Source organism: Vulpes vulpes, chromosome 2, assembly GCF_048418805.1.
Source record: "Vulpes vulpes isolate BD-2025 chromosome 2, VulVul3, whole genome shotgun sequence".
NCBI classification, from domain to species: Eukaryota; Metazoa; Chordata; class Mammalia; order Carnivora; family Canidae; genus Vulpes; species Vulpes vulpes.
Window position 1 is genome coordinate 88,902,537 of NC_132781.1, and position 1,153,433 is coordinate 90,055,969.

Consider the following 1,153,433-nt stretch of genomic DNA (forward strand, 5'->3'; position numbering starts at 1 on the left):
CCTCTTTCCCCCAATGCAAGCATTGAGAGGGATAGAAATGGAGATCACCAGGGCCTGGAGGATCAAAGAGCTTTTCCAAGATGCATTTGGAACATTAAACAATGATGACATGGATCTAGGACCTCAGAAAAGGTAGGAGGATTGCACCTTATTATCCATAATTTAAGTTCCCAGTGCACTCCAGGGAGCAGGTGTAGCTCTAATTACAGTCCTTCAGGGAATGCTGTCCTGAGACCTTCAACCTCCGTCTCCACCACCTACCACCCACCACTCTCTACCACCAACTCACTGCAGGCCAGCCCAGCCCAGGCCCCTAGCCACCACTCCCTCACCCTGCCAAAGTCAACCTAGCTTAGATGACCATTCTGCACCAGAAGCCTTGTCTTAGACCACAATGGAATTGAGTGACATCTCTAGGCTATATGCTCTCTAGACTACACCAATCTATGCTACTGAGGTGGAGCTACTTGTGTTGAAATGAAAAAAAATGCAAAATTATACCCCTTATATGATAACATTTTGTTAAAAATTATATTTACATATATATTAATACATGGAATTGGGCATCACAGTTGGAGTGTCAACTGAATCATCCAGATAAGGTAGATGTCAGATACTACTAAGAGGAATGTGACACAGGCGGCCCGGAATGAGTTTTCAAAGCCAATGCTGAAAATGGGTGCTGGGATCCTCTTTCTCATTTTGAGAATATAAGAAAGTGGAGATAAAGGGCTTTGTGAGGAAATTTATTTGAGGAGTTCTGCTATTGAATGCCATGAGTGGGGAATTGTTAATTCCTTCATCTGAAGCCCTAAAAGGATCCGCTTTTAAAGACACTAGTAGACCTTGGCTTGTGTTCTGTGATTTGGAGGACCCTTGGGATCGGTGCCTGATTCATACCCAAGAAAGCTAAGGAGGCTCGTGGCACGGCAGAGAGAGTAGAGGCTGCCTTTGAGAAGCACATGTGCTCCCATCGATCCAGGTTCATGGACAGGGAACGCAAAGCTATTTCTCACAAACCCTAGGCCAAGAGGTAGAGGAAGCCAGCCTGAGGCCACGCCATTTTGAGTCCAAAAGGAATGCTGGGGAGGGCACAGGTCTCCATCAGTGACAGTCTGAGTGAGGAGTAGATCTTCAGAGACCTGAAGGGTGAAGCTGGCTCCAGCCAGTTGAGGAAGCATCACTCATGCTGCAGGGCCCAGCAGGGGCTCTCCAAGATGTCTCAGAAACACCCTGGAGAGAAGGTCTTGGCATAAGTCTTTGCTCAGAGAGTCCCAGTCAGCAGCCAAGGAAGGAGGTCTGTCTTTCTCGCCTCTCTTCCCAACTCCTTAACTCTGCCAAGTGAGCAAGTAGAGAAGAGAATAATAAAGAAAACCAGAATCACCTTCAGGAAGGGAAAAGTCTTTCCTTTGAACAGCAGCTGAATGGATGAATAAAATATTGAACTGGATGCCTAATTTTTGATTGGATCCTGTACATTGTGATTGTTTGACAGGCTGGTACCTAAAAAAGTGAGTATGAAAATTGAGGAGCCTGCCAACTTCTCAGCCAGTGTCAGAGGAAAGTTTCCCCCTAAATAAACTTTAAAGGGATAGAGGGAAACAAAAATATCATGGTTTCTCTTACATTCCTTTGTTGTGCTTTGTGGAAAGAGTAGTGTCATAAATAAGCTACATTGTCCCAAAAGAGGATGTACCCACTCTGGTTATCTCTGGGGGTGGGACCTGGGAATTGCTCACTTTTTCTCTTATCTATTTCCATTATGTTTGAATTATGTAAACGGGGCATGGTTACTTTTGTAGTCAGAAAAACCACTGTGATAAATGTGCCCATCTAAAATATCAGGGGAAAAACATCTCCATGACTGGTGAGAAAGAGAGCAAGCTGAAAATGAAATAGCAATCATCATAGCTAACGTGCATTGTAGAATGCATTACATCTTACAAAACATTTTCATTTTAATGATCTCATGTGATTGTTACAGCCACCCTAGAGTTATGCATTTGAATTATTTACATTGTGCAGTTGTAGAAGCAGAGTGTTGTAATTATTGGTTACTTAGCTTGGCCAACTATACTGCTAGTAAAGAGAAGCCTCAAATTCAAGTCTTCTGGCTTTAAGTCCCATATTCTTCCCATTTCACAACACTAAGTGCTGGACTACAAGGATATTTCGCTGTTAGGAAATCCTCTCTTCCCTGGTCTACTCCCACTGGACTGCACATGATGGCCTAGTGAACATGGCATGACAGCCTGCAGTGATCACGGTCTGCTGAACTATAGTCCACTTTCCTCTCTGAACATTGGAAACTCTATGTCTTTAACATCTCAACTTTTACCCCATCTCACTGATATTCCTGCTGAATTCTATACTATCAATGACCCCATCTTTTTCCAGCATCATTGTCTCAGACCTCAGTTTGCTTTGATTTATCCTTCTCATTCTATTCCGCATTGGGTCATTTTTAAGTCTTTTTTACTTGTCTCCTAGAGGAACTCACAGATCCATCCATAATCCATTTCAATGGAATGGGCCCACCGCACTTGGGGGCATGTCATTTTCTAAGTGGCTCTCTGCCAATCATTCATTTTTAGAATTATTCTTTTCTGGAAGCTTTGTCTGATCACATCTGACCACAGAGGTTTCTAGCCTTTGTGTTCTCATGGTGAGCTGCACACTGTGTTGTAATGGCCTATTTATATCACTCTACAGTCCCCTCCTTCCCAAGAAAAGGACATCTTTGAGGGTAGAGATTACGTCTTACCTTTTTACTATATTTAGCATCGTGCTTGGCAAAATACTAATTTCCAACTAAAAGTTGAGTGAGTAAATAAATATTTTTTTTTGCAAAAGACTCAAAGGTCTACAAGGACACTTTGAAGTGTGTGAAATTTGGTTGTGCAGAAGTGGGCAAAGGGATGATAGTTGTCAGGAGAGGGAGGGAGATGTCTCAAGCACCAGGATACAGGACTAAGATCCAGTTATGGTGAGAGAATGCAGAAGAGAGGGAATGTAAGAATCATTCTAGGGCTGGTGAGGTACAGACATTGGGAAAGATGAGCTAGCTGGGGTGCTAACAGCCTACATATGCCTGCTCATTTCCTATTCTGGTCAGCTTTAGGCCCATTGGAAGTTTCCTAAGGGACCTGGGAGAAAGCCTGGCTGTCTCAGCTTCTAGCTGTGGCAAATGAAGTAGGTGAGCAAGGTATAGGCTCGCCCTAGTGCTTGGGAAACATCAGGATGTCCAGTGAGAAGCAGGTGGGGTGAGCTGCTGCAGTGTAGTAGAGAACTGTGGACACACCCGGGAGGCAGTGGTCACACCTGGGAGGGCTGCTGATGGTGGTGCCATCCTGGGAAGGAAGATGCTTTCCATTTGGGAGTGCTCTCCTAAGTCCTAGCTGTGGGGGACAGAGGAACCCTCAGATTACCTCTCCTGTTACCATCTTGGCATGATGGTGTGGCTAGGAGGCAATCTCAGCAGATCCCAGTCCTTGCTCACCAGATTCTTTCACTAGCTCACTCTTGTACTTAAACCCTTCCAAGATTCCTCACTCTGCTGAACAAATGTGAAATTTTAACATGAAAGGTGAACTTTTGAACTTTTAGTGGGTCCCCCAAAATACCTTTTATTCTTTTTTTTTTTTTAAGATTTTATTTATTTCTTCATGAGAGAGACACACACACACACAGAGAGAGGCCGAGACACAGGCAGAAGGAGAAGCAGGCTCCACGCAGGGAGCCCGATGTGGGACTCAATCCCCAGTCTCCAGGATCATACCCCCGGATGAGGGCGGCGCTAAACCGCTAAGCCACTGGGGCTGCCCCCTTTTATTCTTTACCTCCAGCCTCTTGTGTGTCCAAGGCAAAGTTGGTCCACACTCCGCATTTCCCACAGCCACCTTTTAGGTTGCAATTCAGTGTTCATTTTGAAGCTTTTGAGACACTTTAGTCTGCATCAGGTGATCTTTCAACATTGATTTTAACTTGACTTCAATAACATAAAACTGGGGGTGTGTATTATTTATGTTGAATTAGTTTTCTGCTACTTTGGGCCCAACATCACTCTAAGGTGATGTAAGTTCAGTCATCCTTTGCTTAATTGCTTCAACACGTTGAATTAAGAACATTTTCTCTGCCAGTTTCTAGAGGCAAACAGTAAGTGCAATATTAGAATACTCCTGAGGGCCTGGGTATAACTGGGACAGACCTGTTTAGTAGTTCCCAAGCTTTAGCATGCATCAGAATGCAAAGGAGAGCTTTTAAAAATACAGAGGACTGGGTGCTATCCTCAGAATTTCTGACTCAGTGGGTCTGGGGTAGGGCATGAAAGTCTGCATTTCAAGCAAGTTCCTGGGCAGCACTGATGCTACTGTTGCAGGGAACCACACTTTGAGAACCACTGCTGAAAATTAACAATTATTCTAAGAGTACAGTTTGAGATACTAGAACATAAGCCAAGTGAGGGGAGGGATTTGTATTCTGTTTGCTCATGGCTATATTCTTAGGACCTAGAATAGCAGCTGGCACATAGTAGGCACTCAATAAACACTAGGTGAATGAATGATAGAATTGCATGCAAATATGATGGGAGCCCAGAAGTGGGACAAGTGTCCTTCAAAGGGATTTTGATAACAGTTTCCCGGAGAAGGTTTGTTAGAGAACAGGAATTTTAATTAGACATGAGTGTTTCAACCAGAGGACCCAGCATATGGCTGGCATGGAGGTGCAACATGGTATGTTTGCCACACAGATATCTCTCCTTAACCTCCGTTCTTCAAAGCCCTAGGTCACTTCAGTTCTGACTACTTCAGTGCACGGTGACTCTTCCCTTTTCATTTTTCTGACAACAAAGTCAGGGCTTTCTAAACTTAACTGGCCACAAGTATTAACCAGGATGCTAACTGAAAACACAGATTTTAGGGCCCCACCTGACACCTACTGAATCAGAATCTCAAGGGGAAAGCCATGGGAATCTGTATATTCATAAGCATCCTACATGACTCTCAGCATCAGGCTACACAGGTTTAAGAGGAAATTTATAATTTCAAGGTATTTTAAAATACTATTCAAAGGCTTTATTGAATAGATGTATTAGTTTTCTATTGTGTGACAAATCACCGCAACCTTAGTGGGTTTAAAACAAATACATTTATTATTTCACAGTCCCTGGGGTCGGGAATCCAGGCACAGCTTGGCTGGGTCTTCCACTCAGGTCCTCACAGGCTGCCATCAAGGTGTTAGCAGGGCTGTGTTCTCATCTGGAAGTTCAATTAGAGAAGAAACACGGGATCCCTGGGTGGCGCAGCGGTTTGGCGCCTGCCTTTGGCCCAGAGCGCGATCCTGGAGACCCGGGATCGAATCCCACGTCGGGCTCCTGGTGCATGGAGCCTGCTTCTCCCTCTGCCTGTGTCTCTGCCTCTCTCTCTCTCTCTCTCTCTGTGACTATCATAAATAAAAAAATAAAAATAAAAATAAATTAGAGAAGAAACTATCTCTAGACTCATGGAATTGTTGGCAGAATGTACCTCTGGTCTCTATATGATGGAGGACCTTAGTTTCTCATGCACTGTCCTCAGGCTCTGAAGGCACCCAGTTTCCTGCCACGTGGCCTTCTCCATAGGCTGCTACTAACATGGTAATCTGATTTCTCAAGGTCATCAGGAGAGTCTCTCTCTAATGTGCTAGGATGGAATGGAACATAATTATGGGAGCAGCATCCCATTACATTTGCCATATTCTATTAATTAGAAGATTCTGCCCATACACAAAGGAGAGTGATTATGCAAGGGTACACTTCTCTGGGGATTGCTTTAGTGTGTATCTGTCACAAAAGATAAGGAAACAGAAGCTCCAAAACTAGCTTGTCAAGGTCTCAGAAGAATGAGAGGTGAATGTGGAAGAAGTCTCCTTTCTTGCTTCCTGCCAAATGGTATTTCTATTCTATATTGCCTCTTCTCTTCTAATCACTGTAAGTTGCTTCAAACCACAGTCAGCAAACTTTTCCTGTAAATAGCCATATAGTAAATATTTTAAAGATTTATGTATTTATTTGAGAGAGAGAGAAAGAGAGAGAGAGAGAAAACAGTGGGTGGGGGGGCAGAGGGAGAGGGAGAGAGAGTCTTAAGCAGACTCTGCACTGAGCATGGAGCCTGACGGGGGTCTATCTCACAACCCTGAGATCAGGACTGGAGCCAAAGCCAAGATTTGGATACCTAACAGACTGTGCCACCCAGGCACTCCAAAGATAGTAAATGTTTTAGATTTTGTGGGCCCTATGGTCTCTATTGCAACTGTTTATCTGCTGTTGGAGCATAAAAGCAGTCATAGATAATATGCAATGAGTGAGCGTGTCCAAGTTCCATTTTTATTTATGGACACTAAAATTTAAATTCATAGTTTTCACATGTCAGAGGATATTATTCTTGCTTTGATTTTTTTCTCAATCATTTAAAAATGTAAAAACCTTTCTTAAGGCACAGGCCATACAAAAACAGGTGGTAGGTCAGATTTGGCCTAGGAGCTAGATGGATAGTGATGCTTTCCTGAGTACATGTCTTCTTTACCATGGAAAGGGCAGGCCCACCTGTCATAGATGTATCTATCCAGCACAGTACAGGCACACAGTAGCATTTACCATTTTAAAAATAATGATAATTTAGGAATCATAATGGCATTGACCTCATAAGGCTGTGCTCTGAAGTGAAGATGATGCCAAAGATCCACTAGGTAAAAAAAAAAAATTTTCCCCAAATAACAACTGTCTAGCTGGTCATTAGTGATTCAGATTTCTTTAACAAATCTCTACTGAGCACCTGTGCTGGACTAAATACTATTGCAGACACTGGAGACCCAGTGGTAAATAAAATAGAAGAGGTTTCTACTCTCAGGGAGCTTACATTCTTTTCAGAGAGATGGGCAACTAATTAATTAACAAGTAACCATATAATGTGTCTGATGTTGATAAGTGTTATGGAGAAAAATAAAGGGGTACAGAGAGGGACAGGAAAAAGCTACTGTTGTTACACTATGATAGGTGGTCTGGAAATGCAACAGTGACATTGGACAAAGGTCTGAGGGAAGTGAGACAGGAAACCAAGCAGATACAGGATGGAGTGCATTCTAGGCTGAAGGAATAGCAAGTGCAAATGCCCTAAGGAGGGAGGCTATTCAGCCTGTTTAAGTACCATCATTGAGGCCAGGGCCCCTGGGGTGGAGTGAACCTGGAAAGCAGTAGAAAAGGCTTGGGGATGGAGGGTGGATCATGTAGACCTTTATAAACAAACTATTGTAAGTACTTCGATTTTGTTTCTGAAAGAGCACTGCAGGGCTCTGAGCAGAGAGATGACATGGTCTGGCTCAAAAGATCACCCATTTGAGAGAAGGGCTGGGTGAGGACAGGGAGCCTGTTGATCTGTCCGGAAAAGGTGCTCACTTCTGTGAGCTCTGGGGTCCAGGGCAACGGCCCGCTGTGTCATGCTAACCCCAGGAACACACCCAGATGAAAAAAGCTTGTAGCCTTTGCTTAAGACACTGAGCAGATGAAATTCCAAAGCACCAGAAAGAGCTTTTGAAATTGAATTCCTAGCTCAACACAGTAACTTGACAGAGGATGGAAGGATGAGTCAGCCATTTAAAATAAGGTATAGGGACACCTGGGTGGCTCAGCGGTTGAGCATCTGCCTTTGGCCCAGGGCATGATCCTGGAGTCCTGGGATCGAGTCCCACATCAGGCTCCCTGCATGGGGCCTGCTTCTCCCTCTGCCTGTGTCTCTGCCTCTCTCTCTGTGTCTCTCATGAACAAATAAATAAAATCTTTAAAAAAAAATAAAAGGTATAGAGGATCAGCAGGGCTGTACACACACTGATCCAGTACCTGAATTATTGCATAGAATGCCAGGGGCCCTGGGCTTTGTTGGGAAGCAACCTTCCTTCCACTCACCTTCTTGTGCCATGAGCAGGTTTGGCTCTGGTGAAAGAGCAGTTTCCTCCTTCAGCTGGCAGGGCATGGTGGGAAAGTGGGGTGCTGCAGGGGGCTCAGGCTGGTCACCCAGGTACCTCTGGCCTTGGGCACACTCTGAGAAGGCCCCACGTGGTTGATTGACTCCAATTAAAGCTTTTCCTTTACTCATCCTCATTGTTTCAGGATTTGAGTATTTTAGCCATTTTAATCTTGACAGGGTCAAGAAAAGGTATGTTGTTTCAATGATCAATCTCAACGCATTTGCTTTTCTTTTCCTCCATACTGAACGAAACTGCTTAGCCCCATTTGTTAAGTAGTCTTTAAAAGCCGGTTCCTACCCCCTTATCAGAAGTCTTTCAGAGCTGAGATTTAACTAAGCATTGGTGTGAGCTTTTATGTGAATTCATTTCATCCCTTTTCTTTCATTTGTCAAACATTAAGTGTCCTCTGTGTGAGGAGAATTTTACTTCTTAAGGAATGTTTAAAATCATTCCCTCACTCTGCCTCTATTCCTACCTCATTTTCTCTGAGTGTTTTGTTTGTTTGTTTGTTTGTTTGTTTATATATTTTATTTATTTATTCATGAGAGACGGGGGGCGGGGGGGTCCGGGTTGGGCAGAGACACAGGCAGAGGGAGAAGCAGAGTCCATGCAGGGAGCCCGATGCAGGACTCCATCCCAGTACTCTGGAATCACGTCGTGAGCCAAAGGCAGAAGCTCAACCGCTGAGCCACCCAGGCATCCCTCTCTGAGTGTTTTAGAGTAAAAACGAGCACACAAACAAAAAGAGACTTCTGGTACCTTATGTTCCTGGTAGAACCTTGCCCACATTGGAGAGATGGCACAATGGTCTTCTACCCAGCAGAGAATCCTGATTCAGTTTCTGAAATTCCACAGACAGTGGCAATCTCACTACTTATATTTCTGATTTCCCTGGCAACTTAGAAGGTCAGTATTCCAGGCCTTGCTGGAGAATGTGACCCTGAGCTTCAGCCAAAAGGATTGGCATTTATAAAGAAAGCATCATGTGGAAACACCTCTAAAGCCACTGCATGCTCTGAATCCTGCCTTGGGTCACATTGGACCACCAGAAAACAAATGGCTTAGGTCACTTTGCTTGATCTTTCTACAGATCTGTCTTTACTGTAGTTGAGTTTAAAATCACCAAATCACCAATTGCACCCTGCCCTGGTGGGTGTGTCTTCATGGACCTCATCAACACACTCCCTTGTTCTTTGGCGTTGGAGCCTGGGAAGGAGAGAGGGATTTAATTGGGGACTTGGGCTCTGAGTGGTGGGTCATGACAAAGTAAAAAAGCTGGCAAGGAACCCAGGTCCTTCTGGGTCTCTGAGGTTGGGTGACACTGGGGGCATCTAGAAGTGGATATCTCAGCCTGGACTCTAGCCTTTTCAAGATGGGCTGTATCAGCAGGGCAGTGCTGACATACCTTCCAGTTGGGAAGAAAACTGGGAACTGGAAAAGGAGAGCAAGAATTTGGGGACTGGAGCTTATGGGTTGGTTGAGGGCGCCCCTGTGATATTTTGAAGGTGAGGATTTAGATACGTGGGGTCGGGGCATAAAAGTAAATACTATCCTGTAATCACGACGGTGAGTCGGGTGCCACTTGGAGCCATTGGGATTGTACTAGCCTCTAGGGTGAAGACACAGTGTTGGATGTGAGGGGAAAGGAGATGGCCTGAGGAAGTCTGGCAGGCTGGCCCTGTCCTATACGATTTACTTCTGTTGTGAACCAAGTCACTTCCTGTACTTTTCATATCTGATGGCTGCTTTCAGCAGGCTGGAGATCATTACGGTTCCTCTCCTCTCTTATTCTTTTCCTTTCTTGTCTTTTCCCTTTTATTTGGCCATTTCTCTCACCTGCATAATTCATACAGGCTCGTGTTTCTTTAGAAAAACCACTGTTACTAGACTTATGTTTAATGTTGCACAACAGGGAGGCTCTACTGAGCCCAAGCACAGCTCTTATTTCCCTGTCTTTGCAATTTTTTCTAAACACAGCTGTACTATTATATTATTCATATCTATGTCAAAAAGTCCTCTTTTCCACCACCCCAGAGCAATTCTGGGGAAGTGCTGTGTATAATACTGTTTCTGCCCTCAAAGAGCTCAATCCGTCTCTAAGTTCCTTGAGAGTGAGTGCATGTGGCTTCCAGCCACCAGCAATCCTGTCCTCCGGAGCTGCTCTGTCCAATAAGGTAGCCACAAGCCACATGCAGCCACCGAACCCTCATGAGATTGGACACATGCTAGTTACTCAGTGTTTGATGAATGAGTCATGCACGAATGAATGAACATGGAGGGCTGGTTCAAATTAAATATAAATGACACATGGAGGTCATGAAGAACTCATAGGAGGAAGTGAACAAAAATATTACTATTATTTTTAAAAAGTTGCTCTTCAGGTTGAAATGATAATATTGGGGATCTATTGAATTAAATAAGATATATCATTAAAATTAATTTCATCTGCAGCTACTTGAAGATTTTTAAAGTGACAAATGGGGTTGGCTTTATGTTTCTGTTGACTGCTTTCCTCTAGATGGGCTGCTTCTGCCTCTCTTTGTTTCCTCCTGGAAGGAGTGCACATTTTCTCTGGATGCCACCATTGCCCCTCATATGTAACACCCATCATACTCCAGTGGTTCCCTGTCCACATCTGAAACCTTTACCAGGCTGAGCACCGGTCGAGAGAGGAACTTACACACCCAGCCTATAGTGCAGCGCATGCTATAAAGAGGTGGACAACAATTATTTGGTGAATACTGCTCCAATTCTTTGATTAGACTGAAGTTGTGTGAGGCTGGGCATACAGAAATGTTAAAATGATTTTAAGTATAATACTTATGAGAAGGCATTAAATACGTGTGTGAAATATTCCAGAGACAGCTTCAATTTTCAATGTATGACTGAATTTTAGAAACCCTTGTGTCTTAATTCCTAATTATGACCTTTCTAAGGGTAAGATGTGAAGTAACACATACTGTTCGCATACATGTGGTGTGTGTATCTATTTCACGGTGCACGTGAATAGAGCTGCTGGATATGGTTGAGATTATGGTCTAGGTGGTCACACCTCCCCATTTTCATTTGCAGATAGGCACAAAGCCCAGGTGGATCCCAATAAATTCTCAGCATTCTCTGAGGTTCATAAAAACCAATTGAATCAGTCAACTGTAAAGGAGAAGTACAAGTTGCAAAAGGGTTACAGGTTTGTTTTCTTTTTTTTTTCCACCTGAAATATGCTGAATTTAAGAGAGTAAACATGCTAGAAAATATTTATGTAACATTCCACCCTTGACTTTGATGAGCTTGCTTCTCATTAGGACTGGGTTTGCTTTTATGCCTACTCAGGCCAGAAGCAATTTGGCCAAGCTGAATCCTTTAGATGAGAAAGTAGCCTGGCCCTAATGCATCTTCATGGTTAAATGTTAGTAAAGCACATTGGTGAGAGTAGATTCATTGTGAGGAAATTTTATGAATTTGACTCAATATACCCAAGAGTCTGGTACCTAAAATTAACACATCATTAGTTTTTCATCAATTATTAGCATAAAGGGAATCACTCACTATATCTAGAGAAACTAGGTAGACTTAGATAAAACTTTAAGGCTTTATCTGATTAGTTGAATAGATGTTTTAATTATTAATCCTATGGATCATATTTCTTTAAAAAAAGATTTATTTTAGAAAGAGAACATGTGGGTGGGGGTTGGGTGGGTAGAGGGAGACAAAGAATCCTTGAGAAGATTCCCTGCTGAGCATAGTGGGGCTTGATCCCACGACCCCGAGATTATGACCTGGGTGGAAATCAAGAGTCTGTCACCCAACTGAGAGTCACCTAGACACCTATCCTATGGACCATATTTTTGACAAATTGTCTGAATCCATATTAACCTTGAATAATGGAAGGAATTGGCATAAAGAAAGTGAAGAGCAGAGGCTGCCTCTTCTATGAAGGCAGAGCTCTCATCCCAACACTTTGCTGGCACTTAATATTTAACATCTTGAATTACCATTACTGCAATAACTATCTTATTCTAATCTCTTTATTATCTTTTTCTTACTCAATTTAGTAATTCTATCATACTTAGCCAGCACTTTCCACATGGAAGGTCTTCTCTAACTGCATGTGGAATCAAATTAAAATGAATTGAGTATAGACTTGGGAGTCTGGTCCCATCGCTGAGCAGCTCCACTGACAGTACAGTGATTTGTCAGAGCTCTGGGCTCCCCCTGCCCCTGTTCTCCTTTTCCTCCAACATTGTCTTTTGCTCTCCTGCCCTGACTTTGTTACCCTTCACCTACATTATGGTAACTGGACTGTACTACACACTCCTCTGTGGTGGCATGTACTAAATGTCAATACCTTGTTTTATTTAATCCTTGTAATTGATGAGATTATCAGCCCACTTTTAAGCTGATAAAACGGAGGCTAGTGAGAGAGACTTAGGGCCATGTACTACGCACTAGTAAATTGGCGGAGTCAGGATCTGAATCTAGAGACTTGTAGTGTCTGATGTGCTCTGGCTATGCTTCAACTTATTCTTCAATCAGAATTATTTTGAGAAAGCCCCAATTTAAACTAGTATAGTACTCCTTCCCCAGCATTTAAAACAGAAACAACATCTACAATTATGGGTAATTGTCATGGATCCAACTATTAGTACAAGAAGCAAGAAGACCTCAATGTGAGTTGTTATCACAGTTACAAACTATTACAGACTTAATTATTGGGTAGAAACGTGAAGCGTTGCAGCCAAATAGGAGTATAATGAGCCTTTCCCATGAATGTGTGGAAGGAAAGCTGGACTCTATTTCTGGGTTTGCCTTAAGCTTTCTCTGTGGCCTTGGGCAAGTGACTTCAACACTCCAGTCAGTATCCTCGGGTCAGGTGCTGATGATGACACACAGTGCCTACTTACTGTGTTGGTTTGCTAGGACCGAGTATGCTGGTCAAGGGCTGTAGATGAGAGGAAGTATAATTTTTTATTTTTATTTTTTTAACGACAAATTGCACTTTACCTAGGGTGGTGTGGAGCAGAAGAAAATGCAGGGATTCTGGAAAGCAAATGATATGTTTCCTTATTTTAAAATGGGAGGTGGAACGGATGGAGAGATGATCACCGGCTCTTCGTGCTGTAAATGCTGAAGTTCTGCTTGGGCTCAAGGAGCTGAAATCGCTGTCACATCACTTAGGAACAACCGGAAAACATGAAGTTATCACCGTTTAGGACAGACATGGACAAACGACTGTCTGCTGACATTGGCCATTCTTTAAACACAGGGACAAACGGTTATTAAGGAATCGAGGCTCCTAACCGAGACGGAGACCAGCGCTGGTCACTTTTCTTGACTCGGTCCACGTTCTTCTAAAATGTCTCATGTCCCCCAGGCATGTGACTCCGTGTGGAGCTGCTCCCTGCAGACCCCGGGCCCGGGTGTGTGCGTGTGCGCGGCGGCGGGAGGGACGGAGGGAGGGAGGGAGGGACGGAGGGAGGGAGGGACGGAGGGAGGGAGGGAGGCCCCGCGGACCCCCCGGCCAGCCCCCCGCCCTCCGGGGACACCGAGGGGACCGCCCCTGTCCGAGCGTCTCTGTGCCTTCGGTCCGCGGCGCCGCGAGTGAAGTGTCTTCTCCAGGCTCGGCCTCTCGCGAACCCTCCGCGGGAGAAAAGGGATCAAAAGTGACAAAGGAAGGGGGTGGGCTCTGGAGAGACCCCGGGCGCCGGGTGGGAGTGTGGAGCGGCGCCCCGAGGAGGGGCCCCACGGTCCCCGCAAGCCGCGCCGCGCCGGGGCGCTCCAGGGGGGCGGGGGGGCTCCAGGGGCGGGGGCGGGGGCGGGGGAGGGGGCGGCGGGCAGGGGCGGGGCGGCCCGCGGCGGTCGGGGCCCCGCGGCCGCTCGCGCCCGGGGGAGGGGGCGGGGGAGGGGGGCGGGGCGGGGGCGGGAGGCGGCGGGGGCGTGGGGCCGCGGGCGTGCGCTCCGCCCCGCGCCTCCCCTGCCGCATGTGCGCGGTGTTGTGTGCCCGCCCGCCCGCCCCGCCCCTCCCCTCGCGCCGCCCCTCCCCCGCGGCCGAGGAGCGCGAGCGCCACACCGCCCTGGGCCGCCGCCGCCGAGCGCGCCGGGACCCGAACAGGTGGCCGGAGGCTGCGGGCGCCGCGGCGGGGAGGCGAGGCGGGCAGGGGAGAGGCGAGGCGGGGCGAGGCGAGCCCCGGGCCGGGGAGGCCGGGCGGGCGGGCATGCGAGCCGGGGCCCCCCGCCGCCGCTAGCCCGCGCCTGCCCTCCCGCGCGCCTGGTCCCGCCGCGCCCCTGCGCCCCTGCGCCCCTGCGCCCCGCGCGGGCAGCTCCGGCCGCGGTCGGGGGCGAGGCCGCGGCGGCGGCGGCGGCGGCGGCATGAAAGTGACCGTGTGCTTCGGGCGGACCCGGGTGGTCGTGCCGTGCGGGGACGGCCGCATGAAAGTGCTCAGCCTCGTCCAGCAGGCGGTGACCCGCTACCGGAAGGCCATCGCCAAGGTGAGGGCCGGGGCCGGGCCGGGCGGGGCGGGGCGGGGGTCGGGGCCGGGGCCGGGGCGCAGGACGGGCCGGGAAGCGCCGGGATCAATATGGCGCTTCCTGGAGGAGGGAGGAGGGAGGAGGGAGGAGGGAGGCGGGGGAGCGGGGGGAGGCGGGGAGGGAAAGTGCGGCGGCCGCCGGGCCTCGCGGGCGCCCCTGCCCCCGCCCCCGCCCCGGGCTGCGGGAGGCCGAGTCGCGGGCTCGGGCCGGGCGGGCGGGGGCAGCCCCGGCCGGGCGCGCGGGACCCCGCGGCCGCTCTCGGACCGCGCTCCCCTCCCCTCCCCTCCCTCCCCTCCCCTCCCCTCCCCTCCCTCCCCTCTCGTCCCCCCCCCCCCCCCCCCCCCCCCGGGAGCTCCGGCCCCGGGCGCCCCTGCGGAGCCCGACCGCGCGGCCCAGCCGGGACCCAGCGCCGCGGGCGCCCCTCCCCGGCCCGCGCTGCCGCCGCAGGAAACTCAGCCCCAGGCCTCCGCGCCCCGCGCCCCGCCCCGCCCCGCCCCGCGGCCCAGGCAGCGGCCCGGGAACTTTCCTGGTCGGAGGGGAGCTCGCTCCGCGCACGGCCTGCGGGGCGCTGGGGGGGGGCCGCCGGCAGCTCCCTCGGGCCGGCCGGGGGCGGGGCAGCCGCGGGAGGGGCGCGGGGTCGCGGTGCTGCAGGCGCTCGCGGCGGGGCTCCGAGGAAGGCACCACCCTGGGGTCAGCCGCCGAGGCCAGAGTCCCTCCGCGGGCCCTGGGCGCTCACCCGCCCGCTCACCCGCCCGCTCACCCGCCCGCTCACCTGCCCGCAGCCGGTTCCCCGCGGTGCCGGGGCTGCGCAGCGGGCGCCCGAGGTCACGGCGCGGGCTTCCCCTCCTCTCCGCGGGCTGATAACATTGTCTCCACTTAACCACATTCTTATACAATGTGTCACAAGTGAAGAGACGTTTCGCGGGACGGTTGTCGGCCCTCGGTGCCTGACAGCAGCCCGAGCCTCTGCAGTTCCGTCGGGCACCTGAGGATACTCCCTTGGCCGGAGACGGACCCGGCGGCGAGCACGTTCGCCTCCAGCGTTTGCCATTTGCGAGTGGCCCGGCCCGCCTGGGCCTGGAGAGGCAGGTGACGGGACGGTGGCTTTGCAAGCCTGAGTGCACATAGGGTGCGTCCTCCCATTCTGTCTGAAATTAAGGCAGAAATACATTTTACACGGTTTTTAGTATATATCGGGAAGAATAGCGGAAATATGGCCTTTTGAGGATAATCTGGGGGGTCCTTTAGAAACCTGACACGAAGATGAAAGATGTTGACTCTATTCAACAGCTCTGAAATGTTCCTTGCACTTGGTTTAGCTTATCGAAAACCAAATAAAATTAGTGGAAGTTGGACATCCGTTTATCTTGCAGTGCTGGCGAGGAGAAGCATATTCTCTAAACCTACGTTTTGCATTTTAAAAGATTGTTTATGAATGGCAGTTTATGATCTGAATGTTCTAAATCAATGATCAGGTTGCATATATACTTTGGAAACCAAAATAAGTTGTGAAAGGAAAGAAAGATGCAATAATATGTCTGAGCACTGTGCCTGTGTTACTACACAGAGAGGACATTTCCTTTCATTTTACTAATTTTACATGCATAAAGTGAGTTGTTCCATTATGCACACCGTGGAAATTGGTCGAAATACCAATATAGTTTGATGGAGTCGTTCGTTCCTTCCACAGAATTTTTTTTTTTTAAGATTTTATTTATTCATGACAGAGACACAGAGAGAGGCAGAGACACAAGCAGAGGGAGAAACATGCAGGGAGCCCGATGTAGGACTCTATCCTGGGACTTGGTGATCACACCCTGAGCCAAAGGCAGACGCTCAACTGCTGAGCCACCCAGGTGTCCCTTCCACAGAAATTCTTAAGCGTTTACTATATTCAAGGCATTGTTCTGGGTGCTGGACATCTAGGGGGCCCACTGGCTGCTCTGTGGAAGTTGGAGTGTAAGAGTCTAGGTTCTGTGGTCATTCAAGGGAAGGAGGCGGTGGTGTGGACTGTCATGCTGTGCTGCACTGAGAAGAGAATGGATCTGGGATATTGGGTAAATGTAACTGAGGAGCCTCAGTGATAGATCGATCTGGACCTTGTTTTTAAATGTTAGTGATAGTTTTCCTAGGGACCCAGGAACATGGAGAAGGCAGTGCAGTTTTCTTAAGAGAGTCTGGAAAGGCATCCCAGAGCACACGAGCTGAGTTTTTAGAGGGTTTGAGATCGATCACCAGGTGGAGAAGGAAGGAAGAGTGATTCTCAAGAGGGTGATGGTAACATTGGAGTGGGATACAAATGGATGGGAGGAGTTAGAGATGAGTCAGGGTGTTCTAAAATTATTTAAAGCCTCTTTCAGTGAAGTTCACAGTTCAGTGGGTGAATTTTAAGATGGGCTTTGTAGTAGTACACAAGGGTTAATCATTGGATCACAAGACTGTTGACTCTCAGATGTTGCAAGAGCTTGAGTGACTTCCAGGTCCATTTGTGTCTTTTCTTCTTAAGTTGTTAGGTAATGGTTGAGACTAAACTTTCGTCTTTCTTCTCACTTCTCCCACCTTATTTAAGGGGATTATGAAGCAAACACATATTAACACTTGCTTCAACTCTTAATGTCTCTTCTTTACCTCTTACTGTTTAATAGGACAAGATACATTTTGTATGAAGAACCTGGGTAGCCTGCTAGCTGTAGAGTGGTATTTAAGTTGCTAGGTGACATGTGGCATGACAAACTGTCATCTGGCGGGGAAAAATGTAGAAAGATCATGTTTATGGCTTTGTATAAAAATTAACTAAGTTTCCCCCAAAAGGCAAAAAGGAAAAGGGAAACAAATCACTAAGCTTTCTCTGCAACATGTATTTTGTAGTGTGGTTGGCTATTATATTTGGCATTATATTTCAGCTATTTTCAGGTTAAACAAATCAATTTTTCTGGACAGTGGAATGGTGTGACTTAATACCGGAAATGTCTTCAATAAGCAGATATTTAAAAGCTTACACTTAGGCATAGCGTTTTTTTTTTTTTTTTCTTCCCCTCCAGTGAAAAAATGTTTTTCTGCTTATGATCACCGATGGGTGAAAATGTTTTGGCTGTTCCATCTCCATCCACACATCCTCATCTAGACCCTGTCTAAGGCTAGTGTTCTGCTAGATACTGATAATTATGTTGCAGGAACTATTCTCGAGTACTTAGAATTGGAGGGCTGTCTGCTGTGTATGTATGTGTTCGTTCTTCTAGTGCCTGCAGCTGGACTCATCCTTGAATCCTGATGAACACAGAGTGCAGAGCACCAACTGCAGTGACTTTTTAGTGTGGTGCCCTTTGTTTCTGAAGTTTTCTTTGCTGGCCACTCCTTAATTTTGAGTGGATTAAGTCTGGCCCTGAGGCTTCTCATTTTTCCTGCTGGACATCCAGAATCTGGTTAGGAGAAAGATAAGATAATCCTCATGTTTGTTTAAAAAAAAAGTTGGTTTTTTAAAGGGCTGCTGTGTACAAAATGTTATGCTCTGTGGAGAAATATGAGACAGATTTCTTGTACTCAAGAAGAGTATAACCTAGGATACCAGATGAGTACATAAAACAGTAATAGTAGGTAGTAGCATTATTTGGCAACAGGGTGATACAGACAGTTAATTGCTTCTGGATTTCAGGGATGTGAGTGGTTATTATGGCATTGGATTGGGAGGGGGATCCCATTTAGTGACTAGAGTTGATATTGGGCTTAATGAGTGGGAAGGCTGGCCCTGCTATAGGGCATTGCTTCCTAAATGGATAGTGGAGTGATCTGAAAAAGCACCTGCCTGGCTAAGATGTTCTGGTTCTGAAGATCTTGCAGTGGGGTACAGGCATGAGAATCTGGAGAGTATGTGCTGTGAGTCTGACTCCGTGTGGGAGCCGGTTGTGTGAAGGGAAACAGTGTGAACACAGGTGATTTCAGGCTTTCGGGGCTACTTTGGCTGCTGTGGAGCATTCTTCCCAGATGGTAGATCAGGATCAGGAGGAGAATTGTGAATGCCAGGGCACGACACTGGTACTTTATACAGTTTGATGGTAGGGGAAGGAGTAGGGTATTGGTCAGGGCAGCAGTATGGACTGGCGGTCCTCTGGGAGGGTGTCTGGAACGGTTGTTTGGATGGGGATCTTCCTTTTTTTAATATAAATTTATTTTTTATTGGTGTTCAATTTGCCAACATATAGAATAACACCCAGTGCTCATCCCGTCAAGTGCCCCCCTCAGTGCCCATCACCCAGTCACCCCCATTCCCCGCCCACCTCCCCTTCCACCGCCCCTAGTTCCTTTTTCAGAGTTAGGAGTCTTTCATGTTCTGTCTCTCTTTCTGATATTTCCCACTTATTTTTCCTCCTTTCCTCTTTATTCCCTTTCACTATTTTTTATATTTGGATGGGGATCTTCCGTCAGTCTAAAATGCTAATTGCTGTGAAAGGAATAGGGGAATGGTAAAGTGAGGGAGGGGAGTTGCTGGAACCTCTTTAACTCACTGCTTTCCCCCATAGCCCTCTTCTCTTGGGGGCTGGTGGGAGCTTTGGATTGGGTTTGGAGAACTAGGTTTATTTATTATTGGCATTACTCTTAAAATTAACATTTTACTTTGGGAAAACTAGCCCTAAAAAAACTCATTTTCCTCATGTATAAAGTGGGATACTCCCTTGCAGGGTTAATGTGAGTACCGAACAGATGATGAATGTGAAACTCTTTAGTGCTGGAGCTGAATCACCAGAGTTTTACTCACCAGTTTTACTTGCTGGGAAAGTTTCCCAAGTATCCTATTATTCCTTTTTGGTTTTTTCCTCTTTACCTAAGAAGACAATGTGTGATTGAATTAAAGAATAGGTAAAAATTAGTATTTGCCTAAGCAGCTCTGTAATCAGAAGAGCAAAGTGTGTGTATGCGCAACACGTGTGTGTGTGTGTGTGTGTGTGTGTGTGTATGTGTGTGTGTGTGTGTGTGTAGGTGGGGAATATAAATGCTGCCAATATTGGCTTTATTCTAGGTTGGTTATCTGCGCCCCTGACGTTTGGGCTACTGCTTCTGTCCCTGAAGCATGGAAACCTGAGTTGTTGAATAGTGATTCATTGTTATTAAAACAAACTTGAGTTTACACACAGTAACTTTTGAAATTGTGGTCTCTTCTCTTTTTGGAGGGGGAGGACTGTTGATTACTAAAGACACGTAAGTCATGGTTTTTAATGAAAAATCTTAAACAATTGGTGTGAGATTTTCCTGCAAATACACATATAACTGCTTGTTGTTACACATTTGTAAGCTTATTGAAACTTAGGAAAGTAGTTATATTGTTGCAGAGTTTAAATGGCAATAGAGGCAATCATAAAAATAGTGAAATAAAATATTGTTTTATTAACATTTTCTGTCTTCTCTCTCAAAAGTGAAAAAGAAATGCAATGTGTCTGAAAGGCTGATCTATTTTTTTAAAAAAATATTTTATTATTCATGAGAGAGAGAGAGAGAGAGGCAGAGGGAGAAGCAGGCTCCATGCAGGGAGCCCGAGGCGGGACTTGATCCCAAGATCTCCAAGATCACGCGGATCACACCCTAGGCTGAAGGCGGTGCTAAACCGCGATGATCTTTCTAAAATGCAAATCTCATCATACTCTTCTGTGTGAGTGCCTCTGCACCTGTCTCCCCCCCTCCCCCCAAGGTCCTGCCATCTCAGCACAGCCTGTCCCTTGTGGGACTCCTCCTGCCTCCAGCCTCTGCATTCAGCCCCTCCCTCACCAGGCTTCACAGCCCTGTATTCTGCCCACTTGCACTCCCTTGCACGTTCCTGCCTCTGCTTTGGCCTTGTCTCTTTCTCCTATCTTGAGCGCTCACTTTCTCCATGTCCGCTCCTTCCGTGTCTGCTCGTATGTTGAACCTCATCTCAGACTAGCCGTCTTTGGGAGGCTGGGCCTGCATCCCAGGCTGTTTGAGGTTCTCCGCTTTGTGCTTCTGGGGGTTAGCTCACACGTTGACCTGGATGAATGAGCTTTCCTATGGTACTTTGGTGTGTTTATCTACACCGTGGAGCTGAGCTTCTCCCTCCAGGTGAAATGCTTGGGGCGGTGGCCCTGCCTCAGTCTCCTGCCAACATCTGCCGCAAAGGAATCTTACAGGTTGAGTAAGTCTAAAAGTTGAGAATAAACACATCACACACAAAAAGTATACTTTTACTTGGTAGACTATATAACCAGCACTTTAGGGTTTAGTGTGTTTGGCATATTGGTACACACAGTTTACAATTGACACTAAGATTTGGTGTGATTTGGAGTACCTGGAAGTTAATTCTTTTGTGTCAGCTCTTTTGAAGGAGTTCAGTCTGTTTTCAGACCAAGCAGAGGAAAGTCCTAGGATTTGCATTGGGCCTGGTTCAAGGCAGGTGGCCAAGCAGTGTGGGAATCTGGCCCTGAAACATACCTATGTTGGGTCTGGCGCCTCTAATTCTATCAGTTGGGATCCTTGGGTAACTGCCAGCAGTAAATAGAAATGTTTAGGATCCACGATTCACAGAGAGAGTCTGGCTGATGTGAAGTGCTTTTGGCTCTTGATGGACCTGGATGAGTTGGTCACGGAGGTATTATTTAAAGTCTCACTTGTACAATCACTAACCCATAGACAGATCCTCCATCTGTCCTGAGAGGTTTTTACCTCCCTGTAGAGTTGGATGCAGCTTAGTGATGTTGGACATTTAATAGATGGTTGGAGCCTTCTGCATTTTTTTCAAGGATGGAAAGAAATGTATAAAACTGCTCCAGGGAGGTGATTTCTACAGCTCTTTTTCCACAGGGTAAAATGGTTGGTTAGGCCTGCACACTGTGCTTTGTTCCTATGTGGCCTCTCATACAACATTGACCTAGGACCAAGGTCAATGGCAGTAGAGAAAGGTAGGGAATTAGTAAATTCATATAATTTTATCTATTTCTGATGTCTTTCCTGTCTTCCATGAAACATAGAAAAAGGTTTATGAAAAGAAATGCAGAGTTTGTGAATATGGTAGAAAGGTGATTTTTTGTTTGTCTTTTAGTCATTTTATCTTGTTTAAGATTTTTTCACTTGGAAGGAGTATGTACAAATACCTTTTTTTCACAGCTCTGTGTCCTCTTGGGTCTGGCTTGCCATCTTTAGGTGGCTTATGACATTTTGGTTTTTTTTTTCCTGTATTGACTGATACTGGAACTTAAAAATAAAATTGAAAGCTCTTATCCAAATGACTTGAAACATCAGTTACTTAATTTTTTTCTCTTAAGAATAGACTATAAAATATACGTACAATAGAAATAAAAACACTTGTTCACAAAAAATCAGGTACACAAGTCTTCATAGCAGCGTTATCCATAACAGCCCCTAAATGGAAACAACCCAAATGTCTAACCAACAGAACAAAAATGTGGTTTATCCATACATTAGAATATTAGCCATATAAATGAATGAAATACTGATTTGTGCTGCAACATGGATGAACCTTGAAAACATCATGCTAGGTGAAAGGAAGCTGGTCACAGAAGCCCATGTATTCTGTGGTTCCATATATACAAGATGACCAGAATAGGTACATGTATAGGTAGAGAAAGTAGAGCAGTGGTTGTTGAGGGCTGGGAGTTGGGAATAATGGAGAGCAGCTGATAATTGATTTGCTTTGTTGGTAATGAGAATATTCTAAATTTAGGTAGTGGTGGTGATTGTATGACTCTGTGAATATTGTAAAAATCTTTGGCTTGTACAGTTTAAATGAGTGAATTTTATGGTTTGTGATATAGAATCAGTGAAGATGTTAAAAAATAGACTACATAAGTCACTGTGAGCAAAACTCAATTTTTAGGTATTTTATAGTTCTGAGAGTCCCATAAAACATGTATTACTGTGTCAGAGATGCTTAGAAATCTCAAGTGAGAACTAGCTACTTTGAGGAGTTCTCCATACAGTGTGTAAAGCCTGCTTTCTGGGGCCTCTCATGAAGTCCTGTCGCTGTCTGGTGAATGGTTCACTGCTGAGCCTCCAAGTCCCCTGGACTCTCCTGCGAACCTCTCTCCCTCCTAACAGGCTCCCTGACTGTTCACCTGTCCTCCCTCAGCCAGAGGTTCCTTCCCACCTAGCTCACCAACTGCCTTTGCTGAATGAAGGTTCATTAGGAGGTTCCAGAGATGTCCATAGTGGAAGAGATTTTCCAATTTTGGGTTTTGGTCCTCAGTCATTTTGAGTTTTAGTGAATCTCACACACACTCTTCCCATATTCAGAAATTCTGGGCTGTGTTCTTGCTGCCCGTGTCCCCAGAGCTCGAGATGCCTCTCCTAGTCTGTATTGTTCGTTATGGTGCTCCTGGAACCCTGAGGTGGGGGCGAGGTGCGGTGGCTTCTCAGAGGAGCAGACAGGCTGCACAGTCTCTTACTCCAACGACCCACCCTGTGAAAATGTTTTGCTTCCCTTACTTTGAAATGATGGGGCTTGATTCCTAGATCAAACATACGCTGTTGGAAGTTAGGATATATTTTGCCTGGAGTGTCCTTTTAGAATTCCTTAACATCTCAAGATAAATGTCTTTTAGGATAAATTATATGCTCAGAAGTGACTTAATGACACTATACCTTTTGTGAAGTATAACTAAATATATGATAGTGCCTGATAGTGATGTAGGATGTGTGTACACATACGTACACATATGTAGTCATGAAGTTGATTTTATGGTAGTATAAATTCAGGTGGTTTTAGATGACAGGCAGGTCAATATTATTTTCCCACTTTTGATACTCTTTAATATTCAGACTCTATATGACTTAATTTTTTGGAACTCAGTCATTTTTTCTGATAGATGATTTTTCTTGTTCTTGTTATTTGTATTACATCCCTTTAGAGTAAAAAACTAATCTGTATTATAGGGTTTATATTTTTGAAAAAGCCGGTTTGAGATATCCTACAATAAAAAATCAATATTTCCTTCTCTAACACTTCAGAAAATAAATCTGCTGTATATCTCAAAAACCTAAGATTACTAAATGCTAAAAAGATGTTGTATTAATAGATTAAAAACAAAGAAGATAGTTTCATTTTGCATAGATGGCTAATGTGAGACTTTTTTCTGTTTCTTTAAAGTATAAAATAAGTATTGGAAAGTTTTTTTATGTCTGTGTTTTGATTTTGGGTCCAACGTTAAATCTGGAATTAAAAAATGAACTCTTTTCCAGGGAACAAACTTTTCTTCTACCACAAAGGCATTTGAGATGCATAATTTATAATTCTAAAGCCCAGTGTGCAAAGTCATATGTGAATAATAGTCAGCTGGGTTCCTGCCCAGCAGGGTTTTACTCTAAACTGAAATTTCTCTTATTACAGCCAGCAGCACCTGCAGAAGAGGGAGGCAAACTGTACAGGATATTGGTTCCTGATGTACCACCACACAGGATATGACTAATCACTGAATCCATTGAAGTTGAATGTAGGATTTGGTACTTTTACCACTTTGTTAGAGATCTGGAAAAAACCTTTCAGGCAAATCAAGAGGATCTATTAGTGACAGTGCATCATTTGGATTGATAGCTGCTTAAACAGCTACATCTGGCTATTGAACATTTGTACTAAACTATGAAAGGAGTATATTTTTAATTTTGAAGGCAAAATATTACTGTCCGGAATATACTTTTTTTTTTTTTTTTGAAGGAAACTTGGAAAGCAAATAAAACCCTGAACTTTCTATGGTGGGGTCAGTTTTATCGTTTGTGTTTTATGATCCATTTTTAAAACACAGATGTTTGCAAAAACACGATTGGCTGAAGGTGGAAAATTTGGTTATGGATGGTTTTTCTCTAGGAGGCAGGCATATCAGAGTGACACACTCTGGACTAGGATTCAGAAGAGCAGATTACATCATCTGTGTGTCTGACAGCAAGAAGGGTAACGTCTGTAGGTCCAGAATCCTTTGCTTCTAGTGCCACCTACTTTATGGGATTGTTATTAGGATTTGAAGAGAGAATGTTAAAAAAAAAAAAAGTGTTATAGGAGTAAAATAGAGTAGATGTTAGCTGTACTGTTCTTTCATTTCTGCAAAGAGTGGTTGCCAGTGATTAAGTCTCACTTGAATCAACTCTTCTAAATTGTTTCTTCTCATCCTCATTAGAACTGCACTGGATGTGGGAAATTGGATTTGTGGTAAAAGTGTTCTTCCTTAAAAACATCATGGAAACATTTTTTTTTTTTTTTGCAGTTGAAGAAGTAAAATCCCAGCAACACTGATTTAGATTTTTCCAAGATGTCCAGAGTGGAGTATCTTTCCCAGTTTTTGGTTTTGACTTTCAGTTGTTTTGAACTTTGGCAAGTCCCACAAACTTGGTGCGCCTCAGTTTTTCCATCTGTCATTTGGAAATGTTATCTTTTGATTGCAGGAATGAGCATTAAGTGACTTAATGTAGATAATGCTCCTTCATATAACAGACTCTTAGTTTATATTAGATATTTTTCTTTTTCTTCAAGTGTTAAACATAGATCAGATACAATTTTAGTGGCTGATTCATAAAGTGAAGTTGATTTTTATTTGATTTGTGATTCCAAACTCATTTTCAGGATGATGTGTCAAAGGGTCACTTTTTTTCTCCTAAAGTATTGTAGAAATCCCAGTATTAATATCTATCAGTGAATCATTTGGAAATAGGAGAAAACAAATGTTCTGATCACCTAGTAATTAAAGCTGATTCTTTGACAGAGCAAGGAGAAATATCTTTGTCCGACTATCTTAGCCTCTGTCGTTTTTTACTTATTTGTTTTTACTATTAGCCCTTGTTACCTTCTAAAATTGCAGCTGCCATTCTGCAGGATCAAAGGAAATCATGTAAAATTTCTTTCCTGTATTTTAAAAGACTTTGGTTATACATTTTCCTTGTTTTTTTTTTCGTTACACATTTTCCATTTAAAAATATCTTTTGAAACTTGGAAAGAATAAAACTAAGAGACTATAAATAGCATTTATAGTTATAAAACATGGAAATGTTTTTAAAAAAACTCAGCATTTATTAACTAGTTGTAGTTCCGAGAATACCCTGGAGTTCAAAGAGATGATCTATATTGTAAAATAAAATGGGAAAGTCGACATTTTAGTGACCTCTGTAATCCTTTGTTATATAGGCCTCTATAATTCATGTACCCATGCTACGACTTTACTTTTCTGGATCTGAAGAAGGTGATTTGGGGGAGTTAAATCAGCAATAAGTGAACACAGAACATCTTTTGCTTGGGTAGGTAGGTGTAAGGATTGACAGATTGATGCAACTTTTAATACTTTAGTTCAGCCAAGGCACCAATGCCAATCACCAGAAGATTTCACCCAAGAGTTGACCTATTTATCATGCTAAATAGGGAGTGGTGTCTTAAAGACTTGCTCAGGTTCTGGGCATGGCCACATTGTGATGTCAGACTTGCCAAGTTGTCAGCAATGGACTGTCTTCCTGTTCAAGAGGATCACCTCCTCTCATTTATCTTTTCCACACCACAGTATTGGAAGGTTGTTTTTCTCTGAGGATGAGGGCCTTAAACATCTTACTAAAATGTTTCTCCTCTCCATATGTGTTTAGGGCAGTTGTTAGGTAGTGATTAAAATAATAAAACTTTAGGTCTTTGTCAGAGTTCATATTTTGGCTTTGATCCCTTGCGTTGTTTGTAAACATTGTTTCACATGAGTGCATTTGAAATTATAAGCTTTTGTTTCATAAAGACAGGAAAAAGAGAGGTGGCAGCATGGGAAATTGGAATTCTCTCTCTTCCCTTCACAACTTCCTGTGTTTTTGTGCTTTGCTAACGAAAGTGTTGAATGGCACTTTCAAAAACTTTCCAGAATAACTTTCCAATTTTATAACAAAACTGTAGAGAAACAAACTTTGGAGTATTTTTTTTTCCTTTTAGCTTTATTGAGATATGAGTGACAACATAATAACATTTGAAGTGTACAATGTGATGATTTGATATACATTGTGAAGAGCTTCCATTGACTTGATACATTGAGTTAATGCATCCATCACCTCACATATTTACCTTTTTAATTTTTTTGATAGGAACTTTTAACTTCTCTTGTCTTGGGGAGTTTGAAATAGCTCTTTGTCTGTTTTGATAGGTGGTGGTGTGCTTCAGATCTTTAAGCTGAGGCAGAAGAGCTTTTGACCCTGGGCTGTTTTCCCTCCTTATGAGGAGGGAAGCTGCTTTCTTTCTTGATTCAGGGGAGTGGTATTTTCAGCATAGTCTTTGTTCTTGTCTTGGTGTTATTAACTTTTTAGGTCAGCACCGATGATCGACCGCTCTTACACAAGATATGCTGTGTTGGAGGCATTATTTACTTGCCTGTCAGGTTGGATAGTTGTTGAGAAAGTACCTTTAGCTGTGTTACCTATCATGTTTTCTCAGCCCCAAGTCACTAAGGGGTTTCAGAGGGGTAGGAGGGAAATCAGGAAACAGTGCTGGTTATGCCATTACCAACAGTAATGGTTAGCATTTAGGGGGCATTTTGTATAACAGGCCCAGTGCTTTGTGTGTCTGTGTTCATCCACTTGAGTGGAGGTATTGTTTCAATCCCAAGTTTATGGGTAAGGACACTTAGGCTAAAGAGGGTAAGAAAGAAAGTTGCAAAAGGCTGCACATCTGATGTGTGATGGCTTGGCCTTCATAGGCAGATCCCTCTGACTACAAAGGCTGCAGTGTGAATAAGTACACCATGGCAGCCTGCTGTGGCCCTGGTGTTTTAGGATGTTGCAGTTCCATAAGAAAGAGTAAATAGTGCCCACAGGCACACTTCCAAAGCCAGTAGTGGATTCCTTTTACACCCTTTTATACTGTGCTTCTTAGAATATTCTCATTGACTCATTCCCACCCCTACGCCAGAGTGCCACAGGCGGCCTGGCTGATGCTGGCAAATATGTGCTTCTGGTCTGAGGCCTCGTTATCATGAAGAATGTGGGTCAGAGACTTTGTTTGCCCATGGATCAGTTTTATTATCTTCAAGATGGCATTGCTATTTTTGACATCATGGCTTCTTATGTCCTATGTCTTTATATGTTTTCTATATTATTAGAAGTAGAGAAAAGTAGACAGATGACCAGGTGTTTTTTTTTTTTTTTTGTAAGTTTTTATTTTCACGTAGTTAACATACAATATTGTATTAGTTTCATGTGTACAATATAGTGATCCAACAGTTCTATACATTCAGTGCTCATCATGATAACTGCCCTCCTTAATCCCCTTCACCTATTTCACCCATCCCTCCAACTCCTTCTCCTCTGGTAACCATCAGTTCTCTATAGTTAAGAGTCTGTTTTTTGATTTGTCTTTCTCATAATTTTTCCCTTTTGCTTGTTATGTTTCTTAAATTCCACATATGAGTGTAATCATATGGTATCTTTCTCTGACTTATTTTGCTTAGTATTATACTATCCAGCTCTGTCCATGTTGTTACAAATGACAAGATTTCATTCTTTTTTATGGAACAAAATTCCATTATCTATTCTCTATCTATACACACACACACACACACATGCATGGACGTACACAAACACTATCTTCTTTATCCATTCATCATTTGATGGACACTCAGGCTGCTTCTATACCATGGCTATTGTTGTTAATGCTGCTGTAAACATAGGGGTGCATGTATCCCTTTGAATTACCCTTCTTGTATTCTTTGGGTAAATATCCAGTAGTGTGATTGCTAGATCATAAAGTAGTTCTATTTTTAACTTTTTTGGGAACCTCAGTCCTGTTTTCTAGAGTGGCCGCACTAGTTTGCATTCTCACAACACTGCACCAGGGTTCCTATTTCTCCACATTCTCACCAACACCTGTTATTTCTTGTATTATTGATTCTAGCCATTCTGACACATGTGAGGTAGTTTTGATTTGTATGTTGCTGATCAGGGATGTTGAGCATCTTTTCTTGTGTCTGTTGGCCATCTGGATGTCTTCTTGGGAGAAATGTCTGTTCATGTTTTATCCCCATTTTTAATTGGATTATTATTATTATTTTTTGGGGTGCTGAATTGTATACGTTCCTTATTTTTTGGATACTAACCCTTTATCGGATATGTCATTTGTAAATATCTTTACCCATTCTATAGGTTGCCTTTCAGTTTTGTTGATTGTTTCCTTTGCTGTGCAGAAGCTTTTTATTTTGATGTAGTCCCAATAGTTTATGTTTGCTTTTGTTTCCCTTGCCTTAGGAGACATGTCTAGAAAGAAGTTGCTATGGCTGATGTCAAAGAAGTTACTGCGTGTCTTCTCTTCTAGGATTTAATAAAAACCACAAGTTTCAAGTGTCACATTTAGGTCTTTAATCCATTGTGAGTTTGTTTTTGTGTAGGTCCAGTTTCATTCTTTTGCATGTAGCCATCCAGTTTTCCCAACACCATTTATTGAAGATTCTTTTTTCCTTTGGATATTCTTTCCTGCTTTGTTGAAGATTAACTGACCATATAATTGTGAGTTTATGTCTGGGGGTGTTTTTATTCTGTTCCATTGATCCATGTTTCTACTTCTGTGACAGTACCACACTGTTTTGATCACTATAGCTTTGTAATATAATTTGAAGTCCGGAATTGTAATGCCTCCCAAGCTGTCATTCTTCACACAGAATTTGCCAGCCTTCCTACAGACTGCTTGTGCTGTCAGGTTGGGCTCACATAACCACTCCCCTGGAGGCATTTCAGTTCTTCCACAGTGCCCCTGAAGTGCTGTGCACTTAGCAAGCCAAGAACCTAGCACTGTGCTTACAGTGTTTGTGGCATGACTGGTGAGAAATGATTACAACGGGAAGTCAACCCCTCAGGGGTGCTTTCAGAGCTGCAAAATGCAGTTCTTTGTAATATTTTAAACATTACTTTCAAATATACTATAAGAACTTGGTACCCCGATAACAAAGCCTATGTAAGAATTTCTTATCTTGGCTGTGTCAAATAACACCTAACCATAAGTTGATTAGTAAAAATGTCATTTGAAAAAAATTTTTTTTTTTAAATTTATTTATGATAGTCACACAGAGAGAGAGAGAGAGAGAGAGGCAGAGACACAGGCAGAGGGAGAAGCAGGCTCCATGCACCGGGAGCCCGACGTGGGACTCGATCCCGGGTCTCCAGGATCACGCCCTGGCAAAGGCAGGCGCCAAACCGCTGCACCACCCAGGGATCCCTGTCATTTGAAAATTAATGTGTGTTTAGGTATTATTGTATAACCAACTACCTAAAATTTGGACAGGGCTCAGCAGAGTGATTCTTCTCCATGTGGTGTTATGTGGGGGCTATTCAGCTGGCAGATGACATGGTCCCAGATGGTATGTGTGGAAGCTTGGGCTCAGCTGGGACTCAGCACAGTAGCAGAAGCAGGAGACAATGTGAGGGATGCTCCTCCAGCTCCCTCCAGGGACTGCGCACGTGCTTCCAACAACATTGTATTTGAGTGTGACCCTGAGGGATTTGTGTGGCTCCTGGATTTGTAAGTTGTTATAGGCAAATTTTCAATCCCAGTCTAAAAATGTCTGAGCCCTGTCTCTTTCCTCCCATGCTCCTCAGCTCTTCTTTAGATACAAAGGTCATTTTAATGCTCATAAAAGCCAGCATTTCTCCATGTTTATTCCATGCCATGTTAATAAACAGTATGTGGGAAAAAAGAAAAAAAACAAGAGCACCTACATCTAGTGTCTCTAGCTGGATATCTCAGGGTAATTGGACTTTGTATGCTTGGTTCAGGGCTTCTACAGAGACAGGAAGAGGGCACTCTTAAGACCTAGCCCTAGAAGCCAGTGCAGCGTCATTAACCCCTCTCTTCCACGCACCAAACTAGTCATTAAGTGGCCTAGATTCCAGGGAGGACATCTACTCCACTTATTAATGCAAGGAGGTCAACTCTTTGAGTTGTAGCCACCTTGGTTCTGCTATAGGAATGTATGCATGCAGTGTTTGTGTGTGTGTCTCTGTGTGTGTGTTTATTGCATCTGACATTAAACATGTAGTATTTTACTGTTTGGTGTCATGTTTTCAAATTGTCCTATGGCCAGTCCTATGTCCTGGGAACTGGTCATAAAATGTATATCCTGAACTTTTGAAGTTTTTGACAAACCTAAGTAGTAGTTTGTGTTCATAATTCATGAGTTCAAGAATCTGACAGCTTTCCCAGGCTATCCAGTAGAAAGAGATAATGGTAATAACACCTTGAGTTTATGTGGCATCTCCTCTGAGAGGTTCAGAGTGTTTGTGCCATTCACGATTCCTTTATTGAAATATTTTCTGAGATAAATAAACCATAGCACCCCTCAAGTTCATACACAGATGAGGAGATGAAGTAATTTCATCAGCCTCCTAGGCTGTCTTCTGAAGAGCCACATAGTGATTAGAAATTGGGTATGAATTTACCTTTCTTCGGTACAATTCTGGAAAATGATGGAGATTGACTTTTGTACATTGGTAGTATTTTAAATTATATACCATTTGCTAGAGGAGTGCCATGTTTAAAGGAGACTTAATTATTTTTCTAATGTGTTTTGTTTGTTTTGGGAGAAGCTTATGGGTATGGTATCACAGGGATGTTTCATTTTAATGGATTAACTTCTATATGCTCAGCAAGGAGACAGAGTGGAAAAGATAAAGGCAGTTATAGGGTTGCCCCCTTCATGAATGTGTGGCATGATCTGATGGTGACATTGGAGATGAGAAAACCTGTCTCATGCATTATCAGTCCCTTCCCAACCCCTCCCCCACCATGCCCCATGGTGGGAGCACCTCCTAGTGCCCATGCTTGTGGGTGATTAAATGGAGTTTTCAAGGATAATTTATTTTTTATTTTTTGGATAATTTAATTATGTATTAAGTTTACTCTCTCTCTGCCATTTAGAGCCTAAACTTTGAGTAAGGTGGAACTCCCTTGTATTGCTTTAAGTGTGTTATTGCTTTACATTTGTTCAGTTTTGCTTAAAATGAGACACTTTACATATAATTGGTGTGCAGTAGGCTTTGGGAATAAACAGCTCTCAGCCAGAATTTGGGTTGGCTGGCCCCAGGTTCCTGAACAGCTGCCCCATGTGAAATGACCTCCCCTGCATATTTCCACCAGGCGAAACACCTATGACGGCTTTCTTCACAGCCCTCTCTAGGACCGGGAGGTCCATGGGCTCTGCATGACTTTCCAAGTAAAATTCAGAAAACAGACCCCAGCCTGGCTTTTCCCTTTATCTCCCTGTCTGCCCCATTTCCCTGAAGTTGTGCCGAGTTTCCCAGTTCCTGTGACTGTGTACGTGTCCCAGGGCCTGGGATTATCTTTGCTTTCCCTCTCACCTCGGTCCTTCTGTTCTTTTTTTTTTTTTTTAAAGATTTTATTCATAGAGACACACACACACACACAGAGAGGCAGAGACACAGGCAGAGGCAGAAGCAGGCTCCATGCAGAGAGCCTGACGTGGGACTCGATCCCGGGTCTCCAGGATCACGCCCTGGGCAGCAGGTGGCGTTAAACCGCTGCGCCATCGGGGCTGCCGGATCCTTCCCGATCCTTCCATTCTTTACTGCTGCCAGCACTATGCCCTTTTGCTTAGAAAGCTCGAGAGGCTTCCCGTTGCTGCCAGGCCACTGGGGCTGTGTCTTCCCCTTGGCTCCCCGTGCCCCTGAGGTGGCAGTAGAGCTCCCTGACTGACCCTCATATGCTGATGCCTGGGGCCACGCTGGCCCAAATGGTACTGGCCCTGACTCCCCACCCACAGCCCAGGGAGATTCAAAATTTGATAAATAAGTTAAAAGGGATACAAGAAGTCATTATATGTGCTTTGTGAAAGGAAGTTACCCCAATCATTTTGACTGTGTTATTACATGTTTTATTACTTGTAAATAATTAAAAGTGGATGAACTTTTAAGAGAAAATGAGCAGATAACATCAGGAGAGATTTTTAAAAAATTATTTATTTGTGAGAGAGAGAGAGACATAGGCAGAGGGAGAAGCAGGCTCCATGCAGGGAGCCTGACATGGGACTCGATCCCAGCTCTCCACCACCACGCCCTGGGCTGAAGGCAGCGCTAAACCGCTGAGCCACCAGGGCTGCATGAGGAGGGATTTCTTAAATGTTTCTCTTCAGGTGCTCTTTCTAGCTGCCTGTCTCAAGTGAAGAAAAATCCATAGTGTTCTCGACTTTATGCTGCTGACAACTGTGGCTTGATAAGCTGGATTTACTGCACTCAGATGTCACCATAAAGATTATGGGTGGATAGAGACATTCCAGTAGTGGGTGACTTGTCCATAAAGTGGATAAAAGAGGGTGAAATGTATCCTTTGTGGAAAAATGGGATCCTTGAAATTTGCAGGGCAACTATGACTGATGCTGTAGTTAGGAAATCTTCCTTTGGGTTTGGGGCCAAGAGTTTGTTTTTTTAATCTTTTGTAATTAAGTCTGAATGGATATTAAGATATGTTTCTTTGCATTAGCTGTGCTCCAAGAAATGGCGTCTCTGAAACGTGGATGATGGCAGAGCAGGTGCTGCTGTATTACCGAAACGTTTTTGATTGGAGTTAGGAAAGAACTGGTGGTTTGAGCTGGGCATTTGAAACAGCATCATCGCTTATCTTCTGCCTCAGAAGTGGGAAGATTTTTTTTTTTTTTTAAGATTTTATTTGTTTATTAGTTAGAGATACAGAGAGAGGCAGAGACACAGGCAGAGGGAGAAGCAGACTCCTATAGGGAGTCTGATGCAGGACTTGATCCCAGGACCCGGGATCACGACCTGAGCCAAAGTCAGACACTCAACCGCTGAGCAACCCAGGTGTTCTGAGAAAACCCTTTGGACCCCAGGCTGTCATCAAAGATCTTCCCAGCCCCAGTGTCGGGCACAGGAGGAGATCCATGCAGAGTGTGTGGGGGCAAGTGCACTTTCTGCAGGTACTGACCCAGCTGTCCTGGGGACTTCTGGAGAGTTCAGGGAAAGTTAGACGGAACTGTCAAAGCAGGAAGCACTAGCGGCAGTGTGCAGGCAGCCCAAGGACAGAGGTGCCCGGGGGCTCACTGGCTGGCGTGAAGTGGCCTGTCTCTCGCATTTCCACCTCCCTATGGCCCCTCACTCTTGTCACTTCCCAGGAAGGTGGAAGCAGTTCTTTTGAAGAATTCAGAGTTTAGCATTGGCTCAGACCACAGTTCCCTGAGGAAAAGCGCTGGCCCAGGCTGATGTGCTGGTGTGCTCTCCTGCAGAGGGCAGAGCTAAGGCTTCTGTGGCAGTGTCACTACTCTGAGGGTATCAGGCTGGCAAGGGGTTTGGGAGGTTTGCAAGCCCTGGTTTGGCTAGGTCACAGAGACTCAGGCCAGTTGCTCCTGCTTGTGACTGTCAGGGCCACCCAGACTTAGCGTGGGGTGGTCTGAACTGCCTGGTGGCCTCCTGTAGAGCTGTTGCTCTGTGGTGACAGGTGCAGACTTCTGCCCCTTTCAGAATAGCGTAGAACATTAAAACATGGTAATGCCTGCCTGGCCAGAGCATTTCCTATAATGTTCTTATGGAAAAAAGTTGTATTCTATATTGCCTAACTGAATAGAGGGAGAAGCACTTTAAAACAGAGTTAGTCTCTCACTTGCATTTGTTTCTTCCAGTGGAATTCTTTTATATTTTATGATGGTCTGAGATTATCAACCAAAGTGTGTGTGTTCATGTATGTGTCATCTGAGTGTGTGTGTTCATGTTTCTGTATTTCCATGTGTGTCTGTGCACCGTGTCTGCGTGCATGTGTGTCTGTGTATGTGTGTGCAGGTGGGAACCTGGATAGAAGGGATTTTTGTAACTGAGTTTTCCAGTGAAAGATTTGGGATTAAAGTTATAGGCTATTTTTCAAATAATAAATGATTTTCTTATATAATTCTGTGAATTAAAGAAATGCTGTCAGTTTTTATATGGTTTAGTAAATCTTTAAAAAAATCTATCTTGGTTTTCATTGCTGGAATATTTAGGAAAAGATTTTGCAGCTTTTTCATTTTCTTCTCTCTGGTTCACTTTAAAGAGGGTGTTTACTATGTCCCCCTTTCCCCTTTGTTTTCTTACAACCACTGTATTGCATGAAGGCTGGCTCCTCAGCAGGACTGGCTATCAGAGACATCTCCTCCTGTGGGGTGTGGGGTAAATCAGGGCAGCGAAGAGCTTGCTCCCCTTATCATGGGGTAGGGCAAAGGCTCTCAGTTTTCATTCTCTGTCACTCTGAGCTAATCTGTCATGGCTGCTCTGTGCTCTTGCCAGCTAAATAATTTTCCTTCCCCCATAACCCCTGTTATTTATGTATCAGCATCATTACTGTGCATGGGTCCTTGGGGATCTGGCTGACTGGTAACTTAGTGCTGCCAGAGGAAGTGGAAGACAATATGCAAGTGTTTTATTTAAACAAATACATTCTACAATTTATTTTATTGGATTTTGTCCTTTGAATGAGAACACCACAAGTAATCCTATTACAATCTAGAAGCTGCTTGCTCACACCAGATTACAGGCTTCAGTGTGTTGCTGTTGCCTTTGAAAGCACATAAGTCTTTAATAAATGAGGCAACTTCCAGATTCATCAATAATTAACCAGGAATATGACAAGTTTTATCCCAACCCAAAGCTGCACAGTGTTTCAGACAATCTGCTCCTGTAGATGAAATCTCTTTGTATTTCGTGATTCAGCATCCAGAGCACAGGATTCTTCCACAGAGGCACTGCTTTGAATGGACATAATGAATGTTTTCTTGGAAAATGTTAAGGATTGTTTACAATAAAATAAACACATACGTAGAGAAAACTTGGAATGTACAGATGATTGTATAGAAGACAGTGTCATCCATCATTTCACTGTCCAGAATAATCTAAGATTTTAGAATTTATTTCAGTCTTTTTATCCGTGTATGGGTAAACACAGATGCTTTTTTAAACAGTTCAGATCATGATTCATATACAATTGTTCCTTACTTATTTTACTTGATATATTTGCATTTTCCCATTTAACAATTGTCATAATATATTTAAATATTATAGTATTATATTATTATATAGTATATATAGTATATATATATATAGTATATATATATAGTATATATATATAGTATATATATATATAGTATATATATATATATAGTATATATATATAGTATATATTATAGCTGCATAGTATTTTTTGTACAGATATATACATATTTAGTTATTTGCCTTTTATTATAAATCTGTTTCCATATTTTTTACCATATAAAAATAGTATAATAATCTCCGTGTGTAAAATTTGGTTCACGGTTTGGATTATGTATTTAAGTTAGATGTATAGTATTGGATGGGACATCATGAACATTTTTAAGGCTCTCAGTTTATATATTTTGCCAGTGTGCTTTCCAGAAAAGTTGTGCCAGCATACCCCTGGCTGGCATGGGAAGTTCCTTCCTGCCTTTGCTGGCACACCTCCTGGGTCAGTGCTGTGCGTCCCTGGGCCCAGGAATGAGGGCTCCCCCCTCATTTTATTCATCTCTTAGCCAGGCTATAATTCCTGTATCTTCTTCTTGAAGATTAAATGAGAGATACATATGTAAAGGGTCTGATGTAGAGTTTGGCCCAAGGTAGGCAATGATGCATGGTAGTTGTGATGCTCAATGGTTTTATGTCCAGTGTCTGGATTCTTTCCTGTTAATGGACCAGAATGAAGAAGGGGGAAATAAAAGGTAACTACATCAATGTGTGTGTGGTTTTTTTTGTTTTTTTTGTTTTTTGTTTTTTTTTTTTGGAGAGAGTGAGGGAGCAAGCACAGTAAGGGGTGGGGCATGGGAGGAGGGGCAGAAGGAGAGGGAGAAGCAGACTCCCCACTAAGCAGAGAGCCCTCATGTGGGGCTCGATCCCAGGATCATGACCTGAGCCGAAGGCAGATGCCTCACTAACAGAGCTACCCAGGTGCCCCCTCCATCAACATGTTCTATATTTTCAGGAGACACAAAGCACTTCTTTGAATGTGCAAAAACCATTGTTTAATATTAAAAAAAAAAAGCCCAACCCTTTCCTGAAAATTTTATGTAGAGTGCAATTCAAAGGTTTCCTGGTGTCCGGATAATTTCCCATCTGTTGACGTGGCCCATCTGTCTTTCTAGACCCTTGTGTGGGTCTGGCCTGGTTGGGGACTCTGTGCATGTCAAGTACCTCTTCACTTTGTGGTTTGCGTGTGGGATGACATTTTTCATGACTTTTCTGCTAGTCTGACTGGCTTAGGACTATGAAGTCTATCTTTTGTCTAAGGCATATATTTCCTTTGCCTCTTTGGTCTTCAATGATTATTTCCATTGTTACTGAGACACAGAGGTGCAAACTCACTGCCGTGTTGTTGTAGCTGCTTAAATGCTCTCAACCCTTATTCAGACTGGTGGTAAAGTACGACTATTCTTAGCAGTTTCCTTGATAGCTGTTATTTGGCTTCACCTCCTGACTGAGGTAAATAACTTCATCTGCTTATCTGGTCCACACTTGTCTTTTGTTAAGATTCTGACATTTTGAAATCATTATTATTTTGTCCTTTTGCATCTGTGGTGCTAAGATTCTGACATTTTGAAATCATTATTATTTTGTCCTTTTGCATCTGTGGTGCTTTCTGTCATTATATGTGAGGAATTTGTCCTTGTTATCTATTGTGTTTGGGTTAATTTGTACTTTTTAGTACTATTCATATGAACTGGGTTTAACCTTTGTATTTTTAGGGACATACTAGAAATGTTGGGATTTTTATTAAGTCTCCCAAGAATTGAGAAAAGATGTAAAAGACCTAGTAGTTTTTTAGTTATTTGACTCTGAGCTGGATGTGGTGCTACTTTTTAGACTCATTGTTTTGGAGAACTTTTTATTTTTTTTTATTTTTATTTTTATTTTTTTAGACAACTTTTTAAAAGCTTTGCAGCCATGTATACCTGTCTTTGGTCTTTGATGTACGTTAAATAATTATGCAGATTAGTTGCTTTTTCTTCGTTACCTGCATGACATTTTTGGACTTTTTTTTTTATTTTTATTTTTTTAATTTTTATTTATTTATGATAGTCACACAGATAGAGAGAGAGGCAGAGACACAGGCAGAGGGAGAAGCAGGCTCCATGCACTGGGAGCCCGACGTGGGATTCGATCCCGGGTCTCCAGGATCGCGCCCTGGGCCAAAGGCAGGCGCCAAACCGCTGCGCCACCCAGGGATCCCCATTTTTGGACTTCTAAAAACACAGCTATATATACATATTGGAAAAGAAATACACAATCTTCAAACTTATGTTTAAGTTTTAAAAGTGTCCAAAGTAAGCAGTAAGCATCAGAAATGGATACATTTTAAGTGGATCTTTAGAGCATGTTATTTAAATAGAAACATTAATTGGATCAGTGTGTGGATTTCATACACTGTTGCTCATCATACACTGGCAGGCCTCTCCATTCCTTTCTAATCCTCAGATGTAATGAGATGCCTATGACTATAGTTACTTTCTGGCCATTCATAAAGTTGTTGGTCAGTCTTCTCAGGTGGCAGTGGTGTTTACAATGCCTTTAAGAATGTTAGAGGACTTATACCATTAGCAGATGACTTGCCATTTCCCTTACAAGTACCATATGCTGGAAAATTTGTATTTGCACATCCAATGGGGTATTGTTTGTTCATTTGGGCTAGTCCAGTGTTGAATGCTGTGCCTTCACTTAGCCACTTTTAATCGTTGGTTATGGGCCAGGGCTTTGAGCAGAACACAGAATAGTTCACAGAAAGAATCATGTGGGTTATCCTAAGCTTCTACAGGGGTATGGATTTCAAAGTGCAAAATTAAGGAAATAAGGACAAAACTGTTGAAATTATGGATTTAGAATTTTGTTTCAGGCATAAATATGTGATACTTGTGCAAGTTTTTGGTGATTGAGGTCATTTGAGATTTGAAGAACTGTTCATTTTTAAATGGATAAAATCATTTCTCATTTGTGTAAATAAAAATGAAACCTAACATTCCATCCCATAGCTTCACTATGTGGACTGAAATGAATTTCCATTATCCAGTGTTACTATTTCCCAGTGGTTCTGATGAAGGAGAAAATCTAGTTGGTGACTAGATTTCTGGTATCAGCTTTTCCAAGAGGACATTCAGAGGTAAAGATTGAGGTGAATGAATACTAGTGACGTTAGCACTGTGATGCATGTAAGAGTGTCTTCATGCCCATGAAGAGTTGTGTCCCCACTTGATAGTGTGGGAAAGTTTAAGGTACTTACCAAATGTTCCACAAGGTTATACAGAAGAGACAGGAAAAGGGAAGAAAATATTTTTGAAAGTATATTTGAAAATACCAGGAGAAAGCTTATCTCCTCTTAGACCTGCCTTTTTGTTGATACCCAGATAAGGTAGAGTAGAACACCCTAAAACATGTGGGTCCTTTTTCTTCTACCATCTCACAAGGGGCTAGAATTTTCTTTCTTTAATTTTTATATATTGCTGTTTATTTTGTATGACTTAGATGACTATTATTAACTTTTTAGAATACTTACTTTAAATATTAGAATGATGGTTATAAAACCCGCAGCTCCATAAACCACTTATAAGATGTGTGTTCATATGCTTACAAATAGTGAAAGGAATGCATTAAATGATTTGGAAACATACTTTAAGCCAATAATAATATTTGTTTTAGAGTGATGGAATATGGGGGTTACCCCTCTTGTTTTAAAATTTTTATAATGTGGTTATATTTCTGTGTAAAACTGTAATCTCTTGCTTTTATCTTAAGTATGTTATAGGATTTGTTTATAATCTTAAATAATAACACACACACCCTGAGGCAATTATTCCAAATTAAAATCGAAGTCAGGGCGGGGGTGGGGGTGACTGGGTGGCGGGCACTGAGGGGGGCACTTGACGGGATGAGCACTGGGTGTTATTCTGCATGTTGGCAAATTGAACACCAATAAAAAATAAATTTATTATTAATAAAATAAAAGTCAGAAATATTCACACATTTAAATAAATGTACTTTGAAGAGAATATTTAGAAAGCAAAATTTCTATATGGGAGTTATATCATTCAGTGTGTTAAACTCCCGAATTAATACTTTGTACCTGTTGTTCCTTCAGGTTGGCTCAATCAAATCTTAACTTTTAGTGCATTGACAAGCAGGGTATCCTTAAAAATGTTTTAAACTAAGGTTTAAATGCTCACTTTATGTCCTTGTTGGAATAAAGTTGGTATATAGGGGGAAATATATTAAACTTTGTAAATTGTTGGTTGAGAGTAACAACATTTTATGGTAGGGAAAATAATTCTTAGTATTACAAGTCTTCAGATTAGCCAGAAGTGGAGTGCTCAACTCTTAAAATGTTTTGATGTTGAGAATTGTGGCTATTTAAACAGAATTAGGTGTAGAGCTAATTTTAGCATTTTGAGGTTATGAAACATGGAGACATCGTCAGTGAAGGTTTTTCTGCGTGTTCCAGGGTTGGTTGAGCACTCCGGGTTCCCCCTGAGGGTGTTGCGGTCCTCTTTCAAGATTCCACAGGGGCCCTTTCTCCCTCGGTTCATAGCACTGGGTGGAGGCTGAGTGCTGCCTCTGCTCCCCTAGAGCCTCTGCGCTCTGTAATGAGTACAAGGACATGCTCCTCTCACACTGCTTGATCAGATGTGTTTGGGTTACATACTGTCCTTAAGTCAGGCCTCCATAATTGGTTAATGTCTTCTTCTGCTAGATGCAGTTGGATCCAGAAGCTAGCTGGGATGATATTTGAAGGAAGATTATGTGATAATAGTTGAGTCAAGATGTATTCCCTCTCTTTGATCTCTTTACAAGTTAAAAATATCTAAAAATTATAGCAACTGTGTCATAATTTCTCAGTAGGTGCCAGATTTAGGCATCACCTTTTAGAGTGCTTAAGCACTGTGAAGAGAAAATTTCATTAATTATACAGTTTTGTTTTTATAAAAAGTTCAAAAACATCTCTACGGTTACCTTGTGATTGCTCAGTCCATATAGTTTAGTTCTGGATTATCTACTGTAGCTCAGTGTTCTCTCATGAGAGAGAAGTTCGCACGTTGGCTTTTTTACTCTGTACAACTGTGAGTGCTGGTGATATTTTCTATCTTTTACGGTCTGTATATAGTACAGAGCATTGTGCAATTGTTAATTTCTGTTCTTCTCCCCATCCCCAACTTTTCTTCCCAGAAGCCCCTTTTTATTCAGGAACAAACAATTGAAGTTTAGGAAAAGGCATGGTATATTTAGAGAATTGGATCCAACCTGGTTTTAACATTATAAAATCATACTAACCTTTTCTGTGGTCAGACTCCTGGTTTTCCAAGTTTTCTCTTGTTCATTTCCCTCTTGAATCAAGTGTTAGCTCTGAAAGAAACCGAAATCTGGTGGTCCTCTCGATTCTGCTCTTTTTTTCCGAATGTGGAAACTATAAGAAACCAATAAAAAGAATAGGAAGTGACTATAGAACAGACAGGAAATACCAGTTCCCCTGGCCAAGCACCACAGCTCATCCCAGGACTGCGGTCCTGGTCAGAGAGGCGAGTCAAATACCACAACTACCTCCTGTGAAGGGTACTTCTCCTACCCAGCTGGCGGCCTCTGCAGCTGTGAGGGCCAGTCACTGCTTGTGTCATTCAGACTCCCTGATGTGTGCACATGTGGCCTCGGGGTGGCCTGCACAGCTAGGTGAGGAGGGATGCCCTGAGCCCCTCCACGGTGCACAGCTTTATTTGGATGGTGAGTTGGAACTGAGAAGCGTGGGGATGAAAGCGTGATCTGCCCCAAGTTCAAGAAAAATACAAAATAAGCAGAAGCACATCCCTTCAAATAGAGGAAATCTTGAGTTGCTTTTATGTCCTCCTAATAGCTGTGTGAAATAATATCTTGCAGTTTAACCTTAACATTGAATTTCAGCTCCTTTTTATGTGTGGCATTGTGAACGTTAGTTTTCAGTATTTCCTTGTTACAGTGTATTGTATCCCACATCTGCGCTGATTATTGTTCTTCGTTAGGAGTCTTGTTTTACCCAGAGAAACATAACAGAAAAATAATAGCAATTTTGAACTGTAGCTGTCCCCCTTTTTATTTTAAAAAGTAATGGCTTCTGTAAAAACCGCAGCGGGAGAAAAGAAGGGGGCGTACTGTTGTTCCTGGGCATAAAATAGGCATGAGACCAAAGAAGACTGAATTTCCACTTAGCAATGATCTTATTAATGAATCCCAGTAGAGTTTTAACAGCAGAGCAGGATTTCCTGGTTTTGTGATTCTCAATAACCTCCAATAAATAGTTCCTTTAGCATAGTACTCATATGACATCTGATTATAGGCCTGTAATAATTAGATGTTTGTCCCCGGAAAAAATTGCCATAAAAATTTATTAATAGTGTGAGGGAAGTGCTTGTGCACCTTATTATGTAAATTATTATTTTATAGTCTATGTCATTCCAAAAATGTTTTGAGCAAGTATTGAACGAAATCTTCAAGAATTCTATCATAACTAACACTTGGACTTACAGAGAATACTCACATAGCACCTAATAAATTATACCCACACTTCTGTTGTTGAAAAGGTCTCAGGGGAAGAAATAGAAAACCAAGTGAGTATTTGGTGATTGGTTTATCAAGGGCAAAATGGATATTTTATAAATATGTATCAGCAATTTTTTTTTTATTTATTTATGATAAGTCACAGAGAGAGAGAGAGAGAGAGAGAGGCAGAGACATAGGCAGAGGGAGAAGCAGGCTCCATGCACTGGGAGCCCGACGTGGGATTCGATCCCCGGTCTCCAGGATCGCGCCCTGGGCCAAAGGCAGGCGCTAAACCGCTGCGCCACCCAGGGATCCCTGTATCAGCAATTTTAAAACAATTCATATGAAAGATGCAGAATTAAAATGAACTTATGTTTCCATGGGTGGGGGTGGTCACCAACAGGTGTAAGGCATCTTCTGTGGAATGAGGATGATGGAGAGAAGTAGGAGAATGTGATGGGGAATATTGATTTTATGATCTGAATCAGCTAGACAGGGATCCAAGAAAACTATAGAAGAATTTTGCCTGTGTGTAGAAATTTCTCTAAAATGGGAATATCTTCGTCAAAGTGCTGAGAGAGCCAATGTTGGATTTTTGTATGTATGAACCTCATCAGGGTAGTATTTTCAGTTTTATGTTATACTTGAGATTTTATAGCACAGGAGTGTCTTCTGCTTGCACTGTCTGCATCTCATTTCATAAAAGTAGTTGATGCAATGGGTTTCTAGTAGCAAATTCAGAAACTGGTGATTTCTGCGTAGTTACTTTATGTTACTTGAATGGTGACTGTAACTTTATATTAATGTTGATTGATTACATATACTGTGTATCCTGTAGGATGCTAGCTTTTTCTAAGTCAGAATCTGACAACTTTGTCAATTAGTTGTTTGGCTGTCCTGTGAGCAAAAATACTGGTCTGCCTCACTTTGAAGAAACTTGCTGGATGAAAGGGAGATGGATTTGTTTAAAAAAGGTACGCCAAGAAGAAAATCAGATTAGGTCTTTTAAAAAAGACCTTTGTACTCTTTGTTACAAGTACAGTTTGTCATTTATATTGGTGCAGCATCCATATAATTCCCCTTATAATTTATAAAGTAGAATTTAGAGTAGTAAGGAACCTAACAGGTTGCTTCCAAATAGGTAGACCTTCTGAACAGTATAGACATTTTCTCCACCATGCCCTTGCTGGGGGATAATGCCTATGGTGATGTGCTCAGCACCATTTAAAGGAGCCAGTTCTAAAGGTTAACAGTTTTTATTGGAAAATGCTCTGTTGGTCTGATACTTTATACCCTTGCTAATTCATGTTGTTTGCCACTTAGCAACACAGATCTAGTCTCTTCTCCTTCCTTTATAATCACCAGTTCTTGAAGCTAGGGACCCATGATGAGATTGAGGTCGCACAGTGATATTGCTGACTCCTTGCCAGAAGAGTGGATTTGAACCAGCTGTTGTTGTCTTATGTCTGTCCTCAGTCCAAGGGGTTTAGAATAGAGCAGATTAGAAGCAGACCTGGAGGTTACCTGGGCACCTCCCCACTTCCTTGCCCCTTTACAGGTGAACCTCGTGAGACCCCACAAACTTAAATATATTGCCCAAAGCCACACATGCTGGCTTTGAGTTTAATGACTTCTCTTTCAGGTCTGGATTCAATAATGAAAAGCTACTTTGATGACCAAGTTGTAAAGTTGCTAGTTTTTGTGAGTATGATTTTGACTTGTTTGAATGCCCAAGGATATTTACTATTCATTCAGTGTTACCACGTGATGTGGTAATAGTAACTTGGAGAATTGTGAAAAGCACTTTTTGACATTTGACAACCATATTATACAAAAGAGGAGGCTATTTTCATGAACTTGCCTTAATGATCCCAGGTAGGGAACAGTCGTCACTCTTTGCTAATACTTACAGAGTTCACTGGAATCTGCTTCTGGAGTAGTAAGTTTTGGAGGCTTATGGACATGGGGTTTGGAACCATTACTTAACTGTGGGACCTTAGGTTACTCAACCATTGAGTGGCAGTTTTATTTATTTTTTTAAGTCTGGGTACGGCTTATGTCTGGAGAATGTTGGAGAACCAACCTCTGTCTTAGAGCCATGCTTGAAGCATGCGGTGGTTACCCTGTAGGGTTCTCTTCCTTGGGAGAGGGTATACCGCTCCTCTTGAGTTTCTGCCCTTTTACCTGATCTCATGGTTGTGACTCAGGGTATCAGTCATTAGTAAATTAACAAATGCACATCTCCTACTGTGTTCCTGGTGCTAGTGAAGTGAAGATGCTCCCCACCCTCAGTCCAGTGAGAAACAATCACAGCAAAGGTGGAAAGTGGGATAGGAGACACATGGATGCTATTGTCATGGGGACACAGTGAAGGCCTTCTTAAGCTTTTTCCAGGCTGATGATAAGACGTTGACATTGGAGGAGTCCTCCAGGAGAAGGGGGTGGGTGGTGCAGGGAAGCTGCTTGCAAGGGGGTCTTAGTGTCAAGCAGAATTAGTAATTGCTTTACAGCACGAGTCTTTGAAGGTTCTAAAGTGGGGGAATGACACAAAATCACTGAAAATGCCTTGGAAATTTTCTTTCTTTTTTTTTTTTTTAAGGGAGAGGCTACTAATTTTCTGTTCATACTGTTACTCCTTTTCTAGCTTTTCAAGTTCTTCTGTTATAAAAAAACAAGAGAAAATATGATTGGTTAATAATAGCTTACATTTCTCCACTCTGCAGCTTATATCTTTCTTCCTCCAGATACAGCTTTAGAACCTTACTTTTCTCTACTTAATAATAAAAAAAATTGCTGGTGCACTTCAGCTAATTCTGGGATTTATCTTACTGACAAAGTTCTTTGTGGTTCCCACCACATTTTTGTTTCCTCCTTGGCTGTGTGCCTGCCTCTTCAAGTTTTAGATATGTTGTTTTAAAAACTGAGCTACCCAGTTACATTAATTGCCTTGGGTGATGCTGTCTGGTGTTTCTCATATTGTCATATTTTAGTGTCTCCTCAGACACAAAAGCAGCAGTCTCTTTTAGGAATGTAGTAAATACTTTTTAGACTTCTCAAAATTCATTCTGTAGAGTCTAGAGACAGTGTCTGCTGTGTTTATCATTCCATTGTCTTGTTATTAGTTTCAAAATTGTGTTCTCATTTTCTTCCAGGTTTGTAGACTTCCTGACTGCCTACTTCTTTTTTGGTCAGAAATATGGATGAATTTGATTTCATTCACACTTTTCCAAAATTTCTCCAATGAACCTATATTTTGTTGAGGAGTGAAGTATTATTGGGGCACCTGGGTAGCTTCAGTGGATGAGTGTTTGCCTTTGGCTCAGGGCATGATCCGGGGTCCTGGGATCCAGTCCCACATCGGGCTCCCCACAGGGAGCCTGCTTTCCCTCTACTTATGTCTCTGCTTCTTTCTGTGTGTCTCTCATGAATAAATAAATAAAATCTTAAAAAAAGCAAAATATTACTAATTAAAAAGAATGAAGTTGAGGATGATAACTTATTGCTTCTTCTGAGGCAAGTTGAGAATTCTTATGACATGCTTTTAAAATTTTAGAATGATACCTTGAATTTCCCCTTAAATCTTGATTTTGTACAGATTTGTGGTTAAAAAATAAAGTTATATATATTTCTTTGGTTTCTCTGGACAGTAAACGCCTTCCTCTTATTTGTATCCACATTTCATACTCCCACAAGTACATATAGCATTTCCTTTATAATACAATTTTTGAGCATTGGCAGCCTTGTCTTCCACTTCCCTGTCCAGTCTTGGTCTCATGAAGAAATTTGTTCTTTTTTATAGTCAGTCTTGGTCTAATGGCACATGGAGGTGAGAGAACTGCTGTATATGGAGCAGTTTCTTGCCACATTAACCTTGAACTACTGGCTACTATGCTACTTCTTTCTGTGTTGTATAAGTCTCCAGAATAAAAGGATTTTGGAGTTAAAAAAGAAATCCCTTCACTTTTTCCTCAAATTGCATTTCCTTTTCTCTGGTTGGCCTTTGTCTTCAAAGCAGTGATTTTCAAAGCATAATTACTGACAGGCCTTAAATGTCAATGCAGAACCTGTCTTGGATACTTCCATTTCATAGAACTGTACTTTCATTTTTAAAAAACTAAGTAAAATTTTAAGAGTTGCTGGAATTTGTATCTGTAAATGAAAATTTTTTGTCAGATTTGAGTTCAGTCTTCTAAGGTCTGGATGTCATTTAGCAAGGTTGCAAAAACAATGACAGATATGTACGTGCAGAGAGTTTTAATTCAAGTAATTTCTGAGAAGGATATTTTAGCTATATTACAGAGTGTGGTCTTGATTCAGTTGAGGATTTCAATTGCTGCATTTGTTTTGTCTTTAAATTATAAATTCATTTGGTTTCATCCTTATCACTTTACAGTGGCATTGTATCGTGTGCATTTAACTTATGCTAATTTAACTATCAATGTTTGTTTAAAAATAATTAGCTTTTTTTCCCCCCACACAACATTCCTTTAAATATAAGCCAGACCCATTTCTTTGGGTTTCAATCAAAGAAACAGCAATCTGTTCCAACACTACAGGAAAAACTGGCAGCGTAGGGCTTTGTAGAGAGAATGCAGTACTCAGAAAATCACATGTGCTGTACTGGTGTGGTCTTTTAAAATAATTTTCAAGGTTAATTTTGTCTTAGCTTTAGCCTTGATTTTAGAAGCCAGGCCTTTCATGAAAGATGACTCCATGTAGTTTGTTGTGAATTCTTTGGCCAGATCTATAGGATGTAGCAATGTACTTTATTATCAGCTGTATTTGGGGATTATAATTTTCTAATAATGAGAACTTAAGCCAAGTGTGGTTTGCTTTCCAAATATGAATCATCCACGACCTATTTCTAAATAGATGGATATTTTTCACCAATTTGTTTATAGTTACAGTCCTTTTTTGTCATTTGAGTTTGTTTGCTATTCGAAAGTTAACAGCGGTTGAGAAATATGGGCTGTGTTAAATAAAGAGCCTCTGGTTTAAAGTAAAGCACGTTTTGTTTCCCAGAAGTGGGAGTCCCTGGGAATAGTGACATGTTGTTTACTTCTGAACATTTACCCAACTGATCAGTTATAAAATGAAGTCTCTATTCTTCTTCTAATATGAAAGCTTCTAATTGAAAATGCAAGGCTCTTATGGGGCACTTTTACTCCATCAAACTAATGAGAAGAACGTTAAGGGCCCAAAGGATGCTTAGCCAAGGACTCAAATGGGCACTTCACAAAGGAGGGAATTAACCAATAAAAAGCCATGGGAAAACATTGAATAAACCTAGTATTCAAAGACTGACAAATTAAAATATTATTTCTTTTTCTTTTCAATTGGCAAAACAAAAAATGCTTAATACATGTGATGCTGTGAAATTACAGTGACCTGTTGCATTTGGTCACTGCTAGTGTGCAAAAGTGTACATCTCTTTTGGAAAGCAGTTTGGCGGGATTATCAAGATCCACAAGCTTGTTTATACCCTTTCAGTCCTCTGGAATACTGTCCTCTGGGATATTGTTTTATCCCTTGGAAAGTGAAATTATGAGTGAAGCTATTTGCCAGTATTTAAAATTTGAAAACATCGGAATGACTTCAAAGGTCCAGTAGCAGGCAAATGATATGTAAGCCACAGTTTATCTTTTGGAAGAAATAATATGTAGCCATTAAATGGATTTAATAACTATAGAACAAAATGATAAAAGGTTATGCTAGGTTAAGTGAAAAAAGGTACAAAATTAAATGTTATAATTAGAACAATGTTAAACATGCTATAGCTAAGGTAATACCAAATGTTATTTGTTGAGGGGTGGAGGGTTTATTAGATGTTATTTTCTATTATGTGTATTTTCTATTAGATGTTATTAGATGTATTTTCTATTTTTTTGTTTATAGTTTTTTTTGTTGTTGTTTATAGTTAAAATCTTCATCAAGGTAAAGAGAACATTAAAGAATTAGATAAGGCCATGGTAGGATGAAAATGAGATGCTGGGAATGACTTTATTCTTTATCTAAGGGAATGTGTGAGCCTCTTTTGATGTGCCGCTGAGTTCTGCCAGCAGTTCAGTTGCTTTGTAAATGGTTATAGCTTTTCTAGATGCCTTGTATGAATGAGAAGTAATTTTGATGGTTAAATTAACATGTTAAAGTCCTATTTTAAAAGCTCAAATTCCATCTGGTGAGTGTGTCTGTATTTGCAAAGGTATTTATTGCAGCTTGTTTGTTCTACTGAGAATACTGGAACCATGTAGAAATAGACTCCCCCCCCACTAAGTATTTTAGAGTAAATCTTTCAATCATCATATGTTTTTGACTCTTACTCCTTATTTTAAGGCTTCGGATTATTTTTATTTACTTCATATGCAGAGATATTGACTTAACTTTGATAGTTGATATCAACATGTAAAAAAAGATTAAAAAATATTTACTTTATTTATTCATGAGAGAGGCAGAGACACAGGCAGAGGGAGAAGCAGGCTCCTTGCAGAGAGCCAGATGTGGGACTCGATCCTGGAACTCCAGGATCAGACCCTGAGCCAAAGGCAGACACGCTCAACCGCTGAGCCACCCAGGAGTCCCTAAAAAAAGATGTGTAGTATGTAATTAATGGCTCATACTTTTAAGGAAATAAACAGTATTTATGCCCTTTTTCTATACTACACATCTCTCAAAGAGATCCAATCCTCATTAAATACAAAGTTCACACATAATGAAGGTTGAAATTTGTACAAATGCTTATTTATACAGTATAGGTGGATTTTAGCTAAAAAGGTATGTTCACTCCATACATTAGTGACCTCCCACTTATATTTTTACTTGTACTACAAGAAACTTAAAATGTTATAGAGAAAATGTGACTTTGATAAAACCATACAGAAACTTTTAATGGTTGTGGGTTTTTTTTTTTTTTTTTTTTTTTTTTTTGTCTTTAGTGAGGAACTAGTGTATGTATGAGCCATGAGCCATTTGTAGTGCATTTTCTGCATTTTTGTTTGTGGGTGATGTGTGTATTTTAGTGCAAGAGTTACTTTAGCCAGCAGGGATAGTGGTCATTCATTGTTTAGTGACATATTTTTCATTTAAATTTACATTGAAAAAACTTCATCACTGAATGAAATTTACTTTTGGGAGATGAGGAAAAGAAATGGAGGATCTGAGTCCTGCTTAGGGTAGATTCTTTGGTGCATTTCTACTCTTTTTTTATAGGCTTTTTTTTTTTTTTTTTTTTTACTTGAGTATCTCTGCATGATAAATGAAAACAAGAAACTCCCATCTGTTGATTCAGTAGATGTTTGTTGAGCATTTAGTAGATACCAGGCACTTTGAGTGCTTAGAGATAAGTGGTATGCTAGCACTAGGGTATTTTAGAGGATATTTTAGAAAATAAAATGAAATGTTACTTCTAGAGCATAATAATTGGCATTTTATAAGACTTAAGTTTTAAAAATAACATTTGATATTAAAAAAAAATCTGAATGAGGGATCCTTTTTTCTCCCATCTACAAAAGGAAGAATTTACCAGTCTTTACTGAGTTGGGTGAATTTTGGTACCAATTTAGAAGAGATTCCTTGTCTTGCAGGCTCAACCAGTCATTTCTTACTTGTCAGTATATTTATTGATTCCTCATTGGGCTTGTTTAAAAGGGTTCAAAATACAGTCATTATCCTAATGGATCTCTAACAGTAGAAGAGAAGAAGGTAAAATGAAAGGTAAAGGTGAAAAGGAATTCTCTCAGGATTTTTTGGGACACAGATCTGTAGCTTTGGCTTCATGGAGGAAGTGGGACTTGTCCTTGAAGATTACACATTATTTGAGTAACAAATTTCAGGTCAGGAGACAAAGTCTGAGCAACTTGGAATCTGTAAGTTACAGTGAGCTTTATTTAGTTTGCAGACCAGAGGTACAGAGGGTAATTGTTGGTGGTCATGGAAGGTAAGGTAGGGAAGTGTGGCAGATCTTATAAGCCGACTTCAGAATTTCTTCCTTCTTCCCTAAGAAATGGGAAATTAAAAAAAAAATTGAGATCTAGTAGACATACATCATTCATTTTAGGTATACAACATCATGATTCGATATTTGTGTATTTGTGAAATGACTGCCACAATAAGTCTAGTTAACATTCATCACACATAGTTATAATTTTTTTCCTTGTGATGAGAAATTTTAAGATCTATCTTTTTAGCAACTTTCAAATATACAGTATTGTTAACTATATTTACCATGCTATATATTACATCTCCAGAACTTATTTTTTAACTGGGAGTTTTGACCACCTTCCACCCATTTGCCTACTCCTGACCTCTGCCTTCGGCAGTCACCAATTAGTTCTCTATAAGTTCATTAAAAAAAAAAAAAAACAACTTTTCTAGAGCAGTGCTTCTTGAACTTCAGTGTATATACTGGGAATCTTATCAAAATGCAGATTCTGATTCAGCAGGTCTAGGGTGGGATTGAGAGTCTCCATTTCAAACAAGTTCCCAGGTGATGCCTTTGCCACTGGACCTTTAATGGTCAGGAGTAGTAAGGCTCTGCAGGAAGGTACACTTCTACTTAAATTACATACTTTGAAAATTATTCATTTTTTGATGGTTGAAAGGGACATCATTGCTCCAGGTTTTTAGTGTTATTTTAATATTGCTGTGAAGGCAGATTTTGTTTGCTCTGTGCTTTCCTTAGTGCTGAAACATCAAAAAGAATCTCTCTCCCCCTTTCTTGAGCTTACACTACAGAAATACTAATACTTAGGAAAAGTTTTACCCATTAAAATAAACTTGACATTTGCATAGTGATACTTCCTACTGTTGAAGAAACTAACATTGTTGTTTAATAGCTTTTAATAAAAAGACAGTGTGTTTCCAAATGATTCTTGCCAAGTTGTAATTCAGAGTAGACCCAAGAAAAACTTAGGGTTTATTTTAATAGTTTCAAATAAAATGGCTTTCTTTTATTTCAAATAAAGTATTTCACAGGAATGAAATATACTGTAAAAAATTTTGGAATTAGATAAGTGAATTTTTAAAATAGATTTTATTTATTTCTTAGAGAAAGAGTGCAAACACACAAGTGGGGGGAGGGACAGAGGAAGAGGAAGAAGAGGCCGACTTCCCTTCCCACTGAACTGGGAGCCCGGACTCTAATCATGACTGAGATCATGCATGACCTGTGCCAGAGGCAGCCACTTAACCAACTGAGCATCCTAGATGAGTGAATTTTATTTTGTTTTGTTTTATTTATTTTAAAAATATTTTATTTATTCAGGAGAGACAGAGAGAGAGAGAGAGAGGCAGAGACACAGGCAGAGGGAGAAGCAGGCTCCATGCAGGGAGCCTGAAGTGGAACTTGATCCCAGGACTCCAGGATCCCACCCAGGCTACATTAGTATGTATCTGTCATAATTTGGTGCCAAATGATTTGAAGCAAAAATGATTGTAGCTGCCTAAGAAAGTAATCGTGGGTAGAGAATGAAATTTTTCTTTCTTTGAGAAGTTGGTTTCTGATTATATCTCTTTAGGGAAATATCCATAAATAGGCATTTTTAAATAAAGGGATATATAGAAAAATTGATTTTAAAATAAAGTCAAAATCTTGACTTTAAAAAGTCAAGAAAGCATTAAATTAATTCAGCTTTCCACATCCATTTTCATTGAGATCCTCATATGTTTTGGAAAAATTTACTCTGTTTATTGCTTTGTCACTTACATTTAAGGTGCTTTAGATACTTACAAGGTATTGCTAGTGGACACTAAAAAGGCTGACCTAATTAAATTGATGTCTACTTTTTACTGTATTAAGAGTTCTTTAGGAGGTGGAGGTCAAACTTGAACTCTGTCTTTGACTTGTGTAATTGTGGATCCATTTCAGAATATTTATTTATTTATTTATTTATTTATTTTTTTAAAATTTTTTATTTATTTATGATAGTCACAGAGAGAGAGAGAGAGGCAGAGACACAGGCGGAGGGAGAAGCAGGCTCCATGCACCGGGAGCCTGATGTGGGATTCGATCCCGGGTCTCCAGGATCGCGCCCTGGGCCAAAGGCAGGCGCCAAACCGCTGCGCCACCCAGGGATCCCCCCATTTCAGAATATTTAATGCTCTTAAGTTCTGTAAAACAAAGTTGGATTATTTTCCATTTACATTTATCATATACTTGAATCTCTCAGGGAGCAATTCGATTTTTGGCAACTTTATTGTAGTTGTTTGTGTTCAAACATCAAGTGTAGTTATTTTTGTCCTGGTTATTATGAAAAGTTACACACTCAAGTTATTAGTGTCATCCATCCTTTGTGGCAACAACCAAATCATATGTATATATATACGAAATCAGCTGTTTAATGTAGTGAACATCTTCCTTGCACCCTGGTTCATTTAGCACTGAGAGCTGATGGACCAGACTGCTTGCCAACTGTTTTAGCAACTGCTTCAATAGCAAATGTGGGAAATGTCCCCCTAAAAGAGAGTTTCGGGGAGATTGGCTGCCTTGTGAGACTAGGCTTCAAACCTGGTAATATGCATTGTGTAAGATCTGTTTATATCATTTGATCCTATTTATATCCAACCATATTCACTTAGGTTATTCATTTAAATACAAATGGGCTTGAGTGTCTGTCTTGTGCAGGTATTATACTCTGATGTGAGTTGAGCTTGGGTTTTAATATGTTCCTGCTGTAGAACTGACCCCAGCATCATGGAGTCTTTAGAAAAAGCAGAAACCCTTAAAGGTGCATCCTTGAGCTTTGCTAGTCAGTATGAGTATAGGTGGTCCTGCCTCCCATACTCAAGAACTTCCTTGGTCTTCATTCTCCTTTGTGAAAGAAAGGATCCCTGCTTTTTTAACCAACTGCCAAGGGCTGACCTGAGTTGTTTCCAAGTGTGACTGACCTTCGTAGGCTTATCCCGTGAGCTGTTAGGAAATAGTGTCATTTTAATTTGCTGTATTTCTGTGAAGCTCCATTAAACAAAGTATGAGCTCACTCTGTGGAAAAATTCCTTTCTACCTTAAAGGACAGGATGTTCATTTCTATCAGATCAATTCTTTTAAAAACACTGCCTGGACATGCGTGTGTATTTGCCTAAGCATCGATTGCTTCATAAAATACACCACAAAATTGAAAATAGTTAGTGAAAACTGTTCCTTGGCTGGTACCAAAGCAGACACCGAAGAAAAGCCAGCAAGTCTTGGTTAAGACTTACATGGGTAGGACTAGCTTATGTTATTTTTCTTTCTCAGTTCTTATGTATTTTTTGTTTAAAAAAATTGTTTTGTGTTAACAGCATGGACAGAAATACCCTAAGTGTGTGGGTACTCTACAGAGTAGACCCAAGAAAAAAATTAGAGTTTAATAGTTTCAAATAAAATGGCTTTTATTTCAGATAAAATATTTCACAGAATTGAAATATCCTGTAAACTTAAGATACAATTTATGTGCCCTCTCTAATTTACTTTGAGAGCAAAAATTCTGGATAAGGTTCCTGTGGTCAGGGTGGGGTGTGGGGCGTGTGTGAGCCATCTGTCCAAAGTTACATGCTTATTAAATAGCAAGTGAGCTTTGACTCTAGGTCTGTTGCTTTCTATCTGGCAGTCATCTTGATCCTGTGAGAATTGCAGCTCCAGTCACATGGTTCACCTGCTCTAAAATGTTCATGGCTTCCGTTTACCTGCAGACTGTTCCTCCTGACACTCAGGGCTATTATAATGAAAAGTTGGGGTGAAAGTTACTTTATCAAATCCGGATACCGCTACATACAGGGTACTTAGTAGAGGTTGATGGGATGAATCACATTTCAAAGCTGTGTACTCAAGGTGTTTATGAACCAGCTAAGGGCTGGAGCTTATTGTATCAGCTAAGGGCTGATACAATATCAGTTCAGAAATACTTAGAATATAGGCAAAAAATGATACATATAATCAAAGGTAGAAAGTGCTTTTGCAGTTAAAAGGCATTGATTGGTTGTAACCTGGAAAACCTTTGGAGGGAGATGGCATTGAATTGATCCTAATGGAAGTACAGTTATATGGGCATGTTGGCTGGGATAATAGCAAGGGGAACCACAGAAATGAAAGGATGGCTTTTGTTTGAGGTGCAGGGAAGATTTGGTTGGATAAAACAGCAGCAGGTGGAAGATGAGGCTGGACCGTGACTGGGATCATGTAATAGAGGGTCTTGAATATAGGGCCATCAGCTGATACTTCATTTAGGAAGTAATTGGGAACCATTGACGTTATTGAGCATGGGACTTAAGTGATGGGGGGGGGGGTGTTGTATTTTAACAGGATAAACCTGGCTTTGGTGGTAGAAGTGGACTAGAACGGGAGAATGGGGGCTCCTCCCCTCCCCCACATTCTGAATTAATGTCATTTAGGAGAAGTGTCTCAGAAACTCAGCAGTTGGAGTTTAGGTAGAGAGGCACTTAGGGTTCAAAACCAATTTCAGACACAAATGGATGTTGTCAATCTAGAAGTGGATGTACTAGAGCAAAACTGGTGCTCTTTGAACATAAATGATAGCAATTGTGACTGCTCAAGCTAGCATCTCCCAAGTTAATTAGAAAGCACATTAAAGGAAATTATCATTCTCATAAGTATGGAATGGTTATGGGTGTGTATGTGAATTTCATAAAAGTGTGTAACTTAGGAATACTAGATGTTTTATACAAAGAAAATTTACACTGAAGATTTTTGTTCAGTGTAATTCTTTAAAATTCTCAGTAATCAGTCTGTTAAGCTTAATGACAATGCTGGTGTGTGTGTGTATGTGTGTGTGTGTGTTTGTTAAAGACCTTTGAGTTATTTGGAGTGTTTTGGTTGATTTTTTTTCCTGGTATGCAAATGAGAGAACTGAGAAAAATTGAGGCCAGCTCATTTGTAATAGAATTCTTTTAGAGTTGAAATAACTTAATGGAGAAGAGATCAATTCTGTATTCTGTTATTATGATCTTTTCTGTTACTTTCTATAATTGCTTGGTTAAATCTTTTTTTATTTTTGACCTAAGTCCGCCCTTCCCACAGGCCCCTTCCCTCCCCCTCTCTTTTTCTTTCTCCCCACCATTCAGCCTGCCCTGCTCCTCTCTAGTGATCCCACATCATCTCCAGTGTGCTTAAACAATCACATGGTGTTATACGTGTTTTTACCCATGTGTATCCTGTCATACCATAAACTCCTTGAGAGCCAAGTTCTTGTTCATCTTGTACCCCCGTGTGTCCCCTGTGTGTATGTGCTCAACAGATGTCAAATGAATGGATGAATTAATATCTATCTATAGTGAAGTTGGGGTGAGCTTTTGGGAGTAAAATGAAAAATATTGTAATTGTTGTAATACATGCAAAACAACCAACCTTGGAAGGAGGTGGATACTGTTGTATCCCTCCCCCATTTCACAGATTAGAAACATGAGGCTCAGAGCTGTAACGTAGCCCACATCACCCAGAAAATGGCAGAGGACCAAGGAAAGGGGTCTGATGTCCTGTTTGTTTTCATATGTTAACACTTGTAAAAAGTCCTCAGATAGATTATTTCAGAGCAAAAAAAAAAAAAAAAAAAAAAAAAAAAAAATTAAAAAAAGGGATCCCTGGGTGGCGCAGCGGTTTGGCGCCTGCCTTTGGCCCGGGGCGCGATCCTGGAGACCCGGGATCGAATCCCACGTCGGGCTCCCGGTGCATGGAGCCTGCTTCTCCCTCTGCCTGTGTCTCTGCCTCTCTGTCTCTCTCTGTGTGACTATTATAAATTAAAAAAAAAAAAAAAAAGATTATTTCAGAGCACTCATAGAGGACATGTCGTGCTAGATGAAGCACTAACAGAATAAAGGGTAGTTGTGTGTGGGACCCCAAGGAGCTTTCATGGAGAGGCAGCAGAGTATACAAAAGCAGAACTCCTAGTAATTACAAGAGTGTGTCCATGCTTGAGGCAAAGTCTAGTTGAAAAGTTGTTGAAGAAATTTTGGAGGGCAGGAAAGAGGTGGACTTTGTTCTTGTTCAGCATTGTAAAGAAGAGGGGCTCAGTACAGAATGGAGACTGTGAACATGAGTGTGGGGAGGGGGTAGGCAGGACGAATGTAGGGCTGACTTCATTCTTTGCCAATGCTAAATTTGGCATTCAGTTTTCAGAGGCTTTTGGGTAAGGCAGTTGAAGGCAGTATTTTAAGGGAGAGCTTGGTTATAGGGGTGGATAAATAGGTCATGACAGATTTGGTCAAAGTGGTCATCTGGGAGCTGTGCTGTGTCTTTGGGAGTCCTCTAGCATCCTGCATACTCAAGTCCTGGGGTGCCACGTGCTCTCTGCTCCCATGTAGACAGCTGGCAAAGCATGGCCCTGCACAGAATGTGGGCCCCAGGTGTGCTTATGTGGAGAAGAAGGTTTGTGGACAGTGACCTCCTGTGTGAGGTTGAGATATGGTGGGATCATGGAATTCGTTCAGCTTTGGCAGCAGGCAGTCAATGGAATAGATTGATGGGGACCTTGAAAGGGGCAGGGTTGAGGATGAGGAGGAGCAGGAAAGCCTGTGCAGTGAGCCTGGCAGAGGACTAGAATTCAGGGCTGGGAACTAGATATTTACCTGCTTGTACCTAGGGTAGTCGCACCCATCAGAGCTCTGTCACTGTGCCTTGGGTGGAGCCACACCCTGGGGATGCTTAGCAGGTGGTGGCATGTGTGTGGGGCTTCAGCCAGGGACCAAGTCATTTGCCTGGCTCCAGCATTCCGTGTTCAGAGAAGAAAGGTGGGCCAGGGCCAAGTCAGGTCTCATGTGCTTTTTCATTCCGTCGGTGACACAGAGTAACAGTGCTACAGCTGTATATGGAAAACTTAGACGGTAGAAGATCCTTAGAGCACGTAAGTACAGAGAAGTGATGGAGCTGACACTGTAAAGAGGCTACAGTTGATGCAAAATTACAAAGAAGAAAACATTTGCACAGTTGATGAAAAATTATAAAGAAGAAAAAATTTGCACGTGTGTTTTATAAAACAATTCATACTTCTTATGGATTGGAATCTCCTCGCTGACTTTTTTTTTTTTTTTTTAATTGAAGTTCACACCCTGAGCCAAAGGGAGACAGTCAACCTTTGAGCCTCCCAGGTGCCCTGGAAATAAACTTCATATATATTACCATGTTGCTTTTTCAAAAGGCTGTAGTTCTGTGATCCCACAAGCATATTGTCATTGTAGGAAAGTATACATTTCATTTCATCTTTATCTATTTAATAACATAATGTAAAAAGTTTTGCCACATGTTCAAAATTCTAATTTAAAAAAGTCTCCTTCTGCCGTCTGCTTTCTCATTCTTTTTCTAAGGGACAGTGTCCCCTGCTGACCTTGAATGGAGCAGTGTTTTGGATAGCAACAGCAGTGGATTGGAACTGTTTGTCAACCAAAATCCCAAAGAGAGCTTGATGCCGTTTTTCAAAATGCTTCTTGTATTAACAAGAAGCCATTATTGAAATAGCCTCTCATTAGCTCAATTAATGAGTTTGAATCAGAAAGACGTGGAGTCAGCTGAGCCTTCTCAGGCTGCACAGGTGCTCTAGAGCACTCTGCAAGGGCCTGTCCGTATTACTTACCTCTAGAGCAGTGTTTCTTCCTCTCTTCCTTATGCTCTGGAAGCACCTTTCTGGGAAGGGAGCTGTGGCCATTAAGCAGCTGCTGAGCTAGCTCGGCCTGTCCCTCTCAATCTTCTTATCCTGTTTTACTCTCTTCAGTGTACTTCTTACCAACCGAAATGATCTTACATCTTTGATTCTGTCTTGTTTCCCTAGAATCCAAGCTCTGTTATAGCAAGCATTCAGGTTTTCCAGTTCATGCTAAATCCCCAGGATCTGGCCCACCATAAGTTTTGAATCTGTGTTCATTGAATGACCTCCAGAGGCTTTATTATTGCCTTGGAAGCAGTGCAGATTTTCGCCCCTGATGTCGAGTTTGTCCCATGCTACTTTTTCAGACCACCTGCATGAATTACACAGCTCCAGATCCAGGTGCCATCCTCTGCTCGCGGGTGTGCTGCTGCAGTTTCCTGGAAGGCTTCCTTTTGCATTCAGTCTGGGTCTGAGGAAATGTTGCCTTTTGGACCCAACTCAGTTTTTTGCTTGTGTTCTACATGAAACCTTTCCTAACACCGTAACTGGCTCTAGTGCTCACTTTTCTGAGCCTTTTTTTTTTTTTTTTTAGAATTTATTTATTCATTAGAGAGAGAGAGAAAGAGAGAGAGAGAGAGGTAGACACAGGCAGAGGGAGAAGCAGGCTCCCTGCATGGAGCCTGACGTGGGACTCGATTCCGGGTCTCCAGGATCACACCCTGGGCTGAAGGCGGCGCCAAACTGCTGAGCCACCCAGGCTGCCCTGAAAGTCATTTTAATTGTCTTAAAAATGCTTTGTACTGGTGAGTGTAGTCTCTGCCCCTTTTGATCAGGGACTCTCAGCTCAACTCTCCTTATGCCAAGGCCACTGAATCTCATTCAAACATCTTTGTTTCCCATACACCTTTTTTTACTCTGAAAATTTTTTCTACAGCTCTCATCTTGCATCTTAAGTTGTATATTTTGTTGGTCAAATAAATACTTGAAATGTTAGAGCTGGTAGGATTCTTGGCTAGTATCTAGGCTCATTAGAAGGTGTACCTGTGCTGTGGTTTTCCCATTAACTTTTACCCCAGGAGGTTCAAATCAGCTTTGGGGCTAGTAACAAATGCAGATAATTGTTTCCTGATTAGGAGTCAGATTTGACACTTCCTATTGAAATATTTTGCTCTCTGGGATATGGAGCAGATGGTCGCTTATGGCAGAACAGATGTCTCTGTTGAATCAGAGCATTTTAATCTGCTCTTGTACCTCGAAGTGTTTCCCTTGGCAAATACTCACTTCTGACCTTGTTTCAGCTTTGGGCATTTTCCCCTACTAAATGGCTACATAGATTTTTACAAAGAAGTCTGGTAAAATATAACTAATAAAACACGAATAACTCAATATTGGTTAATCCACATGCTTATTCCAGTGCAGGTACAATGTCTTGATTGACTCGGTAAGTAGTGATTCATTAATAAATACACAGTTAACATGACCTATTGATTATAACACTAAAAATGTAACTAGAATTAAATATAGTTAGATTCTTCAGATTGTTGAGTGGTGGTATCAGTGAGTAAAGCATGGACTGCAGGTGAGCTTGCCTGGGTTTGAAACTCGGTTCTGTCACTTAAGATCAGTGTAACTTTAGGCAAATGACTTAACACTGCTGCTGTGCGTCAGCTTCTTCCATGTGTAAAATGGGAGAGGGGGAAGGTGTGTAATAATAGCACTCACTTTTAGGAATGAGTGAAGGTTACATGGGTTTATACATGATAAGTGCTGAGAATGCTTCCTGCTCATAACCACTACAGGGATGTTGGCTCTCCTGTGAGTCTCATTAATGTATCATCATCATCTGTGAAATAAAGGCTCTCACTGCCCGTGGACAAAGAACAAAGGCTGGAAGAAGTGCCGATCTTTAATAGGAGGTGCTCTGCTGAAACCTATGCGTGGTCCACTTGGCCTGGCTTTGTTTCTCCTTCAGTGGTGTTAGTTGAGCTGGCTGTTTCTTGGGATGCCTTCAGCTTGAAACGGTAGGTGTTTCAGCATCTTATTTAGGTCTGAGCTTCACCCTCAAATTTCATATATATTTTTTGAGGATAGACATGTTGAATAAAAGAAAACTGGTGTGTTGAAGTTGAACTGTACTTTCTTTGGGCAGATAATGTGCCTTTTCTCATTACTAAGTACTGCTTTTGGCCTGTATGATACCAAACACGGGGAGGATGTGCATGTCTAATAATCAGCAAATAGGTGTTTTTCATGCTGTGGCTGGTACTAAGAACTGTGAACCTTAATCTTGCCCTCTCAGACTTTTTAGCTTGATTGGAAGGGGAAGAGAATTACTGCCAATGCAGTGTATTTATGACGATAAATTCGTTTTTATCTGATAGTGCTTTGATTGAGTGCTGTGTGTTGGGCTCATAAAAATCTCAAGACAGCAAGGTACTCATCTAGAAGTGTCTTGTCTCAGAAAAATGTGGCAGGGAGCCAGCTTTGAGAACGAAGCCTTGCCCTGCTCAGTGTTACCCTTGCTTCCTTTCTAGCAGCTCCCACCATTTACCTCTTTCGTCCTTATCTAATAGCAGGCCCCAAGCTGTGTGTGTGTGTGTGTGTATTAACTGTTTATTACAGGCATTTTTGATATTAGTAGAAGGAGAATAGAATAATAAGTCTTCAGGTATCCATCACCAAGCTTCAATATCTATCAACACATGCCCATCTTACTTTATTTGCAAGTCCCTTCCCTACCTTTCCCTACCCTGGCTGGATTATTTCAGAGTAAATCCCAGAAAATAGATCATTTTTCCCATAAATTTTTCCGTATATGTCACTTAAAGATAAGGACTATTACAAATAATTATTTTTTAAAGATTTTTTTTTTATCTGAAAGCAAACAAGCACTTGAGACACAGCATGAGTGGAGGAGGGGGAGGGGTAGAAGAAGAGGGAGAAGCAGACTCCTTGCTGAACAGGGAGCCTGACTCAGGGCTCCATCCCAGGACCCAAGGATCATTACCTGAGCTGAAGGCAGATGCTTAACCGATTGAACCACCCTGGCACCCCACAAAGCTTTTATTTTAAACTATGTTTTCCAACCATCTCTTTTTTTCATTCATGGAGATTGCATCCACTGGCTGAAGTAGACAGGCTGGCTGTAACCTGGCAAGTGATTATATAATTAAGAGATCTTGTCTTTACTGAGCAACCCAATATTTAGGTGGTATTCCTTCAGAAGTTTCAGAGGGATCCTAGGTTGCTCATTTTCCTGAAGATCTTGTGGACAGACCCTCTATTGATAAAGGAATTTCTGTTGGGTCTCTTGAGAATTCTAAACCTGTGATGATATATAGCCAATGCTTGGGGTAGCCCAGGGCTTCCCAGAGTATAGTTCTCAGGAAGGCAGATAGGAGTAGCCTCAGGGTGTTGCACAGATTCCATTTTCTTTATAAGCCAATTGATGATGACCACATGAACTGAAAATGAAAATTCAAGATTACTCTGCTTACATTTTTTATTTTGTAAATATGTGCTGGAAGGTGATGAAGTCAGTGGACTTTATTTAAACTTTGAAAAAAAAAAAGCTGTACCTGAAACCTGGAGTTTGGGAGTAATTCTGCACAGTAAATATGGTGGCCGAGAAGCACGTGGTCTATTCTAGCACAGGCATTGAATTGGGTGTCAGGAGATGTGGGTTGAAGTACCCATGTCTCATCTCCTAAATATGGCAGTGGGCTTTGGCTATACATAGCTTTAGGTTTTTATTTCCTCATTTGTAGGAGATGGATTAGGAATGGGCTGTAAATGAGGTGAAGATTGCTTTGGCCTTGGTATAGTGGAGTGGGTTGGAGTGGAGAGGATGGAGTCCCTTAAGGTGGATGGATGGGTTCATAGTGGTGGATCTCAACCCTATATGACTCAACACCTCTTTTTTTCTTCTTACTTTTTGAGATAATGATAGATTCACAGGAAGTTACACTAATAATCCATATTGCACTGGGACTCATGAGAGACACACAGAGAGAGGCAGAGACATAGGCAGAGGGAGAAGCAGTTTCCCTGTGGGGAGCCCAATGCAGGACTCGATTCTGGGACTCCAGATTCAACCCTGAGCCAAAGGCAGACGCTCAACCACTGAGCTACCCAGGTGTCCTAATAAATTAAATCTTAAAAAAAAAACCCCAAACTATAAACTCAAGTTAGGGTTCTTTTGTTTTCAGTAAAGCTAGATACTTGAATGCATTTGTGTAGTTTCTTTTAAGGGTTGGTTGAACCTTATGCCCAAATAATGTTATATATTCTGTGACAGCCTATATGTAAAAATGAGTATATTTATCTAATTTACCTAATCTATCTGTTGCAATATAGAAGTTATTGCAAAACTTAGCAGCTTACGAACCTGAGCCCTTATTTAACCCATAGTTTTAGTGGGTCAGGGCCTCATATGTGGTTTGGTTGGGTGTCTCTGGCTCACTGTCTTATGAGTGCACAGTCATCTGAAGGCTCAAGTGAGGCTGAGGACTCTGCTTTCAAGCTCACTTAGGTGGCAGTTGGCAGGAGGCCTCTGTTCCTCATCGTGATGTGAGAGAGCCATTCAGTCCCCAAGATAGAAGCCACATACATTCTTTAATGAAAAAGTAAGGGAAATGAAGTAGTTTTTTTTTTTTTTAATTCGTAAGTGTTCTGAGCTGATCTTTAGAGAGAAAGCAGAAAGTTTAGCAGTATAGGCAGAGGTTCTCACTATATTAAAACATTACAGAACAGAAATCTGTTCTCCCTTTTACTTCTTATGTGTATAGATGACTTACAAATTGCCACTATACATGAGCCTTCATGACATAATCCTCCCTTTTTTTTTTTTTTAAGTTTATTTATTTTAGAGACAGAGAGTGTGAGCAGGTGGTGGGGAGGGGCAGAGGGAAAGAGAATCTCAAGCAGACTTCTCACTCAGTGTGGAGCGTGATATGGGGGGGATTCCATGACCCTTAGATTATGATCTGAGCTGCAATCAAGAGTCAGTTGTTCAAACTGCTGAGCCACTCAGGCACCCCTATCATAATCCTCTTTAATATTAGTTTTTATCTCAGCTTTGTTATGCTGGCTGACATTGTTATGCTTAACATGTTGCTTGCTCAGAAGAGTTTTGTCTTGGTCTTGGGTGAGGAGTGTTACTTGGCTGCTTATAAATCAACTCTCAATTCTTTTTTTATACTGGTAATTTTTATTTACAAAATTTTCACTAGCTTTATTTTTTATTTTTTTAAAGATTTTATTTATTTATTCGTGAGAGACAGAGAGAGAGAGGCAGAGACATAGGCAGAGGGAGAAGCAGGCTCCTCACAGGGAGCCCAATGTGGGACTCGATCTCAGGACCCTAGGATCATGACCTGAGCCAAAGGCAGATGCTCAATCACTGAGCCACCCAGGCATCCCTTTCACTAGCTTTAAATTGGAATATTTGATTGCTAAGTGTATCATTCATAAATGGAATGGTTGAGGCCAAAAGTTCTAGAAGTTTTCCCTTTTTGCTGAGATGCTGATAGATGAGAATTGCTCGTGGTGATAATCTGGACAATTCTAACCAGGGATGTGATATTCTTAAGCAGGGCTGGTAGTGAAACAGTTCTGGAGTACACTGTATCTAGGAGATTCTTCCTATTTATTAAATTTAGACACAGTTTGTCTTTGAAGGTGATAGGGTCATTTAGGTCCTAAGTTTAGAGATTTAAAAAGTGCAACCAACATCCTTTGCCAAACGTATGCTGCAGTACATTTTTTCTTTTTTGGTTTCCTATGAAAAAAAAGAAGAGTTACATCTTTAATATCCAGTGATTATTGAATTATTTCTATTTTCTGTATTGTGTTTTGAATACTGGAAGTAGTAGTGTTTTCTCTTCATTTATTTCAATTTTCGTTTATCTTCAGTACCTGTGATTCTGTAGCTTTTCTTCCCCTGCCCCTTCTGCTCCTCTTGGGCAGCATTGACTATCAAAAATCATCTTTTTTTTTAATTTTTATTTTTTTTCAAAAATTATCTTTAGTTTGTCCTTTCTTTGCATAACCTATTTTCTCTGATACAACCTTCTGTCATGACTTGATTAAGCTGTTTCAGTCGCACCCATTACAATTTATACAATGGGGGATTTCCAGCATTGTTAAATCCCCCACCTTTGTCACCCAACTTCAATTTATTAAGGTTCAAGGTGTGCCTTTCCAGGGGGTGGGGCTGGACTCTCCAGTTCTTGCTAGAAGAGAAGGTGTTTTTAGGTAGAAGCTGTTCCTAGGGATTCTTTTATTTCTGTGAATGAGTAACAGTGAAATTAATTCCAACTCTGATGCTCCCAGGATTATTGAAGGTCCATAGTGCTTTACTGCCCAACTAGAACATGATTCACCATGAGGTGTAGTTCTGTAGAGAGCATGACATGATAGAGGAAAAAGGAAGTTGCAGGTGAAACAGTGACTCTCTTTATAATTCACTTGGCTCCCGTAACGTCTTTTCTTTTTCCAAGGTTACTCTCCTGTAATTCATTATGAGATGTAGTGCAGTGTGGTGGAGAGGGTTCAGAATGATGCTCTACCACTTTCTAGCTGTATTACTTGGAAAAACTTCATTTCTCTGAACTTGGGTTTTTTGCTCTGTAAAATGCGGAGAACACCACTTTTCTTGAAGAGATTTGCTGAAGGTTAATAAGAATATAGGAATAACATCTAGGGTAGGGTAATTGGTAGGTACTCAAAAATAATTGCTGCAATTTAAAAATTTTATTCAGACATTTCCAAGCTGAGCTTTTCCTATGTCCATGCTAAGACCTGATTGTATGAGGTTTTGTTAAAGTGGCCCGTGTAGGTAATTGTAGCATCTTCTAGCATTTCATAGTTTAGGTAGATATTGGACAATAAAGAAACGACTCCTTATGAAGGGGTCAGGACAGATGCAGTTTAAAAATAAAGATCAAAGATGGGCTCATAACTAAGTTGTCAATAAGGAGGTTTGTTCAGGAAATTAAATTTCATGGCTAAAAACTTCATGTCTAAGTAGCCAGCTTTTTCTTAAAAGGGAGTATTTAGAACAACATCATGAAGCACCAGCAGTGAAGTTCTTCCAGTGGAAAGGCAGAATGAGTCATTGTTTATTTGATACTTTACAATAGTTGTCAGAAAAATATGTCTCTGACAAGGTTAACTGGGGATGTGGATCTTGGGCATGGTACTAGTTTATCTGGAGGGTGGGATTTGCAGTGTTTTTCAGGAGGTACTATTTTCTTAGAGATTATTTTAGAGTCTCAGTGAGTGGATGAGGAGACAGGTAGGTGAAGGGCAGGTTGTACCATGTCTGAGCACATTGCTTTTGTGAATTTCATTAACCAGATACCATATTGGATGAGGTTTGCAAACTTTATTTTTTTTAGTTGTGACTGATGATTAGCTGTAAAGTTCATTCGTGATCACTGTATTTGAATCAGTCATGCAAATATCCTAGAAATATGTATTTTAGAACTGAGGAAGTTTTAATGTAAATGAAAGCTTAAAAGTAAAGGGTTCAGATTTCAGATGACATCACAGACTTCAAAAATGGCTTTGACACACACACACACGCACACAAGAAATTATTCATGCTAAGGAGTGAGATATTTTCTTTACATATATTCAAGAAATTGTGTCATTTGTTTTGTTTAAAAGCCTCCTTTTGGGAGAATTGCAGTACTTTTTTGTGACTTGAATCTAAAACTTGAAGGTTGATGCAGAAGGACAAGTGGAATAAAATTTCAAGAGGAGAAAGAAGTAGATGAGACTATTAGAACTGTTCCCATCTACTTTTTTAGCCTGACAGCTTCCAGAAACTAAGAGCTTTGCAATGTACACATTTTATTGGTTCAAAAGGATAGAAATTGCCTTTTTAAAAGTGGATTTGGTGGTGGTGGGTGAGGACAGGTAGTAGAGTGAGGAATATCGTCTCCCTGTGTGGGGCTGCCAGTCTAGGTTGGGATCCTTGTCCTTCTGCTGGTCTTACTTCACACCTTACTGTGTTAGGTGCTCCACTCTGAGCCCACAGGACTGACCTTCATCATCTCCTTGAAGGTGGGGAAGCTCTCAGTTTCCAGGACTAGAGCAAGAGGGGCCAGGGCATCAAACTCAGTCTGTTCTCTTTGAGGCGAACACAGCCAGTCTGGAGTCTTGAGATTAATGACTATTTGATTCTTTTGCATTGTCATCTTTTTTTTTTTTTTTTTTTCCCCAGTTCTGTGATTAGTTGATCAGGACAGAAAGGGAAAGATGGAAAAAAGAATGTTGTATGTATTTAGGCTGGGAAGTTTGTTTTTTCTCATACTTCATTTCAGTTCTTGTTTTAATGCCAATTCTTACCCACATCCTTGAGGAAAGACTATTCTTGGAAATCATTTTTTTTTAGAAAATCGCTAAGAAATACCCACAGATGCTGACCTTAGAGGTTGTTTTAGGTTATCTGTTATCACCAAAGATGCAGGTCTAGATCACAGTAGCACCAAGTACAGATTTCAGAAACTTCCAGAAACTAAGCCAATTATGGCCTCATGAGTTGCCAGCAGAACCTCATGAAGAGAGGATTTCCTGTGTCAGGTGTACCTGCCCTCTTGCTAGGCCCAGCAGTTATTATTGAAGCTGTCTATCCCTTCCTTGCCTCTGAAAGCTTTTGCTTTTGGCCCAGTGTGCTTGTTTTAAGGACCTGGGGGAAATGACAGTACCACCTTTATTGAAATCCTCAATTTGCCCATGAACTTGAGGGATTTGTTGCGTGTGGTCCTGCATCTCTGCTGTCGGTGGTAGTGGTATTTGTTCATAAGCACAACCTATGTTCTCCTCACTATTGACATCTTTGGTTTATTTGAAGTGTGTCTTCCTGCTATTAGCTACTCATACGTGTCATTTATTAAAAGGAGGAGGGTTATTTCTATGAATATTTGTTGCGAGTTCTTTGTGTGTCTAGTTTAGGTTAGGGGACTGTCTGTAATCTAACAGTCTGAAATAACTTTTGAAAGTTGGTATGGTTTAAGTTTAGCCCATTTAATCTGTTCAGAGAGATCCAGAATTTATAGGTGTTAGTAGAAGACGAAAAAAGAAAGTTTGCCTGATTTTGAAGTCAGTGACTTTTAACAAGGGTATATATGATATCAAAAGGATGGATTCATTGCAATAAAGTGTACTTTATTACAAATAAGATATTTGAGTATGTCATGTGTAGCCATGTAGATGCATAGAAAATAGGTAAATATATGGTCTTTGCCAAGGAACTTGGCTTATTTTGGGAGGTAAGAAACAAGATACAAGATGACATCTAAGGCAGGGGTTGTAGAAATAACCAGTATAAGTTGGAAGAGTTTTTATTGGTACCCCGAATGATCTATTTCTCAATAGATTGATGATCTGGCAACATAAAAAACAAAAAACAAAAAACAAAAAACAAACCACCCTATATGCTGTCTTTCCTACAACTATTTTTTTTTGTTTTTTTACTGCAGTATCATAAAAACCTGTGTATTTAAGAGAAGTCACTTTTGAAGATTTTCATTATAAATGTGACCAATTTTATTTTGTTAACATGCCATAAACCTAACAAGCACTCCTATTTTACAATATTTTCTAATATACTCTAGATTAGAAATACCTGCTCTTTTAATTTTGTTTTTCCTCCCTTGTACTTGCCCCTGCCCCCTGCCTGCCTCTTCCCCCAACACTTTGAGATCCCTCTTGTGGCCCTGCTTTTTCCACAGCATGCTCTCCTGTGATTCTCTGCTTCTCTTGGTGCTGGATTTGCTGGCCTAGAGATAGACAAGGATTTGGAGCGAATGTCCTTTTGGATTTTATTAATCAAACATTTGAATGCTCAGAGTGCACACAGCTAGCTCTCATATCCTGGAAGGATGGGCTGGGAAGGCATTCTCTCTTCTTGGGTCCTGGGAACCAAGACTAAGTAAGACACTAGACATGGAAACAGGTAGGGGTGCTGAGGTGGGGTGGATTAAATCATCTTTATTTGGATGGAAGGGTTCCACCAAGGAATTCAGCCCAACTCACCTTGATTAGCAGAGGATTTTATAGGTTGGAAACTAAAAGTGCCTAGGTAGGGACTCCATATGCTTTAAAGGAATGCTTTCACCATATCCAAGAAAGCATGCATTTTATGGTGTGAAATAGCTGGTGTGTATATTTCATTCAAGTGGGTTAAGTTGAAGGGAGAGGGGAGGAGAAGAAAATTTACTACCAGCTAATGAGAATTAAAAATTTTACTTTTAGCCTTTTAGTCTTGGTCTAAAACTTTGCTTCCAGTCCTCTGCTAAAAATTCATCCTGCTTTAACTGGTATCTTATCACGACTGTTGTAAACAGCAGAATGTTGACTTTGATCACAATCGGTATTTTGACATGCAGCAAATATGAAATTGTATTATTTAACCATAGTATGAGTCTCTGTGTTACCCTCCATTTGGTAAGGTCGTAGAAATAATCGTCTGTGCCTTTGACATTTTAAATGACTACATTCCAAAGCTCTACTTGTGGTGATCTGGTCTTACGTTGGAGGATTTTAAAGGTAAAATTAACTGGTGTATTTGATCAGATGTGGCACCCAGTAGGTTAATGGTTGGCACCAATTCACCTATTCTTCGAGGTTTGCCTGGAGCTTGGCTGCCAGCTTCTCCAAGGGTGTCCTGAGCTCTTGGTTAGTTTTTCCATTTGTTAGTCCCAAGTGCCCTTGGGTCATGGTTAGTGTGCCATCTGGTTCAACTCCGCAATTGGGTGTGTATGAAGAGGAGAGGCTTCATTTGCACGCACGGTTGTGGTAAACTCGACTGGATTTTGTGAGGTCTGGTCATGAGGCTGTAGCCCTGAGTTTGGAGACCTCGATGGGCTGACCCAGTGCATTGAGGAGGGGCTTACGTGCTGCTCTGGCCATTTTCAGAAACATCCCACAATGGAATATTTGCAAAAATAGGTAGTGGTAGAAAAAGAAAGAATTTATCTTCTGACTTTGAGACCAGTCCCTGTTAATAATTTGGTATAGGAAGGATAAGCTTCCTTGAAACTAAAGCTTTTGGCTGAAGCGTTCTCAGACAGCCCCTGGCTCTGCAAATGGAGAGAGTAAACACTGTTCTTTGGCGATTACTGAGTACCAGTCTTTGTAGTTGTAGTTGTGTTACAGGTAATAGCATCCTGCTTCTGACTGAGGATAGCTGTTGTAAATCATTATATGCACGATTTGGCGCTTGCATTTTGTTTATTATTTGGTAAAGAGATTACACTCAATTGAGGTACAGTAAGTATTTGATGTAGGTGATTACACTGGATCACATGAAACACTCTAAATTGCCATGAGTGGCCTATCAGTCAGCTCCAACTTAGCTGCAGATGTGTGTTCTACACATACAACACACACACACACATTATTATTATTATTATTATTATTATTATTTAGCAAGAGTTCATTAGCTTTTGCTGTAGTTTCTGGGGCATTTAAATGACTTTTCCTTAAAGGCTACCACATAAATAATATTTATGTTAACCTGTGCTTACTGCCAAACTGGGAATGCTAACAACATGCTGACTTGAATGAGTTATTTTCAAGTTGTCTTATTTGAACTTGGGATGGAAGGGAGATGGTCTTTATCATACACTTCTGTTAACTGTGATTAGAAGATTGAGTTGTTCTCTACTGGTTAGTTCATCCTCACTGGTATCTTACAGTTTACTGGCACCTTAGAAGCTGAATTTTTCTCATCCCACAGAAAAAATATTCCACAAAAATAGTTATTCTCTAAGAAAATATGACTAAAATGTAGTGTACTGGGAAAAGTATCAGATTGACAAACTAGGAGAACTGCATGTCTCAGATGCATAACCAACTTTACCTTCCTGTCTTACACATGCATGTGAGGTGGCATTGCTATTTGGACTGTAGGTGCCACCAGCATAGCAACCATTTCCATTTACTAGGTAATTATGTGCCAAGTATGAGGCTGAGTATTTTTCTTGCAGTTAATACTTATAATAACTGAGTGAAGGTATCATCCTCTTTTTGCAAATGAAGGGATTGACTTAATGGAAGATAAACAACTTCTCCAAGATCATGTTAACAGTGCACAGAAGTGAGCCTGTTTTTGAGCCTGTTTTTTGTCTGATGGCAAAGCCTGTACTTCTCTATGTATGTGCCTCCCACCCCTAATTTACAGTAGAGTATAAATAAAAAATGATTCTTATGTCACTCTCAAGAATAATCCAAAATGACATAGAAAGTGTATAAACGTTTAGGCAACTAAATCAGTACAGACAACACAGAAAGACTCTTGGCCCCTAACTCCTCTCCTCCAAGTGTAAACATGGTAACTGTCTTCTGCATAGTCTTCCTTCTAGGCTTTTAGATAGAGGTGTGTGTGTGTGTGTGTGTGTGTGTGTGTGTGTGTGTGTGTGTTTGTGGTGAGAGACGGGGAGAGGGTGAGAGATTGAAAAATAATTCCAGTTTTGGTAATACTACAAGTATGACTGTAGCTCTGTAGAATAGAATTGCTGGGCCATTTTTCTTTTAATAATCACTTCTTTCTACTTTTGCTTGAAATGTCCTATATTCCACAGATTAAGGTCTGCTGGACTCTTTCTGTATTCTGTATATATTCCAATTATTGTTTTTATTATTAGTCCCAAACTGTTTGTCTGTTTGTTTGTTTATTTATTTATTTATTTATTTATTTATTTATTTATTTATTCATTCATTCATTCATTCATTCATTTGTTTATTTATTTATTTATTTATTTTTACTCTTAAGGCATTTATTTATTAAAACGTTCTCTGCCAAGATTTCACATTAGCTTAAAATTCAAATCAGTCTTTACATTTCTCTACTGAGGGCTCCACCTCAGTGTATGACATAAAAGCACCTTCTCCAGCAGTGTTACCAGCATCCACACAGTGAGCCCCATGGTCAACCTCTCTGTTCCCCAGGTGACCCAACTAGATGTTAATACTGCTCTGCTACAGGGTAAAAGCTCCTAACTCAAACTCATTGGAAAAGGGGTGAAACTTCTGCAAAGTGCACTTTAAGAAGAGGTACTGTTTGCTCATGAAAAGAAACCAGTGAGTCCTCTAAGAATAATAAAAGGGGATATTTTACAGTTAAGCACATGATTTGGAGTGAAGAATTCGGATGTTGCTTTGCTGGTTCAGGCTGTTAATACTCTTCTTGTTCCTCCTGTGGGCCCCCTTCATCAGGTATCACAAAGCCTTCATCTGTGGCATAGAGAATGTCCATGATCCTCTGCAATACAGTGTTGTTTTCCCCTTCGTTCTCCTGGCAAATCAATTCAATGTTTCTTAGCTTTCCAAAGTAGAAATCTCTCTCTTTCTCCAAGTCTTCGACGGTAAGTTTCAATACATTGACCTGCTGCATCAATTCAGCTGCTTCATCATCCCCATTGCCCACACCAGGATTCTTTCGCACCACACCTGGGCCAGCCTTAGGGGTTGCAGTAGTTCTGTGTGTTGCAATGGGCCTCTGCGGAGCTGCACTGCTAGGGCTTCTTCGGTTTGTTCAGAGCTGGAGCAACAAGGGAGGGAGCCACTGCAGTTTCTTGACCTTGTCTGGTAGCTACAGGGTCATAGTCTTTTCCATCATAGTTTGCATCAGAAAACTTCTTGCACCACTAAACAAATTCAAAATTGTCCTGAAACTTTCCTTTTACTAACTTGTCCACAGGAATTATTTTGTCAACACCCATTCTCTTAAAACCTGCTTGTAGTATTTTGAAGTTCTGGATGTATTCATGCTCTAGTTTAGCCTGGAATTTCACTTTCTTCAAGGCAATGGAGCCAGGGAATAGCATGTCCATAAACTGACAATAGGCAGCCCCTGAGCACAACTGTTCAATCTTTGTCAGATTCAGCTGCAGAGACTCATTGATCCAGGCCAGCATATCATGTCGACTTAGGTTATCACTGGTGACGGACGTTGAGTATACGTTCACTGCCGTCTTCAGCTCTCGGCGGGACCGCGTCCACTGCCTGTGCCCGGCTTCGATTCCGTCTTCGTCCCCAAACTGTTTTTAAATATAAGGCACCTCCACATGGCTTTTTTTTTTCTCTCTCAGAATTTTTCTACATTTTCCATGTTTATTTTTAAAAATTATAACTTCAGGGACCCCTGGGTGGCTCAGCGGTTGAGTGTCTGCCTTTGGCCCATGGCATGATCCTGGGGTCCTGGGATCCAGTCCTGCATTGGGCTCCCTGCATGGAGCCTGCTTCTCCCTCTGCCTGTGTCTCTGCCTCTCTCTCTGTGTCTTTCATGAATAAATAAATAAAATCTTAAAAAAATAAAAATTATAGTTTCAGACTCACTTTGCCTAAGCTGACCCATTCCACTAAAACTAAGCAAATAGAAATCCTGTTGCTACCTTAATTGGGAATGCATTGTCATTATACATTATTTGGGGGAGGGGATTAACATCTATAGAATAGCGAATTCTAACCAAGAAAAAAGTGAATTCAAGAATTTATACAATTTCCCCTTTTCTTAAGTCTTCTTTTTAAAATTTTATCTATTTGTTCTTTTTTTATTTTTAAAGTTTAGACATCATGTAAGTTCAGTACATTAAGTGTTTCCTGGGTACTTAACCTTTTTGATTGCTATTGTCAGCCTTTTCTCATTATTTTTTTTTAGAGATTTTATTTAAAGATTCATATCTTTATTCATATTTATTCAATCTTTTAAAAAGATTTTATTTGTTCACTCAATCCTGGGACCGCGGGATCATGCCCTGAGCCAAAGGCAGATGCTTCAACCTCTGAGCCTCCTAGGCATCCCTCTCATTATGTTTTTAAACTGGCTATAGTTTATATATAGGAAAGCAATTATTTTGCTAAATTAATTTTTATAATCTTCGTTGAATTATCTTGTTTAAAAAAATTCTTTATGTAAATTTAATGTAGTTAACATATACTGTATTATTAGTTTCAGAATTTAGTGATTCTACCAGTGCTCATTACATTAAGTGCCCTCCTTAATGCCCATCATTCATTTAGTCCATACCCGTACCTGCCTCCCCTCCAGCAACCTCCAGTTTGTTTCCTAGAGTTCAGCGTCTCTTATGATTTGCCTTCCTTTTTATTTTATTTTTCCTTCCCTTCCCCTATATTCATCTATTTAGTTTCTTAAATTCCACACGCGTGAAATCATGTGGTATTTGTCTTTCTTTGATGGACTTATTTCACTTAGCCACTAATACCCTCCATTCCATCCATGTTGTTGTAAATGGCAAGATTATGTTTTTTTTTTTGATGGCTGTGTAATATTCATCTATCTATCTATCTATCTATCTCACATCATCTTTATCCATTCACCTGTCCATGGACATGGACATGACTCCTTCCACAGTTTGGCTATTGTGGATATTGCTGTTATGAACATTGGGGTGCAGGTGCCCCTTCAAACCAGGATGTTTGTATCCTTTGGATAAATACCCAGTAGTACAATTGCTGGGTCATGGGGTAGCTCAATTTTTAACTTTTTGAGAAACCTCCATACTGTTTTCCAGAGTGGCTGCACCAGTTCACATTCCCACCAACAGCATAAGAGGGTTCCCCTTTCTTGCATTCTCACCAACATCTGTCATTTCCTGTCTTGTTCATTTTTGCCATTCTCACTGCTGTGAGGTGGTATCTCATTGTGGTTTTGATTTGTATTTCCCTGATGGCAAGTGATGCGGAGCATTTTTTCATGTATTTGTTAGCCATCTGGATGTCTTCTTTGGAGAAATACCTGTTCATGTCTTCTGCCCATTTCTTGATTGGATTTTTTTTTTTTTTTTTAGGTTTTGAGTTTGATAAGTTCTTTGTAGGTTTTGGATATTAACCCTTTATCTGAAATGTCATTTGCAAATATCTTCTCCTATTCTGTAGGTTGACTTTTTTTTTTTTTTAAGTTTTATTGACTGTTTCCTTGTTGTGTAAAAGCTTTTTATCCTGACGAAGTCCTGATAGTTCATTTTTGCTTTTGTTACCCTTGCCTTTGGAGACATGTCTAGCAAGAAGTTGCTATAGCTGAGGTCAAAGACTTTGCTGCTTGTGTCCTCCTTTAGGATTTTGATGGATTCCTGTTTCACCTTGTCTTTAATCCATTTTGGTTTGTGTGTTGTGTAGTAAAGTGGTCCAGTTTTGTTCTTCTGCAAGTGGCACACCATTTGTTGAAGAGACTGTCTTTTCCATTGTAAATTCTTTCCTGCCTTTTCAAAGATGAATTGAGGGTCCATTTCTGGGTTCTCTGTTCTCTTCCATTGATTTGTTTCTGTGCCAGTACCACATTGCCTTGATGATCACAGCTTTGTAATACAGCTGGAAGTCTGGGATTGTGATGCTTCCAGCTTTGGTTTTCTTTTTTCTTCTCTTAAAAAGACTTTATTTATTCATTTGAGAGAGAGAGCAGAGGGGAGGGCAGAGCGAGAGGGAGAAGCAGACTCCCCAATTAGCAGGGAGCCCAAGGAGGGGCTTGATCTTAGGACCCTTGAGATCATGACCTGAGCCAAAGTCAGCCAGTTAACTGACTGAGCCACTCAGGTGCCCGTTTTTTTTTTTTTTTTTTCTTCCCTTCTCTCAACATTCCTTTGCTATTTGGGTCTTTTGTGATTCCTTACAGATTTTAGGATTGTTTTGTCTAGCTCTGAAAAATCTTGATGGTATTTTGATAGAGATTGCATTGAATGTGTAGATTGCTTTGGGTAACTTAGACATTTTAACAGTATTCTTCCAATCCATGAGCATGGAATATTTTTCCTTTTTTTTTTAAATATTTTTCCTTTTTTTGTGTGTGTCTTCCCAGTTTCTTTCATAATTGTTCTATAGTTTTCAGAGTATAGCCCCATCACCTCTTTGGTTAGGTTTTTATTCCTAGATATCTTATGGTTTTTGGTGCAATTGTAACTAGGATTGGCTCCTTGATCTCTCTCTTTCTTCTGTCTCATTGTTAGTGTATGGAAATGCAACTGACTTCTGTGTATTGATTTTATAGCCTGAGAATTTGCTGAATTCTGGTATCAGTTCTAGCAAGTTTTTGGTCGAGTCTTTTGGGTTTTCTTTTTTTCTTTTTAAAAAATATTTTATTTATTTATTCATGAGAGACACACAGAGAGAGAGAGAGAGAGAGACAGAGACAGAGACACAGGCAGAGGGAGAAGCAGGCTCCATGCAGGGAGCCTGATGTGGACTTGATCCTGGGTCTCCAGGATCACGCCCTGGGCTGAAGGCAGCGCTAAACTGCTGAGCCACCTGGGCTGTCCTCTTCTGGGTTTTCTATATAGAGTATCATGTCATCTAAAGAATGTAAGTTTGACTTATTCTTGTCTATTTTGGTGTCTGTCATTTCTTTTTGTTGTCTGATTGCTGAGGTTAGAACTTCCAACACTATGTTGAACAACAGTGGTGAGAGTAAGTATCCTGTCTGGTTCCTAACCTTAGGAGAAATGCTCTCAGTTTTTCCTGTTGAGGTTGATATTCTTCTGAATTTTTCATATGTAGCTTTTATGGTATTGAGGTATATTCCCTCTGCACCTATTGAGAGGATCATATGGTTCTTGTCCTTTCTTTTATTAATGTGGCATATCACGTTGATTGATACATGGATGTTGAACCACCCCTGCAGCCCAGGAATAAATCCTACTTGTTCGTAGTGTTACGATTTTTTTCTTAAAGATTGATTGATGAAGATTTTTTTTTTTTAAAGATTGATTGATTGGAGGGAGGGAGGGAGAGAGGGAGGAGGAGAGGAACAGTGGGAGTAAGTACTAAGTAGACTCCCTGTTGAGCGTGGATCCTGTTGTAGGGCTCTATCCCGTGACCCTGGGATCATGACCTGAGCTGAAACCAAGAGTCAGATGCTTAACTGACTGAGCCACCCAGATGCCCTGTAAGATTTATAGTAATTCAAGTTATTCTGTTGAGTTTGCCTGGTATGCAGTTTTATCTTATGCAAATAATGATACATTTGTCTCCTTTCTGTGTTTATGGCAAATATTTACTTCTCTGTTTAGTTGCACTGGCTGGCACTTCCCGAAAAATGTTAAGTAATAGTGGTGTTAATTAGGACCAGCTAGCTATATGTTAGACTACATAATACTATTTTTGGTGTAAGGATTTCAAGGTCTACTACAAAAAAGATGTAACTGGTATAATTTTGGAAATAGGTAAGAGAAAATAAAAACAAAACTACATGGGAGGAAGAAGAGAACAGGACTAGAGTTTCTGTGGAGTAAGTAATGGGAAAATCTAATGGAAGAAAATTAAAGTGCATCTGGGTTGATGGGCTGCACATGTTATGGCACTCTGTGTTGATTTAGTTATTTAATTAATTTAATTTTAATTTTAGTTGATTTAATAATTATTGTACATCAGGGCCAGTATTATTTATATCTGACAGATGCTTGAAGACAAAGAGGATAATATTCTTTCTTGATTTGCCTGTGACATCAAATGTTCTCTGTAAATGCTGGTGGAAGGGAAAACTCTTAGTGATCAATATACTAGAAGCTTGCATGTTATCAGTGTCATAGAGGCACAAATTGTCATAGGATTAGAAGAAGACTATTTGGTCCAGCTTCGCTGCTGTGTTCCCTCTACCTGGAACAGTGCCTGGCCCAGAGCAGATGCTCATGTATGTGTTAATGGAGGAAAGAAGTCACCACTCATTGTGGTTTTTGGCCAGTGTTGTGGAGGAGCTGAGCTAGGTTTTGTTGGTAGAGGGAGAGGAGAGGCCTCTTTGCTCCTTGAAGGTGGAAGAGTTTGATACTCATGAACTGCTACAAGCAGTGTGCAGGGCAAGTGTGTTCTGTTTGAGGTGCAAAGTCTTTGCAGAGAAGGGAGAGGGAGTAGTTTGGAGGAGAGAGCTTGGCTGTGACAGTAGAGCTTTCTGACTTGTGCAGCCGATGGTGCAGGGGCTCTGGTGGCTGAGATATGGGTCACAGCCCTTGTGTGGCTGGTTGACTTAGGCGTCTTATCCCACATACTCTGTGTTTTCCATGATATGCAAGACAGGAAAGCGGATTAGTAAGTTGGTACCTATGTATCCTCTCCTGCCCTCCACCCCTGCTCTTCTACCAAATTCAGTTAAGGTTAGAGAACTGCATCACATGGCCACACCCATCTCCAAAGGATCCTAGAACAGTGAGAATGAGATAGATGTTAGCTTTTCCAGCCATCTGAGGTAAAGACAGCAAGGACAGAGGGATTTAGGAATAGATGTTGAGGCAGTCACTTGCAGTGTCTGCTGCAGAATCATCCTATAAAAGCTGTTTTTGTAACTCATGTTCTTTCACCCCCTGCATTGTGAACATGTTTCAACATCTTTCCCAAGTGGCCTTTCAGTCACTGTTAGTCATGGAACCTTTGATTGAGTTCTTGTGGGGATGTTTGGTATGATGAACATACAATGAAAATAACTGCTTTGGGTATGGGGCAGAAGGCGTTCTGAGTAGAGCCAAGGCCACCGTTTGAGCCGTAAACACCTTACCAATAATGCCATGTCTCTGGGACTCAGTTTGAGGGAGTTGGCCAGTATCATGGAAGCCCTTCGAAGCTCTGTGAGAATCTTAGAAAGTAGGAATTTCGCTTATACATTTTCACTTGTACTTGAGTGATGTAGGTGGCAGTGGAAGTTACTACTAGAAGATTTGACTTTGCGTTCACAGTTCCCAGTGGTTTAGCTTTTGTGTTTTTAAAGGAGGAAATACCTCCCTTATTAAAATACAAAACGCTGCAAGCTTTAGACTAGTTATAGATCCTGAAGGAAAATGTCCAAATTGGAAAGGAATTGGCACCCTAATCTTCCCCAAAGATAGTGCCTTTTTCTGGAGTCCTCTCTGCTTTCTGTAGCCACAGTCACATCCAGTTACTGGAGCTGCTTTAGAATCTTGGCTCAGGTGATGTTCCTGGTCTCCTTTCCTGTTTTTAAAGGGGGGGGGAAAACCCCCCAGCAAACTAGTCAGAGAACGTAAACAATAGAAACATCGATTTCCAATATTTCTGGCTTATCATATTAATGAAAGCAAAGGATTAGTCTCCTTTTATTGAAAGTAGGATATGGTTTCCATTTAGTAAAAATGTCAGAAACTTATTATTGTCTCATAAGTTAACTTCCAAAGGCAATTACGTGGAAGATGGTTTTATCAGTGCAGGGAAAAAGAAGCCCCAATCCAGTATACCTTTTAAGCAGGAAGAAACTATGAAAGGAATTGTATACTTTACCATGAAGTTTTTTGAATTTGGTACAGCATAGTTTTAGAATCCTTAATCTGTAAGTGCTTGGAAAATGCCCCTGTGTGTGTGCCCATATTGTATTGGTGTGTGAATTGTTAGCTCAGAGCTGCTTAGAGAAGCACCTCTAATGGACAGACTTTTGACTGTCTGTTATGGGATGGACGCTGTTATTTATTGTCCAATATTATTATAGTTTAGGAGTTTTGTGTACCTTATTTGATTATATTTACCCACTGATTCTATGATGTAGGGAGTATTATCATCCCCATTTTGATAGAAGAATAAATTAAGGCCTGTTGAGATTAGGTAATTTGCACAATCTCACAGAGCCTGTAGGTGAGAGAGGCAGGATTCAGCCAGCAGTGTATGACTCTGGAGTTTTTGGCTACGTTGGAGGAATTCAGGTCTTTGGGCTGTGTGGTGATGGAACCAGTTATTGGCGAGCACATTTTGTACAGGAATCTCTGGCACTGAGCGGGAGGAGGAGCCTGGGATTCCTCCTTCATCTGAGGATTCAAGGTTCTATTACTTGTCTCCTCAAATGAGATGCTGTATGCTAAAGGTACTATTTATGGGAGCTTATTAGAGGAATTATAGACCACACATGATCACACCCCATGCCGTAAAAGACAACTTTAGCAAAGGCTTCTGTGTTGGAACTTGCAAATCTTTGTAAAATGTGAATATCACTTGCTAACTCTAAAGTGATTTAAGAAAACCCCTAATAAGGCATTTTATAGTTACTTCTTCTAATGGGAAACAGAAAGGGAGAAACATTGGTACTTGATGAAAAATGTTTTGGTCACTTTATGGTCATATTGGGATAGAGACCATTTGTGGGTTTTTGTGCTAAATACAGATATTTGCAAACTGTTAAGCTTATTTGCTGACATATTGTAAGACTGTAATCTACTTTTTAAAAAGATGTGAAGTTTTAGTTCTCTGGTTTTTGAACTGAAAGTATAATACAGAATGATTGTTAAACATGACTTCTGGGATGTTAAATATTAGATATACTTGAAAAAAGTTAAATTTTTATGAAGTTGCATATGTGAATTTCCAAGGCTATTCTACTAACTCCGGGCAAATTATTCTGTTAGAGATTCTGTTATAGTAGAAAGGACTATTTTGTTACTCCTCTGGTTTTTATTGTTGAAGAGGAATAATCATGAGAGATAAATGAGGAGAGCTTTTTATGTAGAGAAATTTAAAGGTTAATAACTATCACACAATTACATGTTAAATTTTTTTAGACATAGAAATAGAAGGCGGGTCCATGATTGGCTGGCACAGTTCATCCCAGAATCGCTGGGTGTGCTTGCTGCCTTGGGTGGGACTCAGAGGCCTTCACACTATTAACTGCTGGGCACGAGTGCATGTATTCATTCATTTCTGAGGTTTACCTCTTGAGTCCCATTTTTTCCTCATTTGTGTATGACAAGCTTGGTCTCTTGGTGATTGTTAATTTTATGCGATCCGGAGAGAGACTGGGTGCTGGGGAGGACACGAAGGGTCCTTCTCACCACTCCTTCCTCCAGCTGACTGTCGTCCCTCATCATCTGTAAGTGGAGAATGAGGGGGGCAGTAGCCCTTAGCAGAAGGTGCAGTAAAGAGCAAGCTCTGGGAAGTGGCTCCGTCTCCTGGGGGATACACTTAACCTCTTGAAGCCCTCTGGCCTTCTTCTGATCCCTGGGGGGAACAGGGCAGCCTGTGATGATAATGAACATTTGGTGAGAGATTTTCTAAATTTCCTTCTTATCAGTCAGGACCCTCAAATGATCCTCTTTTTATTTAAAATTTTGACATTGTGTTTATCGTGGATTTTTAGCATTAACTTTGATTTTTATAAAAAATTACGTTAAAATATTTTTCATGACTAGTGAGATTTTGGCATTCCTTTAAATTTTGTCTCAGAGGCAGCTACCTCTTGCTACATCCCAAGTCCTAGCCTTATTCTTATCATTGCCTTGAAAGACTGTAATTCTTAAAAGTGGTTATCAAAGCCAAGTAATTTAAAGGTTTGAACAAGAGATTCCACTGATATGTTGGTAAACAACTGCCTATTCATGCCAACTTTGTGGCTTTGTTACAATGGCAGTTGTAACAATGTGACATAAAAACAGAGCTGTAAGGCAGGCGGTGAAGGAGCTACCTGTCTCTTCTCTTGAGGTAAAAGAAGCCTGTTAGCCTTTCAGTCCTGGTAGGTAACTATAAACAGCCAAATATTAGGTGAACTTTAAAAAAGTTTTAAGACTTTTGAGGTGGTTAATGTAGTATCCTTGTTATTGAACTCCTCTTAATGTTTTAAAACTGGGACTTCTCATGGTAAATACTACCAGATTTACATGGAATATGCAGATCTTCCCTTTACATGGGGTATGTTAACTAGAGCTGTCTGATTGCCTTTTAACTGTAATATTACTGGGTTATATTTATTATTATTTATAAGTGACACCGTGGCGAGCCATTAGGTCACAGTGAGATGTAAGAGTGGGGCTAGCATTGACTAGTTAGTCTGAGCAGCTGAGATTTCTGGATTGGTTCAGGCCTGGCTGTTTGTTGCTTCTTCCACAGGCACAGTGTCTGGGGATCTCTTCGACTAGCAGAGACATGCTTTTTTTCCTGAGCAATTTTACAGGCGGCCATGAGCGCTGAGGGTGTCTGTGCCAGATGCCCAGCGCTGCTATATATGGCAGGGAAAGGGCCTCAGTGGGAGGGCCCACCATGCCCCCAGCAGGCTGCAGAGTAATCGCAGGTATTCACGTGTCTTACCAGCACTCTCAGATCAACTCTGTTTTCTTCCTCTTCTCTCCTCCGATCTTGGTATTGAGTTTTGACACCTGATATGTAGGTTGAATCTTCATGTTAAATGGAACAAGTCACTTCAACTTCAGATACTCATTTGTCAGCCTGGTGTACGTAAAATCTGTCAAGACTAGTTGGGATGTCTGTGTGGCTGAGAGAGAGAGAGAGAGAGTAGATTTTAGATAGGGGAGGAATTGGCTATTTGCCTCTGTGGTTCTGTGCTCTACATTAATTGGCAGGAGAGTTCAGGATCTGAAGTTTAGTGTAGATTTCTATCTATTTGGACAGGCAGGCATGAGGTGTGTCCCTGTGTGTGGGAGGTGCTGATTAAATTGGGGTCCCTTTAGGATAGGGTCTTTGTATATTCAGTTGTATGTTCATCAGGTCTATCAGGCTGGTTTTGAGTTGTGCCACCACTGTCTCTTCCAGGATGACAAAGCTATATTGGGTCATTGGTCTGAACAGTGCAGACAAGAGGACTAAAGCTATCAACAACTTGTAGTTCTGGTTCCTTGGAAAACTGCTTGCTTGGTGAGGGGTGAGGGCCACAGCAGACGTGCAGCACGGCCCACCGTGGGTGTCTGTGTGCGTGTGGGCACGGCACCTGGAAGTTCCCAGGGCAGTTCTGGTTGGAGAAGGATAGAGTGGAATAATAACCATGACAAGATGATAATAAAATTGAATTGAAGATCTACTGAGTCCATTGCATTCTCTTAGGGCTTCCACGTGAGCACTTACGAGCCACTGATTTAGGTGTTCTCTTCATTTCACACAAGGGGACATTTCGGTGTGGCGATATTAGTAAACAGCTGAGAGGGGCTCTCAGTGGAGAGCCTGTGGCAGGAGCATCTATGGTTGCAAATTGCCATTTCCTGTTGTCGGTTATGGACTCTTCACTGTGGGCACAGGAGGCCTGCCTGCATTGTTTCCTTTCTTCTTACAAAAAAATCGCTTTTTAAATAATACATGTTTATTTTTAAAAACAAAGCAATACAAAAGTAAGTAGGGAATGCGCTTCGTCCTCCAGCATCATTCTTGGTGGGGAGGGCTAGAAGCTCCCTGCGCTTCACTCTACCACACAGTGAGGGGTGGCTGTGGAGGTGCTGCTCTGCACAGGCCTGGCAGGAGGTGCTTTGGCACATCACCTGGGAGTTTCTCTGTAATTTGTAGGGCCGAGTGAGGACCCTGAATCTTATATCTTTTTAAAGATTTTATTTATTTATTCATGAGAGACACAAAGAAAGAGGCAGACACAGGCAGAGGGAGAAGCAGGCTCCCTGTGGGGAGCCCCATGCAGGACTCAATCCCAGGACCCTGGGATCACCTCAACTGCTGAGCCACCCAGGTGTCCCTATGATAGTTCACTTATAACCTGCCAGGACATTTTAAGGACAAGGAGACTGAAAAGGAGTAAAGAATTTCGGCTGTAGGATCTGTGAGGTGAAGTCTGCCCATGGGGGTGATGTTGTTTAGGGACAGTCAAGCTAAGAACTGGGGAGCAGGAGATCTAGTGTGGCTGAGGAGCCATTAGCCTATTGGTTTGCCCATCTGCAAATAGACCAGTTCCATTAAATAATACTCATTTTTGGGAAAAAAGTTCAGTGTAAATAAATTCTTTTCATTTGTATTTCCACATGTGTTGTTCAAGTTGAACTCAAAGAGCCTATGATTTGAGACATTTGTAGTATCATGTACCCATCAGATTATTGATGTAGTGATGATGTTTCTATAGAAATGTGACTTTAAAAGTCAGGTTCTGTATTTTATCTTATTTTAAGATTTTATTTATTTATTCATGAGAGAGACACACACACAGAGAGGCAGAGACACAGGCAGAGGGAGAAGCAGGCTCCACGCAGGGAGCCTGATGTGGGACTAGTCCTGGGTCTTCAGGATCACACCCTGGGCTGAAGATGGTGTTAAACCACTGAGCCACCAGGGCTGCCCAGGTTCTGTATTTTAAATGCTTTTTATTTTATTTTTTAAGTATGTTTGTTTTATTATTATTTTTACATTTTTTAAAATTTAAATTCAATTTGCCAACATTTAGTATAACACCCATTGCTCATCATATCAAGTGCCTTCCTCAGTGCCCATCACCCTGTATTTCAAATGTTTTAAAGAACTGTTTACCTGTTATACTTGATATAATTGGTTGACTTAATTGATATTCTGTAAGGTCTGAATCTTAAAAAAAAAGAAAAATGTCTATTTTTTTTTTTAGTTCAGAATGAAGATTCAGGCTTTGAGTCATTAGGAGGAGAGAGGAAGAAACCTAATTTGTTGTTCTTAAAATATAAAAGAGACAGGTGAAGGAGACATTTTGAAGCTTGAAAATAGATTGATATGAAAGTGGAGGAGACCTGGAGAGATGACAGGTGGAAGGATCTGGAGGTGTGTGTGTGTGTGGGGGGGGGGTGCGAAAGAACAATTCAGCTCTGAATACCCTTTTCACAGCCCTGTCAGGAGCAATGGGAAGTCTCCATTTTGTCATAATTGATAAAGGAAGTTGCCTAGTGCCCTGATTCAGAAGGTTGGTGACTTTGAGATACTTGGATCATTACAGAAGCTGAATTCTAGTGGTAAATTTGTTTACAGGGAGACCAGATTCATTGGTACATTTTTTTTTTTAAATTGTTATTTTGCATTCAGAGCATCTGTGTCACCTTGAATTAACTGCTATCTCAGAATCTAGAAGAGCTTTTAGCGTCCTATCCTGCCACTCAGAGCTTTTTCCCATATGATGCATCTGCCTCCCAGCCCTGACTTGCATTGGTGGTAATCTTGGAAGAGGCAGCGGAACCCTCCTCTCCTTGCTCTTGCAGTGGTTTCATATTTCCTTCTCCTCTTCTCTGGGGGTGGGGGTGGGGAACTGGCTCTCTCTAGCTGCCTTCTTTGTGTTCTCTCTCTCTTTAGCTCAAGTCGTCTGACCTCTTCCCTCCCTCCCATGTGCTTCTTCATGAGCGTGTTTGCAGTGCCCGTGTGTAAGCCTGTGAACCCTAGTGTGGCCAGTGCCCCCGCTTCTTCCAGTGCTTATCGTTTGCTCATTCTGAGGTCTTGGTCCACTCTCCTTGTGACTTACCATTTCCCACTTTCTCTGAAAGAATATAGAGAATATTTCCCACCTAAGGTCTTGAAAATATTATATGTATATTATATGTATAGAGATCTTGTATGTGTAGAATTTGTTATAGGGTTATAGGGTTTAAGTTAAGAGAACAATACATAGTAGACTTCCTGTTCCCTGCTCTCACTTTAGTAAACATCCTAGTACTAGTAAAATAAATAATTTAGGCTGCATTCCTATGTTCAGGAAAAGCTGTCAGGATCTTCTGATTCACTCTTGAGTCTTCTGGAATACCGCTGCAGTCAGACCTGTTGATTGGTAATAGTGAAATGTGATCCTTGGAGGGTACTTTCTGGGGGTCCTGGCGCAGGAGGAGGGGTCATCATGGTGACTGGAGTTCTATGAGAGCTTCTGAGGCCTTTCAGGGCTCCCCAGCACAGTTCCTGTTATTCTTTCCCCTTTCCCCCTCTTTCACAGTACCTGTGAGATTTCAACATTTAATTAATGTAAGGCCATTGGACACTTACCTTACTAGATCCCTCAGCTGTATTTGAATCATGGTTTATTACTTCCTCTTTTCTTGAACAGCTTTTGGTCTAGTATTCATTAACTGCATTTTAAAAATAAACATTTTATTTTGGATTAATTTTAGATTTACAGGAAGGTTGCAAAGATAACACAGAGTTATACCACTTACCCAGTCCCTCTTGCTAGCATCTTACCTTACCATGGTTTATTTGTTTAACGTAAGAAACCAACAAGGTACGTTACTTACGTAAACTCCAGACTTTATTTGGTTTTCACCAGCTTTCCCACTAATGTTCTCTATTTCAGAATGCAGTCCAGGGAACTATGCTACATTTGATACATTTAGTTGTCAGCTAGCTGTATTTTAATATGTATGTATGTGTGTATATATATATATATATATATATATATATATATAGTGGTTGGTAATTTTGTATAAGGGGATGGAAGGGGGAGAGTGAGTTACCTTCTTCCAGCTGTAGTGATTTCTTCCATTTGTCAATATTTCATTCAGACATATAGTTATAGTCATTTACTGAATATCCCCATTAGTACTTGTTGTGATTTTATGTTTTTTAAGTACTGTGCTCTGTAAATGCTCTATGTATACAAATAAAATTAGTACTTTGAGTGAAGTGGCGATAGGCTCCTTCCATTTTCATGAGGTTTTGAATGCATAGTTTCGATGTGCCATGGAGCTGATTAAAAATGGGATTCTACCTATATGACCAGATGGGTCTAGTACCAGCTTTCCCAGGACCAGTGGTACTTGTAAAAGCCTGATCATTCCTTCTTGCTATCTAATAAAAGCATTTTCCTTAAAATTATAGATGTGTGTGTCATGCAAGATGATTAGTCCTGTGTGTGTGTGAGCATGCCTTGAAAGGGGGGTTTGTTTTTTAGTGTATTAAAACTGGCATTCAAAAGAATAAAATGGAAAATAGTTGAGTGGTCAGAGGTAGTAGTAATCTCATAGCCTTTAGCATAATGTTCATACTCTCAGCTTCTGCAGCAAGACATCCACATCTGGTCTTGCCTTCCTCCTGGCCCTTTGCTGAGATGCATCATCCTGTGCTGCAAGTGCCCTGCCTGCATCACTGTCTGTGAGCCACCCTGCTCTGTCCCAGACCTCCTATTTCCTTAAACATGTATCCAGGCTGCCTTGCTATGGCTTTGCCTCTCCAGATACAAGCTTTTTGAGGAAGGGTGATAGGACTTTTCACTTCCCTGGCCTTGGTGTGAGTGCTGTTTAGTGATGTTTGTGACAGAGATCATTTTAGTCCCTGGTGGGGTCAAAGTTAACTGTATGACTTCACCTGTCCTTGATGGCAACGAAGTGCTTTGAGAAAAGCTTTCTGCTTTTTTGACTGTTGTGAGCACAGAAATAGGAAATCCTCTTTGCCTGTCCACATCATCACAGAACAAACTTGGCTTCTCAGTTAAAAAGTGAGAGGTAGTTTGTATGAGTGAGATACCTTTGACCTCACAACCAACTATCAGCTCAGTCACCTAAATAAAATAAACACACTGTAGAATGAATTCTCGGGACAGGTCAGCATCATACACTCCTGCTTCTCTGTCTTTTTCCATTCACATTTCTGTGACTAGATCACAGCTATTAGTTGGGGTATGGAGGAGAGTCTCAGTGGTTTAAACGAGGAGGGGGATACAAGACTTGTTGTTTTGAAGCTTCTGGAATGTCTAAAGTAACCTATTTACAACATTTCAAAATTTTTTTTTTTTAATTTTTATTTATTTATGATAGGCACACAGTGAGAGAGAGAGAGAGAGAGAGAGAGAGGCAGAGACACAGGCAGAGGGAGAAGCAGGCTCCATACACCGGGAGCCTGACGTGGGATTCGATCCTGGGTCTCCAGGATCGCGCCCTGGGCCAAAGGCAGGCGCTAAACTGCTGCGCCACCCAGGGATCCCTATTTACAACATTTCAAAATAATCCTTAAACTTCCTTGTCTGTTGTCACTTTTTAATGAATATAGAATATAGTGCAGAATTACTTATTTTAAGCAATTTCTTTTCAATCTCACCTCTTTTATCACACTATTAGTGAGAAAGATCAAATCTCAGAACTTACCTTTTAGAGGAAGCCATTTTTCTCTTCATTCATTCATCATGCCCAAGACATTTATAAAACACATACTATGTGCTAAGCCCCATTCTAGGTGTTGGGGCCATGGCAGTGAATAGGAAACACAGGCCCCTGGTCTCCTGCAGTTGGCTTACAGGCTTAGTTATGTGGAGGGTGGGGTAGGTCACTGAGATAAGGAAGTGTAGGGAGGAGCAGGTTTGGAGGGATTTCAGAGAGCTGCATTTGGCTATTTTGAGTTTCACACAATTGGCAGTATATTTTTGCTTTTGTAAAGGCAAAAATTCGGTCTCCATTTACCATTACATCCTCCTAATTTTCTGCTTTATAACTTAAGAAATTTTGATATTTTGTCAAAATTAGAATGGTCATCTGTCCCGTCCCGCCACCGCCCCCCCCTCCCCCAGGGCCATCATGTATGCATTAAGTAAAAATGAATATTATTTCCTCTTCCCTTCCATTGGTGAGGGAGGGATTCCTGCGGGGGTTGTGGAGATGACTAAACAGATGACACCTGGCACTGGACAAATGGGCTTGATGACAGTTTATTTTGTATGACTGTATGTCACATATGTCCCAGCCCGGGGGGTGGGGGGGGACACTACATGCCAGTCAGGGGAGTGTGTTTGGGAACAGAGTGAACAAGCGGGGGCTGTGGGAGGCGGGCTTTCAGTATTGTGAGGGTAGGGTGGCCCCTGGTTCCCTGAAGAAGTGACTAGCTTGTGTGAATAGTTCTGTGGGGTGGCAGGACCCTCAGGATAAGCAGGAACTGTGCTTAGTTTCAGGTGAGGAGGGTTGTTTGGGTAGGGGACCTTGTCTGTGAGATCTGAGTGAGGAGGGGGACTTGCAGTTAGGCCATTTGAGACCTTCCTGGTTTTCCAAATATCAAGGCAGCACATAATATCGGGCCTTAGTTTCAGGTTTTCTACCACATATTTGAATTAAAGTGATGCCTTATGCTTATTCAGTGCTGTAGAGAGAGTTCCTTCCTTTTAGAAGACAATAAAATACTTGAGAAGAAATGCACAGATAAAAGGAGAAATTATATACCTATGATGGGAAGGATTTAAGCTAGCTGTGAGCTGTATGGGGTCCCATCTAACGTCTTCGTATGCCATGCCTCGGCTGGGGGCCTGGGGACTGATTGTGTGCCAGCAGCTCAGTGTGGCTGGCTGGGAACCCCCCCCCCCCCCCCCCCCCCCCGGGGTGCTCTCTGGGGGGCCAGCCCTTCAGTGTTTGGACAGCTCTGGATCTGGAAGCCTGCGGTCTATTCTGGTTTTCCCTACAGAGGGTATGTCCTCCCAGTGGAGGTGACTGTTAGGGGCTTTTCTTTATTTCTCCATAAAATTTTTACTCCTGTTACTGCCTTGCTAAAGAAAGAAAACATGCCTGAGTAGCAGTGTTTCACATGTTGATCTCTAGTTATTGGTATACGTGCTGAAAAGGTTAGGGGAAAGGTGTACTGATGTCTTCAATTTACTTTGAAATGCATCTCAAAATAAGATGGAATAATATGTGGGTAGAGGGACAAATAGATGGATAGGTTTGTGATAAAGCAGACGTGGCAAGCTGTTAATTGGAGAATCTAAGCAGGGTGCTCAGCTGTTGGTAGTGTAATTTTTTCAACTTTTTGTGTTTGGATAGTTTTATAATCAGTAGTGGGAGGAAAATGTTCCAAAGTGAGATGTGTTTCATTAGTGGATAAAACTAGCATTAAAAAAGAGTTGGAAATAATTGTGTGCACAAATAGTAAGACTTTTTAATAGGGTTTTCTTTTCAAGATTTGTGTTTATGTGAAATGCAGGGCTTTGTTGTTAAAAAAATATGTATTTTACAGTTTGAAAACAGTGGCCTCAGGCATTTTCTTTGTAATAAAGAGTGCAGTGGAGTATGAGGCCCTGGAGAGATCACTGCATTCCACAGTGCTCCACTTGCAGGTAGTCAAGGGAAGGCTAGAATAAATAAAGGACACTCAAAGTATCTAACTTAACAATGAATTTTTGTTAAGGATTTAAGCTGTTGAGGAATTTAGCATAATAATTAGATCATCCCATCAGCACACGCTATTTTTTCTCTTGTTCTGTTTGTAATTTTAGGCAAAAGAAAGGGAAAGCTTTCATTGATGGGTCAGAAGATCAATGTGTATATATGCAGTTGCAAATAAGGCATTTTCTTTGTACACTGTATTTTTTTTAAGGGGAAAGAGGGAAAAGAAATGAATGCAACCCTTGGATTATTTATTTTTTAGGACTTCCCTCCTCAGAATTATTCATTTTTGGGTATGATTTTTAGAAGTCTCAATTGCTTATATAAAATATTTGGGAAAGGGGATCCCTGGGTGGCTCAGCAGTTTGGCGCCTGCCTTTAGGCCAGGGCGCGATCCTGGAGTCCCAGGATCGAGTCCCGCGTCGGGCTCCCGGCATGGAGCCTGCTTCTCCCTCTGCCTGTGTCTCTGCCTGTCTCTGTCTCTCTCTCTTTCTCTCTCTATCAAAAAACAATCAATCAATCAATCAATCAATCTTTAAAAATATAAAATATTTGGGAAAAAACACACACGAGGAAAAAAATTTGCGATTTTATCACTCCAAGAACATTTTATTACACAAATGGCACTTAAAACATATGAATACCATATATACTTATATAAATACCATATAAAATATTTTACTTAAAAATTGGAATTATACTATATGTATTGCCTTGCTGAAGTGATTATAGGCAAAGTGTATTGCTATTTGCCACTTTGAATAAAAAAAATCAGATTTTTTTTTCTATTACAAAGGATCTGATGGGAATCTTTTTGAATAAATAATTGCATACATGTACTTTATTTTCTTAGGCAAAATCTTTGAAGCCTGTTTGATAAGGTTAGGTAGCATTTTGATAGACATTGCTGATGAAATAAGGGAGAATGGAATGTTTGAAGTAGAAGCCAAATTTGAGGGCTGGCAAGAGGATCTGTTGAGTTGGAACAGATCATTTGAGGAGGAAGAAGAGTGAAGGAGATAGGGTGGAGAATTTAGATTTCAGTCATCACTGCATATCTCATAACATCTTATATGGAGATATCAAAACTTACATAACCATTTCTTAATATTTTCTCCAATATTCTGTTATAAATAATGACTGCAACAGCATTTTTATAGATCCATTCCCTGGGAATTTTTCCTATAGAATATAAATGAGTTGCACGGAGCAAAGGAGCTACACATCTTATGTTTTATTAGATATTGATAAATGTCACTAAAAAAGACAATTTATACCCTGTATCTTGTGAAGACTAAGTTACCTATTTATTAATTTTTTTGTAAATTTGATATTCAAAATTGGTATATCGTCATTATTTTTATTTTCTTAGTTTATGTATATTCCTCATAATTTTCTATTTATTCATTTTAATTTGAGGTTGTTTTCCTGTTGGGCCCTTTAAATAGTAACTTTTTGGTAATACAGATTGAAAATACACTTTCTAATCTCTTGTCCATTGTTTAACTTTTTTTAATGGTGTATACCACACTCTACAGGAATTTTTAAGTTTCTGGCTTTGGGGTTTTACATCTTGAGTTTTGCTTAAGAAGACCTTACTCTAACTGCAAAAGGATTCTATATTTTAAAATTTAATAATACATAAAAATAATAAAGCAAAAACATGTAGAATCTAATCTTGGATTAATCTGGAGTTGATTTTGTAGTTGGGTGGGAGTAATCTAAATTCTTCCCTGCCTCACCCCTGTTGCCAATTGTTTTGACACAGTGTCTCAAGTTTCTGTTTTTTGTCTGTTTTGTTTTTAAAGTGCCGGTACGTTTCTATGTATAGTCAGGGCAAATCATCTTCAATGAGAATTTGCCCTTTAAGTGCAGAAGCATATTATCTAAATGCTTTTGTGAAGTACTTTGTTGACAATTCATGTGTTTACTTTTTTAGGTTGGATAATACTGATGCATTATAATCAAAGTTTTTATTTTATTTTTATTTTTTGCATTATAATAAAAGTTTTTAAAGGGAATTATTTTTTGAACTTGATAAATACATTTCTTAAATCATAAAATGAGATTAGGATATACTTTGCAGGTCTTTTTAAATGTTTTTTAAAGCACCTGATTGGCATACATACTTTATACTATTTTTTTTTTCTGAATAAGTGTTGGTTTTGCTATTTATGGGATTCATTTAGTTGATAGGAAATAAGTGGAAAATAACTTTGACTTTACCTTTGTAGAAACATAATTTGCTCTTTCTGTGGATTGCAGTTAGCTTGATATTAGGAATTTTGTGAAGGATCATTTCTATTAAGTTTGAATCTGCTTACCGGAACAGATACCTGATAAAAATTGTGATCATGCTTGTCACTAGTTTTTTGGTATTTTTTAAGCTAGATACTTTTTAAAATTAGTGACAACATGGAAGTATGTTTACATTAAAATCTTAGACAATTAGTAGTAATGAAAATTTTTCTTCTAAAATTTTGTCTTAAATAGAAAGGACCATTGAAGAGTAATTATAATGGGATTTTCAATACTAGTAGTTGCTGGTAGTGATACTTCCGTATGCAGTCAGGAAATGACTGATTTAATGACTTTGTTAGTCATGCTTTTGTGCATGATTAATGGTGTTATCTTTGAACTTTGGTATAAAGTCTAAGAGGGAAGCAAATGTTTCATTGTAATGGTGAGCCTTTTATGTTTGTAGTTGATAGGGATGTATTGCCCAGCACCTATGTTTTTCTTGAGAAACGTTGTGTTTCATTGCTTGTTCCCAGCCAACTCCTTTCTTGAAGTGTCAGGTCATTTCTTCCAGAGGGCAGAGGAGAGGAAGAGCCCAAGAATGAGTGGGGATTGGGGAAGAGATCCTAGACTGGGGCTTTGTGGAGGGCTCCTCCTTGGAGTCTCTTGTCTGCCTGATGCTGAAAGGTGGATGGTGCTCCCTCAGGGACCTTTGCTGTTTGTACTTGCCCTAGTGGCATGTGTCACATTGGCTATGAGCACTGCATGGGGAGGTGTGGGTTTGTCAGGGATGCTTGCCCACTTATTGGAAGGCTCAGGTTTGTTTTATTAAGACAAATACAGGTATTATGGAGTAAGTTATGAATTTTTTTTAAAAGATTTTATTTATTTATTCATGAGAGACAGAGAGGCAGAGACACAGGCAGAGGGAGAAGCAGGCTCCATGCAGGGAGCCCGACGCGGGACTTGATCCCGGGACTCGAGGATCAAGCCCTGGGCCAAAGGCAGGGGTTAAACCGCTGAGCCACCCAGGGGTCTCCAAGTTATAAATTTTATATGCATTTTTAAAGATAAAATCAAGGTACCCCAACAAAAGAGACTTCAAAGCCATTTTGTACTGGCAAAAGGGGAGAACACGCTTGTGCAGCTCACATCAGACCTTATCATAAAATGTCCTCTATTTTACAGCTTTTACATTTTATTGAGAAGAAAAATGAGAACAACCTTGTAGGCTTGACTATATACTTAACACTATTGGTGACTATTCTGTGGTTTAACATTTTCCTAAGCTTGCAGATCTCTGTGGTGGCATGGAATGCTGTTTTCCTCTATTAGCTCCCTCCTCTTTAGAGACAGGGGAAATACCCTGCTGTCTAGTTTTCAAGGAAGGATTAATAGCTATGATTAATTTTGCAAAAAGCTGTTTTTGAGATTTAGTCTTGCACGTTTTTTCCCTTCATTTTTAATCAGTTCTGAGAGCTGAGAAGAGTGAGACATGGGATTATTTCCCATTTTACTTGTCTCCTTGAATTTAGTAGGCTTACTTTGCTTCCCCTCTTGTAAATATTTGCAAATTTATTATAGTATTTACTTTCCCTGTGGTTTAGCTTAAAAGTAAAGATTTTGGCAAAACATGTGGCATGCTGAAAAATATTTAAATGAGTAGTTAGAAGATGGAAGGTTTAGATTTTGCCATCCAATTGCTATTTGATTTTGACCCTAAACTCTTCTCAGTTGTTTCTTACTACCTCCAAAATCTTTGTATCCATTTAAAATTTAGTGATTCATTGATTGAGTTTTAAGGATTTTATTTATTTATTCATGAGAGACGCACAGAGAGAGGCAAAGATAGAGGTAGAGGGAGGAGCAGGCTCCATGCAGGGAGCTCGATGCGGGACTCGATCCCAAGACTCCTGGATCACGACTTGAGCCAAAGGCAGACCCTCAATCACTGAGCCACCCAGGCATCCCTAAAGTTTAGTGATTTTTTTTTTTAAGATTTTATTTATTTATTCATGAGAGACACATAGAGGCCGAGACACAGGCGGAGGGAGAAGCAGGCTCCACGCAGGGAGCCTGATGTAGGACTCAATCCCGAGTCTCTGGGATCACGACCTGAGCTGAAAGCAGACACTTAACCACTGAGCCACCTAGGTGTCCCGAGTTCAGTGATTTTTAATGGCAAATAATTGTTTTATAATCCTTTATGACTTAAGTGTTTTATGAGGAACCTTAATTTCATAGAATATGTAACTACAGGTATTTTTGTTGCTTCTGTGTAAACTTGATGCAGTGGTTCAGGTAGTATGATATCTAGCCAGCGCTAGAGCATAAGTGTAACTTTTACAACTGTCAATGTCAGCAGTTAATGTCAAGGATTAGTATAAAAGGCCAATGTGTAAAAGACTAGTGTCAGAGAACAGCTCTCCAGATAAGAGTAGTGAAATTTATCAGGTAACGGGATCTCCTACAGGAATACATTTCCTGGGGGCCTGGGTTGGTTTCTGCTCAGGTCTCCATCTCACAGTCCTGGGATTGAGCCCCACATCCAGCTCCACACTCAGTGCGAGTGTGCTTCAGATTCTTTCTCCCTCCTCCTCTGTCCCCAGCCCCACACCTCTGTGTGCTGTCAAATAAATAAATAAAACTTTTCTGAAAAGAGTATGTTATCTTTGCCTACAACTTAAAATTCACACCAGCTTGAAAGAATTCCTGAAAGAAGATGGTCATAATTTTATGTTTTCACTTTAAAAAAAATGATTTTATTTATTTTTTCATGAGAGAGACACACACACACACACACACACACAGAGAGAGAGAGAGAGAGAGAGAGAGAGAAAAGCAGAGACACAGGCAGAGGGAGAAGCAGGCTCCCTGTGAGGAGCCTTGATGCAGGACTTGATCCAAGGACCCTGGGATCACTACCTAAGCCAAAGGCAAATGCTCAACCACTGAGCTACCCAGGTGCCCCTCACTTTTTTTTTTTTTTTAAAGTCAGAAGACCAGGATAAAAGTGGAGAGGAAAAATTTTTAAAGAAGTAGCTCAAAGCATATTCTGTAGATGTTTATAATGATGACTCAATCATGTGTACATTCTTAGAGCTACAAATATCTTTATAATACAGACACCCTGCTTTTGGACGTTTCTAGCTATAAAATTATTAAGTTTGGGGAACAGAGTTTTGTAATTTACAGATCTGTGTAAGTCTGTGTAACCAGATCAAAGTTTAGCTGTTTTCCCTCCCCCATTGCTTTTGGTGTCAGGCCATTTCCCTTTAATTGGGAGATGTTAGAATAAGCATACCTATGAGAGACTCAGTGCTGGGTTTATTAATGAGTGATTTTGAGGACATGGTTTACTATGCCTCATGCACCTATGGTCTTTGAGAATCCACAAATGAAATTTCTTCCTGGTAATTTTTTTTAAAAATTTTTTTTATTTATTTATGATAGTCACAGAGAGAGGGAGAGAGAGAGAGAGAGAGGCAGAGACATAGGCAGAGGGAGAAGCAGGCTCCATGCACTGGGAGCCCGATGTGGGATTCGATCCCGGGTCTCCAGGATCGCGCCCTGGGCCAAAGGCAGGCGCTAAACCACTGCGCCACCCAGGGATCCCCTCTTCCTGGTAATTGATCCAGTTATGGTTCTTTCCTTAGTGTATATGCACAGTGGTCCCCTTCATCTTGGTTTCGCTTTCCCTGGTTTCAGTTACCCGTGGTCAAAGCAGTCTGGAAACAGGTGATTCTCCTAATGTATTGTCAGGTCACTAGTAGCTTAACAGCTATCACAGTGTCTGCACCTTTCATCTGACTTCATCTTATCATGTAGGTGGTGTATCATCTCACATCATCACAGGAAAAAAGGGTGTATACAATTACAATAAGATATTTTGAGGGAGACCACATTCACATACTTTTTATTACAGAATATTGTTATAATTGTTCAAATTTTATTATTTTTAGTTTCTTACTGTGCCTAATTTATAAATTAAACATTATCATAGGTATGCACATATAGGAAAAAAACATAGCATATATAAAATTCGGTACTATTTGCTGTTTCAAGCATCCACATGCTGCTAGAATCTTCACAGCCCATCTGGAGACCTCGTGAAGTGCACTTTGAATATTGCCTTTGATTTCACCTTATTCTAAATTTCTCTGCTCTTGATTTTGGATTATTATTAAAAAATAATCCTTCATTATGCAAATTTGTAGCTGTAATAGTACAATATAATGTTAGGGGTTTTCAGTCTGCAAACTCATTAATTTCTAGAACCAGTTAATTTATCCTTTAGTAAACAAGATTTAGGTTTTGAGAGAGACTGGGAGAGGCTCTCAGGTATTGTAGCTGTGGACAGAACAACTTTGTGTGTCCCTGACTGCTCCTTTTTATATATAGCTGGATTTAATTAGTTAATGTGTTGTTAATTTTTTTGTGTGTTTGTGTTCATTAGGGAGATAATATCTATATTTTAATATGTTCCTCTGATTTTTAAATCTGATTTTTAAACAAGAGTAGGCTGAACTTTCAAAATGAGTTGAGAAGTTTTCCCTTTCAGTTCTTTTTTTTTTTTTTTTTTAAAGGTTTTATTTATTTATTCATGAGAGACAGAGAGAGAGAGAGAGGCAGAGACACAGGCAGAAGGAAAAGCAGGCTCCATGCAGGGAGCCTGATGTGGTACTCAATCCTGGGTCTCCAGGATCAGGCCCTGGGCTGAAGGCAGGCGCTAAACCGCTAAGCCACCCAGGCTGCCCTCCCTTTTAGTTCTTGAAAGTGTTTACATTAAATTGGCATTAATTCTTCCTTAAATGTTTACAAAAGAGAATTCAGTAATGAAGCCATCTGAGCTTGGAGTTTTCTTTGTGGGAGAGTTTTAAATTATGAATCTATATTTAAAAACAGATACAGGGTTATTGAGTTTTAAATCTTGTATCAGGTTGGTAATTTGTGTCTTTTGAGGAATTGGCCATTTCATCTGAGTTTGTCAAATTAATTAGCATAAAGTTGCTCATCATACTCCATTATTATCCTTTTAATATCTATATGATTTGTGGTGATATCCCTGTTGCATTACAATTAGAGTATTACAATTTATGATTTCTCTTCATCCATCTCAGTATCACTAGGAGTCTATCAGCTTTATTGATTTTCAAGGTTCTAATTTTTGGTTTTGCTCATATTCTATATTCATCCATTTGCAAGTTCCTTGATTTCTCATTTAGCTTTACTATTTCCTGCTTTATTCTTTGGTTTAATTTGCTTATTTTTTTAAGGCTTCTTAAGGTGGAAACTTAGATAATTGTTTTTAAACCTTTTTTCTTATATAAGCATTTAGAGCTATAAATTCCCCATCAAGCTTTAACTACAATTCACAATTTGTGATATGTTGAGTTTTTATGACTCACTTAAGATAGCTTCTAATTTCCCTTGTGAGTTCTTTTTACCCGTGGGTTATTTAGAAACATACTCCTTGTAATTTTCTTTTCTTTTTTTTTTCCTTGTAATTTTCAAATAATCCAAACATTTGGAGATTTTCTACTTTATTATTGATTTATAATTTAATTTTGTGGCTAGTGAACATATGGGCTGTATTATTTCAGTTCTTTGAAATTTACTGAAACTTCCTAATGAGTCAGTGTATGGTTATCTGAGTGAATATTCCATGGGCACTTGAAACCCTTTTTGTTTCTTATCTTAGCCAGAAAAGGAAAGACAAGTTGGATTGAGAAAAAAATGGCACCTTTCTTCTGGCTGAGATGTGGGAGTAATGCAGGCTGATGTGTTCACAGTGACTTTGCTGTTGTATTTTGTATGGGGAGGGGTCAAGGAGATCCCTTCCATGTGGGATTGACTACAAAGCTGTAATGATATAGGAGGTAATTTTAGTTTGTTGAAGGAAGATTGCTTAAGTGGTTCCTCCCTCAAATTGCAAATTCACTTTCGTTTTTTTTGGCAACTCAAAAAATAATAGAAATACAATTTGTCTTAATGAAATTCCATTTTTATTAGTAGGTCTGTTATGTAATATGTATACATATTCTAAGGATGGTAATTTCATAAGTGGGTGAACTCAGACTGTTTTTTGAAACAATGTATCTGCTCTGCATTTCCCTATTAAAATACTAAAATTTGATGCCTTGAGCCTTTACTTAAAATTTTATAGCTAGAGTGAGGCAGATAGAATAAAACACCTTGGGATAGTCAGGAAAAAATTACCACATTCTTTTAAAGAGCTTATACCAGCAAGGGGCTCTGTCAAATAAATACAACCATTTGGCAACATAAATTTTCATTCCTAGGAATATTGACCCAATTGAACTTCACTAATCCCTAGACATTGGGTTTTTCAAAAAGCACTTTCCTTTTACTGGATTGTGATAGATACAAAATCATTATAGATCATAACTGCAACCAAAAATTAAACACTTACTTCAATAACTAGTAATACTGATATATTGTTCATATATGAACACAAAAGAGGTATTCCCATGAAAATTTGATTTCATCCAAACTAGTTGAAAGTTTTATAATTTTTTTTTTTAAAAGATTTTACCCGTTTATTCATGAGACACACAGAGAGAGGCAGAGACACAGGCAGAGGGAGAAGCAAGCTCCATGCAGGGAGCCCGACATGGGACTCGATCCCAGGTCCCCGGGATCTGGCCCTGGGCTGAAGGTGGCACTAAAATGCCGAGCCACCGGGGCTGCCCGAAAGTTTTGTAATATTAAACATATTTTTGTTAACTTTACTAATTTAAATTTTCATTGTCCTTTGACATAGTTTTATGTAATTTGCAGGCTCAGAAATTCTCATTTTCAACAGTCTGCATTCCTGCATCTGTACATTTATTTGTCTAGAAGGGCAAAATTTCTAAAAGATGAGCTAGGAGATTAAAGCTGACAGGTGTCATAAGTACTGCACGTCTCATAAGATAAACCATGTTTTTTCTTTTTAAGATGTTTCATGAGTGATAACACTTAGGAGATAGCTCTGACAAATTGTTTTATTGAGTATTTTAAGAAACATGCTGAAAATTTTTTATGAATTGCTCTTTATTTCTGATTCAGATTAGAAAACATTAAAATTCTTTAAAACACACATGGAAAAGCCCCTGGTTTTGGCTAAAGGGAGGCAAGGGGAATGTTGGATGTGGGTTTTATCAGGAAGTGTATCTTTCCTTCTTTTCCCCATCCTTCTAAATTTAATCTCTCCCTGGGGATGGATCACGGATGAGTACACCGCCAGGAGAAAAGTACAATGATATACTTGGGCTGCTGTCAGATTACTTTCAGGCTCCTGTAGGAGATTGTTCATTGCATAATGAAGTTAATTTTTTGTGTGTAACTTCTTTAGTGTATTTGGAATTAAGTGGGAATTATTTTGTGCATATACTTGTCAGATTGGCTTTTTGTAGCAGACCCTTCTATAGTAAATGAAGATGTTTAGCTTCCATTTTACATGTGGAATACTTCAAATTCTCACAATAATTTTTTATTCATAGCAGTATATCTTTAAAAAAGGAGGTTACCTTGGCATTTTAGGATTTATGTATGAGGATAATTTGATTATTTTACCTAATGTGAAAACCCTGAATATTATACTAAATATGACAAACTATTTTAAATGTTAATGTACTGTTTAAAAATTTGGAATCTGGGCAGCCCGGGTGGCTCAGCGGTTTAGCGCCGCCTGCAGCCCAGGGCGTGATCCTGGAGACCCTGGATGGAGTCCCGCATCAGGCTCCCTGCATGAAGCCTGCTTCTCCCTCTGCCTATGTCTCTGCCTCTCTCTCTCTCTCTCTGCATCTCTATGAATAAATAAATAAAATCTTAAAAAAAAATTTGGAATCTTTGCTATTTCTAGATAATGAGAAAGAAAAGGCAAGTATACAAGTGGTTGTATTCTGGGTGTAAAAAATGTTAGTATTATCTACAGTGACATCGTCTGATTTGGGATTACTTAAAAGTAGGCAACTGTGTGACATACGAACTGAAAACTGGTTAGCTAAGCACTAGCACAAATGAAAGCACATGATTTTAAGTTGGAGAGGCACCAGTTCTCAGTGGTAAGATGATGGTGGAGCAGGAGGACCTTAGGTTTGCCTTGTCTGATAAATACAACTAGGTAACTAGCAAATCATCGTAAATACCCCAGAAATTGACAGTGAAGCTTGGCAGAACAAACTCCATAACTAAAGGTGGAGAAGAGGCTACATCAAATAAGGTAGGAATTGTGGAGATACAATTTTGAGAGAAACTGAGATTTGAGAGAAACTGATCTATAGAGGGGAGGTTGTAGAGAAGGGTGAGAGATCAGCACACAGGAGAGTACATAGGGAAAATGAATCCCCATACCGATTGGCTTGGAAAGTGAGATGGGCCAAATTTTGTGATTTCTGGCAGTCACCGGGGCTTAAGTCTGGATTTTTAAAGGTCACTGGGCTAGGCTGGGTTAGAGCCCCAAGGGTATTGCACTGCTCTTGGAGAGAAGGTAGGCAAACAGCCTGTGGATATACAATGTGAAAACAATGATCTGAAAAATGCTAGGGGCACTTGGTGGGGACATTATTTGCTCATTTTGGAGCATGTTCTAGAGAGGCAGCATTCATAGAGAGACCCGCCTGGGAACAGAGGAATTGGCTGGTGGCCTTTCCTTCCCCTGTCCCTCAGTGTAAGTGCTGGGCCACCTGTGGGAACCAGCACAATGCCAACACTCACTATTTAACTTGTTTACACCAAACTCTCCCTCTCCTGCCCCTTGTGCACTGGTGGAACAGTCTCACTTGACTCAGACTCACTTGCCTCAGTCCTACTGCAGTGGGACCTCTCTCCCAGAAGACTGGCCCAAACCCCAGCTCATGCTGCATCTCCCCATGCAACGGTTTTACAGTCTCAGTTTGGCAACAGTGGCAACAGGTCTCATTTCACAAGTAGACCAGAGCACAACTAGTTAAAATGTGCCACATTCAGGCCAGGGACCAAATACTGCCCACAATAGGTAAAGAGATCTGCAGAGGACTGGCTTGAAGGATAAGGCAGCCAGAACAAAACAGCAGGGCACATGCAGCATACTTTGGAGATACTCTCAGAAGTTCCAGGCACTGAGGAACAGTGGACACTACACAGCAGAACATTATTAGACCTCATCTTCATAAGACCATTACCCTCAAAATGTAGCTGACTTTCCTAGAAAAGGTTTTTCCAGAGAAACAGGCACAGAGATGTAGACAAAATGAGAAGACAGAGAAATTTATACTAAATGAAAGAATAGGAAAAGGCCCTGGCCAGAGATCTAAGCAAAACAGATAAAAGGAATATGTCTGATGTAGTATTTAAAGCACTGATCATGAGAATACTCACTGCATTTGAGATCAAAGTAGAAGACATGAGTGAGATCCTTAACACAGGGATAAGGAATAACAAAGCAGAGCTAAAGGGCTCAATAAATGAAATGAGAAACACACTTGATGGAATGAACAGCATGATGGAAAAAGGAGAGGAACAAATTAATGACCTAAAAGACAGAGTATTGGAAAGTAATCAAGCTGAGCAAGAGAGAAGAAAATATGCAAAACAGGAATAGACTTAGGGAATTCAATGACTCCATCAAACATTAGAACATTTATATTATAGGAGTCCAAGAAGAAGAGAGAAAAAGAGGTAGAGAATTTGAGGAAATAATAGCTGAAAACTTCTCTAAATATGGGAAAGGAAACAGGTATCTAACTCCAGGAGGCACAAAGAACCCCCAACAAAATCAACAAAAGCAGATCCACGCTACAATATTATAATTAAATTGGCAAAATAGAGTGATAAAATTAAAAGCAGCAAGACAAAAAGTAACATACAAAGGAAACCCCATATGGCCAGGAGGGAATTTTTCAGCAGAAATTTTGTAGGCCAAAAAGGAGTGGCATGATAAGTTCAAAGAATTGAAGGGGAAAAATCTACAGCCAAGAATTCTCTAACCAACAAGGAAAGCTGTCATTTGGGATAGAAGGAGAGAAAATGTTTGCTGGGTAAACAAAAACTAAAGGAGTTCATTACCATAAACTAGCCCTGCAAGAAATATTAACGGGGACTCTGAGTGGGAAGGGAGAAATCAAAAGTGACAGTATGAAGGTAGAGAACAGAAAATCAATGAAAATGAATATTTCTGTAAAAAATCAGTCAAGGAACTTAAAAAATAAAATGATGTAAAATGAGACAACATATAGGGGTCCCTGGGTGGCGCAGCGGTTTGGCGCCTGCCTTTGGCCCAGGGCGCGATCCTGGAGACTCGGGATTGAATCCCACATCAGGCTCCTGGTGCATGGAGCCTGCTTCTCCCTCCGCCTGTGTCTCTGCCTCTCTCTCTCTCTCTGTGACTATCATAAATAAATAAATAAAAAATAAAATAAAATAAAAACTTAAAAAAAAAATGAGACAACATATACCTAAGATGTGGGGAGGAGAGGAGTAAAGATTGGGTTCAAACTTAAACAATTACCAACTTAATATGGACTGCTGTATGCAGAGGAGGTTATATATAAACCTAGTGGTAACCATATATTCAACACCAGTAATAGATATGAAAGAATAAAGAGAAAGAAACACAAATACATCACTAGAGAAAATGAAAACACAATGGTCCCGAACCTTTGGGACACAGGAAAAGTGGTTCTAAGAGGAAAGTTTATAGCAATATAAGCATACCTCAAGAAGCAAGAAAAATCTGAAAACAACCTAACATTACACCTAAATAAAACCTAAAACCAGCAGATGGAAGGAAGTAATAAAGATTAGAGCAGAAAGAAATGATATAGAAACTAATAAAAGCAATAGAATGGATCAATGAAACCAAGATCCAATCTTTGAAAAAAATCAGTAAAATTGATGCTAAACCTCTAGCCAGACTTAGCAAGAAAAAAAAAAAAAAAGAAATGACTCAAAATCACAAATCAGAAAGAAATAGCAACCAACACCATAGAAATATGAAGTTATAACGAATATTATGAAAAACTATATACCAATAAATTGGATAACCTGGAAGAAATGTGTAAATTCCTAGAAACATATAAACCATCAAAACCGAAACAGGAAGAAGTAGAAGGTATGAACAGATTGATACCCAGCAAAGACATAAACTCTGAACAAATAAAAGTCTAGGATCAGATTGCTTCATAGGCAAAATCTAACAAACTTTTAAAGGAGAGTTCATACCTATTTTTCTCAAACTATTCCAAGAAATAGAAGAAGAAGGAAAACTTCCAAATTCATCCTATGAGACCAGCATTACCCTAATACCAAAACCAGGTAAAGACACCACTAGAAAAGAGAAGTATAGGCCAATATCTCTAATGAATGTAGACACAAAATTCCTCAAATAAGTGCTAGCAAACTGAATCCAACAGAACATTAAAAAAATCATTCGCCATGATCAAGTGTGCTTTATTCCTAGGTTGCAAGGATGGTCAGTATTCACAAATCAATAAGGAGATACATCAATAAGAGAAAGGATAAGAACCATATGACTATTACAGTAGATGTAGAAAAAGCATTTGACAGTGTACAACATCCATTCACGATAAAATCCTAAAAAAAAAAAAAAACAGGTTTAGAGGGAACATGCCTCAACATAATAAAGGCCATATATGAAAAACTCTCAGCTAACATCATCCTTAATAGGGGAAAAAACAAAGCTTTGCCGTAAGGTCAGGGACAGTAAAGGATGTCCACTCATCACTTTAATTTGGCATTGTACTGGAAGTCCTACTAGGACTCTCAACTCTCAATAAAAGACAACTCTCAACTCTACAACTCTCAATAAAAAGAGTTAAAAGGAATCCAAATTGGTAAAGAAGTAAAACTTACACAATTTGCAGATATCATGGTGCTATATATAGAAAACGTAAAAGAGGGATCCCTGGGTGGCGCAGCGGCTTAGCGCCTGCCTTTGGCCCAGGGCGCGATCCTGGAGACCCGGGATCGAATCCCATGTCAGGCTCCCAGGGCATGGAGCCTGCTTCTCCCTCTGCCAGTGTCTCTGCCTCTCTCTCTCTCTGTGTGTGGCTATCATGAATAAATAAAAATTAAAAAAAAAAAAAGAAAACGTAAAAGACTTCAAAAAACTGCTAGAATTGGTAAATGAATTCAGTAAAGTCATAGGATATGAAATCATTGCACAGAAGTTGGTTGCATTTCTATACACTAATAATGAAGCAGCAGAAAGAGAAATTAAGAAAATGGTCCCATTTACAGTTACACAGAAACCCATAAGATACTTAGGAATAACTTAATTTAAAGTAGTAAAAGACCTGTACTCTGAAAACTATAAAACACTGATAAAAGAAATTGAAGAAGACACAAATAAGTGAAATGACATTCCGTGCTTATGGATTGGAAGAACAAATATTTTGAAAATGTCTCTATTATCTAAAGCAATCTACAGATTTAACAATCTCTATCAAAACAGCGACAGCATTTTTCACAGAGCTAGTCCTAAAATTTGTATGGAATCACAAAAGACCCCAAATAGCCAAAGCAGTCTTGAAAAAGAAAAAAAAGAAGAAAAAGAAAAAGAAAAACAAAGCTGGAAGCATCACAATTCCAACTTCAAGTTATAGTACAGAGCTGTGGTAATCAAAACAGTGTGGTACTGGCATACAAATAGATAGATGAGTGGAAGAGAATAGAAAATCAGAAATAAACCCATAGCTATATGGTAAAATAATCTTTGACAAAGTAGAGAAGAATATCTAATGGGAATAGACAGTCTCCTTAAATGATGTTGGGAAAACTGGACAGCAACATGGAGAGAATGAAATTGAACCATTTTTTAACACCATACACAAAAATGAATTCACAAAATAGAGTGAAGGCCTAGAGGTGAGACCTGAAGCTATAAAAATTCTAGAAGAGAATACAGGCAGTAATTTCTTTGATACGGGCCATAGCAACTTTTTTTCTAGATATGTGTCCTGAGTCAGGGGAAATAAAAGCAAAAATTAACTATTGAGACTAGATCAGAATAAAAAGGTTCTGCACAGTGAATGAAACAGTCAACAAAACTAAAAGGCAACCTGTGGAATGGCAGAAGATATTTGCAAATGACATATCCAATAATGGGTTAGTATCCAAAATATATGGAGAACTACAAGTCAACACCCAAAAAACAATCTGAGTAGAAAATGGTCAAAAGACATCAATAAGAAGCCAGATGGCCAACAGACATATGAAGAGATGTCCATCATCACTGACCTTCAGGGAAGTACAAATCAGTCACCTGATTCGTACAATGAGGTATCATGTCACCTGTCAGAATAGCTAAAATCAGCAATACAAGAAATAACAGTTTTGGGGAGGATCTGGAGAAAAAGGAACCCTTATGCACTGTTGATGGGAATGAAAACTGGTGTGGCCACTTTGGAAAACAGTACGGAGGTCCCTCAAAAACTGCAAAATAGAACTACCCTCCAATTCAGTAATTGAGCTTCTGGATATTTACCCAAAGAATGCAGAAACACTAATTTAAAGAGATAAATGCACTCCTATGTTTATAGCAGCATTACTTACAGTAGTGAAATTATGGAAATAGTCCAAGTGTCCATCAATTGTTGGATAAAGATGTGGTCTGTATACACAATGGAATATTCCTCAACTGTAAAAAAGGAATGAAATCTTAGCATTTGCAAGGACAAAGATGGAACTAGAAAGTATACTGTTCACCAAAATAAGTCAGAGAAAGACAAAGACCATTCATACGTAGAATTTAAGAAATAAATGAGCAAAGGAAAAAGAAGACAAATCAAGAAACAGACTCTTAACCATAGAGAACAGACAGATGGTTACTAGAAGGGAGAGTGTGGGAGATAGGGGAGTACACTTGCCATGACGAGCACCAGGTATCGTGGTGGAATAACTGTATGGAATTGTTCAGTTACTATATTGTACACCTGAAACTAATATAACAATGTATATTAAAAAGTGGAGAGGCACCTTTAGGTGCATATTTTCCATTCTTTTATTCTTTTTTTATTTTATTTTCCATTCTTTTAATACTTATCTTGTTAGGTTATGTTTCAGGATTGAAGATCATTTTGCCACTTTGATTTCTGAAGTGCTCTATGCCACTACCATCTGCGGAAATACTTAAGATTGAGGTTTAGTTGGCTGCTCATGTGAAAACATTCAGAAATGACACTTGTTCATTGTCAGAGTCTTTTAGAAATTTTATTTGTTGTGTCTTAATGCACAGGTTTCCTAAAGTGTATTTGTATTTACTTAAAGTATTACATGATTTTATTATTTGAGGGCTGAAGTTTTTCTAAAAAATTGTTTTATTAATTATGATAAATTCTGGGCAACCCTGGTGGCTCAGCGGTTTAGTGCCGCCTGCAGCCCAGGGTGTGATCCTGGAGACCCTAGATCTAGTCCCAAGTCAGGCTCCCTTGCGTGAAGCCTGCTTCTCCCTCTGCCTGTGTCTCTGCCTCTCTCTCTCCTCTCTGTGTATTCTCATGAATAAATAAATCTTTAAAAAAATTATGATAAATTCTTAACTAGACCAAGGATAATGGAGAATGAAGGGCTTTTGTTCTGCTTTGCTCACTTACAGATCCATCACACACACACTACTAAGCTTCAAAACATTTAGATTCTAATAAAATAGCCTGAATAAACTTGGTCTTTGGTCTGTAATCCATTGCAAGGGTCTTGTGTTGTCTCAGTGTTAGATGTTAGGCGCCCACGGGCTGTGCCCATAAATGGTGGTTAGAGGGTGTGAAGGGAATGGATGCAGTGGCATTTGCGTGGGGGTGGTGGGTTGAATACTTTCGTTATGCACCACAGGGAAACTCACTTTTAATTCTCTAACAAGAGAGTGTTTAATACAGGGCCGGAAGAATTTTATTCTGGCAACAATGTGTAGGATCTGGAATGGAGAAAGGAGAGAGCAGGGACAGACAGAAAACCTAAAATGTTTCAGAGTGCCTATAAATCATCGTGTTTAGAAAGTTGGATAGTTACTGATTGAAAAAACAAATCCAGCAGTCTCATTGCAGTGGTCAGATTTGCTTCAGTTAAAATGAATTTCATCCTCTTTATAAAGTACGGGATGGTAGTTCTTTGTGCTTTCAGGGTTGAGCCATCTGGGAGGGTAGACCTGCTTGGGGTCCTGTATGGCTTACTCTGCCTGCGGAGAGTCTGCTTTGGACAGCAGACAGATGCCGTTCATCGTAAACAGTCTGAGCAAATGGGAAGATGCCACATAAAACATCAGAGCGGGCAACTTTTCCCAAGACCTGGAGTTTCTGGGTAGGAGTGAGCTCACACCCTTGCATGCCCAGAGCAGCTGCTCCTTAGATGTGGTTTTTGCTCTTGACTCTGCAGGAACCCACCCACCCTGCCCCTTTCATTTACTCTCTCATTTCCCGTAGGCATGTGAGCTTGGGACTTGTGCACCCAAGCATTTAAAACTTCTTGGAATGATGGAATAGCCCACCACACTGTGTGAAGTGGGAATGGATGGTCTGGTTTGTGTGGGCTCAAGGGACAGTATAATGTGGAGGGCGGGGGGGGGGGGGGCAAGGTCTTGTACTACCCCTTTATTATTAGATGGGGAAGTGGCCAGAGCTTTTAATTGCCTGAGCTCACACAGCTAGTTACTGGCAAAGCAGGGAATAGAGTTGATTCCACGTCTACAGAAACTAATGGGCAGCTGCCAGCCATGGAAGCCTCGGAGACACTGTGAGGTTGTAGAAGCCTCTCTTAGGTCTGTGCTCAGGGAGGAGGGTGTAAAGACATAATGCTGGCCTTTCCTATACATATAAGAGAGAAGAGCTTTTGTTTTAGGAAACCACTAACTCTTGAGTATGAAACTCCTATAGCTCCTGAGAGCTATAGGAAGTTTTAGGAAGTTAAACTGCATCTAGCTCAGAGGCATTTGGCTGTTGATGGATATAGTTAGGCAGAAATCCATCAGATGCAAATTGATTACCTATATTGACCCTTAAACCTGGGAAGAACTTTGACTAAATTTTTGTCTAGAGAAATTCATACTCACATACTGCATTTAGCTGCTGCATGGCTGAGAACAAAGGTTTTTTTTTTTTTTTTTTTTTTAAACCTCAAGCATACTCAAGATAGTAGGTAGAATCAGCATGTTAAGCAAATTATACTTTAGGTATACTGGAGAATTTACCTATTTACAATGTAACTTGATATTGAGTTATAATCCTGGTGTGAAGTGGTGATGTTCCTAATGCTGGTTGCACATTAGTATCGCTTTGGTTTCTAAATTGGTTGTTCTGGGTTAGAGTGGATGGGTGGTACCTAGTTAATAAAGCTGCTCAGGTGTTTCTGATGAATCAGGATTGAGAATCACTTGTATTTAGTGCCATTCCCTTTTGAGACAGATTGACACTAGATATTTGTGTTCCTAAAAGAGTAGATTTTATAGTGTGTAATACTAGCCTACATGGTTGAGGAAGAGACTTTTTTTTTTTTTTTAAATTCTGGCTAATAATAATAGTAAACTAATACTGAGCAGTAACTAAATAAATGTCTTGAGCTGTTTTAATTTCGTTAAGGGCTATGACTCATTTAATCCTTTTATTTCCACTATGAGTTGGGTGCTCTTGTTACTCAGATCTTGGATGAGGAAACTGAGGCAGAGAGAGGTGTTAAGTAATTTGTTCCAGTGAGGTCCAGGTCCTTCTTAGCTTCTGAGCTCTATTGTGTTGAATGGACTCATGTTTCCTTCATATTTATGATTAACAAGCCATAGAGCTCAAGAAATTGATTATTTATTTATTTACTTATTTAAAGATTTTATTTATTCATGAGAGAGACAGAGAGAGAGGCAGAGACACACACAGGCAGAAGAAGAAGCAGGCTCCATGCAAGGAGCCCGATGCGGGACCTGATCCTGGGACCTCCAGGATCATGACCTAGGCCGAAGGCAGATGCTTAACCGCACTGAGCCACCCAGGTGTCCCGAAAATATGGAGATTCTTGATCCAACATCCAAAATCCAGTATCTCATCAGTGTTATAGATAACCTGGAGTCCTGAAGAAATCATTTCCACAAGGTAAAGGAGATAGAGCGACACTGCATTTATCTGAAGATGACAGTATTCCTCATAGGAGAGGACCTCATCTCCCGTGCGCACATTGAAAACAGTGAAGACTGGTTACTGGGCGTGGATCCTGCTTAAACTGCTGGACCTTATCGGCCTGACGCATAGAGCAGTAGAGAATTCCTCTCATACATTTTATAGCAGAATGCTCCAGTTCTTGGTTCTTCCCATGTCATCATCAGTGGGCCTGTATGCAAGAGCCAAACCCAGGCCCCAGACTGTCACGGATTTTTGCCTTCTGATCATCTCTGCATGTTTTAGTGGGAAAGAGACCTGTGATGTTGACTTGACAATTCTGTAATAATGATCCAATTTATCCCACAGAGTTTCATTATCAGGTCTTGGAAGATTAATACTTTTAAGAGGTTCATAAACTGAGCCTGAGCGCTTGGCGTGGGCTCTTTGCTCCAACACCGGCCAGTTCACTTCAGCCATGAGCTCGAGAAGTAGATTTTATTTTTATTTTATTTTTTAAAGATTTTATTTATTCATGAGAGACAGAGAGAGAGTGGCAGAGACATAGGCAGAGGGAGAAGCAGGCTCCATGCAGGGACCCTGATGTGGGCCTTGATCCTGGATTATGCCCTGAGCCAAATGCAGATGCTCAACCGCTAAACCAACCAGGCATCCCAAGAAGTGAATTTTATTTTTTAAAGATTTTATTTATTTTTTTATTCGAGAGAGAGAGAGAGAGAGAGAGAGAGAGAGAGAGAGGCAGAGACACAGGCAGAGGGAGAAGCAGGCTCCCTGCAGGGAGCCCAACTTGGGACTTGATCCCGGGTCTCCAGGATCAGGCCCTAGGCTGAAGGCAGTGCTAAACCGCTGAGCCACCCCGGCTGCTGCTCAAGAAGTGGATTTTAAAGGTGTTGGCATTTCTACAGCTTGGACATTTGCTTTGCAGCTGGTCTTTGTCCCTTGGACTATGAGTAGACTGTGTGATGTGTAGTTCACGTGTGCTGCCACTGGTCATACAGTGAGGCTGATTTATCCCCAGGGCTCTCCCCAACTCTTAATCACCCACCTTTTGGTATTCTGTTTCCAGGATCAATAGCATAGCATGGCAGTAAAGAGGAAAAAAATGTCTCAGGCCTGGTCAGTTTTCTGATTTATTGCCAATTTAATATTTTTACTAGTATGTCCTGTGGTCCTATGTACTATACTTACTGTGGTGATAATCAAATTATTTTAAATAATTTATTGAGGTCAGGAACAGGACAGTTTACTATTTATAATTTTTTACTAGTAAACTTAGAAATTTGCTAACAAATAGAATTATTTTACTAGCAAATTTAGGTATGTTTGAGGTTTTGGAAAAAACTAGTTGTAAAGGAGAAATGAGGGATGCCTGGGTAGCTCAGCAGTTAAGTGTCCACCTTCAAGCTCAGGGTGTGATCCCAGAGTCCCAGCATCAAGTCCCACATTGGGCTCCCTGAATGGAGCCTGCTTCTCCCTCTGCCTATGTCTCTGCCTCTCTCCCTGTGTCTCTCATGAATAAATAAATAAAATATTTTTAAAAAAATAAAGGAGAAACGAAGAGAAATAAACAATAGTACTGTGCCCACCCTTATAAGAGAGAGGATGCTCATACAGACTTTTAAAAATGGGCATGATTTGGGGGCATGGCTCATGGATGACTGGATGGCTCATGTGGTTAAACCTCCGACTCAGGTCATAATCTCAAGGTCATGGTATCAAGCCCCACTTTGGGTTCCACATTGGGTTTGGAGCCTGCTTAAGATTCTCTCTCCCTCTCCTTCTGCCCCCCCCCCCCCCAAACAAAATAAATAAAAATGGGCATGATTTGGAAGGCCATTTTAATTGCATGGAGAAAGCTATAGATCACCATGCAGCTTTCAGTTGCACCACATTGTGTTTTTCCCATTCCAAAATGTTTTATATAGAGAAATATTTTAAGCAGTGTAGGATTAGTTCTGCAGCATTCTCACTGTTTATTTTCTCATGAACACGAGTTTATTCTAATTTCTCATTAAACTGTCCCCACGCTGTGAAGTTTCAATTAAGATTTTTGCCTTGATGGGATGAACTGTTTCTGTCCATGGAGAATAGGGAAACTTTATGCTCATAGAGTGCTCTCTGCTGGTGGCTTTGGTTTTAATAGTAGTTACACACTCATCACCATGTAAGTACAGAAGTGGGACACACGAACTTGAGAGTCAAAAGAGATTTAAAGATTTAAAGCCTGGCTCCCAGCTGGGTGCCCCTCTGCCGTGGGGCAGAGAATGTAAGACAGCCCCTGTGGAAAAGGCTGGCTCCCGTCCTTGGTCCTGCATTCTTGCTGACTTGCCAAGCCCAGGGGCCTTCAGTGCCTCTGCTGCATCACTGTAATCAATACTTGAGCATATTTTAAAACACAGGGTACTAGGATAATGCAAAATTTATGAAGTGGTTGGGTTTTTTCCTCATAAGCAGGGAACTGGCTGTGGAAAAGAGGGAGTTTAAAAGTTTTCTGACATAATAAAGCTGAGATTTATTACTATGATCTGATAAATACCTGATACATTTTGTTTTTTAAAAGCTTGTTTGAAATATACAGTAATCTAAGCTGAAAGGAGTTTATCATCTTATCTTTGACAAAACACTGGCTTTAAAATGTGGGGAGTCGTTAAGGTACAATGTTCCTTTAAGGAGAAGCCTATCCCTACCCCCAGAATAGGCACAATGACTTTGCTGGAATGTGTGCATGCACGCCTGCATATGTTTCAGATATAATTGATTACTTTTCATCTTAAGGTTTTAATGGATACATGTGAATCAAGGGCATTCCTTCCCTTCCTGGAGTCAATTTGGCAAATGGGAATATTACCACACTGATCCTGAGCTTTGTAAATACAATTCTGTGTTTTGGAAGGGGGTTTTAAAAATGCTTTGCTCTATCTCAAATACAGAGGCAAACAATGTGAAGCTATATGAAGTCAAAAGTTTTTGAGACTGAGGCCTTAAACATTGTTGAGAGCTTAGGCAAGAGACTCATGTAGTAAGTGTGCACAGGAAGTGTGAGGCTCACTGTGTCCCTATGTAAGAAGGGAGGTAGAGTGACCACAGGGGGCACCATGTTATTATTATTTTTTTAAAAAAGATTGTATTTATTTATTCATGAGAGACACGTGTGTGTGTGTGTGTGTGTGTGTGTGTGTGCGCGCGCGCGCGCGCAGAGACACAGGCAGAGGGAGAAGCAGGCTCCATGCAGGGAGCCCGACATAGGACTCGATCCCAGGTCTCCAGGATCAGGCCCTGGGCTGAAGGCGGCACTAAACTTGAGCCACTCGGGCTGCCCCACCATGTTAAATATCAAGTCTAGGGACACCTGGGTGACTCACTGGTTGAGCGTCTGCCTTCTGCTCGAGGCATGATCTTGGGGTCCTGAGATCCAGTGTGCATTGGGCTCCCTGCGGGGAGTCTGCTTCTCCCTCTGCCTGTGTCTCTGCCTCTCTCTGTGTCTCTCATGAATAAATTAATAAAATCTTACAAAAAAAAAAAATCAAGTCTAGGTTATCCTGGTCCTACTTGAGATGAAGAGCCAGGCCTTTTCTTCAGCCCTTACTTGTCATAGCACTTCCATGGATGTTTCCTGTGATTGTAGCTTATGGTGACTCTGTGTGAAAGCACCAAGCCAGTTTACTATTAAGACAGGGAGTTGGAAAAAAAAAAAAAAAAAAAAAAAAAAAGACAGGGAGTAGGTAAACTAATTTGTTTTCTGGGTAGGTGATGTCCAGTGAGAAGTGCAAGGGTGGATGACAGAATGGTGGTGGCTGAGATCTTACTATTACTATTTAGAAAATAATAAAGCTGATGTTTTTCTAGTGTTAGAATATACATATTTGCAATTTAACATGTGCTTAATTGAAAGTATAACCCAAATAGACATTTTTTTCATATAACTCAGATTAGCAGTGATACTTCTTTATTAATATCTTCTATCTGATACCGAATCATCCTACTTAGGAGTTCTCTCACTCTCTTCTTTAGTTTGATCCTACCTAACTGGTGAAAGCTTGGAATCTGACAACTTTGGAAGATTCCAGTCTGCAGTTACTGTGATTTGAAATGTGGAACAGTGATGCCTTGCTCCCCTAGCGTCTGAGGGTTGATGCTATCCCCACCCCCCGTCACTGTGCCATCACTGTGGGCATTGGCACTCACCGGGATTGGGCCCCCTCTTTCATCTCCTAGGTCCAGCTGGAGTGTTCCTGGAGGTGTCTGACCTCTGTGGTGGGGGTGGGGGAAGAGGCTCAGCCTCCTTCACTGTCCTCACACTCCCCCACCTGCAGGTGTGCTGTGCCGCTGAAGCATTTCTGCGCTACTAACCTCTACTATTTTTCTTCTTTTCATGTAGTTTACTTTGTACTCTGTTCTTCCCACATTTGTTTGAGCCTTTTCAGAGCCAACATGGAGATACAGGAAAGAAATAATTTAATTTGAAGATGAGAATTCTGTTGCTTTTACAATACAATCACCTTAACTCTGGAATTGACTTCTTGTGGTTGGCCTTGGCCTTTGTAAAGAGTGATATGTTGCTTAAGATTCATATACAACTATATGTACATCATATACTGTATACAACCAAGTTGATTCTGCTTCAGTATCATAGTCAAGTAAACTTTTTCGAGGATTCGTAGACTATTCAGTATAGATTTAGAATAAACTAATCACCTATCTCAAGATATTTATATTGCGTTTCTGGTATTAGGCTGTGTGCAAAGTTTTATCAAATGTCCTCTAATCAGTCTGAAAGGTGCGTTTCTGGTATTAGGCTGTGTGCAAAGTTTTATCAAATGTCCTCTAATCAGTCTGAAAAGTGTTTTCTTGTACTTCAAAGGCAAGTTATTTAAATTACAATGGATTTTGCTTTACTAAATAATTTGAAATATTTCTGTAACTTCAATAGTGTATACTTGTATATCTGTAAGTTTTATTTCAGGTGAGTTGAGAAGAATTCTTGACACAGTATGAAATGGTATTATCTCCAAGACAATTTTTTTTCAAAGTTAGAAAAAAACTCCACAGTGTCAATAATTCACACTATATTTATTTGTTTGAAGGAGAAATTGTTTTCTTTTTTCTTTTTTTAAAAAAAGATGTTATTTATTTTTTCATGAGAGACAGAGAGACAGAAAGAGAGAGAGAGAGGCATTGACACAGGCAGAGGGAGAAGCAGGCTCCATGCAGGGAGCCTGACGTGGAACTCCATCCTGGGTCTCCAGTATCACACCCTGGGCTGAAGGTGGCGCTAAACCGCTGAGCCATCTGGGCTGCCCGAGAAATTGTTTTCTAACACACCTTGCACTATGAACTGAAATTTTGGTGCTAGCACTTGTTTGCATGTCCATGCAAGATTGAGATAAGCTTTTGCAGCAATGTCAAATGACTACAGGACAGACCCATATAAGAATGAAACCGGAGGCTTTGAATTAAATACTCAGACCATCTGAGTTTTGTTTTTCTCTTGGCGTCATAAACTTTCAGTAAATATGGGCGCTGGTATTATATTTCACATCTGTGGGTGTGCTAAATGTATGCTAATTGAGTCATGTATGTAATATTCATTACTCAGCTGTGATGTGAAAATTGAAAGTCTTGAATTTGACATTAAGTTCTTGGTCCAAATCTTAGATTGGCCTGAAATGTCTTAGTGGTGAGAAGATAAAAAGGGCCTGATTACTATGTGACATTGGGCAGGGCTAACTAAAAAGGTGGGTGGTTTCTCTTGTGCTCATATGAACACATTGATGGCTTCAGCTGTCAAACAAGTTTTATGTTTTTCTTGTCTGGTCTTGTTGACCTGCTATTTATTTTAGTCTTATGATAAACAGGAAGAGCTGTTCTAATACTCAGAGGGAATGTTTTAAGGAACTGTTAAACAAATGTGAGGAATGAGAGTTTCATCCAGAAAGGATTTAAGTTCAAAAAAAAAAAAAAAAAAAAAAGGCCAGAGGGGAAGAATGTAAGATCACAAAATCTTTAAAATTTTAGAATTAAAAAATTCTATTTGGGGTCTTTCGAAATGGTTTTTTTCTATTCAGATCTCAAATTGTAGGTTCACATTTCCTGCTTCTGTTGGTGATATATTACCTTGTTTTAATAGTTGTTTAGTACATGACACTTGAGATGACATCAAGTTTGGGGCTCAAGTGAGCAATTTCTATGCAGGTCTGAAAAGCTTAGCCCTGGTAGGGATCTTGTGTGGCCAGCTTGGCCCAACATTTCACGGTCCTGGGGTAAAGGAAAAAGTAAAAGACATGTGTTGAACATTGATCATGTCCAGGCCTCGTCCCCCATTATTCAAACATGCCATGTATGTTTTGGCCTTCCCACCTTTGTCCTAAGATTTACCCTGATTGAAACGAAATAATTCCTTCATGGAGGGTTCTTTGTCTTCAGTGTTTTCTGAATTTTTGTAATTCCTGTACCACTTGGTTGGCATTTAATTTTGATAATTAGATATTGTTAGTGAGCTTTCCACATACCTATGGCTTGCCTCCCCAAATTAATATTAAAGTCTTGGCGAAGAGGGCCCATTATCACAGACTTGGCTGTACCCTCTTGATTCCAAAACACAACCACTTTCAGACTGAGTGTTAAGTTCTTAATTGACCCATAGTATGTATCATGCCATCCTGTTATCGCCAGTTGTTCAAGTATGTGCTAAGTGTGGAAATGTTTTCAGCCATTAGGAGCCTGCACATGGATACTCTTCCATATCCTCGCCTAGTCCTGGTGGCAGCACTCTTCAGCAGTCTGGATGGGCTCCTGGCTTTGCTTCCTGCAGCCCACTTTCTGTGTCTGGGTGGTGCAGTTGTGGTTCCAATGCCATCAGCAGACTCTCTGCTTTGGGAAGCCGTTCCAGGTGGATGGGATCTGTAGAGCTTATTGCTCTGCTACTGCAGGGGCACATGCTTATAAGCATATGTTTGATGGAGAATGCTAGGTAGGGAAAGTTAGGTAAGTCTTAATTTTATGAGTTGTTTTCAAGATCAGGTTATGGTGGTCATGGGAGTGGTTATCTTATTTCCACTAAGGGAAGGAAAACTGCCCTGAGTGTGTTCAGTTTTCTTAATATAGCATCATAGACCAGTTAAGCCATATGTACTTAACTGGTGACCTCAGGGATAATTTGTCCCTCATTTTTATACACAAGGCCTGAGGTGTCCACAAGGAGGAAATGACTTGTGCAATGAAGGCCACTTAGCCTGTAGAGCCATTTTTGGCTCTACATTTTATTGCCCTTTTTTGTGGCCACTGACAGGCAGAATATGTGCCCACTAGATTTCTTTGTTATCAAACCCTGGTTTTTTGTTGTGGCTACTCTATCTGTGTACCTTTAAAGCTTCACAAACTAGCTTTGTTTCTGTTTTGTTGTCCTCCCCACCTTGGTCTGATAAGCTTATACTTACAGCTCTTATTGTTTGAGGTAGTCCATTTCACACTTTAATTACTACTTGTGTAATTATGTTTTGCCTGTATTTCCATGGAGCTAATTTGTTTCTTTGCTTCCATGAAGGTTTTTTAAATCAGAAACTCTACTGTTAAGTATGCTACAGAGTAGTGATCAAACAGATTAACAGTATGACATTCCGCCTTATCTGTAGGGGACAAGATCCAAGACCTCCAAAAGGTGCCTGAAACCTCAGGGCAGTACTGAACCCTTTGTATACTTAACTAGGTTTTTCATCTACATGCATACCCATGATAAAGTTTCATTTATAAGTTAGGCACAGTAAGAGTTAAAAGCAATAACTAATAATAAAATAGAACAATTATAACCATATACTGTAATAAAAAATTATGTGAATGTGGTCTCTCTCTCTTTCTCAGAATATCTTACTGTACTGTCCTCACCTTTCCTGTGATGACATGAGATGGTAAAATGCCTATGTGATGAGATGAAGTGAGGTGAGTGATATAGGCATTGTGATGTAGCGTTAGGCTAATTCTAACCTGACAGTATGTCAGGAGGAGGATCATCTGCTTTTGGATTGTGGTTGATGGCGGGTATCTGAAACTATGGAAAAGGAAACCATAGGGGACTACTGTATTCGTGCTTGCTGTTTTCTCTTTTAGTGCTTGAATTGTGCTACTTAATTTTTTTTTCTTAGATGGTATGTATCAGATGTACTATAATTTTTTATTTTTTTATTTTTTTTATTTTTTTTTAAGTTTTTATTTATGATAGTCACACACAGAGAGAGAGAGAGAGAGAGAGAGGCAGAGACATAGGCAGAGGGAGAAGCAGGCTCCATGCACCGGGAGCCTGATGTGGGATTCGATCCCGGGTCTCCAGGATCGGGCCCTGGGCCAAAGGCAGGCGCCAAACCGCTGCGCCACCCAGGGATCCCTGTACTATAATTTTTTAAAAGGAATAAACTGAAGGCACAGGTACCTAAATTTCAAATACCTCGTAAGGGAAAATATTATAAACTATAAAAGGACAGAGAACTAACCATGTATTAAAGTAAATTAGGAAGTCATATGGCATTATTAATATAATCTCCTTTATGTATATTCCATGAGGTATCTTGGAGTCCTTATTTAGAAAACTCCATTTCAGATGTGTTTGAAATTGATCAGATGGGCCATCTTGAGTCTTTAGGGATTTCCAGGGAAGACTAAGTGCCAACATATTTTCAAATATATACGTTAGTAAAGGACTGCAGCTGGGTCTTTGACTTGAGATAACTAGTAATGTGTATCAGTGAATGTTCTGGAGTGTGAGGGTTGTGTTCAAGAGAGTCCCTATTGTTTTGTATCTCTAGTCCCTAGAGATTCTAGGAGGGTAGGGGATTTACTTCTGTAACCCTGTACCTAGTTCAGTGCCTGCATATAATAGATGCTCCATAAATATTTGAATGAGTCCACAGGTTCAGTACAGTGATAAATTATAAAACATGCACATCTTCAAGATGTTATTATGCGTGCTGTTGAGAGATAAGGCAAAGGATAAAGTGGAATTGAAGACTGACATTGCAAAGAGATATTAGCCAGGATTTGAAATTTGAGTAAGGTTTTCACAAGTGAGGAGATATAGGTATGGCTTTCCAAGATAGGACAAACAAGCTATATAACAAGTTTGAACCACTAGGAGATCCCCATGGGCTGACTAGCTTATATCTTGGGATTTGAGAGTGAGTGAGTGTGTGTGTGTGTGTGTGTGTGAATGTGTGTGAATACCCTTTGTCTGTCTTGCTCCTTTCCCTGCTGAGAGCTGACACACACCTTCCTTGCCTTCAGAGATGTCCATGGTAATAAGACTCAGAAGCTATTACAACAAGGAAGAAATCCATCTATATGGTTTTCACAGGAACAGTATATATGTGTGCATGGTAATCATTTTTTAAATTATTTTTAAAAGATATTTATTTATTTATTTATTCATAGAGACAGAGAGACAGAGGCAGAGACACAGGCAGAGGGAGAAGCAGGCTCCATGCAGGGACTCCATCCAGGGTCTCCAGGATCACGCCCCGGGCTGTAGGCGGTGCTAAACCGCTGCACCACCGGGGCTGCCCCACGGTAATAATTTTTAAGGTGAAGTAACATCTGTCTGATTTAAGAAGTGTGGGTGAAAGCATTGAACCCATAAATTTATGAGCTAAACATGATATGTAATAATATGTAGTAGAAATTCAAAGTATTTCAGCCCCCACGCTGCCCCAGTTCCAAATCACAAATTTTGAGTTCTCAGACTTTGGTGTGCATTTGGATCACCTGGAAGGCTAGTTAAAATACAGGTTGCTGGGCCCCACCTTGAGAGACTTTGATTCAGTTGGCCCAGGAGGAGTCTGCGCATTAGCATTTCTGACTAGGTACCAGTGATAATGCTGAAATGTTCTACTCTGAGAACCAGAGCTTTAAATGATGGATGAGATTAGAACATGTGCTATAATATTAAGGTGAGTGGTTTTTCGAACTTTAACAGTCAAAACCTTTTTATTAAAAGAAATATGTTATTACGTACCTCTCCATTATACAAAATATAAGGAGATTGGGAAGAGGGACTACAATCAGAAGACAGCTACTCTGATGCCCTTGTTTGAAAAGAATCCATGTGGGTTTGAGAAAGGCTAGGACATGAATCAGGAGACCTGGCTGGAGTCCTGCCCAGCGGCGTTTATTCATTGTGACCTCTTTTCAGCAACTTAGGCCTTTGGTTTCATGCTGTTACTTTCTTTTTTGATCGACATATTAAATGAAGCCAGTCACTCTTCAAGGAAGGCATTGGGTTTGTGGTTTGCCCTGTGTTATGTGTGGAGGTGAGGTGGTGGGATGTGTGTTGGGTGTGGTTTGGGATGGAAAAGTGAGAAGCAGAGGAGTGCATTTGCTATTAAATATTAGATACCCCCTTATTGTGATAGAGGTTCCTCTTTTATTGTTGAACATCAGCTATGTTCTCAGACCATCTGTGTTGTTATTAAGAAGGCAACAGAAAAGTCTGTTTAATGTCAACACTATTACAACAAAATTGAAAATGGGTCCTATGATTTGAATTTATACTAAAAGATACACATTTTTGAAATGGAGCTGAATAAAGTAGGTAAATTCAAAACTATATATATCACTTCTGTTTTGAAATACCAAAGATTCATTTTTAAAAAAGGACTATAGGGTGTGTTTTAAAAAATATCTTATTTTGGGTTTAAGTAAATTAGATACCAAGGGAATCTAGACTGTGATCTAATTTCTGTTCATCATGCTCTTCTGTTGACTTCAAAAATGAAATGTTTTTTGTTTGTTGTATCATTAGCTGACTTCATTTGTCTTGGCCACCTCATTATCCTCTGGCTAATAGGATTGATGGATGCTACACTTCAGGCTGTGTGCTGTGCCTGTTATTTTCAGAAATTTTTCAAACTGTTTCTCTCTAGTCTTTTTGTTTCCTAATATTATGGATGTACATAGTAAGAGAGTAGTGCTAGGATTTTTAGGAAAAGACTGGTGCCTACTCTGTGAGAGGTGGCCTTTTCCAACTCTTGCACTTGATTCTTTCGATATTACCTCCACATTTCTGTATAAACTTCTTATATTGCTTTGTTGTTGTCATCATGTTTTGACTTAGCATGGAAGATTTAACCCAGTTTCACTGGTCCATATGTGCTTTCCCCCATTTTCTTGCAGCCGCTCCTTGGGTTTCTGTTTCTGTCTGGAGAGACAGGTTTCTCTTTCTCTCTGTCTCTCTGTCTTTCTCTCTCACACACACACACATGAATGCACACACATACTTTTTAGAATTCCTTCCCTCAAAAGAAATTATGAATTTGATTAAATATTTGATGTTCACATTATTTTCATTATTAAAAGCTGCTCAAAAAAAAAAAAAAATAAAAGCTGCTCAGATCTGAACTGTGTATGATAGATACATTGGTGACATTTTTTTTTACAAGTGGTGTTTTCCCTGGAATGAATAATACTTTTTCCTTTGTTTGGTCTTCTGTGAATTTACAACCAATTCTACTCCAGGCTGACCAGTAGTTAAAGTAACATCTTGGTGGGGGTGTTTTATTACAGGCGATACTCTTTCAGCTTTATCTTAAAAACATCTCATTTGGAGCTTCTGGCCTGTGCCCATGTGGACTGGACAGCTTCCAACCTGGTGCCCAGCTGACATCCTGGATCAACCCCTCATCATCCTGGGGCTTCTCCTCTGTGTGACATTCCCTATTTTTGTATGCTATGCCATCCTCATTCATGATTTATTTCCTGGGAGCACATCTTCCAGTGTTTTCCGTAAGAAAGGTGTGGAGACAGTAATTTTTGGAGAAATAGCATTTCTAGAAATATTTTTCCTCTACCTTTGCACTTTATTGATGGTGATTGGGTGAGGTATAGTATTCTTGGTTGGGGATCATTTCTCTTAGGAATTTTGAAGACAGTGTTCCATTGTCATCTGGATTACAGTGTTGCTCTTGAGAAGGCCAAACTCATTCTGATTCCTTACCCATTCATTATAGTACCTGTATTTTACTTTCTGGAGTTTTGGTTTGGTTTATCTTCTGCTTGTCTTCTCCGTTCTGTGGTTCTGATGTGCCTTGGCATATGCCCTTGTGTTGGGTTCTCTATCGGCCTTTTTAATATGGAAATTATTGTCATTATGGGGAACTAACTTGAAATGTTTTTTTTGTTTTTATTTTTCCTGTTCTCTTTTTCTAGAACTTCTGTTATTCAGCAGCTTGACTTACTAGTCTTCTATTTTATTACATACTTCATCTTTTTTTCCTTTACTTTCTGGGGAGATTTCTTCAATTCCTTTCTACTCTTCTAATTTTTCACTTGAAGTGTTTTTAACTTTTTTTTTTTTTTTTAAACTTCTAAGAGCATTTTGTTTGGCTTTCCTCTCTGTTTTTTTTTCCTTTCCTCTTTCCCTCTCCCTTTCAACCTCCTTTGCCATCAGGATGTACCATCACCTGAAATTCTCCTGTGTATCAGTGATGGATTTGTATTATTATTATTTTTTTTACAACTGTCTTCTCTCTTATACAGCCATGTTTTTCTTTTTTTCTTTCTTTCTTTTTTTTTTTTTTAAAGATTTTATTTCTTTATGAGAGACGAGAGAGGGAGAGAGAGAGAGAGAGAGAGCCAGAGATACAGGCAGAGGGGGAGAAGCAGGCTCCATGCAGTGAGCCTGATGTGGGTCTTGATGCCGGGTCTTCAGGATCAGGCCCTGGGCTGAGGCAGCACTAAACTGCTGAGCCACCCGGGCTGCTCAAGTGTGTTTTCTATTTGTTTTTGCTTTTTATCCATCCTTGGGGCTTTCCTCAGGATCCAGTCCTTGCTCATTGGCTAAATATAATAGACCATTGAGTCCAGGCAAAGGCCCAGAAACATGAGCTGCACAGGAGGGCCACCTGGCTGTCTAAATTCCTCTGGCCTTTGCTCTTCAGGTGGTCAGATGCCCAGGGAGAGATCTTCCAGCCTCTTGTCCAGGTGGCCTATATACCCAGTGGCCAGTATTCTGGGAACAAGTGGAAGCAGAGAGCTGGATTTCTCAGCATTCAGTGTGTAAATGTTCACTCATCTCTCCCCCATCTTTAAATACCTTTGTGGTTGCTCTGCCTCAATTCCCCACTTCTGATCCTCAGTCATACCCCCCAGGATGCTACTGGGGCGGTCATGGTACTGTTTGGAGTCAGGACAGAAACCTGGGCTTTGCTGCTTAAAGAAACTTTCAGCCGATCCTGCTGTTTTTCCTACCATGTTCATTCCTGTCTTCTGAGGTACTTGGTTTCCCCCGTTCCAGAGCAGCTGAAGAGGTCACATTGTTGCCTGGTTCCCCACACAGTCAGCTTGGGGTTCACTTTCTTGGGTTTGCTCCATGTGATATCATTAGTCTGGCTTCCCAGCCTCTAGCAGTTTCTCTCTGTTGTCTTGGTTTTGGTGGGGATATACCGTGATAAATATGCCTCTACTGCAGTTTCAGTGAGCTCTCAGGAAGGAGGCAGAGTACATGTGGGTCTCCCTGACAGGGTGTTTGTCATATGGTGAGTTTTGTGTTCATAGTTTAATGAATAAACCCTGCCACTCCTCCCTGCCTGCTCATACCTGTCCTTCAGCTCAGAGTGATCTCCGTGTTCTTCCTTCCTCCAGCCTGCTTATTATAAACCCTTCCTGAATCTTTCCAAGCAAAAGTAATCTTACCTTCCTCTGAACTCAAAGCATTTTTATGTCTGCCTTTCTTATGATGCATGGTCAGCCTCTTTTGACTTTTTGTTTAAGTCTTATCTGATAAATTTTAATTTCTCACAGAGGGCAATGAGTGTTGTTTGCTCTCACCCAGTGTTTTCAAATAGTAATTAATTTTCAAATTAATGTGAATTCAGTCATCCTTTTATAGGCTTATATTTACATATATATTTTCATTTGAAAATTTGGCAGGACGTAGACCATTGCTACATGCATGGTCATTGCAAGAGTAGGGTACCACTGTTTCTAATTGCAGATACTTTCCTTGAAACTTGCATGGGTGTGAAATAGACAGGGGGTGTGTATTTCACAGGTCCCAACTCACAGAATTTCATTGCTTTGTTGCATAATGTGATGATGCTGTCTGTAGAGCTGGAGAGCTTTCCTTATGGAGCCATCTTTCATTAGGTTTTTCCCTCTACTGTTTGCTCTTACTGTGTACTGGAATAGACTGGGCTATAGCATTGCAGCTTGCATTTTATCAAATTACACATCTGTGCTTTTATTCTCAGTTGGTCTTAGAAATAAATGTTCCCTCCACCTCTTTCCCCTCCGGCCTTAAGCCAGGTTCCAGCCCCTGTTCTTAGTGAGAGCAGTGTTTCTTCCTGTGATTTTTGTCCCCAGATTTCTTCTTTGTGGCTGGCTCTTGGGGACCCTTGTGTGGCTGGGATGTTTGCTTCTTGGTAGCCCTCTCTTCACTCACTTGATACAAACTTCATTCCTTGTTTCTTGCTCATGTGTAATGGATTTTTGGTTGTCATAATGTAGAATTATTGCTTAGTGTTTAAATCTTTGGTTATTTTAAATGCATTAACCCTAAGTGAGACAGATTCTTGCTTTTTTAAATTGAGTGTTATATTTGTTTTTTAACCTAATGACATGTATGCTTATAGTAGGATTAGTGTTTCTTGGTATTTTTAGAAGTGTCTTATCACAACTTTTTGTTCAATTACATTTTTAAGTTTCTATAGCTGGGACAACAATGACTTCTGCGATTAATATTTCAAACATTTTAGTGTAAACTACCAAAATAGGATCAACAAATACACTCTTTTTAAGAAAATTTTCCCTTATGGATTCTTCATTATTCCGTTGAAAACACAGCAAATCCTCTGTTTATTGATAGAGAATTGTGTTTATGGAAGCTGTCAGTTAAAATCTCCTAAGAGATTACTGTTCTAAGGAGTTGTATTTCTCACTGGCAAAAATATCCTTCCTGGATTTTATACCCTTGTGGGAAGAGGTCATTTTTATGTGCTCTGCTTAGATCTGATTTTTTTTTTTTTTATAGTGTAGTATGCTCTGTTGGATTAGTGCTGGTTTCCTTCTCAGTTTTTCCTCTCCAGATAGTTACTATTCAGCACATATTATGGAGTGGCATTTAATAAGTGCTGGCCAGATAAATGTTTTGACATGGTGTTGTCATGGCTACTTGACATAGCTGACCATTGAATCAGGACCTTTCTGGAGGCAGGAGACAAGAACTGAATCTCAGAATTAGACAAGACTTTGATCAGCTAGTTGAAAGATTATAAGCCAGACTTAAAGAGTTTTTGAATTGGAGGAGAGTGACAAGAGGTATAACATTCCGCTGATAGACCATGGACAATGGGTCTTGGGAATGGACCATTATATTAAGCGACATGGAGACTGTCAGTAACCTTGATGGATGGTTTTGGGATTGTTGTGGGGAGGAAACTTCATTGGAACAGGATTATGAGAGAAGAAGAATCTGAAACAACAAATCTTTAAAGCATTTTGCTTGCCATAAAGAGAATCAGAGAGTTGGTCAAGTGGCTAAAGGGTAAAGTAGGGTCCATAGAAGGTTTTGTACTATTTTAGTATGTGGAAAATACAATATCAACAGCTTTTATAAAGGTTCAACATTTACATCTGAGTACTACTTTCTGGACTACTGTGGTTTTTAGAAACATTAACAGGCTGGAGATGGATTTCTAACCTGTCTTCTAAGCTGAGCTTTCTGGTCAGGAAAAGCTCTTGGAGAAGACGATGACTGAGGTGCGTCGTGATCGATGAGGGGTTAGCCTGAATGGTAAGGTAAGGTTGTTTCTGCGGGTAGTGGAGGAGAGGATGGCTAGTTATGCAGGACTTAATGCAGGCTGTGAAAGGGGAACTAACTGGTGGAGAAAGGTTGGAACACAGCAGGTTCTGAAAGAGAAGTCAAGAGGGTGAGAAAATTGTTAGGAGGGAATTTATTTCAAAGGTTATGATATGATAGATATGATAGAAAGGCTATGAAAGAAATATGATATGATAGAAAGGCTGTAGGTTATGATCTCATATGGAGAGAGTGGGGAGTATTGGGAAGTGAGAGGTCAGTCTGCTTTATTGTGTATTAAAAGTGTTTTAGAAATGAAAGTTGATGTTTTAGGTGATTAGGCCATCCGACAGATTTCTTGAGGGGAAGTGTAGGGCAGGATGGCTCTGTTCTAAGGGGCCAGGGAATGATGATTAGGATTTGCCTCCAGGATATTAATTATTTCTGATTTCTCTTGGTGGGTTAATGCCATTTGGTAATGAAGAGTAGGAGAATGGTTTATTTGGGGACTCTGTTCTTTGATAGCTCAAAAATGTAGAAATGACAAATTCTGGAGCACTGTTGGACTCGTAGCAGCAGGTTTCCTAAGGACTCCCTAGACAACATTGTAATCCAAGAATCATGTAGACTCAGACTGAAGAAAGAAGTGTGTGTGTGTGGTATGTTGTGTGTTTTCCATAGTCTGTGTTCTGGATGAACACGCAATTTGAATACTGACTCATTTTTTTAAGGATTGATTGATTGATTGATTGATTTATGACACACAGAGAGAGGCAGAGACCTAGGCAGAGGGAGAAGCAGGCTCCCAGTGGGAAGCCTGATGTGGGAATCAATCCCAGGATCATGACCTGAGCCAAAGGCAGACGCTCAACCACTGAACCACTCAGGTGCCCGCTGGCTCTCCTTTAAAAGAAGTCTAGATAAATGAGGGTGTGGAGTAACTATAGGCTATTTGCATTAGTAGTTTTTATGGTAATGTTTAATAATCTTGAGAATTAGGATTTGAGCTGCTTTCTATGCTGGTGAAAAAGTGACAAGATTGGTGATTCAGCATTTTTACTAAGTGTTCTGTTTCGGTGATTCTCAGGTGTTAGAGATTCTCTTAGAGGGCTTCTTATGGCTCTGGACTCTGTGGCCTCAAGGTGTGAGTTGGGAGATGTAGGGTAGGGTTCAAGCATCTGTAGTCTAAAATCACTTGTCTTTTCTCTTCTCTGCCAATCTTTGCCTTAAGAAAGAGCCATACCAGATGTTGCTGTTCAGATGAGAAAAGTGGAGTGTTAACTTGAATTGAACTTTTTATTAGTAATTCTGTGTTGTGGATAATTCAGTAGCTAATGGTAAAAGATATAGCTTAGTATATTTTTACTTGAGTGTGCAAATGAGAATGATTATAAAAATTTAAAATGACTATGTTCTCTTCAAATAATTTTAAAGCATGGTTTTATATTATAGTTTGTGTGGATATGTATGTATGAATACATATATGTGTTTGTATATGTGTGTGTATACATATGTGTGTGTGCACACACCCCCTCTGAAGAAATTTACAAAATTTATTTTTTTATTTTTAATTTTTATTATTATTATTTTTTTAATTTTCATTCATTTATGATAGTCACACACAGAGAGAGAGAGAGAGGCAGAGACATAGGCAGAGGGAGAAACAGGCTCCATGCACCGGGAGCCCGACGTGGGATTCGATCCTGGGGCAAAGGCAGGCGCTAAACCACTGCGCCACCCAGGGATCCTGAAATTTACAAAACTTAAAATGGAATCCTTTGTCTTCTTTCTCTCCTCAGTCCCACTCTTCGGATATAACCACTGCATATTTCCGAGTGTATTTTTGGGGACATTTTTATATGTACATGTACAACTGTATGTAAGTTTGTCTTTACAAAAATACTCAAAGCACACACATTATTCTGAGCTTGCTTTTGTTCACTTATGGTTTTGTCAACCTTCCTTTGTGTCGTATACTTAGACCTGTTTGTAGAGCTTACTTTGTGCCATTGGTGTTTTTTTTCCCCCAGATAGGCTGTGACATGAGTTTTTCAGACATGCAACATATGTTGCTTGCTTATTAGAATATCTGTATGGATTGGACTGAGAGGATTAATATTTCATATTGGACAATGAGAAACCCAGAATACTTTAATAAACCAGTGTTTCTTAAGCAATGACTTGTGCTGGTTTCTATAGTTTCTGTCCTAGCAGCATATCAGCAGCTACGCCAAAGGAGAGAGTGTGCATGAGTCCCTCATAAAAGAAAAGGAAAATTGACTTAACAGTAGGGATACAGAACTACCTGGATTTTTAGCAATATTGTCAATTCCTTTTTATGGGCAGGAAATTATTACAGGTTAAGTTGTTGCATTTCCTTTTGGTGATGCTAGCTTGCTGTATTCTGTTCTTCTCTACAGGATCCAAACTACTGGATACAGGTGCACCGACTTGAACATGGAGATGGAGGAATACTAGACCTTGATGACACCCTCTGTGATGTAGCAGATGATAAAGACAGAGTGAGTTTAAGTCCAGGGAAGCCGTTCAGGATGCATTTAGTGAAGACTGGGGGCTGGCGGCGGGGGTGGGGGGAAGGAGGGGAGGAAGGGGGTGGCGCATGTACATGGGAGTCCTTCCTTTTCTGATTAGACATTTGCTTTAAAGAACATTTGGGCCACCCACTTTGGTATGTTTGTTTTATAACTAATATTGTGAGTCTTCACTATCCTGAACTTTGGGGTATAATGCTTTTCTTGACACCTGCGCTTTATTAAGTTTACTATGTTTTAGAATTTTAAAGTTGCAATTTTTTGAATGGAAATCTCTTTTAAAGGTTCGCCTGACATTTTTATCTTAACCAAACCTGCCATCTTTCTTCACAACTGAGGTCTGTTTCCGTGTGTGGGGATGCAAAATCTCTGAGTTCTGATCTAAGTCCTGGCCCATCCCTGCAGCTGGCCTGTGCGGTTTGCCGCCTGCCCACTCTGGAGCAGGTGCTCTCCAGGTGTCCTCTGGTGTGAGCTCTGCTTTCAGAGGGCTGTACTTTCCATAGTGTTGCTCTTAGTGGCTTTTTTACTGCAGTGCCACCTTCAGTGTCGTCTATGGTTTTGGCATCACAAACGTGGCCACCCACAGGCACATTCATCTGTGTCCACCCTTTCGTCTGTGCTCTTAGAGGGAATGAGGGAGGGGGAGGAGAGGATGTGTGATGCTCAATATTTTAAGACTTTGTGACATGATATTTGGCTCTGCATGTAGAAGTCACCAAATTATTACGAGGTGATGGGGCTTGAGCAGGCTTTGGCCATACGCTTGTTTGTGTTCAGGTTGTGATGAAGTTACCAAAGGGCTGCCAGCTGCACACACAGCGTATCGTCATGTGTGTAACGGCACAGGATAGGTTAAACCAGTGAGGTGATATAATGGAGTTGGAAGATGGTAACGTTGTCTCATACTTACTGTGGTTCTTCATGGGGAGTGCTCTCTCTCCCTCCCTATCTCTCCCTTCCTCCCTGTGCCCACCTTCCTTCTCCCCGTCCTCCTCCTCCCCTTCTCTCTGTCTCTCCCACCCCCCCACCCCCCATACTGCCCCTTTGCTTCATTTCCCCTCCGTTCCTGTACTTAGCTGGTTGCTGGCTGAACACAGTTGTCCCATCTTCTCTCCTTCTGCTTTCCTGACAGCATAGCACCTGGTTCAGATTTGGCAGCTGTCCTCTATGTGTTCTTGAACTCTTAAGGAGAATGAAAAATTTCAGGTACCAAATAGTGTGTCAATTCAGGGATATTTGATTCAGTAGCACCTGCCATTGTAGGGTATGTCCCATAGTTGATGTTATTGTTTAGGTCTTTGGGGTAATTTGTTACTCAGCAACTGAAATAATACTCTTCTTTCAACATAACTATTGGGTTACACACAACAATGGAAGAAGCGACGACAGATTATGATCTTCTAAAATAGTTGCTGTTAAAATCAGAGGATACTTAAACTTTTATTTTACATTTTATAGATTTGAGAGAAGAGAAGAGAGAATGAGGTGGGGCAGGGCAGAGAGAGGAGGAGAGAGAAAATCTCAAGCAGACTCCCTGCTGAGTGTGGAGCCCCACTTGGGGCTCGATCCTAGGACCCTGAGATCACAATCTGAGCTGAAATCGAGAGTCAGACACTTAACTAACTGTGCCACTGACACACCCCTGAAGAATAATGTTTTGAATATTAATAAATGAAGTATTTAGAGAGTTTTACATCATGCAGATTAAATTCAATTTCCAAATAGAAAAAAAAATGCTAGAGAATACATGTACCATAGACTGAAAGATCATTGTTTTATTTGCTCAGAGATATTATTTACTTTTTGTATTTATGTTTATAAATATTTAAATATTTAAATATATATGTGATTAAATTTTTGAATGAGCTTCTTAAAGGACCCATTTTAAGTTGTAACTATAAAAAAATATAATTAATAATCTAGAATCTTAGTACTGACATTCATGATATTGTCAGATGCCTTTATTCAGACTGAAGGTTTGCATGTAGTCAGTTGTATGGCTCCTTTCCACAGCTTTGAAATTTGACTCTGATTTAATCACCCTGGAGTGTTTTCAGCTATTTTTGGCAGCTACTCTGAGTAAGGATTTTGACACCTGTTTTGCTTTTAGGTTAAAAAAGGCATTAGAGTTTTCTTAAATAATAAAATTTCTCTCAAGAGTATCCTGTTTAATGAAAATCCCCCGATCATGTTTAAAATGCAGAAACCTAGCCTAGGGAAATAGAGTCTCTGTTAGCTAGGCCTGGGCATCTGTATTTTATAAACCTTCCATGTGGTATTTGGGGCTGTCAAAGCTTTGAAACTGTGGTTTCATGGTCCTGCCATCAGTCTCTCTAATGGGGAAATTTCTTTCAAAGGTGAAAATTATTATTTAAAAAAATATTTTCTTTATTTATTCATGAGAGACTCAGAGAGAAAGAAAGGCAGAAACACAGGCAGAGGGAGAATCAGGCTCCCTGCAGGGAGCCCCCATGTGGGACTTGATCATGAATTCCAGGATCATGCCCTGAGCCACCGAAGGCAAAGGAAGGCAGACGCTCAACCGCTGACCCACTCAGGCGACCCCAAAGGTGTTAACTATATACCTAGTCACTGAATTTGTGGAATTATGATAAGTTATTTTTTATAGAGCGATATTAGGATTAAGAGGCAATCATTTAAAGGATAGCAAAAGAAAATTAAGGTTCCTAATTACTACCTAAGTTTGCTCGTTATCCTTTAATTATTAGAGTTTAATGCACAGTGCGGAGGAAGTTTTCTTTTAGTACTTATACAATTCCAGTGACCAGGACTTATTCATGTTTATTCAAAATGGTATTAGCATGGGTTGTCTTGGGTACTTGGAGTAGGTTTGATTTTCTAAGACACAGAATATTCTAGATCTATTTTGAGCATATAAATTTGCCTTGTTTTATTTGTCTGTTCTCCACATTGCTGCTTTCCAGTCAAAGGAAACAGAGAATCAGAGTGTGCATGCTGTCATGGGGTTTTATTTAGTCTTAGTATCTGATTCTCAGTTTTCTCAGTTGACGTTTTTCCAAATGATGAAAAACTGAAATGGTTTCCATGTTATCTGTAGCACCTATTAGAACAGCTGTAATATGTTTGTCTGTATGAGCTTTCCCAAGTGCCAGGCTATTTCTTGTCTGAATTTTTTTCTAGGTTGGTCTTAGTTATGATTTTTTATTTTAGTGAACCTTCCCTCAGTTCTTTTCAAATAGGTCTAGGTCATTCCGGTCATTCCTCCATGTCCTACAGTGAAATTTGGAATTTCCAAATAGATCACAGAATAAAAATGTTTTGTACTCACTTCCCTCTGCATGCCAGACACCTGAGACTGATTGATTGTAATTCTGTTAATACAGAGTTCAGGCAGACTGACCAGAAACATAAAAGTTGGGGAGAAGCTCACTTTCGTGTGTGTGACCAGCAAAAAGAGAGTCTTTTCCACTGTCCACTGCCACTGTCTTCCTTTTCATACCTTTGGTGCCGAAGGTGACTTACGATGTGGTAGCAAGCATTTCCTTTGTCATACTTGGGTGTAATTTTGTTTTGATCAAGAATGATAGCATGTATGTGCTGTTTTGGTGATGACCTTGGGAGGTATCTTCTGTTCCTTGCTCTTTGTGGAGGAAGTGTTGAATGGACTAGTAATTTAAACTCTTTCTGAGAGTTTGTATGAGCTTGAAGAGTGGATGTTGGATGCCAGGCACCACAGAGGATCGTGGTGCTTGTTGGGAAGAACCCAGGATTTTCTGGGGGACAGTCTGGCCGGTGTACTCAGTATAAAGCATGTTGAGAAAGGAGAAGCTTTAAAAATGTATTGGAATCATGGGCAAGCAGTAATTTCTGTGTGTTGAATAAAGTACTGAGGCATATAACACATTTTCATCATTCTCTGCATTGATAGCTACTAACTTACAAACTGATGTAGTTTTATACAAGCCTTGTATGTTTATAATATTACTGCCCAGCAGATGCCAAAATGTGTTGTAATAAATCATGCTTTTAAAATGCATACATGGCACAACTTTCAGGTAAGGGACATGGTTTAATTTTAAAAGTTCATCATTTTCTACTTTTGTTACCTATGTGTGAATTGTTATTATTTTACTTGTTTTTGGCATCAAGTCATAAAAAAAAAAATCTGTTCAGTGAGGTGATGGTAGGAGCATCCTGCTTCTCTGTGGAAAACACAGAGTACACATCTGCTTTAACAGGGGCGTTCTGTGTTCTGTGCCCTAGCTATTGATCACGTGCAGAGAAGCACTCTGCTTTTATTTATGCTGAAGACAGCCACAGTCTGCAGTTTTTAGATGAGAGTGAAGAACATATTTTTGGGTCTGGATAAGACCCAAATAAGCATTATTAAAATAATAAGTATTGTTAAATTTTTTATTTATTTTTTTTATTTATGATAGTCACAGAGAGAGAGAGAGAGAGAGGCAGAGACACAGGCGGAGGGAGAAGCAGGCTCCATGCACCGGGAGCCTGATGTGGGATTCGATCCCGGGTCTCCAGGATCGCGCCCTGGGCCAAAGGCAGGCGCCAAACCGCTGCGCCACCCAGGGATCCCAATAAGTATTGTTAAAATGAATTTATTTGGTGATATTGGAATGATTTTTAAAAACATTAAAAAGCCCTGCTCCGTGAGGAAATGGCTTGTTTAAACTACAATGAGAGCTCACAGCTCATAATTGAAACAAGTTTAATTTTAATTTCTTTAGAGACTCTATTCTTCTCCTTAACACATTGCCAAGCATGTACCTGATAAGAGGAAGTTTTGAGATTTAAATTCCTTTGTTGTCAAGACTAAAACACTAACTTCCAGCAAGAGGTTATTTTTAGAACCTCCTTGTCTTAGAGGTAGGAGTGGGCTGAGAAGTTCCTAGGAGAATTTCCTTTTCATACTTTTTTTTTTTTTTTTTTACCTCTAGTTAATTTCTTGTTGAAGACTTGGCCCATGAATACATTCCTTTAGTTATCACTAAACGTGAGAGAATTTTTGCAAACTAGGATTTCTTCATAATAATAATGATACAATTTTAAAAGGCAGCAATAAAATAATTTCCTTTGAGGGATAATAAAACTTTTAGTCTTATTTTTAGTTAATTGAACCAATTTACCAAGCACCTATTACATGTCAGGTGTTATGCTCAGTGCTTTTATACAGTGTCAAACAAATGTAGACACAGTTCCTCCTTTCTAGGGCCTCATGGTGTATTGTGAGAGTCAGAATTAAACAGTCACAGAAGTTAAATGTAGAATTACCAACAAATAATGGTCTGAAGAAAAGGAATCATGCCATGAAAGGTGGTACAAAGTGTCCTAAGTCAGGGTGAAGCAACACTTGCCTAAATAATATGATCTAGCTGAATCCGAAGGACAGCGGAGTGAAAATTCAGACTATTAGGTGATTAGATTTACATTTGAGAAGTGTCTCCCTGGCTGTGGTGTGAGGATGAAGGGATAGGAGGCAGAGTGGGTGCAGGGATCCAAGCTAGCAGAGTTTGCCACCAGAGCTGTGAGACTGAAGGAGGTTGGACCAGGTGCAGATGGTAGGGAGTAAGTAGATCTGTGAGTGATTTACTGGGCAGGTCTGCTGATGGGGCTATTTACTAAGGCTGGGAGTGCTGCAGGGTGGCCAGATTTGGGACAGGGTGGAGCTTAGGGATTCACACTTGATTTGGTGACTTTGGGTACCTTGGAGGTGCTAGATGTTTGGAATTGAAGTGCAGATAAATTCATGAATCAGATATAAATTTGTTAATAATCAGGTTAAATCAGGCAGCCCAGGTGGCTCAGCGGTTTAGTGCCACCTTCGACCCAGGGTGTGATCCTGGAGACGGGGATTGAGTTCCACATTGGGCTCCCTGCATGGAGCTTGCTTCTCCCTCTGCCTATGTCTCTGTCTCTCTTTCTCTCTCTCATGAATAAATAAATAAAATCTTAAAAAAAAAAAATCAGGTTAAATCAACATATGAAATCCAGTCTAATTTTAATAGAAATAATTGTGTGCATCAGAAAAGGTTTGAAGGAACACACCAAAAAGTGTCCATAGTTAGCATTGAGAGTGGAATATGTGATTAACTGGGGATTTTTTTATTTTCTATTTTTTAAATTTCTCCATAGTTCTATGTCATCCTAATTCCAGAATAAAGAAAGCATCAGACAGTTCTAAATATAACTGAGAATAGAATCATCTTTTTAAACTTTAATGTGAATTTTTTTTTAAAACTTTAATGTGAATTGGCATAGGGAAGGACTGATTTAAAGAGTCTGATGACTTGGAATTGTAATGATTTGTATAAATAGACTTTATTAACTAGATAATTTGATTAATTTCCTCCTAAATGGATTTATTTTAGTTAGGCTCGAAAGAAGAAAATATTTAAATTAAATGCTGAATAGAGCACCAAATATCTAATTAATTAATTCAGAGAGATTATTTCCCAACATTTAGATATTTCATGGGTACTGGTTTTCCCACAGCTCATCGATTTGTGGGTGGATGGGTTGGGGAGTGCAGGTGTAGCAGATGTGGGGATGGTGAAGAGTGCTTGTGGAAGGTAATAGTGAGGGAAGTGTCTTGGCCTCCTACACATGGCCCGCTGTTTGTAAAGGCTCCTTATAAGCATTTGGAGTTTTGAAATTGGGAACAGCCTGCATAATAGTGTAGTGGCAGGTCACCAGCTTTCCTAGGCTTGGCCTGTCTAGGACCACCTGGAGTCAGGGAAACAGAGGAGGGGACAGGTCTCTCACTCTTTCAGTTATCATATTAGTTGTAGACCATGGCTTGGTTCCTTGGTTTGCTGCACCTTGTTTTTTTATGTTGCTTCATCACAGATGGGCATCTTGTTTAGTGGGATAAGACACCACATGGCCTGTGTTTGAATCCCAGCTCCATGATTATTTTATGAGCTTCAGCAGATTAATCTCTCTAAGCACAGTTTTCCCATCTCTAAATGGAGGATAATACACCTACTTTGTAAGGTAGTGTTAAATTTAAGTTTAAACCTGGGAATTTGTGTTAAGATTTCAGTACTCTTTAGAAAAATAACACCCCATTAGATGGTAATTGCCAGTATCATTGTTGGTCACATCGTTACCACCACCATCATTGAATTACGTTAACACTCAAGTTCTTTTAATACTTGTTTTTAATGATTTAAAAACAAACAAGGTTATCTTGGGTAATTTTTAGTAGAAAAATTTCTATAAGTACTTTCATTTGTGGGTTTTCTTCTTTTACATTTCTATCAACTTGAAAAGAGCTTGGTAATAGGTACTCAGTTATAGTTGTTGGAAAAAAATACATTATTTTCTGAATCCTTTGAATTTGACGGTTTCCAGTGTACTATCATTATGCATATTCTTCTGCACAGAAAAAAATGAAGATTCTAGTTTCAATTTTTACTGTTTGGGAGCTAAGAAGGACTGTGTTATTAAAAAAAAAAAGCACAAATAGACTTGACATCAAAAGCAAAAGGCAACAAAACAAGTGGGAATACATCAAATAGAAAAGCTTTTGCTCATCATGGGAAATCATCAAAAAAATGAAAAGGCAACCTATGGATTGGAGAAATTGTTTGCAAAACATATAGCTGATAAGGGGTTAATATCTAAAAAATATGAAGAACTCCAACCATTCAATAGTAGAAAATCAAAAAATCCAATTAAAAACATGGGCAGAAGAACTGAATAAACATTTTCCCAAAGAAGTCATAAATGGCCATAGTTACATGAAGAAGAGGTCCTCAACATCACTAATCATCAAGGAAATGTCAGTTAAAAGCACAGTAAGATATCACCTCATACCTGGTAGAATGGCTAGAGAGAGAGATAACAAGTGTTGGTGAAGATATGAAGAAAAGGGAACACTTGTGCACTCTGGTGGAACTGGCATTGCCACTATGGAAAACTGTACTGGGGTCCCTCAAAAAATTAAAACTAGAACTACCATATTATCCAGCACCCTACTTCTGGGTATATATCTGAAGAATATCAAATCTTTATTTCAAGGAGATATTTGCACTCCCATGTTCATTGCAGTATTGTTCACAATAGCCAAGGTATGGAAGCAACCTAAGTGTCCATCAACAGATGAATGGATAAAGATCTCACGAGTGTGTGTGTGTGTGTGTGTGTGTGTGTATATGTGTGTGTTATGGAATATTATTCATCCATAAAAGGGGCATCTTTTTTTTTTTTTTTTTTAAAAAAGGGCATCTTGTCATTTATGATAACGTGGATGGGTCTCTTTGAGGGTATTATGTTAAAAAAGTTAGAGAAAAACAAATACTGTGTGATCTCACTTACATAGAAGAATCTAAAAAAGCCGAACTCATAGAAACAGAGCCTAGAATTGTGGTTACCAGGCCTGGGAGCTAGGAGCAAAGGGGTGATGTTGGTCAAAGGATACACATTTATGATGAATAAATTCTGGGGATCTACTATACAGCGTAGTGATTTTAGTTAATAATGCTGTATTAAATTCTCACCACAAAGAAGAAATGATAATTATGTGGTATGATACAGATATTAGCTAATGCTAAGATTTTAATAATTTTGCAATATTTAGGTATAGCAAAACATATTGTACATTAAACTTATAAATGTTATATGTCAGTTACGGGATCCCTGGGTGGCGCAGCAGTTTAGCGCCTGCCTTTGACCCAGGGTGCGATCCTGGAGACTCGGGATCGAATCCCACGTTGGGCTGCCGGTGCATGGAGCCTGCTTCTCCCTCTGCCTGTGTCTCTGCCTCTCTCTCTCTGTGTGTGTGACTATCATAAATAAATAAAAATTAAAAAAAAAATTAAAAAAATGTTATATGTCAGTTACGTCTCACTACAGCTTAGGGGCAGGGGGTGGAGAGGCAGATCTTGTCTTGTTTTCAGTTTTAAAATACTAGCCGGCCAACAATGACAATTCTCTAGAAAAATAGCACATTGCAAAACAAGCACTCCAGAAAAAATGCCATCAAAAGCTGCAAAATAATAATCTACATCTTTAAAAATATTTAGCTTAAGTTTTCCTTTCATATTTTGAGTGAAATATGTAAAATCCAACTTTTCTTGTATGTAATAAACCATTATCACACAATGGGAAACAAAAAGGAAGATTGAGAGCTGTTGGTTTCTTCTTCATTACAATTTTTAAAATGAGTTCAGAGAAAGAATTATATGTGATAAAGGAGATCATTTATTCATTTATACAAGTATTCGTAACGATAGAAATCATGTAGAAAGTACCAGATATTTTTTTCTCCTGGATTGTATGTTGGAAGATGAGAAAACTTGGAGGGCTTGTACCCTTTGATCTTCATACATAGTTCCAGAATAAATCAACAAAAAACTTTTGGAACATCAAGCTAAAAAACTGCATATATGTGATAAGAGTCTAACATCCAAAATAAATGAAGAATTACAACTCAATAGCAAAAGAACAACCTCCCCCAACAACAAGAACAACAAGACAGAACAAAAACAGATTAAAAAATGGGCAGAATATCTAAATATACATTTTCCAAGAAAGACAATAGGTATGTGAAAAGATACTCAGTCTTATTAATCATACAATACAAATCAAAACCACAATAAGATGTCACTTCACACTTGTTAGATTGGCATTTATAAAAAAAGATAAGTAACAGGGTTGGTGCGGGTGTGGAGAAAAGGGAACCCCTGTGTACTCTCCATAGGAATGTAAGTTGTGGACTATGGAAAACATATGGAAGTTCCTAATAGAATTAAAAATAGAACTACTGTATGATCCAACCATTTTACTTCTGAGTATTTATCTGAAGAAAACAAAAACACCAATTCAAAAACATGTATGTGGCATGTTTATTGCAGCATTATTTGCAGTAGCCAAGACAACCTCAGTGTCCACTGATGGATGAATGTTAAAGAAATTGTGGTGTGTTTATACAGTGGAATGTTATCCAGCCCTAAGGGTCATGAAATCTTGCCATTTGTGCCAACACAGATGGACCTCAAATGCATTATGCTAAGTTAGAAAAAGACAAATAGCATATGCTCTCTCTTTATATGTGGAATCTGAAAAAGAAAGCAACCACTCTTTACCCCCAGCTAGATACAGAGAACAGATTGGTGGTTACCAGGAAGGCAGTGAGAAATGGGTCAATTTTTGTTTTTAGTTAAATTGAATAAATAAAATTTAAAAATAGAATTCAACCTCAGTATAATTCACACTGTAGCAGGATATCATTACACCTTAGTATCAATGCTGTAAGATAGATAGGGTAGTGTCCTGATTTTAAAAAAGTAGGTGAGCCAAATATGTTTCCTCAGCTTATGTATTTCTTTCACTTCTTTTTCCCTGGCCCCAAATAACAAACATTTTAGTTGTTGGCTGAGGTTGGAGAAAGAAGTTAGTTTGGCTAGTAAAATATGTGGATTGTAACTATATTTAATTATGTTAGATTGCTATGTCTTCTTCTATGACTATTAAAATGTCAAGAGCTTAGTGTCATGTATAATTGTACCACAATTCATGTTTATTGATGCTCCTTGTTCATGTATCAAACTAACATCATAGCATTTGTTTGAGCGAAAGTTAAAATCTTACAGTTACTTATTCACTCATTTTATCTTTCCAGCATGTATTCAACAAATACCTTTTAGTCCTTAAGATATTTGAGAAACAGCAGGAGGTGCTGAAGATATATGGGGGAGGGGGTCTCTGATCTCACAGAGCTCTTCTTGCCAAGAGGAAAAGTAGACCCTGGAATTAAGTCTGGAGTGTGATACAGAATAGGTGAGGTAGGGTTGATACTTTAACTTGTTTTGGGAAAGACATCTCTCAGGAGGAGACAGGTGGGCTGGATTTCAGTTGAGGAGAGCAGCTGGGGGCAGAGGACTCTAGGCAAAGGGAGCAGCATGGACAACAACCTGAGTTGAAAAAAGGTCGAGGGATTTTATAGATCCAGAGGAAAGTAGTGCTGCTTGGGTGCAGTAAGCAACTGGGAGGGGGAAACAGGTGGGGTTAGGGAGAAAGGCAGGGTCTTAGAGACTATGTGAAGAAATTTGAGACTTGATACTAAATGTAACAAAGAGCCTTTGAACTGTCAAAGTGTTGAGTGATATATTTAGATATCTTTTTATTTTTTAAATTATAATATTATTTTAGAGAATGCAGGTGAAGGGGCAGAGGGAGAGGAAGACATTTATTTTTAGAAGATTGCTTTGGGATGAATGCGTTGTAGTTGGGCTTTAAAGGGGAGAAGGACCATTGAGGAGGCTGCCATCCAGGGAAGAGATGATGGTGGCTGAGCCTCAAGTAGAATTGGGAAAATATGAATGGAGTTGAGATGTGTTGGGGGTTAGATTTCTAGGATCTCAGGCTGGGAGGAATGAGGGCAGTGAAAGTATTAAGGGTGACTTCTAGAGTTTTAACTGGAGGAAATGGCGTAGGGGATATGGAGGTTCCATTTACTGTGGGACATTCATTTAAGTAGAAGATTTATGAATGGAATAAGGATACAGGGTCAAGGGCAGTCAAGTCTCCTTCCTGTTGGGACATTTAACTGATTTTGCAACACCTTTGAGACTTCCAAGCAGAGATGTCAAGTAGGTGATTGGACATAGAAGTCTGGAGCTCAAGGGAAAGATCAGAGTTGGAGATAAGAATTTGGAAATCACCACTGTATAGAATAAATGGTACTAAGGTAGCATTTACATGTGGCAAAAATTTGCGGTAATTCTAACCTCATAATCTTTATTGACTTCTTCTTTGCTCCACACCCTTGACTTAATACTTGCCTTGATTGTGATGGAAAATACTAGTAAATTTTAATTAGGAGATGAATATAAAATGTGGAGAAGGAACTCAAGTTCTCCTTATTCAACACAGTTGAATGAAAACAAGATAAAATTTACATTTTGAGAAAACAGCGTAGTTTAAAAGGCTGTAAAGAGACAGTGCAGGGAGATTGCTCCTCAGGCCAAGATAGTGGTAATATAATTTCCAAAATAAGTACAGAAAATCACACTCTGAAAGCCACTACAAATTTGTGAATTTTATAACCAACTGTTTAATGTTGGAAGGCATTCCCTTGACTGCCACCTCAGAAGAACTTAATATAATAAAAGCACACAGTATAAAAGTAGAAAGTCACCTGGAATGAGGGGAATATAGACTCTGTATCCTGTGTTTCAGAATTTGAACATTCTTGCACTGGAATATCAACAGCACTGCAACATGTAACTCTTTGTTAAATATACTTGCCTTAAAATTTTTGTATTTGCATGATTTATCAGTGAGATATTCTGGTATAGGCTAGTGTTTGGTTTTGTAGTTTCTTTAATAATTAGTATGTATGTGTTTTTAAAAATACATGTTTCTTATTAAAAAATAGAAAACTCTTAGGATTATAGCCAAATTAAAAGTATGACCTTGAAAGTACTGGTTCTCAGCCCTTGGGCTAGGCTTGTGGGTATCCTAAAAGCATTGAGTTTTGTGGGGCTCTAGTATTAATAGTAATGAGTATTTAATTGCAGATATTCATAGTGTTCAGTACTCACTGGAAACCTAGTTCTCTGTTTTCTTGTGTATTTTATTTTCATCATTTCTCCTCACACTCAGCCTTCGTTCAGTTAGACTTGAGATAAAGGGAATGAAAGATGCTCTTGTTGCCTTTCGAAGGGACATAGAAACACATTTCCTCTCCTTTCTGGGACACAGGAGAGGTATTGCAGACAACTAATTCATTTTTCCTGTGAATATTTTGTCCTATATTTTTCAGAGTAAAAGGTGTATGTTTGAAAAAAAAAAAGGTGGATATTTGAGACTTGATCACTCCATTTCTTATTCACTGAAAGAAGAGAATGTTCAAGCAGATTGACAAATAGGCATGCTAAAAGGGCTCCTGTTTGAAGTAGGAGCTGTGATTTGATCCTGTCCTACTGTCGGTTTTAGACTGAGTTAAGAAGACTCCTTTGAACCTGGTGTGTTCACTCACACTCTGCTGACTTCAAGATATGTTGCTACACCCTGTTTTACTCCTGACAAACTAACCCTGGCCTGTTTAGCTGGTGAAGGTTATTTTCCTTTGGTGTGGTGGAGCCTGCCCCTGACCTCCCTGGTGAGCCAGGAATCAGTGCTGCCCTATGCAAAGTTTGTGCTTCCATGGGCGGTCACGTATGTTGAGTGGATTCTGTCCTATACTGCCCACCTAAATTCAACTTATTACCCTTTCTAGAGGACTGAGCAAAACACAGGTTAGATATCTGGGTTTTTGTGGCTGTTTGTTTGGGGGATCATTTTATTGTGTAGTTAGTTTTGGAATCTAAGTCATGTGGATTTTGCCTTTCTAATGGATTGAGATGGCAGACAAATTGAAGAGGAAACTCACAAGGAGGTACTACACTTTCTCTGGTACCTCTCTGAAGGATTCCATTAGAGCGCTGAGGTTTTCAAGGTCTTCGAACCCCAGAAGAGAGACTTCAGAAATCAGCAAGAGGCAGGTTGGTAGAGAAATGTCTGATCCCTTTACATTTTCTTTGGAGTTGAAGGTCACATTCCTTGTGTTTATTTCTTAATATTCTTTTGAATAAGTTCCTTGGTTTCTTTGAACATTGTTTTATAGCTACAAAATGATATTGACGTTTTATGTGTCCTCACTCCATTTGGGGTTATTGTTTGTGTGCATGTTTATTGATTCATGGTTCAAATCACTTATTGTGTGTTAAAATATAACACTGTACTGTTATCAGAAAAATCTGACTAATATGAAATCTACTAAAACATTGTTTTCGGAGGATCCTGTTACCCAACTACTCACTGTAAGGATTTCTTGACTTTTATGCATAAACAAAATATTAGAATAAAAGCAAATTAATGTTTATACAAATTCATAGGGATATTGTTCCAGAAGACTGTTTGGAATGAAGCTTATTTTTCCTAAAAAATACTCTGAGGCCACTGAATGGAAATATAAATGATAGGAACAGATTCTGGCTGTGTGCTTTCTTGATGTTTGTTTCTTGGTGTTTGCTGTTTATGCAAACAACAAGACGGAACGTCTTGTTTAGGCTGAATATAGTTTAGGCTGTCCAAATAATGCATAATATGTCTTTTAAAAGTACTGTGTTAGGGGATCCCTGGGTGGCGCAGCGGTTTAGCGCCTGCCTTTGGCCCAGGGCGCGATCCTGGAGACCTGGGATCGAATCCCACGTCGGGCTCCCGGTGCATGGAGCCTGCTTCTCCCTCTGCCTATGTCTCTGCCCCCCCCCCCCCATAAGTAAAAAAAAAAAAAGTACTGTATTAGAAATGAAAAGATTCCTTTTTTAAAAAAAGTCCTTATTTTATAAGGAGGTATATTTTAATTATCAAAACAATAATTGGTAAAAATTAAATATAATCATACACCACACATAAAATGTAATTTTTTTCCCCTTTATAATTTATTGTTGGACTAGTGCCATGGGTTGTGTGCCCCCCAGTGGTCTTTTGGTAGAATGGTTCTTTTTGAGCTCCATTAGATGATATCCATGTCCCTACTGGTTTGAATAATTGTGTTTTCAAATTGCGGTCACATCCTTCAGAACTAATTCCATCTTATTGCTTAAATTCAGCCCAATATTTATCTGGAAAGCTTATGATTGATTGTGTTTTAGAATATCTCTCAGTGGTCCTTAGAAGTGGACACTGGAAATTATTTTGTATCATCCATTATGTGGTCCTCAAATGTCTGCTAAATCTTGAGTAGTTTTAGTTTATCTTTTCTCTTGCTTTTCCTTTTTATTATGGAGAATATTGATATATCAGAAGCAAATCAAATCCTGAGACATTCTAAATCTCTTATCTTTCCTCCAGTAGAAATCACAACCATAATAGATGTATTTTGGTTAAGAATAAGAATTCTGAACAATCCTGAATCATTTCAGTGTGACTTTGTTTATGTTCAGATCAATATGGTTTGAGTTAAGGTCACAGAGCAAAACTTTTTTTTTTTTTTGAGGGTATTATCTTTATTGTGGTAATCATTTTGCAATACAGACAGTCTCTTATGATTTTTACCATTGACTTTATGAAGGTATGAAAGCAATACACATTCGGTGGAAACCATATTTCAAATTTTGAATTCAGTTTTTCCCCAGGTTAGTGATATGTGTATAATACTCTATAATCATACTGGGTAGTGACAGCATGCCCCAGGTGCCATCAGCCGTGTGATCATGAGGGTAAACAGACAGTACACTTAACAATCATTCTGTACAAATATAGCCATTCTGCTTTTCACTTTTAGTACAGTGTTCAGTAAATTACATGAGATAGTCCACACTCTATTATAAAATATGCTTTATGTTAGATAATTGCGCCAAACTGTAGGCTCATAGGAAGTGTTCTGAGCACATTTTATACAGCCTAGGCTAAGCAACAATATTGAGTAAGTTAGGCATATTAAATACATTTTTGACTTATAATATTTTCAACTTTGGGTGGTTTTTTTTTTTAATTTTTATTTATTTATGATAGTCACACAGAGAGAGAGAGAGAGAGGCAGAGACACAGGCAGAGGGAGAAGCAGGCTCCATGCACCGGGAGCCCGACGTGGGATTCGATCCCGGGTCTCCAGGATCGCGCCCTGGGCCAAAGGCAGGCGCCAAACTGCTGTGCCACCCAGGGATCCCACTTTGGGTGGATTTATTTGGACATAACTCCATCATAAGTTGAGAAAAATCTGTATATATGTGTATCAAACCATCATGTTGTATATCTTAAAACTTAACAGAATGCTATGTAGTAATTATATCTGAATGAAGCTGGAAGAATATATTCTTCAGAAGTAAAAAATGGTATGAGGGACAGATGTAGTCAATAAACTGTTTTAAATTCATGAATATGTATAGAATAACTATTGATTTATATTTTTAATATGCTGATAATCAGTATTAAGCAGTTTGCTTTTGTTTTTCTCTAGTGTGTACAGATTTATTTTTCAAAATAGTTTTTTTTATTTTTTTCATTTATTTTTATTGAAGTTCGATTTGCCAATACACAGTATCACACCCAGTGCTCATCCCATCAAGTGCCCTCGTCAGTGCCCGTCACCCATTCACCCCATCCCTCTGCCCTTCCACTACCCCTTCCACTACCCCTTCCACTACCCTTTGTTCGTTCCCCAGAGTTCCGAGTCTCTCATGGTTTGTCTCCCTGTTTTTAAGAAACGAAACCTTGGTGTAGAGTATACAGAAGTTAATGCCAGAAAGGAATGAGGAAATGAAGGGTACTGATTCAGTTGGCAGAATCCTTTCTCTTCCCTTTTGAAGAAGCATCGAATTTAAAACTCTGCTTGAACTCAGGGGTGGGGTCTGTGTGTTGGCATTTGATACTTGAGAATTTAAATATGAGTGCCTTGTATTGTCATTAAGGATTCCGTGGCATTGTTTATAGAAGTAGGGTGTAGTTCTCTGCCAAAATTCAACTTGTTTAATTAAATTCTGCTGAGCTTTTCTAACTTCCTGCCCTAATCTACTTCTAATTGCTTGTAGTTCCAGTGGTAGTAATATTGGTCATGGTATTCCGCTCTTGTACATGTGCTTTTAAATTATTAAGTTCTAAGCTGTCTGGTAAAATGTATTACTTTTTCATCTTATAGATGAGATGTAGTCTTTTGGAAGGTGCATGGGGACATCGGCAGTGTAGTTGAAGAGCTCAATTAGACCTCCTGCACAGAGTTTCTGGGTCAATTTGTGGATGACAGTATGTAACACTAATGAAAAGAAAAACATGTTTCTCCCTTCTCTAGCAAGATACATCCCCTCTTCAGAGTATCATTTCTTTGCTAGCTGTTAGCGTGTGACATTTAAGCAGCCATATAACTTCAGTTTCATGCATCACTTTGCTTGAGCAAATATTTCTATGGAAAATATAAGCTTCAAAATCATTGTTTTATATATTTGTGGGGTTGGGAGGTTATAGTTAAGAACAAGAGTATAATGATACCTCTGAGTTGTTCAGAGAATTGAGATCATGTATTAAATGGAAAAAGAAAGCTAAGGGGAGCTGAAGTGTCATATAGTGGACAGTTGGCTGGGTTCACAAGGCAAGGGATTGAATTTCAAGCATGTATGATGGAAAAATCTGCCTCACCAAAAACCATCCTGGTTTTTTAAGTAAATGGTTGAAATCCATGCATCAGAATGTATATATGACCCAGTGTATGTATATGGATTAGTCATTTATTTCAGTACCAGTGCCGTGGTTATTTACCTGTGGATCTGTATATGATATGAGATGCTTCTGTGATCTTGATTATATAGGAAATTACAGTCTAGACATAGGGAGTCAATGGAATGATGCATTCTGATAAAGTTGCTTAATGGTTGAAAAATGAACTCAAAGTTAGGTGATTTTTAAGTGATTATAATATAGGTTGTTTTTTTCTTCTGAGAGTGACTTAGATTGACTTAGATTGCTAAATGGAGAGTAGGATGTGTGTGTGTGTGGACAACTTGGAAGAGTGTTTCTTGTTTGTTTGTTTTCCTTCTTACCAGAATAGTTTCGTAATCATAGCAGAAAAGACAGTTTTGGCTACTACTGTCACCTAGATGTAAAGGAGAAATGTATTTGATTGAGGTATAGTTGACGCACAGTGTTACATTAGTTTCAGGTGTACAACATAGTGATTCAACAACTCTGTTCCTTATGCTGTGTTCACCCCAGTGTAGCTACCATCTGTCACTGAACAACACCATTGCCAAGTCATTGACCACATCCCCTGTGCAGCACCTTTCATTCCTGTGACTTACTCTATAAATGGAAGCCTGTATCTGCCACTCCCCTTCACCCATTTTGCCTATCCTCTCACCCCTCTGGAGGGACATGTGTTCTCGATAAGTTTTGGGATATAGCTGTGTAGATATTAAAATATTATCGAATTTGATCTGTTATTACTCTTATGTTACAAAAGTTGTATATTCTTGCTTTTTTTTCACCTTAGTTAATGTGAAGTTCCCAAGCTTAAATACAATTCATATTTCCAAGAGTAGCTTATAATTTTTAAAATATTAACTTTAGCTTTACCAATGTAATTAGATGCGTATCATAGGACTCCAAATAAAAGCTTAAGAAAATATAACCTTAAGTATTTGCTACCCTCAGATTATCCTAGGGCAGATAAATTTCTTTCCAGAACATACTATCCCAGTTTGAGAGATTTCTGACTTGCATGGAAGCAGCAGGCTCTTCTTAGTTATTTTTAGGGATATGTTGTGTTGGCCATTTAGGTGTTAATTGTAGTCCATAATTCTCCATTAACATTTCTTTATTAAGAAGGTTTGTTCTGAACTGGCCAAGTTTAAAGTAGGCTGCAATAATCGTGGATTTAAAAAGAGATCAATTCAGAGCATCTAAGACCTATATCTAATGGGGAAGTAAAGTGAGTGTAGGTTAAGTGCTTATAGGTGGTAAATTCCCTGAGATGGAATTTATTACCCTAAAGGCATTTTTAAAAAAGACTGTTGAATATAGTTTTCTAGAGAGAACAAAGTGAGGCCAAGGTTTGTAGCTTTATGCTTTCTCTACATCCCTTACTTCACATTGCAACCTCACCACATCGTAGTATAACGAAGACAGGCATTGGCTACCACATTTCAGAAGGACCATTGTGAAGCATTTCTCATTTTGAATAAAAAACTTAGATAGTTGGAGGATCAGTGTATATTTTTTTTGAAAGGCAACAGTTCTCCCACAGGGGTCATAGTAAAGCAGAGTGGCTAAGGTGCAGTTGATCAGTGAGGCATATAATGTATATGATGACATAGTACAGTGATTGTGCATGCCACGTGGGAATGTGTAGCTGCTTGGTGAGAGTGGATGCTCAGCTGGTGGTAAATTTTTTGTTTACCATTTTGGGTTGTGAACTAAGTGCACTGTATTTTATGTTGATTTCTGCTTTAAAAATCTTCAGTTTTGTTCTTGATCACAAGGGTGGGTGAGAAAGATAAAAACATTTGTGTAAATAATACTGTAAGTGGTGAAAGGGAGAATTAACATTTGGAATAAAAGCCATAGAAATCTAAACCTAGGATTTTTTTTCAGCGATATGTCAATTTTAGAGTTGTATCTTTAAAACCATAAAATGTGTTTTTGAGATTTATGACCTACTTCTCTTTCCCCTTAGGAATGCTACTTCTGGATTCATATTTGCAGTTATAGCTTGTATAGCTAATACTGATCTTTGTAATGGTTGGAAGAAATGACCTTAATTGACCTTAGCGCTTAAAGAATCCGTTCTCTTTGATTTATAAATACATATAATAATATTTTGGCAAGCATTTTACCCTTTTCAATTTCTAGTAACCCTAGTGTTTAAATGTATGATGTTAATGTTCATTTGGAGTTTGAAATACAATATTGTACGTTAGTTATACTTAAATTTAAAAAAGGTGAAAAAAAGAATCTCTTTGCCCCTCTAACACAAAGCATGACTTTATTAATAACAGTCATTCTCTGGTTATCTGACTTCAGATAGCTTTTCAGTATAATCTTTTGGTAGGATACATAAGTAGCTTTGTCATGTAGTATATATTTTAATTCTTAATGGTAGAATTTTATATTCATCATAGGATTGAAAGCCAAATTTTTAATAAACAACTTTGGAAAATGTTTTGTCCTATATTTTGAAGACCTTCTGAGGAGTTCAGTCACCTTAGATAAAAACCCCACATTTTTATGCTGATGCATCCAATATTCAAATCATCAAAATATGGGAAAACAGGTCTCTTTTGGGCAAAGAAGATTTTTCTCCTTCTCTTGACTTCCATGAAGATTAAATATTTGTTATTACATTTAAGTATGACTTCACACAGAAGGCTTTACAAAGACTGTTCCCTTCTACCTGTATTTGAAGACACTTATATTGTGTTACTCACAATAATGAAATCCTGTAAAGCTAGGTTTAGAGGAAGAGAATTTTCTTCCCTCTCCCCTCAGCTCTTCTAGGACTTTGAAGTTACTCAAATGGATGTGAGCTGTGAAAGATACTTTGCAGTTCACATCTTTCATGGGAATGTAATAGGAGCATGGTGGCAGTGAAGCAGTGCCCTATGCTGAGCAGGTTGTATTAGGTACAGAGCACCAACAAAATCCCACTACAGACGTACTGTAGTGGGATGGGAGGACTTCTGTGTAGGAGGGTATTTTTATGTTGGTAGAAACTGAACTTTCTTGATATGGCCAAGAAGTTAGCCTGAGATGCAGTTATCAAGGCACTGTCTGAAAGCCCTGTTTGCATTTGCAGTTGTAGTCAAGGATGTAAATACTTGTTGCTCAGCTGTTTTATTGCTTTTGATCTATGAACAAGTAGCAATTATTCTTTAGCACATCTTTCCACCTTAATCACCTCAGGCTGCCTGGGGAAAATCTGTATCTATCACCAGAGTGCCCAGGATATTAAAGGATGAAGGAGAAGATGTGGCAGTGTCAGCGTGCTGCATCTCCTTCCTTCCTTGGTTTTCAGAGAATCTGTGCTACTCACTCCCTTTTATGTGACCTTAGAACATTAAAACAGCAAATACTTTTTTCCCTTTAGGCCCCACAAATGAGAACAGAGTTTATTATGATGTATGACTTTTAACAAAATCATCACAGTATAATTAGTATTTCCTTTGGAGTTTGGGTGACTATCACCTGCAGTAGCTGACATTGCCATTCTGCTTCACTTGTCAAGACCAAGCCCACTGGGGCTGAGGATTGGGCTGTCAGTCTTTGGGTTTGTCCAGTTGGCATGGACTGGAAAGATGGGCACTCTAGATTGGTCCCATGCTACCCAAGTATGAGTCCTTTCAGGCTTCAGAATCATTTACTGCAAATGTATCTCAAATAGGACTAGGTATAAAAATCATCTTAAATCATGTGTTTTTCAGTGCCAAAGAGGGTCAAATAAAATTCTCTCTTTTTTGCATGATGTTCTCATGGCTTGTGATGAGTAAGATGACAAGGTAGCTTTAAATTCTTGCACTGCTTTTGAAGTGGTCTTTTCACCCCCAGGCTCTGAGGTGCTTTGGCTGTTGATAAATGTGTTTTCTGAAACTCTCTGGAATGACACTTGGAGCTCAGTCACTCTTAGAAATGGAATTCTTGTTTCTGACCTATTAGCATTACTTTAACAGGAAGATGGCTTCTGCCAGCTTGGTTTGCCCTTGATAGTGTGTTTATTTTAATATTTAAATTTTATTCTTAGATTCCCAAGCTAGTTTCTCAATCTGTGTCAATAATGATGTTAAGGACTAGCTATTTATAATTAAGTGTAGAATGTTTGTCAAAGAGCTGAAATAGATTGGTTGCTGTTGAGGCTGGAGAGTCTCGTATCCAAAATCAAAGTCTGGGTTCAAATTTTGTCCAGACAAGGCCTGGTTGAGAACTTTCATTTTTTTTTGCTTCTAGAACCATCAGTCTCATCCTACAGGTGCGTGGCTGAAGGTTGAGGGAACTGGGAGGAGGTTCAGAAGCAGAAGTATAAGGGAGGCACCCTCCAGTGGACGGTAGGGGAACAGGATAAACCTGTTAGTGGGTTCAGTCTTGTTGACTTGTTCCTATAATGCCCCCTAGAATCTCATAGCAATACTCAATTAATGTTTGCGCTTTGACAAAGAGCACAGAAAACAGGAGATCCTTAGGTACTTTGTATTGTATTGGGAATCCATAGTGATCGAAGTAAGTAGCAGTTTCTTGCTACTTGATTAGCCACATAATTAGTATATATTGCATGAATATTTATACATGAGGGTTTAAAAATCATTAATGCCTCAGTAATGTACCTTTTATACTTTAGTTTTTTTTTCTTGAAGGTTGGCTTTTATTTAGAGATAAAGAAATTGTGTGGTTCATGAGAATTTCTTTTTTAGTGTGATTATGCTCTAGTTTATTTGAATTACTCTGCTTATTTTGATAAATACATTCTAGAAATCATTATTAATAACTTTCACAGATTATATTAGGTACAGGGAACTTTTCTAGGCTTTCTTTCTATGGAAAGTTTTCTTTTTACTAAGAAGAAATCTTTTTTTTCTGGTAACTGTGCTTGCTACTTACTCAGGATGCCTTCTTGAATGGTGCTCATTTTCTCTTTTGGACATTCTTTGTCTATATATGACTACACATCATACACATAAACACTTGTATAATCATGAAGCACTTCCATACTATCTGCAAATTCTGTGTAGACCAGAGTAGACCAGAGTATGCTTAAGAACTCAGAAGTGGATGAGAAAAAGATGTTCAATGTTTTGCACAGAAAGACTTGCTTCGGACATACCTCTTCATGGTCTTGTTGGGACTGACAGACTGTAACAACCACAATTTGGCTAAGAAAAAAGTTTTGATTGCATTTGCTATGGATATAGACATTGACATAACTATATTGAGAGAATTCTTTTTGGAAAAATGGAAAGTGAAAAGTGTTGTGGGTAACTAGAGAAATGACACAAGTTCTTTAAAATGTTTCACACATGTGGAACTTCTCAGGCACGGGTGGCTCAGCAGTAGTAAGCTGACACCCTGTGTCCAGTGTGCCTGTTTGTTGGATTGCTCTTTGCCCGTACTCAGATGTTTGGAAATAGGAGGAGCATTTTGAAAAAGTGGAAAACTGAGTACAGAGAAAAGGAGGGCCAGCAGCTCCTTCCCGCTGCTCTGAGACGTCAACAGAGCTGTCTGAGCACAGACAGAGTAACAGCCTCACCCCTGTCACATGTATCTCTAGGGGAGTGTGGGGAGTGGTGCTCTGACAGCCAGGAGCCTACACATTTTAGGCGCTGCCATGTGCCTGCCTGGGAAAGAGCAGCATCTGACTGGCCCCCAGGGGTCTCCGGACCTTGTAAGCCCAACTTGGAGGATGCAGGTGTGCCTCTTTCTTTGTACTGCTCCACATTCCGGCACCTCAAACAGCACCTCAAACAGCGCTACTCGCCCAAAATGCTCCACCCTACCCCCTGAAAATTTGAGCCCCTTGTGTGCGGTAGCTCCTTTCAGGGTCCAGAAAGCCCCTCCCTTCCCTTGATGGAGGGATTGAGCTATTGGTCCACGCTGTGATAACTCATCTGTGATGCTTTCATTCTCAGTCACCGCATCCCAAAGAATGCCCGGGCATCACGATCTAGGCCCAGTTTTGACTAGATGAAGAAATAGATCATGTCCATTGCTTTTTCTTTCCCCTTTATTCTGTGCAAAGATTGCGCTTTAATAACTTATTTCCTGTTTCTAACCTCCAGGGGAAATAGGTTACCCCTCATTTCACTACCATGTTTTCTACTGCTTCAGACCACTGGAGTGGTGGATAAGCCAACTCATTTTCCTCCCATCTCATGCAGTTTGGGGAAAAAATAGGAATCTCAAATCAAGCCTTTCAATAAAAAAGTTGACATTTGCACTGTCTGTATGTCCCAAGTTGCCTTATTTGTATTTGTTTTAGGATATTTGAAAGTAGATTTCATCATAAACTGTTCCTTTATTAGTTATAGATGATTTAGCTTTGCCAGCTTATTGGGTACATGAAATGCGTCTTTTTGTCTCTTGTTTCTTAGAGTAGTTATAGCTGAAATTAAGAAGTAGGTTTTTTTACTTGAGACTCCCTGTATCTTGAAGGGAGGTGGTACATAAAAAGATGAAAACGTCTTTGTTATACACAATCCTATTATTTCTACCAGTTCAGTTAGTTATAATCACAGCCCTTCCTGCTACATGTTAAAAGGTGACTTTTGGCAGGTAATTTAATGTGTGAAAGAGTATCTATTGTCAATTCCATTTTAGAAGTTACATTTATTTAAATTGCTGGTTCATTAGATTAGCAGATTAGGTTCTTTTATGCCAACATCAAATAAGAGGATGCAGTAACAACAGAAAATGGTTAAAAATAGTATAATAGGACATAATGTGTCTCTGTCATGTTTTAAAATAGTTTTTTTCTAGTCTGGGAATATCCGAGTATAGTTTCTGTTGAGTGACTTAGCTCTCTGCATTCTTGCTGAACAAGAATTGCTGTCATGCTTGGTACTGATTGGATCTGGTGTTGGCAGTTTCAGCCAAGGTATGCTTTATGGTTGCTGAACCTGTACTTTATAATCCTAAGATCTCTGTCCATGTGTTCATTGCTGTGTATTTGGGTCAGTGAGGGAGTGATAAATACACTTTGTTATCACATGCATCTCCATCATGCCCAGTTTAGCTATGTGTTTCAGCGGCTGTGCAGTTAGGGCTGCTGTGTATGGGCTGGCCTGTGCAGCTATGTGGAACCTGCCCATAAATCACTATGCAACGTGGCTCACTTATTTACATCTGTGTAAGCCCCTTGAAAATATTTCATGTTTAAAATGTACTTTAAGTTTTAAAATTGTCCATGTTTAGAGAAAAGTCATGTAGGCATTTATATAAATGTTATGTATGGTTGGACCAAACTTTTGTCCTCTGCTTAAACCTTAATTAAAATCAGGGACTTTTAGAAATTAGTTTTAAATTTGAAATTAAACTGAAAAGTGTTTTTATAATTATAAAAAAATTTAAATACTGGAAGGAACCTTAGAGATAAGTTTTATCTGGCCCCCCCTCTTTTAATGGAAAGAACATAGGCCCAGGTGGCTTATGTTGCTTGTTGGAGGCAGAGCCTTCTATGGGGCACAGGTCTCCTGGCTCCTCACTCTTTAAGATCTATCTGCTTTTTAGGATCAGATTCCATAGGGTGTAGACCAAGCCAGTGCTTATATGTGCTCTTGTATTGCAGTAATATTTACTATTAAATGGATTTTGTGGATAAATTCTAACCGATAATGTTGTAGAAATTAAATACTTTGAAATTAATGTCATATATGATGTTAGTGTTTATTCTGTGCCAGGTACAATTATAAGTACTTCATGCATTTTAACAAACTGGATGATAACCACTCTACAAACAGGTTCTGGAATTTTCTCCATCCTGTGAACCAGGACATCGAGGCACCAGGATAATATGCAGGCATTAAGGTGTTACATCTCCTGAAGCTCTGCTCTGCACTATACCTTCTTTCTTGTCACTTGCGCCCTGTCCGTGGGCACTGGAAGGGAAGGACGGGGAGGTGGCACTTGTTTTTATCTTGTTTGTATGCTGTTCCTGTCAGCATTGCCCAGTGCTGGCCAGTATGTGGCAGTTGATTCAGGTTTTCAGCTTTTTTCCCTGGCAGCCCACACACGAGCTTCATCAGGCCCCTGGGAGGTACTGACAGGAGCCTGGGCATTCCTGGCTCAGAGCACTCCCAGCATGAGCTCTCTTCAACCCCTCCTCCGAGCGTCCAGGGGACCAGCACAGCCTGCCCAAACCCCTCTTCAGAGCACGGTGCCCCCGCTCCGTGGCATCCCTCTGCTCCTCCCAGTCCCCGTATCCCAACCCCTGGATGCGGCAGGCTCACTCCCGAGGTAGCTGCTTGGGACCCCTCGTCCAGGCTTGCAGGTCCTGACCCCAGGCTCCTCCTTTGGATCTCTAGCTTCAAGGGCAGAGGCGCTTCCAGGGGTTCACTCCATGCTTTATGTTACGGTCTCTGTTAGGATTTCTGTTTGCCTCACTGGATACTGACTGTACTTTTGGTGTATACTAAATGATATTTGGGATTAAGAAAATTAGATAATAAAATAATTTTTATAAGTTTATTCTAAGTAATACTCTACTTTTAACTAGTATCTAGTTATTAATTAGTATTAGTACATAGCTTTGGATATTTACTAAAGGGTATAAAACCTAAACAATCTTTTTAAAAAAATGAAATGATGCCACTTTGTTTATTGAGCTCCAGAATTGCTAAATGAAGCTGAAAGTAGGAGCTAGCCATGATATGTTAGTGAAATTGTGTGGTGTTTGAGAAAGGTGTTGATCTCATTAGAATAATGATATCAATTGATTTTAATGAGGTGTAAGTGGCTTATTTGTTACTTCTCTCTGGACAAAAGTTCTGTTACTAAATGAATTTCAAACTACCACAAACCTTTTTGTCTTAGTGACTACATTTATCTCCCTGTCTTCTTCCCTAAAAGTGCACACTGTCTTGCTTTGGGATTTCTTGGTGCTATCGCCAAGGATCTAAAAGTCCTGGTCACTATTTGCAAAAGTAGAGTGTCAAAGTTTGCCTCAAAACATAATTCCTTACAGAGTGAAATGTAGAGATGTGGCAGCTTGGCTATTCTCCCCCTTGGGCACCGTTTTAAATGCTTAATACAAGGCGGTTTCCTCACAACATGTTTACATCTAGCTTGTATGCGTGCCTTAGCTTGGCACTTTTGCAATTTTTATGTAGCATCTGTTCCCAAATCTAAGAGCTCTAACAAGGCCTTAATACAGATAGCAGTCAGGACAACAGAGAGCTACTCCCATTGGAGTCTGACGTCTCCTGGGGTCTTGAGTTATTATTCATAATGTAAATTCTCTCTCAGTTCCCAGCATGTACATAAGTAATGGCAAAGAGTATCCAAGGAAGTTCAGCAGCCACAAGTAGGTCACCATTACCAGATGTTTAATTATTGTCACTAGGAAGCATTTGGAAATACCTGGTGAGCTTTCTAAAAGCATAACAATAAGCAAATCCCTTTGGATTTTGAAGGATTGGTTCTTTTGTATTGAATGATGATTAAAGTGATTACAGGCACAGCGCAGTGCCTTCTCTGGAACATCTTTATCAAAAAGAGGTAATAATTATGCTACACTCAATATGAAATGCACGTCATCTCCCTTTTCATTTGTTTCCTGATTTTCTTCAACTATGCCAAGTTTTAATTAATGTGCTTCAATAGTATGAAAACTTGAGCATCTATAATTACATCTTTAGTAGCAATATTTAAATCTTTACTGACAATATATTTATCATAGAATAGTTCCCAGAATTAAGGTCCGTTATCTGGAACCTCAAGAAAATATTGGAAAGAGATATCTTCCAGATGGTTTTTTAAAAAAAACATTTTGGAGGTTAAAAATAAAATGCAAAAAAACCAAAACCAAAAACAAAAAAACCATCTACCCCAAAATATTTCTTATGGCATATGAGGAAGTGGTGGTAAATAAGTCTGACAAAGGAAGGGAATTTCATTTTTAAAATTTTTATTTATTTATTTATTTATTTAGGAAGGGAATTTTAAAGAAAATACTCGTTTTTTTTCCTTCAAGCTCAAATGTGTATGTCATGAAAATTTTTGACATTTTACTACTGTGTGGGAGAGCTATTTTATTTATTTCTTATTTTTATTTTTTAAATATTTTATTTATTTATTTATTCATTCATTCATTCATTCATTCATTCATTCATTCATTCACGAGAGACACAGAGAGAGAGGGAGAGACACTGGCAGAGGGAGAAGTAGGCTCCCTGCAGGGAGCTCGACATGGAAATCCATTCTGGGGCCTCCAGGACCACACCCTGGATTGAAGGCGGCACTGAGCCACCCAGCCTGCCCGGGAGAGCTATTTTAAAGCCATCGTTTCAAATGTTTGTTTTTGAGCTCACATTGAAGATTACATGAAAAAATTCTTTTGGTATTTGAATTCAGTTCTGAGAACATAGGGAATCTTTGGATCTCTTACTCTTTACTCCTTTCTCTCATTGCTTCTCTTGTTAATCTTTACTCATTCTCATTCTTATGGCTTGTCTTAATAGAATTTAAAAGTTTCTGTTAGTGAACATTTTAGTTTTTATAGCAAATTTCCTAGAGTCCAGTCAGTTTTAAAGATGGACCCTCTGGCTCCCCCTTGTGTCCACTCTCCGTATCATCTTTCCTGGGGCTCTGAACATAATCCAAGTTCATTCTTGTCTTGAAAAAGTGAGAATGGCCATATTCTTCAGAGTTCTCAGGCCCTTGTTTGCTCTGCATTCTGCTCTCCTTTGCAGGTTTTTTGGTGATATCCTGCACATGATCCCCCACTCCACTGAGTCCCACTTGCTTAGGAGAAACACAGGCTATGGCGGTGCCTGTTGTCTTTTACAGATAAAATACACAAAGAAATTGATGTGAACTAATATATTAGAAAGATTTATAGACAGACACTGTGCAGTGTGAAGAAGTTAAACAGGTGACTTTAGAAGAGAAATTTATATAAAGTCTTTATGTTATATACAATTCAAACTCCATTTTTTAGGAATTTGTAATGGTGTGATGAGTTTTCTTTTCTTTTGAACAGTATAACACAGGTAAGAAGAGTTCAGAGTGAGTTATACTAAAGCACCCCAAAGCCCCTTGTTTGTATAAGAGAATTGGCTGTTTTCTTAACAACAGGTTTGAATTGCAAATGTGTTCAACAAATGCTGGGTGGAGTGTGGGGCTCAGAAAAAATTTGTCATGTGCTTTTCTATTTTCCTACTAGGAAAGAATACAAAGTAATTTTTAAGCACTTAATTTTATGATTCTCACTAAAAGGCAGTTGGGGTGTGGAATGGGGGAAATGGATACAGTCACCAGCAATCAGGGACAGATTGTGATTTTACAAAGAAGAGGTGAGGGAGCGTTAGCAAATGTTATGCACATCAGCAGGAAGGAAAGCAGAGATGTGGAAATGTGCCATCAGTGTTCTTACAACAACAGTGTCTGCCTGCCTTAGAGAACAGTGTGGGAAAAGCCATAAAATGGAAGATCTTGAAAGCCAGACATCAGAGTTGAATTTTGGAGTACCATGTGTTGGTAAGGTGAAAGGAATCAGGAAAATGGAAAAAAAAGAAGTAAACAGGTTTTGTGACTGATCTTGGTTTGCAGTTCGATATGATTTAGCAGTATAGGCTTTTCGTGGACCCATGGAGCTCCATTTTTGTTTTTCATCAGTGGAACATTTGCTTTTCCATTGAGAATCATGGATACTTTCCCATAGAAAGGTAGGCAGTGCATCTTGGACTCTAGAGCACAGTCTGGATTCAAATGGCTTGATTTCAAATTCGACTCAGCTCCTTATCAGCTATGTGATCTTGGACAAGTTTGTTAACTTTTCAGGGCCTCTGCAGAATGGTGATAACAGTACCTGCATCAGAAGGGGGTTGTTGGGCAGCCCAGGTGGCTCAGCGGTTTAGTGCCGCCTTTAGCCCAAGGTGTGATCCTGGAGACCCGGGATCGAGTCCCACATCAGGCTCCCTGCATGGAGTCTGCTTCTCCCTCTGCCTGTGTTACTGCCCCCCCCCCCCCCCTCTCTCTCCTCTCTGTGTACTTAAATGAATAATAAAAAATCTTAAAAAAAGGGGGGGGGTTGTTGTGAGGGTGACAATAGCATGTGCTAGATGATATCACCTTATACATGTTAGCTATTATTATTGTCATTTTGTTGGATTTGCATATCCTTTCCCAGAAACCAGTGGTGGAATTATCTTTATGATATTTCTTTGAACTGTTTCTCACAACTTCGTGGGCATCAAATGTGATTATCCTCACAAGTCCCTATTAGGGCCATGTAATCACATTCATATTTTTATAAAGGTTTTCAGTTTAATATTAGAGCAAGGACCAAAGACGAGGTGTGAATTGTTCTGTTAACTCATGCCTCTGTGTTAATATGAAGCAATTTATAAGACTTCTACTATAATTGAGTGTACACTGGCGCAAATCTCTCTCTCCTCATCCTTCTGTCCTGGGATCGTGTCACCAGTGAGTATGTCACAGAGAGCTGACTCTTCCTTCATGGACCAAGTGCCCCTGTGGATGCATGGAGTGCTGCTGTCTCTGGGTCCTCTGTCTGGGGTTGCCAGGCTCCTTATGTATTTTTACATAGAGGATTGCTGTTTACCGGAGTATTTTCCCATGTCCTTCCAAACTTTGGTTCACAGTCTCATGCTACACATGCTGTTTTTTTTTTTTAAATTTTTTTTAAAATTTTATTTATTTATGATAGGCACACAGTGAGAGAGAGAGGCAGAGACACAGGCAGAGGGAGAAGCAGGCTCCATGCACCGGGAGCCTGACGTAGGATTCGATCCCGAGTCTCCAGGATCACGCCCTGGGCCAAAGGCAGGCGCCAAACCCTGCGCCACCCAGGGATCCCATAAAAACATGCTGTTTTTATGTTTCTTTGTGGCAGTGTTTTTTTTTCCCCAGAGGAAGGAAAGTTTGTCAAAATGGGAGAAAATGAAAAGATATGATTTTTTTTTATTTTATTTTTTATTTTTTTTATATTTTATTTTTATTTATTTTATTTTTTTATTTATGATAGTCACAGAGAGAGAGAGAGAGAGAGAGGCAGAGACACAGGCAGAGGGAGAAGCAGGCTCCATGCACCGGGAGCCCGACGTGGGATTCGATCCCGGGTCTCCAGGATCGCGCCCTGGGCCAAAGGCAGGCGCCAAACCGCTGCGCCACCCAGGGATCCCGAAAAGATATGATTTTTAAGGTCTTAAACGTGATGACCTTATCTCTGGGGGGTGCCGAGGAGAAGCTCTTAGGGAATGTGTGAAGGAAAGGGCCAATGGGGTTCCTCTGTGCTGATCAGGAGACCACAGAGTGCAGCAGAAACTAGGTTTTTTTTTTTTTTTTTTGTCTTAGTGGTACTATATCCAAGTATTGTCTCCTTTCTAATGTTTGAACATAATTTGTTCCCTCCTAAGAATGCAGTCCTTGTCACTTAGCCTCAAATAAAGGTTTTTCTGGTTCTTAGTCCTTATATAATAACCTCCACACCTTTCTCTTCCTTAAAAGTGATCTAGGCTAACAAATTTTTTTTCCTCTTAAATGTGTGTGTGTGTTGGCCACACTATGCCCAGCTGCAGATCTGTACAGTTTGTTACTTAAATGATTACTTCTGTTTTAATGCACCCCCAGCTCTTCATCACATTTGCTTTAGTTACCAACATTTTATTTGTAACGCAAGTCTCTGTAAAACAAGCTAAAGTCAACTCACTTACACAGTTTGTTACTTGATGCACAAGCTCCTTGTTACAGCTAAAGAATTTGCATAGCTGAGGGGCAGAGTTGCAAGAAGCCTTGGACATGAACATGTTTCATTCTCTGGAGTTTCTGTCTTTTCCATGTGGAATCTTCTGGTGAAGCCAGAGACTCACTGAGAGTGCTGGGTTTCTGTGTCAGGTGAATGAGACATAATCGGTCCCACGTACAACACATACCCCAGCCATGTACTATTATGATGCCAGGCTGTCCCCTAGCTCCTTCTATATCTGTACTTTTTTATCTATAACCTGAAGGATTTGGGCCATTTCGAAGTGTTAGTTTTTCTATCAGATCTTTACCTCTGGTCTTACCAGCCTTGTGGTTATTCAACAGAATGTTTTAAACTGGGTGCATTCTCTGTTTTCTGGGATCCAGTGCTTCGCTTTGGAAGAAAGTGAAGAGGGTTCCTCATATCCCCTAAAGAAACAGAGTTTAAAAAGAAACAAAAGCATGGAAGCTTTTTGGGCCATCATCTTGTTCTTGTCAGCTGTCAGCCAGGATGCCCGCATGCTCCTTGATGGCCGGCAGTGGACTAGCTTGCATATCGTGGACTCATGCACCTGTCTACACACCAATTCCAGCCAGCTTGCTTCGGAACTCAGAATCAGAAGCTCAAAAAGCTGTTGGGGGGCCTGGCACATAGACTGTGGGGATTGCTTCTCAAGCAAGAATAGATACCATGTCTGCTTCATGGAACTTACTTCTACTGAAGGGCCAGCCATTAATCAAGTGATCATACTTTTTTTTTTCTCTTTAAATTCAATTTGCCAGCATGTAGTAGAATACCCAGTGCTCATCTTGTGATGTACCCTTCTTAACTTGGAAACATAATGTTTGCCAGGGGTTGTGTGTGCTGAAAACCAAATTGTGCTCAGGAGATAAGTGACTAGTCAGTGCACTGTGTTTTGCCCCCCCCCGCCCCCCCCCCCCCCCCCCCGCCCCAGTCTTCGTTTTCCGGAATGGAAAGGGTCGAAAGTAATTAATACAGATTTTTCTAAGATCCACATCCCTTAAAAACATGCAATATTAAAATTGTCCGCAAAAGTCAATCTCCACACCTTCACTGTTAGTGACTTTGCTACAGTGTTTATGGTCTTGGTCAGGCAATATCACTTGGCTCTAGAAGAAGCTGTTGGCTTCGTCCTTTTCCATGTCCTGACAGGAGGGTGATCTCAGTGCTGTGCCTGCCTCAGAACTGGGGAGTTGGAGGTGTTCCAGCTAGTATCTAGGCTTTGAGGAAAGGACACACACTCAAGGAGGGCTTGTTGTGGCAGTTGCCCCAGGCGGGTTCTCCAGGGTACCTTGAAAGCCCTCCCTGAGGAGAGGATGAGGCTCAGGCAAGGAGTCTCGGTTGGGATGTGCCCCATCCTTGGGGGGCACCTCTGCATCCTACAGCCAGTTTCAGAGCGGTGAAGGAGCTTTCCTGACTCCTGGTGTAGGCTTTCTTGTCTTTATGTACAGGCTGCTGCCTTCTGTGTAGCCCCTGGTGTAGACAGTAGAACCATTTTACGAGAGGAATTTCTCTGAGAAGCAAAAGTAGCTGGTACCATTTCCTTTTAGAAAGAGTATCAAGGGATTGTTATGCTCAGTATATAAGGGAAAGATTCTGATCTTGAGAGAAAGTATGTGTCATTCTCTACTCGGACCAACCAAATAATACATGAGAAATCTTTGACTATATTGATTTTTGACATTTGGAGCAAAAATAATCTCATTTTTTTTTTGTGCAGCTTCTGCCAGGAGCATGTTATTTGTGTTCTCTGGTTCCTTGCACACTGATAGACCCAATCCCTCACACACTCAGTGGGTGTGACTGAGGTTACTTAGCCACATAAGGCTGAATTGATCCAAGGTGTGATCACATGGCCTAATTTTTACAAACTTTTACTTTTCATTTTACTGTTGAGTGTTCCTTTGTGCTTTCTGACCTGAGTGCTTGTGACATCTACATTAATGAGTGAATTTACGTTGAAGAGAATTTCTGACAGCACACCCTAAACACTCTCACTGTTTGCTAGGCTTTCTCTGATATTTAAGTAACTTAAAAAAAAAAAAAATTCCACTTCATCTCTAGGGTTCCTTCTTTCCCCAGACACTCTGCTCCCACTGAACTTGAGTTCATCACCCACAAGACACATTGGTCTTCTGGGCTTTACAACAAATGTGCAAACACAAATGCTCATGTAATCCCTTTGAATGCTACTTGTACAGTTTCTGTCAGATGGGACTGCTTGGGGGCTGTAAATCCTGAAGTTCAGGAAGCTGATGAACTTAGTCCATTTAATGCTTAGCATAGCTCCATAGCCATATTTAAAACTGGTGATCCTGGTTTCCTATTCTGGGATTCATTTGTCAGTGAGTATAGTAAGTTTATTTTGCCCACTTCCCCAAGAGCGGCTGGAATCTCAGCCCATCTAGACGTGGTAAACAGCCATCTGAGATAGCTGGGCCTCTTGAAGAGGATCACTTGTACGGACATATATTTCTCGGTTTGCCTAGTATTCTTTAGATCTTGCAGAATCACATGGTATTCTTGGTCTTATCAAAGGCTCCTCACAGCAACACCAACATGAAAAGAGGAGCATTCACAACAGCTCTTGGCATTTGTTTTAAGATGAAATACATCAATATTAAAAATAAACTATAAAACATTCATGAAAGTTTTTGGAGTTCCTCTTATGAATTTCTTTGAAGCTGACTTAACATTGTTGCATTTATTACAGTCATTCTGCAGTTCAACTTGGCTTTATAGGTTTTTAATCTTGCATTCACATGTGTGTTTTAAGATGATATAGTGTTACATGCAGTCTTAGTCTCTTTATACAAATCCAATGCAGCCCTCAGATCCATGTGCATGCCACATGGCAATATTAGTATGAAGAAAGTGTTTCTGTTCATGAACAAATGTATTTGTGAGTATTTTAGATGTGATTTGCATGTGGAGGTTCTGTCTAGAGCTGGCACATCTGTACATGCAGAGAGGAATAATGGAAACATTCAAAGTCTCATTGCACCGCGCTCTAACCTTGTTCATTGATGCTTCATTTTGAGCTCCTGAAACAGTGCATACATGCCTCACCCCCAGCTGCCAGTTTCAAAATATACAAAGTCAGGTGTCCGGTGTATTTGTCATTTCTTGATTGAATATTTTCAAAAGTGGACACATCATAGGATTTCTCTCAGAGGTGCTAGCAAAGCCACTAATCTGGATTAGAAGGTGAAAAGTTAAACTATGTTAGGCTTGCCTGCATTTTAGCTGAAAAATAACAAGGAAATTAAGGCTACCAGTCAGTCTGGCATGTTGACCAGAAAATAGGACTTTGTGATCTTTTGGGTTTCTTGTCAGCCTAGATCTGGTCTTGTGAGCTTGAAGAGAAGTCTGTAAAGTTTTCATGTTTACTGCCCTGGTGCTCTTGAGGTTCAGAGTACATAGAATTTGTGGACGAGGATGAGGAGGAGTGCCGTCTTTGTGAAAGCTTTGCCTAACAGATACTTTGAAGCGGCCTTCTTTACCTAATCCATCCACTCCTCCATTAGTAACTGGTACTCACAAAGTGCTTGTCCAGATGCTGGGGTGCTGCAGTGAGCAAAGATCACGCCTGTGCCCCAATCAGGTTAGGCCTGGGCTTGTTGCTCACAGTTCCTGGTGGACTGTAGGAGGGTATTTACAGGAAGGGATGAGCAGCGGATTGCTCAAAATGGGATTCAGGTTGATGCAGACAACCCAAATTTTCGCATGTAAAAAGCGATCTTTATTTAAAGCAACTTAGCCTCCTCTCCTTTCTCTTAAAGTGTGTAAGAGCAGATGAGGTAAAAGAGTAATTAAATGCAGGTCTTTACTTAAATAAAAGCAAATACTTTCACATTTCCAAAAAGCAAATACCTAAGTGGGAGGTGATATCGGAGAGGGCCATGACAGATGTGTGGAAACTTAGAGACGGGGCCGGTCATTCTGTAAAAGAACATGCAATTATTGAATTAGAGGTGGGATGTGGGAAATGTTCCCATCTAAGTAGTGACCAGAATGCGCTTATGTGAATATTCCACAGTAGACATAAAGCCCTAGCCGGACTTCCTTCTCAGGTTATTAGTGGATGATGATCATATTTTGTTTTATTGCCAAATTTCTATTGTGCTCTCTGAGGCATGAAGTGATATTAATGACCATTTTCAATGGGAAATAACACTTTATAACATTGCTATCATTTAAACATATTAAAATATGTTGTAATGCAGAGTATCCTAGGAGAGAGATGAAAACTTTAATTTGAAATGCAGCTGGGAAATTATTTGGACAGTGGAGAAAACTGTGGGGCAAAATTTCAATAATAAAGTACATTATTTTTAAAAATTTTCTTTTTTTAATTTATTTATGATAGTCACAGAGAGAGAGAGAGAGGCAGAGACACAGGCGGAGGGAGAAGCAGGCTCCATGCACCGGGAGCCTGATGTGGGATTCGATCCCGGGTCTCCAGGATCGCACCCTGGGCCAAAGGCAGGCGCCAAACCGCTGCGCCACCCAGGGATCCCAAGTACGTTATTTTTTAAACTGTTCATGAAGGAGGAGAATCTGTTGTTCATGGACCTGGACTTAATTATGATTACCAAAAAAAGGAAAAGTTTGGCTAATTATAGGCACTTACTGTACTAATCTAAAAACAAAATTGAAAAGCTTTTGATGATAGTTATTTAGGGAAAGCATAATTTATTTTTGACTGTAAACATTTAGATATAATAATCCTGTTCTTTGCTTCTTTCATGAAAATTTGTATTTTTGCACTTTTTACTGTGTTTTTGGGTATTATGACTAAGTGACTATATTGTGTACTTTTATCATGGTTTGATAATCCTAGTGATTCTCCAAGAAGCTAATCAATTAAAGAGATTTTCTTTTCCATTTCAGATTTTAGCCTACAGTTTTATTCTTGGAGACAAATATTTTATAACAATATAGCAGGGAAGAATCAGAAAATGTCAAATGTAAATAATACATGTTTATAGTTTGCTGTAAAAATCTGTTAGTTGGTAACCTCCCTCATTTGCACTTCTACATTTCTTCTTCATTTCTTAGGAAAGTTTTCTTCATTCACTGGTCCTGTATTTACAGGGTGGGAAGTTCACGTCTGCCAGCTGTCCCCACCTGTGACTATAAATGGAGGAGGAGGTGGTGTGGATCACCTTCACAGCCTTTGGCAGAGGCCCCAGGGCCTTGTTCGTAGCCTGAGCTCCAGAGGTAGTGTCGGCCCATTGGCCCTTGGTGTGAGGCCCTCTTGGAACACGAGGACTCCGACTGGTTGTCCTGGTCCTGCCACCCCTACCCTGGGTGTGCTGCTGTGGCTGAGGAAGCTGCTTGGCAGGGAGAGCCGAGGGGTGCCGGGTTCCGGTGAGCAGTCCTGCCTGTGCTCCCTGTGACCAGAAGGTGTTCTGGTCACCTGGAGGCTGGCCAGAGGCTCCTCTGAGCTCCAGGATGGGGCCAGGGACACTAGTTCTACTTTTTAAACTTGCTTTCTTCATGTCTTAGTGAAAATACTGTCTGCCAAGAATTCTTAGGTGCTTTTAGTGACAGCCTTGAGTCTAGAATCCTGTTGTTCTTCTTTCTTCACTTGATGCCATTTTCTTTAAACCATATTCCCTCACTGGTCTGATCCTAACAGATGCCCCTCTTAGAAAATTACGGGCTTATCCCAGTACCACAAGGAAACACATTTTAAATGAGTATTTTTGCCCTCACTTACTCAGCAAACACATTTCCTAAAATTCATAAACTGTGCAAAACTGAATTCCCAGGTCTTTGTCCCTGAGAGTGGCTGGGCCCCACCGGTCAGCAGGAAGGGGACGTGGCCACACGCGGAGGCTGTGTGGTTGTGCCCGTACTCCTGAACTACATTCTCCAGAAACTGGGGTCAGACTGTCTGGGGGTACATCTTTTATCCTGGAAATAATTCTAGGATTGTGTGGGTACCAGTGATGTGAAGCACTCAGCATGGCCAGACCCTTGCAGATGACTCCTCCTCTGGCCGCCCGTGGCCGTGTCAGCCCGTGGCCTTGTCAGCTGGTGGCTGTGTTAACAGGTGGCTGTGTCAGCCCGAAGCCCGGTCAGCCCGAAGCCTGGTCAGCCTGTGGCTGTGTCAGCCCGTGGCCGGGTCAGCCCGAGGTTAGGTCAGCCGGTGGCCGGGTCAGCCCGAGGCCGGGTCAGCCCGAGGCCCTGTCAGCCCAAGGCCATGTCGGCAAGTGGCGGCTGCGCTGTGGCACTGGAGAGGAAACCTACACTTGTGTCATAGCATCAGAAAACTTGGAGTGTGGAACTAGGCCCTTGGGACTCAGCCGCCACTTAGAGGAAGTACTCTTAAAATTAAGCGTGGAAAGCTCCCACTGAGCGGGGTAAAAACTTTGTGTCCCTTGGGTCCCTCTACATGATATTTCAGTTTCTGGCTATGGGGCAGATGTGTCTCTGTGGCTGACATCTCTGGCACGAGGCCATGTAGCTGGCAGCTCTGACTCGGAAAGCCCCCAAAGGCATGGAGAAATGGTTTTGAATTTTGTCTGAGTTCGGTATCCAGTCACCGTGAACAGCTTTGTGGTATTTTGCAGCCTTAAAATTTAGGCAAGCAGCAAATAGAATAAAAATCTGATAAACACACACACACACACATCACATATGTATCTTGTCCTCATGGAGTCTTATACTTTTCTATGTTTTATAATTCTGTTTTAGATTTACATGAGAAATGATGTTCTTTTAAAATATGGAGCCTTGAATTGAGGGACTATATTTATAAATGTCAAAGCACAAACAGAATTAGAGAAGGCCTTTTGGCCCATTTTATTTACTTTGTATTTTAGTTAGTGCTGGGCACCTTCATAGATTTAGACTTTGTATGACCATTAGGCGCATAGACTATCTTATTCACTCACTGTACCAGGTGTCCCTTGAACTCTTTTTTTCAGTTTTATGGAGATATAATTGGCATATAATACTGTTTAAGTTTTAGTTGTACAGCCTGATGATTTGATACACTTAGATATTGTATAATGACCATACTAAGGTTAGTCAACATATCCATCATCTTACAGAGTGACTGTGTGTGTGTGTGTGTGTGTGTGTGTGTGTGTGTGTGTGTGTAATGAGAACATTTAAGATCTATCCACTCAGCAACTTTCAAGTGTGTATAGTGTGGTCTTGTTAACTATAGTCATCATGCTGTGTATTAGATCCCCAGAGCTTATTTATCTTACAGCTGGAACTTTGTACTCTTTGGCCATCTTCACCCATTTCCTTCACCCCGTAGCCTCTGACAACCACCAATCAGCTTTTTCAATGAATATTGCTTTCTAAGATTCCCATATATAGGTGATATCATACAGTATATGTCTTTCACTGACTTGCTTCATTTAGTATAATGCCTCAGGGTTTATCCATGTTTTTTAAAATGGCCAGATTTCCTTTCACATGGTTGAAATATCCCATTGCACTTGTATACCCTGTTTTCTTTATTCATTCGTTAATGAACTCTCAGATTGTTTCCACATCTTGGCAATTATGAATAACGTTGCAATAAACATGGGAGAGCAGGTATCTCTTTGAGATAGTAATTTCATTTCCTTTGGATATATATCCAATAATGGGATTACTGGATTATATGGTAGTTCCATTTTTTTTTTTTTTTGGTAGTTCCATTTTTAATTCTTTGAGGAACCTCCATACTGTTTTTCATAATGACTGTACCAATTTACATTCCCATCAGTAGAGCACAAGTGTTCCCTTTTCTTCACATTCTTGCCAGCATTCGTTATCTTTCTTCCCTTTGATGATAGCTGTTTTCACAAGTGTGAGTGATATCTTATTGTGGTCTTAATTTGCATTTTCTTGATGATTACTGATGTTGAACACCTTTTCATATGCCTGTTGACTGCATCTCATCTTTGGAAAAATGTCTGTTGAGGCATTGTTTTGTGTTGTATGAATTTCTTGTATATGTTTGATATTAACCTCTTATCAAATGAATGGTTTGCAAATCTTCTCCCATTCTGTACATTATGTTTTCATTCTATCAATTCTTTTTTTTTTAAATAAATTTATTTTTTATTGGTGTTCAATTTACCAACATACAGAATAACACCGGGTGCTCATCCTGTCAAGTGCCGCCCCCCTCTCAGTGTTCATCACCCATTCACCCCACCTCCTGCCCTCTTCCCCTTCCACCACCCCTAGTTCGTTTCCCAGAGTTAGGAGTCTTTATGTTCTGTCTCCCTTTCTGATATTTCCCACACATTTCTTCTCCCTTCCCTTATATTCCCTTTCACTATTATTTATATTCCCCAAATGAATGAGAACATATAATGTTTGTCCTTCTCCAATTGACTTACTTCACTCAGCATAATACCCTCCAGTTCCATCCACATTGAAGCAAATGGTGGGTATTTCTCATTTCTAATGGCTGAGTAATATTCCATTGTATACATAAACCACATCTTCTTTATCCATTCATCTTTCGATGGACACCGAGGCTCCTTCCACAGTTTGGCTATTGTGGACATTGCTGCTAGAAACATCGGGGTGCAGGTGTCCCGGCGTTTCATTGCATCTGTATCTTTGGGGTAAATCCCCAACAGTGCAATTGCTGGGTTTTAGGGCAGGTCTATTTTTAACTCTTTGAGGAACCTCCACCCAGTTTTCCAGAGTGGCTGCACCAGTTCACATTCCCACCAACAGTGCAGGAGGGTTCCCTTTTCTCCTCATCCTCGCCAACATTTGTTGTTTCCTGCCTTGTTAATTTTCCCCATTCTCACTGGTGGGAGGTGGTATCTCATTGTGGTTTTGATTTGTATTTCCCTGATGGCAAGTGATGCGGAGCATTTTCTCATGTGCATGTTGGCCATGTCCGTGTCTTCCTCTGTGAGATTTCTCTTCATGTCTTTTGCCCATTTCATGATTGGATTGTTTGTTTCTTTGGTGTTGAGTCTAATAAGTTCTTTATAGATCTTGGAAACTAGCCCTTTATCTGATACGTCATTTGCAAATATCTTCTCCCATTCTGTAGGTTGTCTTTTAGTTTTGTTGACTGTATCCTTTGCTGTGCAAAAGCTTCTTATCTTGATGAAGTCCCAATAGTTCATTTTTGCTTTTGTTTCTTTTGCCTTCGTGGATGTATCTTGCAAGAAGTTACTGTGGCTGAGTTCAAAAAGGGTGTTGCCTGTGTTCTCCTCTAGGATTTTGATGGAATCTTGTCTCACATTTAGATCTTTCATCCATTTTGAGTTTATCTTTGTGTATGGTGAAAGAGAGTGGTCTAGTTTCATTTTTCTGCATGTGGATGTCTGATTTTCCCAGCACCATTTATTGAAGAGACCGTCTTTCTTCCAATGGATAGTCTTTACTCCTTTATCGAATATTAGTTGACCATAAAGTTGAGGGTCCACTTCTGGGTTCTCTATTCTGTTCCATTGATCTATGTGTCTGTTTTTGTGCCAGTACCACACTGTCTTGATGACCACAGCTTTGTAGTACAACCTGAAATCTGGCATTGTGATGCCCCCAGCTATGGTTTTCTTTTTTAAAATTCCCCTGGCTATTCGGGGTGTTTTCTGATTCCACACAAATCTTAAAATAATTTGTTCTAACTCTCTGAAGAAAGTCCATGGTATTTTGATAGGGATTGCATTAAATGTGTAAATTGCCCTGGGTAACATTGACATTTTCACAATATTAATTCTGCCAATCCATGAGCATGGAATATTTTTCCATCTCTTTGTGTTTTCCTCAATTTCTTTCAGAAGTGTTCTATAGTTTTTAGGGTATAGATCCTTTACCTCTTTGGTTAGGTTTATTCCTAGGTATCTTATGCTTTTAGGTGCAATTGGAAATGGGATTGACTCCTTAATTTCTCTTTCTTCAGTCTCATTGTTAGTGTATAGAAATGCCACTGACTTCTGGGCATTGATTTTGTATCCTGCCACGCTACCAAATTGCTGTATGAGTTCTAGCAATCTTGGGGTGGAGGCTTTTGGGTTTTCTATGTAGAGTATCATGTCATCGGTGAAGAGGGAGAGTTTGACTTCTTCTTTGCCAATTTGAATGCCTTTCATGTCTTTTTGTTGTCTGATTGCTGAGGCGAGGACTTCCAGTACTATGTTGAATAGCAGTGGTGAGAGTGGACATCCCTGTCTTGTTCCTGATCTTAGGGGAAAGGCTCCCAGTGCTTCCCCATTGAGAATGATATTTGCTGTGGGCTTTTTGTAGATGGCTTTTAAGATGTTGAGGAATGTTCCCTCTATCCCTACACTCTGAAGAGTTTTGATCAGGAATGGATGCTGTATTTTGTCAAATGCTTTCTCTGCATCTAATGAGAGGATCATATGGTTTTTGGTTTTTCTCTTGCTAATATGATGAATCACACTGATTGTTTTACGAGTGTTGAACCAGCCTTGTGTCCCGGGGATAAATCCTACTTGGTCATGGTGAATAATTTTCTTAATGTACTGTTGGATCCTATTGGCTAGTATCTTGTTGAGAATTTTTGCATCCATGTTCATCAGGGATATTGGTCTGTAATTCTCCTTTTTGGTGGAGTCTTTGTCTGGTTTTGGAATTAAGGTGATGCTGGTATCAATTGTTTCTTTTGCTGTGCAGAAGACTCTTAGTTTGATGTAGTCCCACTTGTTGATATTTTATTTTGTTGCTTGTGCCTTTCGTATTATATCCAAAAAGATCATTGCCAAAATCGGTGTCAAAGAGCTCTTCCTGTATGTTTTCTTCCAGGAGTTTTATAATTTCAGGCCTTACATTTAAGTCTTAAATCCACTGCAAGTTAAGTTTTGTGAGTGCTGTAAGTTAGAGATCCAGTTTCATTCTTTTGCATGTGAATATCCAGGTTTCTGAGCACCGTTTATTGAAGAAACTATCTTCTTTTCCCATTGAGTAGTCTTGGATCACCTTCAAATATTAGTTGATTATGTAGGTGAGGATTTATTTCTGCACTTTCAATTCTGTTTCATTGTTCTATGTATCTGTTTTTATGCTTGTACCATACTGATTGGATTACTTTGGTCTTGTAGTATAGTTTGAAATCAGGATGTGTGATGTCTCCAGCTTTGTTCTTTCTCAAGATTGCTTTGGCTATTCTGGATTTTTTGTGGTCAACATGAATTTTAGGATTGTTTTTTCTGTTTCTGTAAACAGTGCCATGGGAATTATAGTAGGGATTGTGCTAAATCTATGGATGGATTTTGGTTGTATGGATATTTAGCAGTATTAATTCTTCTGATCCATGAACATGGGATATCCTCCAACTTTGCTGTCTTCAGTTTCTTTCATCAGTATCTTAATAGTTTTAAGTGTGCTGGTCTTTCACCTCCTTGGTTAAATTTATTCCTAAGTATTTTATTGTTTCTGATGCTATTGTAAATGAGATTGTTATCTTTTTTTTTCTTTAGTTGGCTGCTAGTGCATAGAAATACAGCTAATTTTTGTATGTTGATTTTACGATCTGCAACTTTACTGGATTTGTTTAATCTGCTTTTTTTGGTGGAGTCTTCAGGATTTTCTGTAGATAAAATTATGTTATCTTCAAAAAGAGACAATTTAATTTTTTCCCCAATTTGAATCCCATTTATTTATTTATTTTTGACTAATTGCTTTGAGCTGCTTCTGTACATGAATTTGGGTGGGTGGGGGTATAACTAGATAAACACCAGTGCAAAGGACATATGCCGTAGTAGAGTTCACAACTGTGGCCATTGCACAGCTGATTCTTGTGGAGCTTAAGTCATGCTATTAGGGCAAGTAAAGGCATGCTTGGCTTCTTCCTGGGGGAGATGATCAGGGAAGCTATCCATGAAAAGACTACTTTTAAAATGGAGAGGAGTCACAATGTGAAGGAATTAAGGAAGGGAGACCTGGGAAGAGGAGGTAACCATGGGAAAGGAAGGGGGTCTGTCCTGCTGAGGGTGGAAAGGCCAGCAGAGTTGGGGACAGTGGAGGGGACTCATTGGAAGGTGAGGGTGGTGGGTCCATCCATCCACTCAGTAGGCATTTGGGTTTGGCAAAAAAGGCAAGGTTCTGTGCTTGTGGTCTTTATTTATGGAGGTGGGCTATGGATGGTTACAGGAATAAAGAGTATCAGGAGGGCGTTAGTGCTGACAGAGTGAGGGAATGGGTAGGGACCTAGTGACCCAGGATGGAGAGTGCTGTTTTACATAGACTAAGCACAATTTTTTTTTCCCCCTCTGATGGAGCAACATTTCAGCAAAGGCCCTTGTAGGTATATGAAGGTTTCTGGATCAATTATGAGAGTAGGGAAGTCCTTGAGGGGGTTTACGAGGGAGCGAGCAGATGAGTGTTCTAAAAAGGCAGTTTGGCTCAATGGTGGATCATGAAGCCAGTTCACAGTTCCTGCAGAATGTAGGAGAGAGAAGGTGGCTCTAAGTGGAATGGAGAGGGGAGGGCATGCAGATTTGAGCGAGATGGTGTTTAGGAGATAGGGCAATGGGTGTATTGAACAGCGGGCTGTATGGGTCTGGGAGAGGAGGGTGTCAGGATTGTTGGCCTTAAGGGTTCTGGCAAGTGCAACAGAGAAGGGGATCAAGTTTGGGCAGGAGGGGGGTGATCATGAGGAAAGTTTCAGATACCTCAAGTGGGTCTGGAGTGTGGCATTGAATTTATGTTATTGCGGGGGTCATCAGATTTGGGGCTCATAGCAGGAGAGGGAAGCCATCTGGGCTGGAGAAATGGATGCAGGTGTGAGTGAGGAGCAGGTGCGTTTTCTGTGGAGAGTGGAAAGTGTGAAGGTAAGAGGGTCTCAGGCTGAGCCTTGGGGCCTCCAGTGTTAAGGCTAGTGTGGAGGAAGGGAGGGGGAGAGGAGATGGGGATTGGAGATGGGCCCTTGCTGTGGAGCGGAGACAGGGAGCCTGGTTGGGTCAGAGGAAGGCTGTCTCTGTGGGGTGGTGATGGAAGCCTGGGGACTGCTGGATGACAGGCTGGGGGACCGACTAGGGCAGGGGAGGATTCAGGGTGAGTGGGAAGGGAGGAACCCGTTATCACCAGAGTGGGATTGGTTGTGAAGGTTAAGCATTTGGAAAGGGCTGCGGCTGAAGAGGAAGGAGGATCCTGGGCGAGTTTCTTATGGAAGGGATCGGAAAGCAAAAGAACATTTTTAGGAAGAATGGTGATAAATGCGTATGTGAATGCGGTAGTTGGAACGATCAGTGGAGAGGGGTAGTGGATCCGTAAACAGCAAAAGTTAACACAGCATGTAAGGTGCAGAGGAGGAAGGAGGGCCTGGGAGCCATGGGGCCTTGGCACAGGGGCCTGGTGCTGCCCGCCCTGGCTGACAGTTTGTATTTGTGTGGGTTATCACTTAATCTTTTCTGTAGTCCTGAGGAAAAGGTATACACTTGACAGCTTGAAACGGTTGCTCTTGGAAGTGTCCACTTGCTTGCTGCTGGTAGGTGGGACCTCAGTGCGTCTTCTCTTTCCCTTGGAGCTCTCCAGACTACATCTCCCAGCTTCTCTCCCTTCTTGACACACCATGTACACACAGTTAATGTTACGTTGCTGAATATTGTAGTCAGTGAGCTGTTCTCACTAGGCACCTACTACCAGCTAGTGAGTTAGTTGCCGCATTTCACAGATGATGGGCGGACTCAGGTGAAGAACCATGTCCAGGTTTGCCCATGACTACTCAAGGCCATGCACCCATGGGCTTGCCAAACCCAGAGCATGGGGGGTGGTGGTGTGTGCCGCGGGGAGTAGTGGGGAGGGAGGGAAGGGCAGGGACCTGTCCTGAATGGCCCTTGGTGCTTTCTTCTTTCTTTCCAGTGTATGTTCTGTGTCTTCAGGATGTATCACTCTAAGGGCAGCTGTGAGACTTTGATGTAGTATGTGATCTACTAGTAAAGGCCATTGTTAAGTGAACGATTGGACTAGAACACAGAACTCAGAACTCAGATTTTCTTAGATACCATCTTTGCAGAAGTTAGCATGGGAAGGACCATGTCATCTTGCTGAAGAAGCAAAGATAATCCCAAACCAACCCGAGACAGGCTTTCCAGGATTTATTCTCATTCTCCAAGTGCCGACAGGTACCTGCGGGAAGACCTAGTTGATTGAATTGCTTTGCAGCTCTGACCTCTGTGGTTTCGTCATTGGCCTCAGATGTGTGTTTAACATAAGTAAAAATTCAATATCAGTGTTCCTTTAATTATAAAATACAGGATGCTCATGGTAAGGAAGTCATACCTCACAGAATAATGAAAGGAAGAAATTAGATGTACCCTACTATCTCTATCCACATTTCACTCCCCAGAATTAATCATGAATAACATTTTTTTTTCTTTTTTTTGGTATCTGGGCAGATACCTCCAGAAATTTTAAATGTGCAGATAAGCCTACAAAGTATTGTCTAATGCAATTTCCATTTTTTAAAAAATGTGTCATTTGAATCTTTTTCTTCATGAGTGCATGTTGGACACATTCTATTCTTTTTAATAATTGAAAAGTATTCCATATATTTATTAACGTATCACAGTTTCTATCTTATCTCCCCCCTTCCCTCTTTCTTTTCCATTAAAAACAACACTGCAGTGGACCTGTTTGAACACATACCACAGAATATATGGCTGGCAATGCTATTGCTAAGGTCAAAGGGGGAGTGTGCATTTAAAATTTAGATAGGTAAAAATGCCTTTTTAAAGGTGATGTTAAGTTCTAGCTTCACAGAACATTAAAATCTTCCAAAGGGCCAGGCCAGGGATGGTGCAAGGTACTGCTTAGCTTCTGTGGGACCATTACTGCTAATTGTGTGCCCCTCCTGTTCTTTCCTAAATTGCGCAAGAGGCAGGAGGGTGCTAACCCAAGGAGTTGGGGTTTACTTCTGTCCTTTAATATAGAACCTTGGACAGTTTTTTGGAGGGAGGTGGAGGGAATGTCTGTCTTCTGTGTGTGTGTTCATATAACATCTAGTGTTCCTTAAGCATATGTGCTAGGCATGGTACTTAACATGGATTCTCATAAGAACCTTGTGAGGATGGCTGCTTGGAAGCTGAGACCCCAGGCCCCTCACGCACTCCACGGTAGAGCTGAGATCTGCTTCTTACCCTGCTTCCTCTCCCTCACACTGATGAGAGAGATGCTGCAGGGGCTTCTTCAGTCCTGTTTTTGTAAAAGCACATGTTCTCTTTTTCTCTTGTATTTTCCTATGTGTATTTGAAGGATCGGTGGTTGTAATATATACTGTATTTGTAACACATACTGTGTTTTCCCCACACACATTTTTCAAGAAGAGGTTTTGTATCATCTTTGTTTGTTTGTTCACTTTCATGCCTAATCATATCTTGCTTCACAGATGAAAATGAATTTGAAATGAGAAAATTTTAAGTATTATGCTAGTGGCATGAGGACTCCAGGCCTAGTAAGAAATACTCTTTGAAATAATGTCATATATCCTTATCTCATATTTTATATTTCTCTTCTAAGAATTGTGAAAGAATTTAATTTGATTTTTCCTAGAGGGAAGACTATAAATCATAAATACTAAACAAAGACAAAGATGTTTGTAGATGATTGAACTCAGTTTATAACTGATTTTCAAATCAAAGGACACTGCTGAAAGTGTAAGTTTTTAATGTGCTTTGTAAAACCAGGTTAGGGGACTAACTATCTTGAGACTAAATAGTTGAGCTCTTTCGTAATATTTTTATTTCAGAATACCCAAGAAATGAAGGTCGAGACTTTTGTTTTTAGGGTGTGATTCCCAGACTTTCCAGCAGAGGTCACTGCCAGTTTGTGATTAAATGGCATTGCTGGCAGCCAAGCCTGCAGTGCTTTCCAGAGGAAATAGGTCTGAGTGTGATGTGAAAATAGTTAGATTTTATTTTAGAATGTTGTCATGAAAATTATTATAGGTGTCATAATAGCATTTTTAAGGTATCTCAGAAGATACAACAGTTTCTTGCTACCTAGGTGTACTGAATATTTTACAGTTAGCTACTTAGTGTAGTTTAACATACTATGGGCACTATTCCTAAGATGTGGCTTGATTCTCTCCTCGCCCCTCCTCGCATTTGCTTTTGTTTTATAAGGAAAATCTTATGAGTTATGATTTTAAGAGACAACTTTAATTTTTGGTATGATTTTAACATGTAGCAAAAAAGGCAGGGAGGTTTTTTTACTGGTGGCTTTCATGACTTCCTGTTGATTAGTAATTGTTCTTAAATTTTAAGTGTTTCTCTGCTTGCTCTGAATCTGGCAAGTGTACTTTAAATGGAGAATCACGTAGCCTAGTTAAGTCCATCTCCATCTCCCCTTCTTCCCAAAGTGTCTGAATTATTTTTCTGTATTCTTTGTGTACCAGGCTAACACAAACATATCCTGTGGACATTGAATTGTCCCTGTTTTGTTCAGTATAAGGTTGGTGGGGTGCAGTGAATGTGTGTATGTGTGTTATATATATGTACATGTGTAGATATGGATACACCTTTGCACAAGTTTTTCAGTATGTAAAAGTTTAAAGTAATGTGTAGATGTGACTGTATGTTTCTGAGTTTGAGCACAGTTCATACCTGCAAACTTGATTATTTGATGCCCATTAAATACCATTGAATTTTTAGGAGAGATCACTATATGTTTTCATAGGTCAACTTTTGGATGCATTGTTTTTCTCCTTATACTCATTTGTGTCAGGCTGTTTTCTTCTGCTTGCTCGGCTCTGTCCTTCTTTAGAACTACTGTGCCAGAAGCCTCCGGCAGAGGGCAGCATGACTGCACACTGTCCAGAGAAAGTCTCCGTGGCTTTCTTTTCAGTTGGCAGGTGCGAGGGGGCACTTGTGAGAACAAAGCACATTATTACTGAACACAGAAACCCTCAGTGACAAAGCATTGTAATGAATTCAAATATCTGATCCGAGAAGTTCTCAGAGTTCTGGCGACTGGTCTCCACAGCAAGGCCTGCTACGCTCGATCACTTGTATAGACTAACACTTGTGGATGGGGGTGAGCTACACTGTGAATGGATGTCTCATTGTAGAACTTTCAAATTCTGTGTCAGGCCTTTGATAGCAAGCTTTGTTTTAAAGATCCCACGAATAGTTTTGAGGCATAAAAATGAGATAGTTGGGAGAAAGCTTGCTCTCTGGCTTCATCTTTGTTTTTGAATACAATGAAAAATACTTGCAGATAAAAGCATATAGATTACTTTATCCATTTTGATTGGGTCCTTGCTAACAGGTTTATTTTACTTATTGATTTCTAGAAATAAAGCAGACACAAAATCAGACCGTATAACTATTACATCCTTGCAAAGAAGTGTATTAGTGTAAATCTAAATAGTATTAGATTTGTTTTTATATCATTTGTGTAACTTGTGTCTTAGACTGCCATCTTGATTTTTGGTTTTCTTTTGGGCTTCGTGCCTTTTTTTCAACTTTCTTATTGCCTAACTTAGAGTTTTAAATGTGATAAGGCTTGGCAAACATTTGTCTAATGGGTTTTTATACTGTGAGCAACTGCAAAATCCGTCCCCTCTCCTTCGTTCTCACATCTCACATACTTTTCCCAAGCCACACACTGATGCTACTGCACCAACCTGCCTGCCCCTTCGTGTCTGTCACAGCAGGCAGGACCTTTTGTATTAGTCATGTCACCTGCCCTTCCTTTTTTTAGGTGATAATCCTCCACTCCAGCATGCAGGCAAATTAATGCAGAGACATAGCCCATTGTGAAAGAAATTAACTTATTCTACTAACTGGTTGACAATACCAGGCTTGATGGGAACTAGCACGTTATCTTTAGCATCACTATTACTTTGACTCTTAGCGAGATTGTTTGAGGTAACATTTGATTTTTTAAATTTTTTCCTTCTGTCTGGCAGAACCCCTTATGCAGGAAACATCTCAGTTATTTGTCTTATGCTTTTGAAGCTTCTCACCAGCTGGATGGGTGAGGTGCCCATGGTGTGTGTCGGAGTGACCACCATGGAAGTGTTGGCCACAGGCCCTGGTGGAGAAGGTGGAGCTCGTGAGAGTGGTATGCAGGCCCATGTGGACTTGGACAACTAAGGTGATATGGAGATGAGGGCAGAGTAGGCCAGAAGATGTGGAGATGCCAAATCTTGCTAGAGAGGATGGGAAAGGTTGTATGTTGATGTCCTGGGAGTTAGGCCCTTTTCTTTGGCTTGACCTGATGAAGACAAGCCCTTCAACACATGGAAGGCATAAGTTTATCCTTCAGGCAGAATACGAACAACTATTGGAGAGGGAATTAGAGTGAGTGAGAGAGGCACTGTGTGTGTGTGTGTGTGTGTGTGTGGGTGCGCGCGCTCGCACGTGCATGCATGTGTTTTAAGAACAGTAGATTGAGTATAGCAATACTTATCTTTAGAACCAAACATCCTTGGTTGGAATATGACACGGGGGTGTGTACAGGCTCTGGGCCCATCAGGCCTGGGTTTGAGAGTCTAGTCTGTTACATGCCATCACCACTGTTACCTTGGGTAGTTTTAGAACCTTCCCAGATTTTGTGTCCTTGTCTGTATGATTGCTACTCATAGGGCTCATGGAAGGTAGTATTGTGTTTATAAAAGTTCTACACAATATCTGGTACATACCACTTGGTGCTCACTTGTTTGTTTCCCTTTCTGCATTATCTCTTCAGATTGGATTAATAGCAAAGGGTAAGACTTAGAGTGTTTTCTCCATGCTTGTTAACCCCAAGGTGACCTGAGGGATGTGTTCAGAAGATAGGTAGCATAGTTTTGAGTCTTGGCTGTGTATCAGGTTATGTTCTAAGTGCTTTTATTATCTCACTTAGACCTTGAACAGCCCTCTCAGGCTGGGACTTCTTGCAGCTGTTATCCTCAGTTCACCCTGAAGTCACTGAGGACAGACAGAGGGGTTAAGCAACATTCCCATGTTGGGAACAGGAAGAGGCAGGACTCACACACGTCCCCTGTGTGGTCCCATGTCCTCCAAGTCCTGCCAGCACCTCTAGCTCAGAAAGGTAGCCTGGAGCTGACCTCAGCAAAGATAGACTCACCACTACCAATACTTTCTGGCTGTCACACCTTGAAAGTCTATGCTTGTCCCATTTTTCAACAAATTCAATCCAAGTATAGGCAGTATGGTGGAGAGCAGGCCCCTGGGGGAGCCACCTTTATCTAGTCTGGGATTCCCTTTCCTTCTGTGGGCTCAGTCCTCTCTCTTCTGTTTGGAGCAGTGTTTTAAATAGGGACATTGTGAGCATGCTCGGGAGCTGCAGTTAGAATTTAGGATTTGGGCACCCAGTGGAGGAACCCATTCTTCAAGCTGGGTGTTAGGACATTAAAGTACCTTTGTGTTCCAGGGCACATACTCTTGCCTTGAGTGATGCTATCTTAACTTTGCCCTCACCTCATTCATATTCAGGATGTCACCCCTTGCTTTTTGATGGCTTTTGTTCCTAGCTCAACAGCTTCAATCTTAACTAGAAATCACCCAACAAATTGAAAAGGCTTCCAATTCTGGAATGGTGTTTGGTGACTTGCATTCAATCCGTCATGTATTTGAAAGCACCAACTTTAGGGTCTCCGCAAACAACAAAGCTTCATGTCTCCATGTTTCATTTGGGGATGTTTTTGTTTTCAGTTATTTATTGTGCATGTGAAGAGACTTTTAGCCACGTTTTTGTTTCCTTCTAACTAAACAGAATCATTCTTGAAAATCTTGCACCTGCCTTACTCTCAAATCTCTCTGTTCCTTTAAAGCCTAAGGGCCTTTTTTTTTTTTAAATTAGTAAAGTAGTACATACTCATGGAAAAAGAAAGTAGAGAAGTGTGTAAAGTGGAAAAATAAATAAAAATGCCCTGAATACCACACCCTGTCTCTCCCTTGGAGGGAAAACACAATTATCTTTTTTTTTTTTTTGGCTGCATCCTTCCAGAAATTTTCTGCACATATATGAGAATTTTAAACACACCCCCCCCCCCCACAAATGGTTTCCTGCTATACATATTTTTCTGCCAATATATCTTGGATATGTTTCTGTATCAGCAAATATAGATTGATATAGATTGACTTCATCTGTTAACAGCTCCTTAGTAATTAGGGGATAATGTCTTACAGTCCCATTTTCTTGGTTACACAAAAAAAGATGCTTTGGATATATTCACGTAGCTCTCCCCATGCTACTTCCTCTTTTCGGTCTCTTTCAGTTCTGTGTCGTTAGGGATAGAGTTTCATTTGCTAACATCATCCAATCTTAACATTTCATAGCTGTCAGTTGCCTCTGTGTGTTTACTATAGTTACCTTTTTACTAAGAAAAGGATGGGCTTCGGTACTCAAGCTGGAACGAGACAGGCCAATGCAGTTGAATTTGGAATTGAAGGGAAGATATACAGTAATAACTTTATTTTTAAAAGTTTTTAACGTAAATTTTTTTTAAAGTAACCTCAGTGCCCGATGTAGGGCTCGATGTCACAACCCCAAGACGAGAGTCGCATGTTACACTGACTGAGACAGACAGGCAGCTCAGGTATATAGTAATAATCTTTTATTCACTATCTTGAAGCCAGAACCTCCAACCTGGGACTTCTGAGGATTAAAGTATTGCCCAGTTACTTGGCCAATAACCCAGGCTACCTTTAGACCTTACCTTGCCGCCTTGAGCTGTCTTCCCTGGAGCTACCTCTGGATTTAATAGGAAGTAAAATGGTATTCTAATAATGCATTAGAAAATCATAAAATTATAATTGGCTCCTTATATTTGAATCAGTGTAAATATCCTAAGTGTTTTTATGACGTTATAGCTTGCTAGGTTTATTTTCTAGAACTGTATGCTATCAACAATTTGTATTTGTGTGTAATCAGTGTAATTAGCTTTTGACAGCATGATATTCTCATTTTCAAAATATACTCTTTTAGCTAACCCATATCTAATTTCTCTAAAGGCAGTATTTCTGAGTTTTATCTACCTAGTGGAAATGCTGGAGAAGTTAGTGCTGGCAGCATTTATCTACAGTTGTCTGTGTGAAACTGTTCATAGCCTCCCCCCTTTAAATTTTGCTTCCTGGTGTATCTCCTATTAGCCCCTTGAAACTAAAGTTAGTTTGTTCATTCTAAGTCAGGCGCAAGCATGTGGGGGAAAGTGCCTCCTGAGTCTGCTAGCTGATGAGGGCTGTACCAGTCTCTGTGGCATGGATTGTGGGGTTGGAGTCTGGGCATGGGTGAGCAGGGACAGGAGGAGACCTGGGATAATGGAATAGGTAAAGTTAGCGAAGGGCCAGTTGCTGAGGTTTTAGTAAAGTTAGTTTTTTGTTTTGTTTTAATAGAGCACCGTGTTTAATTGTCTCATACTGATGTTTAAATATAAGTGCCCAATGTTCCCAGATACATACCAGCCCTGCGTTATGTGAAGCCAGAGCAGCAGGATATGTTCTCTGCCTTTTGGCCATTCCTGTGATGCTGCAGGTGTCAGTTACCTGGGCAGGCAGTGGGTGGGTGAGTGGGGTAAGGTCCTTCACTGGCTCTGCAAGGTAGGGAACGGAGCTCTCAGACCCCCTCTTCCCACTGTCCTCTCCTAAGGGGGGGGGGGGGGCAGGCTGATTGTTTGGTCCCAGAATGTTTTCTCTACTCTTGATCTTGCCTCTCACTGTAGCCTGATCCATATATTTGCCTTGCCATTATTTATTTGTCTTTTTAGGCCATATAGGATTGCGTTTTTGTGCCAAAGTTAGAAGAAAAAGTGCTGGATTGGTGGTTGAAGGGCAGCAGGGGAGAGGCCCAGTGGGTACATTTGGAAAGTTGATCACAAGGGCATTTTCACTCAGAGATCATTTCTGCTAGTTATTGGAATATTAGAATATTCGAACGTCAGTATTTTCATTTGCTCATTGTAGTGTGGCCTTACATAGAAAGGCTGAGCGCAGACTGAGATGCCCCGGCCTGGGCTCGTGGCTGGGGTTGGGCCATGTGTTTGGAGGTTGGGACTGGACCTGAGAGAGGTACCTTCCTGCAGCAAGGCCCAGGTGTTGGACAGGGTGCTGGGGACTGTGGCTTAAACCTCCATGGAGCAAAACAAGGCCAGTAGCATATGCAGAAGGAGATCTGTTTTTCTAGTTTTGGGAAATCAGGGAACCATTTCCATTCCAATTAGACTTAGGAACTACGAGCAGTTGAAATGATTTTAATTTCTAAAATCCTGGATTATCATTATGTCTGCCATTGTAGATCTTCTGTCTCGTTCCCTCTCTCCCCACCCGCTTCCAGTTTGATAGGCTGTATGGTTAGGGAACTTTGGTAGGAGCTGCATATTTACCTGGGGAATACCAGCCACGTGCAGCTGACTGCAGTGCTTGCGTGGATTGGTTTTTAATTATCTCCTGCATTAGGTATTTACCTAAATATTACATACTAAATATGTTCAACACCTAAATATCCTCTCTCTGTAGTATTTGGTGAATACATGCTCTGAACTGTGGATCTCAGGAAATCAAATTATTCAAAAAATAGACTTAAAACTCCTAATGAAAGCTGAAGGTCTTGAATATTTTGGCACTTGTAGTTTTAAACAAGTCACTAAACAGAGGGTTATGACAACCATATGAGGCATTTTATCTCAAACATTTGGGCTACTGGGTGGTCTCTTTTTAATGGGTCTTAAATAATGCAATGCAGTATTAAGTTTGATCAATCTGTGTATGAAATGTGTGCAGCTGGGGGTCTCTGTGACATTTTCCTGTAGCAGATTAGAGTTGATGTACTTTCTGAGCAAAGGAGCATATTCCCAAATACGGGGTTCATGGACCTTAATGTGTGTGTGTGCGTGCGTGCGTGTGTGTGTGTGTGTGTGTGTGTGTGTGTGTAAATGAAAGGGGGAAATACCCCTTTGTGCTTTTGTATTACTACTTTGGTATATGTAGACTAAGGGAGTTCCTCTTTTTCTTTCTTTCTTTTTTTTTTTGGCAAAGGCTATAAAGAGAGATCACATTAGTATAACCTTTGCTTCCTAAGGTGTGGATGAGTGCATTGTGGTTGGAATTTAATTTTAACAGGTTTTATCAAACTGCTAGAAGATATTGAAAACGTTTAATATGAGAATCAGGGGCAGTAAATCAACGCAGCCTTGTTAAAATACATGTCCGTGGTGCATGGGTACCATGGGGAAGTGTGTTTCTGCCTGGGGACTTTTCATTACAGCACCAATCAGGTACATTACTCTCACCTCATAACTCCGCCATGTTAGATGGCTGCTCGGGGTTGTGGTGAAAGAGGGATTTAACACTTCACTCTGACCCTTCTGGGGGAGGGTTTAAAGACCTATTCTTTTACCTATTTGTAGGTCATTTGGCTCTTCATGGGGATTTAAAAAAAAAAGCGTATTTAAAATATGTAGACAAGTAATATTAGTGTTACCTATGACATTGAATGGTATCTCCTGAACCCCTTTCATCAGTGATGCTTTTTTTTCCTGGCTCTTCATTTTTCCTCTCCTTTCTGTTTTATTTTTCCTTTTTTTGGCATCCAATTTTTCCACTGTCCCCCTTACCAAAATTTTATGTTTAGGACACAGGTGTGGCCTCTCTTGCATTGGTGAGATGGCTGTCAGTGTCGGGGAGCAGGACTATTTAAGCCCTTTGCTAGCCAGTCCCTGTCTGTCAGGCTAGGTGAAGCCTTCTGAGGGTAGGGCTGCCTTGTGCTTCCATTACACCCCCTAAATTGACTTGGCAAACTGTAGCCCTTGTGCGAAATCTGGCCGTTATTGAAACACAGCCATTCCCATGCCTGTGTACCATCTGCGCCTGCTTTTCACTGCCACAGGAGTGGGTATTATTGAGTAGTTGTGATGGAGACTGCATGGTTCACAAAGCCTAAAAATATCTACTTTCTGGCCCTTTACAAGAAAAGCTTGTCGGCCCATGCCCCAAATCATAGCAGGTATTTAATAAATGTTGAACTCATTAACATATTAAAGGTGTCCCACCCGAGTTTTACTTAATATGGAAACAAAACCACTGGTCCCTGCTGCTTGGGCTTCTTGTACATCCTGGAGTGAAGATGCATCAGAAGATGAACTTGCATTTCATCCATAGGATATAGCTTTCTGTCACATCATTAGTACATGTAAATATTGTGTGAACTTCTCTGCAGCACCTCTCCAGAGGAAAAGGGAAGGATTGGGGAAACAGTGGCTGAACTTTGAAATATTCTCAGTATTCTCAAATAGCATGGATGACCATCCCATGTTTTTTTGAGAATTAGCCCCTGCATCTTGGCTGTGTGGGTCCCAGGAGAGTCAAGCGGATGAGGGCAGAGCATGAGAACTGCACCCCTTTCTGCCTGGGCTGCAGATTGAAAGGCAGCCCACCCCTGCAGAGAACCAGCTAATGTGTGTACAAACAGCTTCAGATGCTCCAAAGGGTTGTTGATCTAGCAGCTTGTGTGCCCCCCCGCCCCCCCATTTCCTCCTGAAATCAATTCTCTTATTTCCCTAAGACTTCAACATGTCTTTTTGGGAGGATACAACTCAATACATTATAAACGGGCATCTCAGATCAATATAATTCAATAGGATACTTGGCTTAAGAAGTGGAATTTTGTAAAATATGGCCTAGGTCCAGCAGATAGCTTCCATATCTGAACCTACACACGATTGCTTGGCTTCATAAATGGGTATAAGTGTTGATTATATTAGTTGTGACATCATTTTTTGGATGTGTACTTTTAGTCATTTGTGTTTTTGGATGTGGTTAGAAAGAAGGGACTGTTGGAAAAAGCATGCTCTGAAATTACAGTATATACAAGTATGTTAGATGTGAGGGTCATTTGTTTGTCATTTCTTTGGCTAATTTTTAGATGTTTGTATCCAAATATGAGTTAAGGCCCTCAGACCAGTCAGGATTTTTTTCTGAATTTTGCGTTTTAGTCATAACATACATAATGCATGCTCTGTGAGTGGTTGGTGAGACTGTGCACTGCCAAAATTGTAGAGTTATGAGTTAATTACAGAATAATGTCCATTAATATTGTGTTTTCTTTCTCTTTCCTTCCTTTGTCCTCCCTTTGTAAAGAAGGAAAGATTAAAAAGGAAAGCTTTTGTGCCCATGAGATTCAGAGACAGATGAACAAACAGGCAGGCAGAGAGAACACTTCCCCACACTGAGAGAGGAGAAAGAGGAAAGAGAAAGGAAGCAGTGCAGAATGAGTGATTTCAAAAGGTTTGCCAAGTACACCTGCCATTCCACTCAATGAACACATCTGAAAATGAGGGACATGGGAGTCTGCTCTTGCCTTGGTCCTACCTCCTTTTGGCTGCCCAGTGTGCATCTGGCTACACTGAATGTAATTTTGACATTTACATATTCCTTTCCCTTTTCCCTTTTTTTTTTTGGAGGGGAGAAGGAGTGACCCATTATGACCCTTCAACACATGCCAGCTACTTTGTGTTTCAGGCAACCAAACCAAAAACAATCTGTCCCACTGCTGGGCAGTTTGAAGAGATTTTAAGAAATAGAATCGAATAGACAAAATCTTAGCCATTTATTCTCTTAGGCTTCAGAACTTAACCCAATTAAGATAGGATTCTGGCAAAGTTGACTTTTTACTTCGAATCTCTTCAATTTCATTGTTTTCAAAATTTGAAGTTAACTAACCCTCCCATTCAGGTCTCATCAATGTGATATAACTAAATAAGGATTTCTCTAGGTACATCATGTAGGCTTAGGTATTAGACCAAAAAAGCCACGGACATGGGAGTTGGTGAGACGGTGTACCCAGACACCTGTTATAGGTCTTGCCTGGAAAAGGCCTCTCCTTGATTTGAGATTCCCTGGTAAGCAAGGCTTATGCCTAGAAGTGTCAGGTATGTAGTTGGTATTCAGTAAATATGTTATATAAGCTCTTTTCTGATCTTCAGTTTCTTAATCTTGTTATGTAAGAAAAGTAATTCCTGCCTGCTACTCATAAGAGATACTAGGAGCTTTCCTGAGAACAGTAAAATATCAGATATAATGAATCACTCCCCAAATTCAGAAATACATAGTAGGGTCTCAGTAGAATCCTATTGGCTAAGCATGGCCCAGGACTGTGGACTGCATGAGAGGTCACCTTTCATGGCTCTTGTATGACTTTGCAGCCCAGAGCTTAGAGCTGTTGATACATGCTTGTTGAGGGCTGGTGACTCACACCTTTGGCCTGAGCCCTGAGAAGCTGACATCCCTGTCAGTGTGCCCTGGGCCTCTGCCTGGGTTGCATTTGAGGTAATACCATGTGGGAGGCTTTATCCCAGCTGGGCTGGAGTGTTGCCTCCCTACAGTGGGTTGTAGTGTCCTGGAAGATGTCCCTTGGTGGCCCTCCCTTGTGCAAGGGGTAAGATGCTGCTGCTCCTGGGGTCTCTCTGGGTGCCTGTTTCGTAGAAGGATCTGAACAGGGGTAAGGGGCCAGCTTTTCAGCCTTGTGACTATCATCCTCTTATCTGTAGAGAGGCCGAGAGGAACAGGTGTAATGAAAACCTTTCCTCCTCTCTTGGCTACTCTGGGCCACACTCTTGGCGTGAAGGGGGAGGCTCCCTTCTGGGCACAACACCCGTCAACATAATGTGGTCTTACTGACTGTGTTGGCCTCTGGGTGCACCTGTGGCATCGTAGAAATCTCACCTGACCCTGGAGTGACATGGCTTACTCTGTTTCTGGTTTGGATATACAAACGGGGACTGTTTATTTCATTTTGTGGCTTTGAGCAGAAATAAATCCATCTGAGAAGACTCTGCCCCTAGTCACCACAGACCCTCTTCTTTGTGGTTTCTAACCAGTTTCTTTTCAAAAAGTTTCTCTTTCCTCACAGCTGTGGGGCAGGGGTCAAAATACGCTTATTACATAAAAGCTGTGTCTTAGGGGCATCTGGGTGGCTCAGTGGATTAAGCATCCAACTCTTGATCTTAGTTCCAGTCTTGATCTCAGGGTCATGAATTCAAGCCCCACACTGGGCTCCGTTCAGGTCATGGAGCTAACTTAAAAAAAAAAAAAAAAAAGCTGTGGCTTAAATTCCAACTGCTACTTTTCCAACAGAAAGGCCTTTTTTGCTTATTGTTTTTTAACCTTTTTTTCATACATTTTCCTGCTTTAACCAAGAAGGGCTCAAACATTACAGTGGATGATACAGGTAGCCAGGAGATGCCGTTTGCTGCTGAAGCGTAGTGGGTCCTAGGATGATGGTGTAAGACACTGGCAGTAAACAGTGTGTGAAAGGTGGCGGTGGGTGCACGGTCGTGTGCGGGTCCTGTGGGCCAGACTGTGAGGGCGGGTGCAAGGTCCAAGCAAGGAGCATGGGTATGTGCGGGCCGAGGTTGCCCCACGGTCCTAATGGAGGAGGCAGAGCTTGGGCGTCAGGGTTGAGGAATGTATTGCGGGATGTTCCCAGTTAAAATGTTTTCTTGCTCCGTTTGGTTGATCCGGGGAAGCACAGTCTCTTAGTTCCCCTTTGGTAAAACACTTTTGTCCCAGAGTCATTACATTCAAATGCCTGGTTTTCAGTTAAAGTTGAAGATTTAAGTTATTTTAAACAGGACATAATGATATAGGGGAAGAGGTTTGATAGCCTATTAAAAGATGCGTGGAAGACTCCTATTTTGGTTTTGCAGAACTGTTAAATAATGCATATATAATGTGCATAAATAATCATGTGTCTGGAGAAAAAAGGGTCTGCTATAAATAGATGTTGTCAGACGGGGGTGAAATGCAGTTCCTTCACCTGTGGGAACAGCCTCGGGTGGTGTTCAATGGCTTCTGCTGCCGTGTTAACAACACAGCTGCTTGGAAGTATCAGTTTTCCCTCTCGGGCTGTTGAAGCCCATCTTATATTCCCATATGCTTATGTGTATCTTCATAGAGCATTCCTGGGGTAGAGTTTTCCTACTTCGTACCCTTTCTTACTCTGCCTTCGGGGCCAGACATGCTGAAGGTTCACGCATGACCTGCAAACGCTGAAGCCTCTTATACATGGCTGGAGGGCTGGAAGACGGAGAACACTGCGGTCCATTTGTCAGGGGGAGAAAATCAATAAAATAAATGAAAAAGCTCCTTAAAGAGCAGAATTCACACTCCTCACCAGGAATTATTTCAGGAGGATTATAAGACTTGATATTAGTATGAAAGGGTTCTGTGCACTAAAAACACACAAAAAAAACACAACCCATACCATACAAGTCCTGTCCTGCATTTCGTCCTAGCAAAATAATCTTGTTTTCCAAAAGCTTCTTGTTTTTGTAAAATAAGCTAAAAACAACTGACTAAATTTTATCCAATAAGTTCATTTAACCATCGTTTATTCAGTGTTTATATTATGAGCCTGACGAGGCTAATTATAGTAAATAGCTTGCTTACAGATACAAACTCATTTTTATCTCTGATGTGAATTTTTCTTCTCCACCATAAAAAGGGGAAAAAACTCTTTTCTTGTAGTTGATAGTATCTAATTCATCCTTTTTTAACAACAACAACAACAAAACCCCAATTGAAATAGCCTTTTAGGTGAAAGTTATAATGTAGAATTATTTTCAGAAATTTCAGACAAGGAAACACGTCATTTCCTTTCAAACATATAATTTTCTTATTTCATATCCTTTTTTATGTTTAATTCATGGTGTCTGGAGGCTCTGGAATTTAATTGATTAATTTAATTTAATTTTTAAAAAAATTTTATTTATTCATGAGAGAAACAGAGAGACAGAGAGAGAGTGAGTCAGAGACACAGGCAGAGGGAGAAGCAGGCTCCATGCAGGGAGCCCGACGTGGGACTCCTGGGTCTCCAGGATCACACTCTGGGCTGAAGGCGGTGCTAAGCTGCTGGGCCACTGGGGCTGCCCTGGGTTTTAATTTAAAACAGCATTGGTCTGCAAATCCAAATGTAGATATTTATATACAATTTATATAAAATGTATAAATTGAAAAAATGAAGTTCTTCAGAATAAATGATGATCTTGGATTTCTGTTCTTGGAGTGTTTTTCACATGAAGTTCCATAGGATATCTTTATCTGTTTCTAATAGATGTGTAATGCTGCCTTGTTTAGAGGATTCCTTCCTTCCTTCCTTCCTTCCTTCCTTCCTTCCTTCCTTCCTTCCTTCCTTCCTTCTTCCCTCCCTCCCTCCCTCCCTCCCTCTTTCTTATAGTCACAGAGAGAGAGAGAGAGAGAGAGAGAGGCAGAGACACAGGCAGAGGAAGAAGCAGGCTCCATGCACTGGGAGCCCGACGTGGGATTCGATCCCGGGTCTCCAGGATTGCGCCCTGGGCCAAAGGCAGGCGCCAAACTGCTGCGCCACCCACGGATCCCCCTAGAGGATTTCTAATTTTTCTTTTTTTTTTTTTTTTTTTAAGATTTTATTTATTCATTCATGAGAGACACAGAGAGAGAGGCAGAGACACAGGCAGAGGGAGAAGCAGGCTCCATGCAGGGAGCCGGACGTGGGACTCAATCCCCTGTCTCCAGGATCACGACCTGGGCCGAAGGGCAGGCGCTAAACTGCTAAGCCACCCAGGGATCCCCTCTAATCTTTGTTTTTAGCAAGGAATGTGGTCAGGTGTGATATGAGCTTGATTTAGGTTAAAATTCTCTAACTGAAAATAAGAGAAATGGCTACCTTTAGAAGTACTTGATTCTTCTAGTGAATTTTAAGAAATGTGTAAAAAAAAAAAAGAAATGTGTGAAAAATAATGATTAAATATATGATGGAGATTCACATGTTGATTGAGAACTGTTTAGCATGCACAGAATGTGATGTAGACCTGAGCATTATGGGCTGGCTACTTATTTTATCACCATGCATTTTATTTCAAAAATTTTAAAATTTTATTTAAATTCAATTAACTAACATATAATGTAACATCAGTTTCAGAGGTAGAGTTCAGTGACTCTTCAGTCATGTGTAATGAGTACTGGCTATTGTATAACATGCCCTCCTTAGTGTCCATCACTCAGTTATTAATATGCGTTTTAAATGAGTATATGTAGGTACACAATCTTTATTCAGCTTTGGTACTGGGAAGGAGGTTTAATAAGAGAAAAATCTGACATTAATTTTTTTATTTTCCTGCATAATAATGATTGCATTTGTCCTTATCAGAATAGTCTTAACACAAAGATTTCTAGAGAAACATACTGCACGTGCCTCTTTAGAAAGCACAGTATTTAAGTTAAAAAAAAAAAATCAGTGTAATGAGAGTTGTGAAAGGGCGTGAAGGTAGAGCTGCTGTATATTGCCAGTCATGTTGTGAACTCAGGTGCTTGGGTTCCATAGTAGGAGTTTCCAAGGGTGTTCTTGAACTGTTAGGCATATACCAATATGTCATGTTCCAAAGTTCCATGTTGGAAATGACTAGTTCTTCAGTGTGTCCCACTAGGTTTGAGCTTTCTGTGCAAACCTTAGAAGAGAGGGGCTTTCTTGCAATCTCTGTTCAAAGGTTTTTCTTGTTGTATCATTGCTGAGGGAAGGCTGAGATCATGCCCTGGCCTCCTTGGGTAAATGCGTACCAATCCCTACGCTGTGGTCAGGCTTGTACCCCGGCTCAGGTAAGTGCCAGGATTGTTTCAGGGGATTCTATTGTGTGATAACAAGGGAGTACACGTGCCACTATAGTACTGTGGGTTGTGGGTTTTTTTTTTTTTTTTTTTTAAACTAAGTAATGAGAGCTGTTGTTTTGTTAATTGAATCAACTTTGAATCAGAAATTTCTCACTTCTCTTTCAGGATTTTGAATTGCTTTAATTAAAGAGTGTCCTGAAATTGTAAAGCAAACTTTCATCTGTGTATCTATGAAAGTTTTAAGCTGATAATGTGTAAACAGAATAGAAATGTAGAAACAAATTGGATTCCAAGGTTGATACCATGCACCATCCCGATTTTTGACTTACCTGTTTTAGTCCTCAAACAGCCTCGGTGTTTTCTCCAATTGTCTTCTTAATAAGGAATGACCTATATTGCAGAATGAAAAGATAAATTTATGCTAATATTGATTTTAGTTTATATATGGAGTGTCTGAAAGGTGTTGCTCATAAAAGGGGTTCTTGTCCTAGTTCAGACTGAGTGGAGGAAGAGTGAGAACTGCTTCACCAAAACCTCTTTCTAGTGACAGTGAATTTGGAATGAAGTAAATCTGAAAAAGAAGCATGAAGATATGAACGGAATCTGAGGTTACAAATGGACATAACTTTAGCTGTTTGGGTTGTTGATGGAGTACGAATCATATGTTGGTGTTAGGGATACAGGCAATGTTTTCTTGAAAAATATATATTTTTGGTAATAAATTGGTAGCATTTGAGAGCAAGAAGCCAAGATGATCAAAGGGAGGCAAGATCATATTGTGTGCCAGTGGTTGATGAACTGGGGATGTATTTGATGGATGGATTTCGAACAATGTCCATATTTTCTACTTGTTTTTAACTCCAGGTGAGCAAGTACCATGGTAGTGGTTGCAGAGGTGGTGGTGGTTTGTGTGTATGTTATATTCCTGGTACCTGGCATAGGGGTAGTAGTTCATAGTAGGTACTCAGTAAGTTTTTCTTGAATGAATAAATGAAGTGATAAACCCAGAAGTTGATTCTATAATGCAGAAGCAGAGATAGGCTTCTTCAGTATGGTGGCAAGGAGGAAGCCAGCATCCTGTGTCCTAAAAAGCTTCCTAAAGTGAGAGTGCCCAAAGATTGCTGCAGAAAGCAAGGGAGGGAGGGAGTTCAAGCAGAGGGTGTGTTGGAAATACTGTAGAGGACACTCTAAGATTTTTAATGGGTAGTTAAACCAGATGATTCTAAAACGCTATTTATATTCTGAGATTCCATTAAATATTTGAGCATCGACTGTGTAACAGGGTGTGAGTCATGGGAGGATGGATGGTGGGTGGAGATTCAGCAATGTGAAACATGACTAAAAAACAAAAACAAAATTCAACTGAATAAATTTTAAAGATCTTATTGGCTTTATTCAGTGATTCATGAATTGGGCAGCTTCCCATCTAGCTGTTGGAAACTATGATAAACTAAGATATTAAGTCTTGGTTTGGTGATATGGGCTTAGCACAAGTGACTCCATTTGGAGATTTCTCTCTCTCTCTCTCTCTCTCTCTCTCTGTCTCTAAATAATTTAGATACTTATATATGCTTGTGGTAAAATAAAAATTTTTAGAAAATAAGACTATAAATATATAGTGAATTTCAGAATTTTTTAAAAAGGATTATTTATACGAGAGAGGGAGAGCAGAGCAAGTGAAAACAGGAGTAGGGGGAGAGAAGTAGATGGAGAGGGAGAAGCAGGCTTCCTGCTCAGAGCTGGAGACAGTGGCTGGGCTTGATCCTAGGACCTTGGGATCATGACCTTAGCTGAAGGCAGACACTTAACCTATTAAGCCACCAGGCGCCCCAAAATTCAGAGTATTTAAACCATTTGTTTATTCAGTAAATATTTGAGTGCCAATAAACATTGTAGGAGTCAGCATCTTCTTTGTGGCTGGAAAGAACAGCAAAACCTAGGAGGGTTTGGAGTTGGGTCAGACCCTAAAGTGTTATAGGAACACAGGGAGGGGCGTGGAGTGGGAGGAGCTAGGTTACAGTACTGGTGGGGTGTGCTGGACAATAGCAGACCTTGGGGAAGTGGTAGTTGGTGAAAACAGGAAAGAGACTGGAGTCATATTGTGGTTGACCCGCAGTATTAGCCTAGCACTGAGGTGTGAACCATGTAATTGAGTATAGAGGGAGAGGTGTGTGTGGCTCTGGTGGGTTTGAAAATGAATGCCTCTTAGAAATGTTGAGTAGGTGAAAAATGATCTAATCTTAGATATGTGGAGTTTGATATTTTGGAGATCCAATTGGAAATAACCATTCATGGAGCTATTGTATCGAAAAAGACATACGAAATTTTGAAGTGTTATCTGTTTGGAAATGGCTCATCTGTTTGTGGGTTTAAACATACATTTGGTTCATTTTGGATCTGTTCTTTTCTAGGTTCATTTTAAAATGGATTCATAGGCATTTACCAGAGTGCCATTCTTCCTTTTCTCAGATGTCACTTTCTCATTTCTACATGAATTGTGACTGCTTTGTCACTGTTAAAAAAGTGTTCTCATATGCTAGCTTCACTGGTGCAGGATGTCAGTTGATGTCACCAAGAGTTGTGAAAAGCTATTTTAAGTGGAGTGGAAATTTCCAGGTTTTTTTTTTTTTTTCTTTTTTTGAAATTTTCAGTTTTTAAAGGAGTCACTGTATTTTTGGAAAAGCTGAAGATTTCTAAAGAGCTTGTACATTTGTGTATTTCTGTAATGTTGGGAGGTCATATAACCTATGACCAAATCCTAATGGCTTTGGATTTTATTCTGTTCTTTGTTTATAGGTAACTATTAGTAGAACGTCACTGAACACTTAGTAAGCAAAATTATATGTTAAATTCTTCACCATTTTAAGATAAAGATTATGAAGCCTAAATATCAAAGGAAGTAATACAGGAGCTGTGCTTGTTACTGATTGATGAATGATTACTCCAGGGTTGTGGTTTAGAAAGGTCACCGTTCGGAGGATCCTCTGTTGTAATATAATTTTTGTGCAAGAATATGTAATTGAGTACCAGTATTTATAGAGAGGGCATAGCTAATGCTTAAAATGTTTTCCCTTTAATTATTAAAAATTAAAAAATTACATTAACGCTATACAATGTGTGGGACTTGAACTCAGGACCCTGTGATCAAAAATCTCATGCTTTATCGATGGAGCCAGCCAGGCGCCCCTAAAATGTTTTCCCTTTTAAAAATTTTAAACCAAATCATGTTTCTTTCTTTTTTTTTTCCCAAATCAAGTTTCTCTTTAGCATTTTACATCTTGTATATTTTACCCATAATTTCATCTAAACTAAGAAATTAAGGTGTTTAAAAATAATAATTTTTAAAAAAGATCTTATTTATTTATTCATGACAGACACACACACACACACACAGAGGCAGAGACACAGGCAGAGGGAGAAGCAGGCTCCATCCATGCAGGGAGCCTGATGTGGGATTCGATCCCAGGTCTCCAGGATCACACCCCGGGCTGAAGGCAGCGCTAAACCACTGGGCCACCAGGGCTGCCCTAAAAATAATAATTTTAAAGATATAATTTGATCTCTCCAGGCTCTCAGAGTACCTGGAGTATAGCCCTGTGGTCTTTGAGGTGGCTTTCCCTTTTGTGAATTTAAATTTACAAAATTCATCCCCTGAAAACTCCTCCTGCAACCCCACTTTTGTGGTCTTTTAGTTTTTCAAACAATTAATTTGTCTTATGGGCCAAATTACTAATTTATTTATAGACATATTGAAGTAGTTTCTATTTTATTTATTTATTTTAAAAAGGATTTTATTTATTTATTCATGAGAGAGAGAGAGGTAGAGACACAGGCAGAGGGAGAAGCAGGCTTCATGCAGGGAGCCTGATACGGGACTCAAGCCAGGGTCTCCAGGATCACACCCTGGACTGACGGCGGCACTAAACCACTGAGCCACGTGGGCTGCCCAATAGTTTCTATTTTAAAAAGTCCCATTAAAATATCAACTAGTATTAAACATGTTTTGAATATCTGTTAGATATTTAGATAATCTTTTAATAAACTGTCATTCTTAGTTTATTAGCCTTAAACACCAAACTTTTTTGGGGGGTGGGGGCTCACCCTGATTTTCTTTGAACTTTATAATTTTTATTTCTTTTTTCTCTCATAGAGAACTTCTTGATATTCTCAAATTTGCAATCTCCAGAGCTTCAGCTCTTATTAACTATTCTTCAGAGCTGGTTCTGAAATAATTTCCCAGAGGTTCCTGCCCCTTCCTGAGAGAATTTGTCCTGTCCCAGGCAGTGGAGCAAAAGGAGAGAGGTCATAGATACAAATGACTTATGTTGGTTGACTTAAAATATCAGAAGCACTATTTCCAAGAGGAAACAGTTTTTAAAGGGGGAAGAATGCTTTTTGTGTTTTTCCTTTTTTCCTTTCTCCCAATTTAGCTATTTGCTTTCGAAACCTAGATCTGACTTGCAGATAAACACATACAAGTATGTGTGTGTGAGTGTGCATGTTCTCATATTTCTGTGTTTATAAACTTTTCCTGTAAGGATGGCCTAGCAGTATACTTTTAGTGATTGCCATAGTTTTAGTAACTTGTATAAGTTAGTTAATAAAAGGGTCTGCTTGACATTATAAACCTGCAGCTTAAGATGCCACGTAATTTTAAAAAGCAAATTTAAAATAAAAATTAACAAAGCTTTAAAAGAAGATGCAAAATGGTTTTTGCACGCTTACCTGAAATGATTTCCTTCATAAACTCAGAAGCTTGGAAGCTGAGCCTATAGAATATTGGACAGAAAACTATTTTTTTGTTTATTCTACAGGAAATCAATCTATTTGCCCTTTCCTGTGGTGCCATATTGTCTGAAATTTCCTTCTGTCTTACAACAGGCAGAAGGAATAAGAAGGCCATACATTTATTAATCCTCTTGATGCTACGAGGTGCTATGCTGTGGGGTTGAATAATTATGATTAATTGTAAGCTGAACCATGTGCATTTCAGAGAGTGGATTGTAATGAAATAAAACTTAATGATTTTAACATTTTGCTACTGGCATGTATTTGTGATACATACCTCTATTCCTACAAGATATACTTTGTAATTGCACAGATGTTAAGCTCAAATTTCAAGCCATAAAAGTTTTGGGACTGCTTTTTAATGAAAATAAGGTTTTATATATCTTTGTACCTCACAAATTAGACCTAAGAAAGGTGAAAACTAAGAGCTGAATCAAAAAGAAAGCAAGTGGTCAGTAGTACACACACACATTAATCAGGATCCACTTTTGTTTTCCTGTATATATTGTTCACTTTACTATCGTTTTATACTTTTTTACAAAACTATAGAAATAATTATGTATTAATAATTTAAAATGCTTGAAGTGATTGAATAATTATGGGTTGGTTCTGAATAAGCCTTTAAATTTAGGAGACAAAAGTTACTTTGTATGTTGGACATGAGGTATACACGTTTATTAATATTTGGACTGTGAGTAGCTTTGGTTAATTTATTGTCACCTGTGTGGGCTAGGTTCTCTATAGGTGCTTGGAGAATTACGTACATTACCTTAAAAGCTTAATTTGATTTTTATTTAACATGAATTAGGATAGTTTATTTGATTGGCTGGTCCAGTACTTTGTCATTTCCCCTTCAGCTATTCTGCAGCTCTATTGTTCAGTCATTTAACAGGCAGATATCTCAGTGTCTCACATTCTTCTTCTTATTATTTTTTTACATTCTTATTATTCCCTGGATTAGAATGATACCCACCTTGCTGTGATGCTACGGATTAGCAATAATTGTTTCCATTCCTCTTGTCCAGTATAGGACACCAGAATTAAAAAGCTTTCTGTATCCATTATCTCATTCATGCCCTTTGGGGTAGGATGCCTGCCCCAGTTTTCCAGATAAAGAAGTTAATCATCAGAGTTTCCTCTGCCTTGCCCCAGGTTGTACACAGCTTCTAAAATAAAAAATTGAGTTAGGACAATGCGAACAGAGCACCCAGCATACTTCTCACACAATGTTGTCATTGTTCTAGATCCATAATGATCATTTGGTAGAAGTGCATAAGGAGCTGAAACCCATTTTTTTTTTTTAAACATTACATTGTCTCAGGCTGGTTTTGTTTTAAAATCATGGTTGTCCTTTTCCTAAGGAAATTTCTCTCTGACTGATAAGGAAAATGTGTATATACTTAATTAAGTATTTAGCAGTATATTAGAAAAAGGATTTTATATGTTAAATTGTTTTGAAATTTTTTACTTTTTAATGTATTTTAAATGTAGCTTTGGAATACTTGGGCATAAACATTCGCTTATATACACTCACATTTCTAGCTTATACCTGTGTTTAGGTATTGCTTACATGCTGTTTATAGATGCATACTGTATTTGAACCTCTTTATTCTAAATGTCAGGCATTAAATTTATTTTTTATCTTTATGGTCATGAATTTAAATATATCAGTTATTAACACTCCCTTCCTCCACAATTTCCTTATGAAAAATTGCATGTTGGACCTCAGGAGTGGTGGAATTCTTGTGGTTGGCCCAAGATCCAGTTTTTTCCTCTGAATTTCCAATAATTTTATTCTGACTTGCCCTATTAGAAGTTTCTGAGGAAGGAATTCTGAAAATGGTATTAATTTTGTAGTTTGCTAACTTAATTTTTCTGGCCATATTTGAAATTAAATTGAAAGGGTGTTAGGAAAACCTATAATTACACCCTTCTGCTTCCTTGCCTAGCTTTCCTCTGTGTGCAAGTTCTCTTTGCTCCTTTTGGTGGCGTGGTATTTAATCTGCTCTGCCTTTCAGTTTTGTTCAGATAATGCTTGGTTAGATAATGTCTCTAAAAGGTTATTCTTTCTTGTAAAATATTTTGTATTTCCAGAAAATTTTCACATTTTGAAGATTATGGTATTTAATTGTGAAGTAACTCAGTTGTTAGGCAAAGTAATGTTACTAACATGACTGCTGTAAGGTACAGAGTTGGGATGTATTCATATTTATATTACCTTATGTTTTATGAGTAACTAGTGAACATTGAATATTTCTGAAAGCTATAACTAATATTCCTAACTACCTCAGAATTTTACTTTATGCAGGCATTTAAGCATTAATGAATGTAAGAATAAACTAATCCTCATTTTGCCTAATTCCAGATTCATGATCTTCCATTTTTAGGACAGCTTGGCAAGCATCATGAAAATAAACTGTTTTCAGCTCTCTTAAGTTGTTCAGGGGCTCAAATGTTTTTAGCATTGAGGCCTTGAAAAGAAAAGTAAACCACTCACTTTTTTTCTATCATTGCATGAATATATTTCTGTGGGTGCTGCTTACTTTCTAAAAATCATGGAAAAGTTGAAAATTTGAAGTTTGCTATCCACACATACACACACAGTTTAGCCAGCTGAACTTGGAAATATAAATAAGCTTTGTATGTATCTTCAGTAATCAAAAGCTATGAGTGATTTTTATTTTTTTATTTTTATTTTATTTTTTTTTTATGAGTGATTTTTAAAAAAAGGTTTATTTATTTACTTGAGAGAGAGAGAGAGAGAGAGAGAGAGAGAGAGGAGTTGGGAGGGGCAGGGGGAGGGAGAGAATCCCCAGCAGACTTCCCATTGAGTAGGGAGCCCAAAGCAGGGCTGGATCTCATTACCTGAGACCTTGACCTGAGCTGAAATCAAGAGTCAGACACTTAACCTACTGAGTCACTCGGGCACTCAAAAAGCTATGAGTTATTTCTAATTGTTCTGTTGGGTACCACACTTCATGAAACCTAGAGTTAATCATGTAAGTGTTTGGCAATTGCATTTATTCAGAATCAATAAAGATTATGGACTGAAACAAAACAAAATGCCATCACCACCAACATTGTCAAAAAAAAAAAAAAAAACCCATGCAAACAAAGCAAATTCCAATATGTCTGGTGTATTCTAGGAACTCCCATAAATCTTCTTCAGTGAATGAATGTAGTTCAACCACGATCATTATAATTCTTGTTATCTTCCTCATGTTTATTCTTCACACAGACATGCTTTTTTCCCTGATGATTAATACAAGTCTGTATATGACACTGGCTTATTTGGGAATATTCCAGCTGTCCTCTCGGGGTAGATTTGTGTTAATACTATCTGCATAAGAATTTAGTTGTTTAAAGAGTGTCCTGTTCCAGCAATGCTCAGCCAGTTTTTGATGAGAACTGCCTTTTTCCGTTGTTTTTTGACAGAGACACAATCTGACCTACATAGCATGTTAGTGGTTGAAAGAGTCTGAATAGCAGCCAGGTAGATAAGTGAGCACCTAAGGACAAACCAGACTTACTCAGGACTTGGTTGCATAATTTGCCAGGCACAGTACAAAAAGAATGTGCAGGGCATTTTGTTAAAAAAAAAAAAAAATTATCAGAATTTCAAGACGTTGACAACAGATGTAATCAAGTATGAGGCTCTGTGCTAATGCACAAGTGTATTTCTCCCATGAAGCCTGCCATCGTCCTATTCTCATAACGCTTTCTTGATTCTAATACTGGAGAGCAGAACAGGGTAGGATTGACCTAGCTTCCTCCATCCTGAGTCTTTGAATTGGATGCTTCCTTTCTGCTTAACCCCCCTCCCCCCACCCCCCCCAGGGCCTCCCAGAGACTGCAGAATGAGCTCAGAGGGGTGCCAGATGACACAGACAGAAATGTCTGATAGGTGTGGAAAGATGAACTTACCTCTCCTCACTGTTCCCAACATGTTTGGAACAGAAAAAGGATTGTAAAAACAGGTATCACCTAGGGTAAATGCCATTCAGAATTTGTATAATTATTACAATTTGTATACCACACAGAGCATCCCTTTCTTTTAATCTGTTTATTTTCCATTTAAACATTTTTCTCTCCCAATATCCCAGGAAGTTACTTAATTATTCAACTGTTCTTCTAGCTGTTACACATTAAGAATTCCTATTGTTTGCACAAAACCCATCACTTAAGCCTCATCTTGGGAATGCTCTCATCTATAATTTCTGATATGACTATGAAGCGTTGTGGTTTTTAGCACATTTGTGTGTGTACCCTAGAGGGTTGTTTGCAAATTGGGATTCCATGTGTTGTGAATTTATCTGAAAAATGATGGAATATTTTTATGGTTTTAATGTATCTGGAGTAATGACTTTGTAGGTGGGACAGAGTGAAGCTGTCAGTTTTGAAATCTGTGAAATGCAGAAAATTTGGTACTGCCTCTTGTGGAACTTAGATTGGCCCCTAAAGATTAAGATTTGTGCCGAAGTACATGTTTCAAGATTGCTATTTACCGCAAAAAAAAATAAGGCATCTATCTGCAAATCTGGACAACTTCTTACATGTCCCAGCTGTGCTAGGGCTGACCGACTGATAATGTTAACATTTATAGACATGTAGCTTCTTTACCCCCTTAGGCCCATAAAAACCAGTAAGAAATCCTGGGAAACCCTGCTCTTCATGCTACCTCGATGAAGGAAATTGCATCAGGAGTGCTTTTTGTACTCCAACCTCATCTTTTCCCTGCTCCTCCTTCATTACTCTGCATAGGTTTGGGGTACCCATGCTCCCCATCATTTCCCCTTCCCACCCCGAGCATGTACCTTTAGACACCCATCTACATGCGTATCCAGGTATAATCTCCTTCAAAAACTGGCAAGACTAATGAGAAATTACTTGCGTTTATTGACTGGTAACAGCTTCATAACCCCCAGAGGTAGATTTCATTCGGGCATTTGTCTTTTGCTTTGGGAGCCCTTTTGGTGAAATGAGGGAATCACCCTTTTGGTAAGATTTCAAGCTAATAGTTTTGTGGGGAAAATAAGATAGTTTTTGAATTTCTTGTTCTTGAGAGTGTCTTGGATGAAATATCCCTGTGGCTGTTACCACCCTCCTGTGGGATCTGGGTCTTGAAGGGGGTGGGGACACTTGGACAGTCTCCTCTGTTTTCATACTTTTGGTTGGTTGTCTTTCACTGAACTCAGAACAATGGTCTAAACCAGCTTAGCATCTATCCACCTTTCTCTTTCCCTACAACTGCTGCATGGATGGATATTTTATGTTTTCTTCTTTGCATCTTGTCCTCACTTCCCCCTTCTTCTCCCTTTCCTTTCTGTCTTTTGTCCTGCAATATATATTATGGCCTTGCATGGCTTCTGGTCATGAAGTCTTTGGCAAAGCAGCAAGTGTTTGGAGTTCTTCCTCTTGCTCTGAGTTCTGAACTCATAGACTGAGAGTCCCTTTCCCTAAACACAGGGGGAAGTGCTGCATCTTGAACTGAGGATCTACTTTACTGTGTGTTCCTTTACTGTTTGTATTCCTTTGTGCATTATTTTGGAGGGAACGAGGCAGAAGGGACTATCTGCAGATTTGTCATTGGACAAAGAATATTAATCCCTGGGGCTCAGAATGTGCCTGGTCTTCTCTGCCAAGGGCATTGTGCCATCATGGACAAAGATGAGCTCTCAAGGGAGACAAGGATGCAACTTTATTAACACCAGAGCTGCAAAGTACTAGGTAGGTGGTCCTTTCTAATTTGAACTTGCAGCCCACCAAGGCACCACTGCTTCACTCCGGGACACTTTGACAAGCTGCCAGCAAAGAATAATTTTCAAAGCACAATGTTTATTTTTCTGATACACTCTTCCAAGTCCTATATACTCTGCTTAATTTTCATAGCCATTTGCTGCTCTGGTATTTGACTACTTTCTTTTTTTCATTAACCTCTTTCTACTGAGTTGTCCTTCACATAAAAGGACATGTTTTGTGCCTTCGATGTGTTTCAATGTTTTGAAATTAAAAAACCACAGCAGTACTATTTGTCAACTACTTTTAACTATATCTCACAATTTTTAAAATACTAATGATCTTGATACATATTTAAATTTTTTGAACCTCAGTGTCTCTGTTAATTGTAGCCATATATGGGCAGTAGAGAAGATCTTTAAAAAATTGAGCATACATATAGTGAAGGATTGAACAATTTTTGTGTGTCATATAAACCTATGTACTTGTCACACAGATTAAGTTATGGAACATTTCCAGTGCTTGGAAGTCTCCTAATGCCCATTTTGCCAATGGGCAGTTAATACCCCTGCCTACTGTCTAATTCATCACTTGGATTAGTTTTTTCTTCTTGAACTTCACAGAAATGGAATAATATACATGCTCCTGTTTCTGACTACATTTGCTCATTATTATGCCTCTAAGATTTATCTAGATTGTTTGATATAGCAGTAGTTACTTTTGTGTAACATTCTATATGATGATGCCACCTTTTAAAATCCATTCTAGTGCTGGTGGATATTTGAATTTTTTCCACTTTGAAGTTACTTCACATCAGTGGTATACCTGATGTATCTGACTCTAGCATAGGCCAGTTCTACACCACCCTACTGTACAACTGAATTATTTTCACTTGTATTTATGACATGAAGCACATGATAATATGAAGTGAAAGTTTTCTTTTAGTGAATTCCCAATATTTAATCATTTCAGTTAAAAAATGTCTACAATAAAAAAAAGAAATAGATGAGTAAGTTTTAGTTACATTTATTTATTTTTTTCCTGTAAAGTGCACATCATATTATATTTACCTATATTTTGGTCTGGCACAGCACAGTGTTGCCCTTGGCTGTTTTTGTCTTCTCCCCTTTGATCAATTGCTTTGTCAGAATTTTATGTCTTATATTCATGTTCATTAGATAGCAAAGCAGATTTGTTGATTTATCTTTGTAGGTGGTTTAATAAAGAACACTTATTTTTTTAATAATTTTTAATTTTGAAAATTTTCTTTCACATAAAGCTCCAACCTCTATATAAGTAAATATTTAGTAGGAAAAATCTTAAACATAGATATATGTTTGGCATTGAGTCATAAAAATCCCATTTCATGATAAATTCCTAGAATTGCAATGTCTTTGTTTCTTGGGGAATCGTTTTAGTGAGTTTCAAATGGTGTTCCTGCAGTTGAAAAATGTTAAGCACCAAGTAAAAGTCCAAGGACCCACGTAGAATGACAGAACTGAAATAACTCTAGCCATATTTCTTTATTATCGTAACCACTCTGCCATCATTTAAAAAATCCAAATCCGTGTAATACAGGGATTGGAGCAACACAGTGTGCCTGGTGCAAGGCTAAATGATTTCACACTGTTAGGAACCTAGTCAAAATGCATCCATGCAGCGGAGTGTTGTGTGGTGGAGAGTGGTGGTGTTGGTTGTGTGGTGGTGAGCCATGGGAGGAGGTGGGGCAGCTCCATAACTAGAGTTCCTTGAGTTAACCTCCAGTTGAAAAACAGTTTTTACTAAGGTATAAGCAACAAAAATATACTAATTTGAATATAGAAAAAACCTACCTGTAACAATTATTAAGAACTTTGGTCAATAAAAGGATTATTTGAGGGTGGGAGAAGTTTTATCTTTGATACTGTTTGAAATTGCTGGTAATTGGTGATATTAAAAAGAGCCTGGGACACCTGGGTGGCTCAGTGTTTGAGCGTCTGCCTCTGGCCCTGGGTGTGATCCTGGAGTCCTGGGTGTGATCCTGGAGTCCAGGGCTCCCTGCATGGAGTCTTCTTCTCTCACTGCCTGTGTCTCTGCCTCTCTCTCTCATGAATAAATAAATAAAGTCTTAAAAAAACAAAAACAAAAAGAGCCTAACAGTTTTTTTCTTTTCTTTTTTCTTTTTAAATCGTTTTGGGACACTTGGCTGGCTGAGTCAGTAGAGGATATGACTCAATCTCAGGGTTGTGAGCTCAAGCCCCATTTTGGGTGTGGAGCCTACTTTTTAAAAAAGTCAAAATTCTCTTGCATCTACCCCTTATTTCCTGTACCTGGGGGTATACCATCCTCCTGGTCCTCATTGGAACCTGGTTCTCACCACTCTTCTAAATACATCTCCTGTGGGGAATCCCTGGGTGGCTCAGCGGTTTAGTACCTGCCTTCGGCCCAGGACATGGTCCTGGAGTCCCAGGATCGAGTTCCACCTCGGGCTCCTTGCAGGAAGCCTTCTCCCTCTCCCTCTTCCTCTCCCTCTCCCTCTCCTTCCCCCTCTGCCCCCCCTCTCTCTGTGTCTCTCATGAATAAAATTTATTATTTATTATATCATAATATGTGTCTCATGAATAAAATATTATTTATTATATATATGTCTCATGAATAGAATTTATTATATCATATATAAAATTTATTCATGAGGGACATAGAGAGAGAGAGAGAGAGAGAGAGGGGCAGAGACACAGGCAGAGGGAGAAGTAGGCTTCCTGCAAGGAGCCCGAGGTGGAACTCGATCCTGGGACTCCAGGACCACGTCCTGGGCCAAAGGCAGGAACTAAACCGCTGAGCCACCCAGGGATCCCCTCCTGTGAACATTCTTATGTGTGCCTACTGGTGAATATATATGGTGTTCCTTTTTTGATATCTCTTCAACACTTAATACTTCTTTTTCTTTCATTTTAGAAATTACACATGTTTTCTGTAAAGGGTTTTACTCTTTCCAGTTCTCACACCTTTATTTCTTCTTCATGCTTTGTTCTATTTATTAGGACCTCAGCACAGTGTTGAACACAGTGATGGTATTAACTTTGTCTTGTCCATGAATCCTGGGGAAAGTGTCCAGATTCTCATCATTAAAAATTAAGTTTTTTTTTGTAGATACCATTTATTAGATTAAAGATGTCCCATGAAGACCTGTAAAAAAAAATTAATTACACTGTATGGGATACCTGGGTGGCACAGTCAGTTAAGTGTCCGACTCTTGGTTTTGGCTCAGGTCCTGATCTCAGGGTCATGAGGTTGAGCCCTGTGTCAGACTTCATGCTCAGTGCAGAGTCTGCTTGAGATTCTCTTTTTCCTTCTCCCTCTCTCTCAAGTAAATAAATAGATAAGTATATAAATCTTTAAAAAATCAAATCCACTGTAATAAAGTTAAAACATGGTTTTAATGTGTTTACATGAATATGCTATAGTGGAAAGGGAATGGACTTTGAAATCTTGTAGACCTCAGCTTGAATTCTGGCCTTACTGTTTATGATATTTAATTTTAGGACCAGAAAATTAGAAAAGTAATATTGCTTAAGACTGTTAAAATTACTGATAAAACTAGATGATCTATGCAAAGTACCTAGTATTGTGCTTCAATTGTGCATTTAATAAATATTCTATACCCTTCAATTGTTGGCTTTTGTTCCTGACATGAATTTGAATAAGGTCATAAAGTTATATCCAAAGTTTTATTTTAAGCAGACTTCATTTGTACAAATACTCGAGGACAACAATATTCGTAGTATGAGGCATCTCTGGAGATTTAGTGGGAGTTAGGGTTTTCAGTTCCATGCTGGCAGAGCATGGAACTGTTTTTTAGATTTTTATCTAAAATACTGTTGACTGTTTTTTAGATTTTTATTAAATATTTTATTTATTTGAGAGAAAGGGAGAGAGAGCAGGAGGAGGGGCAGAGGCAGAGGGAGAAGCAGACTCCGTGCTGAGTGGGGAACCCAGTGTGGGGCTGGACCCTTGGGACCATGACTGGAGTTGAAGGCAGATGCTTAACTGACTGAGCCACCCAGGTGCCTCTGCAGTTTAGGCTTTAGTTATAAATGCCTCTTCTGGTATAATCTGCCAAGGAGTGGAAGTGAACTATCAATATATGTATGCCACAGTGACCTGTATTCATGATTAGGAGAAGCCAAGTGATAACTGGCAGTTTGGATCATAATATGAACCCTGGAATCAGGTCTGGTCTAAATGAAAATTAGCTATCATTCATTTACCCCTACTGTGTCAGATACTGTACTCAGACCTAGATGTATAGTATAGACTAAGACAGAGTTTTAGCAGTTAGTGGGGGGTTAGTTAAAGCTGTGATCATTCCAAGCCATACTTATGGTAAGTCATACTCAGAGTATAGTGATGGTGACGGTAAAGGAGTATTTAATCCAGTTGTATGTGGGATTTGTTTTGTTTGGGGGCATGTGGAAGCAAGGGAGAGGTGATGATAATGAGCGAGGAAGACTTTTAACTTGACTGCTCAATGTTCAGTGAGTCCATTTTGCTGTAGGAAGGAGGTGCAAAAGTCTTCCTGGTGAAGGGAGTGGTATTTATACCAGCCGGAGCTGTGACATGGTTTGAAACTCTTGAGTCAGTGTGTGGTTCTGAATGTAGAGGGGCGAGGGAGGGGCTGGCTGGGGCAGTAGCCTGGGCTGGATCCTGAAAGCTTGCCTTCTAACCTATACTGAGGAGCTGAGGCTTTCATGTTGTGTGCACTGGGTAGTGTTCACATTTGCAGTTTTACATAATCATGGCAACAATATTGTGCCCTATATTAGGAGCTGTTCATAATTCTCTTGGCAACCCTGGGGCTTACTGATGGCTCACGATCTCTTCCCTAGGTTTTTTTGTTTGTTTTGTGTTTTTTGCAGGTTTTTTTTTTTTTTTTTTTGCAGTTTTCAAATGGATTTGGTGCTGAAGTACAACCCGATTTACTCCTGAAGTTCTGTTGTACTCTGAAGCATTCTTTTTTTTTTTTTTTTTAAGATTTTATTTATTCATGATAGAGAGAGAGGCAGAGAGACACAGGCAGAGGGAGAAGCAGGCTCCATGCCGGCAGCCTGATGTGGGACTCAGTCCCGGGACTCCAGGATCATACCCAGGCCAAAGGCAGGCACCAAACTGCTGAGCCACCCAGGGATCCCTGGACTGAAGCATTCTTGATAATGGTTCAGTATAATACATATTTTGGTAAAAGAGCCTCATGTATGAACAGTCCTTCTTCCCTCACTTCACTTATTTTTTTTTTTTTAACTCGTATTATCAAACTGGAAGTTTAATTTCAATCTGAAATCCGGTGCCAATTTCATGTTCCGGGATTTTATTTGTATTTAAAATTCCAATTTCTCTATATTTGTCGTGTGTGTTTTTCGTAATTGTAATCTTTGTGTTCTTCCTTTCCCATAGGCATTGCTTATTAAGCCTCACCTTCATTTTGCAGGATTTGTTCTGACTCTTCAGAACATAGAATTACCCTCTTTTTTACTGTCTTGAGATGATAGGAATATGTGAATAATTAAATATATACTTCAGTTCTTAGGTAAAGATTTATTTTCAGCCTTTATAGACAGACATTTGTGGGTAATAGTTACTTGTAAGTTCATTTTTGAAGTAGATAAAGGTCTTCGAAGTTAAAGATTTTGGAGTTCATGGGTTATGGTTTGCTAGGTTTAGGAGATGGGTGCAGGGGCTGCAAGGAAGTCACTGCTTTAGAATCATAACCAAACAAAATAGTAATTGATCCTCAGATGGCAAAAATTGGAATCGTGTTTTTTCAAGAGCAATTAAGATTAATTGCTTATGAAGGTACAGTCTGCTTTCATGCTTCCGGAGACAGTGATTCCCAGCTTGGCTCACCAGACAATCAACTAGGGGACAGGGTAACTGGTAAAAGTACCTTTCCTGTCCCCATGCCCAGAGACTCTGTTTGCTCCTTTCCTGCTGTACACATGTGTACTCCAACTTGCTCCAACTATATCTTCCCCACACGTAAAAAATTAGATTATTTCTTAGATTTCTTTCCCTCAGAAGCAATGTTTTAAATCCGTTAGAAAACAATTAGAAATGTGTTTTTTTAAACAAGTTGTTTGTCCTGGTAAAACTATTTTTTAAGCAAAAAAAAAAATAGTGTCTAAATATATATGTTGCATTATATAATATGTAGCAATATTATATATAAGCAAAACAAAAAATTATTAGGAAATTATAAACATAGTAGAGGAGGTACAGTTTTGCCTCTGAGGATCTTGGGTTCTCATGGCAGCTTTTGCTGCTCTGTTCTATCACACACATCCAGTGCTACTGAGGAGACCAAGTCCTTCCTTGATGTTCTTATGCTAGTATAATCTTTTGGTTTTTTTGAAAGATTTTATTTATTTTTTTGATAGAGTGGGGAGAGAGCACAAGCAGGGGGCAGTGGCAGGCAGAGGGAGAAGGAGAAGCAGAATCCCCACTGAGCAGGGAGCCTGATGCGCCCCATCCCAGGACTCTGGGATTATGACCTGAGCTGAAGGCAGATGCTTAACTGAGCCACCCAGGTATCCTGCTAGTATAATCTTGAATAATTGTCACCTGTTAACTTGTTCCTTCCTCTAGCTTAATATTCCAGGACCTTTTCCTTGACCATCCCATTAAGAACTTAGAGACTTTTGGGGTTTCCAGTGTTTCTCTGATAAAGCACATTCTTGGACTTTCTTCTGCTCTGGGGGTTTTAAATTTACCTTCTTTATATTTAGACTCTACAGCTGGGAGCAATTTCTTATTTATGTGCCTAAAGCTAGTTAAATCTCTACTCTCTTTAGATTGAAGATTGAGATAGTATCTTAAAAATTGATACTGCAGGCCTCTGCAGCTCTTTGAGAATGCTACATGAACGGATACACGTGCCCTTACCTTCCCCTCTCATCTGTCATCTTCCCAAATCTGTAATTGGGCTAGGTACCTGTGGTGTGAGTTTGTATTTTCTTCAGGGCTTTGTAAATTTGTGTATGTGCAAGAGAAGGAAAGTCTGTATGTAGTTATGTTCACATGAGCACATTTTCCAAAGGAGATGGGTTATAAACTAGGGTTAGATGAATTTGCCTGTAAACTTGAGTGCCCTGAGATTGTCTGCACTGTTGTGCCAAATCTCACTTGATCCATAGTGGCTCCATGGTATTGAGCTTGTATTAGACATCAGGAACAGAAGCAGTAATTGTAACAAAATTTTGTTCTTAAAAATTGATGTGATATCTACTTCTACTTATAAATTGGTTTTTATGGAGAGAATTGATATGCATCATAAGGGTAAAATAAAGATTTTATCCTCATCATTTACTTGACATTTGAACAAGAATAGGAAAAAGAAAACCAAGGTAATTCTAATGCATAAAACGGAGACAGAAAATTTACTCTAAATAATGAGCTCTTTTTATTTGAAATAACTTAAGTGAGGGGTACCTGGGTGGCTCAGTCAGTTAAGCATCCGCCTTTGGCTGAGGTCATGATCCATGATTGCAGGGTCCTGGGATCAGGCCCCACATCAGGCTCCCTGCTGAGGAGGAAGCCTGTTTCTCCCTTTCCCTTTGCCTCTCCTCCTGCTCATACTTTCTTTCTCTCTCTCTCTCTCATAAATAAATTAAATCTTTAAAAAATGAAATAAGTGAAAAATTTTATTTTATTTTGTGTCTGCATCATTGGAAAAGATCAATTTATTACACCGTAGCATACATAAACTGATTTTTAGTTTTATCCTAAAAGGTGACTAAGTTATAGTATCAACCACCCTGCTTTCTTGAAATAGTTTAGATGGATAAGACTGAAAAATCATTACTGTAATTGGCATTTGGAATGCCCTGCATACACATGAACATAAGTAGGAAAATGTAGTGGAATCACCTTGACATTAACCAAACTGGAGACCTCATGTTTTGTAGGGTGCTTTATGGAGTGTAATTATTAGTTTGTGGTACTTTGTAGATTTTAAGAGTTCTAGTTGTAAACAAAAAAAATCTCTTATTTTTTGGTTTCCAAAGGATTTCTTTAAAACTCTGAACCAGCATTCAGTAAATACTTATGCCAGTATTTTGCAATGGAGATTTCTCTTGTATACTACTTAGTATTTTCACTTTATTATCTTTGCCTTGCTGAGAGGAAAATAAGTATTTTACCCTCTCCCCCATCCCAGAGGGGTGATTTTTTAAAATTTAATCAAAGACTGTTTTGAAGGTTTTAAAACTAGAACAGGAGAACAGAATTTCACAAACTGTGGTCTGAGTCTGACATCCTGATATTTTTAAAGAATATTTTGATTTTAAGCCTTAAGAAATTCTTCTGTATTCCTGAACTGTTGAACTCCAATGTCAAGTTTAGTGTTTTTGATAAGCAAATTAATAATAATAATAATATCCTTTACTGTGTGTCTGCTATTTGCATGGCTCTGTCTTAAGTATTTTAGACACTACTGTCATTTTCAACAAAGAATCCATTGGTGCTATTGTAAAGAAACTAAAGCCCAAAGAGTCACCTTGCCAAGATGCCCCACATCTTAAGGGACAGTATTAGGATAAAAGCGCAGATCTGAATTGTTTTGAAACCAATTGTCCTTTTACTGTCTTCATCTGCCTTCAGAAGGATGCTTGGATAGGCTAATCCTATCTTTATCATGCCTGAGGTTACTTAGTCCACATTTTTGAGTTTTTCTGGGTTCTAGGAAAGTCAGAGAGTGAAGAGCTTTTTTTGTTTGTTTTTGTTTTTGGAAGAGCTTTTTGTACAAGCTACAGTGATACGTATATTTGTGTAAATGGGTCACAGAATTAAGAAAAATCTTGGAGAAGCCCATCTAAATTCATTTTTGTGTAACAGAAATGGCTGCGTACAGTATTATTAAGGCAATCTAGAAGTTGACAATATGACTTTAAATGCATTGAATTAAGTGGAAATTGTGGGTTATTTCAGAGACACTTTTTTTTTAAAAAAAAAACAATTGATTACACACATATTAGATCCTTCAAATAACATGCTTTTATTGCAGAAAGTCTTTACTAACAGAACATGTCCCTATGCTCTGTGTTGTCCTTAGGGCATACGATTGACTGTTAAAGCAATAAACTCTTTGCTCTCCATGAGGTGGAAAAGGAAGCTATATAGTCTGAATGCTTGGGAAGAGGCATAAGTCATAATTGTAGGCTATAAAAAATGTAGATCCATGAAGAATGGTTTAGCTTCAAACAGCTGAGTAGCAGAAGCTTGTAAAACCATGCCCCAGTATGCCTTTCTGGAGATCAGATTATAGAATTATCCATCTTTTTTAGCCTTGAGATGTTTTAAGGCTTCTCAAAAATCTCCATCTCGTGGGTTTTAGGGAAAAAAAACAATATCAAGTCTTAAATGACAAATGAATTCCTAAATAAGTTAAACTTTTCCAAGTTTTTACTAAATTTAAATAATCATGCACATACAATTGATAGCTCAGGTCTTTACTTCATCAGTGGTACTGAACTAACATCCTAAATTCGAAATGGCAGGCTCTCTGTTCCCCTGTCTGGGTAATTGCTGATAAAACATTAATCATTTCAAGGTTCTATTCAAGTCCATTGATGGAAATTGTGAAATGTAATTTAGCTTGAGGAATTGAATTAATGTTTTCTAATAGCTCTGAGGTATTCAGTGATTTATAGGTTCCAGTGCTGGAAGAGGTGTGTATGTGTGTATTTATGTACACTCTAGTTATTCTAAAGAATTGATTACAAATGATACACATTCTATATCATAACAAAATATATTAACTCCATGGTGACTATCAGGATTGTGTGTTTGTGTCTGTTTTTGTAATATTTATTTTACACACAACAAAAAGTAGTGATTAAGAACTATTTGTTGAATTTTTAAAAACCTTTAAATATATATGCACGTATATATATATGTGTGTATATGTACATGTATGTGTATGTATATATGTACATAATGTTTTATTTTGAATCAGGTTCAGAATTTATTCTAATTTGATTACTTAGGCTATGAACTTCTACCATGCAAACATTAGTTTCTCTATCCACCATTTCCCTCGTTTACTGTCTTGCTCTTTTATTATATTCTAACCCCTATTCTCTACCCTATAGCATTTTTTTTTTTTGCATCAAGCTCACATTAATAACACAATTACCTTTCTCCCTGCCCATTTACTTAAAAAAAGTTCCAGTAGGATACAACTTCCATTTGTTTTTCATTTTATTCCCTTTTGCATCTCTAGCATCAGAGCAGTTTCTGACCTGGAGTAGGCATTCAGTAATCATTTATTGAATGAGAATAATGAGAATGGGAAGAAGCAGGGTCCCAAGTTCCTAGAGAAGTCTGACACTTTTTTCTGTTACTTCATACCAATTTTATCTCTTGATATAGTTCATTATTTGCAGAATATGCATTTTTTATACTTAGGTCATTGAATTGAGAGAGTTAAATGTGATTACATAAATGACATTCCTTATGTGTTGCTTAGAAAATGGTAGGCTTTCCTAGTAGGCTCTGCATAGGAAGCCCTATTTGGGTATTATGTGGAATATTCTAATGGAATGCTAATGGATAGAATGCATCCTAGTGTTACCTTCTAGCTGAAGGGATATGTCACTCAGTCTGTGTGTAACTTTATCCTTGCCTCATTTGCCACCCAGAGAGAGAAAATTGATGCTCCAGGTGATTCAAAACAGGGAGGTTTCACCTCCTGTTGTCATGGAATTTGTTGTGTCGAGTCTATTCCAGGTAGTAGAATACAGGCAAGTTCCAGCTAGTATGAACAAAGAGAGGGTGTGTAATGCTTCACTGGGAACAGTGCAGTATGAATCTGGAAAAAGAAGTTAAATCTATGTTGTAGAGAGCCTTGAATTGAGGATAAGGATTTTTCTTCTTAACTTGGTGGATAGTCTGAGGTTCCTAAAGTTTGGCTCAGTGGTAGGACTAAAGGTTACGAAGAGAAAAGTTTGGAATCTGGGAGTGAAGAACTTAATCACGACATTGCTAACTGGATATTGGAAATTCTAGTCCCTGTGTGTCCCAGGTCATTGTTAATCTTGCCCTTGGCACAGTTACCCTAATGGCTTCTCTACTTCATTTTATGCTCTCTGTAGCATAGAGCATAGTTTCTTATAATTGTGACTGTATTTTCTTGTCCCTGAAGCAGGGATATTCACATTTTAAGCTTGGCCACACAGAGTTCAGAGTGTCCCAACCCTGGCCAAAAACTCCTTCAGCTCACCTTATTCATCCACAGATTAGCCACAGGGGATATCTGTTTTGCTCTTTGAGCCTCCCATGTTCATTTCTAGAGTAGCAGTTTGTACTAGTTTGCCTGCTGGGAATTCTGTTCCCTCTACTTGAGAACCATGGGTTCCTCCTTGTCTTGGAGTTTGTTTTCAGTCTTGACACTCACAGACATCTCTCCTGATCAAAAAGTCATTCTCCATTACATCCTCCTTTTTAAATTCTTACTTTACTGATACTGACTTCTTAGTGTCATGTGAACTCATGAGAATAGCTTATTTGGCTCGCTGTTGTATTCTCTGTGTAGAATGGTGTTTGACCTATGGCAGATGCTCAGATCTTGGGTGAGAGATTGAATGAAGACATTTACACTTCACTTTCTATGTGTCTTTCCCTATTCATCCCACTTATATTTAATTAAAAAACCCAGAATGATCACATTTATGAGTTACAAACATTTGGTGATAGAGAACCATTGGGCACACACAGAGACAGAGTAAGATTTGTTTCTGAAAGAAAGGTCCAGGCACAGAAATAGTTATTTCATTACTGGGGGGTTGATGAAAGAAGAGTGTGGTGGGGGCTTGGAGACAAGCTTGTCCTCCTTACTGGACTGGGGGCCTAGGGAATGGTGTCTGGGGCTTACTTTGTCCTCCTTCCCTCTTTTGCAACAAGTCCTATCAGTGCACAGAGTCTCTGGGCCAGGAACCGAGGGAGGAAGGATGGGGGAGATTGAATAAATGACCACAGTCATGACAGAAAGAGATTATTTTTTTAGGTATCTGGGTACTTAGCCTGAAGTATCTTTTAGAATAAGATCCAGCTATTTCTAGACACAAGATTTAAAGATTAGCTCATGTACCTTTTAAAGGCTGGATTTCTGTAGGAGACACCACAAGGAACACATCCAGGCTCTGTGGGCATTCCCACCTATAGTTTCTGCTTTTAGGAACCATTTTGGGAATGATTCTCTTTGCAAACTAGGGCGACTGTCTGAACTTGATCTTTATTGGACAGGGACGTTTTTTGGGGGGCTCTTGATGACAACCTCTTCTTTGGCTAGTAGGAAAAATCAAAGTTAGTGTTTTCCTTTTCCTTGCTCTTCCTTTGTTGAGTTTCTGACTACAACACCCTCTCCTCTCCAGTTTTAAAATTATAAGTAATAGAATTATACTCTGGGCCAATGAAAATATAGTCAACTCTGGGTTATTTATGATCACAATTTTTTTTGTAGAATTTGGGTTTTAATTTTTAAAAAATTTTTAAAATTTATTTATGATAGTCACACAGAGAGAGAGAGAGAGAGGCAGAGACATAGGCAGAGGGAGAAGCAGGCTCCATGCACTGGGAGCCCGACGTGGGATTTGATCCTGGGTCTCCAGGATCGCGCCCCGGGCCAAAGGCAGGCCCCAAACCACTGCGCCACCCAGGGATCCCCACAATTTTTTTTAAAGGATTTTATTTATTTATTCATGAGAGACATAGAGAGAGAGAGGCAGAGACACAGGCAGAGGGAGAAGCAGGCTCCATGCAGGGAGCCTGACGTGGGACTCAATCCTGGGTCTCCAGAATCACACCCTGGGCCACCCGGGCTGCCCATCGATCACAGTTTAAAAGTAAAGAATTTTGTCTTTTCTTTCTAATGCTCTGCAAGGGGAAAATTAGAAACCTGGGCAAAATAGAGAAGCCACCTAGGCAGCACCTCATGTATTCTAGAAAGAAATAGATACAAAGTCACATGTGATTTCTCACAATTTCTCATTTGACCCTTTGAGTCAGTGTTTTGAGCCTCATTCCCCCTTTGGCACTGATTTTAAATTAGATTTGGAGAATGATTGGTCAACAGTCCCAGTTGCCATAAGCATGTGAACCCCCCCTGGCTAATGTTACCCACTGTCTATCTGCAGTTTTGGAGAAAAGATTAACAGAAGATTGAAAAGGGTGTTCTGCTGAGATCGTTTTTCATATAAGCCATAATTATCTCTATGTTAGTAAAACCCAAAGTGGGAATGGCAGTTGGCTTTTCATGGAAAAGTAAGTATATGAAATTTCATAAGTTTGTGCATGCATTTTGTAAGTGAAATGATTCTGGTTGGGTGATATTTACAATCTCTGTCTAAATGGCAGAAATAGAGGTTAGTGTTGGGCCTTCTTAGGATAACATCTTGTCATTTTCCTGCTTCCTTCCACTTACAAGTTTTGGGTGTTTAGCCATTAGGAATTATGAAGAAATAATCTATATTGCTGTATTGCCATATGACTCCTGTGCATGAAATCACTTGGGGATTCTGATGTCAGGCCAGTTTTGAAATTTTGAAAAACAACACTTGATATGATTTCTTCCTTAATGGAATTGTGAATTGAAAGTTGATAGTTTATGGACGTTGTCAGAAAAAGAAAGAAACTATGTGTTGATATGCTTTGGTTCTTTTAAATGTATTCGTTTGCTAGGGCAGCCACAACAGAGTACCTCCACAAGCTGGGTGACTTAAACAGCAAAAGTCTACTTCCTCATAGTTCTGGAGGGTAGAAGTCTGAGATCAGGGTGTTTGTAGGGTTGTTGCTTCTGAGGCCTCTCCTAGGCCATCTTCTTTCTGTGTCTTCATGTAATCTTCCCTCTGTGGGTGTCTGTGTCCCAGTCTCCTCCTCTTATAAGGACAGTGGCCATGTTGGATTAAGGCTCATCCTAACAACCTATGTTAACTCAACTTCCTCTTTAAAAACCCTCTTTCCAAATACTTAATATTCATAGTCTGGAAGAAGACTTCAATATATGAACTTTGGGGGAAAACAAATAGCCTCTAACAGTATTACACTTTTTTTTCTTAAGTATTTCTAACTTGTTAAATGAATTTAAGGGAAAGATACTGCAAACGTTTGATACTGATTTTTTTTTAAGATTTTATTTTTGAGGGATCCCTGGGTGGCGCAGTGGTTTGGCGCTTGCCTTTGGCCCAGGGCGCGATCCCGGAGACCCGGGATCGAATCCCACATCAGGCTCCCGGTGCATGGAGCCTGCTTCTCCCTCTGCCTATGTCTCTGCCTCTTTCTCTCTCTCTGTGTGACTGTCATAAATAAATAAAAATTATTAAAAAAAAAAAAAGATTTTATTTTTGATTAATCTCTATACCCAGCGTGGGGGTCAAACTCATGACTTTGAGATCAGGAGTTGCATCCCTGACTGAGCCAGCCCTGTTTTCTGTAAAGCAAAATACTTCACTTTATTAGTTACTGTTAAATCTCACAGGTTGCTTGATTTTTGAACCATTTGTCAGGTACCCTGGTAGCATGGTATTTTTGAAAGTTCTTTGTATCTTAACGTAGAATTACTTCTAATAGAGCAGTACTCCTCTGACTCTAACATGCGTGTTAATATTGTAGAGATGTTAAGATACTCAGTTCAGTAGGCTGTGGATGGAGTCTGAGAACCAGTGTCTAACAAGTTCTCCAGGTGATACTGATACTTTTGACCCTCACATCATACCTTGGGAAGCAGGACCAGGATGGCTACCTGATTGAGAGGTCACAGCACAGAATGAAAATATGGGTCCTTTGCTCAAAAATGGTTAAGAATTTTGAGACTACACAGGAGAGCACTGAACCAAGTGTGTGGATCCCTGTTGGAATATACCAGTGGCAAGCTCATGGAATGCCAGCCCTGAGCTGGTGTCATAGTGCTAAAGGAAATAATCTCAGGGCACTTATTCACACTGGCTTGTAAAATGATTACTTTTATGTCCCAGTGATAACATCCTTATACTTCTAACTAATCATGGTTTTACATAGTGTTTCACAAAGCTTCCTCTCAGAACATGGGGAAGTATTAGTATGCAGGAGCTATAAATAAAGCGAGTTGCTCCTGTCACTCTAATTATCTTTGTGTATAAAACAATATTACCAGCACCGCCACAGTGGTTATTATATATAACTTGTCCGTCTTTTGGAAAGTTTCAAAGGATCTAGGCCATGACACATGAGTTCCTCTGCCAAATGATGATGATTCTTCTTTGTCCTTGAGTTAACACTGTACTTGCGTTTTAATGGTAGTATTTAACTCTGGGAACACAGTTCATTCTATTTTTCTGAAGTGAAGATCGTTATAATAATAATATAAATATGGATTTTGGAATGCTTGGGTTATACATGCACATAGATTTGTCAGTTTTTCTCTATAGAAACCCAGTGCGCTGGAGTACTGAGTTGTACATCACTGGACTTGTTTCCCCAGTTTCCCTTGCTTCCTTCCTCCCTCCTTTCCCTACCTTAGGGAAATTGTCCTGGCATATAATTCTGGAAGCCAAGGAAATGTTTTTCATTTAGGATTAGCTCAAGGAGAAATTGGAGGTATGATGAAAATGGTCTGAGGTCTGTTCCTACTCATCCGACGAGATTGCCTCTTGGTGCTTTTCCAAATCCTTGATATCTAGTTCCTTTAATCAAGTAATTATTTCAAAGTAAATGATCAAGTTTCCGTAGGACCATTATTTCTTTTCTATTCTTGGTTCCATCTACCTTATTTCTCATATCTTCATTTCCAGGTATCCTATTTCTGTATCCTTCAGTTGGGGCTGAAAATGAATCTGTGTTAAAGTAGTAATTGTTACTTAATGATCCACAATCTATTTTCCTCTCATGAATATTTGAATATCATGGGATTTTAGGGATTTTTTTTTTTAATTCTGATAAACATCTTGTGGAGGATTCTGATTCTCTAGGTCTGGAATTTTTTATAAGTGACGTATTAACACAGCTCAAAATTTAAAAGTTATAAGTAATACTACCATTTCCAAGCCATTCACTTCTTTACTTTAGAGGGACTGTGTGTGTGTCCCTAGAGTTAGCTTAGGCTTAAATGAACAAAGGCAAGCACCTCTCTCTCATTTCATACAAACAACAAACTATTTTCACTTTTAAATACCTTGTAAAAAATTATATGCTATAGGATTTTTCAAAAGGCAAAAACCTTCAAGACTGTGAGCAATAAAGGCAGAACAGTTTGAATGGTAGGAAGTACATGTGCTCAGTGATCTGAAATCCACCCATAGACCATAGTCATTTTCTCCTTCTTCCAATAGAGTTGGTGATATCTGTAGTCTTTCAGAGTCTACCCCCAGTCCAAAAAAAAAAAAAAAAAAAAAAAAACAAACCTAGGAAAAAGTGGTGGGTTTTAGTACTAGAAATAATGAAGAATTAGAAGGGGAAATTTAATAGATTGTCTTTTTAAAGAGAAAAATTAGCATCCAGTTAATTTAATTTCAATTCCTAATAGACTGATGAAATAACATTATCAAGAATGTGTAAACATCTATAAGATAATGGAAGTAGGACCAAAGATTTAAAGTAGTAATCATCATACAAAAACCTGATTGCTTTCCTTGATAGCTTTATAGAATTACTTGATTAAAAAAAAGGCCATAGATGTTAAATATCATGATTTTGAGAAACAAGTTTTTTGAATTCTCACATACCAAATTAACGGAATTGGATAAAGAATTGTAAATGTTTAATAAATTGCCCAAAGAGGTAATGATTATTGAAAACATATTAAATTGAAGAGAACCACAAGATAATGTGCATATATTTTTTAATGATCTGGAAGAATTAGCCAAGCAGCATATTAATGACATCTACAGATAATGGTGAATAGGGCCCCCCCCCCCTTTTAAATGAGTGCTCATGCAAATGAAGCTCTAGGGTCAGACTTGCAAGTTTAGTATAACAGCAAAAAGTGTAATAGACTTTGTTGCGAAAAGCCAACTATTGTATCTGGAGAGAACTCATCAAATCCTTGGGATGAAGGGAGGAGGAAACCTGACTAGATGACTGTTTTAGGAGATTGACAATAAAATGACCTTTGATTATTATGTGAATTAGATATGACCTTAAAGTACAATTAACCTAAATTTTTTAGACTCTCTAATAACAATCAAGTAGTAGTCTGAGAATTCTGTTTTATATTTTTTCAGCTTAGTTATCCATCTGTCATTAGATGGCATCATGATTGAGCAAACTAAGAACTTATGCAATGAAAAGGAGAACAGAAAAAGTACACATATATTGTAGAGACACACATGAAAATTTATTGAGCTAGGTGACATTTGTTTTCAGATGAATTATTAGGATATTCAACTTTTAGATTACTTGGTCACCATGTAGCTCTCTTCCTTAAGTACTGAACACAACTGCTGAGAAAAGATGAAGTGAGGCCAAAGAACTAACCATATAGTGTCCTTGTTTTACACACGGTTAGGCTTAAGCTTAGAGAAGTTGCAATGTCTTACCAAAAGTGTTACAGATAGTAAGTGACTGAAATGAGATTGAAACCCATGGGTCTTTGTTCTAAGCACAAAGCACTTTCTTCTTTACTACACTGGAAAACACTTTGCATTGGAGTATTCTGAGACATCAGTTCATTCTTCATTTCCAGAAGCAGTAAGGAGTAGTATGTCTATATACTGTCTATGACAACGAGGAGGATAAGATTTCAGTCTCTAAAGCAAAAATGGGTTTCCTTATTTGTCTTAAAGAGTCTCACATCAACAAAAGCATGTCCATTTTGGACCAAGAAGAAGCAATCATTTGAAAAATAATAGAAAAGTGAGTAGGCATGACATCTTTGTATCTCTAGATTTGTTTATCAAGCATAGGTTTTATAACCTGATACTAAGAATTTGTCATATTGTATGATTTATATATATTAAAGGCTGTAGTAAGTAAAATACCTAGAAATGGTAGTGTTATTGATATGAATTAAAGGTGGAGATGAAAGAATTAAAATTAGCCCCCAATTACATGGATTGTGTGTGTGTGTGTGTGTGTGTGTGTGGTTTTTTTTTTTTTTTAACCCATCAATCAATCTTATAGGAACTTCTGGAGAATGAAAGTGATAGAAAATTGTAAAGTATGTCCTCCTGGTAGGGAAAATGTTCTGTTTTCCCTTCTTGATTATTTTAACAGAGTATTAATGCTAATATCCTTCGTATTGTACTTTAGTGTTTACAAAGTGGATTCACATATATTCTCATATTTCAATCCTGAACGACCTCTGGAAGATAAGGTTTCCTAATTATGCTTTTTAAAGTCTATTTCTTAACTCTGTCTAAGAGTGGATTGATTGAACTCTATTTCCTTAATTTAGTAGGTTTGGCTCATTAACTGTTTGGTGGAACACTCAAGAATGCAGAGAGAAAGAAGCGACAAGGATTCTAAATAATAAAAACTACTCCTGAAATGATTTGAGTAGCAACCTCATTCATTTTTCAAAAGGCTGAAAACAGAACAAAACCCACAGGTAACAATGAAAGCAGGGAGCATGTGATAGAAAGTTCTATCACACTTCTATTCTAAGTGTGTGTCTCTATCACTTAGAGTAGCAGCTTTCTTGACTGTCTTTGAGAACAGAATACTCTGGATTTCTGTTTCGCAAGGACAACTTTGTATTTTCTTCTTAGTTTTGTTGTTTTACTGGCATATCTCTAAACTTGATTTAAATTTAATAGCATTAAAAAAATTCAGATCTCTTTCTTGTTGTAAATTTTTTTTTGGTAAAATAATTTACCTTATTAGGATGAAGTATGGCAGTATGTAACCCCAAATCCCCCAAATAGTAACAACAGTGGCTGAAACAGGCTAAAAAAGTTCATTTCTTTCTTATGCAAAAAAAATCAAGCAGTCAGCAATCTAGTGTTAGTGTGTATCCACTATCCCAGTGTCAGAGAATGAAATACCTGCCTCATTCCAGTGTCTTCCTTAGCACATTGCTTGATGGGCCAAGGTGGCTGCCTGAGCATCAACCACATTCCAAGCAGCAGAAAGAAGGGAAGAAAAAGGGCACCTGGTTTCCTTTTTAGGATGGTTTTGTGAAGTGCCACATAGCATTCTTGCCTTTATCATGTTCTAGTTGTAGGACTAATGTGAAAACAGCTTGTTGTGAGACAAATGAATTACTGACTACTCAGCCCAAACTATGCGGGGTTTCTGTAGTGTGAAGGAGATTGGGAAGCAATGGAAGCATATCCAGTCTCTGTCACATGTACAGTCTAACACAACAGGTTAGTCAGTAGTGAAGATGCATCAATGCTGTCATTTCATTTCCTTTGGGCTGTACCAGTTGGTTTATAATGGTTATGATTTTGTGACTGCTTTTCATGTACAGATGCAGATATATTAGAACAATCACTTTATTTAAACAAGTGGATGTAAGAGGATAATGGAGACTGTGTTTGTTTCCATAAGTCATTTTATAACCAGTTACCCTAACACTAGATTTCTGGACTGCTTCTGACTTCCATATTATTTTTAAAGTCTTCAGGAGGAAATGTAAGCAACTTACGCTAGCATAGTTTTCCATGTAATCCCCCCCCAACCCCCCACTTCTTATTCCTTAATGGAACTAAAAATTGCCTGGAGAACAATGGGCAAAATGCCAATTTACCATTTCTTTAACGGTTTAAGATTTGGCTTTAGAGCATAGAAGAAAATTCCAGAAACACTCTTAAGAAAGTTATTATTTCTTTCAAATGTGATCTGGAACAGAAAAGGATAATATATTTTATAGAACAACTTTTAAGTCAATTGAATTGGCAATAAATTCACGTAATGAAACTTCCAGCAAATCTTTATATTTCTGCTGGGGAATTCCTTGGTTCTTGATGTAAATTTTTAAATAGTTAATATTAGCTTTTTATTCTTTATATCCCTTTAGTTTTAGAGCTGATGTGAAAACAGCTTGCTGTGTTATGAAGAATGCTTTCTAGTTAGCCAATGAATCAACTTGTGCTTGTTTTGCTTGTCATGCATGCTAAATAGTAGTTTTTAGGCACTTGAGGGATTGCCCATAATGTTATTGTGAGATTTTATTTCTTATCCATGACCAGCGAAATCTCTCCTTTCTACCTCTTCCTCTTACAGACCCCCAGCATATCTGATTCTTTCCCACAGTCTCTTTTTATCTAGGTCAGCTATACATCAGGGAAAGCAAGTCCTGTTTTCTGAAAGACCTAGATCTTTGTTCTAGATTTCCCTATTAAAATCAGACAAATTGATGTGTCTTTTGAGTCCTCAGTATCTTTATATTTAAAATAAGAGGTTGAATTAAAACACTGTTTTCTTCTACTTCTAAAATTCTAAACCTATGTGCAATGCTTTTTTAAAAAATAAGCTAAAGGGGATCCCTGGGTGGCTCAGCGGTTTAGCGTCTGCCTTTGGTCCAGGGTGCGATCCTAGAGTCCCGGGATCAAGTCCCACGTCAGGCTCCCGGCATGGGCCTGCTTCTCCCTCCTCCTGTGTCTCTGCCTCTCTCACTCTCTCTATGTCTATCATAAATAAATAAATCTTAAAAAAAAAAAAAGCTAAAAACAGTCCAAGAATGTGTTTTCCCAAGAATCCCACATAAATGTTAATTTATATTTAAGGATGCTATATTTAATTTACGAAATGTAATGATTATTAGTTTTTAAAAAGGAATCTAAATCAAGAAATGTTTGATATTGAGTATATATTACAAGTTCAATATGTATAACCTAATTTTTAACATGATATGTAGGATTTTTTAGGGGGGAAAGCTGAAACAAAAATACTACTTTTATATTCTAATCATGTTCTATGTTTACTTTTAGGAATTAAATGATAAGTATGTTAGATAACTTAATCAGACAAAGAGGGTTTGAAGGAGTCACCTTATGAGTCAGCACATAATCATGTCAACCTCCTTGCAAACATTAAATTTTATTCACATTTGGATAGTATGTGTATCATTTTATTGGCAGCGGTCATTGTACTGAAGTTATGTAAAGTGTCCTGAACACATTGTACCTTTAAGTGGCTCCATTACAGTAATCTTTGTTTACTTTTTGAATTATGGTGTAAAAATGTGCCCACACTTGATCAGGATTTTAAACTTCAAGAATGTAACCATAGCAGATTTCAGGTTTTTAGAATAGGTTTTTTAAAATTTCATTTTATTATTTTTAAAGATTATATTCATTTCTTCATGAGAGGCACAGAGAGAGAGAGGCAGAGACACAGGCAGAGAGAGGGAGAAGCAGGCTCCATGCAGGGAGCCCGATGTGGGACTCGATCCCAGGACTCCAGGATCACACCCTGGGCTGAAAGCAGGCACCAAACCACTGAGCCACCCAGGGATCCCCTAGAATAGGTTTTAAAGATAATAGCCAGGATTAGGAAAAGGAAGGGGAGTAGAAATTTCCTTTTACAATTTTTAGGAAATGGATTTTAAGGCATTTTTTGAAATTTTATTAAGAATGATTAATTGGGAGATTTAAAATTATTTTTTTTAAGTGAAAACGGTAACTACTATTTAGTACCTACCGTCTCGTCTGGCAATGAACTAGCCTTTTCACATTTTTTTTTTTCATTAATCTTTACAAAAACTTCAAAGTAGAAGACCTGTGTCACAGATAAGGGGAGGTAATCCAGGGTGAGTTGTGAGAAGGCAAAGTTGCTGGTAAGTTCTAAGGACCCCAGAACTGGTTTGACTCATACCCTTTCAAGAAAATACTCTGATACAAGGGATCATTGAAAGGGATGTTGCTAAAGTGGTCTCATAATTTGCACTCTTGATTAATCAGATCTCTTGAAATTGTATGTGCTTAGCACATTTCCCCCTTTCTGTCTACCTCAGTACCTCTCCCCACAAACAGTATAAATTCATCCTATACTGGTTAGGAAAATCAGAAAAAAAACTGTGCATTCATGAAAGCCTATTAGTGTATGTCATTCAGTACTTACCGATGCTCTTAGAAATATAAGGCATGTGTGTTACCTCAAGGATTGAGTGCATTTGAAGAGTTGGAAACATTGCCTGTGAGTGGGTAAAGGGCACAGACTTTGTAGACAGAGAATCTGGATTTGAATCCTGGCTCCAGCGAGTACTTGATATGTGAGCCCTAAAGTCTTGGTTACTTCACATGTTACGTGGGCTGATAGAACTCACCTTCCTTGTCAGGTTAAAATAGGGTCATGTATCTGAATGACAAGCATAGTGCTTGGCAAAGTGTTAGTTGCTCTTGTTTTTTAAAATTCTTTGCCATGGGAATACCTTCTCATTTGATTTAAGAAAAATGACGTTTCAAAAAATTTTAAATAAGAAATAAAGATTTACTCAATACTGGGAGAATTTTTATAGTTTGTTTATAAAAATATATGTTGAATTCCTCTCAATAAATTTTTTTTTTGGTGTGCCCAGGATATGATCAGTTAAAAGATTTTTCTTTAAAAATTTTCTTTTCAGGAATTTCTGTGATATTTTTATTGCACAATAGTTGAAGTATTCTGAGGAGGTGTTACATTTTTTAAAAAGTTTATTCTGGTGTCAATTGACACATTAAATAGAAATGATTTATATCTCAGAACAGCATAATATTCTGATTTTAAAAACTTAAAAAATATAAATATAAATACATATATTTCTGGTAGTACAGTGGAGTTTTTTATTGGGGAAAAATATGTCTCATTCCTGTTTTACAGACAGGGAAGAGGAGTCATGATACTCCTCTTATAAAAGAGTAATAGATTTGGGCAGAGAAGGAAAAGGATGTGAGAAGAAAAACATCCTTGATTCTTACTCAAATTGGATTCATTCTGCTGTGCTCTGTGATGTTCAGCAGCATGACCATGGAAATGTTTTTAATTTTGATTCTGGGTTGTCATATAGTTCAGTGCATGTGACTAGGAAGGTCTCTTGGGCAAAGATGTTAATTTAAGAATGTTGTCAGTCTAAATGCTCCTAAGAGGATTAAACAAATTCCATGGCAAATAAATGGACATGTTTGGAAGGTTTTTCCTCCAAGTAATTTCCAGAAAACACACACGAATCATTTGCTAAACTAAAAATACAGGTGTATTAATGAGCCCAGCTCACATGAATGGCCAGTCACTGAAGGAACTTCCTCTGCAGGCTTGGGTTCAGCTATATGAACTGTACACTGAGTTTAATTAGAATTTATTTACACCTAGAAACTGTTCTTGTTTTTTTCTCCAAAGTCAGTAATGAAGCGTTCCTCCTTGCCTCATCATTAGTATTCAGAGCTCCATCAGCCTGCAGTTCAAACTCTTTGCCTTGTTTTTGTCAGAGAGGATGATGGAGCAAGGTTGCCTAGGAACACTTAGCCACACTCGCACCGGGAATTATCAATCTGTTCTGTACGTTCACCTCCACATGCAGGGGAGAAAATTGAGTTTTGCTGCTGACAACATTAATTGATTGCAAGTTGTTTTAGTGGGAGTGCGATGTTGGAAACTAGATTTCCTTTCATTTTTATGCAGAGAAACTATACAGTAATACATTCCACTAACTAAAATTATAGAGGTGTCTAAATTTGGATTTGTATGTTTTAGTATTCAGATCTTGACACTGGTCAGCTTAGAGGATTATCTTTGGGTTTTGGAGACTTACTGTAGTGATTTCTTTGGTTTCCAATAAAGGTACACAGCCATCTCTTTCAATAGAGTTCTGATTAGTGCAGTCAGGGGGCGACACGAAATGGGGGGGTGGGTGGAGGGCTGAAATGGAAACCACCATCTGGTTTACCTCCAATTTTATATGCCCAAACGATGCTTTTGTCTGTTTCATCTCTCCCTACGAGCTTCTTGTCAGATCGTCTTCAAAAATGTCTTGCCCTAAAATATAAAGTAATGAATGCAATGTATGTCTATGGATGATTTCATTTGACTTGAATTTTTTTTTAGAGATGCTCTGATGTGGCTCTTACAGACTCTTAAAAGCTTAAACAAACAAGAACACTGCTGATGAGGAAAAGCTCGACAACCAAACAAACAAAATACCTCTCTGAGAGTAAGGATGGGTAGAGTTGGGGTTAAAGAAGAGAGGCCAGAGGCAAGTAAGCAGGACTGTTCTGGATCTGTGGCTCTGGCCCTCTATAGCACCTCAGCCAGCTTGTGTATTTATAGTGTGTTTTGCCATAATATAGTTTATCAAGGACTTCATTGAAATTAATGGATTGAGATTTGGCAGGGAGGCCTTACCTTTTACCCTTGCAAACATCTTTAATACTGGTTTTTATTTATTCAAGACGACAAGTGAAAATCACCTGGAGAGCTTGAAAAAAAGCAATATTCATTCCTTCTCTTGTTCTTTGCAGATTCTGATTTAGTGGAAAGGAAGTTGCCTAAGCTTATCCTAGGCCTGTACTCATTCAGAATCTACAGGGAATGATCCAAATACCTGATTTTGGTCTTTTCTTTTCTTTTCTTTTCTTTTCTTTTCTTTTCTTTTCTTTTCTTTTCTTTTCTTTTCTTTTCTTCTCTTCTCTTCTCTTCTCTTCTCTTCTCTTCTCTTCTCTTCTCTTCTCTCTTCTCTCTTCTCTCTTTTCTCTTTTCTCTTTTCTCTTTTCTTTCTTTTTCCTTTCCTTTCCTTTCCTTTCCTTTCCTTTCCTTTCCTTTCCTTTCCTTTCCTTTCCTTCTTTCTTTCTTTCCTCTTTTTTTTTCTTTTCTTGCCATGATACTCAGGCATGGTTGAAAAAAGCATTGCTCCTTTAAGTTAGGAGGTCTTAAGTTATGAGTTCTTGAGTCAGGCCTTGAATTTCAGATTGCACACAATTACACAGAGTGTGTCTTTTGTGTTTTGTGTATAAGAGTGGGAGATGGAATCCAAAATCGTGTCTGTGTCTATCAGTTTTTCATTAAAGCCTATTTTAAGAAGAAAAGGCAAAAGAAAAGGCCTAACACTGACTATGTCTTAAGGGTTTAAAATCTATTGGAAAGTATATATGAGATCTCATAAAATAAGTATTCTGGGATGTTAAATTTGGTTTGTTAAAAATTTGTGCATTCTCAGAATTTTATTTCTTTAAAACTATATTTAATCTTTTTCATTTTATGAACATGTTCATGTATAAAGAGTCTTGTAAAAATGGTTCTAGATAAAATTATTAGCATCAGTGGTACCAGAATGGCTGATGGCTCTGAATGGGTTATCTAGAAACTTGGCTCTTGGTTGTTGATAGTCTTTGAAAATGTTTTATTCTGAAGTTCACAGTAATCTTCTAGGCTCATCACTTTTCTGGTTTAAGAGGATATTGGTCCTGACAGGAGGGGAGAAGAAACATCCAGGTTCAGGAAGAGACCATTTCTGTTACTCCTCGTCTAGAAATAGCACTGGCATAAATACTTCATTCATAGAGTTGTAGTTTGTTTATCTATCTATCTATCTATCTATCTATCTATCTATTTTAAAAAGATTTATTTATTTATTTATTCAGAGAGAACGAGAGAGAGGCAGAGACACAGGCAGAGGGAGAAGCAGGCTCCGTGCAGGAGGCCTGACGTGGGACTCGATCCCGGGTCCCCAGGATCACACCCCGGGCTGCAGGCGGCGCTAAACCGCTGCGCCACCGGGGCTGCCCTAGAGTTGTAGTTTAATAAAGCTCAAAAAAGGTTTGTAGCTAATTGGGCTTAACTCCCTCACTTTTCATTTGAGGAAACAAAGTCTTAGTGCCTATTTTAATGAGCTTATAGCCACATTACACTATCTTTTTACCCAACCCAAAATAGGGTAGGTCCCTATTTTAGAGTTACATAATGTTGAATTTTGCATGAGTGTTTGATTCTTAGAAAATGCTGAGAACTTCCAGTCCCCTCCATGTAGGGGGGGACTGTGATTAGTAGACAATACTGTATTGTATTCTCAAGGACCTGGAGGACACATAGGAATTATGGACAAACATCTTAATCTGATGATGGGCTGGTCAGAATCTTGAAAGAACAGATGTGTCTATTAATGTAACAGTGAATTTGAGGGATGAATCTAGGAAGATTTGACATAATTGAGATCTTTAGGAACATATGATTTTTTATTATTTAGAGTAGTAGTTTCTAACCCTTAAACCCAGTATCCCCTTTTTATAATACATACTTTGTAACTTTTCTTTTTGGTATCCTGAGATGAAATTCAAAGAGGGATGCCAGGGTGGCTCAGCAGTTGAGCATCTGCCTTTGGCTCAGGGCGTGATCCTGGGGTCCTGGGATCGAGCCCCACCTCGGGGTCCCCACAGGGAGCCTGCTTCTCCCTCTGCCTTCTCCCTCTGCCCTTCTCTCTCTGCCTTCTCTCTGTGCCTCTCATGAATAAATAAATAAAATCTTAAAAAAATTAAAAAAGAAATTCATAGAAAATAGAATCTAACTATAAGTATAATGAATAGGAAAATGAAGTACCTAAATTGTTATTTTTAATCTACAATGTTAACATTTATAGGATGTTTTATAGGCTAATTGGTGACCTATCAAAAGAAAAGTTAAGTACAAAGGAAATGATTTATAATAGAATGATCATTCTAAAATGTAAATTTCAGGTATGACCTAACTGGAAAACAAAGCCCTTCACATGTCAGAACACTCCCCAGGAGGTGGCACAGCTCCTTCTGAAGCACTGTTTGTTTAAAGTTATACTTCCTGATGGCAGTTTATGAAAAGTTTATGCATGAAACAAATACAATTCAGAAACTACATAGAGGCTGACTCTGTGAATTCCTTCTAAGCTACAACTATAACGGAGCCTTGAAATTCCTGATTTTAACTTTTGGGGGCTATTTAAACTTCTGAAATGTTAATACCCGTATACAATATGATGTGCCCTCACAAAATATGTTCAATAAGGTAAAAGACTTTAAGTGACTCCTTTGGGATATAAATAGAATATCAAATAAATTTATTTAAAAAATTCTGCCAAGGATGCCTGGGCGGCTCAGTGGTTGAGCCTCTGCCTTTGGCTCAGGTTGTGATCCTGGGTTTGGGTCCGCATCCGGCCCCCTGCAGAGAGTCTCCTTCTCCCTCTGCCTGTATCTCTGCGTGTCTCATGAATAAATAAATAAAAATCTTTAAAAAAAGTTCAAATAAAAAATTCTGCCACCCAAGTAAATGTTATATTACATTGCATCATTAGCTTAAACAACTTTGTTACCACTATTAATACAACAACTAGTAGATTTTGTCTATTTTTTAAAGAAAGAAAAAATTCTTAAGGTCTGGTATAAGAGGTGACAATTCGGAGGGTAACAAAATCACAGTGAGATGTGATGCTAGTTAGGTGAACTCAGTTTCTACTCAATAATTCATCTAATTGTATTCTTTTCAAATCACAATCTTTCCTTGAAAAATCCCTGTATCAGTTTTCTTAGTAAAACATTTCTTTTACTTAGAGCATCAGTAATATTTTCAAGATACCAAAAAATGTATAGAAGGTAATGCAGATTTAATTGGGGTACCTGGGTGGCTCAGTTTGGTAAGCATTGGACTCTTGATATCAGCTCAGGTCATGATCTCAGGGTCCTGGGATCTAGCCTCATGTCAGGCTCAGAACTCAGTGGGGAGTTTGCTTGAGATTTTCTCTCCCTCTGCCCCTCCCCCCTTGCTTGCAGGCACTTTCTGTCTCTCCAAAAAGAAAAGGCATTTAGAATTAATAGTTGTTTGCTCTAGTAATTCATAGTTCCACATACTCAGATTTATCACAATTTGAAAACAGGTTTTTCTTTATAGAAATTCTTATTAGGGTTAATAAGGGTTAATTCAGGGACAGACAATTTCTTAGGAATAGAGCATAATGAGATTTGTCTGCATTGTCTCACTTAATCTGGAGTCTTGTATTATATTTTTCCTATTAGGTAACTTTAAAAAACCCAAAACAAAATGTTGTTTACCTAAATAGCTAAAGTTGTATAAATGGTGCATATCAAGTTGGTCCAAATTTGAATTCCTCTGTCAAACAGGAGAGTAATTTCATAAGCCACTGTTCCAAAAAGTTGACCTGATGGTTCAATTATACCAGGGACATTAGCATTCTTAATTGAATCAATCGTTGCTTTCTTCAACAAAAGTTTCAATTCCATGTGTTCTTTTGGTTTATCATTCTTTGGAGCATTATTTGCTTTATTTCCCAAATATATAAGAGTTTTGATTTTGTCATTTAAAATTATTGCTTAGTGTTGCTGCCTCATGCTGAAGAGGAAGGCTTGTGACTGTTTTATGGTAGCTGATTCACAGTGCTTAATGCTATCTCACAGGGCTGTAAAGACCAAATGAATTATATGCATAAAAGACTTGGAACAATGTTTGACCTGTAGTAAGTGCAATATAAATGTTAGCTGGTCATGTCATCACCATCATCAATCTGTTAATATCATCATCTGTACTAATCATTATTATATTTCTATCCATTCAAGAAGAAGAAATTTAATATTCTCAATAAATCTTTGCCAAATTTTTAATCAATTAAAATACTTTAAAAAAAAACTTTGCTATTAATAGGACTATAGGTGCTTCATCTGTCTACTGCTGTTCTACTTGTTCACGCAGGAGGGTACTCTTATGTGACTTATGAACAAAAAGGCACTATGGTTCTTAGTGTGGTCTGGGCACATCTGGGATCCTCAGAATTCTTTTAGGGGTTCTTTGGGTCACAGCTGTTTTCAGATAATGCTAAAATGTTATTTGTGTTTTCACTTTCATTCTCTCTAGGATGTACAGTGCATTTTTTCTAGAAGCTACATGCATATGGTGACATCATTGCCCTGAGTGTGCTTGTTATAATATGTGGTTGTCGTATTTTAAAATTTTCTAGGTTTTAATTTCTAAAATGGGCAGTATTGATAGAGTTCACCAATATAAACAAAAGCTCCATGGAGTTATCAGTAATTTTTAAGGTCATAAATGTTACTAGAGTATTTAAACTTGAGTCTAACCTCATGAGAAGCAAACCACAACTCCCATGCCCCATGTGGCAGTCGGAGCTTTAAAACTCAGTTTGCTCACTGAGGCATGAGGATAAAAAAATTAAAACCTGTTTTTATATTGTTACCCATCATTCGGTTCCCAGATTTCATATCTGAAGAGGAGTGCCAATTTTAATTCACGTTTATTTAGTTGTGAAAATAAATTTCCATGCTCCCTCACAGCTTGGCGCTTAGTAAGCTATTGGAGTTTTGAATGGAAACAGAAAAAGTTGATATCTTAAATTTTCCTGAATGTTTCTTTGTACCCCATCTTCACCAGTGAGATGAAGAAAAACGTTGCTAGGCAGTGTTGTGACCCAACATAGTTCATGGTACTGTGTTTATGAAATGACTCAGGTAGAAATTTGAAGAGTTTTGAGTATTTTGGCTATAACTAGGAGAGTGAGCAACTTGGGGCATTCAAAACTAAACATTCTTTAATTATAACAGGATTAGATTCATGTATTTTATTTTCCTATTTTGAGAATATTTTATCTGCGCCTATTTTTGTCCCTTTTTGAGAGAAGTGAAAAAGCCTATTTATGGCTTGATATAATCTATTCCTATTTTAATTTTAATGAGATCTTTAGTAAAGATGTGGAAAATACTTATGGATCTCATCTTTGTTACCAGTTTTTGAGTATGAAGGGAAGGCTTGCTTAACTAATGGCCAGTTTATCCTCATTTAAACAGCTATGGATGACCAAAGTTTCACCATTTTTTCTGATAATACCATTTTTTTTAAAGGTTGTGGTAACATTTAATGATGTTGACTTGTTTTCACCCTCTTATAACACAGTATTATATTTAAGCATTGTGAATTTATTTTGAGTCATTTTTTGCCCTCATAATTTAAAAGTATTTAAAAATCAAAACCAAATGTCTTCTGTAAATTTTATTGTGGTAATGAGATCAGCTCCTCCCCAAACCCCCATCTTTATATAGAATAATTTTGCATTTTTATATAGTTTTCTATATTCTGGTGTTTAAACCTTAATGCAATAAAGTTTTTCTTATTTTGCTTTTGGCTCATATTGTGTTACTGTCTTTGCTTACTCAGGCAAACTCTACAAATGATTTTTTTTTTTTGGAAGGAAAATGTAGTTATTCCTTAGATAATATTTATATAAAGTTTTTTATATACATCTTAATAAGAAGAGAACTTTGGAATAGTATGATAAGTTTAGGTTTGAATATTAATAGCAATCACACTAAGTGATTCTTTGTTTTTTTGGATGACTTTATTAACATTTTTACTTACAGATAATAATACACACTGTAAATGTAATTAAGTCTGAGTTGAAGCATTTCATTTTCAATACTATTAGACAAAAAAGTTTAGAAAGGGAATTGGGCAATTGACGTTTGAGTGCATCCTTTTAACAGTTGAGGGAATTGGAGTTCAGAGAGGTTAATTTGCCTGAAGTCAGTCAGGGAGCAAGTTATGGAGCTGGAGCTCACTCCACCCGGTGTAGCTCCAGTGTCTCTGTTCTTTAACTTGCAAATTGCTGCCTCTGAGAACAGAGTGGGTCATCCCTTGGTTCTGCCACCTCTTAGCTGTGTGACTGATATTAAATTATTAGTATTATCATGGTCTTATTCTTAGACCTCAGAGTTTTGTTATTAGGAAAATAATCTCTAAGGTTTAAAAAATAAAATCCCTTTTGTTTTTATCACCCCTTTCTTTAAAATATTTTCTTCCTTTAAAATCTTTTAAATATGGTTTGTGGTTTTTCGGCATAATTATCAGACCAGTTTTCTTCTTTATTGTATAGACCCTCTTGAAATGAACAAGGTTTTGATTCCTAACAAAAGTATTTAAAATCATAATGAATTAAAGCTTCTTCAAAAGCTGTCTCATTTGCCAATAATGGAAACATTATTACTCTAAGACTGGTTGAATATAAAACTGTGATCATCAGAATGGAGAACAGTATTCACATTTGTAATGTTAACTTCCATTGAGTGAATTTTGATTCAACTGTCATGTCCAGTGAATTTCTTAAAGACATTTACTAACTGCCTATGAAAACTCTTCTGTTCTCCAGGAACCGTAGAAAACTCACCTGAGTTTTGCTCAGGGTGGTTTCAGATGGGGTGTGGGAGGGAAAGGTGAGAGAGCAGCGTGTTTGATTACCCCACAGAAAGAAAAATGCGGAGTGGATGGAAAACAGTTGGCTCTCTCCTTAACTAGCTATCAGTAATTCTCCAGTGGACAGAACTCCATTATATTTTGTTGGATGTAGAACTCTGTAATATGTGCCTTCAGTAAACTAATCATGCTCATTAGCTAGATCCTTCAACAATCACACCCTCACACAATTCTGAGGACAGATGACTAGAGCATAAATCTGGAAGTGGTAATAATGTCAAGTCTATTGTACAAGGCTTCTTGGTAAAATATTGATAGCTTAGGTCCAGCTGTAACTGCTGGTTCCTGGTCTTCCTATTTTAATCTTACTGTTTAAATGAATAATGCTAGTACTACTTTAAAGGCCACTGAAAAATTTTAAATTAGATTAAGTTGTTAAAGCACATAACTAATGTTTGCATCTCTCTGTACTTGTGTTGATTAATGATTTGTGAGAAGTGCTCTGTGGATGAATTTAACCTCAGAATGTTTGAAATTCTGACTAGACCAGTTGTTTAATGTTAAGTCAAATCATTGTAAAAAGAAAATGCTAACAAAGGACAATTTTCTCAACATTTTAGAGTATTTCAGAAATGACTCAGTGATTTAAAATTTTGTAGTAGCAGCAATATACATTATATCCAAGCATATGTGTGTGTATGTATAACATATATATACATATGTAATATATACACATCTTTAATATTTTAAGAGTCTTAATTCTTTATCACTAGTTTTTACATTATTTTTATATTTCAAGTCTTTTTTTTTTTTTAAGATTTTATTTATTTTATTAGAGACACACACAGAGAGAGAGAGAAAGAGAGAGAGAGAGAGAGAGAGAGGCAGAGACACAGGCAGAGGGAGAAGCAGGCTACATGCAGGAAGCCTGACATGGGACTCGATCCCAGGTCTCCAGGATCACACACTGGGCTGAAGGCGGTGCTAAACCGCTGAGCCACTGGGGCTACCCATATTTCAGGTTTTTATTTAAGTTCCAGTTAGCTAATATATAGTGTAATATTAGTTTCAGGAGTAGAATTTAGTGACTTAGCATTTACATATAACACCCAGTGCTCATCACAGCAAGGACCCTCCTTAATCCCCATCTCTCATTTTCTGTGTCATTATTTTAAAATGAGTGCCTGTATGTATTGACAGATGTTCTCACTACATTTCCTGAGTAATATGTTTATTATACATTTTATTCATTATACCTCTGAGTCTTCACTCACCATCCCCTACCCATAGAATATCTGCACTTGCCTGTCAGAAAGGGCCAAGTTATGAGCATGACTTAGTTTTTTAAGGATTTTAATCTGTTTTTGGATTTAATCAAAATCTGTGTTTTGCTGTAAGATTAAGTCTCTGAAGGGATGTGTGTTTACTTTTTTGCAGAGGTTTTTTTATGACCTGTATAGAAATGGTGTACAGAGGTGCCTTGTGTTGTTTTCATATCACTTTCAGGAATGCACATGCTCTATCTGTCAATCCCTTGGAAGAAGGGGTTCAAAGCTTCTGGCAAAATATCAAGTTTTTTCATGTGCTATTGTGGTGATAGGGCTGGGCATTATTCCCCAACCCTAACCCCTGCAGGGGGTTGTTGACTGAGCCTTGGACCCCATGTAGTAAGAACCCCCTCTCTGCTTTCTCCTTGGGGTGACCCCTGAATTGTTGGAATGTGTTGAGTTGGATTGTCAGTGGTCAGTTAATTGGACTATGTTTAATCTTTGAAAATCAAGGCTGAACTTTTCCTTTTGGTAAGGTGGAAAAACAGTTGAATCATGGCTTTTTGTTTTTGTGATTTGAAAAATGGACAATTTATGAAAATCTAATTACCAGGATAATTTGAATCCTACATTTTTTTGAGGATTCCAAATCCTCCTTTCTCCCTCAGCTCTAAACCTGGTGATGTGATTAGTGTTTGTTGTAAGCTTCCACATGGTCTTAAAGGAAAGGGTCACTATCCTGTGTTTGAAAAGTGAATTCCAAATACATAATTATCTAAAGCAAGGTTTTCAGGCATACGGTGCATCAAAATCACTTTTTAAAAACTCTGATTTTAATAATTGGGAATAAATGATCTAAAACAGGAAGTTGTTAAAGAGCAAGTTGTTTATTAAGTTAAGAAAAATATGGTTAAATCTTTTAATATTATGTCTTTTATCTGGCCATATGGTCTTCAGTAGTGACCAGATGAAAAACTGTCTTGATATAATTAAACTAGATCTCATGATTGGGTCTCATTGGACAATAAATTATCTTAGGTTTCTGGCCAGCAACTAATATTACTGATGGTCTAAATTTATTTTAATGCTACTTATTTGATAGAGAGTATTGCTTAACATTATGAGAGTGGGCTTGAGACCTGCTCTGCCAGAACTCCATCTTGGCTCCCTATGTTAATAGCTCTGTGTGTGGGGAAAAGTTACTTGGCTTTTCTGGGCCTCAGTTGACATGTCTCTAAAATGGGGATAAGAGATATATCTACTTCATAAGTTTGTTGTAAGAAATGAATTATAGTATTTGAGAAGTGCTATTTTTATTTCATAAGTGTGAAAATTATATTGATAGCTTGCAATTGTAGACTGAGATAATAAATGTGTTTATATATTCTCATAAAATAAAAGCATCTCAAGTATCTACTCCATCAAAATATGCGTGTAATAGAAAATTCACTTAAGAGATTCAAACAATAGAGAATCTGTATTTTGCATAATTATATATCCCCAAATGGATGAGAGGTTTTATTAGTTATGCAATTTGATAATGTTGTCAAGGACCCAATTCCTTTTTGTTGTTGTTGTTGTTGTCATCCTCAGCATGTAGTCTCGTTCTCAGAATCACAAGGGAATTATAGCAGTTGCATCTTACACATTCCAGCTATGTGAGTTGGAAACCTACCCCCAAAGCTCTCAGAAGACTTCATCTGATGACTTGTGGGCTATAATTGGGTCTCTTGCCCTTTTCTAAGCAAATCCTGAACATGAAATGAAATTGCAGTGTCACATAGCCATGCAGAGAAAAATAGTTCCCTGAAAGAAATGGAGTCTATTAGTGAGGAAGGAGGGTGGAATAGATATTGAGTTAAGTAACATTTTCTGTTGTCATATCTATATTTTTAAATAGATAAATAGCATTCATTTATATATCAATAAAAAGCCTATATTTGGGTATATATAACTAACCTCCTAGAGAACTAATATATATATTATATATAATAATATATATATATAATAAAAACTCCTCATAATTCTCCTCATAAAAACTCTTTGAGGTAGAAATTATTAATTTCATTTCATGGATGGAGAGGGTCAATAGTCCAAGGTGATAGAACCAGTAATTGCTGACAGATTTGTGATCCTCCAAAGTTTAAGATCTTTCCATTATAATATGCAACTTCTTATTTCCATTGGACTGTTCTTAATCTTACTTTATTGTAACACTGATTTACCTTAGTTATTCTTGAAGACAGGTAGGAATTTTATGTATGAACAGATTCTATACCCAAGACACAGTGTTCTATATTCTTATATTAGCAAAATTTTTCCTAATGAATTAACTGTTTTGTTACATGTACATTTGATAGAAAATTTGTGAAATGCTTCATAATATCTTATTCAGTAATATGTAAATATTTCTGTTTAGCCCTGTGACTCTCTATTAGCTCCTTCTAAAACACCTTTTTTGAGCTCTAATTTTCAAGATGTTAAGATAATCCTAAAAGTTCATTTTTTGTTTAAATTTAATATCTTATTAGATATGTAAAGTGGGTAACTGCAAGAATGATGGTACACAGTATGGTTGTATTTAGAAGGATGATTGTAGTGTCATGGTTAGTATAGAAGAGAATTAACTGGTGTTCATGAAAAGGTGGACTTTCCTTTTTTTAAATTAAATAAAAATTATTACGTTTCGTAGCTTAAAAAGACCACATTCCTTTTTGTGCCCCTCCTCCCTCCATAAGATGGTGATTCATTTGGTTGAAATTATTTGTGTCCTGCTTGGCTTAACCAAAGAGGTATTCACACTTATAGAAATCATTGACTTGTAAAAAATTAAAATGGTAATCCTTCCATAGGATTTCTGACAGGAGACCTGGAAGACAGAAAACAGAATAGACATGTAGAGTAAACACTTGTGTGATCGTGGTGCTGCTGAGGCCACGGGGCAGGTGTCCGAGGCCCTTGATGCCTGGACTAAGACCACTGATCGATGGTCTTAAAGGCCCTTCACTGATTACTAGAACGTCTGGTGGGGGAAATGACATGTTAACGTGAATTCGGCACTGTACCTGTTTTTAATGAATACAGTTTTGGATAAGGATAAATGGGAATTAAAACTGATAAATCAAGTCTGGTCAACCTTTAGCAGGTTAAGATTCCCCTCATTTCACCTTTGTGGTTGCCATGGTGAAGTAGTTTATTCCTATAGCACAGTTTTTGGGGTGGTGGTAAAGGGGATTTTTTGTTATCATTCTTCCTTCTCCCTCACCACCCCAAGGCTGCAGGCAGGGTATAACTTGCACCAGACATTTGGAGTAATCGGAATAGTATTTCCTGGCCCCCTTGCCCTTCTTAGGACTGCATATCAGCTGTTATATGCTTGATGCTGAATAGCAGCAACACCTGTTTTTACCACGGGGACCTTTTTTTGTTTTAAAATCTTACCCAGATAGTGGCTTGAGGGAACCCTCACCTGAGTACATGTCCAGAGGGAAAGAACAGAGACTAATTTGATCTAGAATTCTGTTATATTGGTATGAAAATGCTGTATTAGTTCCAAATACCTCAACAGTCCAAATGAGGTGCTGACACTTTGTTCTCTCAGCAATCCTTTGCAACTCACGAAAATGTGGTCATCATTTCACACCACTGTCTCAAAAGAAAAAGACTTTAAAATAATGTAGTGGACATGTCATTGTGTTTTCCTTTGTTCTCAGATACTCCCTCTCCCACACCAGATTATAGTATGTAGGTGCCTGTCTCCCTGGAATTTTTAAAATAAAGACCTACATCTGTGGACACTAACTTTCAAACACAGGAATTACTATTAATGCTAGAGGCATTATCAAAGTAAAATTGTGAAGATGCATAAAATGGAGGAAACCAAAAACTGGACATATTTTCATGTAGTAGATGGTTTTGGGTTCTGTGACATTGTCTGTATTAGGCTTATGTCCTTTTTTCATTACCAAGTCCTAAGCATATAACAACCCCTTAAACTCTTTAAGCCTTAGAATGGGAACATGTATAAACGTATCTACTTTTGAAAAGTATCTGTGGCATCTAACTTTTTCTGAGTGGCCTAGTTTTGAACAGTAGCTGTTCTGAGTTTGAGAAATAGCAATATGTATTCATAGCCCAGTATAGAGCCTACTGAAAAAAATATTCAGAGCGTAGCAAAATCTGCATTATACAGTTAAGAAAAGTCTCCCCAGATGTTGATTTAGGGCTCTGATCCTTCTTCAGGAATCATGATTAGCTATGGTTTCTCATATGTAAGTCTTAAAATTCAATTAATTTATTTTTCTTGAGAAGCCAAACATTTACCAGCATTTTAAATTACTCTGATGTTGTATGCTTGGTAGAATGTCCTGGTTTTTATGAAGCTGATAATTAAGGCACAGGATCAAAGTCCGCTTCTAATTCAAACTTTCAAAATGCTTTACTTTATGAAAGATATTTTGTTAGGAAAGAAAACTCTCTTCACAGACTTGTTTTAAATGCCTGGTTCCATATAACATAAACAATCTGAGTTCATTTCCCAGGATCATTCTAAATGACAGCCATTGTGCTCTTCTTCACTTTGATAAGTGGGAGCTGAAGAAGCCTCTGAAGTACATTTTTGTTGTTATAGTCACTTATATTCTCGTCGACTAAGTAAGGTCAAATTTTATTGCTGTCCTGGGAGTCATCCTTTTCATCAGTTATTGTGTGTCTTTCTGTTGGGTGAGTAACTCTATTTGTTAAACTGTGGAATAATGATTTACAGAGGAAATTGTGGTGCTGATGAGTGGCATTCACTTAAGAAATCTTCATTCGCTGGGATGTTAAAAGGTAGCAATCTTGTCTTCTCTTTTGTTGATACGTGTCTATTCTTCTGACTGGTAACTAATGCAACTCTAGTAGAATTCACATTGCACTGTTTTCACTTTTCTTTTAGAAAGTATTGTGAAAGCTCTAGAGGCTTACCATTTAAGATAAAATTGGACTCGTTTAACATCTCTGGCTAATTTTCTAGAGTTTATAGCCCTTGCGTAAAAATGCATGGGTGGGTAATTTCAGGTACTTAGCAGTCATCGGCCGAGGCATTCCACATAAGGTTATCAAAAGAGTAACAATTTTGTATTAGTTAGCCTACAAGTCTTTTTTTATCTTGGATCAGTGAATGATACTGATTTGCCGATTAGATCAATTCATTCAAGCCGAGCTGTTGTTAAGATGTTTATGAGAAATTGAAATAGAAAGCAGAGTACGGTACCAATATGAAAAAGACATGGAACAGAACAGAGGAATTAGAAAGAGGGAGTGCTTTGGCATAGGAGTTTCAGAAAACTTAAGACTTTGAAAAAGAAGAACAAAAAAGATGCTTTTAAAGGGAGGAGTTTATCCCAGGGAAAGGGAATAGCAGCTGTGTGGGTTAAGCAGCATGCCTTTATTACGTAATCATTAATAGGAACGTTTGCACATTTTGCAGGTAGGGGACATTATGTGATAGAAGCTGAGACAGAGACCCTTTCTTTGCAGTAAAAGCTAACCTTCTTGCAGAAAGGAGATAGAACCTTTTCCCAAATTATGTATGACTTAATACTGAGGAAATAAGTTAGTAGGAGTACTAAGTCTTTTTATCAGTTCTAAAGATCAGTGCAATTTTGACAGTTTACTATGTGATTCTTGCTTATAATTCATATGGCTAAATTTCTAGTAAGACATATAGCTACCAAAAACTTTGTGACAACATCCACTCGAATTGATTTTGGAAGGAGCAAGTATTAATGTGCCTCTGAAATGGCAGTGCTAGATTATTTGGCGTTTGGCACTGAGAGAAATAATGGCTTACTTAATACTTTTGAGCAAAGAGATGTGTAGTCCACATGCAAGATTAAGTAGGAATATTTGCATCTTGTACGGGGCTGCATGTTTGAAAGGTCCTACTTTATCCCTACCTATGATACAAAGCCAGTGACTCCACAGTTGTCTTCACCTTTGATTTTGGAACAGCCCTTGTTGGAAAGAGTAGAGAAAAGGAGACTGTACACTTAATGTTGTTTGGTGATGGATATTCCTCTGTGTTGAACCACTGGATCCATTGGTTGTTGCTGTATTAGTGGCTGGGGAGAGAAAATTAAACCAATACTATACCTTGCTTTGCCATCTCTGCTTAGTGGTGGGTTGTGATCAGGCATAGCTATGTGCTCAGAGAGATTTTGTGTGGAATAGAGACAATTGTGTGCCAGAAACAGCCTCCTATAGATACTTAAGGAGTCGAACTTGACACAGTGAAGGACAGCGGAGTCTTGGAAGGGAGGGAGTGAACTAGGAGGGTTAGTTACAACCCTTGAAGTTCATGATTAAAATAGACATGGACAGAAACAAACAAACCCTCTATACCTTATTCATCTAAATTATCGCAAGCCAAAGGATTGAAGAGTCGTAGCACAGTTGTGTATGTTAAATCTTTGTTGCACATAAGATATTAGAGTTATTCATTTGAGTTTCTTGAGTTCCATATAACCGCAGCCAAATCAAGTTAGCCTAAGTAGAAAAGAATGAAATTGTAGTTGGTACTGCAGGGGCTCTTTGTAAATTCAACTAGCATAGGAAATCAATAGGAATCAGAACTAAGAAGGTGTTATGTTGGAGGAACTACAGAAGTTCTTCTGCTCAGTCCCTGATTTTTCTTGCCTTTTTTTCTGGAATTCTGCTTTATTCTTTCTCCCACAGAGCAGCTTTCTTTGCCTCTATTTCCGTATTATTTATAATTCATCTAGCTTACATCATTAATTTTTCCTTATGCTAGTTCTAAGCCTCCTGTGGTCTCTCAGTCCCACTTGCAAGTTCTCTGGAGAGACAATGCTGCTGGCCCTTTTTAGATAAAAATTCCAGCCCTGATCTCATCAGTTGTGGCTGGAAGGGGATGGTGGAGGGGTGGTGGCAATGATGATGGTGATGATTAGGGCATCATGAAATAGTTACTCCGAACACCTGTGTTTACCAAGGTTCTGCCCCTTTAGACGGGTGGTATGTAGGGAGCAGTGGTATTTCTCAGAGAATGGGGATGGCACCAGAATGGGGATGAATTGGCTTTATATGTTGCACCTGATGACAAAAGACTAGCTAGCACATGTTAAGAGCATAAGGGAAAATAAGGATAGTGTAAGAATGTATGATACACATTCAAGCATGGAAGTTAACATGATTTGCTTCCTTGGTTTAAGGCTTTCTAATAGTTAAAGCAAAAAATGGAAGTATTTATTATTCTATGCTCCTTAAAATTTTGTTTCTCGGTTGTTTTTAAGTTTTTCCTGGGAGATCATTTTGCCATACATGCAAAGGACAAGGTTTTGTCTTCTAATCAGATTTAAAAGAACTAAAACTTCCCAGTATTTTCTTTAAGTAGAATAGTGGCACTGTCATTCTATTTGAATGGATTGGGACCACATCATCCATGTCTTGAAAGCTAAGGTTTGAGTTACTGTTCTTAAAAGACTGTATCCATTTTCAACCAATTAATAAATTCTCAAATACTTTACTCAATGCTATCTAAATATCTAACTAATATCTAAATGTTAGTTTCCTAGACTTTCCCCATGAATGAGTGCTTTTGGTTACTTTTCTTATTCTGAACAGTTGGTGTGGTTTTAATAAGAATATATCAATTCCTGCAATTAACAGCCTTTGTTCCAGTTTTAAAGCTCAATAATTTAAAAAATGGCCTTAATAGTGTGAAGTTCTGATTCCTAATGAAAAGCTGTGTTGTCATTGGCATAATTATAACTTGGCAATTTGGTCTATTAAGTTTCTTTTGGTTTATATTAAAATTCTTTTTTAACTGTTAGGATTTTTCTGCTGGAAATGGAAGTCTTTAAATTATGAGAAATTTATGTTCTTATTTTTAGATTCCTGAGGAATAAAGCTTGACTTTAAATCCAGCTAGACACTCTAACTTTAACTATTATTTAATAAGAAAGGTAAACATTAAAAAGTTAGAACAAAGAATGATCCTGAGCTGCGTTTATTCAGAATTTTTCACATTCTTAGTTCACTGAAAGCATTTGTCAACACTTTATTACTAACATGGAGTATAAGTTAATGATGCACAAAGTTTAAAGCCTCTTATATTCAATTAGAGGACCTATTAGTTTTGAAAGCAGTAAATAATAATTGGCATTTACTGAGTTTTAAATAGGATCTACATGTTGTATTTTTGGTTTAGAGTGCCTATTGCATTTTGTATTGTGCTGTGAAACTTGGTTTTCTGAGAATGCAGTTACCTTTTAGTATTTAACCTAAAGTCTCTTCCTGATTTTAATGTGGAATATTTCCTCCCTTTAATTGCTAACATGTTTTTCAAATATTTACACATGATTTTTAAGGTGCTAATTGGCACTAGAATAGCTGATGGATGGTAAACTGTTGGAATCAACATTAACGTAAAGCACATCCACAATAAATTTTTGTATTCTGGCCTGGAATGGCTGGCATTTGTATGTTAAATGCATCAATAGTCTTGCAATAAAATACATAAAACAGCAGTAGACAGTTTTAGTATTTACCTTACCAGAGCCTAAGGATGCCAGCCGCTGGGTCTGCCTTCACAGAATTTGATAGAGTTTTTGTAGTATTGTAAATGTTATGGTGAGGGGCTTATTCTTCTTTTGAACAAAACATTGCCTATTTGTGTGCTATAGCTCATTTGGTCCAGTGGGGTTAAAAAAACAAAAACAAAACAACCTAACAACAAGACTTTTCTTCTGAAACCCAAATTTTGATCAATATAAGCTTTTGTGTCTCTTGCTTTTTGTTCCATGCTTTTTTTTTCCCTTTCCAAATTCCTTTTGTAGTAATTTGCTATCATTAGCATGTTCCATAAAAATGTGCATTCTGGCACATTGAACATATTCCACTGAGCCAGGCATCCTTCACATCCATCAGTTTATCCTTTTTTACCTCTTTGTAGTTAATCTGAGATTTCCCATTTATCTGGTACACCATTTTTGCAATGATTCTGTTGTCGTTCAAAGACATTCAAAGGCCTTATTTTCCCTGAATCTAAAATGTGGCTGGGAATTGCCGTCCCCAGGCCATGTTTTTATCTGGCTCCATTGGAATCCCACTCTGGGGACTCAGATTCAGGAATCTGGAGAGGATGCCTGGGAGTGCCCTGTCCACATGTCCCTTCCTCTTTGGTGGCTCTGATCCAGGAGCCCTGGCTGGCAACCCTTGCATTGCTACACCTGGTTTGTCATCCCCAGCTCTGGACCTGGCTGCAGAGAAGGACTGAAAGGTTGATTAATGATGATTTGCTGCCATCCTCAGCTCTCACCAGGATATCAGCCAGCGTGGGCTTCAGTCTAAAGTATGTGAGATACTTGTTCAGTTGTAGGATGTGCCATTGTTTTATAGTGGTTTCGAGTATTTGAAGTGCTGCTTTGTCTAAGGGCAAGGAGTCCCTTCAAGACACCACTGACATAAACTTGCAGTAGGTTTTACTGTTCTATTCTAATGATAGTTATTTTCACATTTTAAATGCTTCCTCAGACCATTTAGTCTCCTTTAAAGCTTAAAATCAGTCATATGCAGTACTTAAAATATTTGAGTCCTGAGTCCTTGCTTGAGTGTTATTTCTGTTTTTTTTTTTTCCTTTGAAATGTATTTTGCGAAACTACTGAGTTCGAAATGTGATTATAGATGTTTTTAGAGACATTGTTGCCCAAGATGCAATTTTGAACATACGTGGTTGTACAGTGTCTTTCTCTTACTTTGGGTCTAGAGTGGTTCTTTCTTGTAGCAAGGCCAAAGAAAAGGAGAAAAAAACCCAAACTTCTGGGGTGACGATAAAATTTTATTGCTGTTCTGCTGTTCAAAGAGATTTTTGTCTCTCCCAAATGCATCAAATAATCCTGGTGAGGTCACAGGTCCTTCGCCTGTGGTGGTGGTGCGTTGCCTTGGGAAGGCCTTTGGGAGCAGACTGGCTTGACCTCTCTCCTCATTAATGGCTTACGTTGCTGATGTCCACCATCCCTATGACCAAAGCCGTAGCTATAACATTTGCTGATTTGTGGGGAAGCTTCTGCCCCTACCTCACCTGTTGTGATCCTCCTGCCTCAACTAATTCTTGCTCAGAGTGAGGGTGTCTTGGTCCAGAGCTGGGGTGCTTGGGGCCTCGCACTTTATCAGGTCTTACTTCCATCACTCCTCCTTGGTGTTTTGCCTTAAAATATGTGTGTAGATTTAACTGAGGGAAATTTCTCAGCTCTCTTGATACACCTCAAGTCTAGGGCTTAGAGGTAGGGACAGAAAAAGTCCCAGGCTCTTCTTTCATACTAAAGTAACCTGTTGGATTCTGTTACCTACAAATATTTAAATAAGTGAATAAACCCAGTGGGTTAGAAAATGATTATTTATGTACGATATGTGTCCCATTTAAGATATTTTGATTGTTTGGTTGTTAAGTTAGTTAAAAACAGTTGAACTCCCAGGGTGGGCCTGTCGATGTTGGTGGCCATGCCCCTGTCATCCTGCCTTGCTTCCAGGAGAACCCAACTAGTCAGCTATGTGCATCAGAACATGAACATTTCTTACCCGCCTTTGAGGTGTGTTATGCAAACTTCCGTGACTTAGCTTGGCTATAAATACTTGGCTATGAAATTTCAATGTGTGTTACATAATTTATATGAGACTTTTAAAAATATCTTAAGTTGATTTAGAATCACTCTTTTTTGCATGCATTTTGAAGAAGGCATTCAATTCTAACATATTTTTATAGCTAGGGCTCTGGAGAGCTAGATAATCATGAGAAAATTTCTTTAGTACTCATGGCATTAAATTGACAGACCTGAATAGAGCTCTTGTTCTGAAGTGAAGGGCATGTGTAATATAATACATTGTCCTTCTGATGTTTTAGATTGCAGTTGTTCAGACGTGTTGTCTTTAAGAGTAACGAATAGGTAAAAGATCAATAGATTATTTAATGAAAAACATTGTTTTTGAAGTGAAAACTTTTAATATTGTACTCCTGCTGTTTTATTTTTAGACTTCTAGCTAAAGAAACACAATAAAAAGTTCCTTTTTTCTGAGTTGAAAAAAAATCCTAATTATCTCCAAATATAGAGTGATTGTAAAATATATAAGCCCTGAGGAGAGACATTTGTTTTTCTTAAGTCTCTGTGGACATGATTTCCTTGTAATTTTTTATGTTTTTCCGTAATGTATTATTTTTTAAAGGAAAGATTCAGTTTCTGTATGTGGTATAAGTTCTGATAAAGACGGAGAATGTTTAGCAACGATCTGCATGTTATGTGGTGATAGGCAAGGCCTTTGTCTCCTAGCCTTGGCACAGGTAGGTATGCCAACTGTTTAAGGGATCAACAGATGAACCATGGCTTATTTCACAGAGCTTGTGAGATTTTCTTTTTACTAAGTTGGTCTAAATGTGAGAAAGTCCAGCAAAGTTCCTTTTTTTGGATTATTGGCAGCACTGATTGAAGAAAGTGTTGATAGAATGCACTTTTGTGTGTCAGATGGTATTTACTTGTTGAACTGCCTGGGGGCATGGTCACCCAGAAGCAACAGAAGTGTTGACTGGCTCAAATATTTCGCTGTCCAGTCTCTGTCATTAGAACCTTCTTATAGAGAGGTCAGAGTACGTAGGCTACTTGACTTATCAGAGGAGTGAGTGGAAGAACATTACCCAATGAAAGAAATACATGGTGATTTTACTTTTTGAAATAAAATTTCTGTCTATAGTATTTCAGTGAAATGTATTCCTGTTTGAGGATAGTAGGAGGATAATTAAAAAAAAAAAAAACCTTCTAAGTACAACTCCAACCAGTGCTTAAGTTCAGTGTATTTTAGGAGATATTATAAATATTTTTTGCTAAAATAGCAACCAGTGTGACAGAATGACAAAATTGTATCAGTGGATTTCAAGGATTGGCTAGCTTTTGACATAACACAGAAAACCAACTTCAACAACAACAAAGCTCATCCCATTGAGAATTGTTCTTTGTACTGTGGATTCTGGACTGTTTTAAGGATTTAAAACAGAAGAGATCTCACTTGTGTAAAGTGAAGGAAGGGGCTATATGGATAAGAGAATTTTTTATTTATTTTGAACATTAGACAGTGGGGTGCATCATAAAATCTAAGACCTTCAGAGGAGAAAATTACTTAGTGTGGACTTTATATTTAAATAAAGCTTTGTTGTCAAGTCCTCTAAGTCAGAGACAACAATGAGGGTTCTGTTGAGACAGAAATCCATAGCATATCCCAACAGGGCTCTTAGTTCAGAGGGTTTCTCATGTGGGAATCCATATTATTGCAAGCAATTTCGAAGATACTGGTTTTTAAAATATATCATAATTATTGTGTGGAAAAACATATTGGATTGAGGTTTCTATTGTTGGAAGATAAATCAACTAAAACATATTAAAAAGTGTAACTGTTGAAATCTGAGTTATCTGATGCTTGCAGTTCAGTTTTCCTGCTCCTGCCCATCCTCTGTAGAGATACTTTGATAATTTAGGTTAATTGGACCTAACAGAAACAAGGTCCAAGAATGGATATACCTAGATTAGTCCTCTTGAAGTAGCTGAATGTTGATTGCATCAGGTGACTTGACTTTTGTGAGTGATGAACAGGACATTGGATTTCGGATGCCATAGAAGCCAAAGAAGGAACTGTGGGAAGTGACAGACATTTTGTTCAAAGTATTTACAAAATAAAACCAATCAAAGGCTACCCCTTTTTTAGTTCTTGCCATTGGTTTAGGAATCTGAGAGAAGAATGGCACTTCCTAATTTAGAAGACTGGAATGCTGAGGAAGATTGTTCATAAATCACATTCATTGAGTGACTACTATGCGTAGGGCAAAATTTTAATTCTATTTGAATAATGACTTTTACGATATTTTAAATATTTCTGCAGGAAACAAATTATAAAAATGAAGAGTTAAAGACTTTTGATTTATAGAACACTGAGTTTTCCAAGGTTAATAAATGTTCTTGCTTTCATACAAGTTTTTGAAGTATAGGCTGGCTAACTGGCATAACCTAAAACATCAAATGGAAAGACTGTTCTTGCTGGACAGAAATTGAGTTACATGAGGACGCCACCCCTTTTGTGTAAATTGTCTGTCACTGCCTCATTAGCTTTAGAACCTATAGAAGTACAACATTTATGAAATCGTGAGAAATTTTTTATTTAATGTAGGCAAATTTTTCAGTAGTTGCTAGAACTGATGGTCAAAATTTATTGGTTAATTAGCTATTTTATTTTATTTTTTAAAAAATTTTATTTACTTATCCATGAGAGACACAGAAAGATGCAGAGAGAGAGGCAGAGACACAAGCAGAGGGAGAAGCAGGCTCCATGAAGGGAGCCTGACATGGGACTAGATCCCCGGTCTCCAGGATCACGCCCTGGGCTGAAGGTGGCGCTAAACCGCTGAGCCACCCGGACTGCCCTAATTAGCTATTTTAAAGCATGGTCATTGCCTGCAATACGTTTTTCCTGTCTGCAGTCCCCCCTTCCCCACTTCATTAATTTCAGGCTCCATTTGAGCAATAGATGTCAGGTTATACTATGAGAAAAAGTTCTGAGTCATAACCCATGTGCTTGCATTCTCACTCAAGTGCTTACTGTCCCCTCCCCCAATCTTTGTTATCATTTCTATGTAATTTTTTTAAAAAGATTTTATTTATTTATTAATGAGAGACACACAGGAGAGAGAGAGAGGCGGAGACACAGGCAGAGGGAGAAGCAGGCTCCATACAGGGAGCCCGATGTGGGACTCGATCCCCGGTCCCCAGGATCACACCCTGGGCTGAAGGTGGCCTAAACCACTGAGCCACCGGGGCTGCCCCATTTCTATGTAATGTTAAGAGCTAAACATGTGATTTCCATACAGAGCTTAAAAGCTGTATCTTTCAATGTAATAAATCTCTAGACAAATTCTTGGCAGTGATGCTTACATTTTATGTGTGCTGTGATTATCTCCAGTCATAATTATTTAATACATATAAGTTTGTGTAACATTTATAATCTTCCCAAGGGGGGAAATGATGTGGCCTAATTCTGGCAGATTATTTATGTTGCTTATGCTTAAAATGTATGGTAAAAAATGCTGTGTATCTTTGACTTTTTTTTTTTTTTTAAGATTTTATTTATTTATTCATGAGAAACAGAAAGAGAGAGACACAGGCAGAGGGAGAAGCAGGCTCCATGCTGGGAGCCTGACGTGGGACTCCATCCCGGGTCTCCAGGATCACGCCCTGGGCTGAAGGCAGTGCTAAACCGCTGAGCCCTGGGGGCTGCCCTATCTTTGACTTTTGAAATCCCCACTGTTCAATTTTTTAAATGGTTGCATGAACCTAAGAAACTAAGCAGAGTAAATAGTCTTATTTCTATATATTTCGTCTTGTAAATTACTATAAATTGCTAAGGTTCCTTGAAACTGACCTGCTAATGGACACTGGCAGGCAATTGGAATGTCCCTCTAACTTTTTGATGAGCTGTTCAATAATGTCCCACCCATTCATAAATTTGCATGACTAGCCATTCTAGTAGGAAATTTACATGTTATTATCAAATACTGAATAACATAATTTCATAAAAATAACTTTTTAGACTAAGTATAAAATAAAAAAAAACCTGTTTCTTGCTTTTGTGTGTTTGAAAACTAGACAGCAGGCTAATAATTTTCAGATTATTTCATTTGTGTTCTGACAGTAATAACTATGTTTTATCTGGGTGTCAGGGGTCCTTCTAGGATGGTCTTAAATTCTAATGTATTCATTCATTGTGTTGGGCCACAAGAATAAATTAAATCTCTAAAACAATATGAAAGAAGAAGAAAGCAGCTCAGTTAATTCCAGGTAACATAAGAGCTATGTATTTATTTCTAGCAGAACCCTGAAACTTGTTGATGAGATGGGTATTGGTAATTGCTATGATCTGCAAAGTATCTATTTTTCTTCTCTGTACAAAAATATATTTATCTAATATATTCAGTGTTTTGCAATAGTGAGTTTCATTAAAGTGTGCCACGTTTGACTGTTAATATAAATTATTACCTTTAAACCTTAAGACAGCTTTTCATTACTTTAATATTAATGTATGTGCTGATAATTTGCTAGCTTCTAAAGTATAAGACATATTTATTGTATTCATTTAAAACTTTAAATGTATTATAAATACACTTTTGCATTACAAACATGCTTATATTGTAAGGAGGTGAAAAACAAAAGAGCACAAAGTAGAAAATATATCCCGTGTAATTCTAGAGTATTAAATATTTAATACAATATGTTAATATTTGGGTGTGTATTGCTTAGTTTTCTTTCCATGCTTGTGGATATATATTTTAATAGTTCTACAGGTTTTAAATACTATGTGTTAGGTTTTTTCCAAATGAACGGTGGAGAAATAAAAAAACCCGGCAGATCCAGGCAGTAGGTTCGAGAGTACTTTAACAGGGAGCGCTCCTGGGCGAGGTTCCGTGACTCGGAGAGGTGGCCCAAGTCAGGGAAGTCGTGGGGGGTTGGGGAGTGTGGGGGTTTTTAAGCCTCATTGGTTCTGGTCCGGATCCGGATGGGTCCCTTGCCAAATTAGGCAAGGGGACACCGTGTCCCTAGGTGGGGGTGGGGATAGTACAGACGATGGGGTGTGGTCCCTGGCTGGAAAGTCCTGGATGGAAAGTTTTGGTTTCCGTCTAGGCTTAGATTTACTGGAGATGATGTGGTGGTTATGGCTGCTTTGGCGGGAAGATAGGCCATTTTGACCCAATTTGAGATGTCCGCCATTTTGGGTGCCCCTGTCTCTCAGCCAGCCCAACATTATGGTTGTGCAGTGATTTAATATATATCCTATTGTATGTAGCTAAGAGTATTTCCCCAAATTTCTAATAGAACCATTATAAATATTTTCCCTTTCAACATCTATGTGGGTAGATTCTTGCTGACCCCGTGTGCATGTGTTTTTCCCTGTTGACAAGTGCAGATGGTGGTGTTTGGGCCTTAACATCTCTCTTTCCCATGAGTCTGAGAGGATGCCCCTGTAAAAGCTGTATTCCTGGGGTGCCTCCCACCTAGTCCCTTTTGATAGGGTAAAATGGGATTTTGTTTAGGAATGGACCAAGCGTGGACACTTTGCCTGGGTTCAGGAAGAGATGGTCAAATTGCAAAGCTGGTAAGATGGGCTGTGTGCAAAGTTGTTCCTTAGAGAAGCAATTACAAAAAAATTGAACTGAGGAAAGAGAAACCGAATGGCCATCTAAAGCGAACATCTTACCTATTTTTTGAGGAGTGGAATGGTATCAACTCAGGTGGGGTCTGGACACCCATGTGGTCAAGACTAAAATACTGACGGAATCTGTTCATTTCCTAAAATCGTATGTAATTTATTGAGCAGGCGAATTCAGTACTCTGACTGCAGGAAAGAAGGGACATGCTACTTGTGTGGGGCCGTGTCTTAGTGGTTAGCAGTGAACTTGGGCTCAGTTATTTTAATCTCACCAAGCTGGTATTGCTCCAGTGTAAATGGGAATAATAGTTCCTCTATCATACAATTGTTACTAGGGTTAAATGAGATCAATCATGGATGTTGTTTAGTCCAGTACATCTTATTAAACACTTCAGTTCATCTTCCTTCTTGTCCTTTAGTCTTATCTCACCATCTCTGGAGGTTAACCTGAGTTTGTGTTAGGAATGCCTGACAAGTTTGTGAAAACACAGATTTCTGGGCTCCAGCCCCAGAGTTTCTGACTTAACAGGTTTGGGGCAGGGCCTGAGAATTTGTATTTCTAACAAGTTCTCAGGAGATGATACTACTGGTAGGGACTATACTTTGAGAACCTCTGCATTAGGGCGCTGTGAGGGGTGTTATTTGGAGCTGGTACTATAACCCTTTCTTTTTAACTACCTGCATGGATAACATTTAAATCATTGCTTGGAAAAATTTATAGTCTAGTCACATTTTCTCAAAGTAGTCAAATCTTAATTGTTTTGGATTATTACAGAAACTTAAAGCTTCAATTAACTTGTTATTCTAGTGCTAGAGGGATCTAGATTTTTGAGGAGTTTGATAGCATTGCAGTATATATGTATAATATTGGCTTAATTTTAATGAAAATTGCTTAATAAAAGTTGTTTTCCTTCGATATGGACTCTGCACAAGTATCTAATGGATCTAGTTCATTTGAGCATGGATTTGTCTTCAGGATTTTAATATATAAGATTTTATTTTTTATTTTTATTGAAGATTTTATTTATTTATTCATGAGAGACAAATAGAGAGAGAGGCAGAGACACAGGCAGAGGGAGAAGCAGGCTCCATGCAGGGAGCCCGACGTGGGACTCAATCCTGGGTCTCCAGGATCACGCCCTGGGCTTCCGGTTGGCGCTAAACTGCTGAGCCACCCGGGCTGCCCAATATGTAAGATTTTAAATAACATTAAGAGTCTCAGTCAAATTTCTTTTTTAGCATACTTACAAAAAGGAACTAAGTTCCTTTCTACCAGATGTTTGAAACAACTGAAATTGTCAACCAAGTATTGTGAGTTGCCAGCGATCTGCCCTCATCTCTGGGAATGGAGTGTCACTCATGTAATTTTCTTGATTAGTGCAAGACAGAGACAGGCACCGAATATATGGTGTTGACACACTTAATTTAGTACTTCTTCCACAGAGCTATTAAATTGACTATTAATTCGCCTCTGATAAAATTTCTGCTTAATGCAAATGATGAAAATAATGGCATCCTAGGACACTAGCTGCTGCTTCTGAATTCACATGCTCTGAGATCTCATTAGTGACAGCAAGCATATCTTCTTTTCTTTTGAATGTAATTAGGATTCTCTTAAATACAATGACTAAAATTTATCAGACTGTGATTTAAAAAAATATTTTTGACAAAAGTCCTTAACTTAGAACTTTATAGTTTGTTTTTCCATTGTGTGGTCTCTCTTCCTCAGCAGTTTGAAAAGTGAATAGCAGTTTGTCTGTGTCCAGCCGTTTCCCAGCTGAGGTTCTCTGTTGTGATGCCTCTGTCTGCAAATAGGTTGCAGATGGGATGCTTAGCGATTTCGAACAAAAAGTCCCAAGTTGCTTTGTGGCTTGAAAAGAATGCATGATGAATAGAAGTGGATTTATGCTTATGTTTTCCTGATTTGGTCTTTTTCCATCTTTATTTTTCTCTTCCAGGCACTCCCCTTCTCACTTATCATCTTACATTTTAAGATTTTTTTTCTTAAAACCAACTCTCACACCTATCTCTGGCGTTTTCTGATGATGTGAGCAAGAGTTGTTTTATCGTTAAACTTCCTCTGTGAAAACTTGTGAAATTTAAACAGAAAACCTGAAAATCAACATTTTATTCACATTCCCTTTATCTTAGGAGTTTTTACTTTCTAGTAAAAAGATTTTCAAATTGTGAGCTGTCTTATCTTGCTCTTTCCATAAATTTGTCACAAAATACTTTATTCTCTTCTAGTGAAACTTTATTCTCTTCTAGTTTCACTATTTTCTGCAGTGAGCATCCATCATTTTTATATTTTGAAAAACAATATTTGTCACCAAGTTCTAACGGTATTTATGGAGGTGATTGTTAAGTTACTTTTTAAATATTATCAGACTCCACTTAAGGCAATGCATGTATAAATTCATGCATGTTTTATCGGAGAGACTGTTCAATAGGGTAAAGCATGGATCAGTTAGTGACCTTTAAACTTTGTCTTCTAAAACAGGGTTTCTTAATGTTGGCATAATGACACTTCTTTTTTGTCTTATTTAAATTCAGTTAATTAACATACAGTGTATCATTAGTTTCAGATGTAGAGTTCAGTGATTCATCAGTTGCATATAAAACCCAGTGCTCATTACATCACAAGCCCTATTTAATGCCCATCACCCATTTGCCCCATCTTCCCACCCATCTCCCCTCTCTAGCAACCCTCAGTTTGTTTCCTGTAGTTAAGAGCCTCTTATGGTTTGTCTTCCTCTCTGATTTCATCTTATTTTATTTTTCCCTCCCTTCTCCTGTGATCCTCTGTTTTGTTTTGAAATATGAGTGAAGCCATATGATAATTGTCTTTCTCTGATGGATTTATTTCACTTAGCATAATACCCTCCAGTTCCATCCACATAATTGCAAATGGTAAGATGGAATTAATCTTTCTGATGGCTAAATAATATTCCATTGTGTATATATGCCATATCTTCTTTATTTGTTCATTTGTCGAAGGACATCTGGGCTTTCCATAGTTTGGCTATTGTGGACATTACTGCTATGAACATTGGGGTGCAAGTGCCCTTCAGATCACAACATTTGTATCCTTTAGATAAATACCTAGTAGTGCAATTGCTGGGTCATAGAGTAGTTCTGTTTTTAATCTCTTGAGGAACCTCCACACTGTTTTCCAGAGTGGCTGCACCAGCTTGCATTCCCACCAACAGTGTAAGAGGGTTCCCCTATTTCCTTATCCTGGCCAACATTGTTGTTGACTTGTCAATTTTAGCCATTCTGACTGCTGTGAGGTAGTATCTCATGATGGTTTTGATCTGCATTTCCCTGATGCCAAGTGATATGGAACACTTTTTCATGTGTCTTTGGCCATGTGTATGTCTTCTCTGGAGAAATGTCTGTTCATGTCTTCTGCCCATTTCTTGACTGGGTTATTTTTTGTATCAAAAGAATTTGATAAGTTCTTTATAGATCTTGGATGTTAGCCCTTTATCTGATTAGACATTTGCAAATATCTTCTCCCATTCTGTTGATTGTCTTTTGATTTTGTCGACTTTTTCCTTTGCTGTGCAAAAATATTATCTTGATGAAGTCCCAATACTTCATTTTTTTTAAAGATTTCATTTATTCATGAGACAGAGATAGAGATAGATAGATAGAGAGAGAGAGAGAGAGAGAGAGGCAGAGACAAAGGCAAAGGGAGAAGCAGGCACCACACAGGGGGCCCGACGCGGGACTCGATCCTGTGACCCTAGTATCCCACCCCGGGCCAAAGGCAGGTGCTAAACTGCTGAGCCACCGAGGGATCCTCCAGTAGTTCATTTTTGCTTTTGTTTCCCTTGCCTTCCTAAATGTGTCTAGCAACAAGTTGCTGTGGCCGAGGTCAAAGAGGTTGCTGCCAATGTTCTCCTCTAGGATTTTGATGGATTCCTGTCTCACATTTAGATCTTTCATCCATTTTGAGTTTATCTTTGTGTATGATGTAAGAGAATGGTCAAGTTTCATTCTTCTGCATGTGGATGTCCAATTTTCCCAACACCATTTATTAAAGAGACTGCCTTTTTTCCATTGGATATTCTTTCCTGCTTTTCTGAAGATGAGTTGACCACAGAGTTGAGAATCCATTTCAGGGTTTTCTGTTCTGTTCCTTTGATGTATGTGTCTGTTTTTGTGCCACTACCATACTGTCTTGACGATTATGACTTTGTAATATAGCTTGAAATCCAGAATTGTGATACATTCAGCTTTGGTTTTCTTTTCAGCATTCCTCTGGCTATTCGGGGTCTTTTCTGGTTCCATACAAATTTGAGAATTGTTTGTTCCAGCTCTATGAAAAATATTGATGGTATTTTGATAGGGATTGCATTGAATATAAAGATTGCTCTGGGTAATATAGACATTTTAACTATTTGTCCTTCCAATCCATGAGCATGGAATGTTTATCCATTTCTTTGTGTCTCCCTCAATTTCTTTCATAAGTGTGCTATAGTTTTCCAAGTACAGATCCTTTACCTCTTTGGCTAGGTATCTTATGGTTTTTGGTGCAATTGTAAATGGGATGGATTCCTTGATTTGTCTTTTGTCTTTTCTGGGTAGAGTTGGTCCCTGTGGCCCTTGGTAGTCATCCAAAACTCTGTGTGGGATAGAGGTTGACTGTTTTCTTTTATGTGGGTTTTCTTACAGTGAGTCACGCTAAGATTGAGGAACATTATTTATCCCAGGCTTCCTGTAGATGTCCTACATAGCAATGATTCTGGAGAACAGCTGCAATCAAGGTACTGGAACTGCCTGGTGGACCTTCTCCCCGTTATCTGACACCTAACACACAACACATTGTCAGTGGTGTGGTCTAAACTTTTAGTTGCATTTGTTTAGGAGACAGAGGTTACAGTGTCTACATGAGAGGATTGTGTGCCATCTTGGGCTCTAGTGGTTCGTGTAAGATTCAGTTGTAAAGTTGCCTATAAATTTAGAATTCATCTGTAGAGATTCAGAGAATGAGAGAATTTTGTTACTCCTTTAGGAATATCGATTGGATCTTGGGATGGAAGCCTTTTTGAGTCTCCTATTACAGATTAGAGAGGTTTATTTTATTTTATTTTTTAAGATTTTATTCATGAGAGAGAGAGGGAGAGAGAGGGAGAGAGAGAGAGAGGCAGGCAGAGACACAGGCAGTGGGAGAAGCAGGCTCCATGCAGGGAGCCTGATGTGGGACTGGATCCCAGGTCTCCAGGATCACGCCCTGGGCCAGCGGCAGACACTAAACCGCTGAGCCACCCAAGGATCCCAGATTAGAGAGATTTAAATGTTCATTTCTCTAAAAGAAGCATTTATAATATTAGATGCGTAAGCATTGGAAGTCCTTCTTTTCTCTTTGCATTTGTATTTCTTATGCAAATACCATGGGTGAAATATCAATTAAGCTGCAGTCACGTGTAAGATGAACGTTTCTCCTAGCACTAAATAAGAAATCTTACAAGTGTCTTATAAATAATGTGTTAAGGTTACAAAAGAAACATTATCTTCTAAAAAGTCAGCTTCTGAATTTTCCATATTATTTTCAACGTGTGTTTTTTTTATTATTTGTTTTGAATGGTTGTGCTTTTGTTTTTTTTGGGTGGGATTTTTGGTTTTGTTTTTTTGCTTTAAATTTTTACCTCTATTTAAGATTAAGGCTATGAGAGCTTGAGGAAAAAGTTGCTATGGTGACTGTAAATATAGGGTTGATGTCTCCAACTTAGGAATGGGTTTGTGCTCTAACACTTCATTTTAAAATAAATTATTTGGAAAGTTATTTTTTTTTCATAGAAACAATATTGCAAGTAATAGATTTCAGAATCAATAAAAACTTTAAACCAGAAAGTAAATATTATATACTTCTTTCTTTATGAATATAATGGAATACTCATCCTCTTTACCTACTCCCACTCCCTACTCTCTACTCCCACCCTCAGTGAGTTCTCATACTAGAAAAGATTTAGCAGATGGTCTCTTTAATTGGCAATTTTTCTTACCTCATGGGACTTGAAATATAGTGTGTATTGAACCACATGGTGCTTTGGAGAATTAATTCATTCCTTCAGTAAATATTTGCTCTCTATCCACTACAAGGCCTAGGCCCTTGGGATGTAGCACTGAATAAAATGAACAACAGGGGTGGCTCAGTTGGTTAAGCAACTGTCTTAGGGCTCAGGTCATGATCTCGGGATCCTAGGTTCAAGCCCCATGTTAGGCTCCCTGCTTGGCAGGAGGTCTGCTTCTCCCTCTCTCTGTCTCAAGTAAATAAAATCTAAAATAAATAAATAAATAAATAAGTAAGTAAATAAATAAATCTAAATAAATAAATGAATAAATAAATAAATAAATAAGATAATTGTCACTCTTCTAGTGCATGCCAATAGTGATTGGAAGGTTAACCTCTAATTTAATGCACTAGGACTAGAGTAGAAGACCAGCAAGCAGAAGCCTGCCTATGTAGCTTGTTGCCTAATGGCAAACCAAACCTCAGGAAAGGGACACTGTGGTTCTTGAAGTTTATATTCTGTGGACTCTGGCTCCCAAATTTTGACCTCTATCTGTTTTGCACTGGAACAGCCCTTCTAAACATAAAATACTGGAAGTAGTCGTGAGTTCATCTTTGTCTTCATAGTTTCAAGAGAGCCTTTTGAAGCATTGATGGATTTGTAAAAGTTTAACAACCCACTGATAATATAGTGTTTGCCAATTTCTGTGGTGTAAATATGCTACCATTGCCTATTTCAAGAAGCCAATGTGGCATCACGGAGTATGGAGTTGGGAAACATAGTCATTATACCATTCTATAGTATTTCTACTGTACAGATGCAATGGGCATAAGCTTTAAGACCAAACATATTAGGTTGCAATAATGTAACTAAGAAATGAGTTTTAAGTATTTACTACATTTGATTTAAATCTAGTTCATTTAATTATAAATTTATACACTTCAATTTTTACTTCTTTAAATTTTTAATTAAAATTTTTTAATTTTAATACTCTGTTAACAGCGGACTTGCAAAATTTCTGAGAATTTAACGATCAGTTCTTGAGAGCCAGAGTACTCGTCAGCTCCATGGGAGCCCCATAATACTATGCCTCAAATTTCTATGGCCAGGTATTAGCATCTAGATTTTTTTCTGATTTTAGAAAGGTAATATGGAAGATGTACTGTAATATGTAATACCTCCTCTGATGTCCGAGGCAGAACTCTGTAATCAAATCATTGATATTTCTGTAGCAAAACATGTGAGTATTCAACAATAGGTGAGTCAATACATATTATAAATAATTTCAGTTCAGGTTAGGTTTTGCCAGCAAATATGCTTTCTTACAAACTTATGAGGAAAGGCTGTGTGTCTGGAGCCATTTGATTTTGGAATTGTGGGTAAGGCATCATGAGGCTGTATTACTTGTTTGCAAGCCAAGATTTCCCTTTTCAGATCTGGAAGAACCTTTGTGTTTGTTTTCTTAATATGAAAGAGAATAAACTCAGTGTGCTGTCCTACTGGGGTCATGGCTGCCCTGCTGGAGATGCTGCATTTGTGCAGCCTCTTGCCTTGTGACTCCCTCCACCATTCCAGACTTCTACTGTGCTTCATTCTTTTTGCCCAGGTTCTTGGCCCCACCTCTCTCGGTGTTTACTCCAGTAGATCCTGATTCTTCCTTTGCTACACAACGTTTTGTTGGTGCTCTTTTTACCCTGTGTTTGCTCTGTCCTGCCATACACTGATGATACAGAGGCCACAATTTTTCAGGTCCAGCCCCATGAGCTCATACTCCAGGAAGTGGAATGAAATTTAGAGCTGCCGCTGAATAGTGATTTCCAGCATTAGAAATACATTTCCACCATGTGCTTGGGATGTTGATGCTGTGTCTTTGCAAAGCTTCTTTTCTTTCCAGTACTTCAGGTAGATTGTAATCAGTCATTGCCCATTGCTTTGCACACATCTTATGTCTTGTTTATCAGCGAGCATATATCTGAGGGTCTTCACCTAGTGCTAGCAGCCAGAAGTAAAACCACATTAGGGAACAGGAGGCAATGAGCTAGCCTTCCTAGAGTGTCCATAGAAGCTGGACACACAGATTTCCTGACTCTCTTATAGTTTTTAAGGTTCCACTGGGAATATTTGACATCAGGAACTCTGAATCACTAATTTCAGGAGTTTTCCATTAATATTACCATTTTATGAGAGGAAACTAGTGAGTGAATTTATTTCATATTTTGACATTATAAAAGTTTAATTCAGCCTTTCTGAGTGAATAGTATTAAAGATTTCACAATCTTGTACAACATTCTATTTTCATTTATTACACTTGGAAACATGTTATAGTTTGTGAAGTGACTTTTTTCCCCTCATAAATTACCACTTGCATAAGTGTGTTTCACTGTCTGACAGTACCAAATCAGGTTAGTTTTTAGGTGGCAGCAATTTATACATAATGTTTTTTTCCTAAGAAAAAGCAAAAGCCTATTAATGATTTGTTTACATGAAGTTTGTTTTTATTTCTGGCAATTTTGATACTAATTGTCTAATCAGGTTTGTGCTTTAAAAAACACTAATTTGACCATTATTGAAATTTCTGCTTCCCTCTCTTATAGGCTAGCATAAAAAGATGTAAGAACTGTTTTTTTTTAAGATTTATTTATTTATTTATTTATTTATTTATTTATTTGAGAGAGAGAGAGAGAGAGAGGGAGAGAGGGAGAGAGAGAGAGAGAGAGAAGCAGAGACACAGGAGGAGGGAGAAACAGGCTCCATGCCGGGAGCCCGATGCGGGACTCAACCCCGGGACTCCAGGATCACACTCTGGGCCAAAGGCAGGCGCTAAACCGCTGAGCCACCCAGGGATCCCTAAGAACTGTTTTTAAGTGTCCCAGCAATAGCCTTTCCTACAGTTGCTACTATGCCTCTAGTATGATCTGTGGGGTCTCTTTGTGTGAGAATGATTTTTATTGTCTTAGCAGTTTCCCGCTTCTGGGTCATTAAGACATTGCCAGCATTTTTTATGGTTTCAGATATAGAACTGTAGATGAGGAGTGTGGACCCCACAACAATCACATTTTGGGTTGGTCTGCCATCAAGGATATGAATACTCAGGGTCTCCTTGGCTTGGCTTGTAGTTTCCTGTGGCAACTCTCCTGGTACTATTCTTACTTTTTACATCTGATCTCTTATCTTTTCTTTCAGTCTTTTGGTCATCCATATTGTTCTGTTTTAAATTTCTTGCGTCCTGTCCATGATACTGACTACGTTGACTTCCTTAGAGGAGAGCAGGGTGATGTTCTGAGACCACTCTGTCCTCCCAGAGGGACCAGAAGTGTCACTGCAAAGGTTGAAACACAAACTGTGGGATCCAGAATTCAGGATTCCACATTGGTTGGTTTTCTGGTGCAGACACTATCTTCTAAAAGATTGTGGGGAAGTTTTCAGGACCTTATCCAAGGAAATGTGATAATCAATGGGAAATAATGGTTCTGTCCTATATTTCCTTACCATGTCTCTAGGTAGTTTTTCTAATAACATCTTTAGAAAATGCTTGACCACCTAATGAGCTATAAATCCTTATTCTTCATGGCTCCTTGATAGGCTTATGGTGTTTGAGACATATTGGCATTGAGAAAAAGTAGGTACCACTCCATTACTCCTTCATACACGGTGTAGGTGATTGTTAATGTAGCCTTATTTCCCTCCAGATTTTCTTATGTTTAGTAAATTTACGAGTCTCTATAGAGTTGAAGACATGATAATAATCAATAATTTAAATACTTTTTAATATGTACCTATATACTTGAGAAGGGGAGTGAAAACTCTCTGAATATTTTAAATATTTTTATGCTAAACTGAAGATCCAGTCACTGGCTCTTTTAAGTAGAGATTGAACTGAATGGTATAATAGACGCCAAAGTGAATTAGTGTCGAAGAACCTGGAATGGGTTATTTTTGGAACATTTCATTGTCCTTTTGTGTACAGAATGCCCTACACTTTCAATGTCACATTGTTTTCAAACACTTACCAACACATTAACTTGATTCATGTACCAAATACTGATTAAGGTAATTGTCCAGCAGGTTTATTTTCTGTGAATGAAAAATATTTTTGTACCAATACCAAGGAAATATTGAGCATTTTGAATTAATTGTGCTCAGATTTTGCGTTTTTAAAACCTGAATATATTTTTAAGATATTGCATTGCAAGTTGAATATTAGCTTTGAAAAATTTCTTTTTCTTTTAAGTAGGCTCCATGCCCAGTGTGGAGCCCAATGTGGTCTTGAACTTATGACCCTGAGATCAAGACCTGAGATCAACAGTCAGATGCTTAAAATTGTTTTTCTTTATTTTTTTTTCTAGATTTTATTTATTTATTCATGAGAGACACAGAGACAGAGAGAGGCAGAGACACAGGCAGAGGGAGAAGCAGGCTCCATGCAGGGAGCCCGATGTGGGACTCGATCCTGGGTCTCCAGGATCACACCCTGGGCTGCAGGCAGCACTAAACCGCTGAGCGACCCAGGCTGCTCGAAATTGTTTTTCTTTAACACTGCTCCTCTTTGGATCCCTGGGTGGCTCAGCGGTTTAGCGCTTGTCTTTGGCCCAGGGTGTGATCCTGGAGTCCTGGGATGGAGTCCCACATCAGGCTCCCTGAACATGGAGCCTGCCTCTTTCTCTCTCTCTTTCTGTGTGTCTCTCGTGAATAAATAAATAACATTAAAACAAAACAAAACAAAACAAAACTGCTCCTCTTTATATCTGTTGCTGTCCTTGGTCATGTAAGGAACTGGAAGAACCTCCTTTCATTACATGAACTGTCTCCGGGCTCTTATTGTAGCCCTGTTACAGGAAATAGCCAGTCCTCTTTGTCCTGCAGTCTCTGGATTTGCATTCTCTGATAAATCCCCTACGCCTCTTTCCCAACCCTTAGCATTTTTGTTTCCCAGTTAGAAGCTGTTCTTTTTCTTCTTTTTTTCATTCTCCCCATCTTTACCTTTTGCTACTCATGCCATTAAACTTCCTCAAGACTTTTCTGCTGAACTTAGTATTATTTTAAGCACTGAGTATCTTGCCTAGCAGTAATACATGTAGTCTTCAAAATAAACAGAAAATGGGAATCCTAATGAAGACAGCCACATCAACTACTACCACTGCTACTACTCTGCTGCCACCGGTTCTTGTGCTCACTGGGTTTGGGCCTGTTGTTTTGCTTAGCATTTACACATATAGGCTCAAGTTTACTCGTAACAACTTCAAGAGGTTTATAACAACTTCACAAGGTTGGCATTACTATCATCTCCATTTACTAGATGAAGAGAAACTGAGGCTTAGAGAGGTAATTTGCTAAGGGCCACCCAGCTAGTTAGTGTTAGAGTTTGAATTGGAACCAGTGGCTCCCAGACCTCAAAGGCTGTCCTCTTACCTCTCTTCTGCCACTGCAGCAGAAAAAGTCCACCCATCCTTGAGGGCTGCTCTTCATTCTGGTTTATCCACATTGACTCCTTTCTGGATTCTCACACTTTGATATTTTGATACCTCCATACACTGGTGGTTGGTGCTATCTAAAGAAATCATCCTCTTAAAGCTAACGTCTGGGCTTGGTTGAAATTGAAATGTAACTTTTCATGGAATTTGGGGTGTTTATCATCTCTTAACATCCTGCTGAGTGCCTTCTGAAGCTGAGCATTTGTACTGAGAGGTAACATCACAAATGACTATTTTGTAACTGTTGGATGTAAATGTTTATGGAAGGCTGAATTTATCTGAGAGGTGACACACTTTGGGTAGATGATGTCTCTTTGCACTTCCCTTTTAGGATACCCATTACGGTAAGACATGTGGCTCTCCTTTTCCTTGACCTGGCCATCCTATAATGTTAATCCTTATCTGTTAAACTTTCTGCTTCTTGGCCACGATGGAGATTGTATGTGGGTGATGTCATGCAGTGATTCTGGGCAAAGCCAATGGCTTCAAGTACACCTGGGCAGTTCTGCCACTTAGAAGTAGTGGTAGACCATGCCCAATTAACTTGGCCCTCTGTGTTTCTAGTTTCCCTGTGTATTAAATGGATATGAAAATAAAAATTCTCTTTGTATTTTGAGGATTAAATGAGATAATATGTTAAAAGTCTAAACACAGGAGTGGTAAGAAATGTTAGCTATTCCCATTAGTATCACTCAGCTGCTATTGCTGCTGCTATTTTCATAATAACATTTTTAATTTTAATTTAATTTTATTTTTTTAATAATAAATTTATTTTTTATTGGTGTTCAATTTGCCAACATACAAAATAACACTCAGTGCTCATCCTGTCAAGTGCCCCCCTCAGTGCCCCGTCACCCATTCACGCCCACCCCCGCCCTCCTCCCCTTCCACCACCCCTAGTTCATTTCCCAGAGTTAGGAGTCTTTATGTTCTGTCTCCCTTTCTGACATTTCCACCCATTTCTTCTCCCTTCCCTTCTATTCCCTTTCGCTATTATTTATATTCCCCAAAGGAATGAGACCATATAATGTTTGTCCTTCTCCAATTGACTCATTTCACTCAGCATAATCCCCTCCAGTTCCATCCACCTCGAAGCAAATGGTGGGTATTTGTCGTTTCTAATGGCTGAGGAATATTCCATTGTATACATAAACCACATCTTCTTTATCCACTCATCTTTCGATGGACACCGAGGCTCCTTCCACAGTTTGGCTATTGTGGACATTGCTGCTAGAAACATCGGGGTGCAGGTGTCCCGGCGTTTCATTGCATCTGAATGTTTGGGGTAAATCCCCAACAGTGCAATTGCTGGGTTGTAGGGCAGGTCTATTTTTAACTCTTTGAGGAACCTCCACCCAGTTTTCCAGAGTGGCTGCACCAGTTCACATTCCCACCAACAGTGCAGGAGGGTTCCCTTTTCTCCGCATCCTCTCCAACATTTGTGGTTTCCTGCCTTGTTAATTTTCCCCATTCTCACGGGTGTGAGGTGGTATCTCATTGTGGTTTTGATTTGTATTTCCCTGATGGCAAGTGATGCGGAGCATTTTCTCATGTGCTTGTTGGCCATGTCTATATCTTCTTCTGTGAAGTTTCTGTTCATGTCTTTTGCCCATTTCATGATTGGATTGTTTGTTTCTTTGCTGTTGAGTTTAATAAGTTCTTTATAGATCTTGGAAACTAGCCCTTTATCTGATACTCCATTTGCAAATATCTTCTCCCATTCTGTAGGTTGTCTTTTAGTTTTGTTGACTGTATCCTTTGCTGTGCAAAAACTTCTTATCTTGATGAAGTCCCAATACTTCATTTTTGCTTTTGTTTCCTTTGCCTTCGTGGATGTATCTTGCAAGAAGTTACTGTGGCTGAGTTCAAAAAGGGTGTTGCCTGTGTTCTCTAGGATTTTGATGGAATCTTGTCTCACATTTTGATCTTTCGTCCATTTTGAGTTTATCTTTGTGTCTGGTGCAAGAGAGTGGTCTAGTTTCATTCTTCTGCATGTGGATGTCCAATTTTCCCAGCACCGTTTATTGAAGAGACTGTCTTTCTTCCAATGGATAGTCTTTCCTCCTTTGTCAAATATTAGTTGACCATAAAGTTCAGGGTCCACTTCTGGGTTCTCTATTCTGTTCCATTGATCTATGTGTCTATTTTTGTGCCAGTACCACACTGTCTTGATGACCCCAGCTTCGTAGTACAATCTGAAATCTGGCATTGTGATTCTCCCCAGGTATGGTTTTCTTTTTTAAAATTCCCCTGGCTATTCGGGGTCTTTTCTGATTCCACACAAATCTTAAAATAATTTGTTCTAACTCTCTGAAGAAAGTCCATGGTATTTTGATAGGGATTGCATTAAACGTGCAAATTGCCCTGGGTAACATTGACATTTTCACAATATTAATTCTGCCAATCCATGAGCATGGAATATTTTTCCATCTCTTTGTGTTTTCCTCAATTTCTTTCAGAAGTGTTCTAGAGTTTTTAGGGTATAGATCCTTTACGTCTTTAGTTAGGTTTATTCCTAGGTATCTTATGCTTTTGGGTGCAATTGTAAATGGGATTGACTCCTTAATTTCTCTTTCTTCAGTCTCATTGTTAGTGTATAGAAATGCCACTGACTTCTGGGCATTGATTTTGTAACCTGCCACACTGCCAAATTGCTGTATGAGTTCTAGCAATCTTGGGGTGAGGCTTTTGGGTTTTCTATGTAGAGTATCATGTCATCAGTGAAGAGGGAGAGTTTGACTTTTCCTTCCCAGTTTGAATGCTTTTAATGTGTTTTTGTTGTCTGATTGCTGAGGCGAGGACTTCCAGTACTATGTTGAATAGCAGTGGTGAGAGTGGACATCCCTGTCTTGTTCCTGATCTTAGGGGAAAGGCTCCCAGTGCTTCCCCATTGAGAATGATATTTGCTGTGGGCTTTTTGTAGATGGCTTTTAAGATGTTGAGGAATGTTCCCTCTATCCCTACACTCTGAAGAGTTTTGATCAGGAATGGATGCTGTATTTTGTCAAATGCTTTCTCTGCATCTAATGAGAGGATCATATGGTTCTTGGTTTTTCTCTTGCTGATATGATCTGTCACGTTGATTGTTTTATGAGTATTGAACCAGCCTTGTGTCCCGGGGATAAATCCTAATGGTCATGGTGAAGAATTTTCTTAATGTACTGTTGGGTCCTATTGGCTAGTATCTTGTTGAGAATTTTTGCATCCATGTTCATCAGGGATATTGGTCTGTAATTCTCCTTTTTGGTGGGGTCTTTGTCTGGTTTTGGAATTAAGGTGATGCTGGCCTCATAGAACGAATTTGGAAGTACTCCATCTCTTTCTATCTTTCCAAACAGCTTTAGTAGAATAGGTATGATTTCTTCTTTAAACATTTGATAGAATTTCCCTGGGAAGCCATCTGGCCCTGGACTCTTGTGTCTTGGGAGGTTTTTGATGACTGCTTCAATTTCCTCCCTGGTTATTGGCCTGTTCAGGTTTTCTATTTCTTCCTGTTCTAGTTTTGGTAGTTTGTGGCTTTCCAGGAATGCGTCCATTTTTCTAGATTGCCTAATTTATTGGCGTATAGCTGTTCATCATATGTTTTTAAAATCGTTTGTATTTCCTTGGTGTTGGTGGTGATCTCTCCTTTCTCATTCATGATTTTATTAATTTGAGTCTTCTCTCTCTTCTTTTTAATAAGGCTGGCTAATGGTTTATCTATGTTATTAATTCTTTCAAAGAATCAACTCCTGGTTTTGTTGATCTGTTCCACAGTTCTTCTGGTCTTGATTTCGTTGAGCTCTGCTCGAATCTTTATTAACTCTGTTCTTCTGCTGGGTGTAGGATCTATTTGCTGTTTTTTCTCTAGCTCCTGTAGGTGTAAGGTTCGCTTTTGTATTTGAGTTCTTTCCAGGTTTTGAATGGATGCTTGTATTGCGATGTATTTCCCCCTCAGGACTGCTTTTGCTGCATCCCAAAGATTTTGAACAGTTGTATCTTCATTCTCATTAGTTTCCATGACTCTTTTTAATTCTTCCTTAATTTCCTGGTTGACCCTTTCATGTTTTAGCAGAATGGTCCTTAACCTCCATGTGTTTGAGGTCCTTCCAAACTTCTTGTTGTGATTTAGTTCTAATTTCAAGGCATTATGGTCTGAGAATATGCAGGGGACGATACCAATCTCTTGGTATCGATTCAGACCCGATTTGTGACCCAGTATGTGGTCTATTCTGGAGAAAGTTCCATGTGCACTTGAGAAGAATGTGTATTCAGTTGAGTTTGGATGTAAAGTTCTGTAGATATCTGTGAAATCCATCTGGCCCAGTGTATCATTTAATGCTCTCGTTTCTTTGGAGATGTTGTGCTTAGAAGACCTATCGAGTATAGAAAGAGCTAGATTGAAGTCACCAAGTATAAGTGTATTATTATCTAAGTATGTCTTAACTTTGGTTATTAATTGATTTAAATATTTTGGAGCTCCCACATTCGGGGCATATATATTGAGGATTGTTAAGTCCTCTTGTTGGATAGATCCTTTGGGTATGATATAGTGTCCCTCTTCATCTCTCACTACAGTCTTCGGGGTAAATTTTAGTTTATCTGATATAAGGATGGCTACCCCTGCTTTCTTTTGAGGACCATTTGAATGGTAAATGGTTCTCCAACCTTTTATTTTCAGGTTGTAGGTGTCCTTCTGTCTAAAATGAGTACTTGTAGACAGCAAATAGATGGGTCCTGCTTTTTTATCCAGTCTGACACCCTGCACCTTTTGATGGGGTCATTAAGCCCGTTCACGTTCAGAGTTACTATTGAAAGATATGAGTTTAGTGTCATCATGATATCTATTCAGTCCTTGTTTTTGTGGATTGTTCCACTGGACTTCTTCTTAAAGGGGAATTTTAAGAGTCCCCCTTAAAATTTCTTGCAGAGCTGGTTTGGAGGTCACATATTCTTTCAGTTCCTGCCTGTCATGGAAGCTCTTTATCTCTCCTTCTATTCTGAATGAGAGCCGTGCTGGATAAAGTGTTCTTGGTTGCATGTTTTTCTCATTTAGGACCCTGAATATATCCTGCCAGCCCTTTCTGGCCTGCCAGGTCTCTGTGGAGAGGTCTGCTGTTACCCTAATACTCTTCCCCATAAAAGTCAGGGTTTTCTTGTCTCTTGCTCCTTTAAGGATCTTCTCTTTATCTTTGGAATTTGCAAGCTTCACTATTAAATGTCGAGGTGTTGAACGGTTTTTATTGATTTTAGGGGGTTATCTCTCTATCTCCAGGATCTGAACGCCTGTTTGCCTTCCCAGATTAGGAATGTTTTCAGCTATGATTTGTTCAAATACATATTCTGGCCCTCTGGCCCTTTCGACGCCCTCAGGAACCCCAATTAAACATAGGTTTTTCTTTCCCAGGCTGTCATTTATTTCCCTTAATCTATCCTCATGGTCTTTTAATAATTTGTCTTTTTTCTTCAGTTTCCCTCTTTGCCGTCAACTTGTCTTCTATGTCACTCACTTGTTCTTCCACCTGGTTAACCCTCCTCGTTAGGACTTCTAGTTTGGATTGCATCTCATTCAATTGATTTTTAATTTCTGCCTGATTAGATCTAAATTCTGCAGTCATGAAGTCTCTTGAGTCCTTTATGCTTTTTTCTAGAGCCACCAGTAGCTGTGTAATAGTGCTTCTGAATTGGCTTTCTGACATTGAATTGTAATCCAGATTTTGTAACTCTGTGGGAGAGAGGACTGTTTCTGATTCTTTCTTTTGAGGTGAGGTTTTCCTTCTTGTCATTTTGCTCGTGCAGAGTGGCCAAAAACAAGTTGTATTGGGAAAAGGAGAAAAAGAGAGGAGAGTAAGAAGGAAATAAAAGAGAAAAAGAAAAAAAAAGGAAGAAAAGAAGAAAAAGAGAAAGAATGGGAAAAGAAGGGTGGGGGAATCAAGGAGAAATCAAAAAGAAAAAAGAAAAAAAAAACACGGGGGAGTATCTTCTGATTCTGTATACTTTAAGTCCCTTGACTTCCCCTGGAACTTGTCCCTCTAGCTGGTCTTCTGGGGGAGGGGCCTGCTGTGCTGATTTCCAGGTGTTAGCCCTTGGGGGAGCTGCTCTGCCCCTGCCTGGTGCAGGCCTCAGTGGGGGTTGTTCACCCCGTGAGGCCCCAGGAGGAACAACCGCAGTGGCGGGGCCAGCTCTGTAGCCCTGGAGTCAGCTCCCGCAGTAGCTCCGGGGTCTCCGTCTGCAGGGCCTGGAGGCTCCGGGGCGGGGCCGCTGATCTGCTCAGCTCGGGGCAGGAGCGTCCTCGCTGTCCTGGGCCCTCCCGGCCTCTGCCTGTCCCGGGGGAGGCCGGATCCTGGGCTGTGTCCCGGCGCCCTGTGCTCCGGGGCCTGCGCTGTTGGATTCGCTCCCGCCCCACAGCCCCCTCCGCGGAGCTGCCGCCCGAGCCCCTCCAAGCTGCTCCGGGTCCCACCGAACGCTGCAGCCCTTAGGGAGCTCGGTGCACTCTCCTGGGCGCAGGTGCCTGTTAGTGTCCCCGGGAGCCCGAGGGCATCCCCGCCCTCCTGGGTCCTGCTCTAACTCCCTGTGGGCCCCTTTCCCCCGGGAAGGTTGGTGCAGCTCCTGCTCCTCCGTGACGGGGCTCTCCTGTCCTGGGGACACTCGCCCCGGCCTCAGCCCGGCTCCTGGCTGGGCCCCTCCCCCGTGGAGGCCTTTTGTGTCTTTATTTCTTTTTCCCCATCTTCCTACCTTGATAGAAGCACGAACTCTTCTCACTGTAGCGTTCCAGCTGGTCTCTCTTTAAATCTCAGGCCGAATTCATAGATTTTCAGGATGATTTGAAGGTTATCTAGGTAAGTTGGTGGGGACAGGTGACTTGGGGACCCTACTCTTCCGTCCTCTTGCCCCTCCTTCTATCACATTTTTTAAATACGAGTTTTGTGTTATGACTCTTCTAATTGATGTAAACGGATTCCCTTTCTTGGTTTTAACATCGAATATTTATATAGTAAAATGGGAAGACAGAGCAGAAAAACTAACAAATACTTTAAGGTAAAAATAAAGAGAATTTGAGGATATTTAGAAGAGATTTATACTCAGCTCATGGATAGCTTTGTGGTATCAGTGATGTAATAGAATTTAAGAAATGTATATTGACATTTAATTAAATATCAGAAGATGTATTTTTGATTCTCTTTTTATTCTTTTGGAGCAAGGCTGTGTGAATCTGCTGAAATATCCAGAATTCAGTGCTTGTGTGAGTTTTTTTTCTGTGGAGAATGTTCATGGCTTTATTATCGTAACAGAGTGGTCTAAAACCAGTATGTCACACAATTCTTGGCACATACTCAGCCCGGGATATGAAAGAATGTAAATGAAACAAGTGATGAACCATAGCCTTCTGAGCAGGTGCAAAATTGTTTAATCAGAAGTGAAGGTTGTGGTACTATGAGGAAACCAGAGGCCAGAGGGGTCAGGGATTGCAAGAACATGAACTGGCTCTTATTTGGCATTAATCTACTATTTCCTAAGCTCAGCCTCTTTCTAACATACTTTTGGCCTGAGAGAATAATGAGATCTGGATCATAGAGTGTTGAAAAGTGGAAAGACCATGACATGAGTAATTGGTATCATTCTTTGAACTAACGTATAAGCCATAATCTCTTTCTCTCTTTTTGTAGGCTGTGGAAAAAGCTTGATTTTCTGGGTTTAAGCACAGGGATTAGTTTAGGGAATGATGCCCAGAGAACTTGTTGTACTTTAGCTACTTGTATTAACTTCTCTACACTTTTCAAAGGGATTGCAAAATAGATATAGTAAGGGATATTAATTCACCATATATTTATCGGGGCACCTTTTATGCAGGAGCAAAAGATTAATTAAATAGACCCTTTCACAAGAAAATCAAGAACTATTTATGGAATCCTTATCTGTTAAGCCTATTATTGTAAAGATGAATTTATCTGGTTAGTGCCACTTGAACAAATATATGCATGTCTATTCAAGTCATCAGTGGACTAAAAATTAATTTTATTCACATTTTAAAATATTTATCCCTTGTTATTAAAATTATTTTAGTATTGGTGTGAAATAACTAGATCCTACTTGTTCAAATATGTATTGATGTAACCTTTCTGAGAATGTTTTAATATGCCTCCTTTATAACATTTAAATATTACTTCATGATACTTTCCCAGTTTCTGTGAAACCGTGTTGCCTTGAGTTTACTTAACATTCTTTTGTCAGTTCTTCTCAAATATCTTTAAAAGTGGAATTGAAGGGCAGGAAGAGAAACCTGCAATCTCAGCTTTATTCAGGTTAAGGTCCTGATTTTTGTACATGCTCCACATTTAGACTCGGGTTCTTAACTAGACTCATGGCTACAACTACCACCTACATGCTGTCATTGTTCACTTATATTTCTTTATTTTTTTTATTTTTTTTTTCACTTATATTTCTTTAGCCGTGAACTCCCCTTTGCATGACAACCTCCCATATCCAGTTGTCCACTGGGAATTGGGTACTGAATATACAATAGTTTCATCTGAAAATGAAGGCATCATTCTTTCTCCAAAATTCTTTTCCTTGTGCTTGCTCTCTGCCCAGCCACCCAAGCCACAAACCTAGAGATTTTGGGTTGATCCCCTCCTTCATAGGAGGGGAAGAGCTGTGTTTATCCTTCTAGTCCTTCATAGTCCTTGAAAGCTGCAGAGTAAATGCAAATTAAACTGGTATGCATTCAAGGATGTCCTACAGTTTTCAGGATGAAAGTTCATACAATTTAACTTAATCCAGGTGCCCTTCATCTTCCTCTGTTGGCAACCTCAGTCTCTTGAAGCTCTCTCAAATAATAATAATAGCTGACATTTATTGACTACTTGCTATTTGTGGGAGCTGTTGTGTGTGCAATTTGTCAGGATTAAGTAAGAAAGGCAACAACCCTATTGGGACTGAGACCCGACCCGGAGTGTTGGACCTGCCCTGGATCATACACCTGCTGAATCACCTCTCTGAGCCTCACTCATTTTGGGGAACCAGTTCAAGACTGGCAGCCTCATGGTAACGGAATGAGTGGAGTGCTCATCAAACACCAGCATAAACGGGACTCTGCTTCCACTGTTCTGGGTCACATACGGGGTCCATTCTTGTGTGTGGGAAGTAAGTGAAAGGAAAGCAAGAGGCTTTGGCTATCCTCAGAATATACTTTCATAAAAATTGAGGTTTCCAAACTCTTTGAACTCGGCTACCTACATCCATTAGATGGTACTAGATTTTAAAAGATTGCATTACATTTCAGTATTAAAGCTATTTGTGGATTGGAGAAAATGTTTAACTTGCTATTTCTTTTATCTGTCAAATATGAGATAGAAAGGATTGACATACAATTAGTATTTATTCTGTGTTCACTTAAAAAAAAACATTGCTAAAACAGGTTATACTAATGAAGAGTTGTTATAAAGAATTTTATTATTTAGTTACTTTTTGAATAAACCTGCCAGTTGATTAAAATGAGCCTAATTTAATCAGCATTGTGTTGCATACTGAAGATAATTTAGGCTAATGTCAAGGACACCTTTATCTCTCCTTTGTAGAAGGTATTGAAATAATGAGTGTAGCAAAAAGGAGTCAGAAAATGTTTGAAGTTTTTCATCTCTGCCTCTGGGTGGGTATTTAAAAATCACACTTATCCTTTTTGCATGCAAATTAATCTGAAAGGCATTTTGTAATGTAACATTATCATTATATTTTACAAAACAAATTCATTGAACTTTGATCTTTTGCTAATATTGGCTTGTGGTTGTCAGAATGAGTAGTGACTTTTTATTATGTATCAGTGTAAACTGAACTTTCATTCAGAACTTTGAGTGAATAGAATAGTGGGATTTTTATGCACCTTCATTGGAAAAGAAATCAGTGTTAAACAGCAACTCCCATTTTTTCTTGCTTGCTTTTCTTCATGCCCTTTTTTTCCCTATATCCCTTTCACTCCCCAGTCTTAATAGAGTCCTCTGAATTCCTTTCTTCTTTTACAGCAGTTAAACTCTCCTTTTTCTGATGATGCTCTTAGATCGCAGCTAAGGTATCAGTCGGGGTCTGGTTCAAATCCTGAAGTAGCAGTTAAGGGATTTCTAACTCCCTAGTGAGTTTCCTATACAAATGCCAAGTTGCCTTGGAAACAAGGCTAGTTATTTGAGTTGGAAATATTATCTTGTCTTTAAATACCAGAGGGGATCATTTGCTTACCTCTCTTGCCTTCTCTCTAGGTCTAACATTGTGTTAAGATGTTTTCTGCCTAAGTACTTCCTAGTACTGATTGATTGACTGGAGCCACAGCCAAGTTTTCTTTTCTCCTACTTTTAATTTTAAACATGATTTGAAAAATTTAGAACTAAGGAAGTGATCCTTCAAATTTCTATTTTAGGGTGGGAAATTTTCCATTACTGATTGCCAAAAAATAAAGTATTATATATAGTTCACCAGATTTGACTGGCAAGAAATTTTTGTGATGAGTCATTTGTCATATGTTTAACAATGGAATCAGTGACGGCTTGATTAGGCAAAGTATGTGATTGTCTAAGTTCTGTGAGTTGGTGTTACTTGATGAAAAGACTGACTTTGGCTGATTGCCCCTCTGTGCCTGCAAACACCTGGTATAGACTCCCAACACTCCAGTGCTCTATGGTACAAGTTGGTAGGGGAAGGGTACAGTTGCAGCCAGAGGCTTACATTGGAGTATATCTTTTCTCTGATGTAGTAAACATCTGTTTCTTGCTAGTTGTATGGTGGGAGGAGGAGCTGGGGGTGGTGTGGGCTTTTTGAGGCAAGGTTTTCATGTCAGTGGAATAGGCCCTAGCTTAATTTACCTGGTGTGTGGAGGAGCTAAACTAAAAGACACCTTCCTAATCAAAGGGCTCAGCCTTGCTTTGGTGGACTCACCAAATGGAGGCAAAATCCGGGTGCACAGAAGAGCAGGGCATGAGCTTTTTAAGACTTCATGATCCTGCACAGTGTAATTATGATGCTGTGTTTCTGGGCTGAGGGATCACATTGGCAGCTTCTCATCCTTTAGCTCCCTGGGTCAGGAGTTGGGGGGATCTGAGCATGGTGACAGACTTGGGAACCAAGGGGGCAATGGCACGCCTTTGTGGGACAAAGGTCATTGTGCTCAGTAAATAAAGCTCAAGTAACATCATGATTGATGCTGTGGGTGTTACAGTTCAGAGCAAGACATTGAAACGCTATGTGTGTATGGCTTTGGCTTGTCTCATTATGCCCTATTTCCTCCATGATGTTAGACTTTGATCAATAAAACTTTTTTTTTTTTAATTTAGATCCCCAATTTCTGGAATATGGCATTCATAGAAGTTTACTCTTGAGGGAGTCTGTCATTTCCCATTCATTAATGCAGCTATTCCTGAATATTTTTCCTGAATAGCTATTTGTGAATCAATATGTTGTACATACTAATAGTGAAGCATTACATTTTCTACAGATTAAAGCACCTTGTTGTTGATTCTTATTTCCACATCTTACTCACTTTTAGGAGATATGTGTTGGAAGGTTGGCAGAGCGGCAAGGTAGGGAAGGCATCATAGACGAGGGGCCACTGCTTCTAAAATCTTAAGCTGTGGAGATCGAAGTTGGGGTGGATTTGTAGTTGCTTCTCATGGTACAGTGCAGGGCAAGGACTTCCTAGCTTCCAGGCCATTCCTGGCATAGCCAGTAGGAAAAGTGGCTAGCTTTTAGTGTGCTCATGTCATTTTAGAGTTAATTTCTAAGCTTTGGGTCTTTTTTTCCCCTCCTGTCAGACAAAATATACTTAATTCTTGAAATGCTGATGAAGTACAGAATTAATCTAGTGAATGTAGCATTTAAAGTTTTTTAATGGCAAGCTTGAGATTCTCCTGTAGTGAGTTAGTTTGCATTGATATAACTTGTATTACTACTATTATAGAACATCCTTGGCTCAAATATATTCTTTTACTATTGTTCTGCTTATTCATCCAGTAAAACAGTAGCTCTTTTTAAATGAGTTTTTTAATGAACCATGATGGCAAGTAAGGCTCAGAGAATGACTAAGGATCTAGTAGTGTCTCTATGTCATTAAAATAAGTTCAGTCATCAGAAAGCTACAGATTAATTCAGTAGTTTTCCCCATGTCTATATAATAGTTATTATATCATTACATTTGATTCTGAGGATCACATTGCTTCTTTCCCAATTTTAACTACTGTCATCTCTTTGAGAGAAAGCTGCGTGTGTTCATGATAAACATCATAAGAAATGCCACTTCCTCCAATTTGGAGTTAACCTATCTATGTGTGATTAGCCAATATCAGAGTTATTTTGCTCTGTCTTACTGTGCAGTCATACTTTTTGTTAACACTTAAACGGTAGTGTAATGTAATTGTAACTTTATGGAAGGGTACAAATGGAACAGTGACACTTGGTGATGCGGATGGGAGGGAGAGGGTTTACATTATATATGACAAGTGGGTCAGCTAGCTTATGGCTATGGTATTTGGATATTTTCATTGTGGTTTGTAGTTGATATACTGAAGGCTGTTAGTTGAACATTATTCTTAAATTGGGAATCTAAATAGTTTGAAGGCTCAGTGGGTGATCGAGTGTATCGTCCTGAGGGACAGAAGAATTAAATCCCAGCTTGGAAATGTAAGCTGGGGAGTGTCCTAGCTGAATATGTTTCACTGTGATTTCCAGATGAAGCATAATACCTTTTTAGGTATGTGTCATTTTCTTAAAGGATGCTATTAGCTCTTGTGAGACAGGTGACCTTTGACTATTGATAGGTAGGGGTGTGTGATGGTGTTGGTCTCATTGGTTGTTCAGGTAGCACTGGGCCATGTCTTGCCCTCCTCTACAAGATATGTTGTTTGAAATGGCACTATTAAATATTTATCTCGGGATGCCTGGGTGGCTCAGCGGTTGGGCATCTGCCTTTGGCTCAGGGCATGATCTCAGAGTTCTGGGGTTGAGTTCCATATTGGGCTTCCTGCGTGGAGCCTGCTTCTCCCTCTGCCTAGGTCTCTGCCTCTCTCTCTCTCTCTCTCTCTCTCTCTGTCTTTCATGAATAAATAAATAAAATCTTTAAATAATCTTATTAGATTCCCTTCTTACGTGTAGATTACACACTATGCTAACCCATATAATCATGGTACTACGTGTTAATTTTCCTTTTATAGATATGCTATAGTTTGTTAAGTATGCTTTATGGGAGACAACTGTAATTGAAAGGTTTTTGTTCCTTGTTTTTTTTAAGAAATGGATGAATTCAGGAACCCATGTGCTTGATGTACTTTAACATGTTTTAAAAAGTACATCCCTGAGTGAAAGGGAGGAAAAAGTGAAGTTACTGGTATGTGTGATCCTAACTGTAGAAATTCACAGATTGACCTGTGAGGGAAAATAGGCAGTTATGGAACATGAGAGTTTAGAGTCATATGTTTTGGAACAGTATCCCTTCAGTCATAAAATACATGTGCCTTTAACCACTTGATTTTTCTTACTAGTTTTTAGAAACTTATTGTACTGTGCTGTAGCCCTCACATTTACACTGCATTTTCTTTTTGTCTCATTTATTCTTTGAGGCACATTTGCCCATGAAATCTTCCTGCCATTGCTCAGAGGTATGTGTTGCATGATGCCCTCATTATTTCAGGGCATCATTATCATCATCATCATCATCATCATCATCATCATCATCATCCTATTGTGTCAGGAAGCACGTTAAGAAATGTGGCAAACACAAATAACTCCCCACTGAAGGCACAATCAAGTGCATTGTCTCTTTTGTGTTTCTTGCTGATGTTGTTTTGATTTTATAAACCAATTGATTCAGTGGAGTCTAGCTTACTCACTGAGGCCACTTATGTTCCATAGGTGAAGAGAGTCTCCCAAGCATCTTCAAGTTCCTTGTGGCTTTTAGTATTTTTCCACATGCTTTGGACCTTCTCCAGGGCTACCAAGAGGGCTGCCTTTCTAAAGAATTACAAGTCTTTATTTCAGACGGTTTGGTATATTAATGTTGAGCATGCAGAGGACATTCTTGAGACCCATTATAATCAGCTTCCTCTGGATGTGTCCAGCCTGTGTAGGAAAGAAATCAACAGAGAAGATGATTCAAGGGCTGTGGCCATGCCATGGCTTCTGAAGCTGTGTGGGGTCTGAGCTAGAGGGTCTTCAGGTCTCACTCAGACAACTACTTAAGTCACCTGCCATTTTCCTTTATGAAAACAGAATCTCCAAGATCTTTTGATTATTTTAAAAAACTCTTCTGATTAAGACTGAGTGATGCTATCACCAGAATAGAATTATTTAAAATTATCTTGGTTTCCCTCAGATATATTCAGAAAATTTTAGGTCTTGGTGTTAAAGTTATGTTAATTTGGTAAGGTGGATTATTACCTTTAGTTAATCAAGAATGAACAGAATCCTATTCAAAGACTCATAGATGATTATAGTGTGCAGCTTCCCAGGGCTTGCGCTGTCAATATGTTAGATGTTCCAGAGGTAGGAGGTTTGGGAGAAAAAGGGTCTTTGAAGTTGGATAGATTTGATTTCTAGTACTCAGATTCATTCTGTACTTACTTATAGTTAAATTCTGGTCATATTAATCTTGGAGTCTTAGTTTTCTTTTTTCTGAGATGAAATATAAAGTCTGCTCCATTTTTGTGTGAGGAGTTAAGGAGAAGATGTAAAACCCCTGCAAGAGAAGTTCATTTTGTGGTTATTGTGATGTTCAATTTTCTAGCAGGGCTTTTCCTTTTCCTTTTCGTTTCATTTTTTCGTTTCATTTTTTCGTTTCCTTACTTTTCCTTTCCTTTCCTTTTTTTTGGGTAAAGATTTATTTATTGGGTTGCCTGGGTGGCTCAGTCAGTTAAGTGTCTGACTTCGGCTCAGGTCATGATCTTGGGAGTCCTGGGATGAACCCAGAGTCAGGCTTGGCCACTCAGCGGGCAGTCTGCTTCTCAGTTCCCTCTCCCTCTGCCAAGTAAATAAATAAGATATTAGATGAAGGATTTATTTATTTGAGAGAGAGAGAGAGCACACACGTGAGCAGGGGAGGGGCAGAGAGAGATAGGGAATCCTGAAGCAGACACTCCACTGAGTTTGAAGCCTGATCTGGATTTGATCCCAGGACCTTTAGATTATGACTTGAGCTGAAATCAAGAGTTGGTTGCTAAACCGACTGAGCCACTCAGATGCCCCTGTCAAGACTTCTCCTTTCCTCTTCTTGTTCCCCACCCTGCACCTCTCCCCCCTGCCCCACCCCTTATCCTTGGTGTATGGAAGAGTTTTGGCCTCAGTCTTCAGTTACTCTTGAAACTGGTCCTCTAATTTACAAAAGTGTGTATCACCCAGCACAATGTAACTTAATAATAGCTAATGGTAAATGTGTACTTGTGTTCTGAAAGGATATATCTTATCTCTTTGTCACAGCAGCTCTAGGAGGGTAGGCAGTGCTGCTCTATTATTGCCTACTAGTGCCATAACAAGTTACTACAAATTCTTGGCTTAAAGTCTCACAGATTTGTTAATTTACAGTTCTGTAGATACAAGTCTGACAGGAGCCTCACTGGGCTCAAATCAAGGTGGAAGCAGAGCTCTGATCCTTTCTGGAGGTTCTAGGTCAGAATCCATTTCTTTGCTTTCCAGAGGCCCCTTACATTCCTTGGCTCATGACTTCCTTTCTTCATTTTCAAAGCCAGCAATGTAGCATCTCTAACCATTGTCAAATTCTCCCTGACCACAGTTGGGAAAGGTTCTCCACTTTTCCAGATTTGTGTAATTAGATGTCCCCTCCCCAGGACAATTCAGGATAATCTCTCTAGTGTAAGGTCTTTAATCTGAGTCATAGTTTTAAATTCCTTTTGCCATGGAAGGTTAACATCCACGGGTCTTGGGGTTTAGGCATAGACCCCTTGTGGGTCTATGATTCTGCCTACCACAGCCACCATTCACTGTTTCACGATGAGGACTGTAAGGCTGAGACATGGTAGAGAGGCCAGTGGATTTACCAACACCCATTGACAGAGTTAGATCAGAGCTATTTTTGGATGGAGAGCTGTTTGATTCTGAATCCTATGCTCTTAGACGCTTTGCTACATACAGCTCTGTGCTCTCAGCACATAATTTTACCCATAAAGGGGGCTACCTACTATCCCAGTGGTTTATAAGTGTTTGCATGTGCTGTTTTAAAAACAGCTTGAAGAAAAGAATATGTTTCAAAGAGTTAAGATGATTTGTCCTGAGGTAGGTGAGGAATGTATGGCCAAGTTTGGAGTTTATTTGAATGTGGGTTTATCCTAAATTGTGGGTGTTATCCTAAGTTCAGCATGCCTGTTCTCATGGAGATTTGTTGTATGAATGGATCAGAAGAGAGATTAAGTCATAACTATTGAAAGTAAAAATGAACTTTCAAAGATGATCTACTTCATGGACAGCGGAGAAGATTCCATCTGTTAAAATATGAATATGAGTCATGTTTCACAAATTTAAAAGCAGACATTTCCTTTATTTTTGAAGGGCATGATAGAGATTTTTAATATGTGATTTTTTTTTTTTTTTGTGAAGGTCTGGTTTTCTTTTGCTGTGCTACTATGTGCATTCTTGTAGAGTAGATTTTCTAAAATTATATACCCTTCCCAATTTAACACAAAATTACTTCATATCTGCACCTGACACTTAAATTTTGGTTTAAAAGAAAGCTGTGGAAATTGTATGTTATTGGCATATTGCAAATCACCAACTGTGATTCTGCCACTGAAATTCAAACAGCATTTGTTCGTGACACAGTCCAGATTTCATAATACTTGTGTTTTCTAAAAAATGCTGGAGATAATTATTGAAACTAATATACATGTGTAAGTTCTTCCATGTGTGGCATTTATATACTTGTTCTTTGTAATTTGCAATCTCCATTCCCATTTTGCAGAAAGGACTAGATTCTTGAGAGAACACCCCATTGTAAAAAGCTAATAACAAAACTTGACTTTCATTTGCTTCCAATTAAACACTGAATGTCAGAATTTAGTATCTTCAAAATGCATATTAAACCATGCACCTTGTGAGAAGTCTGATGATACTAAAATCAAGTATGGAAATTCAAAATCTCAGTGAAGAGCTTGAGATGGATATTGATAGTTTATCAGGGTTACCAGGGCACCTTGACCTTTAGTTTCATTTCCCAATTTGAAAATTGCCAATTGGATGTTCCTGGATGGATGAGCATTCAGGGGGCAGGATTATTAGATGTTGGCCTATGGGCCAAATTTGGTCCATTGCCTGCTTGTAAATAAAGTTTTATTTAAACCTAGTATGCTCATTTATTTGTATATTGCCACTGGCTATTTTTGTGCTACAGTGGCAGAGTAGAATAGTCGTGACAGAAGCTGCAAGGATTGCACAGCTCCAAAGACATTTACTATTTGGATCCATCAGAAGTTTACTGACCCCTGATCTAGCAGAATGTCTGTGTTAATAATTCTAGGAGATTCTTGCCAGTCAATGTCAGATAAACAGACTGATTTTTATTTCTGTATATGGAAGCTTCTGTGTGTACATGCAAACACCTTTCTGTTTTTTATAACTGCTAAGGATTTCTTTTCCTACTTATGTTGCTTATTATAAGGTTGAGTGATCCTACTTTAATTTCTTCTTACTACTTAACTTCCCTCCATGTTGTTTAATCAGCTAATTATATATGATGCCACAACACGGTTCTGAGCTTCTTGTTTGTCTTCATGTCTCTATGACTTTATGATGGTTTTCTCTCTTGTCTTAGGAGTTGATTGGCAATATATAGATGTTCATGGAAATAACATTTGTTCAAAATGACAAAACTGTCTACAAAATGAGGATTGTAATTATAAATACTTCTCATGTTCTGTAAATTTATCATACCGTCCTTTAACTGATAGGACTATTAGTATTGGAGAAGCTTGAATGGGAGGTAGGTAGGAGTGGGTGTTTTTGGGTTAGATATGTTTCTGCTTCCTTGGAATGCCAAGCTTAGTTTACTAGGCAGAGGGTTGTAGTGTGAATGATTAAGGTGGGCTGTCCCTTAGAACTTTATTACTCGGAGATTTTAAAGTGCTGCCATGGTTTAGGTATAAGAAAAAATAGATTGGATTTTAATTCTCATGATATTTTGTAATGCTAATATGAAGTTCTAATTTTGAGATAATTTTATACTTGAGAAAGGTTGCAAAACTAGCAGAGACTATTTCCACATTCCCTTCATCACCTCTAATGTAGAATCTGACATAACTCTAGGACAATTATCAAAGATAGGAAACTAGTAACATTGAGTCAATACCGTTAACTAATCTACATCATTTGAAGTCTGCCTCTTTTCCACCAATGTCCTTTTTTTAGTCCAGGATCCAGGCAAGAATTTCACATTGCATACAGTTGTTTCTCCTCTGTCTCTTCTAATTTACACATTTCATCAGCCTTTCTTTTGCTTTCATGACTTTAATATTTTTAAAGAATGTGAGTTATTTTATAGGATGTCCCTTGATTTGGGTTTGTCTCATGTTTTCTCGTGGTTAGATTAAAGGTACACATTTTTAGCAGGAATACCACAGAAGTAATTTTTTGTTCTCCATGCATTTTTTTCAGAGGGTGATATGACTCATTACTGGTAATGTTAACCTTGGTAAAGTGGTTTCTGCCAAGTTTTTCCCCTGCAAAGACACCATTTTTCTCTTTTTAATTAAAAAATATTTTGTGGGGAGATACTTTGAGATATGCAAATACCCTGTTTCTCGTCATATTCTCACCAGTAATTTTTAGCTTCCATTGGTGGTCTTGCCTACAGCAGTTAGTACTGTGGAGATTGCTTGGTAATGACTTCTGTTTCCATCATTCCTTCTCTCTCTCTTTTTTTAAAAAAGATTTATTTATTTATTAGAGAGAGAGAGAGAGAGAGAGAGAGAGATAGAGGGGGGCAGTGACACAGGAGGAGGGAGAAGTAGGCTCCATGCCAGGAGCCTGATGTGGGACTCGATCCCAGAACTCCAGGATAGTGCCCTGGGCCAAAGGCAGGCGCCAAACCGCTGAGCCACCCAAGGATCCCCTCTTCTCTTTTTATTAATGGGAATGCTACAGTATGAAAGAGCTATCCATTTCCACTTTTAATTATTTCTTCAATTACTGATTTGTATCATTATGGACTCAAGATATTTGTTTGTTTTTAGACTAAAATCCAGTTGTATAGTTATTTACTTGTTAATGAGTTGTCGCAGCTTTGGCCATTGGGAGTTCCTTCTGGTTGGCATCTGATTCCCTTTGATGTGCCTCTTTCAGTTTTGAATACTCTTTGGGTTTTGTTTGGCATTACAGGTGTTCCAAGCCCATCATATATTTTCTCTGCCCCACCTCTGGAATTAATCATTCTTCTAAGGAGTGCTACTTCATTTATTGGAAAATGGTATCAGAAACCCAAGATCTGAGCACTTGCATTCCTTCATACTGTGTGTGGTTGCTTCTAGGACCTCTCAGTGGGGAGAGCTAAGAACCATATATTCATTAACATTCATACATCCCTATTTATCTGTCTACCTACCTACCCACTTATAAAAAAACACATGTTCATATTGATGCCTCTAATTTTAATCTAGTATCACAGTTTTTTTTCTTATTTGTAACTTATGTTTCTGATAATAAGAATTTAAACTCTCAGTATCCAAAATATTTTTCTTTTTAATTGATTCCTGGGGTGTGTCTCTGTGTATGTGTATATGTATAGTAGTGTGAGGATTTCTAAACTATACATTTGTGAGAAACAAATTTATGTGAAAGTTCTTTTTGTCTATAGCCTTACATTAAACAGTGAACATAGTTTTCCAAAATTATTTAATTCTTTTCTTCCCCGCCAACCTCCCTTTTTTTTTTTTTTCCCAATCCTGTTCTTAATCCTGGGAGACAACCATATCTTTTATCCTTCTTATATTTCTTATGCATAAATGGGTAGACATGTGTATAATTTTTAATACTCCTTCCTCCTATGTGAAAGGTACCTTAAGTCTTTTGTTGTATATGTGATACTATAGATCATATATATGCAATATATACAGAAATGCGTTTTCTTTTCCACTTAATATATGTCACTTACAAAAAGATTTATTTTTATTTATTTATTTTTAAAACATTTTATTTATTTATTCATGAGAGACACAAAGAAAGAAGCAGAGACGTAGGCAGAAGAAGCAGGCTCCCCATAAGGATCCCAATGTGGGACTCTATCCCATATCCCAGAATCATGCCCTGAGCCAAAGGCAGATATTCAACCACTGAGCCACCCAGGCGTCCCTACAAAAAGATTTAAATCTATCCTGACTCCCTTAGTGTTCTGTTATAGAAAACCATTTTATTATTTTTCACCATTAGAATTTTGGATATGAAATGTACAACTTGGAAATATAAAAGTAAAGCATCAAAACTCAGGGGAAGACTATTTCTTGGAATTTTTGCTTCCTTAGACATAATATTCCTGATTGCTTAAATGTCAGTATTTTTCCTCTGTAGATTTATGTCAAATACAGTGTAACTTTTTGGTAGCAATTTTATTTTTTCACTTTATTTTTAATTTAATTTTATTTAAATTCAATTCGTTAATGTCTAGTGTATTCTTAGCTTCAGATGTAAAGTTCAGTAATTCATCTGTTTGATAGCAATTTTATTTATTTTATTTTTTTATTTTTTATTTTTTTTGATAGCAATTTTAAATGGCTTTGTTTATAAATGCAAATTTACCTTTCCTTTCTAGCTGGTAGCAGTGTTTGATGAGCAAGATCCACATCATGGAGGTGACGGCACCAGTGCCAGCTCCACAGGTACCCAGAGTCCAGAGATATTTGGCAGTGAGCTTGGCACCAACAATGTTTCAGCCTTTCAGCCTTATCAAGCTACAAGTGAAATTGAGGTCACACCTTCAGTCCTTCGTGCAAGTAAGTGAAAGCTCTTTCTTCTCTGCATGTTTCATCTTAATTTACAGGGATGCCAACTCTTGTTATCCAGCCATGCTCCCGTGAATGGAATTCATTATCTGTTTTTATCAAAAATTGATTAAGTTTAGAACCTGTGCAAATGTCTTTTGCTGGAGAGGTAGGCAAGATTCTTCACATTTTAATATATTGGGCTTACTTTATTTTAGACTAGTAGACTTTTAATTGCTCACTAAAGGTAACTAAGGATAATAGTTAAAGTTACATTCCCTGATTTTTCTTGCCGTGTTTTTCATCTGAATGCTAGATCAAATAGTAAGTAGTCAAAGGCCTTCACACTGAACCAAAACATAGCGTATCTGATTGATAATCAACTTGGATACAACCATTACTTGAACTTTATCTGAAGAGAAGGTGATGAAGAGACCTCAGCCAGAATTACCATCAGAGATCTGGAAAGCTGCTATTAGGATACCATCAAAAGGAGAGAAAATACAGAAGCCTAGAAATCTGGGTTCATCAAGTACTCAAGTTCTAGGACACTTGCCTGAAGAATTCTGTCAGCTGTTACTGGCAGGTTTACGGAAGAGTGAAGAGCTTTTGCTAAAAATATAGTGTTTACGATTGTGTTTGTAATTGTCTAATCTTATAATTGATCAGTGTTTAAGAATAAGAAGATCCATTTCAAGAAAACTGTGAGTCAAAAATCATTTATCTTTTAGTCAAACCTGTTTAGAAACATTGCAGTTGTTCAAGTTGAATGTGATTTTACTGATAGTCAGCAGTAGATCTTCATATACAATAGGTAATAATTTAAATAATAGTCTATAATAATATACAAAGTCCCATATAGAATAGTTAGATAGTATTTAGAATATGGTTTATTTATTTATTTTTAATATTTTGTTAGAGAGAGAGAGAGAGAACATGAACAGGGAGGAGGGGCAGAGACTTCCCACTGAGCTGGGAGCCCAACTCAGGGTTAGATCCCAGTACCAGCTGAAGGCAGGCACTTAAGTGACTGAACCACCTAGTGCCCTGAATATAGTTTATTCTTATAAAATTAGGTTTGTTTATACACATATACAAACATTTTAAACCAATTTTGTAGAAATAGTATTTGATTATATATGCATATGCTCTTTTAAAAATCTTATCTTGGAGTTACTTTGGGTAATGTTTTTCAAAATGTGAGGTGCGTACCATCTGGTATGCAAGGTAGTATGTAAGTGGTACACTAATTACTTTATTGTATACAGCTCAGTTAGCCCATGCTTTAATAATTATCTTCTTTGAATAAACTCCTTTATAAAATGTGGATTGCCTAAATGTGATTTAAAGTAAGTTTTAATTAAATAATAGTACAGGTGTTCAGGTACCTGATATTTGGCAAGTAGTGTTCTTATGTGAAAAGTTAAACTCTTATTGTATATAAATAAATACAGAGCTTTTTTTCGCGTGTTATTATATTAGTTTTTAATTTGTGTTTTATAAAGGATGCACCTTTAATTTAGCTGCACCTTAAAAAAGTGTTAGAGGAAAGGTAAATGCTATCTTTATGTTAAGAATTTGAATTTCATCACATTGTGTCTTTTGCTCTAGATGCATCAACATTTAACTGACTGAACCACTGCCCACATTTGGCTGGTCCTGTGTGTTAAAATTTAAATGCTGTTGTCAACACAAAATATCTCTTTTACCTTGTTTTTATTGAGCAAAGGAACTTATATTTGAAGCACTGTGTTGTAGCCATCAGTGAGAGAATATGTAAATACTACTTTCTAGTTCTGATTTTTATATGCTAAATTTATTTAGATTTTATGACTTTGGCAGCCATTGGGTAAGTGTATGGTAAGCATTTACCAAATACAGGGTTTGGTGACTATGTAAAAGTTACCCATTATATACGAGTCCCCTATCTATTAAGATGGTTTTTCATACTATTTTAATACCACTGATTCAGACATAATACAGGGTTGGAGTATGCTGGGCCAAGCATTGTGATACACGATGAGTAAATGCGTAAAGATAGGGGATACTATGAGCATCTGATTAAGGCATCAAGATGGTGGGAAACGATACAAGACAAATGACTCAGGTTCGACCCAGAGGTTGAACACAAGGTAGGGGAAACAGGAGGAGAGGAAACACAGATTAATAGAGACTTAAGAGATATAACATCCACTTGTAATTTGTGAATCTTGTTTGAATCCTGATTTAAATGAAACAGCAACAAAAGAATAGTAGTCATATGCTAATTGGTGAGTTGACCACTGATTATTTGATATTAAGAAATTATTTATTTCTTTTTAGGTGTGCTTGTTATTGAAATTATTTTCTAAAAAGTCTTTATCTTTTTGCAATACATAATGAAATAGTTATGGTTGGATATGATATATCTCGAATTTGCTTCAAAGTCAACAGGCTGGGATTGGGGAATGGGTAGCTGAGTGGCTATGTGGGGATTCAGTATACTATTCTATTTTTATATGTGTTTAAAATGACTCTTAAGAAAGGTTTGTGTGTATGTCTTAAGAAAGGTTTGTGTGTATGTATGTGTGTGTGTGTGTGTGTGTGTTTAAAGGAAGTACATACATGAGGCACTTGTTTAACACTTTTCAAAGTTTACTTAATTCCTGTGTCTCTTGAGCTTTGTTTCATTTAATAGAACTCAGAGTTTCAACCTAATGTATTTTTAGGCCTGAATATCTTTTATTGGCCATCTTTTCATGTTTCTCTGAAACAAAGAAAATACATCCACATGAAATGCAAATATACTGGTGGGTCATTATTAGTACCTAATTGATCAAAGTAGCATAAATATGCAATGTAAAAAATTTTGCCTGCTAATGTGGAAATAAATGAGAACATCCAAATGAGAACAAACTATTTATTTAGAGCTTGACGTAGCAAGGGTGTGTATTCAGAGCTTGCCATAGCAGGGGACTCCGCTAACATCACTTGTATTTGGCAGGAAGAGAAGTAGGAAGGCTTTGTAGTAAAACAAAGGGGAGGCCTTAGATGTGCCCTGATTGGTAGCTGTTGGCATAGTGTAACTGTAGGTCGGCTACCAAGAAGCAGACTATCCTTTGTGATCGGTTAAGGGTGCATGTTTGGCTTTTTCTGCTTGTTCCTAAGTTGAAAGCAGACTCAAAGATTAGAGAAGCTGTCAATTATTAATCAGGTACTAGCTATTTTGTGCCATAGCAGGGGTTATTGCTTGGGTTCCTGAACTGGTTGCTACAGATAGTCTGATTTCCTGGACTGATTCCTCTAGGTAGCAGATTGGCTCAGTAGGTTGGTTTCTGCAGACTGTAGGTCAGATTTTCATTTTTATGTATAAAATGGCTGTTGTTCATTTTTATTTATTTATTTTTTGAGAGAGAGTGTGTGTGACTGGGATGGGGGAGGGGCCGATGGGGGGTGAGGGTAGAGAGAGAGAATCTCTTAATCAGACTCCATGCTGGGCACTCCATTTCACGACCCTGAAATTGGGACCAGAACTAAAATCGACTGAGCTACCCAGGCACCCCAAAAATTATTTTAATTATAAATGTATCTCTTTAAATGGGGTTTTCTCCTCAATTAGTATACCAACTGTATAAAAAAATAAATTTTTATAGAATAGGAAATTGTTATCTGACAAATTTTGTTCATGGAAGCGAGTAGGAGGGTGTAGCCAGAGTTTGTTACAGTGCTATACCATCAGTTCTTCAACCTTTCTCCAAATTAAGCACCAAAAATCAGTTAGTGGTCCTTCATCAGATTATTTTTATTGATGTATCAGTGGAAAGACAACTGACTAATGTCTTCCTTTCATTTTGTTGAAAGGAATGAACTAGAAACTAGTTGAGTGGCAAAAGGATTGGTTAGCCTGAGTCATTTACTTTCTCAACATCAAGGTCATTATTTTTGAAATGTCCCTTCGTTTGGTACCCTGGGGGTTTGTTTGTTTGTTTGTTTGCTTATTAAAAAAAGATTATTTATTTATTTTTTTTGAGAGAGAATATGAGTGTCTGGCAGACTCCATGCTGAGCATAGAGCCCTACATGGGGCTCTATCTTGTGACACTGAGATCATGACCTAAGCCAAACCAAGAGTTGGGTACTTAACCAGCTGAGCCACCCAGGCACTCCATGCTGGAAGCTTTTATGTGCAGTGGTGTATCTCATTAATTGTTGAGATTTAGGATAGGTGATGCTTATTTTTTTATTTTGTAATTTTAAAAATGTGTGTATGTGGGGGGTTGTTTTGTTTTGTTCCTCCCCCCATCTTGTGAGGTAGAAAAGCTGCTCAAAGTTCATATAACTTTAAAATTTCATAGTTTTCATATGTCCTAAAAGTATCATTTTTATATGAGGAAAAAATTAAAACATTTTCTTTAACTCTCAAAGTTCATTTTGTGTTTCTTTTGATTTTAAAAGAAATTAAGGGGCACCTGGGTGGCATAGTTGGTAAAGCATCCAACTCTTGGTTTTTGGCTCAAGTCATGATCTCAGGGTCATGAGATCCAACCCTGCATGGGGCTCTGAGCTTAGCAGGGAGTCTGCTCAAAATTCTCTCTCTCTCTCCCTCTGCCCCTTCCCCTGCTTACATGCTCTCTTTGTAAATAAATAAATAAAATGTTAAAATAAGAAAAAAATTCAAACATTTGGCCTCTGAAAGCACTGTGAGCCTCAGGTATTGGGCCTCCTCTGCCTCCTGGATAAATATCAGCCCTTAGCTACTGTTTATTAGGGAGAAATGGGTAAGAAGAGCCAGCATTTCACTTTGACTCCTTTAAAGATAGTAGAGCCATTTTAGGGAAAGATGTAAATTGAATGTGAAGATCTTGACATCAAATCCCCCCAGTTTTTGGTGTACTGACATCCCTTGGATGGTCTTTCCATCCTCTCAAGCAAAAGCAAGCTTCGATTTAGAGATAATCACATATCAGGTAACCTGGACAAATTGTCTTTCCTGTTTTTTTTTTTAAATCCAGACTTTTGATAAGTTTGAGTGGTAGTATATTCTACTTTATGCTTTTAACATGAGCTTGCTATGCAAAGACTCCTTTCCTAGCAGTACAGAGTAGTATATTCATGATTTAGAAAGACTATAGGCAGTGTCACGTCATTTTGGACATTTGGGTAAGACCAGTAATCTCTCTCAGCCTCAATTCCTTAATGTCTAAGTACCTACCTCAGGATTGTTGTGAGTAGTAATGAGGTCTTTAAAGTCCTAATACAGGGTGCATGGGTGGCTCAGTCAGTTAGGCATCTGCCTTCAGGTCATGTTATGATCCTGGGGTCCCAAGATGGAGCCCCACATCAGGCACCTTGCTCAGTGGAGAGTCTGCTTCTCCCTCTGCTGCTCACGGTGCTTGTGCTTGCTCTCTCTCTCTCAAATAAATAAGTAAAATCTTATAAAAGAAATAAAATCTGAATACAGTGATGGGCATATGATAAGCACAGATAACAGAAGACTGTAGGATGGTAATGGTAATGATGATAAAGGATGTCTTAAAGGATTGAGTGGTTATGGAACCCAAGCAAATAGAACATATATTCTTTTTTTTTTTTTCTTAAATTTTAAGAGATTTTATTTTTAGGTAATCTCTATACCCAACATGGGGCTTGAACTCACAACCCTGAGATTAGGAGTCCTGTGCTCCATTGACTAAGCCAGCCAGGTGTCCTGATGGGACATACATTCTTGATTAGGACACACTGTGTCTCTTCAATACAGAGTCAGATTGAACTGTTTTCTCTTAACCTCACAATTCTGGGATACATTTTTTACTCTCTCTTTTTTCAGTGTCCACAAATCCAGGCTTAGAGACCAAATGTGCTCTGTGGCACAGATTTCAATTTGTGGGCACAGATTTCCTATGCAAATTAATCATTGAGTTCAAGTCTAGTGATTTTTTTCACTTGGTGATTTTTTTTCTTTTTTTTTTAATTTTCAAGGACTTTTTTGTAGAGGTCAGACATTCCAATGTAGCCTGATTTTACACTGATGGCCGGATTCCTTTTCACTTCAGAAATCTATAATTTTTAAAATATCCAGACTGAAGATTCCTTTGAAACTGGCATCATGCCCTAGTAATTGTAAAATTTCTGGAAATAGTATTGCTATAGGAATGTTGAGAAAGTATTTGATTTATTAGATTGTATGTATGTTTACTATGTTTTAAGTCTTTTAACATTTTTAACATTTCTAAACTGTGTTAATTTTACGGTTAGTTTTTATCTAATCCTGGCAAAATTCTGTTGAAATAGTGCTGTTTGATTGGTAAGGTTTACTGCCCTCCTAACTTTTAGAACTAAAAGAGATAGTAATAATTGTTACAGGAGGATTGTTTCCTAAAATTAGCACCCACTCCCCTTTCTTGTTAATTTGTTAATCTCTTAATTTGTTTTCATACCTAAGCATATACAGCTTGATTTTGCCTTGCTAAGAGATCCAAGATCTTTGATTTAGAGCTCTATTCTCTTAACATTAACTGGTACTAGAATACTATTTTCTAGATTTGATTTAAATATATATTGAAAAATAGAAATAATATTCCTATTATATTTCCTTTTAACTTGTGAAGTGGAGCATGGCATACAAATGGTATTCTCAGTATTTCAAATAATTACCTTCTTACTGTGCAAGTTCTATTCAGCATATAAAAACTCATCCAGTTTTGTTGTAGATGCAATCTGATTATTGCATGTTGACAAGGTCATATATCTATTAATTGGATTGGAGATGGGATACAAAATTGCTGTAATTATTGTAATTTTCTAGCTAATTGCAGGGTTGGTGGTGAATATTTTACTTCTGCAAAATGAAAAACAGTATTCCATCAGAAGTTGTTTTATGGGGTTTCAGACATTTTGTTTTATATCTTTGTTGCTTTTTGCCCACAAAGTATCTCTTTTGTATTTTTTTGTGTGTATTGATCTGCCTCTGAATGTCAGAGTGCTCATAGGAAGGGATCAGTGGAAGCAGGCACTGGCTGAGAGCTGAGTACTACTCTCAGCTACCTCTTTGTTCTGGTTGCCACATTACCTCTATTGTTTATTTATAAATTGGAGTATTCTCCTTTCAGGCCTATAATAAAGGTTGGATGGGTCAGAACCAATTGGGAGAGGAATCATCTTCACTGCTCTCTTGTCACCTGTGCCACACTCAGAACTATTCCCTAAAATAAGCATTTTTAAAATTAAATTCAGATTGTTTGTGTGTCCTTTTTCTTGTATTAAAAAATAAGTGAATTGTTAGCCCACTTAGTTTTGTAATATGGGGCTTATTTTGCATATTCTCTCTCATATTTTTGCTTTATTTAAGCTAAGCTAGCTTCCAAAGCTGGAAGCCAAATTGACATTTTAAAAATAATGGTATGTAGACAAGGTGAGTGTATTTGGAGGATTGCAGGTGGGTGGGGACTGTGCTACTGAGGTGTTTGGAGCTCACTTGCAGGGGATGGCAAAAGCAGACTGATGTTTATTCCCTGCTGAAATATAAACTGGAGGCGCAGGTGAAAATTGCCAAACCTAATGAGCAATTTGGCAGATAAGATGGGCTGTCAGGCGACAGTGGTTCAGCAGCAGGCACACAGTCTGTGAACCACCTTGTTTGTTCCAGAGGACTACATTTAAATACCATAAATAAAATCTTTTTTTCCATTGATATTTGGGATCACAGAGAGGCCTATTTTATCCTTCGATTTTCCAATTAAATAACTGGTAATCAACGTATGGTAGTTTTGGTTGTAACATTATCTTAAACTTGTGAAATGTTGCATCTGTAAAAAAATGAACAAAATATATTTTCCACACATCAGAACACATTAGGTTTTAAAATACGCTAATAAAATAGAAGTGATCCTTTGCTTCACTGGGCTAAAACATTTCATCTGTGTCTTTATGTTGGAGCACTCCAAAGTAACTTTGTTGTCTTCTCAGTGTTCTTTGTCCTTTCTGTCTGCTTACTTTACCATCGAGCACAGGAACGTGGAGGCAGGTGTGGGGCTTCTCCCCTTACAGGCTGTCAGTATATGACATTGTGTAAAGAACATTTGAAAAAGATTTTTATGTCTCTGTACAATTGTAGTCATCCCTTGGAGAACGTCCAGGTTCACTTCCCCTATTTTGACCACTGGGAATCTTGGTCTCGAGTAAACTAATACAGTCAGTGCTTATGGCCTAGCAGTGGCTCAGGGCTTCAGGTTCAAGACAAGCTGAGCTACTTCTGAAAATGTACGAAATCCTGCCGGATCTCAGGTTCCCTTTGTTGGTTTCTTTGTGGCATTTCCAACACTGACTTGGAGTCAAAGCATCTTGGCACTTTCTACCTAGCATCAGTATTTCTGAGATATCTTTAAGCAGAATAAACATTTTCTCCTTACATTGTTTAATGGTACATCTATGTGAAACACTGAATTTTTAACAAATCCCTACACATGTGGAAGAAAATATTTTACACCTAATGATAGTGACTGTCAGACCATTAGTCTGAGGAGTATTATTTTTTTAAGAAATTCTCTGCCCCATGTGATCAGGTGGACTTTTACCCTGTGGTTAGCCGGCGATCCTCAGACTGTTTTCATCTGAAGAAGCTTGCCCGCAGGGTGTTTCAGTGCTGGCTTGGCTGGGCAGGATCTCCACACCTTCGACATGTGGACGTGTGGCACTTGACCAGAAGTTGCCTTTGAAATTGGACCCAAACCATGTGGAATTGGACCCCTCTTGCATGAAGCTCTCTGTATCCATCAAAACCTACTTAAATTGTAAGAGAACACTTCTTACAGATTTGTTTTTCCCTCAAAGGTTTCCCCACTGCCTGAACACTTCTTCCTTCCTTCCTTACACTTCTTACAGATTTGTTTTTCCCTCAAAGGTTTCCCCACTGCCTGAACACTTCTTCCTTCCTTCCTTCTTTTTGTCCTTGGCTCTTATATTTTACATGGCCCTGAGATCTTGCCTTGTACTCTTGCTTTTGTATGGAAATATACCTTATTTTCCTAATTATCTATTTATCAAATGCAGAAATAGTTACTGACACTTAAAATTTGTAAATGTAAAAATAGCTATGAATATGTTAAGAAAGTATAGTTTATTTTATTTTTTAAAAATTTTTAAAAAGATTTTATTTATTTATTCATGAGAGAGAGAGAGAGAGAGGCAGGGACACAGGCAGAGGGAGAAGCAGGCTCCATGCAGGAAGCCTGATGTGGGACTGAATCCCAGGACTCCAGGTTCATGCCCTGGGGCAAAGGCAGTGCTAAACCACTGAGCCACCCAGGCTGCCCTGGAAAGTATAGTTTAAATCAAAGCAAAGGAGCTCATTTTCCAAATGGCAATAAGAAGTATACTACATAGAGAAAATAATTGTATGAAAATGTTTTAGTAGACAAGATTAGATTGTAAACATGACTTCTTTTTCATTTTCTCATTCTAACCAGGTATGTAGGTTCTTTTTCTGTTAGCACGTGTCACAGAGGGACCCATATTGTGGATTATTTTGTCAGCAGGAAAGCCTGCAGATAAAATCTTCTCTTCTTGCCGCACTTGATATAAATCTCTTATTTACTTCTTGAGACCATGTTTACTGATTTATTTTCTCATTGCTTTTATTTTTTTTATTTTTATTTTTTAAAAGATTTTATTTATTTATTCATGAGACACATACACACACACACACACACACACAGAGAGAGAGAGAGAGAGAGAGAGAGGCAGAGACACAGGCAGAGGGAGAAGCAGGCTCCATGCACCGGGAGCCTGACGTGGGACTTGATCCCTGGTCTCTAGGATTACGCCCGGGGCTGAAGGTGGCGGTAAACCGCTGAGCCACCCGGGCTGCCCTCTCATTGCTTTTAATGTCAGAAATGGCTTTGTATTCCCAGTTGTGTTTGCTCCTATACCCAGATGGAGATGGGCTTCATTTCTCAGAATCATTGAGTCAGTCCCAAATAGTGAAGGACTGAGAAGAAGCTTCACAAAAGGCACAAGGTTCTTGATAAATGCACCTGGGATTTTTTAACCCCTTCTGATTTTTCTTGGAATGCACCGGTAGTAGTCTCTGTGAGGGCCACACTTCAATGAAAAAAACCTACATGTAAATCAGTGTGTGAATTCGTTATGTTATCTTGTATTTACTACATTCATTCATATTTGATTTAGAGATTAATAATATATTAGTTTTCAGTGATCAATTCATTCCCTACATTTTAGCAAATAGTTTTTCTCCTTTGTAACAAATCTGGTTGCTACAGTGTGTGCAGCTAGTGTGGCTCACTGCGTGTTGAGAAAGGGTTGATCGTGCCTTCTTACAAAGAGATGTTTTTTCCTCCAGATCTTTCCAGATCTTATGTTTGAATCTTCCTTTAAATATTTTCCTCGTACTGGCAATCAATGGTACTTTAGTTTAGAATGTTCATGACTCCAAAACGGTGATTATGCTGTCATTACCTCATCTACTTTTTCTCCTTTTTGGTCTCAGAAATCCAAAAAACTGATGGTGCTTCTCCTTAAATACTTTCATACCGTGTGTTCCCAGCATGGGTCACCTTTTAATTTGTATTCTTTCTAATAGTTGTAGAATGCTTTCTTCACCCTATATTTTCTGCAGCCACCATTTTCAGAGTGAAGGAGAAATGCAGCATTTGTGACAGCTTGTTGCCTGTGCTGTCGTCATTTCCACCTAATCAAAGAATAGCGTTTTTTGTTCAGAGAATGGTACCCTGGTAATAATTAGAAACTGACATGTATACATATGTTAGTGTGAGTACACATATTCATGTACACGGCTGATATTTAGTGATGGAAGGAAAATAAATCATTTTATGAAGACAATCACCATGTTTACAGATGGAAAATTACAATGGGATCAGTCTAGGAGGCCTCAGACCAACCACAATATGGAAAAAGCTGTAATCAAAGGGCAAGTTTACTCAATCTATCATCGATTTAAGAAGAATGTAGTTTGTTCCATGGCTGATCTATTAGTTAATTTGTTATTTAAAGCATCGTGAGAAGTATTTATTTTAAATATAGAATTTGTGTTAATGAGTTGGAAAACAGTATTCCATTGCTTGGCAGAGTTGTTACAGCATAAAGATTTATGACTTAATACAACAAAAACCAGCTGGCAATCAGCTTGCATAAAAATGTATGAGTACACACTAATATTTGATAATAGCCATTCTTTTGTAACCAGAGTAAGGGGTTTGGGAATGGGACGCGTAAACAAGGTCACTGATGAATCAAAATTCCTAGAAAGACATAGCCCCGAATGCTGAGTACGGGTCTGTGATGCATGGTTAAAGCTTCAGAGGTCATGCATCCACTCCAAGGCAGTAAGGGGGAGCCAGGTGGGCAGTGATATGGATGAGCCTGTATCTGTGTCTCTGCTTCAGTCAGGAAAGTTACAGTCCACCATTTTCTTTTTTTTTTCTTTTTTATTTTTATTTTTATTTTTTTTATGATAGTCACAGAATGAGAGAGAGAGAGAGAGAGACAGAGGCAGAGACACAGGCAGAGAGAGAAGCAGGCTCCATGCACCGGGAGCCCAACGTGGGATTCGACCCGGGTCGCCAGGATCGCGCCCTGGGCCAAAGGCGGGCACTAAACCGCTGCGCCACCCAGGGATCCCCCCCCAGTCCACCATTTTCATTTCTCTTCCTCATCTAAAATTTGCCACCTCTTGTCTTCAAAAGTGGGGCATGAAGTTTACATGGAGTTACTATATAATTTTCTGCCCCCATGTATTAAGAGCAGGCTGTATGTAATTCTGTGTGTGTATATGTGACTGTTTATATATATGGGCTAGTTTTCTAATCCTGCTATAACAAATCCCCACAAACTTAGTGGCTTAAAACAAATTTATTAGAGTGCTGTAAGTTAGAGTGCCATGGGGATCATACTAAAATAAAACCCAAAGGTTGTTAGGGTTGGGTGTCCCCTGGAGGCTCTGGGAGAGAATCCATTTTCTTGCTTTGGCCAGTGACTGAAGGCTACCTGCTTCCCTTGGCTGGTGGTCCCTAATGCCATCTTCAGCATCAGCAACCTTGTATCTCTTTGATTCTTGCTTTTTTTTTTCAGTCAGATCTTCCTGTTTTCTTCTGCTCTTCTCTTCCATTGTTAAGGACTCATGCAATTATGTTAGGCCCACTTGGTGATACAGGATAATCTCCTCAAGTCAAAGCCTTTACCTTCATCACACTGACAAAGGCTCTTTTGCCATGTAAGCTACTGTGGCAGGTTCCAGAGATTAGGATGTGGACATCTTTCAGGGCCATTATACTGCCTGTTGCAGTATGCATATGTTTTAATATTGTAGAGTGAAAAAATACACTACTATCAGTTTCTGTATGAAGGTATTGTCTTTCCTGATCAGGTTACTATGGGTATGATAATGGTCATCTGTACTAAAAGCATTCATAGGATGGTCGTTTTGATTTCAGTACACAGGGAAGAAAAGTATTGAACAGTGGGGCAAACCACCTCATTAGAAGTATGTCTTTGAGACCTTAGTTAAGCCGAATGGTGCAATGTTTATAAAAATAGAACTCTAGTCATTGTTATGTAATTCAGTTTGCTTAATAAAAATAATCTGTAAGAACAAATTAGCCTAATATTTACCTCTTTTGCATAGTTGAAAGAACTTTTCATAATTATTGATATGCTAGAAGTGTGAATTTTGGATTAGAAAAATTATATACAATTTATGAATACTGAAAACAGTAGGCAACATCACTGTCTTACATGTACTCTCCCTTCCTCAAGCTTCCCTCTTCCCTTCCTTATATTTTGTTTAAGACTTAAAAGTTATGTAGATGTTTATCTTTTATTTATTTTTAAAGATTTTATTCATTAGAGAAGGAGACAGAGTGAAGTGGGGAGGGGCAGAGCGGGATGGAGAAGAATCTGAAGCAGATTGCACACTGAGCGTGGAGCCCAACCTTGGGCTTGACCCCAGAACCCTGAGATCAAGAGCTGAGCCGAAACCAAGAGTCAGTGCTTAACCAACTGAACCCCCTAAGCACCCCATGTAGATGTTTTAGTCATGTTCTAGACCTTTATCTAAAGGACCTGAAGAATGACTTCGAGGATTATTGCAGACATTGATGGTACTTATAAATATTAGATTAATTTTCATTGTTTAATCTCCGTATTAGGTTCCATTCTTGAGCTATTTTAGAAATGGCTAATAATTCTGTTTTGAACAGAACCTCTAAAGTGACTGAAAACTAGTTCTAATGATTTTTCATCAGTACATTTGCCTAAAGGCCTTTTATTTGGTATTGTTCTCTTCTATTGTTGTAAACAAGTGGATTCTTGGGCATTTACCAGCCTTTTAAAGAATTAAAAGTTTTCTTAAAGCCTAGGACACTTTTCTGTTTTTGTGTTTCCTTATATCCTACTTATTTTGTGGCCACTATGTACCTCTCTAGCTTGTAAGTTGTTAGAAAGCAAAGAGCCGTATCTTCATCATCACTATGCAGAAGCTGGCTCAATGCTCTCCATTCAAGAAGTTACTCCCCTTTCCTCTCCACCCCAGGAGAGGGGCATTGGTATCAAAAGGAAGGGCAGAAAGCATGGACCTGGTCATGGTTGGCTTAGAGGGGTAGATAGTCTATTCAATTCAATTTCTTTCTTTCTTTCTTGTTTTTTTTTATTTAAGATTTTATTTGTTTATTCATGAGAGACAGAGAGAGAGGTAGAGACACAGGCAGAGGGAGAAGCAGGCTCCATGCAGGGAGCCCGATGTGGGACTCGATCCCTGGACCCCAGGATTACACCCTGAGCCAAAGGCAGATGCTCAACTACTGAGCCACCCAGGCATCCCTCAATTCAATTTCTAAATAATCCACAGTGTTATGCAAGACCCTTCGTATCTTCAAATATAAAATTTCTACAGATCCAAGTTCTAATGTGTACTTGATCTTTTACAGTTGTGTTAGCATTCCTTTAATAGAAATGTTTTTTACACTGAAGAAGTGTTTTATAATATTATCCATTGAATGTAATTTTATATATATTTTAATTTTTGCATATTCTCCAAGATTGTAAATATTTATGGAGACATCACAAATAACCTTCTACATCTATATCCTTAATTGGAGATCTGTAATTAGTGGCCAGTGCAATACTCTATTAGCATAGAAAATTGAGATCCTTAATTAGAACAAATATCTACTGAAAGCACAGCTAAAATGATTGCTGTCTGCTTTATAGTTATGTCATCCATCTTTATTCTCTTCCTTTATCATGAAAACATACTAAATTGCTGCATTTTTGTTAAGTTCTTAGTACAAGGCATGATTGCTTTGGGAGAGAAGTTTGGTTTAGCTATTGATGATTTTATAGTTGTGGTTATTTTCCCTTACCAACATTAAAGGTGGGGTATATACATTCCTAGAAAAAATAAAAATCAAACAACATTTTTGAACTTAACATATTATGTAACTACTAAGGCACAACTTTATTCTCTGAAACTTAGCTATTGTGGACTTGATTCTGGTTTCCACATCTATAGTAAATGATGCTTCACCATCATTGGTGATGTGTAATCTATGTTCTTATGCAAGAGTCAGAACTGCCATGTGCACCAAAGTTTCTGGAAGAGGCGTGTGTGTGTGTGTGTGTGTGTGTGTGTCAGTGATTTTTTGCCTTTATTTATTTTTGTATATTCACAGGTGTTGGCCCCCTTTATTGACTGAGTCATGAATTTCGATATAGGCTTTTTTTTCTTCAAATAAGTATTTATATTATTAAAGAATATAATAGCAATATTAAGAAATATAAGCAATATCTTCATCTCATAGTAAAGCTAATGGGACAGTTTTTTTCTATATGATTAATATACTATGTTTTTAAATGAATGAAATATTTCCTAGATATTTTCTTTTTTTAACCTCGTTTTTCCTGCTTAATTTACTTTCATAAATACTGTCCTTGAAATAAATATACCCCACAAACGTGAGACACACATAGAAAAACTTTTAAGGGAGTTATTAATCAAGTGAAGCTACTAAATGGGGAAGTCTTTATGAACATCTGACTGCTTTTTATAATTTCCTTTTAATTCCTATGGGTTTCAAGCTTCTAATTTTTATGCTGTTCACTTTTGAGAATTTAGTCTATTCATCTACTAATCTTATTGGTAAAACTGTCTTTTTGAGTATCTTCTAGTAATATAGTTAAAAGAATCAAAATAATGTAAGAGTATTTTTCACATTTCTTCACCATTACTTACTATGTATCACTGTTACTTGAAAAGATCTACAAAGTATATGTGGGTAAAATATAGTTGCTTTGTCTCTGTAACTTGATTATGATCAAATATGTTTCATCTTTCAGAAAAATATAAGAAATCAGATTATAGTAGTATTTGTTACTTACCTTTTCAGAGTTAAGATACATCTAGTTTCAATGAGGTTTAGACCACATGTAGACCCACTGATCATGTTATTAAAGTATTTGAAGTAATTTCTTGTTGCTCAAAATGCATTAAAGTCATTTAATTTTTGAAAAAGGGCATTTAGGAGGTTTGAATTAGGAAATCTTTTCAGTGAAACTGAACTTCTTCTGAATGAACGTTCTGTAAAGTCAGCACAGTCTGTACTAAAGAGATTCATTCAACTGTAACACAGTAAACATTTTAGAAATCATGATGAACATGCAACTTTAGACAGCTTTCCTGTTTTTTTTTAAAATTTAACCTTAATTGGGAGAAAAAAGACTATTTAGTATTGTTGTATTGCATATTTCTCACTTGTCTTTATAATTTTCTATATTGCAAGACCATTTATCTTTTAAGTTTTTTATTATAGAAAATTTGAAATGTATACAAGACTAAAGAGAGCAGTATAGTGAAATGCCATACCCACCCTCAGGTCTAATAGTTCTCCGTTTATGACCAATCTCACTTTATGTTTACTACACACCAAGTGGGACTGTTTTGAAGTAAATTCTATACCTTATATAATTTCTTCTGAAAATGCTTTAGTATATATTTCTGAAAGATAAAAACTTTTTAGTATAATCCCATACTGTTTTAGAAAAGACAGTATTTTCTTAATGCTGTGTAATATTATCAGAATCACTGTTTTGTAAATGAGGTTTTATGTTAGGCTTGTTTAAATGAGGATCCAAGGAAAATTTACACAGTGCATTTGACACACACACATGCACCTATACATTATGATTTATTTATTGAAATTGGATTCTTTTTCCTGTGTTTTTTTCTGTCTGGACTTTGCTGAATCCATCCCTGTGGCATCAGCTATGTTTCTCTATCCACTGTATTAGGTACAGGGTCTTGATTTGATTCTGGTTTTCTTTTTTCAATAGTAGTATCTCTAGGTGGTGGTGTATGGTTCAATCAGGAGATGCATAAAGTCTGGTTGTTTCTTCTTTTGCAATATTAGCAACATTGGTGATTGTTGCCTGGATGCATTATTTTTTTTATGTTGGCAACATGCTGATATTCTCTTTCACTTATTAGCTAGAATATTTCTATAAATAGAAATTTTTCCTTGTCATCTTCTTTGTGACCCTGTGGTACCGTTTGCATAGGAAAGACAGATCAAATGCTTAATTCCATTTCCTTCTTTGCCAGTTTTCAGAATAATGAGTTGGTTTTCTAGGCTAGTGTCCTCCTACTTTCTCTTTCCTTTCCCCCCTCAAAAAATGTGCCATTAAGAACTTAAAAACATTGACATAATTATTATTTCAATTTATTGCATTATTATTCTTATTGGTGCTCAGATTGCTATATTTGTAGTAGTGACACCAGTCTACATTCGCTCCTGAATGCTTCTGGTAAGAGAGAGCATCCTTGCTTTTTGCAGTGATAATGTATTCCATGTTCATCTTATGTATTTTCTGCCTCAAACCTGGAATCAGACATTTAAGCACTCTTATCCTGTTATTAGGAAAGTGTATTCATAAATCACTATTTAGATACATTGTTTTTATTTTGCTAAGCTTAATAGTAAGTTAAAATCAGGAGCATCATGGTCTAATTTCAATTTTCAAAGTCATGCCTCAGAGTGTAGTGAATCTGTTCTTGATTATTTGAGAATTCGGGGTTTTAAACAAATTTTTGTCCCCTAGATTTGTTGAGAAATAAGTGACATACTTCACTGTTTAAGGCATACAGTGTGATAATCTAATTTGCATATGTTACAAAATGATTACAGCAGGTTCAGCTAACATCCATTTTCTCATATAGGTATAATAAAAGTAAATAAGGAAAGGGAAAAAGGAAAATCTTCTTGCTATGAGAAGTATTAAAATTTACTCTCTTACAAACCTGCCTGTATATTATACAGCAGTTAGCAACAGTCATTGTGCTGTACATCACAGCCCTAGTACTTCTGTATCTTCTAACTGAAAGTTTGTGCCTTTTGACCATCTTCCTCCAATTCCCCCTCCCTGAGGTTTTTAATTTTTGTATACCTTGCTTCTCTTTTTCAAATTGAAGTCTAGTTGACATACAGTGTTACATTTTGTTTCAGGTGTCCAGCACAGTGATTCCAGAGAAGTCTGTACATTATGATGTGCTCCCATTAGAATAGCTGCTGTTTGTCAGCATACAGCACTGTTACAATACCATTGCCTACATTCCCTGTGCTGTGCCTTTTATGCCCTGACTTATTCATTCCATACCTGAAGAGAGATGCATCTTTTTAAGGGCACAGATCAATCAGCATCTGCTCTCCATGCCAATTCCAGTGTCCCTTTATTTGGATTCTGATGAACTTTCTTGTAACTGTAAGACTAATGTTCCTAAGGGCACTTATGACCATGCACTTGCTGAGATCTTACTTGGCAAGTGTCAGGAGCACTGATGGGTGGATCTGCCTGGCCTTGAGTAGGAGCCAGAATATATGTCTACCACTGTGCTGCTGTTGGGAAGAGCACTTCAGAGGAATCCAGGGCATTTTTCCGATGACAGGTAGCCAGTGTTTGTTTGCTTGTTTTCTTTTTTTGTTCAAGTAGTGAAGAAGAAATGGCATCTCCATGAATGAGATATTTGTCCCTAGTGAAATTGAGTGGCCAGAAAATGGTGCCAAACTATTGTGATATCTTTAGTAGGCAAAGTGTGAGGGAATTTGGTCACAGCCTGGATTGCTGAGTTTTGGGGAGGTTTTTCCTAGTCTGGTATGTCTTAGCGCAAGCTTGATCATCCTTGTGAGTGGCATGTGGCTCCAACGCTCATAGTCCACCACATCCTGGTGGTCTCACATTTTACATTTCTACCTGCCACGGTCAGCATCACAGGTGCTATCTGAAGTGGGATGCATCATCATGGCAGTGTGGAAACGGAATATTAGAACTTTGCATACACTTTTAATTTATTTTCTCACATTTTAAAATTGATCATTTCTTGTATGTGTTGAATAATGTCTATATTAGTGGAATTGAGCATGCATTTAAGTGATAATAAAACCACTCTAGTGCTGCATGCTCAAGAAGTCTTTTCCGATTGTGCTGTTGTATTATCAAGAAAGAGTCAAGATACCAGACCTGTCTCCTGGCCGACTTCTCAGCAGCAGTCCTTCTTCTATTCTGCTTGCTGATACATGTCTTCCTTTTGTCCCAATGCTTTAAAAACTCTCAAAAGCTTCTCAATACTTTTTAGCATAAGTAAGAATAGTAGTGTGTTTTCTTTTTTTTTTTTTTTTTTTTAAATTTTATTTATTTATGATAGTCACACACAGAGAGAGAGAGAGGCAGAGACACAGGCAGAGGGAGGAGCAGGCTCCATGCACCGGGAGCCCGACGTGGGATTCGATCCCGGGTCTCCAGGATCGCGCCCTGGGCCAAAGGCAGGCGCCAAACCGCTGCGCCACCCAGGGATCCCAGTAGTGTGTTTTCTTAAGGTTTGTGAGAACTGGTTTGCGTCTGTCTTTTCAACCACATCCCTTTTGACCCTGTAACTAGCTTCCTTGGACAAGTTCTTGTTTGGGTCCAGGCCTGCTTAGCTCTCAGCACCTTGTGTTCTCCATGTGTGGTAAAGCTGCTTCTCTCTCCTCATTGCACACCTGGCTAACCTCATGTTAGCCTTCAGGACTCTGCTGAGTAACGGTTTCTCCATAGTTCTGCCCGGATTCCATAGATTTGCTGTGTGGTCCTGTAGTGCCTGGTACTTCTCATAAGTTCAGGAGCATAGGGAATGTGTCTGGTGTGCTGGTAAATGTTTTACAGTGGAATCGCTGAAACCAAAAAAAGATGTGGCTTTATAGCATTTGTCCATTTCCACTGTGTAAATACTCTCATAGTGGCCAATTTCAAGTTAATCCTATTACTGAATATAGAGTCTATAAGAAATGCATGGTAGTACCCCGTTATAGGACATTTCTGCCAGACAGTTGGAATAGATGCATCATGAGCATAATGATAAAATGTAAAATAATTGCCAAGTGGAGTGTTTTGAGTATTTGTTAACCTTTTTTTTTCTTTAAGATTTTATTTATTTATTCATGAGACACACACACACACACACACAGAGGCAGAGACACAGGCAGAGGGAGAAGCAGTCTCCTTTTAGGGGAGCCCAATGCAGGACTCGATCCCAGGACCCCAGGGTCATGACCTGAGCCAAAGGCAGATGCTCAACCACTAAGCCAGTCAGATGTTCCTGTTATCTTTGTTTTTAATATAATTTATTTAATTTTAAGTTTCTATAATTTAATTTTGCATAGTGACTCTAACAAGTAACTCTCAAAAATTTAAAACAATCTTTTCTCATGAAATGGTATGAACCATCTCTAGAAATCCTTTGGTGAGGCACAGACAAGTCACATTTTTTGAATTGATTAGAAACAGTGGCATGGGTAGGTATGCTAAGTAGTTATTGTATATAATTCTAATCTTGATGAGGTGCTTGGAGCAATTTTGAGATAGGGCAGGGAGGAGGGAGAACTTTAAAGGTGGATAAATCTCTTGATTACCTGTATTGGGTAAGGCACTAACTAGATTGGGTAAAGGGGGTAAGAGAGAATGTTTAGATTCTGACCAAGATTGTATTAAAAATGTGTATAACCACCCTCTCCCCCTTAGCTTATTTTCACATTATTCTTGGCATTTATTTTTGTATCACATCTATGCCTGTATATGTGTGAATACGTAAAGAAAACATGTGCTGTGACTTTCTATCTTCCTAAATCCTTTCTGATGGTCATCCTTTACAGGACATACAGAAGCAGAGCTGGTGATGCACTCAGTGTCATGTGTTCCCAGGGGCATGCCTCAGCCTCTCAAATTTTAACCCAATGAGAAGTAAAGGAAGCATTCTTTTTCTCTTTGGTCTTTTCTAGTGACTTAGCTGTCATCTAAAAATATTTAATGTGTATTTTTGGTATTTTAACTGAGTAAATGTATTTTGAGATAGAGCCAGCCCTCTGATAGGCAGTATGTTCTTAATAAGTCCATGATTAACTCGTTAAGATACTGAATACTATTTCTTTTCAAAAGGAGTTTCTGTTTTCTCCTTTTAGAAGTGCAAGTACAAAAAGACTGTGGCTTGTCAAATCATCATTTAATCCTTGTAAAGATCCTCCACTTAGGTCGTGATAATTTTTATCCATAATTTGCTTTACAGTATGTGAGATTTTTTGACATTGGAGATTTCAAAGACTTGAAAGATTTTTTTTTTTTCTTTAACCAAATTTTACTCTGAAAGTTATGCTCCTGGCACCAGTTAGTTGATTTCAAAAAGGCATTTCCTTGAAGGCTAACAAGCATTGTCCCACTCTCAACAGAAGGAAGCATGATGAGCAGTGTCTCTGCTCACCTGTATCACCTCCTCTCCCCTCCCAGGGCAGCAGCATGGATGATCCACTCCTGGCAGGACACTCAACTGTTTGGTGCCTCAAGGGTTTCCCTAGCTTGGTGAGAAGAAGACTTGAAAGATTTGATCTCTCTCTCACTCTCTCTCTTTTTACCCCTTGATAAAAGGAAGACCATGTTCAGTCCCAAGCCTGTTTTGGAATGCATGATACATAATTAGAAGACTTGCTTAGAATAAATAAATTCCCATTAATTAATTTCTTCAACATACACTGAGCAGTCTTAAGTTCTAGACATGTTACAATGAATCATTTTTGTATATCCTGTTAATTTTGGTACTTTAAAGGTTACTCACTTTTGTATAAATGTGTAGTTAATACTCTATAGACCCAATAACATATACGCTCCATTATCTAGTAGATACAGGTCTATGTAGATCTCTAAGATAGCAGTAACAACAGTAATTAATAAAAATAGAGAATTATGCAAAAGGAAAATGTAAGTTGAAGTTGAAAATGAAGACAGAGGTAAAGGAAATTTTATGTATTTGTACTGTGTATCTATTCCATCTATCACATTGTATTCCCGGCCACAAAACTTTGTGTTTGCTTCCTGGCAGCTAAGGTGTAAAGAGAAATAAGAAAAATCTTTGTAATATTTCCTTCCTTACCACCTCTCCCAACCAACACAAGCTCTGTCAGATTCCTGGCAGATGTACACAATTTTAGTCCTGGATATACCTATGAGATTCTTTTAGGATTCACTATTCTTATTTTTCTTGGAATGTCCGTACTATCTAAATTTTCTTTGAGCTGATTACAAGTCATGCAGGATAGCTTATTTCTGTGGAAGCATGATGATGTCCACTGTTGTGAATAGAGAGTAAGAGAATCTAGAGAGTAAGATAAAAAGCAAAAAAGAAAACAAATATAAGTGAATTGAAGTTAATTTCAGAAGAATGAACTCACCGTCATATGTGCTATTTCTTGAAATTTGTTTTTAAAATATCAGTTTATTCTGTTGTAACTTACATGCTTGCATTGTAACAGCTTTTATATGAGAACAAGTACATATAAAAAAGAGGAAATATGCAAGTGCAAGTAGATATCTAAGACCACTCCAGTGGGGCACCTGATTCATGAAAGCATTGGCATGGATCTGCTGGAGTTCAACGGCAGATGATTGTCTCTGAGGAATGAATTATAATATATTAATCTTGCTTGGATAGACAAGGTAGAGAAAAAAATGAACATATTCTTTCTTGGAAGCCCCATTTTTCTATTCTTTTCATTCACCAATCATTGAGAGGTAAATTATTAGAAAAACACTTCAGTGATGTTTGTTACTGAAGCTACTAAATTGGTAGTTTTGCCTGAATTACTTGATCAATTCAACCTAAGTTCCTAAATTGACTAAGCATTTGACAAGACAGTTTTGGAGAAAATACAGACTATTTATTTCACAAGATTGTAGTGACACGTTGTATGAAAGTATAGATTAAGGGCATCCAGCACATTTCTGTGAATCCAAGTAAATGTTCCTGACAGACACAAGAGCAAATGTCATGATGGTTACAAAAGCTGATGTAAAACTTAGACATTTTAATACCCACGGAGTAGGACATTTCCAATATTATTTTCTAAAGGCTAACTGTCAGAGTTTAGGTCCTCTAAAGAAAAAGTTTTAAAATGGCCTAGGATAGAGTATTTATTTTTATAAGCAATGTTTCTAGACAGTATAGCTGTTTTATATTTTATTTCTGAAAATCAAAAACTGTTAGGGTTGAAGAGGTTTTTAATGCATAGTCTTCTTGTTATAGGTGAGGAAACCAAAGCCAAGTGAAAATATGGAGAGCCCAGTGTTGTTTTAATGTGTGTTTTGAAATAATGTGGTTTACGGTTTGAATTAAAACCTAAGCATATATGAACTTTATCATATTGGTGGCCCATGGACACACTTTCTCCTGCCCCCCCCCCCCCCTTTTCTGGGATAACTCTTCTTTTATATGTAGAATTCATATATGGTCACATTTGTAGAGAAAACTAAGGAGACATATTAGAAATCTGTACTAATGCAGATAAATTTTATAAAATCAAACAAGATTGATTACCATCCCTTCTTAATTCAGAGCAAAGGAAAGGGAATCTAATTTTTCTAGTTTTCCACACCTCGTTTGCTGTAATGAAAATGGCATTCTGCTTTGAATCACTCTCAATGAAATGATTTTCAATATTGTTGTCTTTGTGACATTTTGACAATTAAAATGTATTTCTCAAGCCTACTGGAAATGCTGCAGTGCTTTTTCTTGTTTTCATTTTTTCCCACTGGCATGTATCTGTGCTTGTTGCCTAGGAAACTACTATTGGGTTGAATTTTGTTTGCTTGGTTGTCAGGCTGTCAGAGTTATGGATAAAGTTTTTGGCTTTATATTTGTAAAAGTGGAATAAGTATTAGAAACATTTTATCTATATTAAAGTGCTTTATCGCCTCAACTAAAAAAAGTACAGTTTCATTTTCTTAAAATAATAGAGGATTTTCCCTCTTGATTATTATTAGTAGGATCTGAATGGTCACAGTGGGTTAGTTCCAAATATAGCACTTTAATAAAAAATTCTTATGTAAATATTTATTTACTTCTTTTGGGAGTCATGGACATATATTATGATTCCTAAAATGTGCAAATATAAACATTAAAATATTGCCTTAAAAACCTAATGAGATCTTATAAAATGCAGATTATTTGCCTTAAGTCTGATAAATTGAAAAGTTATTCTCTGTATATAACCTTGAAGTTAAAAAGAAATTAACATTAAAAAGAAGCAGTAGAGTTGCCTCATCTTATTCTTTTTTAGTGATTAAAAATTAATAAAATTGAGAATGTAAAAATAATGATAAATTATATTTTTATTCAGCTGAATTCAGTGTCCTACAAAATTGTTGAATACTTAAAAATCTTTAGGGGCATCTGGGTGGTGTAGTCAGATAAGTATCTGACTCTTGGTTTAGGCTCAGGTCATGATCTCTGGGTTGTGAGAGCAAGCCCCATGTTGGGCTCCCCACTCAGTGCAGAGTCTGCTTGAGATTCTCTGCCCCTCCCTCTCTGCTCATGCTTATGTTGTCTCTCTGTCTCTAAAAATAAATACATAAATCTTTAAAAAAATACTTTAAAAAATACAGAGATATTTGTGTTTGTACTCAGTGATAGCCACAAACTCTGTGTAGCTGTTGAATCCTTGAAATGAGGCAGCAGTGACCAAGGAACTGAATTTAACCAAACAAGATAGCTTGTGGCTGCTGTATTTGATATCACAGATAGAGGCTTTGCTACACACCAGAGCATCATCTGGAAGCTTGGCCCACAATCTTAGGCCCACCCTGCATCTACTGAATCAGAATCTATATTTTTAACAAGATCACTTAGCCTTGATATGCAGTACTTTCCAGTCTAGCCAGAGCAATGATTCCCAGTTTTGGCTGCATATTCGAATTGCCTAGAGAGCTTGTAAAAGTCCCTGGGCCTTATTCTAGACCTCATTTTCAGTATTTTTTCGTGGGGGCCTGAGAACCAGCATTATTTGCAGATTATTTTAATGAACAGTGTAGATCTAACACCACTGGTGTAACTCAAAGGGTGTATGCATAAGTATGCGGTGAGGATGGGGGAGATCTTTTGGTACTACCTGGATTTCGGACCTTCTGTTAAGGTCAAATATAGGAGAGGAATAGGTAGCAGAGAGAGTTAATTCTTTTTTTTTTTTTTTTTTTTTTGAGAGTTAATTCTTAATGAGTGCTTAGTATATGCTACATATTGTTATCCTAAATTGACTAAGTATTAGAAAAGACTCTTTTTGATGGATATAGAGCCTATTTGAGTGTGCCTAAGTGTTTGAGAAGCCTAAAGTCATTAAGATAAAACCTAACATCAAAAAATCGGAAGCCAAGTAACTTGTGCAGAAGGAATACACAGAAAACTTGGGGTGGTTTGGTTAGAGTATAATTAGGGGAGGGTGTGTATAAGGTAGATTTTTCTGGTTTTCAGAAATTGTAATTTTTTTGATGTGCTATTTCAATTTTTAGTAGCAAATGTGTATGTAGAGGATCTTATTAAAATTGAGACTTATTTGGGAAAAAAATGGCATGTTAGTGGCATATTGTGTGAAAATGTAGTTTGAACCCTTAATCCAGTGCATTTCTGTTTAATCCAAATAGTTGTTCCCTACATAGAAATGGAATATGAAACATTAAATTTTACTCTCTCCTCCCCCCACTGATGTACCCTTTTTCAATGTGCCACTATTGACTCAAATTCCCTAAAAATAAATTGTGATGAAGTTAAAAGCTTCAGTTGTTTGCCAGGCTTTGTGAATGGAAACGAGTCATTCTTAAATTTTTTCATGACCTTTCTTTTTACCAGTGGTGAGTGATTGCAAAGGCCCCAGCATCTGATGAGCATTGACTTCTTAGCAGTGACTCTCCTCTCAGCTCTGAGGTTCAGTGTGGGTGAATTCAGGTAATACGCATTTACTGCTGGCTCATGGTGAGATGACCATGAGGTAGATGCTGGAGAGAAAATTGCAAATACATCAGAGCCTCTATTTTCAAGTTCTTGGTCTTTGAGGATTTCATCCTTTCTGGAGAGGAGCGTGTTCTCTGTGGCCTGAGTATTGAGGCTTGGATTTTGTCTCTACTACTCACTACTGGGTAACTTTAGCTAGGATATCTTACCCCTGCAATACCAACTTCCCCACCAAAAAAAATGGAAATAATAATAAAAACTATTTTGTAGCCTTGTTCTGACATACAGTTAGTATATTAAAGTCCTTTTTTTAAAAAAAAAAGTTATTTATTTATTTATTCATGAGAGACACAGAGAGGCAGAGACACAGGCAGAGGGAGAAGCAGGCTCCACTCAGGGAGCCCGATGTGGGACTCAATCCCGGGTCTCCAGGATCAAGCCCTGGGCGGAAGGCGGCGCTAAACCGCTGAGTCATCCAGGCTGCCCGTATATTTAAGTTCTTAGCACATACATGACCCCTAGTAAATGCTCAATATATGTTAGTTGTTATAAACTTAATTGGTTTATTATAAATGTTCAGGATGTGTTTATTTTTACATTTACTCTTTCCTTGAATGGATTAGATTATCTATGAAAGATCTCTGCACTTTGAAGGTAATATATACAGACATATAGCCATATGTTCCAGAACCATGAAGTCTTATCACTGCCTTGGAGCAACCAGTTGGTGCCAAATGGCTTTATTAATAACCAGTATATACAAGGCTCTGTGGTAAGGAATTAATTTGAAACTGGAACCCTCAAGACAGAAAAGTGGATAATGAGCTAATTGAATACTTTTAAAGTGCTCCTGTCATACTCCCCAGTATCAAATAGCATTTCTTCAACTTCCAGTGGCCCCTGATCCTTTGCTCTATTTCTTTTGTCTTCGTAGTGCTGTCTTGTGACATCATCTATACCTGTTTATCCACTGCTCTTCTCTTATCACTAAAAGTAAAATCATTGAGGGGTTATCTGCTGCCAGCAACTAAAAGAATGCCTGGGAAATAGTAGGAGGAACTCAAGAGATACTTGTCTTCAATGAGTGACCTTTGGTACATGCTTATGAATCTTTAGTAAGTACCATGAAGATTTAAGTTCAAGATGAAATTTAATGTAGAGACTCTAATGGAGGTTTAATGCCTGAGAATTAAGAGAAAGATTGCCCTTGTGAGGAAGTTGATGATGGTTAATGTGTTAGTGAAATAAGTATAAAAATGTGGTAAAATAGGGGGGCTTCAAGTGTGCATCCTTATGTAACAGAAAACAGGCTAATGAAATGAGTGAATCTCCAATCTCCAGTGAGGGGGAAAATATGACACTTTTGTATAGTATTTGGATAAAGGTTATAATAATAAAGGAATGGGAGAATAATGCTTATCCAAAGTTAACTTGACAGTTCTTGAGGTACTTGAATCCTTAATAAAATAACAGAAGACGAATATCCAAGGAGAAGGGCATTTAGAGACCATCTTAAATGCAATCAATAATCAACATCCGTTTTTGAAAGATTACTTGTCAGATGAAGTTGATAATTTCAAAATTTAATTACATGATTGTTGACCTAGATTGGTAAAATGATAGGAGGGACTTGATACAGATACACATATGAAATTATATGTGAAGAATTAATTTAGATTTGCTTGTACTCACATATTCTCTTAGGGGAATAAACATTGCACGAAGGATAATCAAAGTTAATAATAATAAAAAAAAAAACAAAACCAACAAAAAACCCCCCTAATATGTTGTTGGAATTTCTAGCTGCAGAATTTTTTTACCAATATGTGAAGCAGCAATTCTTTGAACTGTTTGAGCAAAAATCCTTTTTTTTAAAATCTCTGGCCATCCAAAATTTGTTTCTTCTTTGCTAAAAAGATTGCCCTTACAAATTTTAAGACAGTCAAAGTGAAAAGGATAGAGATATACAATAACAGTTTAACAAATTTTTCCTAAGTGCTTTCTGCTGGGCTGGGAAATAAGGGTATAATTTCTAAACATAATGAGGTCTCTTTGTTGGTTCATCTAGGTCTATCTCCCTTGCTTTATCTTTTCCATGACGCATCTTTAATTCTATAGCCATACTGAATGTTTTGTAGTCCTTTTAATTCTCTAGAATTTAGGTGTCTGACCTTTGCCTCTGCAGTTTTCTCTGGCTCCGTGTCTTCTTTCTTTCTCTTTATCCCACTGGCCAAACATCAGCACCACCATTCCAACAAAACAGACAAACCAAAAACTTTAGCCTTGATGTCCTGTGTGTTCACTTCTTTGTTGTTGTTGTTTTTAAGATTTTATGTATCAATGAGAGACAGAGAGAAAGACACAGGCAGAGGGAGAAGCAGGCCCCCTTCAGGGAGTCTGATGCAGGACTCAATCCCAGGACCCAGGGATCACGCCCTGAGCCAAAGGCAGACACTCAGCCACTTAGCCACTCAGGCATCCCCACTTCTTTGTTGATTCAGCAAATGTTTGTGAAAGGATGTGACACTGTGCTAACGGGGAGGCAGATCCTAAAAGTTCTGATGATTGTGTGGCAAGTACAATAATAGGAACAGGCAGGCCATAAGAGGAACACCTCACTCATGAGGAATTGGTCAGAGGCTTTCTAAGAGAGGAGGTCCAAAGAGAATCTAAAAGGACAATAGGGAGAATGTAGCTGTTCCTTCTCTCCTGAAGTCTTTGCTGATGTTCTTAAAATTAAGTGCCCCTCTTGGGTGTGTTAATAGTGCTCTGTTCCTCTCCTGAAGTGCCACGATCACACTATGAAACGCTGGATAATCTGCCTTCTCCATGGCACTGCGGACTCCAAAGGGCAGAGGCCAGGTATGTGCCGCACACCTGGAGACCCACTCTGGGGGTGTTGCTCAAAAATAGGCATCGGTAAAGAGAAGGAGATTTATGGTGCTCTTTGCCAAAAGCTGTATTAGTGGGCCAGTTGGTGGGGGGAGCTAAATAATAGTGGGTTGAAGACGAAGGGAAAGATGGAGCAGCCACCTCTTTTTTTCTAGAAGATCCCTCATGGACCTTAACCTCTAGTTGGGGCTGTTGGACATATGGAAATAGATGGCACATATCCTACTCCACACAGTCCTGAGAGGGAGAACATTATGTGTGATGATAACATGGAAGTCCCCCTCCCCCCACCTTTTTCTTCTTTTATCATCTCTAAATATTTTGTTCATGTTTGAAGGAAAGTAGCTCGCTCTTGCCTGCTTGTGTGCTCCAAGCTGCACTTCTTGCAGTCTTTTTCTTTCTCTCATTGTTTCATTTTCTAGCTCATTCTCTTGCTGTCAACTCCAGTCCCCTCATTGCTCATTGAGGTATTTTTCTGAACATACAAAAATAATCCAGAAAAATGTTCCATGATATTCTCCCAAACAAGGTCTTTGGTGCCAGCTGCTCTCCCTATGGTTATTGTCATCTGGGCACCTTGTGTATCACTCCTCCTCTTCTTCTTTCTTCTTTCTTTTCTTCTTCTTCTTCTTCTTCTTCTTTCTTCTTTCTTCTTTCTTCTTCTTTCTTCTTTCTTCTTCTTCTTCTTCTTCCTTTTTTTTTTTTTTAAAGATTTTATTTATTTATTCATAAGAGAGAGAGAGAGAGGCAGACAGAGACATAGGCAGAGGGAGAAGCAGGCTTCATGCAGGGAGCCGGACATGGGACTTGATCCCGGGTCTCCAGGGTCACACCCCGGGCCGAAGGTGGCACTAAACCTCTGAGCCACCTGGGCTGCCCTGTGTATCACTCTTCTTACCTTTACTTTATTCCTCTTCTAACATCTTTTTATCACTGGGCAGGTGCTGGTCTCTTAGAGTATTTGTTGCCTTTTGAATGTTCAAAGCGGGATTCACTTGGAGTGTTTTTTTTTTCCCCCCCACAATAAATGACTCTTTAAAACCTTTGGCTCTGTAGTCATTAATTTTTAGAATCTCTACAATAGTAGTGTCTCATCGATGCTCACACGGGTTTGTTGAAGTTGCCAGACATTATACATGCCATCGCAAAACAAAAAAGGTACACCAAAGTTAGATAAAAGGAAAAAGATCACCCTTATGAAGCTTTGCTTTCTCTACCCTTTGGGCTGGCCCTATACTCCCTGATGGGCTTCTGGCAGGTGCTCAGGGTTCTGGCATAACTAGCCATCTTCTCTGAGCTGTAATGCTTTAGCAGAGAATGTGGGGACACTCGGCGTTTATATACAGGATTCAGTAGCCAGTGCTTATTTTTATAAGCAGCTGTTTATTTATGACTGGCTTGGCCCTACCCTCTCCTCCAGGAAGCAGAGAGGCAAAAGTGAAAGGCTTTTTATCTCCACCCCCTGTTTCTTCCATGCCATTACCGTTATTCTCTCCCCCTGCACATGATCTAGGGAACCCCTGGATGACATCTTTAAGCATTCGCAAGTTTTTTGTTCCTGACTGATGCATTTTAACCAACTTAAAACAATTGTACATCCTGCTTTGGGTGCACTTGTGTGTGTGTGTGTGTGTTGGGGAAGGGCACGTGGGCAGCTCCAGTGACGGGGTGCATGCTTGCCCTCTGGTGATGTAGCTGGCTGGAGCATTAGAAATGCAAGGTGCAGGGAAAAGGGGCAGAGGAGTCCCCCATGTGTCTCCGGCTGCGCAGCCTGGCCACGCGGTAAGGGCCACCTAACAGATGGCAGGACTCGGAGTCCCTGCCCCTAGTTTGAGCCTGGGTCTGGCAGGGGGTGCTGAGGCCACACAGGGGGACAGTGGACAGGTCTTGCTCTCAGGCTCCTTTCCTGCCCAGCGTGGTTTGCTGGGAGCTGTGTCCCTGCACCGAGAGCCACTCTTCCCTTACCCCGCCCTGGTAGAAGCCTCACTGATACTCGAGCCCCTGGTGCTTTTCCTTCATTTTGCATATATTTCTCAACAGTCCTTCCCTTAGATTTTCCTCAGTTAGCCCTTGCTGAATCAGCCAACTATTTGTATCTGGGACACCAACACAGGATCTGATGGAGGTGAGGAGTTAGGCCACTGGAACACAGGGCATGCAGATAGCGTGGAGGCAGATGCGGGCGTTGGACGGGCCACTGTGTGCACAGTGGGCACTGCAAGGAGAGGAGTCTAGAAAATGGTGCTAGAAGAATTCCTGATGTCCTGATTGCTGATTGCTGCAGCCCTTGACATTGAGATGTCTGTCCTGGGATTTTCTGTTTAACTCTTGGAAGGGGTTTTTTGTTTTGTTTTGTTAAATTGGGATAATGGTGGAATCACATGCAGTTGTAAGAAGTAATACAGAGAGATTTGGTTTTTTTTTTTTTTAAGATTTTATTTATTTATTCAGGAGAGACACACAGAGAGAGGCAGAGACATAGGCAGAGGGAGAGGCAGGCTCCTCGCAGGGAGCCCCATGTGGCATTCAGTCCCGAGACCCCGGGATCACACCCTGAGCCAAAGGCAGGCACTCACCCACTGAGCCACCCAGGCATCCCAGAGAGATTCTTTTATATTTCCCTCAATGGTAAGGTTTTGAAGAACTGTAGTATTATATCACACCAATATGAACGTTGATACAATCCACCTATCTTATTCAGATTTTCCCTCTTTTACTCATGGGAGTTTTTGGAGGGTTTTAGATCAGAGTGGTTATATTATCAGCCTGAATAAGAATTCTGATGTTACAAGTGTAATGTGCCTCAGAAAAATTCATTGGTTTTTCTTTCACGACGTTCATATGACATTGATGTTCTTTTCCCTCCTTGTAAGTGTCTAAGAGGCAGTGGGACCATTGAAAATGTCCTGTTGTCTATAGAAATGTGTTTTAAACTCAGCCTTTCCCCCAAATCATCTGTTCTCTCCAGTGAAGTAAGTGTAAGCATGTTGTGGATTTGATATGCCTCAGTTCTCTGGGGGAGCAGTGTGCTAATTTCCAAATTGTACAGAACAGGGAGTCAATTAACAGGTACTCTGAGTACAGCTGGGTCACCCAGGAGCAGGATGACCTGTGACCCAGCCTTCTCCTACTTCTCTGGGCCTCCGTGCACTCAGCTATGAATGTGATATTTCATTTTATTTCTAGGGCACCTTCCAGCTATGGTGTTCTTTACTTATTGCTTATACTTATAAAAAGAGAGTTAATAGCAGGATGATAAAACTCATTTTATATCCTTGTGAGTTATTCACTGTGTTTTAGAACTTATCTTGTGCTTTGCCTTCCACATGTTTCTTCCAAGGATTTCACCTCAGTCAGTGGAACACCAAGAAGTACCTTTATAAAAAGGGAAACATATATTGGAAGGTCAACTTTGCAGTATTGATGACAGGTTTTTATCCTCATGGCATGTGTTAATAACTAGGTTCTTCTCACTGTGAGGTATGTCTTTAGAAAATGTGTAATTGCCCTGAAGATCGGGGAGATGGTCTTCATTTTGCATGAAGAGTAATTATGCTGTTTGCATCGTAAGTTCTAATAGGACATGTGTAACTGCATATTATTTTTAGATTTGATTAAATACCTCACCGGCTTATGCCTATCTTCTTGGAAAAGGTTTATTCATTGCCTTGAGTGGTTAAATGATTTAGAAATTACTAGAAGAATGAAAGAAGAGAAGCGAATGGGAAAGCTGATTAGGAGTAGGGGTGTGATATTTAACAGTTAAAATTGTATGTATCTGCCATTTTAGTGTTTGCTCTAATTCATTATTAGATTTGCCATTTTCCACTTATTTAAAAGGGACCTTACCTAGAGAGGGAAATCAATATTTACAGTGCATTAGTGACACAGAGAATTTGAAATCTTGTGATGAGGGTTTATTACACTCTTCAAAGGAATGCACACATCAAACAGTCTTCACTATCGTCCTGGACCCAGTGACATCGCATCAGTCCCTCTGTGCTCCAGCCAGCAGCTTAATTATTGAAGATCCTCGTCTTTGAATTTTCTTTTTAATATTTCAGAGGATATACTTAGAAATCTATATACTAAATAAATCAGAAGATTACAAGGAAAGTTTTATTATCATGTTTGTAAATGCATTGATTTTCCTAAAATTGAGCATGAGGAATTATAATAATGACCAAATTACCTTAAACAAGAAGCTTCTATTATTTCTAATTACTGTAAAGAACACAGATTACATCAGATTATTAGAATGGTGAAATAGGCCATGGGCAAACCATAGAGGAAAAAGCTGTATTTGGGGCAGCCCCGGTGGTGCAGCGGTTTAGTGCCGCCTGCAGCCTGGAGTGTGATCCTGAAGACCCTGGTTCGAGTCCCACGTCAGGCTCTCTGCATGGAGCCTGCTTCTCCCTCTGCCTGTGTCTCTGCCTCTCATTCTCACTCTGTGTCTCTATGAATAAATAAATAAAATCTTTTAATAAAAAAGCTATATTTGTATTATATTCTTCTGAGGCCAAGACAAAATTGCATTCTTTGTACAATGTATGCTTTATCAGGACTGTGAAAGATGGGAAACCTGTCAGATGGACCAGGCAGTTGTGTTTCATAATTCATTCTGTTGAGAAGGTCAGATGTTTATAGTGATCTCCTTTAGAATCAGGTTCAACTTGTCTAAAGACCACATGCCATTTGTGGCTACTTCTACACCATTACCTACAACTCGTGTATTTTTGTTCTCCTATGTTGCTTGTAATACTTTAACCCGTTTAGAGGCACCTGATAGTGGCTTTTGATACTACTTTGAAATACTTTTATATTTTTTCTGTTTCATTTTTTATAAATTGTTATGTGTTCTGTTAGGATGAGGTTTGGTAGGTAGTCACTAATACGGTGTATAAACACATGCAGAGTCACAAATTTTTTTTTAGCATGAAAAATTTCTGACCCCAATAGTGCAGTCTTTGTTTTTATAGGTTAGGAGATTTAGGCCTGAAGAGGGGACTGACATGCCAGACTGCCCACCAGTCTAGACCAGAGGTTTGTTGTTGTTTTTTTTTTAAAGAATTTATTTATTTATTCAGAGAGAGAGAGAGAGAGGCAGGCAGAGACACAGGTAGAGGGAGAAGCAGGCTCAATGCAGGAAGCCCGATGTGGGACTTGATCCCGGGTCTCCAGGATCACACCCTGGGTTGAAGGTGGTGCTAAACCGCTGAGCCACCTGGGCTACCCCAGACCAGAGGTTTTTAATGTGTGGTCTGTGGGTCCTTGGGAACCATCATTTCAAGGAGGTTGTTAGGGCAAGAGTATTTTTCATAGTATTACCAGAATATATGTTGTGTTTTTCACTGGGTTGATAATCTGCACCAAGAGTGCTCAGGTACTGGGGGTAAAATGCAGGCCTCTTGACACAAATCAGGACATTGACACCAATGTATTCTTTACCCAACACATTCACACTTAAAAACACAAGCCATTTCCATCTGCTGTCCTTGATAAAGCAGCAAAAATGATTGTTTTTATTAAGTACTGACCTTTGAGTATGCAGTTTAATATTTTGTGTGATTAAAATGGTAGGTAGGCATAAAGTACTTGTGCATATTGAGGATCAGCGGTTGTCTTGAGAAAAATGTCTACGCACTAGTTTGCGTTGTAAGTGGAGCCAGCCCTTTTTTAGTGGAACAATATATTTTTGACTTTCTTTTTTTCTTTTAATTTTTTTTGGAAAAGGGACAGAAAACTGTGATTCTTCAGACTTTGGTGTCTGGCAGAGTTTCTAGAAAATGAGTGAAGTGAATTGTTCTACATGGCAAATAACAGTTTTTATTGCCAAAGAAAACATGCAAGCCTTCTAGTGAATATTCGATTTTGGAAAACATAAATCCTCCTACCATCTAATGACTCTTTCTCAGGAAATGGGTAGTTATATTCACATATTTGATTTTCTTCTATGAAGAAATATATCAACTTTTTTAAGAGCGGTATAAGCCAATGATATATTCCAAATAGCTAATGGTACAGAATTTTTTCATGAGTAAAAGATTCAAAGTGCAAGACAGACAAGTAGATTTTAATGTACAAAGAATGAGAAGCTTACATTCCATATTGCAGCAAACCTTTGAGAAGCTCTCATTTGTCAAATTTGGTGTGGTATCAATGAAGAGTATCTACAGTTCTGGAAAGATTATTAAAATACTATTCTAGCTAAATATTTATGGAGTTCTTTTTTTCTTTGTATACTTGTCATGTTGCAGCACATTGAAATTAGAAGCAGGGATGAGATCCAAATGTCATCTATCAAGCAAAATGTAAAACAATGCTACTCTCCCACTAAATATGCTTTGTTTTGTAAAATAGAATTTTCTAAAATTCTGTTGTTTACATTAACATGTAATGGGTTTATTATTGTTAAGTTAAAAATGAATTAAGGAATAAATATTTAAATTGTTTTCATTTCCATTTCTAATTCGGTAAATATCCTTAGCTCTAACCCACACAAACAAAAGCTCTTTGGGATCCTCAGTAAATTTTAGAGTTAAGTAATCCTGAGATCAAAATTTGAGAAGCACTGGTCTAGGCTGGACTCCTTTGGGGCATACTTTATTATCTTATACGTTGTTATATGTTGTACTTCTGCTTAACCAGTAGGTTTTTCTTTCTTTAACATTTCTGAAATTGGGATGGCTTTTTAAATCTATATGTATAACGTAATATTTCTTTATCTCTCCAATATCAGATCTTGCTAAATTAGATAAAATCAGTGTATGACTTCTCAGTGTATATAATTCTACTTAGAAAACAAAAAAATTTTTCCTTTACAAAGTTGAGAATACCATTTATATCTCCAAGTAGCTAGAAATGGAATTTGCTTTCTGGTGAATTGCTAATTAATAGCACTAATTTCATGATTAGGGTAGTGAGTCAGCGCTGACCCAGGCGCCAGCATATTATTCCTGAGCTCCTCATGTCATCTTGCCGAGCCCCAGCTTACTCATCTACGAAGTGACTCACATGTGTCTCTGTTGTGACTAATGTAGAGGAAAAAAAGAGACTCTGATCATTCCAAGTTAAATCAGTGGTTCTAATACAAGCTTACTTAGGTGTGTGTGTGGAAACTGGATAAAGATGCCTTATAATTTTGAGGCAACCATAAAACCACGAAGAAATAAACAATACAAATGCAAATTTCACCCTCAAGCGCGAGGTATTGCTGAGTCTGAATCACAGGCACCGTGAATGTAGACCAGTGCTGTGTGGCACGGGGTCTTTGTATTTGGACCTAGTGATGCTGCTGGTGTGCACTGGGATGATTCAGTTCTCTTTGATTCAGTGCATTGAATTGCAAGAAAACCTTGATTTCAAGATCATTATGGTATCATTTGGCATTCTTTTAAAAAGAGCACATTGTTTACTTTTTTAAATTGAGTTCTGTTCTTTCCTCAACAGCCTGGTACTCAGATCACCTTCCTGAATGTGACAGTGGAGAGAAATGTAATGAGGCACTTTCAAATTGCATAAGGGTACTTGGTTACTAGGTAGTATGAGTGAAAGATCCAGGATATCACTAAAATGAAAATGGAATGAGATGAAAACAAAGTTTAATGTGTGAAGAACTGACAGAAAGGGCTGCCTAGTATCACATCTCCTGGGACGCCCTTCACGCTGCAGTGCCCCACATCTACCCAGAAGGGACAGCCCACAGGGTCTTGCAGTCCTGGCTGTGATTTATCTCCCTTTTAATCTCCCCTTTCCCCCCACAATCTGCAATTTCAAGAGTTACAGATACAAAAGGTAAAAGGCTAGTTATTTTTGTCTGTTTCAGACTAACAGATGAACACAGTGATCATCTCCCATCAGAAGATGCATCCTGTATGCAATTATTTCTTCTGGGAAAAATTTTCAAAAGCAGGCATAGGAAGATAATTTGTCTATGCAAATCCAATGAAATTAAATCGTTCCTGAATTTATTTTGGGGTTAAAACGTACTTTTATGTGATTGTTTTATTGTGGTCATGATGAGCATCTCTTGTGAGTAGTGCTTCTCTCAGACTTCCACACAGATGCACACATACACACTCTCATGTGTATGCATGCGCACGTGAGCGCGTGCGCACACACACACACACACACACAAACTGAAATGTGCAGAGTTCCTTAACAACTAAATAATTAACTGCCCAGTAATTGGAAAGCAACAGAACTCATATCCAAGAGGTGGTATTATTATTGGCCAGAACTATTTTATTCTTTCCTCTCCTTTTTTTGCTTTTCTGCTAACGTTTTTTTTATTCTAAAGATTTTATTTATTTATTCATAAGAGACACACACAGAGAGAGAGAGAGAGAGGCAGAGACACAGGCAGAGGGAGAAGCAGGCTCCACGCAGAGAGCCCGACGTGGGACTCGATCCTGGGTCTCCAGGATCACACCCTGGGCTGCAGGCAGCACTAAACCGCTGCGCCACTGGGGCTGCCCTCTGCTAACATTTTTGATTTGATGAATCTGGAAGCAGTTTTATTATTGGAGAGGGAAGTCTTTTTTATAGTAAGAGCATTGTAGTATTAACACACATCTTTTGGATTTTGGATTTCACTACCTTTATCCTAACATGTCGTTTTCAGACATTACTTTTGAAAAAATATAATGCTTTTTTGTATTTATAGATATGCCTCTTCATGTCCGACGAAGCAGTGACCCGGCTTTAATTGGCCTTTCAACTTCCATCAGTGACACTAATTTTTCTTCTGAAGAGCCTTCACGGAAGAACCCCACACGTTGGTCAACAACAGCTGGCTTTCTGAAGCAAAACACTGCTGGCAGCCCTAAAACCTGTGACAGAAAGGTAACCATTTCTGTTCTGTGTCTTCGTATCAATGATGAATGTCAACTGCTTGCTGACTGGACCCCTTGCTTCTACCATATCTTTACGACAGCCCTTTGTCTGTGTGCTTGGCAACTTCTACATCAGAGCTTATTCCTATTTTATATTGCTTTGCATTTTATGACAAATTTTTTGCCATATATTTATTTACGTATCCATTTTTTGAAAAGGTAATATACTTAGGATTAAAAATAAAAGCTTTCAACATGAAATATATACATGTAAAGTCCTCTCCCACTTTGTCTCCAAGTCACCCTGTTTCTCTTCAGGGGCAATGCCCTTATTACCTTTTGTATGTTCTCACAAAGGTATTTGACACATGTGTAAGCAAATATTCATATTGGCTTGTGAGGTACATTAAAGAAATTATAGCATTACAGGTCTTTCAGTATGAAAGTAGAATCCATAGTCTAATTACTCTTCTGAGGGATGCCTGAGTGGCTCAGTGGTTGAGCATCTGCCTTCAGCTCAGGTCCTGATCCTGGGGTCCTGGGATCGAGTCCCTCAAGGGGCTCCTTGTGGGGAGCCTGCTTCTCCTTCTGTCTATGTCTATGTCTCTGCCTCCCTCTCTGTCTCTCTCATGAATAAATAAATAAAATCTTGAAAAAGATAATTACTCTTGATAATTTTTCCTTCCTATAGAAGGAAGTATCCTTCCTAGTCTTAATAAAATTTTCTTTGAGCTAATTTGTTTCAGTCCATGACATAATTTATTTAGTCTGAAAAAATAAACTTGAGTCTACTCTTTCAATTTGTTTCTCAGTGCACTTTGTCGTATATTCCTGTAGAACCCTTATCATCCCATTTTGTCATACCTCTAACCTTTTACTCAATGAGCTTTAAGTTCTGTTTATCATTTTCACTGCTGAATCTATAGAGTCTCAGTAAACATCTATTGAATGAATTAATAAATATTTTTTTCAATGCAGACCATAATTGAGTACCATGTGTATTAAAGAATGTTGAACTATACTAATTACATATTAATATTAAAGTGAATATAGGTTGATATCTGCTTGCTTTATCCTTTGCCTCTATGTAGAAGTACCTATTTTAAAATTTTTTAACTTGTTGCATTTCTATAAACTCTCCTTTGTAGTAGTTCATTTAAGGGGAAAAAAACCATAGAGCACCTAGAAAAGAATCTACTGGAGAAAACAGTGTATTGTCATCTCTGATTTTTTTCATTAGGAATTTAACTAAAGGCTCACTTTTCTGAAAGATTTCATTATGTATTTGATGAGGAATCACACTGGAGTATCTTCTCATTGAGATTGGCTTGTAATTTTAGAATATTTGATCATTAAGTAGATTATCCAAAGAAGGAGAATCCAATTTATGAATAAGCCTCATGATAGTTAATTGGTGTTCAGAATAGATTTAATTTACATGGATATTTAGAAGTGGATAGACAAGTCAAGTTGGTAGTTTAAAAAAATGCATTATTTAAAAAGGTTTTCAGTAGTTTCAGGATAGTGGGTCAGAAGTCCTTGAGGTAATCAGGGTTTTCTTTTCATTTCCTTCAACATCTTGGATATGTGAATCAGTTTCAGTTGCACAAAGCAACCACAGTGCCTATTTTAAATATAAGGGGACTTAATACTTAGAATTGGAGTCTCAGAAAATGATTGGAAGAGTTTGAAGAGCAAGCTGTAGGCTGGACCTCCTCCAGGACTTTCTGAACAATGCAGTGCTACACATCTGCCCAGGAAAGAAGTAACCTGGTATCCTTCCCCCTGCACCTGCCCACTTGATGCTAGCACCCGGTCTCCAGGTGTGCTCACCCTGCCTCATGGCACTTGTAAAGCTGGGAACTGAACCCAGAAACACCTTAGAAGACTCCCATCATCTTCATGGCCAAGCTTGCCGCTAACCACAGCCCAACAGAATTCCCTGTTCCATAACCATCATTAAAATTTCAGGCTGTTGTATCCAAATGTGCAGAATGCTGTTTACCTTTAGATCCTTATCTTGGGAGAAGTCTAGGAAATGGGCTTCAGCCTGCCAGCTTCAGCTGAGTAAGAGCTCTAATAGAGGACTGTGATGCACACTGTCAGTCATTTCACTGACTTTTTAAATAACACATATCTATCATTGTAAAAATTTGGGAAACTAGTACAATAGGACAAAATTAAATTTTTTATAATAAAATTCAGCAAAAAGTATTAATATATTAATGAATATGTGCATACATATACTGCCACACATGTATATATATACCCACACAGAATTGGAGTCGTACTATGTCAACATACTTGCATCCTTATTATTTCTACTTTTTTTCATATCATAGGGATTTCCCCTGGTGTGAATTTTACTTGGAAAAAAGTATATATACATTTTTTTAGTGTAGGTAGGGGATGTTGTAGAGGGAGAGGGAGAATCTTGAACAGGTTGCTCTATGCCTAGTGTGGGGCCTGACTCGGGGCTCAGTCTCACAGCCCTGAGATCATGATCTGAATCAAAATCAAGAGTCAGGTGCTTAACTGACTGAGCCACCCAGGTGCCCCTGAAAAATATTTTTAATGAATGCAGAATAACTCATGGTGGAGTATATTTGATCATTCTCTTATTTATTGTTGGACATTTATAACTGTTTTCATTTTTTTAACATTATAAGTACTGTGAGACAAATTTGAATGTAGTTTTGCTTTAAAAATGGTTATCCATTCAATAAGCTTTTTCCTATGTCGAACAGTATTTAATGTAGCCAAATGCTCACACTTTTCTCATAGGAAAGACCTTGATTTATATACATATCTTCAGATGAAATCATATTCACATACAATGCACATAAAGAGTAATGTGTAATGAATGAATTTGTCCTTTGAATTATCTTTGGCTTTACTTTTCAGGTTCCCATTTCCTAAGCTTGCTATCAAAATTTTAAGCTGTTTGTTTGAAAATCTGAGAGATTCTCTTTTTTTATGTGTGTATATCAGACTAAATGCTATCTTATTTTCATTTATAAAACAGCATCCTGTATTTTAAATATTCAGAAAGGGTGCACGGAGGAAAGTATACTTGCTAATCAGTATTAACTTGATTTACTTCTCTTGAGGCCATGAGAACTTGCCTATACTGGGCAATTCCAAGATGTTATAAATTTTTATGAGTATGTAATGGTTTAGGTTTTCTGTATAAATGCATGGAAATAAAAGACTTAAGGATTCATAGTCTTGTGATGCATTGATCTCGATAGTTAAAATAAATTTACATTCTTGTATAACTCATCAACATAGTTAAGGACCTCTGTCCTTCTAAGTTGATAAAGCAAAATGGTTTTAGATAATGTCACCAATCAGTTGAAATCTCTTATTTTTGAACTAGCAGTTTAATTCTGGTATGTTAGAGCACTACCATGTTTTACTTGTTCCTGTGGCTCAAAACCAAGATGAGAGGTGGAGTCTTCCCAGTTAATATAGTCATCCCACTATTAAATTTAGAGGGCAATGTAGACAGATTTTGGTGCAGCTAAACCAGGTGAGAGCTTACAGAGACCAAGGGTTCTGTGGGTTTCTGGGTTTTTTACAATTCTTCATACTTTAATTTGGAAGTGAGATGTAGAATAGAAGGGAGTCTTAGCTTTTTAAAAAGATCTTTGGAACATTGACTCACTCCTGGTTCCCAGCATTTTGTGGCTGACTGCCTTTTTCAACTCTTTTAGAGAACATTTTGTTCACACTTAGTATGAAAAGTATATTGCTAGAAAAGCATTTTCATTTGAGATTTTACACGTGCTTAATATTTCATCTTGGGAGCGAGTATTTCAATCATTGTGAATACTTAAATCATTTTACCACCTCTTTGGTCATCCTTATTAAGTCATTGTCCCGGCAAATAAAGTCTAACTAGTATGTGGAGAGCATTTGATTCATTCCATCAAGAATAATGTAATGAGGCACTTATCAGAATCAGCCAACCATGAAGTTTCAAGGATAAAGTCTATGCATTATTTCATTGTGCATTGGTTGTAAGCCATTATTCCTTCCCACCAAAGACTGAGAGCTGTTGCTTTTCTAAGTTATCTGCTCCTTTCTCTAACCCTGGCCCCGCCCAACCAAATAAAACTTAGATGGGTAGATAAAAACAAAAGTAGCATTAAGTACCTATTTTGACTTGTTAGGGAAAAGGGAAGAAAATGACAAGAGAGCATATTATATTAGCATGAGTATCTTTTAAATTTTTGTTATTTTTAAAAGTTCTTAAAAAGAGACCTTAGAATGTTTCCAAAACCCTGGATTTATTATATCTCTTTGATTTAGTTGCTTGACATGTTTAGTATCTTTCCAATACTCCTTATTATATACAAGCTCTTGGAAGAGTTGCTATCTTAATTATGTCTTTCTGTTCCATTAGAAGAGTTACAAGATCTTTCTTCTAACTTAAAAAAATTTACATAAACATTTTTATAGTGTCTTTTAAGATTCCCCAGTCTTTTTCTTATAATACTGCTACCTGCTCTTTGCATTTATAAATTAATGAAAAGTATAAAGAAGCAAGTAATTTGGAATTGTCTAGATGAGTAATATTGACAGTTTGGTGTATTAACTTGGGACTCTAGAGCAAAGCTCTGTATAGCTGGTGGCTGTCCTTATTACTAATCGGGATTCATCCAATGGCTATAGTTTACTTTCCTGACTTTCCCCTAATTTTGTCTTCTATTGAGAGCATTTTCCCCTCTCATAGATAGCTTGCATAATGTTCTTTTATGAACTGATTTTTTTTTTGTAGTTGGTGTTTATTCATTTTATTTGGTGATTTTCCTGTTGCTTGACATTTATACTTTGCCAGTTTTTTTCTGCTCTAATAAGTAACCTTTAGAAGTACCCTTCAGAAAAGATTCTTATATATTAATTTATGATGACATCTCTGATTATTTTCTTAGAACAGATTCTTGAAGTAGACTTATTTGACCAATAAAGTATTTTTGAAGCTACTGATAATGATTTCTCTTAAATTTGCAACTAATAAAATGTAAAGTACTTATGTTATATAAAACACTGTGAGAAGTCCCAGATGGAGTGAGCTATGGGATGAGGGGGAGGATAAAGAAAACAAAGAAACAAGTGGTACTGTTCCTGAGCTGTGGAACTTCCTGTCTTACTGTATAGTTTAATGGTTCCCATTTTGCTGGATTTTGGAATCACCTGTGAACTTTTATTCATTTTTTTTAAAGATTTATTTATTCATTCATTCATTCATTCATTCATTCATGACACACACACACACATACACACACACACAGAGGCAAAGACATAGGCAGAAAGAGAAGCAGGCTCCCTGTGGAGAGCCCAATGAGGGACTCAATCCCAGACCCCGGAATCATGCCCTAAGCCAAAGGCAGATGCTCAACTGCTGAGCCACCCAGGCGTCCCACCTGTGAACTTTTAAAAGACAAAATACACTTGTAACAATGCATTCATTTACCCATTTCAGGAGATTTGTGTGTTTACTTAAAGTACTTTGCTGATTTCAGAGCACAGTCTTTTTTTGAGAACTGAAGTCCAGCTGAAAAGGAAAAATGTGTTTATTTGGCTGTTAAGAGAGAGTAATAAGAGTATTATGGTTATATTGAGATGTCTTCTTTTTTAGGCTGACTTTTCTATCATAGCAGAATAGAATCTGAAACATTTACCATATTTGGTTTAGTGATATTTCACTTCTCACACTTAGATTACTCAAATTTATCATTTTCAATTGTAAGTCAATTAAAATGAGGGTTTTTTTTTTTGAAATAAAAGTTTTACAACAACTGGTTGAGATATTGGATCCTATGTATCATGTCAATGCCAAACTAGAATAGGACATACCTTTTCAAAACAGAAGCCATGATACAAAGAATGTACCTGTCTGTTGTTCCTTGGTATATTGCCCTCCCCCAATATTAGTTTAAAGTGCATTGGAATACATCAGGTCAAGACACCATAGTCTCATGATCATGTGTGAGGTTACCTGTGCTAATTGAGACACAAGGAGCCTCCAGAAAATGCCTCCTCCTTGTTTTATTCAGAGTCAGAGAACTTTGGCAGTTGCTGTGCTGACAGTATATTAGCAGTTAACATCGGCTCCTACTTCATGGTACTCTCAAATAGCTGCTGGCTTGCTCATTCATTCATTCATTCATTCTTTTTATAGAGTTGTAGTCTATGTTTACTTGTTTGTTTGCTTCCTCAATCCCTTTCTCAACCATTTGGCTTCTGAGTCTCTGCTTCTGCTTCACAATGGAGTTGGATAAGGCTAGTTATACTGGTAGATTCGAGTATGCTATTTTATTTTTAAGCTAGTATGTTTGACCAGTTGGCTATTGAAAAACATTGTCTATCTTTTGTTATTTACGACCCAATCATAGATGCTAGCTAGTTACAGTAATCATCTAAAAACCTCAGAAGATGAGCTAAGATCATTCCCTAAAACCACATGTTTCCTCTGTGAGAGATCTATAGCTGTGTTTAATTTTCTGGGGCATTAGCTTCAAGGGAGATCCAGCTGAGACTTAGATGTTAGACTATTCTGCTGCAGCATTTGTATTTCTTGCTAAAGGCCTCTGAAACTATAAATTTCACCCTTCTATTTTGCATATTAAAAGATCTTCATTTGAATGCAGTATAGTTGTATGCTTTTAGTAAGTGATGGTTATAATCGTTTCTACAATAGGCCGGCTTCAACTGCCAAGCTCACCTAGTCGGAGTTGTTAATAACCTAAGTCTCATCTATTTCTGTGCCACATGTAGGGATATAATCTGTCTTCACTTTGCTTTGAGTATTATAATTTGTGTTCAAAGACATAAAATCCTAAGGTGCTATTGAGAACACTTTTTCTGCCTGGATGTGGTATTTTTAGAGTTCACAAACCACTCTAGAAATATAAACCAAAATAATGTTAGAAACTTTATTGAGCATCCTCAAAGTTCCAGAGAGTTGTGAAGGAAATGAGTATGTTACACCTGTTTTTCTTGACTTGGGGGAGAGAACTGGGAAATGACATCGATTATATTGAACAAATGTTGGCATAACTTTTTTACACTTAAAATATTTTGGCCTTACCTTTTTAAGCTTGGTTTTTCTTTTTAATTTTTGATGTTTTAGCTTATAAACCTATTCCGGTCAAGTTACAAAGTTGTTTTTTTTTTTTTTTTTTTTTTTTTAAAGTTACAAAGTTAGATGTAATCACTTCATGCCCTGTTGTTAACAAGGAAAGTAGAAGATGGGAGTGCTCAGGACTAGAGCAACCTGCTGCTTGTGTTCTAGCTGCGCTAGCAACCTTGGTTTTGATTGGCATATATTCTGGGTGCCATTGTGGGGTCTGGTCTGCTTCTGCCAGAAATGCACGTCAGTCCAGGTTTTTTTTACACTGTATGGGTGGAGGTGGTTTCCATCTGTCCCATCTCTAAACTATATCTGTTTTTGAGGTTTTGGGTATTTTCATGTGATCATAGCCAGGTTGTTTTGAGTACTTCTTGCCAGATTCTGTGCTTGGTGTGTTACATGTTATATCTCTTCTAACACCCCCTCTAACATATAAGTATTATTGGTACTCCCATTTTATTGATGGACAGGTAAAAACTCCAAGAGGTTAAATAGGTCACCTAATAGTTAAAGCAACTATGAAGTGATAAAGTTGTGATGTGAATCTAGATTTTCTAGCTTCAAATTCTGTGCTTTGGAGAAGTATGCCACCCACACCCCATATTTATAGACTTTGTACATCGCCCAATATTCATTTATTTAAAACTTTTTTTAAATTTTATGAAGGATTTATTTATTTATTTATTTATTTATTTATTTATTTATTTATTTATTTATTTCATACATGCCTGTGCCAGCAGGGGTAGGGGCAGAGGGAGAGGAAGAAAGAGGATCCTGAGCTGACTCTGCAGAGCGTGGAGCCTATTGCACGGCTGATTCCCCAACCCTGAGGTCATGACTTTAGCCTATATCAAGAGTCAGACACTTAACTGACTGAGCCATGCAGGTGCCCCTGCCCGATGTTCATTTATTTGAATATTTTAAACTGTAAAATGTTTCACAATAACTTTTTCATTTTTATCTCCTCTAATTATTCCTAATATATAATTAAGACATGAATATAAGAATAATGAGCACGTGTTTATTATTAGAACTGGCGTCTTATTTTAAAACCTCACCAAGACTATATTATATCTTAACATCTTCATCTTAAGTAAAAATATGCTGGCTTCATTAATACCTGTACTAATAATCTGATTATGTTAACTAATCTCCATTTCTGTCTCTTTTTTGAGAGTTTTTTTTGTGTGTGTGTCTATTTTCTCTAATCCTTGTCATTGATATTCTTATTGAGGGTTTATATATTTGACCTTCTTCTTGATAGTTTATGTGCATTAATGACAGCAAAGTAAATAATGATATAGTTGGATTATAATCCAAGGACCAAAATAAATATCCAGAAGACTGGAGTGTTACTAATAAATGATTAAATAAAAAGGAAATGGGAGAAAAGGGACAAATTTTCTTACAGAAGAATTCTAAATAGTATATATGTAGTATGTCCCCCTCCAGAAGGGGAAGTTTACCTCCTTCCTCTTGAGTTTTGGCTGTGCTTAATATTTGTTTCCAAAGAAGAGAGAGGGAATGTGAAAAATACTAAGTTTTATATTGGAGAAGTGATGGACTTACCCTCACCAAGTAATCAAGGTTGATCTCACCCATGATAGGTCATATCGATGTCATGAACCCTTGAGATGGTATGATGGGTTGGGCATTTCACCTCAGTGCAGTTTTCCCCAAAACTCATAACCCTGGTGTAATCATAAGGAATCTTTTTTTTTTTTTGGTACCTTATGAATATTCTTCAAGAATATTACGGTCATAAAAAACTAGGGAAGACTAAAAACTGTCTCAGGTCGGAGATTTAAGGAGATGTGAGAATTTAATATTGAGATTTTGGCCCAAAACCATGACAAAACAAAACAAAACAAAAATGGATGAATTGCAATACGTCTATTAGTGTAGTTAATTCATATTGCATCTGTGTTGACTTCTTAGTTTGGGCAACTATACCAAGGTTATGTAGGATGTTAACATTGGAGGAAGTTGGTGAAGAGTATGTGGGAACTCTTTCTACTAATCTTGCAACTGTTCAGTAAGTCTAAACTTTTTCCATAACAAGAAATTTATTAAAACCCAGCTTTACAAGGTTCATTGTGTCACTGACATTTTGTGCGGAGAATCAAAGATGACAGTTAACACACAGGTGACTAGAACAACAATAATAATAATAATATTCAGCCATAGATCTCTGTGAGCCCTTGGGCAGACTGGGTCATTCTATGAGATATATTTTTCTCTTTGGTAATGAATTATAATGAAAGCTTTTCAACTGATTTTATTAAATACCAATTGATGGTCAGCACCCTTCTCCATGATAGGTCCAAATTTGAGAAATGCTTACCAGTTTTAAACAGTCTGCATTCTCATGGCTGGGTACTCCTACTTGTGTCTTTAATTTTTATTGAGACATCCTGGTGCAATAGCGGTTTGGTTGTCACTTTATTCGGATCATTAACGGTTTTTAGAGTTTTAACAGGAATTACTCCCAAATTTTCTGGAATCATGCTTTCTAAAGTTAGGATTTTGAGTTACAATTTGTGGACAAAAATTAGATTCCTGAAAAATTAATACCCAGCTTAGAGAACATGCTTTTTCTGCTGATGGGGCTGGGGAGAAGGAGATAATTCTTTAGAAGTTTGAGCTATCAATTTCTTTATGGTAAATGTTTTTCATGTAGAGATAGAACTCTCCAGTAAAGTCATTATTATTGTATGAGAAGCATAAATAGGATGGGATTATGGTAAGTGAAAATAATTTTTCTACATTTTCAAAAATCTGTGGGGATGATTTACCTGAGGAGGCAATTTCACAATTAAGGGGAAAACTTTAAAAAGTCAATTTGTTGACTGTACCTAAGGACTTGCACAGAAATTATTTGGTTGTTTTGCTAATCTACCCAGTTCATTGAAGTTATGATTGTGCACTGAAAAATATAAGGAAGTGCTGATATTTACATTGACAAGCCAGTTATATATGGTGCAAGTATCTTGACTTTCAAGTTTTAGTGATTTCTTTGTATGTGTGTGTATTACTTTTAAGTTAAGGTGAAAACATTTAGATAAATATAAAAGATTTATGTTACACATTTAGATAATGTGTAAGACTGTAGATATATTGAAATCAGGCAACTACTGTAAGTATTTTACTGTCTCTCTTTCATTCCCTGGCATCTGTTCCCTTCTTCTCTTGGTGTTGTGCAAAATGCTATTGTTATTTATAATTTTAGTTTGGAGATATAAGTGTTTAGAGTTATATGTTTTTGAAAGAGAATGAAACGTGGATAGGTATTTATTGCTGTCAAAATAAGAAATATGTAGCACTTTCTGAAATGTTTTAAAATTGTTTCAGATTTAAATTTGTTTTTCAGAGTCAAGCAGCATTAGTCAAATGTTGCTCTTCATTTTTATTGTAGTTTTGGAAAATGAGCCAGGCTCTTGAAAATGTATCCTGATCTGAAATATTTATATTTTATTTTTTTTCTCATATACCTGGATTTGTTGAAAGAGTAGGGTAAGAAATGGTGGTTTGTTTTCTGTATTCCTTATACTTGCTGATTGTGGAATGTTTATGGTCATATGGCAATTGGGTGCCCCCCCTCCCCCCGCCATTTTTTAAAGAAAGAGAAAATACAAATCCTAAACGGGCTTCAAACTCCGCATGGAGCTGGATGGGGATCGATTCCACAACCCTGATATTATGAGTGAAAATCAAGAGTCTGATGCTTCACTGGCTGAGCCACCCAGGTGCCCTGGTCATGTTGGTGTTTATGAAGTAGTGTGCAAGAAATAAAACAGGAATTCCTGTTACTATGCTTTCCTTTTAGTTCTGTTCCTTAGTTCCTCAGAATCCAGATGGAGATAACATTTTTGTAATTTGAAAAAAATATTAAATTATCCTTCCAGGCTACTTTCTCCCTATGCTCTGATGAATGTTTTCATAGGATAAAGGAGATAATCCAGCTATACCTGGAGAGAGATTGTTTTAATTATAGTCATTAAAAAGTTCAAAAAAGTTTTTTTATTGGGGCACCTGTGTGGCTCAGTTGGTTAAGCATCTGCCTTCTGCTCAGGTCATGATCCCAGGTTCCTGGGATTGAGTCCCACATCGGGCTCTCTCCTCAGCAGGCTCCTTCTCCCTCTCCCTCTCCCTCTGCTGCTCCCTCTGCTTGTGCTCTCTCTCTCTCTGTCAAATAAATAAAATCTTGAAAAAATATATTTATTTGAGAGAGAGTGAGGGAGAGAGAGAAAGCACACTGGAGCATGTATGATTTGGGGCAAAGGGAGTGAGTCTTCAAGCAGACTCCCTGCTGAGAGTGGACCTGACCTGGGGCTCTGTGTCACAACTTGTGAGATCACAACCTGAGCTGAAACCAAGAGTTGGTCGCTTAAGGGACTGAGCCACCCAGATGCTGCAATTTAAAACCATTTTAGAGCAAACATTTCATTCCTGATTATTCCTAAGACTATGCAGTATTTACCAACAAGCCAACCATCTCTCATGTAAGTATAATTTGTGATTTAAGGTTATATAATGGATTTGCCCTAGTTTATATGTAAGAACTCAGGAGATACTTTTCTGTTGGGAGGGGGCCATTGTGTAAGAATGGCTGAATATCAGAAATTATCATGATTATCTAGGTAAATTATGGGTCCTGGTTAGATAGATAATGGATTCTGATGACTCAGACATTGGGCATTGAAGTGGGTAGGTTCTGACCATGGGAACTGGTTAGTCTTTTTTTCCATAGAGCGTTTGTAACTTCTCTCAATCTGTTTCTTTTTTTTTTTTTTTTTTTAGATAGTAAGAGGTTAGGCTGGATGTTCTCTCGTTTTCTCCTTCCAGATATTAAAACTCTGTATCTAAAGTTTTTCATGTCATTCTAAATTGTTGAGATGCATTAAAAACAATGGAAGAAATTTGTTCAAATAAATAGCCTGAATGAGGTTGAGTTTTACTGATCTTTTTCCTCTTAGATTTCCTTGTCTGCTTCATGAACAGATCTGGTGGCTTCAGAGAAATCTGTGCTCTCATGGTCACTTCTGGAAAGATGGTCACCTCTGGAAACATGGCCTTTATAAGTTGACCAGCATTTCTGTGAGATATTTGGCCAACCCATTTTCATATCGGATCCCTTTATGTTCATAGCCCAATGCAGATCCATGCCCTGGGGGTTATTTTTCTTACCTGATATTACAACCAAGGTACTGGTTAGTTGCAGATTGTAAGGAAAAGCTAAAATGTTATACTTCTGGTTTTGCCAACATATCAACCTGAAGGATTTGCTATGTGACAGGAAACTTACTTCCAAATTAATTGTAATTTGCAAATATGTACTCTCTGTAGAGAGTTTCAAACAAGAATTTTTTTCCCCTGGCATTTTCAGCCTTCTTGAGTGTGCCGCTGATTTAAATGTAATTCTGTGATCTAGAAGCTATTGAACATATGTTGTAAAGACTGGAAAAGACATGAGTTATTCTTCAGATTTTTCAGGTCAGAATGAATTTTAAGAACAATACCTTTAACATTTTGAAGGAAAAAACTAATAAAATTTGATGTACATTATAGGAGATTTGATTTCATTCATTAATAAAAATAAAATCTGCATAAATTATTTTCAATTTTTGTTAGGAATTCCTGTTCAAAATTTAAACTCAGTTTAGAATAAAAATTAAAATAGAAATTTAAGAAGAAAATATGTGTTAATGAAATTTGAGCTGCAGAGGTGCTCTGATAAATATTTTGGCATTCAAAATCTCTGTATTTTTATTTTTTTATTTTTAAATTTTTTAAAAGTTACAGTGTCAGTGTAATCAATGTCTGTCACAAACAGATGAGTCTACTCATACTACACTTTAGTAGACTATATAGCTATCACTAATGATACGTAGTCTACTAATAGAATTTTGTTTTGACAGACTTATATGGATATTTGACTTTCTTCTTTGTTTTTATCATAGTTCTATTCAGCAGTAGGAGCAAATATATAAATATGTATTTTTTCTTTTGTCTCTTCTACTCATTTCAGTAATGATTAAGAATGTGGAAGAAAGCAGTTATCCAGAAGGAATATAGGGTGTGTGTGTGTGTGTGTGTGTATGCAGGAATTATAGATATAATAGGCATAGCTAACATGGGGATGAATTTCCTGACCTCATATCAACAACATTGGGGCATTCCATGTAGGATATTCGTCACCATGGATTTCAAATAAAGCCTTTTCAGTTCATTACACTTCAAAATAGCCATGTGTCTAGGATAAGTGATGATAATGCTGTGTTTAGAATAAAATCCTGTGTTTCTTTATTTAAAAAAATATATTACTAGGCATATAGTTGGTTTAAATTGATAGGGACTACCAAACCTTCTGCCTTCATTTACAGATTGGTTATTGAATCTCTAATTTTTTTTGTCTGAGTCAGTTTATTCCCAACTCCACATCTCTCTTTCTCTTTCCCTCTTTCTCATTTATTACCTAGAGGACAATTGGAAAAGTACTTTGACAAAAATCCTATTTACAGGCTATTTTATGGTTGTTATCTTGTGCTATGGTTTAGCCTTGGCATTGCTTCCAAGGTCATGCTCTGGTGCAGCCATTAGGAGGCACAAAAGGTAAACTCTGGCCACAGAGACCAGAACGGGTCTGTTACATTGAATCAACAATATGATTACTGATGATTTTAGCAAGCTTCATATAATTAAAAAAGAAATCTAAGCCATAATTACTAATTTCACTTCAGTCTTAAATTTCAGGTTAGGCATCTGAAAATAGTTTCTTTTGTGTCTGTGTATGATTTCGTGGGGAAATGATAAGCAGAAAATTGAGTTCTCTTTGCCTAGAATTACAGAGTTGAAAAATAATTGTAAATTTAAAATCTGAAAACTGCATAGGAATACTTGAAACCATAGGATGCAAAAAGGGTACAAAAGTTAAATTTATGTGCATTGAGTGTTCAAAATATGACACAATTTCTAAGTGGTCTTTAAAAAGATGTTTGGGGTTTTCGCATTGAAAAAATAGAACTGTAGTTGGGTTTCTTATGCTAACATAGAAATAATCTGGTACTTTTGTAATGTTCATGAAATATTCCTGTATTTCTGCAACATAGGGATGTAGGCTTGCAAAGGAATCTGACCATCAGCTAATTAGCTGTTTCTGAGAGATAAAGCCTTGGAGTTGCAGTTTACTATGCCAGGAATAAGCTTTTATCCCAAGGCATTGGGTGGGTTCTGTGTGGTTTCTTTTATTGAATTGTAATTGGCTTAGGGAGGGGTGTTGGGGGAGAGAGGGCAGTTACTTTCCCTACCATGGAAGAAATTTACTGCCTAACCAGGGTACTGCTACCAGGGAGCAGCAAATTAATATGCATTTCTCAGCCTGAGTGGCTTTTTGACACCTGATGATATGGCAGTACATTTAGATGATAAGGAAAATCCCTGATCACAGCAGGAACATCTGTTTTTTTCTGGCAAAAGGGAAAGCGAAGCTGTGTGGCTGTTTGGGACAGCTTCATGAGTGAAGGATTAAAATTGTAATTAAAAAGGAGAGCAATTCCTTATGGTATTTTTCTTATAAAAATTTTTAGATAAAGTAGTAGTGGCTTTACTATAATAGATTATTGCTTGTCATTAGCAAATTTAATAATCATTAGGATGTTGCATATTGGTACTACTGGCAGATTTTTTAAGTGTAAAGAAAAAGATTTCTGTTTTTGCTTTGAAGTTTACTGGTACACGGAATGGAGGCATTAATTTGATCATAAAATGAAATAGATTTAAAGTCACATTCTCCAATATTTTATATAAATATAGCTCTAACCTGTTGCAAAATTATTAATGGCAAAGATTTTTATTGGTTTGGGTTTTTTTCTCTAGGTTAGAAAATACAGGTTTTGCAAATACATTCAGCTTAAAAATGTTGACTTGTTTTGTAGCTGACAATAGTCCATGAAAAATGTAATCTTGCACATTAAGAGTACCATGTTTTTAAAATCATTTACAATGAAATAAATATTTTTAAGCTGGAAATAGTTTGTACTGTATACATTTCTATTGGAAATAGTGACTATCCAAGTGTATATTGTGAAGGAGAAATGATATTGCATGTTATGATGTTTATTGACATACGTTATAAACACAGAATCACAACTTTATAAGACTACAGTCTTTGAATTAACTTTAGATCTAGCTCAGGATTATGAGGAAGTACATGGACGAAATGCTGGAAGTGCCTATATGATTCTGTCAACAAAGTGAAGTATATATTGCATAGTTTGATTAATAATATATTTTAGAAATTATTCACTCTTGTTAATGACTACGGTTACTTAAGCTGGACTTTTCCTACATTATAAATTAATTATGAATTCATTATTGATGTTACTGGAACAATAGTCAATTAGGAGAACTTTTTTGTTAGGGGTTTGTAGCAATTTTATTTTTCTTATCCTTTACTCAAATTTGATTCTACAAATATAAAATTGAAGAATTTTTCAGATGGAGTTCAAAAGAACAGATTTTTAAAAATCTTTAGCCCGTATATCCTTTAATATGATTACTTTGTATGGCCAGCTACAGGAATTACCTGTCATAATTGATGTAAATGGAGAAATGTCACACTGCTTTTTAGATGCAATTGGAAGTAATCACATTATCCACAGACATTGTAGATTGTAGGTGTGACATTAAATTGAAATAGTCATATAACAGAGGTATACATCTTATAGTATAAATCTAAAAGTACAATCATTGTATTATAGTGAAAATGCATTTCACTGATGTTTATAATGATGCCTTTGAAAGCATTAATTTTTAAAACAACTTATAGGAATGTTCATTGAAAATTCTGGGATTCTGAACCATGGGAAAATAGGAAATAAAACACATATTGAAGAAAAAGCCCTCCATGTTGGTATAGGCCACTGAGTTAAGTGCTTGAGTTTAAAGGTGAATGGTGATCTTCTGCCTCAGTCTCCCTGTAATAGTGGAAATACAGTCTCCCTGTAATAGTGGAAACAGCAATTTTAAAAATTAACTAAATTATAAGTTAGAACTATAATTATAAGTAAAATTAGAATATAGAGGTAACAAAAAGCATAACATTCTGATTTCTATTGAAAGTCAGGAATATTTCTTAGAGAAGCATTGAAAAATGAAGAGTAATTTTACGAAAGAAATGTTCTTGGAGTCTAGGCTCAGAAAGATCTTAAGTGAAGGTGAAGAGGCACATGGCACAGGTAGTGTGCATGTGTGCACGTTTCTCTGTTCTACCTGCACTGTTTGTCTCACCTGTGATGTGTTCCAACATACATTTTAGAAAAGTCCTCTGTAAGAAGTGGTGGAGAACATTGTTGGAGAGGTTAAGGCTGGAGCCAGCCTCCGGTGAGAAGGCTGCTGTGCTAGTTTCATATGAAACTCAAGTTGAAAGAGATGAAGAGCATTATGAGTATTTTTCAGAAGGGTGCCAGGATTGATAGAGGAAGAGAGTTTCATTTTGGGTTTATCTGTTGACTTGGAGGTATCTTTGGGATGGTCTGTTGGAGGTTTAGATTGTGAATTCAGGAAAAAGTTTAGTGTTGGTGACCTATGCCTACAAGTCATCAGGAGGGAGCTTTTGACATTATACACTTTTTGAGCTTGCCTCAGGAGACAGGACTGAGAGGCCGTATATAGACCTAATAAGGGCCATTTCAGGAAAGAAGAATAATGGTGGAGATTCAGATGGAATCAAAAGAAAGTTCCAGTCACATTCTGGATTCTAGATGCTACGGAAAGTGACAATTTTGTGTCAGCTGGTCTCTTCATTTTAAAGATATATTTTTCCCTTTCAAGTGGTATTTTGTCACTATGTGAACATCCAGCTCACTATCAACTCTTCACCTAACAGTTTTAGCATCCATTGATTATCTTTGCCTGAATGAGTTATTTCATTAGGAGCTGAATGTGGTGATTTTTCTAAATCTTTTCATTATTCTGTTTCCATTACTTCGCATTCTTCTGAAAAGACTAGGTTCCCCTCATCGACTGGCACTGCTGGTTTCCCTGAAATATAGTTCCTACTGAAAAGGCAGAAAAGATTTTTAATACCTTCTATTTAATTATTCACTTTCAAAGTAAAGAGTTGGTATAATAATCACCTCTAATAGTGGAAAGTGAATAAAGAAGCCAGGTCCTGAACCATCGTAGCAGCCCCAAGATCCTTGATATATATATTGTGCTTGTGTTTCTCCACACTCCCAGTCCTTCTTCGTTTTGTAGACAATTAAGATTCTGTCATTAATACATTATTTACCCTTTATTACTTATTTGAATTTCTTGACAGTAAGTCAGATAATTTTGCTTTGTTCTCAAGTTATGCCCAAGTTTTAAGGCAGAGCTCTCAGTATTTTGAGATCCAGTGAGCTTTGGTTTCTTATTGCTTTATTCTTTTCCTTAGACTTTGTGTCCTTTGCTTATTTTTCCACTTCCATGTTCTTGCAGCAAAGTCAGGCCCTAATTCTGGCTGTGGAGCAGCATCCTGACCTTACAGCGTTTTTCTTTTGCTTAGTGTTAGATGCTGTGTTATGGCTTTCTTGAGTTGCAATAACCAGACATTTACACAGTTTATCTAGTAAAATGTAAAAACTACTTGCTGCTAATGTTTAGTTTTGTAGAGGTTTTAATTTATTATCATATTATTATTATATATTATATAATTATATATATAATTATTATATATTAAAAGAGAACTTATAAAGTTTCATACTGAAGTATATACTGGTAAATATTTATAGATTTAAAAAGATTTTTCATTCATCACATTATTGGCATAGTGTCAGGGCCATCAATACATTTTATCTTTTTTCTCTGATGGAGTTCATGAAGGAGCAGAAAACAGTATCTTGGTCTGTTGCTAAGGTCTATACAATGCAAACCTATCATATTACACTTTTTTGTTTTCTATGTATTTGTTGTTCATGTGGTTTAAGTAATGAAGAATAGGAAGCAATCATGTGTACAATGTATAGAGCCAGATTATCCTTAACAAAGTTATTAAGGAGAATATTTCAGTAGTTCACTTGAAGTAGGGCACTGATGTAAGTGGGTCCAAGTGAGGTTAACATTTTAAATTTGTTCTAGTAAGAGATATTTAGATTTATGTGTTGAACTAAAATGTTTGACTCTGCTCCTTATCTTAGCTCTCTCATTTCTTTTCAGGACACTGAAATTCAGTTTTGCAGCCCAAAAGCTTGTTATAAGTTACTATTTCAAAGAAACAATTCAGTAGCATTGGTTGCTTTGAGACATATCAAATAAATAAATAAATAAATAAATAAATAAATAAATATCAACTAGGTTTTAATGTAAAGACTTCACTTGCCATAAACATGTTGAAGTGAACAATTATGTATATATGTTATGTACCAAGTTAATTTTTTTCTTTACCTGATATTTGAATTAATGCTTACAGCTAGCTCATGAAGTAGTTAACAGAACAGTCCAAGCTCTTGCCCAAAATCTTTTGCCCAAAATCACACAACTACAAAGATCTAAATAGCAAATTCATCGGTCTTTCTTATTTTAAATGTTTTTGGTGAATTACCCAAAATATCTCACAATGCTATTGTAAGACTGGAAAGCTGAAAAGAGGAAATTCCATGATTGAGAGATAATACTAGTCTTATAGAGAAGTACTTTTCATTTTCTGTGCATGTAACTAGCCTGGGGAGATTGATTTGGGAGGGAGTGCAGGGAATATTGTCTCATCTCTTATGTACATATGTGCGTGGCTACCTTCCCTGCTCAAGTCATTAGACTCTCTTATCCTAGGCAGATGACTGCATTCATGAGGTCTAATCTGGGTGAAATGTCCTCAATCAACTATTTTGTATAGGCTTGGGAAAAATATTTTAAATATGCAGAATCACTTTTCTGCTACTTTTGGAAGACCGAGTGCATTGTTAATTTGCAAGGTCTAGTTTTTTACAAGACACCTTTTTGTTTCTTTTTGAATAGAAAGATGAAAACTATAGAAGCCTTCCACGGGATGCTAGTAACTGGTCTCACCAATTTCAGAGAGACAATGCTCGTTCATCTCTGAGTGCCAGTCACCCAATGGTGGACAGGTGGCTGGAGAAGCAAGAACAGGTAAAATAAATTAATACTTCTACGTGTGTCATTGGTGTAACTTTCTAGTCCATACCCTGAAAGATGTTTCCCTCCATCACAGATGATGATTAAAGGTAAATTATTCTAACAAATTTCAGGTAAGTACCAGGCTCTATGTCAGTGTTCATCTAATGTAAGTATAGACTGTTTCTGTGGCTGTTCTGCATCAAAGACTTCTCATACATGGTTATGAATATTTGCTGTAGATTCTGAAGTTTCATGACTTCAGAGCTTGTTACGTTGCTGAGGCACAGACATTTGGCCGTGAACAGTACAGTTTATGAGTAGACTTTCAAGACCCCTTATAGATAGGTTCTTCTCTTTTTTGATAGGCAATAAGTCAAAGGACCTGAAGAGGCAAATTAAAATGTTCTGTCTTAACCTGACTTGACTCTATAGGAAAAATACATGCTATAGTGTTATTTTAGAATCAGATGATTTTGTCAGGTTTGAGGACTTTCCTTTCCATAAATGTCAAGGAACCATTTTAGGTTTATAAGTTTTTAGAGTTGCTCAGTTTCCTCTGCAGGATGGCCATCTACAATTCATGAAATCAGAATTGTTTACTACTCGTTTTAAGTAACTGATTCACATCCCAGGAAAAACAACTGTTTGAAAAGTTGTTATGTCACTGGTAGAGAAGCCTTCATTGCATGAAGATTAAAAATTTATCTGATAAAAAAAAATTTATCTGATAAGTTTTGATGTATAAAAAACAAATTCTTCCAGTGTTGTTGTTGTTTAAAGTCTTGTTACTGTTAGTCATGGTGTTTTCCTTGCAGTTGAAATTCTAGTGTTTTCTTTGTAGTTTTAAATAGTTTTTGTATTAAAAATATTAAAAACACACTTATCTCCTCACTTTGTCACTTATTTTCTTTAAAAAGTTTATATAAATGGAAGGCTATGTGAGTACTCAGAAAATGTTTTCTTTTTAGTGATTTCAAAAATTATTAATAATTTTATTGCCTAGATTTTGGAAGTTATTTTTCAATGTAGATTAATAATGTCAGTAGAAAGAAATCCTAAATGTTTTTACTTAATTCATCTTAGTCTATGTTTAATAGCATAAACCTTCTAAAATAATTTTGTGTATTTGGAGTGTTGGAATATGAAACAATAAAGGACAGTTTGTCTTTGATACCACAGATGGTATTACAAAGATACTGATTTTTATCATACAGTACATGTTTGAATACATTCGAAGCATTGTGTGATAGGAATAATTTGAAGTAATTAAAAACCATGGAAATTCTACTTAGGAAAAACATTGTTTTCTCAAAGTAATATAGAGTTTAAACTCATTGGTGTTATTATTATCATTTTGAAGTAAATATTATGAAGAATTAGTTTAGCATGGGTGTGGGGTAAGACCTGCCAGTTACCAGCTATCCACCATAAATGAGATGTGGGCATGTGGCTAACTTGTCCGTACTTCAATTTACTCATTTATCAAATAGGTATAATCATAGAACCTGCTCCTGCAGTTCTTGCATCCACTGATGGAATGCCTGCCAAGGGCTTAGAATCATGTCTGGTACCCAGAAAAACTGTGTCTTAATATGTTAGGAAAAAAATTGGCTGCCAAGAACAGAAAATTCAGATTGTGTAAGAAGATACTCATTCATTTAATGAGAAATCTAGAGGAAGGGATGGAGCGGGTGGACTCCACAGCCTAGTGGACCTCACTGAGGATCCAGATTCTCCATTTTCTGGGAATCTGATATAGGCCTCCATGGTTGTATGTTCCAGCTTGTCCGTTTCTATCAGAGCCTTGGCATCACATGTTTGCCTTTCTCTTCTGTGTGGCTCTTTTTGAAAGCAGACAGACCTTTCCCAGGAGCTGCTCCCCCCACCGCCTAACAGCTGTCCTTCAGGTTGTGTTGTCTAGCATTGAATGACTTGTCTGCCAATTTCTAAATCAAAGGGAATTGTTGGTTTAGACTAGTTGAGCAAGATCTCCTGGAGTTGAGGGTGTGGTAGTGGTGGTTTGTCTTTCCTGAAACCCAGCCACTCATCACTGCACACAATCAGGGTTCCGTTAAAGCAAGAAGGGAAGGACGGTTAGCTAAATATGCTAAATATGATTATTTTAAATATTTTTATTACAAGATTAGGAGAAAAAAATTGGCTGCCCAGGGTTTCTAGGGTATAGTATATTTAATTGTATTCTAAAAATACGACTTTTTTCTTACTATTGTGGTTCTAGATCTGTTTTTAAAGAAGTAGTATAACTTTTCTTTGTAATTTTGGTATAAGATAGGTTCTTTTTCCACAAAAGGAATTGCATTGAGGAGCCACCCCCCCTCCCCCCCAAAGACAGTCTTGATTTGCTTCTGTTGAAGTTGTTTGAAGCATTTGCTCCACGCTAAGCAGGTTTTTAAAAAATAAGCACTTTCTGAGTCTGTGTAGTCTAATGTAAATGACATTAGCTAATTGATTCCTGAGCCTGAAAACATCTTCCTTGGCTTAAGTTTAAATGATCCATTCACTAAATTTGATGATTTCACATCAGCAGTATAATTAACCAAACTGAAATCTATTTAACTAGACAAGAATAGCAAAAATAACATAAAATCCGTATTAAAAAGTAGGCACAGTTGTTTGGGCAGAAGAGGACTCGGAAGTTATGCTGGACACACTGTAAATCTAGTCCAGATAGTATCATTTAATTGTGCATTTATTCTTTTGTCTGTTCCCCATAAGTCATCTGGCTTTAATGGCCTGATGTCTCTTCTGTGGCTTTTTTTTCTCCTTGGTTTTTGCTATTAAAAATATAGTAACAGACGAGTGATACATAGATTAAAAACATGTTTTATATGGTTAAAAACCAAAAATCATCCACCCACCTTTACAATTTGGGATCACCAGGGTAGAACTGTCTTCATTGAGTTATGCCATCTGGACTAAAGAAGTCAACAGAGTTCTAGATTTTATATGCCTTCAGTGGTTTCGTTTTTGCTCTGTTTCCTACTAGATTGCTCATCTCATTATCTTTGTTTTTTTGAAGGCAATTTTGAGTGAGTACATCAGTTTTGCCAGTGGAAATAACAGTAGGAATGAAAAGCACAAGAAAGTGTGTAAAAGTGCTGAGCTAGGAGGCATCTCTGGAAACTGAATGTGGCTTTCTCTTTTTGTGGGGTTGATCCTTTATAAGGGCATATTGATTCTTTCCCTCTCTTAGAATATTTTGTAAGGTGCACTCATATAATCAAAGGTAGAGGATGTGTCTTATTAGAACTTTGTACCAGGAAGTACTTGGAGTCAAGCTCAACATGATTCCCAGAAATAGAAGTCCTGCTTTTCAGTGACTAATTCTTGCCTGTAGCCGAATCCTATATTAGGTTCCTCTCAGAAGGTAAGAGGACTGTGTATCTTTTAAAGAGCATCTTTTTCTTGTGACTTCCTTTTTCTCAGATTTCAGAGGAAGCACAAAGGACTTCAGGAATAAATGGGTTGTTGTTGTGTTGCCTTGAAAAAGTTTTAATGCTTCTGAAATTTTGATTCTGAGACCCAAGAAACAATAACAACAAAACAACAAAAGGTTTAGATTTGATGTGCAGCCTTGCTTTAAAAAATCTGAATTCCTTTTGACCATTACCATTTCCCTGACTCTGTGGAGACTGTAATTTAATATTGGTTGATAATAGATCATAAGCTGACTTTATTCTTATATACCTACAGTTTATTGCAACTAATAAATTCCACAAAAGAGGAGGCAGAAACTTTATAATACGTTATTGGTAGAATTTAAGGCCTGAAAGTAGAGGGACCTAAAGGGAAATTTAAGCTAATTGGGAGCCTGCCATTTTCACTACCTTGACTTGGTGAACAGGCCTGAAGCCAATTAACAGAAATAGCAAAGAGGTGCAAGGCACATTCTATCTGCCACTTAAGCTCTGTCATAGGGGAATGATTGCTCTGACCTTTAGAGAAAAATCCATGTTCTAGGATTTTTTCCATCAAGCAGAAACTTTATCTAATTGGCAGATTATACCGGGAGGAGGCAAACCGTGAGGAAAACTAACTTAAATGTTTGGTGATGACAGAACTCAAGTGTGACAATGATTGTGCACCGTCCTCACCTTTGTCCCCTGGCCTTCTGGTCCCCAGCATTCAGTGTTGTCTCAAAGCGATGAGTTTAAGGAACAGTGACAGTGCCTTTTTTTCTTATTTTAGGAACTTTTGTCACTATCTGCAGTCATGATGCTTCTACTTCAAATTTTTTCATGTGGAACGGAACATTCTTGACTTTTGATACTTAATCCTTCTGAAATGAAGATGACTAATAGAGGGATAGTGTCTGTTTTTACATTTGCCTGAGTCATGTCCTAGATATTAGAAGTAGAAAATAGCTGAATGTTAAATAGAAAACATATTTTTCCTATTTTAAATGTTAAGTAAGTAAATAAGCTCTACTTGAACTCATAACCCCAAGATCAAGAGTCTCATGCTCTACTGAGCCTGTCAGTTGCCTCTAAATAGAAATCATATTTAAATAAAATAATGCTTAAGAATAAATTCATTTGTTTTATTCTGAAAAAGGAATACTGCACATTGCCTGTTTATCTGATACTCTTTAGACTTTTGAAAATATTTATGCTTTATAACTTCACATGATACCCAATGCATACATTCACTTATCAAGACAGGATTCTGTGACAGGGTTCCATATTTACTTTTCATTAGAATTTGATTAAGGCCAAATCTTTGAAGATCTAGGACATCAATAAATTTTAAAATTTAGAGCCTACTTTGGATGTGTTAAACATACTGTAGTGAAGAAACATTTTTAAGCTTTTCCAGATTTTATATGGAATGGTTTAAAAAAAAATGAATAAGCCAGTCAATAAGTAATTGTAGTACTGAGTGTTCCCTATTTTACCCTGGAGTGATAAAATAATGGGTGTCTGGGATGATCAGTTGTAGGTCCTGCTTCCATGCCTCTAATTGAAATTGGTTTTTCCTTTGACTTGCCTGCATATGGGGAGATCTTTTCCTTTCCCAAGTGTTTAATAGCCTTTTCTAAATGGAAACAAAACAAAACAAAAACCCACAAAAAAATGCCACCTCATTTCACTGACACTTAGAACCACCCAGATAGCATAAGTCGTCAGTTTCCCCATAGGAAATGATCATACTTTTTAAATTACAGAGTTAGACGATGACTTCCTTAGCAATCTGATTACAACAGCTGTAGATCAGTCAGTGAACTGACCATGAGGTTATCTTGTTAAAACATGGAAAGACTATAGAAATTCTGATGTGGGCAGATGCAGGGCCTCATGGCATCTGCCTCATTAAGGAACATAAGGTTAGGTTCTGGTGCTGCCAAATGGTACCTGGAATGTGTTTGTTTACGCTTTAATTTTTTAGCTCATAAGCCCTGAGAAACCAAATGACTGATAGGGTTATCTGGATAAAAAGTAAAGCCCTCTGTCTCCAAATTCTAAAATTCTACAGTTTATCTATTAAAAGAAGAGGATTTATTCGTATTATTTCCTAATTGGCAAACTTCTACAGAACTTGGGCAGAAGCAAACATAATTGTGTTTACCTCAGCAACAGCAAATGTAGAAACTAAAAACATCAAAATTGTTTTAAAATTAAATTTAGTTTTCTTTTTTTTTTTTTAATTTAGTTTTCATTATAAAATGCCAGAGATGTTCTTTAAGCAGAAACCTTTTATATTCACAATAACATTAAAAATAAAACCAAAACAACCTTTGAAAAGAGTTTTTTTCTCATCTGGATATATTAATGACAATAGATTTTTGTGCTTTAGTAACAAGATGAGTATTGTAATACATATCCTAAAATTATTTATGTTTTAAAACATGATTCAAGCACCCCGTATGGATGTGACATATCCTTTTCCATCGGCCCTACATATTTTCTCTTTTTATTATCAGAGGGCTGTGGACAGGAAGCATCAGGTGGAAGAAGGGGACTAGAGCATAGTTCCCCGGTAGACATTTTATTGAGAAGGACACATTCATTTCCAGAGGAGCCTTCCCAGCCTCAAGGAGGGCCACTTTGGATGCTTTTTTTCTCGTTAGTGGCAAAAAGACAGCCTGTAGAGTGTGTACAGACCCTGGAAACCTGCCCCTCCCATGAGTGGGTCCTTCTGTGTGACCTTCTCTGGGTTAATAAACTCTACACAGTTTATTTTCACTGTGTCCAGAATGGGGAAAATAATACCCATTTGTTCAGATATTGACTTTGCATGTGAGGATTAAATGGCACAGAACATGTAAAATGCAGATCTAGTTTTCAGTGTGTTGTAGAGTTCTGTTGGATACGACTTTCTCCCCTATCTTTATTTTAGGGAAGAACAAATACTGGTTACACCTCAACAACTCTCTCTCTAGAACTATTTTTATTCTCTTACTACTATTTTCTCCCTGCATATTGGAAGTGCCATTTGGTATGATGGGCTGGTTCGTTTCTATCCCTGGTGGACTTTTAATGCCCTCATTATCCTTTCAGAATTGGATTCTTGCTTCTGTGGCATCTTATCAGAATTAGAATAAACTTTAATCTTTTTAAATCATCTCTGTTTCTTTTCTGAAGAACATAATCTGACACAAAAATAGCATTAGCATTAATCTCTTTGTCTGTATCCATTTTTTATATTCCCTTTTGTTTTTGGCAACCTCGTGTGGTTTAAACACAATTAAATCTAAAAATACTATTTAAGAATGCCAAGTGTCTTACAAGGGCTTCTGCTTGGCCACTTGCTGAGCATCTAGGTCCCTTTGTGATGTGACGGGAATCGGGGAGACACCATTTGATTCACCGGCTTTGAGAAGGTTATGCAGTTCAGGGGGTTCCTCATCAATTCTGTCCCTTTACTACTGACCCTATTTATTGCTTGTTTGGCCTATGGAGCTAAAAGCATGCAAGCAGCAGGGAAGTGAGACAGAAATTCTACCCAGTGAAAAATCTTTGCTGGAATGTGGATTAACCTTCATGGGGAATCTGTTAGTAGCTGATGATTTTCTTGCCTGTGAATACAGCTGCTAGAACCAGGCATTTAGAGCATGCACTGTGGATAAAGATACATTTTCATTTCTAGCTATGACCCTCCGGTGCCTTTTCATATTTTCATCATAGTCAGTCTTAAAGATTTTTGTTGTGAGCTGTGCGATTAAATATGATGATGAAAAGAATGCATGCTTTATACTTTAACTCTGTTTATTCCCACTAATTTGTATGTCATTTGCTTTTGAAAATTTGTTCTTTATTTCTGTGTTCAGTGAACAGTGGAGCTGCTATTCTTTTAAAAATACTGGTTAAGAAATTACATTAACATTTTCAGCTTACAGTATGTTGTTTTTCACTACCCATTTCCTGAAGTCTGCCTCTACAAATGGTATCACTCAGAAGCCGTTTTAAATTTTGGAATCTTATGATCTAGGTAGGTATGTTTCTCTCTCTCTCTCTCTCTCTCTCTCTCTCTTTTAAAAAATATTTATTCATGAGAGACACAGAAAAGCAGAGACATAGGTTGAGGGAGAAGCAGGCTCCCTGTGGGGAGCCCCATGCAGGATTTGATCCCAGGACCCTGGGATCATGACCTGAGCCGAAGGCAGATGCTCAACCCTAAACCACCCAGGTGTCCCATCTCTCTGTCTCTCTCTTTTTTAAAAATCAGTCCTACACAGGCTTTTTCCAGTCACCTTCAGCATGGTTCTGAAATGGTCCTGAAAATTTGCTGTTTCAAGTGCCAAACCATTTTGCCCAATGGTTTTATGTTCCTTTTCCCACCACTGAGGTCTGTGCCCCTCAGTATTTTCACTGGGTCTGTTGTATATCTATGATCCATTCTTGTCTCTGCTCATGTGGCTGAAAGAAGACTGTTGTGAACTTTCTTTCATAGCCAACAAATTCTAAAGACATTAAAGTCCTGAAAAGAACATGTAGTTTCCATTATGTACCCCTGATGGTATGGAACGGGCAATAGAGTGGGCTTTTGGCTTTCAATTTATGTTTTCTGTTATTTATCCTCTTTCATAGTGAAAACACACTTTTGAAATATCTTTTATTTTTGGTAAATTGAACTTCATAAGATTGGAAAACTGGGCAATTTTTTTCTTTTTCTGCAAATACTGTAGTTCCCAAATTACAAGATAAAATTGCGATGTCGATATCAATTGAAATCAAGTTAAACCCTTTGAGAAACATAATCTCTCTCCTTACCTCTGGTAGTCCCTTTAATTCTCCGAAGTAATCCCTTAGCTGGCCCTCCTGTGGGTTTAACATCATACTCCCTAGAAAAGGGAAGCAGTATTACAGTAGGATCCTCATGTCAACGCCAACCTGCACAAACCTCTTGCTTGTACCTGCGAGAAGGTGCCCGGGCCTCTCAAAAGCCAAACATCATGCCCTTTCCCCTGCCTGCCATCCCATCTCAGTCTTAGGATTTTGCTTTTTTCCTCTGCTCCTCTCCACAATCATGACCGTATCAGTGTCTTTCTATGCTAGATCTTTCCTGTCATTTCATACTTTCTCCTCCCCGTAGGCCTCTGGCTTGCTGTTGCCCCTGCCTGGCTTGCTATCCCTCCCAATGCACAGATTTGGTTCCTTCTTACCTTTCTTATATCAGGTCACATCCTCCTCCTCAGAGGACCTTCCCTAGTCTCCACTTTTGAAAAAGCTTGATGTCCTTGCTGTCTTCATTATTGCTTCCTCTCTCACCAGGCTCTGAAATGGCGCAGGCGTTGTTTCATTTACTTTTGTTTGGAGCTCTTAGGAAGTGTCAATGAATTTTTGGGTGAATAAGTGTTTCAGTATATCGAAAGGAAAATGTTTGTAATATCCCCCCTTTTTCTGATCCCCCAAATTATGAATAGACTCTTTGTTAGGTGGACTAGATTTTTATAATGCCATTTGATATGATGATGTGATTTTCATTAATCATGAGCTAAAAGTTGCAGATTATAAGTAAATCAGAGAAACCTGTTAAATATTAAGACACATACATATGGAAACCTTAGAAACAGTCATACTTTTGAGTCTCTGATGATTGATTCATCATTGCTCGTCACTTGGCATTCTGCACATAGCAAAAAGACTGGAAAATTATTTCATACTGAAGGACCAAAGAATGGAGGAAAAATCAAGGTAAAGCAATGTTCCTACTTCAGAGAACTCGATGATATGATGGAGAGCACACCCTTCCTTATGCCCAAGTTGATCTTTCTCTGAGAATGTCTTGTAATAGAACATGGATTTAAGTGTTGAAAGGTGAATGCTATCAGTCTGTTACCAACAGGCTGTCTGTGTCCCGATAATGTCTGCTGAATTACAGTTGACCACAGCAGCCCAGGGAAGCTACTACCTGAGTGTCTGAAAGCTCTGTGGAAGAGGTAATGGTAGCAGAGGGTACGAGCTGCTGTGACTTAAGTGAGCCTTAGTGAGACATGGGAAAGAAGAGAATGTTGTGATGGGCCCAGCATAGCCATAAATTCTGTTATATTTCCAAATATATTTAATTATCAGAAAATATTAAATTTGTTCATAACTGAAGTGACAGATAAATTTTCCACTTAATTGGAAAAGCAATATTTGAACAAACCATTTGATTATATTTAATAGTTTATGAGCAATTGAAGTGAAAGTAATAGAGTTAATATCCTTTTCTGAATGTGTTTATTTCATTTGTTTGAGAATCCTTTTTTTTTTCTGTTTTAAAATTTTTCTTTCAGAGAATTCTAAGGGTTTTCATTTTCATTAGATTGAATATGAATTATACCATTACTCTGGGACATCAAGCCCACAAAATTTTTGTTTTCTTTTAAAGATGAATTTTCTAATTCTAGGAGAAATGGAGCTTTGGTATATAAAATATGGATATGATGAATTCTCCTGTACCTTTAGCATCCGGTTTAGATTATTCTTGTTTCCAAACTTCTCTCTCTCTGGTGTTCAGAAAGTTAAGAGCTAGACTAGACTGTAGCTTTTTGATATTATTTTCTTCATTCAATTCTCTGAGTAAAGCTTCTCTTTTTATAAAATGAATATTTGATAGAATTAGATACTTGATATGAAATTGAGTTTTAGAAATTATTTTCAAAGAGAAGAATATCCTTTGTTTCTGATGGAATTACACAAAAAGTTTTTTAGTTAAAGGGATTGATTCTGATAAGACGATGACCCCACACAGGCTCATAGAGAATTTACATTTTTTTAAGTTAATGGTGATAGGTATCCCTGTTCATTCCTTCCTATCCTCAGGGCTCATTAGACCTCTAAATGAGATGAGTGTTTAGAATTAGAGGGTCTTCTCTATTATATCAGAAGACAGTATAACTCATGGACTATATGGGATGAATTTGAATACATGATTTTTTTTTTACTTTTCCTTTTTAGAAAATATTATTTATTTGATTTTTGCAACGATCATATATTTATAGTTCCAAAGTCAGACATTTCACATGGATCTACAAAATGCTGCCTTCTAGTCCCTACCTCTCCTCCCCGTATATAACCACTGGTACTAATTTCTTGTGGATCCTTTTAAATACTACCATCCTTTTTTGAGAAAATATGAAAATTTATTCTCTTTTCATGTGTTTATGTAAATACCAACTACTATGTTCAGTACTTTGATTTTTTTCCCCCTTTATTTTTTTTTTTTCCCCCTTTAATATGGCTTGGCAGTCTTTTCATAATAGAACATAAAAAGTGTTTATTTTCAAAATAATTTAATAATTGTCCTTTGTTTAAATGGGCCATTGTCATTGATGAGCATCTAGATTGTTTACTGTCTTTGCTATTACAAACAATAGTACAATGAAAAACCTTTGTACATAAACCATTTTGCATTGAGTATCACTTGGATAGATACCTAAAGATGAAATAGTACATTTGTGGTTTTATACAAGAGTGTATATATATTTGTAACTTGATGGATGTTTCCAAGTTGACCTCAGTAAGATGTTGGGCCAAGTTATTCTCCCACCAGTAGTGAAGGATTGTTGAAAATGTGAATCCTTATTCTTTTATCACTTATTAGGACCAGGCTTTGTTTTGTTTTGTTTTGTTTTGCTTTGTTTTCTTTTCCTTTTCCTTCTTTTCCTTTTCCTTTTCCTTTTCCTTTTCCTTTTCCTTTTCCTTTTCCTCTCTTTCTCTTTCTCTTTCTCTTTCTCTTTCTCTTTCTCTTTCTCTTTCTTTCTCTTTCTTTCTCTTTCTCTTTCTCTTTCTCTTTCTCTTTCTCTTTTACCATTTAATGGCTTAGATGAGTGTTTGAGGGGTCCTGGTTGATTAGAACTGTCTCTCTTTCTGGGTTAACTGATTAGTTTACTCTGCAAAACAACTGGTTTAGATTATTCTTGTTTCCAAACTTCTCTCTCTCTGGTGTTCAGAAAGTTAAGACGGTAAGATGTTGACATATGCAGTTATAAGTGGAAGTATCAGTTGGCTAAAATGCAATGATTTCTTTCTTAAATTTTTTCATCTGTAGCATCAATTTATAGACTAGAAATGGTTACACACACAGTATAAATAAATATTTTAATCATAGATACCAAACTCTTTGGTAAACACTAAACACTTATATTGGTAAAGGGGGAATGTGTGTCCCTATTCAGAAGGCCTTTTGCCATTCATGATGCTTGGTTTTGGACACTTTATGTCAGTTTTTCTATCTTTTACACACAGATAAAATTCTGATTTATTAAATGCCATAGTTGACAAAAATTAATACAGAATCTAACTTTCTCCAAGAAAAGCCTTGTTTAAATATGAATACATGTTGCTATATGAATGTGGTGGTTATTATGTTATGTTGAGGGTATTTTCACTCAAGAATAAACATAGCCTGGGGTATTATCCTGTTGCTTGCATCATTGACCAACCTGGGATATTTTGATTATTATTCTTAACTTTTGCTATCTCTTTTCAACATACCTTCTGTCCTGGAGATTGTCTTTCTAAATATCTCTCAGAAACCCCCTCCTTCCTTTCCACTTGCATGTTCCTTCCCAAGTTCAGATTGCCATCCACTCTCTTGGGTCCCTACAACTGCATCTCAGCCATCCCCCCTGTCACTCCCATCTCCAGTGAGGTCAGGGTGATGTGACATGAAGAACCATGTGTCACAGCCTTCTGGGATTTGGCCACCAGCATCAGTTGAGAGATGAAGTGGTTAACAGCTAGCTGCTTGAAGTCAGAGTGACCTGGTTGGAATTTCATAGCGTGTGCTAGGCTGAGCAAGGTCTTGGAGTTTCTCAATCTCACATCAGGTTTCATAACTTTCAAAGACATATTTCAGAAGATCATGAGGATTAGATGAGACAATTCGTGTAAAACTTCTAAAACAGTACCTAACACAACATAAACACTCCATAAACACTAGTTTTGATGCTGGCGTTTTCCTAGTGTTTGGGTGTCCCTAATGCTCCTCCACTGACTGACCTGTCGAGCTGTTGCTCTCATGTGCTCCCAGGTTTGCTGGTCCCCTGAATTCACTCTGCCTTCCAGACTCCTATTGTGTTGCACATCACAGGCCCTGTGAACAGCCTGGCCAAATCGTCCATTATTTTTTTCCAAGTCCTGTTCTTCTGCCCTCATCTTGGATGTCTCCTGGCTTGGGAGACTTTTCCTGACACCTGCTGCCTGCAGCCATTACCTTATCCGCATGCCTGGCCTCTGCCAAAACCAAAGTAAGGTATGGGTAGTAGTTTTTTACTCCTTTTCCATCGTAGCACTTCCATGGTTCATTTTAATCACATGGTCTTCTTTCTCTCTTAATGAGAGCATGGCCCATATCTGTGTCTCAGGGTTTCCTTCATGTCTTTCTCAGGGAGGCGTGACTAAATTTGGGGTGGCATTAGACCTCTCTCATGACATCTGCATCCAACCGTACCATACTTTTATTCAATACATTTGTAATGGTAGGGGGCTGTCTGCCAATAATTTGTGTATCCTAAAAAGTACTTATCCTAAAACATTTTTATAGCAAGCATTTTGGATAAAGAATATCGTATTCCATAGATAGTATATCTTTCCTCACATACTGAATGTTTTACTTTTCAAGAGGCTCTTCCAGATTAAATTGGAGAAAGTTTGAGGGGAGGGCAAAGAATGTTAGATTATATCAGCAGAAATCTAGGCTTTTGGACTTACTCATATTTTAAGTCCCTAGAGGGACCAATTTTCCTGAGAACTTTGTATTTTAATCATAAACAGACCTGATTCACTAATACTTTTATAAACCTTTGGCTGAGACTTTGCCATTAATGTCTTGAACTCTTAGAAAGAGAAACATATTTTTGTAGGTTGGCCAAGAAAAATAGGTCTCAATTCAAATAAAAATAACGTGTTTGTTATTTTAAAGAGATTTTTCCATTGAGCTGTTTTAAACTTCTCGCTAACTTAGTTGTCTAATGTTGGACAAAGCTTAGGCAGGGATTTGAGGTATTTTCTGTTCCTCAGTGTAATGACCATTTGAATTTAAAAACTTTCACTTTTGATGAGAGAGTAAGTTGTATTAGTGTCTACATTGTTACTTAATTAACTTAATTTTGTTGTGGATAATAAAAAGATGAATCCTGTGTCTCATTTTCTTAAATATAGTGGAAGTGGTAAAATATGCAAGGAATTTTTACTGATGGGGAAAATGTTTTCTTAAGATACATGTGCAGTTTTTCTCCTGCTGTTAGTGGCTGAACTAGCACTTTGAATCTCTTCTATCACTAGAAGACTTACTCTGACTTCTCTGACGTTCTGTTTCTAAGCTCCCTGGTATTACTTACCGAAAAATGTCTGTCTTTTGCTCTATGTGCATGCAGGTCATTTCTCTAGATGGGATTTTATATGCTCTTCCTTAATGTGATCATTTAGTTTCTTTTCCTGTCCCCCTAGCCTGTGCTTACCTACAAATGCTAGCCGATTCCTTCTATCCTGCATGCCTTTGATCTACACTTTTTCCCAAGCAGAGGGGAAGTAGTCCCTAGTCCAAAGGACGATGTGAGTTGAAACTCTTTGTTCTGGAACTGACATCTAGTTGTGTAGTACTTCCTGTCTCGGTGTGCCAGAATGACCTTCGACCCCTGTGAAATTGCAAGTCATTAATTTCCAAATATTTCCTGAACCTAGAACATTCTATAATTGTCTATGACTTTTTCATGTCTTGCAATTTTGCCATGAGTCTCCCATGTTTCAAACATTATTTTTTTTAAAGATTTTATTTATTTATTCATGAGAATACACAGAGAGGAGAGAGAGGCAGAGACACAGGCAGAGGGAGAAGCAGGCTCCATGTAGGGAGCCTGACATGGGACCCGATCCCGGGTCTCCAGGATCACGCCCTGGGCCGAAAGCAGTGCTAAACCACTGAGCCACCTGGGCTGCCCCAAACTTATTTTGTTTCTCTTCTTCATGTTTTATCTGTTGCCAGGTGTGACATATTATACCTTTACTCTTCTGTATGTACATATTTTTCTATTTTCTTAGCACATATTGTCATCCCAGCCATATTCCTTTGACCAGACTGATGTAATATTTATTTCCCTGTACTGTTTCTTCTTTAGTCAATTCTGCATATTCCTATTTGCATTATCTTTCAAACCACCACATATATTGCATCACCCCCAAGTTTAAAAGCATGAAGAAACTTTCTGCTGCCTTCTGATTTAAAATTAAACTCATCAGCTTGGTATTCTATGTACTCTGCAATCCAAAATCCAATTTAACTTTTTTAGGCCTCATCTCCTACCATGACCTCATGCATATCCTATACTCTATTGGACTGCTGTTTCTTTCTCTTAAATAAATGTTCTGTTCCTTTTGCTCAGATGTCCCCCCCCAACTTTTGAATCAATATCATGTCATTAATTACCTAATTTAATCTCTGGTCATGTGTGCATTGGATGATTGCTCTAAGACATCACTGTGCTTGAAAATGGAATGGTTGGTCCAGGAATATTATTAGTCAAGTAGACCAAAAGTGGATCCCATACTTCTTAAATGGAAAATTGAATAAACTTCTTAATCTTCTGTTTCTTGGAGCAGCAGAACATGGATTAAAATGGTCCCTTATTGAAAAATAGTATTCTAAAAGTATCTCTTGGAAGAAGGGAGTGTGATAAAATTTTAAGGAAATCCAAATCATTTATTCCAGTTGATGATTTTTCCACAAAATACCTATCAGGTTTTAATCCCATGACTTAGAGATTATTTTCATTACTTTTAAGTACAAGATGTTCTGGTGCACCCTCTGTTTGGAGAACCCTATGAGCAAGTGAGAATTGATTCCCTCTTTGAGGGATTTATTAGCCTGACCTCTTCGAGCTGCCATTACCTTATGTAGGCATCTGGGGAAATGACCTTTTTGATGCTAGTACAGTTGATGAGAAGCCTTACTGACCATGACATAGTGGTTAACAGCTTATGCTCTTGACCCAGAAAAAGTTAGATTTCTGTTGCCCTTAGCTGTGTGACTTTGGTCATGCCAATTTGATTCTTTCCTGTTTTAATTTTCTTACTTGTAAAAAAGTAGACAATAGAGCCTAGTCTTATGCCACTCACCCTGTCCTAGTGATTGCTATATATTTTCAATAGTCACGTTCTATGATTAGGATCGCAACTTGCTTCTTATCTTTAAATATAAGGAAGGCCTTGTTAGATAGAATAATAAGTAAATTACATACAGCAGTCTATTCTACTGTAAAAAAAAATTGAGATTCTGCTTTTTATATTTGAAACATTTTTGAAGTATATAATTAGTATTCTTTGTATTTTCCACATGTATTAGGTGGTTATGGTTTTCATGTAATTATATATATGGTTAAAATCCTTTGACAATAAAAAAAATGTAGCTGAGATATATATCAGCATATTTTTCTGATTGTAGTAGAACTGTAAACACTTTAAGTAAGGTGTTTCTCAGTATTTTCCAAGAAGTAACTAGCATTATGGCTAAGCTTTTCTTCTGTAGGTAAAACAAATTTTTATTTGCTTGTAAATATTGTTATTTACTTTTGACTATAATGCTTCTCATGTAGGTTGATCTTTTATTTAAATTGAAAGAGGTTGAAGTAAACATAACTAGAACTTCAATTCATGAATATATTCCAGTTACCTCAATCTATGGATATTTTATCTAGTACTCATGCTATATAAAAGTCTCCAAGCTTCTGGGATTTTGCTGTGTAATTTTTTCCCCCTCTTCATTGAAACTAATAGTATTTTTTAGGTTCTACACTGTAAGTACTTTTGGTTCTAAAATAATAAAGGCATTATTTTTTATGATACTTTCTTATTCAAGTTTGTTTAGAACTTTTACAAGTTAAGCTGACATTTTTACAATTTTACTCTGATTCTAGAAACTAAGAATTTATCTTCTAAAATAAAATTTCCACATATATCCTTTGATTTCTAAAGAAATAATTTACTGTGTGTTCTTTTTCTTACCCACTTTTACCCTGGGCTACCATCTTTTCTTTCTTTGATACAACATTTTGCATTGCTAACAAATTTTCATTGATTTTTCCATAGTTACCATATTGTATATGTGGTCATGTGTTTATAGTGTAGAATAAACTAGTTATTTTTTTTTTTAATTTTTATTTATTTATGATAGTCACAGAGAGAGAGAGGCAGAGACACAGGCAGAGGGAGAAGCAGGCTCCACGCACCGGGAGCCCGACGTGGGATTCGATCCCGGGTCTCCAGGATCGCGCCCTGAGCCAAAGGCAGGCGCCAAACCGCTGCGCCACCCAGGGATCCCGATCCAATAAACTAGTTATTATTCTTTCTACCCCCACCCTCCCCGTCTACCTTTGTGGTTTGAAAGCAGAGCCTCTGGCTCTGTATCCTTGCTTGGTCCCTTTGTCCTATTGACTGGGTTCTGACCTTTCTACTCATCAGGATCATTTTTCCATCCCAGACAGTGCAGGGCCACAGCAGTTTCAACTTTATTTTTTATTTTTATTTATTTATTTTTTTAAAGATTTTATTTATTCATGAGAGACACACAGAGGCAGAGACACAGGCAGAGGGAGAAGCAGGCTCCCTGCAGAGAGCCTGATGTTTGATTCAATCCCAGGACTGAGAATCACACCCTGAGCCGAAGGCAGATGCTCAACTACTGAGCCACCCAGGTGCCCTTCATCTTTATTTTGAATAATCCATTTGTGCATTTATGTCTTTCACTTCCAAAGTATAGTGTTAGAAATAAAAGCAACTTGTAGAATTGTATGTATTTTTAACAATAAAATAATCACAGGTATTTGTGAGTAGAGGAGAGTTGGTGACTTTGGGCTCTTTGCATTGTCTCTAATCTTACTAGGCCCATTCGTAACAACAACCCTGTAAGTCACACTGACTTAAAAATTTCATAATAACTGGGGTCAAGGGGAACTGGGAAAAGTTCTTCTTCAATTAGGCTTCCTATCTTGAAGGTTGGAACAGCCATGGAGGTGCATTGGGGAATGGGTTTATTGCCTAAAGGCATGTTTTTAATAGTTGCCCACCTTGCAGGACCCTGGTCTACCTGTCCTCTCTTGTAGCTAGTTCTGATTGCCACAGTATAGTCTGACTCTTTATCCAGTTCTCCCTCACTTCCACATGCCAGTATGAAGAGTTTCCGGGGGATCCCTGGGTGGCTCAGCGGTTTGGCACCTGCCTTCGGCCCAGGACATGATCCTGGAGTCCCAGGATCAAGTCCCACATCAGGCTTCCTGCATGGAGCCTGCTTCTCCCTCTGCCTGTATCTCTGCCTCTCTGTCTGTCTGTTTGTCTGTGTCTCTCATGAATAAATAAATTAAGTCTTAAAAAAAAAAAGTGTTCCTTCCTGTACCATACAGCTGCCAAATCTACCCTCCCACTCCCCAACCACAGCCCCTTCCTAGCTACTGTATGGCTTGGATCACTCTCATTCTCTTCCCCTTCATGGTGTGACTAGTCTTTTAGCTAGAAATTAAACTGTACATTTACAAAAAAGAGCATTCATTTGAAAAACATGAGTATTTACCACTAAATTTTGGTTTCCTGCCAGGCTATTTTATATTTGGAAGTATAATACTAAATTTTAAATTGTTTTTGTTTAGTTAAATATTTCTGTAGTTTTGATTATAGGCATTGGTGCTTAGTATGGACTAAAATAATCCATTCCAGCTCTCAGATACTTTGTAATGTCTGAGGTCAAAAGAGGATTAGAATCATCATACCTGTGATGAAGTAACAGGTAGGTGAAAGGCGTTACATGAACATTTCAGTGGATGTGTCATTTGGCCAAGTGTTCAGGTACTCTTCCCCAAAACACGGGACTGCTTTGGATAAATGGTACTCACTTTGAGTCTTGAAAGAGTATAGCAGAAACCTGGTAGAACAAGGTTATGGAAACATGAAAATCGAGGTAAGTTTTGTTGGTCAGTAACTGTGTTGAGGATTTAGTGTTCCTTTCTAGACACTAATTGGATATTAGAATTTGTATAGATTGTGAAAGTATGCAAATATATAATCAGAGAAGACAATATTTGTCATGAAGAAAAGGGATTGAGTCTGTTACACTGATTTAGAAACAAGTTTATTTAACCATTGAAGTTATTGATTTGGGAAGAGAGGAGGGTAAGAAATAATGTCCTAAACCCAGGCTGTTGCAGTAGAGGTAGAATAAATCTGATAGATACTAGGAGATAGAATAATTTTGTCTTGGTAATAATCAAGATGTGATTTCCTATGACTGAGACATTTAAAGTGGCTTGTCACAATTTTTGGAGAAAAAAGGGACATGCACTAGATTTCTAGGAGTTTGATGAATAAATGGGAAGTGTAAAACATGGATTGCTAAGAGAAACAGGAGGGATGTGTTTTGTTTTGTTTCGAAATGAGAGGAGGGGGATTGTTGCCTAGTTGCCTGGTGATAAGAAGAAGCCATTGCTCTTTTGATAAGGCTGTTTGCTCAAAATGTAGAGTTAAAGAGAATCTTGATTACCTTACGTTAATAAGCCAGATTTCATCATGTTTCATATTTGATTAGTTCCTTCTGGATTCTTTCAAAGACCCTTCTGGTTTCTACTGACTTAAATGGTTTTGTGTTACTGGAATATATCTTGTTGTCTATTTCTTCCAACAGATATGCTAGAAGGATATTAAATAACATTGGGCTTGATTCTTAAGGTATCTTGTCTATTATTTTAACAGGGATTTCCCTGTTCATGCTAAGAACTTTATAGTGTGTGTTTGTTAGAAAATATGATATGACTTAACGATTTTTTTTACCTTGTGCATGCATTGTTCTATATGTAATGAGATGATAGAACTATTTATCATCAAATTTTCACTTTTTCATCTATTGTTTTTCTACTATTAAGTAACACTAATGTGTAAAGCATTATATTTTATGTATATGACACTTGAAAATATAGAAATATACAAGCTTCAAAATAGAATTTATGGTGAGCTGTGGTGAGTTCTTTTTGCTAGACTAACATTGCTTCAGGACCTCCTAAAAAAAGAAGATAAAAATTGAACCAGTTTCATGGTTACTTTTCAATTTCCCACGTGATTATAAATTTACCAGGTTGTTAATATTTGAACTATAGTAATAATTCTGTGAATTTAAAAAAATCCTTGTGATATTAAGGTAGTATGGAAAAATCTCAGTAGTTGTTACATAAGTTAACATCTTGATACTCCAGTTTCCAGTTCTCATAGAAACAATTTCAATAATAAAAGCATAGGCTGGCTTTCTTTTTTTTTAAAACCTGAAAGAGGGCAGCTCCGGTGGCGCACCGGTTTAGCTCTGCCTGCAGCCTGGGGTGAGATCCTGGAGACCCGGGATCGAGTCCCACTCGGGCTCCCTGCATGGAGCCTGCTTCTCCCTCTGCCTGTGTCTGCCTCTCTCTCTCTCTGTCTCTCATGAATAAATAATAAATAAAATCTTAAAAAAAAAGTTTTACGGAGTATATATTTTATTTTTCATGGACCTACTATGTAAATAAAAAGGAAGTAAAAGAGATTTTTTTCTTCCAAATTGCAACCATGATTAATTCTAAAGAAGCAACTTGGAATAGAATTATAGGGGTGAAATGGGATTTCCGTATTTTATTCTCTGTGTACTTTAGCACTAGTTTAATCTTTTATTAGATGACTTAATGATGGGGAAACACTCTTTATAACCTTAAAAAATTTTGCTAAAGTGATACATATACTCCAGAGCTGAGGTGGGTTGATATCCTTTGCTTTTAATAATGTTTCTTTGCATTACTTTTCTCCCATTCTTCCCTCAGCATCCAGTATATTCTTTAAAATTGACTTGATTAACTTAAAATTAATAATTTAATATTTAAGAATTTTTTATATTTATTTTTATAAATGTGTTGTCTTTTATTAAAAGGTTTAATGCACTCTTGGATAGGTGCATTTTTCAGAAAATCGAGCATAAACATCCTTGTGTCAAGTGCTGTGATTTGAAGTAGTAACTCAATAAAGACTAGTAAATTAAAGATTTCTAAAACAGATTAGTTTTCTGAGGAACGGTAGTGATAGATTTTAAACGAACCTTTAAGTTATTTGATCCCATTTATGAACAGAAGATTAAGTCTGGTAGAATAACAGTTATTTCAAATTCCCATTTAGAATCTGGGTAGCATCCAAAATAAAGCACATATAATAAGCACCATCCATGGTACTTAACTGTCTTGAAGAGTTTTATGATAAACCTCTAAAAACTTATTAAATCTCAAAGTTTATTATCTAGATGTCTAGCATGTAGAATAGTTTTTTTTTCAGATTCAATACATCCAAATATTTGAAAATATACAATTAATAAATAGATTATTTTTATGGACATAAAACTTTATGCTTTTAGTAAACAAAAGTTATATATTGTCTTGCTACTTTTCACATATTCTGAAATCCACATCTTATCCTTTCTAGGTTGGTCACTGGTCATTTCTCCATGTGGAAAGTTTTATAAAATCACATTGTAATCTGTTGAACCAAGGGTATTTTATTTGTACCATCCTGAAAAGTATCTGTGGAATCTCTAGTTCTAAATTTCTCATCTTTTACAATTTAAACTTAATTTCTCTCTGTTTTCCTTTTGTAAGATATCAGAAAAGCTAAAGAAAATAAATAGAGTTGGTAATTGAAAGCCATTAACACATATGCTCTTCTCCGTTCCTTATAAAAATTTCTCCAGTTGCCAAATAAATTGACAATTGGATTTTGTTTTCTATTTTTGAAAATAATTTATTACCTTCAAGTCACCTTTAAGGATATCTTGGCAGCATACTCTCAATAGTTTTAAAATGAAACCTATATGAGAGGGAAGATAAATGTTAGTAATTACTGAATTTAGATGTAAGGTGTATTGTGTTGAACATACTTATTCAGTTTTCTGTAGGTTTGAAATTTTCCAAAATAACATTTCTTAGTAAAAAGAAGATTGTATATAATCCAGGTTCTTAACATTTTCTTTAAAACAGCAAAGTGAATTTATTCTTACCTGCATATGGTCATTTCAGCTCATGAAGTAAAAAACACTTCACAGTCCCCAATTATGATCTCTATTTAAGAAATAGAAGGTCACAGAACTCAGGGCAGTTTCATCTGCAGCTGCTTCTCTGTGTTTATGTCTCACCTTCCACATTCTGTCTCCAACACTCTGTAATACCTACAGAGTTCTGTTTTGTCTTTTTAAAATCATGCTGCTCTGGGTTGTTATTATTAGTGATCCAGTGCCTTCCAGGAGAGCCAAGCTTCAAGTGTAGAACACTGGAGTGTGGAACAGATTTAGATGTTGAGAGCATAAAGATGCCCAAGGAAAACCTGACTGTGGTTTCCTGCCTTAATGAGTTACTGCGTATGCTCACTGGAAGAACTTCTCTTTGGTACAGGCTGCTTTCTTCTGACCTGGCCTCATTTTGTTCCAGAAGCTCTTACCGTTCATTATTTTTGCTGTTCTCTGCAGCTTCTTTCCCAGGCCTCTTTATGAATGTGTAAAGAGGCAGGGGAATGGCACTGATCTCCTGGCCTCCTTCGGTGGTGCATCTCCTCCACCCATGTTTGCTCAGAGCAGAGCTCATGGTGAAATGACAAGAGCTGGGTGATTGTGAATGCTCTGCTCCTTCCCTGGTGGTGAGAGCCTCGCAGGCAGGTGAGAGCTTCACCAAGCAAACTCCATTTTGCATTTCCACCTTGTGGTGCTGGCAATGTGTGTGTTTGTGGTGCTGGTAATATGTGTGCATGTTTATTCTTTACAGGTACCTGCCCTGCTCTCAAGATGCTCTCCTTCAATTACGATAGATTTATATATGCACACTTGATTTACTGGATTGGTAGCTGTTGACAGCCCATGGGTTACATAACCAGTCTGAGCTGCAGTTTTCTAGTTGTAGAACAGGAGCAGCATCAATGTGTAGTTCCTGGCATGTTCATGAAGGTGTTTGATGTTACTGCCATTCTCAGTAAATATTTTCTCTCTTTCGACCCGTCTTTATCCTGTGAGGTAATTGCTCTGTATTAAGTATTTTCAGTGTTTAATTAAAATATCTGCAAGATAAAATGCTTTGTTCAGAATATATGCACTTAACAGGTGCAGTTATTAAACACTAAAAAGAAATGTTATGCTCAAGGCCCTCACATTTAGGTAGGTGCCTTGCTGAAGGGGGGATTGTTGGGGTAAAATGCAGCCTGTGCTCTGCACCTCAGCTTCATGAACCTTCCAAGGGGACTCCTTTCTCTAGTCTCATCAAGGTGCCACAGTGGTGACCAGAGGCAGTACAGTGTCTAATCCCTTTCTCACTGGACTTTTATGCAAATCATATTTGAGTTTAGAAAAGAATGGTCCTTTACTGTTAGAGTGGTTTGCTGCTGTTGTAAATTCATTGGTTGATAGTGATTCATTTGTTGGTTCAGGTAAGATTTAAACATCTGATATATGAATATCCCTGTTAGGATGTAAAACAAAATGAAGCAATAATCTGGCCGAGTATGATTAAGTGTCAAAAGGAGTGTTGATACTTTATATTATTGATTTTTAAAAAGAGATTTTATTTATTTATTTGAGAGAGGGAGAGAGAGCGAGCGAGATTTGAGAGAGGGAACATGAGCAGAGGGAGAAGCAGGCTCCTCACTGAGCAGGGAGCCCAATGTGGGCACCATCCCAGGACGCAGGGACCATGACCTGAAGGCAAATGTTTAACTGACTGAGCCATCTGGGTGCCCCTATTAATGATTTTTTTTATTAATCTTCTGAGAATTCTCCTTTCTCTCTAGTAGTAATCAAGACTACTTTGGTAATCACTTCCATCACCTCCTACCTGTTGTCTTCCCAGCTGTGTTCAATGACACTGTCAGTAGCTTCCAGTGTGTGGGTGGGGTGGCGTATTTGTATCACAGGTGTTGGCAAATGCTTCAAATTAGATCTTTTTTTTTTTTCTTTGAGAGCCAGTTGGTAGACATTTATCACTGTATTCCTGGTTCTATCACATCTTCACTTGCAGGAAACTTTTGGTCATCTCTCCAAGTCAGTGCTTAGGCAGTCTCTTATTGCTTTGATTTTTGTCTTTAACCTGAGTGGTCAAATTTCTATTATCCCAAATGGATTTCCACTGTATTTGTATGACTGGTTTTGCCAGCCTACCTGCTCCTTCCTCCTTGAGCTCCAGGAAGAATAACTAGAAGGGTTATTAGGTTTTGTCAGGTTACAATTTCCCAGTGCTTTCCATGGTGGCATTGCTTTGATAGAAACCTCAGGATTGGGCACCTGGGTGGCTCAGTAGGTTAAGCATCTGCCTTCAGGGCTCAGGTCATGATCCTAGGGTCCTGGGATCTAGCCCAGCAGGCTTCCTGTGAAGTGGAGAGCCTGCTTCTCCCTCTCCTTCTGCCCCTCCTCCTGCTTGTGCTCTGGCTCTCACTCACTCTCTCCCTCAAATAAATAAAATCTTTAAAAAGAAAAAAAAAAAACCCCTTAAATTTGTCTGAGATTGTGATTTAAAACTGACCCTTTTAAACTTTCCTATTGGAGAAGCAAGGCAGGGCTGGGTGTTCTTTGGGGTGTTTTATTAATGGTGCCATAGAATTTTAAGTGCATTCAGAACACGCATGCACCATAACAAGACTCTCCTTAGGTCTCTGGAGTACAGTATATATGCTCTTATTTTAAAAATATGATTTATATCTTGATGGTATTTCTTTAAAGTGTCAGAAGAAATGAGATTTGTAAGTGCACGTCTCTTTGAGTCAAAGATGGTTGATTCAACTACTTTGACCTTGGCAGCATTATTTCTTGTGTTAAAATTTTTCTCATAGGTTAATGATTCTTTTAAGAAGTTAGAATTGTATTAATATCTGACTTCCTATCCTAAAGAATATTTATAGGCCCCCCATAAGTCTCTTGCAATTAGATTTTTAAAAGAAGTTTCATATGTAAAGGTGATTTTCACATTGATAGAGAACAGAGACAAAGGAGTGTGGCCAGGTGAGTGTGTTGGCATTTTATGTCCAAGAGATGGCCAGAGCCTGAGAAATGTAACCTGCTGGTACAGATCCCTGAATCAGGGATGAAGAGAGAAGGAAGAATCAGGATGAAAGAGCTATGAGACTTATTTTAGAAATTGCCTAATGACAGATTCAGGGTTTTGAATAGGAAATAGTATTTGGTATTCAAAAGATTTCTCAAATAAGGGAAAAAAGGTAGCTCTGGCCCTTGAAAATCTAATCTGAATAACAAAGGCTGAGCTGACTTTACAGGAAAAGTCTGAAAGGCTTTTGAATGTACTTCCCTCTTTGTCTTTATTTGAAGATCCTGCTGCATTGTTCAGGCACATAAACATGTCTACCCTCCAGAGTCATTAAGTGGAGAGATGTGGCTTTTGAAAAATATACTTACCGTTGAATGTTTTAAAATTTATTTTAGTCTGTTATTACTTACAAAATCTATTTTCTACTAATGGAAACTGATAAACTTTTTTCAAGAGGGACAATTCTTATTGCTAGCTGTCCAAGTCACCCTAGTCTATTATTTGCAGAACAGATAAGCAGACAACTTGATCCTCTTTTACTGGAATATTTCCGGAGTAAAACAGTTTCTGTCCTTGATTATGCCCTAAATAAATATTTCAAACCTTTTATTTTTGTAACTGAAAGTAACTAGTATCTGTTGTGTTTTATATTTTTAATTGTCCTATATATCTATCATTTATTCAATCATTTTATGCTAAAAATTGTAATGAGTTTTTTTTTTTTTTTCTGAGTAGGCATCTCTTTCTGGTAAATATTGATAAGACAGTCTTTCATATAAAATGAGCTGAAGTTTTTTAGGCCATTTGCAAATCATGAATTCCGGATTTAATTATATCCCAAGGGAACGACCTGAGGAAACCAAAAGTACTGACATAATTGGATCAAATTGTGTAATCAAAAGCAAATGATATGGTTATTAAATCTAATGAAATAATCTCCCAGCATTTAATTCTTTTCTCTGATTCAAGAAATTTTAATAATAAGTAAATGTGTTGAAATGGACATTCTAGGCACACACTCCTATATAGATCTTTCCTCTAGACTGTTTTTGGTTGAAAGTATTTCTAAAAGTTACATCTTAAAGCAGAGAAATTGATATCTTTTGGGACATGGGTGAAAGGAAAGGTGACAGGAAATGAAGTATGGGCCCTTATTAGAGGCAGAAGGAGATCAGTGAAAGGAGAAAATTGTTTTTATAAAATACTGTTCTTTCATATTGATGGGGGAACACAGGGCTAGCTGAGGACAAGGTACGAGCCCAGGGCAGCACATTGACAAATCCTTGAAACAGGGAGAGGGACCGTCCTGTATGACTCAACAGCCTCAATGTTCATACTTTGCTAAGGAAGAAAGGCAATTTAAGCCCTGACTTCCAGGATCCTATAAGTCTACTTTAACATATAAGAATTCTTTAGAAGTTTCCTTTATCTCTAAACCCCCAAGATACATGTTGGCAATCATCCTACAAGCACATGGCCCACTGATACACATCTGAAGGGTCTCATGATTCAGGTTTTATTGGATGGTAATAAGTAAACTTTTCCCAACAATAGCTAGCTGCTCAAGGTCCTGGAAACCTTGCTTCCAAAATTCTTTAGAGAGTAGTTATCCTCAGAACCCTCCCAACTCCTAGTTATATAATCAGCTATACCTCAGGCCTGGGGCAGCAGCTCTTCCTGCCTATGGATCCTGTCCCCATGTTTTTTTTTTTTTTTTTTCTGTCCCCATGTTTTAATAAAACAACCATTTTGCACCAAAGACATCTCAAGAATTTTTTTTTTTTTTTTGGTTGTTGGCTCCGAACTTCATCCCACCAAACCTCACCTATATTCTAATATTTCATCAATATCACCACTCTCATTTCACATAAAATGAACATGAACCACAAATTGGTAATCTATATGACATCTAAAGGAGTACTATTACTAGTCTATAAAGATTTTATTAAAATTCTTGGAAAAGATAGGCTCCTGATAAGTTAATGATTGGAATGAATAGAAAATGTACTGAGAATATATGTGACCATTTCACAAACGTGATATATTCAGTCTCACTAGTAACATTGAATTCAAACTGGAATGACAAGGCTTCTTTTTGATGATTAAGGGGCATGTGTGTGTGTGTGTGTGTGTGTGTGTGTGTGTGTGTGTGTGTATCTGTCTCATGGCAGCCAGTCAACTGAGAAGGGTCTAAAATTTTATCCTGTTTACAAGCTAACTAATTAGCCTACTGTAAATGCATCAATGGTGATGGAGGACATGAGACCCCTGTGTCAGAAATGAAAGATTTTATTACTGTCAGGACAACTAGCAGCACGTGCATCAGCATATTTGGTTCAGGTCCTCTTATCTCCAGACCCAATGGAAGTGTCACCAGTGGCCCAGGTATAAGGCCTGCACTTTCATTGGGTTATGTTGTAGAAGAATTTGTGGTACCTCCCTTGGGAGGGAGATATTACCTGTGTTCTCAAGACTTGCAAATATTCAGGAGTCAAATGGAGAATTGTTTTCCAGTACAGACAATAAAAGTTGTGAGATGGACAGTTTAATATCAGTTGGTTAGAAATATCAATTCCTCAGAATTGTCCTCTCAGAAAATAAGTGAACACTAAGCTTTTTAAAATGATGATGTCAAAAAAAATAAAAATAAAATAAAATGATGGTGTCATTTGAAACATTCTATTTTAGACTCCTTTCAAAGAACATAGTCTTAAGTGTTGAAGTGTTTTTATTTAGAAATTGTAATTATTGGAGTTGAAAAGTATCCTATGATAAGTGAATTGATGGAATATTAAATCATTTAAAAATGTTTTCTGTACAATTTAAAATAAAATACTTCAATTTAAACATGTATATTTTATTACTATTCCTGTGTAAGGAAAGAAAATCTGTATGACTTGAAAACTCTAGAAGGAAATACCAAATATAAGGTGGAAAAGATAAGACTCATTTTGTATTAGTGCATTGTTTTCTTGGAGAGAATGACATACTTTAATCATTATAGCCAAACTTTTGTGTAAGATAGAAGACAGACTTATTTTTAAAACTAAATGATATTTTATAAATCAAAATTTAGTTTTACTTAAGTACGAGGAGGTCTCAAACATCCACTTAGTACTTAATCATTATAAGGCAGTGTTCCAAGTATTTGACATTAGTTATCTCCTATGGCTCTTAGAGAAGCTGAGTAGACAGTAGTCTTCTAGTCTATAAATGCATAAACTGAGGCACAGAAGTTACATAATTTGTTAGAGTCCTGCCAAATCCATGTTTTTAGCCACCAGGCTAAAGTGCTATACCAAATATAACACATGTTCAGTACTTCAGTGTCTTCTTTAATATCTTAATTTTTGTTTGGCATTTGTATCACATTCTGGATATTAGAGACAATGAGGCAATGCATAGCTAATTAGTTTTATTGATGTCAGTCTCTGATGTTATTATAAACTGTTGAACCATGATCTAAAATTGAGCATTCAAACTAATCATCATTGTTATGTACCTTTTGTCAAACATGTACTCAGTTCCATTTTGTTTGAAAATACATTCTCTCGATCCCCAGGAAATCTACAAACTAGTTTCTGCTTCATTGAATTCAACTAGAAAATTGAGCGAAGGCATTTTTTTTAAGCTACTTACTTTATCCAAGCCATTTACTGGTTTTAAGTAAGTTAATGACTACATTTCACTTGTGAAATTATAATATTGCACTGGGAAGTAATAAACCAGTACACATTCTAATATATGTTTACATGAGTCGATTTTGTTATAGGACTCGTGTCACTCTTCACTTGCTTATTAGCAATTTCAAATAATGAGGTGTAGAGCTTTGGTGACTACAATATGTTTTCTTAATCCCTTCAAAATCAATAACGGTGAGGTATGTATTTATCATCTAGGAAAACAGGGTAAAAAAGATGTATCTTGGTCGCTTTTGAAAGCCGTCTTAGGTGTGTGGACCATAGAGCCCAATGATGAATTTGCCGTGGTGTGACTTCTTCACTCATCTCCCATTTTTCCTTTGCTTCCTTTTAATTGAAATTACTTCTGGTTATCTGATTTATTATATGTGATCTCTTAAGAAGTCTTTTTCTCATCCTAATCTTTTCTCCCATTTGGAATACTGCATCAAAAACTTGATTTTTAAAAGATCTCTGCTTGATTTCTAAGACTGCTTAAGTATGGTAACATTCCCAATACCAAAGAATATAATCATCTTTGTACTCTATAGTGTTGTTTTGTTTTTAAGCCTTTGATTCTTTGCAAAGTCACTTTTCAGAGACAAAGTTTAAGATGTAGTGATATTAATGTAATAAAAAGGAATTTATGGAAATATTGTAAGGTTTAAAAAATCAATAAAAATAGCCTTTATTGTAGGAAAATCTTATGCTCATGGTAAAAATGGCTTAATGTTATAAAGACACAATAAAAATCACTTGTAATCTTGCCACCCAAATATAACCACTGGTAAAATCTTCTAATGTTCATTCTTTTTGTGTTTCTCCTAAAATGACACCCCTTACTCCATTTCAATAGTAATTCTCACTCTGTATGAAAGTTAATTTATTATATGTTTAGAATTTAATTTTTTTACAACAAATATTTTACTATATTTTCTCTTCTCACAGATTCTGACCCTGACAGTAACTAGTTGGCTAGGATCACATGCATTACTTAGCTTTGGTCACTCTTCCTTGAGTAAAGAGGAGTGAAAAAACATGGCAAAACTCAAGAACCATAGGCCTTTTGATGCTATTTTCAAAATCCCAGCTCAGCCGCTGCAGGGAAAGGTGAAATCTTTTCTAGGTAATTTCCTTGTAATAAGACTTCCTACTTTATTGTGAGGATTAAATGAAAGAGTATATGCAGTTTGTGTTGTGTTTTAGATGTTTGGTAAAATTGGTCCTTTCTCTTTTCTCTAAAAATTTTGTTTTTATATGTAAGGTGCTTTGCATGTAGTGATATCTGCGAGTCCATCACAGCTTTCAAGACAGATGAAGTTTTTTCTTTACTCTGATTAGGAATACAGGGCAATGGTGATATGAATAAGGACATGGCTGAGGCAGGTCTCATGCCCAGCTCAGTTACTCATTGTGCCTCTGCACATGTTGGGTGTGCCCAGTACATTTCTAGAAATAATCTCATGTACAGTGTTTAGTAAACCTTATTAACAAATATTTTGCATGTCTACAACACAGCTCTATTATCCAAACTGTGCTGTGCACAGATAACTGGGAACTTGTCATGTGGCTATGTTGCTCATTTATGTTTGGAAAAAAGTTTAAACATAATTCATTAAACATCTCATGTATTTTGAGGCACTTGGGTGGCTTAGTTGGTTAAGTGGCTGACTCTTGATTTTGACTGAGGTCATGATCTCAGGCCCCCTTGGGGGCTCTGTGCTCACACCAAGTCTGCTTGAGATTCTCTCCCTCCTCCTGCTTCCCCTTTCTCTGCTCACATGGTTATGCACTGTCTCGTTCTCTAAAATAAAGTAAATAAATCTTTAAAATAAAATCCTGGGATGACTGGGTGGCTCAGTGATTGAGCATCGGCCTTTGGCTCAGGGACTGATCCCTGATTCCTGGGATCGAGTTCTGCATTGGGCTCCTTTCATGGACCCTGCTTCTCCTCCCTCTGCCTGTGTCTCTGCCTCTCTTTCAGTGTCTCTCATGAATAAATAAATCTTAAAAAAAATAAAATCCCATATGTTTTGCTTATTAAAATATGCTTAACTATTGTGTTGAGGATTAAATTGAGGTTCTAGCAGAGACTAAACAGACTAAAGAAGTAGATTCTTTACTAAATGGCACATTTAGTCCCTCAATATATATTACCAATTATTATTTTAATTTTTTGTTATACATTATAACATTTTAAGTTTCTTGCCTCTTTAAGAAATGACTTGCATGGTGTCTGGGTGGCTCAGTCAGTTAAGCATCTGCCTTTGGCTCAGGTCATGATCCTGGGTCCTGGAATCAAGCCACACATCCGGCTCCTTGCTCAGCTGAGAGCCTGCTTCTCCCTCTCCCTCTGCTGCTGCTCCTCCAGCTGTGCTTTTTCTGAAATAAATCTTAAAAAGAGTGAGTGAAAAACTAAGTGAGTGAAAAACTAAGTGATTTGCAGTAATCACTAGCAAGAAATATTTTTCGATTTTTTGTTTATTAATTTAAATAAAAGTTTATTTTAAAACTATTAACTATTTATTTTTAAAAATTTTTTTAAAACTATTAACTATTTAAAAGTTTATTTTAAAATTATTTTAGTTCCTATCAAATATTAATTTTGAAATCATTTTTAAGCCAAGGAGAAGTTGGGTTTTTTTGAACAAAAATAGTTCTGTATTATTTTTAAAACTATATTTTAGTATACCACTGAGTAAAATATGTCTTTCTTTACTTACCCAGTTATTACTTCCTTCACCCCCAAAATAAAACATTTTAAAGTGTCACCTCAATAAGGATTAGAATATTATTAGAAAGGTGAGATGGTCAGATTACAAAATCCATAAATTTCAACAATCCATAAATTAGAGTAGTTTTTCAGAACTGTTTGAGAGAAAACAAATGGGTGTTATTCTGGTAAGTAAGCCCCATATGAAACCAGATTGATTAGGCTGATTAAAATCCTATCACCTAATTGGTGGCTGCCTGGCCATTAGTGTGTGATGGGGGGACTATAAGTAGTACAGAGGCACTTCCTGCAAAGCAAGTGGCTTCAGTATTACTGAAGTGATACATACTTTGAGTGGTCATCTGGTTGGCATAAATAATGCTAGGAGTGAGGCACATGATGCCAGGTCAGATGCTGGGATTAGTTATTGAATTCAGTGATTCTTAGTAAGGATTAATATGTAAGGTTTCTTCCATGTGTCATGGGAGCACAGTAAAAAGTGGAAAAATGACATGAGGGGAGAGAGCCCAGTATATGATTGGATATTGGACCAGATGTCCTCTCATACGATTCCTCTATGCCCTGAAATTGTAATAATCTATGAGAAACAGACTTAATATTTTGGAACTTTATTTTGAGATTCTACTCTGCATGTAACAGGTGCAAAGATACATACTTTTTGTTGTTCTCTGTAGTGAGATCACTTTCATAAATCAGCACCATCTGTTCTTCTTTTAAAGACTCTTCTCTTGCCTTGGGCTGTGTGGAGTCATGTTGTGTACGTTCCAAAACAGGAAATGTTTCATATCTGTGGTAAATGAAAATTTCATGGACTGTGTTAAATACTAGGCTTGCCATTCCATTTGATCAGTATTAGGTTGAGATGAGAATGGAATCCTGTTAAGGAGATAAAGCTCACAATTGATATTCAATATCACAAGTACTGAATAATTCCTAATATAAGCCACAATTATTTGGTTTTGAGCTCTGGGTTGTGTGGTATACAGTTTATATTACAAAGAACTGCACTGCATTTAAAGGTATAACGGTTATTAATTTTCCTCTACATGACAAGAAAATATTTTTATTTTAATAGGTCTTATTATCTAGTATTGTCTATCCTTACAGGATTTGAATTAGGTTTTTTTCATAAATGTTTTTGCTCAAGTGGAATATAATGATCATGAAATAAAATTATATTATACATTTCCTGATATTATTTGTTTAGAAGGTTGTTGTAGATTTATCATCTTAGTTGAGAAGTCCCCCTCCCATAGATGTTTAAAATTGTTTTCTGCATGTGATGGGAAATTACTTTTCCCTGGTGATTTGACCAATTAATCAAGTTGTGGCAATCTTAACACAAGAGCCTTCTGGAATCGTATTTGTGATGCTTAGGGAATGTGGAAAGAGCTTCCCCTTGGAATTATTGTTCTCCAAATGTGATCCCCCCAAAAGTGATTTAATTCATGCTGTGAACATCCAAATAAATATTTTTGGGGGGCATGCTGTAGCTCATTAGTAGTTAACATGCCTCTCATTAAGTTTGGAAAGTCTTGGTGACAATCTAAAAAGTGTGAAAAAGACTGTTTACTTAAGCATTTTTTGTAGCAATATAATTGAGCCCATTAAATTATTTTATTGTTAAGATTAATAAAAACACTTGAAAAATATTGTAAATTTGTTTAACAAGATACCATCAGAACTTTCATTTCCTTTTATGTTTCCTAAACATAAAGATCAAAGATAGGTATGCAGGAAATGTAAGGAGGCAAAGTAATTTTAGTTTTTTATAAAATGTTTAAAAATGATAAATTATATCTTAAAATTGTAGGCATTTCTTTTCAAGTAATATCTACTCACAGCATTTAATTCCTTGGAACTTAGAGTTTAAATATAGACATACAGGTGGTTGGTTTCTAGATAAAGTTTTATTGTGTTCCTGTAAAGCAGAAAGTGTGCTTTTCATTTCCTTGCTTTCTAAGCAAACCAGTTACAAATTTGTCCTCATATTTTATATGCTGATTGATGAAGGCAGCATTCAGTTTTTAAGTGTTTTAATTACAGATCCTTTCCTTCTTTGCAGTAACATCTACATATGTTTTGGGGTGTTTACATTTTTTAAAATCTGTGACTATGGAGAAGATACTTAGTACTCAAAAAGGAAAAAATACAACTGGATAATTTTTGAAGTTAAAAGGAGAATTAGGTGGTCTAGCCAAATTTAGTTTTCTTAAATACATGTGAATGCCTTTGATTTCAGAATGTATCATCCCTTAGTTCTGTAAGAGCTTTTTAAGTTGAGGGTTAACCTTGATATTACTCATATTATGGAGGAGAATAAGATAATTATTTTTTTCCTAGAAGCAGAGAACAAATAAATTCATGTATCTTTATCCTCACTTGTCTAATACACATTTCTAATCCGATCTAAAACTCATCCTCGACACCCAAGCTTATCAAATATTAATTTTCTCCTATTCTTTTCTCTCCTTTGACTAGAACTCTTCTCTCTTTTTAAAAATTTGCTTAAATCAATATAGTATGGTAGGCACAGGGTTCACAATCATTCCCTTCTTTTGCACGAGAACTTTGGCTATTTTTTTGGCTTTTTCTGAAAACCTGATAAAGACTTCCATCCATTATCTTTGGTGAAAGTGATCTCTAGTAAATTGCATGTGGATGGACTCAAAAAACTGTAAATATATGACAAGCAGCTCTGCCTACAATGTTGTTTTGGGGTGCCTACTTCTGTGAGGCTTTGTAGCCAGGGATGCCCTTGCAACCTGCTGATGTGAGTCCTTTTCTGCACCTGAGCTGCTAGCTGGGGGATGCACACAATGTGGACTGCTTTTCTCAAAGATGAAAGCAGGATGCTACTTTGCTGGCAAGTTGGACTTCCTGCCAGAGGGTCATTCGGGCATCTCAAATATGTCATCAGAATAAAAATATATAAATAACACTAGAAGGTTTTTAATGAAAAAACAAGCACTCTGTGTTCTCCTCATGCTTCTCCCAGTCCCTCTCTCCAGAGGACTATTTATATAGACATTGTGGTATTTACTTCCATGTTCCTAAATAAAATTTTATGTTGCTCTTTCTTGGTTACCAGTTATTGACATCTGTTGACTTGCCACAATGGAAGATGAAGGTTTTTCCCTTTTATGCCACTTTTACTTTTCATGTTCTCATTTCCTCGCTATTACATCATGAGTCTACATGAAATCAGTAGCCTGTGTCACATTATATAGCAGTTTATGGCTCACTGCATAACCAAGTAGGAACTCTGATTAAATTTTCTTTCCTACACATTTTCCTTTGTTGTTCCTTGAATCAACTGCTTTGACCTTTTAAAAATCTATTTTGTTTTATCTGTGTACTTCTGAAACCTTCCCCCCATCCCGCCCCACATTCTCTAACAGGTCTGTCAAAATATTTCCCAAGTGTTCAAAAATATCAGACCAATTATTAATCTCTTTTTTCTCAGGGAGATTGACTTTCCAGACTTCTCTTCTTGCTCTTATCTGACTTGGCTTCTGCTTCTCTGGGCAATCTTTTCACCTTGTTCTGGGACTTTCCTTGGGTTCCATCCATTGCATAATTGAATTTCTTGGGTTTTGCTGGATTCCATCCAAAAATTCTTTATATGAAAGGGTCCATGGGAAGTAAAGAGTTTGCTCATCTGAAAAATGTTTTCAACTTTCGTACTTGATTTTTGTTTGGTTGGTTTGTTGAACATAGAGTTCTCCACTGAGGGGCACATGGGTGGCTCAGTGGTTGAGTATCTGCCTTTGGCTCAGGGCATGGTCCTGTGGTCCTGGGATTGAGTCCCACCCACATCGGGCTCCCCACAGGGGGCCTGCTTCTTCCTCTGCCTGTGTCTCTCTTATGAATGAATAAATAAAACTTAAAAAAAAAGAATTCTCCACTGAAAAATTTGTTTTAATATAGAAGGTATGCCTCTTTTACCTAGTAGAATTTAATATTACTTGAAGAAGGCATTGTCATGATAGAGCATTTTGTGGCTAATAGTTTTAGTTTGCTGGGAGTCATACAAATGCTACCATTTGGTAATGCTTACATTAAACTCTGCTTTGGGGAGACAGTTCTCCTTTCCTTTCTCCCATTTGTGTATGTCTTGAGAGCAGAGGCCTTTATCCTGGACAATCCTGCAAGGATGTATGTGCAGCAAAGAGCCTTGGAAGGCAGATCCAGGGTCTCCCTCATAGCACCGGACAGACAAGCTGCTGCCTGTGTAAGATATTTGGGTTCCCACGCTCAGGTTTATTATTCTGTGTGCACCACTGTTCCCTGGTTTTCTCCACATCACTTTGTGAGAATTTTCACTGGAGAGAAGTGTCTAAAAAGATGATACTTTGGCGATTACTATAATAAGCTATCCTTTGTCTCTGACCCAGGGGGTCTTATTTTTTCCACTAGCATTCATGCCACTATGCAGGCTAAGTTAGGAACTTTCAAGTGGGATCAAATCATAGATTTTTCACAGTTCTTGTCATCTGTTTTTCTTCTGAAAATTTTCTCAACCAGTAACCCATAGTGTTGTGTTTTGTCCTCGTGCCATTTATTTGGTTATACCCAGTATTGTTGTTTACATTTTTTAATGTGTTTTCTCATTTCAACGACATTTTATGATGAAGATACTTTGTATATAGCAAAATGCAACATGAATCAAGGTTTGTGAATGTTTTTAAAATGTTGATTTTGTAATTTAATTGAGGATGTAATATGTTTACTATTAAGTTGTCTTGTAAGGCCCAAAGTATGAATGGATGAATATATACTCTTAAAATATAATTGTGTAACATTCCCTTAAATTGTTTATTTGAGGTGTGTTTTATATGTCATCTATCATTTATTTGTCTTTTCAGTACCAGCTGACATTTGGTGGGCAGTTACTGTGTATTAGGCACCATATTATGCTTGTTATATTTATTACATTATCCCTTTTAGTAGTTCTAGAAATATGTTTTTATTGCTTGTATTTTACAGAAGGGATAGAAATATAGAAGGGGTATATAACTTGCTAAGGATATAAAATTGGCAAATAGTAGACTTAGCACTCATACTCAGGTCTGTTTAATTCTTGAACCCGGGTTGCCCTATAAAATGCTATAAAATGGAGAGAAGGGCAAAGATAAAAAAGTATATTTTCTCACCTGGAAGTTTTTAACCTTGTGTAGTTTAATATTTTAGGCCTTTAATATTGCTTTGACATAAATAAAAGCCAAGTTTCATTTTCTATGTCTGTAATGGAATTCAGTATATAACTCATGCTAAAAGTTCAGTCACAGCTTTTTAAAAGTACAAAACAACAAAATAAAGCAACATAGGAGCTGATTTTTACACATCCAGAATTTGGGAAATTTCAAGTTGTGGTTCGCAGAGCAATTGCAGGTCAGCCTCAGGCAGTCAATGTTGTGATCTAAACTGAACACCATATAGAGCTGCATGAAATAATATTCTGCATGCTCTTGGGGGCCAGGTAATGGCCACTGTGGGGACAATGAATGTGTAAATTATCAGTTACTGTTTTATCACTGTAGTTTGGGGCCTTTCATTTATGTGGCTGTGTCATAGTAGAACTTAGGTGTTTCTACATCATGGTAGAATTTCACTGATGCTTAAATTATTAATGAATCCTGAAATGAAATGTTTTTAATTGGAAAGATTATTTTGATTTTTTCCATCTGATTTATAAATGATCACTTTGCTCTTCTGTCTACCCCTATTGCCAATGGAAAAGCATAATTTTAGGAGTTCTTGTTTACATCTAAAGCTTGGTTTTTAGGTTTAAGATGCTGGTTAACCTTTGAAATGTATTGTGTGCTTGTGCTTAAAAGAGATGACTGAGAAGTGCATAGTAGAGCCTCTTAAAACATAGGATCATCAATCTTCAAGTACCTTGGCTTAATGCAGTGCACCACCATTGAGAACACATGGAACCTATCTACAACTCATAGAAAAACTTGGTGCATTCACCTTCTTATTTTGGTAGATACTCAGAGGAAATGTCAAGTGGGTATTATTGACTGCTCTATGTTACCTTAATATTGCTTGAAGAATTTAAAATATTGTTTAACACTGTGTTGAACCTACGACGTTTATCATTTTGTTGATTGATGTCTTTGCTGATGGCATATAAATTCCTACTATGACTCTTTCAAATACATAATTAAAAATATAAAATTTTTCTTTCATAATAGATTCCTATATGTGGTTTAATAAATTCACAGAAAATCCCTGTTACCAAATTTATATAGTAGAAAGGATGGACCTAACAAATTATAAGTTCTACATATAAACTTCTAAGAAATAGATTAAATACATTTTATTTATGTGTATTTGAAAACTTATTACCCCACAGATTTCTAGGGATGATTATGTTATTATTAGCAAAATATATAGAGTATCTATTGGATACCAGACACTGGATCCAAGATGAAGCACACTAAGCCTCTTAGCAACTATGATTGGAGATTTCAAGGCTTTTCTAAATATTCTAATTTGGTTCCTAAGACTTTTGATATCAGTCAGTTATGTTTATCATTTTTCCAATTATCCTGAAAAGCCAACTTAACTGTGAACTCTTTAATGAAAAGACAGTGGCCAAGGTCATAAAATAAGGCATATTCTTAAGTGGCATTTCATTCATTCATTCATTTATTTATTTTATTTTTTCATTTCATTTATTTTTGAGCTATCACATTTATTCCGCATGTACCTTTTGTAGTGGCAGCATACTTACCAGTTTCTACAACATGTTGGAATATAATTTTTACAAAATAATACCTTCTTAAAAGGAGGAGTACAAAAGTGGGGGTTGATTATTTTGCTGTTTGTGCCTCTCCCTATGCTTGGTACTTCATAATGGAAGTAAACAGAAGTGGTTCTTTATGGCGAAGATCTTAATGTCTTCATAGATACCTCTAAATAACCACTTAACTGACTTAGGGTGACTTGATGTGAAATTGCAGAGGATGAAGGATTTGAGTCTAGGACGATACTTACTGCATGCTCATTTTGAGCAGCTGATGTAGTAGGAACTGAAGATTTTGAAGATTTTGGTAGTTGTTAAGGTTTTTAATGCTCTCAACTATTTGGATTAGTAAAAATTTTAAACATATTACCCATTACCTGTACATTTACTTAGCGTAACATTGTAGTAATGTGTGATTATTCCTGAAAACATACACCAAAAAGTGAAATAAAAAAGGTAAGAAAGTTCACCTAAGTAGAAGCACTTTCCTTTTTGCAGTGGTGTCTTGTCCACCTCCTGGGATATGCTAACTCAGGGGGCTGTTGCTTTAAAATACAGCTTGTCATAGAGATATACCTGTCTGGGGCAGCCCTGGTGGCTCAGCGGTTTAGTGCCGCCTTCGGCCCAGGGTGGGATCCTGGAGACCCTGGATCGAGTCCCACATCAAGCTCCCTGCCTGGAGCCTGCTTCTCCCTCTGCCTGTGTCTCTGCCTCTCTCTCTTTCTCTCTATGTCTCTCATGAATAAAATAAATTAAAAAAAAAAAAAAAAGAGATATACCTGTCTGATCATTAAAGGTGATTGTCCCTAGAGAAAGGACCTAGGTAACACCTACGATGTAAAACCATCAAAATACCTATTACATTCCCATTTTATCTAATATCCTTTCACATTATGGAAGTAAACCTAACAGAGTATACTTTTCTTTGTGATGTGTGTCTCTTAGGATGAGGATGGGACAGAAGACAACAGTCGTGTTGAACCTGTTGGACATGCTGACACTGGTTTGGAGAACATATCCAGCTTTTCTCTAGAGTAAGTTACTGATGGTTTTGTTGTTGTTGTTGTTGTTGTTGTTGTTACTGGTGGTTTTAACTAAATTTGCAATATACGTGTAGCATCACTGATATCAGCAAGTATTCCAAAAGCATATGGCATGCGGAATGTTTGTGCTTAAAAACATGCCTTGCATTGATTTGTTTTCCAAAGAGCATCTTTCATCTATTGAGTTAATTACCTAATGTAAGAAATATAGCATGGAAATCACATGTCCTGAGTTTCATGCCTTGGCAAATACTATTTAATTATAATACAAAATAGTATTTGATTGAAAATGTTTGTTGTGTTAAGAGCAGTGTAACTGTTTTGAAATTGCTTTGTATGTCAGTGTTTTGGTCATTTGTTTGTTCTTCAACTTCACTAAATTTAAAAAATGTGTAGATAGGTGTTACTTGAAAAACCAGTTAGAATTATCTAAGCATTAGTCATTTGAATATATATTTTTTCGATTTGAAGAAATTGAATCTCTCAAGATATTTGTTGAAAAATTAGAGTCATAGGTTAGGTATAACCTTAACTTTAGATATAACTTAACCATAACTTTAGATATAAAAGGACAAAGAAAACATTACTATCTTATCACAACATTACAATTATCTTAAGTATTGCCACGTTTAAGTGGATGGTGTTCTCAGGACTTCTTCCCATGGTAGTTTAGACCATGGTAGTTCTGAAATTTTGTATGACTTTGGGTGAAAGTTGAGGAGGCCTAGATAATTAGCAGATAATTAATTCTGTCTTTTCTTGGTCTTCCAAAGGAAGGCTCTTAGAACTTTCTCAGTGAGATTAAACAGGGTCTAGAATCAGTTATGTTTAGATGGACAGCAACCAGCAGTCTCTATATTACATTTAAGAAGTACTTGCTATGTCCTAGGTCTTTTTAGAAAGAGTGTAGAATAAATAAAATAATTTATTAAAGTTACCATATTATTTTCAGTTGACAAACTAATCATTAGATATTCAAATGATATGTAATAGTGTCTAAAATAAGATGTGAAATCCTATGAAATTATAAAAAGTCAATTCATTTAATTATTACTACTTCAGTTAATATTTTGGCAGTATTGCAGAATTTTAAACTTTTTCCTAGTTTCTGTGATTAAATCTATGCACATATTCTTAATTTTGTTTTGATTTGTTTAATATCACTATCTTTAATTTTCTATTAGTCTTTGTATTATATAACCAGGACATTAATAGTATATAGAATAACTTTAGGTTTTTATTGAAGAAATACATTTGAAGAAAAAAAAAAGAAATACATTTGAAAAATTGACATTTCCATTATATAAACTATACTGCAATTTTTGTCAAATCCATTGGTAATCTTTACAGTTGTCCAGGTTGCTTCAACTAAAAATTTAATTGAAGTACTCTTTTTAAAAAATTGATTGTCAGATAAGACCTGTTTAGGAAATTTATAAAGAAAATGAAATCTCATTTAAAAAATTTAGAAAATTTACATTCTCCAAATTATACCAGTTTTCATTAAACTCAGGTTTATTATATTAATAGTACTTTAGTTATGTAATAGAAGTAACTTCCTGTTACTTATATCTCTCTTCATGACTTTAAAGTTCAGTTCCAAACATTTATAGAAAGTGTTTGATTTTTAACAGATATCTATTGGTTTTGAGAAACGAGTTTCATTCCCTGCATTGTGGTACATTTACAGAAGTTTAGGACCTTGAATTGCTGTGGAACAATGTGGGAAGTAAAGATACCTTGATCACACGTTTGCACAGTCTCCTTCAGAGGCAGAAGCTTTGACCTCATTGGAATAGTGGAAGGATCAATAATGTGACTTATGTGGGAGCACTTTGTAAACTTTAAAGTGCTGTGCAGCCAAAACACCTTTATTCGTTTAATCTTCATTATCCTTGAAATAAATACCGGGATGGAAAATTTTCAGTGGAAATCTAGAAATTTGACTTACAAAGTGTGTACTTGTACTATACATAAAAGAGTGTGGTCCGAGAGAAATGGTTCTGTATCATTTTAATGTAGTCAATTCTGATGATTGCTCTCTCTCCATGCCATCAGACTAGCGTTCAGGTATGTAGTGTTTAATGTCGCTCTCATCACCATTGCCTATATTCCAGAATGTGTATGTGTATGTGTGTGTGCTTGATGAAGTTTTTGTTTCGTTCTCTTTTGTTGTTTATTGTACATCTGTGTTGTAGCAGTTTTTTTGTTTGGTTTGGTTTCGGTTTTGGTGTGTTTACAGTACCTGTTCATGCTCCCTCATTCATCATTGTCTCACAGTGATATGGTAAAGCTCGTACAAGTCCCCAACGATGGAGGGCCTCTGGGAATCCATGTAGTGCCTTTCAGTGCTCGAGGCGGCAGGTAACGTATCTTGGAGGTTTTTAATTGAATCATAATGTTGAGTGTTTTATCTTCATTTATGCTCAGATAGAGAGTGGCGTTGATTTAGCATATGCTTAATAGAAACAGTTTCATTTGAGGCCAACTGCTGCTTCATTCATACGGATACATCCTAATCACAGAAAGCACTTAAGCTGATGAGGAAATCAAGCATTTAAATTATTCTGATACTGTTATTGGTCATCACACATTCCTGCAAACATTTAACATTGATGTGTATTGATGAAACACTTTAGAGTCAGAGATCCAGATGAATTTACAAAATTAAGGGAGAGCTTAAGGCAGTTTTCTGGAGAAATTAATCCAATAAAAATTATCTGGATAACTTAGGTAATGATTCATTTTAAATTCGTTTTTAGGTTTATTTAATTCTTAAATTTCGTAAGATTTTTATGATTACATTTGGAATTTTTAAAAGTTAAATAAGCTATAGATTTATTTCGTACTATGTGGTCTGTGGCTCCTTCAATCTCTACACATTCATTTTTTTTTTAATAAATTAATTTTTTATTGGTCAATTTACCAACATACAGAATAACACCCAGTGCCCATCCTGTCAAGTGCCCCCCTCAGTGCCCGTCACCCATTCACCCCCACCTCCCGCCCTCCTCCCCTTCCACCACCCCTAGTTCATTTCCCAGAGTTAGGAGTCTTTATGTTCTGTCTCCCTTTCTGATATTTCCCACACATTTCTTCTCCCTTCCCTTATATTCCCTTTTACTATTATTTATATTCCCCAAATGAATGAGAACATATAATGTTTGTCCTTCTCCGATTGACTTACTTCACTCAGCATAATACCCTCCAGTTCCATCCACGTTGACGCAAATGGTGGGTATTTGTCATTTCTAATGCCTGAGTAATATTCCATTGTATACATAAACCACATCTTCTTTATCCACTCATCTTTCGATGGACACCGAGGCTCCTTCCACAGTTTGGCTATTGTGGACATTGCTGCTAGAAACCTCGGGATGCAGGTGTCCCGGCGTTTCATTGCATCTGAATCATTGGGGTAAATCCCCAACAGTGCAATTGCTGGGTTTTAGGGCAGGTCTATTTTTAACTCTTTGAGGAACCTCCACACAGTTTTCCAGAGTGGCTGCACCAGTTCACATTCCTACCAACAGTGTAAGAGGGTTCCCTTTTCTCTGCATCCTCTCCAACATTTGTTGTTTCCTGCCTTGTTAATTTTCCCCATTCTCACTGGTGGGAGGTGGTATCTCATTGTGGTTTTGATTTGTATTTCCCTGATGGCAAGTGATGCGGAGCATTTTCTCATGTGCATGTTAGCCATGTCCATGTCTTCCTCTGTGAGATTTCTCTTCATGTCTTTTGCCCATTTCATGATTGGATTGTTTGTTTCTGTGCTGTTGAGTTTAATAGGTTCTTTATAGCTCTTAGAAACTAGCCCTGTATCTGATATGTCATTTGCAAATATCTTCTCCCATTCTGTAGGTTGTCTTTTAGTTTTGTTGACTGTATCCTTTGCTGTGCAGAAGCTTCTTATCTTGATGAAGTCCCAATAGTTCATTTTTGCTTTTGTTTCTTTTGCCTTCGTGGATGTATCTTGCAAGAAGTTACTGTGGCTGAGTTCAAAAAGGGTGTTGCCTGTGTTCTCCTCTAGGATTTTGATGGAATCTTGTCTCACATTTAGATCTTTCATCCATTTTGAGTTTATCTTTGTGTATGGTGAAAGAGAGTGGTCTAGTTTCATTCTTCTGCATGTGGATGTCCAATTTTCCCAGCACCATTTATTGAAGAGACTGTCTTTCTTCCAATGGATAGTCTTTCCTCCTTTATCGAATATTAGTTGACCATAAAGTTCAGGGTCCGCTTCTGGGTTCTCTATTCTGTTCCATTGAACTATGTGTCTGTTTTTGTGCCAGTACCACACTGTCTTGATGACCACAGCTTTGTAGTACAACCTGAAATCTGGCATTGTGATGCCCCCAGCTATGGTTTTCTTTTTTAAAATTCCCCTGGCTATTCGGGGTCTTTTCTGATTCCACACAAATCTTAAAATAATTTGTTCTAACTCTCTGAAGAAAGTCCATGGTATTTTGATAGGGATTGCATTAAACGTGTAAATTGCCCTGGGTAACATTGACATTTTCACAATATTAATTCTTCCAATCCATGAGCATGGAATATTTTTCCATCTCTTTGTGTTTTCCTCAATTTCTTTCAGAAGTGTTCTACAGTTTTTAGGGTATAGATCCTTTACGTCTTTAGTTAGGTTTATTCCTAGGTATCTTATGCTTTTGGGTGCAATTGTAAATGGGATTGACTCCTTAATTTCTCTTTCTTCAGTCTCATTGTTAGTGTATAGAAATGCCATTGATTTCTGGGCATTGATTTTGTATCCTGCCACGCTACCAAATTGCTGTATGAGTTCTAGCAATCTTGGGGTGGAGGCTTTGGGTTTTCTATGTATAGTATCATGTCATCGGCAAAGAGGGAGAGTTTGACTTTTCCTTCCCAGTTTGAATGCTTTTAATGTCTTTTTGTTGTCTGATTGCTGAGGCGAGGACTTCCAGTACTATGTTGAATAGCAGTGGTGAGAGTGGACATCCCTGTCTTGTTCCTGATCTTAGGGGAAAGGCTCCCAGTGCTTCCCCATTGAGAATGATATTTGCTGTGGGCTTTTCAGAGATGGCTTTTAAGATGTCGAGGAATGTTCCCTCTATCCCTACACTCTGAAGAGTTTTGATCAGGAATGGATGCTGTATTTTGTCAAATGCTTTCTCTGCAACTAATGGGAGGATCATATGGTTTTTGGTTTTTCTCTTGCTGATATGATGAATCACATTGATTGTTTTACGAGTGTTGAACCAGCCTTGTGTCCCGGGGATAAATCCTACTTGGTCATGGTGAATAATTTTCTTAATGTACTGTTGGATCCTATTGGCTAGTATCTTGTTGAGAATTTTTGCATCCATGTTCATCAGGGATATTGGTCTGTAATTCTCCTTTTTGGTGGGGTCTTTGTCTGGTTTCGGAATTAAGGTGATGCTGGCCTCATAGAACGAATTTGGAAGTACTCCATCTCTTTCTATCTTTCCAAACAGCTTTAGTAGATTAGGTATGATTTCTTCTTTAAACATTTGATAGAATTCCCCTGGGAAGCCATCTGGCCCTGGACTCTTGTGTCTTGGGAGGTTTTTGATGACTGCTTCAATTTCCTCCCTGGTTATTGGCCTGTTCAGGTTTTCTATTTCTTCCTGTTCCAGTTTTGGTAGTTTGTGACTTTCCAGGAATGCGTCCATTTCTTCTAGATTGTCTAATTTATTGGCGTATAGCTGTTCATTATATGTTTTTAAAATCGTTTGTATTTCCTTGGTGTTGGTAGTGATCTCTCCTTTCTCATTCATGATTTTATTTATTTGGGTCTTCTCTCTCTTCTTTTCAATAAGGTTGGCTAGTGGTTTATCTATCTTATTAAGTCTTTCAAAGAACCAACTCCTGGTTCTGTTGATCTGTTCCACAGTTCTTCTGGTCTCGATTTCATTGAGTTCTGCTCGAATTTTAATTAACTCTCTTCTGCTGGGTGTAGGATCTATCTGCTGTTTTTTCTCTAGCTCCTTTATGTGTAAGGTGAGCTTTTGTATTTGAGTTCTTTCCAGTTTTTGGATGGATGCTTGTATTATGATGTATTTCCCCCTCAGGACTGCTTTTGCTGCATCCCAAAGATTTTGAACGATTGTATCTCCATTCTCATTAGTTTCCATGAATCTTTTTAATTCTTCCTTAATTTCCTGGTTGACCCTTTCATCTTTTAGCAGGATGGTCCTTTACCTCCACGTGTTTGAGGTCCTTCCAAACTTCTTGTTGTGATTTAGTTCTAATTTCAAGGCATTATGGTCTGAGAATATGCTGGGGACGATCCCAATCTTTTGGTATTGGTTCAGACCCGATTTGTGACCCAGTCTGTGGTCTATTCTGGAGAAAGTTCCATGTGCACTTGAGAAGAATGTGTATTCAGCTGCATTTGGATGTAAAATTCTGTAGATACCTGTGAAATCCATCTGGTCCAGTGTATCATTTAAAGGACACGTTTCTTTGGAAATGTTGTGCTTAGAAGATCTATCGAGTATAGTAAGAGCTAGACTGAAGTCACCAAGTATAAGTGTATTATTATCTAAGTATTTCTTTACTTTGGTTATTAATTGATTTCAATATTTTGGAGCTCCCACATTCGGTGTAGGACTTCTAATTTGGATTGCATCTCATTCAATTGATTTTTAATTTCCCCCTGATTGGATCTAAATTCTGCAGTCATGAAGTCTCTTGAGTCCTTTATGCTTTTTTCTAGAGTCACCAGTAGCTGTATAATAGTGCTTCTGAGTTGGTTTTCTGACACTGAATTGTAATCCAGATTTTGTAACTCTGTGGGAGAGAGGACTGTTTCTGATTCTTTCTTTTGAGGTGAGGTTTTCCTTCTTGTCATTTTGCTCGTGCAGAGTGGCCAAAAACAAGTTGTATTGGGAAAAGGAGAAAAAGAGAGGAGAGAAAGAAGGAAAGGAAAGAGAAAAAGAAAAAAGAAAAAAGGAAGAAAAAAAGGAGAAAAGACAAGAAAAAGAGAAAGAAAAAGAAAGAATGGGAAAAAAGGGTGGGGGGAAGCAAACAGAAATCAAAAAGCAACAAACAAACAAAACACGGGGGGGTATCTTCTGATTCTGTATACGTTAAGTACCTTGACTTCCTCTGGAACTTGTCCCTCTAGCTGGTCTTCTCGGGGAGGGGCCTGCTGTGCTGATTTTCAGGTGTCAGCACTTGGGGGAGCTGCTCTGCCCCTGCCTGGTGCAGGGCTCAGTGGGGATTGTTTACCCCGTGAGGCCCCAGGAGGAACAACCGCAGTGGCGGGGCCAGCTCTGCAGCCCTGGAGTCAGCTCCTGCAGTAGCTCCAGGGCAGGGCCGCTGATCTGCTCAGCTCGGGGCAGGAGCGTCCTCGCTGTCCTGGGCCCTCCCGGCCTCTGCCTGTCCCGGGGGAGGCCGGATCCTGGGCTGTCCCAGTGCCCTGTGCTCCGGGGCCTGCGCTGTTGGGGCCTGCGCTGTTGGATCCGCGCTCCCGCCCCGCAGCCCCCTCCGCGGAGCCGCCCCGGAGCCCCTCCGAGCTGCTCCGGGTCCTGCCGTGCGCGCTGCAGCCCTTAGGGAGCTCGGCGCACTATCCCGGGGCGCAGGTGCCTGTTAGTGTCCCCGGGAGCCCGAGGGCATCCCGGCCCTCCTGGGTCCTGCTCCAACTCCCTGCGGGCCCCTTTCCGCCCGGGAAGGTTGGTGCAGCTCCTGCTCCTCCGGGGCGGGGCTCTCCTGTCCTGGGGACCCTCGCCCCGGCCTCAGCCTGGCTCCTCGCGGGCCCCTCCCCCTTGGAGGCCTTTTGTGTCTTTATTTCTTTTTCCCCATCTTCCTTCCTTGATAGAAGCGTGAACTCTCCTCACTGTAGCATTCCAGCTGGTCTCTCTTTAAATCTCAGGCCGAATTCGTAGATTTTCAGGGTGATTTGAAGGTTATCTAGGTAATTTGGTGGGGACAGGTGACTTGGGGACCCCACTCTTCCGCCCTCTTGCCCCTCCTTTCTCTACACAAATGTCATATTTTGTACTGTTAATGACTTCATTACTTTATAGAATGTACATCTTTAAGAACTTCAACTGTTTTATGAGTTTCTTTTATTCTGCTTTTTTTGTGGAAAAATCTATTGGGTTTATTAAAAATTTTGTTTTACTGTCTTTGAATACTGTGCATTAAGGAGGGCACATCATGTGATGTGCACTGGGTATTATACACAACTGAAGAATCATTGCACAATATGTCTGAAATCGAGTACTTTATATTGGCTGACTGAATTTAAACAAAAAATATTTTTAAAAAAATACTGTAAATTGATTTTGCAACTAAATCGTTGATGGGCCTCTGTCAACAACAAGTGAAGTGCCCACATCCTTGCCCTGGAGGACTGAACTGTCAAGTGGTTGAAGATTCCTTGTATCTTCTCTTAAATCCCCATCCAAGAACTACCCCGTGAAGTATATTTATGAACTGTTTGGCTTCTTATTTTAAACTTCCTCTTTCTCTATTGTTGTCATTATTTATTTTTTTAACTTCTTTTTTACTGGAAGAAAGGGGAAAGCTGGAAAGTGGCCTTACACCAGTGACTGAGAACTCGAAACATGGTTTACACCGTTGCTAGTGAATTACAAGCAGCTAGTATTGTTGTAAAAAATCAGATGGACTGTCAGCAATAAGTGTGTGATTAAATGATTTAATTTTGTTTATTGAATATTTGAGCAATTGTCCTACCTTCCTGGTAATTGCTCTTAATTGTGGTGACTCCAGGTTTCATCTCTTTGGTAAAACACATACTTTATGGAATGTCTGGAAGCTGAGACTTGGATTTGCGGAGAACTCTGCAGGAGTAAGAGGCTTGACAGTGTTTTATAACAAGCTGTGAAATTCACCTTGGATTTTGAGGTGGTGTTATTTATATTCATGGGGCTGTGACTGCTTTCACTTTTTTCCTTCCTTCTCGTCTTTATTTATTTTTAACTCTGGAGAAGCATTGAAATTTCTTCAAGGCATTTTCATTTAAACACACTTAGTTCTTTTTCAAAATGGCCTTTGCCTTTATTTCCTGTAAAAATGCAATTCAAAAGGATCTCAAAAATTAAATCTTTTTTTATTTATTTCATGAGTAGAACAAAAGGTAAGGTAAAGTGTATGAATTATAGCTTCCAAATATTAGTGTACCTATCCCCTGTGGGATAGAACTTTTCACAAATGAAATTTAATTGTGTGTATACGAGCTCTGAGCCAGTATTTCATTTTTTATTATTGAAGTATATAATTGGTGTGTACAACATAATATTAGTATCAGGTGTTCAACATTGTGGTTTGATATTTGTATATATTACGAATGGTTATCATAGCATTTCTAGTTACCATATGTCACCAAAGTTAATAATATTATTTGCTATATTCCCTTTGCTGCACATTATGTCCACACAACTTATTTATTTTAATAACTAGAAGTTTATTCCTCTTGATCCCCTTCACTCATTTTACCCATCCTCAAACTTCCTCTCCTGTGGCAACTACCAGTCTGTTTTTATGAGTCTGGTTTTGCTTTGTTTTGTTTGTTCATTTCTTTGTGTTTTAGATCCCATATACAAGTAAAATAGGGCGGTATTTGTCTTTCTCTGACTCATTTCACTTAATAACTTCAAGGTCCATCCATGTTGTCACAAATGGCAAGATTTCATTCCTTTTTTTTTTTTTTTTTTTTTTTTTGGCTGAGTAGTATTCTAGTGAGTGTCTACACCACATATTTATCCATCCATCTGTGGATAGACACTTAGGTTGCTTCCATACCTTGGCTATTGTAAATAATGCTGTAATGAACCTAAGGGTGCTTATGCCATCTTTTTCTTTGGATAAATACCTTAGAAGTGGAATTGTTGGATTATATGATAGTTCTATTTTTAATTTCTTGAGTATCCTCTGTACCATTTCTATAGTGGTGGCACTAATTTACATTCCTACAAACAGTTTCCTTTTCTCCAACAACCTACTTGTTTTTTGTGTGTGTGTGTGTGTTTGTGCGCGTGTGTGTGTGTGTGTGTTGGGGAGAGGGGGGAAGGTTGATAATAGTCATTCAGGCAGGTGTGAGGTGATCTTATTGTGGTTTTGATGTGCATTTCCCTGATGATGATATCAAGCATCTTTTCTCATGCCTGTTGGCCCAACTATATGTCTTCTTTGGAAAAATGTCTACTCAGCTCTTCTGTCCATTTTGAAATTGGGTTTTTTTTGCTTTTGAGTGATGTGAGTTCTTTATAAATTTTAGATATTAGTCACTTTTATAATATATGATTCTCAATTGTTATCTCCTATGTAGTACATTTGCCTTTTCTTTTTTTTTTTTTTTTTAATTTTTTTTTTTTTAATTTTTTATTTATTTATGATAGTCACAGAGAGAAAGAGAGGCAGAGACATAGGCAGAGGGCGAAGCAGGCTCCATGCACCGGGAGCCTGACGTGGGATTCGATCCCGGGTCTCCAGGATCGCGCCCTGGGCCAAAGGCAGGCGCCAAACCGCTGCGCCACCCAGGGATCCCTACATTTGCCTTTTCATTTTGTTGATGGTTTCCTTCACTTACAAAACTTGTTCATTGGATACTCTCCCATTTGTTTGTTTATTTATTTATTTAAAGATTTTATTTATTTATTTATGAGAGACACAGAGAGAGAGGCAGAGACATAGGCAGAGGGAGAAGCAGGCTCCCTGTGGGGAACCTGATGTGTGGGACTTGATCCCAGGACTCCAGGATCATGACCTGAGCCAAAGGCTGACTCTCAAACACTGAACCACCCAGCTGCCCCTGTTAATTTATTTTTTTAAATTTATTTGTTTGTTATATATAGAGAGAGGGAGAGAATCTTCAAGCAGACTCCCTGCTGAGCTGGGAGTCCAGTGGCAGGGCTCCATCCCAGGACCCTGAGATCATGACCTGAGCTGAAATTAAGAGTTCAGCACTCAACCAACTGAACCACCCGGGCACCTCTCCCATTTATTTATTTATTTTTGCTTTTGTTGTTCTTGTCTGTATAGGAGGTTCCCCTACCTCCGCCCCCCCCCCCCCCCAAATCACTAGGCTGATATCGAGGAGCTTACCACCTATGTTATCTTCTTGGAATTTTATGTCTTCAGGTCTTACATTCAAATCTTTAATCCATTAGTAGTAAAATTTTGCATATGCTTTAAGTTCGTGGTCTAGTTTCATTCTTTTGCATGTAACTGTCTAGTTTTCCCAACCTCATTTGTTGACAGGACTGTCTTTTCTGCATTGTATATTGTTGCCTCCTTTTTTTGTAAATTAATCGAACCTCTGAACATGTGTTTATTTCTGGGCTGTCTGTTCTGTTTCCTTGATCTATGTTTTGTGCTAGTCCCATAATGTTTTGATTATAATAGCATTATAGTGTAGTTTGAAATCAGGTAGTTTAATATATCCCGCTTTATTTTTTCTTAAAATTCCTTGGGCTATTCTGAGTCTTTTTTGCTTCTGAACAAATTTCAGGATTATTCATTCTAATTCTGTGAAAATTGTCATTGAAATTTTGATAGGGATTGCATTGAATCTGTAGATTGCTTTGGGTAGTATGGACTAGATGGTTTTTTGTTTCTGTCTCCAGGTGGATTTTGGTTTCTTGCTTTGCTGTTTTCTTGATCCATTGATTGTTAGAAGTCTGTTGTTTAGCCTCTATATGTTTGTGTTTTTTCCATTCTTTTATCAAGGGTGCTTTCTAGTTTCATTCTGTTGTGGTTGGACTAGATGCTTGACAGGATTTCTTTTTTTTTTTAATAATAAATTTATTTTTTATTGGTGTTCAGTTTGCCAGCATACAGAATAACACCCAGTGCCCATCCCGTCACGTGCCCCCCTCAATGCCCGTCACCCATTCACCCCCACCTCCCGCCCTCCTCCCCTTCCACCACCTGTAGTTCATTTCCCAGAGTTAGGAGTCTTTATGTTCTGTCTCCCTTTCTGATATTTCCCACACATTTCTTCTCCCTTCCCTTATATTCCCTTTCACTATTATTTATATTCCCCAAATGAATGAGAACATACACTGTTTGTCCTTCTCCGATTGACTTACTTCACTCAGCATAATACCCTCCAGTTCCATCCACGTTGATGCAAATGGTGGGTATTTGTCATTTCTAATAGCTGAGTAATATTCCATTGTATACATAGACCACATCTTCTTTATCCATTCATCTTTCGATGGACACCGAGGCTCCTTCCACAGTTTGGCTATTGTGGACATTGCTGCTAGAAACCTCGGGATGCAGGTGTCCCGGCGTTTCATTGCATCTGAATCTTTGGGGTAAATCCCCAACAGTGCAATTGCTGGGTTTTAGGGCAGGTCTATTTTTAACTCTTTGAGGAACCTCCACACAGTTTTCCAGAGTGGCTGCACCAGTTCACATTCCCACCAACAGTGTAAGAGGGTTCCCCTTTCTCCGCATCCTCTCCAACATTTGTGGTTTCCTGCCTTGTTAATGTTCCCCATTCTCACTGGTGGGAGGTGGTATCTCATTGTGGTTTTGATTTGTATTTCCCTGATGGCAAGTGATGCAGAGCATTTTCTCATGTGCATGTTGGCCATGTCTATGTCTTCCTCTGTGAGATTTCTCTTCATTGACAGGATTTCTTAAATTTGTTGACATTTGTTTTATGGTATCACATGCAATTTTCTTAGAGAATGCTCATTGTACATTTGGGAAAGTATGTGTATTATGTTGCTTTTGTATGGAGTGTTCTGTACATATTAAGTCTGGTCTAGTATGTTCTTTAAGGCTGGTATTTCCTTATTTGTGTTCTGTGTGGATAGTCCTTTGATGGAAGTGTGTTGGTAATGTCTTCTTATTATTGCTGTTAATTTCTCCCTTTATGTCTGTTAATATTTGTTTCATATATTTAAGTGCTTCTCTGTTGTGTACAATTTTAAATTTGTTGTATCTTCTTTTTGGAGTGACCTCTTTATGTAATGTCCTTCTTTGTGTTTTTTTACAGTTGTTTTAAGGTCTATTTTGTGTGATATAAGAATTGCTACCCCATCTTTCTTTTTGTTTTCATTTGCATGGCATATCCCTTCATTTTCCGTCTTTGTGTGTCTTTAGGTCTGAAATAAATCACTTACAGTCCGCGAATGGATGGGTCTTGTTTTATTACTCATTCAGCCACCCTGTATCTTTTCATTTCAAAGATAGGGATGTGAGCTCATCCCTATCTTTAAATTTTGACATTTAGTATTTACGTGTCAAGTAATTGTTGATAGGTTTGTACTTACTGCCATTTTGTTAAATTTTTCTGGTTGCTTTTATAGTTCTCTTTTCTTCTTGTTGACTTTCCTTGTGATTTGATGACTTTCTTTAGTGTTATGTTTAGGTACCTTTTTCATTTTGAGTATCAAGATTTTGGAAAAAAAAAGAAAAAAAAAGATTTTGGTTTGTGATTACCATTATGTTCATATATAAGAATGTGTTTGAGTAACATTTCACTTAAGTTAGATGGCCTTCTTTGTTTTTTTTTTTTTTTTAAGGATTTTTTATTTATTCATTCATGAGAGACAGAGAGAGAGAGAGAGAGGCAGAGACAAAGGCAGAGGGAGAAGGAGGCCCAATGCAGGGAGTCTGATGTGGCACTCAATACCTGGTCTCCAGGATTACACCCCAGGCTGAAGGCAGCACTAAACTGCTGGGCCACTGGGTCTGCCCATTAGATGGCATTCTAAATACACTACATTTTTACTACCCCAAATAGAAGTTTTTGAAGTCTTATCTTACCTCTTTTATTTTGTGTGTCTCTTACCCAATTATTGTAGTTTTAGCTGACTTTACTTCTTTGTCTTCATACTGGCTTTATAACTAGTTGATCTACACCCTTACTGTGTATTTCCCTTTACCAGTGTGATTTTTTTTTTCTCATTTATTTTCTTACTTCTCATTATGGCCTTTTGTTTAGAGTTTAAGGAAATCCCTTTAGCAGTTGTTTTGAAAGGCCAATTTAGTGGTGTTGAATTACCTTAACTTTTGCTTTTCTGGAAAACTATGTCTGCTTCAATTCTGAGTGATAACCTTGTCGGGTAGACTATTCTTGGTTTGAAGTTGTTTTTGATTTTGTTTTTTCCCAGAACTTTGATTATATAATGCCAACTTTCTTCTAGCTTACAGAGTTTCTGCTGAAAAATCATCTGGTAGTCTTATGTAATTTCCCTTTTATATTACTAGGTTACTTTTCTCTTGCTGCTTTTAAAATTCTCTCTTTATCTTTAACATTTTTTTTTTTTAAAGATTTATTTATTTGAGAGAGACAGACAGACTGGAGAGAGGTAGAGGGAGAAGGAGAGAGGATCTCAAGCAGACTTCATGTTGAGCATGGAGTCTGACTTGGGGGTGACCTGAGCTGAAACCAAGACTTGGATGATTAACCAACTGCACCACTGAGGCATCCCTATCTTTAAATTTTGACATTTATTTTCAGCGTGTCTTGGTGTTAATCTTTCTGGGTCATATCATTTGGGCATTTGGGACTTTCTGTACTTTCTGGACCTGGATACCTTTTTTCCATCTCCAGGATAGGGAAGTTTCCAGCCATTATTTCTTAACATAAGCTTTCTTCCCCCTTTTTTCTTTCTTCTCCTTCAAGGACTTGTATAATGTGAATGTAGTGTGTTTGATATTTTCCCACAGAAACTTAAATCTATTCCCATTGAAATTATTTGCTTATCTTTTTGCTGTTCTGTCTGGGTTATCTCCACTACCCTGACTTTCAGATTATGGATCCATTTTTCTGTATCATCTAGTGTATTTATGTATTTACATTTAGTGTATTTTTCACAGCAGTTATTGTATTCTTTTGCTCTGTCATATTTTTTTGTGGTACTTTCTTATATTTTTCTGTCTTCTTGTTGAAGTTCTCAGTGTATTCATCCATTTTTCTTCTGACTTTAGTTAGCATCTTTATGACCATTACTTCTCAGATAAATCTCTGTTCATTAAGGTTTTTTTCTGGGATTTTATTTTGTTCTTTCATTTGGAACATGTTCCTCTTTCCTCATTTTACTTGATTCTTTGTTTTTTTTGTGTTATGTAGAACAGCTGTATCTCCCTGTCTCGATGAGCGGCTCTGTGTAGGAGATGAACCTTAACATTTAAACTTACCCATGTTCTTGGTTGTCTCTTGAGCTGTCTCTCTGTTTCAGTTCTATGGAGCCTGGAAACCTAATCCTCCCTACCCCACCTGAGCCTGGTGCTCACGGAACACCCCTGTGGGCACTACACATGGCCTGTTCAACTACGGTAGGGTCCCATGAGCAGCTAAAGGGAGAAGGCATGGGTCTGCTCACCTATTGCACCTGAAAGTGCTGGCAGTGGGGAGAGGGGGTTGCTTTCCCATAGCTGTTAGTTGGTTAGAGTGATGTACAAAAAATAGCACAGACCAGTATTATCACTAGCAGTATAGAAATAGCCTGTAAAAATGGCATCTGCCAACATTCTGTCCCTGGAGAGACTACCAACAGACTCCTACGCCTTTGGTAGATGCTTTAAGTTTAGCAAGTAAAATTCTTTCACCTTTGCTCTAGGCTTTTTTTCAAACTTCTGCTTTTTGCACTGGGTCCTTCATGTGAGCCTCTGAAGAGGGAAGTCTTTGTTCTTCATAGCCTTGGGGTTGTCCTTACTGCATTTCCCATTGGCTTTCAAAGCCGGACGTTTTGGGGCGCTCCTCACTCTTCTCAGGCTGAGAGGGTTGTGGTATCTAGCATGGAGTACAAACTCCCTTGCTTCTCAGGGAGAAGCTGTATATATGTTTTTATTTATGTATGTATATATATATATTTTTTTTTTGTATGTATATATTTATATTTGTGTTGTGTTTTAAGTTTTTTTCCCCAATTGTGGGTCACTATCCTGGGGGTTTTTGGTAAGAGCTCATCTCTGTGTGGCATTTTTATCCTTTCTTGTGGAATAGCTATTTAGCTGGTTCTTAGGTTCTTTTCTGATGGAATGGCTCCATATGTAGCTGTATGTGTGTTGTGTCTGTGGGAAGATATGAGTTCAGGATCTTTCTACACTGCCCTCTTGAAACACTTCCTGGTCTCCCATTTAAATGAGAATTAACGTATTTCAATTACAAACGTGTCATTTTCTGTCATTTATTACACATTTCTTCCCTCAATGTGAAAGGATATTACGATAAAATAAATAGATGAAAAGCCTAGAGGAAAAGGAGAGTGAGATAGAAAAGTAAATTTGGTATAGATTAAGTCAATGGAAGCAATTTCACAGAATCCATGAGGCACTGGTTACCATGGTGTTTAGAGATACAGAACACATTCAAGTAGACAAGTATCCCTTTGCAGAACTACAGGTTGTTTTATAACTGAGTCATTTTTAATCTCTGGTGGTTTGACATTTAAAGAAGAAAATCTTGTGCAGCATTCTTATATAAGGGACAAAGAGATTAAGATCCTTTATAAACTCTTTTTAGGCATTACTACTTTTTATCTTGGGAAACGATAGAAATATATTTTTTTCCCAATACTTGTATTGCATTTTTAAGCTCCCACATGGACTTGATAGTTATTGTTATCATTGGGAGGGCAAAAACAGGCAGGCTGCCCAGAATCCTAGAAATCAATCTTAAGGAGGCATACACACCCAGTATCCTTGTTGTCAGAAATGCTTAGAGGTGGATTCTTTTCATTCAGTCAGAAGCTTCCAAAGCATTTACTGTGTGAGGATTCCTGTGTTAGGTACTAGGAAACAAAGATGAACAGGAATAATCTTTCTCTAGAGATTTAAAGTCCAGATGGAGTGATGGCCAGGAAATCACACAATTATAATTATGGGATAAATGTTGACATATAATAGGTACTTTCTGAGTTGATATAGGAAGAATTGTCTGAATTATGTAACTGAAGCTGGCTTGTTGATGCTTTTAAATGTGATGACAGCTTATAAAGGGAGCTACATCAGCTCCATGGTGGCCGCAAGGACAAATTAAGCAATGGAGTATAGCAGAAAGGAAGAAATTAAGTGGAATTCATGAAGAAATTTTATTCTTATGGGAATAAAAGAATACATATTCATGGGATGTAAGTTGAAATTTCCAAGAGTAACTTACCTTGTACAAAATTCCAATTATATTTGGGCCTTCTCAATTTTCGAGATATGACTAATTGAATAACACTTACTGAATACTTATTTTCATAAAAGTGACCCATATATGTCAGTATTGCTTTTGGATTTGGATTTCAAAGTCAAAAAGTCTAAGGAACAATGTGGGATGTGAATTATATATCATAAAGAGAAGATGTACAATGCAAGATATCTTGAATCCAAATACAATTCAAGAAAATAGTAAGAAATATAAAGTCAAGTTAGAGAAATTTTTAAAGCCACTTAAATATTATTATGGTCTGAGGGATAATGAATTTTTTTGAAAAGGATCTTGCTGGGCCTATTTACAAAGACTATATTTAAGAGTAGAGTCAGATGGTCTTTTTTGACTGGAGGCGTTAGTGACAGTTGGCATATGGCTACCCATCCCCCAACCACTGCCTCAGTACCTAGACAGAGAGAGAAACAGATGTATAGAAGAGATAGTATTATCTTCCCCTTGATGATATTTTTTTAAAGATTTTTTAAAATTCCAGTTAGTTAACATACAGTATAATGTTAGTGTTAGGTGTAAAATATAGTGATTCAATATTTCCATATATCACTTGGTGCTCATCACAAGTGCAAATCCCCATTACCTATTTAACCCATTCCCATTCCATCCACTCTCTGATAACCATCAATTTGTTCTCTGTAGTTAAGAGTCTGTTTCTTGGTTTGCCCCTCTCCCTTCTGCTGTTTTTCCTTTTCTCTTTGTTCATTTATTTTCTTTCTTAAATTCCACATATAAGGGAAATCATATACGGTATTTCTTCCTCTAACTTATTTTACTTAGGATAATACTCTCTAACTCTATCCGTGTCATTTGTGAATCGCAAGATTTCATTATTTTTTATGCCTGAGTAATATTCCATTGTATATATACTATATGTCTTTATCCATTCATCAACTGTTGGACACTTGAACTATTTCCACAATTTGGCTGTTGTAGATAATACTGCTACAAATATTGGGGTGTGTGTATCCCATTGAATTAGTATTTTTTATTTTTTGGGTAAATACCTAGTAGTGCAATTGTTGGGTTTTAAGGTAGGTCTCTTGTTAACCTTTTAAGGAAGCTTTAAACTGTTTTCCAGAGTGGCTATACCAGTTTGCATTCTCACCAATGAGTGCAGGAAGGTTCCCTTTCTCCACATCCATGCCACAATCCGTTGTTTTTTGTGTTGTTGATTTTAGCCATTCTGAGAGGTGTGAGGTGGTATCTCGTTGTAGTGTTGATTTTTATTTCCCTGAGGATGAGTGACATTGAACATCTTTTCATGTATCTGTTAGTCATCTGGATGTCTTCTTCAGTAAAATGTCTATTAATGTCTTCTGTCCATTTTTAATTGAATTATTTATTTTTTGAGTGAATTTTATAGATTCTTTATATATTTTGGGTGCTAACCCTTTATCAGATATGTCATTTGCAAATGTCTTTTCCCATTCTATAGGTTGCCTTTTAGTTGTGTTGATTGTTTCCTTCATTGTGATGCTGGTTTGCTTTAGTCATCATCTTGTATGTATTTCAAAGATAAAGTTAAGTGATCTCCATCCAGAACTCTTTATTCACAGTTTCATTACCTTGAAATCAGTTTTCACTTCACTCATGTAATTTGATTTCCTCCTAATGTAAATGCAAACATACCCTTCAAATGTAAAATCACAAACGCTTCTACTTTCAGGAGAGTTATGCCAAATAATTGTCATTTCCTTTGGTAGAGAAACTGTGTTTTATTTTATATTTTTAAATTTCTAGAATTTAACCCATAGGTTTTGCTCAGTAAAGTGTACTAGTAAAATTGTGAATGAACCCATGGCTATCCATATTAGCTATTGCATTGTTATATTAGATTTAGACAAATAAAGACATATCCTGGCTTGATAGATGTTAATGAGTTTTTCCTGAGGCTTTTTAGTAATGTAATGTAATGTTAGGTATTTAATAAGCAAGATAAAAAATGTGTACTGTACAGGTTGGGTTTATGAAATTATAAGATTTAAATTTTAAATTTGGTTTTAAGGGACTTAAAGTCCGATTTAAAAATGTGTATATAAAAAAATCCATGCTATGTGTCAAAAGAACTCTGTGCACAAATGCCATAGGGAGTTAGCAGAAGTATGAAATATTGAGTGCTATGGTGTACCCCCAGTGGAGCAATGGAAATTTATCTGTTCTTCTGTTCTTTGAAGGAAATACAGCAGTTTTCTAGTGACATTCTGGAATAATACGCTTTCCCAGGAAGAGAATATATGAAAGGAAGAGGCCATAGTCACATGTACATGAAATAGAAATAATGAATCAGGGATTTGAAACAATTTATTATAAGATAGCACTGGAGAGATTGTTACAAAGCACTTTATTAGTGACCTCTGGGACTTTATTCGGTAAATAATGGAGAAATTGTTAAAGGTTTTCAAGAAATATGATTGCATTTTTTTAAAATAATAGTTATTCTTTTACCTGAACTCCAAAATATAACTTACAGTGGATATTCTACATCTTTTCTCCTGTGGAAACCAGTATCACTAAAGCATATTATCCTTGGTAAAGTGCAGTCTGTTTCTCTGGGTGTTTTCTGTAATGGACAGTTCCCATTTGTATACATTCTTCTTTTTCTTAGACCTGTGGTCCTTGCAGTGTTCATTCACAGTACTTTTTCAAATGCAAATAATAGTCCTATGCTTGTGTTTATTTTATCTAGCAAGTTTTTTGTTTGCTTTTTAAAAGATCTGGTATTTACCAGGCGGTATTCTGGTTTCTAGACATTTGGTAGATCAGAGATTGGCAAACCCTTCACAGGGTCAGATAGTCAATATTTTTGTATTATGGGTCACCGAGTTTCTGTTGCAAATATGCAATCCTGTCAGTGTAGCACGAAAGTAACCATAAGCAGTATATAAGCAAATGAGTGTGGCTGTGTTCCAATAAAGCTGCATTTATAAAAAGCAGGTGGCCAGCTGAATGTTGGCTTGTGGGCTGTAATTTGCCAGCCCTGTTCTAGAGAACCAAACAAATAAAAATGCCTGTCATCATGGAGTTTCTGTTCTAGTATTTTTCATATCTAAAATTCCTTCTTCTCTGTTTTCTAATCATAATATTTGGGGAGAGGCACAAGAGTCCATCTGGCCCTGGACAACATGGGTTTGAATATGTGAATCCACTTATAAATGGGTTTTCCCCCTATAAATATAATACAGTACTGCAAATGTTTTTTGTCTTCCTTATGATTTTCTTATTAACATTCTCTTTCCTTCATCTTACTTTAAGAATACAGCATACATATAACATGCAAAATATGTGTGTTAATTGACTTATATTATCGAGAGCAGTTAGGCTATTAGTTTTTAGAAAATCAAAAAGTTATATGCAGATTTTTTACTGCATTGGGGTCTGCACCCCTAACTCCACATTGTGCAGGGGCCAACCGTATATACTAGTTTAGTTAGTTCAATGTATATGTTACTGAAGAATTATAGCCAATTTGAATTTCATGGAACTAGTTCATATAAGGAAAGCTTTATTCAGGGCTTGTGTATTTCTGATCATTGTAGAATTTTGAAATTGATTATCACTTTACAAAAAATAAATATGCTCTTTGAGTATTCAATTTTAATTTACTTCTGAGAAAACATTTAACTTTATTAACTGAATCTGTATTTTGTCTGAAAGTTTTTAGTTCATTCTTAGCTGTAGACTTGTTTAATAAAGGACTATACTAAATACATTTGTTTTAGAATAGTGTAGCTTACATTTATTTTTATTTATTTATTTTTTAAAGATTTATTTGTTTATTCATGAGACACACACACACACACACACACACACACACACACACAGACATAGGCAGAGGGAGAAGCAGGCTCTTCGCAGGAGCCTGATGTGGGGCTAGATCCTGGCTCCTGGGATCATGACCTTTGCCAAAAGCAGCTGCCCCACTGCTGACCACCCAGGCGTCCCTGTGGCTTACATTTAGATAAATCTTCTTTAAGTGTAGAAGTATGATGCCTGTAATCTCTGCCCTAAGCTGAAGGATTTCTCTGCTTTCTTTTTAATTTAAGATTTTATTTTTATTTATTTGATAGAACAGGAGCAGGGGGACTGGCAAGTAGAGGAAGAAGCTCTCTCAGCAGAGAGCCTGACATGGGGCTCGATCCTAGGACCCCAGGATCATGACCTTAGCTGAAGGCAGATGCTTAACTGACTGAGCCACTCATGCACCTCAGGATATCTCTACTTGTTTACTTTTTGTTGTTGTTGTTCTATTTTATCTCCTCTATTAAAGATTTAAAAAACTAAGTTGTTTTTTCTTTTTAATTTGGGACTTAGTTGAGCTTTTTTTGTTTGTGCCTGTTGTGATGGTGGCTATAGTTCTCAAGGATCAAATGTAGGTAATGGCTGGCCCCCCATGAATAGTGTTCAACGAGGTGATATGGTCTTGTTGATGGTATCCCACCCTGCCCACGCTGACTCTGACTTCACCACAGTTGTGGTGTTTATACTGTGTCAGCTTTTATTAAGATGAATTATGATCATTTCCATACAGCTGGGTGGCTGTTGTGGGAGCTTATTTTATCAAAGCAAAACTCAGACTAGCTTAGCCAATTTAGATGTCAATAAAACATTTGTTACTTATTTTTGGTTTTATCATTGGTTGTAATTTATACTTAGAATTGAAAATGTTAACATGTATGACTGAGTTTGTTTTAATTAAATGTATAATTAGGCTAATAAACCTTGTAAAAATGTAGTGGTGCAATCCTTAATATAATCTAAGCAGTTAAATTTCTAATTATACATCCAAACTCATGTACAAAGATGCAGCATTTCAATGGCTTGCTTTCTGTGACTGTAGTCTTTGCTCCACCCCCTTTTGTAAGAAACATTGCTCAGAAGCCAGGAGAAAGGGCTTAAAGAAATATGTGTATGTTTGCAGATATTTATTATAGGAAAATCATTCAGAAGTGAGATTTTTACATAGTGGACATAGTACTTTTCCCCAAAATTTTGAAAAAAAAAAATAGGAAATAGTAGAAATTGGGCAGGCATGGGGATGTTTCAGATTTAGCAGAAAAAAAATCTGTGTGCTCTAAAAGTATATGTGCCAAGTTGGGTTTACATTAGATTCACACAGGTAAGGGAGGTTGTTTTTATATCCCCAAACCCTACAAACACACCTTCATAAATCTGCCTCTCCATATTAATAAACGCACTGCCTCTTTCCTCCTGTGTCTGTTTGTGCATTTCATCTGGGGAGTTCTTCTGGACTGTAACCCACCCAGAGCTCACCCCACTGTCTCTTTTCTCTCCTCCTCTTCCTATTTTTTGCAGAGTGACTTCTTCTTATGGAAAATGGTTGTCCCTGATAAGGAATTTCAGTACTAACTGCCTAGAGGAAAAACTATTCTCTATCCCAGCATATGGACATGCCAAAATGTCTGGGACTTCGTTAACTTCATTTATGTCTCTAATAAGTGTTACAGGGACCACAATACTATAGGCAGTCAGTTCTTTATTACTCTAGAACAAATACTAGGTGCTGGTTGAATTTGCAAAAAACATACCTAAAATTTATTTTTAATTATACTGTTGGAGATGGCTTTAAATTGAATGTGGGAGGCATGGAGATCTATGTGCTTGCATTCACGTTTTTCAGGAAGATGAAAGTGTTACAACTTCCTGTTGATTTCCCTTCAGAGGGTACTTTTCATTCTCAGGCTCGCTGTTATGTTGTCAGTTCAATTCTCTTGTGAAGTTTTTTTGATAGTTCCTTCCCATTCTTTTTGTAATCATTTTCACCTAGTGAAGCAAATGAGATAATTTTGCAGATTGTACCACTTTACTTTTAAATTAATCCATTCTTTTTTGAGAGAATGATTCTAATAGTGTGGTCAAGTATTTAGAAATCAGCAGGCTACTAACTTCTCCTTAATTCAGTCTGTTCTGTTGATTCCCTGATCACTTGCTGTGTTACTTAGGATAAAATTCTTCCTCCCTGCCCTCCCTTCCCCAGTGGGTTTTCTAGTCTTCAGCACTGAGAAAGAAGAGTCTAAGATTTTGCTGCTATTTTAACAACTTTGGATTCTAAAAGCCTCATTTAATAAACTTCTGTTTATGTTCCATATGAATGTGATGGTGTATTTATTTTTGATTTGTATTTTTCACTGCATATTAGGATTACTGATGAATTAGGCCATATATGAGGACTTATTTGGAAAGACAGGCCATTGAATAAATGAAGCATGCCATGCTTTTTTTTTTTTTTTTTACTGTGAATTATTATTCTAGAATGATTCCTGGGGGAGGGAGGGAGTAGATTGTAAAAGAAAAATGATTATCTAGATGAATATAAATCCATAGACCTACTCATCTGAGAAATATTGGTGCTACTTGTAGAATTAAATTATGTATTTCCAAGTTGTTTTATTTTAAACTGTGGTAAATACTGAAAGGAGCTATCTGGGGTAAATTTGTAAATTTAAACAAATGATCAGTACTAGTTAACTGCTGAGTAATTTTCATTAAACACAGTCTGTCTCTTGTCTCTCCCTCTCTGTGTATAGGTGTGTATATGTATGTGTGTGTATGTGTATATATGAATATATATGTATCAAAATATTCTATAGGCTATTTGGAATACATAAAATATTTCAGAATACATAAAAGCGTAACCATTATTCATCACTTTAGATTGCAGAAATTTTGTAACCATACTGAGAAATAGCTCATGATTTCACCAATTTAGAACTAATTACTTAACTGGAGTGACTCTTGGAAAGGCATACTTTTACTGCACACCAAATGCATGCACCCTGCAAAGTGCTCTTGGTCTGTAGAGATAGCCTTTAGCAACAAGTGTGGTGCCTCATGTATGATTGTGTTGTGATTGTGGGTGGCTGAATCATTTTTTCCTTTAAGCTGTTCTTTTATATGGTTGCTTTGAGGGTGAAATGGCCAAATGTCTTCTAGTTCTCATACTGTCAAGAACTGTGATTTAATTTGATGTCTCAAATTATTTTGTCTCATTCAACAGAATCATGGATATATCTTAATTAATTGATTCCTTTCTTAGAGCACTTAGTCAATTGCACATAGAAACACACACAACAGGGAAGTGTTAGGAGACAGATCATGGGCACAGATGACATTTTAACAGTAACTTAATAATTATTGGTGTGTGTTGTGGGATCTCTTTCTTCCAAATAGGACTCAGACCATTAGGTTGCTCATACTTTGTTCTTCCCTTTGAGCTGAGGGGATTTTTATATTTGTTTAATTCCAATATATGGTAGTGAGTAACCAAACATTACCTATGTAATAATGTTTTTATCAGTCACTAAGACTTTTAGACTCTTAGACTAGTAGGTACTAATCCTCAAATGGTGAAATTAAAAAAGGCGATTTAAATGTTACCTCCTCTGATGACCTTTGCCAGTTGGTGGACTTGACCTTAGAATAAAACATGCTGTACTATACTTAACAATAAACATTAAAATGAAGTAAAAGAATGACTCTGTAAATATTCATGAGGGAAACAAGTTGAAGTTACAAAATAACCAGTGAAAAAGGACCTTTTGCTTTCAAGTTTATTTCAGTTCAATCATAATTTGGTGTAAATGACATCTTCATGAAGAAAAGGATCTGAATCTAAATTTCTTTTGGCTCATTTTCTTTTTTGCAGAAAGTTTCTTAGAAATGTGAGACTTGTTTGCCTGAGCTAAACTCTTGTGGTTTTCATTTGTCAAGACCTTGCTACTATTTAGGTGCTTGAGCCTGCGTTGCTGAATCCCATCTTCTCCATCTTGCAGGAGCTTACAATGCACTAGTAGAGATAAGATGTGTATATAAGTAACAATTACAGAGAATTACAGAGATAAATGGCCATAGGACAGATAAGAATTACTGTAAACGTTTAAAAGAGGAGCTGTCTATATGGGTATCTTTTTCCTCGAAAGCCTATATAGGGCATGGCAAATTGTATTCTGTTGGAAGATATATTATCTATATCTGAGCTATTGGAAATATCAACTTTAATTTTGGCAGGTTTCTAAATTTGAGTATCTATATGGATATTATCTCTAAATATGGGGATTATGAAAGAAAATCTAAGCTTTGGACAGGCCCAAGATAGGTTCATAAAAATTTTTAATATGATCATCATACAGAATTTATGCTAGCCATCAAGTCAGTCACAGCACCAGAACTAGGTAAAGATTCCTGTTCTTTGTACTGTGGTCAGATAATGTTGGCCACTTGTCAGGGTATCTAGAATATTCTTTCTGTCAGTCAAGATATTAGTACTCTAGACCAAGTACCCTACTAATTTTTGCTTTTTTATCTCCTTATTGGTCTCTAACAGTTCATTCAGGCTTTTCTTTCAACCTGCAGTTTTAGCACACATTGATGAGGTTTGAACCATTGACATTTGAACCTGTCACTGGCTTTCTCTTATTTGTCTCTAAATGGGAATAATGGCAACGAATTTTTCACTTTTGGGAGACCTAACAAGTTTTGAAATTTGAGACGCTTAGGCACCATCAAATTCAGATGCCAAGAATCAAAACTTTCCTCTTTTTCTTTGCAAATGTACAATGCGCTGAGGTTAACCTTTCTTTGATCACCTGCGCGTGCACGGTGAACCAGCCGGCTTAAAACAGAAAACTGCCAGAGCTATCCACAAGTGCACGCTCTTCTATGCTCCACACTGCGATATCTAGTGAACCATCAGGCAAGCTCTGTTTGAAGCATTTCTAAGCATAGAGAGGAGTACATAGTTTGTTTCAGAAACATAATCCTGACAACCAGAAACAATTTATTACATTTATTGAAAGGATCCATTTCTGCACTTCATTTATATGGTTGTGCTTTTTGTGTTGGTGTTATTTTCAAGTGTATTAATAACGATTTAATGTACTCCTTTATCAGGAAGTCTTTGTAAATATAATACCAGCATTAAAGCAGTAGGGCATTGTGCATGGTAGTAGAAATATTACATGTGTAATGATTTGCATTCTTAATGTTCCAGAACCCTGGGGTTATTAGTAAAACGATTGGAGAAAGGTGGTAAAGCTGAACAAGAAAACCTTTTTCACGAAAATGATTGCATTGTCAGGATTAATGATGGCGACCTTCGAAATAGAAGATTTGAACAGTAAGTGTGTGCTGGCTGCACTGCTGTTCTTTCATGCTCGAGGCATGAGAGAGTGTAGTCCATTGAAATGCTTCAAACAACATGTCTCTGTCTTTATACTAGAGAGGAGTATTTTCTGTCATTATCTAGCTTTTAAAAATTTAATCAAACTACAGGTAATTACTACCATTAGGCTATATTTCAAAATGCCCTCTGACTGACAGAGCGCTTCTTAAAATATTATGGGCCCAATTTATACTTCACAATTTTGCTATTTCCTCACCTTTCAGAAAATTTGCCAGCGTGCTGGGCTTTATTATATTTTAACTCACGTTCCCGACTTTGTTGCATGTAATGATTCATCTTATAAATAAGCAGAAAAAGCTCCTTTGAACTACAGTGTGGTCTGCCCAATTTTCTTTATCCTGATTTAAGTCATTACTCAATTAAAAAGATAAAAGTTGTCCAGTTCCTCTAAAATAGGACAAGAGTGAGCAGAAATCATAAGGATTTCGTGTGTGAGATCTGAGTCATGAATGAGCGTGAGCTGGAGCAGTTGCTCAGGCTGGTCGTGGACTAGCACCAAGACCAAAACTCTTCACATTTTAAGTCACTGAGGCCACACTGGTTTTCTTAAGAATTTTGCATACACTTGTGTTAATTTTGCTGATAATGGATAGTTGACTTCTATAGTTTTCTAAATATATTTATTTCTTCAAAAACTCAAGTGGCTCCATGTAACAAAATGTAATTTTTAAATGTATTGGATAATGTTGTAGAGACAAGATTGTATTTAATTTCTTTTCCTATTGCAATTATAATACCTCTATTGTGCTTAAAACTATGTAATAATCTGTGATTGAGTACCTGGTATTTTATCTGTAGTTATAGATAATTTTCTCATTTTTATTAAGAGAATAAAAAATTTATATTTGGAGAAAACAGCTATGCTTCTATCTGAGCTTGCAAACTTGATTGATAAATGGGATATCAGGATTTTGTTTTTCCGTTTCAACAAAGTCTGGCAGTTCTTGTTGCTTAATTAGTATACTTAATTAAGCTCATAATATCTTCTAGTCTGCCAGTCTTAATTTGCTAATTTTCCATTCTTTCTCAAACCCAGAGCACAACATATGTTTCGCCAAGCCATGCGTACACCCATCATTTGGTTCCATGTGGTTCCTGCAGCAAATAAAGAGCAGTATGAACAACTCTCCCAAAGTGAGAAGAACAATTACTATTCAAGCCACTTCAGTCCGGACAGCCAGTATATGGATAACAGGGGTGTGACTAGTGCCGGACTTCAGGCGCTGCCCAGAGCACCCAGATTGAACCACCCACCCGAGCACATAGACTCGCACCCCCGCCTACTACCTCAGAGCACACACCCCTCCGGAAAACCGCCGTCAGCTCTTGCTCAGGCCCCACAAAATATATTTAGTTCAAATGTAAGCAGTGGTTATAATACGAAAAAAATAGGCAAGAGGCTTAATATCCAGCTGAAGAAAGGTATGACCCACCTTGTTTTGTTTTATGGAGTTTATTTTAAAAATCAAATCAACTAATCCATTATTATAAGAAAGAACGGTTATAATGACTTAAAGTATTGAAAATTGTAGTTTTTATGCTTTTCAGATTCATTTTGCTGTGTCAGAAAGAAAGTGAGGAGTTCAGAAAAAATAAGGCTTTAAAAACAAGTTTCTGTGAAGAAAGTAGCAGCCACTACTGTGATTAAGATTTTTGGTAACAGAAGGAATTGGTTTCAGGATATAATTAAACCCAAAACAATAGTGAGGACTAGACTGTTTGGATCACCCCACTTGAAGTGCAGACATAGCTCTCAGAGAGGATGTGAGAGCTCCTCCATATGAACCCCATCATTTTGGTAAGGGCAAGTGACTGATTAATTTGAAGCTGTCAGTGGTTCGTGATAGAAAGTAGATTCACCGAGCAGGTGGCTCCTTGTCTGCTACTTAACCAGAATGTTACACTGCTTTCCTTTTTTAAGATGACAAGGGCAATTTAATGGACCTTGCTAATAACTCTTTATTACGTGATGCCTTATGTCAATTTTTTTATGTAAGTATCCCTTCCATAGACTATGCATCCTTGTGTACAGGAAGTGTACTTTTCCATTTTGTTCTTGACTTAGTGTAGGCTGCTAGGCTTGATCTTCTGATTTCCAAACACTGTCCCCTCCAGGCACTGAGTTACACTTTTGCTGTTAATTATCCATTTTAGCTGAGCATTCTGATGTATTTTAATGTCATATCTTTCAAAATGATATCATAAAGAGTATTTCTCTTTTTATGAGTTCAGCCAACTCCTACAGTTAGGTGGAAATGAATCCAAGAGAGGTAGAGTGATTTCCTCAAGTCACTTGGCTGTTAGCAGAGTCCTCCTAGACCATTTTCCATATCCTGACATTTAAACCATTCTTTCCACTTGGAGTAGGGTTTACAAGGTTGTAAAGTCTGAGATTCCTATTTCCTTTCTAATTATATTCTTTCATTGAACTTTATGTGAACCACAAACTCCTTATTTCTGGTTACTGACTTTTAAGCTCCAAATACTTGGTTGACATGATCAGGAATTGACAGCTTTGCTCCATTTTTGAAACATCTTACAAATGCAGAGTAATATCAGCATAAAACCCCTTTTAGCTTTATTCATTCCTAGATGAGAAAAATATCAGAACCTGTCGTCTTCTTTCTCTACTCAAATGACAGGACCTTGTTTTTAAGCAAAAACATAATCACAAATGGATTATATAAAAACTAAAATTCTGCTTGGGATCTCTCAACAGAGGGAGGAAAAATAGTTTCCTTGGTCATTGTCATAAAGATATTAGTTCATAAATATCTCTGCCCTTTTACACTAACAGACATATTTTTATTTAGATAATTACGTTTTTCACACAATTATATTTAACAACTGATACAATATGAACTTTTAAATTAAGTGAAATTTTATTTGCCTTTAATAGAAGCATTCTTTTGAATACAGAAATTAACAGTTTTATTTTAATAGCATTTTAAAAGATATGATTATGTTGACACAGCTAGTTGAGAAAGACTGTTCTCAGTCATCGAGATCAGAAAAATGGGAACAGTGGCTTTCTTTTAATGTTTTTCTGACTTTGAGTATTCTAAATGATAAAGAGTCTCTCATAGCTGTATCTTGATGTTAATTTACTGTGAGAATGTGTGGCAATAAGGCAGAAACCAACTGTGTGTTCTGTCAATACTTTGCAAATATTTTATATGAAAATTAAACTAAGTTTATAATAAATAAGAGTGAAGAATGCTGATCCTTTTTTATTAGTATGAAATACAGATATTTTGATAATAATGAGTATCTGAGAATTGAACAAGCCTTCATTGTAGCTCACAGATAAGATTTTTTACCAATTATGATTGTTGCATTTAGCATTTTTAATGAAGAAGCGCATCAAAAACATAGGGTGTGTCAATGTTAAACTTTAAACTCAGTTCACAGTGAACTGATATGCTTTAAATGACAGTTCTTTCATAAACTGAGATCAGTTCTATGTGCTAAAAGGAGGAGCCTTCACTATAATGATTCTTAGGTATAATTTAAGAACCATGTCATATAAACATGACAAAATAGAATGACCCTTATGTACTTGCTTCCATAATTATGATTTCTTAATATTTATTGCCATTTTGCCATTCTCAAATACCCTGCTGTTTTGTAGAAATTAGCTTTTTAATAAAGTCAAAGGAGAAGGTCTGTAATCTGTTTCAGTCAGTGCAAAATGTTTTGTTGGCTTTGCTAAATGAAAATTGATATCTATTTATCTTTATTTTAAAGGTCACTGCCTAAACTTTTAGCTTACAGATTTAGGGGTTATTGCTGATATTTTAATAGTATTGAGGTTCATATAACAGTCTTTGTAGTTCATACAAATTAATATTGCAAAAAGAATAATTTAGAATTCTTTCTTAATAAATGTTATTGCAAGTCATTAGAGCTTCATGAAAGCACAGAGACATAAGGAAAGGTCCCAGCAGAATAATTAGGAAAATTTCATATAGACAAGATGCCATTCAAGTCTTCAGCACAGAAGACTCAAGAAATTAACAATCCAGGCACATTAAAGTGACTTCAGACTTGAAGTAAATGAAGGTTTTGTTTGAATTTGAGAATATATATATGATAAGTTTCGTTACAGGTATAACTACGGAGTGTTTTCTTCATGTCAGCTTTGTTTCTTCTTTCATCCACGTTTTCATTCATAGTTACTTGCCCATATTTATTTACCCACAGATTTGTACTCTTGCTTCTAGTTTTGTACTGAGTGCTGCATTAAATTAATGTATTCTTTCATAGAATTTTCACCTTTACATAGCTCATTTTCCCACATGAGCAAGTATTTGTCCTAGTATCATTTCAACTGAAATGGAACCTAATATTCTAAAAAATAATTTTTAAAAAAGCTCCAGTAGAAATTAATCATTATTAGAAGTGTTATAAAAATTGTGTGATTCCCTAGAAATTTGTTGTAGCCTTTACATTTTTTCTTGGCTCATTTTGACTTGTTGCATGTTGGTTCTGGTAACATATAGCCTCTTTTCTGTACTGTATTGCACTTAGGAATGCTTGTCAAGAAAGCTGCCGAAGAACCTAGAATTGAAATTATACAGACCACCACAGTTATCTGTAAATGCCTTATTAATTTCAATACCTTTAAGCATAGTGTGATGGTGGTGCTTAGACTTGATAACAGTGATCTGAGATGGGGTGTTCCCTGGGTAATTTGCCTTTGTTTTTTTGAATTTTATTTATTGATTAAGATTTAGGTGAATAGAAGAGAACTAGACAAATATGGTTCATCCTGTCAGTAAATAGTTTTAATTATAGTTTTGGGAAGTTCTGTTATTTAGAATAATTTCTCTTTTCACTATTTCTTTTTGGTCTTCCTGATCATTTTCTCTTTCCTTCTCCTCCTCCTACACTTTAAATCTGGATACCATTATTACACAATATTAATTGATATTTGAGATACTGTGGGTTTTAACAGAATTTTTTTCTCACATGGTGAAATTACATTTATTTCACATCAAAATTTCAACCAATTTAAAAACTTTTAGCAGTCATACTTGTATATTACCTTTCATCTGTCTTGTACTAGAGTCCCGTTTCTTTTTAGATTAAAGAATTTTTATATGTAAGCCACTTAAACCTTCCATAATTTAGTCTATTTTGAAAAAGCTATTCAAACTTTTAAATATTAAAAGCACTATAGGCCCCTGTGAAAGTTACAAAATGTCAAGCTGAGGTAGAGAAGAACAAATCCTTTACACCTGTGAAATTCAAGGTATCTCATTTTATTTACTTTTTTTTGTTGTCGTCAAATTTTTAGGTACAGAAGGCTTGGGATTCAGCATCACTTCCCGAGATGTAACAATAGGTGGCTCAGCTCCAATTTATGTGAAAAACATCCTCCCAAGAGGGGCTGCCATTCAGGATGGCCGACTTAAGGCAGGAGATAGACTTATAGAGGTGAGTGACTTCTCTATGTCAGAAGTTCCATAATTCTTAAAAAGTTCTGTTTTCAGGGCTCAATGCTTTTTCACATCTTCATTAATATTAAATTATTTATTTTAGCAGAAATATGCATCATAAAAGTATATTTATGCTTTACTTCTACTTGTTTCCATGTTCTTTGATGAGAAATATCTTTTCATTGATGTACTCATAAATTTTTAGTTATTCAGACATTCGGTTTATGAGATAACATAACATTTGTCATTATGTAAGTACAATATCTGTTAGGTTATATTTCTAGATGGCTCTAAATTTATGTCTGGCAATATAGAAATGATATCTACTTTGTACTCAGAAGAGACAAATGAAGTAAATGAAAATAGTGTATCTTGATGAGAGGAAGTTTTGAAATGGCAGCATGGAGAATGAACTGAGACATAAAAATCAAATGTCAGAAAAAAAATAGTTCTTCAAAATTTCCTTTCTGCACCACATGAGTTTTGGTTCATTGGTCTTTCAGGCCATCTTAGGCATACATAAACATACAAAGAAATTTCTGTGTGTGTGATTGCTGATATATATACATATATATATGAAAGATTGAGAAAAATATTAATTTTCCTTAGTGTTTTTTTCAGAAACCGTAGTCTGTATTCTTAGCAGCAGATGCCCCTTTCCTAATTATTAACTAGAATTAAACACTAATGTTAAAGTACTTTTTTATGGCATTACCCTTTCTTCATTACTTTTAGCTTCATTATGTAGTTATGAAGCCTCCAGATCAAGGTCTCTTAAAGATTTCTTGAAAAGTAATGGAGCAGAGGATTGATTGCCTTCCAGATTTTCCCATGGCTGTGTATTGGGCCTCGATTTCTTAGATCTTACACCTTTTCTTTGTGTTTTGTTCTTGTGACACCATTTTTAAAAGGGGAATTGATAGAGGCTAAATAAAAGGAAAGGTTTGAGTATAAATTATATTTAGAGTTTTGTTTCCAGAAAGGGCCACTTGTCCTTGGGGTCTAAGTTAAGTAGTATTTGTTCAAGTTTGTGGTTGTAGCTTGTTTTATGTAGTAGGAGGCTCAGCTGAGTCTTGATTTTAGTCATCTTTGCCTCAGAGTCCAAAAAATGTCTGTCCTCTCTCTCAGGCACCAGCCTCATCTTTTTTCAAGAATCTCTTTGCTCCCATAATTGCTTTACTTTCCACACATCACAAAGGCTTTTGTTTCTCTTAGCAGTGGGAAAGACCTGCAATCTGTGTTTCTTCAGAGTTAGGCTTTATGTTCTGTAGCTATCAGCTTTCTTTGAAACTACATTTTCACATTTTTTGGAAAGATTTTATTTATTTGAGAGAGAGAGAAAGAGAATGAGGAGGGGGGAGGGGCGGAGGGGGAGGGAGCAAATTCTCCACTGAGCAGGGACCCCAATATGGACAGTTTTGTGGGCAGTTTTTCTTAGCATCTGGATATTTAAAAAACAAATATGTATCAAGTTACTAATTTTTTTTGTTATCTAGAAAGTTTTTCTTTTTTTGGATCTGTTGCATAGATAATTGCAATAGATAATTGCATTATCTATTTCATGCAATCACTTATAGTGGTGCATTGAATTGTACAAGATACTTTTTAGTAGGGAGTGAAAGGTTCCCAGATGTATTTTAACTATAGGGTAATATTGATATTATAACTTAAATAATATACTTTATTGCCACGGACAAAATGTTATTTTTCTCTAAAGTGAATGCTATAGAATAGTTTTTAACTTTTCATTCATTTCTTTTAAATATATGATGCTTTCTGATAATATTTTTATACCTTAAAGGTAAAAATGATGAGATTCTCCAGGAATTGGTTATTTCAAATCTCTCTCTTTTTCATCATCATCATCTTCTTTTTTTTTTGTAAGATTCTCTTAAAATGTTGAAAAGTACTGAGATATTGTTACCTCAGAATATTGCTGCCCTTCCATAAATATTATGATTATCTTGTGTTCTTCTTTAATATTTACCTTTTAAGGATAAAAAGTTATCTTTATGATTTTCAATAAAATTTCATTGAAAGTTTTACCAAAATATTTTTAGTGTGCCTTTATTACCCCCTTTAACAGCAACACCTTTTTATTTTGATATAAAATAATCTATGATACACAAAGCCATCAAGATATCTTAGTCCAAAGCCAGTAAGTTTTGTGTTACAATGATAATTTGGATATGTTTATTACTTGTTACTTTTTAGTGCTCTGGTGGCTCTGGCTTTGGCTTATTAATTAGAGAGCTAAAAGATTTACTACTTCCTGTTTCACTTCTAGATACTTGGTCTATGTTTCCTTATTAGCTACAGCAGCCTGGTGATTACCAGATTATGACAGAATTTACCATGAAATGAATTGTGCTCCATAGTAGACTTGATAGATTCTAGGGTGTATGTCTTTTCTTCTGTTATATGTTTGCACAGCATTGCAACTGAAAACGTTTCATTTGTTTTAGGTAAATGGAGTAGATTTAGCAGGCAAATCCCAAGAGGAAGTTGTTTCCCTGTTGAGAAGCACCAAGATGGAAGGGACCGTGAGCCTTCTGGTCTTTCGCCAAGAAGATGCCTTCCACCCAAGGGAACTGGTGTGTAAATTTAGAGCAGATGAAAGATTTGTGATGCACATGAGCCAGGGATCTGGGCTAGCCACCTGATGGCCAGTGTGTATCAAGACATTTTCCAAGTAGTAGTTTTTGTATCTTTCAGCCTTAACTTAATATAAGCATTCTTTTCTTATATTCCATCCATTTTGAAAATAGATATCCACAATGTGGAGTGTAGGGGTATTTAAAAATCAAATTGCAAGAGTATTTTCTAGGACAGCAAATGTTTATTAGTGAACACTTTCAGATGGAGTGATTGAATACAGAGACGTTGATTATTTCATAACTGTCACTTCAAAGGCTGTTATTGAAAGCTTGCCATCGTCTCCACTACATATGACAAATGTTCATATTTCAGATTTTCATAGTGCATCTAGCTAAGCCAAGTAAAGCTTCTTGCTTCCTGTTCCTGTTGTATGAAAGAGAGTACCTTAATTAAAGTATTAGTATTGAAAGTAAGGAGACCTGAGTGGTAATAAGCCCCATCGCCATTAATTACTAATATTGGCATTATTTGGAATGACATAAATGAAATGAAAAGGCATTTGTTGGCAATTTATTTCATGTTTTATATGTGTATCAATATGTCTAAATATAAGAAGTATTTACATAGTATTGGTGTGAATGAAATATGTATAGTAAGTTGACATAGCTTGAATGTTTTTCAGCAAAAAGTGCCAGGTTTCATTTGTTATGTAACAACATAATTGGAGGAATCACTTTTATCTTTTTATGTGGTAAGAAAATTGTTTTATTTCCAGTACAAGTGGTATTTTAAATATTTCAAAACAGATTTTGGCTTGGCCATTTTTGAGCATTTGACATCTCTTTCCATCCGTTTTTAGCTTTAAACAGCAATTAATTTGTATATATTGAAGTGGCAAGGTTTTAGGGGCACAGTTCCAGAATTTGTCAAATAGCCCTGAATCTCTCAGGCTGATATTTCAAGTGTGAATGTGTCCTGGTTAATAAAATTTGACTTTTGTTATAAGCCAGATATATTTCAGTGCGGGAATACCCCATGCCTTGGTGACACAAATTTACTGTGATTTCATGGAATTTCTGATTGTGATAGGGCTGAAAGCTGAACACTTGTGTTTTAAGTAGATTTTGAAAATTATAAAATTGTCTTTATTTCTGTTTTAAAATGTTGAATGCATTATTTCCCAATTTAAATTCAGTTTTCCATTTTCCCCCCACTGTTATCCAATTTTATGCTTAAAAGGCCACCTGATCCTAAATCTGGAGATGTCTCTATTAAATTGTAAATGAGCCCTTAAAAAAAATAATACTAAGCTTTAGATGTGATTTGATGAAGCTTTAATTCTTCGTCAGTATATCTTAGCCTGGGTAATAGTTAGCATTATCAGATTGCCAAAACTGAAACACTGCTCTTCAGCCTTCTTAGACTTAGTGCCAACATAGAGCCAGCTTAAGGTTATTCAGGTTCTTCTTGTCCAATTTTGATCTTCCAGGCTTCTGTTTTTCCCTTCTGCTGCCTTTTTTTTTTCTTGGTTATTTAATTTATTGCTTGTGAGCTTTTCATTAAGGAGTGAGCCAGTAGGCCGTCAGTCTATTATTCATGTTGCAGCTGCTTTTTAGGATTTCAAAGAACAAAATTCTGAAAACTTAAAGGGGGGGTGCATTTAAAATGATCTCTGAATCTAATTAACAGAACTCTTCTCCTCTCTTTGGGTGTCTGTGTTTAAATTCTGTGTCTAAAACAAAATACTGTTATCAATATGTGCCTTTTTTTTATGTCAGCCCTCTAAATATCTATATAATTAAAGCAACTCTATAATATGTGAAAAAATCACATATGTAACTTGTGTAGTATTTTAAAGTATAGTACTTGTGGCTTAGATTGTGGCTCAAATTGTTATTATCTGGCATAGCTATTGAATTATAATATACCTTATAACTTAGATGTAGTTGGGAAAATTAAAAAAAAAAAAAAGATTTAGAAATAGTGCCACATATAGAGAGCCAGTCTAGTGAGATTTACTTTCCTCCAAATAATAAATTCATGATATACTGTGAGTGAGCAAGTAAAAATTTACATCTAGAAAAATTTCTTAAAACACACACCCACACACACAGAAGATAATATAACCACATCAGTGAAAGTTTGGAAGATTGAGTAATACATCAGCCATAACATAACTACCGTCTATATATTTTGTGGATTTTAAAGACCAACAAAATTTCCTTTAAAGTCAAGCTTTGTGTCCCTGTGTGTTGAAGATGGCTTTGGTCAGTCTGTATTTATATTTTTCTTCAATTCTTCTAGAATGCAGAGCCAAGCCAGATGCAGATTCCAAAAGAAACGGTAAGAGCTTTGTCTTTTGCAGGGTACAGAGATGTTGGAAAGATAAATGGAACTAACTTCTGACTAATTAAATATGAAGTTACTTGTCCTCTCCTTTTCTGGCTCATAATAGATACTATGTAGGTTCACTATGTAGGTTCATCTACTATGTAGATCAAAGTGATCTCATTGTAAGCTGACATATTGCTACTACCACAGATGGAGAGTATTTCAGGATTACCTTTAGATAGACAAGGATAGAACAGAGAGAAATGTTAAAGTAGTTTCCTGTTCACCTTCACAGCAAGAGGTACCAAAAGTTGGTAAGTGTAGTAGTTTGGTATAAATATAAAAGACTTTGAGTTGTGAAATGTATTTTAAGTGGCTACAAAGTAAACAATAAAAAAGAAGACTCAATTCAGGCACAGAAAAATAGGGAGGGTAAAAGCACAATAAAAGTGTATTGTAAGGAGGAAAATAAAGTGATATGTCAGTAATTAGGCACAATGTATTAGTTGTCATAATAACTTATAAGTATTTTATAAAAAAAGTATTTTATCATATAGCATATTATAATGGGGTAATTTCTCTTAATAAAAGTAACTGCTCACAGCTTAGATTAAAATGCAAACATAGTTGTGTCCTGTTAAAGAGACAAATCCTAATACAGACTAGAAATAAAGCAGTAAGTTGAGTCTCGCAGGCAATGCTAATGGAATGAAAATAAGAATTGCCAAATAAGCGTTTCAGTCTCTGAAAGTATGGTTTTAGTGTGACTGCACAGCATGGGGTGAAAAGAGAGGGTGTTTTATATTGACATGTAATATCCAGTAGAAATTTTAACATTCATGATCCTTTATACATCCAATAACACAGCATAAAAACATATCATCCCAAACTCTCATAAGTCATGAGAAAATTTAACAAAACCATATCTACCATGGGTGATGCTAGTCTGTATTTTTCTGAAAATTGTTATATTATGTAGACAAAAAATTAGAAAATGAAGAATTTTAATGACATAGTTAACACGTTTGTTCTTTTTTTTTACACATTCATGTGCAGACAACTTAGAACCTAATAAACAAAATGTCATTTAAAATTATTCCATAATTATAAACATGGATAACAAATCAAACCTCAGAAAAATCAGTAAACAACATTGAGAATATTATTATACATTTCATAAGTATGGGTTGTAGAAAATTTATGGTCTTAATTTTTATTCGTAAAATCAACTGGTCAGTGATAATTAATCAAAATCACCATGGTATTTGCTTATGTGTATGGTGGGGAAGTTGAAAGGGAAGGGGAAATCAGATTGATTTTAAAGAATTTAAACTAGGCACAAGTGTGATTTATACTATTTTATATACAATAATGAGGGATCCCTGGGTGGCGCAGCGGTTTGGCGCCTGCCTTTGGCCCAGGGCGCGATCCTGGAGACCCGGGATCGAATCCCACGTCAGGCTCCCGGTGCATGGAGCCTGCTTCTCCCTCTGCCTATGTCTCTGCCTCTCTCTCTCTCTCTGTATGACTACATAAAAAAAAAAAATAAAATAAAATAAAAAAAAAAAAAATAAAAAAAAAAAATATATATATACAATAATGATGGCAAAATGTACTGTAAAGCTAAAATACTTAAAATGGCATGATATTGCTCTAGGAATAGATGAAGAGAGCACTTGAACACATTAACAGTGATAGACCTGATGTATGTTAAAGGCATTTCAAAATAGTTGTAAAGGATAGTTTACTTCATGTTAATAATAGCCTTTCACTTTAGAGAGTTAGATTTATTTTTCTCATCATACACCAAAATAAATCCCAAATTGGTTATGAAATTAAATGTTAAAAAGTATTAAAAATATGTGAAAAATAAAATAAACATATAAATAAAAAAATAAAAAATATATGGGAAAATATCTGTTAACTTTGGGTAGTGAATGCCTGTCTAAGCATGGCAAAACCAAAATGTCAAAAGATAAATAGATTTAGATTTGTCTGTATAAAACTTTTGTATAGCAATAAACATACCGTGAAATAGTGAGAAGATAAATGCTAAATGGCAGAAGTGTTTTGCAGTATGACCTTTGGTGAATAACTACCCCTTTATTGTTGGAATCTTATCCTAGAGCTTTTGTGAAAACAAAGTTGTCATGCAATAAAATATAGTTGACCCCAAACGAGGGTTTGAACTGTGTGGACCCCCTTATATGTGGATTTTTTTTTTATATAATTACACTATTATAAATGTATTTTCTCTTATGATTTTCTTAATAACCTTTTCTCTAGCAAACTTTATTGTAAGAATACAGCACATAATACATATAACATAGAAAATATATATTAATTGACTGTTTATGATATTGATAAGGCTATTTAGTAAAGTTTATGGGGAAGTCAAAAGTTATATGAGGATTTCTACTGTGTGAGGGGTCAGTGCCCATAATCACCACCTGTTAAAGTCTAGGACAGTGTGAGATGGAAAATCATGCTATAAGCTGTAAAGATAGGCATGTTCTTTCAAAACATTTAGGCAGTCTTGGTGAGGAAATTGATGAATAGCCCTGACCTTTTCAATCACTGAGGGGAAAAAGTGGCATTGGCTTTAAATGTGGTATTCCACTGAGAATTCCAAGGTCCTTTTCAGTCCACTACTCAGTCGCCTGTGTGTTCATGAGAAAATTGGCCTAGTAAATGACAATTCAGTCACCTTAACAAAAGAAGAAATATACATATGTATGTGTGTCTGATTTCTGATTATAAATGGAAATTTTTTCTGATGAGAGTTTTCCAAGCTGAGTCAGAAATCAGTTTGTTTTTTTTCTAAATATTTTCTTTTTTATTTCTTTTTTGTTGTTGCTGTTTACTTGTTTTTAATATGTCTTCTCATATTGGTGTCTCTGTATCTCCTCTTGCTATGTATTTAATTTAATACCATTTTGGTTTGTTAATGGTTTCATGTTACATTTTTAAATGACTTATTGTGCCTCTGCCTTTTGAGGGCAAGTCATTAAATTCATTCAGGTCTTGAAAATCTCTGATATTATTTAAGCTTTTAGGTAATTGTAAGCACCTTGAGAATAGGTATGTCATAAAAGTCAATTAATTTGCTAGTTGGTTGATTATTACAATGGCCCATAACTGATTTAGTCTGAGAAATTGAAAACACGTCGGTAAGGTGTAAGTTCAGTGACTAGTAGACCTCTTGAATTTATGAGATATAAGTTTCCTATACCTCTTCTAAATATCATCTTAATTAATGAGAGTGGGAGATTATAGCTGGGGCACAAGGGGGGCCAGAGCACCTAGCTCTTGGGGTCCCAAACAAACCAGTTTTGCTGACAAGATCCAGAGGCAGAGAGATGAGTGGTAGTGAAAACAAGAAAATGATTTATTTTAGTGAGGCCAACACTGGGAAGATAGTGGACTAATATCTCAAAGACTGTCTCCCATGTGCTAAAAATACTTCCAGGTTTATACAAGGAGAGCAAAGGTTGGTACGTACATGTGTTGCCACATGAACTGGGGAGACGGTGAGCCCTGAGTCCTCAACCCATCCTGTCCCAATGATGTCACCCAAATCTTTTGGTCTTGGTGGCCTTATGAGAAAGAATAACAGGACAGATACAACATAGCACACAACTGACAGTTGTGTTATATTCACTACTTAGGGTGGGGATTTCTTAGAAGCTGGATTTGAGCCTTTTCTTCCTTATTTGGGCAGGGGTTTCCAGCCTACTTTGTCAGCCATCTTGGGCCTGTCTGGTTTGATCTAGGTTCTTGTTAGTTTGTTCAAGTCTTACCAGGACAGACCTCTGACTTTCTCAGTAGCTGGCCATGACTTCATTTTTCTTGGCCTCCAGGCCTCCTGTTAGAACTTCACCAAATGCCTCTAACACACACAGGGGGACAGTGAATGTCAGGTTGATCCTTGTCTTTGGGTCTGTCACACTGGGGTCTCCTGACTCGGGGTAGTCCTTATTTCCTGAGGGGTAGTTTTGGTTCTCACCAGGTCATGCCTTTCCTGCAGGGTCTTTGCCTGAGTTGAGAGATAAACTGAAAAGAACTTAATCTATTAGAGAGTACAAGGTCACAATGGAAATAGTTGAAGTCCTCATTTAAGATTAGAAAATCTGGTTTCAAATTACTTATTCTAAAGATTTTTTTTTAAATTCATTCATGAGAGAGAGAGAGAGAGAGAGAGAGGGGCAGAGACACAGGCAGAGGGAGAAGCAGGCTCCATGCCGGGAGCCTGATGAGGGACTCGATCCCGGGACTCCAGGATCAGGTCCTGGGCCAAAGGCAGGCGCCAAACCGCTTAGCCACCGTAGGATCCAAACCAAACCGCTTAGCCACCGTAGGATCCCCTCGAATTACTTATTCTAAATTGAACAAAATGCAGAGTCATTTAGCAGAGGTTCAGCACCACTTGCTCTATGACCTGAACAGACTCCCTTTGCCTTTGAGTTTATTTACTTAAAATAAGGCACTCTCCTTTGGATGTCCTGTAGGATGAGACAATACATGGGGTACTAGTCAGGGTTCTCCAGAGAAACAGAACTAATAGGATATGTGTATATATAGGAAGAGATTTAGTATAGTAAATGGCTGTCATGATTGTTGAGGCCACCAAGTCCAGATCTGTAGTGTGGGGTCAGCAGGCTGCAGACCCACGAGAGCCAATGGTACAGATGCAGTCTGTAGTCAGTGGCTGGAGAATCTTTTCTTCAGGGAAGCTGTCTTTTAACTGATTGAATGAGGCCTACCCACATTGTAGAGGGCAATCTGTTTTATTCAGAGTTCATCAATTTAAATATGAGCCTCATTCAAAAACACTCTGTAAGTTGACATAATAAAATTAACATCACAGTGAGGTGTAGTGAATTTACCTGTTGGCTGTAAGGCTTTTTACTAAACCAAAGTGCCAGTTTCTTCTTTGGCTCCAAACAGGACTAATGTAGGCCTGCTTGGTATACCTCCCCAAGAACTTTTTTTTTTTTTAAAGATTTTTATTTCTTTATTCATGAGAGACACACACACACAGAGAGAGCAGAGGGAGAAGCAGGCTCCATCAGGGGCCTGGCATGGGACTCGATCTGGGGTCTCCAGGATCACACGCTGGGCTGAAGGCGGTGCTAAACCGCTGAGCCCACCTGGGCTGCCTTCCCCAAGAACTCTTTTTTTTTTTTTTAATTTTTTATTTATTTATGATAGTCACAGAGAGAGAGAGAGAGGCAGAGACACAGGCAGAGGGAGAAGCAGGCTCCATGCACCGGGAGCCTGATGTGGGATTCGATCCCGGGTCTCCAGGATCGCGCCCTGGGCCAAAGGCAGGCGCCAAACCGCTGCGCCACCAGGGATCCCCCCAAGAACTCTTAAGTAAGATCCATGTCAAATAAAATTTTATGTTAAACAGATTCAGGGTCATTAGATAAAAGTAGGTCTTTAGAAAATAATATCGTTTAGAGATGATACTAGACCACGGAGATAAGACATGCTTGAATGTCATGAATTCAAAAATGCATTCCAAAAAGAGTTAGTGGGTTCTCCCTATGGAAAATGTAGGAATAGACTGGGGAGTCTTCAAGAACCTCCCTGAAGATCAAGAGGCATCTTGATAGGCTAACTTCAGAAGATTTAGTCTTGATTTAGAGATTTAATGAGCTAGGTAATAAGAATTGTCATTAACAGATTCGTTTAATCATTATAGGAGATCAAGTAAATGCTACCATAGGGACCCCACCATAAAATGAGAAAACTGTAGAAGAAATTAAGAGAACTATCCCATTTGCAGTAAGATCAAAAAGATAAAATACCTAGGTATAAATTTGACTAGGACAGTAAAAGATCTGAACACTGGAAACCATAAGACATTGGTGAAAGAAGTTGAAGGTGACACAAATAAATGGAAAGATACCCTGTGCCCATGGATTTAAAGAATTAAAAATGTTAACATGTCCATATACTACCCAAAGTGATCTACAGATTTAATGCAATCCCTATCAAAATTCCAGTGACATTTTTTACAGACAAGTGAGACTAAAATTCACATTGAACCACACCAAAGACCCCTAGCAGCCAAAGCAATCTTAACAAAGAGCAACTAAGCTAGAGTCATTACACTTCCTGATTTCAAACTACATTATGAAGCTTTAGTTATCAAGACAGTATGGTATTGGCATAAAAACAGACACATAGGTGAATGGAACAGCATAAAGAACCCAGAAATGAACCCATCTATATATGGCCAATTAATTTATAACAAAGGACCCAAGACTATACAATGGGAAAAGGATAGTTGTCTTGAGAAAACTTGATATCCACCTGCAAAAGAATGAAACTAAACTCATATTTTACACCATACACAAAAATCAACATAAAATGGATTAAGGATTTAAATGGATTTATGAAACCATAAAACTCCAAGAAAAAAAAAAAAACATGCTCTTTGACATTGGACTTGATGAGTTTTGAATTTGACACCAAAAGCAAAGGGAATGAAAGCAAAAATGAACAATGATAGCTACTCAAATTAAAAAGCTTCTGCACAGGAAAGGAAATCCATAAAATGAAAAGACAACCTATAGAACGGGAAAACATGTTGGCAAATCATACTTCTGATAGGGCATCAGTACAAGAATACATGAAGAACTCACCTGACCTAATAGCAAAAAAATAAACAATGTGATTAAAAAATAGGCAGAGGAACTAAATAGAAGTTTTTATAGAGAAGGCATACAAATGGCCAGAGAATACATGAGAAAGTGCTGAACATCAGTTAATCAACAATGCAAATCAAAACCACAAAAGTCACCTCACAACTCTTAAAGTAACTATCATCAAAATGACTAGAGATAAATGTTAGGAAAAAGTGAGGAAAGGGAACCCTTGTATACTGTAGGAGAGGATGTAAGTTGGTGCAGCGATGATAGAAGATAGTATGAAGGTTCTTCATAAAATTAAAAATAGAGCTACATGTGATCTAGCAATCCCACTTTTGAGTATATATATCCAAAGCAATTGAAATCAGGATCTTACGGAGATATCTACACTCCCTTTTTCATTACAACATTATTCACAGTAGCCAAGAGATGGAAACAACCTAAGTATTCATCAGTAGATTCATAGTTAAAGAAGATGTGGTGTGTATATATGTGTATATATACAATGGAATGTTACTCAACCACAAGAAAGAAGAACACCCTGCCATTTGCAACAACATGGGTGAACCTTGAGGCCATTATGCTCCTTGAAAGAAGTCACAGAAAGACAAATATTGTGTGATATCACTTATATGTGGAATCTAAAGAAGCCAAACTCCTAGAAACAGACTAGAGTGATGTTTACCAGGACCTCGGGGATGGGAGGAAAGACGAGGTGTTGGTTAAGGAGTATAAGCTTCCAGTTATAAGATGAATAAGGTCTGGGGATTTAATATACAGAATAGTGTTTGTAATTAATACTGTATTATATACTTAAAAGTTGCTTAGAGAGTAGACCTTAACTGTTCTTACCACAGAAAGAATATATAATTATGTGATGTGATGCTGGTGTTAACTAATACTATGGTGGTAATCATTTTTCAATTTGTCAGTGTATCAAATGAACCCATTACACTCTTTAAACGTCTATAATGTTGTATATTAATTATATCTCAAAAAAGCTGGGAAGAAAAAAGCAGTCAAGTCAAACAAAGCAAATAGGGAGCTTAATGAGAATGAATTTTGAGTCATTACATCTTTATATCATTGTGTAAATTGGGTTAAACTCGTAATGAAACACTTTGTAGGCCCTATTTTGTGGAATAATGTGGATACTGTAGAGAACACATATTAAAGTGGTTTTTTTTAGTTTTTGATGAAGAGTTATACTGTCAGACACTGATCATATGTTGGCTTTAATACTTTGGTTTTGAATAGCAAATATTGCTATTGTCAGCATTTTATATAATCTCGTGCTATTTTTAGTGTTTTTAAATGCTCAAAATTATTTTAAACTTATAATTCAATGAAATAAGTTTGAATTCAGATGATTCAAACTTATTTTTTTTAAGTTTTTTTTTTTTTTTTTTTTTTTTTTTAGTAATCTCTATAACCAACATGGGGCTTGAACTGAGAGTCACATGCTCTTCTGACTGAGCCAGCCAAGATGCCCTGATTCAAACTTACGTTAAAACAATTTTTCAGGGGATCCCTGGGTGGCTCAGTGGTTTTGCGCCTGCCTTTGGCGCAGGGCGCTATCCTGGAGACGCTATCCTAGGCGCTATCCTAAAACAATTTTCATTTTATAAAAGGTATTTCTGGGATGCCTGTGGTTGAGTATCTGCCTTTGGCTCAATCGTGGTCCTGGGATCAAGTTCCCACATCAGGATCCCTACATGCTTCTCCCTCTGCCTGTGTCTCTGCCTTTCTCTCTCTGTCTATCATAAATAAATAAATAAGTAAATAAATAAATAAATAAATCTTTCACCTTCCACTCCCTCCTCCACTTTTTCCTCCTTTCCTTCCCACTATATATATTTTTTCTGAATTGAGAATAAATTTGATGTAATTTCCCTTATCTGTAAATATTTCAGTGTGTCTGTCCTAAAAACAAGGGCATATCCTCCTGTAACCAAAGTCATGAAATTGACATTGATTTGACAGTGTTATACTATTGCTTACCCCAATTAATGTGCTTTATAGTATGCAGAGATAGATGAATGAATGAATGAATGAATGTGAATGATCAAATCCTGGTCTGGTTTCTAACTAAGGCCATGTATGGAATTTAAGTGTCTAGTGTCTTCAGTCTAATGTAATCTGGAACATTTCTTCAGCTTTATCTTTATTTTTCATTTTTGAAGAGCAAGTTTCTTTGAGAATGTACCTCGATTTGGGTTGGTGTGATTTTTTTTTTTAAGATTTTATTTTTATTATTTATTTATTTATTCATGAGAGAACACAGAGACAGAGACATGGCAGAGGGAGAAGCAGGCTCCCCAAGAGGAGCCCAATGTGGGACTCGATCCCAGGTCCTGGGGATCATGCCCTGAGCCAAAGGCAGACAGATGCTCAACCACTGAGCCACCCAGGTATCCCTGGTATGATATTTTTTAATATGATAAGGATTTTCCTCCTAACTTTACATTACAGATTAATACCTGTTATCAGTACTTGTATTACTAAGCAAATACATTCTTTAAATTTTACTTATTTTACATCTACCATTTGATTTAGAATGGAGTCTAGTAAGGCCAGATGTGACATTTTGACTTTGCTAATAATAATAAGTAACCTTAACATATCAGCAACAGATAATGTGTGTAAATATTCATCTCACATATAGGATAAATTAAAATATATAACTTAAACTTTGGGCCAATCTTTTAGGCAAAAAATAAAATAAAACCAAAATAACTTCTCCATTTAAAAAATCCTCCTCTTAATTAAAAACATGAATCGTTGTTCCTATTTGTGATAACTGCGTACTATTTAATCTCTTTGTGCTGAATGAATGTAATCTCCCTTTAACTTCTGCCAGCCTTTTGTTAGCCTGAGAATGTGATGTGCTGCTACCAGGGCATATTGGTTTTGTAAGGACTGTGGTATCCCTTCTGAGCACCAGCCCTTGCCCAACATTTATAACCATGCTCCTATCCCTTCTTTCCCATGCTGGGTTTTGGAAGAGGAAGAAGAATTAAAGAAATGACACGCAATGGGGTTTTTATATTACAAAACGTAGTGTATAATGGATGGTACAAAAATCATCAGTCAAGTATAAGAAGAAAAAATCACCCGCAATTACGTGACTTCAGTGCCACCATTTTGATGTGTGTGTGTGTGTGTGTGTGTGTGTGTGTGTGTGTGTTTAAATGATTTCCTTCTTGTGTAGCTAATAGATATCTTGTCCCAGGCACATATCATGTACCTAATAAATGTCATGGTCCAAGCAGGAGGACTGATATGTCCCTTCCTCCTAAAGCTTTTCCTGATATGAAAAGGCAGACATTAAACAATTTATTAAAATAGAGTATCAGGCTGATGGGTGAAGCATTAGAAATTAAGAAAGCTCACCGGATAAAACCCAGTTTCTTAGTCATAAATGTTTCTCTGTCCCACCAAATGGGACACTTTTTGAAGATACTTTAACAGCTAAATAGTATTACATGATATAAGTATATTTTAATTTACTTAATATCATACATGTACGTTTTTCTTATTTTTTAGCTATCATATTAAAGTGGTGAACATCTTAACAGTTAAATCTTTGTTCTTGATCACAGTTTTTTAGAACATATTACTAAAGTACTGTTTTTGGGATTAAACAATAAGCAAACTGCAGAGGCTGTGGATAAGCATTATCAAATTGACTTCTATAAATGTAGTGCCTTTTTACATTTTACCAGTAGTGCAGGAAAGTGCTCATTTCACCATGTCTTCTGCTTTCTTGTATATATCATTACTTAAAGCGATTTTCTTCAGTAGATTGATGACTTTTGTTGATTCCATGTCTTTTGTTACCAGTAAATTATTTTACCTTTTTTTTTATTCACTCATCTTTCTTTAATGAATTGCTTATTTGTATCTCCTTATTTTTGTGGTAGTGTTCATCTTTTTGTTCTTAATTTATCACGTTTGTGGAATAATGAAGTTAACTCAATGGAAAAGGGAGTGGGAGAGAAGTCAATAAATTACAGGGGGGCAATGAGCAACATATAACTCTGCTGTTATTTCTGTGCTGCCACTCACAACACTTCCGACATCAGAAGTGTGAGTTCTTCCACCATATACTTCTCATACTGTCTGGAGTTAGTGTAGACCTCACAAGATAGTGGCTCAGTCCCACAGATTACTTCCCACTCAGATGCCATAAGGAAGTAGTTGGTCACCAGGGTACCCACAACCTCTGTCTGACTTGGCTACAAATCAGAGGCTCCTATGACCATCCCCTTGGGTTTGATAATCTGTTGAAGCAACTCACAGAACCAGAACACAGTTTACTTTTGCGAATTTCTTACAAAGTATATTTCAAAGGGCACAAGTAGCAAACCGGATGAAGAAATATTTAGGGCAAAATTTGCAAGTTCCAAGCTCAGAAGCTACTGTCCCTTTGGATTTGGGATGTGCCTCTATTCTGGTATGTAGATATGTTTGTCAACCTGGAAGCTCTCTGAACCTCAAACTTTTGGGATTTTTCTGTAGGCCTCATCAGTAGGCATGATCAGTTATTAACTCTATTTTCAGCCCCTCTCCTTTTTTTGGAGAATGAGTAAGTTCTAAACTTCTAATCATGGCTTGCTCTTTCTGATGACCAGACCCCTTCAGGAGCCACTGAGGAATCCACCAAATATCACCTCATTAGAAAAAAGATGCCCCTAGCTTCCAGAAAAATCCCAAGGGATTTAGGAGCTCTGTGTCAGACACTCTTAATAGGAAATTACAAGGGTTTTAGGGGCTCTGTGTCAGAAACTGGGGCCCAAACCAGTATATTAGCAGGCACTGAAGGCAGATTTTATATATTTATTTCCTTCTGTTTCACAAATGGCAGGATGTTAAATCATGTATTTCTTTGCTGAGCCTGAAATCTATTATTTTAGGGACTCCAATGACATGTATACACACCATGTTTCTTTTGCCTCTTTTCATAATTTGTGTGATCTTATAAAAATCTTAATATATTGAGGCTGAGAGATCACTCTACTCATGATTATTTCTCAGCTACTTAAGATAATCAACTTTTCCCCCCTCACTCTCCTGTAGATCTACCCATTTTTCAGATTAACCAGGCTCAGAGGGACCTGTGGACCAGCTGTTTCCCACAGCTATTGGGACCACTGGTTGGGCCTTGGTGCTGCACATCTGTGGCTATTGTTCTGTCTCACTGTAGATAGAAGTGTGCATCTTTGCTGCTGCTCTGAGGATAGTAGGAAAGCAAATAGCTTTCATACTGCCCATTCTGCAGGTTTCCTGCTTCTAGTATGCTTAACAAAAATGCCAAAGGTCAAAGGAAAAAAAAAAAAGACAGGTTGCATCAATGCAAAAAGTCACTTGGAGTGTTCATACATGTGTGTGCATGAGGGACATGATATGAGCTTGAGCGACATGGTCCTACAAATGGCTCCAGAGGCAAATGAAAGAAAATACACTTATTGTGTTTTCGTAGAAAGAATTTGACTCAGTTGTAAAATATAGAATCTGGATGGAAACAGTCAAGGTGATAGAAAAGTAGCTGCTTCTTTGTATAGAATGAAGAGATCTCTATACTAGAAGACTCCATAAAAAGTTCTCTATAATATGGCATTTAAAATGGTTTTTGAAGAGCAAATTTTTTAAAACATTCGGCTGCCTGAAAATTAAGTTCTAAAAGCTGGCATTAATTTCAGTCTTATGTCAAGAGCCAAATGGATTAATAATGAAATATCAAAGGAAAGTACAATCTCTCACTTAAATGTTTTTAATGATAATAATGACTTTTAAGACTTGATAAGAAAGCTGAAAAAGAATATTATTCCCATCCTGCAGTTTTCATAATAAATGAAACTTTCCTGTGGAGAAAATAGTCTCCTTTAAGACAGGTTCAGAGTAGGGCATGTCAGGAAATGATTCCAACTTGATTAAAATTTTTCTTCATATATTCAGTCAGCTCCTTATCTTGATTTTTCAAGTAGAAAAATAAATGAGAATTTTAAGCCTTAATAAAACATCATGGAAATGTGAAAATCAGTAAACATTAAAAAGCCAAACTGAAGATCTAAATCAGTAAGTCACAATTAAGAACCTTCCAGACTTGAGGCAAACAAATGTATTCAATGATCACACCTAAATGTGCCCAGCTAAGGACTATCTGTGGTTTTATACCATTTTAAAGGCAACTTTTCCAGGAGTATAAATCCCGATTCTGATTCACAAAATATATTTTACCTTTAATTACTTCTGAATTTGAAATAATTCTGAAGGGCACTATGGCATGTTTTGAAATTTTTTATTTCAGGCATCAAAATTCACTTATACAGTGTTTTTATAAGAGATTTTATATTGAGATAGCTGTATAGTAAATATGCATTATATTAATATTTGTTATAAGTATTTGATATCTCTAATGCATAGGTTTTGAGTTATAATTATTCTTTGGGAATATTTTAAATATAAACATTATTATAATGAGCAGGGTTAGGCTTGATTTTTACTTTGACACCAAAATGTATTTGCTTGGTATAGTTAACATAGCTATTGTCTGTATCTTTTCAAGTCGTTCTTATTTTGCATTCTTTATTGTATAGTTTTCCTGATTTTAACATATTAATTATTTTATTTATTTGCTTTTGGTTACATACCCTGACCTGATAAGTGTGAGGTTGGCTTTAGCAAAGATGGCACAAAGAATGTCCTACCATAAAATGTTAACATAGGACATTAGTAAATTAGAAATATCACTTTATAAATCACATTATTATGGATTTTGAGATTTAAAAAAATACCTTATGTATTATGATAATCTTAAAAATAATCTTTTATTGATAAATGCTATACTTCCAAAAATTATTTCATCTAGTTACGATGTTAAATCCTCAAATAAAAAAAAAATCATTATTATGTCAATTTCAATTGTTATTAGAAAAATTTAAAAATTTATTGGGCCAAAGAGAAGAAAATTGAAGTCTACCCACATGGCTGTATGCTATAGAACCTACTTTCATGTGTGCAATTGAACATTCTTTTAAAAGCACATTTTACAGGATTGCATTAGAGTCTAGTTTAATTATGTACCATAAGTTGTTTAGCTATTTCTCAATGATAATTTGATAATTCTAGCCTGAGTGATTAGGTGGATGCTGGAGAAATATTACAAAATTGGAAAAAGAGCAGAAGCATGTGGTAGGATTAGATGAGGCGTTTAACTGTGATTTGAAGAGTTTGTGTCTCATAGTTCTTATGTGGTTGGAAGTACTAACTTTGTTATTGATTGATTGATTGATTGATTGAAGTACTAACTTTGAAAGAGAAATCTGCCCTTACCAATTTGAGATGACCAGGGTAGGGGCGGGTGGGTCAGGTGCCCACTGGCGGGCCCTGGGGGAGTGACAGAACAGGTCCTCTCCCTGCAGTTTCTCAGGCTCTACTTTCAGCTTCCAGTTCTCCCTCACTGGTTTAAGGGAGATGGGCAGGAGTTTGTGTGTCTTAAACATGTTGTATCCTGAAACAGTCTTCTTGTGCAGTGATGTCTATACAATTATGAAATCAAAGTTTGCAGACAAAACTAATTAGTGACACCATATTGCTTGGAGAATAGCCCCCAGCTGTCAGAGGCATGCCAGTGTTGAAAAAAGGTGTCCTCTGATTTTGTTTCTCACACATGTTGGAGAGTAAAGCTCTCTAGTGGCTCTCTGAAAATGAATACACGTTTCTGCTGGCTTTGTATCATCAGAACCTACTATTAATTGTGAATAAAATTATAGACTATTAGTGAACATTAAACTCTTAACATCAAAAATTCCTAGTCAATAAAAGGACAAATGAATTATATTTATTTTGATTCCTGCTGTTACTGTTTTCCTCCTGTGGTTTAGGTTATATAAACAGACCAAAAACAAAAACGGAAACAAAACACAAAATCACAAACTCTTGGAGACCACATGTCTTCAGTCTTCAGCTGTATTTTTCCATACATTTCTCAGAATCTGGTTTGAGTTTGTTTCAATATTGAAACAAGTGCCACATAAAAATATTAACAGCTGGTTCCAGGAATCATCTGGAGGGGGTGCAGATGCACTGTTATATGGATCTTGTTATGGAACTTTGGTGGAAATACTGTGCCTGTGAGAGCTGTGAGAAAGGAACATTGGAATATAACATGCCATGCAATTTTGTTTCCTATTAGAAAGCAGAAGATGAGGATATTGTTCTCACACCTGATGGCACCAGGGAATTTCTGACATTTGAAGTTCCACTGAATGATTCGGGATCAGCTGGTCTTGGGGTCAGTGTCAAAGGTAACCGGTCAAAAGAGAATCATGCAGATTTGGGGATCTTCGTCAAGTCCATCATTAATGGAGGAGCAGCATCTAAAGTAAGCAAATGTTGACTTTACTCAGCTCATGTCCATTAACAAAACAATTTTTTATTACAACCCTGTTCCTATCTTGGAAACATCTACACTGTGTGTGTGGGGAGTGGAGAGTACTTACCCTCTTATGTTCTGTTTCTATGGCCTGTGAATTAAACTGGCAAAAGACAGGTGGACAGAACATGTTTACAAATTTTATCAATGTTAATATAAAAATGTTTCGTGTACAGGGGCTCTACAGAAATGACAGAATCTAAAGGGCAATGAATTGTGGAACAGTGATTAGACCAAAGAAGGATGTTTGGGCTTCTAGGGGAGGTCAGTTGTGGGATAGTCAGTGTATGGCAGAAACTAGTGGTAGATAAGGTTTCTTTTGTACAGTCTGTTTTGTAGCCTGACTCCTCTCAGGGTGCCAGCGCTGTCTCTAGTGATGAGGATCGTTCTCTTCCTGGTTTGAGATAGGAGAGGGGACATCTTCCTAAGAGGAATGCTGTGCCCTGCACTTAGCCAGAGATGGGGAGAGTAGAGAGCTCCTCCTGATCTGCCCCTCCTCAGGTGCCTGAAGCTCCCAAAAGTCCTTGTGCTAATAAAATGGCATGTTTTGGAGTGGCAGGTTCTGATACGCTGTAAAGCTTACCAGATGCCTTGTGTGTTCTTCATAATCCTCCATTCGTGATCAGACTAATAGAAATCATGATCTCTCATTTTAGGATGGAATCCATAGCTTCAAGTACCCATTTTTTTTTGTCTCACAGAATTTACAGGCCGTAATCATTGCAGTTGAAAGAAGATAATCCATGCAAAGATTTAGCATCATTCTGGGCACAGAGCTTCCCCACAGGAAGGCTCATCTTTCCCCTCTCCCCTTCCCTGTGGGTCACTTAGTATGTTTGCCAGTGGAGAGCAAGTTTCCTGCCTGTTTGCTAAGGGGACCCTTCTCTGCAATTATCTAACAGCCTTGAGCTTTTTCTTGTCTTGGGTTGTAAATAACCTCTATGGGTGTCTCTGGAAGCAAGAAAATAATCACTTTGTGTCCCTTGAATTAGTATGCTATTTTGGTAAACAGATTATGATAATGACTTGATTTACAAATGTATAAATGATTGAAATAGACACAGGCTGCAGTGGCTGCTTAGACGTTATTGTGCTCGTGTTCAATTGCGCATAATCCATTAGGATTAAAGCCCCCTTTCTTTCCTCATGTTTTTATTACCTTTTCTTTTTCTTTCTTTCTTTTTTTTTTTTTTACTAAAGAGAAAGCAACTTCTTTTATAATAGACTATTTAATAGCACTTATTTCTACCTGTTTTCTTCCCAGGATGGAAGGCTTCGGGTGAATGATCAACTGATAGCAGTGAATGGAGAATCCCTGTTGGGCAAGACAAACCAAGACGCCATGGAAACCCTCAGAAGATCTATGTCCACTGAAGGGAACAAGCGAGGAATGATCCAGCTCATTGTTGCGAGGCGAATAAGCAAGTGCAATGAGGTAAAGCATAGCAAATAAAAAGAAGACGCTAGTATTTGAAATTGTAATAAGACTAAGTTTTGTCCTAATATTGGACAAAGGATGACAGGACCTGGTACTTTACTTCAAAATACTGTAAAATTATCATTGCTCTTTTTATTGTATTGACTGGACTGTGATTTGCTCTCTTAATTCTATGATCAAAATATTCCTAAGTGTGCATTAGTATTTCTGTCGCCAGCTCACCAAATAACACTGGTATCTTAAGAGCATCTTTAGCTGGATTCCCTTCTTGAAAACAGGGCCATACGTTCCTGCTGGGAGCCAACAGTTCCTCTTCTGTTCAGGGGTGTCGTATCTAGGAGAGAGAAGCAGTGAAAGAACAATGGCTTGTTCATTTGTTTATCTAAAATGGGATGCCTCTTTCAAAGTCCCTGACAGGAGAGTCTGTTTCTCTTGTGACATTGTTGAAAGTGTAAGTCTCCCCTTCTGTTCCCTGTGTCCCCCAGGTCTTTCAATATGGAGTTGAGTATTTTCCCCTTGAGTGCATGCTTTTTGAGTGATATCTATTGTATAATGTCACGGTTGGTTCTAAATATCTGCAGTAGTGCATAATTAGGAGTAGGAATTGGGCAGCCCGGGTAGCTCAGCAGTTTAGTGCCGCCCTCGGCCTATGGGGTGATCCTAGAGACCCGGGATCGAGTCCCATGTCAGGCTACCTGTGTGGAGCCTGCTTCTCCTGTGTCTCTGCCTCCCTCATGAATAAATAAATAAAATCTTTAAAACAAAACAAAAAAAAAAGGAGCAGGAACCATATCCTCTCCTGAAGGTTGTGATCCTCTGTTTTCGCAAATAGAAAAAAAAGAGTAAATAGAGACATAACTTTCTGGCACAGTGGGGCATTCGAAAGGAATAATATGTTGATTTGAAAATATTAGACCTTGGGAAAAAAACAGGTTCATAGATCTATTATAAATCATATGCTAACTATAGGAAATAGGTGGGAGCTGAGAATTTACAGAGCAAATCTTATTAAAAATGTAGAGTTTGTTTTTGTTTTTAATCAATGCTCAACTCCCCACATTTTTAAATCAACTAAAGGGAAATGACTAGGAAATCATACAAACTGAAAATTATATCTAAATTATTTAAGTGTTTTTCTTAATTTAAAAATCTATGTTATATATATAAATGAGCTATTTAGGTTGTGTTGTTCACTCATGCCATCCTGTAATACATTCATAAATATGCAATGAAAGGTAGTCAGTGTAGAGGTGACCAATTTTGGAAAGTTTATTGACTATTGACTTATTTCTTTATTGTATTTATTTTTCAAGTGGAGAATTTGTTAATAATAATTAACAAATAAATTTCCATAGCAACTAAAGAACAATGTAAGCTTCACTAAAAATCTCAGAATGGGGAACGGGGGGACATAAAAAATTCACTTTCATAAAGTAAATATAAATGCTAATCCCTCAGAGTAAGTTACTGGAATGGCTTTCTTGAATAATGTAGTTTTTATTCATTGCCAGAAATTATGAACTGATTCTAATATAAGTCCTGTAAAGTGCTAGTTGAAAAATCCTTCACAGTAAGTTCACAAGCACAGTGTTCTTTATTAGGTCTTTTTCTAAAACTGAAAAATTTCATGTTCACAGGACAGCATTCATTTGACAGATGTTTATTGAGCATCTACTGTATTCAGGAAATGTGTTAGATCTTTGGGATATGGCAGTGAATAAAAACAGATGAGGCTCCTTCTCTCATAGAACTTATAATCTCCTGGAGAATATATCATATTCTCAGTCTCTTTAAAAATAAATTAAAATTTGTAAACATCTTCTCAAAGTTTTCCTTCACAGAAAAGCATTGGATGTTCTGGGAACACTTACAACATTAAGAAATGTACCAAAGGCCCACATCCTCTGATTCAGATGATTCCCTGTTATTCCCCAAACAGTAGCAAAGTAAACCTGTGCCAGCCTGAAAATGTTTTGATAAAAGCACTGATTTTATTCCCCACTGTCCTGTAAAACACATGAAATTGGAATCCCACTGAAATATCTCTGTGTCTCATTTACTTCTGCATATGAATTTATGTGAATGAAATGATTTAAGTAAAGTTAACAGCTGCAATAGGCACTAATAGACTTTAATATTCAATATTGCTTATGGTATCATTTTCATACACTGCCAGTTATTACTATTTCTTAGGAGAGTATAAGCTTATAAAACAATTATATAAAAAAAATCTTATCATGAGTGCTGTGCTTTTTTGTAATACTACTGAGAAGCCTTTTGTACTGACAGGGTTTAACTAAAGAATTTTATGAAGACAGAAGAGCTCAGTTCAGCTTCCCATAAGGCCTAAGACATAATTTTGCTGCTGTTGTACTTATATATTACCTTTGGAAAAACATCTCCCTGAATTATAAGAGAGTATGTGTAAATTACATTACAGTAAATATTTATATAAGCATACAGTATCTTGTCATGAATGAACCTCAAGCCAAAATAATGTGCTTGAGTTCCCTCCTTCTGGGTCAATTAGTCAGCCATGGAGTCCAGTCTTTGACAGTATCACAAAAGTATATTTTACTAACTCGTCTTTAAATCAAGGGTTTGCATACCTAATTTCAAGTCAGAGGAGATGAGAATTTGAAGAGAATGGTTTGTATTTTGTCACGTCTTTCCTTGCCCTTTTCTTATATGTGGGAAGTGCCATATATCCTCTTAGTGTTTTCTTTTCAAAAATTGCTCACTCTTCACAGTAGGTATCGTCATCTTACCCTCATTTAACTATGCAGCATGTGTGAGACATCCTCTGGAAGGTTCTCAGTCTCCTTTGCTTGGCCTCTTGGGAATCTTGGAATGCTGCTGATCTTGAATCATCTTATCTGTATTCCTTATTTTTCTCCTATTTCACTCCGACTCTTTTCTCTTCTTGGGGTTCCTTGATTTCCACTGCTCTGTGTGGTTGGTGTGTGTCATAGGTCTTCCCGGGCTCGTTCCTCTGAGGCCACAGGAGGTGCTCCCGGGAGATCTTCAGGTGCCACTCATGTTACCACGATTCGCACAGCCCTGTTTCTGGCTCAGAATCCTGTTCTAGTTCCTGATACTTGCCAGTGTGTCGCTCAAGCTCCTAATTCACCAGGTACCCCAAATTTTATTTATGCCTTTTCTTCAAAACCAGTTCCTCCCTGAGAACCTCCCACAGTGGGCTTGCCCGCCACCCGCCTGAGCCCCGTAACCCTCCCTGCCCCTCTATGGTTGTGGAAGAAGCTGGAGATGGACCTCTCAGATGCCTTCCCTATCTTGGTATCCCCTGCCTCCAGAATCTCTCTCTGTCCTCGAGTCTCTCCTCCAGCCCCTCTGCTGTCGCCCCAAGTCCCGCCCCTTTGTCCCATTGCAAGAAGGCAGATTTTCCCACAAAACATGCTTCTTGTGTCACTCCCAGCCAGAGTCCCTCCTGGAGGTGTGCCGCCTCTCCAGGACAGGCGCCAGCCTCCATCACTTGGCCCCCAGGGCCATGCAGGGCTGATGTCCAGGCCCCTCCGGCCTGTCCCTGCAGGGTCTGCAGGAGCTCCTCCACACCACTTGCACTTTCTCAGACACATGATACTGTCCCGCCTTCGGGACATTCTGCTCCTTGTCCTCCCAAAGACAGCTTTTGGATTTTCGTTTCTCTCACCAGTGTATTCCCTCGTCCAACTACTTACCTTCATCTAACAGCAATTACCCTGTCATGGTTTCCTTTTTGGTTTTCTTTTAGAGGAACTGTAAGTTCTGAGCTGGCTGTCTACCTGCCACGTCCCTCTCTCTGTCACTCAGTGTCCAACCCAGAGCTGACACCTTAGCACAGACTGAATGACAAGGGAAATAATCCTGGGGAGCTGGGGGTTGGTGGTGTTAGAAGAAAAGATAACTTAGTTACCACTAGAAACTGAAGTTCTTAAAAAAATAAACCATTCGGCATGGGAACCAGATTAACATTTTGGCAGTGATTCTAGATTTCCTTTGCTTCCCTTAGATCTAATGTTCTTACTTAAGCACATTTAAAATCATCTCATAAGCGATAGTTATTTCTTTAAGAAAAAAAGAAAAAGAGAGAAATGGCTTCCCTTTGTTTTGTGTTCCTAATTGATAGATTAGCTTTCTTGGAGAAAAACTTCTTAAGTTCCTTCTGAAGTCTTTTCTATTGGACAGAATACATAAAGCAAGAGGCAGAAATGGTGGTTGTCATCAGAAAGGATGCGTTTGTTGAGGACTTTGAAGGAGAGTAGAGGGACCGGGGAATAAATACTTGACATCATTCCTTGAGGATTGAAAATAACCTGGGTATGACAATTACGCTGATTATAGACGTTCCAAGGAAATGAATATTTGTAGAAATGACTGCAGTTTAACATTGCTTGCGGTCATTTCATTCCATCTCTTTTAGATATGATTTCATATAAAGACGTCTTAGTACCAGTAGACAATGTGACCAGGTGAGCCTTGTCTTAGACTGAAGGATTTCAACATCAAGGACTACTTTAAAATGAGTTCTCTCCGTGGGTTTAATCCTCTTAGAATTAGAAAGCTATATTAAAATAGGAAGGGGCCTAAGGTATCATTTATGATTCTCTTCACTTTATGTATTAAGAAATAAATGCAGAGAGGTCAAGTGATTTGCTTAATGGCTGAAAGGCCAAGGTCGTGGCAAAATAATTTAGAAGCAAGGTGCCCATTCCTCTTACACATGTGAGTGGACCTGATTGACTGTGATTGTGTGCTTCAGGCAATTTATATTCTGACTGTGTTAGGAAATAGCATACAATAAAAGCATGGGCTTTAGCATCAAATAGTTACATTCTGGGTCTGTCATTTATAGGCAGGATGACTTGGGGAGCTTCTGCTATGTCCCTGATCCTTGCTGCCCACTGCAGAGGCCAAGGAGATGAAATGTCCTGCATGACAACAGAACCTGAAACAGGACCCTAAAGCCATGGCCACTCTTCCAAAACTCAAGCCTATCTTTTTATTCATTGTTTTGTGTTTACCTGTCCTTTGGATATTAGTACCTTCCACAATATATCATTGTAATCTAGTCTAACTTTCTTCTAATTTCATTATTATGCTGTGCCCTCACCTCTAGGCCTACTTCTACATGGCCTAGTATGTATAAACCATTTCCTCCAAACCATTTTGAGGAAAATCTGAGTCATTCTTTTGGAAATTAAATTATTCATCTGGTACTGGCTCTGTGCCAGACACTGGAGATATTATAGAGGAAGCCCATAAATACTGAAATATTAAGTAAATAAGATTGTGCCAGTTACTACCTAGAACCCAGTCTTTGGTTTGCTGTAAGATCAGATCTGTGCCAGATTTTCAGTGCTCATAAGATGGTGGGATACATTTTCTTTACGTGAAACACATCATTTGACCCATTCATGCTTACCTACAACAACATGAGAATTTGCTAAACCCTGCAGAAAATATATTAGTTTTTAAAAGAAGCCAAGATTTTAAATTTTCCTAAGAAAAGTAATCCAAGTATCTAATGGGAAGCGTATTTATTGGACAAAATCCAGTTTCTTTGTTATGGTATACTATTTGTTATTTTCTGATTATACAAGCAATATATGATCATATGAATATCTTTCCTAAGTGTGGACTGCATTTACATTGCTTTTCAGTTTTGGAGTCATTTCCAATTTTATACCTTTGTAAATAATGTTATGATAAATACTGACTCATATCAATCTTTGATATATACTTAGCTTATTATTTTGTGAGGGCAGTGACCACAAAGTGAATAAAAGGCCGGGTCAAGGAGTATAAGATGTTTTTTGACCTGTGATGTACATTTGTTTCAGTATTACTTAGAAAAAGACTGTATCCCTCTTCACTGCTACCCAATATGAGTGCTTATGCTGCAGCTGAGAAATAATTTTTCTCTAATAGGCAGAAAGGCTTTCCTGTTTTTCTAGAGGTAGAGCTACCAGCACAACTACCCCAACCTAGGACTGAATTAAGTTAGATCAGAGAACATTTTTGTAGCTTAAACAACAAGCCACAAAGTGAAAACTGTAGTTCTCTTATTTTAGTTTCTTCTAATTAACTTTAATTCGGAGAAGGTTTTTATGTAAGGAGGCTTACAGGGCCTGGGCACACCCCAGCTTGCAGACCACCCTGGGCCACTCCTCCACAACCCCCTTGCTCTGCTTCTCTTCTGTGCTGCCATCGTGTCCCTGTGGCATGTTTCTTGCTCTTAAACTCTTTTTCTTGCAACAACAACAAAAAAATCATCAAAAGACTTAAAACTGTGCATCCCAATGTGTTTTTTTTTTTTTTAAGAAATTAAAAGGCATTGAATCTTCTGTTAAATATTTATGTAGTAGGCTGCTGATGTCTTCATTTAAATCTGTCTTTTGAGATGTAAATTAGACATGGTTAGGGAGGTAGGGGAGGTGTAGAATCTTTCCCATGAAAACGTTCAAGTGTGAAGTTCTTTCTGAACAGACACCTTACTGTTTTTTTTCTCTAGAAAGCCTGCATGTGCTTTTTTTAAATGGAATTTTTATTTGATTTTCTGAAATTCTAAAATAGCATCTTAGATTAGTTGGGAATTTCTCATGAATAGCTTTTTAAGGATTTTATCATCTAGAAAATTGCAGTTATCTAGTTCTATTAAATGTATCTGTTAAACAAATGTGAAGATATATTGTTTGTCTTATGATAAAGTAAATTGTACAGCAAGCAGGTCTTGTATAGAGGCTTGGATCGCAAGTCACTTTACTGTATATGTGCTCATTTAGAATGTTCGGACATAACTTGTTCTTATAGGCACAGGGTATTGCTTTTGTTTGTTTTTGTTTTTACCTCCCCAACGTCCCTTGGAATTGAGGCATAGTATTCTTTCAGAAAATGTTCTTTTATTTTTCTACATCAGAGACCTTGAATATTTAATTTACTTTTCTGTGAAGCTGTCAGTTGTAATCTACAATAAAAAAAAAAACAAAACTAATAAAGCAAGTCCTCATTTCACAATTTAAACCTTACTGAGTCTAATTCACTAGTGCTGTGAATTTATTATTCTCCTACAAGCTGACGTGCCTCCAATTGTAATTGTGTTGACCCTTCAATGCATTAAATCTCCCCAGTGCTTATCAAACTGGGAGAGATAAGTCTACAATTCAGAACTTCATTAAATATCTCATTTATATTAAACAGATGATAGCTTCTAACAGAAATAATAATTTGTTCCGATGAAGGAACCTCCACCGTTGTGGTTTCCTCTGTTTGGGATGTGTGGTCCTCTCTCCCACTTGGCCATGTTGTGCTGCGGTGCACACCCCCCTCTCCACTGCCACCACCAGCCCCTCCCAGCCAAGCCCCCTTTGTCTCTGGCTTCTAGCGAGCACCACAGCCTATAAGATATTAGTTGATGATGTTAACCTCAGAGCCCACGTTTGGAGGATTGCTGTTAAGTGTGCTTTGTTACTCCTTGAGGCAGATTTGTTCCAAGCCCTTAGGAACATAGGTTCCTTATTCATATATTTTTGTGAAGAATCTGACTTACAAGGCACAGCTGTTCTAAAGAATGCCACATCCTGCTTTAAATCTTAGTGATGGAAATTGACCTATATTCTTTGCATATGCAGTAGATTGTTTATGTTTGTGACATATACATCTTTGCTTCATTGGAATATTTGGTCCTTCTATATTGTTTGTGTATTATTAAAGTGGCTTTTTCAGGTACTCACCATCTTATATTTAAGCTTATAACAAGAGAGTAGAATGATTTTTTCCCAATTCTTAGCAGAAGAAATTTAGGCTCAGTGAACTGTTCAGGACACCTTGAGCTCACAAAGTGGTCTTTAGGTCTTACGGAGAAGGTCATAATTCCACCAGCACAGGTGGAGATGGGTGTCAATTGTTAGGTGTATTTACGTACTATAGACATAAAACGTACAGCTTAGCTCCAGCTTCCATTCTGGTAAAGCATGCTTTGTACAGAGCAGCATCTCATAAAGAATTCTGAATTAAACCGTAACTTCAATTGACTTCAATAGATACTGGCAGTCAAATTGAAAAAATAAGCAGCAAAATAAGTTTTAAAAAAAGCTTTTAATATACATATTTTTCCTCCAGTGGTTGCAATCTGACAGAACTTCATGGGAGGCACAGTGTAAAATGGCACAGAAATTTGGTCATTAGACAGAGCTGTCATCACAAATTATTTTGGTACAGGGTGAAAAGTTCTAGTTCATTTGGTACCCAGTTGGATGCAGGCCTTGGGCAAGTTGTTATAATTCCCCCATGCTGCTAATGGGCCTCCAGCACTGACTTCCCCTTGCCCCCTTTTCTCTCTAGCTGAAATCACCTGGGAGCCCCTCGGGCCCTGAGCTGCCCATTGAGACGGTATTGGATGATCGTGAACGGAGAATCTCCCATTCCCTCTACAGTGGCATTGAGGGGCTTGATGAATCACCCACAAGAAATGCTGCCCTCAGTAGGATAATGGGTGAGTCAGGTAAACTCTGTTTATCACATCTTATTTTTATGTTTTCCTGGTTCACTTGGAGGTTATCAATGTAATATTAATGTAAAGGAGGCCTGTGTTTTGAAGAGGAAAAAGAGAAGGTTCATTATAATCATCCAGGAAGTGTTAATGTGAAGAGAGTAAATTATTAATACATTGATTTTGTTAAGTGTACCATGGGGGTTGAGGGGCGAAAAGAAAGGGGTCACATGGAAATATTTTCAGTGATCAAGATATTTTTAGCTTGTTTGAGAGAAGTGAAGCTGGGTTTTAGGAAAGTCAAAATCTGCTGGTTTATGACAAGAAGGATTTCCAAGTTGTGTCTTTCACAGTAGCGCTGTTGAGAGGGAGAGGAGCAAATGCATATACACATGTTTGCGTGCAGGTGAAATATTCACATTTATTTGGTTTATACTTAATAGGATGTTACCGTCTTTTAGTTGCATCTCTACTTTTTCAAAGTCCTCATTTTAAAATTTGGAAGCCAGTGTTTTGCGTCCTTTGTTTGGCTCCCACACCATACTGTGTGCATGACCCCCAGTGGGTAGCAAGGTTATTAGCACGAGCTGTGCAGCAGTTCAGCCTTCTCCTCACAGACCCGGTTAATAAAGACCCGCTTTGCCACAGGAGTGCCTGGATTGACTGAGTTGCTCATCTTGGGATTAACTCGTGAGAGTTTTCAAATTTAAAACATCAGAAGCTGTTTTGATTAAAATAGCACCTGACATAAAACACTTTTATTGCCACTGTGTTTCTCAAGGCTCGAAAGTAAAACCCTAAATTTAACTCCATTTTGAAACATTTAATGAAGATTTAATACAATTCAAGTTTCCATTATGAAGTTTCATTGGAACAAAAGTGTATCTCATTCATCAGTGGACGTTTATGGAAAGCCTGCTATTAAGGAGACATTTGTGCGGATACTTTTGCCATAAATAGAAAAATGAGTGAGACCCAGTTCCTCAAAACTCTCTGCTGGGCATGACAGGAAAAACACATACTTGTGACTAGGAGAATTTTCTGGTTTTCTTTTAGTCCTTCTAGCTTTCAGGTTTGGAAAAAATGCTAAATTCTCCATTTCTTATTTTGTTGCACATAGTACTTAGACCTTCCAGCCCTCTGGTTTTACTTGGTCAGTAGTTTGCTCTTTGCCTGCTTGGCATAAATGAAGGAGGGGAAGGATGCTAAAACCACTGTACACCTGCTAGGTTATGCACATTGCACATAGTTCACCACAATAATCTTTGTTTCTGAATGATCACTCTCTTCACTGCTGTTGCATTTTCCATACTTTTGTGGTATTGGTGTGAGACTTTATCTTTGTTAAATACTTTTTTTCATAAATGAAAATGCAGACCCCTTGAGAGAGAAAGAGAGTACATGTGTCCCTGGATCTGTGTTCATACAAAGTGATACGCTGTAATTTCCCCTTTATTATAGGAACATAGGACTTGCCATACTGAATCAGACCATTGGTCCACCAGTTCCTGTAACCTGCGTCCTGCCTCCAATCCCTGATGCTTCAGAGGAAGGCGAAAAACTAAAACTAGAAAACCAAAAAACCCCAAAATTCACCTAGTGACCTTTTCAAGTGCTGTATATATGGGTTGAGGATTCCTTCATTCTCTTCGTAGTCTGTTGCCCTGGTTTTGTTAGCTGTGGCTTCGTCAGTCCACCTCAGTTTACATTACTGTTGCGTTCCCTTCCCTCTGCTGGAGATGTAATGGACTTTAAAGACATCACATGCTTTCCCCTGGGCAGCAACTTCTCTCCCAGCTATGTGCTTTGTGATGTACTGTGCATATGCCCTTTTGGGGCGGGGGTGAAAGACTCTACCCTTTGTCAGTAGGCCAAGTTAAGGTCGGATGACTTGGATATCTTCTTAACATAGTTTTTACATATTTTACTGGAAACTAGGGATCCTGTATAGTTTTACCTTGGGAAATGCATATGCTTAACCTAATCTGTATTGCGTTTTACAAATTTGAGAATTCCTCAAGTCTTTATCAGTTCCTCTTCTGTTATCAGTGGCCCTAAGAAACAAATACTTTGCCTCATCAATTCCCACTTAGTTAGAAATCCTGCCAAAAATGTTAGCTTACAACAAAATACCAAGACAGAGTACCAAATATAGGATATTAGAGCCCTGAATTTCTGTTATCGTAAATCAATAGCACTAGTATTTATTGATTTGCACGGTATCTAGGTATATCAAAGTCTCTCAGATCTCATTTGGTTACTGAATGTCTTCTGTAGGTTTAGAATAATTCCTGTATAGGTACTAGTAGAGGTGGTGGTATTTACTTTATTACAGGCTCTGATTCAAATAGAGCTTTGTATTGAAATTCCAGCTAAGTCGTCAAGAAATCACTAATTTTATGCAAACAGGGTGAATCTCCACCTAGAAAAATCCTCATGTGAGACTCTAGACCAAAAGGAGCTTTGAGGCTTTCTGACTCATTTCTATGGGAACAATCTCAGGAGAGAAGCTTCTAAAAAATAAATTAAAAAAGGAAGAGATGTTAGAATTGGCAGGATGTCAGGGGTCATTGGCTACACTCCTCCAGTTAACAGATAAAGGAACATTGTCACAAGATCCCATGGTGATTTTTTGTTTTATGTTATTTTTGGTTATTTCCTGTTTCTAAAAGTAACTCTCTCTAAGGAATACTGAGACCACACAATAAGTATTATTGACACTCATTCTTCATTAACCTCAATTTACCCACATCTTTAAGCGAAAAGCATTAGATAGTCTCCAGAATCTTCCATTCTGGCAACCACTGTGTTCTAAAAATCAAGGAAGCTCATCTTTGAAAACAACCTTTGAAATCATCCACTCCAAAGGAATTATCTTCTGTTCAGAGGAATTAGGGACCAGAGAAATTAAGTGACAAGTCTGAAGCCACAAGGTTTCTGTATTTCTGAACCAGTTAGAATGTGTGTTTTCCCGAGTCATGAGTCCCACATTATTTCAGCCTGGGTCAGTCTCCCTAGCTTTTGATCAGGTCAACCAGAGTTGTGACCAAGGCAATATTTCTCCAGATGTCTTCTGGGCCGAAGTGCCATTAATCATCGATTTTAATCCTGGATATTCATCAAAAAGAAATCTCTAGAGAGCCTACCTAGGATTTCTTCATGTTAAAAGACTTAAGATATATATTTATAAATTGCTGGACAGTCTTAACTAATAATCATAAAACAGTAACAGGCATGGCTAACTTAACCAACACGTTCCCTAAAATACATCCCGAATCGACATTTGGGAACATGGAACCTTAATTTTTTTTTTTCCAAATTTTAATCTGAAGAAATTTTCTGTTTAAAGGAAAACCCAAATCTGATGTATTCATTTTAGAGTTTAACCACAGTAGTTTTGTATTCAGACATTTGTGGTGAGTTTAAAAAATAATTATGTTCAGTGTATTTTTATCTTGTTAGAAATTCAGCATTGAAAAATGGAACATTAATGTTGTTTTTATTGTGAGTCGAATCACTGGAAAACTTTTCATCTGTTTCTGGTGTCATGAATGGTATTGCCTTCTATGTAAATGTACCAATGAATAAATATTTAGTAAACAATCATTTTGTATCTCCTTGTTTTACTCCTCTATAAGATTGGTTTAATTTTTAGTTTGTAGTTTGTGGGTTAACTAGTTGAGGAAGGAAGAATTTTTATTCATCAAAACACAGATCAAAGGCTTTTCAGGTCACCCTTGGAAGGTTTCACATTTACGATGTGCCAGGTACTGGCTCACATCATTAAGAGGTATTGTCTAGATGGAGTTTGGTAGATCATGGAGTGAGGTAATTTAGTTGTCCATTAACTCCCAGTATATTCCTGCATCTAGATTCAAAAACTGTAATTCTTGGCAAGCATGTTAAGAAGTGGGAGGCTGATGAAAAATGTGAATTTAGCCCTAAGAATCATGGGTGAGAGGAAAAAGCAAAATTGTTTTCTTACTATTAGAATTTCTTCCCATTTATATATAAAATTTTGGATCACTTCAGGTACAATATTTTTACTCAACACAGCATATTATAAAGAAGGGATTGTCATATGAAGAACCATTCAATGTTCCATATTGCTTATTAGAGTGTCTCAGAATATATTATGTAAAGAGTTTTAGTTCTTGTGTTTAAAAGCAAATACACTATAATTATATTGTAATTTTTCCTTCCAGTAAATTTTGCCTTTGTGAGGACTTGGCATTTAATGCTGTGACATGTGCCTTGTCAGTGGTGACCTGTCAGGGGTAACTCTGGTTTTGTCATTCTGTACACTTTTTGGTCAAAAAGTATGTCTTAAGGAGGAAATAATTCTTTTGGTAATAGGCCGAGAACATCCAGGCTTCTTTATGAATGATATTTTTTTGGACAGGTTTCTGTCTTGCACAAAAGCCCTAAAACTAAAGTAGCAGTAAATGAATGATTTGGATTCAGGAGAGAGAAACTATTAAGTTTAGATTTGATTTGCTTTATACTCATGAGCATTCATAAAAAGTTGCTAGTATTCAGTTTGTCAAAATGAATGCATTTCAAATCAAAATAGAGTGTTTTTCTTGCTAAAATGCTATGTTGATGTTTCAGTGGACATATAATATTTCTGTAATAATTTTGGCACTAAATAACAAATGCCTTTGAAATGTCTAGCATGTCTTCTTTTATGGCTTGTCTTGAAAAGATACATATCAACTTAATTTTTGTTCCTTTGTTGAATGTCTAGCATAATATGGATTTTACAAACCCTTCAAGTCTATATATGCCATCCCATAATTGCTAAAATAGTCTTAAAACAAAAAGTCATCATTTACACATTTTTATGAATGTTTATTTTAAAAATTAGATCTTAAGACTGATGTTAAAATGTTAAAAAAAACTCCCCACATGTTTCTGTGGTGCTATTTTAAAAAGTGGTGTATAACAAAGGGAAAGAGCACCCTCTGTAAAGTGTAAAATGGTGCTAGTATGGGGAAAGGATAGCAATCCATTTTATTTGGGTAGGGGCCAGGAGAGCTGGCTTACCAGATTTGAATATTGGACCTAAAATGAGACTGTTCCCATCCTGCTATAAGGTGACGGAAAATTGTCACTTCTTGCTTTGTCAAGAGAGCCAGGCCAGTGGGCCTTCATCATACTCTGGTGTATATTTCTGTGAGTGTAGACTCTCTTGATGTATCCACTTGGACCAAAGCCTTGTCCAGCGAGTTCTTACTCAGAAGTATGGTGTGAGATTTGAGGAGGGAGCCAGAAGAAGTATGGGTGTTTTCTTTCAGGAGGAAAATGACATTATTTGGACTCCAGCTTTATCTTTAAGGATTCAGGGATTGAACCATAATTTTGTCCCAAGAACCATAAATGTATCATACTCATCCATGCACCTGAGCCAATTATCTTGAAAGAAACTCATCAGTATAGACAGTTGTGAGTCCTTCCTTACCAAGAACACTAAATCCAGATTGAATAAGTAAAAGTGTATAGACTCCACTGTTTTAGCCTGAAAGCCTTTGGACAGTGAGATACTATCTTTCAAGATCACTCTCACCATTTCCCACGTACAAGGGCTCGATTCTGCATGTGCTCTTCTTGGGTGTCCCCTGAGTGCACAGAGAGCTTTTCTCCATCATGAATTTAATGATGTTGCTGCCAATGTGTAAAATCAGTGTCATCATTTCTCCTAGCAGAGAAGATCATATTCATCATTCAAAGCCCACTGTAATGTTTACTTTTGTTAGGGTCCCCAGCATCTGCAGCTTCCACCTACGCAGGCCGTTACCAGTCCTAGTGAGGGCCACAGTACTTCTAGCACATCCTTCATGGCACCAGTTAATTATCACTGTGTATGTCTGTCTCTTTCTCTAGGGTGTGAGCAGAGGTTTAAATCTTTCTTAGATCCTTCCTACGTGGTATGTGCCCAGCGATTGAGTGGGTGAATGATTGATGTAAGTCTGCAGGGCTTCCCTATAAATTTCCTGGTAAAATTTTTCAAAGGACTTTCTTTCACAACTTAGAATCTGTGTAGCATTTTCACATTAGAAGATGTTTGGGAGATCATCTGTAGCTTTAGACAACTTGAACCCAGTGAATTTAAACACTGTGCTGAGCAAGAGCTACATAGCTGCCATATTAGAGACGGGGACAGACTCGAGGCCGCCACTTGCCATTTACTTGTGAAAAATAAGTTACTGTCATTCTGTTTTATTCCACCAGGTTGAGCAGATGTTTGGAAATTTAGACTTTTTCCTAATGTTGTAAAGTACTACCATTAATACATGTAGCACTTAGATCGATATCTAGAATTTCTCTTACTTTTTTTCCCACTGGGCAGGTAAATACCAGCTGTCTCCCACAGTGAACATGCCCCAAGATGACACTGTCATTATAGAAGATGACAGGTTGCCAGTGCTTCCTCCACATCTCTCTGACCAGTCGTCTTCCAGCTCCCATGATGACGTGGGATTCGTGACAACTGACACTGGCACATGGTCTAAGGCTGCAATCAGTGATTCTGCAGACTGGTAAGATCACACACCAGGCTTGGAAAACATTAGTTAATTGCAGTCCCCTTCATTTTATGTTTAAATGGTCTATCCTTAAGCACAGTTAATTTTTTTTTTATAGCAATGTTCTGTTTTCATGGTTTTAATACTCTTAACTATCACTATTTAATACTCTTAACAAAAGTTTTCCCCCACCCCCATAAACTTGCCCCATTGTTTTAGCATTTCCAGGGCTGTACTTATTAACTCAGCCAAATCTACAACAAAACTATCACTAACTAAAAAGACCTGCTCACTTGTGAAGTTCTGCTGTTACTTTAGATCTGTTTTATTTTGAAGAATTTTTTTTTTATTAAATCAGGTCTAAGCAAATTTCCGAGATGACTAAAAGTTTATAATGATTAGATAACTTTGGCCAAATTAATACCTGCTATGCTCTGGGATGGGAGAAGGCTTTGGAAAGGTTTTCGTTTTTTGTTTTTTTTGGTTAGAGTGCTGTAACCCTGCCATTTAAGATGCTTCCCGCTTTTTTCTAACATTGTGACTTTTGGGGCAGCCTAATACTGTTTCTTTCACCTGAATCTTCCAAAATAGAAGAAAGTATTTGATATCATTGAGCCAGTTCATGGCCTGTGAGTGTGGATCTGTGAATTAATTTGCATGCCTCATAATTACACACATCCATAATCCAAAAGGCAAATCCCTCCTAGGGATGACCTTGTGAGGCTGTAGTGATAATTAACATAAGCCACGTGAAGCACTATACCAGAATTTTCTTATTGCCCTTCCTCTGGGTTGTTCTGTGAATACATCAGCAAAATGATCTTTAAATGTTACAGCATTGTTTCTTTCATCACTTACCTGTTCTCTTTTCTACTCTTACCCAGAGTTGTGTCAGCATTCTGTATTATCTAGGAGAAGTCTGGGGGCCTGTTGTTGATTTGTGTTAACGTTTAAGTTAGTGATCTTAGAAAAGTCACCCTCTCTCCAGCCATCTTCCCCTGCTCCTTCTAAAACCATACAAACATCTAGCATGTGTGCCTGTGGATTCCTTAGATGTTCTCTTGGGATAGTCTCACCTGTTATTGGGATCCTTGAAAAGTCCATCTCTGTCTTCTTTTTCCTTTTTTTAAAAAAAAAAAACTCTTTTATTGAAAACACAGGTTTTAGAAACAGAGCTACACTCCAGCCTGTGTGAGAATAGCATATCCATGAATAAGGTTTTTGGTTCAACATAGAGGGGGAGACTGCAATAAAGAGTAAAATCTCATTTGAAAACTGCAGATGCTGTTGCATTTACAGCTACAGTTTGTATCTCTCTCCAAGAGTGACAGCAACAACAGGGAGAGTAAGGATTAGATATTGGCAGTATTCAGCTTAGGGGCTGAAGTCTTTGAATCTCTACCGTGATGAGGACTGTGAAGATGCCATAGTAGTAGACCTGTTTGGGGTGTTCTAAAGCACTGTATCAGTAAAAATAAATAAGTAGCTATCAGGAATAGATTGTGGCATTAATTTACCTAAGGGCATTCATAAACTGGGGAAGAGTTCCATGATTTTGCTGTGGGGAATGTGGAGCAAGGAAAAGAATATGAATGAAGGGTTATCCAAACAAGAATGGCAGCTGTTCCGAATCACAGCAGAAAATGTAAGCTTTTCCAGCCTGACAATATCTCCCTAATCCTTGATGAAAATGTTATGAAAACAAAAGGGCAATAAGACAGGATTAATAACTGGAATTTTAATAACATTGGGGGGTCAGGATATGGTTACATTCTTTAAAGAATCCGCTGTCAGTTTTGCAATCGAACTTGTTAAGTATTCTAATGTACTGTTTATTGTGTCTGAAATTAGTTTAATGGGCTTATTGATAGGGAAGAATTAATTATGTCATAGTTTAAGAATATTTAGTTATTTTAAGACTCTTATTAACTCACAAACTCATTTGACTTTTTAAATTGTTTACAGTTCACAGCACAGTTGTGGAAGGTAAATACATCAAATGGCTAAACTTTTGTTAACGAATAGAATATACTTTTTTCAACCCATTAATTGACTTAGGAAACATTAGCAATATTTTTAAGAAGAAACAAGATAAAACATCAGATTCTCTGATCTTAGTGACAACGTAATTCCAAGGATATGACACTAGTTTAAAAAAACATGTCAATATGTGGTTTTCAGGTAACATTGGCACCAACAATTTGTATTTCTTTGAAAAGGCTCTTACCACTAATTTCTCTTAAAAATGTATTTCATGAGAAGAATGATTGAAGAGATCAGTATCCAATATATGAAAGAATTATCCTTATTGAAAATATATAATTTACAGTTTGCTGTTGCAAAGTTGGGTCATAGTTCTTATCATATGGGTTTTTAGCTTTCATTTCTAGGATGCATTTTTCAATTGGAGTGTATGTGGAAATTATAAGCATAATGTAGTAAGCACTGTAGTATCTGAATACTACTATATAAGCATAATACGCAAGCAGGCGGTAGGGCGAGGCAAACTGGGTACCCAGCATACAAAATATAAAGAACAAGTCCCTCTCAGGCATGGCCTATGAACTTGCATGACCGTGAGAGTGAGTGCTTCCTCAAATTCGGAGTTACTGGCACCCACCTTGTCTCATCGTTGGGGCCCTGCTCTGTACCCAGTGGGAAAGATTGGGAAGGGCTCTTTAGTTCCCCTGTGTGGTTGTTAAGGACCTGATTTCTGTTACCATAACTTTGTATTACGTTGATTATTTGAGATAGACAGTCTTTGTGGGGTCATAATAACTTACTATGTCTCGTGGTTTGTAGTTTACAAAGAGCTTTCATATTATGTCCTTGAATTCTCTGTCAGATGGGTGAGGCAGCTGTTCTGTTTAATGAGCATGCTAATCCACGTGTTCCGTCACATTTCAGTCACTTATCCTGAGGGCAAAGCAGTTCCGTAGATGTTTTTTTTTTTTACAATTTTTGGTTTAGCTCTTCTCTACGAGCCAAATATCATTTCATGCACAGTAAACTGCAGCTACAGTTTTGATGTATAGCTGAACCAGATCACTCTCCTTTATCAGATGGTGATTCTCTACAGCCATAAAGGTTAGAGAAGTTTGCTTCCATCAGAAGCATAAGGAGGGCGATCGTAAACTCAGTTGACCTGGTTGAAGTGGTTCCTCACCGTCTGGGATGTTTAGTTAGCTGTGGAGGGATTTTCTCCTCCCTGGCCGGATAGAGGAGGTGGCTGGGTGCTGATACAGGAGAGCAATGTATTTACTCAGTGAGCCCAGCACTGAGAAAAACCATTTTTATTGTATGGACTATACTCAGAACACTTAGTACTTTTTAAAGTATTCACAGATTTTTACAAATAGGAATGATTCTGTGTCATCGTTTGCCACTGCCCCTGTGAAAACTCTTCCAATGGTATCCTCTTACCAGTGATTTGCCATGTGCTTCATCATCTCTGCTTGCACTACTGTGTTGGTGTCACCGAAATCAAATGTCATCTAGTCTTAGTCTCCCCCAGTACCCATCACTCTCCCGTCTCTGCATCCACTGCATTGGCTTGGTGATTCTGGGGTAGTATTTTTTTTTTTTTTTTTTTTTTAGGAACTTATAGGGAACAGAGAATCTTTTCGTTTTTATGTTTTTAACTTTGGTATCTAGGACAACAGCTTAATCAGAATAGGTTCTAATAAAGATTTGTTGAGTTGGTTTCTTGTCAGTTGAATAAATATTGCTGAGAAACTACATCCTCATGAAACTACATGCCACAAAGGTGTTTTTTCTTCTTTTCTAAAACATGGGACAAAGGATATAGAAGACCAGACAAATTCTTTTTTAGAACTTCTATTTGATTGTAATCTATATGGTCACTTGTTTGCTACCAGTATTTGTATTCACATATATGAACGTTTTTCTCTAATATTCAATCCTCCCAATTTCTAAGAGACATCAGCCTTATTATTATTTTTTTAAAGTGTTTATTTTAGAGAGAGATTGGACCTCTGTGAGCAGGCGGGGGGGGGGGGGGGAGAAGGAGACAGAGGGAGAGGGACAAGCAGACTCCCCACTGAGTGCAGAGCCCAAGGTGGGGTTCGACTTCATGACCCTGAGATCATGACGTGAGCCAAAACCAAGAGTCAGATGCCTAACCGAATGAGCCACCCAGCTCCCTCATCAGCTTTATTTTTGATAATTGCTTAGAAATAGTGATGTATTGGAGAACAGAATGAGGAGGAGAGAACTCACATGGAGGAAGAATTATTCTAAATGTAAATTCAGTTTGTATTTTCTCATCACCTCGTATTCAGCCATTTTTTTTAATGGCCTGTATTTGTGTTAGTTTCAACGCTTCTAAGGAATACACACATACATACCTTCACACACACACAGGCATGTATGATCTTTCCTAAGGTTGGACGTCCTCGATTTTTAGTAAATATTTTTATGTTTATCTTTCTCTTCACACCAGCTCTTTGAGTCCAGATGTCGATCCAGTTCTTGCTTTTCAACGAGAAGGATTTGGACGCCAGAGTATGTCAGAAAAACGCACAAAGCAATTTTCAGATGCCAGTCAATTGGATTTCGTTAAAACGCGAAAATCAAAAAGCATGGATTTAGGTAGTGAGTACAATCTCCATGAATCTTTATCTAAATAAGGTTTAGATGCTTTCAGATTAAAATTGATAGTCCCAAACACATATCTGTTTACCTTAAGCAGTAGAGAAAATAAATGTGAAATGTGGCAATTTGGCAAAAATTAGTTTTTCTCCGAGTTTGAGATAACCATATTTCTCATAAGTGGCATGTTTACCTAATGTGCAATATGTTAATATATATGTTTCCTGATGGTAAAAGAAACAAACACATGCATATCATGCTATATTCCTGCATCTTTATTTAAAAGATGAAATGTTTTCACATTTTGGCTGTTTGAAACCAACTTTTTGAAATAGTATTTGGTTGGCTGTAGGATTCTTGAACTAGAAGGAAAAGTTTGGAGAGAAACCATTATCTCAATCCATGTGTAGAATTTGGTTACTTCATGATATCTTCGTTTCATTGCTATTCTTTAAAGTTTACTTAATAGAAACTCTTATGTGTTAATAATTAAGGCATGTAATTGAAGTAATAATTTGATAGAATATTTATTGTAGAAAGTATTTGGAAGCAAATGGAAGGAGGAAAATAACATAGTTGTTCAATCAAACACCAATCAGGTAGTGTCTCTTTTTAAATCAAAATCCACCAAAAAAGCAAACAAAAAAGTAAAATAATTAATTATATCTATAAATTGATCAAATGATTTTAAAAACCCTTGTTAATCAACTGTAACTTATTTATGCTGTTCTCTGGTGGCTGTTTGTACTTTAAGACTAAAAGCATTAATTTATCACATGCATAAAAGAAAAATTTGGCGATGCATTGCCTTGGCTAATTATGATACGCTAACTTATAAATAACACACGTGTCTGTGAAATGAAATGACTGGCATTTTGCATGGAGACACTGCTTTCCCCCCCCTTTTTGATTATGAATGTTTGCTTGATGTTTCATATTTTTGCATGAAATGTTATCTAAGAATGATCACCTAACTGAAAAGATCCGGGAATGGTTGAAGCATGTTGGGCTATGGGGACTAACTGCACTAACCAGTATACATTTACCTTTTAACAGTAGCTGACGAGACTAAACTCAATACAGTGGATGACCAGAAAGCAGGTAAGAATGGACCTTTAGACCGTTGCCGTAGAAACTGTGGTCCAAGGAGATGATCATAATTATAGAGCTGCCAATCATATTGCATGTAAACATAAATATTCCAATCTTGTGTAGATTCATTGTAGGAAATCAAATTGTGTAAGAAAAGAAAAATTTTGTTAGGAATTTATTGGTGTAGTACATACTAAGCGCAAATACAATTTAGTGTTTCAAAAATGCTAAAACAACCTAGATTTTAATTGTATTTGCATAGGGGTGTCTTGTTGCAATTAAATAAAAATCAAAATCCTGAGAACATGATCTCTTCTAGGAGATTCTTAAGTGTTTGAGTCATTTACTAGATTCCTTGCTTGATGTCCAATGATCCTCAAAGTGGTGATTTTGATCTGAAGGATAATAGCATAAATATAAATATTTTTCACTGAAGGATAGCATCCAATGTTGCTTTCTTTAGCTGCTCAGAAAACCTGAGTTCTTCAGATATAAGAATTAGCTCATAGTTGTCTGATATTGAGTTAGACTATATAATACAGCTTCTCGACCTTGTGAACCTATTTTAAAGTTTTTTGTTTTTTAACTCATTAGGGCTTGCTTCTAAAATGCTGCCTAGATCATTCTATAGCATCAATAGGTTATGTTGAACTGGCTTTTTCATTATATTAGAATTTACTTTTTATGTTATTTTATGAAAATTATCACAGGAAAGTGTTCATGTGTAATTAAAGTAATGTGCTTTGTAAATGGCGTATTTATGATTTATTATTGTAAGTTTGGAATAGTGTTTTAATTATTCTAGATCCAGTATGATGTAGTCATATCACTTAGCACTAATTAGCTTCAATTCACCTTTTTAACCTGCAGTAGTAATTAGTTTTAGCCTGCTTGAAAAATGTGTATCTATATACATATGTAAAGATTATTGTGGACATGGTTGGAGTCTTCACATTCTGTAGAGTAAAAGATAGATTGTAAAAATTACATCCAATAAATCATAGGATTAACTGTAGTGCAAGGCAATTAACTATAGTTTCAGCCCTTTTTATGTAGTTATTTCTCTGATCAAACATGAAATTCACTGAAATTCTGAAACAGGGCTAAAGAAAATTATTTGATAGTTCGTATATGTAAATTAGTAATTAGCTTTGGAGTTAATAGCCTTCAGTACTTTTAAAGAAGTAAGCCCTGTCCATGTTAATGTTTATAAAAAAGAACATGACTTTATATGCTATTGCCAGTCAGGTAAAGTCGGGAAAATATTTAATTTGACAAACTCACTTTTACTAAAAGGAAAAGAGCACTATTGCAATTAAAAAAACAATACTGTTGATATCTAGAGTTTAATTGAACACATAGAATAACTTTCATAGAGAGAAGGCAGATTTGATAATCTAATTGAATCTTGTGCTTTTATTGTGTTTTAAATGTTAGATCATAGATAAAAAAGAGCTTTTTCCTTTTTTTCTTTTATTTCCCCCACTATGTGACATCGATCCTACCAAAGTAAACTAGAAAACCTTGCAACGCTAAATTATTAGCTAGACATCAAAGTACCTTCTGGTCTGTTGGTCTTAAATCTAAAGGAATAAAGTGTATTCTAGATCCTTTCCACGCTGCAATATTGGACAATGAACAGATTTTCAGTTATTTTTCTCTCTTCACTTCACTTGAATTGCTAAGTTGATCATGATTTTACAGTGCAGTCCAAATGTTTTTGGTAGAGCCACAGTGGCATTTCAGCAAAGATCATCTGTCTAGCCATAAGCCTTTCATAATGAAAATTGAATTCCATTTCCTTTTGCCCTTGCAAAAGACATCCTCTATTTTTTTTTTTTTTTTTTTTGGCAAGAGAGGTATCAGTAGGCAGGAGTAGGAAAATAGGGATAAGGAAAATAGTATGATTATGATTTTTCCCTTTATTTATGGATCTAAGGATCTGTGATGATATTTGGGAGGTAAATTTTCTTTGTGAAAGAAAAGAGAGTGTAAGAAGAGAATTGGGTTTCTAACAGTTTAATCCTTGAATATAAAAAATGAGCTAAGTATCCTAATGACTTGAAAGATTTACAAAGAGCTTTAGAATATTATTTTAAAATCAAAAGATGTTGATTTTGTGTGTGTGTAAATAAGACTAATTTTTTTTGCCCATACTTTATAAAGAGAAAGGCGTTTTTAATTTTCATCCCTAGTAAATGCTGTGTATCATGTCAGAGTTCTCAGTAACCCTCATTCAGGAATCTTAACGTTTTACTTAAGAAAACCTTTGTTTAAAGCTTGACAAACAATGTACTAGAATGTATCATATCCATGTTACAAATTCAAAATCTCTTTCTGTAAAGGACCAGCTAGTAAATAATGTAGGCCTTGCAGACCAAACAGTCCCTGTAACAATGACTTAGTTCTGATGTAGCATGAAAGCAGCCATAGAATATATATAAACAAAGGGACATTCCAGATTTGGCTAATGGTTGGCTGATCCCTCTTATAGATTCACAAATTACAAATTTTGACCTTTTTGTATAACTTTTTACTATGAAGATTATTCAACCATACATAAATACAGAGGCAATAATTCATTGATTTCCTGTATACACACAATACACACCATGGCCAAAATGTCATACTGCAGTGTTACAATTTCAGAGAGAAAAGTAGATAGGTAAGTCTTAAAGTATGCTTACAAAATATCTGTTGCTTTTTTATATTTTCCTCATTTTTTTTCACCAGATTTGCCTTTGTTTATGTAGACATAGACGTTTACTTTAATGAATACTCCTCCTATTTCTGGATTTCATTATTAAAATGTTTAGCGCTCTGAGTACATTAAGTCAAATCTAGCTAACTTTTCATAAAGAAAAACTTAATATACCTAAGTGATGTTTTTATGAAAATCTTTACCGGAAGCATGAAATCTTTATTAGAGAAATATAGATAGATATGACTATACACACACACATATATATATATACATACACATGTCTTTTGTGCTCCCCCAAAAGTGCCAATATCTGCCTTAAAGTGTTTATAGAACTCAAAATGCAGCTGGTAGGTTATGGAAATTGATACACATGAGTTACTCCAAAAAAGATTTTCCCAGTGCTAATTTTAGGAAATATTAAGTCACTGTTCCTGCCTGCAAGTGATCTGTTCCTGTTTTCTTTGACTCCTTGATTTCTTACTTTTTGTTTAGTTCTGGAACAAAATTCATTTTCCTTCCTGTGACATGACTTTTATGGGTATTTAGAACATGAACTTATCAAAAATTATAGTGCTATCTAGAGGAAAAGATTGATCATCTTGGAAGGAAACTTTTTCATGTGAATTTTTGTCATAAAATAATCAAATATATATAATTCTGCCCTGAGAAAGTTCAATAAATCATCTTTTTCTCCCAAGCATGATAATTGATGGGATATTATTTCATTAGAATCATCTGTCTGCCTTTCTGCCTATATTACATTTTTGACATATTTATTCTAACTTAAAAACTGCTACCCCACTGTGAAAATTAGCTGAAAGATGTAATGTAAATGAATCTTAAAGAAGTAATTCTTGTTTTGACTCTCAGTTTACCTTTTATTCTGTTTTCTACCGTGAGCCATGCTAAGCCCACGTCATAATTATTTGCCTTCTAGGTGATAGCGTATCAAGGCTGCTGCTTAATTATTGATTAACATAGGGGCTGATGACCCCATGCATAGATAAATAACCTGTTCTCTTCGATCTTCCCGTTTTTTCATACCTGCCTTTTTAACAGTGTAAGTGACAAGCTAGTTCAGAAACCTGGGTTTCCCAGGTGGTGGTGCAGAGCTGGTGTTTGGGTCATCAAGAGGCCAACTTCACGTACTGCTGAGTGCTGAGTCAGGCAGTGATGGTTGAGGCTGTCTTAAGAAATCTATTTTGATTGCCTTCTAAAACTCAAGACCCCTGCCCTACATCTTCCAGAAACAGAGCCAAATTGTTCATTCCCTGAGTTCTCCCCTGCCATCCTGCTGAAAATTTCTTCGTGAATTCTTAAGTTTTCTTCCTCTGCTCATTCCTTATTCCTCAAGCAGGTATTATTTCTGAGCCTGGAGATCCACATACTCACATTCAGCTCTGTAGTCTTTCCTTTCTTGCTACCTAATGAGAACCCTTGCATAATTTCTTTCTGTGCAACTCTTGCATTGCTCTTGCCATCATAGAATATAGGTATGTCCCAGAACCAGGTTTCTGCCTAGTGCCAAGGTGCCCTTAAGTGTATTGGTGACAAGTAGTCTTTTGTACTCTATGTATCTACCAAGCTATGTGAACCCACCATGTAATGAGGAAAAGAATTCATGGAACTCCTTGAGATGAAAGTTGAATTTTTTCTGTAAATAACTTTAGACTGCCCATAAATGATTTTAATTAAGTTACAAAGCTTACTCTTGGTTGCTTATTTTAGCTTTCTCATTATTCCTACTTTTCAAGTGAACTTCTGGGTTATTCTGGTTCTTTAGGTTCTTTACATACCTGGAGCACGTGATGTAACCTAAATTATTTCTTGAGCTAAAAATGGAAAGAAAGAAAAAAAATGGAAAGAAAAAAATCAACTAAATCTGATATATATTTGGGAAGTGTTAAAATTAGTTACTATTACTTTCTTTTTATGACATTTCCATCTACACTTTAGAACTCAGTGAGTGAGTGATTTCCACAATCTGTAGATATCAGATGAATATATAATATTCATTATATTATTATATATGCATTTATAATATTCACCACTGTCTAACTAACATGTAATTTTTGTATATCTCCAAGGTTCCCCCAGCAGAGATGTAGGACCTTCCCTGGGTCTGAAGAAGTCAAGCTCATTAGAGAGTCTGCAGACGGCAGTTGCTGAGGTGACTTTGAACGGGGATATTCCTTTCCACCGCCCACGGCCACGGATAATCAGAGGAAGGGGATGCAATGAGAGCTTCAGAGCTGCCATCGACAAGTCTTATGATAAACCCACAGTAGATGATGATGATGAAGGCATGGAGACATGTAAGTTTATAATATCTGCAAGAATAGCAATTATAAATGACTCTATGGAGCAGCAGTTCTTAAAGTATGCTCCAGGGAACCCTAGGGGTTCCCATTATCCTTCAGAGGAATCAATGGAGTCTAAACTATTTTCATAATAATAAAATGTCATTTATCTTTTTACCCTTGTTCTCTTACAAGTACACGGTTGGGTTTTCTAGCAACAACCAGTCATTTGATATTGCAATAGATTGAATGCAGAACAGATAGAAGAATCTGTATTTTCAGCCACATAGTAAGGGATTTGCTAAAATGTAAAACAGTGCCATTGTTTGTACTCACTGTTTTTGGAAAATACAGTTATCGTTTTATAAAAATGTAATTTCTGTTAAGATAAATTTTGATTTTTATAAAATAATAGTTTTAGATCCTTTCAATTTTAATTCAGTAAATATTGATAGAGATAATCCACATACAAATTATTTTGAATCCTTACTAATTTTTAGGAATTTAAGGTTATCCTGAGACTAAAATTAAAACCACTGGTATAATGTGATAACTCCAGCAAATATATACAATGATCTGTGATTTTGAAAATGTATTTTTGTTTTATTTTTATCAATTACTCTTGCTTTCCTTTATCTGAACTAGCATATTTGTGTATGTATATATTTCAAAATCACAAAATATTTTAAGCCAAGATTATTGAAAGTCAAATGTTAATATTGAGCAATAGGTTTTCCATAGAATATTGAGAAAAAAAGTAACATTTAAAAATATGTGCAGTGTTATGGGGAAGCTGTCTTTATAGTTAAACATTCATAAAAATAACCATTCCATTTGCTTTAAAAATCAGGAAACAACTTCAGTAGTATATTTACTTATAAGAGAAAAGCCTCAAGAGTCCTAACAGTAAAACCTGTTGATTAGCTTATATTGTTCATAATACCACTTTATATTTTAGTTTTTAACTTCAAATGTGACTCTATGCATCTAACCTTTGTTAGAAAAGTTAAAGACACTGCTGCTCAAAGTTCAAGCAAAGACCAGAGATAATTTAAGTGGATTCTAATTTACTTGCAATTTAACTTTCAGGTAAACTGCTTCTATCACAAATACCTAAAGAAGGTTGTGGTGAGAAAGAAAAGTTTAGATAAAAATCACATTCTGAGGAGACTTAAAGTGAAATTATGTCATTTTGCCTGTTACATGTAATAATGTGTTCCAGGAAGATGAATCCCACTACCATAACAGCATGCAAAGCAAAACTTGGAGAACTGCTATACCCCACCCCACCTTCCTGGCCCTTTACCTAATTCTCCGGCTCAAGCTGAATGGAGCTTTTTACCTCTATCCAGCCAGTGATTTCAAATGTATACAACCTATTCTTGCCAGATGAAGAACATATTGTATATTTTTGCTGCCAAGTCTGGGCTCCAAGATCCTGAGTCATACGTAATTTCCACCCTCTTGAGTTTACCTCACTGTATCAGTGGTTCCTTTCCAGCTGACCACTGTGGCTTGTGTAGCCCTACTGTAGAAGCATCTTGCTTCTGTCTGTCCTGGGTATATATTTAATACGAATATAGTACTCTGGCCCTCCAGTAGTAGTTCTTTTTTAAAGCTTCTACAATTTATGATGCTTTTGAATTTTTTTTTTGTTCTGGTTAAAATGTTATTTAAATTCACTCATAAAATGTAATTTTCTCACTTATAACATTCATTTCAAAGGCATCAGGAGATGGAATCATATCAATACAAGGCATGTTTTTAATCCCTATAGGGACAGCCTTCAGAGTTTCTCACCAGGGTGGTTAGACAACTAAGTTTGTCCCTATATGAACATAGTTTCCCTTTATAATTTGAAATAACTGGCTTAAGTACTTGATATTAAACCTTTTTTTAAAAAGATTTTATTTATTTATTCATGAGAGACACAGAGAGAGATGCAGAGACATAGGCAGAGGAGGGAGAAGCAGGCTCCCTGCAGGGAGCCCGATGTGGGACTCATCCCAGGACCCCAGGATCATGACCTGAGCCGAAGGCAGATGCTCAACTGAGCCACCTAGGGGTCCCTATTAAACCTTTTTCATTCAGCTGCCATTGAGATAAAAATAAGCAGGTAGATAAATTACGTTTTAAACCATAGGTTAAGTTCTAGACGAGAAATGGGAAAGACCTTTGTGATGTGTGCATCTACAACCACAAAGTCCTGTGTTTTCCCAGAGTCCTGATTTTTATCATTTTTCTCCCTAGACCAGTCTGTTGAACTCAGGATACAAAAAAAGAAAGAGAAAGAGAGAAGGAAGGAGGGAAGGAAGAGAGGGAGGAAAGAGAAAGAAAAAAAGAGAAAGAAAGGGAGGAAGGAAAGAAAGCAAAGCAGCTATTACACATTTCAAGCTTTTGCAGCCTGCATTGTTGAGATTGCATCAGTGGAGTGGAGTGGCCACTGAACTGACATTCAGGCAACTTGCATCCTAGTCCACATAATTCTGATAATTTTGGGCTTATGGTCAAACTACCTAAAACCCATGAGCTTTAAGTTCCTCATTGTGAAACAAGATTTGGACAACCAGGTCATTGATTTTCAAAAATGCATGTCATGACCTCTGGCTGGGAGGGGAGCTCAGCTGGGAGCCCAGGAGTTGGGGGAGGCTGAGTAGCTGGGACTCTGCAAAGCCACCAGCCTCACCCTTCACCCTGCTGTCACCCCTCTGTTGTCTTAGCACTTGTGGGTTTTTAAAGTAACTTCTAATACATTGCGGTTCTCTGTAAAGTTTAATGGTAATAAGGCATAGTTTGCTGCAGTTTTTTAGAAAATTCTTAAAAAGCTCTGGTTTAGATGATTTGCATGGTTTCTGAGTTCCTTTCTGGTTTTAACATTGCAAGATTCTGGATACCCGTTCACTTACCGGCCTAAATCCTGTCTGCTAATCTCTCAGCTTCTGTAGGGCCCACAAGGGAAGATAGCACCATGTCTGATCTAGTCCTACAGAACCTGCCTCTCTCTCTGTCTCATGAATAAACAAATAAAATAGTTTTAAAATAAGTAAATAAAAATAAAAATCAGAGTCCCTCAGGCTTGTGCTACTGCTGGTGTTCCTTAGGCCATCACCGTGGCATGTGGCTGGAGGCAGAGAGGGCATCTGTGGCCCGAGCTGTGAGAAAGGCCGGCTCCCTCAGCTCCTCCCTTGGTTTCCTGGACCCTATGCTTTTCCGAGCCCGGCTACAGGATTCTCGTGGCCTGGTCCACGCACTTTCTGCGGTTGGGGCCGCCCGGCATCCACCTTGTCCTGTGTGGCTGAGCTCCGCATCGCGGTCGAGGCGGGCCCCGTAGTGCGGGGCAGACAGGGCTGGGGCCTGTGGCAGGGCCGCTTTCCCGGCCGGTGCACCTGGCCCCTCCCTGCTGAACAGGCCCCGAGAGAGGAGCCCTGGCTGCGGACAGCCCTGTGGGTGCTGGGCGGCGCCCTGGGCGGGTCGGGCAGTGGTCCGAGGGCCGGAGCCCAGGCCGCCGGGCGGCCCCGTGCCACACTCCCCTGTCAGATGCTGAGGCACGGGCGGGCTTGGTTGCTCTTGTCAGTGTGATTGGCGTCTCCCTGGCGACTGGATTTCAGGCTCGAACAGGCTTTCCTGTCCTCAGCGGTGTGGGCATCATGGCACGGGCGCCGCAGAGGGGGCCAGGGACTGGGGGGGCTCCGTGTGGAATCTGGTATCTGTCATCTTCTGTAACACTTCCTTTCTTCCTGCGGAGATGGCAGGAGCCAGCGTTTTTGTCTCTCATTTAATCCATCTGGCCTCTCCATGTTGTGTGTCTGTCTGGATCAAGATGGAGCTTTGTATTCTGGGACCCATTATCTCCGGGGCCCTACCTGTGCTTGACAGGTCAGGGCATCTACAATCTGCTCCCTCTTCTATGCAAATTACCTACCCTGCCTGGCTCTCAGCAAGTGGCTTCTACATCTCCCATAATAAATCAGTTTCTGTTACTACTGAGAAAACACATGCAATAACATTGCTTTGTTTTCTTCTTGAAAAATATATGGTCCCTTTTTTTTTTCTGTTAAAATTTGCCAATTTTAAGTCTTACTGTCAGTGCAGAAACAGCTTTTTGTTTGGGTCGGGAGGTGAAACACCATATGAAACCAAATACTGTCTTATTAATTGTACCTACTGATTTTTAAGATAGATCTAATTTATAATTTTAAATGTGAAAACAGGGAGGCAGATTGCTTTTGAGTAGCTTGCCCACTTTCTTATAGTCTCTCTCATCAGGAGATGAGAAAAGACATTGCTCCAGAACATACAAAACTTAGGGTAACCATGTGAGATTTGAAGAAAGTAAATTTATGTTAGTAAATCAGCTAATATGAGAGAGTTTGGGGTAATTTTTTTGTTTATTAGTTATAAAACAGCTTATTGCGGTTGATATCTCAGATTTTCTGTAGTCAGCATTCTACACCCTCATAGCCACTCCTCAGTACTACCTATTTGAGCAAAATATGCAAACTAGGTCTAATTTTATCTTAAGCAAAGTCCATTAGATTATAGAAAATCTGCTGTGCCAGAATTCAGGATGTGGGTTTCAAAGTCAAAGTACTTTATACAAGAGTACCTATTTGATTAATATAGATAATCAGATGTCAATCTATAAAAAAATTTGTTCTTAAAATGCTAGGAATAGGAATAGCCTGCCCTCTTTTTTTTTTTTTTTAAGATTTTATTTATTTATTTATTAGAGAGTGAGAGACAGAGCATGACTGTGGGGGCGATGCTGGGGCAGAGGGAGAAGCAGACTCTCTACTGAGCAGGGAGCTCGATGTGGGGCTGGATTCCAGGGATCACAACCTGAGCTGAAGGCAGCTGCTTAATCAATCCATTGATCCATCCAGGTGCCCTGCCTGTCCTCTCCTTTTAAGCCATTTTGTATACTTAAATATCACCTGCAGTTTAAGAAAAAAAAAAAAAAACTTTGATTAATTTTAGGAAGTTTCTCAACGCAATATGAGTGTAAGCATGTGAAGTCGCCAAAGCTATTCCTCCTATTTCTTTTTGTAGGTGAATATTAACTTAAGCTAAAAGTACAACAAAAAGTCACATCTGAAGTATTTGAATTATAGAATCCTCATTTTAACCACTTTTTGATAAGGAAAAAGTATTTACATAGTTGACCAAGGGCATACTTGTGAAACTGAATCATACTGAATGCATACTTTCTGATTCATAGTCCTGTGACTTTTTCTAGAATACTAAACTTCCGAATGGGAAAGCCCCTACACTAAAGCTACTTTGAAGTATTTAAGCGTATATTCATGAGTTGTGGCACCTAAAATCTGATTTTTAGGCTGTAAGTTCCTGAGGGCCATGGGGTAATTCAACCCAGTGGATAAACTGATACTTAAGAAGTAACGTGGTTAAGGGCTATCATAGTGCACAGGTTACCATGGCACCAAAGTTTGGGGTACCCACTTAGCTTATGTGGATTAGAGCAGAAAGGGAGGTAGGGGGGAGAAAGCTTCCCAGAAGAGGTGTTAGTGGAGTTGAGTGCCATTGCTTGAGTGGTCTTTATCTCCGTGTGTAGGGACAGAACATACAGAGTGGGGACCTTCTCTGGATTGCCATAGTTGGATTAAGGTTGATGTGTATAGTGCAGGTGACAGCATAATGAGGAATAAGATTTAAGTGAAATCAGGAGAAAAATCGCAGACAACTTTGTTGAAATTATTTGCATTTTATATGAAGGACCTTAAAGTATCTTTGAAGAATTTCAAGTAAGTATGATTGCTGGGGTTGTAGGATCGGGGATTGCTATTGGGGATGGGGTGGTAAGTGAGCCGTACTGGTGCCCAAGAAAATCAGTTATATACTAGTAATGCAATAATCCAGGTGAGTAATGCTACTTGGCAATGCCAGAGAAAAGGAAGAACTGCATTTACACGCTTAGCATCTCATAAAGATAGATGATGATGATGTGATTTTTCTCATTAGCGCTTCCAGGCTCTGAAACTTAGAATCATCATCGTACTGTGCAATCACTCCATTACCAAGCTTTCTTAATTTTTCCTCATGAAATCTACTAATTTCATACCTTCTGTTCAACCTAGTCCAGATCCTCATTATTTAATATCTGAAGTTATTGTTAGGATCTCCTAATTGGTCCTGCATCTCTAGATTTGCTGAGTAAGCTCTGTAATCACATTCTTATTCTCATTGTCCTTCAAACCCCCTGGCTTGTTCTTGTTCAGACTTGTGTAATCTCCATAAGGTGTATCTTCTTACTACCCCCTAACTTTGCCTCTACCCTCTTATGTGTACATTAGATTGTCTTCCTTCTTCAAGAAACTTATTCCCAAGCAATCTGGTCATCCTTTGACTTTCTAAAGTGCTATAGAATGTGTCTGAGACTTACAGTATAAAACATTTTTTAACATGAAGAAGTTTTTGTGGATTCCTTGTATGGACTGGCTTGATAGTTACAACACTGGCTTTTGGGAGGTAGACACTTTGATTTCTCAATAAGTAACAAAATAGAGCCTGGCTAGCCATCCACTTCTTTATCACATTTGCACTTTGTTGAGTTGCTATTTATTTTTGTTTTTGTATTTTTTTTTACTTAAAAGAGTAAGAGCAGTAACCTGGAATTTCTTTGACACTATAAATAATATTCTGTGTATTGTTGAAACCTAGTTTCGACACCAAGCTCAAAAATAAATTTTTAGTGGAAGTTCCAACAGTAGAGTTATCGGTGCTACCGTTTGGTTGTGTAACCAATCCATTCGGTCTGTTGAAAGGAATGCCTTCAGCTTCACTATACATTGTCCCTATGGACAGGAAGCAATATCTATTGTGCACCATCATTTGAATGTAAAAATCAATTAGATGCTCAAAGTAAATGTGCAGGGTTTCAGAAAATTGAGGGTATGACCCTCATTGTTCTGTAGCATTCTCTTGGGAAGGGAAGAATAATGGAGTTGATATTTTACCAGTATGTTGAGCATTTTACCTGTTTTGTTGGAGGGAGTTTGGAAGATAAAAGTAGAAGCCCAAAATGGTTTTTGGTAGTTAAGTCTTCAGTTCTTTGGAAGAGTGATCTTAATTGTTTTCACCCTTCTAGCTACTCTTCATTTGAACATAAACAGTTATTGTTGTTTTTTATAATGAATTAAATATTTTTACATTAGAGTATTTTTGGAATCATCTATTTGACCTGTCCTCCAGTTGCTGAAACCACTCCTGTGATAGCACTGGTAAATGTCACATGTTCCTTCATATCTTTCTCTCCTTTCATAGTCAGATTCTTGGTTCTTTATTACATCAGTTATTATTCCCACCCCACATTTTAGAGTAAAAGCTTTTTAATTCTTCATGTTTCAGGTTTCATGGCAGCTGTTTTTTTTTTTTTTTTCAACATTTTGAAAAAGTTTTCCATTGCCAAGAGCTCATCATTCCAATGTTAAAAGTCAGAGTCCAGAAAAGCAGATCCTGTTATTCGACACCATCTGTATCACTAGCTGTTCATTTTCCACATCTCTCTTCTTTTCCAAAGTCAAAATATTCAACTAAAATAAGAAACAAAAATAATTTTTATATCCCCAAAGTTCTTGAATCCTGCATAGGATTTTGCAGTGCTTGGGAGTCCAGGCTTCATGTATTTTTATTACCTTTTTTTTTTTTTTTTTTTAACCTAAGATGAATCAGTAGAAATTGGTAGGGATAAGTGGATTTGCTAAGTCTAGTGAAATTTTCCAATTACTAATGTCTTGCTTGAACATACTCATTTTTAGTTTTAAGAAGATAAATTCCTGAGACTTAGTCATCCTGTGTATAATTATTCCATTTAATTCTTTGTCTTCTAAAATAAATTATAAGTTACTCAATATGTGGTTCAATCATTAGGTATTTCTAATACCTAAGATGTTCCTTTATAAATAGGGAACAATAAAAGATAGTTTTCCATATGATTGATTCTGTTCAATCATTCTTATTCAGTCAACAAATATTTAACGATGCTTCTTTGAGCTATGCCCTCAGAGGAAAGGACTTATTTACTGGTGATTAAGAAGTAATATTATCATTTTTGTTTTGTTTTCTCTGTTTATACCTATTGAACAATTCATTTAACTCTAGTAGCAAGTCTGAACAAATCATTTAATTCTAGCAAAGTTGTCACAGCTATCAGAATTATATTAACTTTTAACTCTCATACTTGTGATAGACTTTAGATATTCCACAGCTGCTCTAAAGTTTGATTTATGCAATGTACCTATTAGGATGCTTTCAGCTGCATTTAATAGAAAATCCAACTGAGACCAACTGAAACCATGAGGAAATGCACTGTCTTACATAGCTGAGGTCTGGAGTTGGGCGTCTTCAGGGACCATTGATTTCATAGCCCAGTGGTGTTACCAAGAGCCATCATCTTCTTGCCCTTTTGGCTGCACTAGCTACAGTTCAGCTTATCCAGAAGGTAATTGCAGAGCTTAGATGCCTTTTACTTTCTTCCAGAAGGGAGTGAGCTATCTCCCCAAGGATGGAAATATGCCTATCCAGGCAGAGGGGGCCATGCTCAGACTACTAACACTGGACTATTAAATCAAGTGGCAGGCATCCATAAGTTGGTCTAATACTGAATTAACCTATTAGAGCTAGATTGCTTCCTGAACATGATCAACGATCCATTAGAAAGAAAGGAAGAAAATGATTGTGGATAAGCAACCAACGGAGACCATTACAGTATCTACAGTAGCAATGGGGGGAGAAAAGACAGAAAGACTCTCAGGAACATGTGGTTTAGAGTCATTTTTTTATAAGATTTTATTTATTTATTTGAGAGAGAGAGAAAGAGGGAGACGGATTGAGAAAGAAGGAGCAAGGGAAGGGGCAGAGGGAGAGGGAGAGGGAGAAGCAGACTTCCCATTGAGCTGGGAGCCTGACATGGGGTTTGATCCTGGAACTTAGGGATCATGACCTGACCTATGCAGATGCATAACCAACTGAGCCATCCAGACACCCCTCAAATGAATTTTTGTTAGGAAAATGTTTGTGAGGACTAGATAGAAGTATTTATTTATAGTGGAAGCTGCAGAACTTTTGAATTTCTTTTGAAACCTAACGTCATTTCCTCCATAATCATTAACATATAAGTGCCCAATCTTTTCCAAACTTCTTGGTGACCCAGTCCTACCATGATACCTTGCAGAATTAAGTAGCTTAATTTGTAACATGGACTAGAATTTTAATTGAGCTGCATTTGCATCTGTTAAAAACATGGTAATTAGGTATGTTTTAATTGCCGAATGATGGTGCTGCATTAAAGAGAAATGAGCAGCTTCACATTAAACCTTCTTCAGAAAGAAACTTTTAAAAGTATCTGCCTTCACAGGTAATCATGTGGGAAAGTTTAGTGCATAGAGCAGGTTAAAGTAGGCAGGAGTGTTAGTCAAAAATAGAAATTTCTATTTGTTTGGAAGGAGATAATCATGTTTCTTTGTGTAGGCTATCTGCAAAAGGAAATCAAATCATCTGTAAGGACCAAAATTAAAGAGAAGAAATATATAACATAGCATTTAAAATAGATCATCTAAATGTAAGTTTGTAATTAGTTCTTGTATTATAATTTACAGCAGGAACACAATTGATCAAGCTATTTACTGCCAGTACTTTTCTTACTTGAAAAATTGTTTATATGATTTTTTTTCTATTTTCTTTAAGTTTAAGGGAATAACAGTATTTTATGTATCTTATTATAAGGGTGGTATTACATGCACAAAGATTGTAGAACTTTAAAAAAATAATCTGACCAGTATTATCAGTGACCTCGAATATACATGTTTAAAACAATTATACATGTGTAGCCAATTTATTTAAGCTTTTGATAACCACCATAATTCTGCATGGGGACAAGGTAAAATGAAAGGTTCTTACTTTTTTATATCAAATAATGTTAGAGTTCGAAGTATATATACTATGATACTCTAAAAGAACATCTTATGTTTGTACATTGGAAGCCACATATTGCTAAATATTTTTAATTAGTTGGCATTCAGAGGGATTAGTTAAATCAGTACACTCCCAGAAGAGTTTCTGTGATAATGTATTATCTAAATTAGAATGTTCAGATTAAGCATAAAGAATTCTCAAATGTGCAAGTATCATTTTAAAACAGTCCACTTGCTCGGAGCAGGAAACTGAGCTAGGATGTTTGATTTTATAAAATGAGGTTACAAAACTCGGAGTTAATAAATAATTTAATACCAATTTTCTCTGTTTCACTCAATTTAGAAAATAAGTTGTATTACATACACCAGAAAATTATTGGGAATATGAAAAGAATTGGCAATAAATATGAATTCAGCATATAGTCAGTTGTGAAGACACTGCCTTTATTCTGTTACCAAGCCAAGAGCAGACATATGCCCCTTGTACTTCTGCCAAAACTATTAGGCAGAAAACTAGCAGAACTGCTACTGATACTTCCATCCATGATTTATGATAATGGTTGCTGTGGAAGACTAAGTCATTTACATTTATTGAGCTCATTTTTTTGTTTATAGTTTCAGTATTGTAGAGGGTTATAAAATCCATTAGACAACACGTATAGCACTAACAGTAATCGCATAAAAAGATACCAGAACCTGCTTAGAGCTAAACCAAGTACAGTGAGCCTTCCTGATGTTGCTGTTGTTGAGGTGTGGCTAGTTTTGGCGGGCTTGATTAGAGGGAAGTAGGTATTGTTCTGAAACTAGAGGAATGGCAATACCTAGAGATTGGAGAAAAGTTTGGTTGGGATAAAGTTATGAGTCAGGTTTGCTGGTAGTCTTTCATCTGCTATCTGCGTGTGTCTGCCTAGCAGTCCTCATTTTAGAAATTTAGAGACTAGAAGGCAGACATGTAATCATATCATTTAAGAAGTGCAATGATAAAAGTTTGTTACAGAGAGTTTTGGAAGTGTAGGTAAAAGAGGTTTCGCTTGTTGGGAATTTTAGAAAATTCATTAGCATCCATTTATCTATCTTGAGTGTATCAACAGACCTAGGTTTTATAGTTCCCAAGAATTTCTGAGAATTGTTTTATAATGATTTGGATGATTATCTCACAGTTGAGACCATACCGGTTTCCCAAAGCGTTGAAACAGCAGTTGGCAATCAGGTAGGGCACAACCATGTTTAAAGGTGTCAGACTAGGTGCTTCAATCCTGCTAAAGCTATATTTATATTTTCTTAGGAGATTCATATATGAAAAGGCTACCTATAATAGCACATCTTTGGGTAGTTGACCAGAATATTCTTTCACTGCTCTGTGTAGACTACAAAAAATTATAGCCTTAAAACTCAGCATTTATTTGTAAGGCTAGGGATTTTCAATAGCAATGCCCATCTGAAAGTTTTAACAGGCTTTCTGTATCAAGTCTGCACCATTCCTATTTGTATTAACCAAGAGGAAAAAAAAAAACAAACAAATTTTTAAAAGTCTGCCGCATCCTTTGAAGCAGGAAAGTGGTTCACAATTAGATAACCAGTGCAGAAGGAGACCTTTCAAAAGTCATTTCTGTGGTTCCTGGCCAGTCCTACAGTTTTGTGTACATTTGATCTAGCTTCTTGAGTGATTTTATCAACATGAGCCACAAGTCATGGCATTGAATGAATATGTAGGATTGACAATAGGTTTCTGAAATATGGTGCCGACACCGGGAATTATCTTCTAGGCAGACTGTGTAGTGACTGGGTGATAGATTACCTCGATGTGTGTTGTATGGAGCATGGAATTGAACAATCACAAACAGCAGAGTTGATGAAAGAAATGCATGAAGGTCTTGCTGAAGTATAACTGTATGGAACATAATACTAGAAAGATCCCTGGACTGGCAGTATGCTACCCCACACCTTTCTCAGCAAGAAATGGAAAATGTTGGACTAAATGACCTCTGAAGTATGTTTCTGGATTTAGATGTGGTGATGGTTTTATTCTTTAGCTATTCTAAGGCATGACCTGCTGGCATGAGAAATATATTGACTCATGTTTTTAACCAAATGTGTCAACAAAGGAAATTGTACACTTTTTTTTGTATTTTGCTAATTAGCTGGCATTGTTTTAAAAACTGTATTAATTTGAAGTGGTCATACCATATTGATAATATTTTTTCTCAGATTCTCGAGGGCTTAACAGCAGAACACTAAGATACCAAGTTTGTTTTAACTGGTCTTATTATACTTTGGTATTGTGTATTACTAACTCAAGTGTCCCTTGGTGGTGGAGAGGCAAGACTGAATTTCACTTGAAGATATATTAACTTGACTTAGAGGTCAGTTCTTTGTGAAATATTGGGAAAAGGCTTAACTGTTCTATTTGGTTCTGTGTTAAAAGAAGCTCAAAAACATTAATTCACACTTTATTTGTTGATGCAGGAGAATAAGATGACCTCAGAAGTTAAGGGGTAATCCGAAGCCCTAATAATTCTTAATATATTTGGAAGAAAATCCTAGGCAACTGATCTTAGAAAATATTTATCAGAGTGGCTGTTAATATATACATTTATTGTTTTTTTACCTAATAAATTCTTAAAATTCTTTTGGTAGGAGGAAACCTACCCTAGTTACTTGTCATTCTTTCAAATCAAAAACTTTGGGGTATTGAAGTGCCTTTGGACCATATGCTTACAGAGCATTGGTTCAAAGAATAGAATATTCTTATTACTAAGCAGATGTTTTATCTGCAAACTTCAAGAGAGTGTGAAGTTATTGATCTACACATTTTCATGCAGAGTTATTTAGGATTAGAAGATAGAGTAGCTTTTGCTTATGATGTTGGCCTTAGAAGATAGAGTAGCTTTTGCTTATGATGTTGGCCTTATATAATGACAATATAAGAAGAAGTTACAGAGACTGTAACAATCCAGTCTTTTGTGTGCAGAAATCACAAATGCACATATTTGGGAGCCTGAAGAGAGAAGTCCCTGTGCTGGTATTGGTGTGCTTACTAGTGAATGGTGTAATTTCACAAATTAATGAGGGGCCAGAGTAAGATCTACATTATCCTTATCCATGAGGAAAGGGAGCACTTGAGGAGGGGCTGCTTGTTTTCTTTGCATTTTGCAAATACAATACACAGGAGCCTTAGGAGTCAGTGCTGTGTTTTAAGCACCTACTAATCCCTCTAGCAGTGCATGCTCTGTATCAAGGAGGATGTTACCCCTAGTGAATCAACATCTCACCAGGAAACTGCTTCTCTCTTATGTTGGCATGTGATCTTCACATAGGAATACCCATGTGCATAGTAACCATCCACATCATATGTTCAATTTTAATCCTCCTCGAAAGTAAATAGCATTGGGGCACCTGCCTGGCTCAGTCGGAAAGGCATGTGACTCTTGATCCCAGGGTCGTGAGTTTGGATGTAGAGATTACTTAAATAAATAAAAACTTAAAAAAAAAGTAGCATTGTAGTCCATGTTGATAGCAGGGTCAAACCACAGTAGAAAATGTGGGAAAGCAAAATTCACACATATATTTTAGCCTCCTTCTCTTTGTTCTTTTGGTTCACTATATTCCTTATCCATTTTTGTTTGTTTGTTTGTTTCCTTTCCAAGTGGAAGAAGACACAGAAGAAAGTTCAAGATCAGGGAGAGAGTCTGTATCGACAGCCAGTGATCAGCCTTCACATTCTCTGGAGAGACACATGAATGGGAACCAAGAGAAAGGCGATAAGATGGATAGGAGAAAGGATAAAGCTGGCAAAGAGAAGAAGAAGGACAGAGACAAGGAGAAAGACAAAATGAAAGCCAAAAAGGGGATGCTGAAGGGCTTGGGAGACATGTTCAGGTAAGTCTTTACCAACTCAGAGCAGATCATCCCTAGACAGATGTGAGCATGAGGTTAATACAGATTCTAAAAACACAGACTTGAAAATCTTGTCTTTGAGGTCCACCAAAAATGTTTTCTCATGTTCAGTCTTTGCTCTGGCACATGTAATTTCTCAAGGATTTCACTTTAGTTATTTCAAACCATGGTAGCATCCTTAAAGATGATATCTTGCCAACTATGGAAATAACCATGGAGAGGAAGGAAGGACAAGTCTCCCTTTTAGCTATGCATAAGAGTAAAAGCCCCAAGGAGACAAAGAGCTATTAAAGCAGGGTTTGTTCTTTTGTGTGTGTGAACAATGATTCATTATTTAAATGTAACACAGAGCTCAACTTAGTGGTAGCATTTAAAGGTTCATTAATAACAAGTCTAATAAAAAATGTTACAAATAGAGCTTCAATTAAGCTGTGTTGATTAATTTAATACTTATTACTTTAGTCTGTAAAGATTTCATTAAACGTAGTCTCTGGCTGTTTCCTGACAGTTGTTTTTGTGTATCTAAATTATACTCTGGGATTACTTAGCATATCGTTTTTTACAAATCTGTACTACACAGTAAAAGTGACAAGTTGTTCAGAAGTTGCACTGAAACTCTCCCATAAACGTTCATCTAAGGTGATTTATAATATTCAGGCATTTAATGTTAAATATAAAGATTGCTCGATTGTTCCATAAATTACACCCCTAAACATATCAAGATGAGGGTTTCAAATTGAAAACATGCAGTATAACCACTTGACTCTTCAGAAAATAGTTACTCTGTATTAGGAATACCTTCCTTTTAACTTCTTTTTAATTGCAAAATGTGAACAAGAGGTTTTTTTTTTTCTTTTTCACATGGAATTTTCTTGATTTATGAGCATGAGGTTGACCTCAATAACTCAGGGAGTTAAAGATATGTCAGGCCTGCAAAGTTGAGGACTCGAGGCACAGCCTACAGGCCATACAACAAAACAGATGTGCTCTGTACATGTCTGATTAAGTCAAGTGCATAGAAGAAGTAAACTATCGACCTAGATAAAACAAAGCCTGGTCTATTAGTGCCATTAGATTTAGTGTAACTATGATGGGATTTCCATCTCTGATGCTTCACAGCATTGGGACTTTCAGTTTTACATTAGAGTTTTTCGTGTTGATATAATATTTTTGAATGCTTTTTTAGTCAGATCATCGTTCTCCATTATATTCCACATCTAAGAAAGCCTATCAGATGAAATTGCTCTAACTGCCACTTTATTTCAGTTTCTATGTGAGCCAGGGGGCTTTTCTTTCTGTATATGCAGACAATCTCGTAGGCTGGCACCTACATAATGCACGGACATAAGACCATTGCCCGTCAGTGGAAATTTAAGGAATATGTACTACTGTCTTCTTTAAATTAGAGGATATGAGTACCTGAGACTTACACATTCCTTTTTTTTTTTTTTTTTTTTTAAACATTCAGTAAGATAGTGCAGCCATGGGTCCTGGTTCCCTCCTAAAGTCTCACTGAATGCCTCTTAGTTTTCCTTCATAAGCCAACATTAATCTGATAGATACAGTGCTTTGTTCTTCTCATGGCATAAAAAAGCAGCAAATTTTGAATGTGTTTTTATAAAATATGTTATTTTCATTTTCATTATAAATTGCTTTGTCTATAATTTACAACTCCAGAATAAGAGAGGCCTTAGGGTAGAGTTTTTCCTTTCCAAGATCAGAGAAGTAGATATTGTGGGGGGCCATGGGGACATGCATGTTTCAAAGGGATCCTGAAACCCAACAACCACCTTTTTGCTGTAAAGCACTATATGATGTTTTCTCTAGACCAGATTCTATAGATTATACCGCAGTCTGTAATGAAAGCTAGCTTTGTGATAAATTTGTAATTCAAAGGTCTGTGTGTTTTCGAAAACTAACTTCTGTGTTTAGGTATAGTGGTTAAAGAGGGTTTGTTTGTTTTCCTAAAAAATTAGCTTGTATTCTCCCAGTGTTTAAGAATAGCTATTAAAGAAAATCACTGATGTTCGTACTTTTTGGGAACATAGCATCAGTGGTTTGCTAGAATCAGCCCACATTGGCTTGTGAGAGCCAATTGCTCAATGTTTAGAAATTTTGCCAAACGTTGTTGAACACAGCCATTATAAAAATTAGTTAAGTTTTATAAAAATCAAAAGCAGTATTCAGAATTTATGAGTTCCTAATTATTTTATCACCTTTTACCACTATCTCTGCTTTTGAGGTCATTTACCCCTCCTGCACTGGCATGATGCTGACACTTTATGTGCGCGTGCAAACACAGCTCTCACCTGCTCAACCTTTAAGACATAATGCTGCTGGTTGAAAATGAGCCATGTAGGGAGAACTTATACCAGGGAACTGTATGAGTTCCACAAAACAGAGCTGCTTCTCTAAAGAGAACAACATGCCACCAAGTGAAGGATGTGTGTATATACATTATACATATATATCTTAAGTAGATTCTCAGTATCTTGTCTAGTTTTCTTGAATGTGGCTGTTTTCCAACTGGTGCAAACCACTGCTTCGGTCCTTTGGGAAAGGGTTGAAGTTTGCCAAACACTTCTCCTTGAAAATGATCTGAGAATAATTTATTAAACATAAAATAAGTTTTTTGTCTGATTCTTGGCTCTTTTTTTTTTTTTTTTTAAGATTTTATTTATTCATTAGAGACACAGAGAGAGGCAGAGACATAGAGGGAGAAGCAGGCTCCTCGCAGGAAGCCTGATGTGGGACTCATCACATGATGATGAAGCCTGATGTGGGATCTCGGGAGTATGGGATCACTCCTTGAGCTGGAGGCTGATGCTCAACCACTGAGCCACCCAGGTGTCCCTGATTCTTGGCTCTTAATCCTTTCTTCACACCATTATTTTATGTTCTTAGTATTGGAGAAGACTCCTAAAGCATTGTTAGATATTTCAAAATATTTTGTAACTACCTCTTATACTTTGAATCTTACTGTTTGAGACTAATACACTCTCAGATTGTTTTTTCTTTTTTTAACAACATAGGGGGATATAGTCCGATTTTAAAATTAGTCTCTTCCTTTCATTTTGCTCTCTTAAGGAGAAGAAGATGTGATTTCCTTAGCAATGTTGCTTTTAAATAGCTTTATCAAAATGCATATGCGCATTTCTTAGGACAGTTTGTAAGGAGGTTCAAGTGCAGCTGCCCAACACCGGCCTGAAGGGATATGTATGTCAGTGTGTGAGCCTGTGCTTTTGTGTGTGTGTTGTTACGATTTTGTTTCCTCTTTTTGGTTCAGATAACAGAAAGAAAAGGCTAAGGGTCAGGGACGTTAAATATTGAGAATCTAGCTTTCGGGGCATATTGAGCTTTGTGTCTTTAGTCCTTCGAGGAGGTAATAATACATTTTCCTTTAAAAACAGGCTCATGGGCTCTCCTCCTCAAGCCTCCCCCAAACACATGGACTCTGCTCCTACCCCTATAGATTGCCTATGATTTTTGGTTAAATTTGAAGAGAGCCAAATATATGGAGTCTGTTTTTAAAAGGATACCAAAGGAAACTGTGGCATGTTGCGTAGATGTTTTTATTTACTGGTATATACAGATGACATGGTTTTCTATTTCAAACATTGAATAGTAGTCACAAAGATGATTTAATTATTGATAAACAGCTCTAGGAAAGAATATTTTGAGTCCTATGAATCACTCTTCTGTTTATAAATTATGGAGTACATGAAGTGCAAAAGCTGTCTTAATACAAGTTTTAAATCACAAATTCAAATCTATAAGAAATCAAATAACAAATGTAAGGTGTTTTGTGGTTGTATGAATTTCTCATTGTATATGTACTACATGTTTTGCACATAAGGAACTCCTGTTGCCTTAATTAAAATGGCTTTGTATCTAAGAAACCTGAGTTGTGCTTACTGAATAGGTAAACATGACGTGTAAATGTCATCATTCTTTGTGCAAAGTGTGGAGCAGAGGGGGAGGGTCTGGAATTTTGAGTCTTTGTTTATGTTGATTCTCAGATGCTTGGCCATTCAAATTTAATACTATAAAATATTTTTTAGAATTCTGCAATTGTATGAAATTGTGTCTAATGAGGGAAGGAACTAAATCTGTCCTCTAGAAGGAGAGAGATCTATAATTTGTTTCCAAGGCGTTCATTTTTGAAGGAAAGGGACAGCATTTGTCAGCAACGTGTTTTTGCCTTAGTTTCCATCTTCAAATGACGATAATCCACAGAATGATAAAACCCTAAAATACTATTAGGACAGTGTTCTCTGACAGTAAGCGTTAAAGATGATGTGTTGCCCTTTTTGCAGCCCTGGAATATATATAATTTGATATTGCTTTGCCTAAAAGATTAGGATGGTTCTCTTTTGAATATGGTAGAATTGTCCCCACTCTCAAACTGGAGGTTTCTTAGAAGGGACCTTCCCATGCATGCCGCAGGTTCACTTTGTGCTTTTGTCCCTATGTGATGGCTGAGAACCTATTGCTGTAGGAAGCTAAAGCAAAAGTAATGTTGCAATGTTACCATTAAAATCAAATCCTCCAATTACAGTTAAAATGATTACCTGGTTCCTTGCAGCACTGTTTTATTCACTTCTGTAAGAGGAAATAGGTAATTTAGTTTGAAACCTTGTTTGGTTGAAATCAGATACACTGCTATCTTTTCCCTTTGAGATAATGATAGTTTTCAGAATACAATGAACATGATCAGATTTTAAGACTTAATGTTGTAGCCTGGATTACACTCTAAACTTTGAGAGAATAACAAACAGGAATGACTGTTGCTTCCCTTACCTGTACTTACTAACTGTGTGTCTATACCGTGTTTCTCATTTAGCCTTGCCAAACTGAAGCCTGAGAAGAGATGAACAACAAACCAGATTCAAAAAGGTCTTGAGAAGCACATATTGCACAGTTGATTTTTAAAACAAACAATAAATTTACTTTTAATGAATTCTTAGTGGCTGTTGACGAATTTTGTTTACGACATCAGCAGTTTTGATGGTCTGGTAATTTCCATATTAATCAATTTGGAACTTTTTCATCTTGATTTCAAGCTTGGGGGTTTAAATTACTGCTTGAAAAGGCAGAGAAGTGTTTTTTCCTATCATTTTTATTAGCCCCTTTTCATAGTGGAAAACCATAGTCTAGCTGCTGGCGTATTCAGAAGTCATCAGCACACACCAATCCCATGTTAGAATCTGCTTTCAAGACGAAGTAATGTACCAGTTTGGTTCTTGTATAACATGGTGGCTGAGGACACAAGCAGGTGGCAGGTGAACAGTTCAAGGGCAGGGAGGCCTATGGGTTGGGACTATCACCCATAGTTGATAACCAAATTGGCCAGGTTGCCAGGTACTTTTGAGCAAAGTTTAGTCCCGTTTGTAGGTTAGAGGGTTTAGACAAAAGATAGGAGGTTAGGAAAAGAGGTATCTGTGCCGGGGGGTGGCTGACCCAGCAAGTCCTTCCTGGGAAAAAGTAGAGATACTTTAGCAAATAGTAATTCTGAGGTTTGCTAACACCCCGGGGAGCTAAGAGCACACACTCTTTTATAACAGTGTTTCTGGAAAGAGTCTACCTGACTGAGGATTGTAATCACACCTATCTGAACAAGCAGGTGGGTCTCAGCCTGTCCTTCCTTTAGGAGGAAGCCTTCTGCTACAAGAAGCCTTAACTGAACACTTCTCCATTCTTCATGTCTTCAGAATTATAGACAGGGCTCCATCTAGTTAGCTTTATTCTCTGAGAATGTTGGAATTGTATTGTACTTGAAAACAAATGTGGTGATGAAGCAGAGAACCATTTGCTAAAGGTTGTTGTGGAGCTGGGTTGTGTGCCAGTGAGGACAGGACTTTGCTCAGACTTGGCAGCAGCTGCAGCCCAGCCTCACCCCCTAGCCCCGCCAGGCAAAAGCCCTCACCTGTATCACCGGAAGGAGGCACCTATAACCGTGTTTATTTGTTGATGTCAGAAATAGCGGGGCTCGTAGATTTTTATGGCTCAGGCCTAATTGCCCTTTGGGTGAATGTGACCAGTTTCACATTGGCCCTCAGTCTAAACTGGGGCTGGTTTAGGGAATGCAGTTAAAATACATCTGTGGAAATGTCTACCCAGCTATATGAGAGACAGGCACAATACTTTCCAATAGAAAAGAAGAACTTAACGAGGGGTTTTTGCATAATTTTACTTGTTTTCTCCTGGGTGAGCTGGACAGAGACCGGCTTTCTTGTGTGAAGACACATACTGGGAGGATCTCTCTGGATAAGTTTCAAATTTGTAAATCCGAAGGATTTAATATATGCTTCTTCTAATTCGAGTGGAAACAGAGGTTCCCGTTTTTAACACAGGAAAATAAGTGTCAGACTGACCTGATAGCAAAGCCAAGTTCTAGGGTAGCTGATATCATATTCTTCTAGAATTATGCTTTTTTTTTTTTTTTTTTTGTTAGCAGTTTTAAATAGAGAACCTCTGACATCTACAGCACGGAAACTGACTGCGAGGGAGCCAGAGGAGTCACAAAGCATGACGGCTAGGCCTTTCTAAGACCTTTCCTGATGCTCCTTAATGCTGCTTTTCCACAGACCTGCAGCATGAATATAGAACGCGAGTGTCAAGGATGACACCTACTTTATAGTCTCTGTAAAGCAAACCTTTTCGTAAAAGAAATTTTTGACAGTTCTGAGATGCTAAGTCAATTTCAATTCCAGACGGTGTGGAAAATGGAATCTTTTTTTCTGCAATTGATGTGAAAATTGAAGGCTAGTGACTATTCACTCTCTAATAACACAGGGTAAATAAATACTATCACACCACTGAAAAATGTACTGGAAGACAGGCCAAGCTAATGACATTTATCAAAACATGTATTGGAAATATTCTTTCTGAATGTTTTTATTTGTTACCATTAGAGGTTCTGCATCTTTCACATTAAACATAATGAACCTGGTACCTGGTATTCCTAAATATATTTTTGTCAAGCCACAAATTATTGTATAAAGGTGATTGTTTGATTCTTTCAAATAGTATTTTAAAGAATTCGCTGGGGAAGTGACCTCTTACATAATTGAATGTTGGATGGTTTTCTTCTGACCTATTTAATAATAACCAATTTAGAAACAAAAGACTAAAATTGGATTAAATTCCCTATCATAGTGAATTGGCTGTGTCTCCTGGTAACCTTTCTGCTTGCATGTTTTGTGGGCTGGATGCACCGCTGAGGGCTCCCCCGGCACCCAGAGCAGAGCCCAGAGCAGCTCTGCACTCTCTTGCCCCATGGGCATGGCTCCAGCGAGCCTTTTGGGGTCCCTGCAGAGTAGGGCAGCACTGCCCTTCTCTCCTGGGTCACTCCCGGCGCCCCCACGTGGCGCTGTCCCTCCCCCAGCATAGAGCAGAGTCAACTCCTACCTCATGTTCCCGCCTATGCATTATCACAAACCCTTTGAGAAATGTGCATTTGTCATCTCCATCTTCCTGTTCTCTCTTAAACTCCCTTCTTTGAAGCCCCAGCCCCCTCGCCCTCCCCCACCATCCCCCGTGGCCTCCTCACAGCTGAGTCTCCCCTAGGCCCTGCCTTGGTCCCCCAGACCTTGGCGTGGGGGCTCCTGGGCTCCTCTGAGGTCCCCCAGACCGGGCGCTCGGCCTGTCTTCTGGCTACTCTGGGTCGTCCTCACTGTGGGGTCTGAGCTCCACTCTGCCCCTCCGGTACCGGGGTGCCTCCCAGACTCAGTCCTTGGTGCTTTTCTCTCTTTCCCTTTGCAGTAACACAGGATGTTTAGATTCGTAGGAAACGGAGCCTCCAAGCTCTAAGTACAATCTATGGGCAGGTGACCCACAAATGCACGTCTCCTGCCCACACATCTTCCATGACCTGTACGTGTGTGGGTCCTCCGGCTTCTTCACTTGCTCGCTTGAACAAGCAAGTTCAAGCAAGTTCGACACCTAGCGTGCTGCCAACTCACTTCCCAGTATTTCTTCCCTCCTCAGATAATTGCAGCTCCAGTTTAGGTCACTTGGTTAGCTCCGAAGCCTTCAGGTAATCCTTGGCTCTTGTGTTTTCTGCACATTCCACGTCCAGTTTATTGATGAACAACAACAAAGGCCCATTTACTTCATCATTTCTACGGAGCTCAGGAGCTCTGGTCCTTCAGTCCCCGCATCCTGTCTCCTGCATGTCAGCAGCGATCCTCCAGCCACCCTCCCTGCCTCCCCCTGTTCCCCTGCAGTATGCTCTCAACGCAGCAGCTAGGAGTCACATCATCTCGTTCTCCTCTTTCTGCTCAGCCCCTGGCAGGTGTCCAAGTACATTCAGAGGAGAGGTCGAAATCTGTAGAGTCAACTGTTGGCTCCCCCATGACTTGTCTCCCACCTCCCACCCCTCAGGCCTCGCTCCTTCTCTTGCCTTCGTGAACCTCACTGCAGTTGCGCTGCCCACCCCTCCCCCCTGCCCAACTGTGGATCTCAGCGCCTTCGTCCTTGCTCATTGTTCTACCTGGAATAATCTATTCTCAGCTTCTCATAGGTTCATGGGTGTCACTTTTGGGGGTAACTCTCCAGCCTCGCTCAGCAGCACTCCCTCCCACCCTGTCACTTCCTGTCCCGCTGTTTGGCATCACTTCTCTGTGCACTCACTACTACCTCACATGCCATGTTATCACGCGTGGTGTAATGATTGGTTGCCAACAGCAGGCTGGGTTAACCTTGCCTCTGCTGTACCACTTGCAGGCTGCGTGGTGCGTAGTCAGGGCCCAGGAAGCCCAACGGATGTCAGGGTGCCCGTCCTCTGGCTTCCGGTGGCCAGTCTCTACCTCTAGGCCTGAGACTTCCAGGCTGTGGCAGGAAGCTCTGCTGCTCTGTGCAGGACTGCTGGAGGGCCTTGGTCATGACCTCCGCAGTGCACTCGTCAGCCAGTGTGAGTCAAGAGAGCCACTGCCCTCGCTATTTTATGTGTACCCCAGGCAGAGAGGCCAAGCAGCACCCCTTCCCAGCACCCAGAGTTTGCCTGTGGCATTGAGCTCCCCTTGGCCACAGTGGTAACAGGCTTGAGACACTGCTTTTGGGCTGCCTTTCCCTGCACATCCCGTCTTCACTCCTCTACCGCTCCATTAAACTAAGCCCTGAATCCTTATCTCAGGATCTGCTTCAGGTGAAATCCAGACTGTTGAATGAATGAATAAATAAAGTTCCCTGAGTAAGTGGTGACAGTGTATGTGATGAATTTCTACCTGGAGTAATTTTACAGCTTATGACAAGCTACCACACCAGGGCAGTGCTGCTGTTTGCTCCCATCGTTGGAAGATGATGTCACTTCCAAAGCTTGCCTGTGACTGATCAAGACAGTCCCCGGAGAGCAGGCCTTTTCACGCTCCATAGGTCTGCATCATGTCCTTTGGTTTATTGTTCAAGTTACCGTTTTCCCTGCTCTTAGTAGCCATAAATGATTTAAGTATTCTCCATTACATCAGACTTTTTTTAAAAAAGGTACAGTTCCAAATTGAAGCTTTCATGCCAAGCAGTATCTTTGAGGGGGTCACAGATTCAAGCAAGGAGCAAATGTTAAAATTACCCTATTCGTGCCTTCCTAAGCCTTAAAATGCCAGGCTCTGGAGATGGTGTAAGATTCTGTCTGTAAAAGAAGTCAAACCCTCGTTTTACTCCTCAAGAGCTTCCTGAGCAGCAGAGTGAGCTGGTGAAAGGTCCCTCCCTTCTGAAGGCCATGCCCATATAGCCCTTTACAGGCTGGGTCACCTGTGGGCACCACCACAGACAGATGGTGCTCTGGAGCTCTCCCCTTTCCCTACTAGCCGGGTTGGGCGGGGGGTTGGGGGTGGGCACGGAGCTAAGCACGTGGGGGCCAGCCTCCTGAGGCCTAGGATAGTCTGATTCTTAAATGAGGTTTATCTCCTTAGTTGCTCCTGCAATACCATCTCTAATTTTCCATATTAAATAAATATTAAATATTATATATTAGGATATATATCATATGTAATATTATACTATATAATATTATAACTTTCTTCTATGTTAAAAATATTGCCTCTTTCTGGTTCATGTATGAATTTCAGTCCTAAAAAAAAAAAAATAGTGGAAGATCAACTTTACACTCACTGTCCAAACACAGGAACGGGGGCTTTGAAATGAAATGAACTGATGTAAACTAACAGCATAATGTCCCTGCTTTCTATATTAAGGCTTCTCTATATCTACTCTTCCAGTTAATTTAGAGTGTTATCCACTATCACCTTGTGGCACCTGTTTCTGATTTTGTTGGGGAACATGATGGTCGTGAGGACTTCCCTAAAGAGAAGAGGTGTTCCTCATGCATTGTATTTCCACCAGTACCATGGCAAGCAGTTAGTATTCATTGAGTGTTGATACTGGTGGACAGTCTGCTGAGAACATTATTTCAATGACCTATTTAATCTTCACAATAACCCTTTAGGGTAGGTGCTCTTTTTAATCCCATATTATGGATAAAGAAGGTAAACACAAAGGTTCAGGGGGGTACTGATGACCAAGGTTACCCAGGGGTCGGGTCCAGTGGCAGAGCCAGACTGAGTGTGAATACCGGCCCACCCCTAAAGCCATGTTCCAAACCACTCAGCTGGGCTTCTTCCATCAGGTTGTACTGCCCTGGACCCTGTTTGAGAGCCAAGGTTGCTAGAGGTTCATCATGTGAAGTGGCATTGCTAGTGTAGGCTATGAAAAAATAGAGATCCCTGCTGCTAGCTGGGAATGTGGAAGTTGGTATCTTCTGAGCCCAGCTTTTAAGTTTTGTTTCTATTTGATTTCTTAGCGTCCTCTATCTGTGATCCTTTCTCTCCCAGAATAGTTCATAAGTTACTCAGGAATTTTGTTGTGAATTTAAAATTTACTAATTGCCATATCCCTTCTCCCACACCTGACCCTCAAACCTGTCCATACTATATCTTGAATGCTAGTGATGATTAAAAAAAAAAAAAAAAAGCGGCTTTATGCTTGCTCTCTTCTTTCGAGATGGCCATATAGTCCTACCTGTTTTTATACCTCATTTCCCCCTCGCTGTATATTAACCCTTCTTATGCCTCAGATCTTACTGTACTCCTGTTGTTTCTTTCATTTCCCCCCGTTGAAACAATCATGAGGGCATGTGTGTTCAAAGTCTTTATCTCCTCTCAAATCTTCTGATTTTTCCCTATGTTCCTGTCCTTTTCACCCACACCCTGTCAGTGCCACCTGGATCAGCAACCTTGCCGATCCTTGGGTGTGCCACAGAGACCACAGCTCGGTGTTTAGTGCTCTGCCCCTTGGAAGACCAGTGGGGCTCGGCGCTTCCTGCCTCTCCAGCGCCTCTGCTCCTTATGTCTGTCTGGATACTTGTACCTGGCCTTGGCAAATTTCCACTGCTGCTTGAAGAAAGGGAAATAATCTTTTATCTAATTCCTGCTTGTATCGTGCTTTAGTCTTGGGAAAGCATCCCAAGTTTACTTTTAAATTCCTAGGATTTCAGGTTTCTTTTTTATTTTATCTCTTCTAGCGTATAGTGTTAAAACATTTTTAAAATTGAGGAAATGATAGCACCAATTTAATCTTAATGAGGTTGATTGTGCAAGTTTTAAAAAAGTAAATTTTGAACCCATGGTAAGATACGTATTCTGACAGGAGGACATGTTCCTTTGATGAACTTTCTGGAACATAGCAGCAGCCAGATGATTAGAGCACATTGGCAAAGCATTGATAATCATTTCTGCAGGATGTTGTCTGCTACCCACCTGAGTTGTCCCAGCCACACTGAGGGAAAGGAGATTGCCCTCAGATTTGGTTTGCTGTATCTCAGCATCCAGGTAAGTGTATTTGCAAATGGGCAGTAAATCTCCTGATGGGCAATCATATTCCAGCACTTAATGACAAGTGTCCTACTAAAGATTAATTTTCACTGCTCCTTTGCAAGTTGCTGGTGAGAGCCACAGATCTGAAGCCAAGGAAATGTGCACCCTGGTGCCTCGATGGGTGCTCCTGGCAGGAAGAGCCAGCTTCCTGACGTGGGGCCAGGGGTGGGCTCCTGGCCCTGATCACTGCTGTGGGGAATGGCTTCACTCTCCTACTGTGTTCCCTCCTGTCTCCCCCAGCCAGCTAGAGTCGCATGTACTCTGAGGCAAGGCCAGAAAATGTGCATCCACATGCCTTGTGCAAAGAACTGGGTCAGTGCGATGACTTCTGAGCCTTATACTTCTCACCTGGTTTCTGCTGGTGAGCACGTGGGACTTTTCCAAGGCTTCTTATGGAGTATATGTGATTTCTTAGTGCCTTTGAGGTAAAACCATTAATTTGTACATTCAACAAATGTTTACTGGAGGCTTTCTGTCTGCCAGGCACCATTTCAGGGGCAGGGATTTGGGGGTAACTGAGAGAAGACAGGCTCTGCCTCAGTGGCCCTTGTGGAGGCTCTGTGGGAGCTCAGAGCAAATGTGCATGGCCCAGACAAGGAGTCAGTCACCTCCCTCCAGAAGATGGCATTAAAACTCAGATCCAAAAGATGTTCTCTCTTTTTCAAGGGGTTTTTTGGGGGAAAAGGAGAATTTTGCATCAGTGGGATTCAGAGTCTTGATATGATCCTCAGCAAGAAATATATTTTGTCTTGCAAGCCAGTGGACGTACACAAGTAACTGAACGTTTCACAGAGTCATCCTTGCCTCTGTGCCCTGTGCTCTGATTCCCCTGCTGAGAGGCAGCTGAGTAAGTGGTTAAGGGCCTGGACTCTGCAGTTCGATCACTTGGGTCCCATTCCCAGGTGTACACTCAGCAGCCTCAGGTTCAGAGCAAGTTAATTAACCTCTTTGTGCTTTACTTTTCTCACTTGTAAGGTATGGACAATAATGGTACCTGTCTCCCCCGTTGTCTGAAGCTAATATATACCAGGCACCTCAGAACCCCTCCTGGTACAAAAAAAGAAAGTACTATGTGAAGGTTAGCTGCTTTTGACATTACTATTATTATTCTGTAATTTACTTCTTTGAAAATGCTAAGTGAGTCCTACCATGTCAATTTTACATAGCTAATGGGTTACAACAATTGAAAGATACTACTTAGGTGGTGGAAATCCTGTAGGTTTGCAGAGGATGGGGGTGAGGGATGAGCTGCTAGGGAGGCGGGTGGCCTGTCATAAAGGACTCATGGTATAGTTTGTATCTGATGCTAGAACAATGAGAGGCCATTCAGGAGAATGGATTGGTTAAATTTACATTTTTTAGAAAATTAATAGAGGACTGTAGCAACAATTTGTGGAGTGAACTTAGGAGCTGGCCCAAAGTGTATGCCAGGAACTCAGGTAGACAACTGTTGTAAAAATCATGGCCAGCCATGGCGGTGGCCGTGGGGTCAGGGATAGGATATGTATTTCTCTGGAGGAATCCGGGAGTTTGGTGATTTGATAGATGTAAAAAATGAGAGAAAAAAAAAAATAGTAAGAAATAATTCCTATGGTTTTGGCCTGAGAAACTAGATTGATGGTGGTTACACTGACTAGAAAACCCTGGAGGAACATCATATTTGGACGAAGTGTGACCTGTTGAATCTGACTTGTACTTGTCTGCGGCGATACACCCCAGTGGAGATCCCTAGTGAGCAGGTGAGCAGGAGGGGCTGTGGATGTGTGGAAGTCAAAGACAGAAAAGGTGACATTTGAAACCATGACAGAGTATTCGTGGAAGGGCTGTCTGGACCTGTGCGTGCAGGGAAGGAGGAGCAGGTGAAGGCCAGGGACCTGGGGACCCTTCGCATATTAGCTGGACCCCACCAGCTTCAGGTGGGGAGGGGAGTGTGATGACCAAGGAGAGGCTGCTGCAGATAAAAACCAGAAGATTATGATCATTAAAGTCGAGACAAGAGCATGTCTTGTATTAATTAGAAGGATATTGTGAACAGTGTTTCTGCTGAGAAGTCAGAAGTACTCATGGCCCTGGCTGCATGGGAGTTACTAGCGTCAGTGGGGGGTCTCTGACCGGTTGTGAATGGTTACCCGTTTTATGTCACGTACTTTAGAGTTTCTGTGGGATGCCAGTAGAGACAGAATCTCTTGACCTTCATGCTTGTTCCAAGTTAAGGCTATAATATATTAATTCCTGTTGTAAGAAGCAAACTCTTTTTTTCCAACACTCTACACAAACACAGAAAACTGTGCCAGATTTCTATATTTTTGAAGAAGAGAAATAACATGCTAAGTGACGTGTTAATCCCAATTGAAGATTTTCACAAAGAATTACAGAAATTAGGATACGCAGGATTAATTTCTTTAAGTAACTTGTTACTGAAATATAACTTGGAAGAGAAACAAATTTAATGACTGTTTTTGTTGACTATGGGATCACTTCTTCAGTGGTGAGAGAATTTCTCATCTGTCTCTGTCTTATCTTTCCTCCTTTGTGTTGGTAGGTATGTCACTGCTGAGCATGTGACCAGAGTGAGTGTGGATCATGATGACGTCAGCTGCTCTAAATTATAATAAGACCTTAGTTCCAATTTTCTCTCATGCTTACAAAACAATAAAAGTACTGAGGTCAGAAAAACAGCTTGCTTCCTCAAAGTGCCAGCTTTAAAATGACCGTTTTTGAAAGTCTTTTTTTTTTTTTTTTAATTATGGCATTTAACCATTATAATACATAAGCAGGAATCCTCACTCTGTGCTTACAGACATTCTCAGACTCTGTCTCCCAGGACCTGTTTTCTCAAAATTCACGAGGGCTTCCATTCCTGTGGCTTAAAAACAAAAACAAAAACAAAAACAAAAACAAAAAGCTGATTTACAGATATCTTTGTGTTTCAAGGCAACACTGTTCATATCTTAGGTTCTATCCAAGGGGATGTAAAGTTTTGGATATATTCAAGCTATTAATGCTTTATGTAAACTATTGAAATTGATATATTGAGTGTGTGCCCATTATTTCTGGTTTGCTGCCTTTTCTGAAGGGTTCCTGGATGGGCTTTGCCTATCTGCATCATTTAAAAAAACTTTTTATTTTTTACAGGCATTTTTAATATTATTCATTCTATATGTTATGCACATTATAGTCATAGTTACATTCAAAAATGTTTCAACTAGATTGCTTTCTGGAAATATATTTCCCATGAAAATATAGAATTATGTGTATTTCCTGCTGTGACATTATTTTGATTTCTTTTATATTTTCAGTAATAAAATATTATAAACTAAGTACTATTTTTTAAAAAGTAGAAAACGTACATAACTAGTTAGCTGGTTTTTGGTCATAGATACCATTGCAGTCTTTATTTATTTATTTATTATTATTATTATTTTTTTTTTTTACCATTGCAGTCTTTAAATAGTTTACTACTAAGATTTTAGATCTGCCTTCTCAGCTTTCATGAACAAAATAGAAAAAAATGTACATAACATTTTCCCGGTGGAACTCTTTTTTGCAAAGGTCTCATGTTCAAATATAGTTTTATCCATACGGGTCTTATTATCTTTACTGTCAAATCTTTATGCTTTTCTTCTTAGAGTAGACCCCTATCTGTTGAGTCTGGCGACATCCCTTTGAATGTTATTTTTCTTGTGAGATGGAAGTTATGTCATTTACTAAAGCAGAATTTTCATACTATTTCCAGGTCAGCGGTGGGAAAACACCTTTTCGTTTCGAAGTGTCCTCTACTCTTCTGTATAGGCATGCAGCTGACAGGCAGCCATCTAAGTTAGAGACGAACTCTTATTAGCAGCAAGGTAATAGAAAGTGTGCGAAGGTGCCTCCAGTCACCAACCATAGAATACCCAAATAGCATCAGAAACAATAAGGAGAAAATGAAAATCATTTCTGACTCATGGAATGTTGTTTTCTTCTCAATTTCATACTCAAGAATCTTTCAGCTGGGTAGCTGGCCTGAAGAAATGAGGCTTCGTGTGGGTGGTTATTTTCACTTGTCTCCATTAATTCTGCTCTTGTACTCTTGGAAGGCATTGGCTCCCTCCTGCCACCCATCATCTACCCTGCATTGACTTTGAGGGTGACATGTTGAGAAGCAGATTAGTTTCTGGGAACTGTGGGGTTGAATAGTGAGGTATTGATGTGAGGATGGGGTCATTTACAAAGATGTTGCAAAGAATGTTTTTTCCTTTTCTGTTTGGAACACCAAATATATGAAAGAAAACTCTCCTTCTTGCCTTCTTATCTCCATGACTTTATCTGTGACAAATTGTTCTGGTTGCAGCACAGATCCAAGTAACTGTCATTTAAACAAGACAAGGCTTGTCTCTGATTTAAAAGAAGCCTGGAGATTGGCAGTCCGAGGCTTGTGTGATAGACCCAGAATGTCAGCAATGCCACTACCTTCCATTTATTCAGCCAATCTTACTATATTTTTCTTTATTTTTTTAATCGTGGTAAGATAGCCATAATATTTACCATCTTTAAGTGTACCGTTCAGGGGCATTAACATTCCCATTGCCACACAGCTATCACTACCATAAACATCCAGAACTCTCTTCATCTCACACAACTGAAACTCTGTGTCCTTTAAACACCAACCCATGTCCCCTCCCCCTACCCATCATAACCACCATTCTGCTTTCTGTCTCTTTGAATTGGACTATTCTAGATACTTCATATAAGTGGAATCATATGACATTTATGGTATTTATCTTTTTGTCACTGGCTTATTTCACTTAGCATGGTATCCTCTAGATCCATCCATGTTGTAGCATGTGACAGAATTTCCTTTCTTTTTAAGGCTGAATAATATTCCACTGTGCATATACCTCACATTCTGCTTATCCAGTCATCTGTTGACATTCAGTTCGCATCCATCTTTTAACTTTTGTGAATAATGTCATTATGAACATGAGCGTCTTAAACATGTATTTCTACCCCGGTTGTCACTTCATAGTTACAGCTCTAGCCAGCTTGTCAGAATTCTAAGCAAGAAAAAACAGGAAGGGGAAAAGGGAATTTTCGGGGGAATTGACCTCCTTTGTACAGATCATTCCCAGAAGTCCCATATCAAGTTCTCTGAGCCAGAATTTAACAATAATGATAATAAAATAGTTAATGTTTATTGAGAGCCTATTTGTATAAAAGAAGACTGCGTGTATAATTCATATAATTTATTTCATTCTCAATATAAACCTATGAGGGTGGTCACATTTTACTAAAGAGGAAGTTGAGACTCAGAGAATTTAAGTGAGTTGTCCAAGCAGAGTGAGTCATATGGCTGTGCATCTCATAGCTAATAAGAGGCAAAGCTGGGATTTTGACCCAGAAATCTGGCTCCACTGTTTACGCTCTTAACTACTGTCTTCTACTGTCTTCTGTTCCTATTCTCAAAGGAGGCCGGGGCAAATAGTTTCATCTCAAGTAGGCATGTTTCCTCTCCCTACCAAATCAGGGTTTCACTCCTAAGCAGGAGAAGGAGAATGTGTGTAGGCCGCAGCTAGCAGCACCTGCTATGCAGAGTCGGCCACTGTGAATTACCTTTCTAACTCACTGTTTCTGGAGGTAGGTGGCCTCAGGCTTCTGAAATTGCAGCTGCTTTATAGCACTGGGCTACTGTTCACCGTCATTCCACTGTGCTGGCTAAGACTAGCCATGACTGGCTTAACCAGAAAGACAGAGAGTGGACCACAAATACTGGAAAATCTTCTTATATCTACCACTTGAAATGGTCATGGTCTTCCCAACTTATCTTAGAGGAGCTTCCTAGACATGGAGGAAGGAATGAATATATAGATATTTCTGTACAAAATCACATCTATTGAGTGGTGATTTCTCCCAACCGTGTGTTACATGCTTTAAAACATGATTGCATTTTATCTTTGCTACTATTTTTATTAGCATTTTTTTCATTTAATAGTGCCAGTTGTCATGCATCAAATAACCTATGTCTTTCTGATTCTGGAATACAAGCACTTAATCAGTTGATATATATTGACTTTGGTGCCTTTTTAACCCAACTGGTTTGTTTGTTTTGAAGATTTTATTTATTTATTTGATGGGGGTTGGGGGAGAGAGAGAGAGAGAGAGAGAGAGAGAGAGAGAGAGAGTGCATAAGCAGCGAGGAGGAGCAGAGGGAGAGGAAGAGGGAGAAGCAGATCCCCTGCTGAAAAAGGAGACCAATGTGGGGCTTGGTCCCAGGACCCTGAGATCATGACCTGAGCCAAAGGCAGACGTATAACCAACTGAGCCATCCAGGTGCACCGACCTAACTAGTTTTTATGGATACATTCCCCAAATATATTTGGATTATAGCATGCTAGATCTTGTTTTCTGGGACTTAGTTACCTGCATTCAACCTTAACCATCTCAGTAGAAGATGATTTCTTTCTTTAGTGTTTAGGAAGTAGTCCTGAAATAAACGGGGCATTCAGGAATGACGATATACCTTTTATTATCCTTTGAGTCCTCTTTTTAGTCTTTGTAAATAATGAGGATATTGCATTGAACTTAGTTGTTTATCTTAAACCCTAGCCGAGTGGTTCTCAGCCCCCAGGGTTTTGCCCCATAGACTTGTGGCAGTGTCTGATGACTTACTTGGTTGTCACCAGAGGGGAGGAGTGCTGGTGGCATGTAGTGGTTAGAGGCCACAGATGCTGCTGAACACCTTATGATTCATGAGAGACCCTCACCCCCACCGCACTGTCCCGGATGGTCTGGACCAAAATTTCAGTAATGTCCAGATTGGAAAAACATTGCCTCTGACCAAGTACAACTGGTATGTGACATGTACTTGAGTTGTTGATCTTCAGACGAGCTACCCAAAGGCTTCCATGTCTTATGTCTGGTTGTCCTTGGATTCCCCATGAGCAGCTCATTTCAGTTGTCATTCCATGGGGAAGTACACTGCCCTGGGCATTTTGGTGGATGCTTATGAGTTAAAATTACACTGAAAACATTCAAGTATTTTACACTCTTTTTGGTGTTTCACCATAAAAAATGCTTAGATAGTGATCTTTCTTAGATTTCAGTGTAGTACATAAAGGTCTTACTTCATGGACTGGCAGCATATAGAATAACATGAAGAACCTAAGAGACATTCAAAGAGGTTGAGGTCAGTCTAAGGAGGAGAAGAGTGTTCTGTGATAGAAAGAATTGTGTGTGTGGGCGGGGGGGGGGGGGCAGGGGGGAATCCCTCAGCAGTTTGGTGCCTGCCTTCGGCCCAGGGTTTGATCCTGGAGGCCTAGGATCGAGTCCCACATTGGGCTCCCTGCATGGAGCCTGCTCCTCCCTCTGCCTGTGTCTCTGCCTCTCTCTGTCTCTGTCTCTGTCTCTGTCTCTGTCTCTCCGTGCCTCTCACGAATGAATAAATCAAATGAATGAATGAATGAGGGCTGTGGATTTGAAGCTCTGTCTGCCCAGCCCAGCCCAGCCCTGCCACCCCCAGACCTCACCTGTCAGCCTCCAGTTTCCATCCACACATTTCCTTCTCATGTTCTTCTAAGAACTAAATGATAGAATATGTATGGAAAGCTTTTTGGAATTGTAGGATACTTACATCTGTCAGCTCGTGTTGTTAAGTTCTTTTCTCACCGTCTCTTTTCCCCTTAGATGAATTATTCCTGGGTTAGTTTATCAGTTTCTAGATAGGTATTCTGAGTGCCTTTGCTAAAAGGGATGTATGGGTTATTTCTGCCCTTTGGGGTAGAAGTATGTCTGTTTCTATTATATAATCTCCTCAATGAAGTGAAGTTTGCTAATACCCTGTGATTATACACACTGATTTAGGCCAGACGGTTTCAAACGTCAGCCAAGGAAATGCAGCAGGATGATGTCCCATAAAAGCCACTGTGACTGGGGAGACTTGAGAATTTAAACTGATACCTGTGGTCCTGGCTCTGGTGCTGGGACAGTTTGTGGGACAAACAGGGTGCACTCTTGCAGAGCTGCACATCTTGCCTCGTGCTTCAGTGAGGAGGAGCCTTAGGCCACAGGGCAGGTAGTGCAGTGAGACCGCGCTGAGGAGACAGGGAGAAGCTGGGGTCAGAGAAGTTCCAGGCCAGTGCCCAGATCCACAGGGTCCATATTTAAACATGGTGGGTTGAGCTCTTTAGTCAAATAAGGAGGAACGTGGTGGTTGGCCCTTTGTCACCATCCATGTTCCCTTACCGTGGGGGCCGTGCTGACTGGAGACCGGATGGGAAACATGTCTCCTTGTTCTGAGGCCTTGTCAGTCTAGCCCCGCGGCCGCCCAGGATTTCAGATCCTGCTTAGCAGCTGTGCTCCAGGCTGCTGTGGAGTCACCAGAACTAGACCGTGCTGGGCAACCCGGAGCAGTCAGTCATGGCACGGACAGGGAAGGCATCCTTTCTGGAGCAGGGCCATTTTGCCACATTCTGGTGTCACACGGTCCTCTTCGGCATGTGCAAGACTCCTCAGGCCCCAGGTGTGCTGCAGGAACACGGACTTGCCCCAGATGTGTGGCCTGGAGGCCTGAATTCCTTGAAAGGATGTGACTCAGGGAACCTGAGGGGATGGCTGGGGAGGCCAGGGAGGCTGGGGCAGCCAGCGGCCCCCACAAGACTCTGCTCGCCCCTTCCTGCTCCAAGAATTCAGTGCAGCCTGCAGCTCATGCCCCGCAGAGCGTTCGGGTGGCCCTTATCAAATGTGTCAGCTCCCTAATATTAAATCTGCATATGCAAAAGCTGAAAATTGAAAGTCTGTGCCTCTAATTTACTCTGTAGAGAGCGTTCTCTAAGAAATGTGAATCAACAGAAATTGTTTCTTCTCATCAACAGAAAAAAGTGCTGACTGACACCTTAACTTTACAGATAATGAGATCTTTGGGGAAGTTTTAATCTTTCAAAGTTTCCAGGAGCTATACAAAAGCTCTGTTCCCCTCCCATCCCCCTGTCTTCAGTGACCATATTTTCCGCCTCTGTCACTTCCCTTTGCTCTGTAAACATAGAAGCATAGAACATATTTGAGAGTGTTTCAACCATACCTGGAACTAAATATCTCCTCTGAGTAGTTAAAACTTGGAATTTGAATTGCAGTGCGTATTTAATTGAGGGTGAATATTTCCAACTCAAAAAAGATATTCTTAAATTGTCCAAGTTTGCATTGCCGCATAAGCATTTACAACTTGATTGTCAATTTGAGTATCAGGCCATGGCAATAAAAATTATTAGGATTATCTTTGGTACTAAGTGCTCCTGATTCTTTGTCCTAATAGAAAATAAAGGTGTAGAGTAAAACATTTTTCTACCTTTTACTTTTTCTTTTTTCAAGTGCCCTTTTGAATAGATGTGTTTTTTGACTTAGGTCTCATTAGCATTTCTTATGGGGATGGCCTTTGGGGTAATACCACTTATTAAATTGTTCTGATGCTTTCGGAAAAGGAAAACCATGGTAACCAGATGTAGAGTATGATTATTTGCTTCTAACCTGGCAAAGTATTGGATTTAACAAAAGAAGCTTAATAGAAATGTTCAGATTGACCCTTCTCATCACTTGGGCTGCTTAGAGCTCAATCAATCTCTCATTATTATCAGAGTTATTCGAGCAAAGGCAGCAGTGATAGTATTTTTCATAATCACTTCTTGAGTCAAATGTAATTTGCAATTTGGAGTATTGTATTATGAAACAATAATGCATTAAAACGAACAGTGCAAGAATTAGGAGTATAGTAGTAAAGAAAGGATCTGGCGAAGTAGTTGTGTGAAAGGCACTTTCAAAATCATTGTAAGTGGACATGACTGATTTCAATGCCAAATTAAGCATTTAGAAAAATCAGAATTATGTGTTGTTTTTGCTATGTTTAGGTATGTATGTTTATTTTATATATATAATTTATTATAAAGTCAAAGTAGTTAAAGGGGAAACAAAAAATATATTTTGCATATTATTTGCATCTGCGTGTTTGAGGTTTTGGGATTCATGTGGTTTGATTACCTGTGTGGCTATATGTTGAAAAAAAGTAAGGTGTATCAAGCCTTATAAAAATCTTGTGTGGAACAGTAATTACTAACTGACCCCATTTTACAAAGGGAATTTATTTGCTACAGAAAATAAGTCATGTAGCCTATGAACTAGCTGATGCCTGAAAAGCTTTAATATCATAATTAAGATATATTTCCACTCATCATCTGTCCTTTTACTTGAATGGCTCTAAGTACAGATTATAAATATTATTTCAGTTATTTATGTTTTTATCTTATGTTTTGAAGGATTACTGTGATTGCTTGTTTCTTTTTTTCTTATCTATCTAGATTCCATGCTCGTGTGTGTGTGTGTGTGTGTGTGTGTGTGTGTGTGTGTTGGAGTTGTTTTTAAGATATTTGGGACTTACAATGATTCTCGTAAAATTAAAATTGATAATGTGCTGGGTTCAATTTCTTCATTGTTGTTTTAATATTTCCTTGTTCATATCCTTCCAGGACTCCTGAAGTGTCATGTTACATCCTTGATTAGATAACAGGCTATGGCAGGGGAAGAGTGCACTTATAAGGACACTTAATAGAGTCCTGAAAAGGATGTGTTGTCCATTAAGGGCACACTGCATGTCTAACGTCTGTTCTAGCTTGGTTAAGTAGAGCTAGGCTATTCTAGCTTGGTTAAGTAAAAGCTGTGGTTTTTTTGTTTGTGTTTTTTTTTAATATTTTTATATATTTAAAAAAATTTTTTTTTTATTTTTAAAGATATTATTTATTTAATCATGAGAGACCCAGAGAGAGAGAGAGAGAGAGAGAGGCAGAGACACAGGCAGAGGGTGAAGCCTGCTCCCCGCAGAGAGCCCAATGTGGGACTCGATCCTGGGTCTCCAGGATCATACCCAGGCTGAAGGTGGCGCTAAACCGCTGGGCCACCAGGGCTGCCCTGTTTGTGTTTTTTTTAAAGAGTTCTTTTTTTCTGGCTATCAAGCAACCCAAATTTAGTTTATTAAATCTAATCAGACTAGCGCTGATGAAAACTGTACACAATCAGAACTGTACAAAATTCTCGAGTTTGTGAATCTCCTTTTAAAGAGAACCCCTGCTAAACTCTGCCAAGTTAAAACTGCATCCCATTTTATAAAAGCACTATCAACTTGTCATGTACCCTTTCTAAGCCTCCGTTCTCATCATTGTTGATTACTAAGATTTTTTTTTTTTTTTGCCTAAATAGGAGCTTTCTGTTTTTCATAATCAGCTTCTCTTCCCTGATTCATCCAGCATTGCCACAATCTACTGCTGAGCAAATCAATGTGCTATCATGGTAGTGATTTCTTAAAATGTCACTAAAATATGTAAGATCCTGAATGGGAAGGACATTTGAGAAGTGACTTGTTTTTTTTTTTTTCTTTTTTATAAAATAAAATGTTTTTTTCTTTTCTTTTTTTTTCTTATTTATAAAATGGAGGCTGAAGCACAAAAAAAAGGGCCAGAAACTATGAATGTGTTATTACAAATGATAAATTCACGTGGTGAATTCTTGCTGTTTACCCTTTGATTGGGTTTGGACAGTTTCACATGCTTCTCTGTTGCCTGGCAGTATTTGCATATGTCAGTACAGACAATTTGGACTTATGGGGCAACATTGCATTTAGAAATATTGGCAGGGACCTAGGAATGGGCATGGGGGTAGTTTTTCCAATCCTTTCCAATGGCTGGGGATCAGTTCTTGATGTTGCCTCCAGATTCCTGGCCTTCATAGACAAGTTCCACTTGGGAACAATGTCCTTTGGATCTCATTGCTGCAGGAAATGCAAGATTTGTCTCATTTATTTCAACAAAGATGGTTTGCTTGGCTGCTCTAATTATAATAGCATAAAATGACTGCCTGGTTCCTCAAGTTTTTGATGTGGCTGGTGTGGTTAAAAAAGAAGTCTTGGGTCTAAAGTCTGGCTCTGCTACTTACTTGCTATCTGGCCTGTGAAATCATTAAATTCTCCTGAAGCTTCCCCTAAAGAGAAGGATGATAACACCTGCCTCACATGCTGGTTGTGGAAATCAATGAGATAAAATACATAATAAAAATTCAGTAAATTCTAGTTCAATGTAATGAAGTAATCAAAAGAGCATTCAACAGGTGTTCAATTATATGTATCACTTAGGATTTACATAAAGTGAACTTCATAGGTCTGGGAATTTCAATTTTTCTAGGAGTATCTGAGTTCAGACCCACTGAGATCTCTTGAGCTAGCTATGAGGTGACCTGAACTCTGTCCCTAGTTTGCAGTGTGACTTGGGGCAGCTCTGCATTCCTCTTGGTCCTCAGTTTTTGTTTGTCAAATACAAACATTGACTGATCATTAGGCTTTAGTTTTCAGAAACGTGCACATATACCTTCAGTGTATATGGGTAAGAGTGTGGTAGAGCAATCTACAAAGATACATGGTTAGATTTTTTTTTTCAAGCAGAATTTAGAACAGTTTAAGACTTTAAGACAAAAATAAATTCATAATTGTATTAGAGAGTGATGAGTTGAGAGAACTCAATGCTGACAACTAAGATTGAACCAGAATGAATTGAAAAGATTTTCTAGAGAAACTTGGATCAAAACCATTTAGGAAAAATATGACACAAAATATGATGATAGAGGAATGGTGTTAAAAGCTCATGATTTTGCTTTGATTTGAGTGAACATTGTGTTTCTGAGGCATTGCAGAGAGTTTGATTGGAACACAGAAATAAGACAGGACAAGGTATTCTATTTTGCTGTACTGCAGAATCTTGAATCCAGCTCATTTAACAGCTAATATCTCTCAAAGGTCTTTAGGGTAAATGGCAGCATTGACACAACAGTCAATGGTCAAAGACAGATTAGCACACTGGCTATACTAACTGTGTCTACAAAGAATACCTGGAGGTTTCAAAAAGAGATAATGAGTTTCCAGAGAAAGGAAAAGATTGAATCATGTGATGGTGCAAAAATATAGAAATAAAGGGCAAAATACAGGGCAGGGTATTGAGTTAGATGACCATGTTGACCACTCCAGTGTCGAAGTTCGGTTTTGGGAGAGAACGGATGGTTTCTGGTCACTGATAACTGAATTTGTATTTGAGCAATTTCAGTTCTCTCCCCCAGGCAAGCAGTATCATTTAACCTACCCACTAGGGTAAATAGTAAGGCAAGAATTGTAACAAAGCCTCCTTAGGAATGAAGATCTTGGTAATGAGCAGTGAGAAATACCAACTTTCTAGGTGACATTTCAGTGATTTTTGTTTTTGAAGAAAGTCTTATTTTAAAAATTATTCCTCAAAGCTTATAAGATAATTGGTGTTGGGTATTCCGTTCATCTATTTTTAAGTATGGCAGAAGATTTTTAAGACTTCTACTATATCAAGTTTTCAAATATGATACTAGGAAAATCCACTTCATTACACATCCAATTATATTTTTATTTTATTTATAGTAGGATACTGTGTGTTATATCACTCAGCATAATTTTTTCTGAAGGTCTCTAATTTTAGTAGCAATATAATAGTAAGATATTTCAATGTTATTTATATTGCAGAGAGAATTAGGTTAATTTGCTAAAAACTGAAATGATGATGGTTCAATAGCACGAAATTCTTATCAATAAATTTTTAATGACAGTTATTTCTATATGAAAACAAGAGAATTTTGTTACGATCCTTTGTTATTGTTTTTTTTTTTCCTTTTTCCTCATTCATCAACAAGTGCATGTTTTGCCCATTTTTCTTTACTATAGTAATAAATACGGCCGATCTGGCAGTTGGCAATGATCTCATTTGTAATGCGTCATAGTGAAACCCATTTAGCAGATTACTTGGAGCTTATTTTAGCTGAATGAAAACATTGCTGTATTCTTTATGAGGAAAGCCATATGTTTAAGAAGTGTTAAGAATTGTATTCTGATAAGACAGGTCTCATCCGGCTGTATCTTTCTGTGAAGGAGTCTTCAGGGGCTTGGTGGCATTTTTTCATTGCGTTTTCTTCGTGTAGCCACACTTCTGAAATTGTTCTCTATCAACGTCTTCTTAAGCTATTTTTCTTTTTGTCTCCATGTTAGTTTGTTTTATTTTGCTTTTGAGAGAGAGAGAACACATGAGCAGGGGGAAAAGGAGAGAGAGAATCTCAAGCAGACTCCCTGCTGAGTGTGGAGCCTGTCACAGGGCTTGATTTCATGACCCTGAGATCCTGACCTGAGTGGAAATTGGAAATCGGGAGTTTGCTGCTTAACTGACCAAGTTACCCTGGCACCCGTGTCTCCATGTTTTTAAAAAGTCATTCCCTTATGTTAATACATCCTAAGATATGACTAGAAAATTCTTCCTGAGGAGGTGCAGTCTGACCACTTTCTATTCTAGCATCACATTCATTGGATAGTGGAGCTTTCTGTTTAAATCTGTTGCAGGTGGGCGGTTAGTCAGAAGGCAGTTCCTAAAACTGATCCTTTGCTGAAAATGGGTTTTCTTCCTGGACATACCATTATTACCTGATTTTTTTCAGCTTTGCTGTTCTTTGGAAAGTGACCCATTTGAAATTCACCTGTGGCTTTTAAAAGATAATAAATTTAATGTAATTGGTATCTTCCAAGTTTTAAGCTGCTTGCTATTAAATGATTGTTTTCATAAGTTGACCCCTGACTTCAGCTGTGACACTGACTTTGCTAGTACATGTGTAGCTAAAATTTTTCAGTAATGTCCCCCCTCTTTGTAGGAAGAATTAAACAACTATAAATTTTTTAAAAATATTTTATTTATTTATTGACACAGAGGGAGAGAGGCAGAGACACAGACAGAGGGAGAAGCAGGCTCCATGCAGAGAGCCCGATGTGGGACTCGATCCTGGGTCTCCAGGATCACACCCCAGGCTGCAGGCGGCACCAAACCGCTGTGCCACCAGGGCTACCCTAAACAACTATAAATTAAGGAAACACTGGAATATGTTGGCAATGAGAGTGAATGAGGGCATAGCTCTGTTCTTTATCTTTTTATGCTCTAGAATGATCGGTATATTTTTTTTCGTCTCTTTATTCTGTCAAAAAATTACAGCTAAGGGACTCATTTTTATCCCAATTATAAAGTAATCTGCTGTGCTTTTTAGGACCGCTTAAAGAAATCACATGATTTATTAACTCAAGTAGGCATTAAAGGAAATGTCCAAATGGTAACCTATAAACATTTTATCTGTCCTTCCTTTGCATTTTAATATCAGTCTTGAATTTATAATTTCAAACGAAAGGTATACTATAACAGTTTGATAATAAATTTTCAAATAATAAAATAGTATATTTTGGTGATTCAGGGACAGCCTAGGACACTAATATTTTCATATCAAATAAATGAGAAAAAAATTCAGTTCTTAAATCTGAGTCAAGATTCACTTTTATTCTTTTTAATCCTGCATACTTAAAAGTTGAAAGCTCATAGACTGAGATCTAAAACTGAAAGTTTTTCCACAAAGTAGGCTCAAGATCATTTAAAAAAAAATAAAAGATCTAATATAGCTAATTAAGCTCAGTGTTAAGTTTGGGACCAAAAATATTTAAATGGTATTAAAACATGGAAAAGCCAACCACTCTCAGTTTTTTCTCATATTATTAGCTCAAAGGGATGATGTACATGATCTTCCTATAAGATTAAACTATAACTTTTGGTGCAGAGAGACATACAGTTGATCCCTGAACAGCACAGGGGCTGGGGTGCTAAACTCCTGCATAGTTGAAAATCCATGTGTGACTTTTGACTCCCCATAAACTTAACTAGGAATAGCCAACTATTGACCTGAAGCCTGACTGATAATGTAAATAGTCATCTAACACATATTTTATATGTGTTACATATTATATTCCTACACTAAAGTAAGCTCTTAGAGAAAAGAGAATGTTCTTAAGATAATCATAAGGAAGAGAAAATACATATACAGTGCTGTAGCGTATTTATCAAAAAAGAAAAAAATCCAGGTATAAGTGGATCTATGTTGTTCAGGGGTCACCTGTGTATCTTGTGTCATGGCATCGTGTTTCTTAACTAGGATATAGGTTTGAATGTAAGTAATCTAGAATATGAACCAGCACAGTCTTTAAAAGCAACACAAAATAGGTCAATGTGGCAACATTGTATCATTGGAGGGATATTGATGAACTGAAAAACTTAATGGTTAAAATGATTTACCTTTAGGAATCCATCTTGCCAGTAAATATCATGTGTTAAGACTTGAACTTAAACTTTTCTTAATGTCAGAAATACACTTTATATTTCCAGATGTCTTAGTGTTGCAAAATTTTCAAGATGGAAATACATGGATGCTTTAATACCATCTACATTGCTGATGATGCTCAGATTAATTTGTCCAGCTTCATGCTCTCCCCTGAACCCCCTATAGATGCTTAATAAATTTTTGTCAAATGAAGGAACATTATGTTTTAAATGTTGGCTCCTGCTAAGATGTATCAGTTTTTTATGTTCGCTCTTTCATTTATTAATTCATTCTATAAAGTTAGTCGTTATGCCTCTTAGGCATTATTGATATATTAACAAAAATAAAGGCAAAGTGTTTATTTTTAATGCTTTGTATTTATTAATTTTAAAAGCATTGTACGTATTTTATCCCTTGTGAGAAGTGGTCAGTTCTTAGGGATTTCTTTCCTCTTTTTCTTGTTTGCAATTGCAATGATCTTCCAGTTTCTAGATACCATTACAATTTAAGGATAGATTTGCTTTATAGAAATTTATTTTGTAGGCAGTTTTGAATGCTTTCTAATTATGTAATTTTTAAAGGAAGAGTGATGGTGATATTTTGATTTTTTTTCTATTTTAAGATTTTAAAAACATTATCTTTTATTTATAAACCCCTCTGCAAACAGTGTTACTTTAGTAAATATTTCCATGTACACTTAATGTATAAACCAGTATTTGAAATCAGATTCATGTTAATAGAAGAAAGACCTATGCTACCAACCAGGTTATTAATTAAAATACTTCTTTTTTCTTTTACATCAGTTTTGGAATAGCTTTTTTTTTTTTTTTTTTTTTTTTTTTTACTCCTCCTTTTCAGTATGATTAATTGTACAGCATAAGCCAGATTCCTACTTTGTCCTCTGAAAGAAATATGCAATATATTTTATATATTTATGAATGCTTAGTTGAGTAACTGCCTATAAAAGATTTTTTTTAAACATCTAGTGACTACATGACTAAGATGAGTATTATTTGAGGGTATATAGTACATACATTCCAGGCAACATGCTCTTTTTTAGAGAAAAGCAACAGAGCAAGACAAAGAATTTATAGCAAATCTAGGCTCCTGAGATATTTTGGATGCCAGAATGGAGTATTAGTGTTTTTGTAGAGAGCCTCCAGCTCCGTGGCCATCTGTGAAAGTTTGTGTGGACTGGTTTTTGAATCATGTATCTGTTCCTCATGTTTGTTTTTGATCAGATATAGGGTTTGAAGGCAAAGATGCCACATTCAGCAATTACTTTTCATTGGTTTCCAGAATCGAATTTGATGAGGATGCCTTAAAGCTTTCAACTTCATAAGCTCAAAGTGTTATAGCAATGTAAATTATCCTTTGTACCTTAAACCTTGCAAACATGGCCTTGTTTGTCAGTTTTTAAACTATGATAAATGTTTCCAATAAACCTGACTGTGAAAATAAAGAAGACTAGTTGTTTATGGAGAGATTATTAAGTAGATGATTGTGAATTATCATTCTTTAGTCACAAGAGCAACCCATTCTAATGCAGATTTTTGGCCTCTAGCGTTTGAGGTTTTCAGCATTCAGTTCTATACATTTAGTAATTGTGCAGTAAGGATTAACTGCAAAGTTGCTTATTTTTGTTTTGCCAAAAGAAAAGCGAGGATTGAGGCCATTTTCAAAAGGGTTGTCTCTGGAGAGTTGCAATTAAAAATGAATCTAATAATGCTGATTGAAAATATTCATAATGGGCAAAAACTAGAGAATTGCAGGAGGCCTTTTGGCCCTCATTTTGAGCAAGCTCGCGTTTCATTGAGTACATATGTCTTTGTCACAAAAGAATGAAAACTCATTTTGTATATATTGACAAGTTAGAATTTTTTGTTATCAACAGGTTTGGCAAACATCGAAAAGATGACAAGATTGAGAAAACGGGTAAAATAAAAATACAGGACTCCCTTACGTCAGAAGAGGAGAGGATACGAATGAAGCAGGAACAGGAGAGGTAGACTTCAACCATTTGACTAAACTCACCAGATAGAGCTTTTTGTCCTTTCTACTCTTCTTTCTTTTTCTCTTTTTTTTTTTTCCTAATATGAAGAATTTATTCTCAAAAGGGGTTTTTCGTTTTTTGGTGTCAGTCCAAATATTGATGGTTGTGGGATTAATGTAAAGAAAGATTAAAAAAAAAACACTGTATATTTATTTGAGGCATTAAAGTGAATTTAATGGTTAAGATCTTTGCCTAAAAGATAGTAGGGCATATTAAATGAATTAAATAAACGTTAAGACTAAATTTATGATCACATTTAAAATCACAAAGAAATATTTACAAAGTTCCATTTCATTTATCTATGAGTATATAGTATTTTATTATAATTTTTAAGACTATTTCTCTGGAAATAAAACTTTGAATTTTTATAGTTCACTTAAAATATTTTTATCTATAATAAGAATTGAGAAGGCTTTTGTGCTATGTTGTCTTCCTCTCAAACGTCATGTTTCTTTTTTTTTCTACTTCCCTATCATATTTTATGACATTTTCCACTTAAACTTGATTGCATCTTTTCCAGAAAATTTGTTATCTGTTCTTGAGCCATTCCATTGTAAGAACCCCAAGACCGCGAAATGAATGAAAAATTACTTTAAGCAGATAATCGAAAACCATTTTTATAAGTGATTAGAATTTCTCTTGTAATTCCCAGGGGATGAGAAAGCTGCCTCGCACTTCTGTTACTAGAGTTCACAGGCTCGCAGGGCGCTCCTCCGTATCTTCATTTGGCAGTTTCAGAGCTGCCACAGCAAGAGACACTCTACCTGTTGTATTTTTAATAACCTGGGGAATGAGGATGTTTCTGGTGCCTTGATGAAGGCTAAAAGACTCAATATTGTCCATAACTAACATGAGAATCCAGCAGCTTCACTTCCAGATTCTCGCTAACAATTCTAGAGTTGAGGCCCTTTTGAGTCTTACGCTTAATGAATGAAAGAACTAGAAAGAATATTCTACCGTGGTTTTCTTTCGAAGAGATTAATGTTTGGATATTTTTCCATTCATCCTCTCCCTCGTTTGAGGCTTTAGGCTAGGATAGTTACTCTGATTCTCTTGGCTTTTCAGAGTATTAAATATGTAAATGGGAAAAACAGGGACTTAATTTGCGATGCAAGTCTGGGTTTATTCTTCTGGTTCTTCCCCAAGTTTTTGTTTTTTTGAATCCTTCCATTTTCTTGCTTTCTAGGACTCTTTCTAATCCTCGCCAATTTTGGGATCCCTAAACTCATGAATAAGCTCACTGTTGTCAGGACAGGACACACAGTGTTCCTTAGTGTGTGCAATATGGCATTTAATTGCTCAGTGCTGTAAACTTCCATCCTAAGAGACTGTAGAAGAGAAGTGTACACCAGCTAAATGAATGTTCTCAGATTTATCCACAGGCAAATACGTGGTTTAGTTGGAGAACAATCTAAGCGATACAGGCATTTTACTTCTTCCCTATCTTGATGCGAACCACAGGGGATAGCTTCATTAGTCCTGTACGGTTGTCCATATTTGCAATATTCTTTTCTTGCAGTTTAAGATGATTACTGTGTTTCAATGCAGAATTCTCTCAACACTTTCCAAGATACTTGTTATAATGCATAGTCAAGTTTTGCAGCCAAACAATGATTTTTACATAATGGTTTCACTTGTATTATTAATTTGCCTAAGGCACAGTTCACTTTCAGTTTTGCTTTTAATCTCCATCTCTGTACCTCTAATGATGCAATACTTCTGGGAACTAGGTTGGTCATAATGAATTTACAATGTACAGGAGGCCTAGAATAAAAATCTTTTAGGGTCAAGGAACAGTGAATGGTCCATTAAAAAAATCAATTAGCTTCATAATTTAAGAAAACTATTATTCTCTGACTTTCTATTTCAGTAACAGTTTTTACAAGTATGTTTTATTTAAATTTGTGGATCTTGTAATAAAGCGAGTGAATGCATGAGACATACTGAATTACATAAGTGAAGTTTGTTTAGTATTTGTTATTTGGCTAGAGCAAATCCTTCCCTTCTTTGTGTGTCCTCCTTTCTGTTCTGTCTGTTGGCATTGGTGGTGCTTTGTTTGAGAATGGAATTGCAGCTTCTTTGGGAAGAATTTGGGTGGAGGACTAGATAAAAATGAAAAAACACTGCTTATATTCTCAACATAGCTTTTGCTTCACTGTGGATTAGTAGAGAAGCACCTCCTTTAACATTCTTTACCACTGTTGCTATTTGAGTTCCCAAAATTATTTTGGCTCACTTCATATAAAAATAGAAAACTTGACATCCCCTGGTTATTAATTATGACATGTCCATATATAAAAATATTTTTGTCTATATGTATCCATGAAGCCTGACTATGACTGAAAATATAAATATGGAACAAGTGGAAGGACAATGAATATAATTTAAAATGTGTTTTCCTACCAGGTTAAGATCTTTTTGGATAGTGAACGTAAATTAGATTCTTCTGAGCATGGGTCTGAGACTTCATCCTTGCTAACATCCTCCTCTTTCCTTCCACTTACTGCCATCCCTTGGAAGTAGGGTCTTGTATAAATACTGTCCACATAGGAGAAGTGAATGAGGAAGACCCCAGCATGGATGTGTCCTCTGACTCTGCGAGTCCTGCCCTGCCAGCACCCTGAGCCTGCATGCCTGGGCTCTCTTCCTGAGAGACAAGGAGTATGGGTAAAATTAGCTGGTCCTGTGATGTGCTATTTTGACTTCTAGCTCCAGACTCCAAACCTAGGTATCAGCCTTTCAGAGATGCTATTGGCCACTTTTGGGCTAGGTGGGGAAATGAAGGCGAATGATGGATATTTGGAGCTGAGGTATGAATTCAGTGCTTTACTGCCCTTACTAGTTTGTCTCTGAGGCGTGCCCAGAGACAAAGCCTCTGTTGTTTCTTTTCCACCACACAAAAGGATTGGACTCCAAAATAGAACATATTTAATTCAATGACCTGTGTCACTTCAGGCCCACTTAGCTACCATTATCTTGACCAAGAATCCAAAGTAATGTTTGGCTTTCTATTGAATTTTTGCTCCACTGGTATCTCTACTTGGGTGCTAAAGTTTGATATATAGGCAGTGTGGTGTGGGAGTTTCCCAAACAGTGGCTAGCAGGAGAAAAAGGGTTCCATGTACAAATGTGTTTGAGAAACACTTGGTTAAGCCAATTTATGCATATTTCTTTACTCCATTATTTCTCAAACCCTACTTTTGTTAATAGACTTTGTGAGTCACGAAGATATGAATAGAGATTCATCATGTCCTAAGTTATTTGTTCACAGAACATCCCCCCTTCACTTGTTTTCCATGATATGCCAGCATCTCTCAGGATTCGGTCCCTGGAAAATCTTGGTGGCAAGTGAAGGCCATTGGCTCCTGAGTTAGCCATTTCAAGCTCACTCATCTGACTGGCTGTGGAACATCAGGTTGATTGTTTCATAGAATCAGGAGCAAATGTTGAGCAGTGTTTGCAACGTGCCTCCACATTATGGCTTCTGTTTTGTGTGCTTATAAATCTTATTCCTGAACTTTCATTTTCTGCCTTCTCTTTCCTACATGTTTCTCGCCTATTGAAAGCATATACTTTTTTAAGGTTTGATTATAATGTATTCTAGTTCTAAATCCATAGAAAATTTGAAAGAAAAACCATAAATTTAAAAATTCTCAATCAACTTTTACCTCAATATCACAAAAAGGTTAAAATCCTGCTTAAAATTATGACTGTTTTCAAAGTAAGAAATGTGGTTAAATATTGTCCCTCTTGGGAATTCAGCATAGATGCCAAATTGGAAGCTTGAATATTGAGAGGTGGCAGTTGTTAGATTTACATGGCAGGGTAAGCTGAAGGACTGATGAGTTGAGCCACGCAGCTTCCAAAGGCCACCACTTGCAGCATTTTGCGGGGCAGATGCAGCATTCATTCAGTTGACCACAGACTGCTATTACATTGAACCATTGCTTCCAGTTATCTTGCAGTTTAAATTTCATTCTGCCCTACCTTTAGGTTTTATTTGATAAATGTCTGTAATACTGATTTTTAGAGATCCAGGAACTTTATTCCCAGAATGAAGCTTCTGGATGACAGTGCAATAGGTTGGGGGTTGAATGTTTCCCAAAAGAGTTAATTGCAAGGCCCTAAACATTGTTTTGAAGATATTTAACAACTATCTAATGTGTAGCAATCCAAAATTCATTTTAATTTTTTCTGGTAAACTAATATTAGTATATTTCATCTTCCATAGACATTTACAGCATTTTTTTTTTTTATTAACATCACTAAAGGTCAATTTTGGTTTCTTGGAGTATTCTAAAAAATGCATCATGGTTATTCCATGTATTGACGTTTAGTAACTTTGGAGGTAAAATATTTGGGATATAACTAATTTAAGTACACCATAGATTTCCATCCTGAGGAATGGATCACTCAATAGCGATCCTCATGCCTGTACCTTTTCTGGATATACAAAGACCATACTTCATATCCATAAAACAGTTATTTTCATCTTACTCTACTGCAATTAGTGCTAAAAGCCATTTATTGTAAAAGCGAAAATCCTAATGAACAGAAATGTTACAAGAAGTCTTATGTGTTTTATCTTCATCATGCATCATCCATTTTAATTACAGGAAAGGGTGGTGAATACTGTGACAAGAGTCTAGAATTAAAATCATTAATTGATGTCAAGCTGAAGAGAGACTGTTAGCATGAATTTAGTGACAGCAGGAAAGAAATTAACCTTATTACTTTATTTAGTATATTACATTATTTTGTGTATTGTTGTCTATGTAGGTTCAAGGCAATTTCATTATCATAATGGAAAGTACTTTTTTTAACAAAAAGAAGAGGTACAGATATTATGTTTGAACATAACAGATTGACATAAATTCTTCACTTGTTAAAAGTCTCACAAAGTTTTTAAAGTTTTAATTTTTTTTTTAATGTATCAAGAATAGGGAAGCAGTGCGTGATGATGTTGCTCATCTACATCAGTCACTACAGCTGTCTGCTATCATTTAGACCTCAGAATAGTTCTCTTGTTTATAACTACGAAGGACTGTCTGAAATGCTTAAAGCAATAGACATTTATTTCTTTGGCTAAATTTTGGGCTAATCAGTTACTTCTGTCATTGCTGAAGTTTGGCCCAAGATAAATTGGTTGGATAATGCTAAACAACAATCTGACTGTTCAAAAAACGAATGGCTCTTACATCTTAGAGATAATTTGTGACCTCAGGGTCATGATAAAAGAATAGAGGGGGTGTCCTTTTAATAGCATTGACCATCTGGAACTATTAAAGGCTGAACTGCAGTGTACTCAACTGTCTTTTTTTAAAGTTTCCTTAAGAAACTATATTATTTTTCTTGAGACACCCAAAATATTTTCTCATCTGAGTCAAGTATTTCTTTTCTAATTAAATCTCTCTAGAAAGAATGAAAACATATTAATATGTGTTCCAGAGTCCCTTTTCTCACTTTAGAGTAAACAAGACATTCAAATATAAAAGAAATAAAATATTAAAGAAAGTCATTGATATCTTTTGTTAATCTATGAATTGTCACTAAAATTCACAAAAAACATAGTGCATTCTTGGTTTTAAAAATCTACCTTTCAGTGCCATTCATATAGCAGCAAGCTTTATTAGCAATAATTCCTAGACTGAACTTTTTAAAAAGTTTTAAATGCACATTGGTCCAACCTGGTTACCAAATTCATTCTCCTGTTGCAGCTCAAGCCCCACTTCCTGGGCCGCAGGTAGGCTGTAGTGGCATTCTGAAGATTTTAGCACAACCGTGAGCCAGTGAGCCACCAGAGAGAGAAGGGGGACTCAAACAGCTTTCATGGCTTTGAGCATAAACTCATTGGTGGTGATAAGATAAATGATAAAAATATACATTTTTATGTTATTGGAGCTTAGAAAAAAATTAATGCTTTTAGTAGATAACACTGTAATGTGTATTGGATTCAATGATTAATGGCAATTAGTAATAGTGTACAAATTTGGGTAAAAGGAAGCAGATGAGAGCTGGGCTTTATGAATAGTACCTCATGCTGCCGAGCACTTCTTCTGAGCAATTGACTTGTTAGAAATTGACTCCCAAAATGAAGATTAGTTTCTGTGTATTTGGAACAAAAAAGAACATTCAGTTCCAGGCTCCATCAATAATATATTGAAACTATTGTGCAAGAAATTTGGGAAGATTATTTAGGTTTCATGCTTCCCTTGAGAAGAGAATGTTCATATTCTTTTGTCCTGATGGCTTCTTTTCTTAACAGAGCTGCATTTTCCAACATAAGTAAGTTAAATTTTCTTCACTTTTAGTGAGCTAAGGTTCAATTACCATAGAGTTCACTCACTTATAAACCAATCTGTTACTCCTCTTGATTTGGGGGTGGGGGGGTCCTCCAAATTCAGAGATTTTGGCTTTATTTCTGTTGTAGCCTTTCAAATTTCTGCAGGTTCCCAAACTTCAAGACTTATGTGAATGCCCAGTCACTCCATAGTGAGGTGATTCTCTGAAGGTGAGCAAATATAGTAGTAAAGTGGATTATCAGATGAGTGATCATAATTGAGCTTCAAATTAATATCCCATTGAATCGAAGAAAGAAGTCATTTTTCTCTTCAATAGTTTTTCTGGTTGAATACAGTAAAAAAGACAGTATGATGGAAAGAATACAATGATCTCTGAACTTATATGAACTTTTCATCATGAATATCCTGTATTTAGTGTTATATAAATACTTTTATAATAACATCCTTGACTGTCATAATCACTCCTAGGTGAATAAGTAGATTATAATAAGAAATCTAGTATAAATTTAGCTAACTTTGACATTAGAATTTGCCTCGTTATTTTTCTGATGGATATTCTTTCTGCAGGACTTACATTTATTAGAGTCTAGTACTTTTTTTTTTTTTTTTTTTTTTAGAATCTAGAACTCTTCCTGATAAAAATTTTCTAACTTTTCAGTAGGCCCTTATGAATTAAGAAAATTATGGGTTCTCAACTCAGGAAATAATGTCCTTCTCAGGAGGTTTTGGGAAGATGTGAAACATTTTTTCTTGCCAACATGGCTGAGGACACTGCTTGATGACGTGGCTGGAACCAGTTGTGCAAGAAGTCTTGCACAATAACAAATTAGCCTTTCTCAAATGTCATTGGACCCCTGTAGAGGAATATTGAGCTAGGTGATTAACTACTTCCATTTTATAGCTGGGAAACAAAAGAAATTAGAAACAATTTACCTGGCAGGCCCAAAATGTGGATAAACAAGACTAGCTTCATGATGATAAGAGGCTTGATGTAAGAGTTCTTGATGTAAGAAGAAAGCAAGGGAGAAAAATGCACACTTTGCTTGCAGTGGTATCTGACAATTTTCCAGCTTTTTAAAAATCTTTTTATTTTGAAATGATTTTAGATTTATAGGAAGTTACAAAGATGGTACCATTCATCCAGTTTCCACCAACTGTTAAAACGTACATGGTGATAGTACAATATCAAAACCAGGAAATTGGCATTGCTACCACGTGTGTGTTTAGTTGTGTCATCTAATCATGTGTGTCATTTTGAGAATGCTATATCAATGAAATCTTACAGTACCTGACCTTTTGAGGTTGACTTTTTTTCCACCTAGCATAATGCCCCTGAAATCGATTCCAGTTGCTGTGTGTATCAATAGTCTATTTGTATTGCTGAGTAGTACTCTGTGATAAGGATGTACTTTGGTTTATTTGACCACCTGTTGTCACATATTTTGGTTATTTCCAGTTTTTGAATATTAGAAACGAAGTGTCTATGGACATTTATGTATGGGTCTTTGTCTAGACTTAAGTTTCTATTTCTTTGGGATAAATGTCCAGAAGTGTAATTGCTAAGTGGTACCATAAGTGTATGTCTAGTTTTATGAGAAACTGCTAGACTGTTTTCCACAGTGGTTGTGCCATTTTACATTTCCAACAGTAATGTACGGCAGGTGCAGTTTCTTTGCATCCTTGTGAGCATTTGATATTATCACTTTTTTATTTTAGCTGTGCAGTAGTAGTAGCCCATTCTGGTCTTAATTTGCATTTCCCTAATGGCTGGTGATGTAGAAAATCTTTCATGTGCTTGCTATCAATACAACTTTTCAAAGAAATATTGCTTCATGTCTTTTGCTCTTCTAATTGGATTTTCTCATTGCTGCATTTTAAGTGTTCTTTACCTATTCTGGACTTGAATTCTTTGTCAAATATGTGGTTTGCAAATATTTTCTCTCTGTACTTACCCTTTTTTTTTTAAGGATTATTTATTTATTCATGAGAGGCAGAGAATGGCAGAGACATAGGCAAAGGGAGAATCAGGACCCTAGGATCACAGCCTGAGCCAAAGGCAGATGCTCAACCACTGAGCCACCCAGGCTTCTCTCATCCTCTTAATAGAGTCTTTTGGAAAGGAAATGCTTTTAGTTTTGATGACATTCAGTTTTCTGTCTTTTCTTTATGAATGATGCTTTGATACCATTTTTAGATATTATTCCCCTCGTGTTAGGTCCTAAAGATTTTCTTCTAAAGTATTACAGGATTACATTTTCACATTTAAATCTGTAATTCATTTTGGATTGATTTTGTATAAGGTATGATGTGTAAATTCAGGGTGTTTTGTTTTGTTTCTCTTTTTGGCCTGGGGCATTTATTTGTTCCAGCACTGTTTGTTGAAAAGAATGCTTTATTTCATTGAATTGCTTTTGCATAATTAAGAAAAATCAGTTGACCTTACTTGGCTATTTTTGGGTTCTTTCTTCTGTTCTATTGATCTGTGTGTCCATCCGTAGATTCCATACAGTGTTGATGACCATGGCTATGTTCCAAGTCTCGGAATCAGGAAGTGTGGTTTTCCAGTTTATTATTCTTTTTTATAATTGTTTAGCTACTCTATCCTTTGCCTTTCCATATAAATTTAAAAATAATCTCCTTTCGGGGATGGAGTGGCCAATGGCCTGCAGAGCAACATGCCTAAGTTTTATTGTGACTACTGTGACACATACCTCACCCATGACTCTCCATCTGTGAGAAAGACACACTGCAGTGGTAGGAAACACAAAGAGAATGTGAAAGACTACTATCAGAAATGGATAGAAGAGCAGGCTCAGAGCCTGATCAACAAAACAACCACTGCATTTCAACAAGGAAAGATACCTCCGACTCCATTCTCTGTTCCTCCTCCTGCAGGGGCAATTATCCCACCTCCCCCCAGTCTCCCGTGTCCTCCTCGCCCTGGTATGGTGCCAGCCCCCCATATGGGGGGCCCTCCCATGATGCCAATGATGGGCCCTCCTCCTCCTGGAATGATGCCAGTGGGACCTGCTCCTGGAATGAGGCCACCTATGGGAGGCCACATGCCAGTGATGCCTGGGCCCCCAATGATGAGACCTCTTGCCCACTCGGCCTGGAGTGACTCGACCAGACAGATAAGAAGAGACAGGAACCTCTTTATATTAATTTTATATTACTTGTTCTACTTCACCAGGAGATCATGGTGCTGTGACTCTGGGTGTTTTCTAACAGCATGACAAGGAAGACTTGCTTCCCTTTCCTATCAAAGAGAGAATAGTTTTTGCAGGGGAGTAGTGGGACAAAAAAAAAAAAAAAAAAGCAATTTTCATTTGTATTGTGAAATGTGAAAATAAAATTGTCAACTGTTTTAGTTAAAAGAAAATCTCCTTTCTATCTACAGGAATCTTTCTGGGGTTTTTATACAATTATGTTAAACCTGGATATCAACTTGGGGAGAATTGACTTCTTTACTCTGTTGAGTCTTTGATTCATAATCCCCATAAATCTCTCCATTTTTTAGATCTGTGATCTCATTCATCAGCATTGTATAGTTTTTAGCATACGAGTCTTGTCCATATTTTGTTTGATTGATATCTATATGTTTATACCTATCTATAAAAAAACCCTTCAGTTTATATCTGTTTATTCCATTTTTTTATGCTTATAAATGGTATTCTTAATTTCAGCATCCATGTTCATTGACAACATATAGAAATACAATGGATTTTGTTTCTTGATTCTGTATGTTGTTACTTTGCTGAACTTGATCATTAGTTCTAGAAGACTTTTATAGATTCCTTGGGGTTTTCTATGGATGTAGACCTGCAATGACATCATTATATCATCCACAAATAAGAATGGTTTTATCTCTTTTAATTTTTCCAGTCTGTATACCACCCATGTCTTTTTCTAGGCTGATGGCATCTTTTAGAATTTCCAGCCCTCTGGGAGAGGAGACATTTCTGCCCTTTCCTAATCTTAAGATTCAGCCTTTCTCCATGATGTATGATGTTACTAACAGATTTTTTTTGTAGATGCTTTTTATCAAGTTTAGCAAGTTACTTATAACTATTAGTTTTTTGGAGAGCTTCTGCCATGATGGGGGTTGAATTTTGTCAGATATTTTTTCTGCATCAGTTAATATGATCATGTGATTTTCTTCTTTAACCTGTTAATATGTTGGATTACATTGACTTTTTGAATATTGAATCAGCCTTGAATTCCTGCAGTAAGCATCACTTGTTCATGACTTTTATATAGTGCTCAGTTCTATTTGGTGATATTTTTGTTAAGGATTTTTGTTTCTACATTCATGAAAGATATTGGCTCTTAGTTTTGTTTTGCTTTTTAATTTTTTATCCTGTCTTCATCAGACTTTTGTATCTTTTCCATATTCTTTTGAATATATACTTATACGTCATTTATGCTAGCAAATATGAAAAAAGCAAATAACTTTGCAATAAAATGTTAAACTCAGTCTAACATTTTGCTTTATATACATAAGACTTCACTTTTAAGTACACGGTTAAATTTATAAGTATGTAATGGAAATACTTTGCCAACAAAAATCACTAAAATTCTATTGAGGGTTGTTTAATTATTTTTAGATAGCTAAGATCAAGGTAAGATATGAATTATATCAATATATTATAGGTTGAAAAGGCCTTTCTACCAAGTAGCTCTCAACAAAATCTTAGGAAATATTTAAACAATCTTCAGTAAAAGTGGTTATTTAAGATCTGTTTCTTAGTTATAAAACAGACAAGTTTTATTTCATGATTTGATTGGATGCATGCCTTCTAGTCCATCTCAGGATATGCCAGTTCTGTATACATCAACTAAAATCAAAACTGCTGTCATTAAACAAAGATCTTCTTTTGCCATTAATAGAGAATTATGGTGTGGATTCATGTTTAGGCTTCCTAATATGTTGAATGTGAATGTTATATTTATAAGGAGTAAGATATATACAGTATGTACCCGCATATAAATATATACATATATAGTAGGTATGTGTGTGTAACTTTAAAAAAAAATCACTTTAAAAAAAAAAATCATGAGTAAGACCCACATGGATATCTAAAGCTATCTGTTCCTGGTGAATTTCTAAAACTAACTAATGAGTGGCAATTAAGATGTAAATCATGACTATTATCTTATTTTCAAGAACAAAAGCTATTTGAAGTTATTACTTTGGAGCATCCATGACATTACCTTGACAATCTAAAATGACTTTAGCATTGTTTATACCATCAATCTTCTTATAGCTGCATGAAATAAAATGTATTTTACAACATATTTTGATGAATGTTTCTATATGCAGCTCTTAGAAAAAGCATAGTTTCTCTTGTTTCAACTTTGTTCTAATTTTACAGGATACAAGCCAAAACTCGTGAATTTAGAGAGCGACAAGCTCGAGAGCGTGACTATGCTGAAATCCAAGATTTTCATCGGACATTGGGTTGTAACGATGAGTTGATGTATGGGGGAATGTCTTCCTATGAAGGTTCTATGGCGCTCAACACCAGACCCCAGAGCCCAAGAGAAGGGCATATGATGGATGCTTTGTATGCCCAAGTGAAGAAACCACGGAATTCCAAACCTTCATCTGTAGACAGGTAGGCTCCAGGAGCAATCAAGGTATTGCTTCCAAATCAACTTTTATATAGTTTTTGACAAGGGAGTGGATTGTTCATCAATTCTCAAACCAGGACTGCCTTTTATTAATGGCCTTTAGAAAGCCGTTGTGTCTAAAAGTATTGAGTTTACACAAATCGAAGCTTAATGGAAAGAGGAGCAGAGGTTTTGATAGCTTTTCTAATGATTCCAACATATTTTGTCTTGTTCTTAAAATCACTTTAGACTGGAGAACTAAACTATAGTTTGTAGCTCAAATAAAAAGCAAACTTGAAATTATAGCTTTTTTACTTAAGCTGCATTTCCTTTTGTTGCTAACAGAGCCTCTAGTTATGGTAATTAAATAGATGGAGAGTGGCATGATTTGTTTGAATTATGATTTACTTAAAGGGCTGTTTTTTTTGGTGACATGATTTTCTATCATAAAAAAATTAGTGAATGAGATGTATAATATAACCAGTCTCCAAATTGGTTGTTAATAGCCACAGATCATAGGTGTGATTATGGATATTAATAGAGCACAAAGGAGTGAAATGTTGACTCTCTACTAAGGACTACATATTTATTTCAAAATTTACCTGAGTATATGGCAATGTATTTATTAGTGGCTATATATTTATTTCAAATTCTGAAACATTTTAAAAACATAGTTTTCCAACTTGCCATTTGTATGTTCAAACACCTTATAAAGTTTAGTTCATGAAGAAAATAATTCTCATTTATTTTTATCTGAAACATAAGCATGTTGTCATAAACAATATACTAATCTCATCATATATTATAATGGTCTTATAATCATTGCTCTCTAGAGGAGCTAGGCTTTGAATGTTCAAACTAGGTTTCACCTAAAAGGTATGGTTCTCAAACTTTGGCTTGCATCAGAATCACCTGGAGGGCTTCTTTGACCACAGATTGCTGAACCTTTCCCTAGAATTTTGATTCAGCAGGCCTACAAAGGAGTGGAGCCTAGAGTTTGCAGTTCTAACAAGTTTTGTTTTTTGAGGCTAATGCTGCTGGTCTCTGGTGCTGCACTTTATGAACCCCTACAGGACTAGAGAGGCGTTGGAATTAGTTTGTCTCTAGCACCAATGTGTTAACTTGGCTGCTATGTTTTCCAAACAGTCTATGTTTTAGTTATTTATCTCCAGCTATTTTTTAATAGAAGTTTGCAAATGTTAACAGATAACCTTCAGGCAAACCCAGAGGAAGCATTTTAAAAGGTAGCAAAGGAGGTAGGCCTTAAGGTAAAACTCTAGTCAGTTTTCTTTTCTCTTCTTTCCTTTTTTCTCTTTTCCATTTTCTTTTCTTTTCTTTTCTTTTCTTTTCTTTTCTTTTCTTTTCTTTTCTTTTCTTTTCTTTTCTTTTCTTTCTTTCTTTCTTTCTTTCTTTCTTTCTCTTCTTTTGCTGAGTTTTAGGTTATCTTTATTAGGAAAATCTGTTTGATGTTGACTATAATGAGTAAGTAATATAAGTTAATATTTAAATTCCTTTGGCGTGATCACCTAGAAAGTACAAAGTGCTTGTTAACTAACATTGATGTGTCAGGACTCAAAGAATAAGGTCATTATCAGTAACAGTGTTTTCATAAGAAACTTCTTACTTGGTTTTTGTTCTATTTGTGAAAGCTTCTTGTAGAAGGTCAAATAGCACTTGAAGGCCTTGACTTGTCCCATTGAGAGTGGTTTTCTTGGGAGAAAGGACAGCACAAACATTGGCATTGCCCGTTAGTAACTTTTGGAAGAACTAAAAGAAAATTAATATTGTATTGGTCACTGATAAAAAATTTTAAACATTCCCAGTTCCTCCCACATCTGGTTTGAAAATCTGGTAAGTAATGGATGTGCTTGTAGTGGTTGTTCACCTGGCTTCGAAATCCTACCTGTCATGAGGGACAGGAGTCCACAGGGATCTCTCCAGCCCCTGAGGGCCAGAATCAGTTGTTTAAATCCCAGTTTAAAACCCCAGAGCCCTGCAAGAGTCTAAATCTCCCCTGACAATTTCTGCAGATTTTCAAAAGGACTTATGTGCTCAGAGCACCATCTGCTACTGAACTCAGGCATCCTGCCTATGCTCTTGGCTCTGCACTGTGCTGAGCCCACACTGAAACTCAGCCTCCTAAACTAATTTCTTTCGAAAACCCACTTGCCAGAACATTTCTGAGGAGACTTTTGTCTTGGGGATGAGTTGTACCAGGCAGTGAACAGCTCAAAAATCACATCATAGACATTGCTATATTCAAAATTCCCCTCAGCCTCACTCAGGCATGTCCTAGACAGCTATGTACCACTGGGGACCTTCAGTTCTATGCATCTGGGCACCCCAAAGGGTGATTGGACTAGAGGATTTCTAAGGCACTGCCCACTCAAGAGAAAGAGACACTTTATTTTTTCTTTAAAAGGGATCACAGGAACTTTATAGATTTCTGTAATTCTTACTTTTACAGAGAACAAGATGTCCGTCAAACAATGATATTAGTAATACAAAAAGTTGGGAGTTATCACACCTGTAAAGTGCTCACTTACCAACCTGTCACCAAATATGAATTTGGCTTGGAAAGAACAGTATCACCTCTGCTGTCCTTTTCTGTCAGGGAGAAAGTGGTGGAAAAGTGGCTCTCAGACTTAGTAGTAATAGAGACCCTTTAAAGGACAATGTCTTGATACTGTGTACAGAATTAAATAGTTTTGATTATAATGTTACTTAAATATGTATAAAAATAAAATAGGGCTAAACTCCTTCTGTTTACCGCCATTATACAACTATAAAACCAAACATCTTTACAAATTAAATACAAACAAAACGACAAAACCATTACATTCAAATGAATAGCATTAATTTAATGTGGCCAATAATGTGTTTTAAAATCTAAACTCTTAGACAGACCATTAATATGGTGATGGCTGCTCTTTGGCAAGTTCATTTGAGTTTGCACACCTACCCACACAGGCCAAGGGCTGACTCCATTCCCACATCCTTTTCTCAGTAAGATTTCTGCAGTTCTTTTGCATGTTTGCACCCAGCTACCTTGGCCTATATGTCACATCGATGCATCATTTACATATGAAGTCCAACTTGCTCTAGTATCAGTAACTTGAGACAGAAAAAATGTCATTTCTTGGTGACTTCATGTTTGTGAACTTAAATTCAGACAGTGAAATAACACACTAATAAGATAATCTAGAAATGTTTATATTAAAAAGTAATCTTTCAAATGAAAACAAAACACTTAACACTCCTCAGAGTGTATCTCCTGTATGAAGAATATAACCAATAAAGAAACTTCCATCAGTTAGTTAAATTTCACCAAAATTTGCAACTGGTGAACTGGTACAACTTTAGCATTCAAATTTTGGACTTCATGGGAGCATAGGTATTCAATTGACCATCTGTTTCTGGGATTTTCATTGTTTGGTAAGAAAGCAGTATTCTGAATTTCATTGCTTAATCATTTTGATGGATCTTATAGTCAGAAACGTGCATCCATTAGGTCCACATGGAAATAGCCAGGGCTAATTCATTAAGTGCTGTGAATTTGATTTCAAAATAGGATACTTTCTCAATTTCCACATATTATTTATAAAATGCTTTTTTTTATAGGGTCCCTTCATACTATGTCTAGAAATATTTACATGCTGGTTTAATTGGATGGACATATGAACTCTTGCCTGACTGTATATGTTGGTCCCAGCGTCATTGTTTACTACTTTTTATTAATGATCTGGAGAACATTTTGACTTCTCATATTGGGTTGATGCTAAAGAGAAGCCAACCCTCCCTTCTGTTTTATGTGAATAACAAGGTTTGAACTGATAAAAACATTGGTGTGCTTATATTTTATCCTGATTATAACCAGAGATCTCAAAGATTTAGCTATGTAAATAATTCATAACTCTATATTTCTTTGGCAAGACTGTATTTCCTACTTGATTATTATATCTTCAGCTGGCTGGAATACTTACTTGAAAGTCTGATATGGTGCTCTCTGATAGATTTCTTCCCCACCATGGAAGACATCCCAGCTACCTGCCACCCAACACCTACTCTCTCCTTCCTCCTTGCTTAATAGAATCCCAATTTTGTTCAGGCTGGCAATGTGCCCAGATAAAAATTCAATTTCCCAGGCTCCTTTGCAATGAAAGGTGATTATGTGACATCATTATGACTAATGAGTTAGAAGTGGATCTGGGTGGAACTTTCTGCAAAGCTTGTTCATTTATCATTGGAAAAAATGGAGCCAATTCAGCTTTTTCCCTTTGCCATTTCCCCTTCTTCCTGCCTAGAACTTGAGTGGGTGCTCCAAGGTTGGGTTTATCTAACAATCTTGAGGTTGAAGGCCATTGTAGAGGAAGATGAAGCAGCCTGTTCCCTTAAGCAAGGGTTCTAGTCCCGGCATGCCCACCCTCTTTGTTACCTGTGCAACTGAGCCCCTTACTTGTCTAAGTCATTCTTCATCATGTTTGTTTTATGGAGCCAAATAGCATTTTGAGTCTAGCAAATTATGCACATAAGAGCCCAAACGGAATGATCATGCCCAGATCAAGACGTCTAAAGAACTATCCCCTGGTCAAATCATCTCCATGATGTTTTGTGAAGTTAAATAGTGGGCAAAATGTTCCAGTGTTGCTTGATTAGTTCTTCTACTTTTCACTTTATTTAGCGTGTACTTAAATAAATGTTACCAATCAAATGTCTGCTAACATCCATCCTTCTTCACTCTGATATAGCACGATCTCCTGGCAACTCCTACCTCTATCAGCAATCCTGCTATGGAGCAGGAAGCAGTGGTGTGTAATGTCCAGGAGCCTGAACTATGGAGCACACTCCCTGAGTTTGGTTCTGGGTTCTTCCACTATAAGCTGTGCAAACTCTCTGCTTCATTTTCGTCATCTGTAAAATAAGGATAATAATGACACTTACTTTATCAGGCTCTGGAAGAACTAAATTTGTCCATACATGTAAAGCACCTGGGTACCTGGGTAGCTCAATCGATTAAGCGTCTGGCTTTTAATTTCTGCTCAGGTCATGATCTCAGGGTCATGGGATCAAGCCCCAAGTTGGGGTGGGGGTGGGGTCCATGCTCAGTGGAGAGTCTGCTTCTCTCCCTCTTACCCTCCCCCTGCTCCCACACACATTCTCTCTCTTTCTCTTTATACACACACACACACACACACACACACACACTAAATAATAAAAAATACATATAAAGCACTTATATAGTCCACAATAAACCCTATTTAAGTGTTTGATGTTGCTATTGTTTGTTAGGAAATGAGTGTTTTCCCTCAGGAAAGCATAGCATCCCCACCTGGATGCAGAAACAAGCAAAGAATAAAATTGAAATGAATTAAAGTAGGTTTTATTCCTTACACATAATATACATGTAAAAGTGGGCATGCAACTCCTCTGATACCACTTTAGTCGTTCAATCACTTGGTCTCTAAGTATTCTCCGTAAGTCACGTCAGATCATGAACATTTCTTTTTAAATTAGGACTTACTGGGTTCAGTATGAGGCCAAGTGCAAGTACTTGTAAGTGCTGAGTACTGTAAAGTGGCTTATTTGAGAGAGTAAGTAGGGTGATAGTTGTGGAAGAATGTTATCTCTCAGTTGATTTCAGGCCTTTGACAATTTGAGTCTTCATTTTGTACTTTCATGGAATTCTTTGAAGTTCTTCATGCTCTGTTTTCATGAGATTCTTGCTGATTCCAAGCTTGCAAAGCTCCAGGGAAATATGGAGACCTGAACTTCTTCTTTTTTTTTTTTTTTTTTTTTTTTTTTTGAGACTTGAACTTCTTAAACCTTGTCTAAAATTTTGACATTTCTATTTACATCAGATTATCTCCAGGCAGGGCAGACAGGCAGGAATCATGATCTTAAGAACTGTCACAGACTGCATTCTAGAATAGTGATTTTTCAAATTTTAGCTTGTATACAAGGAACCTGGAATACTTCTCACAAATGCAGCTTTGTTGACCTCTTCTCATATTCTGATTCAGTAGGTCTGGTTGGGGACTAAGAACCCACATTTTCAACAAGCACCTCAGTTGATTGTAATGCAACTGGTCCATTCATACTTTGGAAAGCACTACTCTTGGGCCAGTGAAAACAAACAAAATAAAATTGGAACTCTAATGTAAGTTAGTTTATTAAGGTCTATTAACAATGAAGCTACAAAATAATTTATAGTTTGTATATTAGGCACAGCTCTATCTTGGCATTCATATATGTCCATTGTTCACTTATCATTAAATAATCATTTTGTTTAAAAGGTCAACTACAAGGGCACCTGAGTGGCTCAGTTGGTTAAGTGTCTGCTTTCAGCTCAGGTCATAATCCCAGGGTCCTGTGATTGAGCCCTGCATCGGGCTCCCTGCTCAGCTAAGAGTCTCCTTCTCCCCTTCCCATTCCCCCTGCTTGTGTACCTGCTCTCTCTCTCTGTCAAATAAATAAAGAAAATCTTTAAAAAAAAATAAAAGATCAACTACAGGCATAATATTCATACTTGATTCAGTGTTTCTTGACACTTACCAAAAGTTTCTTTTCACATAAGTTATACAACTCCAATTTAAAAGCTTAGTAACCTTTGAATTCTAACAAAGAATTGATGAAGTACTGGTCAGTAATATTTTTATTTACTTGAGGCCATCAAGCAATTCATGTTTTTACATCTAGATACAGAATCTATAGTTAAAGACTCTACAGAAAAACCGCTCTAATGGACATTTACTGACTGTCACCATGCAATCATTTGCCACCAAGAGTGCATTGTCCTCAAATATAATTGAAATAAAATAGGTACTGTGCTGCTATAAATCTAAATAGCAGGAAAATAGTAGGCTAGACTCCGCCAGCTTGTTCAGGACACCTTAATGGAAATATAAATACCATAATCATATGCTTTTCGCCTGCATTTCACTACTGAAAAGAAATGTGGATTTTAAAAGAAAAGACCCTGTGAACTTGTTTTTTCCCCCCATTAAAACTGAAATCCAATTGTGTCAAAAGGAAGTGTGACAAACATAGAACAAAACAAATTTTCTTAGGTATAGATAGTTATTAAACAAGTGCTCTTTTTAAAATGTTGAGTCACATAACAAAGTTGTATTTGCTATTCAAAAAGTCAAATACCACTTTATTTACTTACATTTACTTGGTATTTATTATTCATCTCTGCATTTCTTGAAATGTGAGAAAATAATTCTCAAACGTATACATCTCATTGTCATAATGAGTTTTTCAAGTTGGTGCCATTTGCTAATTAATGCGCTCTGTCCGGGTCCCTTCTCAGTGACCTTGGCTATCTTTTTTCTGACCTTGGCCAGTTCCATTCACCTCAGCAAATGTCCCAAACTTGGTGGTTCCCTTCAACATGCCTCTCTTGTCCAAACCTACCACCCCCCTCCATCTGTGCCCAGTCTCCTTTCCTTTCCCCACTCACTGCAGGTCAGGTCTCCTTCCAGGCCAATTCTGTGCATGGTCTTCCCACACTCTGCCAACCCTCCCCACGTCCACCCTCCCACTCCCTGCAAGAAGCCTGCTCCATCAGTCCTTCTTTTGGGCTCCTTCTTCAGCCTGTACCTCTCTGCTCACTCTTCCACAGAGTGGTAAACATGCCGATGTCTTTATGATGCTGTTTTAAAAAAAACAACAACACTTTTTTACCCTCCAGCTATTTTGTGCCCTATTTTTCCTCTGTACTTCTAATTCAAACTTCTTGAAAGAGTAATCTAGATTTGACATAAACTGATGTATCTTCTTTCCCACATCTCATTCATTCCATGCAGTAGGCACAAAAATGCCTTCCACCTCCACCCAAGATGCCCATCTCCTAATCCCTGAAACCTTTGAACACGTTGCTCTAGTTATACAGCAAAAAGGACATTGCAGATCTGATTGAGTTAAGGGTCTTAAAATGGGGAGATTTTCCTAGATTACCTATTCCAATGGGCTCGGTGGAATCACAGGAGTCGTCATAAGTGAAAGAGGGGGATAGGAGAGTTAGAGCCAGAGAGAAATTTGAAGATGCTGGAGTGTTGGCTTTAAAGACAGGAAGGGACGGTGATACAAGGAATACCAGTGGCTTCTAGGAGTTGGAAAAGGCAAGGATACAGTCTCCCCTAGAGCCTCTGGAAGGAACATGACACTACTGGCACCTTGATTTTAGCCCAGTGAAACCCATTTTGGACTTCTGGCCTCCAAAACTACAATATAGTTATAGTTTCCTAATGGCTCCCTAAATTTCTGATCCACTAAACACCTCAGTTCTTTCCATTTTGAATCGTCTGTGGCATTCCTGGAACTCTCTTCTCTGAGTTTCTGGGTATGATACTACTGCCTCTTGCTTCCTACTTCCTTTATGACTCTTTCTTTACTGTCCCTTTAAAGATTCTCTTCTTGCCTGCTGAGGTTGAATTCTTTAGGGAAATAGCTCTGCACCACTGCTCTTTCCTATGTGGTCTTTCCGGTTAATGTAATTCCTGCATGGCTCTGGCGGTGGGCAATCTGCACTAGTCCATTCCTCTCCTGGAAGCCCCAGGCCCTTGGAGCAGACTGCCGGCTAGGTGTGCTTGCTTCCTATGCTGTCAGGTACCTAAACCCAACCTATCTCAAACTGAATTCATTGCTTCATTCCAAATCTCTTCTAATTTCATGATACTGGCAGAAGTCTGCTAACTCATCTCCCTGCCTGCACTCCAGTCTTGTTCTCCTCAAATCCCTGCTTTTCCCAATACCTGGAGTTTTCTATGCAAAATAAAGATAGATCTGACATCTCATTCCCCTGGTTAAAATTATTCTGTGGCTGTTCATTGTCTCCACAATGCACCCCAAGCTGTCAGTATGGTGTCTGTGGGCCTTGAAGACCTCCCAATTTAGCCTCATTCTTGATTACATCAGGCGGTGTCATATTGTTTCATATCCTCCTTTCCTAAAAGGGGATCTTCTAAAAGTATAAACCCAACTTCATGAAATACATGGGTGAATTATGTGGTTCTTTGGTCGTTATATGTTGTGCAAATGCTAAATTTTGGTGGGTAAAAACAAGCAATCACCGTTCATTAAGCTATTCTAATATAGTTAGAGATGTAGCAATTAAATTAGAGGCCGAGGTGACATAAACAACCCAACAAATGAAATCTTGAAAGTAATGAAGCCATAAATAAGGTCATGGCTAATTTTAAAGACTTCTTGTTTAATTCTTTTTGTTGATTAACATTGCCTGAAACCACAATTTGTTTGTGGAAGTAATGTGTAATGGGTGTTGTTTATTTATATATTTATTTTAGCTTTAGAGAAGGTTTAAGTATTCTGCAGAAATATGAGGATAAATGAAAACTATTGTAGACCCTGGTAGTTACCAGGCAAATAATCTTCCAGCACAGTGTGTTTGCTTTTGTTTTAATGCCTTTCCTTTTGAGGGCACTGAACTTTTGGGTCTTTGATAATGAGCTAGCCACACTGAGGTCAAAATCTGCTTGAGCGGTTTAGTATTTCATTTGATTTTAGCCTTCTAACAGAAGCTCCAAGATCCTGCTTTAAATGCAACTTGGCACGATAACTCATCTTTTTATTCTATCCCAACCACCTGGCCCTCCTGTCCTGTAGACCATCCAAACTCATGGATTCAAATACCAATCTTATTGGTATATAGTGGTCTTAGATTGGTATTATTTTCTTTCTTGCTCCTGAACAAAGATGGAATATCAGTCAACTATTAATATAAATTCATGAGGATTTATGTGGAGCCCTGTTGTGAGAAGCATTTTCAACTTTGGAGGAAACTTTATCAAGACCTGAATCCAAAATCCATTTTTAAATTAACTTCCCAGATGTTCTAGAGCTTTTCCTCCGGCAGCCCAACCTTCAGTGTGGATAACTGTTTGATTAGGCTTTGTGTGCTGCTTCATTCCTTCTCCTTTCATCAGTTCCTCGTTGGTTGATTTTGTGTAACCTCAGGGAAAAGTGATAGTTGATTGAAAAATATTTGTTGTATTTTCCAATCAGGGAAGTGTTTGGGAAATCCTTTAGTGTCTCCCACTAACATAGATGAGTAAATAGAAGTGTGGAAATTCTAAGCTTTCTGTATTGTTACAGAACAGAATATGACTAGATAATTCATATAGTCTATGAATATGTAGTAATTACTTGAATATATATTTGAAAGTGCATAAAAGAGTCAGTAAATCTTCATAGAATGAATGAATGCATGAATGTATATTAGGGTATATAAACACAAATGTTTTTAAAACTGAATTTTCTGTATCAGTTTTTGTCCTTATTATTGGTTCTACCTCAAATGATACAGGGGTCATATGATTGAGTCCATGGGAATACAGAGTTTTGAATATGTTTTTCTGCAAAATAAAATATCTTGAAGCCAGGGAAGTGTCTCGTCGGTGATTCCTTTTGGTGATGTGTCAGGATGGGTGTGTGGCTCTTTTAGCTTAGCTGCTTTACAAACGTACTATAATTTTAGGAGTTGAATAGATATCACTGGGCAAGAAAGTAACTCTAGCCTGAATTTGTGGGTTTTTTAGTACCTTTGTTTTAACTGAAATTCTTGTTTACCTCCAAGAGAGGCCTACCTGGCCCAGCTCCAGGTGAGGTTAATCTTCCCAGGGGCAGTGCCCAACTCCACCTGGAGCAAACAAAAGACCAACAAGCCAGAACCCAGCCCAGGACAGAACTCAGACTATCCAAGTGAGATGAAGAACACTACCATCAGGAGTCTGGAGGATTTCCTGGGTGTGCATGAAACTTTTGTGACTTAAAATTGATGAGTAATGTCAATGTGAGTGGAGGAAATAGTATAGAGTCGAATTAAAGTATATGTTTAGAGATCCCATAGTTTGAACTTAAAGCACATCCAGCAACTCAGATGAACAGCTAACAGTTTCAGTTAGAGAATCGTTCTTAGGTAAACTTTACCGTAGATTTTGTTTATTCTAAGTTAGATATAAATCAGATTTGCCTAAATTTTGTTTCGATGGGACTCATTTGATTTGAACACAATCAGAATAGAAAATAATTCTTCAAGATTCCCTTCAAATAAATCTGCCTAAAATCTCATTTCTACTATAAATTTGTAAGGAAAAAAAATTTACAGTGAAAAGATAAATTCCTTTATAGATTTTTCAAAGGTTTTAAGTAGCGGTATCTAAAATAATTGTAAATCACCCACCCACAAAAAATACTGCTGTAGATTCATGTTGACCTCAGATAATTCTGGAATTGTGAAAATATATTTAAAAAATAAAAATATATTATTGTCTTCATGAAGAAAAACGTGATTTGAAAGAAAATGTTTGCTATATCAGAACTTATTGATTATCATGATTGGAACACAGTTACCTCCAAATAAATATGCATACCAACCAAATAGCAGATATCTTTTGCCTCTCTTTTCTGGTCTATGCTTTGTTACTTAATAGGTCATCTAATGCCAAATACAAAGTTTGAAAAGCAGTAGTTGCTTAGTCTTTTGAAGGTTATATAATAAATGGGACCTGTGTTAGGCACTTAGGCAGAGAAATAGTAAAGTAAAACTTTAACTCCAAATCTATTTTAAATTCTAATGTCAATTAGAATTCTTGGGGTGCCTGGGGGGCTCAGTTGATTAAGCGACCAACTCTGGATCTCAGCTTAGGTCTTAGGTCAAGCTCCATGTTTTGTTTTGTTTTCAAGAATTCTTAAAAAGGATTGGGGGAAATGGGAGGAATGCAAATGGAATTGGAGAGTGCTGGGAACATAAGATATCATCTGAAGGAATTAGGGTCTGTGCAATCCCTAGGCATACCCTAAAACTAGTCACTGTGGGTGGACAATTGTGATTTTCTGGCATTTGGCAGTCAGTGATGTGAGGCATGGGGGTTTCCTCTAAATTTCACAAAGTCACCTTGTGGCTTGTGGGTGAAAGGAGGAAGACCTAGAAAAATGACTGAAATTCTGTATAATAATTCTGATACAGAAGAATTTTGTTTTGGGTTTTGCAAGCTGCATTAGCATAACTTTAAAAAATCACCCCTTTGTAATGGAAACTAAAGCTGAAGATAGTTATTTCTAATTATTCTCTTTTTCTTCTGTTTCCTTTTTTTCTTGAGTCTGTATGTTTAGGCTTTATGAAATATTCAAGGGCTCAAAGTCTCTGAACAAGCCCAAAGTTTTGTACATTGTCATCTTACAGCCTCTGTAGCTGTCTGTCTCCCTCCCCAGCACTTATGCCAAAGGCTCTTGGGTGCTGAAAACTGTGGAAACTCCGGGGATACAGAAATGAGCAAGACCTCATTTACCTCCATGATTCCTCCCACTTGGTGTCACCTGACAGACCATACACAATACATTGCATACATAGTGATATGACTTTAATAGGATGCTAAGGAGATTGATTCAGCCTGAGGATGAGGGGCTTCTAAGACAAGATGTGCTTGAGCTCCATCCTAAGAGGGTCGGAGCTTTTACATATGTATGTGTGTGTATAAATATATAGAATATATTATATGCATATTATATGTATAATATATGCAAACATGTAATATGCATTTTACATATAATCTACATAAATAGAAAAATAAAAATTTATAAGCTTTTGATAAAGAAAAATCTTTGCATATATATTTATCTAGTTTTGACTTCTAGTACAATCTGGTTAAGGTGCTGGATTTACATACATGCACCTGGTAAATATTACATATGGTCAATACATTACTGTGTAAATTCTTTTTTTTTTTTTTAATTTTTATTTATTTATGATAGAGAGAGAGAGAGAGAGAGGCAGAGACACAGACAGAGGGAGAAGCAGGCTCCATGCACCAGGAGCCTGATGTGGGATTCGATCCCGGGTCTCCAGGATCGCGCCCTGGGCCAAAGGCAGGCGCCAAACCGCTGCGCCACCCAGGGATCCCATTACTGTGTAAATTCTTTACAAACTCCTGCTCCTAAATGCCACTGGCAGTGCTGCTGGGGCTTGTCTCTCTGAGTGGTCTTGTTCTTTGAAAGGGTTTATGGTTTTTGGCAAGTAAGGCTTGCCTATAGCCTTTAGGGCCCTGGGCATCTTCAGCTCTCAATGAGGTGGAGCTCGAGGCCTACAGGATAGAGAAGTAGAGCCTGGACGGGCGGAGAGGCTCTATCCCTATTTCATAGTGACCGCATGGTTTCTACGAGCACATATCCAGGATCAGGTGCCCTGAGTGGGAGCTGTGGTTGGTGACATTGACCTTATGGATTCAAAATATGTCTGTGAGAATATTGTGTTTTTCATGAAGTATTGCTTAAAGCATTTGAAAAACCTAAAATTCTTGTTTTGGTTGTTCTTTACTGTGAATGGCATGTGGTTTGCAATATCTCCAGGCCTGTAGGCTTTGCTGGATCACCAAGGGAGATGGGACCCTGTTAGTTCATTGCAGTATCTGTTGAACACCTGTGAAGCACAAATTACCTTGCTAGGCCAGTTCAGAAACATTGGCAGATCTTTCCCTCTGATATTATTTTCAAGGAATTTTATTTGCGTCTGGGAGGGGCCAAGTAATCTATCTTTGTGATAGATGAATCCAAAATGTGCTACCCTCGTTTCTTTTAAAGATCAGCACATCATATATATATATATTTTTTTTTTTAATTTATTTATTTATGTGAGAAAGTAAGAGAGTGAGGGGGTAGAGAGTAGCAGAGGGAGAGGGACAAACACACTCTGCCCTGAGCACAGAGACCACTGCAGGGTTCCATCTCATGATCCTGAGATCATGACCTGAGCCAAAATGAAGAATCAGACGCTTAACCAGCTGAGCCACCCGGCTGCTCCACAATCAGCACATCTTTGAATTATTGTGGTTTTTCTATAAGATTTCTAGTTTTTATACAAGATTAGGGCAAACTGGATATAGGTATAGTGTTATCTCTGCTGACATAGGGGTTTATGATGTTCAACAATCCTATCTCACTTATTACTGAAAGAGTGGGTTGGTTGGGTTTTTGAAGGACAGGTGCTCTGCTTTTTACTGGGACATCCTTGACAGCTATTGTGTGAGAGCATTACTTTCCCACTTTCACATCTAGCACATTATTTAAAATATTTACAAGTCAAATGACTATGCCAATGCACCACACATACATGTATGCAGGGTTGGATGAGATTGTTTTCCTAGAGGGCTAAAAAAATCTGGTGACAAACTCCACTGTCTTGGGGGAACCTGGGCCTAAGGCTGGTATAAGCAAGGGCCTCTGCTGTCTCCCCATCAGTGTGGGGCAGGCATGTAGAGCCGGACATCCTCCATTTCCTTGGGCTGATGTCCTTGAGTGCTCTCTGGGCTCTCCCCCTGCTTACACATGGCCACCAGGGCAAGTTTTCCCACATGGCCTTGCTTGAACCTTCACTGCCAACAGTGGGAAGGAGGGTACCTGGGAAGACGCGTAATCAGGGCAAGGAAGACAGGCCAGTTGACAACAAGTTGGTTTATTGTTCCACGCAAATTCCAGGGCATCATGGGTACCATAGCCCTGCAGCCCTGCGGAGGGAGTGAGTCACTGGTGCTTCTCTGCAGAATGCCATACTCTCTGGAGCATACACCTCTGATCTGAAGGGCTCTGCTGCCTCTGAAGGATCCTGGCAGCAGCTGGGCCCGGGCTGGGAGCAGGCCGAGCCACCAGCAATGACTAAAGGTGGTTAATGTGAGGAAATGCAAATAATTTAAAATTGCCAAGCCTCCCCTTCCTTCCCTACACTCGTTAATTACCTCCCCTGCTTTATTTTCCTTACTTGTGCTTGTGATGTTATGATAGGGCCTAGTCATACTTTAAAAATGCTGTTTATCATCCATCTCCAAAAACTAGAATGAAGTTCCACTTTCAGGTGCGAGTCTTTGTCTCTTTTGTTTGTGGCTGTATTCCAAGGCCTGGCACATGGGCATTCAAATACATTAAATGAATGAATAAATCAAACTTCATCAGCACAGCAGAGGCAGTTTGTGGGGCGTGGTGTCAGATCTGGAAAACTGTAAGCTCTATGCAAGTAGAGAGGCCTGCTTTTCTATTGACAAAATGAAGTTAAGCATTTTAATTCTTAAAATCACTTTTGCTCCTGCCAGGTCCATTCTTCCAGGCTTCCCAGGCTTCCTAGAGCTTGTGTGATTTTGAGAGAGAGAGAGATGATGTGATACAGGTATGGTCAAGGATGCAGTCTGAGCCCCCAGGCCAGCTCTGCCGGTAACCTTCCGTGCCTCACTTTCTGCACCTATAAAATGGGGATGATTACATTACTCGCCGGACTGGAACTTTGTATGTATGTATGTGAGGATCAAATGAATGACTGTGTGTGGGGGTGGGGCATTTTGAATACTACCTGGCACATAGAAGGGTCCAGTAAATGTTAGTTGCTGTTATCATTACCATCATCAACATCAGTGTTTTTATGCTTCCACCACTATTATCACCACTGTCATCATCTGCTTGCTTGCATCCTTAAGTTTGTTTGTTTGTTTGAGAGAGAGCATGTGCTTGAGTAGGGTGGAGGGAGGGGCAGGGGGAGAGAGAAAATCTCAAGTGGGCTTAGTCTTGGGACCCTGAGACCATGACCTGAGCTGAAATCGAGTCAGACGCTTAACAAATTGAGCCACCCAGGCATTCCTGTGGTCACATTCTTTTTTTTTTTTTTTTAATTTTTTAAAAATTTTTATTTATTTATGATAGTCACAGAGAGAGAGAGAGAGAGAGGCAGAGACACAGGTAGAGGGAGAAGCAGGCTCCATGCAGGGAGCCCGACGTGGGATTCGATCCCAGGTCTCCAGGATCACTCCCTAGGCCAAAGGCAGGCGCCAAACCTGCTGCGCCACCCAGGGATCCCCCTGTGGTCACATTCTAAGGACACTTAGAAGCTAAAAAGTTTGCTTCAGAAATTGTTTTGTGTGAGCATGACATATAATGATTCTGTATTTTTTTAGCACCTTTTGTGCACAAAAATTTATTGTAGGTTTCTCAACTTTCTATTTTGATGCCACAGTTGTTGTCTGCAGCTTTTTACATTATATGCTGCTTCTAAAATGTGCATTTCTGTGGACATTTGATTAATTTCTGTAATTAGGAAGGCACTTAATCTGCAGTACTTTGGTGTAGTATTGAACTTGAATAGCCACAGATTCACTTCCAAAAGAGGAGACTAAAGTAAATGAAGGTTACGATGTTTGAGGACATGAATGAAGACGGCGCAGGCCTGGGGCTGGAGTCCGATTCTCCAACAGCTTGCGATGTACTCCACAGGTGATTCCCCGCTTTGGGGAGGCTACTTACCGGTTTCCTCCTGGAATGTGGAGTGGCATAATAAGGCCATTCTAAATAGCTCTGTGATACATTTAAATAAGAACCACCATGTAATTGCATAATATTAGTATTGTAAATGCCTTATATTCATTATATGATAATTAATTAAAATAAGGTTCAGTGTTAATAAATATGTAGTAGAGAATATTATTGATGTTTTATTTATGGTAAACAGGAAGTGCCCCTTGTGATTTTTTTTTTAATTCCCAGCTTGGAAATGATAAATCAGATATGAGAAGGGGCTAGATTGTTTTCTTTTATGATATACCTTTTTCTGGCACATTTTGTCCACTTACCTGGGATTAGCTACATATATACCTCACAAAGTGAGGTCTCATTATACCCAAGGATAGATAAATGCCCATCAAGGAATAAATGAATGCGTTTGAGTTGTTTTAATTAACTAGGTGTGATTTAAAGGTTGCTGAAATCAAAAAGGCTTATTCATTTTTCATCAATAATCACTTACCTTAATATTTCATTAGAACCTGCTGATTTGCAGACCTCCTTCTGGGCTTTGATTCATTATGACTGCAGACATAATTTAACTTTCCCTCTTTTTCTCATTCTGTATTATACTCTTTCATCCCTGAGACACTGTTAAGATGTTTCCAACATTCTTCACAGGGCTGCTAATTGATCCAACTTTTTTTTTAAACTGTACTTAATGCTAAGAGTTGTAGGCTGTGGAAAGCAGTATGTGCATGTGCATGTGTCCACAAGCGTGAGCACTCATTTTTTTTTTTTTTGAGCACTCATGTTTTAAGCAGTTTTCTTTCATCATTTAAACAGCTGATAATAATGTGTAAATTTTCTGTTTCATATGTTCCAAGACTAAGGACTGATTTATCAGATGCAAAAGTCAGGAAATTATAATTTGGACACATTATTAGACCATGCCATCAATTTGAAAGAACAAAGCATCTTGTGTGTGGCATACTTGGCAGGGGAGGTCACTGCATACTTGGCAGGGGAGGTCACTATGTGTGCATATATCTTATTTTCAAAACATTTCTCTGGTTGCTTTGGATGCATACTTGCACTTGTCCTCAGCCACTCAGTGTGCCTACGTGTCCCAGGCTTCTGTGCTGCCACCTAGGGAGCAGTGATCTGACACAGTGAAGCCAAGAGTTGGGCTCTAATGTTAATATGATGCATGTGCAGGAAACAGCCATCCTTTCTTCTTAAATCGTTCCTGACTGCATGTGACTGATCACAGCTAGACACAGCTCACAGAGGACATGGGAATCGGGTTGGAACCCTTTAAAATCTCCAATTCCAATTACCTCTCTCTCCTTAAATGCATAGATAGATCCTAGTTTTTTTTTTTTTTTTTGAAGTAACTAGCCTAAAACATTGACATATGCCTAGCACAAACAGATTCTGACAAGCTGATGCTATTAATTAAAAAAATAATCAGATGGATAGGTATTTTCATTTTTTTTTCAAAATGGATATGAAATAGTAGTACATATCTGTTTTCCACATCCATGTTAAGCAACTTTTGTGTAAAGTACATATTACTTTCTCTAGCTCTAACAGTTTTCATGCTGAGCAAAAATTGCTAAATGTTAAAAACTTGTGCACTTAAAAATTTGGTAAATGTGTATGTGTATAGAATTATAAATATTCTTATTGGACTGAAACCATTTTCCCCTTTTTAATATTTCCCAGAAAACTCAATGCTGACTTTCCTCATGTCCCAGATTTATTTTTCCCAGAAATATGTCAAAAAAATTAATGAGCCACCAATAGGTAAATATCTACTTGTGAAGAATTAAAAGAATGCTTATATGTTAGGAGATATTAGCCACCATCAAAAGTTATTAATCTCTGTTTATCCAGAGCTATTCTTCACATTTTGCCTTCCTTTGGAATGTTTGTTGATAACTCTTTCCATTAAATACTTTATTCTCATATATTAGCCTTAACATGACTTGCTTGGTATGACTATGCATATTTCAGTAATTCTGGTCTTTGCATATGATACTCTTCAGGATTCTGGGAGGTAGCTTAAGGTAGACTTACTGGACTTTATCTTTATGATCCTCTCACCCTGCCTATCCTGCTTCTCAGCCTTCATGTGACGTGCAAATGCAGGCATGACCAAGTGCAACAGGGTGATATCGTAGACCAGTGTGGCTTTAGATTTAGATCTTGGCTCTGCCACTTACTTGGATGTTTGGCAAGTTATTTAACCTCTGTGAGTCTCGTTAAATTCATCTGTATTTTAATTTTTTTGTCTCATTGTTAGACCATATGTCAGCTGTGTCCCGGTTTTTATATTTAGAAAATATGTTCTTCATAACCATGCATCATGATCTGTGTTAGAAGCTATTGGGGGCTAAAAGAGAAATACAGATCCAATCTCTAATGGTAATGCTCTTCTAGTCTTCGGGGGAGAATAACAGACGGATTTAAATAACACAACCAGTTTTATTGATTGTGCTGTTTTTTTAAATAGCTAGACCAGAATGGTTTGATTGACTTTTTAAAAATCTGGTATGTTTTTTACCATATGGACAAGGCCATATCTAGAGTGCCAAGCTAATAAGCCTTCGTTTCTCTGCCAGTGAACCATGAAAGTTGTTAGCAAAATGTTTTATTTTGAATTGACCCATTTACCAAGCTCTTGGTGATATAAACACCCTTCTTAAAAGATTGAGTACAGATTATCGTTCATAAGTCACTGGAAATTTGTTGCATCAAAGAACTGTAGGCAATGAGTTTGTGAAATGGTCTAGAGAAGACTTATACTGTGTGGTTGGGGTGCCTAAAAATGTTATAAAACTACCCTAAATCAGTTGATTGTGGGTACACGGTTACAGGTTTCTTTTTTTTTTTAATTTTTTTTAAATTTATTTATGATAGTCACACACACACAGAGAGAGAGAGAGAGAGAGAGAGAGGCAGAGACACAGGCAGAGGGAGAAGCAGGCTCCATGCACCGGGAGCCCGACGTGGGATTCGATCCCGGGTCTCCAGGATCGCGCCCTGGGCCAAAGGCAGGCGCTAAACCGCTGCGCCACCCAGGGATCCCCAGTTACAGGTTTCGAATTGTATTGTAACACAAAGAATGTAAAACATAGGAGTTGGGTAATACTTAGCAATAACATATTATTTTAAATAGTCAAGGTTTAACATAGGATGACTTTGTGTTTTTTTCATTCAAATAAAGGGCTCAATGTACAAATCATTCTGAATCCTGATACCACTAATTGCTGTGAACAGCAGTGAAATGACGTTATTAGATTGTCTTCTCCCCTCATCAATTCTTAAGTATTCATTGCATCCCTAGCTTCCTCTGTACCATCAATATATTCTTATCTTTCATTTCTCTCCTCATTGTGTCTGTCTTTCCCTTTATGTCATACTTTAGCATACACATGATATTTAAATGAGCTTCCAAAAAAGCCCTGTTCCTCTAATTCCACCATCACTGTATTTTCTGGATTTGTTTCTATTGACCGATTTTTCTCCTGGTTGTGAGTCACATTGTCCTCCTTTATTTCCCCTAATTTTTATCAGATGTCAGATATTTTGAGTTTTATCATAATTGAGGGCTGGGTTTTATTCTTTTTGAGTGTTGGAGCTTTCCTGGCAGACTGTTAAATAACTTGCTGACTGTTTCTTATAGTTAGGCTGCTCTCAAATCTCTGTGAGGCCAGGACTAGAGTAGCCTTCATGCTGAGGCCCCACTTAGCCCCATTTCCAAGATGTGGCCTTTCTCCAATGACTGCTCTGTGTGTTCAGCCAAACATTCTCCATGAGGTCTCTTCCTCCGGCTGGAGACAACTTGCTCAGTTCCTGGTACTTTAAGAGTACCCCAAGTTGTTCATCCTACTACTACTGTCTGGGAATGGGTTTTTGTTCTGTTTTGTTTTGTTTTGTTTTGTTTTGTTTTGTTTTTGTGTGTGTGTCACAGAAGTTGTTCATGTCTGGACTTACCGGGTTTGACCTGACCCATGCACAGTTTGGTGTTCACATGCAGATTTCTGGAGCTCTTTCTTCAGTGTAGATCTCTCCTCTTGGAAAATCTGTCCCATAAATTCTGACCACTTCAGCCTCCCCAAGCCCAGAATTCTGTCTGTGTGACTCTGCTGCCATCTGTGTGTGGGAATTGCCACTGGACAGGAAGCCTGGGGAGTGGTAGCCTCACCTCATTTGTTTCCTTTTCTTGGGGATTATAGTCCTAGTCTTCTTCATCACCAATTTCTGAGAGTAGTTTTTTTCCTATATTTTTCCAGTCTTCTAGTTTAACATAAGAAGGGAACTTTATCTATACCACTTATATATTCTTGTTCTCAGAAATGGAAGTTCTTAAAATATACTTAAAGAATTATTCTTCCTAGGGTATCTTGGTCCTACTCACATTTATCTTACTCTTAAACCACTCACAACTGGCTTCAGAAAGACTATTGTGGAGGCACCTGGGCGGCTCTGCTAGTTAAGCATCTGACTCTCGATCTCGGCTCAGTCATGAGTTCAGGCCCCACATTGGGCTCCCCTCTCTCGACTTAAAAAGAAAGGAGGAAAAGAGGGAAAAAGAGGAAAGAAAGGAAAGAAGGCTCTTTGCAAGTGACCAAATTGCCAAATTCTGAGACCATAGCATCGTCTTTCTCCTACTTGTTCTTTTTGAAATATTTAGTGCTGATGACCACTCCTCCACACCATCTTGGAGGATTTATAGGACACTTTTTACTTTGTCTCTTATGCTCTAATTTATGTCTTTGTTGTTGACCACCACTTTTTGTGGGGTGGGGTGGTGTCCCCTACATGTTGGTATTCTCAAGTACCTACTCTCTGATCTACTTTTCTTCCTATGGTGCCTTCAACTGTTACTTGTATGTGGCCGATTCCAGAGGTCATTGTAAGCAGAGCTCATCTATTTCTGAGTACCATCCCTGTTTCCCCCCTATCTCCCTGAGTAGTCTGACAGCAGCACAAACTCAACAGTAACAAATCTAGTTTTTCTGTGTTATCAAGACTGTAGGTACCACAGTGTCCCCTCTGTCTACTGTTTTTACCACCATCCTCCCTATGTGTGTGCTCTTCCCCCACCCCCTTCCTTCATCCTTGTATCTCGTGACGAGGTGTTACTGATTGTTTCTATGCTGTTTGTCTCACCAGTTCTTCTCCACTCATTTCATTACACTGACTCAAGGATATGTTATCCCTTGGCGGGTATAGTGAAGTAGCAGCACTTCTATTTCTACGCCCCTCCCAATGATCTGTGATTCATCTTACACAGTCCTTTGTCAGCATCACCTTTCTAAAGTCTACTTTGGATGGCATTGCTCCTGCTCAGAAAAACTCACTGCGGAATCAAGTCCAGACTTTGTAGTGTTGTGTTCTCCTGGTGAGCCACCACAGTCCTCATTCTCTGTATGCCCTCATCAAAACTCTCATCATACTAGGCTATTTCCTATCCCTTTGCAGTAACATATCAGTGACATGGAACAGAATAAATCATTTTACAAGTCCATTATTACAGTGTAATTTCTCTCTCTCCTGTTGGCTAGGACAGTAACTCAAATTCAGTATTGATAAAGGGCTGTGGGTGTGTGTGTTTGTGTGTACATACAAATTTTTTTTCCTTGATACATTTCTGGAGCCAGTGACCATGATATATCCTTCTGCTGAGAGTGCTGGATTCAAGACTAGACATCCCAAGGAAACCGAGAATACAGGTTATTCTGGGACCCTTCAGTATCTCTCCTCTTATCTATATTTCTTCCATGCAGATTTCAGGACTGTGGGGCTCTGCATTTCACTAGGCACAACATTTTGCTGATTTCCTCTAAATGTTTCCTGAATAAGAAACATATTATCTCTTAATCAGCTTCTTTTGAGATGTCTGTTTACACTAAACAAAGTCCTATTCCAATTAGTTTCAAATTCCAAGCAAAAGGCTGGTAATTAAACATTGTCTGAAGGAGTGTCCTGCTACAGTACTGCAATATTGAAGTCCAGGTGCAAGAGAAACAGTGTTAAGCTTATTAGCATGTCTATCAGTTTAATTGGTCAACCACAAAGAACCATATACTGACATAAGTTTCAAACTCAAACACTGTGAATTTGGGAAACTACCTCTATTCCCTCATCTGTACAGTGAAATAACTATATATAAAAATGAATAATGATAACTATCTGGTAGGGTTGTGTAGGCTAAATAAGATAGATAAAACATTTGGCATAAAGCCTGGTTGCTGTATTACAGATATATTTACTTGTGGTGCAGGTCAAAAATAGATTATGATAAAGCAACCCTTTTTAATAAGACCTTGAAAATTCAGTGAGAAGTACAATTACTTGAAGAAGTATTTAGTTTTAGTATATTATAAAATTTTAGACTTAATTTTAAATGGAATTTAATCTTTATAAGCTACTGGCCAAACTATTTATTGAGTGAATAAAATGAGATAATAGCTGAACATATTGGACAAAGTACTTAATATATGTTGCAAATGCATAATAGCAATTTTGTATCTAGTGTTTTCTGAGTAGTGTGTTGTAAATGTGGGCATCAGCTGGGATGAGACCATTTCAAACTTGGGCTGTCAGTAGATGAACCACTGTAACATTAATTGGCGATAGGATTTATTTCATGATCTGTTGCAGTGGTAAAACAGATTATTTTTAGATTCCCATATAAATTTGTTTTCTCACTAGATAATTATAATTGGCTCTGTGTATAACACAAATTTTAAATATTTTATGTTATTAGTAACACCAGCATAACACAGGAATTAACAAGATAGAAATGCAAATACATTTTCCTGTTTCTTAAACTGTGGCTGCAAACAGAGAATTGGTTCTGTAAATTATTTTTAATGTGCACACTTTTTAACAAGGTCCTTAAAATGGTAATCATTTCTCCGTTTCCAATGTCTAGGGGTAGTAATGGTTTGACAGCTGTAATGTTGCTTTTCTTGGTGATGAAATACTGGTTTTCATTAAATTTTATGTTAAAAAATACTTATTTAGAATCATAGGTCTCTACCATTATAGAACTGGGAAGACCTGATTTTTAAAAATATTTTATTCATTTATTTATTTGAGAGAGAAAAAGAGAATGAGCAAGGGCAGGGAGGAGCAGAGGGAGAGGGACACGCAGACTCTGCACTGAGCACAGAGCCCTGTGCGGAGCTGGACATAGGGCTGAACACAGGGTTGGACATGGAGCTCAATTCCACAACCCTGAGATCATGACCTGAGCCAAAAATCAAGAGTCGGATGCTCAACCAACTGAGCCTCCCACCCTGGGAGGACCTGATTTAACAGCCCCTTACTTTATGGAAGTGGGAACTGAGGGGTGGGAGTATAGACAATGGTGGTTGCTGTGTATTATTATCTTTCCTTTCAAGTTGGGGGTACTGTGGCTGTGTTGGGGGTACAGGATGTGGAGTCAGGAATCTGTGGGCTAGCGGGGCCACTGCCCTCAAATAGGCATGCTGTCTTGTGTGCATCACCTGGTCATGAGTCGTCTTTTACAAAGTTATAAAGCAGAATCATACATGGTCTGCCAGTTACAAAAAGGAAGCTATGCTGATAAAATGAAACATATATGTAAAAGCATACTTAAGAATATAAAGGTCGCGGGATGCCTGGGTCGCTCAGCAGTTGAGCGTCTGCCTTCAGCTCAGGGCGTGATCCCAGAGTCCCGGGATCAAGTCCCACATCAGGCTCCCTGCATGGAGCCTGTTTCTCCCTCTGCCTGTGTCTCTGCCTCTCTCTCTCTCTGTGTCTCTCATGAATAAATAAATAAAATCTTAATAAGAAGAATATAAAGTTCTGTGTGTGTCACACTATTATAATTACCCCTGCCTGGTGGGTGACCTCTTCCATGACCTCTAGAATGATGTTGAGTAATGCATTAACTCAAAGATGTAGATGCAACAACAGCCTTGGAAAGTGGAGTACACCTTACCATACCAGTGGCAGGTTGGAATATTCCTAGACTTAGTTATTTCTGTTATAAGCAATACAGGTAAGGGTCTAATTGGACTTCAGATGAGAAAAAAAAATTTTTTTAAGAGCTCAATGTGTTCGTTGTACTTATAACCCATTGACTTCACAGTTAAATTAGCAGATAGAGCTGTGAGTGGACAATGCCAGCGTAACTCCAATGTGGACCATCCTGTCTTATTTAGAACTTGGTAAGGATGCTCTCCCCTGGACATATGGGTCCATTTCCTCTGAATTCCGAGCTGTCCTTTCACACACACACGCACCCCGCCCCTGGGTCCCTGTGGTTCTGGCTTCCTGAGCTCTGAGTCTGTGGTCATTTTTCAGTTCATTGCAGAATCCTGCTAAACATTGTGATGTGCCCTCATTGCAGTTAGACACATGGACCCTGCTCTGCATTAAGCACTCACACTGTTTTCCTGCTTCCTTCATCCTTCCTCTACCTCAGTGCTCTTTTCCACCTTTCTTTTTTGTTTTTTTCTTTTCTTTTCTTTATTTCTCCTGCTGTTGATCCAGCCTGGCCTTTTCACTCTTGTGCACTCCGAATGCTCTGCTCTGCTTCTCTGGAGGCCTGCCTGGTGGAGCACGCTGTGGCTGGGCTCCCCACTGCCCCAGTATGCTGCTCACCTGCACACCCTTCATCCCCCCACTGGCTGAGGAGAGCATCCCCATGCTCATGCCCCTGCAGCTGGCATCTCATCTGCCCGAGGCCCTACCCCAGGCCTTGACATGACTGGCTTCTGCTGGTCATCTGGGCTCCCTCTCCAGAGTGGTCCTTTCACTGCCCAGAGTTCCACAGGCCGCCCACCTGCAGCCTCTCTCCAGCCTGTTAGCTTCCTCGATGTTTGCGTACACACATCGTGAGCACGGACTGCTCTATTCATTCACGTGTTTTATTATTTCTCATTCTGCCCTCTTAAATATAGCTCTGTAAGAGCAGAGAGCCGGTGTGTCCTGTATCCCTATGTATCTGCAAGCTCCTGTTTGGTGGCTGGCAAGCAGGAGGTGCTCCCTGATACTTGCTTCGTGCACATATATGGGTGTGTATGTTTGCATGTATGTTTTATGTATGTATATGAATGTATGGATATATGTATGTTTGTATGTTGGTAGGTATGTATGTTTATAGGGGGGTATAGGCTTCCTTCCCCTTGCTTGGTAAGCACTCTTACCTACCCTCAGAAAATCCTGCTGGGTGGCAAGTAGCTGACTACTGGATATTTTACCAAGAAGATGGTCCCCACCAGGAGCAAAAATGAATCCTCTCTAATGGTACTTTCTGTCTCAGGTTTTTAATGCATCTCCTTTCCCTCAAATTCAAAAATCCTACCTTGCCTCAGCTATATTTAAAGACCTATTTATCAGAGATTTTGCTTTTAACCCTTCTTGCATGCCTTCTAAAAAAAGTTATTCTTTGATAATATAGAATGAAGAGATTCTGGTAACTTATCATTGAAGGAACATATTAATAGTATGATTCCTTTCACTAAATCTTAAAATTATTTTAATATTAAAGTAATACTTTTTTGTGTAAAACTTAGACAATACAGAAAAGGAAAAGATTATCTCACCCCAAAACAATAATTATTAATATTTTAGAGTCTTAGATACACACACGCACATATGGATATTTACAAATGTGTACTTATTCAAAACTCAAAATAGTTATACATTACTCTTCAGTAACCTGCCTTCTTATTTAGTATGTCACAAACATCTTTCCATGCCAGTCAGCATTCTCTTACAAAAGTATTTTTTAAGTGGTGACAGTATTTCATTTTATGGGTTATCTTGGTCAAACCAATTTGAGCTTAACAGCCTAAGCCTGTTTTCTCATTTTTAAAAGAGAACAATAGTATTGTCTTAAACAGCATAAGGGAATTAAAGGAAATAATGCAGGTAAAGCACCCAGACGAGTGTCTGTCACAGAGTAATGACTCAGTGATTATTACCTGCTGTTTATACTTAATCCGTTTCCTACTATCTTTTAACAAACTTAAAATGCACTGTGATCTATCCTGCTACTATTTCTTACAAATTTGAATGCGTCATTGTATTCTATCAACAAAACATGTTTAAAGTCTAAAATTCCACATTTTCTCTATTTTCAAATAATATTATCAGGAGATATTAGGGCGTTTCCAGTTAAGGCAACTCCCAAATGAATAACACTTTGGTTTTCCAGAAGAGGTTGCTTCAGGAGTTTCCACCTGAAAGTAAAAGTTGGTTCTGTTTGCCTTCGTGTGTCTCATCCTTGGCCTCTGCCACCTCTTCGATCTGACCTTCTGGTAAAAGTTGACGGACGTTCCACTTGGCTGTTTCAGAAAGAAACCCGGGAGCGGAGCGCCCCTCCGTTGTGGCTAGCCTTGCTCTTCTAGATTCTCATTTTTTATCCCCTTTCAGGGCTCATTGGGCTGCTAGCCGCAGGGTGGTATGAGACTAAAGAAATTGTTCTTGGAGTTGAGTTGTTAGTTCACCAATATACTTTAAGAGGGCATGTAACCGACAATAAAAGTTGTTCAATTTAATTTAAAATAAACTTCTCTTATTTTGAGTCTTTTTTTTTTTTTCATTCAGTTAAGCATGTAAGTAAACACATTTAGAAATGTGGAACTGTTTTTGTTTTTTGGATTAAAAAAAATACCCATCTCTATTTCTAATGAAAGTCTACTTCCCTTTTAAAATATGTCGAAGTTTCTGTTCTGAATCAAATATATGAAAAACCTGCACTTATTCGCGATTGTATCATGCAGTTCTTAAGAGGTGGAAAGAAAATGCTGTTTAGGCTTTATGTTGACACAGTGTGTCTGTTACTTTTTTCTCCATTTTCTGAATTCATCTTTCTTATCGGGGAGGAGGTAGGTTAGAAGGGAATATATACCTTCAAGGTAGAGTCCATTTCAGAGTGGAAGTCTCCTCCCTTGACCACAGTTTCTCAGACAGAGATTTAAAGTTTTCTGCCCCGCATGGTTTAAGCATTTTCTCTGATTTTGCAAATATTCTCTTCTGTTTTTATTTAAAATGCAATATCCTCCCCCCCCCCCCGATATTTCTCTTTCTTGGTAGAACGCTATTTTTGGCTGCCAGCTTCTTCGTCCTGGGCGCATATGTGGGAGATATTGGAGACTGAGCGAGCTTGTTCACCCAGCTGACACTTGTATTGTCTAAGTGGAACTGGCTATTGAAAAATGCTAACAGAAAACCTCAGCCCTTCCTTTATTAATGCACTAAAGATCCTGACCAGATTTAAAAACCAGGAGAGTCTTCTAGAGCCTGACTCTCTTAGGCTATGAAATCCACCCTGTGTTTTGAGGAAGAAGTGAGCACATTTATAGCTTTAATTACTCATTTGGGATACTACAGTCTGTTGCCAAAGCCAGTTATCATCAGCTTTGATTAGAAATCAGGAAAGACAGCTGCTGAAATGCAGAGTGAAAAGAATTGTATTGGATTAGAGAGGCGTTCTTTTGAATCTGAAAGAGAAAGAAAGCATCTTTGGGAAACATCTGAATATGCATTTATTTTAATAATTGAATGGCTAGAGGTATAGTAAGTACATTGTACGTTGGAGTGGTTTTCATTATTAAATTAAGTGCCTTTGTTCAGTTCATCTAGATTTTCCCACTGGCTGCTGCATTCTTTTTCCCCTTTTAGGCCATCTTGATGCAGTGTTACATCCCTATTTGTGGGTTGAAATGTGTCAGTATTCATAAACTAAATTCATGAACCATCTTCCCAATCATTTGGGCTGATGAAACACCATTTACCAGTGTGAAGCCAAGCCAGGAGAGGCATATAAAATAATGCATTCAAATGCTAAGCTTAGAAAGACAGCGTTCTTTATTCCTAATCCTACGTTCATGTCGAGAAGTACTACTTTGAGCCTTATTATTTTTAGCAATGTAATTTCAGATTATAATGTATATCTGAATAGTTCATATACAAATGCTCATAAGTACCAAAATTTCAGAGTTAAATTCACATGCATGTGTTCATAGTTTGTAAAATCAAAAGATGTATCAGGAAGATTTACTTTTTACCTTTCGAAAGCTGTTTGAAATCTTGTATGGAAACTTCAATAAGGCGATGGCCTCCTATCTTTAAATTTTGCAAAAGCAGCTTTCCTTCTTTTTACAAAAGATGATTACAGTTGCTTAAAAAATATATATAAATAAACTGTGTATAGAAGTACACCCATCCCTTAAATAACTATGTAAGGACTAAGGATGTTGTATTTACATTCATATTTGCAGGAGAGTAAACATTTATGCAAATATGCTAAGGAAAATTATCACTTTTGTTCCCATGTGCTCTAGCTTCAAAGTAAAGCCAAGAATTGTCACCCAATTATTTAACTCTAGGTAGTGTAATGCTTAAACAAAACAAAGATAACATTCTGTACCTACACAATGGATCAAAACAGCTTCCTTCATCCTCACTTTGGACCATCTGTTTAAAAGAAACTAAAAACCCTCAGGAAGCAAGCCTCTAATCTGTGGTTAAGAGTTTAAAGACACATGCTCGTTCTGACAACCAACACTGTGTACTGAGTGCTGTAATAGGTTTTGTATTAGCTGTAAAAGGCTGCGTGGCTTGACCTCAGCATCTGTCAGCTACAGTTTCTCTGTTCTTAGTAGGAATTTAAAGATTCTTTCCATAGAGCATCTAATTCTATGTTATTTTAACATCAATTATATAAATATTAGGAATACTGGTTTTCAGGAGCTAAATTATTGTTAAAGTTTCCAAATGCTTTAAGAATCATAATCCTCAGCCCACCCCTATAACCCCGTTGCTGAAAGGAGCTGCAGACATGTGCCAATAACATGTTTGCATAATGGAAATCATTCAGACTTGTTGGAGAGTAGACTTGATTGGTGCTAAGAAAATTGTGAAGATCTATCCCACATTATTCCTTCTTGAATCCCACAAAAACTTTTGAATATTTTATCTTGGTTCAGAAATTTTGGCATTTGTTGATAGCTTTAGGCTTTGAGCATCACCATGAGTCTAGAGCCATTTTTTCCATTTTTCTTGTGAGTTAGTGTTACAAGACAGTCAGGGCTCAAGACAATTTTTGCACAATACTAAACAAACAAACAAACAAAAAACAACACTAACACAACAGAAAGTCTTCTACTTTACTAGAGATGAGAGAATATTTTTTTTATAGTTAAGCTTTTAATTATCATATACTTGTTATAGGAAACGTCATTATTTTGTCTTTATTTGACACAGTTAAATAAATTACCAGTTCTTTATTATAATTGAGAGAAAACTCTAGTAAAAGTGATATTAAAACTATACTGAGCAGGCAGTCCTGGAAACTAAAGACAGGTTAGGGGGTTGGGAGTCAAAGTGAGTGCTAAAATAAATATAGTATCTATTACTTGATATAGTTTTCTTTGATTGATATCATGTCACTCGACCATAGGCTGTTAGATTGTGGAACTTGGTCATTAACTTTCCAGTCCCTGTTGTCTCACCCTGTTTCCCAGATCATAAACCATAGATTATTCCTACGATGGCCATCACACACCCCTTGTACTTCAGTAGATGGTTGGAGTGGGCATAATCTCCGAGATTATCTCCTAATGCTGATTCTAGCATTAACTATTTCACCAACTATGGAACAGACATTGCCCTACTAGCAACCTTCAGTTGTGCAGGATTTTCTTGGTATCTTCTGTCTCCATTAATATAAACACCTGTAAAAGTGTATGAATGTGCTTACATGGTTGAATACTTTGAGGGGAAATATTGTGTTTGGAAGCATTTCAGCTGGAAAACGCATTCAAGTGGATATTGTCAGACATTTTCTTAGAACAAATCAAAATCATTTAATACTATGTAAAATATCCAAGACATGCAAATGCAAAAGCAGTGATTGTAACCTTCACTCTTGTAAATATGCATCACTGATTTCAGATTTAGACCAATAAGATCACAAGTGAATATCATTAGTCAGAATTCAGCAAGATCTGATTTCATGCCAGTCACATTCACACACACGTATTTGTTTGTTTATGTCAATCATTAGAACTCAGTAACTAAACAGCAGTGGTAGTTAATGTGGCATTACAAACACATAGATGAACTGGAAAAAAGCAAATTATCTATGAATAGTGACCAGTTATAAATAATATTATGTAAACATACAATATGTAAATATCCATCACAAAAATATCCACGTGTAGCAGAGAACATGACAAAGGCAAATAGTTTGAATGAGGTTATACCAGAAGTCAAAGTGGGAGACTCTGGAAGAATGCCTGGAATCTTCCTAGCCCTTGAGATGATTCTCAGCCCGAGAACATATGTGAACAAAGTAAGCTGACCCAAGTCATCTTCATGCTTAGCACAGCATTGGGCTGATTTTGTGGCTCTCTTCTCTGCTTCGTCCCTGTCATACTAAACAATAGACTTGATATTATTAGGAAAACTTATGATATTCCAATCAAGGGAATTAAAAGAATTTTTATATTTCTGTAACATAATAATCTTTTTTTAAAAAATGCAGAAAATGCAGGAAAACTCACTAAATTCACATTAAGTGGGAAGAACACTAAACTAAATCACTGGTTTAAATTATAGAATCTTAAAAAAATTAATAGTAATTTGATTGCTTTCAGATTCATAGAGTTTCCTTTGAGAAATTGCTTTGGTAAATAGATAAGAAAAATTTACAAATAGTCCATCAGTGAGTAAATAAAGCAATGTTTCTAAAGAATTCACCATGGACCAGTATGTTTTAAATGGTTTTCTCCCTGAAGTGTATATATGTTATTAATTTGCCTTACAAATCATCCCTTGTAAGAAATAGAGATATTTCTGATTGTTGATTATTTGTGGTATTTGGAAGTCATTCATTTACAGAAATATAGTAGGAATGGTAGTCTTTCATTTACTTTTTCATTCATGCATCATTCATTGAACAATTATATATTGAGGTTATGGTTCTGGGTACACACTGGTGAATTCAACGTAGTGCCTGCCTTTTATGCCATGGTGATTGGAGTTAACTGAAAAAAAAAAGAATACATATTTAATTATAGATTATGATAGGGACTTAATTGGGGTGCCAAAATACTTCAGGAGGAAGGGTAGTTCTTTGACAATATGCCATTTGGGCTGAATCCTGAAAGGCACAAGGAAATCAGACATGAAGAAAGAACAGCTCAAGCAGGAGCTACATGAACCAAGTGGAAGGCAGGGAAAAGTTCAGCCTATTCCAGAAACTGGAAGGAAGCTAGTGTGGTATGGGATGAAATCAGCAGTATGTGGAAGTGCTATCAGGGAGCCATTATAGTATTTTTGAGCTTGTGAGTATAGTCTGACTTATAATTTTAAAATTATGCTCTGTGGAAAATGGATAATAAGGTGGGTATGTCATCCAGGAAAACAGAAACTATATTAGGTATTTCAGGAAAGTGGGATTTTGTTAAGGGGTTTGGTTACACAGAGGTTGGAAGAGGAAAAAGGATGATGGAAGTATTTGGAAATAATAGATGCAGAAAGCAGTTCTTAAAACACAGAGTAGAGGATAAAAAAGGTGGCTTTGGAGCAGAGACAGTGGATTAATACCTGGCACCATGGGCAGCAACAGGCACAGGAAAGCTTATTACGCTGGTCTGGAGATGAAACAAATAGCTTGGAATAGATGGTAGGATGGCAAATGAATGGATCTGAGAGAGATTTTGGAGCTGGAACCAATAGGATCTACTGTTGTAGATTGGTTTCACTGAGTAGAAAGTCAAGATTACTCCCAAGCTTCTGACTGAACAACTGAGTGTATGATGGCACCTCTTCTTTAAGATAGGGAGATGAAGAGGGGCAGGGTGGGGAGAAATACAAGTGTTGAATTTAGGACATGTTAAGTGTGGGATGTCAAGTAAACCATCGGATATGTGAGCATGGTAGTCAGAGGAGACACAATGTGGGAACCATCAACTTTCAGATGATATTTAAAACTATGGAAATGGGTGGTACTAGGGAGAGGATAAAGAGAAAGAAGGGGTGGTTCTGAGCCCTGGGGAATCTCCAGGGTTGAGAGATCAGTGCAGGAGTGGGAGAGAGCAACAGGAACTGACAAGGGATAGAAAGGATACCAGACGAGAAGTTGAGAGAGTATGGTGGTGGAGAAACCAAGACAGGAAGGAGGCAATGTCAGTTGTTTGCAATGGTGCTTCGAAAGTAGAGTAAGATGTGGACAGAGTAATGACTGTGGATTAAGCCACAGAAAGACATTTGGCTACATGCCTGATGGGGTAGAAGATGGAAGAGTCTACAAAAGGCAGATGTGTTCTTGTCTCCTGAGGGGATGGAAGGCCAAATCATTTCCTCAGCTCAGGGCCCAAAGCAGACCTGGGCAAAAAATGCTTATTCGTACCTGACGCTAATATATTTGAGTTCAAAGAGTGCTCTTTTATACTTGCCATAAGACAGAGATCCAACAACTCTTCCACGTTGCTTTCCCTACATTATAATTTGAGGACAAAGTAGCTGTTTATATGGCCCAGCATCCATTACTCAATAATTTTCTGACCAGTTTCCTCCAGGCATACTGCTCAGTAAATGAGGATACTCCACTCACATGTCTCAAAGTAATCTTGTTTGAAAAAAAAAAAAGTCTCAGGAAATGTTTGCTCTTTTAGGATCTAATGAAAGGCTTGCCTTTCCTAAGTGCCAGAAAGTGAGGCCCATAGTGCTGCATTTCAGGTGCTTTCCTAAGCCTCATGGGACTCCTCTTCGATGCCAAAACTCAGCAGTATTACTGTAACCTTTTCCAGCTGCCCTCCCTGGCTGTCATGTCCAGGTCAAGCCATTTTCACTGAATAGATAGGGTGATAAAACTACAGTTGATTGAAGTAGCTGGAAGACAACATTAATCAGTCTGCAAATATGCTATCTAGATTAAAATCATAATTTAGATTTTGCTTTGTATATGTATGTTTTCTCAAGTAATATTGTCTCAGCAACAGTAACATCTGCCTCTGCTCTTGGGCCAGGATTGGAAAAGGGATCCTTTGCTAAATGATTGATTAATATTGGGACCTTCATTAGATTCTGTAAAATGTCTAACATCACACTGAGAATTTCAAATTATTGTCTCTCCATACGTAAGTTATCTTTCAGTTTGCTTTGCTACCATAATTAGAGAGACAAGAGCAGAAATCCTATTTCTTGGTCAAAGTGCTATTTTTATAGCAAGACAAAACAGGCATTGTTTTGCTTGACTTATCAACAGACCACACTGCTGTTCGCTAAGGTTGTGTTTAATAAGTATGTTCTCTTGGGCCAAAATGTCAAATATATCCCTAATGAGTTCAATGACATCACTGAGCATGCTTCTCTTCCTTGCCAATAGTCAGCATTGTTGGAGCAGATCACATTAGCTGTCGTTTGAGCACAGATGCCAAGGTCAGGGCATTAACAAGCAAGAGAGCCTCAACAAAAAGATGAAGATTTAAGGCAAAGTCTGTCCATGTCAGAGAACAATGGGAGTCTGTTTAGGGAGAGTGGTGGAGACTTTCCAGAAGAGGCGTTTGATACAGACAAGTTTTCTGTGCATCTCTGCCCTGTGAAAATTGTGTAAGTCAGTGATGGACCTGAAAGATGATCGTCTTTAAGCCACAACTGCCACTTTGAATGTTGAGTTCTGTAATATGCCACAGACAGCACTGACATTCTAAAATTGATTGAAATTTTATGACCTTCAGAGGTAACTAATACATTTCCAGGTAGTATGACTTCTGGAAATAATAAAGTTCAGCAACCAAAAGTTGATTCTTCATAACAAACGGTTTCTGAATAAGTTTTTTTCCCCATCTTTTAGCATCATAACACTAAAGCATATGTCATCAAATAAAAGGAAAAAAAAATCTCATGCAGTATATATATTTTTTCCTATAAGAGGAAATATAATTTCACTTCAAAAATGTTGTTACGTGTGTGTGTTTGTGTATATATGTGAATTTCTACATCTAGTCTGGCAAACTTTGGCAGATTTTTCACGGCTAGGATGAGTGTCTCCTTTTGGATATGGCTAGAGTAACCTAAGAATGAAGAGCAATCTTAGAAAAATGGGTGGGCATGTTTGTTGGTTTGTTTTTAAATTATTGCTTGTGCATTTTCCCTTCTGCTTTCTAAACTTGTCAGTTTAAGGAGAATAGAAGAAAAGGGTTCTTCTTTCCAGATGGCTGGTTTGCATTGAAAAGTAAAAGGCCAAAATAGGTCAAGACATCTCTGATATAAAATTGACTGAAAGAAGCATAATTTAAAGGAGAATCAGATGTTCCAGGTCTATATTCAAGTGTCCAGAGGGAGCTTCTAGACAGGGGAAAGCTTCCAATCTTTTCTTTCCTAAGTAAACACCTTGATACTGGCTATGTTCTGTTTCTTTGACAAACAGAAACAGTAGGCTCAGCTTTACCACCATGTATAATAAAGAAATCAGTCTTAATACATAGAGCAAATCTGGGGTGGAGACAGAGGGCAAGATGGAACAGGTATGTAGCATTTCTGGCACCAGCCAGCATTATGGTCTGGCCTGGATTGTGCCTCCTACCCTTCTCTCTGTTCGGGAGACAGACAGGTTTCCTGGTTTCTGTGGCTGTGTTGGTTTATGTTCGATTGTGTGTGTTTCCTTATTGGTAGCAGTCTTTGATTTGTGGTTGCTCAATATATTAAATAGAGCCCAAAGGCCAAGTTGTTTCCTCAGCTCAGGCCTACCCAGAGCCAGGCAAAGAAAGGTGATTCATATTTCACATTAATGCATTTGAGTTTTCTGTCTCACCTGAGAGCTGGCCAAATGCATAAATATGAACTGAAGCTATGGTCTTTTCAAACCGCCCAGATGCGAGTAGGAATTAATATGAGAGCCACATGATACGTAAAGACAGTGGATGAGGAGTTCCTGTGTCAACTTTTTGTAGGTAACCAAAGATGTTCAAACGGGCAAATTGGATACAACATTTAAAATGAGAGAAGTGTTTCTTTGTTCTATCAGCATCTCATTCCTTCCTACCTGTGGGTTGCTTGTTTATTGCCCAAAGACAAAAACGGTACAAAGATGGGTTAGGTGGGTTAAAAGTCTAAGAAATGTGGGACAGGACATGGTGCATGATCTAGAGGTTTTAATCTGTCTGCAGACACACATGCACATGCACAGGTACACACATACCCCCCCAACTAAAGATCAACAAAGGGACCTGAATAAGAGCAAAACAGTACCATAAAGAGGTTTAGTTGTGGGATGTGTTTAAGAAGAGTGTGAAGCTACATTTGGAGGAACAGACATAAGTGCTCCAGCCGGAAGGGGAGGCATCCCACATAGAAAGAGGCCTAAGGCTGTGTATGGGGTGCCCACTCATCAGGAATGAAGTAGCTGTTTTGGGGCGGTGAGGCATTAGACCAGAAGGCACAGGGGTCTGGAGGTTTTGAGGCTGAAGAAGATGGTTAGGACACGGCTGGTAGACCCCTTCATCTTATCTGGTTCAAGAGAAACAGAGACCAGGGGACTTGGGTATTCAGATATAAAAGGAAGAATAAGCAGTCATAGGTAGGGTTAGGTGAATATAGAAATGAAAAGCAGAAAGAAGAGAGAATTAAAAAACATCCCAGATTTACCTTCTAGCCACAAAAGTCCATGTGGATAACAAAGAAAAAAGTGAAAAGAGTTTCACATGATGGAGAGTATTTATCAGCATGAATCGGGTATGATAGTCATTCAGTCTTTCTTTTTTGTTTGCTTAAAAATGTTTGTCACATACCTGACTATTCAGCTGTTACGCTCCCTAAAAAATCTTTGTCTTTTCCTCCGATTTTCATCCTAACCAGTATTTTTAACAGTTTTACTGAGGGATAACTTACACCCCATAAAATTCACTTGTTTTAAGTGTATAATTTAGTTATATTTAGTAAATTTATAGAGTTGTGCAGCCATCACTCTAATCCAGTTTTAGAACATTCCTATCATCCCCAGAAATCCCCTGTGTCTGTCGGAAGTTAATCCTTATCCTCACCCCAACCCCAGAAATCACTTAACTGCTTTCTATCTTTTTAAATTTGTTTTTCCTAGACATTTCAAATATCATGTAAGTAGAACCATAAAATAAACATATATTTAAAGAAACATTTGGTTTCTTTAAATTAGCACGTTTTTAGGTTCATCTATAGTTTACCATATATCAATAGTTCCTCTTTTATTTCTCTGTAATAGTTCACTGTATGGACAGATCATATTTTGTTTATTCATTCACCAGCAGATAGGTATTTGGATCTTTCCAGTATGAGGCTGTTATGAATAATGTTGTTATGAACTTTTCTATAAATGTTTTTCATACTCAGGAGCGGGACTGTTGGGTTGGGTAGTGAGTTTATGTTTAACTTGTTAAGAAACTACCACACCAGTTTTCAGGGGCTCCTGGGCAGCTCAGTTGGTTAAGTGTGTCTGTCTTTGCGACAGGTCATGATCCTGGGGTCCTGGGATTGAGCCCTACATCAGGCTCCATGCTAAATGGGGAGCCTACTTCTCCCTCCCTCCCCTGCTCGTGCTTGCTCTCGCCATCTCTCTTTCTCTCAAATAAATAAATAAAATCTTAAGAAAAAAAGGAACTACCATACTGGTTTTCAAAGTGATGGTACCATTTCACGTTCCCAGGACCAGTAGAGGAGAGGCGCAATTTATTCATATCCTTGTCAACACTTATTACTGTCTGTTTTTTTTTTATTCTAGCCATCCTAATGGGTATGAAGTAGTATCTTATGATTTTAATTATTTGCATTTTCCTAATGACTAATGATGTTGAACATCTTTGCTTATTAACCATTTGTATGCTTTTTCTTTTGTAAACTATTCATATTTTTTACTTTGATTTAATAAGTTTGGTTGATTTGGCTTCTTATTATCAAGTAATTAAGAGTCTTTTATGTATTCTTGATATAAATCATTTAATAGGGATGTGACTTATCAATGGTTTTCCCATTCGGTGGCTTTTCAATTTTTTTTCTTTTATGGTGAAAAAATTTATATTTAGATTTATAGCCGGTTGGACTCAGTTTAGATGATCCAGTTTTGTTGGCAACATCCAAAGCATCATAGTCAGGAGCCAGTCGAACATATGCTTTCTTCTCTCCCATCAGGCCTGATCAAGGTGTTGACCTTGGCCACATCAATGTCATAGAGCTTCTTCACAGCCTGTTTGATCTGGTGCTTATTGGCCTTGACATCCACAATGAACACAAGTGTGTTGTTGTCTTCTATTTCCTTCATAGCTGACTCAGTAGTTAGGGGAAACTTGATGATGGCATAGTGATCAAGCTTGTTTCTCCTGGGGGTGCTCTTTGGAGGATATTTGGGCTGCCTTCAGAGATGCAGGGTCTTGGGTCATCGGAATGTAGGTGACATAGGGATCTTCTTTTTTTTTTGTGACTGTGCACGCCTTTCAGCACCACTTTCTTAGTTTTTTTTTTTTTTTTTTTGAAGCCACGAAGTTTAATTTGGTTTTTCTGTCTTAAATGCCACACTAATGAGATGTAAGGTAGTCCTGGATAATAAAACTGTATTTACACACTGAGTACAAAATAAATATAAAATTACTGAAAAGTTAGTTATCCACTCATTCATTTTGCATTGCCACTGTTCATCTTCTGTTTCATTTTTCTTTGCCTTTTGTAAATCCTTTTCTTTCTTGCCTTCAAATCCACTTTTGGCTCTGGTTTTACCCACTGTATTTCTATCGGCTTTTCATCAGCTGGTATAACAAAAACATCAGCAGTGGGATCGTGTGGAAGAATAGTCTTTGGTTCTTTCTTTTTCATTTTCTGTGCATCTTTCACTTGTTGTTTCTCTTTGTATTTTGCAGCTGTGATGGATCTTATGATACGCCGATGCATGTTTGGTGACTGGTAGTGAGGATTTTCATATAAAGTTGGTCCTCCAAAACTTCCCTGGAAAATCCCCTTTGCTTTGGCTTCGGCTTTGGAAGGAACAGGGGCTTCCTTCTTCGCCTTCGAAGCCATCTTCATGAAAAGGCTCAATTTTTTTTTAAATCCCCAAATATCTACCATATGGTCTACAATTAACATCTTTTAAAAATTTGGGATATAACTGACATAACATTATATTAGTTTCAGGTGTACAATGTAACAATTTTATGTGTGTATATATTGCAAAATGATCCCCACATGTCTACTAACATCGATCACCTCACACAGTTATAATTTTTTTTCTTGTGTTAAGAATTTCAAAGATCAACTCTTTTAGCAAATTTCAGTGGGCTGTACATTATATCTCCATGACTTACTCATATTTGGAAGTTTGTACTCTTTGACCACCTTCACTCATGTTGCCTGCCACCCCCAATGCCTGGCAACCACCAATTTGTTCTCTATATCTGTGAGTTCAGGTTTTTGTTTGCTTGTTTTTATTTTTATTTTTATTTTTTTTAAAGATTTATTTATTTATTTATTCAGAGAGAACGAGAGAGAGACAGAGACACAGGCAGAGGGAGAAGCAGGCTCCATGCAGAGGGAGACAGGCTCCGTGCAGGAGGCCTGATGTGGGACTCGATCCCGGGTCCCCAGGATCACACCCCGGGCTGCAGGCGGCGCTAAACCGCTGCGCCACCGGGGCTGTTCAGTTTGCTTGTTTTTAGATTCCACATAAATGGCAGATCATATGACACTTATCTTTCTTTGTCTGACTTATTTTACTTAGCATAATGCCTTCAGGGGCCATCCATGCAGTCATAAATGTCAGGATTTCCTTTTTTTTTAATTTTTTAATATTTATTTATTTATGATTTATTTATTTATTTATTCATAGACACACACACACACACAGAGGCAGAGACACAGGCAGGGGGAGAAGCAGGCTCCATGCAGAGCGCCTGACGTGGTACTCGATCCAGGGTCTCCAGGATCACGCCCTAGGCTGCAGGCAGCGCTAAACCGCTGAGCCACCTGGGCTGCCCAAATGACTGAATTTTTAAAATTTAATTGTGTGTGTGTGTATGTGTATATGTATATGTAAATTTTCTTTACCATTCATCCTTGATGGACACTTGCCAGTTTCCTTAATGATGTTTTCTGAATGCAAAAGTCCTTAATTTTGATGAATCCAATTTATCAGTTTTTCTTTATGGGATTATGTATATGGTGTTATATCTAAGACTTCCTACCCCCACCCAAAGCCATAAAAATTTCTTCTTATGTTTCCTTCTAGAAGTTTCAGTTTTAGCTCTTACATTCAAGTCTGGTCTATTTTGAGATGACTTTTGCGTATGGTCTGAGGAGTAAGGAGCTGAAGTCATCTCGTGTACCTGTGGATATCCTAGCTAATAATTAAGTCAAAATAGACAAGAGTCTTCATGACATAATTCCATTAATCATGTGGAGCCCGTCTCGGATATTTAAGTCTTTTTGTGATGTTTTCCGTGTCCTCTCTTCTCTACTCTGCTAGAACTTGTTCCTTCCCTATCTCTTTGTACATTTGTCTAGTGTTGAATGTAGACCCCTATATTGTCAGGATTTGTTTCTGTCTCCTTCACCAGAATATGAGGCTCTTTATCTCCCTTTCCTCTGTGCTTGAAACATAGAACTTGAAATATTTTTAATTGAATTTAATTAAATATCTACCTCTGTGAACCTTGAAAATCTCCCTCTCCTTCCTCCCTCCTTGTGTGTGTGTGTGTGTGCGTGTGTGTGTGTGTGTGTGTGTATGTGTCTTTCAAAACTTAAAGCCCGCTAGCATTTGAAACAACAACAACCATGAAAATAGTCCAGGGAACCAGCTTGTTCAGGAAAAGGAATAAATCATTTTAGCTGACAGTACCCAGATTTCGGCAGAGTTGCTTTGTAGCTTTTGGAGATAGACATATGAAAAGGGACAGTGATTTGATGGGACTTGAACAGGGTGATGGATAACTGCTACAGCCCTAATGAAATAGCATATCTAAGAAAACCTGGAAACCCTCAGCTGACAGCAGACAAGCAACTGGTCCCATCTCTATTATTTACTTGCAGTCGCTCTGGGCTCTGCTCTGCTGAGGGCTTTGTTGTCCTATGGATTGCAGAGATGCACCCTTTTCCATCCCCGTGCCCTGTGTACTTCCTGCTGGGGCACCTGCAGCATGGGTTTCCTACGCATAAGGTGAAATAATATAACTGGTACCTCAGGATTTAGTCTAAATTTTCTGCAATAAAAGGTTGTTTGTATTTCTTTATAATCAGATGAGAGAGATTCTAGTTTACTTTCTCCACAGATATTTATTGAGGATTTAGTATGTATTAAGCTCTGTGCCCTGTGTCCTGTGGAAGATACACACACACACACACACACACACACACACACACACACGAATGGCCCTTCCCCCAAGGGAGGGTTACAATATGTTTAAAACATTGATGAAAGAAGAAATACTGATAATATTGCTCCAATTCCCCTGTGCCTCTGCAAAATCTTGTGAGATTTTCCCAAATCCAGCCAAGAAATAATCTTACCATATTTCAACTTAAGCAGGATTCAGTGAGCAATGTATTTGGATATTGATCTTCTTAACTATGTCTTATGGAAAGCTTTTAAGTCAATCTCTTAAGGTTTGTTTTCTCGAGACAGGAATATAAGGGCAGTAATGATCCCAGGATTTGGCAAAGGCTCTCAGAATGAGACTTCTCCCTCATGAGGCTGACCCACTCACAGATTTGATCGTATGAAACTGTGGGGATCAAGTATATTCTCAAGGTTTCAGAACAGGTTTTTTAATATCCACCGCTGTTTCCTCACCTTTCATCTACTTTAAAATACGCAGTTTAGACTAATGATTAGGCTGGGATTTGAAGCCAGGGAGACCTGGGCTGGAATCTTGGGCTGTGTGTCATTGAGCATGTTACATGATATCTCTGAGTCTGTTTTCTCTTTTGTGAAAATGGGGTTCACATCTGTCCCAGGGAAGTTATAGAGGCTAACTAAAGAACATAAGGTGTGTAGATCTAATAGTGTGTAATAGGGTAATGAATGGCTGTCATCATTAATGTTTTTAACTACTTCTGTGCTGACTTGTACCTAATCATGCTAAGCCTGTTTGATCCCTCCATAGCATTCTGTGCTTTATATTTCTTGTTAGAGAAATCACATCACAGATATGGTCAGATGTGTCTCCCATTCCATTCACGTTTCTCCCTTAAGACATCTCCTAAAATTGCTCTTTGTCCTCTAGTACGTTTTTCAAAACTAACCCTCAATAAATTAGTATCAATTCAATAGTATCGAATACATAATCCATATTCAAGTTCCCCCAATTGGTATAGTTTGTTTTGATCCAAGATCCAATTAAGTTTTCTGCATATCATTGCAATCTCTTTTTCAGTTTCTTCTCATCTAGAAAGTTCTTTCTCTCCCCATGTCCTTGTTATGTCTTTTGACAGTGCCACTTGTGCAGAGTCCAGGCCAGTTGTCTCATAATGTTCTGTACTGTGAATGAGCCTGGTTTCCTCATGACCCAGGAGCACCATGATGTAATGGGAGCATGGTCTGCAAATGGGGCATTTGCTTCTCTTGCTCCTTGCTTCTCTTTGACATCACATGCACTACTCAATCTCTGGGAACCTGCTTCTCATCTAAAATAGGGGACCTAGGGACACCTGGGTGGCTCAGTGGTTGAGTGTCTGCCTTTGGCTTAGGGTGTGATATCGCAGTCCTGGGATCGAGTCCTGCATCGGGCTCCCCACAGGAAGCTTGCTTCTCCCTCTGCCTATGACTGCCTCTCTCTCTGTGTCTCTCATGAATAAACAAACAAACAAATAAATAAATAAAATATCTTTAAAAATAAATAAATAACGGGAACCCTGGGTGGCGCAGCGGTTTGGCGCCTGCCTTTGGCCCAGGGCGCGATCCTGGAGACCCGGGATCGAATCCCACATCAGGCTCCCGGTGCATGGAGCCTGCTTCTCCCTCCGCCTGTGTCTCTGCCTCTCTCTCTCTCTCTCTCTGTGACTATCATAAATAAATTAATAAAAAAAAAAAATTAAAAAAAAAATAAATAAATAAAACAAAATAGGGGACCTATAATATACACCACAGGGGATGGTTGGGAGTTCCCAGTGAGATGATTTAGATAAAGGTCAGTAATTCCAGGCACGTGGTAGACCTCCAGAAAGGCTTTCAGCAGCCAAACAGCAGAGGGCTGTCAGTCAGATGGGGGAGAGGAGAGCCTGAGGGGCCTGCGGGGAAAGGGAGTGGGGCGCAGGCTGAGTGAGCGCTGTCCAGGGTAGCACACACTTGGCTTGGCTGCCTTGTTTCCCTTTCTTGGATTCCTCCTGTATGACTGGGAGTCCAGAAGGAGCGGTGCAGCTGAGACACCAGAGCAGTAGACTGAGGCAGCGGACTCTGAACAGCTACCCAAGCAGAGAAGCTCTCTCTAAGGGGATAAATTAGGAAAGGGTACTGCTGGTGGCTTCTGTTCCCAGAGCTCAAATGCTGGTCCATCCTGGGCCTCTGGCAAGGCCCTCTGGACCCAGCAGATACTTGTAGACCAGGGAGTGCCTTCAGGAAGGTAAGAAGCAACTCTCTCCCTTCACAACCACCAGATGGATCTCTCCCTCTCTCAATGTGTTATATCCTAGTGATGCCAGAAAGCTGCTGCTGTGACTGTTGCTTCTGTTCTCACATTTATTGCCAGAGCAGTAGAGCAGATAGAGGGTTCCAAATCTTTATGGTGACTCCCCTGTTGGAGCCTAATGCTGTCAGTCCCGAGGAGGAGGGGCCGGTGCTTTGATTTCTGCAGCTTTCGTGTAGAAGTGCAGCTCCCAGCCCTTCCTGGGCAAGCCTCAGTCTTCCTAGGTCATGCCAAGGACAAAGACCTTCACTCAGATCACTGGCTCATGGTCAGTGTGAGCTACACACTCCGGGATGCCCAGTGCAAAATGAAAACTCGGGTCCTTTGTTTAAAATGCCAGAAAAATGTGCCACTACAGATACAAAAATAGAAAGCTTGGTTCCTGTCTTTTATAGTTTCTTTTCCGGCTTGTCATGATGTTTTTAATTTGCTATTGAATGTTGTTCTAAGTAAAGAAACATTGACGTTTTAAATTATTAGCGTGGACTTTACCATTCTTCTTGATAGCATTGTCATGCCATTCTTTTTGTCGTGATGAAAAACCGTGTAACCTAAAATTTGCCATCTTAACCATTTTTTAAATATTTTATTTATTTATTCACAAGAGACACACAGAATGAGAGCGAGAGACTGAGAGAGAGGCAGTCAGAGAGGCAGAGACACAGGCAGAGGGAGAAGCAGGCTCCATGCAGGGAGCCTGACGTGGGACTCGATCCCGGGTCTCCAGGATCATGCCCTGGGCTGGAGGCGGTGCTAAATCGCTGAGCCACCCAGGCTGCCCCATCTTAACCATTTTTAAGCTCAGTAGTGCTAAGCACATTCTCACTGTTGGGATCAATGCCAGTTTTAAATACAAATACAAGAGCATTTCCCTTGCATGTGGAGTCACTGAAATGACATAATTCATGTTTCACAGCCCATACACACATACATATTGCGCTGTCAACCAAGTGGGGAAATGCTGCACAAAAGCAACTCAACTGTTGCTTCCTCTCCTCTTGATAAGCCTACAGTCAACTCACACTCTCTACTGTTGACTTTCTGATGAGGAAGGAAGGCGTGCAAGGATCTGTGGGGCCCTCCATCTCTCCCTTCCCTTCTATGCCATTCTTTATAGTGTGTTTGGCTAATTACGTTAATTAACACAAGTAGGAAAGGAGAATATAGGGCTCTTGTTCTTACGTGTTTCTCGAAACACCACCGCCCGCCTTCTGCATCCAAAGCAAGTTCTGGTTTGAATGGGAAGAGCAGCCTCTCGGGGGGTGGCACCCCTGTTCAACTCCCCACACTGAGAGTCTGCTGGGACCCTGTGCCCTGGAGCCACCAAGGACAGCGCGTGCTCACGGGGGGAGTGGCAACTACGCAGCACATGCACAGGGCAGGACCTCCACCCCTCACATACTGTACGGTCCCATCAGACCCCACTTACATGGTACAAATTCCGATAAATTAGGAAGGACTACAGGACCGCAACAGCATACCTCTCTGCCCAGGATGCACAGCCTGGGGCCTGGCCCTGCTCATGGTGGATATTTCACAGAGCATTTCTGGGAGGGGAGATATTAGGAACTGTACTGCTCCTGAAACCCCCTCCAGTCAGACCATGGGGCCATGCCATCTGCACCTCCCTCCCTGAGGTCTGGCCCAGCTTCCACTCTTCTCCATCCCTCCGTTTGCAGAGCTTCCTTGGGGACTCCCAGATGTAATGTGCTGGTGCCCCGGGTAGAACTGGACTTGCTTCATTAATCAGAAAACACTCAACAAGTTCAAGCACTTTTGTGAACCTTAGAACCGTCCTTTTATAAGATGTGAAAAGCATGAGTTACCCGATGAATATTTTATTGAGTGTGTTGCTCAGAGGTACAAATAATATTCGCAACTGTGACCTAAGAAGAGAGCCACCATCAACCCATTGTATAGCTGAGAGATGGAGGCCTCATGTAGGTAGGATGGAGCATGGCATTCCTCAGTTACATTACAGCCCAGTGTATCTGGCTTAGAGCTTTGTCAGTCATCCGTAATCAGGGGGTGAAGAAACCACACCCTCTGCCACCAGTCACCACCCCCCTTTGAAGCAGTTCATGTTTGAGCATCAAACCGTACAGGTGAAAAGCACTCTGGTGTGAGGGACCAGGTGCAATGTGAGTGGAAGAAAGCACTCATTATTTTGAAGGTTGCAAATGGATTTCAAAAGTGGGACTGTCCCTTTTGCTCTCTTCTGGAGATGAAAGTGCACAGTTTTCACAACATATTTCTTCAAAAGCTATCAGAAGCTTCATATTTTTTTTTTAATGCAGTGTGTCCCTCCCCATCATCTCCATAGTTCGCCTGTGGTTGAACATTTTAATCAGCTGTTTTTGTGCTTTAAAGATTTTTCATTTGATTTACAACTTGTAGGAGTGGAGTTGCGGTGAGTAATCTGGGAGAAAGCCATAAAGAGGACAAAAGGAAGGTGAAACACCACGGCGTTAATAATTTAGTTTCAATAACCTTAAAAGGTTTATTGTTCACTTTTAACCTTGTATCCCAAAAAGCAACCTACTGCAGTGAATCATAAAAATGTTTCTTTTAATTTGCAAGTCATTTATTTAAGTGTGCTTACAGGGGCTCATGTGTTCCTCAAGCAAAAAGGTCAAGAAGCGACAGCAGCTGCTCGACTTGTTTCTGGCTGTTTGAGGTTGCGGTGCCCCTGATGGGACAGATCATAGGGCTTAAACTCTGTAGAAGCTTGCTTTCAAAAAGTATGGATTATTATAGCATCGAATCATTCATTGAATAACATTTTAGATAGTACTGGGCAAAGCAAAAGAAGCTCACATTGCCGAGGCGGCAAGAAGAGAATAGAAGTGCTTTTTGAGGAGGACAAATCGAAGAGATTTACAGGTGATCCTTAAAACCTACTGTCAAAACTAGGTGGCAGGCTGGGGTCATGCTTGGCGAGGAACTTTAAAACACCTGCAAACTAGAATTTTAACATCTCAGGAGGGCTGCTAAATTAACAGAGAGATTTTCCACCCAGATCTCATTACCAGCCCTATTAAAACAATCCCCGTTGTACATTACACTACACCGAGGCACAGAAAATCACCTGGCGCATAAAGGTGTGCTTTGTTTCATAATTAGGGGGGACGCAGATCCCGGCTAACGTGAGGAGCTAATGGCATATTTCTTCAGGGTTCTTCCTCCTCTTTAATTAAGATCATGTACCATAAATAAATGGAACCAGTTTTTTTCTAGAATTCTTATGTTATTTCCGGTAATAGGATTTGTCATTATTTTGTTTCTCAGTTTCTCAGGAAGTGTTGTACGACGCTTGCTGCTGCCTTGCCCTCCCCACGGTTGGCAGATAAGCCTCCTAGGATTGCCTTGTGTGATTAACCTTGGAGAACAAGAGAGGCAGAGGTTATCTAGAAATCCAGAAGAAAGGTTACTAGATCCTTTCATTTTGACCTGTTTTAAATGAGCAAACCCAGCTGAGAAGGGGAACTAATAATTCCTAAACCTTCAGTGGATTCTGATTTTAGGTGAACATTGAAAATAGGTTCCTCCTCCTTCTCCAGGTCTCCAGCTACTCCTCTTGCCCACCCCCCTGGCATTTCCTAGGGCAGGGCCTCGAACTGCTTATGCAGTGCTGGTTGGCGGAGGTGGGAGCACCTGCTCGGGAGAGCCAAAGCGGGGTGAGAGCTTGGGCAGACAGCCAGAGCATCCCGGCTGTCCGCTGGTCCAGTGCTGTGCTTTCCCCTCCCGAACCGGGCACACCGTGCAGCAGGCCCACCAGGGGCCACTTTTGTACCTGCTAGGAAAGGCGCCCTTTCTTCGGGATTCAGTCACCTCTCTCTGTGGCGTTTTATCAAAACAGGATTCTTTTCATTACCTGCCATACAGTTGTCAGCGCAGTCACACATTGACATTGTCTGTGATGCAAACGGCGCCTACTTAATATGGCACATTGGTGCACGTGCAGCGTGGGAGCTGGATGAGGAAAGGCTAGAGGAACCCTGAGAAAGGCTTCAGGATAAAAATCCTGGCTCTGCTGAGCACAGCACTTCCCTTCCAGGTGCCCCCCGCACGCCCCTCCCCTGCCCCACCCCACGCACAGCGTGACATTAGTTTCTGTCTTCTCTGTTGTCAGAGTTTTCAGGAATCACTGCATGAAAAGAAAATTTTGATACTTGAATTATGAATTTTCCTTCTCGAGTACCCTTGAGTGGAGAATCACCTCAGGGTCTCACCTCCACTGACAATGACAGTTGCTTTTTAATACTTTTGCTGTTGATATTTCCAATGTCTGTTTTTGGGGTGTTACTCTGAGGGCTTTCCAAAGCAGGAACATGCCAGCTGGCCACCATTCTTTCGTAGATTAATAAAAGTTAGGTAACACATGATAAATGTCTGTCTTAAAATACTGGAATTCAGGCCCCCAACAGAGAAGCAAACTCTTATTTTGTCACCCGTGGACTAGCACACATTACCCCGAGCAGGGGCTCTGTGTGTTAGCTTCGGGTCTGGCATAAGGCCCCTGGAGACTAGAAGCTGGCAAGTAGCTTGTCTACCCCGTCCTCCCCTGCGGAAGGCCTTCCACACCGTGGGCCCTCAGTACATCATTACTGACTCTCACCACCTTGCTACTCATTACTTTTTAGGGCTCTTACTACTTGACACCAGCATTGACTTGACTTCTTCCAATCAGACTTTCCTCCCTTTCAATTGGAAATTTCTTTAGTTTACTTTACTTCAATTTGCCAACATATAATAAAACACCCCGTGCTCATCACATTGCGTGCCCTCCTTATTGCCTGTCACCCAGTTACCCCCTCCCCCAATTGCAAATTTCTTGAATGTTTTATGTTCTTTGAGTTCCCATTCAGCCCATATTTGGCATGGCTTCCTCACTATCTGGCCTTAGAAACGTTGGGCTAGTTTAAGTTAAGTACAGGAGCCCTCAATTAATTTCCAAAAACAAAGACCTGATCTTAAAATATCTCTATGATCTGTCATTCCCAGATGCCACTGAGAACAAATTTGTTTTTTCCCATCTTGCCCTTTTTCTCCTTCTGCATCCCTGATCCTCCATGCCCTCCTCCCCCTCCTCCACCTCCCCCATCCCCTCTTCCCTCATCTCCATCCCCCATGCCCTCCCCCTCATCTCCATCCTCCCTGCCCTCCTCCCCCTCCTCCACTTCCCCCATGCCCTCTGTGCCCCTCATCTCCATCCCCCATGCCCTCCTTCCCCTCCTCCACTTCCCCCATGCCCTCTGCCCCCCTCATCTCCATCCTCCATGCTCTCCTCCTCACCCTCATCTTCATTCTCCGTGCCCTCCCCCCTCATCTCCATCCTCCCTGCCCTCCTCCCCCTCCTCCACTTCTCCCATGCCCTCTGCACCCCTCATCTCCATCCCTCATGCCCTCCTCCATCTCTTCCACTTCCCCCATGCCCTCCTCCCCCTCCTCCACTTCCCCCATGGCCTCTGCCCCCCTCATCTCCATCCCCCATACCCTCCCCCATCTTCATCCTCTATGCCCTCTGCCCCTCTTGTCTCCATCCTCCATGCCCTCTTCCCTCATCCTCCATGCCCCCCCCATCCACATCCTCCATGCTCTCTTCCCTCCTCTCTAGCCTCCATTCCCTTCTTCCCTCGTCCCATCCTCCATAAGGTGGGATCACATCACCTGTTTAACAGAATGACAGTGATAATAAATTGTTATTTCCAAAGGTTTACAGAGAAGTATTGAGACCAATACAAGTGGAATGTGGAAAATGATTGGTCCCCTTCCTATTTTGATAATTCAAGGACAATATGAGCCAGTGCTGCAGGCAGTCCAAGTACTTAGCACTCACTATCTTCCATGTGATGATGGTAGTATCTAACCCTGCCTGAGGGGGTGATATCTCGAGGAGAGCCAGAAGTTATGGGTTTCAGACTCTGATTTTCTTGCAGGAAATAGTTCCTAATCACCTATTCTGAGAAGTAAGAATGATGCTTTGGCGGATATTCATTTGAGGTTTCATAATTAAGGAAGCCATTTGTCCAAAATGTAGCTAAAGAAGAAACAAATATTTATTTAAAACAAATAGTTTATTTTTCTCAGAAGAATGCCAGTGCTGGAGGTGGGGATAGTTTAAAGAAGACATTAGCCCAGAACATATGAACCAAAGCAATTTCCTCTAAAGTGTAATTGGCTGTAGTGTTAATCTCTTTGTCCATAGTCAAGGAAATCACCATTATCATTTTCACATGTGAGGGAAGTCAGACGTGCCTTGTTTACATTACTGCCATTTATAAAACATTTAAAATGGCTATTCTGCTGAATAAACATTCAAGAGTCTGAAGGATAAGCGTATCACTTAAACTTCTTAAGACTAAACTTTCCAAACCATTTCCTGCCAGAGGGACCCAACAGTAAAATTGCAAACTCTGTGCCCTGAGATGAGATAGGCAGAATTAGATTAAGCAGCTTACTGTTGACATGTCTATTGATCTGGGTTCAGTGCAGTTTCCTGTCTCTGCCAGCAGTCAGATTGCTGTATACAATAACACAGTGGCCTGGTTTATGTGAAATTGGGGACTCCAAGCATCAATTACTCCAGGAAGGCAGTGGCACTGGGAGATAAGGTTAAGCTGCTTGCAGTGTTTAAGACTGCTAAAATCCAAGCAACGTATTTGCTGTCTAAAATGTTGCTTATAAATTTGACAGTGTTCCATTTATAAAATTTCCAAAGAGATCATCCAGTGTTATTCTCTGCAGGTAGTAGTACAAATAGCATTATGAATGCTTATTGTTAAAGCAGTGTAACCCACTTCTCAGTTTCATGCATATTTCTTAAATATCTGCATAAAGATATTGGATCGGGTGGCAGGACATCAAGAATGGTGGAGCCATCTTAGACCACGGGAGAGAATGTTGTTGATTTAAGAAATAAATGTCAGCCGTTTGACTTGGATATTTTGTTTTCTCTTTTTCTGGGACCAACTGAATAGATTTAGTCAACTACATCCCTATATTTCTAATCCCCTACTATCACGTTTTTAGAGAGCACTTCCCTTCCCTATACTAAATACTACGTCTTTATTGCAAAAAGCATCAAGACTACAGAAAAGTATAATGAAAATCACAGGTGTCATTACCCAATGATAATTATTTTGTTTTTGGATACATGTATCAAAGGTATTATTTTAAAATATGTGTCTCAGGGCACCTGGGTGGAGTGCAGAGTCTGCTTGAGATTCTCTCTCCCTTTCCTTCTGCCCCTCCTGCTCATGAGCTCTCTCACTTTCTTAAATAAATAAATAAATCTTTTAAAAATAAAATAAAAGGTGTCTCCCCTTCCCCCCGCCATACACACACATGCACACATTTCTTTACTGAGCACTCATCTAGTTGTGAATATAATCTATTTTTATTTTCTTTGTTTATTCTTCTTTGTTAAAGGAGGTATCACTTTCCTTAGAAGATTCTTACCTCTTACCTTGCTTCAAACATTATAGACATTATAGAAAGGACAGAAACTGAGCCTTTATTTACATACTTCTGTAGAGAGTAACAGAAAAGCAATTTTTCACCCATAGAGGTGAGAATCTTGAAAGATTCTGGATGGGTCAGCCCTTTAGGTCTGTTCATACAGGTTTTTAAGTTTCATACTTACAATGTAACTCCCTATTCCTATAAGAGATGTTCAGAGAGCAAATTCCAGGCTTTCTGGTGAGACATATGTGCTATGAATTGGATAAAAGGATAAATTTTTGAAAGTGACATTTCAGCTTGCCTATCATGACATCGTATGTATTTTTCAGTACACATTTATCTCAGAAATATCTCCCTTACTTTATTACAGGTAGAAACAGAGTTTCATATAAAATGTAGGAAATCCCTTAAATACAGTGCTGATGAAAACCAGACTTGGAAATTTGACAAGTCAGGGCACATTTGACTAATTTAATTGTATTTTCCAGGTTGACCTCCTGAGATTGGCACTGTCCTCAATAAGGCTTTGCAACATTTACACCGTTCTTTTCCGTTTTATATCTTCTAAGAGTGATACAAAATGAATGTATTTAAAATGTATTTAGCATTTATTGACATAGTTTTAGGTTTTATCTTTTAATGAGATTTTAATTGGCTTTATTGCAGGATTTATGCAAGGTGCCTGGAATGCCAATAGGCAAGAGGGACCTAATAAGTAAAATGGGCCATTACAATTAATGCTAATATGACATCTGTTAGCAAAGCTAGTGGGCTAACTTCCTGACTGGGTCTGATATTTAAAGGAAACCAGGCCTCATCATTTTAGGTTTTTCAAGTTGCCTAGACTCTGAAATGCTGGAAACTCATAGCATCGTCTTCCTTTATTGAAAAGTCCTGGTTTTGTAAAGGTTTTAATTAACTTTGAAATACCACTTTCTGATATTAGACTTCTCCTGAGAAAGAGTTGTGAAAGGCCTCTCCATAGAGGATACTTTTAGGCATTCATTTAGATGACAGACAGTGTAAACAGCTACACTCTCTTCCCCATTCATATAGTGGTGGTAGCAGTTGGAAGGGTAAACGGGAAGCTCATAAGCTGTTTTCTCCGTGTGAACAGGATAGGTGCCATCAACCCACACTGTGTGAAACTGCAGAGGTCTTTGTGGTCAATTTCCCCTGTCACTGATGACGTGGAAGGAAGAATTACCAAAATTTTTTTGTAAGAATTGCATGTATCACCACATTAATAATGGCAGTAACTTTATTACAGTTCTTGGAAATCACAAACATCTACCCACCTACTTCCAATTAAGGCATTCCACTTAGTCAAAAGAGCCTGTACATAAAAATCAGCGTGAAAAGCTGCCCTATGAAAAAATTAAAATAAGCTGAAAAATACTTAACAAAAAAAGTCAGTGATTGTTATCATCAAATGAAACAGTTCTAAAATGTGAGGTTGTGTTGACTGCTTCACCTTCTCCCCCTCTGAGCTAGTGGGAGCTCATTCACCTTGCCCTCATCCCTGTTGTCTACATAACCATCTTATCTCTACTCCAGGATGATGAATCCTTGGAGGACCTTTTTACATCCCTCACAGAACCAAACCAAACAGGAGGCCATACACTTAGAATCCTCAGTAAACATTTATGTGATCATTGACTTGAGTCAAGTTAGGCCAGGAGGTTTTCTCAGCCTGGGTGGAATGTGGGGAATTGGGTTCATCTCACAGAAGATCTAGGGGAAGAGAATTGTAAAAGCCTAAGGTAGTATGATGAGCACAAGAGAAGCCATTGAAGTTTAAGGTTGATTTGATTAAAGGTGGAATAGAAGAGGAAAGACATTGGAAACCAAAGGACTTTTAGGATTTTTGTGAACTTGAGAGTTGGTAGAAGCATTGTTGACAATAAGACATCTTTTCTGGACTCTTCTAAGAGCTTCCTAATGGTTTTAGTCATGAGTTTCTCTTCTCTGCCATCCTCAGTATGGTCATACTCTTGAGTCATGCACAGCCTTTCTTAGCCTGTTAGCCTAAGGAATTGTATCCAGACATCACAAATTCTAACAGTGAAAGTGGGGCTCTCACCCCACTGTTGCAGCCTCGCCCCCAGAGTCCCTGTGAACTTTCCCACCGAGTCTCTATTCCACAAGGGGCTAAAGGACATACAAGGCATGTTCTTGGTCTTGTCTGCCTTCTGTTTTTAACATTTTATGGTTTTACATTGGAAATTATTTCCCTAAATGAGGATTGTTTCTGAATATCCTTAAAGTCCTCAGAACCCAGCAGGGTCTTCTCGCTTCTACTGACGGAAGCAAAGCTGGGAGAAAGAAAGCAGAAAACAAAACTATGATGCTAATTTGGGCTAAGAGAGATTGCCACTAGGGATCAGGCTAGAACAATGTAAAGGTTGGAAGGCCACTTGGGGAGGTGTTGACAGCCACTAGATCCAGAAGAATGGGCTGAGATACCAGGACTTAAAATTCTGGTGTGAGTTTATTAGATATTTTTTAAATGTATATTGGAGTTGTGGGAATGTAGGGAAATAAAAGTATGGGGGAAGAATGATAATTATGAGTGTCAGATTTCCCAGTATGGCTCAACAGATAGTATCTCAAATTCAGCTAGGATGATAGTGATTTGAGCACACTTAAGTGTAGTCCTAAGAATGGAAGGAATGGACAGAAACCTATATGAGAGCAAAGTACAGAGCAAAAATACATGGGAGCAAAAAAGAAAGATAGTCTAAGGCATTGTCGGATTCTAAATAAATAACATGCTACATGATATACCACAAAGGGCCTTTCCTGTGGATGGAAAGGAGGAAATTTGGTATTCTCTGCTCTTTTTTTCTTATATCTGCCTCTCTCTCTCTCTCTCTCTCTCTCTCTCTCTCTCTCTTTTTTTTTTTTTTTGCTTTGCCATTGTCTTCGCTCCTGTCTGGCTTACATTCCGTCTCCAGATTCTGAGCATTTCTGAGTGTACAGTCATTTCCCAGTATCATGACTCTGAACTTCAAGAGGAAAAGTGCACTTTGTAGGAGATGTCTGAGAAAAGAGGAAAGGGCCTGCCCATGCTTTGGGGTCCGATGGGCCAGACTGAGCCTAAATCTTTACTTAGCCATTTCCTGTCGTTAGGGCCTTAGACATGTTTTCATATCTGTTGGTTGGGGGCAGTTACAGTGACCTCAAAGGAATATAAGAATTAAGGGTCAAGGGAAGAGAATGAACATTTATTGGTACTTATAATATGCCAGTCAGAGCCAGAGGCTGAGGGCTGTGTATGCATTCTCTGTTCTCATGACAACCCAGTGAGGTAGGCCTGATTAAATGAGATAACACACGTAAAGATGTTCATAGGGAATAGCAAACAGGCCGTTGTCATCTCCTCCTAGAATGAGGGGTTGCTGAATCACAGCAGGGCAAGGCACCACACTCCTTACCACCACACTATGCTGAAAAATTAAGGCAAAAAGAAGTTGTTTTCGAGTGGCATTATGGGATGAAGTGTAGTTTTCTTAGGGATCAGATGGTTGAGATCATCCCAGATCAGCGCGTGTCCTGGGAAATGAGTACAGGCTGTGGCCGTAATGGTGATGAGGTAGGGCACAGAGGTGAGGTCACTTCTGTTTCACAGTAAAGGCATCTTTTCAGGTAATAAGTTTCTGGTCATTCATATCTATTATGTCAGTCAAGAGAGAGCAGTAAATTATTTCCATTTCATGACACTGAGTGCCTTTCCTCCTTGTCTATAGGAACTAAAGCTTGTATATCTGGAACTAGAGCTGTTCCAGACGCTATGGAAGAAGAGGCTTCAATGCAGAGGTGGCATCCTATAAGAAATCTTTCCATCTCCACTGGTCTTATTTACATGCAAAATATGTGGGGCATTCCACCAATGAAAGAACAGTCCTGATTTATGTTAACATGTTACTGAGGAATTAAGCCACAAACCTTGATGAACAGAGGAGAGAAATAAAACCCAAATATAGATGACCCTTGAACAACACAGTTTGAACTTGTAGGTCCATTCATACATGGGATGTTTTTGATACACTACTATAAATGTATTTTCCTTATGATGATATTACTGTATTCTTAGGTTTATAGTAAGAATACAGTATATCATCCATACAACATACAAAATGTGTGTTAATTGACTGTTTATGTTATCAGTAAGGCTTCTGGTCAGCAGTGGGCTATTAGTAGTTAAGATTTGGAGGACTCAAATCTTTTTAGCCACACAGAGCTCAGCGCCCCTAATTCCACATTGTTTAAGGGTCAGCTCTACTGGTATTTGTCCAATTTCTCTTCTCTCTCTCACCCACAACAGACACACACACATACACACACACATATGCACAACATGCACACACATGCATACCACATATGGGGACACGCAAACACAGCCTATATTTACACTTATTGTGGTAACAGATGAAATATGCGAGATATTGTCTTAATGCTGGGAAATCCTTAGTCCTGGCCTTGCATTGAACACATATCACACAAAGGTGATACCGTTCAGATGCTCACAATTTGACAAATTCTAAAAAATCTTCCTATCCTTGCAATAGGTGGATAACTTTAGCAAGATACATGTTAAAAAATTCAATGAATCTAATCTCCACCAAGTAGGATTTTTGGTAACTCAGGGTGTAGTCTATGCACTAATGATAGATGAAGTGCCTGTTTTGGATTTCTGGCCATGAATATCTTACACACAACTTTGTGATAAAAATTATTATGTTAGTGATAATAATAGCTAATGTTTTATGAAGTGCTTTCTCTTGCAAGAATTTGCATACGTTTCCTCCTTTCATTTTCACAGCATCTCTGTGAAGTGGGCACTTTTTTGGAAAACCACTTTACATACAGAGTTTACAGAGACAGAGAAGTGACTCTGCCAAGCTCACAGAGCTCCTAAGTGGTGTGGTAGCATTTGAACCCGTGTCTTTCTGACTCCAGTGTCTTTGCTCTTGTTTGGAAAACTGAATTGAGAAATACTTTCCCTGTTTATAAAAGATGTTAAATTTTGAGTCCCTGGGTAGTTCCTCCCCATTAATATTTAATATTATTTCACTAAAAACAGAATCAGCAATGCTTTTCTTCTCAGAATGCTTCCTTGCCCAGGCTTTGACACTGGCACTAACAATGTTTCTGTGATTTCTACCCTTCTTTCTTTCATTTCTAGAATATTTAATAGCATGATATTAAGAGAAGTAATATTGAGTCCTCTGGGATCCTGACAACCAAATAGTCGTCCATCTAAATATTATGCAAGACATTTGATGAGAAGATGTTTCCTGTGAAATGAAGTTTGTTTCTCATTAAAACAACCATTGCATTCATATGTTGTTCATCTCTTATGACCCAAGAAATGGAGTTTAAAGGAATCAGGGATTTTTAGGTGACTGAAGGGAAAAGAATAGTCTTCCCCCTCCCTGTTAATTTTAAGTGACAGGATTAAAGTTTGTTTTGTTTTACTTTTTTTTTTTTTTCAAAATATGTGAAATTTCAAAATATGTGAAAATTCAGTGTGCGTTAAACTCAACACACTAATTTGAGTGGTTATCCTCAAATATATTACTTTTCTTCTTTGGCCAAGATATTCATACCTATTAGGCAAGTACATTTCTGAAAATTTAAGAAACTTGGGTTTTTTAAGTTCTTAAAGAAGTTCTAACAGGTCTGTTTTTTATAGAGGTTTCAAACATTCCGTATTCGCTGAAAAATCGATGACTGTCAATATCTGGAAGGTCCTCAGGGAGTGTGTCCTGAGCCCTGTGGTAGCTACAGAGCAGCCAGGGGTTCCTGGAGGTCTGTGTGAGGCTCTAGCGTGGCTGATGAGGAAGTATCATGTGGGTAAAGGCCTGATTGCTAGGGCCACAGCTCCTGCTTGCTGCTCTGTTCCCCCTCAGAAGAAGAATACAAGGGAAGCAGCATGCCATGCATCACACATTCCTGTCACCACCTTTAGTGCAACTCCTCCCTGCCTCACCCATCATCTTTGATCCTGTGTATGGTGAGATTCACAAGAAATCAGCTATAGATGCACCTGTGCCATGAGGTGCGCTAGCTTAGTGAACAGCCTTGTTAAAAATGTATTTAGGGGCCCTGGCATCCCCCAGTGGTGGTGTTGGCAAGGTTTTTGAAGATAGAAAACAGGGGGATGTCATTAGTAATATTAGATGAGAGCTCACTAGTATTGCTGTTCTCATCTTGAACAACTGAATGAATAGTCACGCAAAACCTCTGTGGTTCAGTTCGGCGTCCCGCATTGGGGCCATCTACAGGCAATCTCCACTTATGGGTCATCCTTATTGTTAGTTACTTTTCTTTACTAAAATACTTTTTTAATGAATGCTTTTATTTGCACTTTAGAGCATGGCTCATTATTCCTGATTTGACTTGTGTCCATGACAGAGAGTGAATTTAAAAAAAAAAAAATGTTACATAGTAAGAAGAAAAGTAAATCTTCTGTTCATGGCTATGTCTCTAAAAAATGCAATTCTGCTGACTTATAGCTAAAAGCAGCTCATTAATTAGCAGAAGTACTTACAATTGTTTTACACCATAGAGAATATTTATGTATTGAAAAATTGGAGAAGTAAGTGCTATGCATGAGAATCCCAGGCATATTTTGTCCAGAGAGAGCTCATTACCTTTTTGTCTCTTATTTAAAAAGTTAGGTCATTGCCTCTTTTGACATAAAATTTCTACTTTCTTAAAAAGGACAAGGGGCACACTTTTTTTTTTTAATCAGTCATTCAGACTTTTCTAATACAGCTTCAGTGTTCACTCTAAAGGGAATTTAAATCACCTTAAGAACTAGAATTATACTGGTTCTTTTTATTTCAGGTTGGAATTGAGAAATTTAAAATGAAACCCTTTTGATAAATATCAATTGAGGATTCCCATAAGGTTTACTGTGTGTCTTTATTAGTGTGTATTTGGGGGGATTTATACAAAAAAGGGGGATCATCTCTTTTGGTAAAAGAAAGGTGGTATGTACATTTAAACCCTTCAGTGACCACATAGGCCTTATCTGGTAACTAGCTTTGCCCCCAGTAACTGAAACTCAATCCGTGCTGTCCCAGCAGCCATGACCTCTGACTCTGACACTGCCTCTGAGGACCAGGGGCCAGTTGTTCTCCACCCACTTTGGAAATGCCTTTACCAGGGACCCCATGGCTGGGGTTTCCCTTTTGCTACCCACTGATTTGTGTACATTAAATCAGCTTGCAGGGCATCTGCTACATCCTCCAGCAGTTAGTGTAAGATTGCTTATTGAAAAACACTTGTTTTGTGCTTATTTTTATTTAATGCGGTTTTTTTTTAACCCAAGAGTTGCAAAACAACCATTTGAATGGGAGATAATCAGAAGACTGAATCTTAATGAATCATGAGTCTTGCTATAAGATAAAGAGGGAATGTATTTTATTAGTAAACTGCAGGTATAGGATTAATAAGTCTTGTTTATCCAATTAAATTATAAACAGGGTGATATCATCCACCCCACACTCACCAAATACACCGAGTAGGATACCTGCTGTCAGGCACACACCATGACACATAGTGGCTTAATGCTGGGCACAAAGGGAGTGACATCTACATGCCCGTTGGTTGATGAACCTCCTACAGTCCAATATTGAGCCTTTTGAATTATAGGGTGGTGCCACTATTTTTTTCTGATTGTATTCAAGAGAACTCACTCCAGAAACATACAAATAGGACAAGACCGGGGTCGAATAGGAGCTTGACAAATCTCAATAGCACAGGAAGGGCATAACGGGGGCCGTAGGAGGTCACTCAAGGCAAAAGTCACCTACTTCCTATCTACTGACAGTGCTGAGTTTGCTGGAACATTGTCAGGGTGCCCTGATAGTGACATCTTTAATTCTCGTTTCATACCCCAGCATACCACAGATCTGTGATGTGGAGCCAGGGGGGATGGGGCTCCTGTCCAGCCAGCTCACTGTTCCTTTTACTTGCTGTCTCTGTGCCATGATACCTGGCATAGGGCTTGCTCCCTGTCACCCAGCAGCCTGCTCTCACATTTGCTTTTGGACCCTTCACCCCTCTCTCTCTCTTTTTTGCACAAGAATGAAGTAAGAGTCCAGTGAAATATGTATGTGATTGACTGTCAGTGTGTCCCTGAGCAGGGGTTTCCACCTCCCTGCCCCCACGCTCGTCCTCCAGCCATGACGCAGCCCTCACATGCCAGCCCAGGGGTGCGGGGCTCTCTCCAAAGCGTGCACCACCATGTGCTCTCTCCTCCCACTCGAGAGAGCTCCAGCAAGAACAAGCCAGAGAATGCTTGGGGCCTGTTACATTTCCTGGGCCCTAGGTGAGGTTGAAAAAGTGGGAGCCAGGGAAACTGCGTCAGGACAGGAGTCCTTGCATTTCTTGGTCTCTTTCCTTCCTTGCCCCCACATTAACCTTCTCTCTCTCTCTCTCTCTCTCTCTCTCTCACCCTCTTTCTCTGCCCTCTCACCTCACTTCCTTAGGGCTTGGCATCCTTCTCCAAAGTCCAAGCCCATCTGCCTGCCTTTGTGTCTGCCGTCTCACCAGAATCGTATGTAATTACAGTTCATGGATTTACTTTTGAAAATTGATCATGAGAATAGAGTTGGAAGAGTATATTTACAAAATTTTTTAAAATGCTACAAAAGATTTGAATACTTTGTTCATTTCTTTTCTAATACATTGAAAAGTTTTTCCTCATTATACCTGGCTAGTTTAGCATTTTAAGAGAGTTTGGGTCAGCAGAGGAGTATTTTAAAATTGAGTTCAGATATCAGTATAAACAGATTAGGCAAGGTCAGCAAGCCAGTGTCAAAGATCTCAGCTCCTGCTGATTCTCACCTGAAAGTTCCAATGACTCCAGCGTCATCAGACATCTCCTTGTTGAGAAATACAAAATCAAATATTTTTTCCATCATTAAATATATAACACATCTAATAGATTTCACTGGAGCCCTGAGGTTGCTGTTGACAAAATGTATTTATGATGCAAATGTTGAGGTGTGTTATTTTTCTTTTTTTTTCTTTGAGATTATTGTCCCCAGATTCATTATGCCTTACATTTGTCGTAATGATGCTGGTACAATTGCAAAGCTTAATTATGGTTGACTGTCTAAAGCTACCTTTCCCTTGAGTCATTGAAAGTGTTATTGGAGTTCTTTAATATGATTATAAAAATTAATATGCTTGTAATTAGATGCAAGAGAAGCGAATCCAAAGTTTGCTAAACAAACAATTGTTCTGTTTATGAAGAAAAACCTTAGGCTGGCTAATGTCCACATCAAAAAAGGTAATTGGAAAATTCAGATTCTCTTCTAACATTCATTGAAGAAATAACATGTTACTATCATTGAAATCAATACTATCGATAAATGATGTATTTTGCTTTCCACTTACCTTCCATTTTCTAAGTGAGATCTAGGCTTAGTCAATACATTTGCTGTCCAGAATCCTCTAACCAAGGGATGGAATTAGAACTCCAATTCATGAGTGTTATAACTCTAATCGAGCTGCCACTGACTTTAATCAGAACATGAGAACCTCTTTAACTCTTCTTCAGAGTAGACCAGACATCTCCCAAACTTCTCTTGCATATGAACACAACATATTCACATCATCCCTTTTTAATAACTTGATGACATTTTCTACTGTAGCAAACCTTGTCATTGAATATAGCAGAACTCAAGTGCATAGACCGTGGGCAGTGATTTCTCTGGCTCTGCGAACACTCGCTTCACGTTGACGTGTTTTGCTGTTATATCTCTTGGTAGGGGCAGAATGAAACCGAGCTGTCTTTTACATTGTACCCACCCCGAAAATGACGTTGAGAATTAAACTGTCATGGTGTCTTGGCACAAGCAGAGAGAGAAACTGGACGTGTGCGCTGGTGCTAAAGCTGGCAGCAGGGCTTGGGTGCTGGGGAAGGTGACACCAGCAAAAGGTAGCCATGCCCACTGGGTTGCGTTCAAATACAAACCTCAGTGGATTCAAGCTCTGGATCCTCGGAATGCCAGACAGTCTCAACTACTGCCAGCTCAGATGGCCATTGTCACTGAGCAGATTTGCTAATTTTATTTTTTTCTAGGTCTAAGCTACTTGTCTTTCATGTGTGAATAACAATAAGAGAAATAGATCCATGTGTTGTGCCTTAAATATTACCAGGAAAGTAACATATTAAACACATACTTAGACCTACTTTCCTTTTTCTTCTGCTATTCAACTAAGGATAAACTCATAAAAAGAATGGGTTCTACAATGTGATTTGATTGTATCAATGCATATAAGGAATGCCACAGCACGCCAAAACGTCACTTGAAATGAAAGGAACAACAAGAGGTTTGTTTTACTGAGTTTTCAGATATATTGGGAAGTAGTTTGGTCACTGGCCCTGACCCTGGTTCTGGATCTGCTGTGTGAAGGCACTTAGCTTCTCTGTGCCTCTGTCTTATTCTTCGTTTTTATATCATGCAATGTTTGGACAAGAAGTGATGCTTTCTTCTTCCAAATAATGGATCTCAATCTTAGTAAGCTCTTCACACCTCTCACCCATAAGATGGAGAAAGGATGTGTAATGAATATGCTTGAAAGGTCTTTAAACTGTGTTAGAAGATCTCTGATCCTTCTCTCCAAACACTGTGATGTTCTGGGCTGGGGATCCTGCCCTTCAGCTTTGTCTCCCTAGTACTCAGCACACGTATCAGCATAAGTAAGCACTCAGCACTCAGTTGCTAAGGGAAACCCCACTTCTTCCGCTTTGGTTTTTAGAGTGATGAAAGCTCCGTTTCCTGATTGTGGGATACTTACATGAGTCTCTTAATAGAGTAAATTTCATTCTTTAAAAATTGATTATTTTTATTTATGTTTTTTTTTCAAGTAGGCTCTACACCCAGCATTGAGCCCAGCACAGGGCTTGAACTCACGACTCCAAGATCAAGACCTGAGTTGAGATCATGAGTCAGATGCTCAACCAACTGAGCTCCTCAGGCACCACTAATTCATTATTCTTATTCATTTTATCTTTAAATCCATTTTTGATGTATTAAAAAGCATTTTGCTTTTAAAATTGGTTTTTAAGTGAATTCATTTGGTTTTTAAATTATTTTTTAGATTTATTTTTATTTTTAATTCATTTTACCTCTGGATTTTTTTTTTTTTAGGATTTTATTTATTTATTCACGAGAGACAGAGAGAGAGAGGCAAAGACATAGGCAGAGAGAGAAGCAGACTTCCTGTGGGGAGCCCAATGCGGCACTGGATCCTGGAATCCCGGGATCACAACCTGAAGCAAAGACAGATATTCAACCACTGAGCCACCCAGGTGCCTCTTTATCGCTGGATTTTATTTTTGTTTAATCTCTTGGCACATTAAAATTCATTTCATTTTTGCATGATAGAATTGACATTTTTTTGGTGTACAGCTCAATGCGTATTAATATAGAGCCTACAGAAACTCAGTTTTACTCTACATTGATTTAAAGTTAAAATTAAAAAAAAAAAGCAACCCAAACTCTCCTTTTGAAAGAGTCACGGTCAACACTCTGAAGAGATGAACCAGCAGGTGGAATTTTTTTCTCCAAAATATCTTTGCCCTTGTAATAGAAGTGACTTTCCATTTCTTTTCATCTTTAATTATATTTCCCTTTGGTCTTCCAATAATTTCTTTAAATGAACTTTTATATGTGCTGAGATAAGCATCTTCCTCTGTTATAAAATACTGCTTTTAAATAAGGAGAGAATACCTATTTTCTTCCAAGAAGGTTCTCCCAGTGGAAATAGGACTTATCAGTGTTTCCTGAGAAGCAGTTGCTAACAAGAATGTCAGGGAGTTGTGTTCATGCGGGGTCATGTGTGCCACACACTGCTGGCTGCATGACACGAGGTCCTCTACTTCATCTTGCAGCTCCTTTGGTGTGGACAAGTGTCTGTCCTTCTTTGACCAATGAGCACTGAGAGGCTTGGGGCAGTTGCCTGGTACATTGAGGACAGAGCTGGCCTCTCTCTCCAGGTCCTATGCTGGGTCCGTTCCAGGCTGCCCTCACCTCCTGCACCCCAGGAGCAGACACAGTCTATGAAGATGACATGGCAGGTGTGTGTGCGTGTCCACAAGCACACACGGGCACTTACATGTGTACCGAGGGTGGCAGAGGGGAAATTTGCCAAGAAGCTGCTAAAGAGTTTGTGCCACACCTACCCTGTTTATGAAACAGCAGAGGCTGGTGAAGGGACAGCCACCCTCATCTAGATGCCTGTGTTGACCCTGGCAGCCAGCTGAAAAACCATCTGCTGTGGGAGGCCTGGTGTCTGCATGTGAGTCTTTGTTTTGTAACACAGCAAGGGCCCCAGTGTGGAAAGAGCAGCCTGGTGACCAGGGCTTTGTCCCCTCCTTCCTGTTGTCACTACTTGATGCCTCTTGATGGGCAGTTCCCAGCTAGCTCTGGGTCTTTCCGAGCATCTGGACCAGCACTGATGAGCTACTGATACCTTCTCAGAATCCAGTTAATAGGAAGCCATGGGACGGCTGGGCCAGAAGGCCGTGAACAGTTTCCTTTTTCTGTTACCGGCCAAGACACCTCCACCAGAGATGAACAAATACACAGATGGATCCCATGTGCTGTGATGCATTTGTAGGTGCATTTCCATTTCCTGACACCTTCCATCTCTCTGGTGAGGCTTTGACTCTGTCGGTGTCTGGCAAAAGTCCTACAGGGCTGCAGCCACGCTCCTCCAAGGTCTTCTCTCCCAGTTGCCAAACAGCACACATCCCTAAAGAAACTGTCTGCAGGAAATGTGTCATTTCCTTTTTGTTATTGTTAGGAGGATTTGGAAGTCAGTGCTCAAGGGGTCTTGCTCTTCCTAAGTGCCTAGGCGACACTGGGCCAATTCCTTAACCTCTCTGAGCTGTGCTTCTGTGAAGGAAGAGTCATAGTGCTCCCTATCTTGTGGGCTTGGGTGGCTAAGGAACATAAGCTGATTAACCAAGCTGGAGGTCAGTAAGCTCCCATTGTCGTCACTATTTATAACAAAGATCCATACAACCAGAGCCTCAAGGGTTGCTCATGTATAAATTTCTGCTTTTTTTTTTTTAAGATTTTAATTTATTCATGAAAGACAGAAAGAGAGAGGCAGAGACACAGGCAGAGGGAGAAGCAGGCTTCCTTCAGGGAGCCCGATGTAGGACTCATCCTAAGACTCCAGGATCACACCCTGAGCCAAAGGCAGATGCTCAACTACTGAGCCCCCCAGGTGTCCCAAATTCTGCTTTTTTTTTTTTTTTTTTTTTTTTGAGCAAGTCTTTACTTACCCATCCCATTCCAAGGCTGTCTCAATTATATCATTGCCCTAGCAAAATTCAGGATATACATGTAGTCCCCAGGAACCACTGGACCATTTATCATGGACCAATTATGTAATATTTTACTTTTTGCTGGGCTGTGCAGTTGCTACTAACATTCAAAGAACAATCTTCAGTAAGGAACCTAGGGGGATGTCAGGCAGAAGTAGGTTGTATCTAAGAGCTCACACCTTTCTTTGGCCCAACCAAAGAACCAAACTGTTCTGTTTAGTTGCTCAGAAGGGAAAGATTTCATCTTCTATTCTCCATAGTACGAGTGAGGTACACCTGGTAGGAAGGTGAATGTTTCATCCTCTGATTGATTTGTTCTACTCATGTTGTTTGTTATTCGGGTTTCCCCAACACAAAAACAGGCCAGCATTTGCTGATAGGTAACTGTAGTTAGGGATGCCCTCAATGACTGTGAAGCAGAGCAAAGCTCCCTGGTCACCCACTTGAAACCATGACTTTGGCCTCATTAACTCAGCTCCGCCTGCGCTAACCAGCCCCAGGGGATCATCAGCTAAGTGCACTTGTTATTACCTCTTGGTCCTCACAGCAGCACTATTCTCTCCAGTTTTATGTGTGGCTTCTTGGTGGCTTCTGCAGGCTGAGGCCAGTTTTTATTAAAACAACCCCCCAGCACACAGAGCAGGGTGACAGGCATATTAGGATGAGTCTGCAGCTATCAAGTCACTGCCCAGTTAAATTCAAGGCCTGAGATTTAATCTGGCAATTTTACTTCCCCTTTGTATTTGCCTATTTCATGACACATTCTAAGGGAATTAATGGCTTTTGACAAATTTGTAATCTATAAAGGAATGTCAGGGTGCATTTGTCATTCAGTTGACTATCATAAAGCAAAATAACAGCTAGAGAAAGTGTTCTACCAAAATAGAATATTTTTTTAAAATAGTAAAAGGAATCATGTGCACTATAAAAATTTGAAATGCAGGGATGCGTGGGTGGCTCAGCGGTTGGGCAGCTGCCTTCAGGTCAGGTCGTGATCCCGGGGTCCAGGATCGAGTCCCACATCATTGCTCCTGCGAAGAGCCTGCTTCTCCCTCTGCCTATGTCTCTGCCTCTCTCTCTCTCTGTGTGTCTCTCATGAATAATCTCTTTTTTAAAATTTTTTTAAAGATTTATTTATTTATTTATTTATTCAGAGAGAGTGAGAGAGAGTCAGAGACACAGGCAGAGGGAGAAGCAGGCTCCATGCAGGAAGCCCGACATGGGACTTGATCCTGGGTCTCCAGGATCACATCTCGGGCTGCAGGCGGCGCTAAACCGCTGCGCCACCGGGGCTGCCCATGAATAAATAATCTTTTAAAAAAATTGAAATGCAGAAAAACATAAAGAAAAAAATAAATATGGTGCCATAGTCTATCATGATCCTTCTAGGGGAATCCTTCCAGCTATTTCTTTATGTGTATATGCATATGCTAACCAGTGACTTCAAATGGGCATTCTTCTAGATTTTAAATTAATTTTAGTTAAAAATCAGTAACTAGGTGGAACTTACTGAAATATGATAAATCTTCAACTGATTGAATGTTGACTATGAGAAAAAAAGAGCAAAACATTAAAATCATAATTGTCAGGATTACTAGTGATTTTTATCTTCTTTTGTTTATTATCTGAATTTATTAGGGTTCTTTGATAATCAAAAAATTAAGTGATCTTAAAGTTTAATTTGGCCACAAATTATGCTTATAGAAAATTTTCACAGTTTTAATTACTGCATCATCTCCTAAAAACTTGTTACTATCATTATTAATGTGAAGAACTGAATGTTGACATAAGATCCAAGAGCATATCTCATCCATCTCATTACATAATAACAGATTTATATTCTTTTTTTTTTTTTTAAGAGAGAGAGAGTGAGCACATCAGTGTGCAGGGAAGGTGGGGGAGGACAGACAGAGCGACAGGAAGAGAGGGAATCTTAAGCAGGCTGTACCCCCAGTGCAGAGCCAGACTCGGAACTTGATCTCACAAGCACGAGATCATGACCAAAACTGAAATCAAGAGTTGGACTTTGAACTAGCTGAGCTGCCTGCGTGCCCCCAGGTTCACATTCTTCTGTAGTAGGAGCCAAGGTTACACAATAAACTATGGGGGAGAATTCAAGCAAATAACTAGATAATTTAGGTTAAAAAAAAAAAAAGCACTTTGATCTGTTAACCTGGAGTCCTGAGTTTACTCTTCCCTCAGTAAGTACCTGGTCTGAGTAAGAGAGAAGGGCTAGGGTAACTTGGATGTCCTAAAGTAATTAGACACACACAAACGATATTTGCATTGTTGAAGATTTAACAAAGGGGTATGTATACACAAGAACTTGGGGGTTGGTTGTGTTATTGTTGTGCAGTTTTTATTTGTTTGGTTGAGGTGGACAGGTGGTCTGTGTCTTTTGTTAGAGGAAAACAATGTATTGTCCTAAGAGTTCAGCCTGGACTGAGTGCCAGTGGGACAAAACCCAGGAGATTGAAGTGTCATTCCAGTCCTGGGCCAATCAGTTCCTCAGACAGAGTAATTAAAACATTTAGACCATCTGTGAGTACTCAGAAGCCAACTGAATCTTAAAAACAAGCAAGTGTTTTTCCTAAGAATACATACATAGTATTTGGTCACTGCAATAAATTGTTCAAGATTATGAGCTAGATATCTATTCCACTAAATTTGGAATAGAAGACATTGTTTCAAGATCTTGTGCTATTCAAATTAATTTAACTTAGCTTGGAGCTGAATATTTTCTCATCTAGTGAGTACAGATGGGAAAGCACAAGGTCATAACGTGTAATATCTACCTGCTTCCAGACGCAACCAGCCATTTCTTAAGATGGACATACAAAGCTCTCATTGCACGGTAACACCAAAACAAAAGAATTAGCTGAGGGAGGCACCTCATAGGATGTTACAGAGATTCTGGGCTCTGGTCTTCCTCTTAACTTGATTGTAATCGGAATAGAAGAGTATATAGTATTTAACTGAAGTATTACAAAGTATTAACTTAAAAGGTAGTACAGGTCAAAACAAAGTAAGGAGAAATGCCACTCTCCTGAAATTCTATGTGACAGGATGAGTTCAAAGCTTCCCTGGAGAGCCTGTTTATTTCACACATTGGTCAACGTAGGATGGGAGATAGGACCATCCCTGTATGGTATCAAAAATTGATACCTTGTCTTAAAGGCCAGAACTAGGACACAACCTCAGGAGCTTCAGGGATATTAAGAATAAAGGTGATTTTAGAGAGTGACTCTCAAATTATAATGCTCCCTAATTAGGTCTGATAGGGTAGAGATGAGGGCAGTTCAGTGTACTCTGTAAAAGCATTATGTCACAGAGCCGAGATGCAGTCATCATGCAGTGTAACCCTTAGAGCACTGCAACACCGAACTCCGTCTGGGTCACTTATTTCTAGAAAGTGTAGACAAGGGGGCTCCCAGGCCAGCCACAAGACTGATTAAAGGGATGGGAAAAGTCATTATGGGAACAAATTAAATGACATAGATGAATAATTGGGCTAAGAGGGGGTGAGGTAAGTTTAATGTAAATCAGTTCAATTATAGCTCATATTTCTTGAAAGCATTGTCTGCGCACTAGGCACTGTGTAAGCACTGTGCATGCATTCAGTTGGGTTTCACTACATTTCTCTTTCAAAGTGAGTCACTATTGTCATCCACGTTTAATAGATCAGGAAACTAAGGTTTCAAGAGATGATTAATGAGCTTGCCCAAGATTTTGTATCTGAGGAGCGGCAGGCTTTCTGCTCGTGAGTGATGCGGGTATGTATTTGTGTACACACATAACACGCCCGTTACATTTGCTGACATCACACACCTACAATTCCGCTCCGGGTGTTTGTGCCCATCCGCATGACTCTAAATACATCTTTAAATGCTGCTTCTCACAGTACCTTCTGCTTCTCATTTTTTATGTAACATATGATGCCTTATATTCTTAGTTATATAAATATATCCTGTCTCCTAACTGGAGCTAATTTCTTGAGGATGGTAAATTTGTTTCCTGTCCCAACACATAAACACACTATAAATGTTTGCTTTTGATGTCTCTACTTATCATTTGTCTGTTTTAAAGAATTTTTCTCTGACAGGCACCTCGTGTGTCAGTTAATCTTCACTTTGTGTCTGAATGCGTATGTGTGTGTATTCATAGCAGGCATTTTCCAAACATGCTGATTATACATTATATTCACAGAGGGCCTGTTCCAAGTGCCGACACTGCTTGCACAGGAGAGAGCAGACAGCTTGCACAGCCTGTTGAAGAAAGTCCATTGTCAAAAAAAAAAAAAAGTCCATTGTCAGTGCTGAGGGTCTTGTTTGTCTAAGACTACAAATGGGCACATTAAAAAAAAAAACAAGTTTATTTTTCAGATTGGGATTAAACACGAAGAAAATTTCAGGTAGAATCCACAAACTTTGGATCAATTGTGTTCAGCTTTTTTGCAACTCTTTTCCTGGATTAATTATTTTTTCTAAAGATTTTATTTATTTATTCATGAGGGACACACAGAGAGAGGCAGAGACTCAGGCAGAGGGAGAAGAAGCAGGCTCCCTGTGGGGAACCCGACATGGGACTCGATCCCAAGACCCTGGGATCATGACCTGAGCCAAAGGCAGACACTCAACCACTAAACCACCCAGGTGCCCCTGTTGGATTAATTATTGATATGCTTTTCCTTAAGAGATGCTGTTGGGAATATTATTTGTAAAATAAAGCAATTTGGAGTCTCCTGTTAACTCAGCATAGAGAAATTGAGCATATCTTGGGATATTTGAAGACGATATAGGGTATTACAAAATCAGGGTTGAGGACTACTTCATTATCCCATTATTCTGCTAGAGCAAAAATAGCAAATCTGTTTTATAAACCAGCATATGTTGAATTTTGGCTTCATAGATAAGTTCACCAAATTTTACATTTTCTAGTATATGTAATCACACCTCTGGTATATGTAAAATCTAAATTTACCAAAACAAAATTCTCTAAGCACTTAGATCAAAATGGTGTTGCTTTTTTCTTCCACTGCAGTCCCACTGGCACTCTTCAGGGACTATGGGCAATAATTTAGATACATTTCATTCTTGTTCCATGGTGCATCTTCCTTCATCCATCTAACAGTTTCTTGAGAATGGAAGGAGAAAGGCATTTGTTTAAAAAAAAAAAAAAAAAAACAGCTTTGGCATGTTATAGGATATTCATAGTGATTTCTTGAATTATTTTAGGAAACTCGACTCTCACTGATTTCCAGAGACCACAGTTGATGTATAAATTCCCTAATTTGTTTACTTTAGAGAGATCATCTCAAGTGCAGCATCTGTTTTTGCTTTTTCTGCAAGATGTTGGTTTTGCATCAGGAGGACTGAGGCATGGGGAAGTCATGTGACCAGCGTGAGCCCACACAGGAAGCTCCCAGAGCCTGCTGTGTCAGGAACTTCCACGAAACACTGTCACCCTTGCCTCCCTTCCTGCTCTGAGGAAGCAACTTCCATGGCCAGCCTTTCCACTATTTCTCAAGGATAAACTCCATCTGCCAGATAACATTTTACAACTACAAGAATGTCAAAACTCTAATTTTGCCTAGGCATGTCTTATTTTGGACAGGCAGCTTTCTTTTATGAAGCTCAGATCTGTAACCTAAAATTACTTTCAATATGTAGAGCGGAGAGCCTTCTGTAAGTTGTAGTACTTTATGAAACTTGGGTGGGGGAGCTCCCTGACATGTTCCAAAGAAATTAGGGAGATAAAATTTAATGTCGAAGCACTTCTATTTTAAGTGTTTTCTACCATTTTGCTCCCCCTGTAGTTCTTGTAGAAACGGCTGCTCTAGGAGGTCTATTCCAAGAGCCCTGTCTGAGCCAGTGCTCAAGGTCACTAGGAGAGGAGCACCCCGTATTTTGTGATGTTAGTAGAAATACAAGGCATTGCAAACCAGGAGAGTATCAACAACTTCCATCTCTGAAAAATAACCAGCTGAATTTTCTGACATAAAGAGTGGCCCAAATTGGTCCTCTAGCTTCCATTAGCACTTCTGTAGGAAGGTGGAATTATTGTAAGTATAAATTCAAGCTCAAGAGAGGAGAGGGATGTGAAGAAAATCCAATTAACTAGAGTGAAAATCATACAGAATAAACTACCCATTGCTAAAAGAAATAGTTTTAAATTGGATGAGTAGAATTGATAAAATATGTCCTTATTGTATGAGAAGATGCACTTTGCAAGTAATATTTTTCAGGAGGCATCATCTGCTTGAGACTGTTTCATGTTCTTATTAAGAAGGCGATTAGAAGTTTGGTGACTTTTTCATCATTGTTAATAACTTGCAGGGGAAAATCTTCCTATTCTGGCATTCATTAAATGGATCTCTTTGTGTGTATAAATATTAAAAGTAGTCTTGAAAGTACTATAGGTAAGCAAGGGAAAAATGCACTGTTTGTTTCTTCATAGAATTGACATTTTTATTTAGGGAAAAAACCCATGAATTTACAATCTCTGCCTTTCTAGGTTTTTCAACATTTCTTGCAAATTGTATGTAAATGAATGCAAATAACAATCCTCACTAGCAAGCTGCTTAGAAGTGTAAAATGCATAAAATTAAGATGCTGAGAGAAACGTGCATCTAATTAAGGTAGCATGTAAAGAAATGTTTAAATTCAAATTAGATACTTCAGTGGAAAGAATTACTTGTTTAATTCAAAAGGTGTTTTGTATAATTCAGGGAAGACTTGTCTTTACTGGTATTCCCATTGCCTTCAAAAATCAGTTTTAGGGGCTCACACTGGCTCAGGTATATCTTGAAACTGAGTTTCACCTAAGAGAATGCTATAAAAAAATGTGTTCTAGTTTTAGTGCCTTTACCTCTAACACAGATGGAAGGGTGGGAGTGATCCTTTTACAGTGAGGATGGTGGGTGTGAGAATCACTCTTTCTGTCTCATTCAATGGGGCCCCCAAGGTACTTTCATGTAATGGCTTCATAGAAAGCCTTGAGACATACAGAGAAGAGCTCGCTACTTATTCCTGGATCCTAGGGTTTTCCATGCAAGATGCAAAGGATGCAGGTGCATGCCATCAACAACCCCCACTGGGCTGTTCCCCCTGGTGGACACAGTCTTTGTTCTCCTGGGGCAACCTGGCCCCACTGGGACAGAAGAGGCAAGGAATTGCCTCTGCAGTGAGGAGCCTTTAGTTTAAAAAAAAAAATGGAAGAACTTTTTGCAAAGCAGAAAGCAACAAGGAAATTATTGAATAGTTGAAGATCCAGGTTGAGAAGATAGAAACAGGGATCCCTGGGTGGCTCAGCGGTTTAGTGCCTGCCTTCGGCCCAGGTCATGATCCTGGAGTCTCGGGATCGAGTCCCACATCAGGCTCCCTGCATGGAGCCTGCTTCTCCCTCTATCTATGCCTCTGCCTCTCTTTTTGTGTCTCTCATGAATAAATAAGTAAAATCTTTTTAAAAAGAGAGAGAGAAGATAGAAACGGTCTTGCGAGAATAGCCCAGTTCCTGCCCCAGACGCAGCAACCTAAAGGGCAGACAGGACAGTAGTTCAGGCTGGGTTTTGAATGCTTGACTTTGAAGCACTCTGCTGAGTCCACTTCACAGGTGAGAGCTCGCTCTTTCCGCCAGATTGCCTGTTCAGACCAAGCCCTTGGATTTCAAACATCAGCCCAGAGTATGGGCTTCCTGGCTTCAGAGATAAAATTAGTTCATTGTTATGAACCACATATAGTTCATGGTCGCAGGCAACGTACATACACACACAGGGTCTCAGTCTTCGGTTCGGTCCTCGACAACTGCCCCGCCCGCGCCTGACATGGAAGCAGGAGATGCCGGTCCTGTCGTCGTTCATCTGGAAGGTTGGCTCGCCCTTCGAAACGGGCAGAAACCCTTCCGGATCAACGCCAGTGTGCCTTCGCCCTTCCCTGCCTGGGCCTCGCCCGGCCGCATCCTCGCCGCCGCCGCCCAGGCTGCAGCCCACGGGAGGCGTCCCCCGGCTGGGCGCGGCTGTTTTCGAATCTCTGACGCTTTGCTTCAAGTTCAGTGACCTGAAGAGTCACAGCTGTGCCCTCCTTGGGCCAGGCCGTGTTTTCTGTATGGACCTCAACTGTATCTCCCACCTACTGGACCCTCTCCTCCTCTTCTCCCTCCTGGAGTCCTTGGTAGTTGGAGCGAGGGAGTCTCAGCGGCGATCGGTCGCCGATTGCCACCGTAAGCCACCCGGTGCCTCTAGCCGCCCCCTCGATGTCCCCCGGGGTCTCACATTCAGCCCAGCATCGCTCCTCAGTTCAGCTCAAAAACTGTCCTCCAGACAGGCTTGCTTGCACTGCCAGGTCTCCCCTGGGTAACGGTGCCCTCCCCGGCCCCCGTCTGCTCCCAAAACACCGGCGCTTAAGTTTGGGCTTTATTTTTCACCTGCATGTTTCACAGTAGCCTCCTATCCCTGTCCCGCCTCCCTCCATCACGGGCCTCGTCACTCTTCTTCACACTGTTAACACCACCTTCCTGCTACAGACCCAAGTCTTCCATCTGTCCCATGTCCGATGAAAGGCTTCCTGAGGGCCCGTCGTCACCTTTTCTGGTCTGGGCTGGTCGCGGCTATCCCCACCCCGCCAGCCATCCCCCGTCTTTCCCAGCTTCTCTGCTCCGTCCACTCACTCCGTGAGCAGGACCCACAATGCACAAGCCTCTAACGTCTGTGGCTCTGCTTCTGCTGCTCCTCGGCCTCCCGCTCCCCTGCACTCCGGGCCTCTGGCCACAGTACTCATCACACAGCGTTCTGAATTGTTTGCTGGCCAGTCTCCCTGTTAGGCTGCAAGCTCCTGAGGGCAGGAATGGCCTGGGGGGAGGTGCCCAGGTTAAGACCAGAGCAGCGGTCTCAAGTTCTTTGGTCTCAGGAGCCCTCTACACTCTGAAAAATTATTGAGGGCCTCCAAGAGGTTTTTTTTCTTTATTTAGTGGGTAAATATCTACTGATATTTACTGTAATTGAAATTTAAACTGAGAGACTTAAAAAATTATTCATTCCTTTAAAATCAACAAAAATAAACCCATTACAAGCTACCATAAATGATACAATTTAATGTAGAATAACTAACTATTCTTCAAAATTAAAACACTGTAGAGAGAAGACCACCATTGTTTTACATTTCTAGAAAATTCTTTAGGTTCTGGCTCATCAAGAGAAGACAGCTGGATTCTCATAACTGCTTCTACATTTGATCCCATTCAGGGGGTTGTTTTGTTTGCAGTCTATGCAGACAGACCACCTTGCTTGTGGGTAGTTGTCTACACCGAAACTTGACAAGCCGCTGTAGTGTGAAAACTAAAACTTACAGGAATAGAATTTTTGTTCTGTTATAAAAATGCCTTTTAAGGCCGGAAGTCTGAATAACAAGGATGTTGAGACAACACCCTTCAGTGTGCAACATGAGAGCTTTATGTGCATTTGGTTTCTCACTGATAGAATATTAAAAAGTTATATACTTAGGGTCATGATTTACTAAGATTAATATTTACTGCTTCATCAAGAGTATGCCTAAGTGGACATGGCATTTATCTTCCTTCTAGTACTTGGAGGGTAAGAATACAATGACCAGCAGGATCATGGGTGCTGCTACCTTGATGGGTGCCAGGCACCAGCTATTTCAACTTACCCCCTCACCCCCTGTCTGTGTACTCTCTGTGCAAATGTTAATCCAGTGAAGAAGACAAATAATGTCTTATCATCATTATAAAATAATTCTGACCTTATAGACTGTTTGAAAGGCCTGGAAGACCCCCAGAAGTCCACAGGCTACACTCCGAGCACTGTGGGACTAGAAGGTTGGGCAGAGGCCTCTTGATGGAGGCTGCAGAGTTAGTCAGTGAGGGGCAACCTGGGAAAGGTGTGCAGGGACCAGTGGCATGGTCACATTGGGACTTTGGAGTCCCTGTGGTGGCAGCAGAATGGCGCACCTTCTGGGGAGTCAGGAAGTTGGAACTGGACATTAATACCAAAAACTGGTTATGTATTTTTGACTTGCCAGTTAATGTGTAAGATTGAGCAAGCCCCCAATTTTTAAACACTTTTGCAGAGGTGTCATTATTCACATCACATTCAGTTGCATGAATGTACTAGGTCGAAGGTACTTCCGGATGCTCTTATTTCTACTCTGTAGACGTTATTCAGTATATGAACCCGTTATTCAGTATAAGTATGCACATGGATCAGGTAGGTGAAGTGTGGATGTGTGCCAATTGCTGGCTCGTTGGCCTCCCAGATCATTACTTTCTGGGCCAGTTTGTGTTTTATCATCAGCAACACATTTCTTGGACTCTACATATCCATCCTGTATCATGAAATGTGGAAAACATTTGTTTACCATGGAGACCTCCCACTCAGTGGAAGCGTGGGAGACTCATTACTCAGTTAAGAGGTTTAGGTCAATATGATATTCAGAATAATCACGAATCATTCTAACCAGTGTTTGCCTAGGACTCCATCCAGGAGCCCTGCCTCTCTGTTGATCTCTTTAAAAATACTAAGCAGAAGACAATGAATCTTCAAACTCAACTGATTCCATTGTGATTGATCTGAGCCAATTTTAAGGTAATTGATGATATTGCCTTAGTTGAGTCTGTTAGTGCAAATAATTATTAATCAATATGCTCTCAGCTCTTACTTCAGAAGATAATTCTAACACATGGTTTATTCTGAACATTTCAATTGAGCTACCTTTACAAGAGGAAAATCAATTGGCAAGTGGTCTAAAGCACTTTCATTATCTGCCAGCTTCGTATTCCTTGCTTAGCCATACTCAGCCAGGTAACTGGCTGGCCCATTCTGGCAAAACTGATGGGAAGTTTTCACTGCCATGGTACGAAGATCACACATGGTTCTTTTCTGATTAGCTAAGTTGATTTAAAGTGATTTAGTTAAATGCCTTAAAAACAAAGCATGTGGTTTTACTTTGGAGAGTGCAGTTAACATTGCCCTAGAAAAGGAAGGAGCACGCTGTTAATGTCTATTCGGTTGGAAAGCACTTCACTATTACAGACCATGAACGTCCTATAAGTCAGTTGCCCCTGCAAACATGAGGAGACCAGAATCACTGAAAGGACCTCAAGGTGTGAAGCATTTCAGAGGCTCGGTTTAGATTACTCCCCAAATTGTGGCAGTTGTTGGAGAGGCTTTGTGACTTCCTTATGCTCAGGCTTTCCAACCTGGGATTTGTTGTTTTGCCTTTTTGGGCAATGTCCTGATGAATATAGTGGTTTGATATTTTTTTCTGTGAGAAGAGATGCAGAAGAAAATAATCAGCACCAGGAATGAGCTTGCCTTTGTTCCCCAGTGGAGCTTCCAAGCATCTGTTTTCGTTGTACTTGTGGAGGGTACAGGAATGTGTGGGCCTTGGCCTGGGACTTTAAGACATGATTATAACAGATGGGAATTTTAAACGACAGTTCCCTGAATTGTCATTGTAGAAGCCCTTCAACTAACATTGAGATGTTGTGCTACACTTCTTGCCCAACACTGTGCCTCTTGCTGTAGTTGTAGCATATCCAAATGGCTAAATGTGAAGGTGTTTAGAAGCTTTCAAGGCCAGCTTCTTAACTGCCTCCACTCACAGGACACCCAAAGCCTGGGCCTGAGACTTCACATACCAGTAAACTGATACCCAACTCATTGCTCATGGCCAGCCTGCTGTCCTGTCTCCAAAACGTAATGTTCTCAAGCACTGAATAGAGTTCATACAATCAGTTAAACAGTGGGAGAGAGAAAGGGTGACTTTGAAAAGGACTTAGGGTATTTTCAGAGGAGAGTTCGGCAGACATTCTTGGAATGTCTGGCTTGGAATTAGCACTACAGGGAGGACCTAGAAAAATGAAGCCCTGCCTCTGTCCACAGGCAGTTCCAGCCCCAATGGGAAAGGCTGGAGTGGAGCTGTGAGACATGAGACAGTAGGAATGCGGGAAGGAAGGGGCTGGCCCAGGAGGGCTGAGATGGGGAGGACAGGGGCAGGGTCTTTCATGTCCAGCAAAGAGGAAGGAGAAACTGAGGGGTCACTCCAGATCAGCACAGAGGGCTGGCCAATCTACCAGGACTCTCGAGGCATTCTCTGTTTATACCCTCCTCGACCTGCTTCACTCAGTGCTTTCTGAGAGTACTGGCTCATTCTGGGCTGATGAGAGGGAAACTGAGGCACTGGGGTCAGCCATGGTCTCTGTGATGCCTTCATTCAGAATGACTCTCAGAATAGCTGATGGAGTCCAGGGGCCCTTATGACACCCTGAGTTGTGATTGAGCATCAGGACAGCTATGGGACAACCCATGGTCAACTGGTACATGTAAGGCACGGTGTTGGGAGACCTTGTGAGTGGGGGCACTTTGGCAGCTGGCCAGTTTCTAAGAAAGCTGCATCACCCATGCTTTAAACCTTTCTCCTGCATACTTCACCCACTTGTCTCACACCTTTTCCTCCACCTTGCCCATCCTCTGCTTAGTGTGTGCGGGCTAACTCTTCTCCAGTTCTCCACAGCTCCCTGCGCTCCAGGCCAGGCCCTGTGCCTTGACTGGCTGTGCGATCCATCTGAGGCAGTTGCTCAGCTCCTTGGGGCATAGTTTTCCTGTCTGTAAAAGGGGTAGCAGACTTCACTCATGGGGTTGTTGCGGGCATGAAATGAGACAGCTGTTAAAGCATTGTCTGAACTGCAAAACTCCATAGCAGTAGACGTACTATGTAGGCACGTAAATAATGTAACATGTGAAGTGTCCGTTTACTTTTCGGTTTTCATATTTCTCTTCATCCACTGCCTGCTCGGGGCTTGTCAGCATTCTCTGAGACTAACAGTTCTAGTTCCAAGATGAAGCCCTAAACAGAGGTTGGAGTCATTGCTCACCTGTCCTCTTCCTACCAAAATTATTTACGTGTCCTAGAGCAGAAATGTAAGACGTAAAAAATATCCTAAAAATCAATACCATGTCTGTTTTGCACAGACTAGCTCAGTAAGTACCCAGAAAATGAAGGCATTACTCGAAGTGAATCGTTCTTGCTCCTTTTTTCCTTTTGTGTTTTGTTTTCATTTCTGTTTTTAATAAACAGGAAGACTCATTTAAAGCCATTTCTCCTTCCTCTAAGTGTGTTTAGAGGTCTTTTTGACAGCTTTGCTCCTAATATTGTGTAATACTAATGATGTGATATGAAAGGCCATGTTCTTTAGTACAAAGGAATGGAATTCTCAAGGACCAATCAAAGTTGCCAAAGATATTTGTGGATCAGGACCCAGGGTAATGCTTACATAACCTCCAACTGTTTTCCCAGGTTTAAAGTGAAAATAACAGAGATAAAGGCAGAAAGTACATGTGTAACCATGATATATTAATAGCTCATCCCATCTACCTAACAAAATAAACCAGTTTCTAGGTCCTAAAAGTGATAGCCATGGTGTCGAGTGTCCTGATGCCCTTTATTCCTGAGGATGGGGCAGTGACAGGTGAAACACAGAATTTGTTTAAACAGAACAGGGGGAGACTAGAAAACATTCAAGGGCAGGAAGTGGCAATAAATACTACCCACAGTTGGAGCAGCAGGAGACCTTGAGGTGAGCAGAATGTAATCACTCAACCTGGTATTCCCACCGAGGGACACAGTGAACTTTCTAAAAAGTCAAGACCTCGGTCTTATCTCCTTCCAAAGATGAGAAAGTGAGATGTGAAACCTCTTTCTGGAGGTGAGATTTGTTTTAATGATAGGTTCTGATGTCTTTTGCAGGCTTGGAGCAGAAGAACCAATGGTCCCAAGATAGCTCCTTATGAGGAGGGGAAAAAAAAAACCCTCAAGGCCTGGAACACAGGCTGATGTGCAGGCATGGTGATCTGGTGTTGTAAATTGACAGTCCCTTTAATGCAGGAAGACCTAGTTAAGGAGACTTTGGTTTTCTTATAAGGCATGAATAAGTGCTCTGGGCAGTCTGCCCCATTGGAGAACAGAATAATGCTAATAATTTGCATTTATATAATACCCCTTGGCTTGTGGATGTACAAGCACTTTGCAAACATTAATTAATTCTCTAAGCCCCCTGTGAGCCAGGGGGTGGCATCAGTAACTAATCACGAAGGAGGGACAGTGATTCTTGCCAGAGTGGATATGAAGTTAGAGAACAGTGCAGGCTTGGGAGCCAAGGAGGTTGAGTGGAATTTTTATGAGAAGGAACAACAAAGGTAGAATATTGATCAGCCTGTGTGGGAAATAAACCTGTATATTATTATCATGGATGAAGGTCTATCAACAATAATTTGATTTCTCTCCTGTGATTCCAGGCAGGCTCTATGACCACCTTGCCTCTTGCTGAGCCCTCTTTGTTTTCAGATCTCAGCTTGAACTTGGTTTGAAAGCCCAGAGGAAAGATCACGGCTCAGTTCCCCTGTTCCCAGTAGATGAGGACATGCAACAGCTGGACCATACTGGAAATCAGTAGCTCTGTAGCTGTCCTAATAGTTGATTGAAAGATTCATTCATTGAGGGACGCCTAGGTGGCTCACTGGTTGAGCATCTACCTTTGGCTCAGGTCATGATCCCGGGGTCCTAGGATTGAGTCCCACATCAGGCTCCCCACAGGGAATGTGCTTCTCCCTCTGCCTGTGTCTCTGCCTCTCTGTGTGTCTCTCCTGAATAAATAAGTAAAATTCATTAATTGATCGATTTACTCAATCACTACTTTATTTGAAAATATGGTTTTTGAATTTTTGTTCCCTGTTAGACATTGGGATTATCCCCAAGGACTCGTATAGGAGAACAACTCCCTGCTCGTGGTCTAGTGGCTCAGCAGTATTTTCTTTATTCTCTCCATGTCATGTAAATATTTTCATTTCCCCAGTTTGCTTATCTGACATAGATGTTAGGATCATTGGAATGTTTCTGCAATTTGGATGTAATTTACCAATAAACATTATGTACTTGAATTTCTTATGAGAAAGACACACTATGCATAGAAGATACTAATGATGTGGCATAAAAGAACCATTTATGTGTATAGTTAAAACTCAGTCATTGTGACCTCTGAGAAGGCCTGTTGGAAATTGTGAAAAGTTCACATTTTAACTTTTTTAAAAAAAGGAATAAAGAAGTATCGTGGTTTACTTTTCCTTTTTTTTTTTTTTTTTAAGAACTATAGTTCAAGCTAACCAACAAAGTGCTGCCTGTTGGTGATACTTCAGGAGTTCGCTTGTCCTTTGTAGATAAAATTTGTTTGTGATCTTCTGACCTGTATCATCTGGAACAGATGGGTACTTTTGAAGTGCTAGAGAATTGGTGATAGCACTTGTTTCCTATAATAGATTCCCATTGTGTGAGATTTTCAGAAAATTCAAGTAATTTGTAGAACAGCCCTTTATATATAGGTGCAAATGCTGCCTTCAGTCTAGCTCTTTCCAACTTATAGGAATTAATGGTGTATGGATTGTTGGAAAGTATCCTATGTTCACACACATGTGTCTCTGCTAAGGTGTAAGTCAGATGAAATGGTGAAAGCATTTTGGGGGGAGGTTAGATCATTTTAAGGAGTATATTATTTGGGGTAAAAATGTGTATTATTTTTTCCAAGTAGTTTTGAACTCTAAGAAAAAGAATGAGATCATGCTGCTGCTCCCAAAGTCCTTGGTAGAGGCAGCTGTCAGGACAGCGGCAAAAAGAGTGGACTCAGGAAAGGGAGAGCTCTGTTTGGTGTGTGTGAAAGATCAAACACTCCAGCGCTGGTATTTCTCCCAGCAAGACACACACTTTGTTTCAGGCTGTTGCCAGCTGGTTTTGCTGTGTGGTAGTGTTAAGCTTTCCAGATTGAAAACATCTGGCTTTTCATCAGCCGTGTGTACTCAAGAAGGAGAGCAGTGTTAGGCCGAAGCAAATTCACCAAATTCTTATCTGACACATTTAATTGACCCTAATGTGATAAATTGGGGCGATTTCTGAAGATGAATCTTGTTTCCGACGGGCAACTCTTCTCTCCTTACCCTGCCTTTGGGAGAACCTGGTTTTGAAATGTGGAGCCGACACTTTTATTTGGGGCTTTCAAACGCAATGTCAGTAGTGACTCTGAAAGCACCCAGAGTCATTTGCATAGAGATCAAACACGATGTTTCCTGTAGGAACTTCCTGAATTATGGAGTCTCAGAACAAGCCCATTTAACCAAATGTCAGCAGGTTCCAAAAAGATGACTTGTTACCTGTTGCTATTAAGAGCTGTAGACTTCTCCTGTTAACTGATTGCTGAGACAATAAAGGAAAGAAAATCTGTTACTAGTGGAAGAGTTTGTATTTATCTGCTATCTCTGTAGTGACAAACAAGTACAGATGAAGGTGATGGGACTCTGAGAGCACCTCTGATGGTTTTGTAACTCATTTCTTCTGCCGCACATTACAGAAGGGGAGGGGGGTGATGTTGTGAGACTGATGCTCAATCTGAATCTGTCTCCGAATTTTAGCAGATGAGTGTTTTTGAACTTATTAAATGGACATTGTACAGATTCATATTTGTGAACAATTGTACACAAACCCAACGTTTGTTAATTGGATCATGGTTTCCCGCTGAGTTAAGACTTCAGAGCTGACTGATCAGTGTTTATAATTGGTCTGTTCAGGTCATTGGTCTTACTGCCTTAACTTGAAGTGTCTCAAGAAGCTAATGACCTGTTAAGACAAAATCCACTAGAGAAAGTTCTTAAAATATACTGGTAAAAGCCAGAAATATTTATATTGTGTCAGGAGTAATTTTGTATACCAGTTGTGTGCTGGGGTGTGTGTATGTGGGTGTGTATCAGCACAATAATGCTATCAAGATGGTAGTAATTATCCCACTTGACATGGAGGCTCAGAGAGGTAAAGTAGCTGGCCCAGGTCACACAGCTAGTAAGTTCCTGTGTTACTTGCCTCCCTGGTGACCAGAAATATCTTAGAGCCTCGGTAAAAATCTTGGATAACTTAGCCTAGGCCCTCCTCCGATTTTAAAGAGCTCAGAAGATGAAAGGAAGCTAATAATCTTGAGTTTATATAGTGGAATACCAAGCACTGAGCTGGACAGTCTTCCCTTTGCTAATGATGCTCCTGCCAAGAGGCATTTCTTCTGTTCCACATGCACATTAGTCGTTGCCACAGGGCCTTTGCATTTGCTGTTTCTTCTGTCTGCAATTATGTTTCCTCAAATCACCATGTAATATAGATGTAATTTCTGTCATTTTGAACTGAACTTCCTCCTCTTGTGTGAGAGCCCATGCTGACCACACTGCCTTGACAAAATTGCATGTCAAAGCACTCGAGAGACTACTAGACTATTCCCCATAGATGCTGAGAACTAGACTTTCTCATTTCTCTACTGCCTAAGTTACTGGCATTCTGTATTCGGAAGGAGTTTTAAGCACCGTCTGGCTTAAAGATGCTTGCTCCCCTATGCACATGCCGGATCCCCTCTTTTACACATTCCTAAAGGAAACAATCGAGAAACAGCCCTTATTAAAAATATAAAGTGGTTCTGTTTGAAGGCTATTATGATTACTTTTATTTATTTATTTATTTTTTGCCTTGGACTTAGTCCTGCTCTTTCATAAACTTTTTTTGTAAGTTTGCTGGGTTACAATTAAATAGCAACTACAAGATAATATGCATTTAGGCCTGATGTAGCCAAGCATGTGGTATTTGGTAGGAGCTAATGAAGAAAGTCAAGTGATGTTATGAACAAATGAGTTCTGAGTTTTGTTTCAGTCTGGGGACATTTATTTACCTTGGATTGTTACAGAGATTTTCTGGATTGTTTTTTATAATTACCTTGATTAATATTTAAGTGGTATGTTTACATTTTGAGTTGATTTATAAGAAGCTTTGTATTTCTTCCACTAAAACACTCCGGTTTCTCATTTTACCACAGTGATAGAAACCATTCTCTCTGCTCCTTGCTTTCCGCAGTCAGAGGCTTTCTCAAGTTGAAAAATGGCAGTGTGTCCACACATATTTTGTGAAACGGCAGTAGTCACACGGCCAAAATGTTCCACCAGCGGGCTATCCTTCCAGATCTCAGGGCTATTTATAGATACCACTACTTAGGGCCTTTCTGACCTGCAGTAAATTTAAAAATACAGTCCCTAAACTGTGTGTGTGTGTGTGTGTGTGTGTGTGTGTGTGTGTGCTTGCTATAAATGAATTTCCTATGTGTTATTTCTGTTAGAAGGCAGGGAGCTGTATCAACATCTTTTCTCCTCGTCTTGGTGTTTTTCCTTGCCTTTCTCTCTCCTTCAGTTCCTGGGGGAGGTGAGGCCCTGCGGGCAGGGTCAGTGTGTTTGCCTGGCTGTCTGGGTAAACTTAGCAGGGGCCACGGGCCATTGCCCAGCTCCACGAACCTGGCAGCGTGTCCTGACTCAGTGAGTCTTTCCTGTCACATCCTAACCAAATTAGTTGTCCTCTTTGAACCTCATTCCCATCATTCGTAAAATAGTTGTAATAATATGGTCAGTTCTTGTTAAAATTTCAAAAGCACTGTATTAACTGACAACTGTGCAAATCACAAGAAGTTAAAATTATATCCAATATTACCAAACTGTTTTTCCCCTTCATCCCACCAGAGTGTTCTTTTTTTGGAGTTGGCAAATGTTCCCCTCTTTGTAAACCCTATGCCTCAAGCTTCAGCATTTCAAGTATGGTTGGAGGGACCATACTTGAGGCAGGGCCAGTCCATTCTACACTGCTAATAATTTCAGGAGAAGCCACTTGGTAAGGAGGATCTATGAGGTGTTTTTTTCTTGTTGTTTTTTGTTTTTGTTTGTTTTAAATTCCTGTTTTTCCTTAGGAGAAATTCTCACAGTTAAGGTCTGTCTGTGAAGCATGCTATCTCTCGTGGATTTTTTTTTTCCACAGAGAGATTAAAATGCTTTATCCTGTTAAAAGGAAAAAAAGGTGTTTGCACTGTTGTCTTTGTGGTCTGGTGGAAAGTGGGCTGTGGTCCGTTGACTGAGCTGACTTCACTTAGATTAATCTGCCCTTTTGCTACTGAATTCTTAGGATTTCCATTTGCTGAACTTGATTTATAAATAAAAGAAACCAACTTTCCTGTAGGTGATTATGTTAGAGGAAAGTGTATCAGTGTCACTGGCATTTTATAAGAGAAGGTTCCACTTATTCTTCATGCTGCCACTTTTATCTCCTTGTCTCTGTAAGTGCACAGTTTACAAAGATTTGCAGCCAAAAATGTATTGTTCTCATTAGATTGCTTTTGTCAAACCTAAACATTTTATTTATGTTATTTTTTATAGCGAAGTCAGTAGAAAATACTCTTGCAGTCACGGATATGTACATTTTTGGTTATAAATGTGTAAATACGTTGATAAGGTAAGAAGCATTTGAAGAAAGTAGGATGGCTGAAGGCTAGACATTCCCACCAGGGAAAAGAAGTGCTGCAGGCAGCAGATTGAGGGGTGAGGGCTGAGGAAGGAGGACTCCCTCTTTCTGGTGTCGCTCTGTTAACTGCAAGGACGGCTGTGACAGGATCTTTAAAGTGGCTGTGATGTTGCTGGGTCTGCTGCGGGCTTCCCGCCCTTTCAGGGGAGCTCCTTGATCATGCATTCTGCTCAATCGAGGGGGCTGGAAAGCAGTTCTTGTGTTCTAATTGCCCAGTGAGCTGAGGTCTGGGGACAATAAGTGGATATCACGGAAAGGGCAGGCTTGAAAGCTGGCAACCCAGTGAGCAGACCGAACCCGAGAGAATAAAGGATGGCTGCTGCTTTTTTCTTTTTAAATTATATTGTCTAAGATGAGGTTTTCTTTCTTAAACATTTTGAAATCCGGTTGATGAATTCTCACCAAATTCATTTGTGATATTTGTCTTACCTTTTTTTCTGATTCCATCAGATCAGGAGTAAAAACCCCAGCTCTAAGAGAGGTTGTGACCAAGTCTGCTCCCACATAAAGAATAAGAGCGCAGTGCTGCGTGGGCAGGTGTGAGGAGCAGACAAGGCGCAGTGTGTTGCAGGCAGTGTCACCTTCAACCTCTGTCTGCTGGAGGGCAATTTTAAATATTTGCTTTGTTTTTTAAATACTACAAGTCTGGGGCAGCCCTGGTGGCGCAGCGGTTTAGCACCGCCTGCAGCCCAGGGTGTGATCCTGGAGGCCCGGGATCGAGTCCCACGTCGGGCTCCTTGCATGGAGCCTGCTTCTCCCTATGCCTGTGTCTCTGCCTATCTCTGTGTGTGTGTGTGTGTGTTTCTCATGAATAAATAAATAAATAAATCTTTAAAAAAATAAAAATAAACACTACAAGTCTTTCTTCTACTTTCTTGCCTTCAGCATGCCTATGTATGCTAACCTTAATTTTAAGATCAAGACCTTTATAATAAAAGCAAATAGTGGCGCAGGTTTCTACAGTGTCACTCCTCTTAGGATGGATTTTGAAAGAGAAAAACAACCTTGATTGCGCACAATTGCAAATCCCTTCTCACTGACAATCTTGTAACCAGGGAAAGCCCTGAGAATTCAGTTCCTTTGTCATTTAGGGTTTGATGATTGGCTGACTTTTCTCCTATCAGGGCTTCCCCCTTTGCAGGCTCTTTTTTTTTTTTTTTTTTTTTTTAATTGCAGTCATTTTCGAATCTGATTGTAGCAGCCTAAGTCCCTTACCCTAGAAGTCTATGCCCCTTGCAAGGCTTCTGATGCTGTTAGAGAGAATGATTGGCAAACCTGAGATGAAGGTGGGGGTGGGGGTTGCAGTGACTGGTACAGGTGGCAGGAGCTGCCCCAGAGACAAAACACAACACCACTGGGCCCATTATTTTGGTTGGAAATACGTAAGAAAACCTTTCCTCAAAGTGGAAACAATAAACAAATTATCCACTTCCACAATCAGCTAATTGAGGCTGTCTCTCAATAAACAAGTGGATTTCCTGCTAACAAGCACTTTTACGAATTTAATCTCCAGTGCTCTTCTGCCCTTCCCCCATGTTATTTATGCTCACTAAATTTTTCTTAATAATGTTACATATTAGTAATACTTAATGTCCCTATTTTTGCATCCTCTTGGCATAAAAATCTGTGGCTGTCATTTGATTGCCTGGCACATTTTTTTTTAAATTAGAATTAAAATTAAATTGATTCAACTCTTTTTATTTTCCTGGCTCTAATAAATCAAGGAAGGGAAGTGGCAGCCACAGAAGTCCATATGCATACAAGACCTCGTCATTTTTCGGGCCTGGAAATAGCCTCCTTTTTTATAAAAAACATCTTATTTTTATTATTTATTTATTCATTCATTCATTCATTCATTCATTCATTTATTTATAAAGATTTTATTTATTTATTTATTAATGATAGACACACAGAGAGAGAGAGAGTCAGAGACGTAGGCAGAGGGAGAAGCAGGCTCCATGCACTGGGAGCCCGACGTGGGACTCGATCCCGGGCCTCCAGGATCACACCCTGGGCTGCAGGCGGCGCTAAACCACTGAGCCCCCCAGAGCTGCCCTAACATCTTATTTTTAAATCATGTCAAATAGATGACTGTTGTCCAAAAATACAAAATAAGGTTTTAGAGAAACATATTTGTTAGATATTTGAATTACATACTATTTATTTGTAGGTTGTTTTCAATCAGTGTATGAAGGCTGCTCAGTAACTGAAGTCAGTATTTGAAAATTATCTTAATGGAGTGAGAGGAAGAGAAAAGTATAAGTATGAAGAATAGAGGATAAGAACTTAAACACCTATTTTCTGTTTAACAATATAAAGGGTTTTAAATGAATTGACACGTGGGGATTTAACACTTAAATTGTTAGTATAATTTTACTTTAAAATTCTCAATCATCCCATAATATCGATTGTTTTAAATTCCTTTTCTAATATCTCCTGTATTATTCACTCTCTATTACCTCCTAATACAAGGGAAAGTAGTAGCTTTATTAGGCTTTTTAAAATCCAGAATGTTCATTTACTATAAATTGATACTTGAATGTCTAAATAAAATATCCCATTTCTTGCCTAAGGAATATTTTTCCCCAAGTGAAAATATATTTTATTTTATGTGATTGTGCTGATAAAATTGCTTAGTATACTTTTTGAATCAAAAATTCATGTAGACAATTTAAATGTGCAAGTTTATGATCAAGTCTCTGGGGCCCCTGCACTGGCATATGGAAGCATATTTAAGTTTGTTTTTAATTTCCTTTACAGCTGGCATGGTTTCTTTCGGTTCAGACATATGCATGCGTGTGCGTGCACACCCCCATCCCCCCCACCAGCAGAAAGCGTCAGCAGGGCTTTTCTAAGTTATTAGGGCAATTTTCTGAATGAGCAGCAAAAGTGAAATTAATATCTTTCTTTAGAGTCATCAAGGACCAAACCCCATCATCTGCCAGCCCTCTTTGATGCTTAGCTCACCATGAAGTTAATGTGGATTTTGTATATACAGAGATGCATGACTGGGGGAAGCAAGCAATTCTTTTTGACCATGTGCAGCTAAATCCCGTAAGGGTACATGGTCTGATCTATTAGTCCTCATTCGCTAATGTGATGCAGGCAGATTGGTATTTTTAATCATGATGTCGGTAATAACTTTGCCATTATGGATACTTGGAACTCCAAGTGTCAAATCAAGCATTTGTATATTTTTTAAATACAATGAATCTTAACTTAATTTTGAAGTGAATTTGCATTATAAATAAGACAAAACACTTCAGTGCCATTCTTTTCTGTGATAACTGAAAAGGTAGCTCTTAATGATAAAGGTCGTTCTTTTTTTTTTTCAATAAAACTGCACACAGAATTGTAATGTATAAAACTAATCAAAACAATTTTATTTTATTAGCATAAATTTAGTTTTAAGCTCAAAAGTGTTACATTTATTTATTCTTAAAATCAATCATTAAGAATATTGAGTCACATCTATAGCATCTTAGGATTCTGAGGAACATTGTTTGAAAAACATCCATCTACTAAATGGTATCCAAACTCTGATTTGATAATTTTTTTACTTTAACCATAACCAAATTTCTACCTGATGTTGACCATTTTGTACCAGCCAGATGGGTTTTCTCACTGTGTCCTGAGCAGTAGGGTTACATAACTGCACATCCTCAATCTGGACTCCTATTCCTCTCCTCTTTCTTTACACATTGTTCTTGACCTTCAGGACACAGCTCAAGCACTTCTTTCTTATAATTAATACCATTTCATGCCATGCTTTGCATTAATATTCTTGGCTCTGTAAAGCTGCTTAACTGCTTATATGCGTATGTCTTGTCTTTTCATCATGATTGCAAATTTTCTTTGGGTGAAAAATAAGAAAAAAATCCAACACTCTCCTGAAACTTAACCTGGCATACTGCTGTGTCTGTAGTTGCTGTTCAACTATTACTTGAAGGAGGAATTTATGACAGTCAGATCTCTCAAAAAATCCATTTTGAGCTGTTCTACTTGAATAGAGAGGACTTAAGTTTATTTCAATTTAAGCATATGTAAGCTGGCATTCATTTTCCTAGAGACCTTAATTATGTTTGGCAGCATACCTGATACAGAGATCTAATGGTCCACCCACCCAGCCATTGCCATTTATGACATTGCTTCCAGAACCAGCCATATGTAATGCACTGAGGGGAGGAAGTGCTTCCTATCCTGGCCCGAGAGGGTCAGCAGAACCTGTGCTGCACCCTTCTCAATGGGGGCTTACAGCCTTTGGCCTTGGGCTGTGGAAGAACTCGGTGCATGGATGGGATCTGAGAGCTAGGATCCTCTGGGCTACACCAGCTTGTTGTCCTTCTTTCTCTGCTGTGAGAAAAGACCTTCCAATATTCAGAGCCCAGGCGCTCTAATGTGGAAAATGAAGGGCAGTGACCGAGTGGCTCCTTCAGAGGCTGGGCGTGTGAATGGGTTTTCCAGAACCTGGGAATGACCTTGCCCTTAGAGGGGCAGTTAAATATATGTCTTCCTGCCAGGAGAGTGAGATTAGTGGTTTGGAAGTTAGAGGGTTTGATAAACACTTTCCTGAGCTTTACCATTGTCGTGATGTGTGTGGGGTATACATAAAAGTAAGCTGCTTCTCTGCTAAGTTTGCCCAAGAGGAAAATGATAACATTCTTCATCTTAACAAGTTTCCTGTAATGCTGCATATATGAAAAACGGGCCCATTCAACCCCTGGGGGAGGAAAGAAGTTACAAATTTTTCATCGAGCTTAATGGATAAGTATTGAATGTTTTCTCAAACATCAAATATTTCCTTACCTCCAACATTTATCCCCTGCCTTCAACCCCTACCTCCAGTTGACAAATAGAACTGGATTTATTACAACCTGAACAGTGTGAATTCTAACATTGTGGAGAGGGGTATGGCTATTGGCCTTGAAAAATCGTAAGCTGAGGTTTGCCAGGACTCTAGATGGTCATAAAGGATGTGGGGGTTATTTCATGGTCAACTAAGGAAACATGCTGAGGGACTCTGGGGTATTCAGAAGGGAAAAAGAGAGGCCACACCCTCAGAGAGATTAAAATCTCTTTGTGAAAATAAAGCATCCATATATGCAAGATTAATGCATACAAAAGGGCTAGATGATTTCTTCCTAATTAGTCATGTGGCAAACAAAAAAGTGCTCGAATTCACAACAGGCCATATCTCTGATATCTGAAGAGACTTGGAAGGTTTTATGAAAGGATTCCCAGTTGGAATAGGATATAAAGCAGTAGCAGAACTGGTAATGATGAATATTTACTGTTTCTTATTTGTTTTCTCATTGTTCATGTGTAATAATGAATACATTACTCATTACTTCTAATCAGTGGATATTGTTATGTAAATTTCGCAGCAATTATCTATACCTTTTTAGCAGGATATTTTAATTCCCATTTATGTAATTTTGCTTGAATATTTATTTATTTATCACCAAACAAATAGGAATCTCCAGAAGCTCAGAGATATGTAATGTAGTATCAAGTGGCTTGTGTGGTGAGTGGTGACATGCCGCATGGGTGACCCAAGTCCTTGCTACTTAGATGTGGGCTATGCACCTGCAGCATTGGCATCACCCGAGAGCATGTAAGAAGTGCAGGGCTTCAGGCCCCACATAAGACCTGCTGAACGAGAATCTGCATTTTCACAAGATCCCCAAATAATACACACGCACATCCAACGGTTGGAATCACGTTTTCAGTTGTCACTAAGCACTTCGTGTTCCATTCTGATCTGATCCTTTTGAAACTCGTTACAGAATTGTGGAGGGGGTGTTTAGTCACTATCTGTGTAATCTTCCCTGATGTGACATGTTATTTAAGAGAACAAAGTTTTGTAGTATTACGGATGAATGATCCTGGCCATAGCTAAAAGTTAAGTGAACACCGAAACTATTTTCCCAGCACTTGGAGTCCTTCAAAACTCAAACCATGTTTTGGAAAATACTATTTTCCCTTTTATATCTAAGTCCATGTGAATTCAATTTTGTGGGAAATTTAAGCCATATGTTTCTGATTCATTTACACTTAACCCTTGAGAAGGTTGTGTTACAACAGCAATTGCCTGTCCAAAAACATCTCAGTCTTTTAGTAAATCCTTCAGAAGCGTACAGAGATGGGGAAAAGAGAAGTGGGGAGAAGTCATGGGGAAGACTCCAGAGAAGTTGGGGTTTGGGTTCAGCACTCTGACTGTGGCGGCAGACCTGTACAAGATCCTGTGCGTGCATAGCTTCTGTGGGACACATCTTTGGCAGGGGCAGGGAGGGATGACTGTACAGCCTCATGTGCTGGAAACAACCAGACACATGTGTACCTCATGCAGCCTGGACAAAATCCATAGTTGGTTGTTTTTTTGTTTTTTGTTTGTTTTTTGTTTTTAACTAACCATACATGAACCTCTTTCCCTTTCTTCCACAAAATGTATTCACATCACTTTGCAAGATTTCTGCATAGCAAGCCCAGCAGGCTTTGTCCATATTTGGTGTTAACCCACCTCTTAGTGACACTGACGGAGGAGGAGAGGACAGAGTGCCGCCACTGTTGCTGGGAAAGCCTTCGTGGGGGATAGGATGAAAAAAGCAACTGCAATTCTCTCTACTTTGAGTATTAATTATAGTTTGAGCTGATGTATAACCAGAGAATCTTAAAAATTCATTAAGGTTGTTTGTTGCCTCTTGGTGAAGCCTGTGTTCTCGTTTGTTGAATCATATATTCCTTGTGACAGCTTTCTTTTGATTGATGGATAGTCTGTATAAATGCATGTGTACACATGAGAATATATGTTGTGAATAAAGAGTGAGTGTTTATGGTGGAAGAAAACAGTGATCAAATGAATCCTGTTTTCTATTGAGACCTCTGTCCCTATGTTTAGTGAGTTTGTTTAGAAAAGAGGGCCTGGCTTGATTACAGTTCTTAGTAGCCATTGATAAATGAAAGGGCATTTGAATTCCATGTCTAACACTTTATTCCAGGGAACCTGTAAATACATATTCATATGACAGATGCTCTAATCAAGGCTGAAGGTCTTACTTAAATATTTTAAAAAGCAACCTTGGTGCTAGAAGGCAAAGCACATGTGAGCCAAGATTGTGATTTTGCCAGTTTTCCCCTGGCTGTAGGCATTCACATGATCATCTTCTGTTGTGGCATGTAATGCCTTCAAACATGCCATCCCTTTTGCTAGAAAGAAAGCTTTTCTCCTTTGCCATCAGCTGCCTGGCTCTTTCCTTCCAGGATTCCCCGATGTCAGTCTAGGAGCCTTCCCTTGCCCTCTGTCACGGGGCACCATCCACCATCTGTGCTTCCCACATATCCTGGGCTTACCTCTGCTCTAACATTTGCGATTCTGGTGTACAATTAACTGTTTCTGTGGCAGGGGCTCTGCCTTCTGTAGCTCCCACCACCTAATGCAAAGTAAGTACTCACTAAAGCTGTTGAATAAACGAATCTGTGACTGAAACAGTGTCCCAAACTAGCTCTTCAAAGCTGAACACCTTCTCCTGATGCCCAACTTAAGATCTGAGCTAGTGGATGGAATTTGTTGAGCATTCTCCAAACGACTCTAGTGTTGTCAGTTCATGTCAAATGGAAGCCAAACCTTGCTTCTTTGAGTATAGTCTGGGCTCCTCAGCGCTGGCCACCTTGCAGACAGACACCCACAGGGGTTGAGGAGGCTGTGTCAAGGAATATGGTGGCTCACTACGGCCATCATGACTAGACAAAGAATCCCAAGCAGATGAATTCAGAGGGTCTCTGTTCAGTCATTGGAAGGTAATGCTGTTTGGTTTCCATTAGGCCAGTATACCCCATATCTCAACTGCTCCATTTTTTATGTTGTTGAAAACATACCCCAGTTTTAAAGACTTTCACAGATGACATTTTCACAGTTTCCTTCTCTAACTTGTTCCATTATTTGTTTAATAAGTCTCGCTGTCAGAAATGTATTCTTTTGCTCTAATCTAAATCCCAAAATGCCCATTTTCCTCCATTTGGTCTGCAGTCAAGCAGGGGAACAGCTGGCCACCTCAAAGTGTTCTCTATCCATCCCTTGGATCATGTGTCATCTCCTTAGGGTTTCCAAAAGTTTCTCATTATATTTGCGAGTAAAAATAAAACTCGAACTTTCAACTCCTGCATTTATCACCAGAATATCCAGCTTCCTTTGTCACCTCCTGCCCTCCTGTGGGTCTTTTCCCCACGTTGTTTTCTGTGTCCTTTTGTTACTGTAGCGGGAAACTGAGCATACCCTGCACTCTATCCTGCATTTGGTCTTCCTCTGCAAGCATAAGCTTCTTGAAAGCAGAGATTGTATGACTCTTCTTTGCATTGTCTGCAATGCCTCGTACCTCGAAATTGAATTTCCAGGAGCCACTCTTTAACGTACCTTACCCCAGTTTGTCTGAAATTGATCAAAAAACGTAGCTGGTAAACTTCATTCTGACTCCTAGGGAAAAGTCTATATATTACAGAGGCATTTTAGAAAGAGAAGCTTAACACCGACATTGAATGTGAAAAGCACAATGCAGAACACAGAAGATTCTGCAGTGTACATACGTTTCAGAGTTCTTTATGCGTCAGCAAGGCAATGGGCATTTCTAGGTAGCTTGAAACATGTTCCATTACGTGCATTTCCACGGTGCAATCCAATATAGAAAGTGGATTTGTCTGTATTACAGATAATTAGGATAACAGTAACACCAGTAATTACTGTGAAGGGATTTTGTGTAGCATAATGAGTGCCCACAAACGATTTAGGAATTCATGGATGAAAGAAGATACAGAAGCAAGAGTTTTGGTGTTGAAAAGACACAAGCAAACTGTTTTTGAAATATGTTACCAAACATCATGCTTTATGAGCACAGAGTGGCAAAACATCAGGACACAGCTGTTGCTTTTAGATGCTCTTTTCAGAGCCAAGGACCCCTGTTCAGGGAAGAGGCTGTCAGGATAATCAGAGTGAAGCGCATCACCCTTGCGATGATTTACCCAATTGTATGCCTGTCCTGGAGATTTCCCCTGATGTCCTAGGAAGTGTTTGGCTAAGTGGAACCGCATAGCTATGTGTGGGCTTGAATATTTAACATCAAAACCAAGCTTTGGCAAGATATGCTGGCATAGCCCAAAAACATACTCTCACTTCTCTGGATTAAAGAAAAAAGAAATCAGAAACTAATTTTAAAATTAGGGTTTACTATGACATTTTTCATACTAAGAGAATTTGCAGAAAAAACACACTCCATTTTAAGTCATAGTACACAACAAGACAATGACCTACTAAACTCCCATGGCAAACACAAAGATATTACTAAATAGCTATTTCTGAAACTTGGTGTATTGTGTTATTATTAACATTTCTGTTGAGGGAAACATCTTTTATTAAACATTTAAGCTGTACATCTCAGAACTCTACTTTGGCAACTGATATCAAAGCTATAAAATGAAGATAGCTTACGCGGTACAGTTCTGTCAAATACTCAGCCTTTTCATTAAGGAAAAAAGAAGAAAGGAGAAACCCCACTTCAAGCCATTACTAGTGGCATGACCTTTGCTCAAAAGATCCGTGTTTCAACATAATACTCTTGCACCCCTGGGAACACTAAAGGCCAAAGGGCAGCCCTTTCTGTTAATGGTGGTACATGATTCTAGGACACAGGGTCAGTGGATATTTCAATTAGTACCAAGAGTCTATTATTGTGCCAAAGAACACAAATAAGTAGCTATAAAAATAATCAAATTAGAAAACAAGTTAGAAATTAATATGTCTTATGAAACTGCCTCCCCTGACTAGAGGCATGTTTAAGAGACAAGTTATTCTATTTGTAGTTGGTAGAATAAGTTCAGAATATATCACAGAAAGATTACCCGGAAGACATTTTTCTAGTTTACTCAGTTCTGCTTGCTTTGTGCTTTCTAATTTTTTTCATTTCAGAAGATGGCTGCTTTCCATTTACCTGAATGTGACTGTTTTCCATTTTCTGCAAACCATGGGAGTCATTTCGAGTTGTGTGTGTGTGTGTGTGTGTGTGTGTGTGTGTGTGTTTTAACATTTCTTTAGAGGAAAAAAAAGAACATTTCTTTAGAGAATGAAAACATCTTATCACTCTTATGGAGCACCTTTTCATGAAACCCATACAGTAGTGTTGCTAGTGTAGACAGTTATAATGAAAAGGCATTCTGGGGAGCCTGATTGCGTATGGCACAGCGTGCATTGTAACCCATCACACACATTGGAATGCACATGTTGGCAGAGCCAAGCAGTAATGGTTGATGTTCACAATGGCCCCGAGGTATTCGGCATCGGGTGTTTGGTATAATTTTGGGCAAAGGATACTTTATTATAGTCAGACATTTTGGAAGTAAGATATATGAATAAGTATTAGTGAACAATATTTAATTGGCCATAATGGATAAGTGGGAGATGTCTGCAGCCAAGCTCAGCTACCCCCAACAGGTTATCATCTCAGACAGACACACAGACAACAGATTTAAAGACAACAGATTTAACATCCCAAGGCAACAGATTTAAAGACATTGGAAAAACTGAACCAACACCATAGTGGGTATAAATATTTAGTAGTACATCAGGTTTACATCACTACTGCCCAAACAAATTGGTCATGCTTTTTTATTCTCACAAATCACTCTCTTATTTTGATAGTTCTGTTTTTGCAAATAGTGACCAGGACAGAGTGTATCATTTCAGGTGGAACATGCAGGATGTTGATATTGAATGATACCAGCCACCCTTCCTTAACCAGAGATGCAGAGAAACACAGGTTACCTAGATCTTTAGGTTTACTTTTACTTTGTGTTTTTAAAAGAGAAGTATTTAAGAAGAATTAGAGATTGTGTATTGGGGTGGGGAGGTGTTTGCAGAATGTTTTATGAGTGGCTTCTCTTCTGTCCCAGACATGGGCTTAGAGTCCTTGAGGCTTTCTGAGCTGTTTTTAATGCAAGTGAAATTTCTGGTGTTTCCATCTGCCAGGTTCAAAATGGAATTTAATCTTGAGACTCAGGGAAAGAATTAACATTCATCAGTACTTCTTAAGAAAGAGCACAGTCCATGCTTTGGCACACACCAAGCTTTATTACTAAATTTAATTTTGTTTTCCAATTAATTTTATCCGATAGAACAACTGTTTTCAAAGCTAATATTTTATCAGCAATAAAGTTAAATCTTTTATTCCTTCTTCATATCTTTGAGTCCAGCTCATTGAATTTAAGGGAGGGATTATGGAAATAAAGAGAAAACTGGCTGATTTTTAAAGACAAAGTAAGAGCACTAACCAATATAAGGATAATAGAGGTAGGGAAGGCTTGTGGAGAAAGATTTCATTTTTATGTATAACAGGTTCAAATTGTTGTCAGCATAGCCAGGTGAGATACCCAAGCAGGCAATTAGGTTAATGGACGTGATTTTTAAAAGAGAGGTCAGAGCTAGAGAGATAGTTTCCCCTGCATGAAAATGATTATTGATGTCATAGGATGGACCAGCCTATGAGGGCTACAAACAGCGATAAAAAAAAATGAGTCATAACTTGGGGCTTTCCCTGCCAAAATATAGAATTCACATTTTAGCCAAGAGGAAAAGAATTGGCAGGTTCGATTTTTGCAAGAAACATGAAGACCAAAAAGAAGCCACTTGCAGCATTAAGCTTCTAGGAAATCATTTGAGACTGCAGTGGGAGCCACTGAAGCCAAATTGCTGGATGTTGCAAATACGATGTAAAGTGGGAGTGGAATGTCAGTGACCCTCGTGCGATGTTGGGTATAGAGGGGAGAAGTGGAACTTGGTATTTATGACTCAATTGAATAGGAAGGTCAAGGAAAGGTCATGAAACTGAGCTAAATCAACCAGCAACGAAGGAGGCATTGATGATACAAGAGGAAAGTAGCTCAAGCAGTGAAGTCCCAATTACTCATCCAGAATGAGCAGAGGTAGAGAGGGAGGTGTGCTGGCAGGTAGGGAGAGGGGACTGTGAAGTTACAGACACAGAGACAGAATTACCAACCAGAACAGTCTTGCCTCTTGGGCCAGGATGAAGTTTGTCCCCATATAGGAGACGTTAATGTTAAAAAATAAAATAAAATAAAATAATAAAATAAAATAAAATAAAATAAAATAAAATAAAATAAAATAAAATAAAATAAAATAAATAAAATAAAATATAAATAAATAAATAAAATAATAAAATAATAAATAAAATAAAGTAAATAAAATAGGAGATGTTAAGTGAGATTTCAGTGAACACATGAGTCTGGCTTTTAAATTTTCTACTTTGCTGATTTTAATATAAGAAAGTTCTAGCATGCTGGAGGTATGAAGAAAGGCCAATGTAAAATTTGAAGTCTGTATAGCAAAAGGGAATTGGAAGAGCTGAAGAACTTAACCAGGCATCACCAAAGGGATGGGAGAGAGGCTCCCCATAAGTGACAGAACTGAGATTCACTCAGCTTTTCAAAGAGAAATCTGGATGGAGACCTCATTCTTATTCTCAGAAACCCGAGTTTTATGAGGATAAGTCTGACCAATTTTCCCCTGCTCTCATGGAGGCCAAAATAAGGGGAAAGGAATTTAAATCAAAGATGATTCTTTTATCTGTGTCTTAGAAAGAACTTGAAGAAATGTTAGGATGGGATTCTAACATGCTATGGAGAATCTTTAAGGGAAAAAAAGAGACTGTTAATCTGTTTTTAAATAACATATATTCAAGTGGCTAAAGTCAAGGGTCAGAGCAGGGTGATTTCTTGAAAACTTTCCAGTTAGTGATTTGATCACTTCTGTGGTCAAATTCAGTCAGGTTGTTTGAGAAATGCTACCACTTGCTTTTTTTTATGCCATTCAAAAACTATGGAAATAAAGTACTCTGTGTGTGTGTGTGTGTGTGTGTGTGTGTGTGTGTGTGTGTGTGAGTGATGTCTCTGTCAACTAGGAAGGACATTAAAGTAGTACTTTATGAATTTTGTAAAAAGAACAACTACTTTTGTATGTTAGTTTTAGGTTGTTTGCATACAGTGAAAGTACAAGTCATCTTTAGCAGTGGCTGTAAAACATGTCTGCAAAAGTCATCATTGGGATTTGCTTAAATATTTCTCAAAGTAAAAAAAGAGAGAGAAAGAGAGAGATAAAATGGTCTCTCGTTCATTCAGACCTTGATTCATTTGTCTTGCATTGTCTTACTATCTGATGGGAATAATTCAACAAGTGCTGTTCTTCATTAAAAGCTTTAGAATATTTAGGTATTTTACAGACTATGTTTGTTATAAGTGTATTCTAATGATATTGAATGACCTGAAGTTATCCATTTTGTGTTACTTTCTGGTAAGAAAATTATGGTACAAGAATTATGGCAGTCTCAGGCAAAAGCTGTATGCCCATGGCAAAAGTAAACTGTGATCGTACTTCGACGTTCTTAATAACATTAATTATTCAGTGAAAAGAGTCTGCATTGGAGATAAATAAAATTTTCCACTAATCTCTCACAAGTTAGTCAGAAATAGAAGGCATGTTTTTTTGTTTTTTTAGAAGGCATGTTTTTTATGGCCATCCTTACTTTTCTTCATTATTTGGTTGCTCTTTGAGTGCAAAACTGTTTATGTCTCTGCTCTTCATTGCCTTCCACAAGTTGACCAAGGTCTTTGGTGCTTTAATTAATCAATTCACAGCCCATGTTCATTTTTTATGTATTAAAAAAATAAAAAATCACAGCTTTCTGAAGTCCCCTGACAACAGAGGTCTGCAAGCTGTGGCCCACATACCGGATGACTTCCCCCCACCCCAATCTGTTAAGGTTCTGTCCATGGCTGCTCTTGCATTACAGAAGTAGGGCTGAATACTCGAAACAGATTAGTTGGCCCATATGGCTGAAAATATTTGCTATTTGGCCATTCATAGAAAAGGTTTGTTACTGGTTCTCCATCCCACTGTAAATTATTTGGGCCCTGTGTACCAGCATTCCTTTATTTAGAAATGCATCCACAGCATCTTGTCTGTGTTATATTTTCATCTCATGACCTTTCCCGACCTTTGCAAATTCTTCTTCCCTTTTAAGATCCAACACACGTGCTTTCTCACCCAAGAAGTCTTACCTGAATCCACCAGCATGAATTACTCATAATCTAAGTGTCTATCCTGCGTTTTGTGGGTACTTCCAGCCCCAGACCATAGCATGTCCGTAGCCCAGGCCTCTCCCCAGGCTTACTTTCCAGGATAACTCCAGGTACGGCTGCTCTGAGTCCCAGCACAGGCCATTGGGCTTCAACCCACATCATCTTGAACCTAGTGGGTGATAGATCCCTTGTTCTTGAAGTCAAAAATACCATATGAAATCACCTGATAATCACAAAAACATTTAAATTCATGTACATTAATGGAGTTCTAGATGGTTCTAGCTTTCTCTGCCCCACATTTCCTTAGAACTCTACCTGCTGATTTGGGCAAGTGTTTCCAGCTCTAAAATGATGGAGTTTCAGATTCCCCTGTGGTCATGGAGCAGCTCACCCCAGAGTTGAAGGGATGAATCTGAATTCTCACAGTCCTGCCAGTAGTCTGTGTCCGGCCCATGGCTTTCAACGCCCACCAAGAGCACCTTCATTGCTTGCGGGGACCCTTCCAGCCCATCAGGTCAACATTTAGTGGAGCTTCCTTACTAATCACTTCAACTTATCTCATGAAATCAAAATTCAGGTGAGTGTTGCAAGCTTAACTCAACCCAGATACATCTCATTCTTCTCCTTCTTAGCACATAACACAATTGAAGTTAGAGTTTATTATCAGCACATATTTCCATATATACATATATAAAATCTCCTATCTTTCCTATTCCAGTGACTATGTCTTATTCGTCTTTTCATCCCTGACAGGGGATATACTGCCTTTCGCTCACTGTACACTGCAGAAACGTTGGAATGAACCCATTCCTTACCCTCTTAGCATTGAACTTCAGTTGAAGACATCCCCTCAATTCATGCTAACGCTCTTCTTTCTTCTATGATACTTCTCCCTGGTTTGCACTGGCCCCAAAATGAACTTCACCTGGGATGATGAAGTCTTCTTCCACACGCTTCCTCCGTTGGGCCTGTGTACAGGTCCCAAAGGCACTTTACTCCCTTTCTGATGAGTTTTGCAGTAAGTTAATGGCTACATTGTCCTTTCATCCAGCTGGTCAATAACAGCACACTGTGAGCGGTCAGAGTTTACATGTCGGCAAGATGTCTGGGGGTATGCACCATTGTTCTCTCATGTTCTTTTACCATTGGAAAGCAATTGCTTTGAACACCAAAAAACGATTACAGAAGATTATACCTTTTAAAGGCAATCTCTGTATCTTGTTCAGTGTGAGAACACAGTCTGCAAAATGTAGTGTGACTTGCACAGCAATTACTTACCTTGTTAGATCTAATTTCAGAATGCCTCAATTGCCCATTATCTTAGCACATTTTTTTAAAATGTACCCAACAGCAATGTTGAAGCTGCAGATCTCTTGAAGACTGTTGTGTTGGTACCTACTGATTGCATCAAGCTGTACACTTTTTTCATTTTAAGCGCTTGGAGGACACTGAGCTCAATTTTTTTGATTATTGAAGTCTTGTTAATTTCACATAACTGTCTCATGTGTTGAATATGGTGAGTCTCGCAGATAACCAAAGCTTGCTATGTTTAGTAACCAAATTTTTTTTCCATAGTATCCTTAGTACTTAGCAGGAATTCTTTTAAAGTGTATTTAATGATTCTTCAACAGTATATTCAAATGATAATTAAACTTTACTTGATGGTTCTAGGTCATCTATTTGCATTATTTCATTGGGCTATTAAGATAGAAAGAACTGATTGCTCTTATCTTAGATAACAGATTTAACAGATTGCTAAAATATTTTAGTCTGTTTTTATAAGACTTCATCTGTAGTCATCTGTGGTTTTTCACTTGTTCTCTTGTGTCCTTGGTGCTATTAATACGCTGTCTTATGTTACATCCACGTTCCAGGGTGAGTATGTGAAGATGACTGACTACCATCCATATAGAACCCACTCCTCATTTGAGGACCATATTGTGGGCAGCCCTGATGGCCCAGTGGTTTAGCACCGCCTTTGGCCCAGGGGTGTGATCCCGGAGACCTAGGATAGAATCCCCATGTCAGGCTCCCTGCAGGGAGCCTGCTTCCTCCTCTGCCTGTGCCTCTGCCTCTCTCTCTCTCTCTTTCTCTCTCTCTCTCTCTCTCTCTGTGTGTGTGTCTATCATGAATAAATAAATAAAATCTTTTTAAAAAAAATGAAGACCATATTGTATAGTGATTACAAGTATGCACTCTGTTTTAATCCCAGTTCTGCTACCTACTAACTGTTGATCTTTGGCAAGTTACTTAATCTTTGCATTTCTCTCCTCACTTACTGCATCTAATGAATGGGCATAATAGTACTCACTTTCTAGAACTGTGAGGATTAGGTGGTAGGACAGTGTCTGGTGTATGGAAAGAGCTAAACAGCTGTATTATCTGTTTTTATTGCAGATAACTAATGGATACAGTACCTCAGAGACCTTCAGATTTTGGCCAGTCCTATTCTAGGTCTGAGGATACTCATAGTATAGATTGATTATCCTATCTCCCCCAGTTTTTAGATTACCCTACCCTTTTCTAGAAGTTACACAGATGTGGATAAGTAGAGTCAGCCTTGTATCTACCTATGTAATTTAATTGGTAGTTATCCTAGAGTAAAAGTTATTTGCATATCTGCCTATGTCCACATACTGTTGAGTACTATGAATAACCACCCATCCTGAACCACAGCACTGCGTGCTTCCCTTACACCAAATCATAACAAGAATGATTGTTAGAACACTCAGAATGGCCCATCACTAGCTATGGAGACTAAAAAGAGCATTTATACCTTGTTCTAGGCCCTATATCCAGTATATCACAGCAGGATCTAAACTTGGGTCTTTCTAAAACCATACAATGAACTAGATTCTTGCCTTGCCGGCTCCTCAAAAAAACATACAACTGTTTGTACAACACTTAACCATCATGGGTCTAGTTGGAAGGGATAGTTTATCACTTATGACAAAATCCTACACTCGAAACTCTATGGTGGTTTGGTTCCATATTCTCTGTTTCTTTTTCAAGTTTTGAGAATGCCAAATGCCACAGTTCCATTCTTACTTTTGGAAATATCAGATGGAATGATACAATCAGCATCAGTATCTCTAAAATCTTGCCTGCCCTTAAGCCTTCCAATCTCAACACTCTACCCGTCTTTAGAAGGTTCAAGGGCTACATCATCCAATAATAAAAGCCACAGTGGTGAACATATTGCACCAATGTACAACACTTCTATCGTGGCAGAAAGTTCGGTTGGACAATGTTGTAGGGGGATATTCCCAGGGACATGTGGTGCATACATGGTATGATAAGCTGAGGTTTGGGACCTGGTTTCCTTGTTAGTCCATTGTGGTTCACAGGACAGGATCCCTGGGGAGCTTCAAGGCTTTCTCTTACCTTTCGGAAGCAAATGTGGCCTGACCAATCAGGCCCAAGTAGAGGCTACTTTTCTGTTTCTCCTGGGCTCCATGTGCTTCTTACCTGTTCTTAACCATATGGGCAGTATGAGATGGAAGAGAAAGGAAGCTGTCCAAAAGAATCACAGAAATGGAGATGCTGAAGAGAAAAGAAACCCAAGAGAGATTTCTCCAGAAGATTCTAACGTCTTTAGCTTCTTCCATGAAAGTTATTATTTACCTTTGGGGTCTTAATGATTTTATTTTGCCTTTGAATCATACCAAAACTTCTTTACTTGAAAGGAAATGAGAGATGGACAGCTTTTGAGGTTTAAACCATGAGTCCCTTCCCTTTGCTGGGTTATCAAATTGTTTTAGTAAGTTGGCATCAGCAATTTTTAAAGAGAATGAGGTAGAATAGAAAAGATAATATCAGAGTATACTGGATATAGAAAATTTTTCATAATCTTTACTTCATATATATACATATATATAAATACACACACATACATTTGTACTGGTTGCTATGTAAAATATTATGGGCTGTGGTCAAAATATGAATAATACTGGGCTAAAATTATAGTTAACACAATGAATAGAATACTTTTTCTACTTTTCTAATGCCTATTTCCATAATAGTGCTATACTTGCTTTGTCATTTGTTTTATGTCATCCTTTTATGGGTATCAGAACCATGAAAAAATTCTATATGGAAAGCAGATAATGGTCTCAAATCCTTAAATATGAGCCACAAGTTTGGAAATCTTAGAAATCTATGATGGAAATACCTTTATTGTGAAATCCGCAGACTTGAGTGGAAGGAATCCTTTCTGGTTGGTTTCACGGTGGGGAATATTGTATATGTGCTCATAATGTCCTGTGTTAGGAGGTGCACATACAGAATATAACTATTTGTGAAAGATAAGTAAAATGGTGATAAATAGGAGCACATCCCTCGAAGACATAGATCAGAGGCTCTTATTCATTCAGCAAATTCATGGAGCAATTTATTTAACTGGCATTGGGATCAGGGCACAAAGGGATCGGGGCTAAGGAGACAAAGATGAATATGACAGGGTCCCTCTATTCAAAAAACTTGTTATCTAATTCCAGAGAGACAAGTCCAGTAAACAAACACCTGCAACATAGATGAATATAAGCACAGATTGCTGGTGGGCATAGATGTGTCTTAGCCAGAAAAGGGGTGTTTTCATCCTTGAGACCTTGCCTTGTCCAAACCATTATTTTCTTCCCCAGATCATCCTCATCTTCCCCAAGTTGAAAATCTCTGCCCTTAATAATGTATGCTCTTGTGTAAAGTTCACTGAGATCAATGCACAGCCATTCACAGGATCTATAAGTAGCTATAAAATGAGATTTTAAAATGCAGTTTGAATTCTCTTTCATAGAATAATCATGTGCATGATTCAGCACAGGTTTTTTTTTTCATGTTACATTCATACTCAAGGGTTGCTTTTTTTTTTTCCTCCTTTTTTCCTACGGAAAGAATGCTAACAGGAATAAATTGAGTGGGATGAGACTTCATTGTCACCTTTTTTCCTTGCCTAAGTATTTATAGTAAGAAGATTAAATGTGCAGAAGCTGTTCTTCCCATTCATGTATACCAAAGATACAAGGAATTTAGTAAGTGCCTGGGCGGTGTCTTGGTCTGATGAGAAGAGCACCCAAAGGGCAGCCAGGGAGGTGGAGCCCGGCAGAGCTTCCCGGAGGCCGTGCCTCTCCCACCTGGAAGCCTGGCTGGAGACTCGGGGGAGGGGACTCTCCCACCTCCTCGCAGCCTTCCGAGGGAGCCCTCTCCTGTTAACCCCTTACCTCCTGAGCTCGCCCGGGCCAGTCTGTTCACCGACACAGAGTGGCTGGGATTGGGAGTGTTCGGCACAACCCAAGACCTGTGGCTGCTCCGCCGCGGTGGGAAGTGCAGTCCTTCAGTTACCGCTGTCTCTTGCGGTCGCGCGTGTCCCTTGCGCAGTGGCCGGAGTGGGAAGCCGGGCAGAGGTGGGAGCCGCAGCCCGTCTGGACGCTGAGCGGCTGCCCCGCGAGCTGGACGCGCAGAGTCCCCGCGGCCACCCGCGCGCCACCGGGCTCTCCACTGGCTCTCTGCGGCCGCCGTGGAAGCCAAAACCGTAGCTATAAATATCCACATGCATATGCATACCCACACCCACACATATTTTTGAAAGGCTTTGTGGTTTCTGAGAATGTGAAAGGGAAGACTGTGAAGCCGAAATGCCCAAGGACAGCGCGTCCTGGCCGCCGCGCATCCTCGCAGGCTCCCGACCCTCCTGCCCGGGTCTCTGGGAAACCGCAGGGCCAGCGCTTTGACTCCGAGCATCCTGCCCTGACCCGGACGTAGGTTTCCGTCCTCTCCAGCAGGCTGGCTCACTAGCCTTCGAGCTTCTACAGTCTCATCTCATTTATTTTTTTTTTAAAGATTTATTTGAGCATGTATGAGTGGGGGAGGGGCAGGGGGGAGCGAGACTTGGGGCTCGATCTCACGACCCCGAGCTGCAGGCAAGAGTCGGAAGCTTACCCCACTGAGACACCCAGGAGTCCCCTCATCTCATTTATTGTGGTCTCCTCTGTCCTCACTCTCTTTATCCCTGTGGTTGTAAGACTTTTGGTTTCTTTGTTGTCATTTCAGTGGGGTTTTGGAAGAAATCTGGCCTCATGTGTGAGTTCAGTCTTTGTGTCTGGGTGTCTCAGAAGCCTCCTTTTAGAAAAAATTCCATCCAGGCAGGGATCCCACACCACTTGCTGCCTCTTAACCTGCCTCCCCTGCACGTGGTCTGATCCCTCAGCCTGGCCCATACCATTCCTCACTCAGACCATCCTAAGTGTGGGGAGTCTGACCGTGCATCTAGCCCAGGCCTCACTTTTCCCTTAAGAACTGGCCCCTCTTCCCTCTTATTTTCACACAAAAAAAGTATACATTTACTTTCACTTATGATCTTACCTATTTTTTAGATTATTTATTTATTTATTTATTTGAGAAAGAGAGAGAGAGAGAGAACACAAAGATAGGGAGGGGCAGAGGGAGAAGCAGACCCTCTCACTGAGCAGCCAGCCAGATGCAGGGCTCCATCCCAGAACCCCAGGATCATGACCTGAGCCAAGGGCAGATGCTTAACTGACTGAGCCACCCAGGGGCCCCACGACCATATCTATTATTACATCATATGACTGTTGAGTTTAGGAACCATTTTGCACATCTATGTATTCTCAACAATTTGCATCTTACCCAGCATTTAATAGGTGCTTAATAAATAACCATGGTAATTGTTACTACAATTTACAGACTATGTTATAGCAGTTTTAAGTCAACTAATCTTCCATATGAACTGGGATTACACATTCTCAACCCAAACCAATGAGGACTGACCCCAGTGGATGGGGGGGTGGCTACTACCCCAGCAGGCCTGGTGTCGTATGTGGTGGGGGCACAGGGAGGGTGTCCTCACTATCTCAGCCACTCTATCTCTCACACATTAAAAATGAAAAGTGGTATGTGAAAGATGGAGACGCTGCCTGGAGCGCAGCAGACTCTTTAGCAGATGTGCTTTAGTTTCTTACAAGTGAGGCCCAGACATTCAGCCCTTGGAAAGAACCTTAACTGCTCACCTGTCCACTGGGGTGCTTTCCCAATGAGACGATGCCATCGGGGGTCATCTCTTCTCAGAGTCTGTCCGTTGCTCAGAGTCCAGGCAACTTTATGTGAGTCCACTGTGAGGAAAGCTACCATGTGTGGGTGCTGCAGGGATTCACCAATGACTATAAAGTTTGTAGCATCTCTTTTCATTCCAACTCACTGAGAATAGAGTTTCACTTGACTTTGCCCAACACATATTATTATGATTTCACATTTCCACGGAGAGTTTGTCCTCACCGTCCCCCATCACCGTTTCCATCTCGCAGACCATCTCCACCACAGTGCACACTGTCATTTCTGTGGCAAGTATGTTTGTCAGAAGACTCTAATTGCTTTATGTGTGAGAACATTAAACTGCAATAAATTTATGTACGCAGCTGCTCCATTACTAGAGAACAAGTTTTATCTCCTAATAAATTGATGTTTCTTTTTAGTGTCAACTAAAACCAAAATTTACATCCGAGGAAGTGAACCTTAACATTAAATAATTGCTTCAGTGGCACTAGTGGTAAGAAGGGGTACTCACCACCCAACTCTAAAAAGGCTGGAGCAAGGGAAATGGTTTTTCCCTCTGTTAATTGTTTCTTGAAAGCATAATTGCACAATGGCTTTAATTGAAATAGGAATAGAAGCTTTGCCCTTTTAAAGCAGATACTGTAAATAGTGTCATCATTTGGTATGAGTTATACCATCAGGGAAACGGCTAAAAAGCTTATTTATGTTGAAGGATAAGGGAGGAAAGAGATTTGCTTTGGTAGTTTGTCTGGTGTTGCATTTAAGATAATGGAATCGACACTTAAAATTCTCTGGACTGTGATTAATATTTAATTGATCTTTTCTGTAAGACTTTGAGCTGAACTGATTGCTAATAAAAGACACAAGTTGGACAAAGGATTTTTATGAATTTGACTTACTTTTAGAAGGTCTGAATTAAATTGGCCAGCGGCTGTTTTTCTTATTTCTGTGTTTATTATACTGCAAATGTGGTACACTTTTAAAAATGGTATACATTAAACACTTCAAGTGACTGATTCCATGTGGAATAAATATGAAAAAGTATCCTGTTACTTTATATCCATATTATGAACTGAAAGTTTATTGTATATACGTTTGTGGGGGAGAGAGAATGAGGGAAGGAAAGGGAGTGAGAGTTCTTAATTCAAGTGTGGCATAGATCAAAAGGCTTTTCCCCCAATTTCTTTGCATCAGGCAGACTTGAGCAATAGAATGGCAACAGAGGAGCCAACCTAGGGTCGCCCTGGGCTAAGAATCCATATATCTGTGTTGTCCTAGGCCTGTCATCTCTTGGCTCCTTACTCTTGGCCTGTCATTTTCTCTCTCTGGGTCTGTTCTCTCATCATAAAGTAGAAGGGTTGGTCTCAATGATTTCAAAGCTACTTTATAATTTGAATGTTCTTTAGTTCTAAAAGCAATGACTTTATGATCACAGAGTATGGTTTATAGTGTGAGATTTTGAGTGGTCAGTCATTCCTTCCATACAGTGTAATTAACCCTTAAATTTTCCTTTTCTTTGCCTTTAACCTTCCATTCAATGTTTTTCACAGCCATGTCTGAGCTAGAAGACAGGAAGGCAAATAGTCCAAGTACAGATTGCATATTGTTCTATGCCAGTTCTTTCAGTTATCTGGGAAATGATGAAATATTCCTTTTTTTCCAAAAGCTGGATTTTTTTAAATGGCATTTGAATAGGATATTAAATGCCATGATAGAGATCAACACACCCACAAACACAAAATTAAACAATCTGTGATGCCCTGGCTTTAGCATTTTGGAATAGTTCTGAAGTTGATGGGGTGATTTTTTGGGGAAAGTCTCTGCTAGCTACAGGGAAATTTTATCAAAATAAAAGGAAAATCCTGTGAAAAATCTAGTAAAAAGCATGTTGAGTCTCCAGGGTAAAATTAAAGAGTTTAACTAGAAGATGGCTCCCTTCCTCTTCAAAAAATCTGGTCTTAGTCCTCCACAAAGTGATTTTAAGTTAAAAAGGGGGGGAAAAAAAGCTAAAGTATTATAATGCTTAGTTGGCATGTTCATTTCATGGCAATTTCTAAAAGCTTCTTAGTACTTTATATATAGTCTAAAGAATCTTGTATAAGTTACACGTAGACTATATTTAAAACTCTTTATGGTACTCACAGTCTACTTTTACTATCACCATTAGTATAAAGATTTAGTGTTGTTATGTCCTTGTTTATAGGATCCATTGTTGCTGTATCATGGAGTTATCTGGAGCTAATTCCTTGGTCAGAAACATAACCTCCAATTATAACATTGCTCCTATGGGAAAATGTGATCCACTTTATCATGTGGTTTCACATTGTGGTGAAAAGTAGAGAATGCCTGCATTTTTTAAAATTTAAGCTTTTCAACTCTTTGTATCATCAGTTATGACTTGGCAAGATGTGAACAGTGTGTCTCAGTTTGAGGTTTGCTCATGGATTGGATTTGAGTGGGATTTCAGCCCCTCTCCCAAGTGCCTACGGAAAGGATAGTAATGTATATGTCAAACTTAAGCCTTAATTGGAAAATTTGCTACACATTTATACACTCATGTTTTTGGAATGAGAATTTTATTTAGAATGTTATAAAATAAAAGATCTTTCTTCTGTGCAATGCCAAACATCTTGATATTCCAAATGCAGACTACAGTTATGGTTACTGATAAATCCGGGGTCTTCTCTTAAAATTTCAAAAGCTTACTGTCCATTTGTGCTCCTTCTTGTCCTTAATCAGGCTTATTTTATTGGCAACATCTTTAACTGAATATTTTAATTACTGCTAAGATCCTGCAGAGAATCATGGTTCTAAGTTACAAGGACAAAAAATAAAGCTTCTTGAATTTTTTTGGTGGTTGTTAAAAAATGGAGGATGTCCAGTCAGCTTTTTTAAAAGATAATATCTCTTTCATAATACTATCCATCGGGACCTAGAAACAACATAAACCAAATAGCTCGTCTACCAGAAAATGCTGAGACTACCGTGAACACTCTTCTTGGTCAAGAGAGGGACACACTCTGTACTGTCACTTCTTTCCTTCTCATGAGAAAAGTTATCCAAACTATATAGGTGGGACGAGGAACATGTTTGTTGACACTATTAATCAAACATCAGGAAAATGGGAAGAGTAATCTTCGAGGGTTGGACTCAGAAAGGGCAATCATGACATCAATACATCACAGCTGTTGTATTTAGGTAATTTAAAATTCTAATTTTCTGTTAAGTTTATTCAATTCCTGAAACCTTAGTGCTTATGAAAGGAGTTAGACCAACAGCCCCTGAGGAGACTCTATCATCGGCAAAGTAGATGCCACTTGGCAGCGGCCCAGGTTTCACAAGCCTGAGGGCCCAACCTGGAGAGAGCAGAGGAGTTCTTGTTGGGACCTGGTAGGGATTCCCTGAGGTGAACCTCTGGGCAGAGCCCAGCAAGTCACTGGAGGAGCAGCTCCCCCTCAAACAGCCCCTTGTTATATCACATGGGATCCCCACTTCATAAGCAAACTGGTCTTCCTTTTTGCTTCTCTATTGCTATTATATAACCACTGTGAAAAGTAAGAAGAGTTCTTTTGTAAGGGTATTGGTTGGATTTATCACATATGCTCATTCCTCTTCTACATGCGTGTTTCACGTGGTCTGATCCACCCCTACAACGTAAATTAAACCTGTATATCTGTTGCTGACCACTGAAGCTGTTATCTTCGATTTTATTTCTCTCCTGAGCTGCAGGCCTGGATTTATAACAACTTATTCTGTGTCTCTATTGAGATGTCATTTTAATTCATTGTATTCAGAGTTGATGAAGTGCCTGTTCTGTGCTCAGCACTGGGTTAGAGGTGGTCTTATGCCTCATCTCCTACTACTTACATATACATGGGACAGATACTATTATTTCTGTTAGAAGAATCAGAGGAAATAAGGGCTCAAAATAGAAAGAGAAATCCTAGGCTTTATATTCCATACTCAGTAGAGTGATTATTGTGACCCTCTAAGACATAAAGCTTATTCATGTAGGAGTTATGCCCATCTAATTTCCAAAAATTACTTGAAGCAGTTTGTAGAAGTAGCTGTCAAAATGAAGTTTAAAAGGACACAAAACGATAAAAGATATACTAAGAAATTGGTGTAATTATGTTCAATTATGCTTGAACATTATCTCAGAGATTCCTGGTAGCCAAGGCAAAAAAGACAACATAAAATTCTTACTCTATAACTAAAGGAGATACATGTTCAGCCAGAGAAATGCTTCCACTAGCATTAACTTCCAGGTCACTTTTAACACACATACTTGTAAAAGGGAAACTGTATAACAAAATGATGATTTTCAAATAAAGGACTGTATAAGATCCGTGAATGTTCTTATTATGATCAGTTGTGTGATAAATGGAACTATATGAGAGCATTTCTAAATACCTTCTCTGGCATTATCTGTTAGGACTAATTTTTTACATATATACTTTCCAAAATAGAAATTAACAAATCAAATAGTGTTTGCAAATATAGGGTTGCCAAAAAGCACAGAAATGTTCATATTATTTGTCATATAGACTTCTGACCAAAGTTGAAGATTTATTATGTTGTAAAAATATTTCTCTAGAAATTTAAGTTAATGTCTCCTAGAAGTATTTAGCTTTCTGATCAATATTCTTGGCCTTAAAAAAAAAATATTCTTGGCCTTACTATGAATAGTAAAATGTTCATAAAGATTTTTATCAATGCCCAAATATAAAGGAAGACCAGCAGGAAAGGAAAAATTCTGTTTCAGATTTCTCTCAGGATAATCACTAACAATTTCTATCTAAAACTGCAAAACCAGTTCAATGTTCATGTTTTTATTCCATAGTTTTTAAGAGTATTCAAACTGTCTTCAATTATTTTTATTGCCATTTTGGTAAATTGGTTTTATCAAATGCCATACTATGACCATTTTTCATCAATTATGTGTCACAGTTTTTCCCTATTGAAAATCTCTAATATCAAGATATGTTTTCCAATCAATGACAGTTTGATTGTCAGCATTTTCTTCCTTTCTGAGGGATTTGTCAAATGTGTTATGATCCATGATTTCTTAAATTCAGCAAAATGCAGTTATAATTGTTCATGTCATACATATTTCTTACATTTTAGTTCAGTGTGCAACACATACAGACACACAAAACCCCAGACCATATTAATTTAAAAAATAAAAGCAAAAACTTGATTCTGGCAGCAAAAGGGTAGAGGATAACTTCTCTGAAGGTTTTGATATAAAAAAGGAATTTACGGCTTCGTATTACTGAAAAGATAGAAAATCCACACCTTAACTGAATCCATGTTATAAGAAACCTTAGTGACTCTATGGAAACAATTTAGCAAGTTTATATTGTTTATGTAAATTTGTTTATCAAAAACATTTTCAAGGTTATTAGATATTGTGCATTTTATCCATCTATTTCATGGACTCCATACCTCTTCATAAAGTTCTCTAGATAATGTCATGCCAAGACCGTGGAGATGACATTTTGATGTCAAAACAAAATAATGTTGTGGGAACCTATAGAAACAATGTTGCAGTGACAAAATGAAATGTCAGTGGTGGTCTATTGTAGCATAATGTCAAAACAAAATGTCAGCCAAAATCCATGGAGACATTATTATGATATCAAAATGAAACAATATCAGAGGCAGTCTGTAGAGACATTATAATATGAGGAAAGACAAAATGGTATCTACAGAGGCCTGTGACTTCTGAGTCTCAATGAAGCTTCATGTCAGATGATGGGCTTGTGACAAACACAGGTACTATTTCAGTACAGATCTTCATTTACTTACAATGGGGTTATGTCCCAATAAACCCACTATAAGGTTCAAAATACTGTAAGTCAAAAATGTATTTAGTATGCTTAACCTAGTGAACCTCATAGCTTCGCCTAGCCTGCCTTCAAGGTGCTCCGACATTTACATTGGCCTACAATTGGGCAAAATCATCCAACACCAAGGCTATTTGATAATAAAGTGTTGAACATCTCATGCAATTTTTTGAATACTGTACTGAAGGTGAAAGACAGAATGGTTGTGTGGGTGCATGGTGGTTGTGTCAGCTGTTTGTCCTTGCGATCCCCAGGCTGACCGGGAGCCGTGTTCCCTGCCACTGCCTGGCACCACAAGGGAGTACTGCACTGCATGCTGTTAGCCTGGGAAAAGGTTTACATTCAAAACTCAAAGTACAGTTTCTACCTAATGCTAATCACTTTCACACCGTCAAGAAGTTAAAAAAAAAATCATTAGTCAAACCATCATAAGTTGGGGACTGTCTATATATTTTCCTAAATCTCTTTTTTTTTTTTTTTTTTTTGCAACTCAGGAAAATATCCCAAACTGATTCTTTAGTATACATGTCTGTGTTAGTGCTGATATTTATATCTACATCTCTTCCTGTGTCTAGATCTAAATCAATGTCTATGTCTATCTCTGAATATATTCCTTTTGGGCTTCTGTTGCTACTGCACACATAATTAGTTCTATTTGGTCTTGGCTTAGCTTCTCTGCACACTAGTATTTGGACATCAGTTGAACATAAAAATACAGAAAAGACAGTGTTGCAATCTGCTTGTAAAGGGTCATACTGAGTTTTAACAGATGATTTGCTCCATCCTTTTCTCCTCTGTCCTCAGGTGTAAGCTGGCACTTACACCTGCCTTGTAAGCCTTCAGGCATCAGGGCTGGTTTGGAAATGTACACCCAAATTCCTGTGAACTTTGCCCCTTCTGCTCATGATTCAATAGCTCCCTGGCTAGGTAGTTAGTTACTCTACCTATTTCCCAGCACTTTGATAATAATTGAAAGATCAAAAAGCCTACATTTATTGCAGAAAAAACAAATCTTTATTATAATCTGTAATCATGTTGGGTTATTTTTCCCAAAACAAAGTTATATAAGTTAGTAAAATGTGGAATGTCTTTCCATTTCTTGGTGTTATCCTCAGTTTCTTTCATCAGTGTTTGATAGTTTTCAGAGTACAGGTTTTTCACCTCTTTGGTTAGGTTTTTTCCTATGTAGGTATCTTATTATTTTTGGAGCAATTGTAAATGGGATTGATTCCTTAATTTCTCTTTCTGCTGCTTCATTACTGGTGTATAAGAAATGCAACAGATTTCTGTATATTGATTTTGTATCCAGGAACTTTACTGAATTCATTTATCAGTTCTAGCAGTTTTTTGGTGGAGTCTTTTGGGTTGTCTATATATAGTATCATCTCATCTGCAAAATGTGAGTTTTACTTCTTCCTTGCTGTTCAGATGCCTTTTATTTCTTTCTGTTGCCTGACGCTGAGGCTAGGATTCCCAGTACTATGCTGAGTAACGGTGGTGAGAGTGGACATCCCTGTTTTGTATTTGACCATAGAGGAAAAGCTCTAAGTTTTTCACTATTGAGAATGATATTAGATGTGGATTTTTCCTGTATGGCCTTTATAATGTTGAGGTATGTTCCCCTAAACCCACTTTGTTGAGGATTTTTATCATGAATGGATGGTATAATTTACCAAAGGCTTTTTCTGCATGTATTGAAATGATCACATGGTTCTTATTCTTTCTCTTGTTAATGTGATGCATTATGTTCATTGATTTGCGAATATTGAACCACCCTTGCAACCCAGGAATAAATTCCAGTTGATTGTGGTTTATGATTTTTTTTAATGTATTTTTGGATTTGGTTTGCTGGTATTTCATTGAAGAGTTTTGCATCTATATTCTTCAGAGATAATTGGCCTGTAGTTCTCTAGTTTTGTGGTGTCTTTATCTTGTTCTGGTGTCAGGGTAATGCTGGCCTCATGGAATGAATTTGAAAGTTTTCCTTCTCTTTTATTTCTTGGAATGTTTTGAGGAGAATAGGTATTAACTCTTCTTTAAATGTTTGGTAGAATTTGCCCGTGAAGCCGTCTGGCCCTGGACTTTTTTTTTGGGGGGGGGAGATTTTTGTTTACTGATTCAATTTCTTTGCTGGTTACCAGCCTACTCAAGTTTTCTATTTCTTCCTGTTTCAGTTTTGGTAGTTTATATATTTCTAGGATTTTATCTCTTTCTTCAAGGTTGTCCAATTTGTTGGCAAATAGATTTTCACAGTGATCTCTTACAATTATTTGTATTTCTGTGGTGTTTGTTATTATTTCTCCTGTTTCATTTGTGCTTTCATCTAATTGGGTCCTTTCTTTTTTCTTTTTGATCAAGTCTCACTAGATGTTTATCAGTTTTATTAATTTTTTCGAAGAAACAGTTTCTGGTTTCATTGATTTGCTCTATTTGTTGTTTTTGGTTTTAGTTTCTATATAATTCATTTCTGCTCTAATCTTCATTATTTCCTTCCTCTGTTGGCTTTTGGCTTTGCTTGTTGTTCTAGCAAATATTGTTAAAATGTCTATACTACCCAAAACAATCTACACATTTAGTGCAATGACTATCAAAAAACCAACAGCATTTTTCACAGAACTAGAACAAATAATCCTAAAACTTGTAAAGACCCACAAAAGAGCCCAAATAGCAAAAGCAATCCTGAAAAAGAAAAGCAATGCTGGAGGCATCACAATTCCAGACTTCAAGTTATATTACAAAGCTGTGGTGATAAAGACAGTATGTTATTGGTACAGAAATAGACACACAAATCGATGGAAATGAATAGAAAATCTAGAAGTAAACCCACAACTATATGGTCAATTAATCTTCGACAAACCAGGAAAGAGTATCCAATGGGGAAAAGATAGCCTCTTCAACACATGCTGTTGGGTAAACCCGACAGCCACAAGCATACAAAAAAAAAATAAAATAGAAATGGATTAAAGATGTAAATGCCAGACCTGAAACCATAAAAGTCCTTGAAGAAAGCACAGGCAGTAGTTTCTCTGACATCAGCCATAGCATCTTTATTCTTGATAGGTTTCCTGAGGCAACGAAACAAAAGCAAAAATAAACTATTGGGATTACATCAAAATGGGAAGTTTCACAGTGAAGGAGACAATCAACAAAACTACAAGGCAACCTACAGAATGGGAGAGGATATTTGCAAATGACTTCTTCTGATAAAGGATTAGTATCCAAAATATATAAAGAACTTATAAAATTCAGCACCCCAAAAAAATGAATAATCCAGTTAAAAAATGAGCAGAAGAAATGAACAGATATTTCTTCAAAGAAGACATCCATATGGCCAACAGACACATGAAAAGATGTTCATCATCACTTATCATCAGGAAAATACAGATCAAAACTACAATGAGATATCACCTCACACCTGTCAGAATAACTAAAATCAACAACACAAGAAACAACAGGTGCTGTTGAGGATGTGGTGAAAGGAGAACCCTTTCTTGCACTGTTGGTGGGAATGGAAACTAGTGTAGCCACTGTAGAAAGTAGTATGGAAGTTCCTCAAAAAGTTAAAAATAGAGCTACCTTATGATCCAGCAATCATGGTACTAGGTATTTACCCAAGGAATACAAAACGCCAATTCAAAGGGCTACATGTACCCTGCCATTAATAGCAGTATTATTCGTAATAGCCAAATTATGGAAACAGCCCAAGTGTCCATTGAGAGATGAATGGAAAAAGGAGATGTGGTCTATACATACAAAATATTATTTGGCCATAAAGAGGAATAGAAATCTTGCCCTTTGCAACAATATGGACAGAGCTAGAGACTATAATGCTAAGCAAAATCAGTCAGAGAAAGATATGCCATATGAATTTATTCGTATGTGGAATTGAAGAAACAAAACACATGAATGAAGGGGGAAAAAAAAGAGAAGGCAAACCAAGAAGCACTCTTCACTATAGAGAACAAACTGATGATTACTAAAGGGGAGGTGAGTGGGGAGCTGAGTGAAACAGGTGATAGGGATTAAGGAATGCACTTGTTGATATCACCAGGTATCACCAGGTGATATATGGAGATGTTGAGTCACTATACTGTACACCTGAAATCAATATTACCTGTACGCTAGAATTAATATACAACCTTAAACAATTAAAAGAGAGAAAGCGTTAAATTTGATGCTTATTATATTGTACACCTGAAACTAATATAATGATATGTTAATTATATTTGAAAAAAGCAAAACCAATTTTTTTTTAAAGTTAGTAAAGTGTCAAAGTCTTTGAACAATATTTTAGACAGAAATAACAATTTGACTACATGAATCAAGTTATAAAGGTCAAAGAGTTTTTTTATCCACATTTTAAACAGTTTGTGTCTGGAAGTCAGTACTATTGATTTTTGTTCTTAAGAAATTTAAAAATGCCTGAAATAGAGAAAAAGTCAAACTAGAGAAGTGAATCTCTTCTGTGAATCCTATACCACAAAATAAAGATTTTCTCATTTGTTTCAGTTATAATTTTAAAATTACGTGTAAGTAAAAGGATACAATAAAGTCTCGACTAGAAATCAACCAAGCAAATCCACAATTAGCCAATGTGTTTGAAAAAGTTTACTTTTAGGGGAAAGAGATAGATGACTACAAAAGTGCTGTCATTGGGAGTTTGTAAAAAAAAAAAAAAATAGTGAGAAAGCAAAAGAGCTTCTGGGTAATATCCTATAGTTGATGGAATAAGATTCAGCTCAATTGCTTTTCTTTTCTACTCAAAAATTCAGTAATGAGAACTGCAGGTCATGAGAATCTTAAAACTTTTTTAAAAACTTATATCCATTATTCCTTCTTTCTAAGATGGAAAAGATGTTATAGGGCTTTCTAGAAAGATTTTCAAACTCAAGGGTTGTAACAAACATACAAAAAAGGCTTTGGTTAATCAGAGTTATCAACTGGTTCTTCAAAGACTATGAGCATTCAGGATCATATACCGGGTTCAATTTGCTTATATTAATTCACATGCACTAGCTACAGACTATATTTCATAGAAAATGGCATCAGCTTTATGTGGTGGGAATGTGCTGGAGCCTCGGACTTGGCTTCGGTAGCTCTGGTTAGGACTGCACTGTGGGAAAAGTCATGAAGCATTCCACCATGAGCACCAATGGGGTAATTTTAAGAGAGCCAAGTAGGAGCTGGTCACTATTTGGCAGGAGAATTAAAAGTGGAGGCCAGCAAATATTGAAACAGAGGATTAAAAATTATAGATCATAATCACCACTTCAAGCAGTGGGAGTAAATTTAAGTAATAAACATCTAAAGCCAAACTGTGAATTTCATTGTATGTCAAAGAAAAAGCTATTTGGAGTATAATGCCAGAATGTGTGTTTGTGGAAGAAAAGTTTGGAAGACTTGGCTAAATCATAAAAATAAGATTTGCTTGTATTTGGAGCTTTGTAGATTATAAATTGAATGCTAAATTTTTTAATTTAGTTTCCAAATCAATAAATATGGAAAAACTTTTAAGTATCTGTATACACACATACATATGCATATATAAGTATATTAACATCTATATAAATGCATAAACACATAGCATATGTAAATATAGAATATTCTAAAAATAATTTATATGCATATAACACATACATATAATATAAAAGAATAATATAGAAATAATTCTTTTTTTAATTAATTTTTATTGGTGTTCAATTTACCAACATACAGAAAAACACCCAGTGCTCATCCCGTCAAGTGTCCGCCTCAGTGCCCGTCACCCATTCCCCTCCAACACCCGCCCTCCTCCCCCCTTCCACCACCCCTAGTTCGTTTCCCCGAGTTAGGAGTCTTTATGTTCTGTCTCCCTTCCTGACATTTCCCAACATTTCTTATAGAAATAATTCTAAAGCTTGTTGGGAACATGAGCTATAAAACAAAGATCAACATAATGGGAAAGAGAGAGAGGAAAAAAGTCAGAAGTTCATTCTGGGAAGTCCAGCGTATAACTAATCTGTTTTCTAGAAAGAGAGAACAGAGAAAAATGATAGATTATTGGAGAAATAATATAAGAAAATTTTCCAGAAATGGAGAACTTAAGATTCTAAATTGAAGAATTAACTAGTGCCCTGAAAAATCAATTTTAAAAGGAAACAGGATTGTGAAGTTTCAAAGTAACAAATAAAGAGATGATCCTTTGAAAAAATACACAAAGAGTTGATTCCCAAGAGTTGGGAAACAGAATGTCATATTTCTCAATAATAACACCGGAAGCTAGAAGACCGTGGAGCCACACCTTCAACTATTGAAGAGTGGTGTTTCCTAACCTGTAGTTGTATCCCTAACCAAACTGTCAGAAAATGGTGGTGGTTTAAGCATGTTTTTTGTTTTATTTTGTTTTGTTTTACTTCTAAGCCATTCCCTTTTAGGAAGCTGCACAATGTATACTCTAACAAATCCCAGGATAATGATGAAAGGAGGTGCCAGGACTTCCATTGTGCAGAGCCCTGGAGAGCCAGTGCAGATTGGAACATATGGAAAGAACGCATGAGTTGGAGGGCGACAAGAGAAAAACTAGAATTGATAGGCTCTGATAGGTTGGATCATGTGGAAATATCTATTTGAAGGTTATAAAGAGGGAGAAGATATTTGCAAAAGATTTATCTAATAAAAGATTGTTATCCCAAGTATACAGAGAACTCTTAAAACTCAACAATAAGAAAACCAACAGCCCAATTTTATCTTTTTAAAGATTCTATTTATGTCTTCATTTTAGAGAGAGAGCATGAGTAGAGGGAGCAGCAGAAGGGGGCTCAGTTTTAGAACCCTGAGATCATACCCTGAGCCAAAACCAAGAGGTGGACACCTAACCAACTGAGCCACCCAGCCGCCCCTCAACAACCCATTTTTAAAAAGGATTAAAGACTTTAATAGTCATTTCCCAGAAGAGGTACAAGGTGGCAGATAAGCATGTGAAAAGATGCTTCACATTACATCATCAGGGAAATGCAAATTAAAGCACCAAATAGGTACCAGTACATAATTATTAAAATGGCCAAAATCTGACACCACCAAATGCTGGTGAGAAGTGGAGCAATGGTGGGAATGCAAAAATGGTACAGGTACTTGGGAAGACAAAAATTTGGAAATTTCTTACAAAACTAAACATACCTTATAAACCCCACAATTGAGCTCCTTGGTATTTACCCAAAAGAGCTGAAAATTTATGTCCACACAAAAACCTGCACATGAAAGTTTAGAGCAGTTTTATTCGTAACTGCCAAAATTTGGAAGCAACCAAAATCTTCAGGAGGTGAATGGATATAAACTGTGGTATATCCAGACAATGGAATGTTATTTAGAGCTAAAAAGAAATGAGTTATCAAGCCATGAAAAGATGCAGAGGAAACTTAAATCTTATCATGTGACATTCTGGAAAAGGCAAAATATGGAGACATAAAAAATTCAGTAGTTGCCAGGCAAGGTGGGAGGGGAAGGTATGAATAGGTAGAACACAGAGGATTTTAGGACAGAGAAAATTCTCTATATGATATTAAAATGACAAACACAAATGTCATCATACATTTGCCCAAACCCATAGAATATACAACCCCAAGAAGAGACCCTGATGTGAACTCTGGACTTTGACCAGTAACATTGTGACAATGTAGGTTCCAGGAGTGTAACCAGTACACTGCTCTGCTGGGGGATGTTCATAACTGGGGAGGCTGCATATGTGTGGGGCAGGAGGTCTATGGGAAATTTCTGTACCTTCCTCTCAATTTTGCTGTGAATTTAAGAATGCTCTAAAACATAAAGTCTTAAAAAAAGACTCTAGAGGATGGAAAAATTTAGAGAGACTCTAAGAAAACTAAGCAAAAGAAAAACCAAGAATGTTGTAGGAGAAAGGAAATGTAATCGCAGTGCTCCATTTGAATTAGTAATGAACAATATATAAATAATGTAAATAGTAAAAAAAAAAAAAATCAGTTAAAAGTTTTCAATAACTGGATTGGGAGGACGTGGGATGTGAAAATAGGGAGTGAAATTTGGGATTACAGTGTGTAAAAAAGCCAGTGCTTCCTCTACCTACACAGGAAATCAACAGATAATGTTTAAAATTGTTCAGAAAACTGTAGTGAAATACCAGAGGTATTTGCTTAGATATGGATTATTGTTAAATCCCTAGCTTTTGTTTTGTGTAATAAATCATATTGATAATTTACTTCTAGTAATATTGAGTATAGTATTAAAAATCGTTAACTATATGGAAGAAGTGAGCCATGGAAGAAGTGAGCCATGGAAGAATCATCGACAAGAGCATATCACAAACCAGGAATTATGATTGATCTGGTCTGTGTATCTCAGGCTGAATTAAAAAGAAATACTGTAGAAAACGGAGAAAAGCCTTAGAAGTTTTTATGTTGGGATTGGGTAGTAAGAGGGACATGAGGCAATAGAGCAGAAGATTTTTAAGACTTTAAGCTAGCATTTAAAAATATCAACTATACATATGAAAGTTCTATTTTGAAAAATTAATTTACAAAAGAATGATGCAAGCCATTTTCAAAAGCTATCAATAATTCCAAACCAATATGGTCACATTTTTTGTGTTTCTCATAATAATTTAACTGAACATGAAATGAGAAGTTAAAGTGATTAATGTTTCTATCTCATTTAATCCTCTATCCAGATAAATTATTTGTAAGTTGGGGCGTGGCCAAATTGTGAATTGAAGAAAGGCCTAGAAAATAATTAGCTAATAATTATGAAGTTAATTAAGAACATAAATAGACATAAAAAAACTGTCAATAGAAGTATTCCAGTGATTTTTTTTTTAATTTATTTATGATAGTCACAGAGAGAGAGAGAGGCAGAGACACAGGCAGAGGGAGAAGCAGGCTCCATGTACCAGGAGCCCGACATGGGACTCGATCCTGGGTCTCTAGGATCACGCCCTGGGCCAAAGGCAGGTGCCAAACCACTGCGCCACCCAGGGATCCCCTCCAGTGATCTTTAAAATGTTTTAAAATCAATAATACATACGAAGTCTTCATTTGGGTACATCCAAGGTTCTGTTTTTTTAGAAGACTAATAAATGTATGTTTCTGCTTTTATTTGAGTTCCCACAAAACTTTCAGAGTTAGCCAGTCATGAAATCACAGGCACTGTATCTCCTATTACATTATTTTCCATTTTAAATCATTTTAAGAAAGCCACATGAATTTATCCATAATTTAGAATTGACATGAACATTAAGTACCATATTGCATTGGAATTTTTGAGGAAAAAAAAGCATAGCTTAGTTTTGTATAGTATTTTGCAATTATTCTGTCATTAAAGACAGAGTGTAAAAACAAAAAGAATGTTAGCCTTGAATTGTATGTAATCATTTCATAATTAAAGAATTAAAATAATGGTTCTATAATTAGTTCCTATGCTTGTATGATAAAACCTTTCTAATATGAAAAGGAACATGATAATCATTTTATTTTGTCATCAAAACCTATCAGGTTTTGTAATTTAATTTCCATTGCTTTCTTATTTCAGATTTTCATAATGTACTTCTGATTTTTGCTTTTCTTTCCTTTCTCTAGGATTTTCATGTATACAACTGAATTCCTTTGCTTCTTTATCCAGACACTCAAATGTGTATGTTAGTTTGAAGCACAGGCTTTAACAGTGTGGGTCACAACGGGCTAACCCTCATATCCTCAGCGGTTTTATTGAATGAATAGCATAATCCATATACTTTTTTTTTCAACTCTCTAATCTAATAGAATACCCTATATGTCCTTGCCACTTATTAGGTTATGAAAGTCATATAATCTATGAAAAGGAAGTGCATTTGGGGCGTTATCCCCAAATTATAACTGCATCTTGCATTGTGCAAAGAGAAATGACATGTGATTTTTTATAGGCAGTAACATTGTATTTTCAAGAACGCGTTTAAATTCATAGGTATACCAGGAAAACATTTCCTCCGCCATCACTTACTCATTTAAAGCCACGCAGAGCAGCCTACTAGGAAGTAAGGAAACCTCGAGACAACTGCTTCTCTCCCTGTCCCTTGCCCGATTTCATCTGGGGGATGAGGAGGTTCACTCTGGCTTCTCTTCTCCCACCTTCTTCGAGGTCTTAGGCTCCAACACTCAGTCTCACAATATTCAAAGCTCACTTGTTGGAAAGTTTTATGAGAACGTGATTTCTGAAGTGAAAACTTTGATAATACGTTTTTCATTCACAGTCTTTTAAAGCTTGCTAAATAACATTACTTTGTGCTAAGTTTTAAGCAAATGCCCCATCTGTCCGAGGTGTGACTGCAAGAGATGTAGCAATCTAGGTAGAAGACAACTTGGGTTATTTCTGTGAGATTTACTAGTCAGGAGAAGCGACCTCAGGCTCACGAGAATTTTTTTCTCGTGTATTTATTGTTGGGTCCTGAAATTATGTGTGTCTGTGCACGTGTGTGTTCTTTGTAGCTGGAGGAATTCCCCTCAAAAAAGCAAAGCTAAATTTTTCTCACTCCTGCCTGAGACCAGTGACAGGCTAATAAGGAAGAGTGATGATAGTAATAAAATGGGGCAAGGGGTACATTCCTGAATTTTGCTGCTTATAAAATAATAGCCCTGTTACCAAATGACCATGCGGGGCCCCAGAATGTGATCCAGTCCTGAGTCTTTCTGATGGAGAGAGGTGACCCTCCCTAGGACTCATCACTTCAGAAGCAAATGCGGTATTAACAGCTTTGGTGACTACCTTTTTAACCCAGAGAACATAGCTGTATGTTTTTAATTTGTTATGATTTATTATACTGAAATTGGTGTGAAATGGACAACAAATCATGAGTGTCAAAAATCTGAAAATGAATTTTATCAGCTGAGGAAAGTGAGTGCCTTTGGGATTTGCATAAGTTTCTCATAATTCTTTTCATATTACAAGTGATGAGCCAAACTGTGAAAATAAACTGAAAATGACATATTTCCTAAGTAGCTAATTTCACATATACATATAGACACATATAAATATAGCCATTTAGCCTCACTTTAGACTTTCTCTATAATTCAAAGTGATTTGTACACACCCACAGCAATATTTGTCTAAAAACCTTAGATATAAAGACTGTCGTCACATCACACAAATGTCTGAGATTATCTATAGAAAAATTATACAAAGTAAAAATTATACAAAGTATTTACCAACTTTACTTTTTCACTGTTCAAACTGGGAAAAGAGAATTTATACCTACACACCAATATAAAATTGTGAACATTGAAGAAACATCTATCCCCAAATTTCAGATGCTATAAATAGCCTTCAGCATTGAAAAAAAAAAAAAAAAAAGCTCCCGTGTTAAGAAACTAACTTTGCATGCATAATTAATTGGAGCGCCATATTCCTGTTTCACAACCAGAAGAGAAATTGAATTCAGGTGTTTGGTGAACATATGGGGGATTTACTGTGAATTTATGACCTGTGGGTTGAGTGTAAAACCCCAAGATACTTGCTGATAAAACTTAATGAAGCTTGTGCAGAGGAGCTATTTTTATTTGTAGTTTGGTAATTGATACATTTCTTGGTTTAACCCTCCCAGCCTTTCCCCCATTTCTCATAAATCTTCCAGCCGGAGAGCAAAAGCCAGGGTAGAAAGCCCTGGTCTTCTTAGCCAGAAGACTAGTGCTTATCTAATGTGAAAATTCAGGTATGCTTTTCCACAGCATGTCAGCCTGTTCCTTCCTCATTTCCTTTTTAATTTAGCAACTGATGTTTTTTTTTCACCTGCCCAGGTAACAGGAGGCAAACGCAAGTGCCGTGGGAGGAAGCACTCTAGGTTCCTCTGAGAGCAGCGAAAGCCTTCGCAGAGGGGTGACCCAACATTTTCTGTCTTCAGAAAGCAAAGATGGGTGCACAATGTAGCTCATCATTAAAATTTAGATACATGGCCACTGAAAGGTTTTTAGGCCAGGAATAAATCCTAGCTTCAGGGACAGGAACCTGCCACACAGGCACCCTAGCCGTATCGCCCTGCTTCTTTGTACCTAGGGCCTTACCAAGAATGCTCCTGATTTGAGTGCCAAGAAAGAAAACACATGACAAGTGCTCCATTTTAACATACGGGGTGTAATAGGTTTAATGAGAAACCTGTGTTTGTGCACTAATTTACAGCAATTAAGAACTCAGTTCTGACATCTGTAGATTATAACTATTTGTCTGGCGATTACAAGATCAGGACTAGTTTATGGAATTGCTAATCAGCCCAGAGAAATAGCTCAGTGAGAAGCATGTCGTGTACCTGGAGTCTCTAAATGGTGCCATCCCCTAGGAGTCGTGCTAGCAACCCTATTAGTTCAGTGACATTTCTTCCCCCTACACTGCAGTCATCACTGTTCAAGAACTTGTTTGTATCCACTTTATCATGCTGACAATCTGTCTGTTTTGAAATGATTACAACTCTGTACATCCGTGCATGACATCACAGTAAGACATTGCTTAATGATCTGAGACGCTTGTGGTCATTGCCGGCTGCCTGTTTCTAAAGCTATGTGACAGGTCTGCCCTACATATGTTTTCTCCAGTGTCACTTTTTGCCTTCGCCAGGCCTGGTGTCTGTTTTAAGTGACATCCATGAAATAGCTGAATTTTAGACTTGCCATTGGTACAGATAAAGGGACTAAAGGTTTTTCCTTTTCCAGGATGCGAGAAGTAGTAATTAGACAAGGAAGGGAGAGGTGCTTTGATTTTTCTCCAGTGAAAATATTTTGAAAAGTAATAGTACCCTTGAAGGATAGGTTGTTTATCTCCCGTCCCATATCTTTAGTCTTTTCATTTGTGTGAAACGACCAAGGAAGTCAAAAAAGAGATACATTTCCCTGAAATAAGTGGGCCAAAATGCAAGGACCTACTGTGAGGGCCGAGTTACCTACAGACGCATCAAGGCTGGGAAAAGCTGGAGTTCAGGAAAACTGGGTCTTTGAGCATCATGAATGGTGTCCTGGAAGCTTTAACTCAGTGTCCTTGCTTTGTCAGTGTGCTGGGATGCAGACCATAATGATGTTTCGGAAGTCTTGACTGTACAATCAAGGAGACAGTAGGACTTTGAAGTGTTGGCGGGTGAAGAAAGTTCCTTAAGCAGAGAAGTTGGCAGTCAGCAGAGATCTAGGGCTTTCCCTCTGGTGCACGCACGGGGTGGGGTCCCTGAGGGAATGCTAGAAATACGTCAACTGGAATAAGCTTCGAGTGCGGACTTGCATGATATCCAAGATCTCAGATAGAATTGGGAAATTGACTTTTGTGGGTCTTTTTTTTTAATTGGGAAAAGAATAATGTCCTTTTGCATTTCCAGTCATTGGATGCCAAGTACAGGTGTGAAATTCAGTAGAAATTGGAATAGAATTTTGTGCTTAGGCCAACAAGTAAATTGCTAGGGCTGATGGGTATATAGCAACAGCAGAAAGGGAGAGGATATAGGTGGATGTGGTTAACAAAATTTTTACTGTGTATACCTGTTCTTCTGTAAATTGGGGATTTGAAGGACATATGTTAACATATGTCCCAAACTCTGGACAAACTAAGTAAAATCAGTTTTAACCAGGAATCTCTCTTTGTGAGTTATGTCAGATCCTGTCAAGTCATCAGGAAGAGAAACTAGGAATGAGCCCTTGAGTTCAACTTTACCAAATGACCTGGTTGGCAGGTCTGTTTTCACCATACGCTGAGGAAACACCCACATATGGTTGGTTTGGCCTTGTGGGGACTGATTTCCAGAGATCCAAAGCCAGAGCAAGTATTGGGTCATCAGAATGACCAAAGGTCACCCTACACAACTGGGTTGATTTCCATGGAGTGTTCCTGGGGATAAACTGGTGCTCAGTTGAAAGCACATTTGATTGGTTTCTTGTGTTAAGATCTGGCAATAACCATCTTTCAGGGACATCTTCGCAATAGTATTTACTTTGTGCAATTTTTCTCAGAGACTAGAACTTTGAAGTGACTAACCATATAAGTGATAGTGGTAAGAATCATTCATAAAATATGATTCCTCTCTTGTATTCTGCTCTTCTGACCAATATGTTTTTGCAACAGGCAATATTTGTTTGGTTGCATCTGCGGGCAGGGCCTAGGTCTTTGTACTTCTAGGCCACTTTATTTCATTTAATAAGTATACAATCCCTCCACTCTCCACCCCCACCAACACTGTCTAAGGTGATGTGGTGGTGGTGAGTGTGTGTGTGTGTGTGTGTGTGTGTGTGTGTGTGTCTTTGTGTGGGTGTGTGTGTTTAAGGGAAGGAGGTTTAGAGTGTCTACTTGTTATCTTTGGTTGCAGTGGAGCACAAGAAAGCAAACCCACTGCGCAATCACATTTCAAACCCCTGTTTATATCACATCCACTAATATCCTGAGGGCCAAATTAAGACATGTCGCCAAAGGCCAGCATCAGTGGGTATTAGTTCTATTGCTGCATCACAAATTCACACAGTCTTAACAGCTCCTTTTGTCAGTTTCTATGGATCTGGGGACCAGCAATGGCTCAGCTGAATCCTCTGTTCAGGGTCTCATCCAAGTACAATCAAAGGGTCAGCCAGACAGCGTTCTCACTGGGAGGCTCCCCTAGAGAAACGTTTGATTCCCTGCTCCTGGAGTTGTTGACAGCATTCTATTCTTTGCAGCTGTAGGATTCAGGGTAGCTTTCTTCTTCAAAGCCAGAGGAGAGAGATATGTACTTGCAAGATGGACACTGCATTCTTATATGATCCATTCCCTGACCTTTTCCCCATTTCCTTGGTAGAAGCAAGTCACATGCCTGCCCACACTCAGTGCCAGGGAGTTGCACAAAGGTGTGACTACCTGGAAGCCAGGACCATGGTGCCACTGGCAGGTCTGTCCATTACAAGTATTTGGGTAACGGTTTTCCCCACCGCAGGGATGTGACTTGCAGAACATATACGTGTTAAGTGATTGTGATGAAGTCGTGAGTATAAGAAAAAGAAACACATGCACATGTAAATTATAATCTCTATAAAACAGTGCTGTGTAATCTGAAGATGGAAAGGAAAGGAGAGGATATTATAGAGAGAAAGATATGAGTGAATTTACCTTCTTCTCTATAATTGTGCTTCTGAATTGGCTTTCTGACGTTGAATTGTAATCCAGATTTTGTAACTCTGTGGGAGAGAGGACTGTTTCTGATTCTTTCTTTTGTGGTGAATTTTTCCTTCTAGTCATTTTGCTCAGTGCAGAGTGGCCAAAAACAAGTTGTTCTTGATAGAAGCGCAATCTCTTCTCACTGTAGCATTCCAGCTGGTCTCTCTTTAAATCTCAGACTGAATTCGTAGGTTTTCAGGATGATGTGAAAGTCATCTAGGTAAGTTGGTGGGGACAGGTGACTTGGGGACCCTACTCTTCCTCCATCTTGCCCCGCCTCCTATTATCTTCTCTTGTACGAGATTATTCTCCATTCTAGGCACCATGGAAAGCCTGCCACAGTTCATTTTTCCCTTTCTGCCTACCTACTCCTTTCATGGTTTTCTTCCTTCTATGGGAAAGAAAATGTAGACCAAAATGGTGCCTTCTTGTTCAAAGAAATGAGTGTTTGTCATCCCTTCCATTGGATTCTGGATCTTAAACTTATTCCCTCTATTCCAGTGTTCCAGATTTGTTTTGCATAATTAAGAATGCAAATGTTTAGATATTTTTAGTCCATAAAGAATCAGTTACCTCACAAACTCCTCTCTCTCAGCATATGCTGGTCTGAAGAGAGAGTTCAGAGCTCTCGCCTGTAGGGCAGTATACCCAGCATTAGATCAGAAGGAGCAGACAGTGTAGGAGAGGCAAGACTATATGGACACTGCCTTGTTGTCTTTTTTAAAAAATATGTTTTGTTTCTTGGGCGTGTTACTAGGGGATCACTGGCCTTATCTTGGTGCAGTGGAAGTAAATAGCCTAGAAAAGCAACATATAAAACAGGCAGCATCTGCAGAATACAAAATAGAGGTTGCAAGTTGGCTGCCCACAGACATATTTGGTTTTGGTTTTGTTTTTCTTTTATTTGTCCCACCTAGGATTGAAAAAATAGTCAGCCAACATTTAAAATTCAGGGAATAGAGGAGAAAACTCTAGCTCTGACTTCTTTTATCTAAAAAAATTAGAAGGCGACACCAGGCTCACATCCCTTCAGGACAATAATGTGCTGAAACCAAGCAAGGCCCTCCCTTTCCAGACCAAGCATATTACTCCTGTTTGTCACAGGATATACATGATGCTTCCAGGGCCATTGAGTATCCTTCAGTCTTTAGTTAATTGGCCCACAGGCTTTGGAATTTGTCCCAACTATGAAGTTTGCAGGCTGAATTATTTTCTAAGTATTGTCCATATAGCACCTGCATTGCTTTCAGGTACGTACAGATTTCTGGAAACTGTACACAACTGACTGAATTAGAATCTCTCTAGGTGAGGCTCAGTCAATCCATGTGTTTAAAAAAGCACTCTGAAAAAAAAAAAAAAAAGCACTCTGGATGATTCTCCTGCACACATGAGAACGACTTTGGATGTTTCTTTTCTTACTCACTATATCTTAGGAGATGATTGGATAGCATGCCCGTGCGGTATAGGTGTAGGACAGGTTCCAGTGCTTGCTTGCATATAGAGCCAATGCTACAGTTAGCATGAATTGGTATGCTCAGCTACCAATGTAGAGCATATTGCAGCAGTCCATCCTGAAGGTTATAAAGTCTATCACTCTGTGTGATCTACCTCTGACAGGAAAGGGTACAAACCCCATGGTAATTATGGATGGGAGTTCCATATAATTCAGGGTTATACTCTACATGCCAGACTAGGAATCTTCATAGTGTGTGATCCAATGTATCTTATTTTTAATGCTGTCAGAAAGACTTCCAGATCATCACTGAACCAAAATTGATCCTCTTCATTTAGTTTAAAATTTATATATATATAATACATATATATAATGTATAAATACATATACAACACACAGACGTATAAAAGTATAAAAGACAGTTCCAAAGACTAAAACTTAAAAAAAAAAAAAAAGCGTAAAGGAAGTCTGCATTAGTGTTAGAGTGAAATTGTCTTATGTCTGTCTGTGTAGATTCTTTATTTTAAAAAAATCTCTATAATTGCCCTCTGTGTCCTTGCTTTCTATAGAAATTATGATTTCCTGGCTTGTCATTAAGAGTTGTACTGTCACTCTCACCCATCTGATTGACTCATGGTATCTTTATCACATTCCTTGCACACACAGACAAAATAATGAGCAACTTTAAGTTGGCAACAAACCTAAATATAAGTTGATTGGGATGTTTAGGGATTAGCCACTAATGCTAATGAATATTTAAAATTTCCTTTGGCTTTCTTGGCAGAAGAGCTAACCAAGAACTTTAGAAGTCCAAATGTGAATTATTGGCCTGTTATAGACTGGCCTGAGAAACAGAACAAGCAGTTGCAAGGGTTTCATTCTTGAAGCCAGGATTTCACCTTCAGACTGCCAAGTGTTGTCCCCCGAGGATGCTTGATGGTCTTCCAGTCTTTGGAAGTCATCATCAATCATGAAAAACTGCAGCCTGTTTTTCAATTTCAATTCTGTGTGGCTTTGCTAGTCTTAGGCAAGTGGGTTGCCATTCTCTAGAGCAGAGGAAGAAAGGAAGCAAAGGAAAAGAGAGTGAAACAATGTCTCAACCAGCTGCTGAGATTTGAAATAAGGGCAGAAGTGACCTCCAGAACTTGGCTTATACTGTGAAAAACATTGAGGTCACCAGAATTTAAAATTAAGGACACTGGGTCAACTTCCCATGTTGGGAGATTTGTACTCTCAATTCACCACAAATAGTAAGAGATCAGTTTTCATCAGTGGTTTAGACTTCATGAACCTAATAATTATAGAGTTAAAACTGTCTATGGTTTGTGAAAATAATAGGGAAATATTTCTAGTTAGACCTGTAAAATACTTTGTCAGTCAAGCCTCCTACAGTCCTCCTATTAAAAGCTATGAAGAAATATTCCAGGAACAAAAAAGTTACAGTTGGAGAAACAGCAGTGAGATTAATGAATGTTCACTTCCATATCTCAGGAACTATCTTCATACCTACATTATCACAGTTTCACATGGAGAGCAAGGGGTTCCAGAGCTTAGGTGTTACATTGGGCCACCATTATTGAAAATAATTTATGTGTTCAAGAATATAAGATGCTTTGTATGTTCCTTAAAAGCCAGTGGCAGGGGATCCCTGGGTGGCTCAGCGGTTTAAAACCTGCCTTCAAAAATAAATAAATAAATAAATAAATAAATAAATAAATAAATAAATAAATAAATAAATGTAAATAAAATAAAATAAAATAAAATAAAATAAAATAAAATAAAATAAAATAAAATAAAACCTGCCTTCGGCCCAGGGCATGATCCTGGAGTCCTGGGATCGAGTCCCACATTGGGCTCCCTTTATAGAGCCTGCTTCTCCCTCTGCCTATATCTCTACCTCTCTCTCTCTTTCTCTCTCTCTCTGTATCTCTCAAGAATAAATAAATAAAATCTTAAAAAAAAAAAAAGCCAATGGGAATAGCAACCTGCTCAGCTCAAGAGTATGGGAGGGAAGTTTTAAGATGTATCCAAATGTGGACTGAAGTCTTGTCAAGTAGAACATTTTACAGTCCCATTAACCTTTAATGTTCTCAGGGCAATCAGTTCAAAATATCTGTCAGAAGCAAAAAGGAAAAACAGGCTTTTATTGACTAGGAAAATAATCAAATTGAGAATATTCATAGAATGTTCCAGAAGCTCTAATGAAATTAATAGAAACATAAAGGTGATAGGGATCTACTCAGTAGATTAAATGATGAAAGACTATCTTTTATTCTTGGAAGATGTTAATATTGTCCTATATACAAATATTTTTAATTTGAGATTTTTAAACTTTGGAATTCCTCAAAACACATGGAATTGTATGAAGGTATATTAATTTGAGAATTTTATATGCTCTACTATGACAGAATTTCTCTTTCCAAGCTATCCCTCACAAGTTACAGTGCCCAGTGGCATGTGTAGCCAGAAGAACTCAGATTCAAATTGATAACCAGGGCAACATGTTTTCAATGAAGAGACCCAGTCTGCTAATAGCTTACTGCTCTCCTTTCTACTAGCAGCTTGGAGGGTATATGTGATAAGTATAAAGCTCAATCCTTGTCCTCAAGGAGTTTGATGTTTTGTTGGGGAGACAGCAAGTACCTAAGGTGCTTGAATAGCTCTCCTGATAGGACATGCCTTCATCTTCGGGGGATGGCATAGACCAGAAATGCCGTGAGATTTAAGATTGTTTTAACCTTGGTCGTCACTACAACTCTTGCAAGATGCTATTCTTTTTTCTTTTTTTTTTTTTAAAGATTTTATATTCATGAAAGACACGAGAGAGAGAGAGAGGCAGAGACATAGGCAGAGGAAGAAGCAGGCTCCTCAAGGGGGAGCTCGATGTGGGACTCAATTCCAGGACCACGCCCTGAGCCAAAGGCCGATGCTCAACCACTAAGCCACCCAGGAGCCTCTTGCAAAATACTGTTTTTAAAATCTGTATGATTTTATAAAGCAGGGGCTTTGGAGTCTAATATTTGTTTTACTAAGTGATACAACATGGCACGGTGAAACCAGGGCTGGACTAGACACCAGAAAAATCTGGATTCCAGTCTCACCTCCCCATTGACCAGCTGGCAGACTTCAAACAAGTCACGTTTATCTTCTTTGAATGTCGGTTTCTACATTTGTGTGTGTGTGTGTGTGTGTGTGTGTGAGAGAGAGAGAGAGAGAGAGAGAGAATGAGAGAGAGAGAGAGATACTACCATCTGTACCTACCTTATAAGCTTTTTGTGATAATTAAATAAAATTTAATGCTATAAAAAAGAAGGCAACATTATCAACTAACTTGTGAAACCAGACTACCACCCAAAGTTTGTTTTATGTATGTATGTATGTATGTATGTATTTAGGATTTTATTTATTTATTCATGAGAGACACAGAGAGAGGGAAAGACACAGACAGAGGGAGAAGAAGCAGGCTCCTGCAGGAGCCCAGTGTGGGACTTGATCCCTGGGACTGGGATCACGCCCTGAACCAAAGGCAGATGCTCAACCACTGAGCCACCCAGGTGTCCCCCAAAGTTATTTTTAAAATGCTCTTCATTTATGCTGTGAGAACTGCATTTTGTGTATAGATCTCTGATAACTCCTAAAGAAGAACTTCATATGGTGGCATTCTGAAAAGAATACTGCACGTTTGTAAAGCTGTATTGAATGTTATTATCTTGATTGTTGCAACTATGATACTTAGAGCAGAAACGATTGTCATGTCTACTTCATATATAAAGAACCCCATAACTCAGAGGTATTAAGTACCTTGGTCTAAGAAGGTGGAAGAGCTAGGACAGGACCCTGGTATTTCTGACTTTTAATACAATGTCCTTTCCAAAAAATTTTTGCTGCCAGCACCTTGCCAGATTACAGAAAGGAAATGAGGCTTTTAAAATACTGCAGAAAAGAGGAATGTCTAAAAATACTGCTTGCCCTCTTGAATGTCTGTCTATAATAACTTTAATAAGTCTTAATCATAAGAACAAAATGAAAACATTTTAAATGCCCAGATATTGTTTTATAAGTTCACTGCCTCTTAAACAGTGTCATTCCACAGCAAGCTGCCATTTCTTTCCCTAGCAACTGCAATTCACAGATTGTATCTCTGAAGGGTGTTCATTGTTGCCCCTTCTCTCTTTTAGCAACAGATCAACTCCTAGCAACCATGATCGGATACAGCGTCTACGGCAAGAATTTCAGCAAGCAAAGCAGGATGAAGATGTAGAAGATCGGCGCCGTACCTATAGCTTTGAACAACCCTGGGTGAGTATTTGGTTCTGCAGCACAGCAGAGTCTGACAACTCGCCTGCAGAAAGAGCCACTAAGTTCTGACCTTCGTCCTTTATGAAACAAGACAAGATGGAGCCAAATTCCTTTGACCTTTAACATATTGACCTTTCCTTCATTTCCATCTGGGTTTCATCATTGCTAATTTCATTTTATATCTTGTTGCACCATCTGTCCATTGCATAATCAGTCTCATTTGCCTTATGACAAGACATAGAAAAGGATTCTGCTCTCAACTATGCACTTTTTATTTTTAAGTGTAGTAAATATTTTTCTATATACATTTTTCTCAGAATTGGAGCCAGAATAAATTAGTTCAACACATGTCTATTGTATATCTATCACACACAAAGTACAGTATTTAGCAATTCTTGATTATTCTCCCTCATTCCCTTTGTGTGTTTGTTGAGTCCTGCTGGTTCCTCAGCCCATACCCCTGTTCTGCAGCCATCACAGTGATTTTTCTAAAGCAGAACTTTGAATGTCTTCTCGATGCCCACAAGGGAGTCCAGATTCTACAGTGTGGCACTCTAATCCTCTTCTGCCTCAGACTTGTGCTCTCCTTTTTGTGTTTTGCCTTGGAGGTGATGGCACTTCTGGGAATTGGAGGCATTGGTGTAGATTTGAGGGCATCCAAGATGACGGGAATTTTGAAGAATCTCTTTGGAAACTTGAGAGTCAATTAGAGATGAATATACAAGCTGTTTGAGGTAGGAAGTTCTAGCTGAGAGTATTGGTAAGTCTGGTCAACATGGGACTGTGACCATAGCCAACAATGCTTAGAGGACTGGAAATAGAAGTAAAGTATTTTGATTAATTCAAAAAACTGATGATGGGGATTGGCAAGACAGACACAACAGAAAGTCAGGGAAGGCACTCTGGAGGCCTGGGGAAGATGCTAGTGGAGCATCACCCAGGCTGGATAGTGTGCTGAGTACAGCTCAAGGAAGCATTACCCCGTTGCCTGGGAGGATGCAAGAAGGCTTGGTGATTTGGGGTTAGAAAGCCTAGGAGGCTGTGGTCAAAACAATATATGTTTTAGAGTCTAGGATCTTGGGTGTAGGACAGTTCTGGATGATTTGAGGTCAAAGTATGCCATCCATGTGAGTTCCTGAAGTAGATGAGAGATTAGGGCTCAAATGGTTAAGGAGTTCAGTTCAAAGTGTTGGGATTATAATTACACTAGGTATTTAGCAAAGTGGGGCTAAAAGGAAGAGTAGTGTTAGAGAAAGCTTAAGGTGAAAAAAAACATCCTGATTTATCTGGGAAAGGGTATGTACACAACTGACCCAGAATTGAGAAGTTGGTTATTTTGTAGGGAGGGAGAGATAAAGGTAGAAATGTAGGTGGAGGCTTCAAAGGTAAATTGGAAGTTTGAAGAGAGGTGGTATTAGGACAGAGCACAGGCCCTCTGGCCAGGTGACCTGGCACTTCAGGCCTGCTTTCTCATGTTGTAAACCAAGAGAATTAGAGTAGATGGTTGAGTGTCAGTTATTAAATCCTCTGTTAAGATGAAAATTTAAGAGGGGATGCCTGGGTGGCTCAGCGGTTGAGCGTTTGCCTTTGACCCAGGGCGTGATCCCGGGGTCCAGGATCGAGTCCCACATCGGCTCTCCTGCGGGGAGCCTGCTTCCCACCACCCGTGTCTCTTCCCCTTTCTCTCTCTCATATGAATGAATGAATGAATGAATGAATGAATGAATGAGTAAATAAATAAATAAATAAATAAATAAATAAATAAATAAATGCTTTAAAACGAAAATTTAAGAAGAAGCTGAGTGCATAAAGTAAAGCAGATACAAGCAAAGCTTCTCCAAGTATGGTGCACGGACCAGCGCCTTGAGTATCACTTGGGAGCTTGTACTAATTGCACATTCTTGGTCCTTGGTCTGACTGGATCTGACCCTCTGTAGGCCCAGGGACCTGTATTTTGACAAGCCCTGGAGAAGTCATTCTGAAGCCTGTTAACTTGGAGGAGCACCAAACTAGAGCTTAAGTCGTCCCTGAGGTCCTTTATGGTCCTAAAATCCAGCAGCCTCAATACTCTAAACAAGGCTGGAAACCTATAAACATTTTGACTGTGGGGTTTGTTGATCAAACTGGAGTCTGGGGGAGATAATTTTGAGAAAGGAGAAGAAGGAAAAATGGGAGAAGAGGTGCTAATTTGAAGGGCTTTACCTCTGCTCAAGCGAGAAAGGTGGAGCCTTAGAGCAGGCACTCGGCAACATGAGACCAACATCCAAGAATCAAAACTCCTCATGAAATCAATCCTAGCCTAACTTTGGGAGGTTATAAAACAAGTTCGGCAGATATAGCATCTAAGAAAATCTCTAATTGTGTTTCTCCAACACTATTAATGGATTGTTTTTCTAAGACATTTATTTTTTAGATGATCAAGTAAATTGAGTCATTCCGAGGTAGCAATGTGACAGAATTATGTTAATCTATTTATATTGTTTGACAGAATTGACTCAGTCTCTTTCTACCAGGTTTCCTAAAGCAGGATTCTTTTCTTTTAATTCCAGTCTAGTTCACATAGTGTTACATTAGTTTCAGGTGTACAATATAGTAATTCAACACTTCCATAAAGCACCAGTTGCTCATCACAACAGGTGCCCTCCTTAGTCCCCATCACCTATTTCACCCATCCGCCACCCACCTCCTCTTTGGTAACCATCAGTTTGTTCTCTATAGTTAAGAGTGTTTCTTGGTTTTTCTCTCTCTCTTTTCCTTTGCTCGTTTGTTTAGTTTATTAAATTTCACGTATGAGTGAAAATATGGTATTTATCTTTCTCTGATTTCCCTTAGCATTATACACCTATGTCATTGCAAATGGCAAGATTTCATTCCTTCTGATGGCTGAATAATACTCCATTGTGTGTATCCTACATCTTCTTAATCCATTCATCTATCAGCAAACACTTGGGCTGCTTCCATAATTAGGTATTGTAAATAATGCCACAGTAAACATAGGGGTGCATGTATCCCTTTGAATTAGTGTCCTCGTATTCTTTGGGTAAATACTCAGTAATGCAATTAGTGGGTCATAAGGTAGTTCTGTTTTTAACTTTTTGAGGAACCTCCATGCTATTTTTCAGAGTGGCTGCACTAGTTTACATTTTCTTCTACAGTGCATGAGTGTTCCCTTTTCTCTGCATCCTTGACATCACCTGTTACTTCCTGTGTTGTTAATTTTAGCCATTCTGACAGGTGTGAGGTGATACCTCATTGTAGTTTTGATTTGCATTTCCCTGATGATGAGTAATGTTGAGCATCTTTTCATGTGTCTGGATATCTTCTTTGGACAAATGTCTGTTCATGTCTTACACCCATTGTTTAATTGGACCATTTGTTTTTTCAGTATTGAGTTGTGTCAGTTCTTTATATATCTTTTGATACTAACCCTTTTTTGGGGGATGTATCATTTGCAAATATCTTCACCCATTCAGTAGGCTACCTTTTAGTTTTGTTCATTATTTCCTTTGCTGTGCAGGAGCTTTTTATTTTGATAAATAGTTTTTATAGCTCTAATTGTTTATTTTTGCTTTTATTTCACTTGTCTCAGGAGACATATCTAGAAATATGTTGCTATGGCCAATGTCAGAGAATTACTGCCTGTATTATGCCTGTAGGATTTTTATGGTTTCAGGTCTCACTTTAGGGTCTATTAATCCATTTTGAGTTTATTTTTGTGTATGGTGTACGAAAGGGGTCCAGTTTCATTCTTCTGCATGTGGCTGTTCAGTTTAACAATACCATTTGTTGAAGAGACTGTGTTTTTCCCACTGGGTACTCTTTCCTGTTTCAATGAGGATTAATTGACCACATAATAGTGAATTCATTTCTGGGTTTTCTATTCTGATCCATCTTCTGTCTACTTTTGTGCCAGTACCATACTGTCTTGATCTTTACAGCTTTGTAATATATGTTGATGTCTGGCATTGTGATACCTTTAGTTCTGCTTTTCTTTTTCAAAGTTTCTTTGGCTACTTGGGGTCTTTTGTGATTCCATACAGATTTTAGGATTGTTTGCTCTAGTTCTATGAAAAATGCTGTTGGTATTTTATAGGGATTACACTAAACGTGTAGATTGCTTTGGGTAGTATATACATTTTAACAATGTTTGTTCTGCATCGAATGTCTTTACATTTCTTTGTGTCTTCTTTAGTTTCTTTCATCAACATTTTATAGTATTAGAATACAGCTCTTTCACCTCTTTGGTTAATTAAGCCTATTCCTGAATATTTTATTGTTTCAGTGCAATTGTAAATGAGATTGTTCTCTTATTTTCTCTTTCTACTGCTTTATTATTAGTGTATAGAAATGCAACAGATTTCTCTATACATTGGTTTTGTATCTTGTGACTTTAATGAACACATTTATCAGTTCTCATAGTTTTTTGGTGGAGTCTTTTAGGTTTTCTATATATAGTATGTCACCTGGAAATAGTGAAAGTTTTATTTCTTTCTTACCATTTGGGGTGCCTTTTTTTTCTTTTTGTTGTCTGATTGCTGAGGCTAGGACTTCTGCACTATGCAAAATAAAAGTGGTGGGAGTGGACATTCCCATCTTGTTCCTGACCTTCGGTGAAAATCTCTCAGTTATCCCATTGAGTATGACATTCACTGGGGGTTTTTCCATAGATGGCCTCTATTATGTTGAGGTATGTTCCCTCTAGGCCCATTTTGTTGAGGGTTTTTATCATGAGTGGATGTTGTACTTTGTCAGATGTTTTTTTTTCTGCAACTACTGAAATGATCATATGATTTTTATTCTTTCTCTTATTGATGTAATGTATCATGTTGATTGATTTGAAGCAGGATTCTTTTTGATGTGTGGTAAACATCCTTAGCTATCTATATTTGTGCAGAAAGGCTGAAAAGAGGAAAGAGTACAGTGAAAGAGAAAACTAACCGTATATGAAAATGGTTCTCAAACACAGAGTTCTAATCTACAAGACCCTGCATGGGTTTCTCAGTCCCCATACCATACCACGAGGAGTAGCAGAATCGTACTTTCCTTTACTTGGGAATATAGATTTCAAACCAGCGTATTGGTAACATTACTGTTTAATTAATTATTTAATTGATCAAATTTATTGAGTGTTTATTACTATGTTGTAGTCATTGTGTTTGGTTCTGGAGAACAATGACAGGAAAGAAAGACTACCCCCCCCTACAGTTGAGCTCATCCAAAGGAAAAGAATATGTTGTACAGTTTATGATACAGGTGTGCATGGAGTATTAAGCACAGAAGAGCCATGGCCAAATCAGTGTGGGTAGTTAGGAAAGGCTTGAAAGAAGACTTAGTGCTTACTGGGCTGCACATGTACTGAAATTGGAACTATACAGAGAAGATCAGCATGGCCCCTGTGCAAGGATGATGTGCAAATGCATGAAGCATTCCATACTCAAAAAAAGAAAAAGAAAAGAAAGAACACCTCATTGAAGTTGGAATATATTTTAAATATATAACTTTAGGAAAGAGAGAAACAGATTTAGGAACTAAGATTGATTGGACTTTTTCTGGTTGGTGACATTGTATCCACTTGCAAAATGTCCAAGTTTGTATGAAGCTAAATGAGCATTTCCTACTTAGCTGTAGATGTTTTTCATGGGGAGATGTGGAAATGATTTGATATTTATTTTGGTTCCTTTATAAGATTTTTTTTTTTATTAATGGAAGTGGGGAATATGTTGGCATACATTTCGATATTATCTACTTAATACAATCATGTTAGGAAAAAACGTTTGAGAAAATCTTATATATCCAGAAACTCACCTGCTGAAGGTCATAGACCAAGTTATTGTATATCAAAATGCTGAAGCAACTTTATACCAACCACTTGGCATGTATTACCGTTTCCTATAATGAATGAGGAGGGAATTATTTGGATGACAAGCTGATTACTTTAGGAATGGAATAATTTTCTAAATTGTGGGTCAGATGTTGACCTTTTCTTTTTCTTTTCAAACAGTTGAGATCTTGCTGTGTACTCTACTGATCATATGAATGAGCTTAAAGTGACTGCAACTCTACTTAGTGTATTAATTTTCATACCAATTCTCAATGTTGCCTTAAGAGCTTCTCACTTGTTCAAAATGTTGCTGGGTCTATGGTTTTTATTATGTGTTTTACAAAATGAGCTTTGAGTGTCTTAGATTCTTTTTTCTTTTTCTGTATGTACTCTGACCTTGAAAAGTCACTGTGTTTGGAAAGGATGAGACCATGATCTCACCCATTGGAATGGTTTGTAATCAGTTTTAAGGAACTACAAATTCATCTTCAAACTGTGTGTCCATCTTAGTCCATAGCAGTTGAAATTGTCATGCTGGTTGGAAATGCCACACACAAAGTACAACCAGATGTATCATATAGAAAAAGATCCAAGCCAATTACATACAGAGAGCGATGCTGCAGAAATTCATCCAAGTAGCCCTTTTCAATTCATCCATTTTCAAAATGTTCTCCCTAAACTCTAGCAGTGTGGAATGCACCTGTTCCTGGGCTTTTGTTCAAAATAATGTTTGGGCCTGGGGGGAGCTGATTTGAGGCACAAAAGGTCTTTAGATGAGCAGAGTCCCAGAAAATTTCCTTAGCTCTATAATTGAAGTGAATTCTCTCCCAAGTTGGGTAAGAGAAGAAGAGGAAGAAGAAGGAGAAAAAGCAACTTCTTACCTGTGTAGTGCCAGGTGCAACATAAATAAAGCAGCAAGTTGTTCTAATTCTTTCTTAAGATAATGGAACAGTAGCTGAGGTTAGGGTTATTATCACAGAGCTCAGATATGGACAGGACTTAGTGTTGCTTTTAAAAGAATTAAATTGCAGGCTTCAGACATAAGTATAGTACACTGTTAAAACTTTGCAGATACCTGAGTGTTGCCCACAAGGAGGCTTGCTGGCTGAGGCGGTTGATAGATGGGATAATGGAGCCTATAATAGCTACATTGCTAAATCCTTTCCATCCTGGGTTGGTAGTGACTGGAAAGTAGTTTAGTCCTTCAGATGGAAAATTGATCCTCTACGATGTGAATACCCTCTTTTCCCCCAAGCTTTCTTCCTGTCTGTCTTTAAACAACAACAACAAAAAAATCCGTCCTTTTCTCCATTTTTCTATCCTGGACTTTTAATGGCCCGTCTTCCCATTTTAGGGCTTTGTCTGCTTTAATTGGAGAGCCAGTCTGTAGTACACATCCACCCTGCATGCCTAGATTGCCTTCCCTGTACCTGGGGAATTTGAGAAAGTGATGTTTTTGTTTTTGTTTTCATCTTTTTTAAGACTTCAAGGGTCTGCTGTGATTTCCTTATATGGGGCTCCATGCCTTGACTCAAGAAATACTGTCTTGGTTAATAGCCTTGCAGTTCAGAAAGGATGGAAATCAGCTCCCTGGGAAATCAACCTGGAGAAAGCCATTCCTGCAGCACAGGGGACCCCTTTACTCATGGCCAAAGCCTCGGTGCTGCAGCAAAGTAGATCCCTTTTTTGTGGCCCCTTGCCCATGACCCATGACCCCAGCCAAAGGCTCCATGACGCCTGGCCCATGCTACCCACGGAGGCCTCAGGTGGTAGAAACAAGTGAAGCTGCTTTTGGTCATTGTTAGCACGTGACACTAGAGAGCTGGCTTGTTCTGTAGGGCTACCCTTTATTTTCAACATGCTTGCTGTTTTAGCAGGGGGAAATAGCTCCAAACACTGGTTAGGAAAGAGGAGATGGAGATAAACCATGTGTAAAAATCAAACATGAATTTATAAAATCTTTATGAGGAAAACTGGCATGCTCTGCAGATTTTTCGAGCATTACTCACATCATTAGTAGCAATTAAGCTTTTTAACATTCAGAACCCACCAGAGGTCGATCAATAGTTGTAAAAATATCTTGTGTGATGGGGAAGGGGTGGAGGGCTGTGAAGGCAGGATCAATAGATAAAAGTTAACTTTGTCTTGATTAAAAGTTTTAAATGAGTCTGCTACCAGGAAATAAGTACCAATATTAGCATTTGCCACTTTTAAACAGAGTAAATGTTTTACACTTTTTATGTGATTCAATGGTATAACAGTTCTTCCTACCCTTTACCAAATCTGTAAATTACCATTTTTATCAGCATGTGGGATTTATTTTAGGGTTACAGCACATTTGTATTGCTGAAATGGAGACTCCAGATCTCAGGTGGGCGGTATGTTCTTTTAGTCATCGTGGTCATCATGTTCACCATAGCTCTTCCCCTGAAGCAGACAGACTTCTTGTATCTTATTTTTGTTTTCAACATGTGCCCTTTGAACGTAAGGGAAAATTGGAAAATTTTTATCATTCATGATTTAAATAGAAAACTCACTCAAAACTATCATCTATAAGGGCACCCGGATGGCTCAGTCAGTTAAGCACCCAACTCTTATTTCAGCTCCTGTCATGAATCTCAGGGTTGTGAGATTGAGGCTCTGTGCTAGGTATGCAGCCTGCTTAAGATTCTCTCTCCCCCTCTACCTATGTCCTCCCAACGCCCCTCTTTCCCTCTCCCTCTCTCTCCTTAAAAAGCATATTATTTATAAGAATAGCACATACGTGTGTATATGTGAACATATACAGGTGCATACACACATATGCTTATATGCTACTTTCTTTATGTGAAAAAAATCAGAGTATTTAAAAATTATTTTCTATAAGTGTTATAAAACAGTAATGAATTTTATTTCATATGTGACACATGCAGTTGTATATTAAGCTCTAAAAGTCTTACAGTTTTGCCTATTCTAACTGGTACTGTAACTTTGTATGGTACATATTTATTTTGTTCTTTATTAATTGTTAACAGTTTTGGTTATGTGTTTTTATTTTTTTTTGTTTATTTTTAATTTGGAAAAAGAAGAATGAGTTTGTTTAACTGGAGAAGAATGCTTAATGACTTAATTTAATGAAAACACTATGTAGAAGATATTTTTAATATTTTGTTTTACACTAGTAAGTGACAGTGAATTGTGTAGCTCTTCCAAACTTTATGTAGTTGTTTGTATAGTATACATAGTGTCTCTCTGTGGTCATGATAAAGACCAGCACTTTATAGCTCACTTATAAAAGTCACATGCATGGTTTTCACTTGTGGTATTAAACATAAGCCATGAAGAGATTCATGTATCAGGGCCCTCCAGTGTACTATGTAACAGATAACTATGTATTTATTTCTATTTACAACCTCTACATTAATATGGCCTTGGCAACCTTGGCAATTTTTTTACTTGAAAGGTCATTGCTTGTCACAAGTTTCATCACAGACAAGGCCAGGTTATTTGTAATTTGCACTCTCCAAGAACAGAGCTACTGCCTTATTGGCTGGGGAATCTCCAGAATTATTACAACTGTAATTTACCTGTGTGTCTCCCTGTACACGTTACTTTGTTGTGGTTGTTCATGCTGTTTTATTTGAAACCTGCACTTCTCTCTGGGGTTACAAATTGCCTTTCTTCATTTCTTTATTTTTGTGATTTTGATCTCCAGACACATTATTCTACTTTGGCCACAGAGATGGGAACCCCAGTCAGGATTGTCTATTATACTACTGTTCCCCCAATTTACATGTTTATGTGATTGTTGTTGAAATCATGAATTAGGTTATTTTTGATTTGGGCTAAGTATGAAACCTGCCATGATGAATTTAGCTAGTTGTTGCTTAACAAGTTGTTAGTTGTTGTTAGTTAGTTGCTTGCTGTAGCTAATTGTTGCTCCGGACTGCTCACATATACAATCTTCCTCGAATTCTGTGGCTCAGAAACGTTTCGTCTTAAGGATAAGAGTGATTCTAACCTACCCATTTGCATGCTTTGAAAAGAGAAATGGCATGAAATATTCATGGTAAGGCTAAGGTTTATATTTCATCATAGTGGGCAAACCAGTATGACATGTCAGTTTGCTGATACTAAACTCATTCATTCATATTAAGTTTTCAGATCCTGTGTAATGATAATTTTATTATTGGAGTTCATCAAGATCCAACTTGATGCTTGCCACTTGATAAGGTTTGAGGTGAACAGTGTCGGAAACCACACACTTGAGGAAACAAAAGCCTTTCAACATCTTTTTTTTTTTCTTTTCTGTCAGAATCAAAATTTCAGGCCTCTGGGAGAAACAACTTAAAAATACACCTGAAATTTCTACAAGACCTTGCATTTTCTTTTCACATCTCCACAAGCAGTGTGTCACAGAACAGCATGAGCTTAAAAAGCTGGTTACTAAATCCTACTGCAGAATGCCAGATCTTTCAAAACTGCTTGACACATGTATATAGCTTACACTGAGTGAAAACGCAAGGGAAACATGGTTCTTTCGAGGGCATAAAGGCAATTGTGTAGTATTTTCTTGCTTTGCTTTCCCTTTGTCCAGTAGCTTCTCTCAAGCTTCCCATGCCTCACCATGAACAATAGAACCACCCAGTTCTCTTTCTGGCCAGCCTCACCAAGCGTAATGAAAGAAAATGTCCATCTTCTTTAATATAGTTGATGAACAATTGGTTGATGCTTTGTTTGCATAAGCAGAACTCACTCTGCAAAGTGTTTTCCTTGCTGAAGGCATCGCTGATGTGTTATTTGAACGGTGTTGTGGAGCGGGTCTCAGAACACACATTTGTTCCAGTGAGTGTGGTTATAAACATCCACTAGTAGAGACTAGGGTATTGTAAAGCCTAATCTCTTCGCACATTATTTTTGTATCGGGATATTTTTAATATGCTCGCGGACTTTGCCCATATGCTTGGAAATCTCTGTCCTGTACATTGCCTTCTGATTGCTTACCAACAAACAAGATAATGCTGGCCAGGCAGAAAGAGGACAATAGACGATGCTTTCTTTCTGTTCACACAAAAGCCAACCAGAGGAGCCACTCCTTAAGTAACAAGCCCGCATGTTATCTTCCAGCCCTCCAAATGAATGCGAAGACTCTGTTATTTTAGGAAATTAGTGTCGAGTCAAAGTCTGCCATTGGTTTTCAGCTCTCAGAGAAAATTGATAGCTTGTTTTTAAGAGACATTCTTCACTCAGAATATGCCTATTACACAGTATTGTATAACACAAAGGGGAGCAGAGGTCTGCAAGTGCCAAAGTAGGTTACTTAGTGAATGCCACCAATGCTAAGATAAACCATTTTCGGGTGCTTTGTAAAGTTAGAGGCATCTCGTTGTCTATTTTGAGCAGAGCTACTTTCATTTTTAAAGGGCAGATCTAGAAGGTAAGCCAAAAACTGTCAGTGAGAAGCTGAAACATCCACATGGGCTTGGTCCGCACAGCACAATATATACAACCAGTATCTGATTTTGCTGAGAGGCAGCAATCAGTAGATGACCCGCCAGCCAATGTGTTTAGCCAGAAGGAGTGAAGTTGCCCTATAGAATATAATTAACCCGGGTAAAAATGCCTTTTTCTAATAACTGAGGTAAAATGTGTTATCTCATAGCCCATTCAAGTAGTTCTTAGCTTTGGGGTTTATTCTTTCGATGAGGTTTGCCGTTCCCACCATCTGTGGGCAGAGGAGAGCTGTCTGTGGCTAGCTGGGCCTAGTGTCAACCAGTCCCGGTTCAAAATTTAACTGTCATCCTTTAACAAAAGGGGAATCAGCTATATTGTAAGTCTGTTGCTAGACTAAAATATGTAACTGCTGAAAAATTCACCAGCACAGCCAATTCTCAAGAACTTGCCCGCTTCTGTGAATTATTGTAATAAATTTTTATTGGCTTGTCTACATTACTCCTGGTCTCCTGAGCAGCCTGGCTTCCCGATGTTTGCCGGATACACAAGGGATGCAAACTGGTCTCTCATGTTGGTATTTGCCAGACCTCATCAGGAAGACTGGCAAAAGTTGTCTCTCAGTTTTGGACCATTTTAAAGCCATAATCACAATTTAAGGTGCTTGACTATTTGGGGCTGATAAGAGCAAATAGATGCCTCTTTTCTCACACTTGAGAAAATTGCCATTGACTTTTAAAAAATTACATAACACGTTTCTAAGTCCATCCTTAAGAATAAAAATTAGGGGGTCGCCTGGGTGGCTCAGTGGTTGAGCATCTGCCTTCGGTTCATGTCATGATCCCGGGGTCCTAGGATCGAGTTCCTCCTGAGATGGAGCCTGCTTCTCCCTCTGCCTATGTTTCTGCCTCTCTGTGTGTGTCACAGATGAATGAATGAATGTATGAATGAATAAATAAATCTTAAAAAAAAAAAAAAGACTGGAAATGTGGTGAGCGGGCCCCGCGATAGCCATAACTCATCTCTTGCTAACCAGTTTGCATTCCCTCCTGCAGCCGAGCTCCCGGGCAGCAGCGCAGAGCGGCAGGCACTCGGTGTCGGTGGAGGTGCAGATGCAGCGCCAGCGACAGGAGGAGCGCGACGGCTTCCAGCAGGCCCAGCGCCAGTACAGCTCGCTGCCCCGGTACGACGCCCCTGCCCCAGGTCCCAGCCTCCGGCCCTTTGCAGAATTGCACAGGCTTCTCCGGCCCACGCACGGTAGTCCTACAAGGAAGCGGGGCTTGCAGGCTGGCAGCCTGGCTCTGCCTGCGTGGCCGCCACACTGTGTGGCAAGATGACCGCAAAGAAAAGGTGTTGGAGGAGCAAACCTAGAGCTCCCCAGGTGTGAGCAAGATGCTCTGAGTACTACGCTGAAGGCTCATGTCTGGGATCGGGAAGACATGGGAAGCTAGCTCTTATTTTGCCTGGCTGTAGGGTAATGAGGTATCTGGTAGCGTGTAAATCTAGGGCTCTGTGAAAGGGCGGGTGACTGCTCCGGGGCCTCTACTCATGTTGGGGTCTCTCCTGCTGTCCTGCTTTCCTGCCATCCTTGCTTTTGCTCCGTGCTGATCCTTAGAGTCCCAGGAATGCCACCTCATTAGCTGACAAGTCAGAAGGTCTCTCCACCAGGCTCCCCACATGGAGGTAGCTCTGCCCTGGGGATTTTCTGCCCAGGGCCTGGACAGTGCTCAGGTGACACTGAAATGATAGCCATTGTTCCACCGTAAGTATTTCCTCCATGCACAAGAAAGAATAAAAGTATTTAAAAACATTCATCTTCCCAAACTTCCCACAAGGCCCTCCTCTAATCACGATTCTTATACACATTTGTTCTATTTCAAAACCAGGTGACAAAAACCTTTTGGGTGGGGGAAAAAAATATCCCTACCGTGTTTGTATTGGGTGGATCGCTTGGAATGTGAGCAAAGCAATGTGTGGCGGCAAATGCCTCCCTGTGTAAATTTGGCCGCTGTACACATGGTCTTGATTTGCTTCTAATTTTTCATAATGATGAGTCCCTTTAAATATTAAATAATCACTATAATAACCATAAGGGACTTCGCTCTGCTGATGTAGCTCAGACAAGGGAATGAGGAGAGGAATGAAAATTGGTACACCAGGCTGAGTACCATTACTATAGTAATTGTGATCGCAGTATTACTAGTGGTGTGGTATTGTTCATTCAGTTTTTTTTTTAATCCATAAAGCTGTATCTCCTTAGAAAACTGTATTTTTTTTCTTTTAAATAGGAGAAATGCTTTTTCTTTTAAATAGAATATTTTTGCAGCCCACTCTAGGTAAGAGTCAATGAAGTTTGGGTCTGGACAGAGCCTTGGACATCATGTTGTCCTACAAGGAAGCAGCTCAGTGAGATTAAGTAACTTCTCCCAAGGTCACACAGCTTGTATGTAATTCTGCCAGAATTCAAGCCCAAAGCTGCCCATGTCCCGAACCCTAATTTTATAAGACTCGTTGCTACCATGGATTTGGGTTCCCAAGCCTGGAATTTTAACTGATATAGGTGTAAAGTTCTCTTTGTGCTCTCCTGCCCTTAGCATTTGGAAGAAGGCCACTGTATGAATCAGCTCAATGCATCAAATGCAAAACACTTCAAGGATTCTGCATAAAGAATGTAGAAAAGCCCCCCACCCCCCCACCCCCATGTGCCTTGCTTTCCAGCAGAAAGATGAATGTAATCACGTGGGTGAATTGACGTAGTGGGCAGTAGCATACCCTGGCCCATGTGGATGGCATTGCCTGTGTAGGCACTGTCATCAGGTTTTACTGGCAAATTGTTAGGCGTCATAAATTCTTGTGTTTGAGAGTGTAAGAAGTGATGGGGAAATATCAGAAAGTGTATGTAGGTGGCAGAGTTGGGAAATGCTCAGGGCTGAGGGAGGTGAGGGGGTGTGAGAGATGGGGGCCGAGGGCCCGGAAGGCCACACACCTGGTGCAAGAGGAGCCGCTAGGGTCCCAGTCCTGAGAAGAGGACAAGGATGGAGTGGTGCTTCTGCAGACTTTCTTCTGGCCGTGTTCCCAGGTAGCCCACTATTCCAGATGGACCCCCTGGGTTCCCCACCTCCTCCTCTAAGCTGCCTGTCTCGCCCTCTCCCTTCTGGAGCACCCAGCAGAAGGGTCTGATTCACTGAGAAGGTGGCTGCCGTCAGGAACAGAATCTCCCTGTGGGTTCACCAGAGCCCCCGATCACTAGGCATTGTATCCAGTGTCAATGTGAGAAAAACAGAAATTCCAAAGAGTGGTAGTTTCAGGCAAGAGGGCTGGTAAGCCTCTCACAGCCTGTCCTCTTGTGTCAGAGAACAGTTTCTCGATGGGGGTAGATATTGTGAGGAAAGTGGAACTTTGCACCCAGCTTGGTTCCCTGTAGAGCAGCACCATCGACCCAGGCTGGGCGCAGAGATCTGGGGGGAAGTAAAGGCACCAAGCAGGAGCTCGGAAGGAGACTGAAACAGCTTCCATGGGCTTGAGTCAAACCCACATTTCTGACATGACATATTCTTCAAAGGTACTTGACCTCTGCCTTTCAGATGTTGACAATTAGCAGAGTTACGTCTAAACAAGCTGGTGTGACATTTGATACCAAAAAGATTTCCCGCACAACAGAAGTTCTCTTGCAAAGTAAAGCATAAAATCAAATGGCCATTCCTTGTTATCAGTAGCACTAGATAAGGTGGTTTGAATTAGAGGGATGTGTACACGCCAGAGTGGTTTGTAAATCCTCACTGTAACCAGCAAACCTATAGACAGAATTCAAGTTACATTCTGATGCGTCCGTAAGAAACGCTAGTCAGGTAGTAACACTCCTTTGGAAGGAGAGACTCGAGTGGGCCCCCTCTTAATTCTCAATCATGCTAGATTTCTTTTTTAAATTTTTGATTCCTAAATTAGTCATCCTTTTTTTTTCTTTCTAACTTTCTTTTTTTAATCCTTTTAACATTTCTAGATTAGGTCTTAGTGTTCAAAAGGCTTCTCTAAAACCGAGTTAGAAGTATGTTCAGTCATAGTCATGGACAGGAAGACTTATTTAAGATTTTTTATTAAATATATATTTTTTCTTTTCCTGCTGTCTTTCCATTTCCTCTTCATCTTTCCTTCTTTTTTTTTTTATTAAGATTTTTATTTATTTATTCATGATAGACATAGAGAGAGAGAGAGAGAGAGAGAGAGAGAGAGAGGCAGAGACACAGGCAGAGGGAGAAGCAGGCTCCATGCAGGGAGCCCGATGTGGGACTTGATCTTGGGATTCTAGGACTGCGCCCTGGGCCAAAGGCAGGCGCTAAACCGTTGAGCCACCCAGGAGTCCCCATCTTTTCTTCTCCCATGGCTTCATGTCTCTTGGTGGCTGACTGCCCTGCTCCACTCACTTCACTTCCCCTCTGTCTTCCACACCTGGACTTGCTCTCCCAACCAGGCCCATTTATTATGTCTCTAAGCTGCTTGTCAGTGTGTCAGCTTTGGTCTTCATGTCTTTCTTCATCCTTCTATGTCTTCCTCACCTCAGTGACTAAATGGCTTTCCCAAGGCATTGGGTCTTTGGTGTAAGCCCTCTATGTCATGATGGCCTTCAGGCCCTGTTGGAAGTGGTTATAATTATCAAGTGAGAGTTGTGACCAAACCTGGGTATTTCTTTGAGTGGATTCAGAAAACTTTGGTGGGCTCATTCCAGGACCAAACAAGCCTGTGTGTTGGTTATAAAGGAATTCAGGGAAAGGAAACTGACATTTTGTTACCACTATTATTATTTGTGTGTTTCGACTCAGCAGTCCTGGGACAGTCAAAAGATTATTTCTGATCTCTGAGGAAGTGGGCCTGCCTTCACTTAGTGATTCACTTCACTTATTCTTTCATGCCCTTCCCTGCATCTTGATCTCGGCCCAATCCTTTTGACAAAGGACAGAAAGCAAATATTTTTGCTTATTTTTCCCCCTGGGTCACAAAGATGCCCCCAAAACCCAGAGGCTCAGCTTTGAGGGCAAAGTGGCTCTGTCTCCAGACTGCTCTCCCAACACCCCTTAGTCAACCATGCACTGTGTGCCGTGCTTTTCTAAGCAGTTAGCATGTCCTGTTTCATTCATTTCTTCCCATCCCCTGTGAGGTTAGGTGTCTTGCCTGTTTCACAGATGAGACAGTTTGGGCCCAAACAGCATAACTAACCATCCCAGGGCTCCTCAGCTGGTGAGTGGCAGACAGGACTGGAATCTCTGTCCACCTCCTCCTAAGCCTAGTGTACAACACTCGTTGTCTGCTGTTTTCTCAAGTTTATCTATGATCTGCTCATTTCTCAGCCTCTCTTTCATCAAGAGCTTATTGATATCACTGGTTTCCTTACCAAAGAAGCATGTGTGCGTGCGTGTACATGTGTATGTGTGCACATGTATATGTGTGTATGTGTGCACATACCGATGTGGGTATACTTTCCCCACATGTCTTCATGTGTCAGGCAAGTCCACTTTCTTCCGTCTGGCCTGCTTAATTCGAAGAAAATTTTAACGATAAGAAATTCCTTCTCTCACATCGTCCTAATCTCTATCCATAATAGAACTTTAGTCACTTCTCAATGTGTTTAAATAAAAAAGACTCTGCCTTCCTGAGATGATTCAGAATTCAGCTTATGGTGCATGAGTGCCATGGAGTGGAGCCTCGGGCTTTATAGACTCGGGGCTTGGGAGATGGAGGGGGTTAGTGGATCTCAGTAGGCTAAAGATGAAAAAGAGGTGACATTTCTGTGGCCTATTTCTGGTTATCTTTAAATTGATAACTAACCCATGAAGGAATTCCACTTTTGTTGCTGGAACATCACTAACAAGTTCGTTGTTTTAATTAAAGTTTCATGATTAATGTCAAATCCCTGGTTTCATGCTGGCATGCTCCATCATTCATGTCCCTGGGCAGATTAATTTATGACTTTTTAAGTGAGATAATCAGTGCTTTAGGCAAATAAACTATTCCATCAAATCCAAGGATTCTTGCCTGGGCTCAGTGTACAAATGGTCTGATTCCCATGAAAAGAGAACTGGATAGAGATACTGGGGACCACTCAATTAATCACAGTCATATCCAGAGATGATGCTGGACGTTAATTCATTTTCCTTATTGAAAATATCCCTGGCTGCATTTTAGGCCATGTGGAAAATAGGCAGATTTCATCCAAACCATATTGACGACACTTCTGAATGTTCAAATATGCAAATTGCTCCATCCCCATCCCCGTGGAAGCTCTGTGGCTGCATAGACCTTCTTTTCCCTTCACAGGAGTCTTCCTGAACATTCCGTCATGTCGTGTGTGTGTGTGTGTGCGTGTGTGTGGACGTAAAAGGCTGAGCAGTACATAGTGCCGCCAAATGATTTTATTATTGATAAATGGAGCAATATATTTTGTTTTATTACTCAATTCTCTCTTCCTCTCTTTCATTTTTAAGGCAAAATATTAGGACGTGTCTTCCTTTCTGGCACAAAATTGTTTTACTTTATCATAGCCAATCTTATTGTAAATTCATAAAAGCATCTAGGGACTGGATAGTAAATTAAAGATGTTTCAGAACAATAATGTTTCCTGAAAATGATGTGCAACTTTATTGCAGAAGTGATAAGACTTTGAAATTTCTATATGGCTCTGATTTATCTCCCTATCCTGGGGTGACAGAAAGTAGGTTAAGTAGGTCACCCCAGCCCTCCGCAAGACTGTGGTGTGTAGGAAGATAGTGCCGGCTCTGCTGCCTTTCAGGCTCTACGGTCCTGATGGGCATGTATTCTGAAGAGTGTCGGTTCCTGACATATACGTCTCGGCAGCCAGGGCTTAAAGGGGTTGCCTGTTGCATTTTTTATCATATGGGAGTCCAGACTTAGATCCTTCATAGCTGAACTCACCCTGTAATCCATTATGTACACTTCAGATTAGCTAGTGTCTTAGGCATTGTGGTGGCAGCTGTGTAAAATATTTGTTGTGCTTGTTTAGGATTGCATTGTAAGGTTCCAAAACGAGCAGTTAGGGCTGGGGTTGGAGCTGCAGCTTGCTAATACCCTGGACAGCATCTTGCCAATGCATCGAAATCGCAGGAGGTACTGTCACCCGAAGGTTCTGGTAGGCTGTGTCTACCCACACACAGCCTGAGGACTCCCTTTTTGGGCAGCCTGGAATCCCTCAGTTCTCTCTCCTCCTTCTGCCATTGTTTGCTGCTCACAGTCCTGTCTCCTTCTTCCAGCCCCATTTCTGTGGCCAACGCAGGATGCATAACACCGGGACTAGAGAAATCCAAATGCACTTCCCCGTGGCCACCCCCCACCCTGCTCCCTCATTTCTTCCTTTCTCCCTCTCTCCTTCTCCCAGTCCTCATATACTAACCTTTGGGATTTGCCTTCTAGGCAAAGCAGGAAAAATGCCAGCTCTGTGTCCCAGGATTCCTGGGAGCAGAACTACCCCCCCGGGGAAGGCTTCCAGAGTGCCAAGGAGAACCCCAGGTACTCCAGCTACCAAGGATCCCGGAACGGCTACCTAGGCGGGCACGGCTTCAATGCCAGGGTGATGCTGGAGACGCAGGAGCTCCTGCGCCAGGAGCAGAGGCGGAAGGAACAGCAGATGAAGAAACAGCCCCCTCTTCTTCCAGAGGGACTGCACAACTATGACTCATACAAGAAAGGCCAGGACCCCACTTACACCCCGCCCAAGGGGCCATTCCGGCAGGACGTGCCCCCCTCCCCTTCTCAGGTCGCTAGGCTAAACAGGATCCAGACTCCTGAGAAAGGGAAACCCTTCTATTCCTGAGCAGGAGAAGAGCGGAGGCTTCATGTCATGCAATAAAGGACATTTTCGTATGAAGACTTGTATTTTGGGAGTTTTTTTAAAACCTTGATGGTACTATGGAATATTTCTGTTGTCGGTATCAGTGCCTTTAAGCAGTACGGGCAAAGAAATGGAAGGCCTTAATGTCTTTGCCACTCTGTCTCAAGTGTCTATTTCATGGAAGGATTTCCCGCCATCCGACAATCATCTGTTCAAGGCGTTGGTGTGCTCTGCGTCCTCTGGAGTGCCGGGAAGGTGGCCCTCCTGCCCTGCGGTGCCCCTGGCTTTGCGTTACGGCCCCCGCCAACTTGTGGCCAAGTGGAGGATGGTATCTATCCCTCTTTCTCCCCTTTCAGTTTGAGGTGAGGTTACATCCCAGTGTCTGGTGGACCCCAGGGGGTGACACACACCAGAAATTGGGGCTCTCTGGTGCTTCACAGCACAGTCATTTATAGTACTTTGTCATCAGTAAGGTTCTCTCCCTTCTCTCTCAGCTCCTTGCCACAGGAAGGTTCCTTTATTCTGTTGAAGAAGCCAAGCCATATCCGACACTGTCTGGTTATCATGGAGGTCCTTTTGCAACTGCCTTATAACTTGACATTACCAATAAAGTGATCAGTCTGGTCTGCGTTTATAAATACACTTGTTCAGTCGTGTTCCTGACATGTGTGTTGAGTCAGCGCAGCTGTGTGTGGGGCATGTGGGCGAGGGAGTGCCTCCTGGTTGGGGAAGGAGGGAGCCTGCCCACTGGCCCCGTGTCTATCGTGATGTGGGAGGTGGTAGCTAAGGAAGAATTCTCCCAGGATGAGCTGGCCCACAACATCCCAGTAATTATTTTAATTAGCTTTTCATTTGACAGGTTGGCAGGAAGGGCATAGAGTGGGACAAAGATAAATCAGACAGTCGTTTTGGGATTCTCAAAACTCCTCTGCTCTCTGCGGTTTTTAAAGTCAGTTGGAAATGACATTAGTCTAGTGCATCCACATGCTGTCTCTGTGCCTGGTGATGCCATCATGCTACTAAATAATTCTGCCGTGAGACAAAGAAGACAAATAAGGGAAAAGCTGTGAGATCGCACAGGGAACATTCTGGTGCCCCCAGACAGTGGTCCCAAAAGATTGCTCTCATGTCAATAATGTGAGGTATGTGTGGGTCACGAGGACCTCAATCCCTCCCATGTTTTCAGCTGTCAGTCTGAACGCCGTGTATTGTAAACCATGGCTGGGTTGCTAAAGTGCCTGCAAATCCTGATGTGAAAAAAAGCTTGAGATGAAAGCTCAGCATACCATGTATTAACAAAAAAAAAAAAAAAAAAAAGAAAAAAAAAAAGAAAAAAAAAAAGAAAAGAAAACAAACAAAAAAAAGACATGTACTGATATGCCTATTTTTTTTTTTTACTGGCACATTGTATTTTTGTGTCCCACTTGTTTTTAGAAAATACATGAAGTGTCCACACGTACCTATGTCTCTTTTGCATCTCTGTGTAAAGGTTCTATGTGTTCATAATGTGTGGTGATATTAAATGGTGTTACCAATGTCAGCACGATGACCTTGGACGACAGTGGCTCTTTCTCACGGCCTTCCGTGAGCTGTGAGAAAGAGCCTTCCCTGTACATATGAGACTTCTAATAAAAGGCATATTTCTTCCTGTTCTTTCTTGTGTCTGTAGTGTGTTCCTGTGGAAACTCCTAGCTGGGTGTCTTTTTTTAAGTATGTTAGCAGATGTGATTTTTTTTTTTTCATATTTAGAAGAAGTTGAAAGACATTTTCCTTCTATCTGTCTGTGTGCAGACATGGAAGTGGGTGATTGAGTGCTTACCTGAACACCTGAGGAGAGACAGGATAGGAAAGAAAGACCCTGAAGACCCAGGCTGCTGAAAGAAGCCCAGGGAATTCAGAATTGAAGGAGCCAATACTCGAGAGCTAAATAAAAGAAAAATGATACAGAAAGCCACATCATATTCCTATTATTGTCCTTTGCTCCCTCTGGGTCACTTCAGTGAGCCAATGTTTTGAGGGAGTTCCAGCCTTGCATACTGCAAGCCCAAAGTAAGGTCCAGATTCTTTTCCACTTCTAATACCAATCAGTCCTTATTTCCCAAATTACAAAATGAAACCCTGCTGTTCTTTTAGATTCATTAATACGTGTTTGGTGCTTTGAAGGCATAAAGGGCATCAAATCCCCAGGTATGTCTCATGCACGAATATCCCCACCCAAAGGATAAGCTTTGCACAGTCCTGTTGAAAATGCCTTCGATGTGGAGTGCTGCATAGGCTGGTTGTCATAGCAGCCTTTAGCCCGTCACTAAATCCAATTCTGTCACCTTGGTTTTAGTAGCGAGAGATGTATATATAGTAAACCAAGAAAATAACATGTCCTGGGTTCTTATATGCATGCATGGCATGAGAAAGTAGAAAAGAGAAGATGGACAGATTTGTTAATTTTCTCACTGACCAGGAGGCCCATTGCAAATGCTCGCAGGTTGTTTGTCTCAGCTGATGGTGAGAAGTAGAGCAGGAGAGGTAATATAGAATGTTTGGGGACCCAAATCACAAAGGGGTTTGAAGATTAAAACTGACAGTTTGAGCCACTGAAAGGAGTAGGAGCACTAGATATGAGTCAGCACAGAAGTGGGAATGTGCCAGACTGGCAGTCTTGTCTAAATGTCTGCCCTCTGGCTCCAGATTACTTACCAAGGACTCACTGGGATCACAGGAAGATCATGTCCATAGCAGGAGCCAGGCTGAATGTGGTCAGCATGTGTACCCACTGGGAGGAGTCCCATTTGGTGCAAGGGGGTAGGTGGCACCAAGGCCCACATTCACATGAGAATGGAAGTGGAGTGAGTCTACTGTCCCTCGGAAAAGATGGCCCCACAGTGACATTATCACCACCCTTAGTCCATTAAGACTATAGAAAAGACTTATAAATATTTATAAATATAGATTATAAAGTAATGTTGTATAAGGTATCATATGTTAAACATCACCACCCAGGTCTTCTTCCTGGTAGACCAAACACAGCTCAGAAGTCAAAGCACCCATGGTTGATGGGGCTGTCCCCCTAATAGGAAGGAAAAGTGGGACCCCGGCTTCTCACTTCTCCTGCCAAAGAAGTCAACTATATCAAATCAGGCACTGGTGAATTTTCTGTTTCTTTGATTAGAGGCAGTTGATTTAGCTGCAAACCCATATTGAGGAAGGGCAGCAAATAAGCAAACAGAGCCGGCCACTTTGCCAGCAGCGTGCTTTTGTGATCATGTGCCCACGTGAGTCTCAAAACAAGGCCAGAGGTAAGAGAACAAGCTCCTCTGTCCACATCATTGCTCGAGATTTGCCCAAACATAGCCTCCATCTTCCAGACTGCTCCCCTTCCTCCAATAGTTTTTACTAGAAAATACACGTGTTTGCATGTACGTGGAACAAGCATACAGAGCATGTGCAAAATGCACATGTAATTCTATATTTGTCTATACTAGTCTGGTTAGTTTAATGTGTTTCTTATTTCATCTAATGAGTCCTTGACACCCAGTTCTTACCACAGTTGAAATCAATCCAGGGTGAAGCAGAGAGTACTTTGTTTCTGGTTTTGTTTGCTAGTCATGGAAGAATAAGTCACTAAGGTTCAACTAAGTACCTCTCAGTATATGCCATCATGGAGCTCTTCCTTGGATAGCACAGTGTGCCAGGAATTTCAACGTCTCTGTAACTCAGTTCTTTCTCCTCTTCGTCCTTCTTTTAACAAAGATGATTCCATTGATGACATGTCAGGTAAGGAGATAATCTCCTTTTCTTACTTCAGAGACAGTATATCATCTTAATAAGGCAGCTAATAAGAATGTTCACAGGTCACAAGTGAGAGTGACAGAGGTGCTTTAATGGGAAACCCCCTTCAGCTCTGAGTAATGACGAGATCACAGAGCTGGTTGAATTAAATTGACTTTTTTTTTTAATGTGTGGAGGCTGAGGGTGTAACTTTGAGCATAAGCTTGCTTGCTTTCTTTTCTTTCAACAAGAAACTGGTATTTTACATTAAATCTCCTGGGGAGGAGGGGACCGTGCCATTGCACTCCACATTGAAGGGACTTAGTTCCCATTAGATGAGGTCTTTTCTTCACTTCACCAGGAGCCAGCACACATCTTCCCTGCCCTTCCTCATCCTCCACCTTTCACATCTCTTGCAGCAAAATTCAAAATATATGGCTGTCCCTTGTACATACATTTTGTTTCTTTAGGTTAAACTCCAAGTACAGAATTTCATTCTTAAAGGATTCTATTATAAGTCCTATAAGATCAAGCATCCTTTGGTAAAGACAAGTTTTTTTTTCCTTTCTGAATTCAGATTGAAATGATCAGTTTTTATTTTCTTGATTTTTAATTTTCTAAAGCAAATGCTATGTGCATTGGCCTGTCACTGACCAGACAGGTCTGTTTTGTGCTGGATGCAGGAGGTAAGTACAAGAAATGGTGGCGAAGCTCCCACAGTGAGTCTGAACAATTACTCATCTTTCATCTTCAGTGCTTATTTGCTCACAGGATCAATTAAATGTGTGAAAAACACGTTTTTCTGAATTGCTCAACTAACTGCTGAGTCACCTCACACTGTTGTTGGCTTAGAAAAGCCATTTGGAGTTTGTTCCCAGAGAGAACGGATGTCTCACAACAATCTCTCTTCCCGGGGTGTCATCAGCCTTGGTGGATCAGCGGCAGGAAGGTGGTGCTGGTGGCAGGAGCCCTTCTCCTGTCTCTGAAGACAAGTTTGCCACTTGCTAGAAGGCTCCTCCTGAAGCCGAAGTTTGGCTTCCATGAGGGATTTTATGATGCAAATATTTTAAGTACAACTTTGAAGATTTTGCCATTAAAAACAGTCTCCATGGCTCAGGGCCCAGCCGACTGCAAACTACAAGGGGAAAAGTGCCATATATTGCTGGCAAGTGACAGGAAGGAAAACAACACAAATTTCTAAACCAATCATGACCTTGGCTCATGATCTGGTTTCAGGGTTCAGTTCATATCTGACTTGCTTTTGTTCGGCTCTAGTTGTCACCGGCAACAAACTTATCACAGTTTATGTTGGGACAAGATGGGTGAAAACATGAACCTAAAGAACCTGCCAGAGACAGGTCAGATTAGGGCTCGCCAATGAATGTGGGGTATTTTGGAATAATGCGAACCTTTGAACTTGCCTTGTGAAACGTCAAACTGAATTTGTCCTACACATGTCCCAACCTTCAATTCCATTTCCAAACTCTCCTTCCTTTTATCTGCTTGGCTTAACTCCCATCTGAGCCCAAGGAGCTTCTGCTCTGGTCCAGGCATCCAAAGCATTTCTACAAAATCTGAACGTGCAATCAGAGTACACAAGCTGCCCCTGGCTCCCACTTTGTTTGCTTGATTTATTCATGTAACACTTTACAATTTGCATGACATTCTCATCTTTTCTCTTTGAGTCTCCAAACCCCATGAAGCAGGTTAGAGAAATGATAGTTCAATTTTACACACAAGGAAATTGACACTCCCAGAGTTTGTGGCCTGCCAGTTGGTGAGCAGCTCCATCAGAACACAAAACCCATTGTCCTGACTGCAGCCCACCTTTGCAGTGTAAAGTTTTTATTAAAAGGAAAGCTTTTTGTTTTTAATAATGTTAAGTTCCTTACTTGATGATAACTCACTGGGAAAAGAAACACAATATAATATGTGAAGAGTTATGAAGCCTTAAAAATAATTTTTTAAATTATAATACTATTTACATACACTTGAAAATTGCATATGCATACATTATATATTGTAAATATATACATTATATGACTTAAAAAGAATGGTTTATTCACACTTTAGGCCCAGTGCATTATAAATTTCAAATATGTATTGAAATAGACAATGCCAGGCTTCCATGGGATTTGCAGACCCCACCGGATCCCTCGTTGGTAACCACTGGATCCTTTGCTTCACCATTTAAATCTCTTAGACCAGAAGGTATTCATTTCTAAGCCAGGTTTTTAATGTTCAGGAAAGGGTCACATGAGATTGAAGACAGTGAAATTTAAAAAAATAATAAAATGAGTAAGATCTGAAACATGAAAACAAGATGTGCAGTAGAACGAGGAGTGGCCACAACAAAAAGCCAATCCTAGCAGCCAAATTTCTGAAGCGGATGCAGAAGAGACCCCAAATCCTGCAACAAAATAGAAAAGATGGCTGGAAGATTGTGAAACAATAACAATTTGCATTAAATCATCAGCTGTTTTCAGCACAGATGGGAAAAGCCTGTTACAAAACGTTGTAAGACATTTGCAGGGAGTTTCAAGCTGGACATGCATTAAAAACATTCTTAAGCTTTTCACATTGGGGATAAAAATGTAAATCATTTCTAGTGATGATTTTTTTCTTTACATATCATTATTCTTTGCATTTTATTTTATTTTTGGTAAGGAGATGACATAGTAATAGCTAAGGGGAAATGATCCATTTATAGAGTTGGATAGATAAAATTTATCTTCAAAGAGGTAGAATATTAATTATGCATAGAAAGAAACTTTTAGCTGTGAAACATTCCCAGTGAAAGGAACGGCTTATTTCACTCAAGATCCTAATCAAACACAGTTCAGTGTCTCAGAGAGAAACACTGGCAGTTACTGAGATGTTTCAGAGCAGTGGGCAGAGTTTGGGCGGCTCCCTAGGACCAGCCCCACCTGGGCCACTCCCTGGGTTCTGTACACCCTCCGTTCCTTACCCATTTAAATGAACTGCGGGGTTCTGAGATCAGAGCCAGTAGCTTATGCTCCAGGCCCCTCTCCTCTGATCCTGTGTCCCTAGAGAAGAGACATAGACAGCCACAGACTCAGTGTCTGGAAGAACTGGCTGGCCTAAGGAAACGAGTTTCCAATAACTAATCCAGCTGAACGAAGCACTTCCCTTGGCTCTGGCTCTCCTTCCCGTAAGCCAGGAAATGTTCTCTCCATTCAGTAGGGGATAGCTCATCAGGGACTTCTAATCTCTGACTGGTTATTTCGGATAGTATGCTAGTATCTCCTGCTGCCTATCTTCAGTCCTTTTAGCTGTTCCCACTGGATTCATTGAAAATCATGGATATCCTGTTTGTGTGATTTGTTCAAGGTAATTGTAAGGCCATGATGAGGCCAAGATTGATTTTTAAGGAAGATGCCACTTGATATGACCTGAAATGTACAGTGCAGACTGTGGAGTCAGTTTAAGAAAGATAATCATCTTATATTCATTCATGCATGCATTCATTCATTTATAGCTCCCACTCTATGCCAAGCACTGTGCTAGATGCGTTACAGTCATATTCTAGTGGGGACAAGCTCTATACTTGACAGGAAGAAAATAAGGGTTTACAGGATAGAAAATGGAAAGGAGCAAGTAGACAGAGACCTCAGCTGAGCCGGAATCTGAGAAGGTGAGGCAGCCATGTGGCTATTTGAAGGAAGAGCGTGTGCAGGAGGAACTGTGAGTGCAAATGCCTGAGGCAGCAGGGTGCCTGGTGCACTCACCGCACAGTACAGGGGCCAGGCTTAGTGTTCTCCCAGGGGAAGGTGGCTGAGGAAAAGAGGAGCAGGAGAGTTTTCACAATAGTGATCAGAGCTGGACAAGGTGAAAGTGAGGACAAAAGTCAGGTAAGGATACGAAACAATGTTGGTCAATGGATTCCGATCAAGGAATGGTTAGAGTTGGGGAGTTAGAGTCATCAATGAGTGGGGACTTCAAGGAGAGATTAGGGAGGAAATATTGATAGGCATGACCATGAGCATAAGGCGGAGGTGTGGTCGTCAGGGAACAGGGACCAGCATGTGAGTAGGATCTTCTCCGTGAGTGTTAAAATCAACAACAACAAATATGGTTGTGAGACAGCGATTCAGGTACTGAAATCTTCAAGAATGAAGATCGAGAGAAGACTGCCACCAAGAATGAAGTAAAATGTGTTGCGCCTAATTAACACCTTCAAAGGAATGGGGGTGGGAGGTGGACAGTTAGGGAGAAGGGAGGAATCATGACCTGGAAGTGTAAATAAGGAGTGACAGAGACACATGAACTTCAGTCACTTGATCAAGACTAAAATAGTGATCAGCAATATTGCTGTATGAGCCCAAAATACATGCTGTGTGAGGAAAAACCCTGGAAAGGCCAGGGGTGTTGATTAGGGCAAGAAGCAGGGGGGTGGGGAGGAGTGGGCAAAGCCCTTTAGGGATATCAGACCACATAACAAGGGTCCCCTAGAGGTCTTGGGCTGCTTTTGAGGTCTGAGGTGAAAGGGATGCAGAACAAGATAAAGTTCTGTGGTCTCTGACAGGTGGTAGAAATCCAGTTCTCATGATTGTCTACTTCTCAGGTGCCGAAAGGAAGGCGTCTTGCATGGACCATAGGGACCCCTTGCACAGGGGCAGAGTGCTGTAACTCCCCGCATTGAGGGCAACCAAATCCCCAAACCCGCTTCATGCTATGTGTGCCTGTGTCTTGCTGAGAGACACATTCACGCATTCATTCACTCATTCAGGGGCTAATGGATACCAGACAATGCATGTCGCTGCGTAGTCACTGGTCAACTAAAGAGATGTTGATGTTCTCATAAAAAGTGCGATTCAAAGGCAGAAGCCAACATTAATTAAATAAACACACTAATAAATGTAATGTGTTCAACTGTGACAAGGACTCTCAGGACAAAGTTGCCATGAGTGAGGAGCAGGAGGAGGGGACATAAGCTGATGATGGTGAGAAAGGTTGAGAGAAGGGACGTGTAAGAAGACCTGAGAGATTCTGAAAACTAAGAATTTGACAAAATATCAATAACCTGGAAGCCTCATCCCCTGTGGCACTGAGGGTTCATTTTCTGGAATTTAGCTAATAAAACAACCTAAAAGGTAAACAGGGATGTATACCCAAAACTGCTAAAACAAAACAAAACAAAACAAAACAAAACAAAAAAACCTTAAAGCAAAATGTTGCTTATAAAAGAAAAATTGGAACCTAAACATGCAAAAATAGGAAATAGCTAAGTATTTTGCTGACACAGAAATAAAATGACAATATGATGTTCAATTTAAAAATTCTGACAGCAAAAAAAAAAAAAACAAAAGCAAAACAAAACCTAGCAGCAGTGTCCACAATTGCCAAAATAGGAACAGGCCCAGATGTCCATTGACAAGTGAATGAATATATATACCATATATATGTATATGTACACAGCATTATATATATTTTATATATATAATGAAATATTACTCAGCCATCAAAAATAATGAAATCCTACCATTTGCAATGACATAGATGGAACCAGAGGGTATTATGCTAAGTGACATAAATCTGTCAGAGAAAGACAAATAAATACCATATGATGTCACTCATATGTGGAATTTAAGAAACAAAACAAACGAACACAGGGGAAGGGAAGGAAAGACAAAATAAGATAAAAACAGAGTGGGAGGCAGACACTAAAAAACAAACTCTTTAGGAAACAAATTGAGGGTTGCTGGAGGGGAGGTGGAAGGTAATGGGATAATTAATTGGGTGTGGACATTAAGGAGGGCACTTGATGGAATGAACACCAGGTGTTACAAGCAACTGTTGAACTTCTAAATTCTACCCTGAAACTAATCATACACTATATGTTAACTAAGTTGAATTTAAATAAACAATTTTTAGAAAAACAGGACATCATGTTGTGCCCCAGCATCCTGACTGCACACATGTGCACATATGTCTACGTGTGAAGGAAGGGAACAAATACCTCTAATATTAACAAGAGTTTTCACTGAGTGTTGGGACTAGGATTTGTATTTACTTCTTTCTCTGTGTCTCCATTGAAACAAAGACAGTCATTTTATTTAACAATTTTTCTTAAATAAAAAAATTTAAATTTTGTAGTTACCTTTGGTCTTTTCTCTCTCTCCTTGGCAGTGGTACTGGTAGGTTCACACATGAGGGCAGTGTTCAGTCAGTGAGGGCTGACTGAGCACACAGGTGTCCCTGGCCTGCTGGCTGCTGTGGGACAACAGCTATGGTCAGATCAGGGAAGCTCATCTGGCTTGAGGTGATCCACGGTGACTCAGGGAGGAGGTGGGTCATGGGCTTGTGCTTTCATGAAAGGGTGGCACTGGGCAGGGAAAGTAGGGAGGAGCCCTCCTGTGAGGAAACCAGCGTGTGCAACTCACACCGTGTGAACAGGTGTGTGGAGACAGGTGTAGGCACTTGGGCTGGACCAGGCAGGGTGGAGCCAGCTGCAGAGGCCTTTAGACACCACGGGCCCATGGTGGGCTGCTCTCAGACATTCACTTACTTGTTCATTCACCACATTCTTGTCAAGTGTGTCTGGCACTGTTTGAAGACCTTGGGATATATTAGGCAACAAATCAGATACAAATCCCTGCCCTCATCTGGCTTGTGTTTAGTGTGTGTTGGGGCAGTAGGGTGGGCTCTGGGAGGAGAAAGATCATAAGCAACCAACTGAATAAATAAATGTTACAATGTATGAAAAGAGATGCGTAGTCGGGAAGAAGAGAGCAGGGTAGGATGAGCAGGTACATTTGTGGAGGGTGGGGGCTGGTTGCAGTACTGAACGGGGATCACAGCAAGTCTCATGAGGTCTCACTCAGGCGTAGGCTAGGAAACAGGGGTTCTGGGCCATATAGAGACAGACAGATGGAGGCTGGGCTGAAGTTGTTGGTAGTGATGAGTCCTAGAGTGAGGGGTTAAAGCACGTGAATGGTAACTGGAAGACCACTGTGTAAGGGACAGATGTCCCCATGAATACCAACATCACCACAAAGGATGGCAGGAGCCACACCAGTGAAAGTGGCAGTGAGGTAGTATGTGATGGAACCCATGTAGGATGATTGGGGTGGTGTGGAGTCCAACGGTATGAGATTCAAAGATGAAGAGAGTTTTGAAGAAAGAAGACAGGTTTGGAACTATGATGGGGCAAAAGAAGAAGCCTACTTATGCTCCAGGTCCAGGACTGCGAGGTCCAAGAGCCAAACTGCTACCCTAAACTGCTATAGGGATGCCAGGACTCAGACAGCTGGGATTCAGGGAGGAGGTTGAGAATGCAGACTTTGCATTCAGTGAATTCCTGAAGCACTGGGGATGCTCTCTGAAACAAAAATGCAGGAATTGAGAACAAAATAGCAGAGGTACAGAGCTTTCTAGGGAGTAGAATGTGAGGGATGAGGGGTACCCTGGTTATCTGGGGCTTCTTGCAATTGCTGCAATAAATGGAAAAAATGGGCATCCTGGTGGCAAGGGGATCAGTGAACAACTAGGGGAATCAGTGAAGAGATCTGGGGAAGCTATGATATGCTCTGAGCCTAGGCCTCCTCTTGACTCCCATTCAAGGAAAGAAGGTCTAGTCTTCATACCAGGACACCAGGCTCACTTTGGACTCATGGGGATGCTCAGGGCTTCCTCATGGCCCAATGGGTTGATTTGAGGATGTCTAGGGAAGCCATCCTGAGGAGCAAGCAGGGGACAGATAGGACAAGAACGCATTTCAGGAAAATTAATTGCATGACACATGCAGGTAGATGGATAGAAAGATAAGCTAAAAGATGGAAGGCCAAACATTATCAGTAATTGCAGAAACTCAAAAAAATGCAGCTGAATTTCTTGGAGGGCAACTTGGTTTATCTCAAGATTTAATGAGTGACCCACTGAATGATATTTGATGGTGGTGATGACATTTATGTACTTTGTCTTGGGCATATTGACACAATCCTCTTTCAGTGGAGTAGTGTGTGCCTTAGTCTGGGTCTCTGAGGAGCAGACACCAAGATGAGCTTGGATATATGATAGATGAATCGGGGAGGGCGTGACGGTGGGGAGCTGGAGAAACCTGGGAAAGCCATCTGACCACGACAAAATTCCAAGTGCTGTGAGGAAGAGACAGGGAGGAAGAAAGGCCATATACTGTGGTGAAGTTCTAGGAAAGTTTGAAAAGGCCTAGCCAGCGGAGTCTTTGTGCCTAAGTCACCTGTCAGAGGACACCCAGATCAAGTCTGCCTTGATATCTGTGCTACACTGTTGGCCGGGAGAAGCTCACCGAAAGCATGGCCTTTCTACAGACATGGGTGGATTTCAAGCCGAGTGGGGCAAGGAGCCTCAGTCATCTCCACTGGGGGCTTACTAGGGAATCCAGGAAGCTCATCTCGATAGTTGCCAGGTTCATGGGTTAGCTCTCCATTCATGATAATTTCCTGAATCATTTGCATTCCATCTATCACCCAACAGCCTCTGTGTTGATCTAAGCCCCTTTTGCCTGTGAGGCTTCCCGCTCACCACATGTCTTAGAACATAGTTCGAGATGGACTGGCAGGGCAGGGCGTTCTATCTTACCAGGGGGCACTTCAGTTTTACCTTCTTTTCCTCAACATAGTTATTTTTATTATAAAAATTACAGTTATGGTGTAGCAATACCTCAACAATACAGTAAATAGGAGGTTGATCTTTGCTCAATAAAATATATGATGCAGATCATGAAAGTTCTAAGAAGTAAGGATCTCTTCTCTGATATACGGAAATATATTGCTTACTATTAAGAGTAATAACTGAAGTAGGAAATGTTGATGTAGAAAGATAAAAAGTGCCACATTTCACCTATTCTTTCTTCATAAGAGTCTATCATGTCTTGCTATGTTACCAGAAGCCCCAGAGAAAGAAGACGTGCTCTACCATTTCCAGCTGACAAGACTTGGAATGCCCTAACCCATAGACAGGGAGTAGCAAACAGTCTACTCTGTATCTGAAATGGCTGCTCCTCCCCACCCCCAGGGTATTGCCAACTTAAAGCTCTCATGTTTGGATTGGCTCCAGTCTAGGAAGAACTCTTTCTTCCTAACTGGTAACCATTCCGTGTCCTATGGGTAAGCATAGATGATCGAAATGAGTTTGACTGCTCTCCAAACCCACTTGCTCAGTGGGGATTTGTTGGTATTGACCAGTGATCTAGACTGTGGAAGGTAATAAAGAAACTACCTGTCATTCAGCATGTGGGGTAGAGATTTGGGAGAAGTTCCCTTTCCCCTTTTTTGAAAAAAGCTAAGTGCGGCAAATGAGGAGCCCAAGAGGTCTTTAAACCCTTGGGTTGCTTCAGAAACAAAAGTTGTACATCCTGTTTGATTCAGTAGCTAGAGCAAGTGAACGTTCTCTTGCAATGAACTCTGGCTTGATCTTTTCTGAGTGGCGTTTATTGAAAGATTTTAAAGTTTAATCAGAAAAAAGAATTGTTTAAAGGCTCTATTTTTGCAAATACCAGAAATAAGAGCTCTTGCCTAGCTGCCGACTGATTTCCAGGACAGGGAGTAACACTCTAGTGGAGGAGGAACTGTGGAATACAGGTGTTCTCTACAGGGCAAAGATCACCCCGGGATCTCTCTCTCTTCCCATTTATGGCCCAAATCACAACCTTTCCAGAATGTGTCCACAGGATGACTATTTTTCACTAGATCTCGAATGGAAAGTGAGCCAGAGATACAGAGAACTCATGTAACACAATAGGCATTTGGGATAGATGTTTTCCAGCTCATTCTTGGGAGATTAAGGGAGATGGGACAAGGAACGGGCACGTGGCACTTATGCAGCCATTTGAATCCTGAGATAACAAGAAGCTGAGGAGTCTCGAGCCATATGATTACTATTTAATAATGTTGGCCATTAGGAGACGGTCAAAGATTCATGTTCTAGGGGGGAGTGTCAACTTTCCTCTTGAGTCTCGGAGAGACTGGCAAAAATGCTGGCTTTGGCAGTTGGCCTTTTGGCACATGGGAGTATTGATCACACTTGAATGGTAGGAAATGCTACTCCCTCTCTGATTAAAAGTTTCTTACAAAGGAGAATAAAGGCCTAAGGTGGTTGGCATGCTTAATAGCCTAAAAATTTCTTTTTAAAGAAATCTCTACATTAAAGAGTATCTGTTGCCAGGATCCACATTCTGATGGTTGCCACAGTGTAATTTTAATTGATTCCTTAAATCCAGCATTTCAGATGCTGTATCCTTTTTTTTTTCTTTTTGAGGGAGAGATAGAAAAAGAGAGAGAGGGAGCAAGGGGTAGGGACAGAAGGAGGAGAGAAAGAATCTTAAGCAGGCCCTATGCCCAGTGCAGAGCCCGGCATAGAGCTGGATCTCATGACCCTGCGATCATGACCTGAACCGAGATGTCAGATGCTTAACTGACTGAACCACCCAAGTGCCCTCAGATGCTCTATCCTTCTTTAGTCTGACTTAATTGCCATGTATCTTCTCTTTGCCCATTTTTTAAAAAAGTAAACTTTACTAATCTGTGATTTTTCCTATGAATATGGGGCCATCAGCTAGGAAAAAAAAAAGTATGAAAACTAGGATTTTTAGGGACCCATCTGTTAAATCCCATTTGGTGAAATTCCCAAGGACATGTAGCAACACCTTACAAAGTGATTCATCCACATGCCACAGGACCAGGTCCAACTGCCAATATTTTGGGCCATTATTTAAAAAATAATTGGAGACCTTTGATACCGCGTTAGTGCATGCTGTGTTCTTGATCTCAGGCTGGCTCTAAGGCATGGTTCCTAGGCCTTGATCTCCATACTGTCTTTTCACCCAATTAAGTGGATTTGTGTAATCCTGGTTTGTGTTGTAGGTGTAGTTTTGGTTTTGGCTTCACTTCTATTCTAAGCAGGTCCTTCTTTGGTGACCCATGCTCCGCTATCCTTTGCTTTGACCAAACGGTTCAGACTGCCTCTCTCCAAATGTAGCCCAGGCTTGGATGACACTCTGCTGTCCCCAGATGGCACCCAAGGGCAGTACATCCATCACTTCAGATAGGTTGACTTTGGGAAATTAATTGACTGTGAAATTAACCTGGCGCTCTTGGCTTTTTTCTCATAGTAGGCACTCAAAAAGTGTTTGTTGAATGAATGCTGTGCAAGAAACTTAAAGGAATTAAGAGAAATGTTTTTCCTGTAGTGTCTTTCTAATTTCCCATTTTGCAATTAAAACAATCGTGCAGTGTTCCTGTAAACAATAATAGAGAGGGAGACGAAGTTACAACAAAAGAGAGATTGGTGTGATTCTAAAGAGAAACTTACAGAGACAAATGTTCCTACACTGGAGTGACTGTGCTTGGGAGTCATCCCTAATGAAGTTCAACCTGTTTTCATAAAATTGAGTTGATGGAATTTTGACCTCCTCCTCCTCAATTTTGATTTTGAGATCCCTTTTTTTCGTTGCTGATGCACTGTCCTGCTCTGGGATCTGCCCTGGGCCCTCTTTTCTCTCCCTCACTCTGTCCCCTCTTCCTGTGCCATCTTGTGTTGAGAGCTCCCAGCCCCCGTGTCTCTGAGACCCTCAGCTCCCTCGGGCTCTGCACTTGGCCTGCCTGGCTCCTGCCTGCAGTCCATGGGGACACTGCCTCTGTTGCTGGGGCCTTTTTGAACTCACCAATGCCTATTCCTGCTTTCCTGGAGCCCTCATTGCCCCACTGGGGTTCACTGTTCCTCTCCGACTGGCCTGTCTTTCCTGTTCCCTCCTCTTCTCCAGCAGACTTTTACACAAACTGACTGTTGGAAGCTTTGGTCTCCCAATTTGTCACATGCTCACAGTGCCTGCAACCAGGCTGGACCCAGTTCCCAATAGTCTTTCTGGGATTAAGGATTGGGCTTTTACTCAATGAGCAGAAACCACCACTCTCATTGCCAGAAGAGCCTGCTCATCTTGCCAGGCCTGCTGATGACTGAGAGCACTGTTTCTTCCTGAGGATTAGGTGAATGAGTTTGGGATATTTACTCTGACTCCTTTTTGGGTTTGTTATGCTTCTGAGGGAGTTTCCCCACATGTTTCTATGATAGTTGCATAAATAACTATAAAATTGTAATTTGTTTTTTGAAGCTTATTATTCTCCTTAAGTTTCTTAAATTATTAAGATTATCTGGTTTCTTGGGAAGTAGTTGTGTTTCATAGTAATTTAATTCTATACTGTGGGGAACAATTGGGTACTATCTGGGGGGACATACTAAAAAAACCTATTAACTCTACTCATTCTTTAATATTCCTGATTCTGCAGCTCAGTGAGGATATGGTCCCAGGTAAGAGAATATTTGTCCATTACCCAGCTTGCACAGATGTTGCAAGAATTCTCAAATGACTCCTTGTTGCTTTTATTTTTGTTTTGTTTCTGTTGCAACACGAAGGGCTCCCTGCATGAAAACAGACTAGCATATAGAAGTGATGCCCACATCTTAGTGGTCTCATTGGTCTGTTGGCTTCCTGGAGGCAAAGACTATATTTGTGTGTTTTTGTATTCCCCATGGTGTTTTCCTTGTGGTGGCTTCCCTGAAGTGTTCTTGATTCATTGATTAATTTAAAGCAAGTCAAGACTCTTTGCGCACCTGTAAGCTTGTCAATCCCATAATTCTTTGCCTAATACCAGTGCAGAAAGTCAACATGATAGGATCAATTTCATTCTGATTGAGGGATAAGAACTAGCTCAAGTCAGTTCAGCAATTGGGCACGTACCATGGGCTGAACACTGTGCCAAATATTAACCAAAAAAAATCTTGGGCACAGCCCCTTCCTTCAAACAGCCAACTGTTTAGGAGGAGACATCATTTCCAACATTAAAGAATTGAAACATTATTAACCAAAAATAAAATACTATATTCCATGAAAGTGCTAATTGATTGAACTCTAAAGCTGAGATGTGTGGAATAGGTGGAAAGTACGGTGAGTTCCAAGATGAGGGGAGGTCAGGTTGGGAAGCACAGGGAAAAGCCTCAGGGGCTGTAGGGACCCAGAAAAGCTTTAGGGAAGAGGGTAGGATGGACAGTAACTAGTATTCAATCATCTAATTTCCTTCAGAGCTGTTTTGAGGTATTTCTTGTCCCTCTGACAGAAAACATTATCCATCCTATTCTCTTCCCTAAAGCTTTTCTGTCACCAGACTGGCTGGCACACCGAGGCAGAGGCCTTCACTGGAGCAGTCCCTAGGCAGCTGGGGCCACTTTCCACTCTCCTAAGATGCAGTTTAGGAGGGAAGAATTGAGGGTACCTGGGTGCCTCAGTCAGCCAAGTGTCCAACTCTTAGCTTCAGCTCAGGTCATGATCTTGTGGTTGTGGGATCAAGCTCCACACCTGGTTTTTATCTCAGCATGGAGCCTTCTTCAGATTCTCTCTCCCTCTCCCTCCCACTCATTCTGTCTCTCTCACTCTTTCAAATAAATAAAGTAAAATCTTAAAAAACAAAAAAAGAAGGAAGGAAAGAAGCATTCATCTCAGAAAAGATGCTATTGTAGGTGGCTTCTCTAATGGCTTCCCATGATCCTCACCTGCCTATTTCTAGTGAATAAATTACAGCAAAAGTGAGGGGTTGTCTACTCATGACTGAGTTATCACAGACTGTGACTTCCATCATGTTGGTATTCTTTCTTTCTGGTTGCCCTTGCATGCTCCCTCTGAGAAGACAAACTACCAAAAGGAGAGGCCCATCTGGCAAGGAAGCAAGGGCCTCTGCTGTCCAGCACATGAGGAACTGAACGCTGCCAGCAAATATGTGAGGAAGAGTTCTTCCCCAGGTGAGCTTTCAGATGATAGCTCAGCTCATCTGACAGCACGACTGTAGCCTTGAGAAGGCCCAAGACAGAAGCCAGCTAAGTCTTACCTAGATTCCTGACTCACAGAAGCTCTGAGACAACAGATACTGTTTGGGGAGTAATTTGTTATGGAGCAGCATTTAAGTAATGTGCGATTCCTTTCAAATGTGGTCTCTCCTATGGCTGAAATGTGACCTGTCATTAGATGCCTCAAGCATTATTCACTTCAGGTGAATTAGAAAATTTAAAAAGCATCACCCGACTGATAGACCAATATATATGTTTGTAGTGTCTCCTCATCATGCCTGGTCCCCAGTAGGTGCTCATCATGTTAGGGAGGCTGGGAATTCTAATGCTATTCTCCACTCTTAGAAATTCTGGAAAATAGCTTGAAAATCTGCATTTATAAAAGCACATCATGTGCAGCTATATTCTATTTTGGCCTGGATTAGTGGTTAATTCATGAAAATGTGTGAAACTGTATAGTTATCATTTTTGTGCTTTTCTATAAGCACATTCTGTTTCAATAAAAAGTTTGCTTGAAAAAGTGTTGCCAGTTAATGCTAAGGCATGCCACAGTTGAGATACTGCATAATTGTCAGTCTGCATAATTGTTATTCAAAAGAACAGGTAATAATAATACCTTATATTTATTATTACACCATCCTAAGTGCTTCAAGTACATTAATACATGACAACGCCAAGATGTAGATGCTATTATAGTACCCATTTTAAAATGTGAAAGGTTTATTACCTGTCCAGGGTCACACAGCTAGTGAGTGGTAGAGCCAAGATTCAGAGCTAGGCAGTGTAGCTATGTAGAAAGCCAATGCTCTCAGCTATGGAAAATTAGCGAGCAAGGATAGTCTAAAAGATAGCTAAGTGAGGTGGCTGGTGTGGTCTGATCACTGGCTCTGGGTGCTAAAATTCCCTCTCATGTTAGCTGTTCCACCAGGCCCTTCTCCCTCCCTTTCAGTCATTTCAGCTTTGGACACAGGACAGAACCATCCTTAAAAAAGTTGCACAGTAGGGCAGCCCGGGTGGCTTAGCGGTTTAGTGCCATCTTCAGCCCAGGGCCTGGTCCTGGAGACCCGGGATTGAGTCCCACGTCAGGTTCCCTGCATGGAGCCTGCTTCTCCCTCTGCCTGTGTCTCTGCCTCTTTCTCTCTCTCCACTCCCCCTCTTGTGTCTCTAATAAATAAATAAAATCTTTTTTTTAAAAAAAGTTGCCCAGTTAAAGCAGGAGGGGACCAACAGACTCTTTCTCAAGCTCCTCTGGCCCTCTGATTCCACCCAGTCCTCTACTGTCCTGCTGCCTCAGGTCAGCTCCCTGAATGGCCATTTTGAAGGGAGGGTCACAGCTTCTTTCAGGCCTGTGCCTGTTGGCAGCACACACACCATCTGTTCCCTGCTTCTAGTGGAGGAGGGTGGGACAGGCCACCTCCAGCCAGTTTAATGTTCCTTGCCTGGGACCAGACCCAGGCACCAGTGCTCTGCCTACTTACTCCACATCACCCAACTGTAGTGAAGAAAAACAATCCCTTTCTTGCTGTGGTTTTCTCCCCAGCCATGGGTCGCAGACTCATGAACAGTTTCTCCCTCTTTTGCAGGTCTGTTTTGTGAGCAGAGGCAGGTTCATAGGAGAGCTCAAGAAGCTTCATTTCCAGGGCCACTTCCTAGCAAAGCCCCTTCCAACATCTTATGCCCAGTGGGATATTTATAATTTTCTATTCTTTTTTATAATGGGAGCTCCCTTGACTGTATGAGTTTCATACTCCATGAAACGTAGATTTGCACTTGCTCAAGTCTTCAAAAATGAAACCTCTAATCTACCTCCTTAGCATGGCACTTATGGCTGCTGTGACTGGCCCTTATATTCTATTCTCTCTGTCTTGGTTCTGTTCTCCTCGTTGGGACTGCAGGCTTTGCACTAAATTCTCAAGTCCATTTTCCCTGTGGTGAGAGAAGACCCAGGTATAAAATTTCCTTTACTTCTGGCCTAGAACAAGAGGTAAGAGCTGCCATTTACTGGAGCAAGGAAGCTAGACAGCCAGATTCCACCCTCCTGCCCCATCACCCATCTCACTCTGTGTCCCCCACCCTTAGCTTTCCAGGAGCCACAAGCTAATGTTTCTAGGATGCATATCTTTCAACATCCCATACTTTAGGATACAAAGGCATACCCTATTTACCCTGCAGGTTTAAGTTCCCAGGTTGTAGGTAAACTATAGGGAGCTGTGGAGGAAGGCACCATACTGTCATTATCTAGAACACTAATTGTCCTGGAATCTTGTGATGAAGGTATGAAAAAAAAATTTTTTTTCTGCCCTGGACTTTGGCCAGAAGAAATGTAGAGAAATTATTTTGTGAATAGCCATTCACAAATTTCAACAATTGTTCACTCTTGATTCTAAAAGTCTTTTTGCATGAATGATTTTCTCATCTTTATGCAGAATTTTTCCACATTTTTGTTGACTAAAATATTACTAATCTAATTTCCTATTAAAAAACTCATTTCCAGCATTGCAGAGCTGAAAGGTGCTACCAACCATTTAGTCTTCAATTTACATACAACAAATCCTGTAATCTGATGGGGGCTTTTACACAAGGGTGGCTGCAAGCAATTACAGGGGCAAAGAAATATTTTAGTCCAGAGCTGTGTGCTGTGTTAATTTCATGTGTTGAACTCCCATTGAGATTTCTCCTATTGTTAAATTGCCTATTGATGTGGATTTAAAGAGGAAACTCTACCAAATACAGCAATTCAGTGCTATAATTCTGTTTGTGCTCTAATATTTTCCTTTTAATTATAATTTGTGAAATTGGGGTTTATTAGAAAGAAAAGAAGGCATCAGACTGGAATAATTTATTCCATTTCCCCCTACTCAGCACCATCACAAAGTAGAACGTTCTCCAGGTGAGGTATTGATTTGGAAAAGCCTGGAAAAAGTCTTGATGTCACAAGAGAGATTAACTAAGGCTCCGGGGTATACTGAATCTACTGATGCCTCTACTGATGGAGGAAGCAAGGAATCTGGGCTGATGGCCTGGGCACGGTGTCTTCTGAGAAAATTTCAAGGGGAAATTTCAGAAGCTAACTCCAGGTCATGGGGAAGTACGGCCTCAGATGCTGAAGGCATAAGGGTCATTAGGCCAGTGCATTGCCTGCCATCCATCCATCCATCCATCCATCCATCCTTCCATCTGTTCTTTGTTGAATAGTAAATATGTATTATGTCCCCACTGATATTTAGGTTACTAGAAGATGCATAGTAAATATTTCAAATTATTTTATTTATTCATAATTCAACATTCACTGAATATCTATATGCCTAATATCATGGTAGGTGACAAGGACCCAAATATGAAAGATGGAACACTGACATTTAGTATCACACAAGCCAATCAATCCTTATTAAAAGTACTGTAATGAGTGTTACTTTAGAGGGACAGGGAGCACACAGTAGGCCTCTACAGAATGTTGTGAGCAAGAGAAGGGGGTGGCCAAGAAATCTTGGAGAAGCCGATGGCTGCTTAAGGTGAATCTTAAAAGATAAACATGAAGTGGTTTCAGATAAGTGTAAAAGACATACATGTTTTTAGAACAGCTTTACTAAGGTTAAACTAACTTATAATAAATTGCACCTATTAAAAGGATACAATTGATACGTTTTGTCATGTGTACACATCTGTGAAATCACCATCACAAGAAAGATGAATACCCCCATCACCTCAAAAGTTTCCTCACAGCCTTTGGTAACCCCTTCCTATCACCCACTCCATCCCCAGGCAACAACTGACATGTACCTTCTGTCAATATATACTAGTTTGCATTTTCTAAAATTTATATAAGTGAAATTATATAGCATGCCTTCTTTTTTTGGTCCGGCTTCTTTCACTCAGCATCCTTATTTTGAGATTCATCCCTATTGTTGTATGTATGAATGATTCATTCCTCTTTTTTTTGGTTAAGTACTATTCCATTGTATGGATTTACCATTTGTATATTCCCCTGTTGATGGAAATTTGGGATGTTTCTAGATTTTGGCTATCATAAATAGAGCTGCTATGAACATTCATATACAAGTCTTGGCATAAAGTGGCTTTCTTTTCTCTTGGGTAAATATCTGGGAGTGGAATGGGTGGATGCTATGGTAAGTGTGTGTTTAGCTTTTTAAGAAACTGCCCATTATTTTCCAAGTGATCGCACCATTTTACATCCGTACCAGCAGTGTAGGGGAGCTCCGGGTCATCCACAACCTCATAAAAGGTATGTATTTTTTGTCTGCTATTGAGTGTGAGGGGCCCAAGGTCTTGAGAGCTGAGTGACTGGAGCAGTCAGTCACAGAAGCCCCTGACTGCTGCCTCTGCCCAGCCACCAGTCCACCAGCTCGGCATGGACATGTTTATAGTGATAGCAGCATTGGTCGCTCGGGCTGGGAAGCTTCGCTGGCCCACTGGTCACATCATGTGGCGGCCAGGCTAGTGCTTTTGTTAAACAGCTCTTCCTGGGAAAGCTGCTGAGCTTTAGACACTGCTCCTTTATCATTTTTACTCATGAGAGGTTTCAATTCTATCTACCTTGCAAGACCAAATCCTTCCCAAATGTATGTATCTGTCAGCGAGGAGGAATATAGAAAACAGCTCACATGGTGCCCCAAAGCCTGCCTTGCATACATTTTCCCCTTCAAGCTGGCCAGCCACTCACCTTGCTTTGTCTTGAATCTGACTGCAGAATCACTCTCTAGTGGCCCTTCGGAGCAGTCAGGCAAATAAAGAACTCCTGCTCTTTCCCCTTGACCAGCCTTTCCTTTTGAGACCTTTTTCACCTCATTTCCCTGACATTTTCTAGAGGCATTTGAAAATGTGGTGATTGAGAGAGCAAATGTGTGCCCCACAGTTTGTCCCCAAAACAGGGGAGATTGTCACATCTAATCCCCACCCTCAGCCTTGGATCCAAATGACAGGAGCAGCCAATACCAAAGAAGATTATGAAAAAACACTAGAATGCTGAATGTGTCTGTGCAGAAAATGCTCAGGTCTGATTTGCCAAGGACTTGGGCATGAGTTTTCCAAGCACTGAACCAGGAGCAGTTCCCTGCTTTCTTTTTTCACAACCGCCCAGAGCAACCCGAATTAGTTTCTTTGTTTTTCTCTCCACAGTTCCCTGGCTTTCCTCTTCTGGAGAATTTTGGTTCAATTTGTGTTTTAGTGTTTGTACTCATGGGATTAGGTTTATGGGAAATATGCTCACAGAGGAAATCAGAATTGAAAGCTGCTGTTTGCAATCACACATTACCGCGGTGAGATATCCTTTTTGAAATTTGGTATGTTGGCAGCCCACGTTGGCAATGTTAAGGAAAGTACCTTGACCATCCACTGCCCGGAAGAAAGCCAGAGACACAAGAGAGGTGGCCTGTGATGCTGGATCAAGATCAGAAGTTCAAGGAAGCTGAGGAAGAAAACAGTCTGGCTGATATTGGTAGGAGTAGCTATGATTATAAATTTTGTGGTTTTTATCATGTTTCCCAATATCTGCCTTTTAAAAGGTCACATCCTCTTGGAAGATTCTCCTGCACTTCCTTCATATTTAGACACAGGGAGGAAGAAAAAGCATTGGTGAAAATCCTGATGACAGAATGTTAGCACTTGAATAGACCTCGGTGATCCATGTCCAAACTCTTGATCTACAGATCTGAAAACTGATACCCAGGGACAGGCTCAATCATTTTCTCTAGCTGGTTGATTCACAAATGATGTGCATAAGACTTGGCCATATATAACTCTGGGGTAAAGGCAAACCTATCATCAAGAGAAAAACAGGACACTTTGGGGGCTACCCAAAAGAACATACTGCCCTAAAGAAAGACCCTGAGGTTTCCAGCAATAGTCTAAGCTGCAGCAACATTTTTGTCACACAATATGGCATTTTGAGTTACCATTGGAATGAGGCCACCATGTTGTCCACCTGCTCTGAACCTTTTAGTTCCTGTTTCTTCAGGACTAGGCTTGCTATGAGTCCAACTCTGCTCCTGGATCGTTTCACCTCTTCAGTGAATATGTAGAGCTTCTCCTGTTTGGGGAGCATTCTCTTTGTGTCTTCTCAGATACTGTTTTTGCAGCTAACTTGATTCTACTTCACAGTTTAGATTTCTGACTCAAAAAATCTCGTTAGCACAGCTCATATTTTTGGAGGTGGACATCATTGACCAGCAGAGACATCAGTTTGCCTGTGGATTGGTTGTCTACTGATAATCCCACATAAGGGGCTGCGGAGAAGGGATGTGTTACTTAAAAGGTGGTTGCTTATGGACTTCCTTGCAGTAGGTGCTAAAGATGAGGCAGCCTCTGGGGTAGATGACTCCAGCTCTGATGTATGTGGTGATAGCAGGGCAACATATATGATGTCTTCTTCCAAATTTAAAAAAATGCATAGCCCTCTCTGGGCAGAGGGACCAACCAAGTTCTGGATATAGTCATTGCTGGGGAATAAAATGGAACATTCAACTACTGAGTACCAACTATGTTCAAGACACTGTGAACTACCCAGATGACCCTTAACAGATGACCAAGAACATTTTGTTATGTGATCTCAAAGGACAAATGTTGAGTGATTCTTTTTCTTTTTTTCTTTTTTGGTAGAGGCTGCAAATTTCTTTACAATAAGACTTGATTGCAAAAGGTAAATAATTATTGGTTGCTATATGAATCAAAGAGATCTGCATACTTTAAGAACTTAAAAGGAAAACACAGTCAGCCATAATAAGTAATACTATGGTCCGTTTCCCACATTTGGGGTCTTTCTATTCTGCTCTGTCATAGGTGTAAGTGGTAAAGGACAAAGAAGCAGAGAGAGAATTGTTCTTCCTGGGGCTGGGCAGTGACCCTGGGGGTTGATTGTCCCTGTATCCATTTCATCGCAGATGAGCAGTTTCATCAGATGATGGAAATCCCATTCACCATGTTAGATTGTCCGGGAAGGAGTCCAAGACTTGATCCTGGCCAATGAGACGTGAAGTAAAGTCTGTTGGGGGGTAGAATCCCAAGGAAGAGAGAGTGTGTCCTTCGTGTTTCTGGGTTAGCCATGTGTATTGGTTTGCTAGGGCTGCCATAACAAAGTACCGGACTAAGCGGCCTAAACAATGGAAATTTCTTTTCTTACAATTCTGGAGGCCAGAAGGCCAAGATCAAGGTGTCAGCTGATTTGGGGGTTTTTGTTCTGTTTTGTTTTGTTTTGTTCTGTTTTTTTGTTTGTTTTTTTTTCCTGAAACCTTTTACTCCTTGACTGGTCACTGTATCTGTGTCCCAGGCTCATCTTACATGGACACTAGTCTGGTTAAGGCCACCCCTAATGACCTTGTTTTACCTTAAGTATTGCTTTAAAGACCTATCTCCAAATATGATCACATTCTGAGGTACTGAGAGTTAGGGCCTCAACAAATGAATCTGGGGGACACTATTCAGCCCACAACACTGACATGAAGCTGGAAACTGCACCAGCCATCTTGTCTCAGCCCGAGGATGAGCCCAAGTTTGAGCAGGAAAACAGCAAAGCCATAGAGCTAGAGGCCTTGAGGTGCTTGCACTGTTCTACCCACTGTCAAGTGGAATGGCAAATTTTCTCATTTGTTAATTCAGTTTGAGTTGGGGTTTTCAAAGGCATCCTGGGGAGAAAGACAGAAAATGTCAGAAGTGAAAATTTAACCATTCAGTGTTTATAGGGTGTCTCTGGAGGGAAGAAAATAACACACTCTGTTTTTCCCTCTTTTGGGGGCTTTGTCTCTTTTCTCCAAGTTGTGAGTACCTACAAACAACTGCTCAGTGTCTCTGCCAACCCCTTTCCTCCTTGGCCTTGGCATCTCTGACTCCCCATGGGGTGTACCTGAGTTCTCACCTTTGTACTCAGGTACATGCTGCTTTCTCCTAGATTGTAAGCTCTTAGAAGGCAAGAACACCATTGTGCCTGCCTCCACACAGCTTTATCGTGCTGTGTGTGAAGTGAATTCTATTTCTTTTCTTTTTTTCTTCCTGCCAGGTATTGATTGTATCACGCAGAAGGGATAGGCAGTGACTAAGACAAGTTCTCATTTTCATAAAGCAGAGAATCTGGGTATTTTCAATACCCAGAGATGTGGCTGGTGCTACCAGAGCAATAAATGACAAAAATAAGTACAGGTTTTCTGAAAACACATGTTGGGGACCATCTTACTAAATCTGGGATTCAGGGAAGGATCTGGAAGTACCACTGTGCTGTTTTGTCTCCCTCCCATGGGTCTAGAATGGCAGATGGAGGGAGGAGCATCTTTCCACCCTTTCCCTACACCCAGAGCCCACTCAGAGCCTCCACACGGTCTCATGCAGAAGAATTCCAGTGGGCCAAGTCCCTCCTCCCAGACAGAGTCATTCCCAATTCAATCCTAACAAATTTCCCTCAGGATAAGGGCAGCTGCCAGCTCCCTGGGGGAAGGATTCAAGCTGTGGAAAGAGCAGAGCTCTGAGGACATCATGTTACACTCACTAAAATGGTGTCAAGAAACAAAAGAGGGAGGTGGCTTCAGAAATAGAACATACAAGGAGGCTAGGATTGTGCTGGGACAACCTGGACCTTGCAGATTGCTCGGTGACAGTGAGTGTTCTCCAGGTCCTTCTGAAACAGTGACTTCTGGGCCACCTACACCACCACCTCTGCCATCTGATCACTTATGGGCCTTGGGCTCTTTTCCAGCATTGATAACTGGCACTCTGCTGGCACTTACCCACTGTAGAATGCTAGCCATGTTGTGGCCAGGGAGGAAAACCCCATGTGGAATGTTGGAGAACTCTTTGCAACAAGGGCAGATTTTTTGTTTGGTAGGAAGGGAAGTCCTGATTCAGAACTTGAAATCTGGATTTTCTGCTAATCTAATGCTTTTCCTCTGGTTGCAAAATAATATTATTTAGGTTGCTAAGAAACTCCTTTAATTGAACATTGGGTTGAGTGTCTCTACTATGATAATAGACCATGCAGATGTTGGGAGGAGAGCACAGTGCCCAAGTTGATAATCAGACCATTTCTCACAACGAGCATGTCATAATACAGAAGTGGCTTTCCAGATTTTCCTCACAAGGTGCTGAGGCATTGATTTTTGATTGCAAATGCCAAATTCCCTCCTCGTAGTTGGGATATGGCCCTGCACTGTGCTATCTGTGCCTATAACCAACCTCGGCTTTGTTTTATAGACTGATATTTTGTGGGCTATTAGTATGAATGAGCCACTATCTTAATGATCAAATCATTATAATGGTGCATTAGTTTGATGCAGGGTAATGAAAAATTATTACCTCAATAGGACTGGTGGTCTATTGTGGATCTTATAATCCCTGCTTAACAGAGGCATACTTGGTTCTTTTTGTAGTAGAATGAGTACCTGATTGAAGAACTCTTTGGAGAAAGGATTTTAGTGTCATTTAAAAAGCGAAGATTAAAGTTTAATATTCTTAACAGTAATTGTTCATTGTTTTGTTTTTCACAACCGAGAGATAATGTTTGGCCAAATCTCTAAGGGGACGAAGAGAAGTGGGCAAATAATCCTGGCTCTGAATGTCCTGATAAAATTAATGTGTTCTTTTACTTTAGAGACAGAAGGAAGTTCATGCATTGTTTGCCAGGCAATTTTCCAGCACATGGGTATAGTGGGCTGCAAGATTAGGCACATATCTTTGCTAAGAAATCAGATATAAGCTTAGTCAACTTGAGGATGTTGATTGTACAAGACCTTAAGTAGATGTTTTTTTTTTCTCACTTTGATGGACTGATATTAGTGCTAAAAGTGTGACCTGAATAACATGAAAGTAGTTCAAAAGTTGGCTTTTAAAAATATTTTAGCAGATAGAACCAGACTTATTTTTTTTTTAAAAATGAGGGGTGCCTGGATTACTCAGCAGTTGAGCGACCACTTTCGGCTTGGGGTGGGGTCTGGGGTCTGGGGATGGAGTCCCAAGTTGGGCTCCCCGTAGGGAGCCTGCTTCTCCCTCTGCCTATGTCTCTGCCTCTCTCTCTCTCTCTCCGTGTCTCTCACGAATAAATACATTTTTTAAAAAGTGAGAGTTATAGCCCCTCTCTATTGCCCTGCTAGCAGGTGGTATTCCGTCTCTAACAGTCAAGGTTCTTTTTTTTTTTTTTTTTTTTAAGATTTTATTTATTTATTCATGAGAGACAGAGAGAGGCAGAGTCAAGGTTCTTTATTGCAAGCAACAGCAACTCTGTTGACCTTAATCTGAAAAGGAGTTTACTAAAATGATATTGAGTGACTCATATATCTTTAAAAAAAAAATGTCTGAACAACCAAGGATCCAGAAGAACATGTGCTAGGGTACCTAAAATACACCTTAATCTGAATATAGTAGCTTTAACCATTTGATGTATTTTTAATATTTGTTTGAGATTCAAACATTAGGAAAAAGTAGTTTCTTCAATTGTTATAAGGGGTAGCTCCAGAATTTTGTTGCAGGAAAGATTTATGGGGGTGACATGGTTAGAATGTACCATGGTAAGCACATTTTAAGGGTGATTTTGTGGAGGGGGGATGTGAGGGGAACTGATGGAAGATTTTTTTGAGTGACCTGTAACACCTGAAGTCACTTCTAAGTGCCAAAACTACATTCCCATCCCTTGGCTAATGATAGTGGAATGCACTTTGACGATTCCTTCAAGACTAGGAAAAGGAAAACATCAGATTCTTTCTATCCTGACCTTTTTAAAACATATTGGTAAATTCTCATGACTTAGGTCTCTGAACAGTTTCTCAGTCCCCAGATTACAGCTGTTCATTTTTTCTACAGCAGTGCCTACTCTCCTCATGGGACTACCATTGTTTATATACTCAACATTCATTTCCAACCTTGCCTTTGCTGGCAGAAGCCACTTCTCACAAAAGGCTCTAAAAATGTCAGATATTTATTTTGACATTCTCTCCTGCAGCCAGGTCATATGACATAATTCTGGCCAATTAGATACAAGGGGTAGTCAGGGAAAGGCTCTAATACAAATATGAAGCTACAAACTGTGGCAGCCATTTTGGGACCATGGGGACAAGGCTGAGGTGGAGAGTCACTGAGCTGGGCCTGAAGTACTTCAGTCCTTGGTGACTTACTGCCCTGCTGAAATAGCCAGACCTGAAAGGAACAATCTCTAGGCCTTACTATGAGGGAAGCCACCTGCCATCTGTCCTCCCACTGACCCTCACTCTGATCTCTGGACCAGTCCTGACTCCAGACAGGAGGAGTTTAAGAACTTGGCATCAAATCCCTTTTGCTACTCATGCAGCTTTGGCCATAGGCCACATCTGGTCCTGATAACTGTGCTTGTATTTATTCTGGGAACTCAGTTTTGGTTGTGTATACAAATTATGAAAACTGGATGTTGTTAAGTCCCTTAGATTAAGTTGCATCTGGGTTACATGACCAGCAGCCCAGTTCCCTGAGAGCCTGAGGGAAGAGCCCCTTATTGCACACAGGGTGGTGGCTAAAGCCCTCTTTCTTTCTGACCTTCTTCTCTGCCATTTGCATCTTCTGCCCTGCTTGGGCTTCTGAATTTTTCTTAGCCCTCTTCTTCTTTTTGTCCACAGTATGATTCACTTTTCATAATTTCTGGGCTAACAAAGACCTAAATATATGACATAAGAAAATTGAGGGTTCACTCACTATCATAAAACAAACAAACAAACAAACAAACAAACAAGCAAACACCAACAAACCAGTTTGGAGTTAAGCAGTCCAGGTGAGTTCCACGTTATCGAAGCTCCCTGAATCTTTCTGTGTGGATTACTTTAGGATGACTTTAAGATCTTTAGCTTTAAAAGATGGCTGCAGGAACTCCAGCCATTATGTCCATATTTTAAGCAAGAAAGAAAAGGACAGGCAGCTATCGAGGGGCTCTCCCAGAAATCCAGTGGTCTCCGTTTATATCTCCTTTGCCAGGTCCTAACTGCAAGAGTGATGAGGCCATATAGACACCTGCCTGGGCACATGGCTGCTCTGATAAGGGCAGGCCTGCCGGTACCAGGGAAATAGGAAGCTTGGTGCCAAACACCCAGCACTCTCTGCAGCATCGTATCTTCTCACCTGTTGAGCTTGAGGCTGACCACTGTCTGGAGAACTCTCTGTGCTCCTTGCTATAACCTTGTGTGCCCTGTGCCAGTCTGCTTTCCTCTCTTCTTCCACACTTCCAGCTGAAAATGTGGCCCTTGGAGCCTGCCACAGTGCAGTGGGAAGAACTAGTTCCAGGGTCCAGTTCCTCCTAAACAACTCTCTAATAATAGCTCATTGGGCTACCCCCAGCCATTTGACCAAGACAGAGCCCTGAGCATCCTAGGCCTTAATAGCACCTGACTGTGTGAACAGTGGCAGTAGGCATTTCTAGGTGTACTCCCAAGAGTGACATTTGGCTCTATTCAAAGAGGGCCTTGAGACTTGACCTCATTAGAAGCGGCAAGTGGGTCATAATTACTTAGGTTCCCTGAGAGGATTGTGCAAAAGGTCTTAAATGACAATAAGCATTCATGTGGGTTAACCTGGAAAAATAAGAAACCATCTTTGCAATGGAAGCTTCCATATAATTGACACCCTCCATGTGTTCCACTCTGATCTGGCATCAATAAACACAAAAGAGGCACTAGCTACAGTCCCTATTCTCATATAGATGCTAATGCTCCTTTTTTATAATTATCAGATGCTAATAATATTTTAGGTTCCTTTTTGAGAGAAGTAAGATATTTTCAAGAAGGTGCAGATCTTTGACTTTCCCTCTATGATCAAGAATCCTGCGATTGGTTTTACAAGTTTCCAAAAATGTGTATTACACATCAGGCTGGGAAAAGTGGACCTACCTCAAAAAGATTCAGTTAATCTTCTACCTCCTATTGTGAACATTTAGTAACTGGCTATCTAGAGTTCCAAATGTGCAAAATTTGGTGGGAAGTAGAACCTTACTTCTAACCAGGAGAGTTTCAGGGCACATTTATTCCTTCTCCTTATTTCCTAGCAAATGGGATGTAGGTAGAAGACCTGGGCCTGGGAATCATACCCTTGCTTGGAACCTGTGCTTTAAGGAAGTGATTCAGGAACAGGGCTGACAGTTGAGAAAATATATATGGCAGCAAGAGTACAATGACATGAGTCTCATTTGAGAGCCAGCAGTGGTGCTGAGTATCCACAAGTGACAGTGGGGTGGTAGTGATGGTGGCATCCAATGAGATGACTTTGTGCTCAACCTTAGCTCTGTTTCCCACTCTAGCTTCCAGTTCATTTGCCAAACCATGTTTAGCTTTGAACATAGATTCCAAGACCTACTTGATAGCCTTATATTAGTTTCTTTTCTAGCTTAAGTTAACTTAAGTTGGAGTCTGTTACTTGTAACAAAGAGCAATCATGAGCACATACTACATTAAGCTTCTTATAGTTGGGCTATTTTTTTCAGCTGCTTTTCTCCATGGATTTTTTTTTCCTCCCTCAGTGTGTGTCTGTAACACTTCACAGGGGAAATGTAAGTTGCCCTGAGTCTTGGAGGCGAGAGAGAAAAAAAAGTGTCAGGAGAAACAAGCAGTGTGAACAAAGCTGTGATGGCAGGAACAAGCAGAGTACACATGTGACATTGGGAAGAGAGCACCCGAGTCAGCAGCAGGCTGTGATGGCAGGAACAAGCAGAGTGCACATATGACATAGGGAAGAGAGCACCTGAGTCAGCAGCAGGTATGCACACAGGAGGGATGGTGTGTAAGGGGCCAGGATAGAAATGACACTATGGCACAGCAGAAACAGAGGAACCAAGGAATATTTCTGAATGGTGAAATGTGTGAGGGAAGTAAAGTTAATAAAAATAGGTCAGGCAGTAGGTCTTTAAAAACCCAATTCCTAAGTCTCAACCTGGGAAACTAGATGGCAGAATGATGACCTGGTTAGATAGCCACCATCACTGCACTGTAGTGGGTCCTGGTGCAGTCAGTGAGATGGGTGGCTTTAAGGTTGACATGTTAGCCCAGGAGAAGGAGGAGACCTCTCATGAATTTGACAGTCACCATGAAATTGGCCTCCTTACAAGTTGGAAATTCCCACTACTCAGTGTTTGATCCAGGCTGGGCATCTTACCTTGTCTATCATATGATGATATAAGGGCAAGGACATCCTGGGAGGAAGGATGGATTTGATTTAAAAGGTCAACTTAGGGATCCCTGGGTGACGCAGTGGTTTGGCGCCTGCCTTTGGCCCAGGGCGCGATCCTGGAGACCCGGGATCGAATCCCACATCAGGCTCCCGGTGCATGGAGCCTGCTTCTCCCTCTGCCTGTGTCTCTGCCTCTCTCTCTTTCTTTCTGTATGACTATCATAAATAAATAAAATTAAAAAAAAAAAAAAGGTCAACTTAACTTTTTGGATCTCTGAGCTAATGAAATAAGAAGCCATCCAGATTTTTAAAATATATAGCACAACACTATTTGCATGTAATAAAAATACCAGTGCACAAAAATATGCATTTTGTAAGACTATATCTTTTATAAGATTATACACACATTAAACAATTGAATGACTTTCAATCGGGAGTAGGAAGGAAGTAGGAGTGGTGTATAAGGATATAAGGGAATTCATTAATTAATTGAGACAGGAGAAAGAAAAAGATGAGATCCGAATATATATTCTTTCAGTGCTCTTATATAAAAGTCATGGAATAGTGTAATGCCAGACTCTGATTTAGTTGGTAGAATAAACTCCTCAGTAGTCAACAGTAGGAAACTTATTTTTAAACTCAAAGCATACTAGACTTAGGTTGTAAATGTTTCTTTTACATGTTGACATTATTACTTATTAAAGCAATAAAAAATAGAAGCTTTTCTCCCAATCTAGCCATGTCCCAACTGGATCTCTACCTGAAGACTCCATAGTTTACACCATGATAGCCACAGTTTATTTGAGCTTGCTATTCATGACAATATGAGAGAAAATACAGTTGATTTTAAAATGTGTTTTAGTAGGTTTTCTTAAGTAATTTTCTCAAGTGATTTTTTACAATTACCTAAATCATTAGGGAAATATAATAATCCTTAAAAGACTGTGCATCATTATGTAATGTGTTTGATTTTTAAAAGAAGAAGAGAATCTCCCCACCCTCTTCTCTTTGCAATGAGATTCATTCTTTCCTGCCATAGAGGAAAAGCAGCACTGAAAACTGCTTTAATGAGCTACCTCAGATAGCTCAGCTTCATTTAACTTAAAAGGAGATGTAAAATTGTTCCCATGTAAAACTTGACATTCAGATTTCTTACTAATGTGTCCTCAACAAGATCAGTCACTTTCTTGGCTCTTTATTCTTTCTTGTATCTCAGACAACCCATATGGGAACATTTTCTTTCTGCCTACAGCTCATTCTTTAAAACCGTACTACTGAGAGTGTGGTCCACAGAATGGTTGCTAGTCTGCAAACTGTTAGTTACCAGTCCACCACAAGATAAGTACAGAAAATGAGAATCTAAAATTTGTATAGCAATTTAACATTGCTGCAATATCCAAGTGCATGATAGTGTACTGGACTTATTGAACAGGTATAAACCAAAGGTCCAAGTCCTTGAGAGATTACAAATGTGGAAAGTTACAAAATCAAAAGCCTGGTCCTTCACGACAGAAAACTTGATAAGTACTGCCTTAGGATGTCCTTTAATGAAGTATGCTGGTGATAAGATCTTTATTTTTATTTTACCTGCATATTTGGAAGATTGTTACACTGGCTTTAGAATTCTACATTGACAGTAATTTCCTTTGTATATGAACATGTTTCCATTGGCTTTCAGGTTTTAATGTTGCTTTTGAGAAGTCAGCTGTCAGTCTGTCTCCTTTTCTTTTTTAAATTGTTTTCTGATATCTTCTTGCCTTTAATTTTCTGAAGTTTTGCTGTAATGTATGCAAGTGTGAGTATTTTTATTTGCTCTACTTGGGATTTATTGTTCTTCTTAAATCTGTAATTTGGCATCTTTTATTATTCTGGAAACTTTTCAGTTATTATTTCTTCTAATATTGGTTCTTCCCCCTTCTCTTGCTTTTACCCTTCTGAAATGTTAAATAAAATATATATTAAAGATTGTCAGTCTGTTTTCTATGCCTCTTAACTTTACTTCTGTTTTTCCCCCATCTTTTTGTTTCACTGTGCTGCAATATAGATAATGTTTTCTGATTTTTAATATAATTAATGCTATTTTCATAATTATGATCTGTTGATTCCTATTTCTGAAGTCTCTTGCTTCTCTTGGTTTTTGCTCATGGTGTCTTGCTTCCCTGATTCCTGGTTATCTTTGACTAAGTGCCTAGTCATTGCCTATGAAAATTATTTTTGAATCATCTGTGGCTCAGCATGAACCTCCACAAAGAGTTCATGTTTGCTTCTGCAAAGTGTCCTGGGGTGATACCAGTTTCACGTTTAAACCAAGGATAAAACTTGCGGTAGTATGAACTCAAATGCAACTCTTTAGGTTTTGTTTACCTCTGGTACACTTTCATGCTAAGATCATAACTCTTTTGGCCACCACCATTTGGGGGCCACCATATCTTTTTTAAACTTGGAACTATGATTTGTGTTCTCCTCTATCACAAACTTCTCCTTTATCACAAAATAAAAATTATCTGCCCAGATTGACAAATGCACTCCAGGAAAAAGTGCTTCTGTGTTTATTTACATCTTTGGGCATATTTCTTTCTATCTTAATTGTTAAGAAGACAGTTTCTTCATTTTAGTAAATATTATCAAATTTTTGTTGTTTTCATCAGAATGATTGGCCCAAATAACCTGCCTTACCATTCCTTGAAATAGGAATGCTCATCTATTTTCATAGTTTGGAGCAGGGAAATGACAAGTATAAGAAGTGCTTCAGGAATGATTAGCAGGAGATACAGAACACTGCAGTATGACTAAGGGAAATCATGTGAAAGAGGAATTATTCTTACACTTTTTGTTGCTCCATGACACAAAGCCCATGGTTGTTTTTTTCTGTTTGTTTGTTTAATTTTTTTATTGGATTTCAATTTGCCAACATTTAGCATAACATCTAGTGCTCATCCCAAGTGCCCCCCCTCAGTGCCCATCACCCAGTCACCCCAAGCCCCCGCCCACCTCCCTTTCTACTACCCCTTGTTCATTTCCCAGAGTTAGGTGTCTCTCATGTTTTGTCACCCTCACTGATATTTTCATTCATTTTCTCTCCTTTTCCTTTATTCCTTTTATCTAATTTTTATATTCCCCAAATGAATGAGACCATATAATGTTTGTCCTTTTCCAATTGACTTATTTCACTCAGCATAATACCCTCCAGTTCCATCCACGTCAAAGCAAATGATGGGTATTTGTCATTTCCAATGGCTGAGGAATATTCCATTGTATACATATACTACGTCTTCTTTATCAAAGCCCATGTTTTGAATCTTTTAGTCACTTGGGCATAATGCCACAAATGTAATAAGAAGTTGGGTAAAATTCAGTCCATTAGCTTTGGTCTATCCCATAGAATTTGTGGACATTTTTCAGTCTGTCCTAGAAAGTATTCTAAAAGATAATTTAGAATTTCTATGCCAAAATGAACAAAACCTTCATTTTCTTTAGAAGAATCTATCTGAAAGGGGGCAACTGGGTCTTATTTCCCATACTGGAGATTGTGGGCTGGAATTGCAAGCTACATGGCTAGTTTATTTGCAGTTTCAGAATTGCTGCCTTAAGCAAACAAATTTGCTTCAAAAGAGAGTTGCCCGACTGTTGGTTTTTTAAAAAAAATATTTATGTGTTTATTTATTTTAGAGGGAGTGGGGGCAGAGGGAGAGGGAGAGAGAGAATCTCTAGCAGACTCCCTGCTGAGCAAGGAGCCTGATGCAGGGTTCAATCCCATGACCCTGAGATCATGACCTGAGTCAAAATCAAAAGTAGGACACTTAACTGAACCACTCAGGTGCCCTAGGAAATGTTATATTACATATGCTTGGGAACTGTACAGCACTATTTCTCAAAGATTAATGCATTTACTGATCACATGGAGAACTTGTTAAGATGAAGGTTCTGATTCAGTAGATGTGGGGCAAGGCCAGAGATTTTGATTGTTTATCAAGCTCTCTGATTATCTCAGTTCTGCTGGTCCCCAAAGTACACTTTGAGTAGCAAGGTCTATAGCTCAGAACATTTCACAGTGAACAGGAATAAGCATTTTTTTCCACCTCAGGCTTTCTCACACATAAAATTTCGTGAGCGTGATAACTGAAATATCCAGAGAGGAACCATCTCAATTGGCAATGTAATTAAGTGTTTATAACTGCACAGCAGGCCCATGTCCTCACAACTGGAATTATCTCCTTGAACCTGGGAATATCAGTAAAGCAAAATGCATCATGATCTCCTATGGAAGCAGAATCAGGCAGCAGTTTCACGTTTCACTTTCATTGAACATAACTAATGAATGGTTGTTTTTATTTAATTTTCTTTTCTTTTTTTAAGATAAATCATTTTATTTTTGTTTTAATCAAACTTCTTCATTTTAATCCTTGCACACTTTGTCTTCCATGTAGGTTAATTGATAGATGGGGAGAGGAATCAGGGGCACTAGTGAAGAGCAATTCTTTCCTGTATAAAGTCAGCTCTGCCATTTGCAGGCTTACCCAAGCAACAACCTGCAAGTTAGTGGTGTGTGGGGGACAGAAAAGATACTGGAAATATTCAAACCACAGATACCAATAGCCTCAAGTCTTAGGTGAGGACTCTTCATACGGGCCCTTCTAAATAGAACAGGTGGAGTCTCTTCCTCAAAGCACATCAGTTCAATAAAGAGTAAGGCAAGTCAGTCAGTTTGTATTCATGGAGAAAAACCTCCAAGTAAGACTCTAGATAGTAAAGCTAAGCCACACATGGGATCCCCTATCATCTAGCAGCATAGATTTGAGCAGCTCTGCATGAGTGTGGGAAAAGGTGTTGGAAGCAGCACTGCTTAGAGTAGGTAGCATGTTGTTAGTGGACATGTCTCTGAGAGGTTGGGAGAAGCCATACATAGGCTACATATTCCAGGAACCAGAGTACATTCTTCCTTCCATCTGCTCAGTCTAATCACTACTCTCCAGCATTGCATCCTCCCTCTCACTTGTCTAGGGACCTCTTCTAGGTGAAGTGGTACCAGGTTTTTACACTCATAGTCATTACCTAGAACCCTCCTACTCAAATTGTGGTCCATGGACCAGCAGCATCAGCATAATTTGGGGCTTCTTATGAATGTAGGTTTTCAGGCCTCATCCCAGGCCTCCTAAATCAAAATGTGAACTTTAACAGGACCCTCTAATAGTTCAGATACCCATTAATGTTTGAGAAATGCTGGCCTAGAAAGCAGATAAGTTGTTTTAACTGGAGATGCCGTTCCTCAGGCAAATTTGAAGAAATGATCCTGTGGTCTGGCCAGGAAGCAGACAGGGGTTTTTGGTAAATTCTTTCCTAAGTCAGAAGGACCTCTCAAGAAAATGCAAGCTCTGGACCAACAGAGATTACATGAATTCATTCTCATGCTCCAACTTGTAAATTTGGAGTTGCCTGAATTTTTTACTTTGATATAATGAGATAAATATATGATGTTGGATTCTCTTACTCTCTCTTCACTACACTGTTCCAGAAATAGTCATCCATAAGCCTAAGGGGAGTTGAGATGAAAACTTTTGGAACATGAAATTTTGGTCCAAATGGGATTTTTGCTGGTGTTACTAATTAAGATTCTCTTCGAAACTAGGCCAGCCCTGTGCTATCCAGTTGGCAGTATGTTTAGAATCCCTCTGTAAACACTCAGTAGCTTGTACAAATAGGGAGGCTTTACTTTCCCATCATAAAGAAGGTCTGAAATAAATCTCAGACAACTCTAGAAGTTTGTCTTTGCCATAAAAATAGTGGAATTCATTGAGAGCTGCCTCACTGCACCCAGACAGGATGCAGGCTGGCCAGTTAATTGGCCATGGGAACCAGCTGGTGGTGGGTTTCACTCTATTCAAACTGCAGAAGGAGTCCAATCTTAGCTTTGCTTACCAGAGTGTAAAGAGCTTTACATTTAGGGTGATGCTTGTATCCATATAGAGTAAACGAGACTGCCTGATTTTTGTTAGTGACCCTATACAACTCCTCTGTAGTTGCTCTTCATGAAAGAAATCCTCGAAAGCTTTGAATAACTGGCATCTGGTATCACCGTGCTTTTCTTTAAGTTAGAAATCAAGATTGTCAGCTCCTGACTTCTGAATTATTGTTTCTGTATTGTCACCGTATCACACAGGAGGAGGTGATCATGGGTGGCCAACACAGCCTAGAAAGCTAAGTAGTTGGATGGAACTGCAGCTGGGGAGCTAGAGGTAAGCAAACTACATTAGTCCAGGGCTTAGAATATTGTGTGAGCAAATAACCATTTGTTGAGTGAATGACTGAACAATTGATTCTCCACAAGACAGAGATTTGGTTTGCCATGTTCATCTCTGGATATGCAGAGGCAAGACCAGTGCCTGATGTATAGCAGATTCTTGATTCATATTTGTCAAATGTATGAATTGGACCATTCACCCCCTGGAGGTAACTGCTGAAATTGAATCCATTTTGCATCACTTAACCTTCTGCACTTCTTCCCATTCCATGTTGCCAACAAAGTCCCCATACTTCTTTCCCCTGTTTACTTGATGGGATCATCTAAAACCTGAGCAGATCCAAGAACTGCTTTGTTAAGGGAAATTGGTTGTCTACCAAATCAGGATGAGGATAGGGGCTGAAATTCAGCTGTAGCCAGTTTACAGACTTGTTTTGAATTACAGTTACTGGGATTTTCCTTTGGAAGTTTGCTGAGAGCTAATTTAAGTATATCTTATAAAATTGCAAACAGTTTAACTTAGCTAGTCAGCACAGTTCAGGTGCTATAGAAAGACCCGATGTGTTGAGGCTTTAGAATTGCTTGGATAAAGAAGCCATATGAGAGCAAGGTCCTCAAAATCTGTCCAGTCTTTTTACTTTGAAGCCAAGCAGTAACTGCCACTGATGGCAGGAGTTAGAGGGAAGGTAGAGTAAATCCAGAATGGGGAGTAGGGACAAGTGTGCCTCTTCATATTACACATAGACTGGGAAGCAGACAGACCTCAGGTTCCCACCCAGTGCTGTGGTGTGATTCCATTCGCAGGGAAGGGAAGAGCTATACTCTCAGTTCCTTTTGCAGGTTGGGTAGCAACAATGTGTCTTGACACTGAAGTGACTTAATTCAACTCAAAGGTGCTCTGATTAGAGAAAGGATTTCTTTTTGACCCTGGGAACACTGAGAATCCCTCTATGTTTTTTCTGTAGGTCTTTCCTACAAAAGGAGTGGGACTTGTCCAACTGGGTGAAGGGTATCTGAGAGTGAGGGTGACCGGGCCTCCATCCAGGGTAAGGAAGAGAAGGTACTAAAGACATTCCTAGCTGTGTGACATTGAACAAGAACCTCAGCTTCCCTGGCCTCAGATGGACAGGTATTTTCATGTAGGAGGTAATTATATTTCCCCTTAATATATGCCTTGCTGTGTTATGCAGAGTTGGGATAACAGCCTCTGGCATACAGTGATGGTTATTGCTGCTGCTGATTAAGCACCTGCTATTTGATGACCTAAACTTTGAGAATTAACCATGGAAATTACAAAAGAAGTTACCATTCTTATGTGCTGATCTGGGTACCATATCTAGGAAGATATAGCTTTACTTTTCTTTACTAATCCAGAAGGTCTTTTGAACCTTTTATTTATGTTATAATAATAGGCACACATAACCACAGGCCAGTTCTTTGGTTCAGCATCAATGTCTCCTTACTAGTGCTCACGCTGTTAGGACCAGTGGCTACACTTGAATGTGTGTGTGTGTGTGTGCGTGCATGTGTGTATTTGTGTGTATATGTTTTAAAAATTCCTTAGATAATTCTGTTATGCTTCTTGGCTTAGATGTACTATTCAGAAAGCCCCACTGCTGTATTAATTTATGCAAAATTTTTGTAGAATTTATTTTCCCTACAAGATTCTTTAGAACATTTTTTGAAAGAATCTCAAACAGTGGAAAGTTGCAAATGCAGTATTTTCTTTTCCTGGAACTATTTGAGATGAAGTTGCCAACTTAATACTCAATCTTTTCTAAATATTTTAATGTGTGTTTCCTATTAACAAGGACATTCTCCTGTATAACCACAATACAATAATCAAAATTAGCATATTAACAATAATGCATTTCTGCAATATAATCCTCTAACTTCATCCCAGTTTCATCAATTATCCCAATAATGGCTTGTGTAGCAAAGGAATCCAACCAAATCATGTACTGCATTTAGTTGTTATGCCACATTAACCTCTCCACCTCAAATAGTTTCTCAGTCTTTGTTTGACATTCAGGATCTTGACATTTTTGAAGATGATGGCCTCAATTTGAGTTTGTCTGATGTGTCCTCATAATTAGATTTTGGTCATGCATTTTCGGTGGAAATATCAGAGGTGATGCTGTGTTCTTATCAATGCATCCTATTGGGAGGTACACAACTTCCATTTGTCCCATTAATGATACAATTCACTTAGATACTAAATTATGGTGTCTGCCAGTATTCTCCACGCCAAACTTATTCTTTTACTTTTTGTAATTAATAAGTATTTTGAAGGGAACAATTTGAAACTATGTAAATATCTTCTTATATTATAAACTTCCAGTTTATGCCTATTTATGTCAATATGGACTCGTGTTTTTCTTTGTTATTTATTGGACTATGATTCATTACTCATTACTAACATTATTTACTTTGATTCTCTATTCTGGATTTGGCCGGGAGATGTTCCTTCAAACTAATTTCTGTTACACTTTGATATGTGTCCAATCGGTATTTGAACGCTTTCTTCTTTTCCGGCATAATTAGGTGTTCCTGACTCACTATTACTTTTCCTTCCCTGGCCATGGAATCATAGAAACCTCTGACTCCTTTTAGTCGAGAAGGGCATTTTGAAGCCAACATCTGGATTCTAGGTATACTCATTGCTCTTGGAATATTGTTTTCTTAGTAGGCAGAGATAGAGTATAGATGTGTGTAGGAAAATGCATGTATGTACATACACATACATATATAAAATACATAAATATGTATATACACACACTTATGTATATAACTACATCTTTGTCTTTACATGTATTTATCTATACATGTTTTGAAAACTCCAAGGAATAATATCAATACCACCAACTTCAAACTAATACTGTGGGGTTCATTCTAGTTTCCTCTCTTTCCTTATTTGTAACTCTCTTCTCAAGCAGTGAAAACCTGAATCTGATTGTCCTTAGCACACTTGCTTATTTGATCAATCTCCTTGTATGTATCCAGTCCCCACTAATACCATCCCCACATTGATACCCCTTGCCCCACTAGGGCCCTAATCCCCTAAACTAAACCATTATTGCTTCTTTCTCCCTCACCCCTATAAGAATGACCTCCTTGCCCTGTTTGAACTCTGACATCTCTTGCAGGTGAATCTTAGATGCAGGTATGCCCTTTGTCCTTTTTGGCTTCCTCACCCCATGCTGGGCCACTGTGGTTCCTTCTTTTCTTTTGATCTGTCTCATCTATTAGCGGTAAGACTGAATAGCTCAGGAGAAAGAAGGAATAGGAGGGATGATACTAGCCTTTTATGATTTGGAATACAAATATTTCTTTAGTTTGAAAGATTGTCTCAATTAGTTTGAAAAAGCCTCAACAGTTCGCTGGCTTCAGCCTTATCCTTAGGATGAGAAAGAAACCCCTGAGTTACACTAGGATGTTCTTGCTTTGGTACAAGTGGATGAATACCCTCTGCATTTTTCTCTGAGTTGACCATCAGGAGCAAAGATTTCCTTCCCCAGCTTCACATCCTTCATCAGTTGCATTGTTACTCTTTGTTACTGTTCTCTGGTCTTTGCTTATACTTCCTAGATCCAACAAACATAAAACTTCCACAACCTTCAATGCCATCTGCTGATGCAGTGGAGAAGAATTATAATACTATAGTTTTTCATGAGAAAAAGAAAAGGCAGGAACAAAAGTCTAAGTGTTACCCAAAAGATTACCATTTCACTCAGCCTCATTTTCACCTCTGGTGTTGTCTGTATCTTACTACAACCATCCCATTCTTAAGGGAACTGTCAGCCCCTGTTACTTAAAGCTTTACATCCTTTTCAGGAGGGTTATATAATCACCCAGGTTGTACAACATTATGTTATGTTAGAGGGAGGATGGCCTCTTATAGAAGTCACTTTCCCAGGTCCCATTTGTGCTTCCCTGCTTACCCGCTTCTTGTTTCATGGCAATATTACTCATCCATGTCAGAACAGGGCTTCCATTTAAAAGTATGGTCATGACTACTTGTGTTTGGAAGTATAAAATCGAAGTAGATGCTTGATAAAAGCTTCCTGAAATAATAGGAACTTTTGACTGTTGTTTTTGCATAATTCCTTTCAAAAGCATTACTGATGGATGGTAAGTGTTGATGTAGGCACTGCCACTTGCAGTGGGAGGAAGGGTATTTACAAAATCCTCTTAGTTATGGACATCAGCTTCCTGGATTTTTTTTTTCTTTGAAGCAAATCTTAATGGAACAAATGATATGACAAAATACTCTGAAAGCATCTGAAACACGAGATCCACCTACACACGCCTTCACATATCATCTCAACAAGGCTGAATGCTTGTTTTCAGTGGGTGGCTCCAGGGCTGACTCACTGCTCCACACTCTGAGCTTGGGATCTCAGTGTTCACTCCCCACACACTCTCTTCTCTTTCCTTGTTGCAGTCGGACAAGGCAAAGCAAGTGCCTCCTTGACTGTCCTGAACCCCTGGAACTTCTTTTAGATGAGCCTGCCTTTTGAATGGTGCCTGGAGGGAAGAATTTCCCAGCACTAGATTTACATTATTTTCTTGCTGTGCTTCAGATATCATTTTTAAAATTCCATTCACACAGTGAGAGGAAAGAGTTTCAAGAAAATAAAGGGGTTGAAAATCTATCTCCTTTACATACCCGTAATTCCCAGTATGCCTCACTGTCAATGAATCAAAGAATCAGGCCAGTAGATGTTAGCTACAATGACCTTCTCCAGAGGTGTCAAAGATGATTTTTAAAAAAACAGTAGGAAGGGGATATGGCTTCTTCAAATTACTTCATTCCCTTCTTTCTGTAGACAGGGAAGTGGCTTCTCAGATTTGAACAGAATGTGTTAGTGTTGAGTATGTGGTCTTAGGCCACTATTTATCAAGAAGAGAAATCTGGGTGGCAAGACAGCATGGCTGATAGTGTGATGAAGGTGACAGTAATGCAGGGCTCACCTCTAAAGCAGGAGCAGACTTACCCAAATCCTTCCTTGAGCTGAGGAAATTCAAGGCATCAGGAACATCAGCACTCAGAGCTCCTTAGGGAAACTGGGTCCTTAATGTCATAATTTTCACAAAGCTAAGCTGATAGAATCTATAGATAGCAAAATGCTTAAATTTTTTTTTAAATGCTTAAATTAAATCCAGCTCAGTCAAGTGTGTTTAGAGAATCACTTGAAGAGATGCTTTGAGAAGTGATCAATAGTGGTCTGATCATGATTCTTAACAGGGCTGATTTTTGGATGGGTGCGGAGAGCAAATTCCTAGTTTTGAAATTGGACGGCTCATGACAAAGTGCTCCTTCTTTGTGTATAAACCTGCTCCCTGTTGGTGGACAGGGTCAGTGGGCCAAGCTGCCCTAGTGAGTTGGTCCAAAGGGAAAGACTGGTCCTTGGCCATGTGACATACCCCCATTTTAGATGGATAGACGGAAAGATCTAGGGATATTTTCTTATTGCTATTGCCTACCTATTTGATGCACTTCTTAAAACCTTATCATTCCCAATGGTGATGGAAAAATAATGGAATAGGAGGACATATGAAAAATCAATTTAATATTCCCTCTATTGCTTAAGAATAAGCACAAGAACTTACCAGGCAGTTGATGGTCATCTACCATCATTATTTGGGGTTTTTAAATATTTCTCTCACTGGCCAGCTCTCAATGGCCTACATTTCTATTATTAGGCAATTTTTTTTTTGTTAAGATATTAAAGGTGTTAAAATGCACCCTGAATCTTTTCTCACGCTGTAAAGCCAGCCAAGGCAGACCCCAGAAGAATGGTACAAGAGGTTCTTCGGTGTGGGGGAAAAGAAGGTAAGGCCTATAATTGGGGCATGGGATGGGAGGGCGACCCTCCAAAGCAGGTGTTCTGAAGTATCATTGTCTTCTAAACAGTTGCCTTCCTGCTTGCTTGCATGCATCTGAGAACTTCCCATAGAGCATAGGGTATATCATAAGAGTGCTCAGAACTGTACATGAACTTGAGGTTTTTAATCCTGAGCAGAAAATGAGAGCCAAATAGAGGTATGAAAGCTCCTTCCGAAGGGGAAGGATTACCATGGCCATGTTATATCTGCCAAGCTTGATGCCTTTCTCCAATATATATGCCAGGACTCATGAATCACATATGACTTTGTACTCAGGTCCAACTCCCACAGGCAAGTCTGTTATGGTCTAAGAGTGGGAATTTGGTAGCATTTTGCCCTTGGGGGTTTGTGTAAAGGGAAAAATCATGTAAAGTCTTCTTTTGCTTTGACTTCTGTAATTCTATGGAAATAAGGCAGCAGTGCTGAGAATCCAGTGAAAGAGAGAACAGCTAAGATGGTGAAGCTTTGAGGTGGGGGAGGGAGGGAGAGCAGGGGGAGGCATAATAGGATTTCTTTGGGACTGTACTTGGCTCTTCCCTTTTGTCTCTGAGATCTGAATTAGGAATTTTTTTCAATGGGCTGTTGATTTGGATCTAAGAAGGATGGTTAGTCGTGGTTTTTAGAGAACAGCTTTGGTCAAGATAGGAAAAGGTGTCTGGGTGTCCTATTGTCTGGGCATTTTCAACCTTGTCTTGTTAATAACACTTGGGCACTTTCCTGCCCTGTTTGGAACAATGGAACAGTAAGACAACATTTCATTAGAATTGTGCTCTCTGCTTATTGTAATGGTGCAATGGGAAAACCTCAAAGGATCAGAAATTCAGCTCTGAGATTGTCTGCGTGCTTGAGACTGGGGTAGAGAGGCCCAGTGCTTACCCCACCTCCATCTGGTACCCTGATTGTAGAGTTGAGACACCGAATTTGTGGCAGATGGCCAGACTGCTCTCAGAGTTCAGAGTGAGTGTGTGGAATATTTACATATACACAGACATGCCCAGAGCAGCTGGTTGTCCTTGTGTCTTCCTAGCAAAATGGGAAGACAGGGCCCCCTAGGTCAGCAGCCTCGGGCGATGGTCACTGTTTCCCCTGCGATTCTTTGTGACAGCAACATTCAAGGTAGAAGTCCCACAAGGACCTTACTAGAAGGGGCGGGAAGCCATCCTTCACTCTGTGATCACACTAAGTGGTGCAGTTGGGGAGACAGATTGAAGATAAAGAGGGCTAGTAAGAAACTATAGTTATTGATCTCAGTGAATTTGAGACTCTGAGGAATGTGACCAGATGCTCCATCCAACACCCTGCTTTGAACCTCAGAAGTCCAGCTGAAATTAGCCCCAGGTCCCTTACACTCATCTGCTTTCTTCCCACACCAGTGTAGTTTGATGTTAAATTATCTGATTAAAAAATAATATGTGACAGGAAGCTGTGGAGAAAAGGACTCTTATCTGGATTGAATATAAATGAGACAAATTGACAAGGATTTTACTTATGAATTTAATATAATCTACATAGAATCTGTTCTAGGAAATACTTTTAAGATGTTTAACAAGCACTGTCTCATCAATGTCCTCATCACAAAGCATCCCAGGACCTGGGTGACTGCTATCGTCCATTGCTGAACATGCCTGCTTAACAGCCAGAGTCGCTGCTAGGAATTTAGTGCAGGAGAGCCACGACATTGATATGGGTCTGCACGTAAACAGCGACGCGCTGAAGTCTGCACACAGAATTGAACACCGAACACCTGTGGAAATGGCAGGACCCTTCTGACCAGCCAGGATGAGTATAATAAACACTCTTGTCTTTTTGTAACTAACCCAAGACAGCTTCTTTGCTGCTCAGGAGGAAGTAATTGCCACCAGAAGATTGGTTCTGCACTGTCTAGTGGATGCTTCTCTTCTGTTAGCAGAAGAGTGTTAGGGGGTGACCTCCCAGCCTGGATCCCTGATTGGGCCTCAGTGGCATATTGATTGGGCTCCAGGGTTACTGCCCTTCTTGTTCATACTTTCCTAACATCTGTTCCAAAATGCTGCACTGTAATAGCCTCCTGGGTTGGAAGGCCCTTGAGCATTAGACTCCTGCCTTGATGGGACTAGTCATGTTCCATGACCTTAGGCCCTTGACTGAGCTTTGGTCACCGGCATAGACACCCTCCCCTCTTGTAAGCTCTCTGTTGGCATCCTTGGCTTCTGTAATGGCCTCAGACAACAGCCAGAGGCCCCTACTCTGTGTCAGCTGGCTTCTCTGATTCCCAGAATAGGAAACAAAGGCCTAGGATCTCCCAGGAACTGGCACAGCCCGTCTGCAGAACTCTCCATCAAGGAGTTCCCAGGATGCCTTCTTCCAGCCACTCATGTCTCTTGCAGATTTTCCTCATGCTAGTGGGTACTTGCTGGCTGTACAGTTGTTTAAGAGAAGCAAAGTTGTTCTTCCCCAGAGAGTGAAAATCGGCCCCAAACCTACCTGTTGGCTATACCTAGAGAAGGAGAAGCAGCTGAGTATTGAGTTAAGCACTCTGCCCTTCTCAGTGCCCTGCGGGACCATAACAAATAAAGCAGAACTCTCCTGACTGAGGAATGGTGTTTGCATTTGGAGTACAGTGTGTATAAGCATGTCTCTTGTCCCTAAATACCACCCATGGCAGATTGTTTGCCATTGTCTAAGAAAGCCCCAGATGTTTCTGCTCCTTCCTTGTCCCTCTACCATCTGTCATAGTCCTACCCGACTCCAGGGCCTACATAAATCACAGCCCTCCTGAAGCCTTTCATCTGTCCGTGAACTGGTCATGGTACCTTGTGCTGTGCCTCTTCTGGCTTTCTGCTCACTCTGTTCTAGTCCAGACACTCTAAAATATAATTTTCTTGAGGAAAGAGCATCATTTGGCTCATCCAAGTACCCCTGGCCGAGCCTGAACCACCCTCCTGTGTCACACAGCTGGTGCTGTGCAAATGTTACCTCAGTGAACTGAGGGCTGTCTGGGCAGCAGCTGCAGGTGGCCAGCAAAACTGATGGAAGGCGGCGTGCATGGTTGCTCCAAAGTAGTCCAAGGCAACCTGAGACTCCTGAAATGTTGTCGTGTTTGGTGAGCCGGAGTGGCGCTGTTGAGAGACACGAGAGGCAGTCCTCCTGGCTTACTGCTTGGGGTGAAGTCATTTCCTGTGATTAATAACAAGACTGAACAACTACTGTGCTAGGGCCTTTACTTCCATAATCTGATTTCATCTGCACGAGAAAGCTTGTCAGTAAGAAGTGCTACTGTCTCTGATTTTCAGATAAAAAAGAAGCTTAGAGTTTATAGCTGGTTACTGTGGAGCTAGGATTCAAATGTAGGTGTGACTGTTCCTTTCCTAGGACATGGACTGTCTCTTACTGGTCTGTTTGGGGTCCTGTTGTTAAAAAACCCCTGGGTTCCTCAGTTCCAGGATCCCATGACATCCTGAGTGCTGTGGTCAGATGGGAGCTGGAAAAAGAAGTGGGCTCAGTTGTCAGATTGGGGACCCCTACAGGAGACAGCTCTGAGATATTCTTGATAGAATTTCTTAATGCAAAATTTTATGAAAATACAGAAAGCATAAGTAAATGAGATATACTCAACCTACACTGTGAAATGAGAGCTGCGGTTTGCTGTTTAGCTGCCTTAACCATAACCATATACAAGAACTCTGTACAACTAATGCAGTAGCTTCCTCACGCCACTGTAACAGATTAACCACAAATTTAGTGACAATGCAAATTTATTCTCTTATAGTTTTGGAGGTCAGAAATCGAAAAATCAAGGTGTGAGTAGGGCTTGTTTCTTCTCGAGGCTCCAGGGGAGAATCTGTTTCTTGTCACTTCCAGCTTCTAAAGGCTGCTGGCATTCTTTTGCCTTGGCTTGGGGCTGCAACACTCCAACGTCTGCCACCTTCATCACAGGGGCCTTCTCTCTCTTTTGATCTTCTTGCCTTTCTTTAGAAGGGCTCTTGTGATCACATTTAGGACCCACCAAGATAATCCAGGATAATCCTCCCATCTCAAGATCCTTGATGTGTCACACCTTCAAAGTCTTCTTAGCCATGAAAAGTAATATTTACAGATTCTGGGATATCTTTGGGGGCCAATTTTTCACACCACCACAGCTGGTTTCTGGTACTTATTTCTAAACTCCTCCTCACTATGGAAACAGGAAATGCCACTGGTGGGATGGCTCAAGGCAGTATCTGTTCTTCCAAGGGCAGTATCTCTTTTAGGTTCTGTGTCTCATCTTGATTCTTGCTCTGTGGCCTCTACTGAGGGCTCCCAGCCCCCGTTTCCCTAACCCAGCTCCTCCAGTGAGGTTCTCCTTTGAGGTGTTGCTTTCTGGAATCACACACATAATCAGAGTGCATTTAACCACAGTGATATTTATCATGGTATTGCTAATGAGGCTCGGCTTCACTCCAATGAATTCCACAGAATTCTATCTGCCTGCTTAATGTCACACCCTAGAATGGTTTCTGGATGCAGCGTCTCATTTCTCCCTTGATTTGGAGGGTTCTGGGCTTGTCGTCCGTGAGATTTCTCAAGTGCTGCAATTGGCAGATGTGAATGACAAGTCACTGCCCAAAGAGTGTGAAGCCACCTCTCTGGCCATTCGAGGGTGGTCATACTTAGTTATACCATGCTAAGGATTTTGTGAACTAATTCAGGACTAAGAATGTACTAGAGAATGGTGGTTGGAGGAGAAAGGATTTCAGTGATGAGTAGGTTTAGTGGTAAATGGAAAATATTTGTTCTTGAGAGTTCTCCTGGCCAGTCTAGACCAGAGATACCAATGTGCCCTCTACACATCAGACCCAATAGTATCCTGGACTAGGCACAGGATTTTATTTCTCCAGGTTTCTAAAGGTTCTTAGGACCTTTATACACTTAAGAGATTTTTAGTTAGCTGTTAGTTGGAAACTAAGCGATAAGCATACCGTGCGTTAGTAGGTGGAGAATTTTATATGCTGGGATTTCTTGAAAGAAAATTAGAGTGAAAGCAGACAAATATCCTTCAAGTTGCTTCCATAGATTGGAAGGGAAGCCTGGAAGGTATGGGGTTTGTGATTTGGTGTGGCCAAGGACATGGTAGTCACATCCAGGTGGAAGGTGGGCTGAGTGTGGTGCAGCATGGGAGATGGGACAGAACAGCAAGAAAAAAAAAACAGAAGAAAAGTTGTTGTTCTCTGACTTTCTATTTTGAAAAATTTTAAATCAGCAAAATAGAAGATAATATAATGACTACTCTGGATTAACTCAGTCATTATCAGTAGCCATATTTGCTTTCACTGACACTCACATACACATGTATATGTAGGCATATATGTGTGTATATGTGTGCATAAACTTTTCTGAACCATTTGAAAGTAAGTTGAAGATGTAATGATACTTCACTCCTAAGACTATGGACATTACTTACACAATAGCACTATTTTCACACCTAACTAAACTAACAATTCTATAATAACATAATATGAGCTCAATATAGCTTATATTCATATTTCTTCAACTATCCAAAGATTTCTATTGTAGCTTTTGCTTTTCAGTGCATAAGAGGGAAAGATTTTTAATGGATATATGTATTTTTGAGAGTAGAAAAATTGGAGGAAAGGGAGAGATGCCTGAAGGGGGTAGTTGGGAATATTTCTGGTGTAAATTATTCTGTGAGACTCACACCCTGCCATTATCATGATATCTGTTGTAAAACATTTTTGTGGGTTCTGATAGCAGACTGTTTCTTTGAATGCAAGTCTTCATGAAAGCTAAGTCTTGGGAGGTTTAGGAGACCCTTGGGAGACCCTAAGATTTTTTTTTTTAATTGTGGAGAGATTACACAAGCTAGGATAAGAATAGTTATTCTTTTTTTAAAATTTAAAATAAATTAATTAACCTATAGTGTATTATTGGTTTCAGAGGTAGAGTTTAGTGATTCATCAGTTGCATATAACACCCCAGTGGTCATTACATCATGTGCCCTCATTAATGCCCATCACCCAGTTACCCCATCCCCCCACCCACCTCCCTTCTAACAACCCTCAATTTGTTTCCTACAGTTAAGACTCTCTTACGGTTTGTGTCCCTCTGTTTTTATCTTATTTTATTTTTCCTTCCCTTTCCCTATAATCATCTGTTTTGTTTCTTAAATTCCACGTAGGAATGAATTCATATGGTATTTGTTTTTATCTGGCTGATTTATTTTGCTTAGCATAATACCCTCTGGTTCCATCTGTGTTGTTGCAAATGGCAAGATTTCATTCTTTTTGATGACTGGGTAATATTCCATTGTGTATATATATATATATATATATATATATATATATATATATATATATCTTTCCCCCCCCTTTATCCATTTATCTGCCAATGGACATCTGTGCTCTTTCCATTTTTTGGCTATTGTGGACATTGCTGTTGTAAACATTGGAGTACATATGCCCCTTTGAATCACTTTGTTTGTATCCTTTGGATAAATATCTAGTAGTGCAATTGTTGGGTCATAGGGAAGCTCTATTTTCAACTTTTTGAGGAATCTCCATACTGTTTTACAGAGCAGCTGCACAAGTTTGCATTCCCACCCACAGTATAAGAGTGTTCTCCTTTCTCCAAATCTTTGCCAGGATCTGTTGTTTCCTGAGTTGTTAATTTTAGCCATACTATTCTTAATATTTAATCTACTATTTCTCAGACTTTAGGGTTGTTAAAATTACTTAGAGTGCTTGTTAAAAGCTCTTTGGTTTCTCTCACCAGAGATTCTGCTTTTACGGGCCTGGATAAGGCCCCAGCGCTGTAGTGTTCCCCCCCTCCCCCAAAGGTGTAGCTTTAAAGAACATTCCAGGATATTCTGATACTTGAAGAAAGAATGACTTAATCAGTTAGGCCTATTAGAAAAAAAATTTCCTTCACAGTCAAGAATGTACATTTTTAATTCCAAGTGAGTGATTCATTAATGATGGGCTTTTAGGCAAAAAATTGCTCATATATATATATATATATATATATATATATATATATATACACACACACACTCACACATACACACACATAGGCACTTACTCACTTGTGCATAAATAATGTTTTGAAGTGATTATGGGCTTTCTTATCTGTCACCATACCATGTGAATAACTACTCCACTTACATATCATTTTGGAAAGACCACTATAAAATGAAAATCAAACATACTAAAAAAATAGCAAGAGATACAGCATTCTTTAATTTCAATTAATGAAAAGAGACCAAGTCAAGGGAGTCTTTCTCAGAGTATTCTCTTCTGATCACCGAAACAAAAGCCTGGATCAGATGACCATTCAGAAGGATAAGTTTTCAAAAATATATTTATTAGTTCTAGAAAAATAAAGCCAGGGCAAGACTCTTCAATAGATTACTTCACTGGCTCCCATTTACTCCTGAAAAAGTTTCTTCTGAGCCTGGAGAGGATCCAAAGTCTATCTAAAAATGATCTTTCCGAAGATGATAAAAAAAAAAAAACAACCCTCGTCATGCTGTGAATGCATTTGTGTTACTGTAGGGGGTGAGTTCCTAGGTGGACCACACTTAGGGTGATCCTGTTCAAACATTTTGGACCATGTCACTTAGCAGAACAGAAATAAAACCTTCTGGCACTTTTTCAGGGGGTGAAATATGGTGTGAGAACAGTATTATGGCATCCCAGAGACTTTACCAACAGATTTGGCTCCTCAGGGATGTGGTTTCGAGTGGTGGGGCCTCCAGAATTGGTAGGAGTCCAGGGGAGGAATCACGGGACCAGGTATTATGCCAGGAGAAACATTTTTCAGAACTGAGCAATTTTTTGAAAGAAGAGATTAGAAAGCTTAAGGGGCCTATAGAGACTATTTAAAAGAGATGTGAATATACTTACACTGGATTAGGATTTACAGATGAGGGATGAAAAGAATTATCTCTCTATCTTGAGATTTTTTTTAATGATTTGCTAAAATATTTTCTATGCACAATTACTCAGAATAGTGATGATGTTGAGGAGGAACCAGCCAGCTAATTGAATGATTATAATAAGCACTCTGAAGTTTTGTCTGTGTGAAAATATAACTGTATTAATTAAGATTCATATGGATTTACTAGTATCTACTGGTCTATAAATACCTATGCTCCAGTAACTTGGGTAAGTTTATAAGTCTATAAGAAAGTATTTGATGCATTTCAAGAGTTTTGCATTGCGTGCATATAATAAATATATTAATAAAACCCAATGACATTAAAAGAATCCCTTTGCTGTAGGATATTTTTAAGATATGAAACAATGGAACAATTTTTCACCAATCTTTCCCTTTCCTATTTTGTCCTGTCCCCGTCCAGGCTGTTGGACTATTCTGTGACCATTGGCTCTTGAAGGGAAAATAAAAGTAGAAAACGAAAAAGCAACCTCTCTGGATTGTTTTTTCTTTTAATGGGCAGATCAAGTTTGGGATGCTCTCCAGGGAAGTGACCAAGGCAAGATTTTGTGTGAGACCTCATGAGTAAGATCAAGGTCCCAGCTTCCTCCTCCCTCTCCCTCAGCCTCCCGCACCAGGACAGATGTCTACACCCAGAGAGGAGATGGTGGATGAAGGGCTGGAGGGCCCAGGAGGGCAGGAGGGAGCAGGCAGATGGCAGTGGAAGCAGCACACTCACCGGGGACAAGCCCCAGCCAGCTGCACCCCCAGCTGTTTGGAGGGTGGTGGGCTAACTTGCACCCTCACCAGTGCCTTCCAGATTGATTAACCCCAGGTGAAGTGCTTCCCTAAAATGTCCCTAAATATGTTGGGGAGAAGCTGTGGGGCTCTGGCACCTAGCTGGGCAATGAAAGGGAAAGGAACACCTTACATCCATACTTGCTGGGTTCTGACAGCCCTAGGCCAAGACAGTGTAAAACACACCCTATTAACCCTATTACTTAGGTGCGTTGATGGCACCTTAATTTTCCTTGTCATAGCACCATTTGTGTGCCAATATGTTGGTATGGGAGGTGAGAGTAGATAATCTCTTGTAGTTCATTAATAGAATAAATAAACCCCTCTGCTAGAGTTAGCTTTTTTGTAACACAGTTGTAATTAGGTCTTTTCCAATGCAAAATCATTTAGGGGCCTCTAGGATGTCTCCCAAGTGCAGAGTGCAGTGCCTTTTACTGTCCAACCCACTGCATCATTTCTGCTCGTTTGGCCTCTCCTCACATCCACATTCTTCGCTGAAGGCAGGTTAGAGTAGCCTCTGCTCCCCAGGAGTCCATGTGTCTCTGCTTTCCATGTCTTTTCTCATGGTGTTCCTACACCAGGAGAGCTGGTTCTTTCTTATTCTCACTTACCCTACTCAGCCCCAAGCAACCTCTATCCCAACACCCTTAGCCATGCCGTGTACACATCTGAGAGTTAGGGGAGATCTTAGCCCTCACTCCAAGCCCTGGGAAACCACACTTTTTAAGTCAACTTTGCCCTGCCTCCATCCACCAATCCCACCTCAAAGGAGAATCATGGCAGTGGGCATTACAGTACTTGGGTCTCAACACATCTTTTTAAAAGAATTGTGCTCTATGAGGTCAAATATTGTGTCCTTTTCATTCTAGTGTTACAATTGGTACAGAGGTTTGTACCTGGTGGTCCACCTCTAGATGTTTGCTGAATCTAACTGAAGTAATAGGACAATAACTCTTGGAGGATTACTGACTTATATAAATATATGACTCCTATAAGATACTTCTTTTTTTAAAGATTTTATTTATTTATTCATAAAAGACACACAGAGAGAGGCAGAGACACTGACAGAGGGAGAAGCAGGTTCCCTGCAAGGAGCCCGATGTGGGACTTGATCCTGGATCCTGGGATCATGCCCTGAGCCTAAGGCAGACACTCAACTGTTGAGCCACCCAGGCATCCCTCATCCCTATAAGATACTTCTTATAGTCTTTCACATGGTTCAAGAGTAATCTAATTAACAGGATTCCAGGAGGTATTTTGTAGGGAAGGTATTTCCCTAACAGTCTTTCAGTGATGCTTGAAAATCCATCAGAGTTTGTTTTTTTTTTTTAATTTTTTTTTTATTTATTTATGATAGTCATACAGAGAGAGAGAGAGAGAGAGGCAGAGACACAGGTAGAGGGAGAAGCAGGCTCCATGCACCGGGAGCCCAATGTGGGATTTGATCCCGGGTCTCCAGGATCGCACCCTGGGCCAAAGGCAGGCGCCAAACCGCTGCACCACCCAGGGATCCCCGAGTTTGTGTTTTTGCACCAAATATATCAGTAGCCACTTATAGAACATCTTATATGTGCTAGATATTGCCCATGATTACCCTTGGTTCTACTTCAGTGTGCCAAAGAAAAGTCAAGTGGCAGCAAGGAAGAAGGGAATGTAGGAAGTTCAGCTACCCTGAGTCCTTCTTTTTGTTATCCCTATCCAGTTTCCAATGTTCAAAATATTCCAAGGTGAGAGGAAGTTTGGGATGTTCTCCAGGGAAAGAGAAGAGACACCATGGTGCAGAAATCTGTGACTATTGGCAAAGCTGAGCCCAGAGTGAGCTAGTGCCTTTGTGCTTCTGAAAGGAAGGTCATCTGAGAATGGAAAGGAGATTTATGTTGTATACAATCAGAAGTGGGCAGCAAGAGTAAGAAGTGAGCTTTTACATCCTGTGCTTGGCATGAGGCTCCTTAGAAGTGACAGACGTTCCAGGTCTTTTGCTTAAGACCTGATTGAGTCATTTTTGGCCAGAGAGAAGCTCTGCAGCTGGGAAAAATTTGGCTAGCTTTCCTGCTCCTTTGCCACAGATGGAAGTCATATTTCCATACATAGAGGACAGTTAGAATGGTGAACTAGGCCTGAAAAGAGAATCAAAGTCCAGGTGTCCATTTTCAAACTCATAATCAACACATAGCTGCCACTCTGCTCAACACTGTACAGAGAGTCAGCATGACTAGGACATGGTCCTTATCCTTAAAGGGTCTATCTAACTGGGGCACCTGGGTGGCTCAGTGCTTGAGCATCTGCCTTTCTTTCAGGTCGTGGTCTCCGGGTCCTGGGGTCGAGTCCTCCATCAGGCTCTCCGCAGGGAGCCTGCTTCTCCCTCTGCCTGTGTCTCTGCTTCTCTCTCTGTATCTTTCATGAATATATAAAATCTTAAAAAAAAAAAGTCTATCTAACTGATGCAGAGAAAAGGTTACTATGCAACAGCCATTAATCAATTATTGCAATGAATAAAGTGAAGTGCCAGGATAAATGGCTGTCCCTTCTGTTTTCTCACTCAGCTGGCTTGAAGAATATACTGAAATGTAGGTCTGGGCCTAAGGTGGACAAAGCCTAAGGGAGGCCTCACTGGATTCCTTAGCCACACTAATCTCCTTTCTGCTCACCACACATTCTTGCCCTCTAGGCCAAATTGGAGGGCCACGTTGCTGGCCATGGTCTGTGGAACATGGCTCTGCCCAGAGTAAACCCAGGGGTTGCAGGCTGTGTGAGCAGAAAGAGGGGAGAGAGCATCCACAGGGAAAGTCTGAACTAGCAGCCACAGGCCTAATTGGTTGGAATCTCTCCCTGGACACTGCTCTGCTTGTAGCCATGGAGGAGGAAAATCATTGTGAAATATCGTGATGGCATTTCTGACTTCCATGATGTACTCAGCCTCCAAGTTCAGTTGTCTGTAGGTCTACAGGTAGATGGGTTCTTACAACCATAAGTCCAACAGAATGTCCTTGGTCTGGTTTCCTGATTATGTAAAAGCACCAATTTCAGGAGTAATTCTTCCATTTCTTCCATTTATCCCAATCTTTTCTCTCATCAAATTGCTTTCTTTTCCTTCATTACTCCAGCCCTTCCTAACATTATTTTTGTTCCCACCCTTTCTAAAATGATGTAAATATTTTCCAGAACTTGATACATATACTTGAGAATGGAGAACAAAGAGAAAGAGATGGTTTTCATCTTTGCATACAGATCCTCAAGGCAGGGTTGAGATCATCATTGGACCAAAGCCAAATAAACATTTTTCTTTGTTCTAAGTGCTAGGGCTGTGCTGAGGGGTGAGGCTCTGAGGTGATGAAGTGGGTACCTGTCCCAATTCATGGAGCAGGTGGCATACTTGTAAGTCCCAAAGCAGGGAAGTTTTCCCCTTCTGATGTTTTCTCAGTTTTATCACTACCAGAGGCCAGCACTGTTCCCAGGGCAGGAGCAGCTGCTCTTGGCTTTTGTGCCAGAGCCTGGAAATTCCTTCCTTGCAGGGAACTCACAGTGGCACTCACATCCTTCTTCCCTGCTGATTAGCCCCTCATGGGGCTCCATGAGTGTGTGCAGTGAGGCAGTCCCTCTCTAGGAGAGGGAGCACAGATTGCACTGACTGACTCATGTCTACCACAGAGGCCACCAGAGCATAAGAGTTAGGTTAATCCCAGGAACTCAGAAGCAGATATGAATGCATTTTGTGGTTGTTCTCTTCCTATGAATTCTAGGATATTGATGGGAGTGTGGAGAATGGAGAGATACTATGTCAACTGACTCATTCTGTCCTTCCTGACAATGACACTGAGGGACAAAGGATGAACACCTTGGGTAAAGCCAGCATGATTATCAAATTCATGTGCTCCCCACAACAATTGGAACAGGTCTTTTATTACAGTAGACCTTTCATTTGTATTTAGAAAACAGTGAATATTGGCATCATATTTAATTCATGTGCTCACTCATTCATTGATTCCATAAACATGTGCTGAGGGCCTACCACGAACAAGGTCACAAGCTTTCAGCGGGATTGAGCACATTAACCTGGGGTTGGCAATGCTGTCAAGTAGGATAGGGATGGAATCCAGGACTTGATGGATCAAGGAGATATCTCACCTGTGGACTCTGACTGCTGAGAGGCAGCTTGATGGCTGAAGAGTAACAGCCAGGTGGATGGTGAGCTCAGCTATGATGGCTCACCGTTCAGTTACCATTTCTTGACCACTTACAATGTATCATTCAATTCTTGTATGTATGTATGTGTGTATGTATGTATTTGAGAGAGAGAGCATGTGAGTAGGAGGAAGGGCAAGGGTAGGGAGAGAGTATCTCAAGCAGACTCCCCACTGAGTGCAGAGCTCACTGAGGGGCTTGATCTCAGGACCCTGAAATCATGACCTGAGTCAAAATCAAGAACCAGACAATTGACTGAGCCACCAAAGCCCTCCTATACTTTTCACTTTGAAGATAGAACTACTGAAGCTTAGAACGATTAATTTTTCCAAGGCCACATTCATTATTTTAAGTGTTGGAACTAGGATTTGAACTCACATGTCCTGATTTCAAGGCTTTCAACTACAATCTATATAAGATCCCCAAGTGTGGTTAGGTAGGTGTCTGTGAAGGGGCTCTCATTTGGTGAACTACACATGGCCATAGGAGTCAAGGTGGCAGGCAGGGAAGTGGCATTAGCGTCTCTTCCATTCATAGCAGGACCCAACTAGACTAAAAAGGAAAGGAATTTATAACAATGTGGCAGAGTATTACACCATGGGTTTGAAAACAAAGCTCTAGTTACAATGGAAATCAGGAATACCAGGCAGGTGAACTAAGCAGACACTCCGTTATGGAAACTTATTTGAATGGCTGGATCATGCATGTGGATAGACAAATAGAGCAGGTCCTGGTAAACTTTGCTAATCAGATGACTCAGATACTAATCCTTTAGTTGCTATATAATAGGGTTGTGGGGTAAGATGAGGGTATAGGTGCACACGGGTCAGTCCTGGTCCTAGGACTGCCCCAGGTTCACTCCTGCCACAGTGGCACAGAGGCCGTACCATCTTACTATGTCCCAGCCTTACCTGTGCCCTTAGTAATCTGATTTCATGGGAGAAAGCTCACTTCAAATTTTGCCTGGCCTTAGTGAGACCAAGGCAGCCAGTGCCTTTCATGCCCTTGTAAGAGTGAGGGTGATTCTGGGAAGGGGCTGCTTCCAAGAAGAAAGCAAGCACATGGCTTCCCCCAAGGACCTAGGGAAGGAAGGCCAGACAAAAGCATTGCTACCCATTTTAATTGCCTCAAATTCTTGTCTCCAGCATGTATCACAGTTTCACATTTACTTCACATTCACATTGGAAACTGAGTGGCCCTAGTCCTTGACTTCTAGGAACTTCAATTTGAAATGAGTACCTACTTGGATATGCATTTACATAGTACTTGTGATATTAGGAAATAACATCTAGCTGCCCTCGCAGAGACCAACATATAGTGGCTTAAACCAGACAGAAGTATTTCTGTCTCTTATAGAATAGTCCAGTGCTGATATGTGTTGGGGGCCCAGGAACCTCCTGTCTACTTGCTTATCATCCTGAGGGGACTGGTCACATATGCACTGTCCAAGATGGTTACCACTAAGTAGGCATATCAGCTATCAGGAGGGAGGGTAAGAGGGAGAGGGGGCCATGTTTCTCCCTTTTGGGGCCTGATCCATATGTGAGCATGTCACTTCTGCTGTATTCCATTAACCAGAATTTAGTCACTTGGCCATCCCAGCTGCATGGAGCCAGGGATATACACTCTTTGTTCTGCAATGGTCCACCCAGCTAAAAGCTGGGTATTCTATTAAGAATGAGATATTTGGGAATAATTTGCAGTCTGTGTCAATATACCCATTTTGGCCACTCAAATATCCATATGCATTCTTTGTCTCTCATAGACTAGGAGCTATTACCCAGGAGAGACCATCCTAACATCCCATTGTGTCACTGAACCCAGCTCAAATACTAGGATATCTGGGGGATGTGTGATCATCTCTGTCACATCTAGATGAGGTTCCTCTTCATAGTAAAAACAAATCATCTGTTTCTTCCTTACAGTCAGCATACAGTGATAATGCAGGATTAGATTAATGGCAGTAAAACCTCCTATTGGTAAGAGGGAAAAACAGGAAACATGCATGGTCATCAGTCCCTGACTATGATCAAATCCTGTCAGGTAGAAATAGCAACAAATCCTTGCACTAGCTGGGCAGTAATTTCCTTGGTCAGCACCTCTGGAGAGAAAGAGCCTGGACCCTTGATGAATTCACAGAGCAGACTGGCAAGCCAGCTTTGAAGTTTTACCTGTGAGTAAGAAACTGTTATTTCAGGTCTTTTTGACAGAAGAGAGACCTACATCCCCAGTAATATAGTGCTTTTAAAGTTTTTTTCAAAGACACCGAGGCCCAAAGAGATTAATTCATAGCATTCTTGTCCATCAGGCATTTTTTATATCAAGTGAGAGAAGCCCACATCAAGTGGGCTCAGATTTGAGGGGAATGTAGTGGCTCATGGACTCAACCTATGGGAAGTGCAACAGTGAATTGAGGCCTCTGAGTGATGGAATTGGAGCTGGGCAGTTGCTGGATGCTCTGATTCTTGTTTTGGGGCTCTTGGTGCATCACTACCTTATTTCCCTTCTGCAGAACTGCTGCTTCCATGTGGAGGAAACTGGACCATGGGTGGCTCCCAGATCCTGCTGCAGAGAACAGACAGCCAATTTCTCAGTGAGAAATCTGAGGGCAGAGCTCTGGTGGTTTGTGTCATGTTTCTTGAGCATCTGATTCCCAGCCCCACATGGAAGCACTTGGTAGAGTGGAGAGAAAAGCATTTCCTGAAAGAAACTGGGTGGAGCTTGGCAAACACCATGTAGGAGCCTCCTGCAAACCTGGGGGTGGCCACTGAGACTGAATTCATGGTTTCTGATTCCTGATCTAGCACATTTCCCAAGTTCCATCTTGTCTCCTATGGTTTGGCTTAGTCAATTTTTATTTCCATGTCCGCGACATCCGACATAATTCATTTTTAGTTGGATTTGAGCTGTCGCATTCCAAATTCAGTAAGGATACCCAAGTGTCGGGTAGTAGTCTTTCTCAGTCTTGTGAACCAGTTAGCATGGCTAACAGGCAGAACCATTAACATGCTGACTTACTTTACTAACATAATAATCCTCTGGCAGCCTGAGCTTTACTGATTGATATTCTACCTTATAAAGCTGATCTGGATAAGCTTCCCTGGTCTCCAAGGACATTATTATAACTGTGGGGATTTAAAAAAATTTTTTTTGTTGTTAAAGTAAGTTTAATATCTTTACAGAAATATATTTTCTAACCACCTTGCTGGGCCTAACCAGTATGAGTATCTTCTGTTCCAGATTGTGGAAATACAATCCGAAGCCTGAGGACCCTCTCAGTTGGCTGGAGGGCAAAGGGTTGTTGGCCTTGTCCACTGGTGTGGAAAGATTCAGTGGGTTCAATCAAGCATCCAGGGGGCAAACAAGGAAAGCAAGCAATAAAACTCCGGACAGAAGAAAGGAAGCAAGCAAACAATAAAAATGGCAGAAAGGTTCCCAACCCATCTGTAAGCCATTAGAATGTTGTGAACCATTTTCCAAGATATTTTTCTTATGTTGTTTTCAGCTTCTGTGCTTGTTAGGGGGAGCATTTGGGAACAAAGACAGTGCAATTGAGTAAATGAAGCTCTTTTAGGTACAACAGTCCCTGGGAATTTCTTTGAAGGGTCTTGCTGGTGCTGGTAGTAAAATGAGAGATAAGGGCAACCAATTAATGTGTATGTGCCCTCAAAGCAGCTTCCATAAAACAGATTTTCTAAAGATGTAGTGCGCTTAAAATTAAAAATGGAGCTTTCAGATCAACTAGCGAAATATATTTATTTTTATGTGAAGCTTTCTAGTTCTTGTCCTGTTGACATGCCAAAAGTGCTGAATAGTATACATTTTAGTTAGTGGTGTGGGGAAAATGTCTTTAAATTTTTTTTTCTTGTGCAGAAGTAACTTCTTTTTTGACTGGTAGATCCCACAATTCCTAGCTCCAAATGAGGGGCTCAAATCTGCTTAGCTGGGAATATCTCTGCAAAATACTCCCAAGTACTATTACAGAATTCAGTTAGAATAATTAAGAAACATTGGTTCAAAAATTTGGATCTAGTAACCGTAAATAATATTGTCTAAAATCTTACAAAATGTGTGTATTACTCTTTTGAAGTTAAAAAAAATTTCCATTTTGAAAAATGTTAAATTTTGAGAAAGGGTTATTAAGCAAGCTGTCCTTAAGGGGGATGGGAAGGAACTACTTTATATTCCTGTTCAAAAACTGTGTTTCCAATTAAATTTGTTTTAAGATATATCTTTTGGGAGGAAAAGGGTTGTGTATGGTCATTTTAAAAATAAGAAGAGGATTTGGGAAAGCCTTTGAAACTTGTAAAGTTTGATATAAAAAGTGTGTGTGTGTGTGTGTGTGTGTGTGTGTGTGTGTGTGTGGTACCCTTCCCAGTGAGCAGACAGCACTAATGGGGGGTCTGTTCCCCTCTCACCCTGGCTCCCAGGTTCTACTGTTTGGTTGAGGAAGAATACTTTCATAGGTGGCAGTAGTAGAAAGGGCATAGGCTTTAGAATCTGACACTCTAGTCACACTTTGGGACATTCTTCTATAGGAGTATATGCTCCTGCTTACAGTAGGTGCGTCACTTAACCATTGAATGCTACTGGAGCCTCACCTGGAAAATAGGGAAAACACAGCATTGTTGGGGTGACAAAACAAAGACACATGTGCTGTGTTTGGCCATAAGGAGATTTCAATATGTGCTGCTGCTATTATTATCGTGACTATTCTATGAGTCAGGATTTCATCTGGATCTAGGACTCTCCAGCCTGCAGGGAGCTGGCCACGGTGTTTATGTGTCAGTTCTCAGCTGGGAAGATCTCCTTCTCTCCCACCAAGGTCCAGCTCAGAAGCCACTCTCCACTGCATGTGGAGATTTTGAAGGGATGGCATCGAATTTGTTTTTCATCTTAGCTATTTCCATCCAACTCTGATTGGGAACAGGTTCTTCTCTTGCCACCTGTCTGGGGAATGGCTTTGCCAGAGTAGGTCTGCTCTCTGCTCCCTCACGCAACTAGCCCGTCAGCTGTTTCCCATTTTTCTCACCTCTAGGGCTTTAGGCCAGACTTACTGAGGCTGGTGTGACTGAGGTGGGAGGAGAACAAAGCATCTGGTCTCAGGGGCAGTCTGTTGTCTGGGCATCAAGGTTATGTCTCTCCCTTGTGCTCTCCCAGTTTCTGGCTAACCTTGTTCTTGCTCACCCTTGAAAGGACATGGGCTGCCAACACTTTGTCTGCCATGTTTCTTCATGACCGACCCTGCTTAGCAATCCCTAACAGTCTTTGTTTGGCTTCTGGATTTCTTGTCTTGACTTGAATTTCCCAACTACCATCTTGAACATTGTCTGATTGTTCACTCTTAGACACCTTGCTGCCTGATCTTATTTATTTTTCATTATCTTTTTTCATTCTCTTTTCCTAGCCTTTTCCCCATTCAGAGAGATCAAGTTAGAGTGAACCAGTTGAAGGCAATGAGCATTGCATGAACTCTGCAATCATGCAGATATGGATTTGAATCCTTGTTTAGCCGCTTCCTTGCCCTGGATAAGTCACTTATCCCCATCTGGGCCCCAGTTCTTTCATAAGTAAAGTCACAAAAATCTTAGCTCAGTCATAGTGCTCATAGATGCATTTTGCGTATAGTGAGCAAAACATAACCATGCCTTTTCATTGGGGGATTGGGTCAGTAATTGGTAAAATGTCATGACAGGCCTGAATCTATGAACCAACAGTGAAAATATAGCTAAAGATAACTGTGATTTGTTCACATTAAATCAAGATTTGTATAATAGCCACTTATTGTTTGGATGGAAAATGTTGCCATTTCCTAAATGTCCCCTCTAGGGAAATGATGAATCTCTGTTTCTACAAAGCCAGCCTCTGATGATGACCCAGGAATTTGGTCTGAGCAGCATGGTGACTGTAGGTGTGGTGATGGATGTGTGTGGTAGGCCTACTGGATGTTCATCCATCAACCAAAGAGTGCAATGGAAGCAGATACTGATGTCAAGCATCAGGAAGAGTTTGGACATGTTTGGCCTTTCCTTTCCTTTTTAGTTCTTTCTTTAAAATTGTATCTTATTTACTCTAACTTCCTTATAGACGGTAGTGGGCCAACGAAACTCAGTTAAACATTTTGGTCCATAAGATTACTTCTACAAGAGAAGTTGAATTGCAGTATACCAAAATCTGCATTACTTTAGAAGACACTCAGAAAGAAAATCAAGATTTCCAGCTGCTGAACCTGAGTTCTCTGTCACTTCATAGCAGTTCCCCAAATTATAACAGAGCTTCATAGAGTTATAGGGCTCTAGGGTCACGCCGAGGTAATCCAACCAAATTATTAACAGCTGACCTTATGTTCCTTTCTTATACAGTGTATGGATTGCTTGGGACCCTGTTCTTTTTTTCTGTATTCCTTGAAAGAAGATTTAGATTATATACTACAGCTGATTAGAAAGAACTCCATTCAGTCAAGCATTTAATATCGAGTTATTACCCAAGCCTGACTCTTAGAAATGGACATTGATCCTGCCTCTGAGTGTAGCAACTGGAAGAAACAGTGGCATTTTCTGCTCAAAGAGCAGATAATGTTTTTCAACCCTCTGTGCTGCAGTGGCACAGAGACGGCGTCCTCATTAAGCTTCAGGCTACACTCTTAGAGAGCTTACCACCTAGTCCTAAGAAATGAAAGGTGATGTCTCAAAACATATTTCTTATTATAATCTCTTTCAGAATTAACACAGATAAAGGTCTCCAAAAGCTATCAAGGCAACTTATGACAGAGATGAATGTAGGCAATACTCTGTTAAGTATATCCATTAATCACTATTTTTAAAATTTTCTACAAGCAAAATTTTTTCTTTTATGTTTTATAGTTTGCCTTTGAACAAAGCCATTTGGTTAACTATTCAAGTGAAAGTAGGTGCCATTAATCCATTCTCTCTCATGGGTTAAGCCTAAAGTGCTAAAGGGACTCTGCATCTTGGAACACAAACCAGAAAACCTCCTTTCTGCACTGTTGTGTGATCCTTGCTATGTCACCAGCATCATTAATAGGCATTAACAGACAATCACCTGCATATGGTCCTCCGTAGGACATGTATTTGCTTTTTGGGAATGTTTTGTTTGTTTGTTTGTTTTTGTTTTTTTGTTTTTGGCCACTATTGAAAATCTAGCCAGAAGGTTGGGCTTACATTCCACTGAAAAGGTAGACCGGAGTATGATTAGTATTGCCAGATCATGATATGTGGGAATATTCTGTTTCTAATGTTCCCAATTTGTGTCTTTGTCAAACTATGCAGTTGAGCCATATTTTGGTTTAGAGTACCAGGAAGCAAAATGTATTGATGTGTGTGCATGTGTGTATGTGTCTTTCTGTCTCTGCGTTAACATGTGTGGATCCCCACATGATCATGTGCATATACACTGCCCATGATGCATTTACTATATCTCTATTTTCCAAACTAAATTCTACAGACCTTTAGGGCACCTGGGTAGCTCAGTCGTTGAGCATCTGCCTTTGGTTCAGGTGATGATCCCAGGGTCCTAGGATCGAGGGTCCTCTCTCTCCCGCAAGGAGCTGCTTCTCACTCTGTCTGTGTCTCTGCCTCCTTCTGTGTGTCTCTCATGAATAAGTAAATAGATTTTTTAAAAGACTTATGCAAATAAATAAATAAATAAATAAATAAATAAATAAATAAATAGATTCTAGAGACCTTAGACAACACATTGTATGACTAGGAGTCTGAAAAGAAGGTCCCTGAATCTGAGGGATGATTTCCATTATGATGGGTCAGAATTGTTCTAGAGCTGTCACTTTCTTTCTCTTTTTTGGTGGATATATTCTCTTACTGCTCTTTTTAAACTCTGAGCTACAATTGTTATGAGTTTGACTCCTGACCTCACAGGAAGCACACCCAAAGCTCTCGGTTGACTCAAAACTTTGCCTACATATGCAGATCAGTGTTGGTTCCCCAGGATGACTGTCAGGTCTACCTACCATATCTTATTTCAGAAAACTCTATACTCTTGAGCATCCCCATCATGCCATCCCTAATGTTAACAGAAAAGCAATAATATATGTTAATGTTTCCTTCTTCTCTAACTGCCTTGCTCCACTGATGATTCTTTTCTATAATTCCTTGATTATGCTCCTTTTGGACTGCAGTTGGTTATCTTGTTTTTGTGAAGTGTCTTTTCTGTGAGGTCTTTCTGAGTGGCATGTCCCATTATTTAATGTCTGATTTCTTGGAGCCTCCTCTTAGTCTGAAGGTGCAAGCTGAGTGATAGTCTCTCTCTAAAGACCTTCTGAGTCTTCCTAGGCTCCAGCTTCATCATTTATATACCATCATGTACCTTGGTTGTGACATAGGAACAAGCAATACAAGGATAGTGCAGGACTGCCACAGGCTACTGAAACAACATATTTTAAATGGAATAATTGTATTCCTCTAAGATATTAAAGTGACTCAGGACCATGGTTTCTAAAACATTCCTGTGGGCTCTGGTCCAAGATGGAAACAGGTAGCTTCTGAGCTCCCCTCTTCTCATGAACACTCCTCTCCTACAACCATACATAGGATTTTCTCTGAAAGAAGTCCAGAAACTAGCTAAGTGACTCCTATACATCATCAACTGAGTGAGAAAAGAAATCCCACGTTGAAATAAATAGAAAAAGCTGAAACACAACTCTCATTGTAAACTCCACCCCTAACATAGTGACATATAGTCTGAAGCAAACTCACAACTCCCAGTTTCTCCCTAAAGAATTAAGAGTTTGGATCCAACATTTAGGACTTGCTTGGGCATTAGTTATAAGACTTCTACCTGAAGGATAGGCCTCCAGTGTACCTAGATGTGAAAGCCTTGCATCTGAGAAATCTGCCAGACTATAGAAAACAAAGAAATAGTTCTTAATAGGCTTGCAAATCCTTGCCATGGCTGTCTTTTCAGGATGCAGTGCAGAGGGATCAGAAAGAAATGCCCATTTTTCAGACTTTCTTTGAATGAACCCTATATGTATATTCAAAAAGTTGTGACCTGAAGGTCAGGCTCCTACTTTCACTATACATCTAGGGGCCAACTGTGAAGATGAAGGAAGCCAGTGATAGCCATCTCCATGTTCTCTCATTTCCCTGCTCTTGGTAGCTGGCATTGTTCTGCAAGAAGCTTATGCAGCACACTTGGTGCCCCAGCTTTTGTGGCTGTCATCCAAGGGGCACAGCCCTTGATTACCTGGCTCTGGTGACCAGCAGGGCTTGTATTTATAAGTCCCACAGGACTGTAGCAAGCAAAGAAAGAGTTCTTAACTGGCTAATGCTACCCCTAATCAGGGCTTAATGAAGAGGAAGCAGGTGGAACACCAACCTCCTAGTCTTCCCTGAAAGAGGTATAACTGCATATTTTAAATGCAGCTGCCTGAGGTCTGTTTCCTAATAAGCCTACATCCAAGTGCCAACTAAGGGTCTCCCCTTTGGGACACTGTCATGTTCTGGCATACCCACAACTACTGGGAACCACAAAGAATACACCTTGGACCATCATAAATGTAAAAGACACCCTAGAGCTAGGGCTGGGCTGAACAATAAGGTTCATGAGTCAAGACTAGGAGAGGTGAATATTTTATTTAATGCTCAAAAACCAACATAGAGAGTAAAAGGAAAGGAAGAAAAAAAGGATTATGTTCCAAACAAAAGAACAAGATAAAACTCCAGAAACAGATCTTAATGAAATGGAGATAGGTGATTTACCTGACAAAGAGTTCAAAATAATGGTCATAAAGATGCTCATTGAGGTCAGGAAAAGAATGCATGAACAAAGTGAGAATTTCAGTAAAGAGAAGATATAAGAAAATATCAAACAGAAATCACAGAGCTGAGGAATATAATTGAAATGAAAAATTCAATGGAGCAGATCTACAACAGACTAGATCAAGTGGAAGAAAGAGCCGGTGAACTTGAAGATAGGAGTTTCTTACCATGGAGTTTCTTCAATCAGAGGAAAAAAACAGAAAAAGGAATGAAAAGAGTGAAGACAGCCTGAGGAACTTACAGGGCACTAGCAAGTCAACCAATATTTGCATTATAGGAGTCCAGAAGGAGAAAAGAGAGAAAAGTACAGAAAGCTTATTCAAAGAGATAATGGCTAACTTGGGGGGAAAGAAACAGACAACCAGAACCAGGAAGCCCAGAGAGTTCCAAATAAGATGAATCCACACAAGGGAAGAGACCAAGTGAAGAAGAAAGGAAGAGAGGAATAAGTACAAATATTTAAAGAAGAACTTATTCCAGGATCATAGTGAAGGGAGGGAAAAATAAAACAAGATGAAATCAGAGAGGGAGATGAATCATAAGAGACTCTTAATTATGGAAAGCAAACTGAAGGTTGCTGAAGGGGAGGCAGGTGGAGAATGGCATAACTGGGCATTAAGGAGGGCACATGATGTAATGAGTACTGGGTGTTAAATAAGACTGATGAATCACTGATCTCTACCTCTGAAACTAATAATATACTATATGTTAATTAATTGAATTTAGATTGAAAAATTTTTTAAAAAGAATTATACTTATTTTTCTCAAACTATTACAGAAAATAGAAGAGGGAGCAAAGTTTCAGGGATGCAGGTTCAGCATTTGCAATCAATGTGATACATCCTATTAACAAGAGAAAGGATAAAAAGCCATAGGACCATCCCGTTAGATGCAGAAAAAACATTTGAAAAATATAACATCCATTCATGATAAAAACTCTCAACAAAATAGGTTTAGAGTAAATATAACCCAACATAATAAAGGTAATATATGAAAAACCCACAGCTAACATCATACTCCATGGTAAAAAACTGATAATTTTTCATCTCAAATCAGGAAGAAGACAAAGATGTCCAGTGTCACCACTTTAATTCAACATAGTACTGGAAGTCCTAGCCACAGCAATTAGATTAAAAATTAAATAAAATATATCTAAATTGATAAAGAAGAAGTAAAACTTTCACTATTTGCAGATGACATGATACTATATATAGAAAACTCTAATGACCCCACTAAAAACCTACCAGAGCTGAAAAATGAATCCAGTAAAGTTGTAGGGTATAAAATTAATAGACAGAAATCTGTGATATTTCTATACACTAATAATGAAGAGTCAGAAGGAGAAATTAAGAAAACAGTCCTATTTACAATTACACCAAAAATAATATAATACCTAGGAATAAATTAACACAAGGAGGTGAAAGACTTGTACTCCAAAACTATTAAACATTGATAAAAGAAGTTGAAGATAACACAAATAAATGGAAAATTATTCCATGTTTATAGACTGGAAGACCCAATATTTTTAAAATGTTCATACAACCTAATGCAATCTATAGATTTAATGCAATCTCTATCAAAATGCCACCATTTTTCACAGAATTAAAACAAATAATCCTAAAATTTGTATGGAAGCATAAAACATCCTAAAAAGCCAAAGCAATCTTTGGAAGAAAAACAAGGGTGGAGATAATCACTAATTCTATATTTCAAATATATTACCAAGTTGTAGTAATCAACACAGTATGGGAATGGCACAAAAATAGACCTATAGATTAATAGGATATAGGCTCCAGTATTAAACCCATGTGTGCATTGTCAGTTCATCTATGACAAAGGAGGCAAGAACATACAATGGAGAAAAGATAATTTCTGTAAGAAATGGTGTTGGCAAACTGGACAGCTACATACAAAAGAATGAAACTGGACTACTTTCTTACATCATACATGAAAATAAACTAAAAATGGATTAAAGACCCAAGTGTGAGACATGGAACCATAAAACTCCTAAAAGAAAACATAGACAGCAATTTCTTTGATATTGGCTGTGGAAACATTTTTCTAGATGTCTCCTCAGGCAAGGAAAATAAAGCAAAATTAAACTACTACACCAAAATAAAAATTTTTGCACAGCAAAAGGAGCTATCAACATAACAAAAGGACAGTCTGTTGACTGGGAAGAGATATTTGCAAATGATATATCCAATAAAGAGATAATATCCAAAATATATAAAGAACTTCTACAACTCAATGCCAACCCCCCCCCCAAAAAAAAACCCAAAAACCCAACAAAAAGCAAGTAACTCAAAAAATGGTCAGAGGGCCTCAATATACTTTTTTTTTTAAAGAAGACATAGATGGCAAACAGACATATGAAAATCATCAGGGAAATAATTAAGCATCAGGGAAATGCAAATCACACCTGTCAGAAGAGCTAAAATCAAAATGAAAAGTAACAAGTGATGGCAAGGATGTGGTGGAAGAAGGGAATATAAATTGGGCTGTTGGGAGGGAAAGTTGGTGCAGCCACTGTGGAAAAAAGTATGGAGATTCCTCAAAAAATTAAAAATAGAATTACAATATGATCCAGTAATTCTACTATTGGGAATTTACCCAAAGGAAATGAAAGCATTAATTCGAAAGGATAGTTGCCTCCCTATATTCATTTATTACACCATTTACCATAGCCAGATATGGAAGCAACCCAAGTGTCCATTGATAGATGAATGGATAAAGAAGGAGTGATATATATGTATTCTATTTTATATAATGGAGTATTATATATTCATAATATTATGTATATGGAAAAAGTCAATCGGATAAAGAAAAGTACCATATGAATTTGCTTACATGTGGAATTTAAGAAACAAAGCAAACAAACAAACAAACAGGTGCTTAAACACAGAGAACAAACTGGTGGTTGTCAGAGAGGAGGTGAGTGGGGAGGTGGTGGGTGAAATAGATAAAGGGGATTAAGAGTACACTTATATGGATGAATAGTGAACAATATATAGAATTGTTGAATCATTATATGGTATACCTAAAACTCACATAACACTGTTAATTTTACTTCAAAAAATATATAATTAAAAAAAGTTGAATCCAGAGACCCCAATTGAGACACAATATAATTAAATTGTCAAAAGCATAAGACAAGGGGAGAATCTTAAAAGCAGCAAAAGAAAAACAACTTGTTATGCACAAAGGAACTGTATATAACAGACTCTTTTCAGATACGTGGGTATACACAGAAAGTGTAGGTATGGAGAAGGATAGTCCATGCAAACAGAAACCAGAAGAAAACAGGGGTAGCTAAGCTTATTTCAGATAAAATAGACTTTAAGACAAAGACTGCCATAAAAGAGAAGACCAGGTTGTTATTATGATAAAGGGGTCACAACATTTGTAAGTATTTAAGCCCCCAACATAGGACCACCTAAACTTATAATATAAGCAGACCCAAAGGGAGAAATAGTCAGCAATTTAATAATGGTAGGGGACCTCTACACACTACTTTCAACAATAGATCATCCAGACAGAAAATAAATAAGGAAATTTTGCGCTCAAAATGGATTTAACAGACATTTACAAAACATTCTATCCAATGGCAGCAGAATATACATTCTTTGAAGTACACATGAACATTCTCCAGAATAGATCCTCTATTAGGCCACAAAACAACTTCTAATAAATTTTAGAAGATTGAAATCCTGTCAGGCATCTTTCTGACTATGAAGGTATAAAATTAGAAATAAATTACAAGAAAAATTGGAAAAATTAACAATTACATAGAGAATAAACATCATGCTTCTGGACAACCACTGGGCCAAATGAGAATCAAAAAAGAAATGAAAAAAAACAACACAACAAATGAAGATGAAAATCCAACATACTGAAACTTATGGGATGCAGCAAGAGGAGTTCTGAGAGGGAAGTTCATAGTAATAAATACTTACATTAAGAAAAAGAGCTCAAATAAACAACTTTACACCTCAAAGAACTAGAAAAAAAGAGAAACAAAGTAAGCCCAAAGTTAGTAGAAGGAAGGAAATGACAAAGATCACAGTAGAAATAACTCAAATAAAGACTAAAAAAAAAAAAAAAAAAAAGATCAGTGAAACTAAGAGCTAATTTTTTGAGGAAGCTAAACAAAATATACAAACCTTTAGGTAGACTTGCCAAGCAAAAAGAGGGAGGATTCAAATAATTAAATTTGAAATGAAAGAGAAGACATTACAACTAATACCACACATATGTAAAAGATCATCCAAAATTTTGGAGTGATTATGCCAAAATTGGAACCTAGAAGAAATGGATAATATCCAGAAACATACAACCTACCAAGATCAAATCATAAAGAAAAAGAAAACTGCACAGACCAATTGCTGATAAGGAAATTGAATCAGTTATCAAAAATCTCCCCCCCAGCATACCTGGATGGCTCAGCAGGTTAGTCATCTGCCTTTGGTTCACATCATGATCCCAGGGTCCTGGGACCAAGCCCTGTGCTGGGCTCCCTGCTGGGCAGGGAGCCTGCTTCTCCCTCCCCCTCTGCCTCTCCCCTACTTGTACTCTCTCTCATTCTCTCCTTCTCTCTCTTAAATAAATAAATAAATAAATAAATAAATAAATAAATAAATAAAATCTTCAAAAAAAGAAAAAAAAAAACCTCCAAAAAAACAAAAAAATGCCTTAAAAATCTCCCAACAAAGAAAAGTTCAGGACCAGCTACTAAACATTTAAAGAATTAATACCAATTTTTCTTAAACTCTTCCAAAAATAGAAAAGGAAGGAACACTTCCAAACCCATTTGACAAGGCCAGCATTACCCTGCTTCCAGAACCAGACAAGAAAACTACAAGGAAAGAAAATTGCAGGCCAATATCTCCATGAACACAGATGAAAAAATTCTCAATAAAATATTAGAAACTGAATTCAGTGATACATTAAAAGAATTGTATGCAATCAAGTGGGATTTATTTGAAGGATAAAAGGATGGTGCAACATCCACAAATCAGTTTGATACACAACATTAACAAAATGAAGAATAAAATCCTATGATCATTTCAACATGTTCAGGAAAAGCATCTGACAAATTCAACATCCTTTTTATGATAAAAACTCTCAACAAACTGGCTATATAGGGAAGATATCTCAACATAATAAGGGCCGTATATGAGAAGCCCACAACTAATATACTCATTACTGAAAAACTGAAAGCTTTTTTTCTCAAATCAGAAACAGTCTCAACACTTATATTCAACATAGAACTGGAAGTCCTAGCCAGAACAATTACACAAGAAAAAGAAATAAAAGGCATCCAAGTTGAATTAGAAGAAATAAACAGTCTCTATTTGCAGGTGACAAAGTATTACATATAGAAAACCCTAACATTTCTACCAAAAAAAACTTAGAACTCATAAATAAATTCAATTAAGCTGCAGAAGACAAAATCAACATACAAAAATCAGTTGATTTTTATACACTAAAAATGAACTATCAGAAAGAGAAATTAAGAAAACAATCCAATTTACAATCCATCAAAAATAAAATAACTATGGGGCGTCTGAATGGCTCAGTCATTTAAGCATCTGACTCTGGTTTTAGCTCAGGTCATGATCTCAGGGTCATGAGATTGAGTCCTGTTTTGGGCTCCAGGCTGGGCACAGGGCCTGCTTGGGATTCTCTCTCTCCCTCTCCCTCTACCCCTCTCCCCTTGCTTGCACTCTCTCACTCTTAAAAAAAATACAATAACTGGAAATAAATGTAATCAAGGTGGTGAAAGATCTGTATACTGGGAACCATAAGCTATTGGCAGAAGAAACACAAATAAATGGAAAGGTATTTTTGTACTCATGGGTTGGAAGAATTAATATTGTTAAAATGTTCATACTAAAAAAAATGTTCATATTGCCCAAAGTGATATGCAGTTTCAAAGCAACCCTATAAGCATTCCTTTTTTTAAAAAAAAGATTTTATTTATTTATTCATGAGAGACACAGAGAGAGAGAGAGAGAGAGAGAGAGAGAGAGTGACCCAGAGACACAGGCAGAGAGAGAAGCAGGCTCCATGTAGGGAGCCCGATGCAGGACTCGATCCTGGGACTCCAGGATCAAGCCCCAGGCCAAAGGCAGGTGCCAAATCGCTGAACCACCCAGGCATCCCCCTTATCAGCATGCCAATGGCATTTAACACAGATATAGAAAAGAACAATTCCAAGTGTTTTCTGGTACATCAGTTAAAGCATCCTTGAAGAAGAAAGACATCAGTTAAAGCATTCTTGAAGAAGAAAGCTGGAGGCATCATACATTCTTGATTTCAAACTATATTACAAAGCTATAGTAATCAAAACAGTATTGTATTGGCACAACAACAGACATATAGATCAATGGAACAGAATAGAGATACTGAAAGTAAACCCATGTATATATATGGTTGAATAACTTATTACAAAGGAGCCAAGAATATGCAATGGGGAAATGATAGTCTGTTCAATAAATGGTACTGGGAAAACCAGCAAGAAAGATGAATCTGGACCCCAATCTTACAGCATGTAAGTTATAAGTTAGAGAGGCCTGGTTTTGCTCCTCTGTCTGCAGGCCCCATTCTCTACAATAACCATCTGTTAGCAGATTCACCCCCACCTTGCACAGCTCATCTAGTCAGTTTGTGGGTTCGCTCCTCTGAACCCAGGTACCACAAGGGTAGAGCAGGGCTTCTCAAGTGGGTTATTTATTGACACAAAACTCAGGACCAGGCCCCCAAAGTTGCGATTAGTGGCCTGATACTTTGTGAGTCCTTTGCAAGGCAAATACCCCTGAGCATTTTATAGTCCTGTTGGCAGGATGGAGCTTATGTATCTGTCAAGACAGAATGCTATGAGGTATGATACGGTGACTGAGGATAACTTACCCTGTACAATAAAGGGGCAGAAATGGTACTGTTTTGGCATGTCATGTTGTTCAAATTTACCACATTATACATTCCTTTGCTCTGAGGCACTGATGTTCTTCATTAAAATGCAAATATATGGTCTGACAAGGCTTATAGTATGGATGAAGGCATGCCAGACCAAGAATCAGCAAATTTGGCTTCAGCCCTTCCTAGCTAAGTGACCTTTCCATGGAAACCCAGAATACTAGCTTTTATAGGCATCTTACAGGCATGGAACCACTGTATGAAATTTTCCTAAAATCTTGAGTATTTCCAGTAACTAGGATCACAAAGTGAGCAACATTATTCATTGAAGTGTTCTTCTTTCTTGATTCCAGGTCAGCTTTCCTGTATCTTTCACATGATTACTGTGCCTTCTCTTTTCTGAGACACCCTCAATCCCTTCAACATTTCTTCTTGTGCCCTGCTGTCTGTCCCCCATATATTTATTTCTATTAAATGGAAGCAACCAGGATGTTTATGGTGCTCATCATAGGTGCCCTAAGAAGCAGGGAGAGGGTGGGAACATCACTACTCTTGATATAGGGGTGGCCAAGTCTGCATGAAATTTTGGGAAGCCACATTATAATTTTATTCCTTTTTGAGTTAAAATCAGCTAAAGGCTCTAAGTCTTTTCCTGGTAAGAAGACATCAGTCTTCTCTGTTCCTGCAGGGGAGCTGATTGCAAAAAATCTTCCTAGGGCAGAATTTTAAATTTATTTCAAATACCTTTATCTTGTTGAACAAGCAACAGATTTCTTGGAATCAGTTTTTTTTTTCACTCTCCAAAATGAAAATGATGATACCTTTTCTTTCCACCACTCATTCTTGCTGTGCAAGTAAAGATGTGATATATGTGAAGGATGCATTATGCCTACTTTAGAGCAAGCTCCAAGCCATTGGTGGCAGCTTCCTGAAGTGCTGTACTGAAATAATTTCTGAGGACCTGTCTGGAATAGCTGGAAAAGAACTGTGATTTGTGATGTCTGCCACGGTGTGTGTGTGTGTGTGTGTGTGTGTGTGTGTGCGCACTACATCTTTCTTGACACAGATTTGTCATACTTATACTCATGCAGGAAATATCATTATTAATTCATTAACATTGGAACACATATTAATCATCCAGCTTGCATTAGAAAGCAGGTACATTTGATGAGAAAGGAGCATAACACATTACACAAAGGGTTTTCCAGCTGGACACCCGACGGCATTGTAGGGTATAGATGAGGGTGAGAGCTGTCACAGAATACAAAATGAATGCCATGATTCTATTCATTTACCCCTCAAATCTGATTCCAGAAACAGTCCTAAACTAGAGACTATCATGAGTCAACATAGGTTTTACAAATTGCCTTGCAAGGACTTTAGACCAGGAGTTGCAATCTCTAATGCCTACATGGGACACATTGATAATATCGATGAGGAGGTTGGATCAGGGAAGGCTGGGGAGTGAAATGAAGTGAGCGGTATACACTCTGTCTAAAGGGAGAAGATAGGCCCCAGTTTCAGTTGCTTCTGTCAGAAGTGAATATGGGCTCACTGTTGCCAGAATAGTCTACTTTCAGAGAAACTGAAAATCTGGCATTTTATGTAAAATACTCCATTTAAAAATGTTGACTCAATTAAAAAAATAACTGTAGATTCAACAAAACACATCTGTGGGCCAGACTCAGCCTCCAGCTGCCAATTTGGGACCTCTGTTCTAGATGCCACTAGGAAAGGAAAAATTAACTCTTATTAATAAATGCTTACATATGGTATGGAATCTCATTAATTACTGCCAACAGACAGTCACTGCCCACCCAAAGCCACAGGTTAGCAGACATGGATTTGACCTACAGGCATTTGGGATTGAGTAGAGGGTGATGATTTCAAGACACAAATGATTATAATTCAAATAAAAATAGTGAGTACCACAGGAAATGTACAATAAAAATGCTATGAGAAAATTCTTTTGATGGGGAAGTTTTTTTGGGTGTTGTTGGAAGGGGGTTTGTGGTGGGTGGGGATAGTATTGAAGATGAGCCTCATGGAATGGAAGGATTTCTGGGGAGGAACACAATGGACAGAGGCCAGGTGAGAAATGTGGGTTTGATGTGTTGAAGCATATGTAGCCTCATGGCTTGGGACTTATGGAGCAGGTAGCAGAACAGTAAATGGAAAGGTAGGATATAAAATGTCGAGTTATGGAGGGCTCTGAAGGCACAGCAGAGATGTTTATTCAGCAGGCAATGGAGAGTCATTAAGTTTCTAAGCAGGATAAACATGACTGGAGCTGGACCTCAGGCCAAAATGTATGGCATACTCAGGAGGCAGAATGTAAAAAGACTGAATCGAAATCTGTTTTAGTATTGGAAAGGGTTAAGAATGGCCTGAACCAGATGGTAGATGTGTGGCAGAAGGAGGGAAAGATGTGAGTATAATTGGGAAGATAAGATAGATGTGATTTCTCAACAGATTGGATGCAGGGACCAAAGGTAAATTAAGAAAGTATCCCCCTGTTTTGAAATGGGGACATTGGAGAAGAGAGGAACTGGGAGGTGGGAAGAAGGCAGCCAGTGAAGAGTTTGGTTGAGTTATCTTGAGTTTAAGATGCTTTCAGTTGATGAAGGTATGGAAGCAAAGTGCACAGGTAGCTGTGGTTGTGGTGTGAGGCACAGGTTGCTGTCAGAGACAGAGAGGGAGAGAGAGGAAGGGAAGGGAGGGAGGAAGGGAGAGCCAGGGGCTTGGGAGGCAACGATGAGACATAAGGTTTGGCTGTGGAAACCACAGGGGTGTGAAGATGCCTTTCCTGTCTGGGGTTGAAGAAAGGAGAGGAAGGGTAGGGGAGAGAAGAAAGGCTAGATAGACTTTGGAGGGTACTGGTTATCAGTGGACGTGAGGAGAAGCAAAAAGGTAGAAGAAATGATCCATGTGGGATGGAAGAAGGAAGCCAGCAGAATGCCAGAACCCAGATACCGATGGAAATCAGTGGGGGTGACGGTGGTTGGCTGCTCCAAGCACTCGCAGAGAGGTCTGGAAGGTGGACACTACAACTTAGTCTTTAATTATCATTCTACTAAATTGTTCTCACTCGGGCTGCCCGTGATCTCTTTGTCCTTAAACCCAATGGTTGTATTTTAATCTTCATCTATCAGTAACACTCAGCATTATCAACAGTTTTCTCCTTCTTGAAACATTCTTTTCGTTTGCTTTTATGAGACTATACTCACTCGGTTTTCCTTCTACTTCTCAAGCTCTTCCCACTCAGTCCTCTTTCTGACGTCCTCCTCTTCCCACCATTACTAAATATTATCGCTAATTATGTTTTTGTTTCTTTTCTCTTCTCTTCTTAGTTTCCTGTTTCTGTCCTCCCATGACTTCTGCTGCCATTTATAAGTTAATGAATCCCAGATTCTTTGTCCAAGTGGGAGCTCTTGTCTGATCTGTACACAAACATATGGCCATTTGCTGGACATCTTCAAATGGTTGATCCACCAGTATATCAAACTCAACGACATGAGAACTCAGTTTATTATCACTTTGCCTTCCCTACTCATCCTCTTCATGCCCTCACAAAACTTCCTTTCCTCTCATTAGTGACTGCTGCTATTTACCCAGTTACCCAAGGCAGAGCCCTGGGCATCATCTTCAATGTCTTCACCTGCACACTCCCTATTCAACCAACTACTGATGCCTGCAGATGTTTCTTCAATGTCTGGGAAGTCTGACCACTTCTCTCTATTTCCCCAACTGTTCTGGCTCAGATCACCATCTTCTCCTGGTCTAACCTCTTTCCTGATGCCAAATCTTGACCATCTCCCATTTATTCTCCATACTACAACTTTATACCATTTGATCATTTTACTTTAGTGGGATTTCCCATTACCCAGAAGATAAAGTCTAAGCTTCTTAATATAGCTTACAAGATCTTGGCATGATCTTGCAATTGTTCATCTCTCTGGTTCGTTTCCTTCTTTTTTCCCCTTCAGTTCCCTCTCTAGACCCTCATACTCCAAGTAGGTTTAAAATTTGAAACTGTTCCTCTAACAATTTACTTTTTATTACCTTCTCATTTCTTTATGACCAGTTCTGCCTCGAAAGTATACCTTCACAAAACTATTACTTCTTGCTAGATGCTGCTACTACTTCTGATTTCAGCTAGATAGCTTCTCTTTTGGGAAATTTTCCTGAAGCCAGGAGAGCATTCTGCAGACTCTTCTCTATCATGTGGCCACTGAGCCATAGTTGCTTGTATAATTCTGCCTAACTCTCCTGAATTGTTATCTAGATATTTATTTTTCTTGGATCTATTGTGTAGTACATTGCCTAAAAATAATAGCCTCTTAGTTATTACTTATGAAGTTGGCTATGAATGAACTATTAGATTTTACAGATACACAATGGTGACTTGAATAGCCAGTTTAATGGGGTGGCTTGGATATTTCCCCCTGAAATATTTTTAAAGGATTGTGGGTCTTGGGGAAATGAATCAGTGACTGAAGCTTGACTTTGCCACTAATTAGGTGGGGTGAAATCCATTTCATGAATCAAGACACAGAACCACAGATTATATTTTTAATAAATATTGTTTTAAAGCATCATAGGAAATAATTCTCAAAGCGAATAAGAAGCATTTGTAATTAACTTTTCAATTTGAACCGAATAGAAGTATAAAAACAAAAACCAGGGCAGCCTGAGTGGCTCAGAGGTTTAGTGCCACCTTCGACCCAGGGTGTGATCCTGGAGACCCGGGGTTGAGTCCCACATAGGGCTCCCTGCATGGAGCCTGCTTCTCCCTCTGCCTGTGTCTCTGCCTCTCTCTCTCTCTCTCTCTGTCTCTCATGAATAAATAAATAAAATCTTTAAAAAAAACCCCAAAACTTTCACTTAATTATTTTCTCTGAGGGTTGTTTATTGTCTATTACTTTGTTAACAAACACTGTTTTCTTTATAGCTGTGCAAAGATAAACCTTAGCATGTTTGATTGCAAATTAATGAAAGGAATTTAAAGATCACCTAATTTAAATATCCAACTTTGTAGTTGAGTAATGAAGTTCTGCCTACCTAACAAAAGGCTTTACATCTATTTTATCAGTAGATATTTACGGATTCCTTACTATATGAGGTATTGTGCTAGGTGGAGTTGGGGAATGACATCAATCACTTACATTATCTCATTTTAATGGTTCCTGTGTCAACTAGTTTATTGTCCACATTGAAAGAATCATACATTTACATAAGCAGACAACTAAGTCTATCAGTTAGATACAAGTGAATGTTAGAGATAAGAGCTGGTGGGAAGGAAAGAAGAGAGAAGAGACTTTAGCTGATCAGGAAAAGGCTTGAAGATTTATTAATAGACTTCATTGTATAGGATGCCAGACTAAGAATCAACTCCTCTGCTCCTTATCAGTCTTCCCTGAGCACGAAGTCAACAACCACACATTTCTAGGAGGGACTAGAGTTAAGGCTGAGGCAGAAATCAGATGGTGGGGACACAATGAGTTAGAAGAAACGCTTGATGGACAAGGTGCTTCAATGTGCATGGGATAAGGTTTCCCAGGTCAAATCATACGTAGAAAGCCTCACTCCATCCAGGTATGTAACAGACAGTCAGTAAGATTCAGAGAGTAAATTGTTCTGTTTACAATAAAACAGAAAAAGCTTAATTACATTTCTCATTTTCCTCATTAAACCCAGGATTTTTTTTTTTTTTAAGTGGATTATTTAGAACCTCTGACATGTCAGCACTGTCTTTTTGGCTGTTGACTTTTCTCTCCTCATCAGTTAGACTTAGAAATATGTTCTCCAGGAAGGCAATTGGAAGAATATTCATCAAATCATAGTTTCAATTTATAAGGGTATGTGTCTGGATTTCTCTGTTGGTTTTGCTTTCTGGGAGTATGTCCTAAAGGTCTGCTTAATTTGAAAGTAGTGTTCCCCTACTTGTTTCTGAAGGGGATGCCATGAAATGGCCCAGGGTTGAGAGAAGGACTTGCGCTGTTTCCTACAGTTATACATCTTGATCATAAAGGCTATGAAAATATCAGAGTTTATTTGGAGGACTGAAGACAACGGTAATCCTTCAGAGAAATTGAGATTTAAATTATTGACTTTTCACAGACATACCTAACAGATTTTTTATGCTTAGCTATCAAATCTCAGTCCTGTTTATATCCACTGCTTAATTTCTGACATCCTCACCAGTTGTATCTAAAATTTTAAGAATGGCCTTCTGCTGGCAAAGGTTGTATTGGAATGAATGCTAGGGCCCAGAATCTAACCTAGCTTTTTTTAATGACTCGCCAACTAACCTGTCCCTTTCCATCATCTCATTTTTTTAATGGAAATGAGAATTGTTTTTGGCACAGACAGCAGCCTGGCAGGAGAACAAGGTCTAAACATATTTATAGAAAAGGGTTGAATTCTGAACTGGTGGTGATTCTTATCTGTCAGCTCTTTGATGTTGCCACTATTGAAATAATTTGTTTTCTAGGAGCTGACTCACCAAATGTCTGTTTAGAAGTGGTAGTTAATCTTTAATTAGCAATGATGCAAAAACAAAACTGAGAAAGAAGATAAGTAGGATACTTTAGAATTTAGTGTTTATTCATAAATGTTCAGTCATATGTTGAATGGCAGTTGTGCTTTATACTCAGAATGCATCACAACCAAAAGGAAGAGCTGTGTCTCTTAAAATTGTTTTATCCTGCAAAGTGGTGGGGCAATTCAGTGGTGGCGTGGGGAGATGGTGTTGAGGTTTTGGGGTTGGGGGCTGGACCCTTACAGTGACTGTTTCACTGAGTCTTCAGAGCTTCTGTGAGACTCTCCTCCTTTCTTTGGAGCAATTTGTTCAGCCACACTGTCCATTTAAAATTGTCCATCTTGGGAACCCTGGGTGGCACAGCGGTTTGGCAGCTGCCTTTGGCCCAGGGCGCGATCCTGGAGACGCGGGATCGAATCCCACGTCGGGCTCCTGGTGCGTGGAGCCTGCTTCTCCCTCTGCCTGTGTCTCTGCCTCTCTCTCTCTCTCTGTGACTATCATAAATTAAAAAAAAAAAAAAATTAAAATTGTCCATCTTGTTCTCCCCTTTGGGACCATTTGTGATCATTCTATCAGATTTTTGTTTTTTGAGAGACCCTTTCCCTAAAGTAGTCAGTCTTCTGGCCCTGATTCTTCAATTTTCTTTTCTCTGATTTCTTTGATAATGTAAGATAAAATCATATCATTGCCCTGTCTTTTTGCATTCTTGTTGACAAGATTCTATCATGACCTGTGTCTTCTTTTTTTTTCAGAGATCACACTTACTTGGCATAATTAGGAAGAGAGACACTGTACTTTGAACTACTTGCTTTTCTGTAGTACTGATGAGTTTCGGTGAAGCCTTGGTGTTGGGTCCCCAATGACCAGAGACATCTGCTCCTGAAGCCACCCTGGCCATAGAACATCATTTCTCCTTCTCCAAAGACAATGAGCCCATCTGGGGTTTGACCCTGCAACCCTGACATCATTAGCATTGTTTGTGAAACATCTAAGTTAACCCAGTCGCAGCCTTCATGATTTTGTTATGCTAGTTCAACTGCCCCGGAGAGGAAATAATTTCCGCTCAATTGCTTGTGAATTGCTATTCCTCTGTCTAGCAAAAGGGATCCTGGTGTCTTTTGGGGTCACTGACCTGCCTTCTAGGTTATCTGTGACATTACAACTTTTTGGCTTGTTTTGCACCTGGTCTACAAGCACTTGACTGATAAGATCTGGAAGTTTTTGGAGCCGTATTACTTCATCTGTATTTGGATCAATTGGTATTTTCATTATTACTATAGAATTCTTTTTACAGATTGAGTTTCTGCCTTGTTATTAATCAGAGTAAGCCTTTTAGGTCCTAAGAATAGAAATGAGAATGTGCATCTTGTTATATTTGATGGCATTTAAGTCCTTTGTGTAACTGTTTCTTAACCAGACAATTCACACGATTTCATTGAAAAATTATATTTGATAAAACTGTTGGAAATTACTAAAGTAGTTGAACGTCTGAATGCTGGTTTGAAAAAGCAAGCTGCTTATCTACCCCTCTTATCCCAGGGATAACTTTCTAAACATGGCACAAATGCGACAGGGAAGAGAGAGGGACTGAGACATCAAGGATACCGAAGGGGCCTCCATCCTTACAGGATTTTTCTATGTGATTTACATACTGTTCAGGAGCAGAAAGAGTTTCTGTTTCAAAGTCATGGTGAGAAGAACCCGCATGATCCTTGAGAGGCTCACACTCTGTAGTTCAGCTCAATTAAAATGCTCTGTACCCATAAAATATGGCATTAGGAGAGAAATAGTTTAATGCGGAGGCTCACTCACCTCTCAAGGACAATGGTAGCATTCACTTGGCTGCAGTTAGAAGCCACTTCTACGGGGAACTTTGATCACTCTGACCTTGTACTGCTTGGTCCTCTTCAGTTTTAGGAGGGTCTCTGGGCTCAGTGATGCATCATCCTCTGCTGCTTTACAGATGATCCTGACACTTCAGCCAAGCCCAGCTTATCTTTCTGGCTGGCCACATCCTCTTTATCTTGCCTGCTGATCAGAGTGGCAGCAATGTTCCTGTTTTATCATATACTGTTCTGTGCTGTCATTTAGAAATACTCACAGGCTCACCCAGTGAATATTGATAAGATACCTTTGGAATGAGATAAAATGTGGTAAAGGAAGTGTATCTTTCCAATGTGATAAGGAACTTTAGAATATGTGATGAAATGTGATAAAAGCGTGCTGCAAGGCCATTACTGAAAAGAGCAGTCTTCCATGTGCTCTGCGTTGGGAGGGGGGTGGGGGACAAGGGAGGATGCTTATTGTTTGGATCTTCCCTTTCAAAGGTTTGAGGCCTTTCATTTGTGTTTCTAAGGGAAAAGCTCTTTGAAGGTCATGTTTGAATTAAAAGCTGTACTTATTATCTGTTTCTCCGTGTTATCTATATTACAATTGCATATCGAATTTGGAAGCCTGGTATCTCCTGAAGGTAGTTGTTTTCTAATTCCGCTTTTATCCTACCCTCTGGTGTAGTATTTGTCAGTGCAGGTTTGCATCTGCTGGGGCTGATAAGGTAGAAACCGCTACCTGACTGCATTATTATGGTTCTCTTGCTCTCCCTCTCCTGGCTAGTTTGAAATGATTATCACCTCCGGACTCTAGTCATCTGCTAAAAGATAATGCAGCTTCCAGCTGCAGTGCTTTCCTCCTCACTTTGAAGTGAAGTCATGAGGGTTCCAGGTATTACCAGCCGGTGAGTCATCCTTGTTGCAGTACCAGCAAGGAAGGGAAGGATCTGTGGAGGGGTCTGTGGAGGGGGTATGAGAATGAACAGGGTGAGTAGCATTTGTCTTTTTTTTTTAATGATTTATTTATTTATTAGAGAGAGAGAGAGAGACAGAGAGAATGAGTGGGAGGGGCAAAGGGAGAGGGAGAGAGAATTCCAATCAGACTCTGCACTCAGCCAGAGCTCATGTGAGGCTCGACCTCACAACTGTGAGATCAGGACCCTAGCCAAAACCAGAAGTCAGTGGCTTAACCAACTGAGCCACACAGGCACCCCTGTTTTTACAAACAAAACCCAGGAGCTCATTCATTTTTCAGATTTCATAGAAGGCAACTGATCTCCTACTTGAAAGTACTGAGAACCTGACCACTCTACCACAGGGCTTGTGCTGTGCTAGGTCCAGGGGAGGGGAGGCTTGGGGCCAAGAGCAGCACCTTGAAGTGACCCCATTAGGGGAAAAAATATGTATATATAGATATATATTTTATATATAAATATTCATATATATATGAAGATTTTGTTTATTTATTTATTTATTTGACAGAGAATAAGAGAGAGAGAGCACAAGCAAGCAGAGCGGCAGGCAGAGGGAGAGGCAGAAGCAGATTCCCCACTGAGCAGAGAGTGACCTGATGTGGGACTCCATCCCAGGACCCTGGGACTATGACCTGAGCCAAGGGTAGATGTTTAACCGACTGAGCCACCCAGGAGCCCCAGGAAAATAATTTTTAAGTCTACCTAACTTTTTTTATTTTAGGAGAGAAGGAATAATATTAATAAAGAGTTTATTTATTGAAAGCCCACTATTTGCCAAACATTGGAATTTAGATTGCTCTTTGAAATAACTGATAAAGTAGATCCTGCTAAAATCACCATTTTATAGATCATGAAGCAGAGACTTGATTAAAAAAATTATGTGACGTGCCCAAGGCTGCAGAGATGTATGAAAGAAATGAGCAGAATGCCTGCAATCCTCATGCTTTTCTCAGTGGGTTTCTCGTAGGGTACTTCCCTGTCCAGAAAAGATAATGTCACTCCTCGCTAGAGCCTTCCACAGGCATTAGAAGCATCTGGGGGATGGACTCACAGGGTTTCTCTCCCTCCCAGCTTTACTGAGATATAATTGACATATAACATTGCGTAAGTTCAAGGTGTGCATGTTGATTTGATACACTTATATATCATAAAATGATCACCACCATAGCATTAGCTAACACCCTCACATCTCATAATTATCATTTCTTTTGTGGGGTGAGAACACCGAAGATCTACTCCATTTTCAAGTGTACCATACCATATTTTTGTTGTTGGTGGTGTACCATCAACACACAATGTTACATTAGTTTCAAATGTATGACATAGTGATTGGATGATTCAGGCTGTGCTCACGAGGGTTGCCACCATGTGTCATCATACAAGGCTATCACAATGTCATATTCCTTATGCCATGCCTTTCATCCCCATGACTTCTTCATTCCAAAACTGGAAGTCTGTACTCCCCACTTCCCTTCACTCATTTTGCCCAACCTCCCACCCCCTTCCATCAGTTTATTCTCTGTATTCATGGGTCTGTTTCTGCTTTACTTGTTTGTTGATTTTTGTTTTCTGGTTCCACATAAAAGTGATATCATATGGTATTTAACTTTCTCTGTCTGACTTACAGTATTATTATTAACTATAGTCACCATGCTGTACGTCAGATCCCAGGACTTTATCTTATAACTAGAAGTTTGTACTCTTGAGCTGGTATCTTCCCACCCCTCCTGGACTCCCCCAACCAGTTGGCTTTCTGTTTCTGTGAGATTGGCTTTTTTAGATTCTACTTATAAGTTATATGATACAGTATTTATCTTTCTTTGTCTGACTTAATTCACTGGGCATAATGCCCTCAAGATCCATCCATGTTGTTGCAAATGGCAGGATTTCCTTTTTTAATCACTGAATAATATTCCATTATATAGTGTGTGTATATAGATAGATACATACAGACATACCATATCTTCTTTATTTATTCATCTGTTGGTAGACACTTAGGCTCTTCCCATATCTTGGCTATTATAAATAATATAAAAAGGAGTGCAATGGACATGGGGGTACAGATATCTCTTTGAGATCCTGTTTTCATTTTCTTTGGATATATACCCAGAAGTGGGACTGCTGGAGTATATGTTAGTTCTATTTTTAATTTTTTGAAGAACATCCATACCACTTTCCATATGGCTGCACCAATTTACATTCTCACCAACAGAGCATGAGGTTCCCTTTTCTCCACATCCTCACTGACACTTGTTACCTCTTGTCTTTTTTTGGCAGCCATTCTAGCATGTGTGAGGTGATCTCTCATTGTGGTTTTGATTTGCCTTTTCCTGATGGTTAGGGCTGTTAAGCACCTTTTCATGTACCTGCTGATCATGTGTGTGTCTTCTTTTGAAAAATGTTTATTCAGTTCCTCTGCCATTTTTAAATTGGATTTTCTTTTTCTTTTCTTTTTCCTTTTTTTTTTTCTATTTTGAAAACTGAGTCCTATAAGTTCTTTATACATCTTGGATATTAACTCTTATCACATATAAGATTTGCAAATATTTTCTCCCATTCTGTACATAGCCCTTTTCTTTTGTTTATTGTTTCTTTTGCTATGCAGAAGACTCATGGGTTTTTCAGAATCTGGGAGAATTCAAAATGAGGTCAAGAAAGCCTTCAAACCTATGCCTGTTATCATGCCCCCTTTTACCTGATACTGCAGTAGAATTATTACATCTGGCTCCCTCTTGAGCTGAGGGATATCAACTGTTCATTATAAAATTTAAATTTGTTGTGAGCTTAAAACTGTTTCTAAGACAGACTTGCATCTGTCTTTATTACTAATATGTCCCCCTAGTCCTCCATTTTTCCTTTTTTCTTTTGTTTTTAGATTAAATTTTAAATTTTAATTTCAGTATAGTTAACAGATAATGTTCCTCCATTTTTCTTAATGATTGCTGGCTAGGATTGATAATTGGTATAAGAAGAGTTTCTGAACATTGACAATGTGCCAGGTCACATTATCTAATTTAATTTCCATGAGGAACTTGAAGCCTAGAGAAGGGAGTGACTTTCCCAAACTTGCATGTGAGAAATCTGACCCTCAAGTCTGAATTAGTGCCTGACAGAGCCTTTCAGGCGCAGCTCCAGCCTGCCAGGATGAGGGAGTGCTTTGTGATGGTGACTGAGCATGTGCCATATATGGTGGAAATGCTCAAAGGCAGCATTCATTTTTGTTTTGAGAACTGTTTCCTTTAACTTTCTTTCCCCCTTAAAAGTGTATTTACCCAGAAGAACAGGTAAAATTTCTATAATCTTGAATGAGGATTTTGAGATTAAAAGAAAAGATTCCTATTTAATTTTGTTTTTTAAAATTAATCTGGGATTAAGATTTTTCCAGAATTTCTAGCATGTGGGAAAAAGTATAGCCACAGTTTATTCTGGGAATAAAGGTGTGTCTTGGCATATGGAGAGAAAATGCCACATGAAGACTGAGTTATTATAGAGCTACCACCTGGCACAACCAATCAATGTTATAGTTTCCAGATCTGCTGTCCATTTTCAGATGAGCTTGGCATGGGTTTAAGTCACTCATGGGAGGTTTCCAAAGGACTCATAGCTAGACTGAGAGATTTTAGTTCCTGCTTTCCCATATTGTCTTTGCCCTCCATTCAGAAACACCATAGCAGGAGGAAAATGGAACAGAGCAAGAAAGGAATGTGTTCCTTCCAAAATACACACGCATTACCATCTTGGCTTCATCACACCAAACCTATCTTACTCTGCGATCCAAGGGAGTTCGTGGAGTATAGAAAACCCACTGAGAGAAAAATATCTTTGAAGAAAATTTATGTCTCAGAAGAACATTAAAGTCTCAGAAGAGTGCAGCAGAAAAACAAACAAACAAAAAACTCCTTGAATTTTTGTTTTCCTTTTGATTCTATTTCCCTTTGCTAAAGGTTGGAGGGAATGCTATTTTATTTTGCCTTCCTTCTTATTTATTGTAATATTTGTTCATTTGCCTTTGATTCTTAGGGTTTCTAAATATGAAGTATTTTAGAAATGCAGTGTTTATTGTTAATGTTTATCATTGCTTACTTTTTTATTTTTCAGAAGTATTCATATTGTTTATATATATCCTTATTAGTTCATTTCTGCTTTAAAGGCAATTTTATTTTATAATTCAAATTATTTCCTCTGATCCTTATTACTGAATGGGTTGGTTTAATGAAAAATGGAAATAATTACTGCTTCTACTCAAGGAAATGTCTTTATTTCACTCAGAGCTGTCACTTTTACTTGTAAGATAAGATTATTTTAAATGAAATAAAATTCTGTAAAGCTGACTGTACTAAGAAATACTGACATGCAGTGATGAGAGGAACTTGTATTTCTGATTAAAATCAAAACATTGAGCATATATTTTACTAGCCTTATAACTAATTAAAAAAAAACAACACCACAAAACTGTCCATAAAAGTCTTATTCTCTTCTCTCCTCGCTGGAACTGATTTAGTCATTTAAACTGATAACATTTATAACACCAAAATAGTAATAGAGAAGATTAACAGAATGCTATCTTATACTCCCAGTAATTCAAAGAATAACGATATCCTCAAAAATCTGGAGGATCTGTTGTGATAACCTAGGTGGACAGAGGTTGTTAACTGAAACAGTCACTGTTTAAAGATTTTGATTAGTCTGTTCTTGCTCACATTATTTGGAAGTAGCTCCTATAGGAGTAGATATAAGGGAAGGATCTTGTAAAATACAATACATGGAGTTTTCAGTTGTGGAGAAAGCTTATTCAAAATGTGTGTAATGAAAATTAGAAAATGTGTTAGAGGGGATCCCTGGGTGGCACAGTGGTTTAGCGCTTGCCTTTGGCCCAGGGCATGATCCTGGAGACCCGGGATTGAATCCCACGTCAGGCTCCCGGTGCATGGAGCCTGCTTCTCCCTCTGCCTATGTCTCTGCCTCTCTCTCTCTCTCTCTTTCTCTCTCTCTCTCTCTCATAAATAAATAAAATAAATAAAAAAAAGAAAATGTGTTAGAGTGTGTTAATGGTTGAATGAGTAATTCAAACACACTCTTAAGTGATGTTCCTCTGATCAACTTATTATAAGGCAAGATGGAATGGGAAATACACCTTTGTGATTAAATATTTACCTAGAGAACTAAAACCAGCCACTTAAAAGATCCTATTAATGAATATAGTAATCATGTTTATCTTACAGAAAAAAAATAAAGGTTTATTGGCTATTTTAGCATTGGTTGGGGAGATACACCAATGATTTCCTGGATAGTTTATAGTTTAATTTGGTTTGTTTTATACATTTAATTGTAACTATAATTAAAGAAGATAACTTTAGTTACATGCACTTGTTTCCTTTGGTCATCTCTCTTCCTTATACCTTGCATTCCCTCCCACTTTAGTTCTTGCTGGCCCAACCATGTGGGACATGTCCGCTCCCAGGGGAAAGAGGAATGGCAGCAAATTGGAGGACATCACTTCCAGTCTCAGTTCCTTGGTGCTCTCCCGGGCTTCTCCTGAAGCCATCTTTCTCTACTTCCCTCCCTGGTCTGCCTATACTCAGTAGACTTTGGAGTGTAGGAGAGATTTTGTTCCCAGGTAGAAAGTATGCCTACTAGAAGTATCATATAGCTAATTGCTTATTAACATTTTCCTGCTTTCCACTTCCACTAAGCTCAGAGAGTGACCAAGGAAGTTTTCAAGAGTATATTTTTAGTTAGTGTTATTTGTAAATCTATAGCAGTATTCCTTCACTTATGAACATGTCCATTAAGATGAGTTCATTGGGATCCCTGGGTGGCGCAGCGGTTTGGCGCCTGCCTTTGGCCCAGGGCGCAATCCTGGAGACCCGGGATCGAATCCCACATCGGGCTCCCGGTGCATGGAGCCTGCTTCTCCCTCCGCCTGTGTCTCTGCCTCTCTCTCTCTCTCTGTGACTATCATAAATAAATAAAAAATTAAAAAAAAAAAAAAAAAAAGATGAGTTCATTGTCCTTCAGTGAATACAATGAGAAAAAGAAAAAGAAAACAACTTCATTTGATATATACCCTTAGGTAAGAATATAAACTCATCTGCACTTTAGTCATTCAAGCTTGTGCAAGTGATTATTTATTCTTTTCTCAGAGGAGATGACTGACGGAAAAGTTGAATAACTAGTAAAAATTATAAGATGAAAATGGAATAATCATTATTATGATGAAAATTATTGATTTTAATACTTTCATTAGGGAGCTTTATTTATTTGGGAGCTTTATTTTTTGATAAACATAAGACACTATTTATAATGGGGCACTAAGTGGCAAATACTAAGAATAGTGTAATGTGGTCTCTGCCCTTGGAGTTTGCAGAAATGACACTCTAAAAAGCACAGTGTTATCAAATATTATCAGAAATGTAGGTGTAAGTATGATGAGAGTTTAGAAGAGACAGAAATTATTTTCAATGTGGATAAATTGACTTATACATTGAGGAAGTGAAATCTGAGCTGTAAAAAAAAAATCTTTTTTTTATTGATGTATAATTGGCATATACCATTCTATTGGTTTAAGGTGTACAACATAATCATTTGATATGTGCATATGTTGCAACATTATCACCACAATAAGTCTAGTTAAATTCCACCCCCACACATAATTGGAATTTTTCTTTTCCTTGTGTTAGCTGGGTCTGGACAGATAATCTAGTGGATATTTATTGTTTTCCTTCCAAGCATCCATTTCCCTTTCTTCTTGTAACAGCTCTGGATTCTTGGAATAATCCAGCCTTTTTCCACTGTTGGTCCTTGTGGTCTGGGTTGCCTTCTGCCTCCTGCTCCACAGGTGGAATATGTAACTCCAGCTAGAGCCATTTAGTACTTTGCATCCTCTTAGGTATTATTGGCTCCAGGGTAACATGTCACCTATGGTGATCCAATGAGAATGAATTCAAGAGTTTTTCAGGAACTTTGGGAAAAGACCTGCTATTTTCTCACTGATCTGAGTATTATGAAATCATAAGGCTGGAATTGTCACAGAACTTAGAGTTGGAGGGGCAAAACTGGGTCTGAAGGATGTTATATGAACCTCTACATCAAGCCTCACCCAAAGTCTGAAATACTCCTGGATTTAAAAATTATTTGAGCCAATAAATGATGTTATCATTTTGCCAGTCTGGGATGGATTTTATGTCTCTTGAAACCAAAAAATATCTTAGCTAATCTATTCAGCTAGGATTTGGAGGAAGCAAAGGGATGAGGACAATGTAATCTAAGGCAACAAAATGAAAACAAAATGCCAACTGCAGAAAATGCAAGGATTGTTGAGGAAAGAGAGATGGCATAATAGAGTGGAGTTTTAGGATACCTGGAAGAAAATAGAAATATAGATGTTTTGGTTAGGATTTGGTTGTAGAAGGTTTTGAATTCTTGATCAAAACTTTTGGGGAGGCAATAGACAAGAGTGAAATATTATAAGTGAGGAAAAATGTATTTGAGTTTCATGGAGAATGTTGGGTGGATTTCATGAGGCAATACGTGGGGGTGAGCAGAGTAATCACACATTTGTAATAAGATGTAGAAAGTTAATAAAGTAAATGGGACTGCTCTGCAGAACCAGGATGGACCTTCATGCAAAATTTGGTTTTGATGTCAAGACTGATGCTGGCATACACACACACACACACATACACACACACACACACCATGGGGTATAAGAAATTTCATTACTCACATAATGAGGCTTTATGAGGGGGAGCAGGGCAGCTTTAAAGGACATGTGCACCTGACCTGAAGTTTTTAAGGTGATTAAGGGGTAGGATAATGGAAAGGATTTTTCTGTGTGGGTTTGAACTTCTCACTGGCACCAAGGAGAAATATCTGGACTTTCTTATCAGCTTTTTCAAATAAATAGATAAATGAATACAGCTGTTGGAATTTTTTTGTGTGAATAAGGAGATTTGGGGACACCTCTGTGGATATGCCTTATGGTCAGAAGCTTTTGTTTGAGCTTACTCTCAAAGATGTTGCAGAAGTATATTAAATGGCCAAAGGAGAGAAATAAGAGAGATAAGAAGGCCAAGAATAAAATTTTGGGAGACTGCCAAAAAATAGAAATCACCTAAGTGTGGACAGAGAAGAATGTGGAGAAAAAAGAAGTACTGTGGGAGCAAGTGGCAGAGAATGTTTTATGGAGGAAGGATATGTATTTTCAATGCTGCAGAGAAGTCAGGGGGTTGAGAATTGGAATTGGAGAACTCATGGCTCATTGATTATCTCTCAGACAGAAGGTGATTTGGGAATGGTAGATGTAGGCAGTTTTAGGAAGAATAAAAGAATGAATGATTGGTAGATATTGATGATGGTAGATAAATAAAGTAGGCAGATGAAGAGATAATTTTTTTAACTTTTGAAAAGTTATATAATAGATTTGGGCATATTTTGCAAAAAGTAAGGAAATTGATCCTGGCAGGAGAAAAAATATAGATAAGGGAAAGAAAATAATGAATTTAGATAGAACCAACAAGCAGAAAGGATTGGTTAGGATCATGAGAAATGGGATTGGTTTTGCAAAGAAATACTTCTTTTAAAATAAGAAGCATTAAAAAAAAATGTGTGTGTGTATAGTGTGTTAAGAAGAGGCCTAAGTGTTTTTACAAATGTCACTACCAGAGTAAGGTTTGAGGACAACAGAAGGGATGTCAATGGGAACTTTGGGAAAGGTGATATGAAATAAAGATAAATAAACATTACCAAACAAAGCAGATACCAAATAAAGGGAAATCATATGCATTTTAAATACTTTTCTCAGTAGATTCCTCTGATCTGAAAAACCAAACAAAAAACAAACAAAAAAAGCAGGGGATCTCTCTAAACTTAGGAATTTACAACATGAGAAGACAGAAGGACAAGTGAACAAGTGAGTTGAAGATTCTGCAAAAATGAATTCATTGAAATAATGGGAGAAGGAAGAGGAGAAGGAGATGAAGGAGAACAGAAAGAGCAGCTGACCAGGAAGAAAAAGGAAAAATCTAGATACTAGTGTTCATGAGTAAAAGTCAAGTTACTGTAAAAGGAAAGAGGTATATGGGAAACAGGAAGACAGGAATTTCATAAATGGAGACTTCTAGGGAGGGTTCAGAGTATTGATGTGGTCCTAGTCTGCATAGTAGATGTGAACAAATATTGTTAACATTAAGAATGTTGAAGAACTGAGGAATTGTCACGGGCTATTTTGGAGGAACAGAAAGGAGGATTTTGAGCCAGAAGGTCAAACAAGTGGTTGCCAGGGCTTAGCCAATATGGATGGAGTTAACCTTCAGGGGATTAAAATGAGCATGATTAGGATTTAAGCACAGAAGTTCACATCAAAGCAGAGTTTAAATCTAGCTCATGGATGGTCATATACCAGAGAGATGAGGTCAGCTGAGAAGTGTTAGTTTTAGGGGATGAGTATGAAGAAGGGCTCAGGAGAAGGAACATACACAGTTGGAGGAACATATACAGTTAACTAGTTGGAGGAACATATACAGTTAACTAGTTGGAGGAGCATATACAGTTAACTAACATCAAAGGTCCAAATGGAAGAGACAAGGGTTTTGGCTTAGACTACCAAGCTCTAAATACTTGAAGATGAAGTAGTGGGGGAGAGGATGGGATGCTGGAGAGACACCAGGAACAGGCCAGGGAGCAGTAGACCTCTGAAAACTTGTTTCCAAAGTTCACTTCATCAACATTTATTGAGTATCTACTTACCGTGTACTACTAGTAGTAGTACTAGAGATAGTAGCAGCAGTAATTCAGCATTTATGATGTCGCTTTTTGTAAGCCAGACATCATGTTGTACACTACCTCATTTAATCCTCTTTACTTCCTAGGAAGAAGAACTACTATTATTCCATCTGATAGAACAAGGAACTAAGATTAGATAAACTAAGCCACCTGCCCAAGACCACACAGCCAGGACCAAACTGATTCTAGGTGGCTCCAAGCCCATGCTTTTACTTGTTGGATATTTTTGCTTTGCAAATGTTAAGTAGCAAGGGGAAAAGGATGAATATGACAATTTCCGTTTTTAAGAAAGTTATATCTAAGTGGTTGAGGGTTGGCTCTCTTTACATTAATCACCCATTTCAGGATATTTAGGAATATTTTGAACAACAATTAGCCTTTTTAAAACTTTTATTCCTTAACTAATGGCATTCTAAAATATCCTTTGGTTTGAAAATCCAATTCACTCTGTAGACTGACTATAAACGCAAATAAGAGCATTGATTTCCTCATTTCATCACCTCTAGAGAACAATTCATAAAGCATGGAAGTTCTAAATAGTCAATCAATAGTCACTACTTAAATCAGAGACTCAAAGTGTAGTCTATTATTAAAAAGTGTTCATCTGAAGATGATGTTAAATGAAAATAAAGGAACCAATCTGGCCTATGATCTGTATTCAGCTTCAGGAAATAATCTGGAGGAAAGGTCCAGTTAACTGTATTCAGAGCCTTTCCTGTTTCTGGTTCCTGCCCAAGGAGAGTGGGGAAAACTCAATTTCTCAAAAGCCACTTAAGTGTTATTAAGCAATTCATGGAAACAAGGCTAAGCAGTGCTATTGGCAGGGCTTTCCCCCTACTCTGATGTACAAACCAAAATTGGTATTCAGCTATCTGTTTCTTTTTGGCCTGTATTGGACTACAGAATAAATACAGATCTGTATGAAATGTTCACTGCATAGTACAAGACAACCAGATCATTAATTATTGGAAATGCTATTATCTAAGCCATTCTTTAATCCTATTTCTGAGTTAGTTACGTAATTTTACCCGACACAGAAAAGGAAACTTTGACCTGAATTACATTTAAAATGAGCCTTTCACAAAATCAGGAAGAAATATTTTTTTCCTTCTTAATGAATCATAATTGGAGGGCTGTATTAGGTGCAAGTGTGAATATGTGGAAGAGGAAATAAGAATGTCATTCATTATTTCAAGTAATTCAAATATTTAAAGTCATACTTTGTAGCTCCAGGTTGGGGTTTCAGGTCGATTCTTATTCATGTTTGTCTATTACTGGGTTCTTAAATTCCAGATGCTTTTCAGTGCTGGCAGTTCCATGATTTGAACTTAGAACTCTCATTCTCAGTCCACATTTATTCCATTCTACCGGCTTCTTTCTCCAGGGATGATTCTGAAAGTGGAAGGTTGACTTGGCAACCTTGTCAGGCCTGTGGAAATTGTATTGCTCTTTTTCATCTGTGAGATATCTGTAGATCAGGTAAGAGATCAGTGATATTGTTTGCAGTCTACAATTTTTTTCTCTTCCTTAGTTCATGGAAATTTCCTTTAAGATAAAGAGCAAAATGTGTTAAGCATTTTGTTTTTTGTATTTTGGAAAAGCATAGAGAACAAGAATGTACATTCATAACCAAATAGCACCACATTTTTAAAAGGATTTATTTATTTATTTTAGAGAGAGAGTGTGTGAACTGGGAAGGGAGAAGAGAGAGAGAATCCTCAAGCAAACTCCCCACTGAGCATGGAGCCTGACATGGAGCTTCATCCCATGCCCCTGAGATCATGACCCAAGCCAAAATCAAGAGACAGACGCTTAACCAATGAAGCCACCCAGATGCCCCTAGATTGCATAACACATTGCAAAGTTCTGTTCTACAATGTTAAATTAAAATAATAAATATGTACCTATAAGTAATAGCTAGATTTATGCTTAAAATGGAGTGCTTTGCTGTTTTCGTAAGAGTCAGTCTCCACATTGACAGGAAAGCATAGTGGACAATGAAAGGTGCTATACGGGGTTCGTTTGGACCAAATACTTCTCCTTTGGCCCCCATTAGGACCTTACATCTCAAACTTAAAGGCACTTTTTTTTTTCTCCCCTTGGATTGTTAAAAAATCCCTTATTAGTGTGCAAATATTCCTGGAAGAAGCAATCCTGAATATTTTGCTGCATTAGCTATAAATGCCTTAGTAAGTATGGGTCCAGCTTTCTTCACCAGGGGAAATGTCTACTGAAGAGGAAGGCACCAAAGATAAGTTGTGCCTGCTTAACAATTTTACCTGGAGCTGAACTTGAGTATTACTATGAATAATAAGTGAAAATAGCTTAAATTCCATTAGTAACATGATTCTAGCCAATAGATTCTACACCAGGAGGGGATGCTATTATAAATCATTATTATTTTATGTTCAGAAAATGAATACACCGATGTTTACAGCAAGGGAAAATGCAAGCCAGCTTTCACCTTTCCTCCTGAGGAAAGTGATGAACTGGTACGGTATGCATTTAGAAAATGCTGAATGTCTTCTGAGTCTAACCAACTCCATCCCCTCCTAAAATGTCCATATGTGAATTAGGTACTTTGCAGATTTTTTTTAACTCTGCATTTACTGATCTTAAAAAGAATTTCTGTGTAAAAATATACTTTACCTTTGAAAGAAACCTGTTATAAGAAAAGATATGAACAAAATGCATTATGTTTGTCTGACATATTGGACGTGGCTTATTTCATTCAAAGGTGTTTATTTCAGTTGCGGGGAGTTTTACCGTAAACATCTGGGCCACAAGCATTTTTGCTGCATAACTAATTGGCCGTATGGCAATTTTGCTGTAAAAGGTAAAATCACAGAAAATAAAAGAGGCACATTCATGAAAAAGGACGTTAATGAAATATGAAAAATGAATAACAATACTTTGTTGTGAAATTTTGAAGACATTAAAAATGTACAGTGTAGATTCATGGCAATATTGGGCAAATAGATTTCATTTTGTAGATTGTACCTAAGATCTTGTTTTCAGGCTTTCATCATAGCTTTGTGTTTTTTGTTTTGTTTTGTTTTGCTTGTTGATTTGTCCCTTCATTCAGCATCACACTTTTTCTTTTTCCGCTAAAATTTTCTTCATAGTGGAAGGTATCAGTTCCCAAATACTAAGATGCATAATTGTCGGTGTGCTTTGTATTGTGTTGCGAAACCCTCCTATGTGAAACCCTCCTATACTGTCTGTTCTTGGCGTATCGTGGCACGTTTGTTGATTGGTGTTCCAAAGTTCTCTGGGAAGTGTGGGCTCAAACCTCTGAGCCACTGTATAGACCATTATGAAGACTGGGATTTATATGATATAAAATGGGTGTACTGCATCAATGGACAAATGGAACCAAACTGTTAACCAGTTTGATGAAACCAAACTATCAAACCAAACAGATAACCAGCTACTTTTTCACCTTTCATCGATTAGCAAAATGGCCAATTGGCTATGAAGTAAAAAAAAAAAAAAAAAAAAGTCTGCAGCAAAGATGTCTGTGGCAAAGATACTTATGGCAAAAATATTGGGCATATTTTCCTTCTCTTTTTTTCCTTCCTTCCTTCTTTCTTTCCTTCCTTCCATCCTTTTTTTTTTTAAAGTTCATGTGCAATGTAGTTTAATAAGCTGATAGCCAAATATCCTCCCCAGCAGTGCTCATTTTCTATGACTTCTTTCTCAACATTTCTCAGCATTTCCTGAAAGGACCCAGCACTAGCAACTAGATAATGGAAATGGTTTTCTGTGATTCATTTGCCAAAATTTACAAAACTTGAGAACCACAAAGTAATGGTCTTGGCTTGTGTGTCCATCATGGTAGAGGAAGGTGGCAAGCTGCTTTGTTCTTTTACTCAGTAAATCAATCTTACTGGGTAAAATAGGATAGAAATCAAGATACAAAGGACACGAGATATTTTTATGTCCTAGACATTTAAGTACATATCACTTCTCTCCTAAATAACATTCACAATTTTTCTTTGTGTCATTGAGACCCTTCCTGGGTTGCACACGATTGATGAATAATGTATGGTGTCATGCCTCAGTGATTCACATAGTGAAACTCAGATAAATATTTGATGCAAAGATTTGATTTTTTGTTTTTTAACATATTAGGGCCTAAATGGGAAGAAGATTCTTCAGATGGGTGTTCGGAAGACAGTTTTAGCTAAGACACAAGTGCATGGATTGTCTTAGAACAAAAAGAATTTAAAAAGACCACCTTGTTTCATCTTATATGTTGAAGGCAGAATATTAGAGATAATAATGTCGACAGTGTCTGTAAATTTACAGTCTAGGTAATTGGACTGGGAGGGAGGGCCAACGGGAGAGTTGTTGATTCCAGATGCAAATAGTTGATAAAGTCAACTAATTTTGTAAATGCTACTTGTATCCAGGGGCTAGATCTAGTTCTTCTTATAAATAATCATTGTATGTATCAGATATCAGAACACTTCATATTTAAGAAACCCAAAAATATGATTATAGAAGGATAGCATACTTATACTGATATTTTTCTGTTATTTTCTGTGTTGGGGTAAATGGAGCCAAGAACAGAGAATGTATTCTTTAAAAGGGATCCGAGTCTAAAGTGAACACAATTCATGGTTTGGAATGGAAAGCAAAAGTTTCTTATCAGAGAAATATTTATTCAACTGATGTCAGCTGAGATGGTTTGAAAGTACCTATCATTTTAAGCCAGTTTGTAGGAAATGGCCACACTTTTTATTCCACCAAAGCCCACACAGTAGTAAAGATGAGTGTAACTATTGTAGCCTGAGGGCAGATTTGAAAACAAAGACCAAATATTGATCCAATTGAAATGTGGCTGCTCCTTTTCCCTGGAGTAGCTTCTCTGGGTCATAGATTAGGTGCTGTGGCTTCCTTTACCTCTGCGTGTTCTTGGCTGTCTGTTGGAGGCAGCATTGGGCTGTAGCCTCTAGGGCTGGTAATCTGTCACTTTCTAGGATAACTCTATTTCAGAGGGATTGTAGAGTGGCCAGGGAGGCAGCAGGGCCACCCGCTGCGGCCTGATGTCTGTGCCTGACAAGACTCCTCCCTGCTGGCCAGGCACTGACCCTAAAGTCCCGTGCTTGAGGCAATCTTTAAAGAGAGCCAGGATGATCTGCATGTTGATTTGCTTTATTTCATATTGAAGTTGTACTCTTCTAAGTATGAGGTGATCCTGTGAAAACTGAAGAAAGAAGAGAACTGGGTAGTATGTGGGTAGAGTGGCATTTTGTTTAAAAAGTAAAAGATAAAATTTTTGCACATTGTCTAGTCCAGTAATTTCCAAATTCTAAAAAAAAAATTTCTGGCATTCTTTGGCTTCATGATGCTTTTCATGCCACTCTTTTTTTTTGGCAGGTGCTTTGTGGGACCTATAGTTGTACATGCACACACACACACACACACATTAAAATTAATTTGTCCTGAGAGATTTGAGATAATTACAAAATTTGAGTAGAGCCAATGATGTTTTCATTTAGTTCAAGCATCATCAAGTAGTTACTGCTGTTGTTTGATTGATTTTAAGGAATATTTCCTAACCACAAAGTTAATGTCGATAGGTAGGGTTTTCTCCTTTATGGGAATTTTAATGCCAAATCCACTTTGATTGATTCCCTTCAACTCACACATCCGCATTCTACAGTGAATTTTAATCTGTGAGATCTTCCTGGTATCCATGAATTTTGCTGACAATGAGATGTTTGGAGGAGCTGACAACTGGTCATGTAGTAGATGGGAAAGAGAATAGCCCTGTAACCATTGGAACTGTACTGCATTGCTTGCTGGGATATAGGATATAAGAACTTGAGTTGAGATATCAAAGTGCCTACATTAGCTTCTTCTTTTTTTTTTTTTTTTTAAAGATTTTATTTATTTATTCATGATAGACACAGAGAGAGAGAGAGAGAGAGAGAGGCAGAGACACAGGCAGAGGGAGAAGCAGGCTCCACGCTGGGAGCCTGACGTGGAACTCGATCCCGGGACTCCAGGATCAAGCCCTGGGCCAGAGGCAGGCGTCAAACCGCTGAGCTACCCAGGGATCCCCCTACATTAGCTTCTAAATAAAAATACCATCTTTCAGTGAGAACAAGGAAATGGGATAATTTTTCAGAGTTGAATCAAATTAAAAGGTTTTTGGGAAAGAGTCTTTTTGGCTGAAAAAAAAAGGCATTTATTTTACCATAAAAACACAAATTTCATTCCTTTTTTGAGTTCATTACAGGCTCTATCCTTTATCAAAATGGACTAGACTACAATGTTAACAGCAGAGCAAGCTGCATTTTTGTCAGGGGTGTGGTAAAGAGGGCTCAGATAATAAATGGCACACCAGCATAGTGCTAAACAGTACTTATCACAACTTAAGATTGGTTGATTCCATTGCTTTTAATCAGATGTCAGGAACCAGGAATAAACATAAAAATAAGATTTCCAGGAAAGAAATATTTTCCAATTAAACTCAGTAAGGTGAAAATTATCATTTAAAGCCATCTTCATTCACGTGTGTATCTCATTTCCCAAATGGTACTTAAATTATCATTCCTGTTTACCACAGGACTCCAAATAGTACTTTGAACCAGATTTTAATCATCGGTTCTTACCTCCAGTCTTCTTCCTTTGCTTAGACTTGCCTTCTGAAACTGGTTGCACTAATACATGTCTACTTGTTCTGATCTTCACTGCATTCCTAGGTACAGCCTCCCCAAACTGCTTCCTTGATATATTTCATACACATCTTTCCCAACTGTTCTCACATATATTCAGCTAGCCAATGCTTTTTAACTAAAGTGTCTTTAGAACATTTCTTGTGCTCAGCAGATGGAATACAACTGTTGCCTTTAGCTGTCCAACAACCTCCATGGTTGGTGAGGCGGGGGATGCATTGCTGAAGGAGCAGGGGTAGAGTGAGGGGGAGAAGTTTCTAGAATTATCAGCAACAGTGTTGTGATTTTCAGATGTAGGGGAAAGAAAGAAGCGGAAAGGTGTGAAACAAAATGGATAGGTTAGTGCATATTTAATTAGGAATTTTCTATCTTAAAAACAGACTTACTCTGGATGGATGTTGGCTGGTATCAATGCTATGGAATTAGAGATAGACAGGTGCTCTCTTGAGGTATGCACAGTATTCTTGTCATGATGTATCTCCTTCCTTTTGTTCCATTATACTCTCTGTACTCATTGAACATTTCCTTTATGTCCAGCCCAAATCCCTCAAACCAGTCTGGTTACCTATTTACCACAGACCCTGTTGGTCAGGGGTCTTCATGACACAAAGCTGAACTCTGGATGGGCCATAAGTGTGTGCCTTCATTTGTCCTATGACTGGATATCTCTGGATAAAAAGCAGTCCAAGTGCTGTGCTGCTGAGGATGGGGCAGTTAGTTTCAGGTGGAACACTGCTTCTACTGGCTTTCTCAACACCTCAACCTTGTTTAATTCGGGGTGGATGTTCAATGTTCAAACACAAAGCAAAGAATGGAGAGAAAGCAGGCATTGAGATATTTGTGTCAAAGGAGTCAATGTTGGAGGTTTTGGCAATGAAAGAGATGAAGAATTAGATTGAGGCATATTCTGGAAGAGGTAAAGATGGTTGCATGGAACGGTTGAATTACATTCTAGATTAGGGAAAGGGGAGTTTCGGCCATGCTGGGGAAGGGGATTTGAGGTATATTTTAGAGGCCAAGAAAAGAGAGGCATGTAGACCAAGAGAGAGGCTTAGAGATCAGGAGCAAAGAAGTATGCTACGTCCTCTCTGGAGTACACATGGAGAATTTAGTCTCTACTGCATTCCCTGCCATGAGTGCCTACAAGGGCAGGTGATTTATTGCCCTATAACAATCTTCCACAGAAATAGTGGAGAGTGAATATTTTCACTTCTAAATATCTCAAGGGTTTGCAGCTATATTCTATAAAGGAAATTGGAAAAGAGCAGGAAAGATTCTTTGGGTGGACCATTTTTACCATTTTCTTTGGTGTGGTGGATTGAGTCATTCCCACAACCTTTCACATATTGGGCCCTTCTCTAGGTTGGGGCTGTGATTCAATGAACTATCCTGACTTCCTCTCAAATGAAGACAGATCTTTCATAATTAAGGAGTACAAGCAAGAGCTTTAACCAACCCATCATAGGTAACTAAGACATAAGTTCTCACATAGTCATTCTATTAGTATAAAGCCCTAAGATCTTGATAAAAGAGTGCAATTTAAGCTTAAAAAATGGATAAGTCTGAATAGTATATGCCTTTTTGCCTCTTCAGGATATTCTGGGGATAATATTTTGGTAGAGAAAATCCCTACCCAAAGATTTTAATGAAAAAATATTTCATTAAAAATTTAGTCTGCACATGAAAACTGAATTCCATGTGAACAAAATACGATCTTTGCCTGGTATATTGTTTTCAGGCACTGACATTTCAGTTTCCTCTGACACAAGTGAACTCTGCTCAGCACTCCAGACAGCCATATGTGCAGGTGGATTCTTAATAGATGTTCTTAGGTGAGGAACTCTATTGCTAAATGTGTAACTGTATACACTGCCTGGCCTTCTTCATATTAAAATGCAGAGTTGTAATGTAGATAACCTTACTTCCTATAAAGCAAATGATAAGTTGCTTAATATGGCCACATGTGTAATAATTTACTGGGCACCTTAAAATGATAGGTATGCAGTCTAGATCAGACTGCATAGGATAGAATGTGGGAAAGAACTGGCACCCTTGAATAAATGTGCTTATATTATTTTATTTTCCTAATTTTGCATTTTAAAAATTCAGCACAACTGTTATAAGACCTATTTTTGTCTTATATGAAGCCAATTAAATTTTAAGCTGGACCAATTCAATAAAAATGAATTTTGAAAATATAATCAACTCAGAAAAAGGAAGCTAAATGTGCATTCAGTCAAAAAAATTACACATTTTCTTGCTCTGCTGAGAGAGGCTATTGGGGTGGGATATTCTTGGCATTTGTTCATTTAAAGATAAGGATAACTCCCTTCACACAGCCCTGCAAGCAGGATGCAATGAGAATTTCATCAAAGGCTGTGTAATTCTGTAAACATGTTCTTGGGAGTTATAGAAATTCTTACCCATCTTCTTGTAATTTTGCATGCAACCTTCATGGACGAGTCTCCTAATTTGTGTTGGATGAATGATGCCTTTTTCCAATTAGGCAGATGCTTTAGTTTTAGCTGAGGACCAGAAGACAATGTCTAATTGAGCTTTTTGTTGTTGTTGTTTTTGTTTTGGACAGTGCTAGAATTAGCCTTAGAATTTAGTCTCCTGATTGACTCGTGTCCTAATTAAAGCCCAATTTGATTGATTCTGCTTGTGCCTTTCCATAGGAAACACAGAACAACTTCCCACATTTGCAACATGTTGGATTTGCTGACTGCTCCGGATCCCTCTGGTATGTTCTGACATTCACAACCCTCCACACAGAAGCCCAGTCTGCAGTCAGGTGTGTGTTTTCTTTAGCTCCAATACTGACAGATCATCTCACTGTACCTTTTATAATTCCTCTGTTATAATATATATTCAAATACAATTACAAGACAGGATCTTATGGAATAAATACGGCGATATTGATAGTTTCCATTACCTTAATAGTTCACATAAGAGAGAAAAATCACTTCCAGAATCTGAGCAAGCCTAAGATGGTCTTTTTTTCCTTTTCTTGTCTTTAGCTTTGAAGGCTTGGAAAATCCTATTATCTTAAAAATTAAATTGGCTTAGTTTAATGCATACAGATGGCAATGCCTTGTGCTAGGTACAGCTGTCGTTTTTATTCTCAAAAGAGAAATGGGGAAGGTATTGTCAGCTCACCTGCAGCATAAGACTTATGTGACAAAGGTGAGCACAATGCAGATAGGAAGGAAGTCTGTCTCACGCAATGCATCTGCATAAAATAAGATCTTTTCTTTTTTGGAAAAATGACTTTTCATTTTTCATTGAGTGTAACCCATCACTTGAGTTATTCCAACCTACTTTCAATTTTAGGGGGAAAAAACCCCTTATATTTGTATCTCTGCTATGATACCATCATTTGAAAGCTTTCATTTTTGAATAAGGAAGGCATGACATCTGTAGAGTCACCTGGTTAGGTGACCTTTCCAATTTTTTACATTAAACATACTGAGAGTTCATCTAGCTTCTGACCCAAGATAGAATCAACCTCTCTCCTGAGAGCTTAGAGCATGTCTGGCCCTCCATTCTACTCCAAGTTTACATCTTTCTACTAAAATGTAAGTACATGGGATCCCTGGGTGGCGCAGCGGTTTGGCGCCTGCCTTTGGCCCAGGGCGCGGTCCTGGAGACCCTGGAGACCCGGGATCGAATCCCACGTCGGGCTCCCGGTGCATGGAGCCTGCTTCTCCCTCTGCCTGTGTCTCTGCCTCTCTCTCTCTCTCTCTCTCTCTCTGTGTGACTATCATAAATAAATTTAAAAAAAAATGTAAGGCCTTACCTAGTCTTGTGTTTATTAAGTGTTTATTGAATAAATGGATGGACTATTTAAGGTAGATAAAGCATTTCATCAACACCTGCACATAATGTATATGCTATACTATTTCATTTAATGTATATACGGTTGAAGATATCCAGACTGGGTCTGGCTTTTTGTTGCAGAGGTCTAATAAATTCATAGGTTCCGATATATCCCAGTGTTGTGCATCTTTCATTAGATAATGCAAATGAGGTGAACAGAGAAATGATCACACTTCAGCTTACGGAGGGGAGAGATGCTCACTTCACAAGCACCTCCACCAGCAGATTGCTGAACATTCTCTGAGTTTATTTTATAGTATGCGTAGGCCCACTTTGCTGGAGGAAGGCAACTGACAAGCTTTGCCAGAAATCTGGATAAGGCTTATATCAGTGCCATAGAGGAAAGCTTTCTTTTAGGGCATCATGTAGATCTGTTTTGGCTGTTTTTCAAGCCTGCCTTTATACCTGGGTCAATAGCAAGAAAAAAAAAACTGTTATTAATTACTATAATCTGAAAGGAAGTTAAAACTGATCTCCAGCAATCTGACTTGGCAGTATCAAGACTTTTACCACTCAAATTTTTAGAACTTACCTTAGCACAAATATCTGCCGACCATAGTGGGAAGTTTTTCTGCAGAGATACATCCCTCTCCATGTAATTACTATGATCCAGGAAAGGTGATGTAAAATAATTTTTTTCCTTTGTAAATAGAATCCTATTTCAGAATGGTTAAGAAATGTTCCTCTGCAAAGGAATCAGCCCTATGGTATAGTAATAATTCACCTGAGTGTAAACTTAGATTTCCAAATATCAATGTTACCTGAAATGACATGCTTCTGTGCTTGAAGATAAATAACTGTTTTGTTACAGACAGCAAAATTAAGTAATTTCAGGAAATGAATTACCATATTGACCTTATGTAGACCTGGGATGACAGCTTGCCAAGATGGAGCCATTGCCAAGTTCCTGTCTCGTTTATGTAATTTGGACTGCACCTATTCTTCTGATTTATGATCAACTTGCTTTGATAAAACAGATTGTTTGAGTTATTTAATTGAATGCTCATTTCTTCTACTTCTCCTTTAAGTATGGGTAACTTAAAAAATCCAAGGATCTACTGGAAGATGCAGTAGAAAGGACACTTGTCCTTGAGCACTGGCATAGGCTCAGAGATTGAAAAACCAAACAAATAATGATGCACTGAGTGGAAGTTTAGATGGTCCCCAGCTTCTTTTCCTGCCCTATAGTGCTGATCTCATATATTCTAGAAGTTTAAAACCCACCCATCACTGGAAATGGGAAGGCCATCCATACCCAGGCCTTATGCATTCATAGAAGCCCAGCATTCAAATCATTCCTAAAGCTGCCATCTTCCCAGCAGTGTGGGCAGGGAGGTGAAAACACTTTGTGGGCGCACAAATATTCAAATTGGTTAGCAAAACTGTCCTAGCCTAAGTTGCCAGACAGGCAAGCAAGGGCAGAAACCTCCCTAACATAACATGATGTTCTCCATATAATCCTGCCCTTCACTAAATTACCCCAGTATTTTGTTTGACCCTCTGTGACAGCATTTCTCATAGACTGCCCTGAATTAAAGCTATCTGCCTGTCTACCTCTCTCTCAGCTGCACTTTCAAAGAGCAGGAGCCAGGTTTCACTCACATTTTTCACTCACAGACTCTAGGAGGTCTTCTTAGAGTAGATACTATATAAATGTCTAATAGGTTTTAGTTCTCTGATATTTCCTTGTTTTTTCTTCAACTTTCTTAAAAATTGTTTAAAATATGTTGTCATTATAATTAAAAATTTTAAGACAACATGTGAAGAACACAAGCAGATTTAATTTTGCTTAGTATAAATCTATTCCCTATTTTTTTTTTAAATTATAAGCTTTGTTTTTTTTTTTTTTTTTAATTTTTATTTATTTTATGATAGTCACAGAGAGAGAGAGAGAGGCAGAGACACAGGCAGAGGGAGAAGCAGGCTCCATGCACCGGGAGCCTGACGTGGGATTCGATCCCGGGTCTCCAGGATCGCGCCCTGGGCCAAAGGCAGGCGCCAAACCGCTGCGCCACCCAGGGATCCCTATTCCCTATTTTAACTGCATGATAGGGTATGCCAGCAGAGACCATGCTTCTCTTGCTTTTATTTTCTCCAGCACAATGCACAGTTTGTGGCACATGGTAGCTACTCAAGATATATTAGTTAAATAAACAAAGGGACTTAGAGGTGCTATATGCCAGACATTGCACTAGGCTGCAGATATACTTGAAATGAATCCTGCCCTAAAGGAATTCAGACTTTGCCAGATAGCTACCAGGGCATCAATAGATGGGCATTTTGCAAAGCTTTACTATGTATTTGTATAGTGCTTTTCATAAAAGTTGTTTTCAATAACATGGTTTCATTCGATCTCATAATCTAGTGAGGTTGTCAGTATAGTATCTTAATTTTTTGTTTGTTTGTCCAAAGTTTTAGCTCCTTTCTTTCTATTCCTTACATGGAAATGTTTTCCTATTATTTCCCATGTATCTTTATTATAGAAAACCAGGAATAGAAACTAAGGCAAAATACACACACTCACACACATATACATACACATATATATATGTACAAACACATACATATATACAAACACACATTCTATTCTATTCTATTCTATTCTATTCTATTCTATTCTATTCTATTCTATTCTATTCTATATTTTACTTTCAGGCCTTTGTCCTGATGCCATCTTTGTTTTTTTACAGAAACCCAGAGAGTTTCAGGTGTTGCCAGAGATTTTGGTGTATATAGTCAATAAGGAAGTTTCTGTTTCCAAACTTAGAGCAATTAAGGGAGTCCAAATTGAATTGATAATTATAATGCAGACTTTTGGAGAAGAAATTAAACTTTTTTTTATAGAAACAAGATGAATGTGATGTGGGATAGGGCAGAAACTAGAGGAAAGTTAATGTTGAAAGCCAAGAGAAAAGAAAGTTCAAGACTGAGAGTGTCAAGATCAACCCCTACCTCACACTATATATAAAAATTAACTCAAAATAAATCAAAGCCTCAAATGTGAGAGCTCAAAGTATAAACTCTAAGAAGAAAATATGGAGGAAAATCTTTATGACACTAGATGAGGTAGTAGTTTCTTAGGAGCAAGAGCACAAGAGCACAAACAACAAAACAAGAAAAGATACATTGGACTTTGTCAAAATTAGACACTTTTGTTCTTAAAATGATACCATGAAAACAGTGACAACAGAATCCAGAGAACAGGACAGAAAAATTGCAAATGATATATTTGATGGGAGATTTGGTTCTAGAATGTGTAAAGAATTTTACAACTCAATAATAAAAAAATCCACCAAAAAAAGGTACTCAGCATCATTAGTTATTAGGGGAATGCGAACTGAAACCATGATGAGATGCCACTTCAACCTAGTAGGATGGCTGTAATAAAAAAGATGATACTGAATGCTGGTGAGAATGTGGAGAAACTGGAATCCTATATGCTCCTAGTTAGAATGTAAAGTGGTGCAGCCACTTTTGAAAAGAGTCTGTCAGTTCCTCCAAAGGTTGAGCACAGACTTACCATATGACCCATCAATTACACTCCTAGGTATGCAACTGAAATAAAAGAAAACATAAGTCCACACAAAAACTTGTACACAAACGTTCATAGCAGCATTATGCATAATAGCTGAAAAGTGAAAACAATCCAAATGTACATTAACTGATGAATGAATAAATAGAAGTCCACATTCCATCCAAGAATGTGGTATATTCATACAATGAAATATTACTTGGCCATTAACAAGGAAAGAAATACTGATTCATACCATAACTTGGATGACTATTGGAAGCCTTGAGTTAATTAGTGAAAGTAGCTAGTTACAAAAAGATGCACATTGTATGATTTATTGTTTCATGTGATGTGCAGTATCCAGAAAAGATGAATCTTATAGAGATGGAAAATGGATTAATGGTTGCCTTGGGCTGAGTAGGAAGGATGAAGGGGAAAGGGGTGACAGCTACAGGGTCTGGGCCTTCTTTTGGGGGTGACAAAATGTCTCAAAATTGATTGTGGTGATGAATTACACAACTCAGAGTAAACCAAAAATCATCAAAGTGTACTCTTTAAGTGGGCAAATTATATGGCATGTGAATAATATCTCAATAAAGCTGTTATCAAAAGAAACAAGAACAAAATAAGAAAACAACCAACCAAAAAATAATAAATGTCTACATGGTAGTCAATAAAATGAGAATTTTTCCATTGAGTTTAGCAAGAAGGTGGTCACTTAGTCATCTTAGAAAGTACAGATTTGAGATGTTGATAAGAATAAAAGGGTAAAAACTGGGGCCAAGTGTTGATTATTCTTTTAAAAAGCTTGGCTCTGAAAGGAAGCAAAAGATGGCAGCCAGAATGAACATGAAATATAAAGCATCTTTGTTGAGATGAAAGAGATTGAATACAAAAAAAGACTAAAGCTCCAAAGATGGGTAGTAATTGATAGAGAAGCATCCCAAGGAGTACAGCGAGATGGCTTGAGAGAGGGAGGGATGAGCTTGAGAAAGAGGAAGGACTCTGCTTCCAATGAAGCCAGCAAAGGAGGAGTAAAAGAGAGCACCAATAATGTAGGAACTTTTTTTTTTTTTTTCTGAGAGAATTAGGAGGAGAAGCATTTGGAATCAATGAGGAGCACTGGATTCAGGGGAGGCTGGAAACCATGAGTCAGTAAAAGTCTGTATGACTAGGCAGATTGTTCTAGTAGTGCTTCACAGCCCAGGGGTAGAATCAAAGGACTCTGATGTTTGGATTAGTTCATGGCTGGAGTTTCACAGGAGAGGAGGGATGGTGGACAAGGATCAGAAACCTGAAGGATTGCTGGAGAATAATGGGTATAGGAACTGGAGAGGGAGAAAAGGATAGTAAAGAATTGATGGGGGGTAAAATGGAGTGGTTAGGGGACCAGAGGAGAAATTGGTTTAAAGAATAGATGTGTCAGTAGTAAGAATATATAGAAAATCATAATAATAGGAGATTGTAGTCAATAAAAGGAATATCATATTTGGAAGACAAAAAAAAATTCTTGTAAGTAAGATCCAGATGATTCTGTAAGTAGGTTGCTAAGTAGGATGGAGGGTCACTGGAATTCCAGAAATCAAAGTACCATATACCAGATTAGTGGATGAATGTTAATCTAAGACAGTCATGCCATCCAGGAAGACTAAGAGGTGCCAACATGCTCCATAAATGTGTGAGACTAACTGAAAAAGCAGCAGATAAAGTGATAAGGATGGACAGAATGATCACGTTGCTTATGCCATCTGTGTTTTTAATTTTTCTCCTAATATTACAAACATTATTCTTGTTATTATCGACTGTATAAACATAACTTTTATGTTATGTTAACATAAAGGTGATCAGGTGGTGATCTCTATAACTGGAACATAATTTATTTATCCCTTGCTGCATTTAAATTGTTTCCAATTTTTCACTATTAAAATTAATGCTATGGCAAATACAATTTAGTACTTTTTCTAATTGTACACAAATTTGCAAACAAATTTGAAGTCTATCTTTGAATCCAAACAGTCGTTTTGGTTTTTGTTTAACAACTGATCAAATTTGGTCAAATCACTTTATTGACTGGTTCAATTGTCTTAATTTCAACCATTCAAGAACTAAGCCCTACCCAGGTTATAGTTACAGATCCCCAGTCTACTAAGAGAAAGTTGTATAGATAGGTAGATGGATCCGTAGGACCTCAAAATACACAATTTCTGATTTCCAAACTAAGGAGAAAATTTTCTGACTTTCTTCTGACCAGGCAATCTGTCAGATCTGATCTGTGAAGTAATTCAACTATAAATTAGAACTTCAGGCACAAATATATCTCAGTATGTGATAGCTTTTTGGAGCAGTGTATGATTAATGATTATGTCTTGATGAGAAATATTAAGTAAATTTTTGGGGTTACTTGCTGGAAAATCAGAATTGGGTTCTGTATTTCTAAAAGAGGCAAGTGAGTCCAGAAATCCCAGTAAGTCAATGGAAAGCTAGGCTTTAAAGAAGGAAGCAAAAAGTGGTGAGAGACATAGAAATTTATGTCAGAAACTAGACTGCTGAGATTGCCAGGGAGGAATTCTCAACTGGAAGTCAGAGAAAGAGGTCCTTTGGTGGTTTCATATGGGGGGGGGGAAGAGGGAAAAGGAGAGAGGGTCAGCAGAAGGTTAGCATGTTCCAGGAACAGAAACTGGATGTTACTATATAAAAAGGGCCTAACCTTTACTGAGAGCCTGCTATATTGTCAGGCATGTTAATAAATTACTTTGTTTTAACCTTACAATGACTATATCACAGAGGTACTCTCATCAATTAACATTAGGCTTGGCTGCCTATAAGAGAAAGCTCAGAAGGATGCTGACAACCAAACAAGGCTTATTCTCTTAGTTAAAACAGTGTGAATGAGGCAGTCCAGGGCAGGTGCAGCAACTCCTTGGTATCACAGGTGAGTAAGGTACCAATTTTTTTTCCCCTAATATTGTTAGAGTGTTGCTTCATTTTTAAGATTCTAAGATGACTGTTGGAGCTCCAGTCATCACATCTGAGTTCTAAGCATCAGAAATAAGGGATGCAAAAGGGGTTTTCTTCAACTATTCCTGTTTTTAAAAAGCCTTCCCAGAAGGTAATTTGGTATAGCCACTATGGAAAACAGTATGGAGTTTCCTTTAAAAGTGGAACTACCATGCAATCCAGCAATTCCAGTTCTGGATGTTTAGCTGAAGGAACTGAGGTCACTATCTGAAAGAGCTATCTGTAAGGTGGGGTGGTGGGGGGGGTGGTGGTGGTGGTGGTGGTGAAATGGGTGAAGGGAGTCAAAAGATACAAACTTATGGCCATAAATAAATCAGTCATGGGGATATGATGTACAGCATGGTAACTACAGTTAATAATAAGATTGAATTGCAAATTTGAAAGTTGCTAAGAGAGTAGATCTTAAAAGTTCTCATCATAAGAAAAAATTTTACATGGTGACAGATGTTTGCTAGACTTGTTGTGGTGATCATTTTATAATATACACAAATACTGAATCATTTGATTGTACACCTGAAACTAATATGTTGTATGTTGATTATACCTCAACCAAAAAAATGAAGAGAGGAGAGAGAGAGAGAGAGAGAGAGAGAGAGAGGCATTCTTGTATTAATTGCAGCATTATTCATGAGAGCCAGGACACAGAAACCGTCTAAGTGCACACAGAAACCGTCTAAGTGCACGTCTAAGAAAATTATATATAGACATATATATGTCTATATATGATTTATTCAATGCCACATTTTTGTGTACACACACACACACAGAAAAATATTATTCAGCCATTTAAAAAAGTATTGCAGCATTATTCACAATAGCCAAGCAAGACACAGAAACAATCCATGTACATCCATGGATGAATGAATAAAAAAGGAAATCCTACCACGTACAACATCATGGATGAAACTTGAAGGCATTATACTAAAACAAGTTAGATATAGAATGACAAATATGTATGATATCACTTACATGTGGATTCTAAAAATTCCAAAATCATTGAAATAGAGAACAGATTGGTGGTTACCAGAGGTGGGGAGTAGAGGAAAGGGGGGGGTGCTGGGAGGATGTTAGTTAAAAGGCACAAACTCCTGGTTATTAGATGAATAAGTTCTAAGTTCTGGGGATCGGACGGATAACATGGTGACTATAGTTAACAATACTGTAGAGTTGAAAGTTGCTAACAAAGTAGATCTCAGTTGTTCTTATGACAAATTCAGAGAAAGGTAAGTGATGAATGTGTTAACTAATCTTATTGTGGTAATTATTTTATGACTGATAGCTGTACCAAAACATCAGGCTATACACCTTAAACTTGCACAATGTTATGTGACAATTATATATCAGTAAAGCTGGAATAAAGAAGTCTTCCCAGGTGTCCCCAATTTTCCCTTACATCTTATGATTAAGTACCATTATATAAAGTCACACCCAGCTGCAAGGAGAATTCGTCAGAAATTCACTAGAGTACACTGCCTCTTCAAATAAGAACCAGGGCTCTGCCAGAAGAATGAAGGCAAAAACAAATATTGAGTAGTTAACTAGCATTCTTCAAGACTCCATTCTCAGTGCATTGGCTAAAGTTGTGTGGAGAACAAATGGAGATATGGGGATTAGGACAATGGCCTGTCTGGCTTCAGGGCCAAGCCTCTTTTCATGATGTGATAATGACTTTCAGTAGAAGACAGTTTTCTCATAAAGTGGAAGATGGTAGGTAGATCCACAAACCAAAAAAGTCAGGGTTCAAAGGGGTCATGCCATGGGGCCAAGAGGTTGTTTGTTACCTGGTCCTCATGGGCCTGCATATCATTTTTCATCTTCAAAATTGTCTTGCTTTTTGTCTTTGACTGAACAATTCCACCTGCAGAAATTTTACGTATGGAAATAATTAAAATGGATGCAAAGATTTATGTACTAGGATGTTCACTGAAGCTTTATTTATAATAGTGGAAAATTAAAAACAACCAAAATACCTAACAAAGGAAATTGGTTAAATTACAGAATACTGGAATATCCATATGGTAGAACACATTGCAAACATTAGAAATCACGTTCTTCAAGAATATTTAAGGACATGCATGATAAAGCTCATAAGTTATGTTAAAAAGATTAAAAATAGTAATCTCTGTGATCTCAATTTTGTAACATATGTGTAAAGAGGCATATTATTAAGAAACCTGGGAGAATAAGCATCAAAATTTTAACAGCGGTTCTTTTGTAGATGATGGAATTATTAATTATTGTATTTTTTATTTATGCTTTTCTGAATTTTCCAAATTTCTATAATGAATATGTATTACTTTTATCATCAGGAAAAAAAAAAACCCTCACAAGTGTCATTTGGAAATATGCATCCTCCTTAGGAAAGCAGTTTGGTTATTCTCAAGATGACTGGCTTAGATGTTTAGCACTGTCGAAGTGCTAGCATGAAGAAGGTTATGGCAGATTGACTTCAATAAATATTTATTGAGCACCAGTCTTGTATGAGCCACTGTTGTGGGAACTGGGGAGCAGCTCAGGGGAGGGTCTGAGCTACAAAGATGAACAAGCCATGGTGTCTACCCCCAGAGAGGTCTCTCTCTGAGAACTGTGCTTATCATGTAGTGGTCATAGTTAAGGGCGTCAGGCCATTTTGGGGTGACAGCTGAGGCAGAAAGGCCATGATCTAAGACTGTGTTTAAAAATGCAATAAACATGTAATGTAGTTATTAAAAATGCACATTTCCCATTTGTCTACACATCAGCTGTAGTGCATGCACATTAGTCAGCCTGGGCTCCTTGTCAGCAGAACTACCCACCTGGTTTCCCCACTGGGGCCATAAAATCTCTGTCGTGAGAGCCAGCCTTCTCAGGTGAGATGGCCATCTCGATCGACTCCAGACCATAGCAGCAGCACCAGTTGATGACTGAACCCACTAATGGAATGAGGATGCTACGCAATTCTATACAGCTAGTCATGTCATTATGCAACGAATGGGTTGTTGATCTGTGTTCCAATCCTGATACTGCCATTCCCCGGGATTTTGCCCCCACATCCTTCCCATCCGATTTCTTTTCAGCTTGGATTGGTGGGAATACTGAGCCTAGTTTGGGTATGAGAACAAGCTCTGTTAGAATGTAACCTATATATCTCCTGTTTGAGCCCCCACCCCCACCCCAGATTTGTTTTTCTGTGAGTCTTTCATAGTTCTGCTTTTGGTCCTAGGATGCACGCTTCAGGAAACAGGGTCCCTAGAACCAGCTGGAAGAAATCTTATCCTTTGCTTCTGCTCTTATTCCAGGTTCCCCTTAAGGACCAGATCTTTAACAAATACCCTCTCAAGGAGGCTTTGCTTTCCCCACCCACTCTCAGTATCCCTGCCATCAGTGATTATGGCCTGGAAACTTCTTTCTCTATGTGCTCCATCTGGCTGCTTGCTCTTTCTCTCTGAGTATTCTCTAAGTTTTTGTCCACAGCGTTTGTGTTTTTATCTTAAGCTTTGGTAATGGGAAGAGTTTGAAAGCTCATCCCTTTGGGTGAATGGAGAGAAGTGTTGTTCATCTTGTAGACCTCTGTCCTACCTTCTGCCTGGTTGTAGCAGTGGGGGATGGAGGTGGGTAAGGAAAAGGAGGTGGTGAGGCACCACCTTATCGCTTCCAATGTCAAGGGAATGGCACATTGACATGCATTTCCTTTTTAAGATTTTTTTTTAATGCGATCTGCTTTCCGGAAACATTGCACCTGGTCCAGCACACCTGTCTTTTAAAATTATTCTTTAAAACAATTTGGCCAACTCACTACCCTGTTCAATACATTTTTCCTCTAAAAATAAATCGAGAACCCTTTGAACCCTTTCCTTCCATTCTTTCTTCCAGGAAATTAGACCATATGTTTTCTTGGCTTGGACTAGCTATCCTTGAGTTCTCTTTCGCAACAGATGAGCAGCTTCTAACTTCGCTTGAAGTGCAGGAAAGGTCCAGGCATTTGCAGGAGGCCAAGGGGCAGGGAGGCAATATGGTGAGAATTGACGTGCAAATGTCATGCATGCTCCTGCAAGCGCTCAGTATATGGCCCGAGCTTACTGTATCTCAGGGCTTTGTGATCTACACTCACGAGCTTCAGGAGCAGGGCACCATCTTTACAGGATGCTCATTTGCAGTGAATGTTGCCAAGCTACAGGGCATTCAAGTGGGTGTCTTGGTTATCCTCAGACAGTTTTTTCATCTATTACATGGCGAAAATACCTTACAAGGTTGTCACGATGATCCACGTAGTGACCTTAGCAGGTACTTGTGTGGTGAAACAAACAGAGGCTTTGTCCAAGTCAGGTCGAAGGCAAAGAGTTTTTTTTTTATAAAGTAAAACTCTGCTTTTAAACTACTAAATATTGCAAATTTGACATCTAATGAAATAAATGTTTTGTTGTTGTGTGATTGAAATATGCTATTTTCTTATGCTAAAGTGAAACCTCATTGTGAGCAGCCCTCAGGATTCCCAGTGGTGGACCAGACATAATTGGGGCTTCCAGGTTGGTTAGGTCTCAATCTTACACTTTCTTCCACCTCTTAGGAGCTGTGAGATCTCAGACAAGCTAAACCAACTTCACATCTCAGTTTCTTTCTCTGTAAAATGTGTTTTCATCATTCCATCTTTTTTCTCTGTGGGCTGGGGCTGTGCTATCCCAAACTGTGTTTCCAGTAAGAAGTGTCCCGAGGCTTCCTGTTTCGGCAGCCCCAGGCAGCCCCAAGCAGCCGGAGCATTCATACTGAGGACTACAACCCACATCCAGGGCTCCAGCAGCCACCAGGGCTATTTGCCCTCAGATGGGCACATAATCCTCCTGAAAATTAACTTTATACTGATTGTGGCTGGTAGCCGGGTGGGTCTTTATTTGAGCAGGTAAAATGTCATCTTGATAGCTCAGGGATTAAAAATAAACCAGTTTTTTTATATTTGATTGTAATCATTTTGCATTGTCCTTTATGCTTGCGTAAAGGATAAAGAGCATTCAAGTTTCTTGGAATGTGTTCTAAATCAGAGGGGGAAGGAAATGGGAGAGGGGGCCCTCAGGAGGAAATGTTCCAAGTTAATTTGGGTGGAAAAGGCAGCACATGGCATCCCAGAGTACCATGTGGCTCCAATCAGAGCATGGTGGCTGTTAGCACTTTGTTTTTTTAAGCCGAGTTGCCTTTCTGTTTGTGTGGGTAACGTTTGGCATGACACTGTTCCAAAGCATTTGTTTGAGACATTTCAAACATAGCAATTTAATGAGTGGCAATAAAAATATCTTTATTCAAGCAAAGTCCTTGGTTATTCATACAGTATATATATATATATATATACATACATATATATATGTATTCATATTTTGCGGCTTTCTGGATGTGAAACAATTTGAGTTCTGAGTGTAATTGCAGGAACATGCACCATAGGAAGTCACTAGGAGCTAGGAAAAAAAGACCAGGGCTGCTGTTATAACACTGCTACAGATGGTTAATGTCTTAAAAAGCACTCCCCTTTGTATATGAAGGTTGCACTTTTGAAGCACTGCAGCGCCAGTCCTGACCACTTACCTGTAAGTTTCCTCATCAGGCAGTGGTGGGGTGTATATTTTCCTCCTAACACATCTATTCAACTTGTGTTACCATTGGTACTGTGAATAAATTGCTTTGATATGAGATTTTTTTAAATGCCATGTTACCTGAAGGATGATAATATGTTTTTGTTTAATTCTGAAAGAGTAGGTTAAATTTTTGGAAAACTGTCATATGTAGACAAGGACTACACTAGAATTGTGCCATCACTAAAAAGACTAGTGTTTATTATTCTTACTTATGCAAGTGTCACTCAGCCCTAGGCATATATCAAGTGGTTAGATAATGCTAGAGGCATAGATCACTGGATAAAATGGAAGGCAAGTTACTTAATCCTTAGTTTTTAAGTTCATTGAATGGTTTGGAGGTATCCAGGGGCATATCCAGGCAATCCACTGCAGATTTTTCTAGACATCTCTTGAGTAACCCTCATATGTCCTGGATGGGAAGACAGACATTGATGATTTGCGTGCTGGCCTGACTTCACAGAATTTGGAGGACTGAGAACTGACCCTTCTCAATCTCAGGATGTGCCCTAGGAGACATGAATATAGGACCTGTCCCAGGCCTGGGGGTGAAGTGAATCCCTGGCTTTAGTTGGGCCAATAGATGGCTCCATCCCAGGAATTCGGGACCAAGACTGGGGAAACGAACTACTTTGAGCAGCCTAGAAAAAAGCAGTAGTGAAATATTTGGGCAACATTTTTCAAATCTGTGTCCCACAAACCATGAGGCCTGAAGGATACTAAAAAGGAGATAAAAGGAGTAGGGTATCAGTATCCAAATAGATTTTCGAACTGCTGTATATTAGGTTTTTTTTTTTTTTTTTGGTATTCAAAAAGAACACTAACATAAGAAAGCTTCTGAGAAATCAAATGTAATGAAGGAATCCATTTTATTTTGCTTAAGCTGTTATTTTCTAAGATTATTTGACCCTGGAATCTTTAATTTGTGTAACCATATATTAGAATCCTATGGAATGTTTTTTGGAAAGGTCTGTACTTCGTATTTCACTTAAAGCTAGGAACAAGACAAAAATATTTGCTATCATCTCTAAAACTTCTTCCTTGTGCAGTAAGTTGGAGTTTGGCAGAGGGAGATATAGCTACTGGAAAGGAGAAAACAAGTAATCATTATCTGCAGAAACCCCCAGATAATCAACTGGAAAAAAATTAAATGTAATAATGAAAACTATTGTAAAGTACTGAGTGACAAAGTAATCACCAAAGTCAAAATCTTCCTTGTATACCAAAGTGACAATCAGAAAAAAAAATTTTGAGAAAGATTCTGATTCATAATAGCAACAAAAGAACCCCAACTTCTGTAAAGAAGTTTCTTTACTGCAAGAAGTATGTGTGATTTACATGAAGAAGACAAGCAAATACTGCTGAGGGAACAGAAAGGCAGGTGTGAATCAATAGAAAATTACTATTTTGATGACATGTTCTCCATATTCTGGCTAGAGAGAGTTAAATATTATATAAAATATCACCTGTGCACAAATCTGCTTAGAGATTGCACTCAATCCTAATCAAATCCCAGTGAATTTTGGATGCTGAATTGATCTGGGAAAATCCCATAAGTTATCAAATCCAATTGATTTTCTCTCCTAAATATCTTCTGGGTCTTTCCACATCATATCATCTCTTCAGAGCCCTGAGCAACTACAACTTCTTAGATTTCCTCCTAAATGGTCCACCTTTTGACTACTGCCTACCATAGACTCCATCCTTTATTTTTTCTTAAACAATAATAAGAGAAATATCTGGTCTTGTAACTCTACTGCTTACAATTCTTTCATAGCTTCCTATTACTATTAAAACAGAAGCTGGGTGGGTCCCAGGGTGCTGGAACAAGGCCCCCTCTCTCTGACCTCAGCAGTTGCATCTCGACTCCTTTCTTTGGAGTATTCTGTGCTCTGGGGATAGTGATTTTAGTTTACTGAATGCTAATGTATTTGCACTTCAAGGTCTTTGCTATTCCTTCTGCTTGAATCTCTCTCTTCCTCTGGTTATGTCTTCCTTCTCCTCTAAGAACCAGTTCAATATCACGTATTTCAAGGATTTCAGCCCATTTTTTTGTTTAATTTTACGGCTGCATACTTCTTCTTGGAATGTATCAAAATTCTAATTTGGTGTAATTAACCATTTAGGGACTGTATGTCTTGCTAGAATATAAGCCTCAAGTGTGCAGACAATCTTGACGTCTTCAGCTGTATGTTATTTTGCTTATCATAATTCTGTACATTAGCAGATACTCTAGTTTTTTGGAATATTGAATGACAATAATGGAAAAAATTATTAGAACAGCAGAGGACCTACAGTAACATGTAAACATGGAAAAACTGTAAAGATTACAACTACAATGCTTGTATCAGAACTGAAAGAAAGATCATTGAAACAGAATATGAACCACAGAAACAAACTATTATTGGGTAAATTTGATGTCTGATAAAGTTAACATACTACTAGGTAAAGTGAAATTTATTTAGTACATGCTGCTAGAACAGTTGCTTAACTCTGGATTAAAAATGTAAGATTCGGGATCCCTGGGTGGCGCAGCGGTTTGGCGCCTGCCTTTGGCCCAGGGCGCGATCCTGGAGACCCGGGATCGAATCCCACGTCGGGCTCCCAGTGCGTGGAGCCTGCTTCTCCCTCTGCCTGTGTCTCTGCCTCTCTCTCTCTGTGTGACTATCATAAATAAATAAAAATTAAAAAAAAAAAAGTAAGATTCTATGACCAGTATAACAAAATAAATCCCAAACAAGAGAAGATAGCATTTTCTAAATGTGTTCAAAGAAATACTAAGCTGTGGACTGTTAATAAGGTTAACATGAAAAAATAGCTCTCTGGCTACGGAAGTTTGAGTAGTGTCAAATTAAATGAAATTAAATTGGTTTCTTTACTGCAAAAATTCTAAAAATGCTGTTAATGTGCATTGTGAATTCATAAGCTATCTTATAATGCAACATTTGGCATAATTATGTAGAACTATTTTTATTTTCAAATAAAGCACTGATTTGGGAAATTTGGATTAAAAATTCTCAAAAACTTAGAATACAACTTCAAGAAACATTTTTATAATTTTGTGGTAGGAAGATCTTTCTGAACATTATATCAAAGGTAGAAGAAGTATGGATAAATATTTAAGTTCTGTCAGTTGGGGTCCTCTGAGGAGCTGAACTTTGTTACCAGGACAGAACTTGAGTAAGAAATGAACTGGGTGAGGTTGTCAGGTTCTTTTTTGTTACTTTGGCATAGGCTGACTGGTTCATCAAGGAAAAAGATAGTCATTGAATTAATATCAGGAGTTTATAAGAGTGAATGCTCAGAAATAGGTGGGGTTGGTAGATAGTAGTTACTGTAAGAACTTTGGAGACTAGGAAATCAATGTTACAGGAATGATTTTGTAGAAGGAAGCACTATGGTCAGAGCACTGAAGTTGGGTGAACTCTAACCTTTTTCAGTTTCTTTGTTCCTCAGCTAAATATTTAAGTTTTAAGTCACACACTTAATTTTAAATTTAAATCACATATTCACTGTCTGGCTAAGAGAGGTGAAGCTTCTAATGACAGTCCCACAGATTATGTCCTTTGGGAGAGAAGAAAGGCAATTGGAGTGCTGCCAAGGAAGGAAATGGATGCTGGGAGGTCAGGATATAAATATTTGCTCACTTTGGCCATTAAAAATGAGTATATCAGAGAACACCTTTCATGCAATTAAAGAGAAAATAAAAATCATTTAGGATGTATGTGATATCCTAAAAATATAAATATACAATGAAAAGTAAAAGAAGGCTATCAGTAGAAAGAGAACCATGCCAAAGCAAAAGATAGAAATAAGAATTTCCAAAATATGGGTGCACATGGGTAGCTTAGTCTGTTGAGTATCTCACTCTTGATTTTGGCTCAGGTCATGATCTCAGGGTTGTCAGATGGAGCCCTGCCTGAGCCCCACTGGGCTACACTTTGGGTGTGGAGTCTGCTTAGGATTCTTTCTCTTACCCACCCTCCATTTCTCCCCCTTATCCCTGCTCACTTATGTGTGCTCTCTTGCTCTCTCTCTCAAAGAAGAATCCAAAGTATGAATGATAAACAATCAGAAAATGAAAAAAAAAGTTTAATTCACCAGCATTCAAAGAAATCTGAATTCAAACTAAGAGATATTTTTTTACCTATCAAATTTTTCAAAATTAATACTGTTCTGGTTTTTAAAGGAGGAAACCTTTTCTGGCTATAATCAGATTACAGAGAAAATACTGTTTTTCTCATACTCTGTGATAAGTGTAAATTACTCAATCTCTCTATAAAACCATTTGGCAGTGTATATATTCAGTGTATATAGATATGTAATTATGCTTAGACTCTATTCCACTCTGATCATTTAACTTGAGGAAATAGCCTTAGATTTAGGCAATTTGTTCATAGAAATGTTTATTTCAGCATCATTTATAATAATGAAAAATTAGGAATAACATTAATGACCAATGATAATTTGTAGAATAAATTATGGTTTATCTGTATACTGATGCAGCCATTAGAAATGGTGTTTTAGGAAACTATTTAATGAGATGGAAGACTATTTAAGTTGTATTATTAACTATGTCAAAAACTATGTTACAAAATAGGTATTATAAAATCGCAGTTAGAAAATTACTATTTTGATGACATAAAAAATGATAACAAATTTATTTTGGGATATGGACTTTGGATGATGGTATAAAATTTCTTCTTTGTGTTTTTCCATATTTCTCAAGTGTTCTATAATGAATTGTAATTTTTGCCCACAAAGCAAAGCCTAATAAATGTTAATAAAATATATCATTTTTAGTACATTTTAAGAAGCTATTGATTAACATAGTAATTTTTACTGTATAGTTTATTAATACAAATAACACTGGCCACAATTTTGCCTTAACATGCACTCTCCAATAATTAGGAATTGCAATCCATAAAAATATTTGTTATTGCTAGATTTCTATGTGAAAATTGAATTTAACAAGGATATTTAAAGTGCTTTTATGTGCCTGATACATAATATAAGATGGTATATGACTCCCTAGAGAAACCTACAGCAGAGAGATAGATCTACTATGCAGGGGAAGATCAACCTCATGGAAGGGAAGAGTTGATACAAGTTTTACCTGAAGTGGTATACCAATGAAAACCTGTAGAGTGCCAGCTCACAGTGTGGGTTAATATTTAACTTTTCATTGTTGGCATACATGGCAGCCAACTTTTTTATGTGAGGTTTATAATGAAAGATCTATAGTTCTAGCAGTTTTATTTTCAGGTTTTCCTTTCCTCGGGAAACATTTTTTTTGCCCAAGTTTTAAAAGAAAGATACTCTTTAAAAAAAATAACCTGATACTAGTTTTGGGAAATTTCCTTCTCCTTTGAAGAATGTCTATAGACTTGACATTTGTTTCTAGGAGTCCAGGACACCTATTTCTGCATGGACTCAGGTTTATATTCATTTTCTACATCTGATTTTATAACAATATGAGAATGAATGTTTCTCCAGAAATTTCCTGTTTTTTTCTTGTTTTAGGTCAATGCTTCAGTCATTGTCAGTACAGCAGATATATAGACAAATGTGGACCATATTCTACATTTAGTTATAATAATATGGTCATTGATATGTGTACACACTCATATACATTACACGAAAATGAAATAGACAATACAGCGTTCCAGTTGATAAAGTGTGAAATAAATGACATATATGGTAGGGACTATTAGCATTCTGAGAAGATGGAGAGTAATCAAAAGGGACTTTAAAGACTACTGTTTCATAATATAGAAAGATAATTCAGGTTTCTGTTATAAGCAGAGCATAAGCTATATAATAAATTCTTAAAAATCACTGTTCCATGGCTGGTTCCAGAAGTGAGCTATATTGTCTAGGAGTAATTCACTTCAGGCGATAGATACATTCCTAAAAAGTCAGGTAAAAGTGTTATTTGCTGAACTAAAATTATTTCCATAACTACAGCATTTTAGAATAATAACTCCAGGCTATTCTGGTAGTCATATATGAACTTAAGAAGCCAATCTATTGTCATAATTAAAGAATAATGAAAATATAGAACCATATGATTAAACTTGCCCATTTCTCTTTCATCTTTAAGGCTAAAGATTATGGAGGGACTGTTCCTGATCTTTATCTAAAGCCAACTTCTCCACTTGTCCACTAGATCTTATTCTCTCTCAAACTAGGCAATTAAGACTTTTTTCTTTCTCTCCTGTCAAGTGGATTATTCTTATCTGCACACAAATATGTGATTATTTATTTCACCATAGAAAAAACATCCAAAGTAAACAAACAAAAAACATATCTCTAGAAAACACTTCCTCTATTTGGACCACTCTGTTGCTCTGCTTTTCTCTAAACAAGTAATCAAGAGTTTTGCATACACACTGCAATTTCCTTCCATTCATTTTCTCTTCATCAGGCTTTTTTGTTCATACCGTTTCACCAAAGCTTCCATTATCAAGGTCACCAATGACCTGACCTCCATGTTGCTAACCCCAATGGTTACATTTTTGTCACCATTTTACCAGATGAACAAGCAGCATTTGACACAGCTGACTATATTGTTCCTTGATGTTTTTTTGTAACTGAATTTTCATGTTCCACTACTGATTTTCCTCCTTCTTTAGTAGACAATTCTTCTCTAACTCTTTTGCTGCTTTCTTTTTGGGTACAAACATTTCTGGGTGTAAACATTCAAGTATTTCCAGGCTCAGTTCCCAGATCATTCTTTCTACCTGTGAACATTGCCTTTATAATCTCATTCAGTTCCATAGCTTTAAGGATCATCTATTCACTGATAATTCCCAATTTATATCTTCGGCTGTAACCTCTATCCTGAACTCTAGATTCTCTATCTGGTTCTCTATGTAGCATTCTACTTAGATGTTTGCTGTGTACATAAAACCAAACAAGTGAAAAACATAGTTCTCCCTATTTCCCTTCAAACCTATTCTCCTTACAGTCTTAACATCCCATCCAATAGACAACTGGGTGCTTCCTCCCAGTTGCTCCTCTTTAATTCTTCTCTTCCTCTCCTGTTGCAGATCTTATCTGTAAGAAAACCTTTTAAAAAATTTTTATTTAAATTTTAGTTAGTTAACATATAGTGCAATATTGGTTTTCAGGAGTAGAATTCAGTGATTCATCACTTACATACATACACATCACTTACATACAACACCCAATGCTCCAAGGTCTCCAGGATTATGCCCTGGGCTGAGGGCAATAAGTGCCCTCCTTAATAGTCATCACCCATCTAGCCCATCCCCCAACCACCTCCCTCTCGATCAGTTTTTTCTCTATTTTAAGAGTCTCTTGTGGTTTGTTTCCCTCTCTCCTCCCCCCACTCTTCTCCATATATTTTTCTGTTTTGTTTTTTAAATTCCACATGTGAGTGTGATCATATAGTATTTGTCTTTCTCTGACTGACTTATTTTCCTTAGCAAAATACATTCAATCTTCATACATGTCATTGCAAATGGCAAGATTTCATTCCTTTTGATGGCTGAGTAATATTCCATTATATATGTATAATGGAACATGATAGATGATAGATAGATACCACATCATCTTTATCTGTTCATCAGTCAATGGACATTTCCTTCTCTCTGGAGTTTGACTATTGTTGATAATGCTGTTACAAATATTGGGATACATGTACCCCTTTGAATCTATATTTGTGTATCCTTTGGGAAAATACTTTGTGGTACAACTGCTGGATTGTGGGATAGTTCTATTTTTAGATTTTTGAGGAAACTCCATACTGTTCTCCAGAGTGACTGTACCAGTTCCACAAGAGAATCTTACAGCTCTACTTTCACCATTGATCCTGGATGTGACTAGTTCTCATTCATTCTACTATGCTGATCCATTCTACTATGCTGATCCAAGCCATTATCTCTTCTAAGAAGCTTCTTAGATATGCTTTATATTCCTCTTCTACTTCTGCATCCCAACTACACTCAACATAGCAGCCAAAGTAATCAACAAATCCACTCATGCCATCTCTTTGCTCAAGCTCCTCAATCTTTTCTGTTCATGGAGACTAAGAGTCAAAGTGTATGAAAGGCCCTGGAAGATCATATGCCCTGTCCTTCCTCCTTGTTATCTCTTTGGCTTTATCTCCTGCTTGTCTCCCTGTTGCTTTTTTTTTTTTTTTTTCCCCTGTTGCTTTCTTCATTTCAACCACATCAATTCCTTCTCACTCCTTTAACACACTGATCAGACTCCTGGATCAGAGCCCTTGTACCTGCTTTCCCTCCATCTGTAAAGTTCTTCCCTCAGACATCAAAGTGGGTCACTCCCTCACATTCTTTTCTTTATTCATATATCACATTCTTAGTGAGGCTTTCTTGGGTCATTCTAACTAAAATTACACATTTCAGCCCAAGGTTTCTTTTACCTCTTCCATATCTTTTTAAAAGCATCTATAATTGACTATATTCTCCACAAAGATAGAGATGTTAAGCTGCTTGTTCTTTTCATGAAATCATTCATTCATTTACATATTGGTTTTAAATCACCCAATGAGCTAAACATGGGGTTCCTTTTTTTAAAAAAAGATTTTATTTATTTATTCATGAGAGACAGACAGAGAGAGAGAGAGAGAGAGAGAGAGAGAGAGGCAGAGATACAGGCAGAAGTCTCCCTGCATGGAGCCTGATGTGGGACTCGATCCCAGGTCTCCAGGATTATGCCCTGGGCTGAAGGTGGCGCTAAACCGCTGAGCCACCTGGACTGCACTAACCATGGGGTTCCAAAGGTAAATAAGACACAATCGCTGCCTCTGAAAACTTTACAGTCTGTTGGAAAAGAGTACCAAATAAATACAGAGTAGCATGATCTCAATTCCCACATGCTATCCCTACTATCAGATCTTTCCCTCATATAAGATTTCTAAAATAGAGGTTAATATTATTGTGAATAAATTGATATTATTTTTATCTTTTGAACTTTTTTTGTGAGAATTTCTCTTGTAAAGTATTGTCATTCTCTGGTTTAATCATAGAGTCTTATACTGGATGGACCCTCAGATAGAGTCTCATACAATTATCTTATCTTCAAATCTGAGGAAACTGCTGCCCAGAAAAAAATGTCATAATAATACAGTTGGGGCACCTGGGTGGCTCAGCCTATTAAGTGACTGACTCTTGGTTCTGAATCAGGTCACCATCTCAGGGTCCTGGGATTGAGCTCCGTGTCAGGCTCTGTGCTCAGTGGGGAGTCTGCTTGAGGATTCTCTTTTCCTCTCTGTGCCTCCCTCTACTCACACTTTCTCTAAAATAAATAAATCTTTAAAGTAATGATAATAATAATGATACTGAGTTTTAGTGGATATCACTAGGTATTATGCTAAGCATGTTGCATGCATTATTGCATGTAATATTTACAGCAGCCTCATGAGTGCCTATGAGAGACTATTATTGTCTCTCTTTTATAGATGAAAGTACACAGAGGGAAATTTACTCAGGGTCACACAGGTGTAGTTGTGGAATCTCTGGTCAAACTAAGGCCTTGAAAACTATTTATTAATTAAATAAATTAATAACTATTTATTTATTAAGCCCAGGCTCTTGAAAACTGAACATACTATCCTTGCCCATGGAGTTTTGTAGGTAAGTGACAGATTGGGATCTGAAATCCTTTTTCTGGTTTTCAGTCCAGTGTTTTCCCACAGAAAATTAGTATTTTTGTTTCCAAAATTTGTTCCATGGTGATGTTATTTTTTTTGTATACTGACATTTACAGATTTAATAAGTCCTACATGAAAACAACTATGCTAGTAGGTATATCATGGCCACCCTTTATCATCCATTTTTTAATGATTTAAGAATAAGAGAGCAAATTGAGATGGAGTCACATCTTTATAACAATGTCAATAGCCTCTTTTGTTTATGTGCCATTAAGCCAACATTCTGCAGGACAGGAAGGCATCTTAAATAGTTCAATACTAAAAGAGCAATGAAGAAGCTCTAGCACATCAATGTATATTGCACATGACTGTTTACATGCAAACACATACTGTAAGCATGGAACAGTTTGCTATAGCCAGAGAAAATCATCATAAAAGTTTTCCTTTCCTCGCATCACTCAAAAGTCATTTACTCTTCTTAATGACAGAACAATCTGTGTATTTTTGCAATCGCAGTAAGTAGCTCTAGAAAGCATTGTGATAACATCACTTAGAAGCACAGTATGGTAATGTAAAATTAATGAGTGAGATGGCAATCTCCTTTTTAGGCAAATCGTACTTTCTAACATAGCACACTCTCTCAATGAGTCTGTTTTCAGGAACTAGAGAGTGTGGGCATTGTGGTGAAGGGAGCATCTGAAGGGGTGGAAGTTGCTAGGGAAGATGGTTGTTATTGATAGTGTACAACGGCCGCTCATGAGATACAAAGTCCTGTACCCTAGAGGCATATGTGGTGTCTTCTTTTTGAATGTATTTGTTGATTATCTCATAATGATGAGCAACATGATTGAAGCTTAACTGACTTGTATATAGTAACATAAATAACTAAAGTAAGTAAACAAATATGTAAACACCCCCCAAATGTTTCAGCTTTCCAAAACTGGTGTGTATTCAATGAGTAGTAAAATGAGCAAAATGCATAAAGATCTAGCCTTGCTTACCATAGTAATTATCATTTTCATCATTGAGGCTGAGATTCAGATTTCTCTGCCTAGTGTCGAGATCCAGATCTCTTAATAAATACTTAACTGGAATTTCAAGGAGAAGGGCTCTAGCATGCTTTCAGATTCACTGTTCCAGAGGAGTCGATTTGCAGGAAATGAAAAGACATTGGGAGGAATCTTTAGAAAACGACATTTGATAAACTGTATACAAATTGTGTGTTGCCTCAAAATAATCCAGGAGGTATGATCTGATTGAAGCACACAGAGCAGTGTGATGTGATAGTCCATCCAGGTTTGGTGTGGTTTTAAACAAAACACTATTCTGTAGAGCTTAATTGCCACTTAATTTTCTTGTTTCAATTATGGCCTGTGGACTGATAAAGATGTTGAGAACTGTTAATGAATGTAGTCAAGTAGCTTTAAAATATTTGTTTTTTAAAATTTTATATGCCAACTGTAGGACATGGCGGGGGGGGGGGGGGGAGTGCGTGTGTAAATACAGTAGAGAATTATTTGTAATGTTACTGCCCAGAGAGAAGCATTCTTGATATTTTGGTTTAGAAATCTAGTCATTTCACAAGATACTTGCATTCCAGATGGTGAAGGGTTTTCTTCCTTCTTCACATATACATGGACACTGGCCCATATAGGTTACAAGTTACACACAAAAAGAGATCTTTCATAAGACTGAGAAAAATAAGACAGTGACTCTTAGCACATTGGAGTTATGCTAAAAGATGGTCCATTTCATAAGATTTTATGTTGTTTGTTTTTTAGCTTATAAATATTTTACTCTAAGGCTTGATTAAAATGGGAAAACCCAATTTGGAGGAAGAGCCTGGGGGTCAGTGCCATGTTTAAGTGACTCCCCAAGGGAGACAGGGGTTTGTGGTGGGGGAAGAGAGGGAAGCCTGGCTTATGTTCACACTCCCTGCCCCTAGGAGTTCTTTGTAGGGAGTTGTAGGTGGTGAGGGAAAGAAAGAAATCCTGTGCGCATCACTGTCTAAAATCTACTGTGTGCTTGAGAAACTAAAAATCAGAGCCACCTCTTAATGGGTTGTACCTTTAATCCATCCACATGTTAAATGCGTAGTAAGGAAATACATATGTGCTGCTTACAGATTTAATTTGCTCATCAAAAATACTCATGCAGTGCTTACTTCACATGAATCACTTGTCACTGACACATAGACAAGACCGTATGGCATAAAGCTACTGTCAAGAGCTGGGTGTGGAGTGAGAGAAGGGAGACAGAGCAACGCCAGCAGGAGCCATCACTGGCCAACTGAGATCATGCTCTGCACACACGACCATGGACTTATTTTTTCTTAATTCAGCATGACATCATTAACATTTTCTCTTGTCTTAAGCTCTCCACAGGCACCACTTTAAAATAAGGCTGATTTTATAGATGTTGCAGAATTTATACAGTCGTATAACCTAACTGCTGAACCATAGAGTTTCTCTTAATTGTTTCTATATTGTTTGGTTATAATAAATAATTCCTCATTTTTTTAAAGATTTATTTTTATTTATTTATGATAGACATAGAGAGAGAGAGAGAGAGAGGCAGAGAGAGGGAGAAGCAGGCTCCATGTCGGGAGCCCGACGCGGGACTCGATCTCCGGACTCCAGGATCGCGCCCTGGGCCAAAGGCAGGCGCGAAACCGCTGAGCCCCCCAGGGATCCCCTAAATAATTCCTCATTAATAATCTTTTTGTTGATATCTTAGTTCACAAGAGTAATTTTGAACATAGAAATTGCATTGTTGGGTCAAAGGATATACACCACTCTTTTTGGGTTTTTGGGTTTCTGATACACCTTGCCAGATTTCTTTCCTGAGAGGTTGTGCCAAGGTATATTCTTTGCAGCAGTATTCAGAATGACTAATGCTGCAGCAAGTGCTCTCCCCAGGGTCAGGCACACCCAGAGTTCTCCATGTAAAGTAAGCACAGCCTCCTGGCATTTCTACTGACAAGGTAAACTTTTAGTTTACTCACACACAATGGCTATTCTCTGGGATATATGGACCTTGACTCATGTCTTCCCCCAGCAACATTATGATTGCTCTAGATATGAATAAGTAAAGGTTACACTAGTGACTTGCCAGGTCATAGTCAATCTATGTCTTCATAGAAAACTGCTAGAGCTTTCTGGTCAAAACAACAACAAAATAAATTAAACAGACAACAGAACAACAAAATTTTAAAAATCTCTTTATCTGCGAATACTATTTTTTAAAAATTCTAAATAATTAAAATACAAGTCATTCAGCATTACCAGCATACTAAACATGATTTAATTTTGGATGATTTAGAAAGTACATATTAAAGCATTCTCTTATTCTCCATGCCTTAGTCACTTGACCTGTAATAGTCTTCCTTTCATTTGACAAAATCCTACTCATTTTTCATAACCCAACTCTGTGCTCCCCCTTGGGTGAAAATATGTGCAACTTCCCCCATCTTCATCTCTTTCCTTCCCTCCCTACTTCCCTGGCAGAGTTTGGGGCTAATTCCTTTGTGTCTTGCCATCACACCTGAAGCATGCCTCCATTAAGCAGCTCCCCTCATGCTAAGAACTAGTTTAGATGTCTATTTCTCAGCCTAGGATGAGAATTGCCTTAGGGCCATGTCTTGTCCATGTTTTTATTATTTAAACTTACTGCAATATCTGGCAGTTGTCAACTGCTTGGACAAATAACTGGTATCATACCACAGACACTAGAATTTACAGGCTTGGTTAAATAGCTACTGGGATGGCATTACCACAGTGTTGTTCTAAAAACTCAAGCAATATCATTGGTCTATATGTCATTGAGGTCTTAAATGTAGAGAAACTTTTTGGCATTTTGAACATGCCAGTTTGGATAGACGGTTCTTTACTTATCAAGCACAAGTAACATCTAATAAAAATCTCTTTTCAAGTTGATATTATCATAGTGGATAAACTTCCATGTCTTTGAGACAGAAGACAAGGAGTTGCTCAGCCAGCAACTATGTCTTTTATCAGGATGCCAGAGCAAAAAAAAAAAAAAAAACCCCAAAATGGTAAATCTTTTGAGAGTGGTGTAAAACGTACATGAGCATTTGTTAGCATGTCAAGTGATTGTGGAGATCTTGTTTCATTTATGTGTTGTGTGTCTTCATGTGTCTTGTTTTGCCTAGACTTAAGCTGACATTTTAAACTTAGTGTAGTATAATAATTTTTTGCAGAGAAGCTTACTAATTGCATCTAGAAATGATAAGATAGAAGTATACACATGTAGCTGCCTTGGTAACTCTAGATAATTGTGAATTAATTTATTGAAGGAAAACCTTGCTTTCACCCACTCTTTGTAAGTACCGCACTTAAAAAAACCAAAGAACTGTGCATTCACCATTGATAGTAATTAATATTAATATAATTAATTGATAGTAATTAATATTAATTATAATTAATTACCACATCTCAACTCTATTTGTCTATGTAGAGAAGTCTTTTGAAACCAAAATACTTACTTCCCTCCAGGAATACTGAGAGAACAAAATTTGTAGCTATTTAGGAAAGAAGTCTATTATTAGCAAGAGTCGTTGGCAGGGAAGATTTATTCATTCATTAATTTAGTTCCCCAATGAAACTTTCAAATGCCTACTGCGTGTGAGATACTATTTAATACTGTGATGTACACAAAGAAGTATTAGTCAGAGCTCCAGGAAATAAACTATAGGAAAAGCAAAGATACATGCAAAAATCACACAAATCTGGTAATTATCATACTGTGCGAAGGTACTGTGGGCATGAAACACCATCATATCTTTAACATAACAATCTTAGGAGATAAACAAAGAGGAAGGGACCATTTCTGATTGAAACTGGGGAAGAAGCTTAGAAAACAAGGATATATTTTGTTGGGTCTTTAAGAATGCACAGCATCTTGATACCTGGAGGTGGTAGCATGCCTGAAATTCAGTTCCATGGATGGTGGCGCCAAGTTAGAATGATTCAACAATTATGATAGTCAGGGATCATAAAAGAAACTTCACTAGGCAGAGAATTTGCTGGAAAAAAGCAGTGGAAGATATTTTGGAGGGCTTTAGTGAGGAGGCTTAAGATTTTAGACTCTATGGCATGAGAAATGGGAAGTCATTCACTGAGAATTTCTGAGTTGAAAATAAACACAAACAAATACATATTTTATTAAGATTAATCTGGTATCAGTGCACACAATGGCTAAGAATTACAAGAGACTGGAAGGCAGTTGCAGTATCCTAAGAATGAGATAAACAGTCTGGTGGGATAATGAGTGAAAATGGAGTCTGATTTAGTCTCATGTGAGGCTCCCAAGTACAGTGAAAAGATATTCCCTTCCCTTCTGGGTGAGAAGGGAAACAGATCTGGTTAAATATGTGAGAAATTTTGGGACAGCGAGAGAAAGTTGGAGAGTTTAGTTTTCTTAGGCGGTGCGGAGTGGGAGTAAACTTACCAAAGCAGACTCTCTGCATAGGGGTTCTGTAGACTCAGAAGCAGCAGAGAGTCTAGTCCCTTATTCTGAAGACAGAGCAGCTGGCTGGGGACTGAGGAGAGGCTGTGAGCCCACTGGCCCCCTTGCTTCCCTTCTCCATCTTTTCTCCTTCTTTTTAATGTTAATTTTATCCAAACTCACGCTAAGAGTCTTTACCTGCTGGTAAAAAAAAAAAATATATATATATATATATATATATTTTATTTTATTTTTTTTCCCAGAGGTTCTGGCTCCAGTGTCATCCCAGATTCAGCTCAAAGGCATCAACTGCATCAGCCTAATTTTGCTGCTAAGATGAGCCTGGGGTGAGGGGAATGGAGAATAGGGGAGATTCAACAAAGTGGTATAGGAAAATCATAGAACTTGGCAACTAATTCAATATGGAAAGAAAAGGAAAATAAGGCATAATGGTGATCCCATAATTTTGAATACAGGAGACCAGAAAAAAATTCAAGAGGAGATGCTGGTTTGCATAAAAAAGTAATGAATTATAGAATCTCATTGTTAATGGGACCTTAACTAAAGCTTATTTAGGCCAATCTTACTTCTAGTGTTCAGATCCCCTCTACCTCATCTTGCCAAAAGAACATTCACATTAGGATAGACATCTCCAATAACAGGGAACATTCTATCTCTTAAACAGTGTATTCTACCTTTGGAGTTTTGTTTCAGATTTCCTGAGTTCATGGTGAGGAGAGGCTGTTCAGATTACTGGAAATGTAGAATTTTAAATCAGTAGAAATTAGAGTTGGAGACAAAGATTTGAATCCAAGGAGATGAGGTGACATTGCGTCAAGTAGCTGGTCCATGGTGGGGGGAGAGAAGAGGTGGGGAGAGACCTATGGTTGACCTTTGGAAGAGAGAAGGATGGAAGAGGAACTGTAAAGGAGAAAGAGACAAAGGGAAGAAAAAATTAATTACTGTATATAAAGTACAGTGTCATGGAAGTCAGGAAAAAAGAGTTTCAAAAGAGGTCAAATAATGGCAAATCCTGCAAAAGATGGGCAAAAAGAACATGACCAAAAACTCCTCCTGGATTCCTCTGGATCAGATATCTGGCATATGACTCGGTCATCTCATTAGAAGTCATTTCCTAGAATACATCACACAACCATGTTTAAATGGAATGATTAGATTATATTCCCAATCCAAGTATAAACATAAATTCCCAATCCAAATGATAAATACATGACTTATTCTTTTAAATGGTTGGAAATTTGGGCATGTACAAGACTTAATACACAGTATACCTTCTGCCTTGTCCAAGATGAACATTTGAATGTTAAAATCAGGAAACCCTAGGATAAAAGTACATCATATCCAATTTGGACAATAGTGAGGGTTTGAGGATACTATGTATGTTTTTATGTGACTGTTTTCTCAAGTACTTTTACACTGTTTTAGTGGACTCCATAGTCAAGTGGTTTCAGTTATGAATGTACTTTTTGGGAGAGGCGGTTCAAGTCTGTCATAGGTCATCAGTGTAAGGCCTTTGATGATTTCATTTTAATCTATACTGAACATTTCTCTATATCACAGAATCACTGACCATGAAATTTGGCAGAAGTGGCAATTTTGTTCACTGCAGGGCTAGCATTAACAGGATACAGGATATTACAGATCAGATGTAAAGTGTTTTATCGCCGCTGCCTGGGACAGCTATGTGGTATCTGAGTTACGTTCTACAACCTGTTACCTAACCTATAGACCTGATAATCATGGCTAGATCATTTATCTTATATTATATGGAAAAAAATGCTGTTGGCTATAGGACCACTATGACGAGAGGATATAATTTGAGGGATTCAGAAAATGATCCTTTAGGGAAAGAAAAAAGTTCACCTCATCAACCTAGCTGTAAAGCCTTGAAACTCACACATTATTCTCATTTTTGGGGGGTTGAGTTAAGGAATTGACTCATGAGCGTGTTGATATGATTAGTTAATTTGGCAGATGATATTTCCTCCCAGGAGTGGGATGTGAGATAGTGATATTTTGATGGAAAGAAAGTTTGGGAAAGGCCCAGGGTTTGGGATGTCTTCTAGAAGGACATGCTGGGCTCCTGGGGAGTGGGTGAATGCCCAAAGACAGGAGAGTGCAGGCAAGGGATTAGGGCAGCACGGACATACTATTTCAATCAACATTAGTGTTCCTCCTTCACTCTATTGAATAGGTTTATCTGTAGTGCCAAGAAGGGCCACTAAAAATGGGCTTTCCTGAGCCTACAGAAGACAACGGGCGGTGGGGGGGGGGGCGGGGGGCAGGCTGTGGGAGAAGCCAGACCAGGCTTCAAATACAATCACTATCACCTTCAAGTTGCCAAATTAAGGAATGTTACATTAGCAACATTCTTTGGTCTCCTCTATCTGTTAAACTGATAGATCTTCCTCAGAATGTTGTTACAGAGTTAAATACAATAGTAGGTGTTAAATATAAGCACCCATATAATGCCTGATGCTGATCAATATTCTGTTCCTTTTTTTGTGTGTCCAAAAAGCCTTCCCTACAAACAAAGAGGAGCATGTGAGGAGGCTGAGGGAGAGTAGCTGCTCACTTTTCTCACTTCTGTTCCCACCAAAAAGCCTCTCCTTTGCTGGCTTGTCAGTGGAACCTTGAGGTTCCAGCCCCATATGACAGGGGCTTCCTCTGCCAGAGGCAAGGGGGACTTCCAGGGTGTGTGATCTGAGCAGTCATGTAGGGCCTTGTGCTGATGCAAACCCTGGGCTGGGTTTCATGCTCCACTGTTGTCACCTGGAAACTCTTAATAATTTTTGAAGTAGAGGCCTAGTGTTTTACTTTAGTTTGTCCCACCCCCCACCACATCATGTTCTGGCCAGAGGACATTTCCTTGTTCCCCTTGTTGGCACAGTCCTGTCCTCTATACAAGTGGGAGTGTTTTCTGCCTTTGATTTTTTTTTAAAGATTTTATTTATTTATTTATGAGAGACACAGAGAGAGGCAGAGACACAGGCAGAGGGAGAAGCAGGCTCCATGCAGAGAGCCCGACGTGGGACTCAATCCCAGGTCTCCAGGATCATGCCCCTGGCGGAAGATGGCACTAGACCGCTGAGCCACCGGGCTGACCTTTGATTTGTAAAGCCAGGCAGAGGTGAGACTAGACTAGCTGTCTGTTGGGATGAAAGTGAGGGAAGAGGATGAGAAAGGCTCTTGGAAAATCCTTTTTCTGGTGTGAAAGAATTTTTTTAAAAGCAAATGAAAGAAATATACTTTCTATTGAGATTTACTTGGTCATTGGAAGCATAGTGGAAAGTCAGATGCATATTTAGGTATATTCCTTCTCTACTTTTTTATATTCCATATTTGTAGCCTCAAAATTACATAGTCACATATCCTTAAACACAAACCAAATAATACAGCTGCCAAAGGATGTAGATATTTTGGGACACATTTGTTTCTCTTACATTTTGTTGATGTCTAAACACAGTCCTTCGAAGTGAAAATTCCCTCATCTAATTTAATTTATTCACATTTTTGCATTGACTATTTGAGTGGTTTTTATGATGGGTGATGCTGAAGTTGTTTCCAATTTCTAAAAGCAAAGACTAAGGCCCTGTGGAGCATTTTTACTGAAGAGACAAGACATGGGTGAATTTACCACATTTGGCCATTTCTTTCGCCTTACCTGGGCCGGCCTCGCAGAAAAGTGTTTCTTGACTTATCCAATACTGGAAATCACCGTGCTTTTGAAGTTCTCACACCAGCTCCTGATTTGGGAGCAGACGTGCAAGCCGATGTGAAGTGAGTGTTGTTGTGGAGGAAGACCAGAGTCAAAAGGAAGAATCCTGAACCAATAAACACAGCTGACATGATTCGTAGCAGCACTGAAGCAATTGCGCTATAAGATATAAAGAGATGCTTTGTCAAGGTCTTTTTACTTTCTGTCTGGAGAAAATTTCAAAGACTTTGAATAGCCAGAAAAAGGCATCAAGATAAGTGTGAGTGCAGGAGCCTCCTGAGCTGGGCAGCTCTCCCTGCAGCTCCGGACACTGCTTCCCTGCCAAGATCCACAGGGGATGGGGCTGGAAGAAGAGAGAACCAGAGGTCTTCTGAGCAAGGCTTATCTCCTGTGAAGTGGAGCTCCGTGTTGGAGGAGAAAAAAGGAACAGGTGAAAGAGGTGATTTTAATTTTCCTCTAGATTTTTGACCAGATTGCGGATTGAGAAGCCAGAATTGCGGTGCGAAAGCTTAGTCACCAGATACTGTCTCTTCTTTTGAGGTAAAACAACAAAAGACAGAACCACACACCTCTTTACCATAGTTCCGGAGACTTGGAGCATGCTGTCATAAGCCAAAGAAGTTTGGATGAGCATCTAACATTTTAATTAAATGAATTGGTGGGACATGAGAGGACCTTGCAGAGCATAAAGTGCCATCTAATTGCCTGGTGTTATTATTATTAATTAAAGTCAATTAAACTTCTATTTGAGCCTTGTGTCCTTTCAAGGGAAATATGCAAATTGTTCTTAGATATAGTACTTAATTGGAGATTAAGTAGTTTCCGGCGGGGACCTACCGAGACCCAGGAAATCAGAATCACTGTGAAATTCAGAAACGAGTGGTGGCGGTGAAAGTCAGTCCCCTGAAAACGAAACAGCCAAGCGTTCCTTCCTAATCTTAAAAATGGGGGGCAAGTTTTACACGGAAGGACGACAAACCCACAGGAGGCTACAACCGGTTTGGAAGCCGGGGAGCAAAGTCAGTTCCGTGTTGCTAGGCCACAGACTTCTGAGCTGAGTTCCTCAAAGGGCCGGTGCACTGTTTGGGTCTGACAAATCCGAGCTGTTTATTTGCTCGTTCATTGTGAATTGGAAGGCCAATTCCAAGGTGCACTGTAGGACTGGCTGGGCCGGGAGGAGCCCGAGGGCCCAACTGGCTTGCTGAGGCTGCGAGGGCTGGGCCGGCCCCAGGGCAGGGCGATGGCCCCTGGGTTAGGCGCAGCACTGGCTGCGTCGTGCTGGAGACACAGAGGCTTTCTGTGACCCAGAGGATTCCTAATTAGAGCTTCAAGTCAGAGAGAATTCCACGTGACCAATAAAAACTTATCACAAAAGATAAAATGACTCACTGAAGACAAATGGCAGGGAGGCTGACAGCCAAGAGAGTGAAAAGTTGCCATTTGGTAAAAGATCTGGGATGTGTGTTCCTGGGTCACGTGTCACAGGGGTCTGTCCCCTTGGAGGGCGTCACTTCACAGGCACACAGGCTGGTGGCTGCCAGTTCCAGGGGCTGGTGCCCACCCCACAGCGGAGGGGCTGGAGGGAGGCAGGTGAGGCGAAGGCTGACCTTTAGCGCAGTGAGCGGGCCTGGCTGAGGACACGGAATCTGTGGTCTTGGAGATGAAAGCCCCTCTGGGTCTCCCTCCCAACAGAGCCGCTTCATCAACTTTCCTAATGTGGAATCAGACTTAAAGCTGGAGGGAGGGAAGAAAAACACTTGTGGCGCTTGAGAAAAGGGGAGGATTTGATTAATGTACAGCGAGGGAGTAAACCAGCTCTCAGGGAAAAGAATCTTTGATCAATGGTATGAAGAAGAATCTTTCAGACCCTCCAGATTCCAGTCGCTTTAAAAGGAACAGAAAGAAGCTGATTCAGAGCGCAGCTGTTGTTATTAAAAACAAAACCAGAACAACAAGGCAAGGAAAAACTCTTCGAAATATCGTCTCAAATGGCTTATCTGCAGCAGGGCAAATGAACAGTGTTTCTCCTCAGAATTCTCCTCAAAACTGGGGGGCAATCCTTGGGCCCCTGTGTTGGAATAAATACGTTCGGGTCTTCTGGGAGAGCTGAGGGAGATTTTGTTACTGGTCATCTTGTTTTCCCTGGAACATAGTGCCTGGGTGTGCTGAGTGGATGTGCCCTGAAGTAAGCCAGCTGACCTATCCAGTGTCAGGAAGGAAACGAACTTTGATTGATTGCCTACTGTGTGCAGGCCACTCTCACATGGATTATGTAATTTAAACAGTTTTTTTTTTTTCCCCTGAGAGTTTATCTTTTATGGAATTGCTAAGAGAATTAGGGCTTCTGTGTGCTTTCATCAACAACTGATGGGCAGCTGCTCTCGAGAGTTGCCATCATTTCATGTGCTTGACGTCTAAGTCTGTCCAAATGTATTCTTTTGAATTCAAATGTCAGCTTTTCACGTCTGCTTTTCCTGAAGATATGTTTTGCCCCTTAATTATTTTCTTTCTGTTTAACAGCCCAGCATTAATTTACAGCTTTTGGATGTTCAACTTATCTGTTCCAATCCTCTCTGTGAAGTTTTGTGCATACTTGAAGATTTTTAAAAGCCACTTGTGATTTCTCTTCAGAAGATATCAAAGTGTAAGTCCAGGAACTGAGATTCCTTCACCCTCTGGGCCTGAGAGGGTCATCCATGTCTAGCTGCTAAAATGTTACCGACTGCTACTCTCTCACTCTTTTCTTTCTTTCCTATTGTTTGCTAGACGTTTGGTTGATTGGCTGTTGTGCCCCTCAAAACTCTTAAAGGGCTTTCAACTCTCCAGCAATACTGCACAGTATCTGTAAAGCCTGTTCTCCTTGCTGCTCAGAAGGAGGAAGTATGTCTGCATTATTCCATACCTGTCTGGTGAAACAAAGCTGAGTCTTAACCAGCAGAATTGTCACATTTGAGGGCTACCTGTGATAAGGACCCTGCCACTGATAATTCTCTGTTATCACGTACCCTGCTAGGTGCTTGATCTGCAGGGTGTCTTAGACTGTGCCCAAATACTTGAAAGGATGGGGCTGCAGTGACTCCTCTGATCACAGCTGCCAGTCCAAGCAAGCTGGAGGGTGTGGGTAAAAGCACAAGGACAGCAGCCTATTTGATGAGCACCTCTGGGATCCCGCCTTGGTAGCAGCCTCAGCCTGAGTCCAAGAGAAGCTCTGGTTCACAGATGTGCATTGACTAGTCGTGGCAGGCCTCCTTCACATGGAGCACCAGGCCCTGCACCAGGGCGCCATCCTGTTGGCTTTGAGGTGTGCTCTGTGCTGGTCAGCATTTCCCCAAGGACCTGTCATTGCCTTCATATGGTTTTCTACTCTGTTTCCTAGGGCATCGCTTGTCAGTGCCCTGCTGAGACAGCATAAATCAGTGACAGGTTTTACCTCCATCCTTTATCTCCAGCGAGGATCTCTGGTTATGCAAGGGCCTCTGGTTCATAACCAAATGCATTGATTAGGGCCTGCTGGAGTCTGGACTTAATGCGTGCGTTGAAATGGAGTTTGCCATTAAGTGTGGAGCTAAAGAGTTCATTTTCTTCTGTGAAATGGAATAAAATCACTCAAAGAAGCAGTTGGGATTGAAGATCATAGTAGCTGAAAAGTTATGCATGAAAAAAAAATGAAGTTTTTCAGAATTGATTGCGGTATTTCTGAAGAAATTCTTTATCTTTTCACAAAATCAAACTTTCCCGTAGCTTTTAGGGAAACCCATGTTTAAGTTTCTTTTTGATTAACGGAAAGACATCGTTTTATTTTTCTTCACCATAATAAAAATCAAGCTGTCTTATGGGATCCTTCAAAATAGAAATCAAGAAATGATTTGAACAGATTATTAAAACTGTTCCTTTAACTCCTTTTTTTAAACCTTGTTTTAATAAGCTAAATTTTAAGCTGATCTCTTCATAACACAATGGTCATTTTGTGAAAATATGAAACAAGCAAAAATTCACGACAGAACTCGATCACCTTTCCTATGTTCTGTCCTATTTACGGACAGCAGAGAGAAGTAAGGCTTCCGCTCTCTCTTTTGTGTGGTGTATGTGCTTGAATAGACCCGACAGAATGTATGATTAGGTGAATTTGGCACCTCAATCATTTTATTGTAGCTATTGTTATAGTTTAGAATTCATGGTGCATCATTTTTAATTCCGGAATACAGAATGGATTTCTCTCTTTTTAAAAATGATCTCTCCATTTCCAGCGATAAGGCTTTTTAAGGCCTTGATCTAACGGAAAACACAGCGGAGTACACTTACCTATGCCTTGATTTAATTTAACCCCATCCTGCAGCTAATCCTGAAACTCTTGCCGATTATGATGTCTTCCAGAAGCTCTGAGGCCCTCCAGAATCTTTAGTGGGCATCAGTATTATTCTAATGGCTCTGCCTTAAAATCTCATTTATCTGGGCATTCTTTGCTTTTTCTGCCACCAAGTTAGCATCAGCTTAGTCCACTGAAATAGTGTTTCTCAACCTTTTTTATTTTTCATTAAAAAAGCCTCTTTTCCCTTCTGTGAGCTTTTTAAGATATTTTTTTCTTAATTGTGCCTTCTCCTCATGAAATTGTAAAACCTCAGATATATCATATATCTGTTTTTCTACTGTGGCCCTCTGTCTGACTGAAAAACATTATAATAGCTAAGATTGTTTTGCCTCCCAAGAACCAATTTTTATCACCTTGGGGCAATATCACCTCCCCCCACCATCACGACATACACTACCAAGTAAATATTACATTATATTTCCTTAAGGCACTATATGTGAGTAAAGCCTTACGAAATGATTAGCTACTAATTGAAATGTGCTTTTACACTTAATGTGTATTTGCATTAAAAGATGATGCATGTTGAGCATGTGTCTCCTCCTGGTAATGTTGGTACCGTAGCTGCTGGGCCATTAGGGGCAGTGAGGATATAACTGGACTTAGGCGGAACACCAGAAAATTGTTTTTGCCCTAAGGTGTATCATCAGAATTTAGCTCAACTCACCATTGAGCTAAAGTGAAAGTACCTTCAGCTAATCCTACTCTGCACATTGCACTCCATTTTGTGGGGTTTCCATCATGACCTCAAGGTAACAATGATTTCCTCCGCCACAATCCTCTTCCTACTGTTTCCAAATCAATCCTGACACCTTCAACCATAAAGATGCAATTTCCCTCTCCCCTGCTCCAATGTTGAGTTCTGATGTCAAAGAGGACAAAGCTGGAGATTAGGAATACGAGAGAGAGGAGCAGGAGAAATAGGTGATGTTAGGAAAACAATAGTAAAGTGTCTGGTAAGAGGTAAATGGAAAAGTTTGGTATTGTTCCAAAAACCTTATAGACACAAAATCTTCCCCATAAGCCTTACTTATCATCGAAACTGACATTTTACAAGGCGGGGACATACATAGGAAGAGGGTTCTGATAAGGAGGCAAAGTCACACGCCCAAGGTCACACAGCTAGTAACCTACAGTGCTAGGGTTTAAACCCACCCTGGTCCTGGAGGCCATGTTCATCATGGATGCTCTGTCTTTATAGCAAGCACCTGCCCAAGTTCCAGATAGCTCTCTTTCCCTAACAGCCCCTACTCTGAATTCTCCAGGAGTCATTATTACTGAAACAGTGTTTTTCAGATTGCTCTTAGCAGAGCTTTGGGTGATATCACTCAACTTTTCAAGTTTCAAAGAATTCCCCAAGGATCTCATTTAAAATGTGAAATCTCCTGTTCTTTGTCTGAAGACGAAGATCCCAAGGTGCCTAGAGGAACCCAGAAATCTATCATTCGGATAAACATTCCTTCTGTACCTCCTTACCCTGGGTCCTTGGTCCTACTTTACTCAAAACAGCTCCATGTTTTGTCTTTTTCATTATTGAGTTTGTAAGGTTTTTTTTTTAAGGAGAGGATTCTTCATGATAAGTCAGAATACCACTGGTCTCACTGGTTACACACCTGCCATAGTGTTCTTTTGGGGAACATTATGACAAATTGTTCTTGATGAATAAATCACCAACAATTTTAAGTACAGCAATATGAGTATAATGTGTATATTTTATTTGTATCCTGCCATCCTAGGCTAATGATCAAAATCCATTTAATATAATAATATTTTAAATGTGAGGAATACAACATAAAGGGAAAAATTGATCAGAAAAATAAAATAAAGGTGGAATGTATTTATACAAAATATATGCTGTGTGACCTGAGCACACAATATCGAGTAATATGCTTGCTCAACCTGAGCAAATTGGTCTGTGAAATTTCTAACAGCTTAAGAGGAAAATTTATTAGCATTAGGATTCTTTTTATTGAACCACTTGCTTCATGAAAGACTAGTTGTTTCCATGATCAGAACCCCAGGATAATTGTACCCACTGTAATAGGACACTGTATGATGCTTTGGATGACATCTTCTCAGTAAATCCAACCACAAAGTTCATCTACTGTTTCTTACACTTTCCTTTGTGCAGTTTCATGGAGCTACAGCAAAGCCAATTTAGTAAATAGAATTCATGGAAGGGCCAAAGTGAGGAAGTCAGGTACCCCTTCTCTATAGGTGAAGAATGCATTTCAAACCAGCTAGACTTTAGGATGGGGTTGGCAAACTATAAGCAATGGGTCAAACGTGAATTTTGGGGGCATTTATAAGTGGTTGAAAAAGAAGAAGAGTATTTCATGACATGTGAAGATCATCTAAAATTTGAATTCCAATGTCCATTAAGGATGATTTTATTGGAATATATCCTACTCATTTCTTCGCAAACAATATTTTATCTGCCTGCTTGTGTGCTCCAACAGCAGAGTTACATTGTTGTGACGGAGACAATATGGCTCACAAAACTTAAAATATTTACTAGCCAGTCCTTTACAGATAGTCTGCCCCTGCTTTACATTATGGAGAAAGGGATGGACTGCATATCCTTCAGTCTTGTTTTTATTGAGTGAGTTTTGCTCACCTCAGAGAGGCAATGAGTTAAAAGTTTAAGTCCCTGATGAAAATGCAGAGTTTGCATATGCTATTTTTCTTCCTATTAAGGTAGACACATATTTTTTAAACAGTTGAGCCGTGGGCAGAGACATCTTGTGATATCATCCCTCTTGTGAAATTTGGAGGGCTTCATGGGAGCATGTTATACATTTGTGATATGAAATCACAACCAGGAACATGCAAGTACAAGGAAAATGAAACTCTGGAACCAGCAGGATCAGCCATTACTGAGTTTCCCCTCTGACTATTTGCTCTTTGTTCATCCATTTTGTCAGCTGCCAATGTTTTCTCATGGACATGTGTGTCGCAAGCACCAAAGGTTTCCAAAAATATATGTGAGAAAACCTTGACTGTCCTTCACTTGACAATCTTCCCTACAACTTTTTCCTAGGGGTCATTTGGGTTGGACGTTAGTGGATATTACTTGGGGATATATATCCCCGCTTATGGAGCGCTATAATTTTATGGAAACAGCTTGAGAATGACTAGTATAAAACGGAAGTGGATGCTAACTCCTTTCTTGCAAGACTGGTGTCTGAAATTTTACAGGGCGGGAAGCGTCACTAAGTGACTGTCATCAACAAACAGCTCCATGATTTTATTATGAAGGAGGCATTTAGTACAGTCCAGGTGCCTGGATATGTATGTTCCTGCAAAATGTAAACATCGCTAACAAGCCTGTTTTGGGTTCATTAAAGTAGCATATACCTGTCTTCTGAGCATATGAGTCAGCATGACAACGAAATTTATAAGAAGGTCTTTTTTTATATAGTAGATTAGAGAAGCTGGGTAGGGTATTTGCTCCTTAATCATTGTTCCAAAGATGTAGAGAAGACCGGCCTGGCTTCAGCTGCCAATCTGTGTTTAGAAATGTCACCAATAATTTGTAGCCTGGAAGTGCTTGACTTGTGGACCCCTGGTGCTAATTGGATCCACTGATTTCTGTAAAATCCCCACCTGTCATCAGCTCAGCGGTAGGTATGATACTGAAGCTCTAATGAACCCACAGAAAACATTAAATAGCCAGCCTGATTCCTTTTGATTTTATTACTGGGCAAAAAATTTAGATTTCTAGGGAGGTAACTTTATTTTTATAGTCTCTTATAAGCTTTCATTAGGGTCCACGCTGTTTAAGAAGGAGGTCAGGTTTTATCCTGGAGGACACTCTATTCCTGTAGAAAAGTTATTAGAATTTAAGAACTCCATCCGGTGGCACTTGCTTAGAACTTACAAGGAAAGTGAATTGGAATTCTTGTTAACTAGAAACTGACTTGTTTCATAACAAAACAGCAGAAAAATCCATTCTGGGGAAGTGGGGAGCAGGTGACCTAAGGCTCAGTATTGCTGCCTGTGTGGTTTTGGCTTTGGTACCTATTTTCTTTAGTGCTTCAGTTTCAAAGCAGATTTCACTTGTAGGCCTGTTTTACAGTGCTATGGGAGTTCCCTGTCTCTAGAAGCAGAGACTGACTGTCCTGTCACAGAATACTGTCCTCCGGGGGAAACAGGAATACATTTGGAGGAGCTCCAGCATGCATTGCTGTTCTTTGATACCATGAATAAAGCTACCAGTGTCCTTTCACAGCAGGGCACTCAGGAGCTGTTTACAATGGAGGGGACTAGGGCCGCTCTGTCCACAGACTGTCACCACCTCCAGTTGCACTGAGCTGTGGTCTTCATCAGAACATTCTCCTTATATTACCCAGCTCAAGAAAATTCTGTTTCTGTTTAGCTAGATAGATAGGATGTGACATGCTTTCCTTCTCCAACCTGAATATCCTCACCCACCTGAATATCCCACGAGGACCCAACGTTTTTATGAACTTTGTGTCAATTGTGAAGAAGCAGTTTGCTGTTCCAGCAAAGGACTCTAATGCCAGCAGGCAAAACACACTCACATCTGACCATACTGTTTGCCCAGATTAGCTATTTTGTTACCCCAGCTCCATAAACCAAAGCCCAATCTCTATCAACCAAAATAATTTTGTCAAAGTTGTTCTTATTCTCTGAGCTCTAGGGCCCTCATAGCGGCATTTAACCATGCACCAAAAGAGACAAACAAGGAAAGGGTTGTTGAATCCTGCCGCCTGGTCATCTGCCCCCCTGCCGTGGATATTCCCACTAGTATGTCTTTCTGAGGTCTTGACTCCTCTCTCTTTGAATAATGCCACCTCCAGGACTTCAGCATCTTCCCTTGGGAGCTGCTGATCTATTCTTGTTTTGATTTCGGCATTCACTCCTCCTCCATTTCTTGATTTGTTCAATCATTCTCGGGAATGCTTGAGCTGGCGCCGTGCTCAGGGCACCTTCACTCATTCTCCTTTTGGTATTTTCTGAGATTTTCAGAACAGGTAGTTGTGGGGCATCTTATATTTCTGCTTCATAGCCAGGCTTTTGCTGAATGCAATCTGCTTTGAATTCCTTTGTGACATGAGCTCTCCTTCCCCCTCATTATTTCATTGCTGCAGATCTGTAAAGTATCTTTATTTTTTTCTGGGCTCCTTCCCTCATCATGCTATTGATATGTCGACATGAGTGAAAAGCAACAGGGGAAGAAAGATGTAGTGTGGGCAAGGAGAGCCTCCCACTATGGGCACAGGAGTGAATGGTTGGTCTCAGGGCTGATTTGGAATCAGAGATGCGAACATGGAGAAAAGACTAGAGCTGCTGGCTTTCCAAGATCTGGGATGGGAACTGCGAAGCTGAAAAAACAGGATCCTGCAATCCTACCACCTGCCATTTGTTTGGATCAAATTGCTGGCCTGGGTTTTTAGCTTGAACTAGTTTCCTTTCTGGCCACTGTCTCTTATCTTTGTTCTGTATTCTCCCCGTGGCTTTTTCTCTCCTCTTACCCCAGAACAGACCATTAGGATGCGGGTGGGGGTTTAGATCATCCTATGCAACCCCCTTCAATGAGATGTGAAGAATCAGGCCCCAGAGAAGGGATGACTTCTTCAAGGTCACACAGCAAGCTGCTAGGGGAGCCGAGACTTGAAGCCTATCCCCCTGAATCGCAGGGCCAAAGCTGTCTTCTATAATGGATAGCTGCTTAAATCTGTGGAATTCAGCAAAAGGTAGCTGGGGCTGTAACAGCTGCCTCCAAGTGTGCTCAGAAAGTGATGGTGTGCATCAGTTTGCCAGAGAGAAATGGCAAGGGAAAGAACGCACAGCACTGAGAGAAGACGCGTCAGATAAACCTTCAATTAGCCTTATTCTTCCGCAAGAAAACTGAAATTAGCTTAGTACGTAACACCAAATTAAGTGATTTGACTTGGAAGCTAGTCATTAACATCTTCTGGGGTCTCTCCCCTTCATAGCTGAAGATATTTTTTTCTCTTAAATTGTGAAAAGTAAAATTTTAAGACAGGCAGTCTAGGTATTAGTTCATCATCCAAAGTTTCTTTGCTGATAATCTCCTAGCTAGGTGATAAATATTGGCTAATTATACTGTGGGGTTTGGAATTAAGTCTTTCAAGTGGATACTATGGTAGGCAGCAGTATGTATGACTAATGACGAGGTTATAGCCCCTAGTTATAAATTCTGGTGCTTCTGTTACTGTTGATGATTTGCCCTTGAGCTGTTCCCCAGTCACTGTTCTGCTTCATTGACATGTGCATGTGAGAAGAGACCACAGATATGTGGGGTTCCGTACATTGAGACTCCTCTCAACCATAACTAGGGTGCTGATTATACAATTTAGTGATTCTTAACTCTAAAGCACTATCCAATAATGGCAGTGAGTCAAAATAAAGGTAAGAAAAGGTGTCTGTCTTCTATTTTGGTCCTGAATACTGGAAACCAAGAACCTAATCTAATTCTCATGTTATAAAATATAAAAAGGAAGAGGAAAAAGCAACTAGAAATTCTCCTGGAGATCTACATGGCTTCATACTCTAGCTGTGTTCCCTGTTTATTGTACTACTACTTCTACAGTAGCTGGACACTGACATGGCCCTCTGCCTAAGAAACCAGAGAGCTGTAAAGCAGACTGAGTCAAACATCCAGACATGAATGGCTTTGCTATTATGGCAGGGTGGTGAAGAGGTGTTAGGATAGCATGATGGCTTCACCTGAGACGAGGATGTTCTTTCCAGAGATTTCACATAACTGATTATCAACAGATACGTGTGCATGTCGTTTCTGATCTGCATGTGTCTCCGTGCCTAAACAACTGTCTGTGTACTCATGGTTTTGGTTACAACCTTCCTGGAGAAGCCATCTGTAGTTAGAGTCAGATCCTTGTCACTGAGCATGACCTCTCTAAGTATTTGTATTGGACAGTGCCTGTTAACCCCCTCCAGGGCACACACTCTGTGCATCCTCCTAGACGCAGTGGGATAGTTTTATTAAACAAAGATATGAATAATGATAAATCTGTGGACTGAGTGTGGAAACTGAGAATTTTGGCGAGCAGTCTCAGTCTTTTAAAAGTCTGTCTCCCTCAGGCTCCTTCTTTGATCATTGAGTGTTTTCCTGCTTTGGGGCATTCTATTTTGCCAAGTGTGGTATTTCTGGGTTAGTACCCATATTGGGAGGATAGCAGCTTGGCCCTTGTAAGACTGGCCTTGCATACATACCCAGACATACAGATGCTAAAACCTCCAATGGACATTTTATACCATCTTACTCTGTGGCTGACTGGAGATCCTTTTATAACACCCCTACTTCACCCCTGCAGAGCGAAGCACCAAGCGGCTACTTTCCTGTCTTTCCTGCTTATCCCATTTTTTGATGACTCATCTGATTCCCATCCTAGGTATTCGATGCACAGCAGCTTGAGGAATGCCTCTTGCGTCATAGTGATCAACCCATCCTCATCTGTGAACTGCTCTCATGAGAAGCCCAGACACTTGGGCCAGGCCCTGCTCACAGGTAGGCCTAGATAGCTGAACCACGTCCCAGGTTTAGGCACATCCTTATTGTGAGATATGTTCAGTTGATTCTTTGAAAGTAGCCTCTAATTATGTTCATTCTTAGACTTTCTCATCTTCTCATGGCTCTCACCTCTCCATTATGAGAATCTCTATCCAGTTTACTGGCCTGAGTTCTCCAACATGAGAGCTTGCAGTTCCTCTGTAGCAAACCAACAGATATCCTCAAGACCACCTTGACTACCTAAAAGAAGGGTTTTTGGGTTTTTTGTTTTGTTTTGTTTTGTTTTTAGAGCATTAGGTGTGTTAAAATTAACAGAACCATAAGCATGTGCTTATGGCCCAAAATAATGATTTGGTGCTTTAGAACATTTTCCCAACAATGAATGGGCTCTGAAGTCAGTCAGATCAGCATTAAGCACCTAGCTTTGCCATGGGAGTGGCCTTAGACACACTCAGTGTTTCTGCACCTCACTTACCTCATCTGTAAGATGAGAATTTACCACACAGGGCTGTGAAGAGTAAATGAGGCAATTCTTGTGAGTACTAGCACAGTGCTCTGTAAATAGAATGTTATTATATCTTTTTCGTTACTAAATCCCGATGCACAAAATACAGCAGCAGGCTGTGCTGCTCCCTCACTGAGCCTGTCGTTGAAGAGAGGAGCATGCTGGAATGGCAGATGCAGAAAGGCATAAGAAAACCCCCAATAGTAATATTAATTAAATTGTTTTCATATTCTGCCCAAGGTATGAAATGTATGCCTCCTGTCAAGAGAGACCATCACAAGGTTTCTTGTGACCTCACACATCCTGCTGGGCATAAGACTCTAGAGGCTCCTTACCTGGGCCAGTCTCATGGCTACGTGGGAGGCTGACAACCTTTAGTCATAAGGGCCCATCTGCCACCACACAGTGAGGAGGTTGGCTTACGGTGTAAAAGCAGTGGATTCTCCAAACTCAGTGTCCCTCACCTGTGATAAACCTGCTGTGTGCACAGTAGCCATCAGTGGCCACGAGACTGAGTGGAGCAAAGGAACCAATGAAAATGGGTGGTACTAATGCTGTGTGTGAGTAGTGAGATATGTCATTTTGGGCTTAGGGAAGGGCTTTCTGTGAATATCCATGACATAGGAATAAGCTAATTGATTCTCTTGCAAATAAGGTAAAATCCCAGACCCAAGGCCTTTGCTTTGGCAAGGTGTTAGGATTATAGCAAGAGCATGTCAGCACGCAGTACCAGCCCATAAAATCTGATCCTCATTTTTTTGAGCTTCCTTCTGGAAAGGTTCCATCAAGGAAGGATGTGCCAGCACAGTAGTGCTCAAGGGCTATATATCCAGGGGCTGTCACATGAGTGTTGCTATGACTGTTTCTGCAGATAATTCTTTATAGCTTAGTGCTGCCTATAGAATAAACACAAATTCCTTCCAAGAGATACTTAAGTCTCTTTCTGACCCTCCCATTACAAAACCTCATCCATTAACCCTTCTTGCTCCCTGACTCTATGGTACAGATGTATAGAACAATTACGTGATTCATCACACTTGTATTCAGTAAGTGTCCACTGATGGCACTGGATATGGCCGACCTTGTGTTAAGACTGGGGCAAAGAGGTGGGCAAACTAGGCACATTGTTCTGTTCCCTCCAGAACAGGCACACTCCTTCTGATTTCTTTGTCATCTGCTCTGCCTTCTCCGATGAAGACTTGCGTATGTCTTACGTGATTTCTTTTGAGGTCCACCTGCTCCCAGAAATCTTCCCTGACCCTGGGTCTCAGGTCTCCTTCTGTTGTGCTACTCCAGCACTGAAGGCATATCTCTGCCATAGCAACTGTCCTCCTGACTTTTACTGAATTGCTGACTTTCCAGACCCTTTAAGGCCATTCCACAATCCACTCATGTTCAAAGTCCTTTGCAATTTTAATGCAGGATCCATTTTTTATTCATATTTTTATCTATAGGGCCTTTACAGCATCTGACATACAGTAAACATTCAATAAATATGTTGCAGAATCAATGACTAATTAATTTTTGGTTCCCCAATAGACAGAGTCATAGACATATGCAGCTGGAGGGCCAAGAGAGTTTTGCAAGACTACTTCTAACTCCCCATGTCATTGATAAGTCATTTCCTAGTTGAACCGCAGAAAGGAACAGAAATACCAGATACCCACCTTTTGGAGCTGCAGAAAATCTGTGAACAGAAGTAATATCTAAAGTAAGGAGAGATATTTCAGTTCAGCAGTATGTCTACATGCTGGTTAGTAGAACAGGTAGGACTTTTGGGTAAAGATGATTGTGTTGAAGCTGGTTCTACCTCATTGAGCTCAAGCTTCAGAGTTAAAAGCTGCAAAACATTTACTCAATTGTGAGCTTGATGATGAATTATGTATTACTCATCTTCCATCTTACAAACCACGTGTACGGAGATGTTCCATAAATGGCTACCAGGTGGGGTGAAAAGAATTTCTCAAGATCCGGGTAAAGTGCCTGGGACATATTCAAATGGGGAGTGAAGTGGTAAAGAGTGGTTTTTATTAGGCAACTGGAGGTGAGACTTGAGTCAGTGGTCTGTGGCAGGGCTATCCTGGTTGGGGCACAGAGCCAGGCAGGAAGGAAAGGACTTTGTTCCCCCAGAGGACATTAACATTTTTTAATACTCTGACGTATGCTCTCTTTTCATTATTTTTTTTTTTGCTTTTCTTTTTCTTTCCTCCTTGTGTTTCTTCCATGGAAATTCCTGTTTGTCTTTGGCATTAGTTTCATTCTTTAAGATGTAGCCACCTGTGAGTGTTAGGTGGCATATGCTTTTAAACTTCTCACAAGTTGCATTTAGAGTGAGTTAAGTTCTACCAGAGTGGAATCTGCCCAAGAAAACATCCAACAACTTGTGGAATATGATCAAACTTTGAAGACAACTGTTGAATTGGGAAGTGACTTTTCTCCCTGATAATTCCTGGCCAGGCTGATTTGATGTTTGAAGCATGCCCTCGACCTGGTAATTTACTTCTTTAGCTGATGGCTACTCTCCTCAGGCCTGTTAGACCATAAGCCAACAATTGTTAAAAATGACCAAAAAGTGAAAACAAAACACCATTTTGTGGGTCTAATTAAAAAAAAAAAATTGCTTCATGTGTTAGGACCTTGAGCCAGGACCATTAGAAAACACTTTATAAGATAGAAATAAAATAATCTTTATTTTATTATGGGTAGCAATAAGCAAGCATTTGTGTATAGCCTATATTCATCTATAAACTTACAAATAATGGAAAGGAAGGTCATTTTTGATACATAGATATTTATAGTTCACTCCACTCCATAGAAATTTGACAAAATATTTTTATTCTGGTATTTTTATTCCAGTAAAACATTTTATGCCAGTAAACGTACTCCTTTGTTCATGTACAATTTCATTTCAAATTGTTTCTCTTCTCATTTTTCTAATTCTCCTTCCCTTCTTGGTTAGGACAATGTGTTTATTGATTAAAAGTCTACTGAATGCTGGGTTGCCCAAGGTCTGAGCTACCCAAGAGAAGAAAAGTGACTTTCAGGTTTTCTTCCGTTGTCAGGAAGCCGTCAAGATTTTCCTCTCAGAATCAGAAGCTAATGTGCCTGGCAAGGAAAATATTCTAACTCCTTTGGTTCTATATTTTCAACTTCTTTTTAATTATCATTAGTTTTATCAGAAATTTCTAATTTCCTTTAAATATGCAATTTTAACAGGATTTGGCATATTCTTAAGAATTTCTACTCCATCTTCTACCAAGTATTTTTTCCTGAAGCTATGTCAAAATTTATAATGGAGTTTGATATAGTTTTAAATATTTGATGGATTATTAATTTTTCAATAGTTTATATATTATGTAGTAAAATATTCAAAGCATACAAAGGATATGCAGATATACATGAAAAATATACCTTTCCCTTCCTTGGCCCTCAGTTTCCAGATTTCCTTTCCATGGACAAACAGAATTACTCATTCTTGTGTATCCTTGCAGACAAACACAGATGTATATATGCTTGATATTGACGCTTGCTCCTCCCCCTTTACACAAAGAGTTGTATATTGCACACTCTCTATTTGATTTTCCTCAGATATCTATATATCTCAAAGGTGTTCCAAATCATTAAAGAAGTATGGCCTCGTTTTTATAGCTGAGCTTTATTCCATAGAAATACCATAATTTATCCAAACAATTCCTGGCTGATGAACATTGAGGTTGTTCCTAATATTTTGCTATTGTCCTCCATTCTGCAATGACTACATCTGTTCATATGTCTTTGTGCCCATATGTGAAATTGTCTCCAGGATAAAGTCTCAGATTCAAATTGCTTGGTCAAAAGGAATAAAAGCACACTTCAGTTTTGATAGGTGTTGCCAAATTGTCCTCCAAAGATGTTTCCCCAAGTTACATCCATAGAAACGTGATTTGAGAATGTGGGTTTCTTTTTCAAATGTGTACCATCTAGAAAGAGAGGTAACCTGCTCAATATTTGCCATCATGTCTTGCAATCAGCAACTAAATGAATCTACTAGACACTAAATATAATTACGAGCCCATTACAGTTTCTATTGAAATTAGTCAGTATAATGCTTCTTTCCACCTTCTCCAGCTAATTAAATGTATACTTAATATCCATGCCTCAACTTGCAATCTTGAAAGTATTTAGTGGCTGCACACAGAGCATTTGACAGCTATGCTCATCAATAGGAGCGAGAGTGTTCCATGTGTTTTAGACAAATAAAGGTCAATGTCTTAAGCCCGATGTTGTTCTGTTAGACGAGTATTTAAACTGTGATCTTATATCTCAAGATTCAGTACAATATTAAACATGATGGTGAGTTCAGCAGGTGTTTGCTATTCCTGCCTAGAACTGTCTACACTTTTGATCAATTTTGCTCAAGGAAAATTCTCCTTGAGCATAATGTTCCTATGGTTTTGATAATCAGATCACTTAGACGCAGCCTGAAACAATTCTGTCTGCTTTTAACATGTCAATAAAAAATAAAAATGGTTTCAACTTCTGATTTTAGAATTAGGAGTGTTTGTTTTGTTTCTATTATTAATGGAGTAAATATTTTATAATGAATTCTGTATATGTAATTATTTTTACCTATTTGGGAATTCACACTTCCTGCCATAAGGTTTCTTTTTTTCTCCCTGATGTGTTACAACCAAGCCCACCATTTTCTCTGAGAGCTGAGGTGAATTCCTGTACCTTGCTTTGTCAGTCTGGCTCAGTGTTTTCCCCTCTCTGCATCTACATTTGAAGTCAGTGTTTTCTTGATAGACTGTAGCAGCTTATAATACAAAAACCTGACGATGTGAATCAAGGATTTTCAACTATGCAAAAGGAACAACATGAGAAGAATTCGTTATGAAATATCTCCATCAATAAAAATCCTTAACATTCCTAATTCTAAAACCAGAAGTTGAAGCCAAAAAATGTATTTTTTGATATATTAGAAGTAGTCAGTATTGTCTGTGAAAGTTTTATGTTTCTAAGTGTCAAATAAGTGGCCCTTACATATGAGAGTAGAAATGATGGTACATAAAATCCCATAGAAAGGCATGATAATGATTCTTTTCTCCTGTTTCTATTCCTTATAACCTGGTTTCTTTTTTACTATTTCTTCTCCTAGCTTTATATTTTAATTAATCCCTCCTCACTTTCTAAATACTCTGGCTATCACAGTGAGGTTGGACATCTCCCAAATTGATCTTATCTCACCTCCAGCCAGCTTCCCCTCCAGAGTTCCCTCCATCAGTGGGTAGTGTCACCATGCATCCCGTGACACCTGGGAACACTTTCTTCTCCCTCCTCTGCCCTTCCTGCACAGTCCTTCAGTCACCAAATGTTGATGTTCTACTTCCTAAATATCTCTCAGATCTCTCCACTTCTTTCCATCTTAACTGCACCTAGTCTTACTGGACTTGGCTTCTTAAATGTTATCCCCACATTCACTCTTGTTAATCTCTAGTTACTTTTCTACATAAAGAATATATGAAACAAAAGTCTGCGGGGAATTGGACATCAAGCCCCAGACAATAAAAGAGAGACAATTGAGACACAGGAAACAATAAGATAAATCTCAGAATGACCTTGCTTATTAGCATGATGCAGGGAAGGGAAGCCACATGGAGCCTAGTAATCTTTCTGAGTTAAATAAAGGTGAGCTGGGAGCATAAGAAAATGGAGGGCATTGAATTTCACATGACAGTGTCAGAGAAGAGAGACCGGTAGATATAGAAAGCTCTGGAGAGTTCCTGGGTGTTCTCTTCAAGTACTCAGGTGAATAGTGATTGGTGCAAATCTGCAAGGAAACTACTCGTGCTGGGGGAGGATCTAATCAAAAAGATGAGAATGAAAAATACTCAGAGTTCATTAGGACCTATAGTAATGCCCAATCCCTGCAATCAGAGTGGAAAACCTCATAATTTATGATTCATTGAATAGATTACTCAGGAAGGTATTGTCTAAGTAGCGAGGAAAATTCTCCTTGAGCATAATGTTCCTTTGGTTCTGATTTTATAAAAACTGGTTCTGCCTAACAGTGTTTAAAAGCATGATCCAAGAGAATCCAACTATTTTGAGTTAGTTGACCACATCCCAAGAAACAACAACAACAACAACGAGAACATGTATAAGATTATAGAAAAATTCAGCAGCCAATTAAGGAAAGAATCACAATATCTGGTATCCAATCACAAATTAGCAGGCATTAGGGGAAGAAAACGAAACAAAACAAAATAAAACCACACAACACAAAACAGGGAAGTGTAAAATACAATGAGAATAAAAATTAAAACTAACTCAGAATTGGCACAGATGACAGAATTAGTAGACAAGGATATTAAAATAGTTATCATGACCATTTAATGTGATCAAAATCTAGGAAATGAGTGTGTTAAGTAGAGATACAGAAAATATTTTTAAAAAGAACCAAATCAAGCTTCTAGAATGATATCTACAATGTCTGAGATTTAAAAAAATACACAGGATATGGCTAGCAGCAGATTAGACATTGCATAATAAAAGATTAGTGAACTTGGAAACATAGCAGTAGAAACTATTTGAAATGAAACAAAGAGAAAACAGTGAAAGGAAAAAAAAATGAGAGCATCAGTGAGCTCTGGAACAATTTTAGTAGGCCTAATATTGTGTAATTGGTGTAGCACAGAAAAGTTATTTGTAGAAATAATGGCCAAAATATTTCCAAATTTGATGAAAAATAGAAACGAATGGATCCAAGCAACTTTAAAAACAAGAAACATGAAGAGAACTACATCAAGCCCCATCATAATCAAATTGTTTAAAACTAGTGATAAAGACAATATATTAAAAAGAACCAGAGTAAAAGGCCACATTAAATGCAAAGAAAAAAGGAAAGTAGTTTTCTCCCCAGAAACAAAGCAAGTGAGAAGACAGAGGGGCACCACCCTTAAAGTTCTCAAAGAAAAAAACAACACGGAGTCTTTACCAGTGAAAATACCATCTTTGAAAGATAAAAGCACATAAAAACTTATTCAGACAGTTAAAGCTAAAAAACATTTATTAGCAACACACTTACACTGCAAGAAATGATAAAGGAAGTTCTTTAAGCAAAGTGACTCCACATGGAGATCGTATTCACAGAAAGAAATGAGGAGCCCCGGAAATGGCAATGTTGTTGATACTATAAAATAGAGTTTTTTCTTCTAATTTAAATCTCTTGAAAAGATAGTCAATGGCTTAAAGTAGTAACAGTGTATTGTGGAGTGTACATAATATATAGGAATAGAATGTGTGATGGCAAGAGCGTGAAAGCTGGGAGAGAGAAATGGTGGTGTACTGTTGTAAGGTTCTTATACTATATGGGAAGGGTAGATTAGATTCTGATAAGGTAATGATGTATGGTGTATACTATACTATGGATCCTAAAACAATTACAAAAATAATGCCACAGAGAGTTATAGCTAATAAGAAAGCACAGGGGTAAATAGAATCATTAAACAAAATATTCTATCCAGGGACTCTGGTTTAGGCAAATTTGTATAGACTCACTTGTCTCTGTTGGGTACAACTATAAACCTTGGGGATAATGCAAGAAGCAACCAAAGGAGAATTCTGAATGGTAGAAAAAGGAAAACAACTGATTAGGGGCCTTAGAACTACAGGAAAAGCAACATAATCCCCCTGCCTAGCAGAAGAAGACTCAGGCTTGTCATTTTCTGACCCCAAGCATCAGGTAGGTGGCTTTAGATGGCTCATTTGTCTCCTGAATCGAATGAGAGTCCTACCAGCAACAACAGGCAAGCTCCAGCATAGGGGATTGATTGAGAGCCTTGCTAACAAATATTTAGGGGAAGCACTCTCTCAGTGGGGACCTGAGACTCCTCTCTCTAACCAAAGAGGCTGGGAGACACTAACATGGGAGATTCCACTGCAAAAAGTGGCTGGACCTGGAGGCACTCTCATTCCCTAGGCCTGAGACTCCCTCCCACCCTTCACCCAAGACACTGAATGGCTGGGTGGCACTAAGAAAGGGGACACACCACAATAAGGACCTAGTTCAGGAAGTCTCCTTGTCCTCTTGCCAGATAATCTCTTTCCCCACCCAGAGACACTGGATACCTTGGCTTGGGTAAACTATAGCCCATCACCTGAAGTAGTACTAGCAGAAAGAAAACAGCAGTCAAAATAGTGCCCAATAGCTCTGAAAATTACATTGTCACATAGTTTACAAAATCAGGTCAGAACCTGTGGCTAAACCTAAATATGGTGACTGCCTGCTATCATAAAAGATCTAAATAAGGCCCAGAGTCTGCTTACATAGAAGCTTAAATATCCAAGATGTAATAAAAAGTTACCTGCATACCAAAAGCCAGGAACTTTAAAACAGTCACCATGAAAATGTTTCACCAAGGTATTATAAATTCTCTTGAAATAATTGAAAAAATAGAAAGTCTAAGCAAAAAAGTTAATTAAAAAAAAAAAAAAGAACCAGGTGAAAAATGTAGAGCTTCATAATGCAAAAGGAGAAATCAAAATGAGCTGGGTGAGCTCAGTTGTAGGGGGGATATGACCAAGAATCAGTGAAGTTGGGACAGGTCAATAGAATTTATCGAATTTGAACAACAGAGGGAAAATAGACTGAAGAAAAATGGGATTTATGGGACAGTAACAGGAGATCTAACATTTGTATCAGTGGAGTCCCATAATGAGTCCCAGAACAAGAAGAAAGCAAGTGTGACCGAAAGAGTGCTCCAGGAAATAATGGCTAAAAGTTTTGGCAAAAGAAGTAAACCTATGGGTTCAAGAAGCTAAACTGCAAATAGGATAAAATAAACTAAACTAAAATAAAAAAAAAATATCCACATTAAGACATAGCATAATTAAATTTCTGAAAACTAAAGACAAAGAAAAATCTTGGAAACAGAGAGAAACAACAGGTTACCTACAGGGAAATGTCAATTTGAATGACGTGGATTTGTAGTCTGACACCATTGGAGGCCAGAAAGAAGCAGCCCAACATTTTTCAAGCGCTGAAAGAAGAGAACTGTCAACCATGAATACTCTGGGTGAAACTATCCTTCAGGAATGAAAGGACAATAAAGACATCCTCAGATGAAGAAAAACTAAAAGGATTTGTCACTAGCAGACCTATCCTTAAGGACTGACTAAAGGAAGTTTTACAGACAGAAAGGAAACGATGAAAGAAGAAATTTTGAATTATCAGCAGAACAATGGGAAGAGTAGAAATAGATGTACATGCAATAGACTATCTTTCTGTTCATGAGTTTTATAAATCAAATTTGATGATTTAAATAAAAATTGTAATATCACCTGATGCTTAAGATAATGGCACTGAAAAGAAGGAAGGTCAAGGGCTAAAGTTTCTAAACTTCACTGGAAGTGGATAAAAATGTTGACAAGAATAGATGAGCATAAGGTAGATAGATATACTTAGAGCAACCAACAGGAAAACTATACAGAAGCACTCAAAAACACCATAAACCAGGGGTGCCTGGGTGGCTCAGTCAGTTAAGCATCTGCCTTCTGCCCAGGTCATGATCCCAGGGTCCTGGGATTGAGTTTTGTTTCAAGCTCAATTGGGAGAGTCTGCTTCTCCCTCTGCTGCTTCCCCCACCCTCCTACTCATGCTCTCTTGCTCTCTCTAATAAATAGATAAAATCTTAAAAACAAAAACAAAAACAAAACCCCACACAGTAAAAACAAATCAACAAGGTATGCTAAAGTTTGTTTGGGTAAGAATCCAGAAACTTCAATGATATAGCTGTTATATGAAAACAGCTATATGCCCAATTCAGACGGTCAGAGAATTTTATGGTTGGAAGACCATTTAGTTCCGTGTTTCCCAATCATTAACATGTGTTTTAATCACTCAGTAATCTTGTTGCAATGCAAATTCTGATTGATTAGGTCTTAGGTGGGACCTAAGATTCTGTGTTCCAAAAAGCTGCTGATCCAAGGACCGTGCTTTAAATAGCAAGAATTTGTTCCAATCCCTTTTTCTAACAGACGAGAAATAGATGGCCCTCTGGCTTTCTAGAACAGTGCAATGACTCTAGAGGGCCAAAAGCCATGGGACATGAGTTCTGTTGATAGCAATTCCTCAAGCACTTATCACAAAGCTCTCTAGCCGCGCTTTGGTTGCTGCCTTTCCCATGTCGTAGCTTTTATTATTCTTTTAGTTCTGAGGTTGTATTGAAAAATCCCTTTCAATTAATTTCTTTTTGCTGTAGCTATCCAGAGTTAGTTTCTGTTGCATGCGATCAAAAGAACCTTCACTAAGGGAGGGTGTGTGTTAGGCCTGAGTGCAATGAAACATACCGTATTTGCAACACAAGAATATGAATTGCCCCTCCTAAAATATAGCAATTGAGATATTCTTTTAAAAGTTTACACAAGCTCGCTGGTGACTCCAAAAAAATTCCTCTCCAGCATGACCTCTCCTCTCCTCTTCCAGGCTGCTATCCAACTTCTTACTTGATCTCTCCATCTGAATATCTAATAAATATCTCTAACCTAATATGTCCAAAACAAAACCTAATCTTCAGCAGCAAATGGCACCAGCTTTCATGTAGTTGCTCAGATCACACTCTAGAAATCATCCCTTGTTTCTTTTTCTTCCTTTCCTTACTCCAGTTGCTCAGCAAGTTCAGTCGGTTCTACCTTAAAAGTGCAGCCAGGATCCAACCACTCACATCTGAACCACTTTATCCTCCCTGAAACCACCCTTCTCTGTCCCTTAGGAAACTGCAGCAGCTCGTAGGTACACTTTCTGCTTCTACTCTTGCTTTGCCACATGGCAGCCAGAGGGATTATTTTAAAATGTAAACCAGACCATGGTACTTTCATGCTCAAAACCTGTCAGTAGCTTCTCATCACACTGAAAATAAAATCCAAACACCCTAGGATCTCCAAGGCCTCATGTGAGCTGACCCTTGGCTGAACCTCTCACTTCAGTTTTGTCCAACTGTCCTCCTTGGACATCTTGTCCAACCATGCTGGTCACCTTGTTATCTCTCCACCTGGAGAAGGGGCCTTAGAGGGCAAGGATTTCTTGTTTTACTCACTGTGGTATTTTCAGAGCCTAGCATAATGCCTGACACAGAGTAGGTGTCAATTAATTGTTCTTAATAAGTGAGAAAAGTTTAAAAAATACTGACTCAAAAAGAAAGAAAATAGGACAATGGGACAAGAAATAAATGGGGCAAATAAAAATAATGTAATGGTAGATATAATTTAATCAAATCTATAATTACATTAGATCACAATGGGCTAACACTGCGATTAAAGGGTAGAAATTTTTGAATGGAAAAACAAACAAACAAACAAACAATCACTACATCCTGCATGCAAAAAGTGCAGTTTAACTATAAAGATATAATTTAGGGTAAAAATAAAGTATGGAAAAATATATCATGCTAACACTAATCATAACAAAGTTTCAATGGTTATATTAATATAAAGCTAAGCGGTTTTAAAGCAAAGGATATTAGAAGTGATAGAGAAGTCTATTTCATAATGATAACAGGGTCAACTTACTATAGAACACAGCCATTGTAAGTGTTAATTCATTTAATAACAGAACTTCAAAACATCAGAAGCAGAAACTAGTAGAACTGCAAAGATAAACAGATAAATCTTGAAGAGTGTCCATAAACAGACCCAAACATATATGGTCAATGAAGTTTTGATAAGGTTGCAAAGGCAATTCAGTGAGAAAAAGGATAATCTTTCCAACTAATTTTACTGGAACTATTGGATAACCATATATGCAAAAATGAACATCAGTTCACATTCTGCATCATGTACAAAAATCAACTTTAAGTGCATCATATAACCTAAATATAAATCATAAAACTATAAAACTTCTAGAAGAAAATTATTTTCTTCATGGAAGAGAATCTTGGTGATGTTTGATTAGGCAAAGATTTCTTGGAGCATCTGGGTAGCCTAGTCAGTTAAGAATCCAACTCTTGGCTTCAGCTCAGCTCATGATCTCAGAACTGTGAGATCAAGCTCCATGGTGGGCTCTGTGCTGGGTGTGGAGCCTGCTTAAGATTCTTTCTCTGTTCTGCCTCCTTGCCTCTCCCTCTCAAAGAAAAAAATAATTTCATACATATAACATCAAAGATACAACATATACAAATTAAATTTCATCAATTTAAGAACTCAGCTCTTTAAAAGAACTGCAAAGAGAATAAAAAGGTTGCCATTGATGAAGAAAAAATATTTGTTTTTTTTTAAATTTATTATTTATGATAGTCAGAGAGAGAGAGAGAGAGAGAGAGAGAGAGGCAGAGACACAGGCAGAGGGAGAAGCAGGCTCCATGCACCGGGAGCCCGATGTGGGATTCGATCCCGGGTCTCCAGGATCGCGCCCTGGGCCAAAGGCAGGTGCCAAACCGCTGAGCCACCCAGGGATCCCAAGAAAAAATATTTGTAAATCACGTATCAGCTAAGAGGCTTATATTTGGAAAATATAAAGAAGTTGTAAAACTCAATGATAAGAAGATAAAGAGCCAAAAACAAAATGAAGAAAAGATATGAATAGACATTTCACCCAAGGAATTACAAGGGTGGTAATAAGCTCATGGTAATACACTGAAACAGGGAAATGCAAATTAAAGCCACAGTAACATGTCATACACACTGGTTAGAATGTCCAACATTTTAAAAAACACTGATGATACCAATGTTGGTACTGATGTGGAGCAACTGGAACTCTCACATTCTGCAGGTGAGAATGTAGGTGCATACAATGCCTTTGGAAAAAATCTATCAGCTACATGCAAAAGAAAGTTATGCCATATACAAAAATAAATTCAAGTGGATTAAAGACCTAAATGTGATCTGAAACCATAAAAATCCTAGAAGAGAGCACAAGAGGTAACTTCTTTGACATCAGCAGTGCAATATTTTTCTAGATGTTTCCCGAGGCAAGGGAAATTAAAACAAAAATAAATTATTTGGATTATATCAAAATAAAAAGCTTCTACACAGTGAAGGAAACAATCAACAAAACTTAAAGACAATCTACTGAATGAAAGAAGATACTTGCAAATGACATATCCAATAAAGGATTAGTATCCAAAATATGCAAAGAACTGATAAAACTCAACACTCCTGAAGACATATACTCCAATTAAAAATAGGCAGAAAACATGCATCAGCATTTCTCCAAAGAAGACATCCAAATGATCAACAGACACATGAAAAGATGTTCAACATCACTCATAATCACAGCAATGGAAATCAAAACCACAAAGAAATACTATCTCACACTTGTCAGATGGGTAAAATAAAAAAAAAACACACACACAAGAAATGACAAGTGTTGGCAAAGATGTGGAGAAAAAGGAACCCTCGTGCACTGTTGGGAATGCAAACTGGTGCAGCCACTGTTGAAAAGGGTAAGGATCTTCCTTAAAAAGTTAAAAATAGGGATCCCTATGTAGCTCAGTGGTTGAGCATCTGCCTTTGGCCCAGGGCATGATCCTGGAGTCCTGGGATTGAGTCCCACATCGGGCTCCCTGCATGGAGCCTGCTTCTCCTTCTGCCTGTGTCTCTGCCTCTGTCTTTGTGTCTTTCATGAATAAATAAATAAAATATTAAAAAAAGTTAAAAACAGAATATCCTATGATCCAGTAATTGCACTACCAGGTGTTTGCCAAAAAAATATAAAAACACTAATTCAAAGAGATATATGCACTTCTGTGTTTATTACAGCAATTTTTACAAAAGCCAGATTACATAAACAGCCCAATTGTCCCTCGATAAATGAATGGATAAAGAAGTGGTGTGTGTGTGTATATATGTATATACATATATATATACACATATATACAATATTCATTAATATTCATATATATGAATATAATATCTATACACCATTCATATACATATGAATATTAAATATTCAGCCAGAAAAAAAGAATGAAATCTTGCCATTTGGAGAGTATAATGCTACATAAAATGTGAGAGACAAATACCATACAATTTTACTCATTTGTAGAATTTAAGCAACAGAAAGAAAAAAAAAAAAAGAGCAAGAGAGATAAACCAAGAAACAGACTCTTAACTTATAGAGTACAATCTGATGGTTCTCAGAGGGGAGGTAGGTGGGGGATGGGTGAAATAGGTGATGGGGATTAAGGAGGACACGCTGTGATGACCACTGGGTGATGTATGGAAGTGCTGAATCACAGTATTGTACATCTGAAACTAATATAACACGGTATGCTAACTATACTGGGATTAAACTAAAAAGTGTTATTAAAAAAACAAACAGCTACTGCTACTTGCTTAGTAAAATGAACACTAAGGCATTAGAGACAGAACTAGAAATCCAAGATTTCCTACCCTCCACTAGTTGAGCTCTTCTCGCTTCATAATATAGTTCTTTGTTAAAATTCAGACAATTTTGATTTTGTGTTTCTCAAAATCAACAAGAAAATAAATTGTTAATTATCAATAAAAGTATGTTTCAGATGTCTTAAGACACCTCCATGTTGGTCTTTATGGATTCAAATACAACATTTCTAGTTAAAGGAGTTTCTCTCAAAAATAGAAAAATTATGTTGAGTGAAAAAAACTTGACAAAAATAATTCATACTATATAATTGTATTTATATAAAATTCTAGAAAATACAAACTAATCTACAGTGAAATAAAGCAGATCAGTGTTTGGGACTTGCAATGAGATTTGGGGCGGAAACAGGAAGAAGGGATTACAAAGGAACATGAGGAATTTATCCAGGGTCATGGATATATTCATTACCTTGATTGTGGTGATGATGGGTATTACATAAGTCAAAACTTATCAGATTGTGCACTTTAATCATATGCAATTTATTATATGTTATATGTCAGTTATACCTCAATATGTATTTTCAATAAAAAAGAAAATAGAATTTGACTTATTTGAATGTTTCATGTGTTGCCATTTGACCTATGAAATAAAAAACTTTTTATTGTTTTAAGGCTGTGTGTTTTTGACTACAACACAATTATATACTCCTGAAAATATCAGTGGATCAAGTTTATAATCTTTTAAACTATACAATCAAAGAGACTTTAGGAATTCTGTAGTAATTTTTTTTTAGTTGAAGAAACAAGACTACATGGGTAAATTGATGTGCTCCAACTTATGTAAGCAGGGTGTCTAGCTTACAAAATGAAAGTTTGGGTTTCCTGCCACCCATGAAGCTAAGTCACAGTAACATTTTAATAAAGGGTCAAAATGTTGCATTCATGTGGTCTCAAACTTGACTGGCTAATAGTAAATCCACTGGTTGAAAAATTTAAACAATTTCTAATCATTGTTGAGTATAGCACAAAATAACCAAAAGTTTCAACTGACCATAAATCTCAATCAAAATATTGTGGTACATTTTGTAGCCCATACTGATGGTTTTAAATGGAATGTGTTTAATATATTCAGTATTTGCTTCTGTGTAAATTAGAAAAAGGCATAAATTCCTCAGGATTCTTTACTTTCCACTCACAGAAAATTGTCATAATATGCTGGTTTTGGTTTGTTTAAGATCAAAAGACTTTTATTCCATCTGCTGGAGAATGGTTGTAAAAAAATACTATGACTTTTTCAACATGAATGGCACCCTGCAGAGGTTAGCAACTATCGAGGCCCAGATGTACATTTATCAGAAAAGAGAACTTACAACTAAGTTATTAGACATATAAATACTATAATTTCAAACACGATGTTTAAGTATTATTAACTTTGAGATTTTAATCTTGCTCAACTGGTAAATAGAAGTGTATTCTCCATGCGGATGTGTGTAAGTAACTTTTAAACTCATTTTATTTACATTGGATTCTTTTGGACTTTTGGGAGTTAGAAACAGGACTTAAGTTCATCTTTAGGAAAAAGATAAATAAAAAGTCTCAATTATATATTAGAAAAAAATTTTTTTGCAGTAATACTCTTTCTAGTTTAGGATGACTAAGGATGAGGTAATCTTGTGGCTCAGCAACATGTTTTAGTTAAGATGGGACTCAAGAGAATTTCATTTGCTTTCCAGCCCCACAGTTGGGCCAAGAAAAGTAATTACAATGATTAATAATAATATTTGATTTTCAAGTCCCTGAGCCCACTCCTCAGAGCTGGTATTATCTGGGGGCAGAGAAACAAATTGCAGGAAGGAAATGAAAAGTATGTCCTACCATTTGAATTCTTAAGCATTATACAGTCCCAGAGCTGTCTCTGCAAACCCTGCTTGTGTCACCCCACAGGATTCTCAGCATCTTGTTTTTCCTGGTCACCCTAGAACAGGGCAGAGCAGAGGTGATGTTTTCACTCTTTAGGGAAACATTTTAATTAATACTTCTTTAAGGAGCCCCTCCTCGTGTTTGGAAGTGCTGTTAAGAAATTTGAAAGTGGTGATGGAGAGCAGATTTAAAAGAATCAGGGCCCCTGTTTTGAAAACCAAAAAATGAAACAAAACAAAAATAACACATCTTTTGTCCTTAAAAAGATCTCATGTTCTTATTTCTGGCAGGATTCTGATGGCCAACACAGGAGAGTTCTAAGAGACCAGGTTTAATATAAACAAATAAATGTAAAGAGAGATAGAAAAGAAGAAAAAAAATCCTGCCCAGGGCAGAGCTGGGTTTTAAGACTCTAGTAGCCTTCAGCTCAGCCACTACCAGGAGGAGTTGCTATGGGAACCATTGCAAAAGATTAAATATATCAAGAGTACATGATTGTGAGAAATGGGTGGGAAATGGAATTATATTAATGTTGAAATGATGGTTCTTCTATTTGTGGGGTTTTCACATTTTTTTCCCTAAATCACATACAAAAACTCCTTCACAAACAGAACTCATTAGCAAATAAGTCTTTGCTACATGCTAAACGTGGAGAAAATGGAATGTTCATATTTCACAGTGAAAATTAAAGGGTTACGATTTTTTGCAGTGCTTGTTTGTTTTTTAAGCCCAGCATTGCTTTTGGAGTAAACTCTACCGTTTTACCTGGTCTGGTAAAATAATCTTATGGGGGTGCATTTGAAGAGGGGTCTGGAGCAGATCAATGCGAGGATTCCTTGTTTTCTTCCTCTCATCCTGTTGTACATCATGCATACCATGTTTATTTTGTCTCTAGGATCTGAAAAAAAAAATTAACCCTCTTGCTTATTGGAATTCTCCTTAGAAAAAAATTATCAGGAAGTTCAAAGCTAGGAAGGTAAATCCCTTAAGAAAGTTCCTTAAAACAGTACAAATGCTGTTATTTGAATCAAGTATTCACAAAATTCAGAAGCTTTCATCTTCTTCTTCTTAGTGTGAAATTTTCTCAACCCATGAGAGAAGGCAGTTTTTGAATCTCACCTTGTCAAGTGATGAGAAAGTCTCAGCAACATCCTGGAGTCCTGGTCACCCAGAGACAGAACTGAAACTCTGCATAGATGTGGCCAGTTCATGGTTTTGTCTTTAACCACATTTGTCCCTGACCCCTGTTGGAAGAATTTATTTATTTTAAGAAGTAGGATTAAAATTAGAAAAGAATCCATTATTTCTTAATTTTAAATCGAGTGTTCAGATAAAGTAGGTTTCTAAAGAATTATGGGAAAGTATTTCCCTCTTTTGCAATTATTATAGGTCATGTTTCAAAGCAGATCTCTGCCAGGAACATACTGCACTTTTTGGTTTACTCTGCTTTTTCCCACAGCACTGAACTTCACCCTTTATTATTATTGTCACAGTTGGCTGAAGAAGAGCTGTATGTCCAATAAGATGATGCTCTCCAAAGATTTATTCTACACAAAAACTTTCTGTTTTAGAGAAATAGTCTAGCAATAAGAAATTCATTTTTATTTTTATTTAAAAAAACATTTATCTTTTTAAAACTATAATACCTATCACATAGATGTATCTAACTTGAGGTTTTTAAAATTAAGGAGTAGGCTATGTGTTCATGCTTTTTAAAAGGTGGCCTCACTTTATTTCAAGTCCATATATTTCTTACTTTAAAAAAAAATAACAACCAGAAGAAGGAAGAAAAACATAGTAGCCAGGAGGGAGCAGTGGGCTCTTCTCTTCCTTGCCACTCAAGTTTGGTTCTCTGGAATAAATTGGACCTCTGCTGCAACCCAAGGAGCCCAAAGCCTCCTTTCCTTAGCCCACTGCTGCTGTCTGGCTACTTTAGAAATATGGTAATGGTGGCAGCAGGCATCGAAGACTGGAATTCAGGGGTACCTGGCTGGCTCACTCAGCTAATCCTCCCTCTTGGTCTCAGCTTAGGTCTTGAACTCAGGGTCATGTATGTGTTCAAGTCCTGTATTCAGCTCCAGGCTAGGTGTGGAGCCTACTTAAAAAAAAAAAAAAAACCAAAAAGACTGAAATTTAAAAGGCTGGGGATGGAATATTTGCATGGAAAATATGAATAGAGATCTTTTTGTTGGGAAAAAAATTTTCACCAAGTCTTCTGTTATTCAGTAAATAACACTAACCAACAACAAGCAATACCCAACCTCACATGGGGGAGAGGCCACTAGTTGCTATTTGCTTCTCAGACAAAAGCCTGTTGACCATCATCTTTTGAAGCCATGGGAGAATGTAAACTTTCATCTGAATCAAGGCTTTTGTATTTATGGATCGTAGAGCTCGCTTGCTAAGGGGAGCTGCAAACAAATGCCTCCAACTTACCTACAAATGTTTGAGAGGTGGCAGAAAGTGAAGTAACGTTAGTAATCTTTCATCTAATAACTGAGGATCTTTGAGGGTTGTGGGCAGTGGCAGCAGTGTTCTCCAAGTCAGGAGTTACCAGCTCTTTTCCCCTGTCCCCCTTTCATGAAGCGCTTTTGTCTTTCCAGCACCAGAAACATGCCCATACTTATTTTAAGAGGATGAGAGTTTGGTAATTAAATTAATCCTACCACTACCCTTTGCTGTAGGGCTTTGACAAGAGCATATTAAATGTGCACACCTTGTTCCTTTTATAGATTGGTTCTGAATGATCTCACTGTGGAAAGAAATCAAATGCAAAGTCATATTTTAATGCATTTAAGACTAGAGGTTTACATCCAACAAGCTTCTGTCTCATTTGTGGGTATTTTCCTCCTGAAGTGCTGTCAATTGCCACTTTGTTTGATTCTCTTCAAATGCAGCTTGGCAGTAATGCTGACCACATCAATTTCATATTCTCTTTTGTCTGACTCAAGGATATCAGACACTGCTTCATCTTAATGAGGTCTAGTTCAACTCCTATTAACAAGCTATTTTCCTCTGATAAATCACAGTGTCCTGTGGTGTCATTGCACCTGTAATAGCAGGCAGGTGAAGAGTGAATGATGTTCCCGAACCCCATGCCTCTTTCCTCACTGAGCTGTTGCTCTTGTGCTGAAGCTGTCTGGTCTCGAGATCTTGAGCAAATTCCTGTCCTGTGGATTTCCCTGTGTCATGAGTAGGCTTGCCCTCACAGATACTCTGATTCGTGGTGTGAAACAAGGTCTCCTTAAGAGAATACAATGTGAAGGGTTTTCTGCTTCCTGTGAAGGGTCACACATGAAAGCTTTCTTTCCTCTTTGGTTTTTAAGGAGTGACAAAGGCCAAAACGTCTGTTTTCCCCTGAAAGGATTGACTTAAATAAGTGGAAAATAATGAAAAACAAAAAATCTCAACTTTACTGCATACTGAAGCCAAGAGAGGATTCTGAGATGAACATTTATCCATTCATTTGTTCACTCATTCATTCACTATTAATTGATCTCCAACTTCGGGAAGGACATTGTTCTAATTGACATGAGGAGTACACAGTTGACTGGCTTTGAACATGAGGTGGAATTAGGGTTGCATCGAGGGTGGGATCCGAGAGAGGTTTCACCAGAGGAAACAGTGGGAGCAATGACAAAGCTATGGGAAAGTGCAGAATTTGCAAGGCACAAGGATATTTGAAAGAGCAGACTGACCTTCAAAGATGTCATAGTTTATTCCTGTAGATAAAAGAAAGCAAGACTTTTAAAGTCAGGGGTGTGCTTTAAGAATCTAAATCTTAATTCTAACTAAACTATTCCAATGTGTCCTGAGATGTCTGCCCAAGGTGTTTCCAGACTGAGGGAGAGAGAGAAGCAATGATGACCAGAATGAAGGCAGTGGCAGGGAGAAGTTTTGTGGAGGCTGAGATACAGGATTAAGATTTCAGAAATATCATTAAGCATTTTTGAAAAGCTCCCCAAGTGGTATGCAGGAGGAGGATTATGCGACATTGTTCAACATTTTTCAAAGGCTTGTTTTGGAGATAATAGCATCTAGGGAGGACTGCCTGAAGGACAGGCAGTCCATTCATTTTGTTAGATACACAAAATTTTCTTCTTAGTTAAAGCCAGATGAGGGTTCTGGAATTTTCTGGAAGCCACCATTCTACTATTTCATGCCATTCCCTGAGCTCTTCTCTAGGGTTTAGCCATTGATCCACACTGAGGATTGTATAAAATGCAAGTTTTTAAAAAAGTCAACAATATAGCATGTAGGAAAGCTATTAAGAAAATAAGAGTATTTTCCCTATACCGACCCATGTAAAAATGTTTCACTCAGGTCTTACTAGTACCAATACCAGGGCCAAGAATACTTTTCCTGAGCAATTGCTTAAAAAAAAAAAAAAAAAAAAACTTTCAAAAAGAATGTTTCTTTCTCTGGATTGGCTGCTAGAAAATGCAGATCCCAAAATGAAGCAGACTTCCAGTGAAGTGTACTTAATGGCAATTCTTTTTTCTTTTTTTTCATTTTCTTGGCTTCATTTTAAAAGCATTGTATATACTTATGTGAGTCACATCAAATCATTTGAGGGATAAGAAGTGACATAAATAATACCTAAAATATGAATTACAGAAAACACTTAGTCTTTCAAAATATTCCAGGCTAAGAGTAGAATTGTCTCCCCCTTTTTTCCCTCAAGTGTTGAAGCTCTGAGTCATAGTATCATTGATTTACTGGAATCTCCAGCAGAAAAACAATATTTAAGAAAACTTCTAGACTTGTGGAGAAGCCGTGTATGTTCCTAGTTCATATTGTCTCTTGGCATTGTCTTATGTGACCGATTTCCAGATAGTTATTTAAAGAAAGTTCTCAAACATAAATATCAGCCAGGGAAGAAAGGATTTGGCAACTTTGGAACTTAGGAATTCCAAACAAAATTGAGGATAGAACATTGCGTCCTTAAGTTTTCTGATGCAGAATTTCTTATATCAAGAGCTATAAAATAATACAAATCTAAAAATAAAAAAAAGATGTGTCTCTTTTCTCACATACCGACAGAGAGACATGCTACATGTAGGAGAAGAGGTTCACATTATCTATATTTAAACCAATTTTCCTCTTGCAGGCAAATTTGGTCAAAACTTTGCATACACAATTTCTCCTACAAAATATAGGCATTAATCCCAGAGTCAGATACATCTGTAAATAGTTGAAAATCAAACAGTTCATGCCACTTACACTGCCAAAGTGACACCCCATTTAAATTTTTCATAAATGTTTTCCAGATTTGCAAATCCTCTTTGATGTTTTAAATTTAATGAACAAGTGCTGAAATGGTTTTACAGTGGAAGTGAGGCTTTTCAACCAATAGCTAAAGTGACTGTTCTGCTCAGATCACCTGGGGACACAATCTTTAGATGGCCAAACAGAATGTACCTGTCTGAGAGTCATTGACTTTTTTAGTTGAAAGTATTTGGTATATCCCTGCAATTTCCCTTTGAGAGCACCTGATCCCATCACCACCAAATCAAGTTCAACACGAACAAAGCCAATGTGTTGCACAATCTCAGCTCTCTTTCCGGAGTTAATGTAATTCGTGGTTCTCTTGACAGGTGTGCAAAGATCTCCAAGGACTTTTAATAGGCCTAGATATAAACCGTGGCTTACAAACACGGGAAGAAAAAAAATTTCTGGTATTATATACAGGGATATCTTGATTTGTCTTAAAGACTGAGGACATGAAGAAGTGGAATAACAGAGTAACACAGGTTTCCATTAATGTAACGAAGTGTTAAAAAGCTGTGTATGTATTTGAACCAAACCTTCCCCAAAATGACCCTTATCATTGGTTCTATCACAGAGGGCCAACACCTGCTGGTTAGCCCTCTCCACTGGTTCCTGGGAACATGGGCTCCACTGGACAGGCTGATGCTTCTCACCTGTGAGCTAAGTCAACATTATTTTCTACAAAGAAGCTTAACACAATATAGCAGTGCATGGCCTTATAAAGGAACATGGAGTTTCCTATAATATTTTAGTTTTGAACGTCGACTACACTTTCCTGCAAAAACATGTCTATCTACAGTACTGGCAGCACTGGCACCGTCCCAGGTGGTGACTTGCACACTTATTGGCCCCAGCCCAGACCTACCTAAATCAGTCTCTGAGGCTTGAGGCCCTCCTCCACCTCCAGGACCACCCCCAGCGTGATGACAGGTGATTCCGAAGGACACTCAACAGTGATGAGAAGCCACCTTTTGCTCCCTGGGGTCTTTAAACCTTGGGTTTGGTCTCTGGCAATGCCTTGCTTCTAGCTGTTCTTGACTCGGAACCCTCCTTCACAGACTGCCCCTGGTGATGCCACAAGGAGCTCTTTCCTCCCCCTGGCCGATTTCTCCCATGCTACCAAAAATGTGTTGTGTCCTCCACTGTCTCTTCTTAACATGAGGGCCACTTTATGCTTCCCTTTTTCCTACTGAAGGCAGAGAAGAACCCTTGAATTTTTTCTTTTTATTTCTCGCCTGTCAGTGCCATGTACTTCAATGGCCTTTTGTCACTTACTTTGTTCTTAGCCACACATTTGGATAACTCGCCTCCCTGAAGGTGAAGGCGGGGTCATTACCCAGATTAAACACAGCATGAAAATCATCTTCTACACTGAGCACAGTTGTGCTAGTAACTCTTGACAGAGACTATGGTCATTCTTCCTCTGGCAGCCCAGGATTCTGCCCAGGTAAGAGTGGGGAAGAGGAACTGGCGGGAGGTGCATCTGGTTTCCATTCTGAGAGCCAAACCACTGGCCTGTTTTTCACTACTGCTCACTGTAGTGGAACTAGTTCTCTTGCTCCTGCCAAAGCTCCTGGTCGCATTCGTACGTATATGTGTGCCTGCAAGGATGAGTGCAGGGTCACCAAGTGGAGAAAGAAATAGAAAAGCCAACAGTATTGTCAGTAAGCCTTCCTGATGTACATGCTGAGGCTAACAAGTTGAATCTTCAAAAGTGAATTCTGGGGGTTGTGTAGGCTGTGGCTGGACATTTTGAAGCAAAGGCTGTTTCCTGGATCTTTGGTTAGGACCTCAAATTGGTCATGGTTAAATAGAGTGCTTCCAAACAGTTTCTGGAAGATCTTAAAGAATTTACCCCCTAAAAGAAAATATGGAGTAAGGTCAAAGGGCTAACTGTATTCCCTTTTTTGAATATACAAATTCAAGAATTTATTTCCTAAGAGCTGGCTTTAATTATTAGTCATATGGAGGATTTGGGATCCTAACTCCGGAATTAGGATATTACGTCGTCTTTCTATCAGGCTGTTTTGAACCTAAACAGACTGATCCAATTAATTGCTCCTTCCCACTTATTGCTGCCTTTTGTGAACCATTATTCTACCTCTTTTGAACTCCACATCCTGCTCACCACTCAACCTTCACAGTCACACACAGATACTCTTTTTTTTTTCTTTCCCCTTTATCTTGAACTCTTTTGGTTTAAATATCTTTCCAAACTCTTGAAGAAACACTCAAATTGCATAAGGATGTCACCTGTGTGCTGTGTTTCCCAGAAAAAAATGTGTCGTTCATTGCAACCCCAGTGCTAACTTTCTCTGACCATAATTAGCTCATCCACCAAGTGCAATTAAAACTGTCATCTTACTGGAGTCATAGAGCAGCTCTGTAGCTGATCCTACCTACCTCTGCCTGCAAGCTTTGAAACATGCTTAGCCCTGTTTATCTTTCTCAATACAATGTTCCTATCCAGCCCAGAAGACAAGAAAGTGCTTAGGGTATCTCCCAACCAATTGGTTCTGTCCTGACTCCTCTCCTCATGAGCATGAAAGCCATCTCAAAGCTGATACCACAGATGATGTGCTACTTATTGTCATGAGTAGAGTATGGTAAAGAGGGAGGTTTATTGGTTTAGGGCTGTTTTCTTAGTCCATTCAGACTGTTATAGTGAAATACCATAGACTGGGTGGCTTATAAACAACAGAAGTCTATTTCTCACAGTTCTGGAGGCTGGAAAGTCCAAGATCAGGGTGTTGACAGATTTGGTGTCTGGTGAAAGCCTGCTTCCTGTTCATAGATGGCTACTTTCTTGGTGCCTCACATGGAAGGAGGGGCAAGGGAGCTCCCTGAGGCCCTTTTTGTAAGGCAACTAATCCCATGCCATATGACTCTACCCTCAGGACCTACTCCATCTCTCAGAGACCCCCACTTCCTAATACCATCACACTGGGGGCTGGATTTTAACATGAATTTTGGAGAGGTACAAATATTGTGTCTATAGCAATTGTATATTAACATGTGAATTACAGAGAATTGATGGATGCTCTGAGTGTAACCCTTTTGGTAGAAACATGTTTAAGTATTTGAGGAAACCATGAATAAAACCAAAGGGGGAAACAAAGGAAGGAAGAGACCCTTGCTTGTAACTAACCCCCAGAAGCTTCTCGATAGTGAAATGGAGGGGAACCCAAGCCACACATATAACCACAGTTACACCAAGTATGACCTTCATGGTCTTTCTCTTTCTCCTTTCCATGTCTTACCATGGCCATTCCACTCAAGTATGGCCTCCTTGGGCCCCTCAAACCCCTACTTCATGCTGTCCACTTTAGATCCTCAGCCAACAATGGCTAAGTCCTAGGTGACTATATGCCAATTCTCCTTTCTCATATTTTTGCATTTTGACAAGAGAGTTCTTCTTTCTTGAGGCTTCCTGAAAGCAAGGAGCTTGGATCCATGAGGAGCACATAAATATGTATTGACTGCTGCAGTTGTGAATGCTCACTCTCCAGGTCTCATGAGGGGCCACCAGGATAGTTAGTGTGATATGGGGGTACATGTAGGGCAACTGAGGATATTTGGGTTGTATTTTAGCTCATACTCAAAGTGGAGAAACTGCTTCTGTGTGTCAATGAGTAGTAAAATGCCCTCAGTGTGAGTCATCCTGGGGAAGGGGAGTTGGCTTCCCAAAGGAAGCAAGGAGGGAAGCAAGGAGGAAGGGACAGGAAAGTCCTATAGAATTCATGCTTGGCTTCCTCCCTTGTGGACTTCTGCATTTTGTCATTCTATTAAGCAATGGATTGGAAATAGAGAAGGGACCCAGACTGGGATTGGGGTTTCAGAAATGGAAATATGTTTCTTTCTGAAGTTTAGCCCGCAAGCTGGTTATTCTCAAAATCTTATCAGCTTGCAATTCACATATCTACCTTCTACCACCTTCACAGCCTATTTAGCCCACACTGGTCAGGCTGTTGGCAAGCTGCAGAGAAGGCCCACAGAAATCAAAGGGCCAAGAGAGTCCCGGGTCTGGGAAAGCTACTACTCTGCTGCCAACAAGAGAGCACCAACCAGGGATTTAAGAGGAGAAACAAGGTTCCCCTGCTGCTAGAATACCAGGAGGGTTTTTATGAATGGTTGTCATATGACATTTCTTTGTACTGAAGGCTACTCATTCTGCTCCTGGGGTTTGTACCTCACAGCCCCGTTAACTGATTGGCTGGGATTGTCTCATGCTTTGTGTGTGATGTATCAAATTTTAACCCTGCAGGCTTTCTATATGTGTTTTTATTAGACACTGAAGCAACAATATACGGATTAAAATATTTATGTGCATTTTAGAGTACTGTGTGAGGATTATTATAATTATGAAGCACCTCGTTACATAGATCTCCAAAGACTAAGCCTGTTGAAAAGATAAGCTGTTTTCTTCTCTTACTCATTTCATTTCAATCCTTACTGTCTCTAGGAAGATTTTATGTTCTTTCTTTGGTTGATGATGAAAAATGTTGTCTTTGGTCCTCTTGTGTGTGGGAGAATAAATTGTCTTGCATAATTATGGTTTAAATTTTTTATTGTGGCCGATTTTTTAATATAAATAGTTAAATTGCCGCTCTGTGAACTTCACATCTGAAAGTGAACCTCAGCCATGGTTTGAACATTGGTTCAGAGCTGGGCTGTCCCACAGAAATTTCTGCAAAGATGGAAATGTTCTTTGTTGTTCAAGGTGATGAGCTCTTGAAATATGGCTGTAGTGATTGAAACTCTAAATTTTAAATTTCATTTAATTTTAATTAATTTAAATACAAACGGCCATGGTGGCTACTGGGTACCATAATAATAGTGCAGGATAGCACAGGCTCAGAGGTTGAACAATAGATGTGCTCATGTGAATAAACTGATTTTCCAGGGATCAGGAAGGGCCTTCTCTCCAAAATTGCTGCCCCACCAACCAGCTCACAATTTGCGAAATAGCTTCAGTAGCAACAGAGCTGCTTGTAGACTGATTGTATCCTCTCCAAATTCATATGGAGAAAACCTAAACCCCATGTGATGATACTGGAAGGTGAAGCCTTTGGGAGGTCAGCCGGTCTTGAGGGTGGAGCCCTCATGTGATGGATTAAAGACCTCAAAAGAAGGGACATGAAAGAGCTTCCTTCTCTCTGCTGTCCACCATGGGAGGACACAGCAAGAAGATGGCTGATGTGCAAACCATGGAGATGGCCCACACCAGAACCTGACCATGCTGGCATCTTGATCTCGGACTTCTCAACCTTCAGAAGTGTGAGAAATAAATGCTTGTTGTTTAAACAACTCAGCACGGTGATTTGTTACAGCAGCCCAAGTTGACTAAGACAGAAGTGATGCAGGCATCACTGGGACTTAAGTTCTCGCCAGGGTTGGAGGCGGTGGTGGCTCTAAAGTAATGGAGCACCTGGCTCTCTGTAAGTCATGCCAGAAAATCAGCGTCCTTAAGTTAGAGTGACTACCCCTTGTGAAAGATGCACTGCTGGGCTCTAATCACAAGAGAAATGTATGGCAGCTCTCATTGAATGATTGACTTCAGACCCTTTACCTAGAGAGAGAGAGAGAGGGAGGGAGGTGTGAGCTAGATGCTAGTGTTTCTGACGTGGCTAGGGCAGGGACAGCAAGCAGCACTGGAAAGAGAGGAAGATGTAGGGCCAAGATGAACGAGGTAATTCACACTCTTGCCCTGTCACAGGCTGAGAAGAGGCTGTAGTAGGAGGACTGCAATAGCCCAGATGGCCCTGAGCAGAGTCCCCCTGGCCTGCTATTTCCAATGGTGGCAACCAATGGGCAGTTTCCCTAATTCCTCCCTTGACCTAGTCTTCTGAAGGGAAGAGTTGCATTTTATTCATTTTTGAATCCCTCACAAAACTAGCTTTCCATGAACATCTGAGGGCTAAATGGAAGGGTGTCTGAGCTGTGTTTTTTCAACTCCTTTTTCAAAACAGCAACTGATCCTGTCTCTGCTACCATCTGCCTGTGGGGAAATCCCTCAGTGGACCAGGAAGGCAGAAAGGTTCATCCCCTGTCTCCTCCTTCCTTTCAGGGTTTGTGGCAAGGAGGAAAGAGTGGCTGAGAGGTATTTTAAATGCCTTCGCTGCCAACTTGTTTGAGAACCACACAAAAGAATGTCGAAATTGAAAGATACTCCTGCTTTAACAAATAATTGATGAATTTCATTAGTTGGAACTCATTTTACCTTATCCTTGGCGGCTGGCTTGAGAAAAGGTGAGGAGTAACTCAGAAATTTCTGGACTCCACTGACAGAATTGGAATGCCCTTTTTCTCTTTTATTTGTTTGTTTGTTTGTTTGTTTATAAGTAAGAGCTGTTTTGCATATGGCAAAGCAGCTCCCATCTCTGCTTACCCAGCTTACTCCCTCCTTTGTACCTCCATCCCCCACTATTACTTCTATAGTGAAATTATTTATTTCAAAAATGAAAGACCATGATTCTTCAAATTATTAATCCTGTTTAGTTCTGCAGCCAAGAGAACTTTAGTGCAAATTATTTCAGATGATGTATTCATTATGGAGGTTTAGAAAGGAACTGACCAAAGAGGACTCAGGTTTAAAAGTTGACATCCTAGTAATACTCTTTATTGGTAGCATACAGAAAGTTTTATTGACCAAGCTAAAAAATGTATAACATGAATACCATAGGGATGCCTTGGTGGCTCAGTGGTTGAGCATCTGCCTTCGGCTCAGGTTATGATCCCGGGGTCCTGGGACCGAGTCCTGCATTGGGCTCCCTGCAGGGAGCCTGCTTCTTCTCCCTCTGCCCGTGTCTCTGCCTCCCTCTGTGTGTCTCTCATGAATAAATGAATAAAATCTTTAAAAAACCATGATTACCATAATATTTTCCACATATTCTGGTGTAATGAAATAGTTCAAAGATCATACTCAGCTCTTTCAAGTAAGGATGCTATATAAACACAAATGGATAATCTTCACACCATTCCCATTTCTTTTCTGCTAGTGACAATTTTTTGGACAAGTACACACACTTATGTTCCATGAGCACCCAACCTCTCAAGAAATGAGAGAGGAGAAAACAAATCAAGTGCTTGGAGAAATAACCATTGTCTCCAACTTAGCTGCTTTAACATGCTGCTAGTTTAGGAGGGAAAAACAAAACAAAACAAAACAATTTATAATGGTTGATGAACAGAAGCATCATTCTCATTGAGAGATTCAAACTATTGGACTTCCTACGTAATGAGCCACTTCTGGCAGCAGGGTGCTGGGATTCTCAAATTCAGAAATTCCACTACTTTAGAAGAATGCCATAGGTTCATTTGGATTACATAATTTATTGAGCAAAGGAGTATTCTTGGCACTTTAAAAAATATTCTTGCATTTTGTGAGTGGTTGCCATAGTTCATTAGTGCAAGTTCTGCTCTGTGATACAATTACATCATGGTATGTTTATTTTATTAAGCAAATTCTAGATGGCAGAAATACTCTCAATTTCAGCGTTTTAGAGCACCTGCTTCCTCAGGTCTTTCATACTTTTCAGGTTTTATCTGTATCTGAATATCATTGAGTTCAATCTTTGCTACAAGCAGGGCTTTTAAATACATATTGACATATTTCTCCCCTTTTCTACTCTCATTCATTTAATTAACTGATACTTATTGATACTGATTAAGCGAGCCACACTATGTCAGTTGTCTTGGGGTCCCACGTGATCACAGACCCCTGCCTCATTGCCATTTCTGGCTCTCAACTCTTTTTCCTCCCGCAGTCCCCCATCTTCAAGGCTGGACTTGGATGCCTGGATGTTCCTTTAAGTGAAATATATCTCCGACAAGTTCCGGTGACAGTCCTCAGTGACAGAGCCATCCTGGTCACATGGCCTCATAACCTCAGCATGGCCTCATGGTTGCCTCCTCTTTCTCCCTCAGGGCCAGCTCATATCCAGGTCTTTGTAACCCATTCTGTGTTCTGTTTCTCCCAGCTGCCCCCCATTCCCAGCACCCCACTGTCACCCACGACTGAGCCCTTCGCTTCACTTGAGGATTACTGCTCCGATCACCTAGCTGCCATCTGCTTTATGTCCTTCCTCTCTCCAACCCAATCCACTCCCATGGCCACATTCATTTTCCTGAGAAGGATGCTCTGATTATGGCAATCCCGTGCTCAGAAGCCTTTAAGGACTCTCTTTTGTCTACAGAATAGTCTACCTGCCTGGGTGTGGAAGTCAGACCAACATAGGCGGGGCCTTCAAGCTGCTTTTCTGGCTTCTCTGCTCCTTGCTCACCACACCAGTTCCCTCCTCTGCCCCAGCCTTGGCTGCTACTGCTCCTTCCCACACCCTTTGGTGAGGAGCCCACATTCAGCCTCATCTTCAAAATCTTGCCTATGTGCTACCTTCTTCAGACAGTCTTTCAACTTTCTAGCCAGAAGTCATCTTATTTTTTTCTCTCTGGGTTTCTATAATATCTAGTTTTGAATACGTTAAATTTATCTGAATTGAAGCATTATTATTTGAGGGGACTTCAGACTTCGTGACGCTGCATTGTTTCTCCAACCAGCACTCCCTGGCTTTGTCTAAAACCCAAACTCACTTTATATTTATCTCCAAGGTCTGTTGGCAGGCAGATTGTGGGAAGAATATGTGTCATTCCTCAGTTTTCCCCCTGGTGCCACAGAGATGACTTCCACTCTGACCTGATTAACCACTACATTATGACAACACACTTGCACCGTCATTATGAAGCAGTTAGGAGGAGACCATTCTTTGGCATGCTGCTGGGCATGTGCAGAGCAGACGGGGAGTCTTGGACTGTGGGGGATCAGAGGCCAGCAGAGGAAACCGGCTCGGGAGGAAGTCATGCTTGCAAGCCTGCAGCAAAAATTGAAAGGAGTAGCTGGCCAAGGACAATGCAAGTCCGGTGCCACAGAAAGTGTTTCTTCTGGGCAGATGGCTCTGTTGTCAGGTTTACTGAAACAAGTTCCACTTTTAATAGGCTGACTCAGATCATCCTTTTTTGATCCATCTGGAGCCTTAGAGACCATATCTAGAAAAAGGAGACTTTCACGAGGAATGTATTTTTTTTTAAAGATTTTATTTATTTATTCATGACAGATACACACAAAAAGGGAGGGGGGGGGGCAAGGACACAGGCAGAGGGAGAAGCAGGCTCCATGCAGGAAACCTGACATGGGACTCGATCCTGGGGTCTCCAGGATCACACTGCGGTCCCAAGGCAGTGTTAAACCACTGAGCCACCGGGGCTGCCCACAAGGAATGTATTTAACTTAAGCCTGTTATCATCTATCCATTAATGATGAGTGATGGCATAAAACACATCTCGAAAGGACGATGAGTCCAGTGCACTGAATGATACCCTAGTAATCAGGAAAAGTGATGGTCTCCTACAAGCCATCTGTGTGAGGAATCATGCAGAGTTCCTGGGACCACCTAGTATACAGAAGGATAGAACAACAACAACAAAAAAACCTTAGAAATATGAATTTAATTTTATTAACTATGGGTAAAAATAAAATGTTTAAGGCATTCTTTTATTTATGAAGGTAACTCAAACTAAGTTAATTTACCAAAGAAAGTCATGGGTGCAGTGTTTCTGAAAGGGCCACCTTGCGTTGTTAATGGATTGTTTATTTCTATGAAACTATTCTTTTCTTTCTATCAGCCTTCCTCAAATTAAAGACTTTAGTAATTTCTACAGATATAGTGTACCTTGGCTGTTTGCCAGGTTAAAATATTCTCTTCCTAGCCTCTTTGCATCCCATGAGTGACTAATTTTATTGCAGAAATTTCTGCCACTTTTGTATTTTTGTTCAAAAGAAAACTTTTTAAAAAAACAGAAGTTTTTGGTGAGGAAACCATGTACTTATTAGTCTACTTTCTTGAGTGAAATAGGGCTAAGTTCTCTTTAAAAGAAAAAAAAGAAGTAAGCATTTGGGCACTTCAAACCTCATCAACTACATTTGATCCCAGATATTATCTAGGCTTATCTTGAATAAGAAAATGCCAAAGGCTCAAGTGCTGGAGGACTCCGAGAGCATTTTCACTCATCAGGAGGCTGATTAAGCTTATTATTTGCTGTCCAAAAAGCTTCAGGTGCTTATTGACCTGGACTAAACCTGAAAACAGTAAAGGGAGAAAAGGAATGTGCTTCTAATTGAAGGCCCCAAGGAAACGGGTCAACAAAGTAGAGATGGTCACTTCTTAGTGCATGCTGGGGAGCTGAGCTTGTCTGCCAAGAGTGGCCTGGGAAGGCTCATTCCCATCGTCCCGGGAGATGAGGGATACCCAACACTACATTACAGAAGCTCAGCCATGTTTTCACACCTGGTTAAGTGTCCATATTTCCTTGCATCCAAACAAGAAGTGAGTTTTACACATATTTTTTTACTCAAATATTTGAACTCTCAGGAGAACCATCCAGCAGTCTGGTTCTAGAGTTGCTCAGCTTCGAAGCTCAGGTTTATTCAGTACCCACAAAGGATTGCAACATTTGCCAAGAAAAACAGCACAGCAGCTGCATCTTTGCGAGGGTGGTGCAAGCTTTAAAATACCCTACAGTCACCACTTATGAAAAGATATAGGATCTTCAGCCATGTTGGCATTTTTAACAAGAGGTAGTTAAATATCTTCCCTACAGATTGTCACTTTTTTGTTTCAGTGGTTATGATTTCCCCCAACTGATTAAACAGCTCACATTTTCTTCTACATAAATCACTTCAATTTTCCTACAGAGATTACCAAGGTCCTATATTTACCAGAAAAAAAATGTAGATGAAAGAATTATTTGAAAGTCAGTTTTGTGATAAACTACTCTGTTGTTTTTATTACTTTATTCACAATTGGGTATTGATGGTGGAAATTATAATTAACTCAGTATTATGATTGGGCAAAAGAGGCTGTTCTCTGAAAAAAAAAAAGTGTCATATTCTGAATGGTCCGAGACTGGTATAAATCCCCATCAATGAGTCTTATTAACACCTGTTTTGGAGGTGGCTAAAGTTGGGGGAAGCAACAGATGTAAGCAGACATTTAAGGAACATGCAAGTCTCTACTCGTTCTATGAAGTATCTGGTAAATCAAAGCATATTTTCTTTATTTCATTCCAAAGGGCAACTTCTCTTATCTCGTCTGTGAGTTGAGTATTTTTCAACCTAAGAGAAGGTAAGAGATGACATGTGGAATTTTAGCAGCCAAGATAAACAATCTTCCATGAAACCAAAATATTCTGTGGCCCTGGCAAGCCTCCTCAGCTTACTGGGAGGTTTGCTAAGGGATGGTGGGAATGGAGAGTTCAATCAACCAGGGATTTCTAACTTGAGACTTTGCCAGTGTTTCTTTTGTATTAAACAATTGCCATTCAGAGCTTTTCAGCCAACTATAGCATCTTTACCTAAGTTATTCCATTATTTAACCTGAGTCACATGCTGCATGATTAACTCTGTATTTTCCCTAGCTTGATCTTACAGTATATTGTTTCTTGGCAGAAAGGAAGTTGCCAAATAATTACACTTTTGCATATGTCACCTCAAGGCTCTGCACTTGTGCTTTGTGGTTGTATCTTTGTCATTTCCTTACATTTTTTTTCTCTGCCCTTTCACTCCAGGGCTGAGAGCTTCTGCTTAAAACCAGTGGTTTTAGAGCATAGAATTCTTTTTTTAGAGCACTTCCATCTCTGTAGCATATACGTAAATAAATAAGCTGTAGAATTCTAAGTCAAGGGAAACATTCTGCAGAGCAGAGATCTCACTTGCAGCAGAATTCCAGTTCTCTCTGCAAGATGATTATGCAGTACTTAGAGAGAAAGATGGAAACAGAATTGAATAGTGAAGATTTCTTCAGAAATTTGAGTCCCTGTATCTAAAGGTCTGTGGGGGGATTGCCAGTAATTCATATTCCAGGCAAAGAAGGATTTTGGCTTGTCCCACCAAACAACTCCAAGTTAGGAAGGGGAGAAGCCATCCTTACCCCTCCCCATTCGAACAATCCAGGGCAGATGGGAGGTCTCCTGCTGAGCTCTATGAGACCTCAGTGCGGGACTTTATCTACAACCTCAGGTCACAGAACATTCTGGGTTCTCACCCCTCCATGGATAATATGCCAATTTTTCCTTCACTGCTTGCTTGCAGAATTATTGGAAATGTTTTGAAAAGCAATAGTTTGTTAATTTCACTCCTATGTGGAGGCTTTTCTCTAGGGAGCTCAGGAACACATGCCACAATTAAAGGACTTAATTTGAAGTTCAATTCTGCCTTGCTGGGTCAGTGATCTGTGAGCCAAATGATCGAGATCTGCAGTAAGCAGGTGAAGGAGATGTGGAAATGCTAAGAGGAGTCTGTAAAAGATGGACTTTCAAGGAACCAGAAGGATACTGGGAGGTCAAAATGTAGTCAGGGGGCCTACTGAAAATTACTGTAGGAAAAGAAGCCAGAAAGCTTGGGGAAAGCCATGAAAAAGGTACAATTTAGTCAAAAGGGAGGAGGAAGAATTTTCTGTTGCTGAGCTATTCAGAGCCAGGCTGAGATACGCAAAACATGTCCATGTTTTTACTTTTCACCAACCGTACTTCCTTATTTTAACTTCTTCATATTCATGGTAACCAGAGGACATGAGCAATGGTTATTATAATAGTAACATTAGCGAATAACATTGTTATGTATTAAGAACAATGACAGTAAAATATGTAACATTTTTAAATGCCATGGTAGACTGAATACACATGGCTGCCTGTTTTCCCTGCCAAGTGTTTCAAAGCTGACCATAAATAACTTTAAAAGGCTTAAGACCAAAGGACAAACAGCATAAGAGAGAACAAAGAGTAGACTAGAAGAATAAATGAAGTTCCAGAAGATGGGAAGCGGAGAGGGAGACTCAGAAGAGACTTGTTAGAGAGGAATGACAATGAGGAGTCCCTTTATTATTTTACAGAATCTGGGACAGGCTCAAGAGTTGGCAGGAAAGGTATTTCAGCAGGCTGGAAATTCTGTTTATGGAGCAGTTAGAACCCTGTCTCCCCTTTCTCATACCCAGCTGGGTGACTATTCCAGGCAACCAGAGCAGGAAGCAGGCATAATCTCTGTAGAAACCAGACCAGAGAACCTAGATTCTTGCTCACCAAGGGCAGCTAAATATGTGGCATGTTGCAGTAATGCCAGGAGGGCATCCGGTGAGTATGTCTTACTTTCCTGAAAAGGTCCCAGCATCCTGGCAGTAACTGGACATTGGACGATTTCTTTCTGGAGAAACTAGTCCAAGAAAAGATCAGTATCAATATTCGGGACCATACAGGGAAAAGACTGGTCCCCATTTGGCACTGGAATGCAAAGTTCATAAACCCTACTGAGACATATGGAGGTTAAAATTAGTGCCCCAGTTCCTCTCCCTTGAATATTAGTGACAGCTAAGCATCACCAATTCCTTAGGAGAGACTCCAACAGGAAAGGTGGAAAGTTAAAACAAACCAAAAGAGAGAAAACAGTTTCAAAAACAAAAGAGAAAAGGAAAGGAAAACTCAAACTAAAGCAAAACAAATGCCTCAATAAGTATTATCCTCAGCGAGAGAAGAAAGATACTGGATTTATAAAATTAGAGCAGTCAGCAACAGGAAAGAGCTTTGGAAATTAAATACAGAAAAATTAAAATAAGATATTTAATAGAAAAGCAAAGAGAAGTTGAAAATTGTTCAAAATGTGCAAGAAAGAAACAAAGTTAACTTTTATAACTTTTCATAAAAGGAGAAGATAAGAAATGAGGCTTAATCCAGTTAATAAAATATTGAATGAATAAGAATTCCAGAGAGACGGAGAAAATTATCAAAGATATAATTCAAGAAAAAGTTTTAAAGCTGAAGGACGTGAGTTTTTACACTCAGGTTTCAAAGTAATAAATTACAAATACAAACAATAAAACACCCAAGACTCATTATTATAAAATTTCAGAGCAAAAGGAATAAACAGAAAACCCCAAGAAGCTTCTACAGATTAAAAAACAAATCAAACACCCCCCCCCCACACACACACACACAACTGAGTTTGTGTGAACCAGACTTCTCAGAACAGTGGAAGCTAGGAAAAAAACACAACAATGTCTTTAAAATTCTGAAGGAATGTTTTCAACCTGGAATTCTTTATCAAGTCAAATTAGCAAATAAAAGTGAGGAAATTTTTTAGAGAGAGAGAGCAAGACTGCATGCATGTGCTGGGAGTGAGGGAGCAAACGGAGAAGGGAAGAGAATCTCAAGCAGACTCCCTTCTGAGTGTGGGGACTTACTTGGAGTTTGATCTCATGACCCCCGAGACCATGAGGCAAGCCAAAATCAAGAGTTGGATGCTTAATCGACTGAAACACCCAAGCACCCCAAAAGTGAGGATATTTAAGGACATATCAGAGTCTCAAAACATGCATCTTTTCTACAGAAGTTACCAAAGGATTGGTCTAGTAAGACAAAGGGATAAATAAAGGAAAAGGAGGTCAGGAAAAGTGTGTATCTGGTACAGAAAAAGAGAAAAATATGTTCCCAGGTTGATGAAGAAAAGGCACAAAACAGAAGTTGTGTATAGAGTAAAATGGGTACCAATCAGTGTGGAAGAGAGAGGGCTTCTAGAGAGATAACTCAAAATATATCACTATTCTTGATGTACATGGCTGTATTAGGAAGCTCCCCTCCATTCCTGTCAATTTAGTGACAAGACATAGAAACAAATCCAACCAACCAACCAATCCAGCTGAGGCAATTTTTTCATATATATAAGATACATATTGATATAGGGCAAAATGTCATAGTTCACATTGTGGTTCAGCTGGGAACATATACATGACAACAAGTCACTACATAACACTGAAGCCTGTCGAGGAACAGAGAGGTAGAGATCGTGTGTGTGGGTATTGGAACAACTGAGTTAAATCCTCACTTATTTTAATAAGGAATTGACATAACGGGTCTGAGTTTAGTCACAGTATTTGGAAAGATGGAAGCAAAGATGGATAGGATCAGCCAAGAAGCTGAAAGTTGTCACTGCTCAGAGTGGGGCTCAGAGGGTGGAGAGAAGTGGGGAGGAGTCCTTATTGCTCACAACCAATGTTGTGGTGCCACCTCACTTATGGATTGCACAAACAGGGCTTCATAAAGACAGACCATCTAGCGCTATGCCATGCATTAGGAAAAGCTTTACATGAATCATTGCTTTTAATGCTCACATGATTATTGTATTAGGTAGATTATCTTATTTTCTTCATTTCTAAGACAGATCTTAGAAAACTCTGGTCATCGAGAGGTTTAGACACTTGCTCAAGGTCACATCACTGGAGGTGTTGTAGATGGGCTATGATCTCAGTGACTGACTCCAAGGCTAGGCTTTTCCACTCTATAGCATTCCACTTCTCAGGCTCTGTCTATGGGATGATCAGGGCACCTGAAATGATGTCCTTTAGCACATCAATGTTTCACAAAAGCACAATTCTGGTAAACACAATATATATGTTTTTGGTTGTAGCCACATTTACCGAATCTGCCTTTGGAGCTAAAAGAGGGAAGATTATTGCATTGATGGTGTAGAATGTCTGCTTGAAGGAGAGCTGGGAGGGCCAAGCCACGTATACCTGTCCCTTCTCTGATTTGTAAGAGTTCGCCCACCCCCGCTGCCCCACCAACCAGGTGTGGGAGTCCGGAGAGCGGCCACCTGCTATCTTCTCTCTCCAGACTTCCTCCTGCCCTGGCTTCTCTCTTTAGGACCAGCCCTGATTCTGATATTGAATGATTCAGGCTTGAAGCCTAAGTAATTATTCGTATAAACTTTTTAACCCCTGGGCTCTGAGCAGGTCTAGACTTGCCCGCCTCCTTCAGTGACTTCCATTCTGCATTCTCAGCATGATGGAAATTTAAACAGCAAGGATCGTGTAGTACACATCAGATTATAAAACTTTATATACTGGCAGTGCCTTTGACTGTATAAAAATTGGTTTTCATGCCTTGCTTGGATTTGGCACCAGACTAGAAAGGGCTGAACTCTCGCTCCTCAGGAGCCCTCTTGACTTCTCAACCACAAACTCATGTCAACTGAAATCTTAGAAGTGGCCACAAGCAGTCTGGTTTTGATACCTGCCAACATTTTCCTCAAGCTAGCCCTTAACCACTTTCATAATTCACTTTTAAAACTACCCAGTCCTCGTAAGTCAATGAGACTAAACAGTGTCAGCTGCTGGCTTAGAGTCGGTTCTCTGATGGCTGTATTAATATTTCTGTGTTCTCACCTCCTACCCCTGGAGGCATCAGCTTACATGACTGGAACTATTAGTTCCACCCAAGATTTTAGTCTAAGGCGAGCCATAGACAGATGATGTGGAAGACAGATGTTTCTGAATCCATATTCACAAGCTTTAGACTATATCAAACACCCAAGCAAAGAGTTATTATTCTATCTCACTTATACATTCAGAATTCGGATTCAGTTGAAGTGTGAGACATTGACAAGCTAGTTGCCCATGGATAACAGAATATTCTGGCTTCCTACTCTCTCCTATATTTCTCTGTTTCTGTTTATTGCTCCATTTTTCTTTCCATCTCCTGGGAAGAATAGCTTGTAATTGTGATGCTTCTGTTGCGTGTTAGGTTTTCTCTTTTATAGAGAGTTCGGTCAGGAGCTCATCTCTTAGATTTGTATTTTGAATTGCTTTAGTTTTACTCTGGATCTGGCTTCCTTCAACAAATTAAACTCTGGCCTTAGAACGGTAACTCAATTCACATTGAAGGTGTTTTGGTTTTTTTTTTCCCCTCAAAATAAGATTCTAGTGCGAAGACACTTCTACATACCCCTTGGGATCGTTTGTTTTTCAAAAGCTTTCTTTCAACAAAATACATTTCCAGATCTTAATAATGACCTTTATGAGACGTTTTCAACCTATGAACCCTCTTTCTAATATACTTATGTGGCTTTAGGAGAAAATACTTCTGGGTAGAGAAGACTGATACTCCGGGACTATCTTTTGATTTGGGGTTCAAATCCTTTGTTTGGGTTCGGCTTAGAGTAGAAAACAAAGTTTTGGGTCACTCTTTGATGACTGTTTTCTTTATCTTGGGTCCCCAACTCTCTTTGGAGAAATGTATGGAGGCTTACTAAATCTGGGAACACCAGAAAGAGCTACAAGAATCTTTGTGGATTGCGAAGTGACCTGCTGGCCAGTGTCCATAGGTATGTTTAACTTGAGATTCTCTACACTGAATAATTCGTTCCATAACGGTCCTGTTTAAAAACCTGCTGAATGGAGGGGAATGTCCTTACATCGTCCCCCCAGAGCAGTTTAGTTTACACACGGTGACCGGTGAAGACAATAACCTTTGTCATCCAGACAGTCGGTTTTCTCTCACTTACTTACTTCCTCTGCTTAGGAAAACCTCACTTCTGATTAGTGCAAGCGTATTCACTTAAATGTAGGCTTGGGGAGAAACTTGTCGTTTTCAAAGATCTATCTCTTGACCTATTACCACTACAGATTTTCCCATGGGCTCCTGGCTGCCAGGGCAGCTAGCTGGGTCAACAGCGGGAGCCCTAGCAGGGAGGGGAGGCGGCTAGAACGGGAAGGCCGGAGCCCACCTTTCCTCTCTCATATGACCCCCCTTTACTGGGGTGTGCAAGATCCTCACATTTCCACCCGCTAATGAACCGAGGAGATGTGTGGACTGAGGACGTGGTGACTGGACAAGGGAGGACAGACAGTACCGGTATCTCCATGCGGCCTGTTTTAGGGACACGGAGGCCACCACTGACCGAAGGGGAGGGCTCAAGCAAACCATAATATTGGCTTGCAAGCGAGGGCGTGATGGCAGCCTTAGGTAGAACCCGAGTCCGACAGCAGCCCGAGAGGGTCGTGGGAGGGCCGAGGGCTGCTTGAGCTCCTCTGCTGAGGCTGTGGCCCTTTCTGTCTGTGAAGGGGAAACAGCAGGGGATGGGGGGTGGGGGGAGGGGAAGGCGGGAGTGGGGTGGGATGGGCAGGGGGGTGTTTCAGCTGATTCTCAACCATATGCATGTCAACACCTCATGTCCCCCGGTGGTGAGTGGGGGAGGGGCGGGGGGCACAGCGCTGCTCCTGCTTCCGATGCTTGCTTGCCTCCCTTCCTGGGTGCCATCTGGGGTCCTTCAGCACTGCGCGCCCCCTCACCTCCCCGCACCCCCCGCCTGCCCCCCACCCCCTTCACCCCCTGCCCCTGCCTGCCCCCTCACCCCTCTCCTGCCCCCCCAATCCCCCCTGCACCTCCCGCCCCCTCCTGCCCCCCCCCCCCCCCCGCCTGCCCCCTCACCCCCGCCTGCCCCGCATCCCCTGCCTGTGCCCCGGGCTGACTCCCTCGGCCCCTGTCCGAGCCGGTGGGCCCCCCACTGGCTGCGCTCTCACCCGGGAAACTTGGCAAACACACGGTCCCCTCTTAGGGATTCGGCCTCAGTGGCAGTTCCCAGCCCCTGGGAAGTTGGCGGAGCGGCGGAGCTGGGGAGCCCCACGCAGGCGCCCCTTCCCGGGCACACCCCGCTGCCCCGCCACCCCGAGTCCTCCAGGGGCCTGACGTGTCCGTGGCCCCACGGAGTGTCCACCTGGGGGGCCGAGCTCTGTCTCCCCTCGAGGTGGTTCACCCGATACCATCAACACACCAACAACCAGTTGGATCACCAACTCCTTGGGAGCTTTTGTGCTCTCCTGCTCTTGCTAAAACAAAAGCAAACTCTGTTTGGCTCATTTCGGTTTGTTTTTAAAGAAGGAAGCCTGAAAACAAGTAAGACACTAGGAAAATTATAAAACTTCAAAAAAAAATGTCTACAAAAGCTGGTAATACCGTTCCTTGGTTATTAAGTGTGAGTGATGCCAAACCCACACTCGCTTGACTTTTTTTTTGGTAAAGATTTATTCCAGTGAAATCTCTGCTTCTCATTTTGTACCATGATGTGGAAGGCATTAAGTTTTTTGAGCAAGATTCACATTCTTAGTTTCTTTCCCTGTCTCCCTCAGTATTATGTCTCCTCTCTCTGTCTCCACTCCCACCCCCAACACTTTTCTGATAGATTCTGCTAGGATTGAGAAACAAAAGCTGATCATTGTGGAAAAGATTCTACAAGTTTTCATAATCATGTCTGCAAGATTGCATAATCTTCCTTTCTCCCTCCACTGTCCCATTTTCAGCATCCCTGGCTTCTAAATCCTGCTAAGGTAAAGTCACTGCTCGGATATTGAGAAAAAAACCAATGCCTGATGCTCACTCCTGCTTCTCCGCAAGTATAGAAGACACTTTTATGCTATTAGCTGCTATTTGTGTTAATACAGATGCTATTATCTGATTTAAACATCAAAGGTCTGATTTTATTTTGCTTTTGCCCTGGAGACAAAAAAAAAAAATGAAAGAAGAAAGAAAGGAAGGAAGAAAGGAAGGAAGGAAGGGAGGAAGGAAGAAAGAAAGCCAGCACCATTTTGAAAAGAAAAGCATCTAATAATTAAATATACTTTCCCAGAGAGCTGAGGAGCAGATGTTCTGTCTCTCTCATGGAGTGGGAGGGTGTGGATACTTACGGGACTTGTACCCAGAGCACATTTCATAATCTTAAAAAGTCAAGGGGTTTGAGGAAAGTCCCTAAACATGGGAGGTCTGATTGGGGGTAAATTCATACTTCTGCAGCAACACAAAAGGGAATTTACCATGTTTTTTGGCAATCATATATTTTTGAATTTCTTCTCCAAACTCTCAAGATGTGAAAGATTGTTATCACCACAAATTAGTAGAGTTTTTGAAATTGAGGGGGAGAAAAAAATCCTTTCTGCTTGGCTAACACAGCTTTACTGAGTAAATTGTTACTGTGATTTCCATAACAGCCTACCACGCAGAAGAAAACCCAGGCCATAGGAAAAGTGAAGCCAAATTTGGAGGCAGAATCATTAACAATAGTAAATGGAAAAGAATGAGAATTATTTTTACTCTAGTTCGTATGCAGGATTCTGAAATGGGTAGGATAATTAGAATCATCTGAGGAACCTTTTCAAACACGCTCCTGCCCCATCACCCCTCCCTGCATCTGCCTCCCATCCTCCTCTTCCACAGAATGAGCACATGTCATTCAGACTCCTGAGTTAAATCCAGTTTGCCTTCTCCATCCCATTCAGACACCCTCTTCCTCAGTTTTAGAACCAGGGCTGTGATATATAAACTCTTGAAGAAAGGACAGCCTCCTATTGCTCTTTTAGAGGGACAGTATACCTTGGTTCCTCTGACACACCGTCCTATGGCAACCCTCTGAAATTGATGTGTTTGGACAGATCAGCCTCTGAAGGTGAAGACAACCTCTCCTTCTTCCCTCAGACCCTCATTTCAGAGAATCGGCTGCACATTTTTCTGTGCTGGATCCATGATTAAATTCCCTCTGTACCACGATCCTGGAGACCCGGGATCGAGTCCCACGTCGGGCTCCCGGTGCATGGAGCCTGCTTCTCCCTCTGCCTATGTCTCTGCCTCTCTCTCTGCCTCTCTCTCTCTCTCTCTGTGTGTGACTATCATAAATAAATTAAAAAAATTTAAAAAAAAAATTAAAAAAAGGGAACCCTGGGTGGCGCAGCGGTTTAGCACCTGCCTTTGGCCCAGGGCGCGATCCTGGAGACCCCGGGATCGAGTCCCACATCGGGCTCCCGGTGCATGGAGCCTGCTTCTCCCTCTGCCTATGTCTCTACTTCTCTCTCTCTGTGTGTGTGACTATCATAAATAAATAAAAAAATTTAAAAAAAATTTAAATTCCCTCTGTACCATTTATAATGTTATTCTTTTCTGATCTCTCTTTCAATGAATGTGAAGTATCTGTGTATTTGAAATCTTCTGGGACTGAAATAAATCTTCAACGTTGCACAGTTTTTAGAGTTGGATGGAGCATGAGAGATTGTCTCCCACAATTTTACAGGATTTCATTTTATAGTATCCTAGACAGTTGCTGCTTGTATATTTAAAAAAATTAGGCACCCATTACCTTATGTGGAAATACACTTTATTTCTGGAGAATGCACATTTGAGCCAAATGAAATGCATTTCTTTTCCTAAGGTCTTCTAGTTACAGGAATCTTAGAGATTGATGGCATGTCCTCTCTCAGTAACTTCTCATGAGTCTCAAATTAAGCTGCCAGTTTGCTTAGGAGTGGAACACGTTCACATTTAATAATCACGGACTTTACACCCTCTGCTGAATTTGATTTTTCCAGCAGATTCTCAACTCCCCTGATAATTGAGTAGTCTTCCTGGTGCTTTTCACACAACCCTTCCATGGCAGTCAGGGCAGAGAAGGGAAAGAGTGAGCCTTCTGCAGTCTGCAGTGGGGTCAAGGTAGAACCTCAAAGACTGGTTGCACTGAAGATGATCCTGGTTGTCCTATGGGACAGCCAGGAGGCATGGCTACAACCCTAATTTATCATACACTCTGCATGACACCAGGTCAAACTAGGAGTCAGATCCACGGAAAAAGATCAACAACAAACACATTACAATTGGATATTTGGTATCAGATAGAGCAAATACTGTTCACTGAATTTTTACACTATTATCTGGTGGTTTTGGCATTACTGGGATGCAGTTTTAGTTAGTTTGTTTGTTTGTTGGTATAGAGAATAGCCACTTGCTGCTTGAGCTTCTGAGGTCATTTCTCACATTTCTGCTCCAGAAATGTGTGCACTTGATAAATATATTTTTACTGTTAAGATTAAACTTGCGGGGATCCCTGGGTGGCTCAGTGGTTTAGCACCTGCCTTCGGCCCAGGGTGTGATCCTGGAGACCCTGGATCAAGTCCCACATCGGGCTCCCTGCATGGAGCCTGCTTCTCCCTCTGCCTGTGTCTCTGCCTCTCTCTCTGTGTGTGTCTTTCATGAATAAATAAATACAATCTTAAAAAAGAAAAGATTAAACTTGCTTGTTCTGTTAAAAATTTGGACTCATCACATTAGCCTTCTTAAAAATACTAGTTTCCTTACTAATGTTTACAGTTTTCTATCACTGAATATTTCTTTGTATTCTGTTTATCCCCATCCCTGACTCTTAATACAGATTTCACAGACTCTCCACTGCAGTTCCTTCCAAAACTCCATGTGTTTGAGATTGATGAGGCTCTTGATAAAAAGATCTGATTCAAAGGCCCCTTTGCCTGTGGCCCCAGGGGATACTTTGTGGCCTGAATTCAATACCAAAGCCAGAAGGACTAGTTAATTATTATTTTTTAAAGATTTTTATTTATTTATTTTATGAGAGAGAGAGAGAGAGAGAAAGGGGAGAGAGGCAGAGGGAGAAGGAGAGAATTGTCAGCAGACTGTGCGGAGTACTGAGCTCAGAGCCCAAAGCAGAGCTCAATGACCTTGAGATCCTAATCTGAGTGGAAACCAACAGTAGACAACTTGTAGACAAGTTGGGTCACTTAACTGACAGAGCCACCCAGGCATCCCAGGACTAGTTAATTCCTAAAGTGGCACCACATGCTCTATGCGAATAATCTAATCAACTCATTTGGGTTTGACTTGTCTTCCTCAAATAGAGATCTGAAGACTTAATAACCTCAGTATCTGTGAATGTCACTTATTGGAAAAAGATACATTTACAAATGTAAATGTAAAAGACCCTCATCTTTACAGGTTAGGATGAGGTCAAACTGGCCATATTATTTTATGACATGGCCTTAATGTAATGACTGGTGTCCTTACAAGAAGAGAAGAGACACATAGACATGCACAGGGGAGAAGTCCACATGAAGCTGGAGGCAGAGACTGGGGTGATGCAGATACAAGCTTAAGAACATCAAGGATGCTGGCACCAAAAGCTGAGTATGCCAGAGTCCTGAATGAGCTTTCATTCTAGTAGGGGAAGACAAATAACAGGGAAATGGATTTTTAAAAAGTGATGTCATTGCATTCAGTGTCAGAGAGAAAATAGTGTCCCTGTTTCCTGATGTAGCTTCTAAAATCCTTGGGCTCTTCAGAGTAAGAGTTTCTCTTGTATGCTCATGAGATGACTAGTGGCTAAGAAGCCCTAGAGAGCTTTAGGATGTAGGCTGATCCCCAAAGACCAAGGAGTGATTAGGTTGGAACTTTCAGCTCCAATCCCTAACTGGGGAGGGGAGAGGGTTGGTGATTGAGTTAATGACCAATGGCTAATGATTTGATCAAGCATGCCTACATAATAACTCTCTCTCTCACCTCCATGGAACCCTCTACAGGCTGGTGGACACACTGAAGTTGTAGGAGGATAATGCACCTGGAAAGGGCATAAAAACTGTACCTCATGCCCAATGACTTGCCCTATGAGTCTCTTCCATCTGCCTGTTCCTAAGTTGTGTCCTTGATAATCAACTGTTGATAGTAAGGAGTAAGTAAACTGCCTTTCTGAGTCCCGCGAGCCATTCCAGCAAATTATCAAACTTGAAAGGAGGGGCATTGTGGGAACCTGCAGATTTGTAGACAAGTTGGGCAGACCTGTGGGTAACCTGAGAACCCAGGACTTGCACTTGGCACCCAGAGTGAGGGCAGTCCTGTGGGACGGAGTCTGTCACCCTATGGGGTCCACTGCTAACTCTGGGTTGTTAGTGTCAGAACTGAATTGTGTTGGTCGTAGGACACTCCGTTGGTGGACAGAGAATTGACTGGTATGATGGAACACTTGCACACACACTTGGAGTCATGAGTATTGTGCCTAACAGCAGACCAGACCAGGGATCAAGTGTGAAAGAGTGAGAGAGAGCAAGGAGTGAGTTGGAAAGTCCTCTCTGAGGAAACAAGAATGTGGGGAAGGAGTAAGCATGGAAAGTTCTAGTGGCAGTGTGTGCTCGGCAGAGGAAACTCTTGTTTTCAAGGCCTTGGGCTGGGAATGTGCTTAGCGTGAGCCAAGAGCAGAAAAAAGGCTGGGAAGCTGGAATGGAAGGAACTGGAATAGAATGAGCAAATGGGGGTGGGATGGGGGTGGGATGGGGGGTGAGATGGGACCCCATCAGAGAGCTGGGCCCTAAGGCTCAGATCACAAGGGCTTTATCACTTGCAATAAGGAGTTGATGGGAAGCCTTTGATAAGAGGTGTGTATGTGTGCTTGTGATTCTGGTCTGTCAAATATAGTCAAATGTTTGTATTTCTCTCTCTCTCTCTCTAACTATATATCTATCTATATCTATATCTATATCTATATCTATATATCTATATCTATATCTATATATAAATATTAATTAATTAATTTATTTATCCCTAGAGGTCAAGCTTTAAGAAAAAGGAATTGAACTCCTTGCTTTGATTACTATAGGCCTTTAAGGTGATTAGTAGATAGGCTGTTCTCCTGACTTTCTCCTAAATGGTGAGAAGCCTGAGCCAAGGGGCAGGTTTCTTCCTTATTCCTGACATATTCCTTTCGGGGTACAGAGCTCAGTGAAGGGACTCTGTGCCTCCCTCAGACTCCTGTCCTGGTAGCAGGAGAGCCTGGGATGCTCAAAAGGAGTATCATTAAGAAGCCCTAAACCTTCAATATTCATTGAGTATCCATTCTGTGTCAGGCATGATGCTCGCTGCCAAGAGCACAACAGTAAAATCCTACGTGGTCCCTCCTATAAGGGAGACTGATAAGGGTGTCAGATGGGCCCCATGCCTCCTGAGCAGCATATAAGAGGCAGATGCATCTAGTGAGTTTACTCACTAGAGCACAGAGAAGCATAAAGAAGGGCTGCCAAACCAGAAGGGAGGTGTGACTTTTCCTGAATAGAAATGTCTTCAGAACAAGGTGGCATAATCTAATCCATTTTACAGATTGTCTCAGCAGCGAGGGCCCAGACAGAAGATGAAAAGCTCAGGTATTTCCGTCAGAAATGCACCCCAGTTATTAAGGACATGTTCTGGTATCTCTCATTGCCTTTGTTTTGGAAATGAGTGAAAGATTTCCATCAATCTTTCAAACTCCAGATTTAATCTAAATATGATTCGCTTTTGCTGTGCAAATGATTATCCAGCTCTGTAATCATTTGCAGGTAGAATGGTGAAAAATGTAATATATTCCCCCATTATCATGCAAATCCCATATTTAAATATTTCCACATCACTATATATTTTTTGGCCTTACGTTTCTTTTCTTTTAGGCTGTGGGAGAGGGAAGGTTCTGGTATCATCAGTTGGATTTTTTTTTTTTTTAACTTTAGGTTAATCTAAAGTTTGTAGGAAGCTGCATTTGGAGATGCTATCCTTATTATTTGTGAGCTGATGGAAGGTGAGAATCCTAAGCCAGCAGCTGATGCTGCTGACAGAGCAATCCCAGCAGAGGGGCACGTGGGACAAACCAAGCAGCAATGCCCGTGTTCTGAGCCCATTCACTTCCTGAGTGGGGTTGCGCGTCAAGTCGCCCTATTATGAGCTGAGCAATGGCTCAGCTAAGGAAGATTGGGGGATGGAAAATGAATAACTGCTGTTCTCAACAGAAATAATTCCTGGAAGTGGGGGCAGATGAATGGTTAGGTAGAGAAATGGATGACTAAGTGTGTATTTTCCTAAAATGGATAGGCTACCTAATGTCTTTATTAATGTCCGATGGGCTAGTTATCTTGTTTGAATTGATGAGGGAGTACGTTCAGGTAGGAAAGGGGGTAAAGACCAAGAGCTGGTTTCAAAAAACAAAAGGCATGGACTTTTAAAGTGACTTTTTTCCTTTGCAGAGGTGCACAGCCCAGACCTCATGTCAAAAGCTTTGGGCAGCTTTTGCAAAGCAATTTGCAGGTTATGGGAACCAGCGGGAGTTTGTGCTGGCTCTAGCATGACAGGATGCTTGCATCAATGCCGTTCAAAGACAGAACACAGATAAAGTGTTGGTCTCTGGGAGTCTGTTCCAAGATAGGCCTGTGTAAACAGGAGAATTTCTTAGAAGTCAGTGAGATTTTTGAGGTTTTGCTATCAGCCCTAGAGGCAAGGTTAAGCCATGGTGACAAGTGACCCCTAAATCTCAGTAGTTTAGAAAAACAAGGTGTATTTCCTGTCTGTGCTCTAGTCCCTTTTCCCTTCTGCATTGTGCTGTCTCCCAGAACCCTGTCTGATAGAACAACCACCAGCTAAAAAAAATGCTGGTCATTGTTGGCAGGAAAGAAGAGAGAATGCTGGCTGGTTCACATGCTGGCTTTCAAAGCTCCTCTCTGGAAGGGATGGGGGGCCCTCCTATTCTCTCAGCTGGCCGCAGCAGATCACAGGGCCACACCTGGCGAGGAGGGGAAGGAATTGCACCCCTACCTTATGCTCTGAGGAAATCCAGAAAACTGAGTTAGGTAACACCGATAACCTTCACAGACGTAAACAACGCAAATAGGCAACCGACTGAGGTGACGGCAAAACTCCAGATCATCCTTTCCGAATTTGTTGTGTGTTGTGTGTGTGTACGTGTGCATATGAAAGTAAGGAGCTAAGGCTGAAGACAGACAATGCTAAGGAAAGATAAAAACCTATACCCTCCCTACCCTGGCACCCCAATAAACCACTTATTCATCTAGGGGCTTACTTACAAGAAAACTGTTTATTTTTTTTTTATTTTTTTATTTTTATTTATGATAGTCACAGAGAGAGAGAGAGAGAGAGAGGCAGAGACACAGGCTGAGGAAGAAGCAGGCTCCATGCACCGGGAGCCAGATGTGGGATTCGATCCCGGGTCTCCAGGATCGCGCCCTGGGCCAAAGGCAGGCGCCAAACCGTTGCGCCACCCAGGGATCCCCAAGAAAACTGTTTACCTCATGTTCTCAGAAACCCTGTCTGCTGGACTGAAAACAAGCTGGGGTGGCTACTGGATCTGACCGAAGAGCTTTTCTGACCCAGAAAAAAGGAGAAAGGAATCGAACTGTGCTATTCGGGAGGCAGGAAGGCTGCTGGCTGCTCAGGACACCAGCGGGAAGCATGGTGGCTTGGAGAGAAATGGAAAGACTTTTCTTGCAGGGAAGCAATTTCCACCCTCTGGGTTTTTAATCTTGTCTAATGATTTTATCTGGCACAGAAAGGAATTGGGGGAAATGAGCGTGTTTTCTTCACTCTTCACCCAGAGGGTAATCCTTAAGAAAAGAGTGATCATTTGTGATACCTCTTCTCATATCTACCCATCTTTGCATGATTATTGCTTTATTGAGATTGCAAACTGTTCTTGAATCAGGGCTGACACATCAGCCGCTGCCTCCCGTGCAGCCGGGAAGAAATTGACAGTTTGCACATCCTCCCGTTAGCTTCACATTAATTAAAGCTTCACACAGCTCTGTCTGCTTCCTTTTGTTATTCACATGGGTTTTTGTGGATCATGCTGTTTACAAATAAGGCTAAATCCAAATGCCACACTTGCATCTGAATGTCCAGATCCAGGCCCATTCTAATTGCTGGGTGCACGAAAGAACAGGGCAGACACAGTGAGTATAACAAGATGGAAGAGCTACACGATTCAGTTTCTTGTCAAATAACTTCAAGAGCTACATAGACACTTCCCTTGACTAGCTGTATTTTCTGGAAACCAAATGTCTGAAATATATTAAGTAGACATTTGCCTATGTTCCTAGCCATTTCCCCAGGTTTAAGATTTCACTTCCACAATGTCAACATAAGCAGCTTATCGGATGTAAAATCTGAGATTCATTACTTGGGTGTATGAACATGGGGGGAAATAAAAAAACAACCTGAACTAAAAATAAAGAAATAAATAAAATTCTAAACATTAGGCTGATAGAATCTTTTAAATATGTCAATCACATGTCGTCAGGTCCAAAGAGTAAAGCTAGTGTATTGTGTTACATCTTATCCACACAAGCCCTTTGTAGAAAATGAAACAGATTTGTGAAGTCTACCTATATCAAATTTTAATGATTGTTCATTAGACATGTTTGAATGAGATTAATGCCAATTTCAAATATGCATGAATCAACCTGATACGATCCCCTACTAATTAGACAAATGTTTCAGAGTTGCTGGCTACAACCTCCGCTGTTCAGACTGATGAGAACTTCAAGACAATTTTATATGGTTACATTCAGAAAGTTGTCAGCAGATTTGTAATGTGGTGCTTGATGGACTGATGTAGTAAATAAAAGGAAGTGCTCTAAGTGGGCGAGTCCGGTGGTGGTGGTGAGGCTGGGGAGGGAAGCAGTCCTAGAGGCTGAGAGTAGCTCTCAGTATTGAAGGCACCTGAGCCTCTGCACTGTGCACTTCACAGGTGCTTCTCACTCTCCTCTTCCCGCTCCTTAGATGGATGGGCCGGGGGTGGGAGTTGCTTAGGCTCTGGTGAAGCCGCAGCAGATAGGCTCTGGCAAACTTGCTGCTAGAACAGAGTGCTCTGGCATATTTCATGACAGCTCTTTCTTTCTCTCCCTGCCGTGGAAGCACAAGGGAACTTGACTCTGCCGTTCACTGTGAGAACCCGGTAGAGCTCCAGGAGGTAACGCTCGTGAAAGTGTGGAGGCCCCTCTCTGACTGGGCCTCCCTGGACTTTGTAACTCAGACTTGTCCACATGGAGCCTGCAGCAATTCAGTTTTTTAAGATTTCATTTATTTATTCATGAGAGACACAGAAAGAGGCAGAGACACAGGCAGAGGGAGAAGCAGGCTCCACGCAGGGAGCCCGATGTGGGACTCGATCTCACCACCTGAGCCAAAGGCAGACACACTCAACCACTGAGCCACCCAGGGGCCACGAGCCTCCAGAAATTCAATTCAGTTATAGCTCAGGTTCTCCTAACCAGGCCCTGGTTCCCCAAGGGGTTGCTGATCCAGGGTTTCGGCCCCTGCCCTGTGATTCTCTGTTTGCCTATCAGGACCTCCAGTCTGGGGCCGGCAGGGCTTTTTCCTGTGACCTCACTCCTCTACTGGATCTAAGAAGAGTTGTTGACTTTTCACCTTGTTCGGCTTCTTACTTGTTGCTGGGATTTAGTGGTGACTTTCAAACTTCTTACCTGCCAGGAAGAACTGAAAGTCTGTCAGTCCACTTGAAATTGCATTTATGGGATCCTTGGGTGGCGCAGCGGTTTGGCGCCTGCCTTTGGCCCAGGGAGCAATCCTGGAGACCTGGGATCGAATCCCACGTCGGGCTCCCGGTGCATGGAGCCTGCTTCTCCCTCTGCCTGTGTCTCTGCCTCTCTCTCTGTGACTATCATAAATAAACAAAAATTAAAAAAAAAATTGAAATTGCATTTATGTGGTATCCGTCCTGCATGGTGACCCAAGTAATAACCCCGGGCTGTAAATGGTCACAGCTGACCTTATTACCATTATATCCCTAGTACTTGGCAGTCTGTTGCGCGCAAAACAGTTATTTGGTAAAAATGCGCTGACTGCCGAGCCAGCAGATCTGAAAAGATGCTTTCCAAAATCCAGGAAGGGATTGTGGATGCTCCCGAGTCTCAGGGCAGCAGAGCAGATGTCTTAAGGAATAGCCATCCCGGCCGATGACTCTAGGATAGAAGGAAAAAACAATGGGGCAGTAAGAGATTGTAACAGATAAAACAAAAGGAGAAAGAGAGAGCGAGAGAGAGAAAGGGGAAGAAAGAAAAGAAAAGAAGAAAGAACGGCAAGAACTGGGGGTGATGGAGCCCAGCAGAGCGCCCGTCTGCGCAGCGTCCCCCGGGTTGGGTGTCCCGCTCCCGCTGCCAAGCGCCGCCTGCCCAGAGCCCAGCCTCACGGGCGCCCAGAGCCCAGGCCGCGCCTGGAACCGCAGGTGGGCACCTCGGCTCCCTCCACATCCCCTTTTCCGTTCTCATTCATTGACTTGCCGATTGTGACCAAGACGGATTCTGACATCAGCATTGCTTAGAGCGTGGTCACGGAGTCCTCAGCTACACGGGTCACTTCGGAGAGCGTCAGGGGGTACCCTCGGGAGTCACCGGGGACCTCAGGCGCCGCTAGACCGGCTCAGGGACTCTAGGGGGTGGGGCTACCTTACTAATGGCCCGTTCTGCCAGCAGGTGATTTCCTGCTTCTGCCTTGAAATAAAGGTAATACTGATAGGGCTAATAAATGGATAGTATCACACACTTACAGAAAATTTGGGTGGTCATATTTTTAATTTTTAGCTTCCGTTATTTGAGAATGTGTATCCATAATACAATTTTTCTTAATACCCTGGAGTTTAAAACACTCTGTCCTTTCTCTATACCATATGTATACCCATCTTTTCTCCTGACTATATAATTCCCTCCTTACTATATAGTAGTATTTCCTCCTGAATATATTATGTTGTTTGAGGCAGAAACCACATTTCTTTAAAAAAATGTTTTTAAATCAGGTGCATGTACTAATGAGAGCATGCTTTTTATAACTATGAAGAACAAAACCACAAATCTAAGGAAGTGATGATTTGGGAATAAGAAATCTTATTCACAATGTCTTAAGGAGGGGAAAGGGCATTTTGAAATGCTTTCTTTCCTGATACGTCTTTGAAAGACACTTTTTGTTAAATGAGTTTACATCTAAATTTTAACTCTGTTGGCAGTTAACTCAAGGGTCTTTTATCTATGCTTAATGTCACTCGCTATATCCTGCCATCGATCTCAGGGAAAAGCTCCCTATTGAAGTCAATGGGGAGTTGTATGTAAAAATCAATGACAGGATATGGCCTGTAGGAATCGTGGTTACTATAAGCCTTTGGCTCCGAGGCCACTACACGTGGTACCTCAGGATAACCCTTTCAACCACGTTCAACAACAACAATGGGAAAATCCACTATTCTTTAAAAGGAGGTAAAATGGCAGGAAGGAAATAGCACATGTTCATAAGGGATAACCTATATGTTCCCACACTTCAGCAGCGACTTTTCATTGTCTTTTCAAGATTCTCAAAAAAAAAAAAAAAAAAAACAACCCCCAAAAAACAAAAAACTCCACGAAAAAACACTCCTGCTTTAAAAAACTCTGTATTCTTTGAATGGGAAAGAAAAGCCAATGGTCATACATGAGAGCACAGATCAGCCCACTGGCATGGTAGCCCCTGGCTCTCAGCTCACCTTCATCCCCTTCTTGCTAAGGCATGGCCAACACACCAAGGAGGAGAGGAATAAAAGCTGTAAGGATGCTTAGGCTCAATATGAAAGACCCATAATTTCCAGGCAGTGAAAATACCTGAAAAATAAATTCTAGAACAGTTTGAGAGAACACATGGGCCCTGTACAGTGAGATATTACAGACTTGCTGTTCCTGGCTGGTGCTTTCAGTAAAAAATGCCTCCCTGAAAGCATGTGGAATAGCTCTTGTGCAAACAGAGTATAATAATTGATGCCTATTTACACTTAGACATGTCAGCTTCACCAGCGGAAGATCGCCCCCGTATCATGAGGTCGCAGCACTTTTGGAGATAAGGAAGATGTGAGGGTGAGGGGCTGTGGCTGCCCTGTCCACTCTCGGGGGTACAGTTGACACACCCACTGCCAGCTCTGCAGATGCTGGATCCTGGTAGTACCAGGCTTTAAGAGACTTTAGGCGATTAGCTCCTGTCTTCACACACTTGGATTCAGTCGTCCAGGCCACACAGGTACTCTCTACCCCCCACTCATTATAAACAATGCTCTCAATTAGCTTCTCATACTTAATATGTAATGATATCCTACTGGGTATAGGAGAAAAGGGAATCTCCTCTTTTCTTTAGGTAGCCTGTCCATTCCTGTGTGTAAACCCTAAAACGAAGGCCCAATATTATGTATACCTGGTCATCTGGGGGAAACCCAGAGGGCATCAAATTGCCTAACAGCAAATTCCTTTCCTCACTCTGCTCCTGGGGATAAGGTCCCCTAGCCAAACAAACCTCCTCGTCATGGGGTCATGCAAGGTCTGCTTATCCCTGAATGTTGAGTTTCAGTTCCCTGGCGGCATGAGGAAATATTCCAGCAAGTCAATCACATCCTCACATAGGAACCAGGGATCACCTCACCCTCTTGATACTTCAAGGCCTATCTCCCGTAGCCCCCTGGCTGTTCACCGGGTTCCCAAGTGAAACCCCTATGTGTTCTTGTGTACCCAACAGTGTTCTCTTCCTCTGGGCTGTGAGGATCTATGACTGAGAAGTTGCTATTGATCTCATCTATCCAGTGTCAGGTTTGGCCATCCCCACAACCCTGGGGTGGGAACTCCACCTTCACCCATGGAGTGAAGAGATGATTAAAACAATCTCCTTAAGAGTAGGTTGAATTGGGACACCTGGGTGGCTCAGCGGTTGAGGGTCTGCCTTTGGCTGAGGGCATGATCCTGGGGTCCTGGGATTGAGTCCCACATCAGGCTCCCCACAGGGAGCCTGCTTCTCCCTCTGCCTATGTCTCTGTCTTTCCATGTCTCTCATGAATAAATAAATAAAATCTTAAAAAAAATAGGTTGAATTTAGATGTGATCTCCTCCACCCTTAGATATAATTATCTTAAATAAAAAATAAATAATAGAGAGGGAATATTTTAAAAGAAATAGCCAATATCACTGTGAGTCATGTTTTAAAAGGAGGCCTGTATTTTGAAGCCTTAAAAGAGATGATGTACATGGATACAGTTTGGTCTACAAGTCCTGTGAGGGAAAATGATAGGAAGGCATTGGGATTAAAAGAATTACAAAATGCAAGCAAGGTACAGATGTGATATGAGGTGAAGTTCCAGAAGGAGAGCAGGGTGAGAGAAGAGAAACTGAGGAATCATGCTTGCAGGATGGACGAGACTGTGGAGGGATTTTGTCAGTAGCCCAAACACTTCCAGAACCTAGGGGAAGTAGAGGCAACCGGCATCAGGAGGTGAGTGGTTTAGTTACCTCAAACCTGAGATGATCACCCTGAATACATGAGACTGTGTTAGTTTCTCCCAACTATATATGGTTCGTCTACCTCCCCTACTTAGTATTCTTAAGTAGTGTTTCAGTGGTCAGTGTGGGACACACACAAAACTTCTATAGAAGCCAAGGAGAGATTGGATGAGACGCTGGGTGAATGTGGGCCTTTTATGTTTCTTCCCCGAGAACAGAGGCTAACAACCCAAAAGTTAGCTGGCAGTGGTCAGAAAGTCAGCAGAACCAAGTCTCCCTCTTTTTATTCCATTCTTTCCCTTAATCCTACCTTGGGCATCCACTCTGCAACAATCTGAAGGTTTACCCGGTCCCAGACACCACAGTAAACACTAAGATTGCAGACCAGAAAGGTCACCAACTTCCTCAAAGGGCCACCGCCTGACTTAACCTGGTGAGGTCATCCTTTGTGAAAGAAGGACCAAGAAAAGCCACCTAAGGCTGTCTTTGTAAAAAGGTTTCCAGGGGAGAGCTCCAAGACCAGTAGGTACTTCAAAGGAAATTTTGCAGGGAAACAGGACTTGGTTGGATATAGAAGTGCCATACTAAGGAACCTTTTAAGAGATGAAATTAGCAGGACGTGGTGACCAAGGGGTCTTAAAAAGTGAAGGAGAGCATCAAAAGATGCTTCAAGGATGTGGAAAAGCATGATGTGTCTAAGGAATTTTAAGTACAGTGGTCCCCCTTTATCCACGGGGTATATGTTCCAAGACCCCCAATAGGTCCTTGAAACTTCAGACAATATCAATCCCTGGATATACTAGGCTTTTTCTATACCTGAAAACCTATGATAAAGCTTAATTTATAAATTAGGCACAGTAAGAGATTAACAGCAACCGATAATAAAATGGAACAATTTTATCAATATAGTATAATAAAAGTTATGTGAATATGGTCTCTTTCTCTCTCAAAATATCTTACTGTCCTTATCCTTCTTCCTGCAATAATGTGAGGTGATCATATGTGCCTGCAAGGAGGGGAAGCGAGTGACATAGCATTAGGCTATTGACCTTCTGACAATACATCAGAAGGAAGATCATCTGCTTCCTGTCTGGGTTGGCCTCAATAACTGAGATTGTGGAATGTGAAGCCATGGATAAGAGGGGATCACTGTAGTTTTGGGGTTCCTGGAACATGGTGAAGCAGTGAGAAAAAAGTCCAGGTCTAGTGAAAGACCTTGAATGAAAGTAGGCAGCCTTGAAGCCTTGGATATAGGCAGGACTCAAGGGATATAAAACCAAGAATGCTGGTGCAGAAACAATGAGGATCACTGAAATAGGTGAAGAGTCACATGATCTGACTTCATATTTTTATTCCTTTGGAGATGAAGGGGCAGTTTCAAGAGGTAGTCTAGAAAAATCTCTGGAAAGAGATGAATTTAACCAAACATCATGGTTGATTCAATGGGAGGTTGTGAAAGCGAGGACCTTGAAGGACTGGCTTCTGGCTTGGGGAACTGGGATGGGGTGTCGTGGTTGCCGCGAGTGCCCCGAGGATGTCGGGGAGCAGGCCAGCCCGGAGCTCCATGGAGGTACCCAAGGGAGGAAGAGCACCCACTGTGGCGAATGTATTCACAGGGTGTAAGAAATTTAAGGATTTGTGTCTTGTGGCCTCTCTCTTCCAGTGTTGAGGGGGCTGAGCCAAGTGCCAAGGGGGCAGATGCAGATGCGGGTGCTCTAAGTGTGGGGGCACCTGTCCCCTCGGTTTTGCTGCTGGCATAGGATAGGGAGGGGAGGAGACAGATGGCAGGGCTGCCTCGGGCTGCCAGCGGGCCAGGGAGGAGCCACACCGACTTCCTCGACAAAGCACCCATGACGGTGGCCCCACGGCTCCCAGGTCACCCCTCCTCAGATCATGCCTGGTATTTTTCTCATCTTCTTCCCTGCTGGATGGTGTGGCCTAAGAAGGTGAGCACAGCCTGTGTCATGCCTGCATCCTCTGTCCTTCCCACGTGGGCGGCATCAGCAGATGGTTCAAGGTCTGCGGAGGACCGACTGTGTTAATCCAGAGGAATTTGGAGGGAATGGGAGGTCGGGAGGTGGTTGAACCAGGCAGCGCTTCCGTGTGAGGATTGAAGAGACTTGGTGCGGTGATGAGCCTGGGCTTCTGAGGTAGAATGGAGGTTAAATCCAAGTGAGTCTGGAGCTTATGTTTGTTGTCCTTTGCTCACCATTTCACAAGCACCGAGCTGGCTTGCACTGAAGAGGGAGGCTGTGAAGGAGGTCTGCACAGTCTTGATGTGATCGGCCTGGAGCCAGGTCAGCTCATATTTATTAGACACACCGCACAAGCACCTACACCTACTACATCAAAGCACAGTGATCTGCTGCATGAGTTAGCATCCGGTGGAAGAATTAGTGTAAGCTACTGTCTTTACTCTTCATCAGCTGACAGTCACTCAGAAGCGTAATGGGGCATACTGAGGAATGAAAGGGGGGCTTCACATTCCAGTCACCAAGACCCGCACAGTGGTTGTCAGGGGATGTCCCTGAGTCGTGCAGGTAGTGACTGGATTGGCCAACTTGAGTGTGGTCAGACACCCAGGCATGCATACCCCAGAGTTGAACACCAGGCCCAAGATTTTAGTGTCTTTATTTTATGTACAAGACAAATGATGAAAATTGTAAAATCTGAAAATGAGTTTTACATACTCTTGGTATTGGGAATAAGAAGCCCCGGGAAGGAATAATAAGAATTACAGGATAATGGTGTTACCGCAGGGTGGGATGGTGGATGGTTATGAGCATGGCCTCTGGGGCCCAGCAGATAGGACTTGGCTCTCCTGGTGTGGTCTGGGCTCTTGGAGCCTCAGCTTCTTCTCCTTCAAGGAAAGCACACCAACTAATGTCTCCCTCACAGGCTTGTGGTGAGGATCAAGGAGCTCCTCTGTGCCTGCTGTGTCGTCAGAAGCGTCTCCAGGAAGGCACCCGGAGATAGGTGAGGCGGGAGAGTGCTGGAATGGTCAGGTGGCCAATGGCCCTGTGCACACACACTCTCAGAGGGTCATGCACATCAACCTGACACAATGCGTTCTTGACAAGGAGCTGCTTACACTGCAGACGGGATTTAATGCTCCTGTAATTTGCAACCTCACCCATCCCCTTGTTTTTAATTGATTATTAAATAAGATAATAATGACAATGAAGATCTGTTGATACCAAGTCTCTGACCTAAACTGGAAGGCAGGCCTTCGTTCTGTGCCACTATAGTGAGTGTATTTATTTATTTTAAGATTATTCATTTATTTATTCATGAGAGACACAGAGAGAGGGGCAGAGACACAGGCAGAGGGAGAAGCAGGCTCCATGCAGGAAGCCCAATGCGAGACTAGATCCCAGGACCCCAGGATCATGCCCTGGGCCAAAGGCAGATGCTAAACCTAAACCACTGAGCCACCCAGACATCCCTAGTTCGTGTATTTAAAGCGCCTGGTGTGCAGGGACACATAGGAACGGGTTGCTGTCACTGCCGTGGCTGCTGTTTCTTATTTGGTGATTTCCTTCGATGGCCATCCGTATGAATGATGGGAAAAAAGGAAGCATTAGTCCTAATGTGGCATAAAATGTGTTCTCTCTTTTCCACTAAAGACCCACTGAGTTTCCGTTCTGGCCAAATTTGACCAGAGTAGTGTAGTGCACCCTCAGCTTTAGGAAGCCTGCTTTGGAAATTGTGTTGGCGTCAAACATAAAGAATCATGCAAACAGGCTTGCAGATTAATTTTATTATAATGAAGAGTGTTCTCATCTGGTTAAGATTATTGTTTTTATGCTGGTACTTTAAGATACAATTGCAGATTCAATTTTATGCCTAATATATTGTTTATTATTTTAGTTTACTACTTAAATTAATGCCGTCATGTTTACATAAGCCCATAACTACTCCTCTCCAAACCCTGTTTTTTTTGTAAGGCTTGCGCTGGTGGTTTTTTAGAGCAAATTATAACCTAAGACTGTCTTTATGATGTTGCCATCTTGAACCCTTTGGGGAAGTAGGTAGGGCATACATAAATAAATAAGTACATGCTGTCACACATCCAAGTAAAATGTGAAATATTCAATTTAAAAATAATGAGTATTTTATCTCTATGGTGCCAAAACACCCAGATTTTTGGCTGTCTTTGAATATGGGTGGGCGTTGGGAGTCAAATAGAGAGAGCCTGAGCTGGCTTAGGCTCTCTTTCCCTTTTATCTGGATTTGGAAAAGGATCCAGAGCTGTGTCCTGCAAGCAGCACCCTTGAATCTGGGCATAACTGCTCCCTGTTGGTTCTTCTGCCCAGTGATTTTTCTGTACTCTAGGGCTTCTGGTACTTTCTCTTTCCAGAAATATGCTCTCTGGTCTACAAAGACCCTAAGGGCATTCTGGAGGCACAGATTCTTATTTGTCTCTTTTGGCTGGTTTGGGGGGAGGCTCAGCCCCTGGTTATTTTTCTCTCACAATGGATATAGGCTAATGTCACTGGATCTCAAATTGAAATATTTAAATACACAAGACAGATTCAAGATCTCTGCTTTCTTTAAGAATGGGAATAGTAAAATAAATAAATAAAAATAAAAAGAATGGGAATAGTTTGGGTAACAGTTATGAAATCAAAAGATGGTTTCAAAGGTTCAGGGTGGTTGCCACAATAATAACTATGATCTAGTGACTGCTTTCTGGGATTTGGTTTTTACATGCATCATTTTTTTCAGAGTGTTTTCCCTATGAGGTAATGAAGAATAATTCACCCCAGTATAAAATGATAAAACTGAATCTCAGAGAGGTTAAATTATTTGTCCAAGATCACACGGCTGAAGGATGGTAGAGTCAAAGGTCTTTCTGATTGCAAGTCTGCTTTCTTTCTGATTTTTTATTACTATGTTCTCATAGAATTTTGACATGTTTGCAAATGTGAGCTCTAGTCTGACTGGAGGTTAATGTACACATGGTAGTTTACAGTGTTTCTTCGGTAACCCAGGCTCCATTTTGCTTTTTTTTTTTTTTTTTTTTTTTAGGTGCTGTCTTCTTTTCCTGTGAGGGTTTCTAATATGTTCCTTGAAGGAGTACATCCCACCTGCCTGAGAATCACCTCTATCCACCACCCTTGGGGAAGATTTTGTCAACCTTAGCTCTCTTCAGATTATGTTACCAAAAATAACTTTTCCCAGATATAAAAAGCTATGTATTATATAGCTTTCTGAAATCACACATAATTCCCCATTCTACATAGAATTTTGATAAACCTCTCCTGCCTATTCACAATTCGTATTAATTGAGACATGTAAAGCATATTATTGATAATGGAAGATAACAGATAACATAAGATGAAAGTTCCTTCTCCCTCATAAGAGTACTGTGTACAGAAGATTTTTGGTTTGGAGCCCTAAAAGCCAGCCAGTTGTCTTTCAAAGCAACAAAAGAAGTGGAAATCAGTAGGTTTGCATCCAGCACCCCTAGTAGAAGAGCAAATCATGTGTTCTTTTTATGGTGAATTCAAGGCTACATGGTGGCATCTAGATCGTATCGTTTGAGGGACCATCAAAAGGTTGCTTTGGACAGAGTGTCTGTGCAACTCTGTGGGGATAACAATTTATGTTGTGCAGTGCATAATGTCTACACCTGTGTACAGCAGTCCTGCTTGCACTTACCTTAGCTCCAGCTCAGGGCTCTAAGAGTATCTGAATTTCTGTTCCTATGATGAAGATATGAAGGGTGTCTATGTCCATGTGTGAAATAATAGAAAATATATATACTGGCTGCTGCCCCTGGTCCCTGGCAAAAAGCCTTTAAATCCCTTGGCATTTCCTGGGTGATAGGATTGTATTTTGTTCTCATGAAACCACTCTGGGTGGACTCCCGGATGGCTTCTGGATGGCGGCTGGTTACCAGAGAGGCTAAGCTATAATTAGAAGCTTGGAATTTTCAGCCCTACCCCATTTTCCAGAGAGGGAAGAAAGGAATAATCATTGATCATACCTACTCGATGACGCCTCCATAAAATCCTAATGGTGTGGGGTTTTAGGAGTTTCCAGGTGGGTGAATACATCCACATAACAAGAGGGTGCTACACCCCAACCTTTCAGGGAAAGAAGCTCCTACATTTCACCTTGCCCACAGACCCTGCCCTCTCTATTCTCTTCATCTGGCTGTGCATCTCTAACCTTTAGCATACCTTTTAATAACCTGGGAAACTTAAGTGAGAATTTCCCTGAGTCCTGTAAGGTGCTCTAGTAAATTACTGGAACACAAGGAGGGGGTTGGCACCTGCAGTAGGCCTGAGCCGGGAACATGTGGGATCAGATACTATCTCCAGGCATTTAGTGTCAGAACTGACTGAGTTACACTGTAGGACACCCAGCTGGTGTTCACAGAGTAGCTTGATGTGGGAAATCTCCAGACATAGTGTCAAGACGCTGGAAGTATATGGTAGTTATATGAGAGTGAAGTAGAAACACAGGAGGGAAAATCGGCTTATTTTTTCCCCAAAAAACTATGATTATATTCTTTTGGAGGGACAGCCCATTAACTTATTAGTAACTGTTATCCTAGAGCAAAATTCTGAGTCATGAATTTTGGAAACAAGTTAATTTTGCTTCAAAGGAAGTAAAATCAAGCTGAGAAGTGCAGATCTAAATCTGGCCCCAGGTTGAAAGATCTTGAGGAGATGCAGAATAACATGGATCAAGCTAGCAGCTGGGAGGAGTCAGAGGAGAGAGAAGAACATACTTTAGATTGCTAGAATCAGACTGCCTTCTTTTAGAATTTGGCCTGGGTCCTGTGAGCCAGCCATGTCCAAAGGAACTCTTTTGTCTTTCCAGAGGACTGTACCTCATTAGTGTTCTTCTGATGGAATGTTGATATGGTTAGAAGTTTTATAAACTGGAAAGGGAAAAGCTCTTGGGCTTTAGAAATACAAAAAGGGAAATTATTAAAATATGTCTGAGGTATCTACCATGTGACAGGCCCAGAAGACATAACCTATGAACACATGCTGTGCTCTTCTACTAAGGGTGCTGGATGCAAACCTACTGATTTCCACTCCCTTTGTTGCTTTGAAAGACAACTGGCTGGCTTTTAGGGCTCCAAACCAAAAATCTTCTGTACACAGTGCTCTTATGAGGGAGAAGAAACTTTCATCTTATGTTATCTGTTATCTTCCATTATCAATAATATGCTTTACATGTCTCAATTAATACGAATTGTGAATAGGCAGGAGAGGTTTATCAAAATTCTATGTAGAATGGGGAATTATGTGTGATTTCAGAAAGCTATACAATACATAGCTTTTTATATCTGGGAAAAGTTATTTTTGGTAACATAATCTGAAGAGAGCTAAGGTTGACAAAATCTTCCCCAAGGGTGGTGGATAGAGGTGATTCTCAGGCAGGTGGGATGTACTCCTTCAAGGAACATATTAGAAACCCTCACAGGAAAAGAAGACAGCACCTAAAAAAAAAAAAAAAAAAAAAAGCAAAATGGAGCTGGGTTACCGAAGGAACACTGTAAACTACCATGTGTACATTAACCTCCAGTCAGACTAGAGCTCACATTTGCAAACATGTCAAAATTCTATGAGAACATAGTAATAAAAAATCAGAAAGAAAGCAGACTTGCAATCAGAAAGACCTTTGACCCTACCATCCTTCAGCCGTGTGATCTTGGACAAATAATTTAACCTCTCTGAGACTCAGTTTTATCATTTTAAACTGGGGTGAATTATTCTTCATTACCTCATAGGGAAAACACTCTGAAAAAAATGATCAATGAGGCTATACACGTTGAGGGGTTTTTATATTTTATGTGCTGGACCTTGATAAGATCATTAAGGTTTGGTGTAAAAAGCAGCTTCAGTAGTATGGATGTCAGAAGATTTCCAAATCAGAATAAAGGGACAAGAGGTCAACATTTTCAAAGTATAAATGGAATTATCATCAAAAGCAATTAATACTGATTGAAAGGTTCTTGCCAAAGGCAGGCAGACACAAAGGCTATATCTGGTATAGCTGGTATAGCTGGTATGTAAGCCAAAGAAATAGTAGGAGTCCAGTATGCCAACTGGTGAGAACAGAAACCCCTACTCCCAAACAGCCTACTGTCCACATTAGCCTGAGTTTAATATTTCATTGTATTCATTAGCATAACTTCACTATTTTGGGAGACTTTTTCCCAGGCACAGAATATATTTGCTATAGGAACAATTTATAGGGCTTATCAGCTCTTCTACAGAAAGCGTAGTTTTCATACCAGATTTGAACCCTTTACCTAAAACTCCTCTCCTTGTCTTTCCTATCATGAGCTTTAGGCAATCGTCATCACACATCCCCTTTTGCTGTTCCCTCCCACTGATCACTAAACCTGATGGGATCCAGGATATACCATTGTAGAGAGTTTTGTTTTGTTTTCCTGAACTCTCCTTATCTGTCTAAAAGCAGAGCATCCCCAAATAATTAAACTGCCATAAATTCCTTCTCTGGGAGTTTTGCAACTAAGAGATTGACTCTTATCACTGGACACAAGGAATCAGAAATCGGTACTAGTATAAGAAATCACCTAGATAGACAGACACAAAGCTATCATATCTCACATCTATTCTCCTAAGGGCTCATTTGTCTTTTCTAATAGATATTTGTTTTCCTATAAGTGCCTCTTCTCCCCTTCCTTGTTCTCTGTTAAGATGGTGTATAAGCCCCAAATTCTAACCACCTTTTGAAGTCAAAAATTTTTTGAGCTCCTACATACTTATGTGAATAAAAATCTGTCGTTTTACTTGCTCATCTGTCTTTTATCAGTTTAAATTTGCATACCTCCACTTCCAAACTGAAGAGCACAGATGAGAACTTTTTCCTCCCTGACAAAACCAAACTCAAAAATCTCAGTAAAATTCAACTTTATCTCTCCACTCCAGGATGCTATCAAAGCTCTGCGGAGGTGGGGTTCTTGCTCCCCAGCAATAAACTCAGCTTTGTCTTTCTATCGCGATGTTGGTGATATGTGGAAAATTAGCGCTTGACTGCATTTTAGCAAGTGGTGAGAAACCTCTTCTTATATAATAGAAAGACTTCTACTTAGTTGGAATATTACTTTTCCACTGAAAATCACAGAAAAATTTCTTTTTGTCAGAAGACAAGTCTTAAAAATATTTGAAACAGATTTGTTCCAGAAATAAAAAAAGGTTAATTTGTGATATATGAAAACTGTTGGAAGTTGAGTGCATTGGCAGAAAAGGGATAGACTTTTTCATTAAATCCCAAATAGAGATGGAGTGCCATGATTTGATTTGCAAGGCACTGAATGTCCCACAAGTTATTAATTCTGCACTTAAACAATTAGTTTGAAGACTGAGTGTAGCTCATCCTTCACAGGCTCAGATCACAGCATATTGCCTGAATTGAATTCATAAAACACTTGTGACTATAGCAGAGTTCATTCAATAATTTTCCATAGCTCAACCGGTCACTTAATTGGCTCCCCTGAATGCTAATCCAGTGGCAGATTAAAGAGGCAGCTTGTGCATAATGTGAGGGACCGGCCTCTGTTCCTTCCATGGGGCTCTTGAGCACTCAACAGAAGTTAAAGAGCAAGTCTTCAGGAACAGATGTACATCTTGGTTTCCTGGAAACTAGTCACAAGGCACTACAATCTTCTTCCATTCTGTGACAATAATTTGTAGAATATTTTTCTGCATTTTAGATTGAGTTAAAATGATAGCCCAGATTCTGTTCTTCTCTGTAATAATAAGACTATTATTTCAACAGGCAGCCCAATAGGTTAGACTACTTCCAGAGCCACTGATGGGTGATTCCATCAGAGGAACAGGAGAGTTAAGATAATTAGTATTTTTCCATTATAATGAAAATTGGTTATCTCGAGAAAAACAGAGACCAATTTTTCAACTCTGAAGACTCTTTCAAAGGGTTAGTAGAGAAAATATGTTAAGAACATGGTTGTTGGTAGTCTTGGATTTACAGACATACATGGAGCAACTAACACATTCGATCACAAGACAAACTAATTAATAAGAAACATGTAAAGAATTAATATTATGCTTTGGAACAGCATGATCACAGTACCATTTGGAAGAACCAAGTCAACTCCACTAAGAGTGATAAAATTATTTTACAAAAATGGTTTTGAAATCTTCTAAGAATATTAAATGGAGTAAGTTTTATTAACTTCCCTCACAGATATAATAGAGACAATACAAACAATGTTAAGAGCAGTTATGTGGCAAGAAATGATATAATACAGATAAGGAAAATGAAATTATGGCCTTGTAAGATTTGATCTCAGGTACCTTAGAGAATTGGCACTAGGACTGTTTATCAGGCCTCAGAAACGATGAAATTGTTCTTAAGGGGTTGTACTTGCATAGAAACCAAAATGACATCAAGCTTCAATAATTCAATTATAAGGAAGGCTGAATATGATGAGTTTGTTTCCAATAGAGCACAAGAGAGTACTGGTTGGTGTCTTAATTGCTGTTTTAAAATAGTTAAAAGAATGAAAAAAATTTCAAACAGCCTCTTTATATTTGTCCAAAAAGCAAAGTCAAATGTAAGTATTTGACAGTTGACACAAGGATGTTTTGTTTGGGAAAACATCAAAAGATAGCCTATTAAGAGCTGGAATAATACCAAGGAGCTTCAAAAAAAAAAAAAAAAAAAAAAAGGAAGAAAGCATGAGAAATAAATAGGCAGAAATGAACAGAGACCAGATAGCACCAAGGTGTACAATGGCTCCTTTCTTCCCTCAGAACATTTGAGATTCTAATGAGGGGAATAACTCCTTCCTGCTCACAGGGCAGCCCAGTCAAGGATGTGACTTTCAAGGAGAATGTGCAATGACAGGAAATCTTTTGCAAATAAGTCTAATGGGCAGTCACTTTGACTCTTGCTGAAATTTCCAAGATCCAGAATAAGGCCTGTTTCTGGGCAGGACAACCTGAGTCTTATGTCCTTGGTGTTAACTTTTATGTCCCTCCTCCAACTCTGAGCTATTTCAGTCCACTGGAAGAAGGAAAACAAGTCTTGAAGGCATGTTTCCCAAAGCCATATTGTTAGAAGGCTTAGTTAGGCATTGTCTCCCCAATTAAAGACATCTGGACTGATTCAATTTTAGATTGAATTTGACTAAATTGTTTAAATGTCAAGCAGATACAGCTCCACCGTGTCCTTGGAAACACGGTATTTTCTAAGCTGTGGCTTTCCCCTCTGTCTGGGAATAACAGGACTTGGGGAGGGTGAGGGGAGCCCCTTCTGTTCAACAGCTCCTCCTTGAGTTCATGCCATGTGCTTGGTTCTGTGGTGCAGACCATTATAGAAGCATGATGCCTATTTTCAAGAGGTTTACTAACAGGATAGAATGAACATGACTTTCCTCTTCTAAGGCATCTCCTTCTCAGGCAAGGGGTTGGATGGTTCATTTCAGGAATGAAATGAATAATAGCTGCATAATAGATATGATCTATCCCTCCTATCTATCTATCTATCTATCTATCTATCTATCTATCTATCTCCTCAATGGAGAGTATCAACCGTGTGTGCCCTAAAATTCTTTGATTCCTTGATCTTGAAACGTGCATTTCATAGTTCTCACTAATTCTAGACTGTTAGGTGGTGATCCCTCCTGCTTCTTATCAAGGATCTGCTTTGAAAAACTCACCTAGAAGCCAAACTTTAAATTCTCAGTCTCGTCCAACCTGCCCTTTTCCTCCCAAAGCCTTATGAGAGCTCTTCGAAAGTGGTGTTCTTCCTCACCACAGTAAGCAGGGAACTCCGGCTTGTCTCATCAAGAAGCGTGTTAGCAGCAGGAGATACACCCACAAATAAGTGGCTGATAAGTGGGAGACCTGGAATGCTGCACCAGCTTTGTGTGATGGCAATGCCTGCTCTCCTAACAGCTACATGGACTTCTGCTCCTGAGCGGGGCTGGGACCAAGACTTCTGGTTGAGATTTAAACCAAAGTAAAACTGTGACTGAAAAGCCAACTTGAAACCCCTCGATTCGACCGACACCTGAAAGTTATTCCATGCAGGCAATTTTCTGTTGCATTAGACGCAAGTCTGTGTGATTATGTAACAGAAAATTGACTCTGCGAAATAACTGTAATTGTGCCATCTGACAAGTAAAGTACACGAGAGAATAGCAAATTCCTTTTAAATGAATACCTTCTACAGGAGTAGAGGGAAGGACTAGATACATATAGGTCCCACTTCTACTTTTGCTGACAAATACCCTTTGTCAATATTCTTTTACCAGATATTCATTTTAAAAGGCGTCACTGTTCTTTTTGTTTGTATCTTGTTTGCTGTCTGGTACAATTACAGCGTGAATTAAGTTGGGTACCACAGTATGCATTATGTTCTTCACTTTAGTGTAAGCTGTAGTTAGTTTTGTATGAAATTTCTATCGTAACCCCAAGTCTCACTCCATTGAAACTTTCCAAAACATTATCCTTTGGGGTTAAAATTTCCCTTGCTTCTCTTGGAGGCCAATTTTTTTTTTTCTTTTTGGAACTTAAGAAGAAGATTGCCTGCAGCTGCTTCTGAGTTATTGGTGAATTAAACCAAAAAGGCTATTTCCATTGTAAAATGGAATTTATCATCTCTGCAAAGCTCAACAAGTAAAAGTTATCCCGAGAAACCCTCATAACATTTAAAATCATGTAAAAGGCAAATTTCTTACTTATTCCTGATTATTTTGGTTTCCAGATAGAACAAAACAGAACAACTCTAGCACATTAAGATGACAAAGCAAATCGACTAATTTAGTAAACTCAAACACTTAGCCTATGTGAAAGGTGACTTTCTTCACTTATTGACAAATATTGACTAGATGCCTACTTTGTGTCAAATGCTATTCATCCCTCACATTTAATCTCTCCATTAAACTCATGGACTAGAGGCAGCTCGTGGCTTAGCGGTTGAGCATCTACCTTTGGCTCAGGTGGTGATCCCAGAGTCCTGGGATGGAGTCCCTCATTGGGCTCCCTGCATGGAGCCTGCTTCTCCCTCTGCCTATGTGTCTGCCTCTCTCTGTAGGTCTCTCATGAATAAATAAATAAAATCTTAAAGAAAAAAAAAAAACCTCATGGACTAGACACCATTTTGCAGATGAAAAATATCAAAGCGTAAAGTGACACACTTTAGAAAAACAGCTAGGTAAGATTAACATTTTGTCACATTAACACAAACTAATTTTATTCTTTTAGTGAACATTTATTGAGCACCTACTATGCCATTAGGACTACAAAACTGAGGGAAACAGGCATGGTTTTTGCTCTCATAGACTTTACAAGTGTTTCAACTGAAGGGGTCCAAGAGTCTATAAGCTGACAAAATATATGATGTATCTAATTCTGTGCTTGGTCCTATGAAAGATAGGACCAAGCACAGAATTAAATCTTATTGGAGCAGGTCAGGGGACAGAACACCTAACAAGATGCCAAGAGACAGCAGCTAACACTGTATAGGGAATGGTAATTATAATCTGCACATTCCAAATAACTTGAAATAGCAGAATTGGAAAGACATGATTGTAAAAAGGCTATCGCTGCCCAAAGAACCATGCATTAATTTTAAAGCTAGAAGCAATTGTAGAGGTAGATAGTCCAGTGCTATTATTTTCAAACTCTACTTGTCCATACATGCCCTTTTCAGTGGCTCACATGATGAGGAAAGAATATAGATGAGAGAAAGAAAGCTGGGATCAATGAAAGAAAGATCTGTTCTCCATTTCTTTTCTTTTTTTAAAAAAGATTTTATTTATTTATTTGAGAGAGAGTAAGAGAGAGAGCATGAGCAGTGAGGAGGGGCAGAGGGAGAGGTAGAAGCAGGCTTCCCTCTGAGCCAAGGCCTCGACTTGGGATTCCAAGCCAGGACCCCAGGATCATGACCTGAGCTGAAAGCAGATACTTAACCGACTGAGCCACCCAGGTGCCCCTCTGTTCTCCATTGGAATAATAACAATCCTATTATGTGTTTTATATATTTATTTTTAATATTATTGGAGGAAAGCATTGTACTGCTATAAGAAAAAGGAACATCATTTCAAAAATCATTTATCTGGTCTAAATACCTTCTATAGCAATCTTTGTATCTACTATATCATTTCCTTCTGTTTTAGATTGAATACAAAAATAGGAATAATTAGACTTAGTGAATGGTCAAGACAAGAATTTCAGATGTGATCATAATTAATGCAAATTGTCATCCTAGAGATCTTACTAAAGAATTAATTTCAATATTGAAGATCATACATTTCAAGAGCTATGGGTTTATTCACTTCATTCACAAGGAATTTCAAATTAGAGACGGAACTACAAGATAAAACTTCATTCAGGGAAGACTTTGGAAGAAACTCCTCACTACAAAGGAAAGTCTTCCACACATGTGAATTGCTGGACCCGGGATAATCATCGATCTTGTGCAAAAGCATCAAAGGAAACCAAACAGATCACCTTTCTTCATTTTCCAGAGAAAATCATCCACCATGTGAATCGAAGCCATTCTGGATCAGAAGCCCTTCTACTGTCAGATAAAAAGATGCTATCAAACCCATGTACAGAATATCCAGGACCAAGGAGCAATTTATCAAGATTAGGGAAGTTCTTTAATCATCCAAGCCCAGATGTGTAGAAGAAATCACCCTCTTCAAGAGAGACTGCTCTTTCTTATAATAGGAAGACTGTTCCTTCCTATATTGCACGTTACAGCTTTAGAAATGACCGCTAACCCTTCATCCATTTACACATCTAAAGCCACATCCAAGCCTCTGACTAGTGGGGACCTATACTGCTAGTTATGTGTAATGGACTCTATGTCAGATTTCCACCATTCAAGATGGTCAGAAAAAAACAATAAGAACTCAGAGCAGAACCGAGTTTTCATCATTACCTGTGTCCCTGGTGCATTTACTTGGCAGAAAATAAATATCCATCAGATGAATTAACAGACACACAAGAGTATTACAGGCCCAGCAAGTACACAGGAAGATTGTGGGAGACAGTGGGGCAGACTAGACAAGGAAACAGAAGCTCATACAATGTAAATGGGACAAAGCTCATCTCCCATGGGAAGTCTCTCATATGTTATACCGTGAGGGGAAAAGCCATAAATGGCTTCCTGACCAGAGCCTATCCAGATGAGAGGAGTTAAACAGCGATTGTAGTGCAGCAAGTCCCTGCATTACCAAATTGACCCCAAAATGAAATAAATTCTCTGTTTGGGGGCAACTTGAGTAACATAAACTCTCACCCTGTTCTAGTAGTGCTTTATAAAGTTTTTATCCAAGGATGTGATCTGAGTCATGTATAATTTAGTAGCCTATACATGGCTTTGGTAAAGAAATACGAAAACACGCTGAGTAACACACGTAAGAAATCTGGCCCCACAGTCAGTTGTGTAGGTAGGCTCTCATTTATGTGATGGGAACACAGGTGTACTAAGCGGATGCCTTTATAAAAAATCTCTTCCCCATAGGGATGCCTGCATTGCTTAGCAGTTGAGCAGCTGCCTTTGGTTCAGGGTCCTGGAGTTGAGTCCCGCATCAGGCTCCCCTCAAGGAGCCTGCTTCTCCCTCTGCCTCTGTCTCTCTGTCTCTCTGTCTCTCATGAATAAATAAATAAATAAATAAATAAATAAATAAATAAATAAAATCTTTAAAAAAGAATATGGGGGAGAGATTTTTTAAAAAGATCTATTAAAATCTCAGATTTGCTACTTATGAGCTGTGTGAGCTTGGACAAATTCCTTACCTCTCTAAACTTTAACCAGAGACATTTGGGAATAATTCCTATTTAGTAGGTAGTGGCCCTGGGCAGGCTGCCCCAAGATGGGGCACTTTGGCATAAAGATTATTTTGAACTAAAAGTACCCCCAATCCAGTGGATGCAGGAAAAGCTCTCTGCTTCCCTACCAACTGCCTAAATTTACTGTGTAAAGGAGAGCCTATACCAGAAGAGGGCTATTAACAGAGACTCCCCTTTCCCTAAGAAATTTATCTGCTTGATAGGGCAAGCTCTGTTCTTCAAACATCTCCTTTCACCTTCCTGCTAATGGCCTTCTTCCCCTGTGTATCCTCAGATCTGATCCCTTTCCTAGCTCCTGTGCTCATTGTCTTTGGAATCCCTCTATGTAGACTCCTGGATGAACATCTGCCTATTAAATTTGATTTTCTCCTATTACTCTCCTATTACTCTGTCTCACGTCAATTTGATTCTAAGTCCAGCTAGAAGGACAATTGGACAGAGGAAGATCTTCCTCCCTGACAGTAGGGTTATTGTGAAGTTTAAGGGAGACAGTATGTGAAATTTCTGACCTATGGTGGCTACTCAACACCTATTGTTATTGTTATTAATTTATTGCCTTGAGCTGTGATGACCATTTAGTTCGCAAAGGTCATATTAAAAGATTTGAGAGAGGTCAGTGTTCGAGCCTTGATTGGCACCTTAGCTGGGATTAGTTATTAGTAACTAATCGGCCGTGGGAACGAGGAAGAGACACACACACACACACACACACACCACCACCACCACCACCACCACCAGCCCCCGCCAAAACACTTCTGCTTTCTGATTATGGATTTCCCCTTTCATTCTTTTCAACTTTCAAGAACCAGTCCCTTCTCTGCGCAAATTTGCCTCTTTCCCGACAGCAAGGAATTGCATGGATTACAGGAGAAGCCACTGCCTATGGTTCTCAAGCTGCCCTTCCTCCTGCTTTAGTGTGTTCCTGTGAAAACGTGGCCAGTAGGTTAACACACGTCTCCAGGGCTGTTCTAGTTTATGAGGAAAGTTCACTTTAAATGTGAGTAGCCTTCCCTAGGCCAGACATTCCACTTCCACTTTAGTATTTATACAACCTAATGGAAATTCTTATCAATCTCACAGTATTTCTAGGGCAATTAGAGTACACAAAGCATTTTACATTTTTGTTAATAAAATGGAATAAATAAAAATAGTCATATGTTTCCATTGGGCTAATCACAGGAAAAGCCTGTTTTGCTCCTTATTCCTCTAATATCAAAATCTTATCAAGACTTCCTCTTCTGTAAGATTGGGCCTTAAACTCTTGAAGCCACCTTAGGCATCATGCCAGCTCTTTAAAACTATAAGCATGTTCCAAGAGCACATTTCCTAATAACATCATCCTACAGAAATCAGTTGGCCAGAATGCTTCTACAGTTTGCATGTGATGTATATGCCAACTTGGATGCCAACTCAGGAATCTTCTACTAAGAGTTAAAAACAAAATAGAGTCAAGTGCCACACAACAGTGATTTTGCTTAAATGTTCTATATCAGATAAACAATTTCTGTAATGAAATAAATACCAATTTTCATGCATGGACTCTGTCCAAAACATTTTGGTTTTATCTTGAGAAATGTTTGAAGTATGGTCCAATCATCATACTTAATGAGAAGGTAAAATCTTATCTTAGTGTCTTAAATATAATTTGTTGCCTTATGTATGTTATGCAAAAATAATGTAAAATAATCTTAAAATGAAAATGTTTTGAATAGCTATTAGAAAATGGGATTAGAGGAAATGTATCTAAATAACATCCCAGGCAAGCCATAGTTTTTCTGAATTTTTGAATTGATAGAAGCAAATGACATTTACAAAATTCCTTAGAAATGATATATAAAAAATAAACAGCCTACCCTTTAACTGAACTTTGAAAATGTGGTAAATGAAGAGTATTCTAATAAGGCAATTCTCTAGAAAACTTTCAGGTGCTGGTTTGATTTTTGCATGTGCACTTTTATTATGCATTGTGCACCATATAAGAATATGAATAAATTTATGAATATCTTCATTTTAATGGTTTTTATATCTGTTTATATTTTCACCTGAAAATTGCTTTACTAGGAATGATTGTGATTAATTGAGACTGGAAGTAAAAATGACCACGTGATTATCTGTGTTCTGTTTCATCATTGTACTGTATAAATATTCATTATTTCATTATAGGCATATCAAGAGTAATGATGTATCATTTTATCATGTGGTTTTTTTTAAAACTTATATTTGATTTCAGATATGTTCTTTTCTATAAGGCTAATCTTTGAGCAGGTGCTTATTTAAGTGGGCCTCATTTTTGTTTTTTGTCTTTTTTTTGCATAAAATTAAACTGCCAAAGCAATAGACTCTAAAGATGTTTGGCCTTAACATCATAACTATTTTAATTATGCCCTTTAAGTAGGTTTTTTTTAAGATTTTTAAATTTATGTATTCATGAGAGACACACACACACACACAGAGGCAGAGACATAGGCAGAGAGAGAAGCAGGCTCCATGCGGGGAATCTGATATGGGACTCAATTTCAGGACTTCAGGATCACACCCTGAGCTGACCCCAAATGCTCAACCACTGAGCCACCCAGTCCCTTTAAGTAGGTTTAAATACAGTTAACTCACATTTAACCAAAACAAATCTTTGGAGAATAAGCATTAACCCAAACTACAAATGTCCCCTGCCAATTGCTCCTGGAAATTGAAATGCTCTCAAAGCACAAATAAGGTATATGCATGTGAATAAACACCACTTCCCATTATTTGTGTGTGTGTGTTGGGGTGGGGGGGCGGCTATTTCTTTTAACAGTGATGTTTAACCATAATTTCCCCTCTGGATAGTTCACCAACATTGATATTTTCCTAAATTCATTTTAAAAGGATTTTAGAAAAGGTTCTCTGTTTTGGTCTCTGTATCAAAATTATATATTCACATAGCCTAACTACAGTGTATCTTGAACCATGTCACAGTGATGTCTTCACAACACTCAGAGAAAAATAAGAAGTTCAGAATATTTGATTAATCCTTGTGGATTTTCATAATCCATTTTCTCTCCTGTGTGTGCTCCCAGAGTCCGCAAATCCTTTGACTAATCCATTCATTGGACTTGCTTATAAATATGAAACTTGGGTCTCAGAGAGGCCTGATTATTCTGGCAGGTAATTGGTATGTGACTCTTGACCTGAGAAATAAACTTAATTTTTGCAGTGAGTGACCCATACCTCCTTAATCTCAGGTTAGATGCCACCTAAGAATTTGCTTGGCCTGTTTTTGAGAAGTGATCCCACTTAAAAGTTGATCTGTATCTCAAACTCAAGAGAACCAAAGGGTCAATCACAATATTATTTGTCACGTCATGAAAATACTCCTGTATCTCTACGATGAACTTGAAGAGCCAACAGGCAGCCTCTAGTCATTTGGAGTCTGATGCCAGGCATTTTGAGGCTGCTCTGAAGGAAGGCTTTGCCATTGGTATAGAAATGACAGAATTAGAACCATGCCCCTTATAAATCACAATGTCATAAAAGTTGCACAAACAAGTACATCTCCTCTGTGCTGAAAAAGAAATTACAAGTACACACTTTATGCATTCGATCTAGGAATTTGTAGTTCATGTGGAAAAACAATATGGAAGTGGCTATTGTTAGCTTTTAGGAAGGAAGTTTCAGGAATATCTTTCTTGTTGCGGCTTATTTTGCTTCTCATTGTTTTCGGGCAGGTGTCTGGCCCCTTCTTGCCAGGCAGCCTGGCATTTTGTCTTATTTTTTTACTGGGAACACATTTTAACATCTGCAAGTCATTTGTAACTCAGGGATCAGCATCAGGTTTTCATGTATCTTCTGCCATTATTTAACCCATGACAAATACATTGATTTACCATGACAAACTTCCACAAAGTTTCTCCCTTTGGCAGTGAGTTACAAGTCCTACAAACAAAATGCATTCTTCCTGCACTCAGCTTGAGTGAGTGGAAAAGCTGTTCTCCATTTTGCTGGCTCATGTAATACCATTAAAGTCGGGACCCAAACAGTATTTAACAGGAATAGGTGCTATTAGTTTGCCTAATTAGAGAAATCATTTTTTAACAATCTTTGACAATCTTTAAGGTTTATTATTTTTCACTATCCTGTAAAAAAAAAAACAACATAAAACTTTGGGTTTTTAAAATTGCATTAATTTATAAAATTTCTCTCTGGAGTGTGTCTAATCAACTTTGTGGTTTTGGACTCAGAATAAACTAATCAAGTGAAGGAAATGGTGGGAAGGAGATGCCTCTTGCAAGCCAGCCCATTGGGAAGAGCAAACATGGAGGCCAAACATCTTACCAAAGCAATTGCTTTTATGCATCTCTCTCCATACAACCTGCATCCAAACGTATCATGATTTTCAATATGGTTATAGAATTAAGAGTCACAATAGATGAGAAAAAGAGAAGTAGGAGATAGTATCAGAAGAGGGCAACATGGACAGGTAGGTAATGTTAGTTGAAGCAAAGCCAAAAAGGCAAGAAAAGCACTGTGAGGCTTTCAAGGGAGCAAACTAAGAAGGTTCAAGTACGGATGACCCTAAAAACAATGTGGGTTTGAACTGTGCAGGCCCACTTAGACCCAGAGCGTTTTTTGATTTTTGTTTTTGTTTTTTGATAAATACAGTACAGTGCTATAAATATGTTTTCTCTTCCTTAAGATTTTCTTTTTTTTTTTTAAAGATTTATTTATTTATTTATTTATTCATGAGAGACACACACAGAGAGAGAGGCAGAGACATAGGCAGAGAGAGAAGCAGGATCCATGCAGGGAGCCCGATGCGGGACTTGATCCCGGGACTCCAGGATTATGCCCTGGGCCGAAGGCAGGCACTAAACCACTGAGCCACCCAGGGATCCCCTTCTTAAGATTTTCTTAATAACATTTCCTTTTTTCTAACTTACTTTATTGTAAAAATACAGTATATAATACATATAACATGCAACACGTGCGTTCATCAATTGCTCATGTTATCAGTAAGGCATCTGGTCAACAGTAGGCTATTGGTAGTTAAGTTTTTGGAGAGTTGAAAGTTATTTTTTTTTTTAAGATTTTATTTATTTATTCATGAGAGAGAGAGAGAGAGAGAGAGAGGCAGAGACACAGGCAGAGGGAGAAGCAGGCTCCATGCAGGGAGCCTGATGTGGGACTTGATCCCAGATCCTTTGATCATGCCCTGAACCAAAGGGCTCAACCGCTGAGCCACCCAGGTGTCCCGAGAGTTGAAAGTTATAAGGCAGGTTTTTGACTGTGGGGAGATGGGTTGTCGGCACCCTGAACCCCTGCATTGCTCAAGAATCAACTGTATTAGAGGTGATACATCTTTTCATACAAGGTTTTAGAAAGGTCAAGCATTAAGAGGTAAGAAAAACAAAAAGAAGGGATAGAGAAACACTTAGATAGGAAAGATGGTCAAAATAAATCAACAGTTAATGTCTAGAATAAGGAGAAAGACTCATCAGACTATTGACCTGAGGAGGGAGGGCTGTGCTGGGTGTGATGGCAAGGCATCTGAAATGAGACAAGGGACCCATGCACTTCATGGCTAGAGGTAACCGGATTTTGATGATCTACATGGGTATTTCCTAGGTGAAGATGAAAGCCCAGAAGCATAAGTTCTTAGTTCAATTTATGTATCTAAGTAGCACCTCCAGTATGCCCCCAATGACTATTTTTTTGCTTGATGATTTCCTTCATTGATTTCTGGGCCTCTAACCTAGATTCATGTGCTTAACTTCCTTCATCTCCCTTTTCAATTTGGCTTTAGATGGAGAAAGGGAAAAAAGGGACTGTAAAAAGGGGATTCCAAGCCAGCTGAATGCAGATAATTAATATCCTTTGAAGACTACCATGAAAAAGAGTATATTTAGGCCTACAGCTAGCCGACTTAACCTCTTGAATGCTTGACGACACTATAACTGAATTTATTGTGTGTCGAAAGAGTATGATTAATATCTCACCTCAATTTTCCTGGTCATCTTAACTACAAATAAATGCAGTTACGCTGCTGATACTAACTTTAGAGGTCTTTCTTAGATAGTTGTAAGTACGCAATTTCCAAGTACTCTGAATTAAATTGGAACTTTGCAATATTTCTGATAAGAAACTATCTTTTTTAATTACTCAAAGCATACAATAACAAAATGCACAGTAATGCACTTATAAAGTGCCTTTGGGGTTAAATTATTAAAAAAAAATCTCCCTTCTTACTCTCTCTCTCTCTTTCTTCCTCTCTCTCTCAGTTTCTGGGTCTATCTATCTATCTATCATCATCTATCTACCTATCACTAAATCATAGTGCTTTCTTTTCACCTAGTCAATTGAACCAGACCAATAGTATTACAAAAAATTCTGCCCAAGAAATAGTCACAGCATGATTGTTAATAATGCCAACTGTTCTTCCCCAAGGGAGGGAAGAACACTTTCCAGACATAAATCTTTCTGCAGTATAGTGAAGCTGAAATTGTTCCTTTTGTGTCATGATAGTACCAAATGTAAGGAGTCTGATTTCATCCATCTTGACAAAATAAAAGTACTATTTCTACTCCTTTTATATTTTTTGAAGTAATCTATTTCAGTTGGTCAGAGCTATCTCAATGGGTGTGGAAAAAATCATATAGAGGTGCCATGATTTCTAAAGATCACACCAGCTATTGAAAAGTATGTGTACCCTCAAGTTCTTAGGACAGGATGAACAAGGGCTCTTGTGATATGTCTTGGTCATTTATTGCTTCTCTGTAGTTTCTCAAAGACAGAAAAGGTGAGGACTAGGGCAGATTTGTAAACTATATATTATGGGAATCCATTTGGTATCTCCTATTTAAACTTGATATAACAGAACATTTTTCTATGGGTCAGATTTTTCTGGCATTAAAACTTATATGTTAAGAACTATTCTGACCATCTCTGACTTCTCAGTTCATTTCCGGTATCTCTGTCTTGATATAAAGAAAGACAGTAGATGGTCCTCACTATTAGTGTGTGAAAATTTCTGCAACCAAACCAGTCAAGAATCTCCTTCTGTCAATTCCATCAAAAGGTCATTAACCAAATTTCATCCTTACTTGAGCCAGGATTTGCTTATCTTTGCTTATGATTCTAGCCAAACTGAAACCTGGATTGTACCACCCAGGAAGTAGAAGCTAAATTCCAATTCTTGCCCACTGATCGCTGAATGAATAATTAGGCATGAATTTACTCTGCCAAGGCACTGGAGGCAGAGAGGAAAGAAGAGCAGAGGAGGAAATGACTTGAAACTTTGAAGTAATCAATGACTCATTCTGAAAGAAATATTGAGGGAATGACGTGAATATTCCTTTGTAGTAAAAGGTAGTGATAGAAGTTAGTAGGACTCCCCAGAGCTGGGGGAGACCAGATGCTTTCCACCTCTTCTTCCCTTATCAATTCCTTTCATCTCAAAACTCAGCAGGACCTCACACTCATGTGCTCTTACAGCATTTCTGTATTACTTTTAGTGTTCCAATTCTTACCACATGTAAACAGCTGCATACGAGAGGGCCTACCTGCTCTATAAAATTATAAACTCATTGAGTAAGAAACATATTTTGTTCAATTCTGTGTTTCTTGCAGTGCAAAGTACAGTATTCTAAATGCAAACCCATAAAAAAGAAAAAAAATAAAGAAGGGAAAAAAATTTCCCCATTCAATGAGAATGGGGAAAATAGAAATTCAAGTTGAGAAGAGTTTCAAAAAACTCTTAAGATTGAAGATAGATAATATGTGAGAACATCTTTTTCTTAAGATCTCCAAAGTTAGAATAAAGAGCAATTACCAAAATCATAGCATTTCTGTCTGTATTTCTTTTAGGCCAGTTACGTATTTTCTCTGCAAACTTACTTATTTCTTTCTTTTTCATACATGCCTTTTTTTTTTAAAGCTTGTTTACTTTGTTACAAGTTGAAGCTTAATAAAATGCTATAAGTATGGCCCAGGGGGATCCCTGGGTGGCGCAGTGGTTTGGCACCTGCCTTTGGCCCAGGGTGTGATCCTGGAGACCCGGAATCGAGTCCCACGTCGGGGTCCCAGTGCATGGAGCCTGCTTCTCCCTCTGCCTGTGTCTCTGCCTCTCTCTCTCTCTGTGTGTGACTATCGTAGATTTAAAAAAAAAAAAAAAAGTATGGCCCAAAGAACTACTATGTACACTACACCAAGAATATCACTTTTGCTTACCTCTTACCCCTTATGCCCTATCATTTACCAAACTGCCACTTCTATTTGTCAAGGAGAATCATTTGACAGTGAGGTATGGACACATCATGATGACTCTTAAATATGTCAGTGTATGTTTCATAAGGACAGGGAAATTCTCTTACATGTGTATATCACATTGTACAATACAGTTATCAAAACCAGGAAATATAAAATTGCCATAATAATATTTTTTGATTCACAGTCCATATACAAATTCAATCAATCAACCTGATAGTATCAGAACACTACTTTTTCTTTAGCTGTCTTGTCTCACTAGTCTCTTTTTTCTGAAAGCATTCCTCAGTCTGTCTTTGTTTTTCATGACCTTGACATTACTGAAGAGTAGAGGCCAATTATTTTGTAAAACATCTCCCAGTATATTTATCTGATGTCTTCTCATCAATAGATTTACGCAATGAATTTTGGGTAGTAATGCTACAGAAGTGATGTCATATCCTTCTTAGTGCATCATATTAAGTGGGCACATGATGTCTGTTATCTCAGTAGTAGTGATAGTAACTTGGATGACTTGGTTCTGCTGATAGCTATCAGGTTTCTTCTCATATGTAGCTTTTTAGGGATCTTAATTAGATAATATAAATTTTAAAGATATAGTTGGGGGAGTCAATAATTAGAAGGACAGCTTGGAAGATAAGTAAGTCATTTTGCCCTTGTAGATGCTCTAAAATTGATACTTCTTAAGCCAGACCATGAGAAAACCATGTACCTGGACCAAGCATAGGCTGGATATGTATAGAACTGCTTTACTTAAGGGGTACCTGGATGATACAGTCAGTTATGTGTCTGACTCTTGGTTTGAGCTCAGGTCATGGTTTCAGGGTCATGGGATTGAGCCTCACATTGTGGCCCACACTCAGGGCAGAGTCTGCTTGGGACTCTGTCTCCCTATCCCTCTGTCCCTGCACCCCTCTATGCTCTCTCTCTCTCAAATAGATAAGTAATAAATCTTTAAACAATAAAAAGAATTAGTTTACTTGACTGTGTTTGGTTTTGTACCATTGGGCTCTGTTGTATAATAAGGAATTTGTTTGGTCTTTGTCCAGGGATCTTGACACAGAGCATCTAAAACCCTTGGAATTTCCCAGTGGATAGGAGTATCTTTGTTATTCATGACTCCCTCCCTTGGATCACATCTAAATTTATGTTAATAGGATGGCTCAGGATGAGGGCTGGTCACCAAAAAGACCAACCATGTGGTTGGGGCTTTGAGGCAGCCTGACCTCCAGAGAGGGAGGAGAGGCAGGAGATAGAGTTATCAATTATGCCTGTGTAATAAAACCTCAGTTACAAACTTTGGACGCTTTGATGCTTAGTAGAGCTTCCCAGTTTGTCAATACATCAATGTGCTGGAATGGTATCACTCCCAAATTCTATAGGGACAGTAACATGGAAGCTCTGCATTCAAGACCCTGTCTGACCTTTCCCTATGTGATTCTTCATCTGTCTGGTCCTGATTTGTGTCCTTTATAACAAAACTGTTCATTATAAATGCCATGCTTTTCTGAGTTCTATGAATTGTTCTAGTAACTTATCATACCTTAGGGGGGTTATGGGAACCTCCTGGATTTATAGTCAGTCAGATGAAAGTACAAGTGGCCCAAGGATACCACTTGTGGCTGGCATCTGAAGTGAGGGAAATCTTGTGTACTGTGCCCTTTAATTCCAGGTGGTTAGTGCCAGAATTGAATTGAAATATAGCAATTGGTGTCAGAATAGACTCACAGAAAGATGTGACATATGGTTTATAATAATACTTGAAACTCATAACAAAATTTTGATTATGAATGTTCACTTTTGTACATATAAGATGAATTGTATGTATTATATAGACAGGCATGAACTATATATGTGTGTGTCTCACAAATAGAATCTGTTAATAAAACTTTAAATGGAAAAAAATAAAGTTGTTGCCTAATAGTTTCATTTCTTTTTTGTTCCTGAGTACAAATACTGAATCAACATTAGAGTAAAAATATTGAATCTTCCATGTTTACTTTTTAATGAATTGCTATTTACTTAAGTAAAGCTTACAATTGGTCTTGGCATTTTATTTGAGGAAAAAGATGAGTGATTGGTAGGAATTGTTTTAGGAGTTCAATGGAAAAGTTTGTTTAGCCGTGGTTTCCTTTGGCCAAACTGTATTAATGCATGCTAGATAATAATCTGGGTCCTACCAAATGAGAAAGTTTTCCAGTGGAGGAATGAAGTAGGCTTTTCAACACATATTGTTCCCCCTTTTAGGTCATTATGTGAGCATTTAAAAGTTGTTCAAAGGTTTCTAGGGATGGAAAGAACTCAAAAGGTTCAAAGTTTGTTGCCACATCTTTGAGGATTATACTCAAATCATCTCGGGAAGATGTCGGTTTATAGTTCACATAAAAAGCACAGCAAAATCTGGAATTCTCCAATATCCTTGTCCTGCCCAGATTTTGTTGCCGGCCAAGTAAATCAGAACTGCATTCTTTCTTTAGAGTTTTCTCTGGAACATGAGGCAGTGAAGGCAGTCGCAGCTAGTAGCAGGGACCCTCAGTGGAGCTGAGCTATCACCGCTAACTCTTCAAGGAGGCAGACTTCTCTTGAACCCATCCTTCTTACAGGGAAGTATTTGCTAAGACCATTTAGGGTGGTTCCAGAGCTAAGGATGTAGCACCATCTGATTCTGTAATCTGAGTTCAGACTCTCCCCAGGCACGTTTTGGGTCTTGCTTGCTGATCTGGATATTTTTGGTGGACAGTAGAGTAAGGAATTGAACATTTTGACCTGCTATCTATCAAAATTTCTTGGTGGTATGGAAGAGAGAGAATTGACTCTAGCTGTTTTGTGAAGAAAAAAGGAGAAAATATTGAATACTTACTCTGTGCTGAGAACAGTCATCCCATTTAATTCTTACCCCAAGCTTATGAAGTAGATTTCTTCCATTCCTTTGTTTATTCATTTATTATGCAAATATTTAATGACTACATACTGAGTACTGTGCAAAGTGCTGAAACCTGGTGGTCCTTGCCTTCTCAGATCTGATAGTCTTGTTTATTTCATCATTCATATGACTTTAATCCAATTTTAATTAATTTGGAGCTTTAAAGTATTTCTGCAATAAAGTTAATATATAAGAAGATAATACATAAAATATGTAGGAGATAGAGGGGAAGGAAGAAAAGCAAAGGATCTGCCTTTATCACATTTCCACATGAAGGAAGGGAATGTGGAAAAAAGAACAGAAAGCAACTTCTCTGATTTTTTTCACTGCTCATATTGGGCCTTGAGGTCATCTCTGTTACCTGATAATACTTGGCCTCTAAGACTTTCCCTTAATTATACTCCAGTGAACTTTATTTCAAGATCAGCTTGTCTATTTCACAGGAGTGATCTCCTTCCAGACTTCAGATGGGAAATGTCAGCCCTCTTGTCAACATCCCTAACATTTAAATTCTTGGGATACCAGAGATATTCTAAGAGAAGAGCCAGGAATGGACTGTGTGTACACGTTACTCTCTCAAATGCTATTGCACAGAGGCAAGAACCCTTCTCAACCTTTTTTAATAGCAAAACAGGCCAATACCAACGTGATAGAAAGAAATCATTTCCTTGCTAAAGAGTTTGGTGGGCATAAATGAAACAGAAAGAAGATTATAATATTTACAGAAAAATTCAATTGATTGTTTTTCAATCCAAAAGCTTAAAAAGGATTTCCTGTAGTAACAGGTGACAGGCACTGACCAGGCATTCTGGGCTTCGGAGATGCTGGACATCTTTATCAAAAGGACATGAAATTTATTAACAAGATAAAGGCCACATTTGCCCCATCAAAAGTGTTTAGGGATGTGCTAAACATGATACTCTCTGAAAAGGCAGAAGTCTGTCCTTCAACCCTGGCCAAGGTGGCAACCAAAGTATGAGCATGACTTTCATGTTAAATGATCCTCCCGAGTCATTATGCTTGGATGTGTGAACTTGTCCTGTGATTTAGCATGCCTGAGTGCTCCATAGCTGACTCATAAGAAATGTTCGAGGTTGTTTGCTATGTCAAGAAGAATCATCCCAAGTCTGGCCAGCATGCAGGGATGAATGTTTTGATCTGATTAGCAGGACTTACTGTAATTTGTGAAACATGAAAATTAAGCTTGGTGACAGCCTTTGGGGCAGAAGGATTTGTCCTCCTGACAGAGGGAGGGGCTGCCCAGAGATACACAGGCAGAGGACAGGTGAAACAGGTGAAGATGAGCTTGTGGGGGGATGGCAAGGGGGTGTTGGTGATCTTAGCCTGCAATCTGCAGAGAGGGGGGCAGTTTGCTCAGGGGACAGACCTGGAGGGACCGTTGAAGAGACACTGTCTTCGTCACTGTGAGAAGACTCTGCTGTTGGATTTGCACTCCAGTGGCAGGGATGAAAATGAGGCTCTGTGAAAGACATATCAGAATCAATAGGCAGGAGCCTGGCTGTGGCAGGAAACATGAAGCAACCAAATTGAGACAATTTGCTGAGGAAAGTGAAATTGCCAATAATTGCCTCAGACTGAGCGTGCGCCTGTGTGGGGAAAGTGAGGTGTTTAGCAGAAAGAAGCATGAGCTCAGGCCTCCCTGAGTTAGCTTTGGGCAGCTGGTGAGGCCTCCTGGTGACAAAACCCAGGAGGCAGTTGGATAGATTACTGCCCAGAAAGACACAATGACATTCGGATTTGTACATGGGCTCAAGTTTTCTTTTGTAACTTAACATGGCTTAGTGTGACCTTTTTAGTCTGTACCGCTACTGCATGCGACCAAGGCTGAGCCATGAGTGAGAAAGCCTGTAAGAGGTTTGCGCTTGATGACACATTTCAGCAAAGTTCTTCTATTTGCTGAAAGTAGAGTTCAAACCATGGCTTACTGAGGCTAGCCTGTAGGCGACTCCTGGATTTTTAATCTATCAACAGGCTGTGACTCAATGTGCATGGAACACATTGGATCCATTACTATTTACAAGTCGGCCAGAGAATGCCCATCTCACACAGGGCCACTGGCGCGTGTTGGATCATGAACACCAGAAATGCTTACGTTTCCAAGGCACGTGTACAGAAAAACTCCAAAAGCCTACACAATGCTCTGATGAGGTAGGAATGGGGCGGGGACTATTTCCCTGTATTATCTTAAGGGGAAAAGACATAGGGTAAGTGAATTGCCCAAGATCAAACCAGAGTGTCAACTTGACTCCTTCTTACCTCTCTGAAAAACTGGATTTTCTCAGCCCTGATCTTATTTTTGGTATGAATAATGTGCATCAAAACCTGTATTCTGAGACCACCTGCCCAATCCAATCTTAGGAAGCTTCTAACAAGCATTAATGGGAATAAAACCGCTTTTGGGGTCCAGAAAGATCACTTCTTAAAAGAAAATAAATCCTTAATAGGAAACATACCCCGAGGTTGCTGGAAGCCTGGAGAATACAAGGTCTCTGGGTGATGCTTGAATTAATTTACACACACACACACACACACACACACACACGTGCATGTGTGTACATACACACATCTTTTCCAAAGCTGTTTAAAAATTCATACACAGCTGTGAGAGATGGAGGTCACAGATAGAGCCCGAGGATCTCATGGATCTTATGAAAATAAGCTACCTTAAAGATCATTTGAGAGTCAATTAAAAAAAGCTTGCCATAGGACAGGTGCATGAGTGTGGAGCAAGGAGAAGAAAATGGGAAAGCCCATCACCAGACAGACATGTGAATGTGGAATTCGAGAGAGAAAATATGGCAAAGTGCCAGTGCTTAAAAGAACAAAAGATGCCTTTTTAATCCATGGAAGCCTGGGGTAGTGTAAATGGTTATGGAAAGCCCACTATGCCAGTAAGGGTTATTGTCAAAATTGGATTCATTTGAGCAGTAACTCAGTAACTAAATGTTATGGTCATTTTTGAGCACAAACTTTACATAGAGTCAAAGACAAGATCATTATTCCAAAACCTCTTTAGAAAATAGTACTGATTATAAAAGAAGACAGTATTATTTATTTATTTATTAAAGGTTTTATTTATTTATTGTATTTATGAGAGAGAGAGAGAGAGAGAGAGAGAGAGAGAGAGAGAGGCAGGGACCCCGACGTGGGACTCGATCCTGGGTCTCCAGGATCCCTGGCCAAGGCGGCGCTAAACCGCCGAGCCACCGGGCTGCCCGAAGACAACATTTTTAGTGTTTTAAATTAGTTTCCAGTTACAGTTTAGGCTTCTCATCTTTCCCAACTCATACCCTATCTACAATTCTATATGAATAATATATATTGAGATCTATATGAAGTGACTACCTGCTTGATTCATCCCAGAAAGCTTGTCATGGACAGTCAGGGTCAATATTACTTCTTAAAGGTGACAGTAGTTCACTTTTATAGGAACATAGATCCTTAGAACAACGAACCTCTCCCAAGATAACTGGTACTCATCTGCTCTCTGGGGAGAAGATCTCTTGCTGTTGTAAAAATATGCCAGAGATAACAGAAATCTTGCATATATTAAAATTCCATTCCTGGAGATAAATCTTAAATTCATTATTTTCTGTCTTTCTATTTTGGCCCCTTTTGTTGCATTGTAGGCTATTTATGACAAAAGAGCTCCCCTAATCTGTAAGCCCACTATTTTAGAGCCCTTTGCTACAAAATGCCAAACAAGTATAAGAAAACTGGAAAATTAGATCTTCCAGAAGTTTTCAGCATCATTATTTGACATGTTATAACACAGATTTGGGCCATTTGCATTATCTTCTAATTTATACCTTGGTCCCCACTTCCGCTAAAAGAGAAGGTTTCCTATGGAACATTAGAGCTGCAAGACTCCAAAAAGATGACTTAGCCCAGATTTATCATATGTCCCTTGAGGTCTAACCTCAAGAAAGACTGGTTGCCCGGGTTTGAATTTCACTTCCACCTCTGACCCTTTGTGTGAGTGTGGACGTCTGACTTACTCTTGTTGTACCAGAGTATATTCATCCATAGAACAGGGATAATATTGGTACCTATCCCCTCTTTGATTGTTGGGAGAATTGAAAGAGTTAGCAAGTGCATGGCCCTAGTGTGGCCAAGTTCACTGCAATCTCTGTCATAATTTTAAATACCATTAGCGTCTCACTTAGCTGCCGATTTATATTTACAACATGGCATCTCTTCCAGTAATTTTCTGGAGCTCTGGAGTAGCTTTTTGGCCTACGGCTTGCTTTATTTTCCTTGAGAGTGTGTGTTGTGTAGAATATAAGTGTGGCTATTGAAATTAAATATACCTCAAGGCCCACATACAGCCACTCATTTGTAGCATTGACTATTCCAATAAATAGTTGGTCAAAAGTCCCCTGCCAGGGCCAAGTTTTGCTCTTCAATATCGGTAATCAGGATTTCACTGATAAAACATGGCTAAGTCACAAGTTGGATATCTGTGAGTGGGACTGAGTAAACACACTCAGTCCCACTCACCTGTGGGAGATGGCTTTTAAGAGCTGGAAGAGGATCTAAGTAAGCTCTCTCAAGCAATCAGATCACAAGCCACCCAGAGTGCATCTGCATGCTCCTGCCACAGTCCTCAGATAGGTGTTACAATGACCACATTTCTTTCTTTCTTGGCTAAGAATCAGCTGTGTAGAGGGTGGATTATAAGAGCCCAAGTCCTAAAAGGTCAATCTGTCAAGTTCATAGTGTAGGTAGGTGACCAGAGCTTTCCCTGGTCAGCTCTGAGGAAGGCTGGGAATTGGGAGGATTTGCTCTCTCTGTCAGGACTCCTGGCTCCAGCTCCCCCCATTCTCATTCTTGGCTGCTCATTGGCCCTCACCCTGATGGTACTTCAGAAAGTGCTCAGGGTGCTGCTTCTCTTCCAATTCCATTGAAATTTCATTGGTTTCATGATTTCATTGAAACCTACCTGCTTTCTTGCCTTCCCCCTTAGGACTCTGCACTCATTAAAAATAATCCGATCAACTAAATCTAGTTGCTGTGAACTGCTTGTGTGTGCATATGTTTGTGTGTGTGTGTGTGTGTGTGTGTGTGTGTGTGTAGAAGCACAAGCATAGAGGTTGCAGAGGGTGTTAATGGTTGAACTTGTTAAACTCCCAGATTGAATTTACTTTTTAGCAAATGTCAGGGATGCCTTAATCCAAAAAAAAAAAAAAAAAAGAAAAAAAAAGAAAATCATGTGGAGCAGCGCAATGTCCAGACAAGTAAGGGAATCTTATTCAAGGAGTTGTTTCTACTCTCTTAGTCCAGTGACACTGCTGTGAGTGTTGGTTTTGGAAAAAAACATGAAAGAGCCAATGGTGCATATCCCAAGTCCAAAGGTCCTAAATGACATAAGCTTCAGGACTATTGATTAAAACACTCTAAATGTTTTATTGTTGCAACAGACCTCAAAGATGGCGGAAGACACATAGTGTCAGAGGTTGGAAGGGCTTCTCATCTTCTTTGTACAGTGACATCACTGAGGAATGTTCTTCGCAGCAATGGCGGCTGTGCTGTCCTGCCCTCCACCTCCCCATCTCCAAGCATCCAGTCCAGGGCAGCAGTCTGAGGGCATCATAGGCCTCCTTCTAGCTCTCCATCTCTGGTAAGGGTCATTTACCTAGACCAATTGGCTTTTGAGTCCCAGTTAAGCCACTCATCAGCTGCGGGAGTTTGGATAGGTTATTTAAACTCTCCTAGGGTCCTGAGTCTGTGAAACAGGGATAATGATATCTAGCCTGCATGTCATTAGGACCAGATGACACACCTGGGGAAATCGCCAGTGTATTGAAGACACTCTGGAGATGTCACTTTCATCGCCCACATAGTCAATTTCTTCACGGTAGAGTGGAGTTTCTGGAGGTTAAGTGATTGACTCCAGATCAACACAAAGGTATTTCTATATATCAGTTGACAGCATTGTACAAATTATGGCTCATTGACAAAGTTGATTCTCAACAAAGTCCATTTGCTATCCATGCTCCTTCCAGAGAGATAGAAAGCTTGATTTGCTCTATGGCGCCTTCTTCTCGGGTCTCAGGATAGATGGGCGCTTTCAGGCCATCAACTTCTAACAAATTAAGTCCAACACAAGTATGGTAATTTTGTGACAATTGTTACCCTGCTGGAAGTTGAGATGAAACAACCAAATATATAATTTTCCTGTTTCAACTTTTCTGCACCACATTATTATCTTTAAATAGAAAATAACGTACAAACAAAGTGGTTAGGTACTCTTTTTCTTTCCCCTACTCTTTTCCTGTGAGGTCCCTTCAAACCTCTCAGTCTTCAAGCTGTCTACAAAGTACTACTTTCAAATATTAAGGGCCAAAGATTCAATTGGCCTTCTTTTTCCATCCTTCTGTTATTTACAGGTGCTGATTCTAAATGCAAAAATTCCAATTTACTAGTGTAATTACCCAATTTATATGCACAAAGGTGGGCTGCCACTCACAAAAATTAATGCCGCCCCAAATACCACAGGTGAGGCCAGTTCAAATGTGATTCTCACTTAACACATTCAGGCCTGAATTCTGCTGGCTAAGTTATTTTAGTTAGGCCACATCGCTTAAGTTTACATCAGTGCTACAACACGATTCTATTCTGAGTGTTCACGGGTGAATCTGGATTTGATCTTGTAGGCAATGGAGAACTTTGGTGAGGTCTTCAGGAAGGTGATAGGATAGAATTGAGATTTTTGCAAAATGAATCTGTTAGGGCTAGATAGGATGGATGGTGTGTCCTGAGGTCTGGAGACATTGTGGTTAAAGCAGTGAGTGTGTGAGCTGGGAATGATGGCCTGGATATCTGGAAGCAAAACCCATCTAGAGGCTGCTGGGTGGATAAAGAAGGTTGGTAATGGCTTAATATGCCAAGATGACTAAAAGAGTCTCAGATGGCCTAAGAAAATAATGCAGGAGGTCTTTGACTGGAGAGAGAGGGGATTTCAGGATTCCTACTGGAAGATAAGTAGTAAGCCTGGTGAGGACATGGTCTGTGATGGCAGGGACGATACGTCATCCATCCTTGTGTGCTCTGTAGTATTTTTTTTTTTTAAGATTTATTTATTTATTCATGAGAGACACACACACACACAGAGAGAAGCAGAGACACAAGCAGAGGGAGAAACAGGCTCCATGCAGGGAGCCTGATGCAGGACTCGATCCCAGGACTCCAGGATCATGCCCTGAGCCGAAGGCAGGCGTTAAACCGCTGAGCCACCCAGGGATTCCCGCCCTGTAGCATTTTATACAATGTTTTGACCTGAGTGCTTGGGTGGTCAATAAAAAATTTGGTGGGTAATTGACTGAGTGGCAGGGGAACCTTTGAACAATATAGTCATGAGGCAAATCAGGTCCAGGATGGCTGGTTCAGGACTTTGCTATTAAAGATAGACACAACTGACAGTTTTAACAATGTAAGATGGCCAGGTAATAGGAGATATGCAAAAAGCATGTTCCAAGGAACGCTTTTCTCAGATAGACTTGTCTTTCTCTGGCTTACTGAATCTACTTATCTGTTGCTGGCTTTCCCTCGCTCCACGATTTAGGCTAACATCAGGAGAAAGCAGAACCCGGTGTCTCCAAACCTGGATTAGCATGGCCGTGTGAGGAGGCAGGAGAGAAACCATTTCACCTAGGAACCACATGGATTGAAAATTGTAAAGTCACACTCATGAAACCCCATGAAAGCAGAACCACCATTCTCCCTGTATACCGTTCCGCATCTGGACTGTGCTCGGTGCTGCCCAGTGATGACAGGGAAGCCTGGCAACTCATCAAATGACAAGCAAGTGGACACCGTAAACTCTGACGTTATGCAATGCTCATAATCTCCCCTGAGATGACATCTATTAAAAGCTGCTTGATACCAGAGTAAGTTCTATCTTTGGACCCGGCAAGCTTTTTTAAGTTCTTAAAACTACTTGCCATTTAGGTAGACAGGAGTCCAAGGACCGAGGCTTGAAATAGCCAGGACTACTGGATTTGCTTTTTGAGTGGCCTGCGAACAGAATGTTTTGCCTTCTCTGCTCTTTCCTTCGCCTTATCTCTCTCTTTTTCCCTTCTGATTCACCACCGTGTGGGCCTGGTGTCTCTCATTTACTCAACAATCTGTATAAATTTAACATCAAATGATTAATGATTTCTCTGCCAAGTTTGAGACAATTGCGTTAAAACCCCTCTGATATCAATAGCATATTAAAAAGTCTAATTTAACAGTAACATGCTTGGCTTTTTTATTCCTTTTGATTTGCCTTATCTTTGTTCATCAGCTTAGGAGATTTTTCAGCTAGCCTTTTCTGATTCTTTACTGACTCTCAGTACATGTGGGTACCCCGGGCTCCTTCAAAAGGGAAGCATGGTGATGAGAGATGGTAACGCACAGAGGGAAGAATGTGCCCTTTCCACTCTGGTAAGACAGAGATGTGAGCATGACCGGTGGTGCTAAAAGCCAGCTCCCAAACTGGCCTGTTTATCTTCAGGGTGGAGTCTGAGGAATTTTCTCTATCCTACTTTCCTGATAGGGAAAGTGAATTCCAAACCCGAGGCCAACATTTTGAAGGTTATGGGAAAAATAAATACTTTAGTGTCTGCAAATAATCCTTTCTTGCTACAAGCAAAATCTATTTATAAAATAAAAATTGTTGTGCAAATATTTTTTTAAAGAGAGGCAATAAAAATGACAAGGTGCTTTATAGGAAGCCTCCAGCCTATTGTAAATGTTCGGAGTCGCTACAAATGCTGTTAACCCCAGAGTAAACTGCTTGTTGGACACGAGCTGAGCTCATCAGTCGCGGGCTCAGGCTCGGGAAGTGTCTGAGCTGAGGAGTTCCCAGCTTGCATAAAAGACAATTGTAGAGTGTCCTCTGGGGGGTTTGCTTCATGCCTCACTCCTTTGCTTCCAAATGGTCTGAGAAAGAAGGGAATGGAATGAAATGAGTAGAGTCCTGTTGTCACCCTCAGGGTAGTCCATAACTACGTTTATTCCTCTTTATTAAAAAAATTTTAAGATATTATTTATTTATGAGAAACACGGAGAAAGAGTCAGATACACAGGCAGAGGGAGAAGCAGGCTCCCCGTGGGAAACCTGATGTAGGACTCGATCCCTGGACCTCGGGATCCCCACCTGAGCCAAAGGCAGATGCTCAACCACTAAGCCACCCAGGTGCCCCAACTGTGTCCTCTCTTTAGGCTCTAACCAGCCATAAAGCTTATTTTTATATCCACAAATGACAAGTTAGATGTCAAATATCTACTCTTTCTTTCTTTTCATCACTTATTCTTTTCCCCCTCCCCCATCTCATCTCATCTACTTACCTTGAGGACTAAAGCCCCTTCTAGGTATGGAAGATTTTCAGGGGACCAAAGTCTGGTTCTGGACCATGAGGAGGGGCAGAAAGGTGGCCAGGCCAGGGGCTGGTAGCAGAGCCACAAGACCTCAACCCCAGGTCAAGGAGGAATGTATTAATTGTCATAAATTATGCACAAGGACAAAGCTGTGGGTGTTCTGAAGAGAACAAGGCCACATTCTGTGGAATCTAAAAAAACTACAGTGACAGAAAATTAGGTAGTGACTCCAAAGTACATGACAACCTAAGATTAGTTAGCAGTGGCAGATATTGGGCAAAAGAGAAAGAAGGAATTACAATACTTTTCTTGGGAATGATCCTGATTTTATTCTCATTCTTTTGTGCAGGCCTCTCCCTTAGAAGGTAATAGATATGCATGCTTTTTATTTTATTAATAGATAACATTTTCTTGTAGCAAGAGAGGTTTATTTGCAAACATAAAAATATTTATTTTTCTCATAACTTTCAAAGCACTGGCCTGGGGTTTAGAATCCACTTTCTCTGTAGGAATAGAGAAAATTCTTTTTTTCCCCTTATAATTGCAAGTATAAAAGAACCATAATTAGCATCATCATGACACTAGCCATTTTGAGCACTTATTTATGTGCCAGGCCCTGGTCGAGGGCCTTTCGTACAGAATTCTGCTTAATCCCCATTTTACAGATGAGGAAACAGCGACTCAAATCGTTTAATTTATTCAAGGTCCCCAAAGAGTCACAGCAGGGCTCTGGGCCTGAGCCCCGGCACCCTCACCTCACTGTGCCACTGCTGGCGCCACCTCGGGGCTGCCCCCGTGAGAGAGTGCCCCGTTGGGACAGCCATCGCCTCCCCTTTGTTCCTCTCCCCCCTTAAACCTGCCCCCTACTCATTGGTTGATTCTTGAATTTAACTGTCTCTCCCTTGCACTTACGGTGAATTTGGTTCAAGTTTTGCTTGTTTGCCTTTGTTTTTCTGAAAGGGTTTTGATATGATTTTGAGGAAAGAAATGTAAAAACTAGAAGCTTGAATTTAGCAGGGCCAGAAGCACCAATGGTAGGGCTGGAACTCTGAAGGGGAGTGTTCAGCCTTTCCCTGTTCCTTCCAGGGCAGCTTTGCTCCTAGCCAAGGGGAGACTTTCTCCTGGATCTGCTATTGAACTTAGCACTGATATTTGAGCGGTAAAAACAGGAAGAAGGGGAAAACAAAACAAAACAGAGAACTTTGGGTAATAAATTTGGTAACTTTGTCTTTTCCTTCAGAAATGACAAGTTTTTTTTTGTGTGTGTGTTTTTTTTTTAACCATTCTCTGTGTTGGCCTGCAATTTACATATTATTTGTTAACTACTTAATTACATTTTCCACCACAGATGAAGTTTTAAAATATGCATTAATTTATTAAATTGAACAGCAACTAATTATTGCAAATATAGTCAATGGCCCATGGGTATGTTTGAGAAAGTCCGAAGATGAATTTACCCAATTTTGTGTGACATTAAAGTGACTCCTCCTGTTTTAAGATGTTCCTCTTGTTTGCATTACAGGTATTTTTATGAAGAATACAAAAAAGTGGACATAAGTAAAACATTTGAGGACTGTAACCTGTTGAGACTGCTACTCTTACCATGTGAACTTGAGAGAATCAGATTGTTTCCATTTCCTGACTTCTAGGTAGAGGGGTATTTGAAACTGCCAAATGTTTCAAAGGTCATTATCAAGGGATTAATAAAGTAAAATTTAAAATTCCTTAGATCTTGAAGTATCTATATGATAGACTCATGAAAGGCTTAGGCTAGTTTGAAACCATTGAGGTTTGCACTTTTTAAAATAATACAGTTAGGAGTTGAGTGAATGTCTTCATCTGTAAAAGCAAATCTTCATCTGTAAAACTGAACTCTTTTAAAAGACAGATTTATTTTCTACCTGTAATATATATTCATTATAAATATGCCCACATCCTTCCACTTGGTTTCTATCTTGAGCATTTATCATATATTAACTATATATAAGAAACATGATTTTTGAGGACTGAGGAAGTTATCATTCTTATGGTTATCCCAAAATATTATTAATACTCCATTATATGACAGGGTTTTACAATTTTCAGTTTATATAAAATAACCCTTAATGGACAATCTTTTTATATTTATTTATCTTTATGCTTGTACAGGTTTTTGTGTATAGGCAAATAGGCCATTTTCTTGGAATATTGTGTAGTAGCAGACTCACTAGGTCAAAGATCACGAGCAGCTTTGCAAATCCAAGTCCGGATCCTGGGTTAGTTTTTCAAAGTTATCCCTGCCAGAGCTGCTGATTATCCCTGCCAGTTTCCTTTGGCGAAGGTGGACTATCATAATGGGCAATTCCAATTTATGATGGGTATTGTCCCAACTGGCACATACAAGCCTCTGTGAGTTTGGCAGCAACGGGTTCCATCCAGGGCTTATTTTACCTCCACCTGCCCAGAGTTCATTATGGACATTGGAGAAAGGCCCATCCATCTACAATGAGCAACAGAAACAATGACAGCAGTTGAGATGCTGGCTGGAAATGTCAACTTCATGCAGACGGCTGTGCCTCTCATTCAGTTACCCAGCTGCCCCTGGAGATCCGAAACACTTGCTCTCCCCTCAAATGTCCTTCTCATCTGGATGGAGGGAGAAGGATAATGAATGCCTACTAGATGAAGCAATTACTTTAGAAAAATAAGAACTAACATGGAAGAGCATCTATAGAAGATGCTGTATTCTATTTTTGGCAAAATGTGAACATCTACAGATAAATTGCTCTGTCTACAGTGCATCCAGATTTTATCCCCTGTGAATTTAATTGACTCGGTACCTAAGTACCAATTTAAGTAATATGCTCATTTATAAAGTTGGTGCCCATGATTTATCCTTACCACAAAAAAATAGTGATTTTCTTTTGATTTTCAAAATGTAAACAGTGGATTTCTAAGTCTAGGCTAGTTTAAAGCTTAAAGGAGGGCAGTGACCTAGGGTCATTGGTCACTTTGTGCATACATCTATTTTCCTGTGGGTCACAAATGTAGCATCTCTCTTTTCAATTACTACACCATTGTCAGGGCTGGAGGGAGCCCCTTCTCTAACAGCTGCTGGTTCCTCAGACTGTCCTCAAACAGCAGATCTGAAAAGGTGACTGATGTGGAACCCAGGTACACCTGACAACACAGACTGGGAAAATGATATGTTCGGGAGTGAAGCAGTTGGCAATGTCAGTGATAAGAAACTATCAGGCATTTAATAATACAGTTGTACTCAGAACCTGCATGGACACGTCCATGTGAACAGCACTATTTCTCCTCAGCAGGATGGACTCCACCGTTTCTCTCTCTCTGTGGCTTATGTTGGGAGGTAGTGGATTCTGACTGCGATGGGACAGCCAATGTCTCCTTTATTTCTCTCTATCCCTGGAACTCAGCACTTGGCCAAGCCACAGTGGCACCAGGGATCCATGGGAAAGAGCCTTAAAATAGCAAGCATTTCCCATGGCACTCAGATTGGTGCTAGAAAAAAAAATCTGGGGAGAGGTGACGTCCTCCAACGAATTTGGAAGCGGGACGCTAATCCCTCAAGCCAATTTTGTTTCCTTAGTGAGTGTGTGCATTAAAATTAAAGTGAGAATATATTTTCTAAAAATATACCTGCCCCATGTGATCTTTCTGTAAAACATCGCATAGAATGTCCCTACTCTTTGTCATTGAGTCAAAGAGTTGTGTGAACCTAGAGGGATCTTTTCTGTTCTTCTGTCTTTCAGTAAGTGAATGAGAAAATCACCCAGCACGGATGAGCTTGTCTAGTTTGTTCTTTAAGGGCCCTTTGACAGTAGCAAGGATTGGCAAATGTGGAGGAAATGGGCTTTTAATACACAGCAGCTGTAAGTTGGCACTTTCAGCATTGCCTGTGATAGCAAAAGTTAAAAGTAGCCTAAAATCTACAATAAGGGAATAGCTAAATAAACTATTGAAATCAACATTAAGAATACTTTGCAAAAAAGGTAGATCGATATATACTGACATGGAAAGATAGACGAGTTGGGGATTTTTGGAATGAAATATTTAAGTATAGAATAATATATATAGTAGGATAGCATCTATCATGTATAAACAGATATATGTATTGGCAGGGTGTGCATGTGTATGTAAGGAAAAATTCTGGAAAAATACAGAGAAATTGACTAGTGTGTTACACACTATTTTTGGAAGCAAATTAGGTGTAGTGGGGGAGGGTGGAGTCTAGTGGAACTTTCACTTTATGTTTACTAGTATTTATTATATATATTTTATTTATGTATGTATTATTTTAATTTTATTACTCTTTTGATATTACTTCATTACTACGTTATATTATTTATTTATTATTTTTATATTTTTAAAGTTAAAGAGAAGCTCTCCAGAGCAAGGTAGTCTGCAAGTGATCAATATATGTTGTTAAAGATATTGTTAAATCAGAGTGCCTGGGTGGCTCAGTCGATTGAGCTTCCGGCTCTTATTTTCAGCTCAGGCCATGATCTCGGGGTCCTGGGATACAGTCTGGGTCGGCTCTGCTCAGAGGGGAGTGTGCTGGAAACTCTCTCTCCCTTTGCCCCTCCCCCTGCTCCTATGCTCTCTCTCCTCTAAAATAAATAAATAAAATATTTACAGGAAAAGGAGATATTGTTAAATAGGTGAGTGGCTCTTCTGTAGTGCATCATTTAATTTGTTCTATTCTTATATTGAAGAACTCCGTCCTTTTGTTAAGCTGAAGTTTTTTCCATTTTAGTTTAGCATATATCCTTATTATTATTATTATTATTATTATTATTTTCCCTCCCATTGAGCATTTTGAAAATTCAAAGAATATGGTGACTTTCCTGCCTACTGCCAGCCCACTGACAGGTCTGCTTTCCATTCTGCCAGCTTCCACTTCTCCCGTGGTGGGGAGTTCGTTCTGTTTCTGGATCACACTGCTATTGGATCATGGTTGTGCTCTCTGGTGAACATGAGCATTGACTCCTGCTCAGTCCTAACATGAGCCCTCATGGACAGGGTCTGTCCACATGCTATCAACAGACCACACGAGTGGTCCCTGTTGGCTGAAAGGAAAAAAAAAAAAAGATTTATTTTTCTTTTTGAAGGTGATTGACCCAGGGGAAGAGTGTCCTACTGAACGTCAGCTGCCAAACTATTCTGAGGACAATTAGTTCTCTGCAGCTCATTGCTATCAATACATATGTGCAAATTTAGAGATTTAACAACTCAAGCCAAACATATTTATCTACTCAAAGTGGGGAGAAATGTTCACAGTACATTATGTTAACTGTTGATCCAAGTTCTTTTTAACACATAAAAACAGCTGTCTTACTTTTCTCATAAGTCAGCAGCCTGCAGAATTCTATTACCTGAGTCAAATTTAACACAATTAAAAGAAAAACAATGTGCTTTAATGTTGAAGGGCAAATAGAAGGTTCCATCTCTACTGGTGGCAAGAGGGCAGAGGAGCAAGATGAATCTATGGGAAAGTACTTGTAGTGCAGGTAAGGTGCCCTGGTTTTTAATTCCACTTTTTGGACCTGTTGGGTTCCTCACATCAAATAATCTTAGGCTCACCCCAGGCCCTGCCAGTTGAACTGCAGCATGACGTTCAAATGATAGCCAGCACCGACAAGTTCCAGCTTTCCCTTCTTGGGCAATTTCCTAAAACTTTTAAAAAATATCTTTTGTAGGTGGTTTCCCCCCACACAAACTGATGAAAAGCATATGCTGAACAGGATGCAGTACCAGAGAATACCGGAGGAGACAGGAGTTCTTGTGATTAAAGCATTCCATCTTCTGGCCCTTGTGCTCAGACCTGCAGCCCATGGTCCCCTCTACCAGCTGCAGCTTCCAGAGTCTCCTGTGGAAGCTCCGCCCCCAGAGGGCCCCAGCTGGATACTGTCTCCCTGTTCCTGCTGAGAGCAGAGACCACCTCCAGCCTGGGACCCACCAGATGGGATCCCCTTCCTCACTCCCTGTGCCTTCCTCCATCCCAGGGTAGCCTTGAGAAGACACAAGCACACCTTTTCCCAAGTCAGGGTCATCTGATCTCTGAAGGACCCCTTCTGCCTTGAATTTTTTAAGCCCCAGAGTTACTAACAAGTCAGATTTCTCCTTCTATTAGTTGGAAAAATCACTGTTACCTTGTCTGTCTTTTAAGATGCTGCATTATAAACATGTAGCCAGTAGATTCAATGCGTCCAGTGATCTTGTGAAACTATACATCTGGAAGGAGAGTCAAGGATGCCCCTATATTTTGGAAGTGAGATGAGCAGACCATTAGGTCCAAACTATCAACAGTGGCTCTGTGCAGAATGTCTGCCTACAGAATGGGCAAACAGGAGTGGCACTGTGGCCTTTCCAACCCACCATGGTGGGCCCCTGCTTCTACCACACCTCCTCCCTTGAGCTGCCTCAGTGGCCTCCTCCCAGGTTTCTGGGCTTCTCTTCTCTTGTTATGTGTCCCATGTCTTTCCCCAGTTCTCCTGTGTTGCCTACTGAATAGTACTAAAATTATACCTGATACTAGTAAACAGATCCTTTACTACAATCTGCCTTGCCACCTGCCGTAGAACGTATTATGTCCGCCCAAAAGATTCAAGTCCTATTTCTGATACCTGTGAGTATGATCTTATTTGGACACAGGGTCCTTTGCAGATGTGATTAGTTGAGATCAGGTCATACTGGACAGTAGGGTCAGCCCCTAACCCTAATCCAACATGACCACAACTCTTCTTGTGACAAGAGTCACAGAGACACTCAGAGGGAGGAAGGCCACGTGACTACAGAGACAGAGACTGGTATGATGCAGCTACAAATCAAGGGACACTAGAGATTGCCAGGACCCACCACGAGCCACCAGAAGCCAAGAGACAACATGGAGCAGGTTCTTCCTCAGAGCCAGAAGGAATTAATCCTGCTGCCACTTTGATTTTAGACTTCTGACTTCCAGAACTGTGAGAAAATATATTTCTGTTGTTTTAAATTCCCTAGTTTGTGGTAATTTATTATTGGAAACTAATGTTGCACCCAAGCCCCTGCTCCACCTCCTTCCCCATCCTGAACCCATCAGGGTGCTCCACTGTCCTCAGAACACATCAGCCTCTCTTCGGTGACCTGTGTCTCAATGCGGGAGTTTTTGTGTGTTCGTGATCTAACACTGCAAAGCTCAGACAAAAAGGCAGTCAGATTCTCTTAGATCATAATGACCTCTGACTAATGAGGCATTTACTTCCTGGGTGGAGAAATGTAGCTGCTCAGGTAAAAGATTTACAATAGAAAATAGGTAAGTGCAGATTATCTAACATGACATTTATATTGTCTTTCCCCATAGGATTTAAATATTCGTCGTCAATACCGAATGCAGGGAAGATCAGAGGGTGTGAGTGTAAATAAAGCTGGGTGCCCAAGAGGAGAGATGTCCCCAGAGGAAGACTGTCTCTGGTCAGGTTATCTGAGAGTGAAATCACCGACATCCAGGCCATAGGAAACACTCATGTTAGGTGACTGCTTGCTGCCCTACCGTGCACTCTGACCAAGTCCACGGTTAAATGTTAGGGCTTCAACCTGCAAGGTCATATTTTGCTAGCTGTAATGAAACTGCAGGCAATTAGTTTCTTTCTTTTTTCTCTCTTCAACTATCCATAGGCAGCCACTTTCCTGACTACAGTGTAAGAAAATGATTAAGTTTCTTAAATCTCACCCTCTCCTTTTTTGTAGTGCTGGTGGCACTTAGGAGGCATCTGTAGATACATACATATACACAGAGAAGGAAAGAACAGGGGGCTGAGTGAGCCAGAGAATGAAGTCTTGAAAACCTAAATTAATATGCTCAACTTTCTCAACCTGATCTATTTCCTGGGGCCCCCGTGATGGTGCTCCTGAGGGGGTAGGCAGCCTCCCTGGGATCTGAGGACAGTAACTTTTCTTCACTCAGTAAGAACAGCTGGTTCTTCTTTCACTGTTTGGTTAGGAAGAAATTCTTTTCAGAAATCATGAAGGATTTTGTCTTCATTAAGTTATAGATCTTTTTTACATTTGCATATTTCTAGAGGTTTTTTTTTTCTTTTTTTAAACCTCTAGGCTATATCCATGGGATTTGTGGAACTAATTGGAAACAAAATTCTGATATTCAATCCAGTCAAGCCTTTTCCCACATGCTTGCTTTTTCAGAGGGATTAGAACTTTCTCCAGCTTGTGGGCAGTACAAACTACAACCTCACTTCAAAATCAGAACGAAACACTGGGTTTCAATTAAACCTGGCAGCCCTGGACAAACCCAGCCCCGTTCATCCAGGTGCACCGGCCCCGTGACCGTATCCAGTTCTGAGCTGTATGGAAGCACTGGCCTGTGTGTACAAACATACACGCGCACACACACAGGCATGTGCAGACGTGGATGCTTATATTCTGCAGGGAAAATGATAAGTAACTGGAAGGCAGGTGGATTTCGTCATCTTTTTCCCTTCATTGGACTCGAATTCTACATGCACCGTTGGCCCCACCTGGGAGCCGCCTGATGGCGGGGAGTGAACCCCGTTTCGGCACAAGGCAGCAGGCAAAGCCGCACAATTGAGCAGCCAGAAGTATTTAGTGCTGCATTTGTTGTTGATTTTGAAAACAAACAAATGTGTATTGACGTAAAGCAATCTAAAAATTCAATTCAGGCATACTGACTTTTTCACACTTAGGCATCAGAGAGTAGCTGAGAAATGAAAGATTCAACCAATGATGGATATGTGCCAGCCCCTGGTTGTAATGCACATTTGAAGGCTTCTCATCTCAAGTGTCTCTTGCAGCGTTTATCACGAAGGGAGCTTTGTTTTAAGCGGGGTGGATAAAGGCAAATGCTTATGTTTCAGTACGGTTACCCCCCCGCCCCCATCCACTCTATCAGGATGCACAAGAGGGATCTCTATATGAAATCCATCCCCACCACCCCTGGGCTTTGCAGACACCCGGCAGAGACGACTGAACCACGTTCTCTAATCCCGGCTAGCCCAGATCTCTGGATAAGTCAGAAATGATGGAGACTTCGAGAGGCCACTGTTCTCATGCAGGCCTTCCAAATAAAGTTGCTACTTTCTGGTAGATGTCTCATCCCAGGGATTCCCAATCTTCTGGGAATCATCACACTTTATCATCCGGATTCTGCTAGCGTCAACTCTCCGTTTTCTAAAAGCTCATATTTGAACCCACGAGCCAGAATGCTAAGTGAGTTTAAAGCATTGTTATTTCTCGAGGGAGTTTATAAAATTGTGGGACTTTTCTGTGTTCCGGTCACTGGAATCCTCGCATCCTGGGACAACACCAAGGTGGCCATGTGCCGGTCTGTCATCTGTTTGCAGTGCAGGAAGAGCTGCCATTCCCTGAAACTGGGTATTGTTTAGCACAGGTGCTTCTTTGTACATACACCAAACAGCACGGTCCCCAAATAACAGGCGGCTGTTATTTAATGCACTGAGCTAAGCAGAGTAATTATAGGTTCTGAGGAGACAGGCCGCTGTGGATGGAAGCCGCCTCAGTTTGGGCTTTCTTTTGGTGGAAGTGTTTTAATTATATCCTTAATGGCCTGGAATTCACAAGAAACTGAAAAAGCAATACATAGATATTCTTTCTGGGGCTGTATTGGTTATTGTATTTGTTTTTGCAAAGTGAGGCAAGGAAGTGTTGAAAAGGCGATAAAATACTTCAGAAACGTTGCTTATCTCCAGGTTTCTAACGTTATAATGAACCCGGAAGTGTAAGACTCTAGGCTGTCTGGGTGGGGGCCGGGGGGTGGGAGTGGTCCGTAGCTCCTTTGTGCAGTTTTCAAGGTCTGAAGGAGGGCTGGCTTTCCTATGTTGGCATTCTAGCAAATTATTGATTGCACTCATTTCGGGTAGCTTCAGTAACCCTAAGTTATAAAGTAAAACAAGAAGGTTTATACTGTTGGCATTTTCATAATGGGATAGAGTTTAAAAGCTTCATCTTTCATCTAGATTTGAACTTGTTTTTATAGGTTTAGAGAAACTTTTTTTATAAGTTGAGAAGAATATCATATTTATTATAAGATTATAAACATGCTTCCTCTTTCCTGAGCCATATGGAATGTATGATTAAATGAACTAAGAAAATATATAACAGTGCCTACAAAATTATTTATATTGTATTTGATGCATTAAAAAAAGAAAGAGGATATTTTTAAATTGAGCCTGCTGATGACTTCCTTCTGGAATCTACTGCCAGTGTGTGTTTATCACATGCCAACCAACCAAGCAAATCTCTGAATCAGTCATTTAGTGAGGGGGAAAAGTGGGTCAAACCCATTGCTTAGCTTTTTAGAGCTAAAATGATTAGTTAAATAACCTAATTTTTTGCTGGTCAATACATTGTCATGATGTAGCTATCACCTAAATTAGTTATGGGTGGAGAGTAGACAAAGGATTGAAAGACTAAGTGACTAGCTCCTTGGTTTTTCTATGTTTAGTATCATGTTACTGGCTTTTCTCTCTGTCGAGGACAATTGTGATCCTCCCAGGCTCAGGAGGAATGTTACCTCCCAATACTCTTCCGTAATCTCATATACAACAAGCTGAGAATAGAGAAAAAGTGAAATAGTGACACTTTATAGATTCATGAATTCTGCTTGTGCTTGCAGGATGATCATCTCTAAACACCTACTAAATTATCTCATTGGATCCTTAGTAGTGGCTTAGATAACACTGGAATTCAAAAGCCTGTAGAATTATTACTCTGTTCAACTACTAAGCTGTGACATGGGGCCCAAGCTTGGCAAAAAGGCCTTTGCTGTGTCTTTGCTATGTATGGCCCTGTAGTGCCTTGTGGGTACCTTTGGTTAGATGCATTTCTGTGGACCACTGCAGTCATGGTGTCAGTGATGGCTTCAGATGCTGGTGGAGAGATCAGTCCCCCTGCACTGGCAACTTTTTCATCTGGAATAAGTTGGTGGCATATCAGCTAATAGCCGGAATAAAAGAAAATGGCAGGCATTACATAGTACCTGAGAGGGCTTGGCCTCTGGGAAATGACCACCAGAGTCCCCTAGTAGGGAGCTCTGAGTATTAGTGGGGGCAGGCCAGTCTGTAGTTGTGGGCAGTCAGAGGAGAATAGAGACAGAACAGTACCATTTTGTTACAGAGTGACCCTATTGGTTCCTAGGCTGGTGTGGTGTCGCTGAACATGGACTGTGCTTTAAAGGCTTAGACCAAGTTGCTCTGAAAGGCTGTGAACTTCTTGAATCCCAACCTGTTGGCAAGAATTGCTTTTTGAAAATTGGAAGAGAAACTCTTTCAGCTCAGAGATGCTGTCGAAACTGTGTTATCTCGTCAACCGGGGTGTCAATTACACTGGGCTTGAAGAAGCATGTTTGTAGCTCCCCGTCATGTATGGTTTCTGGAATTTCAGACAGCAATCCTCTCCATAGAGTGCACACAGCATTTCTGTCATAATGTGAGAATGGGAATCATATGCTCTCCCTTCCTGAGGGGGAGAAAACTATTCTCTAATGTTTTCCAGAAATGACACTGTTTTTCATTATCTGGTACATTTCATGTCTTGTTGTTCAGCTCAATGCGTTGGATTCGCATCACCGTGGTTGTCTCTGCAGGCTGCAGTGGGATGCTGCTGTTTTCCTTTGCTGTGAGTTTGGAAAGTACGTATCCATTTCTCTTGAGAAAAGAAACCACGACTAAATTCTTCTTCCCTGTCTTTCCACCTTACCCTCTGTCACCTCATTTACCATATAACAAGTGTGTTAGTCCGGTCTTGAAAACATATCCCCAGAAATACAAAATTGACGTTGAAACAACGGACAGGGCTAAGGTGTCATAGCATTTTCATGGCCATAATTTACTGTTTAGAAAGCAACTTGGTTCTTGAAGGGATTTTGCAAAATATAATCTCACAGTACATTTCAAGACAGAAGGAGGCCATATGGTCTCTCCAAACCCATCCACCTGTCTGTCTAATGTTCGTATCATGGAATTTTTTTCCTCCTCGTCTGGCTCTTCTTTGAATATACTCACAGTTGCATGTTTCATTGTTGCCTTCGGTGGACCATTTCACACATTAATTATTCTCTGCATAAAGAAGTTGGGTACTTTTCTTGCTTTTTTCCTAAAGGCTGAAGGGGAAAGGCTGACTATGACTAACTTGAATCTTCTAATAGCAGGTGGGCAGTTAATTGGGAAATGAAAGCAACCTAACACTAATTTGCAGAAGCGTTCAGATTTCATGAGTAATTGCCATGTAAAAGGTAACTTGGCGGCGGGCTCAGCGAAGCTGAACAACAGACAACGTCTAAATATGGCTATGGCATTTGTGACATATGTTCTTTGCCTAGAGGTGTAGCAAAAGAAAAGGGTTGTTCTTGGATGTAAACTTGGAATCAGAAGACACAGGGCATTTTTCACAGGAGAGTAAAAGCAAGCAGGGCTGCCTGTTTTGCACAGAGTCAGATATTCTCTCTGATCTGAGGCGCCTTCTCTCCCTGTGGAGGCTGGGGTGCTGTGGCGGTGTTGGGGTGAGGGCAGATCCACGCCCCCGTGCCTGGAGCAGGCGTGGGCGCCCGCGGTCTCCAGAAACCAGAGTGTCTTTGAGGCTCTCCACAGCACAGGCCAGACCCATGGGAGTCCCTGGGGCCTACCAGCTTCTCAAGAAACACAGAGTTGTCTGACGGAGACTCGGCAAGTGTGGGAGTCAAGTTCGGGTGTCAGGGCCATCCTGGAGGCCGTGCCCAGACTGAAACTCAGAGGGGCTTACTGTCTAACCCAGGACCAGCTCCAGTGATGAAAAGTGAAGAACAGGTTCACTTTCGAATTCCTTTTTTCTGTATGTCTCTTGCCTCCTTTACTGTCTACCCTTCTACTCAAACTTTCATCCTGGATATTTAAGTGGCCTCCCCCCAAAATGAAACTGGGTAATTAACTAGCATCCAGGAGTCAAACTAGGAAACAGAAAGAGCTTGACTAGGTTCTGAGCTTGCAAAATTAGCTTCAGGCTCTGGGATTATGGACCAGAGATGGGAATCCTTTAGATGGCACGTCTACTTGAAAGCAATTTTGGATGAGAAGTCCCACAGCTTTGGGGACATATTGTTAGATGGCCCAGAGACCTATTTTATATCCATAGACATCTCCCTGAGGGTGAAGAGATAGAAACCATTGCTGACTGTGCCCTATAAACAACTGTCGTGTTTGGCTGGCAATACAGCCTCGGTTTCTGCCATATGGTGCCAGAGGCTTCTGACCAAGTCATAGCTAAGAGCGGACGCGGTGGCCACAAGGAGAGCTGCTTTTTAGTGAGGCAGGGAGGTGGTCACTAAGACCCAGAGAGGGCGTGTGTGCGCTGAGGAAATTGACTTTAATGAGAGTATTTAAGGCATATGGGAAAGCATTTGGAAGAATCGCAATTTTAATGCTGGCTCCCAAGTCCCTAAGAAACAATTCAAAAAAGGTCCCCTTACCATTTGTGAATTGGGAAATAAACCCATCTTCAGGGGAATGCGTGGGTGTGTGTATATATTAATATTCCAGGGGTGTGGGCAATATTGACACTGACAATTTTTTAAGTATTTGCAATGCCTCCGTGCCTCTGACTCATCCGAAATTGGCGTGCTGCAAATCCTTCAAGGCTGCCAGATTCCTTTCTAAAGGAAATGTTTCTTCCCATTACCTTTCAAAGTCAGCTCTCCCCGGGTTTAGCCAAGTGCTGTGTTTCAGCATGTTGCTATCACTGAAGGAGGGGAAGAGGAAGTTTTCCTCTCTGAGTGGGGGGATCAAGGAGGCCAGGAGAGCAACTGCAGCCACATTAGAGAGGAAATGCTCCTAATGACTTAGCTGGGGCTTTTGCCCTCACCATCTCCCAACAATTTACTAAGTGCCTTTGCTAAACTGCATCTTCTTCTGCTCCCATTGTTCTATGTAACTGAAACAAACCAGCACAGCATTGTCATCTATGTCAATAACGGTCACAAAATTGCTTTCTCTCCTCCTGCTTAGACTGCCTGTGAAACATAAAGGAGTGTAGTGATGCACCCAAGCAAATTACCCTCCCAAACTCATTTAAATAACATTTCCCTCTCATGTATGCAAAATTCAGATGAATATTTACGACATCCAGGAATAGGTAGCACAGGAAGAAAAAAAGATGACACACGACCAACCCACCCCAACCCTGCAAGTGTAATCATTCTCAAAATGCTCCCCAAACAAATTGTTCTGGCGGCTGTTGCCCGGCAACAGCTCCACTGTAGTGTTGTGCCTGGGCACACGGAAAGGGGAACCGTCTTTTCTGCTCCACGTCTGCACGCTCATAATAACAGCAGAGATGGAGAGCACGATTTAAGGAGGTTAAGGGTCAGGGTCAGAAGTGCAGGTTGCTGCCACCCTAAAACCGATTTCAAGCACTAAGTGTGACATTTTTTCTGCGTCCCATCACTTGATGTTAGTCTTGCAATGAACCACCTAATCAGACTTTGGGGACCAAGGGACCTGGGGGTTTCTGTCTACCGGTGTGCTGTCACCATTATCTAAGCTCTTGAGAATCTCAAAACTGTGACTCTGAGCCAAGAGAGGAGACGGAGCTGCCGGGGTCCCTGTGTCATCCCCCAGGCTCTGATGTCACTTACCCTGTGACCTCGGCTGGACAGAGTGCAGCCCACCCACACAGTGGCAACCCCCTTGCAAAAAACCTGGACTGAGTGGTGGGCATTTCTCCTACAGCATTCTTCCTAAGACACAGGAATCGTTCCTTTTTCATCTCTTTGACACATACATATGTAAAGAAGAAAAAGAGGAAAAGGAAGGAATCACAGAAAAGAATTCATCTCCGTATGGCACTAATCCTTGGTCTCAATGGAATTCTGGAAGTATGGGTGGATGGGCTGGAGTGTACTCAGGCCGCTCCAGGGCTGGACCTAAGGCCTGAGTGGTGCCAAATATCATTGGGTCTATCGTTATATTTCCAGATATTTTTAAGATGGTATGATGCACCTAAACGAGAGCTGACTTCATTCATAGTCCTGGTTCTACTTATTTATTGGTTATTAATTTCTGATATACTTAAGTTTAACTCAACGAAACACAGTTTTTAGGAAAACAATTACATCATAATCACCTAATCTATGGCTGCTAAGGGCAAAATGTCGACAGTAGACCCAAACCTTACCACATAAAATTTCCCCCAATACCTCCTTCATTATGAAGCCTCTCCTGCTCAGAATTCTTTAGTGAGCCCTATTCCTCAGAATAATATTTAACCTCCCTCTTCAACATCTTTCCCGCATAGCCTGGAGTTCTCTTTCTAAGCCTTACCTCCACTCAGTCAAATCAGAGATACAGCCTAAAAGCAGAAACAGCACAGTCAAGGTCAGGACTCCTGAGTTCTGGGCTCAGCTCTCTCCTAATTAGCTGTGTAATTTTGGGCAAGTGCCTTATCTTCTGTGGGTCTTGGTTTCCTCCTAAGTGCACTGGAGGAGTGAGGCCATGTGATTTCTGAGACGCCGTACACCGAGACTCCAGCTTCTCCGCAGTGTTCCATGCTGTCAACTACACTCTCACCTTGGACACTTTCTTCTCTTGCCTTTCATGTTATGACTCCTGCATAGGAGTTACTCTAATGCTTCCTTTTTGTCTCTTTCTCATGTAACACTTCCTCTAGCCCACCCTTCAGAGTTGATGAAAGTGTCCCCAGCGTCCCCCTCCCTCAGTTTCCTGAATGAGCTCAGTCCTGCCCACTACCCTGTGGTCTCTTCACTAGCCCCAGCACAAACACCCTGGTACAAGCCACTGTCACATTTCCCAGCCAGGCTCTCTGCCTTGAGGGTGGTGTCCTTCCCTCCTGCTGCCAGGGCGGTCTCCGCAAGCCCCCTTCTATCCACAATTGTCCTGCTTCATCATAGCCTACTAGATAAAGTCTCATGTCCTAGCTTGACCTACAAGACCCTTTGTGACTGTCTCATTTCTCCCAGTCTGCCCTTTGCTCTGGGAAGACGGAACTACCTTTGCAGTGTGGTTCCCTCTGCCTGAAATAGCCTTCCCCTTGCCTACTCTGTGCTCCCCTAAAGCCCCAGCTGTGCCTCTGTTCTTTCAGCATCTTCTACATTATTTTGTAAAGTTCTGTGCATGTGTGTTTCCCACCATTAAACTGGGAGCTGCTTGAGGCTTAGGACTGTTTCATTATTGTATGCTTAGCTCAATACTGGCAGGAGACTGGCATTTATGTAAATATTCATTGAATGGACAATTGAATCCATATGGTTTATTCACTCTCTACTAAATGGGCCTTGCAATTTTCTTGACTGTCCCCTCCATTTCTCCCTGGTTTTGCACATAGTATTCAAATGTGAAGACCTATTTCTTTCCTTCCCTAATCCTTTCCCAATTATCTTAACCTAAAGAATAAAGTCCATTTTCAGACAGTACTGTATGCTTTTTTATTTCATAATTAACTCTCCTACGTTCTTAGCTCTTATTCCCCAGGTAAGTTAGCAGAATGACTATTTTGTATTATTCACATGATGATTTGCCAAACATTGGTGCTCAGAAATAATTTCTTTTCTATTGATTACTAATAACCATCCTCTTTTATTAATGCCAGATTTGTCTTTTTTATTAAGTGCTATTTTTATTCCATCAGAGAGAGGTGAGAGATTTTCAGCCTATCACTCCTTTATCTCAGTGCTAAGAAATGTGGCTGGTACGATTTCCTTTTTTCACTAAAAGCCTACTTCCTTTATTTATTTTTTAATATTTAAAAAAGGAAAGCAAGATGTCATAATGACATGATAGAAAATGTTATCACAACAAGCATTTATATTAAAGAAATTCTAGGCTTGTCTGTGCTTCCACAGCATGTCCATTTTAATTAATCTTAACAGGAGGAACTCAGACGAATTTTGTTTCTCGGAGCAACAATTATAAAAGATAGGCTCCAAATGCTTTGGAATGGTTTAGGAAAGCTGATGGGGAGGAAGATGTGTTGTGAAGATGAACTTGTTGCTTAGGAGCAATTATTATTCATGGCCCTGCTTCAGATGTTTAGGAAATATTTTCTTCAGAGGCTTAGGCAAAGACTATTGCTACGTTTCTGTGGTCAAAGCCCACCATGAAATTTGAGACTAGGAATAAATGAATCAAACGTGTAAATTGCCCTGGGTAACATTGACATTTTTACAATATTAATTCTGCCAATCCATGAGCATGGAATATTTTTCCATCTCTTTGTGTCTTCCTCAATTTCTTTCAGAAGTGTTCTATAGTTTTTAGGGTATAGATCTTTTACCTCTTTGGTTAGGTTTATTCCTAGGTATCTTATGCTTTTGGGTGCAATTGTAAATGGGATTGAGTCCTTAATTTCTCTTTCTTCAGTCTCATTGTTAGTGTATAGAAATGCCATTGATTTCTGGGCATTGATTTTGTATCCTGCCACGCTACCAAATTGCTGTATGAGTTCTAGCAATCTTGGGGTGGAGGCTTTTGGGTTTTCTATGTAGAGTATCATGTCATCGGCGAAGAGGGAGAGTTTGACTTCTTCTTTGCCAATTTGAATGCCTTTAATGTCTTTTTGTTGTCTGATTGCTGAGGCGAGGACTTCCAGAACTATGTTGAACAGCAGTTGTGAGAGTGGACATCCCTGTCTTGTTCCTGATCTTAGGGGAAAGGCTCCCAGTGCTTCCCCATTGAGAATGATATTTGCTGTGGGCTTTTCGTAAATGGCCTTTCTTCAGAGAGTTAGAACAAATTATTTTAAGATTTGTGTGGAATCAGAAAAGACCCCGAATAGCCAGGGGAATTTTAAAAAAGAAAACCATAGCTGGGGGCATCACAATGCCAGATTTCAGGTTGTACTACAAAGCTGTGGTCATCAAGACAGTGTGGTACTGGCACAAAAACAGACACATAGATCAATGGAACAGAATAGAGAACCCAGAAGTGGACCCTGAAATGTACGGTCATCTAATATTTGATAAAGGAGGAAAGACTATCCACTGGAAGAAAGACAGTCTCTTCAATAAATGGTGCTGGGAAAATTGGACATCCACATGCAGAAGAATGAAACTGGACCACTCTCTTTCACCATACACAAAGATAAACTCAAAATGGATGAGAGATCTAAATGTGAGACAAGATTCCATCAAAATCCTAGAGGAGAACACAGGCAACACCCTTTTTGAACTTGGCCACAGTAACTTCTTCCAAGATACATCCACAAAGGCAAAAGAAACAAAAGCAAAAATGAACTATTGGGACTTCATCAAGATAAGAAGCTTTTGCACAGCAAAGGATACAGTCAACAAAACTAAAAGACAACCTACAGAATGGGAGAAGATATTTGCAAATGACATATCAGATAAAGGGCTAGTTTCCAAAATCTATAAAGAACTTATTAAACTCAACACCAAAGAAACAAACAATCCAATCATGAAATGGGCAAAAGACATGAAGAGAAATCTCACAGAGGAAGACATGGACATGGCCAACAAGCACGTGAGAAAATGCTCTGCATCACTTGCCATCAGGGAAATACAAATCAAAACCACAATGAGATACCACCTCACACCAGTGAGAATGGGGAAAATTAACAAGGCAGGAAACAACAAATGTTGGAGAGGATGCGGAGAAAAGGGAACCCTCTTACACTGTTGGTGGGAATGTGAACTGGTGCAGCCACTCTGGAAATCTGTGTGGAGGTTCCTCAAAGAGTTAAAAATAGACCTGCCCTACGACCCAGCAATTGCACTGTTGGGGATTTACCCCAAAGATTCAGATGCAATGAAACATCGGGACACCTGCACCCCGATGTTTCTATCAGCAATGGCCACAATAGCCAAACTGTGGAAGGAGCCTCGGTGTCCATCGAAAGATGAATGGATAAAGAAGATGTGGTTTATGTATACAATGGAATATTACTCAGCAATTAGAAACGACAAATACCCACCATTTGCTTCAACGTGGATGAAACTGGAGGGTATTATGCTGAGTGAAATAAGTCAATCGGAGAAGGAAAAACAGTTTATGTTCTCATTCATTTGGGGAATATGAATAATAGTGAAAGGGAATATAAAGGAAGGGAAAAGAAATGTTGGGAAATATCAGGAAGGGAGACAGAACATAAAGACTCCTAACTCGGGGAAACGAACTAGGGGTGGTGGAAGGGGAGGAGTGCGGGTGTTGGAGGGGAATGGGTGATGGGCACTGAGGTGGACACTTGACGGGATGAGCACTGGGTGTTTTTCTGTATGTTGGTAAATTGAACACCAATAAAAATTAATTAAAAAAAAAAAAAGGAATAAATGAATCTTTTTCTAAAAAAATAAGACTTAGGTTGGGATAAGTAAGTATAGTACACTGGAAATCTCGAAGAATGCATTGGGCTTTCTCTCAGGAGAATTTCAGAGCTTCCTGGCAGCTTGTAAATGCCAAGACTAGAGGATATTTCTGTCTCCCACCTTTGATTCTGACAAAAAACAAAAGCAAAAGAGTCCCCACTCCCCACAATGTAAAGATTTGCATAAATTAAAACTTGTTAATCAAATTCCTTTGGGCTAGAATAGAGCCTGAACTGGAGTTTAGGGTATTTGGTTTATTCAGCACTTAAATTTATAGAAAAAACCTCGAGTCCTTGGCAAAAATTATGCTCACAAAAAAAAAAAAAAAAAAAAAAACAATGAGAGGAAAACAATTGCTCATCATTTGAAGAACAGTTACCCACCATTTCTCTTAGTGCTCTTAACATGGTGAGCAATATTCTATATCAAGTTCAACTGTTAATTGCATAAAATACAACTGGTCAAATGTACTCAGCTGTCAATCTGAAAATTCCCTTCTGTCCTCTTTAGATTAAGAAAGTTTACTAGCAGAGTTCAAAAGGCGTATTGGAAGACTTTATCAAATAGAAGATATACTAGGAGTAGATATGATAGAAGAGCCATGCTTGATTCTGATTTCCTGGGCTTGTGATATATACTAACTTGGTCCATGAAAAATGGGCCTTGGAACTAAGTTTGTCTTACGTGAAATAGATCTAACTTTGCTTCCGTGAGGTTTAATAGGTAAAAGTAATAAAATCATCATACTCCTCTCAGCTGATGACACTAGAGAGCTGAAACCAAAAGCTGCAGCAACGGATGAAGTTCTCAAGAAGCTAGACTCCTGGTAGGCTGCAGTCACAACCGCTGCCACCATGGGTGCCACTCCATCACCTTGACACTGAAATGGGCTGGAATGACTCAAGGCACACAAATGCTCAGTCTGTACTTTTCAAAAGAAAACTAAACATCAAACCATTGTCCCATGTTGTTGGTGTGTGGCTAAAGGTGACCTCTCTTGCCTGGGGAGGTGTCAGGCCTGAGCATGACAGCCTCATCCAGTCCTTGACTGGTTCCAGACCCCTGGAAGGTCTGGAGGTCCAGAGCCATGGCATGGAAGACCTTGTCAGAGCACCAAGCAGCCCCAGGTTGCAGGTGGGGTTTATCTGCCCAGTGACAGCCACCAGGGCCACCCGTCCCTCAAGGTCTAGAGAATTTGAAAGTTGTATTCAAGACTTTCCTCATTAAATATCCTTCCATAGAGCAAAACTAGCAATATTCTGAGATATCAAGCTATAGGATAAAATTGCTGTGGTTTATACCTGTAGAAATAGAGCATTACTTCAGAAAGCCCCAGACCAAAAACAAAAACAAACAACAACAAAACCTAATGCAATATAAATTTAACCTAAGTAGCTGGCCAGCCTCATCCATCACTGTTACCTTCTCTTGAATATTGGCATGGATCCTATGGTTTCTCCTGGCAAGGGAGCTCTTCTTATTATTCCCAGTTGACTCTGTACTCCATCATCCATGCCACTAGGTCCACTTTGGTTTGTTTTCCTTAATTGCTTGTATTTTAGAAAAGTCCCTTCATATGCCCAACTTGGCATATTGTTTTCTTTTCAGTTTCAATTAACTCAGTTCTGGCCACACCAATCCCTCCAGCTGTCTATCTGTACGTCTGAAACATTATGCTTCTTTTGCAAGTAATAGAAACCACCTCTGAGTAGCTCAAGCTAAAGAAGAAAAGTATCAAAAAGATAGTGGGATTTATCATAGAATTCCAGGAAGAACTGAACAAGTAAAACTTCAGAAGGAAAGAAAGAAAGGCAGCTCTGGTGATTTCAGTGACAAGACAACATACGTGTCTTCACTAGAGTGCCATTAATATTATTGAGCTGCAAGGACTCTCACCCCATCAGAGACTTGATTGAAAATTCTCATTTCCCACAGAGGAGAATCTGACTGGCCCCGTTTGACTTTGGTCACCCAAATGCTGAATCCTGCAGAAGTACTTTATAGCCAGGAGGAGAGGGCATATTGTAGAGACTTCTCTGCTTTCTCTCAAAGCTCTGGGCATCAGATTTATTTCTCTGATAAAGAGGAGTCATTGTGAACTGAGAAGATACTCCCAGTGTAAATTCTTTATACAGCTACAACTCAGTCACACTATTTTGTTTTCTGGTTTGTTTTCTTTTTCTTTTTTTTGTAGTATATAGTAAAACAACAACAACAAAAGCATGTCCCTCCTGGGCTAGAATGTGAAGTTCTTCCGTGGCAAAATAGGTCTGTGTGTCCTTGCTTCACATCCTACTTAACTGGTGAGCTTCCGGTAGAGGCCTGAGGAGGCAAGCCAACTAAGAGCATGCCAACTCTCAGATGGTAAGTTTTACTTGGCTAATATTCCTTCCTTAAATCTAATACTTAATAAACACCCAATGCAAAATCCAGGTGCATGAGAGGCATTGAGTAAAGATAAATTAGACATGACTACTGTTCTTAAAACATATAATCTAGTAGATTTTCTATATGACTTTTTTTTTAAAGTTTTTTTTAACTTATTTACTCATGAGAGACACACACACACACACAGAGGCAGAGACACAGGCAGAGGGAGAAGCAGGCTCCCTGGAGGCAGCCCAACGTGGGACTCAATTTTAGGACTCCGATGAGGGACCCTGGGATCAACAACCTCAACCAAAGGCAAACGCTCAACCACTGAGCCACTCAGGTGCCCCTCCATATGATTTTAATAAATAAATACTTTAAACAAATCATTCTCAGACCCATTTTGAGGGTTCTCAGGAGCTGGGAAGTTCCTACCTGGTTTATCGTGAGGACTTCACTTTAGGCAAGTATTCAGAGAATCACCATAAAGTTCAGGTTTCTGATAGACCATTTTTCCTACCTTCCTTTCTTAAAATAGTGTGTTTGGCTATCACCCACCAAACCTGCCATTTGAAGCTAAAAGAAATATACAAAAAAAAATTATTTTTTTCCTTCCAACCATTCAAGATAACATTAGAAAATCATATATTCCTCCACTTTGTTAACCACATTTTTGCATGGTGCTCAAAGGTGTTTTCTAGAGTTGTTTTGCTGCTCTGGTACTATGTCTATAAGTGGTTTTCTATGACTCAGCGATCTTACTGAGTTTACAGGAAAACTGTTAGAGTAGAAAGAGACTTAGAGTAAGCCAGACTTAGGTTTAAATCCAGGTTTTATATCTTACTAGATTTATGACTTTGGGCAAGTTGTTTTCTGATCCTTGGTCTCTTCATCTGCAAAATGGGGTAGTAATGCCTACTTGACATAGTTGTTGTGGGAAATAAATGAGATCTTATATGTGAAAGGGCTTGACAAGTAGACCCATGAGTGTACATTTCCTTGCCTCCCACAAGGTAAAACCATGAGGCCTCTTCCCTGGGCCAGCTTCTTACTATAGCTGGTCTCTTTTGTCTCCTAGCCTGCAATAACATGCAGCCCAAGAGGGGTGGGTGAGTGGGCTGCTATGATCATCTTCTTGATATTTTCCAGTGACTTCTGAGGGTATATGGCCAGGGGCAGTCACACTCTTGGTATCCTAAACAGCTAAAACTATGGAGCCATGATCCGGCTGCCTCTGGCACAGCTTTGTATATTCTACAGAGGCTTACTCTGTATTTTGTTTCAATATGCAGGTAAAGATGCTTAATATAAGAAACTGCTACCAGTTTATCAATCGGTGGCTCCTCTAGTGGTTTTTATTTCTTTAAACAAGTGGATGAATGAACAAATTTGGCCTTGGGATGCCATTCAGCTCAAAGTTAGTGGCAATCGCAAATGACTTTAATAAACAAAAGAGATATTTTGGCATAGTCCATTGAGGCAAATGAAAACTAATGCCCTTGCCAGCATCATAGAGTATATTAGGTACTTTACTTTAATTGTTCCTTATGAAAGGAGGGAGTACAGGAACTGGAATTTTAATTTGTATATCTAAGCTATGCTATTGAAGGTGAAGGTCTTTCTGACCTTATTGATTAAAAAAAAACAAAACAGGCATAGCTGAAATTGGCATAAAAGTTATGTCCCATGGCTGACATTGCTGCTGTTTGATGCTTACTGTCAAATTGTAGAAAAGCAAGATATGAATCTCTGAGTGACTTCCTGTGCATGCATTTGCTAACAAATCAGGCTCAGTGTAGCTGGAATGGTGTTGTGTTCAGAAGCAATAGAAATAGAATCTGTTTGTTCTGTCCCCCATTGTGAGTTCTAGAGTTGAAGGTAGCTTTAACTGTTTATACATCTCCTGCTTGATAATCAGAAATAGACTATGTGTTCTGTAGACATACTGACATATTTTGTCAAGCCTTGGGGGCTTCCAGCATGAACTAAGAAGAAAGCTCCAGACTGCTATTGTAATTTCATTTTCAGAAGAGCACGGAGAAGGCACAAAAAGCATAATTGGGATGCAGGCTGGAGTAACTTTTTTTTTTTTTTTTGAAGATTTTATTTTTAAGTAATCTCTCTATCCAATGTGGAGCTTGAACTTACAACCCCAAGATCAAAAGTCACATGCTCTACCAACTGAGCCAGCCAGCACCCCTACAGTAGCTTCTTTACTTTAGCTCTATTATCATCTTCCACAGCACTATGCTGGCATACCCTCAGATGCAGCCTTTGGTGGTAGAGCTCCGTCCTCAACTGTGGGTCCCCATTACTTATTGTAGGGACAACCTCCATCCCCTGTGCCTGCTGAACCGTACCTGGGGTGCAGTTATATCTCTGCCTCTGTTTATACAATTCACAGACCATCTTGGTTACCCAGAGATAAGCAGCTTGATATGTGTATCAAGCAATCTAATCTCTGTTTTCAACCCTAATTCCCCAAAATGAGTTCATTCCTCACAGATATAGATATTTGATATACATCTGACATATCATATGCCTGAGAAATCTGATACATACACACAACATATGAGGAGCCACATGGTATAGTGAAAAAAAAAAAAACCCATTAGACAAAAAGAAGAAAAAAAGCAAAAAGACAAAGGACTTTGCTTCTAATTGTGTGATCTTGCATAAATAACATAGCCAATGTGTGTGTTCTCTTTGAATTTCTCATATCCCACCATTAAAATCCATAAACAAAATGTTATAAAAATCAAATGAGATGATTATAAAAAGTATATGAAAGCTATCAAGACCCGTATAAACGGGAGGCAAAATTTTAGGATGTGCTTTGACCTAAACACACTGATGACCGTTATGAAAAATGAAGAAATTAAAGACACAGTACCTGCCTTTGCAGGATTTATGACCTGCACAGGAAGCTCACACACATATGAATGTAAGATGATTAGTCATTCATGTCATTATAAACTGATGCATATAATGTAAGCAGATGGCATTCATCATGATAATAGTTCAAAACAATTGAAATCTTGTAAACATTAGATTTACTAATAAGATGTCATTATTAGTGATAAGCAGTATTATCATTTACCACTTCCCCATTATATAGATTATTTTAGGCATTATCTCTCTCCTTTACGGCCTACCTTAGGTTCCAGATAAGTTTACAACTACACCAGGATGAAATAGCCTTCATTTATTTAGTTCCTATATATGTCTTGTTTACCGGTACACCCCAACACCTAAAACATTGCCCAAATACATACTATTGAGTGAATGGATAAATCAGTTAATCAATCCATGAGAAAAGAAGCAGCTTCTCATCTGGTTCCACACATGTATTCTGTAATTCTGGAGAAAAAAAAAAAAAGTGGATGGAGAACTGGCATACACACACACACAGACATGTTAGCTTGATTATACAGAGACCTATCAGAATTGAAGAGGGCAAGTAAGAAGACTGAAGGGCAGACTCTGAAAAGGTTATCCAAGTAACTCTGTGAATCTCTCAGATCCAGTGAGATCCACTGGTCTAACATTTAAGGACTCTACTTCTCTAACACCACGTGCTAACCGAATGGACACCTTTCATGGATACTCTCCTGCCTTCTGATTTTCCTGATTCCTTTTAGCTCCCTAGAACCTTATGCTATTAACACAGTCACTTAATGTTAGCATGTAAATTTGGGTCTGATTGGCTAATCAATTGTCTTAACCTGGATATTGTGGTGAAAGTAGCTGGAGGTATGCAAAGCAAACTCTTAACTCACTGATGTTCACCTATTATTGCTAGTAATGATCAGTTCAGATGGAGTTGTTTTCTGTGAAGATAAACTAATCAGCTTCAATGTAATAGTTAACCCATCAGGCCAGAGCATACGGTTGCCACTGGTAGAATAGTTTGGGCCATCTGAATGGTTGTCCCATTTTCATGTGCTTGCTGACCACTCATTATCTGTAAAGAACAATCAGTCTTTTTCTTTCCTTCTCAATTTCTAAGGAACAAAAGTTGCCCTCCATTCCTTTTTTGCAAACAGTCTGAGGAAAAGCAAAAGGTGAAGAATGAATGCCTTGCATTATCTCGCATCTACCCTGGTGCTGGAACAGCAGCTGTTCCCCTCCCTTGACTGTTTTATTTATTTATTTATTTATTTATTTATTTATTTATTCATTCATTCATTCATTCATGAGAGACACACAGAGAGAGGCAGAGACACAGGCAGAGGGAGAAGCAGGCTCCATGCAGGGAGCCCAATGTGGGACTCGATCCCAGGTCTCCAGGATCACACCCTGGGCTGAAGGCAGGCGGTAAACCGCTGAGCCACCCAGGGATCCCCATCCCCTGACTGTTTTTAAATAGTTCTGCAAAAAGGCATTCTTTAAAAAACCAAGATGTTGCATGTGGAACGTAAACAAATCACAATCTCAAGGATAAGGTATTGCGAAATGGCTCACATCCCAAAATAATGAAGAGATATGGTTGGGAATTAAAACAACCTATTTTCTTTTCTGATGGGTATGCTTAGAAGATGTCACAAGAAATATACGGAGCTAGCCACAGACAAATAGGGAGCACTTTTTGTGTCCAGAATGAGAGCAGGGGTATGTCCACCATGGTGGCTGGGAGAACCATGAATCAGCACAAACCAGGATTTGGGTGAGGAGTCTGTGCAGTCCGGAATTTTGCCCCAGAGAAACAGTATTCACATCATGACTCAGTAATTTAGATAGTTCTTGTCAGGCAGCTTTAGGACACAATCCATAATTATATTTATTTCACAATAGATGGATCCCAGACATCTTTTTAAATGTGCTTGCTGCTGAATGTATGCATTGTTATATGTTCCCTCTCTCAGAGTGAAACAAAATCGACAGGCAGAAAAAATGTGATATGGACATGTTGTCCACAAGGCATTTCCTGCTCCAGAGGTCTCCCAACCCTGTGCTTGCTTGTTAATTTATTGTTATAGCTTGGCTGTCAAACCAGGAAGACATTATTCGACAGCCTAGATGTTTTTCTAACATTATATTTCTATACATTTTCCTGATTTCCAAAAATATGACCAATGTTACTCTGATAGACATATTTTTCCCCTGAAAATAGCAGTACTATAGTAAATGTTCTGTTGCCCATGTGCCACATGGAATAATGCTATTATAAGATATCCAAGAAGGCAAATCACAAGCTATCTTTCCTTAAGTGATATTTACCCTTCCCAAATAGTTCAGTGGGGGCCATGACAGGAATGAAAACGATTCTATATACAAAAGTATTGTTTCTAAGGATGAAACTGCCCTAAACCCTGACTGACACTCAAGTTCGAGTTACTGTGAATATGTGAAAAAATGAGATTTTACACAATGACAACACCAGTAAGAGTCCTGAAAGGTTCTCTTGCAATGAAAGTGTTCCATTTGGAACAGCCCAGATTGTGGCTAAAACGGTCTCCATGTGGCAGAGCATATTTGTGAATGAAGTGCCTTTCAATGAGGAGAAATCAATTTTAACAGCTCATTTATTGATGAAACCAAGTCTAGTCTCGGCAGTTGGAGTGCTTTCTTGGAACAGGGACTAGAGGATTCATCTGTCTCACCTTGACGGATGAAAGAAAAGCTTCTCATAAAAAACGTTTATGGCTCCTCTGCTACTGGAGCTTGGGTGAGCTAATATTTGATAATTAGTTAACAGAGGATTTGGGAAACTTAGAATGCCTACTAACACTTCCCACTCTTGTTGTGTTCAGTGGCATTACGATTATTCAAATATGCCTAAAAATGAATCCTATAGTGGCTGAATCGTGAATTCATTTAACTTCTTAACTCCACTAAGCTTCCTTAGCTCTATCTCTTGCTTCAGCTAATGGTTTATTTACCACGCCAACCTTGTGCCTGGCTTTTTCCCACCTAAAGGCTGAACTTACACACAACCCATGTGACTGGTACCCCCTGGGGATGTGCTGTGCACAACTAGATGCAGTGACCTCTATGAGTTATCCCTCCTCTCTGGTGCCAGGTACCTACTCTTCATCCTCCTCAGTTGAGGTCTTGCTCATCCTCTGGTTATAGCACTTTTGTGAAACCCCTCCTACCAAAGCTAGCCGTAGCTTCTCTCTTGATTCTACGGTTACCTCAGTCACTACTTTGGCACAGATTATGTTCCTCTAGTTATTTATATGTGTCTTTTGATAGTCACAGATTGAGCAGAAACCTTGGTAGGCTGAGTCAGAATACCCTTCCCACTTCTCAGGAATGCACAAGGTTTCTCCATCTTAGTTACACTGGCACCACATCAATAATCTAGACGGCATTCTAGATTGTTGTTTCTTTATTATCGATGTATATGCAACAAGAAATCCAGGCAGCTCTGTGACAAAAATACATTTCTATTTTACCTTTTTCCACCATCCCATTGTCTTTAATGTCCCTAGACCAAGCCACTATTCTCTCTCTCCATATTCCTCTAACTGGCTTCCTGTTTTCATTCATAACCCTCAATGATTCACCCTCCACATAGCATATATACTCTCCCTCCACTCCTATTAAAAACACCCCAATAGCTCTTCTTTGCAATTAGAATAAAATACAAAAATTGCATGGTCTATACTTGACATTTTTTTTTTTTAGCTGCCTAGAATCTGAATCCCCTTTCAACTTGGGTGACAAGCCAACACTGTAGGAAACTTAGTGAGAGATGGGACTATGCCATTTCCAGTGAGTTAACTTGAGTCCCAGTAGTGGCTTCATTGCTTTCCCAGTTAGATTACTGAACCTACATTCAACTATGTTAAATGAGATTAGGATGGGTTATCCTTGGGTAAAATAAAAAATAAGGAATTCAAATTCCTCAGAATTATAAATGATGGAGTAAATTTATTATTGTAACTTGTCCTACTTTTTTCCCCTTGAGAAGGCGTAGAAGGCATAATTCATGAAGCCTTTGAAAAATACATTGGTGAAAAACTACCACCATCTTTGAAAAACATGCTAGTGCCTGTTTTCTGTGAGCCCTACAGAGAATACTTCATTTCAATGTGCCCAGAAGGATCTAGGGTGACAGATTAAGCAATAGTGAATTTGCTGGAGGCAAAGTGGGGAAAGTAGCCCTGAGAGGCTGTAGGTCCTGGCAGGTAAGCAAAGTGGTTTGACCAACAGAGATATGGAATAATAATTGATGGTGGATCTTATGAGTGAGAGAGAAAGGCATTTCTTTAAGGTCCTACTTTATATTAAAGACCCTATTTATATTAAGTAGAAAACAAAACTCGGATTCATGAAGAAGGCCCTGAATTGAGTCACATTGACTGACAATCCTTCATCTGATTCCTAAGGCTGTGCTAGTAATAGAGCCCTTTACCTGAAGCGAAAAGATGGAATCCTCCAGGACTATGCAATGAAGTCACAGGTAGGGACAGTGAAACATTCTCCTATCTTTTGTCAGAGAAGCATGGAATGTTAACCAGGGTAACTGGGTACCAAGGCAGAGGAAATATCCAACCATTCCATGGGTCATTAGATCTTGGACTAAACTAGCATTAATTTCTGGAGCCCAAAATAACACTAAGGTCTACTAGGCAAAATAAGGAATTAGAGATGGTCAGCAATCCAGTCAAAAAGTATTTATTGAACACCTATTATGTGACCCACATTGTTCTATGCAGGAAATACAATGGTGTGCAAGATGGAGTCCTCAAACGCTTACATTATAGTAAAGAGGTAATAAAGAAATAAGTTAATTTTTGGAACCAATAGATGCTCTGAAAAGGATAAATAATAGAAGAAAATGAAGAGTGATTTGGGGTAGTTACTGAGAAGTGATCATTTTTTTAAAGATGTATTTATTTATTTGAGAGGAAGAGCATGAGTGCATGTGAAAGGTGGGGGGAGAGACAGGGGAAATCTCAAGCAGACTCCCCACTGAGCACAGAGCCCCACCCAGGGCTCTATTTTATGACCCTGAAATCATGACCTGAGCTAAGACCAAGAGCCCAATGCTAACTGAATGAGCCACCACAATGCCCCATGGAGTGATATTTGAATTGTATCCTGAATTATGAAGAAGAACGCAGTCATGGAAGAGAGTTCCAAATGAAGAAATCAGATGTTCAAGAATCCTGAGACAGAACAAGTATATCACAGCCTTCAGGGAGTGAAGTAAGGTTAATGTAGATTATAATATATATTGAACATGGGGGAGAATGGAAAGAGGAGACATGGGAGGATGAGGCAGGAGAAGACACTTGCAGGCTATGATGTGTTTGAATTTGAAAACCATTGAAGAATTTGAAGTCAAAGCCATTTGAGAATTTTAGGCATTGCAGTGACATGATTTTATTCATGTTTAGAAAAATTACCCTCTTTCTGGGAGGTAGAGTGTGGTCTGTAGACAGACAAGGCATCTGGGTCTGTTACTTTAATCAAGGGCGGGATGATAGTGGTAGAGACAAATGTAGCAGCAGTGATTGTGCTGTGTGATCAGATTCGGAGCCCATCTGTAGATGCACTGATGGACACATTGAATGTGGAAGTGGGAGTGGAATAAAAAATAGTATCAAGATTTTTAATCTGAGAACTAGGTAGACTGTGGAAGTAATTGTTTAGGAAAGACTGACTTTGCCTAGTGGGGAGCAGAAGCCAACCAGTCTGTTATTCATTTAAGATGCTTATCAATGTCCAAATAGGGATATGTATTAGGAGAATATATGAGTTCAGGGAAGAAGCTGAAGCTATATGCTCATGTGCAAATATATGTGTAGAGACATGTACGTACACAAATATATAGGTATGTGGAGTATTTAGAGTCATGGATTGAGTAAGGTCACTTAAAGTGAAAGCATACATTGAAAAGGAAAGAGGGATAGGCACCAAACAGTGCTGGAACTCTCCATACGTCTACAGTTAGGACAAAAAGGAGGATAAAAATGTTTTCTTTACAGAAACAAATGATTAACCTCTGGCATGTGGTATACAGTATTAAGTTAAAGAATATTTTTTTCTCAGTCTCATTAAAAAAGAACACCAGAATTCATTTGCTTTCATCTGGCAGATTATAATATATCTTCACAAATTTTGCCTCAGAGTTACACTTTAATTCTGACTATGGGCCACATATGGTCCAAAGACATATTGATCTTCTCTCTATTTTACACAGTATCACGCCGCTCCATTAATTTATAGTATTTTGCCGCTGGGACCTAAGGAACTGAAAGTAGCTGATCTAGATGCATCAATAAGATACTTACAAACCTGCATGACCACCTTGGTGACATTTCGGGAACTGCTGACTTTCAGGTGCTCTTAACAAAGCAGTGCACCCTATGCTTCATAGCACTAAGAGGGGGCCACCTTGGATTTTGGAGGTCATACCTACAATGTTTGTGTATACCACTCTAATCTGCTTACAAGTTGAACTAAAAGACTTGAGTGGAAGCCAGAGCCAGAGGTTGATCTCTGATCAACTGCAGCTAGGGAATGCGGGGATAAGCAGTTTACCTATTCAGTCCCCATGGCCCAGCAGAATCCTGGTGCTTAAATACTTTGGAAAATGGGAATACTACACTAAACACTGGCAACACCTAATGGGAAGTCACTATAGTTTTGGAGTTAGACCATGCCTTCTTTAGAAAATATTACTCTATTTTTGAAAAAAAAAAAAAAGAAGAAGAAAAGAGAAAGCTATTTTATAGCCTGGATGCCTGACCACAATCACCAAATGACCATGTGATCCACATGGCCTATGACAGACTAAGGATTTTCTGATCCCATTGCCATAAACTTTGGCATGCCCAGCATGCCTTCATCACATGAAAAAAGTCTTTGAAGTAGGGACCAAGCAGGCTGTGAAAGCACAAGTCAGTTACATGAGAACGTTGCTCATATTCTCAGAGGACCTGCTGCTACTCACTGCCATGCCCACAGTCCCTGTGTACCTACTCCTACCTTGCTCCGATTCCCACATTCTGGGTGTACCCACTACCGCACTGTCACGCCCTTTTTAATCTGCCTTAAGATCTCATCTGAGGCCCCAATATAAATGGCTACTGGGGAGTAATTTTTAACTCTGCTTTCCAGATGGCTATGCTGAGTGTGGGTGGGTGTACAAATCTCACTGGAACTGGACTTCTGTGTTATTACAGCTGGATTTATCACAGGTGGTCCTGTGGGGGACTAGAAAGAGGATATCTTTCCAGCACAAATACCTGAATAGAAGATCTCACAACTATACTGTCAGAAAGAAGGGACCAGAGATAGAATCTATATCTGCCTGTGCTCAGTGGCTGGTTAATGGTGTGGCTCTATCATTGGATACTTGGAAGGGAAAATATTGAGGGACTAGGGACAATGAGGTTTGGTCAGCAGTGTGTGGGTGGACCTATTGGAATAGGTTCAGAGTAAGATACTCCTCATATAAATGCTCATGAAAAGGATTCCATAATGGAAATGTCTCAGTTGTTAGGGTGCCAAGATGCGTATCCTTGTAGGTATTAATTAACCTTATTGCCCACCTATTTTAGCCTCTCCATGGGCTTATGACCAAAGTGACCACAGTGGCAGTGATGATGGCAGAGCATAACTTCAACAACTTGGACTTTTTTGGTAAAGTTTATCTGGATACTGTCATCCCTAAGAGCTTAGTCAGTATTAGTAATCAATATTGAATCCCTGATATAGTATTATATCCCTGGGGTGTGGGTGTAGGCAGACAGTTGTAATCTGGTGGCAGGCTTTCCATCTTGAAGAGCAAAATGTCATCATAGTTTAATGAACAGTATTGCTTCTGATACAGGAAGCCACTTCTAGGGAAAAAAAAAAAAAAAAAAAAAGCCGGAGGTTCCTTGGAGTCACCAGCTCTACTGAGTACCTGGATCACCTGCAAGTACCTGGTTTTATAGAATGACAAAATAACCATCAGCTCAAATGTCATCTCCTTAGAAAGGCTTTTCCTGACCATCCACATAACTAACCTGTTACTCTGTTTTATCTTTGTTCTACCATGTGTCTTTATCCAACTTTTGTTTTAATTTATTTTAAAAGAATTTTAATTTAAAAGAAGTCAGTTTCCCCGTTAGGATGTAAACCAGATCGAACTGAACAACTCAGCACCATATCTATAAAACCTAAAACAGTCCTCAGAACAAAGTAAATGTTTAATAAATATGTACTTAATAAGTAAATGAATAAATTATCAATTAAAATGGGTAGTTAGGATCCAATACAGATTTCATTGACCACTGGAAACATAAGGCTCAAATCACTTAACAAATGAGTAAGAACACAATGTCCTGTTTTGACAGGCTGATTTGATTCCTGGTAAGGAAATATAATCATTTTAATACCTGGGAGCAAATTTAAAAATAAATCAAATCCACATTCTTTCTATTATAGCCCATTGCTTGCAGAGCACTCTGCTAGATCATAGGGAATAGAGGGAATAGATTGGTGAATGTCACATGACTCTGTACTCAAGGAATTTATAATTGAGAAGTGAAACAAATGGAAAATAATAAATGACAGAAATAAGACACTTGAGGAATTGTGTGTATGTGTGCAAACAAGAAGTAGCCATTTATTCAGCTGAGATGAAGAAATCAGAAAGGTTTTGTGTAAGAGGCAATGTATGAGCTAGGCCTTGAACAAATAAACCTGGAGAATGAGATGGAGGCAGGAGCCAGACACTGAATAGTGTGCTTGCTTGAAAAAGGGGGAACCGGAAAGCATGGAGAGACTGATTGGGGGTTTCGGCCAGATCATTCGTGACTTTGAATGTCACACACAGGTGGTTGACTTCATTACATAGGCACTGGGAAGGGAACAGCAAAGATTTGTGAGGAAGGGCCTAACACCATCAGATCTATGTTTTTAGGCTGCATGGTGAGAGATAGATTAGTGAGGAAAGAGACTAGAGACAAGGAAGCCAATTAGGAGATTAATCTGATAGTCCAGGGGTGAAATGAAGCCAATGGACTTGAAAGAGGCCCATGCCAGAGGGCCTACAGTGAAGGGAATGGATGTATAGATATTAAGAGAGATTTTATAAGAGGATGTGACCATGTATATATGATAATGTATTGAGAGAAAGTGCCACGCATAATAACTCTTATAGTTCCAGCCTGGGTGACTTGGAGGATGGAAGTGATGTTAAGTGATGTGAATGCAGAAGAAAATAATGGATCTAGTGAAAAATAAACTTTATTTGGCTATACTGAAGATTAGTATGTTCGAAGATCAGTAGGGCATCTATGTTTACATGCTAAGCAGGCATGTGAAAATTTGGGATGAAAGCATAGGATGGAAGTCCAGTCTGGTGATGCAGTTTGACAGTGATATTTAAATACTGGAATGGAGTTAAAGAGAAGATAAATCAACACTTAACAAGAAATGAGAAACTAAAGAGAATGAATCGGGCTGCCCTAACAAAGGGCAAAGGCAAAGTAGAAATCTGTGTCACTGATGTTCTCGTTTCTGCTCTTCTATTGGTTCCCCCATTGGTTCTTCCTTTTTCCTCATCAAGTTTCATTTATAGCTGTCTTATCTTTCTCATGGAGAGAAAAGAAGAGGTCATACCTCTTGATCGTGGTGTGGTCATACCACACACCACTTGAGCTTACATCTTGGATTATGGCAGTGTCCTACTCAAAAACCATTAATGATTTATGATTGTCCACACACCAAGGTCCCGACTCTTTCCATTTCATTCGGAGTTTTTCCAGATATGGCCACCATCTCACCTCCTATCCCACCATATCCTCTTTCTTCCATTCATATGCCCCTTTGCTCTGTGCTGAGCTTCTTACTTTGTCCCAGCTGTTCTCTCTTCCTGGTACCTCCTTCCTTTCCTTATCCATCCATTGGCAGCCTACACACACTTCAAAGTTGTAAGGCCTTCCCAGCCTTTTTCCACTCAAAATTCCCTCTCTTGGTGGACTCTTCTAGAATCTTGTGTGTCTTCCTATCACAGTATTTGATTCAGTGTTCTTTGCTATTTATATGCCTTGGACTCCCAAAAGACTATTGCTTTAAAGGACTGACACTCATCTGCCTTTGTGCTTTGATTGGCTTTCTGAGACTCTGAGCACAGCAGTGATTAGCTGGAGGCTTTTGAAATGAGAGAGCAAAAGAGAGAACAGTAATTGCAGCATTGCACATTCCAGCCATGTGTATCTCCTTCCTTAGCCTGACTGATCTGATATGAGGATAGGAAACATCATTGAACTCCCATAAACAAATGTAAGGTCTCTGGTACTGCTTCATTCTCTTGGCCAATTACTTTCAGGAAAAAAAATGCAAAAGGAGGAATGAAAGAAACCCACATAATGTATTAGGGTCTGAGACTGGAGGGAACTTCATTATTTTTAATGTCTCAGTAAAAGATCTTTTTTTCTCTCCACATTTACCAGACTAATCCCAATAATGTCTTTTAAACAATTAATTCTAGTTTCAAAGGCATTCTACTCTGCAGTTTGTCCAGAATTAAGTGACCATTAGAAGGCATTAGCTTAGAAATGAGGGCCCTAATTACTTCTGAAAGTTAGCAATAAAAGAAGAAATAAAAGTCCAAATTTCAGAGACATCAGCATCCTTGCAGTCCTGGCTGCTTTTTGTATACCTACCTTCCTGTCTTCCAAGCATCAAACCCGCAGTCAGAGGAAGATGCCCGGATGTTTTGATACCTGTAGAGTTAATTTGGTGCTGAGCAAAGATTGCTTGGTCTTGCCCTGACTCTGGAAAAGAAAGAGCATGAAATGACATTAAAACATGGGCAATGTGATACTAGACCAGTGTTGGGGGAAGCCATGGAACAGGAAGGTGCAGATCGGCTACAAATGGTGCATGTCTGGTCGTGAGGCCGGGCAGTTTTGTAACTACTTAAGAAAGAGTATTGTGGGCACAATGTTCCTCTTATAAGAAGTGTGCTCGTTTCACCAGCAAGGCTGTGTCAATTTGCTGTCTGAGCTCCGACCACACATACCTGTTTGCGCAGGCCTGGCAGATATTCTGGCCTTCAGTCTGGGTGCAGAGCCTAGGTTTCTAACATTGTCTTTCAAGGTGGGGGTAGTTTTTGCCATGAACCCTGCTCCCGGGAGAAGATGTGCTGGGCTGTACTCTTATGGCTCATGGAACAGATTTCTCTCAATGGAATAGTTCCATGCATCCTACGTGTAACCTATTTGCACATGTGAGATGGAAGTGTTGGCAGGGCTCTCAGCCTTAATGTCCGCTTTATAGGCAATTACTTACAGCTTCCATGTCCGCCTGTGGAAACACAGGTGTTCTCAAAAAGGGTTCTTGCACTGTGGGGGTGGAAGCTTCTCGTATTTACTGCTTCCCCCTTCCCCTCTATGGAGTATAAGATTTTGGTTATTGTAACCCTTAGGGGAATTGTAGGGGCTTATTAATGTTTTGGGGGGGTAGGGCAGGGCTTGGGCTCATTTAGGCTGCTTCGTGATGATTTTGAGATTTAGGAGTAGAAAGAAGAAGTAAATCAGTCATTCTTCCCTCCCTTGGCTTCTGCTCCAAACCAAAGGAACTATCATTTCTCAGGTTAACATCACTTTTCTGGGAGTCCTTACTGATAGGGGGGCCTCTGAGGGCCACTGGCTGGAATGGACTCCCTGGCCAGTCTGCTCTGGGATTCTCCACTGCTTACTGAGTGGATGGTAGGGAGCGACCAGCCAACTGAGGCTCCCCGATCTCACGCTGCTGCCAGGGGGGCGCTGGTTCTGCCCCTGCCCTGCTGTGGGTCATTAGACACCTTCCTTAACTCCCAGTCACAGTGTGAAGATTCGATGAGATAATGTGTCTGAAGGGTCTGGCACAGGGCCAAACACACACTTAACAAATGTTGGCCATTAGCAGCAATAATGACAACGACAGAGTTTTGTTGTTCGGTTATCTGAAGCCTCACAAAGGAAAGATGTGTCCAAAGGAAGAAACAGAGAGAGAGAGAGCATCACTGTCTCCATGCCGTTGTTTTGTTAGGAGTCTGGACTTTCGGCCAATGAAAGCGTAGCAAGCTGGGAGCCCCACCACTGTGGGATGCTCAGCGCGTACCTGCCGGCCTAATGAAGTCTTTGATGTGGCTTGTCCACGTTGCATACGGACCTACCTTTAATCATGGGAAGCCAATGACAGATGGTAACTCACTGACTCGCTTTCATCTCAAAGTATTCTTATAGCATGATTTTAGAAGTAAATACCTGGGCATATTATTTTTGCCTTTATACCAAATTAGAAGCAGGTGAAAGGACGCTATTTTGTGGCCTTTGCCATGAGAAGATGAGTTGCCCAGAGAAAAGAAATATGTATTCTTTCTCAAAATTTATGTATTTCTCTGAACTCCGGTGGTTTATGAATGAATTTAGGGCTAGGAAACTTAAAAGTTTTAGAAACTGTAGATTTTGTGCCCTGGAAACTGGTTTCTACTCCTTCAAGAAAGGTTGTCAAATGCAAGAATGTTATGAATTAATCAGACATTAATCATTTAGCCCCACCAGGGAATTTTCTGTTCCTCACCTTATCTGTCATTGAAAAAAAATTCACAAGACTTACATTATTCCATTTATTTTATGGTTATAAATAATCAAACACAATTTGCGACTCTGTGGTTTGTAATGCATTCAGATTGACTTAGAACATGATGGAAAAGAACAAGCTTGGTTTGTACTTGAGGTTTGCTAAGGACTGGAATTCCCCAGGTAGTTCTCTCTCATTATGTAGGGCACAGTTATGTTGCAGAGACCTCTCCAAAAGCCCAGGGGAGCCCTCCTCTCATTAGGCACATCCCAGGGAGCACCAGCCGTGGTGGTGTGTGATGTACCGCTGATCTGTAGGCTGGGAGAAGAATGATCGAGATTTCAAAAATGGAAATCTTTTGAGTCATCTTGGCTAGAGGGTTTTTTTTTTTTTTTATCTCCAAATCCTTCAGTGCAAAAAGGAAATAGAGGGCGATAATTCCAAACTGAAGATTGTTGCTGTGAATTGGTAGTGACAACAATATGGTCAAGGTCTGTTTTTCACAGTTCGGTTCACACTTATTTCGGTTCACTCAAAATGTGTTCTTGAAATAAATCTGAACTATTCAGAGATTGTGCATGTGAGATCTTAATAGAGATTCTTTTCTTTTGAGATTATGAGCGTCATTCAGGGTCTAGCATCTCTGCCTGTCCCGCCTACGATCGTCCAGCAAACTGGAGGTGGATGCTTATTCTCTTTGGCTGTTCCCACCTGCCCTGTTGGCTGCAGTACCGGGTTCTAATTAAGTCATTGCACATTCAGGCTGTCTCCTTTGGTGACAGAGCCATGCCCAGGGAGATTGCTGAGCCTATGACACAGTTCTATTCCTGAGGCCCCATCTTTGGCACATAGGCTGCTCTGTTCCTGGCACTTATCCCCTACCATGAGTCTATGGGCTTTGTTCAGATGGTGTTCACATGAACAGGTGAGTGATCCATGGTAATCACTGCCCTGGTTAAAGCCTCAATAAATACTAAGAGCATCTCTTACCATGGACTCTATCTGGGGGATAGGTATGGCAGCTAAGTCCTTGATATAGCAAATAATAACTACCCTGGTCAGATTAAAAAGGCCAAGATTAGAACAGATGTTCTGACTCTGCTGACTTTGTTGAAGGGGGCAAGAGAGAGCCCTTAGACTCTGGATGCTTTATTTGGCTAAACTCTTAAATGGCTGAATCCCTTAGCATCTATTGCCTTGATTAGGCACTTCAGGGTGTCTTGTCTAGAGATGTGGAGCTAGTGGTGTCCACCTCAATCCTATTTCCATTGTATCCTCAAGATTAATCTTATCTATACAGAGACATAACCCTCAGTTGCCTTTAGAAATTCCTCCCCTCTGCTTTTTTCTCATCTTCCTTAGTCTGTGCTCTGAGATCTAACATTGTGAGCATTTCACCCAAATGCCCCACGCCTCACCTAGCTTAAGGAGGTTTGATACATTGATGTAGGGATGACTAAATACTGTTATTTAAATATTCTTGCTTTGCCCTGTCTAGCCAATCACTGTTCCATCTCCCTCTCCTGCCACTTGTCCTTTGAAGTCTGGGATAGTCACATATGCAAGCAAACAGTCACCATTCTCCAGCTGATGGATTCAGGTAACTCTTTGTGCCGTCTGGTTGTGAATCTGCTTGAAGGAGCCTCTGTGCTGAGAAGTCGTGTGTACTCAGAAGTATTGATGTTCAAGGATGCCCACACTTCTGATCTATGAAGTTCCAGGAGTGATGGGCACTAAGTCCCCCTTCAACTCATGCCTTCAACCATTCTCTACCTAGGCCAAAAGTCAACCATAAAGTTCTGCTCGGGGCAGATGTCATTCTACTTGTTCTCAGGTAGTCCTGTACAGATCAAATAAAACATTAGCAAAAACCTCCTCTTCCCATTCAAAGACATGACATCATCCTACATATTAATTTATGTTAATGGTACCAAAATGGTTACCAGTCCCCCCAGTTCTAGAAACAGCCAAAATAGGATCCCACTAGGGGCACGACTAGGATACCGTGTTCCAGATAACTGCTTACCATACAGGGCAGAGATCGTCTGACTTAAAAAGACTTGAACAGACTCAAACTTGAACACCTCTCTCTGGGTGTTTGTCATAAATTGGACTGGGTCCCCTTAATTCATATGTTAAAGCCGTAAACCCCTAAAGTGACTGTATTTGAAGATAGAGCAATAATTATGGCTGAATCAGGTCCTAGAATGGGGCTTTAATCTGAGAGGATGGGTGTTCTTATTAAAAGGCAGAGATATCAGATTGATCTCTCTCTCTCTCTCCTTGCTCCGACACAGATGAAAGCCATATAAGGACACACCAAGAAGGCAGCCATCCACAAGCCAGAAGGAGAGGCCTCACCAGACACCAGTCTGGCTAGCACATTGATTCTGGTCTTCCACACTGGAAGAAAGGAAGCTTGTGCCATGTAAGCCACTCTGGCCGAGATATCTTGTTACAGCAGCTGGAGCTGACAAGTACAGGTCCAGTCCCTTGTTGTTTGTGTGTGGTGACAGGAAAGTGGGAGGGGTCTTTGTTGCAGGCACGTGGATTTTCTCACACCACTGTTGCAGTAACAGGAGTAAAGGAATAATAACATCTGGCCCCTGTGCAGTGGTTTGTCCCTTTCAAGTGGCTTTCATGCATGATATTTCATTTTGTTCTTAATAACATCTTTATGACCCTTTGCAGGAGCCAGGGCATCTTATTGCCATTCTACAGCTCATGAAACTGAGGTACTAAAAGGCTATGTAATTTATTTAATTTGTCTGAAATCACCCTGAATGTTTATACTCTAGGGCTATTGAAATACTAACCCAGTGTTCTTGTCACTATGCAAGGGTCCCAAAGCAGATTTGGCCAAATAACCTATATTGGGCTGGCAAAATGTAAGTTTTTCTGTGTTTCTCAGCATCTGTAATGTTGGCGATGTGCCCCAATTCACATTCACAGAATAGCTTTGAGAAGCTTTGGAAGGGCTCAGTAGGGTCATTTATGCAGGGGAGGACAAGACAATGACTACAGGATGGCAACAGTGATGCCAAGAAAGTAAGCCTGGAACAATCAAATAGAGGGTGAAACTGCAGAATGAGGAAGGCCAAGTCTCTGGCTCAAGCCTCCGGGACATCCTCCAGCATGCCCTCCCCACCGTGTTAGATAGACTGCTCTGGAAGCTGTCGGCTTCGCCACTCTCTGCAATGATCCACTTTGGCTTTTCATTCTGTGATCCTCTGTAAGAGGAAACCAAGTGCACCTTCGGCTAAGACCTATGGCCTATTGGAAATTGCCTGCTCTTTTCACCCTCCCCGTGAGTCTTCCTCCCTCTCCTGCTCCCTCCTCAGGCAAGGGACCACCTATTAGTCTCTCAACCTCAGCAGAGCCTCTGTAGGACTAGTCTGCTTGCCTTCCCATCATCCCTGCAGCAGTGGGACCCCTCTTTTTTAAATAAAAAATAATTTTTTAAATTTAAGTTCAATTAGCCAATATATAGTACATCATTAGTTTCAGATGTAGTGTTTGATAACGCATCAGTTGCGTATAACACCTAGTGCTCATCACCTATCATGCCCTCCTTAATGCCCATCACCCAGCTACCCCCTCCCCCCAGTAACCCTCAGTTTGTTTCCTAGAGTTTAGACCCACATGGTTTTTCTCCCTTTCTGATGACTAAGCAGCTCATACAAGGATGGCCAGGGTCAAAAAGAATAGCACGTGAAATTTATTCTGCCTGCTTCTACATCTTGAGAAGAAAACCTCCCAGGTATGCTTTATTTTCCCTCTACTAATCAGGCTCCTCTTTCAAGGCTTCTTTCTGTCCTTAACACAGTGGCTGAAATCAACGGCTCTGCCACTGGCGCTTACTGGCGCAACCCTGAGCAAAATACTTCACCCTCCTACTCCGGAATTTCTCTCTCTTTATCCTTAAAATAAGGATAAAGTAGCACCTCTTCTCAGGCTTGATGTCATGATTACATGGGCTAATCCATAAAGTGCTTAGCGCAGGGTTGGTATGTGGAAGTGCTAGGTGCTAGCTACTGCTATTATCATAATCAGTTCTATCTATCCAGTAGTTACACTGAGTGGGATCCCTCTTGAGGTACATAGAACATTTTTCTTACATAACTAATTTTCCTAAATATGTTAGTCAATAATATGCATTGGGATTCTTTTCAAGCTTATGCTCTTACCCTTTGTCTTTCCAGTTTAACTTTGCTATCTTCCTTCTTAGCTACTCTTTAATTTATGTAGTTAAAAAAATGACTCCTTTTACATTTTTTTTCTCCTATATTATTTTCAAAATAGAGAGTTGACAAGATTTATTTCAGCGACAAGCTCATTATCTCTAGTCCTCTTTAGAACTTCTATCGGCATTTCACATCCATCACAAATATGTCATTGCCCAACCACACTAATGTTCTCAGAGCTGAGGTTTATTTATTTTATTCTATTTTTGTTTTTTTTTTAAGATTTAATTTATTTATTTATGAGAGACACAGAGAGAAGCAGAGACCCAGGAAGAGGGAGAAGCAGGCTCCCTGTGGGGAGCCCCATGCGGGACTCGATCCCAGGAGCCCAGAATCACACCCTGAACCAAAAGCAGAGGCTCAACCACTGCAGGGGTCCCAGAGCTGAGGTTTATATCTTATGCCTTTTTCCAGACCTTCATAATGCTTTGCATGCAGTAAATGTTCAGAAATTAAATGGGGATTGATTTGTTCTCATTCTATTTGCCCATTACATTCTCCTGTCTAAAATGTTTATCCCTCACAATTACCGAGTCAACTCCACTGATACTTAATATATTTAATATACTCCCCATGATACTAAAATTCAGCCATAGAGAGATATGTGCATTGTATTACTTTATTTTTTGATACTGATTGCCTCTACAGCTTCTCTCTTTTCTTCTAAGCTGACCGCCACTATTGCCATTCCTCAACTAGAAGATTAGTTCCTTGAGAGCCAGAGAATCTTGGGGGGCGGCTTGCTGATGTGTCTCTTGTAGTTAGAATAGGGGAATGGTAGACATTGTTAATTGCCAGTCTATCACCAATGTCCTTGCTTCTTTACCAACAGAAGCCCGATTTTGTCTGGTATCTTGTAACCCTGTGCTTCAGAAAAGGCTAGGCCCTCACTCTGGCCCAGAGGCTGTATTGTAATCCTTCTAAGTCAATTTTAGGTTTTCCTATTCCTGTTGCTAGTTACTGTTTTAGAATGAGCATATCCTATGCTTTTGCAACAGTTGCCTTTGCTCCTAGGAAACAGTGATGTGATACCTAGATCTGTAGTAGCCATCTTGGCATCATTACCACAGGCTAATATCCCAGGGATGGCAGAAGGGAAGGAGAGAGACTCTGGGGCCTTCACAATGTGGTTGAGTCCTATCGATTAATCAAACTTGGAATCTCCCCATCTGCAAGACATTTTATGTGGGATAATTCATTTGCATAGTTGTTTAAGTCACTTTTAATTGGGTCTTAATTCTCCATAACTGAAAGCATCCTGATCCAGGAGGCATGCCAAAAATATTTGTTAACTTATTGACCGATGAAACCTGCTATAATTAATGTTATACTGGTGAACTAAAGCTCTACATGTTGACTAAGAGAGGCAGCAAATTCTGGTAGATAAAAACAACATTATTTAAGCAATCAGGAAAACCCAATGTTTTTTAATGTTGTTTTAGGTCTTAACAACTTTGGTGCGAAGCTAATAGGGGAGGAGAGTCTCAACCTTGGAAAATCACATTAGGAGAAAATTTCTAAAAACTGCTTCTTGTCACTTTTTAGTTGAATTATAGATTTAAATTGGCTAGTGTTCAAAATGCTGAACTTACTGTGGGGGCCCTGGAAGCTTTTGCCCTGGCCGGCACTGTGGCAGGCTGTGGGGCTCCGTGCCTGAGCTGCTGAGGTGCCAGTCTCTGGGGGATGGCTGCTAAGGCCTTTGGTCACCTCCAGGGCTGCCCAGTGGAACCATGTGGCAGGTACCATGGGGACAATACTCTGTCATTTGATTTGGGGACCATGGGCAGTCCAGACAAGCTGCTCATTTTATTTCTTTCCACATTATCAGGTGTTGTTTACCTGCCTCTGTAACCTGCATGAATGTGGAGAACCACAGCCTGTCCCATGAGACAGAGCAGGGCCTGTCACAAAGCAGAGCCTTCACTTCCGTCTGTTCTGGTTTTGTCAACAGAAGGACTTTGGGGGTTGGTCCGTTGCAGCTTTGCTTCTCACCTGGAATATTGTGGTAGCCTTGTAGCTACTCACCTGCCTTGTCTTGCCCCATTCCAGTTTGTACGCTACATTGGGACACAGAGCTGACGACGTCGCTTCCAAACCCTATAGTTTAATGGCTCCTTATTATCTCTGGACACATTTAAGCTTGTTAGGCTGTTGTGTAAAGCCTGGTGCCATCTGGGTTTTGCCTTTCTCTCCAGTCTCTTTTTCCCTCCTTGTCCCCATAGACAAAAGCCTACCCACATCACATAATCTGTGAGTTCCAGAACACCATACATTCCCAATCCAGCATCAGTGGCTTTCCTGCAGCTCTCTCCTCCGGAATGCATTCTCCATCGTGCCCTCCCTATGAACTTTGCCACCTTTTTGTGAGCTAAAACTCTGATGTGCTGTGGGAGGCCTTCTCTGACCCCCTCCTGCAGCCTGACAAGCCACCTTTCCCATGCTCTTCCCCCCAATCACTAAATCTTGCAAATCACCTTGTTGGGTGATGGTTTCTCCGTCTCTCGCCCCCACTCCTTCTGAGGATCCTGTGGTCAGGATTTGACCCTCTCTGAATCATCTGTGTCTCCCACGCAGGTGCATGCCAGTCCGTTTTTGGTTTGAATTGAAATAAATCAAACTGAAAGTAGAGTAGGAAGGAAACACCTGTAGCAATTTCTGATGCAGACAGGTTTGTTTGTGGTGGGCTTCTTCTCTTTATCAGGATCCTGGGAGCCCCAAAAATGAACCATTAATTAACTTTGCAGGTTAGTGCTTTGGAGGACATGTTGAACAGAGAAAGAGAACAGGAAGATGAAGGCAGTGGGAATACAGGAGTTCAGCCGGCTGACCCCAGAATAATCTGATGACCTGGCATTCCCGTTGTCCTACCATCCAGACCATCCAAATATTTTTGCAAGCCGATAGGTGCACATTACAGCTTAAATAGGTTAATTATTTTCATTTCTTCTTCTTTTTACTTTGAAATTTAGAGATAGGCAATGAAATTGCACATTTCCTAAGATTTCTGAGTCCTTGACTGACTGTAAGACCAGAACATTTATTGTTCTTTTGCCCAGGGTTTCCTCCAACCTCATTTGGGAAATTACCACCTGCTCCTGAGATCTCTCCCCAGCTTCCTTTGTGAAGTAAGGGCAAAGTTTTACCTCAATAATTTTAGCAATATCTACCTCCCCTGTTGATAAGTAAATCTCCCTTTCCTTTGGTCACTCCTCATTTAGTACATGGCTCCTGTCCTCTCAGAACTTTCTCAGGAAATGTCATTTGGGTTTATCTTGGACAGATGCACCTAGATTCTGGCAAGGTAGTCTCCCAAGGATTTTGTCGGTCTAAGTCTTCCACAGTACTTTTTCCAATGGATAAATAAGATCTTCCACACTCTTGAATTGCTATCGTTAGAGGGAAAGTGGCCATTCCTGTGTAGGGAAGAGAAAACACACAGTTACTGAGAAATTTGAATGAGATTCCTTTGTATTCCTTTCCTCACAGCAACCAGTCACACTCGCTTCTGTAGTATTCTTGTGCTTGGCAAGTCAAGGTGCCTTAGAAGAACTTGGTTTTCCTAGTTGCTAGATTTTTAGGAGAGTAAACATTCTCTTTTGATTGATTGCCATGAGTGAACTCAGAAAGCACAATTAGAAAACAATATTTTATATACACACATTTGCATCAGTGATAATGAAAGAATACTAGAGAAGAATAGAGAAGTGGCAGGTTTGCCACTTGCATTAGCTGCATGGGATGACAGTTCATTTCTGAGAAGACTGTGCCCACACATAGCGTGACCGGTGGGGATACCAGTAGAGAGGTCTATGGAAAGCCCAGGAATCCTGTGTCCTCAGCAGTTTGATGTCATAAGGAAAGCTACACCCACCCCACACACGTGACTTCCTTTAATGTTGTACAAAAGAGTTTTACTAGTTTCCTTTGGTGAATTGGTTTCCAGATAATAGGAAAAAAAGAGAAAGAAAAAGATGGGAATGACAAATGGTTGTCATGTGCTTTAGCTCCCAAGCACGAAATTGGGGCTCAGGCCAGAGGAGTGAGTTTTCTTTGGGTCCAGGCCAGCAAAATGAAACCCCAAGAACCCAACCTTTGGATATGTCATTATCTAACAAGCCAAAGGAAATGGATGACATGATGCTGAGTAAATGAGATGAATTTTGGTCTATAATTTATGTGAGCATCAACTAACACTTAAAATACCGATTAATATCAGCATCACATTGTCCAATCATGTGTACGACGAGAAGAGACACAACGCATGCAGATCCTGTGCAGTAATAAGGAGTTTGGTCTAGATACCCTGGCAATGATCATTAATTTTGCTATGTTTTGATTTAGTGTTTGTGTTAATGTATTCCAGTATGTCTGAGAATATGAAAGTAACACCTGGTGTGCTCTGTGCAAATGCTTCTCCGCTTCAGGAGGAAAGCCAAAGGGGACATACAGCTGAACCTGAAGCATCATTATAAATAGGCTCTAGGGAATCAACTCCTCAGATTTCTGAGAATAAAACAAAGTCAGAGAAAATATACAAATATATGAGCCTTTCTTGTATGCAAGACATACCTTTAAGGTAATATATGCTCAGAAGTTTGTTTTGGGGCAGTTTGTTAATCAAGCCAGGTTTTCACTGCATAGCTTTGTTTGCATGCAAATGCCCTTAAAATGCATGTACATGAGTGTGCAGGCACACACACACACACACACACACACACACATACTTTGAAGGCAAGAGGCAGTGAGGCCAATTAAAAAACAATGTTCCTGTTCAGAGGTTTAATTTTGCTGATATCTCTAGACTGTCAGAAGGTGGATAGTCCTTCTAGAATGATGCCTGCCGGAGCTGGGCACACCATATAGTGTGTGCTAGATAAGTGCTCTCATGAAAGCAAAACTGTTGACTTCATATTCCTTACAGCAATTGCTTCTGCTCCCAGTGCCTCAGAGATCAGCATTCCCTTTTTTTTGTGTGTAATTGAGAGCTGGCAACTCGCATGCTTCGCTTATTACATAAAGAGCTTGTAAGAAGAACAGGCAAGACAAGAAACAGCCCTTTCCTCAGAAGACCTAAAACCATAGCATCCTCACAGTGAGAAAAGCTGCTAGATTACTTTAAATTTATGATATTTCCTCGACCTGCATCAAGTCCAATAATGGAAGATAGATTGAATTTTTGGATTTTCTTGTACAAAAATATCCAAAATCCATTTCATCCTTTTATTCCATTTTTACTTAAAATAAAAAAAAAATTAGCAGCTCAGCTTCATTCAAGCCTGGCTTGCCCCTGTCACCTCTGTTAAAATTCATCACCAGTGACAAGATAACCGATCACTGTACCTTTTTCATTGCCATACTCATCTTGCACACATATTGGCAATTCTGGTAGACATCTCTAAGATATAATGAGTTAGAGAGAATTCACTTTTTTCTCTTGATGTCTAGAAGGGCAAAATGGTTCCCTGTGTGCCACACTCTCAGGGCTAGAAGGTCCTGCTGGCCCCTTCACCTGGAAGGGAGAGCAATAATATGCAATCTGTGAATTCAGTATACATTGAATATATATTCTTGGCTCAACAAGAATGCTGAGTCTTCAACTGGGTTCTCAGGTACAGTAGGAAAAGGCAGTGGTCTGTTGAGCTCACATTCTGGCTGATTAATACACTGCTAAATGCTCTTTGGAGCCCTGCCAGGAGAAATATAAACAGCAAACGGACTTACTCTATAAGTATCTGTCTTTTTGCCAAATCATACAAGGAAAATGTGTTTAAGAAAAAAAAAATGATAGGAGGATGTGTTTTTATTACATGTATGCTCATCAGATCCCAGCTCTGTAAAACCCATTAAAAACAACATGAAGTATTTAAAATCAGCAGCAATCACCTTGGTTGGTTACTGATTTACAAGATTAAAAACATTCTGAACTGGAGATGAAGGTGCATTAATAAACGCAGGTTCCTGGAAGAATCCTCGGTGATTACTTGCTGGTCTATTTGGGGAGGAGGCTCGACATCTCAGGGAAAGATGTCAGCACGTAAGTGAGGAGGAGGCGCTGATACTCAACACTGTCCCTAGGAAATTCAGAGCGTAGTTCATGGTCACTGTGCAGAGCCCTAGGAACCATCAGTATTTGTTTTAAACTCTCTGGCATGTACTGGTCCTTTGGCAGGACAAGCCTTTAAAGCTCGGTAGGCATCAGGAGGGCCTTCTTAATGTTAGGGAAAACATCCCCTTCGTGCCATGCCTGTTTGGTTTTGTAACTCATAGCTCCTGGCACACGGCAAAGTCTTTGCACCAAATGGAGTGGAATCACTGTTTACATCCCCACAGTCAGTACACTCTATGCCATGCTCCCTTCTGAGTGTTTACAGACACAGTGATACAAATACACCTTACACATTCCCTACACTCATCAGTAGATATTGTCATTGTCCCCATTGTACAGAGGCAGAAATTGAGGCCTTGAGAGGTTTAGTGACTTGTGGAAGAAGTTCTCACAGCCAGTCCCTGGTGGAGATGGGACATGAGTCCCGCAGGTCGACTTTCAATGCCAGAACCAGCATCCTGAGAGCCAGAGGGCAGGCACCATATCTAGGTCTTATCCTTTGGGCAGCTCAACATGAAATAATTTGCTATTTTTTTGTCCTCTTCCAAAATGCATAATTTTGGAGAGAAAAAATTTCCAACTGAATCTTTATCTGTAAGTGAAATCAGTATGGCAGAAAAAGATGTAAAACTGGAAAAGAGGAAAATGCAAGATGGCAGGTTGTGGTCAGTTTTAAAGAACAGATGTCTGGGTGGATGTGTGATTGTGTAAAGCTCACCAAAGTCTCAGGGTCAGCAGATGTCTAAATGTTCCATTTGGACAAGTTACTGGAGGGTAGATAAGGTCAGGGAACCATGAGGTCAGGAGTATAATTGATGAAGGCCATGTTTGTATCCGTTTTTATGCTCCAAGTGCCTACAGGATGAGGTACCTTCCCCTCAAAGAGAGCCTCAGGGCCACTGCGATTCTCCACTGTGCATAGTGGTAGAGAAAGTCTATCTGATAAAACTTCCACAGACTTAGATGCCTCTTGTTTCCAAAGAATCCTTGGGCTTTTAAGGATTACGAACCACTTTAACTCTTTATAATACCTCAAGACCACTGCAGTTCAGGTGGGCCTGCCCTGGCCCCAAGTGAGAAGCTCACAGAATTTTCAGTGAGAAGGATCTGAAGAGGACAAGCTCTTGCACCCCCAGGAGTGCTGTTCCAGAGTCTGACTCCCTGTTGCCCTTACATTCCAGGTGCTACCTGAACACATGCAAATGCATTTTATGAGAAGGCGTTAGGCTTTCCTTTGTGCTTTTGCTTTTAGCGTGGCTTTCTAAGGAGGTAGGTTTCCAAGTTTAGCTGAGACAAAGACAAACTGCCAGGCAGAGAAAGACTCTTTAGAAAGCGAGGACCTCTCTCTCTGAGGCAGCAGGTATCTTATAGCCCCATGTGGAGCACTCCATAAAACCTCCTTGGGGCTGTGTTCCAATGGCTGGGAGGCCCTTCCAGAAGCCACCTCCTGTCTCCATTACAATGTTTACTTGTGCTTTGGGTCGGCTTCATGTCCTGTAGCTTTGCACCTAGACCTGCCTTGAATGGCCACTTCCTACTGATGCTTCTTCTGGACAGTTCAGTTGGCTTTTTGTCACAGCTTTGACCTGGATGATGTCTCTGGATCAATCTTTTTTTTTTTTTTAACTTTTTAAATTTATTTTTTAAAGTTTATTTGGTCATTTATTTAAGTAATCTTTACCCCGAGTGTGGAGTTTGAATTCACGATCCCAAGATCAAGAGTCGCCTTGTTTTTCTGACTGAGCCAGTCAGGTGCCCACCCCCACCTCCACCCCACACCCCCGGACCCCGGATCAATTGATGTCCTTCCCAAAGTCAGTCTACACGCTGGGTCAGGCCTTGATTATCCCAGTCCAGCAACTGCTGTTGTGGGAGGGAAGTTGGAAAAACGTACATCAAGGTCAGGTTTTATTTCCTTTGCATGAACCGAGATGCCAGTGTTTATCAACAGGAAGAAGCTGCTGGAAATCATGCTGGAAACATTGATAAAAGCTCAGGGTATTGTTATAAAGTTATGTCTTGGCTTCTTGTGGCCTCTGCCCTTCACTCACTAGTTCACTGCACACCGCCTACCGTTGGGTGATTTCTCGATGTTCTCCCTCTTCTGGTGCCACAGTCACATGTCTCACTCAGCCAGATGCTTGAGCTCCCCGCACAGAGCAGCGATAGGAGAAAACAGCCCAACATCCTGTAGCAGTCCTCCCCAAACCTCAAACCAACACTAATATTAAACTCAAAGATAAGAACTTTTCTAGAATTGAGGGGTCAGTAAAAAAAACTCTGTTACATAAACTAAATACATTTCAAAGTTCAGTTTCAAAGAATATATGAGAATATTGTGGAGCATGGGGACAGATCCTGGTGTAATTATGGTAAGGTCAGACCTAGGTCATCTATTGGAGAACGATTTGGGCAGCTCAGTGAGAGAGCAAATGAACAGGAGGTCAGCTGCTTCTAGTATTAGTGGGTGAGATCAGTGACCACTTTACCCAGGCTGGTGACTCAGACATTTGTAACTGACAAGTCTGGGAAGTGGTCATGTGATTCAGGGGAAGGCTACTTTGAGGAATTCTGAGCTTGATATATTCCCCACTCTGGAGGCTCATGTTAATGAAAAGAGCTACAGTGATGAAACTAAACTCAATGTCAAGGACAGTTGGCGATGACCTTGCTTCATCCTTGCACCAACCCAGAGGTGGGTACTGCTTGTCAGCCCCACCTACAGGGAGGAACCTGAGACCAGTCCAGTGAAATGATTTGTAGATGGAGACATGGCTGATGCATAGCAGGGCTGTCAGATTAACCATTTCGAGTGGGATCCACTGTATCCTTGGGTGGGATACACTGAACCCAGTATTCCCTCCCTGGGAAGTAGAGTAGACCTTGTTTCAGCTCATGTTTCGAGGGTTTGGGGCTGTTCAGAACCCATTCACACTGCCCATTCAGGGAAAGTCCTTCCTTGTGTGCCCTTTGGGTGGGATATAGTGCCGCCTCCTCCCAGAGGAAGGGGAGACCAAGTGGGAGAACGTCTCTCTCCCTGAAGGCCGAGCCATAAGCATGCATGGTGGCCTTGGTCTAGTCAGTTAGAATTTCTTGAACTAAAGTTACCATCACATGACAAAGAGTCAATAGGACCTGTCAAGGCAACAAGTGGCTGTGGCAGTTTCTGTTGAGAGGTACTCCCGTCACCTGCTGCCTTGTGGACTTCCCAAGCTACCTGAGTTCCTGTCCTCCATCTCTCCTTCGGCTGCCCCCTGCCCCAGGAGCCTCACATTCTTCCAGTTAGTTCCCTTCCTGGCTTTTTTTTTTTCCTTTTTCTTAAGAGCCACTTTTTCTGTTGTTGAACCAAGAGCCAGCCATCTTCTGCATGTGGGCAGCAGTGCTGTGTCTTCCAGGGCACTGATGAGGCAATCACTCCTTAACTCCTGGAGCTTAGATCCTAGGTGGCTGGATTTGAATTTAGCTGAATACCTGGGTTTTAAGTACAATATGCTTTCATAGACTCAATCTAGCTTTTTAAGCTTCATTTTGTCCAAATAGGAAAATTAAAACAGAATGGAAAATGTGTGCTTTTGACATTCTCAAGTGACAAAAGGACATTTAAAATTTATAAAAATCACTCCATATAGAATTTGAATAAAAAGTCAAAGTACGTATGACAAGTCTTTGGTAAACCCAATCCTCCCTATTTTGCCTGAATTCCAATGTTCTACCCTCAGACAGCAAATTTAAGAAATGATTCTTTTTACTTATTTTGTGAGTTAGCTCACATCAGGAAAAATGTGATTTGTTCGGTTATTTTTCTGTCGAATATCCAGCTCTCTCCTCTTAGTTTGAAAAGAGCCTGTCACAATTCCCAAAACGTTAATGCTAAACCAGCCATGAAGAGAAGCACATGCCCAGGGCTAGAGTGAGCGAGCTAAACTAATGAGAACCAAGAATAAGGCTGAAAAGGAATTACACACACACATACATATGTATGCACATATATGCGGACGGATACACATGTACATGTGTACATATATGTGCATATATAATAGGCATATGTAAAAAAATCTTTCCATGCTTTTCTGATGAGTCTTAGTGGAACTTAAGTTGGGAGTGAGTGGATACAATTTCTGCACTAAGCAAATAAAATGTCTTAAATGTTTAAAAACTCCTGATGCAACTCTTGCTTCTTAAATTTTAAGGAGCTGCTGCCTTCTGCCGAAAGCCCCTGGCCTGGAAGCAGTGAAGCCGAGTCCCTCCCAGGTTGTCTGAAACACCTCCGCTCAGTCACCTGACAGAACCAGGCTTATTTCCTAGCATGGGAAATAAAGGACTGGGGTCTCTAACAATCTTTCTAGCTCTAGAAATGATGAGCCTGTAGTTTATGCAAAGGTCCTGGATATTAATGCTGCTGCGGCTGCTGTGATGGGGGTGCACCCGACCGGCCCCTCCCTGCACAGTGGAGGAGCCACGTACACGTACACTCAGCAGCCAGCCCTGCCCCTCACCCCCCAGGCAGCTGCGGCCCTGATGGGGCAGGAGGGGGTGGGGCACAGGGCTGTGGGTGGGGCTTCTGGGTGGGGGGAGGCTGCCACCAAGGTAACCACGCAACCCGGAATCCAGCCCTCCCGGGCCACCGACTTGTTTGTGCCACAGAAGGTCGGAAGGTTGTTCACTCACCACTTGAGATGCTAACGTTCCATACATCTACGTGGCCAATCACAAACACCAAGAACCAAAACAAAGTGTTGCATTCAGGGTACCAACCAGGAACAGATGGCTCCTTCAAATGAGGAAATTTCAAAGAAGGTTTATTTACAAAGTGGCTCTGAAAATGTGGGTAAGGACGAGGGATATTGCAGTAACCTGGGGTTAATAGGAGCTGGGGCACCTAACCATGACTAAGGCGGAGAGAGGGGAGGGAGTGGTGTCTGGGATCCTTAAGACTCTTATGGGAGGAACCTTCTGGAGAAGAGCAGTGGCATTTGCTTAGTGAAAGAAATAGCTCAAGGCAATATCTCAGAAAGGGAGCCGAGAAGAATAAATAACCTAAGCATACTCTCCTCCCTCCCTTTTATCTCCTGCCAAGGCTCTTTCCTGGCTAAACCCAACTCTTCCTGCCAAGAATAGGAGCATCCATTCATGATCCATATACAGGATTACAGCAGGAAAGAGGGTGATCTAGGGGGTCAAAGAGGAGACATTCAGGACACAGACAGAAAGACACAACTCAGAAGAAAAATGGTTTCAAATTCTTTCATCAGTTAGTTAAAATACCAGTTACAGAGGAACAATAGCATATTTGTTTGGTTAGCCCGTACCCATCATGGACTCAGGAGTTAGTCCCTGAGAACCACGAGGAAAAAGAGATTAGCCTATGAGCATCAGCAAATGACATCAACATCTAATGCATGAGGGTGAGGAGGAGTGAAAAGGGACCAAATGACTTCCTGGTCATCAGGAGCAGAAAAATATAAATGGGCGTCCATGTCTCTACAGAAGCATTAGCTGATGAGCGCTCATCAGTGTGGGATTCTAGAAATACAGAGGAGGGAAGGAGTCTCAGAGGCATGATTCTGGCAGTGCTTATTAATTAGCACTGGATAGAAGGGAGTGTGCTTAGGCCAAGGAAGGAATATATCTGATCACCTGCTAGGCATCCTGTTACAGAGAGACCCACGAGGTCACCTGCTCCCACTGTCTCGCGTACATGACCTTTAAGCAGCGCTCAGTCTGAGCTGGCTTTACTTTGAGTGGAGCCCCATGCAGGACTTGATCCCAGGACCCCGAGATCATGACCTGAGCCAAAGGGAGATGCTCAACCACTGAGCCAGGTGCCTTTCTCTAAGCATAAACTCATCTATTTCTCAAACAGCTCTAGAGATGAGTCGCAAAATGCGACAGGGAATGAAGTAGCTTGCCCAAGATCACAGTTACCAGTGAAGAGAGTTTTTTTCCACTGCGGGCTATCTGAGGCCAGAGGCCATGCTTCACCCACTTTTGCACGGTGTCGCAGGTCCAGACTGATGGGAGGGAAGGTACAGGGAGGGGAATAGAGGAGTGGGGACAAGTCAGTTAAGGCCACGTCAACTGTGAGGGGCTTCGTAAGCTCAGATGTTGATTGCAGATTTTAATTAATCCTTTACTTGTGAACTCTGCATTAAATGCTGCTCTGAGAATTTAGTGTCACCCATTCAAATGACAGCTATCAGAGGTTCAAAAGGTTAACTTACTAAAAACAAAGCCATGGTGTTTTGCTTTGTTTGGTTTTAGGGATCCCAAATGTCTATTTCCAGCGTTGCATATATGGAATAGGAATTGCTAATGTAACAGGAATGCGATGCTCAGAGTAATTTGATACAAAAGAAATCAGGAAGACATGGGAGATGTTGATAAAAGGTGATTGTTGCAACATTTTTACTTGACTTTTTCCCCCCAGTCGATTAAAGTGTCGTTTTCTAAGAGGTTTTTGTCAGTGATGAAACTGGGGAAGCATTTTAACTTTTACCTGGGCCATGGCTGAGCTGGACTGTAGACCCGTAGTCCATGGTGCAATCATGGACTGTATTTTGCTGCTCCATCTTTCTGATGCATATGCCACAGGAGAACACTATCTTTTTCTTGCTTTCAGTACCGAGAATGTAGTTTTGCATGAGTGACCCTATAAGATAGTGAATAGTAGAATGCTTCCTAAGTGACATGTTTGTGTTGTGTCATCTAACGCGTTGGCCACTGGGCACATATAACTATTTACATTTAAACTACTTAAGAAGAAATACGGTAAGAGTCCAGTTCCTCATTTGGACGAGCCACATTCGAAGTGCTCAGCAGCCTCCTGTGGCTGCCATTGACTAGTGATGCTGCGGTGGGCTGGGTGGATTCAGGACACGTCCATCGTCACAGAAAGCTCAGTTGGAGAGCCACAGGTACAGCTTGGTCTCAACTGAGAAGAAGCAGCAAAGCTGAAGGGGAGCGTCCCTGGAAGAGGCCTCTTTCCTGGATGCACAGTGAGCCTGGTGAGGTGTTTGTGAATCTCAGGGAGCGAGTTAGCTCTGGTAGACTCTGAATACTGTGCTGTGGAAGCCAGAATACTTATATCTCATGCAGTCTCTGTGCCCCTGTCCTCGTTCTCTGTAATATCACTAACGCCTTTGGAAAGTTAGAGACTTTCTCAGCCACACAAACAGGAATCAAGGAAAGGGGCTTTGTGCCACAGCCAGATTTGAATATCTAGTAATGATAGTAGATGTCAAAAGAGAGCCCCTCAAAGGGAGGCAAAACATTATGGGAAAGAAGGAGGCCTGTCAGTCTGCTTGCACTTCCCCTCACCTGACGGTCCCCTTTAGGAGTGGAACGCGGAGATTCTGGATCTCATCTCTTTGTCGGAATCTGTGTTCTCTTTGTGAGAAGCCGTATGGCCATCACCTCAGAAGCTCCCTGCCTCTCTTAGGTCAAAATGGGCTCAGGGTAATTCCTATGGAGCAATGACCCTTTCAACTTTGTACTTTAGAATCTTCTGGAATCCTTCAAAGCCCCCGATACTCAGACTGCACCCCACTGAACACAAATGTCTCTGGTGGGTGCTGGGCCTGGTGTTGTTTTAGATTCTGCAGGCAATGCCAAAGTGCAGCAAAGGCTGAGAAATTATGCTGAATCTAAAGAAGCTCTGTAATCCATAGAACAGAGTGATCTAAACACATATTCCACAACCTTTTCCTTCCCTAGGTTTGCCAATAATAGGATGGCCTTTAATTTATATTAAGAAGATCTGTCTTGACAGTAAAGTAGAAAGAGCTCTGAATCAGGAGCCAGGGCTTCAGAGTTTAGTCCAAGCTCTTGGCCCAGTTGCTATTACCTCATGCAGGCCCCCTCACCTCCCTGCACTGGGAGAATTCCTCACCAGAATCCTGGAGGTTTTGGACCCGAAGACCTCTAACTTCCCTCATCTTGTACACCGAATACCTAAGACTGTCCTAAATGCCCTGTTCTAGGGATGTGACAATGGACCTTTGATGGTGTAAGCTGTGTAGCCATCAAGTATTTGGGAATAAGGAGACCTTTCCTCTTTGATCTTCAGGGTCTCCATTCCAATGCCTCTGTGTATACTACGAACTTGATATTTGCACCTGGATGACCACGTACTTTTTTTTTTAAGATTTTATTTATTTATTCATGAGAGACACAGAGAGAGAGAGAGAGAAAGAGAGAGGCAGAGACACAGGCAGAGGGAGAAGCAGCCTCCATTGCAGGGAGCCTGATGTGGGACTCAATCCCGGGTCTCCAGGATCATGCCCTGAGCCAAAGGCAGGTGCCAAACCGTTGAGCCACTCAGGCTACCCCAGGTACTTTATTTTTTTTTTAATTTTTATTTATTTATGATAGTCACAGAGAGATAGAGAGAGAGGCAGAGACACAGGCAGAGGGAGAAGCAGGCTCCATGCACCGGGAGCCCGACGTGGGATTCGATCCCGGGTCTCCAGGATCGCGCCCTGGGCCAAAGGCAGGCGCCAAACCGCTGCGCCACCCAGGGATCCCTACCCCAGGTACTTTAGATTATTCTTCCTGCAGGTGTTGATGAGTCCATTTTACAGATGGAATAATTAGGTCTATCAAAATCAGAGCAGTCAGATGCAGTGCTTCTCCTTGCCAGCCTACCAGCTCCCCATCTGTCACCCCTGTCCCATGTGACTAGTAAAGTCTGAGTGGCCATGTAGCATACAGGACAAAGCTTGGGAATGGGACTCAGCATACTGCACCTATGTTGAACTTGGCCATGATGCAGGGTAGGGTTCCCAAAATGCTGCCTTCCCTCATCAGACTGGCTCAGTAACTAAGTACACCTGAGCCTACTGGTGAAAGGCAGCAGAACTCACAGCAGCTTTAGAATGACCCAGGAGATTGGGATCCATGTCTTTTTCTGCTGCTAACTAGCTGTATGACCTTGGACTCAAAAGATCTCTTTGTACAACAGTTTTTTTTTTTTTTTTTTATCTTTAAAATCAGCTGCTCAGGCCACATGATCCTAAGATCCTTTCCAAATCTAAAATTGTATTAAAAAAGTTTTCTTTGGAAAGCTACCCTTGTTATTACTCAGTGCCCTGTTTTTTTCAAGCTGCTTGACAATAGATTTTGTGATTATTTCCTCTGTCTTTTCCCCTTAGCTTCCTATGTAGAGAAGATAAACTTAGAAGTCCAGGGTTGTTCAGGGTCATTCCCTTTTCCATTTAGAAAAAGAAACCAAGTTGTTCCATTCCTGCTTCGGTCAAATCGTTTACCCTTCAAAAAATCTTTAAAATGGTACCTGATGATCCTGAAATCACTCCAGACATGTTCTTAAGTATTTGTAGTTCAAGTTGTCAGGACCTAGAATGGATTTTAACTGTTTCTCTTATTTTTTGCCTCATTTTCCTTCCTTCTATCCCAGGGCTTCATGGCATGTAGACTAAAATAGATTGTACTGACTTTGTGGTGCAAGCCACTTTTCCTATCCTTTCATGCAGGGATCCTCAAAATGTGGTCCTGACCCTCAGCAGCAGCATTATCTGGGAACTTGTTAGAAATGCAAATTATCAGGGAGCCCCAGACCATAGAATAATCAGTATGTGTTTTAATAAGCCTTTAGGAGATTCTGATGTGTGCTAAATTTGAGAATTTGAGAACTACTGTGCTAACAAAAGACATTTTCTCTCACCCCTCCCATTCTTAACATATTTTCCTATTCTGTGGGTAATACCTTAAAAGACTATGAGGTTGTTTCTCTGTAAGCCTTTTTTTTTTCCTGTAAACCTTTTGAAGATGGATTTCTATTTTCTGCATTGACTTCTTATGGCCCTAAAAGGCCTATTAATTTCTCTTCTTCTTTATTGAAGAGCTTAGTTTTCTCTTTCTTTGGCTTTCTCACAGAACAAGTTTATCACTTGGCATGAATTAAATGAAATGCAACCTAATAGGTGGCTAATGAATATTTTTTATAAAACTCTGGAGTCTTGCTGCTTCAAGTATGGCCCTGGTTCAGCAGTGTCAGCAACAGCATCCCTGGGAGCTGGCTGGTTCTATAAAATCTCTCTCTACCCCAGCTCCACAGAATTAGAATTTGCATCCTGACACAATCTCTAGGTGATTAATGTACAAATTAAAGTTTGAGATGCATTGGTCTTAAAAGAATATCTTAGCCCTTACATGGAATGATTGTTTTAGAAGTTAGGCTAAAGTTACTGGAAAATTTTAGCCAAGCAAATTTTTCTCTAGGGTAATGTAGCATTATATTTGGTAACGTGAGTTTTGACAATGACAAAGAAGGAGGAGTATACTTTATCTTGAAATTAACTTTATCTCGATGACACACATAGTAATCAGTACAGAAGGCTCATGTTTCTATATAGGACTGTGTGAACTGAAGGCTGGAATCCCAGAGAAGAATATCTCAGTGTAGGAAAAGGAAAGAGAATTAGAAAGAATTTGCTGGACTTATGATGTAGACCGCTCAGCCAGGAAAATGGCATAGACAGTATCACTATAAAAGTAGTTTGGCTGATACAGTTTCATGGAGGTACACTGTAGTGATAATACTAGTCTCTGCAGTGTATTTATTGAGTGGATAACGAATGTCAGATCCTCTGCTCTACTCTTACCAGCATCATCTCACCTGATACACACAGCAACACTCTGAGATGGATACTGCTATCATTCCTACTTTATGGAGGGGAGAACCTGAGCATTGGAGGTTAAGTAACTAAACATGGATATTTGTTCCAGATAATTCTAATTACTCTTACTGCTTTAATTAGGGTAACATTGGTGACAGTAGCAGATAAAATCTCAAATCTCAATGGCTTATGAAAAATTCATTTTTACTTATGTTAAGTTCAAAAGGTTGTTCCTAATTAATGGGAGGTTCTTCCTCAAGCAAGCACAGCTTCTGTAACCTAACTTCCTTATTCCCACAGCTCTACCATATTCTACATTTGGCTTCCAGGATCATCTGCATCACAACAGTGGAAGAAGAAAGACCATGAGGGATTAGATGAGGGGGGATTTTTTTAATGCGTCTGACCTAGAATGGTATGCATTGCTTCCATACACATCCCATGGCTTGAACTTGAAGGAAGGCTGAGAAATGTGGTCAATCCCAGAAAGAAGAAGTTTGGTGAATAGGTCTCTACCAAAATGTCTGCCTGAGTCCATGCAATTAATTCAGCCTTGCTAACTTCAGTTCCTTATCTATAAAGTGGAAATGATTGTACCTGCACCTTCAGAGGTTTTTAAAATTAAATTACCTAACCATTATTACTGCAGTCGAGGGTCTGATAAAGTCTAGACTTTCCTAGCTGATAATTCCTTGGTTCAGAAGATACAGTCTATTCAAGAATTATTCTAATCTTATTGAGAATGAAACCATCACAGAGACATTGGAACCAAGTGAAAGTATCATCAAGGAGTCCAGAGGAGCAAAGAAATTAAATATTCAACAGCTAGGCATAAAGAGTAAATTTTAGGAATATAGATTTTAAAGACTTTAAGAAAATATGTAATATATAAAGAACTATACAACTCAACACCAAAAAACCAAATAATCCAATTAAGGAATGGTTAGAAGACATGAACAGACATTTCTCCAAAGAAGACCATTCAGATGGCCAGCATGAAAAGATGCTCAGCATCACTGATCTTCAGACAAATACAAATCAAAACACCACAATAAAATATCACCTTGTACCTGTCAGAATGGCTAAAATAAAACACTCAAGAAACAATAAGTTTTGGCAATAGTGTGGAGAAAAAGGAACTCTTGTGCTCTGTTGGTGGGACTGCAAACTGGTGCAACCACTGTGGAAGACAGTATGGAGGGTCCTCAAAAAACTAAGACCAGAACTACCCTACAATCCAGTAATCACACTACTGGATATTTACCCAAAGGAAATGAAAACAATAGTTCAAAGGGATATATGCACCTCATTAATGTTTATCACAGCATTATTTGTAATAGCCAAACTATGGAAGGGTCCCAAGGGTCCCAAAGTGTCCATTAATAGATGAATGGACAAAGAAGGTGTGGTACACACAGACACAGACACACAGAAACACACTATGGAATATTATTCAGTCATGAAAAAGAATGGAATCTTGCCATTTGCAATGACATGGGTAGAGCTAGAGAGGATAATGCTAAGCAAAATAAGCTAGTCAGAGAAAGACAAACACCATATAATTTCACTAATATATAGAGTTTAATAAACAAAACAAATGAACAATGGAAGAAAAAGAGACACCCTAGGGTAGAGATTCTTAACTATAGAGGAGAAACCAGTGGTTACCATATGGTAGGTGGGTGGAAGGATGGGTAAAATAGGTGATGGGGATTCAGAACACTTATCTTGATGAGCCCTGGTTGATGTATGGAAGTATTGAATCATATATTTTACCCCTGAAACTAATATGACACTGTATGTTAGCTACACTGAAATTAAAATTAAGAAAAATAAAATATGTGATGGTCTTCTGGTTACAGACCATAAATGTATTTATGGCTCATTATGAGGGAAGGATCTAAGAGGAAACTAAATTCAAAGAAAAAAGTAAAAAAATGATTACATTGAGGAAGAAAAGGAAGGAGTCAGTGTCCAAAGAAATCCTTCCTGCTGTTCACAGTGTTCTCTGATAAAAGGACATGCACAAAATATGGGAGCCAGGATATATCCAATCAAATTATCAAAGAGCATCATGTATCAGGAAAAGCTGAAACTAAAGGCACCAGAAACAACTTTTCCTTCTGTTCAGAGGAGAGTCAGAAAGGAAGCAGGTCCCGTGATTGGAGCAGATGGGGTGAAGTTACCAGCTGTCAGAGGGAACTGAGCTTCCCAGCCCCATTTGCTTCCATATTCTCCTTCAAGAACTGAGGAAGATGAAAAGGTAGTTCGGCAAGGAGATCATGTAACTTTCCCATTGGGTCCCGACCCCTAGACTAGGGTGGATCACATCACAGAGTTTATGAGAACTTACAGATTGAGAGTCAGGAGGCTAGAGATGGGCAAACACTCTGAGAAGGGCTAGTAATGGCAACCCATGTGGTCAGCTCATAGAGGTCCACAGGAGTCTCAGGGGCACAAGCTTGTGAGTACTCTGAGAAGTGGGCTGCCTCCAGAGCAGCATGGTTTCCCTCCTGTCAGACCCCGCTCACTCACTTCCCTTGGAGGGGGAACATTCTGTGGCCTTGAGGTAAAATGGTTTCACCAAAGACTTTAACAATGTGTAGCACCATGCTGGGCACAGAATCAGTACTCAATTATTATCAGTTAATGTGTAAATAATGTTAGGAAGAAGATAGAAAAATAATGACTTACACAATAAAATTAGGTGGAATGATGTCATTTGAACAATAGGTCTATGAAGGCCTACAGGGAAGAAGGTTTTTACCTGTGTGTCTGCCTAGGCCCCGTGGGGACCTGGTCTTGGCCTCACATAGGCATGGGGTGGAGACATAGAAGATAAATCTGTCACAGCTAGGAAGAACAAGCCCCATGTAAGGAGGTCGTAGGTGTGCAGTTCCCTGATGAGGTTAAATTCAGTGGCAGAATTGTGCCAAAGTCCGGAAACCACATGAAGAGGCATGTGAGCAATTAAGAAGTGTTCAAGTGGGCAACAAGGAGAAGGAGAAGATGGAAATCAGGCCACATAAGATGATAAAAGAGACTAGGGGTGTTTAGCCTCAATGGAGAAGACCAGAGGTGGGGGAGTAGACAAACGAGCTACACCCCATGAGTCCTAAAGACTGTGGGGGGCAGGGCTCTGAGTGACTCCTGAGCTGTTACGGGAATTCCAAAGTTATTCAATATACAGAGAACTTGTTCACAGAAAGAATTCCAAGTCTCCCCAAATGAGGGATCTCCCTGGGGTCTGCATGGTTGCCTTTCAGCAATGTTTAATAGCTGATTTGATAGCTGTGGGTAAGGAGTGGAACTAACTAACCACTAAAATCTGTGAACCCAGAGCTAGGATGGCCCCAGAATCCTCTCTGTCACTCTTTGTTCTCCTTTCAGATGAGAGCTGGGGTGCTAAGTGTGCAGCAGCTGGTTGCACTGGAAAGCCCAGGCTGCTGACTCGCAGTTCTGCCTGCCTTGGCTGCTGCACTACGAGGAGCAGCACATATGTGTCACTTCCATAATGCATGCTGCCTCCGGGAGAGAGGCACCTCTGACAACTGGCCAAGGAAGAGCCCTGATGTCAACTGTCAAGGCACCCAATAGTCTGCACTCGGGAGTGGAGAAAATGAGATTTCACTGTAGCAATAAGAAAGCAGACAATATGTTCAAGACTAAACTAAACTTAAATGAGTTTCCTAAATTTATATGATCCTGAGAGTTCTTGTGGGCAAACCAGTATCATTATCAGTAAAGTGATGGCTACAATTAACGGCACATTGTTAACGTGGTAATAAATGTTGTCATCTTTGTACTTGGTGTGAACACCCTGAGGCTGTCCTACTTTTCTATTCACATCTCCTTACCTGCAATAAATAACCTTTCCAATTCATTACTACCTCGTATTGCTAAGATCTCCTGTTCTAGGGATCGAAATCAAAATCTGGGAATTGGGGAGCTCTGAGTGAGTGCTTCCGAAAGAAAATGTCAACATAGATTTCATATATTTCTCAAACAGAATCCAAACATTGAGCCTGAAGCTGATGCAAATAAGGTGGTGACGTGAGATTCATATTTATGTGTAGTCTATCAGTGTCTATCTCAACGTACCACTAAAATGCAGCAGTGAAAATTTTTAGTATCATTGCCCTGCACCCTACAGGAGATCAAAAGCATTTGACTCTCTTTCTTTGCAGGCTTTCTTTTCAACTTTTAACTCCCATATTTGCCTCAACCCATTCTCCATAATGGGAGGTTTCAGAGTGTAGTGTTGAGATTTTAGCCATCTTCCATCCCCTACACGGCCTGGCCTCAGTATGTGGCTCATTGGCATTTAACCATTATTGAGTAAGTGGACATGTGAGTAAATAGATGGCATTTTGTTTAAACAAGTTGAACCATAAATGATTGTCAAAAGAATCAGAGAACCTCAACTGTTAAACGACTATTAAAATTATTTGGTTCGGGATCCCTGGGTGGCGCAGTGGTTTAGCGCCTGCCTTTGGCCCAGGGCGCGATCCTGGAGACCCGGGATCGAATCCCACATCGGGCTCCCGGTGCATGGAGCCTGCTTCTCCCTCTGCCTGTGTCTCTGCCTCTCTCTCTCTCTCACTGTGTGCCTATCATAAATAAATAAAAATTATTTGGTTCTTTAATCACCTGTCATCTCTGCCAAGTACTTTTTTATTTTTGGGTAGTCGCTGCCATTCTTGGCACTTTGCCCCAGCTTTGGAGGACTTTAACTCTGTGAAGTTTTTCATGTTGATACAATGAAGTTTCCAGGACTTTCCATCGGTAATGCTCCTCGTCCTATCCTTGGGGCTGTACAGAAGGATTCTTATCCTTGGCCACTTTACTTGCCCCCATAAAATTGAAGATGGTCATTAAGAAACCCATGTACCTTCTCTTTTCCATGCACATATGCCTGATTCTTCATCCATTCCCCTTGAGAGAGGGTGCACATACTATACTGTGGTGCATGCTGTAGTTGGTCTTGAAGAGAAATGGCCAGAATGAACTCCCAGATTCCAGAAAGCAGAGAAGACCCACATGGTGCCCCACCCAATTCTTTATGCTGGTAATTCCTTCCTATTAATGAGGCCTCAGGCCACTTTATCTTTCAAGGCAACCTCCTTGCACTCTTGGTTCATATGAAGCTTATTCTCAACCTACAAACCTTGTATCTTTTTGCTGGTACTAAGTGACATCTTCCTCATACCACATTATTCAAGTTATTATCTTTTAACAGAGGTGGGAAATTTTACATTTATCTCTGTGATATTTCATCCAGTGAGATTTGGTTCATCATATCAGTCTGTCAAGAACTTATTGAGCTAGTTCTGTAATCTTATGTTTTTCTATCCTGCTAATCCTTGTGTGAGCTGCAGAGCAAATAAAGCCACCTTCTACGTCTTCACCTAAGTCACTGAATCTACCATTCGGGATGTAACAAAGGATTTTGAGCATTTTTCCCCTTTCAAATTATTTGGCTATTAAGCCATCCTTTTTTGTTGTTATGTACTCACCTTCTTGGTCCTCTGTTATTTCTCCTGTTCCAGTTATCTGTAAATATAGTGACCCCAAACAACAACCATTTTATTGATGTTCACTGATGATGGCTCAGGAATTTGGACAGGGCACAGCAGGGTGTCTTGTGTCTGCTCTGTGGTGTCTGGGGCCTCAGCTGGGAAGATGCAGATGGCTGCTGGTGACTCAAAAAGCTGGGGACTGAAATCATCTGGAGGCTTCCTCACTCACACGTCAGACACATGGGCTCAGCTGGGGCTATCCTCAAAGCACTGATATGTGGCATCTCTGTGTGGCTCAGGCTTCTCACAGCATGGTCCAAGATGAAGCATCTGAAGCATCCAGGGAGAGAAAGTTCTGAGACAACCAGGAGGGAAGCTGCATGGCCTTTTCCAACCTAGCCTCTTAAGTCACAACGTATCACTTCGCTCTATTGATTGAAATAGTTCTAAGCCTGCCCAGATTCAAGGGAAGAGGACCCTACACCCCACCTCTCAATGGAAGCAATGTCTAGGAAGTTGGGGTCATTTTAAAAAATCACATCTGACTGGCAGCTGGCTGAAAACTTTCCCAATCTATTCAGTCTTACAATAGATATGAAGATAGATTTTTGTTAAAGTTTTCTTCTGAGAGGGAAAGCAATAATGAACACACATAAGAGTTATGTATTTGTAATGCTCAATCCATATGGAGTTTTTGTTTGTTTTAGCATGTCAGTGTGGGAAGCATATTTAAAAATCAGTAGAATATTTAAAAGCATTGTCTTTGATGAGCTGAGCATATTACAGTAGCTTGTGATACGCGAGGCTCTAATGAGCCATGCCTGTGATGGCTGTATTTCGTTAGTGCCTTCTTTAAAAAGTGGTTCAGTTTTCAACCCTGAACATTGCATTCATGCTGAGTTGCGATTGAGGCCGGAAGCTCCAGCTAACAGGAAGGCTACAGGTGGAGGGAATGCACCAGTCCACCCAGGAGAGGGGAAGGTTTACAGCACTGAGACCTCTCTGGAACACTCACAAGCTCTCTGGATTAATTCTGTGGGGAGGAAGGCATCAAGAAAGCTGGTGGCTTCTCCACTTTACAAGTGGTTCATGAAAAGTCAACCAGGAAAGTAAAGATGAGGAAAAAAGACTAAGCTTTAAGGAGATTTCCACATAATACTTAGAGGAAACAGAAACATTGGTAAAACAAAGACATTTAAAAATCTGAAATCTAGGGACACCTGGGTGGCTCAGCAGTTGAGCATCTGCCTCCGGCTCAGGACGTGGTCCCAGGGTCCTGGGATCGAGTCCCCCATCAGGCTCCCTGTGGGGAGCCTGCTTCTTCCTCTGCCTGTGTCTCTCCCTCTCTGTTTGTCTGTCATGATTAAATAAATAAAATCTTTAAAAATCTGAAATCTAAATTTTTATCTAAATAGCCTAAGCCAGACTTAATGTTTTTGTTTTGTTAATCATCACATGGCATTGCCATTCAGGACGCCTTGTTCTCAAAGGAGACAGAACAGCATCACCGTGTTCCGCAGCAGCAGAAGCGATAATATGACAGTTTTAGAAGGTGAGCTCCAAGAGCCCATGGGATCTGTCCATTGCATAGTGAGCAGACACATCATTCTTATCCTGACCCCTTCTTTGAGATCAGATGATGAAATAACGGATTGTGGGTTGGCCAGCTCTGACAGGCCAACCTCAGGAATTCGCCTGATCAATTGCCTAGATCAAAAATCATCGAAGAGTTGGTTATCTTTCAGTCTTCAGTGTACCTAGGAGCTTCCAGACAAACATTCCCCTTGGAACATATGTTTGAGGGGGAAGGTGTTTGTTCCTTGGGAGTTCTGTGATGAAAATGCAGTTTGGGATTCCAAGCTCTCCCTTTGAGAGATTCAAGCTTTAGCAGACCATTTTAATTAAAGTTCTCTAGACAGGAGGCAGAAAAACAAGATTGACTGGAATGAATATAACCTGCATGGAGCAGTGAAAAAAAAAAAAAACCCATGTGGGGCTAGAGTTAAGACTACATGTTTTCGTGAAATAAATCAATATGTAGTCCAAAAACAAAGCACGAGCTGCCGAAAGATAAAGTTAAAAATATCACATCAAGCAGCTTGAGGCATAGGTTTATTTGAAAAATACATCTTTATTGCCTTACAAATTCACTTTAACAATAGATTCGTTTTTCCACTGAAGGACATGCTGATTATTGTCCTGTGGTTTTCAATTAATAAGTTCACAGTTAACAGTTTTTAAGTACACTGAATCATGTAAATTTCCATATCACAGCAGCTAATTTATTTGTTTATTATAGTATAGCAGGCACTACATGAGTTGGTTTTGAAATCAATTCCAAGTAAAGCAGGTGACTTTTGCAGGGCAGACAATATGTACTGAAGGCCCTCAAACCTCTCCCCGTGCGACCGCATCTAGAGTGGGTTTCACACTACCAAGCAAGCCGAAAGGGGAAAGAACCCATGTTACTATCCACACTGATAGATTGGGAGAATCGAGTCCTGTTTCTGTGTGACTGCCTATGAGTCACTGCTATCTTTTATTTATGATTGCACAATTTCTTCTTTGAGAGCTCTTAATGTATTCACAGACACACAAGCACAAGGACCATTAAGTTACAAGCTGGGTTTATTTACCGTTTGCAGCTAGCTCAGATGGTATGGCACTACTGAACGGTATTTGAATTTTAAGATCATCTACCGATGTTTCCTCTTTTCCTGCACCCTGTCCCAGACCCAGGCATGTGCAGGGAATTTTGCTCTGACATTCCACGGAACGCTTTAGGATTAAGGAGGGACCCTCCAGATGGTGAGCAAGTTTCCTGTAGAAGTAACAGGCAAGGGCCAGGATGTGAAGAGTATGAAGATAAAGGGAGTGAAGGGTTATGAAGAAGCAAAGTACATGGAGAGAAGAAACAGAAAAGAATATTAGAAAGTTCTGACACTGTTCTTTCAAAAAAAAAAAGAAAACCTCATAATGATGATCTGTTCCTTTGAAATGAATAAATGAATAAACGTTTGAGCATTTCAATCAGTAAAACGCACAGACCTTGAAGAAAAAGTGACACAAATGCATTGGGAGATAAAATTGAGTAAAATGTCCCCAGTTAATTTGAAAATTTCAATACACTCTCAAAATTGCTGGGAACTGAAAGAAACCTCACAGCTGTGCAAATTGGAAATTTCTTTTCCTGTGTGTTCATGCGGGTAGTATCATTGCATATCTGAATGTATATGCTCGTATTTATACTGGCCTCGAATATGTTGATCTTGGACACTTTTCTTATGTAACCTATTAATGTTAACATTTTCTCCCAATGCAATATGAGCTACCATAAGTGTTTGAGTCCTAAAGCAGCTTGATTTCTTCATATTTAGTGTTCCATGAACATAATGAGGAGAGCCCATTTTTGTCCTTCCCCAGAGCTGTCATTTAAAGCGGCCCCCCACCTTCTACATGTTTGCCCCATCTGTCTCCCTTCAAGTCTGTCTTTGTTCTGCAGCAGAGAAAATGGGAAAAGTAGAGATGAAAAACATGGAAACCACCATACATTGAAAAATATTTGAATAATGCCCTTAAAAGTGGTTTAATTGTGAATTCTTGAAAAAATAAAATTCAGATGTAAGTAAGCTAAACATGAGTGGATCTTATTGTGAGACAGGGACTAGTTTTTCCAGAAAGCTGGACACTCTTAAGGTCACTCCTAACCCTTAGGGTCTCTGATGAGGTTGAATTAATACCTCTCAGAAAATTAGGCCTGGGTAGTTGGCCATTCTTCCTGCAGGTCCTGTAGCTTTAGGACACAAAGCTGGCCATTGTGATTTGCATATTAGTGTACTCCACTGTGATTTCCAAGTTCAGAATGTAATATCTGCAATAGAACTTCATATTTCTTCAATTAAAATGCACCAAAACCAACATAAAATTAGTCATACCATTCTTCAATTAACTCTACAAGTTCCAGCATTCTAGTATAAAAAGGAGCAAATACTGAGTAGAACACTGTGATTCAGTGGACCAGTATTGGCCAGGGATTTGGGAGTCCAAGGAATGTCTTATCAGTTTTTGAACTCAGTGCTTGAGAGATAGAAATTCACAGGTAGTGTAGGTTATGGCCATTCTTGATTCACTTGATCCAGGTGAAGAGCTGACACGTGAGGCATGACAAAACAGCCTCTTTTGTGTCGATCTGCAAAAGAAGGCATATAGTTCATGCTCATGTAAGTTTGTTCTTTGCCTTCCTCTTCCAGAATTTCCACAATGGTACCCATGGTGGAGGTAGGAAGCTGCTCATGCCACTTGCTGATTAGTCATTTAACACAGATTACCTACCATGTTACATAAGCCAAGACTCAGCTCCCTACAGGCAAAGTGTTTGCAGGTAAAAGCCCACTTGGATCACATTAAACTCACAATCTAGAATTGCCAGCTCCAAGTGTATTAGGAAATACAGATCTGTTCTAAGCAAACATTTTTGATGTGAAATATCAAATTCTTTTTTCTTATGTTGTTTAATAGAGTCCTTAAAAATCTGGAAGAGATTCAGAGTCCAGATTTTGAGTACTTTCATGCAGTATACTTTCCAGTGCCAGCATTTGTTATTTGTTGAGTGGATAGATTATCACTGATACTTTTAAGGTAGAAATTGATAGAGTAGAATATGAACTTTCCAGAACTCAATAGTGATGTCCAGGTAGAGCAAAAGAGGGTGCTTATATGAGTACACAAAGTTGTTTTTAATTCAAAACAATCTGGAGGAACCATTAGCTCACTCATTAGAATAAAGCAGCGGTTTCTGGTGCACACTGGGTGAGATTAGTGGAAATAAGTAAGTTTAATGTTTTGCATGGACAAAAAGGACTCTCAGGATCTTGTGGCCTTTGGGATGCAGGATTAGGTGTCACTTGGCAGTTGAGAGATGAAGATAGTGGCAGACATTCCAAGAGATAAAGAATCCAAGATATGACTGAGAAATAAGTTTAAGGAAGTTAGAAAAAGTAGAAATCAGACAGGCCTATTCTTGGAATAACATGGACAGCCAATTTCATGACTCAGTCTAGCCTGGTTAGTTTCTAAATAGTTCTCCTTTCTGAGAGTCTAGGATTACAAAACAGTAAACAGAATAGTGATTTAAAAAATACCCAGTGAAAACAATTATGGAAAAGTGCCATGAAGATTAAATTTGATGATGATTGTAAATGGATGGCACAGTGCCTGGCACATATTAACTGTGAACTATTGCTATTATTAGATAAATCTTATTAATAAGTTATAATAATTATATTAGTATTATTACTTATAACAATCTTTTAACAAGGAGAAAAAATAATGGGTTTGGAGGTCTCAGGAGCATTTCTGACTAAGTGATGTTCTTTAAAAATTATGGTCATGAGAAACACTTCTAGTTCTCTTATAGGTAGAAGGACCTACTGAATCCTTATTTTTTTCCACCCTGGGGATATTTTGCTCTCAGCCATCTCAGTGGATTAGAAAGGAGAATGGGCCAAACAAGACTTTTGGACATGTAGTCTGGGAGCCTCAGGGAACCTGACTCATAATATCTATGGCAAGATGCCTGGCCTACGGACATTTCCAGGTTGTTTGGAAGCTCTAGTGTGGGAAAAGAGTCCTCTCTTCTTCCCACAGTATTCAAAGCTCTTTTCTTCTCCCAGCTGTGCCTAGAGTTATAGCCCCTGAAATCCCCACCAAATACATCAGCTGGCTGCATCCATCTCTATGAGGGTTTTTTTTTCTCAAGCCTAGTGGGGTAGATAGAAGCTTCTAGATGGGCCCTCGAGCAACATTCAGTATGTAAGCTATGTAGGGAGACATCCTCTCAAAAAGAACAAAATGACAATCCTAAATAGACACACAATGCTTCTCTAGTGCTATGAAGGAAGGGATCACAGTAAACATACATTACTATATCAATCAACCAAAGCTTGTGAAAATTCCAGGACATGAAGTCACAGAAGCATCTAGGGAGCTGAGAATGGAGCTGGCAAAGGGACTAGATAGTAGGATAAGAGGCTGGCCATAATTACTGACCCCAGTAAAATTTTAGTCTACATATTTACAGTGCTCCCTCATAACCCTAAAAAAAAAAAACAAACAAACATTTTTTTACCCCGGTTAATCCTGCAATTTCAGGTGCTAAGTTGACATCTTCTTTTGGATTTCCTTCAATTTTAAAGTCTCTATTTCAAATCTAAATGCACCTCATGCCCTAATTAGTTACTTCCTAGAAGTGAATCACCTGTTTTGTCACCGCCAGGCTGGAAACCTCAAAGATCTTTGACTTCTCTTTCACTTTCTCCCGAAGATCAGCTAGCTGCCAAGTCAGGTGAGTTTTTCATCCACAGGGTCTGTTTACTATCAATACCTTCTCTTCCATTTCCAGCTCCAATCTGCTGGTTCTCAGACTTTTATCCCAAACTGTTCTCCCCATCTTCCATTTCTAATCACTCTGACACCATCTAACTCCAAGTGCTAGGTTCATCTTTCTAAGGGATTTATTTAAATTTGTTCAGAAAAAAGAAGTCATCCTGCTAAAACGGAGTGGTCAGTAAACTGATATAAAAAACAGACTTTTATAAACTCGGCTATTGTAAATAAACTCAGCAGTGGTTTGTCACCCTTGGATGTATGGTTGTAGCTCAGTTTCTGAACACTCAAGGTTTGAAATATATGGTGACCTCACTGAGGTGCAAGAAGCCATATGAGCCTCAGTCTGGGACTACAGTCCCTTGATATTGTCATGCTAGAATAATATACATTTTAACCACAGGACTAAAAATGTAAGTATTTAGCAAAGACTATGGTCTGGGGAGCCAGACAGAATTGATTCAAAACTCCAGTTACTCTAGTTACAAACACTAGGACTTGGGCAAGTCATTTTGCCTTATTGAGCTTGAGCAATTGTTTTTGGGTTTGGATGTGTGTTTGTTTTGATCTGTAAAAGAGGAATATTCATACCTACTTAATGGTTACAGTAGAATACCTAGTACATAGTGGCCACTTTGATAATAATAATTTTTATAAACATTATTACTATCATTGAGATCCCTTTGCTCTTTGTGTCTTAATCCTTAAACTAATATTAGTTGTGCCTCTTGCAAAATGTTATTCCTCTCAAGTCAGTTTTAAATACCAATTTCCTCCTTGCCTGTAATCCCAAAACAAGTGGAACTGCAAAAATCTCATTCAAAGTACAGGAGGAGGGGGCTGTTGGTTGCTGACCTTGGAACCACTTCAGCACTTTCTTTTCACTGGAGCAAATAAGGGGAAATACCGAGCCAGTTTCCTGCAAGACATGTGTAGACTTGCTTCTGTATCACTTCTTTCTTCCTACTAATAATCACCCTTTTCCCCTCTGGAGAAATAGTTTTCCCTCAGTGCTTGAAAAAAGCATTAGGGGGGAAAAATCTAGTTCTCTTCAGCAAAGGGCACCAACCCCACCCTGGAAACCTAGGTCAGTACATGAGCAACAGGAGAGGCTCTCCTTTCCCTAAGGGAACAGCCCATCTGACATCATTTTGCATTCTAGTGAGTTCTGATGAGCTCCACTAGATGTACTCAATAGGCAGAAATGAGAAGAGAAGTAGGAAGAATATTAAATCACAGAGGAGCAGCTTTCCTGCCAGAGAAACTTGGGTGCTAGTGGGAAGGGAGGCTCTCTAGCCCTAGACCTTTCAGGGTTGGAGAAGCCCTGGGGCTGGGAGCTTTGCCTCAGCAGTGAAAGGCCTTCACGTTAGGAAGGACCTTCAGTGGAGTCCTCATCCCCTTATGAGCAATTAGGACGTGTCCTTGGTTTGGCTTCCTTTCGGTCCACTGATGTCACTGCCTCCTTGTCTTCTGTCCAAAATCTGTTCTTGCCCTGCCATCCCACTGACTTGCTATAATTTAAGAGCCTGCGGGGGTGGAGGGATGGCTGAGCCAGGAAGCAGGAGGCCAGCATTCTGGTTTCTGCCTCACAGCTGACCTTCCAGGGAACCTTGGGTGGATTGCTTAGCCCAGGCATTCTCGGTCTCTTCTGCTGCTGCAGTGGAGGTAATAGCAAATGACTCACCTAGCAAGTAGGGTCTACATGAAAACTGGATGAGGCAATGCAAGAGTGAGTGTGTTGTGCAAAGAGGAGACCTTTTTTATGACATCCTTTCACTTAACTGTCAGTTTCCTTTCCTCTCATTTGGGACTAATAATATGAACACACTTCAGGGGGTGTGCTTCAACTAATAAACACATGATTCACCCCTTAATGAATAGAATAGGAAATGTGTGGAGCAATCAGATCCAAATGAGCACAGCTGCTCATTTAGTAGCCACTGTTTAGAAAACAACAACTTGAATTTAGACATTGCAGACCTCTTTAATAAATATCTTCTTAATTGTCTGAGCAATTGAAAACCTTAGGCAGGAGGAAGAAGCATGTAGATCAATGTTTAGTGGGAGAAGATGGTCAGGCAGCTGGGCTTCTGAAGGCACATTTATATTCAGCATCCTGTTCTCATGGCAGGATTATAAATACCCGGAGCTCATGCTAAGAAGTATGAGAGCAGGAGTGAGGGAATCTAAACTTCATCATGCACAGGCCAGTGCCAACAGGAAAGGGGTTGAGCCAGGAGCAGGAGAAGAACGTCCCTAGGCCTGAACTTGAGGAGTTTCTCCATAGGGCAGGAAAGGCTGGAAAAGCCCAAAAAAAGGATCTTCAGGTCAATTTAGGGAAAGATCTTTCTCATGTGGATGACATTCGATTTTGAGTTTGTAAACTTCTGACAAATGTCTTTTGAAAATTCCCTTTGAAAATTCTAATATAAGGAAATTCTGTTGGGAAAGATTAGTTCAAGGTTAAGCAAGTAGAAAAAAGTGGTCGTATGAGGTGGGAACTGCTGTAGAAGGAATAATATGGGGAAAGAGAACGGTAAGCTGATGTGAGGGCCAAGTTTGTGAGACGACTTTTGGAGCAAGGAAGTTGAGGCAGTAACAACTTCACCTTCTCATAGACTCAAGTCCTTTGTAAACTCCTCTTTGCTTTTACACTAGAATACTCTGATACTCAAGAAACAGACAGACAGATGTGGTACCCTGTTAGGCATTCCCAAGTGAGCCCTGCTTTGCTTCATTTTCACCGAGAAGCCCAGTCCAAGAGAGAATGTGGTGTAATGATAGAAAAGTTCTGGGAAGTAGTTATTCCAGCTAGACCCTAAAATATTCTTTTTTAAAAAAATTTTTTTATTTGTTTATCATAGGGAAAGAGGGAGAGAGCATGAGCAGGGGGAGAAACAGAGAGAGAGGAAGAGGAGAGAATCTCAAGCATACTCCCCACTGATTGTGGAGCATGATGCAGGGCTTGATCTCACAACCCTTAGATCATGACCTGAGCAATCAGAAATCAGGAGTGGGACACTCAACCAACTGAACCATGTAGGCACCATGCCTCTAAAATATTCTGGAGGTAAATTCAACTCTGGTGTAAGTCTAAAGCTCCTAGGAATTTGCCAGACATATTCCTGACAAAAGACTAGTATTCCAAATGTAAAATGAACTCGAACAGCTCAACAACTAGAAGACAAAATCCTGATTTCAAAAAAATCGGCAGGGGTACCTGGGTGGCTCAGTTGGTTAAGTGGCTGGCTCTTTGATTTTGGGTCAGGTCATGATCTCAAGGTTTTGGGATTGAGCCCTGCATTGGGCTCTGCCCTTAGTGGGGAATCTGCTTGAGGATTCTTTCTCTTCCTCTCCTTCTGTCCCTCCTCCTGCACTCTCTCTCAAATAAATAAGTAAATCCTTTTTTTAAAAAAGATGGCAAATACTTGAACAAACACTTCATGAAAGAAGCTATACAAAGTCAAATAACCACATGAAAATGTGCTCAATATTAAGAATCATCATGGCAAGGCAAATAAAATACACCAGGAGTTACCAGAACCCACCTACTAGAATGTCTAAAATTAAAAATTAAAAAAATGATTGACAACCCTGAATATTGATGAGTATATGGGGCTACCAGAACTCTCCGACATTGTTGGCAGGTATGTCTGTCTTGGAAAATTGTTGATAGTCTCTCAAAAAAAAAATAACCATATATCTACTTATGATCCTGCAATTCTACTCCTAGAAGTTTATCCAAGCAAGCAAAAACAGATGTCAAAAAAAGTCTTATGCAAGAATGTTCATAGAAATCTATTCAAACAACATTATCAATAAGAAAACCTAGAAACAGAACAGGTGTCTGTCAGCATGGGAATGAGTGAAGAAGCTTTGGTATAGTATTATAATGAAATATTTCTCAGCAATAAAGAGGAATGAACTATTGATCCAAGAAACAACATGGATGAATTTCAGAAACATGCTGACAATTGCACTACTAGGTATTTACCCCAAAGATACAAATGTAGTGATCTGAAGAGGTACTTGCACTCCAGTGTTTATAGCAGTGATGTCCACAATAGCCAAACGATGGAAAGAGCCCAGATGTCCATTGACAGACAAATGGATACAGAAGATGCAGTATATGGGACGCCTGGATGGCTCAGCAGTTTAGTGCCTGCCTTTGGCTCAGGGCGTGATCTTGGAGTCCCAGGATTGAGTCCCATGTCAGGCTACCTGTGTGGAGCCTGCTTCTCCCTCTGCCTGTGTCTCTGCCTCTCTCTCTCTCTCTCTGTGTCTCTCATGGATGAATAAATAAAATCTTTAAAAAATAAAAATTAAAAAAGCAGATGTGGTATATATACAATGAAATATTACTCAGCCACCAAAGAAAAATGAAGTCTTGCCATTTGCAATGATGTGGATGGAATTAGAGCGTATTATGCTAAGTGAAATAAATCAATTAGAGAAAGACAATTATATGATCTCATATGCAGAATTTAAGAAACAAAATGGAGGATCATAGGGGAAGGGAGGGAAAAATTTAAAAAGATGAAATCAGAGAGGGAGACAAAACATAGCAGACTCTTAATCATTGGAAACAAACTAAGGGTTGCTGAAGTGGAGAGGGGTAGGGGGATGGGGTAACTGGGTGATGGACATTAAAGAGGGCATATGATGTAATGAGCACTGGGTATTATATAAGACTGATTAATCACTGTATTCTACCTCTGAAACTAATAATTTACTATATGTTAATTAATTGAATTTAAATTTAAAAATGGTAGAATTCAAAAAGTAAACAAAGAAACATGCTGAATGAAAGATGCCAGACACAAAAAAAGACTTGCTGCAGGTAAGTTGTAACTCAATTAAAAAATGAAGGGAAATAATAACTCCTGGAGCTACTCTTCTTCCCCTAAAATATAAGACTTCTCTTCTGTCAGTAACTATTTTTTAACATTTTAAAAACTCCAGCTAATGCTAAAATCATCTCTGAAGTGTGGAAACGAACCAATCTGTACCATGTCAAATGTTAATGCAATATCCTTCTTAAATGGCCATGATACTGCAAGGTAAAACCAATTTTTTGATAAGAATGTATATGTAATGGATCTATCACTTGATTTAAGGTTAGGAGACTGACTGGTTCCAGGTCTACAAATAGGTCACTGGGAAATTTTAGGCAAATCACTTAACTCCTTTACTTTCTCTAGGCTTTATATCCTCACCTATTAAGTAAGAGGTTTGGTCTAAGGTTCGCTAGACTTTTCTAGCTCTACTGGAATCACAGAATCACTGAATGATAGAGTTGAGATGAATTTGCAAGTGACCCTTGAACAATATAGAGGTCTGGGGTGCTGAACCCTGTCAGTCAAAAATCCATGTATAACTTTAGAATCCCCAAAAACTTAACTTCTAATAGCCTACAGTTGAGTAAAAGCCTTATATAACATAAAGTTGATTGACACATATTTTACAGTACTATAGTGTATTTATATATAAAAAAATCTATGTTTAAGTGGGCCTGCACAGTTCAAATCTGCATTGTTCAAGGGTCAGCTGTATTTTTAATTGTTTCCCTTTTTTCTTGTAGGATTTAATTTCTATATTATCTCCTCCAAGAGGGATATCCTGATGACCTATTCTCTGTCATTATAGTCTGTTTGATTATGCTATTTTACTATAAAAATTCTAGTAATATATTTACTGTTTTAACAAGTTGGATATAACAAAATATAAAAACCATTGAATATTACGACCAGTTAGAATTTATGTTAGGAATGAAAAGCAGACCTACCATTCAAAAAGATAATTGATTGGTTAAAGAAAAAAAAAAGTAGGGTTTATAACATATGTAGAAGTAAAATGTATATATTATTATCCCAAGATAGAGTGAGAATAAAGTTGAGCAAAGGAATTAATATATATATATATATATATATTTAAATTACTATATTAGGAATAAAGAGGGGACATTACTCCAGATACTACAGACATTAAGAGAATAATGATGGAGTATTACATAAAACTCTTGTTAAATTTGAAATGTGTTGGCAAACTACAGCAAAATGCCAAATCTGGTCTACTACTAAATAAAGCTTTACTGGAACACACCCATACCCATTAGTCTATGTATTGTCTACGGTTACTTTCATACTATAGTAGCAGAGTTGATTTATTGTGACAGACTGTATGGCCCACAAAGCCTAAAATATTTACTATCTGTCTCTTTAGAGAAAAAGTTTGCTTGTTCCTGACCAAGATGTAATGGAAAAATTCCTTGAAAAATACAAATTAACAAAATTGATTTTAAAAAACATAGAAGCATCTGAATATCCTTATCTCTATTAAATAAATTAACATCATATTTATACATTTTCCACAAGATAAACACCAGGAAGATGTTTCACTTATGGAACCTATGTAACATTTAAGGGAGAAATAATATTCATCCTACACAAAAATCATTCAGAAAATAGAAGATGAGAAAATCTGTCAAAACTCATCTTATGAACTCAGAATTATCCTAATACCTAAAATAGATGGTATTACAAGAAAAGAAAGCTATAGCTCAATAGCCCTCATACATAGATGCAAAAATTCTTAGGATATAACTAGTAACTAGATTCTAGAACAATTTAAAAAGAATAATGTTCTATGACTATGTGGGATTTGCTCCATGAATGCAAGACTGATTTAACATTTGGAATTCAACTGATTTAATTTACGAAAATGGAAGATTTTAAAATATAGCATCTCAATAGATATAGAAGATTCATCTAACAAAACAATGATTAAAACAATAATAAAATCTTTCAGCAAACTAGGAATAGAAACATACTCCAAAACCTGATAAATAGCACCTTTGAAAAATCTGGAGTTAGCATAATACTTTATGGAAGAAACTGAATGTCTTCCAACTAAAATCAAGAATAAGAGAAGAATGTCCACTCTCACAACTACTCTTCAACAATTTGGTAAAAATCCTAGCCAGAACTATAAGGCAAGAGAAAAAAAAAGTTGACAAGATAAAAACGAAGAAGTAAACTTTTAATTGATAGAAAACATCACTGTGTATATGAAATATCCTATGAATTTCCAAAAAAAAAAAAAACCTAGTTGAATTAAATAGGTAAATTTATTATGTTCACAGAAAATAAGATCAACATAAAAAAGAAAATTTATTCCTATATCATAAGCAGCCAGATTGAACTGGAAATTGATTAAGAAAATACATTACGTATTTTGGATACATAATAGTATGTACTGGATACTATTTTGGATACTATTATGTATCCAAAATATGAAATACTTAACGACAAATTTAACAAATATGCTTAAGACCTACATATTAAATACTATAAAACAAACCTGAGAGAAAGTAAACAAATACTAAACAAATAGAGAGATTCATCATGTTCATTACTCAAAAGATTTAACATTGTCTAAATGACAATTCTCTCTAATTGTTCAATAGATTCAATGCAATCGCAATCAAAATCCCAGTAAGCAAGCTGGTTCTATCATTATATAAAATATTATAAAAGCAAAGTAACTATATAAGGGCCAAAGCAGCTAAAAAAAAAAAGAAAAAAAGTTGAAGAATGTACACTACCAGATTTCAATAATTACTGTAAATATACAGTCATCAAGACAGTGATGTCTTGACATAAAAATATGCATAGTGTTTTGGAGAATAGAAATTCCAGAAATATATACACCCTTATGTGGCTAACTGATTTTGAAAGAGGTATCAAGATCATTCAATAGGGAAAGAGGTCTATTATAAAAACTAATTTATTTGTGTATTCATTCATTTTAAAATTTATTTTCCAGCTTTATTGAGGTATAACTGACGTAACTGTATATATTTAAAATGTACAACATGATGATTTGATATGTATAGTTTGTGAAATGAATGCCATGTGATCAAGTAAACACATCTGCTACCTCACATAGTTACCACTGGTGTGTGAGGGAGCAGGCGATAAGGATGCTTAAGGTTTACTCTGCTAGCACGTTTCAAGTATACAATACAGTACTATTAGCTACACTCAGCATGCTGTATCTTAGAACCTCAGAGCCTATTCATCTTATAACCGAAAGTTTGTACCCTTGGATCAGCATCTCCCATTTCCCTTATATCCCCAACCCCAGGCCCTAGAAACCATCATTACACTTGGATTTTATACGTATTTAAGTTGTGATTTTGTTTTTGTTTTCAATTCCATTAAAAAGTGACATCGTACAGAATTTGTCTTTGGCTAATTTCACTTACCATCCAGTCCTCTAGGTTTCATCTATTTCATTGCAAATGTCAAGATTTCCTTCTTTCTCATAACTGAATCAAGGTCCATACCACATTTTCTTTATTCGTTCATCCATTGGCAGACACAGGTTGTCTCCATATCTTGGCTATTGTGAATAATGCTGCGACAAATACAGAAGTGCAGATATCTTTTTGAGATGATTCTGTTTCCTTCAAACATATACCCAGAAGTAGGAATGCTGGATCATATGGTAGTTCTATTTTTAATTTTTTGAGGTCCTCCACACTTTTTCATAATGGCTGTGCCAGTTTACCAGTTTACTTTCTACCGACAAGGTCCAAGAGTTCCCTTTTCTCCACATTCTCACCAACACGTTGTCTCTTGTCTTTTTGATAAAAGCCATTCTAACAGGTGTGAGGTGATATCTCATTACTGCTTTCATTTGCATTTCCATGATGATTAGTGATGTTGATCATCTTTTCATGTACCTATTGGCCATTCATATGTCTCCTTTGGAAAAATGTCTATTCAGGTCCTTTACTCATTTATTTTTTAACATATAGTAATTTTAATTTTTATCATATATCATATTAATATATGGTAATTTTGCAACTATATAGTAATTTTAACATAATAAAATTACCTATTTATTTTTAAATTAAATTAAATATTTTTTTGTTTATTTATTTATTTATTTATTTATTCATTCATTTGAGAGAGAGAGACTGCAGGAACAGGGGAGGGGCAGAGCAAGAAGCAGACTCCTTCCTGAGCAGGAAGCCTGATACAGAGTCCCTAGGACTCTGGGATCATGACCTGAGCCAAAGGCAGATGCTTAACTGACTGAGCTGCCCAGGGACTCCCCTCTGCCCAATTTAGTCAGGTTGTTTGGTTTTTGCTATGGAGTTATATAAGTTCCTTATATATTTTGGTTATTACCCCCTTATCAGATATATGGTTTGCAAATATTTTCTCCCATTCTGCAGGTTTCTTTTAAATTTTGTTGATTGTTTCCTTTGCTGTGCAGAAGCATTTTAGTTTCATATAGTCCCACTTTATTCTCACTTTGGTTGCCTCTACTTTGACATCATATCCAAAAAATATAGTCACCAAGACCAAGGTCAAGGACTTTTTTTTCTGTTTTCTTCTTGGAGTTTTATGATTTTAGGTCTTCCATTTAAGTCTTTAATTCATTTTGAGTTAATTTTTGTGATCAGTTGTGATGAGAAAACAGCTATTTTAAGTTGCTGCCAAAGGCCTTTTACAATATGAAAATGCAACTCACACCAGAGGCCAAACATTTAAATAAAGACCCAAGCTTAGAGTTCCTGCTCCAAGCTCTCACTTTGATTTTCCCAAAGTGAGGTTACATTTTAAAGTAACCAGTTAGAGCTGAGCTCGTGAAAAATTAGTGACCTTTGCCCCAACCACTTCATAAGTAATAGGTGCTCCTCAAACCTTTTACCCTGTTCCTAGAATCTGTAAGTAATAAATCTTATGACTTCCTTTGTGTGAGTATATTAAGATTCCACCTTGAATTAGAACCATTCCAGGGTTCTCATTTCCCCAAAGAAAGAGCTCAGATGCTAAAGGGAACTAACTACCTGTTGACCCCATGAGGGTAGCTTGTGTCTCTTCATTTAGGAGGTCATAATCTGCATATTCTTAATTTAATATGCCAGATACAGCCCTCCAATACAATGATGTAAAATAGGGGTTCAGTTTTACGCTTCTGCTTGTGGCTATCCAGGTTTCTCAATAGCATTTAGTGAAGAGACTATCCTTTCCCTATTGTGTGTATTCTTGGCACTCTCATCAAAGATTAGGTGGCTGTGGATTTGTGGATTTATGTTTGGATTCTATTCTATTCCATTAGTTATTGTGTCTTTCTTTAAAAAAAAAAAAAGACTTTACTTCTTTATTTGACAGAGAGAGAGAGAGAGAGAGAGAGAACACAAGCAGGGGGAATAGGAGAAGGAGAAGCAGGCTCCCTGCCAAGGGAGCCCTATGTGGGACTCCATCCCAGGACCCTGGGATCAGGACCTGAGCCAAAGGCAAACACTTAGCCAACTGAGCCATCAGGCATCCCTCTTTGTGTCTTTAAAAAATATTAGTACTATAATAATTTGATTACTGTAATTCTATAGTGTTAGTTTAAAATCAGAAACTATGATGTCTCTAGCCTTGTTCTTTCTCAAAATTGTTTTGGTTATTATTTGTTCTTTTAGAATTTTTTTCCTATTTTTGTGAAGAATGCCAATGGAATTTTGACAGAGATTGCCTTGATTCTATATACACTTGGATAGTATAGACATTTTGATAATATTAATTCTTCCAATTCATAGTCACGGGATATCTTTCCATTTATTTCTGTCTTTCTCAATTACTTTCAGACTGTTTTATAGGTTTAAGTATACAAGTCTTTCACCTCCGTGGTTAAATTTATTCCTAAATATTTTATTGTGTTTCATGTTATCGTAAATGGGATTGTTTTTTCTTTATTTCTCTTTCAAATAGTTAATTATCAGTGAAAATGTAAGTGATTTTTGTGTATTGATTTTGTATATTTGGTTTCTGCCTGTTTATTAGTTCTAACTATCTTTTGGTGGAGTCTTTAGGGTTTTCTGTGTTTAAGATCATCATCTGCAAACAGACAATTTTACCTCTTCCTTTCTTATTTGGATATATTTTATTTCCTTTCCTTTCCTAATTGCTCTGGCTAGAACTTCTACTATTGTGCTAAATAGAGGTGGTAAGAGTGAACATCCTTGTCTTGTTCCTGATCTCAGAAAAAAAGCTTTCAGCTTTTCATCATTGAATATGATGCTAGCAGTGAGCTTGTCATATATGACCTTTAAAATGTTGCAGAAAATTCCTTCTATTCCTAATTGTTGAGAATTTTTATCATGAAAGAATGTTGAACTTTGTCAAATGCTTTTTCTGCATAGATTGAGATAATGATATTATTTTTATTCTTGATTCTGTTAAGGCAATGTATCAAATTTTTGATTTGCATATGCTGAACCATCCTTGCATCCAAGAGATACATTCAATTTGATCATGATTTATGATTCTTTTAGTCCATCTTTTAATGGAAAGAATCATCTTTTCAACAAATGCTATGGGAATGTCTGGATATATGTATGGCAAAATGTAAAAAAAAAAATATTCTCAGTCCTTGACTCACATCATACTCCAAAATTAATTGGAAATGGATCATAGATCTAAGTATAAAGGTTAAATCTATAAAACTTCCAAAATAGGGGTTGGCAAACTGTAGCCCACTGGCCAAATCTACCCATACCCATTTGTTATGCGTTGTGAGTTGATGCTTTTGTGGTCCAGGCCAAAGTGAATAGTTGCAACAGCAACCTTTTGTTCCTTACAGCCAAAATATTTTTCTCATCACTTACAGAAAACTTTTGCTGTCCACTGAACCAAAACAACATGTAAGTGTTTTTGTGACTTGGGAATAAGAAGAGATTTTTTTTTTTTTTTAAGATAGGGTACTAAGAGACATTAACTACAAAAAATAAACGACTAGAGTTCATTAAAATTAAAAATATTTATGCTTCAAAAGACACTACTAAGCAAACATAAAAACAAGGAGACTGTGAGAAATTGTCTGGAACACCTATATATCTTAAAGAAGTCACATTCAAAATATATAAAGTACTTGTACAATACAATTATAACAAAGCAAATGATCAAACTTAAAAAAGGGCAAAGACTTGAACAGACACTTCAAAAATAAGGTAAGTGGTCAACAAATATATGAAAGATATTCAACATTGCTAGTCATCAGTAAACAGAAATTAAAACATGAGAAACCACTACATACCTACCAGAATGGCTAAAATTAAAAAAAAATAGCAATGCTAAATATGAATGAGAATATGGAGCAAATGAAGTGTTCATATATTGATAGTAAAGACAGATCTAAGTGATCTAACCGCTTTGAAAAACAGATTGATAGTTGCAAATATGCTTACCAAGCACTGAGCAATTGTATCCTAGGTATTTAACCAAGACAAATGAAACAAAGACTTGAACACCTATGTTTATCACAGCTTTATTCCTAATAGACAAAAACGAAACCACTCAAATGCTTATCAATTGTGAACATAAAGAGAATGTGATCTGTTCATGCCATGGTATACTACTCAGCTATAAAAAGGCACAGACTATCAATACATACAAAGATACGGGTAAGCCTCATCAACATTATGTTGAGTGAAAGAAGCCTTGCACAAAAAGCATGTGCTATATGATTCAATCCATATGAAAATCCAGAAAAAAATCAGAATAATCTACAGAGACAGCACATCCATTGTTGCCTGCATCTGAGGTAAAGGGCAAGTTGGAATTGACTGCAAAAGAACAGAGATCTTTGAGAGCTTCAAGAATGTTCTATATCTTAATTGGGGTGTTGGGTACATCAATGTTTACATTTGTCCAAACTTATTGAACTGACTTTAAATGGGTCCATTTTATTCTATGTCCATTTTATTATAATGCCAACCTCAACAATGTTGTTTTATATAAAAATACAGCTTCCTTTTGCTGAATTTATTTGCTAAACATTATTTTAACACCCCCTTTATACTTCTACTCTCTGATTTAGGTAGGTTTAAATCAACAGAGTTAGGGAATAGCCTCCCACCTGCCCTAGAAATTTTCAGTTATTTCCTCATTATGCTGTGAAACACAGCATTTCTGTTTTCGCCATCCACAGCTTGCATATAGCCTGGATCTGACTGAGGAAACTCTCCTGCTTGGGTTTATGGCAAACTCCTTTTGTTTGTATTCTGAACACTTTAAAAATGGCTCCATTTCTTTTAAATAAAAGCTTATTGAATTGAGGACCATTGAGATCATTTTTCTGAGATCAAGTGAACCAGTATTTACTGAGTTTCTGTGCCCAGTGTTCTGGGTACTCTGCAGCCCTGAGAGCTGGGACTCATCGTTCCTAAGCATGGAAAGATGATCCACTGGGAGTGGGGAGAGACGAGGTTCTGAGCCGACAGCAACCAGAAAAAAGGTGCTTAGGAATATAAGTTAAAAATCAGAATATGCAATATATTCTAAAGGTTTTAGGAATTCAGAGAACTGGAAAAGCATCCTCAGTTGGGTAGTCAGATAAATTTTTATGAAGGAGATGAAATTTAAGTAACCTTGGAGCAACCTCAATCCTTTTAAACGTTCTTTCTGGGACCATTAGCCTATCCCTTGGGTCATTTCAGGCTCTCTTTTCCGGAACCCACAGGAAAAATGGGGTCATTTCATAACAAAGCTGGTGGTGCTAGGGTACACCTGAGGGAATTTACTGAAGAAATATGCAAAATGGGCATCTCTCTGGATCACAGCTGGGAGATTTTGCAGGGATCTAGAGAATAGAGTTTTCTACTTTGGGTGTGTTTTTGTCATCTTAATTTCCATTTGCTTGCTCTGCAGCTCAGGACACCACAGCAATATTAAGATCTAGGAGTTAGAAAAACAAGCTCTTAGGAGGTAAACTTTTTTGTTAGATCTGGTTGAAGGTAAGAGTCATATGTACCAGGAAAGATGGTAAGATTTATAAGTAGGCATCGTTAGTATAGAATATGCTAGGAACACAGCATGTTATGTCAGTCTTCTAGCCCTCAGGTTCATTAGGCTTTTGTCTGTAATAATTAAGATGAAACAGCTCTCACAGTGAAACTGGGAAAATATACTCTGCCTGTCAGTATCTACCTCCTAGTATTAGCAAAGCTTCTAAAGTGCTAATATTTTTCTACCCACTAATATTACATCTGATATTGGTTGCCCTATGTTGAAACAGGTATTTATAGCCAAGTAGGCATATCTTCCATTAATTTATTGTGGATGTAAACACACCTTATCTTCATTCAGTTGTAGGGGACCTAGCATAGTTGTAAATAATCACTGTTGGTTGTGGCCAGTTTCACCTTGAACAAAATAATTCCAAATTTCTAAAGAATACGCACTGTTATCTATTACATCTTCCAAAAGACCTACTTTAGCATTCGTACAAAATCCCCCAAATTTCATTAGTGAATTAAAGAGATGTTCCTAGGTAACTACCTTGAAGAGGACAATGTGTTAACCTTCTCTTGAATTCATCAGAGTAGCTTATTTTGTCTGATGGAAAGAAAGGATGTGAGTAAGGGAGAGGGGTGCTGCCCCTAACCCTACATCTTCACACAGACATAACCCACCCATGGACCAGATCACCAGGTGCCAGAACATATGAGCCCCCTGGACTATAACCCACTTTGAGAAAATGGCTTAGGGCCCTTACTCCGTGGTCATAGTGTTGTTGGTGGCGGTTGCATTCTCCTCCTCTTCCTCCTGTTGTTGTTGTTATTCTTCCTCTTCTTCTTCTTCTTCTCTTTGATGCTCTTTGCTAATTCCTGTTCTACTAGCTTTTTACTCTTCACCGCTGACTTTAATTCTCTAACATCACTTTTCTGCCTTGGGATTAACAACTGTTATTAGTTTCCTTGAATTTCTGAATTTCTTCCTTTTAAGTTTTTCAAGGACAGGATTATATTAATTTCTGACTCCTTCTACCTTGAGTATTCAGGACATGAATTTTACACTATTAAAACTCTGGTTCCATGTGCCAAACCCAAAGGCTACTTACATTTCTGAACTCTTTTTAGTTGGAAGAGAGGGACCGGAAACACAGGAGAGGTAAATTTAGAGAGTTTAGAGGGCACTGAAGTGATCAAGGTAGAAATATCCATGCAGAAGCAAGAACACCATGCCAAACAGAAGGCTGTGAGGCCAGACTTGGTCCGGTATACCATTTGGTTGAAAGTACTCATTTGGTACCCAGGATTTATCACCCAAAAAGGAAGGAATTGATTTTTTGCCTTTCAAGTTTCCCTAATGGTACAACAAGTAGACTTCAGGAGTGAAAATCTAATCAGAAAGAGATATAGCAATGAAATTATAAAAACAAAAGTCCTTTGCAAACAGAAAAGTGTTTCTGTGATGAAGGGGGATTATGATTAATCTTACTCTCTCAGTTGCCCCATTTGTGAATTGGATCTCAGGATAATTGCACAACCTACTTTATGGATAACAGAGAAAATCTTGTAAAAGAATAGATAGAAATGTGTTTCATAATACATTTAAAAAGTCTTTGAGTTGGCAGGAAAACAAAATGTAGATTCCCTCTTCTCACACCAGCTTCATGGAAATAAGTGCATATGCATTATCTTCCTTGCAAAAAAAGAGACAAAACTATCAGGGAACCAGAAATGATGACAAATCCTAAAAGAATGTAAATGAAAAACAGCAGACAGCACATCAACTGGAAAGAGAGGCTGGAGGCTGTGACAATCATAGGACAAAGCTGCAATGCACAAGTTCCCTGACTGGAGGGGTAGAAGCTGGGCATAAAATATAACCGAGAGTTACCAGAAGAGTAGTTAGTTGTAAGACATCAGGAGAAAGGGCCAGTGGGCTTATGCCTGTATTTTACTCTTTTACTTCACAAGTAGTAGCAGATGTATCAACTCAAAACAAGAAGTGACTGTAGGATCTTAGGAAAGAGATAATTTGCAGAGCCTGACCTGGCTTGCAACTCCCAGAAACTGCAGGGTTTCACCTTATGAAGATTAAATGCTGAGATGCCCCTGCTAGAGCAGGCCCTGCTGGACCCTGGAAGCTCAAATTAAGTGGCAGCACAGCAGAAACAACCAAAAGATGAACCAAGAATCTCAATACAGGAATAGACACTCATGTGAGAATCCCCCAATATTTGACATAGTCAACATTATGAAAAAGAAACAATAGCATCGACAAATGGAAAAAATTATAAAAGACTACAATATCAACAGAACAATTAGAAGAAGGCTTAAAGAAAAAGACCAACATCAGTTCCCATCTACAAATAGTAGATAAAAAAAAAAAGGAGTAATATTTTACACAGAAAGGAAATCATTGTGAATCTGTGTGGCAAGCACTGCTAGTTTTCTGCATAGCTGTTAGTCTAACTTCTTGTTAACAAAACTCCAATATTGCTTAGACCATCAATGTACCCATTTAAAATACTAACTTCCCCAAACTCCCCAACTAGGATCAGCCATGAGACACAGAAATATAAGCAGAAAGTTTTTAGGTGGTAGTCCCTGGAAGTCTACTGTGTTGCTAGTAAAAAGGGACAGATATAGCTGACTTGTACATGTTGTCCTTGCCCTTAGCCTTTCCCCTTCTTCCTACCTAGAACATAGATTTAATGGACTATAGATATCTGAACCATTTGTGACAACCTAAACTAAAACAACCTGGTGAGCACTGCAGACTAGTAAAGTACAAAGAATTTCTGATGGCTTTGCTGAGCAACTGCAATAACCTAAGACTTCCCATTTCCAGCTTCTTACTACATAAAAACAGAACAAAAACAAAAACAAAAAAGAGAGATTCGGGAGGCTTGCCTCACATGCCAGACTCATTGACCAAATTGCTATTCACTGAGCCAAATGCAATTCCTAACTTATAAAAGCTAGAATTCCATATCTAGCTAAACTATCATTTAAGAGGTGGAAGAGGGGGGAGGGGCAAGATGGCGGAGGAGTAGGGTCTCCAGGTCACTTGTCCTCAACAAATTACCTAGAAAACCATCCAATCATCCTGAAAATCTACGAATTCGGCCTGAGATTTAAAGAGAGACCAGCTGGAACGCTACAGTGAGAAGAGTTCGCGCTTCTATCAAGGTAGGAAGACGGGGAAAGAGAAATAAAGACACAAAAGGCCTCCAAGGGGGAGGGGCCCCGCGAGGAGCCGGGCTGAGGCCGGGGCGAGTGTCCCCAGGACAGGAGAGCCCCGTCCCGGAGGAGCAGGAGCTGCACCGACCTTCCCCGCGGAAAGGCCTCCCGGGGAATTGGAGCAGGATCCCCAGAAAGGCGGGGATGCCCTCGGGCTCCCGGGGACAGTAACAGAGGAACTGCGCCCCCGAGAGTGCACCGAGCTCCCTAAGGGCTGCAGCGCTCGGCGGGGCCCGGAGCAGCTCGGAGGGGCTCGGGCGGCGGCTCCGCGGAGGGGGCTGCGCGGCTCCGGGAACAGCTCGGCGGCAGCGGCTCGGGCGGAGGAAGAAGCTCCGCGGAGGGGGCGGCGCGGCTCCGGGAACAGCTCGGAGGGGCTCGGGCGGCGGCTCCGCGGAGGGGGCTGCGGGGCGGGAGCGAATCCAACAGCGCAGGCCCCGGAGCACAGGGCGCCGGGACACAGCCCAGGATCCGGCCTCCCCCGGGACAGGCAGAGGCCGGGAGGGCCCAGGACAGCAAGGACGCTCCTGCCTGGAACTGAGCAGATCAGCGGCCCCGCCCGGGAGCCCCCAGGCCCTGCAGCCGGAGAGACCCGGAGCTACTGCGGGAGCTGACTCCAGGGTCCCAGAGCTGCCCCCGCCACTGTGGCTTCCTCCTGGGGCCTCACGGGGTGAACAACCCCCACTGAGCCCTGCACCAGGCAGGGGCAGAGCAGCTCCCCCAAGTGCTAACACCTGAGAGTCAGCACAGCAGGCCCCTCCCCCAGAAGACCAGCGAGACGGACCAGTTCCAAGGGAAGTCAAGGGACTTAAAGTACACAGAATCGGAAGATACTCCCCGTGGTTTTTGCTTTTGTTTTTTTTTGTTTTTGTTTTTGGGTTTTTTTTTGTGTTTTTTTTTTTTATTTGTTTGTTTTGTTTTGTGCTTTTTTTTTTTCTTTCTTTCTTCTTGATTTCTGATTGCTTACCCCACCCCACCCCCCCTTTTTTTTCTTTTATCTCCTTTCTTTCTTTTTCTTTCTTTTTCTTCTCTTTCCCCCCCTTTTTTTTTCCTCTTTCTCTTTTTTCTTTTTCTCTTTTCTTTCCTTCTCTCTCTTTTTCTCCTTTTCCCAATATAACTTGTTTTTGGCCACTCTGCACTGAGCAAAATGACTAGAAGGAAAACCTCACCTCAAAAAAAAGAATCAGAAACAGCCCACTCTCCCACAGAGTTACAAAATATGGATTACAATTCAATGTCAGAAAGCCAATTCAGAAGCACTATTTTACAGCTACTGGTGGCTCTAGAAAAAACCATAAAGGACTCAAGAGACTTCATGACTGCAGAATTTAGATCCAATCAGACAGAAATTAAAAATCAATTAAATGAGATGCAATCCAAGCTAGAAGTCCTAACGACGAGGCTTGACGAGGTGGAAGAACGAGTGAGTGACATAGAAGACAAGTTGATGGCAAAGAGGGAAACTGAGGAAAAAAGAGACAAGCAATTAAAAGACCATGAGGATAGATTAAGGGAAATAAATGACAGCCTGAGGAAGAAAAACCTACGTTTAATTGGGGTTCCTGAGGGCGCCGAAAGGGACAGAGGGCCAGAATATGTATTTGAACAAATCATAGCTGAAAACTTTCCGAATCTGGGAAGGGAAACAGGCATTCAGATCCAGGAAATAGAGAGATCCCCCCCTAAAATCAACAAAAACCGTTCAACACCTCGACATTTAATAGTGAAGCTTGCAAATTCCAAAGATAAGGAGAAAATCCTTAAAGCAGCAAGAGAAAAAAAGTCCCTGACTTTTATGGGGAGGAATATTAGGGTAACAGCAGACCTCTCCACAGAGACCTGGCAGGCCAGAAAGGGCTGGCAGGATATATTCAGGGTCCTAAATGAAAAGAACATGCAACCAAGAATACTTTATCCAGCAAGGCTTTCATTCAAAATGGAAGGAGAGATAAAGAGCTTCCAAGACAGACAGCAACTGAAAGAATATGTAACCTCCAAACCAGCTCTGCAAGAAATTTTAAGGGGGACTCTTAAAATTCCCCTTTAAGAAGAAGTTCAGTGGAACAATCCACAAAAACAAGGACTGAATAGATATGATGACACTAAACTCATATCTATCAGTAGTAACTCTGAACGTGAACGGGCTTAATGACCCCATCAAAAGGCGCAGGGTTTCAGACTGGATAAAAAAGCAGGACCCATCTATTTGCTGTCTACAAGAGACTCATTTTAGACAGAAGGACACCTACAACCTGAAAATAAGAGGTTGGAGAACCATTTACCATTCAAATGGTCCTCAAAAGAAAGCAGGGGTTGCCATCCTTATATCAGATAAATTAAAATTTACCCCAAAGACTATAGTGAGAGATGAAGAGGGACACTATCTCATACTCAAAGGATCTATCCAACAAGAGGACTTAACAATCCTCAATATATATGCCCCGAATGTGGGAGCTGCCAAATATTTAAACCAATTAATAACCAAACTGAAGAAATACCTTGATAATAATACACTTATACTTGGTGACTTCAATCTAGCTCTTTCTACCCTGGATAGGTCTTCTAAGCACAACATCTCCAAAGAAACGAAAGCTTTAAATGATACACTGGACCAGATGGATTTCACAGATATCTACAGAACTTTACATCCAAGCTCAACTGAATACACATTCTTCTCAAGTGCACATGGAACTTTCTCCAGAATAGACCACATACTGGGTCACAAATCAGGTCTGAACCGATACCAAAAGATCGGGATAGTCCCCTGTATATTCTCAGACCATAATGCCTTGAAATTAGAACTTAATCACGACAAGAAGTATGGAAGGACCACAAACACGTGGAGGTTAAGGACCATCCTGCTAAAAGATGAAAAGGTCAACCAGGAAATTAAGGAAGAATTAAAAAGATTCATGGAAACTAATGAGAATGAAGATACAACCGTTCAAAATCTTTGGGATGCAGCAAAAGCAGTACTGAGGGGGAAATACATCGCAATACAAGCATCCATTCAAAAACTGGAAAGATCTCAAATTCAAAAGCTCACCTTACACATAAAGGAACTAGAGAAAAAGCAACAAATAGACCCCACCCCCAGCAGAAGAAGACAGTTAATTAAAATTCGAGCAGAACTCAATGATATCGAGACCAAAAGAACTGTGGAACAGATCAACAGAACCAGGAGTTGGTTCTTTGAAAGAATTAATAAGATAGATAAACCATTAGCCAACCTTATTAAAAAGAAGAGAGAGAAGACTCAAATTAATAAAATCATGAATGAGAAAGGAGAGATCACTACCAACACCAAGGAAATACAAACGATTTTAAAAACATATTATGAACAGCTCTACGCCAATAAATTAGGAAATCTAGAAGAAATGGACGCATTCCTGGAAAGCCACAAACTACCAAAACTGGAGCAGGAAGAAATAGAAAACCTGAACAGGCCAATAACCAGGGAGGAAATTGAAGCAGTCATCAAAAACCTCCCAAGACACAAGAGTCCAGGGCCAGATGGCTTCCCAGGGGAATTCTATCAAACGTTTAAAGAAGAAATCATACCTATTCTACTAAAGCTGTTTGGAAAGATAGAAAGAGATGGAGTACTTCCAAATTCGTTCTACGAGGCCAGCATCACCTTAATTCCGAAACCAGACAAAGACCCCACCAAAAAGGAGAATTACAGACCAATATCCCTGATGAACATGGATGCAAAAATTCTCAACAAGATACTAGCCAATAGGATCCAACAACACATTAAGAAAATTATTCACCATGACCAAGTAGGATTTATCCCTGGGACACAAGGCTGGTTCAACACTCGTAAAACCATCAATGTGATTCATCATATCAGCAAGAGAAAAACCAAGAACCATATGATCCTCTCATTAGATGCAGAGAAAGCATTTGACAAAATACAGCATCCATTCCTGATCAAAACCCTTCAGAGTGTTGGGATAGAGGGAACTTTCCTCGACATCTTAAAAGCCATCTACGAAAAGCCCACAGCAAATATCATTCTCAATGGGGAAGCACTGGGAGCCTTTCCCCTAAGATCAGGAACAAGACAGGGATGTCCACTCTCACCACTGCTGTTCAACATAGTTCTGGAAGTCCTCGCCTCAGCAATCAGACAACAAAAAGACATTAAAGGCATTCAAATTGGCAAAGAAGAAGTCAAACTCTCCCTCTTCGCCGATGACATGATACTCTACATAGAAAACCCAAAAGCCTCCACCCCAAGATTGCTAGAACTCATACAGCAATTTGGTAGCGTGGCAGGATACAAAATCAATGCCCAGAAATCAATGGCATTTCTATACACTAACAATGAGACTGAAGAAAGAGAAATTAAGGACTCAATCCCATTTACAATTGCACCCAAAAGCATAAGATACCTAGGAATAAACCTAACCAAAGAGGTAAAAGATCTATACCCTAAAAACTATAGAAGACTTCTGAAAGAAATTGAGGAAGACACAAAGAGATGGAAAAATATTCCATGCTCATGGATTGGCAGAATTAATATTGTAAAAATGTCAATGTTACCCAGGGCAATTTACACGTTTAATGCAATCCCTATCAAAATACCATGGACTTTCTTCAGAGAGTTAGAACAAATTATTTTAAGATTTGTGTGGAATCAGAAAAGACCCCGTATAGCCAGGGGAATTTTAAAAAAGAAAACCATAGCTGGGGGCATCACAATGCCAGATTTCAGGTTGTACTACAAAGCTGTGGTCATCAAGACAGTGTGGTACTGGCACAAAAACAGACACATAGATCAATGGAACAGAATAGAGAACCCAGAAATGGACCCTGAAATGTATGGTCATCTAATATTCGATAAAGGAGGAAAGACTATCCATTGGAAGAAAGACAGTCTCTTCAATAAATGGTGCTGGGAAAATTGGACATCCACATGCAGAAGAATGAAACTGGACCACTCTCTTTCACCATACACAAAGATAAACTCAAAATGGATGAGAGATCTAAATGTGAGACAAGAGTCCATCAAAATCCTAGAGGAGAACACAGGCAACACCCTTTTTGAACTTGGCCACAGTAATTTCTTGCAAGATACATCCACAAAGGCAAAAGAAACAAAAGCAAAAATGAACTATTGGGACTTCATCAAGATAAGAAGCTTTTGCACAGCAAAGGATACAGTCAACAAAACTAAAAGACAACCTACAGAATGGGAGAAGATATTTGCAAATGACATATCAGATAAAGGGCTAGTTTCCAAAATCTATAAAGAACTTATTAAACTCAACACCAAAGAAACAAACAATCCAATCATGAAATGGGCAAAAGACATGAAGAGAAATCTCACAGAGGAAGACATGGACATGGCCAACAAGCACATGAGAAAATGCTCTGCATCACTTGCCATCAGGGAAATACAAATCAAAACCACAATGAGATACCACCTCACACCAGTGAGAATGGGGAAAATTAACAAGGCAGGAAACAACAAATGTTGGAGAGGATGCGGAGAAAAGGGAACCCTCTTACACTGTTGGTGGGAATGTGAACTGGTGCAGCCACTCTGGAAAACTGTGTGGAGGTTCCTCAAAGAGTTAAAAATAGACCTGCCCTACGACCCAGCAATTGCACTGTTGGGGATTTACCCCAAAGATTCAGATGCAATGAAACGTCGGGACACCTGCACCCCGATGTTTCTATCAGCAATGGCCACAATAGCTAAACTGTGGAAGGAGCCTCGGTGTCCATCGAAAGATGAATGGATAAAGAAGATGTGGTTTATGTATACAATGGAATATTACTCAGCAATTAGAAACGACAAATACCCACCATTTGCTTCGACGTGGATGGAACTGGAGGGTATTATGCTGAGTGAAATAAGTCAGTCGGAGAAGGACAAACAGTGTATGTTCTCATTCATTTGGGGAATATGAATAATAGTGAAAGGGAATATAAAGGAAGGGAGAAGAAATGTTGGGAAATATCAGGAAGGGAGACAGAACATAAAGACTCCTAACTCGGGGAAACGAACTAGGGGTGGTGGAGGGGGAGGAGGGCGGGTGCTGGAGGGGAATGGGTGATGGGCACTGAGGTGGACACTTGACGGGATGAGCACTGGGTGTTTTTCTGTATGTTGGTAAATTGAACACCAATAAAAATTAATTAAAAAAAAAAAAGAGGTGGAAGAAAACATTTTCAGGAGAAAAATGCAAAAAGTTTAATCATTCATAGACCTCTGAAAAAAATTACAAGGAGATAATCTCCAGGCAGAAACAGAAACAGAATGCAAAAAAGCAGTGGAGATTGCAGTTATGTATCATTGGAATAATGTTTGAAAGTTAAAATAATAAAAAAGATAATTAAATGTAAAGTAATCCATGCTTTTATTTGTCAAAAATGGTCACTAAAACAATACTATAACCATGAAAGGGAAAATTTAGCATTAAGATGTGTGATCTCATATAGTCATATATTGGTTCAAAATATTCAGTACCCTGTATCTTCCCATTAATAAGTTAGATTATAGAAAGAGATCACTGTGCATCTGTGAAACCCTGAGCTACTCCCCAAATTCTTTCTAGTTACTCATCAAAAGACCTAGAGATATTTGGATGACTATGACAGGATTTAACATTCCTTCATACTTGATAACAAAACTGGAACACAACATTTGACTCGACAGCCAGGTTGCTGGTTGGAACCAGCAAGTGAAGATAGTGAGGAGGAAAGGCAAGAAGGAGAGGAGGGGGAGGACAGAAATTATGACACAAATGGCCACAGCAAGCAGTGAATATTTCCTGACTGCTTACTACAAGTGAGGGCCCTATGCTTTCCATTCATTACCTTATTTATCTCTTTCAAGCCTCTCTGTGTGCTCTGCAGTTGAGGGTGGTTTGTTCTTAGGTCAGTGAAGGTGGCAGGTAAATTCAGCAATGAAGCAGCAGGGTCAAGAGGAAATGAGAACCTCTGCAACTATTCTTTTGTTGGGGAAAGCTGCAACACATAGAGACCCACAGCTGCCGAGGTCGTGCCTTTGAGCCCTTTATTCCTCCACCTCCCAGTTGCTTTTAAGGTGTATGATAAATGGGCCTCTTTAAATCTCCGCTGCACACAGATTTTTAACATCCAGATTCTGTTTACTTTGGCTGACTAAGGAGGAAGACCAAAGGGGGAAAATGTACAGTGGAAGAAAAATGGGTAAAATTGACTTCCAACCTTTGGTTAGAGGAATATTGCTCTCCAAATCCTCCCCCCAAAAAAATTGCCCGCCAAATTAATTTGCTATACATTCTCTGTTCTTGCCTTGCTTAAGTGGCTCTCAGGCAGGCCATCAATTGGCCAACACTGTTGTCACCACCGAGCTTCACAAAGGTTCCATTCTCCTTCTCTTCCCTTTCCTTATAGAACCCAAATGGGAAAAAAAAAAAAAAAAAAGACACAGGACTACAGAAGAGAAGTCAGGGAGCAGAGTAAAAGGGGGCAAGAATACATTTCCCTCTTCGTGGCTTTACAAGCCTAATACTGACTCACTGTGCCTCCTGGAAGATTATTTACAACTTTATCAGAGTTTTTTCTTCTCTCTTCACCGACATTGTCACCACCCACCTTTGGGTGGGGGCCTCTCTATGTCATGTTCTCTCTCTTCAAGGTCACTGGTCATGAGTGATATGTCCATTTTTGCATCTGGAGGCTATGAAACTGCTTGATTAACAGTGAGCAATTGGACAGATTTATCAGAAGAGGCTTGCAATTCAAGGGTATGCACCATGGTTATGGACTCAGCTTTTCCTAGTGTAAGATTTAAGTTGGAATTAGTGATATCATAACCTGAATAATTCTTTTTTTCAAGTTTTCAAGGATCACTACATATTAGCCTAGCTCCTTCTCTGCTAAGCTATTTCAGTTGATTTTACCTCCTCACTGCTTCTATTTTCAGTTCTCTTTCCAATTAGAGTCCTATTTTCTTTCACTCCTGGCATTAATACTGACTTTCTAGTTGCCTTTCCAGCCCAAGTGGCTTGACTTTTTGAGCCCTGAATGAGGACTTGAACCCAACACACTCCTCCATATCCACAGAGAGCTCTCCTTGGACTTTCACTTCCTCTTAATTCATATAAAATTAACCCGGTAGTGCTAGGAAAAACATGGGGCTTTGAGGACATCTAGGTTTGAAACACAGTCTTGCCACACACTAGGAATCTGAGTTTGAAAAGTTACTTTGCCAATCTGGGCAAATCACTTCTCTGATGAATGATGGAGTTGGGCTGGCAGATAGTATTTAAGGCACCTTCCAATTGCAACATCCTAGGACAAGTGTCATTAGTCTTTAACTTGCATTAGACAAGTGGCTTCCACATAAAGAGGTTATGCAATAACATTGTTGTGAAATGATGCCTCTTTAAATGCATTTTGGTTTGAGCAAGGTGTATATAGATACATAAACATGTAATTTAGAAGTCTTCCTTGAAAAAATAGTACAATTTCTTTTAAATGTTTTTTTTTAAGACTTTATTTATTTATTCATGAAAGAAACAGAGAGAGAGAGAGAGAGGCAGAGACACAGGCAGCAGCAGGCTCCATATGCAGGAAGCCTGACATGGGACTTGATCCCAGGTCTCCAGGATCACGCCCTGGGCTGAGGGCAGCGCTAAACCACTGAGCCACCCGGGCTGCCCTACAATTTCTTTTATAATTTGGCATGATGTTCAATATATGGAAAGATAAGGGGAAATCATGCCTTTCCTTTTTGACACTGAATGGCTTAGTTCAGAAGAAACTGTCCGGCCTATGACATGGGCATTATTTCTGCCCCCAACACCCACTGCACCTTGGATTCTGTTTTATCTACTTGTTCTCTGGTCTACCAACAACAGACGTTTTGTTGGTATTTTTATGTAAAAAGCAGAGAGAAAGAATGGGATCTTTGTGAAGCTTGATGGTGACAAGAGTGTTGGCCAATTGATGATAGGCCCAAGAGCCACCTAAGCAAGTGCCAGGGTCCCCATCTGATGGATGGACTCGCTGTGGGAGCCATGCCCCCCACAGCTGATGCTTGGACACAGGTCCCTCTGGGGTCACAGGCAGTCATTCTGCTCTGGAGAACTTTGCCCTGGCTGAGAGACCACTGCCGAGCCTGTCTCAGCAAGGAGTCTCACTTATCACCATTTTTATTGGTCTGGTAACTAGTGTTGACATCATGTTATTTTTCAGGAGGTGGTATTTCTTTCTGGACAGCATCTTTGTGACAGTGGGCACTGCGATTGTGACAGCAGCACAAATGTAACTGAAGTGGCAGCAGGCTCTTCAGGCATAATGAAGGTAGGTCTGGGTGGGTTGCCAGATCTGGGGCAGCGGACCTGGATGACTTATCAGTGGCTGGTAACTCCCCCTGCCCCCTGCATTTCCCTTTCCATCATGTCTTAGTGCTTTGTTTCAGACAAGTTGCCTGTGGCAGTGGGTTGGGGAGATGATGCTGAAGGGGTTTCAGCCTACACAGGGACATGTGTGACAAATTATCCTGACAGGGCTGACACTACAATATTAGCAGCTTGTTAGAGGAGATGGGTGAAATTCATCTCGGCTTTGATCAATTTTCTGCTAGCACTTCAGGGCTTTAAAAAGAATCCTATCTTCCCCACCCCCTCCACCCCCACCACTCATTTCTCCTAATTTTTGTTGTTGAGGCTGCACTTGGCAGGGCTTGCCAAGGATTCGGAGTATTTGGCAACAGACTGAGCAAGTCTTTTAAGAGTTTATGCTCAGTTTTAGGAGGAAAAAAAACTGAATGTGAGACTGGGATTTTTACATTTTTACTTAAGAATAGAGAAACAAAGAGTTTGGATGATATAATATTGAAGGTCCTATCCAACTCTCATACTCTATGATTCTATGAGGAGAGCTGGAAGACAGGGTAGGGAGAGGGGAAGGCTTTGCTCACACTATTTACTCTGCCTGGGGAATCTTGGAACTAGAAAGGCATGCAGTTCAAAGCCAGTCCAACCATGTTGGCTGGTGAAATCCCTGATAAGATGAGACAAAGATCTGGACCTCCTTATTTCCTTTTTTTTTTTTTTTTAAAAAGATTTTATTTATTTGTTCATGAGAGACAGAGACAGAGACAGAGAGAGAGAGAGAGACAGAGACAGAGAGAGAGAGGCAGAGACACATGCAGAGGGAGAAGCAGGCTCCATGCAGGGAGCCCGATGTGGGATTCGATCCCGGGCCTCCAGGACCATGCCCTGGGCCGAAGGCAGGTGCCAAACCGCTAGGCCACCCAGGGATCCTGGACCTCCTTATTTCCAATTAGGTGTCCCTCTCACTTGATGGTATCACCACAAGAGAGAAAAATGATCAATAGCAAATATATCAGCCAGGATTCTCCAGAGAAACAGAACCCATAGGAGATATTTTAAGACATTTACTTTAAGAAATCATGTGACCAGAGGGACTGGCAAGTCCAAAATCATAGGGCAATCTAACAGGTTGGAACCTCAGACAGGAGTTGATGTTGCAATCTTGAAGCAGAATTTCTTTTCTAGGAAACATCAGCTTTTGCTTTTAGGGCCTTCAACTGATTGGACAAGGCTCACCCACATTTTTGAGAGTAATTTCTTTTATGTGAGGTCAACTAATTGTAGATGTTAATCACATCTACAAAGTACCTCCCCAGCAACATTTAGGTTAGTGTTTGATTAAATATCTAGGTACCATAACCTAGCCAAGTTGATATATAAAATTAACCTTCATAGCAATCACACATGTACCTACCTGATATAATATACCTTGTTTAATAATAGCAAACACAAATGTAGGACTTATCATGTACCAGAAACTATTCTGACACTTTAAAATAGACAATTGGTGCTCATTATTGGTGGATTCAGTATATACAAATTCACCTACTTGCTAAAGTTTATTCGTAATTCCAGAATCAATGCTTGTGGTTCTTTGGTGATCATTTGAGGACACAGATAAAATGTTGAGTCACCTGATCTACACGTTTCCAACTAAGGTTGAGCAAAGTGACGTTCTGCCTTCTTGCTTTGGCTCTCATACTGTAAACAAGTGCCTTTTTGCTGTCTCTTTAATGCCATGCTGCTTTGTAATTTTGTTTTTTGCTGGTGGATTTTGCTGTTTCAGATGCAGCCCCCATGTCGCCCCAGCAGAGTGTTGAGTGCTGCCCAGCATTCCTGAGCACTGTGACGTGCCTTATTGAGAAAATATGTGTGACAGGTAAGCTCTGTTCGGACATGAGTTACAGTGCTGTCGGCAAAAGTTCAATTTTAATGAGTCAACAATATATATGAAATAAGGTATCCTTAAATAGAAGCACACATAAAACAAGGCTGTGTATTGGCCAATTGATGAAAATACTCTTGTCACCAGAGTTACAGGAAATTAACCCCATGTCTCCTAAGAGCCATGCCCCACTATTTGCTAATTCAGAACTCTCAGCACTTTATAGAATATAAATACTACTGATAACTGCAGACGTTGAGAATCACTTGTGTATATTAATGCACTTACTACTAGAACAACCCTATTATTCCCATTTTAGAGGCAGGAACTCTGAGCTCAGGGATGGTAAATAAGTGTGGGAGTCGTGACGAGCATCAGTGGTCGGGTACCTTAGCTGCTGCTCTAGGCTGCGTCCCTGCAGAGGGTCTGCTAATACTAAGTTTCTACTAGTGGCTTTCATCTTCACTTACTCCTTTATATGTTATGTCTTTTCTTTTAAAATATTTTATTTATTTGAGAGAGTGAGCAAGAGAGAGAGAGAGAGAGAGAGAGAGCACAAGTGTGGGGGACAGAGGGAGAGGGACAAGCATACTCCCCTCTGAGCAGGGAGCCCCACATGGAACTCAATCACAGGATCCTGGGATCATGACCTCAGCCGAAGGCCAACACTTCACTGACTGAGCCACTCGGGCACTGTTATATTATGTTATGTCTTATCCCACTTTCCTGAAATTTTGTGTCCTGTGGGTCTTCTTTTATGGTTTTGGGTTTTTGTTTTTTTGTTTTGTGTTTTCTTGGTACCATAATGCACTTACAATGTGAATATGTAGAATAATAGAAGGTAGATGAAACCAAAAGAAATATGGGGACTTGCTATTGAGCCTTTAGAATTTCCTAAAAGTTCTGGTCCTTGATGACAAGCTAGAATAAAGACAATGGAGCGAGACAAACTCTGACTGGATTGGGAATGTTACGTCAGAAGCAAGAAGAGACAGGATAAAATGTGTTTGGCTAGATTCCTACAAGGCATAGTTAATTGTATGTCACTAGACATTTAATCTTTAATCTCTCCTTCTCTTCATTAGTCATATTTCTGTATAATGTAAACTGGGCAAAACATAGCAAGATGTAGTGCTTTCCAAAGACTTTTATTTATCTGTGCCGTGAGGCATGCTGCGGAGTTCTTGCCTGTGAGGATTTCATTGTGTTTGAGAAAGTGGACTAAAGCAATAGTTTTAATGAGATAGTGGAGGTATTTCAGACAGAGGGAGCCTTGTAGACAAAAATATAGAGGCAGGGAAGTTGTTGCAGAAAAAGTAAGTAACACACCGGGATTAGACCAGGAAGGTGTGAGGGCAAGGCCATCATTCTGCATGATGCCAAAACGCAACACTTCATGGTTTTCCAAGTGAAAAGAACCTTCTGGAGTTGCCTAGCGTCAGCCCGAGCTGAACAGAGAGGCCCTGGGTGAGTTTGGGAAGGGGCATCCATACCATTTTCTCTTTTTATGTTATATAGGAAAAGGTTTTAAGGGGTAACTGATATTAGATTTGCTTATTATAAAAAGGACAAAAGCTGTGTATCTTTCTGCATCACTGAAACTGTCAGCTAGAAATAATGTGTTTGTAACTAATCCCCGGGTACCTGCTTGAAATATTCTTACGATTGGTAGTAAAGTGAAAATGCCGAGTCATGTAGCCTCCATGTAAGGTTGGGGACCAGGGGAGGAAAATTTTCAAATTTTCAAGCATTTTCAGAACGCGATGCCTCGGCCCTCCGAATATGAGCTGTGAGATCTGGAAGAGCTTTCAGAGACATCCCAGCGTACTTTACAGATGTGGCAAAAGAGCTTGGCAAATTCAACCATCGGCAGCAAGACGAAGGACTGGGACTTAGGTCTCCAACTTCTAACATTATGCTCTTCCCCCTTCTTGGACCTGTGGCTAAAATCAACAATAGTCCACTTTCTTTTTAGCAGGGATCAACCGCCGGGCCAGTCTTCTCCTCAACAGTTTTGTAGTTTCGGTTCCCCATTGCCCCAACTTGATCTCAGGTTTGTGAACTGGAATTGAGTCCAAACAGGATAAAATACCATGAGAAGCTTTGTTCAGATTGCTGCAGCCTGGCCAGAGACAGGAAATTCTAGAAACCATGAGAGAGTGCCTGTTCTGACGAGAATTCCAGCAGAGTTTGGTTCAGTTCAAGCAAGTTCCAAAACAAAAGAAAAACCCTTACATGATCTGCCAATATTTCTAGGGTGCTTCTCCAAAACAAACAAACCTACATCCCCCTGCCTAGAGCCCATCCACTGCCCAAGCTTCCCTGGCAGCCCCCCTCTCTGTATCAGAAGAGGGCTCGTCATGGGAAGTCTCAGTTGTGGGGACCTTTGTGAAGCTGCTGCTTGTCCTGAGCCTTGAGGATAACTCTGACAGCGAGCACTTTCCTGAGGCTTTACCGTGGAAAGCTGTTGAGTTTCATTTTTCTTGTGCTGGGTGATATGCCAACATTAATTGATATGATGCTGTCATTCTCGCACCCTGTAAAAGAAAATCACTACAAGTTCATGGCTTAATCTTTGCTCATAGGAGACGTAATAAAAGCTCTAACTCCGAAAAAAGAGAGGGGAGCATTGTTAATCACTCTGTCAGTGCAAAAAGAATGTTTCTGTGGTGCAGTTGTTCACAGACTTAAGATAAATTTGAAGAAGAGGCCCAATTCTCATCTATGCTCCAGAGGCCATATTGTTTTGCAGACGGTGGAATAAATAAAATATTTCCTGAAGAGCGAACACGTGCAGGAAAGAGCAGAGCGTGAGGATACGCTGCAGTAAGACAGGCTAGCCAGATGTCAGTGCTGACCTCCACTCACTGGAATCTGATTGACATTGGGGTTGGATTTCTCCAGCTGTTTGGAAGAGCTACATGGGAAGTCGACTCTTTCCCAAGCTAAAGGGGGCCACCTGCAAAATATCCCCTTCATTGCCGTTGGGATTTCCATTGTGTGTATTTCTGAGATCCCGGATCCCTATTTTTCAATGTATAGAAATGTTATAAAAAGGATTACACATTTATCAAGAACCAGATCTTTTAAAGAGAGCTCTGTGTTGTTTCCACCATGATATATACTGTGAGGGTCAGCAGGACCCTACTGAATCCATATTTAATATTTCGTTTCAGGATAATTTGAACTGTGGATAGCACATCCTGAAGCCAACAAACCAACAAAAAGTATACACACACACACACACACACACACGTGTTTACAAAAGTGGTACGTGTATTGTGAACAAGTTCCTGCAAATGAAAACCATCTATAAAACTGTCCACTGCAGCCAATGGAACACTAATTAGAATCATTTCTGGAAACTATTGTCTCAAGAAAATGGTAGTTCCAGGAAGCCTTGTAGATTTTATTTATTTATGTATTTATTTATGTAGATTTTTATCACTGCAGCCTTGGCTAAAATTAGCATTGAGAAGCAAGGACAGCAAAATTGCATATTTTAAATATGCCTTAAAACTGAGCATTAGTCATAATAAAACACCAGATACCCCAGGATTCAAACCCAGCAACTCTGTAAAGACCACCGAAATGTGGACCTCATGTATGGATCACTTAGCTGAAATTTACCTTTGCATTATCTACAAAATAAGGGGTTTGGTAGTAAATTGAGAATGCAAATTAAATTGCAGGCCAAGGTTTAAAGAGAACAAACTGGCTTCAAACAGACCCTTAAGCATTTTAGAAGCAGCTATTTACATATAAGCAATTAATGCCTGAATTACAAATCATTCTTATCTGTTCATTAAAACAAGCTCCCCAGGACCTCCATTAGACTTTAAAAAAAATCTAGATATATCAATCGTATACATTTGAAAATGGAACATATTCCAGTGTTCACCCTTCACTAACTCAGATTGTTCTTTCGGACAGTCTGGGTGAGGAAGGGTTTTGTTTGCTCTCCCAGCAGAAACAGCTCTTAATGATGGCACTGACAGTGATCCCTGGTGTCATGGGGATTTAGAAATGACCTCCTCCGAGTGTGAAAGCCGGTCACAGAGGAGAGAGCTACTTATGTGCTGTAATTTAAGGGGCTCACCTGGCCCCAAATGCGGCTCCACTCGTGTTTCCAGCATTTCACATTTCTGTGATTGGACTCCTTTTGGATGATGGCAAATAGCTCTTTCAAGGGCTATTTTCAATTGACCCTTGTGTCAATGGACACACATCCTCAGAGGAGACAATGCAGGAGCACAGATGGGTTCGGGGCAGCAGGGCAGCAGAGGCACCCAAGAATGGGCAGTGTGGTTGGGAAGGACTGGTCTGACTCGCCAGATCTTTATTCTTTATTCTCAGTGCTAAGAAGAGAGTGTGTGTAGATATGGACAGCTCAGTGGTAATGGGCGAACAGAGAAGATGATGAAAGGAAGTGCTAAGTACAAGCTGTGCTGACTCCATAATTGTGCTCAAAGGCCAGTGTTGGTTCCAGCTCACAGATGAGCTCCATCACTCCCAGCAGGTTGGCTCCAAGGAGGGGTGGGGGATTTCTAAACTCTTGGCCTTAGCTTTTTCAAGGCTGAAGCTCTGCCTCAGGCCAGTCCATCCCATGTGGCTTCTTCTAACCCTTGGTAAGCCCTCTACAACATTGAGAGCCTGAGTTTAAATTCCCATATGCTTTCTAGGAAGATACTCCATCACCCTGGTCAAGCATGGCTCTCACTTCCACATAAATGTCTGGACTTCTGGAAGAAAAATTTTCAAAATTAAAAGTCAAGCCCAAGCAAAGTATTTCTGGGATACTATGAAACATGGTTGGCAAGTATGACTTTTCACATGCTGAGAAGTCAAATACATAAAAAAAGCCCAGGCATTTATATGACCTCTTGAACATTTACACATTGTCCAAAGATTTTAATGTAAATGTTATTTTAGCCTGAGGTGATGCACCTATTAAAAACCATATGATAATACAACCAAATAGATGTTTTAAAACATAATTGTCTATTGGCCAGTTATTTTTTGTACTTAAAAAAAAAGCAGGAACATGTTTTTTTAATTTAAAAAATTTTAATTTCAGTGCAGTTAATATACACGGTTATATTAGTTTCACGTGTGCAAAATAGCGATTCCAAAGTTCCAAATATTACTCGGTGCTCATCAAGTATACTCTTAAACCTCATCACATACGTCACCCACCCCCACCCCCTGCCCTCGTAGCCATCACTATTTTCTCTATAGTTCAGAATCTGTTTTTTGGTTTGTTTCTTTTTATTCTTTGCTCATTTTCTGTTTGTTTGTTTCTTAAATTCCACATATGAGTGAAATATGGTGTTTGTCTTTCTCTGACTGGCTTATTTTGCTTAGCATGATACTCTACCCATGTCACTGCAAATGAAAAGATTTCATTCTTTTTTTCTTTTTTACAACTGAGTAATATTGCAGTGTGTGTGTGTGTGTGTGTGTGTATAAAATATATATGTAACATATGTATTATTTATATATATTAAATATATATGGGGATCCCTGGGTGGCTCAGTGGTTTGGCACCTGCCTTTGGCTCAGGGCATGATCCTAGAGACCTGGGATCGAGTCCCATGTCAGGCTCCCTGCATGGAGCCTGCTTCTCCCTCTGCCTGTGTCTCTGCCTCTCTGGCTCTTTATGTCTATCTTGAATAAATAAATAAAATCTTTTTTAAAAAATTTAAAAAAATATATGTCATGAGCATGTTAGGAAGGCACATCATTTATTGGAAAGACTGTCTTTTTTCCATTGGACATGGTTTTCTGCTTTGCCAAAAAATAATCACATAGTTATCAGTTCATTTTTGGGTTTTCTATTCAGTTCCACTGATCTATGTGTCTATTTTTGTGCCAGTACCACACTGTTTTGACTACTAGAGCTTTGTAATATAACTTAAGTCTGGAATTGTGATGCCCCCAGATTTGCTTTTCTTTTTAAAGGTTGTTTTGGCTATTTGGGGCCTTTTGTGCTTCCATACAAATTTTATTTTATTTTATATTTATTTATTTATTTTTTTAAAGATTTTATTTATTCATGAGAGACACACAGAGACAGAGGCAGAGACATAGGCAGAGAGAGAAGCAGGCTCCATGCAGGGAGCCCAATGTGGGACTCGATCCTGGGACTCCAGAATCAGCAGGCCCTGGGCCAAAGGCAGACACTCAACCTCTGAACCACCCAGGCATCCCCCATACAAATTTTAGAATTGTTTGTTCTAGCTCTGTGAAAAATGCTAACATATTTTGATAGGGTTTGCACTGAATGTGTAGATTGCTTTGGGTAGTATAGACATTTTAACATTTGCTCTTTTAATCTGTGAGCATGAAAAGTTTTTCCATTTCTTTATGTGTTTGTCGTCAATTTCTTTCATCCACATAGTTTTCAAAGTATAGGTCTTTCACATCTTTGGTTAATTTATTCCTAGGAATTTTACTGTTTTTGGTGCAATTGTAAATGGGATTGTTTTCCTTTGGGGGGGGGGGTGATTGTTTTCTTAATTTCTCTTTCTGCTGCTTTATTATTAGTGTACAAAAACGCAACAGACTTCTGTACTTTGATTTTGTATCCTGAAACTTTACTAGATTCATTTATCAGTTCTAATAGTTTTTTGGTGGTCTTTAGGGGTTTATATAAAAAGTATCATGTCATCTTCAAATAGTAAAAGTTTTATTCCTACCTTACCAATTCGGATGCCTTTTATTTCTTTTTTTTTGTTTGATTGCTATGGCTAGGGCTTCCATTACTATGTTGAATAAAAGTGGTGAGAGTAGACACCTTTATCTTATTCCTAACCTCAGGGTAAGAACACTCAGGTTTTCCCTATTGGGTATGATGTTACCTGTTTTTCTTATAAGGCCTTTATTATGTTGAGGTATGTTCCCTCTAAACCTACTTTGTTAAGAGTTTTTATCATGAATCGATATTGTACTTTGTCAAATGGTTTTTCTACATCTGTTGAAATGATCATATGGTTTTTGTCTTCTCTCTTATTCATGTGATGTATCACCTTTATTGATTTGCAAATATTAAATCACCTTTGCATCTTGGGAATAAATCCCACTAGTCCTGAATAATTTTTTTAACGTATTGTTGGATTTGATTTACTAGTATTTTATTGAGGATTTTTAAAAAGATTTTTTTTTTATTTATTTGACACAGAGGGTGAGGGAGAGAGAGAAATCAGGAGACAAAGGGAGAGAGAGAAGCAGACTCCCCACTGAGCAGAGAGCCCGAGGCAGAACTTGATCCCAGGACTCCAGGATCATGACCAGAGTTGAAGGCAGACACTTAACACTTAATCCTTTGTTGAGGATTCTTGCATCTATATTCATCAGAGATATTGACCTACAGTTCTCTAGTTTTGTGGTGTCTTTATCTAGTTTTGGTATCAGAGTAATTCTGGCCTTACAAAATGAGTTTGGAAGTTTTTCTTCCTCTTCTATCTTATGGAATAGTTTGAGAAGAATAGGTATTAACTTTTCTTTAAACATTTGGTCGAATTTGTGAAACTGTCTGGTCCCAGAGTTTTCTTTTTTGGGAGTTTTATGATTACTGATTCAATTTCATTGCTAGTAATCAGTCTGTTCAAATATTCTTTTCTTCCTGTGTTAGTTTTGGGAGGTTATATGTTTCTGGGAATTTATTCATTTCTTCAAGATTGTCCAATTTGTTGGCATATAATTTTTCATAATACTTTCTTACAATCTTTTGTATTTCCATGTTGTCAACTATTATTTCTCCTCTCTCATTTCTGACTTTATTTATTTGAATCCTCTCTCTCTCTCTCTCTCTTTCTCTCTCTCTCTCTCTCTTTGATGAGTCTGGCTAAAGGTTTATCAATTTTGTTGATCTTCCCAAAGAACCAGCTGCTAGTTTCATTGATCTCTTGGTGTTTTGTTTGTTTGTTTGTTTCTATATCACTTATTTTTGCTTTTCCTTCTGATGGTCTGGGGTTTTGTTTGTTGTTTGTTTGTTGTTATTCTTTTCCTAGCTTCTTTAGGTATAAATTAGGGTTTTTTATTTTTTATTTTATTTTATTTTTCTTGCTTCTTGAGATAGGCCTGTATTGCTATTAATTTCCCTCTTAGAACAGTTTTTGCCATATTCCAGGGATTTTGGATCATTGTGTTTTCATTTTCATTTCTCTCCATGTAATTTTTTATTTCTTTGATTTCTTGGATGACCCATTCATTGTTTAGCAGCATGTTGTTTAACCTCCATGTCTTTGTGGTCTTTCCAGGTTTTTTCTTGTGACTGACTTCTGGTTTCATTCCATTGTGGCCAGAAGAGATGCATGGTATGACTTTGATCTTTTTAAATTTGTTGGACTTGCTTTGTGGCCTAATATGTGATTATTCTGGAGAATATTCTATGTGTACGTAGAAGAATGTGTATTCTGCTGTTTTAGGATAGCATGTTCTGAATATATCTGTTAAATCCATCTGGTCCAGCATGTCATTCAAAGCTACTGCTTCATTTCCTGGTCGATTTTGTGTTTTCATGATTGACATGTCTATTGATGTAAATGGTGTGTTGAAGTCCCTTACTATTATTGCATTACTATTTATTATTCCTTTAGTTTTGTCATTAACTGCTTAATGTATTTGGGGGTTCCCATGTTAGATGTGTAAATATTTATAATTGTTATATCTTCTTGATGGGTTGTCCCCTTTATGATTATATAGTGTCCTCCCTTGCCTCTTGTTAACAGTCTTTGTTTTAAAGTCTATTTTATTCTCTTAGTAAAATTTATTCTAGTTCCATCCACATCATTTCAAATGGCGAGATTTCATTCATTTTGATGGCTGGATAATATTCCATTATATATATGTGTGTGTGTGTGTATGTATATATGTATATGATGTATATAATGTATGTATGTGTGTATATATATGTGTTTGTGTGTGTGTGTGTGTGTGTGTGTGTGTGTGTATAAAAAAAGAAAAAAAGAGAGAGTGGGAAACAAGGCATAAGTGACTTAATGATAGGGAATAAACAGGATTGATGAAGGGAAGTGGTTGGGGGGATGGAGTAGGTGGATGATGGGTTATTAAAGAGGGCTTGTGATGAGCACTGGGTGTTGCATGTAAGTGATGAATCACTGAATTCTACTCCTGAAACCAATATTGCACTGAATGTTAAATAACAGAATTTAAATAAAAAATAAAGTGTATTTTGTTCCTAGAAGTATTGCTAACCCAGCTTTTTTTTGATACCCTTTTGCATGATGTTTCTCCATCCCCTCACTTTCACAGGTGTCTTTAGGTCTCAAATGAGTCTCTTGTGGGCAGCATATAGATGGGTCTTGTTTTTTATTAACTTTGTTACCCTATCTTTTGGTTAGCACATTTAGTCCATTTACATTCAAAGTAATTATTTATAGATATGTATTTATTTTCATTTTGTCACTTGTTTCATGGCTGTTTTTATAGTTTTTCTCTGAACCTTTCTCCTCTTCCTCTCTTTCATTGTTGGCTGGCTCTCTTTAGTGGTATACATGAATTCCTTTTTCTTTATTCTTTACATATCTATTATTGGTTTTTGATTTATAGTTACCATTCAGTTTGTATATAACATCTTTTGCAGATACCAGTCTCTATTTAGTTGATGGTTAAGTAATTCTGAAGCCATTCTTTAAAGTTGGAATGTCTTTTAAAGGAAAGCCTAGTTTTCCTTAGAGAAGGCAAGTGACAATCCTGCCTTACTTCCATTGAAGACAATATTATCCAATCTTAGAAATGTCTTCTTCTTCTCAGGCAGGTGTATGTCAGGCAAATGACAGGCGACTCATATTGCCTCTTTGCTAACTGGACAATTTCTATGAATGACCAATCCGTATAAATTGCTCACTATTTATATAACCACAGCATTTGTTTTCCTTTTCCTTTTCTATGAAACAGAGCTATTGGTTTTTATTCCTGGGAAAATTCTACTGGATGTTTTGATATGTGAAATGGTTTTGGGGATCATGTTAGACATACAAGTAGGAGAAGGTCACCTATATTCAAGAACTCAAGCCTATCAAGGAAGATTTTCTATGTATAAAATACCTGTGCTTCTACCACCCCAGAGAGAAATGGTGAAAGGAATTTTGAGATGCCTGATAAGGCTCTTGGAATACTCAGTTAAGACTCTTAAGATGCTTGAACACAAAGAGAAGCACAAAATAGTTCAACTGAGTGTGTGTGAGGAAGAGGAATCAGATTGTCTCTAGAAGGACAAGAACTTGCCACGTGGTAGAGACTTTGAAGAACATACATCCCTTTCCAAGATAAAAATAAGGAATACTGTTGGTGTGATTCAATCACTGCTAATCACTGCTAATCTTTCTGTCCTCAGAACAAATGCTGAGTGCCAAGTGTACAGGTCATCTGTGGTACCTGCTGGGATTAGCAGTGATATGGTGATAACAACCCAGAAGCACAAAGAAGCCCAGGTCGCAGGGTCCTCTCAGTAGAGGGACTTGGAATTCAGTAACAAAGTGGGGTGGTGTCTCAAAAATAAACACCAATGTGATTGTCACCCAAGACCTGGATGATCTCCAGACTGATAGAGCCTGAGAAACCAGGAGTTAGGTGTTATACAATGTTTTCTAAATCCAATCATAAATACAACACAAATATACACATTATCCTAGATCTCACCACCTGTTATTCTTGATCTCCTAAGTCAGGCATATGCAGAGGGACAGGGGAAGACAAAATTCTGTTGCCTCTAAACAGAACTCTCTTTTTTACTGTCTACTTGAAACTTTAAAGTGAGCTGAATGTTCTATTAGTTACCCCACTCAGAGCTCTCAGTACTAATAAATTGCTAATTTGATTTGATTCCTAATGGGAAGGTGTTGAAGATGAGAATGTCAAGTGCAAGTCAGCTGGTTGCTGTGAAATATGCCTATAGAAGCATTTGGAGCTTTAACTCTACAATTATTTTTCTCTTTGGCATTTGAACCAAGCAGTGTGAATACTGAAATTCAATCTAGAATAGTAATGGCCCTGAGCCTCAGAAGCAGAAACAGGGCACATCCTCTCCACATATCACTTGCTTTCCCTGGCCCCCCATTCTTGGTAGTGTCTGACTCTTAAACTCTAAACAGAGCTTATTGCTGATGATGTAAAGATGCCTGATCAGAACAATTGTCCCATCAACTTTAGGAGAGAAATTCAACATTAAGATCAAGAACTTTTATTTACTTTTTTCCAAAGTTGCTGGATTTTTCAACCCATTCCTATAATACTACCAAAAAGAAAAACAAAATGATGGCAGAAGGAAAGAAAAACAAATATGCTAATTTCACCTCAAATTTTACTTCTCTTCCTTGTCCATCTGCGTCTTTTCCCAAGAGGTTGCTGATCTTAAATCTGAGATAATTTTACTTTGTCACGATAAGGTTTTGCACTAGAAATTATTGTGTTTTGTTAGAAGAGTGTCTCCATCTGATTTTGAAAAAGTCTCAACATAATCATAAAGAAAGTCTCTTGACTAAAGATGTTTCTGCAAGATTCCTCAGAAATTTTGCTAGTTAGTGATTAAGGTAGCCTGATTATAAATACCAAATTAGCCAGGGCTCACTGGATGAGGGGCAGAAGATAAATAGCATGATTGTGAATTTGATAATAAAGAGAACACTTAGGGAAGGAAAAAAGAATTGCACACATGTCAGCATTGAACCGGAACCATATTTGCCCCCATGTGATGCTGTGCAAAAGCTTTTTTTTTTTTTTTTTTAATTTTTATTGGTGTTCAATTTACCAACATACAGAAAAACACCCAGTGCTCATCCCGTCAAGTGTCCACCTCAGTGCCCGTCACCCATTCCCCTCCAGCACCCGCCCTCCTCCCCTTCCACCACCCCTAGTTCGTTTCCCCGAGTTAGGAGTCTTTATGTTCTGTCTCCCTTCCTGATATTTCCCAACATTTCTTTTCCCTTCCTTTATATTCCCTTTCACTATTATTCATATTCCCCAAATGAATGAGAACATACACTGTTTGTCCTTCTCCGATTGACTTACTTCACTCAGCATAATACCCTCCAGTTCCATCCACGTTGAAGCAAATGGTGGGTATTTGTCGTTTCTAATTGCTGAGTAATATTCCATTGTATACATAGACCACATCTTCTTTATCCATTCATCTTTCGATGGACACCTAGGCTCCTTCCACAGTTTGGCTATTGTGGCCATTGCTGATAGAAACATCGGGGTGCAGGTGTCCCGACGTTTCGTTGCATCTGAATCTTTGGGGTAAATCCCCAACAGTGCAATTGCTGGGTCGTAGGGCAGGTCTATTTTTAACTCTTTGAGGAATCTCCACACAGTTTTCCAGAGTGGCTGCACCAGTTCACATTCCCACCAACAGTGTAAGAGGGTTCCCTTTTCTCCGCATCCTCTCCAACATTTGTTGTTTCCTGCCTTGTTAATTTTCCCCATTCTCACTGGTGTGAGGTGGTATCTCATTGTGGTTTTGATTTGTATGCTTTTAAACCCAGTGTCTTTGGCCAAAATGCCTGGCCTTGGTTGTCAGTGCACCACATGTAAATACCAAATGAAAAAGGAGGACCCAAGGCCTGGCTCCCATCCCATGAGATGCTAGAAGATCTGCTAATATTAGAGAAAAATTGTTTGGCAGGAGCATAAAATACTATGTTTATTGGTCAGTGTGGTCACGTTTTTATTGTGGAAATAGATTATCCAGACGTGTACTGTTTATAGTTCTGTTAGATGGAAGGGTTGTTCCTAGATCACATAACTTCATTGTCAAAATGCAATCCCAGTAGTCTTCCTTAAGAAGATGGACCAGGTCTTGAAGCCCAGCTCTCAATTCATTCATTCATCCATTCATCCATTCATTCATTCATTTACCAATGACTGAGAGCCAGTGATGTGCAAAGACATACTAAATTTGATTATATAAACAGAAAATCAAACAAATTATCTGGCTGAGATATAGCCACAGAAACAGATAATTATTAGTTTGAATCCCCATATGAAATTACCATTTTTATGTCAAAAATGATTAATATAGGCAATTTCATGTGATATAATCTTTTTAATGCAGTTTGTTAAGCTTAGTGACAGAAATATTCATAGAGTTTTTGCTGTTGTTTGCCTGTATGTATTTAGCATAAGAAAAGAAAACTTGAGCTGGAGACTAGATTTGAGAGCTGGGATGCGCACACCTGAGTAGGTTTGCTGGAGGACACCTGGTTACAACAGACAAAGAAGATGTGGATCATGCATTTGAGAGAACCTCCTGGACCATATTTTCTTTAGAAAATTATCCTGAGGCCTGAGTTATTTAATTAGGGAAGTTGTTCAAAAAGAGAAGAACATTAGGACAGACGTGCTGATGCCCTCGGGTACCGACACAGATGCCAACAAATATCTAATTGACCTCTTGACTTCTTTGTTCTTACTGACATGGAGTGTTCCTCACCCTCTATTCACCTACCTGCCACCTTAATTCATGATCAGAAATCCCTGCTATAAGCAGTAAAAGGACCTTGAACACCTTAGGATTCATGGTCTTAAGCAAAGAGCTCTGTTGCTTCCCAAGAGTGGCATCATCAGCAGTAGATCTTGACTCTTGCCTTCCAAAATAGTCCTTATACATAGTCTCTGGGTTCTAAGCCCTGATTTGTTCATCTAAGGTTGATGACTCCAAGCCTATAAACGCTGACCTTGGCTGGATTTAGTATTTGGCCTCACCCTTCCAAAATCTCTTGGTTTTCATTTCCTGACTTTCAAAACCTCCACTGTTAATTCAACTAGTTCCTGCCATGTAGTTGCAGGCCTTATTGTCAGTTTCTGCTTCCCATTCTAAGTGAACAGTCCCAAGTCCTGAAAAAAGCCATTTTGAAGATCTAACACAAGAGCACAGGGACTAAAGCATGTTGAGTTAGAATCCCATAAACCCTTGCAGCAACACAGAGTTGTCTTAAAAGTTCATTGAAAGAGTGTTACCGCATCACTGTCTGGGAAGCCCTACATGGTTCAGGCTGCCAATGGTTTCACTTTACACTCTGTGGCTGACCACACAGACAGTTAAGGGGGGGAAAGAACAAGCTTGCAGCCTAATAATTCATTAGAACTGGAAAATGTGTAGCTCATGAAGATAAAAGGTTGTATACATAGACATATTTCTGGATATGCATTGCCATAAATGATGAGAAAGAAAGCATAACAGTTAAGAGGAATTGTATCCTTCAGGGATACTCTGGAAGGCTCTCTGCATCACAGGTTGGGCTTTTGGACTTAATGCCTCTTAAGGTTTCATCCCATTCTATGATCCCGTGACTTGTAAAAGCTTGCTTATTTATTTATTAATTTATTTATTTTTCCAAATGTGAAATAGGATCCTTTGTTACCTAACATCCTGAAAGTCACATTACTCTATGTTCCATGCAGCGTGTGCTGATTTCTGGGGACATTTTAATTTATGTACTACCCCAAGCTTTTAATCTTTCCAAAACAGGCCTGTGACCCACTGACAAAAGCAGAGCGTGTCTGTGGAGGGTGATCCAGAGCCCGGCATGACAATGCGCTTTGAGAGACAATTGGAGCTGCCAGTTGTGGACATCCTTTTTGTACTTTTTCCTGCTATCAAGGAATAATCACTTTCTGCGTGGGCAAACCCGTTTTGATGCTTCATTGTTACCTTTTTAGTAAAGCCTACCAGTAAGTTGTTTTCTATAATGACAAGATGCATCCCAAATTACTCTAAAGATGGTATTGATTTTCCTACAAATAATAAGTCCAGCCGCAGGAGAACCATAAAACTTCAAGTTGTTGCTTCAGTGTGTGTTACTGAGTGTAATGTCAGTAGCTTTGGTTTTTATTTAATTTTGTGATTAAAGTTTTTATTGATTTCCCTGCAGGGTAGAATATATCAATACCTTTGGTCTCAAAGGAGCATTCAGTAACAAGAAAACATAAAAGGACTCAAGTACAGAAAACTGGTGCTATATTTTAAAATTTAAGAAACTGCCACTATGAATCCCCAAGGTGTATCTTTGGAACTAATTTTGGATGGGGCCACTCTGCCTTGTGTGTTAGCTAATCCCTCTGGTAGTAGCTGGTTCATAGGCCTATGAAGTTTAGTCGAGAAATGCTTAGCTAGTAGTTATGAGAGCTAAACTACTTTGCCAGGAGATGATGCACCAGCAAGTGAATCACACTCTGCGTTATCATAAATCATGCGTGTTCCTTTCTCTTCTCCAGAGAAGGAATAGCCTGATGTTACCCAATCTACAGAGGCCCCATGGGAAGCCCTGTGTGTATGAGAGAGATTGTTCTTCTCAGAGGCATTGCATCATTGAGAAACATGGTCAATGCTGAGCCTGGATCTCTGACTCAGAATGGACCCATTTGATCCTGGAACATCCATTAAACTATACAGGAAATGTGTGGTTTCCTTTAAAGTTAGAAAGGGTTACGCTACTGTCAAAGGCACCAAATTTTGTGTGCTATCTTCTCTCTGCAAACCCGGGAGCCCAACAGGGTGCCTTCCCTTTTGTGGGATGGGCATGGGGGAACGTTCCCTTAACTCTGAACTACTTCCTATTACACAGATGGATTGGTTATCTATCCTTAACACATACAGTTAAAATTAATGTTTCACAGGTGACATTTTATGTGATCCTGGGGCAGGATTTTCCCATCCTTATTCTGCTCACTAGGAAACAAAGACTCTGAGGGATGCTAAAGGTGTGTTTCCTGTCTTGCAGGTAGCAGACAGCAGAGCTAAAAATTAAACCTAGGTCTCTGGTCTACTGACCCTTCCATCCAGTCTATCACACTGTAGTCACACAAATCAACCAGCCTTAACTTATTGGCCTTGGCAGATTAGTTTGGCTGGGTTTTGTTTTTTTCTGTGTGAGTTGACGTCTTGCCCTGGTGTGTGCACACCATGGGGGCCTGGTCACCCGCTACTCTGCCTTGCTCACTGGTGCACATGTCTGTAGCCTCTGTCTTTCTAGTAACCCGGGGAGCCCATCCTCAGAGCAGAGCCTGTTCTAGCAGAGAGGCAGGGCAACCTTCCGTGCTGGAGAAATGGAAACGTGAACAAAGATACCAGCTGGGCAGATTTTGCAAGCTCACCAGTCCTTCTCCTGCAAGCAGAAAGACACAGCAGCTTTGACTCCCTTCTTCCTCCTTAAAAACACATTCCCCTTTGTTTGGAATCCTGACCAGTTTTTAAAAGAATAAAGCAGGGTGGTCTCTGTGGCACACAATCCTGAAAATATAACTGAGTGTCCTGCAGCTGGGGAGAGAGCCAGGAAATGGAGTTTGATGGCTGATCATCAACAAAAACAGTATTAAAAGGAGGCCCTGTGCTCTGGCCTCACTATCATTCCCTTGCCTTTGCTGTTTCATTCTGCTTTGAGAAAAACAAAGAGAAAGGGAAATGTCGGTTACAGTCAAAAATGAGGAGGAGATCCCTGCTTGATTTTCACTACTAGAAATGAAATCCATATTCTCATTTGATCCTCCAACCATCCATTTGAACATGCAGGTGAGCAGGAAAAGGTCCACGGTGAGCAGAGCAGCCCCAGAGGGCTTTGTGGCATCAACTCCAAGAACACAGACTCCCAGGGGCAGCAGCCTCATGCCTGGGAAGGCAGTACAAGATGGTCAGGAGCCAAGGGAGAGGCCAACAGATAGAGAAGTGAGTTGGCTCAAACATATTTGCCCACTCTTCTCAGATTGAAGGATCCATACAAATGACCTTTTGCTTAAGCTACTGCTAAGGAGGGCACTTGATGGGATGAACTCTGAGTGTTAAACTATATGTTGGCAAATTGAATTTAAATAAAGAATTTTAAATATATATATGGCTGGTGCTAGGGTAAAACGTTAAATGCCAGACCTATCCCCTGGGGCTACTATTGGGCATCAACTCTGAACAAGTGCTTGTTGAGTTAACTAATCCTATTTTTTCCCCCAGAAAGACCCCATGGGAATACCATGGAAGGAAGGTGAAGGAGAAGGGTCTGTAGCCTCTGCCGCCTGTCAGGGTCCTTGACCATCGAAGTGAGGGGCGCAGGGAAGGGATCGGGGGAGGGTGGAGGATCAAGGCGGTGGGAGGGTTTGCAGCTCCTGCCCGGAACCTCAGCTGGGTCAACTGGCTTTCCCCAACCCACCTGGGTGTCCTGTTTCTGTCGCTGTTGTGAAAATCAGCCCTGCAAAAACGCTTGGGCTTTTTTCAAAATACCCTGAGAATAGGCCAAAGAAAAGGGCAGAGAGTGGTGTTGCTGGGACAACGCCAAGACAAAGAAACTTTTAGATTTCTGGGGACAAAAGGCCATGTGAAAGGAATTTTCCTTTTCTTGCACACGCACACACACACGTACGTGCACATACACTAAGATTCAACAGAGGATGTATGTGTGCATGTGGCTGGCAGAAGTCTGATTACTCAGCGAACAGCATCAGCTTTAAATTAAAACAATTTCAAATGTAGAAACGTGGAATGGGATGTGATTTTTTTTTTTGAATGGAACACAATCTTACAATGAGCACAGGGACAGTAAGTGGGGAATTGGGGGCAGAGCCCTTTCGCAAAGTGAATCCAGACCCCCTGGAGCCGAGGACTAGAAGGGTCTAGAAAGCTGCAAGCACACGGGCCCCGAGTTTCCTCTTGGATGGGGCAAGGCCCGGCCGGGGGAGGCGGCCAGGGGTGGAAGCCGCCGCATCCGCAGGGCGCACGGCAGGCTCGGTCCCCAGTCCCGAGTCGGTGTGCGCGCGCGCTGGGTGGGCAGCAGGACAGCCCCCCCCGCCCCCCCAACACACACCCAGGGAAGACAAGGAGAAACAGAGCCCGGGCCTGCCGGCTCCTGGGCCTGCCTCTGGCCTGCAGATCGACGCCCAGGCTCCCCGTCAGGAAATGAGGAGGCTGCACGGAGAACAGTTGCGGGGTGGAGAGGGCCCTGGACCCGGCAACCCCAGGAAGTAGGGAGGGCGGGGAAGGGAAAGAGGCTGCTTGGTTAATGTCCATCTATTACAGGTCAGTGATGGATGTTTGCAAGAGTCCTGGGGCTGCACTCACAGCACCTCAGCCCCCGCGCAGGGCTCAAAGAGCAGCGTGATCCCTGCGGCCGGAGCCCCGCGCCTCTGGCCGGTCCTGGCCCCTCCCGCAAGGGGACCCGAGGCTTGGCACCTTTGCCACGGGCAGACGGTGTATTGTTTCTCAGCCCCGTCTGGGCAGAGAGACCTGGAGTTTCCCGTCCTGGCAAAGCTGATCAGATGATGTCCTGGGCAAGTAAGCTCAGTGCCTTCGTCTGTAAATGGGATATAGGTAATTTGCAGAATATTTTAAAAACTGAGCCTTTTACCCAACATGTCACAACTTCTGAAGAAGGGGTAGCTGTTCTAAAGCACGAATATCACTATTTATCCAATCATTTCCACTTTTCACAGTTACAAACAACACTTGAATAAATATCTTTGTGTATAAATCTGTCTGAATCTCTATTTCTCTGGTGGAAATTTTTAAAATTGGGTACACTGAATCAAAAAATAGAAACTTTGCGACACCTGGGTGGCTAGCGGTTGAGTGTCTGCCTTTGGCTCAGGTCATGATCTCCGGGTCCTGGGACTGAGTCCCACATCAGGCTCCTTGCGGGGAGTCTGCCTGTGTGTCTGCCTCTCTCTGTGTCTCTCGTGAATAAATAAAATCTTTAAAAAATATATAAGTTTTTTGCAGGTGGTAGATAATACTGCCCGATGATTTGCCATCATGATTCTGCCAACATCCCTGCCTACGTAGAATAGCCTTGATGATCCTGGGTTGAGCCACTTAAATTCATTCCACTGGCACATATTTACTGGGGGCTGGGTCCTTGGTACCAGTTTTCTGGGTGCTCGCAATGCAGCCACAAACAACAAAAAGAATTTCCTGTCCTCAACACACTCAGCTCCTATGGGAAGACAGAGAAAATAAATAAATACATAGTAGACTGTTATTCAGGGATAAGTTCTGTGAAGAAGGGAAAGCAAGGCAAAGGACTGGTGGGGTGATGCTGTTTCAGGAAACTAAGTAGTTGAGGAAACACCTGAGTCCAGAACAGAGAGAAGGGAAGTCTTGTGAGGATCCAAGGAAATAGCAGTCCAGACAGCAGGGAGAGCAGGTACAAGGGCCCTGAGGTTGGCACTGCGGGCCTGGTTTCTTGGGCTGGCCAGGAAGCTACTATAAGTAGGGCAGCAAGAGGGGGAAGGAGCTGAGGAGGTATTTGGAATGGCAGCCAGTGGGCAGGAAGTGATGGAGGGCTGTTCCTAGTGGGACAAGTCCCGAAGCTTCTAGGCAGAGGACAGAATGTGCTGTGCAAATTTTATCAGCATTACTTAGGCCGCCGTATGCATCTTAGCTAACACTATAGGGTGGCAAGTATGGAAGCAAGACCGGTTAGCAGGCGGTGTGCTAGCTGCTAATTTGATGGACAAGAAACATATTTCTCCTTATCATCTGTGTTCTTAATTACTGATGAGGCCGCCTTTTCCATAGACCTATTGAGCATTTGCATGAAGTCTTCTGTGAGCAGCCGGCTGATTTTAGCCCTCTCCCAGGACCACCCCTGCTCCACCTTCAGTGGGATGAAGACCTTTCAGCTCCCTAAAGAGGGACTTAAAAGGCAGTTGCTAGATAGTTCCATCCAGTTTTGAGTCTATGTGGTCCATCTTGGAGGCATTTGGGGAGAGTTCTATGGTTCTGTTTCTGGTTTCTCTCACTGATTTTTAACAGCCTGTGTTTAAAATATGTCCTTTATTAAGCTGTGATTGCACAAATTGGGGAATGGGATGACTTTGGATGTATTAAAGCTGAAAATTCAGGCTGGATAAATATTACATTGGATTTACTCTTTTATTATGCTTTTAATCATTCTGTGAATGCTTTTTCAAGAACTGCTGGCATCTCAGGAATGGAGAATCTTTCAGCATCATGCTCTTTAAATGCAAAAAAAAACTACTAGATAAACTGAATCTTTAAAATAACTAAACGAAAGTGTGCATTTGTTATGCAACATCACACAATTGTTCTATTGGCACACCTTCCTAATGGCTTCTTTATGCAAACGTTATCGCCTTTGTGCCATTTGCCACTTCTGTTTCCAGTACATTTATTTCAATGAAGACTGCTGAAAACCTTGCAAGTTGTTGGGGAGCCCGGCCCTTTTCTTCTGCGTGTGCCAGGGTGTGCATTTACATGAAGAACTTGTCTAAACCCCCACCAGTGAGATAGGGAAGGAGCACCCTCCCTGCTTGAAGCTGGGGTCTGTCTGCCTGCAGGAATGCCTGGTGCACGCAATTCATTTCGGGTATTTCAAATACGTACCAAGGTAGTTAATTAAATGCACGGAACCAGGGCTTACCCTGAAACTGGTTTTGGGAGGAGCTTAACTTCAGGCCACAGGTATAGATTTAGGAAATCTGTAGAGAGCAAGAATGTTCTACGAGTGGGGAATGAACACCTTTCCCAATCTGGACTCAGTTCTCTGCAGAGCCTCACAAAAGCACACAGACTTGGTTCGGGGTGCCCTTCCAGGATGCCCCATCTTGTCGCCCCATCTCCTTTAGTTTGGTTCCCTCGGTGCTGCCCACTAAGCCTTGTATGTTACAGCCCTGCCTTTATTCACGTGTTTCCATCTCTTCACTGATGTCTGACACAAGGCAAGGCTGGCAGCCTTTGAAGGGTTGAGCTCAGGGCTTTGCAGTCCAAGGTGGCCTTTGTTCTCAACCTACATTAGGATGTGGCTACTGGGAACACCTGCAGTGAGAAGAGACTGGACCTGAACGTGATCCGGGTCTGAGCCTCTGCTGGGAAACCCACACATGCAGAAAGTCCACCCATTATCACCGAGGCACAGGAGCTAATCACTTTAGTGCAGAGCTTCTTAAACCTTTTTTCATTCTTGACACCACTTACCTGAGCAACATAGTCCCATTAATAACATCCCTCACCTCTGGGAGGCAGTAGAACAGAGAGGTGGGAAGTCAGATTTCTGTCTGCTGTAGGAGGTGGAAATGTGGGGACCTGTTCAGACCATTCAAATCCTACTCAAGTGCTTATTGTGCTACAGTTCCCTTGAATCACTAAGAAATATTATATATTTCATATTATATATCCTTAGGATGTATTACATATCCTTATATATTTATATTCCTATAAAATTTGGGTTTTATTATTTATTTATTACTTAACACTTTTAGACTATAAAAGAAATTGCAGCTAATTTGGAAAAGTTAATTAAAATTTATTAACTGAATATATTTGTCAGTAGGCTTTACTGGGGTTACTTAGATAAGGTAAACTGTGTCAGTGAATGAAAACCCTCTAACTTTCCCTATACAAGGAAAAGTACATTCACATTGTTGTAAATTCTAAAATTTAAAAAATAAATAAAATTCTCGCCTAATGCAAATAGTTTCCATTAATTTCATCTTTAATGGAGGTATACCCTCTTAATCAAGCAATAAATTGATTTTGGAAGTGGAATGATAAACAGATTTTATTTCTGAATTTGGTAAGAGAATTTTCTTGCTGGATGTCAGTGAGTTTTCATTTCTAGTGAGACCTTTATGCTTGGAATAATGGTTTTGAGCAAGCATGGAAGGAGTTTATAAGAATGCTCCTTGCTGGTAATGAATGTTGTAATTTTTTTTTAATTTAGAAATGCACAGGCAGTATCATTCTAAAACAGGAGTTGGTGAACTATGTCCCCAGGCCAAATTTGGCCTACCACTTGCTTTTGTAAATAAAGCTTTATTGGAGCAGAGCCACACCCTTACATAACCCTATGGCTTGCAAAGGCTAAAATATTAACTAGTCCCTTAGGGAAAACAGTTGCTGACAACAGAATAAACTATACTAGGTAAAATAAGACCAACATTAACCAAACAAATGACATTTACCTTGGGACTTGGAATGCAAATATAGGTAAAAAAAAATTTTATGTTCCACAACATTCAGATCTTTATTCATCAACTTTTGGGCACCTTGCTCCCTCTCACGATCCCACAATTCATGGATTTAAAAATATGTGCCTCCCTGGGTTAGTCCAGAGTGCTCATTTCTTTTAAGATGTCACGGAGGGGAGTACCTGGGGGGCTCAGTCAAACATCTGCCTTCAGCTCAGGGTCACAATCCCAGGGTCCTGGGGTTGAGCCATGCCTTGGGCTCCCAGCTCAGTGGGGAGTCAGCTTCTTCCTCTCCCTCTGCTGCTCCCCCCAGCTTGTGCTCTTTCTCTTTCTCTCAAATAAATAAATCTTCAAAAAAAAAAAAAAAAAGATGTCATGGAGAGAGCTGTGCAGGCAAGTGAGGCACAACACACTTAAAACTTAGTGTGTGACATTTCACTAGATACCAAGAACACGGAGCACCTGTGGGTTCTCTAATGAAGGTGGAAGCATGAAGGAAGTATGCCCCTTCTTGCTTCCAAATTCAAAAATCTAAAGTATCTTCCAACATGGCACTGCCTATGTTTTCTGGAAACTAGTACCTTCATCTGGAAAACTGGTTCTCTTTTGTGAAACTGGAAGAAATGTTTAAATGTAAAATATTCATCCAGTAGAGCCAGGAATTCACTGTGCCATGCTCTCCCATGGGAATAATCTCTCTAGATTAAAATGGACCTTGATAGATGGTGAGATGAGGTTGGCATTGTGATAAATCATGGAGTTAGGACATTGGGACAAAAGCCAGGAGACTTAGCTTCTCTTACCAGGTGGCTTCACCACCAGTTGGCTGTGTGATCACAGTGACAGGTCACTTTGAACCTCCACTTGCTTATCAGTAATTATTTCTCATCTGGAGTATCCTACCACACTCAGATAGTTGTGAGGATAAAGTGACATGGTAATCATAAATTTTTGTGTAGAGGCACCTGGGTGGCAATAGTTAAGTGTCTGATTTGATTTTGGCTCAGGTTGTTGTGATCTCAAGGTCCTGGGATGGTGCCTCATATTGGGCTCTGCACTCAGTGGGGAGTCTGCTTAACCCTCTCCCTCTGCTGGTCCCCTCCCTCCTCTCGCTCTCTCTTTCTAAAGTGAATAAATAAAATCTTTTTTAAAAATTAATAAAATAAATAAATTTTTTTGTAATGACCTGTACTAGCCTAGGACTTACTTAGCTCAGGAACTAACCATATGTGATTTGAGGAACCATACTGAGAAGGCTTGTTTAATACTAATTTCACCAGACACAAGATACTGGACATTCTGGAACATCCAGAGTCTTACATGGAGGAGGAATATTGGGATAGACGGTACAAGAAGCTGAGAAGTTAGCCAAGATGCAGGCTGGGTCTTCTAGGGAAGCTGGCTGATCTCATGCTGAACTGAATGCAGACCCTTTCCAGGGGGTTAGTACTTAGGGATCTGGAAGGAAGAAGAATCAACTTTCTTGCAAGGGGACTCCAGTCAGCAGCAGGTGCAGTGGAGAAGAGAACTCTACCTTTTGAGAGAGAATATGGGTAAGTTTCAGGCCAAAGTGAAGCAAAGAATTCTGAGACTCCACACTTGGGGCAGAGAAGGATGAATCAGCATGATAGCAAATAGGGGAAAGAGGAAAAAACTGTGGTTTGCAAGTCACCTTGGTGTCAGGACCTATATCAGGAAAGTCAACTCCAAATCCCATCTGGTGGTGAGCGGAGGCAGCTGACATGTTCCTGCATTGATTGGGGGTGGCCAGAGCTGTCTTGTCTGAGAGGCTGGAGCAGAAAGTCCTTCACTCAAACACGGTTCCCTCACTGGCTGACCTTCAGGTAGGTAGTTCCAAATTTTTATCTTTTTTCATTTTTTTTAACCAGAAACATTCGAATGTTTCTCAGAGCTTCTCAATAAAAGATAAATCATCTGGGAGATAGCACAATAAACCATTAATAGCCATTCTTGCTTTAATATGAATTTACTTCACTGGGTTATCTGCTTCCACCATGACAGCCCTGAGGAAATGAAATAGAGAACAAGGAGTTTATAAAACACAAACGACAAACTTCACCCATTTGCATGCTGTGGCTTGTCCTTGTGAGAAAGGCTGCGAGAAACAGATGTGTGGGTTGTAAACTACACAAGCCTTCAGTAGATAGGCTTCCTACTGGCAGCACAGAGAGAGGTGCTTCCCAGAGCCGTGGCTAATTGCAACTGCCCTGCCTGGAGGAGATATCTTTTTTCTAAGCCTCACAAAGGTATCCTAAATACTTGGAAACATCAGGGAAGCACAAGCCCAATAGCTCATATCCACTGCTTTCCAAACTGTGAGGTCAGAAGATTGTGGAGGAACTCTGCTTCTTATGGGTTTGGGGTCCCTTTGCAGTGAGCTGGAAGGTAAGAGAGGGGTACCTTCTCCTTTGCTGCCAGGAGATCAAGAGGAAAGGAGGCCCAGGATGTCAGAAGGTCAGAGCAGTCAAGATGCAGCCAACCACCTTCAAAGGCTGTCTTATTTTCAGTGGAAGTTTCCAAGTGATAATAACATCCCTCAGTATTGAGACTTTGAGAATGAATTTGCAGCTCCCCAGTGATAGATAAAACGCCATCAGAAAGTGTGACAGTCCCCTGCACGTCCAGCTATGCCAGAAGGAAATAGATCTCACTCACAGAAAGGAAAGATTGCAAAGCAGGCATCCCAGAACGTATCACAATCATAACCCAGGAAAATCCGCCACCGAGTTTTTCTTTATCTACAAACAATGTGCTTGGTGGATTTTCTGCTGACAGACAGTGTGCCTGTACTAAACGGGCTTTATTAACCCAATTGGAAAAAATGATTTTGCAATTTTCATGGGGCTTAAGAGTGTAATTAATACAATTCATTGAAGGCCAATGCCACGTTGCAGACATTTGTCCCATAGGGGATTATGAAATAGTTTTCTTTGAAGAGAGTTCTTAGGTTTGCAATTCCAATAGCCAACACTGCCTGCCTTCTTGGTGAACCACTCTCATCTTTATCAGCAATAAAACTAGACTTGCATTGGCTTTCTCTTTGGGGTTTCCCCACGGGTCCCCTGTCCCACTTGTCCTGCTTTCCAGGGGCAGGTGCTGTCATTTGAATGAAAATAAAAGAACGCTTTCAGGTTTGGGCTCAGGGAAGGAGTCAGCGAGAAGCCATGTCACCATGCCGCTCATTTTTTATCCAGTTTTCTTGTTGTGTTGCCACATCCTAAGATATTACCTGAGTGCTGAAGGCCTATGTTTTTCTTGCTCTCAAAGAACAGTTAACAATCTTGACCTTTTCAAAAGTTAGGTCCAAACAGGTACTCCTCAAATTTGGGGAGGAGGGAGAAGCAGTTAGATGGAGACCTCAGACTTTGGGAATGAGGTAGGAGAGAGGTGGCCCCACAGAGATTGTCTGTAGGTGAGGAGAAGGGCGGTCTGCGGGGGGTGGGGGCGGGGGTGGGGTGGGAGGTAGTTACTGAGAAGTCTCACCTTGGTGGAAGGTGAACATAAATCTGTGTGTCTATCTCTCTCTCTCTTTTCGGTATGTTGACTTCAACCTTATTCTGTCAAAAATCTCTTTCCTGTCCCTTAAATTTAGTGCAGATGCCATAATTTCCATGTTTTCAGATATTAAAACCCATCCAGTTGCTCATGACTAGCCATTAGGGAATCAAAACCACAATGCAATGCCAGTTCACACCCCTTGCTATAGAAAAAACTGTTCTGAAGCTTGTTAAAATGAGAAGTAAGAATTAATTCAGGACTATTGCCATAAGAGTCCAGACTATTACAACAGGGGAGAGAGATCTGTTCAGTTCCAAATACAGACAGTTGGGGATGTATAGCCATCAAGCAGAGTGGTGTTCAATGGATGGGAAGTCACTAAGAGGAGACACCAAAGGTAGGGGATTCTTGCCACAACTGATCTAGGCAATCCAGGCTGAAAAAGATCCAGAGATGAGCCCAGTCGAAAAAAGGGCTCAGAGGAGTCTGACTAAAATCAGGTCAAAGAGAAAGTCTTTGTCACCATTTGGATGACTATTATTCCAAAATGGAAGATTACAGGTGTTGGGGAAGATGGTGAAGAAATTGGAACCCGGTGCATTTAGGAATATAAGATGGTGCAGCCACTGTGGGAAACTGCCTGGCAGTTCCTCAAAAAGTTAAGCATAGAATTATCATAGGAGTTAGCAATGCTATACACCAATGTTCATAGCAGCATTATTTACCGAAACATGAAAGTAACCCAAATGCCCACCAAAAGATGATTGGTTAAATAAAACGTGGCATATGCATATAATTTATTCAGCCTTGAAAAGGAATCAAGTTCTGATACGTGTTCCAAAATGCATGAGCCTTGAAAACATTTTGCTAACTGAGAGAAGCCAGACACAAAAACACAAATATTGTGTGATTTCACTTTACAGCAAGGACCCAGAATAGGCAAATTCAGAGATAGAAAGTAGAGTAGAGGTTACCAGGACCAGGCGCGGGGGGTCGGGGGGCTGGGGGAGGAATAGGAAGTAATTGTTAAACAGGTACAGAGTTTCAGTTTGGGATGAGGAAAAATGTTTTGGTGATGGTTGCACAACAACGTGAATGTACTTAATGCTACTGAACTACATACTTTAGTTAAAATGATAAATTTTATGTTATGTACAGTTTATTGCAATTAAAATATATATAATAAAAGAAACCTATTCCGCTTAATGTGCCAACCTCAGACTCAATATAAATCCCAGGCCCTCCTCCCCTAGGGTAGATTTGGTGGGAGGTTAGGGGCACGTGGAGTGAGGAGGAGCTTTATCTGCTCTTTCCTTCCTCCTCTCACTCCAGCACTGTTATCCTGAGATATTTATCTATATTTCCTTCGTGCCTTCTTGAAGAGTTGAAGGTGGAGGGGCAAAGGGGTGATAGAGGAACAGAGTGCCATCTTTTATAACTGCAAGCACAGTAGTGGGGGGTAAATGTCTGCATTCCCTTTGTTTTTGTTTTTGTTTTGTTTTTTTTGCCTCCATTTCTGCTGAATGGAGGTCTCCACTGTGGGAACTCAGTTTTATTATCTGTGTTGAAGACCCCTCATCAGGAGGGGTGGCTGTGTCCTTCTTCACCTGGCCTCCTCACCAGTACACTAACCAGTTCTCACTTGCAGCCTAGTCTTTTATTGCCATGATACCTCCTTTGGAGCTATAGAAACTCCAAAGTCTTCTTTCCAAAGGCCTTGGAGAACTGAAAGCCCATCACTCACTTACTCCTTCTCAAACCCTTTTCTCAGTGTTTCCCAGCAAGCCTACTGCCTTTGGAAATCTCCAGATGTTCTAGAGATCTCTCTCTGTTGACCGCAAGTCTAAGTGCCTCAGGAACTGTGTCAAGCTTTTCCCTTTCCTCTTTCTCCTTTGATTTCCAAAAGAAATCCCCTAACTAACTCCTCTCCAGGCTCTTGGCAGCAGTAGAGTAGATTCAAAGTTTTTTTTTGTTGTTTTTTAAGATTATTTATTTATTTATTTATTTATTTATTTATTTATGAGAGAGAGAGAGAGAGAGAGAGAGAGAAGCAGGCTCCACACAGGGAGCCCAATGTGGGATTCGATCCCAGGACTCCAGGATCACACCCTGGGCCAAAGGCAGGTGCTAAACTGCTGAGCCACCCAGGGATCCCCTGAGTCACCCAGGGATCCCCGGATTCAAAGTTTAATAGCTCAGCAAGCTTCTAGGAAGGAAAGAAGATGCCTGTTTCTCTTTCTTGCAGGGAATCTCAGCCTTTAACAAGTCACAAATATAATCTGATTTCATTTAAGACTATGGAGCACTTAATATTTCCTGACACTTACTAGTGGATTTTATTCTCTAATACCTGTGTAGCAGAAAAAAAATCCCACCTAGAAGGCTGCTACGTGAAGACTCCTATTTGCTTGCAGCTCTGAAAGGTATTCTCTGTGAGAACCAGGAAGAAATGGCCGTTAGCTGCCAAGAAAAATGCCCCTTTGGCAAAGCCTGTAGTCAGTAGAAAAGACCAAACCATCTTGTGCATTCTAAGTATCTTGGAGAAATTCCTCTTTGTTAGGCAATCATGTTTTCATTCAAAACTCTTAGTAACCCTGTGAGTGGGTATTGTTCCATTGAATGGAAGAGGAGACTGAGACTTAAATAAATGTACTGAAGATGACACAGCTGGATGATTGTGGAGCTAGACAAAAATCCAGTTCTGAGTGATCTCCTGGCCTGCTGGCTGAACCATAATGCTATGCTTTGTCTTACATAGCTAAAAGCTACAGAGTCTACAGGATGCAACGAAGGGTGTTTGCACTCTCTAGATCGGAACATTGGGGAGTCCTGACTCTATGCCCCAATTCAGGAACATACATCCTCTGGGCCCTGAAAGTGTGAGGGAGACTTCTTAAAGATGGCACAGATTCAGGATCCCTGCAGCTGGTGATCTCCACCAATAAAGAGACAAAATACTAGTTGGTTGCTCAGTTGAGAGGTGGAAAGGAGGAAGAGAGTCTTGGAATAAACCCTTGAATTTAAGGTTGAAATTGATATTTTTTTCCAAAGAGTGTCTATGGAGACTGAAGAGAGTTTGAATTTTGTCTGCTGGTGAGTATTGGGAAGTGAGGGGAGATACCTGGGAAATTCTGAGAAAGTGTATATGTCAGATGCCTTGAGTGAGGCCAGCAATGGAAAGCATGGTTGTACCTCTATGGAGTCGCTCCTCTTGAAGCCAAGGAAGAAGGAGGAGGCCACTGTTGGTCCTAATGGGGAGGACTTTGGCATCACCAGTGACCTGCACTCTTTCACGTGATGGTCTTTAGAGGGATGCCGACTCCTTTGGGGGAGTTCTTCAGGAGAAGAAACAGGTTGGGCTAGGCCAAGTCAACCCCATGAAAAATAAAGACCTTTTCCAGCTCCTACTGAACACAGGAGGGATCATCTGCTAGTGAAGTTCCCTCCTGTGGAGAGGAAGTTTCCTTCACCTTCTTCCCCCGGGGAAGAATCTGTTGAGAAAGCAAATACTTGGAGTGTCTTCAGGGTAGGATTGGAGGCTGACCATGCAGAGAGAATCAGTTTTGAGGAGTCTGCTGAAGTTAAATATTTAGTGCACTTGAACTCCTAAGGAGATTTGAGCAGCCCTTTTCAAATGGAGATTTGAGCAGCTCTTTCCACGGAGATCAGAGAACAACAAGGCTGACAAGTCTAGTAGAGTGGCAACTAACTTAATAAGCAATAATTAGAAGGGACAATGACTGGTGCATTAGAGTAGTACCAGAGTGGTAGTTTGAAAATGTCTCCTCCCCAATACTTCCACATTAAATCCCTGGAACTGGAGAGCATTACCTTATTTGGAAAAGGTGATCTTTGCATACATGATTCAGTTAAGGATCTTGATGAGGAGATAATTCTGGCTTGTATAAGTGGGGCCTAAATGCCGTGAAAAGTATTCTTTGTTGTAAGAGAGAAGATAGAGACACAGAAGAGAAGGCAACGTGGAGGTGGAGCATGGAGATGCAGGATAAGCTTTGAGTATATTTAGGAGGAGGAGGAGGAAAAGAAATAATCTATGTAGGAGTAAACGTGTGTGTGTGAAAACCCAGAGCCAAGAGAGAGCATGTATGGTCTCCAGAGTGGGGAGAGGGTGGTGGAAGTTCACGCCAGAAGGCAGATGTGTCATGTAGCAGAGGAGCTTTGAAGGTCATGAGTGGAAGCAATGAGCCTCAGCAGTGTCCTGGTCAGATAGAAGTTTCACGAGGACCTTTTTGGAAGCTTAAATTAAAGCAGTGAAAAGAGAGAGAAACATACCACCCAGCAAGATGAACAGGCAGGAAAACTGGCAGGATTTGGATGGGGAAAAGTCAGGAAAAGGGAAACGTGAACACTGATGTCCATGTTTCTGGATTCAGAACTGAGCTGGTGGTGATGATTTTTACAAAGGTCAGGAAAAAAGGAGGAAAAGGATCTCAGTAGAATGAGCATTTCAGAGCAAAATTACTGGCCCAGGCAAGGCTTATTTCATGGATGGGCATTTGGGGCAAAACAAAAATCTTTCATGGGGGCACCTGGGTGGCTCAGTGGTTGAGCATCTGCATTTGGCTCAGGGCGTGGTCCCAGGGTCCTGGGATGGAGTCCTGCATCGGGTTCCCTGCAGGCAGCCTGCTTCTCCCTCTACCTGTGTCTTTGCCTCTCTCTGTGTCTCTCATGAATAAATAAATAAAATATTTAAAAAAAAAATCTTTCATGACCTCCAGGATTCCCTCTTTGGCCTTGACAGTTCTAGCAATTTCCATGTTCTTTGTTATTTGAGATCACAACAGCAAAGTTCATGTTAAAATATAAGCCCAACTTTGGAAAAAGGCCTACTTTGCCCTGACCAGTGTTAAATGCTTTAGTTTAAAAGAGATTACCATGTTGGCTCTCTGGCAAGGGGATCCCTCAAGAGTGAAAGGAAGTCATTACTATTTCCTGAGGGAGGACAGAGTTCCACACCAGCCCTTATCAGTGAAGACAGGTGAGAATGTATTGGAAGGTTCAAGCAGATATCATGAAGGCATGATTGGGGGAACCCTGAAAAGAAGTGGGGTTGGGAGGGAGGATGAACTCAATGGAGCATGTCTCATAAAAAGTTAATGCCCTATTCCTTTTTTACTCTGAGCATGTGCAAACTGGTAGGGTCCTGAGCTTGGCATTATCAGTTTGGGCATTAGAACAATGACCACATGCAGAGCTGAAGGTATCCTCTGGCTTTACCTATGAAAGAGATCCAAAAGTGCCCCCCAAAATTGGCTACATTGGCAAAAGGATTGTTTTGAGCTGAAGGCAATAATGAGACAGCAAACTCAGAAAGAGCTCTCTGCCCTCCCCCGTCTGCCTAAAAGTGGGACGTGAATTTCCCTTCTAGGTTTGCTCCCTCTCTTCTCCCATACCAGGAAGAGGGAGAGCAACCATTACGGCTGGAGATGGAAAGTCAGCACTGAGATGGGTCTACACAAAGAAACCTTACAAAAATAATCTTTATCTTCTGCTAGTTTCCCTATAGGTTTATCTTCTCACGATTTTTGGCTCCCAGAAGGCCAAGCCTCTTACCCTTTCTCATGTCGCTTCTCCACAAATTTGTCACCCTTTGTGAAAATGGTATAGAAGCTCCCAGGTAACACCACCTTTTTGGATCTTCACTTTTTTGTGTGTTTTCTTTTTAGGAAGACTTCCACGCATATAAAATTGAAATATTACCGTCAAATAAGATCTGTATGCCTTTTCTCCTGTGGATCTGTCTTTTGTCAGTTTAATTTGCAAGCCCCAGGCACAAATATAAGATAGAGGAAAAGTTTTTTTTCCATACACCTATAGGATCTACACATTGTTGTTCAATGTGCTCAGGCTTCTCAGCAGGGGGAATAGTTACTGTTTCCTTAATGTTTCTATATGTAGGCTTACCTTATAAAAAGCCTTCTCTTTTTTCCTTCAAATTTAATAATTGCTATGACTTGAAAGAAAAAGGAAAAGAACTTTTATTATAACAATCTATAACTACTACTCTGATTTATCATAGGATTATAAAGTGCCTGGAGCTTGAAAGAAACACAGACTTCAGCCTGATTGTATTTTTGTGGCTGGGTATGTATTAATTAATGACACAACTAAATTATGGTTGTTTCGTCATCTTCGTTTCCATAACATTTTTCTTTTTTTTTCATAACATTTTCTAACACCTTCTAGAACTTTCCTAGAACACAACAGTGTGCTAGAGTGCTTCTGGTGTGACTCACATCCTCACAATCTCATCTCTGATTTTTAGCACCTCTGAATAGATAGTTCCTTGTGGGTTCTCTCTCACCATGAAACTCACTCCACTGCCTGTACAAAGTCCTTGTCTCAGGCTCTGATCTTAGGGAACACCAAGCTAAATTATTCCATGAAAACTGTGTAAGATTCATATTCAGCAAACCTGGGTTCTAGTTGTTCTCTGGTCACCGTTAGAAACAAATCACTTATTCACACTGACCCCTTGTTTCCACTTATGTAAAATGAAGACATTAAACTAATCTCTTTGGTTCTCATTCTTTCAAATATTCACTCATTCTCTCATTTTTTATTCGTTCTTTTTAAATTTACTTATTTTATTCTTCACTCATTTAACCACTACACTTTCTGTCATTCGTTCATTTTATTTTTTTAATTACTTCTTTATTTCTTGTAGAGAGAGAGCATACATATGCTTGAGCAGGGGGGTGGGCAAAGGGAGACAGAGTATCCCAAGCAGGCTCCTGGGTGGGCATGGAGCCCTTTGTGGGGCTCATTCACGGGCCCTGAGATCATGTCCTGAGCAGAAATCAAGAGTCAGATGCTTAATCGACAGAGCCATCCAGGTGTCCCGGTCATTCACTCATTTTTATTTATTCACCTACCCACCCATTTTTTTTTCATTCATTTATTTCTATACTTCCTATATGTTTTCTTTCTTCATTTATCCACTGATTTTAAAGCAGCTACTAATTCTTTCATTCATCTATTCATTTTTCACCTAACTTTTTATTCCTTCATTTTTTTCTCTGATTCTTCAGTGTTTCATTCTTTGTGCTATAATTTGTTATTCAGTTCTTGTACTCTTCCTTGCCTTCTTTCTTTTCTTCCTTCTGTATCTCTTTCTTCCTCTCTCTCCTTTCTTCCTTCAAAAGGTTGCTCAGAATCTGTTAAAGGACCAACCAGTAATTTATCACTATTTGAAATAACACTGCTTTGTGAGTAATTGCTTCTGTGAATCAGAGACATTATTATAAGAGATGGGTGAGGATGAAAATAGTGTGCTCCCCAGATGCTATAAATGGGGGAAATGTATGTTCCAAATCCAGGCAGCATTGTGTCTTCCTTCCTTCCTCCCTTCCTCCTTTCCTTCCTCCCTCCCTCTCTCTCTTTCTTTTTTCCTTTCTTTTTTCCTTTTTCTTTCTTTCTTTCTTTCTTTCTTTCTTTCTTTCTTTCTTTCTTTCTTTCTTTCTTTCTTTCAGAGAGAGAAATAGAGCACATGTGTACATGTGGTAGGGGTGGGGCAGAGAGAGAGAGAGAGAGAAAGAGAATTATAAGCTGGCTTCACACCCGGCACAGAACCTGGCTCTGGGCTTCCTCTCACGACCCTAAGATCATGACCTGAGTAGAAGCCCAGAATCCAACATTTAACCGACTACGACACCCAGGCACCACCAGCATTGTGTATTTCTAATACACATCCACTCTGTTCAATCATTTTTGTTGCTGCTGTTATTTATGAAGACTACAAGAAGTCTTATTTTAGCCACTGAGGAAATATTATTATTTCTACTGGTTCCTAACTATATAAAAGTTATTCAAAAGCTTTACAGGAGGTTATACTTATATCATCTAAATGTTTATAAATTTAAAAACCGGATGAGTATCCAACTGAAAATGCAAAATAGAATCTAATTGGACACATGCTTTCTTCTAGGAGTCTCATTGTCAACACTACCTATTTATTGACCTTCATACAAAAAAGTATGAATCCTTATTTTTATTGGCATACATCTATTAATTAAAATTACATGTGTTGACATATATAATATGGTGCAATTTTTTCAAAGCTGAGTATTATAATTAAGAGGTTCATGTAATAAAAGTTATTCATTATTAAATTGGTAAATGAACAATTGAGGATACAAAGTAATGTGCCAACATGCAATCTCCCTATTGTATTTACAGTCCTGCAGATACAATCCACAAACCTTAAAAAATGAGATAAAATGTGTAATTCTCTAAGTTTTTTAAATTAAATTGCAAAAATCGTATTTATTGTCATATTTTACAATATAGTCCTATAGAGAAAATTACATGAAACATAAATGTACATTTTATTTGATTATTTTGGAACCAATAGCCTTGTACTTATCACCCAGTTTAAAAAAAGAGACTATTGCCAACCCCTCAATATCCTCTGGTTCAGGATGCCTGGGTGGCTCAGTTGGTTAAGCGGCTGCCTTTAGCTTCAGTCCTGATCCCAGGGTCCTGGGGTGGAGCCCTGAATCAGGCGCCCTGATCAGTGGGGAGTCTGCTTCTCTCTCTCTCTGTCCCCATCCCCAGCCCACTCATGTTTTCTCTAGCTTGTTCTCACTCTCTGTATCTCAAATAAATAAAATCTTAAAAACAAAAACAAAAACCTCTGGTTCTTCTCAGCCACAGTTTACTCCTGCTTTGAGCTGACTTTTGTAGTGAGTAGCCCCTTGCCTTTCTTTACACTGTTTGCCTGTTTTTAAATTTGATATAAATGGAATCATACAATATTTATTACTTTCTGTCTGGCTTCTACAATCAACATTATGTTTGTGAGATTTACCTGGCTTTTATGTGTACTCATACATTGTTCATTTCAATTCTGGCATAATAATCTATTGAATGAACTTACCACAATTTATTCATCCATCCTACTGTCCGTAGACATTTGAGTTCTTTCCAGTAGCTGGGTATTATAAAGAGTGTTCTTGTAAACATTCCTGTATATGTAAATCTGGAGGACAAATACACAGATTTCTCTAGGACATTGTTTAGAGTAGAATTGGTTGGTCATAGGGTTAAGTATCATCAACTTTAGTAAAGAGTATCGAACCAGTTTTGAAAGAAGTTTGACAGTCTCATCAACAGTGTGTGAGACCTCTCCATTGCTTCATGTCCTTGCCAACATTTGCTATTGTCAATCTTTCTAATTTTAGCAATTTGGGGGCAGAGGTGGTACTTCGTTGTAGTTCTATTTTGCATTTTCTTGGTGATAATGAGACCGAGTGCCTTCTATGATTTTATTCACCCTTTGGGTAGCCTCTCTTATAAGGACTCCCCTAGGTCTTGGCTAATGGGAATTTTGTCTCTTTGATTCTGGTTTGAGTTTTAAAATAAATATATTCTGAATGTGTAGCATATCTTGCTGTATATATGTGTTTCTTTTACAACAGTATCAAATATTATCTGAGAAAAATTATCTAGCAAAAAACGTGCTGTACCTTTTTGTGGAAAAACAGGACACATAACTGGAAAGACTTGAGAAAACCTAAATGAATAGATACAGAATATTCACACCTTAGAAGAATAATATGTATGAAAGTAGACTCATTGGGTAATTTATTTACTTATTTACTTCTCAGATGCAGAAAAGTACCTGTAAAGTGTTTTTTGAAAGTGCTCTCCTCCTTGGAAGATTCTAGAAGCAGCAAGTCACATCAATCCATATTTCCTCCCTTTCTTGGATGTATCTTTTTCATCCTTTCCTACAGAGTAGAACTTGTCTAGGACTTTCAAGTCATTTGGCAGTGGTGAACCTCCTGAGGGAGGCACTGACATGCACACATAGCCTTTGGATTTCAACAAAGAATCTGCCAAAGTTGTGTTGCTTTCCCTTCTTATCAAGGTTGCAAGGTCTGGGGTTGGTTAGTCAGAAGAGGAGAAATTTACTGACTACTCCTTTGATGACGTGATTTTTATGAAAGCTGGTACACCTGATAGCTCATCAGCCATCTAGATCCCTATGTTAGCAAATCATTGATTTGGTGAGATACCTTCACTGTAATTTTGTTTTTATAAAATCAGGCTGCAAAGCCACCATCTTTTCTGTCTGCACGTCAGCACGTGATAAATTATTTCTTTTCCCTTTAATCCATTTTTTATTATTCTTCAAAAATATCTCAGGCTTTTCTGTCCCTGGTGTTGTTGGAAATAAATCCCTTCCAAGACTTAGCTCTATTGGTCGGGAGGCCAGCATCACAAATGACCAGATGACCATTTCTTCGAGTTAATGAATTAGTAAATTAGCAAGTGGTGAGTTGAAATTAGATAATTGCCTTAGCTTGAAATCTATGTATTCATGAAGCCCATTAACTGAAAAAAAAAATTTTATTGTCACTGACATCTTCACACACTCAGTGTTTCTGGGCTTCAGTGCTGAAGGGGAAACAGGGACTGGGTTTGAGTGTCTGGTCTTCTGCTTGTGCCAGCCATGAGTATATCAGCAACAGGCCCATTTAGGGCTTCAGATAACCTTCCACCTGGGGTAATGGATTCTTATTCCATTTCCATGCTGGTGGTTATTATAGTAGAGACAGCAGTAATTCCCTGCTCTCCCATGGCCAGCTTTTTACTCTCAAGTACCCTGAGGAATTAAATGGATGTTTGTAATTTTTCCCCATTATGGAGAAAGTTCTAAATTGTATTGCAAATAAATAATAATATTGAATGCTGGTACAAAAGCTTTCTCTCAGCACTCCCCAGGCCTTAATTAATTAAGCCTCACAAACACCCTGTCACCTTGGTAAATGCATCACCCTATTTTAGAATGTCAAGCCTGGTAACCTATTATTACTGAAAAGTTGAGGAAAGATTATTCGGGTGAAAGGAGATTAACAATGTGGTGTATGTTCAGAATGGTCAGAGGAAAATGAAAATGTTCATCTTTGTGATGTGAGAGATTGGATAGTGATTTTCTGGTAGAACTGGGAACTTCTCTGAGGACAACTGCCAAAGTAGCAGAAGACACCTGAGAAGGCAGTGTGGTTGACAGTTTGTGTGTGCTATGACATGAAGGGCACCCACGTTTCCAAAGAGGTGGACTACCGGGGTTTATGCAGACAGGGACACCATTTTCTGTAGAGAATGGGTCTGTCCCTTATGTCTAGAACAACACTGTTTGAACGCCATGAAACTTCAGTGAACAAATATTCCTCCTGAATATTTCCCATAAATTCAGATTCTAGGGCCCCACTTCCAGAGAGTCTGGGGCCATCTAGGTTTGACTTTTCAGTTTTGCCTTTTTTGTTTGTTTGTTTTTTTCCAGTCAACGCCCAGGTGACTCCAATACCAATGATCCCAGAGATGTGCCAACACTAAGCAAACATGATTGCAGCTTGGGAAGATCTGAGACAGGCATCTCTAGCTTTCTGCCTTTTGGATAAAGAGTTTCATCCTGTGGTGTATCTGATTTTGATCAGCACTGCCCACCAGTGGGCCTGCTCAACTGAATTAAGTGCAAAAGGTTCTCAGGTCACCTCAGCAAATTGATCTGCTAGATGAAGTTGTTTAGTACTTTTGGAAGTCTGTAGAAACAACAATTTAAGCTGAGCTGAAATCATATCATGTTATCCTTTGTCTTTAACTCACCAAGCATAAAGTTTTATGCTTCAGACCTGATCAAAATTCAGCCGGTCAGTTGGTGACTGTTAGAGGCCTGGTGCACTCCAAGACCTGACCTACATACCATGCTCGTGGCTCAGAATGTCGCTGATAATACAGAAGATGCTTATTTGAAAATGACAAAAGGGACATTTGAAAAATGTAAATGCAAAAAAAGTCCTTATCTCAGGAAGTCTGGAGACATTGGTCTGAAGCACTTTTTCTGACTCTTCCTTAGCAGAGACTCACACAGGAAGACATAAGGAAACAAAATGGTGGCTCAAATTTGAGTTACCATCTACAGCACTTTTATGAGATGCTTGATTGTGGTATAGACTCAGACTAAATGTTTCAAGTGCACTTTGAATATGAAAACACCCAGAGCAATGTTAATATGTGGTTGTAACACTGAACATATGTGTATATGTACTGGGCATAGAAACTTCCAGTGCCTTTTTTGTTCATGGTATTTTTTCTACAAATTGGTCCATTTTTTCTACAAATTGGGATTGAGTTTTAAGGCTTGTGTGTTTTGAGTTAGGTAGCAGTATTAGTCTTAAAAGGAGACCGGTGAGTATGAAAATAGACTAACGAATATGTTTATGTACATAGTATATACTCTCTCACAGAGATCTATGAGATTTATATAGTTTTGTTTATTCTTCTGTGACCATTTATCGATATCCTTTACTTCAATATTCAAAAAATATTTTCTATATTCTTACAGATCAATCAACACCTAATTTTTAAAAACTTCATGTTGGTTTGGTAAATAAACTCTATTTTGCCAGATGAAGTTGTTAGGTCAATTGTTTAGCAACTATAGGCTTTTTATATCAACAAATGCTCAAAGTGTTCCAGTCAATAAACTGTGGAATCACTTTAAATAATAATCTCAGAATAATCTTATCTCTTAGGTCCTCCATATTTCTTTATAAATCTATTTTAGTTTTTTAAAAATCTTTAAGGTGGGCTCAAATTATGTCATGAGTAAAGGCACCCCTGCTATTGTAGCAGAAAGAGCTTGGCGCTAAGCAAGGGTTCCCTCCTTCCACCCACATTCACCTCCCAATATCATCACCCGGTGGATCCTCTTGTCTCCCACTTCTCCAGTCCTCTTCCACCCACTCTGGATCCATCGATTTGGCTGAACAAATGTTTACATTTCCGCAGACATGCCAGTCTGTTTCTTCACACACCTATGCCATAGCTTCGGCAATTCCCTTCACCTAAAATGTTTTTTTCCTTATCACCCCGCATGTCTACTTGTCATTGAAATTCAGTGCATAAACCATGAACTTGTTGAAGCACTTTCTGAAACTTCCCTGACCTTCCCATGGTTTCTTGTCTCTTGGGTTCCACTGTGCCTAGGATTTCCCAGCATCTGTAAGAATTTGGGCAGAGATGTGTCTATCCTCTTGTATCCCTTTTACAATCAGCTCCTTTAAAGAAGATACTCTGTCTTATTCATGTTTATATTGCCAGCACCAAGACTTTTCTGCTGGTCTGCAGATGAGGAATATACATTTGATGAATGTGTGAATGAATGGCTCAAAGGCGAGGTATAGTATGGCTAAGGGAGCCAAAGCTTACATATCTTCTTTAGACCAAAAGGAACAATACCATGAAGTTTAGTCATCTTGTGCTATTTTTATGGAGTACCCATGTGCCAGGCTATGAATCTCTACCTTCAGATACATTGGAAACTGGAAAACTGAATTTTACAGTAAGCCCATAGTAGAGGTAGGTAAATTAAGGTGGGAAGGTAGGAGAATATATAATTACTAGCCACTTCTTTTTTTCATAGACCATAAAACTTAATGACACACAGGGCTTCCTTGAGTTTTTCTAGATTTTGAAATCCTGTACCATTGGGTCTTGCACATAATAAATGGTGAGTACATATTTGTTATAAGAGAAAGGAAGGAAGGAAGGAAGGAAGGAAGGAAGGAAGGAAGGAAGGAAAGAAGGAAGGCAGGCTCTGATGTTGTTGTGCATCTCTTAGGAAGAAATGGATTCCATTTTCCAAACATGGGCATTTGCATTAGAGTAATAGCATTTGAATTAAATTAAGATTCCTCACTTATTTGTATCTTTCATAGGATCCACTCAATATATAATCTTTAAGTTTTTTAATAGGCCAGTGCAGCTGGTTGTATGAGGGCTTCTGTTGGATCACCCTGAATACATCTTCATGTTTACCACTTGCATTCCCCTGGGAATAATACGATGGTGGAAGCTATTTTTTTTCTTTTTACTTTTAATGTTCTTAGGCAGAAAGCAGAGATGTGAATTTAATAGTACATTATTTATTCCTGCATCTCGGGGGGAGGAGGATTGAAGAGGATGGCAATGTGTTTGTGAATGTAATATAGTGTGGATTAAGGTATGAGAAGCTTTTTATCATGGATAGTCTCGTTACAGATGTTGCCAGCACCTGTTAAGGATGAACTGCATTAGAGAAATGTCTCCTCATCTCACCTCATTTGGGGTTTCTCTTTGCATTACTATTCTAAACCCCATCTCTCCAGGGCTTCTCCTTCAGAGCTAAGCTTTGCTCTTCATGGAAACTTGGCAAACAAAATCCCAGCTTGAGAACAGTCTCTTTCCTCTGCATCCTCCTCATCGCCCCCACCCCCTGTTTATTCATTTCTTCCCAGAGCTGCCCAACTGCATTTAATTGGGGACACATTTTGCTAAACAAAAACAACAACAACAAAACAAAAACAAAAACAAAAACAAAAACATGCAGCAATTAAATCTTGATCCCCCTTCTTTATTTTAGGCTTCTTCTAATTAAAGAAATGTTTTGATTACTTTCCCCACCAACCCCTCACAAGAAAGAGAAACTTTAAAATAAGTAGTGACATCTCCAATATTCCAGAGTAAATTCTTCTTTGCAAGTCTGCAGTAGAGACATGGTCAAATTCTATCCTATGTGTCATGAAGAGGGCCTGCTTTTTTCAGAGGATGAAAATCCAGATTGAAGTTGTTACACAGCTTCCAGGAGCGCTTCGGCCCTGCTTGCAGGTGGAAGCTCCAGCTCAGAGCCCACAGCCCATGAGTGGTACATGCAGGTGCTGTGCCCGGGATCCTTGCCTTGCCTGGCCCTCTGCAGCCTCTGTTCCTCCAAGCGCGGAGCTCATGGTACCTGCTGCCCTCTCTGCGGTCGGGCTTCCCATGGGCTGCCCTAAGTGCACAGCCTCTGGCTGAAATTCCAGTGCCTTAAAGGCGTTGCAGCAGACCGTGTGCCTCCCAAACACTCTCCATGCTTCTGTGCCCCACACCCACCTACACCCTGGTCCTGCACCCCCGCTGTCCTGTCTGTCCCTCCTCTAGCTCTCCCTCCCCCACCAGCTGTGGCCACAGCTTTTAGTGACTGGGAAACTCTCCATGCTCCCAAATGGGGACCCCTGACATTGGGGGTGCAGTGCCATCCCCAGACCAGAGGGCCTGGAGGATGTCATGCTGGGCCTTCCTCCTCCTCCCCACCTCACTTTTTAGTTGGCTGACATTCTCCTCTCAGTCTTCATCTACAGCATTGATAAGCTATGGGGAATAGACAAAAATAAACATGACATTAATTCACAGCCATACCTAAGAATTTATCCTCCCTTCAAATTGCAAATTCTAGCATCCCGCTTGCTAATCATGATCTTCTGTACTTCCACCTCTCTCCCTATCAACCGGACTCTGGACAAGTGCACACTTCTAGCCACCTCCCCCCTCGCCTGGCCCCCAAGCTGACCAGGTCACCTGTTTTCTTTCAGTTGGCCTTTGCTTTTTTTCTTTCCCCATTCAGCTGAGAATACAGGATCTACCTGGATTTATGCTGCTTCTCACCAACACCCTCAATTCTTCTATCCTCATTCTGCTGTCCTAGACTGAGAAAATGCCAAGCCTTCTCTGCCTTCTCCTCTCCTCCATCTAGGCCAAGAGATTCCCTAGAGGAAAAAAAAGCAGTAAATCCATGTTTCTGCAATTCTGTCTCTCCTACCTAAACCAGGTGGTCCTTCTGTTTAATTGCAATTCATTCCTTCTGTTTCTCGTAAGTTTCCCTCAAGCACTCCCCTCCACTCATATACTTTCCATAATGCCTTCTCCATCAGTCCCAGGGGATGACTTTATTTCTAGTCTTATATAGGAAAATAATTAATGTCAACAATATCTATCTCCTGTACCCCGGGAGAACACATTTATCTGTCTCCATATAAAGATGTGTCTCCTCTTTCTCTTCTTCCTTCTACTTCATGAAAACAAGTGTCCTTTTTTTTTTACATTTATTTTAATTTTAGTTTTTAAGATTTTATTTATTTATTCATGAGAGACACAGAGAGAGAGAGGCAGAGACACTGGCAGAGGGAGAAGCAAGCTCCCTGCGGAGAGCCTGATACGGGACTCCAACCCAGGACTCCAGGATCGTGCCCTGAGCCAAAGGCAGGTGCTAAACCGCTGAGCCACCCAGGCACCCTGAGAACAGGTGTCCTGATCACAGCTCCTTCAACTTCCAAAAAACCTTGCCCATCATCTGTAGTTCAACTGTCACTTCTTTTCTCTTTCCCTCCATTACCCCCGACCCCCACGCACAATTTCTCTCTCTTTTCCTGCACAGTCACTGAGTTTTGAAAACAGTCTCTATTTACTGCCTGTACTGTGTCACTTTCCATGGACTGTTCAGCTCATGGCCTGTGGACTTCTCCAGCACCCCATGTCTCCACTGAAAAACGTTCTCAACAAAGTTACCAGGGGCGTTTGGGTCACTAAAGCCAGTAGTAAACGTTTGATCCCTAATTTGCTTAACTTTTCTGTGTCACTGCTGGATATCATCCCTGTACTCCTTTAAATCTCTTCTCCTGCTCCTGCACCCGGTTCTGTATGCTGGGAAGCTCCACTATACCAGCTGTCTCAATGGACTTCCTTGTCCTGTGGCTGCCAGTTGGGTTTGGCCAGTGGGAAGCCCAGCAGACCTAAGCAAATATAAATGCTGGTTGTTGTATCCATATTACCAATAACTCTCTTCCGTCTTCTTCCACCCACACTCCAAAGGTTGGTGCTCCCCAGCATTAGTTCTGTAGCCACTTTTCTGCTCACTATTTTAAAATACTGGGATGATCTAAAAGAATTTTGATAAGAGTTAACATGTATCCCACTCTTTCTATGTAGGTGACAACCCTACTGTGTGCCATCAAATTCATACAAAACCCTCTGTGTTGGGTGGCTGAGTTACCTCTCTGAGCCTGCTTCCTCCTCTGTGGCATGGGGATAATGTTAGTACCTAGCTGATAATGGCTTTTGTATGAATCTGATGACTCAATACCAAAAAAGCTTTTGTTAGACAGGTACTAGGATCACCCCCAAGTTGTAGGGGAAGCAATGAGGCAGAGGGAGGTAACGTCACTTCCCAAGGTCAAGGAATGGAATAATGCTCTTATTTGAATCCACCCAGGTTGAGTCCAGGCTCCTATGGCAGCAAGGAACAACTAGGGTAGAATCCAGTTCCCAGGGGCAGGAAAAAAAAGAAAAGAAAAGAAAAGCACAACGTGGCAAACATCTGAGCTTTTGAAACCAGCCCCATGATTCCCTAGAATGCTAATAAAAACATTTTCATTCCCCTAACAAAGGGGTGCCTAGGTAGCACACAGTCATGTCTGCTCCGTTCCACAGATGGAAGATCCAACTGGGCAGCACTTGACTGACAATAAGACTGGTCCATCATTTTCCAGACCCAGCGAGTTGAGACAAAGAAACCAGTAGGTGAGATATTCCCAAACCATGTAGCTCCCCTCTGGGCATCAGGTGCTCGCTGACTTCAAAGGGAGGAAGTGCTGACGTGGCGAAGGAGAACCGACCCAGAAGCATCCGGCTTGAGGAGTATAATAACCAGTGACAAGGAACAGAGGCTGAGAGAATGGCTGGAACACTCTGCAGGGCATACTAGCAATATACATGATGAAGTTTTCCATGGAAAGTGTGATTTTCTTTTATCTCACAAATGTCTTCTTAAACAATGTTTTTAATTAGGACCCTTGTTTTCCTTTCCTTCTTTATTAGGGAAGCTTCACACGTAGCCTGACATTAGAATGTTCTTAGAAATAAACAGTTTCCATAAAGGCAAAATTTCTCCGTAAGATCATTACTATTATGTTGTGTGGGAAACAGGATAGCACCTCTGGGAATTTAATGCTGACAAGAGTCTATTTCAGGAATATGTGACGTTCTCTGGGAGATCTGCCCTGTCTCCATTTGCTCCTACGTCGCAGGAAACGAGAGGAGAGAACCAAACCCGTGCCGCTGATTAAAATCAAGGCATTTTCTTGCAGGAAGAGATAAATTATCTTTTAAAAATGGAGCCCTCTGTTAACATTAGAATCCTCTGGTGCCTGTTGGTTGAACCCTGTGGTAAAAAATCCACCAACGTGGCAGAGTGAGGGGAATCACTACAAGATGAAAATGTCTCCAATCTTTGAGATGTCATTCCAGCTTTTCTTTTTTCTTTTTGCTTTCATTGGAGGATTTGGAAGAATGAGGAGAGAATCTGTCAAGAGAACACCCTTTCCACTGTATAGAATTTCAAGTCTCTGTGGCATTGTGTAGGATTTCTTAGTTCACAGGTTTCCTGAAGATGGACTTTCACCAACTGCCCGTGACTTAAGCATGGACATGGCTGGGGCTCATGGTGGGCCTCAGGTGGACCCCCTCCCACCTCCCTCAATGACTCATGTGTAATATAACATCAGAGTGTGAATGTAAGCGTTTTAATATGAAAAGGATTGATTTTTGCCACTGACATGGGATTCTAATGATTGGAAACAATATATTGATTTTTTTTTTTTTAATTAAAGCCATCTTCCTACTCATAATGGAAGGTCTTGCCCTTTGTGAAATTTATATCCATAGTCCTTGGTGATGTCTGCAATTACAACTCCCAGTGGCTAACACCACATTTGGAAAGGAGAAAGGACTAATAGGAGAGAAATGATTCTCACTCCCTTCTTGGTAACGGGGCTTTTAGTGTTGGTCAAAGGTGGCTGATGGAAGGCTGGATGGATGTTGCAATGTCTCCACCCTGCAGCAGAGCCCAGACAGACAAATTCCCCAGGGCTCCAAGGCTGTTCCTAACTCATATTCTCAGAATTCCCTTTATTCTTGTCCTGCTCTTCAAAGCATCTGGAAGAGGCAAATAAAGACACTTCACATTGAGAAAATGATCTATGTTTAGTTCCCATTTGGTGAAAGTGACACTTCTTCTCACCAGTGTCATTCAAGTACGATCACTGGAATCCTATCCCTAGATCCCCCAGACCAGAGGCTAGGCCCACCCGGCCTGGCTGGAAACAAACCATGAAGTGAGTAACTGGGAAGATCTATTTGGGACCCATGTTAGCCCTATGCCTCTCTCAGCACACACCTCCCTCATGTGCATGTCATATGTGCATATGGACCAAGGTCACAACTGTGTGACCTCCCATGACCTTAGAGGTGATCCTAGGGAAGTCCTTTGCTTTATACCTGAAGACACTGAGGCTGGGGTGGTTAGTCATATGCCCAGGCTTGTCTGTGGCAGAGCCAGGCCAGCATGAGCTCTCTTACCCTGTCTGATACCCTCTGTCCTATTCTACACATCTTCAAGCCCAAATACTCAGGCTTTCCCCAAATTCTTTTGGTGACTGTGACTTCTAACTTTGGCCACAGCCCCTTCCTCATCTCTGGTTAGTTCCCCTTCCCGCCTCTGCCCTCCCAACACCTTCAGATCCAGAACCCAGGATTCACTCTTCCTACTCCCACCACTTCCTCAGTGTCCCATCTGGTCTTTCTCCCCAACAGACCCCCTTGCTCCTTTCTATGACCCTTCCACGTTCATCCACACTTAGCTGCACCTGACATATGTGGAAAGGGCATCTGGAGTCGGGAGACTCAGGTGCCAAATCTGGCTGCCACACACTACTTACTTATTCTTTTAAGTATTTGACTTCTCATCAGCAAGGAGAAATAGGATTTGCTTATCTCTTGAGTTTCTGTGATGACCAACTAAAATAATGTCTAAGAAAATGTATGTAAACTGAGAAATCGCCCCCAGACATTAGCAATTATGATGATGGTTCTCCCCTCGGCTTTGCCAACTAAAGTGAGAACCTAAGATGGGTATGAATAGATAATAGTTGTGAGTGGATTGCTACCTATGCCTCTCGAGTGACATTTTTGCCCCTGGTAGTATCATCTGTTGATGGACATTTAGATTGTTTCCATATCTTGGCTATTGTAAATAATGCTGTAATTAACATAGAGGTGCATATAACGTTCTGAATTAGTGTTTTGATTTTCTTTGGGTAAATACCAAGAAGTGGAATTTCTGGAGTGTATGGTATTTCTGTTTTTAATTTTTCGAGGAAACTCCATACCCTTTGCCATAGTGGCTGCACCAAGTACATTCCCACCACTAGTGCATGAGACTTCCTTGTCCTCCACATCCTCACCAACACTTGTTTTTTTCTATAGATGATAACTACACACCGGTAGCAAGCATTTCATAATGTATAAAACTGTTGAATCACTATATTGTGCAACTGAAACTAATATAATATTGTATGTCGACTATATGTCCATTAAAACAAACAAACAAGAATGAGCCATGTCGCTGATGCTCTCATGTAAGGCGATCCAAGCCTCCATATGAAGGAGGAGGGACAATGACAGTACAGGGAGTAGGCTGCCTCCTCTGGCTCTTCAGCAGCTCAGGCCAACTCTGGAAGCTTGCTAGGCATGAGCTTTGCTGTCCCTCACTCAGAGGACCCGTGAAGCAGACAGTTGAGCCAAAGAGAGTCTTCAAAAACTTGGCTTATTTATGGTGATGGTAAGCATGCCTTCAAGGACCACTTGAGGTCCTTGAGAGGTAAAAGGCCACAGTGCTTTCTGGTATGAAGCCTGATGTCCCTATGGTCCACTGCTCATATTCTTCTCCAGTGATTTCATTTTGTGCCTGCTATACAAATTTCCTACCGAATCCCTCTCTAGTTCCTCTTTGCGAAGATGTCAAAACCCTATGGTTCCTTCCTCTTTACTATTCCTGAGACTCTAAGCGTCTTGCTGACTGAGGCATGTATTTTTTTTTTTTTTTGCTGACAACAATGTGTTTGCCTAATTTCACTTATTCAATAAATTCTTTTTCCACTAACAACAAAGCATAAGAACCATAAGATCACATACAGAACCTCTTCCAAAGCCCAGTTCTGTTAACCTAATGGTATTTTCCTCCTTTGGAAAATTCTTCCTCAGCTCCATATCATTCACCCCATCTCCATGTACCATACCGCACACCCCTTTCCACATGCTGTATCTCCTCATGCAAAGGCTCACTTCCATGCTTCCCCTTCTTTAAAGGTTGCCGCATCACAATATGTCCAATTCACAGTCTGACCCAGCACGATACTGTTGTGAAGCAACCTGTATCATTGGCTTATCTCCTAAAATGCTAAGAAATCATCTCTGGACTTCTAGACTCTGTGCAATCTGAGGTATTATTTATAGGGCATTTAACTAAGGGGCAAAATGTATGTGTCTGCTATGTTCCCTATCAGCTACAGGGAATCTTGAGAGCAAGAGTAGCTAAAGGAAAAAGGAGACAGCTATCAACTTGGCAGGAACCTAAAAATGGGGAAGAAATCCTTCTCTTTCCTCAATCTTCCCCAATTATATCAAAGATCCACAAAAGCCATTGTGGATGAGCCATGCGACTAAGATACCAGGAGATATGTTTTTAAATGCAATCATGTAGTAAAAGTGGCTTTATTTCAGAATGCAGTGAGTTTGGATTTGTTTTCAAAGGAGAGTCTTTAGATTTTTCTGGGTTTTAAACTGATAGATAAATCCCCACAAGTAGAAATCTGAAGTTCCCTTGAACCATTGCCAGACCTCACACAAGATAGAGGGTGGTAATGGACTCAAAGGAAGCAATGGCTAATGTTTCTTACAAGTGTGAAAAGGGAACTGATAGTAGCACCCTCTTTCAGTGTACCATGGTGCCATAGAAGCCCTTGGGTCCCACTGATCTATGCATGACTTTCCATATATTCAAGTTTTGATGTAATAATTATAGACAGATGTGGAAAAACCAGACACTCATTCCAGGATTGAAAGTAACAATTTTACTCAGTCACCATTAAAGGAAATTTGGATTCTGAGCCAATATCCTCCTTAAAAAAATGTGTTTGTGTAAAGTTTTCTAATTCTTAAAACTGCAGTGTGATTTGAATACTATAGGAGCCTCATGGAAGAAGAAGGTCCATAATCACATGAGAAGAGACTGCTTTTCTACCTTCTGTCACAGTGACCTCTCCAGAAAGTTAGTCACTCTGAAGAGTAACAAAGGCCATCTGTTAGTGTCTAGGGTATTCCTGCTAAAGGCTGACAGGGACTAAATGATCTTTTGATGTTTAATGCAGGCCTCTGGCAGTGAGTATTCTGAAAATGGTATTTGGTAGGGGTTTAAAAGAGCTAGACAGGTGGGTGATTTCACTCACAGGAGTAACAGACATATCGGGCTAGAGGAAAGCATCTCAGAGCAGAACACTTTGAAAGGGAAATCCCTTTGGTTAGGTTTTCAAATTACTGAGGTAAACTGTTGGTTAAATTCATGACTTTTACTAACAGAATCCTGAGTTTATGAATTGAAATAGTGCTGCCAGCAGTCAGATTTTGTTCATCTGTGACTGTGGGGACAAGTTGCTTCTGGGCGAATGGACTAGGAGAGGTGAACAAGATGCATAGTTTATAGAGGCAGACAGCTCTGTTTCTGAGAGTGTTTTCTAAGGCTTTCAGAATAAGTGGAAATACATCATGTGATTTCTGCCATGGCTTTCTTTTCAGGCAGAGCCTGGTATTGAGAAGAGATTTCAAAGAATAATGCACTGATGTGCTGAAGACCTGGATTCCAATTCTTACATTAAATATTAGAATCTGAGTTTCCTAGTCTGAAAAGTGGCAAACTTGGACTAGCTCATCACAGTTCAAATGGACATATATATATATATATTTTTTTTCTATCAGTGATGAGAATTAAGGACACATGATTTGGAATTTGGTAGATCTTTCCAAATTCACAAATCCGTGGTGCTACAATCAAAAGCATTCTGAGTAGCAAAGATCCATTAACTTAGAAATAGTGAAGGAGTTTAGCTGCTGTGCCATTCTTTTGGTTAAGAGACAAGAGTTGAAAAAGAATGATATTTACATAAAGGAACAAAATAATGGGATCTGAGGTTCTATTGCTGCACTGAATATTTTTGTATTATAATCATTCTAAAATTAGATTTTTCCCCAAAGGTTGGAGAAGGCATCTGATTTGAATGTAGGATGACATTGGATAATTCAGTGATCAAAATTTAGCAGTGGTTGCCCTTAGATTCTGGTGGGCTGATGTTCAAGGGAGTGCCCACCCACATTACCTCCATCTTACAATCTGCTATGCTGAAGAGCAGAAACACAGTCAAGAAATTAGGGGAAACCTCCCTAATTTAGGCAAAACCACTCTGGGCTCACCTACCCTTTATAACACTACAAAAATTAACTAGAGGATCTAAAAAAGAAGAAGAATGGTAACTTTCTTTCATAGATGTGCCATCTTGAGTGGCACGACCTCTGCAGAAAGATTCTAAGAATCTTTTCTAAGAATCTTAAAGAGCAAAGGACTTGGAAACTCCATTTCCTCAATCTTCATTTCAGTGTGATCAGCAAATCTTCATATGTAAAAACAACACTTGTTTGGAGGACAGCAGCTCCAACGCAACCAGGGCAATCCAGGGCACTGCTGTCCCCAGCTCGGAAGTGGACATATTTCTGGTCTGGAGATCTACAGTCTGAACTGACAAGCTAGAATACTGGAGATACCTAAGAAAATAGTCTTTGAGGTGACCAGAGGAAGCCTTCCTTTAAACTGGGATTAATGGATTAAAAATTAGTCGAATTAGCAAAATATTTTTCTCCCTTGCCTTCTCTCCAATGGCTGGCACCACACTCATAGTCCAGCCTCATCTCTATTATTTTTTGCAATTCTTTTCTGCGCTTGGAAGTTCTACTTTCCAACTTCCAGTTTTCACTTCCAGGTTGAACTACAAGTGTCTTAAGGAAAATTGCGGTCTTAACACTTGTCTCACTCCTGGAAAGTACATGAGGCAGTGCTAGCACGCACTTTCAGGACACTCCAATGACTACACAAAGCAAACCCTGCCTTAACCTATTATCTTCTTTAGCCCAGTGGCTCTGAGATGTCAGTCACCTGACTAAGGGCATTCTAATTGAGGTTCCCATTGATCTTCAGTGAAATGAGAAAAATGAAGGCAATGTAGACAGATTTTCATTAAAACTAATATATTCTATTTAGAGAACTAGTGTATTCAAAATTATGTCTTGCTCCCACTTTGGTATTGTAATGTCCTTTCTTTTATCAAAATAATGGTGAGAGCAGATGGTAATTACCTGTTTGTTTTTTAATATTCTTAGCCAACAAAATAAAAATCTCAATAAACCTATATTTTTCTCCCATCTTCCCATTTCTTCTTAAATATTGTTAGTCCAAAGAACTCAAAAATCTGGAAAGCCCTGTTTTAGAAGGCAGAACTTTTTTTTTTAATTAATTTTTATTGGTGTTCAATTTACCAACATACAGAAAAACACCCAGTGCTCATCCCGTCAAGTGTCCACCTCAGTGCCCGTCACCCATTCCCCTCCAACACCCACCCTCCTCCCCTTCCACCACCCCTAGTTCGTTTCCCCGAGTTAGGAGTCTTTATGTTCTGTCTCCCTTCCTGATATTTCCCAACATTTCTTTTCCCTTCCTTTATATTCCCTTTCACTATTATTCATATTCCCCAAATGAATGAGAACATACACTGTTTGTCCTTCTCCGATTGACTTATTTCACTCAGCATAATACCCTCCAGTTCCATCCACGTTGAAGCAAATGGTGGGTATTTGTCGTTTCTAATTGCTGAGTAATATTCCATTGTATACATAGACCACATCTTCTTTATCCATTCATCTTTCGATGGACACCGAGGCTCCTTCCACAGTTTGGCTATTGTGGCCATTGCTGATAGAAACATCGGGGTGCAGGTGTCCTGACGTTTCATTGCATCTGAATCTTTGGGGTAAATCCCCAACAGTGCAATTGCTGGGTTGTAGGGCAGGTCTATTTTTAACTCTTTGAGGAACCTCCACACAGTTTTCCAGAGTGGCTGCACCAGTTCACATTCCCACCAACAGTGGGAACAGTGTAAGAGGGTTCCCTTTTCTCCGCATCCTCTCCAACATTTGTTGTTTCCTGCCTTGTTAATTTTCCCCATTCTCACTGGTGTGAGGTGGTATCTCATTGTGGTTTTGATTTGTATTTCCCTGATGGCAAGTGATGCAGAGCATTTTCTCATGTGCATGTTGGCCATGTCCATGTCTTCCTCTGTGAGATTTCTCTTCATGTCTTTTGCCCATTTCATGATTGGATTGTTTGTTTCTTTGGTTTTGAGTTTAATAAGTTCTTTATAGATTTTGGAAACTAGCCCTTTATCTGATATGTCATTTGCAAATATCTTCTCCCATTCTGTAGGTTGTCTTTTAGTTTTGTTGACTGTATCCTTTGCTGTGCAAAAGCTTCTTATCTTGATGAAGTCCCAATAGTTCATTTTTGCTTTTGTTTCTTTTAGAAGGCAGAACTTTTAAGTTTTGTGTTGTTTGTTTAAAATCTTGTATATGCAGTATGTACCTTGGGTCGATTTTCTTGTAATGGTTCCTATTGCTGCTGCCAGATTCCTCCCTTCTGAGCATCATGTCAGTTTAATGAGTAGAAATGCACAAGTACCTACATCTTTGGGTAGATTCTTCTGACCATGAGTGGTACTGGGCTGTGTGATTTGCTTGAGCCAATGGGTTGCCAGAAATCTGACACAAGCAGATATTTGAAGAGGTTTTTTTTTTTTTTCACATTGGGGTTGCCCTCTAGCTGTTCTTGGAATCCTGCCTCTGCCATGCTAAAGAGCCCAAGCTAGCCTGATAGATGGTGAGAAGCACATGGCCCAGTCACCCCTGTTGCCCCAGTCAACAACCTGCCAACTGCCAACCATGTGAGTAAGACCATTGGTACTACCCAGCTTCCTGCCAGCTTACCAAGTGAGGACAGACATGTGAGTAAGCCCAGCAGAGACCACTAGGGCCCAAATAAGAACTGCTCAGCAGAATAATAAGCCAACTAAGTGGTTGTTGTTTTAAGGTACTATGTTTTGCCGTGATTTGCTATGTGGCAATAGATAAGTGATACAGTGATACAATGCCAAGTCTTCAAACCACTGTGAAGAATCTCTGAGATTTTCTTGGACATTTAATAAGGATGTGACAACATCTATTGGCTAAAATGAATTTGGGCTCTCAGCCCTGTCTTCTCTTCAAGACTTACATGTCTGTCTTTCTCTTGTAAGATCTTCTCCAGGGCAGGAACTTGGTACAATGCCTGGTTTTCAGGAGCCACTTGATCAACGTTTTTTGAACAAATCCAGTGCCTGTGATCAGGGCTAGCCTGGTGTCAGGAACGACCCACTGAATGTGATTTGAAGGTTGTATGAAAGGCTTCCTCTCTCCACACATCTCCTTGATTAAGAGTTGAAATTTCAGCATCAGCAAATTGTTCTCTAAGCTGAAGTTGTGCTCCCTGTGAGGCTTTTAAAAAATGCAAACATTCCTGGCTGGGTTAGCACACTGTCATTCTTTTCCTGTGAATGCACTTGTCAGATATTTCGGTCACCAAGGGGTCAAAGTTGGGATGAGAGTAAACAGCAAAAAAGACAAGAAATGCTGAAGGGTGACAAGGTCCCAGTTACCAAACAGGGGGCTGCACACACTTCGCATTGTGGCTGAATCAGCTCTGCCTCCTGAGGAGAGCCCCAGCTAAGAGCCTGATTGCTCCCTTCAAGGAGAGGAGGAAGGAAATCTGCCTGGATCTGGACTCTTGCCCTGGGGGCGGGGATGGTTAGATGTGAGGAAAGATTCATCACCTCCCAGTACCAGCATTTCCCTTCGAAGGCCTCCTCTGTTTTTTTGTACCCCCAAAGCAACATGTTTTCAATATCTTTGTAGGAGGCACATTAGCCCTGTATTCTTGGCTACACTCTCCACTGTCACATTCTGGATGTCTCTCTACTTTTTCTTCGACTCTTTGGATGTGAGTCGGTTTTGCCAACATGCTGAACTACAGTGATGAAAGCCACAGAGGGGTCAAGCTGGTGGGATGCATGGCTGGCTGCTGCCAGATTCCTTCTTTCTGAGCATTATCCGGGTTTAATGAGTTGAAACTCACAAGTATAATTAGTAAGAGGCTTAAGATACTACTCTCTGTACGTAATTGAATTTAATTTACAGCTTGAATAATTGCATTTACATGTTCAACCAAATGTTTGTCTTTGTTGGCTCTAAAAGTCTCCATCCATATTTATCTAGGAAAACTTAGCAAGGCCAAGGATCACTTGTAAAGAGCCAGGGTGTACCCACATCCCTTTGCTTGAATTGGAAGGTGAGTTTGTAAAATGCAATCCTTGGAAATTACCTAAAAGACTTTATTTAGGCTTCTGATGTGAGACACTTATCAGCTTTCTAAAAGTATAGCCTTAAGCCTCAAAAGAATGCTGTTCTCTTGCTTAATACAGCAACCTTAAGCCTCCTGGGGTGAAAAGTACTTAGCATAATTAAACTGCTGACTGTTCTTGAAGAGGGAAGGTAGGTTTTGTTTTAAGATTACAAGTGGTATTTCCAGGCACTTTGAGTTGAGGCCATCTTGATAGTATAGGCTATCTTGCATTCTGCCATCCTTGAATTGCAGGCATAGCAGACGAAAAGTGCTTGTAAGAGACAGTGTAATTCCATACACATGTTCCCTAGGGTACCTCCAGACATAGATGAAAGTATCTCTTCCCTCCCTCTCCCACCCCCTTCTTTAGTAAGCTAAAGCAGCAGCGCATGAACAAGACAATGTTTGCAAAGCTGAGCTCTTGTTTCCCAGGCATTTGGAGCAAAAACTCTAAAGACCTATGATCTCATCTTCAAGCCTCACAGGCAAATGTAGAGCAACTGCAAGGCTTGGCCTAGTATGGTCTCTGTCATTGAACTTCAACGGAGACTCTGTGCTGTTTGGATTTCTTTATACTATTGTTTTATCAAAATAGAATAATGCCAAGATAGACCCTCTTTCCAGAAAGATAATCCACATTCCAGTGTTGAATTATAGTGCTACTGAAAAATGCACAAATACTGATAACACTTATAGCTTAAAAAAGAAAAGAAAAGAAAAGAAAAGAAAAAAATCTGCAAATAAAACAGAAACAAACCTATTAAAGCCAATGAGATTCAAATGAGCATCATTCATTTAAAGAGATGTCCAATCTGGTTTTGCAGAAACCACATTGTCTATGTATGAATTAGTCAAGACCACTGCTACCATACTCTGATCAGTTTGCCCTATCAAAGCTAGTACAGGGAGCATGGGATGACTTGACCTTTGCCTCATTTTTCTGTGTCAGGATCAAAATGAATTTTTGACACTGAAAAAGTCAATGAGTTATTGGTCTTTCATGATGTGAATATCCACCCATGTATGTCTGTTCTTCTGCGATAGCCCATGACAATTAATGTCATGATACTTTAGCAAAGAATGAGAAGAGCAGGTGGGAGAAGCTATTTGTTGTCCAGACAAGGGGCCACTTCCCTGTGTGCAGCCCTGTCTGAAGGAACAAGCTCCAAGCTCCAGGATCTGGGAGGTCCTTGCAATCTTCAGAAGGGGTAAAGGGTTTGGAGAGGGATTGTTGCCATTCATGCTTCCTCTTGGTCAGGTGAGCTGTCACAAGCACACACCTGAAAATAGCCTATTGTCTCAACAAAGGCCTGTCTATCTATTCCCCAAGTCAGCAGAGGGCAGACAACAGTTTCAGGAAGAACTCTTTGTGGAAAATATACCTGGTTTATCCATGAAGATTCCTGTTGCCTGTGGCCCCTTAAGATGATGGTGTTCATGGGCCCTCACTCCATGGATCATAGGCTTGGAAGATGGAGTCCTCCTCCTTCTGGAGGCTCAATACCTTGTCCAAAACCATGCGGGTCCTCTCCCTTGCTCTGTGAAAGTAAGTCAATGCCTCATCTATTCATCTGCTCTTTCAGCTGCTGAAATTATTCACTCCCTGGGCAGGAGTGAATTGCTAATGATATACTTGGGAATCTGGTCCCAGGTCTTTATCAACACTCTAATCCTATCAGCATTTTACGCGATTTCACTTGTACTGCTAGTTTAGCAAGCAAACTTTGAAGCTCTGAGCTGGTCAGCATCAATGGCTTTTTAATCACCATTTTACTCAGCCTCATCCAAGCATCCATGATTGCTCTAATTTATTCTATTCAACCACTTTATCTCAGTATTACATCCTTCTGGCCTAGAGTTCTGGGACCATTGTTTCAATGACTCACTTGGCAAAATTCTGGGTTTCTTTGATCTATTGTTCTTCTGTCACAAATACCTCATAAAACTCCAACTCCTAATCAACTTAACTGTTTGACATCTATGTTTCTTTGTTTCACAAAACTTTCAGACTGCTGATGCTGATTTATAACCTCAATTAGCTTAAAGGTGTCCTGCAATCTTTCTATCTCTCTCTCTTGTTCCCTACAGTGGTTATTTCAAACCTCATCTACCCTCAAGTATTCTACCCTGGCATAATTTCTTCTATGTGTATGTTCCTATTTCATTAAGAAAATGGGATCCATCTTACAGAAATTCCCTCTATTTTCTGTTACCCTGCCTAAAACTTAGCTGCATGGATATCTATTCGTTGTTGCTTCTTGATTGAAGAGAGAATTTACCCACTTCCTCTTTACTTCCAACATGCTAATCCTAGCCTGGGGCTAATTTCTTCACATCTCCTCTGAGTCATATCTCTCATTGCTTCTCAAGAGACTTTGTCATTAATCAGTTATCCTTTTTGTCTCCTATACTTCAGCCATTTTCTATTGGCATCTTTCCACTAGCATTTGAACACACTCAAGTTTATCCTACATTTAAATAAAAATTCAACTTCCACTTAATCTTACCCTTTTCTTCCTATCATCTTGTCTCCTTATCTTCACAATGAGATCCATCGAAAGAGTTGTCCACTCATATTGTTTTTGCTTAATCAGTCACCTCTTATTTACTCCTTATGCATGGCCTTCAGGTTACTATAGCCTCCTTGCATCTAAATACCTTCCTGTCCCCAAATCCAATGCAAGATTTTATTCCTTATTTTATCATCCTCTCTGTGACACTGTAGACCACTGTCACCTATTCAACACTCAATCTTAGCTTCTGTGACACTGTGCTCTTCTGGTCCTCTTCCTATGTCTCTGGTTGTTGTTTCTCACTCTAATCTTTATCTCTGTTTTTTTAATTTTGGAGTTCTCTCTTAGACCCCCTTCTCTACTTATTCTTTTTTTTTTTTTTTTTAAATATGGTAATTTCTATTTAATTTTTTTTTTTAATTTTTATTTATTTATGATAGGCACACAGTGAGAGAGAGAGAGGCAGAGACACAGGCAGAGGGAGAAGCAGGCCCCATGCACCGGGAGCCCGACGTGGGATTCGATCCCGGGTCTCCAGGATTGCGCCCTGGGCCAAAGGCAGGCGCCAAACCGCTGCGCCACCCAGGGATCCCCCTCTACTTATTCTATACATTTTTACTAGGCAGTCTCAGTCATTGCCATGGTTTCAAGTTGTTGAGGAGTTATGGATACAGCAAAGATGGACTTGAATTCCGGCCAAGGAGATGTTATTCAGAGGTGAGTGATGATCCTTAGTAATCTGGGAATATCTTCAGTCTTGGGGCCCAGATTGAGGGTTACATTTGAAGGGACTTACTCAGGGGCACTCTCCTAAAGGAAAGAGAAACTACTAAGGCTTCTGATGGTGAAATATTGAGATATCACATTAGAAATTTAAAAGATCCAAAAATATGATCTTTTATTTCCTTTCAGAATATTAATTAAATTATGGGATGGCATGAGCATGATGAACTCAGATGGTCACAATTTCTTAGAACATTGAGAATTGGGATCTGAGTCCTCCACCCTTGAGTCTAGGGAAGTTATGTACCTTCTTTGACAAATAAAATAGTATGGAAGTGATGTTATAAAAATTCTAAACCAGGCTTTAAGAAATTTGCAGTTTCATTTCCTGCCTCTTAGAACCAGACTCCATGCTGTAAGAATATCCAAACAGATCCATGGAAAAGCTTATGGTGAAGAGGAATCTGTCATTAGTCTCAGATAAACTCTCAGCCAACAGTCAGCACAAACTTGGTAGACATCTGAGTAAGCCATCATTGATCTAGGTCCTTGTTGGGCTGGCGAGACTGGGGACCTCAAAACGGCCAACCCCAGGTCAGCAACCTCCCAATAAGGCCGCCTTACTGCCCTACCCTACCTTAGCACACAAAAACCTATAACCCTTGCCCTAACTGGAATGCTGCCCTGCCCCCATCTTCCAGCCAAAAACTCTTTATAGACCCCCTGCAGTTTGCTTGGGCGAGACTTCCTAGGCCCAGGACTTCCCAGCTCTCTGCTCTCTCCCTCCCCTGCAGGCTGCAGAACCTCGCCCGAGAGCGAGAGCGCATCACATTAAAAGCCTGTTTCAACCAACTTTTGCGGGCCTCTCTATTCCATTTTACTACCGATCGGATTAAACCTGACAGTCCTTCCAAACCCAGTTGGGCCACCCTCACTTGATGCTCCATGGTACGAGGTGAGGCAACTCCATCAAGCCCTGCCCAAATTACAGATTCATGACCAAGATAAATGATTGTTGCTGTTTTAAGAAACTAACTTTTGAGGCTGGTTGTTAGGCAGCAATAGATAATTGGAATAGCATATGGAAGGCTTGAAAACAGTATCAAATTCTTCTCAAAGACTCAGTTAAATGTTCCATATTCTTAGGAGGCTTAAGGGAGAAGCTCTGCTAGAGGGAAATAGGTCATCTCTGCCTCTGTTTACTGATGTACTAGATTTCAGTGCTGCTAGGGAGAGTTGGAGGGAAGGTAGGGTATTAGAGGGAAGCAAGAGACAAAAGACCCAAATCCACAACTTTTGAAGCGCAGAACTGAATTCCCTGTGATATTCTAAGGTTGAGGAAGAAGAAATATATCAGGCTCTTAATAAAATCCTCAGAAGGGCCATTAACCTCTCCCAAAAGAGATTGGATAAAAGATGAAGTTAATCCCATGTGAGCTCAATCTATGACTGTATTAGGGTGATTAGCCCATTACCTTATCTATGTAGTAGGAAAACAGAAGGACACACTTCCTGACTAAAGATGACATCTGGAGCTTCTGTGACTTTTAAAAATATATTTTATTTATTTATTCATGAGAGAGACATAAAGAGAGGTAGAGATAGGCAGAGGGAGAAGCAGGCTCCCTGCTGGAAGCTTGATATGGGACTTGATCTCAGGACTCTGGGATCATGACCTGGGCCAAAGACAGATGCTCAACCACTGAGCCACCCAGGCATCCCTTGTGACTTTTTAAATATATATCGTCCAACATATTACCAAAACTTACTAGACTACTGAAGCTATAAGAATATGAAACCCATACTCAATAGAGAATAAAAGGCAGAAAGAGACTCATAGAAAACCACACATGGACATTAAAGACAAGGGCTTTAAAAATTATGATTAATATGTTAAAGAAAATATTGAAAGCAATGTAAAAAAATACATGAATATGAAGAATTTCAACAGAAGATTGTAATTCATAAAGAATAATCAAATGGATGGCCTAGAAATGTAAAAGGCAGTATTCAAATTTAAGATCCTCTTGGATGGATTTAAATTAAGACCAAGGATATTAAAATACAAGATTAATGAACCCAAAGATGAATCAATAAAAAATAAAATGAAACACAAGGTGGGCAGGGTCGATGTGAGGAGAACGGATGGAGAAAACAGATAAGGCATAGGAGGAATGTGGGGCTTAGTAAAAGGTCTACAATATGCGTGAGTAGAATTCCAGGAGGAGATAGAGGATGAATAGGCTCAAGGAGATATTTGGAGTGATAGTTGCTGAGGTTTTCAAAATGAAAAGAGCCAATAGATTCCAAAAAATATTCCTAAGTAGAATATATATAAAGACACCACCCTTAGGCATATTGTGGTCAAACTTCTAAAAACCAGAAACAAAGAAAAAAAATCTTTAGAGTAGCCTGAGGAAAAAAGATATTACATTCAATTGAGGGACCATGAAATTTATGGCTGGCATTCCAGTGGGAATCATGGAACTCAGAAGGGAATGGAATGACACCTTTGATGTGTTAAAGTAAAAATTAATTAATTAATTAATTTAAAAAATTCTATGGGAAAATGGCAGTGAAATGGAAATCAAAACTGAAGACAAAAAGGCATTTTCAGACAAGAAAAAGATGAGAAATTTTTTTTTCCTGACAATTGGAACATAATAAATATTAAGGAATGTTCTTTTCATCAAAGAAAAATGATTCCAGGTGGAACCATAAAACTAGAAGAAGATTAAGAACACTAAAAATGTGAATATAGGGGTATATATGGTTCATATAAAATATTAATGATGTATAGCAAAATTAAAAATAATATCTGTGGGTTAATGACATATAGAAGAAAATTATACTACAACAAATGATAAGGAGGTAAATGGAGATACATCGTTATAAAGTTCTTGAATTTGGAAGAAGTAACAAGAATACTAACTTAAGATGAACTGCAGTAAGTTAAGGTTACAATGATGTAAAACTGAACAATTAGTAAAGGAAAAAAAATTAAAATATACTTACTTAACCTAAAAGAAAAAGGAAGGGAGTGATAAAGGAGTAGAAAAAAACAAAGTACCAATTATAAAGAAATAGACCTGAGTCACCCCCAGAAAAATCACAGATACTATTTTAATAATAGTCTAATATTTTTAATAATAAATTTTGATTTATCAAATCACTTAATTAAGCCATTGAACACCTGTCAGAGTGAATGTGAAAACTTAGATGGTCACCTGAATTTACCAGGTGGGTACTGATAAATGCAACTGTCATTAACTTCTGCTGTATCTTCTTAAGGTGCAGGCACAACCCCCAGGAATGCCCATTTGAATCTCCCCAGATTGAAATAGGCTATCTGAAAATAAGACCTCCTCAGGCAAAATCACCTCCTCTTCAAAAATCACTTTTGCTCTGCCCCTGTTCCTTATCCAAGGAATCCCCTTGCTTTATATATACTTGACTAATAGACATTTAAATTATTGTGTCTGCTGTCATGTGTATAATACTGATGTGCAACACCTTAAAAACGGGGCAACGGGGGTGGGAGGGACAAAATGCCTGGCATCAGTCAAGAGTGGGATGATAACACAAATGAAAAATAAATAAACAAGATGGTAAGCTTAAATCCGATTATGTTAGTAATTACATTAAAGATTATCAGACAGGATAAGAAAAGCAACTATAAACTCTTTACAATACAGCACTTTATTTATTTTAAATATTTTATTTATTTATTCATGAGAGACACAGAGAGAGGCAGAGACAGAAGCAGGCACCCTGGTGGGGAGCCTAAGGTGGGACTTAACCCCAGGCTCACGTGCTGAGGTGACTAATAACTGGTCATATAATATATCAGGGGTATATTATGTTCAAAAAAACACAGTCCAAAACCCAAACCAAAAATCACACAAATGACAGCAGAATTAAAAAAAAAAAAAAGGTTCTTTGTAAAGTTTAATAAAATTGATAAACCCCTAGGAAGATTGCTTATAAAAATCACAGACAAAAAACACAAATTAATAATATTAGGACTCAAAAGAGCGACAAAAATACAGGTATGACAGATGTTAAAAAGTAATATGTGGCTATTATAATTTTTAAAATTAGATAAAATACACCAATTCCTACAAAAACAACTTCTCAAAAATGACACAAGAAGAAAAAAGATATTACATTCAAATGAGGGACAGATCTACTGGATCTGTAATTAAAAACCTTCACACAAAGAAAACTCTAGGCCCCAGTTGTTTTAGTGATGAATATTTCCAAACAATGAAGAAGAAACAACACCAAATTTAAACAAACCTTGCCAGAGAACAGGAAAAGATAGAATATTTCCTACCATTTTTATTAGTCCAGCATTAAATCAAACAAGGAAATTGCAAAAAATACATAAATATATACAGAAAAGAAAGAAGGAAGGAAAGAAGAAAGATAAAGATACTTCTATATTTTTCAGTTTTACTATAAAACATAGCTAAGAGAAGTTAAAGAAAACCCCAAAATTGAAAGTTTTACCATCTTAATGAATTGGTAGACTCAATATTTTTAAGATGTCATTCTTCCCCAGATTAATCTAAAGATCCAATGGTTTCCTAGGAAGTACTTTGTTTTAGTAATTGCTGGTTATTCTAAACTGTATGTGGAAATGCAGAGAACTTAGAACAACCATGACAATCTTGAAAAAGAAAAACACAATTGGAAGTTTTACTCTATTAAGTTTGGTGAAAATATAATATAATATAATATAATATAATATAATATAATATAATATAATATAATATAAAATATTTGAAAATGTGGCATAGCACAAGGATATATCCATACACCAGTGTAACAAAATAGCCCAGAAACACACCCAATTCTATAAGGTCACACCAGATTTATGACCACTACATGGCTACAATTCTGTAAGAAAAAAAAAAAAATGGTCCTTTTAAATAGGTAGGCCAGTTTGGTAACCATATAGGAGGATAAATGAACTCTGATATTGTTCCCATATCATACACATAAATAAATTAGAAGCAGATTATAGATTTCACTTTCAAGTAGGCAAGGATTTCTTAAAAGAAAACAATTTCATTACAATTTAATAAATGGAAATTGGTGAAATTCAGCAATGTGAATGTGACAATGTCCTTTGTTAAAAATAAAAGCCTCCATTCAGAAAATTATGACGTTAAGAAATAAAAAAGAATATCCAACAAAAGACATGTGTTTACCATACGTATATAACTTCCACTAATTAATAAGATAAAGATTGGCAACTAAATTGAAAAAATGAGCAAAATATTTTGAACATGAACTTCACAAAAAAGAATACTCAAATAAAAAACATATGAAAAGGTGTTTACTCCTCAGAAAAATATGAATTAAAACCATGATAAAATACCACAATGCTTATATCAGAGTGGCTTAAACTAAAAGACTGACAATCCCAAGTGTTGGAGAGAATGTGGAATAACCGACACTCTTATATATTTAGTGGGTAAAGCTGTAAATTATTGCAGTTACTTTATTTTTAAAGATTTTATTTATTTATTCATGAGAGACACAGAGAGAGAGAGAGGCAGAGACTTAGGCAAAGGGAGAAATAGCCTCCATGCAGGGAACCCAATGTGGGACTCGATCCCAGGACTCAAGGATCACGCCCTGGGCCAAAGGCGGACGCTTAACCCCTGAGCCACCCAGTTCTCCCTATTGCAGTTACTTTGGAGAAACTGACAGTCTTTAGTAAGGATATGTATGTATGTATCTATCTATCATCTATCCTTTTACCTAGTAATCTAGTTACCCAATTTCACTCCTGGCTATATATTCAACAGCAATGCATACTTGTGCCCACCAAATACACATACTGGAACTTTTTTTTTTAAATTTTTATTCTTTTAAAGATTTTATTTATTTATTCATGAGAGACACAGAGAGAGAGAGAGAGAGAGAGAGAAAGGCAGAGGCACAGGCAGAGGGAGAAGCAGGCTCCATACAGGGAGCCCAACATGGGACTCAATCCTGGGACTCCAGGATCACATCCTGGGCTGAAGGCAGCGCTAAACCACTGAGCCACCCAGGCTGCCCCACTCTGGAATCTTTATAACAATGATGTTTTTAACTGCTAAAAGCTGGAAGCAAAATATCCATCACAACTGAATGGAAAAAAAATGCTATTTTTTGTGCTATATTAAACACAGTGGAATACAATGAAAAATGAGAAAAACCAAATTACTTCTACAAGGAACAAAATGGATAAACCTCACTGATATAATGTAGACTGAAAGAATATAAACACAAAGATTAGACACTGTAGGATTCCATTTGTGTAAAGTTCCAAAACCAAGCACAGCTAATCTGTAGAGACAGAGATAAGAATAGCAGTAACTACTGGATGTCAGGTGCTGGAAGTGTCCTATGTCATGGCCTGCAAAGTGGGTGCAGGTATACATATATGTAAAAAATCACCACCCTATTATACTTCTAAGATTTGTGCACTTTACCATATTTGAGTTACATATCAGAAAACAAAAATCCTAATAGCAGACTGATGTCTTCCAAATCTATTCACCCTTATGTCTTCCTGGTTTTGTCAAAAGGCAATGGGAAAGCCAAGCCTTCATTGATTGAACCAGTAAAGATATAATGAGCTACTTTTAGAGGGAGACAGTTTATTACAGAAAAAGAAAGAGCAGCCAAAGGTGCTAGCTTCCTGTAATCTTTGTCCAACACACCAAACAAGCCAACACTGAAACAAAAGGGGCTGATGACAATGCCATGAGTCATGGGATTATCCATTGCTGAGGAGCCAACTCTAGACTACAGCTAAGTAGGTTTGTATTCTGGAGCTGTCTTCTGAGGGGGGCAAGACAGGAAGACTCTTACCTTGACAGAAGCTTGGAGGTAATGGGTAGCTATCTCAAGATGATCTCTAGGAGAAGAGAAGGAGGTGAGTGGAGGGGGGGGGGAGGAGGGAACAGGAGATGGACTCAGAGCAGCTCCCACCCTCTCTATTGTTCTCAGATGATTATAAGGCTTCCTGCTAAGATTCAGATTAGCTCTGGCTTTGCCTGTATGCCTTTGCCTGTGTGGCCTATATGGACAAGGTTGCCTCTCCCCTGCCGGTTTCAGACCTGTATATTAGGCTCTCAAACTAAAATATCTTATAGGTATAAGGGAACTCTATAAGCCCCTCAAATTCAATGTTTTCAAAACTGTGTTGATCTCCAACATTCCAAAGCCAAACCTCCTCCAGTATTCACGACCTCATCTGCCAAACCCAGAATGTGAGGTATGAAGCTTAACACCCACATCTCCGTCCAACCCACTCTTCTTGCAGTGTTTGTTATCTCTGTGAATGGCACGAGCACCCTCCCAGTTGTGATAATGAGTCATCCTTTTCATTTGTTTATCCAACCAAGTTCTTTGGAATTTTACCTCTTAAATATCTCTTGTATGCATCCAATTCTCTTTGCTTCCATCCTCACCACACTGACTTCCTGCCTACCACGTTCCTTCTTAATGGGATTTTGTACAAGCCATCTCTTCTAACTGAAATGATCTTCCCTCTCAGACATGACTGTCAGATTCTCAGCCCAATCACTTTCTTGAGGAAGCCTTCTGTGATCTGCTAATAATAAAACAAAAACAATAGCAACAAAGCAAGTACATTAAAACAAAAAACAAAACAGAGATCCATATACAATTAGATCTGAAAGCCTATTCTCCAACATTAACCAGACATGGCAGGTGGGACTGCCTTCTCAACATTCCCCCCAAACTCCCTCTCTCATCAATATGTGCTTTAACCTTTCTCTATTCGTTCCCCTTTATTTTTCCCTTCCAGGTTAGTTTCCATGTTCAACTGACTATGCTCCAAATGTGTAGAGAGGGGTCTCAGTGCAATCTGGGCCAGCCCTCCTCCCATCTGTACTGACCTTGGGGAAATAACTGCCTCAAAGGCAGAATGAAGAGATCTCTGCACTTCCCAGATGCATCTCCTCTTGATTTTGCCATGGTGCCTAAATGATGAATTTACTCAACTTTGGACTGACGGACTAAATGCACTGTTAAAATAGAAGTGAGTCCCTGCCAGGGAAGTGCTATGGGCTTTGGCTGCTAAATGCCAGAGCCGCATCCCAACCTATGTCTACTTACTACCTGAACTAACTTTTTATCTTTGTCACAGTTTCCAGATACACATAATTTGCATTTATTCATTTATTCAGCACAGATATATTGAGGACTGTTTGCTTAGTACTCTGCCCCAAGGAAGTATTGGTGTAAAAGACTGGTGTTTCTTGCCCTTTGGAGAGAAGGTAGACATTATTCAGCTGATTACAAGATTGTAATTACTGCTCATCTACCCACTCAATAATTATACATCAAACACATACTCTACTAAGTATGGTGCTCAGAGCTGGGAATACAATAGGTGACCAAAATACCAAATTCTGTGCCTTCATGAAACTTATAGTCTACTCAAATATAACACAAGACAACATAAAATTAAATGTGATGTAAGAGCTACAAAGAGTACACAGTTGTATGACAGTATGTAATTAAACATATACATATGACTCTGTAATTAGAAAAAGTGGCTTCATCTGAGAGATCACCGATGATTTTTGAGGGATTATATATGAAATAAGATGGAGCCCCTGAGTGTCAAGGCTGGTCTTATAAATTCTCTTTCAATCCTGTTAAATTAATCAAAGAAAAATTCTCATTTTTGTTCTGGAGAGTCCTTAGCACTTCTGTAAACCATGTTAATCTCCCATTAAAACAACAAAAACAGAAAACTGTCTTAGGCTCAGAGCAGACTATAGTATTATCAATATTCTTTCATATCTCATATTAATTATTGTTGTCACCAGGTATTAGTGGCTGGTGGTACTAGTTTTTCACTTATCCATTCAATCACAGTGGGAAATCTACTTTGTGCCAAGGAATTTCAATTTTTCCCCTGAAGATATTGGGGAAACTACTGTGGGATTTTACACAGAGTAATGTGATCAGATGTCCTCTTGGAAAAATGACTCAAGTTACTTCTCTTTGAACTTTTCATTAAAAAAAAAATCTATTGAAGTATTCTGAAATTTGCGAGAGCTAAAACAACAAAAATCTCTTCTTGCCACCCTTCAGCTATTCTTCAATAAAGTATGATTTTCTATCTTCTACTTTCTACTCTTAGAGAGTGTGCCAAGAAAGACCATTCCAACTTAATATAAAATCATAGTTGCTTGAGCGGAACTTCAATTCAACTACATTAGTGCTTTCTATCTCCACCCCTTGCAAAGACTCAGATTCTTTGTGTCATTGGCTGGCTGGCATAATGCTTCTCATTCTAAACATGACATGGTGGAGCCTGGGCTCAACCCTATATCTTCTGATTTGGGTTGCTCTTCCACTACACCAACGGGCCGTTAAAATAAAGACACTATCATCCACCTGGGACTCTGAGCTACATGGCTTTCTTTTCTCATGATAGGTCTTCCATGATGTCACATGCCTGGGATCTCATGCTTTTTTGGAGACTTTCTTCATCAACGTCCCTTAATGACTGCCTTTTACCCTTCTACTCTTCTTCCACTTTTAAGGACAGTCATTAAAAGATGATTTTCATTTCACTTTTATACTTCAAGTGATTTTTGAGAGGGATTCTTCCTCCTCTTTCTAGTAGGATTCAATGATAATGTTGAAATGTGATTATAATAGATCTGCTTTGGTTAGGGGAAACTTTTCTCTCAGCATCTTTAGATTTCATTAAAGACCTGACATCTTAGGGTGGATGCTCTTTGCTAATTTTTCCCCTTTATTTTCCTTCCTCTGAGAAGCGCATTATTACTATACTAAATGCCTTGAGCAAAACTTAATTCATTCCATGGGTTCACGTCTGTAAAACAAGCACTGATGGGGAGAGCTGTTTGAAATGAACAAGAGCTGAAGCTTACACGGTTAAAAAAAGAAAAAAGAAGGAAAAGAAATGGGCTGACATCCCTCTCTCAGTGTGAAAGGATTAAGATGGTTTTAATTATCTCACCTGGCTTTGGTTATTTCATTTATTCTCACTCCCTATTGTTTCCTTTATACGGCTAATATGATAGCATAAGGTCTGGTGTTATCATCTGGATTCCTCCCTTTAGGAAAGTTGAAGAGCCCCAGGTTAAAAAGTAAAAATCACAGTTCAAAATGTGCATAAATGTGTGATGTCAAGAGCAGAGGCTTAGGTTCCTGTGCTCAGCCATGTATGAATGCCAATAATAACGTAAGACTCAAGACTGAATATCTCACACTTCTTTTGAATAAAGTAAATGGGTTTCTAATGTGATCTGGATGTAAAAGAAGATGTGGTTATTGAAGATATTGGTGCAATCTCATGGAATGTAATCTCAGATCCTGCCTCTGCGCTGGGCCAGTTGTATACACATAAAGGCAGGGTGTTTGGAGCATGGCAGTTTCTTTTGTTGACTAAAATATAAACATGCACCAACACAAAGAGGTGATTGCCTCTTGGCCTTTATTCTAAGATGATGGTTGGCATCAGTTTAATATTTCTTATTTGCTCCTATCAAGAACTCTGTTTGACCTGATTGGGAGCAGGGAAAGGAATTTTCTGTAAGTCTTTTTTCTCTTAACACATGAAAATTCTACTGAGATAAAGATTTCACAGCAGCCTTGAACAGGGACTATATTAAGGGAAAACTTGAAGGAGAAGAGAGTGAATAATATATTGTAGAATAGAGCCAATCCAGGGAACCAGAAATTATTATTGCTCCAAATCCTGGGGGTGGAGAGGTAGGGTGACACAAGGGGAATGGGGATACCTTGCATGGGTTCTGGGGGACTGGGCCAGCAGGCAAGAAGAGCAGTCCTTCCCCAGCCATGAGGAAGTGAGAACATGGCCAGCATGGAGCCATGCAGAACAGCCCAGGGAGGAGTGCAGGATGGATGGGCCCTACTGTCCTGCTTTTGGTCACTTCTCTTGGTGGGGGTGTCTCTTGGCTGCTGCTTCTGTTTAGGATCTTTAAGCACAGAGAAAAGGTAATGAGCAGAAAGTGATTGGTCTATCAGCCTCTGACAGGAGCGAATTAGGCAGGCAGTGGTGGACATCTAACCCTTATCCTGGCTCCAGAGATCCAAGAGCTGCTCCAAAAACAAGATGACTTTCTTCAGGGTTAAGTCATGTGACTCATGGCTGAGACACATTTTTAAAAGCTCTGGGCATGCAGAGCATCTTGACTGGCCAATCAAGTGATTAGTGGTAAAAAAAAAAAAAAAAAAAAAAAAAAAAAGTAGGACATCCCCACCCTAGCTGTCCCAGGGATCCCCATACCATCAAAGAGCACTCAGAGGGATGTGGACTATCTCCCCTTGCTTTGAGAACATCAAAGGAAAATCAGATACATTATTTTCAATCTGATTCTTATAACTGAATGCCCTACTGATCAGGATAAGCGAGGGACAAACGCATTAGTGCCCACATAAAATGGCTTTTGGAAAAGTAAGATCTGATCCACTGAGCCAAATGATCATTACAAGCTGTGATCAGTAAAACCAAATTTTACAGCAAATGAGATACTTGCTATTCTCACCTGGCTCAGGGGATCCGTGTGTGGACATGTGTGGAAGGAAAAAAAACTACCCTGCAGAAGGGCTCCATATTTTTTTGTGCAGCCTCAAGGACAGTTTGATTTTGTTTTTTCAGACATTGTTCCTACTGTTGATCCTATTAGTCAGGCTGAGCCAATTGAACCAATTTGTGAAATCTGGACCATGACTTTGGCTTCCCATGTGGGTTTGGCTGGCTGCTGAGAGCAGGTCTGGGTTTGTCCTTTTTATGAAGGTAAACACAGGTAAGCACTTTCAATCAGTCAAATGCAGATCAACGTAATGGTCATGATCAGATTACCCTCCAAAGTCAGTTTACAGCAATTTCAGTGAAACTAAATCCCAATGCTGGCATCTAAAGAACTCCATGGGCTTTGTCCAGAAGAAAGAAATCAGAGTAAGCTGTTGGAGGCAAGAAAAGAATAATCTTTACAAGACTATGCTACACAATTTAAAGACTGTCAATATAGCATTATTTCTCTCTAATGTTTTCTAAAATACCACATTTTTCAACTGGAGCAAAATGAACCTCCCTGTTTTCCAATGGAATCTCCTTTCCTTCGATTTCTAAATGTTGACGTCTTGGATAAAAAATCAGAACATCCATAGTGTCGTGGCCAGGAGAGCAAGCTTGCCACATTCTTGGCAGGTGGGGGTGGATATTTGACTCCCACACTGGCTGAGCTGTAAGAAGAAAGCAAACCTTAGTAAACATTCTGGATGCTAGTGTGTTCCACCTCTGAGTGTGCCTCTCAGGCAAGGAGCTCCCACCACTGCCTACCGTGGCCATCAACCCATCTTTGACAGCACTAGTCATTAGAAAGTTTTTCTTTTTGTAGGCCCTCATCAGCTTTATTATGCCTCCCACCTCTTCACAAAGGAGTCATGAATTTTAAAATGTCTTTGCCCTGGAGCAAAAACTACTCAGATATAAATACTGTATTTGCCAAATTCAGATAAAAAGTCGATGTGTATTCTTGAATGGCAATTGAAGCAAATGCATCCCACATATGCATGCTCACGTGAATGTGGCTTGAGTCAATCTCAGCATTACAGTAAGTGGAACCATATGAAATTGCTCATTTTGTAGACCACAAATGATTGACAACTGGCCACTTCACATGATTCAACCTGTAATATAATGGTTAAGAATGTGGATTTTGTAGCTTCTCCCACTTAGTAGCTGTGATCTTTGGCAAGTTACAAACTACTCTGTACCTTAATTTCCTCATCTACTATTTATTTCATAATTATAATCCCATTTTCACAACACTTATGAAAAAAGAATGAGCTAATACATGTAAAGCATCTAGAAGAGTTCTTGGCATTTAAAGAAAATTATTCATTCCCTTTTCATAGGATTTTGCTGGCCGCAATTAAATGTCTTATTCTAGAAGGACAAAAGCTATGTGGGGTGGGGTGGATGGCTGCAAAGAAGGATATTTGTCTAGGACTTCCTGTTCAAAATGGGCTTCATTTTAAATTCTGAGGTTATCTCCAAATGAAGGTAAACATACAGTCACACAAACACAGACAAGATTTACAAACTACGATTAATTTGTAGTAAGTTATTAATTATTAACGCCTAAATTTATCACAGTATTTAGAGACTTGTTTGGGCAGATCTTCATTTTTCAATATATTTGAACCTCATAAAGACAATTGACTCAATCTTGTCAGTCTCTGCAGAGAAGGTAACAGCTAAAAGCCACTAACTCCTGCATATTTCTTATGTGAAATACAGAAGAAGAATATTGCTTAAGGTATAAAAAGTATCTCTCTTTTAGAGCCCCCGTGTTCCACAAAGAACTTACCGCTATTTCCAGCTCAATGCCATGTTCAAGTGCTGGGCAGGGGACTGTGGTCACTGGTTCGTTTCACTCAGTAGCTTGCATCACTGTCCATGACAGGTGATGCAACCTTGAGCTCATTGCCAGTGTTTTAAAAAGGTCCTGTTGAAAAAAAAAATATATTGAGGGAAAGATAATCAGAGGTCACAAAGTACTCCATAAACTAGATATTCTAAAGTCTTATAATGAATTAAGACAAGTCAGTAAAGAACTGTTTATTTACAGGGTATTTTAATGACTGTTCGTACAATTTGCTTTACTGGGTTGCCTCTATAATGGGTCAATCTGAGAGATAATTCAGTTCAGACTCTGTTGATTCTACTACAATAATATCGTTTTGATTCCAAATATCGTTCTGATTCATGCATAGAGGAAGATTCCTATTTGGCCTTGGAACCAAGAATAGTAAATGTTGCAAATGACTGAATTTCCATTTTCAAGATCCAGTTAGAAACCTTAAAACCAAATTTATTGTCCATTAAATAAGTCAATTTTTCTTATTCTAGGGTCCATTTTTTTATCTGTTATTTTCTTTTCTTTTACCTTTTTAAAATAAGCTATATTGAGGTATTATTTATATACAACAAAAATGGCCAATTTTAAGTGCAAAATTAAGTGAGTTTTGACAAATATGTGGAGCTGAGTAACTACCACCCTAATGGCATATAGGACATTAAAAAAATTCCCTAGTGCTCATTTTCCCACCAATCTCCATTCCCTGGGCCTTAGAAACCAATGGTCAGCTTTTGCAGTTTTGCCTTTCCTGAATTCATATAAATAGAATCATATAGTCTTTTGTATCTGGCATCTTTCACTTACCATAGTCTTTTTGAGATTTATCTATGTTGTTGAGTATATCAGCAGTTCACTCCTTTCTATTGCTAGGTAGTATTTCTATTGTATGAACATATAGATATGCTAAAATAGAAACTGATTCCACTTTGGGGTCATTATAAATAAAGCTGCTATACACCTTAATTTATGTATTTGCATGAACATATATTTTCCATTATCTTATCAAATGTGTAAGAGTGGGATTATTGGATCACATGTTAAGTGCATCTTTAACTTTATAAAACTGACCAAGTTGTTTTCCCACTTGGTTGCACCATTCTGCATTTTACCAGCAATATGTGAGCATTCTAGTGGTTTTGTACCCTTGGCAACATGTGATATCATCAGTCTCTTGCATTTTAGGTATTCCAGTGCATATATAATAGCATATTATTGTGGTTTTAATTTGTATTTTTAAAATGGTTTTATGATATTAGGCATATTTTCATGTTATTTGCCATCTATATGTCCTTTGTGCAGAAGTGTCGGGTTAAAACTTTTGCACCTTCCCTCTTTTAAAATTGGACGTTTGCCTTATCACTGAGTTGTAGGAGCTCTTTATATGTTCTGCGTGTGTTCCAGATATATGGTTTGCAAATATTTTTTCCCAATCTGTTTCTTGCCTTTTCATTTTCTTAAGAATGTATTTTCAAAAGTAAGTTTTTTTAGTTTTGATGAAGTCTAATTTATTAAATTTTTATTTTATACATCATGAGTTTTATATCCTCAGAAATTTTTGCCTAAGCCAAGGTTACAAAGATTATCTCAGAACACTTCTAGAAATTTTATATTTTTTTTATCTCATATTTAGATCCATGGTCCATTTTTAGTTCATTTTGGGCCTGTGGTTGGAGGTAAGAGTTCAAGTTAATGTTTTGCATATCAACATCCAATTTTTCCAGCATCATTTATTGAAAAGAATATCCTTTCCACTTAATGTTAGCACCTTCAAAAAAAATAGACCGTGTATTTATTTCTGGACTGTATACTGTTTCACTGATTTAAATGTATACATGGTTGTTGTAGCTTTATAGTAAGTCTTGAAATTAGGTTGTGTGTGTCCTCCAGCTGTGTCCTTCCCTGCAAAATTCTTTTAAGTATTCTCAGTCCTTTACAGTTCCATGTACATTTTAGAATCAGCTCATCAATTTGTACACACAAAAAAAATCCTCATAAGATTTTACTTGAAATTATATTAAATCTATATGGCAAACAGGAATAATGTGCCTCATGAATCTCCTGCTACCAGAAGAATAATTGACCCAGGGCTCCAGATGCTGTCCTTTGAAATCCATTGTTTCATTTAGGCCAGACCATGCCTCCCATGGACAGCTCCCCACTCAAGGGCTGAGAGTGATGGAGTTACTGAAGGAGACTAATTTCTGGGAGACATGGAATTCCTCTTTTGGCCCTTTTGAAGTCAAAGAAATCCTTGTCATCTTTTTTGAGCTCACTTTACTGCATAGCTCCCAAGGGTGATCCACACAACCTTTTCTCTCTTGGCTTCACACTTGCCTTGGAGTCTGACGTCTCTCCCAGACTTTTTGGCTATCTCCTTAATCCTTTTCTCACAGGCTTCTTCCTTAATGAAATCCTTGCATTTTTAACCCTGTTTTCATGTCTGTTTCTCAGAGGGTCTGGATTAACAGAAGTTGTATCAAGAGTGGTCAGAAAAAACAGACAGTGGGATGAAGGCAGAAATTAGCTCAGCTACTCCTTGAGAGGAAGGGGGCACATGTCTGGTCCCTGGTGTAAAATGCGGTTCAGTTGCTAAATATTTCACTGATGGTGACCCTTGAAAATGTCCCTATGGATGGAAATGCCATGTTAGGTATAATGATACGGTATTTGGAAATAGGAGAACAGTGCTAACAAAGACAGCCCAATTGGCTGGGTTGAAACATAGATGTACTGACTCCCCGCAAAGGAGACGGGGCTTTTAACATGCACTTAATAGCCAAATGTTAGGACATAAAGCCTCCAGTGGTAATGGTGGTAACTATAAGAAGGTCCTTATCACCTATAGGTGAAGGGCAGACTTAACCAAAAGGCAAGGTTAAGACCTAATTTTGAGAATGGCAGGGCTCCAAAGACAAATACTTCTTTAAGGCGAGGAAACCTGGATGAGTGTGCCTCATGATGTTGACTCTACAACACCCCATCCCTTCCCTCTGGGCATGCGCAGGGATGCTACCTTTCCCCAGTAAGGGCTAAGACTTAAGCTAGGCTGAAAATGCTGCCAGACCCTCCTCCCCATAAGATACCAGTGCTCCCCATCTTCCCTCCTACTGCCAGATAAATAATTAGGGTTAAATACCAGGATAATCTAGTTGTGGTCAGGGTAGGGCCTAATAAGGCAAGAAAGAGACTATATACCTAAAGACTTAAGACAACTGTCCACCAACATTGTCAAGGCCCAGGAAAGTGCTCCTGGGATGGGTTTTGAGGATATTGATCAAGGAGGATAGAATGTCAAGCTGGATAAGCAATTATTTATTGATTTGGAGACATTTTCTCAGGATGTGGGATTTATTACCCTAGTAAAGTCTCAGGGGATAGACAATGGGGGTGCATTTTAAAAGCCTAGAAAAAATGGTGGCCAACTCTTAGCAAAGGAGAAATGCCTGAGCTTCCCTGGCAGATGGTAGGGGAGAAAATAAAAAGCCTAAACATGACTATGTTCTAATAAAACTTTATTTACAAAAAAAGTGATAAGCCAGAAGTAGATTTGGCTATATTTTTCTGAGCATTGCCTTAGACAGCAGTCAACCAAGGCACTATTTAAGATCTATCATTTCAAAAGAAGAAATAAGTAAGAATGAAGGAGTAAAATATCCACTTACAGTTTTCATTCAGAGCCAAATTGTTCTACCTGTCACCCATTTTGCAGGACCAGTAGACCTACTACATAGGACCAGCTTAAGGTGGCAGAGAGAGTTCAAGGTTGGTTTTTAGATAGTTAGCTCAGTATGCAATTCAAAAATGAACAAAGGCTGCATTACGGCCACATTCCTGGTGACTAGAAGCAGTAGAAAGGGAAAAATTTTCCAATGAGTGGAGCACTGAGCCTAAGGCAGAACCTGACATTGCCTGATATGAGAATGTATACCAGTTAATAGGCAGTAGGCAAGAAGAGAAAGAACTGGGAGGTTAGAGCAAGTTGTTCTAGGAGAGGGGGGATGTGGCTGGACAAATCAGAGTAGGTGCGGATGTGAGGATGTTTGCATCACACATTCAGGCCCACTCTAGAAAAGGCACCAAATAACTAAGTAGACAAAAATGACTTGGCCACTTGACCAGCTTTGTCATCAGCCACCTGGAACTTGCGTGACAGGCCCATGAACAGAGTGGCCATGATGGCATAAACAGGCTATAGAGGAGTCCAATAGCGTGAACCTCTACTTCCCAAGGCCTGTTTCACTACTACTAGCTCTGAGTGTCCAGCTTGTCAATAACAGACCCCAATGCTGAGTCCCTGGCATGGTACAGAGAAACCTACAGCTACTGTAGAGGTGAGTTGACTATATGAGTTGCCCTTCCCATCTGGGGCTGGCAGAGGTTTGTCCTCATGGGGATGGAGACTTACTCTTGATATGGATTTGTCTCTCCTCCCTTGGAGCGTCTGCTGTTTAAGCAGCTCCTGAAGGCTCTGCTGGCCACTGTATGGAAGACAGATTGGAATGAGCAAGGCTGAGGCGAGGAGACCATCTGGGGGGCTGTTGCTGTAGGGTGGATAAAAGGAGATAAGAAGTGATGGCTGTGTGATTAGTAGAGGTAGTGAGATGATAGGATTCCAGTTAAAATATATACTTAAAAAGATAGACTGTGTTAAGATAAAAGCTAACTTTCTTCTGAGAAATCTCAGGCTCACCTTGCTACATTTTAATAGCCAGTAATATATTCTCTCAGATTATCCTCTGATTCAATGAATCCTTTGATAAAATTGCAAATAATGTTTCAGGGTTCCATAGTCACAAATAAAGCGGGGCAAATATCTCATGGCTATGTGCCCAGAAAGGGTGTTACTTTTGGCAAAATGAACCAGAGCAATTTCCAAAGTAGTATTTATTCTTTTTAAAATTATGCACACAACAAATGTCTGGGTGAACTGACTTCTCTAACCCATGCACTAATGTATAGGTAGGCTAGAATTTGGAGCTCTCACTCAGGGAATCCTGAAATTATAGTTCTTTCATGAGTGTTGACTCATCTCTTCAGCACTTTCTGAATGTATCCATTTAACACACCAATTAGTAATTCTAAATTGCATTCTAAATTCTGCAGGTGATTTTCTGATGAAATGTTGCTTTGCTAATTCTAGTGAGTGTTGTTTAGAGTTTGGTTTTGCACTGAAAATAGCTTTCATTTTGCTTTTGATAAAAATGGAAAGTATTAGAAAAGGTCCAACCAACTGAATATTTCCTGGATACACCACTGAGAATCCAACAGGCTGGTCTATGAGGCATATGTTCAAATATGGCATTCATGCGTGTACATCCTTCATATTTGTAGAAAACAAGTACTTGCCATAGGTAATTTGTGAAAAAAATATGGCCTTTAACCAGCTATATATAATTCCCAAGAGACATGTATAAGATGTGCTATAGAGTATACAGAGCATACCGTACAGCATGCATGGATTTATTTGACAAATTAGTATCTCCCCAGAAAGATTAATTTTCTTCCATGGATGCCTACAACTCAATGTAAAAACATTAATTCTAATTTAAAAGTAGTGATTTCAAATCTTAAACAAAAGCAAATACTTCTCACCAGGAATCATTTATAGGGTAGATTTTTAAATGATTTCTTAATGTTGAATGCATGTAGAAAGCTTTCATTCTGAAGCTGAGTTTTCTACCAAGTTGGAAAAAGCAGAACAAAGGTAAAGATAACAGTTTAGCTTCCCCCATCATCATTTGTGTGTTACCATGGCTGGAAGCTAGGAATAAACATTTATGATGGAAAGAGAGGGCGAGGGTTTAGGGAAAAAAATGGTGATGGTGTTGGTGGAAGGCCTTTTTTAAAGTTGGCTTTCTTTCTAAAATAGCACTAGCCTCCATGGCTTGGCCAATGGGATATTTACTCTTCAATAGCTATAAGTTAAAGTTTCTTAAAAAACAAAAATATTTATAACCCCTAAATGTACTGAATACAGCTTATTCACTGTTCATGCACACTTGTTTGCCATTCTGTAGTGTTGATGCTATAAAAAAAAAAAAAAAAAAAAAGAACCATCAAATCTCATGGAAAAATCGGTCTCATACTGGGGTAGGGAAAGGTGGCAATTGATAGAAATGGCCAAATCATAGACTCTCAAAGGACCAACTGTCCTATCATGAATGCATGCATTTACCCAGTTTGCATCCAGTTCCCCCACTATGATTCTGCCATTTGGCAGTTATGAAATTCAACTTTGGGGTAAGGCTTTTGGATTTGGGATTTTAAGGTCAATTCTAAGTCTTAAGTTCTATGAAGGCATAAAATTGTGGCATATGGCCAAATTTTTGTTACACTCTTTGCTGTCATGTCCTTTTATGTCATCCATACCTTTTCATAGAAAACAACAACAAAGTTTTACCAAACTTACACAGTTCTATTTTCTTCATTACCACGTAGTAAGTGCAAATTATTTCACATGGAAGATTCTGGAGCTCCTTAGCCAGAACATTATTTTCCAAACCTAAAGGATCAAGACGTGTTCTGACATGTATAAGATATGCTATAGAGTACACAGAGCAATAGGATAGCAAATTTGAAATTTCAATATATGGCTAATAAATGTCTCAACTCTCTTTTTCCCCAAATCTTTCTTTTTCTGGCTATTCTTGTCTACTTCATCTATTCCTATTTTGACACTCCTCTTTCAGTTTCTTCTGATCCCACAATCACGCATGCACATGCACACGCGCGCGCACACACACACACACACACATTTTCATCTTTTTTTTCCTTTTCCATTTTCCTTATCTCTCTACCCTTCCTCCATTTCTTCTTCCTTTCCTCATTTTAAGACTGAGATGTTAGAGCAGGGCTTTGTGTACTCATTAAGCATGGAAAGGAGATCAGCTTTTGACCTTCCAAACTGGAGAACATTTCTAATGTTCCCCTTGGGAGAGACAGGAAAAAGAAAGGTCCACAATATTACAATATTAGTATTTTTTTTTAGTTTCTAGGAATTAAATTAAAAGCTAAGCCTTAGTCTTTAAGACCTTAGGGACTAGGACTCAGGACATAGCTCCAGTGGACACGGATTTTCAATTTTCAATAAATTTATTTATTAATAAATTTCATTCACAGCCGCCATTCTGTATTGCACAACAGGAAGAAAGTTTATTATTTTTAAGTAAATATTGTATTGAAATACACATACGGAATAGTGCATGAATCATAAATGTATAGTATATTGAATTTTGAGAGTTAATGATCTTTATCACCAGATCAAGAAAATAGGACATTACTAGACCCGTAGACTCTCCAAACTTGCCCCTTCACAGTCAAGTCCTACCAAAAGTAATTAATCTCCAAAATTTCCTCAGCATGGATTAATTTGGCTCTGAGGTTCTGAGTTTTATATAAATAAAATTGCACAGAATATATATGTATTTTCCCAATTATTTCTTTTACCTAAATTATTTCATGAGGTTCATTCATATTGTTAAGGCATAGCAGTAGTTTATCCTCTTCTCATTACTTTATCATAATTGATTGTATAAATATATCATAACTTAGAGTATCCATTCTATTGATAGGCTTCCAGTTTTTGATTATTATAAATAAAGCTGCTATCAATGTTCTTATACATGTCCCTTGGTATACACATGTATATGATTTTCTTAAGCATTTAACTAGGAATGAAGATGCTGGGTCATAGAATATGTGTAGTTTAGTTTTAATAAATACTGCCAGTTTTTTAAGGTATTTGAAAAGATTTACACTCCCACCAGAAGTATATGAAAATTCCAGTTGTTTCACATGCTTGACAAAGCTTGGTATATTCTATCTTTTTATCACTAACTACTCTGTTAGTTGAATGGAAATATTTCATCTTGGTTTCATTTATTTATTTTTTTATCTTGGTTTTAATTTTTATTTCCCTCATGACTGATGAGCACATATTCCTATGTTTATTGACAATTTAGATACTTTATTTTGTAAAGTGTTTAATTCTGTGTCCATTTCTCTATAATGCTGTTTCCTTCTTATTGGCATGGTAGACAGCCTCTAAAATGACCCAATGAGCCTCACCTCTATATTCATATCCTTGTGTGCCTTTCCTTGAGTGTGGACTAAACCTAGTGACTCACTACTAATGAATAGAATATGACAAAAGTTACAAGATGTCACTTCTAACAGACTATAAAAAGATGGTAACTTCTGTCTTGCTGAATCTCTCTCTTTCTCTGTCTCTCTCTGTCTCAGAGCCTTGATTAGGGGAATTCAGACGCCAGGTTGTGAGTTACTGAAAGCCACACTGATGTGTACAGGTGACAGCCAGAAAGCACCTGATGCCTGCAACAGCCACATGAGTGAGTTTGGAAACAGATTCTCCTCTAGTCAAACCTTGAGAGGACAACAGCTCCAGCTGACAGCTGCACTGTGGTCTCATGAGAGACCCTGCATCAAGGGCTCGGAGCTAAACCATGTGTGGATGGGTTCTCATAGGACCTGTGAGAGAATAAATGTTTGTTGTTTTAGGCCGCTAGCTTTGGGAGTATGCAGCAGTAATAAATAAGAAGTTCTTTACAGGTTCTAGATTTGAGTCTAGAATATTCTAGTCCTTGCCGCATGTATATATATTGTAAAATTTTCTTCCATGCTTGGCTTTCCATCTCATTATTGATTCATTTGATAAGCATAGATTCTTAATTTTTCATGTATTTCAATTTATTATACTTTTATGATGAAGGCTGTGTGATGTGAACATCTTATGATGTTCAACATAAGAAATTTTAGGACATTTTTGTTCACTCAAAGGTCATGAATATCATCCTTAACTGCTGCATTTTCAAAAGAAATACTCATTCATCTGATTAGAATATATTTCCAAATGATAACACTTATTGAACAATTCCTAAAGGGAAAGCTGCTTTAACTACATAATTCGAACTCACAAGGTACTGGGGAGGGGGGGGGTGTGGTTAATACTAAATCTATAGCACAACACCCAGTGCTCATCCCGCCAAGTGCCCCCCTCAGTGCTATATGTTGGCAAATTGAACTCCAATAAAAAAAAAAAAAAAAAAAACTAAATCTATATGAGCCTTTCAAAATCTTCACTATTTACTATTTATTTACTTATTACTTTCATGACACAAGCTTGTCAGTTTGGGATTCTGGCTGGTCTAAAGTATTTTCTGTCTCAGTGAGGCAAGGGAAAGAGGGCCGCTGTATTTGAAATGAATCAGTTGGTCTCCAAAAACACAATGATGCTCCTTTTCCTTTCAGTTTCTGTACAGGGATTCCAAAGTCGTTTCAAAGTTACAAGTAGAACCTGCACGGGGCTTCCAGTGTTCCATCTTCTTTTCCAGGGGTGAACGGTGAACATTTTTTAGTCATGTGGACTTGGACAACATGTTTCACCTCTTTAAGTGTTTTGGGGTTCTGGAAGTGGACATTTTTCCTTTCCTGAGCATTCAACATTTTTTTTTTAAGATTTTATTTATTTATTCATAAGAGACACAGAGAGAGGAGAGAGAGAGAGAGAGAGAGAGAGAGAGAGAGAGAGCTGAGACACAGGCAGAGGGAGAAGCTCCATACAGGGAGCCTGACGTCGGACTTGATTCCAGGCCTCCAGGTTCACACCCTGGGCGGAAGGCGACGCTATAAAGGTGAGTCACCCTGGCTGCCCCATTTTGCCTTTTTAATGGTGCTCTGATCTTCCCCAGGGAATCACCTCCTTTCCATCAGGCTCAGCTTAGGTGGCACAGCAGGAGCACTGCTCTCCTGCTCAGAAGACAACCATGTCCCTGGAGACTCTTGCAATTCCCAACCACAACACAGCCAAGGAACAGGCACATGCTCTGGGATCAATGTATTAAAAACTCATTCTGAGGATGCGAGGGGGTGATGTAAAACTGGAAATTCACTGGTTTGGGTTCTTCCGTTCCAGTGGGTTTGACTGACAGTCAAGTAGTTCCTGTCCTGGTTCTACCGCTGCTCTGTAGTTCTTTGTGAGGATGGAATTTATCCTAAAACAACTAGCTCAGTGCCTTTCCCTTAGTAATTGTTCAAGAAATGTTATGCCTCATATTGTGATTATTAGGAAACACATATTCTATTCTGGTTAATGAGTTTTTCTTTTGAAAATACAGCAAGACAAATTGTGTGGTTCAATTTTTATCTTCATAATATTTGTATTTGGCAAACCAGGTCAGCTCCTTTGGGTGTCTGATTCATGCTTCAATTCAAATTCTTCATTAAAGCTAAAGGCCTTGTTTCCCTACATAACTAAGTGTATAGAATGTAGAAAAATTTAGCATAACTAGAAACAGCTGTAAGGAAAGTGACTTCATGTACATGTGTGCATATGTGCTGTATCGTCTCCTTGTAGACTGTAGTATCTAATGCCTGTTAACAATTTGATAAGTGTATGTCTAATTATTGAATGTTCTCATTCTAAATATCCTGTTGGGTCTTAAGTGTTAACCTCTTTGACTTAAATCTTTATATTCTTTCAATGGAGCATTTGAGGGTCAGGGTAATGACACAACCTGTTTTTATATACGTTTCTATATAAATATCTTCCCCAAATTCTCTCAGAGCAATTGTCTTTAATCTCACCCTTCTTAACCAAAAGTATCTTTTGGGGATGGTGGAAGTTGGTGAAGAAGATAAAGGGCTTTTGAGAGAGGATAGTGAACAGAAATGGGACTGGGACCAAGAGAAAGCCCCTCACTGAGGCTTATGACAGCCCCATGATCTGCTCTCCATGTCTTACACCCTCAAGGGGCCCTTCGTAAGGCCAGGGCTGCTCATACAGCAAAAGAGAGTCTAGTCATGCCAGTTGGCCAGGGTTAGATGACATCCTCTATAGGAGAATTAGGGATAATCTACATATGGGGCAGAGGAAGAATGGGAGCAGTGGGCCATGGGGAAGAGTAGGTGTTGGGGAAAGATGGGTAGTCAAGGTATCCCTTAAAGCTCATGCAATATACAGACTGTTTATGAACTAAAAGGCTGTCCCTAAAAACTTAGGACATAAAACACTAAAAAGAATGGAACTAAAAGCAATCCTTTGCTAGAGCAATACCTCTGTCACTTACCATCTAGAATGAAGCATGGTGGTAAAATCCCAGGTTGCACCTTGTATCTCTACAGAAAACACCTTATTTGTGTGAGCACCAATACCAAGTTTATTTTGGGACTCCAGGCTTAGACTTCTACCCAAGCTGAAAGAAATTCCAGGTGTTTTTTTGTTGTTGTTGTTTGTTTGTTTGTTTGTTTGTTTTTTCAGCAAGGCAGCCCATCGTTAGCAGCACAGAGTCCATGTGAGGGCACCTCTGGGCAAGAAGGGAGCAGCAGTCTCAGCTGCCTCCAGAGCCTGGCTTGGGATTTTTCTGATTGTCCACCACCATAAGCTCCAGTGACGCCCCCTGGGGCTGTAGCTCCCCCAGACCTGACCTCTGGTACTCTCTCTATAGCTATTTAAAGTTCGACTTGAACATAGCTCTTCCTGTTCTAAGCAAAAGTTCATACAAATCTTTTTAGAAGGTAAGAAAGGACAAAGTTGGGAATTTTTCTTAAGAAATTAGTGAAGATTTTAAAGTACACAAAACAAAGCTTTCCCAAAGAGTAATGGTGAATGTGTAGAGGTTGATGTTCTGTATCAGGTTAATTACAGTCTGATAGCACATTAATTCCAAAGGAATATTGCTCCCACTTCCACTTCTCAGGCTTGAGTGCTGAACTCAGACACCTGCAGTCCAAATTCACGTGGATGAAATTGTTCTGGTGGACCTCCACCTCCTCTTAGCGTCTTCTTCCTGGTCTCCTGCCTAGGTACATCTCCGGGCTATCCCCTCTGGTTCTTTACTGTGTGGTATATTTGTGTGCCACCACCATGGTTGCAGTGAGTTCAACTCTGATTTTTGACTCCTAACTCAGATGCAGGCATTTTCTTTTCTTGGTTTTAGGTCATCTGCATAGATCTTGAAGCCATCTGTGTATTTCAGGTTTATAAGGACCTAAATACCTATAATCTCTACTCTTGGCTGACTAAATTCTTATTACTTTGCTTAATTAGTCTAAATCAGAATCTCTTGGAGGGCTTGTAAAAAACTACAGATTCCGGAGCTCCACCCCTCAGTTTCTGAGTCCGTAGATCTGAACGGGGGCTAAGAGTCTACATTTAACAAGTTCCTACGAGTTGCTGAAGCTGCTGGTCAGAGATCATACTGCTCAATCTACTGATCTACAGCTTCAGTCCTCCAAATGCAGCTGTTGGACCAGCTATAGAGGAACAACCTGACTGTTTTTTTAGATATGTGGAATCTAGGATCCGATACTGGACATACAGAATCAAAGCCTACATTTTTAAAAAGATTATTTATTTATTTATTTATTTATTTATTTATTTATTTAAGAGAGAGTGAGAGAGAGAGCAAGGGCGGGGTGCAGATGGAGAGGAAGAAGCAGCATCCCCGCTGAGTGGGGAGCCCAACTTGGGGCTTGATTCCAGGACCCTGAGATCATGACCTAAGCTGAAGGTAGACGCTTAACTGATTCAGCCACCCAGGTGCCCGCCCCAGAACCTGCATTTTAATAAGGTTTCCAAGTGCTTTGTACAGATAAAAATTATGTTCTCCCCTTCGTACTTATTAAATTGAGGCACTTATATACCAAGGACACTTAATGTGCCAGGGATACACAAATGGGAATTGAAAACATTATTTTTATATTAAAACAAGCATGGGTAGGTTATGGGGTAGAATACACAATTCACAAAGCTTTTTAAAGTGAAAACAAGAAACTATGAAGAAATTTCTGGCTTATAGCAGGTAATTTCAAACTATACCCGCAAGGATCTTGGGCATGTGCAATTATTACCATCTTCCCTAATGAGTAATTACATTAGGTTTGAGAAGCTGGGTTTCTTTATCTGTTTTGAAAGTTAGCATCTGGGCCTGATGCTATTAATCATGGTATACATATATATTTTTTAATGATTTTTTATATATTTTAATGATGGTGGTTTTAATAGTGACTGTATCTTCCCCAAGGAACAGCATATAAAATTTTCTTGTCATAAAGTAGAAGACTTCTTTTTTCAGTTGGAAGCCCGGCAATCTTATGGGACTACTCCCTATTCCCTATTTCTAGCCTGCTTTTAGTAATAATGTCTTCAGTAAGTTCTGATGAGATGTTTCCCTCTCTTGCCCTCTCCTACTCCCCTCCCTCTAAAGAATTGACTTTTTTCAAAATCTTACTTCTCTCTGAATTACAAGATTAAGCATTTTTATGCATGCACTAATAATAATAGATGACGCTATGAAAAAGATCATCTTCTGTTCTCATACAATTACTCTGACATATTTCCTTAGAGAATTTGGTTGATTCTGCTTTGTTGAACATCTAAAGAGATATAGTAACTAGAAAAGAGGACTTATAGATGAAACTAGAAGTGAGAAGCTTAGCAATTCCTTAGAAGACAATAAAAGATGCAGCGTACAAATTGCAGTTATATACTGGAGAAAGAGGAGCACATTTGGTGGTGAAATCCTACCCAATAAAATCTCTTGCCAACAACCACTGTTGCTTTTGAACTCCACACTCCACAAGATGGAAGGGAGTAGAAAGACTCTAATTATTATTCTGGTATTTCAGTACACTGAAAAGACAGCTTTTTTTTTTTTTTTTAAAGGTTACTTCTTAAAAATTGTTACTTCTCATATAGGTTAAGAATCCTATTTAGAACTGAATAGGAACTTTTTTCTGACTATATCTGATACTAGTGATGAGGTACCAGGTCATAGAATGAACGAATCATAAGGGATTCTGGTTGAAAACACAGATACACCTGTTCATGTTTTTTGGTCTTGATATGAAATAGCTCAAGTGATAAAAGCTCTTCCCAGTTACCAAGGACTCATAGCTCTTGATAAATAGCTGTGAATTTGGGAAGGAAATATTGTGTAAAGAACGAAATTTCATAGGATACTCTGGATTACGGCTGTTTTATGGCTCACTTAGTAAACTGGGCTCTGTGAGAGGCTCTTACATGCCAATCTAAGCCTTGCTGCATAGAAAGGGCCAGAATACCAGAATTTCCTTTACGGCTGTTTTATGGCTCACTTAGTAAACTGGGCTCTGTGAGAGGCTCTTACATGCCAATCTAAGCCTTGCTGCATAGAAAGGGCCAGAATACCAGAATTTCCTTCCCTTGTTACCATACCTGCCCTCTTTCTGCCTACATTATGACCCCTAAAAACTCCCAGGCCTTTTATTCTGATGCATGTACATTGACATTTTATAATAGTGTATAAAGTAATTTACATTTGAAAAATTGTTGAAAAAATCAGATGTTGGTAATTGACAAAAAACAGAGTGGAAATATATAACAATGGGATTTTCTCTGTTCTAGAGCTAAGGAAATGGATATTAGCCTAAAAAGGACAATGATTTTTCTAAGCTTTGGATTTTTCAGTATGAGAGCAATTTCATCTAGCCAGATTTCAGAGACTCATTAAATGCTCAGACGATGTGGTACTGGTTTTGCAGCAAATAGCAGGTTTGATACACCCTTCACATTTTTTGGATGCAATTTTGAAGCTACATTACTGGTGCCCCTCCTCCAAGTGGAGTATGATTCCATGGGAAGAATCCTGCCAATGCCTAATAATAGACACATAAAATCCGATGTCCTTGGGATTTTCACGTGATTGTCAGAAGGCAAAATATAGAAGATGATATAAGTTGGATGGTTAGGAAATTTTAGTTTAATTTCAATATCCTCATTAATACATCAAATGTGATAACTTCATTAGATTCCATGCCTGTTATTCAGTAACAGAGACAGAGGAAAGCTCTTGGAAAAACTGTTGGTTTGGACTAGTGAGCATTAGCTCAAAGGCAGAACTTCATTTCCTCTCTGTTCACACATGGTCTTGAGGGGAGGAAGCAAGCTGAGGGAGGTGAGACACCTGGGTGCAGAAGTCACCTGCGGTCCACAAGACTGGGGGGATGCCAGGAAAAACCCTCCTTCCACAGAGGAAAGATTTCATAGTGTCAATCAGAGGGTTTTGGTAGCTCTAACTATTAAAACAGTGACACACCAGGTCCCCATGTTTCTAGTGGAAAGCAGAGCAGTCTCACCAAAGGCTCCTCCTGAGGAAAGCCGAACTGCCTTGCTGCATGGGTGGTTTGTGCCCAGGAAGTCTTAGGATCAAAAGTGCTGATCACTAACAAAAGGATGGCCCAGCCTCCTGGCCCCGTTCAGTTCTTTTGTCTGTCTTTACTTGAATGAAAAAATCGAGGATTTGTGTGTGTGTGTGTGAGTGAGCCTAGGGGAAGGATCCTGACAGCTTCCTTTTCAAACTCCCAGGTAATAATAATAATAATAATAATAATAATAATAATAAGTTCTAAAGAGTCACATTTATATCATAAAACATAGAATAAAGTAACAAAATCATATTAAATTAAATAAACCAGGCTGAATGTATCCCAGAGATTACTAACACGATAGTATTTTTGAGAAAAAGAATATGTTTCATGTGAAACCCAGACCACACTCAACCCTTTTGATCTAATTAAAAACCTTTCAGTCTGGCTTTGTTGGTTTGGCTTTTCCATGCTTTCTCTAGCGTATTTCCACCAGAAGCTGGAGTTCTGGGAAGCCTGGGGCTGTGTCCGATGTGCTGAGTGATACGAAGCTGGCTAATGTGGTTCCTGGAAGAAGCAATGACTTTTCTCTATGTGCTGCTTCCATTCTGACACATCTCAAACCACTCAGCATCCTCATTATAGATCTTGGTTAAAAGCCATTTCCTAGCCCCTGAAGTGCAACTATCACTCACACACGTGATGGCTTATTTTTGAGATTTAGGAGACCATGCACGACCATGTGCTATTTGTTGGAGGCCTTAGATTTCATGTGAATGTTTTTTCATTAAAAATGAGATGTAACAGTTAAAAATATTGGGAAATATGGTTATGTCATCTCAGTGCAATTGTTACCATTTTTGCTTATTTATAAGTGTCCATGCTCTATGTAGTGGCAACCCTAGCACCATTTTTAACTCTGTTTTTCCTTTTAATACAGTTTCATCACATTTTTCACTGTTTTCTTAGCTATTTCCCTGTGTGACCGCATGCCAGTTCATTGTGCAATGTACCCACCTTGTCCTGATGTTGGACATTCAGATCATGTCCCTTTTCCTTCCCTTCATGTTGATAATGTTAGAGAAAATTCTCTTTTCTCATAGAGCTTTTGTTTCCCTGAATTATTTTCTTAGGATCAGGTCTTAGGAATGAAACTACTAGGTCAAAATTTATGAACACCTTTATTGCTCTATTCTTTGTCATCTTGCTTTCCCTCAAAAAAGGTTATATCAATTTATGATGCTAGCAGTAATATCACAGTAAATATGTAAAACGTGCTACAGTAAGTTTCTGATACAATTGTTTTGCTAATTCCGATGACAGCAGCTCTTTTGGTTTGCTTTAGTATGCACTTTTTTTTGTTATTCTTGTGAAGCTATAAATTACTTCCCTGTGTTTGTTTGTATTTCCTCTTGTACCAATTATCAGAATCACATATTTTTATAATTTCTCCTGTGTGCAGGATTCATCAATTTTATAATGGCGTTTCGAAAACCCGAACAGCTGATTGGGTCTCTGTAATCTACCTGATTCTTCCATTACTTTAAGAAATGGTTTTGTTCGAAAGAAAGAAAGAAAGAAAGAAAGAAAGAAAGAAAGAAAGAGAAAGAAAGAAAGAAAAAAGAAAAGAAAAAAGAAAAGAAGAAATGGTTCAGTAAGGATACATTTGACTTGAAGACAGGACACAACAAAAATTCAGGCCAATTGTTGGTTGGGGTCCATGTTTCTCTCTCTCCATCCAACTGCAGAGAATGTTGTCAGTAGCAATAGCTTCAAGCCAGTTATTATAAGTAGTATAAACATGATTTTACCAGGGAGGTGGTGCTTTAGAAGCATTCAACTATTTCAGGTATACAACTTCGAAGCAGAGCCTATCCTTCCCAGCATACGGTAACAATCTTGTCATCTTATTTGAAGACTGCTCTATAATAATGGTAGGTCTGGACAGCCATTGCCCCCCTGGAGCAAACAATCTGTTACTTCTCACAACTTTACTCAGTAGCCTGAGTGCCCTGCCCAATTTTTAGCAGGTAGCAGGTCCTTAATAACTAGTTGTTAAATAAATAAGTGAAGGAATGAGAGTGTAATACTCAGATCACTCTTACTACAACTGGGATGTGTAAAGAAGGTAGAGATTCTCTATTGGATCTAACACTGACCTTCTCTTTCTTATGAGATGGGAGCCCATCTGCTTAGGTAGTAGAGGGGAATGCTTTCATGCGATTTACATCTTGAATGGCAACAATGATCAACATTCTCCTTTGAGATTTAACATAGTCTTTTGGGTAGAAGTGCACAATCCAGATTGTTCCCATCTGTTGGTTCATCTCTGAGATGCTATTCAGAACACAGGATGAGGCTGCCCAGAGTTGTGTCACTGGAGGAATACATGAGGCCCCAGTCTGATTCTTCTTCAGCTGGTGGTACAGATTCAGGTTCAAAAAGCATTCCTGGTGGTACAGATTCAGGTTCAAAAAGCATTCCTGGTCACCATGCTGATGAACTTGTGACCTGTTCCTGCATGGCTTGCTTGGGGCCTGGGAAACTTGGCCTTTCCTCAGCAATTGATGGTTTTGCAGATACTAGGAGTGCTTGATACATCTGTCCACGTACCCTGGCCCAGCCTCTGAGTCTTCCAGCCCTCTCAGCCAACCAGCAGCTTTCTGGTCAGTAGGAAGCTAGGGGCCGGACACCACCTGGGTGCCTCTGCTGAACCAAGGTGCTTCTGCTTCTTCCCTGGGGCCAGGCTGCCTCCTTTTGAAGGAATACAACAGAAACGCAAAAGAGAAAAGTTAGCTGGCATTGCCCAAAACAGTAACTTTGTTAAATGAAAAGAATGAATTTGGGGAGATACTTATGAAGAAGTCTACCATATGACCCTAGATATGAAGAAACTTCCAAGTTAATCTGGGAGCTTGGAGGCATGTTGTGAATTCTTACCGCAGTGCCCATGCAACCAACAAAACTGAGATTCAAATGTGTTTGCCTTGTTCTTGGTAGTGCAGTGCTTATCTCTGGACGAATGTGTGAAAGGGTGGGAAGACAAAGGCCAAGAGTCTGGTGCTAATGAAGTCCTTCCTTAAGGAAGGCTTGGGGATCACTAGGAATAGGCACTGTGCTTTCCCACAGAAGTCCAGGCCATTGCTTGTCTCACATGGGGCAGGGCAGAGGTGTCAGGGACAGAGGGGCTGGCAACCTGTGTTCTTTTGCTAGGGCTGGTCCCCAGCTCTTTCATTTCTTTCTTAGTGATACTTTCTCCTTACTTCAGTCCAACCTCCCACCCAAAGGAGCAAGAAAGCTTGCAGAAAGCCACCCAGTCCTTTATCTCTCCACAGCTCCATGTTTCTGCTGCTGCACCGGAGAACCCACCCATATCCATCATCTAAACAGAGAGGCTTCCAAAGCCTGGACTACCTTAAAAAACAAGTACGGTATTACTTTCCTAAGATGTTTGGCTTCAAAATGTCATTTGATATTTGTTAATTTGTACTGATCTTCTTTTTTAGTCCCCCAAAATACTTTTGCAATTATCTTTATTGAAATTAGATGCTATTAAACTTGTTTTGAATGTCCCACGCCTGTGCAAGTGGGACAGTGGGGAACCACTAGCAGTGATCCAGAAAGCAGAAGAAGGAGTGGCCCAGAACCTGCCATCTTCAGGGACAGGGTAAGTCCTCCTACAGAGAGTTGGCAGTTTTACTTGTTGAAGGAGGCAGCCAAAGTCTCTGTTGGACTCTCAGATGGGCACATGCCCTTTGGACCTTAGGAAGAGCCTCTGGCTTTAGAGTGAAACTCAGGTTCAGGAAAGTGCTCCTGGATAAACTTATAACTGGTGAAATCTGAGCAACTGGGAAAGCATAAACCTATATGGTTTCCAAGGGGGCAAATATGAACCACAGTGTCCATGTGAAGCCCACCTGGCCAGAAGCATTCAAGGAAGGGAGCCTTTGTGCTGCTGCCTGCCCCTGGCAGACCTAGGAGAAGGGAAGTGGTGGGAGATCACAGAGGCTGCCACTTTATTTCTGTGAGCAACACCTCTTCTTATTACATAATTTCCCCCTGAGCTTGCACAATAGGCAAAGCATGTACTAAAGAGGCTCTCCTTAGCCAAAATATAATTTTCTACACACCGTGATTAGCAAAGCCTTCTTCTGCACACCAAGAGTCTGTGATTGGCCATGATTACTCAACAATAGGGGGTCAGGGATAGGTTACTTGGCATCTTGTCTCATCCTCTCCCTCTTTTCCCATCAAGGGATAATCACCATGATTCTCAAATTCTAAATTCACTGAGGGCTGATTTGCAGCACTTGCCACTTATCCAACCAATTTAGCAGTGAGGCACTCTTGGAGCCTAATTTCTGGTTTGAACTGTGTTCATCCACATCTTAGAAGAAGTGAAAACTAATCTGATGGGAATGCAGTGTCATTTGTTGTGTAGCTGATTAAATCTCGGCTGAAGGATGGATGAGGTGGTGGTAGACATATGCATGGTGGCATTCATGACCATCCTTCGCCTGCTTCCCTTGGAAGTGCCCGCCCACCTTTCTAGGTAAACACTGAACAGTGTGGCAATGCCAGAATGAGCAGTGGAGAGAGAGAATGCCATAGCAGATACCTCGTTCTTTGTAGAAGAGGGAGGAAGCTAGAGCCCAGGAAATGGATTAATTTGTAGAGACTATGAGGGTCAGTGGCTCAGCACCCACTGGCACTCTCACACTTGTTTTAGATCCCTCTTGTTTGTCTCACATTCTCTACCTTAAGTACTCAGTGCTATGTCATCCACCAACCATCCACACTATTCATGAATATTTCCTACAGTATCTTAGGTAGCAAGAGAATCTTTACCATTTTTTGTGACAAATTCTGTTCCTTCTATATTTACTTGCTTCAACTCGAAGTCCCCCACGGACTGATCTTTACCAGGCATTGAGCTCCTCTGCCTTGGTTCTTTCCTGAATTCTGCTTCTTATGCCAATCTACCTCCCCTGTATCTAACTCCTTCCACTTTTCCCCAGACAACTGGATATCTAGTTCAGTGCCATCAAATTCAATATTTACAGACAACAGACCATAGTATGTATCTGTCTTAACTGGTGATATGATACCTTAATCCAAAGAAGTGACACCGATGCCAGAAATTTCAGACTTCTTGGGGGGGGAACAGTGAGCAGATGGGACTGAATCCATCAGGTCAGTCTTCAGCGGTCCTTACAGTTCATCTTCTAACTTTGTGCCCACCTGCTCTGATTACTCTTCAGGTAACATAATTATCCCTCACACACACTCTCGTCCCAAACTTCTATGTGGGGCAACCCTGGAGAGTGGCCATGTTTCCCAACCAGAAATTAAGCCACATGATCTAAAAAAAAAGTACTTATTTTATGGATTTATTGATAGAAAGAAGAGAAATCTGTAAAAACACATGATTTGGATATAGAATAAAAAGAGTTCTTACTAAACATTTAAAAGTTACAAGAAATTGGAAGTTTCTTAGCATAGCGAAGCTCTATGGTTGTATGGTTCCATGTGAGAATACAATGCATCAGTGCTAAAGTAGAATAAGAGTCTTGGGTCAAGAGACCTGTGTTTTTATCACAGCAGTGCTACTAATATGATGTGTGACTTAGAACAAGTCCACTAGTGCCTGTGGACATCCTTCTCCTTATCCTCTAAACAAGAGAGAAAATGTGATGCAAGCATGCACAGCATTGTCTTCAGTGTCAGAGAGACCTCAGTTTCTATCCTAGGTCTGTCATGTATCATGTGTGACCTTAGGCAGGTAAATTACCCCATCTCTGGAATGCAGCGTCCTTACCTGTAGAGATGATAATAGTACTCAGTCACTGTGCTACTCATACTATGACACACACATAAGAAGTGTTCAGTAAATGGTAATTATAATTTTTTGGTAATTATAATTATAAAGTTAATAAAATACGGTTAGGTTCATTGAATTCAAATTTCCTTTCTCAATTTATAGAGAGGAAATGCAGAGGAAATAAAGGGAAAAGTTTAAAGGTTATGATCACATCCTTGTCTCTATTTTTCTCAAGCGATCTAGAAAGAGCCTAATACAACCTGCAGACCAGGATGACTCAGCCTGTCGCCTCCTACACCACCCCACCCCACCCGAGAACATTTCTGGGGAAGAGGTAGGCTGCACATTTTAAGTACAATTCCTCAGTTTCATTTCCCAAATGAGTTCTGTCAGGATCCAGAATCTACTCCTCTCATAATGACCTTCCCCAGTGAAAATTAAAGACTCATTAATCTATAGACGGCCAAATGTAAAATTGTGCTTGTAAAATAACACCAGCTAAATCATCATCTTTCAACTTTGTGGCAAATAGGAAGCTTTTAACCTCAGAACACTTAAGAAATTTGGGTTTTAAGAAACCATAACCCAAAGGTAATACATGACTCTGCAGAGAAACTTCCTGCCATGCTCTTTTGCTGTGGCTTTTTTTCCCACCTACCTAAACCTCATGAAAGTAAAAATAATGATCAATCATGCAAAGTGGGGCTTGTCTAAAATAACTGAAATGTGACAGAAGATGAGTGTTAGGAATATATAGTACTAGACGGTGGTTATCAAGCCAGGAGATCACTCATTAATATTGGGCCCTGGTTGATAGGGGGTCAGAGCCAGAGCCTCTGCACTGTGTCTTGATAGCCTGCTGTCCACTTATGCCCTTCAGCAGCCACATCAACTTGAGTAGCCTGATTGTCAGTGTGAGCCACTGGCTCCAGTTAGGAAAGACAGTGGGCACATCTCTGTTCTCATGGGCCCAAAGAAATTAGGGAAGCAAGTGTTAGAAAATGTTAGCTTGTTTTTCTGTGATCATTTTCATTTTTTCCCCCTTAAATAAGAAGTTAATTTAAAAAAAAACTTCCAGGGTGCCTGGGTGGCTCAATTAAGTGTCTGACTCTTTATTTCAGCTCAGATCATGATCTCAGGTCATGAGATGGAGCGCCACATCAAGCTCCATGATCAGGGAGGAGTCTGTTTGGGATTCTCTCTCTCCCTCCTTCTACCTCTGCCCTCCCTGTGTTGCATATGCAAGCACGCTCTCTCTCTCTCTCTCTCTCTCTCTCTCTCAAAACAAAACCAAAACCAAAAAACTTTCATGTACACTCTCAACCCTTTTTAAAAATAGTCGTTCAAGCTGGTTAGCTGAGGAATGGTGGTTTTGTAGTATAAACGTGGTATGAAGTCAGGATAACTTGGAGAGTGAGGAATGGATTCTTACTACTTTGATTCTGGCAAATGCAGGAATCAGAATGGGCACTGATGACTAGTGGCGGTACATGCAAGCCAGGAATATGTCCAATTCTACTCCCATCCCTCTCCCCTTGCTTTAATTAATTCATTAACCTTACTGACTTATTCTAAAATTACACATTAACTGTGTGTGTTAGATGTCTGAAATAGAAAGCTGATACTTGTTGCCTTCAGGAAGCTCATAGTCTCCTGGGGTAGATCGAAGGGACAAGGAGCAGGGTGACCCCAAGGTGCCATGGGAGATTTGAGAGCATCACAAAGACTCCTAGAAAAAAAGTGACATTCGACATCTAAAGGAATAGCGATTCCAGGTGCAGTAGCTGACATTAGTGAAGGAGCAGAATTCCAGGTTGAAATTGAAGCTAAAACTCAAATGATTGTTGGAAAAATCCAGTTATTTTCAGAAGTTTTGCCTCAAGGGTCAGAGGTAGAAGAGATACTGCTTGTGCCACCTCACTCCCTCTCCTGTGGATCACTGGGCTGATCCTCCCAGGAAGGAGAGAGATCATTTTTGCTGACTCTCCCAGTGATATTGGAAGTAGGTTTTCACCCCATGTCGTGGGCCAGGGGCACATCTGACTGCTGAGCTCTCACTGTGGACCACACCAAGCCCAACAGGTTGGTGGTGATGAAGCCACCGGGAGTAGAAGGAATGCCGTTGGCTCTGCTCCCAACCTCTCTAGGGGAGGGCTCACTCTGGGGATTGCAGTCACAAGCCCACAGGGCAGAGTCCAGCTCTTCCTCTATCAAGCCTAACACAGCTTTGTGATCCACCTAGGATGCTGGGCTGGGGATGGCCTGCTGTAGGCTGAGGAGAAGCCCTCAGGCCACTGGTGAGACCCCAGCCACTCCTTGCTCTCACCCTTCCTGAAAGAACCAGACACAGGGACATCTTTATCATCACTCCTGACATTTGCGCCCTCAGTGAGCACAGTGCTTTGCTTATACTGTTTTGTTCTCTTGACCCACATTTACACACCATACCTCACTGGGTCACTGTGAGAATCAAATTAAAGGGCTTTCTTTATAAACTGTAAAGTGCCATCTAAACATAGATTATTTATGTTATCTTACTGCCATCAATCTGTGCAGAAAATCCCACGAGGCAGGTAAGGCAGGCATTATTAACTCTCATTTTCGACTTGAAGGAACAGAGAGCCAGGGGAGAAAATGCAATGTGCACATCAAGAAAAGCCATGGAAGAAAGGGAAAAAACAGCGAATTTTACAAACTCTCTACTAATCCAAGAATTTTAAGTTTAATACAATCTGACTTAAATCTACTTTTTCTAAGACTCTGAGGATTTTTCCTTCACCTTATCAACAGTACATTTGGTATGGCGATTGCAGAAAACTAAATCCAACTGCAGAGGTTTTTTTGTTTGTTTTTTCCCCTAGTGAAGATCAGGAGGGGCAGGTAGGCAGGTATGGAAACCTCTTTGAGCAGAATGTTCTCTCACCTTTCCCTGAAGGGCAGAGCAGTGTCTGAACACCAGAGCATCTTTGTTCCTGCCTGCTCTCAAGTGGCTCTGCTCTAACAGGACATCGATCCCCTCTGTGGAGTGTCTCTGTCACTTACAGCTTTCACAGCCGCGAGGCCTGCAGGCTGATGGAGAGGGGCTGGTGTGGGGGGCGGCGGCCAGGAGTACTACTGTGGCTAGAATTCCCTACTGAAGGGGCTTATCTTGATGAAAGGAGCCAGTGGCTAGACACTAGGAGTGGGTTTGCCCTTTGCATTAACTACAGGGCACTGTTAGCATTTAGAACCCGCTGGTCTGTCAGCTAGCCTGGGTAGCTGGGCTTTCTTAGGCGGGGTCCAGGGGAGAAGGACGGAGACTGCATGGATTTTAATCAGATCCATCTGAGCCCAGGAAGTGGAAGTCATGCTGAAAGAAGCTCTCGTTCAAAAGAGAAGCGCTCCTAAAAGCACCAGGCAAGACCCCCGCTGAAAGAGTAGGGAGTAGGACATGGTTTGGGACTGTCCCTGCCATGCCTTTGTCCTCATGCAATTATGAGAAGTGCTCCCTCCCACTCTCCGGAGAGTCACTCAAATTTTACATAGGACACTGTGCCTGAGATTTTACAATGTCCTGACACCGATTGCCCAATATTACAATCCTGGCCCACATTTACGGAGCACCTATTGTGCACCAGACATAATTCTACATACTTTGACCTTACTTTAATCTCTAAATCAGCCCTACCATGCAGGTGCCATCCTTCTCATTACCTGAATGAGGAAACTGAGACAGAGTGGTTATGTCACTTGCCTAGAGCCACACAGTAAGGAAGTGGCTAGGCTCTGTCTCCCTCCCATGCCTAGGTCCTCACCCTAAGCCATGGCCACAGCTATCCTCAAGGTAGGATCCTGACATTCCAGGAAGTCCCCACCACACAGCCTCAATGGCTGTCTATGGCTGGAACGCATTGGTGGCTCTTTGAAGGGCTTTTAGTGAACAGCAGACTCAGGAGTTCATTGTCAGCTTCAGCTTGTTGGCTGATTTTCCCAGGAAGGAACAGTTTCTCAGGGTTTCCATGCATATGATGACATGTAGGGTCTTCCCATCCAGTTTGGAAGGGGAATACAGTGACCAGGAGTAACCGGCCTTCAAGAGTGGTATGCTGAGTTGGAAACAAAAGTGAAAATCCCTCTAACTTGGAGAGGTACAGTGTTCTAAGAGACACTTTATTTATTTTTCCCACAGTGACACAGAGCTGTGCCTTTGCAAAGTAGTAACCACCATGTGTGAGAGTTTGTAAGTTTTTAACAATGTCAGAAGATGGAAAAAAAGAACTAATTCCTCGGATCACCCATTCCTTGGTAGTTCTAAGCACCTGTGACATAAACAGGTCTTTAACCACATAGGAGAACTGGATTGGGAGAGGATACCATGCCTTGGTGCCAGGCATTTTTGGGATAAGGTTTTTTGACCTTTGATCCTGACCTCAGTGAGGATGTTGATTGCCGTAGGGATTAGCTTGGGAGTACTTCTGCTCAAAAGAACCTCTGCTTGGAGGATCTCAAGTCATGTCCCCTTGGGTCCTCTATGAGGTTTTGGCTCCTTGCACTTCAGGCTTATAGATGTGACTTTGCTTCAGCCATGAAGGTGTTCCTGCCACTTTTCAGCTACATGCTTCAGTCCTGAAGTTTAGCTCCAAGAGCACTCACAGAAGAGAGTGACTAACATGGCCACCCTAGGGCACTTGCTCTCCACACACCTCTGTCACCTGCAATCATTCTGAAAGGCTTCTTAGTGTGACAACAGTGAGCCAGCTCATCATTTCCTGGGTTGGGCCTCCTTGGAGCTGCCTGCAGCCTCGGAACAGAGATCTGAATGTTGTCTCAGAGGAAATCTGTGACTTCCAAAATGGTGCCAATAGGCCACAGAGTGCTTGAGGGGCTTCTGCTTTCTCATTTGAGGGTTAGGGTGAGAGTGGGACCAGGGTGAAAAGCCCAGAATGGCAGTTTAGTGAGTATGAAAAACCACACGCCTTTGGGTTTATTCGGGTTTTTTTGTTTTGTTTTGTTTTTATTGCTACTGCTTAAGGAAAGAGGAATATCCACCTTCCACAAAACAAAGGTATTTTTTTAACATTGCCTGAAAGAAATGTTTTATACAAAAGGTTTGTATAAGGATACAATAATGGACATAGTTAAAACACCACTTTAACTGTCTAAAAAAGAAAACGACCTCCTTCCCTCAGTATCAAGATGTTAAATTAACTCACCTGTTGCTGCTAAAAATCTATCGTGATACCTTTAAGGTCTGTGTCAAGAGCCTGATCTTTCGACTCTATTTCAAACTCCCCAAATGGTAGGCCCTCTTCTTTCATAATTGTTTCACCTGCCGTCAGCAGTATGGATCGTATTTTAAATCTCTTAAGGTGTCTATGTAAAATTTCTTTTCTATTGCTCAGGTTAGATCTTTGTGTCTTTTCCCCCTGAGTCTCTGAATCGGGCCATGCACAGTGTGGCCCTCACAGGCATCCTTTATATTTCTGACTCAAGATCTTTTGGATGCCTTGATTGTGGGACAATTAGGTTCAATAAAACAAGGAAACAAAGGGAGGCCCATTCATTCCTCCTCCTACGGCTTCTCAAGAAGGTCCTAGGACTGTGATTCTTTATCCAATCTCTGCTTCTTTATTTCCAGATTAGGAGATTTAAAGGCCTATCTTAAACAACAATAAAACCTGTACCTAAATTAGCAATTAACATCAACTCCCTTTTACAATCATTCCATTTTCCCTCCTGCTGTTCTAGGGAAACCTGAATTAAAAAGCCTGGTGCTGCTCAAGGGCAATTAATAGCACTGAGATGACAAAAGATCTTAGAACTGCTGACAAAGTGGCCCTGGGTGGGAACTGGGCCCGGGCTCAAAGTCACGATGGGAAGTGTTATGCCCGGTACAGCCTGTGCTTTATGCATGAAGAATGAAAAGATTTTCATCGCCCAGGATAATGCAATTAAAAAGTACACCACCAGAACCCACGCCATGCCAACTTGTTCAAAACTGGGCCTCAGACCCAGCGGCAGAATTGAAATTTGAAGCTTCACCATCTCCATTGGCAGGGAGGGAGGAGTTGGGGGTTGATCTGCTCCCTTGTGCAGACAGGTGCCTGTAGCAGAACAGAAGGACATATGCTCATTGCCCATGGTAAGAAATGATTAGAGGACCTAGGATGGGTGGACCGGAGGAGACACAAACAGTGTCAGAGGAGAAGCTAATTAAAAGGAGGATCTCAGGTCTCTTTGTCCTCTGCACTCAGTGTTTCTGCCCTATGCTGTACACACAATTTAACATGCACAGGGAAGGGAGAGCAACCATCTCTAATTGCCTGAAAATGACACAGCATTTGTTGTCCTGAAGTCCGCTCAGCCAGGTGGAAATTGTTTTCTCAATTCGTGTACTCTGCCGCAGTCCAGCCTGCACTGGGCAATTTTCTTCTAATCTTATTGAGATGAGCAATAAGGGATTACTGACATTTGCGATTACGGACACAACAGAGTAGTTGTTCTAGAGAATTGTTGAGACCCTGGATGGGAAAAAGCATGAAGGAAAGAGCAAGACTAACCAGACCCCCAAGAGCAGAAAGGAGGTGAGGCACCGGCTGCAGGGTTGCAGAAGACCCTGACCTGGGAGCTCTCCTCCTGCGGTGGGGTGCTCACTCTGCAGTATTTACACTCTGATTCCGACTCTTGTCCTCAAGGTTACTCCTCATGGCCTACGCATTCCACTAAAAGTCCACCTAAGCAAATTGAGCTTAAATCAGCAGGCATTGTGCTACCGTCGGCTGGGAAGGACTCATGGAGGCTTGTTCCCAGGAAGGTCTCAAGGCAGAGGGATGGTTTTAAGGGACTCTGCTGCACCGTTGCAAATTTTCTCTATGAAATGCATGGTGGGAAAGAGTAGAAGGACACAAAGAACTGTACTCACGTGCACAGCAGCTAAGGCAGCCAAAGAGGCTGTGGCTTCGGTGATTCTGACAGTTAAAATTCACTGGGGTGAATGCCAGGTGCTATGCTAAGCCCTCACGTGCATGTTCTTTTTTAAAGTTCACGATAAGCCTGTGAAGTAAGTCCTTTGGCAATGTCCATTTTATAGCTTAACAAGATTAAAGACACATGGCAAGGAAATGGCAGGACCAGAATTCCAACTGGTCAGTCTGTCTTTGGACTTGACCCCAGCTTCTACCAAGATGCCCAGGCTGAATGTACAAACATGTATGGAGAGAACAATGTTTTGTTTTTTGTTTTTGTTTTTTTTAAGATTTTATTTATTTGAGATGGAGTGAGAGAGCATGAGTGAGGGAAGGGAGAGGGAGAAGCAGACTCCCTGCTGTGCAGAGAGCCCAACTCGGGGCTTGATTCCAGGACCCTGAGATCAGGACCTGAGCCAAAGGCAGACCTTAGCTGACTGAGCCATCCGAGAGGAAAGATTCTTGGAAATAGGCCCAAATAGTTAACAAAACCAGGTGAAAAATGGCAACTTCTAACAATTTGTTATGAATGAGTTATGTAGCCAAAGCAAATTATGGACACTCCTAACCAGTCACCATTTCTGTCTGCACCTCCCTCTGTAATGATCTTATACAGAACAGCAGTTACAGGGCCTAGAGGTTGACAGTGGCTCACATTTAGAGTTTCTTGAGAAAAACACAGTTAGAGCCGAAGCCTAGAGCACGAAAAGGTAATTGTTTCCAGGATGCACAACTCAAAGTGTGCTTGTGAAGGTAGAGAAGTCAGGGAGGAGATGGAAGAAGGAAGGTAGAGACAATTGTTTTTTAAAAGGTACAACTCCTTTGGGGAAAGTTTTCTTATCTGTATAAATGGTATCAGGTGTAGAAGGAAGGTCCACTCTAAAAGCTAAAGCCTCACTCTCTTTAGAATAAATAGTATTCTTGTTTATACTCTATTGGCAATTAATGATACACATCACATAACATTTTCATTACTACTGTCTCGTATTATTCTCTTCAACCTTTATTGTTTAATTCCTCATGTATTATTGACATGTCTTCCTAACTATATGGCAAGTTATTTTGAGAAGAAAATGAAGTTTTTCAATTACTTTTAACCCCTGTAGTACCTAACAGAAAATCTAGTCCACATCTATTGATTGATAAAGGAAGATGCTTGGGCTCATTTTTCTCCTAGCTTGAAGTAACAAAAGGAATTTAGCCTGAGACATATCAGAGGGACTCAGAGACTAGTAGAAAGAGCTTCTTCACCATAACTCCAGCTACTTCATTCATCCATCTGTTGATCTATTTATTCAATGTCTCTATAAATATGCCAACAAGGGGCACCTGGGTGGCTCAGAGCATCTGCCTCTGGCTCAGGTTGTGATCCTAGAGTTCCGGGATTGAGTCCCACATTGGGCTCCCTGCAGGGAGCCTGCTTCTTCCTCTGCCTGTGTCTCTGCCTCTCTGTGTCTCTCATGAATAAATAAATAAAATCTTAAAAAAAAAAAAGAGAGAGAAATATACCAACAAGAAGTCTACAAAGAAGTACATAGGATTGTCCTTTAGGATCTCATAGCACCATAGGAAGGAGGAGAGGATCATGCCTGCTAATATTCAAGGGAAAAATAAAAATTCTTGAGGGTTGCTGTTTGCTGCTAACCACTTCCTAACATGCTTGTCTGTTGACTCATTCATTTATCCAAAAAGTATTTGTTGAATGTGTACTGGAAACAGGGATACATGTGTGAACAAAATAAATGAAGGCCTTATACTCATGAAGCTTGTGATCTACTGGATAAAACAGACATTTACAAAATAATGCCACACATTATTTAACTATAAGTGCAATGACAAAGGATCACAAGTTTATATGGGAGTATACAATGCAAGGAGGGTTTGTAACCTAGATTTGGCCACAATGATGGTGGCAAGAAAAGTATTTTCCATAGAGATTTCATTGACATTGAAACTTACAGGCTGGTGGGGGGTAGCCAAAGTAGAAGGTAGAAAATGGAGAATTCCAGAGGAGCAGTTGGGTGGCCTTGAGATGGAAAGAATTTGGCACAAAAGAAGAAATGAAATAACACAAGTGAGTAGAGTATGGGGGTGGGAGTGGATGCTGGAGCCAGATGAGGTTAATGAGTGGGACATGGCCAGATCATGCAGGAGGTCATACATACAGGTTTGAGTTGTTTTTGCTTCAGTTTTACCATCTACCATTCAACTTTTCTTTCTATTTGGAGGCATCTCCCACTATGCACAACATCTAAGGGATCCATATTTCTTATCACCTGTTACAGAGAATGAAGGAGGGAGATCCTCTTTTTTCCCATCCTCTGGCATCCAAGGTATGACCATGGAAACTGTGTTTGTCCAATTACTCATCTTGGATCACCTTGAGTCTATGAATCTGAAGCAAGAAATGCAAAGTCAAAGGAAAGGCATAGAATTCACTCATTGCAGTGGCATCCTATGACATTAAGCAGTGGCAGTAGCACTCTCTGGTGCCCTGTTCTTCCAGACTATTCCTTCCATCTGGCCTCCAGAGGCCCCTCTGTTCTTTTTCCTAAATCACCCAGAGAATCTGTGGGCTTGCTATCATCTTCCAAACTTTCTCTATCTGTCTAAGTTCATCAGAGCTAATTCCAGTTCCTCGTAACCCAGATTCTCAACTGGTAAACAATGATAAGAAGGTTGGTTTTTAATTTAAAGGACCACAGAAGTTTGAAGGGGTCTATCCAAGGTGTATTAAGAATGATTTTAATTGGAGCATCACTAAAAGTCTTTTATAGTTTTCAAACTACTTGCATGTGACTCATTTGTTTTTTATAGCAACCAAGAAGGTAGGCACTATCATCTTCCCTTTATTCAACAAAAAAATAATGGAGTTGGAAGAGTCCAAGTGATTTATTTCCAGTGTGAAATAGCTAATTAATGGCAGAACAAGTATCTGAGGCCAGGTCTTCTGGTTTCCTGTGCCTTGCTCTTTCTTTCACCTCTTACAGTGGGTGCAACACCTGGAGTGTGGGAAATGAGAGCAGGTGTCATGACTTTTGTGTCAGCAGCAGAGGCACATTGTCTAAGCTCTACACATGAACTCACCTATGAACATTCTTGTCACTCCACACTCACGCCCACCGCTATTTATATTAGATAGTGGATCCACATAAGGAAGAAAGTAGCATCCCCAGAATATAGTCAATCTGAAAGACTTCTAAAGCACAAAGCTATGGTTAGGAATGTACAGGATCACAAATGTGTGTAGCTTCATAGACATGCATTCTCATTAGAAAAAAGCTTAAGCTTGAAATTGTGAGATGTAAAACCAGAAAAGGGTATATTGGCAAACAGATCACATACGGTATTAGGTAGCTGCTGGGAAGAAGCAAAGATCAGGAGTCAAAGCACAAGCTTTGACTTGAGACCTGGAGAGAATACTTATCTCATAAGACGATTGTAAGGATTAAACAAGGTAGCACATGGAAAGTTCTTAACACAAAGCCTAATACAAGGCAGATACTCTATTAGATGTTTGTTCCCTTGCTCTGTTTCCAGAGGCATTAGAAAGCAAGTGGAGATTTGTCCTCCAGGGTTGAAAGGGGTTTGGGAGGATCTTTAGCACAGAGAACCATGGCTCAAACTCAAATCTGTCAAGCAGGAGCTAGGGAAAGAGCCTAGGGGCACCCAGATGAACAAGGAGAAGGCAGCAACAGTCTCTTCCCTCATTTTCAAGGGCCAACCACATTGCTGAGATTATCTTTCTAATAATATGTCTAGAACTTAGATGATCCATTCAACCATCAAGGGTATGAAGAGAAAGAAATTTATTTACTTGAAATAAAGCACACAGAAATTCTTCCAACTTTTTAAAATTTTTTATGTTTTTTTCTAAAGACCATTTGATATGACTTTTTTTTTCTTTACCAGGGAAAGAAACAAAGGGTTGTTGTTGTGTTTTTTTTTTTTAATCAACAAAGAGTGTTTTCTTTTCAATGAAAACCAAATATTTTTCTAAAAGCAAAATTTATTTTCCCAAATATTTGACAAGAGCAAGCTGTAAAATTCTGAAGGAGTTTAGTCAGCTGTGCAGATTGATTTTTGAAGTGTAAAATAAACTTTTCCTTAACAGATGTCAGGATTGTGACTTTGAGAGATAATGACAGTTTTTATACTAGATTGGTGACAGAATTCCTGAGAGGAATGAATAAAGTTTTGGTGCCAAGTTTGGAGGAAAATGACAACATGATTATTAAAAATTGACTGAGTTGAGGAAAGCAAAATCAGTGTTTTAATTTGTTTGATTAGACAGCATAAATTGTTCCATATCAGCAAAATAAATTTAACAAAAGGATGGGCCATACCATTGGGTAAGAATGAGAGTAATTCGAAGGCCCTACCTCCCTCCCAACCATAATAAATGAAGGGGATTTAAATTCATTTTGAAGGTCTCATACAAGGGACCCAATAGCCATGGAAGACTCTGTAATAATTGTGTTCAGATGCTGCCCCTCTAACACAAAGAGAGACAAGTCTGCAATACTGACAAATACATTCTAACTGGATTATGTAGGGTCAACCATCACTGCCACATTTTAGGCAAAATCAGATACCCTGGGGTCCCCATTCCACTATCTCCTGGTCCTCCCCTCAGCTGCAACCTCTGACTGCAGCTCGAGTCCTGATCCTGTGCAAAGCCTTCTGGACTCTGTTCTCCAGGCAGCTCCCTCTTCCCTGATTGTAGAGGAATCTGATTGCAATGCAAACTGTTTAGAATTGGCCAGGGATAGTCTTGTTGAGCCAGAGTCCCCCAACCTTGAATTCCACCCTAGGCAACTTCCACTACACTCTGCAGTACCTCTCAGAGACGATACTCAGGGGACACCACCAGCTTTGCTTTGCATAGAGATCCTGTTCTTTTCTGGAGAACAGAGTTTTGGGAATAAAATAGCTAACTCCAGAGTATTTTACCTGAAGACCAGAGCCAGAGTAAGGAACTGAATATGCAGCTCCTCCTCCTTTTTACATTTGGTAGTTTTTGAAACGATAGGGGAAAAACCAAACATTGTGATATCTGATTTCTATTTGTTCTCAATTTTTTTCTTTTTCTGCCTTTTGTAGGTTTAATTAAGGCATGTAGGTTTAATTAAGCAATTATAATTCAGTTTCATCTCCTCTGTTGAATTATTTAACTTCTTTAAAATAATTATTTGTGGTTGTCTTAGAATTTACAATATACTTTTAAAATAATTTGTGTCTGGCTTCTAATAAATTATACTGCTTCACGTGCAGGGTAAGCACCTTTAGAACAGTCTATCTCCATTTCCTCCCTCCCACCGTCTTCCAGATTGGCATAAAATTTACTTTTATTTAGGCTGTAAATACACAATACATTGTTGTGACCTTTTGCTTTAAGTAGTTCTCTTTTAGAGAAATTAATACAAATTATGTTTTACTTCCTTTTATTCTTTCTCCAGCAATTCCTTTCTTTGTGTCGCTCCAAGTTTCTGAGCACTTTCATATCCCTTTTGCCTGAAGAAGCTCCTTCAACAATTCATGTGAAGCTCATCTGCTACCAATGCATTCATTCTTTCAGCTTTTGTCTGTTTGAGAATGTCTTGGTTTTGAGTTCATTTCTGAAGGCTATTTTTTGTGGATATAGAATTCTGGGTTGACAGTCTTCTTCAGCATTTCAAACATGCCACAGCATTGTCTTCTTACTACATGTTCTCTGGTGAGAAGCATGCGGGAACCGTTATCCTAGTTCCTCTGCAGATAATATGTCTTTTCTTTTCTTTCTTTCTTTCTTTCTTTCTTTCTTTCTTTCTTTCTTTCTTTCTTTCTTTCTTTCTTTCCTTCTTCTTTTCTTCTTTCTTTTTTTCCCCCAGATGCCTTCAAGATTTTCTTATTGTCTTGATCTTCAGCAATTTGAAAAAGGTATGCTTAGATGATTTTATTTGTGTGTTTATTTTTGTATTTATCCTATTTGGTATTCTCCGAGTTTTTTGAATATTTGGTTTGGGGTTTGTTATTCATTTTGGAAAACCCTCTGCTATAATTTCTTCAAATATTTCTTCAGTTCCATTCTTTTTTTCTGGTATTTCAATTATACATATTTTAGATCATTTAATATCATCTGAAACAGTTAGATGCTGTATTCTGATCTTCATCCCTCCCCCACACACTTTTTCTTTTGCAGTTCATTTGAAGAATTTCTATTGACCTATATTCAATAGGTCACTGATTCCTTCCTGGTCTGTATTAAGCCTACTGATGAGGCCATGGAGGGCAATCTTTATCTCTGTTATTATGGCTTTTGGTTTACAGCATTTCTATTTTATTCTTTTTATTGAAATATAGTTGACATGTAATGTTACATTAGTTTCTGGTGTACTATATAGTGATTCAACAAGGCTAGATGTTATGCCATGCTCACCACAAGTGTAGCTACCATCTGTAACCATACAGCACTATTATAATACCATTGACTGTATTCCCTATGCTCTACCTTTGATTCCCATGACTTATTGATTCCCTAACTGAAAGCCTGTATCCCCCACGCTATTTAATTATTTCTCATAGTTTTCTTCTCTTGCTGACGTTACCTATTTGATCTTGCATATTGTCTATCTTTTCCATCAAATCCTTTAATACACTAATAAGTTATTTTAAATTCCACATCTGTCAGTCTGGTTGTGACGGTTGTTTTGCTTCTTCAAACTATGTATTTTCTTGTCTTTTCTTAGCCTGATAATACATTGTTTTTGTTGAAACAGTAACATGTTGGAAAAGGTAGTAGATACTGAGGTCAGTAAATCTTATGCTTGGAAATAAGCATCTCATTTCTGCTGCTAGTTCTCCTCCAGCCTACTTTAAATAAAATTGACACATTCAGTTACAGTTTCTCTGTCAGGTCTTTGTGCTTTGGTTATTCCAAACTTTTTAAATGAGCTGCAAATCATTCCCTCCTCTTTTAGTTTCTAGGAGTTTGTGCACATTTGCATCATTCCCTACTTTGAAGTTTGATAAAACTTACCAGTGAAACTGTTGGGGAATCAATATATCTTTGAGGAAATATTTTTTATTAGAAATCCAAATTGTCCAACAGATATAGAACAAGTCAGATTTTTAATTTTTAAAAAAATATTTTATTTATTTATTCATGAGAGACACACAGAAAGAGGCAGAGATACAGGTAGAGGGAGAAGCAGGCTCCATTCAGGGTGCCTGATGTGGGACTCTATCCAGGGCCACCAGGATCATGCCCTGGGAGGAAGGCAGACACTCAACCACTGAGCCACCTGGTGTCCCAGATTTTTAATTTTTAAATCCGTTTTAGTCAGTGGTATTCATCAAATAATTTGTCCACTTGTTCTAATAATTAAATTTATCATAAAAACTTGTCTTCATATCACCTCATTATCTTTGTAATGGCTCTAGGATCTATAGTAAGATTACCATCTTTTAATCGCAAGATCGTTGACTATTTCTTCTAGGGACTTAACAGTTTTGTGGGCCTTTTGAAAGATCAACTTTTGACTCTGTTTGTCTGGATTCCATTGAGTTTTATTATTATTTCTTTTATTCTACTTAATCTCACTTTAATTTGCTCTTCTTTTTTCTTAGCTAAAGACAAAACTGAGTTGGTTTTTAGTTTTGTTTTCTTCCTATTAAGGCATTTAAAATGATAAGTTTCACTTAAAATATTTCTTTAGCTACAGCCTACAAGTTTTGAAGTGCTGTGTTTTCTTTGTAAATCAACTCAAATTTAAAATTCTCACTTATAATTTTAAAAATTTAGTCCATGGACATTTTTTTTAGAAATATCTTATTAACTTTCCAAATATTTTGGCTTTTCTAAGTATCTTTTTCATTTCTCATTTGATCCAGTATTGTCAGAGATAATGTAGTGTAAGATTGCAATGTTTTGGAATTGATAACATTTTATTATATTGTTCAATAGATGATCTATGTTGAGCCAAGTACAGTCAGAAAGAATGTGCATTCTGAAGATGTTCATTGTGTTCTATAAATGCCTATTAATTTATATTGGATGATTATGTTTAGATCTTCCATATCCTTACTACCTGTATGTATTACTTACATGTATAAATTATGTAATCATATATATATGATTTAATAATTACTGTGGGAGAATGTTGAAATCTTCAACTATTGTGTGAATTTGTCACTTTCTCTCTTTTGCCAAATTTTGCTTTGTGGTTTTTGAAGATATGATTGGATCAATATGCATGTAGGATTAAATATTTCTGATGAATTAGTTCTTCTTCATCCTTAGTAATATTCTTCTTCTTGAAGTTAATTTGGTCTCATCTTAATAAAGCCATACCTGCTTTACTTTGTTCATAGTTTTCATGATATATTTTTTCCATCCTTTTAGTTTCAACCTCAACTGTATCTTTATATCTAAAATATATCTCATCAAGTAGCATATATCTAGGTCTTGCACTTTCTAAATTCATTTTTATAATCTCATCCTTTTTATTTGAGCATTTAGATCATTTACATTTAATGTAATTATGATTATGATAGGCTTTATTATCCTCATTTTAAATGATCAGCTGTCATTTAGGAAATCACAAAAGGAAAAGGAAGCATAGCTTTTTAAATTTATTCATTCATTTACCATTTTTAGTGTTCTTCATTCTTTCTTGTAGACCCAAATTCCCATGTAATATCATTTCCTTTCAGCCTTAAAACTATCCATAATTTTTTCTTATAACCAGGCTTATCAGAATACATTCTTCTAGTTTTCACTTATATGAAAATGTCTTTTTTTATGTTAATTTTTAAAATGTTTTTATGTTATGTTACATTCTTCTAGTTTTCATTTATCTGAAAATGTTTTTGTGATTATCTTTTCTAGAATGTATTTTAGATTTCTGAATATTTTTTATTATATTTTATTTTGTGTTTAACATTTTAAAAATCTCATTGCATTGTATTCTGGACTTAATTGGATCAAATAAGAAATGAGGCATTATTTGTGTTGTTATATAATTGTTTTGTATATAATTGTTTTTAATTTAGCTTATTTCTGTATATTTGGCTTTTAGAAGTTTGAGTGTAATGCTCTTAATGTGGTTTACTTTGCCTTTATCTTGCTTATGGTTTACTGAGATTCTTGAATGTGTAAGTTGATGTTTTCCATCAAAGTTAGGAACATATGAGTCACATATTTTTTTAAAAAAAGGAACCCTTTATCATTTTTAAAAAAGTTTTATTTATTTATTTTGGAGAGAGAGAGTGTGTGCATAAGTGGCAGGAGGGGCAGAGAGAGAATCTCAAGCAAACTCCCTGCTGAGTATGGAGCCTGACTTAGGGATCAATCTCACAACAATGAGATCATGACCTGAGCAGGCATCAAGAGTCAGATGCTTAACCAACTGAGCCACCCAGGTACCCCTTTATATTACTTTTATGTACAGAAAATTCAACAGAGTGCACTTAGCCCTTTGATGATCAGTTTTTCTGCCTTTGAGTTTCCCAACTCGACAATGTGATCACTGACTTTGGACCCTAAGATCCACTGAATTTGCCTTCCCATCAACAGTGGATCTTATCATATCTGTCATTGTAATTGGTCCTGACAGTTTCTACCAGCTTAGCTAGTGCTCCTTTATCTTCCAAGTCAACCTGTATGAAGGCAACAATGCCTTAGGCCTTCCTGTGGACCAGCTGCCCTAGTCTGGCCTTCCCCTTGATAAGGCAGTAGGGAACCCCCATAATACAATACAGGACAGGCAGGAAGAAAGCCAGCTCAATGCTCAATGGGATCCACATAATTTGCAATCACTACCAGCTGAACTTCTTGTTTCCCACCATGTTGATGACAGTATCAGCCCCAGCAGTTCAAAGGACAGATGGCCTCTTGTAGGGACATCCCCTTTGCTAGCAGCTTTCTTCACAGTCCAGACCAACAATCTCCACTTCTCTTGCCTTGTCTCTGGTTTGTATTTGTGGGCCAGCTTAAGTAGTTAGTAGTAACTGGTTCAAGGCCTGGGTGAACTGGTTAATCACAGAGGCACTTTTAGACATTTTTAGAGAATTGCCCTTTGCCACTGCAGCCAGGTGTAGCAGGACCATCTGATAAAGGAGGTGAAGTCCTCTTTGGGCTGGATGTCTTGTCCAACGCCAAAATTCTTGGGCCTCTTCTCAAATAGGGGAATGACCACATTCTTGGCCTCCTGCTTCTTTATGAAAACAGGGGCCAGAGCACCTTCTTCCCCTTAGCCTTCTTTCCTTTTGGCATCTGAGGTAGCTGAAGAAGAGCTCTTCATTTCTTAAAATATTTTCATTCACTTCTTCCAGGATTCCAATTCCAATAGAAATTAGAGATTTTTATATTGTGCCACAAATTTCCAAGGATCTTTACTTTTCTTCCATCTGTTTCTCTTTCCATTTTTCAGATTGGGTTATTTTTATTAGTCTGTCTTCTTGATACTGACTCTTATCTTATTTTCAGTCTACCATTAATTCTTTCTCATGAATTTTTAAAATCCTAACCTTTGTAGTCTTTTGTTCAGGAATTCCATTTCCTTGTTTCTTTCTTACTTTCTCTGTTTTCATCTCTCTGTTGAGATTCTCCAATAATTCATAACTAAGAAAAAAGTTTTCTTTAAATACTTGAACATATATATCTGTTTTAATGTTAGTTAGTATCCTAACTCCAATATCTACTTCACCTTTGAGATACATTATCTGCTTTATTCTTGACTAATGGTCACATTTTCTGTGGGTTTTTTTCATGTCTAGGAATTGTTATTGCATTCTCAACAGCATAGATAGAGGATACATCTTAGAGTCTTAAGATTCTATTATTTTTTTCCTGGAAAATGTTGATTTTTATTCTGGTAGACTGTTCAATTACTAACTAATCAAGTTGAAATTGTATAGAGATGGTCTTATTTTGGACTTCTTAAGGTCATAGCTGGGGTAGACCCTGGGACATGGTTCTTATTCTTTAAACAAGTGGCTTTTCTGCTGGGTCAAACAGATGCCAACATGTTAGCAAGGTCTTTCCATTTCTACTGGACTAGAACTTCAAAATCTTCCAGCACTGCTCATATTCTGGTAGCTCAATTACATTTCTACTCTATTGCCATTCTCCAGTAAGCCATTCCCTGTTCACCTTGTGCATACTTAGCTAAACCCTCAGCCAAGGACTTGTGGAAAAACCACATGGAAAATTCTGGGACCTACTCCACTGCACAGCTGTCCTTCCCAGAACCCTGCATCACAGATTCTAGTGACTTTAAAAGCCTTATACTTGATTTCTACTTTCTCCATTCAGAAAGATCATCATGCCATGCACAGGGCTCTAGCTTCCTGTGCCACAGTCAGGAAATTTTCCCTAGGCAGAGAGTTGGCATGATTTTAAGTCTATTCTCTCTTTCAGGGAGAACAGGCTGGCACTAACTGGTTTTCAATGCCTACAACAATTGCCTCATATATTTTGTCCAGTTTTATAGTTATTCTCAGTAGGAGAGTTAGTTTTGCATCATTTATTGTATTGTGCACAGAATCAGACTTTCCTGGCTGAGGAGTCTTAAATGTAATCTGACTACTACCGAAACATACAGTTCTTTGATCTTTCTCTAATTACCAGGCTACCTGTATTTTCTTGTCTATTCCTTGCACCAGCCACTCCTCCTAAGCACAGATTTTTCTCTCACAAGTCTTCTCTTCTTTTCCCCCTTGCTTACTTTGTCTTCTTGGTACTTACTCGCTGCCTGAAAAATCATGAGATCATTTTGTGTCGAGTGGATATATATGAATTTAAGATTGAAAAATGGCATATGATAGGGGCAAAAAAAATGAACTCAACTTTAACATACCTTTAGTGTCTACAATACATCATGAGGACTTGGTTTTTCATGTCCATGAATGGCATTGTTTACATTTATTGATAAACCCTTGGGTTCTTCTTAGGCCTATACTAGGCATAGAGTATGTTATTTGGGTATAGAAGAGAAAACTGTGTCCTAAGAAGTTTGCTTACTTTGATGGTGGTGATAAGGCTACTTCTAAATTATCATTTCCCAAAAAAAAAAAAAAAAAAAAATTATCGTTTCCATTCAAAGTAATTCGTGTAAATATTGGCATCCATCTACTTTCCTTTTTTCCTTTCTCTTTTCCTTCCTTGCTCTTTCCCTTTCTTCTATTTATCTTTCAGTCAATATTTATAAACAGCTTCCTAGGTGCTTGGAATCCTAAAATAACAATATCTTTTGGGGTATCCCATAGTTTCTTAAACTCTCAGAATTATCTTAAATTTCATGGCAGGACTAAAATTTCCCCAGAATTTTGCCATCTTTCTAGGAGGAAAAGTAATGACAGTGATATTGGATGACTTCTGGTCTTTGGCCTAACTGACCAAAAGGAGGTATTTTGGCATCTTACTGGGAAATCCCTGTTAACAATCAGATAAATGATTCATATCAATTAAAAGTATTCCTGAGACATCTATCTATCTAAGAGGAATGATGAGTTTAGAACTTTCTTGTTTAATCAGGGGCATATTCTTTGTTCAGATGTACTCTGCATTTTTATTTATTTATTTTTCTATAGCAGAAACTGGCAGTTTTTATTTGAAATCAGTCCAGGATGGATCTAGTTATCTAAGGAATAAGGCAAAATTCTCAAGACAGTATTAATATGTAGGACTTGGCAAACGCATGTGATTGTGTTCTTTTTCTTTATTTTACTTCTGTGTTTTTTCATACTATTAACTCAAAGTGGTGTATAGGGATAGAGGTAAAGGTGTATAAATATCGTAGTATTCTCTCATGTAAGAGATTACTTTCTTCCTTTTAACAGTGCTTTTTATTACACTAATTATACTTTAATATAGGCTTACTGTTCAAAAATACATACTCCATAACCGCAATAAAGCATTTCCCTTAATTTCCTCTCTTAATTCAAATAGATTCTTTACTATATGTATTTCATTTGAGTCCAGTTTAAAATTTTAAAAATGTGTTGAAAAGCACCTCAAGGTATGTGAGAAACATCTAAAAATTAAATTACAATGAGGCTCATAATTCTCAAGAACTTGAAGATCCCTGCCCTATGCTCTCAAAGCTTGATCCCTATTTGATACTCATTATGTGGTGCCATCTTGACATTTAGAAAAATGACCTAGAGCAGTCATATAAACTACAATGAAACTTGTTTTGTTCATAAAATATTTGACTTGCCAGATCTTCTGATCCTCAGTTCAACGTTTTTACTTTATACCAAGGCAACTCATTTTCACTTTTGCACTTCTTTAAAAGATCTCTAACATTCTTAAAATTCAATAACCACTGACTGAAGGAATACAAACATTAGTTTTTAAAGACACAGATTCTATTCTTTTCTCCATTTTTTTTTTGTTTTGTTTTCATTACTTTAGAAATCTGTACCAGTTTGGGGACAGGGACAATTTATTGTCCATACACTAAGATAAGCAAAGGATGGAATAATGTTTTCTTTACCCATGTACTCCACTCTGTGAGTAAGAGATTGTGCTGAGTGCATGCATGTGGCACTCAGAGTTATAATTCCAGCTGTGCCCCCAAATATGATGCATGAAAAGGAAAACATATGCACATTGGCATTTGGGAATTAATTTGTAGCTACATAGAAATGCAAGGTAGAGGTAACCCCAACCCCCTATCTCTGCAGTTAATAAATTTGTGTGCAGATGAGAGAGAAGAAGGCCACACTTTAAGGCCAAACCCAAAAAAGCTCCTTCTGACTCTTGCCAGCCTAATCTCTTTTCAGTTTCACAATCATGAAGAGTTTTCAATTATTCTGTCTATAACATTTCTCTCTTCTCCAGGAGCTCACTGTGTGAAAGGGGCAAGGAATTGCCTTGTAGAGGAAGGGTAGTGTCTTTGGTAAATCCATCTCCACTAACTACAGTGCGAAGGCCTTCAAGACCATTTAAGTCATAGCAGATAAAGTTCTATTCAACTACAGATTCTATACGTAATCCTTTCATTGGATTCAGAATCCAGGTTATGAGTAGATATGTTGGGTTTGCCAATGATAAAGCATTCCTCTAAAAGGAAATATGTCAGTTGAGCTCAGGAATCTATAGTTTATTACTAGTTTTACTCTCGATTGACAGGGTTGTTAATAACTAATGATGTAATTTACATTGTATTGTGAGTGTAAGAAGAGAATCAAAATGAGGAAAGTAGAGAATTTGCCCTCTGCAGTACTGTGTTTTGTGAAGAATATAAAACTTGTTGGAAAAAAAAAGAAAGAAAAAAATTCTTGTTGGTGATTCACGTGATTCTTTTAGTCACGGTTCTATAAACATGGAGCCAAGAGCAACCCACTGCAAATATTTAAACTCAATCAGACCAGTTATTAGATGTCATGTAAATAATGAAAAAGATGAGCTGGTTTAAATCATAAATAATGAAAGGAAAAATATCAGCTGACTTAAATTCTTTTTCTTAAATAGCTGCATAATTAGAAACAGACACACTCTCTCTCCTAACTTTTTTAAAAAGTCAGAATGCTGTATCTTCTATAGCTTCTCATTTTTTAAAATTTGGGTACTACACAAAAATGTATGCAATTTTAACTTTTTATTGGTCAAATAAAGATCAGAAAACTAATTTAAACTAAATATACACATCGATTAAAATATGAACTTAAGGATTAATTCCAATTTTATAACAGTTATAAGTAAACTATCCCTTTGCCAAGGATATTTATTTTACCATCTTTATTTCAGAAATATTTCATAAGATCCTGTGAAGAATGTATTTACTATGTTAAATATATGGTTATTCCTACAACTGCCTAAGAATTTTTTTTCTTTACTGGAGAAATATAAGCACGTGTGAGAAAAAAGAAAACTCAAATAAGAATAAAATAAAATAAATAAGTAAAAATAAAAGTAGGAATAAGAAACAGTATTAAATACTTTACAAATAGAAAAGATATCAGGGTGATTACAGAAAAAACTACTAAGTAACGTTAGAATTATATTGTCATGCAATTTTTATGGTTTACAACAAAAACAGAAAAGATTTTGGGGATGATAATCTTGTAAAGTTGGACATTAAATTTCACTCACAAATAAACATAAAAATGACAGTATTTTCAAAATGTTCCATGCAATCTAGTACTGGCACTCTAGCCTGATAAGGAAATGTTACATTAGCAATACTTGCCATTGCTTCTAGCATTGGAAATGGTTAAAAATGTTGCTGAAGGAAAACCCCGCAGCAGGACCAACAGGTTCATTAGCCTCCGACTCTGTGCTTCTACTGCTAGTCATAGCCTGCGCATTTCCTAGCATTTCACCTCCACAAATGAGCACCGCCATTCTCCAGCCCCCAGTACATCTGTTGTACAAGCTTCAGATCAGAGCGTAGAAATAGGGACAAATGCCACCCACTCCAGTGCACTTGCTGCTCCACCAACTGTTAGCAATTGCATAGGATGTTTTCTACTTTCTCAGTCTCTTATTTCATGTATTTCTGGAAGGTAGCTGACAGGTAGAGTATGATTTTCCTGCCAAAATCCACCCCCCCCCCCCACAGTGCAAGAAGTGATTTGCCATTCTCTAGAAATAAACGGAGGACATAAAGAAGAAAATGGAAATAGGAAAAAAAAATCTGTTGTAGCACTATAAACCTGAAAATGAACTATAGAGTCCATGTCATCCATTCAGACAGATAATGTCAGCCATTCATTAATTTATTCAGTCAACAGATATATGTTGATTAGATTGTGCATGGAACTATGTTTAAATGGCTAAGTATCAATAAAAATAATGAATGGTAAGGTACAATTGCATAGGCAACAGTAAGTGACTAGTTTCATTTTAGTACATTATTATTTTAGAGAATCTAAATCATATATGTGGTTTTTACAAATTTGGTATTTTCTCCAGCAGTATTTCAGCATGAATATGAAAGAATATACATGTGACTACCTTGTGACATGTAGATGAAAGAAGTGGAGATAGAGACAAAGGTCACCTTTTTAAGAGGCAGGATTAAGCAGAGCATTGGGTAGGCTGAGATGAGGGAGGAAATCATTGGCAGAAGAGAAGAGAGGCCTGGGAGAAAGCAGACCTGCTCCTTTTTACACATGAGCAATAGAAAAAAAAAATCTCTCTTAGGAAGTAGTCAAGATCTGAGCAAGCCCCTGGGGAAGCATTGGAGACTTCCTACTCATTTCTGGTTAGTGATCATTCATGTTTCAGTAGCCACTGACTATCTGTGCTGGTGTTGACTTTTGGACTAAATTGCATACAACGTAGTAGGCATGGAAGAGAGCTTACACCTCTCAGATAGGAAATCTATATATTTTATACATGAGTCCCAGGGAAATGGGATGACCTGCCCATGGTCACACAGCAGGCATTGATATTTAGAATGTAGATTTCCTGAAGTCTGGCCTTTTTCCAAAGGGATCCTTCACTGGGATCTTCTGAAAAAGTGACCCAAAACCCTCTTTCAATTTAGAATAAAGATGTCTTGTCTAACAATAATTTTCTTGAAATGCCAATTACATGTAAGGCCACCATTCTTTTCCACATTTGTTAGCTTAAATCACATCCAGCAGTGTGCTGGTGCTGCTTGTTCTGGCTCTCTAGAGCTGATTGCTGAATTTCTAGCAATTGGGCAAATCAGATGACATCGCTTCGGTAGCTTGGTATCAGTCTACACCATGAAAAGCAGTGCTGGAAAGCCAGTTGTCAAACATTACAATTAGTTTCTAAATTTACAATCAAATAAAATATTAACTGCGTCAATTTTGAACATTCTTTCAATGGCCCAACTCAGTCCAGCAAGAGCATGGCCTGAATATAAATATTAAATAATACGAGCAGTGGTTTACTTTTCTCTCCATGAGTCACTTCAAAAATCCTGTGACCCACCCAACTTGAATAATAAAAAGCTTTAACTTATCTGGAGGGCTTGGTCTTTGAAAGCTTAAATGTGTATTCCATATCTGAACACTGTAAACAACTGGAACTGGGGTGGTTGGGATGATGAATCTTAACCCCGATGCTAGTCTCTTGCCTTCTCCCTAATCTGGACCTATAGATCATTCCAGGATTGGGAAATTTTCCTTACAACCAGAAAAGACCATATGCAGATTCTTCCCAAACCTACCTCAGTACAGCGAATAATACACCACTCCAGAAAGCTCAAGTCTTGTTCACTCAGAAGATTTCTAGTCTTACCTGCTTTCTTGACATTACAATTTAATGGAACTTTTGGTGTAAATATATATGCTAAGTGATCTTGAATCACTACATCTGCTAAATCAGATGATCTGGTCATTTTCTTCTTCATAGAAGGCACAAACTGTTTGAATTCACCATGAAATAAAAGCCTCACTGGCAAATAGTAGTTAGTGGTGGGCAGTTTTCTTAAGTCTAAATGGTTTTTCCTATTTGATTTACTTAATTGAGCTAATGGGTTCTATGATCGGCTGAATAGTCCGGTAGCTAAAGTCATCATTAGCTATTTTCTTGGCTAACACAATAATGACCCTTAAATTGTCTCCAGTATTTCCAATTACCTTTGAGAACATGTGGAATGTCAGAAGCCCTAATAGGAAACATATATGATATGATGTTTATGGGAAATCTTTTTTCATAACTAGTAGCTTTCACAAAATCCTTTTAAGTGTCAAGAGAGATACGTGAAACAAATCATAGAACAAAAGAGCGAAGGATCTGAAAAGAGGATTTTGTCTTGAGAAATATGAGAATCAACAGATACTGGAATGATTTAGAAATTCTCTAGCCCAATCATTCATTTTATGGTTGAGAAAACTGAGGTTGGAGATGATAATTGCCTTATAAAGATAACATAGCTAACAGGTGGCAGCCAAAATTAGAACTCATTTTTTTTTCCATTGAAAAGTGTACTTCTTGAACTAGTCTATTAAAAACATGCTTTACTTAAGAAGCTTTTACTTAAAGAAACTCCAAATCCCAAGTGGTTTAAGCCCCTCCTCCCTCTCTCTCCCTTTCTTTCTGTCTCTCTGTTTCTCTCTCTCCATTCCTTCCCCTCTTTCTCATAAACATAAATTACAATTCCTTCACAATTTTATTGTAAAGGCACTGAACTAGCCATAGAGAATGGAAGAAGCAACGGAATAAAAGCATGAGTGAAACTCAGCTCTAGAGCTCAGTCTGCAGCCTGGTGAGGATGTTGTGTTGTATTACAGATGACATAAAGAAGCAAAGAAGGAGAGATCAGAGTTGGAATAAAATTGCTGAGTGTGCACTGAGTATAAAAGCAGCCACCCCTTAGATTTGAAGGTGGATCATTAGTGATATGATATGGGCTGGAATTTCACAGATGGGCAAATCGAGTTGGAGTCATCCGGTTCGGGGTCCAGTCCTGGGGCTTCATCACTTTTTTCTCGGTGTAGTAAAATTCAGGGATAATGATTTTTGTTAAGCAAATTCACAAAAGAGTGGCTGACTGACCTAAACTTATCTTGTTAAATCACAATGTGGAAAATCATTGTTACAGGGCCCGGAATACCTGTCAGCTGGTCCTCATATTCTCTCCCCTGAAACAAAATTATGAGCTGCTCAAAGCAGTGGCTATGCATTATTTATTATTGTATGCCCAGCACCCAGTGTAATGTTTGTCACATTGAAGGTGCTTGAGAAATGTATAGTGAATGAATGAGTAAAAGAATGGATTACCAGAAGGCTGCTGGCTGAGCATCAATCTGGCAAAGGGGGTTAGATGATTCTAAGAACAAGTATCAGCTCACAATTCGAAGTGTTTCTAGAGACTTTGAAGGACCTTCCCTACATTCTCCGTACCCAGTCAACTCAGAAGCAATGACTAGATCAAATCTCTTGACTCCAAAAGTCTGAGAGTCCTATTCTGTACCATGGTGGATTCATTAAGAGAATACATTCTTGTAAGGACACTTGGAAACTTGGCAGCTGGTCCTCCTTGGCTATTCCCAGCCCTACCTCCATTTACAAGTGCTCCAGCCTCTGTCACCTTAGGTAGCTCTCTCCACTGTAGGAACCCATATCCCAAACCAGCAGAACATCCACATTAGCTTCCTCCTCTGCAAGCTACCAGGGGGATTGATTTCAGCAGGCAACCAAGTCATCATTGAATTCCAAAGTGACTCATTTCTTGTTGGTGGATGTTACCTTCCCAACTACCCAAAGCAACCTGTCAACAAAATGGATTGCCCCTAGAGCAGCTGATCTTTGGTTGATGGTTCTTTTGAATTTTCTCTTTCCCTTTATTTGTTTATTTTTAAAGATTTTATTTATCTATTTGACAAGCAAAGAGAGAGAGTACATGCAGAGGGAGTGGCAGGGGGAGAGGGAGAAGCAGGCTCCTTACTGAACAGAGAGCCCAATGCGGGACTCGATCCCAGGACCCCGAGATCATGACCTGAACCAAAGACAGGCGCTTAACTAACTGAGCTACCCAACTACCTCAAATTTTATCTTTCCACTTAGAAGGTAAATTTATTCCTAAGTAAATCATAATTGTTTTTATTTTATTTTATTTTAATTTTAAAGTTACATACAGCAAAATTGACTTTTGTATACAGTTCTACAAATGGGAACACATGTACAGGATCATGATCCTCAGCAAAATCAGGAAACAAAATGGTTTCATTTGTCTCCTCAAACTCCCTCATACCAGCATTTTATAGTCACACCACTCGTACTTCTGCACCTCTGCCAACACAGATATAGCTTGTCACTAAAGTTTGTCTTTTCGAGAATGTTATCTGAATGGAATAGTATGTATGTGACTTTTAAGACTGGCTTCTTTCTCTCAGCACAATGACTTTTTAATTTTCATCAAAACTGTTACATGTGTCAATAGCTCATTCCTTTGAATGCTGAGTAATATTCCATTGCATTGAAGGTACCAACTCATCCATTGAAGGAAGTTTGAGCTGTTTCCAGCATGTGGCAATTATAAACAGAAATGCTGTAAAATTTGTGTACGGGTTTTGTGTGAACATATATTTCTCTTTTCTAGGTAAAGTACCCAGAAGTGGATTGCTGGATTATGGGGTAAGTATATGTGTGCTTTATAAGAAATTGCCAAAGTGTGTCTACCAGAGTGGCAGGGTCATCATCCCACCAACAGTGTGTGGAGATTTCCTGTAGCTCAGTTATGCTTGGCAGTACTTGTTATTATTTTGGACACTCTAATAGGTGTGTAGTGCTAGTTTATTGTAGTTTTAATTTGCATTTGCCTAATGATTGATGATGTGGAGCATCTTTTTCATATGCATTTTTCCCTTGTCTATATCCTCCTTGGTGAAGTGTCTAAATATTTGGCCCATTCTTAAAATTAGATTGTGCTCCTAGAGTTGAATATTATGCATAAAATGAATATTTTTAATTTTGATGAAACCGAATTATTGAATTTCTCTTTGATGGATCAGATTTTGCTGTCATGAGTAAAAACTCTTTGCTTAACTCCAGATCTTGATGGTTTTCTGCTGTGTTTTCTTCTAAATGTTTTCTAGCTTTACATTATACTTCCAGATCTATGATGCATTTGGGGGTTAAGTTTTTTATACAATCTAGGGATTAGGTCAAATTTTATTTTAATTTTTTGAAAATGAATGTTTAATTGTCCCAAATATTTGTTGAAAGGATTATCCTTTCCAATTGATTTGCCTTTGCATGTTTGTAAAAATCAATAGACCATAATTGTGTGTGTCTATTTCTAGACACTCAATTTTGTTCCGTTAATCAATGTGTTTATCCTTTCATCAATAGCTTGTCTTGATTACTATGGCTTTAAAAAATCTGTCTTGAAATAAGTTAGCATGAATCTTTCAACTTTGCTTTTCTTTTTTAATAGTGTCTTGACTATTCTAGTTCTTTTCTATTTACACATAATTTTATTTTATTTTTTAATATTTCAAAACTTATTTAGTTTGTTAACATAACAGTGTAATATTGGTTTCAGGGATAGAATTTAGTGATTCATCACTTACCTATAATACCCAGTGCTCATCAAAACAAGTGCCCTACTTAATGCCCATCACCCATTTAGCCAATTCCCCTCCCTTCTCCTCTCCAGGAACTCTGAGTTTGTTCTCTGTCATTAAGACTCTACATTTTAGAATTAGCTTGTCCATGTTTATAAAATATCTTGCTGGGATTTTTATAGGAATTGCATTAAATCTGTACATTAATTTATCTTTATTACATTGAGCCTTCTAATATATGACCATGATAATGTCCCTCTGTTATTTAGGTTTTTTATTTCTTTCCCTGGAATTTTATGTTTTCTGCGTACAGACTCTACACAAAATCTTTGTTATACTTATACCTAATATTTCTATTTTTAAAAAACTATTATAAGTGATACATTTTATTTATTTCAGTTTTCAATTCTTTGTTGCTTTTATGTAGAATACAACTAATTTTAGTGTGTTGACCTTGTATCCAGAAATCTTGCCAAACTTATTTTTTAGTCCTAGAAGTATTTTTGTAAATCCCTTGGATTATCTATCAAGGGAGTCAGTCATATTATCTGTGAACAGAGGAAGTTTTATTTCTTCCTTTCTAATCTGGTCTCCAGGTTTCTGATGAGAAATCTCCAGTCATTTGTATTGTTGCTTCCCTGTAAGTAATTTATTGCTTTTTCCTGGTTGCTTTCCTACTTTTTTTTCTTTGTCTTTAGGTCTTACTTTGAATACAATGCAACTGGGTATGTAATTATTTTCCTGTATTTTTTTATTTTTATTTTTTAAAAGATGCTATTTACTTATTTGAGAGAGAGACAAAGACAGGGCATGAACTGGGGGTAGGAGGAAGAGGGAGAGGGAGAAGCAGACTTCCCACTGAGCAGGGAGCCTGATATGGGGCTCGGTCCTAGGACCCTGGAACCATGACCTGAGCCAGAGGCAAATGCTCAATGACTAAGCCACTCAGGTGCCCATCCTATATTTTATTTAAGGCTCATTCAGCTTCTTCAATCAGTATATTTGTGTCTCTCATCAAATCTTGGAAGTTTTTAGCTATTACTTTTTCTTTTTTTTTTTTTTTAATTTTTATTTATTTATGATAGTCACACACAGAGAGAGAGAGAGAGAGAGAGAGACGCAGAGACATAGGCAGAGGGAGAAGCAGGCTCCATGCACCGGGAGCCCGACGCGGGATTCGATCCCGGCTCTCCAGGATCGCGCCCTGGGCCAAAGGCAGGTGCCAAACCGCTGCGCCACCCAGGGTTCCCTAGCTATTACTTTTTCAAAAATTTTCTTCTGGATATCAGTTTTCTCCTTCTGGAATTCTGATGACATATATTTAGACCCTTTTTTTTTTTTTTAATTTGGTATTGTTTCATGGTCTTAGACCTTTTTTTTTTTTAATTTGGTATTGTTTCATGGCCTCTGACTCATTTTCATCATTTTGATCTTTTTTCTCTCTGTTGTGTATAATATCTATTTTTCTATTGTCAGGTGCACTGAATCTATTATCTTTTCTGCCATTGAGCCTATTTAGGAAATTTTTTGTTTATTGTATTTGGCAGTTGTAAAATTTTTGTGTGGTCTCCTATACCTTGTTTTTCTTTGATAATACTTTACATTTTAAGTTTTTTTCAAGAATGTTTATAATTGCTCACTCAAGCATTTTTAGAGCAGCTGCTTTAAAGACTTTGTCAGAGAATCCAATATCTGTTCCATTCATTGTTGGCATCTATTGGTTTTCTTTTTCCATGTGAGTTAATATTTCCTGGTTCTTTCTATGTCATATAATTTTAAATTCTGTCATGTCATATTATGGGACCCTAGATCTTGATTAAATGCTATTGGGAATTTTGATATTTTCGTTTTAGCAAACCGTTTGATTTGGTTCAATCATGACCCATCTTATTTGAGTTGTCAGTTTGGATTTCAAAATCTCTATGGCACTTGCCACTCAGACCATCCCATATGTGTACCACCTGGAAGCCATTCTGGGACACAGGTGATTCCTTAGTTTAGCTTGCAAGATCCAGCTATTTAATTGTAGATCCAGACATGAGCAGCTCAAGGGGGGTTGGGGGAGAGTTCACTTTAAAGGTTGCTTGCTTAAGCTTCTCTTTCTCCATGACCCTTCAGTGCTTTTCAGTTTCTGGGGCTCCCCATGGGAGCCAGCAAGCAGGCACTTAAATTACCCCCATGTACTTCCTATGACATGACTCTATCCTGGGCCAAGTCATAGGAAGACAGACTTTAAAAATGCCATCAGAATTGCCCTGTCCTCTTGGGATCACAGCTCCCTCTCTTAGAGTTTTAGGTTCTTGCACAACCCCATTGTTACAGCCACCAGTGCAAACATTCAATGACTTTGGGACTGTAGTGCAAGGGAACAGAGAAAAAATAAAGACAAAAAAGATAAAAAGAATAACAAGATTCTCCCCACACTCTCTGAGAGTCAAAAGTTCCCCTTCATGCTCCTAGAGCCAGAGCTAGAGGTCACCTTCTGGAGCTCTCTATGACAGTGTCCTGAGGCCCCTTCCCAGGTTTCAGGCTGTGTTGAGTTCAGGCCAGGAGATACACCAAAGGAGAAACCAAATGGTGAACTCACCACCAGTTCAGTGGTACTTCCAGTTCAGACGTATCCCTCAACCTGTCAGCTACTCTTTACTTTTTAGAGGCTTCAAACAGTTGTTCAAGTGACAGCCCTGGTGGAGAGTGCTTCATTTCCAAGGAGGGGGAGGCTTAAGTTTTATTCTTGAAGAAAAAGCTGATAATTATAACTCTGAGCCTGATAGGTTCAATATTAGGGACACTGTTTTGGAAATTTTTATTATGATAGACTTTCAAACTTCCAGAAAAATTGAAAGAATAGTACAAGGAATTTCCTTATACTTTTTATCCAGACTTACTAACATTTTACATTTTGTCCCATCTGCTGTATCATTCTCTCTTTTTTTCATCTCCTTCTATATAGATGTAGATAGATAATTTGTCTTCTTGAATCATTGGAAACTAAGTTGGAGACATCATCTCCATTCTGTAACTACTTCGTTGTGTATTTCCTCAAAACAGAGAACAGTCTCCTGCATAATCACATACAATGATCATAGTCGAATAACTTAATATTGATGTAATGTCCCCACCCACAGTCCACATTCAGATTTCATCAGTTCAAAATCACACATTTCATTTTGTTTCATGTCTCTTTCATATCCTTAATCAGGAACGGCTTCTTAGCCCTTTCTCTGTCTTTCTTAACCTTGACCTTTTTCAAAGAATTCAAGTCCATTCTTTTGTAGAGCATCCTTCAAATAAGGCTTGCTGATATTTCCTCATGCCTAGACTGTGGTTATGAATTTTTGTCAGGAATAACACAAAAGTGATGCTGCGTCCTTCTCAGTGAATCATATCAGGAGTCTCTTGATATCAGTTTGTCCAAACATCAGGTTTTACGGTTTGGTTAAGGGGGCACCACCAGGCTTACCCACCCAAAAACTAATAGTTTCTTCCCAGGAACCAGTTTAGGGGAATCAGCAGCAGCTTGCTTTTATGAAACAGTTTGCTCTTCCTTTGTTAGGTTGTTTTGACCTAACATCTAGAGAATGCATTCTTTGCGTTCTGCCTGGAATCAAAACAAGCCCTGGTCATTCTTTCCCTGCTTGCTTGCTTGCTATTCCCAGCTGAGAGTTGTGTCAACGCCTGGGTGGCAGTGGGCCTCTCCCAGCCACCGCCTGGGCAACCACCCGCTCGTCTGTGTGCCTGCCGTGCCCCAGTGAATGAAGACTGACCAGCTCTGTGGGTGGGAACCAAAAGAGCTTTGGGACAACAAGGCCTTAATTTTCATGGGAAAAAGTCTATCTCAAACTGGTTCTTGAAATAGTCTAGTGAGAAAACACTTTGTGAAAATGAATTTCAGCCAAAGAGCCCTTCAAGAGAGTTTAGTTCCTGAAAGTGCTCACAGCCCCCACCACCACAGTGCCTGCTGCTCGGTGCTTTGTGATTTCGCACAAGTTGGGGATGGGTTGAGACAAGTAATCAATATTTCATTTCTATATTTATAACTCCCTTGTAATGCAAGTCTGACAATGCAAATGTCCATTAAGGAAAAAGAAAAAAAAAAAAAGGAAAGGAATTTGCACCAGGGCATTTCACTTGGCTTCCTGCATGTATTCGCACTAAGGAACTGAAGCCACATCCTCAAAGAGTTCATTATATTCAGGTCAGTCCTGGGTGAATATGGTTCCATCTCACTGAGTACTCGGCCATTAGCAGCCAACTTCCAAAGTTACTGAAGGCAGGTGAGGAAACAAATAGAGCACTGAGGCCAGGCCAGGTGAAGAAATGTTGGCTCAGCTTTCATTTCCCCAGCAGTTTAGAACATTTAAAGGATAAATTATGGATTAGTCCTTTGTTTTGATTTACTGGTCTTAATATTTTGATATATACCCTTTTAGAAGCCTGAGTGCTCCAGCTCAGCAGGGTGATGGCCAGAGCCTTGAGTAGCTTGTATTCTTGGACTTTTTCTGGGCTTCCCTCTCAAGAGAATCTAGACATTTCAAAAAGAAAGAAATACTGGTACGTGGCAGGTGGAGTGGAGAATGACCCAAGCATATATAGTCATTTCTCCAATTCTTGTTGCCTGAATGGTCAGAGTTCCATAGCACACGTATGCAAAGTGCAAACAAACTTTTTTTTTTTTCCTTTTCAGATTAAAAGACATTATATTTGCTGGACAAGGCCATCAGGAGGATTCACCTACTCGAAGTGGAGCATTTTTTCACTTTTTTTGTTAACATTACCCTGTTTACCTCTGGCTCTCTCTTCTGATTTTACTCACTTTTACTGTGAACAAATTGGTAATTTTGACACGTTTATAAAAGTTTATAGACGTTTCTTTTTTGTTGTTTTACACTTTGTCTGGTATTTCTGAGATACTTTCTTTTCTACGCCCCTCTTCTTATGTGCTCAGGATTCACGCTTCCCTCTCCATTTCACACCTTTCTTTCCTCAATATGTCTCTCATTAGAATTTCTTATTCTTTCCAGTCATCTGCTGGGGAGATGAAAATATGCTTGAAACAAGGCCCCAGTGACTTCTAGCCATCTCTGTTTTGGAAAGGTCAGTCAGTCCCAGCCAGTTCTGCGAAGCTGTGAAGTAGAGGTTGGCAGTAGCCCCGGGCAGGAGATCTAGTCTGCCTTCTGAAGCAATCCTGAGAAACCAACCTAACTCATTTATGGATTGACCTGTATGGTTGACGGGGACAGTCACATTTAGGGTAGCTGTCTCATGATCATTGTGACTAGCCTAGACTTCTGAGACCAGTGGCAAAGAAGGAGGTCTGAGTGGATCTACTCAGTGTTAGAATTCCTCACTAACATCATCTTTCAGATCTCTGTGTAGCAATCCAGCTTCCCACTTTTTCCTAAGTACCTTTTCTGTTTGTTTTTTCTTCTCTGTTTATTTAAAATAATTGACTCACAGTACTTTGAGACTAAAATGGACCTTACAGCTTATCTAGTCTGATCCCCTATTTTGATAGATAATGAAGCTGCACTCAAGGGAGATACAGGAACATGGGAGATAATATAGTAGAAACGGCATGGGGTTTGAAGTCATAAGGACAAGGGCTTACTTCTGGCTGTACTGAATACCTTTGAGCCTTATTGTTTCATCTGTAAGATGGGAACAATGATACTAGTCCTATGAGGTTTCCAAGGATTAAACAATGGAATGAGATAATATGTATAGAATGCTTAGCACAGTGACTTGTATACAGTAGGTACTTAATAACTATTCATCTTCTTTCTTTTTTCTCAGTACCTTCTCCAACATTGTCTTTAGGTTTTTAAGTCCCTCCTTATATACTACTCAACACTTTTCTGTTAAGTGACACTCACCAGAAGCTCTTTGCTTATTCTCTTGCTTTCTACCTACTTCTGTCTCTCCCTGTTTCTCTTCCTGATTAATCTACCACAATCCTACTTAATGCTCACTGCAGGCTTTCCCTTTCATCCATCTACCAGAATTATCTTTCTCAAAAGCGATTTCTGGAAGCACACATATATATATATATTTATTTGGGGGGGGGGTTGGAGAAAGAGAGAGTGAATGCAATAGAGCATGAGAGGAGAGCCAGAGGGAGAGAATCTCCAGCAGGCTCCATGCTGAGTGTGGAGCGTGACATGGGGCTCTATCCCATGTCCCCGAGATCATGATATGAGCTGCAATCAAGAGTCTTACTTTCAAAAGACTCAACCATCCAGGTGCCCCTGGAAGCACTTCTTGATTTCCATAGCCCTTAGGCTCTTTACCCCCTTGAGTTCCATCCAATTTTCTGTCATTAGCACTCACATTGTCTTGCCATACTTTGCCTCATATCATTGAGCTAGATTGGAAGATTCTTTTTTTTTTTCTTTTGCCTAATAGAGATATAATTGACATACAACATATTAGTTTCCTATGTACAACACAGTGATTCAATATTTGTATATATGGTAAAATAATCACTATGATAATCTCATTAACACCTGTCACAATACATAGTTACAGAATTTTTTTCTTGTGATGAGAACTTTCATGATTTACTCTCTTAGCAAATTTCAAATATGCAATATGGTATTAACTTTAGTCACCATGCTGTACATTGCATCCCCATGACTTATTTATTTTATTTTATTTATTTTTTTAATTTTTTTTTAATTTTTTATTTATGATAGTCACAGAGAGAGAGAGAGAGGCAGAGACACAGGCAGAGGGAGAAGCAGGCTCCATGCAGTGAGCCCGACGTGGGATTAGATCCCGGGTCTCCAGGATCGCGCCCTGGGCCAAAGGCAGGCGCCAAACCGCTGCACCACCTTATTTATTTTATTACTGGAAGTTTGCATCTTTGACTCCTTCACCGATTTTATTCACATCCACCCCTCACCTCTGGCAACTATTAATCTGTTCTCTGTGTCTAAGAAATCCACATATAACTGAACTCGTACAGTGTCTTTCTCCATCTGACTCATTTCACTTAACATCTAGCTCCACCCATGTTGTTACAAATGGCAAGATTTCATTCTTTTTTTAATGGCCAAATAGAATTCTATTATGTATATGTATAAATATATATATTACATTTAAAAATTTTATTTATTCATCAGTGGACGCATAGATTGTTTCCATATCTTGGCTATTGTGAATAATGCTGCAATGAACATGGTGATGTAAATGTCTTTTCAAGGCAGTGTTTCATTTTCTTCTAAATACTCAGACATTGCTGGGTCATATAGTACTTCTGTTTTTAATTTTTTGAGGGACCTCCAAACTGTCTTCCACAGTGGCTGCATCAGTTTAAATTCCCATCAACAATACATGGCATTCCTTCTCCACTTCCTTACCAACACTTGTTATTTCTTACATTTTTGATAATAGCCATTTAACAAGTATAGTTTTGATTTGTATTTCCCCAATGATTAGTGATGTTGAGCATCTTTTCATATAGCTATTGGCTATCAGTATGTTTTCTTTGGAAAAATGTCTATTCAGATCCTTTGCCCATTTTTAAGTTGGATCCTTTGGGATATTTTGCTATTGAGTTGTATGACTTTTATATTTTGGATATTAACCTATTATCACGATTTGCCAATGTTTTCTTCCATTCAGTAGGTTGCTTTTTCATTTCGTTGATGGTTCCCTGTGCAGAAACTTATTAGGTTGCTACAGTGCCTGTTGTTTATTTTTTGCTTTTGTTGTTTTTGCTTTTGGGGTCAAACCCAAAAAATCATCACCAAGACCAATGTCAAGGAGATTACTCCCTTTTCCCTCTAGGAGTTTTACATTTTCAGAATTTATATTCAAGTCTTTCATCCATTTAGAGTTAACTTTTTAACTTTGCATTTATTTTTAAAATTCCAGTATAGTTTATGTTCAGTATTATATTAGTTTCACTATACAATATAGTGCTTCAACCCTTACATACAACACCCAGTGCTCATCACCAGTACACTCCTTAAATCCCATCACTTACTTCAACCATCCACCCACCTACCTCCCTTTCAGTAACCATCAGTGTGTTCTCTATAGTGAAGAATCTTGTTTGATGCTAATTTTTGTGTACGGTGTAAGATAATGGCCCATTTTCATTCTTTTCATGTGACTGTCTGGTTTTTCCAATACCATTCATTGAAGAGATTGTCCCTTCCCCATTGATATTCTTGGCTCCTTTGTCTTAAATTAATTGATCATATATGCATGAGTTTATTTCTGGGCTCTCTATTATGTTCCACTGATTTATGTACCTGTTTTTGTGCCAATATCATACTGTTTTTATTACTATGGCTTTGTACTATAGTTTGAAATTGGGGAGTGTGATACCTCTGGCTTTGTTCTTTTTTCTCAAGATTGCTTTGACTATTGAGGGTCTTTTTGAGTCCACACACATTTTTAGTATCATTTGTTCTATTTCAGTGAAAAAATTCGAAGAATCTTGAGAGCTGGAACTACACTATATATTACTTAGTTATTATTCCCTACCAAGTCTCATAGTAATCTATGTCAGGTGGTGGATACACAATTAATATTCATTGGTAGATTAATGGATTCCCAAGACACCTTTTCCTGCAATTTGTTTGTTTGTTTTATTTATTTATTTTTTGAGAGAGAGAAGGGCAGGGCAGAGGGAGAGACAGAATCTCCATACCCAGTACAGAGCCCAATGAGGCTCAGTTTCATGACCTTGATATCATGACCTAAGCCAAAATCAAGAGTCCAACACTTAATGAGCCACTAAGGCACCCCTCCTGCAGCTTTTTCACAAGAGGGAACAAATGATCGTGAGTTGAATATTTGCTTGCAATTTTATAGCTAATGGTGTGTTTCTGGGTGATGGCATGCTGCCCTTACCTTCGCTAGCCAGCACACTCAGGCTGCTGCACACAGTCATGGAGACACTATTGCCTCTGCAAATTATCTTTCCTGTGTTTGCATCAGGGAAGTTCATGAGCCTGCATCTGTGGTGATGAACTCCCCCTTTCCTTCTAGAGCGTAAAACCATTTCTTGTGTACCTGTGGGCCATCTCAAAGAGCATCTCTGGTGCTGCAAAGGCCCTACTAAGTCCTGCAGAGAGGCTGTGTCTCCACTATGCATTTTTCACTTGAAGCCCTTCAGATGGAATTTACAAATGGGCTTTAAACTGTATCACCTCAAGATGGATTTCTGTGTTCAGTCAAATGTTAGCAATGTATTATTTGGGTTGTGTAAAATGGGAGTTTAGTGAGGTTAATTTCTCCCTCCTCCCCACCTTAGGCTAATTATTGAAGAAAGTGTTTGCAGACCTGGAACCTCTCATAATTCATCCTGCCTTCTGCTTCTTTAGAGTCGGGGCTCATAAATCTCTGTTTGTGTTGACATAATCGGTTATCGGAGGAATGTGGTAGTATTGCCAGCTGAGAATTACAGCTCCAAACTCCAAGCAAACTAGAAAAGACTCTTTCAAAGAGATGCCCCATCCTTTTTTTTCCTTGACGTATCAGAGGCAATGTTTCCAAACGCTCTCATGAGCAAGAGTAGCCACAACACATCAAACTAAAAGAACCTGATGCTTATCTCAGAACACGAGTTCCCCAAAACTCATGAAGGAAACAGAAAATGAACATACCCCAAGAGGAAGCAGTCACTTCAGAATTTATTGTCTATTATAAAGTACAACATTAAAAAATACCGAATCAACATTTTTCTCTTTAGGGATTACTTAGCTTTGAAATATAATGTAATTTTCCATTTTTAATTTCTGCTTCTTTCTTCTCTTTATAGTGTCTGTGAATTTGCATTTCTATGACATATGTATCTATTATGCATTTGCAAAAATTATATAAAGAAAGTGAGAATCGTGGCACATTAGAACCCTAAGAACATTCAAAAGATTTGGTCCAACCCCTAATTTTAGAGGTGAAGATACTGAGGTCCAAAAACATGTCTGATATCTGTTTATTGAAAGTGGGGCTGGTGTCACAGAAGGGGTGACATCGCTCATGCCATACTGCCAGTTTGCAAATTAGCTAGATGTCAGATGGACAGACAGATCCATTCATCTTGGCACACTTCCATTAATGGTTATGAGAATTCTATTATTAGAAAAAAGCTAGTGTAAGTATTCTCATTTTAAACTCAGGAAATGGAAATGCAATTGAAAAGTACTTAAATTCATTAAATAGAACATTGAAATAGTGTCACTGTCCCTGTCCTCATCTTTAAAATGAGTTACCTAGATGATCCTGGAGTCTTCTTCACAAACTGAAATACTCAAGAATTCTAAATCTTGCTGAATATTCTTTGTGAGATTTGCCCTTTTCCTAACCTGAAATATTCCCTCTTAACATCTGAACCTTCAATTTCTCCAAATACAAAATAGAGCTAATTGTATTCACCAGAGAGATGGTGACAGTAAATAAGATGATGTACATAAAACACATTGGAAAAAAAAATAAATAAATAAATAAAACACATTGGATTTCCTGAATGAGAAGCAACATGAGAATGAGCAATAAACCTCTTATAACTGCTCAAAAAAAAAAAAAAAACAGTAACTGTAGAATATAATTATGTCTAGATTTAGCATTTGCAGGTTATTATTTGGTGGATTATTTCTTTCATATGTTTCATTTCAGGTTGACTCCCCTGCCAATCAGAATGCATCAGGATTAGTGAGAACAAATTCAAGGAAACACTGGACACTTTTAATATTTAATAAAACCTTCTATTATTAGTAAGGTAATTTTCTATTGCTTCCAAAATGTAAATTCCAATGTACTCCAGAACTATGGTTTAATGGCATTTTGCTTGCTGCTTGGGATTATTTATATAATAGTTTTCTCCATTAGCTGAGATAAGAGATGACCAATTATATTTCATAAAATTTAGAAAATGCTTTTCATGTATTTTTCTTTATTCTCTTATTGCAAGTTTTATCTCTAAAGGCACTTAAAATTGGTTCATATTCCTAAACAAATTTGCTGTGGATCAATCTTGGTATCTATTATATAGACAGGTTCATTGCCATCCTGGATGTGGCTTAAGTAGAGTGAACTAAATCTGACTCAATGTATCCCCATAGCCTTCTGATTATTTATTTCAATTTTTTAAAAAAGATTTTATTTGGGGAACCTGGGTGGCTCAGTGGTTGAGCATCTGCCTTTGGCTCAGGTCATGATCCCGGGGTCCTGGGATCGAGTTCCACATCGGGGTCCCCACAAGGAGTCTGCTTCTCTCTCTGCCTATGTTTCTGCCTTTCTCTGTGTGTCTCTCATGAGAAAGTACAAGCAAGGGGAGCAGCAGAGGGAGAGGGAGAAGCAAACTCCCTCTGAGCAGGGGGCCAGATGAGGGTTGTATCCTAGGACCCTGAGATAGTGACCTGAGCTGAAGACAGATGCTTAACCGACTGAGCCACCCAAGTGCCCCTTGTTTCAGATTTATAAACCTTCTGCAGAGCACATATAGTTAATGGCAAAGAGTAAAAGCCTTGTTTCATGAAGGAATTCTCACCATTAGTCCACTGGGGTGGTTTTGATTAGTGTACGGTGCTCTTTTTAAGAAAGAAGGGAAAGTGTGTGCAAGGATTTTTATCTGTCAGGACAAACCCAGCCTGTAGATAATGGCATCTACACATTACTTCTCTTGTTATCAATCCTCACTCCCTTTAGGAGAGTTAACATGATATTGTGTAAAGATTAGAAGTTTAAAAAAGGCTTAACGAATAAATTAAAATGCTATAGAAGTATTATGTTCAATTCTGCATTTGAATCTTTAAAAGGGATATATAAAGAAACTAACTCTTTTCTGAGGTGGGGCATCCAGACTTGAAGGAAACCACATTGCCTGAGGAATAGTTAAAGAAATGGAGATGTTGTGCCTGGAGATGACAGACTCCGTGGAGATGCGTTAGGTATCTTCAAATGTCTGAAGCATCGTCATGTGGAAGAATGACTCTAATTATTCTATTTGGCTCCTAGGAAGATGGAAGGACAGATTTTAGCTTATTAAAGGAAATGTTTTTTTAAGAACTAGACAGGTGGGCAGGTTTGGTGGAAGGTGAGCCCTCAGTTCTGGAGGAGTTTGTGTTGTGTGGGTGCACATGGCTTAGGAGGCTAACCCTGGTGAGATTAGATGACCCTCAAGGATGCTCCCAGCTCAGAGGATGCTCTGATTTTAACAGAGTGACTTTAGCTGAAATTACTGTTCAGGTCCCTGTTTTCTCATTTATATAATGAAAGATTTAGACTAATTTGGTGGTTGTCAACCATCTTCTTCAGAATGGTAATCACCACTCCCCACTCCCCACCCACCCAATGAAATCTTATATAGAACTTCAGTGTAAAAAAAGTAGACAGAAGCTTCCATCTCTGGAAAGGGGATTGAGAGTTTGGAGCCCTGCATGTTTGGCCTTCCTACCTCCACTTCCCCCTGGACAGCTCCTGAGTACCTCTGCAGAATCTGAGAACTGTAGGCTGACAACCATAAGCCTAAATGCTTTCTAGTATTCCTAGCAAAGCCACAATTTTATGATTATCATATAGTTCTCCAACTACTCTTTAGCCAGATTTAAAAAAATGCAAGAGAATTTTTTCAACTTGTTTGAGGCTTGAGACTCACAGAAGAGAATCTATATGACAGAACAGTAAAAACATGAACTTCAGAACCAGAACTTTGGTTCAATTCTCAGTTCTGTGCTTTATTAGTTTTGTGACACTGGGAGATTTGCTCAGTGCCTCTAAGCCTCTGATGATAAATGTAGAACAAATGCCCACCTCACGAAATTTGGGGGAGGATTAAAAAGATCATTTATTGAAAAGCTCATAGGATATTTGAAATGTGTAAGAAGTACTCAACTAGGTAGGTGCTTTATTAATAAAGAGACCTAATTAAACTGAGCAAAGCAGTTTCTCCCATATAGCAATGACTTATTATCCCTGGTAATGAAGCCAAACACCCCATAATTACCTTCCAAAGCTGGTAAGCTAAGCTAAGCTAGGTCCATCCAGAAGAGGAGATCTGAAGGCCTCCATCATCCCTATTGACCCTTCTGTATGACCTGAAGCAAAGTCCTCAGCTAACTGGGACTCCTCCCCATTAATAAAATGAAACTACAATGTAAAGAGATGAGTTTAGGTTTGCAATGTAAAGAGATGGATTGAGGTTTGGTTTATCCAAGGAAGCCTAGCTTTGGGGACCACTTTTCCAAAACCGAAAAGCTTTCTTGGTAAAATCCCAGAGCTACCTTTTATAATCCTGACAAACATTCTTGTTAGACTTTTCTTTTTTCTGTCTGAGGATCGCTTATTCATTTTATTTAAAGTGGAAGTGTATTTGCTCAGCAAATGTTTCTGGCACACTTATTCTTTATAGAGCTTCAGAAGAAAACAAGGAAGCAGAATTAATCATACCTTTCCAGCATTTACAGTTTAATTTGGAGAATTGCAACCACACATTACAGGTCCTTCTAAGATGATTTGCAATGGCCTTTTCTGCCCCTGCCACTCATCTTCCCTACTTATTCCCCCTTTTTTTCCTCCTCCACTGGTTCCTGGGGCTAGTCCTTTGCTGCTGTCTGCCTAACCAAAGCTTCCTTCTATGTCAGCTCAGCTTACATGGTGTTGCTTCAAATGCTTCACACTCCCAAACTACCTGCCTTGTTTTCCCACATATCCCTATTAAGGACTTCCACTCCCTCGGATCTGACTTTAATGTTTAGAGGAAATGCTCTAAAAGGCGAATAAGTTTAATAGACTTGATTCTCCCCTTTCCTACTTATCATTTAGGAATAATTTGTGCTTTGAATAATTTTCATAAATTTAAATTAACTAATTAAATTAATTTAATTAACTTAATAAATTAAGCAATCCTCAGTGGATACGACACATAAGGAAGATATGTTCCTGCAACATTCTAGCCTCAAGTTTTGCTGACCTTTGCTCTGAATTATGGAACCATCTATCAATAGGAATTGGTTTAAGAGTTATGTAGAGAAACCTATCTATAAGCAAAGCAATAGCATATAGTAAAAACTGCTCCATCACATTCCAGAGCAAGCAAAACACAGAAAAAAACAAATCAAGGACAGGGGTTTTTTGGGAAAGTCTCCCCTGTGTAGGTATGTCCTTATTTGAATTTTGAAGAAGGCAATAGACACATGTAAACTGACCCCTTTTTTTCCCCTCTTCTTGGAAGTTCTGAAAGAAGGATGAGAGTACAGATATAGATTAGGATAGTCTGTCTAAGGATAATACCAAAGGTAAGTATGCTTTGGGTTTTAAAATACTTGCTGGAAGCTATTTACTGACTGGTTACTAGGAGACAGCATGACTCATTGCTTACTTCCCCTCTGCGGCCAACTTTCAGGCATTTATCACCTAGCACATTGGATCAAGACTGATAGAATCTTTAGAAAAAAATATGGAGTGCTCTATTCTAGTAAGGAGGCACTAAACTGTGGAAATAAAATGATCCCTGAAGATGAGGTCTACTGAGAAAGCATCCCTACACGTGTCCTGGATGCATGAATAGTCCAGGAATTTACTCAGGGGAGAGGGGTACACAAGATAAAATATAAACAATATATTTTTTTTAAAGCCACGCATGGCAAAAATGTAACCAATGTGGGTAGTAAATATCATATCTTCCCTAGAGGTTCCCCACACACACTTTCTGGATAACTATATTTACATTGTAACCTGGTGTTTCTAATTTCCATGAAATGAGACACTTAAATATTCCTCTAATAATCTTTCTAAAGATTCTAATAACTGGAATAAATTAGCATGAATTCCAAATCATCAGATCTTCTCTGATAATTCATAAGTTAAAAGGTCCATTGTAAGATATATTAAAAAGTAGTGTGATATGAAGTGACATGCAGGAAAAAGTTGGTCAAGTCACCTACGCACCACACACTACCTCATGGGCATCAGCTGTAATGTACAATTTGTTGGGAGTTTTAAGGAACACTCGATGTATCTCCATACCAAGGTTGGTATTGTCAAAGACAAAGCCTAGATAACATACGCTTTACTTGATAGAAGAAATACAATTGATATGAAAAGAATTAACAATTATAAACACCATACATATGTGTATGTGAGTGTGAGCGCTAGGTCGAGCAATGGGCTTATGTCAGTCACTGACAACAGAAAAAGAAGAGGGAGATGTGGAAGGGTCATGTTTTGCAACATCTACTTAAGTTTTCACTCTGTATTCTGCCTCTATTTTCACCTGTTCAAGTAACCATCAAGATCTGTACCTGCTAAGGATTTGCAGCAGGGGAGAAAGTATAACCTGTCAAAATTCCAAAACCACTGAGAAGGGCAGTGACCCAAACAAGAGTGCCTATCTTTCTTGGGGAGAAAAAGAATGAGGGAGGCATGGAGGAAAGGATGAAGATGGGTCTCTCTCAAAGCAACTCAGATTTCCCTAGTTTAGGAGAGCTAGGACCTGGTCCCTATTTTTGGCAACATCCTGAGGTTGAGCGGTCTTAGAAGAGGTGGATGTGGGATACCCTGGGAAAACACTAAATACTCTTGGCCCCAGGATTAGCACAGAAGCCACAGAGCAGAGATTGTCAGATGGCCTGGGCCACCTCTTGACAGCAACTGGACAGAGAAACTGAGGCCTAACCTATCTTGACATGTCCACTGGATCTCCCCAAACCCGACCGAGGTCTGCTGAAGAGGATGATGAGGAAGCCTCAAGAGTGGTTTGAGCTTTTATTTCCTCTAGCCCAGGGGGAAAAGGACTCAGAGATGATATTAAGTTGATTTATGGACAGTAAACCACCTGAGTTTATAGACGAAGATTTATACTTACTACAAAAGTATAAATCCTGGTTTTCTGTGTATCCCAGGGAGAGCATATTCTGAGACAGATTGCTGTGTTCCGGCCCCAGCTCCACCACTAACTAGCTGTGTGTGACCTTGACAAGTCTCTTAACCTCACTGACCCCGGCTTCTTACCTGGATGAACAATAGTGCCAATTCCACATGGCTATTCCAAGGATGAAGAAAGATGATTATCTTTAGCATGAAGCAAAGACTCAATAATTATCAGCTATTACAATCATCATCATTATTATTTAGTTCTCTTCTGTCACTGCTCCACTTGTTACCTAAATGTGAAGGAGAGAGCTTTACCTAAAAATACGTTTCGATTGATAGCCTCAGTTATTCATGGATTTTCTTTCACCATACCTTAGAAAATAAACAAATAAGCAAAACTCTTCTTTTTCTTTGCCCCCCTCTCCAGGAGACTACTGAATTGCATGTGAAACAAAGCACATTCCGGGCAAGTGTTCCTGGGCAAAAGGATTTTTCCGAGACCCTAAATTAAGCTAATTGTATACATCCCTGCCTCCGTCCACATGCATTACATCTACCCAGTGAAGTCATGGTCACCAGGTGCAGAGCCCATTAGGTCCCCATAAGCTGGACTGTGGTGGTGCATTGAAGGGTGTCTACAGTATCCTTGCTTCCATTCAGGCAGTGCTTTAGACAAGTTGCCTGATTATTTCATTCATGACCATTACTGCTCCTGTCATAGCAATTCAAGGATACGAGGGGATTTATATACATTGTCCTCCTAGGACAAGAGCTCCTGGACTTCTGTCCCAAACTGAATACTGAATTCACCCAGAATTAAAGTTGGCTAACCTCATAGAAGTCTAGTGTGGAGGCCGAGAAAAATTAAGGCCATTCCACCTTAAGTTCAGCGTTAGCACAAGTACAGCCATCCCAGGCCCCTGTGAATAAGAGCTGAACTTTACCTTACTTCAGTTACAGGAAAAAAAAAAAAAACAAACCAGTTTACAGCTTAAGGCCCTAGAAGCCCCATATTAGCATAAGAACAGAGCTCAATGCCCTTGAAAGCCCCATATCAGAATGTAAACAGAACTTGAGAAATTCCTCCACCCCTTCTGGAGGTCCCCTAGACTATCCCATAAAAGTAAGCTGGAACCCACCTCGGGGTCCAAGTCCCTGCTCTGCTGTGTCGGGCATACTTGGACCCAAGCTCGAGCTTGTAAATAAACCCTCGTGCCTTTGCATAGGTGTCAGCTCCTTGGTGGTTTCTCGGATACGTAATCTTGGGCACAACACTAGTATATGCCATTTATACTAAGAGTTCTCCTCCTTCCCTCCCCTAATCTGTCATGTGTTCCAAGACCCTGAAGAGTCTATTGGATTTTGGGGGATCATTGATCTAATTCCCACTTGATGGGAGAATACAGAGTGGCTGGACTTCCTACCCATGTGATGGGCATTCTTACTGGCATTTGGATTGAGAGTGTGAAGCCTGGTCAAAGCACCTCGGATGATACAAAGGTTCTTTCTCTATGGGGCCTATACCTTCACCGGGAAGATGGCTGCATGGCCATGTGTCTCTGTGGCAAAAGCCATAGAAGGATTAAAATAGATAGAGGTGATTTGGGAGAGGAGGAGACTTCCCTTAAGACCCTCAAGGAAGACTCTCTGAAAGAAGTAGTCCTGGAAAGGAAAGTAAAATTTTGTGGGGGCCAGAGTGTAACAAGGGTGAGGAAAGACATGGGCTTATAAAAGGAGTATTTGTGAGGTTTGTAACTGTGTCTTAGATTCACTCAAAAAACTGTAGCAGGGGAGACAGCATCGATGTGGTGGTCAAGAAGTTTTATTCTTTTGGATTCTTTGAAAATACAGTATTATAAAGATATAAATCCACGAGGTAACCTTGAAGAATAGTCATGGAAGGGGTGGGGCCTGAGAGATTGGAAGCCCCAAGCCCACTGTGACTTGGATTCATTTCCTGTAGCTGTTGTAACAAATTGCCACAAAAAGGAAGCTTCAAATGATATTTTTTTCTCTCTCACACAGTTCTGGAGGCCCGAAGTCCGGTATTGCTGGGTCAAAGTTGGAGGGCAGAAGGCACCATGGTCACTCCTGAGTTTCTAGAAGAGAATGGGTCTCTTGCCTCTCCTAGCTTCCAGAGAGCAGGTATTCCTTGAGTGTGCCTGTATCACCCCAACCTCTGCCCTGTGGTCATGTCCTCTTCATTTCTGCATCTCTGTGTAGAATCTTCTCCCTCCCTCTTTTTTTTTTTTAAAGATTTTATTTATTTATTCATGAGAGACACACACACAGAGAGGCAGAGATATAGGCAGAGGGAGAAGCAGGCTCCATGCAGGGAGCCCAATGTGGGACTCCATCCCGGGTCTCCAGGATCACGCCCTGGACTGAAAGCAGACACTTAACCACTGAGCCACCCAGGCATCCCTTCTCCCTTCCTCTTATAAAGAAACGTGACTATATTTAGATCCCACCTGGACAATCCAGGAGAATTTCTCCACCTCAAGGTCTCTAACTTAATCACACCTGCAAAGATTTTTTAATTAACTAACTAATTAATTTTTTCATCATGTAAGGCAACATTTACAGGTTCCAGGGATTTGGCCATGGATATCTTTTGAAGGGTCATTTTTCAGCCTACTACAGGGTTTATCTTTATACAGACAGCCTTCAAATTTTCAGTAATTACTCAACAGTGCTTTATTGACCCAAAGGGGGTCTGTCTCTCCCCAAGTGCCTCTGTCCCATTCAGACCTCTGGCCTAAGTCTAAAAACTGGCACTGGCCTTGGCATAGTCCCCTGCTCAAATGAACTGTTTCCAGTCTCACCAACTTCATTAAAAAATGTAGAGGAACTGGTAAGAAGCTCTTTTGGGGACAAGAGGTCTCTGATTTTGCATGAGAAAACGGCAAAGCTATGGAAAGGGATAACCATTTGGAAATGCCTTTAGAAATCCAGATACAGGATGCCTGGGTAGCTCAGCGGTTGAGCAGCTACCTTTGGCTCAGGGTGTGATCCACATCAGGCTCCCTGCATGGAGCCTGCTACTCCCTCTGCCTATGTCTCTGCCTCTCTCTGTGCATCTCTTGTGAATAAATAAATAAAATCTTTTTAAAAAAAAGAAAAGAAATCCAGATACAGGGCACCTGTGTGGCTCAATCAGCTAAGTGGTTAAACATCTGCCATTGGCTCAGTGTCCTGGGATCAAGTTCCACTGGGACTCTCTGCTCAGCAGGGAATCTTCTCGTTTGTTCTCATTCTCTCTCTCTCCTACACAGAAAAATAAATAAAATCTTTAAGAAAAAAAAAAAGAAATCCAAATACAACTTATGATTGACATTGAGTTCATACCCCTCTCTACCGATTTCCACTCTGTTCCTTGTTTTCTTTATTTTAATGTATTCCATCTTACAATTGCAATCAGGTGCCCAAGCTGTGCATTTCAGGGTCATTATTGCACTTCTTAGGAAGTAAAGCTATCTCTGACCTTATGCTTTTTAATACCACCTAAGGTGGTAGGTAATTGTCCACAAATGCACAGTCTGTCAGGTCTTATTGCTCAAACGAAACCCACTTCCACGGTAAGACAAGAAGAGAAGGGGGTAGAACTCCTGCTAGTTTTATCAGCACTTGTCCTCGGGAAATGCTGAATCTTGGCACTGAAAGAAATTGTAAAAGTGATAAATTTGTCACCTAATATGGACCACTGCACTCACAAGACTGCAACTCCTTACATTAATGGAGATTAGGATATAACTTTTTAAATTTGGAGCCTCATTACACAGTATAAATAAAAATAGAGCCCCAACTATATCATCTTTAATTGCCTCTAAACAGAATGCTGATTATCTACTGAGGTCTTGGCCATGTGTTTCTGGGGAGCAGAAGTTCGTTCTATGCTTTGAAAGCAAAGTTAGAAAAGATATGTGGGTATCTTTAAGAGAGAGCAGAGATGGATGTCTGCACTCCTTCCAGCTAAGAGCACAGTTGAACAAAATGTGCTAGCAAAGATGTGACGGCATTGTTCGAGGGATGACTTCCTGTGCGTGGAGTTGGAGGAATGATATGCATTCTCCTGTCTAAATGTAAGGAGCCATCCATCCACTTGTACTTTGTGTTCTTGTTACCAAGAGTTTGAAAATAGCCACAGTTTTCACTCAGCCTGGTAGAGACCCAGAGAGAGATGCTGATATTCAAAGCTGTGATTGCCGAGTCTTTTAGCATCCCTTGGTACAACTGATTAAAGCAATTGATCAATACCGAACTTCGAGAAAAACTACTGTGGGCATGTTACAGACGACATCCCATGAATAAATAACTTGGATAATGGCATTTGTCTTACTATCAAGCTCATCTATAATTTAGCAAGAATAATACCCATTAAAAGAACACCTAGGATGATTGCTGCCAAAATAAAGAGTTAATTGGTTTTTATCTTCTGGGAAGTCTCTCAAACAAGATAGGGAAGGAAAAGTGGCTACCTACTGTAATAATAAATGTAAAGTAGCTCCTGAGTCTACCCTTATCTTCTGGGACACTTTCCTTTAATAGCATTTCAAATAGCACCTTTTGGATCCAACTTCTACCATTCAAGAAGCTTTTAGGGAGGTCTTTTTTTCTTTTCCATGTAGGGATCAAATCTGTATCATGGAAAAATATCATTCACTGCTTTAAATAAATTAATTCACTGAGCACTAAGTATAGAGAGTATAAATAAATTCCTCCTGGGACTGAAATGTTTTTGTAACATAAATAAAGCCTCCTATTCACAAGGCACTCCTCTTCATTTTGGCTGGCACAAGCTTCAGTTATAAATGGCTGATGGTATCTCATTCACGTGCTCTAAAACTTTGGGGTAGTCAAATGGGCAAGAGAAATCAGGACCTACTCGAGGGTGGGAAGAGTATAAGACCACACTCCCAAGGGCAGGCAGATAGGAATGGGTGTGATCAAAACCCACACTACCCACTAGAGCAGATGTTCCTGTTTTACCACTAAGAAACTAGGCACAACAAAATCAAAGGGATTTGAGCAAGATTCATGTTGTGAGCCCAGCCAGCAAGTTTGCACCTAGGTGACTTGTTTGTTTCTAAGTTTTAATGGGATAATGCTAGTCATAGGCTGTGCATTGAGGCTGGGAAGCAAGGTTATTATAGGATTAAAAAAAAAAAAAAAAAGACATCCTTGTCAGAGTATCGATCGGCATTAGCTTTTGCCTCACTGGTTGATCTGTCATTGGATTTCTTTGAGCACTTTAGAGTCACATGGCTAAAGTTGGAGTGTGTGAAAATCATTGTTGAGCATTATCATTTCCAAAGACTTATTGGGGGTAAAAATAATATTTTTTTCAAGTAATGTCCATGCTTATACTGAATCAGTAATTGCTGTATAAAGTAAACTTGAATGTGTTCCTAATGTCCTCTAGAGATGCTGTAAGTACCGTTTGCTAGTATTTATGGTCTGCAATCAAACAGGAGTCAAGGCCATAAATCATTACCCTGAATATAATATTTTTGTTTCATGAAAGTCTGAGCTTTCAACCCCAAAGCAACAAATCAGTCCGCTCCTTATTGAGCCTGTCACAGCCCCATCTTTGAGTAGGACCACATTTATTACCATTGTCAACTGCCTCATGTGAGAGAACAGGAAGGAGAGTAGGAGGATATAAATATAAATTGAAAAGCAGTGCTTTGGGGGGGGGGGGTTGGCCCGGCTGAGGGGAGAGGTAACATAACATAGAGACTTTCACCTCAGGGTCACATGTTTGATGGCCTATGTGCTGAAGTGGTGATCAAGTTTCCACGTCACCTAGAATCTGGCTGTTAACTGTCACCATTGCTGAGAGTCTCAACATAGGGCAAAGTGCTCAGGGAAGCTGAAGGCTGAACTTTCAGCCTTTCCACTGACCCCGAAAGCACTTTGGGCTTCTCTGAGGACAAGCCTGCATCTCAAGGAACTGCATTATATTATTCTGCGGAGGGAAGTTGGAGACATCAGAGATGGGTAGATATTCCCTTGCTTATGCAGGAAGGTTTTTACTTCTAGAACTTTGTCTTTTGTAGATTTGATGAAACCCTAAAAATGCTGCTTGTTAAGTAAGAAACTGCTGCTTTGACTCTTGTAGGGAAAGCACCAGGCAGGCAAAGCCCTCCAGGGAGTAATGCCACCAAAGGAGAGGAAAAGCTACGTTTCCAAAGGCAAAAAGTAGGCCTGTGACTGGGACAACAGCCTGAATGCTGGTGAGCCATCTTTACAAATACTCTTTGCCAGAGACACAGAAAAAAGCCAGGCAAAATGGAAAGCTTCTCTTTGATGTTTAAATGAAATCAGCATCTCTTAGGGGGACTTCTTCATACTTAGGAAATTTACAGGAAATTTACAGCGAAGACCTCTGCCGATATCTTAGATGTAGATGAAATATCTCTTATTTTCATCTTCCTCATTCAAAAACAAACTCTAATAGGAGCATAGGATTTTGCTAGGTAAATTATAACATAAGTGGACATTATATACCAACACAGAAAATACTGGAATGCAAAAGGTTGATATGACATGCCATTAAGGAATTGCATGCAAACAGATACTTCCAGAATCCTACATGCTATTCATCTTTTGTTCTTCTTTACTCAACCTAAATAGTCCCTAATATAACATGACTAAGGAACTAATTTTCTTTTATTCTATTTTAAATGGTCTTGTTGATACTAGTTTAAAAGTCTCCAGTGAACGAGAAAACAGTCCTCACCGAAAACTTGGACTGAATAGTTTTGCTTGCAAATTGCATTTGTACTTCACTTCAATGTGGTTCTAATCATTATACTTCTAGCACTCTGCCTAGGGTTGATCTATCCTTAGCTACGTAAAAATTTAAACACTATTTATGTACTTATAAAACAAAAAGCCAACATCTTACTCATTCTAAATTGACAAGGGCATGTTGCTGTTGTTTCCTCGAAAGAGCAAATTGAGACAGAGTATTTATTGGGGTTTCATTAAAATTTGATTGGAGGAGGGGAAGCTAAATTGCTTCAGGATCTGTGCAATGTGGGCACAAGGCTTTTATTTTCTCTGTAGTTCAGCATGTTCATGAGGACGTGAGGGCACCCAGCTTCACAGACTATGTTGGAAATTAGCATACAGGTGCATGACATGATGGCATGTGAGTAGCACATGCTAACCCCTCTTGGTCCCTCAACTTCAGACAGGCCTTTATTAGGGAGCTGTGTTTTGCTTGGGGCCCATCTAAAATGAACTATGGAGGACTTGAGGATTAAAAAAAAAGAGAGAGGATGACTCAATGATTGGAAATGAGCTCTATGGGAAGACTAAAGGAAGTGGGAGTCTTTGGGTGTTGGAAAGAAGACGGTGAAGGCTAAGGCAAGCTCTGGTAGTAAGCAGCATTTTTACACAGTATAATGTCATACATAGAAATTCAAAACGCATAAATGCTCACTTATGAAGTTGCTTTCAGGAATTGTCAGGTGATGTTTAGTACCTGATTATGGTTGAACAAACAGAGGCTTTGAGAGATTTAAGTAACTTTTCCATGTTCACATTGCTGGGTAAATGGCACAGCCAAGCTACATTTGCAAATTTTGTCTGACCCCAAAAGCTGTGCCCTATGTGTGAAAAATCATTAGGTAGTGTGGGTGAAATGAAGTAAAATGTAGAAAGCACTTGCTATGGGGTCTGGCACATAGTGCTCAGTAAGTAACAGCTATGCAATTATGTCCTAGAACTCCACCATTTCTTACTCTTTTAGTTTGAACCATTGTTTTTGCTAGATTTCTGTCCACTTCACCACCCTTAAATGACACTAGTAGTTACAAAAGCCAACAGATTAGAAATAGGAACTGAATGGCCAAAGACAGTTACTGCAGAGTATTGGGGAGATAGCTTGTTGCAAGATTTTTCAAACTAGTGAGTTTTGTTAAGCTAAGCTGTTGTCACCATTCCTCCAACTACCACCCCATTTCCATTACTTCTTAGAGTCATTGTGCCAAATACAATAGTTTTCTACATATTTTGACAATTTACTGTGACTATCACTGCATTATAAAACAATTTGCTCTTTTTATTTATATGGATAATTTTAAAACAATTTGCTGTTTTTATTTATATAGATAATTTTAAAATTATTTGTCTGGGTGTGTACCCACACACACATACACACATATCTGTATTTGACATTTCCTGAAATATTCCTTAGGAAACATGCAGATTAGAGTACTTTAAGTGCAAATTATAGAAACAAACAAGCATAATCCATTTATGAACAAAAATATAAGATCTTTAAAGGCCCAGGGCGCCTGTACCTTCTCCAGGTTCTGTCACTCGGAGTGTGTTAAGTGGATGAAATTTCAGTGATTCAGCAGAAAAAAATCAGACAGCAAGAGTTATTATTCTCAACTTTAAGCCTATTTAGGAAGTTACTTAGTAAGTGAAGACAGTTTCTTCATTAACCAAGATCCAGACAACTAAGAGTCTTCCAGATTCAAATTGCAATACCCCGTAAGCCTGAGTGCCAAAGAGAAGATGCTGAAAGATCATAAGACAGTCTGTTACTCTAAGACTGCCAGCAATAAAGAAATGGAGCCAAAGAACTCTAGAGGAGCTTGTCAGTGGAGGGCTGCATGCGCTTCCCCCTGAAATTCAACACTTCGACAACTCCATTTTAAGTCCACTTTGGTGAATTTCATTCCTTTAAGAACTGCCAATAACTAAAAATATACCAGCAACAAATATGAAGAATTGCAAAGAGAATAACAACACCCGACTACTTTAGATACTCTCCTTTTTCATTTCACATGCTCCCCATAGCTGATCCCTAGTTTTGTATGTCTGCAGTGGATAGGTGACAACACAATAGGTCAATTTGCTCAAGTAACGTAGTCAAGCAACTTGTAAGCTCACTGCAAACTGACACATTGATTGAATTCACCCATAAATTAAGTCTAACTGCTCAAACATGTATATGCCTTCTGTTGAGACTCTCTGAGTCTTAATAGACTAATGTCAAGGCTAGATTCCAATTTTAGTTTGTGTCTAAATGAAGGTTGGTGCTCTTTGAAAATTAAATGATAATAATTATTGAGATTGCTGTAATTATGATTTGCACAGCTTAAAAGTTATGAGAGTATCATTTTATTTGCTAAATAGTGTTGTTTTATTCTGCATGTTTACATTTACTAGGCAAATAGAGACAGCTTTGAAGGTATCTGCTATCTCTTGGGACCCCCATGGAAAATGAGGTGCTGTGTCTCATAAGACATTCTTGGCAAATGTAACATGTAAACCAAAAAAAAAAAAAAAAACCATATGGTGCACAACATCTCTCAAATGAAAAATAAGGCTTCCCAAGGAAGGAGCCTTGGGGGATTCTGAACTCAAATTGCAAGGAACAAATGTGCTATTTTAATTTTGGCCTTAAAACTTCCTTTCCTGGAATGGTCTCAATATCACAATCTTTGCTCAACAGCACACACTAAACCAGAAACTCTCCTTGTTTTCTGGTTTGCTTTTCCTCAGAAAAAAATCATCAGAGCTTTGGAGATTTGCAACTCCTCCTACACCAACCTTAGAAACCCAAGAAAATTCTATAACTTAATTCCCAAGGCCACAAACGGAAGGAATTCTCCCTGAGAAAAGACTGTTTCTTTTCTTACCTTCCTCCTCTTCCACATCCTCCTTCATTTTAATTTCAGATGCTTTTAATTTCAGAGGTGCTTCGCTGGACTTCTCACCATTCAGATAGGTTTGCTCCCTCCCCAGCCCTGCTTTCCCTCCAGTGCAACACTTGCTTCCATGAGGAGGCTCCATCCAGCAGTTTAAAGTGAACCTTTGTAGTCTTCTCTACACCTGGAAAAAGTGTGTCTCCTTCCAATGTTTGGTGTGGCTAAGGCCATGAGGGGAGGATATTGCAAGCCTACATCCAGCTAGGACAATTTGTCAGTCTTCATTATTGCAAGCTGTGTGGCAACACCACCAGAGTTAAGGGTCAGTGTGGCTTCCAATTAAAACTCCCTATCGAAGATGGATTTATGTTTGGTCTACTTCAAAACACATTGGGCTGCAACTTATCATTTAAGTTGTCAGGCTGGAAGCACTTTCCTTTTTGAGTGCAAAGGGTTTAAAGGTCATTAATTCATTTTGCTTAAGGTGTAAAGACATAAACAAATGAATATTTATTTATTTATTTATTTATTTATTTATTTGTTTGTTGGGAAAAGACTTTGGTCCAGATGTTTGCTGGATACACTGAAACATTTAGAATGTGAATCAAATAGGCCTGTTTTTTGTCCCATACATTGAGCATTTCTGCCCTAATGTGTTTACTATGGGAATGTTATAGTGAAAGAAAAGAGCAAACTCTTTAGATGATCCTCAAAATCATATGCTGAGAATATCTAATACAGCCCAAGTCTTTCAGGGGTGAGTTTTTTTTTCTTAAAGAGAGACATGATTTCCTATTTTTAAGGATAAGAAGTATGTATTTTTAATAATCTCAGACATGAAGTCAAATTTCTTGTGACATTTAATGATGTCAGCACAAATAAACCACTTTCAGAAATAAAATGTCTATTGCATACCTGTAGTTTAAAGAAATAAAAGAAATAGAGAGGAGTAAAATGTTTTAGGGGAGTATTCCTGGCAAACAGACCATCTCCGGGTATAATAAATGAGAGCTGTAAAGGGGAAGGAGACAGCAGCAAGATGAGAGTGTGTCTCTTGCCAAGAAAGACCCAAACATTTCAAATACACTATGTCTTAGAGCTCATTTATCTTTGATAAGATCTATCCTTTGGTCTTTCTCTAATCTTGTTTTGTTGCTTTTTGAGAGGGGGTCCTAGCTGAGGTCTTGTTTAGTGAACGATGAAAATCTTTTAGTTTCTTATCTCTTTTTGATAGCCTTAAGCTTACTCTTCTCTGGGAACTCATTCTTGCCTCCCTCCCACAACTACCCCCAACCATAACTTGGGCAAAATCAATTAAGCTCACTTACTCTGTCTATTTAGCTATATCCATTAACTGTGAAATGCAGTGTCCTGACATTCACAATCCCCATCGGACAACCTTGGGACAGAAGCAGGAGGACACGGCTAATGTAGCTGCCGACGTCATCATCTGGCACCACTTTGCAGCCTAGGGAACCCTCAGCAGGTCAAGGAGCCTTGAAACACAAACTAGCTAGAGCATGTAGAGAGCCTGTTCCCTGATCTCACCTCAACACTCTTGACACTGCCCAGGCAAATTCTGATATAATAAAGAATCCCAGTTTTTACCCTCTGACCACACTAGTATTAGGGGAATTATGAAAAGGCTCTCTTTCATGTTAGGGAAAGTAGATCTTCCCAAACTCTCAGAGAAACAAACAAGTCATAATGAGAATTAAGAAGTTTTCTTTTTAAAATCTGATTTAGTCCTGGAAATGCGACTGTATTTTCAGCATCCCTTCCAGATTAAGTAAATAATAATGAAATGATAATAATGGTTAATTTTTATTGGACCATACTTACCCCTCACCACACACAGGATGCTAAGCACTCAGACTTGATCTCACCTAATCCTCACAGCAGGGATTATTTTATAATTATTTTTTAAATGAGGTAACTAAGAAGTATTACTGGTCAAGGGCCCTACATGTGCCAAGGGTAAACACTGAGGCTTTCTGGTAACTGGGCAATTGGATGACTCAGAGACAGCATCATCTCTAAGATGAGGTACAGGATTGGGTAGATCAGTTGTTTTGTTTTGCTATAGAACTCTGCTTTGCCAAGTGTGTAAATATTAACAAAGGCTGTTAATAAATATTGGCTAAAATTAGGTTTGAATATGCTGTCACTGATCAATGCTGTGAATTTTCACCTGATCTCCGTCTGTGCCTGAAGAATCTTAGGGCAGAGAAAGACGGGGGAGATCTTGGTTTTTATTCTCAAGTAACTTTGATTCTTTTTTCACACATAAGGCATTGGATTAGCCACATCGCTGAAATGAATCTCAGACTGTACATAGAGTCAATGGTGAAAGAACTCCATTTGAGAACAGGTTTTTGGGCTTGTCATTCAAGCTTCTCAGAATCTGGAGAACTGCCTGATTCACTGACTATGAATGGTAAACACTGTCCAGGCGGTCCGTGCTTCTACTTTGGGTTGAGGAAATGAGTCAGACCATCAGAGGTGCTGAAATGGAATGTGTCTTCAAGTTACCTATGAGATACCTGGGTGCAAGGTAATGATTGTGTTTTTGCTTTATCCACTTCAGAATTGCTCCTTTGTCCAGGCTTTCTCATGGACCCAATGGAGAAAATGCAGGATTACCATTGTAGCAAGGCAGGAACTCCTGGCTACCCAAGATTCACTCCTCCCCTCTCCATCCTGGCTCTAGGAGCCATGGACACCAGTCCTTTTGGTCATGAAGCAGCATGAGAGGGCTAGAAATAGGCTTTTTCAGGGGTGCAAGCTTAGTTCACATTAGCATCATTCCATGATTCAAAACCCGCCTATGATGGCTGACTGTCACCTGAGAATGTTCCTTAGAAGGTAAACAGTCACATTGTCAATGGAAGAATGATTTTTAATGTCTTTAAGCAATCCACGAGAACCACTGGGATTTCCCATCTAAGATACGAAAGACATTTCCCATCTGTGGTCTGTGTTTACATCACAAAAAAATGTTGTTTAGACTGATGGGGTAAAATCTCTTACTTGGTTTGAAGGGAGAGGTTCTTCTTCATCATCCAGATCCTTTGGCCAAGCTTCTCCCATCCAGCGATCAGGCTGGAAGCTTTGCAGTGTTCTGTGGGAAGAGCTGTTTAAAATAGTTTTAAATCATTCCTATTTTAATCAAGCTAAAAATACCCAAAGACAGCCTTTCAGTATTCTGCCATTGGTCTCTGTCTCTTCTGTCAGCACAAACACATCAACAATAAGGAAGAATTAATATCCCTCTAAATATCTGGCTTCTTCCATATATATCATGGCCTGGAGTTGGTTTGGCTCCAATTTTGCAGAAAGATCCAGATTAATGATTCAGTTTCTGTGATCTAAACCAGATTTCTTAAGTTGGAATTTGATTTTCTAAGATTTTTATTTTGCCAGGGAGAATCTAGAGACTTTTTTTTTTTAATCCTTAGCTGAAGGAACGCAGTTCAGGAGATCACAGAGCAGGAAGAGAACAATGAAAGAGAGTGCTATCAAACATAAAGATGTGATCTTAACATAGCACTGAATGTTAAGTTTAACGAACATGCAGCCTGCACACTGCTGTTTAGGTTTCTAAACTACATGGAAGACCTTTTCTCATCAACATTGAATCAAACAAGTCTTTACATTAATAAAATAAAATATAATTCCAACATACATTTGAAATTAGTGAGTAAAAAAGGTTTTTGCTTTGCTTTGGGCTTTTTTTTTTTTTTTTTTTTTTTTTTTTTTTTTTTTTTTTGAGATGCCTTCACACCTGTCAGGCTAAAATCAATAACACAGGAAACAGCAGGTGTTGGTGAGGCTGCAAAGAAAGGGGAATCCTCATGTACCTTGGTGGGAATGCAAACTGGTGCAGCCACTCTAGAAAACAGTAGAGAGGTTCCTCAAGAAGTTAAAAGAAGAGCTACCCTACAATCCAGCAATTGCACTACTAGGTATTTACCTGAAGGATACAAAGTACAGATTTGAATGGTACACACACCCTGATGTTTATAACAGCATTGTCAAAAAATAGCAGCTATGGAAAGAACCCAAATGTCCATTGATTGATGAATGGATAAAGAAGATGTGGTACATAGATATTATAGAATATTACTCAGCCCTCAAAAAGAGTGGAATCTTGCCACTTGCAATAACATGAATGGAGCTAGAGTATATTATACTAAATGAAATAAGACAGAGAAAGACCAATACCTTATGATTTCACTTATATGTGGAATTTAAGAAATAAAACAGATGAATGTAGGGGAAGGAAAAGAGAGAGAGAGAGAGAGGGAGGGAGGGAGGGAGGGAGTGAAACATACTATAAGAGACTCAACTATAGAGAACAAACTGAGGGTTGATTGAGAGAGGTGGGTGGGGGATGGGCTAGATGGTGATTGTTATTAAGGAGGGCACTTGTGATGAACACTAGGTGTTATTTTAAGTGATGAATCATTAAATTCTACACCTGAAACCAATTTTACCATATATGTTAACTAAGTAGGATTTAAATAAAAACTTGAAGGGGAAAAAAAGGAGTTAGATCTGGCTTCAAGTCCCAGATCTGCCCCTTAACTAGCATATGACCTTGGCCAAAATACTTAACTCTTTAAGCACCAGTTCCCTTGTTGGTAAAATGACCATGTAAGAGTCCTTACTTTAGAGGATTGCCATGGAAATATATTTCAAAGATCTTAGAAGAGTGTCAAGGACATCAAGTACTCAATAATACTTCTGAATAAATAGAAGACCTGAAAACTCCTGACTATGCTTTGTACTTAGTTACTACATTAATAACTCTTAAGTACCATTTCAGAGCTTGTTCTCTGTCTCTTGTTCCAGGCATCCATGGAGCATCATCCTTTTCTGCAGTTTTGGACTGTTTTGCACAACTTGACCTCACCTTCCTCATTCTCATACTGTGTGCTCACCTTCCACCCAAGGGCTTCCCTGTTGATACTGTCCAGAGGTCACATATGTAAAACCTATAGAGTGAGAGAGTTAATGTGCCCTGGGCCAAAACTTTAATCAGTGGAAAATGGAGAGGGTGGATAAATGTTCTCCCTTTCTCCCCCAGATGAACTGTCCTGAACTGTCCATGCGGCTTCTCGAAGGATGGAACCAAGGATGGATCAGTCATCCTTAGTAAAGATCAGCTTTATGATGTATCATATACTCACCCCCTTTCTCTGCTTCTGTGCCTTTTTCCCACTTTTCTACAACATGGTATTGCATCTCCCAATGAAGAAATCAGGCTCTGATTACTGACACACTCAGGGTAAACAGTTAACCTCTGGACAAAACCGACACCTCAGCTGCATATGTCTGAATACCGTAGTATGTTTATTGTCTTGCTTCCTCAATATCCATTTCTTGACCTGCTCTAAGTTAGAGTTAATTATAGAATATTAGAGCTGATAGTTACTATTGGGAAGAATGTGTCCCCCAAAAAATCATATGTTGAAACTCTACCTATGTGATGGTTTCAGGACATGGGTCCTTTGGGAGGTAAGTAGAATTTGATGAGATCATGAAGGTAGAGCCCTCATGAATGGGATTAATGCCCTGATAGGGGTTATGAGAGAACTGGCCTCCTCTCTCTGCTCTCTGTCATGTGAGAGTACAACAAGAAGTTGGCAGTCTGCCACCCAGAAGAGTTTTCATCAGAACTCAACTGTGCTAGCACCCTGATCTCACTTCCAGCCTCTAGAACTGTGAAAAATAAATTATTGTTGTTTGTAAGCTTCCCAGTCTATGGTAATTTGTGATAGCCATCCAAGCTGACTCAAACAGCTTGAATGTTCTCATCCAAGTCAGCCTTCTTCGCAGGCTTCTCTTCTTCTGACAACCTCTGAGGTTCCTTGTTCCCAAGAATATCTCCTTAGTGCTCTTGTTTTCTAATTCTGAATCTTAATCCTCCAGGCTGGCTCATCTACCCATGATTCTGCAGCTTTTATCCAGATGCTGATGCCTTCCACATCAGTGTCACCAGCCCAGGTCTTTGTCTTCAGCTTGGCTCTATTTTACAGTGACAGTTGGTGTCTTGAGCCCAAAAGGTCCAAGGCTTTTTTCTATTCCCATTATTTCTGGCTTACTGGTTTTCCTGAATTCTGCCTTATATTAATAATGATGATTTCTTGACTAGTCTTCTTTTTCCAGTCTTGCTGGCCTGTGAGCCATTCACATTGTTGTCAGGGGAGTGTTCAAAAACTGGAAACTGATCATATTAGGCCCTCAATGCCTACAGGACAAAGTCCATCTTCATGTATCATGCACTTCTTAACTTTAAAAAAAAATTTAAATTTTATTTTTAGAGAGAAAGCTGAGCAGGGAGGAGGAAAGGCAGAGAGAGAAAGAGAGAGAGAGAGAGAGAATCCCAAACCTGCTAGAGCCATCTTGGTGTCTTTACATGAGCTACTAACCCTCTCCCTGGAACTCCCCCAGATCTTTTCATGGCAGGCTCTTTTTTATCCTGGATCAAATGTTACTTTCTTATAGAAGCCCTCATTATTCACCTTTCACCTCATTATCTATGATACCCTGCTTTATTTTTATCATAGCACTTATTATTTGAAATTTTCCTATTATGTCATATTATTTCACAATTATACATTTACTTATTTTATCATCTTTCTCTCTCACTTGATTTTATACTTCAAGGGCAGAGACATTGCTTGCCTCATTTATTGTCATATTAAAGTCTGGAGCAGTATTAGATATTAATAATAAAATTAACATAACTAATAAATATGAACTAATGAGTAAATACTCTCTAATTAGTTGAAAGAATGGATGAAGAAATGGATTCTTCAGGGCCTTGATAAATGCTATTTCCTCTGCCCTTTGCCAAAAATATTCTGCTCACCATCACTATTTCCCTTATGAATTTGTACTCCTTGGTCAAGGCCCAACTCAAATATTTGTAAAGCTGCTCTTGTGTCTCACCCAGAAAGAATTGGCCTCTCTTCTATGACTCCCTCTACTTGTTCATACTCTTATAACACCCAACAACTCACAGACAATGACATCTTCCTACTGAACTCTGATGATTAACCATCTCATCCTTTGGGATTAGAAAAACTAGAGTCAGCAAAATTTACAGATTTACTCAAAACTATAAAACTAGAACTGAAAACCAGACCTTAGTCTAGTACTCAACATTTTAGTATGTACTCCCCAAAATACCATGGTAGAGAAGGAGCATCTCTCTAAATCTGCCTAGATCCTTCTCTAGATGTCTCAGTTTCTCCAGAAACTCTTGCTTTCTCAATGTGGAGATGGTTAGAGGTGACCAATATTTTTCTTATTGAATCCTTTGGTATCTGGTTATATATGCAGTTCCTGGTACACTGAAAACACCCAATAAATGTTTGAATAAGTATATGTACTTTTTATTGTCTCTTTAAAATTTTTTCTGCTTTCATGCTATTAAAACTCTCTTTCCCCATCACCACCTACTTTTTTTGTTTCTGAGTCTCAGCCTACCTCCATTCTCTTCTAGCTCCCTCCTTTAGACAGAAGTGCTTGTTATGATCCTGGTTATTCCCAAGGAAAGTTTGAGAGTGGGACCAGCCACTTTTGTTTCATATGAAAGGTATTGGAGATAGTGGGCTCCTTGAAGCTCAGAAGGAGCTGAACTTTATGTGTTGATATGGATGACATGCCTTAAGATTAGATGTCTTATATCTAAAAATTTCTCTTGTTTCATCTCAAATTTTCAAGTGGCCTGAAGAGATGGAAGTTGGAAATCCTGCAGTTTTGTTTGCTGGGCATTCATAATGTAAATGTGTATTAAATCATCATATTGTACATTCTAAATATACACAGCATTTATTTTTCAATTATGCAGCAATAAAGCTGAAAAAAAATAAATAACAGGAAAGGAGGTCCCTCTTAGTGATGGAGATCATGACAAATGCACTTGTCTGATAAAGTCATTTTAATATTCCATCATATCCCCATCATCATCAGCCCTTATTTTCAGGCCTTGCCTCAACAGAAACCTAGTTCTATAAGGGTTTTTCTGGCAGAGACTGAGTTGCAAACCTTATCCCACGTGCCTCAAGAAGAGAGTTGTAGATGTCCACAGGTTTCTGAGCCTCTGTCTTATTCCACCCCGAATATGCTTGCATTCCAATTTCTGACTTCTCATCTGTTAGGCTTCCACAACTCTCTAAAGGCCTGGATTCTGCAGATTTGGGGTTCTAATTTCCTACCTGGAGTGTGCATCATTACACAAAGTTCATTAAAACAATGAAAAATGGAACAACATCCAGGTGCCCAGGAGCCAGAGCACTTTCCCCTACCATAGACTTCACTGGGAAAGAATAAATGGCTGCTTTCTATTTGCTAGATATAAAACTGCCCTTTCTATTATTTTTGGTACATTTTTTACCTTCTCAAGGAAGAGCACCTTCATGTTGTTCTTAGCTAAGACTTATTAAATGTTGTTGTTTTTTGTTTTGTTTTGTTTTGTTTTTCTCACTTCCTAAGTTAGCCAGACTCTGAGAAAATGAGAGTCATAAAACAAGATACAATATTTCCAGGAAACACAAGCAATTTCTCAACCTATTCCCCAAACTGCCACCAATAGATTGCAATTTGGGAGATTCTTGAAGCCTTTACAGAACTATTGTATAGCTGGTAGGAGAATTATAAGGAGATTAATCAAAAGGAATAGGGATTGACAATAAGTCTTAGAAAAAAGATAAGCATAGTTAAGGCTCTTTAAACTAGAGAAGAGGAGACCTCCAATAGGTAGAGAATTGTTTCCTGAAGGAAATGATGTACTGTGCTCCTAGAAATTGCATTATCCCAGCAGAAAGTCATAGAGGACACTAAGCCTGTCCACATGCATGTTTACACCAAACCTTGAAATGCCCAACATCATTGGTAAAAATCACTGAATGAGCAAATAAATGCCATGAAAAACAAAGTATACATATTTACAAAACTGCATTGACTGACTGAAGGAAAAAAATCTTTGAAGTAATGATAAATTAATAAGCAAATAAGGGTTTCCATGGTACCCCTGAATTATGGCATTTATTTTTTTTCTTCTTCAACAATACCAATTGTATTCCTACCTTGATTGTCAGTACTTCAATAATAATTTTTTTGTGACTACCCTGAGCTGGTTTTAGAGAAATGATTTATCTCCTTTAAAGAGAAATATGACATTGAATGTTTCCTAAGTAGAGACTGGAGAACAGTATCACAAATAAATCTATGAAACTAAGCTGGTCCTTGGGAAGGGAACAGTTGCTTAGAAGCAGGAGTGTTGATTCTTGCGTTGGTCCTAAAGTTTACACCAGGACCCCAATGAGTCCTCTCTAAAAGCACTCTGACACTCATGTCTTTAAGCTCAGATTCTCTAGATCACATTATAAAATGCATGCTTTAGGGCACAAGGCTAGAATGGTCCACATTCCAGATTGTTAGGCTTGCCAATGGTCCAGGATTAAGATACTGCTCATCCTAAAGTTTTATACAACTGTATAAAGGACAATACTTTATGGAACAGTGTCTTGCAAATTCCAAGTGTGTGTGTGTGTGTGTGTGTGTGCGCGTGCGCGCGCGGTGTGTGTGTGTTTTGACCCTTTCAACTGAAACTTAGGCAGTCATGGCACAGATGGGCCCTATGCTCATGCTGATGTAACACTCTTTGGGAAGGGCTTTGTATCAATTACCCTGATGGCTCCTTGAGTGGTTGTACACCCTTTCTTTTTTTTTTTTTTTTTTTTTTTTTTACACCCTTTCTTTAATGAAAATATATGGGCCACTGTTTTCCCTGAATCCCATCCTTTCCTGGGAATCTAAGTGATACCACTGCCTGTGACACAAGCCGATAGATGTTACCACCTCTCCCTCTCCTGCTGCCAAGTCTACTTGAGTCTTATGTAGAGTAGTGGGGTTGGGAATGAAGAGCGTCTTCCAGGGGCTATCATTCCCACTACCCTCCAAATTCTGTAGCCACTAGACTTCAATAAACACATCTAACAAAACAGTTTATAATAGAGGGTCTTGGGCTTGCATTGCAGCAGCAGCAGCTAATTCTCATTCAAATTAAACAACGAGAATGAGTCTGTTGGCAGCTTTGTTAGATGTAGAATCACTCAGGCATGGCATTAAGCTTGGGTCCAAAATGAGCTGTCTCAAATGGAGTGGCTCACTTTAGCAGGGTAAACAATGACCACCTGCTATTCTTTCCAATGCATCCAGAGGATAAGGAGCACTTTATTATTTTAACTAGCATGCAGCCTCTGGAGGCTATCCTAGTAGACATCAATCACCAATTTATAGCTTGTAATGATATCTGGAAGGATATGAGTATGCAAGTCTTTAAGTGTCCCTTTCACAAAATATGAAGTCAAATCGAACTTTAATCTTTAGAGCAAAGAAAATAGATACTTTTCCCTGGGGAATTAAAAAAATGTGAGCAAATTGTAAGTGACTTTTAAAGTATACAATAAGACTGCCAGCCCTATTCATGGGGAAAAAATAATTGGCACTTTATGTCAGTATTTTCCATGAATTATTTGAAAAACAGATAAAACGTGTCATTTATATGGAACTATGTCCCACTGTTCTTCAAGCTCCTCTTTACTGAATAAGTAATCACCTTTCACTGGTGATTGGCACATGTGTATAACTGCAACTTGAGCAAAATATGTCAGGAAAGCCATGGGTTGGTTTTATATGTAATACATACAGAGTCCTTAGGGGAAAGAAAGGAATTGGTGGTGGTTGTGGGGGGGGCGGGTAAAAAAGAAGATGCTCTATTGTGTCACCCTAGGGTGACAATGGAGATGTGTACTCTTCCCCTGGGCACTGAAACCTGGGGACTGAAGAGTTCTGTGCAGATAAAAGCCCCGCACCTTCCAGAATCGCAAAAAACAGTTTTTGTATATGTTTAGAATTTCAGTTCCTTAGTTCCCATAGAGTTAAACACTGCTCTGACATTTACCTTTAAATTAGATTAAAAAATTGCCTCAAGACAAGCTCACTTGTTGGAGAACGGTGTTCTTGGTGTTTCGCATCTTTGTGAGAAAAGCTGAAAACCGAAGCCAAAAGATTTCCATTCTCCCTAGAAGAGGAGGGGCGTTACATCATGCTTGCCAATGCAGTGTGCTGTAGGTTGTGTATGGAAGAGAGGTTAACTATCTTCGAGACAAATATTTTGTTACTTCTTGGCAGAAGCATTAGGAGGAGACGTTTGAAGTCAAAACCCTGCATCCTGATTCTAAACGTTTCCCCGTCCTTCTTTGAGCAATCATATGATATTAAAATCTTCAACAAATTGAGCAGATGAGTAAAACATGTGCCACACTGACATGTAGACAAGCATCATGTATTAGCTTTTCGATGCATGAAAAATATCCCAAGGTAAATATATGGGAGCAACTTTTGAAATTATTTCATGAGATCTTTTCTAGAAAATTTTTATACACCCAAGATTATGTAGGTTGAAAATGTTAGCTTAGAAGATGTAGACTGGGACACCTGGGTGGCTCAGTTGTTAAGCATCTGCCTTTGGCTTAGGGCATGATCCTGGAGTCCCAGGATCAAGTCCCACATTGGGTTCCCTGCATGGAGCCTGCTTCTCCCTCTGCCTATGTCTTTGTCTCTCTATCTCTGTGTGTCTCTCATGAATAAATAAATAAAATCTTTTTTTTTTTTAAAAGAAAGTGTAGACCAGTTGTGTTTGTTCATGTTCCAAGAACACATATTTTTAGTATCTCTCCCTTCATTTTTGCTCAGGCATTATATGTTACTGGAGCTGGATCGTTCTCTCTTGTCACAGATCATTCACCTTATTAGGAAGGGTTAAGAGAGAGCAGGAGGCACTGAGATGTCCTCTCCCCACAAATATTCTTCAGAGCAGAAAGCTATTATGGGAGGTTTTAATAGCCTGTCTGGTTGTCTCCCAGCAGAGGCCACATGTACAGAGCTCCACTGACTCCTGTAGGTTTATTGGTCCCGACTCAGAAAGCAATCCTGAACTGGTCGGGAGTGTCTCAAAGGCCTTGCTAGGTAGCTTATGGGACTTACCAACTCAATAGTCCAGCTGCTCCCTTCCCCAACCTTAAGCTGTAGGCAAAGAGCTGGGCTTCTGTCTTGTTCAGTATTTCAAGGCCACCTTCCCCATCCTCAGCTATCCTTGCCTACAGCATCTGGAGCTCAGACTCTGAACCTCAGTGAGACCCAAGGCTCCAGGAACATGCTTCCAAAGCTTTCCATTGCTGTCAGCCTGCTTGCTTATGGTGTCTGTCCCAGTTTTGCTGGGATCTTTAATCCTGCGGACTTCTCAGATGGTAAACATCAGTGCCTTGGCTGCAATCATGGATCTCCATATTATCCACAGATGCCCAGCCTAGCCAGTTGTATTTCCTGTAATTCAGTTGATTTCCAAGCCCCCATCCTATTCCAGTGAGTGTGTGTATCTCTACTTGCAGCATATTGTTTCAGTGGTTTTCAAACTTCTGGGTGACCTAACCAGCTTCTCTTGTCTAGGAACAGACACTTAACTCATAGACAGCCATGTGTCTACTACGTGACCGTATCCTTCTCCTTCTTCCTGTATAACCAATTCCAGCATCCCATTGTAGTTGTTGGGTCCCATCCAAATTGGACAATCTTAATCTTTTCTCATGGAATTTGGAAGTGCTCATGTGTATTTAAAGGGAACAACAAAGACAGAGATATCTGATGACCACCATCCCATTTCTGGTCCCTCCCTCAAACTCAGCTGCATTGCTCCTCTGTGCCTATGAGATAATTATCATCATCATCATCATTATTATTTTGCTTGATCTGATTCTTACCCATATTGAATTCTTTCTTTTGCAGCCAGAAGAGTCCTAGCTCATGCGGTTCCCCAGAGATCTGAGCATCTGATCACTCCCCGTAGGAAATCTGCAGTAGAGCTGGAGAATAGACTCTGGTGGGAGAATGGGGCTCTTCTCCATCTCCTTTGCCTTTATCCCAAGCATCTCTATTCCGTATGTTTTATACATTGGGATTTCACCCATTACTTTATTTAAAATACTTTCTGCTGCTAAAACAATGACAACTACTCCCTGTGAACCTGGGGGCTCCCTGATCTTCCAGCATGCCTAGGGCTGAGGCAATTGGATTTCTTTGCTTCCAGCCTCACCTCATATCTGACTGGGAAAACTGTCTGGTCTATGTAACTCCTGAGATCACTTCAAATGTTCAGATACTGTGGCTGAGCCCGAATCCAAATGTTGTCATTTACTCTCTCTCTCTCTCTCCTGCCTCAGATCTGCAGTACACCTGTGCCATTTCAAGAGTCTGGAACCAAGTATCAGTTATCAGCTTTCCAGTATCTTTTTATAATTTCTCAGACTTCCTAAAGAAAATATTACTTGGCTGCCATTACATTTATTTCATGACTCTGCAGTTTGACAAGCACAGTGACAAAAGGCAACACACATGATAAATTCTCTTATAATAACCTGTAAAGTCTTGTTATTATTATTTTTGTAATGATATCTTATTTAACCACCTGAGATTTTAAAAAGGAAGAATCAACTGACTGTTCTAGAAAATTATGTATATATGTGTGTATATATATACCATAATAATGATGATGATAATAATTATCTCATTATATATAAGCATATATGTAATGCTAATAATATATAATAATATATGATATATTATTATTATAATTATATATACATATAAATTTCCTTATAATGGAAGCTGTTGCTAAAAAATTATTGGGCATGTAAGAAATAGACTCAAATGTTCTGGAAGTTGAGAAAGGTCCCTGATTTTGTTTACCTGATATCCTTATAAAAGTCTAGGACTAAATTGACATTCACAGAGTGCTGTTTGAATCCAGCAATCTCATTTACAGCATTTGGAGCTTATCCATTAGCCTTGGAATTTGGAAAAGTTCATTATAATTGGGGTTGGAGGGTTAGTTCATGCACTTCATTAACTCCTGTGCCAAAAATCTCTTCACATTAATGACATCTCCACCCAAGTTATTACATTTTTCTCTGAAAATTATTGGGCAATAAATGTTTGAACATAACTCACGTGATACAATAATGGAATTAATGTAAGTAGAGATGTAATAGCTTCTTTGATTAATGGGTTCTTGGACAACACAGCTGACTGAGAATATAATACCTTTTAATTAGAAGTGAGAACAATTTTCTCTTTCAAATATTGGTATTGCTTACATGGTTTATACCTAAGCACAGGTGAGAATTATTTACAGTCTAACTGAAAGTGCTTATCTGGCAAAGTGAAAGCTGGGTTTTAATCCATTCCCCTTATCCATGGCATAATTGGTTCACTTTTTCCTTTCTCAATTAAAGAAAAGCTTCCCTCACCACTCCTCCCTCTTAGCCGGGAGTGCTTGGGTGTCTGTACTAAACAAGGCAAAGTCCATCTGACTTTTAGTTGTCCCGCCCCCACTCCTTTAATTTTGTTTTCACATTTTGTCCTCTCTAGAACCACTGCTCTTATCCCAATCAATTAAAATTTTACAGAAACTCCTCATGGAATTTGACTAATTTTAAACTCACTTAATGTTCTTTTCTCAACTTAAAAATAGATATTTGTAAATACTTTTGGATTTTTATCTTTCTTATTTTCCAGACCATTTCATTGAAGAAAATTGACATTTTGATCTCAGTTTTATAGATGTGGAATTAGAGGAACATAGAAGTAATAATCTTATCCAAGGAACATAGGGCTCAATTGCAAAGAATTAATTAAAACTATCATGTCTTTTCTTTAGTCATTCAGCTGTGAATGTGTTTAATGACCTGGTATCTGCCGTTGGCCACAGTCCTGGAAACATGTTAAGAGAACAGGAATATTCTCACTGTCAGACTCTAAGACAAAGTGTTTGGGGAAATAAGGTGGCAGTGCTGTGTGGCAGTAGATTGGGAATAGCCAGCCCTGGGAACTGTTAAAGTCACCCTGCAGGAAATTTGTTTATGGGCATGAAGTGTTGGTGAAGCTCAGAGTCTCACTACTCCACACAACTAATTGAACCCTGCAGTAGGAGCAAAGTCCCTGGTTGTGAACTCAACAGCTGATATGCACACATGGATGACAGAAGACCATTTTGGTCCATTCATCCGGATCCAATGCTGATTTGGCATAGTTACTCCACATGCTC

General features: G+C 39.3%; 1 protein-coding gene, 1 non-coding gene and 2 pseudogenes across 51 annotated transcripts; 3 read left to right on the forward strand and 1 right to left on the reverse strand.

Annotated features, from left to right (window-relative positions):
- The first annotated feature begins 14,046 nt into the window (after positions 1–14,046).
- On the forward strand, positions 14,047–660,631 carry PARD3 (par-3 family cell polarity regulator). 50 transcript variants are annotated; one of them, XR_011999911.1, is made up of 26 exons: positions 14,239–14,487; positions 125,860–125,961; positions 278,795–278,975; positions 315,820–315,998; positions 335,121–335,252; positions 373,865–373,953; positions 376,243–376,326; positions 400,116–400,241; positions 401,344–401,729; positions 405,607–405,746; positions 408,214–408,342; positions 410,651–410,689; positions 425,534–425,722; positions 427,038–427,208; positions 435,552–435,711; positions 442,049–442,238; positions 446,686–446,837; positions 447,891–447,935; positions 452,718–452,945; positions 466,507–466,738; positions 496,721–496,831; positions 508,557–508,799; positions 567,677–567,744; positions 639,770–639,890; positions 652,197–652,324; positions 658,561–659,014. XR_011999911.1 is itself a non-coding variant. In XM_072749213.1 (25 exons), exons 1-25 carry the CDS (start codon positions 14,368–14,370, stop codon positions 658,958–658,960), a joined length of 4,077 nt encoding a protein of 1,358 aa, XP_072605314.1. In that variant the 5' UTR covers positions 14,047–14,367; the 3' UTR covers positions 658,961–659,014. The 50 variants fall into 50 exon arrangements, 45 of the variants coding, with proteins under 45 accessions (XP_072605314.1, XP_072605317.1, XP_072605321.1 ...); XM_072749213.1 differs by lacking the exon at positions 567,677–567,744 and having other exon boundaries at positions 14,047–14,487; XR_011999914.1 differs by lacking the exon at positions 496,721–496,831 and having other exon boundaries at positions 14,238–14,487; positions 435,552–435,702.
- Positions 70,541–79,399, reverse strand: LOC112921566 (microtubule-associated protein RP/EB family member 1 pseudogene; annotated as a pseudogene).
- LOC112921565 (U1 small nuclear ribonucleoprotein C-like) lies at positions 505,840–506,443 on the forward strand (annotated as a pseudogene).
- LOC112921674 (U6 spliceosomal RNA) lies at positions 645,223–645,328 on the forward strand. Its single transcript, XR_003235288.1, has one exon. It is a non-coding gene; the product is annotated as a U6 spliceosomal RNA (small nuclear RNA).
- Positions 660,632–1,153,433: the final 492,802 nt, after the last annotated feature.

Excerpts from the sequence above, each read along its gene's own strand:
- PARD3 (XM_072749213.1), top strand. The coding sequence starts at position 14,368 with ATGAAAGTGACCGTGTGCTTCGGGCGGACCCGGGTGGTCGTGCCGTGC. Across the intron at positions 376,327-400,115 it reads TTCAGTGCTCGAGGCGGCAG|AACCCTGGGGTTATTAGTAA; the intron begins GTAACGTATCTT and ends TTAATGTTCCAG. Across the intron at positions 466,739-496,720 it reads GGCTTGGGAGACATGTTCAG|GTTTGGCAAACATCGAAAAG; the intron begins GTAAGTCTTTAC and ends TGTTATCAACAG.